Genomic DNA, 1,153,433 nt, shown 5'->3' with positions numbered 1-1,153,433 from the left:
TGATTAACAATGATGCAGATGAACATGATGCAGCATTTTATTTAGACTCTGGAGTAGACAATGGGGAGTAGAAATCTGATTAGCCCTCTCTTGAAGGTTAGAAGTGCACATTCTGTAATTTGCTTTCATCACTCCTGATCCACGACACTTGAACCCATTTTTGGGTTTAGATTTTCAAGCTGACAATCCCAACAGACTATTAATATCTTAAACCAGCTTTTCTCAATGTTTTTGATATCAGGGGCCAGCTTGCTGCCTCCCTAAACTGTCGGGGATATCATGGGGCACTGGAGGCAGTCTATAGACCAATCACTGAAAAATGTTGTCTTATGGCAGGGGTGGGGAATCTAAGGCCTTGGGGCCCAATGTGGTCCCTGGCTTGCCTGGATCCAGCTCCTGAAGCTCGGGGAGCATATGCTGGCATTCCAGCCCCCTTGCTGCCCCATCACAGCACTGGAGCGCACACAATCTACCAGGTTGGGCCCCTCTAGACTCTGGTGTGGGAGAATGTGGGAGAGTGTCTTTCTCCTTCTCAGTTGGGGGCCACATCAGCGAGGGTTTGTTTTGTTCTGTTTTTTGCTTCTCACTTTGTTACTCATGACCGGTTTTTTTGTGGTTCAGTAGCTGCCAACCCAAATAAGTTTATCCACCCTGTCTTAGGGTATGTTCACACTATGCAGCTTTTAGAAACATGACTGTTGTGACACAGTTGTGTCACAAAAAGTCAGACAGCATAACCACTGGCACTTTTGCCCCAAAAAAAAAAACCCTTCCTCCTCCCTTTGAGTGGCATTGGCTTGGTCAGTGGGAATGTTTATACTTGCAGTGGCAAAGCTTTTGTCATTTGTGGGTGGGGGAACTAAGCAGCTGTGAATGACACAGCTTTGTTACTCAATTGCCATTGTAGATAAAACATCAGACAGCCCTGCTAGTAGGAATCAATTGTGCAAAATGTTATACACAAGTATGAGGTGTCGGGGGGGGGGGGGGGGGGGGAGGGGGGGTGTCAGCCGACGGTCAGGGCAGTGAGTCCCTTATGACCGGCTGAAGTTCTTTTAAATTGTGCTTGGTTCTGTTACAGCAACTGAAGGAGTCAGGTTAAAGCTTAAACAGTTACTATTTATTGTTACAGGGTAAACTTAGTTGTTAGATGCTACTACTGTGTTACAGATAACACAGACACTACAAAGGACAGGACAGAAATTACACTAATAAGTCACTTACAGGTACCATGAAACCCTTTGGTTCTCTGAGCTCTTATTAAATGCATGCAAAATAGACACATAGCAGGTATATATTCTCACCCCTGCGTTCCAGACTTGGCGTGGCCAGCGTCTTTCTCTCAATCCCTCGGGAAGAAGTAGGGCGAGGTTGGGCGTCCCACAGACCTCGGGAGACAATCAATACCTGCCAGCAGGTATAGATGATTGGAGCTCAAATGGGGTGGGCGGCTGAACCTCTTTTTATACCCCTTGGGTCATGAAGGCTTCTTCCTAGGCTCAAGTGGCCAATTAGGAAAAATGGCTTTGAATGCCAAGTTTCCCACGAAGGGTGCAAAGCATAATTTACACCTGGGAAAATGCAGACAATGAGCACCTCTGGTATGTGATGGGCGAAGATTCCTCTCCTGGGACAGTGCAGGCGTGTCAATTACTGGTACTAGCCATCAGGGCGACGGGAGGCCCCGGGTCGTCAGCTAGCCCATTTACTGTCTGGTTTCTGTTTATGGTAGAGTCAGGGACAGGCAGCAAACCTGTGTTCCCAGGGCATCAAAGGCTGACTGCCTTTCTCTTGCTCTCTGGGGGGGGGGGGGGGGGGGAAACAAGATGGGGTTTGTGGAAAAACAAGATGGGGTTTGTGTCTGGCTACAGGGGGGGAGGGAAAGGAAAGAGAATTGCACTATTCACCACAGTGATAGAAATGTAGCCGTGTTAGTCTGGGGTAGCTGAAGCAAAATGCAGGACAATGTAGCACTTTAAAGACTAACAAGATAGTTTATTAGATGATGAGCTTTCGTGGGCCAGACCCACTTCCTCAGATCAAATAGTGGAAGAAAATAATCACAACCATATATACCAAAGGATACAATTAAAAAAATGAACACATATGAAAAGGACAAATCACATTTCAGAACAGGAGGGGGATGCAGGCGGGGGGGAAGGAAGGAAGGTAAGTGTCTGTGAATTGATATTAGAGGTGGGGAGAGTGGGATGTTTGTGAGTTAATGGTATTAGAGGTGATAATTGGGGAAGCTATCTTGGTAATGGGTAAGATAGTTCGAGTGTTCTGAAATGTGTTCTGAAATGTCCTTTTCATATGTGTTCATTTTTTTTAATTGTATCCTTTGGTATATATGGTTGTGACTATTTTCTTCCACTATTTGATCTGAGGAAGTGGGTCTGGCCCACGAAAGCTCATCATCTAATAAACCATCTTGTTAGTCTTTAAAGTGCTACACTGTCCTGCTTTTTATTCACCACAGTGATTGTACATGGTTTTGCTACAAGCTAAAAGGAAGTATTTTCATCTAAGTACGTTCTTCTCTCCAGTTAGCACTAACTGCTACTTAGAGTAAACTTCCTTCAAGATGTGCATCTGACTGCTGAATATAAGCAAAACTTCAGACACATATGCATGTTTCTGTAACTCTGATCTTGAAACTTCTACTGTAGTCAAGGACACCTTCTGGGAAAGAGTTGCAAATCCTCTTAAAGCTAAATTTCAATTAAATGAGCTCCTGTTATGTGTGAGGGTTAAATGACTGTGAGCCTCTGCAGGCTTTGAAGATGTCAATAGCGGATGTGGGCATTTTGTGGTAAGTGTTTCAGAAAAAGCTGAGAGCAAAAAATAAAATTGAGCGATTCTTTTTTTTTAAAGAATCTTCTGAAAATCTGAGAGGTGGCAAATAGCATTTTGTTCTTCTCTAGCTGTTTCTGATTAAACAATTTACCCTATCCAGGAAGGCCCTGACGAACATGTTCAGGTACTGTCAACTTCATCATGCTTTTGCTGAGCAACTACTATCTTGAGCATATATTTAAATGTTTGCCGAATTGCAGCCTATAAAAGAACATCTGCATAACAACTGGGGGAGAGGGCAATTCTCAGTTTGCATAGAGGTACATGTGCTACTACTGCTTGGAACTAATACTTAAAAATAGCAATATGGATGAGTGACTTAGGCTGGCTAGCTGCCTACTGACATCCATACTTAACGGAATTCTTGTCCATCACACACTAATATCTTTAGGCACTAGCTCAAGCAGAGTTACTGTGTGTACATTTGCACAAGCAAGGCATTACACCTCCTTGTTGCTGGGTAGGTGACACCTTGGAGGCTGTTTACAGGGTGTTGGAGCCTGTAGCACTGGCAAAAGGAGTGCTTTACAGGAGCATCATAAAGCTGTGGTTTTCAAGTTGGGTCACGTGCCCGCCAGGTAACCCCTGGTGGGCCTATGACACTTAAAGCTATGTGTCATAGCCACTGATGCTTGCAGTGCCCATTGGCTGCGGTTCTCTTTTTCCAGCCAAGGGGAGCTGTGGGAAGTGATGTAGCTCAGGCCACTGGTTCTTGAACCTCCCCTTGGCTAGAAAAGTTGAACCACAGCCAATGGGAGCTGTGAGGCTCCATGACTATGGATCATTAGGTAAACAAAGCATTGCAGGCCCTCCAGTGGCTTTCCCAGGCAGGCCTGTGACCCAATTTTTGAAAACCACTGTCATAAACCACAACCTACATTTGTGGCCTAAACTTGACCTTTGTGAAACTTTAATTTTTCACTGTTCTAGTTTCAGAACATGAAATTCTCAATTCCTCCTTACTCCGGCTTTAATGCCAAGAACCTTACATTACTTGAAACGATGCAGTCCCAATTCAAACTAAATCTGAAAGGTGAATGACAAATTTTATAAAAAGTAATAGTAGACACATTTCTTTCATGAAGATAGGACAGACACATTTACCTGCTATGAAAACTGCTAGCTTTCTACTTTTAATTCTCTGCACCACTGGATAGTGCTGCACTTGTTCTCACTTGCAATATTTTTCAGTTTCAACTTTGTTCACCCTTGAAATTAACCTGCTATATGTAAATATCTCATTGAAATACATATACTCCTTCTCCATTTAATGAAAAATTTCAGCCCTATTGGTTCATCGATAGACCATCATGTACTAGGCTCCTCACATTCTGCACATTGATAAGAACACCCACTGATTAATTTTATTAACCGCCCACTTTGAATCCTTATTAGATAATTAAAATTAAATGCCAAAAGGTGATAGAAATGGGTGTTTAAAACTATTGTTTTAATTCCTGCTGCTGGTAGTTTTACTGATATGTCAGATGGATATTATGCCATACTTTCTGGAAGTCTGCTATTAGACAACACTGCATGATGCTTGAAAAACTTAGGTAAGAATGTCTCTGACTGGAATTCTATCAGGAGGCAGATATTTTTCATTAGAAGTACCAAATTGTGTGTTCTTTTTGGGCATAGAATTGGTTCAGGTTTCAATATGTCAGATTAACTGTACCACCTACTTTTATCACTGCTTCTTATCAGTATATTTCAATGAATTATTTACATTTCAGTGCAAAGCTTTCTCTTAGATGGAATACAAGTTACAGAATTATTTCAATTATGAATGATGGAAATTTCCGGTTGAGGCAAACAACATTTAAATTTAAATTGTAACTGAAAGACTTGCTCTGCAATTTTCTGCCAATGACTTTTTTGCAGGTTATATTTCTTTATATGTAAAGTACCCAAGCCTGACACATGGGCTACATCTACATTGGCAAGATTTTGCGCAAATACTTTTAACGCAAGAGTTTTTGTGTTAAAGTATTTGTGCAAGAAAGCATCTACACTGGCATGTGCTTTTGCTCAAGAGATGTGCTTTTGTGCAAAAGCATCCATGCTCTCTTGCGCAGGAAAGCTCCGATGGTCATTTTAGCCATCGAGCTTTCTTGTGCAAGAAATTCATGTTGCCTGTCTACACTGGCCTCTTGCACAAGAACACTTGCACAAGAGGGCTTATTCTGAGTGGGAGTGTCATAGTTCTTGCGCAAGAAGCACTGATTTCTTACATTAGAACGTCAGTGTTCTTGCACAAGAACTCACAGCCAGTGTAGACAGGCAGCCGCTTTTGCGCAAAATCTTGCCAATGTAGACCCAGCCATGGTGTATTGTTTAGTGTTTCTGTTGTCTTCAAAGAGGAGGTGATGAGGTGATGAACTGTCCCTATCCTTAGGTCTCTCTTTTCCCTGTCTGGGATCTTTCCCTATCTGTTTTGTAGATCAGATTATTCACTCCCATCTCTACAGATATCTGAGCATTAAATTATGAAGGAATATCTTTATCCCTTTAAGGGACAGGTTGGAGCTTGCAGACAAAGCAGTCTGGTAAAATGAAGGCCTCCTGCCCCACACTGAAGATGGATTATTTAAAAAGATAACTAAGCATGGAGGGAGGACCCCAGCTCTGTCTGTCTCTCACTGTGGGAGACTAGTTTAAGTGAACTCAGGGGCTTCCTGACTTTGGGCAGGACCAGTGTTAGGTTTCCATTACTGGGAGAATATGTATTTTGGTGGGGAGCCCTAGGCATTGCTTTTTCACATAGATATTTTTTTAAAAAACGATTGCCCACAGGCTACTTACATCCCTATGAAATCTTAGTTTTTAATAGTTTCAAGTAAAATTTGGTAAGTGTAAGTATTTTGTCTGTGTCACTTCAGTGGCTTAACACTGGATATCTTTGTACATATTTTGGCCTTTCTGGCAATGTTTTGTGGTTTTTTTGAAGATTGTTTTGGCTCCTATGAAACGTGTGCCAGTGAAACGAGGTTTTATATACACAGGATTATGGCTTTGTGGAATGAGGCTTGTTTTATGAAAATACTAGAAGATTTACCTGGCATTGCTTGGGTCTTTAACTCTTTCTTTCAGTTAAATCATTGCTCTGGGGTGGGGCTAAGGATGAGGGGTTCTGTATGCAGGCTGCCCTGGTGAGAGAAGACTACTGCTGCCCTCTCACTGCAGCAGCTTTTGGTGCATCTCATGGCTTGTTGGTTGTTAATTTCAAAAGTGTCTCTGGAACTCATCTATATAAAGAAATGGGAAAATATATTTTGCTCAGTTTTCTTTTCTTCTCTTTGAGAATTTTGTTTAATCTTATTTTTTGTTGAAGTAATTAAACATTTAGCTGCCATGGCAATAGATCCTGCGAGGGTAAATGCACATTTTTCATAAAAATCAAAAAATATTTTAGGGATCCACCTGAATGAAAGGTATTACACATATAAAACATTGATAGTTTATTACTTTCTGCAGCTGTCCAGTTAAGACTGAAACTTTCAAAACCTGACTGATTCACATTTCACCTTTAGATTAAATATATATTGCATTTTAATATTTGAGTCTGGCTCTCCTATTGATTTCTGTTGTAGCTTTCTGTGTAATAGCTTAAATTTATTGTGAGGGAACCAGAAATTCACATATTACAGGAGAAATCTATGGTTCCTTATCCACTAGGGAAGCTGAGTGGGTTTCAAATCTAGTTACAGATTTTTATCACATTGTTAGTATTGTGATAACTTGCTTTCTTTCTGAAAAGATTTTAAATATATTTAGAATGATCTTCTGTAATAGCTTGGAAATTGTATTGAGAAGAAGCAGAATTCCGTACTATTTCTCAAGAAAACTTCAGAAACCGTGAAATTTTTTGTTTGTTTGTTTCTGCATGTTTTTCTATTGACAAAGCATACAGTACAATGAATAGAACCTGGCTGCTTTATATAACTTATCTATTTAATCATTACAAAAATAATAGTGAACAAAGTGGACTGGGAAGCTATTTGTAACTAGACTTTTTGTGTTCCTCTAAGCATAAAAATGAGAGAATTAATGAGTTAACTGTCACTGCCTTTATTGTATGATATATACAAGGACTGAAAATTACACCAGTAAGAAGACTTTCATGTATTTAGACATTAATCAGGTCCAAGTAACACTGCTAGACTAATGATAGCTTTAAATTGTCTTGTATAATACCATAGCTAGTATACGATTGTTTATGCCAGGTGAGAGAAAATATTTTTGTATCTGGACCAGATCTCTAATAAAATATAGAACTTCAAAATATTTTTTTCTTATCTACAATTCCATACCAATATAGTACTCCTGTTTATCTGTGAAAGAGTCAAAACAGTGTTGTATCTGGGTTTTTTCAATTTTTGCTTTATAAAATGTGTCCATCATGTTTTGTAGGTGCATGCCATCAGGCTGTCTCTGATTTTCCCAGTAATTTGAAAAAGGGGTAATTTTATGTTGTGCTTTGAAGGCAAAGCTGATATCATATATATGCCAAACAGTCTTTTTTTTTAATACTGTTATTTGCACTTGATACTTTAATGTATGACGTGAATCTGCAACTACAATTCTTCATTGAAGTTTCTATTTGGATTAGTCAAGAAAAATGGTTAGTGGCTAAGTTGCAGTTCTTTAGCCACAACTAATCCATAGGAGACTTATTTAGAAAGACCTACCTGAAAGAGAAAGCAAATGGTTATAGGAATAGAAAATAAATTATCACCACTTTTATTTCAATTTTATCAATTTTTGGAATTGTCATCCGAGATTATTGGGAGGGATGGAAGTGCTTTAGGACTTAGAGTAAAGATAATGAGGGTCTGAAACACTTGTGTTTACCATGTGTGCCTGGGAGCCAAATTATTCATGGCTTTGAGTACCTTAGTATTAATTAAGGTGATAGACTACAATTGCTTTGAAAGATATTAAATTCATCAGATCAAAAATCAACTTCATGAGATGCCAGGCTCTCCTTCACCTTGTGCACCAGGTGGCAAAAATAATCCTTTTCTATTAGTGCAACTACAATATAGCCATATTATAACATAGGCTTGGTCAAAAGTTGACATATCCTTTGCAATAGAAAAAAATTATATCAGCCAAAATATTGGCCCATATAACTACACACACTCAGTAGAGATGTTGGGAGAACAGAAAGGTAGGACAACCACTAGAATAAAGACCTGGGGCAAATAAGCTAATGTGGTACAAGCAGGGAATACTTGTACGTGTATACACGTACATTAGAGTTCTCTAGCTTACACTAATTTTAAAAAAAGCAAAGTAATCTCAGTGCTCTGCTAATCAACTAAATTCCATTTTGTGTTGCAATAGAAAGTGGAATGGGCGGCAGAAGTATAGGGATGTTAAGGTTCCCTGAAAAGAAGTGTGAATCTAAGAAATTCTGTAAATGGAAGGGTAAAATTTCTTCTGCAAATGAGTAAGAGAAGAAAGTTCCTCTTATGGTATCATTATGCCTCTTCCTCATTAGGCACCCCCTAAATATCACACTTCGGAGGTATATCTACACTTATTTCATACTATCTCTTTGGTACTCCCTAGTGTGTAATGTCAAAGCAACAAAGGAGCCAAGTGGAACATCATTGATGTTACTAAATTACTCTTGAGTAGTGCTAATGCTCTTGAAAGAAAAAGTAGCTGCCTACTGTGGCAAGGATGGAGTACATATCACTGAAATTTGGAGTAGCTTGATGAGGGAAACTTCCACCACTATTTGTCAGCTGACGGTCAGGGCAGTGTGTATGTACTATACACCCGAGACTTTAACTGCTGAGACTGGGGTCCCTTGCAGTGTGCAACCTGGAAGAGGTTGACGGGCGCCCCCAATAAGTGTACAGGAAGAGCTTATTACACTTCAGATTTCAGCTGCTAGAATTCGTAATTCCTTCGCAGTGGGCAGCCTTGGGGAAGGCTGAGAAGTGCCCCAGTGAATTCTGCCATCTGGGTGTGACACAAATCCAAACGCCCAAGCTCTCCCTATATCTGTCCCTTAAGACCGGCTGAAGTTCTTTTAAATTGTGCTTGGTTCTGATACAGCAACTGAAGGAGTCAGGTTAAAGCTTAAACAGTTACAGGTTTATTGAGGAAGCTTATAAATCATATGGTTACAATGGCTATTGCTCTATTTCTTAACTACTAGCAAAATATAGATCTTAAAAATGGTTACAAAGAAGATAAAGATAGAAAAATAGAAATAATGGTACCAAGTAACAGCTTACTCTTTCTATGTGTACACTTAAGACAGAGGATCACATTCAGGTACAATTTTTACCCCCTTCTGTGCCTCTTGACTCCAGCATGTCAGGCCAGGGCCGGTCCCTCAATTCCTAGGAAAGACGAAAATACGAGGTGGGCGTCCCCATAGAACCTCGGGAGGTCAAACACCTAACCCGACCAGCAGGTAGAGGGTAGAATGACACTCAAAAGAGAGTGTGCTGCTGTACCACCTTTATAGTCATGGGGTCACGTATTTCTCTTTCTTGTCTGTCATGCCAAATAGGGCTGGTCTATCTTTTGTGAGACCAGTTCTTACAAGGGAGTTGTGAACTTAATTTACACTTATAAGAGAGAGAACTAAATTGGAAGTACTGGGCATTCTTTTCTCAGTGGGGGATTCCTCTCCCAGGGACTGTGTGTTCGTATCAACATGGGTGCCAGCCGGGTACTTCTCGCATATCCTGATCTCGCATCAAAGCAGATCAAAGCTTAATGGCTATGCTGATTGCCTTAATCGTTCTCTCCTCATATCTATGTTTTCAGCTTCCAGCATAGACTCTGCTGATTTTACTGCTCCTTCTCTGCCCTGTATGCTTCAGGAACCTCAGAGAGGCAAATAAGATGGATGAGATGGGGGGTTGGTCTGTCTGGCTACACTATTTCATTGACCATATTAGAAGAAGGCAGATTAGGAAGACCAGCTTCTGATGCTGAATCTGCCACAGGTTGTTTTGCTTGAATTTAGTCAAATCTTTCAGCTCTCTGCCTAAATAGAAGCTTTTTGACAAGATAAAGGTACATTACACAATTGGGATTTTCTCAGTGGCTTTGAGTGATGAGACATTGATTATGTTGTTAGGATTTTCATCACTAAGGAGCAGTAACTAATAGCACAATATAACAGAACTAATGTAATTTAGTGTAGAATATCTTCTTTCAAGAGGAGAAATGTAATGTTCTCTTTTTGAAACCATATATGAATGTATGGAAGAGAAATAGCAAGATGGAGAAAAAATTTTAAATAATTGAGGGTAGATTTAGGAGACGGGCAACCCATAGGTGAGGGAGGAATCCCACATCTTCAAAAATGTAATAGTCACAGTCAGTACTTCAGATGAGATATGGCATGATATAGGAGGTGTTGCATGCAACATAACACAACCCCCTCCCAAGAGCTACTAGTAAAGAAATGCTTAGACTGTAAGTAATGGAACAATGTACCAAAGTGACTTTTTATCATTTCTGGTCTGATGCTACTTTGTTTTTCTTTGTTTCCAAACTGTAGAAAATTTCAAAAAACCTTCAGGATGGAGTGTTAGATTCTGGCCCCAAACCTCATTTCTTTTGTGCTATTCACAACGTGCACACAGGCAAGGAAACTACCCTAAATGGGGAGATGAAAATTCCCTAGTAAAGTGTGATCCTTGGCTGGTATAAAACTGGGCATAGTGACTCTGTCACTCTCTCCCTGGCTTTATGAAAGTTTTGAGGGTGGTGTTATGTGGTCACAGCCTTCTGTATTTCAGCATTCCCCAGTGGCATGGCGCACAGCCTCCTTATAATGTAGAGCAGCTCTGAGCCTGCTTTTAATTAGACCTTCAAATTGGGTCAGTGGTAATGTGGCATAGGATTAGAGAAGCATCAAGAAGGAGTCTCTCCTCTGAGACTGTCTAGTTTCACCAACCAAGTTGTTGCAGATAATTCTTGTTTTCTGTATTGTTCTATAAAACCCCAAAAGCCACCACTGATCTCTCAAGAACATTAAGAAAAAATTGATGGAAGCCAGCCCTGAGTCTTGCCAGAACACTAAACTAGAACTAGTGTTATCTGAACAATATGTCGATTTACTCAAACTAATTGTTATGAATGATATTCTGTAGAGAGTTAGAGTAAAATTTCCATTGAGTTCAAGGAGGCCAGGTTCTATAGCTTGTTGATATATAAATAAGAACAAACATTTGTTTCTTTTTGTTTCTTATGACCCCAAGCCCTCACATAATAAATTGGTGTTTTCCATCAATGACTGAATGATTGACAATTATTAAACCAGCCCTTGTTATTTCTCCTGTTCAAAAGTTTCAATCAAAATTTTTGGCACATTCTTCTCCGTTAAAGAGCTCCTTGTTTTCCTCCTTCCCCCAACAACTAATTTTTCAACTGAAAGTTAATTTTCTTAAGCAAAATGGTCAAACTGAAAAGTTTCAATTTGAAAATGTCACTGCAGTGCCTCATAGGAGTTATTGTTTGGCTGCCTAACCTCTTCCCCCCCCCTCACCCCATTTTCCATTATAGGCTCGATTCCCCCACTGGACTAAATCTATCATAATACACGCTGATCAAGGACTCCTATGATGCACTATGATAGCTCAAAGAGGGGGACAGTGATACATCAAGGGAGACATTTTTGGATGATAACTTTGACCTTTTTAATGGGAAAAAATAACTTTCTGCAGGGAAAACATTCCTTTGTTAACAAGTTCTAATAATAAGTGATAGAAAAGGAACTTGCATAATTTTTCACTAAATATTATTTAGTGATAAAATCATGACTATTTTCAGGCTTCAAAATTATTAATGAATATCCACAGTCATCTGAATACTCAGAAATGGTAGTAATATATTATTTTACACTCCTGGCTCTTTTTTGCAATTTGAGGGAAAGCGCCTTGCTAGGAATTCTGTATGGCAGCACTTGAACCTTCCACAGGAATCAAGTAGCAGGCTTCCAGCCTTGGCCCTGAAAACTAGTAGCACCATCAGCTGTCTAATGTAAGGTGAGGGCATATGTTCTAAAAGTGTAATGTTCATTATGTAAGCGGGGGAATGATCCCGCTATTGTGGGGAACTTTCCTGGCTTCTATACCACCCCGGTGAAATGGACCAGTGAAAGGATCTGAGTCCCCGCTCCCACTTCCTTTACCCCATGGCTCCCTGATCCTGAGGGCTCCCCCTCCACTCTCCCGAGTAGCAGAGCCCTTGAAACCCCAACAAGGCTGGGCCCAGGTTTACTGGGGCTTAATCCCTGACCTTGTAGTCACTAGGGGCAGGAGTTAGGGTGTCCCCACTCCGAGGTGCTCTCTTTACACTGCAGGCCTTCTTGGCCCAGTGATCACTTCATAAGGTTCAAAGCAAATACAATTTATTAAACAACAACTGATTAAAGAGAAAAGAATAAGAAAAAATGAGAATGGTTAAATGAGAACACACAGCCCTGCTCTGTAGCACAGGGACATCAAAACAGCAGTCTGCAGAGTGTAAAGACAGTCCACAGTCTCTTCCTTAGAGGCCCCTTAGAGGCCCTGGATGTGCTGCAGGGGGGGCTGCAGGCTGGACACGCTTGCTCTGGCAGTGACCACACAGCCTCAAGCTCTATGTGGCCAGACCCCTCTTCCAGTCCAGAGCCTCTCCCCACACTTTGCAGTTCCCAGCTGCTCACCACATCCAGCTGCAGGCTGTGCTGTGTGGCCAGTCTCTAGCTTCTTGCGTTGCTTCTCTGTTCCTTTTGGCTCTCTGAGCACTGCCAGTCTGCTGCTCAACACAGGGTCTGTGCTCCTTGAGCTGTGTGTGTCTGGCTCAGCTGCTGCAAAAACTGCCCCTCAGCACACAGCTTGCACTCCTCTTAGCAGTCTCTCAGCTCCCTGTTCCTTTTGCAGGACTTCTTCTGAACACAGCTTGCACTGCTCTCTCAGTTCTCTCCTTGCTCAGAGAGACCCAGAACAATCCCTGCTCACAGGGAGGACAGGTCCTGGCCTCTCACTGGCCTGTCCAACCTATCAATCAGGCTGAGCTGGAGTGTTGGCTGCTTTCCATTGTCTCTGGGGTCAGTCAGTCTCATGAACTCTTCCCCTTCAGATACTGCGAGCTGGCAAACCAAAAACTCCCACAGAGTTTTAGTAAGGGGCTAACAGTCCCCTTACACTTAGCAGACATAGTTTTTTCTACAACCATTTAGAAATCAATGTACTGTTTTCCTGACCAGCCAAAGGATGCTGGATTTTTGAGGCATGTTTGTTCACCTCTGATGCAATCAATTTAAGTTCATAAGAATAAAAACATTGCGATTTGTTTTAAAACACTTTGATTCACCACCTGCACTTTTATTTTTCCTCTGCCTACATGTTTCTTTCAGGGTATGAAGCCATAAGAAAATGTACAGGGACTCTGAAAGAATGTTGTTCAATTTTCATAAGGGCTTAGACTTAAAATTTAATGTATTTAGAGAGGCAAAGGATAGCCATATCAGAAGCAGCTTCTTTTTTCTTGTATTTAACCGACACTCAATGTCACTTGCTATTGGGGAAACAACGGAATGCTTTTCTTGTGGAAGAATTTTACATTTAGTTCAGCAAAACCAAAGGGGAGGGAGATTCGATGTGCAATAAATCCTGGAAAATATATGTATTAGATACTCACATTACAGAAAAGTCTGGAAAAGATCTGTAAGTAGTCCTTTAACTGTGTTCTGTCAAACCAAAACAACAGTCTGTCGGCTTGCTTTTCTTTTGTTTGTTTCATTTTGTATTAGGAAGTGCAAAGAAAGTCAATTCCTCAAAGGGTAAACACTACCACAGGCTTCATGTGTCCTTTTTAATATAATCATTAACTGTATAGGTAATGACCCATATAAAATCTATCCCATTATTTACAATTTAAATTATATTAATTAATTTTATTCCCTTTAGTGACTGAGGCTACAAAAGAATTCAGTTTCTTACTCATACAAGATGTATGCTTCCTTTACTTTAATCTTTTGATGACTCATGGTATAACCACTCCCTGGAAAATATCTGCTTTGACTTAGTGGGAATATAGATGTGAGGCTCTTTCTTCAGTGGATGTAAGGATTTTTTTCCTTTGGAGCCAAAAATAGGCTCTCTTTGGTTAATCTTATTTTTCTCAGAATGATCCAAAATAGCTGGGTGAGCTCTAGTCTGCATTTAGAGGAAAAAATAACATTACAAAATATGGGTTAAAAACTTGCTTTTTTTTTCTAGCTGGGTGTGGCTCTGAGGAGGCTAAGACACAGTTGAGCCTCACTTTGGAGTAGAGAGGGGAAGTAGATCTTAGAGCAGCTCAAGCAATGTCTATGTAGCCCCCTCCCTTTCCTTTGACCTCTTTCCCTCTGTTCGCACCCTCTTCTGTTTGCTGCAGGGGATGGTTCACCTGCCGCATCTGTGCCCGGAATCTGAGGTCTGTCCTGCCCACCTCAGTTGCCTTTGGGGGTGGGGCTAAAACTGGAATTGGTGGTGGTTGTCAAGCATGCAAGGCATTTATAAAGCTTGCAATTAAATCAGGGAGGCTACAATAGCTACCCCACAGAGACAGCCAGCGTTATCTAGTGCCTGGATCTCTGGTGATGCCAGGAGCAAGGGTGGTGATCAGTTTGGGATCTGGATGACATTTTTTTCCTAATGGCAAAACTGTGGTGTGGGATTCTTCCCCTTTCTCTAGTGAGGTGGCAAGCCTACGGGGGGAAGAGGACCATGGCCTTCTAAACTCTCTTGAGGTTTATAGTCCACTGGGACCATTGGTGCCTGTGGAGGTCTACTTTGGACTATCCCTGCCAGGCACTTTGAGATGGAAGCCCCAATTAGGTAATAGTTTTCAAAAAAAAGTTGCAGAATCTACACTGAATTCTGTTATGGGGATGTCTGAATTCTGTTATGGGGATGTCTCTACTGTGCATTAGCCCACACTACTAGAGTGTAAATTCTAATGTACTAACTGGCCTGTGATGATCCTGCTTATTTTAATTGAGTTCCCTAGTACATGTTAATGTGTTCCTATGCTAAGTAGTCACATTTTATTTACACTACAAAATAGTTGGACCAGTTTGTGTACCACATGGTCCTTGGCATTAGCATTTGCATGTTTCTGTTGTAGACTATGCACCATGGAGACAAGCCCTATGCTTTTTTCATTGTCTACATAAAACTTGGCCTCGTCTTCAGCTGAGGTAAAATGACAATCTTCACTGATGTTTGTTTTTTTTCCCAACAGGTAAGATTTGCTATCACCTAAAGAAGTCTAAATTCCTCATGTGTTATAGTATATTACCAGTTCTCCAATTTATTGTAGTGTGTAAAGCTTCCAATTCTGAAATCAACTAATCTGCATTTTAGCGTCTCAGTGATGATTGCCCTATGGTTCTACTATTATTTTTTTCCACTATGACAAACTTTGAGAAACGTTTTTGATGCCTAATTTTGCTTACAAGGATGTGATCATAACCCTAATATAAGCTCCATAGAGACATTTCCAAGTGAAAACTGCTCAAGATTATGAGTCTTATAAGATTAGACTTAGAAGAGAACTCAGGAAGTCATCCAGTCCCACCCCATGCTCAAAGCAGGATCAACTCCAACTAAATCATTCCAGCCAGGGCTGTGTCAAGCCTAGCCTTAAAAACCTCTCAGGATGAAGATTCCACCATCTCTCTAGGGAAACCTATTCCAGTGCATCATCACCCTCCTAGGCTACATCTACACTGCCAGTTTTTGTGGCAGAAAATATGCTAATGAGGGGCTTGTTAGCATAAGTTCCCTTGTTCAAAGTCATGTACACCAGCCCCTCAATTGTTTTTGTTGCCCTCTTCTGGATTCCCTCTTCACTTTGTCCATAACCTTACTGGAATGGGTGGGGAGAGGGAAGCAAAACTGGATGCTTTACTTCAGATGTGGCCTTACGAATGCCATGAATAATCACTTCCCTTGATCTGCTGGCAATGCTATAGGATCACCACCTGCATTAAAAAGGACAAATATATGGAAAAGTAAGAGCTTATTGGACATAATCTGCCTCAGCTTTATTCATTTTACAGAATCATACATTGTCAGTTCATGATCAGTTGCATGACTGTTTAAAAACTTGTGATAAAATTCTTATTGGATAGACGTTGCAATACAGGCAGTCCCCGACTTACGCGGGTCCGACTTACGAACGGGGCTTTCTCGCCCCAGAGGTCGGGGTGAGAAAGCCCCGTTCGTAAGCTGCTCCAGTGCCCCTGGTCTGCTGGAGACCGTCTCCAGCAGACCAGGGGCACCGGGCGGGTTCCCGCGCTTCTGAGGCTTTGCCAGAGCAAAGCCTCAGAAGCGCGGGGAACTGCCGCTGCTGCCGCTTCAGTCTGGGTGCCTGTGGTCTGCTGAGGAGCAGCGCTACTGAAGCAACCCAGCAGCACCCCAGCTGCTCTGCCCCAGGCATCCCAAGTCAGCTTCTGCTGAAACTGACCAGCGCTGACTACAGGAAGCCCCAGGCAGAGTTGCTCTGCCCCGAGCTTCCTGGAATCAGCTGCTGATCAGTTTCAGCAGCAGCTGACTTGGGGACGCCTGGGGTTCTTAAGTTGATTCTGTATGTAAGTCAGAACTGGCGGTCAGTTTCAGCAGTGTCTGAATCTGGATGCCAGTTCCGACTTACATACAGATTCAACTTAAGAACAAACCTACAGTCCCTATCTTGTATGTAACCCGGGGACTGCCTGAGGTACCAAATTGGGGAAATCCCTTGAAATGCAAGACAAGGGGAGGCCCTGTTGGGCTATCTCTCAGGGTGCATCTACACAGCAGGGCTTAACTCGAAAAGCTATGTAAATTAAGCAACATCAATCGCGTAGTTTATTTCAAAATTGGGAGCATCTACACAGCACCTATTTCAGAATGGAGCACTCTTCCTCTGACTTTCCATACTCCTAGTACAATGAGTGTTACAGGAGTCGGAGTGAGAAGTCCTCCAGCTTGACAGTATTTTGACATTATTTTGAAATAACTGCCTGCTGTGTAGACGTGGACTAAGTTATTTCAAAATAATGCTAGTTATTTTGAAATAATGTTGATGTGTAGACATACCCTCACTGAAGAACCAGGGAAATTACAGTATATGAGGTCTATGAATATTATTAAAAGGAAACAACTACAGCAAAATATACAGAAGTATACTAGCCCCAATTCATGACATTATTGGCTAGCTTATATCACCTAGTTGATGGAAATTACTGAAAGTTTAAGCATACAACATTCTTAAATTCTTTAATGCTATTCTGAATCTGGAACTAAAAGCTGCATTCAAGTACTTTCACTTTCGAAAGCGAGATTGGAAGAAAAGTAAATTCCCATGGAATTTGCATATCCTTTCGAATGTTCCATGTAGTCTAGACAAGCCCTAAGTTAAAATTGACTTCAGAGTATATCAGTAACTGAAGTGGGTATATAGAGTTTATGTAACATTATATAAAAGCTAACCATTTCAATAAATTCAGTAACATTGAAAAGGAATAAGAACATGTTAAGGAATGCAAATACACATTTAAATTGTCCAATCAATGTTAACCCTACACCAGTAGGGATTCCGTGCAATAACCAAACCGTTATAGCCAATCACTTTTTTTAGTTTTTTATGGTTGCAAAGTATGCTTCTATGGTCAAATTAACTGTTCCTCCCAACATATACCTTAAATAACTCTTGTGACTACACCTGCATCAGATTATAAAATGAGAGGCTGAGATCCAAGATAAATAGCAGATTTTCTGCCTTGACTAGCCATTTGCTTGAATAAGCCAAGTACATAATTTACCAAAAAACAAGTACTATTTCTCAAAAATAACTTCGCCATCTGCAAAAACCTATCTTGGATGCATCGTATGAAATCTGTATCTTGGGTAGGGCGATGCAGTTCTGCATTATGATTTGTGAGCATACTCTGCTGGGCTTGTGTGGAGTCAAGTTGACTTGATTGCAGAGTGGGGGTAGCATTCCACACAAATAGATCACAATGCCAAATGAAGGCCTGAGTATGTTTGTTAGCTGAGAAAGCCAAGTGCTTTGCCTTCACATATTGCTAAAGAGCCTAATGATGAAAGGATGAATACTTATAACACATCATTCTTTTTTGTCCCCAGAAAATATTTTTTTTTCTCCTGCTCCACACACTTCCTTCCACAAGATAAAACTTGCATGTTTAGGCGTTAAACCAAAACATGCCAAAAAATCCGCTATCCACATCCATACGCTGATGTTAGTTCCTCAGTAAACAGCAGGAGGTGTTGCATCTGGAAGTGTAATTTAACTAAACAAGTAGTTAAGCTATATTTAAATTGTAAGGAGAACAAAGATCTATTGTATTCTATGCCTTTAGAAATGGACATGGTGCATTTTAGCAGAACAGTTGTTGTTAGTAATTTTAGCTTAATGGTCTTTATTGCTTTCCTGAATAGCAAAACATGTGGAAAGCAAATCTGAACAATTCTCATTAATACTAATAGGAGATGCATGGAAAGTAGCTTGCATCAAAGTTGTGATTATATCCCTAGTATTTTAAAGCAGTTGTTTTTGCTGTAATTTTGCTTTTATATGGTGAATTTTGTTGAATTTCAGGCTTTCTGGGGTGAATTGTACTTCACATTGAGCTTTGTTTTGTTGAAAGAAATGTTTTAGTGAAAGCATCTTAAATTATTTGCAGCAAAATGTTGTCAGATCATAAAGTGTTTGATAAAATTTAATTTTTTTTAAAGAATTGAACACAATAATGTGGCTAATTTTGAACTAAGTGTTCAAAATGGTAGCCAGTAAGATTCTCAGTTATAATCTTCTTCTCTTAGTTCCTGGAATAAGTCCATCAATGTTAGGTTATGTCTACTCTGCAATTAAAAAGCCCACACTGGCCCCTAACTCGGGCTTGCAGGACTTGCGTTCAGGGGCTGTTTAGTTGTGATACTGATGTTTGCTCAGGCTGGAGCTTTGGCTCTAAGATCCTGCGAGATCAGAGAGCCCCTGAGCTCAGGCTGCAGCAATTAAACTGCCCCTTAGCCCAAATCAGGGAACCAAGTCAGCTGCCATGGGCCAGCCACAGATGTCTAATTGCAGTATAGACCTATCTTTTGAGTCCATCTGTTTTAATATGGATAAAATGAGCTCAAGAACAGCAAACATATGCAGAAAATTATTAGATTGAGTTCTTTGACATATTATGTAGGCACTTAGAGGAGATGGGCATGTGCTCACTTCTGCTCTTGAATGCTGAACTTTCCAGGACCAGTTATATGAAATAAGCACACTACAATAATGCCATCTTTCTTTTGTAGTAGTTCATCCAGTCACATGTACCTATTCCAGCAGTCAATGAAATCTTTATGTATGGCCTCATCTACACAGCAGGACTAAAGCTGAAATAAATTATGCAACTTGAGCTACATCAGTTGTGTAGTTTAAGTTGAAATAGTGCCTAAAGCCAAACTAAGCTGCCTACACAGCAGGAAGTTAAAGGAAGACCATTCTCCTGTTGACTTCCCTTACTCCTCACAGAATGAGGGTTACAGGAGTCAAAGTAAAAAGTCATCCAGCTTGACATTAGGAAATAATGACTTTCAGTGTAGATGCACTCTCTATTTCAGAATAACATCAGTTATTTCGAAATGCACTGTTGTGTAGACATACCCTTGGTTACTGTGGTCCATGGGAAGTTCCTCCACCTCTGAGTTTCAATACTAATTTAAAGTAAGAAATATAAGGTGCAATCCTGGCTATTGTAGCTGGTAGAGGTTTGCCACTGTCTAGGCCAGGATTTCATTTAGCCGGTAAATGCTACACTGTATTTTCAGCATGGGGCTTCTCCAAACCACAGGGAAGTCTGAGTCACTCCAGTGGTCTTTGGATGAAGACCCAAGTGCACAGATTTTTATATTAGTTTTATGTAAATGACTATATTCGAGGAGGGAATGTACCTAGTATTAAATTACAAGTATGACCTTAGTGTTACATTTGATGAAATTTATAATGCATGTTAGCATCTACCAAGCTTATTCAAGGAAGTTCTTCAAGTACCTTCATTCATCATAGTCTAGTTACAGTTCCTAAAGGACTCTGCAGTTACTAAAATACATCAATTCTTGTAGACCAGCCCAGAAGTCCCAAGTACCACTGTTTTCAGGGAGTCTTTTTTGGGGGGGGACGAGGAGGGGGAATTATAAATTTTATATTAACTTGCCAAATTATTTCTATGTATAGTAGGATCATGGACTTAGGATCTTGTTGAAGTAGTTTCCAGTACTGTTTGACACTTTTTGTTGCAAGCAGAAGTGGCCTAGTGTCTGCTTGAACTTACTGTGTGCTTTTTTTGATGAGAAGTATAAGTATATTTTTAATTAATAAAATGGCTGCAAATTTTTATCTATGGTAAGTTTGTTTTCAAATCTTATCTTGTTCCATTACCTGTTCACATTTCCCTTAATATATAACGAATGGATGACATATTATAGAAATCACATATCACAGTACAGAAATGTGGGAAAGCACAGGTTGTTTAGTTTTGGCATACCTCATGGAACTAGAATATATGAATTTTTCCTATCAGCAGTACAAAGATGGATTGTTTTCTCCATTTGCTCACAGGGGGAGCTGAGAACATATGCAATTTATAATTTAGAAATGAGATTGAGGACATGATTAGCAGACTCAATTAAACTGCCTCAGGAAGCACCTTTATTGGCGGCTCTCAAAAGGAGGCTGGATATAACTATCTGTCTGAGGTTTTAAAACAACAAATCCTGCATCTTGGAAGGTTTGGCTATATGATGTTTGTGTTCCCTTCTGACCCTCTGATAATACAGGTTGGACCTCCCTAGTCCAGCACCCTTGGGACCTGAGCTGTCCCAGACTAGGGAATTTGCCAGGCCAGGGGAGCTCAGTCCTCCCCTGCTGACTGTCCTGGAGGTTCTGTCCTTGAAGCTCCTTGCCCTATTGCTGGCCTTGCTAACACTGGCCCTGTAGGGCTCCCCATGGGGACCACTTAGCTCCCAGTCCCACTGCCACAGAGCTCCTGGAGTTCCTTGGAGTTCCCAGCTGGGGCCACTCAGCCATCTCGTCCTACTGCTAGGGCCATCCTACTGCCACTGGGGATTTTGTGGGTTCCCCGGCTGGGGATACTCACCACTGCCAGCCCCGCTTCATCCAGGGTTTCCCCGGCAGAGACTGTCTGGTCACCCTGACCCCGCTGCCACCAGGGGTTTCCCGGGGTTCTTGAGCAGCCCAATCGGAGACGGCTCCCCTGCAGCAGGTAGTTCCCTGGTTGGTGCCAGAACTCTTCCACTGCTTGGCCCTGCTGAGACTCCATGTTTCCCGGCTGGGTCAGGAGCTCCCTGACACCAGGACTCCCTGGCCACTGCCTCGCCCTATTGATGCTAGGGGTTCCCCAGCCAGGGCAGGACTCCCCAGATATTGCCTGGAGCAGGTGAGGCTCCCTAGCCCCTGCGATGTCTCATCTGGCTCCAGAGCTATTTAGTCCAGCAACATCCATGGCTCTGTCAGTCCAGATAATCCCAGATTTGGGAGGTTCCATCTGTAGATTCGCTACAAGTGAAGTGAGAGAACTGAAGAGCGCTTGTTCCCACAAAATTTTAACCAAAAGGCTGTAACCCATCTGTTTCAAATTATGCATAACTTGAATTATTGCATACCCCTCGATTTTATTTTGTATGTTTCTCTTTGAATGGTTTCATGCTACCAATTTCCATGGTTTGGGGTGATGTGGATTTGTAACCCCCGAAGTTTCACTTAGAGGTTTGGGTTCCTCTCTGAAGAAAACCCACAAAAATCCACTTAAGTTCACCAGGTTTTGTACTGGAATTATGGTTTGGAGTTGCATCTCTAAAAAAGTTCATTCAAAAACAGAACAAATGGTCCCTTAAACTATCCGACAAACATGGTCCTCAACCTGAAACAGTGAGTTTGACACATATTTGAATTTTGTTAGGATTATTTCACACCACTCTTAAGACTGGTATATAAATATGGACTAAACTTATTGTCGTGTTAAATGAGGGGAGGTTGTACAGTGCTTCCTTAAGTTCGATGAATTACTCAAATACAGAAATGTAGTCTTTTTTGGTACTACTTTAATACTGCAGAAAATGGTAGAAGTAAAAGTGATGCAACTAGACTACTTTGGAATGTACCGTGACTTCTAGTCTTCCGCTGCTCTATGCTTACATAGTTTATGTTGCTAGGCAACAGGTGCATTATGCTAAAAAATACAACAAATTATATGTAGCTGAACTTCTTGCCATGCAATATGTGAATTTACAATGGTGCCTTGGAGTTTATAAGGCATAAGAAATTGTCATTCAGTCTTAATATTTCAGAAGGCCAGGCTTTCATTGCTGATGGATGTTTGTTTTGCACAGGTAAAAATAGTGTACATTTTGCAGCTAGGTCTATGTGGAGGTTGAACTTCTAAAATCCAGGACTCTCTGATCTGATATATTGCTGGATCAGAAAGCCCCAGCTGGCAAGGTTCAGAAGCACAGCCTGGGCTGGGCCAGTGGTAATAGGGATGTCAGAGTAGGGTGCATAGGCCCGCCAGTGCCAGTAGGGTGGCACCTGGGAGGAGGGTCAGCAGCTGGGAGAGGAGCCTTGGCCTCCCCTAGTCCACCAAATTCTGTGATTCAGGACTGCTGAGGCCCCTAGGGTGCTGGACCACCTATACTATTCTGTAGCTTTTTGGGGAAATTGTCTGAAAGTATGTGTTCTTAAGTGTTTGTCAGTTAAGATATATAAAAAGCATCAAAAAAACCTTATTTTCTTAATCATATGAATTTAATAAGATTAATCCACACAGTTATATTTTTAACAAAAAACAGAACTATGTAGCACTTTAAAGACTAACAAGATGGTTTATTAGGTGATGAGCTTTCGTGGGCCAGACCCACTTCCTCAGAAGTGGGTCTGGCCCACGAAAGCTCATCACCTAATAAACCATCTTGTTAGTCTTTGAAGTGCTACATAGTCTGGTGTAGCTGAAACAAAAGACAGAACTAACACGGCTACATCTCTATCGCTAGTTATATTTTTAGTTGTTTTTTTTTTTTAACTATCTCATGCTGGGTAAAGACTTGCCATAAGAAATCTCAAGCTAGTTAATGTTTCTCTTCCTACACTTGCTTTGAATCAATTTGTTTCCAAATCACAAAGTTTGAAACATCCACTTGAGTCTTCAATTTTGCATCAAGCAAGATTAATGCATGCAGAGTCTCCATGGCTGAAGTGAGTGATGGTCAATAATACCATAGTTCCTATCAGCGGGGAGCAGTCAGGTTGGTTGTGTACATATAGGCGAGGTCCATGGCTTAGAGGTTTCTCCTTGTTGTTGGGTTTTGCCACTATTTCAGGGTAATTACACCTCTGTTTCAAGATAATTGCTGATCCATTCCAGGAGTGCTCAGTGAGGTCTTGAGTATCCAACTATTATCTGTCTCTGGGCAGGGAGGGGACCCTTGTGTCACTTTTCTGAGTGGTTGTTTTCAGGCTGTGCAGCCTCCTTCTGTACACAGTAATATCCCTGGAAAGCCAGTTTGCTTAACAGCACTCTTAGGTGTGTTACTTTCTTTCTAAGGGCCAGAAAGAGTGTATTCTCAGCAGTTACCATTTACCATGCATCCCTTTCTCAGGAAAATAAGTATATTTTGCAGGCAAAAGCCTTATATAGAAAAGCATAGAAACAAACAGTAAAAGTTCCTATCTGCTTTTCAAACCTTCCCAGAGGTCGCCCCCAACTACAACATTAGGGCTCTGGTAAGGGGAGGTGACTACTGAGGAAGGACGCAAGGTGGGCTCCTTTTTTTTATTTTTTTTTTTCTCTTCCCATCCTGCTGCATCCCTTCCCCCAAGCAACACAGCCTGTGGGACCAGCAGGGAGCCTATTGCTGGCAGCAGGGGTTGGGCCCTCTTGCAGTTGGGTGATGAGGAGTGGACCCAGCCCCAGCCCTCTTTGCTCTCCCAGCTGCGTCACTCCACTTCCCACTGTCATCCCTTCTTCCAAGCCCACTCCCCCAAGGGATGCCACTGGGGCAGTGGAGTGGGCTGGATCTGAGTGGCTCTGCTTCTCACTGCCACTGAGAGCAGAGGAGGTGACCCTGGAAGTCTGTGCCAGCCTCTCCTTTCCCCTGTTACTCATCTGGGCCACATTGCTGGAGGAGGGGGGCTGAGAGAAGGGTGATGCTCACTGGTGGTGGTAAGTGGAGTGATGTCACTGGGAGAAGAGCAGATGCAGACTGGATAGCTCCATTTACTGTCTCTGCTAGTGAGTGTGGGGGGAACACCCCAATGCCAGGCCCCCACTATGCCTTGGGCCCTGCAGGGACCCTAGGCTTTGAATGAAGTGGTCATAGAATGGGACAGTTCTGCCTACAAGCAGCTGGCCCCTTGCACACACACAAGGCTGTTGGAAGGAAAATATGTGACCTTTCGCGCGCCCCTCCTCACCATCACCCTGCTGTTACCCTTTGATTTTCTGGGACCTGAGGGATCTCTTAGTTTACTGAATAATGATACTTTTAGACAATTTCCCTCAAAAGGGAGATTGTGAGTGATACTGTTTAAACTCAGCTTTTTATACCAAAACCTCTTTCTTTGGCTGTTCTCCAGAATTAGTATATGCAACCACCCAACGGACTGGTAAATCCCTGAAGAGTGAGGGGGGGCGGTTGGTATTTTTTTGGAGGGCGTTGATTTTTGTTTTGAGTAGTTTTTTTTTGGTTTGGGGATTTTTAGGTTCAGCAACTTGCCTTTGTCCCTTCCCTCCTCCCACAGATTTTATTTCCCAGAGAAGCTGTGGTAACCCTCCCCCAGGTGTGAAACACAATCAAGCACAAACCTTTCGTGTGTATAAATAAAATGGTTTCCAAAGACACTGCACGTGGTTACAATATGTTTTTTCCTGTCTTCTAGGACGGTTCTCCCATACAAAGAGAACGTGATTTGAGTTGATATCAGAAACCAAACACATTTCTCAAACATCAGAAGGAGATTATGCTATTGTTTTGCCTTTTAAAAATGCAAATATGCAGGTAACATAGGTGTCCATTTCCTTTCTATCACAGAAATAAGTTGTAACTTGCTGGCTTTTTAATATTATTAGCCCAATCAGAAATCCAAGTCAAAGGCTAAGATTCTGCTAGCATTACTCAATAATGCTATTATTATTTCTGCTGATAATCCAAAAAAGCACTATACAATGGAAATTTATTGAAGCCTAACACTTAGTGTCCGGTAGGGACTCTGAGACCAACTGTCGTGCAATGATGGGGTACTTTAACAATACTAGTAACCTGCTTACAAGCACCAACTTTGACACTGGTTTCCACCTATTTACTCTTTGCAAAGTGACACCAACAGCCTTTCATGTCCTGCATCTCCGCAAATCTGTCCTTTCTGAGCTCGTAATTATGAGAGACTCTGAATTTACCCCATTGCTATGTTGTAGCACATGGCCAGAAAGGGTTAAGCAGCTCCCAGGCTAAATGACCCAGATTCAACCTTTAGAGACCTTTTAGAAAGTTATGTAAGTGGTAATTAGGGCCATTCCATGTTAGGCTAGAACTCTGACATGTGAACCTGTACTATTAGAGATAATGCTAATTGTATGTGTGTTCTGCTAGCTGTATCTTGTTTGATGCTAGTCGGGTAAACTGACTGTCACTATAGCTATTGATTCAGAGTTCAAAAGTCCTAAAGTCCCAAAAGACATTTGAACTTCTTGATAAACTGTAAACCTAAGCTCCCTGGCTCCAGCCCAAGCAGAAATGTCCATACAGGCTAGAGAGCTCACTCATCGCTAAGATCCTTCGCTAAAGTCAGCTGGCACAGCTAGCTCTGGATGTTCAATTGCAGTGTAGAAACACCTTCAGTTTTTAGCTGCTTTTCATTTCACGTACCCACTAGTTGAAATCGTGTTTTGCAGGGTTTTTTCTTCACTCATTGTAGAGATTCAAAGTGGAGAAATCCCCAGTTGTCTCAGTCTTTCCATGAACTTTAATGACCCATCATTGTCTTTTTCTTGGTGTTACACAAAAACAGATTCAAGTAAGCACCGGCTTAGGGAGATGCCTCTCCCTTTGTGAACACGTATTATCCTGCTGTGAGGTGGTGCTGATGAGATGGTAAACTTTGAATGGATATTTTTAAAACTGTTAGCCTTTTGGTTTCTTGTTCCATCATAAGGGTTGAAATAGATACCTAGGTTAGACGTCATTGTCTAACTGAACGATTTGCTTAAAATGCATTTTATCATTTCATAAAGTTTATGGATTTTTTTTCCTTGGTTGAGCTCTACAATGCAAACATTGGGTCTGTAGATAAGGAATTCAATTAGTATCTCAGAGATAAGATTCACTCCCGCCTCACAGAACCTTGCTTTTATATTTTAGCTGGGAAGATTGGTAGCCCTTTATAAAATTAGAGAGCCTAATGAAATTAAGATATTCTTATAAAGTCAGGCTAATGTCTATTTTACAAGCCCTTCCTATGATTTGTTCATAGATTGGTTTTCTGAAAGCTTTTTCTAAATGTTAGGAAACAGTAGAAATAAAAAATAGTAGTGCTAAAAATAAACTGATATTCAGAATGATCACTTGTTAGAAAAATGTCCAAATTCAGTAAAGTATATTATTGACATTTACTGAATTCTGTAAACATGAAGATAAATACTGAATCAAACATTCCTTTTAGTATAGGGAAGTGAAGGCAAATAGACTGATACTGCAACCATTTTATTTAAGGTAAAATTAGCAAGTTTGTGACATCTGAACATTGGACTCTTCTGATGATTGCATTTTAATCATTTGGTGTCTGGAAGATTTGTGTTTTAAAGAATGGCTAAGAAATTAGCAATTCAAATAGTTATCCATAGGTCTGCTGGGTGTTTAAAATTCAGATGGCAATTTGCACATTTGCTATGTAGTAGGGAATAGAATAGCAAGGTCCTGTTGCAGCAGAACACAGGCTTAGAGCCTCTAGAAGTGGTAAGTTGATTTGGAGCTCATTGTTGCATACTTCCTGACGTCTCTGCTTCACCAGGAATGTTACAACTGATCACACAGTGCAACCTGCAAAGTTTAGTGGAGCTGAGCAATGGGTAGGGTACATTCACAGTGGCAGAAAAGCCAGATTCAACATCTCTCATAAGCACCATTGCATAACCAAGCAGTCTAAATTCAAAGGGTGAAGTACCAATTTCAGTCCTTTTTACCTGTGAGAATAAATCTACCCAGTTACCTTCTGGGTAAGGTGCTAAGTATGTCTTCCATGCCTATTTCTAGTGGCTGTTCAGGTGGAAGTTGAACCCAATGGTGGCATGGAAAGTTCTGGCAATTGATTTCTTAAAGTAAATGTTGACATATCTTAGAGCATTTTAAAATAATTTCTGAATGTGTTATGTTCTCTAATGTATAGTTGGTGCCTTGTAAGACAACAGGTAGTATCTAAGCTTAGGATATGTTTCATTTTTCTTAACTCTTGTGTGTGGGATTCTGGTTTACTAGATGTTTTCTCCTTGGGGGAAATAATAGATTGACTGACTGGTTTTGATCTTTGAGTTGCTCCTAAAAAAAATTCTGATCCTTTTTCATTCTTTTCTTTAATTTAAGATCAAATTTAACATGGGCATTTTGTGCAGAATATGCATTTATTAGATGTTTCCTAACTCTAAACAGCTACTTTTTTGTACTGGCCAGTGTAGGACTTTTGGTGGTTTGTTTTGCATGCTCCACTTTTCAGCTATGAATGCTAAATCCTGTTAAAGACACTAAGTGGTCTTTGCAAATTATTTCCTTTAGTCTGTTTCTTTGAATCTCTACAACAAACTGAGCTCCTGTGTAAGTAAGTGCAACTGTTACAGAATTCAAAGCTGAATGTAGTCTGAAGAACTTCCAAGTCACTGCCAGTTCTATTGTAGGAGTGAGTAAGTTTGCTTAAGAAGTTCTCTCATGAAGGCAGCATATGTGCTGTAAAAAACCATCTGGCTCTTTCTGAATATAACTTGTACGACTATAAATAATCACATGCATATGTGCTCTCTTTCAGAAGTGTGTATGCCTCAAACTATTTAAGATAAGTTATTTCTTCAGCTCTTTCCAAGTGATTGTCATACCCCAAGACATCTTTTAGACTAGTGACTTTCATGGAGATTTTATGACCATAATGAATGAATTACATCCATCCACATTACACAGTAGTCTATATATGTGACTGCTCTTTCATAATAAACTTTCTTTATGCAGTAAGTACTGCACAAATGCCATTTCATCCAATACAAGAAAATTCTTTAGTTTGGCCAGAGAAATCAAGATTTTGTATATTACTGCATAATTGTTGCACTTGGTTCAATTAAGTAAAAAGGCCTCTCCCATTGCCTTCTAACTAAAAGGTATCACTGTTCAAGTGCCATCCTACAAGATGCTTCACAGAGACACCGGGTATGTTCCTCTTTGTAATTATCATGTTTTGGTTCAGTGTTGAGCTATGAGTAACTTAAAAGTCTAAATTCAATTCATTTTGAAACTCTGAAGTGAGAATCTAAGATCTACACTTCCATGAAGGCCTATGTGTATAGCTGTGAATCAAGGTAGAGAGAGAGTGTTTTGTCACCATGGGAAGAAAACATTCTGATTCCTCATTTCTTTGTGTGGTGCACTTCTGCATCAATTCAGCAAGGCACTTATATGCCTAGCTTCAACCATACCTATTTAACTTCAATGTCACTACTTGAATGCTTAACACTAGGTTTGTGTTTAAGCACCTTGCTGAACTGGGAACCTTAGAAACTATCGTATGACATTCAGTAGAAATGCTGGAGATAGTCAAAACAAATGAGCTTTTTCTATCATTTCAGCCAAAGATTTATTCCTTGCAAATGCTAAATTACTATTTTAGTTTGATAGCACTAATAATAAAAATTTAAAAAATCATTACATCTGAATTAGAAACATGTACACAGAAAGATAAAAGTGTCTATGATTACAGAAACATGATTTAGAAAATATACACACATGTACCAGTTGTCTTCATAGCACAGTTAGCTTGTTATAACTCGCTCTCTCCATCCACATGCACACATGTCAAAGTCAAGTGGTGCTTTAAACTCAAGCTTAGGCTATGGCTACATTACAGTTGAAGTTGACATAAATGATGTCAGTCAAGGGTGAATTAGCCACTCTTCTGAGCAACATAACTTCTGCTAATGTAAGTGCTATTGTGCACAATGTATGTTGGTTGGAGAGCAATGTGATTTTGCTTTGTTTGGTTATCTGGAACCTTCAAGGGGGCACTCTACATGCCTTGGAACAGAGCTCCTAGGGACTTTGAGGAAGTTAGATATATTGCAGAAGGGCAGTGTCTCTATAATTACAGAACCATTGACCATTCCCTGGGCGTGTCCATATGGCAGGGATATATAACCAGACTGAAGGCAACTGCTGTACCATAGTCTTGGATAATTTCTGCAACCAATTTTATATAGGGGAGCTTTCCAGTTGGCCCTGCTGAAGCATCCGTAAGCACATCTTTGATACCCATACAACAGAAGGCCAGCCTGGGGCAGCAAGAGGTGCAGCTAGTTTGTTGATCTCTTCAAAATCTCTTTAAGCTTTATAGGGTTGATATTTCTTGCAACTCTGACATATTATTAATGGAGGTTGCTGTAAATGGAATGTCTGGAATCAATTCAAGAACCACTTTGGATATATCATCAGGAGCTTGCATGTTCAAACTTATTTGGGAGGCCAATGCCACAAAATGGTAGATTGTCAAATAGTCCTAATACATCTGTCTCACTTTCTCTTAATATCTTGGGTTTCAGTATTACAAATATGACTACCACCATCCAGATAAACGCATAAGGGACTTAAAACCATCGGGCTACGTCTAGACTGGCCCCTTCTCCGGAAGAGGCATACAAAGCAGGCAAATCAGAATAGGGAAATCCGCGGGGGATTTAAATAAGCATGGCCGCCGCTTTTTTTCCGGCTTGGGGAAAAGCCAAAAAAGAGCGTCCAGACTGGCGCGATCCTCTGGAAGTAGGAATAAGAGATTCTCCGGAAAAGGGCTTTATTCCGGAGGATCGCACCAGTCTAGACGCTCTTTTCCGGCTTTTCCCCAAGCCGGGAAAAAAGCGGCGGCCATGTTTATTTAAATCCCGCGGGGGATATTTAAATCCCCTGCAGATTTCTCTATTCTGACTTGCCCGCTTTGCATGCCTCTTCCGGAGAAGGGGCCAGTCTAGACGTAGCCTCGGTGTCTACATCTTAAATAAAAAAGCCAGGCTCTCAACAAGGGTATTGCAGGGATTGCATCCTTTTAAGGTCGGGCATGTTGAGACACACAACATCCACTAACCAGTGAATTATGTGAAAATCTGAGCTTCACTTCCTCAGCAGATTTGGTATCACCGCTTTACATTATTTTGTTTGTATGAGGTAATACAATGTTTATTCCTGAGATTTAAGGGCTTGGGGGAAGGGGTCGCTAAGCTACCAGCATTACTTGATATTGGTAGCGACTGAGGGCACTCAGTACACGTGGCTGTCTTGACTGTTTTATAGCACTTTCCAAATCCTTAGTGGGATTTAGGGAACTGTATCCTGGATAGATGGAATGCTGCTCTTCCACAGTTGGCTTCTTGTGAGCCTATGTATTGACTACATTGTTCATTTTGTTAAAATACTTTGGTTTCATTCACTAAAATCCTGTATATAATTTCTGCTTAAAATCCAAAGAATTTACATTAAATGTTGCCCCTCCTCACACACATTTATTTGTTCTTATTGCATTGATATTGAATATTTGAATCTAATTTATTTTTAGGGTTTTGGAATGAATGTTTGCAATCTGGATGCCCTACGAACCATACACATATGGTGTATCAAGCACATAGATCTTGATTACATACAAACTTTATATTGGGGGTGCTTGTCTCTCATCAATTTATGTAAATTCATACAGACAACTGCCATTAACAGTAGAAAGAATAACATGTGTTTGATCTTAGTCAGGGAAACAGACACTTGTTTTATAAAATATTGCTGATTAAAAATACTTCAGTGTCTATAGTGGATGAAATTAAAGTTGAGGTTGGCTCCTTCTCTGTATTTTGTTTGTTGCCAGTACAGTGGGTGAAATCCTAGCTCTAGTGAAGGCAATGGCTAACTTACTCTTAACTTCAAGGGGGCCATGATCTCACTCCATATATACATTTACACAGAGATGGTTGCAGGAATATTTGCTCACATCACCCACAATGCCTTCAGGACTCAGTGCTGAAAATGAACAGCAACATATTCTATTTGCTTTTTAAACTATTCATAAAACTCTTTATAAAAGACAATAAAGTGGCCTGTAAGTTTTTCATGTTCGATCAAGGTTTTTAATTACACACACTTTCTCCCTGGTGGTGTCTGGGATATGAGCAGTAGCTGTACAGTATTGTATGGTTCTGTATCACAACAGTGACCAAAGAGTCAAGATGAAAAAGTACAACCCTATTTACAGTCTCTGTTTGGTCTATCAAATAAATTGCTTTGTCACCCTTTTCTTTAGTGCCTGCTAACTTGCTGGCCACCTAAAAACATCTCTGGGCAGCTGAGCCACTGGAAATAATGAGCTGATTGGGTGCATGTACATCTCAAGAGTTCTCTCCAAAAGCCCAAAATACAGCTTTTGTTTCGTTGTCAACTTGTCCTCTAAATTCCATAATAATATTCATGCATTAGGTGTCAACAGTCTCGCATTAACAATTCTGTTCCCACCCACCTAGACTGTACAGCTTCAATTCCTATATATTTAGAATGCAATGACAGATCTTCTCAGAAATATTTTATATTGACATCCCCAAAACATTGTCATGCTAAATATGGTTCAGTACATTTTGTTTTTTTTTAAACATTCTAAAGTCCCCAATTTAGGGGTAAAAACAATTATTGCAAACATAATTTTTGGCAATAGAACATGTGTCCAATTAATGCAATTTGCCAGCTACTTGACGCTGAAGAGTATCAGAGGGGTAGCAGCATCAGTCTGTATCTCTGGAAAAAAAACGAGGAGACCTATGGAACCTTAAAGACTGACAGATTTATTAGGGCATAAGCTTAATTTCAGCAACACACAACGCAATGTTATTCGCAGCCTCAAAAACTACTATGACATTATAATCAAAGAGGCTGACAAAGCAAGTGCTGTAATAGTCATGCACAGGACAGATTAGGAATGGGGGCTTTGAGGCAACTCTCTAACACCACATTTTACAAGCCATTATCCTTTGATCCCACTGAGGAATACCAAGAGAAACTACAAACTTCCTGCAATAGCATGGGACCAAATCTACACACCCGTTGATTCCAAACCAGGAGTATTGTATCTGCTACTGAAGATCCTGGAAATCCTGGATGCCCCATCATTTCGGGCATTGGCACCCTTACAGCAGGATTATCTGGCTATGTGGACTCTCTCCTCAGACCCTATGCTACCAGCACTCGTAGCTATCTTCATGATGTCACTGACTCCTGAGGAAATTAGAGCATCAGTGATCTTCCTAAAAACACCATCCTGACCACTGGATATAGAAGCTCTTGCCACCAATATTCCACATGAGGATGGACTAAAAGCTGTCAGGAACAGTATCCCCAATGATGCCACAGCACACCTGGCAGCTGAGCTATGTGACTTTCCCCACCCACCACCATTTCCAATTTGGGGATGCTTGGCACGTCCAAGTCAAGTCACTTGCCATCATTTTTATGGCTGATCTAAAATGATGTTTCCTTCAGCTCCTAACGTCCCTCTTCTCTTTGCACTACACTGATGACAACTTCATTATATGGACCCATGGGAAGGAGGCCCTTGAATTTCATCGGCATTTGAACAATTTCCACCTCTCCATCCCCTTCCTGGACTCTACAGTACAAATGAAAGGCAGTCAGATAAATACCACCCTATAACAGAAACCTACTGACAGCTATTCTTACATATATGCCTCTAGTTACCATCCAGGAGACCTCACACAATCCTTTGTCTACAGCCAAACTCGAAGATATACAACTGAATATGCTCTAATCCCCCAAAGAGACAAACATCTACAGGATCTTTATCAAGCATTCTTAAAACTAAAATATCCACCTAGAGAAGTGAAGAAACCGATTGACGGAGCCAGACAAGTACCCAAGCATCACCTACTGCAGGAGAGACCCGACAAAGAAAATAACAAAACACCACTGGCGGTCATCTCATACAGCCCCAGCTAAAACCTCTCCAGCACATTGACAATCTACAGCCTATCCTAGAAAACAGTCCCTCATTCTCAGGCCAGTCCTCACCTACAGACAGCCCCCCAATCCTAAGCAAATACTCAGCAGCAGTCACAAACCACACCAAAGATACACTTACCCAGGAACCTGTCCCTGTAATAAACTCTTTTGCCAACTCTGTTCACATATCTATACAAGCAACATGGTCACAGGACCTAAGACATAAGCCATACCATCAGGCGCTCATCCACCTGTACATCAACTAATGTGATATGTTGTCGTCATGCTAGCAATGCCCCTCTGCCATGTATATTGGCAGTCTCTGCACCAAAGGATAAATAGACACAAATCAGACTTCAAAGACAACATACATAAACCAGTGGAAGAACATTTTAACCTCCCTGGACATTCAGTAATAGATTTTAAAATAGCCATTTTTCTACAAAAAACTTGAAAACCACATTACAAAGATAAGCAGCAGAACTACAATGGATTTGCAAATTTGATAGTCAAATTAGGGCTGAATAAGGATTTAAATTGGCTGACTACACAGGCAATTTCCTTTCTCTTGGTAATCACACCTACCCATTAGCTGCTCTGAGTCAGCCACCCTGACTGAATTGGCCTCATGAACACATGTCCTACACTTGATAAATAATTCCTTTCTTTTCATTCATATATATATACACACACACACACAGCCCTGCCTCGTAATTTCCACTCCAATTCATCTGTTGAAGTGGGTTTTAGCCATGAAAGCTTATGCTGTAATAAATGTTAGTCTCTAAGGTGCCACAGTTCTCATCATAGAGAAGTCACTCTGAATATCAAAAACATTGCTAGATTCAATATAAAAGGCACTTGTTTATGAGAAGGAAGAGATATGCTCTTATGCATATTCCATATCTGTTGTTGCCATATCAAACACTTCAGCACACTAGTTAACAAGTGAGTATGTTAAATAAATTAATGGAACTTTGTAACTGGGGAGACTAATGGAACACTTGAAGTCCATTTGTTTTAACTTGGAATAGTTCCGAAAGATGGAGTAGGTATGCATCATGTCACCTTGAACTCTGTAGAATGCCATGTTAATTATTGAATTGCACTCTTAACATTTCTCATCCATGAGAGAGAATAGAACGGAACTATTGTCTCTGAAGCATATAAATACACAAGCTGTTAGAATTGTAGCCACATAGATTTTTCTTCTGATGGTTTTCAGCCACTGGAATGTCTGTATCACAGCCTTTTTCGTTCCCTGTTGAAAGTGCTGTTTTTCTATTTTAACATCTTTTGGCTTATTTTATTTACCCTCTTAGACCTTTAGCTTTACAGTTAATCAATATTACAATCTATTTCCTTTATTGTAAGGGACCACAACACAAGCCTGCTTTAAAAAAAAAAAAAATCAGTAGCATCTTTCCGCTTGCTTAAGTTAAGCCTGCTTCATTTTGTCGTAGTATAAAGTGAGGTGGATAGAGATTATGCCTCCTTTGTTTCTGTCCAGACTCTTCAATTTTTGGAGGTTATTAATTTTAATAGACATAATAAATGTATGAGCCAGTTTGTGAAGTGATTTTTTTTTTAAAGCACAAAGAACATATGCATCTTCGTTAAATATATACTTGAATTTCTAAGGGTGTGAATTCACCTAAAATTGTATCTATTCTGTGCTTTACAAAAACAATTATTCCATTTTTTTAAAAAGTTTTCCTTTAATTTAGTCTTGTATTTACACACGACTCAAGATGAAACTTAAACATGTGCAGATCTCTTTGTAAAAAAAAAAAAATCTATGCCTCCCTTGGTTTTATGGGCCTATTTTATTTGTGGGTCAGAAGCACAGTTAATTTATTTTTGCACATAATTTTATACTCTGTTGAACTTAAGTTTACCAGGAAAGAAATTCATTCCTGTTTATAAAGTTGCATCTACAGTCTAACCTTTTATTTTTCCAGCTTTCTTGACAAACACGCAAATTTCCACTTATGTATACATGCCCTTTTGTCTCTGTGCCACTTTAGCTGTTGATTAATTATTGATTTCTCTTTGCACAATTCTCTTGAGTCATAATATTCATGATGCTGTAGAAGAACAAAAATCTTTATTTTCTAAAAAGCATGTTACTCAGTGTGGACTTCTTGTTTCTCCCCGATATTATCAAATGATACTGGGCAGGAAAATGACTGTAATTAAAAGACTACCCTTGGCCTGCATCCAAATGGAATAGTCTTATGAAATGTCTAATAAAACGCAGAAGTAAGCAAGAAGAATCACTTGTTCATTTTTTATATTATTTCATTAAATGAAATATTTCTCTCCCTAGTATTTTGTTAACTTCTCAGAGATGGTAAAAGTTTATTTAAAAATAAGGCCTTACTGAGCTCTCAAGAGGTTTATAAGTTTTGATAAGTTTCTTTTTTACTGATTAATTAAACTTCAGAGGAGAGAAATTAAGGCTAGAAATTATCCAATTCAACTTTATAAATTTAAGCATCTAAATGTAAATGTGGTGGAAAATGTGTATATGGATTTTGGCTTTCAAATTTTAAAATTATAGCTTAAATAATGGAGTATTTTCTACGGTCAATTTATTGATCTGATGTGGTCCCCTTCTCAGTTTATCCATGCATAGTTTATGACCAAAAATTTGAAAAGTGACAAGTGATTTTTTTTGACTGCGTTAGTCTGTGACTACCCAACCTGAGACAGTGTTTTCAGGAAATGGGTATTGAACAGTACTTTAAAAAAAAAAATAAGGCCTCTTTATGTTGTGTTGTGTTCAGTATTTAAAGATTGAGCTAGCCAAAATTGCTAGCCACTCTTGAAATTTAGGTCCATGATTTGTACTGCTTTTCAGTGAATTGATTTCATGGTTGAAATGGCACAATAAATCAAACTATATGAAGTGACGGTACTACTGAAGTATTTGTTATTCATAGTTAGTGTGAGAGCTGAGTGACTTTTATTTGTATCATTTTTGTTTTCTGAATGGTCAATGTAAGGTAAGCACTTCTGGTAGATATTTATATGCATATTGATATAATATAAGTGTTAGCCTTGTGTGAGTAAAAACCTAGTTGCACCAACATTAACAGAAGTTAAAAAATAAGGATACAAATATGATCTCATATTTTTGAATTGTGAAGATGGTGTCAAATATGAATCACAATCCTAAACACTGCGATCCAGTCAAAAAAGAACAGCCTGTGTTAGAGCTAGGGAGAGAATTCAGGAATCCTAGACTGCAGTCATGTATGGTAACCTCTTAGTTAATGTTTTGGAATCAGTCCAAAACTAATTGGAGAGAAGCAGGAGGTTGCATACAAACAATTGTAGAACTTTGTGCTGGATAGTAAACCATGATTAGCTTAATTAGCACAAACAATATATTACTGAAGCAGTCACCATATTGGACCAAAGCCTGTGGTCTATCTAATGCAATATCCTGTGTCTGACAGTGGACAATATCAGATACCTCAGAGAGGTTTAAGAACCCTAGAGTAGGAAGATGTGTTGGGGGTGGAGGAGCTTCCTCTGTGACTTTTAAGCCCTGAATCATGAAGGTTTAATATTCCTTCCAAATTTTTGTTGGCATTATTTATTATAACTCTGAATATTGTTGTCTTTAAATGTCCAATATGATTTTTTTTTTAATTTTAAGTTCTTGGCCTCAACAATTTAATGCATCATTGGATTTTTACAGTCTGACGTGAGTGAAATGTTTTCAGTTTTGCATTAATTATGTTTTATGTCTTCTATCTGTGAGAGAAGCCACCAAAATTCCCTGACACTGCAAGAGTACAAACTTACATCATTTCTAAACAATATAATTTTTTTTGTTCCTAGTCAAGGTAAAGTGCAATCAGGTATATGGGAAGCAAATAATACAAGATCCAAAAGTGACGTTTAGTTAAATGAGAAAATTGTGTCAGTTTAAAAAGAAGCTCTTGGATTATTACATGTACTCAATGTGAAAATTGTTCTCCTAATGGACAACATCTTCAAAATAGCTTTTGGGCAAAGAGGGAGATGGTGTTTGGTATCTGCAAATGGAATACAACTTCTCCCTCTAGTAAAAAGTCTCAGAGGAGAGCTGTGTTAGTCTATAACTTTAAAAAAGAGTGGTACCTTATGGACTAATAAAAAAATATATAATACCATGAGCTTTTGAGGGCAAAACCCAATTCATCTCCCTGTATTGAACTTCATACAAGATTTTTTTTTTCCAGAAACCAAATACATTGTCACAATCATTTGCATGATAAAGAGGAAATTATAAAGTGAGGTTTATAGTGGTTTGTTAAAATTGCAAATAGCTTCTTAGCATAAAAAGGAAAAAGCTTAGTAGAAATAATTATCATGGGTTGATCACAAATGTTTCAGAAATAACCTTCATGTCCTTCAAGATGGATGGCAAATACTGATTCTTTGGGGAACACTTACTGTACTTTGCTTCTGAATCTTACATCAGGAAAAAAGCAATATGCGACTTTATATTACAGCATCAGAGGGGTAGCCATGTTCGTCTGGATCCGCAAAAGCGACAAGGAGTCCTGTAGCACCTTATAGACTAACAGATGTATTGGAGCATAAGCTTTCATGGGCAAAGACCCACTTCTTCAGATGCATGCATATATTACATGAATTATATTACAGCAGTCCTTCTGTATCCTTGCTCCGCTTGGAATCTCACTCCTAACTTTGGTTTCCTTTTTCGGAAAGTGAAGTACCAGGCTTTATACTACTTGATGTAGTTAGACTATTTCTTTAGCTTTTTATATTCTCAAGAGGTTTGGAAAAATTACTCTAGACTTGAGAAATTAGGACCTGAATGATGAGCAAAGTTCCACAATGTGAGCACTTGCTCTTGCATGGAATCTCACTAAGTTCATGGAGCTACTCACATGAGTAAGAACTCACCAATATAAGTGAGTATTCCATAATCAGATCTTAGAGGTAGAAATTACAGAATACTTCATCGTTTGTGAAGACCGCTCTTTTGATCACAAGCCCTAGCTATGGCTTGTGAAAAATACTTAACAGCCCAAAGTATAGTACCAGCTAAGTGTTTTAAACTGCACAGTATAACAAAGCAAAGCTGCATTCCTTCTATGAGCCACATATGAATGTGTGCCAAAGGAGTTTTCATTCTAGGTATTCTCCATTCATTCAGAGATTGTTTATCCTGGCAGTTTCTTGGAATCTTTCTTAACTCAGACTAACATACCTTCATCAGGAATCTGATTATTTTTGTTTTTTTTCCAGTTTATGCAAGATTTTTTGAATCCACCTCATTTGAGCTCTTCTGCAGTTTTTCAGTCCTGATTCTGTTCTCAGGTTGACTTTTGTTTGACTGACCATGGTTTTGAAGAACAGTTCTCATTGCAGGCAGTACAGTGGGTTGGCAGGCTAGCAATAAGGAGAATGAATTAAAATTGAAAACATTTATTTCTTTTGGCTATCTATAAATGATTTCACTTTTTTGTGTGTTTTCCCTTATTTTTTCCCCCAGTTTGTATATCAACTTTAATTTAAAATGAGACCAGTGTGAGTTATTTTGATGTGGAGCCTTACCAGAGGCCATTTCATTGGCACAAAAGGAACAGTTTTATAGTAACCAACAGAAGATGCCTTTATGCACACCGCTTTTAATGAGTCCTAGATGTAACTGGAGATATGTTTCAACAGATGTCTGAAAGCAAGCTGCTGCTTTCTCATATCATTTTGCTTTCCTTCTCCCAAACGAGAGACATTTCCAACAGAGGCTCAACAGTGAATGAGGATAGATTCATCCCGCATGTTACAGAGAAAATGACATCTATTTGAGTCTTTTTTTTTTTTTTGTAATGGAGTTGTGAAAATTCTTTCCGGTAACTTGATCCATTGCAATAACACCATCTTCAAAACTTCTACAGTAAAATCAGAGGAAGAGCTTTCTGAACTGAGGTTGGGCCTCTGCTGCAAATATGGATCTAGATCCTGATTTAGAACATATTTAATATTGGGAGACATTTTTTGATCCAGGATTTTATTGTGTCTCCTTGTAAAGTTAGGGGCCAAGTATAATATTGGAATCCAGATTGAATTACTGAAAAAAAAATCACTAATATGAAAATGGGAATTTTCATTGGTAATGGTGACGGTAGTTAGTGGATGTAGTCTCCTTTTCTTTCACAAATTATATGATCCCCAGTATTACTCTGATTTTATGCAACAAATACAGGTTGAGCCTCTCTTGTTCAGCACCCTCGAGACCGAACCAATCCCAGATGAGGGAATTGGCCGGACAATGGGAGGTCGCCTGATACCAGCCCCTCAACCTGTGAGTTTGCTCCAGCCTGGGGAACAACACTGAAATGGAAGGACCTCACTGAAAGACATTACAGTGTGTCATGGAGTCAGAATCTCAGTGCTCTGAAACTACTCTCGATGAAATCCATGAGGACTTAAGTGCAATCTCTCTCATTCAATGTCAAGAAATCTCCTTGACTTCAGTGCTTCCTGGATTTGATGTTTGAGCATTCAGCATGCATGTTTACATTATGAGCTTCCTGAACTGAGTCCACCTGGCTGAGACATCTGAGTAAGCCTTACATTCTCCCAACAGGTCATGCACCCCAATTTCACAATCAGCAGTGACGCTCAGAGTTGTAAAACAAAAGGGTTTATTACTCAATGGGAACACAGCATAGAACAGATCGTGGTAGGGCAGAAATCAGGAAGTCTATCTTGGGAAGATCCAGAGACTAGGGCTTTCCACCTGTGTCTTATAGTGGGAGATTGACCAGTTGCCAACGTTCTTAGAAATGCCCAGCTGCCCCACCTCCAAGCTTTATCTCTTTTCCGAGCAAACAGGTCACTTGGTGTCTCTGATCTTCAGCACTTTCTCCTGGCTCCTTGCAGAGGAGAGAGCCAGGCCATCACTTGCCGGGATAGTTGTGTAGCCTATAATTCTACAAATGGGAGGTAATATGCCCTACTATACACTTTATCAGGTATTTTTGCCCAGAAGAATCTAAGCCAGATTCTGTACTGGTGTAAACTGGCCTACATGCATTGATCTTTGAGTTCATTTACACACTGGGAAATTAGCTTTTGTATTTTCACTGATAATGTCAAATGCTGAGATTTTGTTACAATTGACACCAAAAACCTGTGATTTCTCTTTACATTCATATTATGAAGCAGAGAGGATAGAGTCCATAACACCTATTTAAAATCTCTTCCCATTTCACAACTTGGCTTTCTAAACTTGCATTTATTCACAAAATAACATTTTTCTGGGGGGTGGAGGTGCATGTGTGTGAGAGAAATGTTCCATGCCCATTGGAAATATGATAAATGATGAGGGCTGTTTTGCCAGGTATCTCTCAGGTCAATGGGTTCTGAGTAACTTATTAATTTATCATAATCTAAATGTTTTATTGACTGTTTCCCCCACTATCTGCACACATTGAAAAGAATTGTGCAGAACTGAGCAACTGAAGGTTTCTAGAAGCAGCTAGCTTGGGTCTCAAATGAAACAAAAAAAAAACTTCTAAGAAGCTGGAAATGGGAACAACATGGACTGTCCTGATTAAGTTCTGACTGGGGACAAAATCCTGGCCCCAGTGAAGTCAAGAGAAGTTTTGCCTTTCAACTTCAGTAGGCCTTGGATTTTAATGAAGACATTTTTCCCAAGATCCTGGGTCTGGATTTGTTAAAACTGTCAACCATATAGTTCAATTATATCTGAATAAGACACAAGCTATTTTATACTGGGAAAAATGATATTCTGTCACTTATTGTTACTTTTGTGTCTCAGGTACCTTCAGCTTTTAAGTGTGAGGACATGTCTTCACTCTCAGCACTAAAGATCAACCTTCTGACATTCTATTTAGTGAGTCTAGTTAAGACCCATAAACCAAATACTGAGGGCAGCTCCAATTGGTGTCTGTACTCCTCATATTTGCTCCCACTGTGGGGACACTGCCAAGCTCAGCTTAAAGTAAGCCAAGTCCAGCTACTATGTAGCTGAAGTTCCATACCTTAAGGCAATCTTCCATGTCTAGTGTAGACTTGGCCTTAGATTGATAGCCATGACTCTGAGTCCTTAAAGTTGAAGTCCTTCATATGCTATGAACATTTTTGTTTTTAACTATTTATCCAGGTGTTGTAGCTTAAACTTAAATCTAAACCCATAAGTTACAATATATAAAGAGGCTATTACCATGTATAAATAATTTTCCCAGGCAATAAAGGAGGGGATTCCAAATACACTATTACTGAGTTTTAGTGTAGGATTCTAGCCAGGAAAAATATACTGGGGTGCAACATGAGAACTCTTATCCCTGCTGAAATAAATACATTTCCTCTTGTAAAATTGGGAGAAACTTACATCCGGTCAGATCTAGAATAAGATGATTGCCCAACTATACATATGATAGAATGTAATAAGTCACTCTTTTGCCACACTTAAATATTAACATGGGCTATAAATTGAAGAAAATATTTCCTTTAATGTATCCATCTGGATCAGATTTCTCAAATGAAATCTATTTGAAAATAGCTTGGGCTGATATTGGCAGATTTGTCTGATTGTGACAATTAGCTCTACCAGTCCAGGAATAAAGGAAAAATATCATTGGACTTGCCAAACCTGACCTATTGCCATAAAGACTGGCACTCAAATACTATTGACCTTAGCCTAAAAAAGTTCATTTGCCTAGCAAGCAAAATAGTTCAGAAAAAGCTTTGTCTCTCTTCAGATACAAGCTTGAACCAAACTACTACTAAATTAAGAATAGTTTTAATTTTAATGAGAACTAACTTTGAGTGCTATTATTTTTGAGTTGCAGCCTATATAGCCTTAGTAGTGATAAGAATTAGAGGTGAAAAAAAGTTGATGTTCATTTATAGATTTATATGTTCAGGAAATGAGGTCGTCTTAACATCTACACAGTTCTGTAGAATCTGGATCATCACTTCCTTAACATGTTTCCTGTCTTAGAATTCCAAAACACTTTTGGCTTACCTGGTTTCTTGTAACGTAATTGAATCTGATAATTCATTCAATTTTTGGCGTTTCAGCTATGAATGAATTGGCCAAGTGTCTTTAGGCTTATTTTAAGATGGACTTAAGGATCAAGAAAACTATGTGCAGTGCCAGGGAAGTGGTGGAAAGAATGACATTTTTGTAGGGTATAATTCATGCTTTTGGTTTTAGTTAGCCTTCAGTATACCACTTAAGAGTCACACTACTTACATACCATCTTTTAGCGTATATAAGCTGCAGGTTATACAAGGTTTTACAAACCCCGCCTCCTTTCCCCCCCACTGAGGGCTATACTCGTCTGCGTGTTATACAATTTTTTTAATTGAAATTACAGGAAGACAAGACTGACGCTTACTTGATAAAAGCAGCATATTTAAATTTAAAAATAGTGGCAGTGATGTTAAAATACATTAAAAGTTAAAACTTTAATATGAAACTAATAATAAAAGAATAAATGGCTTTTTAAAACTGTTTTACCATACATGCTTGCATTGTCATAAAATACATAAGTTCATTCACTCTGCATCACTAGAATCAGCGGTAGAAGCAGCATCCTCAGTGTCTGAGTTTTGAAAACCGTCAATTTTTGTCATAGTCGCTGTCTTGAAAAACATCTGTAAAATCCATAACCAAGGCTTGGCAAGCTTCGGTGACAGTTGAGGTCTGTGGTGTCAAATCAGAATCGCTGTCGTCATCTGATTCGGAGCTAGACGAGTCAATGTCAGGAAGAATTTCACATTTACAGAACCCATTCCGAATAGTAGCCTGTTTTATTCTGTCCTAAGTATCCAAAACCCATTTACAAACTTTCACGTAAGTTGCACTGCGCTGTCGACCTGCCGGAGTGGATGCATGTTTCCCATTTGTCGTCCAATTGTCCCATTCCTCTCAGATGAAGCACTTGAATAGGTGGTTGACTGCCACATCAAGTGGTTGCAACTTGCAAATCACTGGAATTACCACGATATGTGCACCCATGGCATTGATATGTTTCTGAACGGGCGGCCAAGGAATCTAAAAGCAGCAGAGATTTAGGGTTTAAAAAAACCACCTTTTTGTGCATGAAAGCAGCTGTCTGTCCACGTCTTCATAACATCTGTGTTCATCTAGCCCTTTTTGTTACAAACCACACAAAGGCCAGCTGGCAGTTTTTCTCTAGGCATAGTTACTCTCTTAAAAATCACCATTGGTTTTAATTTATCACCATTTGCTGTGCATGCCGACACTGCAGTAAAATAGGTGCGTTCATGACTGGTGGTTGCTACACTGACTGTTTTCAATCCAGTTTCCACAACAAGTAGCGGGTATATCAAATGACATGGTCACCTCATCCATGTTAATAACGTTGGTTGGTTTTAAGCCCAGCTGGTTAATTGCTTTATGAACAAAAGTTTTTAAATCCTCCATTCTCTTCTCCCATTCGTCGGGAAGCCGTTGGCCAACTGATGTCCGTGCGCGAACTGACAGATTGTTTCTCGGCATAAATTTGTACACCCAATTTCCTGAGCCCCCATTAAAATCATTTTCTGTTTCATAGCCGTAAGTCGAGCCTTGAGCTGTATGTTTACTGTTGACACAACCTGTTTGTTCTCTGTCTGTGCACGAACCCACTTCAACAGGTTTTCTTCTAGATTTGGCCACTTGGCTTTCTTTCCGCAGTGTACTCTTTTCCTATGGTGTAATGTCTCAATCTCTGCTTCTTCCTTTCTCCATTCCCAAACAGACTTTATGTTGACAGAATATTTTCTCCCTGCTGCTCTGTTTCCATTGTCCTTTGCCTATGTCACAACACACGAGTTAAAATTGGCTGTGTAGGATTTGCACTTAGGCATGTTTAAAAAGCTTTAAATTTTTTTAAAAATTCACTACAAGTTAAAATTCACTACAAGTTCACATGGTAAAATGGTGTGGTTCAAGGGGGTTGTATACCAGGAATAAGGGTTGTAGCATACTTACTTCTCAGTGTCATCAGCTGCGGTTCATTAACAGTACCCGCAGTTCATCTCGTGCGCGCTATACACGTGCACGGGTTGTCTAAGAACTCCTTTTCACAATCAGGAAAAAACGTGGGTTATGCACGGTTACGGGAAATACACATGTGCAGGTTATATATGCTAATTTACAGTAATTTCTAAGGTTGTAGTCCATCCTTCATTGTTGAAGGGCACACTGGACCTTCCCAGGTTTATAAAAGTGCATTGGTTAGAAAATCTTAGGTTCTTTTGTAATCTCACATTATTTCAGAGGTAGAAAAACAAAGCAAGAGGATACATGGCATGTGTCAATACGGTATTCAGGGGCAGTCTTAGAAGCTTAACACTGTGGGGCATATTTTCAATGTGTTATATGGAAAATGAAGTGTCCAGGATTCATTATATTCATTAATATATATTGTATATTGTGGCTACATCTACACTGCAGGCTTCTTGCGCAAGAACAGCTGTTCTTGCACAAAAACTTGCAGAGCGTCCACACTGCATGCGCGTTCTTGCGCAAGTAAATTTATAGTAAAGCGTCAGGAAAACAGGGCTTCTTGCACAAGAGTTATTCCTCTCCCCACGAGGAATATGCCCTCTTGCGCAAGAGCTCTTCCACAAGAAGGCAGTGCGGACAGGCAACAGGGGTTTCTTGCACAAGAGAGCGTCCACACTGCCATGGACGTTCTTCCACAAAAGCACATGACAGTGTGGACATGCTCTTGTGGAATACCTTTTGCACAAGAACATTTGCACAAAACAGTTCTTGCGCAAGAAGCCTGCAGTGTAGACGTAGCCTGTCAGTATCTCTTCATGCGCTCTTTCTTAAAGTGGTTGGGAGGCAGGTGAAGTACAGGCAGTCCCTGGGTTACGTACAAGATAGGGACTGTAGGTTTGTTCTTGAGTTGAATTTGTATGTAAGTCGGAACTGGCGTCCAGATTCAGCCGCTGCTGAAACTGACCAACAGCTGACTACAGGAAGCCCAAGGCAGAGCTGCTCTGCCCCGGGCTTCCTGGAATCAGCTGCTGATCAGTTTCAACAGCAGCTGACTTGGGTACGCCTGGAGCAGAGCAGCTGGGATGCTGCCGGATTGGTCCAGTCTGCAAGAAAAGACTGGTCAGCAGAACAGGGAGACGCTGGCGGCGGGACCGAGACGGGCCGCGGTCCTGCCGTCCGCGTCCTCCCCGGCTTTGCTCCGTGTCTCCCTGGTCTGCTGGCCCCCCCCAGCAGTCCAGGGAGACACGGAGCAGCTTTTCTCGCCCCGGTAGATGTGGGCAGCGGGACTGTGGCGCGTCTGGGCGGTCCCGCCGCCTGCGTCCTCCAGGGCAAGAGAAACCCCGTTCGTAAGTACAGACCCGACATAAGTCGGATCCGCGTAACACGGGGACTGCCTGTATTGGCATGGCAAAGTCTTCACAACTGAAATGAATTTATGGAAGCCTCAAATAAGGGCTGCTCACCAGGCTTCAAATGGAAACATTGACAACTGTCACCATGCAATCTTACCACTGTAAAATTCTGCTAGGTAAGGGCTGGACCTTTGCTGTGTAGCGGTCTTTAGAAATGTGATTGGCCTAGAGTTTTTAGAGCAACATTTTCCCCCAATTTTCCAACTTACATCTTTATTTAAGAACTCTTATTTTTTGGTTGTTCTTTGGTTTTGTCCCACTGAAACCTTAAATAACTGAGAATAGCAGTTTTAATATTTTTGTCTGTAACTTTTAAATAAACCTTTAAGTAGATGATAGTTTGACTGCTTTTCTTATACTGATGGATTACAGACTGTACAATGTCATTAGGTTTTTAAAACTTAAGGGGCATTACTCTTCTTTGCCTTGCAACTTCTGTAACACTGTATACTTGCACAAAGTGGGTGTAAACTGCCACCACTGTCATTGAAAACTCCTTTTTCACTTGCTGTCCATAAGTGTAAAAGATGACAAGGAAGTAGCATATTGGACTGTAATGTTCAGAACATCTCCTTTAAATGTAGAACTGAAAAAAACAGCATACATTTATAAATGATTCTCAAATTTGAGGGCTTAAAGGGCACAGTTTAGCTCACTGCTCTTGTTACTATTTCTGAATCACAACAACATACAGCATGTGCATCTGCAGTGGGCAGACTCACCCCCATCAGTCAACATACATTGGTGGCTGAGTTACTGCAGTATATTCCTGTGTCCAAAAGACTTGACTATTATCTCATGCCACTAAATCTTAACTTTAAATGGTAACTACTATAATTTTTATAATAGCGTTTGCTACCAGTCTGGTGTTCTTCTTTTAGATAGCTTTGAACTTGAGAAAAGATGATGCGCAATCAAGAAACTATTTGGCATGCCTTATACATTAGATATTTAAAATGATTAAATCTGCTTCCTGTGAGATCAAGTTGTCTTACATTTATACATGAAATAACAAAATTAGCCTTTAAAGATTTTTATTTCTCCTCTTCTACAAAACTTAAATAAAATTGTTCAGTGCCGCTATAATTATCTCTCAATGTTTAGTTTTCATTACATGTAGCTTGCCCACTATAGCCAAAATGATTACAATTGTGAAGCCAGTGTAGTCAGATGACCAGGTTAATCTGTTTAGCATTTCCTAACTATATAACTATTTTTTTCATTAATATTGCACTGTATTTGCTTTAAAATTATAGTAGATTAAATCTCATATTAAACATACAGATATAAAGCTCAATGTTTATTTTAATGCTGTAAAAATAGCTTTAACGGTCCATGAGTAAATAAGTTTGAAATCTGAATGACGTTTACATACTTATCACTATGTTCTTACGTGTGTACACACAAATAAAAAATAAGATGGCAAGAATTGCTCATACAGATGTTGCAGTAAAAATTTCAGACATTTGAGTGTAGCTGAATGATACTGGACACAGACCTCTTCTATAGACGAGAGAAAAGATTCACATGAAAGGAATGAGACCAAAGCAAAACACAAATAGAAGTGCGAACAGCTAAATGCTGTGCATTCCATGCAGCTAGTAATTAAATCAGCAGTGATTCTGCTATTTCTGCATTGTAGGGGAGTATCCTGATAATCTTTATATTGTGTATCTTATCATGGAATAAATGTATATCCTAATAACCACATTTTGTGCAAGAATTTTTTTATTTGCACCCCATAAATGCTTATTACTTTGGCATACCACTTGGAGGGTGTAAATGCTTAAAACCAAATCTGTCAGCAAATGCTGCCTTCAGTTGTCTAGCTTACAGTTGACATGCCAGTGCAATAGTTGCAATTAAAAATGGCACTTTTTCTTCCCTTGCTACTAAGGATGTGAAAGTGTAATCGTGTATAGGCGACCCCTGCACTTACGACCTAATTGGTTCCTGGAGAACCATAGTTAAGTCAAGTCGTCATAAGTCGAACCCTTATTTCCCATAGGCGCAATGTTATACATGGTGGTTCCATTCCTGGAAACCTATTTCATACCCCCAAAAAATACCAAAGTTGATTACGGAAATGCAGGAAAACTAAACTATATAGTTCAAATACACAAAAATAATTAAAAAGTGAAGACCGATGTGGCGGAGACATGTGCAGTTCACCGTTGTAAATACAAGCTGCAGATGTAAATTGGGGGGGAGGGGGGGGTTAGGAGCTATCTTCCATGGAAAAAAATAGTTGTAAATGCAGGGGAGTTCATAAGTTGGGTGGTCGTAAGTTGGGGGTCGTCCGAACATGATTAACTGATGATCCTGGGCTCGCTGGTTAACTTTACGGTTATACTCCAGCTCCGGTACGTGAGGGAAGTCGGCTGCTGTTCTACGTGTAACCACTAAAATTTTACACCCCTACTTACACACATTTTAACATCCCTACTTGCTACCATTTGCAATCAGATATTTGAAATCAGAACTCTTTGCCAGCCAAGCAGAAGTTGATTTTCGGTGAGATGTCTAGTCTATGTGATTCCCTTTCACCTCAGTGGGAGCTGTGAGGCTAAACTTACTCACTGAAAACGCCCAACTTCCTACATTCCAGATGTTGGTGGGTGGGTGGGTGTGTGTGTGTGTGTGTGTGTGTATGTTTCTGAAACTGTTACTTTAATTATGATTTGGTAGAAATAAGCTTCTGCAACTTTCTAAAAGCTGAGGATTTCTGATTCTCCAGTGAAGTGTGATGTTCCTTTTCCTTCCACCCCTGCCCCAATCAGTTGTTCTACAAGTGTATATTTGACAGGCCAGAAACTGAGGTGTGTGAAAGCGGTGGTTGACACACCTTGGAGTGTGCAGAATAGATGGTTTTAACCATCAGATTTTGGGATGCTATCCATGCATAGTATCTCACAGAGAGCCTGCCAAGATTCATGACACTGCCTTGGTATCCCCACCCCCATCCTTAGAATGCCTCCTACAATAGTAGAGAGCTCAGCTGCTGCCTTAAGGTCTCTTAAGTCCCATTTGCCTTACCAGAATCTAGCTTGATATCCAGGATCTAGCTTGATATCCTTAGTGGAGACATAGAGGTGTAAGTTCTAATTCTGGCTTAAAACCACAATACATGTGCTATATATGTGCCTCCGTTAGTAGTTATTGAGATTTAAAACTTCAGGGTTCACCCTCAAAATCCTTTTAAGTCTTCTATTCATTTGAAGAACTGCATGCTGGAAACCATTTCCAGTGCACAACTCCTCCTCTTACTGGTTCTGAAAAAGCTATGCAAAATTCCACATATTCTTGAGTGCCATCTACTGACATATTTCATATTAAGCATTTGCATATGCAAATCTTTTTTTACAGATCACTGTTTTAGCAGAACATTTTTATGCCACAAGATGTACTTCCGAAAACATACTTTGGTACTGTCTAAATATCAGGTCTATAAAATCTTTATCATATAAATATCCAAAGCAAAACAATGATTATTGCAAAAATGCACTGTTTAGACACGCTAGACAGGAATATAGTCCTCTGATGTGTCCTAAACACCATCTTTCCATGTTAGTGTGAGCATCAGTATAGCACCCATGGCAAGTCATTTCTGGTGATTATTCAATTAAGAAATAAAGCGTGTCTATCAAATGTTACATCAAAAAATTGGAGAGGTATGCTGGTTTATTTGCCCTCTAATATTTTGCATAATTATAATTAGTGGATCACTTTTTCATAACCTCCCATAATTTTTTAATCACTGCATTACAGCTGAATTGTTTTCTGTCTAGTGAAAGATCATCAGCATAAACCACATTTTTAATTAATAAATGGAGACACGAGAAACGTGGCACTGTTGCAGCTAGCTTCCAAAAACTGCAGCTTCAGGGACTCATGACTGCTGTTTAGGACCAAAGAAAAGAACTGTTGCACAAGGCTAGATCTGACCTGCTATGACTCTTGTCTTAATTGCCCTTTCTCATACATCCTACTAGTAGAGAAAATTGTTCCTCATGCTGATAGGGCCCAATCTTGCATAATTACTCATGTAATTACTCATGTAAATGTTCTATTGCTTTCAAAGATAATTACTATAAGTGTTGCAGGACCAGGATCAATGGGCAGACTTTGGGAACTCAATATGCATGACATCTTCCTAGTCAATATTCTCCCCTTCTGTTTAGCAGCATGGCCTAAATTGAATGAAGAGACTTGTACTGGCATTGGAAGGAAGCCACCCATGTGAAATAATGCACTATAACTAATGTGCTTGGTATGTCATGGCTTGCTCAACACAGTGATGTGTCTTTTGGTGGAGCAATAAAGTATGAGGCTCTCTTCCTTCCGGTAAGAGACAATATATTCTCCACAGGAGTGAGCCTTATTATACAGGAAGTATTATGTTAAGCTTAGACTGGAGATAACAATCCTGGTTCCGTAAGTGTCTTGATTCCTACAAATCACTGCTGTGGCTAGAGATCAGAAAACCATAACACATTGAGGAAAGCTTGTTTGCATGAACTCAAAATAGTTGCATTCTTTCTATAAACATGACAGAATCCATAAAATCCATGGGGATGGCTAACTAAGCCAGTTATGGATGTGGACTTAGCTATACCTTCTATGATTAAACTGAATAAATCTGGGAAGAGAAAAGTAGTAATGGGGATGGTTATAGTCACAATTTGATTTCTGTGTGTTAAAATGGATAGACAAATAAGGCATAGATCTTAGTGCAAATGGAATATGTAAGAAAAGATATTGGACCCATATGCCACTTACTAGAAACTATGATATTCTAGAACTTACAGAAGTAATGTGCAAAAAAGACACAACACAATGTATTCCAAAATTGGACTTGCGTTCTTGTGGACCTATTTTAATATTGATGTTAAAATAGATCTAGTTCTGACTCTTCACCATTAGAAGTTGAATGGAAAGAATACTTATTTAAATCATAACTGGGAATTGGATAATAGATGTAAATAGACATACCAACTTAACATACTATCTGTTTGTTACTCTTACCTATTAACTTAGTTTTAGAGAGGGCTTTTATATTATATTATTATTTTCTCAATATAGCATCTGATTAGTTTAGCAAATAATGCAACAGATCCTTAGTTGGTATAATTTGTTGTCATAGCTTTATTGAAGTCAATGAGGCTATGGCAATTTAAATTGGTTCATAAACTACTTCAGTTAATTTAGACACAGAAGATCTTGGTGAGGTATAGCAGTATTATTTCCATTGTATTGATGAGGGTGGGAGGTAAGGGGTCACAATAGGAATAGAATCTAGACTTCTGGTTTCCCAGTTCCAAAAGTGCATGTTCATTGTTACCTTGTATGTTGATGAGACTCAGATGATTTTTAATGTACAGAAACTGTGAGCTTTAATATCAAGTGCCATTTGTCTTAAGTCAAATGTAATAAAGTTAAGGATTGTCTGTATAGCTATTCTTTGTTTTTCTAGAAATAAAAAAAAACTAGCCAATTGTTTAGCAGATTATATATCCATATGCATATTATTTTGTCTGATTACCAATGGCAGTAAAAGATGTGCTTGCTGGAAGATTAATAGGGCTTGCATTTTGTCATAACCATTTTCTAAATTTGGGACCTGAATATATGTAAGCAAATATCTAAAGTGATCTGTTTGGATGATGAAAAGTAATTAAGAGTCAGGTTTAGATTTTTCAAACAGATATGCAACTGCACGTACGTAGACCGTGTACATGCACAAATAACTAGAATTGGTCATATGTTATCCATAAACATAAAGCACATGTGGTTTTCATCACTGGGTTATTCAACTCCATTGTGTAAGATTGTGCATTCTATGCATTATTTGTGCATTCTATGCATTATTTAATAAGTTGAGAGTATTGAATAGTGCAAAACTGGTGACCTTCCCCTGCCCGGGGAAATGTAATACTGCCTTCTATTGGATGGACCATCAGTCCTGCTGAAATATTTGTTCATATTGTCCTTGGATCACATTCAAGAAGTTCTCCTGCATGGTAAGATGTAGGACCACCACATTTGGTGTACAGGTTCCTCTTAGCACAACTTGAAGCCGCATAAGGGTTTGGTTGTGCCAGGAAAATGGAATTTTCCTGGAATGGGATTGCTTTCTCTCCTAAAACTATACAGAAAAGAGATGGATTCTCCAGGCAGGTGAAAGAGGCTGGCTGGGGATGTGCTCCCCCCTTCCTAGACTGTCCCAACACTGAGCCTCCCACTGCCCAGGTGGCCTTTGGTGGGAAGCTGACGTCCTTCCCTTCCCTTCTCCTCCCTTCCCTCCCCTTCTTCTCCCCCCCCCCCCCCCGCCACCATTCATATGGAAACATTATTGGCCGTTCCCCTTTGTAAGGGAGCAAGGGGAAAGGGCACAGTTTGTTGCATTCCTCACTAGCCCTGGGGAACATAGGGGGCAGACAAACCTGGATCTGTCCCAGGCAGGTTACATGCACCCCTCCCTGGGCTATGCCCACTACAGCTTCAGTGGCTATGGACAGGAGCGTCTCATCTGGCCTCAACCTCCTGCAGCGAGAGAGGGCTGGGGTTGTCCACTCTCCCTGGGGCAGCCTGCAAATTGAACCCCTTCTCCCCACCCCACCCAGAGCAATGATTTAAATGAAACCTGTACATTTTAATTTTATTTTCCAAAACACAAACTAATTGAGGTGAGGACCTGAACAGCACTGGGTAACTCTTCTAGTAATACATCAAGTGCTAATAGAGAGATGTGTCCTTAGAATCCTTCAACTCCATATTCAGGCTATATGTGTGCATAATTTCCTTAATGACCAAGATGTCTTCACATGCAGTTGTGCTTTTATTATAATCTGACTCAAATATACTGCTATTGCTTGATTTCTCCTCCTCCCACCCTATAAACAATCCATAAATCACTATATTACTTGTACAGTCCTGGCACATCAAGGGTTATTGCAAAGAATTTTCTGCAGTTCAGAATGAATTACTCTGAACTTAAAAAAAAAAAAAATGCTGCTTCTCTGCAGGATAGGGAGAAATCTTATATACCAGGGTCATAAATAGCTTGGATAATTGTATTAATATGTTGATTAATTTTAAAATACACTAATCATGAATCACTTAATGAAAGAACAATAATTAAAATGAGGGAACTGAAACATGCCAGTTGTCTTAAATGCAAACAAAAAGCCCCCAATCATTATCTTCAGAAATTCTCACAGGAAAGCCTGGGAAAATAAACAGCTATGGTTTGCATAAAGGGGAGACTTTTGGGACTTGTGCATTTATCTTGGAAGTAGAAATCTCACTCAATTGTTTCTGTTCATACTCCATGCCTGGGGAGGGACATGCTTCTTTACACAAAGCAAGTACATAATGATTTAGGATATTTTTAGGAACATTTATAGGTATTTAAAAATCATTTAGCTTGAGTGTAATTTATTGAAGATTTGATCAGCCTTTACAGTCAATTTAGTATACATAAAAGATACATTTAATGTGCTTAGATTTATGCTCTTTTTAAGTTTTTCCTTTAACCGCGATGCAGGTTTTTTGAGTAACTATATTATGCACTGAGTTTGTTTAGAAATAAGTTCTAGATTAGTCACTTACCCATATGTTGGTATGCTATGCCTCATAATTTGAAAATTCTTACATATGTTGAGTAAACAGATTCAGTTTATTTTTGTGGATTGGGGTATATTGTTAGTTTATATAACACAATGAGGAAATGTTTGTGTTATCAAATTATAAAACCTGGGATATTTCCAGGAAGGTTTTTACTAACTTTCATACATTTTCACCTAATGTTGTTGTCCTCTTCTTGGAGAGGAATAATTGAGTGCTTTAAACAAGAAAGCTTGCCAGATATGTAGAAATAGACATTATTTTAATTTGTCAGCCCTATCTGCATCCTTTAATGACTCCAAGATACCTTGTTATCTTAAGTCTCAGAGGGGTAGCCATGTTAGTCTGTAACTTTTAAAACCAAGGAGTAGTCCTGTGGCACCTTAGAGACTAACAAAAATAGATGGATTTTGCCCACGAAAGCTCATGATACTACCTATATATATTTTTGCTAGTCTCTATGGTGCCACAGGACTATTCCTTGTAACCTTTATATATAAATAAATAATAGTATTAAACGTTGTATTAAGAGCAAAGAATCAAGTAAGGTAGCAAAAAACCCTGTTCTAAATCTAAAACAGCAGATGCAGTATAGTTGACAATAGTCAATTTACAAAAGTAAATTCACATCACATTGACTATTAATCAGTTTGGTTAGATCTCTCCAGTAGCACTCCCTGCTCTGTTGATGCGCTACTTGTACAGTCCTTTCTTAAATACAAATTATTGCGAAGTTTTCATTTATTGTGGTGGTCAACTTTTATTGTGCGAAGTAAAATCAGGGCTTTCAAGTATTTTTGATGACTTTGTAAAGAATTTAAAGTGATCATAGTCAACAAATCTAGACAACAATAACAAAAAAAAATCTTAAAGTAATTTCCAATACTATGCCTATCTCTGGCAATTTATAGGTTCATATTTTTTTCTCCTCACTCCGCACAAAAGTTTGTTCACTATTTATAGGGTGCAGAATGCTTCCCCTACCCCTATGGGGCCAACCAGGCCTGTTGTTAATTGGGGGCAACAATTGTTGGTTGCTTAGCAAACGCATAAGAGGTACAAGAAAGATGGGAAAAGGTTCACAATGCTTGGCAGGAAGACGAGAAAATGTAAAATTATTAAAAAAAAATCTAAAAGGCTTAAACAGACAACACACACATATTAATTGTTGAAGAGCTTGAGGGGCAGCAGTATGAAGTCAGGAAAATCCTCCAGATAGACTACTATGAGAGAAGCAGCCATTCAGTAAGTATGCAGTCTCTTGAAGTGCACATCAGCTGCACTGATGGCTGTTCCTGACACCCCAGGATAGATCTTTCCCACATGCCTGATCACCTCAGAGCCAGGTAGTATCTCAGCAGACTGATGAGGAAACAGTGCAATGTGCCACTCCACTTCCCACCCAGTTACTTGTTGATGTGTGGTGAGGATTGCCTGGTGTCTTAGGTGTACTGAATACTGCCAAGGAAGTGTGGGAATCCTTACTCCAACCTATTCTCCTACTTGGGTGCAGGCTGAGGACCCAGGATAGCCCTTTCTACAATGGATTGTTTTTCTCTCCCTTCATGAATAAAAAGAAAGAGATGAATTTATAGGAACTGATACGGTTCCTGATTGAAAATGGTAAAAACAAAGTAGGAGTTGGCATCTTTCCTCCATTCTCCCAAAAAGTGGCTGAAAAGTCAAATCGTTAAGAGCTGTTTTTGCATAGTTTGTGTAGACAATGAGCACATATGGTAAGCATGCCATTGCATATTCTTCTATTACAGAAGTTAGTCCCTAAGGTGCCACAGGATTCCTTAGTAGTTCATTAGTTGTATCTGTATGTGACAGGGTTTGCATCTGTATGATAGTGAAATAAAAGAAACAAAATACTGGATTTTTTTTAATCTCCCTTAGGGTATTTGGCATGCTTTTGGGAAAGGATTGTAGAAAGGGATTAGTGGAATAAGTTTTTAATTGTGTAAATCTTAAAATCATACTGTTTCATGACAAAAGGAATATACGTTTAAATGACCAATGGTACTGAGGGTCATGACAACGTGGGATATTTTCCTATGTGCTAAAATATCTCATTGAAAATAAATGCTACTGTTTTAATGGTAAATCATTGTGCATTCATTTAATTTTTTTTTAAGAGAAAAGAATACTCCATTAGTGAGGAGCTTTAGTTCGTCCAAAAGAATGCTTCATTAGTTAAACCTGAGACCAAGAATAAATGCACGAAAAGATTGAAGTATTCAGATACTACATTAATGGGGGCTACCTAAATATCTGAGATACAACTAGATTGCAAAGTAGCTGTTGCAACTTCATGACACCAGAACAGTAGCAACAATTCTATTAAACTTTTATGAATAAAATAAAAAGGGGTGATTATTTCATTCTTTCATCAGATTTTAAAACTTCATCATGAGTTCATACACAGTAATAAAGGAACCCAGCTTTCAGTATATTCTATACATATGCCATTTAAAAAAAATCTTTTCATTAAGAAACCGCCATGTAAATTCAAAACAATAATTTCTGGAGCACAAGTCAGAAGAGCAAATTTTGCCCTACTATGTATCCTCCCATTTCTTTGTGTCATGTACTGTGAGAAGAGAGAGGGAACTAAGTACTCTATTTTTCTGCTAAATACACTTTTGCTACAGCTGCCTTTTGTTGCAAAAAACTGACAGCATCTCGGAAGAAATGTGTTAAATTGCCCAGTAGATTGGAGAATACAGTAAAACTGAATTCAATAAAATGGAAAACAGGCTTCACAAGGCAATAATCAGTGAAGGGGACTAATCTTAATTTGAAAAGCAGAGAATAGAGGAAAGAATAATTCAGAAACTAGTAAATTACAGAAAATGCCAGTGTAGTCTGAGGGATACTCAGAATTTTTATTACACATTCCTAAGTGTAGTCAGGAAGTACTTTCTACATGTTGAATAAATTTAAGTTTCCCAATCCACATATGGTGCACATGCATAAAGGTGTTTTAAATCTTGGTATAGTGTATTATGCTTCAATTCCTAATTACAGGAGAAGCGACTGCTTTGTTTCTGTAACTCCTTATTAAAAACCAATTTATATAGTGCGTTCAGGAAGTAATTCATGGAGAATATGGTCAGTGTATAAATCATTTCAGGCTTTAACTCATTCAACAGATATATCAATGCTGTAAGTCACTGGGGGTATGCCTAAACAGCAAAGTTATTTCGGGATACCTCTCGTATCCTGAAATAACTATCCCGCGTCTTTTGAATACTTCCTTTATTTTGAGTTTCGAGTGCTGTGCAGACACAACCTTAGAGCCCAATGAGAGAGATCTATCAGATATAATATTTCTCCATACTTACACTCTCAAAAGTAATTGTTTGTTTCTTTTCCTTTTGAGGTATCTGAATGCTATGGCAGCAAGATTGAAAATCACGCTCAGGGCTAATCATTTTTATTCCATTCAAACCAATTGCTGGTCTGTCCTCAGCCCACAATAAGACTGCTTTTTTCAACTGTTTTGAAAGTGTATTTCTTTCTGCTAAATCCATTCCCCTTTTACATACCTCCAGTCTTTGTATGGAGAAAACTGGCTTTATTGAAAGGAACAACTACTGTTGCCATATAGAATACATCCTCTTGCAGACTATTTCCACTGTATAGCCCAAGTTTTGCAAGCTACTCCATGCAAGTTCATCCCTATGCAGTAGGATAGCATTTGGATGGAAGGATCGGCCTACATGGATAAACTTGCAAGATGAAGGACTAATCATAAATCACTGAAATGAAAACTTTGGCTCCAATTTTACAAACATGTAATAATATTAATTCAATGTATATACTCAGAATTCTTCCACTGTAGTCAATAGAACTATTTCTGGTGAAGATAGCAAGGTGCTTGCACAAATCTTTGCAAATCTGGAGCCATGGTGATCTCTGGTGTCCGTTCAAATTATACTTTACCAATAGTCCATGATTCGTCTGAGAAGTAAAGGACAGATTTTGTAGCTCTGCTTTTTAAATTTAAGAAGTGTTGTTTGTAGAGAATAATTGGTTAGCCCATCTATAAAATGGGACTCATGCATCACTATTTCATGGGGAGGTTGAGACTTAATTTATTAAAAGCAATTTCAGATCCTTAGACTAAAGCCATTCTAGAAGACTACATATTTTTATTTTTAAAAAATTATAATCAAAACCTTTCATCCTAAGCAACAAAAGGCTGTTCTGTAAATGGAAATTTCCACTTGTGTTGAAACAATTTAAGATTATAGCAATCAGTATAGCAGTCAGTCCTTAAAGAATTATTCTTGCATATGGTTCTGCCACAAGGTGGTAATTAGCTAGTTGTGTGCATGGTTTCACATAAACTGGGAATACCACTTACAGAGTGTTATGTGGAAATATTGAGTTAAATGCAAAGACCTGGACAAGCTGCATATATAAAACAAATGTTTTCATAATATGAAAAATGAAACCATTATTTTCCTACAAGATTGCATAATTCCAAGATCATCTTCCATCTGCGTCTGCTTTTTTTCTTTTTGCTTACGTTAATAGCTTTCTTTTGCAACTTAATGTTTTTCTTTTTCTTTCCAGCAGCAGGTGAAAGCATTCATAAATCTGTCATGAACAGTTGCCAATGAATATTCATATTAGAAATGTCTGATTGCACTACTTTGATGTATTTATTTGATTGTCACAGGAGACCAAACTTGTTTCATAATGAATTCTAATTGGTACCTCTGCTTTGGACTGCTGGCAAAGTTAGTGTAATTTGTGGCATCAACCACTAATCCGAAACATGAATTACAAGCCAATGCACTTTTTCTAAAGGTGTCTTGCAAAATGGCTAAAAAGGGAAACTGATTTATTTACTCCTGTATGTTAGAAGGGCAAATTCGGTAAGTAACTAGTGTGACAGACTGCTGGTTAAGCCAGAGCTCTGCCACTGCAGCCTGGCTGAAAAGGGCAATGGAAGCCAGCTGAGCAAGCCCATGCCTGAGGGAGCTAATGGGAAGCAGCTGTGGGCCTCATGATCCAGAAGGCTAGATAAGGCAGCCAGAGGGGAAGTGGAAGGTGAAGAGCTAGAGAGTGGCTGAGTACTCCCCAACCAGAAGGAGAGGATAGCTGAGTTTACTGAGGGGCAGGGGGAGCTCTGTAAATAGAAGGTGGTGCGAAATTGGCACTGACTGCACCAATAAGGTCTCAGGTTGATTTGTGACTGAAGAAGGGGTGCTGGGACAAGGGGCCTAGACAAGAACCTTGCCACACTAGAAACGAAGCTCAAATGTCTAGGATTCAATTTTGATAAATTATGCATAAATTTAGTTGCCTTTGTGGCATCTGTTCAGCAGTTCTTCCTCCCTACAATTGCCTGACAGTACCACCAAAAATGTCTTAGACACATCCTACCAGGCTCAAAATTATGTTTCCCCCCACAAATGACTTACACTTTCATCACGCACATAGACAGCAAGTTTTTCAGAGGAAGATAATTGGTCCTCTCCATCTTGGGAGGGGTTTTTTTGTTTGCTTTTTAAACCGGCTGATACGGGCCACTGAATTTAAGAGTTGGAGGGAGAGGAGTAGAGTTGATCCTATAAAATTCCATTAAATTACCCTTCCATTCTTCACTGACTGTCATTTCGATCACTGAGGAAAGCAAGGAACCAACAATTCCAAGTTTGTCAAAGGTGGGCTTTTTTGTTTTGCTTTTTTTTTTTTTAAATCTGGAAGGTCTTATGGTTAAGAGCTCAAACTAGTGTTTTATTATTTCACTAACCCTACGTGTTTTCATTAGTTTACTACTATTCTTTTTAGCTCCATCCAGAAGCAAAATATCAGTTTCAATTTTTATTAACAGTGAGAATCTTATCTGCTTCTTGCTATAAAAATAAACTTCAATATTTTAAATATTCCACCACATGTGCAGAGGCTGTTTTTCCTCAGCCAAGAGAAAAGAAATGAGGGTAGGATTTGAAAAGAAGTTGAAGGGATTGTTGTGAAAATTGGGCCTACAAATTTACCTTATCGGTGAGCTCAACTGTACATTGTTAATAAGATGTTGCAATAACCTGGAACAAGAAATGTTGATTAGAAAAGGTGCAAAAAAGAGTGATTGAAATAGTCCAAACAAAAAGGCCTATAGATATAACTAAAGGGCTGTGTGAAGAAATCATGCTTGGGGAAACAGTGTGGAACCAGAAATCCCTGAACCAAAATTGGTGTGAGAGAGATTGTTCCTGGTTGGTGGCAGGCATGCTGGGGTTGGGGGCTGGGGTGGGGGAATGGCAGAGCTCAGCAATTAAAAAGGGTTGAGCTAGCACAAATTGCCACCAGAGCCCTGGGAGGTACACTCCGGGTGGCACTGAAGGCTGCTTACGGGAGGCCAGCCCCAGCCCCAGCCATGCCCCTTCTGCCCAAGGCCCCACCTCTGTTGGGTGTCCTGCCTTGCCCAGGGGCCCAGCGAGTCTGTTGACCTCCCTGGTTAGCGGACTACATAATGAGAGGATGTGCTGTTCCAAACATCTCTCCCTTTATGGGTCCTTAAAGATTATTTTGGGCAGGAGAAGTTGGTCATTGCAGCAAGTTTCCCGACTTCTGCAACCCCGAGCCTCCTTCATCCTAATCTAGAAAGATGCCCTGCTACAGTAGACTAATAGGGGAACAGAGTGATACCATTGCCTCCACCAGTGGAAACTTAAACACTACCTGGAATGTATCACTCTTTTCTCCACTTTATTTCTTCTTTCTGATTGTTTTTCCTTCCGTATAATGTGTCATGTTTAGCTCAGTCTATACATTTGGCATTGTAGTTTTAAGTGTGTGACCAGAGGTAGCTAGAATGTTCTCCACCAGGATAACCAATAGGTGATGCCAAATCCACACTGCCAGATATTTGTCAGTAGACTACATGAGCATGAGAGTGAGTATGGGTGGGGCACGCCCACAGATTTCTAAGGATTTCTCAAGAAGGAAGGAGGCAGTGCTTTGTGTATGTGGTTGCTGGTTGAGAAGAGGAGCTGCTTCTCCTCTTTTTCTGCTTCATCCTTGTTTCTAGACATCCCAGCCAGAGGTGTCCCAGGAAACAGAAGAGGGACATAACTCTCTGGAACTTTTCATTTGTGTCCCTCTCACTAACCACAGCTATGGGTCTCTGCATATGAAGGCTGGATTGGAGCCATGTCAACTCCTAACTGCTTCCCAGCACTGGGCCCCTCAGCAAGGGGCAAGTGGCAGGACAGGATTAAGGCACAGTGTGTCCCTAGGTATCCACTTGTGCTCCATGGGTTCACCAGAGTCTCCCCTAGTATCATGACCCTCTGCGCCCCAACCATTCCCAGACTCCTGCCCCTCTCTGGGCCAGTCCACCCCCTCATCCCTAACCAGTGTCTGCAGTGTCCCTTTTGCCTCCACTCACTCTTCTGCCACATCCTGGACTTCTCCCACCCTCACCCCTCGTCTTCCCATAGCAGGCTCTTTGGTCCCGCCCTGATCCTTGGAGTATCCTTCCTGCCCCTTCTCTTATCCCAGCCCCCAGAGGAGCATCACACCACTAACTGGATCATAGTCAAACAACTTCACTTCCTGGCTGGGAACTCAAAAGTCCCATTATTCACTGATACCTTGCTTTGCTGCCCTCAGCCCAACCTTTACCTTTTCTCCCGTGTCCCATCTCTGCTATTTGGCTGCACTGGGAACATGGAGGAATGGGTTTCTTGTGGGGAGCAGAAGCACAAGGTGGCTTAGGCCAGCCTCGTGTATCCGATTTTCAGTTTAGGGAGATAAGATCCAATCTCTAAGCAGAGCAGGCGGGAAGCTTGGCGAGGAACAAAGAGAGAGGTGTTGGTTGGAAGTCTACACCTTGAGTATACATTGACCAAGAAATGTGGACCTTGACAAAGCATAGCCCACACTTGCCCTAAATAGACCGATGCACTAATGCAAGTTTGCTAGGCCTCATAGTGTCAGTAAAAACCCTTTTTTGTCAACTGTGAGGCTCCAACTGAGAGTCAACACCAGAAATAGAAGCTTCATTGTGTTATTGTTCTTTTGTATTAACTCATGTGCGTGCTTAAGTTGTCCTCCGGGAATCTGGATCAGACTTTAATGACAGCAGGTCTGGTCCACTTGAACTAAGTACTGCTTCTTCCCAAAAGTACAGTTTAAAGCCATCTAAAAGCCTGCCAAGCAAGGGGTTCTTTTCCTGAAAAAATCTCTCTCCAGCGAAAGGCAACAAGAGCTGATTATATTAAAATGAAAGCTTTATTTCATATATAATATTTCACTTTTTCCCCTTATTTTCTGTTTGTTCAGTAGTGGATTTAAAAAAGGACTTTTCAAGGTGCTTGCCATTTTACTAAGCAGGACGAGGTCTCTGCGTTCCAACCTCCAAACCTTGGTTAAAACTATTGAATGTTGGACAGTGAATGGATTATGGTGACACCCGACCAGTATGTCCTCTAAACTAATAAAAGAGACTCAGGTGCCCAAATCCAAGTGGAATTCAATGAGATTTAGTATCTAAATCTTTAGGCTTCTTTGAAAATCCCAGCCTTCATTCTTTTCTTTTCACTGAGGTATATAATCACTGTGAAGGCAGCAAAAACTGTTCTTTTGTTTTGTTTTGTTGAAGCAGTGATGTAAAATTTCCTGTGATAATATGTGCTGCTAGTAGCCTGGGAACCGATAAAAGCCAAATGAATGCCTAATGTCTTTGTGAAAGACACAATTTTGGAGTCGTTACAGAGATTATTTCCTCAGAGTTCCTTAGGAAAAAACACACTATACCTTGTGGGATGTGCTTCACTGATGGATATGAAATGTTTATTCATGTCTTTTAATATTATCAATTTTCATTGAGGTAGCATCTCGAATGCTGATCATGGGTCAAAGGTGAGAACAGTAGCACAGTTAGGAATAGGTTCCCAGATACCTTGACACACCTCTGCTCTAGTCACCACAAAATACAGGTTTCTTAAGAATAGTGCTATTTCAGAACTATTTTTTCTTAAATAATCTCTTGTTGTCTGAGAATTTTGGACCTAATAGAGAGAAGGCATCAGAGCCCCCAAATGATTGCACATTGCAAAAATCTGAATATTTTAGACTTAGAACAAGCATTTTCATAGCTTTAGAGTGATTTTTATTTTACCGTAGTAGCAATTTTTTAAAACTGGATATTCCAAGAGCAGAGTTGGTAAAGATTTAACAGATTATGATATACACAATAGTTCTTAAGACTGTCCAAAATTTGGATTCCTCTCTAATTTAAAGTATTTAAAAACACTTATCCCCCTACATTTTGTAATATCCTTTCTCTTCCATCTGTAACATTTCCTCTTAGAAGATGAACTGTGGAGCACTTCACCACCAGCAATGACAAGAGATCTAGAATACACTTTATAAATACCCTCAAGTGACTCAGAAGTCTGCCTATTGACTTTCAATGGAACTTGGTCTCCTAAATCCCCAAGTCACTTGTGAAAAGATGTCTTGGGCTGCTAAATGACTCAAGCACTCTTAAAAATATCCCCCCAGACACAAAACTATAAAACCAAGGGCACATTTTTGATGCAACAGGATGAGAAGTTAAGACTATACTAAAATAGTAAGTTTAGACCCAATAAAATAGTGTGGATCTATTCAGATGATCACATTGCATGCCTAATTCTGGTTTTACACAATGTGAATGTGACCATTAATAAGTGTCCCTTGTTTTTCAATTTTCATGTCTTTTATTAGGATTTTTAATGTTCTTTGTAGCAGTGTGCTTGTGAATTAACACATAATCTTGAACTTTGTCTAAAGTGGGAAAAATCTTTGCATGTGCAGAACTGGAAGTTTCACAGGGTTCCTAGAAATTAATTGCTGGTAATGTGTACTTGATGACTCATAAAGTACATAGGGGGAAGATACCCAGCATACTTCTCACGACACAGGAAACAGTAATTCCTAGGACTGTAGAAGTGGGACAATGTAAGCCGCTACAAATACTTGATTTGAACTATGGAAAGAGATGTCAAGGCTCTAAAGGATGATCAATGCTTAAACTGCTTGAGAGGAGAAAGTAGTGGTCTCCGCAGAAAGGCTTTTCCAGGGCATCTGGGTAGATGAAAAGACAACTGTTTTAGAGGTCAGAATAACATTTGTTCATATAGTTCAGAGTAAAAAACCATGAACTTGAGGTTTATGCTAAAATAGGGCTGTCTATAACCTGTCGAATGAAATCTCTTCCCATCAGAAAAGGTTTCATCACTCAACATTTTCAGGAGAGGAGGGGAAACGCTGAGATGAAATCTTCCACAAGTTGAAATAAGTTGTCAGGTTGTATAGATATTTGTGTCCTTCTGAGTCACCATAAAGCCTTAGTGATGCTGCAATTCAAATTCTCTTATAAACCCAGCCTAGCCAGATTGAATTTCCAGTGGTACCGCTTTAGTCTCAATCTTTGGTTGAGGCAAATTTTTCAAAAGAAGGTAATTGAAAGTCATGAAGTAGGAATGAACTGCTGGGATGCTAGTTTCAAAGAGAGATGTAGGATCACATTATCAACACCAGAGAATGTCCTGATACTGATTCACAGGCTGAGTGGTAGTCTTTTTCCAAATAACACTCTTCAGCAGAGCCAGTAAAAATACTATACCATGAGAAGCTAGTTTTCAATGATTGCTACACTTCAGAGAAGGTGTGAAATCACTATGCAGCATTTGGAATGTCAGATTCTTACATGTTGGGGAGCTGATCTTTATGGTAATTTGTTAGCTGTACTTCCCCACTGAAAAGCTTTTGACCAATATCTGTCAAAGCTTGACAAAGAAAAGAAAACATGATGGAGGGAAATATTTGTGGAAATAAATTTTCAGGGTGATGCTGCCATTTGATTATTTGGAGTTATGTATTTTATCATGAAAATTCTTGCAAATTCAGAAAGTTTACTTTAAATTTAAATTAACCAAAAGCTGATGAGAGAATTGCCTTATTGGTTATTTGCAAATCATAATTCTCCAAGTTTGTCCTTTCAAAGTGAAAGCTGAACAATAATGTGACTTCAGGTACATGTAGACTACAGGGTTTTTTTTTCTAAAAGAGAGATGCAAGTTTAGTGCTAATTTGCGAAAAAAACGCTCTTCCGAAAAAAAGTTGATGCAGTTTTTTGAAAGAGGTTTTTTTCCCAAAGAAACCGCATCCAGACTACTTTCTTTCAAAAAACCAGCTTTCATAAAAGTGATCGGGAGAAGATATGCAGATTAGCACCAAATTTGCATACCTCCTTTTGGAGGAAAAAAAAACCTCGGAGTCTAGAAGTACCTGTCGGTTGCCAAACTGAATTTAAATTAAAAGAAAAGTACAAACAGCTTACTGACTAAAATGTGTCAACAGAAGTCATTAGGATACTTGTGAATAGAAATATTTTCACCAAATTTGGGTTTTAGTTTGTGAATAGAAAAAAGGATTCACATAATCAAATAATTAATTTACAGTTGTAAATTTAACCTGCTCCAAACTTTTCTTGTTTGATTGGATTTTTGTTCGTTTTGTTTTAAGTATATGTCAAATTTCAGCTGACTTGACTAGGTCCTTAGCTAAATGATAGGACCCATTTTGAACCTTTCTGCTGTTTGCTGAATTTAGAAAGTTCTCCAGTGCCAAATGAGCATGCACTTTTCAATCACTGGATTGGGCCCATTGACACAACTTCATTTTCAGTAACAAGATTTTACTTATTTTCTCCTATGCTGCAGACATCTTAACAGATCCTTTCTTATAGGTTTTAAGTAAATTGCAGTGTAATAGCTTCTATTTGATCTTTCACTACCTAATAACTGCCTAGAGGCTACATGTTTCACTTCATTTCACTGGATCAAAGGGAGAAAAGTCTGGGGTTTTCAAAGCGCCTCCAGACTCCAAGTTGTGAAAAGTGTTCTTTTGATTTTAACGACCCAGAACAGCAGTACAGATCTAGTTTGAATCCCATTACTCACTGTATTCCAATCCACTTAAGAGTAAATTGTCTCTTCCACAATAGAAGTGACAAATTTATCATAGAAGTTTCCTTGGTAAAACCCTATTAGATCCTTAAAAATGATTGTCCTAAAGCAGATTTGGCTTTATTTGCCATCATGACACAATCAGATATTTTCTCATGATAAAATTGTAATTAGTCAGGGCATGTTATATTATTTATGATTCTCAGAGCTTAGTTGTGGGTCTGTTGCTTTGGGATACTGATTCTTTGCTCTTAGATGTTGTGGCTTTTGTTACAGTCTGTCCACCTCACACATTGTGATGGAAATCTCTATTGTATTATGAAAGCAGCTGAGATTTCCCTCCCAATTTCAATATAGGCTTTAATGAAGTAATATCGAGATCAGCTCTACCAATTTGTGCAAAACTACTTGAATGAGAAAGTTCTGGCTTTTTATATGTAGAGAGTATCTTCAATGACACTAGGAGTTCTTTAGATGAAACATGAGACCTAGAAAGCATTTTAGTTATTTGACTGACTGAAGTCCAATGCAGTGCACATAGTACTCCTAATAAAGATGGATTCCATAGCTGAAAAAGTCTGTGGTAATCAGGCTTCAACATATTCAATATACTTCAATCAAAGGGAAAGGTGGGTCAATAACACTTACAGAGGTTTTAAGATGAATTTACATGAAATAATCCCATCCAGTAAGATAAAATTGAGAGAGAAAAACTTACTTGATACATCAGGGTGAGATGAGGCGGGATTTCTTGAGGGTAAGAATAATTACCTTCTTGGGCTTAATAATATCCTCCATCATGAAATCATGATCTTTTAAAACTACATTGGATGAAACATGGAAAAATAAATGACAGGAAACAACTCTGCTTTGGCAGGAAGATGAACTGGATGATCTAGTATGATATTACATCTCTAATTTAATGAAATTGTCCACTATGCCCCATGTTGGATTGTATTCTGTTGACCATTTCATAGTTGCTGTATGATGGTGTACTCATCTGTTCAAACTATATAGCTTCCAAAATTGATACATAACTTTTTAGGAAAATGTGTTCAGTAGATTCTGATCAGGGAACTTTATGGAACAAGGCATCTTCAAGAAATGCACTCCAACATGATTTTAATAATACCTACTTGAAATGATTGTATACTGCTGGGTATTAAGAGTTTGCTTACAGTTTCTATGTAAGAGTAATTTGAAGGGTATACTTGGTTTTCTTCATGTATTTAACCCACTCTCTTTCAAGATATACTTTGTCCAAGTTTGTGGCATAACCCTTATGATAGCACAATTTGGAAAATCAGGAATGAATGAGAAAAGCAACAGACTTAAACATGTATAATCAGATTGAATGAATGACTGCTAGAAGAGGATAATTTTCATAATTTGTAGAAACTTTGAGTAGCAGCACCTGCACATCTCAACTGCCGCTCTCCAATTCTTAGAGAATTGCTCAAGTGTCTGATCTGGTTCAGTCATTTAATGAATTCTGTTAATCATTCAGCCATTCGTACTGGTTTTGAAGTGTGGAATCATTCAATGACTTTAACTATGTAACTAGTGAATCATCTTATTGACACCTAGTTACTCAAAAATCTACCTGGAAAAATATTCTTTATGCAAAGACATTATTAAATTCCTAAACCAAAGCAGGACATGAACCCTTGAAACTTTCCACAGATTATAATGTTGATTGACCATGAGACAAAATCACATGTGCACACAAAATATACCTCTCAAATGTCCTGTTGAAAATCGAAGCTCCAGTTCTTATGGGTCAGTTTCACTCCTCCTCACTTTATATACCTAGATCATGCTGTATATTCAATATAAGATCATGTGCCTATGTGATGAATTTTGCAATATTAAAACTAGAATTGAATTGGGCCATCTTGCTGTAGTGGTATCATCTCATGATAGCCAGGCAAAAATTTCAGATATAATCTAAAGTCAAACTTTCCCATATGTCTGGCTCCTAAGATCAAATAATGATGATGGAACTGATATTTGTTAAATGCATATTTGAACAATTTTTAAATGTATGTTATGCTTTTTAGATCTTCATAAATAATCTCCTATATATACAAATCTTAAAATTCCGAACTAGAGGCCCTTCATTGTTCCATCAGTGGAACTAGGGTGATTTATAAGAGCTAAACATCTGCCCACTCCTTTCGGATTATCGGAAGGTGTTAAAATCAAGTATATAATGTGCTAATGTGTAGTATTTATCTAGCATAGGGTGCTGTGTTTAAGCAATTAAAATGCTATGGTAAAATCTTTATTAGTGTGAGAAGCATGTAGTGCAAGAAGCTCACTTTTGTCTCAAATCTAGAAGGTATTGTCTGTAGTATGGGAAAATGTGTATTCAAATAACATTTAAAATTAATATAGAGGAGAACTGTACACTAGTTTGTCCACTCCAAGACTAAAACACCAAAATAAATTGAAAATTAGCATAAGGGTGCTTTCTTAAAATTGTTTCCTTGAAAGTGACCAGGACATTATGGTGATTGCTAGTCCACAGCACCCACATTTTCATGTTGTTACAAGAGTTGTCACCTCTATTTATTTACCAAAGTGACTGTAAACAGACACCATAAGCATAATAGAACTACAAAACAGAAGATAATACTGGATTTCAAAAACAAGGGAGAAAGTCCTATTGTCAGTCTCCCATTAAATGAAAGCAAATGTATTTTTATGAATTGATCCAAAAATCACAGAGTTTGAGGTTTCTTTACATTGGCTTGAATGGGCTTTCGATGAGGTCCCCATATGCCTTGGAGATGGGTGCTGGAGACCAAAGTTAAGACACGCTATCCCTTGGAGTTGCGGATCAGAAGTTTACCCAATACCTTCTGTGTTTTGTTCAGGCAGTGAAAGAGTTAAGAAGGGGGAATGACTTAAGCAATGCTCTGAGTAAGGGAAAATATTTAAGCCAGTGAATACTGGTGGGGACTGGAAGATGGAGCGAAGTGACATTTGGGAGGTTGGAAATGAGGAATTTGTAGTAGTCCAGATGAGACATGTCAGAGATTTGGACAAAGTTTTAGTACAGATCAGAAAATTTGCCACAGATATTCCAGGAATTAACTTATATACCTAGATCATGCTGTATATTCAATATAAGATCTATCCTTAGAACAGAGGATAACTGAGAGTTTGATATTTCATTGATATCTCCGCCCTCCCTCCACCCCCCTCCGCCCCAAACCTGTGGGGTTTTTTAATCATTCTGGATTGATCATGCAGCATTCATTGTGAACATTCAGTGTGTTCATTGCAGTTAGTCAGCTAAATTGTATGTCATTGTTTCTATTCCATAATTTCTCCAGGTACAAATATGTGGAGTGTAAAACTGAACTAGTCTTTGGGTATGTCTACACTTGCTCCCTCTTTTGAGAGAGGGATGCAAATGAAGACATTCGAAATTGCAAATGAAGCTGGGATTTAAATATCCCGTGCATCATTTGCATATTCACGTTATCGCGCTATTTTGAAATAACATTCACTGTTAAGACAAGGTTATTTCGAGAGAAAACTCTTTTCTCAAAATAACCCTTATTTCTCATATAATGAGGTTTACCTGTTATTTCAAGAATGGTTTTCTCTCGAAATAACTGTCTTAACAGCGTGGGTTTGTCGAAATAGCGCCATAACACAAATATGCAAATGAAGCATGGGATAGTTAAATCCCGGCTTCATTTGCAATTTCAAATGTCTTAATTTGCATCCCTCTCGTGAAAGAGGGTGCAAGTGTAGACCTACCCTCTGTGAATAGTGGCATATAAGATCTTGCACTATCAAAGGGATTGCAAAACTCAATTGTACAAATATTTGTAGAAATCATCATCCAGCACAACAGATGATCATCCAAAGTTAACCCATCCAGGACTTGATCCCATAGGGAGCTTAGCATTCCTGAGAGGTGCTGAGTGCCCTTGATGCTTAGTGTAGACCTAGCTATGCAACTTTTAGTGACAAAGTCAGCTTGTGTGAATGACATTTGTTGATACTTTTGCCTACAAAATATTTCCACCTCCTACAAAAAATGTTTGCTTTGTTAGTAAGAGTGTACTCCTGCCAACAAAGCAGCATTTATGCTTTCACTTGCTATAGCAAAACTTTCTCATTGGGAGGCGGGGTCTAAGCACCTGTAAATGAAAATTTATAAGGAATCGGCCTTGCATGCCCCCTGCTCCCGTGAAGAGTCCCACTAAAGGAATGTATACACTTGTACTTGATCAACAAAACTGTTGTCAATCATACTTTTAAAAATATATTCTAATTATTTGATGATCTTTAGCTTTTAGTTGAAAGAGATTAAAAGAAAGGACATAACTATGCAGCTATTGTAGGATTTGCTGATTGGTTGGATGTGTGGGGAGAAGTGAGAGAGTTTCACATCTAGTACGTAAGCTTACTGTATTAAACACCCCAACAGTGGCTGTATAATGATAGTCAGGAGTGCCACATGCATTTTTAGAACTTAATAGTGAGAATGTATTGTAAGGCAGAAATTTCCTCTGTGGGTACCAACTTGGCTTTTTTGTTTGGGTATTTGTCACTGTAGAGTTGGCATAAAATTCAATTAGGAAGACACTTCTTCCCACAAATCTCTTCTTTTCCAGATATACCCCTGCCTCTGTAATTTCCACCCCAGTTCATCTGATGAAGTGAATTTTACCCTAATGCCCTAATAAATCTGTTAATCTATAAGGAACCACATGATTCCTCAGGGTTTTTTTTTTTTTCAGATGCATACTAACACAGCTACCCCTCTGAGACTTAGTACAATACTGCATGTGAAAAGTTTGTTCAAGACCAGCTGAGGTGGGGTGTCCGCCTCACACAAAACAGAGCAGGTTAAGTGAGGTCCTTTAACCTGATTGACTAATGCTGGTGGGAGAGCCAGTGTTCAATAAAGCCTAAAGAAATATGAAGTTCAGTCAGGAAGGCTTCTGTTAAGCCTGCCCAAAAGAATGAAGCTGAGGAAAGAAAAGTGACAATGGAGGTAGCCAGCGACAGTCACTCCCTCAGAGAAAGGAGGTTTGTCTGTTCCATCAGAATCTGACAAGAAGTCAGAGAAATGAAGTAGTCCACAGTTGCTCTCTGGGAGAAGGTGGTCTGGGCCAGTAACTCAAGGGTGGAGGCAGGAGATAGACAAGGAGAATAGGAAGAAATCCAGTAAAATAGCAGCCAGGCCTGGGAACAAGCAGACCATAGTTGCTGGACATAGGGGAACTGGCCCACCCACTACTTGGGGTTCTAGCTAGGAAGCTTATCAGTGGCACAAGATTTGGCCTTGGTCCTGAAAACTGTCTGGAACTATGAATGGACAGGTGATGCAAGGGACTTTTCTGCTGGGGGGACTACACAGTGACCTAGCTGGAGGTCAGAGTCACAGAGGGAAAACAAGGGGAAATGTGGTGTGAGCAACAATCTGAAGGGAGCTAATCCCTGGGCATGGCCACAAAGAGGTAAGCCACCTGTGACACCACCATTTGGTTTAAATTTAAACAGAGCGGGGGAGAGAACTTATTCCTGGAAAGCAGTCAGTGCAGATAGCTATAGAAAATCCTACGGTGGTGGCAGAAATGACTGGTCTGCTGTCTAGCCCAGCCTGGCCTTTTTCCTTTGAGCTAAGGTTCCAGTCTCACAGTAGAGATGTGGGGGAAAGGGGAAACTTGTTTTTCTGTCACAATGTTGTTGAAAAATTAATTGTACTAGAGCCACCTAGGAAGCATTGTGATTTTCCTATATACTATGTACACCTAGGCTATGTCTAGACTGGCCTCTTCTCCGGAAGAGGCATGCTAATTTCTAACTTTGGGATCGGGAAATCCGCGCGGGATTTAAATATCCCCCGCGGGATTTAAATAAACATGGCCGCCGCTTTTTTCTGGCTTGAGGAAAAGCCGGAAAAGAGCGTCCAGACTGGCGCGATCCTCCGGAATAAAGCCCTTTTCCGGAGGATCTCTTATTCCTACTTTATTCCGGAGGATCGCGCCAGTCTGGATGCTCTTTTCCGGCTTTTCCCCAAGCCGGAAAAAAAGCGGCGCCATGTTTATTTAAATCCTGCGGGGGATATTTAAATCCCCCGCGGATTTCCCTATTCCAAAGTTAGAAATTAGCATGCCTCTTCCGAAGAAGGGGCCAGTGTAGACGTGGCCCAATTGTCTCTTCAATGTCAAAAGAATAATCTAAAAATTGTCATTAATCACTAGGCCATGCTAGATTGAGAGTTTTTGTGATTGTCCATAATTTCTCTTGCAAACTTGTAGAAACGCAATATGTTCTTTGAATGGGCACATGAATAAAACTCATTTTAGGGCACTGGATTGTCTTTAAGGCACAGATCTAGGATGATTTTTTCCCTTTGTGTGTCAGTATTCCGAAGCATTCCATTAACTATAGTGTATGCCTCCTTTATCTGCATCCCAGTGTCAGAAGTAAAAGAAGTTATCATGGAGTTGAGAGAGTGCTTTGTGGGGTTTTTTGGTGGTGGTTTTTAAGGTTCAAGGCATAAATATGCTGCTAGCATGCTGAGGTTGTGGACCAGGAGTCCTTTTCAAAACAACTACAAATCAGTTGGCTGAGGGACTGCTGCACATGTGTTTACTCATTAGAGCATCCCCTGAGGAGTCAGCAAGTGGGGTTGGAATAAGCAATCTTTCACTCTGAGCTTGGAAGTAATTATCTGCCATCATCTTCTTCCTTACCCACAACCCCACATTGTCAAAACCATGCAGGTTATCCTTGGCTTGCTTCTATCAATTGCTTTCATAATCAGATCAAAGCAGACATCATCTTCAAATTTCACTGTATAGAATACATATTGCAATAAGATGTCTAATGCCTGGGTATCCATGTTACCATTTCAAAGTTTTGTGCCCATCTAATTTGCAGCCCTTCTCCCTGGACAGTGCTGTACTCTTACATCTTGTGTGTTGTTTATATTGCTTGTAAGCAGTTTAGGTCAGGGATCTGCCCATATATCTGTACAGCATCTTCAACACCATGTAACTTCTCTCTTGATGGAATGTTGTTGCAACTGTCACCATTCATTTTGGTGCCCAGATTTGATTTTTGCCATGTGCTTTGGTGTATGTTTAGCTGGTACTAAAATTTAATTACATTAAAATGCAGAATTATAAAATGAAGTTTTAGAAAATGTTATATTTACTGAAGAAATTAATCTTGTTCTTTCAAACATTCTCTCTTTCTCTTTTTAGTAAAACACAACCTCAAAAGGAAATCATGTTACTGTTTCTCAGTCTTGGTAAATATTAAGTACCATGTTTCCCTTAATGATGTGCATAATATTAGTGTACGTTCACATTTATACTATTAGTGTGCTCTTGCCAGTCTCTGTAATGAAGAGTTATATTAACCCTTCATGGCATGGCGAAAACCCAGGAAATGAATACAGAAGAGAAATATTAGACTAAGATGACTTGGAATGCACATTAAACACAACAAAGGTTAATTAATGTCATTTGGCTATGGAACAGTCAATATTTAAACCTCTGCTGAGGTAAAGTTCATGTGCAACAGGGCAAGAAAACTTCATAAATATTTTAATTGTTCTCTAAAAATTGATGTATGCTACAGTGAATAGTGAGCAAAGCTTCAAAAGTTCAGGCTTGGATTCAATAAGGCATAGAAGGGCTCCTACAACAGCAATATTTTACTTTACTACAGCACCTAAGAGATTTTTAAGTTTGAGGATAAGAGTTTGTTTTAGAATTAAGTTGGGATGATTTTCCTTGAGCATGAAATACTGTTTTATAGGGCTCCATATGCTTCGGTTATCCAAACAGGTGGTGGTTGTTTTTCCTATACTCTTTCTCTTATCTAATGCAATATAAGAATCTTGGATTCATTATTTTGTGTAAGAGATCCAATATACAGGCAGTCCCCGGGTTACGTACAAGATAGGGACTGTAGGTTTGTTCTTAAGTTGAATCTGTATGTAAGTCGGAACTGGCGTCCAGATTCAGCCACTGCTGAAACTGACCACCAGTTCTGACTTCCATACAGATTCAACTTAAGAACCCCAAGCTTCCCCAAGTCAGCTGCTGCTGAAACTGATGAGCGCTGATTCCAGGAAGCCAGGGGCAGAGCAACTCTGCCTTGGGCTTCCTGTAGTCAGCGCTGGTCAGTTTCAGCAGCGGCTGACTTGGGGACGCCTGGGGCAGAGCAGCTGGGGTGCTGCTGGGTTGCTCCAGTAGCACCGCTCCTTGGCGCTATTGGACCAACCCAGCAGCACCCCAGCGGCTCTGCCGCAGGCGTCCTGATTCAGCCACTGCTGAAACTGACCAGCAGCGGCTGAATCAGGACCTGGGTCAGAGCAGCTGGGGTGCTGCCGGGTTGGTCCAGTAGTACCCAGAGCGGGTGCTGCAGAACTAATCCGCAGCGCCCCAGCTGCTCTGCTCCAGGGTCCAAAACAAAAGCCTGGTTTGCTGGGGGGGGGCACACTATCCGCGCCTCGCCCCCCAGCAGACCTGGGACACAGGGAGCAGAGCAGCAGTGGCAGCGGGGTGCCGCGCCTCTGAGGCTTTGCTCTGGCAAAGTCTCAGAGGCGCGGGATCCCCCCCCCCCCACGGCTGCGGCTTCAGTCCCGGTGCCTGTGGTCTGCTGGGGACCGTCCCCAGCAGACCACAGGCACCGGGACTCAAGCGGCAGCAGCGGCGGTTCTCCGCGCTTCTGAGGCTTTGCTCTGGCAAAGCCTCAGAAGCGCGGGAACCCGCCCGGTGCCCCTGGTCTGCCGGAGACGGTCTCCAGCAGACCAGGGGCACCGGAGCAGCTTACGAACGGGGCTTTCTCGCCCCGGAGCTCGCAGGTAGCAATCCGCTACCTCGACCTCCGGGGCGAGAAAGCCCCGTTCGTAAGTGCGGATCCGACATAAGTCGGATCCGCGTAAGTCGGGGACTGCCTGTATAACAAAGTTACTGTACAGTCCCATTTATCTCTAGAAAAGGATGCATACCGCTATTGATGTATCATTGTTGTAGAGCCAACAATGAAAGGTCAAACTTAGCAATTATTTTGCCTTGTGTGCATAGTTAATGAGCTACAAAACCTTTTCTGACAGTGGAATAATCTCTGCTCATCTGAGGAAGTGGGTTTGCCCACGAAAGTGAGTGTGTGTGTGTGTGTGTGTGTGTGTATATATATATATATATAATATGTGTTTGTGTTAGTCTTAAAGATGCTACAGAACGACTCATTGTTTGTTTTTTAATCCGCACATGTCAGTACAATGATGGATAAGCAAAGCTTGGAGAATGTATTCTTTTTACTGGGGTCCTGTAGACTAGTAGGGTACCTCTGATCAGTCAAAACATCACGTGATGGGATACAAATTACTGTTACTTACACAGGAACAGGATATTCCTTCTCTAGTACTTGCCTCTGACGGAATCTTCTGTTGTTCAGCTTTGGGTTTCAAGAAACTTCATATTATCTCTAGTCTTCCATTTTTGATTGAGTTATGTTTCACCTTTCTCCTAACATGCCATTGATGATGCAATCCTGTCCTGGTTTCACTGAGAGGAAGGAGTTTCTCTGTGTATATTCTTTCTACCTTGGTTAAGACACAGTCAGGACTTAACCCATTCTTTTCATCATGGTCTTTCATAGTCAGACCCAGTTATCTTGCATGGTCTTATGGCTTTGGTTCAGAATCACAAGTGTTTTCTTGAAAGTATGAGGTAGGGGAAGAGACATAGGGAGAGAGAAAACAGAATAAAAAACTTCTGGAGATTCCAAGGAAGAGTAAATGGGTGCCCAATATAATAAATATTGGGAATAGTGATGATATGATTCTTTGACTTTTAAATCGCCTGGGTCACAATATAAATCCCATATGATCTATATTACCCCTCAAAGCTTTAGTATAATTCCTGTGGTAAGTACTGTAAATAACAATGGACTGAGGCTGCAAGGCATTTGTTCTATTCCAGGTTAAATCACTCCAGTCTCTGCTAGAGGTTTTTAAACCAAGTGTGTAGATGTCTCTGTTGCATACTAGCTATGTGTCTGTGGCAAGATGTAAGAGTACAGCACTGTCCAGGGATGTAACTCAGGCAGTTAGGCCAAGTCACTCTCCATGCGGCCACAGCTACACTGCTATTCTTAGTGTGTTAGCTTGATTAGAACTAGAGTGTGTAGGTTTGCTTGACCTGGAAATCATACCTCCCAGCTATTGGGTATTTATTGCCTGTGTCTCAGCTCTGGCTGCTCGCATGTTATCTGGGTTCAGATCTGACCACTGCTCTCTTTGCTCTGTGTCTAGCTGGGGATGGGGAAAGCATCTCTCATGACCTTCCATATCTCATTTAGCCTTTTGTATTTCTCATGGGAGTTCCAGGGGAGTCACTTGCAAGATGAACCTGAAAGGCCTTGGTGGTTTTAAAGATTAAATGAGTATGAGAGACTCGATTACAGACTCTTCCTAGCATCTCTGTAACCACAGACCGATCCAACAAAGGGACTAAAAGTCACACAATAATAATCATAAAAATATTCAGCTCTTACCCATGATACCAAGGAGGCCATCCAGTTTCATTATCTCAGTTTCACAGAACAGTAAATTGAGGCACAGGGATTCAACTGACTTATCCCACATCACCCAACAGTAACAGTACCAAGATAAGAACCAGGTTCTCTGAGGTCCAGTCCAGTGCCCTACTCAGAAGACCACACTGCTTCTCCCAAGAGGATTCATTTGTATTTTGGAAATTTGGCTATCTTTGTCCAGATGGAGCTTGCTTAGATTACTTCATGACATGATTATTCTATCCCTAGAACATTCACAAATAGCACACAGGAAAATCAGACAGCTGTAATCACTCTGTGTATGTTGCCCCTGGCCCTATGACAGAAATATGACGTTTTATAAATCCGATGCAAATCAGGTTACTGGATCCAAGAGGCAAATATCAACCTCTTATGCCCTTTGTGTCAAACCCTGAAAACATTTTAAAAATCTTAAATGTAGGTTAATAATTTTGCTTTTGTTTTAAATGTCTAAATAGAACAGTGGGTGGCACTGTACCTGCATAGTAATAGTAAACAAACCATATGGCAGTGGTAGGTCTAAATATATTTATTTTGAAATAATTGTGGTTTCCATTTCCTTTCAAGCTGCTAAAGTCTTGTTGTATTCTTGCTTCATTATGCTTTTATTCTGGCCATGTTGAGTCATATGGTTCTCTTGTTGTCCAGCTGGGTTTGTATATGTCAACAGGATTATTTGTTTTCTTTAGTACTATCAGTGAACTTACTTGTTTAAAAGAACAGTTTGTAAAAATATCTCCTTCAGAACATGGTGAATGGGAAGTTCTTGAGACAAAGAAATGCTAAAATTAACCATTAATTCTTAAATATAGTTTATTATAATCACCAGTCACTGGCCTGTACATGAACAAATCATATGCCTGTTTGTTAGTTGACCCAAAATTATTCTCTCTTGAAAACGTAGAGGAAGATTGCAGATGAGTCATGACAAATGTTGATCGCTAATTTTTTTTCACAATTTACAAGTTATGCTCTTCCTGCTCCATCTCATCTTGTTATATTCTACTTGTATATAGTCACAACTAGATAAGAGAATATTTATTTTAAGAATAGGCTCCATCTATAATTTCTGTGATGTACTGCCTATTAATAAATAAAGATATTTGGAAATGGAAATATTTAGAAGCAACAATGATTATTCTAAAACAGAGGTGCAGATGAATTGTGGATAGGATATAATCTACTCAATTTAAAAAACTCAGGCATTTTTCCAAAGAACTTGGAGCAAAATGAGGTAATAGCAGGTGCTCTGCAAAATTCAGAGTGATCCATTTGATTAAAATTTAAAGAATGGGAATTATATGAAGCCATCTCTTTCTCACCAAGGGTCTCTTGTTGGCTATATCTTGATTGGATTGGATGATGTATTGTTAGCAGGGGTTAGCTAAAAGATTCTAAAAGTTGAGTGTTGACAAGGCATCATAAGGCTAGCTGGGAGAGGACAAAGTAGGAGTACAAGTTGGTGTCCTACTCTCTGTAACGTACAAAACAACCAGATTTGCAGGGCTGGGTGGTTCAGTGAGCCTTAGTTTGCAGCGATGCTTTCTGCTGCTCCAAAATGGCACAGGCTGCCAGCAGTAGAATATGCTCAGCGCAGCTGGAACTGGAACATCGCCATCACCTAAATCAAGTAATTATACCATCCACATTAGCGAACCAGTTGACTGTCACTCAAAAGGTCCATATCCTGCTTCATTATTGTGCAGGTGCTTGTGGGAGGAGAAAGCAAGCTCTCTGCACCTCTTCCCTCTCTGGTGCACTAACAAAAGAGACAAAAATATTACTGCTTAGCATTGTGTATTGTTCTTATGTCACCTTTTTACTTGAACTGAAACATTGGGTAGGATATACTTCCACATCATCTCCTAAGTGTCTTGTAAACTGTTAAAAACTGGCTTCAGAATGGGGGAGAGGGGAAGAGAGGAATTAAGGAATACCATCTAACTTTGATGTCTATTTTTTGACAGTGAAAAATTCTGCTGTGGGACCTGAATACGTTGAAATACTGAGGCAAATTATTTATTCATTAAAAGACAAAGAAAAATAACTGGAGTAGTTCTGAAACTAAATGATTTAGGGGCTGAATTTTGCATATTTTCCAGGGGCCCTTATGTCTATAAATAATTTATGATCCTGTATTCCTGTAATGTTTGAGATTCCTTGCCCTGAAAGTGTTTTTTTAATGACTAGGTCACATGGCCAGAACAGTCCTTTAATGTATCTTTTTCACTTTATCATTTTTCCATTTTGTTGAGGAATATATTAGCCTTTGCTACTTACCCTCAAAACATCTACTTTAACATTGGGCTTTGAAGAGAAAATGAACAGCGAAGCACTAATTGCATATTATGAAGTTTGAGGGGAAACTATAACAGAGTAATAAAAAAAAATTCCAAGTGAAGTCAGTTTCTTGAAGCTTGTTTTCTATATAATAATATATATGCTTGCTAAATATTTTCATTAATATCTGTTTTCTTTTAAGGTTGAATGTAAAATGGATAAATGGATATTTGTTTAGATAAATACACCTTTCTTGTCTTCAAGTTCTTAGAATAAGACTTTAGCTTTGAAAACGCATTACTGGGGTAAACTTGTTTATGTTTCTCTGATAATTCCCACAAAGTAAAGCCATTACATTCAGGAGCCAAGGGAATAGCTGCTTTTTTTCCTTCTGTTCAATCACCATCTAATACTTTTAGATCTCTTACTGCTCTGATGGGTCCAAATCACTCATGTATCTATAGACTCAAATTAGTAACACAATATACTTTATTAATGGGCTAACTCCTCCGTAGCTTTCATATCAGTTGTGTATTAAAGTAAACAGTAAAACACTGAAACACTGTAATCTATGCAAAGGGCCCTATGAGTTAAAACTATTTTGGATCAGGCAGCCGCTGCCTTTTAAAACTGGAAAAAAATAGAAACACTTATTTTAAGATGGTGGGTTAGTGGTTGAAAATGGTTCAATCCATACATCATAACCCTTAGGCTGTGTCTACATTGGCAAGATTTTTCACAAAAGCGACCGCTTTTACGCAAAATCATGCCACCTGTCTACACTGGCTGTGAGTATTTGCGCAAGAACACTGATGTTCTACTGTATTAAATCAGTGCTTCTTGTGCAAATACTCTGACACTCCCGCTCAGGGATAAGTCCTCTTGCACAAGTGTTCTTGCGCAAGAAGCCAGTGTAGACAGGTAACATCAATTTCTTGCACAAGAAAGCCTGATGGTTAAAGTGCCCATCGGAGCTTTCTTGCGTAAGAGAACGTCTACACTGGCACGGACGCTTTTGAGCAAAAGCAAATCTTTTGCGCAAAGGCACATGCCAGTATAGACACTCTCTTGCGCAAATACTTTTAATGGAAAAACTCTTCCGTTAAAAGTATTTGCGCAAAATCATGCCAGTGTAGATGCAGCCTTAAGAGTTATTTCAATTGAAACCTGAATCCAGATCCAGATTTCTCCAGCTCAGCCACATCACTAGTTACTCAGTCTGGGATCCACAAAGGCAGGCATTTAAGCAATCTCTAGGCTATTTTCTTAACATTAGTCCTGAGATCCATAGTTGATGTGCAGCTCCATGGAATCCATGCTCTTCATACCTACATAAATCTCATTTTTGGAGATTCCCATTGTCTTGCAGAAATTACAGACATGAGATAATTGAAAATTCAAGAAAGCAATGGATTCTGTAGTAAATCTGTGGAGGGTTATGATGTAGTCAGCAATGAAAGAGCATCTAATTATGTTGGTGCTAGACTGAATCTTTTAATTGGTTAATTATAATTCACATGTAGATTAGCAGCTTTTAAAGGTCAACCTCTTTTAAATTGCACTGAGTACTTCTTTATCTCTCTCTGTGCTATGTAAACCTGGCATTCTGTTGGTATCTAAGAAGTACACCATAAATTAGTGTTTTGAAGTAGGACAAAAAATGATTAGCACCCTCCTTCCTCAATACATTGAATTAATTGTGAAAGCAGTAGTGGCAGGTTTTGACAACATAAGCAGTTCCAGAAGTAAATAGGCATAGCTCATTAAACTGGTACAATTCATATGAACTATCAGACTGCATTCACATAGTTATTTTTCTAAACTCTGAATGGCATTAGCGGCTAATGTTTCTAAAATAGCTTTTACAAAACAAGAGACTTACTGATGCAAAACTTATGTAACCCTATTTAATCAAATATTCCACTGTAATTTTCTCTTCCTCTCACTCATACACATGCAGGATACCTTGAGGGCTTCAAAGAGGCTGAATAAATATTATTTCTATCTAGTGGAAATATCATTGGTGTTTCCTGCACAGTTACCACTAGTTATTAAAGCTGGCAGATTTAAACAAATGAAAATATCAGAGGTTTCATTTGTGCTATGAATGAAATTTATTTTGAAATATTAAATTTGCCATTATGAGAAGAATTGCTTACACTCACCACATTTTAACTATAGGCAGAGCAGTATGGAAGTAGGAATTATTTAAAATAATCATTTGTGAAAGACTTGAGATTTATTAGAGGTTATCAGTGACCCTCTTAAACTTGATTTTTAGTTTCAGGATCATGAAATGTGAAAAGCCACATCAACACAACATTTCCTGTTTTCAGCAGTTTGGCTTCATCTACACAGCGTTATTTTGGGATACCTCCGGTACTCCCCGTCTTTAAAGCACTCCTGTTTCAAAATATAACAGGCTCACTATACTAACATCCCTGTAAACCTCATTTCATGAGGAGTATGGGATGTTTCAGAATAGCAATTTATTTAGAAACTAGCCAATTAGCCCGTCATAAGACGGGATTTTCAGGTCTCTCCTCCATGTGGTTTTATCTCCTGAGCCTCTGGTCTCTCGCTCCGTCTCTCTCTCTCTCCTCCTCCTCCTCCTCCTGCCTCCCCCTCTCTTTCAGCTCTCCTCTGCCTCCTGCCTCTCTCTTTCTCTTCTCCCTCTCCCGCCTCTCACTCACGGGACAGCAGAGCCCAAATGGCCGTTTGGGCTCCACGCTCCCCGTGCTGCTTGGGGAGCAAGGAGCCCAAACGTTCACTTGCACCACTTGCTCCCATGCGGCAGCATGCCTGAGCGGCGCAGATGTTAGCCGAGCGTCATGGCGGGAGGCAAAGGGGGGCGGAGTGGTGACATTCCACGGCCAGGGGCAGGGCCTGGAGCCGCTCACGCCGCATGTCACTGCCCCGCCCCCCTTCGTCTCCCACCATGGTGCTTGGCTGACTTCTGCGCCGCTCAGCCAGGCCGCCGCGGGGGAGCAAGCGGCGCAAGCGGCCGTGTGGGCCCCGCACTCCCCATGCAGCACGGGCTGCCCAGAGGGAACAGCCAGCATTTCAGCAACAGTGCCACCCAGCAGGAACAGCCAGCATTTCAGCATTGCAGACTCTGACACTGGGCTACTATATATATGATAAGTGCTGTTTATGCAGCACCATATCTTGAAATAAGCTATTTCAAACTAAGATAGAACTGAGGTATGCAATTTGCATAGCTCAAATTGCATATCTTATTTCAACCTATGGTGCAGTGTAGACACACCCTTTGAGTGGGGGCTGACTGGATTATTTCCCTCTTTGAAACTTTCCTTTTTGCCACGAATAAGAAGCAGGAGAGGCAATGGACGTGATGTCAATTTCGCTTACTATTTTCCAGAGTAAGAGACAATTGTCCATTTATAAAATTTAATTCTGTCTATATTGCTATGTCAACCAAGTGATCAATTTAAAAATAACTAGTACCAGCAACTTGGCAAAACAATGGTAAGCATACAGGTTATGCTCCGAAGTTAACATTGAGATTGGTAAGAGGACTTTGAGAAAATACAAATCTAGATATACAAATTTGAATAGCATTAGTATACAAGGGAAGTGAAGACAAGTTACTCCTTTGTGTATTTTCTCTTATCTGATTTGGCTTTGCTCAAAAAAGTTCTGAATAGCTATCTAACCTATAGATTGTCAATTCTGATGGATGTAGAGAATTTATGTTCTTTTAAAAGCTACCATCATATGATTTGTTATCCAGAAATAAGTCAGTCTACACCCTGATAAGAGATACTAACAATGTTACAGTTCATTCAATAATACTTGTTAACACAGTCTACAACAAGCCTAAGTATCTTACTCTAGCTACAATGCACTCCAGAAATCAAAAGTCTTACTATCCAATTGTGCACAGTTACATCATTAATGAAATACATTAAAATATTATTAATATGCAATTATTTCCATAGCATTTAAGAGTAAATTGCTTAAATATGCAAACATCAGAGTCAATTGGAAGATTGATTAAAAACATAAAACAAAAAGCATATGATTAAATAAAGCTTCCTATCTTCCTGCTCCTAGCAAACTATCTACATGAGAGGAAACTTATGCACCACTGTTTTTCTCAGGAACTAAGTTTCATATAAAATATCAGGTGTGTGATTCTGAAGTGGCAGAAATTTCATTCACTTCAATTTCATTCACTTCATGTTACTGAAATGTTTGTAGGAAGACACTGAATATATTTTGTCCTCATTTTCCCAGTGACAGTTTAGTGGGGGTTCCTAGGCTCATTTGCACTCATAGAAATCCTGAAACACATGGGGTATGTCTAGACTACAGGGTTTTGTCAACAGAAGTTTTGTCGACAGATACTGTCAACAAAGCTTCTGTCAACAAAGAGCGTCTAGACTACATCCAGTTCTGTCGACAAAGCAAGCCGCTTTGTCGACATAACAGTGTGGACGCAAAGGACTGTGTAGATTCAATAATGCCTTCTATCGACAGAACTCTGTCGATAAAAGGCGTTATTCCTCGTAGAATGAGGTTTACATACGTCGACAAAACTGCCGAGTTCTGTCGATGTTATGTCGACATAACTCAAAGGCAGTGTGGACACAGGTATAGTTTTGTCGACAAAAGTCCACTTTTGTCGACAAAACCCTGTGGTCTAGACACACCCATGGTGTAGAAACAGGCAAACATATACCTCTCTAGCCCTGCTGCCAGACATGACATCTCCCAGGCATGTGCAACGAGCGGGCTCCGAGGAACAACAGGACCACACTTCTCTCTGTTAGAACCTCTGTCTTGAGAATAGAGCCTGGCAGATCTTAGGATACTGATGTCTATCTGCAGATATCTGCGTCTGCTGGTGAACATTTCTATCTGCACATTGCTTTAGTTTAAAGTTTAGTACCTAAACGGAGGCATCCAAAATCCCTGGTCACTTTTGAAAATATAGGCCATGAAGATCAGGGATTATCAGTCTTAGGACAAGGTGGGTGAAGAAATATCTTATATTACACCAATTTCTGTCTGTGAGAGAGACAAATTTTTAAGCTTACCCACAGAGTTCTTCATTGGGTCTCATGATAAGCTATATTATTATTCAGGTAAGTGATACTGAATATGCTAAAAGATTAAAAGAACAAACTGCAGCCTGAGGATGGAAAGGGGAAGACATGGGAAGGAAGAAACATTGATAATTTGGCCTGGTCATTAGGGCTATGTCTATACTGCATACTTATTTTGGAATAAGCTATTCTGGAATACTTATTCCGAAATAGCTTATTTCAAAATAGCACGTCTACACTGCAGAGAAGCCTCAAAATTAGTCTGAGGCAGGCTTCCCTAATGTTGATGTGCTATCTCAATTTAGAGCCACAGGAGGAATAATTTAGAATGGGCCTGGTAAGGGGATATTTCAAAATAGCAGCAGTGGCGTGTCTACACATGCCTTATTTCAAAATAGCTATTTCAGAATAGGTGGTGTTCTTCATAGAATGAGATTTACTGAAGTCGGAATAAGTGATCTGTTCTCAAAATTATTTCAAAATAATGGAATTGCTTTGTAGAGGCCCGCATAGTTATTCTGAAATAACAGCCATTATTCCAAAATATCTTTTCTGTGTAGACACACCCTTGGTTATCTATTAACATCTATCGACATAAAGATGGGTTGAAAAGTGGGTTATAGTTGCTCTGCTACAATTAGAAATAGTTTTTCATATAGCAATCTTGCTGCTCTTTGTCCTCCATCCTTTTCAGTGCTTTCTCACAAAGCACTCTGCCTTTATGGTTAAGAACCTTTTGAAGTAAGGTAATACGTATTCTGAATGTTTAATGTACAGTACTTCTCTTATTACAAAATGCATTGGTGTTGGATACTAGATATCCCTGTATTGTATGCATTTCCCTTTTGGTTTAATTTCTGATGTTGGGACAACTTTAATTCTACTCCATGTGCCAATGGATTTTCCATTCATGGAAGCTTGCCAGGTGTGGAAGTGTGAGAAATGAGTGACTGACACATGGTAAATATTTCCTTTGTGAAGTCATAGGCATTTTGTATAAAGGCACTTGGCTTTCTGCCATGATCAGAATTTTACAGTGTTGCTGTAGCTGTGTTGTTTTTAGGATGAGAGAGATGAGGTGGGAGAGGTAATTGTCTATTATTGGACCAACTTCGGTTGGTCATCTTCAAGTCAAAAAAAAGTAATGAGTATCACAGGTGGGAGAAATTGTTCAGAACAAGGGGTTAACACATTGCAAACCACTTAAAATGATGTAGACAATTAATTCCTCTGCAGTCCTAGAATAATTCTGCTTTGTCTAGCACCAGGCAACTTCCTTCCCTCAAGCCTTTAGTAGTTCTGGATGTGTTTCATCAGTCATACTGTGTGTGTGTATGATATGATTGGATATAAAAAAATGCAAGAATAGGCGAAAGTTAGGAATTTATGCAAATGAGATTCAGAACACGATTTCAAGTTACTAGTTTTGTGACTTGAACTAGTATATAGGCTAGTGTTTATAATCCCATAACACAGCACTCTGATTTTTCTAGGGCCTGGCTGAGTTTTGAAAATGACATCAATCTTTACAGTGTGTAAATCACTATTTGTCCTCCTCCACCCCATCTAATAAATGACTTTCTCTCATATTATTGGATGAGATATGGCACTGTGGAGCCAAAAATGTAGAGCCAAAAATAGCGGATGGTGATTTATTAGCTAACTTCCAAGTGTAAACATTCACACATGTTGAATACTTAAAATCTTGCAACCTCTAGTTGCTGAAACCCTTTACATTAATTCTTTCTATCCTTGAATTTTTTCCAGCCCTTCAAAAATAAAAACCCCAGAGTGAGACCTTTATAGCTTTTAACAAGAAAAATCTGTCCTTGTTAAAACAATTTGCAACCCTTGCACTGTAAATCTACTGTACATTTTACATTCTGGATGTTTTTGCTGTAAAAGTGATGCGTGGAAAGTACCCTAAAACTTTGTGCCTCACGGTCTACCAATATTTCTGTGCAAATGATTCGTCTAATAGTTTCAATGCCATGACCTTATTGTAAGCTTCATTACAACGTGGCTTGACTGCAGTTGGTCTATCTAGCTTTGGGATTAGTTTCATAATTATCTGTGTAGAATGTTATGTTTCAACCAGTGATTTAGAGGTATAGCATTTCTACAGCCTTACGGATACTACTTAGAATAACTTATATAAAATCAATTACCTTACCTCTGTAAATGGCATCATACCTCCTTTACAAGATTAGTCAGCATCTTCATGCAAAAAACATGACCTATAAATATGTGCTAACTAGTGACTAAACTCCTATAAACTTTAGTTTGCCTATAGTATTCATCTAATTCTCTAACTTCTATGCCCCAGACCTTCCTGTCCTCAAATTTTGTTTCTTGGAGGAAAAAGAGGAAGCATCAGGGGTGTATTGGTCAAATCTTTTATATTAAAATGAATAAAACATCGGTTAATGAAAAAATAACTTTCTCTCCCATCTGCGTATCAGCCTTCAAGACATACTACATTGTACTGTGGTCTCAAAGTAGATATACTAGGTCTAATTAACTCTTGCCTGAGAGATTGCCAAGTAAAACCCTCAGGAACAACTGTGTCAGTCAATTACATTGGTGTAAAACTATAATGCCTCCATTGAAATGAATGACGTTAGAACTGAGAGCAGCATTATTTCTATGAACAGGACTGGCAGTACTTGACTGTTACCCATGAATAATTGCAAGAAAATTGATGGGTTTTAAGCTTTTTTTTATTTTTATCAATTTTAAATTTTCACAGTTGGGGGAGGGAACTGAAAGAGGTAGATAACAGGGGACATGGGGCAGTGTTTAATGACAGTGGATGATGGGATTTAAGAAGTTCAAGCTTTATAATGATTAAAACAAATTGTCAACATCATATGTCAAAATTTATACAATAAATATCCTTAGAGTTTTTAGAGCCCTCTTTTCTTACTGTCCATTTTGATTATCGATTAAAATGTTATAATCATTTATATGCATACAGTGATACGGACATTTAGTGACTTTTACTGATCAATCCAATACTTTGAACCGTAGCTATGAGTCAGTACACAGCCTGTCTCAGAGGGTATGTCTAGACTGCATTCCTCTTTCAAGAGAGGAATGCAAATGCAGCTGAGCAAAATTGCAAATGAAGTGCGGATTTGAATTTCCCACGCTTCATTTTCATAATCGCGTCCAATAGGGTATTTCAAAATAAAAAACGCTGTGTAGCCGTGGTTATTTTGAAAGAAACCCCTTCTTTCAAAGTAACCATTAAACCTCATTTTTTAGGAGTAATGGTTATTTTGAAAGAAGGGTTTTTGGTTTTTTTTTTCAAAATAACCGCATCTACACAGGGTACTTTATTTCAAAATAGGATATTTCGAAATAGCGGCTGGATGCGATTATGCAAATGAAGCATGGGAAATTCAAATCCGCACTTCATTTGCAATTTCACTTGGCTGCATTTGCATTCCACTCTCAAAAGAGGAATGCAGTGTAGACATACCCATAGTGTAGCCCACACACCCACTAGGTGTGCTTCACTGTCCCATCTAGTGGCACCTGGAGTGCCTACAGAGAGTGAGAGAACAAAATTTCTGAGCAATTTCTCTGGCCTTAGCTGAGAGCCAGCCGGCTTTTGAGAGGTTCATGCACTAAGCTCCAGAGGTTCTAGTTTTGGTTCTGCCTGTCGGCACCACAGTCGGAGTTACACTGGGGAGATGAGCATCCAGATGAGATGTGAAGCATTGTAAATCCTCTGCTAATTAAAAAGCTCCATTGCAGTTGTTGCCAAATAAAGTATTAGCCCCAGACTTCTGGTCAGATTCCAAGTCAAATATTTCCATCCTTTATACCTGATTTCCCCCCTTGTAACTCCATGTATAGGTTGTTTCTCTCTCTAAAGAGCCCAGAGTTAAGTGCTGCTGGTGCAGAATGGCTGTTGCATTTTATTTGTGATTTCAAGCTGCCATAGTCTTGTACTTAAAAAAAAAAAAAAAAAAAAAAGTATTAATTAGTGAAATGTGCTCTTACAGATGAGTAGCAGCAACTCCTGTATGCATATCAGTTTGCCTGCTAGTCACTTTTCCAACATCAGGCAAAAGGGACATGATCTCTCAATTAAGCCCTTATAGAAAAGGGGCAAAGAGGATATTGAAACTAGGACTACAGCCAGTGCTGCAATAACTAATGTGATAACATTTCCTCCCTCCGGGAAATATTTTAATGGCAATAGAATTTCTGCAGCTCTGCACCACTCTGAAATGCTTCATGTTTGGAGACCATCATAGAATTTGAACTATGGATTAACCACTCCATAGGTGTCAACATAGTCTTCTGTTGGAACATAGGTGTTGCCATAGCATGTGGCATAGCATGTGTTTATATTCCTAGGCTGTGTCTAGATTGGCAAGTTTTTCCGCAAAATCATCTGCTTTTGCAGAAAAACTTGCCAGCTGTCTACACTGGCTGCTTGAATTTCCGCAAAAGCACTGATGATCTCATGTAAGATTGTCGGTGCTTTTGCGGAAATACTATGCTACTCCCGTTGGGGCAAAAGTCTTTTTCCGAAAAACTTTTGCGCAAAAGGGCCAGTGTAGACAGAGATTGGTTTTCCGCAAAAAAAACCCTGATCACGAAAATGGCAGTCGGGGCTTTTTTGCGGAAAAGCGCATCTAGATTGGCCACGGACGCTTTCTGCAAAAAGTGCTTTTGTGGAAAAGCGTCCTGCCAATCTAGACGTGCTTTTCCGAAAATGCTTTTAACGGAAAACTTTTCTGTTAAAAGCATTTCCGGAAAATCATGCCAGTTTAGACATAGCCCTAATGTATTTTATCCTTTCTCATGAAACTCTGGTTGTTTATCCACATCTGGACTTGGGAACCAGGAGTGTCATGGTCTATTCCATTTTTCCACTGACTCTGTCGGATGATCTTAGGCAAAATGTACAACTACTCTACATCTCAGTTTCACCACTTTTAAAATGCAAATGCAGGTGAAATTTCCCTTGTCCAGCACCCTCAAGACCTGAGTGGTCCCGAACCATAGAATTTGCCAGACAAGAAACTGCTGAGCCTGAATTTATATAGAAGGGGAGGTCAAGACACCTTACCATGGTGTAGAAATCTGTTCCCAGTTGGGGCTGGGCTCTGTACTGCCTGCCCCACTGGCTATATCCACCCACACCCATACTGCACCAGCCCCAGACAGTTGACTCCAGCCTTGGCTGGAGCTGCCCTCCCTGTACCACACCAGCCCCGACTGGGGCTGCGCTCCTGGCCACTGGCTCTGCTGCCTCCAGCTCTGGCTGGGGTTAGGGCTGTGCTCCCCACTATGCCACCCCTCTGGGGCTGTGCTCCCCACCACCAACCTAGCCCAGGCTATGCTTTTGACCCTGGCCAGCAGGGGCTTTCTGGTCCAGCAATATCCATGGTCCTGTTGGACATTGCTGGACCAGTGTGTCACGGATTTTAGAGGTTCAACCCGTAATGCCTGCCTCCCTTTGTATAGCACAATGTGAGTTTCCAGCAGAGCTAGTGTTACTGTTTTATTGATGTAGTTTTGCTGTTTTGCCCCCATATTTTTATGGAAGTATGTTTCTGAATATGCATAACTTTAATATGTTTATGCAAAACAGGTCAAGTAACTTATCATTCAAGAGTCTGTGATCCTCTGTATATATTCTATTTGCTTGCATGAATCCATTTTTGTATGTGAAGTTAGGAATATGAAGTGTAAATCTGTTTATTAATCTAAAATTTCTAGTGAAAACCATTAGTGGTACTTAATGACTGGGTGCTCAAGACCATTGTAGATGGTTTTGTTCTCCTTGTAATTCCAAACCATGCTGCCTAGTGCTTGAATCCATCTTGAAACTGGCATTTTTCCATGGGGAGAGTTAAACAAAGGATTCCTGTCCTGGGGAAATGTTAAGTAAGTACTGGGAAGTAATCAGTGGTCATCTTCGGGAAGCAATCTATGCATCCAGGAACCTAACCATGCAACAAATCCCGTTGCCAGCTCTGTCCACACATCTATCCCAGTTATGCCATCAAAGGACCTAACTACATCAGCTATGCCATCAAAGGCGCATTATGTGCACATCTACTAATGTAATACATTCCATCATGGGCCGGCTGTGCTCCTCTGTGTACATCAGACAAACCAGACTGTCTTGATGCAAAAGAATAAATGGGCAAAAATCAGACATTAAGAATAGCAACATACGAAAAACAGTGGAGGCACACTTTAAGCACTCTGGACACACACGGTTTCAGACTTGCAAGTTGCTATTCTTGGGGGAAGGGGACTCTTCAGTACAGGCAGTCCCCGGGTTACGTACAAGATAGGGACTGTAGGTTTGTTCTTAAGTTGAATTTGTATGTAAGTCGGAACTGGTATATATTGTAGGGGAAACTCTAGCCAAACATTTCTCCAGAGCTCAGTTTTATTCTCCCACACCTCACTTCCCTCAGTCCTTTATTCTCAAGCTGAGGTGTCTGCTGAGAAAAGCCGCTCTGTGTCTCCCTGGTCTGCTAGGGGGGGCGCTAGCTTCGTGTCTCCCTGGTCTGCTGGGGGGAAGCAGCTAGTGCGGGGTTGCCTCACCCCGTTTGTAAGTAGGGATCCGATGTGAGTCGGATCCATGTAACCCGGGGACTGCCTGTAATAGATTGGGAAGAGAAACTGCTGAGCCTGAATTCATATACAAATTTGACACCCTGAACCAAGGTTTAAATAAACACATGGAGTGGTTCTCACATAACAATAGGTAATTTTCCATTCAGGTATTCTCACTTTCTCATCACTATTGTAGATGAGCCACATCCATATCTATCCCTTTCTTCCTTTTTTTCCTCTTTTCTTCAGCATCTGAGGAAGTGAGTTGTAGTACACAAAACCTTATGCCCTAATACCCTAATAAATTTGTTAGTTCTTAAGTGACTAAGGAATCCTTTGTTATTTATCATGCTGATTTTTGATGATGACTTCTAGGCCATCCTGGAGGTCTTTCCCTTCCTACAATAAATCCTAATATCCATATTTGCTACATTCCCCTACTCCCTCGAGCAGAAATAATTAGCTGTGCAGGTTTTTAATGAATTCTTATGTGTTTTTTGTAGTGAGAATGACCATCAATCAGAAACTAAACTGAAACCATCAAAATCAGTTTAGTTAAGATTTTTTTATTTGGATTTATGCCAAGATCCCTAATGCCTTAATAGAGCGTGTGTGTGTGTGTGTGTGTGTGTGTGTGTGTGTGTGTGTGTGTGTGTGTGTATTCCTTGGTATGATGGCAGAGAAATTCATATACATACAATTAGATGCTAATATTTAAGTATCATTCTTATCCTATAACATTTGATTTATAGTATCAAGCATAAAAAAGTAATTTTACTTTTCACTTCTCTCATTCTATATATTGAACTCCTAATTATATTCAGAGATGTTCCATTCCCAAAGCACATTATCATGCATTGTCACAGTATAATGTATACAAAAAATTAGAGAATAATAGTAATAACTAGTGTGTAATTATGAAATGAATTCTGTTATGAAATTTGACAATGGCATCCTAGTAAAAATTCTCAACCTGTCCATGTTTCATTGTAAAAAATAATTAGTTTTTTATTTTTACCTATGCGGACTGTGATTTGTGATTAAAGTTCTGTTACTCATTAGGAGTTGTCAGAAATGCATCATAGTTTTCCATGTGGCTTGAAGAAATATGTGAATGTCTACATAGTAAGAGGGATGTGGGCAGGGGGAGGAGGGGCATGCATGTGCGTGTAAGCATATGGACATAATGTTCTCCAGAATTGCCTTTATATTGAATAGCTCTGAGATCAGTGAACCTTACAAATGGAATTATAGCTCAGGGGTTCACTTTAGAGTCCACATGCACATACTCATCTATAGAATTCTGTGTAAATAGCTTCAGGCTAGAGGAATTAGAGAGAAAAATAACTCTGCAAGGGGAAATAAAGAATTCAAGCCATGCTTTTGACCCATTAGGATACTTAGGGTGGTACTGAGATAGTAGCCTCGGCAGCTTAGGTCAGTCTCCAATTAGGTCATCCAATCAAAATGTGTTTAGGAACATATTTAGCAGACAGAGTTTCAGGATCTCTATTCCTGCTATCTTTTATCCTTTGATTACATTTCAATTATCTAAACTATGAACTAATCCAAGATAATATAATGTCACTGTGCATAATATAATTACCCCTTCAACTATAAATGTCATTGATGTTGATGTTGCGTTACAGGGACAGATACAATTAAAAATTGCTAAGAACTAGTCACCAGTTAGCACACATTTGTCATTGATCAACTCTCCATCCCCTCTGTCTCTTACACACATATCCATACTTACCTTTCTCTCTTTCTGAGTATACTTTGTAGAGTCTGGCCCTCTGTCTTTGACACAGACAGAGTTCTCCTCATTGTAGCACAAGCAGTCATCCTTTCTGTCAAGAAGAACCACTTTTTTTTTTAAGTGAGAAATGTCATACCGTCAGTCTTCATATCCCTACAGTACTTGGAACCTTTTCTGAGGCTGGAAAGATAAACGTTAGTTTGTTCCAACTGGTGGGTTTGTGAATAAGAAAATGACTGATTCTTTTTTCCTAGTGGACACATGGATCTGGATTCACAAATACAGCCTGATTGTTAGAGGTGATGAGCATGTATTAAAGTCAAGCCCTCTGGAAATCAAGCCATAGCTTCTTTTATAGAAACTACTAAATGACTGTCTTTGAGTCACCACTGGCTAAGACTAGATTCAGACTACTGACTTATAGAAGAAAAACACCTTACCTGATAGCAAACTTCCACATACTTCCAGGGATCCTTATCCAGAAGAAAAAAAATTAAATCTTGTACAGAAATGTATTTTCATCCCATAATATGAAAAAAATCTGATGTGTGTTTTTTCTATTTTTGTATGATCAACTAATCCCTAAATTAAAGTTTCATGGGAGAGCAAAGACCTGTATCAGAAGTAAATATCCATCACAAAGGATGAAGTGTGGAAGTGATTGATTTTAAAGCACTGGTTTGAGTCCATATTTAAAAATAAGTGAAAATGAGTTAAATACCTTATATCCAAGTAAACAATGTTCTAAAATCAGTAAAATCTGGCCAAATTTTCTGACCCTGCTCAAGGGAAGCACAGAAATAGGGAAGCAGGCTGCTGCTATCCTATCCAAGTACACTGTGATCGTTGTTTAAAGAAACCGATATATCAACTTGACTTGCACTTCTCATGATTTGAGCTAGGCTACCTAGCCACTCACTTTCACTTGTGCCAAGTTCATTCAAGAGCAAAAGAAAAGAAAAGCAGCAGCAAATCTGATCACTGATAAATCTCTCTAGAGCATCCTCCAAATGGTTGTGCTTTAAACTGTAATCCAAAACTTCCACTCAGCAAGTGGTGCTCCTCTATTCATTATAGTAGCATTTGATGAACATTGGCCAGACAGATAACTAGAAATCTCAGTTGCCCAGAAAATGTACACTACCTATAAAAATCAGGAATTGTAGCTAGATAATAAAGCAACTCAAAAGTATTCTGAATTTTTCATCTAAATTTTTTTCCGTCAAAAAGTAGTTGAACTTGAGTACTTGGTTTCAAACTATATAAAGTTCAAAGTAGAGTCTGCTGTTTTCTGGCAGTGTGCGCTTTGTAAACTAAATACAGCAGAATAGGTTAAATTCTCAAGAGTTTAATTTTTTTTAAACACTCATTCTTCAGGGTGTAATTCAACAACTGAGTGGAGATTAGGAAGAAAAAAAATTCCTGGGGAGCTAATTATCCTATCCCAGGAGTGATCCCTTGAACCCCTCTTCTGAAACATTAGTTTCTGGCCATTCTTTGAGACCGGGAACCAACTGGAACTTGGGCCTGACCCAATATAGCAATTCCTAATGTCAAAGTTGGAGACAGAGTTGCTAATTGGAAAACCATGCTATCAATTAAAACTGTCCAGATCAGAATTTAACCCCTATCACCCTCCTCCTCACAGACATGCTAGACCAAACTTTAGACTCTTGGAGTACAAACAAGCCTTTAATCAAAGCAACATTTCTAATGCAAATGAAGCAATTTTACTATGAAACTTGGATTTTTTTAAAGCAGTAATCTTTCTGCATTGCTTTAAGAATCCACTGTTGAAATAGGGAAATATGATGTAAAACAGGACCCAGTCAGTCAGCTAAGATTATGTTCTGTGTACCATGGGAGTGTTGGGAGCCACATTTGTAGAGTCCAAAGGGCGCACAGAGGCAGCCTCTAAGTAACTCAAACATAAACAGGAAAGAAACTTGATAGAAAAGTCTCAGGCACTGGTCCATGTCAAGGCTAATTACTGCCATATCTTTCACACAAAGTTTTGTATTAATAAGGTGGGAGGAAAGGGCAAAAGAAGGTGGATGATTCTGTTCAAGTTTTTCCCTTTTCGCCTTTGAATATATTGTCCTCCTTTTAGAATAATTTTTTTATCGGCTGTTTTCACAAAATCAGAAGTTTGAAACATCCTACTGAAGGTTATTTTATTTGGCTACCCAAGACTGTAGCTGTTGTTGTCCTATCTACTTGACAGTGAGACAATGGCAAATCAGATGAACGGTGGGTCAATTCTCATCTGTTGCTATGTAACTTTAAAATATTTTATTTATCAGTATTCTTAGAGAGATTGAATAATTTTAGAAAAGTACTGCTCCAAGGCTCTGAATTTGTTAAAAATACCTCAAATATCTGTCAATTCTTGACACACAGGAATTTGGTTCCTTGGAAAACATAACATAATCCTGAAACTAGTACTCAAACTATTTAGTCTTTACAAATTCAACTTCCCTTTGAAATCATTGGCACTGCTCATGTGCATGAGGGCTACAGGATTTGAACTGTATTGAAAAAATTCAAGGAAAAAGAACAACCCATATTTCCAATGTGAGGCGCAAAATCCTGGCTCTGCGAAAGTCAATGGTAATACTCCCATTGACTTCCAGATACTCAAGATTTAATGCTAAAGAATAGAAAAATTTCATATTTTTTCACCATAAATTGTATGTTTTCTTGTTCTCATCAGAGTATTCACCCCCTAATGTGGGCCTGCGAATGAGACAATAAGCGCAGAACAGGCAACCCACGCATTTACGACTGAATGAGTTCTGGGAGAACCATTGTAAGTCAAGCTGTCATAAATTGAACTCTTATTTACCATAGACACATTGTTATAAATGGCGGTTCTGTTCCTGGAAACCCATTTCATACCCTAAAAATACCAAAATTGACTATAGAAATGGAGGAAAACTAAACTAACTGGGGGTATGTCTACACTAGAAAGTTAGTTCGAACTAACGGACGTTAGTTCGAACTAACTTTCCTATGCGCTACACTAGCGCTTCGCTAGTTCGAATTTGAATCGAACTAGCGGAGCGCTTAGTTCGAACTAGGTAAACCTCATTTTACGAGGACTAACGCCTAGTTCGAACTAGCTAGTTCGAACTAAGGGCTGTGTAGCCCTTTAGTTCGAACTAGTGGGAGGCTAGCCCTCCCCAGGTTTCCCTGGTGGCCACTCTGGCCAACACCAGGGAAACTCTATGCCCCCCTCCCGGCCCCGGACCCCTTAAAGGGGCACGGGCTGGCTACGGTGCCCGTGCCAGGTGCAAGCCTGCCAGCACCCAGCTAGCAGACCCTGCACCTGGCACGGCACAGAGCCACCCACCCGATGCCCCCCAGCCCACCCCCTCTTGCCGGGACCAGGCTGGCGGCTCCCGGGAGCTTGCCCTGGACCGCAAGAGGCGGGCACCTTCCTGGGCTAGTGCGGACATCGTGGACCTCGTCCACGATCTCCGCACTAGGCACAGGAAAGTGGCCGGCTAGGGCAGGAGAGCTGCCAGCCTGGCCACCCAGGACCAGGTGTGCATGAAAATCAAGGGGGTCCACTGAGACCCCCGACACTGAGCCCTGAGCTTACAATGGCCGTCCTGGGTCAGACCAAAGGTCCATCTAGCCCAGTAGCCTGTCTGCCAACAGCGGCCAACCCTACGGACCCTGGAGGGGATGGACCGAAGACAGTGACCAAGCCATTTGTCTCGTGCCATCCCTCTCCAGCCTTCCACAAACTTTGGGCTGGGACACCACTCCTACCCTCTGGCTAATAGGACTCCATGGACCCAACCTCCATCACTTTATCTCACTTCCCTTTAAACTCTGTTCTAGTTCTAGCCTTCACAGCCTCCTGCAGCAAGGAGTTCCACAGGTTGACTATTTGCTTTGTGAAGAACAACAACTTTCTCTTACTAGTTTCAAGCCTGCTACCCATTCCTTTCCTTTGGTGTCCTCTAGTCCTTCTTTATGGGAACTCATGAAGAACTTTTCTGAATGCACCCTCTCCACCCAACCCCTGCTTTTAGAGACCTCTATCCTGTCCCCCCTCCGTCTCCTCTTTTCTAAGCTGAACAGTCCCAGTCTCTGTAGCCTCTCTTCATCTGGGACCTGTTCCCAACCCCTGATCATGTTAGTTGCCCTCCCCTCTCCCAGCCTTTCTCTTCCCCTCTCCCACCTCCTTTTCCCAGTGTCCCCCAGTTTTGTTCAATAAAGACAGAGTCAATGTTGGAAGAAACGTTATCTTTATTTTGTACATCAATAAGAAGGGGGGCTAGGGAAGGGCAAGTGGAAGGAGGTGAGGGAGGAATGGGGTACGAGCCCCCGATGGGGAGGACTGGGCTGGCTCTGCGGGCTTCTGGGGGTGGAAGCTCTCCTGCAGCCCCCCAATTACTCCCTCTCCCCAGATGGCAGCCTGCGGCAAGTGCAGCCGGGCTGATGGCCGAGTGGTGTGATGTGCCCAGTGTGGGCACTCAGGGCACTCCAAGCCAGAACTTCTTTGCAAGCGGGGCACCCCTTAGAACTGTGTGTCCGGGGTGGGGGTCGGGACCCTTTAAGCGCAGCCCTCGGCTAGCCTGAGACAGTATCTCCATGCTCTAAGTCCTCCTTTTATGCCCTGCCGGCACTGCTTCCGGCCATCATTAAGCCCTGTTCAGAGTCCACTCAATGTGGACTTACTAGTTCGAACTAGCAAAACGCTAGTTCGAACTAGTTTTTAGTTCTAGATGCGTTAGTTCGAACTAGCTTAGTTCGAATTAACTAATTCGAACTAAGTTAGTTCGAACTAGCGCTGTAGTGTAGACGTACCCCGGTTCAAATAATGCACATAAATAAAAAGTGAAGACAGATGTGGCGGAGATGCATGCAGGTCAAGCAGCAGCTGCAGACTGATAAGTCTGACCTTGCATGTTTCCTATTTTGGGATGATGTGTGGAGTCTGCATCATACACTGCCGTAAATACAAGCTGTGGAGGTAAATTGGGGGGGGGGGGGTTAGGAGCTATCTTGCATGAAAAAAAATGGTTGTAAATGTGGGGGGGTTGTAAGTTGGGCAGTTGTAAATCGGGGGTTGCCTGTAGAGGATCCAATTTAGCAATCTAGCAAATCACTTTTTTATTAGCAGGAAATATTTCTCTTGATATACCAGTGAAACATCACATTCAAGTGAAGGAAGGCTTCACCTGTGTGTGTGTGTGTGTGTGTGTGTGTGTGTGTGTGTGTGTGTGTGTACACATTCATATCTGTAGCCATAGTTTTTGCATCTTTAAACTGGTTTGCCTGAAATGTAATAACTTTCAATAACATGCATTATACTACTTACTACCTTTTGTAGTTACATACGTGCACTGTGTATTAATATCTTGAACCTGATCTTAGCTGATCTTATACATGCAGCCATCACACACTTATGTTTGAGGTCAAGTCCATACTCTAAAATTCTCAAAATATCAGATGCTTAGTATTGTTCAGAATAACATTCAGGCAATTTCAGCACATTTTATGGCATTTATATGACTTGCTCTTTTTAGAATTTACCCAAGCCAACTGACATTTTTATGTCAGGGCTGAAAATCACCAGAAATTAATTAGACATTTTAGCTTCAGTGCCATTTATTCTTCTGTACAGAAGAGGGAATGTGGTTATTAGACAAGTCTATACTTTCTAGTCAATGCACAAATTGTTTTTTCAAGGCCAGAAACATTTGACACTTCCAAGCACATTAAGAGAATTTTTAACAGCAGAAATTCAGAACACTGTAAGAAGGCAATGACAATTCTATAGTTTTGCCAAAGGCCATTAAAAACTGTGATTTTTGGCAAACCTACCCATTACTGTGTTGAACTATAATAGAGATATATGTTCAGAGAGGAAACAGTATCCTCTTTGTTGGGCCAGAAAAAAAGTTTCCAAGCTACACTTATAAATTCTTACTGAACCCTTTCAAGTAGTTTGCCAACACATTAGGCAGTTTTAAGAGAACTCAAGGCTGCAGATTATTTCTTAATAAATTGATTGATATGTTCTCAAGTAAGCAAGAAATCCATGTGATCAAATGCTAGTTAGATCTATGTATCTGACAGGCTTTTTTTTCTATAAATGATTATTTAATTGTTAAAAAACCAGTGTGGCACCTATATCCGAACTCTGCAAATGCTTGCAGTTGGTTCACATTATAGCATATGGTGTTACTGTTGTAAAATAGTCTTTCTATAAATAATCTTCTGGGAACCAAAGAAATAGGAGCTGTTCAGATGCACAAAGCAATTACTTTTCCATGTTTCCATTCTTCACTGTAGCAAAGGGTGAGCAATTTAAAGAAACTGTTGAAAACTGCCCAGACTTCATTTCAGAAAATGAAGTCCCTCTTTCAATACTTGTTTTAAGGTTTCATTCAAAAAAATCTGTAGTAACATGGTAATTTGTATCCTGTAGCAAACAATTTCCAAGTTACTCTTATTTACATCCTGTGTTTTCTGTTCAGTTTTTATTAAAAATGCATTTCCTTGTGCAGCAATATTACTATGGATCTTCTGTGATCATGGGTATTATAGATTTTCCTTGTCTACAGTTTGAGGTAAGTGAATCAGATGTACACTAGCCAGACCCAGGCCTGGTATCCTTTCCCCACTCAACCAGTTTCACACTAAATCCCTTGTGGAAGGAAGGTATAGATCATATCCCTTTCCACATAGCCACAGCTTTGTGTTCCTGCCTAATTTCATACCTATCATGCTGTCCTCTCCTATTGTCTCCTCCACGTCAGTGATCTTATCACAGTGAGGGAGAGACTTCCACAGGTGGCTTTTAGCTTGAAAGAACACTTGTTCTTAATTTTGGGGTGTATGGAATTGCCTCAACTCCCTGGAGATTCCTTCAAATACTCTGCACAATTACTCACCTTCTGAATTTGTCATGACTACTACACTTTGTAGCAGCAGCCTTGTCTTCTCAGGCAGCCTTTTCTGCTTTACAGGATGATGTTGCAGTGTCACGGGATCTCCTGGTGCCAGGGGCATCCCTCATTGTTCCCCGTGGGGTACAGCCGCTAACATCAGGGCTGGCTCAGCCTTTTGGGCTTCGTGCCCAAATCAAATTCACCCCCTATTAGGGTCAATACGGCTTCTCGGGCCTAGTCCCAAACACAGCTCCCCTCCCTCAGGGTATGGACAACCTTGAAGGTCTGGTTCCCAGATAGGCCTCCCGAAAAGACTGGAAGCTGGGTTACTGTGCGGTGGGGGACAGTAGGGAGACCCTCCCTTTCCACCGGGTCCCAGCCCAAGGCCCTGTTGGCAGAGATAGCGCACAGTATCCAATGATAGCGCACTGAGCTCCTTTAGGTCAATCCCCCACCCTGAGCTCTTCCCTTCCATCCCTGGGCATTGTTCCAGTCTTGGGTCCTAGCTCGGCGAGTCAGGGACTCGTGGCAGTCTTCCTGAGCTGTTGCTGAGGCTACCGCTGTTGTGGTTGCGGCAGTGCTCTAGCTGAGCTCCTTCCCCTCCGGCTGTCTGCCCCAACTGTCCTGTGTAGCCCTCTTTTATTGTTGTGCTTAAAAGAAGCACCCGGGATCTTTTTCAGGGGGATAAGGCAACATGCGGGGGCGGCCCATGAGCCTAGGTGAGCTAGGCAGCTGCCTTGGGTGCCACTGGCCCGGGCGCCTGATGATGACATCACGGAGCACCGGGGCGCCCCGTGATGACATCATGGCCATTGACAGCTGTGCAGGCAGGGGCGCCAATTGCACTGCCCCACCTAGAGTGCCAGCTGATGCAGCCGGCCTCGGACCGTTCCTGGAAACATGCCACATTTATTGAACATACATAGATCAATCAATACTTTATCATATGCATGATACATTACACTCATGCACGCGCGCACACACACACACACACACACACACACACACACACACTCACTCCGTCTTGTTGTTATCAATAGTTGCCAGGTGCAATAGTTGCAAACACTGGCCAGGTGAGTTAGATGGGGGAGGGGTGGAGCCAGGCTTCTGCCAATCTGGATCGATGCTTCCACATTCACAAGACGAAAACCCCGGAGTCCCTCTGCAGGATTATTCTGGGAGGGGTGAGTGAGATTCTGTGGCTTGCACTGTGCAGGGGGTCATACTAGATGATCATAATGGTCCCTTTTGACCTTAAAGTCTATGAGTCTATAAGATGCCTCATATTTATCCCTCTCATGCAGCCAGTTAGTCATCACCTCACCTTTTTTAATCCTGCTTCAATGAGAGTTCTTTCAAGGGCAGGCACTGCTGCTTGATTCCCAAGGCAGTCTGTATGTCCAATCTTCTTTTCAATGAGCTCATGTCAAAGGTATTGTCTTGGATCTGGCTCCCAGCCCCTCTCCACACTTGCAACTGCTGCTGGAGGTGCTCACCTTTCATTCTCCATTCACACCTCATTTAAACAGGACAATCAAAGAAAGGGGAGAGATCTATTCTACTCCTAGCCAAAGACATTTGTCTTTACCTTAACTATCCCTAAGACCTATAAAATAAAGAACTTGATACAAGGTTTCTATGGAAAAGACTGGATACAAGGTTTCTCTTAATACAAGGGATTCTATAAGAAGGCTTAACATTAAGATGTATCTAAAAGGACAAGATCTGTGTGTGTGTGTGTGTGTGTGTGTGTGTATATATATATATATATATATATATATATAAAAGGACTTACAAAGTTTCTCTTAATACAAAGTTATATAAGAATGATATATGGTTATATGGAAACGTAACAGAGATTTATCCACGTTATCCCAGTGCAGCTGGAGCATGCCCAGCAGGCTACCGGGGGTGTAGCCTCCCTTACCCTTAGAGTTGAGGTGCCTATTTGGTTTTCCCTTTGATATTTACATACCCTCTGCTTGTTGTTTCCTGCCCCCTTCCCTTTTTTCCCCTTTCCTCCTCTCACCTATTTATTTTGGGCCTGGACATCCTAAACTCAAAACTCTGGTCATCTGAAAAAGTGGACTGTGCCCACCGAAACTTATGATACCATCCACATGTTTTGTTAGTCTATAAAGTGCTACCAGACTATTTGTTCTTTTTAAAGTTTATCCTCTACAAACTAACTCGGCTACCCCCCTGAAGTTCCAAAATTATAGATATTAACATTAAGATGTATCCATATAATTCTTGGAAGATAGGAGAGTCTTCCTGTGTCTTAACAGAGATGGACTCCAAATAAAAAAAAATTTTTTTTCAATTAATCTGGTCTGGATGCAAATTTGAGGCAGTTATTTGCTGATGACTTAAGAGACTTTCCTCTCTCAAAATACATGGAGAAAGGAATAATGCAAGAGCTACATACCCAAGTATTCAAAGGCTAGTGAAAGCTACTGTGACCATAGGTTTGAACAACACAAAGGACAACAGATATTGTAAAAATTCTACAAAGAAATCCTAACATCATGGAAGCTTCTGAAAAAAAGTGTTATGAAATGATACATAGGGGGTGCACAGCTATAACTTCTTTCAAACTTTTTTCATACTTTTGTAAAATTTGGATTGAAAACATTACTAAAACATTAAGGGAGATGGAAAAAAGCAATCTTGCCAGATGCAGCTACACTGCTTAGTAGTCAATGTACTATTCCAACAGAAACACCACAAGGAGAGACATGAAATAATGTTGGCTTTTTAAAACTGTTTTTTCCCTATGAACTTTGAATTCAGGGAATTTTGTACATATGGAATGGATAAATGATTAAATAAATGGTTTGATAATCAAAATTATTCTTTTTTTCCCTAAGATGAATCACACACATTCATTGAAAGATAAATATCCTTCATGCATCATCAGAAACTAATGGTAGAGAAAGAGAAGGTGATAGACAAAATCAATTGTCTTACCCAAGAAGTGGTTTAATACTCTGACAGACATGTCTGGCATTTATTACAATTGTTATAATAAATTAGTATAGCATAGTTAAATAAAACAAGAAACTCAAAAATGAACTGAGCACCCGTTTCTCTTTTTGGGGAAAAAAGTGCCATTCCTACTGTAATCTCTTTCTATGAACCTTTTCAGACATCATGATGTCATTGGCCTTTTGCGTTAGAGAAATAGTATTTCCTTGTAACTTTTTTCAAATCTTTACACATTCTCTAAGTTACTAGGCATTTCCTTTTCAAAAACATTGTTAGGCTGCTTATAAACTTGTGTTTAAAAATTTTATCACGCTTACTTTCCAGTGATTAGCAGTGGCAGTAGAGACTATTGGGGGCCAGATTTTCCACTGGCATAAATCAACATAGATCTGTTGACTTTAGTGCAATTGAGACAATTTACACCACCTGAGTGTGTCCACTTTGTGAGATGAATTTAAGCAGTCTCAGAACTCCTGTGTTTAACCTTATCCTGCTTCTTTAACAAGCAAGCCAAAACTCTCACGTGTGTGTAATAAAACAAGTAGAGTAGTCATGATTTCCCAGTGACTTACACATGCACATCAGGGATGTAATTCATCTATCTGTATTTTACTCTTTACTCTTTCTGAACAATAACGAAGTAGTATAATGGAAGAGGCAGAGCCTAAACTGCAGGAAGGGAGACACGAATTCCATTTCAACTGTAGCTGGATCTGTAGCAGCAAACCTTTAGAATTCTGACTGCTTTTGTTGTTCACTGTCATTGGTGGTAAAACCTCCCTCCGTTAAGAAAAAGAGTTAGCTACTGAGCATGAGTAAAGGTGTAAAGGAAACTGAGGAAGGGATTACCATGTTGGAGGGGGGTAATCCCTTCCTCAGTTTCCTTTACACCTTTACTCATTCTCAGTAGCTAATTCTTTTTCTTAAAATCCCTTCCTGAGAAGGAAGATTGTTACCAGATTTGCCTAATACTCTAGGGTATGTTCATTTATTAGGGTTATTCTTATGGGACTGGGGAAGGTTATCAATTCTATCAGTGTGCTGCTTGTGCTTACTTGTGCTCTCATATAGAGCTGAATTCTCTCCCTGTTGTCAATTTCCCCTCCCACTGGAGCTCTCCTGCAGGAACTAGGTTCCTCAGGATGGGGTTCTTCCCATCTTAGCAACACACACAGACACTCACGCCCATTAACACAGCATGTCTGAGAGGACTGGGTAATCAGCACTCACAAGCTGACCCCTTATATGTCCCTGGACTCAGCAGGCTGGGTTTAACAGCAATGCCACACTGCAACCTCATGAGGCTTTGGACTCAGTGAGCTGGATTAAACAGGACTTTAAGCTGCCATCCTCATATGCCCCCAGGTTCAGCACCCCCATCTCCACTTTCACACCACAGTCATTCACTGGTAAACATAGGCGTGAGCATGGGGTGTGCCAGGTGTGCACAGGCACACCCTAATGTTTCAAAGGGCCGCCTGGGGAACGGGTGCCCCGGGTTTGCTGTGCATGCGCGGCTGCTCAGTCAAAACCGGTGGCTCTTAGGACCCCAAGGAAAGAGGCGGCAGGGATGCAGCAACATCACCCTGCTGCCCCATCAAGGGCAGGGAGTTCAAACCCTGGGCAGGAGGGTAGGGGAGGTGGGGGGTGCGCCGGGCAGGGGATCGGGTGCAGTGCAGTTGGCCCGGGCGGGGGGGGGCGGGTCAAGAATAGCGCGGCTGGCCTGGGGAGGAGGAGGTCGGGCCCTAAGGGGCTGCATGCGCAGGCTTCCCTGCTCCGTGGGAGGGAGCGCGCAATGGGGCTTCCTTCCTCTTCGGGGGGTGGGAGGATCAGCCCCGGAGGGAGGATTGGGGATAGCAAGTAATGGAGAGGAGGAGAATAGAGAGGGTGGGGCTTTAAGGAAGAGGTGGGGTGGTAGGTCTTGGCTTGGTCTGACATTTAAAAAGTGATCTTGCATGTAGAAAGGCTGGGGACCACTGGAGTAGGGGGAGCATCAGAAGGGTGAAAATCAGGGTGACCCTAGAACTCTGTTACAGACCAGCTGGCAGCTGCTGGAGGAGGAGGGAAAAATAGGGAGAAAGGGTCGGAGAGGAAGGAGCTTGTGCTGAGGGGAGGGGGGCAGGTCAGGAGAAGAAAGGGGAAGGCATTAAGGGACAGGGTGCAGGAGAGAAACAAATGCCAGGGGGCCAATGGAGATAAATGAGAAAAAGAGCAGGAGGGGAGGTATTAGTTGGGGGGGCAGGATAATGCTGGAAGAGGAGAGGGAAAGCTTTGGAGGCTAGAGGGGAGAAGGAGAGGTGCCGGGAGAAGGCTTGAAAGAAGGGGTGGGCATGAGGAAGGCGGGGATGGAGCAAGGCACATGTGAGGGCACAGGGGCATGAAGGGAATGAGGGCAGAGGGTGGTGAGGGGGATGGGCATCAGGGAAAAAGGGGGCAGGGGCAGTGAGAAAAGTAGGAGGCACCAAGAGGGTGCAGGGCTAAGGGAAAGTGCAAGTGCCAGGGGATTCTGGAGGTGAAGCAGAAGGGCAGACACCTGCAGGGGAGGGACCAGCACCAGAGGAGAGAGGCAGGGCAGGTGTGTAGAGGGAGGTGTTAGAAGAGGGGATGAGGAGGGGTTACTCACATGATCAGAGTGGGGCTTCTGGAGGAATGGGCATGTGGGGGGTGGAAAGAAGGGCTACTGGAGGGGGGCAGGGTCTCAGGAATGCTGAGGGTAGTGAGAAGGGCAGGAGTCCAGGACAGCAGAGGTGAGTGAGAAGTTGGAGGGTGGGGCAGCATGCACCGGGGGAGCTGATGGAGCAAGGGGAGGAGACAAGGCAGCAGGGAAAAGGGAGAGGTTTATAAGATATTTATTAATAACCTGGGTGCCACAATGACACATCCAAACAAGCCACAAAGTCAGTACTGGTACACAACACAAAATGTATTCTGCTCATGGGAGGAAACTCTTAGAGGGGACACTTCCCCCAGCCTCTCTGCCCTCTGAGTTAATGTCACACACATTGGGTTAATGCAATTGCAGGATAGTTGCATAAGGGGGATTTGGTGGGGGCCAAACTAATCCCTATGGGTAGGAGGATGGTGGGAAAAGTCCTTGGGGGGGGGTCACTTTTACTTCTGGTCTTGTGTCCATCTTGTCCCGAGAGTGTTACCTCCAGAGGTGTGGCTAATGGGAGTCAGGGGTTGTGGCTAATGGGGGTCAAAGAGTACATTTTAAAAAAACTTCTTTGGGTGCACACCGTAATGAAATGTGTTGCACACACCTATGCTGGTAAACCACACGATGAGCAAACCCCACAGGATTTTGGGCAATACAGGGATCTTTAGCTTGGGTACAAGCAGCGTTGTTGCAGAGCGAATGGGGAAGACAAAACAACACCCTTTGAGGAAGAGTGAGAGAAAGAGAGAGAAGCAACCAGCTTAACAATGGAAGTTATTTATTATATATATATATATATATATATAGGGAGCCAAACACCCAAAACAGTTACAATATTAAATCTAAATTGGAACTGATTACAAATATTAGGGCTAGCTAACCATATAACAGTTTACATAGGGCAGAGTCAGGAGGCTAGGCTTAGAGATAGGTAGTTGGGGGAGGGAGGGAGGAGAGAGAGAGAGAGAGAGAGAGAAAGAGGGATCTCACTACTCCGTGGAGCTTGCACAGATAGGGATTCCCAGATGGTGATGGGAGCTGGGGGTCCAGAGGGCAGGAGACGAGCAGAGCCCCCAGCATGATCAGACAGGAGATAATGAAGTCTCAATGGAACTGATGCAGTTTAAATCCAGGTATCAGAACAGTTTTTCTTGGGGCAAGGATAGGAGTTTTTATAGGGATAGGACAATAGTTCAAAGAGAAAGAGGAGAGACAATAGAGGCTGATCGCTCCTGGTTATGGGTGATGTTCCTTGAACGAGCTCACAATGCAACTTTCAGTATTTTGAATGTCAATAGGAATCATTACTAGAATTGGCCTGATAATGTCTAATTTGGGTGTGAGCAGGCCTGGGTTCATTAGTATCTGGAGCAGAGATTTCCCATCAGGCAATGCTCTGCTTTCGGTATCCTATAGTTCACCGTGGTTCCTGTATGGAAGAGCTGGTCTTCATTCTGTATACCAGGGGTCTCCAAACTTTTCAGCCCGAGGGCCGCATTAACTATCAAACAGCAGTTCGGGGGCCGACTACACACTTGAGGTCCAAAACATGGATGTTGTTTTTAATTATTTATTTAATATTATTTTATTCAGTTATTATTTAATAACACATTGATACACTACACATGAACACCTGTATTAGTGTGAATGGTGAAATTGTTTCCTGGATGCCAAAATAGCAGACATTTCTGGCTTTAGATTTGTTGTCCCTAACATCAACAGTGACCTGAGATTATCATCGGACAAGTTTGTTCTCAAATTGTTCTTCACGTATTTCATTCTTGAAAATGTTTGTTCACACAGGTATGTTGTTCCAAAGATTGAAAGGTACCTTGATGCAAAAGTTTTGACATTAGGAAAGTCTTCCTTGGGCAAAAACTGGTAAAAACCCACCAGACCTATTTTGAACTTGTCCCTAAGGAGGTCATTTGCTTGCAACTCAATGACTTCCAGCTGCAGTTCATCTGGGCAACTGGCCACATCTGCTTCAAATGGGTTTTGAAACAATCTCACTTCTTCTGCCTTTGAATCCAAAAAGGTCTCCACGGGCCGGATGAGAGGGCCTCGCGGGCCGCATCCGGCCCCCGGGCCGTAGTTTGGAGACCCCTGCTGTATACGAATGAGATGTTCCTCTGTTTTATCTTCAATGCAGATGAGGCTGGTGTGTTTCCTTAATTAGTTTAGGTGTGTCTTCCCCAGCCTTTTCATTGCTTTGTCTGATTCTAGCAGAGGCCTAGGGGAAGGGGTGGGGCGGGCGTGGGGGAGATGGTTTTCCATGAATGTCACTCCCTGGCTCCCCAAGAACACAGGGCTGGTAGGTAACAAGATGAAAGGGGAATTTAGTGTACATAAAATGACTTCACTTTCAGTTCTGATATCAGATAATTAGCAAATATTAATCGCTGAAGAAATTGTAAATATAGTGGTGCCAGTGACCCCTTTTTAACTCTGTTTGGAGGTTGTTTCCTGTGAATTAATATTATTAGGATGATTCTATTTTAAATTTCCTGAGGTCCCTTTTGGCAAGTACTGGAGACTTATGCTACCACTTAGGATAATTTGTGAGGGAAAAGGTTGTATGTAGAAGAATATGGTGTGTAGAAGAATATGGACCATATCATAGAGGCAGTGAACACAACTGGCCTTTTTTCCTCCCTCCTTCAAAGTATACCATAGTCCACAGTAGCACTGGAGGGTAGTGCAAACTTATGTTGCTTGTTCTTATAATGAGGGTTTCCAGAACTGGAATGGCCAGTCAGAAGGGCAACGAGGGGGGCTCTGTGCACTGCCCAAGCACTGGTTCCACATCTCCAATTGGCCCAGAACCATGGTCAGTGGGAACAGAGGAGGCAGCACCTGTAATTGGGGGCAACTCTCAATGCCCCTTGGTTGTACTTCCTTCTAGGAGTCGGAGGGACATGTGGCCTCTTCCCAAGAGCTGCCTGAGGTAAGCATTACCTGGAGCCCTCACTCTTCCTATAGTCAAACCTGTTGCCCCAGCCCACACTCCTTTCCCATATTCCAAGTCCCTCATCCTCAGCCTTAACAAGAGCCTGAACTCTAACCACTTGTCCCAGTCTATTGAAAATGAGGGAGTGAGGAGATGGAGTGAGCAAGGGTGGGGCTTTGGAGGAAGGAGGCAGGGCAGAGAACATGAAAAGGATGTTCTTTTTTGTGCAGTCAGAAAGTTGGCAATCTTACTTATGATATGTGGGTTGTGAAACAGGTTGAGTAGTCTTGAACCAGGGCAAAATCACTGGGATTCTGGCAACATATGTTTATTTTCTCGTCTAGTAAAACAAAACAATATGCTAGCATTTCTTATGCCCACAAGCCAAATAACTTCTAAGTGATCTAAGATAGCGAGGTTTTGTGTGGGTTTTTTCCTATTTGCTTTATAGGACCCTAAAATAAGCATAAGGTACTGCAAGGGTCTCTTTCATCATCTTGTAATGTAGCATACTTGATTCCAACTGTTAGATTATTTTTATGGCAAATTAGAAGCCTCATGACAGATCTAAGCTTCCTGATGTTAACATCAGGGACTTCTATGCAAATCAAATACATCCCACATGGACAGTGAAATCAAAATATAGGCCACCAGTCTATTGAAGAGGATTAATGTATGCTTAGTCTGTGCACAGCCAGGCTGCCTTGGTCATAATTTTTAAATTGCAATGGAGTAAAATCACACATCTGGAGGCAGCATAAACTCTGGTCTCATTTATGTTTGGATTAGAATGTAAATATATTTGTGACATTAAATAGTTTAGTAAATTGAAAACTTTATCATGTATGCCTCTCTGAAGTGTACTTGCTACTGTGTATGACTTGAAATAATGAAGATAATCACTGTTAATTTTCAGAATAATGAAATGTTAAAGTCAATGGCTCATTTGACCATCTTCCACTCCAAGCTAATGCCATTGTGTATCACTTTCCTAATTAAATTGTTAAGGTGGAAAAAATGGATATTATGTTAAGTATATTTTGACTTTTAAGCAAAAGGAACAAATAGTATTCAAACAGTGAAACCAGGTTTTATTATCCAAGCAGATGCTAGTCTAATCTCAGACATGCAGCATTGCATATCTGAAAATATCTACTGCTGATCATGCGTGCATACTCACCTGCCTTTGAAACAACAAATCCCATTCTCTTCTGCTTTCCCTGTCATTTTTCTTTTAATTAGAACAGATCCCTGGCAGCTTTTACCTCTGTTTCTGAAATCAGCATGACATCATAGTCCATAAACTCATAATGAGCAGATATTCCACTATTCAGTGTGGACCATAGAATACTTCATACCCTTCCTTGGCCATACAGTCTTTGCTATACAGGCAGTCCCCGAGTTACGCGGATCCGACTTATGTCAGATCCGCAGTTACAAACAGGGCTTTTCTTACCCCGGAGGACGGGAGCGGCGGGACGCCCAGATGCGCCGCGGTCCCGCCACCTGCGTCCTCCGGGGCAAGAAAAGCTGCTCTGCGTCTCCCTGGTCTGCTGGGAGACCAGGGAGATGCGGAGCAAAGCCGTGGAGCACACAGGCAGCGGGACAGCCCAGACGTGCCACGGCTGTCCCATGGCCAGCGTCCATTGTTTTTTGTCAAGACAACTCAGGTGTAAAGTTAGTATTCAGAGTAACTGCATTACTATTAGGAAATGTATGTGCTGCTGAAGAAAGAGGATTCCCACATTATATATTGAAATGTATACAGTATTTGTATAATTAAATCTTCAAGCATTAGGTTTGTATCCTTACCAACTGCTACAATATCCCCAGGAGGCATTTGCAATGGCAAATGATGTTACTACTAAGAAAATGCATACTAGGTGTAATTTGGTAGCTTGTATTCACATCACTTTTTAGTAGTCACTTGTAGTAATGACCACTGGAACAAAGGAAAACGCCCTGGATTTTTCAATACCAGATAGAGAATTATTGGTGTGTCTCTCCAAGTATGTGCCAACTGTAATTAGAAGACATAAATTGAAATTAAGAAGCTTGTGTAAAATACATAATGTTGTGTGTGTTGTTGTAGGAGAACTGCATCATCCCACCACCCCCAAACTTGTTTCTATTTTTTCTAATTTAATCACTTTCTTCTATTCAATTTCAATATCAGTGAAGGAAAACAAGCTACCAGCCTTGAGGATGGAAGTCCTTTGTTTTGTTCACTCAATTACAGGCTGTGCTTTTTGCATCGAGCTGTGTGTAAGAGGTAACATGAATTCACATCAGTCCAAGTAGTGCTGCTCCCAAAATACACTCCCTCTGCTATGCTGGCAGGAATTTCCTGTTTTCCTCTCTTTAGGGAACATCTTACTTCCCCACTCTCTTGAGCCCAGCCAGATCTGCTCACTGACTCCTGCATTTCCCTATCAACTTGTTTGTGAGTGGATGATAGGAAAAGCACTAGTCCTGTGATTTGCATAGGCAGTGGAATGAATGTGTATTATCTCTGCAGGCCCATTTTATCTTTCAACATAGCTCTGAACAAGTACACTACAGGCAGAAGTAGTGCAAATTTTGCTTAGGTCCCTTGAATTTGAGGTGGCCAGCTCTAAAGGTTGAAGGATGGATTTGTTGGGGAGGGGGGAGGGGTAACTAAGGGTAACTAAGGCAGTGTCATATTGGCTCTCAGATAGTGATCAGATTGCAGCAACTTTTGATCTTTACTATCCTGTTCCAGGTTAAGAGTAGCAACCACAAATGTTCCCTATAACATTCCATTTTGCCATTCAGACTTATTTATATTTGAGACTTTGTGTCAAGTTGTACATTGTCACCATACATCCATAGCTCTTTAGAATTCCTTATTTCCTGCATGAAGTTACTATCTTAGGGTATGTCTACATTACAGTGCTAATTCGAACTAACTTAGTTTGAATTAGTTAATTCGAACTAAGCTAATTTGAACTAACGGATCCAGACTAAAAAACTAGTTCGAATTAGCGTTTTGCTAATTCGAACTAGCATGTCCACATTAAGTGGACCCTGAACCGGGGTTAAGGATGGCCGGAAGCAGTGCCGGCAGGGCATCAGATGAGGACTTAGAGCGTGGAGATGCTGTCTCAGGCTAGCCGAGGGCTGTGCTTAAAGGGTCCCGAGCCCCACCCAGACAGACAGTTCTCAGGGGTGCCCCGCTTGCAAAGCAGTCCTGGCTTGGAGTGCCCTGAGTGCCCACACTGGGCACATCACAGCACTCGGCCATCAGCCCAACTGCACTTGCCGCAGGCTGCCATCTGGGGAGAGGGGGGCAATTGGGGGGCTGCAGGAGAGCTTCCACCCCCAGAAGCCCACAGAGCCAGCCCAGTCCTCCCCATCGGGGGCTCGTACCCCATTCCTCCCTCACCTCCTTCCACTTACCCTTCCCTAGCCCCACTTCCTGATGTACAAAATAAAGAAAATGTGTGGTCAAAAATAGAATCTCTCTTTATTGAACAAAACTGGGGGAGACTGGGAAAAGGAGGTGGGAGAGGGGAAGAGAGAGGGTGGGAGAGGGGAGGGCAACTAAAATGATCAGAGGTTTGGAAGAGGTCCCATATGAAGAGAGGCTAAAGAGACTGGGACTTTTCAGTTTAGAAAAGAGAAGACTGAGGGGGGATAGGATAGAGGTCTATAAAAGCATGAGTGGGGTGGAGAGGATGCATCAAGAAAAGTTCTTCATTAGTTCCCATAATAGAAGGACTAGAGGACACCAGAGGAAAGGAATGGATGGGTAGCAGGCTTCAAACTAGTAACAGAAAGTTGTTCTTCACAAAGCACAGAGTCAACCTGTGGAACTCCTTGCTGCAGGAGACTGTGAAGGCTAGAACTAGAACAGAGTTTAAAGAGAAGTGAGATCAAGTCATGGAGGTTGGGTCCATGGAGTGCTATTAGCCAGGGGGTAGGAGTGGTGTCCCTGCTCAAAGTTTGTGGAAGGCTGGAGCGGGATGGCACGAGACAAATGGCTTGGTCACTGTCTTTGGTCCATCCCCTCCAGGGTCTCTAGGGTTGGCCGCTGTCAGCAGATAGGCTACTGGGCTAGATGGACCTTTGGTCTGACCCAGTACTGCCATTGTAAGCTGAGGGTCCTCAGTGGGCCACCTTGATTTTCATGCACACCTGCTCCTGGGTGGCCAGGCTGGCAGCTCTCCTGCCCTAGACGGCCACTTTCCTGTGCCTAGTGCGGAGGTCATGGATGACGTCCACGATGTCCGCACTAGACCAGGCGGGTGCCCGCCTCTTGCGGTCCTGGGCAAGCTCCCGGGAGCCGCCAGCCTGGTCCCGGGAAGAGGGGGAGGGCTGGGGGGCATCGGGTGGCTGGCTCGAGCCGTGTCAGGTGCAGGGTCTGCTAGCTGGGTGCTGGCAGGCTTGCACCTGGCATGGGCACCGTAGCCAGCCCATGCCCCTTTAAGGGGTCCGGGGCCGGGAGGGGGGCAGTAGCGTTTCCCTGGTGTTGGCCAGAGTGGCCACCAGGGAAAGCTGGGGAGGGCTAGCCTCCCACTAGTTCGAATTAAGGGGCTACACACCCCTTAATTCGAACTAGGCTTAGTCCTCGTAGAATGAGGTTTACCTAGTTCGAACTGAGCGCTCCACTAGTTCGAATTAAGTTTGAACTATCGGAGCGCTAGTGTAGCACCTATCAAAGTTAACTCGAACTAACGTCCGTTAGTTCGAATTAACTTTGTAATGTAGACATACCCTTATTGATATAATTTGTGGAATATTTCTATTGCATTCGAATTCAGCCCCAAAGTATATCAGAACCTCAGTGCCCCGTTTTGTGTAGAATACCAAGCACACACAGGTCTGGGTGTGTAGGGGGAATTCCCCAGATGCACTGAAGGAATTTGAAGTGTCCATGTTTTATGGGCCAAGGGCTACATGGCATTGCTTTGAAAATGAAGCCTTCATTGTCTGTCCTGGACATGACTGAGAAGATTTATAATGCTATGATCTGACTTGAATAAAACTTTATGGATGGCGACGAGGGAGTGAGACTTTTGATCAATTGTATTTAAAGTTTAAAATCAGATTCACTACTATATTCAGTATTTAGTATAGAACTACAGCACGACTATAATTGTTCAAGGCACACCATATACAGAGAAATTGCTGGTCAGCCATTATTTGGATTTTGATGAGAATAACTTGCACACACAAAAAAAGCAGCTCTGACACTCTTAACAAGAAGCATTTTTGTAAGTTTGCTCTGTTTGACTCATACATAATGTATATTCCTTAATGACCTGCATAGCCAAAGGAAGCATTTGAAATTGATGAGGATGATATATTCGTATGTGGAACAAATTAGTTTAAGGACAGATGAAAAATAGATATGTAGTTTAGTTGGCACGAACTGTTGCATTTATAGTGATTATTACAACCACACTCTAATACCTTCCAGACATCAGCTATCATTAAGAGTCAGTGTTACGGAGAGCTACAAGCCAGCTTCTTCACAAAGATATGGTATTATAGCAATTCCATTTGTGCTACTGTCTAGGATTGTGTGAATACTTCCACTAAAAGCATCTATTTTCAGAAGTTTCCAACTGAGCAGTGGAAACATGCTCAAAGGTAAACCTTGGAAGACACATTTCCTCCACTTACAATTGTGTGTTTGGGATTCTAGGGTATTAATGATTTTCCAAATAACATATCTTGAGTACAATTTCACTTCCATTCATTGGACGTTAAGATGAAATTATTCTTTTGGGGAAAGGCAGTCTATCTTTGTATGTGGATGACACTGTTTAAGAAGTGTCACTCTATGAAGAGCACGTTATTCTGACCTAAGCCTGAGTAAATCCAACACATAACTCAAGAACCCAGGCACCCAAATCATATTGGCTCTAGGAGCTTAATCGATTAGCAATAGCAATAGTTTAATAAACCAATGCCAAAACTAGTAAAATCAACTGAAGGAAGGCTTTATAAAACTGCATACAGAAGAAACTGAGTGAAATGATTTCCTTAAGTCAATTTTCATTGTTGAACTGTATCTCAAAGGTAATATTTCATCCATAAGATCTCCGAATGAATAGTAAAAAAACCCCCCCAAAACCCTAAATCTAAACAGTAAGTACATATTAGAAGTTTTCCCTCTTTTCCCAGTTCCTCCTGGCAATAAGTTATTGATGCCATTTCCAGCAGCTGAGTCAGTCAGCTCCCTGAAAGTCAGGAAGGTCTGCACTGATAAATGCTGCTTTGGTACCATGGGATTCATGTTAAGGGGATTCCTTTTCACAATGTTGTAACCTCCTTATCTGGAGCTGACATTACACATTACTATCTGTGTCAGAAGCTTTATCAGCATCTCTAGCAGCAGCAGCAGAAACACTTGCTGGATGAAAAGTCTCTGTTTACCATTTAAGACTGTCAATCATTTTACTCGGTAGTCTCAGTATTAGACTTGACTGTCAGTGAGTAGCAACTTTCCCAGCTGTACCAAGAAATAAAATACCATGAATAAAAGCTGGGAGGAGGGCAGTCTAAAGCCCTTGACAGCAGTTGAAATCAAGGCAAGACCTACTTTTTCATTTCAGGAGTGAGTTCATGAGGGGATTGTCCTGTCCTGCTAGTGCTTCATTGTCGCTTCAGTCAGCTTTCACCTCTGAAGATTTCTGACAGGATTATAGAACTGGACTTTCCAGATGGGTGTTTTAAAACAGTTAAATAGTAGTTAGTTCTTGAGTACTATGGACATTTTATTTATTTTTATGCTCCTCCCTCCCCCAAATGTAATGTATGCATTCTTTATAATAATTGATGGATTTAGCTGCACCAACTGAAGGTGTCTCCATGTTATCAAGGCTGCACAGAGACGTTAAGTGACTTGCTCAAGTTACACAGGCACAGGAAGTTGTTTGCAATGTCTGGAACTGTCACTATTGCAGCCTGACAACACCTTAGGATTAATTTACAACTGGGGGAACAGAATCTTCCACTGGTCAGTTCATCTGGCCTTGAAACAAATCACCTTTAACAGACACTGGAATATGGCCCTGTGGTTTAAGAAGAAATCTCTTGCCAGCTCACAAAGGCAGTTGAAAGTCTGTGTCCACATTCCTACTCAATCAAATAATTTGATTCCTTTAGATTTGGATCACCCAGCTCCTTCAGCTGGGATGCAAGTTATTCTGTGATTAGGAGTTACGTATTGACATGTTAGGGCTAGAAGTTCAAATTTGATATTGCTTCTTTAAAAGTATGTTTTGTGTAAAGGGTGTAATGTGACCTTTAAAAATCCGTTTGCACCTGCAAGGTTTGCCTCTCTTTCCAAAGGCTAAGAGAACAAAATTCTCTATATCTCCTATATGCAAAGTTTCTTCTGTCGGCAAGAAACCTGACCTGGCTGCTGTACCAAAATGTTCAGGATATGAAGCTAAGAATTCTATTGGAGTCACTTGCTACTTTTCCTCCTGCATTTCTCTATCAGTCTTGCAGGTCATTTATTGGTTGGCTAAAATTGGTGGAATTCACTTTGCCCTCTGAAGTTTGGTTAAAAATTGTCCTTCTACTAAGACCATACATCAGCAAGTTCTGAAAATATGCAAAACATAGCACATGTGCAAATTTGCTATGTTCTGCTCATCTGGTAATTCATTTATTTGACATCCATAAAAACCAAAGAGGGAGGGGAGCAAGCCTTAAGGTGAGGCTAATCCACATTCATTGAGAATTTGAGGGTATGTTGGCTGCTTTGCTTGTAATTCTGTTCAGCTCACGTTGCTAAACGTATTCCATTTCAGAAATGGCTGGGGAAAAGGACAGCTTCACTCATTCTGCCTGTTACACTGCTTGACAAGCTACCCGAATCTTTGTCTGACTTAAATGCAGTATAGTGGGGCAGAAATTGGAGTCAGTGTCTTTTTATTTAAACTAGAGAAGCAAAGGCAAAAGACGAGGAATGAGGTCTCCTGGGTTATTCCTAGCTCACTAATGATTCACTGTGTGACCTTGGACAAACCACACAAACCCACTGTGTCTGCTTACCCATCCGTAAATGAGATATAACAACACTTCACAGGCTCGTTGTGAGACTTGATTGATTGTTTGCAAAGTACTAAATAAAAGGGGACTCTGGAATTACTAGTAATAATAAATTAAATGAAAAGCAACAAACTCTGTGGCTGGACTTCCCCTGCCTTCCCTTTTTCATCTAGCTATGTTGTAGCTGACCATTCTTCTTTAATGCTAATTTGTTCTGTTAGCTATTTCTTAATGCCTTCATTATCCTTTCCTTTGTTTTTATTTTCCCTCTTTCTTTTGTCTCAACACTTCCATATTACAAATCACTTTTATCTGACATTCTACCTGACTAGTCTATATAGGTCAGTACATTTTTTCTACTTGATGCATATATGCTTTATAGCACAATAGTCCCTAGGTGTGGATTCACACTTCTCAACTATTTATACCTGCTGTTGCTTTACTGCTTCTAGGTCTTTTACAGTCAAATCCATACTAGAAATGTGTGAGCGCTTGAAAGATAGGAAGAAGTAATTTGCCTCATAGACAGTCTTAAAGAGCTTCTTTTTTCCAGTTTCCCTTACCAAAACTGAGTAATTGTTGATTTGCAGAGGACTGAAGAGCAAATCAGTGACTCAACATTTAATGGGACTACCCAGGGCTGGGTTACAATGTCTGCATGCTACTTTATGCTCTCTCTAGGGTAAAAGGTATTTCTCTCTCTGATGGAGGAAGGAGGAAATTGTGAAGACAAATCAGTGTATAGACACCAGACCTCACAAAACTAGTTTGGACCATGTAGGCCAGTACGATGTGGGAGTAGAGTTCTAAAGCTGGTGAGAGGACTTGAGGTCTCCTAAAAAAACACCCATCCTAAAGTGGGGCAAAATTTTTAAGACAAATTGTTCGTTTGCTGGAAGATGCAAGGTTTTGATGGACATGGCACTGTTTGTGAATTTGATATACATTATTTGATGAATTCAATATATCTTTTAGACTGAATTCTTAAAGGAGCTTTGATGCCATTCGAAAAACAGTGAGGAAAAAGGGAGATTATAAAATGTTCAGGATATAATCCAATGGATTAATTGCAAGCAAAGCATCTCCTATAGTATCAAAATACCAATATATTTATATGTGTGTGTGTGTGTGTGTGTGTGTGTGTGTACGCACGTGCGCACATAGTATGCAATAACGAGGAAGTAATTAGAAACACTTGGAGAGATACGTTCAATAGAAACAAATATATGTACACTCTTGAGCTCATTGAAAGTGGGGGAAAATGACAAGCTAAATCTGAATGTCAGACCTACAAGAAGATAGGATCCTTCCATACATAAGTAGAAGCAACAAATCCCATACAGTAGAAGTGACTTGAATATTCTAAGCACCAATGTTCCATTAAGTCATTATTCAAGTGATCTTGGTGCAATAGTTTGTCCACGTCATTACCCTGTTGCTTAGCTTTACCTTATATACCATACTATACTTTCTTGCCTGTCACTACCACTTGATGAAAGAAAAAAATAACTAGGGCTGTCAAGTGATTAAAAAAATTAAGCATGATTAATATTGCTGTTAAACAGTAATGGAATACCATTTATTTCAATATTTTTGGTTGTTTCCTGTGTTTTCAAATACTGTTTTCAATTAAGCAGAGAATACAAAATGTATTGTTCACTTTCTACTTATTTTTATAACAAACATTTGCACTGTAAAACACAAAGTAGTATTTCAATTCAAGTGTTGTATAATCATAACATTAATTATCTTTATCATGACAGTTGAACTTACAGGTATAAAATTATATACAAAAAAACTTCATTGAAAAAAATAAAAAATATAGAACTTTAGTGCCTGTATGTCCACTCAGTCCCATCTCTTGTTCAGCCAATCACTTAGGCTGTGTCTAGATTGGCATGATTTTCCGGAAATGCTTTTAATGGAAAAGTTTTCCGTTAAAAGCATTTTCGGAACAGAGTGTCTAGATTGGTATGGACGTTTTTCTGCAAAAGCACTTTTTGCGGAAAAGCGTCCGTGCCAATCTAGACGCGCTTTTCTGCAAAAAAGCCCCAATTGCCATTTTCACGATTGGGGCTTTTTTGAGGAAAACAAATCTGAGCTGTCTACACAGGCCCTTTTGCGCAAAGGTTTGCGCAAAAGGGACTTTTCTGCTCCCATTCAGGCAATAGTATTTCCACAAGAAGCACTGATTTCTTACAGTAGGAAGTCAGTGCTTTTGCAGAAATTCAAGCGGCCAGTGTAGACAGCTGGCAAGTTTTTCCAGAAAAGTGGATGATTTTCCGGAAAAACTGGCCAGTCTAGACAGTCTTAGACACTCTCCATATAATCCATCTTCAGTTTTGCATGAGACCCAGGGTATACTCTGATAGAATTTTAGTTCAAGTTTGTTTGGTGTTCATTGTGCGGATGTGTCAATAATGCAGATGTGTGCTTCAATAGCTAGACTTAAGGTGAAAATTGCCCTTACACAGAGGACAAGGTACACAACTTAAAGTCTGTTTTGGGTTTATATAGGATTTAAATTGGACTAGTAGTATTGTGGCTAATCTTTTTCCACTATACTGACTCTTGATGCATTTGTGCTTGGCTTGGGAAAAAGAATCCTTATTGAGAACACTTAAGCACATGCTATAAATCCAAATGTATACTTAAAATTAAGCACATGCTTAAATGTTGCCATGAATATAACATTTTGTATCAAAGTAATCAATAAGTTTGATGTAAGTGTTTTCCTGATTAGGGGGCTGCAATGAAGGAAAAGCTTTGTGGTCTCAAACATGTCATGCATGTACCTACATGCAAAAAGGCTATCATTTATCCAGAAGCTAGTCTGTGCATATTGCATGTAAAAATAAAAACTGTTAATTAAAGAATATTGCAAAACATCCAGTATAGAACTATGCATCTCTTCTTAATTTCCTATTACCTTTTGTAGTCTTCCCATTTATTGGTTTAATAGATACTTTTACCCTCTTCTATACCACATACATTTGTTTTCTCCCTTCTAGGTTAGAATTTTACAATTATCACCATAGCAACATTCGAGCTCTAATAGGAAGATACATCTTCTGAATAGCTGATGATACAACATTAACTGTTAGAACATAACATTTTTCATGTTGGAAACATCTGGAATTCACAACCAGCAAAGATGTGTAAAAATGTCTGTGGCTTTTTAATAATCACCCAAGGCTGCACTTGCAAGCTTTATTGGGCTGCTTTTACAAACATTTCTTATTAACCAAGTATGGAATGTGATAAAAACTAAGCTTTATTTCAACATCCAAAAAAAGAGAGTTCAATTTGTGTTTCTTAAAGGATTTGAATCACCCTTTCTGAGGAAGGGTTTTGTAAAAGAATTGGGCCATATTCTCTTGCTCTGCTATTAGCAGCCTATTACCTAGTGCATTAATATCGCTATTTACTGGCTGATTATATCCCCTGGCAATATTCGGGACTGTCTACTTTCCTGTTGCAAACTAATCAATTTTCAAAATTAGTTATTGATCCAGACCCATTCTAGAGGACGAATTTAGTGGCTGGTTCATTGAGTATCAACAGTCAGACTGTTGGTGTGAGCTACACAGATGTGAAAAAAAGATATTCAAGCACATGCACATATATACTTAACTGACGTAAGAAGATACAAGGCAAGTGCAAATACTATAGCAAGAAATCTCTCTGTTGAGAGGGAGAGGGAGGGAGGGAGGGGGAGATGACCAAAGTAAACTCAACAGTAATGCTTTTCAGGTTCATATTTTCTTATCTCCATACACAGCTCTTGCAATCTACATCAGAAGCTTTATCTGACAAACAAGAACATGTGTGTGTCAATTTTTAGTTGCAAGTTATTAGTCAACCTAATACAATTTGGTCTTTGCAACTGGAGGTAGATCTTGAACAGTTTATATTAACAAGATATTTTTTTTGTAGTAAGAGTTGCAGTTGGCATTTACATTTAGCTGCATAATATTTGAGAATTACACTATACCCATTGCTTTCATCTATCTCTCTGACTGCAGAAAGCATTTTCAGTTATTCTGTTGATGTAGCAAGGTCTCAAACAAAACTGTTTCTTGCATTATTTTCTATTCACAAACAAAAAACATTTTTAAAATATTGTTAAAGGCAAAAGCATATTTCATTTCTGTTCCAGCCAACATGTCTGTCCATCTGCCTTCAAAAATGTCATACTTAAAAAAATAATTTTCCACTATTTATACTAATGAAGAAAAATCTACATTTAATTTCTAAGATTAGTTTGTACAGTACTGTACAAACATACTTTTTCTAGTTCAGGAATCATGACTCTCATAATGATTTCATGTTGATCTACTCCTCTCCCCACCATGGGCTATTTATGGGTAAGATAAAATGGTATCTTTTCTGTTTTTTTTAAAAAAAAGTGTTTGTGTCTGTTCTCTACTTAATTACAACTGTTTCTATGACAGAAACATTCAGCGAGACCAGGATTTCACCCAACAAGTTTAAAACCATCTTATTTCCCTTCACATATATAAATGGACTTTAGAGCTGAACAAGCATTCTTAACTATGTATAATATTCTGGCTACTTACCTGTTTGCAAGGGGTGATGAAAAAGAGGGCTTAAGTTTTTGGCTTCCTTACCCTGAATCAGTTGTACATGTATAAACTCATTTCAAGATGATATACTGAGTATCTGAAAGGTTCACATTATGTAGTAGAGCTTTTATAAGGCATTCCTGTGCACCCAGCATTCTTGCTATACAGTCCTCAAACTTTGTTTTGAGAATTGTAGTATTCACCTAAAACGAAGAATGCCAAAGCCATTTATTCTCTCTCACTTAGACACAGATACTGTTCATTCCAAACTATAATTTGTCCTTAATACTCAAAACTTGGCCCAGATTCACCAAAAATTCATGAATCTGGACCAAGTCTGGGATTTATAACAAAATCCCAAACCAGACATATGTTTCTTGGTTTTACTTGGTAAGTTTCACACAGTGGGTTTGTGGGGGAGGGGTGGTTGTACATGCACATACTTTTTTTTTCTTTTTGCTAAGGATTATATGAGTGATGGGTGGTCAAGGATCTTGGCAGATAGTGATAAAATATCTTTGTTGTTAGAGTTGCTTGTATCAGGTACTGTCTCATATATAACTCAAATAGTAGAGAATTTTTTACAAGCTTACTAAAGTAAGGGCTTGATCCTGTACGCCTATACTTTTGATCAGCAACTTTCATGTGAATTATAGTCTCAAAAGCAAATAAATTGAAAGTTTAAGATACAGGATCAAGCTTGTAGAATAGCCTGTTTTTATTTTATGCTGTCCTCCACCTTCTCTTGCTCCCCTTTGTTATGGAAGACATAGATTACTCATATTGAATGGCAATTGTGTGTGTTACAAGTGCCTTGAACAGGTGTTTGACTGATTTGTACTCAAGGTGAAACTTATATCCATGTAAAATTTGATCCAGAGACTTCTGAATTTCACCAGCTAACATCAATTTTTCTCTGGTATACTAGTATAATCCATTGAAGTCAATGTGGTTTCATTAATGTGGCTGAAAAGAGAATTGTGCCTATGTCTGAAATTTGCCATTGTTCTGCCTTCAAAAGCAGAGAATGGGAACTCTTCTTATTTTCATTCCTTATACTGTTATAAGTCTGAATTCTGCTGCTCTGTAACAGTTCAGAATATCGATTGTTTCAGCTTCCAGTGTGGTCATTTTCCCCCTCTTTTTAGCCTAATAGGAGTCTAAGATGTAAATGGAGTAACAGAAAATAAAGGTCAGCTAATATAGATTTTTACATCTCTATTGACTCAACAGAACTATATTAATTTAAAACCAGTGAAAGTCTAGCCTAAATTCTTCCTGATCCTTTTGATTTTTTTAAATATATTTCTGATTGTATCTATATGGAGAAAATAGTGCAGAATAAGATCATTAACTTAGATTCCAGGACTTGAATGTTTCTCCTGCAACTGTCGATAACATTGTCAGATTTCTTTTTATATGTTCATCCTTTCAAGGCAAAGTGAAGCTATACAGAAAATAATTTATACAGGGATAAATACACTGTATATGAACAAAATCTGCATTTTGAAGCAGTGAAGAGATGTATAATTTGATTTAATTTTGAGTGAAAACTGACATCTAAAACAGTAAATCTATTTGAATTATTGAACCAGTCAAGGGAGGAAGAACTTATTCACAATTAGATCTATACTTTTTGTGTAAGTAAATCAATAAAATATTGTTTTTTCTCATCTCCATTTCTTAGACTATGCTGGTCACTGAAACCAACCTCTCCTCAAGGGAACTAATTAAATTTAAAAAAATGAAATTATATCATTTTTTTTGCATTGTTGTGGAACATAAAATAGAGTTGCATTCAGATCCATTGTGAATGCTTCCATTACTACAGACCAGATACTGAAAGAAGGAATGAGCTAGTCTGAAATTCTAGTTAGCAATTTATTCCTGCTAATTAGTTAATATTGCACTGAAGAGTGATATGGTTAAAATGCATAAAGATTTTGCAGGTATCAAAGTTAATATGGATCACTCAAATTCTGGAGTAAAACCCTAAGTTTGAAAAGTAATATTACATAAAGAGTAGTTAAGTCTCAGATGCCCTATGTTAGGTGAAAGCATGAGAAAGTGTGTGAGAAAATGGTCAAAGATGGTAGTTTAAAGAGAACTGAATGTAAGGTACTATTGGAGGCATGCATTATGACTGGAGGCATGCATTACATTAGAATATAGCCTCAGATTTTTCCATTTTCTCTTATCTTGGGGTTTTTTAAAAAAAAAAAAAAAAAAGCTTCCCAACCAACTCTCAAAATCACTGAATCATAAATATATAGTGTTAGAAGGGACCTTGAGAAGTCAAGTCCAGCACCCTGTTTTAAGGCAGGACTAAGTAAACCTAAACATTACTGACAAGTGTTTGTCCAACCTGTTCTTGTAATCTCCAATGAGAGGGATTCCATATTCCCTCCATATTCCCTTTTGGAAGTCTACTATCCTTATAGTTAGAAGCTTTTCCTAATATCTAACCTATATCTCCCTTACTGAAGATTTAGCCCCTGGCTATTACTTCTACCCAAGGAGCTGGAGCAATGTTTTTAGTTGAGGTGCTAGAGTCATTGAACCAAATTCTAAACCTCATATGGAAACCACTTCAAGTCAGGGGTTGCAGCAGTACTCCCACACTCTTAGTTCAAATACCGAGGCTTCTACCATCAATGGACATGGAAAATAATTGATTGCCATCCTCTGTACAGCAGCCCTTAACGTAACTGAAGACTGGTATTAGCATATGCGCACACACACACACATTTGTATCTTTCTATAAAATTAGATGTGAGACTATGGCCAATGTTATAGTGCTATCCTATCTAGAGATGCTTTCATATAAACACCATTAACCAGGGAGCAAAGTGTCTGGAAGCAAGATAAGTAAGAATCATTTATCTGATAACTAAAGCAATGTCTGGTTTCCCTTACCCCATCTCTCTCTATCTCTTTCAGTACAGTACAGCAAGGACAGTTGCAGGGCTAGGTTGAGTTCCTACAGCTATAAAGAAAGACCTACCCTAAACTACAAAAACAGCAAATAATCAGCCCCTTTTTAAATACTTTTGAGTTGTTAAATAAGTCCCAAGCCAGTATATGATATTGAATCTGACATCCTGTAGCATTTCAGATCTAGAAATCCCCAGTGAACTGAGGATTGGTGAAATGTCATGTAGTCTTTCAAATAGTTCCTTTGAAGCCCTTATTAATGTGCCAGCTGTCCTCTTGAAAAGGTGGTTCATTTCCCAATATTAGTCTGTTTTTTGAGCGAAACAAGTGGCTTTTGAGTCTGGAATTAATTCATTCTGGATTGGATTTGAACAAAACATTGCTGTATCCAAAACCAATAGTTCAACCACTTTTGAGATACAGGAAGTCCCTGGGTTACATACAAGATAGGGACTGAAGATTTGTTCTTAAGTTGAATTTGTATGTAAGTCGGAACTGGTACATATTGTAGGGGAAACTCTAGCCAAACATTTCTCCAGAGCTCAGTTTTATTCTCCCACACCTCACTTCCCTCAGTCCTTTATTCTCAAGCTGAGGTGTCTGCTGAGAAAAGCCGCTCCGCATCTCCCTGGTCTGCTGGGGCGGGCGCTAGCTTCGCGTCTCCCTGGTCTGCTGGGGGGAAGCAGCTAGTGCGGGGTTGCCTCACCCCGTTTGTAAGTAGGGATCCAATGTAAGTCGGATCCATGTAACCCGGGGATTGCCTGTACAGAGATTCCATTGTCTCTTGGTAGTGATTTAAACACTAAATTTTTATCTGTGGGCCTTCAGGTACTAGACTGTGGAGCTTTTTGAGAGTCCTCTCTGGGAAGAATACAAAGCTGTCCAATTTCAGTCCACAAGAAGTTTGATAAGTCTGTTTCTGAGCAATCATAGAACAAAGAAAATAACAATGGTACTCAAGCAGTCTGTGGTGTGGCAGTTGGTTAGACACATGGTACAAAATATGTTCAGGTTTCTCGTGTAGTGCCAGTGAGGTATTGAACTCTCTAATCTTTTGCAATCTCTAAACTCATTGGACTGAAGTGGAACAGAATTTCGGCTTTTGATGAAACTGACCAGCAAGAAGTTTGATAAGCTTATTTTTAAGAAACACCAAAAACAAGCCAACATAATGTGGGCGACCCTATCAGTTTCTTTAGCTTTAATCATGCCTGTGGCAGAAGTTTGTCCATGATATCTGCTAGATAATCCCTGGAGTAATAACTACATTTACACCAATATAATATTTTAAAAGAATCACCAAGCATTGCATCTATTCTGCTTCCATTCTTCCTTCGCATACCACTTATTTGTCCCTCTAACCTAATGACAATATGGAACTTCAGGTACTGAATCTGGTTGATAATAAAAGCAGCATAAACCTAAACACATTTACTTCAGGATTTAAAACATCATAACAACCATACTGAGTCAGACCAAAGGTCCATATTCCCAATATCCTGTGTTTCACCAGTGGCCAATGCGAGGTTCTTCAGAGGGAATGAAAAGAACAGGTAGTAATCCAGTGATCCATCCCATCAGCCATTCCCAGCTTCTGCCAAAACTGAGACCATCCCTATTCTTCCTGTAGTAGCCATTAATAGCTATATCCTGCCTGAATTTTTGAACCTGTTATCGTCTTGACCTTCAGAACATCCTATGGCAGGGAGTTCCACAGCCTAACTTTGTATTATGTGAAGAAATGCTTCCTTTTGTTTGCTTTAAATCTACTGCCTATTAATTTCATTTGGTGACACTTAGCTCTTGTATCATAAGTAACACTACCTTATTTACTCTTTACACACAAGTCATGATTTTATGGATCTGTCAGAATTTAGTTGCATCTCTTCCAATCTGTGAAGTGACACTTTTATTAATCCCTCCTCACATGGAAGCCATTGCACACTCCTAATAATTTTTCTTGACCTTTTCTGAACATTTTCCAATTCAAATATATTTTTTGTGAGATAGGGTGACTACATCTGCATGGAGTAGTCAAGATGTGGACATACAATGGGTTTACATAGAGGCAATGTGATAGTCTCCAATTTCCTGTCCCTTTCTTGATGATACCCAGAATGTTGGGAATGTCTAAACCATATCCCTCTTACGAAAGAGGAATGTAAATTACACATATTGAAATTGCAAATGAAGTTGGGGTTTGAATTGCCTGCACTTCATTTGCATAATTACATCACGGCGTTTTTTTGAAAAACACTATTTTGAAAGTGAAACTTTGATCTAGATTTGGTTCTTTCAAAAAGAAAAGCCTTTTTTGAAAGATCCTGCAAACCTTTGAGGAATACAGGACCTTTTGAAAAAGCTTTTCTTTTCAAAAGAACCACATGTAGATCGCGGTTTCACTTTCGAAATAGCGTTTTTTCAAAAAAACGCTGTGATGCAATTATGCAAATGAAGCGAAGGAAATTCAAATCCTGGTTTCATTTGCAATTTCAATATATCTAATTTACATTTCTCTTGCAAAAGAGGGATGTAGTCTAGACATAGCCTAAGTTCACTTTCCTTACTGGTACTACACATTGAGTGGATATTTTCAGAAAACTACTCACAATGACTCTAAGATTTCTCTCTTGAGTAGTAACAGCTAATTTAGACATTCCACATTTCCAAAGTGCATTACTTTGCATTTATCCAACATTGAATTTCATCTGCTATTTTGTTGCCCACTTTTGTGAGATCCCTCTGTAATACTTTGCAGTCCACTTTGGATTTAACTCTCTTGAGTAGTTTGATATAATCTGCAGCTTTTGCCATCACCCTGTTTGTCCCCTTTTCCAGATCATTTATGAATATATTGATTAGTACTGGTCCTAATATAGACCTCTGGGGGACCCTCACTAGTTGCCTCTATCCATTCTGAAAACTAACTATTTATTCCTATTGTGTTTCCTGTCTTTTAACCAGTTACTAATCCATAAGTGGACCTTCTCTCTTATCCCATGATATCTTCCAATGCTCATGAGTCTTTGGTGAGGAATTTTGTCAGAGGCTTTCTGGAAATCTCAGTACATTGTGTCCACTAGATCTCCCTTATCCACATGCTTGTTGACCTCCCTTAAAGAATTCAAGTGGATTGGTAAGGCATACATTGCCTTTACAAAAATCATGTTGACTCTTCCCAACAAATTGTGTTCATCTATGTGTCTGGCAATTTTATTCTTTACTATGTAGCTTCTGAAAGCAAGACCTGGATAGGAACCAAGAAAAGAAAACTCATAACATTGATTTGAGTTGCCATGAAAATATATATAATTCAACAAACTGGCCACTAGAGGGAACTGACCTTTACACATTTCAATTAATGTGCAGTATGTTTCCTATGATAAGAGGCTAAAGAAAATCATCATTCCATCCAAAGGGAACTGAAAGGATTCTTCTATTCTACAGATCTGATTTTCATCTGTTACTGTCAATATGTATTCACAAGCTTGGCAGAAATCCACTCCATTGACAACTTCTTATTCCCATGCTGACAGTAATTATAACTTTTATAGAATACAGAACACTTAATTTTACAGTCATAGACGTAAGGATGAAGGGCCATCCCACATTTTTCTCTATCTAAAGGTATCTTATTTTTATATGCAAATTGCCAGATAATCTCCTTGAATATGCTCTGTCTCTCCTTTTAAAATAATAAAGTTAATGTAATTACGTCTGAAACTTTAATTATGTTCCATAAAGTGGAACTTTTTTGTGCCACTTGAATACATTTGTAGGAATAAGAGCCTCCGGAAAAGGGCACTTTTTCCAGAGGATCGGGGCCAGTCTAGATGCTCTTTTCTGGCTTTTTTAAAAGCCGGAAAAAAGCGGCGGACATTTTTATTTAAATGCCGCGGGGGATATTTAAATCCCCCGTGGATTTCCCTACGACGACTGCTGAAATTTACATGCCCCTTCCGGAAAAGGGGCCAGTGTAGACGTAGCCTTGGTGTATACTACTTAAAAGAAGGGAATAATATCACTCAGTATATTAAATGTACATCACCAGCTGTCTTCTGCTGATACCTATCCAGCTTAGGTTAACAGCTCTAAAACCCCTGCTTCCAATTTTGCTACAGCACTGTTTGGCATGAGCAAACAGGTGGATTATAAATCACACACACACACTTTAGCCATATTCTACAGCCATGCAAGAAATAAGTTTTTGCCCAACTCCTTTATTATTTTAACTTTCTTATTTGTGAGGACTTCCATTTTTTTCTTAGGCTAGATTCCATGGTCCAAGTATTGTGACCTTTGTGCAACCCAACTCCCAGCATTTGGAGGGGATATACAAAGAATGCTGGATCAAGCATGAACTTTATAAAAGAAAAATATTTGGATTCCCCCCATTTAAAAATTGTTGGCTAGCTAAGGTTAAGCTGTGTGACAGGATCAGGCCAGAGAGGTACAGGAAAGTGGTAGAAGGGAAGTGTATTAGCCCTAGCTTAAGTAAGTCTCTGTTCCTAGGATAAAGGAACAAGGGATAGTTCAGAACCAGCAGGAACTTGCCAGAATCAATCAGGACAATTAAGCACCTGGAACCAATTAGGAGATTTCCAGAGTCAAGTGGATTTGACTACTCAGAGCACCTGGCACCAATTAAGAGCTAGTTGAGACTGATTAAGAAGAGCTCCTCTTCCCATAGTTCAGTGTTCACAAGAAGTTTGAGGAAAAGGAGCTGTGAAAAGCCTGAGAGGAGAAAGTAAAAGCAGGTACCAGGAGGAAGAACCTGTGGAGAAGTGATCCAGGGATTCATAGCTGTCACACAGCTGTTACTAGAGACATTACAGACATCTGCTATCACATGGCCCCTGAGCTGGAACTCCAGTAGAGGCTAGGCAGCCCTGGGTTCGCTCCCTGCACCAACTCTCCATTTGAGTACTAGAAAGAAATTGGGTTTGGTACAGGTGTTCGTCGTGCTCAAAATCACTTGGAGGGGCCACAGAGACTATGTGGTTTCATTTCCCCCTTTTTCCCCATGCTGGCCAATGATGAGAGTAGCTCAACAAACAGTAAGCTGGTGTTTAAACTGCGGGTTGCTGTGAGTCTCCGAGGCAAGTAAATCTGCCTGAAAGAGTAGGAGTTACCAAGGTTGAGAAGGAGTTCTGTTGCAGCTGCTAAAAGCACAATGTAGAGAGAGCAAGAATAAGAGCAAATCTGATGAAGTCAAAGAAGCTGAGGTTTAAGACAAGCTAATTCAGTGTCACTTTTATTTCCCCCCTGTATCTGACTGCCAACTTTTATAATACATTTGGGTGCTGTTTTGTTTCTCAATTCCCAGCCAGATGCTCTTTCTCTGGTTTTGTAAGGGAGCCAGTGCTGACCAGCAGAGAATGCATAATAATCTATAATCTGGATAATATCCCTCCCAGAGAGACAAGCACACACTATTTTGCACCCTGCTGAGCATGTTATGATTTCTGTCTGATGCTTAGCAGTGCAACATTTGCCAAATGCACCACTATGGGTAGCTTCCCATTTCCTCTAGTTTCTGCCTTAATCACATAGTTTGTCTCCCTCCGCCTCTTCTTGTTCTGCAGTCATCATAAATGTAAAACTCCATGTGTAGTGATTGAAGCTACTGAATGATATTCCAGATACTTTGAAATGTAAATTTGCAAACAGCCTTCTAGGAAATTGTTTAATACAGTTTACTGGAAACCCTTAAATTAGCTGAATGATGTCTAGCCTGCTTGCTATTTGAAAGTATAATCATTTTACATCTTCACTATCTAGAGTATAAGGTGGGTTTTTTTTTGTTTCACTATAAAATGTAATAGATAGCTTTGCTTACCTGATTTAAGGTTGTGTTATAAGACTACATCCTACCAGCTAGTCAGCCTTCCTAATAAAGTATGACCTTGACTAAATTGGAATACAATAAGGTTAACAATGTATGCTCCATATTATGGCCTGTTTGAGCTAAGTGGTGACCATTTCTGTGAAGTGAATAATCACCTTTGTTATATCTGCTCAACATGTTTTAATAATGGCTGCTGATGCAACTGGTAAGATGGATCTTTTAATGTCATAAATTAATGGATTGGCATGAAAATAAATCTTGGAAATGGACCAATGCCAGTAACTCAGTAACAATGAAGCTGGCTGTTTACAAGATAGATAAAGTGAAAGAGCTGGAGTTGAGTCAGTGTGAACAGACCCTGAATCCATGCTGAAACACAGTGGGACTTAACACAGGTGCATGGTTCCTATTTACGTGGTTCCCTCATAGTCTAATCTTGAATAAGTTCTGCATCTTCATTTCGCACTTACATTTCTTGGTGCACTGGGGATTCAGGATTGGAATCCAAGTGGTCTCATAAGATTGATTGCATTTGTATAAGTTTCTAAATGAATCCTTTCACCATGCCCAAACTTCCACACACAAAAAGCTGGGGTTTTTGCCTACAGAAATTCCTAAAAACAATTACATAGTGTCTGATCCTATGCATTGCTGAGCCCTCAATTCCCACAGCTTGTCAATGGGAGTTGAGGACAATCAGAGGCAATCCCTGTTTAGGCAGTGCTCATAGCTTTCTGTATCATGTTTAAAAATGCTTAGAAGGTATTAAATTCTGGCCCCATTGAAATCAATGACTAAGTTCCCATTTTCTTCAAAGGTGGTGGTGGGGAGGGGGAACATTTCACCCCAGGAAATATTAATACACAGTTGTACAAGCAGTAGTGGTTCTCATTGCAGTGTGTGTGTGTGTGTGTGTGTGTGTGTATATATATATATATATATATATGAATGAGAAATTATACACATGAAGAGTATCTGGAAGTCTAAGCATTCTGAGCAGAAACTCAAATTTGAATGAATTGTGCCAATAATTTAATTTGATTAGCTTCAGAAAATGTGAAGCTGCAATGTCCATTCTGGCTTGTAATGCAGAAGTTCCATCTTACCCTTGCAGGGGGAGGGGGGCAAACTGCTACACGGAAGCCTTTTTGATAATCCATACATTGAACTGAAAATAATTTTTTAAAAATCCGACACACATTCAACAGCAATTTAATATCCTGGCTCTTTCTCAGTCTCCTCATTTCTGCCTTTTATTTTTTCAGTCTTTGCTTCATAGCTCAGTCCTGGCATCCAAAAGAATGTTAGTCTCTGATAATGGCTGTCTTTATCTTATACTCCTTAGTCACACAGAATATTTTTTAAAATATTGAGCTTAAAAAGATTAACAAGGGTTTAATCAAGAAAAGCAAATGACTTACAGTGTCATGAAAACCTCCATAGCTGGTAAATTGCCCATTTAATAAATAACAAACATTTACTATCTCTAAAATTATTAGAGCATGTTGAAAGTCTAATATTATTGCTACCGTTTGAATAATTTTCCCAAATATTTTAAAGGAATGCTAATTTAAAGTTCAGAAGCATAAAAAACTCCTGTATGAATAGTTTTTAGTGGGCCATTTCAAATGTTCTAGATTTTTAAAAGGAAAAACAGCCTACTTGAACTGAAAAATGTTTCTGCAAGGCTTAAATTCCCTGTGAAAGTATGTAGATGGTGCACAGACCTTAACCAATCAAAAGATAGGATCTATACTAAAATATGTATTCCCTCAAACCCAGGAAAAATGCTGCTGTAAAGCTGCATGATTTTTATTTTATATTTAGCAGTCAATGCTGCATTCTACCATGTAAGAGATGATATCAGGGTTTATAGCCATAGTCACAAATAATTTACTTGTAAACTAGACCTTGGTGAAAATGAAATGCTGATACAACCTCCATTCTGCTAGATTTTTTTAATGGACAACACAGAAGCTAGGTCTAACTCTTTCTACTTTCACTCAGCTAATGCATTTCTGTAAACTTTCAAATGAGGTTTTAAACCATTTTCATTACAAACATTAATTTGAGGGGGCTTTTTTTTTTTTTTTTTTTTTTTTTTGCAGTAAGCTTGTTCAGGGCATAGAATGTTATCATTTTCCAAGTTTTGGTGAAGTGCCTACCATAATTTTTAGCAAAACCAATAAAGGGTAGTACAATGGCACAGTCAAAATTTTGCAGCGGAAGAGAGCAAACAATATACTAACTGCACCTTTATGAAAGATGTCTGAATACATGGGTTTAGAGTGTCCTTTTGGATGGAATATTGATCCATGTTTTGCAACTGTATTCCAACAGCTGTGAGTTGTAAGAGCTGTGCTAGATTTACTGATTGCCATCCTGAAATTGTAAAACAGATAGTGAGGTTGTGAATGAGTGCTTGAGCTCAATCCATTTTTTGCATGTATGCCTTCAAAGCCCTAGCTCATAAGCACATTGAGGGTATGTCTACACAGCAACATTATTTTTAAATAACAAGCATTATTTCAAAATAACCGCCTGCTGTGTAGACACAGACTAAGTTATTTCAAAATAATGTCAAAATACTGTCAAGCTGGAGGACTTCTTACTCCGACTCCTGTAATTCTCATTTTATGAGGAGTAAGGGAAGTCAGAGGAAGAGTGCTCTATTTTGAAATAAGTGCTGTGTAGACACTCCCAGTTTCAAAATAAGCTATGCAATTGATGTAGTTCAATTTGTGCAGCTTATTTCAAGTTAAGTCCTGCTGAGTAGACTTGAGATCCATTGATAGAATTCACAGCTCAGTCAATATCCTCTCTGCCATGCTTCTTCCATTTCTATAATCGAGTAAAGTAGAGGATACTAATACTGTGCAAAGAATCATTCCTCTATCATTTTGTTTGTTGTTTAATCTCCAAGTATTCCAATTGTTGCATTTCATGAGTGTATCCACTCTTTCTTACCTAATATGCTTAGTGAGGTCAATGTTCTATGGCTCTCCAAAAAACTGCCTGGAAGAATCTAATGCAGGGTTCTAACCTTGAGTGGTCAGTCTCTGATCACAAAATGGTGCTTCACAGTATTCCAGAGCAAGTATAGACACTGTACACGAACTTGTCTGTTATCTGCCATATTAAGACTAATTACATAAGATGACTGCAAATAACACATAATACCCACGAGGAATTCCATTGCCAAATCTGTGTTCTGTTGTCAATCGGTCGGATCTGTCAGCCCAGTTGTAAAATTGGCTCTGACCTATCCTAAGCATATCTTAAATGGGTTAAGTTTGCAATAGTGGGGCACTCACCCAGATGCTGTAGGACTCTGAATATATCCATCTGGAATTTGAAGAGAGAGGGTGTCATGTGAACCCCAATACTTTTCTATGAAATAAGTAGTGAGCAATGTTGACAATTAAATTGTTCTTCAGAATTAACATTGATATTAAAGGACCCACTGAGATGAATAAGGGAATTTAGATTTATTTTACAACTGTCTGCAGCTTCCGGTACCACAGCAGCTGTTACATTTAGAAGGCATATTTGCAGTCATAATGTCTAGAAATCTATTATTTTCAATAAAAATCGTGATTCTTCAGATTTTGATGAGTAATAGGGAGAATCCACATCTACATGGAATATCAGGGTCTTCCATGAAAGTCAAAGGAAGCCATCTGGCTAAAGCACATATAAGTCTTAAAATTTGTGTGTGAAACTTGGTGAAAAGACTGGGATGAGGATGATGGAGCAAGTGAGGTCCATTGGAGCTTCTGGTTTTCTTTCTTGGATGTGGATGTGGATGTCATGTGAAAATTGGGCCCCTTAAGACTGATGAAGGCTCGACGTGAAATCTCCAAAAGCCTTTCATATGACTTCCTAGATTGTTGGAAATGATGGCTCAAGAGTGAGATGAGATTCTTTAAAAAGCTGTCCTTTCAGTGCTGGGTGTGTTACCCCTGCAGCACTCCATTTTATTGCAAAGAAGTTTGGAGTTGTTTGTTTCGAGCAACTTATTATGTGGAGATGCAGCATATATAAAAAGAAATTCTAGCTGGTACAAAGCTTTCGGGGTTTATTTAATCACCAAGCTGATGCTGTCTACATTTCAAATTTGCTCTGATCAGTAGCTAAAAATTGACATAGCAAACAAAGAAACCCACGATTTTTACTCAACCTGGTTTCAAGCAAAAGTAAGCTTCACTTTAAGAAAGCATTGCTTTCCCTGTCTAAATGTGGTGGTTTGCCATTAATCACTGAAATTGGGTAGGGAGGGGAGAGAGAGGTGGGACTGCCAATGGAGAAAAGACAAGTAGCTATTGAATGCACTGTAGAGGACTGATAGTGTTAAATGACAAAGCTGTAGAGAGTATTATCATCAGAAGAAATGCAACCATGACCAGTTCTCTTCTATTCTTCATGGAATACAGGAAGGGTTAGGCTGTGTGGGATGCCTACATGTCAGCATTTCTATCTATTACCATTTTAACTAGCTTAAATCCATAGGATCAAGATAACAGCTAAATACAAACTGACAGTGACTATTCCTTCCAGGAAGCAAGAGTGGCTTGTACAGCTGATGCGTAGCTAATGCAATAAATGTGGTGCTTGAATATCTGTTTAAGGAAGAAAACTGTATTAACTTTTTTGCATTTCATGGAAATAGGGATTTTTTCACCTCAGATGAAAGGGAGAAAATTGCCAGAAGTCATCTTCAGTATTTTTTGGATTCTTGTTTTTCAGCATAAAAAGATTACGGCTCTGTGCAGTGGTATAAGAGGCAGAGACTTATGGAAATAAAGCTTTCAATTTTTGGAAAACCTCTTGTGGTAGCTTCTTGCACTAACATGTTTATAATCTATAAAATTTAATATTCTCACTTCACATAAAATGTTTTATGTGCACTGTTGAGCGTATTCATTAGCAAACTAAAAATTTCATTTAAATAGAGATCATTAGGAATTTATTCTCACTTTCTCAAGTCAGTCTCTTTTTTGTCTGTTCATTCTGCAGTGTCTGGTAGCCCACAGTTCATTAGTTTTTCAAGGGCCTCCTTCCTTTTACTCCTCCCATTTTGACCTTCCACACACACAAGTCCACAGAAAAAAGGCATCAGAATTTGATATTTTCCTAGAATTGAAAACAAAGATTACATATTTAAAAGTGTACTATCCAGAAAAACATATTGGCAGTTCCAGTCAGAATTTTCAAAGTATAACATACAGTTACCTTAGGCCACATAAACTGAACTACTGAACACCAGCATAAACTAACCTTATGCTCCCAATCCTAAATTTAGTCACACAGGCCTGATGTACACAATAGTGAAAGGTCAAAATAGGATACATAACTTCAGCTACATTAATTATGTAGTTGGAGTTGATGTATCTTAAATCGCATTTCTGTGCCATCCACACAGTGGGAGGTCGATGGGAGGAACGCTCCCATCAGCTTCCCCTACTACTCGTGAGGAGCAGGAGTACCAATGGTGATAGGGTGCCCTATGAGTTTGATTGATCAAATCCCGGAAGATTGACCACAGCAGTGTCTGTTTTCTGCATAGTGAAGGTGTAGCCACATTGAACATATCTCAGAAAATAGATATGATGCTATATAATGAAAAGCATATACAGTATTCAGAAATGTATACAAAACAAATATTTGCATGTTCACTTCTGAAATCAGTTGCAATCTGGACCCTAATGGATATTAAAGAGCCAATATATATCATTTGTAAAGTTACTTAATGAACAGCTGCAGTTTTGTTTGTTACAGACTTTGACTTTCAGTTACTACAGACAGCAATTTAGGGAATTAGATAGGTAACTGTTCCCCTCGCATTTTTATACTATTTACTGTTGGGCATAATATAAAGGAAGGGAAGACTGTCATTGTATTATACAATGGATCTGCTGAGGTTATAAGAAAAATGTTGAACACAACATTTTTGCTGATTACTGCATGTTCTAATACCCCATTTGGAAAGTTAAATTTTGATCCCTTTGTCACTTCTGTGGTGATCACTGATCACACTCACTGTCCACAGCAGTGATCCACGCTACCAGTTAGCCAAAACCTTTGTGGCTAAAGGACATTATTACATTCTAATTTTCCTTCTACTCTTCCTACCCTTTCTGCATACTAAAAGCACACAGCTTCCTAAGTATGATTAAAGTGGTCACTAGAACCAAGATTCTTTAGCCAGGGAACAGCAATAAAACCAGTAGTTCTGGCATGTCCCCATATTATGTTCACCCACCATATGGGACCCCTAGATTATTTTAAGCAGATTGAATTATACTTTCAGCCAAACACTAGTATCCTTATTGTAGTCATTTCTATCTTGGCTCAGCATAACCAGCTCACTTAGCCTTGATAGAAAGCTTAATGAGAGAATTTCCAAAGCCTCTGTCACTCCTGAAAATTTACCTAATGGCTACGTCTAGACTGGCATGATTTTCCGCAAATGCTTTTAACGGAAAAGTTTTCCGTTAAAAGCATTTGTTGAAAAGAGCGTCTAGATTGGCACAGATGCTTTTCCACAAAAGAACTTTTTGCGGAAAAGCATCCGTGCCAATCTAGACGTGCTTTTGCGCAAAAAAGCCCCGATGGTCATTTTCGCGATCGGGGCTTTTTTGCGCAAAACAAATCTGAGCTGTCTATACTGGCCCTTTTGCACAAAAGCTTTGCACAAAAGTACTTTTGCCCGAACGGGAGCAGCATAGTATTTCCGTAAGAAGTACTGATTTCAGACAGTAGGAAGTCAGTGTTCTTGCAGAAATTCAAGCAGACAGTGTAGACAGCTGACAAGGTTTTCGGGAAAAGCAGCTGCTTTTGCGGAAAAACTTGCCAATCTAGGCACAGCCCATGTGTCTAAAACAATAAGCTAACCCTGCTAAGACTGAAGGCAAAGTTTTCTATTCATTAGGCTTACATCCTCAGTAGCCTCCTTTGGCTATGGAAGTTGGGTCAAGTACTCCCAACAGCAGCAGAGATCAAATAGCTTCCACATTCAGAGTCTCAGAAAAATCCTTGAAGTCATTCAGGACCAATGGATCTTTAACAATGAGATCCTTGAGAGCTGGCTCAGACTGCATTGGATAATCACAAGATTTACTGGCTGGGGCATATGGAGCATATGCCTCAAGGTGGCCAACTCAAGAACTGCCTGTGACAGAGGAAAGCCGAAGCTAAATTCAGGAAAAAAGGTGAAGCAACGTCTCAAGAAGTTCAGCATTCCCACTGACAATTTAGGAGAACCCTGCCCACAGCCATTCAGTCTGGAGAAGTTGAATGAAGCTGGTGCAATCAGAGAGAGCCATCAGAGAGCTGAGGCTGATGTCCTCATCTGAGCCAGAAAGCATAGTGTGCTTCTTGCAAGAGGTCCTATAGCCACTGTGGGAGGGTCTGTTACTTGTGCATTGGGCTCTTATCACATTCACACATTACTCTCAAGAACCCCTGACAGACTTAATTGTGTTTCCTTTAATCTGTCAAGATATTAGATGCCCCTACAGTGTCTAATCTTGATTAGCCAGATAGCCCAACAAGTTTATTTCCAATCTAACTTCTTTAGATGACCCATTCCTCTCTAAGCAAAAGAATGTTTCTTAAGGTAGCCAACTAGACACTTCTTGAAAATGCTGTAGCACCTCAAACCTGAGAGCAAAACAAGACTAGTAGGTAGCTCCTTGAGATACCATTGCACACTCTTGTGAGACAGATATATAATGATGTGTTCACTGTTGTAAACTAGCTCTGGTACACCTCAGTGTCAGTTTTACCTTCCCATTTTCTAATATCTAATCTTTTTTCTGAAAGGGCCCTTTATGAGAGGGAACTCAAAGTCCTTGGCTTGCTTAGCCTAAAGAAAGGCAATAGGAGAGATGATGATTGTTCTCTATAAATTCCTGAGAAGGCTAAATACCTGAGAAAGGGGAAAGGTTACTGAAGTGCCAATATGGACACAAGAACAATGGAACAACTGGCCATTAACAGGTTTAGGCTTGAAATTAGAAGTTTCTAATCATTAGAGGAATGAAGGTCTGGAACAGCCTTTCAAGAGGAGTAGTGAAAGCTTTTGTTTTTCTTTTCTTTCTTTTCCCCTAACTGGCTTCAGGACTGAGCTTGATAAATTTATGGAGGGATTATATGATGAGACTGCATACAATGGCATGCAGCCCATCTGACTGCTAGCCACAAATATCTCCAATAGCCTGTGAATAGACACTATATAGGAAGGGCTCTGAGTTATTACGGAAAATTCTTTCCCAGGTATCTGACTGGTGTGTGGGGGGAGGGGTTCTTGCCCAAATTTCAGGGTCTAATTGATCATCTTTTGGGGGTCAGGAGAGAATTTATGCCTGGTCAAACTGAACCCCCTTTTTTTGCCTTCCTCTGCAACATGGGACCTGGGTCACTTGCAGGTTTTAAATGGTAGATTCTCTCTAAATTGAAGTCTTTAAAGCAGGATTTCAGGACTTCAGTAGATCAGACAAAGGTCAGGGTTCTAATTCAGGAGTTGAAGAGTGAAGTTCTATAGCTCCTTCTTTCTTTAAAGTCTAGAAATCTCAACGGCTATCCTGCTTCCCATGTAGAAACTTCAATTTCCTTTCATTGCCTTCAGTGCTATCTATAACTGATGTCTTACTCATATCTCCATCCCACTCACCTTCTACACTTTCTCTTATTCTTAAAGGTGACTGCAGTGGGAGGGGAATGCCCTATTCTCCATTTTTATGATATATAAAGAAGGCTTGAAATGCATTATTTTCTTATTAGTTCTGGATTACGCGAAGAGGTGTTTGTGTATTCCTTACAAGTAACAGGTATATCAAGTGTTGTTTTTACTTGACGTATAGAATTTATAGATTTATAAGACTTTAATAATATAGGTTCTAAGCCCTCAAATAAAGGGATAAGATGAAATATTCAAATAAGGGTTTGGTAAATATTGAAGTAAACAGATTTCAACCAACACCAAAATAATATAGTCTGGATAACATTTCTTTCCCTTTTCAGTTGATGGGGTTTCAACCTTTGATATATTATAGTGTTATTGTTATATAATACCATTGTTCGCAGTTATAGGTATAGCATATTTAGCATCCTCTTGGAAATAGAGAATTTTTTATTAGTAAAGTAGGAAATGAGGAAAGAGTTTTGATAAAAACCAAACCTCCTTTTAAATGTTGTTTTGCCTTTTGTAGGTAATCTTTACAGTCCATTTATTCAATAAGTAATTCCATTTTTCTACCCATCACCACATTTTTGTATTGTATTGTTCTGTTCCTGGCTCAGGCCTCAGAAATATTAACCATTCGGGATAGGCATATGTCACTTGTTTGGCTCCTCTTTCCTTTGTTTCTGTGACATGAACACTTAACAGTGCTACATCAATACTATTAATCAGGAGTAAAAATAATCCCATTAGTTTCAATTGTTGTTATGTATAAAATTTTACTGTGGTGAGGATTTAATTAGATGGGTTAAGGGATTAAGTAACATCTTCAAAAGTGGCCAGGGTGTAATTTGAAGGATTATAGCGATATGTGGGTTTATGCAGACGGAAATACAGCTAATATCTGGAGGCCTTCTAGATAGGTTTTATAGAACAAAAGTCCAGCAAATTTTATTCTAGAAACTTAATTGCTTTAGAGAAGCTGGTCTTTGCTATAATTTCCTGCTTTAAAAATTAAAAATTTTTTCCACTGTTTCACATTTTCATAAATGAGTCAGTAATAGGAAGTAGGAGTAGTTCTTCCTCCTGTTGTATTTGAATGCCTAGCCATGCTCATCTTTGAATATTTACGTCTTATTAATTACAGCATGTTATTTCCTAGGCGTATAATAGAGAACTAATAATTTATCAGAAGAAATAGTATTCAGAGAATCACAGGAAACCACAACATTCGGTGCTGCTTAAGACCCCTATTATAAATAGGATGTTTTTGTTTAATAGACATGCTTCTTTGTTTTAACACTTTTGAGCATACCAAAGTACATCTTGGGGGAAAAATCACTTACGGTATTTAAATAGCTTACATTCCAGGGAAGTATATGAGAGTTGATAGAAATCAATACAGAAAGAGACATTACCATTTCTAGGCTTTGGGAGAGATGTATAGACAAGGTTGCTAATTGGTTTCAAATGGCGTCATTTCAGTAGAGTTCACAGATGTTCAGTAGTAGGTACTTCCAAGCTCCTGTAACTCCTCTTGACTGTCCATCTGTTTTCTTGGTGGATCTAGAAAAGGACATTAATAAACTGTGTGGCAGGCAATCTTTTACAAGTCAGATTGTTCGTACTGTCTGCAGATAAGCTGGTTATGTGGTGACAAGTTTTAAGTGTCAGTCTTTAAGGTGCTACAAGATTATTTGTTTAAGTTTTTCCAGTTACAGACTAACTCGGCTACCCCTCTGAAACTAAAAATATCATCATCGCTTACAATTAGACATAATTAATAGCCAAATTATCAGAAATGGCTGGTAATTATGGGTGCCTCAGAGTTGGGTGCTCAATTTGATGCTTTGAAGGTGCTTCATTTTTCAGGAAGTGTTGAACATCTGCCCTATGAACAATCAGGCCCCTTAAGGATTTTCAAGCACTGGAAAGTTTAGGCACAATAAATCACTAGGTTGGGGGTTTTATGTTTTTTAATCCTAAGGTTTATAAGGAAAAAGTGCACCTAGCTACATTTTCTCTGCTTCTGTTTCCCTGCATTCCAATCAAACAGTAACTAAACATTGTCTACAAAGAAAATGGCATGTGGCTGAGGACAGCAGTTCCAATTTCTGAAGTTCAGTTGGCACTTGCTGTACATACAATTTAGTAGCTGTTTTTGGCAACGGCTCTCTCAAAGACTGAACTAAATTAGCACCGAAAATAACACTTTTATTCTGCTACAGGGGTTCAACACAGTTTAAGTGGCAGAACAGTGTAGGAATGCCCTCAGTATAGCTGCCAACTTCAGGCATGTCAATTCCACAGCCTTCAAACTGACATCCTCCTGGGTGTTATTTATAACTACAGTATAGGACAGCAAATCTAGTGTTGAGGTAAATAAAACAGTTTATTGGAAGGAATTCTGTGGAAAGCTTTTAGGGAGCAAATGATGGTGTTTTAAATCATAGATGGGTGCAATTGAAACCTAGAGGAGTGTTTGTCCTCCCAAAGCATACTTTTAAAAAATGAATGAGCTAGAATTGTAGAAAGAATGGATTTTTATTTCAAAAGATTAAATTTTGGATTCATAGCAGAAGGTTTTTTTGGTTTTATCATTATTAAATTTTCCCAATAAGCATAAAAATGAAGCAAGTCTAGATTTTTAGGATAAAATATGTTTAGATTATGTGCAACAAAATCAATTTAAAATATTCTATTGGCAAAATTTGCAAGTTAGTTTTTAAATTATTTGTTCCGAATTTTTTTATTAAGCTATAGCTGTGGTATCCAATACGCTAACCAATAGCCACATATGGCTACTTGGTCAGTTGAGTGTGGATAGTTCATCATAGGAGTAGCCATTATAGTAGCTACTGCTTCAGAACTGGTTGGCCAGCATGGAAGCTGCTAGAGCATTTACCATGGAAATCTGTGATAGCAAAGGATCAAGTTCTAGCCTATAACTAATAGAGAAAAAATATCAGCAACCACTAAATCTTTTAAATCCTGCCTCTGAGAGAATAGGATTGCTACCAATTACCTAATTCAGCAGTCCAAAAATTGCTAGAGTGAGGAGACATTTTCTTTCTCTGACAATAACAAAGGATATTTGTTCTTGACATCACAGGTGCATGAGGTAAATAATAAATACGTCCAGACTACAACGCTTTATCGGAAAATGGTACGCAATTTGTGTACCTTTTTCTGACAGTTTTGTTGGGAGCGGCTTTTTTGAAATTTGGCCCGTCTACACTGGGCCAAATTTCAGAAAATCTTCCTCTTTTGGAAGAGCCCTTCTTCCTCATGGAAGGAGGAACACAAGACTTCCAAAAGAGTGTGTCTGCTCTTCCACAAAAAAAGGCAGAAGAGCAGACGCATTCCCTGGATGTGGCAGATCCCGGAAAAACCCCATTGTCTAGATGTAGCCTAAGTGTGTGTTGAGGTGGAAGAGGGGAAGATGGGATGGCAGCAAAACCCAAGGTGCATAATTCTTCACCAGTATGGAGAATTAATCACAAATTGCAACCTGCTCAGCCATTACAGCAGCTTCTTGTAGAGGTTTGAAGGTGCTTTAACAGATTTAGATTAGAAGATTTTTCTACTTGAAAGGGGTGGCACAGGAAAAAAATGCATGTACGTATATATTATTCCAGTCTCTGTGATTTCCATTCCATGCATCTGACAAAGTGTTTTTACTCAGGAAAGTTTATGCCCAAATAAATCTGTTAACCTTTAAGGTGCCACAAGACTCCTCATTGTTTTTAATTGGCCATTTGAATCCCATATAAATATTGAGGATGTCCTTAGTGTTTCTGGGAAGTGTTAACCATGTGAGTTGAACCAAAAGGATTATATTTGCCATTCAGCTCACAAAGGAGATCAAACTCCTCCTCCTCCTCTCCCCCCCCCCCCCCCCATACAGATTCTTATGTGGCTTGTGATTATGAAGTACCCAGGGTGTGTTTGGAGGCTGCCTCACTGTTTAATATTTTTTAAAGCCCCTGTTAAACCTGTAGGAAGTGCAGGCATGTGGTTGTATGCCTTGCTTGCCTTGTAATTCTATTAATTTCAACAAATCTGTTTATGCCACCTGGGAATTTGTCCTAATAGACCCGCATAGTATGTCTCATTACTCAGTGTTTCAGTATGAGTAAAGGTGCTAATAATTGTATAAAGGGAATTTGTGCTGTGACATTCTTGACCATAAATACCAGACTCTCAGCTAGTGTAAATATACACAGATCCATGGATCTCAACTGAACAACATGGATTTACAACACATGAGATTCTGGATCTATTTCCTGGACTGCATGAATTTTAAACTTTACACATAATCCATCAGTAGTACACTTTTTTTTTTGCTATCATTATTTCTCTTTAAAGGAAATGAAATATTCCCTATCCAAAGGCCTATCTTAAAGCCTATCTGTCCCACACAGGGATTCTATAAGCACATTACCTCACACCTGGTTTTGTGTGTGTGTGCTGAAGGAAAGGAGGAGAGCAGTTAATTTCCACCACACAGCTGTGTGTTCTGTCAGCACTTTCTGCACTCAGTTTTTCATATTGCACAGCTGTAGAGAATACAGTTTTTGTGGTTTCATTTTTGCTGGATTGAGCCTATTTTTAAGTATTCATTGCATGTCTTCCAATGTTTTATCTTGTCTTGAATTTTTAAAGGAAACTTTTTTTTGTAAAGGTTTGGAGTTCTATATGCTAACATTCACAGCTCTGCACGGGATTTGCCATTCCGTTCTATGGTCTCATTACTCTACTGGAGATAGAGATCTGTATGACAGTGAATTGGCTGCAACTTGACCAAAATAAAACTAGAGTGGTGTTTTCTGACAGAAATAAGCATTAAGAAGAATTAGGAAAGAGAGTCTACCTGCCATATATTCAAGCAGAGTGACAAGATAACTTGCAGTGTCTGGCTCGTATTAATTCCATTACAGCTTCAAGATTCCTAGGTAGGAATGGTGGCCATAGTGCCTTTTTTATCATATATGGCCAGATAAGGGGTTGCAATTTTCTTCTTCAATTGAGAAGTGTTGTGTTGGTCATCCTCTCTTTTTTTTTTTTTTTTTTTTTTCCCCTCCCCAAGTTTGTTTAGATGACTGTAATTCACTTTAAGTAGCAATACCATATAAAACCACCCAGGAGCATTAGCTATTGCAAAACCCACTTGCTAGCCTTCTATGCTGTTACGCGTATGATACCTCAAAGTTCCGAACTAGCTTCCATTTGGCTTATAGGCGTAATTCATCTTATCAGTGATAATCTCTTTAAAGCCTTAAATTATATAGGACCTGAAAGATTACCTCTCGCATTAAAATAACCTGTAAACAAAAGTTATACTCAGCTGGGATGCTCTTGATGCCAGTCCTACAGTTGCATACTGTAGGTTTATTAGCAGAGCTCTCTTACAGCATTTTTGCTTTTTTGATTTTTGGTGAACTAGCCTGAATTGAGAGAATCACTTCCAGGATTGACAATAGACTTTGCCAGGCCCTGGGCAAAGTGGGAGTGACTCCACTTCGGGGATAAATGGTGCTCAGTGTATCTGGCTCATGTTGCTTCCCACCCACCAGCCTCAGAGATACCTGGATTGTGCTGTGTGGGCCTTCAGAGGTGATTTTAAAAGGCCCAGGGCTGCAGCAGTGGTGGCCTAGAGCCCCAGGCCCTTTTTGAATAGCTGGGTCCCTGGGCAACTGGCCAGTTTGCCACCCCCTAAATCCCCATCAGTAGCTCTGTCCACTTCCTGTAAGTTACCCTGTTCTTCTTAAGGTAACATATTTTTATGAGAACTACCCTGTGAGACAGTGAATTCTATAGTCAGGGCTTTGCGGGGTTTTGGGGGGGGGGGCGGAGGGGTGGCAGGGCAGGATTTTAAAGCACAGAATAAAATGTATTGGTTGTTTGTTTTATCTTTTTTGGTTCTCTCAGTTTGTATATATTAATTAAAGTATAAATAGCTAGTTCTATGATACTTATCAAGAGCAGTAATCACAATGCTTCTGTGCTAATGAAAAAGTTTCGATAAAAGGTAACTGCAGAACTTAATCTAGAATCTCAGATCAGTTTTTTTAAACATCCTCACTAGAAGGCACAGGTCTGGTATGTGCAATTCTACTCTGAAAAGTTTCAAAGAGAGAATTTTATATAAGCATGCTCATAAAATCCTGAGCTCTAACTCCAACGTGAAGAAATTTCTAATTTTATTTGATAATCACATGATTAAAAGAGAAAGCTAATATATATATATATGGCCAATGCACAATTTTCAACTATTTAAAGCTTTTTTCATTTATAAGCCAAACATCATTTTATATTTCAGGAATACCTCTTTTGTGCACTTCTCTTTTGTATCATTCTTTTTCTCTTTTAAGTCCAGAGCAAGTTACCAAAACAGCCTTTTCACTGTTCCATAACCATGCACAAGGGTGAATTTCACAAAGCATATGCACCGTTTTATACCCTCCAAATTTTGCTTTAAGGCACATAAACCTTCTGCTGAGTCTCCACATAGGGATGTCTAGACCTGAAGGGAGGGAAATTATTTCCCAGTTCATATAAACATATTCATATTTGTGCTTACTGTGCTAGCATCCTAAAAATAGTAGTGTTGGGGAAGCAGACATGCCCATTATGTACAATGGGGTCCTGGCAAGTTTGTGCTCAACACACTAACATGTGCTGTCATTCATCATTGCACATGCTACTCCTGCTACTCTACTATTTTTAGAACACTAGCTCAACAATAGCTAGTACCAAGTATCTCTCCGTGAGCTGGGAATCCCATCCCGAGACCCAAGCAAAGAGTGTCATAAGGGTTTATATTCCTTATATGTTCAAAACTCAAATAAAATGAATTCCATATACACAGTTGCTCTCAAAAACAGTAAGGTTTTGCGTACACTTTCGAAACAATATTCAGCTGAAATATCAGGTGAAAGTTTGAAAGTTACAAGCAACAGAAACAGTGCTTTCATAGAGGAGCTACTTACACAGCCTTAACTATCACTGTGGCTATATGAGCCAACAGTAATTCTATTAGCAAGAACATACTGCAGGGAGTACATTTGCAGGCAATTTTTGTATTTGGGTGATTAAAGCAATTCTAGATATGACCGTGTCCTTTTTAATATCACCAGAGGTGTATTATAATTACACAGAAACACTCCCCCTTTCATCTCATCGGTTAATTTATAAAACACACACTCCATTTTCCCTCTACAAAATAGTTATTGTATCTTGGCACCAGTTTAGTAGTTTGCTTTAAAAAACAACTCATAAAAACTAAGTACATCCTATTTTGAAAACTCTTACAGCAAATGATCACATGCCATATTAAAACTTGGAAGTACACAATCCATAAAATAATGCTCCTTCATTATATACAGTCTCTCTTTTTATATGAGAGGTGAAGAAAAGTATCTGAAGATGTGTACGTTTATTAAAAAGAGCTGTTCTTGTATTAGAAATGTTAAGTAAAAATCATTATTATTTACCACAGTAGCTTCTTCAATTTTACATTAAACTAGATGAATAAGCCTTTGCAACCACAAATCAATTTGTTATGGAGCCAGAGGAGATAGGTATTAGCTGACATAAAAATACACCTTTTCTGTGCTTCTTAAGTCTTTCTTTTTCCATTGCTCAAAGGCCTTTACATTAATGAAATGCATTTTAATCAATAGACCATGCTCTCGTCAAAGATTTTCTTTTCTGCTTGGATCAAAATTTGAATCCAATTCAGTGTAGACAAGTTACATCCAGCAAGCCATTTCTTTTGTAAACCTACTTGAACATTCACAAAATGAAATGGCAAACTAAAACAAACATAAAATAGGAATATTCTGAGGGTGAGTTTTCTCTGAGTTATCTCCTATACAGGCAGTCCCCGGGTTACATGGATCCGACTTACATCGGATCCCTACTTACAAATGGGGTGAGACAACCCCACACTAGCTGCTTCCCCCCAGCAGACCAGGGAGACGCGAAGCTAGCAGCTGCCCCCTCCCCCTCCCAGCAGACCAGGGAGACGCGGAGCGGCTTTTCTTAGCAGACACCTCAGCTTGAGAATAAAGGACTGAGGGAAGTGAGGTGTGGGAGAATAAAACTGAGCTCTGGAGAAATGTTTGGCTAGAGTTTCCCCTACAATATGTACCAGTTCCGCCTTACGTACAAATTCAACTTAAGAACAAACCTGCAGTCCCTATCTTGTACGTAACCCGGGGTCTGCCTGTATTATTGGGAAATACAAAGGACTCTAATGAAGAAATAGGTTCACTGATAATCTGTCCTGTTCTTGGTAACTCTACAGACAAACAAATTACTATATAGTAAACTCTTGCATACTCATAATGTAGCAGTTGGGCCTGATCTAAAGCCCACTTGAGTCAATGAAACCATCAATATGTAATTCATTATAATAGGATTTGTATTAATGGAGTAATATCAGATAGGTAGTGCAATATACAATGAAGTGAATTTTACAAGCTTCTGCAGCCATATGTATAACCATAATCAGTGCTGTGGCACAGGCTGAATATTAATAATTGAGGTATAGGGCATATCATGGGGATTAATGGCCAGGACGGAGAATGGATAGCCCGAGGAAAAGCCAAGGACCATTATTCCTTGCCAGTAATTCATTCCTCATGAATTCCCCTACGCCAAGGTTTTTACTGTTCTTTAAAAACATGTTTGATTTTTTTTTTCATTCTTTAAGGTTTACACATTCAAAATGCTGTAAGGAAAATTAATTCAAAAGCAGTTGTGTTGTCTGGACATTACTGAGGAATTGGGTTCTGAACCGAAGTCAGTGGAAATTCTCCTATTTATCAGCAAAAACATGCCATCATGTGCCAACAATGCCCCTCCGCCGTATACAGTGGACAAACCAGACTGTTTCTATGCAACAGAATAAATGTACACAAATCAGAAATCAAAAATGGTAACATTCAAAAGCAGTAGGAGAGCACTTCAGTCTCCCTGAACAGTGGGTAACAGACTTAAGTTACCAAACTTGACCAAAGAAACTTCAAATACAGACTGCAGCGGGAAACTGCCGAGCTAGAATTCATATGAAAACTTGGCACCATCAGAATGGATCTGAATAGACAGTGGGAATGGTGAGTTCATTACAAAAAGTAATTTCCCCACCACCCCATTAGGCATTCTCACTTTCTTATCAACTATTGGAAATGGCCCACATTTACCCTGATTGAATTAGCCTCATTAGCACAGATTTCCACAGGGTAATGTAACACATCCTTGTATGTATAAATCCCTTCATGCATCTGACAAAGGGAGCTGCAGACCACGAAAGCTTATGGTCTAATAAATTTGTTAGACTTTAAAATGTCACAGGACTCCTCATTGTATCCACTTCTATGGATCAGTTTCTTATTTCCGTCATGAAACCTCTATGAAATCTCATTCAGACCCAGGCTGTGCAACCTTTTTCCCCTAGGCATAGGCATTAGGTTTCCAGGAGGCTCTCTCTAGCTAAGGAATCTGAGGCTGGTTCCAGCAGTCCTATTAGTATGGGCCCACACGGGGTCTAGTCAGGAGGCAAGAAAGCATGAATGTAACCATGACAGTTAGTCTTCCTCTAAACCAAAGAAGGGAAAGTCTCTTTCCATGAGTTCTAGTCATAGGCAAAGAACACACTCTAAGGTGTATAAACATGAGAAGAAGCCACTTAAAGTGATAGATCCACCGATACCAAGGCCTGAATATAGAGTCAGCATTGCTGCCCTTCAGAGCAGAGAAGCCATACACGTAAGAACAAGTGCAGGATCAGTAGTCTTCCCTGGAGACTGAAAAAGTAAGCTGGAGACTGAGAGAAGCACAGAGCCCCAAGAAATGTTTGCTTTGGGAGAGCCAAGCTTCTGGCACTGTCTACTCCAAGGTAGACCTCTCCAGTGCCACATTTGCTGCATCTGAGGCTCTCCTTTCCTCTTGCTCTGGTGTGGTATGCTCTTCTTCTGGCCCATGGTAGCAGTGATAGAACCAGTCTCAAGAGTTTTTCTCTTAGAAGGAATTGAATGTGGATCACAATCCCTTCCCATTGCTACACGCACCAATGGCAGCATTCTACATGGTGGCAGTATCCTCCACTTCAGCCAACACAGTCACAGATCCCTGAAGCCCTACACATGCTATGCTGCCTTACTGGGGATCCTGGCCCCAAGACCCAGCTTTGGAACCTATCTGTTCTGTCAGCACAGAATCACCTATTTCGCAGCCTTCAGGAAGACACTTAGAACTGGTAATGGAAGATGAACTCCACGAACTGCACAGTCTGGCTCCAATGGCACCACAGAAACAGAAGACATTCCCATCATCCTCACCTCATGTGGTTTCAACTTCCCGCTCCGCCCCAATGTCAAGATCTCCTATCTAAGGGCAGGACAGCTTCACGTTCCCCTAAAAAAGGTGCAAGATGTTCAATAAACTTTTGGATATACTTCATTCATCAGTGCCAAGCAGAGTCACTCTACCAATCAATGATACCATTCTCCAGCCAGAAAGAACAAGTTGGCATATACCAACCACATGTACCTCTATCTCAAACAGAGCAGAAAAAAAGATACTGCACCAGCCCAAAAGTTTGAGTTTTGGTTCCTGCACCTCCTTCCCAAGACCTGTGTGGCATAGGCAGCCACTGAACAGGCTAGACAAGAATATCTACATTACATCCCATATGACAGGATGCAAATTCTTCTCTTCAGCCTTTGAATTACCAAGCATTGTTTGCCATAATTCAGGAAATCATATTTGGCAAATAGGAGGACTTTTCTGACAACATACAACAGCCAGATCAGACTCCCTTCCATGCAGTAATTGACTAGAGAAAGCTAGTAGCTAGGATGCAATTAGTAATAGATGCAGCAGATATCTCATAGTACTTACATTGTCTTGAGAAGGGAGTTGGAAGCATGAAATCAACTGCTCTATGTGGAGGCAATCTATGGAATTGGCATACCATTCACAAGATCCTGATTTCTGCAGCCTAACTTGCAGGGACTCAGCATGTGATTAAAGTGTCCCTCAACAAAAGATTCATTACCAGTCACAAACAGGAGCTTCAAACATCGTAGTGAGCAACCTCTTCAACCAATGGGTGACTCCTGTCAGGGACTTCTCCACCTCCCTTCACCAACGAATGCAGCATGTATTGCTTCAGGGGGTGTTTGGGTCTCTCAGGGTGATGCTCTCAGACTCTGCTGATCCGACCAGCTTGACTGCACTTTTTTCTCTCTCTAACTATCCGTGGACCCTAAATAGGCTGTATCTAGACTGGCCAGTTTTTCCGCAAAAGCAATTGCTTTTGAGGAAAAACTTGCCAGCTGTCTACACTGGCCACTTGAATTTCCGCAAGAACACTGACGATCTCATGTAAGATTGTCAGTGTTCTTGCGGAAATACTATGCTGCTCCCATTCGTAAATGCTTTTGCGCTAGAGGGCCTGTGTAGACGACGCGGTATTGTTTTGCGCGAGAAAGCCCCGATTGCCATTTTCGCCATCGGGGCTTTTTTGCACAAAACAATACCGCGTCGTCTACACAGGCCCTCTAGCGCAAAAGCATTTACGAATGGGAGCAGCATAGTATTTCCGCAAGAACACTGACAATCGGGGCTTTCTCGCGCAAAACCGCGTCTAGATTGACACGGACGCTTTTCCGAAAAAATGGCTTTTGAGGAAAAGCATCCGTGCCAATCTAGACGATCTTTTCAACAAATGCTTTTAACAGAAAAACTTTTCCGATAAAAGCATTTGCAGAAAATCAGAAGTCTAGACATAGCCAATAGAGTAAATGGAAACAGAAGTGCAAGACTACACCTCCCCATCTACCCACCAGGTCTAGATATCTATCTTTATTCAGCCAGTTGAATCTCCCCTAAGGGGAATGCAGTCTTAGTCTGGCTATCTGTCCTCAGGCTGTAGTGCAGGAAAGAGGGCAGAATTGGAGACTCTCACACTCTGAGGCAGGTGTATTTATATTTTTTCATTAGATTGCTTTAGAAACCTTGCAAAACCATCTGCCTCTTTTTTTTGGTACTGTCGGGAAGGGAATCTTTTTGGGTCTGAGGCCACTGACCCCCAGGCAAGTAGATTTTGTGTGCTCCAGCCCCACAGTTGGGTAGCGGGAATGGGGGCTAATGTGCCAGCGCAGGCTCCCCTGTGCGGGGGGAAGGGAATTGGGGGAAGGCAGTGTGGGTTCCAGCTGGAGGGTGCGGGCTTCAGGGAGAGATGGGGGATGAGGGGTTTGGGGTACAGGAGGAGTCTCTGCTGAGTTTGAGGGTCTTGGAGGATGGGAGGGGGTAAGGTAGTAAAGGTGGGAGCTCAGGGGTACAGGCTCCAGACTGCACTTTTCTCCTCAAGCAGCTCCCAGAAACAGGGGCATGTCTCCCTTCCAGCTGACTTCTATTCAGGAGCAAGTCTAGGCATCTCTGTGTGCTTGACACCCCACCCCCATAAGTGCCTCTCTAGAAGGGGAGATAGAGGTAGCACTGATCCCTTTGGCTTCCCCTGTGCACAGGAGCCAGAGGAAGGATATGCTGCTGCTGCTGTTTCCGAGAGCTGCATAGATCAGGGCAAACTCCAACTCCATCACCCCCAGTAGAAGCTCAAGGGCAAGATTAAAACAGCTGATGGTCTGAAAGCATGCCTGCTCTAGACCCTTGAATGTGGAAGACATTGTAGCAATGATTAATTAGTGGTCTTAATTGCAGAAATCATCGGTTATTTCTGATAGCCCAAAGTAGCTGTATACAAATCTTTATTAGCCATTCACCTAATCCCCTTCAAAACAATTGAGCTATTATTCTAGAAAGTTAAATGTCCTGCTTTTTATTCCACACCATAATAAAATGTTCTTGTGCTAAATATGCTGAGCTGAGAAATGGTGGTTGTAACATAGTGGCCAGCATGTGAAAGTCTGCTCAAGCCAATGAATGTTGTATCGAAAAAAGTACATTTTTAATTGACTTAATTGTGACTGAACACATCATGCAGTGTGGCGCCACAATAATAGCACGTTACCATTTGTGGTAGAACATAACCAGTAACCTAATATCCAGTCCCAACATAATGCTGAGAAAATTAACTGTTATAAAAAATGAGCATGACAGGGTAGGGTGGGGGGAAGCAGTCACATTTTATTGTCAATAGAAATTCTGAAAGCATGCATATTAGATTAGACCCAACCTAATTGGGGGGATATGGGTGGCTTGAAGTACAGTAATAGAAACAGGCGCTAATTTGTGTCATGATACGGCATGTCACTACCACTTGATATTCCATTGGGCAATATTAATTTAAACAGAGGTCTATGCCACTAATAAACGAGGTAAATTGAGTCAATTACTAATTTCATGCTTTTATGATTTTTGGTTTAGATAGATAATATCTGCAATTTAATACTGTCCTCTAGAGAGCTTGACCACTTACAAAGAACATGTGTTCACAGCATTATTTGTGCTATTCATTTTGTTAAACATCTCTCCTGTATGCAGAGCAACTTAAAAGGCCAAGGAAATGAAAACAAGCCATTCCTCCTCCCCCCCCCCCCCCCCCCGCAACTGTTTGCCTTTTTTCCTTGATGAAACTCTTAATCACTGTTTATGGTTGGCGTTTTGCCTTCAAGTCATTTTTCTGTTGTCCACAGTCACCTATTGTCCCCTTTTCGGTATGTAGTGGCACTGCAATTTCTGCATTAACTGCCTGAATCAGTCCTTTCTGATCTATGGTTTATCACTGATCTACAATCAATTCACATGTCCTTGTGTTATCTCAGTAGAGCTATTCTGTGCCAATGCAGAGATAGGGAAGCAGTGGTTTAAACCTCTACTCCTTAATCACGGGACTTGGGGCTGAATATGGCAGATTGGAAGAAGCCTTGAAGCCTGCTCTAATTGATGTGCTGCCTTGTAAAGACCCTGTTGAGCCTGGTGGCAGCTGAGGAATGGATAAGAAGAGGGAATGTGCCTTAACCTGCCACTCTTCCTCTCCCTGAAATATTCCTGCAAGGAAATATGAAGGCAATGTAGTTGAGGCTGCAGCTCCAGTAGGAGCCTCCTGTAGCAGGGTAGACTTTTTTAAGATGTCTTCATTTTTCTACCAGCTGCACATTAGTGGTGTTCTCTTTGCACCAGCATTAAGTTAAAAAAACATGCAGGGCACTTAGTGAACACCAATCAGATAGAAAGTGTGCTCAAATCAGCTCATTACCACTTCTTCCAGTTAATTTAATGATAGGAATGGGAGAAAGCAGGTGGAGCATTAGAAGCAAAATCATTTCAATGCTGCTGCACCTTACTGTGAATCTGCATAAAGAGGGTTATTTTCATAAAACCTAGTGCTGAATCCTTATCAGTTAATCAGTGAGGGGTGATGGATATTTGGACCAAAGTCTGACCTAGTTTGAACCTATGGAATTGTCTAATCACACTATAGCTGAAATTATTTCAAAATTAAATATTTATTTGGAGTTTTATATTTAGTACACAATCAATATGAATATTAAACCAGTACCTCCCTACATCTCGTGTGACTTAGCACAGCACTGGCTATAGGGAGGGAAAAGGTCCTTCTCCTTTCTGAGACTTCATGCAATGGAACCCAAGTATTTTAAAATCTAGTAGTCCTGTGGCATCTTTGCCCTGGTCTGCACTAGGAAGTTATTTTGAAATAACTCCCCTTATTTCGAAATAACAAGCGAAACATCCACACTACCAAGCCTGTTGTTTCAAAATAAAGGGCCGGTGGCTTTGAAATCTGTACTCCTGCTTTCCAAAGGGGAATAACTGTTGTTTTGAAATTGCTATTTCGAAATAGCGAGTGTGTGGATGCTCAGTTGTTGCTATCCTGAAATAATTGGCTTCCAGTGGCTTCTCACAGCAGCACCTGTGGCCGTTCTGAGCACACCTGCCAGCTCCACTTCTCCTGTGGAGTCTTTCAAGCAACAGGCTGCAGGAAAAGAGCTTGTGACACTTGCAGAGCTTTGCCAGCCCTGTGCCACGCCGCAACAGCACAGATGGCATGGCCGAGCCCTCGCAGCTGCCAGCACTCCTGCAGGACCCTTGGCTGCTCCTGGCCAGGGACACAAGTGAGCACTAGTCTGGTACAGAGATCCTGGATCTCATTGAGGTCTGAGGTGAGGAAAACAACCTCCAGGATCTCTGCACCAGCAGGTGCAATGCCATTGTCTACAGCCGGATAGCCGTCAGCCTGGCCAAGAAGGGACACACATGGACCCGCGACCAGGTCTGCATGAAAATTTAGGAGCTGAGGCAGGTCTACAATCAGGCCAGGGAGCAGAGCGGACACTCTGGAGCAGTACCACGTATGTGCCACTGCTACAAACTGCTCAGTGCCATCCTGGGAGGGGGGCCAGTCACCTTACCTACCCCCATCCTCATAGAATTGTACCAGGGCATGTCCAGCATCAGCCTCCATGAGGGCAGGGTTGTGGAGGAGGACGATGAGGAGGAGGAGGAGCAGGCCAACCAGTCTACTATGCCAGCAAGCCAGGAGCTGCTCCTCACCCAGGAGCTGGTCCCATCCCCTGCCTCCCAGGATATGTCTCGGGATTTGAATAAACCCAGGGAAGGCACTTCAGGTGAGTTTTATAACTTTGCCTATACACATGTGGGAGTAGGCTGCAAGGGGCTTCTTGGCCTGCTTGGACTGGGGGCAAGAGGAGCGGGGTGCAAAATAGCCTGTAAACATGGAGCGCCAGTCCAGAGCAGTCAGCCCCAGGACAGTCTCACTCAGGAACCCCTCGGTTCTCCTCACAAGGTTCCTGGAGGGGCCTGCCTTACTCAAGCCTCTCCATGACAAGCCACCATGTGGTTCCATGACCCCAAGCCCCCACTAAGTGGTCTGGGGTCATGGAACTACACAGCAGTGATGCACGTAGCACAGACTCATGCCTGCACTTGGGCAGCATCTGCTCCCAGTCAAGCACAGCGATGCAGAGGAGATCAATCCCCTGGGAGGGAGAAGAGTAGGGGACTCCAGTACTGCTCTCTCCAGCAAATGCTCCTCTGCTGCTCTCACACACATCCCCCAAAGCTCCCCCGCTCCTCCAGCAGGCAGGGATAGAAGTTCTCTCTGTGCAGGATGCCACCAGTGCCACACCCAGTGTGTGCAGGACACAGGAGGCTGGGCTGCCTCATACTGCCTCCCCCCCACCACCACCACCACTCGCAGACTCCTAGCCAGAGCAGCACCTTTCCAAGCCTACTCGTCTCCAGGACGCGATTGTAGCAATGGTCCCTGGGATGCCAGTATGCCTGCAGGAAAGTGTCAGGTGTCTAGGCAACAGCTGGCCTTGCTTAGAAGAGACCTCAGAAGGTCATCAAGTCCAGACCCCTGCTCTAGGCAGGACCAATCCCAACTAAATCAACCCGGCCAGGGCTTTGTCAAGCCAAGACTTAAACACCTCTAGGGATGGAGACTCCACTACTTCCCTAGGTAACCCATTCCAGTGCTTCACCACCCTCCTAGTGAAATAGTTTTTCCTAATATCCAATCTGGACCTCTCCCCCCACAACTTGAGACCATTGCTCCTTGTTCTGCCATCTGTCACTACTGAGAACAGCCTCTCTCCATCCTCTTTGGAACCTCCCTTCAGGAAGTTGAAGGCTGCTATCAAATCCCCCCTCACTCTTCGCTTCTGCAGACTAAACAGATGTGCTTGAAGCACATTACCATAATCTAAACTGAGACCTTTGGTGTCAGCTCAGAGATTAGGGCTAGACTTCATTCAAGTGTCTCCTGTGATGACTACCTTTGTAACTCTTCTTCACAGCTAGGCCAGCAGCGAGTGTGGTGCTTCTACCACCTCCCATCCTCCTGACGCCATAGGATCCGCTGGAGAAGAAGCTGTGAGGAACTGCTGTGGAAACAGATAGCCTGCCTCCAGTCTCTTGTCCAGGAGCTCAACAATGAGCACTAGAAGCAGGCCACTGGCTGGTAGGAGCGCTGGGCTGACAAGGAGCAGTGGAAGGCCAACTGGGGCCAGCTGGCAAGCCAGCACAAAGCCATATGCTCCTCAGTCACCTTTGTAATGGAGCACATGGCCTTGTGCGTGGAGAGGGCCACAAGCCACCTCCCTGCCCCTGCATCTTCCCCACCCTCCTGGTTTCTTCTTCTAGCCCCACCCAGGGGCCACTGGGGCCCTGAATATGGGGCAGTGGGATCTCCAGGGCAGCTGAGGCCTCCAGAGCTGAACAGGACATGTACCACTCCCATCCCCATTCCAGGTTCTTTTCCTAGTTCCTCCCGTTTTTTATTCCCCCAAATAAAGAGACTTGTTTGTTTAAAACAAAAAGAGGCTTTTTTATTTGCTCTGCAGAGGAGGGTGGAAGGTTGGAAGGGAGCAGTGGGGGAGGAAAGGCACACAGGGGCAATACAAGAACCCCTTATGGAGAGGCACAGGGGAGAGTCTCACAGCTGGCCTTGGCTGAAAAATCTCCCTTGAGGCCTCCTGGATGAGTACAGCCATGCTGAATGGCACTGGTGTTCATCTGCTCATTAGCCCTGGCCATCTATTTAGTCTCCACCACCTCACCTCCATCCTGGTAGAAAAGTCTCCCTCTTGCTCTTACAAAGTTTGTGGAGCACACAGCAGGCTACCCCCACTAGAGGATGTTTCGCTCACTGAGGTCCAGTGAAATGCAGGACAATGTAGCACTTTAAAGACTAACAAGATGGTTTATTAGGTGATGAGCTTTCGTGGGCCAGACCCACTTCCTCAGATCAAATAGTGGAAGAAAGTAGTCACAACCATATATACCAAAGGATACAATTTAAAAAAATGAACAAATATGAAAAGGACAAATCACATTGCAGAACAGGAGGGGAATGCGGGGGGGGGGGGAGGGGGAGAAAGGAAGGTCCTACATTGTCCTGCATTTTGCTTCAGCTACCCCAGACTAACACGGCTACATTTCTATCACTATTCTACATGTGAGGTCCAGTGTGTGAGGAGACTCCTGAACCTCACCTTTAAGCAACCAAACACACACTCCACCACCCTCCTGCACCAGCTCAGACTGGCATTGAAATTATCCTTGGTGAGGTCCAGGCTGCCTGTGTAGGGCTTCATCAGCCAGGTTTGCAAGGGGTAGGCTGCATCACCCAGGATGCACATGGGCATGTCCATGTGCCTGACCCTGATGGTGTGGTTCAACTATGTCTAGGAATTCTTTTTCAATAACTGAGTCGAGATCCCCATCTAAAACCTTATCCATTCTGATATTTCAGAGCTTTAATATTTAAGCTCCCCTGGTTGCCGCTTCAAAGATTTTTTTTCCCTGCTTCAAGAAGTCTGACACCCTTTGGATGATGAAAGCACAGATAATTTCTTTTTTGAGACATAAGAAACCTCTATTTACAAAGTAAAGTGAAATTGGGCAAAACTGCATGTGAGATGTCTGGCCAACCCCATAATGTGTTAACTGCTCACTTGTTGGGGTCTACAGAACTCTTTATAAAAATACAGTAGTCTCCTATTGAAACCTCATTCAAAAACCCCTTCCGACTACATGAGGGGAAGTATAGGGGTATTTTGCAGCATGGATGCTGCAGGACAGTGACATCTGTACCCAGTCATCACTCCAATCTGCAGCGGTCACTTTGGATTCCACAATGTCAGCTCTAGCAGGCCAGTTTGGAGTCAGCGAATTCAACTCCCCCAGTTTAGCTGCTGCACAGTATAGCTCCATCAGCATGTAAGGGCCAGCCTCACAGTCATCACCACTTCTACCAAGTTAGTCCTACAAAGTCAGTTTCACACAGCCTTCAGGATCTCTGAGCAGGAAATCCAAAGCAAAGCAACAGAGTCCCTGATCTCTTCTTGATGAATTTGAGCTCAGTACCCAGAGTCATTTCAGCCTGCATTTCCCAGGCTATAACCTGTCATAATTTCTCCTAGCTTTCACACGCACATTTGCATGCACCATTAATATAATTTCCAAAAGTAGGACACAGACTCCATAAAATATCACATCAACCTGTATTGACCTGCACTGTGGAGCAATTTTAATATTACCTGAGCTAGCATTTTTCCTTTTTCCTATAGGGGGAAACTGATCATTTCTTTTCCCTTTTTACTTTCTACCTCTGAGGCTCACATCTCAAATAACCCTCATCTTGAAATCAATATTGCATGCACAGTTGGGGATCTTAATTTACCATTTTACCTATTCCTATTGCTTGTCCTTTCTAGCTACATGCACCAGAGTACTCTGTCTTCTAAGGACACTGATGTCTTAAGCTCTGAAAGAATCAAGAGAGATGAGCAGCTAAATTAGACGGGAAAAAGCTTATATTCAGATACGAATAGTGTGGTAATCAGTACCGATGGAAAAGGAAATTCAGAAAAATATAGATGGCTGTTAAATGACAGTTAAATGAGCTGTAGCCAATGTCCCATCTTTCATGGTTCAAAGCAGGTCATTGGCTGAATTATTTTTTTAAACCATGGAATCATTGTCTGGATTTGTAAAATGAGTATTCATGGCTATCCTCTCAAGAAATGTTTTAAATCCCTATACAGTATGAGAACAAATTAGACTATGAAGGATACCTACATATTTCTTTATGACTTTGTCTTACATCTCAGAATATTTTAATGTGGCCATTTGAATTAATATTTTTCTGATGGTGCATTCCTTCTTCTGTTTTGCAGAATAAACTAAACCACAATTCCTTTCTGCAGACTTCTGTCTTGAAGATTAAAAAAGTAAGCAAATGTCCCCAGTATCAGCATTTCATATTGTAGTTCACATCTGGAAAAATTCTCTCCTTGCATCATTGTGTGCTAAATGTTGGTGCTGAGCACTCTGGTCTCAATCCAGCAAAGCACTTAAGCACATGTTTAACATTACTCCAATACCCAAGGTTATAGTTAAATGCTTACATATTCTGCTGGACTGGGGAATGAGTGCTCACAACTTTGAAAGATCAAGCTGTATCTGCAAAACACCCTATACCCAATGCATCCACTCATAAGATCCGAGCTAGAGAGCGAGAAAGAGGTTAAGTAGAGGGACTCAGACTGTATTTAATTGAGGGACAGAATTTATACTTACCCAGCAATCCCTGAAAATCAAGCATTATAGTTCAAAACCAATGACTTCCTCACACAGCAATGGACACATATGACCTCATCTTCAGGTAACCCAAAGATACTAACCCATCAATGAAAACCTCTTGATATCTGCTGCTGTAATTTCCTTTGGTTTAAAAAAAAAAAAAAAAAAGCATCTGCAATTTATGCAAGTCATTGCAGGTTATAGCTCTCTTGAATTAATTAAAATACAAATATTTTGTACTGTCAATCTAATGCTCTGCAACAGATTTATCTATTATACAACTTCTGTGAAACACATGGCCACTGGCACCAATGAAAATAGAATCCTGTTGGTTTCTTTATAAAATCCACTTAAAGATTCACTAAAACATACTTTTTAAATGTTGTATAACTCAGGACTTAATAATGCCTGATATCACTTAATTCATGGGACTTTTCAGTGCAGTAATGCCAAACCAAGGAGATAAAAATAACTTAGTTCTGGGATTAAACAGATTGATATTGAGATAAAAATGAACAGGAAAATGTATTAATGTGCTATGTTAACCTATTTGTGTAACAAGAATATCTCAGCAGCTACTGATACTGTAAAAGTCCTGTTTTTGTTTATCATTGTTCAAAACACAGGAAGATATTAAATACAGGGGAAAAGTCAGTGAAACTGAATTGATTCCTAGCTAAATCTGCATGTTTGTGAGGGTATTAACCCTAGTCTGGGAGCTGTGTGCCCCTAATTACACACTCAGATTATTTTCAAAAGCTTTTAATCGGACATTCACATAGCAGTGAGCATGAAAAATATACAGATAAAAAGGGGCCATGCCTTTGAATTTACGTGGGCGAATAGTACTTTGAAGCCTTCAGTAGTGATTTTTTTCTGTTGACATTTTAGATGTGAGGTTTATGTCATCTAGGTCAATAACCTCCTTGTTTCAAGAAAAACAGCTTCTTTTTCTTCAATGTTTTACAGATATTGGGGGAGATTAAACACTCTCTTACATAATCTTTTCATTTATATGGTAAAGAGACAGCTAGAAAAATGCATATAAAATGGTATTTGTGGAATTTAAGGGGAACTCTCATTGCCATAGCATTGTGGAAAATAAATTGTTCTTATTACAGCCATTCACATTTATTTTAAGTTCAGCAGAGTGAGTGGGTGGTTCTCGTCTTTTCTATGAATTAGCAAGGGACATATGCAACAAATGTCCCTGACCACAGGCATCGTTGTCCCATCTACTTGAGAGGACATATCCTCTTCCCATGGCAACAAGGTAAAAGAAACTTTACAGGGCTCTTAAGATGAAATTCTGGCCCCACTGAAATCCATGGCAAAACTTTTAAGGGGGGGGGGGGGGGGGGCGGTCAGGCTTTCATACCACTGTCTGCTAGTTTTGAAACTAAACCTAATCCTTCTGGATAATAGTTCTTATCCTTTCAGCCTCTTCAGGGCACCCCATTAGGTATTCCATACTCTCAGCTCTCCAGCATTGCACAACCGCCTTCTGCTCTCTCCTGGTCAATGAAATCTGCACTAATGACCACAATGGGGTTGGTTAGTCTCCTCTCATCCACTTTGCCTTTGCAAGAAGACAGTTGCTATTAGAGGGGCTTTTTACTGTCTGAGAAGTTCATGTAAAAGAGGTTTCACAGTGAGATCCAGTATGATTGGCAGTCTAATGGTAAAATCTATTCTTGTGCAGCAAACTCCACGCAAGTCCTGAGCACTACTTAGATGCTACTTAATCTGAAATTATATAGGGTTAGTAATATGAATAGTAATATAACATTGGTAGGGTGTTACCAAATTCACAGCCATGAAAAATGCATCATGCATTATGAAATCTAGTTTTCCCCTTTTCTCCTGATCCCCCAAATCTAGTCTTGGGTGATTTTTACCAAACACTACACAGATTTCAGAGGGAGACCAGCATTTCTCAGATTGCAACCCCAAAACGGTGTTTCAGAAGGGAATTCTCAGATTCTGAACCAAAAGATTTGCAGGAGGGTTGCACGTTTTTTAGGGGGGATCACTCTTACTTCTGCACTGCTGCCATTAGAGCTGGGAGGCTAGAAAAAAAGGTGCTTTAACTGTATCATGGTGGAAACTTGTGCCCCCAAAACATTCAGAAATCAAGAACATTTTTTTAATCTTTAGGGGCGAAATTATTTAAAATCCAGTGATTGATTACATTACACATTAACTCTGGGACTACATTAACTTTTTTTTCTCACTGAAAATATTACTAAAAAACTTCTAACAAATTGAAAGAATTAGCAAGAGTCTCATTCTATGTGAACTTATAGCAATTTTCAAACCTCCCTGGAGCAGCTTTTATTTTACAGTGATTCAACAGCCATTGTCACAGCAATGCATTATCAATTAGCTTAGCAATAGCCTAAAACAACATAACTAGATGGCCACTAGTGCATGAGTTACCCCAACAAGTATCCTTACCCCACAAAAGTTATTTATTATATGCAAATTACATTTGTGTGTTTAAAACAAAAAGAAAAAGAAAAGTGAGGGGAGACCGTTACCACTATTACCATATTTGATACTCTCACTAAAAACATACATATACATAGAAATACTAAAAATATACGATAACCGTGAGACACATTTTGGGTAGATTTGTATCCCACATATTTCTAGGGAGAGGGGGAAAATTTTTCATGATAAACATTTTCACTGAATTGCATACATGTGCCTCAGTGACCATGTCCTAAGGCAGCGTGGTTGGTGGGCCACTAATTTATAAATTATCACAATATATCTGAGGGTACAACTTTATCCTGTGAATGTGGATGTGGGTTAAGTAGTGGTGGCTGCTTAATTTCCTGCATCTTGAAATGAATATTGCTTTAGAATAGGGGATATTAAAACTTTGGCAGCTGCCCGTGACAAATATTTCCACCAGGCTATTACTTAACCATTTATAAGTGAGTTTCATTACAATCTTTAGTGAATAGTGATTGAAAAAGTTTTATGTTTAAAATGTAATAAATTGTAGTAAACTTGATTGTCTTAATGGCACACAATATTGTCTCCTAAATTAAACAAATGCATATAACTTATTTTAACATGTTCATGTCTTATTATTTTATGGGGTGTGGATCTTTGGCATATGGGCATAGCGGTATTCCCAGCAAAATGCTCTTAAGTGAAAATGCAGTGCATGTTATGATTTTGTGGAGAGACTGCAATTGGCTAACTATACTTTTGCTAGTAGCTATGGTACTTTTAGTCATGACAGTCTCAGCCCTTGAGCATTATGACATCCCAAGCTTCTTCCGCCTCATTCATCAGTGTGGTTCAGAAAGGACATGGTGGTGTGATGCTGCTTGCTGCACTCTTAAACAGCTTCTGATAGCCTACTTGTGATGTACCACTGGTTCAAGCTCCAATGGCTGTTTCAGCAGCTTTGGCTTCTGCTAAAATGCCACTGATAGACAGTGTCCTGTCAACGCTTGGGTAGAGGCTCATTGTCAGCCTGTTGGCTTAACGATGGGTTATATTGACATCAACATCTTTGAACAATGTGCCTTTCTCCTGATTAATGGAGTAGCAGGTCAAAATGAGCAACAAAAAAGTGTCAGCAAATAGCAATAGTCTTGAAGTAGTTTCCTTGCCCATATGCTCAAGGCTACTAATATTTAAAGATGGGTGAGCAAAAGATCATTCACTTTACATGATCAGTTGAGTAGTGAAGAGCAGACACTCAGCCTCTGGTTAGTTATACCAGCTTCACCAAATTGCCAAAATAATTCTGTCCAGCCACAAATATCTAAGGACAGCAGCAAGGGAGAGTATGACTCCCTCCCTGTGGTGATGAGAACTTTATTGCAAAGAGCCCCCTTTCCTCTAGGGTAGCAGATGAACAGGCAGAGGACCAGCTTGATCCTCTTGGTTTCACCTCCACCATCTGTAATGCTGGTTATGTCAGAACATTACAATTGGCATGCTAGGCATGCTTCACTGTCATCTGAGGGATTGTTTTTCCAATTTCCTCCTACCCAACTATCTGCCTGACTTTTTCCCTGCCCTTCACAGGTCTCTACACTCTGTTTTCCACCTTCCTCTTTACTTCCTTTTCTTTAAATGTCCTCCTTCTCCTTCCTTTTTTCCTCTTCCTAACCCCTTACTCACACTTTCCTCCTTCCAGTCCCCCTCATCCCAACTGTGCTCCTATAATAAAAACGAATTGAACAGCACAGACATATGAGGCACATGCTAACCAGTGCCCTGAGCACTTTGCTTGTATATATATTTTCCCTTATCCCTACCCTTCTGCCTGCATTTTGATTGCAAGTTATTCAGAATAGGACTATCTCCCCTTGTGTGTTTGTATCCAGACATTATGGGTGGTATCACAGTTTAGGTGAGTAATCATCTATAGCGTACTTTGCACTAAATGACATAAAAGCATACGTCTGCTTAAGACTGGATGGCAAAAAATGTACTGCTCAGCATGTATTCCTTAGGGCTAGGTCTACCCTGTGGAAAGAGGCTTTTCCGAAATTTGGCATGTCTACATCATGCCAACCTTCAGAAAAAAAGTGCTCTTTTGACACATCTCCTATTCCTCATAAAATGAAGTTTACAGGGATGGTGAAAGAGCGTTTCCGCTTTTTAAAAAAAAAAATCCGAAAAAGTGGACACGTTCCTTGGACGTGGCATTGCAATCAAGACATAGCCTTAGTGTGCAGCAATCTTCTGAAGGTGATTGATGCAATTAGGTTTGTCTCACAAATGTTGTTTTTGAAGATGAACTATTTAAGTGGCAATGGAAAACATTAGTTGGCTTGGTCATGCAAGTTAACTGAATCACAGAGTTAACTGTTATCGCAAAGTATCGTGCAGCAGGATAGACGGGTGACTTAGATGGGCACCACATACAAATGTAAAGATATACCTGATGTTTTGTTAGGAAACATTTGTCATGAGCTTCTGCTCCCCTAGCCCTGGTCTATACTAGGAAGTTATTTCAAAATAGCCCCCCTTATTTTGAAATAATAAGCGGAGCATCAACACTACCAAATCCATTTTTTTTTTTAAACAGGATGGTTATTTCAAAATAACTTCTGCTTTCCACAGGGAATAAAGGTTATTTCAAAATAGTAGTAATGTGAATGCTCCACTGCTGCTATTTTGAAATACTACTCCCCAGATACATTCAAAGTAATTACTCCCCAGTGTTTCCTGGGGCTCTAAGTTGAGAGAGCGCATCCGCATTAAAGAGCCTGCATCAGACTAATTTCAAGGCTTCCCTGTAATTTGGGCACGCTATTTCAAAATAGTTATTTTGGGAGTTACTATTTCAAAATAAGTTATTTCAAAATAATTTCCTAGTGTACACATGCCCCTAATGGTTTGAGAGTGAGACTGAAGGAATGGAAAACTGAAAGAAAATGATCCAGTGGTGAATGGTGGCGCTAACTGCCAGCTCAAGGGGAGATAGAAACCTAAAAAAGGCAGTACCTAACTCAAAGTTGATTAGATTTCTAGATAATACAGTCTTATTTCGTGTGTGTGTGTAATATATATATATATATATATATATATATATATATATATATATATACACATATATATGTAGCATATTAATTTTTGTTGACTCATTTCTGCTTTTTTCACTGTTGTGGGGACAAATATAGTACATATCTATAAGCATCCAGTGCTGCCTTAGCTATGCTGGTTCCATTAAAATCAATAGGAAGTAGAAGGCAAAAACTCATTTAGTAAACATACCCCACCCCTGTACGATAGCTTCCTCATGTGTGCTTGTAAATCTTCAGAGATGCCACGAATTCTGAAAGGTAGAACACTTTCTTCATCTCATCTGAGTTGTAACACAGCATGGCACTACACTTCTATTTGAATTGTCTCATTTCTTTTTTTTTAAATAACAAAATAAAAAAAAACTTCTGTGTGAATAAAAGTAAAGCAAGAACAGAGTTCTAACTTTGGAAACAATCAATTTTGCCAGCAGAAACCCAGACTGGAATGTTGGACGACAACAGTAGTTACAGAGTTCTGGCTACAAAACAATCAGTTTATAGACTCATTAACAGTTCATAAAATGAAGGGGATTCTGCTGTTTCTTGTCACTGAACATATGCTCTGAATTTACAATGGACTCTGTAGCATCATTCCATAAATACTAAAAATAGTTCTCTGATTATTACAATGGAAATGTTTCCAACCACAGTGGGAACCTGATCTTAAATAAAAGAACAGCATCCTGTCAGACATGTTCAAATGAGGCACAACATAAAGCATACTCATAGAAAGTCTGCAGGGAGGGCTTTTGAACATTCCAAAGCTCAAGAAGTTTGGGTTTCCACAGTCTCCACCATTAATGCATTTTTATTTAATTTTGATGATTCCTTTGTCGATGACCATCTTACCATATGTGCTCATAAATGTAACCCCCAAATACTATAGCTATATTTGTAACTATGAAGCTTTAATTATAGCTACAGGTGTGATTTATACTGCCCACTTCTTTACTGTATTTGTAAATTGTGCCACATAGTTGTGTGTCAAAGTAAAAAACTGAAAATAGCATTCCCAGAATATTTAAAAACCTATATGAAAATTATAAACATTGCATGATCCAGAGGGCCGGATTCTGAGAATCTTTACTAAAATGGTATTACTCAGTGTAAACAAGAGAACTGGAATCTGCTGCATAAGATTTAAAACTGTCCCTAGACATCATATTAAATGTTAGTAAATAAAGGAGTGTACTAAACATTGTGATGCTCCTATTGTGCATGTATATGTATAGTGTAAGAATGCATTTTTATAGTTTATAAGGCAGTGTTTGAAGGTCTCTAGTGGATGTTGTCCAAGTATTTCCATTTACAGGAAACATGTTTTTGGGCAGAAATTTGATACGTTTAGTATTAGTTAAGTGAAAAATATTAGCAAATGGGTCACCTGGTTTCAAACAAAGAACACCTAGAAACTACATTTTTTCCCCATTTGTGATCTGTTTTTCAATATCCATAGAGCCTCAGTGATAGGAGCAGAGGCCAAGATTTTCAAAACTGGACATAGCATTCCTGTAATGGTCCATCATTCCTGTATACAGAAGTAATACCAGCTCCCTAATCTGACTCAATATTTCTACTTATATCAATAGTGATTGATCCATTATGGCTAAATGATTAAGACTGAAGTGTACATCACATACCATACAGAGCAAACTTAGATTTGTCATTTTCTATCTCTTCAGTCCTTCACTTTGCAAACTTGAGTCTTTTAACTATGAGAGCTGATCCAGTAAATCATCCTAACTGCTGAAGTATCATACAAATATTTCCAGTTCATATTATTTACAGGATTGCAATGACTACAACAAAGTGGATGCAGTCTATTATATCAAAGCACATGTAATGTTAGAGCCTATTTAGCAATCTGACAGATGACGTTGTTAGAGCTGTTAGATTTGATAGATAAAGGCATATAGTAATATGGGGAATGTGATTATGACTTACACTAGTAATGACGAAAAAATTGTTAATCTGATGGCGGTTTGGCCAGTGACAAAGGAGTCTGTAGGTATCCTTGTTACAATTCCCATCATAAAAGTGATCAGTAACACCACTGTTGGAAAGTTAATCAGAGACTCAAGGTGCAATAAAACCATAATGACTGCAATACAGGTTGAACTGCTCTAGTTCTACACCTTTGGGACCTGACTGGTGCTGAACCAGAGAATTGTTGGACCATGGGAGGTCAATATTGTCTAGCAGCATTACAAACACTTCCACTGCTTACTGAGCTCTTAGAAGACATTTGGGGGTAAAATAGAGCTAAATAACAGCACAGAACACTGAAAGCCAGGACTGGTGGCTGAAGTGTTGGGGGCATGAAGCAAGACTTCTCTAGTAAACTAGAAAGCTTTGTAAAGGCCATTTTGTGTGTCTATGTGTGGTCATCCCTCCTTTTCAACACTGTGCATAAGCAAAAAGGAAGGGATAGTAATTCTGTGTTTCTTAGAAGCACGGTCTTTGCTGCATGCATGTGCTACATCAAAATATATAGACAGAGGTTTTTATGAATGGTCCCTTGATTTTTTTTGTAAAAATCACATTATAAACAGACATGAATCCCCGTGCTGCTTTTATTAAGAGAGCTAATCAAAAGTGAATAAATTATTCACAAATATGTAGGAAAAATTCATCCTATTCATCCTATGTAGGTCAAAATTCAAATTTGTGGTGAAAAATTGTAGTAAAAAAATCCAATCTAGAAGAGTGACCAGATATAAAATTTAATACATAGAGTTCCAGAGTCCCACTGTTCTCTGCTCAAGACTAGGACTGATTCTTTAAGTTGCCTGAGTACTCCCTGATTCTCTGTCTAGCTATGTGTTGAGTTGATCCTTGAAAAAAAATGACAGCATCATAGCTGGCTAGCAATGGCTCCAAGGATTGATACCATCCAGAGACAAGCTCACCCTGCTGCTTTCCCCCTGATTTCAGGTGTAGCAGCAATGAGATGGTATTTAAAGACATGATGGCTGCTCTTTGAGGAATTCTTTATGAAACAGTCTATGTAGGGCTGAGGCACTGGCTAAGTATGTTGACCAATATTTTTTTCCTAGATAATTTTTTATTCATTCAACAAATTTACCTCACATAATAGGGTGTACTGACAGTCAACCATTGCTGAATATAAATAATTACCGCATCAGCGGTATCAGAATTCGACATTACCTATAGTTTGATATAGGCTCACTCATTAGTCTGCATTCATCTCAATAAATCATTGATACATTTGTTGTATTGATATAGATTTCAAATCTTAAGAGATAATTTCCTTAATTTTCTATGATTTGTGCAGTAAAAGGGACAGCTTTCTTATTCAGCTTGGAAAGCTGGTGGCAAAACTCTGATCCATCAGTCATGAAATGAAAAAAATGTTTTTACAGAAGTTTGAAGAGAGAATGGTGATTGGGACTGAAGTAAAAACATGTATTCAAGTAGTTAATTTTTAGTGATGTTTGATTTGGTGTTTGGATCATGTGTTATCTACTCCTGGAACCAAAGGAAATATTAGAGCCTGTGTTCTCTTCATTTGTTATGCCGACCTCTGGCACACAAACCTCCTCAGTAGTGTCTTATGCACATGTTTTACATGAAAAATAACTCCTTTCCAAAAGCCTGATGTATCCAATTCATTTCTTCTTTGAGAGGGCTTTCCATGCCAGACAGACAAACTTCAAATATATTCCTGGAAAAGCAAGCAACGGTGATAGGTGAAGAAAGAGTCTGGGAAAATGACACAATGTAATCTAAACTGCTTTTTTTGTTAATAAAAATGAATCATAGTTGATTAGCTATTGAATATTTCAGTCAGAAACTCACTGCAAACCTTGAGGCTAGTTCTGTTAATAAACTGTGAGGACTTCAGCAAGGCTGTAACCTGGCTCATCATGCCTCAAGCACACTATTCTTAAGCCCAATATCATTGTGTTGAAAAACTGTATTCCTGTAAGCTGTCTTTTACTATTAATGAAATATCTCTGAGAAATTGCATTAGGTGGAATTGGCTGATAGGGCTAGATCAGGCCTAAAAAGAAAAAAAAAACAAGCAAACTCACACATAGCACATGTTTCTGTAGAGAACTCTCATCAAGGTGCTTTAAAATGATGTTCAGAGAGAACCCTAGGCAAGAGAACTAAATGCAGAAGCAAAGAGGGCAGAGGCTGAAGTGCTAACAAGTAATATTCATGCATATGAAAGTTTGAACATAGAACAAATAAAACTGGCCTTAGCAGTTAAAACTTTCTAAAATTCTTTTGATAATTCATCACAGCCCTATTGTAAAAGACAAAAGCTAGGTCAAAATTCTTTTCATAACTTTTTCCCTCCTGGAAAAACAATGGCCATCCATTGAAACAGAAAACTTCCATAATCTCCCCCTTTTTCAGTATTTTACATTTTTGTCAGTTTTCAAATAACTAGGATATTTATTTTAATTCCCACCTTTCCTCCTCTTTCCCCCCAGTAAATATAACTCAAATAATTCTAGAGGTTTTTTCTTCCATTTATTACTTATTACATTTTTTTGCAAATATGTAATTTTCCCAGAAAGGCCAAAGGAAAACTTAAACTCTTAATTCTGATTTTTGAAATTTGAAAATGTTTTGAAAAAATATCAGGGTTCTGAATGGAGGAAAATAAAAATCTGGACCTAATTAATTATATTACTCTACATAAAGCAAGATACACAGTTGAATTTAAATTTAAAAACATGAAAATTTGAATCAGTATTGAAATGCTGGCAAGTTTTGGAGGGCTATCCTTTGTCGTCTGTATCTGCAATAATAGTGAGGAATCCTGTGTCACCTTAAAAATAAACAGATTTATTTGGGCATAAGCTTTTGTGGGAAAAATCCCACTTCAAAGTGGGTTTTTGCCCACAAAAGCTAATGCCCAAATAAATCTGTAAGTCTTTAAGGTGACACGGGATTCCTCATTTTTATTGAAATGTTGATATCTGTTGCTAAATTATTTTTCTATTTTTCAACTGTCTAGACACCAGTTCTAGACACAAGTGTAGTTCAGGCTCAGTGGTTTCATCCTTGTTCTCTCTCCTGAAACTACCAAAAAATCTGTCAGATGTCATATTGTGGATTAGACCAACATCTTCTTTAGCACAGTGCAACGATTTGGTCACAACTAACCTTGTCTGTATTGACAAAAAAAAAAAGCAGTCATATAGCACTTTAAAGACTAACAAGATAGTTTATTAGGTGAGGAGCTTTCGTAGGGACGACCAAAATCAGACTATCACTGCTACCTCTCTGTGACTTGTCTGTATTGGCACTGGTCAGCTGTAGGCAAAAAGTATTCTGTTCTTATCCTCAAAGTTAAATACTCAGGAATCAAGAAACTGCTTCTGTAGTCTACCTAATGTATGATGGTAGGTAAGGTATAATGAATGGGGAAAAAAGTTCACTGATCTTCAGTAATTATAGTATTTGACATTTTGGAAGCTGCCTCTAAAAGTTAAATAGGTAGACACACAATATGAATGCTTCTGTTTAAATTCAAAGGCACACAGTTTAGTTTATTTAGTCTGTTTTATATTTTCAGATGTGTTCTCAGTGCCCTCTATTATACATGCAGCAAGTACTGTATTCAGATTTGTTGCATTGTCTAACAGCACCTTATTTTCAGAATAGAAACCAGGACATGTTTGTGGAGAGGTTTTTAGGCATGTGAAATCAATAGTAAAGGCAAAAGAAAAACTGTTTTGTTTTTCTTTTTAAATTGTGTAATGATGTTACTAATATCAGTTTCTGCTCAGCAAGTCAACAACAGTATTAGTTTTTTACTGGAGTGCATTTTTCCCCTAGTACCTTGTCTTTTGAATGAGTTTATCATGACTCATTGAAAAAAAGTGCCATTAGCATTCACTTTGAGCACAGAAACAACTTCCAAATCACTCCATACACTGAACACATCACACTGTATTCCACGGGATGGGCTGTTTCTGGTAAAAACAAAGAAAACTCTGCTAAATACAGCAATATGCTTTGAAGAAATATTTTGTAATTATATTAAAAAAAAAGTTCACTGAGATGGAGGCACTGGGATTTTTTGGCTGTCTTGGTACATAATGCAAAGAAATTGATGCTTTCAGTGATCACTTTACATAAAGGAAGATTCTGTGAATCACAGAGCAATAGTATTCATAATACTCTACTGGGTATCAATGATCTCTTACTATGAACTCTTGTCACTTGACTATATTTGAGGTGTGTCCACTCAGTGGCACAGATGGTAATGGGACTACTGACATGCTTAAAAAAGGGTATGCTTAAATACCTTCCTAAATTGAGACCTAATCAACTAACCACCAGCAAAAAGCATACTGTAAAATCAGAAAGAAGGCATTCAGGTAAGAGTAAGGATAAAATGCCACTAAATAAGTAATCCCAAACCAAAATGTTCTTTTTAAAAACAAATTATATTTTATTATGTCACTGTACACTTGGTTTTTATCCTTGCAGAAAAAGCTCAGAATAAAAAAAAATAGAAAATTAAAATTACACAAATACCTAATGAATTCAATCACCATCATTGTATGATGTAGTAGGTTTCACAGTATTTTCCACATAAATTCAGCTTAATCTGTCCTCTTAATAACAGCTTAATACAGGTTGGACCTTCCTGGTCCCAGATGAGGGATTTTGCCAGACCAGGGGAGATGTTCTTGTCCTTTACTGCCTTCGGCCTCCTCTCTGTCTGGCTTTGCTACTGTTTGGAGGCTGGCTTCCCACCCCTCTTGCTACTGGCCCCACAGCCATGCACTGGGCAGCCCTGCTTCCATGCATCAGGCCCCCAGCCTTCCTGCCACACTCTGTGCTTCCTGGCCTGCAGGACTCTTGGCCACCAGCCCTCCACTGGGACTCTCTGGTCATGCAATATCCGTGCCAGACCACACATGTTGCTGGAGCAGTGAGTGCCAATTAATAGAGGTTCAATCTGTATTTTACATCTGTGAGCATTTAAGGGACCAGATTTTTAATGACATTTAGGTCCCTAAAGATTCAGATAGCCCTCTAGTGGGCTTTATAAAAGTATCTATGTTCTCATGGGAGTTAGGTGCCTAGATATTTTTTTAAATGCCCCTAAATGCCTATCTGTATATTTATACACCAAAACACCTTTGACAATTTGTTTCAAGATATCTGTGATCAAAATGGATGAGATTCATAACTATAGTGGAAAACTAGCCAATTTTATTTTTCAGCTCACCATGAAAAACACTAGGGAAATAATTTTTAAAATGAATTAACTAGGGAAGGCCAAAATCAATTGTATGAGACTTAGTTAATGTTTTACTAAAGACGATTCTTTTCTCTCTCAAACATGATTAATATTATTTAGGTGTTTGGTACAGCTGGTGTCACCTCTTTCTTACTTTATATAACCAATTTATAATGAAGGGCCTTTTGTGTATTTGTCTGGAATTTATGAGGTGCACACATAGAAAGCTAACACTCTATTAGAGATTACATCTCCTCCTTGTCTATGAATGATATATTAGCAGAATATTCCATTTTCATTCATAGTCTCCTTGGAACCTTTTCAAAGGTCACTGAAGGATCATGCAATATTAAACTTTTTTCCATCCATGAATCAAAGCCATACTATGCAAATTTTATTCTTCAGCCCCAAGTTCCAAATTCAGTGTCAGATGAAAATACATTATGAAAGGTAAGGGCTGCTTCTTCCTCTTAGCTAGATATTTCATATTTAGTTTATTATCAGGAGCAAAGGGCAACCAAGTTGTAGGGAAGGATTTAAGCCTGTGGACTCTCAAGTCTGAAGTTCCACATAACTTCTTCCTCAATTAGGTAGAATATTTTGGTTTGTCTCATACACTAAACTAATATAGGAAAGTTTCTACTCACATTTTGGCAAATAAAGATTTGTTCTGTCCCTAAAGAATGTTTAAGCATTACTTAATCTCAAACACATTCTTGGGGGGAAAAATTACAATGATTTTCAAAATTCAACATTCATTGCCACTAAGGGTATGTCTACACAGCATCCTAAAATTGAAATAAGATACGCAATTTATCTTATGCAAGCTGTGTATCTTATTTTGATTGAATTTCAAAATAGGTTATTTCAAAACTTGGTGTGTCTACACAGAGCCAAACTTTGAAATAGTAAGCTATTTTGAGACATTCCTTAACCCTCATAGAATGAGGGGTTACTGGGATGACGAAATAGTGCACCCGTTATTTTGAAAAATATTTTGAAATAAAGGGGGGCTTGTTAAGACATGGGGTAGCTATTTTGGGACACTTTTGGTATCCTGAAATAGCCCTGCAGTGTAGACATACCTTAAGGGAATGATCCCATTCCCATTAAAGTCTGTAAGAGTCTTTCTACTTTAATGAGGGATGAATCTGATTCCCAAAACATATCTTCATTTTAGTTAGAACAGGAGGTAACCCAATCATGGCAAGTATTCGGGGATCAGTTACTTTGCTAGTGTACATATTGTGATAACGCCATTGAAACCAGTGGACCAGTTGAGGATCTGCTACTATTAATGTTTATTGTATCCAATGGACATCTTCTCTCATAGTTAAATAATATTAAATTTGCTTAGCAGCACTGTCTGATGAAAGTTAATTTGTTGCCTTTACGGAGGGACTGGTAGAGTCATTCGTTTTGGACTATAGACCTTGCTTCACTTAAAGCTGTAAATCATGAATTTATTGTCCATTGATGGAGCTGATATACTTCTCTTTCCATAATCAGAGACATGCACCTTGATCAAGGTATGGAGAGAGAAATTGAATTTGAATCTCTACTACTATCTAGACCCGTGGTCACCAACAGGTCGATCGCGAGGCCCCGACCAGTTGATTGCGAGGCATCCTGTTTGCCCCGCCCCCATTTCCCTCCCACCCCCGAGAAGCCCCACTACTTACCTCAAGTGAAAATGGAGGTAGTGTCGGCTTCCCCAGGGATGGACAGAAGTCCTGCAGCTTAGAGCCACTTCCGGAAGTGCGCTAGCTGCTCTGCCGAGTGTACTGCGGGAGGGAGCATTGGCTCCCTGCACTGCACAGGAGGGGTGAGTCAGCCTCGGGCGAGGCGCGGAGGGGGGTTCCCAGCGTGCATGGGAGGGTCGCCCTGGGGCAGGCGTGCGTGGGGTTTCCCTGAGCGGGGATGGGGGCGGTTGGCACTGGGGCAAGTGCGCACGGGGCTTCCCTTCGTGGGGGGCAGGGTCGGCCCCGGGGCAGGCACTTGCTGGTTTCCCTCGGGGCGGGGCAGAATCCTGGGAGGAGGCAGATGCAGGAGACTCTCTGCCTCCACTGGCATCCCAGCCCCCACTCCCCAGCCACAGAATGCTGTCCCCACTCCTCTGTCCCCAGCTACAGAACGCTGTCCCCATTCCCATCCCCACTCCCTGAACTCTGCCCCCACTGGCACCCTGCCCCCAGCTGCAGAAACCTGTCCGCACTATCACACTGTCCCCTGCTGCAGAACCCTGTCCTCTGCCCTCCCAGCACCCTGTTCCCTCTCCCCTGCCCCCAGCCGCAGAACTCTGACCCCACAAAATGTATAATTATAAATGCTTCATTTTAGATTTAAATAGCATGAATAAAAACCAGACCATTTATTTCATAACTATAAACACCTGATTTTAATTTTATATATCGCATAATTTAAAAAACTGTTTATCAGAGTGTGTAAGTAAGGGCTGGAGATAGCATGTGATGGACAGGAGGAGAATAGAGAGGGCGGGGTTTCAAGGAAGGGGCAGGGCAGTAGATCTTCGCCTGTTCTGAGACTTAAAAAGTGGTCTTGGGTGTAAAAAGGTTGGAGACCACTGATCTAGACTCTCAACCTTTATTCTCCTTTTCTGCCTGCTATTTGGCACCTAAAGAATAAGGAGGTTAAAGAATAAAGGGTTAAATGAGAGAACCCTTTTTCAAAGGAATTAAGTGAGCATCATGACATGGTAATTGTATCTAATTCAGCAGCTACCAGCCAGATGCCTTATGAGACTTTTGTCAGTAACTTCATAACAGAACTTTCAGAAGAAATAATGTTAGTCATTGGAAATTGAGGGAAGGATCCAAATAAGTAGATTTAAAAATAGTATTGATATTATCAGTAGATTTTGTACTACTACAGGCAGTCCCCAGGTTACGTACAAGATAGGGACTGTAGGTTTGTTCTTAAGTTGAATCTGTATGTAAGTCGGAACTGGTGTCCAGATTCAGCCGCTGCTGAAACTGACCAGCGGCTGACTACAGGAAGCCCGAGGCAGAGTTGCTCTCCCCCGGGCTTCCTGGAATCAGCCTCTGATCAGTTTCAACAGGCTGAATCTGGACGCCAGTTCCGACTTACATACAGATTCAACTTAAGAACCCCAGGCATCCCCAAGTCAGCTGCTGCTGAAACTGATCAGCGGCTGATTCCAGGAAGCCCGGGGCAGAACAACTCTGCCTCGGGCTTCCTGTAGTCAGCGCTGGTCAATTTCAGCAGCGGCTGAATCAGGACGCCTGGGGCAGAGCAGCTGGGGTGCTGCTGGGTTGCTCCAGTGGCGCCGCTCCTCGGCGCGACTGGACCAACCCAGCACCACCCCAGCTGCTCTGCCCCAGGCGTCCTGATTCAGGCGCTGCTGAAACTGACCAGCAGCGGCTGAATCAGGACGCCTGGGGCAGAGTAGCTGGGGTGCTGCCGGGTTGGTCCTGTAGCGCCCAGAGCAGCACTGCGGGACCAACCGGCAGCGCCCCAGCTGCTCTACCACAGGCGTCGGGAGAAAAGCCTGGACTGCCGGGGGGGTCGTACTAACTGCACCGCCCTCCCCCCCCCAGGAGACCAGGGAGATGCGGGCGGGGGACCGAGACGCACTGCGGTCCTGCCGCCCGGGTCCTCCGCGGCTTTGCTCCCCATCTCCCTGGTCTGCTGGTCAGGGAGATGGGGAGCAAAGCGGAGCAAAGCCGCGGAGCACGCTGGCAGTGGGACAGCCACGGTGCGACTGGGCTGTCCGCTGCCTGTGTGCTCCCCGGCTTTGCTCCCCGTCTCCCTGGTCTGGGGAGACGTGGAGCAAAGCCGCGGACCACGCGGGCAGCGGACAGCCCAGACGCGCAGCGGCTGTCCCGCTGCCGGCGTCCTCAGAGGCTTTGCTTCCCGTCTCCCTGGTCTGCTGGTCTCCAGCAGACCAGGGAGACGGGCGGCAAACCCCGTTCATAACTGCGGATCCGACTTACTCGGGGACTGCCTGTACTTCTCTTTCCAATCACCAAGTCCCCCCCCTCCACACCACCACCAACAAAAACAAAAACAGGATCAAAAGAATGATTTAAGACTATAAATAGGATGTTATTTTCTGCTACAAATCTTTCAGATAAAGTGCTTATAATTGCATAAAATATTTGAACAATTTCAGTAGCTTTCAGTTCAAATAGCATAAATAACTCATGCCTGGTTGAAATGTAAAAGAGAATAGTGTGTGTGACTATTACATAGATTTTTAATGCTTTAAGAGAGTCCAATCTAAATTTCTAATCATTGTCAAATAGGTAAAAGGGCTAGCAGAGTTACAACTTGAGGTACCAATGCAATAGAGGAGAGGGGAAAATTAATATCTTGTCCTCACTTGCTTTTCAACTTACTTATATGACATACATGTGAAAAGCAAGCCTGGTCTACTTTCTCATTTACCAGACACAATTAAACTTGCGTAACTCGTGTCATCGCATCCATCTTTCATTTTCCCAAGTTTTGATTTCAGAGTAATAGATTTTAAGCACTTAACTAGCCAGACATTTTGAATAATAATAAAAACAAACCCCGAAGGGTTAGACTAGGAGTGGACAGTAATTTTTTAAGAGGGGCCACAGTGGGGCCCTTAAATAGCTAGAGTTGAAGGGGCTCATGCTCCCAGGCAACACATGAGTTCCCAGGGGAACTGCAGCTCCCAGGCAACACATGAGCGGGGGATGGGAGCTGCAAGCCCTTTTAACTCTTGCTATTTAAAGGCACAAGCCCTTTCAGTGGAAGCAGTTGAAAGGGCTCTCAATTCTCGGCCTCACGGCTAATGTGTTGCCTAGGAGCCACTGGGGAGGTATGAGCCCTTTCAACTGCTTTTATTCAACGGGCTTGCCCCTCCTTAGTGGCTGCTAACATGATGCCTGGCAGCTGTGGGGAAGGTGTGAGCCCTTTAAGTAGAAGCAGTTGAAAAGGCTTGCACCTCTCCAGCAACATTTTGAGGACGCTGCCGTGCAGGCCAGATGCAAGAGCTTTGCAGGTGGGATTTGGCCCACTGACAGCCTCTTGCCCAGCCCTGACCTAGACAGAGCTATCCACGATTCTGTAAATCCTCCTTTACTTTGTTACATAAAGCCAGCAGAAATCTATCTGAATCAGACAGCTGGGGACTCCCCTATCTTTTATCATTTCCATTTGACCCTCATATAGAGAACATGTCAGGAGCATAGCTGGAAGAAAAGGACCATAGTCACAGCTTTGCTGTACTCCAGCAATCTCCAATCATAAGGATGGTCCTTTGCTACCCTTGAGGACCATATCAGCAGTTCCCCTGTAAGGTGGCTCTTTGAGTTGTTTTTAGGAAGCAACCCAGTGCCCAGTGGTGATCTGAGTATGAGGAAGCCGCACAAATGGCTTAGGAGGCATCTCCTTTCTCTCAAAATGTGGAAATGGCTGTCAGTATACTTATATAAATTAAGTATCTTTATGCTCTGGAAGGTTTGTTAACATAAATGTTTACAACTTCTCAAAACTCTCTGCCGACCAATGGAAGTTACAAGAAGCAGTGTCCCAGTCCAAACCATTTCCTGCAGCTCTCATTGGCTAGGGAAGGTGATTCACGGCCAACGGGGTCTGCAACTGCCCATACCTGTGACGGCATAGGTGAACAAAGCTTCTTGAGGCTATCTAGCAACTTGCCCTTACAAATGGTGAGCCTGAGTTTGAAAACTCAAACCCCTGGTCCAGCTCCTGCATTTGTAGCTGGGGAACCACTCAGCCCACAAAGCTTATTAGGCTTTGTCATGTGGCCTTGGGTAGTGGCTTCTCTTGTTTTCACCTCTCTCAAACACAGAATACCTTAATTGCTACTTCCATTTAGCCTAGAAGACTGGTGCTTAACTCAGCCATCAATTTAAACAGATTTGCAATTGATGAGACATCTGGAATGCTTTTGGTAGCAGCCATTAACGATTTCCAGTATAAAAGTATTTCGCCACTAAAAATCCAGATAGGCACCAAGTGGTATTTTCAAAAGTGCCCATTTGAGTTAGGTATGAAATGCTCATTGACTTGCTTAGATATTTTGTAAATTCCACTAGACGTCTGCCTACCACTTTAGGCATCTCTAAGTACTTTTTGTAAATCTTCCTCACACAAAGTTTAAAGACCAAATAAAATGTCATACAAAATAGGTATAGCAAACAGTCTCAATACAGCTTCAGGTATCATTTAAAGCAACAGTATAAGACATTTTAATGTATATGGTTTGTGGTAACTTGCAGGATAAAATAATCTGATTAGGTGATGTACTTGACACATTTTGCAGATACAGCTTGACATTTCAGGGATCGACCTAACAGAAATTACTATATAATATTGCTAGTCTGAACACACACAGCAACAGTGGGTGACTAGCTGTATTGGTGGGAAGTAGAAATTAGCATAGATTATAAATGGATCAGAAAAACAAGAAACTGGAATGCTGTAGCAGTGGCACAAATATAGTAAATCTCAAAATATGTAGCTTTAATTTTTCAGAATCTTGTAGAGACCCATGAAATCAGCACCGTTCAGATGTCAGGCATATGGTAGTCCCTTTCAATGAAACATATGCCTAATTATAGTTTTAGCTATTTAGATTTTCCTTAAAACATTTATTTGGAATTTAAAAATAGAAAATGTCCTACTGTAAGTGCCTGAAGTGCATATTACAGAGTTCCCACTGCTTCGTTTAATGAGCCTGTCAGTCCAGAATATTAAGCAGACTGATTTGAAAATTTCTGATTTGCTTTAAATACAAAGTACATCTAAAATGTTAACGAGAAACAAGAACATATGTCTGAATTTTTAAACTATAGTATGAAACCCCTTCTCCACACAAAATGTTCTTATTACTACATTATTTGGCTATATTGATTTTGAAACATTAGTTTATAAATACAGTATTGGCTTTAAAGGATGACAAGATCTAAATTCAAATTTATCCAGAGTTTAATGCACAAATATTTGTTCTGAAATAGTTTCCCTAGCTCAGGACTTGCCTATACTTGTCTGGAGATTGATCTTCTGGGGTTTGATTTAGAAGGTCTAATTAGGACTCACTAAATTGACCACTGACACCTCTGTATTCCACGGGGTCATGAGGAGTAAGGGAAGCCAATGGGAAAGTTTCTTCCATCAATCTCTTGAATGGGAACACAACAGAAATTCAACTTAAGGATCATCAACTCTAGCTATACTATTTTCATAGTTGAAGTTGCGTATCTTAAGTCAAGTTTCTCCTCTAGTATAGACCTGGCTCACTCATTTTTTGGTGCCCATTAATGTTACCTTAAAAATATTCTCACTGGAGACCACCCAGGGTTACATTAGTATGGGTTTATTTCCACTAGGTAAAAGTAAAGAGGAGAAAGCAGCCACCAAAGGTTTAAGCTAAAGAAGATAGAACACACACCCATTCATTCCTGCCCTCAGGCAATCACACACTTACACAGACATATGGGTTGCAGAAGGAGCCAAAGCATGTGGATCCTGGAGGGTCTGTCTGCTCATCATGGCTGGAAAGCTGGTCAGGAGGGACACTGAAGAGGAGCTTCTCAGGAGCAGGGGAAGGAAAGAGAGGGTCTCACGTGCTCCTTCTCTTTATATAGTGTCTGAATGGCTCCTGTGATTCATTCACACTTCCCTTTATCCAGCAAGCAGCATGCCCATATTGTGATGACTCACTGAAATGTGCTCCATTGTTCCCAGTCTTCTTCAAACACACTCTCACACTCTCTCACTCGGGAGAATGCAGTTTAGGAAAAGTTACAAGCAAGGTGGCTGCATGCTACAAAGATTACAAAGTTGCAGTTTACAGTAAATTTGAGAGTTACCCAGATTGCAAAGATTGACAAGGATCATAATAAGTTAGTTTAAAACCTTAGACCTTCCAGTTTGGTGTAGCTTTGGAAAAATCTATGTATATAAATCTAGTGAGCTCAGGCGGATGCTTTTCTATGCAACATTTATAATCTATAATCCTATCCCTAACCATAGGAGATCTCTGTGCTAATGCATATGAGACATAGCAAAGCTTTGCATCTCTATTCCCTGCTCTAAAGTATGTTGGTGGGGAGGGGGGCATGTTGGGGTTCTGCTAAGCGCCTCTATCAGGGGATTGATGATATCTTCAAGTGGCATTGGAGTTGCAACCAGACTTGAGGATCTTAGAACCATAATCCAAAGATACGTCCTACCCTCACTGACTGCCAGAATTTTATTCGCCAAAAAAGAGAGAAGAAAGAATAAACGCCCTTTGTAACAAGATTTCCTAATAGGAAGGAAAAATTGTGTACAGCCAAAGCACTTCTTTGTACAAGTTTACTAACTATTGTTGTGCTCATGCTTAATTGTGAAATTATAAGCTTTCAGAAATGTGATTGTTTAGGGTACTTTAATATAAAGTAATTAGAGGGTAAACACTGTGGACTGTTGATAGACAATAAATTAGATCCCTTCCTTTCTGACTTATACAGAGTGACATCTTTTATACTGTGTTGTAGTGGCTTGAAAACTAATGCCATAGAACACACCCAAACTTGGTTTAACTTTGCACATTTTCAGTCATGGTCTGACTTTCATATAAGATGAAATTAAAAGCAACACCAATGCTCAAGAATATATGGAGTTCCATACTAGAATAGTTGTGATTAAATAATCAGCATTGTTTTATGCCTTTGCAAACCCGTTATAGAACTGTGGAAGATCTGGGCGAAATATATCAAAAGGAAAGTTAATTTTCTTTGGAATACAGAGCATTCCAAAGAATCTTTACCACTCCCACAGAGAAAATCTGCAGGGTGGCCACCTGCATTACTTCAGTGAGGTTTTCTTCCACAGGAGGTTATGATGCTAATGGAAAAGCCTTTTAGTATCTTTGTGATGTGTTGGGGATTTACATGAGTCAGGCCTATTAGCACTGATGGGCGCTGCAGACAAATTCTTGCTCATTTAGATAAGAAACCTATTCAATGCTATTTTTAACATGCCCTATTAATTCTTATTTTAATTGTCTGCAAAAAGATATGTATTACTTCGTTATTTTTCTTTTTTATATATATATTGTGTATCCTCCTAGTGACTTAGCTTCTTATTTTGGTTTGCTTGCTTTGCATTTAATATTTTCATTAAATTTTGAATTAGAAATTAAAGAACTTTGAGACTGCTCTAACTTATGCTAGGGATAGGCAGGTTTCCAGCTAGCCCTACAATATGGGAGGTGCAAAGGGGGAACAAAATTGCAAGAGTTGACAGAATCATACCGCAAAAAATAATCCTTACCTGGTACAAGCATTACAGCTCACCTCTAGAGCCAGACAAGAGCCTCTAATGCTTTTAGGGCTACCACCATATGGATGGACCAAATTAACAACGTTGACATCTTCATAAACCAGGAGCTGCAGTGTATCACACGAGATCCATGGCCTAGCTAATATACACTTTGAAAGCCAGGGATATCGTGGAGGATAGGTGAGAGACTACACAAGAACACTCCAAAGAACATCATTTCAAAAACCATTTTGGACTAAAAGACAACACTATACTTGTGTTATTTCCAGTACCTGTACTGTTAACAGGAAGGAACTACAGAGTTTAAGACATAATAAATATTTCATTGTCTATCTAACAAATATTGTCAAGAAGAAATAAACATGTTTTACATCACAGAAACTTCTGATTATGAAGTATAGATACATACATAAAAATATTTTATTTTGAGAGATGGTAAATATCAGCTAATATGATTAGCAATTGACAATATCAGCTGGTAAATATCAGCTAATATGATTAGCAATTGACAATTGGTAAATATCAGCTAATATGATTAGCAATTGACAATATAATTTTTGTTTATGGTCATACAATCACTACTGAAAATGCTGTATGTGTAGTTTAAGCAGTACATGTATAACATTAACATTATTGATTTGTGTAAGTGTATGCACTTCTCTGAAACTTATTAGTGTGTCAGTGTGTACACATATTTGTCATTCATTAGGCTTTGTGGTGTTTAGCATTTACTGATGCAAGAACAATATTTATTTTTGGCCAGCATTAAAGTGGTGGTGGCTGTGATTAATATACTTTCTTACCATTTAAGCAAGATACATTTCTCTCTCTCAATTAGGCAGGGTAAGATTGAATAGCTTCCTCAATAGCTTTGATTTTAAGATGCTGGGGTTTTATTAATGATGCGATGATTACATTGTTGTCACTTAACCACCTTTGCTTTTTCTTAAATTATGCTTTTTTGTTCTTGTTGCAAAATTTCATAAGTATAGGTTTTCAGGTTTTACAGTTTTTCATTTCATTTTTATTTTTAAGTAAATACTAGGGAGCTGCACGCTGGGCTTGCTACACTTGCTAACCCACCTCTCAACTGGAGAGGGCCCGGCTCTTCTCCTCCCCCAACATCAGGGAGGGTCCTCTGAAACCCTGGCTCTTCCCCCCCCCCCCCCCCCCCGCAGCCAGCCTCGACTTAGACCCTCCCAACCCTTTGCTTTCCCCTGGCCCCGGCTCTTCTTCCAGCCACTGGAAGGTGGCAGAGACCATGGCTCTTTCCCGTACACACACACCCCATCCCTTGCTGCTGGTGGGTAGGGACTGAGGTAGCTCTGGCCCTGGCTCCTCTCCCCTACCCCTGGTTGCCAAGGAGGGTCTGCCTCCAAGGCTGTCCTGGCTCTTGGCCCCCCTCCCTGGCTGGTCCTGGCTCTGGGGGGCTCTCCTAACCCCACCCCCTTCTGCCTAGCCCCAACTCTTTGTGCACACACACACGTGCACCTCCCTTCCCCCCCCCAACCACCAGGGAGGGAAGGGGAAGCCACGCTGGGCCCTGTTTTCTCCTGGCCACGACAGAGAGAGAGAGAGAGGGCATGTCTACACTAGCTCGGTAGTTCGAGCTAGGTAGGCAAATGAGGGCAACCGGAGTTGCAAATGAAGCCCGGGATTTAAATATCCCGGCCTTCATTTGCATCTTCCCGGGCGCCGCCATTTTTAAATGTCCCTTAGTCCGAACTCCGTGCCCGTGGCTACATGTGGCACGGAGTAGGTAGTTCGAATTAGGATCTCTAATTTGAACTACCGGTACACCTCATTCCTAATTCGAACTACCTACTCCGTGCCACGTGTAGTTGCGGGCACGGAGTTCGGACTAAGGGGGATTTAAAAATGGTGGCGCCCGGGAAGATGCAAATGAAGCCCAGGATATTTAAATCCCGGGCTTCATTTGCAACTCCAGTTGCCCTCATTTGCCTACCTAGCTCGAACTACCGAGCTAGTGTAGATATACCCAGATACTCCAAGTAGACATACTTTTGTTTGAAATGGGATGGACAGGTCACCAGAATTTATTAAATGAAAAAAATGAAGTACAGCACTGGCCAAGGCACTGTTACTCAAGTATGGTCTAGATTCTTATGAGTAATAAGACAAAAGTATTTTTTGATGTCAGTAAATTAGGAATCTGAATAAGGATATATTAGAATCCAGCTCTATGTAGCGAAGTTAGTAAGGCATGTACGTGAGCACAGCTTTCCTTCATGTAAAACATCAGAAACACTATAGCAAATGAAATGAACAACTGCTGCACATCTAATTCTGAGGCAGCTTTGCAATCTTCAATTCCCTCTGATTTATGCTTCATGTTTTTTAATTGGACATCTCAAAATACTTTACAAAGATGGAAAGCATGTAAGTACAGTATTCATATGAGCTAATTACAGTAATGCCAGACATTTTAAACAGTTTGTAAAAGCAGTAGTGAGGTCTCTAAGAAGTCTGTGGCCTCCAAGTTAAGGGTTCCATTTCTGGCTTCCATTTCTCAAGGTACCACTGGCCCGTAATACATTTTTTACTCTTCCTTTTCTGAGGTTTAGAAAACAATTCACCACCTGACTTAGTCTTGTATGGTACATCTGTAGCCTGTCGAAAGAAGATCTAGCCTTTCTGACCATGCATGATTTTAAATTTGGAAAGAATTAGTAAATCGTCTACCTTTTCTTCAGAGCCTTATTTTTGATGGGAGCCAAAACTTCCCTTGTAGTGTGTGGAAGGGCTAAAATCCAGGAAAATTAAGAGTCTGTCCTACAAAATAAATGTCCACAGTTTGTGCTGCTTTCCAGTTTCAGTTTCTGTAATTGACAGGTGTGTGTGTGTGTGTGTGTGTGTGTGTGTGTGTGTGTGTACCTGTATCCCCTTCTCCCACCCTCAGCCCCCCATACCGACTCCTGTATCCCCCCCAAGCCTCCTTGCCCTAAACTCCCTATCTCCTCAAGCTACTGTACCATCCCTTCCCACCTACATCCCCCTGCCCTTAAGGACCTGAGCAATGCTGGTTAAATCTCTCTCTCTCTCTCTCTCTGTGTGAAAAATATTATGACTGTCTTCCCAAAATCACTTTACTATGGTGTCATGAAACTCTTTCCCATGTAAACAGGTTGTTGTTCTACATTAACTTTCAAACTATTAAGCACTGGTTCATCTACACAAGAAAGCAAATTGGTACTGTATCTCTTTTGGGATCTAAAATATCACACTGTGTCATTAATCACATTCCCCATTGAAAAGTTTCTTTGTGGTTGTTTGCACTGAGATGTTCTCAGGAACATACATTTTTTTCCATTCAGAATACTTATTTGGCTGAGCAAAACAAGATCCTACAACTCAGCTTGATGGCATTTCTCTGTTTGTCAGTCTGCCTGTTAGGATGTAGCACAATAGATAATCTCTGACCCTAGGAGTCAATCAATTCCAAAATTCCAAGGAGTGTTCAAAGGGCAGATTATTATTGATTTGGGGACCAGAGGCAGGGCGGATAAATTGGAAAACCAGAAAGGGAAATTGGGAGACACATGGAGCCCCTGGCATTTGTTTAGCATAGCCATCAGCTTCAATCAGGTCTGAGATTGCCTACAACTGATCAAAGAACTGATTGATTGTGGCCACTAAAAGCTTCCTGCATAACAACCATCCCAAATAAACTCTGCCCACTGACCCAATAGAGTTTAAACTATTGACACCTTAAATGACTTGTCTCCCAGATGAAAAATAAATAGATGGTAGGGGGCATGGAGGACCCTGGAAAGAGAGGAAGTGGAGAATAGGAGACCAGGGTAAGGGGGAACGAAGGGGAGAATAGGTGATGAATAAAGTCTCTGGTATACAGGGGAGGAGAGATAGGGAGGGACAAATCACCCCTGGGAGAAGTGGGATGTGGGGAGATCCTGAAATAGAGGGGGATAGGTTGGGGGCACATATGGTGCTTGCGAAAAAGAATAAAAGGTGTTTGCAGTGAGCTCAGTCTACCGAAGTGATGTGTGCAGTTCTCTCATTTTAAATTCTCTTTGCAGCTTTCCAGAATGGTGAATTTAGAAGTACCTTTGGTTTTGTTTTCTACTGTTGTAAGCCTACCTTAGACTGGTAAAGAATGGAGTTTAGACTCTACCATGTTAAGATTTCATGAACAAATCCTGATGCTTAAAGGAAAAATCATGAAGGAAGAAGCCTGGGATTTTCTTATATCTGTCTGCAATTCTTACTTTTAGATATTTAGGGGAAGGCTATGGAATACTCTTTTCCTTTACTTTTGATTATCTAGTTTTCAGTAGAGTTCAACCAACAGAAATGATGGAAATTGCAAAAAAAGTCATTTGTTGCTTTAATTTGAGAAAAATTAAAATTAAGCACATCTTATGATAGCTTATTTGTATGCTGTTACTTCATAAGAATACAGAAATCAGGATTTGTGTGTGTGTTAACAGCCAAAGTATGGAAAATTTTGTCTTCTGTGCTCAACAGTTATTTACACATGACTTTGCCTTCAATGATTTATAGTCAAAGGGAAATCAGTATTCTTGAAACACAGTTTTTGTATTTACTATGATGGCAGGTATTGTACCTTTCCCCCTGCAAACTATCTATTTTAGCCAATACTATTTGTAGGCTATAATCACGAAGGTCTAATGAATGACATTTGTATACTGTTACTGCGTACACGCTGCTGTTCTTGGCAACTCCAGCACAGTGTATTAACTCTTAGGACAATATACTGCCATATTTTCTAACTAGGGAAGTATGGTTTTGTAGAAATGAGAGGTAAACAATTATCCTGCCTCTGCCCTGATATAACTCTCCTTTTCCTACTACCTCTCCCCTGTTTTTACATATAATATATTCTTTTACTAGGATTAACTTGTTTCTTGGGATTCTTTCCAACCTGCCAAATCCTAGAAGTGTAGGAAGTCCCTATGTAAGAATGGACTTTGACAGGACATTTAGTCCAGTTCTCTACACTGAGGCAGGACTAAGTATTAACTAGTATGATCCCTAACAGGTACTTGTGTAACCTGTTATTAAAAACCTCCAAATGATGGAGATTCCACAACCTCTCTAATTTGTTCCAGTTCTTAACTCCCTTGAAGTTAGGAAGTTTTTCTTAATGTCCCTTGCTGCAATTTAAGCTCTGTCCACACTGTACAATTTGTCCTCTCCTTTATAGAACCTTTCCTGTACTTAATGTCTGTTATGTCCCCCCCCCCCCTTTGTCATCTCCAAACCAAACAAACCCATTGTTTTCAATCTTTCCTCATAGATCTGGTTTTCTAGATCTTTCATTTGTATTGCTCTCTTCTGGACTTGCTCCAGTTTGTCTAGTCTCTTCTCAAATGTGGTGCCCAGACCTGGACACACTACTCCAACTCTTGCCTGATCACTGCTGAGTAGACTGGAAGAATTATTTCTTGTATTTTTGCTTACAATGCAAAATATGAACTTTGTTCTAGGATGTAAGTGTTACACCATTTATTGTGTGTGACTCACTATGACACTGAGATCCTTTCATGCATCCTTTCCTGGGTAGTCATTTCCCATTTTGTGTGTTGTGCAGGTGATTGTGCCTTCCTAAGTGTGGTACAAGTTGGACCTCCTTGGTCCAGCACCCTTGGGACCTGACCGGTCCTGGATGATGCATTTTGCCAGACCAGGAAAGGTCATTTCTTCCCCCTTGCTCAGCCATGGACTCACTACTAGCCTCCCAGCCAGCTTCCCCTTGCCACCAGCCCTTCTGCACGCAAGGCTCCTGGCCCCACAGGGCAGGCCTCCTGCTGGGGTCCAGCTGCGCCGTCGGGCAGCCCCATGATCAGGACCCCAGCTCTGTGGCGCAGCCACACAGCCTCCTAGTCCTAACAGGCAACTGTGCTGCTTGGCAGTTGTGGGGCTGGGCAGTCCTGCTGCCTCCTGGTCTTGACGGGCAGTTTCTCTGCTGTGCTCCAGCTCTACTGCCTCCCACCCTCCTGCAGTGTCACCACTGGGTGGCAACCCTACTGCTGGGCTCCTGTTTCACTGCCATATGGCAGCCCCACTGCAGGGTTCCCAGCCACCAGCCCTTCCTGGGGACTCTCTGGTCCCAGGACATTCTAGTCTTACTGGACCAGGGATGTTGCAGAACCAGAGAGTCCCGGTTAAGAGGTTCAACCTGTACTTTGCATTTGTCCATATTGGATTTCATCATAATTCAGACCTTGTCTCCTGTTTGTGAAGATCACTTTGAATTTTAATCTTACTCTCCAAAGTACTTGCTATCCCTCCTGACGTGGTTTCTGTTACCCCAAAAATATTCTCACTGGAGACCACCCAGGGTTACACTAGTATGGGTTTATTTCCACTAGGTAAAACTAAAGAGGAGAAAGCAGCCACCAAAGGCTTAAGCTAAAGAAGATCTCTCTCTCACACACACACACCCCTACCCCTTCACTCATTCACACCCATTCATTCCTGCCCTCAGGCACTCACACACTTACACAGACATATGGGTTGCAGAAGGAGCCAAGGCTTGTGGATCCTGGAGGGTCTGTCTGCTCATCAGGGCTGGGGAAGCTGGTCAGAAGGAGAGACACTGGAGGGGAGCTTCTCAGGATCAGGGAAAGGAAAAAGAGTCTCACATGTGCTCCTTCTCTTTATATACTGTCTGAATGGCTCCTGGTCATCAGGGAGCATGTCCAGACTTCCCTTTATCCAGCAGAGAGCATGTCCAGACTTCCCTTTATCCAGCAGAGAGCATGCCCATACTGTAATGACTCATTGCCATGTGGTCCATTGTTCCAAGCCTTTTTGAAGCACACACACACACTCTCTCTCTCTCCATTCACTCAGGGGAGAATGCAGCTTAGGGAAAGTTACAAGCAAGGTGGCTGCATGTTACAAAAATTACAAAGTTGCAGTTTACAGTAAGTTTCAGTTACAGAGATTGCAAAGATTGACAAGGATCACAATAAGTTGCAGTTTAAAACCTTAAATCTTACAGTTTGGTGTAGCTTTAGAAAATCCATGTATATACATCTAGTGAGCTCAGGTGGAGGCTTTTTTATGCAACAGTTTCATCTGCAAACTTTTAAGTGTACTATCTCTGTTATTATCCAACTTGCTTTCCAAACTGCTACCATCTTATTTCCCATGCTGATCTAGGCTACTTTTTTTTTTTAAGTTTGAGGTCAGGAGACTTATCAAAAGTCTTACTAAAGTAGATATACATAACATCTACTGCTTTCCCCCATCCACAGGGCTTATTACCCAATCAAAGGGCACTAAATTGGTTTGACAGCATTTGTTCTTGACAAATCCATACTGATTTTTACTTATTAACTTATTTTCTTCTAGGTGCTTTCAAGTTGTTTATTTGTTTATTTTCTTGCCAGGTGCTGAACTTAAGCTGATTAGTCTATAATTTCCTGGGCTGTCCTTATTCTTCTTTACATTTTTCCTATTCCAGTCCTTGGGTCTTCCCCTTCTCCATAAGTTCTCCAAGATAATTGGTAATGGCTCAAAGATCTCTTCAATCACTTCTCTGAATATTCCAAGATGTATTTCATCAGACCCTCGTGACGTAAAGATCTCTAACTGGTCTAAGTAATTCTTAACTTGTTCCTTTTCTATTTTAGCTTTAGCTCCTACTCCATTTACACTGTTGTTCACTATGGTAATAATGTAATCACTGCTAACGTTTTTGGTGAAAAGTGAAACAAAAAAGGTACTGAACACTTTGTTCATTGCTGCATTTTCTGTTACTGTCTTTCCCTTTTTTTTTAGTAATAGGCCTACCCTATCTTGTTTCCCAGTCATTTGTAAAATGCTTTCATTTTATTCTGTGTCCCCCTAACTAGTTTAATCTTGTTTTGTGGCTTAGCCTTAGTAATTTTGTGTCTCCATGCTGGTGGTTATTTTAAAATATATATATTAATGCTTTTATAATTTGACCTAGTTCCATTTCTTGAAAAGTTTCAGGTAACTGGAGATCTCTTGGAAAACCAGGGTGGCCTTTTATCATACTTCCTGTCTTTCCTGTGCATTGGTACATTTTGCTCTTTGGTGTTAACAATGTCTCTTTAAACACTATCATCTCTCCTGAGCTCTCTTTTCCCATAGACTTGCTTCCCATGGAATCTTAACTACTGATTTTCTAAATCATTGTCCCATTGATATCACACATGCTCCCTAATGTCACTTGTGGCAGGTCTAGGTTAAGGCACCATGTCATGGACCAAACTAGGAACTATAAACCTACTACATCTTAGCAAGTCTCTGCTCAACCCAGATTCATAAAATTGTAGCGTTGAAAGGTTCCTCAGGAGATCAAGACTATTTCCCATTGTCACTGAGTAGGCCACAACTAAGAATATCAAATTCAGGACAAGCTGCTGGGGAAAAAAAGAGCTGACACAGCCCCAAACTGGTGATTATTCTTCTGAAAGATATGCCCAACATGCAACAAAAGTAAACTTCTATCTCACCAGACTAGCTGCCTAGAAGTCAGAAATATAGCATCCTTGGGTATTTTAGTCCTGGATTCATCATTAAGGCTAGTGTCTGGGAGTTGAGTTGCTAATAACAACCAATTTCATCCAACAAAACAGTCTGATCAGAAGGGACCAACTACATACCCAAGTTAATATATAATTCACATCTTACCCATTAATCACACTGTTGCCAGTCCTTTAGTATCTAGTATCTGAAGATTTATTTATAAGAAAGGTGAGAGTTAAAATTGTTGAAAGGAATCAAAAGCCCACAATGATTTCAAAGTTTGTGGATTGAGTTCTAGCAGTGATGGAATAAGCTTGTTAAGTCTCTGGTTGCTTCCAATCGCTGGAAGGTCCTGTGTCCCTTGGGTAGAATGCTCACATTAGTGTAAGCTCATAGGCCAGACATTTGAACAGGAGAGAGGCAAAATGGAGATGCTTCCAGGGCCTTTCATAGCTTCTACCAACTGAAGGGAACCACATTGTTCTAGTTTGTGGAAAAGTACAGGTAACAAGCTGGGGTTGGAATCACATAGGTAAGTCACACAGGCATGAATAATTTGCTTAGTTGTAACAGAAGCCATTACTCATACTCTACTTATAGGCAGAGGTGAAAGTAAGGCAGTGCAGCCTGGTGCACCACTCCAATAAGAACCAGCTTGGGGTTTTGGCTGCAGTCGGGATCATGGAGCTCTCATTCAGGATCTCCCTCTAAACAGCAGATAGACAGTCAGGTGAAAAGGATCCCCGTACCAGTCTGGGACTGCCTGAGTGCCCCCCTCCCCCCAGCATCCTTTAGGGAGGGCAAAGGGATTAAAGTCCCCTCCCAAGGTTTATATCTGAATGCTGCTTGCTGTTCTCATTTTCTTCCCATCAGGGAGTGAGAGGAAAGCACATAGCGTGTGTGCATGCATTTCTCTCCCGTCAAGCTGGATAGCGAGTGATGCAAGCTGGGTGCACTCTCGCTCCCTCACAGTGATGAACAGGAGCAGCAGGCAGAATCCTGTTACAAATCTTCAGCCTCCCTAACTAGTGCCCTTGTCCTCCTTAGCCCTCCTACACACACATGCCCCACCCCCTCCGGCCATGAGCCCTTCCTCACACTTCCCAATCCTGACTCCTGCTCCACAGCCCCACATACACACCCCAACCCAGCTGTCTGAGCTCCCTGCACTCCCCCACTCTTACATTTCTTACAGGCATCTTCCCTGGTCCATTGTGAGTTAAGTGTTTCTTGATGGGCTATTTAACACAAATAGCTCCTCCAGGCTGTGCTGGCTCAATAGCTTGTTGGTGCTACCCATGAGCAAACATTTTAAATAAAAATATTAACCCTATATGTGTAACTTCAAATACAAAAAGGATAAATGCATGCAGATAGAATCATATTCAATAAATCACAACTTTTCCATATACACCTTACTAGACATGCTGTATTTAGGGATGTGAAAGTGAAACTGTATGTGATTAAGCGATGAACCTGGGCTCATCGGGTAACCTTCACAGTTACACACAGGTTCCCGGTATGTGCAGGGTCTTGGCATGAGCAGCCACCTGCCTCCCCCTCCCCTGCCTACCGAGCTGCTGCCTCTCTATCACTGACTCCCCCGCATGTAACTGCATAACCGCTGAAATTTTCAGCAGTTACACGTTTATTTGATTAAATGCATTTTAACATCCATCCTTCTTTATACAAGATTTGTTTTATTATATAATGAGCACTCATGCTGAAAGAGGATGGGCAAACTGCATTTTTTCTGAGGGTTTACAACTTGATCAAACTTAGGTGGATTTTTCACAGGGAAGGAAAAGACATGTCCCTGCCACAAAGGCTACTCCTTACTAAATTTCAAGTCAGTTCTCTAAACCATGATAACAACTGAGTTTCTGAATTGATTGCCAGTATTTTTTTAACACAGGGGAAAATGTTTTTCCTTAGCCACAGTCTTAAAAATTAATCCTTTTGGCAGAAATTTTCTAAAATGAGTCAGACAGACACAGCCAAGCTTCCCCACCCCAGAATCTGAAAGTTTCAGCAAAAAAGTCTAAATGTTGCCAAAGCTATAAGCACCTGAAAACTGAGTTACTGACATGTTAGGCAACCTGAAAACTGACACGTTAGGTAACCTTAGTAATAAAGTTTATTATCCACCCCCCCCCATATTAAGCAGTCCATTGACTTCAGTGGGAATGCTCAGTGAATAAATTATAAGCTGTGTGGCTAAGACTGGAAGATTGTACTAAGTGTTAAGTGATTTGTTATATTAAAAATAAATGTTTTGACTGTATTAGAAAAGGATCTTTCAGTGCAAGCCCATTTTGGATTTAAAAGTCTCAGTAATAAACAAGTCAGTAACTTTTAACAGAATCCTTGAAATAGCCACTGCAAAGGAAAATATTGATTAATATTTCACGCCTCATTTTACATATTTCTCAGCGGTGATTGCCAATCCTGGAAACCCAATTCAGAAATACACTGAGACCATTTTGATCACCTTTTCCTAATTAGTTTTAATTACAACCTCCTACATAAAACAGTCTTTAGTTGTATTAAAATATATATTTATCTGCAGGGCATATAATAGGGCATTGATATAGTCCTTTGATTTACAGAGATTGGACTTGCTTTACAGTTTTATATTCAACATCTATAACTGTTTAGAGATGGTCACCAATATGCTTTTCAAAACTGTACTGTAAATAAGTTTACCTGGCCAATTTTGATGTTTTTATTCTATCTGTGACCTTTTACAGCTACCTCCAGCTACACAAGGGCCTCTCAGTAAAAGATATGCGGAAGCTTATTTAAATGAATACTTGCAGAAGATGTATTGTTTACATAAATATAGCTTCACTCTTAAAAAGAGTGAGGAACTTAAACTTCTGGTGCATCTAAAAGTACATTTAAAATGCCACATTAGTCTAACTTGATAAAATAGGCGATATTCAGAGAAGAAAATTACCATGTGCCACGCCAAAACATACATAAAAGAAGGTAAGAAAGTACTTTTGACATTATTTTGGCGAAGCCAGAGTAATTATCCCCTCCTTCCTGCATTTCTCCCCATTTAACATTTCTATCACAGTGCTTTAAAAAAAACTTGAGCCACAGTATCCCTGTTTCAAACATAAAAGCTATATAAATTCCAGATTAAAGTGTTCATTTCTGTAGTACAATGTTCATTGAAAAATGAATGGAAATTAATACATTAGTTTCAAGCTTTTGCATCATAACATGTAAAAGGCTTTCACAGTACCACGACAATGTAGTAGTTTTCTCCTCTTATTCTTCAGCCCTAGTATTTTTATGGGGTGTGTGCACACTGTGCTGTAAATGGAATGGTATTGATATCAGTGTACAAAGTGTCCTCTAGTTAAATATTAGGTGAACATCTGCCTTTGTAAATAATCTATATTCTACTCTGAAGCTATACCGGTGTACAGTTGTGTTTGAGTGTGTGTAAAAAAAAAGGGGGGAGGGGAGCGGCACGCTCAGGCATCAATGGTAGCACAAAAGGCCCAAACAGAAACAAAAGAGAGGATATTCCAGAAGAAAATCTGTTTCCTGTTACCTTCCAGTAGGGGGAACTAAAGATTCATCGTCCAATCTTCCTTTTGGCTCAGGGACCTGTCTGTGTTCCTGTAACCCACTGTCTAATCATCAGTGCAAACATCAAATAGCTACGAGCTAGTCTGTGATCACATGTGGTCTCAACCACACTGTTTACACTGAAGACGCTGGAAATATTCAAACCCTTTTGATCTAACTGTGTCTTTACCTGATCACCCTCTGTTCTGCTCCGGTAGATTTTCTAATGCAGGCTTCTGCCAATGGTTCTTTTCCCATTTTAATTTGTCTTTTATTTTTTCCCTGCTCCCTACTGATCGATGTGTTCTGTAGCCTTCCCCTCTCCCCACATTTTGGCTGAACTGCTAGTAGGCTTTCCTAACCGAACTATTTTGGGTTTGGTACCTTCTTGATCTTTAACCCTCCCAGATTAGATCAGCTAAACTTTCCCCTCGCCCCCACGTCAAACAGAGGTGGGGTTGAGAGCACCAGCGGGTTCTAGGCAAAGTGTTAGTCGTGTTTTATGAAATGAACAACTGTTCCACACATTACAAAAAAAATGCGGGTCAGGCCCGGTTCATTGTGCAACCCGCAACCCTCTCTTCCTTTTCCATGCGAGAGAGGGGGAGCCAGGAAGACATATCTGCTGGGAACCAAGGGGTTCACTCCAGGGCTGTGTGTGTGTGTGAGAGAGAGAGAGAGCGAGACTATGACTCATTAGGGAATACTTCCAGGAAATCACTCACCGAGAAAATTACCTGCCCATTAAACAGGATGCAGTGAGGAGCAATCATGTAAATTCCCCCTGTACCCAACTGTAGCGGTGAAGGGCGGCGTTAGTTAAAGAAAGGGACCAACAGCTGCTCACTGTATTACCGCCCCCCAGCTCTCGAGGAGCGGGTGTGGATGGAGTACAGCGGGTTTGCCCCACACCCCACCGCCTCCTTTTCCCTGCCTGGGCGCCGCTCTCATTCCCTACCCCATCTCTGCAAGTCGCTGGGGCTGCCGCCGCCGCCGCAGAAAGGAGGGGGCGCGGACGTGTGGCTGCCGGGGCGAGCTGCAGCAGGAGGTGCTGCGCTCACATACACGCTCACGCTGTCCCTGACACAGACTCAGCGGCCAGCTCCGCTCTTCCCATTCCCAGGAGCAGCACGCTGGCGTTACTACGCTGTTAGCTCTTTATTTCTAGCTCGGGGTGGGGGCGGCGACATCCCCGCTGCAGACTGTTGCCCTGCCCGGAGGAAGTTAGGAGAGGAGCTCTGCAGATTGACCTGACCAGAGCCAGCCCAGCCAAAGCCAACCCCGCCCGCGTGTTTCCCTGCAACGTGCCGAGAAGTTTGTTGGGCACTTTCTAGGAATCAGGGCCAAAGTGTTTCTCTCTGGTCTTCCGAAGAAATCACTTGCCCGGTTCTTAAGGAGAGTGATGGGCTGCGGGGATCCGAGGCAGAGGGAGGCCTCCCCCACAGCCAGGTACGGTCCCCGCCCACACTGTGCACCCAGCTCCCCCCCCGTCCCCCCAGTGCTCCAGCCTCAAACCTGGGTCACTGCTCCCTCAGCCACAGGCTCCGCTCTTGCAGGCATGCTGGGGAGGGGCGCCAGGGCGATTTTTAGAGCGGGGGTGATGAGCTCCGTGGACCCAAACCCAGTGATCAAATCCATTTGAAGCGGGGGAGGGGGGTGCGGAAACAACCCCGCACCCACGAGTGTATGGCGGGGTCCCAGGAGTATCTTCTGTCTCCGCATGTATTGAGCCTCTTCCCCATCAGCGCAGCCTCGCTCCTCCCCATGCAGCTGCGGGCATCAAGTTGGTGAAGGGGTGTCAGGGGACGGGCACTGCACGGAGCTGCGGGGCGCGTGTGGCTGTGCCGCCCGGTGCTTGCGGAGGGAGGGGCGCTGCCTGGCTTCCAGGCGCTCGGGGTGGGGCGCTAGCCTGGGGCTAGCAGGCAGGATGGGCTGGGGGCGCGGGGCAGCAGCCACTGTGCAGGCTGTGCTGCGGTGGGCACGAAGGGGCGGGGTCTCGGGCGGAAGGGGCGGGGCGGGGGGGCTTGCCTCCCCCAGCCAGCCGTTCCCCCACCGCCCATGGGAGAGCCTTAGACACACTTGAATAATTCCTCTGCTTGAGCTGGATTGGTGGGAATTTAGGAGGCAGTGTGTGCAAAGCAGAAGCCTTTGGAGCTCTCTCTGCTAATCTGGATGGATCTAAAAGTGTCACATTCAAGCCCTTTCCCTCTGCAGCTTTTGCTTTTCAGATTTCCCCATTCACTTTAATTAGCTGCTAGGAAAGTCTAAACTTTTGGACCTACCTCGTCTTGGTTTTGGGTACTTTTTTGGGGTCACTCCGGGATTGGTGTCTCAAGCCATCTGGATTGCTTTTAATATGTCAAAATGGGTCTGCTGATGCCACTCCTGCTCTTTGGATTTGGATATTTTCAAGTTTATGGTAAGTTCAAGAAAAAAAATCTGTCATCCCTTTGCAGAATTTCTCTTCATCTGAATTTGATTTGGTATAGCACATGGATGACATTAGTTAGCTTTAATGTTACAGGATCTAAATAAAGTTTCTTTCTGGTATAGAAATAACATTTAAGTTAAAAGGAGGGGGGCATATATGTTTCCAATAAGCTATCCTTACTGTTTGCCAACTTAATGGAAAATAGGTCACGAATGGAAAAATGTCAGTCTAAGCTAGAAAGGAAAGAGATGACCACAAAGTGGTAAGTGAGTCTTTTGGAGATGCCACTGTGTTTCAGCTACTATTATTTTGCGATTTCCTTTTTCTTAACTTTTAGGTAGGGATTCGACTGATTTAAAACAGGGTAATTGTTCCTTGGATTCAGGTGAGGTGAATTAGAGGATCGCAGCTATGAGCTCCTTACATGATCCGTTCGTATCTGATGCAAGCAGGGGAATGTATTAAAGGGTGTGGAATCTGACTGTAATATGTGGTGTAAGTGGGGGACTATCAAAAGTAGTGTGCAAGTGGTTTGTGTTACTAGAGAACAGTACAGTATGGAAGCCAGGCTTGCTACTGGGGAAAAATCTGATGAGAATGTTCAAAGATTCTCAGGATTCTGTCCAACTGCTGTCAGTGTCTCTCCCTATTCTATCAAGACAAATACTCTTGCTTAGGGTTTTTTTTCTCAGTTGCTGTATCTTTACCAATTATCCCAGGATATTTTCGTGATTAAACTCAGCAGCACTTTGGACAGGGTTTCCTGTGGGATTGTGTTACAGTGCTTGTTGTGGTGGTCAAGTGAAGGAAGCTGAAGGGTAAAAAAGATTAAATCAGCATTATATGGCAAGCAGACTGTAACTTAATAGTTCAGAGACCTTAATAAAAGGATAGGATTGTAGCACTTAAAGAACATGGTTTGCTGCTGTGCAGCAGGGTGCCTAAAAGCAGTGTGCTACAGTTTTTGCATGCACACAATCAGAGAACATATGCATATATTACAAGTCCTATGTGTGTGGTATGTAGTGGTACCAAATATTTGCCTGTCTAATTTGGATCATTTGATACTTTAAACAAGCTTTTGGACATCAGATTAATTCACTGTTTGGGACACTGGCCGTTTTTGCTTGTCTCTGGGAGCAAACTTTGTTCCAGGAATCTGCTGCTTAAAACCATTTATCATAACAGTATCAAAGTGAGGCCTCCTTATGAACATATAGTGATATCATTTTACCTATTGTAGAAATAGTTTGCCATCATGGACAACTTGAATATCTCTGCCCAATAGCCTGCCAGTAGGCAAAACACACAAATGCAGAAGTGAAGAGTAGGAGACATAAAGGTGTTGCTTCACATGAGTTGTATATAATGTGCCATGCAAGTGACCCTTCAGTTGGGTCTGTTGATAAGAGTATAAGTTTCTGCATATGCTATATTCACATTAGTCAGTATGCCACATCTCACAATAAAAGGATTTTGATTAAACCCCTACACTAGCAACATTTGTTACAGGAATGGAATTTTTCCTATGAAACCTATCACAATTGACAAATCTAAGGCAATCAATGTTGTGGGTGTTTGTGTTTGTAATAGACTGGAAACACCAGACCATGGAAATGTAAATATTAGTATATGTTTAAAAATTGTATGTATCTGGAAGGAATACAATTAAAGTGCTCAGTGGAAGTGACAGAGAAAACCAGAGGAGCTTGGTGTTACAGAATGTAATTAATGTACCAGGCTGTTTGGAGGTATATGAAACAAATGCAATTAACCAGCTTGCTGAAACTACAGAAGCAGGACATAATTTATTCTGTTTTGGTCATGGGGAGCAAAACTAGAACCTTTGTTCTGATTTGGCATTATAGGACAAGGGAGGAGCAGATAACTAAGTCAGCACTGGACCACTAATAAAGAGAGCAAATTGCCAAAAATAGATGTGAGTCTCCCTTGTTTCATGGGAAGAGACAGCAAGGGGCAGTGTTAAAATTGCCTACATTAAAAGGCTTTAAAAATACTGTTGTGTCATGGCTTGTGGATAGCACATCAGGACAAACTGCAGATAAGCTCTTATTGTCAAAATGGCTAACAAGTAACTTTGAAGAAACACTGACATTCATCCTTGGCGGTTGTCACTTATGCCCCCACAGATGCGTAGTTTTTATGGTAGCACCATAGGATAATGTGGAGCCACTAGTTGCTTTGTAAAAAAGTATTGCAAATCAAATTAAAGACAACTATAATGAAGCACATGCATATTTGGGAATAATTAATTTGTTGCTTAGAAATAAACCTCAGTATCAGAAATAAAACAAAACTTATGTGTGCACCTACTCAGTTACTACATCTCTGTGTTTCCTCGCCCCCCCCCCCCCATGAAAGACCCACTCTTAACATACTTTCTTGGCCTGAATTTCAAATCCAGTAGGGGTTGAGAGAGACATAATGGCTATTCGTGCTCTTACTGTGACATCTTTCCCTTACTGTGACAATTTTGTTCAGTGACTTACAGGTAGCATTACACAGGGCTGTGATGGTGGTGCAGATTTTGGTGGTTATTTTTCTTGTAGAGTTTTTTTTTCTTCATGCTTTTGTTGTACCTGAAAATAGCAGTGCTCCATAAGTATGACAGAAAATGAGTGATTTTTACTGTGCTTATGATTTTTCTGCAGCCCTGCCCATATTCTTTTGCAAGCTGCTCAGGGAATAACTGTAATTCCCCCTTTTTTCCCCTTTAGCAATCAATGCTGGGTCCAAGCCTGGAAAAATGAAATTTATTTTTTTACCACAGTGAACACACTCAAAAATAAACCAGTTCATGTCAGGGTTGCAACCGCTGATTCCATATAATTTTCTTTCATTGGTTTTTCTTTCATGCTTTGCTAAAGATTTGAAAAATAGCTACAAAGATGAATAGGAAAGTTCACAGGCATTTTCATTTGTGAATAGCTATAATTATGCATGAACATTAAGTCCTACCCAATATTCTTACTAGGCCAAACTGAGCCTGGGTGCAACTCTTTGCCCCAATCTAAATTGAAACTTTTTATACCAAGAGTGAGTTTAATTCACTGTCCCATTGCAAACTGCAAGTGCAACACTTCCATCTGATTGATGGTGATTAATAAACACAAATAACACTATACAAAGCACAATTTTAGATTCCCATGTATTCTGGAGGTGAATATTTTGAGGGACATATTTTTTCATTCGGAAAATAAATATAAAAAATGGAGGTTCAAGCTTTCCACCACCCTTTTGCATAACTCCCTTTTTCAACAGTAGGGTTAATATCTATGGCCTCATCCAGATCACAGTTGCACATCAGAGGACACAGATTACATATAAAGCTAGAATATATTCTTCCAATGGGTTTTTGTGCTGATAGGGTCTTGATCTCTCATGTGGTTTTTGCTGTCGATGGATAACCTTTGATTCTGTGGGATGTATGCATTTTAATGCATTAAGAGTAAAGTGCTGTTTAGATATAAAGTTTGCATCTTTCTTTCCTTTCCTTTCTGTGGCCTTTAATTCCTTAGGCTGTGATTCAGCAAAGCACTTAAGCATATGCCTGGGTCCCATTGATTCAAAGTCCTATTGAAGTTATGGGGACTTAAGCATGCACTTAAAGTTAATCATGTGCTTAGGCATTTAGCTGAATAGAGATGAATTTACGTACTTGGCTGCTTTGCTAAACTGGGAATTTAGTATTTGCTTTCTTTACTTCCTGTACAGTAATTAGCTATCACAGCAGCATACATTCCTCTGCAAAGATAGGAAATGTGACAATTATCACGTTACTGTAGCAATTCCAAGAATGAATGTTTGTGTAAAAGACAATGTTTTTTCATAATGAATTTGTTTCTTTTTTTAGGTAAGCTCATCTGGGTGCACGATAAAAGGGTATGATAGGAACAGTTTTTGTTTTAAACCTCTATTCTACCTCTTCTGCAACAGCTCAGTGGATTGCATGTACCATTAGATCAATCCTTCCAGAAGTAGTCTTCTGTGTAGGGAGCAGGCAGTGTTGCTTCTGGAAGTGTCATTTTAGCTATACAACAGATTAATGGATTAATGGGCTGTAACCAAACAAGTTGGCAGGCTTCAAAAATCTATTTAAAAAGTGAGAGAGGCATGAAGGGAAATTCAGGGTAGAAGAGAAAGCACTGACTTGTTTATATGCTTTCTGAATAGGCCATCCAGCAAGTGTGCTTCTTGGACTCAGTATTCAGGAAGGCAAAGAATTAATATGAAGGGTCACAGCATGGCCCAGGGCGTGCTTTTGTCCACTACTGAAATGTTTAGTGTAAATTGCTAAATGTGGCTTGATGCATTTTTATCGCTTTATTACTCTGGAATTACCACACAAATGTTGATCTCTATTAAATACATTGTTAACAGCTTCAGTATTTTCTGTTTTAGCCACCCTAACGGACACAGTGCTGTCAGGTGTTTTGTTTTTTGTTTTTGTTATCTCAACTGGCAGGGCTGCTCATGGCTGCTTTTTCATTGGCTACCATCTGGTTTCCCACCTTCCTTCCAAATCCTGTAAACTTGCCATTGCTGCAGTTGCCCTATTGCTTAGAAATCATATTAATGTTACTTGTGTCTTGCCAGCAGGCTAGCTGACTGGTGTTCATTTCTTCATTTCAATGGGAATCTTTCCATTTTGTGTTGTGGAAGAAAGGAATTATTCACACTTGCCAAAAAAATACATGCTTTATTTGCTCAAGCAGAACTGATATTTCTTGTATGTGAGTGAGTGTTGGTGGAAATATAGAGTACTGTTAAATATCCTTACTCTTGCAATTTTTCCTGGTGCGTCCTTAGCATAGATCTGGATGAATGTTTGGTGTGTAGAATGCAGAAATGTGGACTTAAATATTGATCTCAGAGATAATATTGGGGCAGGAGGAAGGTCCTTAAAAAGAGCCCAGTTCTGTAAACTTTTACTCACTTAAAGTAGTTAAAAGACTAAGAAAACATGTAGATGGTAACATGAGCTTTTATGGGTTCAACCCACTTATCATGAAAGCTCATGATACCCATCTACATGTTTTGTTAGTCTTTCAGATGCTAGACCATTCATTATTTTTTAAGTTATAGACTAACTCGGCTACCCCTCTGAAGCTTGTAAAGCAATTTGTTTGACTTGAATGTACATGAATTAGGGTGTGTAAAATTAGGCCTTATTTTGTCATCTTTAGTCTTAGTCCCATGTACTTTTACTTAGCATACCCCATAGCTGTTGTTCGTGTCCAAAAACAAGAGTAAGTAGTAAAATTTTGTCCTTCCCACCAGTCCTTTCCTCAACAAAAGAAAATTCTCCTTTTGTTTACACTTCTCATTAGTGTATAACATAAGAATATAAGAACGGCCATACTGGGTCATACCAAGGGTCCATCTAGCCCAGTAACCTTTCTGCTGACAGTGGCCAGCACTAGGTGCCCCAGAGGGGGTGGACCGAAGACAATGATCAAGCAATTTGTCTTGTGCCATCCATCTCCAGCCTCTGATAAACAGAGGCTAGGGACACCATTTCTGTCCCCTGGCTAGTAGCCTTTTATGGACCTAACCTCCATGAAATTATCTAGCTTCTCTATAAACTCTGTTATAGTCCTACCCTTCACAGCCTCCTCTAGCAAGGAGTTCCACACATTGACTACGCGCTGTGTGAAGAAGAACTTCCTTTTATTAGTTTTAAACCTGATCCCCATTAATTTAATTTGGTGTCTTCTAGTTCTTCTATTTAGGGAACTAATAAATAACTTTTCTTTATCCTCCCTCTCCACACCACTCATGATTTTATATACCTCTATCTTATCCCCCCCTTAGTTTCCTCTTTTCTAAACTGAAAAGTCCCTGTCGCTTTAGCCTCTCTTCATATGGGACCCGTTCCAAACACCTAATCATTTTAGTTGCCCTTTTCTGAACCCTTTCCAAGGCCAAAATATCTTTTTTGAGGTGAGAAGACCACATCTGTACACGGTATTCAAGATGTGGGTGTACCATAGTTTTATACAGGGACAGTAAGATATTCTGTGTCTTATTTTCTATCCCTCTCTTAATAATTCCTAACATTCTATTTGCCTTTTTGACCTCTGCTGCACACTGTGTGGAAGTTTTCAGAGAACTATCCACGATAACTCCAAGATCTCTGTCCTGATTTATCGTAGCACATGAGAGCTTTTCCAGAAGAGATCTTTGGAAACAGCTTCTTCCAAAAGAGAATGTCTACACAGCAAATGTGCGTCGAAAGAGCGATCTTCTTTGAATGAATGCTGTCTCGCATTTAAGCTGTTATTACGATGGACGGAGTGGCCACTAAGGCACCTGTGTTTTTTCCTCTTTCCTCTTCTTTCAAAAGAACTCCCTCTTCCCCATCCACACGTGCCTTTTTCCTAAAGATCTTTCCGAAAAAGGCTTCTTCCTTGTAGAAAGAGGTTTACCAATGTTGGAAAAATCCCTCTGTTCTTTCGATTTTATTTTTTGAAAGAACGTGATTGCAGTGAGGACGTAAGTGAAGTTTTCGGAAAAACAGACGTTTTCTGAAAAACTCTGCATTGTAGACATACCCTGGGTGTGGGTGATCTAGTGGGGGCACAATGCTTTTTTGGGGGAACATGCTGAGGAACTGCAATGACTGAACCCTTTTAACCAGTACTAGCCTTAGCCTCTAAACATTCGCAGGTTTGGAAATAGGGTAGCCAGGATTCCAACACAACCTCTTTGCAGGTTTGGAGCACCTCAGGCTTCACCAACTCTCTGTCCTTTGTACTGAGGCTGTGTAGGTTTTTGATGCCTACTATGGGAGGCAGTGTCTACATTAAAGAAGGGCTTTTTTGTAGATTCTCCCCACCACGTGCTGGCCAAGAAATCATGCAGCCACATGAGAGCAGTCACACTCTGGACTTTAATTCTGTACGAAGAATATCTCTTACAAGTAAGTATGTTAATAATAACAACACATAACCTGCACCAACAACACATATATAATAAGCTGCCTTTGTGGAACCATTTTGCTTTAGCAGGGAAAGTCCTTATTTAGAATCGATGGACCTTTGTAATCTGATTCTGTGAATTTAGAAATGTTCTGGCAAAAATTACTAAACTTTTGCATCTGTGTTTGTCTTTGAGCTTTTAAGAATACAGCTGTTTGATTATTCCGTTAAGTGGTTTTTGTACACATACTAAGTAAAAACTGTTATCTACACAGCTCTTCACAAGTTAGTGGCTTTGCTTTACTAGATATTGAGTTAACTGGCTCTTTGGTTTTGCCCCTGAGTGGATTTGCAAACATTTTCTCCCAAGCAAAGGTTGGTTTTCAGTTCAAACAATACTCAAAACTTCAAATGGTTAATTCAGTTGAAACCACAGCATTTCACCTAGTTTTGTGTCAAAGCTATGTGCTTTCCATAGTTACCACAGGATACAATAAATTTGCTTAAGTTAAAATTCATGAACATTAGCAGATCTTTTGGTGAAAGCAGTGTGAGTTTTCACACAAAGCCTGAAATGAAGGGCGATTGTATGCTTAGAGTTTTCACTATGTAAGTTGTGCACAACTCTTCTGGAATAGTGGACATGCTACTGCAACTTTAAATACACATTACAACTGCTAGTTCCTCAACATTTTCAGAGGCATGTAGTATTACTCACTATTCTGAGTTTAGTTGGGAGAAAACTTCATGATGCTTGCAGTATATCTCCCTCCCTCTTAATAAGACTTCATTGTACTACTTCAGTACCAACAGACTTCTGCTAGGTAACAACAACAATAATGACGATACTTAGCTATATAATGTAGCACTTTTCAGGAGTAGATCTCAAAGTGCTTTACAAAGAAGGTTGACATCACTATCCCCATTTTACAGCTGGGGAAACTTAGACAAAGACAGCTGAAGTGACTTGCCCATGGTCAAGAGGACATGTGACAGGGCCAGGATTGGAGCTCAGGTCTTCTAAGTCCAGTCCAGTGCTGTGTACTTAAACCAGTGATCTGTTCCCCATCTTCATTTTCTCAGATGGGTTTAAATGGATCAACAGTTTTCTTGGCCTGAGTCATACTGTTAACCTGAAGTGCCAAGATTCAAAGCACAATTTCTTTTCTACAAGCAACTACAGAGATGATTAAATCACTATTTCTGTTATGGGATATAGTCTTTTAGTATGTATTTATGCATTGCCTATGAAACTACAGTGCCATGTGCCAGCACAAGTAGGCTTTATCAGTAATGTGCTTGTCATAAATGTACATCAGGCAAATAATGCAAAGAATAAATGGCCAGCAGCAAGTTGTAAAACACTGTAAGCTCTGTAGTTCACTACTGCTAATCACTAGCCATTGATTGCAGGAGAAACTGAGTGGAAAACATTTAACCTTTTTAAAACCAAAATGTCAGGTAACTTTATATCATCCAGCATCTTTCTCCTGCAAGGTGGACTAAAAGAACCCTTCATTTGGGAGTATCAGCGGTACTTTTTTACTGCTGTGAAAATGTCAAGAGTTAAGTAGTAGTTATGAGAAGTATTTTAATGGTACATCAGACCTGTAATCATGGATCTTAAAGCTGTAATTCCCTATAGTTTTTCAAGCTTCTTCCACTTCCACAGTCAGTATTTGCTTTTTCATTGGGCAAAGGAAAATTGGAGTTTTAACCTCTAGCATTGTATATTAGAACTGTAGGGATGCGGAAAGTGTGGATCTCTGTTTTCATGGCATATAATGATTGTTTTGGAAAGGGAGAGGAGAAGATTCTAAACTGCACAATGTGTAGACATAGTGGACCAAATTTTCTGCTGGTATAACTGCATTTAGATCAATGGAGATATGCCAGCAAAAAATGTGGTTATACGATAGAAATTAATTTCACTTGCCTTTTGACAACAGGGATAGGCACTGAGTAGTAAACATACTGTGAAGAAGCAAATCTTGGGGAAAGAGAAACTAGGACATTATTGGACTTTCATCTCAAACTACTGCATTTGTAATATTTTCAGACTGGAGTTTAAGAAATTTTGCAGCCAGTCAATATGATGTGTCCACTCATGTGAATGTCTGAACTACACATTTGTTCTGCAATTTTCTTCTACATGAACTCGTTTTATCTTCTTAAGCTGCTCAACGTGGCATGCACCTAATAAGGCCAGACAGTTTTTTTTTTTTTTTTTAAATCAGCTCCAGATAGTATAAAACATAAGGTTTTGGACTATGGGGATTTAAAAAAAAAAAAGTGTACAATCCTACAAGTTTTAAAACTGAGCCTTTGAAAATGTGCATCATGTGTGTTTGTGCAATGTTGTGTGAAAAAAATCTACAGAAACATAAGGGAATGTGTGCAGTTATTGGGAAAAAATGTAAACATAATAATGGGGATTGCTGGAGCATTGAATTATAAGAAAATGAAATGCCTGACAAGTAGATAAATAGATATGTAGTTAATATGGATTGTTAAGATTCACACAAAATGGAATTGTTTAGTGTTTACCGAATCTTTTATGACAATCGATCAATTTAGGATCAAATGCAATAGAACATGTGTTTGGCTTTGTATGACCCCAAATTCTTCTGTTCCCCCTTTGAGCAGACAACATGCCTTTTTCTGTAAGTGATATTGGTTGCTAGGAGAAGTGCAGTGGTCTGCCCGTCTCTTATCCAGAAGTAAAACCAAAGGATGTATTGAGATAGAGCAAGGAGCTAAGCACAGTATGGGCCATGAATCATGAGTTGTCTAAAATATGTCCACTTTGTTCCCACTTTTTCTTCAAAAACTTTTGTTTTTACCAATACTGCTTCTTTTCAGCCATCCTCTATAAGCCTTTCAGAAAGGGGGAAAACTGTGCTTCTGAGAGACCACTCAGAGAAACAAAAAAAGGGGTTGAGAGTTATTTATGGGGCCACATTAGTGACAATGAACAGCTCAATGAATAGCTTCAGTCAGCTGCCTTTAAAGTTGAGTGATTAATACCTTCTGTTTTAGCTGGGGGGTAAAAGGCACTCGGAAAGGTCTTCGCACTCGTTCTGCCAGCTTTCAGCCTAGATTCTGACCACGTTCTGTGGAACTGTTTGCTCGACATTCTCGTGAACTGCAGTGAATGTAGCTTTCCCGAGGCATGTTTTATGATTTCTAAAAGTGGTAAATCCAATGTAATTACAACAAACAGAACAAAATTATTAATAACATTCTACTGTACAACCCTACTTATGCAAAGCCCTTTACTTCAAAACTTTATTTATCTGACAGTCCTGTACCTTGGTGTGACTCACTTAACCAGTACTTTCCCAAATGATCTGAAACACAAGTTAGCCAAACATTTCTGGATGCCCTAAATCTTATGTATCAACATAGTTGCACGTGGATAGATGGTGAGTTGCCTATCAATGTGAAAAACTGATTTAGTAGCCATAAATCAGGACATTCCCACTTTAAATAGATTTCAGAATGCTTCATTAAGACTGTTTGCTTAGCTTGCATAATTAAAATCTCATTACAGTTGTCTCAAGATTTTTGTGAAGTTCCTGAAGAGAAAGCAACAGAGGTGGCATCTGAGGTTTCTCATGTGCTAGTCTTATGCAGAGGGACGCATGTGACTGAAACAATTGAGATTTGTGCCACAGAATGGATGAGTGACTGGGATCAGAACAGTACTAAGCATAATTAATAGGATGGGGGAGGGATAGCTCAGTGGTTTGAGCATTGGCCTGCTAAACCCAGGGTAATGAGTTCAATCCTTGCAGAGGTCATTTGTGGCAAAAATTTGTCAGGGATGGTACTTGGTCCTGCTGTGAAGGCAGGGAACTGGACTCAGTGACCTTTTCAAGGTCCCTTCCAGTTCTAAGAGATAGGCAATCTCCATTAATTTAAATTTCTTAATTAGAAAACTAGCAATTTAGTTGAAGAACTCTGTTGCGGCCAAGGATATTATTATTAATTTAATGTCTTGGCTATTTATTTAGGTGACTTGTAGATGATAGATAAATGTATAGCCAGTTTCAGTGGTGACACAAGTGTAACTTCTACTAATATGTCTGTGGTTGTGCAGGTACAATTTATCATTATTTATGGGGGTACCAGATTACCTCCAGCAACCATATTCAGTCCTGACAATTCTGTGGGATTTGTGCCTATTCAGGTCGAGGCTGAATACATCCTGTGGAAGAACAATAGATAACACAGTTGTAAGTTTAATTAGAGCAAGGGTGGGCAAAAGAGCCTCCGAGGGCTGGATTCAGTCTGCCAATTGGGTTGATCCAGCCCACAGAGGCCCTGCTGGTCCCCTGGTCCCAGGCCAGTTAGGGCCTGGGGGTGCGGACAGAGATTCCTCCCACCCTGTGAGCAGCACACAGCGCATTGAAGCACCACGCGCTGCTCACAGGGCGGGAGGAGACATCACACGTTCCCCAGCCCCCAAGCCTTGATTAGCCTGGGGGTAGGAGGAGCGTTTGTTTCCTCTCCCCTCCCCCCCGATTCTGTGAAGAGTGCACGGCACTTCAAAGTGTCGTACGCTCATGCAGGATGGGAGCAGGGTGAGGGAAGCTTCACACAGCTCCTCTTTCCCATGGCCAATCAGGACTAGGGGGAGGGGGAGTGCGTGATGTCTCCTCCCACCCTGAAAGCAGCGTGTGGCACTTTGAAGTGTCGCATGCTCCTCACAGGGCGGGGGTAGGGCAGGAGGAGGGTCTGGGGGCAGGGGAGTGTGTGACGCCTCTTTCCGCCCTGCCAGGGGCATGGGTGCCTAGTGGGAAGGGGCGGGCAAAGGGGCCCCCCACTCCCAGAACAATTATGGTCTGGGGGTGGGGAAGCCCAGAAGCATTCTGTCCCCACCCCTTCAGGATTGGGCCCCGCCCCTTCCGGCCCTGCCTGGGGCCACTTCAGAAATTTTTGAAGTGGCCACTGGCCAAAACTTATTGCCCACCCCTGAATTAGAGGGACTTTTCTTCATATTACACTCTGCTGTCAGTGGCTTTTTCTGCTAACCATGGACATGTATATAGGTGATGTACATGGCACTGATTTCATACAGGTATTTTTAGGAAAGCAACACATACCTATGGACTCAATTTGGCTTAGTAAATTGCATTAGGAGCTATATTTTTATGTACTGTTTTGCAATGCAAAAATAAATCCTAGTGACAATGGATAGATAGATCCTTATTGTGTTGGTTAATTATCTTTATGCTTAGTAGGACACTGGGTAGCTGACAATATTCAGCTGTGCAAATTTTGGCCCAAGTGATTCTCAACATGATAGGCATCCTCCAGGGCAGCGCTGAGCTCCTTTAATCACAAGATCCTTCTTCTCTTCAAACGTTTCTCTTTTTCGTTCACCACAGAGCTTTCAGCTTTCTGCAAAAATGAAGCATATGTCCTACAGACAACTACCTTCTTCACTATGCAAGCCTGATTTATCTTCAGAGAGAATTATTTTCTAGAGTAAATAAGAAATAAAGAGTATGTGATCAAAGGCTGTAGAGTAAGATAGCCAAATTAATGTTGCAAAGAAAATCTTTAATCTTGGCATTTCCTAATGTTTGTTTGCTTTGAAACCTTAATGTTCTTTGTCATATTATATTGTGTGTAAATTTCTAGATTTTTAAAAAAGCAAACTGAAAAATAAACTAAATTTCATCATAGTCATATACCCATGGTTCATTTGTTGGGTTGAAATCATTAGATCCTTCTCTCAGACCTCTGTCATTTGAGCTATCTCTGTGAATAGTAGTAGACTGTTATCCCCTATGCTCATCCTCCTGAAAGGGGATGAGATGCACACTTTTGCTGAATATAGAGAAATGTTGGAACTAAAAGCTCAATTCCAGGTTCTGGAAGAGAGTGTGCTGTTTCTGTCCCTTTAGATGCTGTCCCTGTCTGCTATCATGTCTTTTTCCCTCATCATATTCCCTTCTGTTCCATGCTCTCTAGTTTTTGTTTCCCTCTCTCCACCCCATTCCTGTCTCCCTCATCAGCCTGTGAGGAAGCATACTTAGTAGAGGAACAATACTGGGGGAATTTTACTACTATGCTCTAACAAACTTATACTGAGAACATGCAATTGGTGGGTATTTTTGCTCAGGAGTGACAGAAGGCACATATGGTGATCTCGTGTGTAACTGTTGAAGTCAATGGCATTACATCCAGGATGACTTTGGCCTATGAATTCTCTTAAAAGTTTGTACTTTTAATATTTGCAGGGTAAACGTTTATTACTATAGGAGCTTGAAGTTAATATTGATGTTTTCAATGCTAATGAAATAATATTGATGTCATTACATTGTAGGTAGTGCTTGTAATCTCTGGGTGAAATCCTAACTCATGGAAGTTAGTGGGAATTTGTCATAGAATTCAGTGGAATTGAGATTTAAACCTGTGAGTGCATGAAGTTTCTTTTTGTGTGGGAAGGTAATGCTGGAAATGCAGCTGAATGTTTTTAATTACACAGAGCTTAAGAGATTGACTTAAAATTAAACATACCACTGTAATCACAAGACTATTAGATAAAAGAAGATTCACCTGGACTGTCTCCATTTAAATGAAGACAGTCGGTAATTAGCTCAAATAGCAATGTAGTTAAAGCTATAATCCAACAGTAGGCAGCATAGCCATCAACCTGTGAACGGATCAGATCTGTGCCTGTAACAGCATGAAGACTAAATTATTTCTCTTTAAAATAAAGTCTGATTGTCTTTTTACAGAGAACTCTTTCAGCATTATGCCTGTGCTGAGGAATAGAACTTTCAGTGTTAGGGAAATGTTCAGCTATCTATAACAAATGTAGAAGCAGAAAATGGGATGGGTCTGGCTCAGAAGAGAGTTCTCAGTTTTGCCAGCTGATGTGTTGCTCTTCTGCAGCTTTGTTCCACTGTTTTGCCGGGCTGCAGTGTATTTGCAGACTGACTACAGACAGGCTTTACTAAACAAATGAGAAATAATTCAAGATTCCAAAATGGCATGAAAGGGGCAGAAAATATATTTAAGATTTCTTCTGTGCATTTTGCTCTGGTAATGATTCTGATTTTCTGGGAGGATCTCTCAAGAGATGTCTGTGTGAGGAGAAAGGGTATTTTTAGTGTGTGTGTGTGTGTGTGTGTATAATATATATTTGTGTATGGCTTAAGTAGCAGTATAAATGTTGTGTATATATAATAATGTTTCTATATAATGCCTTTCACTGGAAGGCACTTATCAGTTGACTTTATTAATGACTCTGTGCCTAGAAGTAAGGGTTTGCAGGACTGAGTACTGATCTGTTGCTACTTAGGCCCCTCATAATATCTTCTTTCCAAGGGTTTCCTAGTGCTTTGTGACCTTTAAGGGCTACATTGGGTTGTTTCCATGCTGTGTGGACTAGTGAATGGTGCAGCTATATTGCCTTGAGGGGAGCACTCGAAGATGTGCCTGTGAGAGAGTGGAATGATTTTTGTTATGTGCACCTATATGAAGATGATGTGTCACATATCACCTCCGTATAGATGCACATAACAACATTGATTCCACTCAAGCCTTGGAATATATTAATGTGGGACGACTGGGGCCAAGGGGTCCTGGGTGTGGGAAGGGGCTTAGGACTGGGATAGAGGGTTGGAGTGCAGGGGTCTAAAGACTTCAGCTGAAGGTTCAGACTATTGGGTGGGGCTGGGTTGAGGGGCTTGGGGTGAAGGAGGGTGCTCCAAGGCTGCTGTGAGGAGAGAGGACTCCCTCTTCTTGCTCTCTTCACTGCAGCACCTGGGCTGGAGGAGAAAGGTACCTCTCCCAGCCGTGGCAGCTCCATGTTGGGACTGCGGGATAGGTACCTTGCCTTGGCAGGTTTCAGTTGATGCTGTGTTGGAGCTGGGGGGAGGGCTGTCTGGGTTGTGCAAGGGGTGTTCTGGGGTTGGGATGCACCAGGAGCTCAAGGACTGGGTTGCGGTTGCAGTTTGGGCAGGAGGAGAGGCACTGGGTTCATGCCATCTCGTCCACAGCCACAGCAGGCTAGGGGCTGGGCTCAGGCTCTGTTGGGGGTGGAATGGCCCTCCTGCCTTGGGCGGGTACCTTGAGTACCTGCACAGTGTGAAGTTGGCAGCTGCATGGCCACACAGCTTACCTGGAACTTAGGTGCAGAGAGGCAGTCTGAACTTCCTATTAACTGTTTTATAAACTATTCTTGAGGCTTACTTCACTTGTCACTAAAATGCAGTCACCTCTGGGGGTAGAACAGCAAATGTTCACAAGTGCTCAGAAAACTGATGCACTGGTTCCGAATAGGCTATATAGAATACTCTGTATATATGGTATTGTACATATCTTATATAATTGCAAAAGCGTTCTTGGTAGATAAAATGTCATTCCCAGAATTGGAATTTGGCTGAGATAGGGATGTCAGTACCCCTGGTGTGTATTTGTGTGCTTTTTTAAAGCCAGTCTGTTTAATTGCAAGTGGCTGAAACCTTGGTTTAATATTTCAAAGAAACATCACTCTGGTCTTGAGAGCATGTGGTGAAGTTGGAAGGTAAATTTTAGTATTGACCCTGTGGGAAGATTGCTTCCTAGTGAATCATTAATACCACATCCTGCAGCACTTTGGGTGTTCCTCCATGGTCTTATATCCAGCTGCAACTGTTCCTGTCTCCTTAGCTGGTGAGGTTGCACAGGATCATAATGATATATGTCTACATGTGTGTCACGTAGGCCTGGAAAGAACACTTAAAAACTGAGGTGACCTAGTTATGAATTTTGAAAGTTTGCTTTGGAAGCAAGATAGAATTAAGTAGTGACACAAGAAGTGAAAATACTGGTACGCAGGGATGTTAAAATGGTTCACCAGTTAAACAATAGCACTTAACTGGTTATAGGGTTGCCAGGTGTCCAGTATTCATCCAGACAGTCCGGTTTTTGGGCCCTCTGTCTGGTAAAAAAAAATTTCAGAAAATACCGGACATGTGCAATATCCGCTATTTTCTGGTTTTCTGGCTGGGTGCCCAACGGAAGCCTAGTGAGGGCGGGGGGAGTGGCTGGGAGGTGGAGGGAGTGGCTGGGATCCTCTGGTTGCGTTTGACGTAGGAGTGACGCCTTGGGGAGGAGGAGAAGCCCTGTCTGTGCTCCTGAGCGCTGTTCAAGCGTGTTGTGGAGCTTTAGCCGGACTCGCTCGTGCTTCTCCGGGACCGTGCGTGGAACAGGCAGCGCCCTGGGAGCAGCATGTGTCCGGGTCTGTCCCACTCCCTGCTGGCTGATTCAAATCCTCCCCCCCCCGACCACTTTCCCTCCCGGCCAGCCCTGCTTCCTGTCAGCAAGTTCTCCTCCGCCGATCTGGCCGCGACCCTCCCTCACCTCCGCCAGCCCTGCTTCCCGTCCCCCTTCCTCCTCCTGGCCAACCCCACTCCCCTTCTGGCCGGTCCCTCCCGTCCCTTCCCCCCTGGTTCAAATGTGTCTGGTATTTTTTCTGAAGCTACCTGGGATCCTTACTTGTTAACTGTTTTAAATTAGGTCCTGCCCCCCTGCTTTGCTGCAGCTGTGAGGTCCTTCCACTGGTCCTGCTACAGTCATGGAGTCCCTCCACCAACCTCTCCATGGCTGAGGCTGCTCCAGACCAGCACAGCTGACTGCCGCCAGAGTTCATTGGCAAGCCTCATACTTACTTGTTAACCATTTAACATCTCTACGAATGCTAGAACAAAACTGAATGTTGTCTGCATGGGGCTATAACTTGATGCAAACAATTCTTAGGCTGTGTCTACACTGCACCCCTTTTCCGAAAAAGGGATGCAGATGAAACAAGTTGGAATTGCAAATGAAGTGGGGGATTTAAATATCCCCCGCTTCATTTGTATAAACATGGCTGCCGCTTTTTTCCGTCTCGGGGCTTTGCCGGAGAAAAGCGCCAGTCTAGACGGGATCTTTCGGAAAATAAACCCTTTTCCAAAAGATCCCTTATTCCTCTTAAAATCAGAAATAAGGGATCCTTCAGAAAAAGGTTTATTTTCCGAAAGATCCCGTCTAGACTGGCGCTTTTCTCCGGCAAAGCCCTGAGCCGGAAAAAAGCGGCAGCCATGTTTATACAAATGAAGCGGGGGATATTTAAATCCCCCATTTCATTTGCAATTCTGACTTGTCTCATCTGCATCCCTTTTCCGGAAAAGGGGTGCAGTGTAGACACAGCCTTAGAGCTCCAGTGAACCTCTAGCCAGAGAATTGATCTTCAGCATTTAGGTCCTAAAAGCCATGTGTTGTAAGCCTAATATAAGGAGAGGGTTAACAAATCTAGGATCATTGATAGCTTACTTTAAGAACTGTAGTGTGCGTACTGATAACAGCCCCGATACTATATGAGAGTTGCAAAAAAGGATTATGAGGGTGTAAATATTAAGGTTTATGTTTCGCAGAGACTGCATGTCTTTTGTATTTTTACTTGACAGGAAATTTGTTGGATTTCCATCATAATATTATATAACACTGTTTTAAAAAAAACAAAAAAAACAACAGATATAAGTCAGTCTGTAACTTTGGTACATAAGGCCCCAATGGTTACCCATGGCAAAAACACTACATGCTTCTTTTTCTTCTTTTTTGCCTACTTTAAGATGCAAACAAAACCATCACTTACAACCCTTAAAATAATCCCCAGGGTTTTCAGAGGTTAGAAAATGTTAAGCGCCAAAAAAAACCCCAAGCTTATTAAAATATTTGTGAGCCATGCTTAAAGGCTGGGAACAGTAGCTGAGCTGTCAGTGCAAATGACTAAACAATATTATCTTGCCTTCAAGGGAGAGATTATAAAAAGTGTTTTATAAGCATTTTCCAAATACATTAAGATATAATTCAAGGAGTTATCTTTTTGTGGGAAAAGCTTGATCTGAGGAAGTTATAAAATACAGCTATGGTAAAAGTTGGACTGGCTCTGTCATTTCTCTTTTCCAGTGATGGAAGGAATTTTGCTTTGTTAGGATCTGGTAAGCTTCAACCACTGATAGTTAAAATAGTGAGGATTAAAAAAAATAGAATGTTTAACTCTGAGTGTGCCCACACTTCTGCTTCCTGGTGTGGGTAGACAGGCTTCTCCTAGCACTGCTCAAACTAGCATGCTAAAAAAATGTTGTATAGCTGGAGGTAGGATGTGTAATGGCTTGGGCTAGCCACAAAGTATTTACCCCTCAGATTTGGGCAGGTTTGGTACTGTATCTAGCCTGAGCTGCTAGACATGCTGTGCTGCTATTTTTTAGTGTGCTAGCAGGAGCAGAGCTATCTCTATGCTAAAAAGCATACTTACAGCTGTGGTGTAGACATTCCCATTTGTGCGCATGACTCGGGTACCCAAGATGATGATGTTAATATTTCTAGTTCTCCTTTCCCTTGAGGGGGGGAAAAAAACAACCAAAAATACAATGTTTCGTGCTTTGCTTTGAGGAACTAGCCAGTTACCTCCTCATAGCCAGGTCTTTGATGGGAACCAGAATTTTTGACATGTTACATCCTATTATGTCACATTGGAGTACTTCTGAAACAACTAATCTTTGAAGTATTTTAGAGCAAAATTGAATTTGTAAAGCAATTTGCAGTGGCATTGGATTTGGATTCCACTCCCCAAAGTTCACAAGGGAGTTGTTTGTTCTGAAACACAGTATTCCTGCCATGCGACATGCTCTGTCCATTTTTCCTGTAATTCTCTGAATTTCCTCAGAGGTAAACAGGAAATTCTTCTGATAAAGCGGAACAGTTAGGAATACTGTCAACATGGGGAAGTAAGTTATACTTATACCAGCAGACTACTCACAGAGGGTATGTCTACACTACCCCGCTAGTTCGAACTAGCGGGGTAATGTAGGCATACCGCAATTGCAAATGAAGCCCGGGATTTGAATTTCCCGGGCTTCATTTGCATAAGCGGAGCGCCGCCATTTTTAAATCCCCACTCGTTCGAACCCCATGCCGCGTGGCTACATGCGGCACGAACTAGGTAGTTAGAACTAGGCTTCCTAGTTCGAACTACCGTTACTCCTCATTCCACGAGGTATGCTGTAGTTTGAACTAGCGGGGTAGTGTAGACATACCCAGAATGTTGGTGTTTTTCCCTTTAAAGTAAGATGTTTACCAGCTCCAAAAGTATTATGGATGTTTGGTAAGTCATTTATATGAACTATTCTGTTCACTTCTAATCTGTGTATCTGTTCCTTGTAATCCTTTTCATATGGGCTAAACAAAGTAGATTTGGACAAACCCTGTGATACTGGCTGCAGAATAATGGCAAATTAGATTATGGTGAAGGATTAATGAAGAAATTATCCTGCTCAGTTGATTTTGATCAGAGGCTTAAACCAGTTAGACTTCTAAATCTCCTTGTAAATAAAGGAGTGTTGGCAAGTAAAGGTTTTTAGTTTGTCTTTCTCAGAACCATACTTTATGGAACCAAATATACCTTTCTAGTTACAGGTAGTAATTCAGAATAACAATATGAGCTTGAAAGAAAGCAATCTCAAACCAATTATACAATTTAGGTACACGTGGAAAAAAATATATAAAAAAGTTGATTACTTGCATCATAGCCCACTCAGCTTTGTAACCTTGTGTGAAAGATTTTTAGAACTGCTATTTCATTTTTCACTTCTGAACCACTTAAACCTACAACTGTTAGATTCTCATTAATATCTGACAGTTATCCTAAAGATAAAACTGTAGTTTATAATGTCATTATAAGCCTGGAGAGAGAAGATAAAAAAAACAGGTTTCTGAACAGTAAAAACACCTATCTTGTCTGTGACACAAAAGAACATTGTCTTGTATAATTATGAAGTGAAAAAAGTATATTTTCAAGTTAGTACTACAACTGGAATCATGACTATGTAGATAGATTGATATAACAAACATAACATGTACAATTAAACGAGAACGCCAATGGAGGAAGTAGATACATGTTACATCTCAAAATCTAGGTTTTAAAATGATCCTAGATCACAAGTAAAAAGTAAGGGATTGATCCTTCAGTCTGGATATACTTTACTGAGCACACGACTCACTGTTTTTCTCCCCTCCTCTCCCTCCATCAGTGCTTGGGCTGCAAAGAGTGACTTGGTCATTAGTACAAGTTAGAGCTGGACTACTCAACTTTGGAAGCTCCGGGGGGCCACAATAATACTCACAGCACATGCAACTTAAGTGTGGTTGCATATACATGCAAATAGCTTTTTTTCACACTGATGGGCATGAATACAAAGATTAAGGCAAGACTACACAACATGCAGGCCCCATATAAGTCAGTTCTGCTGATGGTAATAAAATGCAATATTTATTTGAATTCCATCCATATGACAGCACTTTTAATGAGCAATGCCAGTCCAGGAATTTAACTACTAAAATACATATTAACAGAAGACTGTTACATTGACTACTTTTTTGTTTTGGCTCCCATCTGTGGGCTGCATGTTGAGCCCCACATAAACAGAAACTGTACCGCGGGCCACAAACAAACGGGCTGCATGTGGCCCATGGGCCATGTGTTGAGTAGCCCTGAGTTAGAGCATTAACGGGGCTGCTCTAACATGCTCTGGTTTATCATGACCCCCTATTGCTTGAATATAGAGATGATGTGAGTCAGGAGGGTTGCAAATTGATACAACTATGTGGCAGAGTTTGCCCCATGCCTCCTAATGGACAGAATGCCACTCTAAGCGGATTTGGGTTAAACATGTGCAAAGCCAGGTGTAGAGTGGCACTAGTGTTTTTGTGCTTTGATGGACCTTTATGTGACTGATAGTTTTAAAGCAAAGTTTGCTTCAAGCTCATTTTTGATAGTTTACTTCAAAATTAATCTTATTTATTTCATTTCTTCGGGAATCATTATCCCTTAATATGTGACTTTGGTGTATTTAAAAAATGCCCTTGAATGCCATAAGTAACAGAGTGGCTCTTTTAAATCTGACATTGCCAATTATTATGAAACTATCTGAAAACAGAAGGAAAGTTGGAGAATTTCAATCAATGTCAATCATGCATACTATTGGTTAGGCATTGTTCTTTCACCAGTTGCCCATCTTTATTAAATGATATGCAGAATGTCCAGCCAATTTAACCACTGGTATAATAGTACTAATAACTTTTTGATACATATTGGCATATTTTCATGCATGCTGACATCTTATATTACATGGAAATCTATAATGCAAAAGGTAAAAAATGCTCTGTATAAAATAAGTTTTTCATATATAAAACAGGATGGTTTATATTTATTGCAAATAATACGTATAGGTAGATTATTGGACAAAGTGATGGCCTTTCACCTTTGAGGCCACAGTTCAAATTAAGCCTCAGGTCCTAAGTAAATTGAGATGAATGGTTTTAGCTTTGTCCCTAGTGTAAAGTAGTCTATATTACAAAATCCCCATACATCTGTTTTTGCAAACTTGGCATAATTGGCATTCTCTTAAGACTGAGCTGGCATTGAAAATGAACTGTTTCTTACTGCTTAGAAAGATGCTCTCTCCAGGTCAGGGTTAAGGTCATTGTCAGGTCTATGAAGAAAATTCAATACCGTCTGAATTTCAAATGATGTCGAAGGCACTTAAAGCAAGTGATAGGTTCTGTTTTTAATTCAGCATTTTTATAATATGAAATAAATACAAATGAATATGACCCAAGGGTCTTGCAGAGTGCCTCATAAACTGCAAGAGTTCAGATGTTCATGGACATTAAAGAGAGAAATAAAGTAATTTATCACAGCTTAATGACAGTTGCCTAAACCCCTCCATGATGATCTTCTGACCTTTATGGGAAGACGGAGATGTGGCGAGAAATGTAGATTAGTACAATTTATATTATTTATTAAGGATGAGATTGATCTGGAATATGGGGCAGCATGTAGCTGTGCTGTCCCCTGGAGGGCTCTAGGAATCTTGGAAGGAGGCGTGTTACGTCCCTGCTCTTCCTTACCTCCAAAGGGAAAGTAATCTATGTCACATCCCCCTGGGGCAGAGATTTCTTCTGTCAGACTTGTTCCTCCTGGCTGATGGATTGGGGGCATTGGGCCATGGCTCAACCAGGGTGGATTGATTTAAATAATTAATTTAAATCACAATTTAAATCACCAAAAAATCATTGATTTAAATCAAGTTTCCTACTGATAATTTCTTCAAATAATTATGCAAATCTGATCACTGAGATGTGTTATTTCACACATCAGTACAGAATTTTTCAACATCTACGAGGGTATACTTTGTGTAATTTTTTAAAATAACTTGATTTTTATTAAGTTAGGAAATAATACATAATACTCATTACATGTGTCAAGTTGCAGCTGTAGCAGCAGTACATTAGGAATGGTAAGAACTAAATCATACATACAGACGCAATAGTACTTACAGTTTATTAAACTAAATCTTAAATTTGAAATTGCAGCAGTCTCTTGAGTAGACAGTTGATGGCTGTCCTTAACCACATTTTATTTTATTTTATTTTATTTTATTTTATTTTATTTTATTTTATTTTATTAACACTAATAGACTTAGTCCTCAGAACACTAAATGTACAGTGTCCTTAAAACTTCTAAAACAAGCTCTTGTCTTCCTCACTTCCATTGTCATTTTGATGTAGGTCATGTTGCCAAAAAAGCTAAGACTGTTTTAGAGCGCACTTAATTTTGTTCTAAGCCCCATTGAAAACAAGTATAGAATGGGGTTCCTTTGAAAAATCGAATTATGCTGAAGAGACTTATAGCATCACCATTTTGGTCTGTGGCCTTGATATTCCAAAATAAGGGGCATGTATTATATAATATAAAATGAGAAAATGGCACTCAGTGGCAACTGCCAGCTCTAGATTTCTCTTACTGCAGCTTTCTATACTGTATACTTGGGTGATAAATTCTAAACCTAGTTAATTAAATAAACAAGCCATAAGAATTAGCTAAGATAAACTTTTTTTCTTAGCAACATAGCAGACCCCTTGGGAATTTACTTGTTAAATCACAGTTATACTAAAAGGCATAGAGAGAGTCTTGAAAAATGATGCATTGCAATTTGATCCACGTTGCTCTTCAGACATATCCACATCTTCATCCACATCATTTTCTCCCAATAAGTAGTTTTTCTTATGATGTTTCATTCTTGAAGCTAGGCCCTGCATTATCATGTTTGAACTGCCTTCACTTAACATGTTTTCCTTTTTTACCCAGGGAATGAATTTTTTTCAAAATATTCCTAGAGAGGATCCTTTTTAAATGCAGAAGCCATGACAGTTTTTCTGTGGCAAAAGTGTAGAAAAATATAGGAAGCTGTGTGTGCTAAGTAATAGTTTCCCTTTTTCTTTCAAGTACACTCCACTATTCTTTTCTATTCTGCCTCTGCCTCTGTCCTTTCCTTTATATTATATCTTTGTCTTTAGACAATGTCCTAACTAACTCTGAAGTGTGCTTGGCCCCAGGTCCGCCAGCACATAAGCACAGAACAAAAGCAATCCTGTCCAACTTGTGTCTGTTTTAGCACATGCTAGTCTACTGAGAAACAGAAATTGAAAGCCCAGAATTTTCAAGAAATAGGAGCTGGTAGTTAGGCTGGGCAGACTAGAGCTACTGTATTCATTCGTTTTTATGAGACTGTAAGTGTAGATGTAGCATGTTTGTGATTTAGATATAATTGTAACTGTTAGTTTTAAATGAAAAAAATAGTATTTGATTGAAGGCTTAAAAATAAAAGAAATCTGATTTAAATAAACGAAAGTGTTTAAAGTGTTGTTTAAAGCAGGTATCGCTCCTGCCCCAAAAGCTATAATCCTACAAAGGCAAGGATCAGAGAGAATCTCAGGCTACAGACACAGGAGACAGGAAAATTGTCAGGAATTATAGTACACACACATCTTTTTAGTGCTTTTTTCAGTCTCCCCAACATAAGCAGCTTATGAAAACAAGGATAAAAAGGAAATTGTATTTAGACAATCATATTTTATGTATATCCTGTTTGAACTATTGAGAATTTTTTTCTTATAAAAAATTTCAAAAGACAATGAAAATATTTGTGTTTCATCAGAACTGATTATATTTTGTTGAAGCCTGGTTGTTTCCAACCCTCCTTCCCCAGAATATTTTATTTTTTGTTTGAAGATTTTCATGTTTTTGTGAAAATGTCTATTTTTGTTGAAAAGTCTTTTTCCATTGAAAAATATTTTCATTGAAAACTTTCAATCAGTACTACATAACATACATTTGTTACGTGTACATATTAGGTATGTAAAAGTGTACAAAAACGCGGAGGGAATTTTTCAGTGGTTACACGTTTACCTGAATATATGCATTTTTAACATCCCTAGTACATATTTGTGAGGTACACATAACTAGGTAGACACTAGAGAAACTGTTTTACCTACATGCAATGTTAATGTGTACGCAAGAAGGAACCCATCTGTATGTCTAATTATAGTGAGGCAGCAAAACAAGCAATTTAGCCTGTTTGGCTTAAATTTGAGTAAGTTAAATATTTACAGTAGGTACTAGGTCAAATGCCATTGTGTATTTGACAACATTCAACGTGAATTTCAGTACTCAGTTTAAAAGATACATCATATTATAATGAACAGGCAGCCTATATGATTCACGCTAAGTAAATTGTGTCGTTTCTAATTTTTTAACCATGGTGGCTTGATATAATTTTGTGGCAACTATTTATAGATGAGCAGATTTCATAAAATATATTTCTCTAGCAGGCTATTACTGTATCGTCTGCTGAACATATTGGCGAGAATGGGAGATGGGAGCTGTTGTAAGCCTAAGTAGCTAAAAGGGATTAACTTTACACAGAGGATTTGCTAATGAAGACATCACATTGAAACACTTAAAAAGAAAAGGAGAATTGGGACTTTTTTTGCACACTTTTCCTAATCTTTTTTTTTTTTTTTAATTTTAAATCACTTGATTTATAATTTCAGTTGAGGTATTTCTGATATTTTTATCACATGCAGTAGTTGTTCACTGGCTGCTTTCCAGCACCTGGCAATCAAAAAAGAATGATCACTGGGCAGATAGACATGACAGATAAACTGGCTATGGGAACTGATGGCAATCTCTTACATTGTTGTTTTACCAGTGGATTTTATTTAATAAGGGCTAGATTCTGCCCTCATTGCAGATAAGCCCTATGAAAGTGATGATGAAGGGAACTGAATTTGTTACTGAGCTTTCATAGAATCATAGAATCATAGGACTGGAAGGGACCTCAAGAGGTCATCGAGTCCAGCCCCCCGCCCTCAAGGCAGGACCACGCTCCGTCTACACCATCCTTGACAGATGTCTATCTAACCTGTTCTTAAATATCTCCAGAGAGGGAGATTCCACCACCTCCCTTGGCAATTTATTCCAATATTTGACCACCCTGACAGTTAGGAATTTTTTCCTAATGTCCAATCTAAACCTCCCCTGCTGCACTTTAAGCCCATTACTCCTTGTCCTGTCCTCAGAAACCAAGAGGAACAAATTTTCTCCTTCCTCCTTGTGACACCCTTTTAGATATTTGAAAACCGCTATCATGTCCCCCCTTAATCTTCTTTTTTCCAAACTAAACAAGCCCAGTTCATGAAGCCTGGCTTCATAGGTCATGTTCTCTAAACCTTTAATCATTCTTGTCGCTCTTCTCTGTACCCTTTCCAATTTCTCCACATCTTTCTTGAAATGTGGCGCCCAGAACTGGACACAGTACTCCAGCTGAGGCCTAACTAGCGCAGAGTAGAGCGGCAGAATGACTTCACGAGTTTTGCTTACAACACACCTGTTGATACAACCTAAAATCATATTTGCTTTTTTTGCAACAGCATCACACTGTTGACTCATATTCAACTTGTGGTCCACTATGACCCCTAGATCCCTTTCTGCCATGCTCCTTCCTAGACAGTCACTTCCCATCTTGTATGTATGGAACTGATTGTTCCTTCCTAAGTGGAGCACTTTGCATTTCTCTTTATTAAACCTCATCCTGTTTACCTCTGACCATTTCTCTAACTTGCTAAGGTCATTTTGAATTATGTCCCTATCCTCCAAAGAAGTTGCAACTCCACCCAGTTTGGTATCATCTGCAAACTTAATAAGCGTACTCTCTATCCCAATATCTACATCATTGATGAAGACATTGAACAGTACGGGTCCCAAAACAGACCCTTGAGGAACTCCACTTGCTATCCCTTTCCAGCAGGATTTAGAACCGTTAACAACAACTCTCTGACTACGGTTATCCAGCCAATTATGCATCCACCTTATCGTGGCCCTATCTAAGTTATATTTGCCTAGTTTATCAATAAGAATATCATGCGAGCTAAACAAATTCAGATGGCTGTAGATTAGGAAAATTAGAAATGAAAGAATTTCTTTTTACCTTAAGCTGTGAAGCAAATAAAAAATACAAATTTTTAAATGTTTTACTTACAATTACCCTATCATCTGGGCGTCAAACTATTTCTGAAAGGCTGGGAAACTAAGCCAAACCCAAGGAAAAAGACTTGTTATGGGACAGATCAACCTCTTTTACTGCAGCTGGGGTGGTGTGGGTGGGCACTGCTACTACTGATAAGTGGGAGAAATAGGTAGACATGTCTTGCTGCTCTCCTTTAGTTTGCTTTGGCCTAGAAGATCTGTGTTGTGCATGGAACCTTGGTCTCCTGATTACCTCTCAGCCATCGCTCTGGAGACAGCTACCATGACTCAGAATGCAAAACTTGGAAGTGAGGTGTCATTGCTTCGAGTTGTGACTGCTTTAGTAAACACTCTGTAGCAAACACACATCTTTTTATGTTGCTTTGGGCTTTATTATTGCACACAGAGCACCCAAGGATTGGGCCTATTAACAGAGATCGACACAACTGTTTTATGCTCTCTAAAATACACAGTATTGCTGCGTAGTAGAAATCAGTGCTCACTGCCTTAGTAATTAATGATATCACTATGGTGTGGTAATTTATAAATAGTCTTTTATGGAAATAGAAAGATGTTACTTGCAGAAGGATCCCATATAAAATTTGATTGGATCCCATATAAAATTAGGCAGTTAAATATATTTCAACACCTTATGGGTGAAGTTACTGTTCTAACCATAATGTGGACATTCTAAATGCTTCACCTAATAAGAACTCAAAGTCATGTTATATGTTAGGCAAAACTAGTTTCCCCAAGCTTCACAGTAATGTACTGGATTTTGCCTGAGATTCCAGAGTCACAAAATATGTAGGTCTCCATCTAGATAACGTACAGACAAACAGATTTAATTATTTTCTAGAACTGAATTAAGTTTATTTGGTCATAAGGATAACTCACTAGTACCACTGATTAGTTTCCAAAAGGGATTGGCTTACTCTTTTTTTATGTACTTGTCTTCTGGAATTCCTCTGAGAGGAAGTAACAGATCCGTTCAAGCAGCCCTCTTCACAGGTCTACGCTGGAGACAATCAATACTCTTGGTCAGCAGCCTTCAAAAGAATCTCCCTGGAAATCTGATCTCTCTGTCATTCAGACAAAGCAAGATAATTTCAATCTTCATACCATAATCAAGTCAGAAGCCTATCTGACAGGGTATAAAGAGAACTTAAACGAATCCAAATGATTCTAGAGCTTTCTTGGCAGCTTCTCTGTAAGTTTGTCGAAAAAGAGAAAATACCTGTAGATTAGGGATGTGAACGACTAGTTGACTAGTCAGCTATCTGATGAGCAAATGCTTATTGGATAGTCGACACACTAGTCGACTAGTCGCTTCCCCCCACCTTGCTGCTTCTATCAGAAAGTGGAAGTGCTGCATGGAGCCGGGGCCAGACCCTGGGCTCCAGCGGTGCCCCGTGTTCCCCGCAATGTGACTAATTGAATAGTCGATGCAAATTGCATTAACTATTCGATTAGCCAATTAATCTAAATTTAACATCCCTACTGGAGAGAGTTCTTTTGCAGAAGAGCCATTTCTTGTTGAAAATCTTACTTTTGATTATAACCTTTTCCTTTGAAGAGTTGGCCTCAACGGTTTCCCACAGAGAGGCATTAATAATAGGAGACTTGAAACTTCGCTGTTGTTTTTTTCTAGTAATTAGGGGCAGATAGTGAACTCACAGGTACTGTAGTAATTGCACATACTCTAAGCCATTAGTGAGTGAAACTGTTTGAAACTCTTAGTGAAGTGACATAACATGTTCCCACCTGTCATAGATTCATGCAGCCAATTTGGTCCAATTTTTGCTGCTTTTACTAATAAAAAACCAAACAGTGAGACCTGTTTAATTTTGCTTCTAAGGCAGATAGTGGCAACATAGATTCACTAAACTGATCCTGACTGAATCAGTTCTACTTTGGTGGGGCTTCTTGTATATCAAGAAAATTTCTTTAGAACAAAATCCCTCTCTATGCCATAATTAATTGTCTGTTCTCTAGCTGACGGCTACTGGTGCTCTACTGCCTGCCCCATATGTTTCAATTGTCTCAAGTCATAGTAAGATAATATGAGCGATTTAATTTGAGGATAGAATATTTGGGGATCATAACACTAGAGATGGGCAAGGGCAACAGAATATCTTGCTGTTTTAAGCATACTCACAGTGCTGTCCCCCGTTCTTGAATGTCCCTTAGTGAATTTCATTGGGACTTTTGGCTCTATGGCAGCTAGGCACTTTTCAAAATTGTATCCATAGTCTTCAATATCTGGAATTTATTTATTTCAAGTTTGCAAATGAAAGTTATATAGAGAAATATTTATTGGCTTTAGTTGCACTTTTATCTAGGTAAGGATCAAGTGCGTGGAGCAAGGACAGGTAATAAAAAAATGGCAGCTCACAGGGTTAGTCCCTGGCAGGCCCCCACCTCCATATTTACCAGCGCCTTTGCAGGTATTGGAGGATCACACCTGTGGTTGGCCGTGAATAAACATTTGTGGCCAATGCAAGCGGCGGCAAGTGTTGTGGACCAGGACGCTGCTTCCTGCTGCTCGCATTGGCCTCAAACGGCAATTCACAGACAACCAGAGCTGTGATTCTTTGATACCTGTGCAGGTAAACATGGAGATGGGGCTCCGCCAGGGGCTAAAGCTGTGGACCGGATCTGGCCCAAAGGCCAGAATTTGCCCACCCATCACATGGAGTCTAAATTTAAAACCAAACCAAACCAAAAGGCAGCCAGACCTCATGTAAATTGCTTGCCAATGGTTTTCTAACATGCTAGATTGTTGAAATAAAATTTAATAATACCATGGCTGTGTCTAGTCTTCTGCAAAATCATCTGCTTTTGCGGAAAAACTTGCCAGCTGTCTACCATGGCTGCTTGAATTTCCGCAAGAACACTGACAATCTCAGTGTAAGATCGTCAATGTTCTTGCGGAAATACTATGCTGCTCCCATTCGGGCAAAAGCCCTCTTGCGCAAATCATTTGCGCAAGAGGGCCCGTGTAGACAGCACAGTACTGTTTTGCGCAAACAAGCTCCGATGGCTAAAAGGGCGATCGGGGCTTTTTTTGCGCAAAAGCGCATCTAGATTGGCACGGACGCTTTTCCGCAAAAAGCGCTTTTGCGGAAAAGCGTCCGTGCCAATCTAGATGCTCTTTTCCGAAAATGCTTTTAGCGGAAAACTTTTCCGTTAAAAGCATTTCCGGAAAATCATGCCAGTGTAGACATAGCCATTGTGTCTACTTTAAGGATGATTACTGTGGGATAAGCTGTTTCAGGATCTAAAAGTTGACAACATAGGGTAAGATACTACTTTCCTTGTTGTCAGTCCATGGGCAAGTGAGAGTGCAGTTTATAGATTCATACATTCCAGTGCTAGAAGAGACCATTGTGATCATATAGCCCTATAGTCCTATATAACACAGCCCATAGACCTTCCCAGAATCATTCTGGGAGCACAGTTTTCAGAAAAAATACCCAATCTTGATTTAAAAATTGTCACTGATGGTGACTCCATCACAACTAGAGATGTAAGTGACCAGTTGAGTAGTCGACTACGCAATAAGCCCAGTCGAGTCACTACTCAGCTATTCAGCTTCCCTCACCCTTGCTGCCTCTCTCCTAGTCCAATGAGGTTAGAAGGTGGAACCAGGGGTGGAGGGCTGTCGGAGCTAGTGCTGCCTTATGGCTTTTACTACTTTTAAAAAGCAGAGCCACAGCATTCTGGGACCCAGTATTAGCTGGGGCTGCTCAGTCCCAGTTCACACTGACCCTGTGAACAAATCCCCTAATCAACTAATCTAGTTGTCGATCGAAATTCCATTGACTACTTGGTTAGCTTATTACTTACTACTTACCATCCCTAATCACAACCTTTAGTAAATTGTTCCAGTATTTAACAAACTTCGCCTTTAAAAATTATACATTATTTATCCGAATATGTTTAGCTTCTCAGTTTGTCTCCAATCTTTGGATTGTATTGTATCTTTTTCTACAGTATTGAGGAGCTCATTGTTAAATATTTGTTCCCCAGGTAGATGCTGATAGACTCTAATTAACTAACCATCTTCTCTTAGTTAAGCTGAATAGATAGACTCAGAAGCTCAATCATGAGGGCCATACTTAAAGAGTTTTGGTGCCCTATGCACCCAGAGCACCTGTACCCTCCACCTCCTATGGGGGAGGGAAGAGCAACTTCATGGTATTGGATTTAAGGGCTGTGGAGCAATAGCTGGGAGTAGGTGGGAAGAGGACAGAGGGGCTGGTGGGGGAGCAGTCTGATTGACTAGCACAGCCTGCCCAAACTGTGGGATGGAAGGTGGAGAGAGGGTAAAGGATTGGGGCGGAGAGACCGGGGGCTGGAGGACTGGATCGAACAGTGCTGGGAGGCAGAGCAGGGGGCTGGGATATTGGATCCAATGGGACAGGGAGATGGAATGGGGGGGTGGTTGGAGCTAGTGCTGCCTGCATCTGATGGTGGCCCTATGCCACCACTGGTGCCCCAAATTTAATGGTGCACTATGTTGCTACATATGCCTAATGTTGGCTTTGTCTATCATGACAAAGAATGTTTTTTTAATCTATTAATCAATCTTGTGGCTCTTCTTTGAACCCTCCGCAGTTTATCAACTTCCTTCTTGAATTGTGGGCAGTAGAATTGGACATCGTATTCCAATATCAATCACATAAGTGCCAAATTCAGAGATAAAAGTCTCTCTCTGTTCTACTGGAGATTTTCCCGTTTATGCATCCCAGTATTACATTAGCTCTGTGGCATCCAACATGCTAGCCGCTAGCCACATGTAGCTATTTGTCTGGTTTAGTGTGGCTAGTTAGCTTGAACAGTGTGCCTATTTGTCCAGCTGAACGTGGCTAGTTCACTTAAGTGGCTACTGCTTCAGAACTGGTTGAACACTATGGGTACGTCTACACTACAATGTTAATTCGAACTAACTTAGTTCGAATTAGTTAATTTGAACTAAGCTAATTCGAACTAACGGATCTAGACTAAAAAACTAGTTCGAATTAGCGTTTTGCTAATTCGAACAAGCATGTCCACATTAAGTGGACCCTGAACCAGGCTTAAGGATGGCCGGTAGCAGTGCTGGCAGGGCATCAGAGGAGGACTTAGAGCGTGGAGATGCTGTCTCAGGCTAGCCGAGGGCTGTGCTTAAAGGGTCCTGACCCCCACCCCGGACAGACAGTTCTCAGGGGTGCCCCGCTTGCAAAGCAGTCCTGGCTTGGAGTGCCCGGACTACCTACACTGGGCACATCACAGCACTCGGCCATCAGCCTGGCTGCACTTGCCGCAGGCTGCCATCTGGGGAAAGGGGGCAATCGGGGGGCTGCAGGAGAGCTTCCACCCCAAAAGCCCGCAGAGCCAGCCCAGTCCTCCCCATCGGGGGCTCGTGCCCCATTCCTCCCTCACCTCCTTCCACTTACCCTTCCATAGCCCCTTTTCTTGATGTACAAAATAAAGGACAATTATGTTCAAAAATGGAATCTGTCTTTATTGAACAAAACTGGGGGAGACTGGGAAAAGGAGATGGGAGAGGGGAGGAGAGAGACTGGGAGAGGGGAGGGCAACTACAATGATCAGGGGTTGGGAACAGGTCCCATATGAAGAGACGCTAAAGAGACTGGGACTTTTCAGCTTAGAAAAGAGGAGATGGAGGGGGGACAGGATAGAGGTCTCTAAAAGTGGGGTGGAGAGGGTGCATCAAGAAAAGTTCTGCATTAGTTCCCATAATAGAAGGACTAGAGGACACCAAAGGAAAGAAATGGATGGGTATCAGGCTTCAAACTAGTAACAGAAAGTTGTTCTTCACAAAGCACAGAGTCAACCTGTGGAACTCCTTGCTGCAGGAGGCTGTGAAGGCTAGAACTAGAACAGAGTTTAAAGGGAAGTGAGATCAAGTCATGGAGGTTGGGTCCATGGAGTGGTATTAGCCAGGGGGTAGGAGTGGTGTCCCTGCCCAAGGTTTGTGGAAGGCTGGAGAGGGATGGCATGAGACAAATGGCTTGGTCACTGTCTTCGGTCCATCCCCTCCAGGGTCCCTAGGGTTGGCCACTGTCGGCAGACAGGCTACTGGGCTAGATGGACCTTTGGTCTGACCCAGGACGGCCATTGTAAGCTCAGGGCTCAGGGTCGGGGGTCTCAGTGGACCCCCTTGATTTTCATGCACACCTGCTCCTGGGTGGCCAGGCTGGCAGCTCTCCTGCCCTAGCCGGCCACTTTCCTGTGCCTAGTGCGGAGATCGTGGACGAGGTCCACGATGTCTGCACTAGCCCAGGCGGGTGTCCGCCTCTTGCGGTCCCGGGCAAGCTCCCGGGAGCCGCCAGCCTGGTCCCGGGAAGATGGGGGAGGACTGGGGGGGCATCGGGTGGGTGGCTTGATCCGTGCCAGGTGCAGGGTCTGCTGGCTGGGTACTGGCAGGCTTGCACCTGGCACGGGCACCGTAGCCAGCCCATGCCCCTTTAAGGGCTCCGGGGCCGGGACGGGGGCAGACGAGTTTTCCTGGTGTTGGCCAGAGTGGCCACCAGGGAAACCTGGGGAGGACTATCCTCCCACTAGTTCGAATTAAGGGTCTACACAGCCCTTAATTCGAACTAGTAAGTTCGAACTAGGCTTAATCCTCGTAAAATGAGGTTTACCTAGTTCGAACTAAGCGCTCCGTTAGTTCGAATTAAGTTTGAACTAACGGAGCGCTAGTGTAGCGCCTATGAAAGTTAGTTCGAACTAACATCCGTTAGTTCGAACTAACTTTGTAGTGTAGACATACCCTATGGCATTAGCTCTTTTGGCCACCACATCACTTTGGAAGTTTGAGTGATTATCTCTCTCAATACATAACATTTTTTTTGTGTGTAGGATGAAAAAGTGACGTCATCATGTTACTCTGCATCCACAGGAGCCAAACCCCCCTATTCCCAACCTGTTATTAATTGACTCTTATATTAGCCGCTTTCCTGGTATTGATGTCAGGCTGACAATCCTATAACTACATTGGTTTTACCCTTTTAAATAACTATATTTATTTACCCTTTTAAAACATCTAGCAGTCTTTTGGAACTTCCCCAGTGTGCTGAAAAGCAATATTATAAGTCCAGTGAACCTGCTCTTTTAGAACTCTTAGGTGCATATTATCTGGAACTGATGATTTAAAAGTGTCTAACTTCAGTATCTTCTGTTTAATAGTTAGCCAGAAAGCTGAGGGTGCACATTCAATGAAAGTCAGTATCTTACATAAGGCTCCACTTATTTTTTAAGTTATTTTTTTTCCTCGTAGTATTGTCCTGATTGTTTGGCTTGTCAAGCAGGGAGCACCCAGTGAACATTCTGAGTGCTTTCTCAGCACATTATAGAACAATGCAGAAGATGAAGAAATAGATAGATTAAAATAGGCAAAACAGCATCTCGATATAAAAATTATTATAATCTCTGGGGATACAGTGACTTTGAGGAGGAGGTAGACTTCGTCCTTGGACTTACAATTTGTTTTACAGGAGAGTTTGGGTGAGGGGAAACACTGATTGTAGTCTTTTTTTTTTTTTTAAGTGAGTTACACTTCCTGGGGTTTATTTATATTAAAGGGTTATGTTTGCTGACAGGAGTTTCTTTTTCTATTTTTAATAAACTTGTTTAATGTCAAGAATGCTTCAGATTTAATTAGATGGCTATTTTTGTTTGTTTGAGGAATAGAGTGGTGATAACAGAGCAACATTTAATCTTGAAGAATGAGATAGAGGAACTTTGTGTATTTCTATAATTAATCAAACAAGCATACACAAGCAAAAATAAGCATTATGTAACTAAATCAATATTCCCTACACTATATGTGTAATATTTTCTATATTTGGAATAGTAAATATTGCAAGTAGAGCAGTAACGTTTCTTATCGTAATATGTAAGGATGTTAAAATGCAATTATCTGGCTAACCATATAGTCGATACAAATTGTGTTGACTAGACGATTAGTTGATAAGTCCCTTTCTTCAGAGCTGCAGTGGGGGTAGCTCCAGGAGCTGACTTGAGCCGGGACTGAGCAGTCCTGGTTCGCGTCAGCTCTGGAGCCTCCTATGCTGTGGCTCTGCAGTTTAAATGCAGAGGCGCAGCAAATCAGCGCAAGCCGGGAGTGCTCGGTCCCGGTTCGTGCTGAGTGCAGCAGCCCTTGTTCGCGACAGGCAGTCCAGCCCGCTACGAACAGGGGTTGCTCCAGAACTAGCCCCTGTTCTTGGCAGCCAGGGCTGATCACAGACAGGGGCTGCTGCCTGAGCAGCACCTGGCCACGGCCAGCCCTGGCCGCTGCGAACATGGGTTGTTTGGTGGCAACAGCCCATTTCTTTATGGGGGCACAGCTCCCCGCTGGTATCCTTGCACACAGGAACTGCTTTGCAGCAGCATCCCCTATACCTGTCTCCTGTCTCTGATAGAAGCAGCAGGGAAGAGGGGGCAGGAGGCACCCTGGAGATGGTGCTGGGGAACCATGTTTTAAGCCGGCTCCCTCCCGAATCGGCTCATGCCTCCCCCCCCACCTCTCATAGAGACAGCAAGGGGGAGTGCTACAGAGACACCGGTGCTCACGTGGACTGTGCTCCCTGTGGCACTTCTGTTTTTGAAATGTACAAGGGCTTCAAAAGCAGAAGTGCCCGCAGTGGAAATCTGCATGGGCAGGGACTGAAGCAGTCCCCACTTGTGCCGTTTCCCCACTGTGCCTTTGCCTCCCCTGCCCCCGTGGATGTGGTTCTGGGGGGAACCAGCTTAAAGTCCCCCCCCATCACCGACTTCTGCTCCCTCCTCCTTGCTGCTTCTCCCTGAGAGAGGCAGCAAGGCGGGGAAGTGATTAGTTGAGTCACTACTCCACTATCCGATAAGCATTTGCTTATCAGATAGTTGACTAGTCGCTTCCATCCCTAGTAACTTTTCCATGCCTAGCAAAAGTTGCTTTCATAGTTTATGAACGCAGTGTAGGGTATCATTTGACCTCTTACCCACTTGCATTATAGGGTAGAGTCTCAGTCATTCTGTTTGGTGACAAAGGCCTTGAATTTACCACCATTACGTCACTTGCCAAACCCCAGATTACTTTAATAGGTGCAGAAGTAGGATCAGAATTTCCAGAATATCTTTGTCACCAGCTAAAATAATTGATGTGACTTCATAAGCTTCGTGAACATTCCAAGTGACATCTGCCATACTCTGCATAAACAATTTTGAACCTCAAGCTCTGAACCAGATGAGTCAGATCCAGCTGATGCAATACTGCATAGCTCTACTGAAATCAAGGGTGCTATATTGACTTATAGTTGCTGAGCATTGGCTCCATGTTTGTTTATATATAATAAACATTCTCCAACTATTTTCCTCAGGAGTAAGAGTACTGTGTTGTGATAAGCGATTCTGCCTCTGGCCTCACAGGAAGTTTAGGAATATTTGCCCATCAAATGAGGCAATTCCAACAAGACAAACATCCATGAAAACGATGACTGAATATTGAATGGGAAAAGAGAATAAACAAGATGATCCAAAACAAATGATTGAAAGAGGATGTATGGTTTGCTGAAATAAAAAGAAAATATCTTTTGTACTTTCCAGCTCTATTACCAATGGGTCCAATTTTAAAAGTTTGGATAGAGATCAAGAACATCCAGGGTGACTTAATTCAGGCATGGTTAATAAGACAAGGAAGTAATCTCTGAATTTCCATGATATATATTCTATAAACAGTTGTTAAAAATAAGAAATCTCCTTTTAAATATCTGCTTCTCCTTTTGAAATAGCGTAGACACCTAAATGATGGGGAACAGATTTAAGTGACATCTCGGCTATTTTTTGCAGAGTAGAATTGAGGTTGCAGATGAAAAATTTAGGCCTAGATCCAGCATGTATCTGTATGGATGTATGAGGAGGAAAAGTGTGCAAACAACCCCAAATTTGTTATAAATGTCAGTGCATGCAAGACAGGCATCCAGCAATATCCTGCTAAGAGGCGTACGAGCTCACTAGCAGAAGCACATTGCTAATGTACCTTGGCAAAAGGAACATGCTGTGAAGGCAAAGGATTTTGATTGACCCAAAATCCAGCAAGTGCATGTGTTGCCATCAAAAAAGCAAGATGCCTACAACATCATTAATAGTGCCTATAGCTTATAGTGCATTCAGCTATGCTCATGCATGATGCCCTATCTAGAAATGACAGGATTGCATGTATCTAGAAATGCATGTATCTGACAGCAATTGTGAGTGTGCTGCCCGCACTGTGCTGTATCCTAAGTGTATAACTCAAATATTTGGCTCTGTAGTGTTAAAATGCATTTTACTTAAATGCATTAAGTAAAATTAATTAAGTTTTAATTAAACTTAAAAAAAATCTCTGGAAAGATTTATGAAAACAATACCTAATAGCACTTTTTATTTGAAAATCTTGCCAGAGGGAATCTTGTAAACAATATAAAATATGAAGGCTATAACTCCAACAAAATATAAAATATGAAAAAGGTTGTAACTCCAACAAAATACCAAGATCTATTTTACGTTCCCCAGTAATTGCATTTCTTGTTAGATAGATAGGGGAAAAAATCCTATGTTCAAATCTAGGGGACCATTTTACCCTTTTCTGTTGCATGAAAAGCCTTTGAAAATCAGAGTTATTGGTTTTGCTTTGAAAGAACACACACTGCAGTCTGTGATATCACTTTCAACAAATAGCAACATCAAGAAAAAGCAGAAGATGATGTTAGCAAATGTGTAAATTTAGATTCTATGAAAATGTTCATTTTAGGCTTATCTACAAATAAGAATACTGTACAAAAAGAGCAAAAAAAAAAAAGTTAGCTTTTAGACCTTAAGTGAGGATAGTTATGTTGCTGATAATACAAAGGGATCTAGAGCAATTTACAAAATAGCTAGGAAATAAAATGGGATCCAACTCAAAATACCAGAAATCAAAGGCTTTGCTCCAGGAAGAAATTTTCATACTCACACATGTACAACATACACAAACTTCAGTTTGGCTTGTGAATGTAACATTAACTGCAAGAGGCAGGATACCAGATCAAATGGACAAATGGTCCGATTCTACATCATAGATCCAAACTGCAAACTAAGGCATCTGAGGGTAAATAATCCATAGCAGTTTTTCAATTGTATGGAATTGAAACTTGAATTGTGCACAGTCTTTATGTACTCCTGCAAAGGGGTCGTTTTTAGTCTTGAAATACAAGGACATTTCTAGTGCCACAAAGATGATCATACCCTAGAGAAAAGACAGAGAAGACAACTAGGTATGTCTACACAGTAAAGTTATTTTGAAATAACAGCCATTATTTCGAAATAACTTTACTAGCATCTACACAGCCAACCCACTATTTTGAAATTAATTCAAAATAGCGGAGCGCTTATTTTGAATTTGGTAAACCTCATTCCACAAGGAATAACGCCAAATTCGAAATAGCTATTTCGAAATAAGTGCTATGTAGACACTTATATAAAAATAGGGGGCCTCCAGCCTTCCCAGGGTGCCCTGGTGGCCACTCCAGCATCAACCAAGAACACTCCTCTCCCCGTAGCCCTTAAAGGGATTGACTCTGGCCACAGTGCCTGTGCTAGCTCCAAGTCTGCCAGCCCAGAGCCAGCTGTTACTGTCCCTGACCCAGTGGCCCCAAAACATGAGCCAGCAAGCCACTGGCACCCAGCCCTCCACCGCTCTTCCAGCTCTCAGGAGCCTGCCAGGGCCCAGAGAAGGTGGGCGCCTTCCTGGTCTAGGGTGGAGATCATGGACCTTATTCAGGTTTGGGGGGGATGACACAACATCCATGATCTCCACACTGGACGGGGGAATGCGGCCATATATGGCAGGATAGCTGCCAGCCTGGCCACCAAAGGCCACATGTGAACTCAGGAGCAGGTTTGCATGAAAATCAAGTTGGTCCGGTGAGACCCCCCAACCCTGAGCCCTGAGCTTCCTCTCCCCCTTCTTCCCCTTGCTTCCCCCTTCCATCTCCCTCCTTCCAGGTTTCCCCCTCCCCTCTCCCATCCTCTCTTCTCCCCTCTCCCACCTCCTTTCCCCAGTGTCACCAGAGTTTCATTACCTATCCCCCCCCCCCCAGTTTTGTTAAATAAAGAGAGTTTGTGTTCATGAAAATACGTGTATTTTATTTGACATCAGGAAGGGGGGTTAGGGAAGGGTAAGTGGAAAGATGTGAGGGAGGAAGGAGGCACAAGTCCCCAGTGGGACAGACCAGGAAGGCTCTTAGTGGTCCTCAGGGTGAAAGCTCTCCTGAAGGGCCTCCTGGATACTGACAGCCCCCTGATGGACCTTCCGGATGGCAGCCTGCAGAAAGTGCAGCCAGGCTCGCAGCAACTCATCCAAGAGAAGCACCAGAGTGCCAGGGGCAGCTCTGGCTCCATGTTGTAGAGTGCTGTGGTGTCCTGAGTGAGGGCAATCAGAGCACGCAGAAACAAAATGCTTTGCTGTCCCTCATTGAGGTAGGCAAGCAAGCAGGGAAAGCTGAGAACTGGCTGTCCGGGGGCGGGGGACCCTTTAAGCACAGGCCTCAGATAGCCTTAGGCAGCAGCCACACAAAGTAACTCCTGACCTGATGCCCTACCAGACCTGGTTCCGGTTGGCCTTAGATCCGATTCAGCATCCACTCAGTGTGAACATGCTATTTCAAAATAGCAAAACGCTATCTTGAAATGCATTTTGTGTGTAGACGCATTATTTTGAAATAACTAATTTTGAATGAATGATTTTGAAATAAGATATTTCGAAATAATGATGTCGTGTAGACATATCCCAAGAAGGTATCAAAGATTTGTGAACAAAGGTAAATGTGTTATAGACGAGTCTGTAAATGAAATGGTAAAGCTGATAGAACTGTTGTTATTAGATGAATATTTATCTGAAGAATTTAGGCTGCTTCTTTAGTATTTCCAGAGAAAGCACTCTGTTAAGGTGGGTTAGAGTTGATGGTACATACTGTATCAGCAATTTAGGAGTAAATACATTATTGTAGTGCTGAAATTTTTGTTTAAAAAAAAGCATTAAAATATAGGAAGTTCAAAACTGACTTAAACTTAAATGAAATTTAAACCTGTTAGGACATGGAAATGCACATTCAAAATGCAAATGTAAGAGAGCTGTAAATGTACAAGTATTCCAAGGATGTAGATATTGTAGCAGAAGAGGTGCTGTTTAGGATGGCACAATTGGGTATAATGAGGTGAAATTAAGCAAATGAAAATTTAGTCAGGAATTCAGTGAGGTCTATTAAACTGTGCAATAATCTCCCAAGGGAAGAGGTTTGTCATTGCTTGAGTCATTCAAAAGTAGACTGGATAAAGCCATATGATCCCATATTTGCTGATTGATGGATGAAAAGATATAACAGGCAATTTTTTAAAAAAGTCTAATTTCTATAATGTACAGCAATTAATCCCTTTTTTATAGCCAGTCACACTCAATTTACCCTAGAAGATGATTTGGGGAAGAATGTTTTAGCTAGTGATATTGCATAGTGAGAATAATGATGCACAGTAATCACAATGACTGTCAGGTTTCTGGATCCTAAAATATTGGAATAAATTGTTTTTAGAGCTTTTATTTTTAGAAAAGAAAAATTGGCCTGAGTTGCTAAACATCGGCTGGTTGTTTTTAAATGGTGTTGAATCATTTTCTAACCATTAATAACATCTGTGGCTATGTAAGTTAAAATGTGGAAAGGTTAATCAAAGCTCGTGTTTCAGTATATAATCTGATCACCTGCATAGCATTGTCTAACTTCTATACGTTCTTCCACCTACTCTCAGCATGATGTCAAACTAGGTAAGTGCGATCTGATCCAGTCTGGCAAATCCTATATTCCTCTTGATTTTTCTTGAGAAATTAGACTCCATTAAATAGCCAAATACAGCATGCTAATCAACGTCCTGGTCATTGTGGAAAAAACAATACATATTCTATATCATTGTTATGACTTCAGTGTAAACACTATTAAGGAGGCTAGAAGGGCACATTCAAAGACATTTTAACAAAGGTATCTTTAAAAATCACCAAAAGTTAGCTAGCTATATGCACTAAAAGGGGTTAATAAATTGCTAGCGGCAAATGATTTGTAATTTTGCTTAATTGTTATACGTATATATGTACTATTAACAGTTTTACTTAGTGTTTCTTACATCAGGTAACTGTGATCCATTATTTTTGACAGATACTCTGTACAAAAAGAACAGGGCAAAATTAACATAGAAGTGACGCTTCTCCTTTCAGAAGGATAATTGTATGGCACTGCAACACCAGAGCTGTGAGGTGAAAATGCTAGGTGATGCCCTTTTGTTATAGACCTTTTTTTCCCCGATAGAATTGAAATTTAATTAAAACAGATTCCTTTATCCTACAAATGGAAAAAAACGGTTCAGAACAACACATTCAGGACTGGAAAGACCAAGGGAACAGCATGATTAATCTGAAGTAAAAGTAAGGAAGTCTTTCATTATTCATCAGTTAATGACAGTTAGGAGCAAGCTGCAATGTTTCGATAAATGAGAGATGTAAAATGGTACTGTGAAGCAGCCGTCTTCCCCTCAAACTAGAACACAGGACTCAACTGAGCTCCTGAATGAAAATGCTAATTCCACATGATTAAATCCTTTCTTCTTTTCTGTCAACATGAATATTAAGTAACTTCCTCTCCAGTGTCACTGTTAACTTGTACTTCGTTTATTTCAGGCTGTTTTCTTGGGAATATACAGCTTGACCTTAACACTTAGGATGACCTTATTGTGTCTGGTTTGAGCCCAACTGAATTGCATTTCTTTCTCTTTTTTTTTCAGACTTTTACCTCACATTTTTTTAAAAAATAATTGTTGGATTGAACTGGTGTACTGAATTGGGCATTAGTTTTCCACCTCTAGTTCACACTCTGCAAGGACACTAGATGCTGACCTAGACAAAGAAGAGAATGTTTCTACTTTAAAACAACAAATTTTCAAAAGTTAAGCTACAAAAAATGACTACATTTGAAAACATACAGACTGATCCTGATCTAATTTACATTGGTTTACATCAGAAGTAGTTCCAGTAAAGTCAATGGAGTTAAATCATTGTGAAATGGGGGAGGCATTAGAATCAGGCTGGTGACCTAACCTGATTTGTAAGTAACTGTTTGACATTTCTTATGGTGCACAATAGGGCTACGTCTAGACTGCAAGCCTCTTTTGAAAGAGGCTTTTTCGAAAGATACTTTAGAAAAAGCTTCTTTTGAAAAAGAGTGTCTAGACTGCAAGCAGTACTTTTGAAAAAGCAAGCCGCTTTTTCGAAAGAGAGCACCCAGGCAGTCTGAAAAATCCCTGTTTGCATTCAAGAACGCCTTTTTTCGAAAGAGCACTTTCGAAAAAAGGCGTTCTTCCTCGTGAAATGAGGAGTACCGCCATCAAAAGAGAAGCCACGTTCTTTCTATTTAATTTCGAAAGAACGCGGCTGTAGTCTAGGCGCAGGTGAAGTTTTTTCGAAAAAAGGCTACGAGGTGTACCGGTAGTTCGGAATAGGAATCCTAGTCCGAACTACCTAGTTCGAGCCCCGTGTAGCCGCGCTACACGGGGTTCGAACAAGCGGGGATTTAAAAATGGCGGCTCCCCACTTATGCAAATGAAGCCCGGGAAATTCAAATCCCGGGCTTCATTTGCAAGTGCGGTATGCCTACATTACCCTCCTAGTTCGAACTAGGAGGGTAGTGTAGACATACCCTCTGGGTGTTACCCCATGGGCAGGCAAAATAAGGCTGACAGGCCAGACCACTAATTCTCTGGGCCGCACTCTAATGTTCTGTTCAAAGTCTCCAGCTTCTCGGGCTAGTGTGTACATCTCTGCAGTGCATGTGCCCCGGGAGAAGGGGGGAGGGTAGGTCTCCATGTGCTGGCCCCATCCCCTCTACAGTCCTCACAGCTCCCTTTGGTTGGAAAACAGCCAGTGGGAGCTGCATGGGCAATGCTTGTGAGTACAGGCAGCTTGTGGTGCTTGCCTTTTACCATGGCATGTGCAGTGCAAAGACACACACACTGGCCCCAGCAGCTGGCTGTTTTAAGCATAATGTGGGGGCGCAAGCAGGAGAGATTCTGCCTGAGAGGTTCGCTGTGCCTAGCAGAAGTTCCTTCCAGCCAGAGCCTCCATCTGGAGCTCCACTCCTTCACACACCCCAACTCCCTGCCCCAGGTCACAACAGAAACCCTTGAACCTGCCCTGTATATCTGCCTCAGGTCACAACTCCCTCCCAGATTCCCTCCTAAACTCCTCCCCCAGGTCAGAATCCTCTACTGTACCCATACGCCCTCCCAGACCGTACTCCTCATGCATCCCAATCCCTTGCCTCAGATCACAACCTCACCCTTTACCTAAACTCCCTCCCAGACTCTGCACCTCTTCCTGCACCCCAATCCGAGCTCCTTTCTGCACCAAACCTCTGTCCCAGACCCCACACTTTCTTCATTAATATAATAGAAAAGGGCAGCCCTTGACCACTTGCAAAATTCTTGGTGTGGTCCTCCCATCAAAAATTATTGCCCATCCCTGCTGTAGAGCAAGTCAGCATAGCTGCTGAGTTACCAGTAAGGGTTGTTAGTGGTGATATCCATGATCAGGGATGAATGAGCTCTATACAAACATATTCACAACTCTTTTCAGACAAAGAAATGCAGCAATCCCAGTTTTTGAATTTGGAATTATGTTTAGAATTATCTGATCACTAATCTGTCTGTCCACATGCCCGTTATAATCACAAAACAAACCACTGATCATAATAAACTGGGAATCAGTATTTAACAGCAGAAATGGCACTTACATGCCTTTCATAATTTACACATAGTCTAAAAGCACTAATACATATTTCAATGAAAAGAAATTGAATGCTGAGTGCCTAAAGCATCTCAGACTACACCATATGCATTTTTTTCAGACCTTTCTAACTATAAAATATCTGTTTTTAGGGCGTATATCAAGAAATACCCTTATTTAGCAGAGTACTTATGAATTTGCATAATTTTAATCACAAACTCAAATCCTCTAAAGTTAGCTATTTCTTCCACACTTTCATGAATTGGATGGATTTCGGCATCTGCTTAGGTCAGGGCTACTCAACTCCAGAAGCTTTGGGGGCCACAATGATACTCACAGCACATGCCAAGGGCCACAACGTAAGTGTGGTTGCACATATACGCAAATATGTATGCAATAGCTTCTTTCACACTGACGGGCATGAATAGATAGTAAGGCAAAACTACACAACATGCAGGCCCCATTTAAATCAGTTCTGCTGCTATTAATAAAATGCAATACAGCTGGTCCCCGAGTTATGAATGGTCGACTTATGACCATTCGCAGTTACGACCAAAACTGTCGTAAATGACGGACCCCGAGTTATGAACACGATCCGCGCTTACGAATAACACGGTCACGTGTAACTCTATGGGGTCCGACTTATGAACAAACCGAGTTATGACCAATTGCTTGGTCCGTAACCGGTTCGTAAGTCAGAGAGAGGCTGTATTTACCTGATTTCCACCCATATGACAGCACTTTTAGGATACGTCTACCCTTTCACTCTAGTGTGAACTAGGGATGTAAATGTAGGTAACCGAAATTGCTAATGAAGTGGGGATTTAAATATCCTGCACTTCATTAGCATGATCTCACCAGCACGTTACTCTGCTCTACAACTGTTTCGAAAGTGAAAGTGTGTGCCAGGACGCATTAGTTCAAACCAAACCCGTTGGTTTGAACTAACGTTACTCCTCATTTTTTGAGGAGTTACTCATTTTTTGAGGAGTTACTCATTTTTTGAGGAGTAACGTTAGTTCAAACCAACGGGTTTGGTTCGAACTAACGCGTCCCAGCGTGCACTTTCACTTTCGAAACAGCTGTTGAGTGGAGTAACACCCTGGTGGGATCATGCTAATGAAGAGCGGGATATTTAAATCCCTGCTTCATTAGCAATTTCGGTTTCCTACATTTGCATCCCTAGTTCACACTAGGGTCCAAGTGTAGACGTACCCTTAATGAGCAATGATAGTCCAGGAATTTAACTACTAAAACGCTTATCAACAGAAGATCATTATATTGACTACTTTTTTGTTTTGGCTTCCACCTGCAGGCTGCGTGTTGAATCCCACATAAACCCAAACTGCATCACGGGCCACAAACAAATGGGCTGCATGTAGCCCACGGGCCATGTCTTGAGTAGTCCTGGCTTAGATCTTTTCCTGAACTGGAGGCCTAATACATATTAGTGTGGAAAAAATTCCTATTGCCATATTTCAGCCTATCGTTTCCAGATGAGTTCTGTTATAAACCTTTGAGAATAGAAAATCTGATAAAACCATCTCTCTTACACAAGCATGTAGATCAGGAATGTAGCATGCTTTTTAAACACAGCTTTAAATGACACTGTGCTGACTTGATCATATTAGGCATATGCCACATATAGTGTGTCAAATAACTCCTGATTTCCTTTGGTCAGCATATCTTTTGGTATTAACACAGAGCTTCTTGCTTTTCTAGGTCTTCCTCAGGCCTTGTATTATATATTGTTTGATATCTATACCTATGTATATTAATTATGCTGGTGATATTCTGCATTTAAGGTCTACCATTGCTGGAATGCACAGCAACAGTGTGAAAATGACTAAGCAGTTGAAGGAGAGCATTAAATGGTGTTGCTTGTAGATTTTTGCACTTCTGTTCCATAGACAGCTGAGTTTCCATTTCTTTTCATCATTTTAAAAAAAGTTAGATCTCAATGAGTTAGATCTCAATTAGTTAGATCTCATTTTATTTAATGAATAAAAATAGCATTTCTTTCTGAACCCTCTTTACCCAGTTTCCTTTATTGCAAATCCCTGATTTCAGGACCAATTCAGAAAACTGTTAGACACATTAAATCCATCCCCATCTTGCTGCTTCTAATGACTCTGCAACCTCCTGCCAAAGTTTGACTGACTGGTTCTGGATTGTGTCACTGGAAGTGCTCACAAATGATGTGGATGTTTCCTGACTTGCATTTAACAGTGAAACTGACTATCCTGAGTTTACTGCTGAGGAGTAGCAGGTGGAACAGGAGAAACAAGAGATTAGACATTCCAGCATGACAAAAAATAGGGGCTAAAAACAATGTAGTAGATGTAGGCTGGGATTTGCAAAGGTGCTCCATGGAGTTACGCATCCAATAATACACCTTCATTTGTTACTGTATACCACTCAATAATAGATCTAAAATTAATGCTAATTGGCTGGGATATCAGTGTTATCACATGGACTAATAACTGATCGTAGGACTGCAAATAAGGGATAATGAGAGACAGCAACATATTGATTTGGAGGAAGGTATGGTTGGTTTGCCGCAGGGATGTCTTTTTTTTTTTTTTTTTTGGTCTGTGTCTTGTTAACATCTTTGTTAATAACCCGGAGGAGTGGGTAAACTGCATGCTAATTAAATTCACAGATGACACTAAATGGGGAAGCATTGCACACATAGTGTTACCAGAGTTTCTTGGTGAAAATCTGGACCACCTGTCATGGCAGGCACATGGAGGGAGGTTTTAGCAGGTATCAGGGAGGGGAATAAACACAGAAAGGCTTGACAGGTTGTTGTAGGGGGGGAATGACTGCCTACTCCTCCATCTCCTTACAAAGCATACCCTTAATCTCCTTTACCAACATTGTGTGGCTTTTATCCTCTGTGTCTACAGTATTCACTGTCCTCAGGTCTTAGGAAAATTCACCCACTGCCTAGTAGGGGGAAGGCTAAACCTATTATCTAGTACTGGAAGAAACAGAATGATTTTTAAACTATTTTTGCATTACCCCTAAGTGTACAGACTTTAGCTCCAATACAGCTGAAGACTGAATGCTATATTTCATTTAAATTACACACGAACCCCCTAATTAATACTGGATAATATTATTATCTTTGCTTTTTGTCTTACTGGTTGTTGTGTATTAGTGGATTGAGAACGGGTTAGAGATTTAGGAGACCTGGATTCCTAGTTCTGCTGGGTGACCTTCAATGAGTCAGTTTGCTTTTTTGTGCCTTGGTTCCCCCATCTGTAAAATGGGAATAATCATGCAAAACATTTTACAGAGGTCTGTTAATGACTGACAAACACAATATAACATTTAGGTATAATAATTATTATTATTTAGTAAATGCTGTCCTTGCTATTGTCAGCAGACTCTAATTTGTATATAAGGGAAAGGCTTAAATTACTGAATCCATTAATGTGATGATTGAGTGCCCCACAGGAGTAAAACTAGCATAACTGACTAGTCAGACACTACTTAATTTAGCACTTGTGTTATGGAGAACAACATTAAATCATGAAAATATTATGTATTTGTTTTTAAATGTAGCTTGGGGATATTTTTTTCCAAAGAAATCTAGAGCTATGTCATGCTGCAAATTCAGTGGCAATGAAACAAACACCCTCCAATATAATACTGCACATAGATTAGACTTTTGGTATGTATTTAGTTGTAATCCAGTTCCATATTTGTAACCCCAAACAATAGGTGATTCAAGGTGTAATGCCCATGTGGCAAATGATGAGCGTGGTGTGCTGTCATTATGGAGTTTTCCAATCTTGGTTTTTGTTTTCTAGGCATCTTCCCTGGCAGTGTTATGCAAATTAACCAATTAATGACAGACAAAATGGCCTTCCTGCATCGCCATGTTTGTAATAAGAAGGGCAATGCTATAAGTCACGTACCTATTCAGAGAGTTCTGTAGGCCACAGCTAGGGCATGATTAGCCTGCCTGTGGAAGACAATTGCAGAGGCATCTGCTCGGTTAATTTTGAGAGGAAAATTTACCAGATGGAGGCTGAAGATTTAAGTGATTAGAAGGTAGTAGATTGGAATACAAATTGGATTAAAAGAAATTAGATTGATATAAATCGAATTGAGTCACAACAGTTTGTGTTGTTTGTACCAAGGGGCAGTGGATTATGGGAGAAGCAGATGCTCCAATGAGATAGGAATTAATGTGGCTTTGACAGTCCATCTGGGAAGGCCTGAATATCGAGTATATCCCTAATCTCTCTCTCCATTTATCAATGCCATAATGTTAATTAGTACTTCATTCATTAAGTTACTTACAGAGGAAAAATCTCACCCCTAGCCTCTCTGCTTGAGGATTTGTTATTGTGCCAAGAAATGGAAATCTCTCTTTAGCTGAGCTAGCTACAGTTGACTGTTATGTTAGACCTGTGTAATTTTCCTCAAGTATGCTGCTGCTTTTGGCATGCATGAAATTTATTGGGCTTTGTTTTGCAATAAATTTGCCTTCATAAATCCAATTGCATAGTTATTTGAAGTCCTGTCTTGATCCCCTAAAGCACATCAATCCCAAGCTACTAGTAATAAGCCTCCTTTTCACAGTTTTAATAAGGTACTGTATATACTGTACTGTATGTAGTTGAGTAACATGTTGTTTTATGGTCACGATGTAGCTGTGACATTAATGATGAGAGGCAGATTCTTCCTGGAGGGGGAAACAAGACAGATTTGTGTGTGCGTGCATGAGCACTCTGTTGGAGAGAGTTATGATTACTGCACCTGAAATGTCTGATGTTGGACTGGTTTGTCCTAAAATCTGGAGAGACTGGCTGACAACAGCCCTGTTTGACTTTTAAATAGTTCTTTCATCTCAACAGTGTTCTAGAGGATGAATGCTTGCCTTGGACCGGAGGAAAAAAACCCAAAAATAACTTTTTTAGATGGGGAAAAAGCCTGAAAAACACTATTGTAAAATGAGATATCCACATCACACTTTGATCTGATCACAGTTATTTTCTTACAAAATGGCAGGTGCTGAAAAGAACAGCATTTTTAGTAAAGGAACAAAACCAGACTTTTTTTCCCCACTGCACACAAGTGTGATGCAGTACAGTACACATATAATGCAGATGCTGGTACACAAGGGCTGTATTCCAGTGTGTGTGGTATGAATCCTTCAATGTGTCCTTTTCCTTTTTTTTTAATAATATTTGACCTGTTGTCCTAGAGCCTAAAAAGATTAAGCATTTAAATAGACCCAAACAGACTGTAAATTTGAGTACTAAATGACCTTTCTTGCATCTTTATTCCTTTAAAAGAATTCTAAATGAATTAGATTTGAAAATGTCTGGTTCTTTACTGATGGAAGCAAGTAAGGCCACAGATATTTACAAACACATCAAACAGATTAATGTATGACATTATCTTCTAGTTTGTCACTGATGACAGTAGTGGAAACCCTGAAATAGTTTCTTAATTATGAAGTAGTTTTGCAGAAAACAAGACACTTGTATTCCATTCCATTATCTCTGAACATAAGTGATGCATGCATGTGTAATAAGGGTGTGTGTGTGTGTGTGTGTGTTTATATTTTTGTAAAAGTCACATTACCTGTTTTACAAATGTACTGTATTGACAGATGAAAAAAGAAACATATAAAATAACCTCAATTTCCTGAACACCTGCTGTAATGTTTAGTTCTAGACAAATAAAAAACACTCAATATTCAATATTTGTAATGTGACCCACCCTCCTTTAGGTCTAGTTGCATGAAACACATGTAAGTATTGAAAGGCTGAAATATTTTTTCTTTATTATGGTCCAGACAGCATGCATTAAGCTTATTGAAAATAATGATAATAAGTCCATTAATGTTTATGACCATCTGCTTCCTCTGTAATATTCCTTTCACTCCTTGCCCTACTACTTTTACATCTCATTCACAAATTTATGGCTATGGCAGTAAACATTGTGAGGACTGCCTCTATGTGTGTGAGTGAGAGAGACCTCCTTTGGATATTAGCCTCTCTTTTTTCTTGTGCAAGTTGCTCACAGTAAAACAAATAGATTAAACAAATTGCATATTTGGACAAAGCTTTTAAAGTAAGTATTGTCATAGTTACACGCTCAACCAGTCTATGACTCTTACTTTTGGTGGTTTACTGGTAGTATGTGATGCATTAATGGAATCAACAGAGATCTTAAGCAGTAACAGTATTTAGACAGAAACACTGGACTAGATTGTACATTAATCGTACACTTCTTAGAACAGTAATTCTTGTTAATGCATCAAAATTAAAATAATACATGATATAGTATCTTATCGCAGCCTTTCCTTTGGAGGGCAGAATTCTTTTCAATTACACATATGTTGCTCTATTGACATGCATGTAATGGAGAGCAGAATTTGGTCAGGTACATTCATAGAAAGCTCAAGAGAAACACGGGACTGGTGCCCTCAAGCTGAAGTATTGCAAGCAACATTTCTGATGTCTGCCAGCCCTGACTATAAATAAATGAAGCAGGAGAGTTGAGGAAAAATTAGTAAGTACCGTTGAAACAAGTGCCAAGAGTTGGCACAATGACTCCAAGTTTTTGTGCTCTGTCATCAAGCCCCAGAGCATTCCATTTAATTCTGTCTGCACAAGGTGGAGTTGGAGAATTCCAATTTACAATATAACAGGACATAAACTGAATTATTGTGGGATGGGGAGGGAGGATTCACTTTGTAAATGGAAATAAGAGCGAGAGGCTGCCTTTATTTTGGATGGGTTAAAAAAATCATCATCTTCTTAGCCAGTGTCATAGTCACTGTTTGGTAAATGTGACAAGACTGACCAATTTTGTTTATTAAACTGTGTATGAAGTTGAAATGATGGGTGAGGAAAATCTTCAGAAGTGCCTTGTGGTTTTTCCGTGTCCCACTTCACAGCAGGGATCCGTAAGCAGTGAGAGTGTGAAAGAGTGAATCTCAAGCATGTGTGCATTTTGAGCTGGAAGTTGTAAATTCCAGCTCAGTCAGACATATCTGTGTTAGCTGTGATTGAGCTAGTGTGCTAAAAAGAGATTGTGGCTGTGGCAGCATTAACAGGAGGAGAGAGTAGCTGCCCTGAGTAACTATGCATTCAAGTCATTATCTAGGAACTTAGGCTATGGCTACACTACAGAGTTTTTTTGGAAAAACTGCCATTCTTCTGAAAAAACTTCACTTATGTTCACACTGCAATCACGTTCCTTTGAAAAAAAAATTGAAAAAACAGAGGGGGTTTTCCAACATTGGTAAACTTCTTTCTTCGAGAAAGAAGCCTTTTTCTGAAAGAACTCTTTTGGAAAAAGGCGTGTGTGGATGGGAAAGAGGGAGTTCTTTTGAAAGAAGAGGAAAAAGGGAAAAGCACAGGTGCCCTGGTGATCACTCTGTCCATAGTAATCACAGCTTAAATACAAAGTACAGGACTATGTAGCACTTTAAAGACTAACAAGATGGTTTATTAGATGATGAGCTTTCGTGGGCCAGACCCAATTCCTCAGATCAAATAGTGGAAGAAAATTGTCACAACCATATATACCAAAGGATACAATTAAAAAAATTAACACATATGAAAAGGACAAATCAAATTTCAGAACAGAAGGCGGGGGGGGTGGGGAGGTAAATGTGAGCTAATGATATTAGAGCTGATAATTGTGGAAGCTATCTTTGTAATGGGTAAGATAACTAGATCCTTTGTTGAGACTCAGGTGTAAAGTGTCGAATTTTAGCATGAATAACAGTTCAGAGGATTCTCTTTCAAGTGCAGTCTTAAAAGGCTTTTGAAGCAGGATGCAGGTAATTAAGTCGTTGAGACAATGTCCTTTCTGGTTGAAATGGCAAGAAACTGTATCCTTTGGTATATATGGTTGTGACAATTTTCTTCCACTATTTGATCTGAGGAAGTGGGTCTGGCCCACGAAAGCTCATCATCTAATAAACCATCTTGTTAGTCTTTAAAGTGCTACATAGTCCTTGTGTTTCAGCTACACCAGACTAACACGGCTACATTTCTATCACTAGCTTAAATACAAGAGAGCATCTAGTCAGTGTGGATGCTGTCTTTTGAAAAAGCAGATCATTTTTTCGATGTGCTTTGACACTGTGGACACTTTCTTTAGGAAGAAGTTTTTTCGGAAGATCTCTTCCTGAAAAGTTTCTTCCGAAAGAAACCTGCAGTCTAGACGTAGCCCTACAGGCAGGTATATCTCCTCCTGTTGGAATTTGTACCTTCCATCATGAAGTGTATCCAGACCCTCCACCTCTTCCCCTCCCCCCAACCCCGCCAAAAAAAAGAGCTAATCTGTACTGAAGGTTCACTGAGAGTGGTTAGAAATGGAGCAATTGGAGAATATGTACTCAGGAGCACAAATGAATCCTTCATAAATCTTGTATTTTGTACCTAGATACTAAAGCACTTAGTACTTCTATTATTGCCATATTCTCCTGTATTTAGAAGAGGGAATAATTATTTCATATGTCACTGTAACCACTGAAATATCCTTTTAGTTGGAGGTCAGACCACTGTATGAAAGATACCCTTTTTAGCAAAGGATTTTTTTAAGCCAACCTCACTGTGAGCAGTAACACATGCTGGTTAAGTTTTGTAAGAGAATTTTGTGTAAGTGTTTATGGTGACCCCAGGTTATGGATTTTATGGGTGCAACACACATAACACATAGTATGGGACTATTTTCTTTCTTGATATGGAATCCTTCTTTTATTTAAAAACAATTGAATGGGTTCCCATATTATATGCTACAAAGATTAAACTCCAAGGCAATGTTTGCAGATGTCCAAGGAAACTCACACTGCATTTAGAATTCATGGTGTTAATAACTGAGTATAATCTATGTTAATAGCTTGGGTGTATAGCTGTCAGAAAGCACATGCTACTTTTGGGGAAGATGCAAAGGCTGCTGTTCCCTCCACACTGTTGTGAAGGGAGAGAGTGCTTAGGAGGATGTCCCCTTTAAGCTGGAGTCCTGTCCATGGAGGGTGCAGACACTATTCTCAGCAGGGATATAATAGAGTAGTTGATTAACCAATTAACCAATAAGCACAAGCTTATAGGATAATGCTATAGACTTCACACATTTTCCAACCAGTTCATTTTATAGCAGGCTGGCCAGCAACCCAGCTCTGTTCTGGCTCACGTGGGGTGCGGGATCTACCCCCCGCTGTGGCTCTGCATTTAAAGTGTATTAGGAGCCAAGCAGGCATGTAGCCTGGCTCAGTTTCAGTTTGTGCCTGGTCTGGAAGCTAAGACCATGCCCCGCTGCAGACAGGGGCTGCTGCCACCCCTCACTGATGTCTCTTTATCAGAGCAACAAGCAGCTGGTCTGCAAGAGGAGTTGGTTTTTAAACTGGCTGTCCTTGCTGACTAGCTTCTGCCTGGCACCCTGTGCTGCTGTTGGCCCCACCCCCAGGGACTATAGAATAGTCGACTAACCAATAAGAATTCATGAGGTTACTTGACTGTTCAGTTAACCGATATTTAACAGCCGTAATTCTCAGCTTGTGCCCTTTTCTTGCAGAGCTATTCAGAGGCCTGAGACAATTTGACTTTTAAAAGGAACATGGAGGCTAATGTGTTAGCAAGGCATAGAACAAAATGTGCATGTAATGAGAGATTTAATCTAAGCAGGAGCAAAGCTGTGCAAAACCTTGAAAATGAAGGTGAAAACTTTTATATATTATATGAAAGAAACAGAACATAATGGGAATCAAGACCTTTTATATAAATTTAATTATTTTATTTCTTTGCTGGATTTCATCTTGATATGTTTTAAAGCAACTCTCTCAGTATGAAACTTCCAAAAATAAGCAGTTTGACTTAGAGCCCTGTTCCTAAAAATAAAAACTTCTCTAAGGTATCTTGTTTGTGAGAAGAATGATGACATGTACGTATAAGATGTTCAAATTTATTTTTAATTTTTATGAGGTATGAACACTGACTGGCTACTGTTGCTACCTGATCTTTTCAGTTATAGGTTTTTGGCTCAAACTGTCTATGAACTGGTGACATATCTTAAGTTTTTACCCACAGAAGGCCATGAAAACTTTAAAAGCACTTTCATATTTTAGGATTTTTTTGGGTGTAGGATTGATCACAGACTTACATTATTTTTACAAAAAAATTACATATTTTTAAATTATTGGCTTAATCAGGACTTTTCCATGTTGACACTAATTAAGGCTGACCAAGTTGCCTGGCTTCAAGATAGGCCTAATGCATGATTTGTCTAAAGTCCTTAAAGGGAGGCACTGCAAGGTAAAATAAGCAGAGATCATTACCAGTAGACCAGTGACAAGTAGACTGTGGAAGCTAAAGAGTTTGTGAGTCCTCTATAATCTTAAGTGTTTTATTTTGTTGGCTTTGTATTCTTGGGTTTTGGGTTTTGTCTCTTTTTATTCTATCATTTTAGGATGTGGAAGTAAGATTGCAGGGATACATGTTTGTATGAAAACCCTTAAAGTCTGCACAAGGAAAGAACCTGAAAGGAAATTCCCTGGGTTTAAGCAGCCTTAAATACAGTCTTATAAAGGTGCTCATTAAAGCATGTTGTGTATTGGAAAGTTCTAAGAAACTTCAATGGTTACTGCAAAATTTGGTATGTAAGAGTTGTCAAATTTCAGCTTGTTAAATATTCTGTAAAAGTATATATTCTAAAATCTTTGTTAGAGAGGAGGGGGATTATGTGGTAGTTTTTTATTCTTAGTTTAATACTATTAATGGTAGATGAGCTGTCATGATATGATTCTTGATTTTACTTCAATTTAATAGTTTTAGTACAATGTATATAACTGATAGTGATACTTCTTTCAGTAAATGGAGTGAGTCCAGGATCTGGGTGGGTATCAGCAAGTCATCCTAAAAGTCTGACCAGCTCTCCCTAATTAGCCTGTGGTTCTCACAGAGATGTTCAAGAAAATGAGAAGGGGGTTCTTCTATTGTCTAAAAAGATGTAACTGTTATGATCCCAATGCTGTGATGATATGTCAAGTCTGTAGCAAAGGATGGTCTGGGATATCTCTTGTTTTCCTGATCAGAAAAAGATCAGAAAGGAAACGTGCTGAGAGGAGTCAAGAATATCCTTAACTTTGCTAAATTCCAAAAATGGCTTGAGAGAGTCTCTTGGGATGAGCTGCTTTGTTTGAGTTACACTGGATGAAAACAGTGAGAAAACACCTATTGTCTTTGTGGTGCTCTTGTTACCTGAAATTTTTTTCAGATAAAAAGCTTCTTTCCCCCGTGAATTCATACTGTCTTTCATAGCTCTCAATGTTTTTCCCACTGTATTTTCAGGCCTAACGTGAATTTATCATGTCTTATAGTTAGACTACAGTGGAACACTCGTGGAACTCAAACTATTATATTAAGCTTAAAAGTAAAAGTCTATTGACAGTAAAGTTTTACCAACTAAAAAAATATGAGACATGGAATTAGGTGAATAAGGTTAAATGTCTGTGATCTTTTGATGAGCAATTATACAGCTCATGATTAATTTCTATGTCTTTCTGCAAACCAGACTACCCTACAATGATAATTAGCTGTCAAGAGAAAACATAAATTTGAGGTAACTTTTGAGGGTGAGAAATAAGGAAACAAAAGAAATCTCTATCATTTGTATTAATCGGGGTAAAATTCTGTTCCGCTAAACAGAATTGATTCAGTTTCTGTGCAATACTGGCTTGTATTAATAATATTTTTCATCTCCAAGACCATGACTGATTTATAGATAACCATACACTGTGGGCTATTTACATCACTTTTGCAGAGGTAGTGGACTTCGCACTACTCCTGATAAACGTTGTGTGAGTGAAGTGGATCTGTGCATAGCATGGGGCCTCTGTGGTGTAGACATAGCAAACTTTTAGAAATGTAATGATACTCTGAAAGGAAAGAGACCAAGTTGACCATTGTTAATCCAGTCGAATGTAAATAGGCAGAACATAATTTACCTTCTTTGCAATCTGGCCATTGATAATACAATTTCTGTGCAAAGTGCTACATGAAAGGGAGAGGTGGTAGTTTGTTTGATCTTGAATCTTATTAAAAATTTGGAAACTCCTGAATGAGTAGATTTGTCCCTATTACTTTGTGCTGGATAACCCTATTTTTGGCCTACAGAACAACTGAATTCTCACTCTATTCGTGTCAGGGGTGTGTGTGTGTGTGTGTGTGTGTGTGTGTGTGTGTGTGTGTGTGTGTGTGTGTGTGTGTGTGTGTGTGTGTGTGTGTGTGTGTGTGTGTGTGTGAGAGAGAGAGAGAGTTTATTGAGTTGTTGATTAAGAAACATTAAATAATAGATGTTGAACATCTAAAATCTGGGACTCTCTAGTCTGGAAACATGATATTGCTGGACCAGAAAGCCCTCGGTTGACCAGGTTCGGAGATGCTCTGGCAGTGGGGAGTATATCCCAGTCTGAGCTGGCAGTGGGGAGCATAGCCTGGGCTTGTACCCTAAGTGCAGCCCCAACTGGAACCGGTGCAGTAGAGAGCGGAGCCCTGCCCTCAGGCAGGGAGTGAAGCCCTGGTGGGGCTGAGGGCAGTGGTGCTAGTGGCAGGGAGCATAGCCCTGGCCGGGTTTGGGAGCAGAACCCAGTGGCCAGGGCTGACACCAAGGAGCGGGGCTGACAGATGGGAGGGGAGCATTGTTCTCCTCTCGTCCGGAAAACTCCGTGATTCAGAGCCACTCTGGTCCTGAGGGTGCCGGATCAGGAAAGCCTCACCTGTCACCATATTTCCCACTTTTAGTATGAGAGGCTGGCTGCTTATAGTACAACTGACAAATTATTCTTCCCTCATTTATAATGAATAGCAGCAGATTTGCATGTTTACAACGCTTTTCTCTTTTAAAATGTTTTATATGCTACTAAGTCAAAATTGTGTATAATAAAATTTCTCTGTCCATAATATTTTGTTATATATTTTAATAGTGGATATTGATTTTTCTCTCTGAGGGGTTTTTTAAAAATCTTTTCCCCCTCCATCCTAAGGAAACTTCTAGTTCAGGAAAGTGTCTTGGAGAAACAGTTTCCTGAGGAAGGTAGGATGTGCTGCTTAATGGGTTAATTTTGCAGTAGGAAAAGCTTTTACAGATTTTGTCATAGCTGACACAGCTCACTCTGAGTGGAAACCTTCTGTGGAAACATATAATCAGAATCCTTTCTGCCAAGATTTGCAAACTATAAAGCTTACAAAGTAACCTTCCCTGTCATTTTGTCTATAGGAGTGCATCTAGGGGAATCGAGTAGCCTGATGATGGTGTATCAGCTCACACTCCAGTTGCATTTTCTCATTATCTTGAATTTTCACACTGTCTTTTGTTCAAACTAGCATGTAACTGACTGGATCTGTATTTGAGAGCTCTGTTTTCTTTCAGCCAGTTCTCTGGTTAAGAGGGTAGTGAAAGCAACATATTTATTCATTATATATAGATGTGGATAATAAGTGTGGCTCATAAGTACTCTCTAAGTGGAACGATCAGCATAGGTATTTGAAACTGGAACTGTAGGCAATAACTGTGTGTAGGTGTGATTATCTTCCAATAAACTTATCTAAGGAAGCCTTTATCAGACATTTGCAATCTACAAATGTGTTTCTTTTTTCACACTAACAATCACAAATAAGTGTCATAGGTCCTGCATATTAAATAGTAGCAGACAATGTGATGGATTTTACCTGGCTAGGGGTAGGATTATATTACATGAATGGACACATTTGTTTCCTGGTCTGATCCATGTTCTGTATCTCTTACGCTACTCCTTCAGTGTCCTTCCTCCACTTTCCTCTTCCTAAAGGAAAAATAAATTAAAAATGAAATTATGATTCTACAGAGCAACACAGAGAGTTTTCAGAGGGTACGTCTACACAACAACATTATTTCAAAATAACTAGCGTTATTACAAAATAACTCAGTCCATGTCTACATAGAAAGCAGTTATTTTGAAATAATGTTGAAATACTGTCAAGCTGGAGGACTTCTTACTCCAACTCCTGTAACCCTCATTGTATGAGAGGAGTAAGGGAAGTCAGAGGAAAAGTGCTCTATTTCAAAATAAGTGCTGTGTGGATGCTCCTAATTTCGAAATAAGCTATGCAATTGACGTAGCTCAATTTGTGTAGCTTATTTCAAGTTAAGTCCTGCTATGTAGACACATCCAAAGGGTATTAGCTATATCAGTTCTAATACCGTGCAGTCAGTCTATACCTGCAAGTCATTGTTTTGTTCTTGTAATGCCCTAACCTCAGTGATAGGACTATAGAATATTTTCCAGGACTATTACTTTAACAACAATATGTTAAAGCTTAAAAATGTTTTTTTTTTTTTTTTTAGAGACTTACTAACTTTATTGGAACAAGTTGCTGTTGAAACTTTTATTTCAACTATGAGCATTTGGACTATAGGCAAGAATTGGGTGAAATTCCACAGAATTTGGTTTGATTCCATAGAAGGTTAAGTTACATTATTATAACTATTCCTTTCAGCTTTAAAATATGACTGAATATTAATTTTAAGAAGTCAGAAATTATTTTTTGTGTTAAGGCTGTAATATTTTAAACATACTAATTTTAATCAATTATAAAGGATTTTTCTGTTTCCTTGCTGATATTTTTTTAGTCTGGCCCAAGAGCAACATCAAATGTGCATTAGCATTCTCCTTTTCCCTTTCTGTCTGTTCACTCCTGGTTGATGTCTCGTCCACTTCAATTTCAGCTGTGCTGCTGCTAACGGGTACACAATGCATTTGAAGTGCCAGGGGAAGGATATGGACCATTAGCAAAACTGTGAAAGTGACTGATCAAAATAATGTTGAATACACAAAGCAGACAAACCAACTTTCAGATATGGTAGTTTTCAGATGGCAGTATGAATTTAAGTTGGCAGTATAACTTTATTTAGTTGTTTGTCTCAATTCTTGAAGATGAAGTAGACTTGGCAGTACTCAATGATATTTTTTCTTTATATTGGGTCTCTAGACTGCAACAGGTTCTTGTTATCTACGGATGTTGTGATAGCTTCTTGAGTGTGGTAGAAGTATAAATATAAAGAACGCCATTCTTGGAAAAACTAACAGTCTGAAAATCAAAACATGAATGATAGGTAAGGTAACAGAATACAATACAGTAATGTTGACCCTTAGTAGTAGAGGTGACCGGTAAACTTTTTTTTGTTTGTTTCTTAACTATCTTGGCAATGAGATTGAACCTCATTAAGGGCTGAAAGGCATGAACAGCAACATCACCTATGCCTTGACTATAATTAATTGCTTCTCAACCGAAGGAAGGAGGACTAACTCAAGGAGGGTATTGTATATGCAGAGGGCCATAAACAGGCAAGTTGGAGGACGGGTGAGTAACTAAACAGCATCTTTGGTGAAATATAAAGGTGGCTAGTATAGAAAGAAGTGACAAAGTCTGATTTAAAAAGTTAGTGGCAGAGCTAAAGAGGACCTTAAAGGCAAGACTGAAAACTTGTGTTATGAACTACTTTCTATATGCTCTGTTAATAGTTAAATTCATATGTTTTTGTGCTGTTTTTCTTTTAAACTGCTGCTCAGTTCTTTTAATGAAATCAGCATCCTTCCATGGTATAAGATCTATGCCTGTTTAATGCTTGCCATTATCCCAATAACCGTGAATGGTGATTTGAGAAATAAAAATTAGCTATGAACTGCTTATATTACTTCGTCATGCATCTGACGAAGTGGGTCTTTGCCCACGAAAGCTTATGCTCCAACACTTCAGTTAGTCTATGCCACAGGACTCCTCGCCGCTTTTGTATATTACTTCTGTTCGCATACAACAACCTGATGACTTTGGAAAGTGAGCAGGCTTAAGAAATCAAATCAACTTTTGGCTGAAAGTGATAAAATCAAAACTGGAGGAGAACAAAATGTCCGTGTGCAGGGAGGGAGGAGGAAAGTAGTATTTTTCGGTGCTGTAAAAGGTAATTTTTTTCTCATACTTCTGAAATATAAGGCAAAGTCATAAGTCTTCCTCTGAACTATATACGTTTAGGGTGTGTCTAGACAGTGGTGCTATTTTGGGATAATGTTGGTATCCAGATATAGCATTTTCTGTGTCTTGACAGTGTGCTTATTATTTTAAAATAGTGAGCACGCCATTCCGACATCCCTGTAAACCTCATAACACAAGGATTAAGGGACGTTTTGGAATAGTGCTCTATTTTGAAATTTGGTGTTGTGTAGAAAGCGCCAAATTTTGAAATAAGCTAGTTCAAAATTAACTTGAAATAAGCTACACAATTTGTATTGCTGAAATTGCATAGCTTATTTCGAGCGAAGGGTGCAGTGTAGTTGCATTCCTATTTAGTGTGAGAGAGTGTGGCTGCTTAGTTCATTTATAAAGTTCGGTGAAAGCTTTTTAACTTAAGTGTACAGGAATGAGTTATAAATGAAATGTGTTTACATCCTTTTTATTTCTTTTTGTAGGAAAACTGTAGCTGTAGCTAAACTGTAGCTGTAGGGGCAAATTATTTTGGTTTAATTGAAAGTCTTGCTAAACAGTAAGTTGAAAGCAACATATTTTACTCAGTTCATATGCTAATAGTGGAGCAGTGTAGTAGATTAGCTACAAATGTTTTCTAGGAGATGCGTATGGATATTAGTGTACCTCTATAGCAAAGGTCATACAAAACACATTTGTCTTGATTCCTCAAAGGGTTTTAGTGAGAAGATAATTTTCAGTGCTGAATTTCGGAGGGATTATTGGTCTCAGCCGAGCATTAGAAGCCTGACACACCTGAACTATAATGTAATAATAAATGAATTGTAATGTGATCTATAGATTATGTATTATTTGATTACCTAAGAATTTCCTGTTATTACTTTGTGGGTTAATAGGTTTGTGTCCCAAGATCAGGCCCAATATTATTAAAATTACTATGTAGTTGAGAACCCCAGTTTGCACAATTGCAACACTTCCATTATAGGAACCTTTTTCTGTGTTTTCAAATAGTTTACTAATACATTTAGCAAAGTCACAAATACTCTGAGTACATCTGCACATGCATACGCTTGCAAGGCATGGTGTATGACAACCTGAAATGTTAGCCATTTTCTCTCTCATCACCATCCCCTTTTCCTCATCACCAACAGCCATCATTCTGACCCCTTCTCAAGGGCTGCATCTCTCCTACACCCACAGGCTGGGATGCAACTTTATAATATGTTACACTAATACCTCTATAACTAATTCATATTCAGTAGGAGGTTTTTGCCTTCTCATTATTTGAAGTGTCTTCTTCTATAGATTAATGTATGGATATACCTAACTACCATTTCAGCTCATGATCATATCAGTCACCCCTTGCTTAAATGGATTTGAGGTTATTACTTTCACGTTGCTTGTGGTAGCACTGACTGCAACATTCTGCCTCCTATCATTGAACAAGCTCTTAGTTCCTAAGAGTTAAAGGTAACCGCTGATCTATGCCAAGGGTTATGGCCCGCTTAACCATATTTCTGCTTGCTTATACTTCAGCTAATGTCTTACAGGATACTATAGGTTTCTTCTGTTACAGCTGAACGTAATGAAGGCAAGGCAGTGAATGTAGTAAAAGCAAGCATACAGGCTACATAGCGGGCTATTCTGTGGGTACAAGTTGAATGATGAGAGTGTTGAAAAGTAGTCTACTAATGCACATCCGGGAGTGACTAACTGTTGTGGTTGTATGACGAATTCATTTTACATGCTTCTTAACTTTTAAAAATACAGTTTTATGGGGATTGCAGTAAAATTATGAAAAGGGGGGGCCTAGAATAGGAATGAGAAAACAATAGGGAAGCGATTACAAGTAACTTTGTACTACTGCTTTTACTATTTGATTCATTTATTTCTCTTTATCTTATGTTATGCTAGGGAATATATTGCCCCATCCTATTAAAGTATAAAAATAAGAGTCACCATTGTAGTTCTGGGAGTGCTGCTGCACATCTGGCATTAGGCAACAGCATTTGCTTCTTTGAGACAGAGACTGTGTCCTGTGGCAACTTGAGACCATCTCCAGACCAGGGCTGCGTGTGATTGAGGGCCTGTGGCAGTTCAGCTAAAGTTAGTAGTAACCATAGAAGGAGTTATTAAAACATAAGACAAATGGATGTGAATTAATTACTCATGAAGTTGAGTGACAATTCATCAGTAACCAGACACCCCTCCCCCCACTTCCTCCCTTGCCTAGACAAAGTCTGTTCAGATTTGGGTACCAACAAGACTTAGTCCAATAAGTGCTTAGAAAGGCCAGGAAAGATGCTAACCAATCAGGAACCAGGAAGTTAAGAAGGCTTGCCTGATTCATCCCAAAGGGAAGGTGCTTGATGGAGCTCTGCATTCCAGGCCTTGCTTAGAGTGTTATGCTTATAAGAAGCACACTGGATCTTTTCAGGGGAAAAGGCAAGATGTTACATTTATTAAGAATACAGTATCAAAGCAGCTAGCATATGCTTCATAAAGACAAGCCCACACTCACGTATACATGCATGCATGCACACATGCATGCGCATGCGGACACACACACGCACACACAGCATTCCTCAGATGGTGTATAGTTACCAGTCTGTTGTGGCTTAAATCCGTCTTGCTGGCCAGGCAAAGCTGATTGAGTGAGGTTCCTCTGAGGCTTGACTTTGCAGGACTGAACACAGAGTCTTACTGGCCCAAACTCCCCTTCTGATACATAGTATCAGAGGGTAGCCGTGTTAGTCTGAATCTGCAAAAGTGATGAGGAGTCCTGTGGCACCTTATAGACTAACAGATTTGTAGATTTATAGATCTGTTAGTCTATAAGGTGCCATAAGACTCCCCGTTGCTTCTGATACACGTAAGTTCCCATTTGAGTCTGTGGGTATTGCAGTGTCATGCTGCAATCATTCATCCTTAAAAGGTGTTTATTTTCAGAGTTTTTCACAATTATTCTTTGATGGCTATTGTCAGGTTTCCCATTGTCTCTTCTTTGTGTCTCCCTCTTGGGGGTGGTCTGTCTGTCTCCAGGGTTTGTCAATGCTACTAATTTAATTCAGCCTCAGATACAATGGATGTATCCTGGTAATCTTCAAGGTTCCCACTTCTTCTTCACCACCTGTGCATTTGTGATGGCTCCATTCACACCAATTAATTTATAGAGCATTCCAGATTAGGATTACATAGGAATACATAGAAGACACAACTTAGTTTAAAATGCAAACAAGAGGTGCAACTTAAATTGTAAAGCTAACAGGACGCAAGACCTTACAGTAAACATTGTCTAATCATGAGAGACAGGTGAAATAGAAGCATACAGAACTTATATATGCAAGTCATTACACATCAAATCATTTTACATCACTTATATTCTTATAACCAATACTAAAATATAAATTTTTGCTACAAGAGGCAACATTTCAATGTCCTAAAAGCTGTTACTTTTTGAGTTTGTAAATTTAAAGCTAAATTATGAATATATCTTAAATTAGCTATGAAAAGATTGAGAACAACACATCTGCACCAGTTGCTTTGCTCTGGATGGGCTGTCACAGTAACAAATAGCAGCATTCTTTAAAACCTGAACTATATAAAAACAAAAACAAAACAAAAACAAGCAAGCTCATATCTTTGGTCCGTAGCAAGTTTTATGTTAGAAAGATGGTATATATTCTTCCCTTATGTTATTTTCTATTATCTGTTTCCTTCAACTTGATGCTACCTCTTAAATTGAAAGAGTGTGCTTTGAAAAAACTTAGCAAGCTTAATATTTTACACTTATTTCATTATTTAATTGGCTGCCTTACTTTCCAAAGTGATTCCTTCACTAGAAAAATGTTAGTTGACACTAGTACTAGTTGGCCAGGGAGGAGTAACAGGCTTGAAAACTCCTTTAAATCAATAGTGAAAAGTGAGTGACGGAGCCTTAGCTGGTACAGCTGAAACAAAAAACAGGACTGCGTAGCACTTTAAAGACTAACAAGATGGTTTAATAGGTGAACAATTTCTATTGAGTTTGTAAGTATTTTGCAGAATTGTACCCAGTAGTTTAGTTTTGAGATGTCACTGCTCTCCTGCAAATATTGTCCCTCCAGTGCCTGCCCCTCACACTATACTCAACTTTGGAAGCTCTGGGGCCACAATGATATTCACAGCACATACCGAGGGCTGCAACTTAAGTGTAGTTGCATATACATGCAAATATATATGCAAATAGCTTCTTTCACACTGACGGGCATGAATACAAAGATTAAACCGCAGCGCCAGACCCAAATGTGGCCATTGCGAGCTACTCAGCACTTCTCAGGCTCTGCCCACAAGGCTAAGCAGCCAGCACTTCCCACAATGCCCCGGCACTCCCGGCATCTCCTCCCTGGGGGCTAGAAACGCCGACACCCTGTATCTGTCTGTTCCGGCTGACCTGTCCGCTTGCGTCTTTCAATGCTCACCCTACTTGAGAGACCCCTCGTGTGGAGTGTGTTCCCAGTGGAAGCCATGTTCAAGTTGAGCCTCGAGTAAACCCAAACTGCACCGTGGGCCTCAAACAAGGCACCGTAGGCCGCATGTTGAGTAGTTCTGCTATAGCGGTTTGTTTGAAAAACGCCACTGTGCCCAGTTGCACTCTAATATAAATTGTTCAAGTTCCATTGCAATGGTGACCTCAAAAACATGTAAGCAGAATAGATTTCCAAATGAACAGTAGTGAAGCAGAATAGATTTCCAAATGTGCTGATCTCTGGCTACGCTGAAGAAAAAGGTCATTGTGAAAGTTTTGTATGAGATTGTTAGATCAAGCTAGAATCTGTTGCTTGTTGCATGCAGGAAGCAACTGCCCTATGGAATGTTGGATTGTGTTATCATCAGTGTTGTAGGTGAAGTGAAGGTGGCAAGGGTCAGTGAAGTTTTTTCTCTCACCGTCTTGTTTTTGTAATTTCAAAGTTTTTGATGTGTAGGTTGATCCTGACACAACCTTAAACAAAAACTAAGTATAGTGTGAGTTGGGTTCATGAAAGTGTTGCATTAGGGCCCAAATGTTACTTTATGGTGCTTATGACCCAAGGGCATCATTGCACCTTAATTCAGCATTTTTGTTTACTTTCTTCAAAGTTTTTATGCGATACTATATGCAGTAAACAACTTGTTGCACATTACACCCCGGGTGACCATAAAGGGGCAGTGAAGCATTAGGCTAGGGCCAAAGGCAGTGCTCATGTTGTTTTTCCTTCTTTCAGCTAATGGATTTGGAAGTGCTGTTTCTGAAGTTTCATGTTGTGATTCTCGGGTGGGAATAGCTTCTGAATGCTTGGATTGTCATGTTCACTTACTAGCACGTACTTATGCTGCATATTACAGGTTTCTACGATCACAATATAAACCATAGTCTAAATTATCCCTAATTACTCAAACACAAGAGGCAGAAGGAGTCTGTACCCATCCCAAAATGAAACCAAAGTGCCTCCTTCGTCTGGCACCCTCGGGACCTGACTGGTCCCGAACAAGGGGAACTACTGAATGAGGGGAGGTCCCTCCCAACATGTCCTGTGCTGCCCCCAGCTAGGACGCCAGCCGAGCCCTGCTTCTGCCTGCCCGGCCATGGGTCCCCAGGATGGAGCTGCATGGCTGCCTCAGCTTCTGTGGCTGCCAGGGCTCCGGGGCTGCTGGGATTGTGTGGCTGCTGCTGGCCTCCCATGACCAATTGGCAGTAGGAGCCAGAGCGACCTGGTGCACTCTCTCCCTCAACATGGGGCTCCTGGAAGAGTACCCTCCCTCTTCCTCTGCCCTGCTCCTATCCTACGGCCCAGCCTCCTCACACCCGGCTCTGTGGTCCAGGAGCATGGATGTTGCCAGACCAGAGTCTGGATAAGGAAGGTTCAACCTGTACTTACATCTTTAGGCCCCCCCTTTCTCTATTACCCAGTTCCCTGGAGCAAAACTCTGCTGGGTCCCAGGCCCCAGGTCAGCAAGGAGTCAGATCCAAACATTGATCAGAATCATCCTTAATTTTTCTTGGGCAATTCTAAGTTCCTTGGGTCTTCCAGGAATTTTCCTATAGGATAAATTGATCTGGTGGGTACACTTCAGTGGAGTGTGACTTTTATAAGTTTTGCCAAATCTATTATGATATTTCAGGAGGAAAATGTTGCATATGAATAATGATCTTTTTTGATTGCATGCTGTTCAGGATGGGGATCATGGCTTCTTATAATCTGAATAGCTCCCAGTGTATTTTATCTGCCAATGTAATGTAAATAATAACTATGGAATATACCGTAAGAGTCTTGGGAGTCTTTTAAAAATAGTACTACCTTTAAAGTTAGGAAATGAAGAAGTAAAGCTGAAAAAGTTATCTGCTATGTTGGTTACCCTTCTATATTTGTGATTTCATAAGGTATATATGGGTATGTCTACACAGCAAAGTTGTTTCGAAATAACAGCCATTATTTCAAAATAACTTTACCAGCGTCTACACAGCCAAACCGCTATTTCAAAATTAAATCAAAATAGCGGAGAGCTTATTTCAAAATTGGTAAACCTCATTCCATGAGGAATAGCACCAATTTTGAAATTGCTATTGCTGTGTAGATGCTTATTTCGAAATAGGGGGCCTCCAGCCCCTTCCCAGGGTGCCCTGGTGGCTACTCTGGGCACAACCAAGAAAACTCTTCGCCCTCCCTCCTCCCCGGAGCCCTTAAAGGGGTACACTCTGGCCACAGTGCCTGTGCCAGCTCTGAGCCTGCCAGCCCAGAGCCAGCAGTCGCTGCACCTGACCTAGTGGCCCCAGCATGAGCCAGGTAGCCAGTGCCAGCCAGCCCTCCACCGCTCCCCAGGACCAATCTGCCAGCTCTGGGCACCTGCCTGGTCCAGTGCAAAGATCAGGGACCTAATTCAGGTTTGGGGGTATGCCTCCAACATCCATGATCTCTGCACTAAATGGAGGAACTCAACCGTCTACAGGTGGGTGGCTGCCAGCCTAGCCACCAAAGGTCACATGCGAACTCAGGAACAGGTTCTCATGAAAATAAAGGAGCTGCGGCAGGGGCATATGCCAGGGCCACAGGGGCCAGCTCCCAACCAGGGGCAGACCCAGACCCCTGCCCCTATTTTGATGCAGTGGACCACATCCTGGGGGGCAGGATGGTCCGTGCCCCCCAGATGGTCATCAATCCTGGGGCAGAGCTTGCTGTCTCCTACTGCTCCAGCCCCTGCTGCCTCTCCTGCTACTGCTCCTCCTCCCACTCCTTCTCCACCTCCCACTTCTTCCTCCCCACCCTCCCCACGCCCCCAGGGATGCCGAGGCCCCCACACCCGCGGTGCTGGGAGAAAGTTGGGCCGGTGAGAACCCCAACCCTGAGCCCTGAGCTTCTTCCCCCCCTTCCTTTGCTTGCCTCCCCCTGCCAGTTCCCTCCTCCCAGGTTTCCCCCTCCCCTCTCCCACCTCCCTCCTCCCCTCTCCCACCTTCTTTCCCCAGTCTCACCTCAGTTTCATTCTCCCCCCACCCCAGTTTTGTTCAATAAAGAGGCTTTTTTTTTAATGCACACATGTGTCTTTTATTGTACAGCAGGAAGGAGAGTTAGGGAGGGTTAAGTGGAAGGACGTGAGGAAGGAATGAAGCACACCAGTGGGGCACACCAGAGAGACTGTTATTCCTGCAGAACGTGCTGCCAGGCTCTCAGTAACACGTCTAGGAGAAGCACCAGAATGCTTAGGGGTGGCTCTGGCTCCATGGTACAGAGTGCTGTGGTGTCTTGAGTGAGGGTGACCAGAGCACACAGAGAAAAAATTGCTTCGCTGTCCCTCAGCGAGGTAGGCAAGCAAGCAGGAAAACCTTAGAACTGGCTGTCCGGGGGCATCCCTTTAAGCACAGGTCTCAGATAACCTCAGGCAGCAGCCACACAAGGTAACTCCTAACCTGATGCCCTGCCAGAACTGGTTCCGACTGGCCTTAAATGCGATTCAGCATCCTATCAGTGTGGATGCGCATTTCAAAATCGCAAAATGCATTTTTTGTCTAGATGTGCTATTTTGAAATAAGCTATTTTGAAATAACTATTTAAAACTAAGATATTTCGAAATAGTGCTCTAGTGTAGACATACCCTATGAAACTGTGATTCTGAAGCCCCATAATAAATAATGATATGCCAGTGCTAATGCACAACAGGTCAGGTTGTTCTAGGCACAGCATAGGAATTACAATGTATTGCTTAAATATATATTTAGGGACTTTTTACTGCCCACTTTTCCCAGTTAAATCTTACAGGTTTCTTGGGAGTAGCCATCACGGTCCATTGTATAAATTCACAATTTAATGGCTTTCTGCAAAGGTTCATTTTGATTCAGTAGAGTGTATCAGCTAATTTAGAATCATTTCAGTCCATCATGACAATGAGTATTTAGGGACACGTAATCCAAGGGTTATTCACTAAGCACACATGCATGCAGAGTCCCTGTGGTTGAAATCTTTTGAGGAAAAAAACAAATGAAAAGGTTGCTACCTGGATAGTGCAGTGCACAAAGTAAACTTGTCTTCCTTAGTGAAACAACTTATACTGCTACATAGATTGGAGTGCTCTGTTGTTTTTATTGAGGGGTGAGGTGGGAGTTCTTCTCAGTATTTTCCTAAAAGTGAAATGATTCTTAGTTCTGGACAGATCCAGGTAATGTTATGGTCCAGGAAGGCACTGCACAATCTTCCCCACCCACTCTGCCTATGCATCCCACAGATGTGACTAGCAGTATTTTTCTTGCAGAAGTCCTGGGTCTTTCGGCACCAGAAATTGTTTAGTCCCACCAGAATGAGACAAACAGTATGCTGATTTTGCATCAGCTTAGAAAAGGACAGGGTATCATGATGATTTCTTACTATGATCTTGAGGGTGTGTCTACACTGCACCCTTAAGTCAAAATAAGCTACATAATTTGTGCTACACAGATGTCAGGAAGGGTTGAATTAGGCCCTTTGCTCTGCTTAGGCTCTGATTTTGATAGTCCTTTGCAAACATTTGTATCACAAAACCACCACATATTTTGGTACTTAGAGCTGATCATTTTTTTTTTCAAAATGTTCACTAAAACGTTTTGTCAACTTTTTTCATCAAAATTTCAGAAATACCCAAAATATGCAATTTGCATTGACAGTATTAGAAGTCTGCAAGGAACAGGGCTGGCCTACAACATTTTGGCACCTAAGGCAGGGAGTTCAAAAGACACCCCCATGACCCTTTGCTTGGGCCAAAACTTTAAAAGATCTCACTTATGTCTTCTTCTTGTTTTACTCCTCTCATGGTACTGCTCTGCTACCTACCCCAATAAAGGAGAACTAACAACTTAAAATGCCTTGTTCACCAGCAGCAGACACAATTTTCTACACTCTGGGTCCTAGTGGCGCCCCCTCACAGTCTGGCACCTGAGGCAGCCGCCTCAGTTCGCCTCATGGTAAGGCCAGCCCCGCCAAAGAACGCAGAATTAGCACTGGAAAAAGAATTGTTATGGGGTACTTCTGAAATATGTTAAAAATTGTATGGGGTATATTATACCTGCCTCATGCCAATATTCTTATATTATATTTTCAGTTTGGTAAACTGATATGTATGAAATTCATGCTTTTATTTTAGTGAATATTTCTAATGCTTTGCATTCCTCTCTTGGCAGAAAACAATGATGCTTTCTAATTACAAATTATCCAGCTACATTTTAAATGAAATAAGAAACATAGCTTTTTCTTAATATGCTCTGGCTATATTATGCTGGGAAATTCATGATCTAACTTGTCCATTCAGCATTACAAAGGCCTAAGTTTCCTGTATTTGTTATAGGGTGTGGTAGTCACTAAAAGAGCTCCGATCTGTAGCAGTGATATAACACATTATTGCTAGGGCAAGCCTCAGTTTAATGATCCAGATGTCAGTGGAACAGAATTCCAAAAGTGCACAAACTTTGTGTTATGTGAAATGTAACCTTATTTCTCATAACCCTGGGGGCAAATGAGGCATAGAAGATATTTTTCAAGGTATATTGTCTGAAACTGTGATGTTAAATCTTGTCTCTAATATGAATGCACTGCAGAATCCTTAGTCTGAAGCATATATGTTTCATGGATCTGTGGAAGGTCATGTTACGTGAGTCTAAGACAGCGATGGACAACCTAGGCTAGTGAGTGGGATGCATGAGCCTTCATCTTAGTGGACTACAAGATTGCTGCAATCAAGACAGTGTCACAGGATAGGGTAGTTTTGTTAACTGTGCCTGCATATCTTGAATTTGTGTGGGCAGCTGATTGCACTGTAGCAGCACTTTGCATGCAAAGGGAATATACTGCTTTTATAGTCACTGTTTTGTGTGGCACATCACTTTATATGCCCTTGCTTAATGTGCATGTTGCTTTATGTAGGAACACCGAAATATAGACACCGTGTAGATTCAAGCAGGTGGGTTTACGCTGTGCATATTAAATCCTCCTGCTTGAATCTACATGGTGTCTATATTTGGTTTTCCTACACATTAGTAATACTGGTAGGAAAAAATGGATGTGATGGAAATCAGTGGAGTCTGGCAACCCTGCATGTTGGCAACGGTGAACAAAATGCCTTTCAGGCTACACATAGAGCCCTGATGGGCCACAGTTTGTGCAGCACTGGTCTAAGGAGTTCATACAAAAGGCAATGTGCAAGGCATTAGATTGGCAGCTCTATTGCAAGAGTTTTTAGTCAATTATTTTGTTGGGTGTACCATGGTATACCTCTCACTTACAAACAGGTGTGATGAGAGGCTTACCCAACTGATGTTTGAACTAAAAAGCGTTATACAAATACCATGCATAGATGACAAATGCAAGTGTTTTTTCTAGTGTGTAGTTTTCAGGGATGGGTTTTCTTTTTGTACCACAAAAACCCCTTAGTAGAGATTGTCCAGACAATAACTTGTAGAATGAGCCACTGAAGTTTCTAGAGGTATATCACTGTCATACAGCACTCTTACAGTAGACTTGTGAACTATCCTAGGAAAGAGCTTGTGAGTAGGAAGGAGGTCAAGAAGAAAAAGAATGAAAGAGTTCCAGATTTAGAAGGTGGTAGAAAAAGAACAAGGGGAAGAGACGTGGAAACTTCCCTTCTAGAAAGTGGTGCCAGAAATGGCCTTGTAAGCTGTTTTAAAAAAAAAATCATATTGATTAACTGGGAATTTTTAAAGTGCATAGTTGGCTTTTTTAAATAACAATAAAGAGCATGTATGAGTCAGGACCCTTGAAAACCTGGCTACCTTAAACTTTAGTATTAAAAATGAGCAAAGAAAGAAATAGCTTTCATGTTTGAGCCTTTGTTCTTTCCACCCACTATTTGTTTGTGTGATAAGGGTGCAAGATACAGTCACACAGCTGCAGAGACACATTAACCAATAGGTCTTGAGGCCCAGGCAAAAAATGCAGTGATATTAGATGTGTTGTCTATTGATTTGGCAGGTGAAAGAGCAAGAGAGCAGCAAATATGAGTGGAGTTTGTGTGGGCTTGGGTATCCAGAGGTATGTGGTATTTTTACTGGGAACCTGTTTACACTGGTGCTGTACAGCGCTGTAGGTTGCTGTGCTTGGTGGTGTGTGGATTTTTTTTCCCCACCCCTGAGTGAGAAAATTACAGAGCAGTAAAGTGGCAGTGTAGACAAGCCCAGCTACTAACCCTAGGCATTAGCTCATGCCTTTTAGTTCAATGTCTAGTGTGCAAGCCAAGAGGCTGCCATCACACATGCTCAAATGCTCGAAAACCCCTATGCTGCATTAATAGACTGTTGGCAAGAACACCCTGTTAACTCTAGGGTTGCCAGGTGTCTGGTTTTCTACTGGACAGTCTGGTTTTTGGGCCCTTTGGCCGGTAAAAAAATCCAGAAAATACTGGACACGTGCAGTGTCTGGTATTTCCTGATTATCCGGTTTGGCGCCAGACGGAAGTCTGGCGGGGGCGGGGGGAGTGACCGGGAGGCGGGATGCAATCGGTGCTGGGAGCCCTGGTTGCGTGTGAGGAGGAGGGGCAGCCTGGTCCATGCTCCTGCGCATTGGTCAAGTGCGTGGTGGAGCCGCAGCCAGACTGACTCGTGCGAGACAGAAGCGCCCTGAGATCTGCAGAGCCCGGGTCAGTCCTGCTCCCCACCGGCTGATGAGCTCCCCTGCTCCCTCCGCCAGCTCTGTGTCCCGCTGGCCGGTTCCTGCTCCAGATCTTTCCCGGCCAGCCCCGCTGCACCCCCCGCCAGCCCTGCTTCCGGCAGCCAATTCTCCTCTCCTCCTGAATTCCCCCGGCCGCCCCCACTCCCCGATATCCCGTGGCCAGCCCCCTTCTGCCCGACGCCCCCCCCATGACCAGCCCTGCTTCCCGTCAGCCCCCCCATGTATCCCGGCCAGCTCCGTTGTCCCCCCACCCCCGTTAGCTCTGTTTCCCAGCCCCGCTCCCCTTCCCGGCCAGCACCACTCTCCTCCCTGCTGGTCCTTTCCCCCTCTCCCTCCATGAAGTGTTTCCGGTATTTTTTTTTTTAATGACTACCTGGTAACCCTAGCAGTGTTCCTATCCCTGTGATTACCACAGAGATTTAAACTGAGAAGCAACTTGCCTCCCCTTCCCTCCCCCCTGGCTCCCAACACCCCCAGCCCCCCGGATCCCATGCTTACCTGGTTCTGCAAGGCAGCCGGCACAAGATGGTCTTGGAGTCTTTTTTTTTTTTTTTTTTGCTCAACAACTTTGGTTCCCCCCCCCATTTTTTTCCCCTTCAACAGAATTTTTTCTCTGTGTTCTTTTTTTGGGGGAGGGGGAGAGAGGTGTTCGGTATTTTTGTTTCAACCATCTGGCAACCCTGCTATTAAGATGAATTAAAAAACTCCAACCCCTTTCCTTCTGTCCTTTGTCTCTAGGATCCCGTCTTCGCCAGGAGGACTTTCCACCGCGGATAGTTGAACATCCTTCAGATGTGATAGTCTCTAAGGGAGAGCCAACAACCCTGAACTGTAAGGCCGAGGGAAGGCCAACTCCTACTATTGAATGGTACAAGGATGGAGAGCGAGTGGAGACTGACAAAGATGACCCCCGCTCCCATCGTATGCTGCTCCCCAGCGGATCTTTATTTTTCTTACGCATTGTACATGGACGCAGGAGCAAGCCTGATGAAGGAAGTTATGTTTGTGTTGCAAGGAACTATCTTGGTGAAGCTGTGAGTCGCAATGCATCTCTGGAAGTCGCATGTAAGTAATCCAACATATGATAAACATCATCTAAAAACTTTTCATTTACTTTGATGCCAACATATAGCTTGCTTCTGCGGTACCAAGTTAGCAGATAATACATGTAAGTAAGCATGTCATTTTACCTTTAACTATTACTTGTAGACAAGTGGTTTCCATACATTCAATGCTAGTGACCAGGCAGAATATATTCTGTGTTACTATTCTAGCCTGTGTATAATCATATATGACACTAGCATACAGGAAACCTAGTTTTCCTTTAATGAATAGCCTAATTTTGAAACCATGGGTAAAGTTAGTTAGACTGAACCTAATGTGAAAAGTATCCGTTAATATATACATGCCTTGTCTCTTTCTCCTTATTGAGTCATCTGTTACTTCTGCAGAAGTAGCCAGTTTCCAGTCTGGTGACTCAGATGCTGTACTGTTGAAAGCCTGAACCTCTTCAGAGTGCCTTTCTGCCAAAAACTCAGTGCAGATCTCATTCATTACGTGAATGGCATATGATAATTGTGAACCATTTCTCAACACATCTAAAATAGTCCTATTCCTATTGATCTGCCTTGTGTAGCAGTGAAGTCATCTTTCAGAGAATTTGAAATTAGTGAGACCCTCATGGATGAATGCTCTTCTTCCAAGGGAGCAAACTGAAGCTGGGTCATTTTATTTGCATGTTAAAGAAGCTTGTCTTTCACAGTTGCTATGTGTTAATTGCCCTTAATTAATTATCTGGGTTGAAAAGGAGATGGGACAGAAAAGTAAATTTCAGAGTGTAAAATGAAGTCACTAATGCTGGCTATGCATTTTCACACATGCATTTTTTAAATAAATGATTAAAAGCAAAGAACCCCCACAATTCTTTTTTTTAGACTTAATTTTCTCTACAGAAAGGCAGCAAGACCCTTTTTTCAGTAATCATTTCCCACTAAAACACTTTAACTTAAGCTCCATAGACTTCTGTGCTACTAAAGCATTTAAGCACTTTGGATGAAGAGGGCTGAACTTAAGAATGTACTTAAATGCTGACCTGGGACCAAAGTGTTTTGCATTCTACTTTATGTTTCTATGTGGCTAACATTTTTAATCTTCCAATTTCTAATTCCCTCAATTGTCATATAGCCACCCTTGTATGAGGGTAACAATGACCTTCTCCATGGCTGATCTCTTCTATAGTCTTTGAATAAACTAATGAGGAAAGTTCATATCCGAAACCACAGAAGTAACTGGAAGAACTTCTGGTTCAGTTTCCTTAAAAAAAATATCCTGTTTCAACTGGCTTATGTCTACAATGCTACATAATAGTTCATCTTGATAGTTTCTTTTCATATGTTACAGGAAGGACTTTCCCTTTAACTGTCAGGCGCCATGGAAGCTAAATAGTAGAGCAGAATGGGCTAGTGCATTACTGTCACTTCATATTGCCTTGTTCCCATTTTTTTTTTTAAATCTCACATGAAAAGTAGTTTGTGGTATTCATTCACGTCTCCACTGAAAACTTCTCCATGACATAAAAACATTACATAGTTTTGCACCATTTAGGATTGTAGGTATTTTGGGCTGGAGAGAAGGATGGTCTTGAAAAAAACTGCCAAGCTACATAAAGAAACCTGAATTGCCCGCGTCTCCATACAACATTATTCAAAAATTACTTTTCCAAGCACTTTATTCACGTGCGAGTGTTAAGATCTCTAATGAGAGAGGTTATGTTGTCTTTATTAAAGTGGTTTTAAAAAATTTGCTTTCTTAACTTTCAGATTTTCCTGGTAAATGATGTTAGGTTTGAAACATCTACTGTCTGGATATAGAGTAGAAAAACTGGTGCAGTTGCTCCTTGTTTCATCACATCAAAATGATTGGTTGTTTCAAATTAAGAGGATGCTTTTATTGCATCAAATCTCACTGATCTCTACTACAATGACTGCTGTGAGTCTCTAGTTACGAACTGTTCAGTCTACCAAGTTACAATTTTAACCACTGCAGCTGGTGGCAGGTCATGCATGAACTAAAAGTCAGATAACAGAAGACTGTAAAAATAATAAAACCAGGTTTCATTGTAGATGGTGTTTTAGGGAAGGATCACAGAACATGAAATCTGAGAGCTGAAACCCTGGCCAAAGTTTCTGTAAAGGCATGGTGCACCTGACACCAGATTATTTTACTGTTTTTGTACCTTTGAAGTTTAACTGACTGAATTCTCCAATTAAACTCTTTGGGGATTAAAGAGAACATTCCTTGGCTGTTTCAATTAAATGGTGCTTTGTCTTTGCTTGAACTGAAACATAATGGTAGAAAAGGATGGTAGGAAAGATTTTAACCGTGTTCATTCTTGATTTAAAAGCAAGATTCTGCCACCCTTGCTCACTTTGGGAATAGGCCCTATTGATTTCATTGGACTGTGGACTCAGTAAAATACAGCCTTATTAATTTTGTGATCTAGACATCTTTCACAGATAAGGCAGCATTGCTTCAAAAGTACATAGTTATATTGAACACCTATGTAAATGATTTTTTTCTTCATGTACTTGAATGAGACACAACTCTTACTGGACACTAACTGCAAAACTACTCAACTCTCTCCAGTTTACTGTGAAAGTTCACCTATTTTTCTCATTCAAATGTCAACATTTTTATTCCCATGAATATAAAATAAATTTCCTAATGATTTTTAGACAGCAGATTTTCCTGGAGAAGCACTACACATCATAATTGTTTATACATTCTTACAGTCTATACAGCGCTGCATCGCTCAAAATAAGCTATGCAATTGGAGCTACGCAAATTGCGTAGCTTATTTCAAAATAGACAGCTATTCTGACAAGTCCCTTAATCCTCGTGGAATGATGTTTACCAGGATGTTGAAATAGCAAGCCTGTTATTTTGAATATATTTCATAATAACGGGCTTATTGCTAAGATGTGGAAAACGCTATTTCGGGATACCGGACGTATCCCGAAATAGTGCTGCTGTCTAGACATACCCTAAAAGTCTATCTCCATTAGAGCAATGGCCTGTTGCTGATACCTGTAGTCAGCAATGGGTGTCCCTGCACTGCTCCAGTTGCTGCATTGAAAAGTTTATCTGCTAGTACTGTTGGAATGCTACAGCACTGTTAAGAGAAAGCATATTAGGCCACATTCCACCAGGTCTCACTCAAGCAATCTATAATGGTGTTGAAAACTGCCTTCTCTACACTAGCTCTTAAATCTCTTTCAGCACTAGATAAAGAGGAGCTAGTGAGGTCCTTTTTCTGACAGCCATTGGCATAGATCATTTTTCAAATGTAGGTGGACCCAAATTGTAGCAAAAAGGAAGCTGCTGCTTTTCACTGATCTAAATATACTTGAATCTCTGATCTATTTTGGGATTAATTAATAATGAATTATTTAAATATCCATATTAAATTTTCTCTCTCTAAAAAAATGTGAAGTTGAACAATCCCTTTGAGAAGGGGCACTTTGCCAATAAAAGTTTGTTTTTATTAGTCTCACAAATTGCTGTTAGTAAAACTGTGCATGCTTTTGATCTAGGTGAAAATCAAAGTTACTAACTGGTTTATTCTTGTCTGCATTTTCTGCTGTTTTTTATAGGCGTCTATCAAAAAACACCATGATGATAAATCCTGGAACTTATTCATATTGAAATTCATATTTAGTTGAAATCATTCATATTTAGTTTAAATTTATATTTAGTTGAAATCATTAGAACTACAAAGGGCTATGATTTAAGAAAGTATCCCTCTTTAAGAAAAAGTTAAGCATGTGTGTCAGAGTTTTCTAAAGAAAACTAATAACATTTCTTACTCCTAAAGATTTTCAAAAATATTTTTATTTGATAGCATGTCATCATTGATGTGATAAATTTCAATCATGTTTTGAAAATAAAAGTGCTATTTTTCAAGGCAAAAAATTGACACACATGGAAGCATGGCGTGGAGGTTTCCAGTGGGAATAGAGGGAGACACATTTGCATAGCTACAGTAGGTAGGATTTCAGTTTCAAGCACTAGGCGCCACATGTAAGGAACAGAAAGAGCATAAGGGGTCCTCACACCGATTCTGGCTGGCTCTAATCTAGCCTGAGTCAGTGGCAGCCCCCAGAGATAACAGCTGTAGCCCCAGGTGTTAAATATGTGACAGCAGCTTGATCTATCGACCAGTGTAAGAGGGGGCTCTAGCCTAAATGAAAATTCATGAAAAATTGATGAAGTCCCCAGATTATTTTTTTTCCTTTTTCATTGCTGTGCCAGTGTAGTGAGGAGAGATTAAATGAGGTGTTGAATGCTTTAGTGGCAAAGAGGTTGCGGTTCAAAGGTTAGGGGTCATGAATAAAAAGATCATCTCCCTCCCCCATCTCTTGCTTTCTTCTAAAACAAAATACAAGCAGTTTTCAGATTAGCCAGGCTTATTTTTTCCTTTAATACCAAAATAATAATAAAAAAGGATAAATATTCAAAAGCAGGGGTATGTTTCAATAGAGGAGAAGGAGAGTGAAGTTTGGGGCTGATGCAAAAGAGTGAACAAGCTCTGATTCGTAATTCATTTGGGGAACCAGAAATAGATTGAATTCCACGACTGCAGTATAAATTTTGGCCTCCATCTTTCAGTGCTTGTGCTTGAACTGAAGTCATTAGGAGAAAGAAAAGGCCTTGCATTATTTATAGGTCACAGATTGCTAGAATAGCAAGCTTTGGAACACTTTCAAAACAAAATGGTCCTGTTTGCGTTAAATCCAAAACTAAATTGATGCTTTATCTATACAAATAAGAGAGGTTACAGCAGTACACAGAGATTAGCAAGAGAAGTTGCAGGTGTTCTCCAAAGTGAGCCAAATTTTTTACAAAAGAAATCTAATGTTAAAACATCTTTGTTTTATTTATAAAATGTGCATATTAAACACTTAGAGGCCTAAAATATATTGACTAAACATCATATATATATTATAAAAAATAATCACTTCAGATATCCTATTAAGCTCATTTAGATGGCAACTACGTATTGATGACAGCAAATTAATTACATGTATCAAATATACTTGAAATCCAGTGCACATGAAAAATAACATTTAACGTAGCAATCAGTTCAATAATGCATGGTAACGTGTGTCAATGATTTTGGTCCGGTATCTACTGCACACATATTCCCACTTAAAAAAAAAATCACAGTTGGCACTGAGTGTCCCTGTCAGCAGGGAAAGCAAGGGCTCAGCAGCCAAAGACCTGATTTGCTCTCTGATGTGTGGAGGATGAAAACTTCACTGCTGTGCGTCCTTTTTAGACATTTACATTGTTGCCAAATACATTTGCAAACAGGTAATTATCTATTGTGGAAAACAGCCAGTGTTGGTATGGCAGTGGGTCCTGTGCTTTTCTTGGCAGGATTAGACATCACCTTTTGCCCCTGCTCGTAGGGCATCTAAGGCTGTACTAGTGGCCTAGGAAGATGGTAGAGAAGGGAAGCAGGGAAGGGGTCTGATCCCCAGCCCTTCTCAAGATCTTCAGATTTCTTACCCTCTCCGCACTTGGGTAAGGTTAATCTTGGTCCATGATGCTGGGGGAGGGATTCTCACTTCCTCCTGTTTTCTCCTCTTTCAAATCTCAGCAACACACCTCCAAACTCTGATCCTCTCTCCTTCCTCACACCACACTGTCTACCTGAAAAAGGGGGTGATGGTAATTAAGATCCTAACAGGGCCTTAATAGGATGCAGGTGCTTTAATTAGCCTGTAGTAGCTTTCACTTGTCTACAGGGAATACCCCTTAATTAGTCTAGGGCTTAATTAGTCTCCCCTTCAATATTCTCCCACTGCTTCCTAGTCTTGCTGTATCACAGTGTGTTTACTTAGCAGTGGTATCAATATCCATACAGAAAATGGAAAACATTGGCCAGTGGTCCTTCAAGAACATGGCTGAAAAGTAAGACATTGGGGTTAAGTTCGTACTTCCCATGTCAGTTTTTCTAGGGATAAATATGGTACTCTCAGGTTGTAAACAGAACACATTTGATTAAAGCAACATTATTTTTAAATGGGAAAATTGTGACAGATATAGTAAATCAGGATCATGTATTTGAAGAAAGGATATTTGAAATGCTTTAAAGAAAAAAAGATGCCAGTAGACTTCCGATAATCCGGAACCTATGGGACCTAGGTGGTGCCGGATTATCAGATATGCCAGACTATCAGGAGGTACTATAAACTGGTTATATATATATACTGTATATATTATTTACTCTATATAAAGTGTTTTTAGCCCTTTTTATTGTACATACTGTATACAGTATACTGTAATGTTTTAGTTTAAGCCTTTTTTTCCCTTTTTGCTCAGTTCAGCTGCTGCTTCTGTTACCTTGTGACTCATTTTTTGCCAAAGCTCACTCACTAGGCTCTTGCCATTATGATGCCAGACTATCAGGAGTGCCGGACTATTGGAGTTTTACTGTAGATCTAATATAATTTTGTCTGGCTACTTTTCAGCACTGTTGACTGTAAAAAATGTAGCTTAATTTGTGAAATAATCATACTCCTTCTTTGCTTTCAAAGTCTTCCCAGCTTGCAATTCCTAATAAAAAAGTTTGTTAGTCTTTAGCACACATGCATATCTTCTTCCACTGGTGATGAAAGGTATATATTAGTGGGTGCATGAACTTGGGCAGAACTTCTACAGGATCAATATCAACCAAAGAGTTCAAGGGGCCTAAGGCAGCATCGCTGAGCTGCACAGCTGTGAATGACTGGCCAGGTGGGTGGGGCCGAGAGCTGGGCAGCATGGGGCCCTGAATTGCAGGGCTGCATGGTTCCCAGTCACTGCAGCAAGTGAGCGGCCAGGTGCGCAGGGCTGGCAACTGGGCAGCGCGGGGCCCTGAAAGTGCGGAGCCCGAGGCAACCATCTCACTCACCTTGCTCAAAGGCAGGGCCTGTCAATACGAAAAAGGCTTAAGAAAAACAAATTTTGAAAACCCCCTCGCTACGGTATATATATGTAGGCGGAAAATGGCTAACTGGCATAATCTGCTCGTGGCTACCACTTCAGGAAGTAACAGTACGATGTAACATGGGTAGATGATGCACATGTTTATTTCTACAGTGCAAATATGAAACTAGAGAAATGTACAACTAGCAGTGAGAGAAATCACTTCAGCTGAACCATGATCTGAATGAAACATCAGCCCCAGTTCCTATTTGAGGGTCAAATAAGTTTTCTAATGATTTCATTTGTAATTTAGTATATGTATATATAGGTCACTCTCTAGTCTTCTAGGAATAGGAGCAGAACTACAGTGAGAGAGGCTTTGCTTGTGCTGTTTTCTACTTGGCTGCAGTCAGGATAAGTGGAAATGGCACTCCTGTTCTCACTAAATATCCAACCTATGAGACCAGGGTAAGTTCTGACACATCTGGACTTTTTTCAGTACTTTTCCAAACGTCACCTTTTGTGGTTACCACATCTCTCACTATCTGATTCAAATAGTTTGCCATAACTCCCTTTTTCAGATTGTGTAAAAAACAAGTAACTATACTGAGGAAAGAAAGGCATTCTGTTTCCGAGTATCTTTTAACGATTAAAGTCCTGATCATCCAACTGGGTTTGTGAAAGTCAGTGTACCTTAGCTCCAATTCCCATACTCACATGGGAATCCGAACCAAGTTGCTAGGGTTGCCAGATAGTTTAATAAAAAATACTGAACAACCCTTCCCCCAAAAAAACAAAAAAAAAACACCGGGAAAAATTCTGTTGGGGGAAAAAAGGGCAGGAGACCAAAATTGTTAAGCAAAAAAAAGGGAGGGGGACCAAAGTTGTTAAGCAAAAGTTGCATCACTCCCTCCAGTCTGGGGCCACACACTAACCCCCAATACACCCACCCCTCCCCCTAATGCCCTCCCATCCCAATGCACTTACCCTTGCCTCAGACCCAGGCCCTCCGCAGTGTCCCCCTTCCCAGTGCACTCACCCCTTCCCCTGAGCCAGGCATCCCCAACGCTGGGAGCACCCTGCCCCAATTAAATCTCTTTCTCCCCTCCCTCCCGTGCCCCCCCAGCACAGAGCTAGATGTTGGAGGAACGGGATGGCTGGGTAAATTAATCTTACTTTTAAAGTAGCTGCTCCTGCCACCCGACCCAGCTGCCTTGGCTCACATTGTGTAAAGGGAGGCATCACGTGGCCAGCTCCCAGGTCTCTGCTGGTCATGTGGGCCAAAGCAGCATACACTCCGCTCCCACCCCAACCCGGTGCCCCCCTCGTGTGGCGCCCAGCAATTGGCCCCTCCTGCCCTCCTTCGCTATGACTCACTCCCCCACCCGCACCAGATGCAGCAGGGGAAAATTGTCCCTGCCAGGCTTCCGTCCGAGGGAAACAGGAAATACCGGACATTTTACATGTCCGGTATTTTCTGTTTTTTTTCACCGGATGGAGCCTGCAAACACCAGACTGTCCGGGTGAAAACTGGACACCTGGCAACCCTACATTGCAGATTCAGGACTTAAAATGTTAGCAATGATCCTGCTACTCTTGGCTATAATATGACTATGAAAGTTTTGAGAACACCCAAACAAAAAAAAAGTCTTCTTTTCTAGTCTCCTTGATATTTCCCTCATTTCATCTCCACTCTCCCTTCTAAGGCACCCATCATAGGGGGCTTCACCACCACGCTCCACGTCTTGGATAGACTATTGGTTTCTTACATCCAAAAATGCTAAGGGCAAAGCAAATTTCTTTAGGACAGGGGTTCCCAAACTTTTTGACACGGGGACCAGTAAATCCATTCACAAACTTTTGGAGGACTGGTAATGTTCATTTGCATATTTGCATATTCATTAATCAAATGATGAATATTCAAATAAGTTGTTTCTCATCCTCCCAAAACCTCCAGTGCCAGCTTTAGCAAAACTTTTGATATGGTCACCCACAATATTCCTGCCAGCAAGTTAAGGAATATGGATTGGATACATGGACTGTAAGACAGACAGAAAGCTGGTTAGACCAGGGTTTCCCAAACTTTTTACTTTAGTTGGAACCCTTTTATTTCTGACGAAGTGGGTGCATCTGACGAAGTGGGTCTTTGCCCACGAAAGCTTATGCTCCTACACTTCAGTTAGTCTATAAGGTGCCACAGGACTCCTCGTCGCTTTTGCAGATTCAGACTAACACGGCTACCCCCTGATACTTTTATTTCAGTACTGCTTTTTGCAGCCCAAAAATATAAACACATAAAAAACAAACTGAGAAAATACCAGACATATAACATGTCTAGTATTTTCTCAGTAGGTAAGTTGTATTATTACTAGATGTATCAGTTTGTAGTTTCGAACTGCCTGGCTGGTAAATGTGCTCAGGCTGCATGAGTGTGTCTACCAGCCAGACAGTTCGCAACTACTCGAGGGTTGTGTGTGTGGGGGGACAATAGAATCCCCGGGCCAGACTAACTCGTCCTTTGTGCTTTGTGGGTGGGAGGAGGGAACGGGGGCAGCACCCCAAGATCTACATATGGCTGGGTCAGTCCCACTCCCTGCAGGCCGATTCATTCCTCTCCCCTGCTCCCCCCCGCTGCACCTCTGGCCAGCCCTACTTCCCCCAACCCCCTCCTGGGCAGCCAGTTCTCCCCCGCTTCTCCTCCCAATCTCCCTTGGCCAGCCCTCCTTCCAGCGGCCACTTCTCCCACCCCCTCCACATCTTCCCTGGCCAGATCCCTGCCCCCGAACTCGCACCCCCCGGCAGCCCTGCTTCCACCAGCCCCCCAATCTGCCCCTATTCCCCCATCCAGTGCTGCTTCCAGTGGCCAGCTCTCCCCTCCTCCTCACCCCAGAATCCCCTGGCACCTGCACCTTCCCTTAGCCCTGCACCCTCCTGGTGCCTCTCCCTTTTATCCTTGCCCTTGCCCCCTTTGTCCTCTTTTTCCCCTAATACCCACACCCTCACCACTCTCTGCCCCATTGCCCTCCTGCCCCTCTGTGCCCTCACACATGACTTGCTCCATCCTGGCCTTCCTCATGCCCACCCCTTCTTTCAAGCCTTCTCCCAGCACCTCCTCCTCCATCCCCCAATGCCCTTCCCTTCTCCTCTCCTCTCTCAGCATCACCCTGTCCCCCCTCCCACTGACACGTCCCCTCCTGCCCTTTCCCTCATTGTCTGCACTTGGCCCCCTGGTATTTGTTTCTTTCTCCTGCACCCTGTCCCTTGGTGCCTTCCCCTCCCCCCGCCCAAGCCTCCTCTCCTTCCGCCTCCGCCTCCGCCTTGCCACCCAAGCCAGTTCCCTACCTTCTGCCTTCCACATTGCGGGGCCAGAGGCCGCGCTCAGGCCCCGGAGGCGAACCTGGAGCCAGCGTGGCCCCGCCACGTGCCTCCGAAGAGTTTTAAAATCCTGGGCCATGACATCACGTCACACCCGGGTGTCCTCCCCACCCACGTACAACACTGCACATGGGCAGCAGCAGGCGGTGAGGAGGAGCCACGCACAGTGGGGACACTCTGGGGGCGGGGTGTGAGGATGTGCGGAGGGGGGGCCGGGGCTTGGGCCCGGGCCCGCTCCAGGCAGAGCTGGGGGAGAGACCCAGCTCCACATATTGGTGGAGCATGGCCCCCGGCTCTGTAATCCGCCGGCACTTCCGAGTTCAGGGGTGCGGGGCCCGAGTCGGCCTAAGGCCGGCCCTGCTGGTAGACCCCAGGCATGCTGAGGCCCGATATTTTTTTCCCGTGGCCCGGTACCACGGCCCATAGTTTGGGAAACACTGCTTTCCTCTCTGAAATGATTCTCCTCAGTGCCCCTTCCTTTATCTTGCACAAAGAAAAAGCTGACATTTCATTTTGGAAACTACTTTGCAAAGCTGTTGATCTGATTCTGCTTTTTAATAATCTCTTGCACATCATTTTGTTTGATTTTGAGGCTTCCTTCTTTCCCTCGCCTTTGATTTTATCAAGCCTCCTGTTTATATAATTTCAGAACAGTCTACCTGATAAAAGGTTGAAAGCTAAGCAACTGACAATGACTCATGTATTATTTTCTTTAAAATACCTCCCAGTCTGTGTGGGGTGATCTTCTGTTAGTCTGTGTTTTGTATACTCCTTCTGTGCTTGACATTTTTCTAATTTTAGTCAGTCCAGGAAATAACACAGCAGATCTAGATAACGCTGTAACATCAAATTATTTAACACATTTGCATTTCCACACCTCTGCTCCCTTTGCTGAGAAAACTATAAGTGCCATTTGAATATTAATTGAAATGCTGGCTATTGTTGGCATATGCCTCAGACATGTTGTACTACTTTGTGATATCAAATCTGATAAAAAAATTCATTTGAAGCAACACTCTAGACCTTTCATTTGCAAACACTACATGATCTAAATGCTAGCAACGTGCATTACGCTGCTAATTAACAGAAATCAGTGGGGCAAAGTTGGTGGATGTTAAACATTAATAAGCTTGCATTCAAATAATCACCTTATTTGTTCATAGAAACTAGAATCTTATCATGCTTCCTTTTCATTGTTAATGCTCACCTCTTCTATCTTCATTCACAAAGTCCTGTATTTCATTTTTCTAGTCTTCAGGAATTAAAACTTCACGTTGGCTTTTGATAATGAGAGCCATTTCATTCCATTAGTGGTTTTGATTGGATAAGCCATCAGATTTTATCAGACTGTCCAATGAGAGGAAGGAGAGGACCTACTTTCCAGTACACGGGTAGCTGTTTTACATCTTTGTGTGATCACACAGGTTTACTTCTGCACGTGGTGTTACTCTTTTCTGTGTGGGGAGAGTGTTCTTTACTTGGTATCGACTCACTCTTCAGCAAAATTGTATGATTCTTTTCTTTTCAGCCCTAAATGCAAGTTACATTGTTATTTTGTTTCACCACAAATACCTGTAATGATGTACAAAAGGGTATGAATTCTTGTGGGTCTGCTAGGCTCTTCCCTAATAGTCTTGCCTAAGTAGAGATAGTGGCCTTATCGTGAGGGACTGGTAATGTCTTTCAGCTACCTGGGAAACAGCCCTATTCCATTTGGAATTGTATCTGTTTTTTTTTTTTTTTTTTTAATCACGCGGTGTAGTATTAAATTCTGAAGAAATACAGATTTTTCAGCTAGTAGAGAATATGAGGGCTTGTCCTCTCAGAGGGTGGAGCCATCAGAGACCATGACTCCAGTGGTTCTCATTTTTCTTCCATTACCAGTTTAAAGCCTCGGACCTGCAATTCAAAGACTTCAACAATTCAGAGTGAAAATGTATTAGTAACCACATCTCCGGCTATGATCCGCACATTTTTCCAGCCTTTCATGTTATATCAAAGAAATATAGGGTTGTCAGATGGTTTCAACAAAAATACCGGACACACTTGACATTACATCACAATCTACATTATATCTTATTTAGAAAATACCAGACATTTATATTTTCCCAATTTGTTTCCTGAACAGAAAGCTCAAATACTGGACTGTCCGGTTCAAAACTGGACATCTGGCAATACAATAAAGGCATCCTTGAGGTAGCCTTACAATTTTTTCTGACAACAAATATAAATTATTGGCAAATTTAAATATATCTAATTCTTTCATGAGGGTGGAAGTGCACAAGAAAAATCCATTAAAGTGGTTTAGCACTTCTGTGTCTCTTCCTGACTGGAATCAGAGAAGTACAGAGATTGTAAAAAATAATGGTTAAAAGCCTCTGATTTTAGGTGAAAGCAGGGCCTGCCCAAGCCATTAGCGCACCCCGGGCGCCAGGAGCGTGGTGCCACCCCCGGGAGTGCAACACATGCGTGGCCCTGCCCCCAGGCGTCTGGCGCATGCGTGGTACCGCCCCGGCTGCGCGGAGCATGCGCAGAGCCACCCGCCCCCCCCCGAGCCCAGCAGCCCCACGTGGTGCCTCCTACAATGGGGCGCCCTGGGGGGCAGCCCAGCTGGCCCGTACCTTGGGCCAGCTCTGGGTGAAAGGTTATGTTACTCTTAATTATCCCTGAAACACTTTCTCCATCTTTATCAGAGAGACCATCATCAGGGGGCAAAAAGTATTTTTTATGCAGAGTTTAGAAATGGTGTATTTTATTTTTGTGTTCTGTAGAAAACACATGGAATCTTTGTTTTCTCATAGTAAAAGTGAACAAACTGGTAATGGAAAACAATATCTGTGCCATATCAGTCAGGACACTAACTAGAAGTTGGTGAGATAATTCAGAAATTGAAGGGCCTCCTAGGAAAGATGTTCCTTCTGTCGCAATTTCAATAGGTAGAGGTTGAGAGACATGAGTTGAAATTAAAAAAAAAAAAAGAAACTTTCACTTTGCACGCTTTTTCAACTGCCATCAGTAGGACACCTGCTCTGAGTTGAAGTGATTCCTCTTTCTCTCTGTGTTTCTATGTGAATCTCATCATTGACATATTTTAACATCTCAGAAACATTTGGTAAGATTAGCTGAATGGGTGTTGTATGGACAGGGAAGTACTATTATCCCTACTGTACAGCTCAGACTCAGAGAGACTTAATGATCTGTCCAAAGTCACACAGGAAGTTGTTGCAGAGCCAGGAATTGAAGACAGGTCTCAACAGGACCATCTGTCTTTTTGCTCTTTTCTCTTTCAACCCTGCCATTAAAAACATAACAAAAAAAATCTCTCTTCACTTCTTCATACTCTCACAGTGTACATTTTCTGGCAACATACAATTGTCAAGACATTGGGTGAAATAGAATTTTCCCTTAAATTTTATGTCTTTTACAAGGAATTGACTAATTGTGTAAATTCTGGTCATAGTCATCTTATGGCAAAGGTGAGACTTTTTCTCTTTTTCAGTGGGATATTCAATGTAAACCATACCTTACAGATAACTTGTCTAAAAAACTCAGACAAATAGTTTCTGTTATTAATGCCAATATGCACCTTCGGGAATTAATAGTGTGGAGTCCTAGATTTTACATTATTATGAGTAGAATTATTGATTATTGATCTTGCTCTGATCTTGCTCACGCTTATGTACATTGGGAGTATCTCTTCTGATGTAAAGTTAGAGAAAACAAGATCAGAATGAGAACTTTTTGAAACTTTTATTTGAAGTGAAATTTTAATTATGAAACAGTGAATTGCTGCGCAAACAAGCTACACAACACTTCTGAAAATACCATTTATAATTCAAGTACACTTATTTGCCAGTATTATGAGAAAAATATATCCTCAAGTTATAATGAAACATGGGCAGTGTTATTTTACAGCACACTTTACAATATATAAATTCTGCATAAATTGCTATTTATACCCTTAAAAGTTCTCAGGCTCTAGACCCTGAAAGGAATGCTCATGTGATTTTTCAAGCTTCTAAATTAAGATGCAATTTCTTGTTGAGAACACAGTGAGCTCAATTTAATTTCAGAATAAGATGTGTAAGTTTTCTTTATACATCTTCATCATGATTTTTCTGATTTAGTGATCTTCTCTGGCTTTTGCTGTGGTATCTGTCAGAAAATGTTAATACATTTCTGTCACCCAATAGCCTGACATCTTTTGGAGCTTAAGGCCAGTATCAGTGACTTTACTTATTTCCATATGTAGCATCAGCTGCAAAAATAAAATGTGTGCATTTCTGCCAGCCATTTTTCCATCCCCTATCCCAGAGTCCTCAGCTGAGGTGACCTCTGGAGTGACTGGTGTGGTGAGTGATGTAGTTAATGAGATCCAGTGACATCATGACCCCGACCCCCTCATGGCCCTGGCTCTCCTCATCCATCTTCTTAGCCCCACAGACTGTGAGGCAGTGTGTGGAAACAGGATTAAACAAGTGTGAATAAACAAGTTCAAGAGCTTTCTGTCATGACTGCCAGCCCTGGACAGCAACAAAGTGAGAGACTAATAACCTAGTGTGGGGGAACTAGGTCACTTTACCAAATACATCTAGAGGAAGTACTGTTTTCTCTGTGTGATTGTTTTTCAAACTTCAGGAAGAGTTTATATAAGACTGGTGATATCTGTGAGGCTTTGCCTGCCATTCCTTTTTAGTCACACAGCTGGTAGCACATGTAGCCCAGTAATAGGTAATATACATTATTTAAGGCTTCATCCAAAAAGGTGCAAGGACCAACAGAAACACTAAGCAATCAGGCCCTTGGATTGTGCCAAGGGCACTACTTCAGCTTTGCTTTCCTCAGAAAATAATTGGACTTTTTTAATATAAAAATATAATCTTATTTGCTTACATTCTGATTATTTCATGTAAGACATTCCATAGAAAATGATCATGACATTTCAGATTAGGGATGTTAAAATGTGTTTATTTTGGTAAGCCGTCTCCCTGTGTGCACCAGCTCACAAGGAGCTGCCTGCCCCCTTCTCCCGGTGCTGCTGCCAGATCTGGGTGAGGAGGGGGAGGTGGCTCTGTGGGAGCCAGTATGCATGGGAAGCTGGCTTAAAAGCTGTCTCCCTGAACATACTGACTCCTGCTTATCCCTCATGCTGTTGCCTCTGTAACAGACTATATTCGTTAGATGGTGGGGAGGAGCTGTATCTATTACACACTAGCCCCCCCGCACTTCTGCCTCTTTATGAGAGGCGGCAGCAGCGGGGGAGGGGGGCAGGCAGCTCCCCAGGAGCTGGTGCTTGTGGGGAGCCTGCTTAAAAGCTCACTCCCCACGAACCCACCTGTCCCCCCTTGCACTGCTATCTCTGATACAGAGGCAGCAGCTCAGGAGAGAGAGGGACTGCGTGTAACTGTGAAAATTTGTTTTTCTTAGTATGATTTCACCCTGAGTCTGTTTCTAAACATAAGATGCTGAGATAAGGTATACTTTTACTTTCCTGCTTGTGGCAATGGTTCAGGCAATGTTTATCTACTGTTTGTCAAGATCTACTGTTACCTTCTGGCACTTTTTGATAAGTTGACCAGTTGGTGATTAAACATATTTATTTAGTTCAATGGGTCAGAGCTATTGCGGCAGATAGAAAATTACTGATGGATTATCAGTTTCAGCACCTCTGACATCTGGCCTTAGTGCAGTCAATCATCTGAGAATTCATAACACATTTGCCTGGACAATAACATGCTCAGCTACCTGTGTGATCAAGGATCTGGATATTGGAAACATTTTGTTCAAAATTAATAGGGCAGATGTCACAACAACTAGAAGGCCATTAGCTTTTTCTGGGGTTGCAAGCCCCATTAGAGTTGAGGAGAGAATAGTACACAGGGGTCCATAGAGAGAATCAGCTATATTTCACGAGTATTTTAATTTTTTTTCTAGAATGTCTAAAGAAACTAAATGGGAATTTTAGAATTAAAGAAGGTTAGATGTCCACACTAACATAAACATTGATTAACAGGACTTTTATGTACGAGGATGTGTATAATTGACTGGTATTTTTCTGTATTGACTTTTATATTGTAAAATTGGTAAGCTGATATATTTGAATTTAAGCTATTGTATTTATATAAGCAGTAAGTCATCTCACTGTTTCTCTGGAATCCTCTATGTCACCATTGATTGGCACCAGAACCCGGACTAGTTATGCTCTGCGCAGTGGTCTGACACTTTCCTGAACTAAGTGGAGCTTCCTTGTTTTTATTCTACCATGCTTAATCTGTGCAGGAGACTGGTAAATAGCTGTCCTGTCTGGGAGAGGCCTGTTTCTTTCTTTGTTTGGACACAGACTGTGAAGCCTAATATCAGAGAGTATTCATAATTTCTAGTATTGTGTCAGTGCATATACTCTAATCATATTAATCACCAGTGTGTCATTAGCTTTCATAAAACTCTTCTCTCAATAAATTGTTATAGTACAGTATGATGGTATACAGTCAGATGATTCAGTTATTTTACACTCCCATTTTTATAGCTCAGAAACTTTATTCTCCTCTCCAGCTAGCTTTGCTTCCCTAATCTGTAAATGGACACTGTCTAGCCCTTCTTGATGACTGAACGGGTTAAAGAAGAAATATACATTCCTTTTTTTAGGGCAGATCTTTTCAACAAATGTCTCGACATGCCTGACATAATTGCAGGATGTATCATAACTCGTAATACACTTTTTATATGTACATCACTCAAGAATATTAATGATCATTGAGTTGGTTTTCCAACAACATATTGCATGGCACTTTTTAGTTATAGGTTATAACCATAGTGAAATGGGTTTAATTAGTATGTCAGTCCTGACAAGAGTTACTGACACAGAATAGTGAACTACTTCTACACCACTGTGCCTCTCTTTTTGATGTTTTCTAACTTGTCTTGCTCAGTCAGGTCCCTTCCTCTGACATTTTGTTCTTTTGCCATGGAACATGTAGTATCTTCTTCAGCCATCTGTGATGGGCAGCTTCCAAACTCCTTTTGTTAGCCAGTGTCTTTAGCCAAGTCTCTTGGTCATACAGCAGTACATTCAGTACAATTGCATGATATAGTCTGACCTTTGGAAGGTCACACTGACAGTGATTTCCCTAATCTCATATGAATGTTTTGTCCCTGCCACCTTCAAATGTCATCACTTTCCTCAGTTACTAGAACTCTGATACTTGTTCAGTTTTCTTCCCACTCCTGTACACCTTTCCTACCTTAACCATATTGGCTTTCTCTGCATTGTTGGTACAATTTTAGCTGCTTTTGGTTCTACTTCTAATGCAAGGGCAATCTGTTGCACTTAAAATTAGAAAATAGTGTTATTGCAACTTTATTGGCAACCCTAAGTTATTGAACTTGCCTTTGCTAGTTCATTTTACACCATCCATGGTGTAAAAAGATCACTCTCTTATTTCCTGCTGTGCCAGAAGGACAGCATATTTCATTACAGGGTTCTGTTAATGTCTCAATCAAAATTTCACCTCCAGCCTTTGGTACATCTGCTTGAATCTGTCAACCCAGGACTTTTTTTCTTGTTTGAGGCCTTTGATAGCTGTTTTAATTTCATCGGGTGTTATTGGCCCCACTTCTATTTCTAATATAGTATTGTCATTATTTATTGTCTAATCTGTACATGATTGTCAGCTCTGAACAGTTGATATGGAATAGAAATGTTCTCTTTTTCAATGGGCTTATCCTTCTTGCATTTTCAACTAAACATATTAAAATTCTTCTGAATTTGTTAGGTATACAACTTAATTTTGAGGGCTTTGAAACAGTGTAGTAGCACTCAATTAAAAGAGTTCAGGATGCTGTTTTTCTTATAATTTTGAATTTCCTGGATTTGTCTGGTACTGCATAAATCCCTTCACAGGTACTTGGATGTGAATAGCAATCAATTCCTGGATGCATACATTGTAATCTGGGTAATGACAGGACAAGAGGTATAGTTTTTCAGATCATGTTGTCACGTGTAATGATCTTTCACTAATGGAATAAGAAATTAACTTTTTGCTAAAGTTACTTATTCTGAAATGGAACCCAGTAAGTCATTAGATATGTAACAACTACACAGAAAGGTGTAAGATGAGCGCGCCATCTGGGGCTGTACGCAAGTAGTCGTGTACTTGACTACTCACTTCTGCCCCACCCCTGCCCTGCCTCTGTATGAGCAGCGTGCTAGGGCAAGTCAGCATAAAAGCCGGTTCCCTCCAGTTCCATGAGACGGGGCAGGGATGCAGCGGTGGCATTCCAACTTTGAAATGTACAAGAGTTCCCGCTGGGGCTCTCGTAGATTTCAAAGTGACAGTGAAAGCGCCGCATGGAGCCCGGGGCCAACAGGGGACACTGCTGGGGCTCTTGTGCATTTCAAAGATTGAAACGTCACATGGAGTCTGTCGTTTCTTGTACATTTCAAAGGCGGAACACCACACTAGTCCTTATCGAATAGTCGATGGAAATCCCATCGACTATTCGATTAGTTAATTAATCAAAATTTAACATCATTGGCTCCTACATTTAAATTACAGAGCTACAGTGAGCATAGCTCCTGGACCGGCGTGAGCCAGGATGGAGCACCTTCCCTTATTAACTAATTGTTTATTTGTATTGACTGAACGATTAGTCATTTACCCGCCTCTTAAGAGCCTTAGTGCTGACTTGCTTTTCTCTTACAAATATATTATTTTCTCTCAGGAACTATTTGTAGATGATATATCTGGTATGCCATTCATCTCTCCACTGAGTTGTCGAGAAGTTTTATGAAAGCAGCTGAAAAATCAGACCTAAATAATAAATACCACAGCTAGGTCCAGGTGTTTTTATACCACAGGGTCCCAATTGTGATTACATTTTAAGACATTTGCTGTATATACATGCACAGACATAAAATATGTATGTGACAAAACTCTGCACCATCAAAGTCCTATCCTGCAAACACGCTTACTTCACTTAAACCATGTAATACTCATTTTGATTTCAGTGGATTTACCTGTATGTGTAAGGTTGTTCACAAGCAGATCTGAGACCTTATTTTGTAATTTTTTTGCACACACAAAGAAGATAAATAAATGTCACATAGTAGAAAAGATAGAGAGAAAAAACACATGAGTAAGTTAGAAACAACTTCAGTAGAGTTTAAAAGATTTTCAAACAGCAAGTAGTTCAGGAAAATAGAATTTAAGATGGCCAGAAAAGGAATTTACATGTTGCAATAACTATTTTGTTCTTGTTGGGTTCATTTATTGTTTCGTCCCCTTCAAGTATATTATGAAGCTAATTGATTCAATGCTTGCTTGGTATGTCAACCTGAAAGAGGCGATTATAATGATAAAATAACCGAAGTGGATTCTGTAAATACTAGATTCCAGATTCATTTATTATTGTTACTATTTATGTTGCAGTAGGCTCTAGGGGTCTAAGCCATTGTACAAACATAAATAGGGCAGGGATTGCAATTTACTTTATCTTAGTCAATTAAGATGATAGGAAAGATTTTTTAAGGAAACTGTGACTTTACACCAAACAGGTAAATAGGCCACTACGTCTTGATAGACGTACATCAGTAGTGTTTTGGCTTTTCCTTAGTAGATGGGGCAACTTTTTAGCATTTGGTAGGATTAATGTAGTTATATTTGGCTGAAACAGCCATTTTCTTTTTTTAAAATATCGTGTTTCTGTGAGATCTGTAGTCCACATTCTCATGGACAATCTTGACACATATTTCCTTTGTCTTAGAAATACTAAATAGCCACCGTCAGCATTGGAGAGCCATTTACTTTAGCACTTCCATACGAGATATCATTTAATTCTGAGCCATCTACTAGTATGACATTTGAAACCTTTAATGTCACCTACAGCCAAAGGGAATGAAGCTTTGGGAGGAAGTGAAATGATTGAATTTGTAGAGCACTTAACTAAAATTTCATTGCTAGCATTAAAATAAAAGTTAGCACACAGATGTACTGTGATCTGGAGCCAGTGGACATTTTAGGAGATATTATGTTTTTAAAGGAATTGCCATCAACTTAAAAATCACACTTGGTCTTAATTTGATCTGAAAATTGTTAAAAATGAAACCTAAGATTACGATTAAAAAAACAGATTGTAGAAACAAGGATTTTCTCATTTTTTCCCCAGTCTGTTAACGCTATGCATTTAACATCACATTGGGGATCTATATCTATATCTATATCTATATCTATATCTATATCTATATCTATATCTATATCTATATCTATATCTATATCTATATCTATATCTATATCTATCACTCCTTCACAAGGAAGAATGAGCCAGTGATTAGGACTCTACCTAGAGATTTTGCTCTTTCAATTTCTTGCTCTTTCAGAGTGTTTTTGTGAAACTATGGGCTCTCTATGCTTTAGTTCTCAGTTTATTAAATAGAGACAGTATACCTGACCTTAGAAGGATACTGGGATATTGGAGATTGTGAGATGCTCTGGTACTATGGTAATAGATGCCAAATAAATAACTGAGGGTACGTCTACACTACAGCGCTAGTTCGAACTAACTTAGTTCGAATTAGTTAATTCGAACTAAGCTAGTTCGAACTAACGCATCTAGAACTAAAAACTAGTTCGAACTAGCGTTTTGCTAGTTCGAACTAGTAAGTCCACATTGAGTGGACTCTGAACAGGGCTTAAGGATGGCCGGAAGCAGTGCCGGCAGGGCATAAAAGGAGGACTTAGAGCATGGAGATACTGTCTCAGGCTAGCCGAGGGCTGCGCTTAAAGGGTCCCGACCCCCACCCCGGACACACAGTTCTAAGGGGTGCCCCGCTTGCAAAGAAGTTCTGGCTTGGAGTGCCCTGAGTGCCCACACTGGGCACATCACACCACTCGGCCATCAGCCCGGCTGCACTTGCCGCAGGCTGCCATCTGGGGAGAGGGGGTAATTGGGGGGCTGCAGGAGAGCTTCCACCCCCAGAAGCCCGCAGAGCCAGCCCAGTCCTCCCCATCGGGGGCTCGTACCCCATTCCTCCCTCACCTCCTTCCACTTGCCCTTCCCTAGCCCCCCTTCTTCTTGATGTACAAAATAAAGATAACGTTTCTTCCAACATTGACTCTGTCTTTATTGAAAAAAACTGGGGGAGACTGGGAAAAGGAGGTGGGAGAGGGGAAGAGAAAGGCTGGGAGAGGGGAGGGCAACTAACATGATCAGGGGTTGGGAACAGGTCCCATATGAAGAGAGGCTACAGAGACTGGGACTGTTCAGCTTAGAAAAGAGGAGACGGAGGGGGGACAGGATAGAGGTCTGTAAAAGCAGGGGTTGGGTGGAGAGGGTGCATTCATAAAAGTTCTTCATGAGTTCCCATAAAGAAGGACTAGAGGACACCAAAGGAAAGGAATGGGTAGCAGGCTTGAAACTAGTAAGAGAAAGTTGTTCTTGACAAAGCAAATAGTTAACCTGTGGAACTCCTTGCTGCAGGAGGCTGTGAAGGCTACAACTAGAACAGAGTTTAAAGGGAAGTGAGATCAAGTCATGGAGGTTGGGTCCATGGAGTCCTATTAGCCAGAGGGTAGGAGTGGTGTCCCTGCCCAAAGTTTGTGGAAGGCTGGAGAGGGATGGCACGAGACAAATGGCTTGGTCATTGTCTTCGGTCCATCCCCTCCAGGGTCCCTAGGGTTGGCCGCTGTCGGCAGACAGGCTACTGGGCTAGATGGACCTTTGGTCTGACCCAGTACGGCCATTGTAAGCTCAGGGCTCAGGGTCGGGGGTCTCAGTGGACCCCCTTGATTTTCATGCACACCTGGTCCTGGGTGGCCAGGCTGGCAGCTCTCCTGCCCTAGACGGCCACTTTCCTGTGCCTAGTGCGGAGATCGTGGACGAGGTCCACGATGTCCGCACTAGCCCAGGAAGGTGCCCACCTCTTGCGGTCCAGGGCAAGCTCCCGGGAGCCGCCAGCCTGGTCCCGGCAAGAGGGGGTGGGCTGGGGGGCATCGGGTGGGTGGCTCTGTGCCGTGCCAGGTGCAGGGTCTGCTAGCTGGGTGCTGGCAGGCTTGCACCTGGCACGGGCACCGTAGCCAGCCCGTGCCCCTTTAAGGGGTCCGGGGCCGGGAGGGGGGCATAGAGTTTCCCTGGTGTTGGCCAGAGTGGCCACCAGGGAAACCTGGGGAGGGCTAGCCTCCCACTAGTTCGAACTAAAGGGCTACACAGCCCTTAGTTCGAACTAGCTAGTTCGAACTAGGCGTTAGTCCTCGTAAAATGAGGTTTACCTAGTTCGAACTAAGCGCTCCGCTAGTTCGATTCAAATTCGAACTAGCGGAGCGCTAGTGTAGCGCATAGGAAAGTTAGTTCGAACTAACGTCCGTTAGTTCGAACTAACTTTCTAGTGTAGACATACCCTTAGATAAAATAAATCCTTTTCCCACTGGCATAAATGTGAGTTGAATCAAACCATTAATTATTATCTGACCATCATTTGCATGAGTAAATTAATGGATATGAATAATCAATTTAACTCAGCAGGAATATTCACGTGCATAAAGTTACATTTGTAAGTGTTTGCAGGAGCAGGGCTATTTTCCCCTGTTTTTATATTTGTTTTATTGTTTTAGTTTTTGTCTTTAATGTATTAAGAGAGAAAAAACTGGGAAAATATTTTTGCCCTTTTAGAATAATAATGTGGAGGCATTCAGGAGCCCATGTAATACCTGAAACCTACTTTTAACTCAGGTTTGAAATTGCTTTTGAGTTGACATGTCCTTTTGTAATCTAGTCTAACTTATAATCAACCCCATTATTTCTGATGATTCAAAAAAAAAAAAAAAAACCCTGTAAGTCTTCCTATTGACAGGTAAGCTTTAGTTTAGCAATGGTGTTCTAGCTCTTTGTCAGAGTTCCTTGCTACAAATTTGAGGTCAGGTTAATACACGTACACTTACAGTATGAGAATAGTTCTGCTCTTTCACTGGAGAAAGCACTCAGAAATTATCAAGTTAGACCCTAGAATTTGCATCAATTGTTGTGATGTCAAACCTGCCATATTAATATTCTTAGTTTTCCATCTCAGTAGATAAGAATAATGCAGCTCAATCTAATGAGGTGTTTAGGGTACACTAAGTACTTCACATATTCACAGTTCTGTGGTCTTGAGTTAAAAAAAAAGCTTTTTAAAGCACACAATCGCACGGGGAAATTAGTAGCTTTAATTAAAAGGAGAATTAAATTAAAGAAAAACATACTTATTTATGTGTGTTTTCTTTAACAACTGCCCCCCAAATTCATGCCTTAGAGAGAGATGTGCTATGTAAAACTCTAGGCAGGTTGGCTTAGTTTTGCTAACATTCCAGTTGTAGGATCGGTGAGAACTGAGGAAGTAACTGGAATCTGTTTGTAACCTTTATTATACACAAATTACTCCACATCTAGACTTGTCCCTGTATTCCCCCTTAAATACCTAGAAAAAATGTCATATACTATAAAGTTATCTCATAACATTTATAGTTTGTCCACTGTAAAAATATCAGTGAAGAAGAGAGAGAGTGGTTATGGAAAAATACATAACTTCTTTTTAATTTGCATGGGTAAGCCCCAAAGATAATGTGTCTAAAAATGTTAGTCATAGGGTTGTTGCAGTAGTCTTAAAATGAATGGTCCAGGATCCTCAACTGGTGTAAATTGGCCCAGTACACTTGATTTTATTTCAGTGGTGTTTGTACCATTTAGTGGGAAGAATAATGAATTTGCTACTTAGATGGCTTTTTCAGAATTGAATGTAACATTTATGCTGGCAGCATGAAAAGCTGTTGTACCATACTAACCGAAGGCTTTGTTCTGCTATATACAGTACACTGCATTTTGGTAATATTACAAGCATTCAAGTATTAAAACAATTTTGTCTTGTGCTCTTTCATCTTGACAGCACAACAGTCCTGTGACATAATGTCACAAACCATGTCTGATAGATTTAAAATTGAAAGTGGATGGCCTATATTTTCTTTTTTCTTTACACCCCTCCCACCTTACTGCCCCATGGCTAATACAAGCTTTTATTTTTTGCAATCTTTATGTGCTTCACAGACAAATATGGAAACTGCTTATGGTGGCCTCCTTCAGTAGCCAGAGGAAATTGCTTGCTCAGAACCGTGTAACTTTATTGTTAAAGCCGATTGGAGAGGAATCAGCAGCAGAAAATCAAGTGTTGCATCAAGAACCTAAACTTTGAGCAGTTTGGTAATGAATAAATTGGCCTATCTCTGTAACTGACTAGTTTTAAAAGAAATTTAGCCACTTGATTCTTTATGAGGCCCTGTGGAGCTGCATTTAAGGGTAAAATACTGATTTTAAGACTTGACATGAATATTGATTTTAGATCTATTACAGGATTCTAGTGGGGAAAGATGATAAGCAGTGTATGGAACAGAAACCTCAATATAACCTTCATAACTATTTTGCTGATGCACAGCTTTATTACTGAATCAAATAAGGTTGGTTAATCTTAGGCTATACAATCTATTTAAGATGATTTCGTAGATAACTGCTGTAAAAGAGACGTGTATGGAAAGATAAACCAGACTAAATAAAGTGATCTTTGGTTATTTCAACAGTAGTGCAGGGTCAAGTTTAACAAGCAGCCTGTCCTTTTGAATGTACAACTTGTGAAATGGATTAACAGAAGATAAGATAGGGAACACTCAACTCTGGTTTAATATAGTAGTTCAGGGGTGTTTTTTTTAGTGTCTTTACACCAGGGATCAATTTATCTGCTGATTATTCCTGTTTTCATAATATATTCATACACTCACACACACTATTAGAAAACTACATTAAAAGATCATTAAGGTTGGAAAGTGAAGTAGTGAGGAAATAACAAAGATAAGGCTTCCTCTGAAACGTTAAGTGTGCCCTTGTACGTGCGTTACAGTATAGCCTAAAATTACATGAAAGGCCCATATTTTGGTCAGTGAACAAGATAAGTGATTCAAAATCACAAATGCCTGAGAGACAGAGAGAGAGAGTATGTGTGTCAGTGACAGAGGCACAAAAATAATTCAGTTTTCTTGCTGCCTAGTCTGTTGTCTTAAGAGTATTCTTCCTCTTCCAGTCCTACTCCTCAAGCAGTGCACAACTTCTTCATCCATTAAGGAATGGGTGCTACAGGCACATGCATCATTTGGTACATAGCACACACTTAATGGGACAGAGGTGCTTTGGATTCCAGATTCTCTACATAGTCCACCCTCATTCTGGCTATGTCTAGACTGTAGGCTTCTTTCGGAAGAACTTTTTTTGTAAGAGATCTTCCGAAAAAACTTCTTCAGAAAGAGAGCGTCCACACACAAAAGCACATTGAAAAAGCGATCTGTATTTTTGGGAAGATAGCATCCACACTGAATGGACGCTATTTCACATTTAAGCTGTGATTACTACGGGCAGAATGGCCACCAGGACATCTTTTGGAAAAAGGAAATATCCTCCTCGTAGAAAGAAGATTACCAACTCCAGAAAAACCCCTCTGTTCTTTCTATTTACTTTCAGAAGAACGCAATTGCAGGGTGGCCGTAACTCAGGATTTGTTGGGAAAATAGCCATTTTAAACATGAAAATTCAGGGCCTAATCCAGAGCATGCTTAAATTAAGCTGAACTTTGGTACAGGCTCAGAGTGCATAGAGATTGTGTAGAAAAAGTAGTATGTGACCATGTCATATAAGACTGTTGTGTATCGCATACACATAAAAATACAGTGTGTAAAATAGCACAAGGCACCCTTACTTTTGTTATTTCTTGACTTCATGGTACTACATTTTATTATAGATCTGTCTGTCTGTTTTTGTCTTCCTACATCAAAGCAAATAAAAATGACATTAATTTCATAACATAACATAAGAACGGCCATAGTGGGTCAGACCAAAGGTCCATCCAGCCCAGTATCCTGTTTGCCGACAGTAGCCAACGCCACATGCCCCAGAGGGAGTGAACACAACAGGTAATCATCATGTGATCCCTCCCCTGTCATCCATTTCCAGACAAACAGAGGCTAGGGACACCAATCCTGCCCATCTTGGCTAATAGCCATTGATGGACCTAACCTCCAGGAATCTATCTAGCTCTTTTTCGAACCCTGTTAAGTCCTAGTCTTCACAACATCCTCATCATGTTCAGCTATTTGCTAGCATCAGTAGACCTCCCTGTACTGCATATATGCAGCCTGTATGTGTGCATATCTGTCCATGTTTGCATAAAAAATAAAAAAGCAGGACTTCTTCAGACTCCTGCCTCCCTGTACGTGCACCTTCTCCTATTATATAAACATTTTTCTCCTTTCTTACTAATCAGAGAAAACAGTACTAGCACTGCCTACCAACCTTCCAACACTTTCTAACAAATATTTGTTTCTACTCTGAAGAAAGAGGGGGAAACCCCTTCCAAATGTCAACCACAATGGATAAAATGCTGAAGTTAAAAAAAAAAAAAAAAGAGATCCCTTAAATGAAAATTCTTGTTCAGCCTAGGAATGTAATAGTGTAGTTGAGTAACCAATTAACCGAAAAGCAAAAGCTTATAGGTTAATGCTATAGACTACATACATTCTCCCTCTCCAACAGAACATTTTTTAGCAGGCTGGCCAGCAGCCCAGCTCAGTCCTGGCTCATGCCAGGTCTGAGAACTACCCCCCTGCTGCAGCTCTGCATTTAAAATGTATTAGGAGCCAGGTGGGCAGACAACCCGGCTCAGTTCCGGCTTGTGCCAGATCTGGGAGCTCAGACCCACCTCTGAACAGGCAGCATATCTGCGAGGAGAGCCGGTTTTTCACACTGGCTCCTCATGTGGACCAGCTCCTGCATGCACCCCACACTGCTGCTTCTGATACACAGGCAGCTGCGCAGAGTGACAACAGGCTCCTTCGGAGTGGGTCCGGAGCACACTGGCTACCAGCCCCACCCCCCGGGACTATAGAATACCCAAGTAACCAATAAGAATTTATGAGGTTAATCGACTATTCAATTAACCGTTATTTAACATCCCTAGTTCAGACTTAGTTTTATAGAATACTGATAGCTGCTCTACCTATAGCATATATAAATTATTATGAATATTTATTAAAGTGTTTGCCTTTATAATGTAAATCAACTGGTCAGTACATCTCACTTTCTGTAGAACAATATTTAACTGTATGCTTGAGCTATGAAAAATACCAACATCAGTACAGTCAGCAAATGGAATAGTCTTTCTGAAAGTAATGGGATAAAACAATCTATTCTAATTTTCATTGTGCTAATGGTATTTTATTTTTCTCCCAGTTCATGAAACAAGATACAGAGCTCCCTAAAGCCACAATGACTATGCCAATTGAATACAGCTTCATAGGAAGTCTTTTTCTGGGATGTGGCCCTAGCATGGATATCAAATTGCATACCGTTTTGCTGTATTTAGACTTCAACAACCCCCAGAAAAAAATTAGGTATAAAATTTCCTAGAAACTGTATCTGATGACATCCTATGTAGACAAAGCATAATACGGATACATGATAAATGACACTCCCACAGAAGTGCTGATATGACCTATGACCTTACTGTGACATGAAGAAACTTGGCCATGTTTAGTTACAGAACTACACACCACACCATCAATCAGTTTTATAATGTTGAGCAAAGCAAATTCTGAAGGATGCCTTTGTGGCTTACATGTAAGACTGTGGTGTTAAGAGATACAAATTCTGGAGACCACTATAATGCTGAAGCAAGGGTTCATATGTATGCAGCTCCAAGCCTTTGAACACATTTGACCCCCAAATGACAGAGTAAATGAAAGCTCTTTTTTAAAGTAATGCAATCAGTTCAAAAATATTGTGCTAATAAAGTTATGCATTCTAATTGAAAGATTTATGGCAATCCATTTAGTTGTTACTAGGTTATTTGTGACAGACAGATGCAGAGTAAACTGATTAGAGTCAGTATTGTGATGACTTGTAGCTATAGAGGGGAATAAAGCTTCAAACCATTGTCACAGTCCATTCTCTGAAATGCAATTGGAAGACGATTTAAAGGAAAATATGTGACACAAGTTTTGCAGCTGCTTGCTAGAGGTTTTTGCAAGAAAAACACTAATATAACTCATTTTGGTTGGTTAACATTTTATTAATTTTTCATGTTTGCAGATTTATTTAGAAGATGTTTCCTAAAAAAATCAAAACTACCACCCCACCTCTCCCATTCAAAAATATGCCTGTGATTAAAAATGAATGTTTTCTAAAAGATACGGAAGTATTTCAATTCATGTTCCTGCTGCAAGTTATTCTATAAATTAGAATTGTTTTCTTTGTTGACTCATTGCACAGAAAATACATATTAATATTAATAATATTATAATACATATGTAATAACTACTCTGTAGTTCTAATTTCTGTGCACATGGAGATGAGATACCTGAATGCATCTCGGTGAGTATTGGCTAATAAAAAAAAATAATGCTTAATGTTTTAAGTAAATGTTGCTTTGACCCTTTCTAATTAAAACAGGCCTTTTGCTGTCGTGTTAATTTGTATCAGATTCAAATGTATGATCACAGTAGGTGTTAGGAGACCAATTTGACAGAGCTACTGTTTCATTGACAGTTAAATTATTCTGAGGACAAACATTATCAAATGGGGCATTTTGTTTACTGTCATTGATTTAAACAAAACTTCATTGATGCTAGAGTGCAAAAGAAATATTTTATCTGTACATCTGAAGGCACTGAAGGATAAATGTAGGAATCAGCCTAATAGGGTGTTAACAGATTCTAGTATTTATAAGGTACTTGCTGCAAAATCTCTTATGACCCTTGACCTTTAAATTCAGCATTGTTTATCCTTCAGAGTGTGAAGCTTTCTTTAGCAATTTGAAACATTTGGTGTTTGGTGTCAGCCTAGGCCCTTTGGTGGTCAATCTATACCCTATAAAGGGTTGTTGCCCACCATGAAGCCCTGACACCAAAAGGCAAGATAGACAAGGTCACACTCTTGCTTCCACTATCCAGTTACTTTTTGCAGAATGACCTCAACAATATTTCAGTTGCACATTTTTCCAAAACCATCTGCCAGTGTGACAGTCAGCATAGGTTTCCCAGAATTCTGTTTTGTACCCTTCCCAGCTTCAGCTAGTGAGAGGTTTCCTACTGCTAAGCTGTAGGGCATCTCCCTGTTAACCCTGCTTGTCTGCCTTGCTAGCAAACTCTTGAGAACTCTATCAGCACAAACTTTGCCTTGCAGTTCACTGTCAGTTACCTCTGCTCCCAAGTTTCCCAGAGACATCTCCTTGCAGTGTCCACCCTTTTCTGGCATACTTACAGAAATTGTTCATTGCTCCTTTAATGAGAATACATTGCAGTGCCTTGATTTAGACAAACTGGCATGTTTCCATGTTAGTATCTGAATATATTTGAGAGCGTCTGTCTATCTGTTTGTTCAAAACTCCTCCTAAACAGTAAGAGCTAGGACCCCGATTTGATTTGCAGCTTCCTCTTATCATAACTTCATCAAGGTTTAGTTGTTTCAGAACAATGGGATGTGCCTAGAATGTGATTTTTTTTTCTCATAAAGGGAGGGCTCTGGTAGCAGGGACAATTATACTGTAGAATAACCACAGGGGACAGCAAGGGGCAAAAGACTGGGAACAGGACAGCTTTAACCCCATTGGGGCAGCAAGGGTCAGGTGGAGAAAAGGACTACTATATATTTGAGTTTGTCTGTTTGTGTGTGACTGTAGAAAAACGACGAGTAAACCTGTGGCACCTTAGGACACGTTTACAAAGCAGGGCAAAAGTCAAATTAAGCTAAGCAACTTGAGCTATGTCAATTGCGTAGCTTAAGTCGAAATCACTTTATTCAGCTTTTGGCGCTGTCTACACAGCAGGAAGTTGAAGGAAGAACAATCTTCCTTCGACTTCCCATACTCCTCGTAAAATGAAGGTTACGGGAGTCAGAGTACGAAGTCCTCCAGCTTGCCATTATTTCAAAATAATGGCTTGCAGTGTAGACACGCTCTTTGTTATTTTGGAATAGCGTGAGTTATTCTGAAATATTGCTGCTGTGTAGACATAGGCTTAGAGATTAACAAAATATCAATACTATGATGAGCTTTTGTGGGCAAAACCCATTTCTCTCTGTCCCCCAGATGGGGGACATGCACCCCTTCCCCAGCTGTGCCTGCTGGAGCTGTAGTGGTCATGGACAGATGCATCTCATCTGGCCCCAAGCTACCGTGGTGAGAGAGACCTGGGGTTGTCCTCTCTCCCTGATGGGAGACCCTTAACCTCAGTCCCACTCCAAAACAATGATTTAAATGAAGAAAAACAAAAAATAAATTTGAATTAAGTATCCAAGCAACACTGGGTAAATATTCTAGTTGGTTTATAAGTAAAATAAGTTTATTTAACAAAAGACATAGGATTAAGATAGAACACGTTACAAACAAACAAAAGAAAATAAACTTTCTAATGGCTAATATCTAACAAAACAAGCTACAGCCTTTGTTCAAGGTTGATTCCCCTCCACCTTCCTTTTCCAGCAATTGCTGTGAATCTCCGAAGGCTTTGATTTTTTTCTTATCTCCTGAAGTTAAAAGTTTATGGTTCCTTTCTCCTTTCTTTACAGTCCAGGGCACCTTTTGAAAAGTATATCTGTCAAAATTCAATGGCCCTGGTTCAAGAGGCTGGAAAGTTTTTGGAGGGTGAGGTCACCATCTCCCATTGAGAATGTCAAATGGTGTCTTTTCCTTTGTGTTCTCCTTCTGGTTGTTTGCCTGCCATGCAAATGTGCTTTTCTTTGTCTTTAGTCACATTTTGCTCAATTTAGAATCATAGGATCATAGAATACTAGAACCGGAAGGAACCTTGAGAGGTCATCGAGACAGCTCCTCTGCACTCAAGGCAGATACATGGGAAACACATTCAAGCAGGTGGAATTACATTCCTTTGCCTGGAAAAATAATCCTATTTATCAGCTCAGGCTTGCATGCCTACAACCTTTTAGTTGTAATTACATCACATCTATGTAATCCTTTGTGGGTTAATTTACATACGTTATACAAGAATATTAATGATCAGTGAGTTATTAGTTTTCCAGTGACGTGTTACATGACATCGCTTGTGTATAAATCACAACAACAGTGTGTTAGGTGTAATGAGTATGTCAGGCCTGAGAAGAGCTCCTAACACAGAGTAATGGGCTTTTATCACAGAGTTATGCCCATGTACATCACTGAAGATCTGGCCCAGTATCTTTAGAAGACACATACGCTATGGTCCAGGTCTACTAATGGACGTGTTTGAGTATTGTCACCTCAGCTAATTGTTGTTGAAGGTGCTGAGCAGTCTGCAGGAGGAGTTCAGCATCTTGCAGCATTACAGAAAGAACATTTCACGCATACAGTTTTTCCTTGTATATTAAAAAATCAGATTCCCTATTGAGTTTTGTTTTGTTTGCAGCTTCCAAAATCTAATGTTCAGGTGCTAGTGGTACTCAGGATGCCCACTTCTTAAAAATAAAGCTTGCATTTTGATCAGGAGGAAGACCTATTGAGGATCTCTGCTTCCAAAGTCTATCTCTAAGTGCTTTTCCCATCACTAAAATATTACAGAAATACAGGGGTGACTGTTGAGGATACACACAGGGGGCCACCAGTCCCGTGACCTCCATCCCTAGCTTGGGTAAAGGCTGGGACAATCCTTCTCCATTCCAGGTCCTGTCGCTCCCTGTCCTTGCTCTGCCTTTTCCCCTCCTCTTCCCCGCCCTTGCTCCACTCCCGCCTCACCTCTTCTCCCAACATATGCAGCCTGGAGGACTCGTGGGGCCAGAGGTCTTGTGCCGGCAGTGGAGGTCTAGCATCCTGCGCTAACCAGCAGCCACTGCTGGCCCCAGCTTTCTCCATTCCCCTGGCAACATCACTCCACTTGCTGCTGGTGAGTATGGGAGCAATCCCACCCTTCCCCCAAGAAACATGCCAGTAGAGCAGAATGAGTTGGGGCAGCGTTGTTCTGCTTCCCCCATTACTGCCGGTGAGGGGCTGGACTTGTGCTGTGGGTGAAGGCCCTCCCCGCTAAACTCTAGACTGGCTAGAGGGTCTGGCCTTGCCAGCTGCTGGCTAGTCTCTTGGCCCTCCTGCCCACAGTGTTCAAGGCATATGTCCCCTTAAGTCTTCCTACCCATCACCAATGTAGAGATGGAGAGGCAGAAAGAAGGAGGGCCTTACTGACTACACTCACCAGCCATGCAACACAATGGTCACAAAAATTGAATGTTATCATTTTGTCTTTGTCAGCTTCTACAGGCCCCCAGTCTGCACTGTGAAGTGCTCGTTTTTCTACCATTGATTTGACTACCCTAAATTGAGGAAAATACAATCGATTTCTCTTAAATAAAGCATTTCTCACAAGCTCGATTGGCTCAGCTTTAATTTGCAGCCACATTTATTTAATGCTCTCAGTGATTAAATGTAACCTTTCTTTGGTGGAGGACTCCCAGCTTAAAGCTAGAAATGGAAAGGGAGTTGAATCAGCACCACCCTAAAGCCTCTTTGGAAGAACTGAGTGTTTGTGGCAGCCATGTGCGATTGCTGTTCTCTTTCAATTATAAACAAAAACCACTGCAATGGGCATATTGTGAATGTTCACGTCTCTACCTGTCAACACTTTTGAAACCTTCAGCATGCTGTTTCCTATTGCTCCTCCTGATCAAAGCATGACCTGATTACTAAGACTCTCATAAGCTAATAATTTAATAACAGCCCTGAGTCAGAAGACAAAAGGAAAGATAGCGTAGGAGGCTTGCTGCTAATTTCTCTCCCAATATAATCAAATCAGTACAGCTATCCAGCCAGGACTCATAACCCTTAATAAGTCACTCTACTCGATTAAGAGAAATTGATTTTCCTCCACCATGGATCATAGTGATTATGATAAATATGGTATCTGCTGCTCACTTCCCTTTCTCCCCTGCCAGTGTCCATTTGTTTGCAGGGCCGGCAGGTAAACGAGCTGGGGAGATGACACCGTGTCATTATCTGCAGTGGGTGTCAGCACTCTGACAGCAGTGGAATTGAGTGGTTGTATAGATCAGTTCAGAGGCCAGTTGTGAGGGCCTCAGACAGCAATTACACACTTCTGACAACAATACTGACAGCCTCTAAATGCAGGAAACCATGGGGGCAAAAATTTGTAATTGCAATTAGTTGAGAAAGTTGTAGTTGGAAATGCTGTGGGTGGTGGCACCGGGGCCATAGTTTACAGGTTAGCCAAAGCGAGGGCAGATGGGACAGAAGGGGGGGCAGGGAGAGTTGGCAAGCTGCAATGTGTTAGAAACAATAAATGTTGACCTGGTCTTCCATCTGAGGTTACCCATGCAAATAGTTCTTGACAAGGTTACCTTTTTGTTCTGTTCTCTTTCTGCTTTCCCCTTAGCTATATTGGCAGTAGAGTCTTTAATTGGCATCTTTGTCCAGCTGGACTTCTGAGGAAATAAGTAGGGCTGATTTTCAATGCAATTCAAGATGATTTTTAAATGTGCTTATTTTTTAAAAATAATCTTATTCATTATAATTTTGGACTAGTGTAAAAGCAAAAGCAAACAGTTATTTATTTTGCCTCCTGCCCCATAGGGTTGCCAGATGTCCGGTTTTGAACCGGGCAGTCCAGTATTTTAGTTTTCTGTTCGAGAAACAAATTGAGACTATATAAATGAGAAAATAGAAATGTCCGGTATTTTCTAAATAAGATGTAATGTAGATCGTGATATAATGTCAAGTGTGTTTGGTATTTTTGTTGAAACCATCTGGCAACCCGACTCCCTACATTTGATGATACTATTAACCCATTCCAATGTGTCACCTGTTGCATAGGATCATACACCAGTCTATGGGAAACCAGCCAGTCACATGGTTTTGGCTTTTTCTATTTATTTTAAGATGCTAAACTGCTTTAAAAGATAGCTAAAATATATATTTCAGTCAACATTTTCAAAAGCATGATCTGAAGATAGGCTCCTAAATCCAAATTTAGGACTTACGGAAGAGTCTTGATTTTCAAAACTGCTTTAAGTGCCTTGTAGATGACTAAAGAAAACAAAAAGTGATTTTTCCCTCTCTGAAAGTCTTCAGAGTTTTTGACATTGACAATGTTTGGATGTTATGTTATAGAAGTTACCTGAACAAACAAAGTCTAAATTCAGTGGATCAAGGAGGTTCTCAACTTTTACTTTCTGAGACTCAACTCCTCTTCCCCCTCCCTCACAACATGATGTCAAAATTCTGTGGCCCACATGACCCACAGCAATTGTTTATTTTTGCAAATCCAGCAGATTAAAAACCAGAACCAGCCATAATGGTTTGCTAGCAGGGCCCCAAACCACAAGTGGTCCCACAAAGTTAAGTTGCTTGGGCTTTGGAATCAGCCCTACATGGCATGAATCAGGCTGTGGGTTTCTGTCCTGGGCCCCACAGAGTGTAACACCAATCTTGCTTTCTGGTTGATTTCAGCTGACCCCCTGAAAACTGCCCATGTCCTCCAAAGGACGGGGCTTGAACCACTGGTTGAGAACTTCTGCACTAGATCTTTAGCATAATTTAGTTTGATCTTCTGCATAAAGAAGACCATAAAACTTGACACAGTGGTTTCTGTACTGAACCCAGTAATTTGTGGTTGAATGAGAGCACAGCTATGGAAAATATCCAATTCTGATTTAGGGCAAGATTCTCGTCTTCTACCATCTTGATTAGTACCTTATTTCCACTAGTAGTTACTCAGAGACTGCATGGGTGAAATGCTGACCACATCCTATAATAAGTTGTTCTAATGGATCATCTGAACCTATTTCCAGTTTGTATTTTTCTAACTTTGGCTTTCAGGTGTTGGGTTTTGTTATGCATTTACTCACGAAAAAATAAGATGTCTTCTCCTTGCACATATATGAACCATAATGAAATTTACTGTAAATACTCTATTTGATGTTTTGAATATGTCAAACTTTTTACTACTCTGATAGTAAGATATGTTTTCCAGATTTCAGTTATTCTTATAGTTGTTCAGCATCACATTGGAAGCTCATGTGCAGTTGGTTATTTACCATGAACATTTATTTATAGCTAATTCTTTTCAGAGTCACTGCTTTCCAGGATGCAGTCTATCACCCTGTAAATGTGACTAACAACCTATGGATATGTCTCCACTACAGGGTGGATTGATGCATCAGCGATCGATGCACCAGGGGCTGATTTAGAAGGCCTAATGAAGACCTCCTAAATTGACTGCCAGTCAATCTCTCATTGATTCTGGTACTGTACCAGAATGAGATTAATAAAGGGAGCCAATGGGAGAGTTTCTTCTGTCGACCCATTGTGGTATGGTCCCTATGGCAATTAGATCTAAACTATGTCTATTTGAGTTACACTACTAACGCTAATCAAACTGTGTAACTTAAATCGACTTGTTCCATAGTGTAGACCTGCCTTAAGTTTCTAGAAATATGACCTTGCACTGGCTGTATTAAAATGCATGATGATGGATTGTGCCCAATTTAACAAACAATTCAGATCAATTTGTATAAATAATGTATTTTATATTTATTTGCCAGCATGTGTCATTTGAATATTGAACAGTCCTGATTTTATATTTTCTGTTTGATTACTGATAAAAAATATTGAATAGTATTGGGGGGATACTATGCAGGACTTCACTAGAAATGCATCCCCTCATTGATAATTCCCTAACGAAGAGTCTATTTTGAGATCTATCTTTTAGGCAGTTTCAAATCAATTTACTATATGCCCTATTGATTTTGTGTAGTGCTAATTTTCTAATCACAATGTCATGTGGTCAAATGTCTTGCTGAATATTCCACTATGCCTGTTTCCTAATTTGCTTGATAAGACCTATTTGTTCTGAAACCATGTCGATTGTATACTTTGGAATGTGTCTCTTGAGAGTTATGGAGTGATCGACACTTCTTGACACTCAGAAAGGTCAAAAGAGAACAAGAGACTCAAAACTTGCATTTGGCTTATTGGGCCTTCTGGCTTCAGTAGTAAAATCATCTGGCAATGAGGCACTATCTTGTGAGAGAACAATGTTTCTTCTCGCTGCTTCTGTATGTATACTGCTCATGTTCTAGTGGGCAAAGCAAGAGTGTTTTCTACAGTATGCTTGATTGTACTACTGAGAGTGTTTTAAATCTCCTTAAAACCCTGTTACTTGCAGGATAGGTTGGAAAAAAACTGGAATACTGTCATTTTATTAGCTGAAAATAATGGCAAGTAGCCTAGATCACTTTCCCTTCCTGAAAAAGTGTGTACCCTTCAAAGTGGTTCTTTTCTCAGTGCCAAGACAGCACAGGAGCAGTGTTTTAATGGTGTATGTAGGGTTGCCAGGTGTCTGGTATTTTCGGCTGCTGTCCGGTAAAAAATTTCAAAAAATACCGGACACTTAAAATGTCCGGTATTTTCTGATGTTTTTTCATGGTCAGGGGGTGAAAATACCAGACTGTCCAGGTCAATACCAAACAAGTGGCAACCCTACACACAGTCGGCAGTCGGGCCACCTCCCTACCGCTTACCTGGTTCTGCAGGGGAGCTGTCTGGCCCAGAGCAGGGAGGGAGGCAAGATGGCCACCGGCAGAGCCCAGCCCCTCCTGTTCTTAAAGGGGCCGTGCTGTTTTTTTATTTTTTTATTTATTTATATATTTTTTGCTTAATAACTCTATGGGTCCTTTTTTTTCTCAACAACTTTGGTCCTCCTCCCTTTTTTTCAACTTTTTTCCCTGTTTTTTTTTTTGGGGGGGGGGGGTTGTTAGGTATTTTTGGTTAAACCATTTGGCAACCCTAGGTGTATTCCTTATTTAATAAAACTAGCTGATACTGTAATAATAATGGCAGTTTGAAAAAATAAAATGAAAAAGAAAAATTAAACATCAGATTATTGCCCCCAACGTAACCTCACATGCCTAAAACCTGCATAGACACCTCTTTGCCATCTCTCTAGGCATACAGGGCATTCCTAGTCATTTTGGCCAATTTAGCTGGCTAAGCAGACTGCTCTAAATCATGCTAGTGGCTGAATGGTGCCTTAAACATCTGCAGGATGAGGGGAACCCTGTTCTGTGCTGAATGAAGTTCAGATGGACCAGGGATCTGGATTTCTGAGAGTATGTCTACCCTGCAGTATAAGTAGTTTAATTTAGTTTGGGTTAGTTGAACTTGAGTTAGAAGACCCTGGGTTTGTTATCCTAGTTCTTGAGCATCTACACCCATTTGTAACCTAGGAACTGTGAAACTCTGGGACCCAACCTGGAGCTTCGGTATCTACACTGCATTATGCAGTCCCACAGGGCTAGCAACAGACATCAATGGGCTCTAGGCCCCTGGAAGGGGTGGGGCTTCAGTGGAAGGGGCAGGACTGGGGGCCAGCCTTCCCCGCCAAGGGCTCAGTGGTGCTCAGACTATGCCTGGTGGGGCTCCAGCAGCGATTTAAAGGGCCTGGGGTTCCAGTTGCTGCTGCTACCAGGGTAGCAGCAGTGGCAGCCCGGAATCCTCAGCCCTTTTAAATTGCTGGGCCCGGGGCAGCTGCCTTCTTTGCATCCCTCCCCCATCGGTGGCTCTGTGGTCCTTAGCCCAACTGCTGAATAGCCCAGACTTTCTAAAGCCATCCCAAAAGGTGGCCTCTGTAGACCTTTGTTCATGGTGCAGAGTGGGAAAACTTGAAAGATGATTCTGGTGAGGATAAATAAAATTTCCCCATGGGATTGTGGGATACTTTTGGCTGACTCCTAGAGCACAAGTCTGGTAAGACTGTGTCTACACTGCAAAGTAATAGAGCTTGAAACCTGGGGCCTGGCTTGATTCAGGCTCAGATCCTTCATACTTGCAGAGGGATCTTAGCTCTGAGTCTTCAGCTAGCGTGAGCCTGAGTTTGAAACCTGGGCTTATGTCACAATGTAGCTAAATGCTAAAGTTCCATGATATGGTCAGCGTAGACATATTGTTTGTTTGCTTAAAGATCTTTAATGAGTAATAGTTAACAGTCCTTGATACTGCAGGGTTGAATGCATTAGAAATGTTGGAGGTTGTATGAAAATAGATGGGGTATTTAAAAGGTTTTTTTCACTCTTTGTAAACAAAATATTAAAGTCACTTGGCCAAACCAAAGGTCACTGTTCTAGTGGGACCTCCTTACCCTAGTGGAAATTCCAATATTGTTATGATTGTTCAGTTGGTCTTTGTAAGTTACTACTGATATTTGTTGCTATGGGACATAACTCATTTTTTATTGCAGTACCCTGAAAATAGTCGACCATTAGATCCCATTTTTCTTCCTCAAACCTAGTTACCAGCTGGAATCAGTATAAAGAAGTTGAATTTTTTCCACTAGAATTTCAATTAGGAAGAAAAAAGAATCATGAAATTATCTATGATAGGATATGACCCTAAAACATTGATTTTCTCTTAGACAGATATAGCCAAGAGTGGAAGAGAGGGAGGTACAGACATATTCAAAGGAAAGGAGCAGCCTGTCTGCCTAATTTAATTTTTGAAATACAGGCAGTCCCCGGGTTACATGGATCCGACTTACATCGGATCCCTACTTACAAACGGGGTGAGGCAACTCCACACTAGCTGCTTCCCCCCAGCAGACCAGGGAGACGCGAAGCTAGCGCCCCCCCAGCAGACCAGGGAGATGCAGAGCGGCTTTTCTCAGCAGACACCTCAGCTTGAGAATCAAGGACTGAGGGAAGTGAGGTGTGGGAGAATAAAACTGAGCTCTGGAGAAATGTTTGGCTAGAGTTTCCCCTACAATATGTACCAGTTCCGACTTACATACAAATTCAACTTAAGAACAAACCTACAGTCCCTATCTTGTACGTAACTCGGGGACTGCCTGTAGTTGCTAGTGTTTCATTAATCTGTCACACACAAGCACAGAATGATAACAGGATAAGTCATGAAAACACAGTAGATTGACCATGTTTTGAGTTTGTATGGTTTCAAAAATCTGCTTTGATCCTAGTTTGAGAATGTACATGCTGACTTATAGCCCAAGCAAAGTGTTATGGTTGGGTCACAAAGTGGAGAACTCAGAGTGGAAAACCTCATAGTCTTCAATGTTCCCTCTAAGTTGCGTGGCAGCACAGCTTCACTGGTGATTAATCAGCCCAGCCTAATCAATCAGCTCCCTGCGCTGGAGCCCTGAGTCTCTGACTTGGCGGGGCTGATTAATCAATTGTGAAGCTGTGCTGTTGCACAGCTTAGAGGGAACATGCATCTTCAGTCTAATGTAGAAAATAGTGCTATGAAAATAAATCACATACTCAATAAATATGACCACAAAGGAATTTAAGGAATGGATGGAAAGTATGACTTACTTGAAACCAACAAGAACTTTTCAGACTGACACATTGCCAGCACATTTCCATTAACTCATTCGACACTCAGAGGATCCCGAGTGGGTATTTGATGATTTCTGAGGTACTTAATGTATCAGTAAAATTTAGATAAGAAACAATTTGGAATATCATTAATTTATTAAATGTTGGTAAAGTACTTCAAAATGCTGATTATTATATAGTAAATTGACCATATGTTTAAGAACAATGGTGCAAGGATTTTCATTAGTGTAAATCATTTTATTTACTGACAGGCTTCTGGTTTTTCTCAGAGAATTTATTACTGATGAAAGGTTCCAAATTCACGTGGAGCCTAGAAGTTCTATATTTATACGGGGTATCAGTTATTAATGGCAAAAGAAATATTATTCCCTTCATACTGTAACCTTGACCTATGGGGGAATCTCTAGGTGTGGGATATCATATTTTTTGGCTCTATGCTCTATATTCTGGCCTTTTGTCTGTTATGACTGCCAAAAACTATACCACTTTCTATCAGCTGTGAGTTTAATTTTTATTAGTTATAGTAATTACCTTGTACTACAGTAATGCTTATAGTCTGGGGCCCTGTTGTGCTTGGCATGGTACAGCCATAACAAAGACACTTCCTGCCTCCAAAGAGTTTACAATGTAGGTCATGTGATGGGGACATGTGTCCACTTCAAAAAAGGTGACAATTAACCTTTTCTCATATGGTTCATTACACAACCTTCAAACCTTTATGTTGAAGTCCAAATTAGCAGTACTGTTATAATCAATGAATAATGTGGTTGTGACATTGCTTCAGAACTGCCATGCAACAGAACACCATGAGGAATCTTTAGCAGTAAATCCCTGGGTTTGCATGAACATTCTTATTGCAGTGAAGGTTTGAAAACCATTGCGGTAGGCCCTCCTTCCCCATTAAGTTGGGCAGCAGTAATAGCAGTTGCTTCTCTCAAGTCACTTTTCTTCCCTTGTTTTGATAATTATGAAGAAAGGTCAATCACTTTCCTATCAAGGCAAATACTGTCAGCTTCATATGTCAGTGAGTGAGCTACAATGACGTGCTTGTCAACTTTAAAGAAAACCCAAACAAACCCTAGAATATATCTTTACTTCCATGTGGCCAGCTGAAAGGACCAAAAACAAAAGAGAGGTAGAAGAGGGGGCCCCTTTGTCAGGCACAGATATATATAGTGCTGGGTATATTTCTCATTTGGATAGTTATCATCTGTTTCTTAAAGGCGTGATGAGAGTTTTTTAAGAGAATACAAATGCCCTGGTTAAAACATGTACTTGTAGAGGCCTTCTCTTGAAGAGTTGGTTTTATCAATTCATTCCCCACATGGTTATGTTTAAGACTTCAGAAAAAGTGTCTAAAAGATAGTGTATTAATAGTCATTATTGGTATTATAGCAGAGTTGGGAAGTTCCAACCAATTTTGGGGGCACCATTGTTGTAGGTGCTGCACAAACACAGTAGTAAGAGAGAGCCTCTGCCCTCAAGTGTTTGATTTTCCAAGGTAAAATTTCAGTTGCCAAAGGTTAAGGTAAAAAGGAGATGTGTTTTCTTGTTATTGTATATGCATTTATTTAAAAGCTACAAGATTCAGCCTGACAAGTGCCATATATAATAATACAATAAGTCCCCAATGCAACACCTAGAAACAGTTCTCAAGAGACAATTGCATTAAGGTTTCAATAGATTTTTTTTATTTACTTGCTTACTTATTAAAGTATCACTTAAGAGCATCTGGCATTCTATAAAAATGAAAAGAGTTAAACTAATAATGAACACAGTGGTCCACAAAAAACAACCCTCCCTCCCAAAATCCCTCACCCTCAAATAAAATGAGCTGGGTGGGTGGGGAGAGAGGAATATGGAAGCCTAAATGACCATAGAGTAAATTATTCACAAAGGGATAGATTTTGACTAGCTCTAATGTAGCTGCGCAAGGCACCAGCTCATGCCATGCTCAGCCACAATAAGGCAATTTCCATTGTGGTTCTAGGTTCTCACGCAAATGGTCCAAGTGAGGGCAGAATATTAGTGCTCTTTCTTTCTTCCCTCACCTGCCCTCCCCCCCCCCCCCCCCGAATTTACTAGCCAACTAAGCTGGTTGGGCATGAGGGAGGAAATATGCCTGCATCCATTTCAGGGTAGTAGTGGAAATTCTGACTCTGAGTTCTTTCAAGACCCGTACTAGGAAAACACAGCCACCCGCCCTTTATTTGAATGAAAGTGTTCAAACTCTGGGTCATGGCTTATAAGGGCAAGCCACTAGTTGGCTGTGAGACATTTGGTTTACCTGCACCTTAGCAGGTATGGGTGAGTGCAGTTGCCTTTGGTCATGGACACCACTTTTCACAACTCCTATTGGCCAAGAAAAGCAATGTCATTAAACTAGGGGTGAGCGTGAGGCCACTGCAGCCCAGCTACAGTGATCCCCCTGCACTGGGTTGGAATGTCTCTCCTACCCTCTGCAGGAAGGCCCCTGTTTGCAACTCTGTTTGCAACCCCTTGCCACAGGTGATGGGGACAGGGAAGTCCACAGGCAGGGACTGCTTCTGTTGGTAACAACCCCTATCCTCAGTGGGCCCCCTATGGGGCTGGAGCCATCCTCTGACAGGCTGGGAGTGTTGTAGCCCCACTTACTAACCTTAATGGTAACTCATCACCTACTAAGGGTGAGCCATACCAGTTAACCGATTAAATCTTCACATACTTAAAACAAAGCATCTTGCAGCCAGTGCGCAGTTTGCTCTTACAATCCACAACCCAGAGTGGGTTGGCAGGCTGAATCTTGTAACTTTTAAAGAAACCTCTGGCCCCTCTAGTTCATAGAAAGGAGCCACTGGGCTATAAATAGAGCTACAGAAAGATTCTAAATCACTGCATATATTTGGGAAGGGAATTTCAGATAGAGGCCCAAACAAAGAAGGCCTATCCTAGAAAAAAATGTGACTCTGGAATTAACGAACATGAATGAAGGACTAAATGAGAACATGGAAATATAGAAGTAAAAAGAAAGTCTTACCCATGGCGCTTTTCATCTAACGGATCCTAGACTGTATTTTCCAAATCATCATACACTCCTGAAATGTTACCACCTTTGGAAAGAAAAAGTAACAACTTGCTGAGCATATACAACAGTACTCGACAAGTTGTCAATCAAAACATGTAGGACATAGGTGCTGGAATGAAGGATATTGCTGAACCCCCTGGCTTGAAATGGTTTCTATTATGTTCAGTATTTATAGTTTAGTTCATGTATCAGAGGGGTAGCCATGTTAGTCTGTGTCTGCAAAAACTCTGAGGAGTCCAGTGAAACCTTAAAAACCAACAGATTTATTTGGATATAAGCTTTGGTCCACTAACCTTATACCCACATAAATCTTTTAGGTACGTTTAGACTACATGCCTCTGTCGCCAGAGGCATGTAGATTAGGCTACCAGGCATAGGAAACCTCATCCCAGGAGGCATACCTGGGTGGTCGACAAATGCCTTTGATGTCGACACCCGCGCGTCCAGACTATCGCGCTGAGCCGACAAACAGCTGATCGGCTTAGCGCAGCAGCCATGTAAATTTAAATGAAGCGGCGATTATTTAAATTGCCGCTTCATTTTCCTATGTCTGGTAGCCTAATCTACATGCCTCTGGCGACAGAGGCATGTAGTCTAGACGTACCCTTAGTTTTTAAGGTGCCACATGTCTCCTGATTGTTTTTTATAGTTTAGTTCAATGATTCTCAGCACTTCCAACATAGGCGTGCACAGCACATTTCATTAGGGTGTGCACCAAGGGAATTTTTTATTTTTTTTTAAAGGAGAACATTTATTGAATAGTCAATCATAAAGGACATTATTTTTATTCATCAAACAAACTAAAGAAACTAAAACTTAACAAAACTTTCTTTTTTTAAATTAACAACTAAACTTTACTTAAAAAATACAAACTTCCATATGGGACATTGTACTTCTTAGTTTGTTTTTTACATGTGCAATTCGGTGCTTATTGCATAATACAGCAATCCACACTTTAAAAGAGAGTATCATGCGATTAAATTAAAATGCAAAGCCACTTTTTTTTGAGACATTATAGGGTTACCAGGTAGTCTTAAAAAAAAAAAACTGGACACACTTCATGGGGGGGGGGCGGTAATGGACTGGCCAGGAGAGTAGCGGGGCTGGCCGGGAGGAAGGAGGGGGCTGGGAAGCAGAGCTGGCAGGGGGGGCTGAGTTGGGGGCTGGCTGGGGCAGCTCGAGGGGGGCAGCCGACGGGAAGCAAAGCTGGTCGTGGGAGGAGGGGGTTAGGCGGAGCAGGGCTGGCCAGGGGAGATCAGGGAGAAGGGAGCAGGCAGCCAGCGGGAGCAGGGCTGGCTGGGGGAGCTTAGGAGGAGGATGGGAGAACTGGCTGCCAGAAGCAGCACTGGCAAGGGGTGCAGCAGGGCTGGACAGGGAAGATAGGGAGGAGGAACTGGCCGGCGGGTGGTAGAGCTGGCGGTGGGGGCGGTGGTTGGGTACAGCAGGGCTGGCAGGGAAGATCGGGAGAGGGGAGAACTGGCCGCCGGAAGCAGGGCTGGTGGCAGGTGCAGTGGGGCTGTCCGGGGAAGATCGGGAGGAGAACCAGCCAGGCGTCCAGGAGAGGACGGGGGGGGGGGGGAGGAGGAAGGGAGAGCGTATCAGCCAGTGGGGAGTAGCACTGACCCGGACAGAGCAGATCCCAGGGCACTCCTGCCCCCCGCACAGTCCAAGCGAAGTGTGAATCAGTCCAGTTGCGGCTCCACCAGCGCGCAGGAGCATGGACCGGGCTGTCCCTCCTCCTCCTCCTCACATGCAACCAGGGCTCCCAGCACCGATTGCGCCCCGCCTCCCAGCATCTCCCCCAGCCAGGCTTCCGGGCACCCAGTCGGAAAACCAGAAAATACCGGACATTGCAGATGTCTGGTATTTTCTGGATTTTTTTACTGGACAGAGCCCCAAAAAACCAGACTGTCCGGTAGAAAACTGGACACCTGGGAATCCTAAGACATTACGCACACCAGTGACCTCCAATATACAAATTGTTCAGCATACCTGGTATAAGGAGCAAGTTAGCGGAAAGTGACAACCAGTATAACACACTGCATTGCTCCGATGGATTTCTCCACTGATAGGAAACTGTGATTCTAATTTTAATTGTTTGCCTGCCCTAAAATTGGTTGCAAGGGTAAAAATAGATCATTGAACTCACTTTCTGAAACTCAGACTTTATTAATTTCATTTGCACCTTAACATGCATGCACTTCAGTAAAGTTTTAAAGGGTTGAAACCAAAATATATCCACTGATTTAGCCAATAGATTTGTGATGAAGATATCCCAATTCCTTCACCCTCCCTCTCCCCCCCAAAAAACCCCAAAGCAACAAGCTTTCTTGAGTATGTGCTCCTTGGCATATATTAACTTTCAAAAATAGTTGAATCATCTATTTGGAGAATATACATTTTCAAATTTTCTCTATGCAAATGGGCTTGGTTGGACAGCTTTAGTTATCGTCCATTCCTATTCTTCTCAGTGTTCCTAAAGAACCGTTTCAATCATTCACCTGTCATGGTGGTCACAGAAACAGAGGAACAGACTTGCCTGGCAAATACACAGGTATTTTTGTCACTTTTCTCTTTTTTCCCTTCAGTTATTCATTATGGTAATGGTACTTTGTGATGTGCAATTCCTGGATTTATGACCCTTTCTTGATAAGCATGAATCCAGCCTGCATGTGCATCTTTGATAAGGTTCTAATTGGATAGCGGTGACCTTTCTGAATGTAATTCTGGGAGGAAGATTAAAAAGCAGTACAGAAAGTGACAGGTTTGGGACAATAACATATGAATTCGGCTCCACTGGCAGGCAAGAGATGTAAGCCATGATAAATTAGAGGCAGGCCAAGCAGGCAAGCTGAATGATTGTTCATTTCTGCTACATCCTTGGGTAAAATCTATTGCGTGAGTTGTGCCAACAGTGCCATATTTGGCCTCTACACTACATTGCTTGCTTACTAATTGCAGATGCTAGAAAATAATACAGTTAGTATAGTTTCAAATGTACTGAGAATCACATACTAAATTAACAGCACATACACTTTAGTGATACAGCCCCTGACTGCATTAGTGCATTTATGTATTTACCCTCTACATTAAGCAGTTGCCAATAAGATCTTTATACTGTCGTTTATACAGCTGTAAACAAGTAAGCTGCATCATCCAGTGGATCCCAAGTTGAAGCATTAATCCTCTCAAACTAGTGAGCCATCCATTTCTGCTGATTCCTTTTGGAAATTAAGGAAGAGAATTTTGAAACTCCTTGCACCATGTATAATGTGTTCTGTACTCTGCTTAGTTAGAAAGTGTTGGAGGCCTAAGATACCAGGGCAAGTATTTTGGAGAAGGGGACAATTTCCTCTCAGTGTACAGAAAACCTAAATAACAGTTATTACTAATTTCTATCTGAGCTGAATTTCAAATAAAAAGGGATGAACTCAAAAGATAGAAAAAAGGAGACACGCTGGAAATAGAATAATCAATTTCTTTCCACATTTCTAGAAAACTCTTTAAATCTCTAGGTGAAATCAATGAGGGTTTTTGTTCCATATCTTTTTTCCTATAAAGGATATTTGTCTTTTTTCCCTCGTTTTGTGTGGTTGCATATTGATTGAAAGTGAGGTTAAGATAGCAGGATAGGAAAAAAAAACCTGCTCCAAATATCAGAAGTTTTTACATCCAGTATTTTGATTTTAAATTCTGTACATTTTCTAGCAGTTCTTACTGCTAGTTATTGTGAGGTGACAAAAAACATTAGAGTTTGAAGCTTTTCCTCAGTGGTGCCAGAAGTGCTATCTTTGCTGTGGAAAATCTGAGAAGATCAAAGTGAAGGAAAGATCTTTGTCATTACAGTAAGCCTCTCTATGAATAACCTAGTTTTAAAGCCTTTTAAGCTATCTCGTTTCTGATTCTTTATTACAGAGTGAAGAATTCAAATGAATGTTGCGTTAGCTTTCAAGATAAAATATAAGTGAAGAGAAAAAGAAGTTATGAATATAAATGGAGTGCTGGATAGCTGTGTGTGGTTAGGTTGGAGGTTACTGAAGTTGTAAACACAGATCTATAGATTGCTTTAAATTTAAAAATTAACCCTTTGGAAAGAAAAAAACTGATCTCTGAATTTGAAAGTCACTGGCTTACAGTTGACATGAACGCTTTAGGTTTTAAATCAGGTCTCCAATGTTAGTGAAACTTGTGAGACTGAGAGACAATTATTTATTAATGCCCTAGCTCAATGGAGCATGATGATAAAAATGAGCAGTGGCTACCCCTCTGATCGTTTGTTTTGTCTTATTTTAATCTGTCTCGAAACATTTAAAAATGGGTCATGGGGAGAAGCTGTCAGAGGTTATAGCACATTCATCATTTGCCATTTTCTTTTAAATATTAATAATCTGCATAATGAAGGTACTTAAATGCAAATGGAAGATGAATAGGAAATACTTATTTGGTTCAACAGTTACAGAGCCTAAAATCACAGGAAAGATTTTAAATTTAAAGCCATATATGTTCTTTGGCAGGGATGAGGGGAAGCTGTCACACTCTTTGGGAGGGGAGAATGCAGGTTCAAGTTTTTCAAAGGCGCGGTGAGATGACCTTGCAGTACCGAGGAGGTTTATGCTTTATAGAGGCAAAATTCAAAACTTTCAAATGGCAGTGCTTAAAATTAGGTATCTAAGTAGCTTGATTCTCAAAGTTGCTCTGTTCCCACTGAAATCAGTGGTGACTACTGGGTTCTTAACAGCTTTGAAAACAAGGACCGTTATGTGCTTCAGTAGGAATATAGGTGCTTAGTATGTGCCAGTTTGGAATTTTTTAATATAAAGGGCCTGTTGTTTGGAATTTCCGCACATCTACAATGCCAATTAAATTGAATTTATGGAGGCACCGGAGTTTAGAACTTTCTGCAGATACTTCTACCCAAACAGAGCAACTCCTTCCTCATAATCTGCAAAGTGCAATCTCCTAAATGCATAAGTTAACCCCAAATGAAAAGAGACTTCTTTAAAAAAATCAGCATTTGTCAAGTGTTATGGAACATTGAGTTCTGAAACCATATTGTGTTTCCTATTCTAAGACGCAGCAATCCTTATATCACCGTGTGACAATAAATGTTGACTTCTCTGTGGGAATCACTGAAAGTGTTATGAGCGATCATACAAAACAATTAATGAAAGCTGTCTAATAACTCTTAACTAAGAATATTCCTGGACTGGGGTATTAAAAGGAAATAATATATAGGAAATAATATATATGATTAAAGAAAAACGGGCCTAATTTTAAGGGCAAAATCTCTTGCTGCTGTAAATTGGTGAGGCACTGTTGTGAATTTGACCCTCGATTTTCAGTTACCTTTAAGTAATGGTACCGTATTTTCGTCCTTAAATCTGGATAAACATAAATTTTGCATGACTACCTTTGTGTGAACATACACATTGAAATGATGGCAGTGTTGACTTACATGCTATTAGCATATAGGCACTACTAAGCGTTTTGTAAAACAGCAGTAGTAAACTCTTATTGCAAAGGCTTTTGCATAGAAGTTTTGAATTTTTAAAATTTCCCAACTTCAGCATAAAGTGTCTCAGAGGAAAAGAGATAGAGAAAAAAAGAAGCAGCTGAAAGTAAACGCAAACCTGCAATGGTCAGGCTGTTAAGTGCTGTTAATCTCTTTTTTCATGGGGAGGAAAGAGAGAGATCCCATACTACTCTTGCTATGTACATTTTATTACTATAGAACTTTATTATTCTGCAAGGAAAGCATTCAAATGAAAAAAATATACAATGTGCACAGGACCGTTTAATTTATTATGAAATTCTCGCTCTTAATGATTTCTCTGCTTTCAAAAGAATGAGGGTTTGGGGGCAGGGAGGTAAACATACGCTGACTTGCATTTGCCTGTCTGTGGTAAGTAATTAATAGAAATGCAGAATCTGCATTTGAGATACATCTTAAATTGATTACCCAAATGCTTCAATATTCTAGGGTGGAAACATGGGGATAGCTTTTTCTCCCCAATATGCAAACTCCCACACTGCTATTGTGTTAGGAGCCAGAAAAATCAAAGAGCCACCTACTGACCCTACCTATTGTCTGGCCTTGTAGTCTTCTATCAGTAGTGTGCCACAATCAGCAAGATACATATGTACCTCATGCTTGCTTGGGGTTTGGCAGACCCCTGTCCCTTGCACCTGTTTGCTTATGCATGAGCTGTGCATGTTTGAATCCAAATAGCTGTCGGGGGAAGAAGGAGGGGGAGAAGTCACTGTCAGAAGCTTTTCATTACCCTGTGCAGAGGAGCAAAGGCAGAAAGGAGGCAAGGGAAGCACTGGGGGAGTCCACAAGTGTACTGTAAAATGGGAATACAGGTGGGCAGTTAATCATGATATATTGATATATTAACTGCACACTGGAGAGAGAAGATAATTTTTAGTTACTTTTGTTTGCAGCTTTTTTCTCTTATTGTAATAGATCAATAATTTTGAAACAGATCCTACTATCTTTACTCATCTTAATTAATGCCTCATCCTATAAGTATTCTCATGTAAGTGTTGAATAAAACACTACTTAGTGTAAGGACATCACAATCTAACTTGCTACCTATTCATCTGTGTGGTGTCACTTACAGCAGGTATTGGTGGAGTTCATTCTGATTTATACAAGTGTGAGTAAATTCACTATTTGGTCTTCTCTAGTTAATATAACTTCTTGTTATTTTTGTTAACTATGTTTCCAACGCTAAAGCCTGCATTGCCATGAGCCTCCTGGCTGAGCAGACGCAGTGCGATGAGCAAAAAGCTTCCGTATCAACTTACATTAACTAATACTGGGCAGCTGGTGCTCATGGTTGCAGTCCATGTGATTCTAGTGCTCTGTGTCATGCAGAGGGTGCTTGTTCTAGCTCCCACCTGCACCCATCGCTCCAGATCAAGACACTGACAGGAAGGGAACGGAGTCATTTTCTGAGTTCTCCATCTACACTGTGGCAGATTGTACAAGTCTCAGTCTCACCAGTGATCTCTCTGCAATGGCAGAACTCTTCTCTGCTCCCCCCATTTAGGTCTATGGCCTCAAAGCCATGATCTGGCTCAAATAATTTGTCCCAAAATACTCATGGGTGTAATGCCTCATTCTGCCAGTAGTCACAGCAAGAAGTATTGAGACCTTATTGGACTAAAGTGCAACTTTATGTAAGAATGGCAGAACTTGGCCCATAGCCACATGTGCAAACGCTGGAGGGTTTGACTTTTAAATAGTTCATGAAAATATGTGACTAGTATAGAGCAAATACTATAGAAGATACTAGAGCATAGACTCTTATGATGAATAAACTAAAGCATGTATGGAAAAAAAAATCAGATATTCCTAAATAAGTCTGTTTTCAAAAGTGACTCAGGCACTCAGAAACCTAAATAACAAAATTCACTGGTACTTAGGCTCTTGAGTGCTTAAGTTAGTTTTAAAATGGGATATAAGTTTCTGAGTCATAGGTTCTCTTGGGAGTTTTACCCATATTCAGATGTTCAAGAGGAAGGCAGAAATGTAAGGTGTTAATATACAGCCTACTTATACTGTCTCCTTGAATTTTTTGCCTATCCACATTGTGACGGACCTGCGAGGGTCCGCACTGCCATGGGGGAGGCCCCGCCCCCCTGTGGCGGGAAAGGCGAGCTGGCGCCATGGCCGGCCGGAACAGCCCCAGCTTCTGTCTCAGCAGGCCAGGGATTAGTGGGGAAGCAGCGCAGCCCTACCGCACGGGAGGCAGGGCCAAGTCACGCCGGCGCTTCCTGGCATGAGGCCTGGAGAGCATACGAGCCGGCAAACGCCGGGAGGCTCCGGGGGCCGGGCCTCCGTCGCGCCGCCCGACATGACGGCGCACAGAGGTTGGGGCACCGTCACTCGGCGTCTGCCGCTGGGCCGCTTGAAAAGTGCCACAGGCGAGGGGGGCGCGCATAGAGGAGGTGGCCCCGTCCTGGTGAAGAAAGGGAGGACCTGCTTCCACGCTGGAGGAAGTTGCGCGGAATTCACGGGCCACCGGACTGCCCAGGAGGACCAGAGAAGGACCAAGCAGGGGGGAGGCCCCGCGACGGTTCCCCAGGCCCGATTACCCAGGAGGGGGGAAGGAAGCAGCCCGGGGCGGCGTGCCTCTGGTGCCTGTGGGCAGATGGGTTTCGGGAGTAATCCCTGTCTGTCGTGCAAGGGGAGCAGTGCACCCTGAGCTTAGGGCCCCGGGCTGGGACCCGGAGGAGAGGGCAGGCCCAGGTCCCCCTTCCTCCTCCTACTCCTATCCCAAGGGTTCATGGTGCATCAATAAGCCAGAACCCCAACCCAGGTCCTACATACGTGTTCCGGACCCCACCCGGGGACAGGCTAGACTTTAGGGCTGGGGACCCTACTCAACCCCTACATGGGGGGACTGACGAGTTCGCTGAACCCCTCCTCCCAACCCAAGGGAGGGAGATCGCACCCGAGGGACTGGTCCCGAGGGGCCGGGGACCCAAAGACCAGACTCAAGTTAGGTTATGGGTCCGCTGAACCCCCCTTCCGGGTGGGAGGGGGTGGTCGCACCCTTAATACCCTTCACACACATATTTAATTGCAGCACTATTATGTTGTTCATTTTTGTGAGGCAGATTTTATAACCAGATGTGAACCAGTGCAAATTTTGCAAGATAATAAAATGGTACTAAGAGGTTTAAAATAGTGTTTATTTCTTTAGTGCATTTTTAATAAATGAACTATTAATACTAATGGATTCATATTGATGTTTTAAGTATTACTGTAAAATCCTTTCAAAAGGTAACATTTTCATGCTCTTAAATATCATTTCAGAAAGAATTTTAGCATAGTAAAGTGGATTTATTTTATATTACTTTTTGTTTCTTCATAAAAAGCTCCAGTAAGTATATAGAATACAGTTAATTTAGGGCTTGCAATGAGCGTATTCTAGCATGTTTTCCCTCCAGTACTATGTGTTATACAGATGCTATCTGACAAAAGGGGAAATAAAGAAGGGTCAGGACAAATTCCTGTGGTCCCACATGTTCAGCTATGCTGGGAAAAAATGATCTCGCCTTGTAGAAGAAGAAACACTTTTGAAGTTTGGCAACTATGAATTCAGGTGAAAATCCCCCCTCACCCAGATGAGAAACTTAATGCTGTTGCTATTTCTCTATCCCATGCATTTTGAACTAATGAACTTTGTACACAAGAGTTGCAGTGCCTGGGCAGAAGGCAGTACATCTGCAGGTCCTTGCATGACTAATTTTGTGTCAGCAATTGATTTTATTACCATTTAAATACAAATTTATAATAATAGCTGTAAATTTGCCAGATGGCTAAATTGCTAAACTTGAAAGTGCATAAGCTTAAAATATTTAGCTTCCCACCCACTCCTCCATATCAGCTATATCAGTCTTGAAATCAAGATGAACAGGTTTTAAACTTCATGTTAAATCTTACTGGCTGCCCTTGATCTAGTTGTTTTCCAGTGGAAGGACACAACGACCATTTCAAAACAGATAGATGGCTTGTTTGTACATAGTAGCACTGGAACAGCAATAAGAAACCTGTCAATGGGTCAACAAGTCAATGGGTGAAATTCATCTTACATTATGGCCGCTTTACAATGGAACCACTCACCACAAAGCCACAGTAGCCGCCCTTGGGGGAATTCCCCTGACATGGGGGAGTCCCTAATGGACCTAGTTTGTACAGGCAGCTCTGTGTCACCCTTGCATGTATCCTCTGCTCTGTAAGCATGTCAGGGAACACAGTGCATATATGTCAGTGTGAATTTTGGATAAGCTGCCAAAGTAAGAAGATCCTTTTGAAAATTTTACGGTGTATTCTGATTTTCCTTTTTGTTTATGGTATTTTTGACTATTCTTGGTGAATAACATAAACAATGATAGGCTTATGCTAGGCCTATGTTCTTGACACTGAAATTTCATGGCTTTTCTTTTTCAGTACTCAGCTAAAACTGCTGTTTTCTTAAAAGTTTATTCTAACAAATTTCACTCCCCGGACCACAGTACAGTTACCGGTCTGTTCGCTTAAGTACTTAGACAGTAATCAAGTACATAAATCAAATGTTTGGAACCCCAGTGTATTTTACAGATCTCCCAAACATTTTTGTGCAGACAGTAGTATTTAGTATAGATTAGCTACAGTGCCTTGGGGGATTAGTTTCCCTGCACTTGCTGAGCTTTTCTAGTGTGTGTCCACGTGCTGAGAATACACATAGATGCTTTCCTGGCCTCCAACCTGTAAGAAAATAAATTTATCAAGAGTCCAATACTGGTCACAGGGGGGTGTAAATTCCCACAGGTCAGTGCTGGCTTATACATCTTTTCAAGAGATTTAGATCCTTTTGCTAGCATTACTCAGCCGCAAACATCCCTCTCATCCAATTCACAGCTTGAACTTCCTCACCTACCAATATATGTGTTTGCTGCCTAAAAAGCAAACTGTTGAAGGATTGCTTTAAGAAGGATAGATTATTGGCTTGGTTACATTCAGTCTTGTCACAGACGTGATCTGTATAAAATATTTTGGTGACTGGATCTTTCATTTCTGGTTTATCTCTCTCCCTCCCCTCCAATTCTTGTGTTTCGACTGTCAGTTAGTGTTGTCTTTCTTCTTTTTGCTTTGCATTCTGCACATTTACTACTTAGTTTAATCCCATTTAACAAGGGCCATAGTCAATTTGCAAAGTAACAGTGAACCATATAAAAAGCAAGAAAGCAGGAGAAAATGCTTCCTTAGAAAAATGTCAAAATTGGTCTCCTCCTCCCCACCTGAATTTTCCTCTTCGCTAGATGTATAATTACATCATTGTTTCAGTAATGTGAAACAAAAATTAGATGCAGGGGGAAAATATCTAAATGCTTTTTTTTTTTTTAAATAAGGAATTTAACTAAACCACTCTAAAGTCCCCTGCTGGGCTCAGGCGAGCTGAAATTAATTCAAGACGGCAGATAAAAATTTTAACCAGCCCGAGTGGAGATGACGGATGTGACAGCTCTCAGTTAAAATGTCTTTTAGTGGCAAATGCATGCGTATTAGTCAAGTGATGTGACATAACTGTCCCGGCTGAGAGACGACGAAGCAGTGACCATTTGCATTGAGAACAAAAGAAAATATTTAAAACTAAAACATAGAAAAAGGGGGGAAATAAGTCAAAATTATACACACAGTTTTGGTGGTGGTGGTTTGTTTTGTGTTTTCGTTGCTCTTTATCTGAAAGAATTTTGAGAGTAACTATCTTTTATTCAGAAGCCTTTTTTTTTTTTTTTTTTAAGATAGAAAAATTCAAAAACCAGGACAGATGTAACTTGTTTGAACAGGAAACCAAGGGAACATGGTCATGAAAACCATATTTGTTGTTTTTATTGCACTGAAATTTTAAAAACCTCTAAAAAAATGAAGTATGGTTTGTGTTAAATAACACAGCTCAACAGAATTCATTCCATGAGCATTTTCTTTTGTGAAGATGGATTTGGCTCCTTCAGTGCCAGCTTTCTTAGGATAAGCAAATGTAGAAAGGTACAGATCTGAGAGAGGTTTATTCAAGGATCACCCAAGGTTGCCGTTCATTGTGAAATAATGCAGCAGCAATAAAATAACAGAAACAGGAAAACACATATAAAAAGGAAATACTTCAGAAATGACACTCAGACACTAAGTGAATTAACCGTGTGAAAGTCATTTTTAATATGCTTTAGGAGCAGATGTTACCAAGTCACAGTAGCTCCCAGTTAGAACTGCCAGAGTAATTGAGTTTTCAGTATTATTCTTCTTATTTTCCCCCATTATAATCAAATTGTATTATCATAATTTTGTTATTAGGATGCACCACTTACTGTGTACCTCAATAACATTCAAGGCCACATATGGAACTTGCTATACTTGTTTTTACTAGGAAGGGAGGGACTAAAATATTTACTAATACCATTTCAGTAAAAATAAGATATACTTAAAAAAATAAGAAGAAGAAGAAGAAGGAATGATACAGAGAAATTCATTTGAAGATAGAACCTTCATTTCAAAAGTCAGGTAAAATTGGTTAGACATTTGGCATGGCATGTAAAGGGTTTGTATATCTAGTCAAAGTTGCTCTTGCCCCTCCACATAAGAATGTGCATAAATGAGTCTCCTGTGTTAATGCTTATCTATAAATCCATATCCTATTTCAATATTATATAATATTCTAATTTACATTAGTATATTATCATGTGGAATGTGCTAAATTACTGCTTATTTTAATTGAAATACAATATTCATTATTTTTTAAATACTGAATTAAGTACTCTGGAAATACGGCATAAAAAGTAGAAAGTTAAAAATGCTGAACTACTCAAAAATAAATTCCGAGTCAGCAAATTGATTGCAAGCTAGCCATTAACATTTTAACAAGGGCAGCTAACAACACTGCTGGTTTATTATCTACAGTGTGAATATGAGCTGTGTTTTTCTACAGTAATTTCACCTCTGTTCCATGAGTCTAGTGAAAATAGTAATTAAAAAAATGAGAAGCTTTTTTTTTTTTTCTAGAGATGCCTTCTCTGTCAAACCAGTTGTTTAACTAAGCAAATGTGAAGCACTTAGCCTTATTGTTGGAAGTGGACAGCCTTTAGCTAGTTGCACTAGCATCTACCCCAGGCCCACCTTGCTCATTGAAATAAATTCTCAATATATAAGACAGCTCTCCCTCAAAAGCTACAAGTGTCCTTATTCTTCTACTGTCCCAAGAATGATTGGGATGATAACCTTGCACTTCAAAGGCCTGGTTCAAAGTCTGCCTCTGGTAGAGATTTCCTTTGGCAAGTCCCTTAGTCTCTCTGGGTATGTCTACACTACCCCGCTAGTTCGAACTAGCGGGGTAATGTATGCATACCGAACGTGCAAATGAAGCCCAGGATTTGAATTTCCCGGGCTTCATTTGCATAAGCCGGCCGGCGCCATTTTTAAATGCCGGCTTGTTCGAACCCCGTGCCGCGCGGCTACACGCGGCACGGGCTGGATAGTTTGAACTAGCAAGCCATTCCGAACTACGGGGTTCGAACAAGCCTGCATTTAAAAATGGCGCCGGCCGGCTTATGCAAATGAAGCCCGGGAAATTCAAATCCTGGGCTTCATTTGCACGTTCGGTATGCATACATTACCCCGCTAGTTCGAACTAGCGGGGTAGTGTAGACATACCCTTTGTGCCTTAGTTCCCCATCCATAAAATGGGAATAACTAAGCACTTCTGTACTTCACAACAGTGCTGTGAGGATAAATGTGCTAAAAACTAAGTGTTCAGAGACTATTGTGTTGGTAGTCATCTAAATATAACTAGAAAGTAGCTAAACAAGGCCTTCATGGGTATTACCAATCCTACACTGTTTGGGCACAAATTATGGGATAGCACTACAGACAAAATTCTATGAACCTAAACTAGGTGGGTATGCTGGGATTCTTCAGGTATAAAACCCTGACTAGCTGGAGAAGAAACTTTCAAACCACACAGATTCCCATTTAAAAATAATTTATCAGCTAACCTAAATAATACAGCAAAACCATAAAATAAAGTATGTATGAGTAAACCAAATTAGAATGAAGTGGGCTAATCTCAAATGACCAAATTAATCAGGTTATCAGGTTGATTAAACCACAGTAAACCAACAGTTCATTATAAGCTTTATTTAATAATATGGAAAGGAGGCACTCTTGTTTAGTTTTCATCCCCATAAGTAAAAGACATTATCAGGTTTAGTGCTAATGGCAATATTTGTATTCCAGGTGATCACTCATACAGTGAAGGACAGCTTGCTCACAGGTTTAAGTCAACATTCAGATTACAAATCTGATACCAATTAAGGCAGCTTGACCCATTATAGATGGTTATATAATGGCCAGTCTTTAGCTCCTGTTCTCCAAATATAAGGTTATATGAAAGATGCCAGTACAAGTCAATATGACAGCCTTGGTACATTTAAAATTCAAATGACAAATTTAGGTGAAATAGTATGATTTTTCAGGATTAAATATTTTTGTGCTCTCTTTGAGAACAAGGGTATGTCTATACTAGCACCCTAGTTCAAACTAGAGAGGCTAATGTAGGTATTCGAAGTTGCAAATGAAGCCCGGGATTTAAATATCCCGGGCTTCATTTGCATCTTCCCGGGCGCTGCCATTTTTAAATCCCCCTTAGTCCGAACTCCGTGCCCGTGGCTACACGCGGCAGGGAGTAAGTAGTTCAAATTAGGATCTCTAATTCAAACTACCGGTACACCTCGTTCCATGAGGAGTAATGGTAGTTCGAATTGGAGATCCTAATTCGAACTACCTATTCCGTGCCGCGTGTAGCCGCGGGCACGGAGTTCGGACTAAGGGGGATTTTAAAATGGCGGCGCCCGGGAAGATGCAAATGAAGCCCGGGATATTTAAATCCCAGGCTTCATTTGCAACTCCGGTTGCCCTCATTTGCCTACCTAGCTCGAACTACCGAGCTAGTGTAGACATACCCCAAGATTGTTAAACACAATGTTGTTTTAGGGGTCTGAAGAACTATTTTATAATCACCGTTCATAGATGCATAGTGTGGCTTCTATTCACACCCACTGCTGTGCCCATGCACTACTTCACTGACAGCCCTTTGCGGGAGTTTAAAAAAAAGTAGAAACATTAATGTTAATTAAACATCCCTATAATGAAAAAATGGAAAAAATGAAAGCTAAAAAGATGCTTTTGGAGACAGAATGGTTGGCATGACTCTAGTGGTTACCTCCAGGAAGCTGGTGGATGTTTGAAAAGGTTAGCTGGTGATCTTATTAGATCAGATATTTTCATGTCACTGGTTTTGTTAGCTGGCTAGAAAGTATTTTTTCATATATGTTGAATCTTAGATCTTATATATTGATGGACTTCTTCCTTTCCATGACTAGTTAGAATGATGGAGGTTTACCCCAGGGCTCTTTATCAGGCATTGTGGTCTGCAAGCACTATTATTAGCAGCAGTCACAATGACAGCAAGAAGTGGTTTGAAGCCAATCACCAGATGCAAAAAGTGACTTTTCCTTTTCCTTCAGTTTTTGAAGATGGTGTCCAGTTCCTCCTGAAGATGGTTCTTCCACCATGGACACTTGCCTTCTGAAGTCACTGGCATCATCAGTGTGGTTTGACTAGATACATGCAAAGATACATAGTAAATTTTGTCTCAGAAAGTTCACAGATCCTCTCTTTCTCTCTTCCCTCTCTAAACAGTCAATTAGCAGGATTGTTAGATTTTTTAGACTTTTGAGGTTATAGGTCAGTCCACAGACATTAATGCTACCTTCCCACAAAAGTCCCATGGCAAAGCTGTAAAAAAGTGGGAAGTCACATCTGAGGAAAAGCCTGATTGCATATGTAACTTTGCATGCAGAGGAACAACTCCTATTTTATAGACAGATCCTTATAATTTTTATATTTTTTTTATGATGCTCAGTTCTGAACAGAATTGACACAAAATGTGTGTTGAAAAGTTAAAATATTTTTTTCTTTAATTTATGTTGTGCAGTTTTATATGGAGGCCTCTCTGTCCCACAAAACTTAGACCCGTCCTGCTTTGTGTCAGATTTAGGGTTACCAGATGTCCTGTTTTTTAGGGACAGTCCTGATATTCAGGGCTTTTTCTTATACAGGTGCCTATTACCCCAAACCCCTGTCCTGATTTTTTACACGTTATCTGGTCAGTCTAGTCAGATTTGTGGATTTAAAAGGCAAAAAATCCCTACATAGTTGTGATCACTGCAGATTTGGAACCAATTTAAGGGTGTTAAAAAAATCCTCACAAAAAACCCTCCTTCCTCAGCCTTGTTGCCGTGATTATATTCAGAGACAGCTGTGCAGTTGCCGCCAGCTGGTGGAGAGCAAAACTAGTGTCTTTTAGAAAACAGCACACACAAGTATAAATGCAGTTCTTTGATAACTAGGTGATGCACCATTGAAGTCAAAGGTATATACCATGCTGAATGAGGCCCTGTGAGTTTCTCACTCTTTTAGTTGTCACCTGGATGGATTCTGAATTGGATATATTAAATGGCAGACATCTAACCTATTTTTCTATATACATTTTATTTATTTCACAGAGAACTTTATCCTACCATGGAGTTGCTTTTGTAATGCAAGTTCCATTTGTGCACTAGCGTAAACAACATAAAGGCCATGCGCAAATTCTCATAAGAACCGGTGAACGTCATGCATGCATTTCTCATAAGTTGCCTTTAAAATGTATTGGTAGGATGCTTATTAAGATAATCTATATTAGAAAAGATATGTACATCAAATTCCATAGTAATACGTGTTTTAAATGAGTATTTCCACTTATCTCTGGATAGTTATCTTCTGTGATGACTGGCTAACTGCACATCTCAAGCAGAAATATCTATTGAAGTCAGACATGACTAATGGAGAGTATTCAGTAGAAATGCTGCACTGTCTGTTGTTCAGCATTTCTTTTATCAGCGGGTGTTATTGCAGTTAATGGGGATTTCAAAGAAATGGTTAACTATTCAGAAGCTGGGGACCAAAGGTGCTATTTGACTTAGCAGTAAGGAAGTGCAAAACATCATAGATCCTTCTGCCTTTGACACACCTAAATTTAATTACAGCTCTTTCTCTAATTGAGATATGTTGACTCCTGCTGAAACCATAGAGGAGACATTATTATTCTCCAATTCGATTGGAATGCTCATGGCCAATAGCATTAGTAGCAGCATAGTAAGAGAGGAGCACAAGTGTTCTAGACCCCTTTTCTAATTCTATTTACTCCATTTGAGATCTGATCCAATTCCCATTCAGCTCAATAAGCGTCTTTCATTGATTGATCCAGCTCTCTTTCAGGCTTATAATTTTAATAATTCTTATTCACAGTGTGAGAAGCCAGAAAGATGTATTTATACACAGCTGTTGATAAATGGTCTTATTAACCTACATTCTGACCTTTGATCTATCTCATTTAATGGATCTAACTTCTGTGTAAGAAAATGAGGTTAAATTCAGGTCAAGTGTGAGGAGGATACAGGTATGTTGAATTCAGCGGAAGAAACTCTGACTGTTTTAATGAGGGCTGCACTGCACACTTAGAAATTCCTTATGGAAGACTTCCACCTACCAGAAGCATACATTCAACTTAAACAATAAAAGGAACACAGCATTAAGATTTGATTATCCAACATGTATTAATGAAAGAAATGGCATAAATCAATATGGATGCCACAGTTTTTGAAATAAGACTGAACTTGGTGGGCTCAAAGCAAATATGATGTTCATAGGTATTGGAAAATGAATCGTAAATATGACTGGAATTATTTATTATTGTATCATATTGGGAAGATGCAGAAGCCGAATTAGGATATTTGCACAGTCTGGACTGAAGTTTTCTACTACATATCTGTGCTGCTGTTACTACTGCTAGTAATAAAACCAATCAAGCTGCCTGTTGAAGACAAGAAACAAGGCAGAGTACAGTACATAGGTGACCATCATCCCATAGTGTCATAAGCTATGTGGGACACATTTACAATTCATTTGGAAAATAACATATTTTTAATTGTAATACAGAAGACACAGATGGTATTCTAATTCATTGAGTGAATTATCATTTTATTCATCCTTCATAGCTACATGTTTAAAACTCTGATCACACTTCTTCTTATTCCATTTTTCCCCCAGTCTCATATGGCAGAAAGAGATTTGATAAAATGAGCCTTGTTTTTACTTGTTCCTGTTCACAGGGATCAAAGCGATTCTTTCATTCAAACCAAAGGAAGGCATTTCAGTTTCTAAAGCTCAGTGAGCCTTGATCTGTTATCTGTAGATTTCGCAATAAAAAAGTAAGATGGAAAGAAGGTCTTTAAGCTATGTATGACTCCAGTTTTAAAAATAAAGGTCCCACTGAAGTGGTACTCTTCTATGGTTAATTTAATATTAGCTGCACATAAAATTAGATATGTCTGACTTTCACTGAGGTGGGCTCCACTTTTGAAGTGAGGGCTTGCTCATTTGCTTACTTAAAAATTAAAGTAGCAAAAGATAGAAACTCTTAATCTTACTTTTCATTTGTGCTAACCATATATCAAAGTTTCATAGCATTTGTAATTGTGGTTATAGCTCTACTTTATAGATAGAGAAATCAAGGCACAGAGCATTATCCAAGAACATATAGGCTACGTCTAGACTGGCCCCTTCTCCGGAAGAGGCATGCAAAGCAGGCAAGTCAGAATAGGGAAATCCGCGGGGGTTTTAAATATCCCCCGCGGGATTTAAATAAACATGGCTGCTGCTTTTTTTCCGGCTTGGGGAAAAGCCGGAAAAGAGTGTCTAGACTGGCGCGATTCTCCGGAATAAAGCCCTTTTCCGGAGGATCTCTTATTCCTACTTGCAAGGGCTTTATTCCGGAGGATCGCACCAGTCTAGACGCTCTTCCGGCTTTTCCCCAAGCCGGAAAAAAAGCGGCGGCCATGTTTATTTAAATCCCGCGGGGGATATTTAAAACCCCCACGGATTTCCCTATTCTGACTTGCCTGCTTTGCATGCCTCTTCTGGAGAAGGGGCCAGTCTAGACGTAGCCATACGGTTAACAATGCAGTCAAGAATAAAACCTGGATTTCCTCAGTCTCAATGCTCTCTGATCACTAGGTAATACCATCTCCCTTTATGGAAAAAGCTTTACTGATATAAATTATTTGAGAGATTTTTCTCCACCCCCACTCCCTGTATCAGAGGTCTAGGAAAAAGCAGGGGAGGTATGAGAATCATCATAATTCTTTGATTCTGAGACTGTCCTCACCTTTATATATCTTAGAAGAGCTGCTGGACTGCATTTAAGCTGTTTTATTGGTAAGGTCATTAACTGAATCCCAATTTGATAATTTTGTGGAAATTATGAGTCTTTGAACATCTTTTCCGTCATTTTGTCTTTTTCTGTCCCCCAGTGCTAACTGTTTATATGCTCAACCATGCAGTTATATATTAGAACCCATCCTTTTGGCTGTGGGGTGTCTCGGGGGATGTTTGCTGAGACTGGTTGCAGACAGCATTTGAAAATAAAACAAATATTTTGTCAGTTTAAGGAGACTTTCACTTTGGGAAAATGAAAAAAAAATTAAAAGATGGAGATTTTATTTTGAAGGTTATTTGAAGAGTTGATCTCTTGAATTTTTTGTGTTCTTTAAAAAAGTGTGGAAAGCAGAAATAAGCAGTAGGAAAAACCCCACTAAAACTGGGAATACTGAGCACTCATTTCGTAAAGAAATATTTATCATTTTTACTGCAGTTTTAAATTCCTTGCATGTGTATCTGTTGGCATATTATTGCTAAGTGATATAGATTTTCTTACTAAATGCATTCAAATATTACCCAGGGTAATAGACTTATAAATGGTCACTGATACAATCACTGCTGCTGTGTTCCACAAAGTACTTTGTTATGAAGATTTGGAATAGCCAGCAAAGATAGGCAATACAGCTTTATGGGTTGGATTTTGGTTTTTGTACCTTAGATTTAAAATCAAACACATATTTGGAATATTTTTCTTTAGTGCATGCCTACGTATACAGCACCACAGCTACAGTGTATCAGATGAAGACAGTCTATGCCAATGGGAAAGAGCTCTCCCTTGGGCATAATAAAACCATCTCCATGAATGGCAGATGTTGCCTCAGCAGAAGAAAGTCTCCCCCTGACATAGCATTGTCCACACAGGCAAGTAGGTTGATTTAACTTAAGTCACTCAGGGAGGTGGTTTATCAATTCTCGTTAACGACATAAGTTATGCCAATGTAGGATTAGTGTAGACTTAAGTGTCAATCGTTCTTAAGCACAACAGGGCACAAAAGAGGAATGACTGTGATAATAAGCAGTATTTGTGAACAAATGGCATCTGTCCAAATAGTTGTTATTGAGTTTCTGTGTAATGGATGGGTGTTATTGGCAGATCAATTAATACAAGTGTATATATGTTACCTATTTAAAGTAATGTTCAAATCTTCCATCTTGAAGGGTGTATGCATACATATCTATGACGATGTGTAATGCTCAGTATACACTGCTGAGAGATGTCGGAATAAGCAAAAGATGTTGGAATGGCAGCCTTCTGTGGTCTGAAATCAGATTCTTAAATTTACTCATATATTTTACTACATTCTGAGCTGTGGATACCATCAACTTCACTAGAGTTAAGCTGGTAAAATGTAGAGTAAGCAGGAGTAGAATTAGGGAGCTTTTATGTTTTGTTGTAGTTTTCCTGTTTTCTCTGCCATCTTTTTGTTATGAGTCAAATTGATTTTGCTATGTCATATATGAATAAATTAAACCACTATAGCTTCATAAAGTAATACATTCATCTTTCCATTCCCACCCTTTATTTTGTTCTTATACTAAAGATCTATTACCACCCTCAGAGGAAACCAATATGCCAACTCATTTAAACAGAACTTGTGTTTTCTTCCTGTGAATGTCACCAGCAATTCTCCTCCATCTGTATATCCATGTTAACAAAATCAATATATACTGCAGACCTTGAAGAAAACTGGCAAGAAAAATCCTTCCTGGAAAGAAGATTATATCACTACAGTTTTAGGAACCTTTTAAAACTTGGAGTACTAGCTATAAATATTATTAAAATATTTTAGAAGGGAGGATTATTGATCCAGTGGATTGTGTTCTCCTTTGCAGTCATTCCTTTCTGTGCAACAAATTCCTCCAAGTGTAAGTTGCAGCATATTGACCCAATATCACATTTCAGTGGCATGTTATCATTCTTCCATTGAGATAAACTGGATACAGTGTATCAAATAACTGTAGATATAATGATTCCATGAACATATACTTGGAGAGTCACTGGATTATTTACACAATATACTTTTGTAGCCCCTAGGTTTTATTCTGTCACTGGGTACATAAAGAATATCTTAAAAACTGCAAATTATTGACATCGTACGCAATATAAGTATTATCCTTGGATACCTGTTTTAGTCTTTAGTGTGAGGATTATTGTATTGAAATCCTTCAGAGCCCTGGTAGTCTATCATGTCAGTGTGTTTTGGAAGGGGCCCTTAATCTGTGGATCTTTAGCCTCACAGATCCCTCCTATGAAGCTAAATATCTCAATCAGTTTCCTGATTGCTTTGATATACAGTCTGATCCGCAGAGCTGCTTCATTTTATGCTGTTCCTTTTAAACTGAGAACATCAAATTTTTTCTGACCAGTAGGTGTATTCTATCATCACCGTGATAATAAAAGTAATCGGTGTTAATAGTTAATTATGTTGCACCACAGAGGCAACATGGCACTTTCCAAAAAAAAGAGGAGCAAGGCTCTGATTCTGAGCTGCAGAACCTGGAGGGACAGCAACAATTTTCCACTCTTCATCTCTTGGACTCTAGAGGCAGCAGGGAACTGAACCTGCCCCAGCATAAACTAGAGCAGCCCCAAGGAATGCTGTAATTGATGTGGCTTACAGTGGCTCCCAAATGAAGCCATCAAGCAACCCAGGCTAGATCTCTGCATTTAGGACATGCCCCTTCCTTCCCTGAACATGATGCCTGGGCACAATGAGCAAGTGTGTGAGGGCAGGAGAGAGCTTTTGAAATATGGTGCTAATTAATTACATATATAATCAAAGGTTCAGCACTGATTCATCATTTTCCACCTGCTGCTTTTTCTCTGCTTACCTTTTGTCAGAATTGTGAATGTCTTGAATTCTGATTTCCCTATTAGGACTTTTAAATGCAAACTTTGAAAGTAGCTGACTATCACGGGGCTCTAGGTTGGAAGACATTTTTCTTAAAAGATTTTAAAATACTTTTGATCCCCTTCATTTTGCTTTTTTCTGTCCCACAGCTTCACATTTCCTGCTTGCTTTCATCGACTTTTAAGTATTAAAAATTATATTGCATTAGTGCCTAGCAGTTAAGAGCAGGGCCCCACTGTGGTAGCTAACATTTAGCAGAAGACCCAAACTACACAGTTTACAATCTAAGGGCTAGTCTATACAATGAGGATCATTTGATGTAAGCTATGTAGTTTTTATTACATTAGTAGCATAACTCAAATCAGTGTAGCTTAGATCTACTTACTACAGAGTTCACACTGCGAGGGTTCGACAGAAAAAACTCTCCTCTTTACTCATCTTTTGCTGGAGTATTGTTATCAACAAGAGAGTCATTGACAGTCATTTTAGTGGGTCTGACTTGCTAAATTGACCTCTGATGGATTGATCACTGCAACATGGATCTACCTCATAGTGGAGATAAGCTCTAGGGCCTCTATCCTGCAAACATTTAAGCACATGCTAAACTTTAAGATTGTGATGTCATATGCTTAAACCTTAGAGCATGTGACTTTTCAGTATCTAAGGTTAATAATTCTCCTTTTTCAGGAAAGACAGAGGAAAAGGAAAACCATTCCTTCCCTTTTTGTTTCTAGTCCCTACATTTAAAGCGGTATTAATGCACATCTCAAGAAAAAAACAAAAGAAAGAACCACACAGAAGGTATTGAAAAGCAGAACCTGAACATTGTTGCACGTTCATGATACATGTGCCTGTCTAGGAAGGAGTACTGCAGAATGGGAGATAGGGGTTATAGCAACAGTCAACAGCATGACACTGTTTCAAAAAAAAGCAAACATCATTATCATCAGGGCTCAACAATTGGGGAAATCTGCTCTCCCGTGGCAAGTAGATTTTAGCCCAATGCAGTCGCACAGCGCGGTCAGCGCATGTGCAGCGTGCCAAACTATGCAGCTGGCAAGCGGGGCTCGCTGCCGCTTGTCAAGCCCTGATTATCATCATCATCAACACTGATGTCCATTGCCTCCCTCACTATTTCGTTCCATCTTTCCCTGTCCAGTGCTGAGTGGCTTAATTTATGTTGACTAGCTCCGCACCAATCTACTATATCATCTACCCATTCTCTGTGGGGTCTGCCTCTCCGATTTGAAGCATCCATTATGCCGAATACCAAGGTCTTAACTTTTCACTCATCATTCATTCTGCAGATATGCCCGAATAGATATAACTTCCGTCGTATAACCTTCTGCAGTAGATTCTCTTTTGGCTGTACTCCCTATATAATTCCTCGTTGGTGACCTTCTGCATCCATCCTATTCTCTGGATCTTTCTATAACAACTTCTCTTGAACGCCAATATCCTTCTCTTCAAATTTTTCGTTATCACCCATGTCTCACATCTGTACAACATGCTGCTAAATACACACATTTTCAAGACATTCAGCTTTGTTGTCTAGTGGATGAGGCACTAAGAAGAAGGAATTCAAATCCAGGTTTGATACTGACTACCTCTGTATTGTTTAAGTAACTTTCCTTTTTTGTTTTAGTTTTCTCATGTAATTCTAGAAAATGGCTATGGCCTACAGAAACCTAAATGTTTCCTTTCTCAATGCAGCCATTTTGAGTATCTTGTTGTATATAGAGGAGCATCCAGCCAATACCAAAATCTCATCATGAGCTTGTTCTCATGGTACTTAGTAACACACACATTAGTTTATCCTTCTATAAAATACTTAGCCTCAGGCTTTTCTAGCATTTTCTTACTGTAGTAGTTCAAACAATAAGAATAAGGTGATGAAGCTGATAATCTGTAGTAACAATCTAGGTTTTTGTGTGTGTGTGTGTTTGTTGTGCATATTGTGGGTGCACAGACTGGGATTTCGTTGTGCTATCCTTTACTAGCATATTTCCCAATCAGTAGTATTATTGTGCTTCTCATTTCTCTGGAATCACATGATAAACATCTCTTGTAAACACCAGCATATTCATCAGTTTTGTCATTACTGTTGCTTCTAAGCATTTATATAGTGCTATAAATGTGCATCATATTCTGCAAAATGTAGACAAATGGAACAGTCTCTTGCTTAAGAACTTCTAATCTAATGCTGACAAGAAGAGTAAGAAGGATCATGGCAGAAAAGAAAGATGGTGGGGAAATCATTGGTGGAGAGGCCAGCACAGGAATGATTAATGAACAAAGGCAGTTTTAAGAGATGATTTGAACAAACAGAGTGAGTCTGGCTGGCTGACACAAAGAGGGAGATATATCAAGCTTTCTTTTCTTCTGTTTTGTTTTGTTTTTAGTTCTCAGGAACAGCATTCTAAAGGATATATTGTAGGTACGCAGCTCTGGAAATGGAATTTCCATTTCTATGAAAAATCATTTAGTTCCCATCTGTCTATATTTCACAGAACCAGCAAGCAATAGGACATATAAATGATTGAAGATTGGGTGAGTTACAAAGGGCCAAAGTGTGAATAAGGGTGTCTGTTTAATTGGAATGAGACTTGTATTTTATAATCCTATGTCTAAAAATGTTTACTTCATCTGCTGCCAAAAAATACATTCGAATTAACACACCCATGGTGCACTTGTGAGCAGGGGATTTTTGAGGGGCTTTAAGGGAATTAAGTATTTAAATCCTATTAAAGTTCAGCAAGAGTTGGGCACTTAAGTCCCTTAGGCTTCTCTAAAAGTCCCAGCTTTAAACGTTAAGAGCTGAATAAGATGAATAGTGCTGCCCCTGGTGTGCCAGGTCTAAGTACAGAAGGTAGAGGGAAAGGATGAAAGAAGTCCCTGGTGCCTTTTGCAGAGGCTAAGCACATTCCCAATCTTTATGTGCAATGAGCAGAAGGACTTTGTAAGGCTAGCACTAACAGCATTGCTAGTCACCCTAATGGGCTGGTGGAGGATTAAATGTACGTAGACCCATCCTTGGGCACGGACTGTTCTAGTTAGAGGGTACAGCTGGGGTGTTTGTTACCCTTCTTTTTTCTTCCATGCCTCAGAGACTGTAAGCCTGAATCAGTATATTTCTCAAGTCCCCTGATGTGGAAGTGTGTCCTTCCTACGCTAAGAAGTGGTTATAGAGATCTCTGTCTAACTAAAGCACTTAGCTCCAATGGCTCTACAGGTGAAGATCTAGCCTGTAAAGCTCTGGCTGATACTTTGCCCTATTTTTAGGTGTCGCTAGAGCATGGGTTTTACTATATAAGGTGCATAAACTGTTTCTTATGGTGTCACAATCCTACTGTTGTTTTAACCAGTCTTGTTCTTTAGCCTGTAACAACCTGGTGTCCTATGAAAAAAATCATCACCAGCTCATTTTCAGCTCTATACATATCCCCAGAGGAAAATGTGGCTTCATGGGGACACAAAGGAACAGAAGGCACATGGGACTTGCTACCTGGGCAGTTTTTTGTTTATTTTCTGATCATATTAAGTTATTTTCTTATTAAAAACACTAGATCTTGAGGAAAAGATCTTGTTGACTTCAACTTTTCTATTGAATCATTCTATTAGATTGTGCGTTATTGACAGTGAGAAATGGCTTTTTTTTTTTTTGAATTTCCCACGAATTCCTAATACTGTGACACTCTGGTTCATCTGGGACTCTAATTTGGACTGATCAGTCTAAGAGCCCAGCTCCATTATAAACTCTGACCATCATCTTACATTGTGCCAATAACAAGCTCATGGTTTCACTCCCATTAATTTTTTCTGAGGGAGAAGTTGCTGCCTGGACACTTCTTTCTAAATAAAATAACTCACATTTTAACCGCTATCTGTAAAAATTCAGATTAAAAATACAGATAGATGTGCAGGAAAAATTACTATAAGCACCCATGCTTCGTGTGTATTTGTGTGTCCTTTTCTCTATATAAGTCTTAATTCCAAAGTTTCAGGAATGTTTATGAAAGAAAAACTGTCATTTTTAAGAGAACAGGAGGAAAATGGATTCCATATTTCATTATGTTTAGAAACATCATTTCCTGAACAGCCATTCTCTATTAACAGCCCTGCATTATATAGAATGTGCTTTCTTACCTTTAATTCATTTGCTAGGCTGTAATAGATACCGGTATAATACGTGACCATATCCAGGGGCCAAATTAATGATTACAGTGGAGACACACACACACACACACACACACACACACACACACACGGGCTGAATCACTTCATCACATAAGGTTGCAAATTGTAGGTTTTTTCCATGGGAAATGGTGTCTGTCTGCAGCTCAAACGAATGACAAAACTGCTGCTAAAAGACTGCTGCTTAGTTTACCTGTTCTTCAGGTAATACTATTTGGTGTCTGTTGCTCTGGGTAAACTTCCCAATAAATTAGTCCTTTTAAGCTAGTTAAATGCATGGTCCAGTGTATTGATCACAGAACTGGAAGTTGGGAGTAATGGCCCTAATAGTGACTGCACCTGGGATTTGTTTGAGTCATTCTAACTCTGTTCCATGGCTTTACGATGTGGAGAGTTGCCACTTGAAGATTTTTTTTTTAAACATATTTAGTTGAGCTGGAGCAAAAGGCTAAGTGGACATTGGGTGAAATCCTGGCCCCTCTAAACTCTGTAGGAGTTTTGCCATTGACTTCAGTGGAATCATAATTTCATGCATTTATTTTAATTTATACCTCAGTGATGCCACTAAACTATTACAGAATTGTATGTTGGCAAGGTCTCGTTTTACTCACCTGGAAACTGAGGATAATACTTAACCTTTTAGCATACAGGTAATTAATGTTTGTAGAGCAATGTCTGGAAATTTAAAAATGCCACATAATCACCGATTCGTTATTATCACCATTGACTTTAAGATATTTTCACCTGTTCTTTGGTACTGTTCCACTAGTGTTAATGCTAAGGCCTTGCTGCATCAGAAATTTGTACTGGTTTAACTTAAATTGGTTTTTAAACTGGTGTAAAAGCTTTATTTTTATTTAAGTTCATTTATTTACTTATTTTGGTTTAGCTTAAACCACTTCCACATTGATTTAGTATAAAGCAAAATAAACAAGTCCACATTGCCTTTTGCCTTGGTTTTACAATATTAGTTGAAATTGGCTTTAATATCACACCTTTCAATAAACAAGTGCAACTTTCCTAAATAGACAAATCTTAAAGATTTTTAAAAAAACCTCTCTTAGCCTCACTGTGAATTTCAGCTGAATGCTTCCAACTGGTGTCTACACACAGAGCTGTCCTTCAGCATTCTGTGTGCAACAGAAAGCCACAAGGTGGTCTGCAGAGGGGAAATTTGATATTCCTGCATAACAGTAGAGATATTAAGAAAAGTAGAAAATGTACTAATACCCAGCCACAACGTTATTTACTGTAACTATTCCCTATTATAGGCAGCACAATTAAATATCTCTACAGTTTGCAGATTTTGAAGGGTTACATTAAAGAAGATTGAATTATGAAATATTAGAATCGATTCTGGAAACTAAGAAGGGATCATTTTATTCCACGTATTTAATTTTGAGAGTGTGAAATAAGTGTCAAGGATAGGGATGTAAAATCTGTTTAATTAGTTAAGCAGTTAAACGTAAGTTTAACCAGTTAACTGAATAAAGGGAACGGGACAGGGAGCCATTCCAAACTGCCAGGGTGAAGCAGCCTCCCTTGCCCACCCGCCATGGCTGGGCTAAAGTTGCCCCCATGCTGTGGGCAGAGGCTTATTGAGCCCCCGTTGCTGCTTCCTGGCACCCTCACTACCTCCACTGCCACTTCTGGCCTTTCCCGCCTACACAAGAATGCCAACTGCCAGCCCATGCAGGCTGGGAGCCAGCAGTGCTGTGGTGCTGGAGCAGCCCTCCTAATGGTAGACATCACCCATTAAGGGTTCACTGGTTTACCTGTTCATATTCCTAGTACAGGTTTATATTGTAAAAAGTCAACTTAAGCCTATGTTTTGTATATATAATAAAATGTGTTTAGAATAATCCAACTAAAAATAATGATGGGGCCCACACTGACTTCAAAAGAGGAATTATGTATATATATATATTGAGTATATATATCAATGTATATATGTATTGAGTATATATTATGTATATATATATTGCATTCACATTAATAAATGCAAAAGTAGAAAACTGATTCTATAATTATAACAAATAAATGCCTAGGACTGATAGCAAAAAAGATTTCTAATCATTTGGTCTCCTGACTGGGAGTGTCTACTTTCTAAATGTCTTTTATCTATACCCTTGATATATCCTACTGATGAAAAGGTATTTGTCATGGCATGTCATACTTTGAGACCTGTTTACATGGCATGTGACACAAATCATGCCATAAAAGCAGGATTCTGAGAGAATGTGACTAGTAAAAGCCCTTCTGGATTGCGTTAAGATGGCAGGATGTTGAATTCCTTAGCTTAATGGTACTTTTTACATGAATTTATAATGCTTCCCCTCACTTCCTGATTCTTATTTACTTGCTATACAGATGTGTTTTTAAGACTGCAGAATTGCTTCTCATTACACCGTGATTCTTAATAAAATCTTGTTCCTATCATCAAATATTACATCATGCTCAAAAATGACTAAGTGAAATTATCTCTGAGATTTTTCTGTATTGGAAGCTGTAATAAACAAACTAAAACTGTTCTTGTTGTGATGTATGGCGTGAACTCCACTGGAGAAGAAAATTCAGATTGAAACTCCATCCTTAACTTACCCAGTTGTGCCTAACTCCCCATAGATACTGCTAGTAATATGTCAGGTCGGCCACTGTTTGACCTCTGTTTTTGAATGCACATTATGTCAATAAACCGATTAAGATTTTGCTGAATTTGTGTGTTGTTGTTAATATGCCTTCAGCATGCACTCTTGACTGCAATAAATGCATATTAAACAACTGTACACATTTTCAAACTATGGATCTAGTAGGTTATATGTGAAAAAATCCACAGGCAAACATTACTATCTCTGCACAGAATGCCTTGGTTTAGACGTCATTATTTCAGCCATTTTAGATACTTCGGGAAGATTTCCTGCCATAAAAGATTCATCTGTAGTGCTGTTTTGATATGAGAATATTTCTGTTTTAATGTGAGCTAACATTTTTATGGATAAATTACGTACCTTTCTACAGTGAGGGCTTGAATTAATGACACTATTATACTACGTATAAATGGGCAGTAGTGGTTTTTATACTGAATCTCGTGTCTAGTTTCACAGAGGTTATTGGGCAAAAACATAGGATTGAATGTCCATAATGCTTAATTTTCACAGCTGAAGAAAGCCCATGGTAGGAGAATCAGGTATGCTGCATAATAGATAAGGCAGGATGAGGGACAGTAAAAATGTACTAGCTTCTTAGCTGTGAAACTCCATTATAAAAACTCCAGGAATAATCAACAGATAGCACATGTTACTTCTCAGAATGAAGTAGAAGATCCAATCAGCCCAAAAAAAAGAGGATAGGAAGAATAGAATTTCCATGCCACTTATCCCCATGTCATAGTTTGCATGAAAGTAATGTTAAAGCAGAGATCACATGATTTTAATGAGAACAGGAATGTTCTCCCTCCGATGGAAGCCACTTGTGGATGGTAATGAAACCAATCTGTAAATTAGTTTTTAAGGGGTGCAGTACTTTATCACTGGCACTGGTGTCACCACGCAGGCAGCCTTTCTGTCTCTTTGGAGTGGAATGTGATTAGTTGCAGATTAAGAGTGATGACAGAATCAAGTGCAAAGCACACCCTCCACAATGTCCACAGGCCCTAATGATAACATAGTACTGCTTTCCTTAAAGAGTTGCATGTCTTATTCACTGTAAATGGTGAAAATGTGGCATTTTAGAACCAATGATGTGTTTTTCTATTGATGCTGTCACAGTAGTCAGCTGCTGAAAGAAGAGCTGTGTGTCAGATTGCATTTTCCTCGGTGATTTATCAAACAGTGGCCAGTCTAGACACAGCCCTGCAGAATATTTTAGCTGCCTGAACTCACTTAACACCTAAGTTTTCAAAGTAAAAGTTTCTTAGATGCTTATATTCCTGTTCTGGACATGTGCACTGCTGCCGCCTATTAGGCAGCTGGATGTATCTTTTCTGTCTGAGCTTATGAGCTATTCACAAAGGGGGCAGGGAGAGGGGAAAGCAGGCATTCAGCAACCTATGTCACCTGATGGGAGACCCAGGGTCGGGACCTCCTGCTCCAGTCACCTGATAGTGTGCATGTTGCATGCATCACATGATCTGGTTTGTGTGCTCCAAGGATCAAGCAATTTCTCTTGCAGAAGAGGATAAATCATGCAACAGTGACTGGAGTAAAAGGTCTCGACATAGGTCTCTCCTCTTCCATTTTTCTCTGTGGTCCTAGTGACTGTTCCACTGTAGAGAATACTTAAATACATATTGGCCCAGACAGAATGAGAATGATTCTGTTGAAGTCCTGGGGGTCTGTTGCTCTGTTTGAATCACTCTGCCATAATCTGCAGAAGAACAGCTTCAAGAGGAGAAATTGAGGGAGTCTCAGCATCAGAGTATCCTGTAGCTCAGTGGTGGTCTAAGGAAGGGAGGAATTGAACCTGAGATGAAAGTTATATGAAGGGTAGCCACACTACCACTTCCTCATCTGGCTGTCTTCTGCAGAATGAACGGGTGGCTAACTCATTCTCAAGAATGGTGCTTTAGGTGCTTAAGCAACCTGCCTCCAGATGGCTGGTTCAAAGTCATGAATAGCTAAACTGAGATGGATGCCTTTTGGTATTGCAGACATAGGCATCTCTCTTCAAAGAGTTGTGCTTAGGAAGCACCCTGTTGGCATCTTCCCTTGGTTATTTTATTCAGCAGCCCATTTAACATGCTCTCTTCTGTGCATCACATTGTAAGGTGCCTATCTCCCTCCATTCATTGTATAGGGAAAATAGGTGCCAAACTCAGGCTTTGCAGGTTACTTCTGTTTTTCTGTGATTTTTCTTGGCACTTACAAATTAGGAACTTTCAACCCTTAGCACTGCAGTGCCTCAATCCCTTTGTGGATTCTACCCATTGTGACTGTATTGATTATTTAAAAATGTTCATCACCATTCTGGCTTTTTCTCTTTTTTGGTAAAAAAAAAAAATCAGTAACTTGAAATGTGAGAGATTGTGAGCGGCTCAGTTACATTAATAGTGATCTCCAGAGGGAGGTGGGCATAGATCCAATTCTTTTCTGAGCCTCCAATTTGGGGTGGCTGGTGCTTTCAAAGATACAAACAAGGGAACAGTTCTCACACCCAGGGACCACAAAAGATTCCCATGTTCCAAAATTAGTTGAAATCATGGAAAAGAGCCTGCAGTGGATTATTTCTGTAGCTGTAAATTGTAGTAACTGTCTTTGTTGCTCTATAGTAAGTCTGATGTGCTCGCCTGACAACTTCACAACTCTATTCCAGTTCCTGTCTCCAGCTGATTAATTGCTGAGGCACAATAGAAATACCTACACGTCTTACAACCAGAATAAAGCTGAACGGTTTCTTCCTTCTGTGGCAGCAGACATGTGCTATTGTGACAAAAGCATTATTGTGCAGCAGGACTCTGCAGCTCCAGGATATTATTAATAAAATATTGATGATGACTAATAACACAAACATTTTTAACAAGCAAGTCCAACGAAATAAATGTTTTCAGATGTAGGTACTGTGGAAATAACTAATTTTTTAAGAATATTATATACACCAGGGTAAAAAAGGGACTGTCTGGAATTCTAGCAGTGTAAATTTATATTTAAAACCAACAGAGTAAGAAATTTCTGATTTATACTATATAGAAGTCAGATACTTTCATTCAACTGTGTGTAAGAGTACATTTGAATATTAGATGGAGGGCTAAAAGCAATTGTGCAGTCATTTTCAAAACACTGGGACTGTGTCTAGACTGCATCCCTTTTCTGTAAAAGGGATGCAAATTAGACACATCGCAATTGCAAATGAAGCGGGGATTTAAATCCCCCCACTTCGTTTGCATAAACATGGCTGCCGCTTTTTTCCGGCTCGGAGCTTTGCTGGAAAAAAGCGCCAGTCTAGACGCGGATCTTTCGGAAAATAAAGCCTTTTCCGAAAGATCCCTTATTTTAAGAGGAATAAGGGATCTTTCGGAAAAGGCTTTATTTTCCGAAAGATCCACGTCTAGACTGGCGCTTTTTTCCGACAAAGCTCCGAGCCGGAAAAAAGCGGCAGCCATGTTTATGCAAATGAAGTGGAGGGGATTTAAATCCCCGCTTCATTTGCAATTGCGATGTGTCTAATTTGCATCCCTTTTAAGGAAAAGGGATGCAGTCTAGACACAGCCTCGTAGTAACTGTGATTAGAAAACTGCTATAGACTTCTAATGATGCTTTAGACACAATGGTCTGTATCCTGATCCATTAAAGTCAATAAGAATCTTAGCCATTTCAGTGGGAACAGGACAAGGTAATTGCATCAACTCTTTAGAAGTTTGCACTTGGATATGAAATTTCAATGGATTTCAACTGCTGCAGTGTGTGCCTTCTCTTCACACCAGTAGTTTATATATGTGGGTCCTTGGCTTTCTATGAAATGATGAATATGTAAAATGTTGTTAAAGCATCTGTTATTATTGAATGGTTAGCTGGTTACATAAATAGGTGAAGGAAAGAGTACTCAAGTGGATTGGAGGAGGCTGGTAATTACAACTCTGCTTCAGGAAGCTTCATAGCATGTGCTTCTCAAAAGACAGAGCCAATGAAGCGCGACCGCCTACAACATGTATGTCCCAAAGGCTTTGAGTTGTTTGTTTAGGTTTTGAGAAAAACACATTATGACCATAATAATAATTATGTATTTTGAATTGGATTTTACATCTACATCACAAAATTCTATCTTGCTTTAAAATGCAGATTCAGCATAATTTTAAGATGCCTCATTTGCTAATGGAGCATCATAAAACTATGTGAATATAAGCATCAAATTGACAGGGAATGTTATTAAACTTAATTTAATAAATATGTTAAGCTTACAAATAGTCTGTTTTAAAGAATATTCATGGTCCATTATGTGTACTCCCTGACACATCAACCGTGTTTGACAATTTAGAAATATTTTAAAGTCAAAGTAAAGAATTTGCTTCCTTGTCCGTAGGGAGACAATATTGTTTAATGTCCTGAGTCCACAGCTGCCACTGACTCCTACTGAATCCTGTTTTGAAGAAAAGTGGTTCAGAAGCATTATGCTAGGCTATTTCAAATCCTTAACCTGTGACTAAATTTATCTGTCTGATAAATACTCAGTCACTTGGATAAAGTGATTTGATGGAAGGTATAAGAAAAGTGCTAAATATTATCATTGTGTTAAGTAGGTACCTGTAATCTGATGTTGGCGTTTACTTCCTTGGCAATGCTTCTGATTTGACAAATCACTAGTAAACCTAGTAGTAAAAAAAGAACATATATTTGGGGTTAGCAAAGGATGGCCAAAAGAATTGGGTTAGACAATCCAATCAACAGAAAATCAACAGAAATCAACAGAAAAATCATGTGACCTACCACTAGTTCTTTTGCCTTTTCCTATGCACGTTTCAGTAACCAGAAAGCATTGGTATAACAAGGGAATACCATGTGTTTTCTTAAAATGATTATAAAGAGCTATACATTGCTTATGCAAGACACAAAGCAGTGCAATATGATTTTAAAAACCCACACAACTGAAACATTCTCTTACTATTTCAATACAGTCTTGGACCCCTGTTTACACACCATTGCACTCATCATACCACTTTAGCTTCCTTGCCTCAAATGGATTTGGATTGAGAGTATAAACAAATCTCTTACAAAATGCACACAGTGGAAAGAGGTTTGTCTCTCCTGAACCATGGCTAGATTATTTGTAAGTAGATGTTCCCGCTGTAAATCCCAAATTGCTATTGGGAATCCACCTTATTATAGGAGTGAGGGAATGATTTTCTGATCAAATTAACCTTTCATAATATGGTGCACCAATTGGTATTCATATTGGTATTAATATTAATGTAGTCCTAATATTGTGCTAGTAGAGTTTATTTTTTTCCGGAGGAGAGGAGGAGAATGCAAAGGGAGGATTTGCAACTGGAGATACTCTTTCTGTGTGCTACCAGTTAAACCATTACATGCTCCATGTTCTATCATTTGAAAAGAAACCCACACTTTTACATCATTTTGCGATGTGAAATGCATAGCTGTAAGAACAAGAGAGTGATGCATATCAAACTTGCCAAGGTACATAAGGGTTAATAAATAGTGGGCAGAAATATAGGTTGATAAATACTAGAGCATTTATTTAACATCCTTTCATATTCTTGACCTCCAAATTGCACTGTTTCCATGTCATCTATATTAAAAATCTGCTGACAGCTAAGACAGAGTATTCTCTGTAGTCATCAAGCCACCAACTTGCATGATACAGAAACTATAATAGAACAGTGATGCATATTTCAGTGTAATGCCCTAAACCATTCATTTTATAATGTCATATATTTAAAAATCTATATTCAATTAATAGTAAGTTATCATTACTAAAATTCTCATTTTTGAACACCTCATTTATTTTCACCGGTGTTTAGTTCTCCCCTAAATATTCTCTCTCGCCATGCATTAATGTTAAAACAGATACCTTTTATTAATTATAATAGGAGATGTTCTTAAATACCACTGGGTTTGAATTTAAAGTGAGCTGTTCATCTCTATGAAAGTGAAATGAAATTCAAAATTAGTCCCCTTGTTTATGAAAGAGAGCAAGTGAGCAGCCAAACATTATAATTTCTGAACATATTAACTTTCCTTACTCAAGAGTTACTCACAGTAGGGTAGGTTGGGTTAGGTATTTAAACATATGCATGGAGTTTGTTTCAAAGCAACCTGCCTCACCTGTATGCTTAGCAGAAGCAACTGACTGAGAATTATAGTGCCTACTCTCAGGAGAAGTCATGGACAGTCCCAGAGTGACTGGGGAGATGCTGAGTTTCCTCCCACTCGGCAATAGACAAAGAGATGGGCTTGACAAACAAACAAACAACAACAAAAAGAAGAAGAAGGAGTGGCACTGTCCTAAGGAGTGTTGTGCATTTTAAGTTCTCTAGACACAGTCAAGAATTCAGGGAGTGATTGCCGCAGCTTTCCCTGAGATGGATGTGATTGCATATCATCTCTGTAGGAGCCCATGTTTTAATAGGAACAGAGCATTAGTCTTGTGGTTTTCATTGTTTTTTTTAAAATATATTTTTCTTTCACTGAAAATTGGAAATGTAGGATTCCTTCCAAGTTACAGAATTCTTGGGAATTTGTATTTCATTAACAAACATAAGGCCAGATTTCAATACCTGTAGTCCAACATAGTGGAGCCTCTTACATCACAAGTAGCCCCACTGACTATGTGATGGGGTAAAGGTGTGGGAGGGGGGGAGGGAGTGTTCTAGGTCTATGCTTCAAGAATCTCCAAGAGATTAAGGGATAGATTTGCTACTTCCCCACCTCTGGCTAATTATTTGACCAGCAAAAATTTTGATGAAAGGTGGCCGCTCAGGCAGAGAGAGGCTGTGGCCAGGAAACCTGAGGATGACACTGAAAATGAGGAGAAAATGGTATGAGAAGCTAGAATCTCCAAGGGCAAAACATTGGAACAAGTTGCTCTTTGAGAGGGGCTTGGAGGCAGAAGAAGGTAGGAAGTGGATCTGGCAGTATTAGGGATTCCCAAGGAGCAGACGTTAGCTGCTTAGAGCGGGGTCCTGCATGTGAAACCCAGAGGAGAGAGAGGGCTTGAGTTCCTCTATGTGAAACCAAAGAAGGGGGACAAAGCCTTCCTGATACAAAAGGGGCAAGGACTGTTGGGCCCAGTTGAAGACCTGGCACAAAGTAATTGGACAGTTGATTGACTGGATGCACTAGTACCCCAGAAAGTGAGGAACTGTAAGAGACGTGCCCAGATTGTTGAGTCTTGAGTAGAGACAAATCACCACAGATTGTCAACAGGTGGAACCAGAGTCAGATGGCTACTTTAGTGCTACAAGGAGGCATATGAGCTGGTGAGTGACCCTTCTACTGGCTCCCTGTAGCATAAAGAACGGAATAAATGAGAATGAGGGTATCAGCCTCTCAACCACCAGACTTCTGTACTCTTCACTGTCTGCATCAGTAAATTGAACATAATTTGGAGGCACTATTATAAGAATTTATTAATATGATTTGTTATGCATATAACATCTGTTTTGGTGTGTCTATAATAAATACAAGTACTGATTTTTTTTTCAAAAGTAAGCCGGGTGCTTAAATATGAGTAGGGGAAAGTTTCTATAGTAGGGGAAAGTTTCCAAAGCCTGATCTAGCTGCTAAACATGCTGCTATATAAAAAATTAGAGAGGTGTATCTTAAATCTTTTAAAAAAGGTTTAAATTACCAGTTAATGTACAGTGCTTAATAGAATGTGTTTGTGTTTGTTCATGAAGTGAAATGAAATGAAGTAACACATTTTGGTTCTGTGTATTTTGTTTGTGTTGTGATTGGTGAGAATACGTTCCTAATAGGATTGATTAGCCTTTTGGCCTCTGTACTTGATATTTTTGTCATTCATCTATGGAAGTTCCTGAGTGCCTCCAGTCAGGGTTATTGGAATTTGGAACCTTATCTATAATTGTCTACCAGTAAGGGTGACAAGATGTTTCTCACTGCATTAACTTTATCGTTCCCTGTAAAACATTATCACAGCAAAAATCTGAGTTTGTAAATGAAAAGCTTGTCTTCATCTGATCAAAGCAATGGAATTTGTAATTTAAATGAGAAAAGTTAATGAACTTAATGTACAGGCCAGAAAAAAGTGTTGTAATATGCCAATTTGGTTTTCATGAGGCTACTTCCAAACATCTCCATTAAGGTATTGATTGTGTCCATTTAGCAAAGCGAAGGGGACAATGAAATCCCTAATGGTTTGCACATCACACCATTAGCGTCTAAACCCCAAAACAAAGAAATTGCCATAATAATATTCTTTGAACTCCTAAAATATGTCACTCTGACTATAAATAAGAATACATCTGTTAATGCTGATGTGGTTCTGTGGAAGATAAGAAAAGGCTCTTAAAAATGCTTGCTCCTAAAGTACACATTATTTTGATGTTACTTATATGAATAAGTTTTACCATTAAACATCTGAAAATACAACTTATAAGCAAGGATCTCCACTTCATTTTAGAGCAGCAATTCTCAAACTTTTTCACTCACGGCTCACTCTGCTCAAGACAAACCTTTCTGCGGACCACCACCAACCACCCATGACAACAACAAAATGCATTCACTTATTTCTAAATATCTTAAAGGCTAAATTATTCATATTAGGCTACTGGGGCATCAAAATGTAAATAGGCAGCTGTAAGGCGGTATATAACCGGTAAGAAAGAAAATATTATTAATCAAAATCATTAAACAGTGCTTTAACTTGATCATGTTAGTTTACAAAACTTCCTTTTAAATAAAGTAAAATATTAATTTATATACAAAACAAAAGCTTTCAACACTGTCTTTATGCCAGGGATGGGAAACCGTTTTTGGGTCGGGGGCCGCTGACCGGCAGAAAGATCAGTCAGGGACCACTCAAAAACCCCCAAACAAACCAACAACTTTCACTGATGTGGCCTCAGACTGAGACACCTCATTCTTCTCATGCTTTAGCCCCATGGAGAGGGTATGGAGGGGGTACAGAGAAAGGGATTCCTACAGGCCTTATATTAACTCTTCTGGGGTCCCAGGGCTAGTGGATTTTGTGGGCCCTATTAAGCTCTGTGGTGGAGCCAAAAATGAGGGGTTCAGTGTCAGGGAGGGGCTTCCCAGGGAGTGGGTTACAGAGGAGGGTTCAAGGTCTAGGTGGGAGATGGAGTGCACATAGGGATGCGAGGTCTGTGTGGGAGGGAGGATGCAAGAGTGGATTATAGTGACGTTAGCGTGTATTCAACTAACTGTTTAACTGATAAACTTATGATTATTGGTTAATGGTGTCGGTTACACTCAGCCAGCTCCCAGGGAATTGGCTTTGCTGTGGCACGCAGTGAAGCCTCCTGCTCAGGAATTTGGTGGGCAAGGGCTGTCTGTTCCACTACCAGGGAGGAGGCTTTGCTGCAGCAGAAAGCCACCTCCCCAGAAACAGGGGAGGAAGCTCCCAGGGAGGAAGCTTCTCTGTGGTAGGGAAGCTTCCTCCCTGGGAGCCAGGCCAGCAGATGCTGGGGACCCTGCTCCTGGGAAGGCTTCACTGTGGGCTTTGCAGTATAAAGCTTAAATGAACTTATTTAAGCTTTATACTGAAGAGTCTGCAGTATGTAACCACGGAAATTTCCAGCGTCCATGCGGCTGCACAGCTATTTAACAGACTTCTAATATCCCTTGTGGGTTGGGTTGGTGGGGGGACCATGTTTTGCTGGGACATTGGATGCAGGAGCGAGCTGAGGGTGGGGTCTGGGCAGGTGGGAGGGTCCAGGAGCAAGTTGGGGATGCAGGGTTTTGGTGCAAGGGGATGTGCTTGATGGGGATGGGTGTGTGGGGTCTGGGCACAAAGGGGATGGAAGTAAATGTATCTAGTTCCATATACCATGCTACTCCCAGGCACCCCCCCCCCCCATTGCTTCCATTGGTGCGATTCCAGCCAATGGGAGCAGTGGGGGAAAGCTTCCAGGTGAGCAGTTTCCTGCACTGCCATTCCCCTAGCCAGGGGAGGTGGTGCGGTAGTGCGTGGAGCCCAGCAGGCTCAAGGCTTGCATCTTCCACCGAAGTGGGAAGCCGTGGCTGGCACTCCAATCACACTGCAAGGGACACAGGGCTGGAGTGCCAGCATGGACCCCCCACTGCAGGCAAGGGGAGCCAATCCCCAAGCCTGCGGCTACCTGCAAAACAGTGGTCTATGGACCATACTTCAAGTACCATTGCTTTACGGAACTTTCCATAAGGAGAGACATGACATTTTAAAATGACCCAGGGGTGCTTGGGAGGCAATTTTGCTATTTGGTAGAGTGGAATTTAAAGCTGCTAGTTGTACCTTCCATCACATTTGATTTCCATATTGCAGAACAGTGGTTCTCATGTCAGCATTGTGTGTCTTCGCATGTGCTTTTGCTGCTGTTCCTGTCACTCGTATCCTCCGCAGCCCCAAATTATACTGGTGTATTAGTCAAAAGATGGTTCTGATAAGTTCATGAGGGTGTTCATATTTTCTTACTGTAGGTAAAGGTCATCCTGAGACCGGTTAGAATTATTTCAGAAGTTTAGTTTTAGCAATAATAATTGACTATGCAGTCTGCATAGGAAGACCTGGGTCCAGCTATAGCTTCAAATCTTTTGCACCTTCCGGGGTTAGTGGATCAAGATGTCTTCAACTACTGGCTTTGCACTTTACCTTCTCTGGAAATATAGCATTTCATTGTGTGCTGAGACTGACACCAATGCAGCTTTGCAAACTGGTGAGTAGGCTCTGTCAGCAGCATCGTCTAAAATGATGAAACATGTTGTGTCCACAAAGTAATCATTCCTTATCAGTGAGTTGTGAATAACTGTCTTTCCCTCCTCATCTCAAGCATCCCACATGGCAGCACATAGTGTTGTTACTACACTACTAGGCCACTACCTATCCCAAATAGGTTAAGGTTACTATGGTGCTGTATAAACAGATGTGGACTTCATGGTTAACACATTGCACTGTTTACTCAGTGAGCAGCTGTAGAGTGTAAATAAGTGTAATTCACTTAACCTAAACACAGTTTGAAAAAGCATGTGTTATTTTCTCCATGATCCATCTAAACATAAATGCAAGACAGCAAAGGATAAGTAATAAAACACAGTTGCTGTTATTTATTGTCTTTAATAACGAGGTTAAATAATCATGTGTAAGATTTAATTAAGCAAATAAATCTGCTAAACTGCTTGTGGACTGAAGTAAATATTCCAAATCAATGGCAGAGTGAAGGAAAACATTTAAAATGATGCTTTATTTTCAATGAAGTTGAAAGACATATTTAAATAAAAGAGCCTGAGAAAATGTTTGAAAGTTAGTCACTGCTAAATACAGACCTTGATTAGTGCCACGCGTGAGTGTAGAACAAGTCAGCAAGCTATTGATTGGAGGATGGTGGGATAAATGTGTGGCTTCTGCCCTTAATGGAAGCTGATTGTTCAGGGATGTGCCAGCAAGGCTGGTCGATGCTCTAGCTGTTGTTTACTGGAGAGGACGATATCAATTTTCCAGAGGGATGATTGGTGGGATGTCAAGGCTGTCACCCTTCTCTTCCTGTCTCTGAAAGACAGCTGAGTGACAATTACGGTGATGGGACATTGTCTGCCCTGGCATATACACCAGAGGATAAGTGGCAAACAAAAAAAGGCGGCAGTGCTTTAAAAAAGATATAATCAGCAGTTGTCAAGACTCGTTACATATATGATGTCTGAATAACAAGGCCAGACTGTCCTGCCTCAGCCACTGACACACACTGTACCCTGTATGCCTCATCCTTTGTAAAAATTAGCCCCGGGAAAGTTATTGGTTTTCTTGCCAGCAGTCATGAGAATCCTGATTGGGAATAAAATCTCAAGGAACTGGTTTTCTGTGTGGCTGTTGAAAAATAAATTAAAATGACAATTTTTTGGAGGATTTGATTTATTGGAGATGCAAATTTTAAATACTTTAAATTGGGGACCTTGCTACATTTCTACACCTATTCCACCACAGGGAACCCTGTATTGGAATGTCTTCTGAAAGCCACAGGAAAAAGGTGTTTGCTGATGTATTGTAACAAGTAATTTAGCAGAAGGAGTTCTCTGCAAGTTTGTCACTAGTACTCATCTTGTTAGCTGATTTATTTAATATACCAGTAGATACCAGTAGAACAATCACATGCTAGGCTGTACTTTTGTGCCCCCTTCGCTAACACAGATCCAGATAAATACATATTTTACACTGATAGAGAGATGTATATGCTATTCTAATCTAGAAAATACAGGCAGTCCCCGAGTTACACGGATCCGACTTATGTCGGATCCGCAGTTACGAACGGGGCCCTTCCTCTCCCTGGTCTCCAGCAGACCAGGGAGAGGAAGCAAAGCGGCGGAACACGCGGCCAGCTGACAGCCCAGGCGCGTCTGGGCTGTCAGCTGGCTGCGTGCTCCGCGGCTTTGCTCTGCTCTGCTCCCCCTCCCCCTCCCCCTGGTCTGCAGACCAGGGGGAGGGGGAGCAGAGCGGAGCACGCGGCCAGCTGACAGCCCAGATGCGTCTGGGCTGTCAGCTGGCCGCGTGTTCCACCGCTTTGCTCTGCTCTGCTCTGCTCTGCTCCCCCTCCCCCTGGTCTGTAGACCAGGGGGAGGGGGAGCAGAGCGGAGCACGCGGCCAGCTGACAGCCCAGAAGCAAAGCAGAGCAAAGCCACGGAGCCCGAGGGCAGCAGGATAGCCACGGCGCGTCTGGGCTGTCCCGCTGCCCCCGTGCTCCGCGGCTTTGCTCCGGACGCCTGTGGTACAGCAGCTGGGGCGCTGCCGGTTGGTCCCGTAGCGCCGCTCTGGGCGCCACTGGACCAACCCAGCAGCACCCCAGCTGCTCTGCCCCAGGTGTCCCCAAGTCAGCAGCTGCTGAAAATGACCAGTGGCTGACTACAGGAAGCCCCTGCCCCGGGCTTCCTGGAATCAGCCGCTGATCAGTTTCAGCAGCGGCTGAATCTGGACGCCAGTTCCGACTTACATACAGATTCAACTTAAGAACAAACCTACAGTCCCTATCTTGTACGTAACCCGGGGACTGCCTGTAGCTGTTCATGGGCATATTCTCTCAGTAATAGTCAAAAAGTGAACAGAATATTGAGAAACATTAAGAATGGGATAGAAATAAGACATAAAATGTCATAATACCTCTATAGTAAGTCCACATTTTGTATACTGCATGCAATCCAATTGCCTCATCTCAGAAAAAATATATTAGAATTAGAAAAAGTACAGAGAAATGTAACAAAAATGATTAGGAGTATGGAACAGCTTGGCTGTGTCTAGACTGGAAAGTTTTTCCACAAAAGCAGCTGCTTCTGCGGAAAAACTTGCCAGCTGTCTACACTGGCCGCTTGAATTTCCGCAAGAACACTGACTTCCTACTGTCTGAAATCAGTGCTTCTTGCGGAAATACTATTCTACTCCCGTTCGGGCAAAAGTCCTTTTGCGCTAAGCTTTTGCGCAAAAGGGCCAGTGTAGACAGCTCAGATTTGTTTTGTGCAAAAAAGCTCCGATCGCGAAAATGGCCATCGGGGCTTTTTTGCGCAAAAGCGCGTCTAGATTGGCATGGATGCTTTTCCACAAAAAGTGCTTTTGCAGAAAAGCGTCCGTGCCAATCTAGACGCTCTTTTCCGCAAATGCTTTTAACAGAAAACTTTTCCATTAAAAGCATTTGCAGAAAATCATACCAGTCTAGACGTAGCCCTTCTGTTTGACGAGAGATTAAAATAACAGGGACTTTTCAGCTTGGAAAAGAGCTGACTAAAAGGGGATAGGATAAAGGTCTATAAATTCTTGACTGGTATGGGAAAAGTGAATAGGGAAATAGGCTGCAGATTTAAAACAATCAAAAGGAAGTCATTCTCTATACAACAGTCAGTCAACCTGTGTAACTGAAGACCAAAACTGCATGAGGGTTCAGAAAAAAAAAAAGATTTAGATAAGTTCATGGAGGATAGGTCTGGTCAAAGGTTGTTAGACTAGATGCAATAATCCTGAGTGTCCCTGGCCTCTGTTTGCCAGAAGTCAAGTATGGACAACAGGGACTGAATCACTTGATGATTACCTGTTCTGTTCATTTTTTTTAAGCAGTTGGCATTGCTCATTGTTGGAAAACAGAGTAATAGGCTACGTGGATCATTGATCTGACCTCATATGGCCATTCTTATGGTTTTATAAGTAGTAGAAGTAATAAAAACAAAAAGCTGTTTCTTGATTCAGAAGCCTAATATTTCATCATTTAAAATGGTATCTCAGGTATACCTTTCTCTGGTAAGACCATTTCAACAAGTCTTAAATTTAATTCTAACCTTTTACCTAAAATATGTATCATATGAAGACTTTACTCAGGAGTGTTTCTAAAAAACAGGCAGAGAATGGAGAACTCAGCAACTCACACACCTCTGAGACACTAGAACAGTTAAAAATGATGGGTATCGTTATTTTAGGAATAATATAATGTATATCCATAATAATAATAATAAATAATAATGATGAATTAATAATAAATAATATACAGTGACAGGAGCATATGAATGCCATACATTGCTAAACAAAGTAAAAGAGGTGCTTAGAGACAAAAAGGCATCTTTTCATAATTGGAAGTCAAAATCTACTGAGGAAAATGAAAGGAGCATAAATGTGGAGTCATTGAGCAAAATGGTTTCAGAGAACTATTCACAATGCAACTGTCAAAAAAGCTAATAATCTAGGAATCATTAGAAAAGGGTTAGATGGTAAAACAGAAAATATCATAATGCAACTTGATAAATACGTAGGACACACGCACTTTGAAGACTGTGTGCCGTTCTTGGCAATCATCTAAAAAAAGGAAAAAGCTATAGCTTTAGAATCAGAAAAAAATCCAGAGAATTACAAAAATGATTAGGCATATGGAACAGCTTCTATTTGGGACCATTCCACTTATCAAAAGAGATGATTAGGAACGGATATGATAAAAGTCAATAATATCATAAACAGTGTAGAGAAAGTGAATAAGGAGGTGTTACTTATCTTTTCACATAGCACAAGATCCAGGGATCATCTAACATATCTTTAACAGTTAGTATTAGTTTCCCCACCTCTCTCTTCCCCTCTGGTATTTTCCCCCTTAGTCTCTGTATCTGATTTTCCATTCTGTTCACTATTTCGTCTGTTTTTCAGACTATATTTTCAGGGAATATTTTTTTCTTTCTCTCTCACCTCTCTTTACATCAAACTAAACCCAAGAACTATCAAATCACTCAGAGAGTTCAAGAGGATCAAAAATTAAGAAAAATGAGTTTGCTTACCTTTTTGGGACCAATTCGCTCCACTAGAAAGAAAAACACTATGGTGGAGATTAGGGCCTGGACACAGATACTCTTCAAACTACTCTTCAAACAGGACATGGCTGTCCCAAAGCAACCATGATTCAATACTGCTGGTGGACAGCCTATGACAGAATTGTGAAGGAAAAAGCAGATTTAAAATCCCAAATAGACTACAGAGAGGATGGTAGCATTGATATCAATTTTGTCTTTAAAGATGACCCACTTCTCTGGAACAGGTACTCTCTTTGGTGTAAAAGGGAATGTATTTTGTACCTCCTGCTTTATAGCATCTGTTCCCTTGTGTAAAGCTTACATCATTTTGCATGTTATCGTCTGTTTTTCTAAAGTGTAAGTATATCAGCCTAATTTCCTTTGCCTCCATGTTTTCTCATTTTCTAACTTATTGTCTATTTGTAAATTGAAAAAAAATGAGCTCACTGAAGTCTGAGAAAACTCTTCACAAATAAGAGGCATTGTTTTACAGTTATTAGTTTCCAGGTGCGCATATTTTTTTTAAACTTTTAGCACTTTGGGGTAAATTGCCTGCTGCATTGGGGATATAATATGACCTACGAACTTGGCTATCTCCCAGCTGAATGGAGGTAGAGAATTACATCAGATGGTTATCTTCTCTTTTTGTATATATTTTCTTTGAATATTTTCTTTTTCTATAGTATAGCTTTTCTTTCAGCTAAACAACTGACGTGAAAGCTTGTGATTTTGATTTCATATTTTTATTTTCGAGCATTGGTTCTCCAGGCTGCCAAAGAATACAGATATACGTAATTAATATTGAAGTTTATTTTTGATAGGACTCATGAAAATGCCAAACAAAAGTGATTATTAATTTCCTCTTCCAAGCCACTAGCTAATTGATTTTGTGCTGTGCTCATTAAAAATAGATACGTTGCCTTTTAGAGGCCAGTCTCAGCAGCCCAAAGCAGGGCAGAACTCCTCTGGGACACCATCAACCGACCATTCCATCAGACAAGGAAGAGGAGCCATAGTGGTTGACAGAGCTGAAGTATATTTACCTCATCTCCCTGCAGATAAACATTTGCAAGGCAAATAATAAATTAGCCACTAATCAAAAGAGTGCCTGTGTTTGATGAACTCTGAATAGAGTGGAGATGTCAGGTAACCAGACAGAGTAAACTGACATAGTGGATTTAGCCACAAGAAAATGGCTGCTGGCAGCTGAGAAATCTTTTCTACTTGGTTTTCAAGAGACTTGTAAGGATAAGTAAAAAGACCAAAGACATTTGTAGAGCAGAGATGACACTGGCTTGCAAAGTGATTATATTCTTCAATCTGCCTCCTTGTAATTAAATCTATATCTAACACAAACACACCTAATCTAAAAATGCACATTCCTGGGGATACTGTACATAGTAATCTATTATTACCAATTTGTTTAAAGCATCAGTACAACACATGCTTGTACAAACTTAAAGATCTGCATCCATTTTTAGGTTAAAGTTCAAACTTCTTGTTAGCAAAGTTTTTTTTAAAAAATATGTTATTTTAATATACTATTTAACCAGTTCCTTTGTATGTCATAAATAAATGATGTTTGCAAAATTTACCTGATGAAAGGAGCAGGACAAATTTTGCTTGTTCTACCTAGGCAACCCCACTGAAGTCCAACGATACATTAATGGCCACATTTTAAAAAAATGATCCTGACATCAGGTGGTCAACTTGAGACCTTTTGAGTCTTATGTTCAAAATTTCAGCTGCACTGTAAATGCTTAGCAGTCAAAGTTCTGAGTGTTTAAAATCAGGCCGAAGGTGTATCTCAAAATGAATACTCAAAATTGAAGACAATTTTCTTTCCCTTTTTTTCTTAGGTGGTGCAAGTAGGACTGGTTGAAAATTTTCTGTTAACTGGTTTTCAGTGGAAAATGAGTTTTTGACTAACTGAAATTTTAATTATTTTTCCCTTTAATCTGAAAACTGAAATATTTCAGCTACCCGCTCCCCCCATATTTGGACTTAGAAATGTTTCCTATGTGATGTTCCAGACCTGCAAGTTCCCAGGCAATTATAACATCCTGGCTTCTGCCCAGTCTCAGCCAAAACCTGTTGGGATATTAGATGCTATTAGAACTATAGCCTCAGTCAGGGCACCATCCATGACTGCCCTGATTGGAGGATTGTCTGCTTCGATTAATTAGTCTAACCATGCTATTTAGGTCAGAAGGAGGCATAAGAAGTTGCCTGAGCAGCAAATGCCTGTTTCTTTTTACAGCTGCCTTGACTGTACTTGTACCTGCACCCATTCCTGTGTCTGACTCTTGTCTTGCTCCTGTGTGCTAGTGCTGCCTCACCCACAAATTCACTCTTGTTCACATCATGCTCCTGTTATGTGTTTGATCCTTGCTTCTCGTCCTGTTTCTGCCCTTATGTCTTGCTTCCAGCCATCAATTCCCAGTCTTGGATCTGATCCCACTCTCTGAATTCTGGTTCTGTCTTAACCCTTGGCTCTGGCATTTGATATCTGACCCAGGCCTCCAGACCTTCAGCTTTGATACTTGACTACATCTCCCAACATGCACCATTGGCAGGGATTCTCATGCTAGACCATCTCTCCTCTTCAATAAGGAGTTCCATGATGCATTATGGGAGATCTAGTCATGGGTAGATGCTGTGCTGTGTATTCCATTCTGTGATAACAGAATGCATTATTAATTTGAAAAGGAGCTCAGTGTGCTGCTATACAGGTGTTTTTTTTTAAGTATGGCGAGGTAGCCTTTTGTTTCTGTTCTTTTGAAATGTGTGGCTGACAGGAAAAACCATTACGCATTTACATAGCCTTTTGGCAATATGGGTCTTCACACTGCAAATTCTGGCACCCTTCATATTGCACTGAGAGTACAGCTGTGATAGAACACAGTGTGATATAGAGGGACCTACCCCAGGTTTTGATTCCTTCCCTCTCCCCTGTTTAGGTTGGTACAAGGAATACAAATACACACATCCAAATGTAGCTGCAACTTGCAAGGATTCAGACTAGTGAATACTCCGTAATTCTCATTTTCATCACCACTTGCTACCACAAGTAAAGCTTCTACCACTGAACCAGAGTTTCCTAGAAGGCATAGCTCTTAAATGAACCCTCCCTGTTGTGAAATTAGCTGTGTTACTATTCCCCATAGTCTCCATCTCTAGGCTTTCCCTGAATCATGGAAGCCTTTAAATCCATTAATTTTAAATTAATACATGTATAGCTCATTACCACAGCCTCAAGCAAACACTGTAGTTGAATTTATTTTAAGAGTAAGCTATTATGTGTTACTAGTTGCTTTTTCACAAAAGTAATAGACTTAGAAGTAATAGATTACTGATTACTAGTATATTACTTGTGTACTGTGCATGTGTGCTGCCTAATGAGACTTTGACCACACTGGCTACCTTGTCATAATCACTCATGCTTGAGACAAGAATTACTTTTCTTGACAGTCCTGTAACTAAGAGAAATCTGTGTGAATTATTTGGGCTGGAAAATAACTTGCCTTTTTATAAGGATTGTATTATTTTAAAATGACATTCCTGTCGCTAGTTGCTTCAACAACTTGAGGACATAGACCTTTTTAAAAGGTCTTCAGAGTGCCTTGGCTTACATATTAGGAAGCATCATTTCACTGTAGATGGAAATTCTGTTGCAGGTGAATACTTCAGGAGAGGAAATAGATTATTTTCACAGTAGAAATGGAATATATGACGTTTAATAGAAAAAGACTTGTAAGGGAGAGAGAAGGCAAACTTATATGAACATAAAAGAAAACAAGAATTGGTTTTCTTGCCATTAGGAAAACTCACAAAACAAATACTTTTCCTATTCGCAAAATCCAGGCTACCAACTAACTTCCCTTAAGGGGACATTTGCAACTTCGAATCTAGTTAAAACATATTATGCGTTTTCAGGTATATCCTGAATTCACTTGTCAGATGTTGTTGCGATTTTACTGTCATTTTTGTTGTTTTTTTTTAAAACAAAAAAAAAAAACACAAACTCCTCCATTAATGCTTCATGAAAATCAAGGGATAAGTGACTACATGACATTATGTGCTGTCAAAAACAAAATGCAAGTAAACTGAAGAGAATTGCTCCTGTAATCTCATGTTGTTTAACCTGTACATTAGTACTGCATAGTTCATTTTTAGACAGAAATATGATTAAGTTGATGGTGGCCAGTTAACTCCCAGTCACATGAAAGTTTGCTAATTTCTCAACCTGTCAAGGCTCAGCAATGTGGCACTGGACTTTCAATTGCATGGAAAAGCAATGCAAAAGTATCAATAGAAATGTGACATTATGTTGAAATAGTTCTTTTAACACTAGGGATGTTAATTTTTGATGAATCAGCTAATCGAGTAGTCGATGGAATTTCCATTGACTACTCGATTAGTTGAGAAGAGGTAGAGCAGGTGCTTGCTATCCCAGTTGTGCCTCTGCCTTTTAAATGTAGTAAGAGCTTCCCGCTTATTGAGTAGTTGATTAGTTGCTTACATCTCTAGTCAACACATGAACATTTTTCATAACCTCACTTTGATGCCCTGGTTGATAGTCAGTACTCTAGCAAACAAACATTTAATTTGCTTGGAAAACACCTGAGGTCCCAAAATGATCTAACAGATTTCTTACAAGCCTAAATGCCATTAAATTGAACACCATATAATAAATAATATCAAATAGAAATAGTAAACATAGATCTTTCCATAACTGCCTTCTGAAGATTTTGAAGCCCCTTCTGCAGAAGTAGTTAGTGCTGGCACCGGTGGATAAAAACGGATTTTGGACTACATGGATCTCTGGTCTAAGAATTCCTATGTACAGGTGGCTACTCTTTTCTTTTTCTTTTTTCTTTTTCTTTTTCTTTTTCAAAATATTTGGATATGGGGCCCTGGAAACAGCAGAAGTGATTCAGGAATGTGGCATTGTAAACTAGCAAATTGAAAAAACTATTTGCAATTCTGGATTCATAGTGAAACATATTTCTGACTGACCCAAATATTCACACACGATTTTTCATTTTAAAAATAACTGCTTGTTGTCTTGGAAATTGTGCTTTACTACCTGATGCTACTTCAAACTGCAGCATAATCTGTGCACAAGAAAATCCCAGCTACCAATATATTGCTTTTTACCTCTTGCACCTTCAGACATTATCATCCTGCTGTTTATTCATTTGATATCTCAGATTGTATTGTCATGAGCAAGGTTTTGGCACTTTCCTTGCTAAAGAGTTGATAACTAATAATGGAGTAAATGTTTCAAACTTCATAAAATCCCATTTATAAAAGTGATTTAGGCATTTTGGCTTCTGAGTCCTATTGACATTCAATGAGATTTGGAGTAAAATGTTCAAAAGTTTCTAAGTGATTTAGGAGCCTACGGATGGGATTGTTTAAATCTCACTAATATAAATGAGAGGTAGGTGCCTAAGTACCTTTGTAAACTCTGCATTCGTTGGAGTCAGAGAGTAAGTCTCATTGGAAATCAGAGAGTTTGGATCCTATGTCATTTAGGCCCTTTAATAGTTTTATCCTAAATCTTCAGTTGGTGTAAACCAGAATAGCTCCATTAACTTTAATGGAGGTAGGCTGACTTGCAGCAGTTTCAGGTCTACGTTGTCACCAAACTGAACTCGCTGAAAAGAATATGCAGAATAGAAATGTTTTTCCCAAATAATGTTTTTATTTTAAATAACATGTATTGTTTTATCTTCTGTATCCATTATCCTATTAAATCTCTATTGGGGTTTAATCTTTAACACCAGATTATTTGTTGTTTTTCAGCTGTGTATTAAGTGGTTAAGGGCAGTCCATTGTCAGTCAGATATCATAATTATTCTGTGTGGTCTCTGTGAAAAATGACTAATCTGTAGATAAAAATGTGGCTAATCTCTTATCTTTGTCTAATTTATTCTGGACACTTTATTTTCTGTCCACATAAGAAAGTTGAATAAGCAGTGTCATCCCTTGGGGAGAAGACAGTCACATAGGGGAGGAGACTGGTGTATCCAGCATCTGTAGTTTTTAAACTGATCAAAGATAGCTTCTTTGTTGTAGCTTTTTAAATTTCACTCATTACTTCTTAAATGATTAAACAATTATCTGGGATGAGGGATTTTATTTTTAATTTCTAAACTTCTGCAGATATTTGTTCTTCCTAATTAGAACTGTAGCCATGCACAGTGGCTAACACAAAATTGTAACACATTTGGGTATAGACATCATGCTATATACTCAAGCTATTAAAAATGGCCTTTAGTTGGCAGGAGGTTTGTATCTGAGAAACCTTTTCCTAACTCTTGTGTTATTGCCTTAATAGGAAATATTTCAATATTTTGCAACTGAGAGATTTGTTAGTATATGTGAACTTATTTTTATTTGTCCTACTATAGTTTATATGCATTTGAAATAGAAATGTGTCTAAGAACACTGCCCCTAGGAAGAGATATTGTTTTGCTATGTTACAGCAGAAACAGCTCAGAAAGTCACAGTTTTCTCTCTTACATTCCCCTTACTCCTCAGACTTGATTTACTGCTGACATTGCTACTCCGTTGCTGAGGCTCAGCTGTGCTGCCTAGTATGCTTGGCACAAAGGTTTGTCCATTGGTTAAGGAGTTAAGCCAAGGAGTTTGCATTATCAAGTTCAGTTTCCTGCTATGCCACAGACTTTCTGTGTGTCCTTGGACAAGTTATTTAGACTATATGGGACACATTTGTTAAAGTGTATTTATACACCTAAAGAGACAGATAGGCACAGACTTGGATTTTCAAAATCATCTGATTTTCATTTATTTCTAAAGGCATTAGGTACCTTTGCTTTTGAAAACCCCACTAGCTCAAATACTGGCCCATAGGCCAGATCTGGTCTGCCAGGGTTAATTCGTGGTGGGCCCCCTCTCTGCCATATCTGCCTGTGCCTCTCCAGATACAGGGGATTGAAACTACCTTTGGCTCTGGATCACTATTCCTGGCCAATAGGAGCTGTGATCAGAGGCAGCAGCATGGGACTGTAGGCTGAGCCGGTCTGCACAGGAAGCTGGTTTTTAAACTGGCTCCCTTCATGAACCGGCTTCAGCCTGTCACGCCACACTGCTGCCTCTGATAGAGAGGCAGCAGCACGCAGTGGTAGGGACTCCCTGGGAGTGGGGCTAGGAGTGCACTGGCTGTCAGCTCTACTGCCAGGGACTATTGAATAGTCGTGTAACCACTAAAATTTCATGCGGGTACAGGACTGTTCAATTACACACTATTTAACGTCCCTACTTTTTGGAGTGTTCATGCAGTAACTGCTACCCTTAGGTCAAGGTAGCCCTTACAAAGGAGTAAGTGAAGGAGTCTTATTCTCTGTTAACCCCGGGGCAGGTGTGCGAGGCTTGCTTCATGATCTATCTGTTAAGAGTAGAAAAGAGTGGTAACCTTTATAAAATTATACTAACAATGTAAATACTAGGTACAACGTTAAAATGAACAATTCAAGGTTTCAATGCAGAAATGAAACTAAAGGTCTGATCTAGCCATGTGAGTGGAGCACCTGCTGGTAACAGTTTCATACACTCAGCTGAGTTGGCTGAGCAATTGCAACAACAGGCCAGCCTAGCTATAGATGTGTAGTTCTCCTGCAAACTTTTTCTGGATATTCAGTTCAACTACATGTGTCTTGTCTTGGCTTCTTTCTTTGCTCTATACTTTGTTCTTGTGTAAAAGTCCGGATGAGCTGCCTGTCAGTTCAATTTTTTACATTTCTTTATTCCCATTCATGTTTCTTCATATTCTTTCCACTTTAAAAGAGAGACTTCTCTCAGGTACGTTCTGTGCTATGATGAAGTTTTATTTTTCCTGTATGTGACAACCTGACCCCGACACAAGAGATGGAGAATTTGAGGTCATTGTGCTTTCTGAAGTGGAAACTCATAAATTTGCTTCTGTCCACAAAAAGAAAAAAAAAAGAAAAAACCTCCACCAGCAAAACCCCACCTCGCTTTGGTCTGATTTTCTGACACTAAAACTCAGCAAGAATAACTTCAACTTCCAGGTTCACTGATTTTAATAGGAAAGTATCAGAGGGTATGTCTACACTACCACCCTAGTTCGAACTAGGGTGGTAATGTAGTCAACCGGAGTTGCAAATGAAGCCCGGGATTTGAATTTCCCAGGCTTCATTTGCATGTTGCCGGGTGCCGCCATTTTTAAATGTCCGCTAGTTCAGACTCCGTGCCCCGCGGCTACACGCAGCACGAACTAGGTGGTTCGGACTAGGCTTCCTATTCCGAACTACCGTTACTCCTCGTTCCATGGAAATTCAAATCCCGGGCTTCATTTGCATGTTCCACATGGAGTAACGGTAGTTCGGAATACAAAGCCTAGTCCGAACTACCTAGTTTGTGCCGCGTGTAGCTGCGGGGCACGGAGTCTGAACTAGCGGACATTTAAAAATGGCGGCGCCCAGCAACATGCAAATGAAGCCTGGGAAATTCAAATCCCGGGCTTCATTTGCAACTCCGTTTGACTACATTACCACCCTAGTTCAAACTAGGGTGGTAGTGTAGACATACCCTGAGTAAGTTTAAAACATTGTAGAAAGCCTCAGAGACAGTACTTAACTTTCCCGTTAAGCTCACTTTTTTTTAAGCTAGTTTTCATTTTTTTTTCTGATTTGCCAGTTACATGGTGCAAGTGGATTTACCACCAGGAGAGTGTGAAAGAGTATGTGAGACAGAATCTTGCTATCCTTTAAAAGACTCCCAGTGTATTCATTAAGTATCTATTTTCCCATCAGTGAGCCCATATAAGTCCAAATAACTAATGGAAGTTAGATGTAAGCATTGAAAGAACATGCCCAAAATGTTTTTCTGGGGATTTAGACACATCTTTCATTAAAACCATCAAGATCCTTTAGACTATTTTAAGAATATCAGTCTTAATTATTATCTACATATCTTTTCCTCTTTAACATAGTTTTGTTTTTCACTGGTTTGCATCAATACCAGGAAGCACTGACAACATGTTTGACTAACATGTAAGAGACATTGTGGGTCTTGCATTGGGCACCCACAGAGGGGTAGGGGCAGACCTTGCATATTTGTTCCTTTGTGTGACATTTGTCTCCCTAGCTGGCTAATGCATTGCTTTTGTATTCTGTCACAGTTCTTTTGATATAGTCATTTCTAGAGCACTGCCAGCATACTAGGAGCTGTGTAGATAGTGACAGATCTATAAATGTTGACCCATCCTAAGTCAATTATGACTGTTTAACATAAGCCCTTCTCTTGACACAATACTTGTTAGTGAGTCAAGTGTGCTACAGTTGACAGAAGCCCTGTATGGGTTTTGGCCATTTAGATTATGATAGTCTCTACCCCTCTGTGGGTCCCAATATGCACACCACAGCTGCCTTCAGCAAGAAGCTTTTCCCAGTACCTCAGATTTTCTTCCTCTATAACTTTTTCCTCAGCCCTCTCAATGGCCTTCCTGACTGCCTCTGACCGCTCCGCCACTGGCCATACTTCATCCAGCTCCACAGGAGTAAAAGAGCAACCACGGAGTCACTCCCAGCAGATCCACTTCTCTGCTCTCTGCTGGCTCATCACTACTCTCAAAAGACTGCTCACACATGGTATCTTCCCCAAGAATCTAAGCTTAAGTCAGATGCAGATAGTACGGTGTGACACATGATACTAAAACACTTGTTATGTTTGGAACTCCGATCTGTTGGTGATATCAATTGACACGGAGGATCTGAGCCTGTCTATAACATGCCTTACAATTCAGGTGTTTAGCGTTACCCAGAACATACTAATATTAGTAGTTGAATAGCCAAGCCGATTAGATATTTCATTCCTACCCCATCTCATATCTAATTCTCTTTGCTTATAAGCTATATACATTGTCAAAATGCAATGGCTCCTGCACAGTTTACAAGCAGTCCATTCCCTGACATGCCTGTATGCAGAGTGATTTGTGCTGGTATCTTTGCTTTACAATAGACTGTTCTATAACAGAAGTTACATTGGTCAAAGAGAAGGGAGAACTTTTTGAGGAGACAATCCTTGACAGCTGCAAATATGGCGAGATTAATCAGTAAGCTCAAACTTGCCATTGAGGTGGACTGTGTAAAGGAAATAGTTTCTTTAGCTGGAGTCAATTTGTAATTAGATAAGAAATACTGTCAGGAGCAGTGAGTTAGTGGCTCCCCTCCAGTGACAGCTATTGACTGAACACTAGGTTGCACAGGAGATGGTGATGCAGTCAATAAAAGTATCAGGCCTTGTTTGGAGTAACACTGACAATTACTCTGTAATTTGCTGCCTGGAAATGAGCCATAGACATTTCTGTCCTGTGTTTAGTGTTGAAGAGACCCAGATCTTCCACTCAATCTTGTGTTTACTAGCAAACCACTTGTAACAATACCACAAAAAGGAAACTCTGATGGGTCGACATTAGTACAAGCTTAGTACTGGCTGTGTCTGGTTCAGAGAAGCCACTAGATTTGGACTATTCACTTAGAAAACTATAGCCCAAGGCAAAGCTCTAGCTCTTTGATGGGGAAGAAATGAATTCTTAAATACATCTGTTACTTATCTTTTGATTAAAAATAAACAAAGCAACTAGAAGTCATTTCCTGAACTACATCTGGGGCTACTAAATCCCGAAGCCTGCACACTGCTCTGCATGGGTGGACTTCTGCCACCAAAGCAGAAACTCACTGGTGGGGTCACACACAAGTGCAGTTGTCTCACTGGGCAATGCAGTTTGCAGGATTGGGTCCCAAAGCAGAGTATGTTCTCTCTTTGTGTCAGCAGAATCGTTGTCTGCATTCTACAAATGATCAGTTCTTCAGGGTCCTTTTCAGGCATGGAAAAATTAATATTTTTAAAATGTTACCCAGTGTGTCCCTCAATGGAGCACAGTGTACCAAAAGAATATGGAAATTAACTGTGTTCTACAATTGTTTGCATGTTATGCATACAGGCTAACAATAATTAGCTCAGATGCAGCCTCAAAAGTGCTTTAAGCCCTATAAAAGTCAGTGCCAACCACAGGGGGAAAAACAACTATTGATTTTTTTTAAGCTTTTAAGTATGTACTTTTGGTTTTGTTTTTTCTTTGTAATATCCCTGTGGCACGCTCCCTCAACATCGTGTTCTTCCAGGAAGCCAGTCTGCTGAAGCATCTCACAGACAGATACCCTCTGTCTACCCACAATGGTCTGGATAAATGCTATAAAATAGCTTTAATTCAAAAATAAATAAAGGGGTCATGCCAGTTCAGGAAATTGGTAAGGGGATATAAAACTTATAACCTCTAGTCTGCTTGTTCATTTGCAGACAGGGTCAGTAGAGGAAGTGCCCAAATATTTTTTACTCTGTAATTGCTATTTGGAATCCTATGTGAAATGAGGCTGGCGACCCTACTGCTATTTCCATCAACAAGATTCCATATTAAAAAAGAAACATGAAAGGTCCTAATTTGACATCCTTTTAGTTAGAGTTTCAGAAGAAGTCAAAGACTTAATAGTCAAGGAGACTAAATTGACATGGAGATGGTGGATCCAAAAATGGTCATCATTTGGGATGGCCTGGAAGTGCTAGTCATTGTGCTGTATTTGTTCTGGGAATGAAAATTTCCAGTTTCCAGTGTAGAACAGTACCATACATGAATATTTAAAACAAATTAGGGCCTGATCCAAAATCTCCTCTGAAGTCAATGGGACAATATTCAACTGATTTTTTTTCAACAAATTTTGGATGAAGATTCTAAAACTAATTATTTTTTAAACATAAAAAGCTTTAAAAATTGTAACAAATTATTACAAATGTATAGTGTTTTGGCTTTGTTTCGTCAGTTCATTTTTTTACCAGATGTCACAGATGGAGCAAGATAAACAAAAGTATATTTAATTGAAACCATGAGATATCATGAATACTATTATTAATAATAGTAGATGTAGTACCAGAAATTTTACAAGCTTTTTGCAACAAAAAGACAAATTTTCTATCCTAGCAATTTTACAGTCTCAGGATCTGAATTCAAATTTACAATCATAGAATCATAGAATCATAGAATAATAGGACTGGAAGGGACCTCGAGAGGTCATCGAGTCCAGCCCCCCGCCCTCAAGGCAGGATCAAGCTCTGTCTACACCATCCCTGACAGATGTCTATCTAACCTGTTCTTAAATATCTCCAGAGAGGGAGATTCCACCACCTCCCTTGGCAATTTATTCCAATATTTGACCACCCTGACAGTTAGGAATTTTTTCCTAATGTCCAATCTAAACCTCCCCTGCTGCACTTTAAGCCCATTACTCCTTGTCCTGTCCTCAGAAACCAAGAGGAACAAATTTTCGCCTTCCTCCTTGTGACACCCTTTTAGATATTTGAAAACCGCTATCATGTCCCCCCTTAATCTTCTTTTTTCCAAACTAAACAAGCCCAGTTCATGAAGCCTGGCTTCATAGGTCATGTTCTCTAGACCTTTAATCATTCTTGTCGCTCTTCTCTGTACCCTTTCCAATTTCTCCACATCTTTCTTGAAATTTGGCGCCCAGAACTGGACACAGTACTCCAGCTGAGGCCTAACTAGTGCAGAGTAGAGCGGCAGAATGACTTCACGAGTTTTGCTTACAACACACCTGTTGATACAACCTAGAATCATATTTGCTTTTTTTGCAACAGCATCACACTGTTGACTCATATTCAACTTGTGGTCCACTATGACCCCTAGATCCCTTTCCGCCATGCTCCTTCCTAGACAGTCGCTTCCCATCTTGTATGTATGGAACTGATTGTTCCTTCCTAAGTGGAGCACTTTGCATTTCTCTTTATTAAACCTCATCCTGTTTACCTCTGACCATTTCTCTAACTTGCTAAGGTCATTTTGAATTATGTCCCTATCCTCCAAAGAAGTTGCAACCCCACCCAGTTTGGTATCATCTGCAAACTTAATAAGAGTACTCTCTATCCCAATATCTACATCATTGATGAAGATATTGAATAGTATGGGTCCCAAAACAGACCCTTGAGGAACTCCACTTGTTATCCCTTTCCAGCAGGATTTAGAACCGTTAACAACAACTCTCTGACTACGGTTATCCAGCCAATTATGCACCCACCTTATCGTGGCCCTATCTAAGTTATATTTGCCTAGTTTATCAATAAGAATATCATGCGAGACCGTATCAAATGCCTTACTAAAGTCTAGGTATATGACATCCACCGCTTCTCCCTTATCCACAAGGCTCGTTATCTTATCAAAGAAAGCTATCAGATTAGTTTGGCATGACTTGTTCTTCACAAACCCATGCTGGCTATTCCCTATCACTTTATTACTTTCCAAGTGTTTGCATACGATTTCCTTAATTACCTGCTCCATTATCTTCCCTGGGACAGACGTTAAACTGACCGGTCTATAATTTCCTGGGTTGTTCTTATTCCCCTTTTTATAGATGGGCACAATATTTGCCCTTTTCCAGTCTTCTGGAATCTCCCCTGTCTGCCATGATTTTTCAAAGATCATAGCTAAAGGCTCAGATACCTCCTCTATCAGCTCCTTGAGTATCCTGGGATGCATTTCATCAGGACCTGGTGACTTGCTGACATCTAACTTTCCTAAGTGATTTTTAACTTGTTCTTTGTGTATCCTATCTTCTAAACTTACCCTCTCTCTGCTTGTATTCACTACGTTAGGCACACCTCCAGACTTCTCGGTGAAGACCGAAACAAAGAAGTCATTGAGCATCTCCGCCATTTCCAAGTTCCCTGTTACTGCTTCTCCCTCCTCGCTAAGCAGTGGGCCTACCCTGTCCTTGGTCTTCCTCTTGCTTTTAATGTATTTATAAAAGGTCTTCTTGTTTCCCTTTATGCCTGTAGCTAGTTTGATCTCATTTTGTGCCTTTGCCTTTCTAATCTTGCCCCTGCAATCAACATGGAACTAGGTTGAAATCTACAATCTACTTTGTAAACCCGTAACCACATGCATATATAAAGGTTCCTGTGGAATTTGCATACCCTCTTTCGAATCTTCCATGTAGTCTAGATAAGCCCCAAGTCTGACAGCTTGAAGAGCTGGTGCAAAGCCTACTTTTTCTTCAGAAAAGGGAAGGCCACTAGGAGAGGTAGGTAGGAAGTCCTCAAGAGTAAGTCACTGAACCCTTAGGTGATCATGAAGACTCTGTTTTGTTCAATCTAAATCTGTATATTAATAATGCACCTGGTGATAGGTGCCTTATAAATTCCAAATATACATTAGAATATTTAGTCCAGCCAACAGACAAAGCAAGCATGAGAGTCAGAAGACATGTATGCATGTGTAACTTCTGCTAGGTTATATTGGAAAAAATATTATCCCCAAATGGAACTCTTAGGGATGTTATAGCTTAAATCCACATTGATTGAATGCCTTTTGAAATACCCACTCTCTTTAGGTGGGTATTTCTGGTCTGTTCTTGAGGTGGTAAATGCATAGGTCGTCATTGTTAAAGCCTCATGCTATGAAGTATAGCTTCTTAGTGAGACAAAGTAGAAGAAAGCACTTTTTGATACTATTGTTAATTGGTTGTTATGGAACATCAACAATCGTATTGGGACAAGACTGCACTCTGTTTTGAGAAGCAGATGCCAGAAAAAGAGGGGCATTCTCAGAGTTTTGGTTTGTTTCTTTATGGCTTTGCTATCTGCCTGCATAATTTCTTTCTTTCTTGAGTTAAGTTTCACCAGCCATTTTTTAGTCCAGAACCATTTCTCTCAGAAAGACTATGACATCTGTGTAATGACATTGGTCATATTAGCTAATGGTATAGAGCCTGGGTGTCACAAAAAACTATTGATACTCACACTTCCTCTTATACCTATGTTGCAAGAGAGATAAGGCATGATAGATTATTGGGGAACCCTACATGTGTGGGCTTTAGTTAATGAAGAATAGCTGTTCTTTACCACTTTCTGGGACCTTTCTGGAAAAAAAGTAATCACTTCCTCTATACCTGGTATGCGAGTCAGTAACACTCTGTGATAGACTGACAAAAGCCACAGACAGGGCAAGAGTGTAAGCACTGAGGTTTGACCTCTGTCTTTAGTCATCCATCAGTACTAATAAAATTATACCCGTGTTGCAGCGCACAGTAAATCGTGACTGTAAATGATCCAGAAATAAGGCAGAAATTAGGTGCCAATACCATGGGCAGTGCAACTTTTTTCAATTACTTTGCATAGGAAAGGGAGGTAAAAGGTTATAATTGATGAGATTACTAGCATCCTGCATTCACCATTGGGGTCAAGAGATTGCCCTCTCCAAAAGAGATTGTACCAGGGTGACAGGGTTTTTCTGTTGAACCTGACCTGTTAGAATATAAAACGGATGATGATTCATTGGTATTGATTCACCTCACAGTAGCCACTGTAAGAAGACAGGATATTGGGCTAGATGGACCTTTGTTCTCACCCAATATGACCATTCTTATGTTCATTGTAGCAGGTGCCATTATTAAATCTACACTGGATGTAATGAAGATGCGAGTTATTTAGAGATAGAAAACTAGGACCTTGGACTAGTACTACAGTGATAGGTGACAGTATAAGACTGTATTAGATAAGAGTACAGATAAACGGAAAGGACTCTGTTGGAAAACAACTGACCTTAGGAAGGAAGCTGAATCTAAGAGATGTGTGTGGTGGTGAGGGAAAAGGAAATAAGTTACCTTTAAATATAGTGTGTTTACAGAAAACAGAAATGATCTCTGAGTTATGTGTAATGGAATGGTGAATCTCTGAGCTTCCAGTGGCCTTAAACTGTCATGGAATTCAGCAAATTGGTTCATGACCTCTTTTCTAGCTTGGTGGAGTCCATCCCTCAAAACTGCTTGGCTAATCTTTTCAAGAAGTGCTTCTAGAACTCTTTGCAGCAGGTGACATTTAGATTCAAGGTTGGCCTGATGTAGGTTTATCAGCTAATTGACTATTAACAAAAGGTCAGCCAGCTGTGATTTGACAGAGTTTATGACAAAGAGGAACAAGGCTCTTAAATTCCTTAACAGTTGTGGTGTAGCTGTGCAAGCAAATCCCAAGTTGTTCTCAGAGAGGATCAGAGCCGGTATTGTATATCAGTGTTCTGGTCTTGCAGTTTTTATACTTTTTCTGATATCAATCAATGGCGAAGTACAACCACTGGCGAATGATCCCAAAACATTCCCTCCTGACTCTGACCACACATAATCACCACTGAAATGTATCAGAAAAACCATAAAAACTGCTCAATAAGGCCACCGTAGTCTTGTCTTGGACATTTCTCTCTGCTAGTGCATTCTGGGAATTTCTCACAGTCCCAGAGACTTCAGTTGGCTTTCATTTTAAATTACTAGTCTGTTGATATTGAAATAAACACATAGTTATCATGAGATAAATTTCATACTAAATGCCATCTGTCTGTACATCTGGAGCTCTCTTGAGGAACTAACCTTTGGGTACTCTTGATATGTATCAGGAAACAGATGTATAGAGATGTGAAGTTCTACTTTTATACATCATTTTTTTGTATCATGAATTGCTTTACAAACTGTAAGTGCACTTTACTCACCATTTCATACATACACCTTTAAGGTGGGACACAAAAACTGTTTAACAGCACCTGGACAGCAAATAAAGAAGTGTCAAGTATTAAATTGAAACTTAAGGAGGTCACACAGATAGGCAGAATGTATTTAGATAAACTGGAATTTTGCCTGTTTATTGAGATTGTCATGAGCTATTTAATATCAAGTGGACTTCAGTTGTATATATCATCAAAAGGCAGCATTTCCAGAAACAGTGCTCAATCACGCTTCCCTGAGATTCCTGGCTCAATCTTAATGTTGGCTCTGATCCAGTGCCTATTGAAGTTAATAGAAATCCCCCCATTGTCTCCAGTTGGCTTTGGATCAGACCCTTATAGAGAAAACTGCCAGCTACTGAATCACCAAACCGCTTCCTGCAGCACCTGTGTTTTCCCTAGAGAACATCCAGCCAAGTACAGACAAGGAATGATCCTGCTCAGACTGAAAGATCAAAGCCCAAGGTGGTATGGCTATAGGGCATGAACTGAACAAAACAAAACCCTATCAATGTGATCATTGTGCAGGAAGATTTCCTGTGGGAGAATTCTTCAATTCTGTGTGGATGGTGGCCCAGCAGAAAGGATGAAAAACACAAACATGGAAAGGGGTAAAGTGAATATTGAGGAATTTTTTATCAGTGTTTTTGGAAATAATAAATAATCCACAGCTCTACTAATAAAAACTATGAAAATAAATGCAGGTCTTTGTAAAGTAGCTCAACAGGCACATTGCAAAATATTGGATTCATATAAACACTGTCTTCATCTAAGTGTTGTAAAGGTGACCACTCCATATCAGACTGTTCCTCCAGCATTCTGTCAATGTGTTTGAAGTCCTGAATGCGTCTGCTACAACTGTTGTACGGTTCTGCTTTCTGCAAACTTGTGACAGTGCTAAATCTTTCTAAACAACCTTATACCCAAAATACATATTGGTAATTAGGAACCTGTTTATTAAGATTGGTATAATGTATAATTACTCTAGAGAGATTCTTATTACTGGACAGAACACATGTATCTCCAGAGACAATCACATTAATTGTAAAGTGCATATTTTTTCCCTACACAGCTTACATCAGCCTACTTTACAAAATCTAAAATCAGCAAAGCATTTTAGCTTTATAACAATGATTTATGGATGGGAAACAAAGTGTTTTTGCATTTGGATTAGATTTTATTTTTCAAATTGTCTAAAAGAGCTTTTCTTTTGCAAACCAGGACAAGTGTGGGTTTGAGGAAAGGCAGAATACATTTAATGGAACTTCAGAATTGTTCTTGTCCTCTAAAAACACTGGAGAATATTCCTTGTTGCTATGTTTGCATAATGCATGTTAATTGATACTGTTTCAAAGATATGTGGCAATACATTTGGAGTATTTTGTCAATAACAAACAGTGAGTTGCTATATTACATTATCAATGAAACATTGCATCTAGGTAGCAAAAAAGTATCATTTAATCTTCATTTCCATTACAAATTTATTGAGTGAATCTTAATGTACAAGAAAATAAAAAGTGCTATCAATCTGGAATACTTACATTGTCAGTTACAATACTAAATCATAGAGTAAGCTTGAAACTTACAATTGTACGAGTAGTCAAAGAGTTCTTTCTCTTAGACCCTCCAGGGTCCTATTTTAATAAGTAGATGAATATAATGGCCTATTTGGTTTATGATGTACATCAAATGCATTGCATAGTATTCTGAAGATCACAATGTTCAGTATCACATATGCTATTCCAACAATCAATGTGAACGTCTCATTTTCATATAGCTAAATATCATTCCTACAAATAGAGGCATTTTCAATTTTTTTTGCTAACAGTGTTTGTCTCGAGTAATAAAAAACAACATGGACAAGTTTTAATTTGGTAGAATATTAGTTAAATTTGAAAGTGGACATGAGAAACCCTCTTTCCTGTAGCTCAATAGGAGCAGGTTTTTTTTAAATAGAATCTCATTTCTAGAAATGCCATATCCAAGAAGCTATTCTCCTTGCCCTGCCTGAAATACTATCAGAAGTGTAGATTGTCTTAACATGTTAACAGCAGATACCTTCATAATCAGGAGAACCAATAATGTTCCCAGTAACTAACTCTATTGTGAAGTTCCTATTGAATGTGAGAGTGGTAGTCAAGGTGAGGAATCTCTTCTTTCCTATTTTGTAGCTATCTACAACTGCATGGAAAGTCCTAATGTTTTGCCATTAGGTTGTAAATGATGAGGCCAAATCATAAGCTACTATAATTGGTGTAGCATTATCAGATAAGCTGCCAGACTCATTCTCAATTTAAGACCTTTTCCCTTGCATGTAATATGACCTTTTATTGTCATGTCACCCTTTGTTGTCATATGGCAGTTTACACTGACCAAGGGTCTGGCCCTTCATATTGTGACATTGCATCACCATCATCATCATGCACATATACCATAATGATGCAACATTATAATGAAAACACCACTGAGCATTGTCAGGATAGTGAACCGTAATTATTCCTTAGCTTATTCTGAGTCCAGCTGACACAATCACATTTCTCTTGCTCCTCTCTGCTTCCTGGTTTCTTGGAAGAATCTTTCTACCTAATCCATTTACTAGCATTCTCTCAAATCCCTGTGTGCTAAGTTGCATGGGAGTGGAGTGTAATTGGTGTTATGCTCATTGTATCTGGCACGCGGCAGAACAAAAGAATCTTCAGTCATGATTGTGACTCCATAAGCGCCGCAATTGAGAGCTCTGATTAGATGAAGGTAGCTCCATATTTTGTGGGCGAAGAATATATGTAATCTGGTTGAATGTGTTTCTTTATAAAGCACTCACATCAGTATCTCCTAAAGGAAATAAGAACTTCCTTTGCTCAGTCTCAAACTAGGCATTATCCTGCCTTTAATAGTAGATCAGTTGCAGCATTGTACATTTGGCATGTTCGTATTTGTTTCTCTTTCTCTGCATACCCGTCCTTATAAATGTGTGACAATTAAGGGGCATATTACATTTAGGAGAAAAGGAGTTAAACTGAGAATGAGCCTGACAGTTTATCTAAACAATGTCCACAAGAAAATCCCACAGCCGCATACATTTGTATTAAATATATAGATTATAAGCTTTATCTCCTTTGTATTTTTGAAGAGCATTTTTTGTTTCTATGCAGCTAGACACACCAATGAAGTATTAGAACTTCCCATGAATCTCAGCTATATCTACCTGTGACCAATGCAGAAAAAGATTAAAAATGGAACTGTATTACGCACTGTGAAATTTCACAGTGAAAGCCAGAAGCCAACAGAAGAGCACTAATCCTCAAAACAAAACTGTATCTGATTCCCTTCCTCCTCCTGACACATACCAATAGAATTAATAACCTCTAGGTAAAGCAGTGATATTTCTCAATACACTTCTGACTTCCCCCAGAGCATTAATTTAGATGGAATTTCTTTTTATATGCAAAATGGCCTGTCAAAATTATGGAGAGAATTCTGACACCTGCCTCCATACCGATGCCTCAAAGCAAAGGTGAGGCAACATGCTACTGTGCATCCTATTGCATGACTTACTTGGTTTGACTTAAAAGAGGAAGACTCTTCTTTGCCATGAAATACATTCCACTATAGAATAAATCCCCAGGTGGAGTTAAAATAATTAAAGCAAAACTATAGTAACAATACTAAATAACTCAAAAAACATCAGCTCACTATTGGAAAGCTATTAATTAAATATAAAGCGTCAGTGGAAAACCCCCAAATTACAAGATAAATTGCTCGTTTGGAATAAATTGTTTAGTGTTAATGTGAAGAATGTTTAAAATATGCAGATAATGTTTCATTAATATACAAGTATCCACATGTTGTCTAAAGATCCTGTCTCAAACTTGTCTTTAAACTAAACATTGAGGCATCTCACCCATTGAACAGCTTGCCAAGACTAGGGCCTTGTCTGTGCAAAAATGTTGCCCTGATTTAATTTGAATAGGTGTGAAAACTGAAAACTAGTTAAACCAGGCAATCCGCTGTATAAACACTCTTATTTCAATTTGGATGGCTTATTTTAGCACAGCCTGAGATGATTTGTGATCAGTGTAAGCTAAACTGAAATAAAACCGGTTTAAACTAAATAATCTTAAAAAACAACAAAGGAACTACAGTATTAGACTATTGGGAAAGGCTATATGGACTCTTGCTTCAGTTTAAACCAGTCTCAGAAGAGTAGCTGTGTTAGTATGTAACTAAAAAAACTTAAAAACAACAATGATCCTGTAGCATCTTGGAGACTTAACAAAAATATATAAATAGTATCATGGGCATAATCCACTTCTTGTCATCTCAAGATGTGGGTAGTGACCACAAAAGCTCATGATTCTATTTTTAAATGTTTGTTAGTCTCTAACATGTTAAAGGATCATTGGTTTTTAAGTTTTTTTAGTTACAGACTAACACACTACCCCTCTGAGACTGGTTTACACTGAAACAAGAGTCCATATAGCCTTTCCCAATAGTTTAACTAGATCTGTTTAAAATCAGCCTTGAAATTAAACTACAACTTTTTTGTGTAGGCAAGGACTAGCTTAACTGGAAGTTATGGACATGGTATAGCAATCTAGTGATGAAACTATGGCCTGTGCAGGCCTGCTGATTGGGTTGGAAAGGGGACAGTTCTAGGGCCTGGTGAATCAAAGGGGTCCGGAGCTCCTCGCCGCTGCTGCTGCTGCTATTGCAGCAGCTGGAGCCCTGGGCCCTACCTAATCACTGTTGGAGCACCCTGCTGTGTGGTCTGCATGGCTCTCAGAGCTGGGGTGGGGCTCAGTGCCACAGTCTGGGTGATGCTGTGGGCTGGCTGCCCTGGTCTGGCCCTTTCCATTGGAAGACCTGCCCCTTCTGGGGCATGTAGTAGTGCCTCTCACACACTATGCCTGGGGGTGGGATTGGGGTGTGTAGGAGTAGCTGGTCCCTTTAGGCCCACATTATGCAGGTGATCTGACTTATATGATCATAGTGGTCCTTTCTGTCCTCAAATTAATTGTAGATTTTTTGTATCTATCAGGACTTGTTCAGAAGCTGCTCTTATTTATTTCTAGATTTGCATATCTTGTAGCAGTGGCAATATTTCATGTACTAACTGAATACTGTATAGGAAAAGATGGATATTTCATAGAATCATAGAACACTAGAACTGGAAGGGACCTCGAGAGGTCATCAAGTCCAGTCCCCTGCCCTCATGGCAGGACCAACCACTATCTAGATCATTCCTGCCAGGTATCTGTCCAACCTGCTCTTAAATAACTCCAGTGATGGAAATTATGGACATGGTATATAACTCCAGTGATGGAAATCAACAAGGACAAGTGTAGAGTCCTGCAGTTGGGACGGAAGAATCCCAAGCATAGTTACAAGCTGGGGACCAACCGGTTAAGTAGTAGTTCTGCAGAAAAGGACCTGGGGGTTACAGTGGATGAGAAGCTAGATATGAGTCAACAGTGTGCCCTTGTAGCCAAGAAGGCTAATGGCATATTAGGTTGCATTAGGAGGAGCATTGCCAGCAGATCCAGAGATGTCATCATTCCCCTTTATTCGGCTTTGGTGAGGCCGCATCTGGAGTATTGTGTCCAGTTCTGGGCCCCCCACTACAAAAAGGATGTGGAAGCATTGGAGAGGGTCCAGCGGAGGGCAACCAAAATGATTAGGGGGCTGGAGCATATGACTTATGAGGAGAGGCTGAGGGACTTGGGTCTGTTTAGTCTGCAGAAGCAAAGAGCGAGGGGGGATTTGATAGCAGCCTTCAACTTCCTGAAGGGAGCTTCGAAAGAGGATGGAGAGAGGCTGTTCTCAGTAGTGACAGATGGCAGAACAAGGAGCAATGGTCTCAAGTTGTGGTGGGAGAGGTCCAGGTTGGATATTAGGAAAAACTATTTCACTAGGAGGGTGGTGAAGCACTGGAATGGGTTACCTAGGGAAGTAGTGGAGTCTCCATTCCTAGAGGTGTTTAAGTCTCGGCTTGACAGAGCCCTGGCTGGGTTGATTTAGTTGGAATTGGTCCTGCCTAGAGCAGGGGTCTGGACTTGATGACCTTCTGAGGTCTCTTCCAGTTCTATGATTCTATGAAATTCTACAATCTCCCCAGGCAATTTATTCCAGTGTTTAACCACCCTGACAGAAAGGTTTCCCTAATGTCCAACCTAAACCTCCCTTGCTGCAATTTAAGCCCATTGCTCCTTGTCCTTTCATCAGAGGCCAGGGAGGACAATTTTTCTCCCTCCTCCTTTTAATACCCTTTTAGATACTTGAAAACTATTATCATGTCTCCTCTCAGTCTCCTTTTTTCGAAATTAAACAAGCCCAATTCTTTCAGTCTTCCTCCTTAGCTCATGTTTTCTAGATCTTTAATCATTTTGTTGCATCTTTTTGTAACTACAAACATTAGCTTCAAGAATTTATACATTAAAAAGTCTTATTTCTATTTGGTTTGTTTTATATGAGTGAGTGAATTGCAGTAAAGATAAACAGCTGGACAAATTTCAGGTAGGATCCTGTGAGCAATCTCCTAATTGTTTTTTGGGGTCATAATGCCTTTCTCTCCTTCAAACCCCTGCCAAAAGTGAATAATAATAAGCAGAGCTGTCTCATCCATTCGGTGGTTCTGGATTCTGCCTCAACCGTCTTAGGAACAGGACCGTACTCCATGGTTATCCATAGGGCCAAGGTGGCCTGGGGGATTCCCTGGGGGGGAAGGAGTGGCACAGGTAGGGTTGCCAGATGGCTGAAACAAAAATACCGACCCCCCCCCCAAAAAAAACCAGGAAAAAAATGTGTTGAAGGAAAAAAAAGGGGGGACACCAGAGTTGTTGGCTGGGAAGGGGGAGGGGGCCTGGAAACAGCTAACAGGGGGGTAACAGGGCTGGCTGGGGGAGATGCGGGGGCCAACAGGGAGCAGGGCTGGTTGTGGTGGGGGGAAGGGAGGACGGCGGAATAGGACTGGCTGTGGGATATCGGGGGGAGGACCAGCCGGGAGGGGGCGGGAACCAGCCGGGAGGAGGCAGGAAGCACAGCTGGGGGGAATCGGGGGCCTCAAGGGTGGCCGGGAGGAAGGGGGGGCAGGAAGCACAGCTGGGGGTGATCAGGGGCTGCAGCGGCACTGGCCCGGGGAGATCAGGAAGAGGAATGGGCCAGCGGGAAGCAGAGTTGGGGTGGGAGTCAGGGGCTGCGGTGCTGGCCAGGAGGAAAGGGGGGCGGGAAGCAGAGCTGGGGGGATGCAGGAGGGATAGCTGGCGAAGATCAGGAGAGGAAGTGGGGGAGAATGTGCCGGCCAGGAATGGGGGGGCAGTGAGCAAATTGGCCGGCAGGGAGCGGGACTGACCTAGTCACTTGCTGCCTGTGCCGCGCAGGCTCCCAGCCCTCCTCCTCACACTCAACCGACTGAGGGCTCCCGGCAGCAATCGTGGCCCTGCCTCCCAGCTGGGACTCCCAGCTGCTTCTCCCATCCACGCCAGGCTTCCATCTGGTGCACAGCCAGAAAAATCAGAAAATACCAGACATTGCACATGTCCGGTATTTTCTGATTTTTTTTTTCCCGGACAGAGCATGCAAATACCGGACTGTCGGGTACAATACTGGACACCTGGCAACCCTTGGCACAGGGCAGCAGAAGGAATTAGCCCCTTCCCTGCCCCCCGCACTCACCATGGTAGTAGGAGCTGGAGGTACTTGGCAGCCTGCACTTCTCCAGCACCTCTCTCCCAGCCCACTGTGCTCCCCTTCACTGTAGCAGCAGGAAGCAGAGCACTCTGGCTCAATCCCTAGTTCCAGTCTGGTCCTCTGAACTTTGCCTCACTTGAGGAGCAGATTGTGGCTGGGCTGCTCTGCTCCCTGCTACCGTGGTGAAGCAGAGTGCCGGCGGGCTGGGAGATGAGTGGTGGAATGAAGCAAGCTGCCGAGTTTCTTCAGCTCCTGCCACTGCAGTGAGGGCAGGGGATGGGGAGTGGCTGACCCCTGCTGCTGCCAAGTGCCAGGTCCCCAGGTAATCCCACAGTTCATGTTGCTTGGGGGGAGGGAGCAAAGGGGGTGCTGGAAGATGTGAGGCAGAAATAGGACTTTGGGTAAGGGTTGAAGTGGGGGGCCAGCAGAGGAAGGGGTAGGGATCTGTGGGGGGGCGGGGGGGTTGCCCCAAGCACCATACCTATGACACTGGGGAGGAGATTGCACCAGGCCCTCCCCTTCCTCTTCCCCCCTTCTCCCCCAGGATGGCCTGGATAATAAGAATAAAAACTATTAAAAAACAAGCTCCAATGTTTCTTTCAAAGCTGGCTCTGGATTGGTTCTACAGTAAGATTACTGTGGGTATAAAACAATGTGACTGTTTTTTAATACTAGATGTCCTGTGTCCTACCTCAATTTTACCTAAATATTGGCATGACAAATATCACAGCAAACACCCCGACATCTCCATTAGGAAACTACATTGACTTGTAATTTAAATCTTTTGTGCTCGCAAATGGATAAAAATTCCTAACATATTTAAGCAAATAAAATGAGTGCTAAGGTTGCTTCTACTGGGAGAATGATTGGCAATTGCGTTTTTTTATGGTATTGAGTGAAATAAAGTGAAAAATCTTATAATATGGAAAATTGTCTTACCCTATATCTTTGATGGCTGCCTTATGATATGTTGGTAGCAGGTGAAGTAACACATTAAGTAGTTAGAGTGCCCAACCATACAATGCTTTGCTTAAAGCAAAAAGCTGTGATTTCTTGTCTATTCAACCAGAAATTTCTCAAGACCAGGATAATAGCTCTAAGAGCAAAGTACACAAAACCCGACCTACCAGTCTCTCTTTAGCTTTTATCTCTTGATTCAACTCTTAAGAAAAAAATCCTATTTTCTTTTCAGACCAAATGTCATAATTCCTATTTAGACCAGCAGTTGATACACACAGTGAAATTCAGTGTAGTACACAAAAGTCTATTATGAACAAAATCTGGGTAGGGAAAGGTTTGTTGCTGGACTTCCGCTTGCCTTTGATCTTTTTAAAATATATCAGAAAGAATAATACAAGAGAAACAGAAATAACATTGCCTCCTTTCCTCTGCGATTGGCACATACATATCAAGCTGTTATGCAGTCCTGCTGCTGGAGTGGATGAAGTATGTGGGAACATACACAAAAAAGATATTCTGAAGTAGAGTGGGAAACTATAAAGCAAACAATGGGCCAATAATTTTGTCACGCTATTCTTTGAGGTAGCAGAAATCCTCCTGCATGATGTCTGAAAGCTTTAAGGTGGACCTTCCTAGAGAATAATACTTCTTGGCAAAGAACAATACTTCCTCTTCTCAGATAAAATGTATTAATAATCCTGGAAAGGTGACTTTTATTCTGAACAATGACAGGTATTCTAGTGTGCTAGGCTAAAGTTAATCAGAGAAACTTTTCAGTCTCTTCCAAAAAATAGAGAGTAAAATTAAGTTACGAATGAAGATTCTATTTTAAATTTTAAGTTATATAAATAATGTTTAAACATCATATAATATTGTGTATTTTTCTGTATTGTGTCTAGAGATGAGCCCAAATCTTGGTCACAGACTCCTTTATCTCCTAAATATAGGGAAATTGAATAAAATCATCACCACAAATCTTCTTATACCACAGAATTTTGATAACACAGTCCCTGAGAGATTATACTGGTGTGCATGTCCTTTGACCAACACTGAGGATGGTCATATAAATTTATCCCTCAGCACCTGTGCTTGGAGGTACAGGTGCTTTCTTGCTGTTGGGGAGGTCAGCGTGGAATGACTCATAAAGTAGTAAACTTAATAAAAATAAGATTTATTTAAAACAAAGGCAATGGAGTTCAAAGGAAGTGTGCAATATATCTAGAGTCACACTATTGGTATGCTAAGTTAAATTTAGATACAGAAGAAGAGTGAATAGCTTACCGGTATATCCCTTGAAAGGAATATCTTCTCTCTGATTGCTCTTCTGGTCTGTCATCATCTTATGCCGTATAGATTTTCTGCCCCCCTCTTCTCCTTTTCTATGCCCAAGATTTACTTTTTCAATCCTTTGATCAATGTGTATGTTTAGATCCCCATCTCCCTATAACATCTCTCCCTATATGCATGTTGTAGCCATGTTGGTCCCCGGATCTTGGAGAGAAGATGGAGGAAGTAATAACGTCTATTGAATCAATTTTCCAGCTACACAGAGCTCTTCTTCAGGTCTGGGAAGAGTATTCAGACTGTCACAACTAAATAGAAGTTGAAACAGGTGGTTCAGAATAAGTAATTAACACATACCTTAAGGGACCGTTCAAGATAATGTGGCCTGCTAACACCCCCTAGTCCTAGGACATAGGTGTTCTTCCTCTGGAGCACTAAATGCCACAAAACTATGTGGGTGAAACCAGACAATCACAATCCTCCTAAATGAACTCTCACAGGAAAATGGTAAAAGACAAAGGCCTGGTCTTTACTATAAAGCATTGGAGAGTTATGAGACTTCGGAGCTACATTTGCTACCACCATGCACAAGAAGAACAACATGACTACTGTTGGTTTTGACTGTTGGAGAGGGACACAAGCAGGACACCGGCCGCATGACTGCCTCTCCCCATGACTTCTCCCTGCATCAGCCCTAGTCTGGGGGAGAATCATCCCTAGGAGAGTATGGGGTCCAGGTTTCCCCTTAATATAAAGCAATTGCCTGAAGATACATGGCATAGTCATTAATGAAGAGATCTTTCTCATTCTTTCTTTCAGGTGTGGGGGCGGAGGAAGAGATACTTGCTGCTTCCTAAATCATTTCCAGAATTAAGCAAAAAATAAATGTCATGTTCACATTTTTGAAATTTTTGAATTTTGAAATTATGAAAGTGTTTGACAAAGTACTGGTAAAGATTTGTCGCGCAACACATGTCTGTAGTGTGAATTAATAGCAAATATTGGTAAAATGACCTCTTACATTTTCTCAGTCAAAAGATTATGGTTTCTTTTTTAATAAAACTACTTGCTTGTCTGCTTTATAAGCTAATATGTATCATATGTATATACAGTAGTAGCAACAATTAGAGTTTGAGGCTGGGTTTTCCTAGATTCTGACTAAAGGGATGCCAGTTTGGGACAGATATTTGGGACAATAATCACACAGAGTGAAATTACCATAACATGGCAAGCCCACACAATTGCTTTCACACCACTTTTATCCCACGCTGGGGCTATGCATAGAACAGTTGATGAAGTGTGTTTAAGGTCTTAATCTGTGGCATCTTAGTCATGTGCTGCTCCTTGCTCGGCTTCTGAAAAAAACCCACAATTTAACCCTAAATAAGCAGTAGGTCTCAGTTTTGTTTTAAAATGAATTTAATAGATTTACGAAAAAGAGGACTGGGGGAAGAATGCGGGCACCTTGAACAGAGCAGTAGTAGGTAGGATTAGGGAGTGAACGAGCTCCTGGCTGGTTGCTAAGCTTAGCATGCTAAGGCCCTCAGATAAAGTGTAAAGAAGGTGCTAGGGTAGCAAGGATGTGGTGCAGAGATGGGTATGGAGAGGTTGGAAGTGACACAGCACCTGGCTGCCATCAACAGGCTTCCTAAGCTGGAACGTGCAGTAATAGTGAGGGCCTAAGTCCTTCTTCATCCTCACTTGTTACTGAGGAAGTGGCTGCACAGTACACTTTCCCAGAAGGGGGATCACAGAATGTGGCATGGCCAAACGGCTTTGTCCTGAGGAGGATGTAGTGGTCCTTGAAACAACAGTGTCCAGGAGTAGAAGTGATGCTGTTGAGTGATCTCCAGAAGGCATGAGCTAGCAGAGCTCATCCCCTGAACAGCCAATAGGAGATGCCACTGTGAGTTGAACCCTATCACAGACAGCTATTAAGATCTTTAAGCTATTAAGTTGTCTGAACTGTTTTGTGATTATATTAATGTTACTAATCTGAGTCACATTTTAGTAAGTAAGATTTGAAATTTAATTTGATTCTTATGTTTGTTGTATCTCTTATGATAGCACAGAAAATAGCCTGATTTAATGTTTAAATATCTTAACATTTTCAACATTTAATAAGACCGTTTCCAGAGTCTTTGTCATATGCCTAACCATAGTATTTCATCAAGTCTGCTGGCCATGGAAGATAAGTTTACAGACATTTCATATTTAATATAAAGTTTTTCATATAATTTTAAACATACATTCTTCATTAAAAATCCAATTGAGATGAACACTGGTTTTCCTTTCCCCACTCACTCCCAAAAATGGTGGTTTGGAGGGAAAGGAAATCCTTTATAAGGATTCCCTAAGGCTGAACATTGGTTTAACATTACAAGTTTAGAAGAGATCCCTCATGTTTAAGTGGTCACCTTCCTAACGCAGGACAAAATCTTTATCTCATTATAAAGATGACCCTCGAGTAAACTTGTTAATTTCACTAATGAGTCTGTTTGGTTTATTTGACAGCAAAATGCTTTGAAGTTTGTGAGAACAATTCAATTTAGAACAGGTAGTGAGGTAACATGCTTTAATTTAGGAAAGCACTTTGGCATACACATAAATCCATTCTATTCAGAAGAACACACAAAATCCTGCTTAACTTAAAGATTTATTGAAGGGAATGGGATGTCAGGGGAAGCTTAAATGTAAGCATGTGCTTATTTGTCTGTGTGTCAGGGTCCAGATGCTCACATATATTATGACTACACTGCAAATGAAAATGTAATTGGTAACAATGGTAGTGAAAACATGGTGGCAAGGACTCTAGCCTGGGCTAGCAAATGGGACATACACACGCTGGTGGCAGGCTTTTGTGAGGGCAGCTAGCCAACTCTGAAGCCTATGCTACTAAGACTATTAGACTACTATTGTTATTAAACGTAGGACAGGAATACCTACCCACACTATAACAACACCCTCAGTTATGACGGCGACAAACTCTATGTGAGCAACTTCATCATGACAATCCAGTTCAGACCAGTAGACACTTGGACAATGTTTCATTTCACTGTTCTGTTAACTTACTCAATAGCAGGGCTGGTGACAGACTTTGCAGGGCCCTGAGCAATGTTGGGGGTGGGCAGTTTTGGGCCTTCTGGAAGGAGCAGAGTGTTAGGTGAAAGGGGTGGGGCTAGGAGCTAGCCTCCCGCAGTCAAACTCATTGCCACCCAGACTGTGCGGAGCTCTGGCAGTGATTTAAAGGGAGTCTGGCCACCGCTGCTGGCACAGTGATTGCTCAGAGCCCCGGGTCCTTTTAAATCATTGGGCCCAGGGAAACTGCCCATTTTTCTTTGCGTGCTTGCTCATGACCATTCAACATAGCTGCCACAGGTACCGGTACTGGAAGATTTTTCCCTAAGCAGTACCCATAGAGAATGAGGTCCCTAGTGCTCTCTGGAGTGGTGCATGCATGCCATGATATATAGGGCACCACCAGCTCCTCTCTTGGTTCCTTCTTGCTGCCAGTGATGGTGCTTGGAATAGCATGCTCCAGGCTTACGTGCAGCAAGCACTTCCTTTGCATTGATGATAGTTCTAAACGAACTACTAAGTCCCTGAAAATTGCTGAACTTTCATTCTTCTAAAGAGACTCTGCCTGGGGGTGGGGCATGCCCTGCTTCCCTGGCTTCAAAGTCTGTGGCCCGTGCTACAGGCTTATGCCAGTCAGCGATCCACATGCAGACTGCCTTCCTTGCCTGAGGGAAGGACGCATCTTGGACAAGTGTTGCATTTGCAGGTCCTTCAATCCCAGAAGTATTAAAGAGCGAAGAATTTTTAATGGAGTCTGTGCTTGCTCTGCTTGATCAGCGGTTGGAGTCGGCATTGAGTATCATAGCCTTAGTCCGCAGTGCATCGCCAACGATGAGGACTTGGCACTGATTATCACCCTCGGGCCTGGCTAAGCCTGCTAGGAAGCCAGGCAGAGACAAGTCCCCTTACAAGGATAAGGTGAAGAAGAGTGACTAGCCCGTGGACAGGCTGAAGAAACCCCAAAAGGCACTGAGACTTGTGTCCAGGTCACATTCAACAGCATTGGAAGTCCGCCTCCCCTTCATGCTGGAGGCCTTCCAGGCCTCGAAGGACAAAAAGTGCCATGCCGGTACCACCCCAGATGTCGACAGGGCCTTGGCACAGGGGTAAACCCACATTCAGCCCCCGATCTCCTGGCACAATCTGGTCATGGTCTCCTCTAGATAACATAAGAACATAAGAACGGCCGTACTGGGTCAGACCAAAGGTCCATCTAGCCTAGTATCCTGTCTACCAACAGTGGCCAGCACCAGGTGCCCCAGAGAGGGTGGACCGAAGACAATGATCAAGCGATTTGTCTCCTGCCATCCCTCTCCAGCCTCTGACAAACAGAGGCCAAGGACACCATTTTATCCCCTGGCTAATAGCCTTTTATGGACCTAACCTCCATGAATTTATCCAGCTTCTCTTTAAACTCTATTATAGTCCTAGCCTTCACCGCCTCCTCTGGCAAGGAGTTCCACAGGTTGACAACACGCTGTGTGAAGAAGAACTTCCTTTTATTAGTTTTAAACCTGCTACCCATTAATTTCATTTGGTGTCCTCTAGTTCTTCTATTATGGGAACTAATAAATAACTTTTCTTTATCAGCCCTCTCCACACCACTCATGATTTTATAGACCTCTATCATATCCCCCCCTCAGTCTCCTCCTCTATCATATCCCCCCTCAGTCTCCCAGTTCAGCCTTGACAGGGGCTCTCTTCCAGATGCATTCCAGTACTGGAGATCAGAAGGTCTCCTCTACACCTTCCCTCCATTTCCCCTCATCGACAAAATTTTGCAAAAGGTCAAAAGGGACAAGGCGATTGTGATCTTCATTGCACTGGCCTGGCCTCGCCAGCCAAGGTTCGAGACACTGATGAACCTAGTGTCCCATGTGTCCAGGCAGCTGCCACTGACGGCGGACTTCCTCTTCCAGGACCAAGGGCATTTACTCCACCTGAACCTCAGCTCACTTTCCCTGATGGTATGGTTCATCCATGGTTGAATCCCCAGGAGTTAGCTAGCACATTTGGGAGACATCCAGAGGGGACACCTTGAGAGTCAAAAGCCCTCAATGCAGTCCACCGATGTTGCCAGATGGACTCATTTCTCCATATGGGTGCAACAATGGCAGATCTCCCTGCCCAAGGCTTCCCTTCAGGAAATCCTGGAATACCTGCTCCACCTGAAGTGGCAAGGTCTTGCTCTGGCCACCATTAGAGTCCACCTGGTGACCATTTCTGCATTTCATCTGCCCCTGCAAGGACTCTTGGTATTCTCCCATGATGTCACCTCCTAGTTCTTGAGAGGTCTGGAATGACACTACCCTCAGGCCAGAGTTCCAGCAAGAAGGAACTGATGAGGGAAGGGCCGGGGGCGCCTTATATAGTGCAGCATGCGTACACCACTCCAGCAGGTGCTGGGGACCCTGGGCTCTATGGTACTCTTTAGGAAAAAACTTCCAGCAACAGTGCATGTGGCAGGCACAGACACCTATATTGAATGGACATGACCAACACATCTCAAACACCAGTTACAGAACAGGTAACTGTCTTTTCCCCCTCCCCATCAGAGGTCCTGCTGAACAGTATATCTTTGTTTTGCCAGTGCCTCTATTATTTGTATGACCTATTTTATAAATCTCATTGCACTTCACATCCTCTTCTCTTTTACTCATAACTGAAAGAGTGACTTATGAGGCAGCTGTATGGTGGGGACTCAGTTGTGAATTTGTATTAACGGGGAGTCCTGTTAAATTCCCATAGAGAACACGATACAATTATTCCATAGTATCTTAAAACGTTTAGGCTTAGGTATTTCTAAAATATGCCATGAATCCTTTTAGAGATGTAAATGACTGTCAACTATCTGATAAGAAAATGTTTATCGGATAGTCGTCAGGCTAGTCGCTTCCCCACCCCCTTACTGCCTCAGACAAGGGAGGGGAAGACAAAGGGATACTTCAAAGCGGTAGCACCATGTGGAGCCTGGGACTAGCTGGGGTCCCCAGGCTGCACACAGCCTTTCAAAGTGGCAGGGGCACCTGGAGCCCAGGATCAGGTGGGGACTCCCCCACTGACCCAAAACTCCATGTGGCGCTGCCACTTTGAAATACTGCAGGAAGGCCAGCGTCAGGCTACCTCTGATATGCAAATTAACATGAATATTTATGATCCTGGGCACCAGGTCTACTTGGCTACGTGTTCTGGTGGTGATGATGATGATGAAACCCAGATGAGATTTCATTTTCCTGTCAAAAAGTTATTTCCCCTGGGTGAATTGGCATAGAGAATTTTTCCAAGAAAGTGCCACACATCATTTGTTCTTCGACTTCTCAGTTGAATAAGAAAATCTATTTTTAATAAACAATTTACATAGGAATGTTTTACAGTTCAAAAGAATTTAGGAGAAATATTCACCCTTGGTAATCTTACCTCATCTTAACGTTAACTGAATTAGCTTAAATGTAATTCACTAAAATCCACTCAGCACTGCACATTAGCATTGCAGAAGAGACTAGGAAGAAAATACATTTTGGAAGCCATTTAAATATATAATACAAATCCAGTAAGCTGCGTTATGTTACCTCTTCCATCTAGGTCTTATTAAGTCTGAATCCTAGTGTGTGTGCTGTCTCTTTAAGGCAGAGTACATATTGTCCTGATGAGTCAGGGGGGCAGCCCACCAATTGGCAGACCCATTGGGTGATAAATGTCCAAAGGCCTCCAGGCTGACTACACATTTTTCATCATTAATCCAGCCTATTGTGAGCTGGTCCACTCGCATTGATTCCAACTAGGGGGCATCATCTGCTGTTAAGAGGGTGATGACTCGCTAAAAATGAAGGCCTGAAACTAATCAAATATAGTTAGAGCCTTTTCTGGCAGCTTACTTGAATAGCTGTGGGGTACTAATAGGAAAGCGCCAGACATGTGGGAAGATCCCTTCAGGCACTGCTTGGCTTTGTATGGGAATGTGATGGTTCCCTTTGAAAGCAGGTCATGTGATTATACCTATTATTAAGTCAAGTGCTGCTACAAGAAATTCTTCTGTCCTTTTATGACTATATTCTTCTGGATGCCTTTTCATTATTAAAACAACAACAACAACAAGAGAGAATTTGGAAATGCCCGTCAAGTCAAGATTGTACTGGATGATTCACTTACAAAGAGAAAAGACATCCCTGTGCAAAAATCTTTGTCTGCCTGTCTAATTCATCTGCCTGTCTCTCTGTCTTTCTATTTAGCCACTTATTTATCTATTTATCTAAGGACTTCACTTCTTTTGTGTGCAAGTAAGACAAATGAAGTGCTCGACTTGAAGCCTTTGTACAGTGTTTGCCTTTGGATGGTTAGGATTCATTTATCTGTAATAAGTCCTGTTGGAGGTAAAGAGTGAAGTTCTGAGTAAATCACTGCCTAAAGTGAAATTGTAGATGAAGACGTATCTTGTTGGTCTTCAGCAACCTACCATTGTTACAAAGGTCTGAATTTTCCATTGTTCTTCTGCCCCATCCCCACATTGCTGATTATGTCTCTTTTTTATAAATTAACCTCACTGGATGTTCCAACTGGAGAAATTCACATTGCTGGGAGAGATCCTTTTTTCAAAAATATATCCATTGTTGGTGTGGGATTTTTTTTTATAGCATTCATATTGCTGCAGGGGCGTCTCACATTCTGAGATTCTTGCTGCCTCTGGGACTGTATTAATGAGAGTTCACATTCAGGAAACAAGACAGTTTGAATTGGTGGTTGTTGCAGCAATCTACTGCTTTTATGGCTTTGCCCAATATAAAGTGTTGTCAGTGTGGCAGCTTTCCTATATATTTATGTTGAGATGCACAAATGATGCCCGATGATGAATTTTCAGTGTCTGAGGCTGTTGCTCTTTTTAAGCCTTGATCCATACAAGCCCCTTCAAGATCATGTGTTCAGCTTGCGGGTTGTTTTTGTCACATAAAGCTATTTGTGTCATTGGTGCATCCTACTTTTCTCAGTCAGAACTGTTGAGAGTACCATGTTCTTTCATGCATTTAGGCAGCACCTATACGTTTATGGATGAGATGAACAGGGGCCCCAAAATAACAAGAAGATGACTATTGAATTGCCCCAAATCAGCCAGCAACAGCTGTTGATGGGCTAGGGAAGAGAGGAATGAGTTTAATTGAGAGAATGTCAATTGTTTTCGTTGTTGTTCCTGTTGTTAATAATTATTATTAGTGTTGTCAATTAAATGCAGTTATCTCATGCAATTAACTAAAAATAAATCATGGTTAAAAATTGTGATTAATCTCACTGTTAAACAATAGAATACCAATTGAAATGTATTAATATTTGTGGATTTTTTCTACATTTTCAATATTAATTTCAATTACAAAACAGAGTACAAAGTGTACAATGGTCACTTTGTATTATTATTTTTATTACAAATGTATGCACTGAAAATGATCAACAAAAGAAATGGTATTTTTCAGTTCACCTCATACAAGTATTGAAGTGCAATTCTTTTACCATGAAAGTCTAAGTCAAACAAGTTTGTTTACATTGAGGGGAGATACTGCTGCCTGCTCCCTATTTACAATGTCACTGGAAAGTGACAGTATCTTATGCAAATCTGGTATTTAAATATCTTGCAACGCCAGCTACAATAGTGCCCTGTGAATATCTGTTCTCACTTTCAGGTGACATTGTAAACAAGAAGCAGGCAGCATTATCTCTGTGAATTGTAACCAAACTTGTTTGAGCAATTGGTTGAACAAGAAGTAGGACTGATTGGATCTGTAAGCTGTAACGTTTTACCATGTGTTATTTTTGAATGCAATTTTTTGTATACAAGTCTATATTTGTAACTTCAGTTTTCATTATAATGAAATTGCATTATAGTACTTGTATGAGATGAATTAAAAAATACAATTTTTGTCCTTTACAATGCACACATTTAAAATAAAAAATAAGTATAAAGTGAGCCCTGTAAACTTTGTATTCTGTGTTGTAGTGGAAATCAATACATTTAAGAATGTATGAAACATCCAAAACTATTTAAAATAAATGCCATTCTATTATTAAGAGTGAGATTAATTACAATTAATTTTGTAGTTAATTAGTTAAAATGTTAGTTAATTTTTTTAACCCTTGACAGTCTCAATTATTTTATGTATTATTTCTCAAAACAGTGTCAAGGATCTTTACAGATATTGAATTTAGTGCCCCAATTCAAGTGCCCCAAAAACTTGCAGCCTAAATCAATGTATACATTTGAAGTAGGAGTTTTAATTTGCCGCTCAAGTAGATATACTTTCATTAGCTTTCTTTGGGTTAGTTTGCCAAAAATAGTAGTGTAGCCATGGGGGCATGGGCAGCAGTGGCATGGGATATGCTTTTCAAGTACATACTCTGGGCCAACTCATTCATGCCTCTGTTTGCTGCTGCCTGTGCTACTGCAGTTACACTACATTTTTAGTTCACTAACTCCCTAAGAGCTAACATGAGAGTAACTGCTCAAGCTGCGAGTTGTACCCTGGCTCCACATGTAGACATAGCAGTAGGATTGGATTTTCAAAGACCGAAAGGGAGTTAGGAACCCAATTCTACCTGAAAGTTAGCGAGAGTTAGGTACCTAACATACTTCATCATTTTTGAGCATCTCACAAACCTTGTTCTTGCAAAATATCTGCTGCAATACATATTGCATAGATTTCAAATTGTACAGAATGAGAATACGCATTGTGTAGATTGACTATATTTATGCAGGAAGGCACAATTGAATGCAGTGACTTGAATTCAGAGGAATACTCAGACGCTTAAAGTTAAGCATATGCAGAAGCTTAAAGTTAAATATATGCAACTATTCTAAATTGAAACCTTGCTCTCCTCATTCTTTACAATCCACCATTTAAGGACTATCATGATATACCAAAATTTAACTCTTTTAATCTCCCCCAGTGTAATGGTTGTATATTAAATATTTAGAATAACCATACATAGCAGTCCTCCCATTCTGTTTTGGAAGAAAATCATTATTCGGTTTGGTTTTCAAGGGCACAGTTCACAAATATTATCAGTCCTGCACAATGGCATTTTCATTTTGCACCATTTGCTTAAGTTACTCTTTTAGTTTTTACTTCTAGTTTATCATGGGATAGCATTGTAAAATCCTGTTTGAGTATTTTTAAAAATGCTTGTGACTTCTCAGTAATTTAATTCAGATATTATGTGGTTTTGTCTATTCAATATGTTCAATAAAGCCCCATTCTTTAATTTCCCCTACAAAAGTAAATGTATGAAACAATACTTTACTCACACATTTGGAGACCCAGGAAAGATTTTACAAATAATATCAAAGAGGAGAGAAGTCAGCCAACTGCGAAATTACTGATCATCAGGATTTTTGCCCTAGTTTTGACTGCATAGAGTGAACTTGGATCAACGCATTTTTCTGCAGTGTACAGCACTTCTTCTTCACAGTACTTTATACCAATTTGCTGCAGTTGATTACATGTCCATCTTACTAAAGGTATGCTAGATGGTTCGTGGCAAATTTTCTAGTGGGACTTCAGGGAGAAATAATATAGTAAAAAATACTATTATCTGCTTATGTGTGGCTGCCCTTACCTTCCTTTAGAGGTATATTAGAATGAATAAATAGTAGTTGAACATTTTTCATTATACTAAGAAAGTATAATCTCTCTCCTCGCAGTGTAATGATAAAAAATAAAGTATTCAGTTACAGAATATCTGTTTTCAACTTGTCCCTTCTTAAGATTTAAAGTAGTACAGAATGGAGTTTTTTATGTTGAATTCATTACAAGTTAACGATAGTAGATCAATGGGAGGATGGCATTTTCAAACATGGACATATAATGGATCCCAAAGGTCATGAGATTCGAAGGTGTTTTAAAAAATCACTAAATAGCTCAAAGGAATCAGCCCTAGTATAATTATTAGGGCTGGAAGATTCATTTGGTATTTCGACGAGCTTTGGAAATGGAGTCACTAAGTGTGATTGGTTACATACATGATGAAAGAAAAGGTTTCTGAAACTCTGTGACAATAGAAATTTGGAAGCTGATTTTTGGACAATAATTTAATTATTTCACCAAACACCCACACTCTGATAATGTAACTGGGAAAAGTACTACATTTTAGTTCCATTTCAACAAGGCCCTTAGGCACATGCTTAGCTTTAAGGTCATAAGTTGTCCCATAAAAATTAACTCGGGACTATACTTATGTGCTTAAAGTTAGGCATGTGCAAAAGTATTTTGCTGTCCTGAGGCCCATATCAACAGCTGTGTTGGTGATGGTACTTGAAAAAATACAAGGAAATGACCAGATGTCTAAGGAGCCCACATTTTTTAATAATAATTTTACCCTTTGAAGAGATTTGCCTTTAATGTATATGAGAATTTATTTTTGTTTTCATAAATTACATCTGTTATAACCTAGTACTACTTCATGCACAACATTTAGGCTTTTCTCATACCCTGCTCTAAAAAAATGGGCAATAATGGGTATTGTCCTGGGATTCAGGGACTTCCCAAGTGCTGTAAACCTGTGGTATACCTGGCTTTATGATATTCCCTCTTCACACCCTGCTTTGAGTGGAGGTGGCTTGAATAGCATGTGCTTCACTCTGTCAATTTCCGCTGGTGTGATGACATAATTTAGAGCAACCTCAGGTTCTGGGCTGTCCTTTGTGCAGATTTATACTTTGGCAGTTTTGGAGACTGGGGGCACGGGGGAGGAAAACTACCAGACATATGAACTAAATTGTGCGCTAGCACATCCTTGCGCACTAGCAGATGTGCACTGGCCCAGTAGTTCAAATTTTAAAATACAGAATCAGTTATATGTTTACAGCAAGGACTTCCCCCAGTAGAAATATAAAAAAATATTGGCATAAGGAAAATATGATTTTCTTACAAGGTACAAGTGCCAGTCTTTCACTTTCTTTTGGCATGGTGGCACAACAGTCAGAGCATGAATATAGGAACCTGTATGCTCTTCTTTTTTAGCTGAATTCCTTTTGCCTCTCTCCAATGATGAATGGTGAACTACTCAAAGACATAGTATCCACAGTGTCCAGCTGAAACTGCCCTTCCAGGAGAGAAATTATAGTATCTAGGTAGTCTGATTAGCCAGATCATTGAAGGTAGGGATGTGCCAGGACCTCATGCCAGCAGCTGTAGTCTCATATGGTCCTAAACCAGCTTCATAATTTGCACTGTCAGAAGAAGTATTTTCCTGTCTGTGGGGTATAGGCTGAGAAATAGACTTTTGCTTGTGTTATGGACAGTGACACTAGAGGAAATAGCACATTTCCTTCAAGCTGTGTAAAAGGCATGCCACATTTATTGCAGATTGCCTCAAAATGTGGTTATTGAGACTCCTAGCAAGCTTTCCACTGATTAATCTGAATCATAAAGAAATACATCATCATTGCCTTTTCTATCCAATATCATCAGCATGTTGTTATTGCTTGGTTTGGTTTTCAAGAAGCCTTTTTATGTTCAACATATTAACACAAGTAATATAAAATCATTGTGTTTCACGCTATTGCTGTGTGTTTATAATAGAACAAAAGCTTCTAATGCAGTGAAGCTATTCCTAGCACAGTGTGTGATGGGAAGTAATAATGTTCTCTTGTGTCAGCAAACATGTCACAGCAGATGTTCTTAATTACATTTTGAGATGTTCAGATACCTATTGTAGGTAAGCATGACTTGTGAAAAAAGTTAATCTTTACATAAGAAATCATAATGTTTAGTTCATGGCTACATGGTTAAGGACAAATGCCCTTGCTTGTACCTTGTGTAGTTTATCTTCTATGGAGAATGCAAGATGGGCATATGTTTGTGAATTCTCATCTGCAACTTTTGGGGCTCATTTGCTGACATCCCAATGGAGATGTGCTATAAAGACAAAGGCATGAGTAACAATGAGAAGACTGTTATTACAGCGAGTGGGACAAATTTGGTGCCTTCTACAAAAGTGTGTAATGCATCTTCACTTAAATAAGATGCTTTTGATTGATGACTTTTTAATTTATGATACGGTGTTTTTATTAATAACCATTCTTATTTAGTAGCCCTAGCAAAATTAAATAAAAGAGGCAAACCATCTTGCAAGGAAAGAGCTGGATTATTAGATTTATGTATAGTTTCTATCCCAGATATGGGTCATATTTTCAAAACAGTTGTGGTCCATCAGCACCAGTCAGGTGGCTCAAACAGGCCAGGATTAATAGGGGAACTCACTACTAGAATAAATGTGCTGGATCAAAGCCCTGTGCTTGAGAACCCACACTGGTGTAGGGTCATAGCAGAAATATGATTCTGGGATGCATTAATAGGAGTGTTGTGAGCAAGATACGAGAAGTCATTCTTCCACTCTACTCTGCGCTGATTAGGCTCAGTTGAAGTATTGTGTCCAGTTCTGGGCACCACTTTTCAAGAAAGATGTGGAAAAACTGGAGAAGGTCCAGAGAAGAGCAACAAAAATTATTAAAGGTCTAGATAACATGACCCATGAGGGAGGACTGAAATAATTGAGCTTGTTTAGTTTAGAAAAGAGAAGGCTTAGAGGGGACATGGGAGTGGTTTTCAAGTATCTAAAAGGCATTATAAGGAGGAGAGGGGAAAATTGTTCTCCTTGGCCTTTGAGGATAGGACAAGAAGCAATGGGCTTAAACTGCAGCAAGGGAGGTTTAGGTTGGTCATCATGAAAAACTTCCTAACTGTCAGGGTGGTTAAACACTGGAATAAATTGCCTAGGGAGGTTATGGAATCTTCATCACTGGTGATATTTAAGAACAGGTTAGACAGACACCTGTCAGGGATGTCTAGACTGTGCTGGGTTCTGCCTTGAGGGCAGGACACTGGACTTGATGACCTCTTGCAGTCTCTTCCAGTTCTAGTGTTCTATGATTCTATGATTCTAATATGTCATTGACCGTGAAGATGAAAGGCCAAGCAATGAATGGGTATGTGGAGAGTGATCTTTCCTCTTAATATGAGGAAGTACTTGTAGAACAAAAGACTGGCATGCTGGTTGGTCTCTGTATTGAAATTTGCAGTGTTGCTGTCTCTGTTGTACCTGTTCTGTGGCTAAGCAGAGGGATTCAGTTCCCAGTGCTGTCAACCTGACATTTTCAGACAGACTAAAATTGATTTATGAATGTTAATTAAAATTGTGTGTATATATATCTGCTGTTTCAAAACTGCCCTCTAATAGCCAGTGACAGACTGATTTTCAGTATTTCATCTCTTCTGTGAGTAGTCAAACTCTTAGCAGTCCAAAAGCTGGTAATGATGCTCACAGTGTTACAAGACTTGTTTACCATATGCATAGAAGCATTTCATTTCTAACAAGGGACAGGGTACAGTATGATGTCTGCTGCCACCTTTCCACTGGCTCCTGACCTATTAAACATTCTGCTCATGAGAGCCCATTAGTCTTGATCTAATTAATATTAATAGAAAGAAGTGACTTATAATGCAGGTTTAAGTGGGTAATCAATCTCACATTTTGATCCAAACTTTACTGTTTTGTGCCTCTCTCTCTCTCTCTCTCTCTCTCTCTCTCTCTCTGTCAGTACTTTCAATTACTTGAAATTGAAAAAGAAAAACTTATCTTGTTTATGTCCACCAAGTTTTGCTCTCAGTGCAGTGAAAATTTTGCTGGCATCATAAAAAAGTTCCAGGTGTATTTGCAAAGGGGGGTTGTGAGATATCTATGCTCATTTAGTTTAATCTCTTTCCTCCCTATTCAAAAGACCAAATTTTTTCCCATTATCATTTAGATTCTTAGGCCACATCTCCCCTTGCCACCCTAGATCTACCTTCTGGCATTCAATTTAGCGGGTCTAGTTAAGACCCAGTGAATCAAATGTTGAGGCCAGCTCTGATTAGCATCAGTATTCCTTGTAGTAGTGAGGAGCAACAGACACCAACGGTAGTGTTAGATCCTATCGGTCTCCCACTGTGAAATTGGTGCCAAGGTCGGCTTGAGGTAAGCTGACTCCAGCTATGTATTTTACATAGCTGGAGTTGTGTACTTACTGATTACTGATATATTATGAGACTGCACACCAGATTCTACTATACACTTATAACTGAATTTCACCACACTTATTTCATAGTCATAATGGTGATTAGTGGCCTTATTTTCGATCAACCTAGTTCTCTTCCTAATATTGCCTTTTTGAAATTGTTGGTTATAAATCATACTGTTCTTTAGAAAAAATTAGAGTATCCACTGTGCTAAATATTGAATCTACGGGCAGAAAGATTGCTTACTCAGAAATTACTTTTGAGCCATTTGCTTCTTTTGGTTGGGTCATTGATGCAAGTTTTTTTTCCTCAAGCTTTAAGGATCACATCAAACATCTGATCCTTTTAGATCAAAAGAATGTGTGTTGCAGCTGTTTTCCATGAAAAATGTATATAAAGATCTGAGAAGCAATTCAGTAGAAAGCAAAGAGGAAAGAAAAACTACATTCCAGAATATGGTATTCGTTTTCTAATTTGTCTCATCAGCTTTAGTTAAGTTAAATCCTGTTTTTTGCCTGTAGTGATTGTAGAAATCCAGTGTCACATGCATATACACACCAAGGGCTTCAAACGAGCCACATGCCTACTACATGGGGAGTAGCTTCTATCAGATAACCTGAACAGAATCTTCGCTAGCTATGAGTAAGGTAAGGGTTTATATAATATGATACATATATTTGTGGCCACTAGGGGTCAACATAATCAGAAACACCTTGATCACTTTGATTCAATTAAATCAAATGCAATAATGACTTTGAATATAAATGGTTATTTGGTGTCCAGTTAGAAAATCTTCAACGCCCTAAGGAGATCAGTGATAGAAATGTAGCCGTGTTAGTCTGGTGTAGCTGAAACAAAATACAGGACTATGTAGCACTTTAAAGACTAACAAGATGGTTTATTAGGTGATGAGCTTTCGTGGGCCAGACCCACTTCCTCAGAACAAATAGTGGAAGAAAATTGTCACAACCATATATACCAAAGGATACAATTTAAAAAAATGAACACATGATTTGTCCTTTTCATATGTGTTCATTTTTTAAAATTGTATCTTTTGGTATATATGGTTGTGACAATTTTCTTCCACTATTTGATTTGAGGAAGTGAGTCTGGCCCACGAAAGCTCATCACCTAATAAACCATCTTGTTAGTCTTTAAAGTGCAACATAGTTCTGTATTTTGTTTCAGCTAAGGAGATCAGAAATTCAATGACTGTATAAAACCCCCCAAAAAGAAAAAAAGAACTGGGAGGAAGCACAGCCTGTTTAGTTTAGATACTCGGTTGAGGATAAGACTTCTGTTGCTGAATGACAGCCTTCCAAAGTTTCTACATATCCTCTTTCCCTGGGCAAGTAAATGATTTTGTTGTAATAGTAACAATTGATTGTCTTAATTTCTCTCAGTTGTCATGGTGGAAAGTGAAGAAGTAGATTTTTGTGCTTTATCTGGTAACATCATAGGTCCTGAAATTATTTAACTTTCTGTAGAGAACACTCATTAATAACTGACACTTGTTTTTCTCTTCATGTGTATATTACAAAGTATTCCAGAAGAATTATATCACTATATAGCTTGAATGAATTGTGTGCAGTTTTTGAATTAATGTTGTTTAAACATTGCAGCCTTTTGTTCGCATACAGGAGATACTTTGGAATAGTTTTACCTGAATAGAGTGCATGATTAAAAGGACAATGCCAAGGTAATTTTTCAAATGATGTTTCTCTGGACTGTTGTTTATAAAAGCTCTTTGGAAGATTCATACTTCAGGCATATTCATTTAAAATCAAATAATGTCTGAGAACATTTTCTAACTTAGCTTGGCTAATTTTGTTGAGCTAATGAAGAGAGATTAATATCTGTTTCACCATTAAGACATTAATGAATTTTCATTCCTGTGCACCCAAGTTACCCATTTATCTTTTCCTAAAAGACAAATTATTACATAGCTTTCAATAATGCTTGTGAGCTTTATTACACATATAATAAGAATGCTTGTTTAAACAGCAGCATTTTTATTATAAATGGCTAAGGGGCATGAGGTGTATATTCAAGCTGAAAAATAAATAACCTAAAACCTTCAACAATGAGGATGTTCTTAATTTATAGCAATTAATGAATGTCTTGAGCTGTAGTTTGGGCCAAATTCACCTCTCTAAATGTTATTGCCGAATAGGGTCAAGGGGTGAAAACTCTAAGTTACACCTCATGGAGTTTCCCTTTGTCTCTTTCATGCAGAAAAATTGTATTACCCACCTTTAGTAGAGGATGTAGATTTCATTCTTTAATCCCTGAGGGTGTTTGCCAGAGGCAAAGTGCATCTGAATAGAGTCCCCAGGACTTGGAACTGCAGCTTCCCTAACTGCTATTGCTCCTATCTAGAGTGTCTTCTGGTAGAGCCTTGCTGCTCCTGATTTCCTTTGAGTGGCTGCCTTACACTTCATTGTGGACTTGAGGTTAGAAACCATCTGGCCCTCCTTTCCTTTCCCCTACACAGCCTCTCTCTATGGAGGATCTTTGATTGGGTTGGGGGCTTAAGTGGAGAGGTGCACGTAACAGAGCCTTGATTCCACCCTTATACATTCCTCCTGCTAGAATTCATGGATTCAGAATTTCCCCCAACCATGGAGACAAGGTTGGAAAAATTAGTCTTTATTTTTTCCAACTTTTAAGAAAAAGTTAAACATTTTATCAGCTAGTTGCCTCTTGAATCTAGCTTTGCTTCATAACTTAGAGCTGATCGGCTGTTTTCTTTGATCAGTCACTCCTTTCCAACTTGAATTGTGTCTCATTCTTTGCGTAGATCAGGAGGTAGGCAATAATTTTTGACTGGGTGCCACTTCAGAAATTTTTGAAGTGGCTTTGGGTGCCCTAGAGGAGGCGGGCCTCAAGGAGAAGGGCCAGGGCCAGGACACTTAAGTGCTTCCCTGCCCACAGACTCTGATTGGTCTGGGAATGGGGGAGTGCTTAAAGTCGTTGGCCCCCTTCCCCCCAAGAAAACTACCAGCTGTTCTAAACAGCTGGTGGTTCCCTCTAGGTGCCCCTGCTTCTTATGGTGGGAGGAGACTTTGCACACTCCCTCCTGCCCCTGGGCAAATCAGGGTTTGGGGCGGGGGTATCATGCAAAGTCTCCTCCCACCCTGCCCCCTTGCTACAAGAAGTTCCCGGTGCTTAGAAGCACCACACCCCTTGCAGGGCAGGAGGAGACTTCGTTTCCCCCCTCCAGGCCCCTGCAGGACAAGAGCAGGGCAGGAGAAGATTTTGCATGCTTCTCCTGTACCCAGGCTTTGATTGGTCTGGTGGTGGGGAGATTGCACAAAGTCTCTCACTCTCTGCCCTCAGAGGAAGTACCAGGCATCTCTATTTATATTATATGCTGCACTGGATGTGTTCATTGTTATTTGTGTCTTCCACTCAGTTTGCCACAAAAATGATATTTTATTAATTCTGTGTTATGCATAACAAATTGGGTCTTAGGCATATGTGACGTAGTGTGGATACCTTGCTGGTTGCTAGGCTTGAGTTGTGAGTGACCTCCACTGGCTGCTGTCTGCAGCACGGCCCAGCAGGGCAGAGGATGAGTCATTATGCAAGGGGGCTTCAAACCTGTCTGATGAGTTATCTCCCAGGGAGTGGAACAATGGGAAGAAGGGGTGGAGCCCTGGCTGGGGGCAGGACTGGAAGTGAGTAAGTTAGTTTCTGTCTGGGAGCATGGAGGAGACAGCCTATGGAAAGGGGCTAGAATTTAGAGGCCCAGACTCCCCCATCTCAAGTGGGACTGAGGCGTCCTAGGCCTGCCCTGTAACCAGATTACATCTGTGCTGTGCTGTATCCTGGAGAAGCAATAAACTCCTTCTATTCTACTGGCTGGTGGAGTCTGTCCATGCCATTACGGGGGTGCAGGAGATGGGAAAACCCCAACGCACCGTCACAGCATAAAATAATGTAATTGAATGAATTCTAAGCCTTAATGTGATGGTGATGAGAAAAATATCAGCTCATAGGAAAGTGTGGATGGAAGGAAAGAACAGTCTGGAAGACAGTGGAACAGAATTTAAGGTCCAGTTGACCTGCACTTAATGCAGGACCTGAACGTAAAAAGGAGTGGCGAAAGTGGCTACAGATAACTTGTGTGCCCTCACACACCTTGGGACTGGCTGCGTCTGGTTTGGCATCCATTATAGCAACCTCCACATAGTTTTAAGTTGCTTTGGATTCTAGCAATCCCCAAGGCTTCTGTCATCTGTTGGTTGCCTGAGCAAAGTAGCACTTCACCTATGTCCAATTTCCCTTTGTCATGTGCCTTATGGCAGGAGAGGTGACAAGATGTCATAGGGTCAGCTATGCTGGTTTTATACCATAAAAGGGTAATCTTGGGGTAGCCAGCTAAGCTAATTTTTTGGTTGTTTTGGGCTACTGGACTAGCAAAAAGCAGCCATGTCCAGGGATGGCATTTCACAACTTCTGCATTGCTTGCACTCCAAATGTAAAGGCTTACAAGGGTTTTCAATCAAGTCAAGTCAATGATGAGCTGCAATGTTGACACACAATTTTCAGTGTAAATTACTATTTATGTCAAAAAGTTTCAGAGGGTAGCCATGTTTGTCTGTAACTTTAAAAACAGCAAGTAGTCCAGTGGCACCTTAGAAATGTCTACACTGCCACCCTAGTTCGAACTAGGGTGGCTAATCTAGGCATTCGAACTTGCAAATGAGGCCCGGGATTTAAATATCCCTGGCTTTATGTGCATGTTCCTGGGCGCTGCCATTTTTAAATGCCCTGTAGTTCGAACTACCTGCCTGCGGCTACACGTGACATGGACTAGGTAGTTCGAATTAAAGCTCCTAATTCGAACTACCATTACTCCTCATTGCAGGAGGAATAATGGTAGTTTGAATTAGGAGCTTTAATTCGAACTACCTAGTCTGTGCCGCGTGTAGCTGCAGGCAGGTAGTTTGAACTACGGGCATTTAAAAATGGCGCCCGGGAACATGCAAATAAAACCTGGGATATTTAAATCCCGGGCTTCATTTGCAAGTTTGAATGCCTACATTAGCCACCCTAGTTTGAACTAGGGTGGCAGTGTAGACATACCCTTAGAGAATAACTAAATATATATAGGGTAATGAACTATTGTGGATAAAACCTTGTTAAAACATTTTAACCTGCCTGGACACTCAATCATGGATTTTAAAAGTAGCCATTCTTCTACAAAGGAATTTCATCACCCAATTTCAGAGAGAGCCTGCAGAATTGGAATTCGTTACAAATTTGACACTCTTACCCTGGGCTTGAATAGGGACATGAAGGCTACGTCTACACTGGCAGCTTCTTGCACCAGAACTGTTTTATGGAAGAGTTCTTGCTCAAAAAGTCTTCCACAAGAGTGCGTCTACGCTGACATGTGCTTTTGCGCAAGAGATGTTCTTTTGCACAAGAGCGTCTATGGCAGTGCGGACACTCTCTTGCTCAAGAAAGGTCTGATGGCCATTTTAGCCATAAGGGTTTCTTGTGAAAGAAATTCATGTTGCCTGTCTACACTGCCCTCTTGCACAAGAGCTCTTGTGCAAGAGGGCTTATTCCTCATGGGGAGAGGAATAATTCTTCTGGAAGAAGCCCTGTTTTCCGACGCAAGGCTGTAAATTTACTTGCGCAAGAACGCACGTGCAGTGTCGACACCTGGCAAGTTTTTGTGCAAGAACAGCTGTTCTTGAGCAAGTAGACGTATCCTGATTGTTTAATGCACTACGAAGTCAGTTCCCCTGCCTTTGCCATTTACATTTTCATATCAAAAGCTATGAATGGGATACATCCAGGTCACTAATTAGCTTCATTAACATGGGTCCTACAATTGACAGGCAACTGCTTTTGCTGTTATATATATCTTTGATTCTGTTATTTCCACTCTAACCCATCTGATGAAATAGGTTTTGCCCCAAAAGCTCATTATCCTATATGTTTTTGTTAGTTTCTAAGGTGCCACAGGACTACTCACTGTGTTTATGTCCAAGGAAATAAATGATGTCTCAATTGCCATGCACCTGATTTTCTTCTGTATAAGCTACAGGTGACAGTGGCTCATAAGAGCTCTTATAGTGCTTTAACTAATTTGCTCTGTTGGAATTATTCAGTTTTACACCAATCAGGGGGGCTATAATTTCAAAAGGTATGACCGTTTACTAGCCTTAATATGCATGTGGAATTGCTAGTCTTGTTACTTAATAAAATGCTAATAACCCTAGTTTAAAGTCTGAACATTTAACTTTGTATATGTTGCTTGGAGTCAATTATTCTAAACCTTACCATAAATAAAATGGCTGACTGTACTTACTCCATCCTTTTTAACTTTTCAGTGGAAAGTATTGCTATAATAATAAATGTGACTTTAAAAGTATGGGCTTGTCCTCTTGGTGATGAACATATTTTTAATAGGCATTTAATCCTTGTGCAAGGTTCTGGCCAGTGACAGCACTTGAAGATTAATGTCAGTATTTACAGAAGTGGTGCAGCACGGGGGAGGGGGAAGGAAGCAATGCATGTTTTCTCAACAAATGTGCCCGACCTCTGACCCTGGAGAGATCACCTCTATAGATGAGTGAATATGCCTACTCAGTCCTTGACCTTACTGCTGAGACTGCCATCAGGTTTAGTAATTTGTAATGTGGACGCTGGACTGAGTATCAGCTACTTTCATGCCAATTATCAAATTAGCCATGAATGCTAATGACATAGCGGGGTTTCAAGACAATTGCCTAGAGTAGTGATCGTCAACAGCTGATCAATGGACTGGCGCTAGTCTGAGAGATCTTTTTGGTTCAGTATAAGAAGGCAGCTGACTAACCCATGGTATCAAAAAGTTGAGAAACACTGGCCTAGAGGCTTTCCATCCTATGACTATAGGAGTGCCTTTTTTTTATCAGTATCTCTCTTGTGCATGCACTGTGCTGATTATTACAAGTTGTCCTGTACTGTGTCCCTATGTATCTAAAAACAGGTATGATCTCAAGGAGTAGTTCTAAAGTATTCAGAAGGGCCTGCTCTTGCACCCACTGGAATAAGTGAAAAAGTGCCCATTGATTTCAGTTCCATAGGTTCAGTTTGTCAGCCTTGCTAGTATTTTCAGTAAGATTTTTTGAGATTTATATGAGAGTTCTGGATATGTTCTTTAGTCCTGTATATAATTCCCCATCCCCATTAGAAGGAATATGAGCCAACTAATGCATTTTGTGAGATTTTTTTCTTATTCTCCTTCTACTAATTGATTCAAACTGAGCCATTTTTTGCATAAGCTCTAATGGTGTCACAGCCCTTTCCCCTCTTTTTCCTTTCAAAGTATTTGAATAACATTGCTCATTTAGAACCTGTCTTAACCTCAGCAATATGTGTAGGCTATTTGAATTCTTGTTCTATTTTTCCTCTTTGTTATTCACTGTACAATTTTTAATGCTGCTTCAGCCATGCATTACCAGTCAACCTTAGATATAAATTCTGTAATAAATTAAATAAAGCTCTGTATGGGTCAGCTTAGACTAGCCTGATTAAAAAATGATTTACCAAAGAGATAGAGGTAGAGAGATAGTAATACGTGCTTCTAAATCAATTATGAGTCCATTCACTGTTGGCCTATTGTGCGTAATAGTGTATTAAAATGCATTCTATATTGTTAAAAAAAAGATTGACTCTTTCATTGAAACTGAATTAACATTTGCAAGCATATAATAGTCTTTCAAAAGCTATAAACATTTAAATTCAGTCCCTCATTGCAGGCTAAGTATATACGGCTAGAATTGTAATATCCAGATAAGTCTTTATGTTGTACTCATTTCAGTATTGTAACAAGATGTTCACCCTGCTGAAAGGTAAAGCTGGGTCAGCACTTGCTTATAAACCCACAATTATAATGGGAAAGTGAGGCTGCTGGGCTGTGAAAATAAAATTAATCTTCAGCTGAAAAACATACATATATAATATTCCTAACATATGTCAATACATTATTGAAAAGTTTTAGATTTTTTTTTAATATTCTGTGCCTACGGATGTAGTGTTGATGTCCGATAAAAAAGCATTGGATTACTTTGGCCAGCTAGCAGTAGATTAGTAAGTCACATTCTCTTCTGTGATGTGACATATTGGTGCCAACCAGGTAACATAAAGAGGCTGACTGCTAGTTACAGATTGCTGGCAGAGAATTTCCTAAGCTTAGGGTAACTCCCTGATGGCACATTTGAAATGGATCCAGATCTGTCCCCTGCCATTCTATCCCTCCCAACAACAGGGGGCATATCAGAGGCTTGGAGGGTGTAGTGGAGCTCCACCTCACTCTGGCAATCCTCCATTGGAACAGTTCAGTTTCAACTCAATTATTTTTATGGGAAAAAAAAACAAATAAAAATGTTCTTTTTGAGAGTGTTCTTTCTTGTGTCAGCATAGAACCATAGACCAACCATCTCAGATTATGTTTATGAAATATGATAGGAGAAGGAACAAGGAAGAGACTTGTGCAATAGGGAAAGAAAGGAGAGGTGCATTGCACATGGATTTGTTACTTTTGCTGTTAAGGCCAGTGTTGCCTTAAGTGCACGAGCAATTCTTCCAGCCTTGTTCAAAATTGCTGTTCTAAAATAATTTGTGTAATTCAGGTTAATATGTATGTTTGCAGAAACCTTGAAGAATTATTTTAGACCTTTTTGTAACATCTAAGAGGAGCTCAGGCTCGACCGAACTCTAAGATTGAATTATTTCACATCCTCTGAAGAAAAGTACCTTTCTGGGTGATGGTTAATCAGCGGCCTGACTGGGCTGGAGTAGCCTGCCACACTGCAGGCTGAGTGTGCTCTAGCATGGGCCCAACATGGCCAGAGCAGTTCCTGCCTGCAGCAAGCCTGTCTTGGCTGGAGCAGCCGTGTGTGCGCGTGTGTACCTGCGTGTGTGCATGTGCACGCACTGCTCTACTATGCCAAAGGTGAGGGCCACTCCAGGGCAGCCAGAGCAGCCCTCCGCAGCAGAGGGGCCAGACCTCCTGTGCCTTGTCTCAAGCTGGGGCCTCTCCAGCCTGGCTGGAGCAGCCTCCTTCCCACTCCTGTTTAAGCAGTTAACTGGCTAAACATAACATTTAACAGGTTAACTGATGAAACGGGATTTCATATCCCTAGTGTTCACCCCACATTAGCCTCAGAAAGGATAATGAAGTTGAAGGGGGCAGTTAAGTGAAAAGGCTACACCTGAGGGGAAATAGATACTTCACCTGTGAAGGAATGTGCGGAACTGCCATAAAGTCAGAAAGCTGACAGCTGAAGAGGGCTGTAATGAAGGAGCCTGTAGGGGCTCTGGGGACATTAAAGAAAAACGTTTGAGAAGGGAGGAAAGTGTGCAGAAAAAAACATAGGGAAATGGCAACAAGGTTTGAGAGGGTGTATACCTTGTCTGGAAACTGAAATAATGGGAGGCCTGGGTTCCCCTGTCAGCCACTGCAAAAGTGGCCCAGTATGGGCAATGAATCAGAAGACAGAGACAGACAATTTTTATGGAGAGACACTGCCATGGGAAATCACACAGGGTATGTCTACACTACCCTCCTAATTCGAACTAGGAGGGTAATGTAGGCATACCGCACTTGCAAATGAAGCCCGGGATTTGAATTTCCCGGGCTTCATTTGCATAAAGCCGAACGGCGCCATTTTTAAATGCCGGCAGTTCGAACCCCGTGCCGTGCGGCTACACACGGCACGGAGTAGCTAGTTCGGATTAGGCTGTACTCCTCATTCCATGAGCCTAATCCGAACTAGCTACTCTGTGCCGCATGTAGCCGCGCGGCACAGGGTTTGAACTGCCGGCATTTAAAAATGGCGCCGGCCGGCTTTATGCAAATGAAGCCCGGGAAATTCAAATCCCGGGCTTCATTTGCAAGTGCAGTATGCCTACATTACCCTCCTAGTTCGAATTAGGAGGGTAGTGTAGAAATACCCACAGTGATTGAACTGGAGGGGCAAATGACAGAAAGAAAGCAGTGCAGCAGGAAGTGCCAATGTGGTAGAAGGGAGAATCAGATCAGGAAAGAGCTATAAAAAAAATATGAGTCCAATCAGACACCAGCCACTATTTGTGATCCCCAACAGACAAATAATTTTGGGGTATGTCTACACTACAGCGCTAATTCGAACTAACGCATCCAGACTAAAAAACTAGTTCGAATTAGCGTTTTGCTAATTCGAACTAGCATGTCCACATTAAGTGGACCCTGAACCGGGGTTAAGGATGGCTGGAAGCAGTGCCGGCAGGGCATCAGATGAGGACTTAGAGTATGGAGCTGCTGCCTCAGGCTAGCCAAGGGCTGTGCTTAAAGGGACCCGACCCCCACCCTAGACAGACAGTTCTCAGGGGTGCCCCACTTGCAAAGCAGTCCTGGCTTGGATTGCCTGGAGTACCCACACTGGGCACATCACAGCACTCGGCCATCAGACCGGCTGCACTTGCCGCAGGCTGCCATCTGGGGAGAGGAGGCAATTGGGGGGCTGCAGAAGAGGTTCCACCCCCAGAAGCCCGCAGAGCCAGCCCAGTCCTCCCCATCGGGGGCTCGTACCCCATTCCTCCCTCACCTCCTTCCACTTACCCTTCCCTAGCCCCCCTTCCTGATATACAAAATAAAGAAAATGTGTGTTCAAAAATAGAATCTCTCTTTATTGAACAAAACTGGGGGAGACTGGGAAAAGGAGGTCGGAGAGGGGAAGAGAGAGGGTGGGAGAGGGGAGGGCAACTAAAGTGATCAGAGGTTTGGAAGAGGTCCCATATGAAGAGAGGCTAAAGAGACTGGGACTTTTCAGTTTAGAAAAGAGGAGACTGAGGGGGGATACGATAGAGGTCTATAAAAGCATGAGTGGGGTGGAGAGGGTGCATCAAGAAAAGTTCTTCATTAGTTCCCATAATAGAAGGACTAGAGGACACCAAAGGAAAGGAATGAGTAGCAGGCTTCAAACTAGTAACAGAAAGTTGTTCTTCACAAAGCAAAGAGTCAACCTGTGGAACTCCTTGCTGCAGGAGGCTGTGAAGGCTAGAACTAGAACAGAGTTTAAAAGGAAGTGAGATCAAATCATGGAGGTTGGGTCCATGGAGTGCTATTAGCCAGGGGGTAGGAGTTGTGTCCCTGCCCAAAGTTTGTGGAAGGCTGGAGAGGGATGGCATGAGACAAATGGCTTGGTCACTGTCTTCGGTCCATCCCCTCCAGGGTCCCTAGGGTTGGCCACTGTCGGCAGACAGGCTACTGGGCTATATGGACCTTTGGTCTGACCCAGTACGGTTATTGTAAACTCAGGGCTCAGGTTCGAGGGTCTCAGTGGACCACCTTGATTTTCATGCACACCTGTTCCTGGGTGGCCAGGCTGGCAGCTCTCTTGCCCTAGATGGCCATTTTCCTGTGCCTAATGCGGAGGTCGTGGACGAGGTCCACAATGGCCGCACTAGACCAGGCGGGTGCCCGCCTCTTGCGGTCCCGGGCAAGCTCCCGGGAGCCGCCAGTCTGGTCCCGGGAAGAGGGGGAGGGCTGGGGGGCATCGGGTGGCTGGATCGAGTCGTGCCAGGTGCAGGGTCTGCTGGCTGGGTGCTGGCAGGCTTGCACCTGGCACGGGCACTGTAGCCAGCCCGTGCCCCTTTAAGGGGTCCGGGGCCAGGAGGGGGCATACGAGTTTCCCTGGTGTTGGCCAGAGTGGCCAGCAGGGAAAGCTGGGGAGGGCTAGCCTCCCACTAGTTCGAATTAAGGGGCTACACACCCCTTAATTTGAACTAGTAAGTTTGAACTAGGCTTAGTCCTCGTAGAATGAGGTTTACCTAGTTCGAACTAAGCTCTCCGCTAGTTCAAATTAAGTTCGAACTAGTGGAGCGCTAGTGTAGCGCCTATCAAAGTTAATTCGAACTAACGTCTGTTAGTTCGAATTAACTTTGTAGTGTAGACATACCCTTCCTGTTTTCTGGGGTGGTGGGATCAGGAGAAAGCTGTGTAATGATGAAACTCTCAAGATGAATATAAGGTTTGAGGACTCAATCCATGGCAAATATGTTAAGCTTCCAAGATGATCTTTTATGGTTTTGTGACATGGTACTGAGTCCCAGATTTTAATTGTGTTAAATACAAATGTGAGTTTATTTAATCCCTTACTTTTATAAACAGATTGCACTCCAAAAATTTGTAATTTGAGGGATTTGGCATATGCATAGTCTTTCTCTCTCACACACATACCCCTCCTTCTCTCTCTCTCTCTCTCTCTCTCTCTCTCTCTCTCTCCCTCTCTAAAATATTTCTATATATCTATATAGAGTTTATTCTCCATGGGGAGGGAATGAGAAAAAGTTAAGACAGATTTTGACAGGTTGGTGCATGTGCAAAATTGGGGGGAGAGTGTTTTAACATGAGTTACACTTATAGTTTATGCTCATGGCGTGATGCAGGGACTACCCAAATGAAATAACTGCTTTGTCTGGCAAATAGATGGTCTCATAAGAGGACTGAACTGTATTAAGTGATTTTCCCCTGGTGATTGGAAGTATATCTCTTGACTGGTTCAGGTAATTCTAAGGTTGTGCCTTCATTCTTTCATGCTAGACTGCTTTTCCAATAAAATAAAAATATGTAGAACCTGCTACACAAATGTAATATTAACCTAGATTTCTCTGAGGACAAAGGTGAATGCTGTAAGGCCTGCCAAAGGCAAAGGGGGAAATGATATTAAAAGAATATTAGTAGTAGAATTGGATATGTGTGACTATACAAAACTGATAGGTGCAGACTGGGTGTATGAATTTTATATTAGTTTACATTTCTATTAGACTCCTTGTGGTCTATTTGAAAGCTGAATGCTATCATATGATTCCTATCAAATATAAATTTACGGTAGCAAATTTCTGGAGGAGAAGAAAACAGCCTGTAGGTGGAGTAATAAGCATTAGTCATGTGATATAGAGAAACAAAGAATTTTAGAAAACAGGCTTTTGCATGTGAAAGTATGAGATTTCTCTTCAGTTTCTCACAAATTATGAAAAATTCATATTTTAATATTTTATCAACGATTATTATGCTAATGTTCTTGCAATATCTTTGAAAGACCTTATTGAATTATGTTTATGTATTTACCCTTCAGAGTGTGGGAGATGTGACAAATTACAGATGAAGTATATTTGGGGTCTACAGATTTAAATAAATAGTTCATGTATGTTTGTATTCTAGTTCATTGGGGAGGACCACCATAGCTCCTCAAGAAACTAAAAAGAGTGGGTGAAGAATAAGGCAAATCAGCTTAGTTGATTCTTCCCCCCTCCCTCATAACCCTGGAAAGAGACACCACTATCTTGAGTGGATGACATAAACTAGTTCAAACTGGATTCTTCAGAGGCTAAAAGACAAAGAAAGGGCTTTGGGGTAATAGCCTGACTTTAAACTGTCTCATGGCTGCTGTTTTAATCCAGTCAATGGACAGAACATTCTATCTGGGGGACAATATTTCCATAAGTGTTGGAAATACTGATGGGTGAATTCAGGAAAACTTTGAATATATGTACAAGAACTGTTATTGTTTTTGTTGTAATACTTTTACTTTAATAGAAAGTGTGCTTGCTGAAAAAGAGCTGTTTGTAACTGTGGGCAACCCACTGTTCATGATCTTCAGAGAGAAAGCAAAGTACGTTTGAGGTGTGGTACATAAGGTGGCTGGAGGCTGGAAACCTTTCAGCTGGTGCCCCATGGAAGGAGAATACAATTGCAATTACCCTGAAACTGTGGCAATTATAAGTAAGTGCATAGCTAGAAATCAGTGAGTTCACAACCCCATAGGTTGTGTCTAGACTGCATCCCTCTTTCGACATTGGGATGTAAATTAGACACTTTGAAATTGCAAATGAAGCTGGGATTTGAATTTCCCTATCTTCATTTGCATAATCGCATCATGGCGCTCTTTTGAAAAAGCGCTATTTTGAAATTGAAATCTCAGTCAAAAATGAGGATCTTTCAAAAAGGGCTTCTATTTTCGAAAGAATCATGTCTAGACTGCGGTTTCAATTTTGAAATAGCGCTTTTTCGAAAGAGCGCCGATATGTGATTATGCACATGAAGTGCTGGATATTTAAATCCCGGCTTCATTTGCAATTTCAAAGTGTCTAATTTACATCCCTCTGTCAAAGGAGGGATGTAGTATAGACACACCCCATGACACGGGTTTAAGAAGTCCACTGCTGAATCAACCATGCAGAATTCCAGTGTAGCACACACTGGCACAGGTCCCATTTTTCAGCTGGGACAGTAAACTAGAGGTCTCATTTTTTGGTGGACATCCTGATAGAAGTTAAAGGGCTTGTGGATTTCCCTTTTTTAACAGAATGTCTAAAAGTTTCAGAATTTCCCTTTTCTATATCAGGGATCCTGCCACATTCATGAATGATGGGTGGATAATAGGCGTTGTACTTGGTATCAGAATCAGAGTTACCAGAAACCAAAACAATATGGAGGGTCCTTCGCATATGAAAATGGTTATACGCATTCAAAGTTCCTTTTATTGTTTATGATTCCTTGATTTAAAAATTTCAAATGGTTAGTAAGTACAGGCAGTCCCCGACTTACGCGGATCCGACTTATGTCGGATCCGCACTTACGAACGGGGCTTTCTCGCCCCAGAGGTCGGGGCGAGAAAGCCCCGTTCGTAAGTTGCTCCGGTGCCCCTGGTCTGCTGGAGACCGTCTCCAGCAGACCAGGGGCACCGGGCGGGTTCCCGCGCCTCTGAGGCTTTGCTCTTTGCACAAAAAGTCTATACTGTATTCTTACTATTTAGCCTTCGGTACTGCTCCCTCTGCTGCAAGTGAGAATGAGCTGTTACGTATATCCTGAGGGAATTCTACACTACAAAATTAAAAATTCAGTGCACAGTATTTTAAAATTCTGCAAATTTTATTTTTCATTTCCAGCAAAGCAATATAGGAAGCACAAACCATGAATAATTATGACAGATATTTTTTCTCTGTATGCATGAGTGGGAGTAGAAGGGGAAAAAGAGAAACTTTCCTATAATTATTAGAACATTCTTTATCCGTTCATTCAAACAAACAAACAAACAAACAAAGAAATAAACAAAAACCCAGAAGTAAAAAGGGCAAGAGTTAACTGAAAATGCACATTTGTGAACTGTACTTAGTGAACAAAATCAGCTTGCAGTCTCTAATTTTCTGAAATTTTGTGCAGCACATATAAAGAAATAGCTCCTGTTCTTATTTAAATTAATGGAAGTTGCAAAACATGGTAAACTTACTGTGACAAAATTAGCACTGGCTTTACCATCCCTTATGTAAATGCAATAAGACTTAAAGCGGTGCAAGTCAATGATTAATGGAGCCAATTTTTATTTGTTTGCTTACATATAATCTTAAATTTCTTCATGTAGAAGGAATAATTTAGGTAAACAGTACTTGTTTTCATTTTTCTTAATAACCACAAAGCTTACCAAAGATTTTGCATAAGTATTTACTCCCTTAAACTTGGCCGAGCTAACAGAGGACCATTCGCTTTCTTGGAGCTTTGGGACTTCACCCTTTTGACTCTGGAAATTAAATATTTAATATTGCTTTGTCTGTGCTTACTTTGAAATGCACCATCTCTCATTTGGGTGCCACATCAACACACACTGAGGAGCAATAGCTAATGTTGTTGACTGAAATGAAACCTGACCCTCTCACTCCCTTTTCACACACACACCCCTCGCAAAGACTCTGTCAGCATTGCCATCTATAAAAACCCTAGAGTTGTTGGTTTAAAATGAAGTGAAATTAGGGCCCTGCTAGAGGGCAGTCTGATATTGTATGGAGTAATCTAGGCAGGAGCCTCTTTTATTGTTGTATTGGCAATGAAATTCTTCTTGCTTGAACAGTTGCTCCTGGGTGACTTAATGGGTATACAGCCTAAAAAGAATAACAGTAGGTGAATAACACAGATTAAATATCAAAAATCATTTTACAAGAATAGTTTGAAATGAAAGATGCACATATATAAAAGGAGTAGTTATAACTCACCAATGAAAGGAGTAGTTATTTCCCCAAGGAGAATGGGGATACTGCATAAGACACAAAGCAAGGGAGAAGGGAAAGGTATTTTATTAATATATTTTAAATTACATTTTTGTGATTTTATCTTTATTTTTCTCTCTAATTTTTATTAATGCCTTGAGAGCTTTGCTCATGTAGCATCCTTCCGGCGTTTGATTAGATGTGGTGGACGCACTGAAATGGGTACATAATCAGTGAAAGACTGGCATATTATATAATAAAGGTTCTATTCGTATCTGTATAGAGCTTATTTTGTAAACCTCTAGGCTATCTCATTAAATCCTTAGGTGAGTAATATTAGCCTAAGCACAAACAACTCTACCCATGGCATTTCTGTCTGCTGCATCATGCTCAAATCCTGTTAGCAGACTTTAACAGAAGAAGTTACACTTTCTATGAGACAGAAGTGCCTATGTTATGAGAGCTTCATACTGTTCACGCTATTAAATAAAATTGATTTTTAACAATTTTTGTTTTGAACTTAAAATCGACACCTTCATTACTTTCAATTTTAAAATGTGAGAGTAAAAAAAAACAAACCCTGAAACAGATTATCCCACAGCAATAACGCTAACGATTGACCATATTCAGCTGATAAAGCTGACATTGGCAATTAGATGTAAGTTTCCCTATTTCACTAAACAGATATGGGGGGAAATCTATAGAATAACGACAGCAAATATTGATCTGTCAATATTTGCTTGAAACTTGAATTGAGGCCTCTTTCAATTGTATTTATATGGCATAGAATCCTGCTAGAGAACATGTGTATAGATTATGTGATAAGTATACGCTATACACATTAATGAATTAAGATTGTTTAAGTGCCTTTTAAAAGTGTTAAAAGGCATGGAATATTATAAATATGAAATTTTATGGCACTATAATTTCATATTAATTTAAATATATATTAAATTTATAAATCCAGCCCTTTATCTGCTTTCTCCTGTCAAATTTTTGTAAATCTATTTAGAAATTCAACAGTCAAAAAAGCAAATAGAATGTTAGGAATCATTAAAAAAGAGAGAGAGAATAAGATAGAAAATATCTTAATGCCTCTATATAAAATTATGGTACGCCCACATCTTGAATACTGCGTACAGATGTGGTCGCCTCATCTCAAAAAATATATATTGGCATTGGGAAAGGCTTCAGAATAGGGAAACAAAAATGATTACGGTTTTGGAATGGGTCACATATGAAGAGAGATTAAAAAGTCTTGGACTTTTCATCTTAGAAAAGAGGAGACTAAGGAAGGATATGATAGAAGTCTATAAAATCATGACTGGTGTGGAAAAAATGTATAAGGAAAAATTATTTACTTATTCCCATTGTATAAAAACTAGTGGTCACCAAATGAAATTAATGGGTAGCAGGTTTAAACCAAACAAAAGTAAGGTTTTCTTCACTCGGTGTACAGTCAACCTCTAGAACTCCTTGCCATAGGATGTGGTGAAGATTAGGACTTTAACAGGGTTCAAAAAAGAGCTAGATAGATTCCTGGAGGTTAGGTCCATCAATGGTATTAGCCAGGATGGGTAGGAATGTTGTCCCTAGCCTCTGTTTCTCTGGAGATGGTGACAGGAGAGGGATCATGTGAGGATTACCTGTTGTGTTCCCTCCCTCTCTGGCATCTGGTATTGGTCACTGTTGGCAAAACAGGCTTTTGGGCTAGATGGACCATTGGTCTGACCCAGGAAGGCCATTCTTATGAGACATAACAATGGCAATACTGGGTCAGACCAAAGGTCCGTTTAGTCCAATATGTGCCCTGGAGGGAATGAGCAGAACAGTTAATCATCAAGTGATCTATTCTCCATTGCTCATTCCCAGTGACCCCTAGTTCTTGTATTATGAGTAGGAGTAAATTACACTTCCTTCTCTATTTTTCTATACAGGTCATGATTTTATAAACTTCAGTCTTGTTGCCACCTTATTTGGCTCTTTTCCAAGGTGAAAAGTCCCCGATTTTTTAAATCTTTCCTGATCTGGCAACCATTACAAACCCCAATCACTTTTGCTGTTGTACTTTTGTTGATTCTATGATTCTGTAATGTATTTTCTCTCTTATTATCTATCTCTTTCTTAATGATTTCCAACATTCTGTTCACTTTTTTGACTGTTGCTTCATATTGAGTGGATGTTTTCAGAGAACTAGCCACAAAGATTCCACAATGTCTTTCTTGATTGGCAACAGCTAATTTAAACCCCTTTATTTTATATGTATAGTTGAGATTATGTTTTCTTCTATGCATTACTTTGAACTTGTCACTATTAAATTTAATGTGCCATTTTGTTGCCCAATCATCCAGTTTTGACAGCTCTTTGCAGTCTGCCTAGGACTTAAATGTCTTGGATAGTTTTGTATTATCTGGCAATGTTGTCACCTCAATGTTTACCCCTTTCATTTATCAATATGTTGAATAGGACTGGTCCCAATACCCACCCTTGTTGAACACCACTGTTTACTTTTCTCCATTCTGAAAACTGACCATTTATAACTTGCCCTTGGTTCCTATCTTTTAACCAAAAGCGACAAGGAGTCCTGTGGCACCTTATAGACTAACAGATAAGGTGCCATTAACAGATAAGGTCCCACGGGACTCCTTGTCGCTTTTGCAGATCCAGACTAACACGGCTACCCCTCTGCTACTATCTTTTAACCAGTTACCAATCTATGAGAAGGCCTTCCCTCTATGGCAGCTTACTTTGCTTTAAGAGCCTTTGGGGAGAGACCTTGTCAAATGCAATCTAAGTACAGGAGACCTTTGTGATTCGCGGAATAGCTATTCATATTTAAGTATATTTGTGGGGGGTCTCCTGGCCTGGCATGACTTGTATGGAAGGAATGCAGGGACCAGGAACTGTAGGGAGGTCTCTGCAGGGGCCAGCGGCTGTGGCTCCTGGTATTCACAAATGTTGCCATTTGTGGTGGTTCCAGGAACACATCCAATGTGACTATCAAGGGTTTCCTGTACACTGTGACTATTAGATTCCCTTTCTACATATGTTTGTCGACCCACTGCTCAAAAAATTCTATTAGGTTGGTGAAACATGATTTCTCTTTACAATAACCATGTTGACTTGTGCCCCAACCACTTATGTTCAACTGTATGTCGGACAATATTGTTCTTTACTGTAGTTTCAACCAGTTTGCCTGGTGCTGAAGTCAGGCTTACCAGCCTGTAATTGTGCTGCGCCTCTGGAGCCCTTTTTAAAAATTGGCATCATATTAGCTATCTGCCAGATATTTGGTTACAGAACTAAAATAAATAAGATAAAAATTAAGGATATAAATGGCAAACTGGTTAACTGGTAAGCCTCACCTTCAACAGTTGAGGTTTATGGATTCCAGTTAACTGGTAGGAGCTACTCCAGCCCCGCAGTGCCCTCCCTAGGCAAGGGCTGCTCAGGTCCATGGCAGGCCCAGCCTGGCCCCCTCACTGTTGGTTACATGTTGCCTCCCCAGGATCTAGCTTCTCTGTGCCACAAAGCCTTCCTCACAAAGGGTCTGGCAGCCCTTGTCAGGCTCTGTTCCTGGGGAGGCTGCTGACCCTGTTCCCGGGGAGACTTCATTGTGGGCTCTACAGTGTATAGCTTATATTATAAGCATTGTACTGCAGAGCCTGCAGTGTATGTAACCGTGTAACCAGTATGATTTTTAGTGGTTGCATAGTTACATTTTTAAACAACTTTTTACATCCCTACCATAAATCAATTAGTAGGTGAATGCCATTTGGTCCTGGTGACTTACTGCTATTTAATATATTAATTTCTTTCAAAACCTATTTTGACACCATAATCTGGGACAGTTCCTCAGAGCTATCACCTAAAAAGAATAATTCAGGTTTGGGAATCTGCCTCACACCTTTAGCCTTGAAGACTGATGCAAAGAATTCATTTAATTTCTCCACAAAGGCCTTACTATCCTTGAATGCACTTTCAGCATCTTGATTGTCCAGTAGCCCCACTGATTAGGTACAATTAGGTACAAATTGGTTTTTGCTATCACTTTCTGAGTCTTTCAAATTCTTTTTTGGCCTTCCTAATTATATTTTTGCACTTAATTTGTCAGAGCTTATGCTCTGTTCTGTTTTCCTTTGTAGGATTTAATGTTCACCTTTAAATTACACATTTTTGCCTCTCGTTGTTTCTTTTACTTTGTTGTTTAACAAAGATGGCACTTTCAGGGGGGGTTTACTGTCTTTTTTAAAAATTTGGGGGCATACATTTAAATTGAGCCCCTATTATGGTGTATTTTAAAAGGTTCCATGCAACTTTCAGGAATTTCACTTTTTTTCTTAAAAAAAACAACAACAAATAGACTTGTAGCACCTTAAAGACTATAAAATATGTAGATGATATCATGAGTTTTCATGGGCACAGCCCACTTCTGTCATCTGGAGAAGTGGGTCGCCCTCCCAAAAATTAATGATACTGTCTACATGTTTTGTTAGCCTTTAAGGTGCTACCAGTCTATTCGTTGTTTAAGTTTTTCCTGTTACAGACTAACTGAGCTACCCCTCTGAAGCTTTTTAATTTCCGTTTTACTAATCTCCTTTTGTGTACTTCCCCTTCCTGAAATCAAATACTTCGGTGTTGAGATTCTGTGGTGTTATCCCTCTGGCAAGTCAGAATGGTCAATATTACCAAGCAGTCCAGTTATATTCTCGTCTTCTATCAGATTCTGTTCTCCACTTAGAACTAAATCAGGAATTGCCTCTCCTCTTATGGTTTCCAACATGAAATACTCCAAAAAGCAGTCATTTAAGGTGCTAAGAAACTTTATCTCTGCATCCCGTCCTGAGATGACATGTACCTAGTCAATATGGGGATAGTTAAAATCCCCCATTATTGAGTTTTTTATTTTAATAGTCTTTGTAATCTCCCTGAGCATTTCATAGTCACTATCACCATTTTGATCAGGTGATCGGTAATATATCCCTACTGTTATATTCTTCTTACTAGAACATGGAATTACTATCCATAGAACTCCTATGGTATATTTTGATTCATTTAAGAGTTTTACCTCATTTGAGTCTATGCTTTCTTTCACATATAATGCCACCCTGCAAAGCACGACCTGTGCTGTCCTTCCGATGTACTTTGTGCCCTGTATCCCATTGATTTTCCTCATTCCACCAAGTTTCTGTAATGCCTATTATATCAATGTCCTTATTTAATATAAGGCACTCTCTAGTTCACCCATCTTATTATTTAGGCTTCTAACATTGGTATATAAGCACTTTAAAAACATCTCACTTTTTATCTGTGTGCCATTACATGTAATTGAATGGGACTCTATTTCATTTGGCTGTTTCTGATCATATCCATCCTGTATTTTAGCATTTTCATTCTCTCCTCCTTAATAAGACATAGAAAATTTCCATTAGTAAACCCTCCCCTTGGGGATGTCTCTGTCTGAACTTTGTGCTCTTCTGCATCTGTTAGCTTTCCACCAGTTCTTAGTTTTAAAAACTGTTCTACAAACTTTTTAATGTTAAGAGTGAGCAGTCTGTTTCTGGTTTGTTTTAGGTGGAGTCCATCCTTCCTGTATAGGGTCCCCCTTTCCCCAAATTTCCCCTGTTCCTAATCTAAAGCCCTCCTCCTTCCCCCATCATCTCATCCACACGTGCTTAATGAAGACTTGAAGAAAGAGGTAATAGTGGAAGGATAAGATTTTTCATGCTTCAAGTCCATCTAAATCTGTACAGGGAATTAAATAGCAAGGGCTAGCTTGCATGTGGGTGAATGCTGGTACACAAGTGGTAGAAAGATCCTTTCCTGCATTTAACATGCTCATCCAATTTATGTACCTCACACAAATTTAGTCCTTGTGTTGTTGCCGCATAAGAATTGAGGGTCCAGTGCCGAGTCATGGCCCCACCAGTCTCCACCCCAATAAGCAAATATGATCTGGAGCAAGTGGAAGCCCATGGTGCATTATCTGGCTAGGTAGTTTAGTACTGTTGTTGGTTGTTCCTGTGCTTCCAGAGCCGTTTTGCTTTTTTTCCCAAGGAAAATATGCTCTCAGAGGAGCACCACTGGTGCATAGCATTATCCCTTCTTTTAGAAAATGTACAGAAATTTAGACCACGTAGTGACCTACAGCCTCTCCCTGACTTATGAACTGGTTATGGACCAAGCAATTGGTCGTAACTTGGTTTTTTCGTAAGTCGGACCCCATAGAGTAATACGCGACTGTGCTGTTCATAAGTACGGATTGCATTCGTTACGTGGAGTCCGCCATTTACGACAGCTTCGGTCATAAATGCAAAAGTTTTCCGTTAAAAGCATTTTTGGAAAAGCGCGTCTAGATTGGCAGGACGCTTTTCCGCAAAAAGCGCTTTTGCAGAAAAGCGTCCGTGGCCAATCTAGATGCGCTTTTTCGCAAAATAGCCCCAATCGCCATTTTCGCGATCGGGGCTTTTTTTGCAGAAAAGAAATCTCTGCTGTCTACACTGGCCCTTTTGCGCAAAAGTTTTTCGGAAAAAGACTTTTGCCTGAACGGGAGCAGCATAGTATTTCTGCAAAAGCACTGACAACCTTACATGAGATTGTCAGTGCTTTTGCGGAAATTCAAGTGGCCAGTGTAGACAGCTGGCAGTGTAGAAAGTTGCCAGTCTAGACACAGCCTGTGTAGTTCAAAAGAACTGTGCTATGGAATGTATTTTTTGTCTGTGGTGGTATTTTAAATCTACATTTTTGTGAATTGGTCCCAAATGATGGGACAATGCAATTCTGCTACTGGGATGCCCAACATACTAATTGGAAAGTACCAGAAGCAGCTATACTGCATTAATGAAATCTAGCACTAGATACAAAGAAACAGATTATGTGTGAACACAGACTTTTCTCCTATCTGCTCTCCATATATTTCAGCATCTGAGCCCTCAAGTTCATTGGCTGATTAAGTCTCTCAAATTATTGTCCAATCCCATAAAAGAATGGAACAATCATACAGATAGTATCTCAGTGTGAAGAAATGAAAAAAAATATTCTGGGACATTTTTCTTCTAGTTAATCAGGTCCCTAATAAAATGATAGTAGCAAAACAAAATATGTGTGAGGATGAGACTATACATTTAATCACAGATTAGTTTTACTGACATTTTGAATATAAGGTTTTTTTTTCTTTTCTTCTTTGACTAACCTCCATTCGTTCCTCTGCTTTATAAAAGTACATACATTAGTACTGGAATATGTATTGCCTTATGGGCTGCAGTTGGCACAAGCTCTTTAAGGGTTGAGCATTCACACATTTTAAGGAGTACTTGGATGAGTTTATATTTATTGCAAGAAAAAACAAGAGTAACATCATCCAAGAAATTAAAAATGAAATTGAAAGTGGCAACAAGATGGTGTTTGTTTGACAAATAAGGATAACAGCATCCACACCCTGTTAGAATAGGCTTTTTTCCCCTGATGATTTGCTTTAAGTGCAAACTCTTGGCAAAGGGAAACGTCACTTTCTGTGCATTATGGAACACTTCAGTTACAGTTCCTGAAATAGGATTTGCATAATGGTACATTAAAGAATTCAAACAAACAAACACAAGGAGTCAAAATACATTTTGCTTTTAAAAAAATGAAGGAATTCTAATTTTGTGCACAGCACTTGGGAGAGTTCTGATCACTGGCATTTTGGGAGGGAGCTCCTGAGCAGTACAAACACCTTGCTCTGTTAATACCTCATCAGCAGAGTCCTAGCTTGTGTATGAAAATGTATTGTCAACATTTAAACGTTTGAATTTTAAATCTTTCTTTTTAAACTTTAAAGGTGGCTTGTAGGGAGGTAAAGCTGGAGGAGATATCTGGTGTAACTGTATAAGAAGGGAGATGCAAAGAATCATATCTGAAGAACAGCTGCATATTATATAAACAAACTCAAGGAGTGAGGTGGCTCTGTAGATAAGGGCACATGTTTTAAACCCTTGTGGAGGTGGAGCTAAGGTCAAGTGTGTCACAATGTGGAGAAAATGCAATTGGGCAAATGGAAGCTACGTTGAATCCACAATTTAAAAGAAGAAAGCAACAATTGGCCATAACGATCAAAGTGGCCTGGGTCTGAGACAATGGGGTATTTGAAGGTCAAGAATGCAGTGCCTCTGTAGAAATGTGCTGCTCAATGGCCAGATGTACCAAGTCTTACTATAATTGGAAGAGGAATTTGCATAGAAATAAGATTCACTCACATGGGTTCACACAAAATATATGTAATTAGCACAGAGATTATAATGAGAACTTGTTGGCATAGACAAGTTAAGTTGACAATGTAGGCCTTGATATTCAGCAAATGCATAACTTTACTGACACCAAGTAGTCCATTGAATTTACTCATGTAAGTTGTTCCACTGACATCTTTGGGCAACTCACATGTATACATTTACACATATTTATGAGTTTGCAGGACTGTGGCCTACTTTAGTTTTGTAGCTTCAGGGGGATAGTAGCCTGGATCACTCTCCATACTTACTCACTCTCCATAAGAAAGGTGCTGACGGTTTAAAAATGTATCATACAGGATTGCTAACAAAATGATTCAAATAGATATATTTTATACATACTGTCTGTGTCTACATTGGCACCCTTTTCCGGAAAAGGGATGCTAATGAGACAAGTCAGAATTGCAAATGAAGAAGGGATTTAAATATCCCCTGCGGCATTTGCATGAACATGGCTGCCGCTTTTTTCCGGCTCAGGGCTTTGCCGGAGAAAAGCGCTAGTCTAGACGGGAGCTTTCGGAAAATAAAGCCTTTTCCGGAAGATCCCTTATTCCTCTTAAAATTGGGGATAGAGGTGGGGGAAGGGGGGACTTATACTTATCGGACAGTTGACTAGTTGCTTACATCCCTATGCTGCACAACTTGGGATTTCATCTGAGCTCTCCCATAGCCTGTTCAGCTGCTAGGTACAGCATCATAAGTAGCTCTGGGTATGTCTACACTGCATTCCTCTTTCCAGAGAGGAATGCAAATGCAGCTGAGAGAAATTGCAAATGAAGCACAGATTTCAATTTCCCGTGCTTCATTTGCATAATGGCATCTGGGTGCTTTTTTGAAATACCCTATTTTGAAAGAAAAAACGCTGCCTAGATAGGGTTATTTAAAAAAAACCCTTCGTTCAAAATAACCCTTAAACCTCATTTTTTAAGGAGTAAGGGTTATTTCAAAAGAAGGGGTTTTTTTTCGAAATAACCCTGTCTAGATGACGTTTTTTCTTTCGAAATAGGGTATTTCAAAAAAGTGCGTGGACGCCAATATACAAATGAAGTGCGGGAAATTCAAATCCACATTTCATTAGCAATTTCACTCGACTGCATTTGCATTCCTCTCTCAAAAGAGGAATGTCGTGTAGGCATACCCTCTGTGAGCTCTCTATGCTGAGGAATGTCAGAGCACCACAAAAATCTCTCCTTTCCCCAGACTCAAAAGAGCTTAGAGCAGTTGAATGTCCAGCTTGTATTTTAACAAGGTGGAATCTGATTGCCTAACTCCCTTAGACTGGGATTCTCAAAAGGAACCAAGCTGCTGATTCAGACATAGAAAAGAGCAAAATAAATTCATATTCACGATCTTAATTTTGGTCTTTTTTCACCTTTGACTGCTTTAATTGTGTTTGAGTTTTGCTAGTAATAGCTTTGTTCTTCTAGTTTATCTGAACCAAGAATGTGATGTGTGCTAGTTGATCTCCATACTTGTTTGAAGCCCTGTTGACTTCACTGGGACTCTGCATTGGGGTAGTATTCTGCCTACATGCCTCCCATTGCAGGCTGAGGACTGTATCATTGAGTAATCATTGCACAATCATTTACACAGTAGAACAGTAAATAAAATCATCTCTTTTAATACATCTGCAACATTTTTAAAAGACTATGCAATTTTCTGAAATAAATGGGTAGACTGTTTTAAACATTGTATTTATAGGCTCTTTGGAAATATGGTGTTTATTTGATTTTTTTTTAATGGCAGAAACTGTTGATAGCCAAAAATAAAACTAAGTACATTTTATGTATGTTGCATTTTAACAAGTCTGTTGTCTCATTGGAATGCGCTGCCTTCTTGTGCTACATTTTATTTTTGGAATTTAATAAGGCACCTGTCATATCTGCCTCAAGGCTAAAGGATATCATGGGGGAGAAATCCAAAGTACTGTCATGTTTGACTGACATGAGCCAATTTTACTTTTTTTAGGGAAGATGGATAAAAATTAACAGGCTGTAATGCTGAAGATGCATTGCTGTGCCATCTGCTATAAATACCTTGTTATGATGATCTGGTAATGACGTTGCCCAGTGACATTTATCAGGTGGATTTGGCTCTGAAACTCATCAGAGGCTTTTAATTAAACAAAATAATTCTGTTCATTTTACAGTGGAGCCCATTGTCTTGATAGATTTTGGGACAGTGCCATGTGTCTCCAAAAGCTGTTCTCTTTACATGAGAAACTTGGGAGAGGAAACTGTGTGTGTGTGTGTGTGTGTGTGTGTGTGTGTGTGTGTGTGTGTGTGTGTGTGTGTGTGTGTGTGTGTGTGTGTGTGTTTCCTCTCAACACACTGCCTCATTTATGTGTGTGTGTGTGTGTGTTTCCTCTCAACACACTGCCTCATTTATCTGCCTCATTTATTCCTAGGGAATAAGAGATCTTCTGGAAAAGGGTTTATTTTCCGCAAGATCCCGCCTAGACTGGCGCTTTTCTCCGGCAAAACCCCAAGTCGGAAAAAAGCGGCAGCCATGTTCATGCAAATACCGTGGGGGATATTTAAATCCCCCGCGGCATTTGCAATTCCGAAGTGTCTCGTTAGCATCCCTTTTACGGAAAAGAGTGCCAGTGTAGACACAGCCTCTGTGTTGAAGAGGAGAGATCAGAAAAAATGCTAGAGGAAACCTTTAAGTTTAACTGAAGGCTTATGGTTCCTGAGAAGTCCCTCTTATGGTTATATTTTGTGAATACATGTCACCAAAAGTTTGAAATTTCAAAAAATATAAGTCAATTAAATGCAGAAACAAGAAAATTTCTGCTTACAAAATAAGAGGTTTGAGGGCTAGTAATTACCCTTGAAGCAACAAATTGGAGATCCATTTATGGGCATCTTGAGATGTTTAAAGCATGATAATTGATATACATAAATAATTTTTCTTTCACTATTTGTAATAGTTTTCAAAATTATTCATTTTGTGGACTATATTTCTTATCAGCTTAACATTAGAAAAATAAAATTAGTGTGTATAGGAAAATGTGAATAGTGATCTTTGAAGAGATTAAACTGAGTGGATTGGCTAGTTCAGAGAATACAAAACCCTTTCTCCTGTTCTCCTGGCTTCCAGTCTGATTTGAGCTCAGTTCATTATAGATCAGAAGTTATCCTATTTGAAGGTTGCATTGGGCTTTCTGAAATGAGCCGGTAACCTTAAATTAATTGTTTATAGCCTGTAGGACCACCATACAAACTGTCAGTTTTGTAGGCAGTCTCAGGTGAAAGAATAAGGACTAAATGAACATAAGGAATAAGCAACCGTTTCATCTCAAGAAGATATCTTTTCAGTTCAGGATTCTGGTACATTGGTAAGGCAGCATGGGGAAGCCACTTCTTGTTTAGTGGCCAGAGGGCAGTCAGCTCTGTACCATAACTTAAGTCAGCATAATTTAGATCTAGTTACCGGGGATCCATACTGCACTGGGTTGATTGGAGAAACTCTTCCACCAACTTCCCTTATTCATCTTGTTCTTGTGAAGTACCAGAATCCACATCCAAGCAATCTGCAGTTCATTTAGTGGGCCTTTATTAGATCCACTAAATTAACCCACAGTGGATTGATCTCTGCAGTGTCAATCTACCTGGTAGTGCAATGAACTATTCTGTGAATGTCAGGTGGATCATACCTTCAGCAGCTCCTCTAATCAAGGGAGCTAGGGTAAGCATTCATTTGACTTTATTTTAGCTGCTGCTGATACTTTATTTCCCATACTCCATTTTAACTTACTCTTTCCACTTACCTCGGTAATACAGCTAATGCAGGCCAAAGAAAAAATATTGTATTGTTTAATGGTAATCTCTTCCTTTAGACACATCACATTTCCAAACCCTCTCTCATCTGCCCCTTCTCAAGTTGAAGTGTTTCTGGTCCTGTCTAGGTGTTAGTCCTCCTGTTACCTTTGATCCTTTGTAGTGTGTTGTACTCTCTGCTGGTGGTCAAGGCATAGTTGAATAACCGTATGGCCGCCTGCTGCTGAGCTTAGTTAGTTAGTCACTCAGGACCCTAGCAGATGGCTATGCTTCTCAGGCTTTTGAGACAAATGTTTTTTTCTCTCCTAAGAATAAATTAGTCAGTGTCTGGATAGTGGTAGTGTTCCTATCCTGAATCTCTTCCCCACCCCCAAAATATCTGCAATGCTTGAACATGAGTTCTTCTGACAGAGGATGAAACACAGTTATATAAAAGAGGAGCTACATATCTTCATTTAAATATTAGTCTAAATGCAAGCTGACTTAAAAAGAATTTTGTGCCTTCGACTTGTTTGCGGCTATTGCATGTTCATTTACTTGCCTGGGTTTCAAGGTTCTGCACGATTGTTTCAAGTGTGCAGCAGAGTTGTGAGAACCTTGTCATGCTGCTTTACAGTAAAGTAAGTTTCAGTCTGTAAGAGTGCTGCCTTTTCTCCCTTTAATTACCAGCTGCTATTGTGAGTGACAAGCCATGTCATACAGCATGTCTTGTTTGTATGGCTCATTCATTTTAAAAAAAGAAAGCATTCATAGAACTTTCTGTATCTTTTTCTTTCCTTATAGAAAAAATAATTCACATGGCAACTAGAAGTTGACTGTGAGTCCATTCTCAAACTTTTACCACAGATTTTAATTTGTTATACTTTAAACAACAGCAGGGTAGATTGCCTGAAATCCGTAGCATTCTGGAACTTGGATTTTGGGCCAAGGACAAATAACATTCTTGAAGTGACAAAGAGCATGGTGGTTGTTCCCCATGATAATTTCCTCTGTTTAGGTGCCCAACAGTTGGTTGAATCCAAATTCCAAAAAAGTGGGGAAATATTTATACCCCAGCAGATAGTGGGTTTGGGTTCGTAGAAAGAGTTCTAAGGAGAACAGCCGACTGGTGATGCAAGGGATAGTGATCTTGTGATCTTATCTGTTTTCTACAAAAATCCTTGAAGAAGCTTAAAAGCTAACACCTACCATCAATCTGTGAAGGATAACAAAAACTATAACCCGTTACTGCTCCATCTCTGTCACTTTAAATTGGCCAGTCATTACATTTTTGTAAAAACGTAAATCTAAATGGAGTAAAAGGGGTGGAGAAGAGGGTTGGCTGAATAGCTTGGTTGTTTGGCATCAGGGTCTTAAGCTGCAGTGTAAGCATGCCATTGAGAAGTAGCTTACAGAACAAAAGGAAAAGGGCCATTCAGAAATGCTTACAGAGCTGCAGGCTTCATAAGAACATGCATCGCAGCTGCTGCTATGGAACAGGAAGCTACTTGAATAAAATGAAGAAGCTTCCTAAAAGGGAAAGCACCAGAAGAAGTGTGTTACCAATGGAGCAGAGAAATTGGCTTTGGGTTTGACTTTAACACTTTGCATATTAGCACCTATAACTTGAAGAATTGCTTTGGAAGCACCTAGATAAACATTTCATTTTACTAGGATTGCTGGAAAATCAATGTGGGAGTGGGAAAAGATAGACTTTTATCACTTGAGATAAGTAGATAGCTTCTGGATCTCCAATCAGATGGTGCTACAGTAATACAATGCTACAGTAATGATAAAAGACTAGTTTGGTTACTATTTAATGTTTTTCATTGTGAGAATCACATTCAGTTCCAGAGTGGTTCAAACAGAGAGATTAAGAAAGGAATTAAGGGGCACTTCAACAGGCAAACCTGCTGCTCCTGTAATTCTGAGGTGTGGCACCAATTGGAAATAAAGTTACACAATCTATTAAGGATTTAGATATTCTTTATTTGGATCCAGACTGAAGATTCTAGTGGCAGGTCTAAAATACTTCCCAAAGTGGTCAGTACAAGTTAGAAAAAGAATTTGAGAAAAAAAGAAAAGGTCTGGTAAATAAGTGATTTAAGTTTTTTACTCTAGTTCCCAAGAAAGTTCCTGGTGTTTTTCCTATCATCCATCAATTACTGAGAATGGACCAATAAAACCTGGGTGTTGAATTTAAAACCTAACAAACTAAAACTTCATTGGTCTGTCAATTTTATTGTTACCAATTCTAATTGTGTAACTTTTATGATGTTTAGATCAAACTGCAATCTTTCTTTTCCAGTAATGGTATTGCATGATGTGAAAATCAAAAGGAACTGAGAGGTGTCTATTAAAAATGTGTAACTAGGGAAACAATTTGGTGGGTTGTGCGAAAGAGTGACCATCCAGTTTACTAGAAATCATAAACAGAGTTGACATCAATTGACACCCTGGTCTGTATTTTCAGCATAGATGATGGGGGTTGAATGTACCACAGAGACTGAGTACCATCTCACCCCTATGGCTGTCTTTCCATGTTAGAAGTTGTTATTCTGGGTATGTTGTAGAAATGAGATGTCCGTGTGTATATGGAGCCTGTGTTTAAAGCTGTATTCCCTTCTGTGAACATGGGGAAGAACAGCCACAGAGCTGCTTCATTTGTATGTTATTTTCCCAGAACACCATATTGAATAAAACCCCAAAAGAAAAGGAGCCGTCTGTCACTATCTGCTGGTGAATAGGAAGAAGGATGGTTTCATTTGCATAAGCTTTCACCCCAAAATTCTTTTTGGCAGTCTCTATAACTGTGAATCTAGACACAAATTCAGAATTCATAGAATAGTGACTCTGCTGTGTGTCAGAACTCTGCTCAAGGATCTTATATGGTAGTGGTTCCCCTCCATTGTCCTATTGGAAGAACTAACTCTTCAGTGGAAGGTGACTCAACATCTCTGCTCAGTGGGTGCATGCTGACTAAATATGCAGTAGATGGTGCTGATGAATACACAGCACAATTCCTAGCTTTTGTAGGATCAATATAATTTCCTCTCTGCAGTTCTTTATACACTAATTTTAAGTGTGAGGGAATTTCTTGGCGGCAGTTCTGCTAGGTCTATGTTTTGTGAGGATAGTCGCTAGCTAGCAGTTTTCATGGGCATTCTATTCACTTTAGTAGTTAGAGAAAAATAAAATCAGGAAAAAAACAGGGGTACTAAACTACCTGAAATGGGGGCACCATTTTTTGGTGCCTTCTCTTAATTCCTAATCCCCTAGGTATGAGAGTAGTGCTAATGTCATGGATGTATTAATCTAGGCATTATACACTGCATTAAACCAGCATTATTATAAATAGCTGGAGGAAGGAGAAATGTGTGTCTAGTTATGTGCAAGATTCTTCTCTGTTTTATGTAATCCACTAAATTAAATCACTGTTTTATGGAGGAATTCTGCCAGGTAATTATTACAATTAATTTCTATATTTCAGGAAAAAAAGTCATTGTTTTACCTATTTTTTAAATGTAATTTTCTGCAACTATGATGGTGATTTCCAGATTAAACCAATTTAAATTTTCTTCTTTTGGCTTGATAGAATGTTAGCCTGTCAATGAAATCCTTAATATACTTAAGATGCTGTATATTTTTGCAATAATGATTTGAGTACACTAAAACTCAGAAAGTAACTAACTACAGAGTGGATTGTTTACAGTTTTTTTTTTTTTTTAAATCTTTGCCTAAAGTCTTTGCAAAACTGAAAACATCTGGAACTAAAAAAACCCAACAAGATAAAGGTTATCTGCTTCAGATAAATTAAATTCTCCCTCTCTATCTCTTTCATTCTCACCCTTTCCACAGACTCTTGTTATCCTTGACCCTTTGGCTGATTTTTAGAACCTATTAAAATTTGAGCTTTTCTTACAGTTTGTAAATATTTGAAGAGCTCTCCCCACCAAAAAAAAAAAACAAAACAAAACTGAATTTTCAATTTGTTGCGCTCTTCCATAATTATTCAGGACACAATGACATAAGTTTGTGTTTCAAATATAACTACCATTAGACTATTAGACAAGTTCCTTAGATGTTGTTTTAGTGCTGGTGATAGAAGGTTTATAGGTAAAGCCCTGCAAATCCACACATATCTGTGAGTATTCACATGTGTGGATGTGCATACAGATATCTGCAGCTCATTTTTGCAGACGTGGATACAGAGTTTGTATCTAGAACCTTGCAAATTTGGAGATAGCCTGCCATGTTTGAATCTATTCCTATTTGTGTGTATAGAATGGGCACATATATATGTAAATACTAATTTGCATATGTGCATATCCTTTACAGTCACAATCAAGTTTCCCTCTAACTTGCGTGGTAGATGACCCCCTCAGCTACTTAATGAACCCTGCCCAGTCTGGATATCAGCTCCCCACCAGCTTGCAAAGACTCACTGCTCTGTCCTCAGCAGGGAGCTGCTGCTGTAGCTGAGGGAGAAGTGTCCCTCCCGCAGCCAGGCAGCTCCGTGTGTGGAACCATGAGCCCCTGACTGTGCGGGACTGATTAAACAGCTGTGGGGCCATGCTACTGTGCAGCTTAGAGAGAATCTTGGTCACAACATTTCCACCAAGTGAAAAACCCTGTCCCTAATTTCACTTCATCCCTATCCATCAAACCATTGCTGTCTGTCAAATGATTACCCATGATTACTCATGGTCTCCTGGCCCAGACAGATACATACAGATATGTGACTTTCTAAATGACTGTCATAATCCAATTTTTCTCAGACAAGTGGCTTGAAAGCACACATGTGACTGTTCCAGAATGGAATGCTGGACTACTTGGTTCCAGCTGCCAAAGGGTAAACAGATAAAATCACATATTGGTACAACACAGCTCTGTAAAAAAGACACATGGTAAGAGCCGATTTTCACAAAGCACATGTGAGATCTAGCCTCTAGTATCCCTATGTATGTGGAGCCTGCTCTTGGAAATGGGAATACTGACAATACAGACAGAAAAACAGATCTTCCAGTTTTAAGCCAGGCACGTATCTGATGTTAACAATTCTGACAGCAATGAAATCACAATACACATGAAAAATTGTCACTTTAAATTGAATTTGGCACTACTATCTTCCATTATTTGGGATGGCAAATGTGCTTCTATTTGAGCTCCATCTCTAAATGATCCAGCATCAGAACCAATATTTATGGACACACATGGGTTGCACCTGGCATCTGCAAAATCCAGATGCCAAGCTCTGGAATGTCTTTTTATGGTAGTGCCATCTGGGTATCTGGCTGGTTTCTTTTATTGTCTCTTGGCTGTTTTCACTCCCTGGATTTGCTGGATAGTAGAACAGCCTGTAAGATGTTTGTTGGGTCAAACCATTTTTGGGACACCTTTTTCATTGTTCATGCTGTTTTCATTTGAATCAATCTTAAGAGAGAGCAGTTTAACTCCTTTTATGTATCTAGAGCACCATTTGAAAGGAATAAAACAGGAGGTCCTCATATGCAGGTAGACTACTGGGGTGTGCTTTAATATTATAGAAAGCTGAAATGCCTTAGATATCCTACTCTATTGATCTCATATGGATCAGTAATTACAATCCTTAGGCTAAATCCAAAAGATTGTTCATAATCATATTAAATTATTTTATTGTCTTATGGGTTCCATTATACATTTGGTAGATTTTTGCAGATTAATTTATTAAATTGGTTTTATGATAACAGTAGAATTAGCAGTCTTATCTTCCAGCATGTAAGAAAAACGCATTATCAACATTTAGCAGAGTGCGTCTTACCCTAAAGAGGCATCATACACGCATGATTCTGCAGGTAATTTAGACTATTATATTTCTTACTGTTGTATCACTTAAGCATGCATAGATTCAATATTTAATGGACTCGTAACACAAACCTATATAACTACAGAGATCTTATTCTCCGTTTTTGAGAATAGGTTGGTTGTTCAGAAACTTTAGAAATTGAAAGGATTGGATCAAATGGCTACAAACCACAATAAAAATACACGTTAGACCAAACTCTTTTACTTAGGCCCTGATTCTGCAAATGTGCATGCACATTCTTACCTTTACTCAAGTGAGTTGTCCCATTGAAACTACTGCAAAGTTAAAACGTAATATAATATCAATATAAAGGGGGAGGGATAACTCAGGGTATGTCTACACTACCTCCTTAGTTCAAAATAGGGTGGTAATGTAGGCAACCGGAGTTGCAAATGAAGACCGGAATTTGAATTTCCCAGGCTTCATTTGCATCTTGCCGGGCGCCACCATTTTTAAATGTCCGCTAGTGCGGACTCCGTGCCACGCAGCTACATGAGGAGTAACGGTAGTTCGGAATAGGAAACGAGGAGGAATAGGAAGCCTAGTCCGAACTACCTAGTCCGTGCCGTGTGTAGCCGTGCGGCACGGAGTCAGCACTAGCAGACATTTAAAAATGGCAGCGCCAGGCAAGATGCAAATGAAGCCCGGGAAATTCAAATCCCGGGCATCATTTGCAACTCCGGTTGCCTTCATTACCACCCTAGTTCAAACTAGGGTGGTAGTGTAAACATACCCTCAGTGATTTGAGCATTGGTCTGCTAAACCCAGGGTTGTGAGTTCAATCCTTGTGGAGGCCATTTAAGGATTTGGGGCAAAAATTTGTCAGGGATGGTACTTGGTCCTGCTGGGAAGGCAGAGGACTGGACTTGATGACCTTTCAAGCTCCCTTCCAGTTCTAGGAGATAGGCAATCTCCATTATATATATATAAAAATTCATTTAAGTAAAAGACATGTTTGCCAGATCGGGGACCTAGTGAGTACCTTGCATTTGAATACGGAACATTCCAGAATGGCAGCAGTATGAAATGCTGCTGAGGCTGTGTGTGTGTGTTCAGTCCCACACTGAAGGGAATCATAGCAACTATAGTTTACAAGAAAAGGGAAGGAAGTTTTATAATGAAACTCTTTGCCAATGCATAGGACAGAGAGAGTAGCTGAGCACAGTGTGCTTCCATCCTGAGCTGGAGTGATCACTTCTCAGGGAGGAAAAAAGGACAGTTCATTTTGCAAATCCAATAAGCCATTCAGTCCATGGCTTGTTTGCTGTGACTGCTAAGGGTGCCAATTAGTGGCAGCTGTATTGGTGTTTTTTGTGATGTGAACAGCTGACCTTTAGGAACTGAACCAAGACAATCCTCTCATTTCAAATTATAAAATAGGGGGAGAAATACTATTTTCCTCCCTACTAGCAGGGTAGACCTGATTTTTTTTATCCACCTTCTGATTCTTCAGATCTTTCCCCATTCAGTGGATTTGTGTTTTGATGAACCTTCTTCCATTTGAGGCCGGCTGAATGCTGCCCGATCTAAGAATGGCCTTGAAGGGCTTCTTTGCCTGGAAGGAGAATCATTGCAATGTAAAACCACTGGCGGAGTGGGATGTGAAGGGGAAAATAGGCAATCCCAGAGAAACTCCCCAAAAGGGAAAAAGCCATTTTTTGTCAGTTACTAAGCAAAAAACAGTTAGATTATGGCATTATTTTTGGGAAATAAGATGAATGGCCAAAGGTCAGACCCTCATGGACTGATCACAGGAAGGACCTCAGCTGTCACTCTGCAATTTCAGGAAAAGCAGCTAAGGACTGTTAAAATGAACTACCCTCTCATCCTTTGATATAGTCCTTCTGGGCACTGTGGAAAGCCTTGTTCTTCTCCTGTGCCGGTTCTTTAAATTACGGTAGTACTTCATTTTCGAAACACAAAACCACTAAGGAAAATGAATTCTGTTGTGTAAAAAGGTGCTGATGTCCTGATATATTTTTTTTAACCTGAAACATAAGATGTTTCTTTTTCAAACACAGCCTTGCCAGGAACAAAGGAATCCAGCAACACTATTCTATTTTCTAAAACAGTCAGTGGAAGGGAGCTGGGTTTTATTATAGATCAAACCTTTGTGTTAGAGACTGAGCTTCTACAGCAATGTAGTTTAAGCAGAAACAATGGAAATATTTCTATTTGTATCTTGGCAGCCAACTAATAAGAGGCAATAAAAAAGGTGTATATTATCTCATCTGGAGGAAACGCTGTAAACTGTCGCAGCCCCTCTAGGTTGCTCTGATGCCAAGGAGCACATTTCAAATTTCATCTTGTACATGAATGAGATGTGGGAACAGTTTATGGTGTCTCTGAAATGTCCTTACATTGATTGGCACAGTTCTCAGCCCCACTGAAAATAATGGCTTGGGGCGGCCAATGTAGTAATTTTCATGGCTTCAATTTTGTACAGTCTGTTGCTAGCTGGAAAATAAATGTCTTGCAACACTATTATGGCTGCATACAAATATGTCAATAACTTCTGCAATGAATACAGCAGTTACATCTTTGAACCGAGTCTTGTGCTGGCAAAGAGAGTCCAACAAAATATCAGCAGTGCCCTGGATGATGACTTCTACGAATGACAGAAAATGAGGCTGTACACTGCCACTTTTGCTTTCAGAAAAATCTGCATTCAGGAATAAAAAAGGCATCCTATCCTGTGGTAGATATCATTTTACTCAGAGACAATCAATATAGGTGGGGGAATCCGTGTGGTAAGAGAAACTTATGGATTAGACTTACACCGACAAAGACCAAGGCCAAAGGCTATAGTCAAAACTCCATTGGCTGCAAAATGATTCCGCTTCTTACTGTGTCATAAAGGGTAATAGAAGTGGTGGTAAAAGACTGCTCCTGATCCTGGACCATAGTATATTGTATGGATCAGGATTAGAAAAAGTTATACCTCTATCACATGACTTCTCTGCTTCCATTGTGTGCTACAGTCTTTGCTTTCTTCCTGCATACTGCTGTTCTCTTGAGCCAGTGGAAATGTGAATGTGGGTGGGGGCGACACTCAGACCTTGAAACTAACATTACAAAATAAAACCAGGTCACTAACTGGTGCACTTTAAGCACTATCCCACCAGTGCTGCTGCTCATGGATTATGGTATGGCTTCCCCCCTCCCCCCCAACACATCCACACACTTTTTAAAGACCACTTTAAGTGTCACATTGTGCCAAATTCTGTACAGATTTATGGCTTCATCCTGATGCGGATTGTGCCAATGAGCAGCTTAACACACTCAATCCCTATTAAACTCACTATGAAGAGCAGGTTGGTATTTTTCAAAACCAACCTTTATTCAAAAGCACTGTTTTGAGAAAAATCATTGGCAATAACATGAATAGCTACACAATTTTTAGAGGTTCTATTGAAAACATCAAAATGGTTATAAAACAGTTTTTTTACTGAGAACTCTTCTAAATTATTTTAATGGAAATATTTTCTTTAAATCTAAAAGGGCCAATTTTCATCATTTCAAAATTTGAAACATCAAAATGTTTCTCTGAAATTTTCATTTTTTCAACCACCAGTAGCCTTCACCCATACACAGGAAAACACCTTTCCTTGCAGTATCGAGCTCTCAAGACACATGCAACCCCTTTGATTTCTGTCCATATTCTGAATACAATATGATCTAGTGCACAAAATGGGAGACAACTTAATGCATATTATCTGTTTTCTGTAAATTTGTTAGAATTTTCAAATAATTTTAATACTGACCCTTATTTACTTTATTTTTTTCTTTTAAAAGATAATAAAAACATGAAAATAAGAAATTAGCCTTTCGGAATAAACCCATGTAAATAGTAGACAAAATACTTCCCATTGAAAGTAGCATATATCATATTCTTAGTATTTTTAATCCCTACATGATTTTAATAGAATCGTTACATCTGATCCATTCATTCCATGAAACACTTCTACTGATATTTCCATTTAGATCAATGACTTCTTATGATGCAAATCTTACTATGCAAACTCTTGTCTAATTCAAAATAATTTTGAATATTGTCCAGTGCATATATCTGGTATGAAATAGATTTCAGTTCACATGCAGCAGATTTCAGAATATTTTTTTAAAAGGAAAAAAACCTCATTCATCTCAGTAACTTAGCAAGTTCATGTCAAGTTAGTTTTTGGTTAGGACACACACAGGCATTTTTTTAAATTTTCAGTATCAAGTATAGTAATACATTTCGACATAACAGGAATTCAATTTCTTTACTATATATGAAGAGTATCTTATGTATACCTCTCCAAAAATTAGAACATTTACACTCAGAGTACCGAATATATTCAGCTATTACACCTGTACTTTGTTCTCTGCATACAAATCCTATGGGTGATATCAGTGGCAATGAGCATAAAGAGAATAGGTTTCTTAGTGCTTGCAAAATATGGCTTGTCTATTTGAAACTACTATGAAGTGTAGCTATATACAGGCAGTCCCCGGGTTACGTACAAGTTAGGGACTGTAGGTTTGTTCTTAAGTTGAATTTGTATGTAAGTCGGAACTGGTACATATTGTAGGGGAAACTCTAGCCAAACATTTCTCCAGAGCTCAGTTTTATTCTCCCACACCTCACTTCCCTCTGTCCTTTATTCTCAAGCTGAGGTGTCTGCTGAGAAAAGCCGCTCCGCATCTCCCTGGTCTGCTGGGGGGGGGGGGGGCGCTAGCTTCGTGTCTCCCTGGTCTGCTGGGGGAAAGCAGCTAGTGTGGGGTTGCCTCACTCCGTTTGTAAGTAGGGATCCAATGTAAGTCGGATCCATGTAACCCGGGGACTGCCTGTAGTAAGTTTTGTGTCTAATTACAAATTTTTATTGCTTATTTGGTATTCCCTAGATCAACTTAGTTTTTTTACTTTTTACTTTGCACAGTGTATTGATTAAAGAGAGTTGCTATACTGGAATTTTTTGTTATGTACAACTGTTACACCAAGAATTTGACTGGGAACAGCAACTCAAATCACTCAAGACACCAAATACTAGTCATCATAAATTGTGCTCATTATTAAGCTGCACTAGATTTTTAAACTGAAGATGTTTAAGTATGACTTGTTCCATATCTCATAGCCCAGTCTACAATTTTAAATGGTCTGATCTGATTTTAAATATTATTTAATGCGAGCAAATTGTTGACCACTTGTGCTAGGTTTCAACCAATATGATTTGCAAAAAAAGGAAATGACAACCAACACAAATGTAACCAATGCGAAATGGATGTAACAAAAATTGAGAAAATATTGATTTATAAAGAAGGTGTAGCTGAACATGCTCTAAGCCAGTGTTTCTCAGCCTTTTAAATACAGGCGGCAACTCCCTTAACCAGGACTCTCTTGTCCAGCAACATCCATGGTCTGCCTGGGAGGGGAAAGCTGGCCTTATCCATGGCAGTCTGGCAGGCGGCAGAGTCGGAGCTGTCCAGCAGGCAGCATAGCTGGGCCAAAGGAGCCTGCAGTGGGCTGAAGGGCTGATGTCAGGGGACCTCCTGTTGTCTGGCAAATTCCCTCATCCAGGACCAATCAGGTCCCGAGGGTACCAGACCAGTAAGGTCTTTGTCATCGTAAACTGTGCCAGGGAAAGCTCAGGGGCCAGCACCAGTCCATGGACTGGTTGTTGAGAAACACTGTTCCAGAAACTATTGATTAAGGAGTAATATTGGCTAGCATATAGAATAGCTGATTTATACTATATAAGAAAGGTGCTGGTTACAGAATAGGGTGGTCTTACTTTTGAGCAAGGAAAACCTTTTGAATGCAATGGTTTTGAAATTCCAGGCAGAGGGCTCATTCGCAATAAATTATTCTGAATAAGGAAGCTATGGAAAAGCAAAGAAGATTCAAAGCACAGAAATAAGACACGGTAATATAAAAACACATGCTTCCTGACTTGATCCACCTGATCCTCAGACTGATCTAAGACATTAGCTCCATGCTGGAAAAAAGACAGATGTGTGCTGTAAGAATTAAGGTGCTTATTAGTTCATCAGCCTCACAGGAAAATCCCAGTGTAGAAAAGATAGGTCACTGTGCAAGGGAGAAGCGAACAAGAATAAATAAAGCAGTTCATTTGTAAGTGGGGTGATCCCTCTTGCTCATGCATTAGTGCTTGTGCTTCAGAAGAGTAGTAATTTATTGATGCAGATGGCTATGTAAAGTGCATGCAATTTGTGAGGGGGCTTGACCCTTGACTGATGGGCCATATGTTGCAAAGCCCCAGAGGCATCATTTGACTGAGTTCTCTTCCTCTCTCTGTCTCTGCACCTATGGTTCTTGTTCAATCACCACATATTGAACTATAGACTTACTAACTCCCCCAATAAATCTCCAGCTAATGGCTCACAAAGGCCATAACTTAACCCTTTCCATACTAAAGAGCGCATTATTTTGCATCTAGTTTTCACATTCATTGAAATAAATGATAAATATTACATGATGTTACTAGTATAAAAAAGGTTGTTGAAAAGGACTGTTCCCAGAAGAGTATTCACCAAGTTCGGATGCACAAAACTTAGTTTGAACTCTCCTGAATTCAAATAATACATATTTTATTATTGACAATGCATCACAAGTATCATACACTCCATTGAGGTACAGTACTTAATACAATAGGCGAAACATAATGGAGTAATTTATGTTTCCAATTTAATATTTTTGCCTATTACTAATTTTTATATTGCAAGGGCACTAATACATTCTTCCTGACCAATTCTTATGTCTTTGGTTGACATCGAGTTTGGTGGACAGCCTTCTCAGGTCTCTTAAAAGCTATCATTTGTTTTCCATACAAAATCACTCATTAAGCTAAACTTAATGTAGTCTCATAGATTTACAGATACACTTTATTTTATACAGTGTCCTTCTGATACAACAAGATGTTTTGCACAGTGAATCATGCCTTAGCTGAATGCTCAAAATAGGGCTCTAAGGCCTTGTCTACACTAAAATGCTTCACTTCTCAAATTAACATATTTAAAAAAATACATCCCCTTAGCATAGATGCAGATATAGGTATAAATATGCTTTATACCGCTTATAGCTGTTCCCATACAGGACAGGGAATAATCTCTATGGCTATAAGGCACTCCACATAATATCAGCCACACCTTGTCTTGTAGTGTCATAACTATTTTGGTAAAAATCACACTCATAACTGATACAGTTGCACAGTTACAAATTTCAAGTGTGGACTAGGTCATAGTTTGTCAGAGTGTGTCAGTGACATGGGAGGAACAGAGCTCTACATGCATAAGGCAACAAAATGGAATCAATAAGTCTTTCTCCCCTCATATTTTTTTGAGAGGTGGGAGTATGGTCAACAAAAGTAACGTAAAATTATGGCTCACTGGAGTTAGTAGAATGTTGTTTGTGATTTTAAGAGGGCCAGGATATCAGCTGTGGAAAGCTGAGTCGTGAAAGGAGCAAATTCCTTATTTTGAGACAATGATACATCTTTGTGCAGTAGATTCAAATGAAAAGTTTGTGCTCATTCCTACATATATTTAAGCAAAACTCAAATTAATAAATACGGAAGCTTCCTAAGTAGGCACTGCACAATGGGGTGAGGTGATTTGTGTGATTTCTTTATTACCAACAGCTTGTGAAAAGATGAAATGACAGCTGAGAAATACCTAAATATAGAAGGGAGAACAGTTAAGTGTTCCCTGTCTTCAACCCACTTCCATGAAAACATATGCAGCCAAGAAGTCAAGTTGTTTCAGCATAAATAAAGCAATGCATACACACTTCCCCCACTAGCCATGTGGACTCTTTTCTGAATTTCAGGCTTTCCTTCCTCCCTCTCTCCATTGTTCGGTATTTTATTTTAGGCCAAAAGTATTTCAAGTAGCCAGAGAGGGCACTGAGAACACTGATAGTGGGATTTACAGGGGCAAATATCCTTACCATATCTTATAATTCCAGGAGTACTTTACAACACCCATTTTCAAATTTCTGCACATTTGGTTCCCCTGAAAGAGGGTTGTATATAGTGCATAACATCTGTCTGTGAACATGTGGTGGTCTATTTTATAATTCATATAATCCATTTCATATTAATATGCTAAAATTGACCTCTGTTTTACCTGGCTATTGTACATAATTCTATTTTTATTTTGGCCAGGTCTACACTTGCTGAGTAGTAGTTTACTCCTTGAGTATGCCTACTGAAAACAATCTGTATGACTAAGGTTGTGTCTAGACTACAGAGTTTTGTCAACAAAAGTGGACTTTTGTCGACAAAACTATACCTGCATCTACACTACCGCTGAGTTCTGTTGACGCGACAGAACTCAGCAATTTTGTCGACGCTGGTAAACCTCATTTTATGAGGCATAACGCCTTCTGTCGACAGAGTTCTGTCGACAGAAGGTGTTATTGCATGTAGTCTAGATGTACCCTAAGAGGGAAAAACCTCATTCCACGAGGAGTACAGCTAGTTCGGATTAGAAGCCTAATCTGAACTAGCTACTCCGTGCCGCGTTTAGCCGCGCGGCACGGGGTTCGAACTAGCCGGCATTTAAAAATGGCGCCGGCCGGCTTCATGCAAATGAAGCCCGGGAAATTCAAATCCCGGGCTTCATTTGCAATTGCGGATGACTACATTATCCCCGCTAGTTCGAACTAGCGGGGTAGTGTAGACATACCCTTAGATGTCTTCAAGTCATCCGGGTCTGATGAAATGCATCCTACAATAATCAAGGAGCTGACTGGGGAGATATCTGAGCCATTATCTATTATCTTTGAAAAGTCACAGAAGATCAGAGAGATCCAAGAAGTCTGGAAAAGGGCAAATATAGTGACCATCTATAAACAGGGAAATAAAGACAATCTAAAGTATTACAGACAAGTCAGCTTAACTTCAGTCATAGGAAAGATAATGGAGCAAATAATGAAGAAATCCTTTTGCAAACGTCTAGAAAATAGTAAGGTGATAAGTCATAATCAGCATGGATTTATAAAGAACAAATCACATCAGACCAACCTGATAGCTTCCAACAAGGTAGCAATCCTTGCAGATAGGGGGAAGCAGTAGATATGGTATATCTAGACTTAGATAAGGTTTTTTTTTATATAGTCTCGCATGATGTTCTCATTGACGATCTAGAGCAGGGGTCTCCAAACTACTGCCCGCGGGCCGGATGCGGCCCGCGAGGCCCTCTCATCCGGCCCGTGGAGACCTTTTTGTCTACGGAAAAAAAATTACGTGAAGAACAATTTGAGAACAAACTTGTCCGATGATAATTTCAGGTCACTGTTGATGTTAGGGACAACAAATCTAAAGCCAGAAATGTCTGCTATTTTGGCATCCAGGAAACAATTTCACCATTCACACTAATACAGGTGTTCATGTGTAGTGTATCAATGTGTTATTAAATAATAACTGAATAAAATAATATTAAATAAATAATTAAAAACAACATCCATGTTTTGATTGTTTTTTATTTGGACCTCAAGTGTGTAGTCGGCCCCCGAACTGCTGTTTGATAGTTAATGCGGCCCTCGGGCTGAAAAGTTTGGAGACCCCTGATCTAGAGAAATACAACCTTGATAGAGATACTATAAAGTGGATGCATAAAGTTGTTTGCATAACTTTATCATCAATGGAAGGGCATAGTGAGTGGTGATCTGCAGGGATCCGTTTTGGGTCTGGTTTTGTTGCATTATGTCAATAATTTAGAAACTGGCATAGAGACTATACTTATACAGTTTCAATTTGGGAGGAGTTGCAAATGATTTAGAGGATACTATTATAATTCAAATGACCTGGACAAACTGGAGAAATGTATGAAGTAAATCGGATGAAATTCAATAAGGACAAATGCAAAGTAGTTTACTTAGGAAGTAACAATCAGTTACACAAATAAGAAAAAGGCAAACGACTGCCTAAGAAGGATGCATCTAGGGGTAATAGTGGATCACAAACAAATATGAGCCAGCATTGTACACATTTGTACACATTTGCAAACAAAGAAACAAACCAACCCAAACCAAACATCCTTCTGGGATGCATTTGAAGGAATGTTGTAAGCAAGACATGATAAATAATTCCTCCGCTCTACTCTGCATTAATTCAGCCTCAATTGGAGTATTGTGTCCAGTTCTGTGCACCACATTTCAGGAAAGATATGGACAAGTGGGAAAAAGTACAGAGAAGAGGAACAAAAATTATTAAAGGTCTAGAAAATATGTCTTATGAGTGGAAATTGAAAGAACTGGGTTTGTTTAGTTTGGAAAAAAAAGACTGAGAGGAGACATAACAATTTTCAGGTATCTAAAAGATTGTGATGAGGCGCAAGAAAAAATGGTTCTCTTTAAATTCTGATTATAGTACAAGCAGCAATTGGCTTAAACTGCAGCAAGGAAAGTTTTGGTTGGACATTAGGAAAAACTTCCTAACTGCCAGGATGCCTATTCACTGGAAAAAATTGCCAAGGGAGAGTTTGGAATCTCTATCATTGAAGATTTGTAAGAGCAGGTTAAACAGATACCTGCCAGGGATGATCTAGATTGGAGTGAGCAAATACTGATCCGTGGACTGCATCCATTGTGCCGAGGTTAGTCCCTGGGAGGTAATTACCACTTTATTTACCTGCTCCTCTGCAGCTAGGGCGATTGCAGCTCCTGTTGGCCATGGATCACCATTCCAGGACAATGGGAGCTGAAGGAAGCAATGTCTCAGTCTGCCACTTCCCATAGCTCCTGTTGGCCAGGAACGGTAATCCAGGGCCAATAGTACCTGCGAAGGTGAGGGTAATTATTGTGGTAGTGGTCCGCCAAAGGCTAACCCTCGTGAACTACCACTGTTTCACAGCCTACCTCGATCTAAATGATGCTTGGTCCTCCCATGAGTACAGGGGGCCAGACTTGATGAGCTCTCGAGGTTCCTTCCAGTCCTATTATTCTATGCAGTGGTCTTGCAACTGGTTCAGTGAGAAGAAGGGATCAGACTGCCTCAAAGTTCATAGATATAGCACTGACATTTTTAAAAATGGTTTAGCTGAACCAGTTTTACAAAGAGTTTAAAAAAAGCCCACCATAGACAAACCTTTATCCTGTTGCATTTTACTGACATGCTATTATAACTCCTGCAATATCATTGCATTAATTAAACCCACTATAAATTAGATTAGATTTCATAGGTTTTAAAGGCAGAAGGGACCATATGATCATGCAGTCTCACCGCAGACCGGTGTTTCTCGATGTGGGCCAGGGACCACTTTGAGAAAGCTGCTAATGGGCTGCTCTGGTTTGTTTTTCTAAAGCAGGGATGGGGAACCTTTTTTTGGGTTGAGGGCTGCTGACCCACAGAAGAATCAGTCTGGGTCTGCACACAAATGGGAAACAAAGAAAAAACAAACAAAAAAATCCACCATCACTGATTGAGAAGAAGAAAGACACTCCCCACATTCGCCTCACACACGAATGGTGGGGGGGGGGGGGGAGGAGGCAGGCTAGTAGATTGTGTGCTCCAGCACCATGGGGAGATGGTAGGGGGGAGCCCTGACAAGCTGGGAGGGACTAGGGTTGCCAGATGGTTTCAACAAAAATACTGGACACACTTGACATTACATCACAATCTATATTACATCTTATTTAGAAAATACTGGATATTTATATTTTCTCATTTATATTTTCTCAATTTGTTTCCTAAACAAAAAGCTCAAATACAGGCAGTCCCTGGGTTATGTACAAGATAGGGACCGTAGGTTTGTTCTTAAGTTGAATTTGTATGTAAGTCGGAACTGGCGTCCAGATTCAGCCGCTGTTGAAACTGACCAGCAGCGGCTGAATCGGACACGCCTGGGGCAGAGCAGCTGGGGTGCTGCTGGGTTGGTCCCGCAGCGCTGCTCCTCGGTGCTACTGGACCAACCCGGCAGCCCCCCAGCTGCTCTGCCCCAGGTGTTTCCAAGTCAGCCGCTGCTGAAACTGACCAGCGGCTGACTACAGGAAGCCCGAAGCAGAGCTGCTCACCACGGCGAGAAAAGCCCCATTCGTATGTAGAGATCCAACCTAAGTCGGATCCACATAACCCGGGGACTGCCTGTACTGGACTATCCAGTTCAAAACCAAACACCTGACAACCCTAGGGGGGACAGATCCAGACAAGCTGGGGGCTGTATGCAGCCCCCAGGCCTGAGGTTTCTCACCCCTGATCTAAAGGCTTGTGTAGCCACGGAGCCTCATGGCTCCCATTGACTCCAGTTTGCTGTTTCCAGCCAAGGGGAGCCATGAGGCTCCATGGGTATGGAGCCTTTAGAAGCAAACTGGAGCAACCAATTGGCAGCTGTGATGCAGTGTTGGTAACTTGCTGGTTGCTAGGCTTGGGCTGGCGGTGACCCCCCACTGGCTGCTGTCTTTACCACAGCCCCACAGAGTAGCTGATGGGACAGGGAGGTAACCTGTTCTACTGGTTACCTCCCAGGGAGAGGAACAAAGGGAGGAAGGCAGAGTGCATCCCCTGGCTGGGGGGCAGGGCTGGAAGTGAAGCGTTTTCTGTCTTGAATCATGGAGGAAGCAGCCTGAGCAAGGGGGCTGGGATTTAAGGGTCCAGTCTCCCCCATCTCAAGAGGGCCTGGGCATCACAGGCCTGGTCCTGTAACCGGATTACATCTGTGCTGTGTTGTATCCTTGAAAAGCAATAAACTCCCTCTATTCCACTGGCTGGTGGAGTCTGTTCATGCCACTATGGGGGTGCAGGAGGCGGGGAAACCCCAATGCATCGTCACAGCAGCTTTTTCAAAGTGGGCCACATAGGCCATAGCACCTTACTCAATACAATTCCTACACTGAGCCCATAGCATCAATTTGAAATAGGTGTTTAGCTATATTTTTGCAATCTTTATATGTGAGTTCTGCCCTGTGTCTGTTCAAACCAGTGGCATATGAAAACAGACTTCATGGAAATCAGGATCAGATGCTTTGTATCAAGTAATACATAGATATAAAGATAGTTATCCAGAATCATACAATCTAATTGTTTCCACATCTATGATTTATTTCTCTCTTGCTTCATGTCTAATTATAGTTCAGACAAAGCAGGTTTTTATCCTGAATAATTATTGAATTGGTCTTAAAGAGAAATAGTCAAATTTAAAAATAAACATGAACAACATATGCACCTAGCTGATTTAGTTAATTTCTGTTGTTACCAAAGGTTATACAGGCAGTCCCCGGGCTACGTACAAGATAGGGACTGTAGGTTTGTTCTTAAGTTGAATTTGTATGTAAGTCGGAACTGGTACATATTGTACCCCAGGTGTCCCTGATTCAGCCTCTGCTGAAACTGACCAGCGGCTTACTACAGGAAGCCCGAGGCACAGCTGCTTTGCCCCGGGCTTCCTGGAATCAGTTTCAGCAGCAGCTGACTTGGGGACACCTGGGGTAGAGCAGCTGGGGTGCTGCCAGGTTGGTTCCCGCAGCGCCGAGGTGCGGCGCTGCAGGGACCAACCCAGCAGTGCCACAGCTGCTTTGTCCCAGGCATCCAGATTCAGCCACTGTTGAAACTGAACAGCAGCGGCTAAATCAGACATGTCTGGGGCAGAGCAGCTGGGGTGCTGCTGGGTTGGTCCAGTAGCGCCACACCTCGGCACTGTGGGACCAACCCGGCAGCCCTCCAGCTGCTCTACCCCAGGCGTCAGCGAGAAAAGCCTGGTCTGCGTCCTCCGCGGCTTTGCTCCGCATCTCCCTGGTCTGCTTGGGGGCCCCCCCCAGCAGACCAGGGACACGCGGAGCAGCTTTTTTCGCTGTGGAGGACGCGGGCGGCGGGACCGCGGTGCTTCTTGGCGGTCCCACCGCCCGTGTCCTCCGCGGCGAGAAAAGCCCCGTTCGTAAGTAGGGATCCGATCCACGTAACTCAGGGACTGCCTGTAACTACAAATGATGAGCAAAATTCAGTATGCTACTTATTTCATCTTAATTTATTGTATCATAATCTTTGTTTCAGTAGAGATAGAAAACTAAGTACTGTGTTTTGTTTGATTAAGTATTGCATATAGTATTTTAAATTATTATTTTTTTACTACCAAACTTCAGACACACAATTTAGTACACTTAAGATGTGTCTTCCACAAGTAAGATTTTTGTGTATGTATATAAGTTCAATGGCTAAAAATGTGAAAAATAAATCTTTGTTTCCTTTAATTGTGTTGCTGTAATGATGTAACATGACTTATCTCTGCAAACATATCTCCCTCACTTATTTAAGCAAATTATCAGTAATGTGACCTTTGTTTTCCATTTGTTGTCTTGTTCAGGATTAAATGAAGTCATTGGGGCATATGTCAAGCAGATAAAGAGCCCACATTTAAAAAAAAAGATGTTTATCCTTTTCCTAAAAGATAGATTAGAATTGAAAAAAAAACCACAACAGTGGACAACAACAATTATTAGTGATAGGAAACAGCTTCCATCTGAGGAAAGATAAAAAAGACTGGGACATAGTTTGCCAGACTGTGCTAAGGGATCTAGGCTATGTGAGAGGTATATAAACCCATGACTAGTTGGAGAAAGTAAAAAAGAAAACACCATTTACCACTTTACACAATACAAGAACCAGGGGCCACCCTATGCAATTAATAGATAAAAGGTTTAAAACAAACATAAGGAAGTACTTTTTCAAACTGTGGGGATGTTGTGAAGACCAAATGTATAAATGGGTTTCAAACAGGATTAGATTAATCAATGGAGAATGTGTCCAACAATTGCTCTTAGCCAAGATGGTCATGGAAGCAAACTTGAGCTTTGGGTGTCCCTAAGCAGGGGATCACACCATGAATTGCTCTGTTCTGTTCTCACCCTCTGAAGTGTCTGGCACCAGAAACAGTGGACAGGATACTACACTAAGTGGCTATTGGTCTGACCTGGTGTAGCCATTCTTATGTTCTTATGAGACAAAGACAAGTCAACAGCTAGACTGCATCTCTCATGCAAAAGGAGAGAATCTGATGGACAGAATTGCATACAAAATTTTTATATATGAGAGAGAGAGAGAGAGACTTATTTCATTCATAGGGCCTTATTCTGATTCCAGTACCATTTGTGATGGTTTGGAACAGATTTCAATGGAAGCAGGACTGAACACAATCTTGGTCATCTTTAATTCCAAAGCTACCATTTTTTGCTGTCTTCCATAGCAATTTAGCATCTCTGCTGTCCCTTTGTTTATAGCACGAGTGGGAGCTCAGTTGATTCAAGGTGGTTCACTAAGGACGGAGCCATGTAGATGAGGTTTCTAGACATTGAGAAATGAAGCGGTGATTTAAATAATTGCTGCTTCATTTACATCAAAATGGCTGCCGCGCTTTGATGATCAGCTGTTTGGCGGCACAGCACGGTAGTCTGGATGCTCCACAGTCGACAAAGGAAACCCTTGTTGACTGCCCCGTTATGCCTCGTGGAATGAGGTTTACCGGGGCAGTCGACAAGGGCTTCCCTTGTTGACCACGGAGCATCCAGACTACCGCACTGTGCCGCCAAACAGCTGATCTGCACAGTGCGGCAGCCATTTTGATGTAAACAAAGCGGCGATTATTTAAATCGCCACTTCATTTCCCTTTTTCGGAGCCATGTAGTCTAGATGTACCCTATGACTTGAACATCCCTAGACTTCTTGTTCGATGCTGTATGTCTCTGATGCTGTTCCTTCTTGGTTAAGATATTTAAGGCATAGCAAGTTCATATTGATATATTAATCAGTACTGTCATAGTTTGCAAGGTCTAAAAGAAGTGGGAAAGTTTGCATTGCTACATGAGTTAAACAGCTTTCAATGTATTTTTTCTGGAGTGAGTATATAATAGGGGTCCTGTGTGTATTCACCTGTATACAAGTTTCAAAACAGTGCATGATCCCTAGACAGAAATTAACATGTCAGGCATTGCCCCAAAGAGTATTTATAAGCAGCAGCTGAAGGATTAAGGGAACACTGGTGTTGTGTAAAGCAAACAAAGGGTACACAATATGATTAAATCACTGCTCAGTGTGCTATTCTTAGGTAGTTGTTTGCCTGAGAAATCCACTGATGTCTCCTTAGTTTTTGTGTTGGTTTTGTTTTCTATGGTTGCCTGAAAGGCTGATGGCTTTTAATAAGCAATGAAAGTCAGCACTATGAAAGCAGAGTAGAGAACTCATTTGTGTATTGCAGTCCTCTTTCACAGTTAGCCCAATATTGAACAGAAAAGCTTGAGCCTAGGAGATCAATTCAGAGCAGAAGTGGGTTTTCCCCTTTGGTGGCTGAGTCCAGTTTCTCTCGTTGTTTCATCATAGCATGAATTTCTTAGTGCAGTCTGATCTGCAGTGTTTTGTGGGCATTTTACTATTTCTGAATATGTTTATAATGCAAGAGCATGTTGCAGTATTATTTTAGCCCACCTTTATCAATGCTGAATGTAACATTGTTTTTTACTTGGTGAACTTAGAAACTTCCCTGTAGGAAGTCCAAAGAAGCCCTTAAATGTGAGCGTTTATTTTGGCTAACAAACATAAATATAGGGCAGGTAGCAGGTGGTTATAATTTTACGCTACGTGAGAGAAAATACTCCATTTATCTCAACTGTTTTGTATTTTCAAGTAAAAACTAGTGAGTGGGAGAGTGTGTGAACAAATATTTTGAAACAGTTTCTTAGGCCAGAATAAGGAAAAGAGGGAAACCTGTTGATTGGAATAATCAAAGTTTTGTTTTTATTTTTCTGCCAATATACTAACTGCTACCCTTAAGCTGAATAAGGTGTTATAACAACAAACGAGTGGATGTGTGATCCTTTCTAGTGTGTGGGAGTCAGGGATGGAAGAACCAGGGACATGGTATTCAATATTTTTTGTTTGACCGCTGTCCATCTGATCCATGCTTAGAAAAAGAACAAAAATGAAGATTTTACTGGTAGTTCTACAATTATTTATTATTTTTTTCAGAAATCACAGAAAAATGACTCCTAAAAGCATTTGAAAGAAGTTGTTGGAAAATTTAATCTCGCACTAAAATGATGAAACAAAATATTCCCCTGCTAATATTTTCATTTGCCTGCTGGCTTGACTGTTAGAAAACAGGATCTCTGTGGATATTGGATTTTAAAAGCAATCTTGGGAAAGCTATGGATGTTATGCTTTCAGCTGCTGGAAGAATGTGGCACATCATTGTTCTATAGCACACATGCTCGCACTAATAATCAATAAAGCACAGTCTTAGAATTTTTACAAATTCCCATGAGTCTGTCGTAAACTGAGGCACAGGTTCTTACCTTACTCCAAGTTTCACAAGACAACAAATGCAGGGATGGAAATAGACTCCAGGATGCCTATGTGCCAGACCCTTGTTGTAACAACTACAGAATATTCTTTATTGAGTGTGACTAATGATAGTACCTTTTTATCTCATAAGCTATGGATGGCCAGGAAGTTCATACATGGTAAAACAATGAGATTAGGTCATTCCACCAATTCAAGTTTGCTTCCCTAAGTTTGACACACTTAGAATATGTCTATATATCATGTCTATACCACTGCCTGCACTAACAGGAGGAGTTTTTTCTGCCAGTGCTGGTGTATCACCTCCCTGAACAAAGTTAACTACAGTAAAAGATTTCCTATCTGACATGCTGAGAGAATGGGGGTGCAGATAGTCAAATATTTTGCTTAACTAAGAGTTTGGAGCAGGAGGCCGACAGGATTGCCTAGCTGCTGGGTAGTGTGGGGGGGGGCAGGGCCTTGGGAGGAAGGGGCAGGGCTAGAGCAGCCCACTCCCATCACTGCTTGGTCCATGCCATGCCCACCTTACAGTACCTCTGAGATGGCCAGTGAGCATGGCATGGGATTCTGGAATATGCTTTATGGCACCCTCGTAGTGATTTAAAAGACCTGGGGCCCCAAATGCTCCATAGTAGCAGCAGCCAGGAGCCATGGACCCTTTAAAATTGCCAGGCTCTTGATCTATTGCCCCCTTTGCCTGCCCCTGTCAGCAGGCCTAGTTTGGCATGTATGAGGGTGCTCTGGGCTGAGGCAGAGTTTTGGGCTCTGGTCTCTGGTCCAGGGTGGAGCCAGAAATGAGGGGTTTCAGAGTACGGAAAGAGGCTCCAGTCTGGGGCAGCATTGGGATATGGGAGGGGATAAGGGCTTTGGCTGGCAGTGTGGACTGTAGGATGGGGTCAGGAGTAAGATGTTTGCAGAGTAGCGGATTGTGCCAGGCTAGACCGAGGGAAGTGCAGAAGAGGGTGCAAAGTTCAGGGTTCTGGGAGGGAGTTTGGAGTGCTAGCTCTGGGTGGTCCTCTTCTCTGCTGTCTCCCCAAAAGTAGAGGCACAGCTATAGCCTCTGCATGGTGCCTCTGCCTGCAAGTGCCACCCTGGCAGCTCCCATTGGCTGCATTTCCCAGCCAATGGGTGTTGTGAAACCAGAACTCAGAGTGGGGGAAGCACATGGAGCCCCTTTGGCCATTCATGTAGGAGCAGCAGGCACATATTAGGCCCTTCCAGGGAGCCACACCAGGCAGGGAGCCTGCTTACCTTGCACCAACCAGACTATGAAGATCTTTCAATGAAGATCAGAAATGCTGGTTGATGCAGCTTTGATGTTGGTACAAACATCCATGACCGAAGTAGCCATGCCAATATAGACCTTTCAGGATAGGTTATTCTCATAGAGTATGTTTAGACTACAGGCTTTTTTTTGACAAAGCTTATCTGTCGACAAAGCTTCTGTTGACAAAGAGCATCTAAACTACATCCAGTTCTGTCGACAAAGCAAGCCGCTTTGTCGACATGAAAGTGTAGACACAAAGGACAGTGTAGATGCAATAATACCTTCTGTCGACAGAACTCTGTCAACAAAAGGCGTTATTCCTCGTACAATGAGATTTACCACCGTCGACAAAACTGACGAGTTCTATTGACGTTATGTTAACAGATCTCAGCGGTAGTGTAGACGCAGGTATAGTTTTGTCAACAAAAGGCCACTTTTGTCGCCAAGACCCTGTATAGTAGATACACCCTTATAGTTAACTTCAAAAAGTTCAATGATTCCAGTTCCTCTTTGATAATTACCCAACATTGTAGGCCTAGAAGTATGCCTTTTTTAAAAATTTGAGCCAGACTATCTCACCCATCTTTAATGCTTTTAAAAAAAATAGTGTGCAGCATTCTTTTTAAAAGCGTTTTAAATCACTGTTGAATTATGTTGCAAGATGCACAAGTAGTGTGGTCTATGGAGAACAGTACTGTTATGTCTTTATTTTTATCTTAGGGGCCAGGGGGTACTCTAAACTGTGGTCCATGGACCACCAGTGGTCTGCGAGCACCAATCAGGTGGTCAGCGGATAGTTCCGTTGCATACCTGGGCAGCCGCACACCTCATTAGTGGATTGCAGGCATGGCTCCATTAATAAGGTGCCTACATCGTGGACCCTTACATGTAAGGAAAGGTGGGGGCCTTGAGGGGGAACAAGGAGTAGGTGGAAGGGGATACTTTGGTAAGAGGGGAGGGCTGGGGGAAATATGAGACATGCAGGGCTGCAGCAGCCTGAGAAAAAAGCAGATTTCCACAGCTTCAGGGAAAAGTGAGGAGAAGAGAGTTGGCCCTTCCCAGCCTCAGCTCTGTGGCTGTTGTGGTGAGGGAGAGACCCCTACTGATATAAGTTGTGTGCTTTTATTTATAGGGAAAAAAAGTGTGAATTATTAAGTCAGATATATGTGTTTTATGCAATCCTTTAGCTAGGAACCTGCTTGTACTAAATATTATGGTTATAATTAACTAATGCAGCATGCCATTTAAAAAAAAGTTTATTTCTGGCAGACCGTCAATGGAGGAGAGTTTATTGTTAATGTTATTTAATCAAATATTGATAAATCAGTAAAAAAGAAAGGCAGAAATAATTTTACCTTAGATATAAAATTCTTAACCTATTCTCAGACTTTTAAACTATGCTAGCAGAGCTAGACTCTGCTGAGCTTCATTTGAATAACATGGCCAATACTGAATTTATCAGTAAAATAGACATATTTTAAAAGTCTTTCTTTCTTTCTTTCTTTCTTTCTTTCTTTCTTTCTTTCTTTCTTTCTTTCTTTCTTTCTTTCTTTCTTTCTTTCTTTCTTTCTTTCTTTCTTTCTTTCTTTCTTTCTTTCTTTCTTTCTTTCTTTCTTTCTTTCTTTCACAAACACAGTAGTAAATGTCAGACAAATTATGACAGGAGGTACTGAGATGCAGCTGGCATGGGTTATTAAAGGTTGAATCAGGCAATGCCTTTCCCAATATATAAAGAACCTTTGAGATGATTTGAGAAGGTAATATGTGCATTAAGGGTCGGGAGAATAAAATGAAGTCCTCGGAGTAAACAGAGGGAATTTGACTAAAAAAAATCTTCTTTCTTGTTGCTCCTGATGCTGCTGTTTATATATCTATAACTAGAAATGTGCTTTCTTTCTAAAATATTCTGGTTATTTTGATTCTGTTAGTGTTGGCTTTTGACTGGGAATGAACTCTGTGTCCTACCTATCTGATCTAAATTCCATGTACACATCCTACATAAAGCACAGGTAGCTGAATTGGAGAACTGGGCAGATAAGTTCCTCTCATGTACACAGATATGTGTAGACATGATGCTCAGCCATTGAGCCTGGCATACAAAAATGGCGACAAAAGGAATCAACATGTAGCAAATGACTAAACTGTAGGACACCTGTGTTTTGTTGCATTTTATGCCATAATTGACATATTAGAATTGTTTTTTGGTATAAAACCCGTTTTTTAATGATGGTGTTTTACCTTGTGAGTTAAACAGACCTGTTGCTTCTCAATTAAACTGAAAGGAAAAGTATTACGTCCAAGTCCCCACTAGCATAAGACAGTACCAGTATGAACCTCTTTACCATGTGAAGTAAAGAACTATTGCCCTTTATGTAGATCATTCAACAGGGGAGGAAGCAATATGCACACTTTGCCACTGTTTTTACATAATTGTTTTCATTTAGCAGAATTACGTTGAGGAGCAGGGTTTCTGGATTCTGTTCTTCCCTTTGAAAGGATAGTGGATGGCTAGAGTATGCAGACAGGCCAAATCACATTAATTTTGAATGGCAGCACAGTGAAGTTGGGTGTATTGTAAGGAGATGCTGGAATCTGTACACATTTTTTCTATAAATGTTTTTGTGCAGCTTCTCAGTTGATTTATTTGCCTGGTGCCTAGGAAGGAGTGTTGAGATATTGCCCAGTAGGAGGGTTTTGAAATGTACAGAGATATAGATAGCACTCAGTGGAAAAGGCAGATTTAGAACTCATGGTCTCTAAGTCCCTGGCCAAGCATATTTTCTCCTGAGAGTAATTTGAGAAATTGTCTCTCTGTCCTACCTGTGGACATCACTTATTACTGCAGAACAGAGAGGCTGATTTATGCAAAATGCAGTACATGATGCAGTATTCTTTGGAGATAATGTATGAAGATAACTGATCAGATCACAGGCTTTCATGTGTGCATGATATCCTACTGCAACAGCTTTGAGGTGAAGCTTTTGGAGAAAAAGAAAGAGGGAACACAAATAACAACAGTATCCTGGAAAGAAACGTCAAGTATTTTTGTTCTTCTCTTTTTGGCGTTTTAACAATGCAAGCAAGATTTCCTGATGAAGTTCTGGAGTATGAAGTTACCTTAAATAGTTAAAAGAATGTTGGGCAAAGTGCAGAATTTTAATCACTTTTCTGCAGATTTTATTACCATTATTTCAGATGGCTGGTGTAACTTTTTTATACATTTGCTATTTATATTGTGCCAAAAGATCTCTTCCAATCATTCACTGAAGAAAAACTTGGATAGGTGAACCAGCTATTTGAAACAATAAACCCTGCAATTAAAAAAGAAAGAGAAAAACACAGTTATAATTGATTTTGCCTATGGGTCTGTTTTTTTAATCCCACACACAATATAATTGCAAGCCTGAACATGGAGAAAACTAGGCAGATGTTCTTACTGCAGATCAGACCAAACTTCCTGAAGTTTAAAAGTAGGATTAGTCTATGCAGAAAGATTTAGGAATATAAGTCCGTGCAATTTCGGGGTTATATAGTCGAACTGGGATGAAGCATGACACAGTGTTGAGCATAAGCAGGTCCTGTGCCCTGTGGGCACAAAAAGCTCTGACAGTAGCAGATCTCATATGATTTCTGGTGCTGGAGAGACATGACATAAACAGATCTACATCCGCTGCATGTAGTAAAGCTGTATTCCATGGATGGATGGTTGTACCACAGCATGTTGGGTTGAGGCCCAATAGATGCAGGCCTAGGCAAAATCTAATGGCCATTTTCCTTGTTGAGGGAAGTGGCATTCATGCCAGGGCACTACTGATTCTGAAGCAGCAGCTTTGGAGACATTTTCTATATGAAGTGAAGCATTCCTTCCCCTTCATAGCCTTGGTGGAAATATCCAGAAGTGCTGCCTCTTTGCATAAGCTTATTCCAAGTGGATTAATATTTGCTTTATACAGTCATATTGGTGTCCAGTACATGCTGTTGCTGTGCATGCCACTCTGAAAATAGAATAATTTCTTACTGGGCAATTTTTCCAGTAGTAAATTGCCTAATATAGTACTTCTCTGCATAGTTATAAGTCTATTCCTTCAGATCAAGAACAGCGTGTATGCTTTTCAATAAGGAATAGTTGTTTTGAATTTAATAGGGATGGATAGAATTAGATTCCTTATAGTACACTTAAGTGGTCGTTCACAATTCTAGAAATTGATCTATATGATCTGTATAGAAACATTGCTTATAAAAGTATCCAGGACCTTTCCTTGTAGATGGGCCCGCCGACAGGGGGTAACGGGGGCAACTGCCTCAGGTCTGGCAATTCTCTGAGCGGCACTGAGGGCTGGCTGCCTCAGTCCCACCTTTCTGGGAGTGTGGAGCCACCACCCCCACACACACCACCTACATCTTGCCTAGGGCTTATCATAGGTGTTGGCTCCCCTGCATATAAATCATAGCAGAGATACCAAAAGAAATCTAGAAAATCCAAAATCTTCCAAGTAACCTGTACTTCCTATTGACATCTTTTATTTTCCTTCCCACTATTACTATTTTGAGGCTAAATGGCCATACTGAGTATTTGATGGTGTTTGCCTGGCTACTGCTTGTCTGGCTACTACTATATTTTCTAAACTTGCAGTGTGGGCTTGGGATTTACAAAGGAAAGTGGGAGGATGAGATCTCACTTTCATACTGTAACTGATTTTACAACCTGCAGGGCTAGGTCTTGCCTAATATGGCCTAGTTTAGTGGGGAAGAGAATAGTCAGGTGTATCCTAGCAACAACATGGTAGGAAATTGACACCCTATAGTTTCTAGTGCAAGATAAATAAAGAAATTCAAAGGCCTCTAAAGCTCTTGTGCTGTTACTTATGGGGTGCCACCTGCAGCTTACCATCATATCAGTTGTAAACGGAAAATGTCCCTTTCCCACTGCCCTGTAAAGGTTAGGTTACTTCCTTCCTGTTCCCCACAAGAAGTCCCTCAGATCTGGTGGGCAGTGGTCTTGCCGAAGTTCTGGTTCCACTCAAATACACAATAAGTGGAAGGACTTTAGCATTAAGGATGTTGAGAAGCAGGTATTTGACTAATTGTGTACTCAATACAATTTGTATCGAATACATGGTTAGTTGATAAGGGGCCCCGCTGCAATGCTGCAGTTTAAATGTAGTAGGATCCGGGCATGCAGACAGCTCAGCTTCTACTACATTTAAAAGGCAGGGCTGCAGTGGGGGTAGGTCCGTGAGCTGGGACCTCATCTTGCACCATGTCCCAGACTGCTGTGCCTCTCTTGTTTAAATATAGAAAGAGCTGGGTTTATCAGGTCGTTGACTATTCAAGTTGTCACTTACATCCCTAGTTAGCATGAAGCAACTGCTCTTGTAAGCCTTCAAAAATATCCACCAAATTAAAGGTCAATAAATGGGCGGGCAGGCCCTCGGTGAAGAATGTGTCCTGATGTCAATGTTGGGTTTGAGCTTGGAAAGGGGCTTATAGTAGGCAGGTGAGTGTGGCATGTTTCCTTTTAAGTGAAGATGTGCAGGTAGTTTCATGGAATGTTCCCCTGCAAAATGAACTGCAATGTTGATTTCCTAAGCATAACAGAACCCTGCCTTAGCACAGATCAAAATTCATTTCATTTGTTGTGCATCTAATGCTGATATTGCACTGCCTGGTGACTAGGTAACTTCAGTCATATATGTTGTTGTGGATCAAGTATAGGCTTAGTCTTAATTTAAGGGATAGGCAATATACTACACATACACAAAAATCCTTTTGTATACCTTGCCATGTATAACAGAGACCTGCTCAACCCATGCACAGAATCAGAGGATTCAGAAAGAACAATAGGAGCTAAGGAAAACAAAATATGTGGTATCTTAGGGTCAACACACCAGTATAGTAAAAGAAAGGAAACTTTAAAAATGAGGTTAAAATCTACAGAGTACTCTAGGGTCAAGGCAACTGCATGTAGTCAGCTTATTCTTTGCAACTTTGGAAACAAAAGTCCATCTGCCTAGGGGTTGGGCTGTATAATTGCAGGACTAAAGAGCATGTTACTGTTTGCTTCTTTTCCTTGTCTTTCTGTCAGACCACCCAAGGCTTTTGGTCTCTTCTATGTTATTTTAAAATACAAGTTGATGTGAAAATACCAGTTTGAAAAAATACAGGAATACAACTTCTTACTTCTCTTTTCCACAAACCAAAGGTAATTTTACTGCAGAAAACTCATTTGAGATAATTTATGTCCAGTCTGCAAAGAGCATTTTCACAATTAGGCAAGAAGTCTTACACTTCTTTTGTTATCCCCGTGCACATTTTAATAATATGGTTTTGAATGGCATAAAGAGAGTCATAGACATGTGTAAATAATTTGCTTTGCTTTGTGTGTGGATGTCTGTAAGTTTCTTGCAATCACATAGCAGTTGACTACTGTCAGGATGTAGCATACCATGGCCATTTGGTCACAGCAGCAGGGCTAACACTTGGAATCTGTACTAGTGGTATAGAATTAGCAGTACAACACAAAATATTATTCCCACCACCCCTTGCCACTGATTCTGTGTGTGGGTTGAGTAGGTCTGATGCTGGCAGAGAGAGGACAGTTGAAAACATACCCATTTAGCTACTTCATTATAGAATTACAGTGTGAAATGGATGATTTATTTCAGGGTATTATTACATTTCTCAGTTTATTTGTTAACACAGAGAGGGTCATGTTGCTTTTCCTATCCCTTTATTCAACTTTTATTTTTAGAGTACTGCAGCATCTAGAATTTTTAATCTTTTCTTTTTCAAACTAACATCCTGAACATTTGAAGTAACTCTATATTAAACACATGTAATGCATGCATTTATTGAAAGGGAAATGAAAATGTATGAAAATATCTAATTGTGTATACTGTTTGGATAGAGAATTAAAGCTGATAACCCCTTTTCACCATTCAACAGAGCGTGAAAGAGCAAAAGAGATTCAAAAATTTCATTAATTGCTGAAACATGACGTTACAAGCCACCTGCACTTCAAAGAATTTACACTGAAGCAGATGGATTGATGAATATGCCATCAAAGATTTTCTGAATGTTTGTTTTAAAAATAAACTGCTTTCTAAGTCACTGACAATCAAAGCATACAATTTGCAAAGATAACATTGCTCTTTTCCACCCCACGTACATGTAAAGACATAGTCTTTCAGAGTGGAGACTTAAATACACAATTCCCGCACACAGTAATTGCAGTTACATATGAAACACGCTGCAGATCATGAGGAAAATATACCCCCTATTGTTTCTATGCATGTTTAATAACCAGGGGCATGAGTGGAATGTCTGTTGTTTTTTAATTTGGATCTGTGTGTCTGGGGGCTCATACAAGTGAGGGATTACTCCCATTGGGTAAAGCTAGGAAGAGTCTGCCCAGATGCTGTGCAAGCTTCATATAGTTCTGACTTGCAACTGCACTCTGATTCCAGTTTTTTGAATATATTTTGAGCAGAGGATGCTGACGCTTGTGGTAGAATATGTTGGTAGCTTTGTGTTGTGACTAGATATTGTTTAGGGATTCAGGTGAGGCCGCCAGACATTTCCCCCCCTTCCGATCTAATCCAGACTTGAATGTAGGTCACTGGGAGGGAACAAATTAGCCCATGCTTTTACAAAGTTAATGTATTTTAATCCAATGTTTATGCAGTAGGGATCCAATCCTGTGATCATATCCTCATGAGCTGACCCTCATCCCAGGAGCTTTATTAATTTCAGTTGGTGTATTGCAAGGGGTGCTGCAATGATCAGTTTGCAGGATCACAGTCAAGGAATTGACTCCTCCTATTCTTAGTTACATAAGAAGGTTTTGGTCTTGAGAGGTGCCAAGAACCTGTAATTCTTTCTGAAATCTTTCCATTATGCATTAAGGTTTGATCTAAAGCACACTGTAGTTCAGGGGTGGGCAATAATTTTAATGGGGGGGAGGCATTCCAAGATTTTGGTAAGTGGTCCAAACCTGTGCTTCTATGGAGGGAGTGTGGGATCTGGGACAGATATTGGGTAAAGAAGGGAGCTTGGGACAGGGGACTGAGGTGCAGAAGAAGGTGTGAGGTCTGAGGGTGTTTGGGTGAAGGACACGGTTGTGACCTGGAGCAAGGGATTGGGTCCAGGGTCTAGGAAGGGGTAAGGGTACAGAAGAGGATTCTGGCCTAGGGGAAGGGTGTAACAGGAAGTGTGGGAAGGAGTTGTGATCTGGGAGTGTGAGGGGGGAAGAATGTGATGCAGAGGGTTTGGGTGATGACCTGGGGTAGGGTGAGAGAGAGGGTGCGGGTTCAAAAGAAGATTCTGGTTGGGAGGAGAGGTATAGGAAGGGGTTCAGGATCTGGGAGGGAGTTGTGACCTGGAGGAGATGTGGAGAGGGGGTACAGAGTGTTTGGGTGGCGACCTGGGACAGAAGAGGGTGATAGCTGGGGGCAGGTAGTTGGAGGGAGAGAAAAAGTGGAATGCTAGAGGCAGTTCTGTCTGGGAGGCATCTATGCAGCTACCAACCAGCAGCCCTGCAGGAACCTGAGGCAGGCTCGCTGCCTGTCTGCTGTAGTTACAGGCTGTTCAAAATGGCTGGCTTCTCCATGTGACTCTAGGGGCCCTCCTAGAACAGGGGCAGGAAGAGAGAGAGAGGCTTTGCATGCTGTCCGTGCCCCAGCAAAATGTCTCACCTCCTATTGACCGGAAACTGGCCAATTAGAGTTTAGAGATTTTACTAGGGGCAGGGGCAGCATGCAAAGAAGCCTTCCCCAGCATCCAGAACAAAGAGCAGCTAGCCATTTAAAGCAGTGTGAGCTGCTCTGTGGTAAAGGTCTTGGTGAGGTGACTGTGGCCTGGACCTGGATTCAGCCCACTGGCCACGACTTACCCACATCTATTGTAAATAAAGAAAGGCTCCCATTGACTTCAAAAGATTTTGCACCGGGCCCGTATATAGCACCTTACATGAAAGTATCTCTGAAATGTAATTTATTTAAATATCCAATACACTGGTGACATAAGTATTATTCTGATAGTTAAGGGGAGTTGAAGATGGCACATAATGATTAAGTGACTTGCCCTAAGTCACACACAGAATCAGTAGCAGAAGGGGAATAACATTTTGGAATCCTGGTTCACCGTCCCGCCCCCCCTCTAATGATTAAACACAATTGCTATAAAGTATTTTCTTCATCCTGTGTAAATGCTGTGGTTGTCAACAGTTTTGTCCATAGCTAATGTCTATCAGGGATGGTCTAGACAGTATTTGGTCCTGCCATGGGGGCAGGGGACTGGACTCGATGACCTCTCGAGGTCCTTTCCAGTCCCAGTATTCTATGATTCTAATGTCAGAAATTTGCTAAAATACCCTTAATGGGTTGGCTTTTAGTTTAAATAGTAACAGTTAATGTGTTTAGACTCTAACCTTATGTTGGATAGGTACTGAAATATTGTAATTTGACGAGGTCTTCAGATTTAACAGAAGTCTAATGTCACAGTGTAATATGTATTAAATGAAGAAAGGTCAAAATTAAATTTAAAGGGAGAAAAGTACTTTTCAACCTCTCAAAAAAGTGTTGGCACCTCTTGTGATTTGATCATTAATTTCATGGTATTTTGTTTTCCTAAAGTCCCAACTCCTGGAGGCCTGCGATTAGGGAAGAGTCTCACATTTCATTCCCTCGTGGTTATAGGGAAAAAATTGAAGACGTGACCAAAGTGTACTCTAAGGCTCACAGGTCAAAAGGCAAATAAAAAGAATACTAAATGTATTTTTGAGAAGTCTCATTATTTTGGGGGAGGGGGAGAGAGACTGACTGATGCTGCTGCCTGATAGGTGAACATTTAAAGTTGGTAATAATGAAAGGAAAACAATGGAGAAGGGAATAATTTTTTTAGAAGTGTCTTTGTTCTTTTAATGTTCAGTATGGGAAACATTGTGAACCTAAATCTATCTCTCTATAGTATGACAAAATAGTACACTTTACTAGACTCCCACATTTGCAGAGTACTTTCATTCAAATGTAAAAGGATTGACCTCTCTGAGGATAGTAGGGCAATTTAGTCTTAAGGCTTATTCACTTCCATGCTTCTTTAATGAAAAAATACAGCTAAAATGTGTCAAATTCGAGTTTCCCAAGGTTTAAAATATAGCATTTGACTGTATCCTTCCAAGTGGCTTCATTTAACTTTCACTGTATGAAACTGTAGTAAATATTTAGTCTATTATGCTCATATTTTTCACTGCAGAGTGGTTAAAGAGTACTGATTTTGGCTTGAATCGCCAAAGGAGCAGGTTGTATACCCTAAAATGCTTCCAGTTACTAGGAATTCAGTGGAAATGGCTTCACTCTTGTTTTTCTTTATATATTTTATCTCAGTGATTGCAAAAAATACCCCTCTAAAATAAAATGAGTGTTATGTATTTTAACTTAATGGAATTAAACTGCCACACAATTGCTTGCTATTCTTCAAGGAAAACACATGGGCTATGTTTAGGATGCTGCTGCTAACAGGCATCTATTCTCTGGAGAGGCTAGTAAACAACAGAAAGATGCTTACGAAACATAATTATTTCAAGATTTTTGTACCTGGTGTTTTGCACTGCACTTTATCCAGTGACTTCTTTACTGATTTTACATGAATTACTCTTATCTTCAAAGACACTAGGTAAAATGCCCACTTGTAGTAAATTGTTGCTTGTATAATTAAAGATAAAATATTTGTAACAATTAAAATGAGTTTGCTATATAATGTGGGGAATGAGGAACATAATTTCTTCATCGTGTGTGGATAGAACAGACAGTAATGAGCTCTTCCCTTTCATTGGTATAAAAAAGAGAGGAGCTGATTATTTGCTGGATATAAGTCACCAAGTAATTTAACCTTCTAATATTGGGTCAGATTTTATCATTTGCACTTGCTTCGGTACCAGCAAGTTGAAATTTTCTTCTCCAGTGTATACCAAAGATGATAGGCATCTTTTAAAAATATCTGAGATAGAGCAGTTCATGGAATAATGGTCTCCAAGTAAAGCTAAACTGTTAGCATATAAAGTGATAATGCAAATGCAATCATCCTTCAAAGGAGTTTAAGGAAATCTGAGGTTTCCGAATAACAACAAAACCTATTGTGATGGAAATGTGCATAGGGAGTTTAGGAGGTGGGAAGTAAGGAGCCAAAGGTAGACATGCTGTTTTTCTCTTGGGAGAGAAGCATTTGCAGAGAGAGTCTTTCCAATTGAGACTTACACAGATTTTGCTATCTTGTCAGTACTTTGGAGTGTCATGTTAAAAGAGACTGCAGTTGAGATGTGGTGAGGAAGAGCTTTGATGTCTCAGTTCATCCTTTGCAGATAGTAAGCCATTCCCCTATCCCCCGCACCCCCCACTACCTTGCACTGTGGCATAATTCAGCATAATTTATAGCCAGTCAGTGTTCAGAGAAAAGTCTCCCTTGAAATTAACATAAATGTGAGCTAAACTGGTTAAGTAATGCTATGCAACCTGTTTATTTCATTAAGGCTCGCTTGCACTGTTGTGTAGAGAATGGGCTTTTAGTTAAGGTATTGTCATTCCAACATTGAATCTTCCAGAATTAGATTAAAAGTAAATATTTTGATATCCGGTAATTGTTTTCTGACAAGCTATTAACTTCTGCAGATTTTGGCACTAATTTAATGTATCAGAATGCTCTTTTAATATATTTTATGTTGATCTTTTTTTTCTTTCAATAATAGTAGGATCAAATACCCGGCTACAAAACTGGCCAACCATGAAATTGTTTCTACTGTTGTGGGAGCTGGTTCAAATGGCAGAGCATCAGAAATATTGTTTATATATATAAATATATGTGTTGTGCAGACAGTAGTGATAAGATTAAAACATCAGGGTGGCAAAGGCACTGTTGCACTTGTACACTGCTTGACAAATAAACCAATACCTTTAATTTATGCATTTATTGGAAGCCTGTGTTTGGCTTAGACTGTACCTTCTAGGCATAACCACAGGTGCAGGGCTAGTATGGAGCTTGTGCCTTATGGTAACTGCCACTGCAAGGCAATTAGAGTTCATTATTGCTGTGCTTATGCTATACTAATTAATGTGCCTTGTTGTGCTGTTTTCCTTGTTTGACCATGTGACAGCCACTGGTCTTGACACCCTCTGTGAACAATCAGCACAGGAAATGCTAAATGGAGCAAGTTTTGTACTAAGTGCACCAGATACAAATGTAATCACATCTTCTTCTAAATAATGGCATTAACAAAGTGTGTGTTTTAAGAGAATTCCTGTGAATGAATATTAGTGAGTGTACAGAGAGGTTGAGAGAAAACTCCAGTTCGTCTAGGTCATTATTTAACTCACTGTATTTATCTATATCTAGAAATCTGTGATAGCAGTGATGGAGCAGTATACAACTATTTTTCATAAGGGTTTATAACCTGAGTATTCATTAAGGTAAACAAAGCAAGAAGTTGCTTGGGGCTGCGCATACTTAAAATTCTGAAGTTGATGGGCTCTCCTCTCCTCATCCTGAGCAGCCAGGCTATGCGGAGAGAAGTCTCCAGCAACACAAACAAAAGAAGAAATTAAAATCTAATTTTTCCCTCTTCTGGTTGCCTGGACCCCAGTTTTGCTTTTTGTGTTGAAAATCATAAAACCATTCTTGCAAATAATGGACCAGTGACTAAATTGTTACCTGAAATCTTCCCTGTGGTGGGATGGATACTCTGTCAAATAAGCTTCTCGTTTAATATTTTTGTTTTGGTATTTCAAATTTCTACATAATTTGGGAGCCTGGCAAGCAGATGTGGGAAACGAACTGGGATGATTTACAATATTAGGTGAATGAATGAAGCTTATAGGTTTGAGATTTTCTGTGAAGTGTAAATATGATTAAAGCTTCAGCCCGTAGTTCAGAGAGAGGCCATAAATTTTGTTGCAAGTTTCTTTTTTTTTTTCCAAGTGTCTGGGTAAATTTGACGTTTCAGGAACTGGTGGTACTGTGGTATGACACAGGCAAGACAATGTACAAACTTCGTCAGATAGCTTTACCAGTGTATTTCATTGCTGTTTTTTAGATGCTCAGAGGCTTTCTAATATGCAAAGCCTTTCCTGAGCAAAGCAATGCACAGAATACTGGTCATGACAAATTGTTTGGCAGTTTTATGACTGGGATCAAGTGTTCACTATGGAATATATTACAACTAACAAACATTTTCACTTTAATTTCTGGAAAGGTGAAAGCTTTTCATTGAGTTAAACAACAGAACAAAGGGTCTATTGTTATTCTGGCTTAATGAGGCTGTGCTCTTCTCATACATTCACTACCATCATTATTCATTTCTGTGTGCAGCCCTGTTTGTCAAGATTAGAGTCATCTACCTTTGTATGTCTTCTTTCATTAGTTACCTATATGCCAGGGCTATGGCAAGGGGTAATATTATTAATGAAGTATGGGGAACAAGATGAGTATGAGGGTTGGCCTGTGAAAATGCTGGAGAGGGAAGAGGAGTTTACTAGAATACAATATGCCACACTTATGATCTTTCTTTCCCCAAAAAACTACACACAGTTATGAATGAGGAAGAAATGGTTGGTTAGTCAACTGGACAAGTGCTATAGGGAAGTACTACAGCGATTACTAGGGACTATGCAATATGTGGATAATGATACTTCCTTTTCTGGCTATTTTGGTTATAATCTCTTAAAGACAGGATGTACTTTTCACTGTCTTAATAGGGTTCTAACTCTACTATTAACTCTCATGATTTTATTGTTAGTCTGATAATATTCTCTGAGGTATTTTATGTGATCTCTCTCTTCTTGCCTTCCATCATGTGAGTTTCTTCCTGTATTCAAAATGGTCACCATCCTCAATGACTTTTAATAGAGCTGAAGCCAAGCAAGATAGCCACGATTTTCCTAAATTCAAAGTGACGTGCCATTCAGCCGTGTCCAAGACCTATTATTTTGCATGGGATTGAAGCCTGGCTGCTGTCAGAAAAAATGACTGACACTTTAAAAAGCTGTAGAGGTCCATATGAGGATGGTCAGAAGAAGGCTGAGAGGGATATGGAAGGCAGAATGAGCAAGTATGGGAGAATTTAAGAGGATTAAGGAGATAGTAATAAAAGTGCCGGAGAAAGTGAAGTACATTCAGAGGGACTGTTGGGAGCAGGAGGTCACTGAAGGAGTGCAAGTAATACTGAAAGTGTTCAGAGGAATGGGAGCAGGATACTGGGTTAGAGTCAGAAGTGTTGGCAAAGTAGTGGAATAGCACAAAATGGAGCAAGAGGGAGTGGTGAACATGAGGCAGGAGGAAGAGAAGTGAGGGGGAAAGTCAAAGATGTCAGGGATTGTGAGGTATCTGAGCAGAAAAAACGTCAGCAGAAATCAATGTGAATTTACGAAGGGTGAAACTGCCCCTGCTCTCTTCCTCCTACTCAGGATGAGTGTGACTTCCAGGACAGGAGGGTTCTGTGGCGTTTAGAAGGCCTGGACAGAGCAGGTGACAGACAGGGTACCTGGGGGGTACTGGGAAGTATGTGTTGATTGTAGGCAGCAGATGGGTACTACGGACCTAACCTGTTCTCCAGCATCTTCTTTTTTATTTTTGCTACCAAGAACAATTTCACAACAAAGTGTGGTGACTAGATAATTCTGAGGATCCCAGGAGGGGACATTGAAAAGATTGAGAAGGTGGCTCTCATGACGGCATCTCCCTGGCCAATTACTTAAGGATAATCAATGCTGTCTAAAGGAGTGACGTCTTAAGTAAATTTTACTAGAGAGTACTGAGCCTATGACATAGATTGAGTAAAAATGAGGATAAATTAGGGTAAATTCTGAAGGTTCAGGCTAGAGGTTGGGGAGGCGGAGCAAATATAATAGCATACATTTATACTGTAATTGGAAAGATGCATTAAATGTGTCCTATGCAGTTCAGTGGAACAAAATGAGAAGTCTTAACCTGCAAATTCTTTGATGACTTAGGGTACGTCTAGACTACATGCCTCTGGCGACAGAGGCATGTAGATTATGCTACCCGACAGAGTAAAATGAAGCGGCGATTTAAATAATCGCCGCTTCATTTAAATTTACATGGCTGCCGCGTTGAGCCGACAAACAGCTGATCAGCTGTTTGTCGGCTCAGCGCGATATTCTGGACGCTCCCCTGCCGACATCAAAGGGAGTTGTCGACAACCCAGGTATGCCAGGTGTGGCATCCATCTGTCTGCTAGTGAAAGTGCTGATTCCATCTCCCATTTGATACTGAGCATGCTTAGTGTCAGGCAGTTTCAAAATACTTGTTTTAAAGTTGGATGGAAATTTGTCCCCATGTAAGCTTTCTACTAAGCTGCCTTTTTGATGGTTGGCTGCCATGGAGGAATGGATGACTTGCGATGTGTCGATGCCCTTTGTCACCATGGGGCCTTAGGGCCCACACTGAAACTACGTCTAGACTGCATCCCTCTGTTGACAGAGGGATGCAAAGCAAGCAAATCAAAATTGCTAATGAAGCAGGGATTTAAATATCCTGCACCTCATTAGATAAACATGGCTGCCGCTTTTTTCCGAAAATGGAAGCTTTTTTGAAAAAAAGGCAGTCTAGACTCAGATCTGTTGAAAATAAAGCCTTTTTCGACAGATCCGCGTCTAGACTGCCGTGGTTTTTTTTTTCGAAAAAACTCTGTTTCAAAAAAAAGCAGTGGCCATGTTTATGCTAATGAGGAACGGGATATTTAAATTCCTGCTTCATTAGCAATTTCAATGTGCCTAATCTACATTTCTGTCGACAGAGAGGTGTAGTCTAGACACACCCTGAGGCACTAATTAAGATTAAGAAATTTCAGAAGCTTGAGGAAATCTGTGGATTAATGTCTAGAGTTTAAGAAAACATCTCTTGGAAATTAAATATATATATTTAATTTTATTTAATTATATATATATAATGGTTTTAAGCCTTAGCTGTAAGACTGTTGTGTAATGGAGTGACCTTTCAGCTAGTTTTGATGACTGAGTTTTTTATTTTAAAAAAACCTTATTTCACCACTGGGTTTAATTCATGTTTGGGATCCAATACAAAGGAACATGGATAGTCTATAATTTTGATTTATTTATTTTTTGGGGTGGGACGGACTCAGTTCAGGCCCACTGTCTAATACCTAATACACAATAAATCCATCAGCAAATATGTAAAGTATGTATGGCAGGCTAGAGCGTATATCTCTATCTGGACAGTATGTGGGGTGCCCCAAATAGTAACTTCAATTAAAATGAAGGTTTTTGTGTCCCTAGATACTGTTGTGAACCCAATAGCCCATCACCTGTGAGTGCCTCACAAATATTAATTAATTTAATATTTAATATTTAATAATTTTCATAACATTACTGAGGTATAGTTTGCTACATGAGTAGCACAGAGCCTGACTTCAAATTAGGATTGAGGATTTATTAGTAAATTTAAAGAGTGTTCTAATAGGTAATAAGATGAAGTTTGGACCATTGCTAAAGAAACATTTAGACAAATTTGAATCATATTAAACAGATTAAATCACATGTAGACATGTTAATTGTTGGAGAGTTTACAACACTGTCCTGCACAGTTTGTTGTCGAGCTGCATGTGCAGGTCAACAGGCTTTCTGAAAAAGAGAAAAATACAGTGATGGACATTATTTCCTCACATTCCTTCCTGACCCAACTTGATGTAACATGTCTCTAAGATGTCTTAGTGAGACCTCTAAATAGTGTACCTCATTAAACAAAAGGACCAGCAGTGGACATATGCCACTAGTGTCCACTTTCCTTCAGAGACTTGGGGTGATGAGAAGATAAAAGGTCTGCTTAGCAGATGGAGCTTGTCAGATTAGCAATTGGAGCAGGGTAAATAGTGCTGTTAAATTGGTGTATGTGGGATGGGGGGTTAGTACAAAGAACTCCCTTTATAACACATGTGCATATTTTATGGTCTTTAGGAAGCGGGGCGGCGAGGGGGGGAGCTCAACAGAAGGTTGGCTTGTGGTTGTTCCACTGGCTGAGAAACCATTGCCTCCAGGCACTTTCCTGCTTTCTTCATAATAAGGAGCATTAGCAACCAGTGGCTCAGGAAAGGCAGAGTCAAATAAGTCTCTTGGGGACATGTAGGCCACATGAAGTGAGAGCCATTAGACAAAGCAATGAGATTACTGTGCCAGAAAGGGTTTACCACATATATTACCACATAGATTTTACAGGGCTGCCAGCTCACTCAACTTACAAATGTCAAACATGATTTAAAAGGTTATTATACTATCAAGAGGGAAAGAGGATGATTTTCCATCACGGAAATTTCTATTTCATTTTGTTGCACAGACTGCATCTTGCAGAGTCCAGTATAGCCAAATAACTTGCTTTTATCTTTAATAAGTGTTTTATGGGCTTCAAATTGGAAGAACCATTTTCACTTTATTTGTATTAGAAAATTTGATCTCTGATCGCATAGCAGTGTGATAAATATTGCATGTAAGACTTTTATTGGAGGGTTGAAGACTATTCTTTTAGACTGAGCATATGTATGTGTGTGTATATATGTTGTAGTAGGAAGAGACTGTTATCTATAAGGAGTGTGGGGTCGCAGGCAAGCATTTCTAATACTTCAGTTCTTCAGATATATGAGAGTTAGACATACTATACTAAATATATATTATAGTAAGTTGTTTAAAGGTTTAACTATCTGATTTTTAAAACATAATTTTATTTTTTCACTTTTTGGTCCCCTTTTGGTAGTTTTTTATTGCTTAACAGAGACCCCTGTTGGGGAATATATTTAATTGACTTACATAGCCACATGTTCATTTACAGCAGTTGCTGCCCAAAAGAAATAACAGGACAGGTTTATCAACAGACATGAACTACTTTCATTTGTAAGGATAGCTGCTAGAGTGGTGTCACATTTTGATTCCCAACTCGGATTGAAACTTGTAAGTAGGGTTGCCAGAGTTCTAGGATTGGCCTCGAGTCTCCAAGAATTAAATATTAATCATTAATTAAAGATTATGTCATGTGATTAAATCTCCAGGAATACGTCCAACCAGAATTGGCACTCCGACTCATAAAAGCTGGGTGGTTTGTATCATTCCTGGTTACTTGCTGGCTCACAAAAAAATGTCACTAAATTGTACTGTGCGGTTCCTCCTTATTTCACATTTTGACCACTTGGAAACCTTTGCACAGTTATATAACAAGAAAGGCTTACATCTATGATTTAAATATTGTAAGTGATTTTTTTTATTGTTTGTTTTCCTTTCCTACTAATCAGGCATCCTTTACTAATCTTCTTTCAAATAAGTGATTTTCCCCCATTTCAAGCTTTGTGTATAAATCTGGTAAAAGCAAAGGCACACCTGTAAATCTTTAGCACATTCCAAGCACAGTTTTTTATCCAGACTCAGAGACACTACTGAGCCGGTTGAGTTCTCAGGTGAAAAGTAAAGGACAGTAGGATTTATTTTATGGGGCTCGGATAATACAGATTTTGTTTCTTATCTTTTAGCCATGAAGCAGTCAGTTCAGTGCAGTGAATTCACAAAGGTTCAAGGTATACTATAAAGATTAAATTAAAGCATATGGCACAAACATTTTGACATTGAACACAGAATTGTTTAAAATTCACCACCTTTATATTGTTTCCCTTCAGTTCCTGTTAGATATTTGGGATTTTTCATGTTGCAAGGGCAAAACTCTCAAGTTGCAATAGAAGCTATTTTGAAATGTGAAAGTTCGCAAAACAGCACATGGAAGTAACTTAAGATGTGGAAGCAATGACTCTTCCCACTCCATCCCAACAACTCGCCCTACCCCCGCCCACACTTTCCTGTAAAAGTTATATGCAACATACTAATGACTTGTAAAATATTAGAAAGAATATTCCAAAGCCCCTAAAAAGAAGAGTATTTTTTATGAAGAAAATGGTTTATATTATATGCAGTGAAGGTTGGCAGGCAAAATCCATATTCTTCATTATTGCTATAACTTGAAATAAAAACAAAAAGTAGCCATCTGCAAATGAATCAGGATCACTGGAATGAACTAAGTGCCCTATTTTACCCTGCTCTAGTAATGTAGGAATTCAAGTGATATAAAAATAGGAAAATATTTTCAAACAATTGTATGTAAGGATGTAAATTGCCTGCTTAGTTTTCCTTGTGTACATAAAATTTTATTTTGAATAATAATGATGCTTTGCAGTTATATGGTACTTTGCACATGAGTATCTCAAAGTGCTTTATAAACAATGTCAAAGTAACTCTGTTAGGGTATGTCTACACTACCACCCTAGTTCGAACTAGGGTGGTAATGTAGGCAACTGGAGTTGCAAATGAAGCCCGGGATTTGAATTTCCCGGGCTTCATTTGCATCTCGCCGGGCGCCACCATTTTTAAATGTCCGCTAGTGCGGACTCTGTGCCGCGTGTAGCCGCGCGGCACGGAGTCCGCACTAGCGGACATTTAAAAATGGCAGCGCCCGGCGAGATGCAAATGAAGCCTGGGAAATTCAAATCCCGGGCTTCATTTGCAACTCCGGTTGCCTACATTACGACCCTAGTTCGAACTAGGGTGGTAGTGTAGACATACCCATAGATTGGAACACACTATCCCAATTTTACAGATAGTTGAAACTGAGATATGAGGGTGGGATATAATAGCTACTTGATATATCCACCATCATGAACATTTGTGGCAGAACTTGTGATATTACACAAAAGTCTTAATTCCTTTTCTTTAACCACTGGATGGTCATCTATCTCATAAAGTAATATTGTGGTAACTTACCCCATATATGTATAATTATATGAAATTGTATGTTCAACATATAGATCAAATGTAAAGGAAGCATATTTCACAGCAAATTAGACTTTCTGTATTGCTTAGACTGTACAATTTTAGCAAAATAACATTTATTTCTTTTAAAAGTAACTTTTTAAAATTATTTTTTAAATATTTTTTTATATTGTTCAGAATGCACTGTTAAGCTTCTGTTATGTTGTTTCAAGGACAAACACCTAGTAACAAGCAATTAAAATATTCTCAGTAGGCCAAAGAGTTCTTTCATGAATTGTTCATTGGGCAAACAAACGAACAAACAAAACTGAACAAAAAACCACCTGGCTTATTAAACCAGTAAGAATTGGATTGTAAGTAAGCTAATAAATGAGATCTGGCTTTTTTGAAAAATGAAAGAAATTACCATAGACGAAGTGGCAGTCTTGTCAGAAACTAATAAAGTAGAATTAGCTGTCTCATATTTTTATATTTCTTTCTTGTATATCACATTTCTATAGCAGCTTAAATTTATGTCTCACAAAAGTCTGTTAGGCAGAAACAAAATTACACCAGAGATCATCTTGTACTTTCTGCCCCTACTCCAGAAGATACAACTGGAGTGCACCTCTGCTCCCCTGATCCACACTCAGAAGAGAAAGCAGCAGGAGCCACCCAGGCTATGTCTAGACTACGGTATCCTGGAAAAACTCTGCCACATACAGGGAACGCATCTGTTTTTCCGACATTTTTTGCAGAAGTGCAGACACGCTCTTTCAGAAGCCCTGTCTTCCTCATGCCATGATGAAAAAGGGCTCTTCCGCAAGAGGAGGATTTTCTGAAATTTGTCCCAGTGTAGATGGGCCAAATTTCAGAAAAACCTCTTCCGACAAAACTATTGGAAAAAGGCATGCAAATTGCTGCAGTCTAGGCATAGTTGGGTAGTGATAGTTGGGTAGGATTTGTCAAAAAAGGCCCCCCATCTACTTCCCAAAACCCTTTTGGAGTTAGCTTTCTGTCACACATAACTCCATATGGGAGAAAGTTGCAAAAACCATACATGGACTGTGTTTATGGGATGGGGATGACCCTTGGTAGTTTTAGATTCACTAAAATGGATATTATTTGACTGCCATTCTTTTTTACCTTCATTTTTTCCCCCTAAGAGATCATTATGATAGAAATAAAGTACAATGGGGCAATAGTGGTTTAGCAAGATAACTGGGCAGTGGGATAGAAGATGAAATGCCCTGGGCTGGGTCATTTTAATACGTATTAAAAAATTGGTTTACATATTGTCAGTTCAGCCTATTTAGACTATAAACTTTCTGGCCAGCTCATTGTGACTTACTCTGTGTTACTACGTGACCTAGCGCAAACAGGTATGAGCCTGATTGGAACTTTTAGGAACTATGTCAATAGAAATTATAGTAATGATGAGACCGAATTTAACAAACTTTATTGCTAGTTATTTCAAGGGAGTAGATTGTTATGTAAAACATAATTATTCCCAGTACTCTATAATTTTGCTTCACAGGATTTCCTGCAAACAATTATAAGTCTTCCTTTCTGTTTAAGCCTTTGATATTAATATAAAATATGAACATTAACATTGTATCAAAGGATTTGATATACATTCATCTATCACTTTTCAGTCATCCATTTTAAAAATTCTTTGTCTCTCAGAACAAAAAAATATGTATTAGGAAAGACTTTTATTTTCTATACTCATGCTAATTATTACTGATGCTTCTTTTATCTTTTCTAAGTCTAGCATTCTCTGCCCCTGCATCTCTTGTGAGGTCGGGAAGGTTATCCATGGTAGTATTTGAAAACACCGTTAATAATAAGAACAATCACCAGAATCTTCTTTACTTTTTCAAATCCAGTACAACTTTCACTTTTGTGCCATCCAGAAGAGAAAGTAGGTGGATGCACCCTGGTGTGCAGATCTAGCAAGAACTGGCTGAGCTGCGGCAAAAGCCAGCAGGGAGCTGTTTAAAGAGCTGGCAGGACCCAGGTTGCACTAGGACAGTACAGGTTGCACCTCCCAAAACTGGAATTCTCTGGTCTGGCAGCACGGATGTTCCTTGATCAGAGAACCCCAGTAGCCTAGTGGCAGGAGTGCTATCCAGTAGGGACAGGATGAAGCAGTGGGATGGGGCAGGAGCTGGCAGCAGCCCCCTACAGCCTGCAGTACTGGGACTGGTTTGGGGCAGCCCCTGGCATCACAGGAGCGGGTTGGCAACAGCCCATGGTAGCGTGTGGCCGGGATCAGAGCCTCGGAGAGCCTGTGGAAGTGGGACCAAGGCTGGAGCTGGTAGCAGCCCTGTGGAAGTGGGGCCAGAGCCCGCAGGCAGCAGTGGGGCTGGGACTGGATCCCGAGCCCCTGGCAGCCGAGCCAGAGCCAGCCTCTGGCATCCCGTAGTAGCATGGGACTGGAGCCCATGGCAGCATGGGCTGCTGGAGCCTGGCAGGCAGCCTGGAAGAGGCTGAAGGGAGTCCCTCCTCCTCTCTCCCTTCCCCAAGCTGAAAGAGTCTGTGGCTGTGGGGGCTGTGGCAGGGAACCATCTCTAGTCCAGCAAATTCTCTCGTTTGGGACTGGTCAGGTCCCAAGGGTGCCAGGTAATAGATGTCCAGCCTGTATTTGTAAGAAATTTTAAGTTACTTTCACCATTAGATCATGCTTTTAGATCCAGCAAACCCTGCATTTTTCTAGGGGATTAAACTAGTAGGTCACTGGGTGGCAGGTTAGCACTTACTATTTCCTAAAAGCTATGTGGATCAGGGCTGAAGGCTGACAGTTCCTGAAAGTATGTGAGGTTACATCTTTTGATTCTTGTGGTCTTCTCTAACCCAGTGTTTCTCAAAATGATCTGAGCAAGCTGCAACCAGGCTGCTCCAGTTGGTTTACTTACCAGCTCTGCAGCCACAGAGCCTCATGGCTCCCATTGGCAGTAGTTAGGGTTGCCAGATGGTTGAAACAAAAATACCGAACATGCCCACCACCACACCAAAAAAAAAAAAAACAGTAAAAAAGTGTGGGGAGACCAAACTTGTTGAGCAAAAAAAAGTACTCCAAGGACTTATTAAGCCAAAAAAAAATGAAAATAAAACAGCATGTCCCCTTTAAGAGTGAGTACAGGGATAGGAACAGGGGAGCGGTTGAGCACTAAGACCCAGGGGAAGGCATTGCTTCCCCTAGGTCTTTTGGCCAGCAGCTAGTTTGTGCCGGCAGCCTTGGGGAACCAGGTAAGCATAGGGGCTGGGGTCGGGGGACAGGGAGTGTTGGGAGCCAGGGGGGAGGCTGGGCACTGAGTGTTTGTAGGGTTGCCAGGTGCCCGGCATTTTCATCTCCTGGTTGGGGAAAAATTCAGAAAATACCAGCCATTTTAGGTGTCCGGTATTCTCTGAATTTTTTTACCAGCCAGGAGCTGAAAATACTGGACTGTCCAGGTGCATACCGGACACCTGGCAACCCTAGCAGGAAAGCCTGCTCTGCAAAGCAAGCTGCCTGCTACCCAAAGCAGAGAGGCTGACCCTAGGGCAACACAATGGCCGGGCAGAGGGTGGGGCGACCATGGGTATGAAGGTGACTTCCCCATAGCTAAGTCTTTGGGTGTCCCAGTGGAAAGAAACAGGAATTCCACCCCACTCAGTTTTGGCTGAGAGCCTATGGAAAGTGCCTTAACCAACCACAAAGCACCTGTGGGCTTCTGTCCTGGACTATGGCTCCACACCTTGGTGGAACAGCACTCAGGGATAGGGCTTCTCCTTCTCTTCCACGGGCATCACTCCTAGGCCAGAAGCAACCAGCTGAAATGAAAGCTCCCAGCCCCCGATCACACCCCCTCTCCCAACTACTCTACCCGCCCCCACCAGGCTTCTGATCAATCACAGGCTCCCAGCCCCTGATCGTGCCCCGCTTCCCAGCCATTCCCCCTGCCCCCGCCAGGTTTCTGACGTGACCAGAGGCTTCCAGGGGCAATTGCGGTCCCGCCTCCCAGCTGGGACTCCCAGGCTAGGAGGCAAGGCCGTGATTGCCGCTGGGAGCCTGTGATTGCGCAGAAGCCTAGCAGGGGTGGGGAGGAGTGGCTGGGAATCCCAGCCACTCTCCCTGCCCCTGCCAGGCTTCTGATGCAACCAGAGGCCCCCAGCGGCAATTGCAGCCTCACCTCCTAGCCTAGGAGTCCCACCTGGGAGGTGGGGCCGCGATTGCTGCTGGGAGCCTCTGGTCGCATCAGAAGCCTGGCGGGGGTGGGGGGTTGCCCACGTCAGGCTTCCATCCGGAAAAATCAGAGAATACCGGACACTACATGTGTCCGGTATTGTCTGATTTTTTTTTTACCGGGCAGAAGGCGCAAATACCAGACTGTCCGGTAGGATACTGGATACCTGGCAACCCTAGCTGTAGTTCACTGTTTGCAGCCAACGGGAGCCGTGGGAAGCAGTGTGACCCGGGCCGCTGATTTCTCCAGCTCTCCTTGGCTGCAAGTGGCAAACTACAGCCAGTGGGAGCCACAAGACTCCATGGCTGCGGAGCCGGCAAGTAAATGAATCAGAGTGGCCCAGTAGCAGCTTGCTCAGAGTGGGTCTGCAGACCACTTTCAGAAACACTGCTCTAACCCTTTGATTCTGTTATCTATTTTACAATCCCCAATTTTCCATGTATTTTTAAATAACAGCATAATTATTTTCAAAATCTAGGATGAAGCTCTGACCTGTGACAAAAATATCAGAAATAAATCCAGCAAATGAATTCACTAACTTCACTCGGGCCAGAATTCCATTCCTAACAGGCATGCATAGCTGATGTGATTGTTCAGATTTGTATTATGTCTAGTGTATCTTAATACCTTCATCTTTGGTCCAGAAGACAGAATAAACAAAGTTTTGAGTAAATTCACATATGATTCCAAATGGGAGAGGGATGTGTTGCAAACAGCAGTGAGGAAGGAAATTAATACTTATTGACCAGTAAAAACATGGACATATAACAAAAGCGTCTGCATGTAAAAATATAAACTAGCTCAATTGGCCAAAAATAATCCTAAGTCAGATACAGGCAGTCCCCAGGTTACGTACAAGATAGGGAACATAGGTTTGTTCTTAAGTTGAATTTGTATGTAAGTCGGAACTGGCTCCAGATTCAGCCGCTGCTGCTGAAACTGACCAGGGGCTGACTACAGGAAGCTGGAGGCAGAATTGCTCTGCCCCCAGCTTCCTGGAATCAGCCACTGATCAGTTTCAACAGCGGCTGAATCTTGAGCCTGGGACAGAACAGCTGGGCTGCCAGGTAGGTCCCTGCAGGACCAACCCGGCAGCACCCCAGCTGCTCTACCCCAGGGTCCACAACAAAAGCCTGGTCTGCTGGGGGGGGGGGGGGGGCGCAGCTAGCTGCGCCCCCCGGCAGCAGACCAGGGACACGGGGAGCAAAGCTGCAGCGGCGGCGGGGTCCCGCGCCTCTGAGGCTTTGCTCTGGCAAAGCCTCAGAGGCGCGGGACCCCGCCGCCGCTGCGGCTTTGCTCTGGGTGTCCCTGGTCTGCTGGAGACGGTCCCCAGCAGACCAGAGGCACCAGGAGCAAAGCGGCAGCGGTGGCGGGTGCCGCGCCTCTGAGGCTTTGCCAGAGCAAAGCCTCAGAGGCGCGGGACCCCTCCGCCTCCCTAGCTTTGGCAAAACCAGGGGAGGCGCAGGACCCCGCCACCGCTGCGGCTTTGCTCCCGGTGCCTCTGGTCTGCTGGGGACCGTCTCCAGCAGACCAGGAACACCGGGAGCAAAGCTGCAGCGGTGGCGGAGTCCCGCGCCTCTGAGGCTCAAAGTCTCAGAGGCGTGGGACCCCTCCGCCTCCCCGGCTTTGCTCCAGGTGTCCCTGGTCTGCTGGAGACGGTCCCCAGTAGACATGGGGCACCCGGAGCAGCTTTTCTCGCCCTGGAGGTCGAGGTGGTGGGACCGCTGCGCTCCAGGGCGAGAAAGCCCGGTTCGTAAGTGCGGATCCAACATAAGTCGGATCCGCGTAACTCGGGGACTGCCTGTATTCAATGGATGGGTATTGAACTTGTTATCTCTAGTGCTTAAATATACTGAAATAGTATTGCTCGTCTAAAAAGATGGCTAAGTAAAACTGCACTGCTTCTTTTGTGTAATCAGCCTGCTTACTAACTTCCTTTTTATTCAAGTTTACATTGTAGAGTGAACACAACTGCACAGGTCTGATCCAAAGACCATTGAAGTGAATGTGGAAATGTCTAGGAATGCTTTCATGCTCATATATCATGAATAAAACTGTTAACTTATTTGCTATAGGAGAGTCATAATACATTTTCCTGTAGGAGGGCCTACCGCAAAAAAAAAAAAAAAAAAAAAAAACACTTGGGCATATGATTGGACAGAATGTGGTTAACACAGTTATAATTGAAGATGGTATTTGGTGATGATGCATAAGAAGGAAAGTACATAGTTTGCTTTTCAGATCCCTGGTAGAGTTTTCAGGGCTATTAGGTAGGAGGAGATACACTGAACTGGAATATGTTTTGATGTGGGAATTCAACCCCTACTCCCCCTTGCAATTTTGTACTGAGTCAATTTTCAGAGCATAGTAAGATTGGGCTACCCATTAGGCATAATAAGGGAGTATGAAATCCCAGAATATTTTTAGCTATAGATGCTCAGGAGGCTTTTGATCATGGGACAGAGAAGTAATATTTTCACCCTATATAGCTGTAATGCAACTGAATGTGGAAAATTGTGTTTGGTTCCAGAAAAATATTGACAAACTGGAGAGAGTTCAGGAAATAGCAACAAAATGTAAGGTGCCAGAGGGAATGATTGATGAAGTGTGATGGAGTTAAATATGGATAGCTTAGCTAAGTGACAAGAAAGAAGGACATGATAACAGTCTACAACTGTTTGAAGTGTATCAGAACCAAGAAAGCAGACTGCATAATTATTTAGCACGGTAGATGTGGCAATTACATTAGAAATAATAGGATGAAATTAATGAATCAACAACTGAGGCTAGACTATTGTATCATCTTTTTTGTCTACCTTCCCTAATACTTATTCTTTACTTCTATTCTGTCAGAAATGATGGTGCCCATAATCAAGATCTTAGAATTCCTTTTGTCCAGTCAGTCCCTCCAGTGATTTCTTGAGGTCATTGTTAAATTTTAAGTATCATTCTTGCTTTCAGAACCCGAATGGAATCTGCCCTGCCCACATCTCAGACCTTAGCTTAAGAGATCTGAAAATCAATCAAGCTTATGCTCCTACCACTTTTGAAAATGAGATGTGGGCTTCTAAGTTAATTAGAAACTTTTGAAAATACTCACTCTTGACTCTTATTTCATCCTCCCTTCACTCTTCCACAGATAATGCCAGCTTCTAATTTCTCTCCTTATCTTGTCTCTATACCTTTTTGTGTATTTTTTTATGCATGAAAGACTCTCCAAGACTCTCACTGGCCCATGATGGTTTTAATCAGTTCCTTCATAATCATTAATTTCTATAATACTCTCTCTCTCTCTCCATAAAGAGCCTACACTGGATGTCCTCTCCACCCCATCAATGAGTTACCTGTATTGCCAACCTCAAATATTCAAAAATCATCAAGAGAGAAGCCATTTAAAATCACAAAATCTTAAAAATCACCAGCTTTTAATAATAATAATCATAATCATAATAATTAATAATAAATTATTTTAATTTGCTTCTGGGTTTTTGAACTTTGGGGATGCCCTGATGTCACATTTTCAAGCTTTCCTCCACAATCCCAAGGACTAGAAACTTAATAAATAAATGAAAGATCTTCTACTAATCACTTGACTCCAGGTAGGGGGACTTTTATACAAAAACATGAAATATATGAGACTCATGGGAACTCTGAACCCCTCACTATAGAAGATCAACGTATCAGAAATAAATCCATAAAATGTAACTCTCTCCTCTGGGTTCCTCCATGCATTTTGTTTTCTTCTGTCTCTGTGTCTGTCACTCAGGATATTGGATCACTTGAGTAGCTATTGACTTTTTTATTATTATTTTGGTGCTTTAGAAAGCACTATGCATATTTTGGTTGCCTAAAATAGTGTTGCTTAAACCACCATGTTCACATAGTTTTAATCCAAAAAAGGAAAAATTGCCCTGGTTTTGGTATTTATTTAGCTCTCTGCAAATCTTCTGGTAAAACTGGCAATGTTTCATTATGGAAGTCCCATAATGATCTCTTTTGCAGTTTTTTAATTACCTCATTTGCAGTTTTCCGCCAAGGCACTGAAGTAAGCACAACATTTTTCTCAATTAAATAAATGAGAGAGCCTGTGCAATACCAATATATCTGAGTTTGTCAATATTTTAATAATATTTTAAAAATCCTATATAGCAGTATTTTCAATCAGCAATAAGAAGTGCGCTATACTTCGCAAGTGATTGTTTGGGACAAAGTAGAAAATCCTTGTGATGGAGTTTTTGAACGTGTGCAGGACAACAAAATAACAAATTTAGCCAACACAGAAGAATCAAAGGCGCTAGGAAATGCTTCCTGCAGTACTGTTGTGCTCACAAATGGTGAAGAAAAATAATGAAAATAAATCAATTTTTGGGTACTGCCAGGTAAAAGATTGGGACTTTTACCCAATAGAAGAGTTTTACAGCAGGAAAAAATGGAGTGGAGATGTATCAGTGTAGATGAGGAACTGGCTTAATTTAGATGAAAGACAATAAAAATGCACAAAAAGCTTATTTGGCAATATTTGGCTACTTAAATCCCACTTGCCATGTGCAGTTATCATGTGCACAGTTAACTGGTCTATCTGCACAACTGCCAATTTACAAATTTAAAAAATAGATTTTGTCAGTAATGAAGCAGATGTAATTGCAAATGTTATGGCTTTATTTAGGTGACCAGCTGAGAAAGAGAGCGTGAGAGAGAGAGAAGCTAAACTAAGATACTTCTTCCCGTGTTTCAGCATTTTGATGTCAGGGTCCTCATGACCCAGATCGAACTGATCACTTAACTGTGCTATAACAAACAAGAATGCAGGAGTGAGAAGACTTGACAAAAGCAAAGACTATCAAGTTGAATTAATGTGTTTATCTTATGTACAAGCATAAGTCTTTGTTAGATTGGGCTTGATTTACTAATATGATTTAGTGAGCCAATGTTAGAAACTTTCTTCTTTGAGCTGCAGCAATACTGCCCTTGAGATAGATAGTTGTGCTTGAAAGATGACTTTGGACAGTATTAGTAATAGCTCTCCTTAGGCAACACTTCACAACTCTTGTTTGTAAAACTAGTTATCATTTGGATTATAATATTGACTGAAGAAGAAGTATAAGGTGAAGAACGTTGTAAACTGAAAGAGCAATTTACTCAGAAAATATAGTTTCTGAACTGGATGGCTAGTTAATTGTCAGCTATAGTTATTTGCTTAAATACAATGGCTAGTACTTCTCCCTTTACACTACCCCCATAATCTCTATATTTGGAATTTCAGTAGGCAAGTGAGGAAATACTCCAACTGCTGTTCTAAATGTTTAATCGGGTTAAATGTTTCAAACACTTCCCATAGTCGAGGGCTGAGGCACATTGTGTTAGTTATGCAAGTATTATTTATAGTGAATGATTTGTAATAAAAAGATTATTGATTTGTATGTTTAGCATTAGGATGGTCACTGCCTCTTTATGTACCGGACTTGTTTTATGGATGCATAATTTTATTATTCCACTATAGCATCTTAAATGGTTAAAATATAGGAAGAAATATGGTTAAAATATAAGTTATTTCTAATCTCTAAAAATATGCTGCACTATAGAGGTACTTTCTGATGAGATATATTTTTTATGTTAATTGGTCATTTGGCCATGCATTTGCCACTGGCTGCGCAGCCAGTATCTTGATTTTGCCATCAAAACCTGTTGACCTGTTGAATAGGGTAGTAACGTAACAGTTTCTTTTAGGGTATGTGAGGTTGTGATAGAGCCAGCTGAGTTGTTTAACTTGCAAAAGATGTAATGTGTGTATGAAGAATATAACAACAATTATGTGGAGAAAGTACAAGTATGTGATGGCTTAGGTCTTATACAGCATCAATCTTCTCATGAGTTATCAAATTTTTTCTTAGGGGTAAACTGAAATGTCATATCAGACGTATGGCACTATGCACTTAATTAGATAGAATATAGACCCAAACATATTATCATACTTGTTGAATGTTGTCTGTTTTGGGGAAAAGATGGTGTATTAGAAGTGTGTTAATAGGAATTACATTTTAAAATATGGTATTTTGTGTGTGATTTTGTGCAAGTGTTGCCACATTTATCTCATCCTGTACATGTACATTTTTATAATTACACCTGAATACAATGTAGAGAAATTTATATGAGGATTCCCATAAATATGACCTTGTGACTCAGTAGACTGAGCATTTCATCAAGGTCATTAGTTAAACTATGATTTTTAAATTGTAATATATTTGGGGAAGATTCTTTTCTTTATGCTTATTTGTAGAGACTCTAGTATATGTCTGACACAATATGAATAATAAATAATGGATTGGTGGTACCAAAGATTATGATCCCAGTTATTGGGGGCCTAGTTGAAAAGAACTGGATTTGTCTTTCAAATCTATTGTCTGGTGACTATATCTCAAAATATGACATTACAGTTGGCGGTGTATACTAGCCATCTCAGTGGACCGAGTCATTTTCTCACTGTTAGAGTAGCTACTTTGAAATTCAAGACATGTTAGTGGAGCACTATAAGGTGTGTTGCTGCCTAAGTTATGCCTGTTTTTAAGGAAAAAGTGTCTAAGACTCTGTGGCATACTTTCCTATAAAAATTTAAACAGTGAAAAAAGTATTGGCTTAAATAAATGCATTTTCTTACGTTGATCTCATGACTATATGAAATTTTAGCTTAACTGGAAAAAGTAAAGTAACTTTTCAAAATACAGTAAGAAAATCTGTTAATGATGCAAGCTTGAGTCATTTTCCAGATGACACAATTAAGAAGGTACTGAAAATTATGTTAGCATTTAATGCTAGGGGGCAAAATAGTCTGCAGAATTGCATTATCTTAAAGAGCAATTATAAACATGGTTACAAATGTTTTCTGCATATTCATCTGCTTTTTATATAAGTATATATGGTATGTATAAATGTAACTGGTAAATAAGTGCAGTCTTTATTGATCTTTTATTGTACACCCAAAATTACCCAAAGTAGCATTTCACAGTTATAATATCTTCCTTCCAAGACTTTCTCATGTAGTTTGGTGAAGTCACGTACTCAACTCCTATCTTCCTCCCTACGCCTCTGTCCACTCTGTCCCTATTGCTGAGGTCCATAAATACTATTACTGTCAAGTTTTTCACTTCTCTGCTGCAACAAGCTTGCTGGTATTTGGGAATGATGCAAACTTCCCCTGACTACTACAATTATTCTTTGGCCCTGTGCTTACATTTATGCCAGTTGGAGTGGCTTTTCTGAGAGTATGGTTTTCTGACTCACAGTAAAGAAGGGGCCACTTGAGAAAAGAGGTGGTTGAGAGGCTGTGTGTTTTAACTGGAGAAACCAGCATGCACTTTCATTAGGTGCTATATAGTAGTCATCATATCAAAATCAGAGAAGGGAAAAGCTTTGTTTAAAATCAGAACTGAATTAACTTTCCCTCCAAAACTTGAATCCAAGTTGGAGCTTTATGTCTATGAGATTTAAAGGGTATTTACTAATTTAATGATAGAGTTCTGTTTTTCTGATCATCATGTTTATACTGATACCTACCACTACAGCAGGTATTGAAAGCAATAGCAAAGTATTGAAAGCAAGGTACTGAAATCAATAGCAAAGTGGTTTGTGGACTTCATGGTGCTTCTGGTACTTCTCTCTCCCTCTCTCTATTTGGGGGGCCGGGCAGGGGTGGGTGGACGTTTTCAAAGCTTTGCTTTGGCATAGGTTTAGGAGGGTTGTTTGTATGGTCTTGGATTTTGCCGATGACATTTGTTGGTTGGTCAGGGTTTGAAATGAAAGGATTTGTTATTATTCTGAATGAAATCATCTGAGCTGCAGTGTGTAGGTGAAGATGGAAATTTCCCCAGAGTTCGGTTTGAAATGCTTATATCTGGTATTCTATTTGTGCATGTTATGGAAGCAGACCTGTGCTGTAATGTGGGAGTTGGTAATCAGACATTCCCTGAAGATAATGTTTAGTCATTTTGGAGAACAAGGTTACTTGGTCACCTTAGGTCTTATCCAAACTTTACTGAAGACATTTTGGGTCTTTCCATTGACTTTGGTGGACTCTGAAAAGGCTTTTTTATCAAGTGGCAATGACAATTCATAACTCCGGTCATCTGAAGAAGCGGGCTGTGCCCACGAAAGCTCATGATACCATCTACATGTTTTGTTAGTCTATAAAGTGCTACCACCATTTGTTGTTTTTATTGTGAGAGTTGTCAGTCCTGTGAGTTTAGAGGAGGGCCTGCACCTAATCTACTTACTCTTTTTTATTTTCACACTGAAATTAGATGGATTTATTTTGGACTGTAATCCCCTCACCTTGTGTCAGGTTATGAAGTGAAATTTCATTCAACTCTGATCATGACCGTAAAAGTATATTTATTTTCTCTTAAAAGGTTTAAAATACACAGAGAGAAATGGTTTAGTGGTAAACCATTTGATATTTCCCCAAGCAAACGGAAAATACGTGTGTTTTTGTTTCTTAGGGTACGTCTAGACTACCGCGTTTTGTCGACGGAAGATACTGTCGACAAAACTTCCGTCGACAAAGAGCGTCCAGACACATTGAGTTCTGTCGACAAAGCAAGCTGCTTTGTCAACAGAACTCCATAGTCTGGACGCAACGTTACAGGCAATAACACCTTCTGTCGACAGAGTTCTGTCGACAGAAGGTGTTATGCCTCGTAAAATGAGGTATACCAGCGTCGACAAAACTGCTGAGTTCTGCAGTGTAGACGCCGGTATAGTTTTGTCGACAAAAGTCCACTTTTGTCGACAAAACTAGGTAGTCTAGACACACCCTTAGAGTTAAAGTGCTGAAGACTCTGGTAAGCTCGTTGTGTATGTATGTATGTGTGTGTATAAATATATATGTGAAATATAAAAATATGATGTGTATACCAATTCCACTATGCCAAGTCTTCCTCTTAACTAGACATGAAAATCTTAAGAGTTTAATACCATACAAATAGCCACCAAAGGGACCAACAGCATTGGACTTTTGTCTTTCTGTAGTCGTGAGGTTATTAACAGCTTTGCCAGGTTTATGTGGCTTTTGGATGTTTATATGTACCTTGATTCAGGAGTCTACCTTTCTGCAGTGCTCATTAGTGGTAGTGGCCTTTCTAAACCTAGTCTTTTGGGAATGACAGTGATTGTGACAGATGGCAGAGAAACAGAATTGAACTGGGACATGGCTTCTCACTCTGTCTCTGTCTGTCTCTCTCTTGCCTTCCTTCCTCTTTTTTTCAGTACTGACGTTAGATTCCCATGCATTTGCCCCTGGAGAGACACAAATTGCAGTAGTTACTTACGCAGCTCTTCACAGAGCACTTGTGAGAATAAGCTTTTGTGTTTCTCCTTTGCCAAATATAAATAAATTATAGTGCTTTTACTTTTTAAAAATGGGGCTTTTTTTATTTGCATCTTGCGAAAGGTAAAGTGCTGAGAGCATTAAAAGCCAAAAATGTTTCTTTACAGTAGTGTACCTATAATACTACTGCAAAAGCATCTTTCAGCTCCTTTACTAATGAAGTCTGTGGTTTGAAAGCAGACAGTCTTGTGGAAAAAAATGGTATTTTTAAATCTGGCCTCTAAAGAGTCAGGAATACTTAGGAAAATATTTTGGTGATATTGATGGTTATCATATATTCCCTGTTTTGTGCAATACATATGAGAAAGGTGTGTTAACAGCATGAAACATTTAAATTGCAGATAATTGGTATTTTGTCTTCCAGAATGACTACTCAGTCCAGAGGCCTGGATGATGACTATGGTTTTTGGTATTCATATTCAGTGTCTGTCACAAGAATTTTCAATGTTCAGTTAGTGATTGTACTCTCTACTTCAGTAGCCTCCATTCTGCATTAAATTTTCTGAAAGGCTGTTAGTAAGACATAAGTAATTACATTTACAAAGATACAATATGCAATGAAAACATTACTACAATCAAACAAGCCAAAAAGAAGTTCATTGCAGATGTGACAAACTGCAGTGCATTCCGGCACAGAAACTACTTCATGGATAGCACAAAAATTACGAAATAGTTTAGTAATGGAAGTATATATTGATACCATTCACATTTAATGTCAGATGAATAGCAGAGGATTCAAATTTAATGTTGAGTAGCTGTTGTTTGTGTGAATGCCTTTACATTGGAGTACTGTTCAGTTATCAGTTTTCTCACTACTGAATAGGTCACCAATTTGATTTCTGGTTTATAGCTGTCCTGTCAATAGATTCATACTTTTCTTATGATTTAGAGATATCAAATAATTTTATGCTGACATAAGTTGCCTCCCTGACAGCTTTAAAATATGAAACAACAAGCAGTCAGTGTCAGCACTCTTAAATCAAACCCAAGGGCCCCCATGGCACCGCACAATGGCAGCTTGTTACTGCTCAGCAAATGTCAATCTAGTCAATGTGTATAGGAGGTTGTCAACTCCCTGGTTGCATCTGCCCTAATAACTAGTCTTCTATAAGGGGACATTCATAAAGCTTTCGTCATGTTGCCTGAATCCTAAGGTGAAAAGTCTATACCATTGCTTTTTGTGTTCAACAAATGGTTACTAAAATTGGTGAGTCTGAACCCTGCAGTTTCACAGCTGAGAGGTTATTATTCTGTATGCTGCCCTGCTGAGAACAGTAATAATTATAAATGAACATACAGACATATTCTAATAATAATAATTAATTAATAATTAATAATAATACATAAAAGCCACCAACCCCATTTTTTTTCTATTCAGTGTTGTCAGCATGCTGTTTTAACTGTGTTATTTAGCCAGGGGTGTAGCTAGCAATTTGTAAACAGATCCTGCCCTCTCTATCTGTCCCTTGCCCTCACTATAACTATAATCCTCCAAGCTAGACACACCATAATGTATAATACAATGACTACACAGTGATTGCCACTATACAGGAGAATCTACTAGTGTGTTCATAAAAGGCCTAGTGAAGAACAGAAAAAAACCCCAAAATGTTGCCCCCCATGAATTTAAAATTTCATGCAGTGGCATGCACAGCACGTCTCTACTGAACGTATTTGTGTCACATACTACCACACAGAATAACAGAAGATCCACCTCCATTGGAAAAGTGGCAGAAGCCTGTTTGCAAGCATATTTTGATTTAAAACCATGTTCAGAGATTGTTTTTAATATGACATGTAGTTTTTAGTATCTTAATATCAAAAAACAGTCATTTTGCACTTTAGTCTAAAAGGTTGGGTTTTTTTATAGTACAATGTCTGCGAAATACAAGTAGATTCTTACTGTAAACAGTGTCAGTAACAGTAAATATTAAAAATCAAATATTGCATGATTATATGCAGCAAAAGAAAGAAAATAAATTCTCCATACTTTCCACAATCATCTGCTCTTGTGAGTAGTTACAGTTACTTTACTTTTTCCAGATTTTGATTCAATACTGAATTCAGAACACTGAATTTTGATTTAGCTAAAAAACCTCATAACGATGCTTAAAATTATTTTGGTTGCATGGTTACAAACTCAATTAAATCAGTTTCCAGAGATGTACTCCTTTACAATAAATAGACAACACAGTGCCAACGTCCTTAAGATTCCTATATCTTGTAATCTCATTTCTTCTGAGAGCTTACAGTAAGGATTCAATCTGCCTAGAAACTAGGCACGTACACTGTAAATAGTTGGCATGTAATGAAGTCAACGCAGGAATTATGAACTCACATAAGTCACTGGAAATTGAAAATATTAACAGTGACTATATAAAGGAAGTTTGTTGGCTGTATTTTCTACAGCTTGCAATATTACACTCATTCGTATATATCTTATTATAAAACCTACATTGGAAGCAGGGAAGAGAATGTCAGTTCATTCTATGGACATGTATCTCTTCTATCAAGAATGAAGGAAAATAAAAGTATAATTTCACAGACAACTTAATAATGCTGAAGATCCCCATCTAATAGTGCCAGTCAGCAACTCTGATAAAGGATGTCCTTCCCCCTTGAACATAAGGAACTATAAACAAAGTCTCAATTTTCTCTGTCTCCTACCCCCGCAAATAAAAAGCTCTATAAATCTAATGTATGCTTGATCCTGAACCACAGGGTTATTTCCATGTTTCTAAGATTATCCTAGACCTCAGAATCCATTGATATTAGGATACTAGTATAGATCATAATTGGAGTTAATCACATAAAATTCCATGGATGTATTCAATGGATTTCAGAATTTGTGAAAAGATCCAGCTTGCATTCCCCTGGCCTGTGCCATTTTAGTTATGCTAGCTAATCAAGAAGTGTTAGAACCACAGCAGTAATACTGAACCTGACAGCGATATCTTTGAAGACCCTTTGTGTGCAAAAAAGCACAAGGAATTGAGATTGTAGTTTATCCCTAAAAGGATTGGAAAAGAGGGAGAAAGCTTTCTGTGCATCTCCTCAGACTATACCCAATCTAGGTCTAACTCTATTCGACCATTTTTGTAAGGCAAAGTAAGAGAGAGCCAAAGGGGTGTGTGTGTACAGATTTCTGATTACAAAGACACTAATATATTGTTTTAAGTCTGTTTGTACTTTACACTTTGCTGTGCCTGGCCAACTTTTTCCCTGCATGTAAAAAACAGACAAAAAATACAGTTTGGTATCAGTCTTGTTCAATCTTGAGATTGCATTGTGTTCATGGGTTCTAGAGAAAATTTCCTAGATATCTATCACCACTGACTTAAAATGTTGAAGCTTTAGTTTACTCATCATGCTTTGAAATACATTCATTTTCCTAAGAAGAAGAGACATAAATGGCTTAGAATTTAAACTCCCACTCCTTGCCAAATTCAAAGGACATGCACCCTGTTGTCCCCCTCCTACTGTGTCCCAGCTCCCCCTCTCACACTAGGAAGTATCCTAATGAAACACAAGTTGGGTTCAATTCACCAATTGTGCATCTCTATTTTTATGCTGGTGTAACTTCATTATTATTTCAATGGAGTAATGTTGTGAATCAAGCTCATTGCATCTATGCCAAAATTTAAGATTCATTTGTGGAGTGTCCAACACAAAATTGTCTTCAGTGAATGAAAAAAGTGGACATTGTTTTAGGGTATTTTTCCTTCAGACATGTTATGTATTTCCTCTCTCCCCTCCAATCCTGTCGCATGGATCTTGAAGGCTTGTGATTCTCTAATTCTGTCTCAGTGTATATACCATTTGAAAGCATTTAGTTGTGATTAAAGCAGATTGAATAAGATAATCCCTCAGAGTGAGCAGCTTCAAGCAGCTCAAACGCAGCTCTTTGGGGACATGAACTAACTCAACACACGCTAATTCCTGCAGCATTTCCCCTGCGGTGTGTTATGCACACCAATCACTTTTTATTTTTGTTTACTGGGCTCCATTAGAATTATTGAATTGTGCAGAAAGCTTCAGCGGTCGTGTGGCCTGGAACCCTACCTCTTCATTTCCCTTGCAACTATTTAATAAAATGTATTTCACCTTGTTAGCAATCGTAGGAATGCAGTTCCTAATGGCAACTATGGTGACTTAAATGGTGACCTTCAGGGGAAGGATAATAAGGTAAAAGCCCTGGAATTTGCTTCACTTCCAACAATATACTGTTATGGATAGTGTGACTGAATGTACTAGCCCTTCGAGGCCATCTGCTGGAGACCCCATAGTCCTACCAAACCTCTTCCCTGGACGGCAGCCATATAGTGAATCAGAGTGCAACTGGATCAAATAAATGGAGCTGCTGGGTCTGAGCAGGGCAGTTCATGGCTAGAATCAGAGGGGTGGAGAACTGGGCTACCCTCTGTCTAGAGGAGCTTGCTGGCCTGATTACTGGCCTTAGCAATGAGAGAACCTTACTACTGTGACCCTAAGGTGAAGGGAACATGGTTATACAGGGAATAGCCCAGGGAATAGCAACAGTGAACTGGAGGCAGTGATACTTGTCTGCTAGTTACAGGGTCCCTAGTTTGGGACTTGGAGGTAAGTGAGCATGGGTTTCCCACCTAGTCACTGGAAAGTGCCTGAGAAGGGAGGCAAACTTTATGTGATGCCTGAGTTTTAAAGGTCCCAGAAATGGGGCTAGAGATCCTGATGAGAGCCAATAGTGTGCCGGACTCTTCTGCTACGCCGGAAGGGGTTCATTGTGTGACTAGGCCAGAAGGCTGAGCTATTGTGGACATACCAAGCAAGTTTGACAACCTACAAAGGGAGCCAGAAGCAGGGAACAAGACTGTGATAGTACAATCATATGCACTTGTGACAAATGAGGATAAAATGCTAGCAAGTCAGCACGGATGTCTTTCTCATGCACTTTGTATTCATTTTCAGAGATGAACAGGAAGGCCAAGGTTGTTGAATATCAGTGTCTGCATGTGTAAATGGTATTTCCAGTGGTGAACTGTGACAACATGTTTCACAAGAGTCTCTTCAACTGAGATTTACAGAATACATTCTGCTGATGCATAGTGCCACAAATACTCTTTTTTGCCTATAGGGTAAGTCGGGGTAGGCAAAGGATCCTCTTTGGGCTAGATCCGGCCCTCCAAGCTGGAGGATCTGGCCAGCGACCACTCTGTTGCTCCCCTATCCCTAGGCCAATCAGGGCCTAGGGGCAAGGGAACATGCAAAGTCTTCCTGCCCCTACAATAGCACGCAGCAGCTAGAGATATGCCGGCTGTTTAAAAACAGCTGGCTTTTATCTCCAGCTGCTGTGTACCTTTGGTGGGGGCGGGAGGAGGTAGCTTTGCATGCTCCCCACCCCCAGGCCAATCAGGGCCTGGGGGCAGGGAGTGCGCAAAGTCTCTTGAGTCCTTTCCCTGCCCTGCCAGGGACACGCAGTGGCTACGTAGACACACGGTCTGCTTTAAAACAGCTGGCGTGTCTCACTATCCATCACACACCCTTGTGGGGTGAGGAGACTTTGCATACTCCCCTGCCCCCAGGCCTTGATTGGCCTGGGGCAGGAAGAGCGCTCAAAGTCTCCTCCTACTCGGTGCCTAGAGGGAATGCCAACTATTTTTAAATAGCTGGTATTTCTCTCTAGGGAGCGGAGTGGGGGAGGGAGGGGAAAGACTTCTTGAGTTCCCCCACTCCAGGCCAGTCAGGGTGAGGGGGAAGCACAAGAAGTTTCCTGGCCCCGCTTCCTTCTACCTGAAGTGGCTGGGATAAGTGCTTAAGACATTTGAACTATTCTGATCTTTATCCTAAGGGCCAAATTCACTCCTGATATTACCCTGGCATCAGTGGAATTTAGGTTCAACAAACAACAAAACAACCTTTTCCCCCTCTATTCATGATGTGATATTTGTATTATTTTAAAATAAATTTGATTCAATATTTTAATCAGTTGATTTTCTGAAACCTCTTTTATTTATTGATTTGGTTCTCTGCTTTTCTTTTCCTCTTATCTTCCTCTTTGTGCATGGGTACTTTTGTGCTGCTATTGCTGATGCACATAAATGCATACATATGTATATCCGCTACTTCTTTGTTTAGTGATATGTATGGCATAAATGTCAGAGCCATGCATTAAGTTTAAGATTTTGCATTATTCACAAGTCATGAAGCCCCATTCATGTCATTCCAACTGAGCACCATTAAAATCTAGATACCCCCATCACATCTTCTGTATACGATACATATTTTGGAACAATAGCTGTAGATAATACTTTAGAATGTTATTGGTTCTATTGCACATGCTTAGAATGTAAACTAGAAATGCTGTACTTCCCGTGAATCTAAATGTATAAGATAAAACTAAAATGAAATTTTTTAGAAACTTCAAAAGCTCAGCTAAAATAGTTTTGTACACTGGCTTTTAATCTGATACTCAGATTTGATATCTCTAAATCCTCACGGTCTGGAAAAAAGTACTATATATATTTCAGTGAAAGCTGGGAATCTTCCCTTTTCAGGGATGCAAAGCTACTGTTTCTGGCTCCTAAGAAGTTAAAAAATCAGACTTAAATTGGTTACTAATTCAGAAATTAATATTATCTCAGAGTAAGGGGATGGTTTTGGAGAGAAATGCCATATTGGAGGATATGTGAGGAATTGGGGAAAATCAGTGTTTTTTTTTTTTTTTTTTTTTTTTAATATGCAGCATTTCTTGGTGTGTTTGTGATGGATTACCTGCCATGGACTAAGATCAAAAGAGACTGTTAAAGGAAGCAAGCAGGAAAGATATAACAATGGCCTACTTAAGGAGCATCCTGAAACTCAATAACAATAGCCTGGATTATAGCTGTGAAGAGGTTACTCCTGAGCTCTAACCCTAGTGACATAGCTGTTTTGCCAAGGATGGGAAGAAAGATCAAAGCAAACTAAGGGTACGTCTAGACTACCGGGTTTTGTTGGCAGAAGATTTGTCGACAGTATCTGTCGACAAAACTTCTGTCGACAAAGAGCGTCCAGACACCTTGAGTTCTGTCGACAAAGCAAGTTGCTTTGTCGACAGAACCCTGTAGTCTAGACGCAACCCTACAGGCAATAACACCTTCTGTCGACAGAACTCTGTCGACAGAAGGTGTTATGCCTCATAAAATGAGGTATACCAGCGTCGACAAAACTGCTGAGTTCTGTCGACATAACATTGACAGAACTCAGCGGTAGTGTAGATGCTGGTATAGTTTTGTCGACAAAAGTCCCCTTTTGTTGACAAAACTCAGTAGTCTAGACACACCCTAAATCATGATAGGACACTGGGGTCTTGGAAAAGGTGGGGATTGGGTGAGTGTCCAGAGGCTGCCCAGGGAGTGTCAGCGAAAGCTTACAGCCTGGTGAGGAAGCAGAGACTAAAACATGTTAGGAGGAGGTTGGGAAAAATGATTTATCTCAGCCAGAAACAGGTGATTACTTGAGTTGAGGACATTTTAGAAACCTGGTAAAACATGATTAAGGTGCAAGTACCACAGACCTTTTCTTGATTTTACCCTTTGCTCAACATGTTGTGTACCTTTTGAGAAACTGAATAAACAATGCTTCTTTTGAAGCATTTTCTGTGTATGCTACATATTTTGAAACAATAGCTTTAGATAGTACAGGTTGAACCTCTAAATCTGGGACTCTCTGGTATGGCAGAATTCGTGATCTGGCAGGAACACAGCTATTACTGGACCAGAGAGCCCTGGCTGCCCACGTTCAGAAGCGCAGCCTGGGCTGGCCTGGCAGTGGGAAACTCAGCCCCAGCAGGATGGCATGGTAGGGAGCGCAGTCCTGGCCAGGGCTGGAGTCAGTAAGGCCAGCGCCTGGGCGTGCAGCCCGGGCCGGCGTAGCCGTGGTGTCCCTGTCTGGGGCTCATGTAGTGGTGTGGAGGGGCTGGATGCAGCAAGTCAGGCGGTATGGATCACAGCCCCAGCTGAGAGCCGAACCCTATACTTGGGTAGGAAACCTTGACCTCCCCTTGTCTGGCAAATTCTGTGGCTCGAGACCTCTCATGTCCTGAGGGTGCTGGACAAGGGAGGTTCGACTTGTACTTTAAATATTATTGGTTCTATTGCACGTGCTTAGAATGTAAATGAGAAATGTACTTCCTGTGGATCTAAATGTATAGGATAAAACTAAAATGAAAAAATGTTAGAAACCTAAAAAAGTCACATTAATCATTTTGCAGATCATAGCTCACAGGAGTGAAAGAGCTTATAGGTGCCAAACACAGTTGGACCTGTGTCATTAATATAGTTGGCACACAGCGGTTGCAACCCAGAGATCATGTCTGAGTGGTTAGATCGCATGGTTCCACCCAGAATCAGGTTCTGGAGGCCATGACTATCATCTAAGCAAGGGTGTACAAGCCAAGTTGTAAAAGTGATCTCAGGCAGTTTGCCCTGTTTTTCTCCACATCCAGCTTTTGGAGTTTTGCAGGTATGAGTAGAACCCTGCAAAGCTGTGAATATCTGCTTTCTACCCACACGTATCCACATCCCTGGATGTGGATGCAGATATCTGTGGATCTCTTTTGAGGATTTAGATGCAGATGTAGATACAAATTTTGTATCCGTACATAGCTCTAGGTCTAAGAAAAAACATCAAAACATGTTTTTTCAATGGAAAAAAAGGAAATACGCTTATTTTTTATACCTGGCTATTGGAAACATATGGTTGAAATCTGAAACTTTGCATGTAAATTCTCTTCAACAAGGTTGAAGCTTTTGCTATCATTGGTCTTGGGGACTATCAGCCAATGGTCAGGGCAGTGCGTGGTGTATGTGTGTTATACACCCGAGTCTTCAACTGCTAGGACTGGGGTCCCTTCGCAGCGGGCAGCCTGTGAAAGGCTGACTGGTGCCCCGAGAGTTTGCAGGGAGAACTTATTACGTCTGAGACTTTAACTGCTAGGACACACAGTCCCTTCGCAGCGGGCAGCCTAGGGAAGGTTGACAGGTGCCCCAAAGGGTCTGTCCCGTGGAGGCGACAGAACCCAAACGCCCAGCTCTGCCTGTGTCTGCTCCTATGACCGGCTGGAGTTCTTTTAATTGTGTTTGGCTCTGTTACAGCAACTAAAGGAGTCAGATTAAAGCTTAAACAGTTACAGATTTATTAAAGAGGCTTCTAAAGCATGTGGTTACAGTGGCTATTGCTCTATTTCTTAACTGCTAGCAAAGAGAGATCTTAAAATGGTTACAAAGGAAAAAGAAAGATAGAAAATAATGGTACCAAGTGACAGCTTAATCTTTAAAGAGCTCTATTCTGTGCATGCACTAAAACAAAAGGACACATACAGGTACAATTTTTACCCCTTTCTGCGTCCCTCGATTCCAGCGCGTCAGGCCAGGATCGGTCCCTCAATTCCCCGGGAAAAACGAATACGAGGCTGGGCATCCCCATGTGGACCTCGGGAGGCAATCACCTAACCCGACCAGCAGATAGATGGTAGATTGACGCTCAGAGTGACTGTGCTACTGGACCCATCTTTATACCCGTGGGGTCACACATTCTCTTTCTTATCTATGATGCCAAATGGTGCTGGTTCATCTTTGTGACGCCAGCTCTTACAAGGGAGTTGTGAACTTAATTTACACTTGTAAGAGAGATAACTAAATTGGGAGTACTGGACATTCTTTTCTCAGTGGGCGATCCCCCCCTTCCCATCCGAGAATGGCTGTGTGTTCTTATCAATATAGGTGCCAGCCCAAGCAGTTCGCACAGCCTCGAGGTCAGCAATTGGCATATCTCTGTTTACAGCCTTCCAGGGTCACAGCAGCCAGCATATCTGGGCCTTCTGTCAAGGTATCAAAGACTATGCTGATTTTATTGCTCTCTCTGGGTATGTCTACACTGCCACCCTAGTTCGAACTAGGGTGGTTAATGTAGGCATTCGAAGTTGCAAATGAAGCCCGGGATTTAAATATCCCGGGCTTCATTTGCATCTTGCCGGGCACCGCCATTTTTAAATCCCCATTAGTGCGGACTCCGTGCCCGTGGCTACATGCGGCACAGAGTAGGTAGTTCGAATTAGAGAGTAGTAACGGTAGTTCGAATTAGAGAGCCTAATTCGAACTACCTACTCCGTGCCGCATGTCGCTGCGGCAAGTCCGCACTAACGGGGATTTAAAAATGGCGGTGCCCGGCAAGATGCAAATGAAGCCCAGGATATTTAAATCCCGGGCTTCATTTGCAACTTCGAATGCCTACATTAGCCACCTTAGTTCAAACTAGGGTGGCAGTGTAGACATACCCTCTATGCCTTGTATGCTCCAGGCACCTCAGAGGGGCAAGCGAGATGGATGTTACGGGGGTTCTGTCTGGCTACAGGGACCAAGTACAAAATAAAGTTATAAGCAATTAAAGAGTAATTCAGCACATTAATTGACATTTTGCTAAGACATTGTGCTACCTCTTTCCCCCTTGACTGCTGAGACAATTTGCATGTGAGAGATTGTATGCCTTGGTGAAATACTGTACATATCAAAATAAAAAAAAAACTACCTTAGATTCCACGAAAAGACAAATTCATAGTTTTGTTTTGTTGTTGCTCATCAACACAATGTACCTGAGATTAGTTTGCACAAGTTGACTACTGAGAAGAAACCTTTTTGTGATTTAATATAAATATGCATGTGTACGAATGCTGTAGGCTCCAATCAAGATATAGGATATTAAAAGCATTATACATCCAAACGACTTGCAAATTCATCACTGCTGCAGCTGATGCATTCTTTGTTCTGTTTGGTAATATTTCCATTCCCAGTAATGATTACTTAAGATGTCTTGTGCTTACAGTGCACATAGAGGAAAAAATGAAAAAAAAAAGCGCATAAAAATCAGAGGATCCACGTGAAAGGGAGAGAGGCACAAAAGCCCAAATCACATGATATAACCATCACATTATTTGTTGGCCTAGTAAAGTGGGTGAAATCAGAAAGCAGTGGATATAAGCAGCTTGTTCCTCTTGGGACTCCCCCCACAATTTGTGAAATAAAATAAATCAAAGTTGCCTGTGCAGTGGCAACTCCCCTTCCTCATCTTTTACACATCTAGAGGTAGCAAAGGGGATGGTAAATTTGTCAACAAAGATCAGCATAAATGGATAAGACGTTGAGAGAGATCTAGGTTGTGATACATAAAGTGGAAAAATACTTTTTATGGTCCACATCTAATATCTATTGAAGTTAATAGGAGTCATGCCACAGAGTTCACTGAGCATTAAATCAAATCTTACGTGATCCTGCTGTCGGATCTTTGCTTTCTACCACTGTTGGTGGCCCCTTTCCTTCTCTCTTCTATTTTGTGCACAGTTTCCTGTGGAAGGCGATACAGGCAGAAAGTGAAATGGCTGAAGGCAAAAGATCACGAAAGTAAGATCTCCCTTTCCATATGTCTTTACGCAAGAATTGGGAGGGGCAGAGAGAACTCTGAGCCCTAATAAGAAAAATCCCTTGAAAGAATAGAAAGCAGGTACTGTGGACATACTTAGATCCTTGTTTAGGAAAATTACTCTTTTTTTCCCTGTTGGCAGTATTTTCTACGGTAAATTGAAGCTCAGTGAATACTGCAAGAATTGAGGTAACTTTATTTACTGAAGGTAAAATTATCAAATTAAATGTTCAAAGTGCTCACTTATAATTCTCCTAGGGTGATGGTTTTAAGTAGGAATATGTCTCCCTTCACCCTGTTCCATATAAATAGATGAGATTTACCTGACAGTGCTTGGGTCCTTAATTTTCATTTTTTAAGGAAATAAAATGAAAATGTACATGCTTCATTTAAATCATTGCTGTGGAGAGGACCTTAGGATTAGGGGTGCAGTATACACCTGCCCCTAGAAAAGAGGACTACCCCAGCACTTTGTCACTGCATCAGATTGAGCTAGGTAAGAAGCATCTCTCCATGGCTGCTGCAGCTCCAGTGGGCACAGATGGGGGAGGAGTGCATGCCTCCCCCCATCTGTGGGTATCCAGGCTTGTCTGCCCCTGCACTCCCCAGCCAGAGTGAGGAATGCAACAAACTGTGCACTTTCCCTTCACTCCCAGACGAAGGGGAAAAGCCTGCAGTATCCCCATATAAATTGGTTGGGGACGAGCTTCATCCCCCCCTTTTCCTAAATGGTGCCTGGAGGGGTTAGGAAGCTGAGGGCTGAGGAAGTCCCAAATTGGGGAAGGAGAATGCTCGCAGCCAGCCCCTTTCACCTGCCTGGTGATTCTGTCTCTTTTTTTTCTTTTTTTTTATGAGAAGCAATCCCATTCCAGGCATACTGCATTTTATTGGCACAACCAAACCCTTATGTTGCTTTAAGTTTTGATAAGACAAAGCTGTATTCCGAATTTGGTGATCCTAGTTCTTACTATTTAGGAGGAGTTCTTGAACAAACAAAGATGGACAGATGGACAAACTCTCTCAAATATATAGTAGATGGAAGAAGTTTTGTTTTAAACATATCTGACATGATACTTCACTCTACCAAAATTTGCAGTGTGTTTGATAGTAAAAATGGGGAAGTACATAAATATGGGAAATACTGAGATAATGCTACTTACTTATTTTAAGGATGATGGCTTGCCAGTAAAAAGTGATCCCCAGCTGCCCCCCAGTTGGACAAACGGTGGTCACTATTTGTAATCAGTTTCTACACAGTCATATCTGAGATTTTCGTATATTTCTTATACTTAGAATAGACATCATTGGAGCATAATTATTGGCAACTGTTTACTTTTTAGTTGCATGGCTTATAGCTTGTAGACCAAGAATTAGGAATAATAAGAGAGGCATAAAGTTTGCATTCTTTTATCACTGAATAAATATTTCATGATAGTACTTAATAGGAGGCCTGGAATAAAAAAACACAACATTTTCTTCAAAACAACTAGAAATATGTCCAGGAACTTGCCCAAAACAATGGGTGAAATCCTGCACACAAAAGTGTGGCTATTCAATGAGGCGAGGCATTCACTGTACTTGTATGATCATTGATATTAAATTTGGTGAATTTGGCAGTACTATTAGAAATATTGAAGGGATAAAATCTAGTATTGCTTTGTCTGTCTGACCAATATTCTTCCCCTCCTTCATTTTCTTTTTTTTTACACAAAGAACGTGTATCACTGATCAGATATCTCTGAGGTGTCTGAAAACAGGAATATTGATCAGCTACAGGATTTTTTTTTTACCATTTTTTGACATAATCTCATCTTAATTTGTCTGAGTTACAAGACCTAACCCACAAACTTTGTATCAGAATCTTCTTATCCTGCATAGGCAGTTATTCAAAATTCCTTCCCCTTGTAGTCCCAAGGAGATCTCTGCACAAAGCCCAATTACTCTGTCTTTGGAAAGGGAGGATAGATTTCACTCAAAATGGAAATATAGTTGTTCTTTTCCACATGGTTCATTACATTTTTTTCTGTGTAGAGTACAGTACTGGTTTGGAATCTCCTCCTCCTTCCTATGAATGTTTTACATAACACATGTGATAGTAGGTTTCATTTGGAGGAACCAACTAGTTAGACCTGTTAAAGGAACATACAAAAGTGCTTGTCATTGCTGAATAGAGTATAGGAACTACTCATCTGTACCCAATACACTGATCATTCTAAAACCAAACTTTATTATTTTAATAATTGTATTGCGTTTTTTTGTCTGACAGCTCTTGATAAAAGCTGCACATACACTGTTTAGGGAAAAGATCCAGTTGGGGCTCCATTAATAATGGATATCATCCATCTGTCTCTTCAAAATGAATTTGCATGATCCCATTGTTTTGAACGTTGTGGCTAAAGCTCACAATTGCTGCATATAGGAAGAAGGATTTACCCTACCAGATCAGCCCATTGATTCATGAAATCAGGGAATCCTATCTCTACCAGCGTCCAATCCTTTGTGTACATTTTAGGACCCCATTCTGATCAATAGGGTTTATTGAGGATTTCACTGTAATTTAAATAAAAAGCAGCATGATGGGGCTCTCTCGTTTCCTCTGGGATATTAGGGCATATCCCTGGAAACAAGTCAATGACAATACTATATGCTGCATATATCCAAAATTGGAATAGAGAAGCCTGTGACAGGGGTGCACCAACCAGCACAAACTGTCGAGTTACTTTGATGGTGTTTTTCTCTGTTTCCTTGAAATCTGTTTACTGTGTGAGTAAGTTGCTAGAGCCCTTGGGCTGGTTTAACTTGCATGGCAGCAGTTCAGCAGGAGAACAACTAGCATGTAACTGACCTTGGCAGCATCACGCAAGCCATGCTGGTAACTGCATAAAATGTTCTAAGACAATTTTTCTGTGTTGAGCATAAATACTGTTTTATCTACCATCAGGGCCTGTGTGTTTCCTTTTTTATTGTTGAGTTGGTAAATAGAATGAAAATCTCCACTCACCATCCCTGCTAGATTTGTCCTCATTGTCTTTACTACCCTGATTTAGGGGAGCAATAGAGCATAGGATCTTTACTCTGTTGTCATTTTGGAAGCCTTCACAAAAAACATTCTGGGAAAACCTCTTGTGCACTCCCAAGTAGGGGTCACATGCTGGCTCTATTAAAATCAATGGTTTATTTGTTGTGGGATGAGATTTGTCTCCAGGACTTTGGAATACATGAAGCAAGCAAAGTTTTGGAAGAATCCATGCCAGGTTTTAAAGGAAAATTTGTTTCCAGCAAATGGGAAACAATAAATCTAACTTGAAGACTATAGTATGTTTCCTAGATGGGTTGTAAATATTTGTTTTACCATAATTGTGGTTTTTGGGGGCACTCAATTGATGGGATCAGCAGTGCCTTGGGTTATGGTACTAACATTGCTTATTGTCTATTGGAAATACCTTTACTGATGCATCCTAGGACTAGATTAATTATTTTTATAGTCACATCATGTTGGTAGCTCATAATTATTCTGTGTTCAGACAGTACTCCTCAGGTCTTTCTCCTTCTCTGTTACTTCAAACTGATAAATCCCCAGCTTATAACAATAATTCTATTTTTTAGTTCTTAAATGCTTGACTTTGCACTTTGCACTATTAAATTCCATCCAACTGATATTACTTCAGTTTTCAAGATTGCCGAGATCTTCTTGTATGATATTCCAGTCTTCCTCTATATTGGCAATTCATCCCACCTGTCCCTCATTTGCAAATTTTATTACCACGGTCCCGTTTTTTATTACAAAGTCATTCATAAAAATATTATGGAAGAGTGGTCCCAAAATGATCCCTAATGAACTCCACTAGTAAACTCTCTCCAGGATGACAATTCATCTTTCAGTATGGCACTTTGTAGTCTCCCTGTTAACCAGTTCCTTATCCACCTTTCAATTCTCACATTAATCTCCACCATTTCCAATTTAACTGCCATTTGCTCTACCCGGGTCACCCCTTTCTTCACATCCTCCCAGGGGGTCTTCCTTTATCACAACAAACATAAGCTATTTGTCTGTATGATCTATCCTTACCCTGTCCCTTTATGCCTGATTCATTATTAAAAAAGTCAACATCTCTTTCTGATTGGTCAATAGTGCATTAATTGTTAACTGGATAACTTGTTAACATTTCAAACATGCTCCATCTTGCTTTCTCCCATTCTGTCACTCATATTTCAAATGAGCTCTCCATAAATAGCTGCACAAATAACAGATTTTCCTCCTGAAAAAGCCTTACCTCTTCATTTCTACACAACTTGAGAATGGTTAGGCTGATGGAGTGCTGAGACCATAACCGGTCATACTGACCGATATTGTCTCATTATTTCCTTGTACTTCCTTTCTGGCTGTATCCATCTGCTTTCCATTGTTTTAGGCTGTAAACTCTTTGGGGCTGGGTCCATGTTTTTTATCTGTATTTAGTGCAATGGAATCCTGACCTTGACAGGTTTCTTGTTCTTATGTTAATATAAATAATAACAATAATAATCTGAGAAAAGTCACTGTGATGGGGTGGGTTATGATAGATGTTCCCTGCTGGAGGCCTTAGGGTCCTACCACACTTTATCCCAGAAAGGAGCAGTAAAGAAGTCTTCCAGGCTGCCTAGAATAGCTTTGGGGGAAGCAGCCAATGAGAAGCTGCAAGGAAAAGCTAGTTAGGGCCATATAAAAGGAGCTGTAGAGCTAGTGACAGTTAATTGCTGTCTGAAGCTTGAGGAGGAATATGATCTATGTTCAAGGCTGGCTGAATGCCTGCAGCACCACAGACAGCTCAGTGTTGACAGGAACTGGGGGAGCAAGAGGGCTGGGAGTAAAGACAGATGAACAGGTGGGGCTAGAAAGAGTGAAGACTTTCCTGGGATGAAGCCCTGCAGGCATGTCCCCATCTCTGGGTGGAGGGACTATTTGAAGGCTCGCCGTAATGAGGTTACAGGACTGATTACAGGAGGTTACAGTGACATTGCCAAAGTAGGGGTACTGGGATAGGCTACTGTTGGACTGTATACCCAAGAAGAGGGTCTGCTTTGTTTCACATGGAGACGAGATCAGAGGGCTGAGTCACCGAAATCATTTACAGGAGACACCATAGACTAAGAGAGGAGAAGTTGCTCACCTGGCTGAGGGATGCTTGTGAAAGGTGGGTGCTACCCCGTAATTTAGTCTGTACCTCAGTTTCCTCTGTAAAATGTGGATACTTGCACTGTCTCACCTCATGGGGTGCTGTAAGGATAAATATGTAAAGGTTGGGGCGCTTTGATAGTATGGTGCTGGGGAGCATTGTACTTGGATAGATTCATGAATGATTCACAAACTTTAAAAAGGCCTGAATGAATTTAGAATTTCAGCCTGTGACATTTGTCCAGCTCTGTTGCTAACTGTGTCTTTCCCTTTCTAAATCACTCCACATTTTTTTAAAATATTATTAATAACTGTCCATTTCTCCTTTTCACTGGATTAAGTGAGAAGTTACCATTCTCATCTTAGACTTTGAAACATGAGGATTTTAAATCTCTCTTGAGAACTTCTTAGAGAAAGATTACAGTGTCTTGGTCAGGACTCCCAGAGATGTGAGTCAGTATGTTACCATTATGCAATGATTTTGGGGACAAACATTGCCAGTTTACATATAATACATTACATGATATCAATGGGATATCAATGGTGGGTGTTCTGATGATTTGCATGCTGGGGCTCCTAAGGTCACAAAGATATTAGACAGTTTGTAAATAGTCAGAATAGAAATGACAACTGCTTTTCCTTAGGATGCTCATAATTTTCCTGAAACAAATTAAGCTTTTTTCTTTCAAAGAAAAAAATCTGGAGAGCTAACTCATGTTAGGCACGTCTTACAGAGAAGTGTCCTTTAATCATGCTGGACTCAAAGGGTACGTCTAGACTACAGGCTTCTGTCGACAGAAGTTTTGTCGACTGATACTGTCAACAAAACTTCTGTCGACAAAGAGCGTCTACACTACATTCAGTTCTGTCGACAAAGCAAGCTGCTTTGTTGACATGGTAGTGTAGACGCAAAGGACACTTTACATGCAATAACACCTTCTGTCGACAGAAACTCTGTCGACAGAAGGCGTTATGCCTCGTAAAATGAGGTTTACCAGCGTCGACAAAAGTGCTGAGTTCTGTCGATGTTATGTCGACAGAACTCAGCAGTAGTGTGGACGCAGGTATAGTTTTGTCGACAAAAGTCCACTTTTGTCAACAAAACCCTGTAGTCTAGACACACCCACAAATGTGGACTTTGTGAGCTTCTTTACCTCTTCAGCTGATGTAAATCAGTGTAACTCCACTGATTTCAGGAGGGTTGTGCTGTGGGATTTTTTGTTTTTTTTGTGTCTCTGACTTTAAAATGCGCGCACACACACACAAACATGGAAGAACAAACAGTAGTCAATATATAAAATGTGCAAATAAAATATACTAAGCAAAAAAAATGGAAACAAAGAGAATATAAACAAACACGAGGGCATTCTATTTAATGGCATATATGTGTTTCTCACCCTTATATATCCCATGATGGTAAAAGAGTGCCTGGCATCCATAGACTTCAGTGAAATAAATATAAGAAAATATGTAACAAAGATAACACAATTACAGAGCAAGGCAACACACTCTAATGTAACATCAGAGCCAGAGCTGAGGAAGCTTCTTAACAATACATAGCTGCGGTGAGGGAACATGTGTGTGAAGTAGCAAAATGAGGGACATCACTTGCTAGGGATCAGAGGGCAGAGAGCATTCCCAGCATATGCACTTATGTGTGTGATTATCCTAGGAAATAACATTTCAGTACAATGTTTCTATACTTTAAACTCTAATTTGCTGTCTTGGGTGCTGCAAGCAGATTTAACCTTGAACAGTACTCTGCAGTCAGTTGTCAGTTCTTCTGTGATGCAGGGTTGCTATTTATAGCAGCATTTACTGTTTACAAGATAAACAAATTCTGTTCTTTAACTTCAAAAACAAATGAACCACCTGCAGGTAATCAGAGGTCTTTTAAAATGTACGTTTTTACTGAAAAGGAGTAATTATAGCTCTTTCATTGTCCCTTTCTTTTCCTCCCCCCAGCACCTTGAGACCCATCCTTCTCTCACCAACATTGCTCTTTTGGAACAGTGTAACTCCATTCACTCATCTGACAATATACACTGGCTTCAACTAAGAGCAGAATTTGGCTTATTTTGTAGAGATCATCATATATTTTTCTTTCATTCTGTACACTAATTACAACTGTTAATAAGCAACAATCTTATTTTTTTTAAATTGCTTTGTGTATATTAACAATTGCTGTTTTTAACATAATAGCAAACATGAAAACAATCTATTTTTAAAGATAAGGTAATAACCAAGTTCATATGCGGTAGGATTAAGTCTGTCATTCATTGTCACAAAAAAAAAATGTCTGTCCTGTCACATTAGACTTTGTTGTCAAAACTGACAGGTGAACAGCCCTGAGGACTTCAGGGACAGTAGCTCTCCAAAAGCATTTCAAGGATGTTTGCTGAAGAAAGGAAATCATGTTATTAAGAATACTGTACCTTTTCTCCTGTGTTGTTTACAACCTATCGATAATGAAATACACACTAAATGCATGAACATTTATATAAAATAAAAGAGTGGTAAGTTGCCATGGGTAGGTATTCCTAAATGAGTAAATGACATCTAAGGTAGTCGGCAACTTCAGTTTGTGGTCTGTTGCCTTAGGGAGAGTCTTTAATGAGTTGATGTGAAGCCTTTTAGAGTTTATTGTTGGTGACATTTTGAGGACACTTGCAGTTAGTAGAATAAAGAACAACATAGCTGGGGTACTTTCCTGAATACAGTTTAAGTGTCCACCAAGTACCGGGCATGTTCTGACAAATGAAGGAAGTAATATAATTGTTCCTTTGGCTAGGAAGAAAAGGTTTACTTTCAGTAAACTATTTTTAGATATGTAATAATAAATTAGTAGTAAATTACCAGATCTTTGTGCAGAACCAAAAGTGTTTTTTTTTCTGAATTATGTATGTATGTGTCTCTTTAGCAGCCTCAAGAGAGTTCTTTCCTTTTTCTTTTCCCATCACTGTAGTACAAAAGCTAATGTGAGGATAGCGAGTTGGTGAATAAAGATGGGCAGTTGGCCAAAAAGTAAAGATTAGTATTAGTAAAGATTACAAGTACATACTGAAATAGTCTGCATGTCCTTGTTAGTGAACAGTTAACATATTAGGGTGGGGTTTTTTCATGTAGTTGGGTAGCTTCATTATTCTGGTTCCTGAAAAATGTAGGGTCAGTGTTTAGCCTGGAGAAAAAAAGGTGTAATAACTAAGAAAGTCCAAAATAAATTAATAGGAGAGCAACAAGGAGAAAACATCTTATTTTGTAGTGAAAACTGTTTTTGTTTTTTTTTTGTTTTTTTTTTTGAGGAATTTAAATCTCTTTATCCTAAACCAAACCACAGGTACATGTTAAGTTCTGTAACATAATATACAGTAGAACAGGTAATGAATTCTGTATCTGCTTGCAGGTCAGTAGCAACTGCTTCATATTGTGTAGCAATATGGACAGGATACAGAAAGTTGATCCCTGAACTTAATTGTAGATTCATGGCATAAATTCTGTCACTAAAAAAAATATTCTCTGCCCATTTCAACAGCCCGGGAGGGGATCTTTTTCGCTGGGATTGAACAGGCACATATCATAATGTTTAGCAACTTTACACAAGGCCTTTTAAAATCAGTTCTACAGTAGCTGTTGGTATTTAGCAGGTTGCCTGGTGTATGTTGAAGAAGGACCAGTACACCCTTGATAATGTTCAATATTATGACAGGTTTTCACTCTTTGGCAGCTCCCACTGACATTATGCTGTTCTTCAGGAGGTGTTCTTTGATGGATGGCACCCTACTGGCATTAGAAGAGAGGCAGCAGCAGCTGCTGCAGAGCTGACAATAGCTTGCCCCTCTAACTCAGGTGTGGTGGCTGAACCAGAAAAATCTGTTGCGGTTGTAGAGACCCATAGGAGTGTATACACTGGCCAAACTTCTGTTTTGTGAGTGTCTCTTTCATTAATTTTGACATTTTTGAGACAGAATGTGGTTGTAGACTAGCAGGAAAGTGGGCAGCTGGGGCTTCATTTAGATATGGGTTGTAAAGACACAAAATGTGTGCTATTGAAAATGCCAAGATTGTGTTAGCAACTAGTAGTGGAGTTGCTGGTGTTGTTTGATTGTTAAAATAGCATATTCTTCCCAGCTGTTTGTAGGATAATATCATCAAAAGAAATATGCATGCAATGTAATTTGCCTAGACTGAACATAAATAAATTAAACATAAATAAATTAAAAGCCAAAGAAAGCAAGAAGGATAAAAAAAATCCACTTGATTTTTATCTTTATGTTGCGCTAGGAAGCTGTATGATTGCTCTTATATTCAGTTAAAGGGGAACTGAGTCTAATATATCTATTTTAACACTGTGCTTCTATTCAAAGCCATCGTGGTATTTTGCCAGGCCTGCACAAGATACAGAAGAAAGCCCCCATTGGTCCCATTAAAATGATGCTGCATTGCACTTTCTTACATGCCACTTCATAATCCCACTTTCTCTCTTTGAGGCTCTTTTCCTTTCTTCTTTTTTCTTTCACCTTTCTGCCTAATTATGACCCCTTTCTTCCATTATCTTTCAACCTTTGTTTTCCTTGGGTCACATTTTTTGTGTGTGACTTTGGTATTCACTGGCACCCTTTTTGCCTCAATTTTTGATAGCCCATTAGCCTCTATTGCTTACTACTGCCTCTCCTCTGTCTTCCTGGTTTTGCTGCCTTTTCACTCATAGGCAAACATGTAGCCCAACAAATCAAATAGGCTGCATTATCCAATAAATCTGCTGGCATTGGTTGAAGCCTAATTCAGCTGTCCCTTGAAATGCTCTGCTGAACTTTTAAGTTTTTTAATAACCTCTCATTATTAAGACCGCTGAAATGTTCAGGGTTATGAGTTTGACTATGGAGGGTTAATTTCTTCCCAGGTCAAAGATCAAGAGTTCAGGCAACTGTCACCTGCATGTGAGAGGGAGAGGGGTGGGTGTGTGTGTGTGTGTGTGTGTGTGTGTGTGTGTGTGTCAGAAAATCATTATTGGCTCCTGCTGCTCTTTTTTCAATTAGTTATAGGTAGAGATTATTAGGATAGTCAGAGAATAATTGCACACACATGTGCACATATAATAACAACAACCAATTATATGGCAATTTATTGCAAAAGCAGATTTTCAGAAAAAAATCTGGGGCATAATGTTCAAAATTATTTCCATGACAATCATTTGCCATGACAAGTTGGGTGAAGTAATAACTTTTATCAAACAAACTTCTATTGGTGAGAGACCCAAGATTTTGATTCACACACAGCTCTTCAGGTCTTGGAAAGAAACTAAATGCGAGATGGGACAGATTTCATTAAAACTGTAGGAAAATACTAACGTTATAAGCACAATCTGATTTCAGTTCTGCAAGGCTTTTTAAGCATGTACCTAAGCCTTATTAATTTTAATTGAACATAAGGCTGTGATTAAGTGTTTTGCTATACTGGGGTCTATAAGAACGTAGATAGAATAGAACAAACTGAGATCCAGACATGAATATTGAGAAAAAATTACATTAATGTCAGTGGTCCCTTCTCCTCCTTCCTTCCCCACAATTTCTTCCTTCCCCTCAGTTTAACTGTGAGATTAGTGAAGACAAATCACTTTTCCTGACCCTTCAGAATTAAGGCCTTGATGCTCCCCTTTTGCACATTAACGAGCACAGAGAAGAGGACTTGCTACAGAAAATCTGTCATGCCTGGTCTGCTGTTCAGCTACATCATCCCGTGCCTGAAGCCAGGCTTCTGGCAGAACAGAATTGCCAGGGGACGGGGCTCAGACAGGTCTTCCAGAGTTCAGGCCATCCTGCTCCTCCCTCCTTCATCTCATCCTAACATTACATCCGTCTGCCTGTGCAGTTACACTGCAGATGCAGAGGAGAGCAACACAGCAGCACAGTGAGGCATCATTCCCCACCAGCAGCCTTCTTGTTTTGATTTATGAATGTTTTGATGAAACTGAAGGGAACATAACAGAAAGAGTAAGCGCTGTGACGCTAATTGTGCAAAACTGTATCTGGGTGAAGGATGTAATAAAATACTTAGTATATGTGGGTCCCTTCTCTTCTTAATTTCCCCACTCCTCCCTTCCACCCCACACACAAAATTGACTGTGTAATGTTCAGACTGAAAGCAATTGGTACAATAATCTGCATAAAAAAATGTGAGCAAAATACATCTGTCTCTCACTTTTGATACCCTGGAATCTCTGTAGAATTGGACTGGAGTATATTTTTTTGACAAATTCCTCTTAGATTTTCAGGTTTTGTGTAGACTGGACATTTGGAGCTGAAACATTGCCATGTACTGATTACCATCAAGAAATAAAGTTACCACTGATCAGAGGGTAAATTTGCATTGTAACTGAGAGTATGCTTCCCAGTACAGGAGGTAGACAGACACGTGCTACCTCTTCTTGAGTTAGCATGCTAAAAATAGCAGTGCAGTTGCAGTAGTATTGGTTGTGGGTCAGGAATCTACTAGAGATGCCAGGAGTCTGGTTTTCAACAGGATCCCCCAGTTGAACATAGAACCCAGTGTCTATGATTGGCGCTACCAACCAGGCCGCTAAAAGTCTAGAATCAGTGCAGCAGGGGCCAAGGGCTACAGCAGGCTTAATATATAACCTGGCTCCGCACAGCTCTGGGGGCTGCCAGGTCCCTGTAGTCCCTAGGGTGTTGGAGGCTGTATGCATTTCCATCACCCCAATCACTGGCTCTGCAGCTGCCTTTGGCTGGGAAGCATGCCCAATGGGAGCTACAAGGGCTGTGTCTGTGGGAGCAAGGACGGTACGCTGAGCCTTCCTGGCCAGCCATGTACCTAGGAGTCACAGGGATTTGGAGGTTGGTTCCTGGGAGCTGTGGTGAGCCCCATCAGGCCTGCACACCCTGAACTATCTCTGTACAAATCCCCTCCCCCAGCTTGGAGTCCCCTTCCACACCCAAACTTCCTCCTGGAACCCAAACCCCAGTCCTGAGCCCCCCTCCTGTACCCAAAACCCTCATCCCTGACCCCAACTCAGAGCCCACACCCTCTGCCAGAGCACATCCCTTCGGCACTGCAACTCCCTCTCCAAGCCCAGCTTCCTGTCCGTTATTTCTGGCCCCAGCCAGAGCTAACACTTGCAACTGGAGCCCTCATACTCCAACCTTCAGCTTAGAGGCTCCTCCTGAACCCCAACCCCCTTCCTGCACCTGAGCCTTCCTGCCCCATCTGGGAGCTCTCTCCCTACTCTGAATCCCTTATTTCCCTTATTTGCATCCCCAGCCAAAGCTCTCAACTTCCCTCCACCCCAGCCAATGAAACTGAGTGAGAGTGGGGGAGAGTGAGCAATGAAGCAAGAGGGGTCAGGGCCTCAAAGAGGTGGGATAGGGCAGAGCCTTGGGGAAGGGTTGGGAGAAGTGTATTCAGTTATATGTGATTAGAAACTTGCCAAGCCTACTATACTAGCTACCAGAGTACAGACCTGTTCAGATACCCTGGGTTACATACTTGTGTGGCTACTCAGAATGGCTTCACTGCTATTTTTAGTTCACTAGATCAAGCAAAACTAGTCTACCCTGTCTACCCACGCAGGGAAGTAAGCACAACCGTAGCAGCAGTGCAGACGTACCCAGAGGTGCTGTTGCAAGGCCTATACATTTACCTGTAAAAACAGTTAAAAATAAGTTATTGATCCTAATTTCCAATATTACAAATTTTAGTATGTTATTTCTTGGATAAAAATGCCAGAACTGTTTAACAGTGCTTCCATCATCCTTTAGAAATATTTCCTATTGGGGGAGGGCACTTCCCTCTTCCTTCATATTCTTGGCTTGTCCCTGGTAAAGTTTCAAATTTGATAGATGTTTCCAGCCAGACTTGTTTAGTTTTCTGCCAGCCCAAGTCTAGACAACAGCTTTTCAGCATGTTTGTGTCTAAAAGGAAATCTGATCTGACAACTCTGTAGTGCAGTTCACATTTTAGAAGAGACCAGAGATCTGCCAAATGCAGGAACTGATTGCAGTCAATATAACTTCAAAGAGCCATTGAAAATTATCTTGCATTGGTGTGAAGTTTTTGAAAGGCATGTCATTTCCAAATCTGTTAGAGAAATGTATCCTTTTCAGTGTGCCTTGGAAAACTAAAATGCATATGTAGGTATAAGTCTCAATGGGAAATCACTGGTTTGTGCCATTTTATTGTACAAAGGAGAAGGGGTTGGAGGAGAAAGTCACAATGGAACAGTGTTTCACTTTCTATGAGATTATCTGAGCTACATAAATAATCATCAGCATAGGATGTGGCCCAGTATGCACACCTTTATATAATATTTTTGTCCGTCAGTTTATTTATTCAAAAATGATTTTCCTTAGTTTTCCCTAACATGGCCACATTCTATACCAGATAGCAGCTTTCTTTTTTGTTGCTGCACATCATGCATAACAGCTTTATTTGGTGACAAATGAGATGCCCCATATTGTGAAATTTCCACAAATATATCTGAATTAAAAAAACAACTATGTACCAGTAGCACCTTAGAGATTAACAAAAAATATCTGGATTGTTCATTTTTGTTGCATAATTGTACCTCTTCTTGTTGGCATTCAACCAAAGATTTCATCCGAGTCATTTACAAAAGTGCTATGAGACTATTCCAATAGAGCCTGCTATAAAAAGTGCAGGTTTGTTCTGTTTGTATTTAAGTGTAATAACAAGTTCGGTTCACATTTTTGGTGGCTAGCTCCACAGCCAACTTGCTGTAAAGAAAGGGGAAAAAAACACTAGAAGTTAATTCCTTAAACGAAATTATTCCATATTAGATGCAGAATGTAATATTGGTTTGCCACCATGGATCCATTGGTTTATTCTAATGCCTTTTTGTTTTAAGAGGGAAAACAATCCTAGCTAACTGTTTCCTTTCTTTTTCTTTCATGTCATTGATGTGGATTTCTGAATTGCTGATTTTTGTCCAAATGACTGGAATTTCGTATAACTCCAATAGGTAAGTAAACAAATTTATCCCATAGATACTGACATTTTTTAAATAAATGTTAAGTTCACGAGATGCATATTAGAATAAGAAGAGCTAGTATTGTTTCTGGCATTCTGGTATTGTTACTGTTATTTCAGTTCCAAACTGTATAGTGAGGATTCAGCAGGGAAGTCTAATACCAAAACCTATGGTCATGGGCAGATGCTTCAGATGTTCGGAAAATACTGATAAAAGGATGGTACCTCTTGGGGTCTAGTTGAAAAACTCCTCAATTCAATATAAAAAAGCTGCCAAACAAATCTGCAAAGAGGAACTTCTGTAGAGTCTAGCAGCAACAGCAAGAGTAAAGCTGAGTTTTCAAAACAAATGTGGAAACTCATTCCGGTGCCTATTACAGAAATCCAGTATGCTCCCCTGGATTTTGTTGATGCACCCAAAGGCTGGGCTCAGTATGTTCATTGGTGGTGGTGAAAGGATGCTTCCCTTTAACAAAAATGGCAATTAGGTAATACATATGGAGTGAGGGATGACAGTAGAACTGAAGCCCTACTCATCTTGTAGGCCTCTGGCCATTGCATTACAACATTCTCTTGACCTACCAATGGGATACTTAATCCCTTTGATCTATAATTATGCTGAGGCATGTCTACACTACGGAGAAGATCGACACTGCCGGAGACAATCTTCTGGGATTCAATTTAGCGGGTATAGTATAGATCTGCTAGCTTGAAATCAAAGGGTCCTCCTTGGGTGCCGATATCCCTATTCCTCATGAGAAGTAAGGGAAGACGACAGGAGTTGACCTCCCACTATGTGGACAGGAATTTAAGATATATCGACTCCAGCTATGTCATTTACATAACTGGAGTTGTGTATCTTACTTCAACCTTTCCACCTAGTATAGATCAGACCTAGGTGCCTAGATATCAGCAAGATAGGTATGATGTAAATAACTGGATAGAATTATAAGGGTGGATCTGAGAATGTCCACCCTTATCACTGAGAACTCATTTCCCAAAATCATTTTGTCACAGAGTGTTTCTCCCCAGTAGGGAAACAGTGAGAAGAGTAGAAAAATAGTGAATTTATCTCAGATAGACATCAACTTGGATTTCCCCATGTCTGGAGTGCTCTAGAAACATTGTGATGTGGCAAAAATGACCAGAAAATCGTAATCCTCTCCTTTAATTCTTTTTTAAAATAAACAGAAATGAGATTTTCCAAACATTTTTCAGAATAGTTCCCCTTTGTGCAACCAGCTGCAGTATCTAGTAATTTACACTGTATATCACTTAAGCAGCAGTTCCCCACAGCTCCATGGCTATGATGTGTGGAGCACTAATTTCCTTTAGTCCTTTAACAGGTGCCAACATTCTTACAGACAGCTGGCCACCACTTTACCTCTGCTCCCTCCTCTATCCTCCAACATTTCAGAGAGATGCTCCAGTAGGGTGGAGCACTCTTTGTAGAAGCTACAGCAGCTCTGATTCTGGGCAGCCTTTAAGTAGGTTATGAATGAACAACCATGTCAGTGCTTTGTGTGGCAAATATCGCAACAGTTCCTTAAACTTTGTAGATGATTATTATCATAGAAATGAACAAACTGAGAGAGTGGCTTGCCCAGATGCTGACATCAGGTATGCCAATGTGTAGATGACCTCAGTTGAACTGAGTGCATTCTGGCATAGCAGAAAGGAAAGTTTGGCACACTATGCCAAATTATGCTAGATTAGGACTACTCATCTTTGGAAGCCTCAGGGCCCACAATGATGCTCACAGCACATGCCAAGGGTTGCAGCTTAAGAGTGGTTGCATATTCATGCAAATATATAGGCAAATGTATGCTAATCACTTCTTTCACACTGACGGGCATGAATACAAAGCACTTCCCACAATGCCCCGGCACCTCCTCCCTGGGGGCTAGAAACACCAACCCCCTGTACCCATCTGTTCCAGCCAGCCCATCCGCTTGCATCTTTCAATGCTTACCCTTCACTGTTGTGGAATGTGTTCCCAGCCGAGGCCATGTTTAAAGGATCCTACATGTGGACTGCGTGTTGAGCACTATGTAAACCCAAACTACATTGCAGGCTGCAAAGAAATGGGCTGCGGGGCCGCATGCAGCCCATGGGCGATGTGTTGAGTAGCCCAGTGCTAGATCAGCAGAAAAGTTATTACATTATATTTCTGACATATTTTTTTCACTGGGTTGCATGGAAATGTCATTTTATATTGTTAGCAACTGAAGTGCACAAAAGGTGCTAGGAAACAAAAGATATTCTATGGAACATTGTGACAGAAAAATTCTCAAGGAGCAGTGTAAAATGGCTAGATGTTAAGTAGATATATTATTTTGCTGGTTTAGACCACTGGGAAATAAAGCTTCCGTCTGTGTACTTGATATATACCGACAGGCTGAGGGAAAAGGCACGCATACTGTGCCTGTTCAGTTATGGTACAGTTATTCAGCAGTGTTTTCCATCTCTGTTCATGAAAATCTGACATTACTGTACCCCAGACTGAAGCAGTGGGAATCACCAGGGAAAGAACAGCTGGATAGTTTATTAGGTTTTATGTTGTACATAAGGAGGCCATGTTTTCCACTGTCAGTGTATAAAAGAAAATGAAAGCTCTGGGCATCATTAAAGTCTTGAAAGCGTACAATGTGTCAGCGCTGTTCCCCCAACACCTGGATTGAAAGCTAAGTGTGAGGTCACTCACAAAACAAAAGCACTCTTCTTCTGTCTTTAGTTTTGAATGCATTAAGTTTCTCATATGTTTCTAGTAAGATGAGGTTCAAGAATACTGTCTAAGGTATTTTCTTGTACTCCCCTCTTCTTGTACGCCCCCCTCCTTTTCTTTTTTTGAGTAGGGCAAGAACTGGGCTAGGGGAGCAGCTTGCATATTCCAGAACCTACTTCTGAGTAATTTTTTCCATAAGCTGTGAATCGACCCTGCTCAGAGTTTGTGTTGAAAAATAGGTTTTGATACAAAAAGTTTATAGACAGCACCCCATTTTTTGTTTTGTTTTTTCTTGTTTTATATTTTTAATATCCTTTCAAATGTGACTCAGGTTTTAACTCTTCAGACATAGAATTCCAGGCTTCCCAATATCTTTGTGCTTCCTTTACTGGACCATATTAAGTAATGTGAATTGATGTGGGTCTCTTTCGAGACTAGTGATTGTGAAAGGCCACCCTGCCTTCTGAGAAACATGTAACATCAAATAGAATGGAAGGAAGACAGACTGACCTTTAAAAACATTTCTGATGGGAGGGCAAATGTCATAAAGCTAAGGTCGAATGATGAGATCCCTGGTAATACCAGTGTTTCAGGAAAAAGTTCTCATTTTTCTCTCCTACTACTACATAGGTACCTGGAAATCTTAGCTACTATAGTACTTCTATATGTAATAACACATAGCTCATTTGCAGATATTATTATGCTACCCAGAACTATGAATGAACCAAGTCTTGTGAGATGATCAGCACCTTTCTGAATCACTCCCTTAATATGGAATGGAGTAAAACCTTCAAGATGCTATTTGAGTAATCTGGAATTTGTAAAATATTTCCCTTTTTTTGTTAGAACTAGTGCTGGATTTGATATGCAGGATTACAAATAAAAACTTTCTATTTTTTGTGCGGGCTGACTAGATGGCTGAGCAGTATGAATCAATTGATGCATATCTTTAAAAATATTTAATGCATATTTTGTGGTATTCAGGTACCCTAGTTATCAATTTAGGAAAGTACAATGCATACTCTATAAAAAATATCTAGAGAAAAAATATTTGCTTGAGACTTCACTAAGATAAAGGTGGTTTTGTTTTGTTTTGTTTGTTTGTTTGTTTGTTTTCCAGACAGAGTGCACATCAAACTATTTTCCAAAACTGTGTGTAGTGCCACTCAGGATAAACAAGTTAATCATTAAACACAGAGAAACCATTAACAATAATGATAAAATGCTTCATCTTCTGTTTCTGAGCCATACTTATCTTCCTGGATATATTTTATTGCCAATGTAGGGCTGTGGAAGGATAGAACCTTAATTTCAATACTGATATTTGTTTGGGTAAATTATAGTGAGATCCATATTCTAGCAGCATGTTTAAAGCAATGTTCAAATGATTTTTTTTTCAAAGAGGAGGTTAAAATATAATGTATGTTTCCAAATTGAACCATTTAGAGGAGGGAGGAATTGTTCATTGTCCTTTCTATCTAGCACAAGAAGTTACTGTGTGTGGAAGGAAGAGGGCAGGAAAGTTGATCGTGGAAGAAAAAGAAAAAGAATGGAATTTAGGAGCTACTGTGTGTTGTCACAGTAGCCCATCCCTCCCAAAGGGCTGGGCAGGTCAGCTTCTCCCACCGATCTAACCCCGGTGAAAATCCCTCTTGTCCTGGTGTTATGGCTCAGTGCCTAGTCCAATGCACCCCTGTCAGCAGGATAGTCTATGGTGCCCTTGCCTGCGGAGTAAGCAAGGCCCACAGGCCGAATCTCTGGTGCCCCTGTCTGTGGGGTAAGCAAGACCCAAAGGCCGAGTCTATGGGAACCATGTCTGCAGGGTAAATCTGGCCTAGTGGCTGAGCCTATAGTTCCTTAAATTGGCTTCCCCCTATCTGGGAAGCAAGGGGAGGTGGAGGTAGGGGGGCCTGGGCCCTCCCTCTCTACCAGGCCCCAGCCCAGAGCCCTGTCAGCGGTAGATGGCTGCCACCACTGGCTTGGCAGGGAGTTCTCCCCAAAACACACCTCCTGCTACCCACCCTGGTCTGCTTCCTACCTCTGTCCACTGGCCAGCATATTCCCCAACGGTGCTGGCGAATGCTGCTGCATCAATGGCTGTGATTGCAGCTGTGGCTGGTGCGGCTGGTGTGTCGGCTGCGGCCCGTGGCTGGTATGATGGTTGTGGTGACGGCTGCAGCCACGGCATGGCCAGCAGGGATGGTTGCTCCTGTGCTCTGGCAGGAGCTCTTTCCCCTCCGGTGGTCAGCCCCAACTGAGCTTCTCCTCTGGCCTTTATACTAGGTCTTCATTTGGAGCATGCCTTGCAGGGCTGCGGGGGAGTGGCCTTCTCAGTCCAGCAAGCCTGGCTAGCCCCTCCCCGGTCAGTGCGGGGTTGGTACATCCCGTCACAGTGTATATAATTAGATGATCAGGCCCATCCGCATCACTAGGCAACTGTTCTCATTTATTGGGATACTGGTTGGACAATTAGAGAAACCTGGTCTAAGAATTTTAGGGAAAAATCATGCTCTGTGGAGAAAGGAGAGAGGTCTACCCATGGAATTTAAGGAGCTAGCAGCAGAAATTAATGTTAGTGTTTTGGTCTTTTTGTTGTGTTAAAGTTCTGATCAGCTTTTCAAGAAGTGTTTGAGCCTGTGTCTTTGTCCCAGCAGTCTCTTGTGCTCACAATAAAAAACAAATGAAATTTTCTTTTTCTTGTAATCTGAATGCAAACAGAATGAGAATTTCTATCACTGTCATTAGAGTGCATGCTGTCTGTTGTCACAGCACAGTAGTTCAATCCAATAACGCTTTTGTAATTGAAGCAGAACACATGAGGTCATTGTACACATGTACAAACTTTTGATTGCTGTGACATTAAACATCAGATGGGAAACCATGTTATTCACTTCTGATTCTCATTAGCTATAGTTGCCTTAAATTGCACTTCAAAATGTGTTCATATGTGATGAAATTTCCACAGTGCATTCTTTAAAAAAAAAAAAGTGTATTTATCTTATTACAGTGTCTTTTATGTAATTTTAAACATTAGTTTAAGCATTAGAAGATGCATGCTGAGTCCTAATTTGTCATCCAGCATAGAAATGCCAAGAGAGGTGGTACTGATTTTTTACTTGCAGTAAACCCCTTTCATTCTGTGTCTCCTTTGCACATTTAATTTGCTTTTTCTTTTTTCTTTTTTTGAATGAAAGTTTAGATGTACTGTTGCACAGAATAGTTGTATCTTTAGTAAATAATTCATGTATAAGGCATCAGGATAGTCACGAGTAAGAAGGATGAAGTCATAGTCAGTCTCAGAATCCTTTCTTGAGTGTTAATTTTCCCAGAGTTGCATAGAATTTAGCCACAGGGATCCCTTTGCAAATTTAGTGAGGAAGTTATAGTACAGCACCCTTTCAAATTTTGGGCATTTGATTCCCAAAAGGTATTTGAATATCCTGCTTTGAGACGAGCGAAAAGTTTCAGTTCAGAGGAAACTAGATGCTTTGCACAAGCTCCCAAACGGGGGAGGAGGGGCTAGGCTGCACCACTGAGAAGAGGAGTGGCCTGGACCACCCGGACTGCTGGCGAACCCACAAGACTGGCCAGGACCACTGATATCCCCAGACCCTGCCAGAGTCTTTTGTCTGCAGATCTGCAGGAGCAGGGACCGAGCCATGTAGGCCCACAGGGGGAACTGGGAAGTAGCTGCCCAAGGGTAGCTGAACCATGTCTGGCTGAGGAAATAGAGGTTTACAGGTCAGCGTGTTGTGGCCAGAATCTCCGCTGACCCAATTGGGGCCAGAGCTGCCACTGTTAGAGCCCTGGGCTGGGACACAATGGAACGGTCACGCCAGCATCCCCCCTGCTATCCCACTCCCTGGATGTCTGATTCCCCCTGTTTGGGGCAAAATGCCTGCATTAGGTAGGTGCAAATGCACGCATTTAGTTGCATGAGATCATCTGGCAAAAACCTCTTCCTGCTCTCTCTTTTCACTTCTTGGAAAGAAGAAAAGAGTTAGTTGATATATAATTGTGTATATTGCACATAGTTGGAAAGTTGGAGTACAGTATTTTAAACACAGTAATAAACTGATATAGTCTAATAAGTAATGAGATCTTGGCACCTTTCTTATATGAGCAATAAAAGAAGACATTCAACATGAAAAATTAAAGGTATTATGGAGATGTTGGAAGTGATTTTCTATGTCTTACTGAGGGATTATCAGAGTGATGAAGGATTCCAGGCTTTGAAAACAGGAGATAGTAATTTTCTCTAGTTCTGTGGGAGACACTATGCTTAGCAAAGAAACTATGTAATAAAATCTGAGGCTGAAATATTACTTCTAGCTTCCAGAACTTTATTCTGTTTATCCTCTCCAAGGAATGCTGCACACCAGTTAACCATTGGAGTACCAAGGTTCACCGTATTTGGCAGTTGGCTACAATATATCTCTTCAGGGCTGTTTTGGCAGAGGCGTGGGTGAATAAGGTGGAGAGTTTTTTGTCTGTAAATGGAGTAGTTTGAAATGGATAAGTCGAAATGCAGAAAAGCATTAGACTGTGCATTTTCTGCATGTAAACCATATTTTTTTTTTCTTGCTAACATTTAGTTAGACCATTAAATCACAAGTGAGCAGTATTACACTTTATTCATTTAAGGGGCATACATGTTTCAGGGATCTGTACTTTACATTTGTGAGTTTTTTCCTTTGGTTACCAAAACTATTTATAATATATGCACTCATAGTTTAACATCTACTGCTGGCAGAAGAATGAGGGCCCCTGCATGGATGGTGTCAGGATCATGCAGAAGTCTTGCTAAATGGAACAATGCACAGGGTTTAGTATGTAGAAGGCATGATCTCTCCATGGTCTTCTATGTTCTCTACATTATGCCTAGCTAAGGACAATTTCACTAATTAATTAAAATAGATGATTTTAATTTGAAACAAATATCTTGTATGTACTTCTAATTAGTACTTGTCCTCCCCCTCATTCCATTTTCTTCTGTTCCTCATATTTCCTGTGCCATTTTCTTTTTTCTCCTTTGTTAATTTAGTTAGCAATAGCCCAAAGGGTTAAAATATCATTTTTCAGCTGATCTTATTATAATAATATTTTATACATGAATAATATCTTTTATCCTAGATGGCATAAAAATACTTTAGAAGCTGCATTCCTAGGGCATTACTGAAATATAGCTGCTTCTGGTGCACCATGCATTGCAAATACCTCTGCATGTCAGTGGTCTTATTTAAAGCATGAACCAGATCTCATTCAACATGGAAAGATTTCCATTTACTTCAGTTTCTTTAGATCAAGCAGTTAATTTCTTGGTGTGATGTGCACTTCATTTAAGGCCCTTCACTTGAATAAGCCATGAGGAACTTGGATCTATGAACTGAAGCAGAACTACGTGGGGGGGAAAGCAGATAAAAACAGATCTTTAGAACAAAGTTCATGGACTTACTAGTTCCAGATCTGTTTCCTGTTTTTCAGATAATCAGTCAATTGTTCTAATTAATGTCCTCAGCATTGTTATCCCTGGGGTAGTATAAATGAATTACATGGGTATCTTGTAGCAGTAGATGAGAGCTGGTGCCAAATGAATTAAAAGATTCAAAGAAAAGTGTCTACCGTACACACCGCAAGGAAGGTTTTCTCTTGCTTTGTACCCTCATAGAAAAAAAACAAGTCTGGAGGCTGTACTAGATTTGATTTTAACAAACAAGAAGGAGCTGGTTGAGAATTTGAAAGTGCAAGTCAGTTTGAGTGAAAGTACCTTGCAAAGGAAGATTTCAAATGATTCTAAGGAATAGTCAGAAGAGAAAACAACCAAATAAAGATGATGAATTTCAAGAAGGCAGACTTTAGCAAACTGAGGGAGTTGGTAGCAAACTGAAGGAGTTTATAGGTAAGATCTCATGGAAAGCATGTTTAAGGGGAAAAAACAGTTTGAGGGAGTTTTTCAGACACATTGGGACAGGACCAAACTATTCCACTGGATAGGAAAGATAAATAGGGCAAATGACCACCCTGGCTTAATTATCATCAGTGATCTGAACCTCTGTGGTCTGGAACCCTTGGACCTTAGCCATCCCGGACCTGGGAATTTTCTGGACTAGAAGAGGTCAGTGCTCCCCTGCTGGATGCCCTGCCGCCAGCTCCTCTCCCTGGGGCTCCCAAGGCTGGGGTTCCCCACCCTCCAGCTGCCCTGCTAATTCTGACCCAGCTGAGGCTTCCCGCCCTGCTGCCTGCCTGCTCTGCTGAGGGTTTCCGAGGGGTTCCATAGCCACATCTGCTGCCTCCAGGGCTTCCTGGGGGTTCCCCAGCTCACCCAGCTACTGGTGTCCCCAGTACTGCAGCCCAGCTCCACTGCCACTCGGGGTTTCCCAAGGTTCCCTGGCCAGGGCCACCAAGCCGGCCACACTGCCATCGGGGATTCCCCTGCTGAGGCCAGGAGTCACCAGCTGCTGCCTGGCCTTCATACTAATTATCTCTGGCTGGGGCTACTGGGCCACTGCCTGGCCCTGCTGCCACCGGGGATTCCTGGGGTTCCCCAGCTGCCACGAGTCCCACTGCCAGGGGCTCACCAGCTGCCTGACCCCACTGACGCCAGGGGTTCCCTGACTGGGGTGGAGGCTCACCAATGCTGCTTGGCCCCACTGATGTCAGGGTTTTCCTGCCTAGCTGCTGTTGGCCTAGCTGGGACTCTGCTGACCCTGTGTTCTCCTGGTTAACTCCCACTCCTGGGTCTCCTTGGTCCAGCAACATCCATCGCCTTGTTGGACCGTGGATGTTGCTGGATCAGAGAGTCCTGGATTTGGGAGGTTCAACCTGTAGTCAGCAGAGCCTGATGAAATACAGTATAAAATACTCAGTATTGACTGATGAGATATCTGACCATAAGTCATTATCTTCAAAAGTTCATGGAAGATGAGTAACATTCCAGGGGACTAGAAAAGGGCAAATATAATGCCAATCTATAAAAAGAGTAATAAGGACAACAATTATAGACCAGTCATCTTAACTTCAGTACCTGGGAAGATAATGGAGTAAATGTTTAAGCAATCAATTTGCAAAAACCTACAATGTAATAAGGCAATAAGTAACACTCAATTGTGAAATTATGTACAGTCTTGAAGTAGATGATGTGCTATATCTTGACTTCAGTAAGGCTTTTGGTACTGTCTTGAATAGTCTTCTCTTTAACAATCTAGGGAAATATAACCTAGATATTGCCACTATAGGGTGAAAAACATTCCTAGAAAGTAGTTATCAGTGGTTTGCAGCAAATCTGGAAAGGCATATTGAGTGAGATCCCTCAGGGATCTGTTTTGTGGATGAGACCAACTTGGGAAGAGTTACAAGTGTTTTGAATTATAGGGTTAAAATTCAAAATGATCAGGACAAACTGAAGAAATGATCTGAAGTAAATTGGATGAAATTCAATGGTAAATTCAAAGTATTCCAGTTAGGAAGGAACAATTGCTCCCATGCACAACTGGAAATAACAACATAGGATGGTATGCTACCAAAGGCATCTGGAGAACATAGTGGATTATAAGATAAATATGAATCAACAGTGTAACACTGTTGCAAAAAAATAAAAAGTAAACAATGCTGGTATTTATAGCAGGAGGACTGTAAGCACGATACTAGAAGTAATTCTTCTACTCTCCTCCCTGCTGATAAGTTCTCGGCTGGACTGTTGTGTCCAGCTCTGGTCGCCACATTTCAGGAAAAACACTGGCAAACTGGAGAAGATTCAGTGGAGAGCAACAAAGCTGATTGAAGTTCTAGAAAACATGATCTAAGAGGAAAGACTGAAGAAAAAAACTGGGCTTGTTTAGTCCAGAGAAGAAAAGACTGAGGAGGGATGTGGTAACAGTTTTCAAGTACAGAAAAGATTTCTACAAGGAAAAGGGTGAAATATTTTTCCTCTTAATCCCTGAAGATACACCAAGAAGCAATGGATTTAAATTTCAGCAAGGGAGATTTAGGTTAGACACCAGGGACAAAAATGTTCAGGGTAGTTACACACCAGAACAAACTGCCTTGGGAGGTTGTTGAAACTCTATCACTAGAGATTTTTAAAGAACAGGTTAAAAAAATACCTGTCAGGAATGGTATAGTTATTATGTAGTGCTGCCTAGAATACAGAGGACTAAATTAAATGTTCTGTTGAGGTCCCTTTTAGTCCTACACTTCTATGAGTCTGTACTATCTGTCTGCACTGTTCCATGTGTGTGAGCGCCACTGATTCAAACATATTTCCATGAAATATTCAGAAAACAAAACAAAAAAATGGTTGAAATTCACTGCTTTGCCTTTATGATAGAAGGTACCAGCAACAATATTCTCCTTTTAGCCTTACTCATTCTGTGGAGCCTGTATTTATAATGAAGGAAAATCCTCTTCTGAAGATCCCCTTTGTACTAAGAGAGAATCCAAATCCAAATTATTTGCTTGTATACTGAGATGTAGGGACGGGAAGGTAGAGTGAAAAGTGTAGCCTAGTCTTCTTCCAAATATGAGAAGTGTAATCACCTGAGAATTAGGCATCTCATGTTATTATCCACAGTAACATTTAGGCTGTGTCTACACTGGCATGAATTTCCGGAACTGCTTAAAACGGAATACTATTCCGTTTTCAGTTTTTCCGGAAAAGGAGTGTCTACATTGGCAGGCTGCTTTTCCGGAAAAGCCCTTTTTCTGGAAAAGCGTCTGTGGCCAATGTAGATGCGCTTTTCCGGAAAAGAGCCCCAATCGCCATTTTCGCGATCGGGGCTTTTTTCCGGAAAAGACTACTGGGCTGTCTACACTGGCCCTTTTCCGGAACAGTGTTCTGGAATAAGGACTTATGCCCGAGTGGGAGCAGCGTAGCTTTTCCGGAATAGCGGCTGATTTTGTACAGTAGAGCATCGTTGCTTTTCCAGAAATTCAAGGGCCAGTGTAGACAGCTCGCAGCTTATTCCGGAAAAGCGTCTGATTTTCCAGAATAAGTGGCCCAGTGTAGACACAGCCTTAGTGAGGAGGGACAGAATGGATATTTTTGAAGTGCTGAGTAAAGTCTGCCAGTTGAAGAACGAAACTAGAGAAGAAGGGAGAAATCTGTTCAGCAAAGTAGAGCATCATCAACTCTTGTTCAAGTTGGACCTCCCTGGTCCAGCTCCCTTGGGACCTGACTGGTCACAGATGAGTGATTTTGCTACACCATGGAAAGTCATTTCTGGCCTCCCTGACACTGGCCCCCCCAAGCTGTGGCCTGGCCTCTGGCTTCCCAGATGGCTCCCCTTCTGCCACTAATCCTCTGCCCTGATCAGGGCCGGATTAAGACCTTTAGAGGCCCTAAGCACTGAAAAGATTATGGTGCCCCCCATATGTAATTCAAAATAAAAACAATACTATTCCATAAAATCTCTTTTTTTTTGTGCCCCTGCTTTGCTGGTGCACTAAGCATGTGCTTAGTCTGCCTATTGGGAAATCCAGCCCTTGCCCTGATCAAACCAGGCAGCCCTGCAGTTGCACACCAGACTCCTGGCCCTGCCAGGTGGCCTTGCGGCCTCAATCTGTACTCCCAAGCCTGCTGGCGGCTCGCTATTAGCAGCCCACTGCTCTGCCAGCCCGCAGGGTTCCCAGCTGCCAGCCATCCACCAGGATTGTCTGGACCATGGATGTTGTACTGAAGTTAGCACATAATTAAATGGGTGGTAATCACAGAACTTCTCTTTAGAAGAAACATACCAGTTTGTGTTAGTTACAGGAACCAAGTTTTGAACCCAGCAAACTCACTCTAGACCTTTCCACAGATGTCATATTGGAAAAAAAATATTTTTACATTTGCAGAATATTGACTGATTTAAACGTCTTCAGTTTATCCCTTTATTGTGAAAATGCTATTTTTAATTTTAAAAAATGGTCATTGCAGAAGTTTATTTTATTATACAGGTTTTTATTCAGACCCTTGGATTAATTTTTCCATACTACCAGTGCCAATTTACGGATTTATTAAGCAATAACAGATATTTTAGTTGATAACAGTATTAAAAGCTAAATTGTAGACAAGTGTCAAATGAATTATTCTTCTCAGTGCCACTACCTCCTATGGAAAGGTGGTAGCTGAGATATGTATATTTTGACTGTGTGTACTACAGAAATTATAGCTACCAGAAGAATCTCACTACAGAGAACAATTCAGAGCAAGGGAGGAGGAAAATGTCATGTGATCCTCCCAGAAACCTCTTATTGGGTTAGCAAAGCTTCATCTCTAGAATGGATCATTGTATATCATACATTTTAAAAACAACAAATGGTCTGGTAGCACGTTAAAGACTTGCAAAACATGTAGATGGTATCGTGAGCTTTCATGGGCCCAGCCCATTTCTTCAGATGACTGGAGTGTTGTATGTCCAGAACCAAAATAAATAGGGGAGAAGTGGGGGGAGGAAATTAATGGGAGGGGGGAACAAAAGGAGGCAGTGGTTATATAAATATCAAAGGGAAAACTGAGCTGGTATGTAACAGGCAAAACTGGTAGTCTATAAGCACCTAAAAACTGGATAGTTAAAAGAAGCAGATAATGACCATCAGTTAGCAGTTAGAGCGAAAGTGTACCAACACCAGAATCTACACAGACAAAGAACCATTGGCACCTTCATTGTTTGGTTGGTTGATAACCTCTCAGCCATCCAGTATCTCAATTTAAACCATTGGCATGCGAATTTAACTTGTACGTGAATTGTAGTTCCAACCCTTCCCTGCTGTAATAAAACAGTAACTTGAAGATCTCTTAATGAATGACCAGGCAAATTAAAGAGTTCCACAAAAGGTTTCTGTATTTTCCCTTTACAGATATCTGATTTGTGTCCATTTCCCTTAGGGACTGTCCAGTTTGTCCAATATATATTGCAGTAGGGAATTGCTGGCATTTGATGGCATAGATCACATTACTGGATGTGCAGTTAAATGAGCCTCTGATTTAGTGGCTTATGTGGTTGGCTCCAGTGATGAATTCGCTTGTATAGATCTGTGGGCAGAGTTGGCAATGGGGCTGATTGCAGGGCTGGGTTCCTGGATGCTTATGATGTAGCTGTATGACATGGTTATATGGCCTCCCTTTTCACCTATATATTTTGGTTCTGGACATAAAACACTCCGATCATCTGAAGAAGTGAAAGCTCATGATACCATCTACATGTTTTGTTAGTCTATAAAATGCTACCAGACTATTTGTTGTTTATTAAGTTTATCCTGTACAGACTAACTTGGCTACCCTCTGAAGCCATTGTACATCAGTCATAGCCCCATAAGAGAGAAAAATAAAATCCACAGAACATAAGAACACCTACACATTCCATCATGTATAACATATGCAATAAATACTCTGACCGGTGACTTACCAGTAAATAGTGAAGAAAACTTGTACATATTTGATAGAATATGGTACATTTGTGCGTGCGTGTACAGTGTTTATAATACTGAGCTCACATCAAAGCCTTCTGGGGAGTTTGGCTGACAGCCCCTCCTGGGGAGGAGGCTTCTCTGTGTTAGTGAAATCACTTCCCTGGAGCAGGACCAGCAGGGGCTGCTGCCAAACCTGCTCCTCAGTCACTTGTAGCCAGGCAGCAGGCCCACCACTGCTAGGGACTGCTCCAGTGGGCCCCAGGGGAGCTAATTATCGGTTAACCAGAACCGGCAAGCTTCATCCTTTAAGGGTGAGGCCAACTAGTTAACCAGTTAACCTTTTACAGTCCTAGTTCTGAAGTACCCAATTTTATGTAGCTGCACAAATTCTGGAGAAAGTCTAAAAGAGCATTAGTAAATTGCCCAGAATACGATGGGTTGTAGCTATTCTGCCAGAATAAAAACTTCAAGCATGCACTATATTTGGGTGAGCTGAATCTGCAATTTTTCCCCCATTGTATAAATACCAGAAGGTAGCTAAAAGTGGATTGATATGGATCTGTTTCAGCTAAACAGGGATAATAAAATGTGGACATTCTTAGAAAAGGTTAGACACAGAGTCTCTCTTCCCACGTCATCCAGAGGTGGATGGTTAGTGTTAAAAAATGTATAGACAATATATTGACTCAGATGTAAGCTTTGTTGCATAAAAAAGCCTCTGCCTGAGCTCACTAAATTTATATAGATGGATTTTCTAAACTACACCAAACTGTAAGGTCTAAGGTTTTAAACTGCAATTTATTATGATCCTTGTCAATCTTTGCAATCTGTATAACTCTCAAACTTACTGTAAACTGCAATTTTGTAATCTTTATAACATGCAGCTACCTTGCTTGTTAAGGTGCATTCTTACAAGCTGCATTCTCCCCTGAGTGAATGGAGAGAGAGTGTGAGTGTGTCTGAAGAAGGCTTGGAACAATGGACAACATGGCAATGAGTCATCACAGTCTGGGCATGCTCCTTGCTGGATAAAGGGAAGTCTGGGCATGCTCCCTGATGACAAGGTGAATGAGTCACAGGAGCCATTCAGACACTATATAAAGAGAAGGAGCACATGTGAGACCCTCTTTTTTTCCTTCCACTGATCCTGAGAAGCTCCCCTCCAGTGTCTTTCCTCCTGACCAGCTTCCCCAGCCATGATGAGCAGACAGACCCTCCAGGATCCACATGCTTTGGCTCTTTCTGCAACCCATATGTCTGTGTAAGTGTGTGACTGCCTGATGGCAGGAATGAATGGGTGTGAATGAATGGAGGGGTGTGTGCTTGCTTGCTTGTCTGTGTGTGTGTGTGAGAGAGAGAGAGAGAGAGCTCTATCTTCTTTAGCTTAAACCTTTGGTGGCTGCTTTCTCCTCTTTAGTTTTACCTAGTGAAAATAAACCCATACTAGTGTAACTCTGGGTGGTCTCCAGTGAGAATATTTTTGGGGTAACAAGCTTAATATAAATAGAATTAGATTCTTAACCATGGTTTTTCCTCATCTACACAGGGTTCAGATATTCACTGAATTTAAGATGAGCAACATATTTCATGTGACCTATTAGCCTCTCCCCTCCTTTTCTAAAAATATCTTTCAATTACGCATTGAGATGGGTGTTATTTGCCTTAACATGCGTTGTTTTGTGCCTTAGTCATGGTTCTTCATAAAGTACAATAGGTAAAATAATCATTTTTTCTCCTAAGGATACTTTCAAAAGCCCCTTCATGAAGTTAATATGATTGCTGTAGAGCTAGCAACAAACTTTTAAAAATACTGGTTATGACAATGAATACACAGTTAATGTTTTGTAACTGGAAAGTTGATCCTAGTGAGTTACTGTGTACAATTTAAGTCACAATGGTGGGTTTACAATAGGCTTACCTAAAAGCTGCTGCACACTTTGATTCTTGATAAGAATGTTAGTTGTATGTGTGCCAAATGCCTGTTAAAACAATCAGAGATTATTGAGTTACTGTAGCAGAGGTAAGATATCTGATTTATGTTTGTGTATTCATACTCATAGCAGGAACAAAGAGATCTCACATTTAATATTTTTAAGCTTTTGCTGAACCTAAGCACAGTAAGACAAATTAAGAAAAAATATATACCGATATGGTAGGCTTTTTGAAAGCTGTATCCCTTTTTAAAATGGCTAAATTCTATCCTTACACTATTTTAGATGTTATGCCAAAATTATACAAAATACATTAATAAAGTTGTCAGCGTATTAACAGGAAATAATTGTATTTGAAAAATATTTAATCATATTTTAATTTCCACTTGTGGTATTTGTTTACTCTGCTAAGTCACGTCATTCAGAGTGGACAATAAAAGTTGATTAGCTAACTTCTTGCCATTTTCAAATCTTTATATTCCTATACTGTAAAAACCTGTAATATTTGGGTTGAAAATATTGGAAGGAAACGATACTGTGTTTTTATAGCTATTTCCCCTGGGATTATTTTAAAGTAATTTAATTGAATCATTTTTCTTGCACCTGGATTTTTCAAAAAATTGTTTTTACAAAAGTTATATTTTGTGTCAAGTTTGGCCTAGTGCTGTTTCTTTAACTCCCTGTCTTAGGAAAATAGCAATTGTTACAACTTATAAGACTAGCAGTCCACTTAGTCCAGTTTTGTGTGTGTCTGCTAGCAGTCAGAATCATGTATTTTAGTGGAGAATACAACCTGTGTTCTCATGTGTGCCAGCTCCCTTTAAGGTATCTTAACAGCTCTCCTGGACCATTGCTGTTTAACAGCCTGGTTTGCTTGAGACTTTAGACTGAATCTCACAATGTTCTTATTTTGATCTAGATGCTGAAATCTTTTATAGAGACATTGTCTGATTCCTGCTGATTTTCACTATGGCAGGCGTGGTTTATTAATTCCACCCTGTATGTAAGGGAAGTGGGAACAATTGTTGTTCAGAGAAAAATGGGCTTTTAGGAAGAGAGGTTTCTACAAGGGATTCTAGACACAGACAAGTTTGGGAAGAAAACTTAGTTCATGGTGCATGTTTAGGTTATGGTCTGTGCTACAGATAAAGACAGACTCCAGGAAATCGGTAAGTTTGGAATAAATGTGGCGCGTGTAGATCAGGCTAACAATTTCAGCTGCATAGGCTGTCCCTTGCACAAATATACAAGTAGGGCTTGGGCAATGTGTGCATGCCCACCCCACCCCATTCACTGGGCACATGCGCATGGTTAACAGTAATCTAACCTTTAAAGTTCTTCAGTGGGTCAAAATCACAAGGTCTGATCTGTGCCTTAATGTGTCTCCAGCCTCCTGAGAGTGACCTTGGAGAGAAAGGGGTTAAGGAACAGCTCTGGGCCCAGGTGGCCCTACCCTGGCACACCTGCAAAGCGAGAGGTAGGGCTTCAAAAAAGGGTCAGAGCACTTCAGAGGCAGGCAATGAAAAGGACCAGGTGAGTGTTCTGAATGTCCAAGAGTTCACTGCCTGGGACTTGACAACTCAGAGAAAGGCAAAACCACAATGAGAGTCAGGTGACTGAGTGTAGGTCAGAGCCTTGATTGTTGTGGTGTAGGAATGGGCTTCGTGTGGCAGCATCTTAGCACCCCTTGGTGTCGGTTGCAGCTGCCCTACCATTGAGCCCTGGTCCTGTCTTCTTGAGTACTCCATTGATATTAGTTTGGCCTTAACAAGTCCTTTGTTTAATAATGCATTCAGGCTCAGAAGCTAGGTGATACACACCCATCTAGCTCCTTTAGCCTACCCTGTGAGCAATTTTAGTCCTTCTCCTTCTTCCCCACCTTGGTAGCCATGCAACATATGGAGGAAATAGGCACACATAAGATTCATACACATATTTCAGAAAACTCAATTTTTCACATATAGTCCATATTTTGCCACCAATTTTTCATGGCTTGTTGATTTCAGTGAAAGGATTTGCTATGCGATCAAAGGCACAGTATAGCATTATTTGTTTAACATCTTTCCTATTAAATACAGATGTAAATGTATGTAGTAGACAAAGGAAAGATATTGTTTTTGTGAGAGGAAACTGAGAAAGTGAAGAGAAAATCAGGAGAAAATTGGCCCTGATAGCATAAAACGCAGGAACTTTAAATAAAGGAGCACAAAGGAGAAAAGAGTTGAAAGCAAAAGATGATAAAGAAAAAGCAGCAGATGGGAATTTTTTTGGAACCAACATATTAACAGAAATAACAGTGCTTTGTTTTCATGTATTGCGTGGCCTTAAAGCTGTGTTAGGCTAAAGTGTCCTTTTTATCAGAGCAGTGGGTGTTACAGAGATTATTTCAGTGGCGAGTCTGTGCAAAGATGAATGTGCTCTGTTTCCCTCTGCTGATTAGCAGAGTCCCAAATGGCAAGTGTGATAAACCTTAGCCTTTTGATGCCCTTTTTTTCCCTTCAACTCAAAGACTTTGAGATCACAGGGTACATTTTATTCTAACAAGAAATTGGTGTTTTCCCCTGAATTCTTCATAAATCAGACATTTAGAATACTTAAATGTCTGTCCTTATGTTGCCTCTGTTTCCATGGAATCTATAGAACATTTAAAGTATTCCAGGACGCCCTGCCAGTCCATAAAACTATTATCAGATTTTCAGTCTCTTGTGCCTCACTTAGATCTTCTGAGGTATATTGCATTGCTGTTTTCAGCTGAGCAACTCTGCATGAGGAGCTCTTAAATTATGGCTTCTAAACTTCCTATATTCCTTTGATTTCACACTGTGTCTATTTTTGCATCTTAGTGACATTTGTAGCTCCCTTGAGGCAAGTGCTACAGTATACACACCATCCACAGTCCCCACAGTTTGATAATCATCCGTTTTGATACCTGTGACTACTCAGAGGCAGAACTCAGTCTGAAGAAAAAAATAGTTTAAGAAAGTGTTCTCTTCAACCCAATGGAATCAGTCATTTAAAATATGAATTTGTATAGACACACAAGTTGTCTGTCTCTCCATTTTCTCTTATGAATATTTTCCAGGTCCACCTCACCCTTCTCTTTCTCTCAAGCTGTGCAGTCATCTCTGGCTGATGGTGAGCAGTGTAGGATGCAAAGTCTATCAGGGCAGTTACTGAGGCTCTATCTAGACTACATTCCTCTTTAAAAAGAGGAATGTAAATGAGGCAAGTTAAAAATGCAAATGAAGTGTGGATTTAAATATCCCATGCTTTATTTGCATATTCACATCCCAGTGCTTTTTTGAAAAAGGGTTTTTTGAAAGTGAAAGTGCAGTCTAGACGGGGTTCTTTAGGGGAAAAAAACCCCTTTTTCAAAAGAACCCGTACTCCTGAAAAAATGAGGAGTACGGGTTCTTTTGAAAAAGGTGTTGTTTTCCAAAAGAACCCCGTCTAGACTGCGCTTTCACTTTCAAAAAACCCTTTTTCGGAAAAGTGCTAGGACATGAATATGCAAATGAAGCACAGGATATTTAAATCCACATTTCATATGCTCTTTTGATTTGCCTCATTTACATTCCTCTTTCGAAAGAGGAATGTAGTTTAGACGTGCCCTGAGAAGTTCAACTGTAGGAGTGATGGCAAAACCTGGATAAAGTCAGTAGGGCTACGTCTACACTGGCCCCTTTTCCGAATAAGATCCTCCGGAAAAGGGCGCTTTTTCCGGAGGATCGGGGCCAGTGTAGACGCTCTTTTCCGGCTTTTCTAAAAGCTGGAAAAAAGCGGCGGACATTTTTATTTAAATGCCGCGGGGGATATTTAAATCCCCCGCGGATTTCCCTATTACGATCTCTGAAATTACCATGCCCCTTTCGGAAAAGGGGCCAGTGGAGACGAGCCCTAGGAGTTTTGTCATTTCCTTCAGCAGGACCAGGATTTGGTGCAGAGGATAAATGAGACACAGATCACTCTTGGTCATTGGCATAGCAACATAAAACGATTCAATAGGTACATCAATCCATCTCATTGGAAAAAGGTGGCACTGAGAACATTAAACCTTATTCTCAGTGCTGTATGTTTGCTTTGGCAAAGAACATTTTAATTGAGTTCATTCTTAGAGAGCTGTATGGATTTTTTTTAAGTCTTCTCTGCAATATGCCATTTATGTCTTTTCTAATGTGCTGTACCACAGCATTAAGTTGTTTGTTGTTCCTATTGTGACTTGGAGCATGTATATGTTAATGCATTGCACTGTACTAATGTACTCTGAGCATCATTTCTATTTGCCTCATAGGGTTTATCATGCTAATAGGAAATAAAAAGGTGAGTGGGAGGTAGGGTTGTACTGAACTTAACCTTGAATTCAAATGTAGATCTATGTCACAAACTGAAACTGCCCCAGAAGAGTAGAGATGGTACTGATCAGAGCTATGGTGTCTGACATGTCTACATTGTATGTTCTGTAGCAACACAGGTAAGGCTCTTAATGCCATAGTGTAGATGCTTCTTACAATGGCAGCAGAGATTTTTCTGTTGCTGTGTGAAATTTCCCCACCCTGAGCAGCGGTAGCTAGGTTAACAGAAGCATACAATTAACTGCATCTATGCTAAGGATTTAGGTTAGGAGAGCTACTGTGATAGTCAACGGTTTGAATTTTTCGCTCTCTTTAGCACTAGAGCTGTAAGTCAGGCTTAAGTGAGATGAGACACAGGCTAAGATGATGTTTGTCAACCGAAGTTGTCCATACCCCTGGGCCAAAAGAAAGGACTATGCAGCACTTTATAGACTAACAAGATGGTTTATTAGGTGATGAGCTTTTGTGGGACAGACCCACTTCCTCAGATCAATTTGTGGAAGTGGGTCTGTCCCACGAAACCTCGTCACCTAATAAACCATCTTGTTAGTCTTTAAAGTGTTGCACAGTCCTGTCTTTTGTTTCAGCTAGACCAGACTAACACGGCTGCATCTCTATCACTATCATACTCCCAGGGTATGCATTGATTTTTTAGGGAGCACATGGACTCAGCTAGATATTGTTAAACAGGCTACCTTAAAAAAAAACCATCCAGGAATGAAGTCAGTATATACTAAATGACTTGTTTGTACAGGTTGGACATTCCTCAACTGGCACCCTTGAGATGTGACTGGTCCTGAACAACGGGATTTGCTGGCTAAGGGGAAGTTCTTCACAACAGCATCCGTGCTGCCCTGCTATCCCTGGTTAGGGCTACAATCCACCCCTGCTGCTGCCTGCATGGCTGTGGCCCCCCAAACTGGAGCTCCGTGGCTGCCAACAGGGCCAGAGCTCCGTGGCTACTTCCGCTGCCTATGAGCTCCATGGCTGGGGCTGGAGCACTTCTGCTGCCAGCCTCTGAGTTATGCAGCCAGGGCCAGAGCTTTGTGTTGCCACTGTCAACCCCCAAATCCTGTGGCTGGAGCTTCGAGTCTGCCGCTGCCAACCCCTTGCTGAGTTGCTGCCCCCTTCCTCCCCACCACTCTTGCTCCGCAGCCTGACCTCCCTATACCTGGGCTCTGTGGTCCAGGAAGATCCATGGTCTTCCTGAACACAGATGTTGCTGGACCAGAGAGTCCCCATTAAGGAAGGTTCAAACTGTTGTATTCCACTAAATTTTGTTTTATGGTAAAAAATAAAAAAGTCAACGATTGTGAAAAAGCCAGCAATAGTGTTCTGTGACACTTTTGTATCTTTGTATGATTTTGTAAGCAAATAGCTTTTAAATTAGGTGAAATTTGGGAGATGAAAGGCAGATTAGACCCCTGAAAGGGGTACAGTAGTCTGTAAAGGTTTAGAGCCATTGGGTTAAGGGACTTGAGTAAGGTCAATCATAAATTTCTACCTTCCTGTCACTTGCCCTAAATGTTCTGTCAGAAATGTTTGTTTCTGATTTCCATTGGATTTAAAGAAATGAAATTCTGTTTTGCAGTAGAATAGTTCCTGATTTACACTGGTCCAAATGTAATCAGCATGAGGCTGACATTTAGGCTACGTCTACACTGGCCCCTTTTCCGGAAGGGGCATGTTAATTTCAGCTATCGTAGTAGGGAAATCCGCGGGGGATTTAAATATCCCCCGCGGTATTTAAATAAAAATGTCCGCCGCTTTTTTCCGGCTTTTAGAAAAGCCGGAAAAGAGCGTCTACACTTTGAAGTAGGAATAAGAGCCTCCAGAAAAGGGTGCTTTTTCCGGAGGATCGGGGCCAGTGTAGACGCTCTTTTCCGGCTTTTCTAAAAGCCGGAAAAAAGCGGCGGACATTTTTATTTAAATGCCGCGGGGGATATTTAAATCCCCCGCGGATTTCCCTACTACGATAGCTGAAATTAACATGCCCCTTCCAGAAAAGGGGCCAGTGTAGACGAGCTCTTATTGTATTAAAAAGCAATACACTTGTATAACAAAAAGCAAATGTAATAGAAAATTGAATTGATAAGAATGCATGTCTATATTCTTTACATACTAATCCACGGTCAGTTTTCACATATGAGCAGAACCCTCCTAAAGCAGTACTTGTTAGTTAGTTAGTACTTGTAGAGGGATCAACAAGATTATCCATTTACCAGGGTTGAAATCTTGGCCCCACCAAAATTAATGGGAGTTTTGTCATTTAGTGAGTCTAAAATTTTACATCCAGTTTCTACTGTCTGTGGTAACATTTTCTATGTTCAGACTCTGATGTAGATCATTACAGTATGGGAATTAGCTCCTGCTACTTAAACATTTACAACATTTGTCAAGGTCAAACAAGAAATCATTCTTCAACTTTCTCTATATGTACTGTATGTTACTTAGTTTTATCTCCCTCCCCCCAATAGCCGGTGGATTACTGGCAAAGACAGCTATAAAAAAAGCCAATTCAACAGTAACAGCATAACACTTTCTATAGCACCCAGCACAATTTTTCTATGCATTTGATATTTTTATAAGGGATGAAATAGGGCTATTTTCTAAAACCGTAGGACACAAGCAGGGCTCGTTTCATGTTTATGGTAGATATATGTTTATAGATGATCTTTCTTGCTGAACTGAAAATAAATGCCAACTTCCAGCTTGAGCTGGGAAGAAATGATGTTTCTTAAGTACTTTATCACAGCTCTTCAGTTTGTGGCCTTTTACAACCACCTCCAATAGACTGCAAATCAGGAAAAGACCTTAATATGCCAATGGAAACTGCAAAAATCTGCCTGAAAGAGCAAAGTTCTCCAAAAATAACTTATATGTAAAGGGCTTTAGCATTTCTAAGTCAATGTTTAAAGTGTGGAATGCAGTGTCAGCTCATGGCTTGGTACTGACACTTTTTAAAGTGAGCCAGAAGAATTAGCTGTTACCACCATGCATTGCTTAGTTCTTTTCCTGATGATCTCATCAACCCTGAATCAATTACACAGCTTTCTCACTGCCTAATTTCTTTCAGTGACACGGTTTCATTTCATTCAGAATAATTTTCCAATTTTCGTTTTGTCAAGTAAGCAGTTTTACAACATCACAAATGGAACTGCTGTATGAATTCCATGAAGTACTAGTTAATTTCAAATGGATACCTCGTTGGTGAGATTTTTCTAGCTCCATGATTGTTTTTTAAAACTCCACATGGAATATTGTGGCCTGGGTGTGGTTTGCAGTGAGGACTACACCATCAGTGGAGAGCAGAATAAGACAGATTTATCTGTTGTCCTGTTCCCATTAGATTTGTGCATCTGGGTGCTGTGTCAAGTCCCTGTGATTGTCTTCCCAGAACTAAGCTGATCTCAGTGTCTGTGTTGCTCTACTATGGGCTGTGACTCCAATTTTGTGCCTTTGCTTGAGGAGACCATAGACTGGACAGCCGTGTGCGTTGCCCCAGAGGGCAGATAGGCAGGCTTTGTGGTATGATGACAGTCCCAAGGGATCACAGTGACCCAATCCATCACACACTGCACAAAGAACTTTTTTCCTATTTCAGTGATTTGCCAGTGGGATTCATGCAATGACTTACCATTGAATTTATCAGAGAACTTAATTTCAGCTTGGGTATACACTGTGGTGGGGAACCTTTTTTGAATCGGGGGCTGCTGACCCACAGAAAAATCAGTAGGGACTGGAGGCTGTGGGGCGGCAGCAAGGGGGCTAGAGTGCCAGCTGGGGGAGGCCCTAAGCCTCCGAGGGCCAGATCCATGCCACCGAGGAGCCGCATTCAACCCCTGGAACTTAGGTTCCCCATCCCTGGTATACAGTATTAAATATATTGTGCCAAAGACAAATTCTAATGTGTTTTGCGTCATTGACACCTCATTGACTAAGTGGTAAAAATGGAAGTAGCAGATAACAAAGTGTTAATTTTCTTCTATCCATTCTTTTCCTCCCCAAAGGACTATTTAAAACTATATATTAGTCAAATACAAACAGAATAGAATTTGGATCGAGTGAAGACACTAGAATTTGCAACATGCTTAGCAAAGTCATAATTCAATGACCTAATCAATAGGACAAAATTGATACCTGATAGTTCAGTAATAACATGGAATAATTGTTTCCTTTAACTTCCAACATGGTCTTCAAAAGTGACATAGCAGATCTGGATGGCTGTGTCTACATTGTCATCCCTTTCCGGAAAAGGGATGCTAATGAGACACTTCGGAATTGCAAATCCGTGGGGGATTTAAATATCCCCCCGCAGCATTTGCATTTACATGGCTGCTGCTTTTTTCCGGTTTGGGGTTTTTGCCGGAGAAAAGCGCCAGTGTAGATGCTATTCTCTGGAAAATAAGCCCTTCTCCGGAAGATCCTTTTTTCCTACTTGAAAGTAGGAATAAGGGATCCTCCGGAAAAGGGCTTATTTTCCAGAGAATCGCGTCTACACTGGCGCTTTTCTCTGGCCAAAACCCCGAACCGGAAAAAAGCGACAGCCATGTAAATGCAAATGTCGTGGGGGATATTTAAATCCCCTGCGGATTTGCAATTCCGAAGTGTCTCATTAGCATCCCTTTTCAGACACAGCCGATGTGTTTTAATATTGCCTGGATGCATTGAGTGGCAATGTTGTAAAATCACTGCCTTTCATTAAACATACAAAGATTTTTAGAGGTAACTGAGTTACTTTGGAAACTTACCTGAGAGAAGTTGCATGTTTCACATCTGAGTCCATCTAATTGTGATTGTCCCTATCATACCCTTGTCTAGTTTTTTGGATTTTTGTTTTGAGAGCTGCCAATGGGGCATGATGTGGCTTCTGAAGATTCAGCATTTGTAAATAACCCAGATATTAAATAGGATATTCCAAAAGTAATAAAAAGTATTTGGCCAGCTACTGGTAGATCCCTTGCGGTACTGTATTGAGTGGCCTCCTTCCTTTCTATTTAATGTCATACGTCACTGGCATGTGCTAAAAGCTAATTTCTTTCCCGCTGGCCCATTGCCTGATTCAAAGCTCTCTTTGTCTGTGTGTACATTTCCAATTGTAATAGTACATACATTTTATACACCATTTTAATCAGTTGAAAGTCTGCATTAGTCTTTTAATTATTAATAAGGTGAAATCTATTGATTTCCTTCAGTTGTTCGAACATGAGTCTGGCCTAATCCCGCCTCAGGCTTGAAGGGCATTGAGATGAACAGCAAATCCTTGAACTAAACATTAATTTAATGGGATTTAAAGTGTGCATCAGTGGGGGGTGGCTTTTTGTTTCTTCTGAACAGTCTTTTCTTTTGCCTTCTTTTTTTCCCTTTCTCAAATCTAAATATATTTTAAAAGGTAAATTGTGTTAGTCACAAGAAGAAAATCAGTCAGAACTTTGCAAAAAGGAGACAAAGTAGTCTGCAGTCTGCTAAAGTAAATGACTAGCTGGTGAAGTGTACTCAATTTTTGTTCATTTCTCTATATAGCTGATGAAAATGGACTGGTGGTACATAAAGTTGCACTATTGAATCTGAGAAGACATGTAGTTAGTAAACAATTCTGCTTATGTTGAGTATACCACAAAATGAAAAATGTGGTAAAAATATGATAGCGTCTGTGTAGGGATTATCCTGCAATTAATATCAAATATTATGTTTTGTGTGAAGAACCCTGTTCTCTAAAGCCACTGTCTCAGCTGCCAAGAAGTGGTTTGATGCAATTGACATGGTTTGTCTTTTTAATTGATCTGATCCTCCGTGTTCTGTACATATGACCCTCATTACTAAAATTTGGCACCATCCCTCCTACAGCAATCAAATGATTTGACTATTCCCCCTTTTCCTTTATCAGTCTAATTTTCTTTGTTGTTAACACAGAGGCCCCTTCATGTTGTATTAATAGAAACTCCCTTTTGTGAGATGCATGGTTTGAATCCAATCTTAAAAAATGCCAAACAAACATAAACTCTACAACTTCCACTAAGCATATCAATTTAATAAAACTGATAAAAATATGCATTAACAAGAATGAAATATGGTTGGTTTGTTGTTAATTTGGTGCTTGCTGAGGTGTGTTTCTTGAAATCAGTGTCAGATGACTAACCTTTGTTCCATTCTCTCCAGAATTTCTAATCTCTCTCTGAGCAAAGCCTTTCTGACTGCTCAGATTCCTTGGTTTTGGGAACTTAATTTCCAAAATTATATAACTGTTTCAGAAAGCATCTGTGAATATAATAGGTTTAAGGGGCAAGTATCAGCATCTCAGTTCTGCCATGGATGACAATATCCATCTTCTCTGAAGAGGAATAGTGCATTTCCCTGCTGCCACTAAAGGGAAACCTCCTTTGGGACCTTGTTAGATGCTTTCATGTGAAGACCATTTGACCCACTTCTGATTAGTGAGCAGGCTTAGAAGGCAGTGTTTGTTGGGGGATGCCTTTGGCTGATATCCTCCCCCTTTCTGTAGTAGGAGAAAATTCTCAGTGGAATATATTGTGGATAATAACGGGGTAAAAATGTCAGTTAAAAGAGGTGACGGATGAAGCTCATGTTTTTTTAAAAAAATACTACAATAGGTATACTTCCTTAGTCACTGCAATGAAAGGAGTATTGGCCATTAGCTTAACTTCTCAAGTAGGTTTTTTTCAACCAATAATATCTGTTGTATCATTTTCAGAAATGCTATGAATGCCTATCTTGTAATACACACATGCAAATTTCCAGCAAAATGTATCATAGTTTTTAACATAATGAAATCCCTTTATTGTAATGCAAATGTGTCTATTCTTTGTGAGGAAATAAATTAATACATTACAAAAGTTCATTATTTTTTCTGCTTCTGTTTTTGGGTTCCCAATGTTAAGACAGCTTGTGGCTGATTTTCAGAGTTGCAGAAGTCTGGTAGCTTCCATTGAAGTCAAGTTCTTTGTTAATAACAAAGAAAATTGGATTAATAAAGGTGGGGGGAGGATGGCAAATACTTCTGAGTAGTATATATGTCAGCTGTCAGAAGGAAAGATGAAAGGAAAGGCAGCCAGACAGTGGAGAAACCACAGTTGGAGAATAAATAATATTTCATAAGCTGTGCCTTTTTAGAGTAGTCACTTCATTTCCTCCTGCCACAGGAGATGATTTAATTGCATTGGTCACAGTGTTTGTTGGCCAAAATTTAAAATCTCATACTTTCCCATGCTCATGACTCTATTCTTTTGACACAATATATAGTAATTCCCACATTTTAGGATCTCTTCACTAATTTTCTGTGTCTTGGGATTGGGGTACCCAGTTGAAGACACTTTGTATCTAATGATCAAAAGGGTAGAGGAGCCACCATAAACCCTTCCCTTTTTCCCATCACATAGTGGTGCTAAACATCACAGGGCTTTTATGCATATCAGAATTACCTGATTTCAATTTTGTCATGACTTGTGTCCATGAAAACCAATATTGATGTAGATTTTCTTTTCCCAAACAACTCTGAATAGGCAATAAAATAGCACATACAGGGGTGATATAGGGATACAAAGCTCAGCAAGAGGAGAAAGCTACTGATAAAATATTTAAAGATTTTATCCTTCCATTGGGATTTCCTGAAAAAAAATCATTCTGCCCAGAGTTGTGAATTTGAAAATTAACCATATTACATTCAGACTTTCTGAGGGACTCCAGCTCCTGTTCCAGCCTCTCTACATCACTGTGATGGTATATATGGACAGTATATGAGAGTCCAAGAGTAGATCTCTGATTTCAGCTGCTGAATCAGCCTAAATTTTGGAGGATATACAAGTGATGTACAGTCCTTTGCACTTTTCCCCTGATCCCCAGTTGCATTTCTGGGTTCTTCCTGTCAGGAGATCCAATAAAAAATGTAGCCTTTTTTGAATGTAAGAGAATGTAAAGCCCCAGTACATCACAATCTATTATCCGCAATGAAAACCAGCCAAAAGATTTAACAGAATGCTATTACCAATGTTACAAACGTTGACTCAGGAATAAATGTCAACTTGGAAAGACTATAAAAAATAATTTTACCTATTTATAACTACAAAGAGCATAAAAGAGCTGACCATTCTACATTTTTCTCCTCTCTGGGTAGTCTTTCTGGTTAGTTATAATTAAAATTTATAAATTCATACAGAACTATGAAATAATAGTGACCCCACATATGGAGATCAATGGAAAAAACAATTGGAGAGAGACTATGAAATTCCTATGAAACAGTAGAAAGGAAGCTTACTACACCTGGAAAAATGGGAGAGTGTTGCACATAGATGGCTACTTGAACATTGGACTTTCAGATGATATTTGGGGACACAGTATATATTACTGAACATGGAACAGGAAACATCGATACAAGATGAAAACCAAAAGAGAAATGGGCATGAGTGAAGTACTTCACCAGAATCTTCTATTTACTTGTGACTATCTTCCAAATAAGAGTGAATCTGGAATACCAACCCAAAGAGATAAAATTTGAGCACAGAGGCAAAGCAGAGAAATCCAGCAGGATGCCAGCGGAAGACATCTGTAGCTGAATACAGACACTGCCTTTAGGAGATTATTCTGAAAATTGATTACAGCAGCCACCAGAGAGCAGAAGTGCCAGATGCTGCCCCAGCCCACAGGGAATCGGCTATCCATGATGAGTCATCAGAGATGGCTAGAAGAAAGGGACATATATAGGGGGTGTCTGTGTCGCAAATAAAGTTGTGATTGCAGGATAATCTTTAATCTAGCTAGTGCAGGTAACGACGTAACCCAGGAAAGCTGCCAAGCTTGTTCTGGCATCGTTAGCCTTCACCAAATCCCCTGCTGGTGCACTGGTCATTAATAGCATTGTGAGATGTGTGTATTAACATTATTTGAGGCATTATATATACCTGCTAGAGTTACTCTTTAAAGTCTGTAATCAAACAAAGGGAGAATCTTTTTTTTTTTCCAGACAGGAGGGAAGGTACTTCTCTCTGTCAAATGTAAACTGAGAATGGTAAATCCAATACAAGAGAAGCCCTATCTGTATGTAGAGTCTATCAGAAAAAACAGGTTGACAAGGGGCATGTGAACTCAATATGGTGCCAGCATACTCAAGAATAATGGACATTATGGTCTGTGGTTGCACTCCAGAAAGAAACATTTCAAAAGATTTATTGGACTCTAAAACGAAGTAGAAAGAGCCCTTTTCTTAACTATTTCATTGAGGAATATCCTTGGAGAGAAGGGGTGTGTGATTCATTAAGGAATGGATCCTAGATTCACTGAAATCTACCAAACATCTCAAAAAGTTTTAACTAACATAGAACTGAAATACACCAATTCAAATGAACATTGGGTAGGAATAGACTTTGAAATTTTTATATTTGTTTTTACTATAAATATATTACAGTGCCGTATTGACATAAAATGTGAATCCTGAACTGTAACATTCAATGTTTTGTGTACTGTCTCTTTGAGAAGTAGTTTGCCTGGCCATTTCTGTTAGTGTCCAGTAACAGGGTCTGGATGCTACATGAGAACGCTCTTCAGAACAAGGTTCGGTATCACAGAACAGTCAAGAGCACTTGAAAAGCAAAATAGAAGGCAAAGGAGTAACAGGGTGAAAGTCAGTTTGGGGGCATCCCAAGAAAGTACCATGCTAGGATTCTAGGTTTGGATTGTTTTAGAGAACAATTATCAATAAATGTATTTGTTGATTATATATATTTGTGGGTGGGAATATTAAGAATAATGTGCTTTTATACAATAAAGATGAGATTTCTGTAAAAAAGTAAAGTAACACAAGGTTTAAAAAAAACAATATTTTTGGTATTGATGCTTCAAAAGGAGTATGATGCTATGAGTATCCTACCTGTGTCATGGTAAGCATTTTGTTCTGACATAAGTTAAGTAGTTGTTAGAGTTCCATGCCTGCTTTATTTAGGGTAAAAAGCATTACAGAGAAAACATATTAATAATAGTAAGCGAATTTACACGCATGCTAACAAGCTTACCAGTGTTCATTCTAGCACTCTTGTGTGCTCTGGCTATATCCCCACCCTAGGAGACATCCTTGTGGTTACAAATTCAACAAAGCTTCAGCTCAGACCAGGCACACTCATAACATGTTCAGGTTCCTTTTTGTATGGTACAGGACTCTGTTGAGCTGGAGTTTCCAGAAGCAGGTAGTTAATAGACAAAGGGTTTCTCTCCCAGGGTGTATCTTCAAAAGTTTGGTTTTAATAGAAGAGAATTTTCATTCTCCTCAAATCTACATTATGCTTATTGTTCCAAAAAAGACCTTTTAATTTACAGAAATTACACTAATCTTCTCTTTGTATGGAGTGTCTTTAGTAGAATCTCAAAATTGTACATAAACATTTCCTTTTGTAATGCCATGAATTCTAAGGATTTTAATCATAGTTCAATACGGTTTAACTTAATTCTGGAAAGTTTATTTAATTCCATAGGGTTTGTTCAGTACATTACAGGACATTCTCAATCTGTGAAAATCATATCCTCTAATTATGCTCTGATTAATATAAGGATCTGTGCACCAAAGCAAAAAACAATTAGAAAACTCAACATATTGTTGATAGCTGCACATTACATTGTATAGAAAACATAACTGGTGCGATAGTTTCCCTTTCTAGGTCATGGACATTTGTGGAAATTACTCTTACATTTCTGGCGACTTTGAAATAGAACTGGAATATTATCAGTATATTTTGCTTTTCTGGACATATCTAGATAGAACATCCAAAGGCTGAACTACTGAGGTTCCCTTTGACTATTATAGCTGTGTTAATACATTTTAAATGCAAGATTTACCTAGAAAATTATTTGTCCCGTTAACTTTTTGACCTTGTTTACCTTCTTATGCTGTCTTCCCCCTGCAGCACAGAAGGACCTTGATTTCATGGTTGCTGCAGATTTCTATCTATTATAACTGTAGTAATGTCAAAGTTAATTATTTTGCCGTGTGAGTTCTGTTTCTGCTATTCAAAATTAGCTTATGAAACCATTCTTTGTTCTCTGTTCATCCCATTCATGTTGAAACCTCCACTTTTATATCTATCATAGAGTTCACCACAATGTCATATGTCTTAGAGATGGAGTTTATAGAAGATAACTTGTATGTCAGATAATAACATCACCATCCTATCCTGTTGACCTCCCCCTTTGACCCTACTGTAGATAGATTGCTGTCTTAAACAGTCACAGTTGCTGAAGTGTTCTGTCCACTGCCAATTAGGATGGATGTTCTGAATTTTCCAACATACACAAAATACTTTAGCCAATCAGCAAAAGGTTCTCATGCCATTTGTCTTAATCTTGCCAATTTCATTTTACATTGTTAGCAAACCAAGGAAAATTGAAACACTTTCCTGGTCATGCCATTTCATATTACCAGGGAAGCTAAGAGATGAACATCTACGAGGTTTTCTTGTCTAAGCTGAGGGTGACAACGAGTTCAATATAATGGTGGCAATTCTCAACATTTAAAATTTAAAAAGATGGAATTGAGAAACAAGTATATGTGTAATTCATTTTCACATACATGTAATCAGTTATATAATTTTCCTCTTTTATGTTTAATTGTGCTGTACAGTGGTATTTTTGCAGAATTTGAGGAAATTGTGAATGTTTTTTAACATCAGGAAATGACTGATGTTACATGAAACTGTCCATCAGGCGTTTCTGGAGTGCTCTAGTTAGCCACTAAATGCCCGAAATCGAGCAAATACTTGACCAGACAGACATGTGTCTCACTACCTTCTGCAAACTATTTCATGTTGCCCACTGAAATAGACATTTCTGCACCAAAGATGCTTGCACTAGAGAACTGACTTTGACTCTTGTCACCAAAGCATACATAACTATGATCACAGTTCTTTAAAGTTGTCTTTAGTTATCTAGTCCAAACTTAGCAGTGTTTCTTAGATTTGAATCAGTACCTGCAGGTGCTCCTGGGGAAAGCAAATGGAAAGGCGGTTCAATTCACAACCCATAGTAATGTGTCCACAACAGTTTTACCATTACATTATCTGTCCATTGAATGTTTCACTACAGGTTGAACCTCTCTAGTCTGGATCGCTCGAGACCTGACTGGTGCCAAACCAGAATATTTGATGGACCATGGGAGGTCAATGTTGCCTAGCAGGATTACCAATACTTCCGCTGCCTACTGGGCTCTTGGGGGTAAAGACATTTGGGGTAAATTAGAGCTAATTAATAGCACAGAACACTGAGAGCCAGGACTGGTGGCTGTAAATAAACTTTATGGGACTGCAGGAAACATGGCCACACCCATGATAAGTGGATATATGGCTAATTAAATTTATTCCGGACCACAGATGTTGCCAGAGCAAAGAGTTCTAGACTAGAGAGGTTCAACCTATAGTTGAAGTTTGAGTTTTAAGGATAGTGCCACAAAGATGGCATTGAAGTAAAAGACCTGAGATGAGTCAGAACTTTCAGTATCACCTGATTTTCTTTGTCAGCTGGTTCCATCTTTCTCTATTCTAGACTGAGTCTCAGCCAAGTCATTCCCATTCATGTCGCTTTCTTTGCCAATCAGTGAGAAAACCAAGTGTGTCCTTGCCATCTTAGTATCTTTTTATATTCAAGTCTGTTTCGGTATTTTTAGTTAGATTGATTGTCCTTTACATCTGAAGTTAGCTAAGAGGGTTTATACACAATAAGGCATTATGCTTGTATTTGAGATGTGCTGAAAAAGAGATTTAGCTCTGAACATTATTATTATTCTGCTGGCATTACTGATCAAAATACTTCCCAATCATTGCTGCTTCATATAAATCCTGAGCAAAAGCAGTGGCAGAATGGAGTCTCTTGAGACTCCATATCAGGTGGCCCTCAGATGATGATCAGCTACCTTCTGAAAACTAATCCACCTCTGCCAGATCTCACAGGTGTCAGAAGCATTTTATGACCATCTGCATCAAAAGCTACTGATGGGCCTCATCAATTCAACATGGGCACCTGACCTTTATTGATCCTTAGAGATCACTGATAGAGGATAGAAATGCTGTCACTATACGAAGACAGAGAAGTCAAATTTTATTACTTAAATGGACCCCTGCTTACACCAGAGTAGCTAAGCATTTCTATACAAAATATTTTTCTATATTCCTAACAAAGTGACTGTTAGATCAGTTTCTGAAGAAAAGTTTAAGTAGGATAAAAGCAGTCATAAGGTAGAGGTAGAACAAGAAAAAAAAATCTATTAAGTCTTCTCTCCCATTTCTTTACTTGTGAAGGATTATTCCTTGATGTACTATTCCCCCTTTGTCCCGTACATTTCATAAAAGGTTGGGGCCATTTGGGTGGCCCAGTTGGGAGCTTAAATTGGCAGTAGTCAGGTATTTATTTTGTGTAGTTTTGTTTATTTATAAAGTCTGTACAAAGTCCTACATCTCTGAAGTAATCAAACAACTTATTTTGCTCTCAGCAACAAAAATTGCCTTTTCACCCAACATCCTGACCCAGGGTGTGTCTAGACTACAGGGGTTTTACGAAAAAAGTGACCTTTTTTTGAAAAAACTTCACCTGTGTCTAGACTGCTGCCATGTTCTTTTGAAATTAAATCTTTCAGGGTCAGTCAATGGGCTTTGAGCTGTATCTTTCAGCTCCTTGTCTGGTCAGTTCCTTTGTGCTCTGCCTTGCATGAACACATGGGTCTATGCACTCATTTTGTCTTGCATGGGATTCAAGCTTTTACAATTATGTTAATTGAGGGATCACTTCAAATCTATCAACCTCAATCAAATTACAAGGTTTTACTCAACTCATTACAATACTCCCCAATCTTAGCTTTGCAGGTTGTCCCAATGAGACCTAAAACAGTAACATCCAGGAACTCAACCTAAGCAGAAATAAAATAACTAAAACACATTACAACGACACAGTTTTAGTTTATTTATATATGTACCGTGTCTTTGTGTCACATCACCAAGTCAAAAGACCTTTATTCCCACCAAAATCTCCTTGGGTTTGCTGTCAGTGAGGCAACCTATTGGAAATTCCTGGCTAATGGAGACCTTTCACCTTTTTTTCCTAATAAGGAATTCACTTCTGTAACACTTTTTCCAGATTCAAATTCTATAGTACTTTGTCAGATTTGGGGGCAGCCAAGCTGAAATTCTGACAATCAAACCATCAGTACAGTGTCTGATATGAATGGTGTTTTGAAACATATATGGGCCAAAACAGGAGCAGTCACTAGATTCTTTTTCAACTCTGAAAATGTTAAATCATACCCTAAGATAGTTTGACCTCTAAAATAGTTTCCCTTTTTTTAGTATTTTCTGCTTGTCAGAAACATTCAGCTAATAAATAGGGGTTAGTCAGATTCACAAGAACATTAGCAACTAAGATACCTCTAAGTTGCTAGATTTCAGAATAGGTTTTGGCCTCCCCACATCTTTGTCTTGCCGAAAAGGTTACCACCACATGCAGCTGTTAAAATGGTTTTTGCCTGTGTGGGGCAGGACAGTTTTCACTGTGAACCAAAAGCTTACAAACCATTTGTCTGACCTGGGCTATACCTTTACAGGGAATTTCCACAAGTTAAGGAACAAGAATAATAAGAGCATGTCTGACTGCCCAGATCTAAACACAGAGTTTGGGGCTGATCTTAAACTTCCAAGCCTTGTCCCTTCTGCTTTGATGTTCTCTGTTTTCTGAGGTGGAAGAAAGACTAGATACTTGCAATAATCTGTTGGCCTGCCGTACATTTATAATAATCATTTTGGTGACCAGTTTGATGATAGTTCCAGCATTTAACTGAACTATTTCCTTTAACAATTTCCCTTCTTTTATAAATCAAACTTATCATTTATACTAACTGCTCAATATAGTCATGACTCACATCAGAATCCCCTCTTTCATCAAACATATTTGATATAGAGCTGCACTTAGAGGGTTCACAATCAAATTTAACTCTTCCCTCTTTATTTTATATTCTGGTGTGGTCCTGCTGCAACAGACTCAAATTCTGTGGGAAATTTCATAGCCTTGAGTGTCTTTGAACTCCACTTGCTGATCTTGATCTGGAAGTCCAATCCTTAACAAAAATCTGTAAATGGTCCATTGTCCATCTCTTCTGGAGGGTGTGGTGGTATCTGGATAGGCCAGAAACACAAGTCTCTGCAGTTCCTCTGCTAGTTCAGGCATGATTTCTTCTTTTCCTCTCTTCCTAACACTTAGCCTCTGCCCTGGCCAGCTTGGATTGATTATATTATGTCAAGAGCTTGTACCAGTTCTGAATACCTCTCTTTTCTGGGGGTAAATTCAGTCCTGGGCCATTCAAGTTAGCTGCTAGTAACCCCTGTTTCTGTCCATCTTCCGAGCCTCCTAAGGTGTTTTCTCCTCAAAGATTTTGCATTATTAGAGCTGGGACAGCCTGACCTTTCCTTTCTGGGCATCTGATGTTTACAACCCTGTAGAAGACTGGTGCACATATCCCAAGTCTTACCCAAGTCTTGTGGCTGGCTCAATTCCTCGTTCAGGTTACTATCTTCCACTGTGATGTCTCCCTTTGATTTTTTTTTGAAGCTGAATTTTCCTTAAATGCCTGCTGTAGCTCACCTCTTGGCTAGCAAGTTCAGCGTAGACAAAATCTTACCTGGTCTTTGTTATTTTGTGCCAAAATTTCTGGTCTATGGCAGTCAATTTTCAGGTCACCTCTTTCATCTGTCACGGCCTGTTTCATCTGTCCAGGTTGGGATCTTTGCAGCTGGACTGCCCAATCTGTCCTGTGGCAATGTAGAGACTTACTAAACCCACTTCATCGGATGTTCTTTGTTTGCTTATTTATGCACAATGCTAGTGACACAGTGTACTGTTCTGTCACTAATTTTGAGGGATTTCTATTCCAATGCAGAATTAAAAATGGAACATCACCATGCTGCTTAACATTTATACATCATAGTCCAATTTGAATCTTATATTTATGCTGCCAAACCTGTCCATTTTCCAGAAATCTATTGGTGTATGTGCATTCAATTTGCTGATAATGTCTGTAATGCAATTTGTGCTGGTAGTTTTAGTTATTTATACGTGGTGGGTCAGGGAGGAGATCAACAGGCATAAAGTAGTTTATCAAGTCATAAAATATTTGAGTACTATTATGGTTTTCATTCATATCACTGAAAATCTAGAATCTTATAAGAATCTAGTGTCTTATACCTAATTCCACTCAGAGGGTATGTCTACACTACCATCCTAGTTCGAACTAGGGTGGTAATGTAGGCAACCGGAGTTGCAAATGAAGCCCGGGATTTGAATTTCCCGGGCTTCATTTGCATAAAGCCGGGCGCCGCCATTTTTAAATGTCCGCTAGTGCCGACTCCGTGCCACACGGCTACACGCGGCACGGACGAGGTAGTTCGGACTAGGCTCCTAGTCTGAACTACTGTTACTCCTCGTGAAGCCTAGTCCAAACTACCTAGTCAGTGCCACGTGTAGCCGCGCGGCACGGAGTCCGCACTAGCGGACATTTAAAAATGGCGACGCCCGGCTTTATGCAAATGAAGCCCGGGAAATTCAAATCCCGGGCTTCATTTGCAACTCCGGTTGCCTACATTACCACCCTAGTTCGAACTAGGGTGGTAGTGTAGACATACCCAGAGTAGGTAGATCTGGCTAAAAAATTATTTGGTTAGATTACTAAGTATATAATTTCACATATGAACTATTTGCACCTGGACCCAGCACACTTATGTCCTAGCTTTTGCCTTGGGAGACAAATACCTTCTGGGCATGCCTCTGTAAAATCAATGAGGAGATGAAAAGTCCATGCTTGGATGTCATTGTGCCATTCAGTGGCAATGAGAAAATGTATTTTCTAAAAATTTGTCATATACACTAAGTCTAATGGAGGAATAAGCTTAACTGTGCATAAAGGGGTAATTTGTTTGTAGAACAAAGACATAAGTTCTTATTTCATTATGATACATCCTTTCAAGCTGAGATGCTACTTAAGACGTACATAAAGATCCACAAATACACACTAAAGGAGCAAAAAGAAAATCCCATTTTGGTGGGATTGTGGTGTGGTAGGCTTGCCAGCTTTCTAATTGCAGAAAACCTTGTCCTGCCTTGCCCCTGCCCTGAGAGTCTGTCCCTTCTCTGAGGCCCTGCCCATGCTCACTTCATCCCTCCTCATTACTTTTCTCCCTTACTGTCCCCAACCCTTGCTCACTTGCTCATTTTCACTAGGCTATAACAGGGGGTGAGGACTCTGGCTGAAACATTAAAAGTACAATTCATGGTTATTGGGTGTTTTGCCATAGACAACAACAAGAGTAAAATAAGACCCTAAAACTGTAATCTGAATTTATAAAAGTTAAAAATAACTTTATACAGTATGGTACAGTTTGGGATTATTTCAAGAACTCTCACTGGGTATCATTGAAAAAAGCTTAAAAAAACGACGAGTGGTCCTGTAGCACCTTAGGGTATGTCTACACTTGCCCCCTACTTTGAAGTAGGGAGGCAAATGAAGCAAACCGAAGTTGCAAATCAAGCTCGGGATTTAAATACCCCGTGCTTGATTTGCATGTTCCCAGCCAGTCGCCATTTTAGAAATTCACTAGCCCCGAGTAACTGCCTGCATCTACACACGGCAGTGAAACGGGAGTCCGATTTAAAGCCCTAATTTGAATTAGCTGGTATTCCTCCATGCAAATCGAGCGCGGGATATTTAAATCCTGGGCTTGATTTGAAACTTCGGTATGCTTCATTTGCCTCCCTACTTCAAAGTAGGGGGCAAGTGTAGACATACCCTTAGGAACTAACAAAAAAAATATAAGTAGTCTCATGAGCTTTCATGGGCACAACCCACTTCTTCAGATGACAAATACCAGAGTCTCATTGAGTGTCTTCACATGTACCCAGGTGTAAATCAAGTGCAAGTCTACTGAAGTCTGTGAATTTATACCTATTTCATCAGCGAGAGACAAACCAAGTCTTTTGTGTCAAATATGTTCTATATTTGATACTTAATTGAGCACTTCTGTCCTTTAGTGGATGAAAATCATTATTTTCCTCAATACATTCACAAAGCAAGGAAAAAAATCCTTGTTTTCTGTTTAATTCTGAGCTGATCCTTTCTAAATGTCGTGCTCTATATGAAGATTCTGGATTCATTAAAAATGCTCCATTGAGATCAATGAAGCAGACTGCTAGATATTTTAGAAATGCTCTGTTGGTTTCCAGGTGACTAATGACCTCAGCAGTTAGCGTATCAGATTTCACTAGAATGCATTTGAAATCCACATTTTCCTTTTGTTGTTTTTTGTTTTTTTGTTCTTTTGAGATATTGTCCCTTAACATAGCAGTGGTCTAAGAAAGATAAAAACATGTTAGAAAATATCAATAATACATCTTTAGCCTGACACCATGATGAAAAATGAACTTCTAAAACTTGGTTTTTGTTTTTAGTTTGTTTTTTTAATTAATTTTTTTTCATTGTTATAAGTGGGCAACCAGTTATCTTGCTAAAATTTTATTTCCTTCCAAATTAATCTAAAATAGTTTTATTAGTAATGCACAACCCTAAAAAAGATTCAATTTTGATATTCACACAAACTCTTAGATCTTTATTTAAATCTATGAGGACTGCAAAATTGGTCAAGAAAGTTTCCAAGAAAAGCCTCTCATCTCATTGTCTGGGGATCTTGAAAGGACAGGAGAAACTTGATGTGGATTTTAATCAGACCAAAATTTTACTATATAGATAGGGTTGCTAGGTGGTTTCAACAAAATACCGGATACACTTGACATTACATCACAATCTACATTACATCTTATTTAGAAAATACAGGACATTAATATTTTCTCATTTATATTTATTCAATTTGTTTTCTGAACAGAAAGCTCAAATTCTGGACTGTCCGGTTCAAAACCGGACACCTGGGAACCCTATATATAGATGCTTGGGACTACCGGGGCAGATACAGTGTACAGTACAAGCAAATCCATGTTGATTCAAATTATCCCTGGGCTTGCAACAACTGCCCTTCATTTCCATCCAGGTGCCTCAGCCAATCTAGGGTTTGACCTTATTATCCATCCCTTTTGTAGGAAGACTAAGGTAGGTTATGAGAAGCGGGGGTGGAGTTGCCTCCTGCCATACCAATCATAGGAGTCCCTACCACTCCTCTCCCATTCTGTTCCTTTATCAAGCCTCTCCTTTTAAGTCCTTTAAGTGATTTATATGATCACTGAATGCCTTCCCTGCAAAATATGTACACTGATCATAACAGGGCTTGCACCATTATGGCCTTCAGACCTTACATTCCTGGAGGGTGAGTCAGTGCTGGAAAGCTGACAACCATTCATCTTTTGCAGCAGTCTCTGACCTCAAATCCCACCTCCTTCCTGCCATAAAGCAGAGGTTCCCTTCCTTGGCAAAGCCAGACAACATTTGCCTTACTTCAAGTGCAATGCAGTCATTTTCAGTCCTTTTTTTCCTATTCGGACCCTGAACGTGTAAACAGCTTTTTTTGAGTTAGGTCACCACTTCTGTTTTTCTTCCAGGCCAGAATAAAATGACATAAATTAATAATAATGGAGGATGTATTTAAATGTAGATTAGTTTATTTTCTCCCCTCCCCTTCCCAAACCTCTGGAAAAAAGCTAAAGTATTCCAATCTGAGGCTAGGATAAGTACTTTAACCAAACCACCTGACAAGGTCCTCAGTTTTACACTTCTTTGTCAAGATGATCCCCTGCAGCAGTACATTGGTATCCTATTGAGGCATTGGTTCAATGAAGACACTAAATGAAATGAGCCGCAGCTAGTGAATCATCAGCTTCCTCAAGTGCAGTACCCTCTGAGAGCTTGGAGAGATCTTACACTGAAATATTTTCTTAGCTGCACTCTGTTTATAATGGGAGCACTAATAAGTCTACAGCTTGATGAAGTATAACAGCAGGTCAATCTCTTTAAGAAGATGAATTCAACCGGCCATCTTAAATAAAATCATTTTCAATGTTAAAAATAATTTTTAAAAAACACTCTCCAAAGGATGAATATTAGGTATGTTAGCTTTTAAAAATTTAGATTTGTTTGAAAATTATTGAGGCTATAATTTATTTCTTTAAAAGATAATCTCTTTTTCTGTTTATTTACAATTAAAACAATATGAACATACTTAAATTAATTAAATATGTCTCTGATGATTATTTTTAAAGGCCCAAGTTGCTTTTCATGTAAGAGACTTTCCAGAGTTGCTTATTGTTAGAGTACTATTTGAAGTTATTCTGCTAGGTGAATTTAATATATTGTTGTAATGCCACCACAAATTTGATGTTACTTTCTGTGGAAAAAGATTGCTTACAAGCCCCATCTGAAATACCTAGGTGTAACCCTTGACTGTATACTCTCCTTCTGATGCCATCTGGAACAAACAAAGGAGAAACTAAAGTCAAGGATCAACTTTCTAAGAAAACTCACTGCAACCAGCTGGGGAACTGGATCACTCACCTTGAGGACCTTAGCAATAGCCCTGGTGTATTCTGTTGCTGAATATTGCTCTCCTATGTGGTCAGAAAGCACCCACACAAATCTAGTCGACATTCAACTGAATAGCGCCATGAGAGTGATAACGGAAACTTTAAAGCCCACTGCTGTAGAATGGCTACCATCACTGGCAAACATCGGCCCACCAAGCATTCGTCGTAAGGAGCAGGAATACAGGCTATACCAACATATCAACCACAGCAGCCAACCTCTTCCCATCCAGAAATACTTTGATCAGCCACCAACATCCTGTCTAAAATCCTGTAAGCCTCCCTGGCAGCGAGTGAAGGAAGTCATGGCCAATGTCAAGAAGCTATGGCGAGCTGAATGTAGCAAGCAGATGTCCCAAACAAATATCTTGTGTCGGATCCCACCACTGAACAGAAAGGCTTCGATCTTCCCCAGAGACTGTGGTGTGTCCTAAACCGGCTTAGGACTGGTCAGGGCAGGTGCGGTTATCTACTGCATAAGTGGAATCTCTTGCCATCTCCACTTTGTGACTGTGGCAATCCACAAACTATGCATCACATTGTTGCGGAATGCCCATCATGAACATTCACTGGCTCACTGGAGGATATCCACAATCTAACAAGCAACGCTGTTCACTGGCTGAAGAGCTTGGACATCCAACTTTGGTAAAGAAATATAGCATTGAACACGACATTTGAAAGAAGAAGACGACATATTGTTAACTCTGACATGCAAACCAAATGTCTCTCTGGAAATGAGCCTAGATGGGGAGGAGTGACTTCCCAGGGGCCTGGCAATTCAAAGGGTCCTGGGGCTTGCTGTCAGACCCCCAGGTCCTTTAAATCACCACTGGAGCCCCAACTCTTGCATTTCAGATGAGGGTAAAACGTGGCTGGAGGGCCATGGCGTGGTCTGGACTAAGCACTAAGGACTTAGCTAGTAGTTTGGACCCTTGATCTAGAGTCTCTCTAGCCAAGAAAACTCTGCCCACCACTGGGAGTAAAAATAGTTTAAACGTGCTTGGGAAAAAATAATTTTCATTTCAATATTAGTCTTATGCAGAGTAAATATTTTTTTTCTTTCAAACAGCCTCTGGTAAAACTCCACCATGTGCTCAGTTTTTATTGAAATATCTTCAGAAGCCTTATTAGTCCAGTAAGCTATTGTGAGTTTTTGTCCAGATCACAGGATGTCACCACAAGTGAAATGAAGCAGTGATCTGGAATGGGCACCAAATCCAGGAAAATTACATTGTCCCTGAATGAATGGCATTTTGTCAGGCATGTGAGGAAAGTGAGTTCCCAGGGAAATGTCTCAGTTCTTTCACCTCCAGTGAGTAGGAAAAAACATCTATGGGCCTTTTAAACTGGCAATGTAAATATCTTTCTTACTAGAGCTGCTACATAAAGCACCTCTATGAGTACAAAGATCGTGCTCTTGGAGGTTGTCTCTTGGAAAGAATAAGAGAAATCTGAATCTAATCTTCCAAACTCTAGTAATATCAGAATGTTCAAGGTCTGTATTCTAATCAACAAGATTACAGCAAATCCTATTTGCAGAAAAAACATTCATTCATAAATTTCATCAATGCTTCATTGTACAGATAAGATCTCGATTCTTGAGCTTGAAAGCACACTTAAAATTTTAACTGATAGAATTGGTTTGAGACCGTTCATCTTTTCATTTAGACATTTTTTTCTGAATAGTCTTTCAGTGTGTAGGATGATCCACAATTTGTGGCAATCTTTGCTTTAGTTATTTTGTGGTTTTTTTGGTGAATCAACTTTATCTTCCAACATAAACACAGCACATTATTTTTCTTCAATGCATTTGAGTAAAGGGGAATTTCAAGAGTATTGTTTTATTTTTAGTAATAAGGACTAATTGTAAAGACTTGTTTTTAACGAGTATCTTGTTAATATCAGTAGGGGGAGCAGTATTCTACAATGAAAACTATCAGTTTAACTATACTGTTATTAAAAGGTAGTAATTTTGTACTTAAATTCTGGTAAATCTAAATGTTCGGTAGTTCTCAAAGGCCTTTGAACAATAGATGAGAACTGGCACAACAGTAAAGAAAGCAGAATGGTAGGAAAAAATAATTCAGAAACAAGGAAACTGATCTCTTTTGTTATTGTCAACGTTTTCTGTGTTTGCACTTTCTTCTTGTTCTCCAATCCAAGATGCATACGCAAGAGATTGCAGTAACACACTAGAGTTTACTGGATCATAGTGCAGATCCTTTGTTATGTATTTCTGTACTCATTTATGTTCAGAGTGGTTAGTATTATGGACAATGTTGTCATAATCAAAGTTAGGTTTATGTATTTTGACAATTGGCAAATAATCAGTTTGCCTTTTCAAGTATTAATGGTGTACGAAACAAATATGAAAACGATATAGCTATTTAGCATAGCTATTCAATATGCATTGTGTAGCCTTCAGCTAATCTTTTTGAGGAATTAAAGTGAATTCAAAAGAGAGATTATCATGTGTAAACAATGAAGGCTTAGATATCTTGCCTACTGGCCTAAGGTCTCTGCATAGATCCTGCAGAGTTTACCTTCTGTATCAGTAGTTAATTAAGGTGAAACATGAGGTAATTAGGGCTAATCCCAGTGCTACCCTGCTGGCCTATTGCCTCTCAGGCCATCCTCCAAACCAAACCATTTTCACAGCTTGAAATGTGAAATGTTATCATTCTTAGAGCAAATTTTAAAAATTAATGTCTATGTTTATTCTAGATACTGTTCCTAAGCCTTTAAAAGTGCTACAATGAACGATATCCTGCTGGAAAGACAGAAAGGATGGCATCATGGGTTGGGTTTGGGGATCAAAAGAAAGGAGAGTTCCAAAATTAACTTTAGTAAAGCTTTTACAGATGCACTGAACACACTATATACAGAACTTTTATTAATAGCCCTTTACAGAATTGATAAAACTTTATAGGAGGGCATACCCTGTGGTTGACAAGGAATTAGGGGATTAAATTTGTTCTTTGTCCTTGTTCCCAACAGCTTGTGTGAAGCTTTTATTATTCTAATACTGTAGATTTGGTGACGCAGGAGAGGGACAAAGACGCTTGGAAGACCAGAGTTATACAGATCTGACACCGTAATATAAACAAAAATGTGTATTATATCCCTGGAAGTGCTGCCATAGAACAACAACACAGGTGTCATTCTTCGGGAACATTTTAGCCATTATGCAGCAATAAACAGTACTGCTCTGTTACATCGGATCTCTTTGCTTTAGGATAAATACTTCATTTGAGTGTAGACTATTTTGGTGGTTCTGAAGAGGTTATTTTATTACCAAAGGAATGGTTTCAGCTACTTGTTAGGTTTATCTATTCAGAAAAAGTATAACTTTCTTTTTATAGGTAACATAGCCTCTTTATTTAAAACCAATAATATTATAAACCTTTATCTCAAATATATTGTATTAGGCTGTTAAATTTTCAGGCTAGCTGAATTCTCACGAATCACACATGTGATAAAACCCCTTAGTTTTCCAATTGGCAGCCCGTTAGTGAGCATAGAGTATCAAGTAATAATATTTATTTCTCTCATCTTATAAAACCGGAACATAGATTAACAATCCCAAAGTCCTGAGTTGCAATCTTTTTTATGTTTTGAAAAGAATAAAAGGGACTCCTTTTCTTGCCCAGATTTGGATGCAGACAAATATAACTCTTGAAAATTGAATGCAATTCAGTTTTAACCCACTAGTATCCCTGATTTGGTTTTGAACCTAAAGCCCAGAATTTTAGATATTGATGTTCTCTGCTGAACACTCGTCTTGTGAGAACTGATCATTCTCATTTTATTAATATATCTTGCCAATATCTTTGCTTCCTTTTTGCTTGGAATATCCACCTGTTTATTAACAATGCAATGCCTTTTAAAAATATATGCCTCTAACAAGAGTAGCTAGCACACCAACTTTATTTGAATGATCTGCTTTAAAAAGGAGTTTTTTATAATAGCAGTTCCATAAAGCAGACTAAGACCACCAGTTGTGTTCATTTTGATACTGCTAATCTCATTGCTGCTGTTTCTGAATCTCTGTAGGTAAATAGATAAAAGTAATCTTAAATATGTGGCCACCCATTTCATTTACCTGTGTGTAACAGCTGAAATTTCTATATCTCTCTCTGTCATAATCATTGCATTGTAGAAGAATAGGCAGTAAAATCACAGGTTTGAGAACAAAAGGGTCGCTTTCAGATTTATTGTTTTTATTCATTTTATAGCCTTTTTACTTGATTTCAGCTTCTAAAACCTGGGGGAAGGGCATGTCCCGCTGCATAAATGCAAAGAGGATTTGCAGCGTGACATTTAGAAGTGTATTGTACAAGGTTTGCTATTGATCCCCCTGGTGGGGATGAGTGCTCAGAGAGTAAATGGGCTTCTTTTATGAGGCTCCTTGTCATCCTGGATTTAGCTTTTTCATTTGCAGATTCCTGTAAATGTTTGCTTGATTCATGGCCAGTAATTTTCATTGTAGAGGGAATCGACATATCGTCAGCAAATGACTGTATGCCATTAATACTTTTTGGTGGCGTCAAAAATGTTCACACAATTCCATTGATTCATGCAGTTTCTCATTGCTGCTCTAAATGTTGTGGTATATTGCTGATAAGTAACTGTGACTGAAGGTATATTTAATTAGTAGGGTCCAGTAGTGCATCAGAGGAAAAACGTGTATTGTGTGTAACAGTACAAGTAGAAAGTTGAGGAAAATACTTGTGATTACTTGTAAGTTTTTCTAATCTTTGGATTCTAATTGGTTTATCTGATTAAGTATTTTATCAGTAAATATGGTTTATAGAATTCAGAACTGTCTGCTTAAACCAAAATACAATATCCTAATGTAAGCACCAAAATTGGTTTGAAATGGAACAAAAACTTTGATTTTTGTCTCTCAAAAACAAAATTCCCTTTTGCCTTCGACTTTAAAAGATTTGCTGCATCAACATATAATCTCCGGTCATGATCATATCATATGTTAAGTAGAATTGAGTCTTGGCAGTGCTTGGGTGAAAAAAAAAAGACATTTTTTAGCAGCTGGAGCAAATGCTCAATGGTTGGCATATGTCCCTTTGGATCGTTGCTGTTTCATATTGCTGACAAAGAGAGGTTTTAGAGGCGTTGTCTTGATTAAATGTAAACTGGAGGTACAGCACATAGAGATCACAAGATTATACCACTTATAGAAATAAGGATTTGAGACTTATCCTGACCAGATTCGAATCCAATTAAATATTTTGCCTACCTAAATTTCCATTACAATTTCCATATAAAACAATGTTCTTGACATCAATCCTACATAGTTATGAAGTGTTGAACAGGTAATAAGTTCCATGACAGAGGTGACTACAGTGATGTAAAGATTCATGTATGAGGCTACGTCTACACTGGCCAGTCTTGTGCAAGAACATATACAAAAGAGGTGCAGTGATGAATATCGCCATGCCTCATTTGCATACTTAATGAGCCGCCATTTTGCGGAAGGGGCTTTTGCACAAGAAGGAGCAGTCTACACTGTCCTTCTTGCGCAAAAAACTCCTCTTGCACAAGAGCCATTCTGCCACTTATTTTGCACAAAAGCCTCTTGCACAAAAATGGCAGCTCATTAACTATGCAAATGAGGTAGCTGCACATCATTTGCAAATGTTCTTGCACAAGACTGGCCAGTGTAGACGTAGCCTAACATTTATAATATATTATAATACTATTACATTCATTGAAAAAAATAGCAGTAGTACACTGTTATTGTTGGCAAACAATATTGTTGGCAAATAGTCCAGGATCTGGTCCTAAAGCAAGATGACTAAATGCCTACTTAGTTGCTTTACTTAGGTATGTATGAAAATATCACATATGAAAATAGTGATATGAATAAGCTGTCTCAGTTATTCTTTTTGGGTGAGTCTACGCAGCACCCTAAACTCAGAATAAGATACGCATTACGCAAATTGTATGTCTTATTTTGAATCTTTCAAAATAGGCTATTTTTAAATTTGGTGCATCTACACAGAACCAAATTTCAAAATAATGTACTGTTTCGAGACATCCCTTAACCCTCGTGGAACAAAGATTACCCGGATGCCAAAATAGTGCTCCCGTTATTTTGAAAAATATTTTGAAATAACGGGTGGCTTGTGTAGATGTGGGGTGGTACCCGTAGTCATGCATATTCGAGTGTGCATGTATGAGTGGCAGTTATTTATTATTTTGAACTAACTGCTGGTGGTTTGGCTGTTATTGGTTATTTCTATCATGTTTCATATTAGTAAGCTCTTCCATGACCATAAAATCCCACACTTTATTATATCAGTTTCTCAGTGTGTTGTATTAGTTAGTTTGATAGTGATCAGCAGAAAGTTCAGAAGCAAATCACCTTTTCTTTTTGGTGCTCAATATTCATTCAAAGAATAATTTATAGAGAAGAGCCCAGTACGAAGCTGCTTTGCATAGTTATATGCTCCCAAAAGAACTGAACTCCAAGACAATGTCATCAGATATTGTGTTTTTAAAGGTGCCAACTGCTGAGCTGTTGCATTGGCATAGATCTGCTTCCCATATTGTATAATCTCTGGGGTTTCAGAAGAAACCTTTGTAATTTATACCACATATTGTTAGGTACGGAGAAGCATTTAGGACTTTGTGTCAATGAGTGTTAACATAATATAGATACCTAACAATGATACATGGACATAGGTATGTGTGTGTTTGTGCTGATGTACTGTATTTGTTCACATAAAGATACGTATTTAGATATAAAGTGGTTAGCATACATTTGATACTGCATGTATCTTAAATGACCGCAAATTTATTATCTAATGTCAAATATTCATGTGATGAAGACTCAAAACAATGACCATCAGAAAAAAAAACAATTAGTGCAGGATACTTTGAATGATGTAGGATTCAAATCTTTATCATAAACAAAGTTGTTCATAAAGTGTGCTTCATTATTCACCATCCATTATAAATGTTATGTGGTGCTGTAAGTGAGATGATCAGGGAGTGGCTGACTCAGGCATTTAATAATGGGATACAGAGCCTTTCACTTCTAGCTCATCAGTTTAAATCCAGTTCACGACCAAAGTCATTAACAGCTGAAAACTTAAATTAATGGAATCATTCTAGTTACTGGAAAACAACTTCGTACAAAGTTCCCTTCCCCCAAAGCAGTAACATAGCTAGCAATCTTGTGAAAATCTCAGCAGAAGCCAGCATTTGAATTGGTAGGGAAACAGCTATTCCATCATCTTTGTAGGTGGCCCCTCCAAATCATGGTGGGTTCTCTGCAGAAGCCGTCACTCGCTGTTTGCATTGCGGCTGTGTATGGTTTTTGCCTATGTGGAGAGCTGTATTCTCTTCTGAGGTCAATGTGGCACTTTTTATAAACACAATATGCTTTTTTATTTTTAAAAACTGGTTAAAGTGAGGACACAGATTCACATAGAACTGAGGTAAATCGAGAGGCATCTCTGGTAAAGACGTTAGATAAGGGGCATAATTAGTTTTATATGAATTTTCATATAGAAGTATTCAGTTCTTTTGTGCATTGATGTATTCCCCTAGTACAGCCAATGCTACTGTACAGCTCTCTCTTAATTAGCCACAAATTTGCTGCATGTTGTCTTTATTATTGAACATCCCCCCGCTCCACCTTTCTTTTCCAACCATCCTTCAACAAACAACCTCTCCCCGCAGACATACACAACACACACACCTCTATAAGTGAAAAAGGATTATTCAGTGTTAGCAATGATCCTACTAAAAAGGGTTAATGATACCTTATAACCAACCTCTATATATTTCTATAATGACATGAAAATATGTCAGAGTTTATAATAAGAATAAGAATATTGCACTTCTTTAGCACCTTATATTCAAAGAAGTCAAAGTACTTTATAAAAATTAATGAATGTTCCTGAGAGGAATGTAAGCAGTGTAATCTCTTCCCAGCATGTGAGAAAATTGAAGAACAAAAGGATTAACAAATCCCTGATTTTTAAAACTGTGGCACATCCACCACTCTCACTGTTGTTAATAGGATCTCTGGGAGTTCAGAATGTCTGACCTTGAGGCAACTTTCACCCTGCCCAAGGTCATATATCAAGTCAGTGAGAGAGCTGGAAACAGATTCCTACATCCCCTTGGTTTGTGTTCTAGTAACTGTGTGATGCGACTTCCTGATTTATTCTCACAACTCTATCAACTTTGTGCCAAAGATCCTGTCCAGCAGTGAAACTGCATCATAAAGATATAAAACCAATAGTGCACATCTGAACATTATAGCTGACCCTTGTGTCTACGAAGATTCAAAACTCCATTAGGTTCAAAACTCCATCAGTCTGGGTAGGAAATTTAGATCTAGAGCTAAATGTTGGAGATCAACCCATCTCTCATAATTGTCATCTTTGGGGAGCTCTGGGAGACTGGAAACTTCCATGTTTTTTCCTTTATATTCTCCTGAATGTTCTCTAATCTCAACACTCAATAATATTTCTTTCAAGTTAATGGTGCAAGTTAGTTGCATTGGGTGTGTATGCAAGTAACTTGATTTGGGCTTATTCAGTCTACAAATGAGAAGAATGAGGGAGGATTTGATAGCAGCCTTTAACTACCTGCAGAGTGGTTCCAAAGAGAATGGAGAGAGGCTGTCCTCAGTAGTGACAGATGGTAGAACTAGGAGCAATGGCATCAAGTTGCAGTGGCGGTGGTCTAGGCTGGATATTAGGAAAAACAATTTTACTAGGAAGGTGGTGAAGCATTGAAATGGGTTACCTGGGAAGATGGTGGAATCTCCATCCCTCGAGGTTTAAGTCCTAGCTTGACAAAGCCCTCCCTGGGATGATTTAGTTGGAGTTGATCCTTCTTTGGGCAGGGGGTTGGACTCCATGACCTCCTGAAGTCTCTTCCAACCCTAGAATTCTATGATTCTATGAAGCTAATCCATAATCCAGTATGTAATTTTTTACTGTCAGCAGGAAATGAGGTATGGATGATGAGACCATTCTTCTCCATATAGAGAAAGTTGTATTGTTTCCTTCTCATATGCCTTGCCAGGAAACTAAACAAAACCATCAATTTTGAGTTTGAAGCAAATCACTTTCCTGTTTATGTATTCTATAAAAGGAATATCTTCAGTATTTGGGGTCATAAACTGTCCTCTGATAAAAAAAAAAGCTCTTTCTAATATCTCATGAAATAAAAGAGAAAAAAGAACCATAATTTACTATATTCTGTTATTGTTTATATGGGAATCATATGTTTATCTTCTCAATAATTAAAGTTGCTTTTGCAATTACCTACTATAGCCAATATTCACAATCTCTGCTAATGTGTACAATAAACTGTGAAAAAGAGCCATACATGTGCGGACATGTGTTTATCCTGTTGTTAGACTGCAAGTCTTAGGGTATGTCTAGACTGCATCCCCTGTCAGCAGAGGGATGCAGATTAGGCAGGTCGACATTGCAAATGAGACAGGGATTTAAATATCCATGCCTAATTTGCATAAAAATGGGCACCGCGTTTTGCCGACAGAGCAACTTGTCAGCAAAAAGTGGCAGTCTAGAGGGGGATCTGTCGAGAAAGAAAGCCTTTTTCGACAGATTCCTTATGCCTCCTGCAAGGAGGTTTACAGGATCTGTCGAAAAAGGCTTTCTTTCTCGACAGATCCCCCTCTAGACTGCCACTTTTTGCCGACAAAGTGCCGAGTTGGTAAAATGTGGTGGCCATTTTATGCAAATTAGGTGCGGGATATTTAAATCCCTGCTTCATTTGCAATGTCGACCTGCCTAATCTGCATCCCTCTGCTGACAGAGGGATGCAGTCTACACATACCCTTAGTGTGGCAACATAGCCATAACACAGTGTAAAAGTAATTTGAGTGACTGAGAATGCATTGATATCACATGAGTAAGAAGGTAAAATGTAACTGCATTGAAAACAATCAATCTCTTTAGTTTAATTGTTAAAGATTAGTCTACTTTTCTAGAGTAAACTTTAGGTTTGTCAACCCAATTATAATTACTTTAAAAGAAAAACGAAGGGCTTATAGAATTAGGGGGTAAATCTTCACCTGTGTAGCTTTGAGAACTGCAGTGAATCTAACCCAATTTATACCACCCAACGATCTGCAAGCTAATGTGTATAAATTTTGGCCTACTGTCTGAGAGCAACATCCTGACCCTTGGTTATGTGACACCAGAGCTGCTGAGACAAGGGCTAAGGAGGAGGAACAAGGGGGCAATTGCCTAGGTCCCAGTAATTTAAAAGGGGCCAAGGCTCTGAGCTGTCATCACTGGTACTGGAAAGGTTGAAGCCCCAGTCCCATGCACCATGGTTCAGGAGGCACTGAGAGCTGGCTAGGGAGGTGCAGTATGGTCCAGGCAGTGCTGAGTGCTGGCTGCCCCTAACCTTCCCCTTCCATCTTAAGATCTACCCCTTCTGTAACAGCCTGGAGCTGAGCCCCCTCAACATTGTCTAGTTCCTGGTGATGTCTGTCACTAGCCCTGTGTGACACTTAAAAGATGTATTGAGTTTATAGAGGTAGGTTTTGTAATTGAGCTTTTAACAAACCCATTGGTGGAAACCCTTTGGTATGTTGAAAGGTAGGGCAGGAACTGTCCATCTGTGGAAGAGAGATTGAGTTTCATGGTTCCATTGCCTTGGCAAATGAAGACCACTCTTGCATGCTGGGCCAAGATTTAGCTCTAATTTCATTCTGTATGAACAAGTAAGTACATTTTAAGTGGAATAAATGTGTTCCATTGCTGACAGAAAAATAGGAGAAAAATGTCATAATATTTGATCCTCTTCTAGGAATTCACTCATTTTTGTCAGCAATTTTCCCCCTGAACAAGTGCTGGAAACAGGCTACTTGCTGGGGTAGACAATACCATTAGGCTCATTATAGGAAGTTCTTGACCAAGATTTTTTTGTGTGTCTCGCCTATTCAAGCACCAGTTTTTAGCACCGCTTCAGATGACTCATTGCAGAAATGAATCAAAGCATTGGTGCACAAATGGTCTTGGAATATGGTGCTAAAGTCCCTTTGGAGTGACCTGGGCTTTTGTAGAACCTGGACTATGAAACGGCCCCAAACCACTGATAGATCCCTTTAGAGGTGAGATGTGGACCTGCTTAAAGCTGTTGGAATCATATTTGGAGTATGGGTTTGGAAATAATGAATGGTTACTGTGCAGTGTCTCAGATTAGCCTACATTTATTCAGAGCTCCTTTGGAGAATGAACTTGGATTACACCAAAGCTTCAGTCATCTGCCACTGTTCCACCCTGCTCTGTTTGTACCTTTTTCAGTACCTCCTATAGGCTGTTTAATGAGACCCCAGTGCTTGCCGTTGGGAAAGAGTTGCATATAGAATCCTCCTAGCCGGAGGGAAATGTTCCGTGTTGTCTGTTGGCTACACAGGAGGGAAAAGAGGCTGCTCCAAAATGAAGCTGTGGATATTGCCTGCAGCTAACTGTCTGTTGGTGCCCACTGGCAAAAAGAAAAACAGACAAAAAGGCACAGCAGGTTTTTGGATCCATAAAATATCACCTTTCTAGCTGTCAAGCTTGCAGTTTCTGCACCTGGTACTCTGCTGACTCATTTCACCTGAACATCCAGTCTGCTTAGTTTTGTGTGCAGGGTGTTCCAATTAACTCATAATATAATAAAAAGTATCGGTTTCTGCATAAAAGTGTAAGAAACAAATAAATGTAATAGGAAAAGCCCTTGCCTATCCTGTTCTCCGTGTTGCTAGTTTAGTGACACTCTGAGTTTGAGTTCCTGATTTTAGGAGGAGAGGGGGATTCTTTCTTTAAAGTCTACATTTGCTGGGCAGCCAACAAAACAGCTTAGCACAAATTAACAGTCCTGAGACCATTCAGTTAAATGTCTAACAACAGAAATCAAGCCAAAAGTATACAGGGCTCCGTTTGTTTCTCTTACAAATCTCTTCATGGCTTAAAACAGGCATTCATTTTTTTTCAGGTCTCCAGAAATTGTATGACCTAATTCTTCTGATGCTAAATGTTAAAAGCACTGACACAATTACTTCACTGTAATGTGATACAAGTGACATTTTTGTCAGCTTTGAGCATTATAATCATTATTAATTATTATAATTATCTCTTGGTAGTACTCTAAGTTGTTCAGTATATTTTTGTTTGTTTTAGATAGGATTTTATGGGTAATTTTCTCCTGCCAAGGTAAGCTTCCAGGATCCTATTATTATCCTGAAATATTTCATGCCCCTGGATGATTAAGTTGAAATGTGATGGTTTTTACTATACAGCTGCTCCCTGAGTTGCGAACAGTGGAGTTACGACCATTTGCGCTTACGACCAAAGCTTCCATGGAACAGTCGTAAAGGTGGTCCCCGAGTTACAAACACAACCTGCACTTACGAATAGCGTGGTCGCGTGTAACTCAATGGGGTCCGAGTTACGAACGGATTCGTGTTACGGCCAAGTGTTTGGTCCGTAACTCATTCATAACTTGGGGAGAGGATTTAGTGTGGTGATCTATATATCATGATTAAGTGAATTTGCATCATGTGAAACTATATATAGTCATATCTCATCACAAACTTCAGGACATACTGATACCAAGAGTTTGTCCACCTTATCCGTGAGTGGCAAAGACACAAGGGAATTTTGCACATCATCCAAAAACAAGCATCAACAAATCTCTTGTAATACACGATACCATAAGCCAGTCTATGTCACGTGTTTTACCATTTTTAGATAGTTCACTGATTTAATTAATTGTATTAGTACTTTTTTTGTCCTTCCTCCTTTAATGCCATAAGTACTTTTATTCCATGAGTCTTTCAGAACAAGTCTCAGATGGTGAAAAAGTATATTACTGTATAAAACATCTCTAAGAATTATTTAAAGTATCTTTTCTACATAAAATATTCTTATGGCTAGGTCCGATATTTGCTAGCTTTCAGTGGCTAGAAGGAAGTTTAGATGTATCCTATTTAAATTATGGGAATTATCTGTGAGTTGGTGGGGTATGGGTGTATGATTTCGGTTGAGAACTTAAGAATTGCCATACCGGATCAGATCTGTAGTGCATCTCAAACTGTATTTTGGTGTCTCTCATAGTGTCAGTGTCCACTATTAGATGATTCAGAAGAATGTGAGGAAAAAACCCTGCTATAGGCAATTTTGGAATAACCGTGAAATATACTGCTTAGTCCCATTATTGAAAGCTTGATTTATTCCATATAGCATTTGGGCTTTTATAAGTTAAACATTTTTTTATGGTCATGGCAGAAGGAATTTGAGCAATTTGATCCTTAGAATTATAAATGCAGATGTTTTGTTCTGAATTTAAATGCATAAAATTGGTTTTGAATCCTCTAAGCTCTTGACCTCAGTGATGCCTTGTGGCAATGAGCTGCACAGCCTATTATACATGGTGTGATAAAGCATTTCCTTTAGTCAGTTTGAAATTTGCTTCTTTTTAGTTTAATTGAATATCTCCTTATTTCTAGTATTATAAAATAAGATGGACAGAAGCCTTTTTTGTTTGTTCGTTTTTGCTGCATCCTTATGTGTATATGGCATCCACCAGTTTATGACATTTATTTTGATCTTGTGGTGGCATGGTCAAGCTTCTGAGTATTATGTTGATGGAGCTGACTTCTTTCCTGAATCATCTCTTTTTAGGTTTTTATCTTTCAGATGGTGGTCCCTGTTAACATGTAATGTGAAAGTCATATGGTGGCTTCCTTAAAGTGTGTCTTAAATATGGACCTTCCCTATCCTGTTAATTATTTTGTATGCCTTTATCATGTTTACTTTTATTTGTTAATTTTTTGAATTAAAGTTCCAAACTCTTTAACTTTTTGCAACCTTTCCATTCCTCTAATAATTCACACTACCTATCTCAGCACTTCCTATATTCCTGTAGTAATCTTTTAGATGAGGTGACCAGAACTGAATCTAGTATGAAAGGTCACAGAGGATTGTTAATTTATTAGATGGTATTATCCTATTTTCAACATTTTGTATTTGAACTCTGTCGACAAAAGGTGTTATTCCTCATAGAATGAGGTTTACTGCCGTCAACAAAACTGCTGATTTCTGTCGACGTTATGTCGACAGAACTCGACGGTAGTGTAGACGCAGGTATAGTTTTGTCTACAAAAGTGAACTTTTGTCGACAAAATCCTGTAGTCTAGACACACCCTCAGGGTCCAGCTCTGAAGACAGCAGGGCACAAATAAGAGTGGCAATAGCATATCCTGTCATCTTTCTACGCTGCTGCTGAGGGCAATGATGCTTTCTGAGCTTGGCTCTTGGCCAGCAGCTGCTGCTCTCCAGCCACCCAGCTCTGAAAACTGCACCACCAGCAGTGAAGAAGTGAGTGGCAATTACGCAGCCTCCCTACAACTCCCTTTTGGATCAGGACACCTACAGTTACAACACTGGAATTTCATATTTAAATATGTGAAATTATGAAATGTATTATTTTTAAAATCCTATGACCATGAAATTCATCAAAATAAACCGCACACAGTATTCAAGATGTATAGCATGGATGGGTGTAGCAACAGTGAGATATTCTTTCTCTTGTTCACTTTCCCTTTCTTAATGATTCCTAATATTCTGTTTGCTTTTATTACTGCTGCTACATATTGAGTGTGTTTTCAGAGAACAATCCACACTGACTCCAAGATCGCTCTCTGGAATGGTAACAGCTAATTTATATGCATCATTCATACATATAGTTGAGATTATGTTTTCATATATGCATTACTTTGTATTTATCAACATTGAATTCTATCTGCCATTTTGTTTCCCAACCTGATTTTGTGAGATCCCTTTGAAGCTTTTCACAGTCTGCTTTGGTCTTAACTATCTTGAGCAGTTTTGTATCATCTGCAGATTTTGCCAACGTACTGTTTACCACATTCTCCAGATCATTTATGAAAATGTTGAATACGATTGGTCACATTATAGACCCTTGGGGGTCACAACTAGTTACCGCTGTCCATTTTGGAAACTAATCATTATTCCTACCCTTTGTTTTCTATCTTTTAACCAATATCAGTCCATGGGAGGACCTTCCTCTTGATCCCATGGCAGCTTACTATGCTTGAGAACCTTTGGTGAAGGACCTTGTCAAAGGCTTTCTTGAAATTGAAGTATACTATATTCACTGGATTTTCCTGGTCCACCTGCTTGTTGACCCCATCAAAGATTGTGAGGCATGATTCCATTTACAAAACCAATGTTGACTTTTCCTAACAACCTATGTTCATCTATGTGTCTGACAATTTTGTTCTTTACTATAGTTTCAATCAATTTTCCCAGTATTGAAGTTAGATTTACTGGCCTGTAATTCCTAGGATTACCTCTAAAGCCATTTTTTAAAATTGGCATAACATTAGATAACCTCTAATTATTTGCTTCAAAAGATTACTTAAAGGCACAGCTGGCACTAAGTAAGCAAACAAAACAAAGATACAAATAGTGCAATTCAATCCCAAAGGAAAGTGAGGACCTGTGGAACTTATGCTTTTTATTTTTGATAAAAAATTATATTCCATTGTTGATTGGGTTTGAGTTGCATGCTTGTTGGCAGAAATGTGCTATAAAAATTTATATATGTAATGCGTAAACTGATATTTGCAATTCAGATTAATTTTCTTTCTCTCTGGCTAGCAGCTTTGGAACTTGTTACAGTTACAGTTCTGGATGCTGACAATTTAAGCTGAATGTTGATTAGGCACTGTAAGAGGAGGAGGAGAAGTTGGCTAACATATGAAATAAACATTCTTATATGCTAAGCTAGAGCAGTATAATTTGGAGATTTAAAAAGAAAAGTGAGAACTGTCAAGCTGTGCTGCCTGTCTTTCTTTAAATCTAGGGCATCATATATGCATGCATATCTACACACATCATTTTCCCAGGGGAGAATTTAAAATGAACTTCTTCCAAAAGGGTCTAAATATGTGACTTCTTTAGTTTTGTGACAATATGAAAAGCAGATATAGGTTGAACTTCTGTAAACTGGGACTCTTTGGTACAGCAACATCCATGGTCCATCAGTTGGAAGGCCAGCAGGGCAGCAAGGCCAGCCTCCAGAAGCCCAGTGGGCTGTCACAGCAGTGGGACTGGCTTCTGGAAGCCCAGCAGTACAGGGCAGCAGTGGGACTGGTATCTCGGAGCCCATCAGGTCGGCAGTCCAGAGGGGCAGGCTGGCAGTAGCAGGGAGCTCAGCTGGGCTGGTGTCAGGGGTCTGAGAGCTGGGCCCAGCTGGGTTGGTGGAAGGGAGAGAGCTGGCCTGGAGACCAGTGGCTGGGCCAGGAGTGGAGAATTGTCCTCCTCTAGTCTGGGAAATGCCATCATTTGGGACTGAGGAGGACTCAAGGGTGCCAGCCTGGGGAGGTCCAACCTGTATCTGAGTAGCGTTAAATGAAACCAAAGAGAATACCTGCATATAGCACATTTAAAAACAGGACTTCATATATATAATTGCTGAATTTAAATTGGAATTTAAAAAATAAAAATCAACTTTTGTCAACCTGTGCTGGATAATAGTTTTAAATAGCTAGTTGTAAGTGGATTCTAAAGATGAAAAGGAAATTTTTGTAGGTCAGATTATCATAGTAAGTAGAGAGGGGGAGGAGGGAAGTATTTGAAGGGAAAGATACAATAAATTAATTTCAGTTTATATGTTGAGGTCCAAGGTGGTATGTTTTCATGCACAGATACATAGAGTTTTAGAGTCTTATCTCTTTTTCCTACTGAAAGATTGGAAAGAAAATCAATGAGGTCATTTCCAGTGATGCATGGAACTTTCAAAGTATAGCACTGAATGGTAAAAAGCAGGTTGTCTATATTTGATCTATTGTTGTAGCATACAGATTGTCTTCAGCCAAAAAAAGAGAAGGAAGAGCAGGTTTGAAAAATGTGTCGCCTTGTTGGCTAATGTTGTGAAAAATAAGTATTTGTAAAACTCGCATGTTTTTAATTATTTTGCAAGGAGGCTTTTAAATTTAATTATTTTCCTAAGAAATAACGATGTATAAAAATGTAGGAAAGAGAATATTAAACTTAGAGAGTGCCAAGAGGGACTCTCAATATCAGCAGAGTATATACAATCTTCAGATTGTTTCTGAATGAAGTACTTGGACAAAAATGTTTCCCTTCATTAGTTGTGCTGATCTTGTTTTCCTCAGGACCTTACTTTTATGGCCTAAATCTGCAGTTTATTCAGGCAAAACACTTTGAAATCATTGGCAGTGTTGCCTGAGTAAAGCTTAAGCCTTGTGTGCTTTCCCTCTGCACAGAGTCTTGCAGAGGGAACAACGCAATGCCAAAATTTTGCAACTCCATTGATGTCTTCAAGTTGAAACATTTTTCTATCCCATAGTCCATGGGACTAGTATCATACTATTAGTTTCGGAATCACTACTTCCAAAAGGTTCTGGAATGTCAAGGATCAGCAGCCCCTACTGCTCACTATGCTGCTATTCTAATCCAGCTGTGTGAAGGGTAGCTTTGTTCTCTTTTACAGTGTTAGCACAGTGGTGCCAATATCCATGCTGTCATTGAAGGCTTATTGAAACCAAATGAGCCATTATGAAACATCGAAAGACAAATACTATTTGATTGTCCTCCTCCTGAAACCTCCACACTAATAAAGAGAAGACCAGTATCAACACCTGTCCCATCAACTGAACTCTGGAGTAAGAGAAGAAAAATTCATGTCCAGAAAAACCTTTATCACTATGCTACTGAATATTGCCATGATTTTTGGTGCAGGGGCCATCCATCTTTCAAGGCAAGTTTGCCTGGGAGGTGTGATGGACTGGAATACCCAAAGGAATACTCAACATTAAGCTGGATGGAGTATTTGAGGAGTTCACACATGATACTTGGTCGGTCAAATCTAATTATAAACTACACAACCAATTTGGGGCTTGTGCCCTGTTTCTGAACAGTATGTCCTGAGTTTGGTTGTGTGTTACTCCAGACAGCTTGACAGAGATGAGGTAAGTGGAGGCTAAGTTTGGACTGTGATGAAAGCAAACACAAGGAGCTTGACTTATTGACTTGAACTCAAGCAAAAAAACAGGACTATGTGTGAGTTTTCTCTCAATATGCACTGTATGCCATTCTGATCCTTAAATCTTGCACTCATTTCACTCATTCTGCTGGGTTGCATACAATTGATGCTGAGTCTTAGTCTAGTTCTTGGAGTGGTTTATGCTGGCTTCTCTCATTAAAATTTAGTTCAAACACAAACTATTTTGGATTTATATTGCAGAAAAAAACCAACATTATTCTTTTTAAAAAAGAATCATGAATTAATTTACAAATTGTACAAATGCTGTCTTTGTTTAACGATTTCTCTCTCTTTCTCTCAGATCCTGAGATACTGATCATTTTTAGTCAGTTCCACTTAACTGTTGATGACAGTAGTGGCAGATAAGCTTAATCTTTTTATTTTTATCGAGCTATAATTAGCACATGGCAATTAAAAATTGGAACCAGATGGTGTCGAAAACATCATAGCAATAATTGCAGCAATGCTGTTTCCTTCAGAAACTTCTCAGTTGTTGCCCTTTTTTGGTCATGTGTTTATTCTTAGGCACAATGGAATTTTAGTTGGAAAACTAAATGATTACAAAAAATGACTGCCTTGATCTAAATTACTATTGAGTTGGGATGGATTTATCAGTATTCATTGGTGAAATTCTGGTTTGCTAGCCAGATTTGATTAGGTGTTTCAGTTTAATCAGTAGATGTCTTTGCATTATTGATGCAAGGTGTATAGCTTTATATTTAATTATTTGGACCTGGTTTTGATTGAGTTCTTTGGCCTTTTTTTGAAATTTTTAGCTTGTCCCCAAAACTACTTTTTAAAATAGCTATAGGACCACGAGGAAATTGTGAAATCTTTTTTTCAACTAAAACCTGTGCATAAAATTATTGTGCCTTGTTAACTAGCTTGAAGACAGATACTAATTGCTCCCCAATTTACAATGCATCAGTTTAGAACTATTGATCTGTTTTAAAAAAAAGTAAGTAAACTGAGCAAAAACCAGTCTCATTACTAAAGGAATGATGTATTGATCCTATCTGACAGTGCTTTGTCTACAGATCAATGCAGATGTGCAGTATAGACCAGTATGAAACAGGGTCAGCAAAGGTCAGCAAAGGAGCAGTGAATCCAAGATTATTGGAGACAATGAAATGAACATATCATAAAGTAGACCTGATTGGTATTTGTAAAGGAATTCAGTGGTAACAGGTTTTACCTTGTAAGTGGGGGATAATAAGCTTTATCTGGGAATCTAGATACCTAAAAGATACCGAAAGAGTTCAGAAGGAATTGTGCCTACTTAAGAGCTACAGTTGACTATCAGGAGTCTGTTGCAAAATTGAAATTGTGTGCAGTTCTTCAGCACTTTCCAGCTGCAAGTAATTGTAAAAATCTGCAATTTGCTTTTATGGCAAATCTTGGCTTTTGCTGACCACATCAGAAAATCATAAAATTCAAATGTTCAGATGTTCTTGTTCCCTTCATAGCCTCATCTGAACCTTATTTTGGTTGTTCTAATTGTTAGCCTGTGTATTCTTTGAGAGCCTAGTTCTATTACATTTCAGCTTTGCACGCTTATTACTGAAATAGACTTATGCTGGTTTAATTTTACAACAGCACTGAAGTGTACTTATACCATGGTGTATTATGCAGCAATAGAGTGCGTTTCATGTGTCCTTGACATCCACTGGGACTGCCAACGGCTTTATATTTTAAATAAGCAGGACCTTTTCTTTACTATAATATGATTGCTCCCTTACAGCTTTCATGCCTTCTAATCCTCCCTCATTTTGCCTTTGAAATTTCACTTTTAGAGAGAGATAGATATCTGCACTACACATGAATTATAGTTTAGGGATTAATCCCCAAAATTAATGTTTAATCTGCACTGCTGCCTTGTCTGTAAGAATTGTTGAATGAGTGTCATTCAAAACCGTTGCTTCCATGGCTTTCTAATCCATGTTTTTATACCATTCTTGCAATTTTCGTAGGTTTTACCATATTTTGTAGGCAAGTATCTCACGCTGGACTAATGAAAGGTTGAGAAGTATAAGAGAGATCTTCCAGAACAATCACAAATCAACAGTTCACCAGATTACCAGTTCCCTCTCCCCCAGTGGGATAAAATTGAACATTTGGTCAAGTTATGGATGTATAGTCTTTAGGGCATATATTCTATAATGCTTGGCTGCTAGGAGTTGTGTGTGTTTAGCAAAAAGGAAAATACTCATTACATCCTTTCTTGTACCTCTGTCTCCTCCTTTTCTCTCTTCTGGGATACAGTACTTTTTAGGGATGATATGAAATACTGAAATTTAGAACAACTGTTTTTTGGAATGAAAATTGATATGAATTATTCACATAAAGTCCTTAAATCTCAAAGGAATTCTAAAGATGGTCAGATATCATCTTTTGAGACAATGCACAGGGAATGTTAAAGAAAACATATTTTCTATTAGGAAAGACAACATCAAACAAAGACAATCTAGTTTATGTTAAAAGCAACTTAATGAATGCATATTTGGTGCAAAATTCATGTCCATTGAGTTTAACAAAGCTTTAAAACAATGACTAACCCCCTCCTTTAAAAAATGGAAATAATATAATTATCAACTGAACTAATATTTTTAATTGAATCTCTGTTGGAAAATGTTTGGAAAAACAGTTTTTCACTAAATTTTTGAAAGTAAAAACCTGGATAAGTGTTGAAGAAAAAGCTGAGTGGGTAGGAAAGGGAAGCAAGGAAGGAAGAAGGTGAAATGACCTCTATCCACAGGAGGTGTCAGTCATCCTTGAAGTTCACTGGCTATGCAAAGTCAAGCGTATTGCATATTCTGCCTTCTCTTGGTGTATTCTGCCTATCTTTGAGATAAAATGTGAATTTAAAATTCATCCTGTACCATTTGTATGTACAATATTCTCTATATTAAACTAGGCCAGAAATAATTATTTCATTTTTCTCCTTTATGAAGATTACCTTATTAACCATGTTGGAAATATCCTACATAACACATCCATTAGAAATACACTTATTTGAAATGAGCATTTAAAAAAAACATCTCCCTGAGTTGTGGATTTATGCTCACTGAGTTATACTGTATTTACAGTTTTCAGTATTTCACAGCTATTGGGAAGTGTTCATTTGAAAACATTATGGCTAAAATTGCAGTGTTATTTTATTTTATTTTATTTTATTGCATTCACTCACCACACTATTTGTAACTGGTTTCATCTTGCAAGGTACTGATTGTCATCAACTGCTCATCACCCATCAGGACTCAACATAATAATATAAAGCACATATCAACATGTGAGTAGGGCCAAGGTTAATGTAAGCTTAAAGTAATACTTCGCTCCTCTCAGAATCAGGCCTTTAATCAATGTACAGCAGCTATTCAAATACATCCAAACATTTAATTCCAGTATAATTTTGTCTTGATACTTTATAATAAGCAGATATGCAGGTACTATGCTAATACAAATATTACATAATAATAATTATTAATTTCCTGATTTTCAAAGCTGTTGAGCATCCAAAGTCATCTCTGATCTCAATAGGAGATGAGGATTGGTTTGCTACATTTTGAACATTGGCCCAGACAGAAGCTCTGGTCTCACCAAGCAAAAGCACAGAGTTGGGATAACAGTCCTCCTCCTCTTCCTCCTCGGCAGGACATCTCAGCTGTGGGAGGGCTCAGTTAAAGGTATTTGACAGCACCCAGGAACACAGCACTAATGGCCCCAAACCCACAAATAAATATGCTGTACTCTATAAAAGTTATACACAGAGGAAGCTAAAAATTTTGCTCCCTTTATCTATAAAAGAGAGATATGCACAGCTGTTATTCTTCCTCTCCTCCCCACCCCAGGTAACAATTATTTACACTGGATTTATTAGTAAACAAAAGTGATTTTATTAAATATAAAAAGTGGGATTCAAGTGATTGATTGTGATGCAATTCTAGTCCTTATTTCACAAAAAGTTCTTCAGGCAGAGATGATTTTTTTCTTGTCTTGGGTCTAAAAGCTTCTTCGCCCCTTAGTTTTCTTTTCTTTTCAGGACCTTTCATGTATCCTCTTGAGGTGGGGCACAGTTTATGAAGACAGCTGAAGGCAATCATCATTTGCTTCCCATTCCTTAAATAGACTTTTTCTAGGGCAGGAAGTTTTTGTCCTATTCCCACCATCTCTGTGGAAAAATTCCAAATTCAACATGGATTCCAGCAATAGATGGTATGGTCACATCTCTTTGTAAGACCAACCATAGTTTAGGCTTACAGGATAAACAAGACTATTCAAAGATCCTTGTATTGAGTACTGATCCATTAAGTCCCTTAAGTACCTCTAATGACTTTCACTAGAAGACCTAGATTAATAAACAGGTTTGAACTTTATATTTCTAACTTCACATATAGGAGTGAGACCTGTACACAAGTACAATATACACATACAGGGGGTTACAAGCTCTTGAACAATAAGTTACCTCTCCTGTTTTGCATAAAGCATATTCTAGTTATGAATACTCATAATCAAAACCACATTTCCAAAAAATATATCAGCACAGTGGCACAGGTGAAATTTTATTAATTTTTATTTTATTGTATTTTATTTTATTTTATTTTAAGAAGTGTGATTAGCAGTTGTGGGAACAGTCTAATTCAAAATGCATACAAACTGTGAACAAACTCCCCAGATTTCATTTACATTGGGTAGAATTTAATAATTTAAATAAACAAAAAATATTATTATAATAACCCTAACAATAGATAGATAGATAGATAGATATAGTTAGAGTTATTATAATAAGAGCCCTGTATTTTATATATATAGCTTCATATCAGTGAGATTAAATTATAATTCTTATTGCTATCTTAGGTTTTTTATGAGCTTATATGGATTAAAAAGTATCTCCCACCTTATTTACAACTCACCATTTACCTTAAGAGAGGCAAATTACTAAAATCCTATAAATCATTAAATGCAAGTAACTCTCTTCATAGAAATTTGAGAATCCAGGCTCATGTTATCATACTGTCACCAAGTTTCACTTAATTCACTAAGTAGCTGAATGCGTTAGATTATAAATATGATAAAGAGCTCTGGAGTCTGAGGTGAAGTTCAGATACAGTAAGAGATCAAAACCTTGACCTTTTTGCATGCTATCAAGAGAAGTTCTATACCTACCAGTGCTTTGCCTCTCACACATGGGCTTGTGAACCCACACTTGTCACTTTAAATTAACCAGTAAAGTGAAAGCAGAACAGTCTTCCCCAACAAAAATGTAGTTCGGTCAATATAAAGTTGCTTTATGCTAGTTTATTCCCTGATCCATATGGGAATAAATTATGCTGGTATAAAGGCATTTTAGACCCATAGACTGCAAGCCTCTTTCGAAAGAGAGCGTCTAGACTACAAGCCTCTTCTTTTGAAAAAGTGAGCCGCTTTTGGCTCTGTTTCGAAAAGCCCTGTTTGCATTCAAGAACGCCTTTTTTCAAAAGAACACTTTCGAAAAAAGGCGTCATTCCTCGTGAAATGAGTATTACCGCCATCAAAAGAAAAGCCACGTTCTTTCGATTTAATTTTGAAAGAATGTGGCTGTAGTCTAGATGCAGGTGAAGTTTTTTCAAAGAAAGGCTACTTTTTTCGAAGAAACCCTGCAGTCTAGACACAGCCATAGTGTCTACAATATAGTTTGCACCAGTATAACTATTTTAATAGAAAAATAAGATCCCCAAATGAAACTGCTAAATTGGCTCTAATATTCTGTATAGTCCATAGCCATGTCATATCTGATAACACCGTCACAATATTTTGATTTTGGAACAGGAATAAGCCTAGCTTCTAGTGTTCTGATCCAAATTCCATTGAAATTAGTGAGAAGTTTGGAGCTGGGGCATGTAATTTGAGCTGGCAGTTGAAATTTGATTAACAATCCTGTGGATGCATGAGCCAGATTAGGATACAGCTTTCTGGCTCTGCTGCAAAAGTGGTAAAACTTATTTTTGTCTGTAAGGATAAATCAGCAAACAGACACCACGCCATACGTTGGAGCTTATTTCTTGAATAAAATGGTGTCAATTTTGTGTTGTCTTTTTTTCATGATAAAACCACATTGTAAGGGATTGTAATGATTTTAGCCTTCATTGTGAAAGTCCTCTGCTTATTGGAGAACACAACTTCTGGCCCTTTTCTAAAGTACATGTCTAAGGTTTAGATGGCATTTTACATGGATAAATTAAATACACTAGTTATTTTATGTATACACTAGGGCTATGTCTAGACTACATTCCTTTCTCGTAAATTAGACGTATCACAATTGCTAATGAAGCGGGGATTGAAATCTCCCCTGCTTCATTAGCATAAAAATGGCTGCCACTTTTTTTCCGTACGGAGCTTTGTCGGAAAAAAGCGCTAGTCTAGATGCGGATCTTGTGGAAAATAAAGCCTAGAGGGATAAGGGATCTTTTGGAAAAGGCTTTATTTTCTGCAAGATCTGCATCTAGACTGGCACTTTTTTCTGACAAAGCTCCGTGCAGAAAAAAAGCAGCAACCATTTTTATGCTAATGAAGTGGGGGAGATTTAAATCCCCATTTCATTAGCAATTGTGATATGTCTAATTTACATCCCTTTTTACGAAAAACGATGTAGTCTAGATGTTGCCTAGAAGATTTACCTTATGTTGCTCAGGTCCTCATCAATTTTTTTTTTTGGAAAATAAAACATGTACATGCTTCATTTAAATCATTACTCTGGGGTGGGGCTGGAGATGAAAGGCTCAGTATGTAGGCTGCTCCAGGGAGAGAGGACGAATCCAGTCCACACTCACCACAGCCACTTGAGTACAGGAGAGAAGCACCTCTCCAGGGATGCTTCAGTTCCAGTGTGCACAGCCAAGAAGGGGTGAATGTCCCCTGACTGGGTCAGGACTAGGTTCATCTGTCCCTTGAATTCCCTAGCTAGAGTGAGGAATGTAGCAAACTGTGCACTTTCCTATCATTCCCTGACAAAGAGGAACAGCCCTCGATGTCCCCGTACGAATCATGGGGAGGAGGAAGCATCAGCTCTCCATCCAAAGAGGAGCTGGGTGGTGAGAGGCTGGGGGATGGGGCAGTCCCAGGAGGGAGAAAAAAACGCTCTCCTAGCCAGCTCATTTCAACTGCCTGATGATTTCGTCTTTTTCTGTATAGGTTATATGAGAAGCAATCCCATTCCAGGCACATCCCATTCTCCTGGCAAAAGCAAACCCTTACCTCCTGCTCTCGGTTATAAGAGGAAGCTGTATACCCAATTCTTTGGTCCTAGCTCTTACCATTTAGGAGGAGTGTTTGAACATACAGATGGACAGACAGACAGACAAACGCTCAGATATATACTAGATGGCATGGATTCTTTTTTTAAATTATCACATGGAATGCAAAATCCAAGTCTATGCATTAGAAAATTATGGATTTTTTAATAAGGGAAAATGTTCCAAAAAATTAAAACAAATACTTCCCCTTACAAGAAAGTTTCTTAATTTCATTCTCTTTAGCAGCTTGATTTATCTCACTTAAATAGGCAGAATATTAAATATAAACCCAAACATCAATGTAATTTTCATTTTAACTAATAACTGTTTACCCGATCAATACCAGATCTTTACGAGGAACTGGGGTGAGGAATCTCACTAGTAGTACAAGGTTTTCTAAATTTTCTAAAATTAAAGAAATATTTTGATAGTGAGTGCCTTGAGTGTCAAAGGTGCTGAACATGCATCAGCACCCATTAATTGTTTTGGGAGTTGCTGTGTTCAGCAATTTTGGAACTTAAGTAGATACCTAAATATGAACTTCATAGCTTAACTTTAGCTCTCGTTTTCTAAACTATTGACTGAAACATGAATCTGGAACTTGTACCTAATACCGCCTGTGTGTGAAAATAGCTCTAAAATCAATAAGGGCTTTCTAGTTAACTCTGGCTCTTGACTAAAAGTAATGAATTTGTAAATCACAAATATGTTTAGAAAATCCTTGTTTTTAGTTTTTTAGAATTTGTTTTGATGCATATTTCAAAGGAATTACTAGGAAAAAATTGAACTGACAAATAGCTGAAATGGTTAACATTTTTTGGGGGGAGGGGGAAGAAAAATCAAATGACAATTGAGTATTTCTGTGCCCAAAGAATTATTATAATTTGCTAGAGTTGCACTGCACTATTTGTTCTGTAGTAATTTTCCAATTGTTGTTATGAATATAACATTCCTTGGATACATAGTTAAGAAAATGCTATGATTTTTTTTGCATCATTTGCAACTTCTACAGTCTAGAAATTTAGAATCTCTACAAATTAAATCAGAAACCATTCTCTGGAGAGAAGTGCAACTTTTTTAAAACATTAGAAAGCCAAACATGCAACTTAGTGCTTTTTAGGACAGGCTAATCCAGCACAGGTCCAAAAAGTCAAGCTTTTGTGGTGCCTAACAACTATCTCAGAACAATTTATTTGAAGAAAATAAATAGGTTTCTTGTCAAGGCTGTCGTAACAGAAGAGCAGGAGGCATTGATACTGAAGAAGTCATTTTTTTCTGTTATAGTCTAATTTGAGGGTGACATATTGTAAATGCTACAGTTTCCTAAGTTTCATGAGACATCACTTTGTCTTCTTCTTTTCAGATATTTTCCAAATGTGTCATCATCAGTCACATATAAAGCATATAATCTTTTATCTTCACTATGCACATTCTGACACTGTGGTGATTTAGCCTTAATGCCATTGAGATAACACAGCAAATGAAAATTCCATATTGTGCTAGAGACACGGAGACTTGTTTTTTGTGCCTGCTTATTTTTACTATTTCTTTTCTCCCATCACCCAGTGTGGGTTGCTCCTGCACACTGATGCTTGTCAGGAAGCTGTTTCATATAGCAATCATGAGTCAGGACATTCATTTAATTGGAACCAATATTATATTGGTGTGTGTTTCGTTAGAAGTAAAAAGTGGCCCATATTTGTACTGAACATACTAATGTAATGGGGTTGAACTGTTACAGGGTAGAACTGATACTTGTAACAATTAATGAGGGCAACACTTACTGAGCTAGGTCCTTAAGGCCTACATTTCCTTTGAAATTTTGAGCACTCATCCTGCAAAGATTTATACATATGCATCTGTATGTCTTTCTGGGATCAGGGCTTTCAAATTTGTATAGATTCATTAGGTTCTTCAAGATTCGGCCCACTTGCTTTGTATGGACTAGTGAGTGCAGTCCAGAAAGCATATTTTTTGAGGTCTCCAGGCAAAACAAGAGTATGTAGTGACACATTTTCCCCATTCATTTATCCAGCTCACATTTTACCAATGATCCAGAATTCTTACCTGTGATTAACTGAAAATGACAGAAATTGGTATTTACTCTTGTAAATGATATCCTGATCTTTCCCAGCCATGTTCTAACCTTTACAAAGGCTACGTCTACACTCGCGGCTTCTTGCACGAATAATATGCAAATGAGGCTAAGCGTGGAATATCGCCGATCCTCATTTGCGTACCTAATGAGCCACCATTTTTTTTCAGAAGAGGCTCTTGTGCAAGAAGGAGTGTCTACACTGCCCCTTCTTGCACAAGAAAAACCCTCTTGCACAATGCCATTACACCTATTACTTTTCAGGAAGAATGGCATTGCACAAGAGGGTTTTTCTTGCACAAGATGGGGCAGTGTAGTCGCTCCTTGCACAAGAGCCTCTTCTGAGAAAAATGGTGGCTCATTAGGTATGCAAATGAGGCTCGGCGTTATTCCATGCTTAGCCTCATTTGAATATTACTCGTGCAAGAAACCGCGAGTGTAGACATAGCCAAACAGTATAGCAAAAGTATTGTACAAGTTCTGTTAAGATAATTCCACTATATTACTGACAGACACATCTAGCCTTTACATGAAATGCAGCTGTTTCCTAATATTTACTGTTAGCCCTGGAGAAGAGAGCATAGTTATTTTAACATCTCCATCTTTGCCATTACAAGAAAGCAAACAATAGTTAAATAATGGTAAGTGGATATTGGCTCTATATTCTTGTGTAATTTCTGATAAAGCACACTTCCTGCCTGTATCACAGCCATTGCTATAGAGAAGAATGGTTTAACAGTGTGCATATGAATGATCATAAAATAGGTTTTACCTAAATACTAAAGGTGGCTTTTGACTAAAAACTATAAATGACTGTGCTTCTATACTAAAGATGGCTTTTAATTGAAAAATATTGGAACCTACAAAGCAGGGTTAACACTTACTACTATAATTTTATACATGCACTTTGGCAGTCGCAATGGCTTTGATTCAACCTTGACTTACTATAAGACCATAAAAGGCACAGAATAATCTCATGTAAAATGGAAGAGGAGCAGTGGAGCAGGAACATTATAAAAAGTGTGTGTGCGGGGTGCAGAGCCGTGTTCCCTTTAAGCTCTGTAGCAGCACAGCCCAGGAACTGTTAATGAGTCCTACCCAGCCAGGGGCCCAGGATTAATGGATAGCGCTGCCTGGCTGAGGGAGGAGCACTTCTCCTCCTGCTGAGGACAGAGCAGCGAGTCTCTCCCAGTTCTCTTGCCCCTTTGCACCCCTATCCCTAGCTGAGGCTGAGAGCAAAGCCCCAGCACATGGGGCCAGCAGTCAAGATCCTAAGTGCTGGATTCTTGGATACTGCCCAATGTAGCAGGGTTTCTACTGCCCAGCAAACAAAGCTGGCACAAAGTCCATGGCGTACGAGGCCAACACGGAAAACTCTGTGCATGGGGCAGCAGCAGGCACCTCAGGAACTAGGCCGTGAGCCTGCGGTGCCGTAGCACCCCCTGCACTTCGAGTCCTCCTGCCTATGAAGAGGAGTACAGTACAAATACGAGTGGCATAACAAATATCACACATGAAATGATAGCTTCCAAAGGAAAAGTAAAATTTTATGCCAGTATGTCTGAGAGAATATTACAAAGAAAAATAGTATAATCTGCAATCCATTTTTTACACCCATAATTGTACTGGGAACTTTACATCTGGGATTTCCCAAGAAAGAGCTTAGTGCCCACGCCCTACTGGCAAGTTGGGTGTCTAGTTCCCAGAAGCAATTTGGAAAGTTTCAGCCAACTTATTGGAAATGTTTTAGGAGCCCTGACTGATGTCACAGCATGTCTGTGAAATAGGTAACTAGCACTGCTCCAGAAGGCAAAACTGAGCAAGATGTTATATGACTTCTCAAAGCCACAGAGGGAGTTTCTCCTCCTCCTCCTCCTCCTTCTTCTTATGCTGAGGTAAGTAGACTCCACTGTTTCATTACAGATTGGAAGTACGTTGCCAAGGAACACAGAGAACTGCACTATCAGGACATTTTTTTAAAATAATAAAACACATACAATCCCGTATTAAGAGTAGATCATGTATACTGTACAGGACATATAACTACACTGAGTATGACATATAGTAATTGGGTCTGTAATTCAATTATCTAAAGGCATTGGCTCATTTAGAGCTATGTCATTACTCATCAAGTTTGTGAGATAAGCTTTTTGTTGAAATAGATCCAAAGGATCTTCACTTGAACCCAGAGATACCACAGTCCTCCTGTCTGGAGGACCAAAAAGAGATCATTGAATTATTTGCTAATTGCGAGCAAAACTTGTATTGATTCTTTTTGTCTCTCTGAGTGATGTTAATAGTATCATACTTTAGGTCACTAACTACTTTTCAGCACCATTTAATTGCCTAGCAATCACTTAAGAAGACAAAAATAGTGAGCACCAAAGCCAAAAAAAGAAAAAAAGCAAATGTGATGACACAGACATGGCTGCCTGCATGCTTGATGTTCTCAGGCTTAAAGCTGTCTTTGTACTCAAGGACTCCGAGAGGGGGAAGCAATTTATTCTAGATGACATTAACAACCTTAACTGGAGCCAAATATATTGCCCACATGCACTGCAGACTCTTATTTCATTTAATGTGACTTTTGCCCTCATATCTGAAGGCAAAAATTGGCACACGCACTGGTGGTTTAATCAAGTTTCTCACTTTTGAGGGAAAAATAATAGAAAGATTCCAAAAGGCGATTTTTTCTTTTGTGTTTATCTGTTTTGGTTTGCAATAAGGCTCCTCAATTTGTGCACCTAATTCATATGTGTAGCTAACATAAAGGGGGAGGGATAGCTCAGTGTTTTGAGTATTGGCCTGCTAAACTCAGGATTGTGAGTTCAATCCTTGCTGAGGCCATTCAGGGATTTTGGGGCAAAAATTTGTCAGGGATGGTACTTGGTCCTGCTGTAATGGCAGGGGACTGGGCTCAATGGCCTTTCAAGGTCCCTTCCAGTTCTAGGAGATAGGCAATCTCCATTAATTTAATTTATCATATATGCAAAACAAATATTTTTGTGCATTAAAATGTCCAGATAGAAACACTCTATTGTAGGCACAGTTGTGACAGTGGCATGCAATATTTGCTTATAGTTTTGAAAAATATGTCCTCTAAATAATGTAATTGAATAACCACTTTAGAACATTTGTTCCTATAATGACCTTTTGTTGTTGGGCTTGATTAAACTTTTTATGTAATGGACAGCCCAAGATCTATTTCCTTTACCTGTGTTTCCCATTATTTGTTTAAAAGAAGGCAATCAATTACTGTTTCTTGTCTGTATCCCAGTGTAACATGTAGAGTGTTTTTACTGACTAGACCAAGCTCCGTGGCTGGTGTTCTGAAGGTGTGGTGAATTCACTCTTGTAATTTAGCTAGTGTTATAATAATGGGTATCAGAAACCTCACACATCAATATCAGCGCAATAATAAATAATAGCTTCATAAATCTGAGTAAATGTAATAGGCTAGAAAATATGGAGGAGACTAGAGTGAGGTCCTGCTGGGTGATTGCAGCAGACTTTTTACATGGGAAAAGCTATTCCCGTATGCCCCCAAATAGGCATTAAAACCAGTGTACCTCTTCTTTGACATCTGTTAGAACAGAAAGAGGTCATTTGAAATCCCCAAAACATACTCATAGTGGCAAAGTGTGGTAAATGGAGCAAAGTGGTTTGGAGAATTAGAATGTGTAAACAAGACAATAAGATGTCATTAACTTTCCTCAGTTTGTTGTGATATTTTTTTGAAGACTGACTGAAGTAAGCATTTGTGCATGATTTGGTGTTTACTATGTAGAATTTCTACCCTGAAGAACTGGGCAGTTAAAACCATTTCTGGTTTAGAGCTGTTGCTTTCAAGTGCATACCAGTTGAATTGGAACAGTATGCCAAAAAGTTAGTTGTTCTTTAAATAGAACAAAGATATAAGTTCCCTTACTATTGTTGCCAGTTATCAGACTGGTAGTGGGAATAATCTTATGATCATTTTAAGAAATGTTTGTAATTCCTTCCTTTTAATTTTTGGCAAAATTTGCTAACTAATGATTGACGCCTCATACCAGTTTATTGTACGTACATTAACAGCATACCATGTGTTTTCCATTTTGACAGTGATTTCTGTTACTGATTTCATTAATGGCAGTGCATGTTAATAGCATCAGTCTTTCCACAGCTAGACATGTGTTAGACAAAATTCAGGATTTGGCAAAAAAGAACAAAATAAAATAAAAGAAATTACTGGTACAGAATAAAGATTGATTTGCAGCACCTAAAGATCTGGTGGTACTTTCCATCTGCTTTTGTGTTCAGTATTTCCATTTACAAATAAAAGAAAAAGAATACGTCTTCCCAGTTTACCGTACAAGACTTGGTGCATAATTTGGGGGAATATTGTGTATATTTTGGAAGGTGTGAACGAAACTGCATATATTTTAAAGGGATAGGTGATAACACAATTTACTTATTTATCCCTGGAAAATGTAGGACAGTGTCTCAGAATAATGACATGATCAGAATAATCAGGAAGCAGGGCTGAGCCTGACATATGCAGAAAAAATGCAGTGTATGGTGAAGTTGAGAGCACTAGTCATAATCAAGGCTCTTGATACCTGATCAAATTCCTATCTAAGTCAACAGAAGGGCTCCCATTGACTTCAGTGGGAGTTGTTTTGGGCTCCTAGTCTACATATTAGCTCAAGAATTATTGACGTAGGGAGCATTAAACCTCTGTATAATTATATGGATAACTTCATATGAAAATTGTATCTAATATCTTCAGCAAAAATATTCATTTCAAATATAGTTAAAAATAATTCAAACATGCCCCACTTAGAATTTTTCAATACTTAGTATAGTTTTCCAACAGTACATTATTTAGTAAAGTGGACATTTGGACAATTTCTTCCATCAAGGTCCAGAACATGATTTCATCCTATCTCCCACTGAGGGCTAATATGGCACTAACAGTCAAGGATGTGGAGAGGCAGAATCTGTAACTATTGTTATGAAAGGTAGTTCTGCCTGCTATTTTGCATTAATCTCATCAGTTTCTCAGCACTATCATCTGTTGGAGGCTGCTGCTTTTGATTTCTGCAGAAACGTTCAGTGTAAACTGATAACACACATGAAGACACTTATTGTTCTTTTATGACAGCAGAAAATAAAAGTATTGTATTTGAAATGTGGATTGTTTCACTATCAGCTAAAATTGTCCACAACTCTGTGGCTTGCACTTGGATTTTCTGTTAATCTGTCCTGTGACCCAGGAAACTATAGGTGTGGACATAAAATGTGAACCAGTTATAGAAGAAAATGGTGGTAGTGATTCCTTAGATTAAAATGACTTTCCTGAGCATCCTCAAATTTGAGTTGAGTTGCAGCCAGATGGTCTCACTCTTAAATTAAGTAGTCCCTTCCTCTGCATGTAGTCCTACTGAAATCAATGGGACAGCTTGTGAGTAAGGAGCTACCCACTGTGAGTATGAATTGCAGATTCTGTCCTGCATTTTGTATGTGGATTGTAATGGAGGGAGAGCCATCTAGCTGTCCAAACTAAAAACTCAAATTGACACTATCTGGATTTTCTTTCTAGCTCTGCTATTCACATGCTATATGACCTTGTGCAGCATTTAACCTTTCAGTGGCTCAGTTGCCACATCCAGAAAAAAAATAATAATAGTGACCTAACTCTCCTAGATCTTAAGAGGCTTAAATAATATTTTAAGTATGTTTTTAGCATTTGGAAAAATCCACTATAGTGCATATTATTTATATGTATTTCATTTATTATTTTTTACTAATGCTACCAATCACTACCCAAATATAATGCATCTTTCTGATGCAATGAGTCTGCTTGGAAGTATCAATTGTTTAAGGGTAGATATAACCAAAAGACACTGAAGACCAATAAGAAAACACTTATCCTATCATTGATTTTTTTTTTTATAAAAGTCACATTGATTTTTAGGAGGAACTCAATGAAGAGACTAGTGGTGAGAGAGAAACCTGAGGGATTAACGTACTACAGTTTAATATCCCATTAAAATGAAATAGTCTGTGTCTTGGTAACAGGAAGATTGAAACTCTTAGGAATGCAACTTCTGTACTTTAATGACTACAAGAAGCCCAAGATCTTTGCCAAAAGGCAATGTTATACATAGCACACAAAAGTAAGAGAATGTTGAAACTGGGAGATGAGATATATTTAGGATTCAATGCTGGGAGGTACTAGAACTAATTGAAATTGAAGGCAATTAGTAGGATAGACCCCCCCTCCCCCACATGTTCACCCTGTCTTTTAAGTATAACTCTAACAACTGCATGTACATCTTGCCAAGTATTTTAGGAGGCTACTACAGTAACTAATATATGTTGGCATATGCCATAATTATTGAAATATACAGTGAGAATAGAATAATATTTTCAACGGCAAAGTTCTTGTTTTACTCATGTAGTAGATTTAGAGTGATATATAGCTCTGTATGTTTGTTTTAGTAAAAATATGTTTTTAAAAACATTTGGGGGAGGGTCTGTTTTATTTGCAAAAATATTCTCAAAATTGTAAAAAAATATATATATATTTACTGTATCTGCATCAAAGGGCTATATCTCTTATTAAATTTCAATCATGTTTCCATCACAACTCTCCGGAAAATCCTCCTAAAATCACTTCATTCACAATGGGTTTTGGCATCAACTGTTCTACAATTTCTTTGATGGACTGTATCTCAGTTGCTTGTGCTGTCTCATTGCATGCATTTAATATAGCATTGATGTGCATAGCTTTCAACGTTTCAATTTATTCAAACAAAATCTTCCATGTGAAAAAATGATGGGTATCTATCGTCAGTAAACCAAGACCAACAAGAGAAAATTTACCCCTATAGCCTCACCACCACTTTATTATTGCAAGGGATTTTTCAAGATTTTTGAGATATTGAGACAGTCTTCTTGGTGAGCAAACCCATCTCATTTGTAAAAAGAAGAGATTCAGAAGCTAAAGTGAGATTTATTTAAAGATTTCCTCCTCCCTGCCCCATTTACTGCTTTAGTCTTGTAATGGAAATGGTATTAATGGTAAAAAGTGTAGGTTTATTTAAAAAAAATTGGAGAAAGTGCAATCCAAATCAATAAGCATGAAGTTAATTCAGTACAGAAGACAAGTATTTGTAGTGAATCAGTCCAGGAGGCTTTTGATGGCCTTCTGTTCTATATGGAAATTCAAACGTTACAAATAAATATATTTTTAAAGAGACGAAGAAGAATCTGCTTAAAATGGGTTGCCCTAGTGGATGATCTTTCAACCTCCCTGCTGCCCTCCATTAAAAGGAACTGTTGTTCACCACATCATTGGCAATGCTGCTGCCTGGGGAGCTATTGAACCTGCTATGGATCTGCTTCTACTTCTGCTATAGTTAGAGGTGAAATTCTCATTGATTTTGTGTATGTGTGTAGCGGGGGAGGGGAGGACAGGATCAAAGCCCCTATTAAAAGACATGGAGTTTGGAGAAAGCACTGTTTTCCTGAGAGAGGATGGCTGCCAACTTGGGCAGTGCTGATATGCTTGCTATGGTGGTCCTGCACGTGGCACAGAAGGAGCAAACTAACAGGAACAGGTGGTGGTGTGTAAATTTTCCACATTTATGGCAGTTATAGAAAGTCAGAAAGCTGTTAGAAGAGAAAATGGAGAGAAGTACCTCGAAAATGAGACACACAAAAGACCTAAGTGCCACTCAATTGCCTTAAGGCATCACCATTAAACGTAATTACCATACTTACTAAGTACCAATCATAGCTATTAAGTATCATTGGGTTTAAATTAGTTCCCTGGGAGACATCCCGTTTCAGCGAATTTCCCAGTTAAGCACAGGATACTAGTTTTAAAATCAGTTCCTTCTTCTATTACCTGCTGGAGTATAGTCTGTTCCATGTCTGTTCAGGCCAGGGCTCAGCAGGGGATTTAAACCATGATTGTATCACCAATTGGAACCCCTCAATTTAAATAACTGACTTTAATCAACTTTTCCATTTGTACTTCAGTTGGTTTTTTTTAAGAAAGATACATTCTCATTGGTTGATATAGCCATTAAGACTTGTTAATGTACAGCTAAATAGAACCTATATACTAGATTTGGCACATCTAAATCTGTGTATACATAGGAGCAAACACGATGGCTATGTACTGTATAGTTATCTAAGAAATTCTATAGAATGAAAGAATAATACAAATAAGCATATTTTTATATTTTTAACTGTTCATTTTTAGTATGTTAGAAAATGGTAAATGTCCTATTATTTATTTACTACATAATTCACCTTTTGCTTATGATTTATACCAAGCTGTATTAGTATGGCAACTGCAATTTAAACACACAAAATAACATGTAAGATATCTTCTGTAAAAAAAATAACCTTAAATGTTTTGGATACATAAACTCCAGTGTGTTTCCATGGGCTGGACAGTAAGTTTCATAGTGGATGGAGATATACGTATTCATAATTTGAGAACTGAACCAATCAGCACTCAGAAAAATCTCTCTAATTTTATTAGCGCTGCACCCTTTTACACTAGCAGACCTTCTTTACCTTTACACTCCTTTGTGTGTCAGCAACTTTTGTCAGGCCTGACATATTCATTACACCTCACACACTCTTGCCATATGTAAAAGATGTCCTTTCAAGTATGATATGTAAACTGGTGATTCACTGGTCCTGAAAAATTATTTGTATAGAGTGTATACAAAGAATTATAAATATATTAAGCCCAATTGCCTTAGACTCAACAGTGCGTGTTTGTTTGTCTGACCACCCTGGGCTTTCATCCAATAAAAATGAAGATACTTTTATATATAATATAAACAAAGCCAATAAGCTAACAAGCAGAGGCGAAGACAATGTAGAATTTACATTCCAGCAGTAGAGAAACTATGTTGGTGATAGACTGTAAAAGAATACATTTCAAAAGTTCTCAGACAGGAGATCTGAACTTCAAATGATGAATCACTGTATCAACTGATTATACACAGTATTGCTATACTAAAATTCTATTAAGATCTTTTTGAAAGCCTGAAGCACACTGATGATTAATATCACTGTGAAATGTATGCATTAACACTATATGAAGAATTATGGATACTTACTGATGTTAAGCTTTAAAGTCTGTGACCAAACACTGAAACAGGTTTTCTCCCAGAAAGGAGGGTCTTCCTACCTCTAATGTAATTGGGCATTATGGAATCAAAAGAATGGAAGCTCCAATTATATTTGAATCAGCAAGACAATGAGAAGTTCACAAGAGGGGAAGAACAACAGGAAGCCTTCTTGCCTCCTTTAATAGGGCAAATGAACTTTGAGAGATTTAAGTGGAAGTAGAAAGTCATTTTGGTATCCTTTATCCAAAGAGACAAAGGGTCCATGCTGTTTGAGATCTATGAAAGATCCTGGCCCACGTGTCTCATCAGCCATTCTGGAAATGTAGATTTGTTGAGAAACATTTTTTTGAACAAGAGACTCTACTTGTTAAATCAGGTTTTAGTCTTAGAAAACGTATTTGTGCTTTTGTTTGCTTGTAACTCCATCTTTATTCCTTAAACTTGATGTCACTTAATCATGTGTCCTTTTGTTAAATAAACACCAGCATAGCACTGTGATTGAAATAAGACTGTCTGTTAAAGCCCAGACTAAGAGGAACTCCACTGAGAATTAAATAAATTAGTTGAATGTTAGAACAAAGGCAGGTGGCCTTGGAATGGCCTTAGAATTTGAACAGGTCCTTTGTGTTGCAACTCTTTCCCTCATTGTGTGAGCCCATGGTGATGCACAAAAGGACTTCTCAATAATTAATTGGGAACAAAGTTAGATATGTTTGGCAATACCAGAATGCTTGTCATTTATCTCTGTGCAATAATATTTGTGATATGCACACAGCACTATCACACCTGAGACCCTGTGAATAAAGTAATGATGCAGCAACAGCACAGAATGCTTTAAAAAAAACACATTTTGGTGTAAATCTTCCTGTGACATAATCGTAAATGTTGGTGGGGTGACAGCTGGCTTTGGTCTAAGGTAATATGGTTTCTATGGACAAAAAGTCAACAAAAGGTCACCGTACCACTGTTTTCTTATTCATCTTTCTGGTTTCCACTGTGTAATATATGCCTTTGATCCCACATCAAATATTTTACAAACCACCACCAAGTAACTTTTTTCTTATCCAGGTCTGCCAGGATTCCGACATCACCAGTCAAACCAAGCTCTCTGATCGGCGATGGGGGCTAAGGAGGAAGATGCAAAGGCGCCGGGGCTCCCAGCTGCCACTGCTGCTATTGTGGCAGTGATGATGGCTGGGGCTCTGAGCCCTTTAAATTGCTATTGGAGCTTTGTGCTGAGTGCTCCATATGGCTGAGGTCTGGGGTGGGTGTGCCACACTCAAGATGGTGCAGAGGGCTGGCTGCCTCCAGCCTCTCTCCTTTCACCTGAAGTTCTGCCCTTTACAGGAGCACAGATCCACCTTCTCCTTTCCCAGGGGCCCATGGAGGCTGTTGGCTCCCCAGGTCAGACCAGAGGGGGAAAGATGGAAATGGACAGTTTAAGAGGAGAAAGAAAAAAAATCAGCAGCAGAAAAATCCATATTTCATTCCAGTACTGTAGCTATCCCTCTCAAGTTTCTGGAACTTGGAAGATTGCTGTACAAGATATGCCCCTGCCCACAGCTACTGTACAGTGGTGTCTGGGATAACACAATAATTTTGAAGTTAGGGGGAAACTTTAGCATCTCAAATTCCATAGTAGGGTAACAGTAGATAAATGATTAAATGTCAATAGTGACAACAGTGTCTACAACTCTGCCATAATCATTTCAACATTTTAATTATTCATTAGCATTCTTACTCTTCTCATTTGTTTCTAATTCCTGTTTTGCCCCATGTAGGATGCGCTCTGTTCTCTTTTTTAAAATAATAACCTGGATAGCAAATCGTCAGGAACGGACAATTATTTAATGTTACATAATCAGTAAATTCATGTCACACTTTCTCAGTAAAGGTTCACAAAAGCTAGCTAAAAAAGCCCCCAGGCCTGATTCTTTTCATGGACTGCAGTAACTCCATTGACATCAGCGGAGTTACTACTGCTTTACACTGCTGGGAGAGCAAAATTGGGTCCTATGTGAGTAAATTATTCTCAGATTTTTCTTCAATGTTTTCATGAAATAGACAATATACAGCACTTCTGTCTCCATGATTTGTGCCATATTTATGAATAATAGGCATCAATACACACACACATGAATATGTTTTTAATATAGTTGGAGAGTCTCCAAAAATATTGTTCACAATTGCAAAGTATATAAATGAGTTGTTAAATCCAATGTGGCCAACTCATAATTCCAATTGGCTCTTCCTGCTAGAAATGATGTGCTGTACATACAGTGTCAGTTAAGCAATTTTCATTTCATTGGCAACAATGCGTTCAATACACTAACGTTTCTCGGAAGGGTATAACAGACACCTTAGATTTTTAAAAAATAATAATGCTTGGTAGATAACAGATGTCTTATCATCTAGCCCCTCATTTCAAAGGAAAGCATTTTCCTGGGAGGAAAAAAATATATAATAATAAATTGTATTGTCATATTTTGTGAGCATGAAAATTGCTAACTCAACTGCTTAATATAATCTACCTGTTTAACTGGTCATGTTTGTAAAATAATTCAAATTGTGGCAAGATCTTTCTCACCTTTGGCAAGAGACACTGATTCTAATTAACTTTGTTTAAAATTAAAAGCAGCATTAGAAGTAACACTTAACCACTTATCTGAAGTAAATTACTGGGACTTGGAGCTGAGAATGGAACAGAATCCATAAAATAACCTATTTTTTCAAAATGAATGCATCTCATGGTGAAACTCAGAATGATTTTATTTGATAGAAAAAGCTATTCATTTCAAGCAGAGAGTTTAATTAAACAGGCCAGAACAGGTAGTTAGCAGATCTAAATTCTGGTGCAAAGCACAGCAAAGATTATTTTTATTTCAGTGCCTTGGCAAGTGAACAGCCACATCCTGTTCCCCACTCAAACATAAAAGCACATGCTCAAACAATATTATCCATAGTGATATTCTTATTTATAATATCTACTTTAAGGGTACTAAAGATGTTATGAAATTTGAAGGCTTACATTGTAATTAGTGACAGGACATGATTCTAACATTATAACCCTTATATCCACTTTGAAACTCTTTTAACATTGCTCTGGAGCCTTTGTGTATATAAGAATAAGGGCCAAAATGTTACATTTACTCTCAGAATTTGCCTGCCTTTAATGATGATGTAAATGACGAAGGCAGGGTGCTGGTTTCTAAACATTTAATTGTAAAAATCAATTGTTCCATGTAACTGTGTCTTCATGGGTCACAACTGAAAATACCAATTTCAGGACAAACTACTGAGATGTAACACAAATATACCCCAAAACTGATGAAGTTAGCTGAGGTTACCTCAGGTAAGCCTGATATTAATATCCCATGAGAAACATGTAACCAGTAAATAAAGTAATTTTTTTTTCTCACCACGTTGGCTAATAAGTCAAAAAAGCAGTTTCCTGAGGCATTACAGTCTTTGTATCATCCCCAAAACACTGGATTCAGAGAAGACTGGTTCTTTAAAACCAATCTCCTCACACAAAGATTCTTCTGATCCCAAAGGACCAGACACTCACCCAGGTCCATGTTATCACTCAGATTTTACCCAATAATCACACTGTTGCTGATCCTTCAGTATCAAGGAAAGGAAAGGAAAGGAAAGGAAAGATGAACAAATTAACAACCTTGGCTGAATAAGCTCCACATGTTTTCTGTTGTTTTATAGCTGCACTAGAAGATTTACCCAGCATTGCTCAGGTCTTGAACACTATTCATAATTATTTTTTGGAAAATAAAATCAAAATGTACATGCTTCATTGACAACATTGCTCTGGGATGGGGATGAGGGGTTCTGTATGCAGGCTTACCCAGTGAGAGAAGATTATGCTTCCCTCTCTCACTGCAACAGCTTGGGACCCAGTTTGGGAAGGAGTGAATGTTCTTCATCTGGAGCAGATCCAGGTTAATCTGCCTCCTGCACTCCCCAGACAGAGTGAGGAATACAGCAAACTTCACTTTCTCCTGGCTCCCTGATAAAGGGGAACTGTCAGCAATTTCCCAGTACAAATCAGGGTGGAGGAGGGAGGAGGATCTTGAATGCCCCCCATCCTTCCTAAAGAATGCCTTGGGGGATAGGAGGCTCAGGGTTGGGGCAGTCCTGGCTGGGAGGGGGAAGCCCCCAGCATGCCCTCCCTAGTGATTCTGTCCCTTTTCTCTATGATTTTATGTGAAGCAATCCCATTCCAGGCATATCCTATATTCCTGGCATGACCAAACCCTGACCTTTCTTTTCAGTTAGGATAAGAGGAAGCTGTCCTAGATCTTACCATTTAGGAAGAGTTAGTGAAGAAACAGACAGATGGATACAAAGACAGATAGACAGACTCTCAAATATATATTAGATTAAGCATCAAAGGTAATTTTTACACAATCGTATTCATAAATAATACAAGTTAGACCTCCCTCATCCAACACCCTTGGGACCTAACTGGTCCTGAACAAGGGGATTTGCCAGACCAGGGGAGGTCCATCCCAACATGGCCCATGCTGTCCTTCTGCCCCCAACTAGGGTTCCAGCCTAGCTCTGCTGCTGCCTGCCCCACTGTGGCCATCACTGTGACTGGAGCTCCACAGTGGGGGATAGAGCTCCCCAGCTAGGGCTGGAGCTCCATGGCTGCCTTTGTTGTCTCCAAGCTCCATGGCCAGGATCGGAGTCCTACAGCTGCTGCTGCTGTCCCCAGCCCCCATGGCTGTCACTGCTGGCCCCCAGCTCTGTGGCGACTGCTGCTGCCAGGCCCCCACTACCGCCTGGCTATAGGGTCCCGAACGCCTTACTGAACCTCCCTCCCCTCCTCGCCTTGGCTTCTGGCTGAGTCTCCATGCCCCCTCTGCCTCTCCTGTTCCATGGCCCAAGCTCCCTATACCTGGGCTCTCTGGATCATGGATGTTGCTGGAACAGAGATTCCCGATGAAGGGAGGTACAACCTATACTCTTAAAACTGGCTTTTGTGGCAGCAACAATGCATGCTGCTCCTTTGTTATGTTATTGGCTTAAATATCTAATTGAAGTCCTCTATACACTAGCTAGGAGAGAGGCAGGACTGGTGAGCTACTGGAATTTTGGTTAGACAGTAGCCCAACACTATCAGAAAAGCACCTAAGTAAGATTGCAGCAAATATATATATCAGTTCAAGGAGGGAAATAGAAGTACATGTTTCTGGAAGTTAACTTTTAAAAGCATTTTGTACAACTAGTTAGTTCAGTATTTTAATGCATTGGACAATGAGATGGACAAAATTAGTTAAATAGTATTGGATAAATATCAAATTCTGCGAAATTTGAAAGGTTTCAAAGGTTTGTGAAAAATGGTATTTTGTAATGATATATTTGTTAGTCTTAAATACTGGACAAATGCCAGAAATTAACAATTGGCAGTTTGTAGAGTGTTTGGCAAGCTTCTGGTCATAATAATATCGTTTAGAGTTTAGAAACTGATTGACAAAGGCACATGGCTTTGTTTCTGGTGTGTGATTATTTTTGACACTTTTATGTCTTTTTCCTCCTGCATTATGTTAGTATTCCTGAGCCAATTAGCACATGTATTGAATTTATGCTATTCTTCCTGGTGTGCATTATCTTTCTTTTAGAATAGTATATGTAATCCACTCTTGCAATGCTCAGTCTTTCAATCTGAGTAAGTCCTTACAGCATTTCTCAGTCCTCTTTATTCTTTACAGATGTAGAGAGTTTTGTCATTTGCAGATTTTCTGTAATTGTACATTTTCTGTACAGGCAGTCCCCGGGTTACATGGATCCGACTTACATCGGATCCCTACTTACAAACGGGGTGAGGCAACCCGGCACTAGCTGCTTCCCCCCAGCAGACCAGGGAGACGCGAAGCTAGCGCTCCACCCCCAGCAGACCAGGGAGACACGGAGTGGCTTTTCTCAGCAGACACTTCAGCTTGAGAATAAAGGACTGAAGGAAGTGAGGTGTGGGAGAATAAAACTGAGCTCTGGAAAAATGTTTGGCTAGAGTTTCCCCTACAATATGTACCAGTTCCGACTTACATACAAATTCAACTTAAGAACAAACCTACAGTCCCTATCTTGTATGTAACCCGGGGACTGCCTGTACTCCACTCTTAATTTCACTCCCCTTAGAAAATCAGACAATTATTACATTTTTTTAACCACTTGGTTACTTTTAAATCCACAACAGGATTTTACCTCTTACCTTGTGGTAATTTATTTTTTCTTAACTGTCTTTTGTCAGGGATCTTGTCAAAAGTTTTGAGAAACCAAGCAAATTATATCTCCTGGATATCTAACCCATTTATCCTCTATTTTATTAACCCCTTCAAAGAATTCCAGAGGTTAAAGATTTGAGAATTTCCATTCAGGGAAATTTGACTTTATCAGTGTAACCAAGTGCTGTAGTATTCTGTTCTGAATTATTCTGTCAACTGGCTCTCTTGAACCAAACTGAGGCAAAGGAAACTGTTTTTTCATGGGTCACCTTTTGCTTTTTAAAAAAAATAAAGATTAGCATCATGCTGATGACTTTCTTCAGAATATATAATTCTCTTTAATTCCTCAGCTACTTCTGATTGTGTTCCCTTCCATGGTCTTAGTGATTTTACTGCTCTTAGAATTATCAAGTTTCTCCTTAATTTTTCCTTAAGCAATTTTTTTTCTAATACTGCAACTTTTTTTTTAATAACAACTATGGAATAGAGATATTCCCATCATCTTCCATAGTAAAGATGAATGCAAAGAATGTGCTTCCCTTCTCAGCAATCATGCTATTTTCTCTGATAGCCCTCTTTACGTTTTCTTGGACTGCAAAACCTATATACAGTAGTCACATTCTGCTTCCCAATTCCATTATAATTTTACACATTCTTTTTTATCACCTAAGAGCTGCACTGTGGAGTGGGAGTGCATGAAAGACACTGGCTAAAGAGCTAACTAGTACCACACAAAAATTATACTACACTACCAGGGAACACATAGGTCAATTAAAGTAGAGCAATGGAAGATGACACATTAGGTTAGGTTTTTATTTTGAAGACTTGGGTAAGTAACAAGTTATGGGTCTGGCCCCCATAGTAGGCAGGGGTCTGCAAAAACCCAAGTAGAGGCAGGTATGCTAAATCAGTTTTTCATCTCTGTCTGAGTTTCCTTGTGATACTTTTCACAAAATGCTGGTAAATACCTAGCAGAAAGCAAGAAGACATTGACATTCAGAAGTGTCAGGCCACAGATTATCCTCTACTGCTTGCAGGCTTACTAAGTGTGCTGTGATTTTACCACAGATTACAAACTTAAAATAGCCAGCGAGGGTCAGTATTTGGATGAGAAAGCTCTAAGAAGTGGTTTTAGTGATTCAATAACATTCTTCCCTCAGAGTCAGCACTGAGCCAATATGTGAGCCTGCTGCTGGGGTATTGTACTGACAGAGAAGCTATTTTTCAGATGAGACATAAAATTTTTCTTCTGGACACTTCTGGTTATTACAATTCCCACGAAACTCCCGTACATTAGACCTGATTTCAAAGTTAAGTTCCAGCTCAGGTATTTACTTTCTGCCTATTGAAAATCCCTTCTGCAATATCAACTGGATATCTAGGTAGCTAGCTAGCTATTATTCTTCATTTCTTATTCCAAACAGTCCTGTGGTATTGTTTTCTATTGTTAGGGATATGATGGGCCACTTCACAAGGAGCTACATTTCAGCAGAGAGTGAGGTAATGCTTTCCTTACTGACTTCACAAGAGTATGTGAGGTTTCTTTAGGCAAAGTATGTAACATACTTTGAAGTCCATAAATATAAAGCAATTGCAGAAATTCAGCATGCACATATCACTAATGAAGCATTCGCATTTACCCCAAATCTGAAATGGATAATAATCATGGCTAGAGGCCATGTGGTGGAGGGGAAGTGTCTATGGGATTATGTGCCCCTCATGGGAATGTGGCTGAGTGCAGCAGAGCAGGACATGCTTAGGAAAGGCACCAACAGCTAGTACTCCTGCTTAGCCTCTCTGAGGGCCTCCCAGAATAGCAAAAAGAGATGGTGCTCTCAGTGCAGCTCTGCCAGTGGCAGTGTAGGGAAGCCCTCTGAGAATTATTCCTTCCTTGCCTGCTGCAATTACCTGCAAAAAGCCCCTCCTGCCCATGCTATGCCCAGGGAAGCAGCAGGAGAAGTACAGCTGCTCCCCGAATGACGACCACCTCCACTTACGACCATCTGCACTTACGACCAAAGCAGTCATAAATGCAGATCCAAGTTACGAACGGCTATCCGTGCTTACGAACAGCGCGGTCGCCATGTAACTCTATGGGATCCGAGTAACGAACACTTTGAGTTACAGACCAAGTGTTGGTCCGTAACTTGTTCGTAACTCGGAGAGTAGCTGTAATTGGGAAGGAGTTATGCTGGGAGTTGGGAGCAAGGTGGCGCCAGCTAAGAGCAGATCCGGGAGATGCAGGGGGAGAGGAAAAGAATCTAGAAGCCACAATTGGGGATGTTACATCTCCCCAAAAAACGTTTAAACTGTGCCCCCTCCCCTCATCAAGCGTTACAGGTCATCTGACTGGCAACTAAGATGCCTCAGTGTAGTAACTATTGTTAAATTGTTGTTTAATGTTGCCATTTTGTTAGAAGGTTCTGTCATGCTGATGTTTTTGTTTGCTTAATCAATGATACAAGAAGTAAGGCTTATAGGTTTTGCCATACTCTTCACATGAATGCCATTATAACTTTAATCTAAATTCATGATATTTTTTGGCTCTCTCCGAGTTTTTCCCTCCCTTTTCCAAACGCCATCAGATATCTTCTGTTCTGTGATGGAATATTCTCTTAAATAACAATAACGAATGAAAAAAAGCCCTCATCCCTGTAATTAAAAAAAATACACAGTCCTCCCTAATTTATTCCTTAAATTAATTGATACCACACCTTTAGAAATATCACTGTATTGTAACCTTAGTATCATAAAGGAGTGGTTATCTGGAGAATGAATATTTGGGTACCAATTTTATGTTCATTACACACCTTCCTTCTGTCTAAGAATAGTACTCTCTGATCATTTATTGTTTTCAAGATAGCCCTTAGTTCTTGCTGACACACTGAGGAGAGAATACACTCCCCTATTAGCCCTGTTAAGGTCCACTGTATGCCAGCCAGTATGTGAGGAATCTGCAGGCACCATTAGAACTGCTTGAGTACCTTTTGATAACACTCACTATGAAGTCAATTAAAGATGTCAGGGGGCCAGCTGGACTGCTTTTTTACTAGTGCACTCAGTAGAAGGTGGAGGATGGGGGGATTGGGAACAGGTGACTTACAGCATTTTAAATAACAACAGGCCACAGTCTGAATACTGGCTCTCCCCTTTGTTTGGCATTCATTCTTCTCTTTCTGTCTCCCTTTTTGAAATATTTTGACTGATTTCCCACTTCCCAAGGCAACTGAAGGAAACCACATGACTAAGGTTCTCAACAAGGAACATCCAGATATAAAGCAAAGGCTGCACAAATCAGTCAAATGTTCAGCATAAGAATCAGAAAGGAAATCTTGAGACGTAATCTCTCAAAACATTGTCCTACCACTTGCTGAGAGTCCACAAATCAAAGTGATTTGCAGATACTTATCATCGTTTAGGAGTGCTTAGTGCTGACAGGATTGGCCCTTTGAGGGGTTTTGTAAATTCCTGTGACAGTAAAGTTTCTATACTAATTGACTAACAACGAGTAGTCCATTGGTACCGTATGGCAAAAGTCGAATTAAGCTACGCCACTTGAGCAACATCAGTTGTGTAGCTTAAGTTGAAATAGCTTAATTCAGCTTTTGGCGCTGTCTACACAGAAGGAAGTTAAAGGAAGTCTTCCTTCAACTTTGCTTACTCCTCGTAAAATGAAGGTTACAGGAGTCAGAATATGAAGTACTCCAGGTCGACATTTTTTCAAAATAACGGCTTGCAGTGTGGGCTGTGCCCACGAAAGCTCATGATACCATCTACTTGTTTTGTTAGTTTTTAAAGTGCTACCAGACTATTTGTTGTTTTTTAAGTGTAGAAATGTTCTTTGTTATTTTAGAATAATATCAGTTATTGCAAAATAATGTTGTTGTATAGACATAGCTGTAGAGACTAAGAAAAATATATAGACTTATGAGCTTTTTGGATAAAACCCACTTCATCAGATGAGCTAGAGTGAAAATAATAGAAACCAATATATATATAACTGCAGAAGAAGTATAATAGTACCCTGTCAAGTGTAGGAGATGGGTTTTTAAAGTTACAGACTAACATGGATACCCCTCTGAGACTTATTTACTAAAACTTCTAAAAATTGGTTTTGTTTATTTATAAAAGAAAAGTGGCAATGAAATACTGCATATTAGAGAAGACTTCGATAGAGCAATGCTGATTTACTCCAGCTGAAGATGTGGCCTGAAATATGTGTTTCAGGAACAGTGCTAATGAATGATAGTTGAATATACAGTATTTGGTACCCATAGTTAGTAAAAGTAAATTGCTAATACAGGGTTACAAAGATATTGTTACACCTACATGTGTTTTTAGACTTCCAACCTAAGTGGTCTTAACTACAAGTGTGTTTCACCCTATAATTATAAATTAAATATATCCATTGCTGAAAGAAGTAAATATCACACTTTTATTTTTATAAGGAAAGGTCCATTTCTCCCCATCAGTTTCATTTTTTTCTGCTATTTCTGTTTGTTTGGCTTTTATACCAAGTTTGTCTGCTACTGCCTTTGCTCTAACCCAGGGGATGGGAACATTTTTCAGGTTGGGGCCACTGACCCACAGAAAAATCAGTTGGGGGGCTGCACAAAAGTGAAAAGCATCCCCCCCCCAAAAAAACCCAAACTAACCCATCACTGATGTGGACCCCAACTGAGAAGCAGAAAGACACTCCCACATTCCCCTTCCACACCAGAGTCTAGGCGAGGCCAGGCTAGTAGATTTTGTGCCCCTCAGGCTCTGTTGTGGGATAAAAAATTAGGGGTTCAGTGGGTGGAAGTGGGCTGCCAGGAAGCAAGCTTATGGTGTGGAGTTTGGATTGGAGGGATGGTGCAGGAGCCATGCGGGTCAGGTCCAGACTAGCTGGGGGGCCGGATTCAGCCCCCAGGCCATAGTTTCCCCACAACTGCTCTAAGCAGTCTGGTCCTTTAGCTCAGTTAGGCTTCTGCTTTTAGGTCCAGAGGTCTTGAATTCAATCCTGTCAGACATTTTACAGTGATTTGAATTACTGTGGGACTCTGATGCATAGGAAGATCTTCTCTGGCGAGGGGGATTGTATCTCTCATCCTAATACAATGTGTCCCTCTTTCGTGGCTTGACAGTATGTTACACTATTCCGATTAGGGTTTTCTACAGCAATTGAATCCTGGATTCCCAGATTTAAAGGCGCGAGTCTCATGCTGACAGATTTACATAGGTAGCTCAAAGGCACATTCATAAATTACAATACAGGGTTTTAGGAACACACTGAAATATGACAGAAGTCTATAAAATCATGAATGGTGTGGAGACAGTGAATTTTAACATGAGTAAAACGGGTTTTTTGGTTGAAATTAAGAAAAAATAAAAAGCATATGTCTAAGGAAGTCATCTGGCATGTAAAAAAAGTATGGTTAAAATCTGGGGAAAATACTCTGTTTTCAGTTGTTTACAACAAGCCATGTCTGGCAACCTTAATTAGCAGTGCTACAAGTCCTGCTTATAACTTATTCTGTGAAATTCCTAATTGACATAGACAGACTGGGAAGTGTTATATACCTCTTTACACAAATACAAGTGCCCAGAGTCAACTAAAGCAATTAATAGACAGCAGGTTAAAAACAAATATAAGGAAGCACTACTTTACACAACACCCAGCCAGCCTTTGGAACTTGTTGCCAGGGAATTTTATGAACACCAAAAGTATATCTAGGTTAAGAAAATAATTAAATTCCTAGAGGACAGGTTCCCTCAGTGGGTCTTCTCCGAGATGGCCAGGAACACTCTAGGATTCCCTACATCTCCAATTGCCAGAGCTAGGACTGGACAACATGGGATGGATCACTTGATAATTTCCCTGTTCTGTTCATTTCCCCGGTAACATCTGTCACTAACTACTGTCAGAAGACAGCATACTGGGCTACAGGGATAACTGGTCTGACCTAATATGGAAGTTCTTATGCTCTTAGGGGGACACTTTGCTAGTGGGGTTTCACAGTCTATGCAGTCCTTCTCTTTCTACCTCATGTTTTCTCTCCTCCATATCCTGATACTGGCCCCTTCAACTCCAATTCCTGCCTCTTCCAGCAAGTTGATAAATCTTATTAGGCTCATAGGATGCTAGCAATTGTGGTAGTAGTGTGACTGTGTCAATTAGGAATTTCACAGGATAAATTAAGAGTGGAACTGGTAGCACTACTAATTATTAAGATTGCCAGACAGATCTTATTATAAGATCCTGTTTTCAGTTGTTTATAATTTTGCTAGATTTTAACCATTCTTTTACATGCCAGATGTCTGCCTCAGGCTGAGACAGATATGAAACATATGAATTCAGCCAAAACACATTGTTTTACCCATGTTAAAAAATTCAGTCCAGTTTGTTTGAAATGCTCTACAACCCCCATGCTTTTGAGCAGGGACTTGACGTTTGGCTGGGAGGATGCAAAGGGGCATTAGGGTTCTTGTCATTTCCATGAAAATCTGTTCAAATTAGGTCAAATTACAAGCCTTGGAAAAATCAGGTTTGCAGATGATCAGTAGAAACTTGGTAGAGCTTCACAGCTAATCTCTTCAAAGACTCCAACCTCACTTAATATACTTCAGTCTCTCATGGCTCCCAGTGCTAATAAGACTGTGCATGTGTTCAGGGCCCATGTTAGACTTGCTGGGGCCCAGAAACTAAAGAGTGCAACTCTGCCCTTCCCCCCTCCCCCCTTTGTCTGCTTAACATGTGGATTTTTACAATGTTTCCTAAGCCACAACCTGAATCTTAGGGTAGAAACTGAAGTATTTGCCCCACTGTGCCAAGCTGCCTATGGCGTGGAATGCCAAGCTATCCCCTAATGCTGGTCCTGCAAGTGCCATGCCAATAGTGTAACTGAGTATGCTTTTCTAGGCCAGGGCTACAGAGGCAAAGCTGGAGTTTCCCTATAATTGCTGTTTCTAGAACATTAAGGCCAGGCTAGGACAAGGCCCTGCTAGCAAAAAGCCTGTCTGTGCTGTCAGTGATTCCCCCTCTTGGTACCCAGGCAGTTGGAGAAGGAAACTGCTTGATTCAAATGGAGAAGGTACCAAAGCTGAATTGGAGGGAGGGCAAACAGTAGATTGGGCAAAGTATTTTTTGAGATCGGGTCTGAAGGTGTGGAGAGACCAACTATGACTGGAAAACAGGGGGTAGATTGGGACTGTTTGGTCAAGGAGACTGGGGCTGTTAGCTAGTGGGAGAACGGGAGGGTGAAAATGGGCATGGTTGGATAGGGAGGTTGGTTGGACAAGGACACTAGATCTGAGAGTCAGAGAAAAGATTGTCAGTGAGGAAAACCATGAAGAGGGGAGACTTCAAGCCACTTGGCTGGGTTGGATGCACCCCTGATATCAGAAGAGGAGCTTGAGAGACAGCGGGGTAAATTTGGACTGATTGGACAAAGAGACCGGGACTGAGCATCAGTGGGGAGGAGAGAAAAATCTGACTATTAGCTGGGTTTAAGGAGAGACCGAGAGTTGGCTGAGCAAAGAAACTTGGGTGGGTCCTTGAATGGTGTGAAGGCAGTTGAATGTTGCTCTGGAAAATTGAATTCTATCCTTGTTTCTACCGCAGTGTTATTCTGTGAAGTTGGGGAAGTCATATAGACCATTCACAGATAATCACTACATTACCCTATTTTCTGCATGTCCAATATGAAACCCCAGGGTCTGATTTTCTGAAATATTGAATATTCAGAGCTGCAACTTAATTCAAATGGGAGTTGTGCTTTGAACACAGAAAGAACTACAAGTGAGAAAGGATTTGTGATGGCTTTTGTTGAAAAATTTAAATGAGATACTTTAATAGTATGTGTGGACCAACTACAGCTCAGATTAAAACTCACTAGATTCTTGCTGATTTCTATCAGTGTTTTTTTTTTAAACAAACCTATCAAAAGTAGCAGCAGCACTGTAGTTGCCTGCCTTCAGACTAACAAAGTCAGGATTGAGCTGGTTTGCAGCTTTGCCTCTGATTTGTACTTGGATGGTTATTTTCACAACTGAAAAAGGTAGACCCTCTCTTCCATTCGGATACTGAAGGTTAGATCAATGCATTGCCTGGAAGGCTATCTCTAACTAGTAGATGAGCTCATTTTCCCCATTACTATTATATAGACTATTGCATAAAAAAGGACAAAATTGTTTAAACTTCATGACCGCATTTTAGAAATTGGAATTTGATATGCTTCATTTTAAAAATCATGTTGGAAATTGTATCAGTTTCATTTATTTGTATATTGAGAAAATAAACATTTTTTAAAAAATATATCTTTAAGGCTTGTATATACACAGGACCACAATATTTCAAATGATGTAAAATCAGCACTTGTATGCACATGCTAAGCAGTGGATTATATAGGATATGCAGTGATGCTTTGACATGTATATCAGTTGAAAATTGAGCCTTTAGTGTTTTTCAACTGGGGTTTTTAAGGTATTTGTTGCTAGCTTTTCAATGGAGATGGTGCTTACACTAGGAATTTGTAGTAAATAGAATATGCAATTACTTTTCTTTCAAATGTATCATCTCTCTTCTATCTTGTATTATAGTATCTCATTTAACTTTGCTTATTTGATACATGGAAATACAACAGAGTCTAACATTAATGCTTATTATGGCAGTTGCTTATTTTCTGTCTGGGTTATTTATTTCCAAGCATCTCACACTGTGTTTGAGAGAAATGACATAACTCATCTTCTGGTGTGAGCTATAAAGATAAAACGAGAGATTATTTACTTGGCTACAGAGATATGTTGTTTGTTTTCTGTTGGAAAGGCTCAGAACATGAAATGTGAAAGATTATAGAAATGACTATGTAAATCTCTATGGGCATTTGTTTGTTAAGGATGTATCAATAGGAATTTTAGAAACATCACATAATATGTACTAGATTACATTTTTCAGTCCAAGACACTGTGGTCTGGTAGAGTCAGTATCCTATATTTGTTTTATTTTTGAATACATTATTATTGTTTGTGTTACAGAAATATCCAATGGAGCCCTTATCCTAAGCTCTGGACAAAGTAATTATAAGAAACAGATCTTTGAGCTAGGGATTATCTAAATAGACAAAATGTCGATGAAAAGAAATACTATCCCTATTTTCCAGATGGAGAGCTGTGGCTTGGAAGATTAGGAGCATGTCTACACAGCAGTGTTACTTTGGAATAACTGACATTATTCTGAAATAACATAGTGTGCGTCTTCATTTCAAAATAATGTTGAGCCGGAGGACGTCTTACTTGGACTCATGGTAACCCTTATTTCGCAAGGAATAAGGGAAGTCTAAGGAAGAATGGTCCTTCGCCAAAAGCTAAATTAAGTTATTTCAAGTTAAGCTACACAATTAACGTAGCTGAAGTTGTGTGGCTTATTTCGACTTTAGTCCTGCTGTGTAGATGTGCCCTACCTGATTTCTCAATTTTCCAAATGAAATTTGTGGAAGTGTTGGAAATTGAACCCTGTTCCTCTTGAGTTCCAGTCTGATCCTTTGCCCCAAGAATATTATTCCTCAGCAGTACATCAGTAAACTAAGTGCTCATTAAACAGAGGTTAGATAATACTGAATTAGCTCATTCATGTATGCTGCTACTATGCTTAATATTTTACAGGTTGTTTGTTTCTTTCTTCTGGTTACAAAACAGCTAGTCTTGCCTACAGCTTGTCCTGCTCTAACATTCTTTTGGATGCGAAGACCCACAGATCTTCTTTGTGCAGTGATCTTGTACTTAAGCTGTTACATAGTCTTGTGTCTGCTATCACAACATGTTCAAGTTCAGGTTTTTTTCTTTGGCCTGCTGGTCAGGCAACTCCCTCAGAAGTTTTGAAACCATTTTCAGGCTGTGATTCTCAAGTATGTGTGGTGTGGATGAGTATGCGCATATCTATATATGTCTGCAGAACACTCGTGATAAGCCTCAGGAATGGAGGTTGTCATAACTATGAAAGGTTTTTAATTCTGAACAAAACATTATGGCTATTGTTTCAAAACTTTACAACTGAATATTGGCTGAGAACAGCCTTGAGATTTTACTATGCAGAAGAAAAATGCCTCTGTCTCTTTATTTTTTTCAGTGGTTTATGAACTGTATAGGCAAGTCTGATCAGGTTTATATTTTCATTTCAATCTATAAATCATGCACTCTGGGTACATCTAAACTACATCCCTTTTTCGATAAAGGGATGTAAATTATATGTATCAAAATCGTAAATGAAGCCGGGATTTTAATATGCTGTGCTTCATTTACATAATGACGGTCGCAGCTTTTTTTGAAAAAGACGCTTTTAGAAAAAAAGCCGTGGTTAAGACAGGGCATTTTCGACAGAAATGCCCCGTTTAGAAAGATCCTGGTTTTAAAAAAAAAAAAAAAAAAAAAAAAAGCTGCGGCCACCATTATGTGAATGAAGCACGATATATTCAAATCCCGGCTTCATTTACAATTTTGATACATCTAATTTACATTCCTTTATCAAAAAAGGGATGTAGTTTAGATGTACCCTTTGAGGGGATAACCATCTCGGTAATACAGATAAGCTTTGTTAAAACATCATATTGAGGGGTCTCAAACTCCCAGCCTGCAGGGAGCCCAGTTGGAGCAATTACGCAATCCAGCCCAGGAGTTCTGGCAGGCAAGGGGATGGCCTGTCTGTTACTGGCTCCCAGATCCCACCTCTTTCCTCCATCACCCCCGCTCATCCTCCAAGCCCTGTCCTATTGGAGGAGAGGGTGTGGCAATGATGGGAAGGGATGGAGCTTGGGGCTGTTGCCTCTCCCTTCCTGCCAGAAGACCTGGGCTGGATTTCGCAATCCCACTAGCTGGGACTAGCCCTCAGGCTGCACATGTGAGATCCCTTGGCTGTGTCTACATTGGCACCCTTTTCTGGAAAAGGGATGCTAATGAGACCAGTCGGAATTGCAAATGCCGCGGGGGATTTAAATATCAGGAATAAGGAATCTTCCAGAAAAGGCTTTATTTTCCGAAAGATACCTATCTAGACTGGTGCTTTTCTCCGGCAAAGCCCCGAGCCAGAAAAAAGCAGCAGCCATATTCATGCAAATGCCGCGGGGAAAATTTAAATCCCCGGGGCATTTGCAATTCCGACTGGTCTCATTAGCATCCCTTTTCCGGAAAAGGGTGCCAATGTAGACACAGCCCTTATGTATATCCTGGGTTGGAGCCCTACTCCTTCCACTTGGAACTTTCTGCTGATCTGGCAGTGAAAAGCAACATGCTATCTAGCTGGGGGCTCCTTAAAGCAGCAATTTTCAACCAGGGGTATGTGTACCCCTGAGGATACACAAAGTTCTTCCCCATGAGATACATGAATTCATCTAGATATTTACCTAGTTTTCCAACACGCTATGTAAGCAGTAGTGAAGACAGTACAAACTAAAATTTCATACTGGTAATGACTTTTTTATAAAGTTCTATGTTCTATGCACTGAAATGTAAGTACAATACTTATATTCCAGATGATTTATTTTAAAATTATATGCTAAAAATCAGAAAGTCAGCAATTTACCAGTAATAGTATTTAGTGATGCTTTTTTATTTGTTTGTTTTTATAAGCAAGCCATTTTTAAATGAGGTGAAATGTAGAGTATTCAAGACAACTCAGACTCCTGAAAGGGGTACACTAGTCTGGAAAAGTTGAGAGCCACTTCACAATAGTAGGAAACATCCCATGTGATAGAGAGTTGTAACACTCGTGGATTTCACTAATCAAAAGGGGGTATGGCTAGAACATCATTATGCGTCAACTATCCTGTCATCACTATATTGTCACCTGACTCAGCCCCTTGAAGACTGTTGAGCAGCCTTAAGGCTATTCTGATTGCCCTGAAGCCTGAACTGGGACACAGCTGACCCCAAACTCAACATATGGGTGTTGTAAAGAGAAAGGTCAGTTGTATTGTCTGCGCTCATGGTCAGTGATTCATAAATGGTACCAAAATTATAGTAATTTTTTTTCTCCGTATAAAGAGTGAGACCACAAAATTAGTTTCCATTTGTGACTTTTAAATTGGAAGTGGAAGCCAGGCTTGCAAAGCTGAAAGGCCAGTGATGTGCCAAAAAATCTGATAGCCTAATTCTGAAAGAATAAAAAAAATTGAGAGTATTATATAACTTCATTATAAAACCTACATTTTATCTTTAAAAAACAGAAAAGGCAAGTTGAATGCAATTTTTTTTCAATAGAAAATGTCAAGAACATATTTTTATGAAGGTCTTAAGGTGACAAAAATATTTTTGGTATCAACTGCTAAAATGCTGGTATCTCCATTCCACCACTTCCATGAACTGTATTGACATGTCCACTTTTCCTAATTGAAAGAACAAATGGGAATAGGCAATAACATAAAATTATTTTAGAAAATGCATTTTTAATTACTGAACTGCTTAATTATTGAGTACCAATGAAAGTATCCTGTGAACCTTATCACTATGCAAATGTATTCAGTTTTGGAAACAATTAAATGATAATAAAGAATTCTTTTTTCTTTTACAACATATTACCGTAATGAAGCTGTTACCTCTCAGTGTGCATTTTAATGAGTTTTAAGTAACATTTTAATGAGCTCAACATTACCATAAACCTGAGGATTAGACAAAATTGAATTTACTGGGGAAAGGGAAAGGTTCATTAAGAGTTAATTATATTGTTTAAGAAGGAATATAATTCATTTTACGATGTCCCATCAGTCAAAAACCCATCAGCATATCTATATTTATTAATAGGTGTAATAATGTCATTATTATATTGATGTGAACACATGGATTTACTAGCTATTACTCTGAGTTTTATAATAAAACTATTTGATACTAGAATCCCTTAGTCAACTTTATTCTTCTCCAGTTTTTTACTAAATAAGTAACAATGTACAGCAGACTCTGAGTTATCAGGTTGTAATCTCAGCTAGGATATTTTGAAACCTTAGAAACAATGAAAATAAAGTTTAATGGATTTATCATTTGTTACTGGAATCTCAAGACAGACTATAACAAATGGAAATATATTTATTATGAAAGAGGCAAACTGAGACATCTGCCCATTTTAAAAGGGTATGATGAAGGGATCCCAACTTGACTGCATAGTGCTCAGATGGTTAATTTAAAAAAATGAAATGTATTTCAATATATGAAATACAATATTTTTTGTTGTTCTGAATGAGTGTAGCATGTGTTCACATACTGGCAGTAAATACTGTGATGAGCAATAAAATTAGAAGCTTGGTAGATACCACAGCCTATAGGATCAAGAGAAATACGAGACCCTTGTGTGTTGAATTTCTTTTAGATATTTACTGTCTTGTATAGTGAAAGCCACCTAGCCATTGGAAAAAAGAGATCAAAACTAACAAATTGCTATGCTCTTTATAAAAAAAAAATTAGAGTGACTTTATATAGCCGACTAAGTGGCATAATAATAACATTAAAATAAAATATAATGTTATTAGAAAACATGTTCAAGAAATCTCAAAGTAATTTGGAGTAAAATGTGTGTGAAATCACACACAATAGTATTTGTTAGTATTATACATGTCTAAGTTGTTTACCTTCTCTATTTCACTAAGTTTAGACAACTAAAAAAACCCTGAAATATTAATTGGGACACTTAAATTAGACATTTTAAATTATTAGAACTAAATACATTTATGAGTAATGTAAAAAACCCTGTATTTTTAAGATATGTGTCTAAACAAATTGTAATGATAATGACCAAGATGAACTTTTCTGTCCTCTTGCACACACTTATGTGAGCGTTAAAGCTTGTGGGATATCAGTAGAGAACTCTTCTGAAGTTAAAGTTGCACATTTGCATTACTATTTTTTGCAGGGGGTGTATGTGTTATATATAGATGAAGAGGTTTCACACGGGAAAAATATTTTTGTCTCTTGCTGTTGTAAAGTTGATACAGTTGTGACCTACATGTATATTTACATTCTTGTGACTATTTGGCTCTGATGTGTACCTTTGTTTTATCAAAGATATTTATTTACCTCTTTCTCTCCATTAAGTTTTCAGAATGGAGCGAGGTAAATAACAATGTCCCTAAAAGATCTGAACTCTGGAACAAGTACTGCTCTATATATTCATGAATGATCTGGAAAAAGGGGTAAACAATGAAGTGGCAAATCTTGCTAACAATACGAAATTATTCAAGGTACTTAAGTCAAGAGCAGACGGCCAAGAGTTACAGAGGGGTTCTCACAAATCTCGGAACTAGGCAACAAAATGGCAGATGACATTCAATGTTGATTAATGCAAAGTAATGCACATTGACAGGGCTGGTGATAGACTTCACTGGGCCTTGGCAATGTGGGAGCCTTTCCAGAAGGGGTGGGGCCTCAGGCAGAATGGGCAAGACTAGGGGCAGCTAGCCTCAGTGCCTCTTGGACCATGGCACAAAGTTCCAAGTTGTTCAGACAGCAGCATCACTTCTTTGGGTCAGTTCCAACCAACTTAAGTGATGATTAGGTACTGAGGTTGTGTCTACACAGCATCCTTACCTCGAAATAAGATACGCTATTTTTATTTAGAAATAGCTTATTTTGAAGTAAGGCATTATTCTGAAACGTCCTTTATCCCTCATACAATGAGGTATATAGGGATGTTGGAATAGCAATCCCATTATATTTTGATATAATGGGCTTGCTCTTAAGACGCGGAATAGCATCCCAAAATAGCTCCGCTCTGTGGATATATTCTGAGAGAGCACAAAACAGAAGATTTTTGTTTAAAAAAAACCCTGATATAGAATAGTATCAGTGTTGCTACAATTCCTAAAACCTTATTTTCTCACCTAGCAACCTTATATACAAATTGAGCAGGAGAGAGTGAGACCCAGTCCTTTAGCTTGTATTTGAAACCTGCCAAGGAAGAAGAAAAAGTGCTCATCCCAACATCTGGCATTCTCAGAGAAGAAGGAATAGAATCACTGATGTCTACCTTTGTGGAGAGTATAATTCAATCATTTTAACTGAAACCATGCAATTTATCTAGAAAAGAAGAATTCTAGTTCTCTCTAGTAGTTTCAAAGAAATCCCACCACAATTATTTTCTGTTAATGAATCATTGTATTTTCTCAATTTCCCTTTCTAAATATAAAGAATACAATAAAGTCTGCAGTGTAGGTAAATACTATGGTGGGATAAATGTACAGTTTATCAAATTCCATCCAACCTAATAATCTAATCTCTGCCTCTTCGATTGTTATACTGTGTTCATTGCCATGGTATCTGAACATTTTTATATAGTCAATAAACCTCTCACTGGCTAATCTAATTGAAAAATGGCTGTAGTTCGTAGGGTGTATACAAACTAACCCCTATCATGGATGTTACTTGAACTGTTAGTATGATCTGCGGCCATTTTAAAACTTCAGGCTAGCGGAAATAGAATGAAGGATCAGTAAATTCTGCTTTGTATTATATATGACATGAATTAGATGGGCACCACAATAAAATATTTCTAATAAAATACTCAAAGGCGGTTCATGAGATATTCAGTTGTTGCCTCAGATCTTCAGCTATACCAGGTCTGTACATGAACATGCTGAGGAGTGGGAAGAATTGTAAAGGTAGCATCAGTCCATATTTATTTTCCCTAACTCTGGGTCTGACTTGGCCCTTCTTGCCACGTGTCCAGTTTTTGGCCATTAAAATCTGGTCAGAGGGGCTAAGGCAGGTTCTCTATCTGCTGTGGCTCCACGCAGTTCCTGGAAGCAGCAGTATGTCCCTCCTGTAGCTCATATGCATAGGAGCAGTTGGGGAGTCCTCATTCTGACCTCGCCCAGGTAACCGGTGCTGCAGCTCCCATTGACCGGGAGCTATGGCCAATGGGATCTGTGAGGTGGGTATCTGTGGATGGGGAGCATAGGAGCCAGAGGGGTGACATGCCACTACTTCAAGGAGCTGCTTAAGGTACCACCCAGGGCCAGCACCACCCATGGCTCCTTCCCTGCAACCTAACCCTCATCACCCTCCCCTGCTCCAAACCCTTCATCCTCAGCCTAAAGCACCCTCCAGTACCCCAAAGCCCTAAACCCCAATCCTGCCCCATGGCCTGCACCCCCAGCTGGAGCCTCATCCCTCAAACCTTAACCCCCTGCCCCAACCCTAATTCCCCTCCCACCATCCAACTGCTCAGTCCCAGCCTGAAGCACCTTGCATCCCAAAGCCCTTATCACCATCAAAAGCCCACATCCACAACTGAAAGCCCTTCAACTCTCTAACCCAACCTGGAGCCCACTCCCACATTGTGAATCCCTCATTTCTGCCCCCACCTTGGAACCCACACTCCCTCCCTCAACCCAGAGTCCTTACCCCTTCCCATATCCCCTTGCCTCAGCCTGGGGCCCCTCCCACATCCCATCTCCCATACTCTGAACCTTTCAACTCCACCCCCAGCCTGGAGACATACCTGAATCACAAGTTCCTCATCTTTGCCCCCCAGAATCCACACCCCTAGCTGGAGCCCTGACCCTCTTTTGCATCCCAACCCACTGCCTCAGCCTGGAGGCTCTCCTGCACCCTGAATTTCTCATTTGTGGTCCCATCCCAGAGCCTACACCCTAGCTCGAGTCCTTACTCCCCGCTGTACCCATGTCCCCTGAGCCAGTCCAATGAAAATGAGCGAATGAGTGAGTAAGGGTAGGGCGAGTGAATGATGGGGGGGCGGAATGGAGTGAATGGGAGGGGGTGGGACAGGGCTTTGAGAGAAAGGAGGGGCAAAAGTGTTCCCCACCACAATTTAGAGCTCTAGTTATATTGGTTTTTTTTTCTGCTTTATTGCCTAACGTGCTACTCTAGGAGCTGGGGATTGTGGGAGTCAAGTAGTATTGTAACAAAACCTTCAAAGTTCCCCTGGTGCTGTGGGTTGGGATGGAGAGCAGTGCCATACAACTAACCATTCTGTCTATTTGCCAGCAGAGGCATTCCTTTACCTTACAAGAGTCCACTGACCTGGACTCATTGGCCTTTTTCTTTCCTGCAAGCAGTGGGAGGATTCAGAAGGGTGTGGAATGTGGAGAGTCTGGTCCTTTTAGTTCTAACACCATTATTCAAAATGTAATGTACGTGAACTATCACTTCAGTTAGATGAGACCAGGGAGTGGGAGAGGGTTCCATGGCAATCAAAATATGCCACAGCATGTGTGTGGGCATTTGAGCATCTACAGAATCTGATGGAACCAGACAGCTGAAAGTCATTTTGATTTTCATGCACAGAATGGTATTACTGTAAGGTGGACCTAGACATCCGGATTCTGGCCTCCCCCAGGATGCTGAGACTCTCCTTATAAATTGTTGCTTTAGGCCATAACTGTTGGCCTTTTCTCCTTCTGCTTTAGTTTTCCTTCCCTCTTGCACTATGCAATGAATAATAATTAGGACTACATACATTCCTACTTCTCCTTTCCCCCCCCCCAATCTGAAAATTATCTTTTAAATCACTTGCTTGAAAATTAATTTTGGAAAGTTTCATGCTTACTTTTGAAAACTTTCCAAATATTTCATCCAGGTTATGCTTTTATGAAAATAAGGGGCATATTTTAACTCTTGAGATAGCATGCGAAAGACAGTTTCTTACCCTGTGTAATTCAGTATACAGGCAGTCCCCGACTTACGTGGATCCAACTTACGTAGGATCCCTAGATACGAACGGGGTGAGGCAACTCCCGCACATGCGCAGCAGCATTCCCGGGGCTCGCTCACCTGGGTCCTAGGATCCTCCTCCTCCTCGGGCCGGCTCCGACTGGGGTCCCGCAGAGCTGCCGGGCAGAGGAAAAGTGCCTCCCCACGCCTGCTGCCCCCCCCTGCCAGCAACAGGCTGCCCCCTCCCCTGAGCAACAGGCTGCCGAACAGACAAAAGCAGCCTCTCTGCCCCTCCTCCCCTCTATACATGCCGGGCTCCCAGAGCGCAGCAGCGTCCCCGGGGCTCACTCACCTGGGTCCTAGAATCCACCTCCTCCTCCTCTTCGGCCGGCTCCAACTGGCCTCTGCCTGCAGCAGCTGCCGGGCAGAGGAAAAGTGCCTCCCCATGCCCGCTGCCCCCCCCCCCCCCGCGGCCTCGCATCCTGCACGCCTCCCCCCTCCCCCCCTGCCAGCAACAGGCTGCCCCCTCCCCTGAGCAACAGGCTGCCGAACAGCAGACAAAAGCAGCCTCTCCGCCCCTCCTCCCCCTATACATGCTGGGCTCTCTGGGCAAACAAAGACTCCACCAAAACAAACAAAGTGCTGGCCTCATTGTGTTAGCAAAAAAAGGACCCTCCTCCTAGAACCCTGGGTGGTGTGTGGAAATAAAGCTATTAGCTCAAAGCATGGTGCAGAGCTGTTTGGTATTTGATGAGTTACTCCTTTAGTCCTGAGTTTGTCACAGGGACAGAAATAGATGTGAAATCTTCTGAACCCGGGAACAGACAGCAAAACAAACATTAGAGGGGAGTTAACCTTTCCCTATGCTATCCAAAACTAAAAAAAATGTTTGGCTAGAGTTTCCCCTACAATATGTACCAGTTCCGACTTACATACAAATTCAACTTAAGAACAAACCTACAGTCCCTATCTTGTATGTAACCCGGGGACTGCCTGTATCACATATTTTGTTCATTTCCTAGGTTGCATTGCAGTGAATAAACTATAACTTGCTTAAATCCCTAATAAATATAACTGTATATTATATCTAGGTTGTAGCATATTTTTCCTGCAGCATGGTAATCTAAATACAATATTAAATGTGGGTAGAAGATTATTGGCAGGGGAAATGCACGTATTGTCAGTAGCGATAAGGCAATAAGAAAATGAAAAATGGTTCTTTGTTACGCAAGCTATCGTTTTTGCTTACTTGTTAAAAGTATGAAAGCGCCATATTGTGCTAAATATCTGAAAACTGAAATAAAGAATACCGGACTATCTCAGTCGAGCAGAACTCATGAGATAAATCCAGCTTGCTGCATATTGGGCTAGAGTTAATATTCAACAGGTTATGTGCTTTTCATACAAACATTTATTTGGTTCTCTCTTCAAGATCCAGTTAAAAACACCCTTCTTATTTTTAATTTGTTCCATGCACTTGCTCAGAGGCATTGGGCAATATTTTCAAAAATCCCTAGTGAATTTGGCCCCTAACTCTCATTGACTTTCAGTGAGATTTTGGCTCCTAAAAGGCCTATGAGACTCCTGAACATGGCACTTCAGAGCATAAGTCACTTAGTTATTTTTGAAAATTTTACCCATTGGCTCTATATTTCCTTTTTCTCATTCCTCCTTCACCTCCCACTGTCCTCCCCACTGTATAGCTCCAAGAAATTTTAAGCTTGGTATGTATATCTCCTTCTCTGTAGCTTCTGCCATTTGGACTGGAGTCCCACTATTCTTGTGAAATTAAGACACAGAGGCAAGGAACAACAGTTATGCTTTAAGGTGAAATTTGAAGTGAGGTAGACATTTGATGACATGAAGAAATAGTGGAACACTAGTCCAAAATTATAAGAATTATAGGAGCTGGAGAGCAGGAGTTGTCACACCAGCAATATTTAAAAATGGTAGCTATTATTTGTTTGCTATTGAATTGTTTGTAATATATAAAAGAAATTTTAAGTCAGGCATGCTGGAAGCATATGATTTAAACATTCCAAACATGCTTAGAGATTTTCCTGAATAGTTCTTAATTTGATGATGTAGAAATATATTAATGGCTAGTTTACTTCATGCTTGCAGTGTTTTACTTTACAAAGTACAGGCAGTCCCCGGGTTACATACAAGATAGGGACTGTAGGTTTGTTCTTAAGTTGAATTTGTATGTAAGTCGGAACTGGTACATATTGTAGGGGAAACTCTAGCCAAAATTTCTCCAGAGCTCAGTTTTATTCTCCCACACCTCACTTCCCTCAGTCCTTTATTCTCAAGCTGAGGTGTCTGCTGAGAAAAGCCGCTCCGCGTCTCCCTGGTCTGCTGGGGGGAAGCAGCTAGTGCAGGGTTGCCTCACCCCATTTGTAAGTAGGGATCCGATTTAAGTTGGATCCATGTAACCTGGGGACTGCCTGTATCTCAGTAGTACAAAACAAAAGCTACAATAGAAATGAACTTCTTAAATATGCCTATGACTACCACTGGTGATCACCATGATTGACCTTTGGAAAGAAATGTAACTAAAAATGACAGTCCACAAGGGTTTGAAGATAATCAAAGGTAGTGCACTAAATACTTTGGTAGTACAGAATTCGTTGTCCCTTATTTATTTCTCGCAGTCACTTCATGCAGCTGACATCCTTTGAAGATACAGCCCTTTTTGAAACTTGCACATACAATATACACATTAGTTGGGGGAAATAAAGGACTTGCCAGGTTTTCCTCAATATGTATAGACTATTAAGTCTAAAGAGCATGTAAAAGATAATGTCAGATTTCAGTTTAGGGCATCATTAAATAACTATTCTAGTAAACTGTTAAATGTCTGATCCTTGTTAAGACTTCAGATTTCCATCAGCTAAATACTGCACACACATTTGCCAAGGTTATGTTTCTGAAATCTTGTTATTAACTCATCTATAAAGCCTCTGTGAAATTTTAAGTATAAAATGTTGTTCTGGCTTTTTTTCCCCTACGAAAATACAATTTTCCCATAGCAGACTCCTTGTTATCATTAACAATCTATTTTTGCAGGGAATGCATAAAAAGAGAATGTACTCAGCAATATCAGAAAAATATAATTGTGCCTTCCATTGCGGGTGTCGGGGGGAAAGGAGATTTTCCAGCACCTCACCTTGCACTCACTGTGACAAATGCAGTGTTGGGTTTCTGAAATCATTTAAATGTGGTCTTTAGGAAATCTGCATACATAAAAAAATGCTTGGATATGCGTATTGCTTCCTCTTCCCTTGCTTGCCTGTCAAAACACACTGATGCTTTTGAAGATTTATGGTAGATGGGTAATGAGATTGCTGAATGTTAACTGCAGCATTCAGAATTCATTAGGAGGTAAAAAAAAGAGAAGGTTATTGGGACTTCAGAACAGTGCAGATAGGTGATATAACTTTGTTTTCAATCAGGAAGCTTAAACATAAATTTGTTACAGTTTTGATTAGAAAAAACCTCCAGTCTTTATGTCATCCAACAGTCAAATAAAATCTTTCACAGAAAATATGGAAATGTCAGGATGCATTCATTTGAACACAGAGAGTTGGAAGGACATTGTACACTTTTTCAGTCGGCACATTCATACAGGAAGGCATGTGAAATATCAAAAGCATTTGATACCAAACAAGCTCCAATGAGTATATAATTGTGTGTGAGAGAAAATATGTTGGCATGTCCCTTCTAAAAATTAGTTATTGACAAATTTCAAAGTCTGACTCACATGGTTGTAACTAATGCTATCAATAAGAAAAGGAAAAGATCAGGAAAGTATGGCAACTTTTGTGAGATAAAGGGCCCAGTAAAGCTAAGGAAAATGTATAAAAACATTTCCTAAGATTGTCCTAAATCCTGAATTTTTAAATTAATTTTATGGAACTTAATTGTCTTCAGTGGGAATTTGTCTAGAAAGTATTGCAGGATTTGGTCCCCAGAATTGCACAGTCCATGCTAAGGTACCCTTTATCAAAAATCAAACTAAGCCTCAATTGCAAACAATTTAAGATATTCTATATTTGGAAGTGAATCTCTTCTTTCAAAGTATAGCTATTAGGGCTCGTCTACACTGGCCCCTTTTCCGGAAGGGGCATGTAAATTTCATGAGTCGTAGTAGGGAAATGCGCGGGGGATTTAAATATCCCCCGCGGCATTTAAATAAAAATGTCTGCCGCTTTTTTCCGGCTTTTAAAAAAGCCGGAAAAGAGCGTCTACACTGGCCCCGATCCTCCGGAAAAAGCGCCCTTTTCCGGAGGATCTTATTCCTACTTTGAAGTAGGGACTTTGAAGTATAGGACTTTGAAGTAGGAATAAGATCCTCTGGAAAAGGGCGCTTTTTCCGGAGGATCGGGGCCAGTGTAGACGCTCTTTTCCGGCTTTTTTAAAAGCCGGAAAAAAGCGGCGGACATTTTTATTTAAATGCCGCGGGGGATATTTAAATCCCCCGGGCATTTCCCTACTACGACTCATGAAATTTACATGCCCCTTCCAGAAAAGGGGCCAGTGTAGACGTAGCCTTAATGTCCAGCAACATTGTGTAAATGTCTACAGTTTTGTCTGTAGGCTGATCCCAATCTATAGTGCTGGAATCAGTATAGGACCTTTTTCCAGTATTCTATTGGTCTTACTTGAGAGATTTAAATATGTATTAAGGAAGAGATCAGCTGAGGTTTTTTTGGCAACAAAGGGGGTAATGGAAATGCTCAACTTAAGGTGGAGATGTAAAGCAGGGAAGGTGCATTTGTCAGAAATGAAGATTCAGGTATTTTTAGCAAGTGTTCTTCTGGAGTTTCAATCACTTAATGATTTCCACTGATCAAAGTTGGTAGGCACTCAGCAACACTCAATATCAGGCAGCTGATTTTGGTGCTTAATTTTAGCACTCAGTTGTGAAAGTTTTGGTCTATGTGTTTAAATATTAGATGCCTTAGAAATATCTGCTTTTGGAAAAGCAAATAGAGGGCAGAGAAGGGAGAATGCAGGGAGAGAGCCAAATTAAGATGTGTGGTACAATTGTTTCTTAATAGCATGTGGGTTTTTTGCAAAGTTTTCCTTGAAATCTTAGCATCTCTTTAGTGAAACTGTTACATGTATACACAGGCCCATACAATGATATGAAATGTGCTCTCTGTACGGGTTTAAACCTTGTGTCTAAGCTATGGTGCTTCAGTGGAGGACATCTGAGCTGGAAAGGTAAATCAGATGTGGCCAGAAAAAGATGCAATATTCTTCATGAGGGAGGTTGTCCATGACTGCTGCTTCTCTTTCTCACCCACCTTCTTCCTTCAGGCAAGTTCAGATGTTCTCTAGCCATGTCAGTTTGTAATAAATAAATCAAAACATTCTTGTATCCCTGCATCATACAATGTGTAATATAATAATAATCTTTAGGCTATTCAATGTTTAAGTCATGACACCTAGCAATTATTTGGCACAATAATTCATAATGATTAATGATTGTGCATGTCTACATACCTTGCATGAAAGAAATGCCAAAGCAGAGACGCGTGGGCTGAAGAGAGAGTGGAACTGCCTGAATTGGTAAAATGCATGTGGCACAGCACCTCAGACCATGACCTGTCTATCAAGTCTCCAACACTGTGGTAGTATAAAACTTTCAGATAAGCACTAAACAGAATGGGAGGGACAAGATAAACTACCAAGACCTAAACTACAGCAGCACATTAATATTTACTTTGGATGTTTTTATATCCTCTAGTCAGATTGACAGATGTATTTTAAGGCAGGATCATTCAATGAGGAGGAAAAATTATGGACAGTTTTTGTATTTTTTTTAAACAAATCATCTCAGACATTCATTATACGGGCGGAAGGAGGGAGGCTGAGCGCTGATGGGAAAAGAATGCAATTATTCCAAGCCTTCTGACAGGCCTGTACTTCTTCCTTCCAGCTTAGCTGCTTTGACCATAGACTTGGGGCTCGTGGGACATGGACCAGATTGAAAAACTAGAAGCAGACAGATGGTTATTTGTAATCATCATGTAAATGTAAATCCTATAAAAAATGTTGGTTTTTTTCCTAAGGGCTTGAAAGCTGCTGCCTAGTAGAAAGTAGGATTAAAGGATGGCTATCTAGCATAGAATAATTTTGACCTCTGCACCTCTTTTCTCATAAAACGTTTATTCTCAGCCTGCTTGACAAATTGCTAGAGCCCTGATTGAAAAAAATGAATTCAGTTTCTATATAATTACCTTAGTTTATGGGCATCAATTTGACCAGGGCCTGCGTTAGGGCTTAAGCTGGCAAGTGCTGGTTAGCAGGTGCCTTGGCAGTGGGATTTTTTTGTTCATTATAGCAGGTGCATTGATGACAAGCGTTTATCTCAACAGTGGATGAAGTTGTTGCTAGTTAATATACTTGTGCATACTTCCCAAGTCATCTTCCAAAACTTCAAACATGATATGATTCCTCATAGACATCTATTTTGTTTGAGTAGCGTCACACACAACCATACATTAGAGTTGCAAAGAGACTGATCAGACTTTAATTAACTTTTGTCTTCAACATCATCATCCAACTATATGTAGAAAATATATGTTTGAATCCTTTGCAATTCTCCTTCTTTACCAAGATTTCTACGTAGTGGTGCTACAAAATGTCAGTCATAGGTTTCTGACCCTCAAAAATATGGAATATGCATAGCTCAGGTTGGCTGGCTGACATGGCACTGCTTTGTGCTGCCATAATTGACATCTGGGTTAGAAATGACGAAAAAGATTCTTACTTCCTGAAGTTATCAGATGGGCTGTAGAAGTTACAGTATGGGGGTTAGATGTTGGTCATATTGCTTCTCAGCATCTGTTGTCACATGGAGAGTAACATTAATGGCAAACGTAAAAGAGGCTGCATATCCCATCTTAAATGTCAAGATGGTGTCAGCTAATGCTCAGAGGTTGAGAATAAAACACACAAAAAAACCCATTATAACTTCCTGCAGCCTTTCGCCATTTATTTTTTAATTATTAGACAGCCACTATTTGTGTGAAAGTGAAGCAGCTATGGCAGGCCTATCAGAAGGCCAGGGAGGCTAGCAGTTGATCTGTTGCCAAGTGACTTACCCGCTTCACAAAAAGCTGTGTGCCATACTTGGCAGAGACCACTGTCCTCTGCACACCATGGTGGATATCACCATGGAACTAAAGCCACAGGTCTCTGTGTAAACAGTGATGAGGAGGAAGATGATGGTTGTTGAGAATCCAACAGTGGCACAAACCAGGACCTTTTTGAGACTCCATTGCAATCCAGTTATTCCCAGTAGGATAAGTGTGCAATCGTATTTCCGTTACAGTGATCTACCGTGATGCAGCTCCTACTTAACAGAACACAGCTACTGACTTTTCATTAATTTTCACGTGTACTGGAAAAGGTAGTGGTACAACAAGAAGAGGTGGAGGAGGGGTGAAGGGTAGGGAGGACTATGCAGAGCAGTTTGGTTTTGTACACAGGGATGGCCTCCTGAGAGATCCAGATGCAACTTTCATGATGGTACTCTGCAATCGTCTCCTAATGGTTTCTACTGATGGCTGCCTTATTTCTACCTCCATAATAGGATGCTTGTCCATCACAGTCAGCAATAACTTAACCAGGCACCATTGCAGTAAACAGGCTAGCAGCAAATGGGTCCAGATGGCTTTGGTGGCCTACTTTTGTTACCTTCAGGACTGAGATATCACTTAAAGTCACCATCACCTGTGGAAAATGGTTCCAGTATTCAGTGTCATTGCTCTATACTCATAATTTCATGCAGATGAGCAATTTCCTCCTCATTTCTGTCACTCCTGGTGAGACATTTTCACCATTCCTGAGGCTGTTGGTGGTACTGTGCACAAATATTCCTAGCCACAAGTATCTTGTTTGAAACTTTAGGGAAGCATAGTAAAAAAATTCTGACTCTTAACTTTCACTTTCAGTTGTGACTATTCTGACAAGGATACTGATGTGTGTTTTATTTGTAGCTGTGCCTGTTGCAGCCTGCGTGTGGGGGTGGGAGCGAAATTTCCAATTTGACACCTGCAGAATGCCTAAACCAGACGAGAAGGAAAAGAAAAAAAAAACCTCAGGGTGACATGTTCAGTGAAATCCTGCAAGCCAGTGGTGCATCAGACCATGAACAAGGTGCCTGGAGGGTGAATACTGCAGACAAAAGAAAGGCTCAAGAGTTGCAGCAGGAAAAAGAGAGAGAAATACATCAGGACATAAACTTATAAAAAGTGAAAACTTGGACAGATGTCTAGAGAGGAGTATAAAATATTGCTCAAGTATTTAGGGCAGAGGTGTAATCAGGAAAGCAAAAGCACAATTTGGTTTCTACAGATATGTTATCAATAAAGAGAAGATCAGAGAAAGCGGGACCTTTGCTGAAGGCAACCTAGTAACAGGTGATGTGGAAAAATCTGAAGTACTCAGTGCATTTTTGCCACAGTCTTCACAGACAGGGTCATTTGCCAGTGTGCAACATGAGGAAGGAGGTGAGCAGCCCTTCATGGTAAAAGAATAGGTAAAGGATTACTTTAAAAAGCTGGACATGCATAAGTCCATGACGCCATATCTAATGCATCTAAGGGGGCTGAGAAAATCGGTTGATGTAACTGAAGAGTCATTAGCCATTATGCAAATGGTCTGGTAGCACTTTATAGACTAACAAAACATGTAGAAGGTATCATGAGCTTTAGTGGGCACAGCCCACTTCTTCAGATGACCGGAGTTATGATTAGAGGATAAGGAAACTCGAAATAAATAAGAGAAGGGAAGAGGGGGGAGGGAAGAAAGATGTTCTATCACCCACCCCCTACCTCTATGCATAAAGTATCAGCAGAAAGTGTGTTAAACCTGAGTAGATAAAACTGAAATCTTGTCAGAACTCCTGGGTTCTCTCTCAAATCTGGAAAGGGTTTGGGGTCTAGTGGGCTATGAGAAGGGGGCAGATACATTTCAGATCTATATAAGAACAACAGAATGGCCATACTGTGTTAGATCAAAGGTCCTTCTAGCCCTGTATCCTGTTTTCCAACAGTGGCCAATGCCAGGTGCTTCAGAATGAATAAACAGAAGAGGCAATAATCATGATCCATCCCCTGTTGCCCATTGCCAGCTTTTGGTAATCAGAAGCTAGTGACACCATCCCTGCACCTTTTGGCTAGTGACCATTGATGGACATGTCCTCCTTGAACTTATTTTGTTCTTGTTTGGGCCTGTCTTGGTCATGAGGGATGGCCAGCAGCCTGGGGACTAAAGGGTTAAGTGTGCCTAGCCAGGTAGCAGTCAGCCAATAGAAATGTGGATAGGGATTTCAAACTGAGACAAAGGAATTTGGGGGTTTTCTCTCCTTTGTCTCTGAGTCAGTTTTCTCTCTAGATACCGAGGGAGACAGAAGACATGTATCTCTCCAAGAAAAAGTCTCTTCACAATGTGTAAGTAGGGTAAAGTTTAGATAAATCTGTTAGGTTTTATTGTTTTCTGGTAAGGGAAGTTGGATTTGATGTCTGTGCTGTTAGAAATGGGGTTTCTTCCCTTTTGTAACTAAGTCCTGAGCCCATGGGAGTCCCCAGGAGTATATTAATTGGTGACTTTTCCATCTAGTCATTATGCTTGCAACAGGAGTATTGTTTTGATAATAAAAGTTCTTTCTTTTTTATTAACCTGGTATTGATTCAGTTCTGTGTCCTGGAAAATCTGTCTGTGGATATCTGCATGCCTCTGACTAGAGGGCAGCTAACACAAACTTCATTGGTATTTTCTCTTTCCTTTTTCAAGCTCTTTGGGAAAAAGAGTTTGGGGTGCCCTAGAGTTGGTTTCAAGTATCCACCCCTGTTTGTGGGTTCAAAAGCACTTGCTGGTGACAGTGGATTTTTATCCCCCAAATCTAGGTTTTAGGATTTTTGGGGGAAGTTTTATACCAAAGCCTGGAAAGATAAGGTTTTGGGGCTTCTTTTGCAGGCCCCCTCTTCTGCATTCATCATGCCAGAGTGGGGAATCAGCCTTGACAGGGCGTTTCCACCATCTCCTGGCAAAGAGTTCCACGGGTTGACTGTGACAAAATAATGTATTTTGTTTGTTTTACATCTGCTGCCTATAAATTTAATTGGCTCAGGTTCTTGTGTTCCTTCTTGTTCCTAGTAAAGGAATGAATACCGTTTCCTTATTCTATTTTTCCACATATTCATAATTTTCTAGACATCTAATATATCCCCAGTAATCCTTCTAGCCCTGTATCCTGTCTTCTGACAGTGGCCAATGTCAGGTGCTTCAGAAGGAACAAGCAAAAGAGTCAATCATCATGGTCCATCCTCTGTCACCTATTTTTTTTGTTTTTAAATCTGCTGCCTCTAAATTTAATTGGGTCATCTTCTTGCTACACCCCCCCCCCAATCTCCGACTAGGAGTTTTTTACTCCAGTCATCTAAAGAAGTGGGTTGCGCCAATAAAAGCTCATGATACCATCAGTGGCTACGTCTAGACTGGCATGATTTTCTGGAAATGCTTTTAACGGAAAAGTTTTCTGTTAAAAGCATTTTTGGAAAAGAGTGTCTAGATTGGCAGGGACGCTTTTCCGCAAAAAAGCCCCGATCGCCATTTTCACAATCGGGGCTTTTTTTCGGAAAATAAATCTGAGCTGTCTACACTGGTCCTTTTGCACAAAACTTTTGTGCAAAAGGACTTTTGCCCGAACGGGAGCAGCATAGTATTTCCTCAAGAACGCTGACAATCTTACATGAGATCGGCAGTGCTTTTGAGGAAATTCAAGCGGCCAGTGTAGACAGCTGGCAAGTTTTTCCAGAAAAGTGGCTGATTTTCCGGAAAAACTGGCCAGTCTAGACACAGCCTATATGTTTTGTTAGTCTCTAAGGCGCTATTAGTCTATTTGTTGCTTTTTAAGTTTTTCCTGTTACAGACTAACTTGGTTACCCCTTTGAATTTTCTTGTTATGTTAGTGAAGAAATGAATACCATTTCCTTATTCTAGTTTTCTACATGTTCATGATTTTCTGGACCTAACATATTCCCCTACCCTTTAGTCATTTCTTTTCCAAGCTGGAAAGTCCCAGTCTTGTTAATCTTGCCTCATATGGAAGCTGTTCCTTACTCCCTAATCATTTCTGTTTGCTCTTTTCCAAATACAATATATCTTGTTTTATATGGGGTGACCAGATCTGCATACAGTATTCAAGATGTGGGCATACAATGATTATATAGCGGCAATATGGTATTTTGTTATATTATCCATTCCTTTTCTAATGATTCCCAATATTCTGTTAGCATTTTAGTTTTTAGACTGCCACTGCACATTGAGCAGATGTTTTCAGGAAACTATCCACAAGGATTTTAAGATCTCTTTCTTGAGTGGTAACAGCTATTTTAGATTCCATCATTTTTTCATCTATAGTTAGGATTATATTTTCCCATGTGCATTACTTTGCACTTATCAACACTGAATTCCATTTGCCTTTGTGTTGTCCAATCATCCAGTTTTGTGAGATCCCTTTCTAACTTTTTGCAGTCAGCTTTGGATTAGTCATTGTGTACTGTACTCCTTTTCCAAGAACATTAGTGAAAAGTTTAACAGCAGGGATCCAAATGGGGATGGATCCATGCAGCACAATACTCCTCCCTATCTTTTAAGTGAAGTACCTGCCAATGTTTACATGATGATCTAAGGATTCTTCAATTAACTGAATAACCAGCCTTTTGTTATTCTTAATCACCCTGCCCCTCCCTCTGTTTATAACAAACTCCTTGCTCAAAGTCAAAGCTGCAAGCAGACCAAACTGTTGCATTTAAGAGCTGTCTCTGGAGTCAAGGTATGGACTTTAAACAGACCTCAAGCTTGAAATCCAGGGGTTCAAACTCAGGAGGCAGGGGCTATTGCCCTCTCTAATCTCCCATAAATGGCACCCTTGAGGCCCATGGGGACTAGTGAGGCTGGAGGATAAGTGCTGGCTGAAGGAGTCTGCACTACCACCCCCTTCTCCCCCCACACACACATTCACTAGCGGTGGTGGGAAAACCACTCCCTCCTTCCCTGGCATGAAGTGGAACAGCACATGAGCTGGGAACACCTTGTTGCACTTTACCCACCACTGCCAATGAGTGCACAGGGCAGGTGAGCGGAGAGGCGGGGGTTGGAGGGAGAGACTCCTGGTGTCAGTGCTGGCCCTCCAGCCTCGCTAGTGCCTTCACCAGCTGCTGGCTTGACCCTCGTGACTCCTATGTTGCCCCTGGTCTCCTAGAGTACTCTTGCCAGCTAGTTAAAAAAGCATGGCTTGGATGGATTGATAGAAAGCTAACTAGACTGTAGGGATCAACCAGTAGTGATCAAGAGCTTGATGCCTAGTTGGCAGCATGTATCGAGCACAGAGCCCAATTTTGTTCAACATCTTCAATAATGATCTCGATGAGAAGATGGATTGCATCCTTTGCCCATTCGCAGATGACACTAAGCTGGCCAGCGGGATAGAGAGAGAAAATTTCCAAACATTGCTCCAGGCTGTGGGCTGAATGGCTAAGTAGCAGATTTGCAGAAAAGGACCTGGGAATTACAGTGAATGAGAAGCTGGATAAGAGTCAAAAGTGTACCCTTATTATCAGGAAGACTAATAGCATATTGGGCTGCATTAGTAGGAGCATTGCCAGCAGATCGAGGAAAGTCATTATTCCCCTCTATTTGGCAATGTGGAGGTCACATCTGAGATACTGCATCCAGTTTTGGGCCTGCTACTACAGAAAAGATGTGTGCTAATTGGAGAGAGTCCAGTGGAGAACAATGAAAACTGAGGCATATGACTGATGAGGAGAGGCTGAGTGAACTGGGCTTATTTAGATTGCAGAAGAGAAGAATGACTCGGGGATTTGACAGCAGCCTTCCCCTGCCTGAAGAGATTGAAAGGTTCCAAAGAGGTATAGAGCTGGACTATCTAAGTGGTGGGAGATGAGAGGCCTACAAGTAACGGTTGCGAGAAGTTGTAGTGGGGGAGGTCTAGGTTGGATAAACTATTTCACTAGGAAGGTGGTAAAGCACAGGTTGCCTAGGCATGTGGTGGAATCTCCATGCATAGAGGTTTTTTAAAGCCAGGCTTGACAAATCCCCTGGCTGGGATGATTTCTTTTTGGTCAGTCCTGCTTTGAGTGGGATGGAGGGGGTAGACTAGATGACCTCATGAGGTTTCTTCCAACCCTAATCTTCTACGATTCTAAAATTATGGGGCTTCTCCCACAGCAAAAACAGATATTGCATATTAGCATATTTGCTTTGATTTTGATAGATTTTTTGTTAATCTGGTTTTGTTACCTAATACAATTATATTATTTGGAAATGGTTCATTTTTATTAGTTCAGAGTCTATGTGGTAGCATCCCTACTGGTTCTGAAAGCACCAACTTAATTGTTGTTGTATAGTATGACACGATTCATGGATCAGTGACAAACACAAGATAATAATAATAAATGTACAGCAAATACCATAAAATTAACAGTTGCATTGACACTATTATATTCATGGATGTACAAGTACCACACAGTTCCCAAAAGGCCTCAAAGAGCACAGTCAGATAGTTCACACTACATCAAAGAACATTATTATGACTTGCTGTTAAAGTGCTCCTTCAATGTCTCCCCGAACTGTATAGCTCCGTATTTTAATTACCCTTGTGTCTGGCTGTTCAAACTCAGTAAACAGCTGCTTCACCTCCATCAAGGCAGCAACTTTTCTCCCTTTGCTTCACAGATATTATGCTATAGGCAACTATAACATTTTTTTTTCCCACTGAGACCCAATCTTGTGAGTAAATATCACCAGCATACTTTCAATTTACCAACAGTAGGCAAGCTCAGCATACAGAATGAGGCCTTGCACATCTGAAAGTTCAGCAGCCACTTCTAGTGATCCCATGCCTGCATTACACTGCAAGCCCACTAGCCAGTGTTTGTTTTCACGCCCAGAAGTGCCACTCCATTACCCGCAACTATTCTGTGAATGCCACTAGGAACTTTGAATTGATATTGCTAGTTTCTTCAGCTGTCTGTTCTCTAAGAAACTCATATTCACCACAGATTCAGTTATGTTTGTGGCTCAGCAGATACAGGAGGATTGTATGTTCTGCTTGCAGTGATTCTGACAATAAAACAGAACTATGTAGGTTCCAGATTTCTGTCAGAGGTAGATAATAGTGAGGAGGGCCAAGTGGGTTAGCATGATTTTTTAAAAAGTCACAATTAGGGCATATAGATGTCATTATAGGATGGAGACAATTGCATCCTGGAAGTTTACCCGCTTAATCCCATTCACTCCATGTTACTTGTTTCTTTTGCACCAGGCACTGCAAAAACTTCTCAAAAGTTGGCATACCTAAGCATGGTGCATCGCACTATGCATTCACAGAAGTGCTCTTGGTAAGCATATGCAGCGCTGATGCAAGGAGCCAAGTATGCATGTGCACAAGAGTTGTACTAAGTTCAGTGGCTTTATGCCAACATAACTTCTGGCAGCAAAAAATTGTTATTAGTAACTCACTCTTTCTAAATGGCACCAAGAGATCTTTAGTCTCATTATTCCTTCCTATCTTTTACCCTATCCTCTTGTTCTTCCTCTCTTTATTCGTATCCTTTCCCTTCCTTTTACCCTCTTTCTTTTTTCCATGTTCTAACTCATTGTTTCTTGCTCTCATAATTTCTATGTTCTTGGTCATCTTAATTACACATCCCACCACTATTCTGTCCCGGTCTCCTTCGGTTTTCTCCTTTTCCCATTTTCCTCTTGTCCTTATGCCAATTATCTCTCTTGCATTTTCTAAAACATAAGACACTTTCTGAGGTAGATATATCTATTACAGTTACACAAGTCAAATTTCAATGTTTTCACCGAACTAAATGTCACTTTTGTGTTCCATGCAAGTCACATGTGATATAGAACCAGAGTAGAAAGGAAAAGGGGACTTCAAAACTTAGTCATGGCTGGTCAGGGCCTTATTCTCCAAGCATAAGTCAGAACATCTTCCATATTGGTGTTGCTGTAACTTACAGATGCTTTCCTGTGACCATAAGAAACTGTTCTGGCTGTGGAAAACAATCACTGTGCTTCAGCCATGCTCTCATCCCCAACCTTGTGTCAGGATCTGTGATTGGGTGGCGTAGAATCATCATGCTTTGGGGAACTTTTCAGTGTACAGATCTGCTAATTTTATTATGTTTTTGCATCTCTGGAATTGCACTAAAGATCTGTAAAATAATGAAGAACCAGACCATACATATTTGTTTAATTTTGAAAACAATTATGAGTTTAGTAACATATGGAATGATGGTGGAACCACTTAATGCTGTCCATAAGCCTCTTGTAAAGGATTAATGTTTCTGTCGCTTGGCAACTTTTTAGTTTTAGAAAGAGTCGATGCTTGGCAGCAGTTTAGCAGTTGTGCAAGAGGATACTTCTTCTTTCAAAAACATTTCTTCTGTCTCAATTCTTGGCTATATGAGAAACTTCCAGAAATGGGTGGTTTTGAAAGTCCTTTTTTGGCCTCTCCTTTGAAATTACTGCTGAGGCTGCCTTTCTTGGCTTCATTTAGAGAATACTATCTTTCTTACATGATGGCCACAAACACATGTTGTAGTGCCAAATTGTTAGTAGTCCATAATCTTCATCGTGTTATTTCTGTATTATATGTTATATACATTATATTCCATTTTATCTCAAAAAAGTCAAAATACCCTACTTTTTTCTATTTTTAGTTATTCTGGATAAAATATTAGCGTTGGAGAAGCAAGTCACATTAGTCATAAACATCTTTTGGGTTGAGGCTTTTGTCAAGATATTTTTTGGAAAAGCAGTACTAAACAATATCTTTCAAGCTACCAGATGTGCTATTTTGGAAAAAAAATTGGGACCTTGCCAAAATGATGTTTGGTGCTCACCATTTCCTATTATTTTTATTTTGTCCCTCTAAAAATGGCCTAAATAGCCCATCCTTTTCTGTTATATATAACATGATATTAAAAAAAAAATCTTCTCCCCTTTGGGGTTTACTTGTGTATCTCAAAATCTAAATGATAACTGAAACCCCATCCTATGTTGAGTTCCACTGTAAAATGCACACTCACCTCAGTACCCTCAGAGGCTAATCTTTGTGCATAAAAATAATAATTTCTTTTTGTGTGGTACAGAAGAGGACATAAGATATTCAGTTTAAAACATTGTTTTTTATTAACTGTGAAAGCAGTAAATTAACTCTGCATATAAACTGAGATTGACCAATTTCTATTAAACTCTCCCTGACTGCACTTTCACTAGGATAAAGTGTTTTCTAATTTCTCGGCGGACTCTGGTTTCATTAAGGGAGGGAAGTGCAGTAAAGCAATAATGAAACTTATATATAGCTGAAATTCGAGAAGGGGAAATGCCCTAAATTCAATTTCAGTTGCTCTATCTAGAACAATTTTCAGTCTGATTTTTATAAGATGTCAATTAACCTAGAGATGAGGACACCCATAGAGGAATAACGATAAAGTGGATATCATTTCAACATATGGAGGAGCCAGCTAGCTGAACCTGATCCTGCTTCCTAGTAGCTTGATTTAAATAAGAACCTACCATGTGTTGCCAAATTTAGTTTTCAAAACTTTTGGCAATTAAAATGTTTTCGTCTTTTACCTATTGTGGTCAAGTCTGGTCAGACCTACATGACTATCAAAGGAACAGAAGAAGCAGGTGCACTGCTAGCATTCTGTACAGAAGCTCAGCTTCTTGGCATCTTTTGGAAACAATGATCAATAGCACCAATTTCATCAGAAAATAGAAGCCTTCTGGAATAAAGACAAAACTCTGCAATTCGGTAACAATGGTGTCAGCCCTAGAACCTTAACACCTTTCCAGGAGTGGAGGGGGAGGGACCGTTGACAAGAAAGGTGCGAATAGAAGAGCCAGGCACACCACATTTTTAAAAGATTACAACCGAGGTCCAACATGCTGTTTTCTCTAATGAAAAGAATCAGCATCACACCAGAAATACTCAGGTTGACTAGATGTTACTTAGCACCTGTATCTAGAATACAAGGCTAAAAAAAGGAGCAGTGTATATATTGGCCCTTCTGTATTTTAAATGATGAGTAATGCATTTACTTTTAGAAAATGTATGTTCATACATGGTTTGTCTGTATTCTTTTGATAAGAGAGGCTCCCTGTTGAGTCATATTCTCTCTTCCTTCTACCCCGCAATATAATATTTTGCCAGGAGTTTTACAGTGCATATGTTAATATCAAGCTGCCATTTGAAAACTTGGAAGCTACTTTTCTCAGAGAAACAATTTGTTTGCCTTTACCATGTTGCAATTCCTAACAACTCATTTTCTTGTTCTTTCCTCTTATGCTCAATTAGTGCTACGAGATGACTTTCGCCAAAACCCTACCGATATTGTTGTGGCAGCTGGAGAACCTGCTATTCTGGAGTGCCAGCCTCCTCGAGGACATCCTGAACCCACAATCTATTGGAAGAAAGATAAAATCCGCATTGACGACAGGGAGGAGAGAATCAGTGTAAGTCCTTCCAAAATGCCATTGATAGATAATGTTTTTAAGAAGTATATTTCTCAATGGCTTTGAATGAGCACTGAATAATTTACATAACTGTATCTACAAAAATATAAACCCCAATCATCTAATCGGTTCCATGCAAGGAGATCTTTGGGTTTTTATGGAACTTCAGTGATGTTACTGGGATAGTAGGCAAACAGTGATTATGCATGCACAGTTCTGATTGTAAGACTGAGTATATAAATATTTATGAAAGACTTAAAAAACCACAAATAGTCTAGTAGTATCTTAAAGACTAACAAAACATGTAGATGGTATCATGAACTTTCGTGGGCACAGCCCACTTCTTCAGATGATCAGTCATCTGAAGAAGTGGGCTGTGCCCACAAAAGCTCCAAGCCAAACCCTCCTGCACTAACCTTTGAAGAGTTAAAAATTTGTACTTCAGGTTCATCTCTAGTCATAGGGAGATCTGGTATCAATGGTTAATTAAGATTGTCTATTTTTTTTTTACTAAAATACCATATTTTCCATTGGTTTTAGCTTTTCTGACTTTTAGCTAATCAGGAACCAATTTGTTTTATTCTGGCTACCTGCCTTGAGGCTGAATATAAATGGGTCAACTCTTTCTGAGAACAAGGTTAGAGAAAAAAATCCATCTTAAAAAAAGTCACAACTATTTCTATGAGCAACTCTTCTATGCTTTGGAGATGGAGTTGCCCAGATGTCATGGGTGCACCTTTGCCTTTGCTTTGAAAAGCTAAGCAAATGCAAATGCAGGATAGATGAGCAAAAAAAGGTAGCAAGAACTCCAACTGTTCTGAAATTTAAGAGCATCACACAAAACCAAAAAAATTGAGACAAGACCAGACGTAGAATCAAATACGCTTCAGAAGAGCCTAATATCAAATTAACATTATGATTATTCATCACCAAATAGATGGACTGATAATCTTTACACAAAAAAAGGCAAAGCTTTTCTGTAAAAAACAAAAGCCTGCACTTCGTGTTTTAGATCTTTGTAATCTGAGTCTCCCTTTATGTCTGGTTATATAAATTACAGTGCCTTTTCTTTTCTTCAAACAGATACGAGGTGGGAAACTGATGATCTCAAACACGAGGAAAAGTGACGCTGGCATGTACACTTGTGTCGGCACCAACATGGTGGGGGAACGAGACAGCGACCCAGCAGAGCTGACAGTCTTTGGTAAAACTACTTCCTAGGCTTTTGTTTTATGTTTGACTACAAATTCAACCTTGTATGGATCTAGCTGAATAGCCAAAGCAGGTGACAAACTTAAGGTAACAAAAGACTGAGTAACTGCTAATGCACAGGCTATATGTCAGTTTTCCATGAACCACGTGTTTTGAGGGTTGCAGTTTATAAGTTGGGAGCAGAGATGAAGTAATCATTTTTTTTCTGAGTGTATCATTTAAATATAATTGGAAGTCCTTGATCAAATGCATAAACTCAGAAACCTTAATCCAGCAGACAATACTTTACTCCACAAAATTACAGAGTGTAACTGAGCCACTTTTAATACCATGTCTGCTTAATAGAGACTTGAACTAAATAGCCTGTTTCTTATTCTTGGAGGGCTCTGACATTAAAGCTTTGTAGCACATCCCACAGGAGCTGGATCAACTATACAAAGTCTTTCTATCAAATATATCTATATAGTTATGAGTTTATCACAGTTTCCTTTAAAATGGCACCAATTCCCAATCCCACCCCTCATCCTTTACGTCACACACATCAAACTGGTTCTTGATGCTGCTGAATGAGTTAAAAGCTAAAACTGGTTGGACCTCGCTGTCCGGCACCCTCGGGACCTGATTGGTCCCGAACGAGGGGATTTGCCGGACCAGGGGAGGTCCCTCCTTTCCTGATCCAGGCTGCCCCCATTGCTGCCCCAATCGCCCCCCACCCCGAGCTCTGTAGGTGCCGCTGGCCTTGCCGCTGCCGGGGCTGGTTTTGCCATGGCTGGGGCTCCACAGCTGGGACAGAGATCTGCAACTGCCTGACTCTACAGCCGGGACTGGAGCTTTGCAGCCCAGGCAGAGCTCTGCAGCTGCTTGGCTCTGTGGCCAGAGCTGGAGCTCCACAGCCGGGGCTAGAACTACCTGGCCACCACTGGATCTAGAGCTCCACAGCCACTGCTGGGGCCAGAACTCCCTGATGTGCTGCCTGTCATGACACACACACACACTGGGGTTTCCCGCTGAGTCGCCGGTGTCTCCGATGCTACTTCTGTCCTACCACCAGACCTCCCTGTTCCTGGGCTCTGTGGTCCAAGGAACATCCATGGTAAGTGCCCGACCATGGATGTTGCCGGACAGGGAGCCCCAGTACAATGCTTGCATTTTCCAATTGTGATGCTTTCAGTAAGGAATCTTCAGGCTCATTTTGCCCTAAAGGGAAAATACAGATGGAGAATACTGAAATGAATGTACAGCTGTATCCATCTCACTAACAACTGGACAAGAAGCAAAGTTATAAAATTCTGCTAGGGTAAACCCTACAGTGGTGATATTTCTATCTACCTTTAACAGTGTTTCTGTGTTTATCCCTTAAGAGATGTAAAATGACTAACTACTGTTTCACTCTCTTAAAAATAATATGGGAATTCCAAGTCAGACCACTTCAATAAATCTCTCAAAACAGAACACTCTCAGGGTATGTCTACACTATCACCCTAGTTCGAACTAGGGTGGTAATGTAGGCAACCGGAGTTGCAAATGAAGCCCGGGATTTGAATTTCCCGGGGTTCATTTGCATCTCGCCGTGCGCCGCCATTTTTTAATGTCCGCTAGTGCGGACTTCGTGCTGCGCGACTACTCGCGGCATGGACTACGTAGTTCGGACTAGGCTTCCTATTCGTGAAATGAGGAGTAACGGTAGTTCGGAGTAGGAAGCGTAGTCCGAACTACCTAGTCCGTGCCGCGCGTAGTCGCGCGGCACAGAGTCCGCACTAGCGGACATTTAAAAATGGCGGCGCACGGCGAGATGCAAATGAAGCCCAGGAAATTCAAATCCCGGGCTTCATTTGCAACTCCAGTTGCCTACATTACCACCCTACTTCGAACTAGGGTGGTAGTGTAGACATACCCTCAGAGAAAACAGATTTATAAGCTGCATCTTTTCCTGATGGTATAGCTTGAGTTTTATATTGTGGAGTATACATTTCTGCCTCTTGCCTAATATCATCATTTTTCCAATGCTAAGGCTGGGCTGATTTGGGATTATGAGCAGACTCTGTACACATTTGTTTGAACCTGTTGGGGGTGTTGCCTGTATTATTTTATGTACTACTAAAGGATTTACCTGGCGCTGCTCAGATCCGTGTGGGGACTCAGGGTAGGAGGCGGGGATGCAGGCATTAGGGAAGGTGGTTGGGAGGTGTGTGTGTGTGTGTGGAGGATGGCAGGAGTCAGGGAAGGATTTAGCGGGAACAGGAGTCAGGGAAATGGGTGGGTAATGCAGGAGTCAAGGCAGGTTGTGATGTGCTCAGGGCAGGGGATGGGTGGGTGCAAGAGTCAGGGCAGGAGGTTGGGGGGTTTGCCAACAGGCTGGTTGGGCAATAGTGTCCTGAAGCTAACCAAGGTGCTGGGGACCATGCTTCCTGGGTTGCTGCTCCCAGAGTTGGGGCTGGCCAAGGTGGTAGTGGCTGCAGATGCGGCAGTGGGCACTGCACTGCCTACCCTCCTGCCCTTAGAGCTGGGCTGGCTGAGGGCAGTGGGGGCTGCACTGGCCAGAAAGCATCTCCCCTGTTGTCATCCGACAGCATGACTGTTGCTGCTGTCCATTTGATTAGAAACAGTCAAATTCCAGGCACATTTCATTGTCCTGGCACCACCAAACCCTTGCCATGCTTTAAGTTTTAACAAGAGGAAGCTGCATTCCGAATTTGGTGGTCCTAGCTCTTACCATTTAAGAGGAGTTCTTGATAGACAGATCTGCCAATCACACACACACACACACACACATATGTAGTAGATATTATGTCACTGTCTCCTCGGACATCCTCAGCCTCTCTCACCCTGCTCCTTCTCAGAGAACAGTTTTTGGTAATTGGCATGGGGTTATTTTAGCAACATGGCCAATCAGAGGAATCGACAGCCACACCAAGCCTTTGGATAGGGATGGGGGAGTGTGGCTTCACACTCATGGAAGATGAGGGGGGTTTGGCAGAAGGGGCATGGCCAGGGCAGCCAGCTTTCAGTGCTACTGAGAGTATGCCACACCACCTCCCATCACTTAGAGCAGTTGCCCCCTTTATCCCACACTGTTGGCAGGCCTGTGGCCAATATGTTGTAGTTGATGCCTTGTGATGATCATAGTCTCTTTCAGTCTTCTGTGGATATTATTTCTCAATCTAGCTAATCTATTTTGTCATGCCTAGGATATGGTACAGGTGCCTCATTTCAAATGCTTGCTGCTTTTTCTCCAGATGCTTTGTCCCCATGTTTTGCAACTGTAAAATAATGTGTCCACAATGAGTGCTGGATATGATCAAGTTTTATCTGTTAAGGACACTGATTCTAAATATTTTTCTTCAGGCATATGAACATTGTACAGGCAGCAGCAATCTGGTTCTTGATGTCAACTTCATGTTGAAATGTACTAATCCAAGTAGCTGCCACTGTCTACTTCTTCAGTGTCTATAACATTAATGTTAGCCTGTTCCTTGATTTTTGAGGTTATCGGTAGTCTGGCTATTCAATCATTTTTAATCGCTTTTCTCTGTCTGTTGTGCACAAGTTAAAATTGCTTTCATTTCTCTGTAGACATTATCATTATAATATTGTCTGCAAAGTCAAGGTGTTTGATAATTCTCCCCAATATTCTGCAGCCTCCATCAATATCACTAAAAAAGTTGGATAAAATGTTTTCTATGTATAGAACAAAAGGTATTGGACTGAGTATTCATCTGTTTGACTCTTTTGCACTTCAAAACACTCTCTCAGCTCTCCATTGACCCATAGGCTGTGTCTAGACTACATGCCTCTGTCGGCAGAGGCATGTAGATTAGACACATAGGCAAAGGCAAATGAAGCCGTGATTTAAATGATCGCGGCTTCATTTACATTTACATGGCTGCCGCGCTGAGCCGACAAACAGCTGATCAGCTGTTTGTCGGCTCGCGCGCCAGTCTGGACGCTCCCCTGCGGACATCAAAGCCCTTTGTCAGCAGCCCCATTATTCCTCGGCTCAGCGCGGCAGCCATGTAAATGTAAATGAAGCCACGATCATTTAAATCGCAGCTTCATTTGCCTTTGCCAAAACAACAAATCTACATGGCTCCGTCGACGGAGCCATGTAGTCTAGACGTACCCATAATGCATACCAAGCAAGAATAGAGTTTTCTGTAGTATTTGAGTCAACCAGCTGCTAGAATTGTACTACTTGAGTGCTTTGCACAAATACTTTCAGTTACGAGTCAAATGCTTTCTTAATATCAATGAATGCACAAAACTTGATATCTCTCTCCAAAATTTGAGAAAAACCCACTGTCTGATCCATGGTGAAGTATTCAGGTCTAGAGCCTGTGTGCGTGTGTGACTAGCCAGGTCTATCGTAGGAGGCGATGTACTAAGACACGAAACACCACCTATGTGAATAGGGTAGCTGGAGATGACATACCTTATTACAGCATCTCTACTGTTGGGGCTCAATGGGAGAAATTCTAGCATCAAATCCTTTTACTTGATCAAGTGGAATACCGGAATTGATGGGAGCATGGTTAGCATTTGACTGATCAGGTCTTTAGTAGAACCACAAAATTGACCCCCGGAAGATCAGTCCCTACAGCATCAATCTCCTGCTGAGCGTAGTCAAAACCACTGAAAGGATTTCCTCTCTTTTTCATTTCATTTGTCTGTGAATCACTCTACAGAATACCTTTGTAGGATGCTTATAAGACTTATTCCTCAGTAGTTATTGCAAACAGATGACTTTTCTTTAAAGAGTTGATTCAGTGATTGAGCATGGCCAGACTTCAGAAACTTCATCCTTTGCCCAAATTAGGCTAAATAGTTTAGAAAGGAGCATGACTATATAGACTTCTTCCACCATGCTTTAGCATTTCAGATATTACATTGTGTGGATAAGGTGCCCTGTTCTTCTTTTTCCCCCAGGGACTCGATTCCAGCTTTAATTTCTGTTTCCATTATCTGTTCTTCATTGTTGCCTGCACAGCTGATGGCCTCAGGGACATATGGATCAACTTGACTATTCATGTTGAGTAGTTGATGCAAAATGTCTTTCCATCTTTTGAGCTGCGCTTTCATTGCATAGCTAACTTGGCACAGGTGTTATAACATTTGTAACTTTCTGATGGAGCCTTTTGCATTCATTTTTGCAGTGCTTTTCGGGCTCTTTGTCTTCTCTCAAGCCATTCTTTCTTAGCTTTCTTGACTATTTATTTTAGTTCCTGGTTGATCTATTTGTTTTTCTGCTCAGCACAATCTTCATCTTTCAGATGTTCCTGATATGCTTTTCTTTATATATATATAAGTTTTTTATTTATGTTGTCACTCCTTCTATTTTGGATACAGCCTCTTCCTTAAAATCTCCTCACTTGTGGCATAAATAAAGTTTTTTGCTCTGTCCAGACTTGTTCTATTGTTGTATCATTGTCCAAAAGAAAGTGGCCACCGATGGTATTCTGAAACTTAGATATTATAAACTATCTTGATTATTTTTACACATTTTGAAATATTACGTCTGATCCTGACAGTAATGATTATTGCTTGATAGTCTGAGTTTTCATTCAGGCTTCTGTAGACCATTGTCATACTAAGATGGAGCTGATCTTGTTTTATGTAATACCATAATTGGAATTCCAAGTTTCTTTATTGACTTACCTCTACTGAAATGCTGAGTTTGTTATACACAAGATGATAGATTACTTTAGTTCTTCACTATTATCGTTTTTCATTCCTTGATCCTATTTCTTCTTTTCCCATGATTTTCTCCCAGGCCATGTTATTACTCCCTGTCTTGGCAGTAAATCCTTTTATTACAAGCAGAAGATTTCTAGCTGGAGTTTGTGAAAACTCTGCTTGAAGTTAATTATAAAATTGGTTTGTGGGTCTGTTTGTCTTATCTAATATGGTATACGATGTTATAAGTCTTTGCACATACACACAGATTTGTTTCTCCATTTCAAACAAATTGTGAGCATAAAATGGTTCCCGTTGCTGAGATTCCAGGACCACCTGCGGATTTACCATGATACAGTATTAGAAGACTACAAACTACCACCTGCTTACTGCATTGACAAAGTATGAAAGTCCATGACTTTTTCAAATAGTGTAATGTGTGACCCTATCTTCTTCATCACTTTGGGTATGTCTAAACTACATGGCTCCATCGATGGAGCCATGTAGATTACACAGGAAGGGAAATGAAGCAGTGATTTAAATAATTGCCACTTCATTTAAATCAAAATGGCCACTGCGCAGTGCCGATCAGCTGATTGTTGGCACAGCGCAGCAGTCTAGACGGGGATCTGCCGACCCTAGAACCCTTCGTCGGCAGATCTTTTATGCCTCGTGAAATGAGGCTTATAGGATCTGCCGATGAAGGATTCTGGGGTTGGCAGATCCCCGTCTAGACTGCCGGGCTGTGCCGACAATCAGCTGATTGGCACAGCGTAGCGGCCATTTTGATTTAAATTAAGCAGCGATTATTTAAATTGCCACTTCATTTCCCTTTTTCGAGTAAACTAATCTACATGGCTCCATCGATGGAGCCATGTAGTATAGATGTACCCTTTGAATACTAGTAAAGTATGGTAATAATCTCTGTAGATACTAAGTCCAAATCTAATAAGCCTGAAGGTTCCAATAACTTTTTAAAAGAATAAAATATTAGGGATAAAATCATGTGAGAAATACATTTAAATTACTATCCTGCAAAGGCATGATAATTATTAGGTTTGCCTTCATATGTGAACGTTTATATAGTCAATTACAACATTCTGAACATTTGCTGTGGGATATAATTACAGCAGTTAACCAATAAAGTATGTTCTAACTTTTTTTCTAGTACTTGTTTTCCTAGTACTGTATAAGGGCAACGGCAAATGAAGTTAGCAGTTTTGGTCCCACATAATTGAGTTAGTCTTTACAAGTAAATCTGTATTTAGACTTTATTTGCTATCCACATTTTTCCAGTTCTTCATTTTTTTTCCCTACTGTATCCTAAGTACCACACGGGACAATTTGTTCAAAGTTAGATGCTGAAAGTTAGGCATCAAATTGAAGGATTAAATACCTAAATATAAATTGCCCTGATTGAGTTGGTTTGAAAATATTTGCCTTGATACTTAAAAGTAAATCCAGGGCAGAAATGGAACTACCTTTACTAGGAAATTAAAAGGTTATATTAATGTTTCTGCCAAGCACAGAGAAAGTACTGATTATGGAAGGGAAAAGTTCATTAATCAGATGATTAACCATTCTTCTCTCCTTTTAAAAAGCCCTGATAAAAAAAAACCCCAAAAAACAAAACAAAAATAAAAAATGCTATGTCCGGCTTTTGCGTACGATGCTAACCACTTAGGAAATGGAATAGTTCCATACTGGTTTACAAACATTTCCAGGAATGAAGTTGGCTCTGAAAGGCTTTTTTTTCTATAATACCTTTTGCATGTCACTCCTAATAGTTTTCTGATTCCTTGTGCAGTGAATTTAGCTTGCAGCATTGCCTCTGGAAAAACTGAGTCAGCATGATAGGAACTGGTGGCTTGATAGTAATAGTAAGAATGTGTGGCATTCAAAAACAAAACATTTAAACCCAACACCTACAATAAAGCAGTGAATGAAAACACAATAAAAGGGTTTGTGGAGGACTGAGAGACGAAGGTAGGACGCGGATGTAGACAGGTTTCAGTATTCAGACCCTTCCCACTAAGATGCACAAGTGTCACTGAATATTATTCTGAAATCTCCCACTTAGAGCTGTGCTCAAAACAAACAAATTACACTTTTTACTCTATTTATAAAGCTGATACGTTGTATTCATTTTTTTGTAAAAACAGGGTTTTTTTTCCCTCCTACTCAAATCCCAAATCCTCTGCAAGCAAAAATTTATTCATGTAAACATTTGACTCATGTAATCAGTGTATCCCAAAATTAGTCTTGTTCTTTGAGTGATAGTACCACAACTGCATTAGGTTTTGCTAGTCCCCTCTTTCAAGAGTCACTGCTTACTTGGATTTTCTGAGGCTCCCAGGTGTTATCTTGTAGCAGAGCAGCAAGAGAGCAAGAAGTCTGTCACAGAATTCAAAATAAATAGTTAAATAGTTTGTAATCATAAGAGGCAGCATCCAATGTTTTTTTGTTTTGTTGTTGTTATGGATTCTTTTTTTCCCTAAATTCTAAAAGCTAAGTTCAGAAGTATAAATAATATAAATTGGTCTGATTTAAATTGTGCCCAGGTCTGAACACGCCAGCCCAAAAGTGGCTTAAAAGACACTTTTGCCCCCTCACTCCTGTGCTAAGCTGAGCTCCACAAAATGGAGAATCTAGCCAAGTAATCTTGCACTAAGTTATACTTTGTTAGCACTTAGGGTGCGTCTATACTGCAGAAGAAGATCGAAGCTGCTGCTTCCAGAGTTTGAATTAGCAGGTATTTCAAACTGAGAGGGGCACTCCGGTCGATGCTGGTAACCCTGCTTCCACGAGGAGTAAGGGAAGTCAAAGGAAGTCTTCCTTTGACTTCATGCAGTATAGACAGTGCCAAAAGCTGAGTTAAGTTACTTCAACTTCAGCTATGCAATTCACTTAGTTGAAGTTGCGTATCTTAATTTGACTTTGTCCTGCAGTGTAGACATACCCTAAATTAGGCTCCTGCAGAGCCACTTACACCCACTCAGCAATGAATAAGAGTGTCTGAGGAACCAGAAGGTATATATTAACTACCAAAGAAGCTACTGTTCTGTCTTCTGTCAATTACTTCACTTTTTACACTCCTCTAATTTCAGACCTCAGCTGGAGTTGCTCCTTATCACTGTCTAGGACTTAATAGGAGAAATAATTGATGCATAACATTGCATATGGTACCTGTTCTGTGAATATGATGTCAGTAAATTTAAAGGCTTCATCCAAAGCTCACTCATTGGCAGTCTTTCCATTGACTTCATGAGGCCTTTTGATCAGGCCCGGAGAAAGTCAAAATAATTAAAAGCATTGGGAAGGAATTTAAGTTGGTGAAACACCATTATAGAGGGTGCCAGAAGAAGGTGTAAGTTACACCAGTTAGACCCCTCTGTGATGGTCCTCTTGGGGCACGAGCGCTTGTCCCCCGAGAGGACAAGGCCCTGCGGGCCCCACCATCGGTACTTTGAGTCCAGGGGTAGATTTAGGGGCGTTAGCACCTGCCCCCGAATGGGGGCAAGACCCTGCAGGCCCACCGTCCTACGTGTCCTTGGATCTACCAGGTTCCTTATCCCCTTTGGTCCGATAGCCCCTCCTCTGGAGCCTACCTAGTTCTCCCACCACCTTGTGGCCAACACTAATATCCAGGCATCAGGGGGGCGGGGTTAGGGGGGACATGGGCCCGCCCTCTCCTTCGGGTTCCAGCCCAGGGCCCTAGAAGATAGGGGCATTGAATCCCTACCCAACTGATGGATCTCCTTCTCGAATCACGTCAGCCCACGGGCACCAGAAGTTCCCTGCCCTGGGCTGCTTCCTAATCCCTTCCGGTCCGGTGTGCCCCTCCGCGGAGTTCATCGGTCTTACTGCTTCATTGGACCCCGTTGGTCCGGGGTCAATGCGCTGCCCCTCTCGGCCACCTCTCTGGTTCTGCCACCTAGGAGGAGTAAAGCACTCCCGCTGGCTCAGCAAGCGACTCCAGTTCTGGGAGCCCCCTCTCCCCCCCTCCGCTTGCTCCTTCTGCCCTTTTCAAGGGCCCCGCCATGGTGCATCTGGAGACGCTGCCCCACCCCTTCGGCATCTCCCCACCCAGAGACACCGGGCCTGGGTCCGGGGCTCCACCCCACTGCCCATGTTGTGGTGGGCCGCCGGCAGCATTCCTCTGCCACTGCCAGGGCACCTCTCCAAGCTGGTGGGTCGGTCCAAGCCCCGCCAGGCTCTAGCACAGAGCCTCCCTGACCTGTCCGGCACTCCCCGGTGGCTGCCTCCCTGACCTGTCCGGCACTCCCCGGTGCCATGTTGCCTTGCCCCAGGGTCTGCCCAGTGGAGGACCCCACACCGGCCGCTGCTGTGGCTCCAGCTAGTCTGGCACCCCGGCTGTGGTCCCCTGGCACAGCTTCCTCCCCTCCCCTTGTCGGCGGCACGGACCCTGTCCTGCCTGCCGCAGTGCGGGCCTCGCTCAGCCTGTCACACTTTCTAAGACATACTCATCTCTGAATTTAGCCTTTTACTTTAACCATATGAACATCATTATTTGGTAACCCTTGGAGAAGGAAATATCTTTGTTAGAAAGAGTTCTTTAGTTCCAGTGCAGGAAGATTGCTAACTGCGCTATGGCAACAAACCTGACTAAATCATAACTCTATCCACAATTCAATTCAGTTCCCTTTAGAGAGAGAAAGAAAAAAAGATGGTGTGACTTTTGTCACGGCAAGGATCATGGTTATTTTCCTCATGTTCATTCATTTTAGTTACAATTCATTATTAAAATGTTCCATATAAAGAACAGAAATATACCATGCTGGCAATACTTTTTGAAAAGAGATGAGCTGGTGTCATATTTGCCTCCCCAAATATACTGTCAGAATATCCAGATGTACTAGGGTAATCAAGCAAGTGCAAATGTCTAGTGTGATAGTTGGAGCCCTGAGTCAAGCTGGTGCCTCTTACTTAGATGTCTGAACCTAACATTCAGAAAAAGGCATCACTGAACTTGGTAGAGAGAAGTAATCCTATGGGAGACAGGGACTTCTAAACTTCAAAAATAATGGTTCCAGTCCATTTGCATGTAGCTCTCACAATTCCCTCCACTTTAATTGTCAAAACTCACAGTTCCTTGATAGTGTATAAGGCATAGAAGTTTACAACAACTGCTCAAACTATTTACTTCCAACATGACAAAAAGAAATAGCCCAAGAAAAGACAAAACAGTGCTCCTTCAGAAAAATGTCCTGAATACAGAATCACCAGCTTTTGTCAGCTTTTTGCCAGCTTTCACTTGCTCACTCAGCATACAATAAGAACCTTTCAAAAACATAACATGATTCATGGTCATCTTTCATCTCTGATGGCCTCATTTTTGACAATGGGAGCTTTGAGACTGGTAGGGTGGAAAGTAATCCAAATTATGCTACAATTAACAATTATTCACTCCACCATCTGAGATCTGGAAAAAAAAAGTCTCAAAATGTGTCAATATTTCTAGATCGGGGTCCTCAAAGTGTGGGACAGGACCCAAAAGTTAGTCCCAACCTCAGTGTTGCGAGTGCTGGTGATAGACATGCTGGGGCCAAAGCCAAAACCTGAGCCTACCACTCCTCAGGATTCAGCTTTGGGCTTCAGCTTCTGCTCTTGTAATGAGGCTCAGGTTACAGGCCCACTACCCAGGGCTGAAACCCTTGGGCTTCAACTTTGCCCTCTCCCCCACCTCCCACATGGGCTGGTGGGCCATAAGTTTGGCTTTGGTTCACACGATAGGCTGTCTGGGCTCAGGCTTCAATCCCCTCTCAGGGGTTATGTAATTTGTTTTTAGATGGGGGTCCCGGTGCAATGAAGTTTGAGACCTGCTACTCTAGGCAAAAAAGCAGATTTTCTTCTACTTGCAATCAAAAACAAACAAACCATAGTTATATAGGTTTATCATGATTCTTACTAGACAATGAGAACACTTTAAAAACAATTATTTCTTTCCCACGAAGAAAGAGAAAATAGTTTAAAATTTGACTCGGTCTCTACAGAGTAGAGGATGTTACATTCTTCAGTCCAGCAGTTGTCTTGGCAGAAAAAGATTTTAAGGCATTTAGGATTGCTTTTATTATATTTTGACTTCCCAAACCTGATTATCTGAATATTTGAAGGACATATCGAGGGCAGTAATGCATATCTGGCAGCCATCAGGGACTCTCTAATGGACTGCAGTATACATACAATCAGTGTTATAAAAGAAAAGTATGTACTGAGTGTCACATTCCAGGCTGCAATTCAGAAAAGTGAGGGACTGTGTCACTCCAGCCCTACAACCTTTTGTGCCTTACAATACTTGTAGCTTCCAAGTTGGATTCCTCATAGTGAGTCTGCCAGCAGGCAGGTCATATCATGACTGCCTATATGTGTCCACAGTCCTGGTCCAGCAGCTCTGACTCCAGCAGCCTGTTGGCAGCACGTCAGCCATACTCTGTTTTCCAACAGTTTTGGTTACTAGTTGCAGGATGATCCCAACACACCTGTAGTCAGTGTTCCTTCTAAACTGCAGCACAGCTTCACAGATGATTAATCACCCCAGCCAGTCAGCTCCTTTCAGGGAAACCTGCCCATAGTTCCAAATTTTCATTCCAAAACTTGTGTTCTGCACGATCCACCCCCTTCCGAAGAGTGCCAATATTTTAAGTCCATTGCACCTTTAAGGCAAAAATATCCAATAAGTTAATACTTTATTTGGAGTTACCAACCCATTCACAATACTGGATTAGTTTTGATTAAATAATGAAGTAAATTTATTTAACAGCAAAGAGAGAGCTTTTAAGTGAGTACAAATATAAGATTTTCAAAGTCAGAAAAGATTACAAGAGAAATAAAGATAAAACACTTTCTAATAGCTAAAATTGTACAGATTAGACATGGTTAAAGATTGAATTCTCACCAACATTCAAAGGGTTGCTTCCTTTGTGGTGTTCGATGAAAAAGAATGATGGTGTCGTACATTGGGCTATTTTGTCCCTCACCTTTATAGTCCAGGCACTCTTTGAAGTGCATTTTCTTGATTGTTACCCCTAGATAAAGTTAATTCCTACTGTGAGGTTGAAGTCATGGAGTCTCATTGTGAAAGAGGTTCCAGGCTGCTGCTTGCTAAAATGTACATCGATCTGTTATTTCCCCTCTTTTCTAGCCAAAGAATGGCCATTTGACAGGTTATTGTCCATCATTTTTGATGACCAGAGATGTCAGTTTGTCGTTTGTCTTTGAGAAATAGGTTTAGCCAGTTCCCAGACTGCCAAGGGAAGGTTGAGCTCTGTGGCAATACCATAGCATACCATCTCATATCATTCTTACTTCTGCACTGATTTCTCTGGTGATGGCTCTGACTTCAGAGCTGGGCTCCAAGCCAGAACCACTTCTCTCCAGCAGCCCAAATCTGAAGGTAGCACCACTGCCAGCAGCAGCACAGAAATAAGTACCACAACCCCGTCTCCAGTGACCTTGCATCCAGAGCTCCTTTATGGGTCAGGAACCCTAAAATTACAACACCATAACATTTGAGATTTAAATAACTGAAATCATGAAATTTACCATTTTTAATCTCCCATGCCCATGAAATAGACTGAAGTGGATTGTGAATTTGGTAGAGTCCTAATTACAGGTTATCATCTTCCATACAAAACAGGATTCTCCTTCTGATCTGGGTAGGATCACTTCTGCAGGCTTTTGCATTAATGTCCCATGTACTACATAACCAAAATTTTCTCTAAGGGCACATCTACACAGCAGGGCCAAAGTCAAATTAAGCTACCCAATTTCAGCTACGTCACTTGCGTAGCTGAAGTTGAAATAGCTTAATTCGGCTTTTGTCACTGTCTACACAGCAGAAAGTCAATGGAAGAACACTCTTCCTTTGACTTCCCTTACTCCGTGTGAAATGAAGGTTACAGGAGTCAGAGTAAGAAGTCCTCCAGCTTGCCATTATTTTGAAATGCTCTAATGCTGCTGTGTAGACATACCTAAAGTGTATATCTCAAGTGCTGCAGCAAATTATAGATGTCTATCTGGTATTCTGATTACATTAACAAGTCACTTTTATAACTGCAAGCAAAGTTTATTCTGAAGTTATAAAGGTCCCACTAGTAAGACTGCAACTAGCTGACATAACATATAACCATGACCTATTTTATAGTCCTCTTCGAAGACTATTCATCAGCAGAGCATAGCTTGGGCAGTGGCCACGTAATTTACGCAGTTCAAGCTTTTAAAATGGCTACATTAAAAATTTTATATGTGGCCATGATTTTAATTTATCATCCTGTCCTGCTATTTTCTCAGATGTATTGTGGTCTGAATATTGTTGACAGAATTACAATGTTTAATTATACCACCAGACTTTATTTATGGCCAAAGCTTTAAATAAAGTAATATTTTCCAAAGTTCTGATCTGAAACTGAATTTGACTTGTCTGTGTAAGAAATATATTTTATTTATCATGCACTGGCAAGCACTGTTCTGTCTCCTGAGAGATTAATATTGTAAGCAATTTATGCAGGTGATTCAAATTGAGTTAATCTCACATAAAGAGTGTTATTTGCATTGCCAATGGCATTCACTCTGATCACTCTATAGCTGTATAATTAGCTATTGGACATGTTCAGAGGCCTGTATGAGTGATACTAAAAGAAGAAAACAACATAAGAGGTAACTTTGTTTTTTCCTCATTCATACTATGCAAAATCCAGAGATGATAGCAAAATGGAAATAACGGTTGTAATTTGCATGTCCTTGATAACTGCAATGTGTACTTAGGCAGTTATTTATTTTCCAACAAGTTCTTAGCTGTTGTGGGAAATATGCCTTTTTGAGATACTGCTATAGGTGCGGTAATGGGGTCACTCGCTGCTACAGCGCATCCTGCTGGTCAGTTCAGGAATCAGCTGTTTTCTCAGCAAGGTGCTCTTTGTGGGTGGTGCATTCCCCATCATCACTTTTCTCTCCTGTCTCCACCATTTCTCTCTGGATCCACGTTGCTCTCTGGACTGCAGTGTCCTCTTCAGCATGCTGCCCTCCAGCAGTGTCTTCTCCTTTGGTCTCTCCCCCTTCCAAGGAGTGTCATCAGTCTTTAGTCTCACACTTGCTGCTGGGACCAACTGCAGCCCCTACATCTATCCATTGCCTCAGGGACAGGCTGAAATCTGTAATGGCCATGCTCTAGTGTGGCAAGGTGTGCTGCAAGTGAGATGGTGGGAACCCAAGCCTGCCCACTACTCTTAAGTCCCATCCCCAGGACCCTATGGAAGCAGCCATGTTCTCCTTCCCTCTGACATTCCCTGTAACCCTTGCACCTTAACTCTCCTTCCTGTGACCCTTGCACCTTCTTGGTTGTTTTTTATCAGGGGCAACAGCCTGGCATGTATCAGGTGGAAGCTTCTCTCCAGCTCCCCTGTCCAGCTCCCTGTTTCTAAAATGGACATAATACACTCTCATCTCATCAGGTGCTGGAAAAAAATAAGTTAATTATTTTTTTTATCAAGCACTCAGGTACCGTAGTGTTTAGTGCCAAAGAAAAGCCCATGAATTCAATAACTAATGAATTAAGATGATAGTAAGTTATGAATTGTGTGCAATAAATAAGTCTTGAGGCCCCATATTAAACAATGAAAATACAACAAAGCATTGAATAGCTGTTCGTTTAGTTAATATTGTCCATTCTGTGCACTGTGGAAAAATAGCATGCGACCACATAATTAAAAACTGTCCCCTAAAGCATATGAAGAAGGGAGCTGAATTAAGGTTGCGTGGGCGAACCTAATTCTGGGGAGTTTGATCTGGCAACTTTATTAATTTTTTTAATGCATTTTAATGGAATTATACATGTATTCCAAAGCTTCAAAGCTGTCTGTGTTTATGTGTAATGTAGTCAACCTGAGAAATTCTATGCTATAGGAACTCAGGAAGCTGAACTCTATGAGTCAGATTCTGATTTTATTTATGGTGTAAATCTGGATTAATTTAATGTCATAGCTCAGTTGAGATTGAAATGTCAGATGCAGTGTGTGACAAGTACCTTTATTTATAAATCTCTTTCTTTAGTGTAAATATGTATTTATATAATTTACAACACTAAAAGTGTGTGTTGGGGAGGGGAAGGAGGGGAATGCTGGAACCAAATTTGGATGAAGCATTAGGTAACTTGGAGATAAAAATCAGTGATATGTCTTGAAATGAAATTATCTGGATTTGTCCCAGTGTGACTGAGGTCAGATTTTGGCAGTGTGTCTAGATTTGAAAAAGGCATTGATATGATATTTTTTAATCAGTACATGCTAAAAAAACAAAGCTTATTACTCAGGGCATCATTTAGTTTCTTATAGTGGAGTTAGTCATGGAGATCTAGATGCACTGAAGGGTATTTTCACTTTCCCCCAAAACATAAAGAATTGATTATCATGAAAGGCAGAATACTGCAGTAAATAGCCTATTAGTCTTATATTGCTTGGCAAGTCATATATTCTTATGGCTAAACTGTAGGTTTCAAAACACACCATGTATGTGGAATGGCGTGAAGCAAAGATGAGTACTCAGACAGACACTAGGGAAAAACAACATAAAAGATAAAAGATTTAGAAAACCTGATTTATGAGGAAAGATTAAGAAAAACTGGACTTGTGTAATCTTGAGATAAGAAGACTGAGGGGGGAAGGGGTTAGTAAGTCTTCAAACATGTTTAAGGGCTGTAATAAGAGGATCATGATCAGTTGTTCTTCATGTCCACTGAAGGTAGGACAAGAAGTAATGGTCTTAATCTTCAGCAGGGGAGATGTAGGTTAGAGATTAGTAAAAACTTTCCAGCTATAAGGACATTTAAGCACTGGAATAGGTCATCAGAAAAGGTGGTGGAATCACTGTCACTAGATGTTTTTAAGAACGAGTTAGATGAACACCTGTCAGAGATGGTGTAAAAGAGTTCTGTTAAGTTTTTATTCCAGAAGGTGAGATGTGCAGATCACTCCCACTTACCTACAGTTAGAAGCTTATGTTCAGGCTCCAGTTTCTTAGTTCTTGCAAGGGGGAGGGCGGGATCCTGCCTCTTAGTGGCCCTTTTCATGCCTCTTCTGATGACGGATTGAAAGGAAAATAAATGTGGCAATGCACCTGATAATAACTTCTTCCCAAAGCCAGTTCAGTGGGGGAAAGGACTTACATTACCTTGTTACTTAATAGCTGTAAGAGTAGCCATTTTCTAGGAGTTCTATGTGGGTAGCTGAATCAGGCTCACACTGCCAGGCTAACCCTAGGAGTTTAATGCATTCCCTGCATAGCTGGGCATTGTGATCTTGTGACTGGGAGTACTTGATTCGAGTACTTGCAGCTTCAGGTGACATTTCAGCGATCTCTCCCTCTGGCTCATTACAGTTTCCTCTCTACACCATACACAGAACATTTCCGGTGGCTTCCTCATCAGTGTTCGTTCTATACCCTATCAGGAATGGTCTAGGTTTATTTAGCCCTGCATCAGACCAGGGAGCTGGATTTGTTGACTTCTTGAGTTCCCTTTCAATCCTACATTTCTGGGATTCTATGAATCTTTGTCTGGGCTTCTCCTTGTACATGGTGGGGGTGGACGGAGGCAATCTATTCCAAGTATTACTGATCCTGGCACACTGGCCCCACTCTGTGGCATTAGGCAGAAATTTCCTGCCCCATTTTCTGATTCTCATTTCCCACAAACTGTCTGTATACTACTCAGAGTAGAGGGAATATGATTTCAACTGTGTGGCTATTGTGAAATTATGGAAATATGGGATTTTTTGCTTGCCCTCTTTGACTGGTGGCTCAGTGAAGCAAATAATCATAGACTTAGTATTTTGTAGCCTGATATTGCATATTTGGGACTAAAGCTGATGAAGTTAAAATATTTGTTCTCTTTGTTAAGCTACTTCATATGTGGAAGCTGATTATATGGTTTTGCTGCCCTTGTGGCATGCAGTTTTTATGTTTTATGCAGAATATGTTGTGCTAGCCACTGACTTTCCTTCTTTGTTCTTAACAATTGATAACATCTGTGTACATTATCATCAATCTCATCATTATCAATTCATCTATATTTATGCCACTTTAAAATCCAACTCACTGCATGCCATTTTAAAATCTCTTTCAAGAACGACCCACGTTTTTAAGGAGACCAATTAACCAAGTGGTTCTGGAGGAAGAGGCAGTAGAATTCCGATGTCAGGTCCAGGGGGATCCCCAGCCAACAGTCCGGTGGAAGAAGGATGATGTGGATTTGCCAAGAGGAAGGTAAGAGTGACCATTCTTATTCTCATTGTCAGCCTCTCTTCTCTGGTTAACCTTTATTCTCTAATGTAAAACCCTATTGATTAGATATAATAGCTAAGGATGTTTATTGCCTGTTTGTCATATTAGCATGTATCATAATCAGGAGTGCTGACCAGCACCTGGTGACTAAGGGGTTAACTATGTTTCCTGTACCTAGCCAGGTATCGGGTGGTTGGCCAATAACAGCAAAGGTAGGAATTTCAAACTGGAAAAGAAGAGTTTTTCTCTCTGTTTCTTTGTTTGAGATTTAGAGTGGTTTCTTCCAAGACTGAAGGAGATAGGAGGCCCATCTCTCTACAAGAATAGATTTCTTACAATGTGTAAGTAGGGCAAAGTTTAGATAGTCCATCAGGATTTTGTTGTTTTTCCTGGTTTGGGAATTTGGAACTGATGTCTGAGCTGGTTAAGTACTGTGCAGGGGGTCAGTCTAGATGATCATAATGGTCCCTTCTGACCTTAAAGTCTATAAGTGTTTGGTCTTTCTTTATAACTAAGTTTTCGCCCAGGGATTTTTTTCTGAGTACCGTATATCAATTGGCGGCCCTTTCCATCTAGCCACTTTACCATGCTTGCAACTGTAGTTATGTTTTGATAATAAAAGTTTGGGTTTTTTTTCTAATTAACCAGAATTGGTTGATTGGCTCGTCCTTGGACTCAGTGCCTAACTGCAAGGGCAGAGTCCATTATTGTCTGTCATTCCCTTCCTGATTTTCCCAACTCCAAGTAAAACAGAGGTTGGGATAGGGGAGAGTTTTACCTTAGGGAGGAGGTTTCCCAAGTGATCTCTTCCCTGGTTTTCTTGGAATTACTTGGGTGGTGGCAGTGGATTTCTCCAAAATCCGGGTATTAGGATTTGGGAAGGAAGTTTTTGTACCAAAGCCTGTAAAGACAAGGTTTTCAGGTTCTCTTGTGGGCCCCCACTTCTGCATTTGACATGCCAGAGTGGGGAACAGCGTTGACAGAATGTAACGTGCTCCTGAGCTGGTGGACTAAGGAAAACCATTTGAGGTACAATCACCCAAGTAAGAGTGTTTTGGAGAGGAGAGTGGTAGAGAGTTATTTTGTCAACTTGGCCATTCACTTCACTTGAAGAACATGTCTGATGAACCTTCACAAACAAGAGAGGTAAATACTTTAGAAAGCTGACAGTCCAGAGAATAATTTACAGATGCTCTAGAAGGAGCAAATTGACTACTTGGAAGCTGTAGTTCGAAAGCATAAAATAAGACAGACTGGAAGAGTTTGCTGGCTCTTCTCCAGTCTTATGCAATGGTTTGAGGCTGGAAACTAAGTCTTTCTTTTCTGAAATATTTTGGAAAGTAAACAACAAAATGCCAGAAATAGGGAAAAGAAAGTTAAGAGGGGCCAGTCATTAGTAACAGATGTCCTGGCAGGAGGAAACACAGAAGAAACACACACAAGAGAGTTAGTTCAAATTGAAAACATATATTTCCCCAGTGCAAGGGAAAAATAAGGCAACACCTTGAAAAGATAGTTATTAAATCATAGGTGAATGTTAATATACTAAATTTATATACTACAATTGGAGAGGACTGAGCAAATATGAAGGAAAATAACTCCAGCTGTGAGCACATTCAGTAAGGGTGCTCCCATTGAAATTAATTGCAGAGCTCCCATTGGTCTCATTGGAAGGGAAACCAGCAGAAGCAGCCATATTCAACAACCAAGCATTCCTCCTTACCTGATCAAGCACAAACAAAAAGCAGTGTTTATATTTCCAGCAAGGTAAAATGTTTGATCAGAAATTAGTTTTTTTATGACATGTTGTTGATATACAAGTAGAAATAATGTTAACGGTAGTTTGCATTCATCATCTAACCTTTTGTTCCTCTCCCACATAAACAATATACTGAGTCATACTCATATTGTCTTTTATCATTCTTAAAACATTGTGTATATGGACAGGTAAAGTGACATAAAAAGTAGCACAGAAACATTTAAATGTGTTTTATAAGCACATATCTAGTCAATAGAATAGTACTTTCTGCTGAAAAGGACCTTGATTTACTAAGTGTTTTGGTTTTTTTTGAAGTATTAATAATTACAGTTCTGTGTCTTGCTCCATTATGCCCCATATGAGTTTGTGTTTACAAAAGATGTTGTGAAAGGTAGCAAGAACATTTTGTCTGATAAACTGTACTTATCCCTTCACCCCACAACCGCGCGTTGGCACACTAAAGGCCTCTTAACACCCTCATGTGGTGATCAAAGTGACTATCAAAAGGGATTCTTATGATGCCTAAACTATGAGGTCAGGGTCTCATTTCCCTGTTTATATGCACATAAATGTGGTGGCTCAACAAGAATTAGCGGAGACATAATTTCTGAAACTGGCGGGAGCATGCTCAACTGTGCCTCCACTTCTGTTCTCCTTATGCTATTATAGTGACGCTACTATTTATACTTGCACTAGTTCTCTTCAAGTTACCATGTATACATGTACATGAGAAGAAGCAGAGCTCTAGTTCTTACTGTAGACTTAGCTTTTGTGAGTCTCAATTTCTGTGTGCTTAATTTACGGTAACTTACAGATGCCTGATTTTGAGAAAATGCTCAGCAACTGCCCTCTGAAAATCAGACTCCATTTAGACGTCTCAAATTGGTCATCCAACATCACCATACTAAAAGGGATCTATGTATCCACCATTGTCTCTTCCTGGATACATATTTAGTAATCCAAAGATTTTGCTGCTCTTGGTTTGAAGGGTATGACCAGTCTACTGTTCTTTCATTATCTACTTGACTCACAATTCACATGTAGAAACCTGCTCATCTTGTTGCTTTATCTGCTAAGTTTGATAAATATTTCACACTGACAAAGAACTTCTATTTTCTGGATTTTGAAATATTTAATATGTGGCATAATAGTAATAATAATAATAATAATTAATAATTAAAAATGCTGTTTTTCAAAAATGTGTTCACTGGAATTTGTTTCTGTCTACCTATAGTATTCAGCCTAGTGAAGTATCATGACATCAAAACTAATGTGATATAATAGATATTGAATTTGAATATATTGAAATGTATTTTAATCTAATATTGTAAATATCTATTATTTTAGGAACTGATCCTGAAAATGCTGTTGCCAGCTGTAGTGTTTTCTGTTGTGCACTGGTCACTGAAGCCAGTGGTAGCAACTCAAAGTGGCAACAATACTCTTAGGCTATGTCTAGACTACGGAGAAGATTAGAAAGAGGATATGCAAATTCAGTGGGAATTTGCATATCTTCTTCTGGCCTCAATTTCGAAAGTGAAAGTAGTTTAGATGCGGCTTTTTCAGCAAGACCTTATTTCCCCTCCCTTTGTCGAAAAGCCACGTAAACCTCATTTTTTTGAGGAAAAGCGGCTTTTTGACAAGGGGGGGAGTTTGCTGAAAAAGCCACCTCTAAACTACTTTCACTTGTGAAAGCTCCACTTTCAAAAGTGAGATCAGAAGAAGATATGCAAATTCCTGTGGAACTTTCATATCCTCTTTTGACTCTTCCCTGTAGTCTAGACAAGCCCTATGTAGTAATTGAAAGATTGGTCTTTTATTCTCCCCATTCCTCCAAAAATAACATCAATAGAACAGGACAAATAACCCTGTTGTTTACACATGTCACTTTGCAGTTTAAGATAAAGGAAGATTTTAGATGAGCTTTTGTTCCAAATGCAATAACAAGTGTATGTCTATCTAGTGTGAGAAGTACCATCAGTGAACCTTATGATTGGAATCTTTTTATCAAAATTGGGATTTTGTTGTTTGAGCAGACCAAGATACTGTTTTGGTTTTGCATTTTGTTTCATTATGCTTAGGAAATCTATTGTGTTCAAGTGTTTTTTTTAAACATTGTTATTACTGTAAAGCCAGTGACCCTTCGCTGCCCTAGCCAGGCTACCAGCCCTGCTGCCCTCATCCCCAGCTGGCCCTCCAGCCATTGGGCTCCTGGGATCTCTAGTCCAGGAGCATCCATGGTCCTGCCAGAACACCACTATTGCCAAACCAGAGAGTGCTGGTATTTGGAGGTGCAACCTGTAGTAAGATAACCATTGTGAGTCCTTATTTAGTTTTAATTTTAACACATGATTTTGTTTTCTTCCAGGTCACTGATAAAGCTAGTATATAATATACTGCAAAGATCCAATCTCTGAGTTACCCCATTAGAAAGATACCTACTCAACAATGATCCCTCGTTTAAAATTGCTTTGTGAGACCTACCAATGAGCCAGTTTTTAGTTTATTTGATTGACAGTAATTTAATTAATGCCAGTCTTTCTTTAGCTATTTTGGTTGAGTCCTTTGGTTTAGAAGCAGTCATTCCTTCCCCCCCCCCCCCCCTCCCCTGTGATCAATGTCATGCTAGCAGGCTGACACTTGCTAGCAATCTTATCAGGAAAGCTGAGGATTTGAAAGGCATGAAAGTTGTTCTCTCTAGAGAGAGAACTAGAGCATCCTTCCCTCCCCCCTCCTTGCTGACATAGCTTGACTGAAGTAAACAGATCCAGGATGATTTACACCTGCTGGAGATTTGACCCAAATTCTTTAGGTCAGGACTGAGATACATTGGTGAGACAGTACAGGGAAGACTTGATGTGGATACAGCTGCAAAATGAGGACAGACACATGTGTGAAATTAAGCAGCAAGTCACAACTTCAACTCACAGGAGGCTACCCGCCTACCACACCTACTCTTCTATAGCAGACATTTATTTGATTCTACAGGGGATGGGGGAGGTTGCAGAGCTTCTTACCATGTAACCCATAAAGCCAAGCAAGCTCTCCTCAGTCTACCCTCAAGAAGAGTCAGCTCTCTCTGACGCTTAGCACCCTCTACCCCACCCTCACACACAGAGACAGAGCATGTAGGATGGCTACAAGGTCTGATCCTAACACAGGAGCCCAAAGCTCATCCCAAAATCTCAGGATTTTTACTTCTGGGAACCATTAATTAGTGACTCTGGCAACTGGCACAAGTTGCAATGAACAAACAATTCCATCCCAGAACCTCAGTTATGTACTAAGTACCTTCTTATTTGGCCTTCTGTGTCATGAAGGTACTATGAGGAAGGCCCATAGGAGAAAAAAATTCCTTCCTGATCTCCTAAGCTGGTGAACAGCTAGATCTACAGCATCTGTCCAGCCAGATTCACATTTCTTGTTTGGGAGGGTAGGGGACATTGCTAGAATAGAATCAAAAGAGATGCCACATTCCCCCCACCCTGGATTAAATCCTACAGGCGGGGATTGCTGGCCAATCAGCACCTTCCACTCCCCAGGTGGCCAGTGTATTCCAGAAGCTTCCAGGGGGAGGTGCTACCTATTGTCCCTTGACAAGCATCTCTTGCCCTTGCTGCTGGAACTGTTTCCCTTCACCACTAAACCCATCAATTTCTCTATTTATGTGGGTTTGTGGCATTTTTACTACCCCTTCCTGTGTTTTACATGTTCACTGAATAAGCAGATTACTTTAGTTTCTAGTCATTTCACTCTAGGACATTTTATGACCACTCAGCTTCTTTTAAGAGCTGGGTAAAGGGAGGAGACATCTACCATTTATATAAACAGAAGCTTAAAATGATGTCTTCATCATTCAAAGTGTACTTGGGACTCTACAACATTTTGAATTGGGTTTTATTTAAGCAGCAGAATTTGGAGCAATCTAAAAGAATAGCTTTTACTATATGTATTTGTTCAGTGTGGGCAAAGATATTTGTCTAGCTGTAAACCAAATGAATATCTGAAAGATGGGTAAGTGACAGCAAGACAGCTCTGTCAGTTGAAGTGAAGAGAACTTCTGAGTATTTTCTCTTTGACTGAATGGGAGATTTTTTTAAAAGAGAAAATGAAGCTAACTCACTACTTTTAAAGCACATCTGTTATAAGCACATTACATCTACACTTCAGTATAAAACCTCCAGAAAGTTTTCCCTTTGCATTTATTACATAAATAAAATCTCCTCTGAGCAGATGCTTCACCCATCTATTTGTCTTACAGCTTAGAGTGTCAATTTCCTATTTCCACAGCTGATGACATTCTTTGTGCAGCTGCCTAATGTTAGTGTATATTCTGTTTCTAAATAACATTTTCCTCTTTGTTTCATCCCAGGATTACGATGGCAGGATTATAGGAGGTGCCCACTATGGTACTAGTGTTAAAGGTTTACTAAAGGTGTAGCAATTCCAGCTTTCAAATTTTCTATTTCAATTATGCTAAAACATGAATTTTGCTATAGAGAGGGTTAGGCCCTGATTCTTCAATGAGGACCTAGTTCGAAGCAATTGTACAAGGTAATGTGCAAGATCAGGATATTAGCTTATAAGAATCTTAATTTTTTTTTCTCTCTCTCAATGTAAATTCTTCTTTAAACTTTGTTTATTGAGAAACCTAACAGTAGGAGAAACATAATCACATATTGTACTTAGGAGATATTAGTCAAATTATATAGCTATTTCAACACCAAACTTTGTATTCCATAGTAATTGAAAAATACTTCAGTTCCTCAGAAACCTTACTATTATAGATTTAATTATAAAGCTCCTTTTGTGAATAATGTGTTTCTCAACTTGCAGCTGGATTGATTATGAAAAACAAGCTGCTCATAACTTCAGAAGAAACGAGTATTTTAAAGTTATAGTAATAAGAAAGTTGTAATCTAGCATTTTTGTTCAGATTCCCATTTGCAAAAAATAAAAGAATGATGTTATTTTAAAAATGAATTTGAATAGAATTATAAAGTGTGGATTGGTATTTTATAGGAAGATGATTTTTCAGAGTTGGATGTCTGGAGTGTTTTCTCTGTTAGAATTTTCAGAAATGTCTGTGTGGTTATGGAACAGAAATCCCAATGAAACAGATTTATTTGTAAAAAAGAAAGAAAAGTCATCGTTAGAATTATTAAAGGAATCATATGCATACAACAGTTACAAAGTTCTTGATTCAGGCTTGCAGAGTTGTTAAGATAAATTTCTGGCTCAAAGTCAAATCTCTTGTTATTTCCAAATCATTGGAAAGACCTTATTTCCTTTGTTGCTTCCACATAATTGGAAAGACCTATACCACCATTGGTATAAGCCCATAGTCCAGAGGCATGATCAAGAAAGAGAGAAAATGGTGGAGTCCCCAGGGCCTTTTATATCTTTTCCTGTGTGGAAGAAATCCCATTGTTCTGGCTGTGGGAAAGTACAGCAACAAGATGGTGGTGTCCAGTTACATAAGTCATTACATGGGCAAATCACCTGTCTATGCATGACTCTGTTCTTTGCAGGTAGATGCAATTGCCCCCACGCTAGTCTGAACATTCACAGGAAGGCTCATCAGATATGGATTGGCACTTCCTCATGCCCATTGTAAGTCAAGTGCTCCTATTCAACTGGAATAGTCCCTTCACAATAGGCTATCAAATGCCTCACTCGTTCAACTTAGAATAAACCACATAAAAATACGTGGAATGAGGAGTAGGAGGAAGCCTAGTTCGAACTACCTAGTTCGTGCCGCGTGTAGCCGCGCGGCACGGGGTTCGAACCAGCGGGGATTTAAAAATGGCGGTGCCCCCTTATGCAAATGAAGCCCGGGAAATTCAAATCCCAGGCTTCATTTGCAATTGCGGTATGCCTACATTACCCCGCTATTTCGAACTAGCAGGGTAGTGTAGACATACCCTTAGATGCTTTTTAAAATCTCATTTGGCAGCAACCCACCTCATTAGGTGCATAAACATCTTTGTTTTTTTAAATAATCATTTAGCAGCTCTCTAATTCATTATCGTCTGTAAAATGAGATCATAGCATTTGGGGGAGGCAATAGTATTGTGAGGATAATAGCATTGTGGGGGTAAAATAAAGACTGTGAGATGTTCAGATATTATAGAAATAAGAAGACATGTATGTATTTTAGATAGGCTTTATTATTTAAAACATGGAAGCAGGTACTGCAAGGAAAATAGGTAAAGGTTTTGGTGCCTGGTTCATCTTTATTAACCACATTCAGGGTACGTCTACACTACAACGTTAATTCGAACTAACTTAGTTCGAATTAGTTAATTCGAACTAAGCTAATTCGAACTAACGGATCTAGACTAAAAAACTAGTTCGAATTAGCGTTTTGCTAATTCGAACTAGCAAGTCCACATTGAGTGGACTCTGAACAGGGCTTAAGGATGGCCGGAAGCAGTGCCGGCAGGGCATAAGAGGAGGACTTAGAGCATGGAGATGCTCTCTCAGGCTAGCCGAGGGCTGCGCTTAAAGGGTCCCGACCCCCACCCCGGACACACAGTTCTAAGGGGTGCCCCGCTTGCAAAGAAGTTCTGGCTTGGAGTGCCCGGAGTACCCACACTGGGCACATCACACCACTCGGCCATCAGCCCGGCTGCACTTGCCGCAGGCTGCCATGTGGGGAGAGAGGGTAATTTGGGGGCTGGAGGAGAGCTTCCACCCCCAAAGCCCGCAGAGCCAGCCCAGTCCTCCCCATCGGGGGCTCGTACCCCATTCCTCCCTCACCTCCTTCCACTTACCCTTCCCTAGCCCCCCTTCTTATTGATGTACAAAATAAAGATAACGTTTCTTCCAACATTGACTCTGTCTTTATTGAACAAAACTGGGGGGAGACTGGGAAAAGGAGGTGGGAGAGGGGAAGAGAAAGGCTGGGAGAAGGGAGGGCAACTAACATGATCAGGGGTTGGGAACAGGTCCCAGATGAAGAAAGGCTACAGAGACTGGGACTGTTCAGCTTAGAAAAGAGGAGACAGAGGGGGGACAGGATAGAGGTCTCTAAAAGCAGAGGTTGGGTGGAGAGGGTGCATTCAGAAAAGTTCTTCCTGAGTTCCCATAAAGAAGGACTAGAGGACACCAAAGGAAAGGAATGGGTAGCAGGCTTGAAACTAGTAAGAGAAAGTTGTTCTTCTTCACCAAGCAAATAGTTAACCTGTGGAACTCCTTGCTGCAGGAGGCTGTGAAGGCTACAACTAGAACAGAGTTTAAAGGGAAGTGAGATCAAGTCATGGAGGTTGGGTCCATGGAGTGCTATTAGCCAGGGGGTAGGAGTGGTGTCCCTGCCCAAAGTTTGTGGAAGGCTGGAGAGGGATGGCACGAGACAAATGGCTTGGTCACTGTCTTCGGTCCATCCCCTCCAGGGTCCCTAGGGTTGGCCGCTGTCGGCAGACAGGCTACTGGGCTAGATGGACCTTTGGTCTGACCCAGGACGGCCATTGTAAGCTCAGGGCTCAGGGTCTGGGGTCTCAGTGGACCCCCTTGATTTTCATGCACACCTGCTCCTGGGTGGCCAGGCTGGCAGCTCTCCAGCCCTAGCCGGCCACTTTCCTGTGCCTAGTGCGGAGATCGTGGACGAGGTCTACGATGTCCGCACTAGCCCAGGAAGGTGCCCGCCTCTTGCGGTCCAGGGCAAGCTCCCGGGAGCCGCCAGCCTGGTCCCGGGAAGAGGGGGTGGGCTGGGGGACATCGGGTGGGTGGCTCTGTGCTGTGCCAGGTGCAGGGTCTGCTGGCTGGGTGCTGGCAGGCTTGCACCTGGCACGGGCACCGTAGCCAGCCCGTGCCCCTTTAAGGGGTCCGGGGCCGGGAGGGGGGCATAGAGTTTCCCTGGTGTTGGCCAGAGTGGCCACCAGGGAAAGCTGGGGAGGGCTAGCCTCCCACTAGTTCGAATTAAGGGGCTACACACCCCTTAATTCGAACTAGCTAGTTCGAACTAGGCTTAATCCTCGTAAAATGAGGTTTACCTAGTTCGAACTAAGCGCTCCGCTAGTTCGATTCAAATTCGAACTAGCGGAGCGCTAGTGTAGCGCCTATTAAAGTTAGTTCGAACTAGCGTCCGTTAGTTCGAACTAACTTTGTAGTGTAGACATACCCATAGTTACAGCACTCAGTACAGGCAGTCCCCGGGTTACGTACAAGATAGGGACTGTAGGTTTGTTCTTAAATTGAATTTGTACATAAGTCGGAACTGGCGTCCAGATTCAGCCGCTACTGAAACTGACCAGCGGCTGACTACAGGAAGCCCGAGGCAGAGTTTCTCTGCCCCGGGCTTCCTGGAATCAGCCGCTGATCAGTTTCAACAGCAGCTGAATCTGGACACCTGGGACAGAGCAGCTGGGGCGCTGCCGGGTAAGTCCCCGCAGCGCCGCACCTCGGCGCTGCGGGGACCAACCCGGCAGCACCCCAGCTGCTCTACCCCAGGTGCCCCCAAGTCAGCTGCTGCTGAAACTGATCAGCGGCTGATTCCGGGAAGCCTGGGGCAGAGCAACTCTGCCTCGGGCTTCCTGGAGTCAGCCGCTGGTCAGTATCAGCAGCGGCTGACTTGGGGACGCCTGGGGCAGAGCAGCTGGGGTGCTGCCGGGTTGGTCCAGTAGCGCCGAGGAGCGGCGCTGCGGGACCAACCAGCAGCACCCCAGCTGCTCTACCACAGGCGTCCGTGAGAAAAGCCTGGTCTGCTGGGGGGGGGCACTCTAGCTGCGCCCCTCCCCCCCCAGCAGACCAGGGAGACGCGGGCAGCGGGACCGAGATGCGCTGCGGTCCCGCCGCCTGGGTCCTCCGCGGCTTTGCTCTGCGTCTCCCTGGTCTGCTGGAGGCCCCTCCCCCCAGCAGACTAGGGAGACGCGGAGCAGCTTTTCTCGCTCCAGCGGACTCGGGCGGTGGGACTGCGGCGCGTCTGGGGGTCCCGCTGCCCACGTCCTCCGCAGCGAGAAAAGCCCCGTTTGTAAGTACGGATCCGACATAAGTCGGATTCGCGTAACCCGGGGACTGTCTGTATTTGTTTCCAAAGAAACTGGCCATGAATTAAGAAAGCTCTTCATATGCACATTTTATGTGATAATATTGCTATCTATAGCCACATTATCCCATGTTTCTTACATTGTTTTAATTATATAAACATTTATAGTCTTTTGCAGAGCACAAACTACTCCCACTAAATTAACAATTCCCTATATTACAAATGTTGATACTAAGCCAACAGGGAAGATAATAGTACACTCTGAACTCTGGGATGCATAAAGCTTCATTACGGAGGCTGTCCATTTTGAATCAATGACTCAAGACTGAAATGCATTGTGGTCAAGGATAGAGGCACATGGTGTATATTATATTTTAATTGCTCTAAAAATTCTACATCAGTCTGTAGCTACCACCTGCGTTGAGGCTAGAGGAATATTTAATCAACTATGACTTGTGTCAAACTGCTGAAGATGAACAGGAGATTGTGGAGCCACTAGCCTAATGCCCTTAGCTAAAATATTAGGTTCACTACTTCATGAATAAAGTTAGCTTGACATATAAATGATGATACAGGTAGACAGGACAAAGATGATATCAGAGAAACTGAGGACAAAAGATGTCAAAGTAGCTATGGTAGACAGAAGGACAAGGACATAGTATTTTTTAAAAAGATCAGTATGTCCAGTTTTCTCCTTGGTCCATGCTTAGTGTAAATAGGACTGACTTACTCCTAAGAAATGGGCAGTTACAGTTAAGGCCTCTAACCAAATATGGCCTTACTTAAATCATGACTCTGCTTGTTTTAATCCTTAGAACAGGGAGAAGGGCATTGTTATTTTTTGAAATTCTTCGGTGGGGGGACTTTTCTTTGGCTTTCTATTTAATAACATTTGAATAGAGTTTGTGCAGTGTTGTTTCATGTCCTCAAATTTTCTAGTAAAGTCTAAGAGAGCAGCTGCATAGCCTGTAATTATGTAGCAAGTAATACGGGACTTTTTTTTCTTGAGGAAGTGAAGAGATTTGCAATTACAAGTTAAAATTTATGACATGCCATAATAACTGTTTAAACCTTTTACACAGAAGATAGCAGTGCCAGCTCTTCATGACAGTAAGGCTACCTCAGAGAATGTATTTATCAGTTGCCTTAAATATATCTTAAGTAGCAGTCACATGGATTTTTTTATCCCAGCCCAGAACAGCTGGTTGAACTCTGTAAATACATCTTTAATGAAATTACGACTTACATTTGTAAGTGGCATTTATAGATGTTGTCTGATTAAATGAACATTGTACTAAGGAATGAAAAGTGGCAACTGCACCAGCAGAAAATGTTTGGTTTTTACACCATCCACACAATGGAAGAAGGTAGACAGGGAAACCTTAAGTTATACTTCAGAATTAAAGTGATAGGTAATTTACAAAAAGTGCATTAATAAGTGTTATGAGATTGAGGATTATTATATGAAACACAGCATAGAAAATCATAAAAAGCAGACATTGTTATTTATTTTGAATTGACAGTGTTCATTTTAAACATTATTTTGGAAAAAACATTCCCGAGTTGTCAAAGGATAATCACTTATGGGTATAAGTAAAGAAAGTCATTCAGATCTCTTATTTTATATTTAATTTGATTAAGCATTGATTTTGATTTGATTTCATATTTAATTTGATGAAGTGAGAAAAATATAAGTACCAATTTTAGTCACAAGTCATAATTAGAAGTTCTCATTTTGTTCAAGTATGAATTTGGTTACATTGTGTCCTTAGGTATAAAGCTCACGCTTTAGAGGTAGCTCTGACACACTTTTAAATCTAGTATCTTTTTTATTGCTTGGCAAATAATTTCATATATACTCTATGGGCATAAATTCCATTAGTCAGATTTCTGATTTTCATGCATTGTCAGGCAGAGATCTAGTTTCCAGGATGGGTTGGCCCTGGTGATTTCTATAGGCACAAAACTGCAAGTACAAGTTTGGATTTTAAAAATTAGTTCTTTAGTGACTACAGTAGTAGGACTTCTCAGAAAGACTTTCAAATAAGGCTTGTATCATTTTTTTAAATGAATACAAGTCAGAAATGTTCAGTTCTAAAAAGGATTTAGGTCGGGCCTGATCCAAACACTTGCATTTGATCCACAGCACTTACATTTCCCTTTGATTCAAACGTCTATCAGGATCAGGCCTTACAAGCTGTTTCAATAAGCAGGTATGAAATTGTGTCATTGTGAATTCTGTTGTATAAAAGAAGCACTACATAACAACATATCTGTTTTGTGGATGGAACAGTTTGGTATTTAATTGCAGCCTCCTCTAGATACAGCCAAGGAGAGAATGACCTTTCAATGAAATATGAGTTAATAACACTATAGTGCTGAGTGCTTTGGTCTAGTTAATCTTGGTGCAGATTGTAACAAAATGCAGTCTAATGTGTACTGAAAATTAATTAGAGGAAAGACTGCGTTTTAATGGTGTGATGGGTTTCATCTTTGGTTACATCAGCAATTTTCTATTCCAATTAATAACAATTAACCATACTAAATAAAGGAATCAGGGGAAAGGTTTGTCATATTAACTGTAGCACTCACTCTATATCACCTTACTTCTATAGTGTTTTCCATTCTCAGCATTTTGCTTCCTAAACTAACCATCAAGGAGAGACTGACTCCCTTTATGAGGAGCATAGGGGACAAAACAGGATGTGTTAAATAGCTTGTCAAAGCGAGATAGTAAAAGAAAGAGGTTTAATGTGCCACCTGCATACTTATGTGCAACTGAAGAGATCAGAGATACTTTCCAGAGAATGTTGCTGTTCAGAGTTAAATACAGCACATGACTGATACATGGTGAATTATAATATAAATGGTAAATATTTCATACAGCCTATCAGACCAAAAGTAGAACTGCAAGTACAAACATGTTTATTTGCTGCTATCCTAAAGCAAGTGAAGAGGTTTTCCCATAAAGTCATTTAAAACTGGGAATGTGTATGCTCGTATATAATTCTGACCAACTAGCGTGGTGGTGCACCTCACCAGCGCACTCTCTCATGTTGGCCCTTCCCCTAAGGATTCCCCCACTCCTTTGCGTTTAGAAGTCAACATCTCTCCAGTGAGTTGAGGAAGGAAGTTGACAGCTCTCAAAAGCGTTATTAGTGCAAGTTCTCTGTTTGCATACTCATGAAGACAATCCTGCATCAATGTAGTTCAAATCTGGAAGATTTTCGTTACAATCACATGACTATGAACTTAAAGGAACCTTCCTGACTAGTAATTTAGTCCAGAAATGCTCACATTTTCCCGCATTCAGCTGGTGATCTGTGGAGCACGTGCAGGCTCCCCACTGATGGTTGGTCACAGATGAATTTTAGTTTTTTTCCACCTTTTAATTTTTTGTTTTAATTATTGAATTCTGAAATTCTATTGACTTAATAAAGTTCTGGAACAATGCCCCAGTCCAATACTATTCAATTGATGCATGATTCAAGCTTTACACTTTTCTGTATGTTATTGCATAATAAATAAATGCTGTTGAAACTCTATGATGTAGATTTGCATTCAAATTAAAAATTCTTAATATGACCTATTCCACTCTTTCACCCTCTGTAATATTGGAAAATTTTGGATGTGCCAAATAAAAAGCTTGGTAATTACATTGTTTATAACATTTGCTTAAAAAAATGGCAAATGTTGAGCAGTTTCTTAGAGTTCAGGCTAAGGAAACCTGTTTTTTTTTTCATGTACTACCCTCTTTCAAGACTATAAAGTAATTTGGGTCTTTGATAAATAATTACTATGTTTTGATTAACTAATGTATGTTTTTTAAAAAAAAGTGTGAAAAAATTGCATGGAAACACTTTCAGAAAAGCTGGGAATGAGAAATAAGATGAATCTTCCACCAACAGAAATAGGAATTAGGGCCAATAACCACCAGCTCATTGGTACTGATGAGAAGGTAAGGGACATAGAGATTTTCCTCTCTCATTTTCAGTGTATTTCCTCCCTGTAAAGGATATGAAAGATGAATTCTTCTTAGAAGAAATCAGAGGTTGTGCATGAAACCACTGTACAAGGCTTTTTATACTGTAAGAACCAACAAACTTCTGACGTGCCAACTTCTGTTAGGTTTTATGATGAGAACAGTTCAACAACAGTGAAACAACTGGTTTCTGTAACATGATTTTGAGTTCAACTGTAACATCAAAAATGCTTAAATTAGAATATTAGCATGATTTCCTCTTTACTGACCATGTCATGCTTTGTTATTTATTTACAATAGAATTTAGAAAATATTTCTATTAATTTCACTGACAAGACTACCATGGTTAATCATCATGCTTAAGGCAAAGAAGCATGGACCAGTCAACACAAATACTGATCATTTCAAAATGTTAACAAGCATCATGTATGGACTTCTTTAAAAAAACAACAACCTCTTTTAGCTATATAAAATCATGCAGAGTGAATTCAAGATGTTGATCTTGGCTCAAGCTTAGTTATTGGATTCTAGCCATTTGCTGTACCCTTAAAAAAACATTTATAAGCAGGAATGAACATAAAGTAGTATTTCCCCCTTTCTTTAAAGTGAATTTTGTGACTGTGAAAAGTACTAGATTGACAGCCCTGAGACTTGAGAGTCTTGTGTTGACAGATGAATTACGACATGGGCAGCAGTAATGTCCCCAGTGCCTGACAAATACATTTCAGCTCTGATGTAAAAAGCAATTCAGAGCTAGGAGGGTAGGTCTCCATGCCAATTCATTATGGGTATAAGCTACAGCTGAGAGTGAGCCTTCCAGGCCTGATAAACAGAATTATGGTACTGGGGCCCATTCTAGTATTCTAAAAATAGCTATGTGGCTCTTGCAGAACCTGGGGAAGCATGAGCTACCCTTGTGTCTGAGGAGATTTACGGGTAGCTAGGCCGAACCTCTGATGGAGCTGCAATATTCATACATCTATTTTAATATGGTAGTGTGAGCCCCGCTATCACAAGTCTGACTCACTCCCTGCTGCAGTGTACACATACCTATAAAGAACTGGCATGGAGAATTATATGTTCAAATATATTTGTTAGGTCCTGGGGACATTTATATTACCATTTCCCATGTGGACTTTCTTAACTTAGTCTGCCAACAAAGGTGACAACTGATTCCGATTTTTGTGGCATGGAGAAGTGTCTGTTAGGAACTGAAGTGAGACCACAAAGCTGTTTCACATGGTCATCAGGTAGTAACAATTTCCAGTTATTATTGACCTTATCTGTACTTGAAGAGGATGACTCACTATCCTATTAATAAGCCCTCCTCAGCCATATAGTCAAACCTAAATATTTTGTCCTTTGTGTATGTTTTAGTGCTACAACTTTATTTCAGTATCTATCTGTTAGAGGACTTCTTTGTAGAACGTCCTTTCTCAGCACCTTAATTTTTTTTTGTCTTTTGCTATGGATTATCCTTCTTTTTTATCTAAAGCCATCAATGTGAATTTTGTCTTATTTAGATTTTGAGTTGTCAGGGATGCATACATACATACGTATGTGTGAGTGACTAATAAATATCAATAACAAAATAATGCATTGCATTCTAAGAAGTGGGGGAAATCAGACTTCTTTGCACACAACACACATTATTTCAGAGCTTAAAGCAGTTCTGCACAATGAATGTAACTGTTAGTTATATATTATTTTAACTTATTTCAGGCAATACTGATATATATTAAAGTGATATAGAATGCCAAAAGCATGTGCTGGTTAAAGGCAAAGTGAGCGTGTGGTTTTGTACTTTATATTGCTGCAATTAATGCTGAAAATGGTACTTTAATTGTAAAAATGTATTGGTAGAACACCATAAATGTTTTTAGATGAGGCCAAAAATTCTTTCCAAGTATCTAAGGTGCCAATAGCAGATGTATAATAAATTATGCCACTTAGCTCTGTCCCTTGTCAGATCCTGGGTCATACCTTGGCAGTTTCACCTGGCCTGCCTGGTTGAAGCCCTTTTAAATAGCTGTGTGAGGATTTCCCTCGCATGGTGAATTCTAGGAGATACAGGGACAGCATCGCAGATCCTATAATGTGCCTCTACCCTGCCACTGGTAGTAGGGGTCATGCCCAGGGTAAAGGGAGTGTACAGGGAGGTAGCCACTATGTGCATCAGGCTGCCATTTATGCACTGCATCTCAGAACCACACCAACAGCTGGGATCCCAGGCTCAAAGATACATAAAGGTATCGTATATCTAATTTAAAGTGTATATGAACTACTATTGTACAGCTGTCATTTATCAAAGCCAGCAATGAATGCATTTATAGATGCCAGAGAACTGCACAATTTCACAATCAGAACCACCCAATTTCTATTAGGATTTCCTTTCCAGAAATGTGTTTTCATCTGCTCACTTTCTCTTTATTTTCGGACGTATTAAAGATATTCTAACTAACTTTTTAGAGTCGGAATAATTGTATGTGATGTTTTAAAGTGTCTTTTTGTAAGCCTACATGCATCTTTTCTATATACACTTTTGAGCTGCCTTCAATGCTGAGCTCCCAGCCAGCAGCTGCAGGGCATGTTCCCAGAGATGCAGCTGGCCAGTGTTCCCTCAAATTTTTTTTGCATCCATGTGTGGAATAAATTTTTGTATATGCACCAAGGCCTGTGTGGATGTGCTTCACCAATAGAAACACATGCTGTGGGCGCTCTGCTAATCAGCTAGGCAACACCTGAATCTATCCTGTGTGGCTACTCAAGCGCTCAGCTTACAGGGAACACTTGGTCTGACCCAGCCCTGAGAATAGCTTGGTGCACACTAGGAACCCCCAGCTGGGGCATCTCCAGATCTGCCTCTCTCTGACTCCAGATCAAACACTCAGGAATTAAAGGGGCCTTGGATAGGCTGTGGAGGGAAATCTTTGCCCCTCCCCCCGCAAAAAGCGACGACTCCCTATAATCTGCAACCCCTACGTCTTTGCTGCTGCAAGTGCCATTAAAGCTCTGAAGGAGTGACACCCACAGCAGCGCAAACGTAAGGGTAGTAATGCCAGCAACCTGTGCAGCAGAGAGCGGGGAATCGTTTAGGGGTTCTGAACTGTGGTGCACTATGCTGATCAGATGTCTGGTGGCACGGATAGCCTGGCAAGAGAAAGGGTGTAGAACAATATGAATGTCATGTTGTGATTGGCACTTCCGGTGTGAGGGATAGTGGACCAACTGATCAAAGTGAAACATCTGAAAATGTGGAATTGATTATTTTAAAAACCCTATGCCTGTGGACTATTAACTTGGTAGGGCCCTACTTAAAACAACACATTTAAACATAAAAATACTACCAAGTTACTGCAAAATAGAAAATGTTTATTACAGGATGATCTAGTAGCAATCTTTATATTGACTAATGCTTTCCATTATAAAATAATGTCATTATCTTGGAACTTTTCTGTTTTGTTTTTTAATTTGCCTGACAAACTGAAAACTTATAAAATGAAGCATAGTATCTCACTTTTTGTGATCGCTACAAGACATCTGTATACAAACTCTCTTTCTAATAAAAAATAATGGCTTAGACATACTTTGGAGGAAAATCTGCAGAGGGCATAAACTGTTGTGACTTGAATTGATTTAAGTTTCACCAATTAGCACCAGTGAGAAATCTGGTCCTTCCTTTTGTACACTGCTTTCTGCAGAGACCTTAATGTTATAAGGGTCTTGTTTGCAGAACATTATGAATGCGAAAATTCATGCCCTTTGATGGATCTAATCTGCATTCACAGTTACAATGACTGAATATGCAGTCAGAGAAAATGCACACTCACATCACCAGTTAGACATTTACCAGGTCTTCTATGAGTGTAATGACTGCAGCTGCAGACACAGTTGTGCTAATTGTGCATGCAAAGTAGGCATGTAAGCACATGAGTATATTCTGTGCTTAATTGCATGGACATTTTTTGGAAATCTGGCCTTCAATGTGTTTTGTATCGTACTGTGTATATTTATACTCTTTTATGAAATAGAAAATAGCAAATCCAAAACTCTTCATTTTTAACAATCACCTATGCAACATTTGATTTGTCAAAACTTTCACACATTTCCAGTGTATTCCCTTTTGATATTTGTTAAGTTCAGAGAGATGTCTGGGTACTGAACAAATACCAAACTAAGTTTCAAAAAATGGGGAAAATTCATTATCAGTGAAGAAAAATAATTTAACTCAAGAGTTTTGATTTTTTTTAAAATTCAAACTACTGCATGAGGGTAACCTCAATATATTAGCTATTTTTAAGCATTGTAGATTAATTTGTTTTGTTTTATTCATTATTTGGTCAAACAGATGGTAATGGTTTTGTCACAGTTTTCTTTTCTTTTTCTTTTCTTTTCTTTTCATTCCCCCACTTTGTCACAGCTGGTTACCAATCAATCTCAATTCACGGTACAGTGATGATAGCACATGTTGTCCGGGGGCCAAATCTGATTGGATTGCATTTTTTCAGCAGTGTTTCATATCAGAAAAAAATGTGTCTGCATGGCAGCGACTGTCAGCACACTATTGTACAACTGTCATTAATCAAAACCAGCAACAATGAGTGCATTCATATATGCCAAAGACTGCCAGATTTCACAATCAGAATCACCCAATTTCTATTAGAATTTCCTCACCGGCAATGTTTTTTCATCTGCTCGCTTTCTCTTTTTTCCCCCTCATTTATTAAAGCCAGACCCATTCTAACTGTTACTTGTAGAACAGAAATAATTTTATATGATGTTTTAAAGTGGCTGGTTTTTATCCGCACATATAATGACTGCTTATTTAAAAATCCTCTCTACTCTGTACTGATGGCTGAAGAGTAAAGGTTAAGTACCTCAAACTGTTTAACAAAAGAACTATTTAAAAGCTATTAGATGCCAGTAAATATTTTATATACACAGGCACATACACACAATCTCTATACCTGCACCAACTACACATTAGGGGGCTGCACGTTATAGAAAATTTTGCCAGCAGCTTGGGTAACAGCTTTTAATATTCAGGTAAGTATATCAAAAGGTGTTTCGTGACATTATGCATATTGTACCAGAAGTGCTTGTGACTGCATAGTTAATTAAGACTGAACTGATTTTTTCCCCTTAACATGGAGAATCAGCTTGTTTGCTCTACATTTGTGCAATGTATCGTCCCCAAATTTACCCTAATTATTTTTTAAGTACAGGATGAATGTTCTAACACTTTACGAGTTCATTCCGTAATCAGTTGGAGTTAAAATTACCTTGAAAATGGGTCCTGTGGCCCCCAGAGAGAAGCTGCCAACCAGACAGCACAGCCCCACCTACCCCTCAGAGGTTTCCATAGCAGCAATATCCTCCCTGCCACGGGTGGCTCCTCTAAGCACCTCCCCCTCCAACCATCCAGCCCCTCGTCTGTGTCCTGCACTTCCCACGACCTGCCTTGACTCCTGCTCCCCCCGGAGGTGTGGGGGGGACTACGTGGCCACTGCAAAACTGGGCTCCCTCCCGTCCAGTGCTGGGGCCCAGGGCAAGGGGGGGAGGGCTTGTTCTGAGGCTTAAGTGCAGGGGGTCCACTCATCCACGGCCAGTGACCTGCAACATGCAGAGCTCTGGTCCCAGCTGGCAACTGTCTCACTGATGCAGTGGCCCCCCTGTAGTCATTGCAGTATAACTGTCCCCGGCACTCGTTGCCCCTCCCCCCCCCATGGTCATTACATAGCATAACTGTCCCTCCTATCAGAACTCTCCATTCCATGTCCCTTTCTCCTGAGCTTGCTTTAAGTCATGTGAGGAAGGTGCATAACAAATCTGGTAATCTTAGCTCTCTAGGAAGAGTTCTTGAACAAATGAACTCACAGATGGACAGATACACAGATGCATATTTCTAAAATATATAGCAAGTGTAAGCTAAGTTATTAATTGTATAGGACTTAGTCAGTGGCTCAGGTCATTCTTACCTGGAGCTATGATGAAATTAATCATACTGCATGGTAATATTTTTACAGTAACAAAGAGTTAGTGACATGAAGAAGACTGTGCATGTGTCAAGAGTTTTCACTGATAAATTACTTTGCTTCTAGTTGTCACTGCTCTCAATAGCTGTGTGGCTGCATGCTAGCAAATGAAGGACGAAATTCACCAATCTGTGCTGTCTTCTATGCACTGCTCCAGTTTTACAAAACAAGGAAGGGAAAAAAGGGAAAAAATCTTTAAAATTGATGTTATGTATCCTCAGTTCACAAGAGCTATCACACGGTAGCATTCTCTTAGGACTCTAGGTTATCATTCATATATGACATATTTATATTTAAACACATGTAATTAGGGATGCAAAATTCCGTTTAGTCAGTTTACCAGTTAAATGTTATTTTTAACTGGCTAACCACTTAAACAGGGAAGAGGGGAACGAGGGGCTCCAGCTCGCCCATGGCATGGTGTGGTGGGCCCAGCCCCAACCCATGGTAAAGAGGGCTGATCTTGCCAGGCCGTGCTACTGGCTAACTATACCAGTAAGCATTACCCAGTAAGGATGATTCTTACAAGTTAACCATTCACATCCCTACATGTAGTATACCGTTCATCAATGGTAAGAGACCGGAGACCAGTTTTCATGTCATAAATTGGACTATTCTAGAGCCTTCAGAACCTCCTAGTCTGAGAACACCTATCAGTTAGTTAGTTGCGATGGTTCAGAAGGTCAGTGACACCAATCCCATCTTGCCTGCAAAGTTAGAAGCAAGGTTTTTGCAATAGGCAATGCTGGACTTTGGTACTGGGAGAAGGCATGTTGAATTGGTTAGATTGTTCACCATCCACAACAGTTTTTCTGGATGTGACAATATAAAGACCATGATGGTGGAGAAGAAAAATGCACTGTCCCCACCGCTTATCACAAAGGGTCATTTTGTTCTGCTGTGGCTCAGATTTAGAGCCAATTTTCCTTCAAGTCTCCTTACCGCCTGCTTCATCTGTCAAAGTTCATCATTTAACCATGGTGACTTGTGTGGACAGTATGGATGGAACAGATGACTGAGGGGCATTGCATCAATCTTTTAGGACACCAGATGGTTGTAGCGTCCCACGAGTGTCTCCATGAACTGGTCTAGTTGCTAGATGGCATGTTCTTTCAGGATGGGCCAGTAACCCACTGAGGCCCTGGCGGGTGGGCAAGCAAGAAGGCCTGGACCTCAATTTGAAGCAATTGATGATTGGACCTTGATAGGGCCATGTTTACTCTACCCTCCATGTCAATATCCAAGTGGGTGATTAGGGTTGTGCTCTAGTTCTGCGTTCTGGCATGCCAGGCGGCTGGTATACTCACCAGTAGCTTTTGCACAGTCTGCATGATGGACAGGTGCAAGCATAAAGGCTGCTGAGGCTACAAAGCAGCTGGTTGGCATGCCAGGACCAACACATCCGTGAGACGAAGATGAGCAAGTCAGCTGCAGCCCACAGCAGACTGCAGAGTCGTGCCCCGACTGCCTGCATTAGAGTTCAAACAGTCAGTCACAGTCACAGTCATGCTGCTTCTCTGGTTATAGCCCAGCAGTGGCAAGAGTGCTACTTGGATATTGTCTTTCCTTAACCAAACAAAAACATGTCAGCAAAATAAATGGACAGCTGCTTTCGTGCACAATAGATTTTTTTCTACTCTTGCCTAATCTGTATGTGATAGTAAGTCTTCATTTCTGAATATAGTACAGGAGCTGAATGTGGCCCCACGTGTGTTACTCCTCTAGAGCTGTCGCTGTGTTAAGGAAATAAGCATTCTTTTTCATCTGCAGCCCTTTGGCTGCCAAAGACAATAGTTTCTCCATCAGTATGGGAAATGGGTGTTGTATTCTTGTGATTTTATGGAAGTTATTGCTTCCATTTGCCTTTCTCTGCTATGAAAACAGTGACTGCCATTTGTCATTGACTAGTGCAACACAGTGTGCAAAATTACATAATTCAGTGCAACATCCCAGAAGAAATGTGCCATAACTGCATATGGATTTGCAATAATTTAGTGCTGCTCAAAGAACAGAGGGCCAGATTCTCTGCTGTCAGAATTTTTAACCTCAATGGAATTGTGCCAAGAGTGAATATGACTTTAAGGTTTGGAATACACAACAGCACCATCCCGCTTTGCCCTCTAGAATATCATTTAAGCATCAGATACATCTGGAATACTGAATCAAAGTACAATGGAATATGATTCTTAAGTAAATAAGTGGCAAGTACTTACACAAATATCCTGTACTCCAGTGGTAGAATGGTTAGCCTCAGTTGTTCTTTTTGTTAGCTGCTGCCCTAATACATTTATTGAATATGAAATGGAACAATTTCGTATCACAGATCAGAATATGAAATAAGGCAATTCTGATTTCTAATCATCTCTACAAATATTCTCATGGGTTAATGTGCCAACAATTTTGTTACTACACTGTTGAACATCTCAGTAGCTTTATAATAATACAGGTTAGACCTCCTTGGTTCAGCACCCTGGGGACCCGAGGGCTCCCAAATCAGGGAGATTGCTCCCAAATCAGGGAGGTCAATGCTCCCCTGCTGGCAGCCCCACTCCCAGGCTCCTCTCCCTGGAGTTCCCAAGGCCGGGGCTTCCACCCTGCTGCCCACATGCTGCCACCAAAATTCCCCAGGATCCTGTCTAGGAATGCCTGGCCATTGCTGGCCCTGCTGCCACTGTGGGTTCTCTGGGCTCCTTGGCCAAGTCTTCCCCACCAGTGCTGGGCCCCACTTTTGACAGAAGTTCCCTTATTGGGGCAATTCTGCCTCCTGAGCCCCCTAATAGATATTCCTCAAATTCCTGCCTGCCCCTGCTGCTGCTGGGGGTTTCCCAGTCTGGGGCCACTCAGCTGCCACCAGCCCCACTGCCAGAGCAAGTCCTGCTCCCACTGGGGGTTCTCTAGAATTCCCGGGTCTGGGAGTGCCCAGTTGCTGCCTGGCCCCACTGCCACTGGGGATTCACTCACTGGGGTAGGAGGTCACTGTTCACCACCTGGCCCCACTGATTCCAGAGGTTCCTGGCAGGGGTGGGGCTCTCCACCCTCTAGTCCCGCTGATGCCAGGGATTCCTTAGCCTGGCTGGGGCTCCACTGCTTGGCCCAGCCACTTCTGCATTCTCACGGCTGGCTCTCACTCCTGGCTTCCCAAATTCCTTGGTCTAGCAACATCTGTGACCCTGCCACACCTGAGAGTCCTGGGTTTGGGAGGCTGATCCTACACATAATAAGTATGTGCACAATAATTCACATCTAAGGTTCTCAAAGTGATTTACAAGTATTAATAACTTCAGATTCATACTACACAATCTCAGGATATTTCCAAGGGAAGAAGCTGAATTATGCCCCAATTGAGCAAAACATTTATACATGTGTTTAAATCCCATTTAAATTATGCAGGTGTTTAATTTCTTTGCTGAATTCAGACCACAATCTCCATTCTACAGATAAGTAAATAGAGGCAGAATGCAGATGAATCACTCAAGGTCACACAGTACTTCTTTGAAGATCTAAGTATAAGATTTGGCTCCCTGGATGTCCAGTCTGGCATTGTAACCTCAAGAGCATCCTTCTCTTTATCCTGGGAGCTGACAAATCTGCAACTAAATGTTAGGGTGAAGCGTGGTTAGCTTCAGGTGTAGTAGGGTTGTTATTTCCCAACAAAATAGTTTTCAAAATGTTTACGGCAGAATACTATATTTGAGGTGCAAAATATATCCCATAAAAACATTTATGGGGTTGAGAATGCCCACAGAGATCAGTAAAAGACAAGGATTCCCATTGGCTTCAATGAATCAAGTCTTAAAACATTCATAATATTTTATCAAGAGGGTATTTTTCAGGATGATTGCAATAGAAATCTGAATATCTTTCTGAATTTAAATAAAAAAAGATTTACAAATTAATGATCGTTGCATACTGAAGTAAAGTATGAAAATACATTGAGTTTTAAGCCAGTATAAGAATAAATAATAACAAAAAAGAAAAAAACAAACAAAATGAGAAAAAAATGTAACGAAAATGTTTCTTATTTATTCAGACTAACGCGGCTACCCCTCTGATACTTGTCACCATGCAAGGCATGGTGTTTATTATGCACATTGTGCATAAATGAGTGTGATGTAATTTCCTGCCCCATCCCCATCCATGGTCTGACAATTTTATTAAGGCCCTGCTAGGGGGAAACACTTTTTAAAGTAGCAGAAGTAAAATATGCAGCTCATGTAGTTAAAGCCATGATAAACCAGAGCTGTCATATATTGATAACTGATGTCTGATAGCTTAATTTTATCATATTGCTGTAGATCAAGGGCAGAGTGAGTGATATTATTAATAAAGCCCTAATACTGAGTGAACATAGCACTACTAATTTTATAGCTGTAAATTTTTTAACTAATGCATAGTGCAATAAAAATGTCATGAAGATTAATGCCTGGTGGAATTATCTAACTCTAGATAATAAATTATCTTCCAGAGATATATTCAAGATAGAATCAGATTGGTACTCTCCAGGTGAGAAATTTTTCTAGGTTTATTGTCAGCAACATAATGTCTTTCCTTTTTTCTTGTATCTTTAATGCAGATATGACATCAAAGATGATTACACCTTGCGCATTAAAAAGGCCATGAGCACAGATGAGGGAACCTATACATGCATTGCTGAGAATCGAGTTGGAAAAGTGGAAGCATCTGCTACTCTCACAGTTCGAGGTGAGTGCTAGAGTATTTGAGAGCATGTCATGTTTTCTGACATAGTGGACCCCATCTTCCCCTGGAGTCAATTGGCATAGATCAGTCACAATTGGTGGAGCTATATTGAATTTCACCAACGGTGAAATCCTGGCCCTGTTGATGTCAAGAGTAAAATAACTATAATTGGGCAAAGATTTCACCCCAGCTGAGGATCTGACCCACTATTTGTAACTGAAAGAACAAACATGTATCTAAGTGTGCATGTATGTATCAATGTATGTGTCTAGTTTAGTTTATATTGTCTTTTCTCCCTGGCTACGTCTAGACTGGCATGATTTTCCACAAATGCTTTTAACGGAAAAGTTTTCCGTTAAAAGCATTTGCGGAAAAGAGCGTCTAGATTGGCACGGTCGCTTTTCCGCAAAAGCACTTTTTGTGGAAAAGCGTCCGTGCCAATCTAGACGCGCTTTTGTGCAAAAAAGCCCCGATCGCCATTTTCGCGATCGGGGCTTTTTTGCGCAAAACAAATCTGAGCTGTCTACAAAAGCTTTGCGCAAAAGGACTTTTGCCTCAATGGGAGCATCACAGTATTCCCGCAAGAAGCACTAATTTCAGACAGTAGGAAGTCAGTGTTCTTGTGGAAATTCACGTGGCCAGTGTAGACAGCTGGCAAGTTTTTCTGCAAAAGCAGCTGCTTTTGTGGAAAAACTTGCCAGTCTAGACGCAGCCCCTGTGTAGACTATTTTTCCATGTTTCTTTCTGTAATAAAATTATACTTAAGTCAATGAATATTTTTTTTAATGTCAAACAATACATAATAGAACCTTTTTGCCATTTTCATGTGAAAGAGTAGCACCATCCCAAGAAATAAGAGACTTAGTTAAGTATAATACGTTAAGGCATTACATATTCCTCTGGAAATATCTTTGGACACTGGTACTCACCTATTTTTTATATAGTGTAGTTTGATGTAGTGAGGCACTTTAAAAACCCAGCAGCATAATGAGTTTTCAAAAAATACTTGCCCCAGTACATGTGGAGATGTTGAATATTATAGAGAAAGGAAAAATATGAACAAAATCCATAAGAGTAAATATAATATGACATTTAAAATACTTTATTTTCTCCAAAAAATAAACTGCAATTTTGATACAATGGGTATCACACAGACACCATTTCACAGTTTATTGGTGCATGATGAAGGTTTTCAGTAGAGCTGTGAAAGGTTAATAAAAACATTTTTTGGTTTTATCATCTCTTTTTTTTTCTTTTCCCCCCATACACATTAAATCAAATGTTCAAAATCTCTATGGATTGCTTTATTAGAACAAGGGTCAACTGACCTAAGAGGCTGACTTCCATTTCCATCCATTTAATGCATGGACACAGTTCATTTTGATTTGCTGAATTCAAAGAAAAAAACACTCACCCAGTGTCTTTTCGGGGGAAGAGGGATAGTAATACGTAACAAAGAAAAGAGAGTATTGTGATAATCCATCTGATAAAACATTGTTATAATATTCACTTTAGATAATAACTGATAATGTGGCTTTCCTATTGCAAGCTGAAAAATGGATTTACTTGCTATTTGTTTGTGATGAGGATTGTTTTTCCATTTTGCAATTTAAGAAAAATAGGCACAAGAATTAACTCTCAAAAACTGTACACTTCCTTTGTCACAATACCCAATAAATCTGGTCATTAGTTTAGTGGCCTTAATTTCTCCGAGATTTGTGTCCACTGTATACATTATCAGGTCAAACCTTTCTTTTTTACTAGCCTAGCCTTGTGATATGAGCAATGACTAGAACAGAGCAAAAATCCTTTGAACTCACTGGAGCTTGAACTTGACCAAATTAAGGTGGAAAAAGGAAATATATAATTTAATTGATTTTCCTACACTCGAGAAGATTTCTTATTATCTTTTTTCTTGGCTTTATAATCTACAGGCCATAGGCAAAGTGTTTATTCAATACAAAAGAATCCACTGTATTACAAGCATATTAAACATTCAGGATGTGATAGAAAATGAGAAAAGCCAAGAAATTCAATGCTGAATGCTCAGCACTCCCCTTCTGGAAACAAAGGATCCCTGGGTAATCCCTTTTGACTTCAAAGGGATCAGGAGTTGTTTCTGTTTTAATTAATGAAGGTCTTAACCCTGAATTATCTAACTTATTTTTAGGGTGTGTCATTAGTCTACTTAATATAAGGTTATTATACAAAATTACCTGATTTCATCATATTCTATTTTTGTCCTATGAAAAGGGAGGAAACGACTGATACTCATCACTGGAATTCATTGTTTGGGGTGCTTCTAGCCCTGTGTAACCTGCATGTTCATTGAAAACCTAGTGCTGCAGTTACATGTCCACACACACACACACACACACACACACACACACACACACACACACACACACACACACACACACACACACACAGAGCCTGGCTATCGCAGCTTAATCCTCAGCTCTCACCAATGGCACCATTTGAAGTCATTAGCCACAGAATTTGAATTCCCTGATTGAAACCTCATACCTGTAATTGGGAATTTGCACTTTTTTTCTTTTCCAGTCCGTGCAAGGGGAGGATATTTCATATTACTGAAAGCCATAAAGCCTAACAAAGAGAGCATGTGGACGTTGCTATGCACTGTGGTGAATTGCAGACAGGACATGGTAAAAGGATGTAGTTATGGCAGTGTAAGGTTCAGGATATAGGACAGGTGAAAACTGAATAGGCCCCAAATATGTTATTTTACATGCGGGTTCTTCAAAATGTAGGTTCAACCCTGGAGTGAGTAAATGAACCGGGTTGCTAATAAAGTCTTGTAGTTCTGCAGTAGGTAACACTCATTCTATTGCTAAAATAAGGTAAATTCATCTTCCCAGATTTTAACCTCAAGTGAATGTTCTGTCCAAATGTTAAGCTCCTCTAAAATAACAGTGGCAGGCTTGACAGCTCTCTCCCCAAACTCAAGTGCACTGAAGGGCTGGATACTGCTATAATCAAGAAATCACTTGTTGCAATAAACTGCTTTCAATCTCAATATCAGTCAGAAGCAGAATTAACCTGTCGATCATTCAGCAGCAATTTTTTAGGAAATAGAAGTTTATCTAAGCAGTAATTTGGGAGTCTCTGAATTGAAATCCCTTTGGCCATTCCAACCTATTTGTTATATTTTCATCAGCCCTGTCAGTATGGAAAAAGTGATGTGCTGTAAGCTTTAGTGGATGGGAAAAACAGTGTCTTGGGCTTTTCTCCAGCTCTTTCTACAGTACTGACTGGCCATGCTTAAAATACATTTGGTATTTAAATCAGACAGTGATGCCTTTCATTTATTGGCATGACATTTGCCAGTCTGTGGCTTGAATGGATGTATTCATCAGGGCCTAGAAGTTTGTGCTAATCCAAAGCTATTTTACTGCAATCAAGCATTAACAATGATATTTGCTGATGACATATGAACCTATCAAAAATGTTTCTTAGATGATTGGTTCCAGCCAACTCATCCAGAAGCTGTGTAACTACATTATCCAAAAAATGTAATAACAATAATTCTCAAAAAATAAAGCTGGGTATGTTACTCACATTGACATTTGTGAGTTTAATGATGGCTGGAGTGTCCATAGTTAAATGTAACATTACACGTCATGCATTCTGACAGATTTTCTTTTCTTTTTTTTAATTTCTTTTTTATGTTCTCACCACACCATTGTAATGTCTACAGCTCGCCCTGTTGGTAAGTAACCATCCTTCTATCCATTTTAACATGACTTCATGCAATGCTTCATCTTTCATTTACAGCAGCATTTGACAGACTTAAACACAATTATTAATGATCAGTGATTAACAGTGCTCACTTGCTGATGTTAGACAAGTGATTTTGACTGGGCAAGTAGTGCTACTTTTGAATTATTACTAGTTCTAGAATATCGTCGATAAAGAACATTTGCCAGATTACTAGCAATTTATGTAATGGAGGGATGGAGTGTTAATAAGCCAAAGTTACTAATATGTTCGTTCTTAACAGTTTGTGGAGGTGTGTTTAAGGGCTTGATACCAAGAACAATGAAGCCAATGAAAAGACTCCTTTGATTTTAAATGGCTTTGGATCAGGTCGTATATTATGGGGGGAGGGTGTTTCTGATGCAAGAAAAGAAGCACATGCTTTCACATCCTGTGTCTCTTGTACCTTCGTAAAATCTTTGAAACAATAGAGTCAAGTATACCCTATGCTAGAACTGAAGAAGGGATGGAATGACTCCCCTTCCTGTTGGAACAAAAGGAAAAACTGTGTAGCACTTTAAAGACTAACAAGATAGTTTAATAGGTGATGAGCTTATGTGGGCCAGACCCACATCCAGCCCATGAAAGCTCATCACCTATTAAACCATCTTGTTAGTCTTTAAAGTGCTACATAGTTTTTCTTTTTGTTTTAGCAAGATCAGACTGACATGGCTACGTCTCTATTACTATTCTTCCTGTTGGAGGATTTCATCCTCCTCTTTGTATAAAGCCTGCCACAATTGATTTTTATTCCTGAAACATCATTATTTTTGTAGAGTGTAAGTTTTGCCTCTGGAGTGCACAAGATAATATGAAAATGAAATGCAAACAAAAATATTGTGTGCTAATACAATGTCCATATGAAGACTGATTCTGGATCACCATCTGCATTTTGAATCCCCCTTCAAAGAATTCAAACCCTGGTGGTTTCTTTCCAACAACCAGGTTCAATTTCTGGTTCAATTTAAAAGATTGTGTGAAATGAAAAGGAAGCTTGTCAGCCACTGAAACTTATTCTTATACCGAAAAATATTTCAAGGACATACATGGTTTATTTTTGTTATTTTCCCCTATGTAGAGGGGAATTTGTTATACAATTTTTTTATGTACGGGCAACAGGGGCAATGATAGAGTTATAACTCGAGCTAATGCTGAGTTACAAACCCTTAGCATCAGAAATTAGTATTTATGTTAACAAACACTCCTGAAACTTTACTCAGGTAACATTCCTATGAGACGTCAGTAGGGTTTGACATTCAGTTAGTGTACACAATTTGGAATTCCTTAAGCAGACTCTGAGTCTGACTGACCACTGCATCACTTCTGCTTTACACGAATAATCTCCAGTCAAATAAATGGAATTACCCCACTGTAAAAATGGAAGAAACTGGGCTCTTTGTCTGGGAGATGAACGTGACTCAGACTTGGTCTCTGTTATGAAAGTTGGGCTTACCCAGCTATTCCACTCAGCGGATTGAAAAATCCACAACTCTGAATGACATTTAACCTGATCTAACCCCCTTTGTGTACTTAGGGCTAGTATGATGAAGGTTAGATAAGCACTACAGGTTGGACTTCCTTGCCCCTCAGCACATGACCTGTCCTGGACAAGAGTGTTTTCCAAACCAGGGAAAGTCGGCAGGGGAGGAGGAGAGGGCAGGGGGGAGGAAGGAGCCTCTCCGCTGGGCTCCTTTCTTTAGCTACGTGCCACTGCTGCCCCAGGCCCCTAGTTGCAGCAGCCCTACAGGCTTTGTGGCCTTGCCAGACTGGCTGGCACTAGTGGCCCTGCCATCTGTGAGGTCTGCAGCCCCCACCCTCAGCCCTGTCAACTGCAGGCTCAGCAGCCCTCTGCCCCGTAGGCTCTGATGCCCCCACCAGCTTTCCAACCTTGCAGACTATTGGCTTTGCCCGCCAGCTCTGCTCCCAGCCACTAGCAAGCTCTGTGCTGGGGCTCTCTAGACTAGCAACATCTGAGGTCCTGCCAGACCAGAGAGTCCCAGACCACAGAGGTTCAACCTGTACTACAACACCCACATTTTAATTCAGTGAAAAATCCAGTATAAGAAAACATTTTGTTTGGGAAACCTTAGGGTTTTTTTCTCTTAAAAGATAAGGAAGAAAAAAAATAATAAATTAAGACTCTTTGGGTTCTGCAAACTCTACATTAAGTATATCTACAGGGACCATAACAGACTTTTGCTGTCTTGATGCTGCTTATTTCAAAACATTGATCCTCTGCTTCAAATTCTTTAGCTCCTGGGATCATAATTCCAGCTTTTTAGATTTTACTGAATCTCCTGATCTTATGTTGTTCTATTTCCAAGCAGATGACACCTTCATAATGGCACACTCTGGTCAGCTTTATGTTTATTATACTAAAATTGTTTTATTTTGTTACAGGTAGTCATTTGGACAAAGATAGTGTCTTCCTTATTTGACCTATTAAGTTGACCTTAAATGAAAGTGGTGTTTTAAAAATAATTACTGTTTAGTCCAGTATTTATCAAATTATTTAATTACTGAGAAAATTGTAAAAATGTCAGCCATAAACACATGAAATGTGTAGCGCTACCAAGCAAATTTACTATACTAGTGGTTGTATATTGCTTGATTTTTAATCATTCATATATAATTTAATAACTTTACAAGAAATCTCAACAATAACAAGAACAACAAAACCACTCTCCCCACAATGCAGTTGCTGTTCCTGAGTAATTAACTGAGATGGGCCAGATTCACAAGGTTCCATTTCACCAAATTTAATAAATTCACATCAGGGATTTGGGTCAAGTCAGTTTCTACTAACTGTCAACAAGATGAGAGATTATGACAAAAGAAAATGGTACTGTTGATTACTTAATATTAAAATACCTAAAGCTCTCCTGGAAACATATGCCTATTTTTAGTAGGGGTATATTTTCATATGCTTATACAGAAACACAAAAGCTTCAGACAGTGTGAAGTTTGACGCATATTGTTCTTTCATTCCATTCATATAGCAGAAGAAATTCTGGTACTCTTTATTTCTACTTATTCTCCAGGAGCAAAGCATGTTTTAATTAAATGTACACTGAAGAGCAGGGAAGAAGAATTTTAATGCTTCTAGAGAATGTAATTCATATTGCGAAATGAGTACTTTTAATTTTCAAATAATTTTTCCATGGTCATTTCAAATATTTGTTTATTGAATTTATCTTTAACAGTTTTGTTTAAATGTTAGCTGGACTGGAAATTTTTAGAGCTGTTTGTCACCATCTTTTGTTCAAAGAGCTAGTAGCATATACCATACATATAATATACAAAAATGAAGCTTGGTTCAGCCTGAAGTAGATGGCAGCTGGTGAATTTTTTACAGTTCTTTACCAAATTACTCATCATGTTGTGATTTGCTGCCTCAAATAAATGTGTTGCCGATCTCCCAAATAGATGTTCTCTTTATTTATAAGCTTTTGAAAGAATTTCTATAGGAGTTACGACAGATGGGTTTAGGAAGCAGGATATTTATCCCCATTTAGGCCATTTTTTTCTGTTATTTCACTCATCAGATGGGTTTTCCAGATGAACAAGTTACTGTTTTCACACATTCTCAATTTTGCTGTCTATCTTATGGCAATCACACATTGGAATAACTATGAAAAGCCACCATCAAAGTTGGGAGGAACCAAAAAGCTTCCTTGATCCCACAAAAAAATCCCAGTCTTCAGAAGTAACTGATAAACTTGTTTTGCCTGAGATGTAAAACTTAAAGAAATAAAGTTCAAAAAGAAAATCTGATGCTGTAATGTGCTTGGAAATAGAATATGTTTCTGATGTTTCTCGTTACCTGCCTTTTTCCTGATCACCCAATAAGTCATTTCAGATCAAAAACAGTACTCAATTTTCAAATTAATTGCCTAAATCCACTTGAAAGTACATATGCATTGTAATAAGTCAAGCCAACTTGATTTATGATATGACACAACTTCCCAGAAAACGAGGCAACAAGAAGTTGGATTTCATTTTCAACTTGAATAAAAATCATCTAACTGGAATTAACTAAAAATGAAGTGTAAGAAGAGACCAAAAATCTTAAGAAAGCTTCAGGTTTTCTTGATGTGGGGAAAACAGATACAGATAGATACATTACCCACTTTCCATTTGCCATGTGTAATACTAATTAGATAAAATCTAGTCAAATTTAAGTGAAATGCAACTTTTTGATGCATTGTGCTCTATTCTGGGAATTTGTCACATCATAAATCAACTTTGCATAACTTAATGGCCTATCTGGAATGTTGCAGCACAACACATTTGAAATGTAAAAAACTTTATTTTCAATTAAATTCTCTTTGAATATGTTTACACTTGCAGCCTAATTCGAACTAGGGATGCACATGTAGCCAACCGAAATTGCTAATGAAGCGGGATTTAAATATCCCGCTCTTCATTAGCATAATCTCGCCCATGTGCTATTCCGATCCCCAGCTGATTCGAACCAGGAAGTCTGCTCCGGGCCGTGTTAGTTCAAATCAAACCCTTCGGTTTGAACTAACGTTACTCCTCTTTTTTTTAGGAGTAACGTTAGTTCGAACCAAGGGGTTTCATTTAAACTAACATGGCCCAGGGTTCACTTCCTGGTTTGAATCAGCTGGCGATCAGAATAGCGCGTGAGTGAGATTATGCTAATGAAGCGCAGGATATTTAAATCCCCACTTCATTAGCAATTTCGGTCGGCTACATTTGCATCCCTAGTTCGAATTAGGGTGCAAGTGTAGACATACCCTTTGTGGTTTGGAATGACTTTGGTTAGATGATAAGCGAAGAAGTTATTTCTGTTTCTGCAGCAAACTTGCTATATTATGCATGCTGTTATATTTTAGTTCCAGTCATGAATTATCACAGTTCCAATAGAACATTCAGGAATTATACTTCATTATCAGGAATGCTAATTGTTGAGATCCTACCCGGTGGGTTATGCCATTTCTTGGTGACAGAAATTCTGATAACTACATCAAAGGACAACATGTCTGCTGCTGTTGTCCATAGGGATTTGGCAGTTAACCAAGGCAATACCAGACATTTGTCACCTAGCATTTCACTAAATGGCAAGTCGAGTAAAGTAGAAACTTTGTATTTATTTATTAAGTGGTGAACACTTTAGAGAAATCAGAGATTAAATCAGAAAATGGAATAAACCTAATCACAGGGCATACACATTTTTGGGGATTTTAATCAGAAGACAAAATAGTGAGTCAGTTTTTCCTGACAGTTATCCTTTTTAAATGTACTGGCCAAACCTTCATATCCATATGTTGTTTTGTGCTTAGACAAAATTTCTAGCACCTTTTTCAGAAGTTTTGCCTGAGTAAGTGTTAAGTAAGTACTTAAGGATTGGTTTCCAGCAATACAGCATTTCTGATGTGTGTAAACAGATTATTGCTGCAACTTTATTAGGTAACAGTGGCATAGAGATCCAAATGACTCAGGTAAGACTAGCAATGTCAGTCAAGGGTACACTAAGCTGACCACATAACACTAAAATGATGGACCACAAACCTCACAGTCGTCAAAATCTCACAAACTTATCTGCTTTCTCCGGTTAGGTTTTCACGAGTGTTTGCCAAATATTGCCAAAATCATGGTATGCCACTAGATTGTGGCAAGTACATGTATTTGTGTGGAGACCTTCATTGATGATTGTTGGATCACAGAAGGATGTATACTTTCTTCTTGGATTCACGATTTGGGATGCTTATCTGAAGCTTATTTAAATGTAATCAACTCCATTGTGGCCATTGAAATTAACGATAGTCTTTCCACTGATGTCAGCGGGTTTTGAGTCAGTCCATAGTGGCTTGTCTACAAACATGACATTCACAGCAACCTGGGATGGGAAACTACGGCCTTCTAATCTGTCATGGGCTAACTGTGTGGATCATACAGATGTGCATTAACAGTTTGCTAATGCACGTTGATCTGCTCTCATTTGACCTTCTAGCTGTTCTTTCTAAGACTGAGGAGTTTGTGTGTGTTTCTCCAAATTTTCAAAGATTGTCTGCTTTTTGTTCCACATAAAATCACAGAACAAGATAAGAATAAATATTGTATTGTTTATCACATTCAGACTCTGAAGTTAAATTGAAAGTAAAAATAATTCGCCTCAGGATCAGGATGCTTCCCTTCTGAAGTGCTAATAGAAGTTTGCTTTTTTTTCAAATTTCTTTTATCTTTCTTATAAAATCCTAACTCTGGAAAAATTGACCTAAAATACCTATCTGAGTCCCATCATTGGTGCCTGGGGCTTTGTTACCTTTTCTAGGTAAGGACCCAAATCCAGTGGGAGGCAGTGTGAATCAGCTGCCCTTTCCCCATAGCAGAAGAAGAAAAAGTGAGAGAAAAATAATATGTACAAGCTAATTGTTATTCAGAATACAGATTGTGCCAGAAAAGTGAAATCCATAAAATTGCTTCAAAGTCAAGATGTACGTACCTAGATTAGTGACTGCAAGCATAGCTCCCTGTGCTAATCCAACACACTACCCCATCTGGTAAGAACTCCATTAGTACTGAGTGTGGTGCAGCAATATAGTCTTTATAACAATACTAGTTGCTTCGTTACCCCATCCTGGTGTGGTATCAAATCCAGTATCAGATTGGAAAACCCTCTTCATTTTAAAGCCAAATGTTAATGAGATGGATTCACCATCTCCTCCCATCTCCCTTGTTTCAAGTTGAACAAAGTAATCAGTCAAAGATATCTGGGTTAATAATAAATCTACAGTGTCATCCCTTCGGTTCCATTTTGTCTTCAAAATGAGGGCTTCATCTATGATCATATCATGGTTGATTGTGATTAGGATTCATAAGAGGTGGTGAATAGAGTCACTGTCAATCAGCTCTGAATTCCTGAGAAGATACAGCTGGCTCAGACAATGTATCCAGTATTTAAAATCATGCTTTCAACTTATATGTTGTTTGTCTGCATCTGTCTATCTCCCCTACTCACAAAAAGAGAAACTAAATCAAGGATGGGCAATAAAACAGTGCAAGCTCACTAGGGTTGGCCCTATCAGGCCACTATAACTATATTTACCTGCACCTCTACAGGTACAGGCAATTGCAGCTCCCGTTGGCCATAGATCACTATTCCCAGCCAGTGGGAACTTCTGGAAGCGAAACAGGTCAAAACACCTTTACCCACATTTCCCATTAGCCAGAAATGCTGATCTATGTCCAATGGGAGCTGAAATTGCCTGTACCTGTGGAGGTGCAGGTAAATATAGTGGTGGCGGCCTGCCAGGGGATAACCCTGGTGGACTGATTGTGGCCGCAGGCTGGTATTTGCTGACCCCTGGGATAAAGAGTCCAAGTCCCCCTCAATCATTCCCTTTGATTTTCATATCTCCAGACCATAGCTGCATTGTTTGACACTCTCAGTCATATAATGGACACAGTGCAACAGCTAGGTGCTTAAATAGGTATTCCAGTCTCCTTGTACACTGGATGCAATTCACACACAATCGTGGGTGAGAATCCTATTTTTTTCCCTGATTCCAAGTATTCTTATACCACCTTCAAAAATGCTTTCATCTTCCTGAAATGGTATGGCCAACATCCTTCCAGTCCCATTATCACCAAAACCAGAGGGTGCAGGATTAATCATAATACAACCATCCAGGAAAGCAGTCATTAGAAAATAAATAGTCCTAATCCATAAATCCTCCCTATTTCCTTTATTCTCTCAACAGTTTCTATATTATAATTCCATCACAAACTATGGTGACATTTGTGTGCCCTTAGACATATTTTTTTTAAGTGTAATGGATCTGCTGAAAAGCACCTCCCGGTAGAGGTGAGGCTTGCCATGTTTCCTGTATATAGCAGTACTGTGACTCAGTCTGATTTCTGGTGGAAACAAATTCCAAAGCTCGTCCACTGACAATGCCATTATTCTCCACCAACAAAATGTACACCTAAATCCACTGGATTCATAATTGAATATCATTAGTGTCCTGGGACCTGGAAAAACAAATGGTCACTGAGACCAGAGCCAAACCCTTTGAAGATTCCACAGATGAAGACCAGGACCCTTAAATTGGACCCAGACCTAGACAGACAACCAGTGGAAAGATCAGTTATAATATGTTCCCGCCAGACCATCCTGTGCTGCAGCAAGTTGTATGAAAAATAGCCTGTAGGAGGCCTTCATATATAGTCTTTGGTACAGGACATTTCAATAGATTGTCCTGGAGTTTCCAATAGGAATGACTCACTGCAAATTGGTGATCATTTGATGGAAAAGACTGCAATGTTTTGAAGAGTCATCTTGTAAATAGGAAAATAATAGTTTTGTCCATTGCTACATCTAAAAGTTCAAGAGCAGTATTTGGAGGCTGTGTCATCCGTTTGACAGTGAGGTGAACTAGATGAGGACAGTTGAGGGAATGGTCACAGACTATTTTTTTTTTTTAGCATTTCCCTGTCAATTATGAGAACCTCTGGGTTGCTCAGAATGAACCTCTTACCGCCTGCTGTTCCAAATATCAGTTACAGGAGTAACAGGGATATATATTCCTGTCCAGTGTAATAAGAGTCATATTATTCTTCAGCATCATCCAATCTCTACTTAACAAAACAAAAAGACAGTATTGAGTATTAGTAATACTATTACCTAACATAAGAGCAGCTCTGATCTTTATGGGTGTAGCAAATCTGAGCAGTTAATGGAATTTTGAGTATTTGGCAGAGGCTAAATATATAAACCATATTGTATGGTTATGAAAATTATGCATCTTACAGGTGAAAAGATTTTTGAAATTAAACTTTCATGCCACTTGCAGACAGTAGACCATAAATTAATAAAGTGCAATTGGAAAGGGCCTTCAGATTGAATTTGTTTCTGATCTTGAAACCTGAAATCACATATGTTCCATCATAAATTAGAGATCTCATCTGATACACCATTTCCTTTTGAGGTAAATGTGTTAATAAATCATTGAAGTTTCAAATGAACTTCTATTTTTAGAACTTTACGCTTTCCAAAATAATTGTCATGCTGTATGTCACTGATCATGGATATAAAATAGCTGAAATTAAATGTTATTACATCAGTAATTCAAATTATACTCTGCCAGTAACAAATTCATTTTAGTTATAAATAACCCCTTTTAATTTTGTAATAGTCATGCTTCTCTTGTGAGAATTAATTTTCATTAGGGGCCTGATCCAAAATCTGTCAAAATCAATGGAAAGTCTCTCATTGGATCAGGGCTTATATGTAATGATGTATTTAAAAATTCCAATCAAAGTATGGATAATTTTAAAAATAATTAGGTTATTGTCATTTGACACATTGTTGGTTGGACTATGTGCAATGAATTATTATTGCATAGTAGTCGCTAGTGCAAAATTGTGGACATAACCTCAATGCTAATGCTGGTTTTTTTAATTTTATTTCAGTTTTGGTTCCCAATGGTGATTAAACAGTATATTTTATTATAGAATTTACTTTTAATTAAAATCAAGGAATATAATATATAGACATTAGGGCAGCTTGGGCAGTTGCTGGTATGGAGGTAATGACAATATAAGTCTTTTAGGATCATTGATTTCAGTGGGGACAACTAGTACACTGATCCTCTTGGGATCAGGACAAAATTTTCATTGTAATATTACTTCCTCTAGGGTCACTACACATTTGATTATAAAATGATACATTTTACTTTGATAAAACGCCTCAGCTCCCTCCATCTACAAATTCATGGGCTGCCACATTTCTTATCAGGAGACTAGTGTTCATCTGGGAGGAATGAACTGATTCAGTCAAAGTTTCCAACAGCTGATGCTTTATAAGCCCCATGTGACTCAGCATAGCCTTAGAATTCAGTAACACCACCGGGTAGAAAAATGAATGGCTTGCATTCCATCCCAATGGACTCACTCTGCTAGCTATTAGGCTATGATAAATGATGAGGAATTCCTTTGAAATACTTTGCAATATTCATTGCTCCCCCTTATTAAGGCTCTTTGACACATAAGCACAGGCTACCTTTTATAAACCTTTATTAATATAACATAAAGGAGCCATTCACTCAGGCATAAAAAGATATCCAGGAAGACAGGGTGCAACAGAATGCCACCATTAGCATCTTCAGCAACATACTAATGCTCACAACTGTGTCTTCACTATCTCCATTTTAATTCACACTGTAGAATCCAGTCCTGTGCTGTAAAAACAACTCTGAACATGATGTGATTAACCTTGGGGTCCCTCAGACCCTCATCTCAAAGCCCACCTCATACATGGCCTATGCTTTCTATTCATGTTCAACCGTCTGATTTCCATATCATCCTACTCACCCTCACAAGCTGGTATTAGCATAACAGAGCTTTAGCGTGACATTGATTGAAGCCAGTGCTTGCTGAATGCAGTATCAAAGCATAATTTGCCAGAAATCAAATCTAATTTACTGTGTACCATATTTAAATTTCTCAAAACACTGTTTAAAGAAAACTGTCCCAGGCCTCTAATCTTAATTGTTCTTTTTTATATTCTTGTCTAGTTCTCTGGAATTCAGGCAACATACTTTGTTTTAAAGCCATTGTCTTTGACTTGCAAATGTCAATTAAACAAGAGTTTTTCCACTCTGTTTACTTCATCCCCATTAATGTTACAGATGAAGCAGTGAAGGGTAACTGTTTGATGGGCAAAATATTTGGTTTATTACATCACAAAGTTCTTTTGACAGGTGTTCTAATGTGCTGGGATTTTAGGTAGGTGCAGCGACTTTTTATGGCAGTTTCTCACCTTTTAGTCATTGAAATTTTTAAAGTATAATTCAAGTCCTCATGGCTGCAAAGAAAAGTTCAGAAATGTGATAATAATCAGTGATCACAATGTCTGCCTGAATCTGCAGAAATCCTGAAATGATTGCTTTAAGGGTTTGAGCTGTGGTAGGGAGCCTTTCCAGGACCATTGTGAGAGAGGACTCTGTGTATGTCAGAGGAAGAATAGTTTAGAAAGCTCAGCCATCCCATCCAAGCAGGCACCCCAGCAACTGGGATGTATGTACTGACGCTCAACAGTTAGCACATCTGCCCCCATGGACAAAGACAGGCTTTCTGCTGCTTCCAGGGTTTGGGGGATTTTTGCTGATGTTCCTGGGGAAATTAAATTCCATAATACTATTGCCTCTGTCTTTGTGAGGTGGGCAGGGAATCCTTCTAAGTGGTGGGAGGTGGGAATAGAGGTACAGCCATGGGATGACTTTTTTGTTACATCGTCCCTTGTGCCCTGGATTGCCTTGATTCAGCCCTGATAATCATCAATATTAAAATATCCACTATAACCACAGGTTCAAATCCCAGCTAGGTCTGCCTGAACTCCAAACATAGCAGATGGGTTTACCATATTGTGCTGTGGGGCAGGGTGTTTCAGATTAACTGTGAGAACCCTATTTATTGTGTGTAGACATTTTGGCACTTTCTGTAGGAGTGAGAGATTTCTTTTCTTCACTTCTCCTCCCCCTGTTCACCAGGTTGCTGGTCTTGCACCCCAGAGGCAATAGCATGAATGTGCACTGGGTGAGAGAAATATGGTGGGGGAGTTAATCATGCTGCAGCTAAGTGCTCTGGAGGCTCTAAACTGAATTGAGAGTCAAGGAGCTGTACACCAAAGTAGTACCATCTCTGCAGTACAGAGGCCACTCAGCGATGACTGGTAGAAGTTGAGGGAAAGTCCAAGTCCCAGCCTCAACCCCTCTCTCCCCATCCCTTTCAGACAACTAGCAACTTGTCAGGGGCTAGGAGGATGCACAAACTGCTCTCCTCAGTGGGAACTGGAAAACTCATTCTTAGAAGTGTGAGGTGGAATGAGAGACTCTTGTTCTGTTCTGTACCCTGGACATCTATAAAGCAGCTGGCTATATTTGAAAGATGTTTTAGCATCCTTTGGGAGATGGCGGACAGACTAATTTTTAAAGTGCTTATACACAAACACTAGAAGTCTAAATAATAAGATGAATGAACAAAAGTGCCTCGTATGAAAGGAGAATATTGATATAATAGGCATCACAGAAACTTGGTGGAATGAGGACAATCAATGGGACACAGTCAAACCAGGGTACAGAATATATCAGAAGGACAGAACAGGTCGTGCTGGTGGGGGAGTGGCACTATACATATGAAAGAAAATGTAGAATCAAATGAAGTAAAAATCTTAAATGAACCGAAATGTTCCACAGAATCTCTGTGGGTAGTAATTCCACCCTCTAATAATACAAATGTAACAGTAGGGATATATTATCAACCACCTGACCAGGATAGTGATAGTGACTCTGAAATGCTAAGGGAGATTAGAGAGGCTATCAAAATAAAAACCTCAATTATAGTGGTGGATTTCAACTATCCCCATGTTGACTGGGTACATGTCACCTCAAGACAGGATGCAGAAATAAAATTTCTTGATACCTTAAATGACTATTTCTTGGAGCAGCTGGTTCTGGAACTCACAAGGGAAGAGGTAATTCTTGATATAATCCTAAGTGGAGTGCAAGATCTGGATCAAGGAGTAAATATAACAGGACAACTTGGAAATAGTGACCATAATGAAATAACATTTAATATCCCTGTGGTGGGAAAAACACCTCAGCAGCCTAACACTGTGGTATTTAATTTCAGAAAGGGAAACTACACAAAAATGAAGTTAATTAAACAGAAATTAAAAGGTACAGTGACAAAAGTGAAATCCCTGCAAGCTGTATGCAAAGTTTTCAAAGACAGCATAATATAGGCTCAACTTCAATGCATACCCTAAATTAAAAAACACAGCAAGAGAACCAAAAAAGTGCCGAGTAAAAGAACCAGTGAAAGATAAAAAGGCATTGTTTAAAAAATGGAAGTTAAATCCTAGTGAGGAAAATAGAAAAGAACATAAACTCTGTCAAATTAAATGTAAAAATATCATAAGAAAAAACCCCAAAGGTATAAGAACAGCTAGCCAAAAACTCAAAAAGTAATAGTAAAATGTTTTTTAACTACATCAGAAGCAGAAAGCCTGCTAAACAACCAGTGGGGCCCCTGAATGATCGAGATGCCAAAGAAGCACTCAAAGACAATAAGGTCATTGTGGAGAAACTAAATGAATTCTTTGCTAAGGTCTTCATGGCTGAGGATGTTAGGAAGATTCCTAAACCAGAGCCATTATTTTTAGGTGACAAATCTGAGCAATTGTCCCAGACTGAGGTATCATTAGAGGAGATTTTGGAACAGATTGATAAACTTAACAGTAACAAGTCACCGGGACCAGATGGCATTCACTCAAGAGTTCTGAAAAAACCCAAATGTGAAGTTGCGGAACTATTAACTGTGGTTTGTAATCTATCCTTTAAATCAGCTTCTGTACCTAATGACCGGAAGATAGCTAATGTGATGCCAATATTTAAAAAGGGCTTTAGAGGTGATCCTGGCAATTACAGACCGGCAAGTCTAACATAAGTACCTAGCAAATTAGTTGAAACTATAGTAAAGAATAAAATTGAACATAATTTGTTGGGGAAAAGTAAACATGGTTTCTGTAAAGGGAAATCATGACTACTAGAATTCTTTGAGGGGGTTAACAAACGTGGATAAGAGGGATCCAGTAGATATACCATACATAGATTTCCAGAAAACTTTTGACAAGGTTCCTCATCAAAGACTCTTAAGTAAAATAAGTTTCATGGGATAAGAGGGAAAGTCCTTTCATGGACTGATAACTGGCTAAGGGCACGTCTAGACTACATTTTTCTTTCAAAAGAAGATATGCATATTCGGTGCGAATTTGCATATCTTCTTCTGATCGCTTTTTCAAAAGAGGTTTTTTTCTAAAAAGCAAGCAGTCTAGACGTGGCTCTTTCAAAAAAACCCAAATCCTTTTTTGAAAGAACCCTTCTTCCTCAAAAAAATGAGATTTATAGCATTCTTTCAAAAAAGGGTGTTTTTTTTAAAAAAGAACCACATCTAGACTACTTGCTTTTTTGACAAAACCTCTTTCGAAAAAGCGATTGGAAGAAGATATGCAAATTCACCCCAAATTTGCATATCTTATTTTGAAAGAAAAACGTAGTCTAGACATGCCCTAAAAGACAGGAAACAAAGGGTAGGAATAAATGATAAGTTTTCAGAATGGAGAGAGGTAACTAGTGATGTCCCCTAAGGTCTGTACTGGGACCAATCCTACTCAACCTATTTGATCTAGAGAAAGGGGTAAATAGTGAGGTGGCAAAATTTGCAGATAATACTAAACTGCTCAAGATAGTTAAGAGCAAAGCAGATTGTGAAGAGCTTCCAAAAGATCTCACCAAACTAAGTGAGATGAAATGGCAAATGAAATTTAATGTTGATAAATGTAAAGTAATACCCATTGGAAAAATAATCTGAACTGTACATACAATATGATGGGGACTAATTTAGCTATAACTACTCAAGAGGGAGATCTTGGAGTCATTATGGATCGTTCCCTGAAAACATACACTAAATGTGCAGCGGACATCCAAAAAGCAAACAGAATATTAGGAATCATTTAAAGAGGGATAGAGAATATCTTATGCCTCTATATAAAATCCTGGTACGCCCACATCTTGAATACTGCATACAGATATGGTCACCTCATCTCAAAAAAGATATATTGATATTGGAAAAGGTTCAGAAAAGGACAACAAAATGATTAAGGGTTTGGAATGAGTCCCATATGTAGAGAAATTAAAAAGAGGGGAACTTTTCAGCTTAGAAAAGAGGAAACTAAGGGTACGTCTACACTGCACAGCTATTTCTGGATACCTCCAGTATCCCAAAAGAGCTATCCCACATCTACACAAGCTGCCCATTATTTCAAAATATTTTTCAAAATAATGGGTGCTCTATTTCTCCATCCTGGTATACCTTGTTGTACGACGGATAAGGGATGGCTCGAAATAGCACGTTATTTCAAAATTTGGCTCTGTGAAGATGCGCCAAATTTCAAAATAAGCTATTTCAAAATACATTCAAGATGAGATACACAATTTGCATGGCACAAATTGCATCTCTTATTTCAAGTTTAGGGTGCTGTGCAGAAGCACCCTAAAGGGGGATATGGTAGAGATCTATAAAATCATAACTGGGGTGGAAAAAGTGAATAAGGAAAATATATTTACTTGTTCCCATAACATAAGAACTAGGGGTCACCAAATGAAATTAATAAGTATCAGGTTTAAAACAAACAAAAGAAAGTTTATCTTTAAGTCAGCCTGTGAAACTTCTTGCTCCATTACTTTATAAGGAGGTTGTAAAGACCTGGACTTTTACAGGGTTCAAGAAAAACGAGATAAATTCATGGAGGTTAGGTCCATCAATAGCTATTAGCCAGGATAGGTAGGAATGGTGTCCCTAGCCTCTGTCAGAGGCTGGGAATGGGTGATAGGGGAGGGATTACTTGATGATTCCCTGTTCTGTTCACTCCCTCTGTGGCATTTGGTCTGACCCAGCATGACCGTTCTTATGTTCTTATGGAAGAGATCTTTTGGAAATGTAAAATACTGTGAGCACGATCATAAAACTCCTAAAGAACACCAGGAAAGATTATTATCTAAGGGGGGAGAATTTGCACATCATGCATTTTAATTGTGTCTCTTCATTTACTGCCCCAAATTTATCCTAAATTCAGCTACCTTGGTTCCATCCTCCTCCATTCTGACTTCATGACTTCACATCTCCCTTTCACTTGTTTCCCCACTGTTTCTCTCAGAAGTCCTTTCTCCTCTTCTTATGCTCCCCTTTCCCCATGTCAATTCATAGTCCATTCTGTTTTCTTTAACTACTTACTTCTGGCAACTTTTTTCCTGGTCTTGGTCTTGCACGTTTCTCCTTCCTCATGAACTGCTGCATTCCTTCCACCTTCCTCCTACTCTCATGTCTCTTTGACATCCCAAATGTCCCCTTGTCAGGCTTGTCCCTTCCTTCTGTCCCCATTTTCTCTCCTCTCTCCTCTACCTGTTCTATATAGGATGCCTGCTACTTCTCAATATAGATCACTGACATCCATAAATGTTTAGCTCCTGCTGCCTTCACCTCCTTGCACTCATTGAAACCTGGACAATATCTCATACTACACCCCTTCCCACACATATTCTGCTTCCACTCATCCCTAAAGGACCCTAGGGGAGGCATTGGACTTTTGCTCTCCTGCCTTTGTGACTTCTAGATCCCTCCCTCCCACTCCTTTCTCATACATTATTAAAAGTGTGATGAGATGGACTGAAAAGGATATTGGGGACAGGCCAGTTTCATACCCTGGGGCACACCATAGGAAAGCACAGTGGTCTCTATATGTAAGGTATAACAGTGAACTCTCTAAAGTGTAGCTGTTATTGGAGTATCACTACTAGTTCAGGGGAGGCTTGAAGATAAGGTTAAAACATAATCAGCTTCTGCACCATAAAGAGCTGATTGTTGTTCCTCAGCTTTTGTTAACATCAGAGCTTAAACAAATATGTATGAAAGTAACACTTTTTTTTACAGCTGATGGAGATCTTACATGGAGATGTGTTCTTTTTTGTCTCCCCCCCCCCTTTGGTATTTCCTAATTGTGTATACATTAATTAATTAATGTCCTCTGGCATGAAAATGCATCTACATAATGCTAGATTTCCCCTTTGATATTATTCATTCCCTCATTGTGAAATCTCTCTTAATTTTACATCATGTTTTTTTCTTACACTGTAGCTCCCCCACAGTTTGTGATAAGACCACGAGACCAAATTGTAGCTCAGGGTCGAACAGTGACCTTTCCCTGTGAAACTAAAGGAAATCCCCAGCCTGCTGTTTTTTGGCAAAAGGAAGGCAGCCAGGTGAGTCAAACCTTTCATCTGAATGCTTGCATCTTTTTTTGAAATTAGGTGTTACTCAATGGTTTTAAGGCACCTCATTAATTTACTGCCTTTCACGTGTTCTGTACCCCTTATAAAGAGATATTTTCTGCTTCGTTATATTCCATAAATGTCCTTTAATAATGTTATTGAATATGATGCAGGTTATACTGTACTGTGAAGCATCTGGAGGGCAACCAGGTTAAGGTCCCATTGTGCCAACTGTTGTACAGACATATAGAAAATCCCAATCTGTACTCCCCAAAAAGTTTTCAGTCTGGAAAACAAGACTATAGGTGGATGGGATAAATGTGATATGGAACAAAGGATACAAAAATAAGAGATTGTACACAGTACCTAGCCAATCAGGAACAGTAATTGCAACAGGACACCTGTGTAATCATTATCAGGTAGCTATAGATCTAACTGCCTGATTTGCATTGACATGCGTGAAAATACATGCAAATGCAGGTTTTAAATGTATTGCTATTTGCCTTCATAAAGCTGGCATGCACAGTTTCTGAAGCCCATTTTGGAAAAATTTGCTCCAGAAATAGTGAATTTTGGACACCATGTTGGCTGCTCTGGGCCAATACTGATTCCCTTAGCTTTAGATTTGAATGTGATGCTCGCACAGATAAATCTTTACATGGGTTTACAATGTTGTTGTTTGGCCAAGACTAGTTATTGCAGAAGATATGCTGTCTTGTTGTCTGGATGATTTTCCTCATGTTGTGTAACATTTAGCTGACACAAACAGAGGCCCTTATTCTCTCCTGCACCTGAGTTCTACTAAGGGCGGGAGAAATTAAGGAGTGTCCTACCACTGGTGAACTTCTCTGCTGCCCATCTGTGGACAGTTGCAAAGGTCCCCAATCTAAATAGAGACAGTAGCCCCAGATATTGATGTAATTTTTTTTCCTGGAGCCAAATGAGATATATTTTCATAGGTAACCCTTCTGCCAGGTGCTTAATGAAAGTTAGTAGGGACAGATTCAATATGTTGAGAATCCCTCTTGGAGAATAAAATATTGAATTTAGCCTCTACCTAGAATTCTGGTAGAAATAAATAAATCTTCTTCCAGTTGCCCTACGCAGATAGAAATTAACTCCTCCCCTGAAGCACTCAGGTAATGTGTACAAGTATGATAGTGTGCAAAGTACCAACACTGCGCTCCCACCTAGCATGGGTATGAATAGTAATGTAGACAGCAAGACATGGCTTAGAAAAGTAAAGAAGCACCAGAACCATAGCAGGTATGTACCCTACACAATTTTCTTCACGCTCAAGCAACTCCTCCCCAATCTGCACTGTCTCCCCACCTAACCGTTGCTGGAACATTTCTCCGCAACAGAGAAGCTAGCTACACAATGTAGTGTGGATGCAGCCTGTTTTTCACTGCAGCATATAGCTACACATGTCCTACATGCTACCACCAATGTCAGAGTCTTTATGCAAAATAAGGGATCTTTTTATGGGGATGTAGACTCTTGGAAAATGTTGCAACCCAGTAATAGTCAAAAAAAGATTAAAGCAATCAGGTAATCTGCAGTAATCCATTTAAATCCCTTCCACCAGTCTTAGTGAATTCCCAGTAGCCCTAGGCAAGAGTTTTCTGATCACTAGAGCCTTGCATGGATACAAATGTCTATCTGCAGATATGGCTATCCATGGATAGGCATTGATATCCATGGATAGACATCATAGACATCATAGAATCATAGAGTTGGAAGAGACCTCAGGAGGTCATCAAATCCAGCCCCCCCAAGGCAACCCAGCCAGGGCTTTTTCAAGCTAAGACTTAAACCTCTCTAGGGATGGAGATTCCACCACCTCCCTAGGTAACCCATTCCAGTGCTTCACCACCCCTCTAGTGAAATAGTTTTTCCTAATATCCACCCTAGACCTCTCCCACTGTAAATTGAGATCATTGCTCCTTGTTCTGCAATCCATCACTACTATTAACAGCCTTTCTCCATTATCTTTGGAACCTCCCTTCAGGAAGTTGAAGGCTGCTATCAAATTCCCCCTCGCTCTTCTCTTTTGCAGATTAAACAAACCCAAATCCCTCAGTCTCTCCTCATAGGTCATGTGCTCCAGCCCCCTAAGCATTTTGGCACCCTCTGCTGGACCCTCTCCAATGTGTCCACATCCTTTCTATAGTGGGGGGCCCAGAACTGTACACAATATTCCAGATGTGGCCTCACCAGAGCCAAACAATGGGGAATAATCACTTCTCTGGATCTGCTGGCAATGATCCTCCTACTGCACCCTAATATGCCATTAGTCTTCATGGCTACAAGGGCACACTGTTGACTCATATCCAGCTTCTCATCCACTGTAATCCTCAGGTCCTTTTCTGCAGAATTGCTACTTAGCCATTCGGTCCCCAGCCTGTAACAATCTGTGGAATTCTTCTGTCCCAAGTGCAGGACTCTGCACTTGTCCTTGTTGAACCTCATCAGATTTCTTTTGGCCCGATCCCATATCTGTCCAGGTCACTCTGGACCCTATCCCTGCCCTCTAGCATATCTACCTCACCCCCTAGCTTAGTGTCATCGATATCCACAGGGCTCTACTCCCAAGAGACACTGGAGAGGAACATGCACCAGCAGCTCCTCCCAGCTGTGTGGATATACCCCCCCCTCACTCTACCCTCAGTAGGACTGTAAGACTCCATACAGGAGATGCTGCAGCAGGAGCAGGGTTAGGGGTGGTACAGCTGCATGGCTGAGAGTATTTGCCAGGAATGCTGGCTCCCAGAAATGATGGGACCATGCTTCTCTCCATTGGCCACAGCGTAAAGGGAGTAGAACCTCACAGATCAGTGGATATCAATGGTCATCCATGGGCATCTGCATCTGTGGGTACCATTTGCATCTGTCAAATGATCAGAGAGCGCTTGAGAGTGGAGCTCTGTGGATAAGTGGATACTGATATCTATACACAGATATCTGCATCCACAGGTAGACATTTGTATCTGCATGGGGCTCTACTTTTTACATCATTCCACCCACAACAAAACTCAATCTTGGTTTGGGTTAGTGAATATTAATAATCCAGTGTTCTTAGCAGCTCTGTTTCTGGGACTGTTGAAGCTGCTTGTCTAGTCCCACCCTGAGCTGCTGCCACCTGACCTTACTGAAATCACATCAGCTTAGTCACCATTCCTCAGCTCTCTGTCAAAGGAGTCTGTTCTGCACCATGTAATCATGCCTTTATAACAAGAATGTGAAATAAGAATGGAGAAAATCTGCAGAACTAGCATGGGCTATCCTTTAAAAAAGCTCATCTTCTCATATGAGAATGTGGGCTGTTATGACAGGACACAGAGGTCCAAAGACATCTTTGTTGCTGCACATATTATTTAAGGCATCAGTCATGCAGAAGATTTACGTTAGTAGAGCCTCCTACCTTTGCAAAAGTGCACCCCCAGAGCCACGAGGAAATGAATGGAGTACAGCACAGGCACAACGATCCACTTACAGGATCATGACCATCAGTATCCTGGTGCTTTGGGGTTGTACAGCTGCAAGAGTAGATTACTGTAGAATTGTTACGTTGTTTACATTGATTCTTCATCCATTTGATTTATCCTTTTATGTGACATGGAAAGTAGTTCAGGTCTAACCATCAGATATGTGGTTCTGATACTTGCAAAATGCAGTACTGCGGGTCTCACTACAGAACAAAATTATTCCAGGAGGAAAATATAATAGCATTTTGAAATTAAACCATGAAGTGCTGATGTGCTAGCAAACATTCAAAAACCCTTCCTGTAGAAGGTTTTAATAACATGGTAATGTTTATGTAAAGTGGGCTTATGGTGTCATGCTTGAATCTAATAAAGTGGACATCCATCATGTTGTAATAAAGAGAAGAGCTTCTAATTAAAGTAGGGCATCATTTGCAGGATTAAAGTCATTTAGTGTAATTGAAAAGTGTTAATACTCTATTTTATCCTCTTCCATTGGTATCACTTCAAGGGTAAAAACATTTTAAGGTGAAAATGTGTCTTCTGTCTTTAATTGAATGTTATTACCTACCGATTGTACCATGTTGAAGCTGCTTAATTACAAACCTGGAAAATTAATTATAATATTGAGAACCAGATCCCATAGGGTTCGAATGTTCTTTTTTGGCAAATAAAGGCAACATAAAAATTGATATCCTCATGTTTATAAGCAAATCTTGAAACATAGCTCAATGTGATTCATTATATCCACATGTTGTTCTTAATTGAGCAACAATGAAGAAACGTAGGTTAGCTAGGTTAATGTTACCATCCTAATACAAACGTTCCAGGCTTTGAAGTGAGACATTAATCAATTAAGGAGCAGAATCTCCACTTACTGTATTTTTAACAAGGAAATGAAAAGCATGGTAATTTGGCCATAAGGGTGGAGGGCACTTTAACACTGAGTGTTTACTCCTCATTTGGACTTTCAGTGCTTTCCTTGCTCCCTGGGGTATGTCTACACTGCAGTTAAAAACCCTGAGGCCGGCCCATGTCAGCTGAAAGGCTTCCAGGACGCAGGTTAAGGGGCCGTTTAAATGTAATGTAGTTGTTCAGATCTGGGCTGTGGCCCATGATCTGGGATTCTTGCACCTTTCAGATTCTCAGAGCCTGGACTCCAATATCTACACTCAATAAACTATCTTCCTTGCAATGCTGCCATTGGGGGTCATTATAATATTGTATAAGCTTTGTCAAGCTAACCCATTCCAGTGGTTACAGGATATTCTTCATCCTGAACCTGTTCCCCCATCCTGTTTCACTAAGCACAGCCAGCTGGAAGGGAGGGGAACAGTTCCCTCTGGAATTATCCTTGTGCCAACTTGTGCCTCAGCAGCTGTTCCCCTCTTTTGTATTCGGTAGCCTTTCCCCCAAAGCTTGACAGCAGCACTCCAATGAAATGCAGCAGCTAAAAGCGGTGAATTTACTCTTCCTAGTCTCTAACTCTTAAATAGTATGGGCAAAATTAATCCCCAGTGTCACTCCGTTAACTTCAGTGGATGTAAAGCAACTGAAGTCAGTGGAATTGCGCAAGGGATGACTGTGACCTTTTGTGGCCCAGCATATCTCCATCATGCCTGAATGAGCAAACAGTTTATTTGAATCCACTTACTTTATTTTACATTCTTTCATATTTACTCTGTGGTCCATTTATGGCCATTTATAATCCATGAGGGCTGTCTGAAAGGTGCTGAGCCTCATCAATTCCCACTGAGGTGCAGAGTTCACCAGGGCTTGATGCCTCTCAGGATCTGGTCCATGCTGAAGAAGCAAAGAAAGATGGTCACATAGTCAGAAATTAATACAGGCACATAGTCAGAAATGTAACAGTGAATGGGATTATAAACCCCAATTTGTACATAGAAGGAAGAAAGGGTCTGATCCTGGATGGGCTTTGTTCCTTGTGTTGCTATTTACAAATCCTCAAGATGATTGAGGAGAGGCTGCAAAACTGCCAAATCAAAATTCTCACTTCCCTCACTGCATTTATACCTACTCTTCATTCAGTGCTTACCTGCACTACAGAACCTTGACTAATATACAAGGAGTCCTGTAGCACCTCATAGACTAACAGATGTATAGGAGCATAAGCTCTCGTGGGCAAAGACCCACTTTGTCAGATGCATGTCTTAACATGCATCTGACGAAGTGGTTCTTTGCCCACGAAAGCTTATGCTCCTATACATCTGTTAGTCTATTAGGGAATGTCTACACTAGCCCCCTAGTTTGAACTATGGTGGCTAATGTTGGCATTTGAACTTGCAAATGAAGCCCAGGATTTAAATATCCCGGGCTTCATTTGCATGTTCCCACGCGGGCGCCATTTTTAAATCCCCTTACTTCGAACTGACTGCCCGCGGCTACACACGGCAGTCAGAAATTAATCTGAACTAAGTCCTTAGTTCAGATTAACTGTTACACCTCATTGCAGGAGGAATAACAGTTAATCCAAACTAAGGACTTAGTTCAGATTAACTTCTGACTGCCGCGTGTAGCCGCGGGCAGTCAGTTTGAAGTAAGGAGATTTAAAATGGCGCCCACCCAGGAACATGCAAATGAAGCCTGGGATATTTAAATCCCGGGCTTCATTTGCAAGTTCGAATGCCTACATTAGCCACCCTAGTTTGAACTAGGAGGCTAATGTACACATACTCTAAGCTGCTTCAGGACTCCTTGTTGCTTTTGCAGATCCAGACTAACATGGCTACCCTTCTGATACTTGACTAGTATAGCTATTCAGCAGTCCCTTTAACACATAAGGGCTGTGTCTAGACTGGCCAGTTTTTCCGCAAAATCGGCTGCTTTTCCGGAAAAACTTGCCAGCTGTCTACACTGGCCGTTTGAATTTCCTCAAGAACACTGACGATCTCATGTAAGATCATCAGTGTTCTTGCGGAAATACTGTGCTGCTCCCGTTTGGGCAAAAGCCCTCTTGCGCAAATCATTTGCGCAAAAGGTCCAGTGTAAACAGCACAGTACTGTTTTCCGCAAAAAAGCCCTGATCGCGAAAATGGAGATCGGGGCTTTTTTGTGGAAAAGCGAGTCTAGATTGGCCACGAACGCTTTTCCGCTAAACGTGGTTTTGCGGAAAAGCATCCTGCTAATCTAGACGCGATTTTCCAAAAATGCTTTTAACGGAAAACTTTTCCATTAAAAGCATTTTCGGAAAATCATGCCAGTGTAGACGTAGCCAAGGAGGAAGAAAGTTTTGCTGCCATTGTTACATCACCTTCCCAAATAGCATTAGCTAAGCCAACAGACAGGGTCATCTTTAGGGCAGGTTGATTTTTCTTTTGAGCAGGTTGAAATTTCTTATGAGCAACACCAATATTGAAGTAATGTATGGATGTGCACCATATAAACAAAATAAGATATAGATATAGATATAGATATAGATATAGATATAGATATAGATAGATATACACACACACACACAAAGTCTATAGGTGTGGAAGAAAATATATTAAAACAGGGAATAGTTAATAAGGAGCAATGCTTGTGATACTTAATATGAAATCAAATAAGAAAAGAAAATTAACACTACCCTTGGCGTACACATATCATCCTTTCTAACAACTCAAGCCAGTAAACATACCAAAAATATGTATTATCCACACATAGCTCTGCCTTAAGATGCTAAACAAATCTATGAATCAACTAGAAATAGTCGTGCTCTCCTTGTAAATACTAATATTTACTGACACTGGAAAGGAGAGTAAAAGGAATTCACTAAGGCTTATGTAGTTTCTCTGGAGAATGTTTAGGATCCATGCTATACAAGAACAAGTGAAACAGAGACTTCTAAAAACAGATAAAAGTTCTCCTGGTTTGAAACTTTCACCTTGTGTGTGTCTCCAACTCAAACAGTAGAAGGCCCAGAACAAGTTAACACATGGCTTCAAGGTTTGTAGACAGATGCATGTTTCAAAGAGCTTGCAAATAAGGTTTGATTGTACAAACTAGCATCACACCCAGTACTTGCTACTTCTAACTCATAAGAGCCAGAACTCTACCATGTAGCAAAAATCATGCCTTAATGCAATGCAATATACCACGTATTAATTAGAAACACAGGATTTTTTAAAAAATCATTAAGATAAGAGTTTTAGATATCTGCAACACTCCAAAAATTCTGTTAAAAGAATCTTTTTCTTACCTTAAGCCATTAACACCTCTGTAAACTTTGTTTGAAATGTAAGCATGCCTATGTCCTGGCATACACACACCCTGCATGATTCCCCTCTCCCTGCAACCCAGACAAACAGAGAGGACTGCAGCAAGTGTAGGGACACCTCAAGCAAACTCCCTCTTGCCTCCACCTCACCCTAATGCCAGCACCTCCTCTTTCCCCCTCTTATCCCTGTGTAATCTGCTTCCCCAAGCCCAGCTGGGGGCTGGGATAAAATCCCACTTCTCAAACTTGCAAGCACCAGCAGTCTACCTGGGAGACAGGACACAGCACAAACTCTTCTCCCCTCCCCTACCTCACTCCAGGAGAAACAGAACAAACGTACTATTCACTTCCACCTCACCCCAATGCCAGCACCCACCCACTCCCACTTTCCCCCACCTATCTCATGCAGTCAGCTTCTTCCCAACCCCCTTCCAAGCCCAGGAGGCTTGAGGAGAAGTGCTGGGTTTCTGCCTCTGCCCTTCTCTTTCTCTCTCCTTGGTCAGATGGGATTCTCCAAACGCTCATCCCCTCTGGCTCCCCTCCTAGCCAGTTACTCCGTCTGCCGCCTCCTCTCGCCAAATGCCTCTTCCCTACAACTCTCCCTCCCAGTCACTATTCCCTCCTTCCCATCACCCCTCTTTGTCTGATCTGGGAGCTCCTTTATCTGAAGCAGGCAGCTCCCTTTGAAGCTGCTGCTCAGCAAGATGTCCCCTCCTCTTGCCTGTCAGCTCTGCTCCCTACCTGCATAGGAACTCTGAACCTCTGCATGGGGCTCATTAAAGGGCTGTGCAGTCGTGTGGCCACACAGCTCACAGGGAACTTAGGTATATAATAGGTGCCAAGTTTCTAATAATAGGTGCCCCCTGGCTCTACCCCTTTCCCTTCCCCCATGTCTTTACCCTTGTTCTACCACCCTTCCCCCTCCACCACTCTTCCTGCACTCCTACCCTGCCTCTTCCCTGCATAGTTCTGCCACCTCCCCAGGTGTACCGTGTTCTCACTCCTTTCCCTTCCCCTACAGCACTCTCTGATTCCGCAAAGCATCTAATCTGTGGCAGGCAGTAAGCACTGGGAGGGGGGAAGAAGGGTTGATCAATGGGGCCTGATCATGGGCAGGAGGCGCTGGAGGGATGGGAAGGTTCTGGTGGGTGGGTGAGTGGGTGACTGACAGTGGGTGCTCCAGCCCTAGAGTGTGAACCCCTCCACGCCATTCATCATATGCAAGAGGTGGCTCTGCCAACAGAAGCACTCTTCTGTTGGCACATTTGCGACTACATTGAGGGGTTTGCCAACAAAATGATGTGATGCAGGGGCTTCAAGTTTTCCCAAAAGCATCTACCATTAGCCTAACTTTGCACCCCTAAAAGTGAATGATAAAACTCCCCTTGAATCCTTTTGGAACAGTTAGGGTATGTCTACACTACCCCGCTAGTTCGAACTAGGAGGGTAATGTAGGCATACTGCACTTGCAAATGAAGCCCGGGATTTGAATTTCCCGGGCTTCATTTGCATAAGCGGGGAGCCGCCATTTTTAAATCCCCGCTGGTTCGAACCCTGTGTAGCGCGGCTACACGGGGCTCGAACTAGGTAGTTCGGACTAGGTTCCTATTCCGAACTACCGTTACTCCTCGTGAAATGAGGTGTACCGGTAGTTTGGAATAGGCACCCTAGTCCGAACTACCTAGTTGAAGCCCCGTGTAGCCGCGCTACACGGGGTTCAAACCAGCGGGGATTTAAAAATGGCGGCTCCCCGCATATGCAAATGAAGCCCGGGAAATTCAAATCCCGGGCTTCATTTGCAAGTGCGGTATGCCTACATTACCCCGCTAGTTCGAACTAGCGGGGTAGTGTAGACATACCCCTATAGTGAACACTCAACACTGAAGACCATCCTGCAAGTTTTGATTTTCAGCTTAGTACCAGTCGGCAAACTTTAAAATCTGAAGTTTTTCAAGCCACCATTATTAGAGAGCTAAACAAAATTACCTTACCCTAAAGCAGATAAGGTATGATTTTCTGCTTTTTTAAGAACTCTGTCTGGGGTTGGGCAAGCCAGGAGGTACAGGGATAGGACACAGGAGACATTTGGAGCCCCACCCCTCTGAGGGCAACAGCTTGCTCCCCAGTGCCTTCCTCCCTTCCTGCCTTCAATCCTCGTCTGGATGTCGTGGGACTCCAGCTCTCAGCCCTAGGATGGCAGCACAGCACATATGTTAAGATAAGATTGGTGATGGAATGGTAAGTCTGCTGTGAAAAGTGCCACTCTGACATCTGTGCTGCTCTTGGCCTCCATAACTGGATGCTCAGCCAGCAGTCTCTGCTCACCACACTCCCTTCAGAGTGAGGCAGCAGTATATGTATTTGGAGGGCAGGAGAAGGAACATAGCAACTACAGACACAAAGAAGAATGGCGTGATTAAATAGGGTTAAGAACCACTTAATAATCAATAGCTTACATTAATTTTCCTCCCATGCTTGGATACGCCACTAGTGTTAAAAATTGTAATATTTTTATAGGAATTGGTTCAGTGTGTTTTACTTAAACTAGTTCATAAATCATGGTTCCATCATTATGTTGAGTTAGTTAATTCAGGCAGTTTCCCCCCCTTACATACTAACCTCTCATCCTAACTCCTAATCCTCTCCCTTATTCCTCTTTTCCATCCCCCCTGCCAGTTTCATTAATTTGTCTTTCCCTGAGTGCTGTCTCTCCACTCTTCTCATCCCTTTTTTCTTCTCATCAAGGCCATTGTCAGCTGTCATCACTTTTCTCTCTAAAATTTGCCCCCAGGTGCTAAAGCCCTGGTTCCAGCATTGATTATCTTTTTGCATGATTTTTTTGCATTGATTACCGAATTCTCTACTCTACTCTACTTTCCCCAATTCTCATCTTTTTCCATTAAAAGGGTATCAGCTGAAACAACTCCCCCATTCTAAATGTACTACCCTATCCTCAAAACTATTCTCTCCTTGCCAATTTTCACATCAAATTTATACTCCTTATCCCGCCTTCAAAGTTCCATGTTGCTCTGCTTCTTGTCTATGTGTCAGGTTTAATTTCCTTCTATTCCTTCTTTCATGTCCCATGCACTGCCAGCCCCTCTTTCTTTATAGCCTCTCTTGCCATTTCTGCTTCTATGCCTTGTTCAAGCTGCTACTTTTGCCAGGATCAAGTATTAATTGCCAAAAAATCTCATTTTCCTCTTTCACACCTCTACTCACAATTCACTCCTTTTAGGTAGCTTTCTAATGTGCACTCTAGTGTTATCTACTCCTAACCTAATGCCCAGCTATGAATGTTTTTAAAGTGAATTTCAGAGTTAGTAAGGTACACATGAAACAAATTCAGAAGTAACAACAAAATACATATGAAAGAAGAAATCATCCACATTTTTGTTGAAAACATTCTGCATACCTCAACTCCTACCAGCAACACAATTGTATGTTGTCTTTTTTTCAGTGATGCCATATCTAACTTAAACTACAAGCTTCTCAAGGCAGGGAACATTGCTTTATTTTGTGTCTGAAAAACAAACAGCAAGACCTATGTATACCTTTGCTACTACAGGTTGAATCTCTAGAGTCCAGCACTCTCTGGTCCAGCATGCTTTTAGTTAGCCGGATGTTCACTTGTCATGGGTATGGCCAGTGCTTTTTTTGTAAGTATTCCAGGGGGAAGTTGTTGAGCAAAAAAACCAAACCAAACCAAAAAAGCCGAAACTGGGGGGGGGGGGGAGGAGGAAAGTTGTTGAGAAAAAAAACCGCGGCAGGGGCCGAAATGCTGTTACAGCCCCTTTAAGAGCCATGTATCCCAAGCGGGCTTCCATTGGAAGCCCAGTCACCCCAGGAAAAGAGGTGTCGGTACACTCAAGGGGAATTCATTTAAATTATGGAGGGAAAATAGGTGCTGGTACATCTTCCTGGGGCATACCGTCACTAAAAAAGCACTGGGTGTGGCCAAGTTTCTCGCAGTCCCATAAAGTTTGTTTACAGCCACCAGTCCTGGCTCTCATTATTCAGTGCAATTATTAAGCTCTTATTTGTCCCTAAATGTCTTCTAAGAGCACAGTAAGCTGTAGAAATGTTGTTAATGCTTCTAGACAATACTGACCTCCCGTGGTTCAGCAAATTCTCTGTTTTGGCACCAGTCAAGTCCCGAGGGTGCCAGACTAGTGAAGTTCAACCTGTATATAAATAGTCATGCTCTTTTCTGTTTGTATGTAATGCTTGTAAAATAAATTATTGTGCTCTTGTGTAAGGGAAAAGCAGTGTTCTTGTACTTTGCACTAATGTAATTTGAATTGTCTTTACAGAATCTACTCTTTCCAAACCAGCCTCTCCAACCCAATAGTAGGTATTCAGTATCACCAACAGGCGACCTCACTATTACCAACATTCAGCGATCTGATGCGGGCTACTACATCTGTCAGGCACTGACGGTTGCTGGGAGCATTTTAGCAAAGGCTCAGCTGGAAGTTACTGATGGTAAGAAATGAGGATGAGTATTGTTTTTTTTAAAACCATTGCACTGAAAAAGCTAAAATATAATTTGTAAATATAGACATATTAGGTCCTGTCTTGTCAAATATAAAGATTTCTGTAGATTATAAACAATGCAGTGCAGATTCTTCTTCAGTAACAAAAAAACATGGATACAGGTTTGCATATTATTTGAAAGTTGGTACATGTTTAAAACAGTCAGTAAAAAGGAGGGACACACCAACTCAGAATATAATTAGTGTTAAGGGACACTGTTCAATACACAGGAACTTGAAATCTAAGATGTCAGTGTTCTAATCCAAAATGTGCAATGGATGGTTTTATGCTGTATAGAGTTCAAATTTAGGAATACTAGGTTCAGTTCCCAGCTGTGCAACAGACTTTGTTACCTTAGGGTAGTCACTGAGGGACATATCATCAGCTCATGTAAACTGGCATAACTCCATTTAAATCTATGGAGCCATGTCTGTGCACATCAGCTAAGGACCCTGGCCTTTAGTCTCTCTCTGTCTCAAATCCCCATTTGTAAACAGGGGCCTGTAATTCTTCCCTATCCTCATAGGACTGTTTTAAGGATAATTAATGTGTGTGCTCAGATACTGACATGATGGGAGTCAGACTGACAGATTGACAAATACTACAACACATTGTGACTTGACACTAGCCATTTCACCACTTTGTTTTAGAAAAATAGTTGAAATATATTCTTTCCTAATTAGTGCATATATCTCCTTCAGTTTGATCCCATGAATCCTGTTGATGTCAGTGTGAGTTCTGTTTATGGATCTAAGGCAGAATTGGTCCTTTACATTCCTACAGAAAATTTAGCTGAAATCCTGATTTGCCTACCAGGTCATCGCATTTCCAGGCCTTATTATTCCCTATCTTAACTGACTCATTAAATAGCTCCTGACAGACTTTGACTCATTTTTACTGTTAAAACTGTTGTTACATGCACAGATTCACTATTACAGTTCCCTCAGAGACCTGCCTACATCATGAAAGTTTGAAAAGATGTCTAATTCTGAATAATCTGGCTCTTCACAAAAGCATATTCATCACAAGTGACAGGTAGAGAGGTTCAGACACACACTGTAGAGGTTTGAACATGAATTTGATGCCTTTTTTTGTTGTTTTCCAAAAGCTGTCTATATTTTTATGACAAGGACAGATAATTTCTTCCTTATCCTTGCATCTTTACAAGCACATGGTGCATTTCCTTAAAGTAGTTTCTGGGAGATTAAAGCCTCACCTTCGCTCTGTGACCTCTTTAAGTCTTCCTTTTCTCTTACTCTCTGTGACAAAATGATGCATTTTCATACAATTCAAATTTACATGTAGATTAAAAGGTCATTTAAAATTAATGGAATGGCAGTATTTTTTAATATCTGTCCATGGCACAGCCTGATTCAATGCTGTGGCTGTGATTGGAATAAATAGAACACACAAACATTGGCTGATAGGACATTGAGCTGTTAATGGTTGCACCTGCTGTTGCTGCAGAGATTTACTGCAACTGGGGCTGAAAGGAGCAAGTCGGGTTCAAGGATATCAGTGATGAGAAATTCTTCCTTTAGACAGACAAGGCCTCTGGTCTAGCTTAATCTTTTTTTTATTTCTGTGTATGAAAAAAAATCATCATTGACCTCTTCTGCATGTGCATCAACTTATGCACCCAGTCAACAGAAAAGCTCATTAAGGTGTCGATGGCAAAAAGCAAACTCAGCTTGAACTAATTACATTCAAAGGTACTTAGCATTCTACATTCCTTAAGGAAGCATTCAATCGTGATTGTATGACTAAAGGAATGAAAAATCTGCATTCTTCAAATATCTCCCAGAACCTGAAAGTTAGGACAGTCACTGTAATATACTTACATGATTATTTTATCGAAATATGAATACATTATTGAGTTGAGCGGTGGATAATGGTCACGAGGAATGTGCAAAAAGTGTATACTGTAACTGAAATTGTGAAAGCACCATTGTATTACAGATAATATTTTACATTGCCTTTAGTTAGAGAATTAGGCATAAATATCTAAATATTCGTTGTCAGCTAACTCTGAGTGTAAGTTATAGAAGTTAGTATATTTATGAATAGAGAAATCTAATTTCAAGTTTTAAAAATATATTAAAATTAAAACATTTAAAATATTAGCCATATATTTAAGTATTGGCTTTCCAGTTTTTGGCTGGTGATTCCAGTTTTATTTCATAGCCCAGAATTTTTCAGTTTGGTTAATGATTTAATAATAGTGGCGAGCCATCATTTTCATTTTGAACACATTTTTGTTTGATCCCAGAGTAATTTGGATTCAATTGAAATTCCAATACAGAATGAAAACATATGTCATGTGCAGAAAAACAAGTGCTTAATTATACCATATATAGCAGTGTTTCAGTTGTTACATTTTTGCACTTAGAAGTCTTTACTAGAAATATTTTTAACTCAAGTGTTCCTATGAGAAAAGATTACTTGCTGTGATGAAATGTGCTGAGTTGAGTGATAATTTTGCTGATTATGGACTGTGCTAAGAGCTTTCAGTATATTTGAAATTCAGATCTTGTACTGTCTTGAAAGATCATCACATAAATCCAGTGCCTAATCACATCTGGAAAAGTAAAATCATTTTTTTAAAAAGGAGGCAGTCTTTGCAATCTTTCAAAAGGAAAGGTACACAGTCTTAGTACAACAAATAAGTACAAACTAAAAGCTTCCATTTAGTACTCTCTTTCTCTCTGTTATAAAGAGAAGAATTCATAGTTAGTAATTTATTCCATAAATTTAGCCTCTTTTTCTGCACAGAATATTGAGAAGTAAATCTCAACGCCCTCCAATCTACTCATTGTTCATATTTATTGATTGATCATTTGTCCACTGTATTTTTTTAACTCAAGGGATTAGTCACAAATAGTTCTCTGTGAGTACCCAGCTGTCTCTCTTTGAAATTCAAGTTGTATTGCTCAGTTGTGACTGGTCAAATAGAGCACATCATATTGTTTCCATCACCAGATTACATGCATATATGAATGTTGCAGATACTACTTTTAAATTCAGTTTCAATGGAAATGAGCATGAAAGGGTTTGTGTTTGGATAAAAAAAATTCACCTAAAAATTAGAGCAACAATTCATGGATGTTTTACAATATTTGTCCATCTTTGAGATAGATAGACCCTGATATACAAACATCTTTCCAGTGATCTGCTCAAGTGTTGATTACTAATTCACTGAGAGACCTCTGTCATGGGAATCCTGTTTATATATTTAAATAACTGACAAAACTAGGAGAATTTTAAAACATTTTACAGAAGATTTACAAGTCATAGTGGTGAAAACAATACTGTTGTTCACAGATCACTGAAAATCCTAAGTGTTCATTTAACCTTTAGCCTTAGTGTCATGGAAACCTGTAGTAGTTTTTCACCCATAACACTCTTGGAAATGAAGATTCCTTCTAGCCAGGAGACTTTCAATTACTTTATTGATCAAACCCATTTAAAGGATTATGAGCTACTCATTTGGGCAGTAAAAAAACTAATTAGATGCCAAAGAGCAATATCTAAAAAACAATAAGCTTTTAAAATACCTATATTGCTACCCATAAAAAAAGCAATGAGTTGCTACAAATAACTAAAGATGTATAGTTATCAACCTAAGCAATTATATGTTTTCATTCTTTCAATCTATATCCACTCACCTAGAAAAGTGAAGACACATTGCTCCACATTAAATGTAAATGAAAACTTATGTGGCCTAGGATTCACCTTAATATATTTTTGCTGAAGGTATTTCAATGGACCAAACATGGCATAGTGAATAATTTCAACAGAATTATTTATAACAATTATTCTTACAAGAAAAGTTAACACGATCATTTACCTCATCTTCAAGATACCGCACTAAGTAGTGGAATAAGGCTCTGACGCAACCAAGGACTCACTAGTTACAGAGTCCTTAATGAAATATTTCAAGCAAGCTCACTGATGGGGAGTGGGGAGGGGAGACAAAGAAGGCAGTTGCCCCAGGTCCTGGTGATTTCAAAGGGCCTGGGTTGCAGACCACCCTGCACCTGCAGTAGCGACAGTGGCAGCAGGAAGCTCTGGGCCCTTTAAATTGCCACCAGGGCACCAACGATGCACTCCAGGTAGCTCTGAGGATTGGGAAAGGCCTGGCCGAGCACGCTCCAGGTGGCACTGAGAGCTGGCTGCCGTAGCCCTGGCTTTTCCAGGGCGCAGAGCCGGCCCCTTCACCTTGCCAAGAGGCCTGGCATTTCTGTCAGCCTCCCTGATTTCAAGCATGCAAATATAAAATATTAGGGAGAAAAATATCAGAGTTCATGATTTTAAAAGGTGATGAAACAATTTGATAAGTAAACAGTTTGGTTAAATCTGAACTGTTCCTCCCTGAAGAGGGTGGTCCTAAGCCCAACAAGGCCAAGTCAACCCTGCTATTTTTTTGCAGTGTAGACATACCCATGCTCACGTAAGCATGATAATCTTTCAGTGTTTCTTATTAGCCAGCTCAAATCTAGGTGCCATTTCATTGTAGCTAAGCACACCCCTTTTAAACATCTTACATTCATAATGGGTCTTGCAGAAAGTAATGTTTTCAATTTCCCTGGATATTATACATGATTTTGTTAATATTTTTATTCTGTTACAGAAATAATAACTACTAAACGTGAGCACTTGAATAATTGTTGTGTTGTCATTTAGTTTTGACAGATAGGCCTCCACCCATCATTTTACAAGGTCCAGCCAATCAGACATTGGCAGTAGATGGGACAGCTTTGCTGAAGTGTAAAGCTACTGGCGACCCTCTTCCTGTTATTAGCTGGTTAAAGGAAGGATTCACATTCCTGGGCAGAGATCCTAGAATATCAATACAGGAGCAGGGGACTTTGCAGATTAAAACTCTCCGGGTAAGTGCTAATACAAATGAATCTTTGTTAGGTCTGGATCATTACTAAGCTGCTGAGGAACTCCCATCCAGTGGTTAGTCATTCTTGCCTTCAAAGTTGACATGTGTCCCTCCATTTAGAATAATATCGTCTAGCGTCAGGTTTTCATTGAGCAAAATTCACATCCTACCTTTGCCAGAGAGATTAAAGGTCCATTTGGTGTGCTGTGGAGAACAACAGAGTTCAAAATGGCTGCCCTTAAAAGGTCAGGCAACGTTTTTTGGGGGAAGGGGCTCAATAACTCCCCTCCCCCCTGACCATTTTTTTCTCAATAACTTTTCCGCAGGCTCCCTCTGCTTTTTTTGTTTGTTTGTTTATTTTTTGCTCAATAAAAAAACTCCTTGGTATTCCTCATAAAAAAATTATTGTTTGGTGTTCCTCGAGTCTTAAAAAGTTTAGAAACACTGTTGTAGAGGGTTTCAGGTAACATATTGGGATTCAGACAGAAGTGAGGGCTGGCTAAGCTGCATTCTGTGCAGGAGATGGGTACAGGGAACTGGTCACCATCTCCATCTCGTCTGACCCTGAAACTGGGTTTCAGTTCATTCATTGTTTCAAATTGGAGCAGCCTCATTTGTTCCAGCTGATAATTTGTCTCCAAGGAGCTGTTACCATAATCAGGTACTCCTAGACTGCAGATGGGCTTTGGCTACTTACTCCCTTACCAGATCTACTACACCAGGGACTAAGAGAGAGAGGTGCCCTGGAGCTGGCTGTGCTGGTTATGTTCTATATGTACTGGGATTTCCCTAGCTGCATGGTTAGGGCAGTGTTCCCCCCTCTTTGGCATAGGGCATGGAGGACTGTCTGGCCAGTACAGTTTGAAAGTATCTGAAAATCAAATGCCTTATATCGTCCAGCATCAGGTTTTCATTGAGCAAAATTCACATCCTACCTCTGCCAGAGATATTAAAGGCGGATATGGTGCAACATTTCTATAGAGCAGTGGAGGGTGGAATTCATATAGGGCAGAGACAAAATGAGATGTGAAATTTGATCTTAAATGAAATTCTGGTGCCTTGATCATTTCTTATCAAACATTTTAAATGAATTTCTATCTAAAAAGAAAAAAAACACACCATATTTGAAGCACATTTATTTTCCAAATGGGATTTAGAATTACATTAGTAAAGTGTTTTCTTGTATAATTGGGTCTATTCCTGCAGCCTATAGTCATGCCTATGATCATTACACATGCAGATGGTCAGATTAAAATCAATGATATGTCCCACTTAGGGAAAGCAGGATGGTGTTCAAAATCTCCTGGTCACAAGGCTTTATAAGAAAACAAAAGTAAAAAATTAAAACAAATAACTCTGAATGAAGTGGCAAAATGTAGTTTGCCCATAGGCTCAATTCTGGATCAGATACATGAGGTTCATTTAACTTATGCCAGCTGCAGTGGTCTGAGTAGGTACTGTATCCTTCAACCTGTCCTACCTCACTCAGGGGAGGCCCTTAATGGGAAGTGACGGGAGCCAGGTTGCATAGCGTACTCAGTCACTCGTTTAGAGCAGCTTTCTGGCTGCTCTGTGCTGCAGTGCAGATAAGGTATGGAGGACTGATTCTTTGATATGTCTACACTCACATACAGAGTGGTTGCCATTCAAAAGGAAGCATTGCAAACAATTTAACACATTGATATCTGATGTGTCTTATTTAGAGTATAAATTAAATCTGCAATATCTCATCTACCACCACGTTGTCCCTTGTTGTTAAATGTTACCTTGCTAATGACAACCATTGTGTAGATTCATGTATTTATGTAAAATATATAAAGCATAGAGATATACATTAAACATTTCCAAATATGTATAAAATATAGTAAAATGTAGAAAGGTGAATATAGTTGTATTCTTCAGTAGTTGTTTAGAAATAATTTCTGGAAATATTTAATTTCATCAGCACTAATGTTTGCACTTAGTTTTATCAGGGGAAAAAATAATCAGCAAGACTATAAAGGACAAGAAATGAGCAGCAGTTTAGCTTTCTGCCAACATCTCATCAGTGATCGTAAATGAATTGTTAACCTCCTTGGAACAAAATGGAATTTATTAAAAAATTTATGCCAGCTTTCCTTGGGTAAACAATTTATCCTCCCTCTCTGGGCTAAAGGCGGTCTTGGGCCATGAAGGTTAATGCATTTTTACTGTAGAGCTGGATTAAAGAGTGCGGCTGAATAGTCAAGATTCCCCAGTAGTGTTCGAAAGTAGCAATTAAAGGTGGGAGCTTGGTGATTTCAAACAAACTCGCAGGGCATTGATGATGGGCTTCTGTGGAGTGTCCATGAGGCAGAAGCTCATGGGAAGCCTGCCTCCATGCAGTCATGCAAACAATGAAATACTTGTTGAATCGTGCCAGTACATTAATGTCTTTGTTAGAGGTATATGATCTGTAAAAGAGAAAAGAAATACTGTCAGGGTAAAGGAAAATCCATCATTAAGTGTGGCTTTTAAAGACATGGAGGTTTTATTGATCCTTGAGTGGCCCATTTTCATTAGAGACTCAAAAATTTGCTCCACAAGCTTTCTCAATGCAGTAACGTCTGTTATTTGAATCAGACACACCAGGAAGAAAGACTCAACACCATAAATTGCTTTAAGCTGGAAGCAGCAAACTTTATGAATTAATTATTTGAGGAGCAACGTTAGTTCGAACCAAGGGATTTGGTTCGAACTAATGCGTCCCTGCACGCACTTTCGCTTCGAATCAGCGGAATAACACACGGGCAAAATCATGCTAATGAAGCGCGTGCTATTTAAATCCCTGTTTCATTAGCAATTTCGGTCGGCTACATTTGCATCCCTAGCTCGAACTAGGGACTAAGTGTAGACGTACCCTTAAAAGTAACTGACTGTCCACAGCCATAGGTGGTTCATTCAAACTTATGCATAGGTTAGGTTTTGGTCTCTATGACAGTGGTGGGGGGTCTACCCTTCCCATAGAACAGTTATCCCCTGTCCAGCCAAACCCTTCCCCCAACATTACTGAGTTGGTATGAGATGTTGAAAAACAATGAATTGCCATTGACTGTCTTGATATTTCTCCTTTTTGTGTGTGTTTAATATCACAAAAGATTAAAAAGCAAACAGTGTTATCACGCAGATCCACAATTCAGTAGGCACACATGTAATCCGCATAGCTGGTAGTTAACTTCATGGGCTACAAGAAGTGGAATATCCTCAGCATTCTTTATATACAGTATTTGCTTTCTAAGTATACTCACTGTGTCCAGTGTCATATTCCACTTTGCCACAGTGATGCACAAATAGTTAAAAAACTGCATTCGACTACCACATTACAAAGTTACCTTTTCCCAAACAACAGCTTAGAAAACACACAGTAGAACAGTATAGCAGAGAATGCTATATTGCTCCCAGTCTCTGCTGATAAGGCTATCTGTCATCAAGTGCCTTTGTTTTTTCCCAGCAGCTGGATTACGTTTTGAATATTTCAGAGGCTCTTTCTGACTCAAGGCAACTGCATATTCTTAAAATTCAGGTCTTAAAATTCAGGCAAATTTACTAAACAGTTACATCACTAATTACCTGTCCTGCCCTGTCAATAACAATTGTATACTGCAGCAATAATGTGTCTGAATCAAAATGTGTCATCACAATTCAAACATGATAAACTTCAAAAATCAATTAAAAAAATAGAGCAGCAAATATTGTAAAGAGCATCTTGCCGATTTGCCTCCACAGCCAAAATCAAGCTATGAGCACATTGATTTCAGTTCCAATTTAATATAGAGCAGAGCACACACATACTATATCCCCTTACAGTCCAATAAACCATTTTTGGATTTAATCCTAAATCCATTGAGATTTTCCAGTGCAATCTTCCCCCCAGTGAATATAATTCTTCTCTCCTATCATCAGAGTCAGCACTCTTCCCACTCCATTTCCATTTATAGACTGGCATGTTTTACACCTCGCAGGTTGGGGGCTTCTCAGTACACACCATGCTGTTGGCCAACTGTGATATTCCATTGATCTCAGTAGATCTCACCGGAACAATTATCAGCTCTCAATTCACAGCTTCCCTTAGCCTTCAAAGTGAGAAATAACAAAACATCAGGGGAAATCAGTCAGTGTGACGGAAAAAATATGAAAAGCAGAGGAAAATAATTCAGTGAGTGTCAATTTGATCACAGATAATTTCCCCCATATAAATTCTGCATATCTGATAAGATACAGAGATAATCATTTATGTGACTATAACACATTTTATCCCAAAAGATCCCCAAAACACTTCTCAAGCTCCAACCATACAGCACAACTGAAATGCAAACCCTCTGGTGTGGAAGGCGGCTGACTGTTCATTAATAACCTCATACCACTCTTCATAACTGTGGAAAGGGGAGGGAAATTTGCCTAGGCTACTGACTCAGCTAAAAAATGTTATGTATGAGGACCTTAATATCCATACCAATTAGACAGAACTTATTTTATAGCCTCATCTAAAAAGACCCTTACTACAGTAATACTTTCTCTACAACAGAAGAATGCAAGAGTGTCAGACAACCCAGATGGGATTGGAAACTAAATCAAGACAAAGATTATGAAACTGAAGCTTAATCTTCACTAAAGTTGAAATCTGTACCCATTTCATAATAATTTAGACACACTTTAAATTACAATTTCAGTCATGGGTATATTATGTTATATGTTTACTGGAATTCACCTAGATCTTCCTTCATACATTAAAAAAACATTATTGGTATGTTTTAAATAAACCATTTTGTAATACCCATACCCTGTATCAGTGACATTAACAATATGTGAATTAGTATAATGGGTGTGGGGAGAGAAAATAGAGAGAGCAAGTAACGTTATTATATCTCTAAAAGTAAGCCACCATTAAATAATCATTTAATATCTGGTGTATAATGTAGGCTAAGTCCTTCTGATTTTACATTAATAATTATCTTGAAAAAACTTAAGAGGATTGTGCCACATGATGTTGAAGGTGTGTCAAAAATGTTCTTAACTATTTTTGTATGACTAGATATCCGACACTGGCACTTACACGTGCGTGGCCACAAGTTCAAGTGGGGAGACATCTTGGAGCGCTGTGCTAGAGGTGACAGGTAAGCTATATGAGAAGCTGGTTATTCTCTTGGTTCATGTTTGCTGTGTTATAGCAGATCTGTTTTAAAGGCAACTGGTATTGAGATTAATATATATTTTAGATAGAAAGGCTGGATATGTTCACATGCCTTAGATTTTGGTGTTATTTTTTCTAAATCTCCACTGATAGCATATATATTTTAGATAGAAAGGCTGGATATGTTCACATGCCTTAGATTTTGGTGTTATTTTTTCTAAATCTCCACTGATAGCATAACCAGTTGTATTAATATCAAGCTACATTAGAGAGTTATATCTAAGCCAAACGTGAGTGCCAGCAAACTAATTTTCCATGCAGGAATGCTTTTATGGCCATGCAGAATCGAACTGAAGTCTCTGGAGTTCCACGTGGGCCAAAAGAGTCTACCTGAATGGAGATGCTTTTGTAAAATTGGGGGCTTTCTCATGCCTTCTGTTGACTGATATGTTGAATCTGTCCCAGTTATTAACAAAAAATGAAGCAGACTAAGCTTTCTCTTCTCTCCCCTCCATTTTTTTTATTGTTATTGCTTCCTTTGGGTTGGTTTGTTTTATAAGCATAAGTTGCTATAAAGACTGACAGCCTATTTCCAAGAACATATGTCTCTAAATGTAAACCTGACTCTCTCTGTCTTTTATTTTTAAGTTAAGTCAGTAAGCATTGTGGTTATTGTGCTCCCTATCATAATTTATTTGATAGCTTATTTTTACTCACCTTTTTTAAATCAAATTGTACAGTCAAGGATAAAAGTTAACTATTTTTATTTACCCCCTCACAGAGGTTGGTGGAGCAACAGTCAGTAAAAATTATGATTTGAATGACCTTCCTGGGCCACCATCCAAACCCCAGGTCACTGATGTTACTAAAAACAGTGTCACCTTGTCCTGGCAGCCAGGCACCTCTGGAAGCTTACCAGCCAGTGCATATATTATTGAAGCTTTTAGGTATGTGAAAATGTCCACTTCTAATCTATTTCCTTTCTAACTTTGTTTTTAACACACTGTTAGCTATGTTCCTAGTATGATGGTACCTGTGTGGACATCTGCAAATTGAATTAACTTAATAAAGGTCTTATCCTAGATGGCAAGGAGTTCATTTTTATTTTTCAGATTATTTTTTTAAATTTTTAATTAATTATTTCTTAATGGAAAGCTTTGATAAGCACCAGACTATTTCTTCAGGTCAGCAGAATTATAGCTTCACTGCATATTAAATCATTTGTTACTTATTTCTTAATCCTGATCATCACTGAGGGTTTCAAATGAGAATGTTGGGGAGATAGTTTAGTTAGGACTGAGTAAACCAGATTAAAAAACAGTTACTAACAGAATTCCCTAATCCATGAACATGTTGGGATGTTTGGTTTTCTTAAATCGGAATGTTTATTAAAAATACAAACAAAAAGAAACCTTGTGAAATTCCAGTATGTTTATACAATATGGAATAAAATTAAAAAACAAACATCTGATTGATTAGAGCTTGATCCCGCAAGTCTCAAGCTGATAGGAGTTGAGGTGGCAAGCGTCTTACAGGTGTATACAGTATCTTACAGGATTGAGCCCTTAGGCCACAATTCAGCAAGTAATTTAAATCAACGGGTAACTTGCATGTTTTGTTAGGGTCATGTTTAAGTACCTTCCTGAATCAGTGTGTTAAAATAATGAAAGAAAAAAGAGTAAATATATTTTGTCTTTTAATTAGCATGGTAGTCTATGGTCCTCTAAGATATGCAACACCTCATAAGGGCACAATAATGACAACTCATCCTCTTACATAAATATTTACGTCCCATTTCTAAATTATGCAAATAATAGTTTTCAGTAAAGATGAGTCTGTAACTTCCAATATGTCATTCCACACATGTGAAAATTAAATAGTACCAAATAGTACCATATGGAAAAGACACAAAGCTTTCTCATGAAAAATGTACAACTCACAGCTAGGAAATCACTTTATTTCTCTATCCTTAGCAAAACTTCCCATTTTACTTTACATAAGCTGCAATGACATCCCGCCCCATGACTCTAAAAAGCACCATATATTCATAGGAAGCTATTTTTAACAATCACACGTGAGATCTTTACAGACGCAAGATGATATTTTGTTTATAGACCAGTCCAGCTGCAAACGTACTTGTGTGTGTGTGTGTGTGTGTGTGTGTGTGTGTGTGTGTGTGTGTGTGTTTCTTTTGCACATATGTTTTTGAAAGGCTATGTTGTAATTTTGCATATGGATTTAATTCAGGGAGAACACATTTTTTTAGCAGGATGATTTATTGGCATAATTTACCATGTAGTTTAGAAACTTATTCTTTTCACAGGTTTATTCTTTTCAAACATTTGTTCAAAAGGGCCCAATTTATCATTCAAATTTACTTTTCCACTTTTCCGTATCTGTTCCTTTTGTGGGTATTTATTTTAGAGAGCTGTAATGTATTAGTAAAAGCTTTCACTTCAGCTGGGTTGAAACATTTTTCTGCTTCTATTGTTTTGTTTTGTAACATGGTCTACTCTCTTGATGAATTAACTAAAACCAACATGACTTTCATTTTTATTTTTTTTATTGATCTTGCTGGTTTTTTCCACAGTGTTTAACTTTGGGAAGGAAATGAAACCCAACTTCTTTTACAAATCCTTTCTCTCTCTGCTATGTAAAAGTTTATTAAGGTGATAAATTGCTTTTCTTAACTCCTGAAGACAGGACAAGAAGTAATGGGCTTAAATTGTAGCAACGGAGACTTAGACATTAAGAAAACTTCCTAACTATAAGGATAGTTAAGCACCAGACCAAATAACCTAGCGCAGTTTTGGAGTCATTGTCAGTGGAAGTTTATAAGAACAGGTTAGAGTTGGGGATGGTCTATATAAATTTAGTCCTAAGTGCAGGAAACTGAACTATCAGTGACCCTGGCAGTTCTTTTTGCTTTAATCTCTAGTTTTCAACCATGTTCTCATTGCAGCCAATCTGTGAGTAACAGCTGGCAAACAGTTGCTAATCATGTAAAGACAACACTCTACACTGTAAGAGGATTGCGACCAAATACAATCTACCTGTTTATGGTGAGAGCAATCAACTCACAAGGTCTGAGTGACCCCAGCCCTATGTCAGATCCTGTCCGCACACAAGGTAATGTCAATCATTAATTATTCATAAGCTCTTCAGCTGTATCCAGGTTTTTGCTTGAATAACATAATAATAGAAAGAAGGATGAAAAATCTCTGAAAATTGGGCCAGTTTAGTTCATCTGCTTTGCACTGTCATGGTAACTCAACACACTGTGTACTGACCTCCACTAGTGGGGAGCTGATAAATCCAGGTTTAATTTTCTGCTGCACTACTGACTTTTTGTGCAACCTTAGATAAGTCCCTTAAGGCCAGATTTGTAGAAGTTTTGCAGTGCCTACAGATGCAGGTAGGTGTTTAGTGCAATTTTCAAAAGCACCTACACCCCACTCATATTGTCCAGGTACTTTTGAAAATCCTGTCTGCATTTTAGGTGCATTAATACCATAACAGATGTTGTTCTTTGTCTATCTGTGCCTCAGTTCCCCATCTCTAAATTGGTGATAATAGCACTTCCCTACCTCAAAGGGATTTTTTTCAGGATAACTATTTTCATGATCATGAGCTGCCCAGGCACTATGTTAATGGGGGTCATATAAACATGATATAAAGATAAAAGCTAGGTTTTCAACTTGTTTTCACCATCAGAGTTGCACAAAGCAGCGACAATGTATGAATGAATCTGGCCCAATGTTTTGGAAAAAATTAATGTGAATCTAATTCATGCCGAGAATTATTATAAAATATATCCTGGGTTGTGTGTTAACATCATTATGTTCTCTACATTCATCCACCGAATAGTAAATGAAAAAAGAGTGGCATATATAGGACTTCTCAACTGTAGGACAGTTAGTGCAATTAGATAAAGATGGCCCAGATCCTCCATTGCTTCCTATTACTTACACCTGTGCAGAAGTCACGTGAAATGCTGACAAACAGGAATGGTTGTTTTAAACACAATTTATTCTCACTATTCTCAGTCTAAATGGACATAGTGAAAATGGACAAACTTCTCTGTGGAGCACAGGACACGACATGACTTTGTCATGCATTGCCCACATTCTGCATCACACAGCATAACTCTTCATTGAACAGGAAACAGTTAGGAACCATTGTTTAATCAGACTTATTCCTGTCAATGGATGATTCATTTACAGAAAGGTCTTTTCCTCGCCTTACTTGGATATGCAGGAAGGTAAGGAGGGTGAAGATAGCGTCTCTGCCCCCTGAGAAGTCTCCCAGCAGCCACAGCACTTGTAAAAGACCCTAGATTGTTCTCTGCAAGGGGCAGGGTTGGGTAGGAATAGACTGGAGTCTTGTTTTTTAAAGGTTTGCTACAAAAATTATTGTTACCCACCCACACTGCATCAAGAAGACTCCAGGTGGGATTCTGCTCTCCAAAGGAGAGCATCTCCCCATCAGTTCCATTGCGCACCAGCCCTGATTCTATGATCCATGCTCATAGGTTGATCTAGCTCTTAAAAACACTTACATTCCACATCTTTACATATTGACAAGAGATTTGATTGCAGCAAAAAGCAGTTCTTTTCATTAGCTTCAGGACATGTAGTTTCCATTTCCTGTAGCACATGTATAGTTCTTTGATACCTTACTATTTAGTGGAATTAAATAATAAAATCAATTGACAATTAACATAATGTTTTGATGTGATTTCTAATAATGCTTGGATTCAACTCTGACTCACAAAGAAAACTGACACGCAGTAAAAAGCCTATTCATACTAGCCATAGCTAAGTAAAGAAGCAATTAGAGCAATGATAGATTATATTAATTCACAGCACGTATCCATGATAACTTTATAACTTAACATTTGGCTTCATTAAATAAAAATATGGCAAATAACATGCAGAGTATACTGAGCAAATTCACACATTTAGACTGCAAATCATTACACCAAGCAAGAATTCCTCAAGCCACTCATCCCATTAAGACCACTACTGTTTGCTTTGTATGTTGAATAACCATACATTCATAAACACCATTAATAATATTGAAATAAAGAACTCTAAATAAAATGCTTCTGAACTTACTAGGTTCATTTGGAGTCACTAGTTGCCAAGGTTGTGCTAAAAAAAAAGTCCCTTGTAAATGCCAAATAAACACATGGTTCTCAGTGGCATGTAGGTCACCCAAAAGATGTGTAAAGAACATGACTTGAGGCTAGCTCTCTTGTTCTGAGGAGCGCTCAAACACTATACTGTGTTTAGGCTTCTTTCTGGATTTCCAGGCAACTCAATTGCCATACCTTTCAGGGTGGCTTGAGGCTGAGTATCAAGTTTTTCAGTATCATGAGCATTGTTGTTCGTATGTGAACAAAGTTTCGATTCAGCAGATCCTCGACTCCTGTGCCACCCTGCTTTAGCACAAACTCCCTTTCCAAGGCTCATCCAACCAGCCAAAAGTGTCGCTAGGTGTTAGACTGCTAAGGAGTACAGAAGTCCCATCAGTACAAATTATTAGCTGTCCTTCTAGGATGAATTCTCTAGCATGCTAGGGAGTGTGAAAGGAGGTACTTAGCAACTCCTAAGATTTTGCAGGAGTGTAACTCCCTCCTGCAGATTGTCTCAGTTACATGGTATGGAACAGTCCAATCATATTTAGCCAATATTTGCATATTCTAACATTTTTATTTTCTGTAAATTTCTTTTAAAACTATGTTAAAAAAGCATTAAGATATACAATTAATCACTTGAAATCAGACAATGAACACAGTGAGTTTGTCCATTCTATAATCTAATGCAGCCCCTCTGTATTTTATTTAGCATAGGCTAGGTATTTTGCAGAAAAATATTTTAATATTTTATTGGCACTGTATTTCTCTTCCTTCATCTGTAAAACCACATGATCTTAGTGCCATAAGTCCACAACAGGATTCAGTGGCAGAGGAGCACAATAAAGATCCAGAAACCTCTTAAAGTGGCCTAACGCACATTTTCTAAACCTATCAATTACATGATTTGAATAGCCAGTATCTTAGGCTCTTCCTGGGCTAGATTTTTTCAACTGGGACCTTTCCCTGTTCCTATAGCATAAAGTTCTTATCTCTAGCCTTGAATGATTGGATTACTGATCTAGGACATATTATTCCCTGCCCTGGACATCAGATGAATGCAATTCTGTGAGAGAAGGACATATTTCTCATTCAGGTTGATTTTGAAAAATGCAGCCATTTGAAGTTGCTAGACATTTAAAAATTCAGTCCTTGGGAAGATGAATAAGTGGGCAAAATCTGGTATGCAAGTTAAAGTTGCATGCAAAATTCACATGGATAACACTTCCACATGTGGATTCTTCTGTTTGTATAATGAACAATATTACATAGGTAGTGGTGATATCTGTACCCAACTTTGATTAGTCCTTTTTTAATTTATGGAAATTTATCTATGTTAACATGCACTAACTCTGTATACATTATATATGTTTCCCTTCCAAAGGGAATATAATCTCAGAATGCTACTGATTCTGTCCCCTACGTAGGTAATAATATGTTCTAAAACGTAATCATGGATAACTGTGGGAATTGTTTTATATCAAGTATAAAAGAGTTTTTTAGTTAATATAAGTTACATTTCAATAAACAAATCTGAGGTGCTCTGCTACAAGTTAATTTTAATATCTGTCTGTCTTTCTCTTTTTCACTCATTTTAAATAGAAATATTTTGCTCAGCATACCACTTCTGCACCATTACTATCTTTTCCATTTTTTGCTTATATTCCCTTTGGGATGCTAATAGAGTCATCCCACACTTTTGAAAGTCACTAGAAAGTCTGTGTATATTATGTCTCTTAAATGAATCAAAACCCAGAATATTGCTCAAAATATGAAGCTGAAATCTAGACTATGAAAACCAGATTTTTATCAAAATCCTGAATACTGTGGTATCTGAGTCATGCTTTGAATGTTTTTCTTTCTTAAGCTCAGTGTTATCACTCTTTTGTAATAATAATAATAATAATAATAATAATAATAAATAATTCCTATTAAGAGAATAAGGATCTATATACTACTCTCCCATAAATAAGACTACCAGACAGAAAAGGTGTCACCTTCCTTGAGGCTTTCCTTTGTGAAGGGAGGAGTTTGAAGACAGCATGTATGGGGACGTAGGTATGGTCAGTGAAACGAATAGCTCTTGTGGATCACCTGGGAAATCACAGTAGAGCTTATGAATACTTATCCACTTTATATCAGGATTTTGGGCCCCCTTTCTCCTCTAGCAGCACCAGTTTTGTGAAGTAATTAAATCTGAACACAATGCTGGTACCCCAACTCCCAGCTCTTCAGAGAGAGAAGCAGACACTAAGGGAAGTCTGTGTTGTGTGGATGGAAGTATGTCACGTTCAGTTGCCCCTCTCTGACTTAACCCAGACACAACAAACACCCAGACACAACAAACTCCAAGGAAATTCCAGTGCATCACTTGGGAAGGATCCTCACTTCTTTCCAAAAGCAACTCAGGGGAGAATGTGCTGAAGGTGTAGCTACTGCTTCTATAAACCTAGTGAGGTTTCTATGATGACTCTTCCTCCCACCCCATGCTATGTTGTGGAGAGAATATATAGCCTAAAAGTTGAATATGTGGCATTTTGAAATCATTGGGATAAAGAGTTTCTCTGAGTGCTGCATGCTGTGGAGCCAGATCCATACAAAGAAAGCCACTTATGATACATTTACCTTGCCAGCAATGACCTACCAGTTCTGTCACCACATAGTTGGGGACTGTTCTTAGGGTTGGAATGCACATGGGTAATCTCATAGGAAATGTGAGTAGGATGGGGAATGAATAGGTAGACCAGAGGCAGGACTAAAGAGATTTATATTTTAGCTCCACGCACAGAAAAGACCATGCAATTTCAGGTTGCATAACTTTGTCCATATAGCCACACTGAAGTCCCCAAGAGCCACTATTGTCAAGGAGCAGAGCCAGAGTGGTGTGGTGGGATAGAACCTACTCACAGATTGCCCTCTTTCTACACAGAGCTAATGCAACCTACCTGTAATAAGGTGGGGGAATGTATGTTTTCACGGTGAAGGTAGGATTTGGAAAAATCTCTGCAATGTAATCCATGTCTTCTCTGTGTGACAGGGAAATCTTAATCTCATTTTCAGACATGAACACCTGGAAAATGTATACATTTTTTGTAGAGGGACAGGCTTAAATAACAGGAAATTGCTCTTTTAGCATGGTTCACTGGCTCCTCTCTCTTTCTCACTCATATTGTGTCAAACTGAAAAGGAGAGGAAAGTACAGTGCATATTGAAAAGGAGAGGAAATTTGAAGAAGCATATTGAGTATAACATACACAGTTTAAAAACAAGCAAATGTACATATTCAGTTCCACATTATCACTTGTTTAAATTATACAAACTATTTGTGCTCTAGCCCTGCAACCACTCCAGGACTATTATCATCTGAATATTTTAAAACAGGTGAATATGGAGCCTCACCAATCACTCATTAGCTTTTAGAAAAAAATGTTTTACATTATTATTTGGGCTAGATAGGAACATTTTTTAATTGCCCAAGTAACAGAAAGTGTGGTGTTTATTTATGGCAGTGAATGTTTATGTGGTACTTTTAAGGGTTCGTCGTTCCATCTTATGCATAGCGGTTTTTGAAAGTGTTATAAACTAAGAATATTTTAAACCAATTCATTAGATTTTTCAGTTCTAATGAACAGATGACACAAGTGAGCTTCTTTATTAAAATAATCATTTTGTGTCTGTCATTGGCCTGGCAGATATCAGTCCACCAGCACAAGGAGTGGATCACAGGCAAGTCCAGAAAGAGCTAGGAGACGTCATTGTACGGCTGCATAATCCTGTTGTGCTGACACCCACTACAGTTCAAGTCACGTGGACAGTAAGACTTCTCAATTACTAACTTTCATTGACAGCTTTAATCTTGTTTACTTGTCCCTGCAATTATTTCTCAGCCCGGAAGAGCCCTAGTCTGACCCCAATACAAGAGATCAGGTAAGCTAACATTGTACAGACAATGAGAAGTGTGCTAAAGGAATGGATTCTTCCTTTCCTTCTTTTTTTCTCCTTCTTTGTTAAAGTCAATCAGGTTCAGAAGCTTCACATGTAGCACAAGGCATGTTAACTGACTGACAAAAATCTTTTTAGCAGCATGTGTTTCAACACATAATGCAAAACCTAACTGATACTAATCTTCAGTATGTAAACTAAGGTAATAATCAAAATGAAGTATAAGAATTAAGGCTAAATTGATGTTTTAATAATCTCTCTCTACTTCAGTCTATGGGGACCTCCCACAATACATGATTTGCTTGGTGACCTTTATTTGCAATAATGATCTTCCTACAGGGCACTTGTGAACAGATGTGTACACTGGTAATGTATGGTATAAGTAGGTAATGGTATTTTGTTCTTCAGCACAAGTCTTACCTTCATCTGATTGATTATGGAAGGCAGGCATCTCTTTGGCTTTACCTACAACATCTCTGTTTAAGAGGTCTAACTATTGAGTTAGAACTCCTGAGGACTAAGTTTATAGTAAGCAGCTTTCTAAGTGTTACATTGCTTTTCCTGGCACTTCTGGGAAGGCATTTGTATCCACAGAAGCAGAAATTTCCTAGGGTACTATACACCACGTGTGCTTTGTTCTTCAGGCAGCTAGTTACCTTGTGCAGGGGAATTCCAGAGAGGGGAATGGGGACTAAGTGCCACAGTAGTGCACAAGGCTTGAATGATTATTTTTATAGGGTGAATGTTGCTGCAGGGATTCAGGCAGTGTTCAGAGTATTTTTTTGTTTACACATGCAATGTCACTATGGCCAGCAGCTAATGAGTCATGAAGACCATAAGGCTATATCGACACTACAGTGGGGATCAACGCTCTGAGATCAATCCACCGTCAATCAATTTAGTGGGTCTAGTGAGTACCTGCTAGTTTGAGCACAGATCACTCTGCAGTCGACCCTTGTACTCCAACCCTGATGAGAAAAATGGGATAGCCCGTCGACCCCCCTCAGTGTAGACTCCGCAGTAACTAGACATAAGGTATGTTGATTCCAGCTATGTTATTCATGTAGCTGGAGTTGCATACCTTAGGTGTAGACCTAAGCTAAGACAGAAGAGGGGACAGAAAACAAGAGGTGCACATGTGGGCCAGGAACCAGTGGACTTAGCTGGGCTGGTGTAAAGTTTATTGCCTTTGTGTAACCCACACACCTAGTGTGGTTCACTGTCCCATGCAGTGGCACCTAGATCACAGCAACAGAGAAGAACAAGAGACCTCTACAACATAGGCTGAGAGCCCAGCTGGCTTTTAGCTCAAAAGGTAAGGCTCCTATACTAAGCTCCAGATATCCCAGGTTCAAATTCTCCTGGTGGCAGTTACATTTGCAATACAAAGTTTGGGTTGGTGGGGACCTATATACCTCATCCCTGTTCAGACTTGGAGACAGGCCTGCAATGGGAATGGGAATTTCACTGACTTTCCTTTTTCAAATGAGTATAGGAAATATTTCAATACATCTCAAAGGCTGGGAATGTGGTACCCCATGTATTTCCAGTCCTTACTTAATGCCTTTGTAACAAACCCTGCTACTATGGATTGGAATAGGGAGAGTATTTACACGTTGATCCACGGAGTCAGGTGTTACAGAGAGGAACTGGATAACGTTGTATGGTCAGCAGACTGTTGCAAGTGGATCCAGCTGAAGGGTCTGTAGTGCTTCAAAGACAATTGGGTCTGGCCAAAGTCTAATCACTGTTCCAAGCCCTTGGTGTGCAAGGTGCTCCTCAAGGCTCAGACATTTTCTGACACCCTTCTTTGGGATGTGGGACTTTTGCAATCCAGACCATTGTGGTCTCCACCAGAATTCCACCACCCAAGCCCCTAATTAGTTACACTGCTCCCCAGAGCTCCACCAAAGATGTGGTCTCGCTGCATTTCCAGACTAACCCCTTTAGGGACCACATGACTGTAAAGCAAGGAACACTGTATTAACAAAGAAAGTGCTTAACCACACACTTTCACTCTTATTGTACAGATCTTAGTCTGAAGAAAAGCTATGTTCAGACACACCCTAACATCTAAGAGCCTCATGTCTTCTGTGAGTCTGCAGGCTGTTAGGGTATGTTTACACTAACTCGTTAATTCGAGCTAGACAGGCAAATCAGGCAACCAGAGTTGCAAATGAAGCCTGAGATTTAAATATCCTGGGCTTTATTTGCATGTTCCCATCCGGCCGCCATTTTTAAATCCCCCTTAGTTTGAACTGACTGCCCGCGGCAGTCAGAAGTTAATCCGAACTAAGTCTTTAGTTCAGATTAACTGTTACACCTCATTCCACGAGGTGTAACAGTTAATCCGAACTAAGGACTTAGTTCAGATTAACTTCTGACTGCCGCGTGTAGCCGCGGGCAGTCAGTTCTAACTAAGGGGGATTTAAAAATGGCGGCCGGATGGGAACATGCAAATAAAGCCCGGGATATTTAAATCTCGGGCTTCATTTGCAACTCCGGTTGCCTGATTTGCCGACCTAGCTCGAATTAATGAGCTAGTATAGACATACCCTTAATGTTTCAGTATGGACAGATGCTCTCCTGCCCTCTGTCTCCGTAGACAGTCCTGCTTACAGGACTGTAAAGGTGGTTTGCCTCCAACTTAGCGTGGCAGCTCTTTTTTCTATACAATCTGTCTCCTTTTGCCATGTGCTCAAATTAAAATCTCCAGCCCCTCCCTCGGTAATGCACCTGTGCAGAAAATCCTCAGTGGTTAAGAATAATTCAAAGTAGATAGCCCCAAGTTTGTGGTTCCTTTGGCTTCTCTGTGACAGTCCTTTATTGAAATGTTGGGAGTCTTTCCTGGGCAGGATAGCTGTAATGCATTTAAATAGTGTTTCCCTGACCAAAGAAAGATGTGTTAATCAAAAAATACAAAATGGAGGTCCTAGTAAAGTAGGGCTTCCCAATACAAAATGGAGTGCACTGTTTGATCCAAACACACTCACATTTTCCACCAAGAAGAGGTGAAATAATATGAAAAATCTCTCTGCTTGGTGCCTACCCTGAATTCATGAAGAAGAAAGAAAATGTGATTTTCATAAGGAAAATATAAATGGTTATGATTTATAATTTCAGCCTTTTTGCTTCTTCATTGGATGTAAAAAGCAGAGGCTCTAACCATCTAACAAATACAGAATGCCCCATAGAGTTACATCAGAAGGATGGAAGAGATTGGGAGGGCAGAGGAGAGGAATTTAAAGCTGCTAATTAGAAAGTGTCTAGCCATTAGAACAAAACCATTCAATTAATCATAGTTTCTGGGATGGTGACCACACTATCCAGCGAGTAAAGCCAACTTTATTAATGTAACATAAAGACCCCGTGTAGTGAACAAACAAAAGGAGACAGATGCCAGAAGAATGATGACTCTTTTCCTCTTGGAAATTCCTGTTTGGAATTCAAATGTTTGTCAGGTGACAGACCATCTAGATCTCTTTCTAGCGTTCTGACTGCTGGCAAATTAATACAGTCACTCCCCTTCTCTGAGTTCTGTTGTTATGGATTTTTTAAACTATTCTTAAATTGTTTCCTCCTTCCAAGTCAGGATTTTAAATCCCAGAAATAATTTCCAGAAATAATAATTCCATGTGATTGTGATATGTGTGTCAAAAGATGTCTGAAATTGAGTACTCGAAAGTTAGGAAATGGCAGTATTGAGGTTATCTTTGAAACTTACTTGGCAGTCTTTAATTACAGTCTTTAATTATATGGTCACATAATATTTTTGCACAGGACCCCTGCTTCATTCAGTGAATGGGTAGTTGTTCAATATTTCTTTTTATCTTCTTTATTCAAAGTATGGACCCAGGCTTTATTTAATGCACGTCATCCAAGTCCTGCACTGAATACAAAAGTATTAATTTCCTCTGGGTGCTGCTACAGTGCTCTCACCATAGTATCTGAGTGCTTCACAAACATTAATTAATTTATTTTCAAACATGCGTATGAGATTAGATAGTATCGCTATCTCCATTATATAGACGGGGAACTGAGACACGAAAGGTATTAAAGCTAAAATTATCAAAAATATTCACTAACTTTGGATGCTCAACTTGAAGCAGGAGCCCCTTGGAGCATAGCAGAGGTGCTGGGGAGAGGAGCAAAGAGCAGGCTGGAGGAGCACAGAGGCAGCAGAAGCGCTCGGTGGAGCATGGAATTCCCCGGTAGCAGCGGGGCTGCTTGGTTGAGTGTGAAGCCCGCTGGGTGGCAGCAGAGCCACTGGGAAGAAAGCGGAGTCCCCAGCCACCCACAGGAACACAGAGCCCTGGGCTGCAGTGAAGCTCCTATGGGGAGAGTGGAGCTCTGGACTTTAGTGGGAGTCTCTGGCCACTGCATGGAGAGTGGAGCCCCGGGCTGCAGCAAAGGTGCAGGGGGGAAAGTAGAGCTCTCCCCTTCCCCCATGTTGTGGGGAGAGCAGAGCTCTGGGTGGCAGTGGGGCTGACTGGGAAAAAGCAGAGCCCTCATGGTAATGACCTCTCCTGGTCTGGCCATTTCCCTGGTTGGGGGCCAGTCAGGTCCCAAGGGTGCTGGATCAGGGAGATACAACCTGTAATAGATCAGGCTTCTGCTGCTGATATGAGCAAGCTAAAGAACTTCCATCATGTCGAGAGAGTTACTTGAGATGTACTCTGTGTGATACATGAATGCACTGCTGGCTATAGCCATTACCAGCTCAAGTGAGGTATGTTATAAGTGGTGTCACCTAGTGGCAGTATGTTATAATAGAATTTGAGCATTCCATTACAGAGGATACATTTCTAAATGTCTGGAAATGATGAGCAAACACTGCTGTCTGAAAGAATTTGTATATGTAGGTGAAACACATGATGGAAATGTTACACAATTCTGAACAATATATCTATGATTTTGCTGACAACAATCCTATGTAGTTTTTATTTTTCGCTTCATTTTTCTTTGTAATGGTATCACGTATCTTAGAGCTCAGCTGAGCTGTTGGAAAATGGATTCAACAAAAGAATTGAGATTTCAGAAAGTTTCATCTCATTCTTTGTGTGCAGGTGAAACATGTTTCTGCATTTTTTCTTTGATATTGTTTTTGTTTTTAGGTCAAGCTAGTTGTTTTATTTTGATAAATTCAGAACATTTTATTTCAATTTTGACCATTTGTAATTTAGATTTTTTTAAATGTAAAATGAAACAAAAATTTGCTTCAAAACAAACAGTTGAAACTATCTGTTCTAAAAATGGTAAAATGGTGATTTTTTTTACCCTCCCTCACCCCCAAAATGAAATTTTGTCAAAATTGATAACGTTTCATAAAAAAAATGATTTAGTCAGATGACATTTTGCAACACAAAACTGTTTTGAACCACAAAAAGATGAGATTTCTAATGCAGCACCTTCCTTCTGTTACATCGCTTCAAGAATGCAGCTTAATTCCCCTGCCCTGGTCCACTCTTCATTCATACTCTTCCCATTTCTCCTCTTCTCTTCCATAAGATTGTTTTCTCTCTCAGCCAAGAGCTGTCCCTATAATGCCTTTTATTCTCTCTCCAACCCCTTCAATAGAGTGTTAGAAAGCTGGTTCTCATGATGTTAGACAGGTGGATAAACCAGCTGACTGTTTCTAATTCATCTCACTGTCCCTCACTCCTCTGCTTTCATTCGCACACTGTGAACAGCATAAGACACGGACTCACACAGAGCATGGTAGCTGGGATGCAAGGAACTGAGAGAGGGAGCCAGCTGGCTACCCATCCCGTAGTTATGCACAGTAAACTCATGTATTTCAAAGTGACAGAGTTAAGTAATTATGAGCAACCCTTTAAATATTAGGTGTATCTCACTGCAAACTTAAGGAGTAGTTGTCTTTGAGTGATCTCATACAGACTGGGTCCCTGAATGCAGTCCTCATGGATATTCTGGCTGGATTGGTGAATTTCCAAATTTATGGTGAGTTCTTACTGTTGAACTTGGCACACATTGAGAGTACGGTAGCTGTGACCAGACTCACAAGTTATTTTGCCTAGATGGAGAATTACTATTGGCATCACCATAAGTAGTAACTTATTCAGGATATTCTGGGAGGAGAATTTACATACAAAAGAGTGTTCTGCAAAATGTCTTTCAACTGCGGCTTAGTGGGCCTGTCCCCAGGAAACTGGAATTACAGAGTTTAAGTGATGAATTTCTGTGCCATATTTCTGACGACTGAGTAGCCAAATAGTACAATGTGCTGGGTTTAGAATCCATACAGCATTTGGTGGTAATGTGCATAGATCTGGAAAAGTTAGATTCCTGTTCAATAGAAATATATCTGTGACTACTGATAACAGTGCAAAGAGTGTCACTAGTGCATTTAACTGGTCCTAATAGTAGGTAAAACAAATGTGTTAGTTCCCTACAAAATCTGTTTATTGCCGACTCTGATTGATGTCACAGCTATTTCCTCTACTAAATAGTCATCCTAACATAAAAATCAGTTGTGCCTTTTAAGGCACCACATAATATCGGGCAGTCTAGAGCAGCAGCCCACTAGCAATTAATCTCTGGTACCAGAATATATGCCCCCTGAGGGCATTTACACACTCTCATTTGAGGAATAAAGGTGCCCAGAAATCCACTTCCTGTCCAGCTCTTGTGGGGTAGATAACATTGCTATCTGTGCTAGCCAGGAGTAATCTTTGGCTATATCCTGTATAGGACAAGAGAAGGAAAGTTTCTTCTTGTGTACTCTGTGATCCTCCTTGTGTGGCCCAAATACATGACATTAACAATAGCACAGGAGTGAGTCTGGTGGCAGTGTAAAAGTGAAATAGTGACACTATACATGGTGCTTTATTAGTTGTACTGTTGGGAGTGTTATAAAGTGATTAGCAAGGTCTTTTGCTCTCAATATTTAGTAGTATATAGAATGCTAGCAATACCTCTCACTTCAGAATGGAAGATATTTAATGGCTTAAGTCTGGTGATCTAAGTGACAGTTTCATTATATGCAGCTTTATGAACCTTTTGGTTCATTAGTAGATGTATTCTTAATGGGTGCATATATGCACATACCAATGAATTTAGTTTGTGTAACAAAGACAAATATACACGTATTTTATATACAGTCTATCAATTTTAGCATACTTTTCCCCTTTTGACAGCTCTTTCCACCCATCAGTTCTTAAAGATTCAACAACAAAATCAAGTCAAGTTACACTGTATTTTTTTAACTGTAAAGAGAAATCTAAGTTAAAATTAGCTTTAGATAATTAAACTATACTATAGTTTAGATGAAGATGATGTATTTTAAAGTATGTAAAGGAGTTAATATTGTGTTTTGTAGAAAATGTGAGGTTCATAAAGTCTTTACATCTGTAAAACATTTAATTAATGAAAGTCAAACATGGATAAAAACAATTTACCCTGATTTACAGACTCCCTTCATCTGGAAACAGCTGCTTAATGTTCTTCTTAAAAACACAGCTTGATTCTTTCAGTATTAACAAGCTATTATTGTGAGTTATGTCCCTCTTTCAGTGCATAAATTCACTTAAAGTGAATGTAGGGAAGTTTATAAAATGCAAGCTTAATGTTGTTGTAACATATGTTGCAAGGTTTTTAACAGTGACAGTTTTGATTAAACACATTTCTGCTTTGCTCTTGTAAATTAAGATTTCTTCTTCTTGTTTGCTCTATTTTTTAATATTATAAGAACTTGATTTGCACTGAAGAACTTCATGACTAGTAAGTGAGGGTATAGTAAAAGTAGTGGAAGTCAGAAGATCTTGGTTTGTATCTTCAGTCTTAGACCTACTTACTCTTGACATAGTACAAACAAGTATAGCTCTAATTCTGGAAAATCTTTGATGAGTTAGCAAGCTGTCAAGAAGATGAAGGAAATTGTTCTTGTCAAAACTCAGCTATAAGACTGGAGTTAACAACCCAGCCAGTTATATGTCCAAACTGACACACAGAGCGTGCTACTTGTATTATTTCCTTTGGCTCTTGGCTTGACATCTGCAGCAGTGAAAATATTCTTTTAGCATGAAACATTTTTGACTGTTGGAGATTAAACTACACATTTGTGCAAATGTTACTAGCAAACGTATTTGTTATGTTATCTTTTTTCCTAGATAAAAATGCTTACAGCCACTCCAGGATAATACATTTAGAACTATCATTCAATTGCAATAATGTGTATTGTTTTGAAAGTCAGGGCAGAATTGTAATATTTCTGTACACAACCCCAAACTTCAATTCTGTGTGCACGGCAACAAGTTAAATACAAACAACAACAACATTCCATTTCCATCTGATTTGTAACCTCAGAATGCAAGTAGACTGGCTAGTCTAGGAACACAGGAAACAACACATTTCCTTAGTCATTGTTTTTTCTTCATCGGTGTATATTTATTTTACTTTTCTGAACATCTCATGAAAAGACCTGGTGTAAGCCAATTAATGGACTAACTAAATGCATTTGCAAATCTCAGAGGGGAAGCTATGTTAGTCTTTATCTGCAAAAAACAATGAGTAGTCCTGTGGCACTGTAAAGGCTAAGGGTATGTTCATACTAGCCCCCTAGTTTGAACTAGGGTGTCTAATATAGGCCTTCAAACTTGCAAATGAAGCCCGGGATTTAAATATCCAGGTCTTCATTTGCATGTTCCTGGGCGGGTGCCATTTTTAAATCCCCTTAGGTTGATCTGACTGCGCTACACGCGGCAGTCAGAAGTTAATCCAAACTAAATCTTTAGTTTGGATTAACTGTTACTCCTCCTGCAATGAGGTGTAATAGTTAATCCAAACTAAGGACTTAGTTTGGATTAACTTCTGACTGCCGCGTGTAGCCGTGGGCAGTCAGTTGGAACTAAGGGGATTTAAAAATGGCGCCCACCTGGTAACATGCAAATGAAGCCCGGGATATTTAAATCCCAGGCTTCATTTGCAAGTTTGAATGCCTACATTAGCCACCCTAGTTCGACATTCCCTAACAGATTTATTTGGGCTTAAGCTTTCGTGGGTAAAACCCACTTCATCAGGTGAATTCCTTCCCCTCCCCCCCCCCCCAAAAAAAGAAGAGGTCAAATAAACCTCTTAGTCTTTAAGGACTACTCATTGCAAAATCATACAATACATCTCCAAAGCTTTGTACTTTTCAGAAAATATTTTTCCTTTCTTTCTAATACTTCAGCATATCAGCAGCCAAGTTAGTTTTAATTGCTTTACATGCAATACTCATTATGCCAAATTGCTAGAAAATTATCTGTTTATGATTTTTGTTATTTGTTTTATGCTTTGAGATGTAGGTGGGTGTATCATTATATTTAATGGGAAAAAAGTAAAGAGAACAATGAAAACAATGAATGATCCTAATTCACATGAAGTTTTAATTTTAGATTTAGAGGAAATCAGTACACAGGCAACTGACTGGTTTGCTGTTTGCCATAAGCATCTGAATACTGTAGACTTTATTATTGGTTTTATTATTGGATTATCGTGTTCTTTAAAATGTGTATTAATGTGCCAATTAATACCATTTCCAGGTTGACCGCCAATCCCAGTTTATTCAGGGCTATCGAGTCATGTATCGCCAAACATCAGGCCTGCCTTCTCCTATGGCATGGCAGAATTTGGATGTCAAAGTCCCTACTGAGCGCAGTGCTGTCCTAGTCAACTTGAAAAAAGGGGTTACTTATGAAATTAAAGTTCGACCCTATTTCAATGAATTCCAAGGAATGGATAGTGAATCGAAGTCTGCCCGTACCACTGAAGAAGGTTAGTAAAATTGTCAAAAAGAAGTAACTGACTTCTCCTATTGTCTCAATGGGAAATCATTGTGTTCACTATGAAGACTATGCACATTTGTTTTAGCTTCCAAAGGTCTATACATAATGCGCTGAAGATTTCTGTTTGTTGCATGAAAAGCTGATATTAGAATTTCACTTAACAATCTATTTGGTATAGTGTTATGGGGTCTGCACTTGCCACTCATTTGCCTCTCTTCTCCCGAAGATTATCTTGCTTTTCTTCTACATGTGCAGCAAGCAATTATGGGTTTCTGACACATGATCTGCCACAGTATTTCCTTTAAAAGACCCATGCTGCTGGTGCAACAGATCCCGGGCCATGGTTTGCAAGTAGAAAAATCTTTTGCAGATGACTGAGTAATGATAGGCATTCTTTCCTGACTGGGAAATAACATAGATGGATGGCATGGCTAAGAGAAAATGATGGGTAAAAGAGTCCAAATTCTGCCTTTAATTAGAGTGCAGAAATACCAAGACAAGCCCTAGTAGCACACCATCTCTGAAGCAGTCCTTTCTGGTTCTTTATGCAATGAAATTTGTTGTCTGTTACTTTGTGACAGGAAAATATCCTTAAAACACACAGCAGAACATGTGTACAATACAGAAGTAGCACCCATGTTTTAACACTGTAAGAAGAATCAGCTTTCTGTAGCAGCTTGCTGTACAGCATGCAGCATAGATGTATTGTTCTGCATAGAAGGATGATTTTAGATTTGGCTGGAGTGTAATAATGGGAGAAACTACCATGACCTTGACCTAACGCCCAAATGTTTAGAAAATCTCGTTTATCTCATAATCCCTATTGCCATAGTATCTGAGTCATCATGGCATCTTTTTGGGTGGTTTTATGGCCAAACTACATGTCTGTATGTTCTCTTCTTGGTGCTGCCATAGACTTTCTTTGACGCTTGGGGGGCTTGAAATGTAGGCCAAGATTCTCAAAATGGGCATGTGTTTTTTTCAGATGATGTCTGCAATCTTTCTGTGCCTGTGTTGTTTTTAACCATTCAGGTATGAGGTCTAAATGATCTCCATTGCTCAGAGGGTGTGGTGGGGAAGTTAGTTCAATAATCATTGCGCTGTGTTTTGAAATCCTGGGATGGAACATGTTGCCCCATAATTATTATTATTACTCTTATGATATTTTTCACCTTTAAAATGTTGTTGTTGCTTAATTAGCCAACAGTTAAGTAAACAAACCTATGATCAGTGCTGTGAATTGGTAGTGCCTGTTACTGTTTGCAGATGGAGAAACTGAGGATTCTGTAACTTGCTTGCTTGAGATGAAATCATACAGGGAATCATTGGCCAGGGCATGTTGAGAATTTGGGAATGCCTGACACTCATTACTTTGATTAGAAAATAAAACCTAAATTGTTTAGTAAAGGTTAGCTTCTCTGTGATACAAACAAAGCTTGTTTAAAAAAAAAGATTTTTAAAAAAGAACATAGGAAAAGCTTGCCAGGTTGAAATTGCTTTGCTAGAACTTAAGTGTGGGATTTTTCTCTCCCTCACTAGAAGATTTTCTTCTTGTCCATTCTAAATTGATTTTTGTTGTTTATTTAGTTCATCTAAGTGTCTTCTGCTAAAGTTAAATTAAGAATTGCTAAAAAAGAGAAAAGGCTTTGTGTCTCTAGTCTATTTCTGAAAAGTATTTCAGGAGTGACATTTTCATTTGTAACACTCATCTCCCAGCAGAAACTGTCAGGTAATTTCCTACTTTAAAGGCCACTTTTTCTTCTGAAATAACTTTCTACACAGTAAAGATTTGTAGAACTTTCCCTGCCTACAGATGTGTTAAAGTCACAGTACATGTATATATTAGCCTAACCTTCAGCCACTGTGTTCACTAGTGTTGTCTTCGGTAAAACAAATAGTTATCACTTGTCAAAGGTCAACCACTCTAAAGATTCCTCGCCCCCTTTGTATTTAACTGATTTTTTCCCTATCAAAGCACTAATAAATAACATAAGCTTCCATGAGTTAATAAGTAAGTCTATTTCAATATCCATTTCCTTTGATTCTTCCAATTATCTGTTCATACTTTAGTTAAGATAGTTCCAGACAAATTTCTTGTGAATATGGTTTACTTCTTATTCGAGACATAAAAAGAATAAGATTATTTTTAAAGGTATCACAGTTGTGGCATTGATGTCTCATTCTATTCTGAAAATGAGACTTTTCCGACATGACTTTTGAAAAAGTCAGTTATATTATCTGTACATAAACAATTTGGAAGAGTGCTATGCAACATCAAAATATATAGGGTTGGCAAAGGCAGTTTATTACCAGAAAAAAGTGTCAGCTTTTTTACTGGATTTAATTTTACATAGAATGTTATTTCTGAGGCTTACCTCCAAAAATCAATTTCACCACAGTTAGTCTTTTCCTCTAGATCAGACATTTGTTACAATTCAGTATCCATTTATCTCTTACCTTTTTGGCCTTGTGAAAGTAACAAATGGAATTCTGTTTGGTTGCGTCTGGAAAAGATGAGCAGTGATTCGGGTTCTTTCATATCTGTAGGAAGAAGCTGAGCACTGGAATAATTGACCTGTCAAGAATCAGGCAAGGTGTTCTCCACAAGCCAGCAGCAAGGGAAATGAGAAAACGGTTTTAAAAATGTTATTTTTCAGTGTGGTCTACTTAATAACTACAGCACTGTCAAACAAGTTGTTTAATTTATATCATGGTGCCAGCTTACAGAGCAATATTATCATGTCATAGATAAAGAAGTCAGGGTTGCTTACACATGCAGAGAGGGAAAGAGAGAGAGAGAGAGAAATAATTAACAGTGGATAATGTAGTTGATATTTTTTTCTTTTTTTGTTGTTCACAAATTATCCAAAGAAACTGCCCGTGAGGGTTGTTGTTTTTTTTTTTTCAAATTTATTGACTTATTTGAAATTCCTCATGGAATAATTGAGGTGATTTATACTCGGTCCGTGTGTTGTTCATGACCTGTTCATTGCAAATGTGTGATAATCTAAATTTGAGCACTCTTGTTTAGTGTTCGTTGGTCACCATTTTCATAAGGTGTGTGTACACTTGCTGTTTCGATTATTTTCTGATGCTTAGAATCAGGCATCTGGTTCCACTTGTTAATTTCAATTTCACTTTCCATTAATATTATCCTGTATCTTCTTAAAAGTCTATATTACCATTATCATTCATTTCAGTTAATTCACTAGAATGTTCATAAAATATAAATTCAAAGAAGATATGAAAATGGTTGAAGTGAAGGTTTTTCTAAAAAATCAAAATGAATATTTTTCAAAAATACCTTGCGGTATTTCTCCAGTTCTCTATCTCCACGTGTTTGAATAGTATATATATGTGATGTATTATCTTTCCTTATGCCTTGTGTATTTTTGTATGAAAATGAGCAGTATACACTTTAAAGAGGGAAGTGAAGCTATTATAGTCAAGAGAGCAAAGAGGATGAGCAGTATTATTATTGTTATTATAATTATTATTTTATTATAATATTAAATTGGGTATGCGCAAGGATGTTCCTGGACCACAGAGCCCAGGACCAGGGAAGTCTGGTGGCAGGGCAGGAGCTCCATAGGGGGTACCAGCAACTTAGCTGGGAGCCCAGTATGGGTTGGGGGGAGAGAGAATGGGCAGCACTGTGGGAAGACAGGTGGCACAGCCACAGCTTTGGAGCTCCAGCCCCAGTGACATCTAGGGAGCTCTGGCCTCAGCCACAGAGCTCCAGCCCTCTGCCACCGATGGCCCTCTGCTTCCCACAGCTTCCCTTGGCTGCAAAACGGTGAACCAGACCCAGTAGGAGCCATGAGGTTCTGTGGCTGCAGAGCCAGTAAATAAACTGGAGCTGCAAGTTAGCAGGTTTCTCAGAGTAGATCCATGGACTCCTTTGAGAAACACTGCTCTAGCAATAATCACGCATTGAGAAGTCCATCAGATCCTGGAATGTCTTTGAGGATGGATGGATGAAACCAGACATTATAATTATTGCACGGGTTTCTGTGTGCATGACTAATTTTAACTTTACATATTGCTTTAATAAAACCTGTAGTATGGACAAGATTACTACAGATTGGACCTCTCTGGTTCTGCACCTAATCGGTTCCAAACGAGGGGATTTGCTGGACAATAGGAGGTCCCCTGCTACCACTTCCCCAGACCACCTTCTCTCTCTGTTGCTGTGCTGCTGCGGCCCCAGCAGCCTGGACTGCCCCGGCTCCAGCCCCGCTATTGAGGCTGCTGCAACTGCCACAACCTCAGCCTTGCTATTGGGGTTGATATGACTGCCTCTTCCCTGGCACTGCTATTGGAGCTGCCATGGCCTTTGCTGTACTACCAGAGCTCTGGTCCCCCGTCCCAGCCCCAACCTAGCCCTCTTGCTACTGGGACTCCCAGCCATGATTCCCTGGTCTAGGAGCACTCATGGCCCTGCCGGACCACGGATGTTGGCAGATGACAAACTCCCAGTTTTGGGAGGTCCAAACTGTACTGGTATTTTTGTCTGGGGTCACTGTCCTTGGACTTTGTGTATTCTTAGAGCCTCCACATTAAAAAAAAAAAAAGCACCAGTGGCCCAAAGGCTGTTTTCACTTTGTGAGCCTGAAAATATAGTAAGCGGAGCTGAGCTTATGGTGGTATATTACATCAGTAAATTCACTTTAAGCAAAATAAAAAAGCTATATAGAGAAACAGAAGAAAGACAGGGGCATGGCCTGGATGAACATGGCTCTGAGAAAAAGCCTAGACAGAGCTTTTTGAGCTGAGTGCTGTCAGAAAGAGACATGGAAATGTGAGCAAAGAAACTGTCATTTGTCTGATTGATTCCTGCGCTGTTCTGGGAAAAGTCTGAGCACTTATATTCTTTGTAAATAAACAGGATTGCTTCAGATAAATATCTGACTCCATCGCTTGTTTCTCCCCCCAACTAGGACAACCCACAAGACCCCAACATTTTGGCTAATCTCTCAGACAAAAAGGGTAACAATGTATATGATCATTTCTCTGGCAATATGAGTGAGATTAAGCCCTCTGTACTTTAGCTCTTTGACTGGACAAACATTAGAACATCTTACATTTAAATACCTTGGGAATATGTGTCTTTAAAAATATTCCCTTCTATACATCACCTGTCAATAATAGATCATGCAGGGATAGTGGGATCAGAACAGTGTTTAGTGTTTAGTTAGCAGATTTTATTTGTGTGTGCACTGCAGTCCAACCGTGTATATAAGAAAATGAATATGAGTCTGCAAATAATTCTAATGTAAACCTGAGACTTTCTAATATAAATAAATAAATAATACATATATAGTGATTTGCATTGCTTCTGTGTTGCCGCAACCACAGCATTTTCATTCAGTGCTGTGCTTCTCTTCAGCAAGGCATTTTTCATAATTGCCATTGCCCAGCAATGTATGCATCTTCAAGCTTGTGGGAATGCAAATTGCACAGATTCCCTGCCAGTTTAAGCAAAATTAATGATCCAGCAACAGAACTAATGTCTTTCTTCTGTTTGTTCCTTCTACCCGGTGTAGCTCCAAGTGCCCCGCCACAATCCGTTACTGTTCTGACAGTTGGAAACCACAACAGCACAAGCATCAGCATTTCCTGGGACCCTCCTCCCCCAGATCACCAAAATGGAATCATCCAGGAGTATAAGGTACAAATGATATATAGTGGAAGGGACGAGAATGAAAGCAAGTAGTGTGGCTGAATTATAGGACATCTTATTTTTTGGGGGGATTTAGATTTTAACATAATTAAATACATATCTGTATGATAACAAGCAGAGAGGCCTGAGCACTTCTACCTTTTTTTCTTCAGTTAAGCTGACTGAGCATTATGTTAGAAATAAAACTGACTTGTGTGGAGAATGACCGTCTTGTACAAGGCACCACTCAATGCTCACAGTGAATCAGCCAAGCTCCTATCCTAGAGGTGCAGTGGCCTGACAGAGAAGCTGGCAGTGGGGCAGCCAGAGCTACTCCTGCCATGCAACAATGCTGACTCAAACACTTCAGTATAAAAATTGCAGGGTGTGACCCTGAGAACACAAGTTACATTTGTAATCAAATGCAAATCTTCTTCAATAGTTCTTCAAAGGCATTAATGGAGAGAACTGTAGACCACAAGCAACCTCCCTAGAGAACGTGTTGAACATCACTAGTGTAGCGAATACTTCCTATGTCAGTGTTCCTCAGTGGGCTCTTGGTATACTTTGTTTGTCTTTTGTCCCCTATCATTGATGTACCGTTTGCAAGGTGTCCTCCTCAGAGGCCGTATCAGTCAATGGTCAATCCCATGCTCTGACCACTTAAGCCTACGTAAATGTTTACAGCATGGATATGTCAGAAAATGACATCCAATGGGCTTCTTCTGAAATCCTTCCCATTTCAGTAAATAAAAGCCCAGCAGCATCTTTTAAAAATAGGTATCTTATTTAGGTGATATTTTTCATATTAAGTAATAAAATATCTCAGCATTTTTCTACAATTTAAGTTACACATGCAGCTTAGAATTTTATTTCTTCCTTCATTTATACCGACAATGATTTCAGAATGTTACTTCTGCTTACTCGTCTGCTGAGCCGAATAAGGCCTGTGATAATCCAGCTCTTTGTCAGCAACTGCATGTTGTTTTCAACCAGCAGCAACTTCCTTTGGTACAGTAATTACATACATGCATATATGGGGTTTTATGTATTGGTTCCCTTGAGTGGAATTAGAGTGGTAGTTAATGCATTCTTTAATATTATAGTAATAGTCTGCACAGATCCCGTCAACTTAAAAAGAGTCCCTGAACATTTCAATGCTAAAATGTCTCAGGAAATGCTCATGAATAAATATAAGAGAGAATGGCAAAAATGCCTGGAAATAATATACCATTCGTGCCACAAAGTGCTGGTTTGGAATATGGCATATATAAGCTTAATTAAAGAACATTCTTTGTGTTCGTTGAATTACAGGGTAAAATAAATTGGACCCCAAAATCTAGTTTCCGGATCAATTTCAGTTATGACAGCAACAATGTAGCATAATATAGCATTTTAGAAATGTAACACACCCTTTTTCTGCCAGGCTGTGTCCAGACTCAGGGTTTTTTTCGAAAAAAGTAGCCTTTTTTCGAAAAAACTTCACCTGGGTCTAGACTGAAGCCACGTTCTTTCAAAATTAAATTGAAAGAACGCAGCTTTTCTTTCAACAGCGGTAAACCTCATTTCACAAGGAAGAACGTCTTTTTTTGAAAGTGCTCTTTCGAAAAAAAGGAGTTCTTGAATGCCAACAGGGCTTTTTCGAAAGAGAGCATCCAGACTGGGTGCTTTCTTTCGAAAAAGCGGCTTGCTTTTTCGAAAGTACTGCTTGCAGTCTAGACGCTCTTTTTCGAAAGAGGCTTTTTCGAAAGATACTGGCTGGGCAATGCACAGAACTGCTTCCTCCACCCCCTGCAGGGGTCTGAATCATGGGTGTTCTCAGATAAGGGACACCCAGGTTAGGGAAGTTCAGGGTATAAAGTGTTTGTACAACATTGTTTCAAGCATGGTTATTTTCATATTGTTTTATTTCTTCAATCCATCCCTCAGATCTGGTGCCTCGGTAATGAGACTCGATTTCACATCAACAAAACCGTAGATGCAGCCATTCGCTCTGTAGTGATAGGTGGCTTATACCCTGGTATTCAATATCGAGTAGAAGTTGCAGCAAGTACTAGTGCAGGTGTTGGAGTAAAAAGTGAACCACAACCCATAATAATTGGTAAGTGATTGTCTACTCTGTTTTATTTTACCTGTTTAGTAATTCAGCAAAGCATTCATAAATCACTTCTTGAAAGCATAAAAATCCAGTGGAGAAAAAAACAAAGGTGCAATTCAATTTGAGATGTCTAGTTAACTTTAAATGTACCACTACCTACCAACACTGCTTCCTCCTCTTCTGTCCAGTTCTCACAGTTAATAAGATGAAATAGTTCTTCCTCTCCTGAAACATATTAAAAAACATAGATTATCCTGCACAGCTGATTTAATATTTTATTATGAATTTACCGCTCCTGCAAGTTGACAGATTTATGGAAACTAGCAACCAATGCTTTCTTATCCTGCTTGTAATATTGCCTGATTTGAACTGCTGTTGCCCAAGGCACTGTTGAAAGTTGGTTTTCTGAGCATTTGAAGTTTAGTAATTCTCAGCTGTCCCATGCAGATGGGCTTTCTTGTGCCAGTGAAGAAGTGGCCTCTAGACCAAATAAAGAGGAAATCTGGTATTGTAATCTTTTCCCTTTGAAACTACTGTTTCTTATTAGTGGTTTTCATGCTCAGTTAATTTCATGACCTAAGGGAAACCTAGAACTTTATCTTTCTGAGATTCTTCTAAAATATAAATTGGGGACAAGGTAGGAAACCTTGCTCAACAGAATTGAATTGAGCCTTATTTGTTGTAGAGCTTCATTAAACTGCTTAGAATATAAGAATTTGTTTATTAATTTGATCTATTTAAGCCATGACTTCAGGCCATCCATTAATGTTGCTTTAGAAACGTGGTTTTTGTAAAAGAGTATTTGGATAAGGTTATATTATCTCCTCTCCTATTTCTTATCTGTGCCATTAGGACTCTTGGCAGAGACAGGAGGACAAAGTGAACAATGTATCTAAAGCAACGTTTCAGACTCAGAATGTTCATTTGAATTGGGGAGAAATTTACCCTTCACAGAAAAGCTAGCATGAGACTTATTTGCAGTTAATGACATTTATATTACAAATGCATCCATTCAAATTAAGGCAATGCAGAAGTTTAGATTTTTTTATTATATTTCTTTTTTGTGGGGCAAGTCTAAAAAGGGAGATTAAGATAGATCCACCATTAGGGAGAGTCTATTAATTGAAATTTCACAGGAATATGTATGACAGAAAAGGCAAATATAAATCTTCCAAGACTTTGAAAATAATGAACTCAGCTATTACAAAAACCTTGGAAAGGCTACTAATTATGTATTCAGGGCCCCTCTTTAAATGATCCCTCCAGAGAGATAGATCTTTCACTTTGAATTCATTAATTTTGAACAACCTGGTTTTTTGGTGAAGTATCTCTGAAAGTACTGCTTTAAGGGTTAATCCTGCAAGGTGCATAACACCAATATTGCCAATATTGCATTTAAGGACATATTTAACTTGAAACATGGGAGTAGTTCCATTTACTCACTTACTTGCTTCAAGTGAAATGTGCACTAATGTGATTTGCTGGATCGGAGTAGAGAGCTTAGTACCTTGTAGAACTGAGCCCTCAGTCGTTCCCTGATTCTTGAAAAACTGGTTGATATACACCAGAGTTAGATGTGGTAAGTTATGTTTCTGTATTTATGATGTGGAGGTGGAAAAGACATGAGAATGTAAGCGCATTATAAACTGGAAAAAAGCCAGTTGCAACTTAGAGACTTTTCATTTATTCATTGTTATACTCATGATGTCATTTAATTCTTTCTTTAATGATCCCAGGATATGTACCTCAACAATCTTGTCTGGTAGCACTTACTGCATATGTAAAGAGGAGAAGTCAATAATAAGGTCTTTTTCTGTTTTGATTTTGATTTCCTTTTTCACTTACATTTTCCCTTTTGTATTCACAAAGCAAAATACAGTTACTAGCAGTGACATTATCTGCATATCACTTTTCTTTTCTTTAAACATCATCTTTTTTCTATTGTTTATAGACCATATTGCTATTGCTTTTGAAGAGATTACAGATTTAGTTGGTAAAGATAATAGTGTTGATGTAATATATTTAGATTTCCCTAAGATATGACATAGTGCCACACAATATTTTGTTGAAGAAACTAGAACAATACAAAACAGTTACGTAAATAGACTTACAGGGTAACTTAATATCTGTTGTCAAATATGTTAAGGACTGTTATAAAGAGAATGATGATCAGTCTATATCTACTGAAGGTAAGTCAAAAAGGAATCAGCTTAATCTGTAACAAATGTGATTTATCCTAGATATCAGAAAAGACTTTCTAATCATAAGGATAGTTAACCTCAGGAATAGGCTTCTAAAAGTAGTTGTGGTAACCCTATTGCTGAAAGTTTTTAAGTTTTTAAGAACCGGGTAGACAAACACCTGTCAGAGATGGTCTACTTGGTCTTGCCTCAGTGCAGAGACTAGATGACCTTTGGCGATTCTATAGTTTATGCCCCTGGGAACTGCTCAAGTGAATAAAGTTACTCACAAACATGTGTTTACATGATAAAATTTTGATTACCTGCGGGAGGGACCATAATGTGACTTTAAAAAAATTATGTGCACAACTGTGGTGCAGTATAAATACCACAAGTGATATCTTACCTTGCTACTCTAATGGCCATACCCCGATATCTATAATGATTTTGTCTTCCCTTAATACATTAAAATACTTTCTTACCGATTTTAGATGCTATCTTTAAATTATATTTTTTGTTAGGTCTAATACAAAGGAACAGTTATGAACAGTGTTCCCTCTAAATTGTGTGGCAGCACAGCTTCACAGGTGATTAATCCGCTCTGCCCAGTCAGAGGCTCAGGGCTCTGTGCATGGAGCTGACTAACTGGCCAAAGCTGAATAATCACCTGTGAAGTTGCCGCGCAACTTAGAGGGAACACTGGTTATTAATTGTGTTCTTTCCATTAATTGTACATGTTTTCCAGCTTTGCAAAGCTGAGAGAGACAGAGAGAGAGAGAGAAAAAAAAATCAAACTAGTTATTTATAGAGAAAATTATAATTTTGCTTAGCAGTATTAAGGATGCTAGAGAATTAAATGGAGTTGGATTATAAGAAAAAATACATTAAAAATAATACTGGCTAATAATATAGTTATCTCAGTAATCAAGTAATCATTTAGCATGTTCATACTTACATTTTATAGTTGGTATAATAATAGGAAGAACAGCTGCAAACTTTCACAGTAATAGGTACAATTGAATCTGATGTGTCTAATTAATTTTTGGTCCAGCAAATTAGTTTTGTTCTTCATTACTCTCCAATGGGAGGAAGACATATTTCATTATATTTTTGTCTGCAAGAACAATGGAGCGTTACAGGTCACACACATCTCTCGTATGTGTTCTAATTAGTAGAACTGACAGCATTGTTATAGAAAACCTGCAGTATACAAAATAGTACCTTGATATCTTGGATGACATATATATTATTTTTGATTAAATATCATCTACAGAAATACAAAATTAATGTAATTTATCCCCCAAATGCCTTACGATTACACTAATTTTGTTTTACGTCAGTAGGAAACATGCATCTGTGTTCATTTGCTTTTCAGCTACTGAAATCACAAAGCATATGTTATTTTGACATTTAAATGAATTATTACTTTTGCACATGTAATTGCTAAGCACCGAAGGGTAGAACAAACATCCAGGCTGCTAGCTTAGAAAGTAAGTTGACCTAATTTGGAGACAGATTGCATCTTTTTCTGGAAGAGGCACTGGGAGGAGACAAAGTCATCAGAAAGCTCCTCTAAGGTTCTCCTTGCAGAGATGTTTGTGCATTCACTATTTATGGAGGATCTGTTTCTGACCTCATTGTGAAGTTAATGTGTCCAGTTTAGGAACTAACGTTTCTATAAAGAAATGAAATTCCTTTCTGTAACCTTTCTGCCAGATGGCATCAGCAGCAACAAGGGCTGTATTCAGATGCAAGGATCCCTCTTAACATTACAAAACAGAACTGGCTCAATCCCCTACCCAGAAATATGGGAAAAGAAATCATCATGGCTTGGTGCCTCTCAGAGGCAGTATTTCTTCACTTGCCAGCAAGTTGTTTGTGTATAGCAAAAAGAATTTGTATATTAGAAGAAGAGGGAATACAGCAGTAATTTGGAAAAACACCCCAGTGATGATTCAAAAGTAGGCAAGCCATAAATAAAATACTTGCCCCAAGTTGTTGTGACTGGTAGTTCTTCGTGGTATGAAAATCTCAAGGGATGAATGTCCCTTAGAGACACCACTCCTGTTTCCCTTTGTCTGAGGTCAGCAGAATTCAGTGTTGTGATCAGATGAGTTCATCTCTTGCTAGGAGGGTTGGAGGGAAGGTTGATTTTGAATAATGTTTCTGCCTGCCCACTGTCCTCATGATCATGGCTATTGCCTCTCCTTACGCCCATTTGCTGCAATTCTGTGTTCTGAAGTTCTTCCTTCTGACCCAGTCCTCCTGCTTTTAGTGCTTTCACCAGGTAGCAGAGAGCCTCACTGGTATGGTCTCTTCTATGCCATCTTTCGCATCAGCACTGTCCCCTCACCAAATATAAGGCTCAGTCCTTTAGATCAGCTCATTAACAATTTCCACTCTATTGATCACTTGTAAGATCGAGGATTCTGTGTGGAGTCTAATCAGTCCTTTCTTTAAACACAGGAGAGTAAAGATAAAATGGCAGCTAAGAACCTTTTAACAAATCCTACTCTATCAGATAGGAACACCTCTTCCCTCCACCAAATTTCACTTGAATTTGACATCGCTATCCCCTTAGCAAGTGAGGTATAGTTAGGGTATATGAAATGCAGTTTTCCTGTTGTCTATTATTCAAGATACCAATTATCTCTCCATTCAAGACATTCTAAATTTTAACCCCAAACAGAAAAAAATGATCACTTTGGTAGAGCAGGTATTTCTATCAGTCACTAGAGTAGATATAGCTATAAGAATATGGTCTGCTCCTCAGGTCTTTCACCCCATTAGTAAATGACATGGAAGAGCTCATTCGGGGCACCACTTTACCCTTCTTTGGATTCAGGAACATGCTCAAGGAGCCAGCATGTCTGAAGTGTGCCCCTTGCCTTTCTTTTTCCATGGCTTATTCATGAGCAGCAATTCTATTGCCTCAGCATTTTGCTTCCTCTACACAGCATCCAAAAGGTTGGATGAGTCTGCCCTCAGCAGAAATTAAGGGAAAGTAAATGCTTCTTGGAGCAACATTAGTTCCCGAGCTGATTTCTACTAAAACATATATTATGTCCTCAAAAGTACGTTTCATAGTATCTTTGCTCTCTGTTTTCACCCCAGCACATTGAATGCCAGCCTTGTGGTTCACCTGGAGAGGGGATCCCTGGACACCAAGGAAGAGGAAAACACATGGCATCCCTTTTTGGCCATGGAACTCTCAGCCCAAAGAAGGGTTCCCAGGACAACAAAGAAAGGGAAAATATCTGATGGAGTCACTGCTCTCTCTCATCTTTCCCTTACCCACTGGTTTCTACCCATTTTTTGTCTTCGTGCCATCTAATGGGTGAGAAGCCCGGGTGCTTTGATAATTGACAGGATAAAATTTAGAATTTTTGCAAATCAGGTTTTCTGCCCTGAAGTTAAGTGAAATGTCCAAGTTTTAGGCATGATGCAATTGCAGTGCTTTGGCATTTCTAAATATATATAAGGAAGCCCACATGCTGCCTTTTCCCAAACTAGCACCCTTAATCGGTCAAGATTTTTTCTCCCTTGACTCTCCAGTGTTTCTTAAAATTCTTTGTTCTTTTCTTTATAGTAAAATTGTCAAAGGTTTTTTAACAGAAGCAAGCCAACGTCCAATATGACATTTGAACTATTTGTTCACAAGGGCAGACAATCACAATTACTAAGGATTGACAAGATTAATCAAATAGGGAATAAGCATAATAAAATCACAAAAATTATTAACAAAGTATTATTTTAAAAAGTATTTCCATCAAAACGATACACTACGTCACATTTCATAATAAGTAACTTCAACCAACTTTGAAAGCAATATAAGACTGAAAACTAGCTTGTCTCTAAGGCATTGCTGTCATTGACATCGGTGACTGAGTAAAGGGCGCAGGCTCTGACAGATAAATTATGGTGAGACAAGTAGACCATAATGAAGTAAATTGAACTCTTATGTTCTCTGGACTTGAGCCGTATGGATATTAAGGCCCCATTTGCACTGCTTTGTCGATTAAAGGGAGCATTAAAGGGAAAATTACATTTACACCCACTGCAATGCTGCTGGAGTTATGTAAAGGAGCATTTGTGGGAATAAGAATCAGGTCCTTAAAGTCTTTTCTCTCTTGCATCTACTTTAGCAAATTACCTTGTTTGTCTACTTTAGACCACTGTCAGTATGCTGACACAGCAGCAGTTGTGTTCCAAGAAGTGAGCAGTGAATTTAACCATTGCTGAATTATAGAAGAGGAATATATAAAAGTTTACAGCAAGGCAAAGTGCTACCATATTTATAACAATTTGCCTGAAATAACCACTTTATTGCTATATATATTCTACTTCCTACATCTGTGTGTGATAGGTTCTTATAATTGGCTAGTTCCCATAATTTGCTAGTTCTTGTAATTGAGAGTCCAAATACTTACATTTTATAATACAGCATTTACAGCATTGAATCATCTTCTCTACATCTTCAAAATACTGTAAGTGGTTTCACAAACGGGGGTGAAGATATGTCTATGCTCTACACAATAGGGTTGGATAATTTTGGCGTCATTTAAAAATATATGTAACAATTAATGTTTTACATCAAACATGTAAAAGGCTCCATTCACATGTTTTTGGATAAAATCCTGTCTGATTTTCATGTTTTTATAACTGCTTAATTGTGGAGTCTATGGCACAGATCGGAAAGGTAAAATATTTCTGGACAGAGGCTCTAATAACTGAGCAATCAGAGAATGTGTCAGTGCTGGTGCTCCACACTTTGGCATTTGCGTGATGTCCATCCACAGATAACAGTTTAGACTAGGGGCTTGTTATCAAGACAGATACTGAGCTACCAGTGTAATTTTAAAATCAGGAGAAAGAATATGGGATATATTCTGGAAGTCAATAATTTCTAAATCATTAGCTACAATCAACACATCCTATAACCTATATTTCTGTCATTTTTGCTATTCATAATTGTAATGGATTTTACACATGTAATAATTATTATTCTAAATATTAGGTGTCATTAACTCTTCTAAGTGCCTACATTTTTTATATGTTTTAGATCTCACATTTGGAAGTTCCCACTACAACATAATCATGTTATTTATTGATTGATTTCTGTTTGGTGGCAATCATTCTCTCTTTGTGGTATTGCACTGATACCCATATCAAAAATATTTCACAAAAAATGACTACGGGCTGCCATCTGTTAGCTTCCAGGGACATTAGTATAGTAGCTGTGTTTTTCAGCATTTGTTTGAATAACTGGAATGGATGGTTTTCTTGCAGGAAACATTGCCTTCGGATCTGTCGTTAAATACCCTTTAAATATGTATCCACCTTCCTGTGCCACACAAATTCTTTTGAAGCACAGCACTGTTTTGTTTTGTTTTGTTTTGTTTTGTTTTGTTTTGTTTTGTTTTGTTTTTTCTGCATTTCAGCTCTCTGGCTCTTGATTGCATTACAGAGCATATTATAAACATGTGATATTGACTTTTCTTTGTGCAGGAGGTCGCAACGAAGTTGTCATCACTGAAAATAACAACAGCATAACTGAGCAAATCACAGATGTTGTCAAGCAGCCTGCCTTTATAGCTGGCATTGGTGGGGCATGCTGGGTAATTCTGATGGGTTTCAGCATCTGGCTGTATTGGCGAAGAAAGAAGAGGAAGGGGCTGAGCAATTATGCTGGTAAGAACAGTAACTATTTTCTACAGACTAGTCAGGTTCTGTCATGAGCAGGACAAGTGCTCTTAGAACTAATTTTAAAATCCTAACCTTAACCATGCTGGTTTTTACAAATGAAAGTGGAATGGATGAATGCTGTATGCCTGTTTAATGTGTGCTATAAAAGTGCCAGTGAATGAGAAGCTTTAAATGCATTGCTGTGGAACACATTTCATCATTACTATAAGATAGTCTTTTACATCTTCAGCACATCTAGCATAACAAAAGTACGGAAAGGATTAACTGTACCTCTCACCCAATCTTTGTTGTAAACAGCACACTTACAGTGTTCCCAGTTCTCATTAGGAGCTAAACTGTGCATCAGACTTCATAACCATATGACAGTAAGAGGGAATACGAATCCCCTACCTACTCCACCCTATGTTCCTGGCTAAAATACCACATTTTGCTCAAGATTCTGTCTCCTACAGTCACAATCTAGCCTAGGAGAATCACATTTGGAAGAATAAATGAGTTTATCAAATAAAAAATTCTCTTATTTTCCCTGTCAGATCTCTTTATTCTGTTTTGTCAGGACTGTAACACTCCTATATATGATAGTTTCTACTCTGAGAGGTTTTGTTAATTCATGCAGATAGATACAGATATATTTGTCTGTCTGTCTAATGAGGATACAGTAGGAGATGGTGACATTATTTTATCTGTTTTGAACCTCAAACTGATAATGGGATTTTAGCAGTCTTATTTACTTATGGAGGTGTCATACCTTTTCATGTACTTCAAATGCCCTGAATGCTTACTAAGCCTGATTTTGTCCAGAGGAGGCATTTTGGACCAGTGTGTTAGCACTGCACGTTTCTATGAGCGGTCTTTTATACTTTAAAAATGCATCTTTAACTGGCTACAGTAGGCTCTTCTCTAATTTAACTCATTCTTTCTCATGACATTTGCAGCACCTAAAGGTCATGTGAACATTGCATCATGACACAGAATGACCATTATCAGAATTGTGAAATGTTGTATGCTCTTAACAATGAACGCTCATAACACATCATGTTTCAGAACTCATCGTAATACTTATGATAAGGGGAATAGCATGTCCCCCTCAGAACTAACTTCCATCAAATATAATTGTCAAAATTCACTATTCACCTTTCTTCAACCATTCTTTCTCATTGGCTGCTGGCTGACTAGTGCATAAAGCTCAATTGTTATAACCTGCATATGATTTTAGACCATAGGTAAGTGAATTCCAAAGGAACCTTGTGCCCTGCAATTAGTGCTTGTTATCAGGGTCTGTAACTCACAATGTGTTTGCTTTCTTGTTTTGCAGTTCAGTCCTTCACCTTCACCCCTGCAGGTACTGTCCATTAGTGTGTCTCTTATCTCACCAACATATCATTGCAAACATTAGAATACGTGTTTATAATCATATCAGGTATACAGAATTAAAACCAAGTACGAGGATAAATATTCCCATTCCCTGTCTATTAGAATGTGATATTGACTCTGCTAGTGATTTCAGAAGGCTACCATCTACCTCAATTAACTTCTCTTTCATTATAATTCTGCATACTTCTTACTCATCCAACCCTTCTAAATTATATAATTTTGAAAGGTAATTTTCAGGACAGTGCTTGAAATAACATTACTACCATAGGCAGGCATTACTTAAAAGGGCCAAATTTTGCTCTTGATGATTTCACTTGCAAATTTCTGAAGGCCTCTGCAGCTGTCCAGAGAACCAGAACTTATTCCTTGATTTTGCTCTTTGCTTTACATGAATCTGCCTCTGCAGGAGGTTTTGAGATCTGCACATATGCCAAATCTATCCAGTGATTAACCACTGTCCATAAAAGCTCACTCTCTCTTTCATACACTTGGTAGGTCTTTAAGGCATTTCAAAGCTTTTTATTAATTGAAGCATTTGCCTATGTACTACCCATCCAGCCCAGAGCCAGCTTTGTGTTATCATGTTTTTACAAGACATAACATACGGTAGACCATTATCATGAGTTTGATTAAAGTTATGTGAAGAATAAACGAACTGTGGCTGAAACAGCAGGTTGCAAACAGCTTTGCCAACATATGTGTGGTCAAGAATTGCAATGTATCCAGTTAATTATAATAATTAATATAAATAACTAACTTCAGTTCTCATATCTAAGCATAAATGTCACAATCTTAAGCATTCTTATATTATCTACAGTGTGCCTGGCCAGTATTATGTTTTCCAGTCTGCAACATTTTGTGGCATCTAGTACTCCTCTCAGTCATACCTGCCAAATGCCAGCAATTTTCACAAGGGACATTTCTCCAAATAAGCTTGGGGCTTGTGGGTCACTGGTCTCCCAGCTACTAGTAGGCTGTGCACACGTCTTGGTGAATTGTAGGTTATTTTTCTCCTCAGCTAGTTGTGATAAAAAGTGGAGTAGATAAACCTAAAACTCACCAAAATGTACCCAGAATCCTCCAACAGTCCCTAGACCCTTTAAATCAGGGGTGGGGAACCTCAGGCCCAGGGGCCAGTTGCGACCACTGGCTTGCCTGGATCCAGCCCCCAGGGCTCATGGCTCCTTTCCCCTCCCCCCAGCATTGGGGAGCCTGCGCCTACTGCAAGACTGGACCACACAAAGTCTACTAGCCTGGGCTCTGGTGTGCAAGGGGAATGTGGGGGGATGTCAGTGAGGATTTATCTTTTGGCTTCTCACTTGTATGCGGCCCCTTACTGATTTTTCTGTGGATCAACAGCCCTCATCCCAAAAAAGGTTCCCCACCCCTGCTTTAAATGATGTTTCTGCGTATCCTGCCTTCATTCCTGCTCCTTTCTCCTGGTGCTAATGCAGATGCATAAAACTCATAGCCCACATTCTGTGAGTTTGAGACTCTGGTGCTAATGGGTCTTTCTCCATTGCTCATGATGGAGTTCTCTGCACTCCCTGTACAGTTGTTATCTGTGCTCACTGGAACCTTTCACTGTTCCCTTCCAGCTGCTTCTTTCTGCTCTGTCTACTTTTCTCTGGAGATGTATGCAGCCAAGGCACAGCTGGCTGTTGAGAGAGGTGTCATATAGGATGACATGATATACACATACAATTTTTAGATTGTTGTTAGAAACAACTGTGCCCGAAGTGAAAGTTTGAAAACTCACGAATGGCTCAGCCAAACGAGTGCTATTGGTATCTTTGTTCATATAAGAGTGAGATGTGGCACAGCTTGACAGTAACCACAGTCTGAAGTGTTTTCCTCATTTCACTGAGAGACATAATGCACTTTAACATGCACTACTGTATATCAGAAGCTTAACTTGTGCATGTGTTGAACACTTTGGGCAAGGTCTTCATCCCCCTCATTATGAAGAAACATGAAGTTATTGCAATGAATTCCATTCATACTGGTGGAACAAAGATCAAAATATGACCCATGTCCTTCAGAAACAGTCACAATTAGCATAAAAAGTATACTTGTAAATTAGCAAAATCTACTGATTTATTTTTAGGCTCAGAGTTCCTCAGGAAGAGTCTCAAGTCCACTTGAAGTTCCTGACAATGTGAATTTGGAGTTGGTGATATGATCAGTTATGAAATGTTTAAATTTTCACTTAGCCAAACATCTACCTGTTGGTACAGAATTTAAAAGACTCAATGTTATTCTTTCCGTAGTCAGTTTTAACCTATGCATACTAAAAATAGATTTTAGGCCTACATTTTTAGACAGCCATAGGACTAAATTCATCTTCATCAGGTGAATTTCAGTGAAGTTAATTGGAGGTTAACTTATCCTAGTATATTTGCTTGTGAAAGAAGCACATTTTTACTCAGGCCAAACATCTGCTTTCTTCATTAATACATAAAACATGAATATCAGAATATGTACGAGAGCTGGTCATACTGTTCATTATATATATTTGTGACAAATTTAGATTTTTCCTTTGCTTCATAAACACAAAGTGGTTTGAATGTTTTGAAAACAGAAAGAACATTTTTTTCAAAATTTTTGATGAAGATTGTTTGTTTGTTTTTCAACTCCATTTGCAAGTTATTCACAAAGTGACACTTTTTTAAAGAAATAGAAATGTTTTCATTATTTGAAAATACTTGCTAAATGGTTGGACTGATAATTTTCCAACGATGGGTTGTTTGTGAATTGTTCACTTTGACTATTTGCTATTTTGCATTGTGTGTTTGTCCACGAAAGGGATATGTTTTGATCAGAAGAATAGCAGATGACACGCTGCTGGAACATAATTGAGCTAAGATTAATCTGTTGGACTAAAATTTAGGTAACTTTCTGTATTTGTGAACATTTTCACATATTCACAAATAATGAATAATAGGATACATATATGATTTTTGTTGTTTACAGTGGAAGACACCTTGTAACATTCCCCCTGCATTACTATTCATCAACAGGGATTGAACCTGAGACGTAGAGCACTAAAGGCATAAATGTCTACCATGGAAGTGACTCCACTAGCTAGGAAGCAGTAGTGATAATCAGAAGCAGTAGGTTAAATACATTTTTGGATGATGGCTGCATATCAGCAAAGCAAAAGCTTGGCACAAAGTCTGCCAGAGCTACAAATGCATGATTTATTCCTTATTTAGCAATCAGCAATACAGATCATAGAAGACAATTTGGCTGGACATGTCTGTGTACATTTGACACCCTGTAGAAGAGCAAAATTGCTGCTCTGCACACTGAAACTGATTTATACACTAATTTCCTGTTTTTCATGTTCACCCTCTACTCACATTCCCCAGATACAGAGATGCTCCACAGGTTTGCACATGACACAAAGAAGGGGAGCTGGCACAAAACAGGTATCCCTTCTAGTACAATATGCAAGTTCTTTCACTTCATTCATTTAGCAGGGAAATTTACAAATAGATCATCACATTTCTACTCAGGTTCCTATATAGTACATTCACATAACTCCTGTGTGAAAACAAGAAAAACTCCATCTAGCCATGTATCTTTCATGTGTCCTCAGACTCATTTGTGTGCCAATAACCACTCATTTGAATATTCAAGGTGTTTTCAAGAGTGCATAGACCATCAGCCATGCAAGGAAAGTAAATGTGTATGTTTAGTTATGAGTAGGTAAGCTTATTTGGTGACTAGTGCACTAAGGGCTTTAAAATTTTGTAAAACTTAATAAATGCAAACAAATTAGAAGTAGGAAATTATGGCATTCTAAACATTTCATGCACAATTCATAAAATTGTTAGAGGAGTATAAATTATTTGACAGAATCATCCAAAAGCAGGCAGAGGATTTGATGGAATTTTTATACGCTGATTATCTGTTCTGAGTTAATGCTTATTAAAAGAGGATTAATCTACATTCATATTTGAGGAACAGCTTATCAGGAAAAGGAATGAGACTTGGCTGGCAACATTAAAGTTTTCATTTGTGGCAGGAAAATGTGGCCTATTAGAGATAGGCACATAGAAAGCTTTCTGAAGCTTTCTTGCCTGAAAATGTCAACTTACTATATATTCGTATTTTCCCAGTTCTAGCAGGCATGAAGATTAGGTTTAACCTTGTCAGATAATATTAGTAAATAGCATAGGTACTTCCATACATATATATATTTTTAAAACTATTAAACACTGTTCTTCATGCAAACATACACTGTATAACTTCTTTACATTGAATGTATATTAAATGCAATTTGGAGTATACTCTGCATTTTTGCAACTCTTGCAGTATAGTCTGGTGAGGATCCTTTGGAAATCTTTATTCTCTTTTTTTCCCCCATCTTCTTTTGAAAGTCAGTCTCCTTCCTGCACCTAATGCAGGTCTTCAGCCATTCTAAGAACCTATATCTGATACAGATAATGCTGAAAGACCTTTCATGCTTTCCCTGTAATAAAAGGCAAGAGTAGATGGGTTGGGTTAGTGATAGAGAGACCCTCCCTTTCCTCCTCTCCCATTGCCCCTCGAGACTGTTCAGCATTGATTTGAAATGGAGACAGCCTGAATAAAGCCAGCTTGTCTGGGCATTTTATTTTACTTTGACATCTACAAGACTGTATTGCATTGAATATGCTCCTTTTCAGCATTTAGACTTGTTTTGTAATTTTAGAAATCAAACTGCAGGCAAAAATGCTGACAAAACATATGACAGGAGTGATAAACAAAGTGCTTATTTTGGCAGTCTGAGTCTGTCTTTTCTGCCTTTTAGCTGACTTTTCCTTCTTGTTGACGCTAAGAGAAATGGATGTGCTCCTGCAAATCTCAGGTAGCATTTTTTTGGAGGGATTCAGAAATACAAAATGAGTTTGTTATCAAGCAGTAGTATCCTCTGTTTTCAAATAAAGATTTACATCCCTGGATTGCAGAATTTGGATGATTGGAAGGTGCCTGTTGAACAAGAGCAGTGATGGCGGTATTTTCTTATTCAACATTATTGGAAAGTGATAGCCATTACTGCATTTATGTGCAAGATGGAAGCAAGTATACGGAGTCTATTCTTACCAAGCCCCATGCATCAACACATGACTAGCCATGACCTGACCAATAAAAAAACCAGCATAACAATAACATCATAGCTCATCTTTTTGGATGGGTTTCTCTCTTTCAGCTAATACCTAGCACTGTATCTCCTCTAAAGGCTTTTATTCACAAGGCTTTTATTCGGAAAGTGAGGTTGTGGCAGGACAAGGTAGGGTTACAATTAAATGTTAGTGACCCCAAGAGCGGGGGCCCAGTGGTGGCATCCACCCCTCTTTAGCCTGCAGAGATCAACTACAGCTTACCAAAAATTGTGCAGTAGCTACTGCTTTTCATTAGGCTCTCCCCAGCTTGCTCAGAAGTACCTTACATTGTACCTGTTCAGCTAGGGTGTCTCTGGAGACAGTTGTTGGTATATTCTCCCTTTGTATTCTCCCTCCCTGCCCCAGCTGTGCATTGCAAAGGCACAAGAGAGTCCTACAAATATAAAAACGTAGATGACCAAAAGTATTATTTCCCCCACTTTTCATATTTAAAACTAGCCTAAACAAACATATTAACTTCAGGTGTGAAATAAGTTTCAATATAGACTATATTATCCTTATAAATACTAATCCAAAGTCAGAAAATTCATTATTCAGTATATTAGTAGTCCGTTTAGGGGTTCATATCCTTGTTGCTTTGACAGAGATAGGATGTCTGGAAGGAATGGAGGATGGGGAAGAAAAAAGAACATTAAATTGTCTTCTGCTAATACATTTCTTAACAACATTTTCCAGACATAGCCAGACAGTACCTGTTTATTTGCATATTCACAAATGATATCCACGGCTTTTTAGCCTTAAGTGATGCAATCCTTTAAAAAGCAACATAACTGGAAAGTTGTGTCAGATCGAGAGCTAATTAGCTGCAATCTTTTCAGCATGTGGTGTTTTTCTAAGTAGGCTTTTATTTAATACTTTCCACCCTTTAGTTTTTTTTTTCATTAATTGTTTCAGATTAACTCTTTTCAAAATACAGCTATTAAATAATGTGGTATGAAATAGAACTACAGTGGCTTTCCAGTAGGAACAATAGTACTTTCTGTGATAATGGATAATTAATCATTAACCCCACGAGCCCTTATATATTGGATCCCAAAGGGGCAGTTTTATCAACATTAAATATTGTTAAATATATATGTCAAAGCCCCTTGGAGAACTGGTAAAATATGAGGTATCACTGATATCCAGATTTATGTCCATTTTTTGTGTGAATCATGACATTTCCATGTTGGTGCTTTATTGTTACCTGGCTGAGGGTGCAGTGTATGAAAGAGAGCTGGTTAAAGTCAGCCAAGATACCACAATAGTATTTCTGTGTGGTGAGAGTAAAAGTGGAGATTCTTGCAAATGCGTTGGTGATTATATATTTATTGATTAATAGATTATTGCCAGTGAAGGAGCTCATTGGCCTTGCTTCACAATTTTGTAGTACATGAATTGCATTTGCTATTCAGAAGGTGTGCATTAAAGGTTGACTTAAAAATACTGTATAAAGGAATGAGTAGCATAAGACCACAGTATAGGACAACCTATATTGCCCTATCTTTGAAAGCAGCACCTGAGTAATGGGGCGTACAACTCTGGGTCATCTTGAAATATACTTCTGTGAATATATGATGGGGGCTGGGACTTTTCTGTCAGGGATCCATTATTGGATAACTTATATGATTCATATACTTCAATATATCCTTGGAATCCTTCAAGGCAAGACTGAAGAGATTTTCCCCCGTGTAATGCTTGTCGTGTGTGTGATGTTTTTATCTTGTATGTGTGAGGGAAGTGAGGTAGGATTGCTTTTTATCCTTGGTTTTTCTCCGCTATAACTCCAGAAGGGCTGAGACCAATTTGCATGTATCCTATGGGATAAAATAGTTGTGCAGTTGTATTCTGTAACTGCAACATGATACTGTTGTCGTTAATATACCCCTATACTGGCATTATATACTTAAGCAGAAGCATGCCACAGAAATACAATTTCACCACCAGACATAGTCTCACACCATAGAGTTGTGTAAGAGAATGCATAGTTTATTCAGGACTACCCAGGACAAATGCTCTGTAATTTTGGCTTACATGCTACAGGGCAAATTGATTGACATCTGTCCAGTGGAATTCTATTATGTCATCTTTGTTTTGCTGGTAACTGCTGCATTATATTGTTTTGTGATACCCAGAGATTTTAGTCTTGGGTGATAAAGTATGATTTAGTATTAATAATTATTACTAACTTTGTTTTCCTCTTGTGTTTTTTTTTTTATTTTGTTTGTTTTATAAAAAACAAAACAGTCACTTTTCAAAGAGGAGATGGAGGACTAATGAGCAATGGAAGGTATGTTTGTTGTTAAAAAAAATCTATTTCCATTCTGTTTTCTTTTTGATTAGGAACTTGAACTTTTCTATAGATAAAGGACTATTATAATAAAAGGTCATTTATAAGACTGACAAGTCTAGGTGGAATTAAATGGCTTACCACAAGGTTTAATGATCTATCTATTGGGCACTTTAGAGGAATCAAGTCCAGATGTTTCATATCTCCCAAATGCCCAAGAAGAAATTAGTAGTAAATATCACAAGGAATGTGTTCATTTGTTACCAGGATGTTTATTGCATTAATTAGACATTAGCAAATGAAGTTGCTGTTGTTTAAGACTCCTTATTGGCTCCTACTAAATTGCTGTGAGTGAACAATTACACATAATCGATCACAAAATAAATGATTCATGGATGATAAATAGGTTGTAGATTGATGGGACTGGATTCCACAACTTTGGCTACTCAATTGAAATTGATAAAAGCTGATAACAAACCCATATATCCTCATCTATTTTCTCTTTGCCAATATGGAGATTGTAATTAGGCCCTGGTAATAACTTCCAATCTCCCATTTAATCAATATTTTAGCAAAAAGAGATTAGGCCTAATGAGAGTTAGCTATTGTGGCAAGAAAACTGCTGGATCTTCTTATTGCTGTTTCCATAGAAACCCATGTTTCTCTTAGGGATTGTACCAGAAGGGGTCTATCCAAAAAAAAAAAAAAAAAAAAAAAAAAGACAATGATTATAAATGTTGCTTCTTTCTCATAAGTGTGCTAATAATCCAGAAAAGCTTCAGAACTGTGCTTTTTCATATTAAGAGATTGATTTTCCTTGCAAAACGCAAAACAATGGCCCCATTTGCCATGCTGAATTTCAGGGTAGGGCTACATTATTTATCCTGTGTTTACTGACTGAACAGTGTCTTATGGCCAAGTTCCCTTCCCTTTTTGAGATATCCAAGTTTGACTACAGCTCTTGAACTTTAATATTACAAGAATAGGAAAGCATGCTGCAGTCACAGATAAAAAATACTGTTGTGAATTTTCCATTAATCCTACTCAAACCTATTTGCCTCTAAACTATACAGGAGTACTCAAAGAAAAAGCTACCAGCCTGTAGATGACAGATGTACATTTGGGATTCAAGGAGTGAAGAAATAGTAGCCCAAAGTCCTGGAAATGGCTGATACAGAGCAGTCATTTTGAGTGATGGTTCCCTCGAAGTGGCAATTTATCATTCAACCCTTGTTTAGGATCCTTCAGTATTGCAGCCGACTCCCTGTTTCAGACAGACAACAGAGTTCATTTGGATTCTGGCAGACTCACAACTGATGCCTAGTTCCATTTCCACTGACAAAGTTGATTGGTATATAGCCTTAATTAACTGCTGAAGGTCGTTAAATCATGAAAGCCGCCACGATTTTAATTTGAAATACATTGAAGTCTCCTAAAGTGTTTATTACATACTGTGGCAGGAGAAAAATGATACAGTCTCTTCAATCACTATCTTGTCCAGAGTTGTCTGACAGACATATTTTAATGTTCATTTCCTTTTTTTTTTATCCTGCTTCAGTCGACCAGGTCTGTTGAATGCAAGTGACCCAAGTTATCCTTGGCTTGCAGACTCTTGGCCTGCCACCAGTCTGCCAGTAAACAACAGCACTAGCGGACCCAATGAGCTTGGGAATTTTGGTCGTGGAGGTGGGTTTTACTGAATCCTGTCATCGTGCAGCAAATAATGCATTTTATTTTCACTTTAGTTTGTTTTTCACATAGGGTTCTAGTGTGTGTGTGTGGTCCATGTTGGGGTGGTCATCAAAGAACCTAAACAGTGATGTAAAATTGCTGCCTGGTACAATACTGTAAAGCATGAAAACACTGCTAATTAGTAATCTTTGGGTTTTATCTACATTTTTGTTCACTATTTCCAGTACTTATATGTCTTGTTGATATTGTTAAATCTATCATAGAGGCACCAGTGGTAGAGCAGGGGAGAGAGTAGAGGTGTGGTCTGTCAGTCTGAGCATAACACTTGGAGGCTAGAAGCTTCTGACTCCCAACCCAGATTACTCTCTTGCCAGAAGGAAGTCATTACAGTCAGAATTCTCAGAACTAGTCTCTTATTTTGGCTTCCTTCATTTTTTGGTGCCCACTATAGATTTGAAGCACAATGTCTGTGTGTGTTCTGTAGTTCTAAAAATCAGGTATCCAAAATCAGATACTACTTTTGAAAATGTTGACTTTCACTTCTCTCATTTCCCCAAGCTATAAAATTATTGTTATTATTAATTTCTGTATTACTACTTATTGTGTCAAATGAGGCACTTTAGTCACAGAGATTAAGACTCTGAGTATGAATATAACAATTCCTATCACATCAGAGTGTTGAGGATTAATTAGGTATTTCATGTTTGCTAAACTCTGTGATAAGCATTATCTAAAAATTATATAGTCAGAGTGCATGTCCAGTAGTTGGTTGTCATATTATAAAACAGAAGAGTGGTCACATGTTTTCCATCAGTTGGGATTCCATGCTGGCTACTACTTTTTTTATCTTAAACAAATTAGAACAAGAGCCATGTTTGAAATATTTGAGTATCATGAGAAAAGCAGTGTTGCTGCCTATACCATTGTACTGGTAACCTTTCAGGCACCTTTTCAGATTCAAAGGTATTAGCTTTTAAATCTAGTATTCTGCCAGTAAGTGTCACTGTGAAATTTTAGAAGGGGAGGGAATTTAAATTTATAGTATTGAAATTATAAATCTGTAATATGCAAAATGATACATCATGTGAAAAAGTGAGCAGATATTTTGTTTCTAAGGTTTAATTTCAATCTACAGGTAGTACAGTTTTTTTAACTCTGTTGATCTCCATTTCCAGAAGTGTACTGTATCATTATAATTGATCACCTGAATCTCTTCAGTGTAGTTGAAATCTTGTCACACTCTGAAATGACTTATTCATGTCAGTTTTCCAGCATTGGTGAGATGAAATGTCTTTTTTAGGTTCTAAAATCAAACCAGATAAACTGATGGATAAACTTTAGAAAAATACACTTTGTGCCCTGAAAAGAATTACTTTGAGAACCCGTGGCATTCTTTCAGTAGTTTTGCTTGATATTTTCAGGAAGATGGTTTCCTCTGTGATTTGTAGATTAACTTCTTTCATCATTTTCCTAAAGCTCAGACAGTTTCATTGGTTCTGACATAGAATGAACAATTGAAAACATTTTTCAGTAGTGAAATATTCCAAACTTCACTTTCACAGTTGAAAGTATGGAAGAAAAAGATGGTTTTAGGCAGTGAAACGTGAAGGACAAGTAGTAGGCCTGTCACAGATGCTGATAGCTTGGCAATGGTTGTACATCATCTTCCCTTCATTGGCTCATGGACTCTGTCTCAGCTGAAATGCAAACGTGCAGAATGACACATTTATTTTTCATCTTAAACCTTGATAGTTTCAGGCTTCCTGTGCATCACTGATTTGTTCCATTTCCCTATGCTCACCACAGATGTGCTGCCACCAGTGCCAGGCCAAGGGGATAAAACTGCCACTATGCTTTCTGATGGAGCCATTTACAGCAGCATAGACTTCACCACCAAAACTAGTTACAACAGTTCCAGCCAAATCACACAAGCTACACCATATGCCACTACACAGATTCTTCATTCCAACAGCATCCATGAGTTGGCAGTCGACTTACCCGATCCTCAGTGGAAAAGCTCAATTCAGCAAAAAACTGATCTAATGGGATTTGGTTACTCTCTGCCGGACCAAAGCAAAGGCAATAACGGTGATTCCTGCTCTTATTTTCCTGAGTCGGTTTATACTAGATCCTCTGTGCATGAATTTTAAAATAGTAGATTGTGATTTACTATTCAGATTTACCTTAACTAATAACATTTATCATGCATGCATACTGTTCTTTACACCATTTCAAAATAAGTTATTCTGTGCGTTAGTCCTTTTTGTCTCACTATAATTTATAGCCCATCTGTATTTCCATTAGGAGAGACTAGGTAAACATTTCCTACAATCCCATCACATCTGCTTCTGACTTGCTAACTGCATGTTCTGCATGTGCTTTAAACTAATCACATGATGCCACTATGACCTTTGCCCTTTAACTCTTAGCCTTACTTTACATCCCTGACTACCGATTGGCTGAGGGATTGTCTAATAGAATGCCACACAACCAGTCACAGGATTTCAGCACCACCAGCTCTCACAACAGCTCAGAAAGAAGTGGCAGCCTTTCAGGTTGGTTTCATTACAACGGGTGTAAAGAGAGGTATTTGTGTTTGTAAGCAGCTTGCTCTGTGTTCCTGATTATAGCCATGAAAGAGCGATTACTTCAATCACAGTTTACAGTCAAACATTGTTGTGTCTGTCTATTTAGACTTCACTGAACATGTCATTGTAGTCAATAAAAACATGGTTTTACAAAAACCGACATCTTATTTGTCCAGGCTGTACAAGAAATCTATTTAAAGATAATAGGAATTTTTTTTTCTTCCTTTTGTATCTTGCACTTTTCAGTGTGATTGGAAATTTTACTTTGTAGCATTCTGACCCTTCTAGTACAATGTTGAATTTATTCCCAAATCAATGTTTACTATACAGTACAGATTACAATACTTGAGCCTCATGAACAGGTTAATATTTTTGTTGAATCATTATTAGATCCCAACTCCTGTGAGCCAGGTTATAAATTCTATTGTATATCAACAAAACCACCAAAAACAGAAATTTCTCAGACCCTAACAAATCCTTTAGATGGTTGGTATTCCAAAAACTGTTTCAAGTCTGCATACAAACATAATGTAAATAGTGTGTGTGTGCTGCATGTTATATTGGAAAAATAACACATTTTCACTGAACAACCATGAATATTGTTTCTTTATAAACACTCTTTAATTTTGACTTTGTTAAAATATTACTGTAAAATTATACAATTTTTAAAGTAAAAACTAAACCAAAAAACTTGCACTTAAAATGAATGTATGGCATTATATTTAAGCACAATAAGAAAGAGTTCCAGGGATTTTCAACTTGAGGTTATTTTTTTTTTCTGAAGCCTTTGAACTTCTACTATAAATTGAAGGAACCATAATAATACAGATCAACTTTAGAAATAGTTTCTGTAGCTCAGTGTTAATGATCATTCAAAATAAATGTTGAAATCAGACAGCTCTAACTGTTGTCCTATAGTTTAAGTAGCCAAAAGTATCGTCACATTTTATGGGAAACAATAACTGCTTCTAGTTAGATGGTGGAAAGAAATATATTGTGCTCGCAAAAAGAGACTGCAAGTTAATGTACTGTGGTACTTTATATGCCTGTACTTGGTCTCTGACCTGTGGGGTGCATTGACATGTAACTTAAAAAATTAGCTCCTCTGCATGCATACTTTAAAGTGCAGACATTTCTATGCTGAAATATGAGTCAGTATATGCTAGGTATCAGAGGATAGTATCAAGATTTTAAATGTGTTGTCTGCATTGCAATCAGTCCAACTGGCAGCCTCTGTTTGAGGGCTGGATTCATTCAAATATTTGATTGTAGAATCACTGAAATTCAAAGTTAACAGACCTTTGAATTTTAGGCCTGACTGGTACACGGAAATAAGACTTTCAAGGAACAGTATTCAAACATAGACTTACATTCTAGTTCTCTGATCAAGCACTTTTTTGCTTATAGAAAGTAAGGAGAGAAGAAATCCCCTTTCCACAAAGAAACACCATGTGGCTCATGTCCACAAAGATCAAGTAATATAAGTTCCCACCTTTTATTCTCCTTTCCTCTCCCTCCCTTTCTCCATTTAGGTTGAATGCTCTTCAAGACTCATATTATCTCTCTCCTCCCCCATTGTTTTCCACCAAGCCTGTATTTTTCTCTTCATTTTGCATTCTGTCTTCCATTCATTCCCTGAATTTCCATATCCCGTCTCAAAATTCTTCAAATCTTCCCTCCCTGCATACATTTTCCTTTTGCTATCCAGCTCCTCAGCTTTTATCTTGCTAATCTCTTTTCTTCACCCCGGTTCCACTCTCCTGAAGGGTTCTCCTAGACCTTTGTCCTGCTCTGCAATGTCCTGCCCTCTCCTGCACCATTCAGGCTACGTCTAGTCTACAAGCCTCTTTTGAAAGAAAGTGTCTAGACTACAAGCAGATTTTTCGAAAAAGTGAGCTGCTTTTTCAAAAGAGAGTCTAGACACTCTCTTTGAAAAAGCACAGTTTGCATTCAATAGCGCCTTTTTTCGAAAGAGTACTTTCGAAAAAAGGCATTATTCCTTGTAAAATGAGGTTTACAGCGATCAAAAAACCAGCCATGTTCTTTCAATTTACTTTCAAAAGAACGTGGCTACAGTCTAGATGCAGGTGAAGTTTTTTCGGAAAAAAAGCTATTTTTTTTTTAAAAAAAGACCTGTAGGCTAGACACATTCTCAGAGAGAAATTAAGATGTTTGTTCCTTCAATAAAATGGGAAATAATATTTAACATGTTGTTTCCTTACCAATCTACCTTCCAACAGGATGCCTGAATGCTCCCTTGATCAGGATGCCCCACAAAGTCCAGTGTGCTCAGCATCTTTGATATCTTAAGTGAAAGACTGTTGTGTTTCTTTACCCTCTCCCCTTTTATAGTCCAGCTCACCTTTTAAATGGGTTATTTTGAAGTGTGAACTTAAAGTTCATTCAAGGTGACATAGAGTCTACGTCTAGACTACATACCTCTGTCACCAGAGGCATGTAGATTAGGCTACCAGGCATAGGAAAATGAAGCGGCGATTTAAATAATCGCCGCTTCATTTAAATTTACATGGCTGCCACGCTGAGCCGATCAGCTGTTTGTCGGCTCAGCATGGTAGTCTGGACGCGCGGGTGTCGACATCAAAGGCATTTGTCGACCACCCAGGTATGCCTCCTGGAATGAGGTTTACCTGGTTGGTCGACAAATGCCTTTGATGTCGACACCCGCGCGTCCAGACTACCGCGCTGAGCCGACAAACAGCTGATCGGCTCAGCGCGGCAGCCATGTAAATTTAAATGAAGCGGCGATTATTTAAATCGCCGCTTCATTTTCCTATGCCTGGTAGCCTAATCTACATGCCTCTGGCGACAGAGGCATGTAGTCTAGACGTAGCCTTAGTCTAGTGGTGGAGGAAGTTCCATGCTGGTTTCTTTCCCTGCTAGGGTTTGCTAAAATGCAAACTGGTGTGTTTACTGCAATATCCTTCCCTTGCTGTGAATCTCAGTGATGCTCCTCTTATTGACTTGATGATCTTGAGTACCCTGCATGTAAATTGCATTCGTATTGTCTCTTATTGTGTCATGGAAACATTTTCAAAGTGGCAGAACCATATTCCTTTTTCTAGAGGAGTTTAACTTTAACCCTGCTTGGCTGACACAATTTGATAAAACAATTTCCAATAGATTTGTAATTCTGAATTTATTCTCTGTACGAACACCATGAAGCAATATTAATGCACAGTATGTTATTCACATTTTTATATATTACATGGCCTCTTTTAGATACAGGTTATAACATTAGTGAGTTGGGATACACTGAGCTGCTCAGGCCATCAAAGGCAGATTAGAAGATTACAGTGAACTCCTTACATTTTGCATTGGGATGTTATTAGGGTCAATCATACTCCATAACTATTCCCCATGTTCAAGGTCTCTGAAGGTTCCTTGCCCCAAATTCCTTCCTTGTTTTTGTCTCCCATGGGTTCTTTCCTGACTCTGATGCCTCATGTATCTGGCTCCCCTCAAGCTCTTCCTTCTAGCTATTCCTCCTTCTGGTCTGAATTTTCCGCTTTTACTGGTTCCTCTTCTCTCTAAGGTCTCTCAAGTACCCCAGATTATGTTAATCTCCTATGCTTGAAAGGTTCCATATACCTCCAGTATCTTCTTAAAGATGCATTTTATCTATTCCCTGCAAGTTCATTTTTTCCTTAAGTTGCTGCATGATGTCACTTCCCCATTTTCCTTCTTGTCCCTTCACTAAGGTTCTTCTTTTCTCATCCAAAGTCTTCCTTTCCTACATTTTCCCCTGCCCTTGAAAGTTCCTTATATCTGTTCCAAAAGAGTGGAGGAGAAAGAGGGACTGCTGGGCCAATCTCTTAGCTAGAACACCTTCTAACCAGCTCAGCAAACTCCCAAGACTACCAGATTGCTGCCTCTTGCTAACAGACTCTCAGAAACAGAAGAGGAGGGACTGTGACAGAGAAGGCACAGAGCCGAGCTAACTACCATGGGGAGTCTCCATTGCAGCATCCTTCCAGCTGGGGTGAACTGAACTTCAGCTGGGCAGGCTTGATGATATGAGAAGTCTGAGTACTCCTGTACAAAGCAGCAGCATGATTAAGAACTTAAGCATGGCCATATCGGGTCAGATCAAAGACCCATCTAGCCCAGTATCCTGTCTTCCAGTGGTGGCCAATGCCAGATGCTTCATAAGAAATGAACAGAACAGATGATCGTCAAGTGATCCATCACTTCATTCATTCCCTGCTTCTGGTAAACTGAGGCTAGAGACACCATCCCTGCCTATCCTGGCTAATAAACGTAGATTGACCTATCCTCCATGAACTTATCTAGTTCTTTTCTAAAAAATCTCTTATGATTTTGGCCTTCACAGTATTCTCTAGCAAAGAGTTCCACAGGTCGACTGTGTGTTTTATGAAGAAATGCTTCCTTTTGTTTGTTTTACACCTGCTGGTTCTTAATTTCATTTGGTGACCCCTACTTCTTGTGTTATGAGAAGGAGTAAATAACACTTCCTTATTTACACTCTCCACACAAGTCATGATTTTACAGATTTCCGCCATATCCCCTCAATCATCACTTTTCTAAGCTGAAAAGTACTAGTTTTATTAATCTCTCCTCATATGGGAGCAGTTTCATGCTCCTAATCATTTTTATTGCCCTTTTCTGAACTTTTTCCAGTTCCAATATATTTTTTTCACATGGGCAGGCCATGGACTTCCATAAAGGAAATACAATATTTACTGTCTTACTATCTATTTCTTAATGATTCCCAACATTCTGTTAGCTTTTTTTGATTGCTGCTCCTTGGTTTAAGGGTTATTTTGAAAGAAGGGTTTTTTCTCTAAATAACCACATCTAAACAGCATTTTTAATCTCAAAATAGGGTATTTTGAAAAAGCGGCCGGCTATGATTATGCAAATGAAGTGCGGGAAATTCAAATCCATGCTTCATTTGCAGTTTTGTTTGTCCGCATTTGCATTCCTCTCTCAAAAGAGGAATGCAGAGTAGACATACCCTTAGTAACTCTTCACAGTCTGCTTTGGACTCAACTATCTTGAATAGTTTTGTATCATTTACAACTTTTGCCAACTCACTGTTTAATCCTTTTTTTCCTGTTCATTTATGAATATATTAAATAATAATGGTTCTAATACAGATTTTGTGTGTTACAACTATTTACCTCTCTCCATTCTGAAAACTTACCATTTATTTCCTATCTTTTAACCAGTTCCTGATCCATGAGAGAACCTTACCTCTTATCCCATGGCAGATGTCTGCTGCCTCTCCTCACCTTAGGCTAGGCAAAAGGAGCTGTTGTGTCTTCCAAGCTAAAAATTCTGGTGTACCTCTCCCTTCTTCTGCCTTCATCATTATGCCTGTGGCTGGGTCTTTTTTCCCATAGAGCTGGGATGAGAAAAGCAAGTCTTGATCATATTTGGGACCACCACCTACAGTTCACTTGTGGCTTAGAAATCTTGCCTTATTTGTGTTATTGTGACATTTAATCTTTCTTTTTTTTTTTTTTTGGTTGATATTTGCCCAACTGCTTAGTCTCATCAGAATAAAATGAGACTAGAATGGGGAGGCTGGTTTAGGCTCTGCTTTTGGAATCCAGCCTTTGCCATAGGAGATGCTGCATCCCAAACAGGAGCTCATTTGAGTTAGTCTACTTAATTTTTTCCTGCAGAATAAGGAAACTGACGTGGGAATAATTATTCCCCTAGATTTATCCACAACATGGCTATTTGTAGAGTCTGGTACTGGCCTATTATAGACTTATTGTTGATGCTTCTCGGGTTTTGTTAAGGATCTCATGGTGTTCAAATTAGCCACAGGTTTTCCAAGTGCTTGAAGACTAGTTTATTTCTTCTCTTTGAACTGGGATAGCAAAAAATAGTTTGAGGATATCTGTCTTAATCATGATCAGCAACTTCCCTCCTCTGGGCTAGGATTAAGAGGATTTATGTGGGATAATGGCAAAAATGCGTGGGAAATATTTTAATGATGGGCCTAGAGATGCTAATTACTTCATTTGTGTTACAGGCTTCTCGAACAGATACTGCTGGCTGCTCATTGAGACACTAGTTGGGATGTTTGACTATTATGACAATCTTGTATCCACTAACAGATTGACACTCCCACTTTACGTAGCCCAAGCAGTGCCCCCAGTATGCCACAGTTAAGGGATGACTTGTAATGGACAAGTGAGATGCTGCAACACCAGTCCAGGAAAAATCACTTTGAATTGGACTAATCAAAACAGAGAGAGTTCAGGTGGCAGAGGGATGTTGACTCTTTTGTTTTTCCCTGCCATGTTGCTGGTTGTGTCTAACTAAGCTGGTGCAGGAGACAAAAGGAAAGATGTCAAAGGAGTAGCAAGGAGCAGGAAAGAGAAAAAAGACAGGGATATTGAAATAAACACCTCCTTTTTAAAATGTCCTACCCCCCAAATTCCTTTTTTCATAGGGGAAAAAAGATAAAATAAAGGGAGAACATAAGAACAGCCATAATGGGTCAGACCAAAGATCCATTTAGCCCAGTATCCTGTTTTTTGACAGTGGTCAATGCTAAGTGCCCCAGAGGGAATGAATAGAACAGGGAACCATCAAGCAACCCCACCCCATCACTCATTCCCAGCCTCTAACAAAGAGGGTATGTCTAGACTACACCTCTCTGTAGACAGAGAGATTTAGATTAGGCACATCAAAATTGCTAATGAAGCAGAGATTTAAATATCCCATACTTCATTAGCATAAACATGGCTGCCAATTTTTTCTGAAACAGCTTTTTTGGAAAAAAAAGTCAGTCTAGATGCGTATCTGTTGAAAAATAAAACATTTTTTGAAAGATCCTGTACACCTCATTTTTTGAGGAAAAAATGCCCGCTTCATTAGCAATTTCGACGTGCCTAATCTACATCGCTCTGTCTACAGAGAGGTGTAATCTAGGCTACGTCTAGACTACATGCCTCTGGCAACAGAGGCGTGTAGATGAGGCTACCAGGCATAGGAAAAGAAGCGGCGATTTAAATAATCGCCGCTTCATTTAAATTTACATGGCTGCCGCACTGAGCCGATCAGCTGTTTGTCGGCTCAGCATGGTAGTCTGGACGCGCGGGTGTCAACATCAAAGGCATTTGTCGACCACCCAGGTAAACCTCATTCCAGGAGGCATACCTGGGTGGTCGACAAATGCCTTTGATGTCAACACCCGCGCGTCCAGACTACTGCGCTGAGCCAACAAACAGCTGATCGGCTCAGTGCGGCAGTCATGTAAATTTAAATGAAGCTGCGATTATTTAAATCGCCGCTTCATTTTCCTATGCCTGGTAGCCTCATCTACATGCCTCTGTCGCCAGAGGCATGTAGTCTAGACGTAGCCCAAGACACAGCGACAGAGGCTAGGGACACCTTTCCTGCCTATCCTGGCTAAAAGCCATTGATGGATCTATCCTTCATGAATTTATCTAGCTTTTTTCTGAATCCTGTTAAAGTCCTGGCCTTCACAGTATCCTTTGGCAAGGAGTTCCTGAAATGACTAAGATAAGAGAAAGGGTAGAGAGTCAGACGGAAGCAAAGAAAAGATCTGTGGAAATCGATGAGTTTCTACACAACCAAGAATGGTTCAAATGGAAGTGACACAAAAAGATGAAAAAAGAGCAAAGGGAAGTGTGTATGAAAAAAAAAAATACAAGAAAAGAAACAAAGGGCAGGTGGGAGAGGGACAAAGGCAAGGAATATTACTCACTTGCATCTTCCCACTTGTGAGCTGTACATTCAGTTGTAGTGCCCATTCACCCTCAGGTACACAAGCTACAAAACAAGCCATATGAAGGATACTCTCCTAAAACATTTTGAAAGGCTCATTGATACTTTTTAAAAATTGAACTTGCTAATACTATTTCAGCAGAAACTCAATTACTTTTACCTTTACGTTTTGACAACCATGCTTGTCATTTTGGCTGAAAGAAATTGACTCTAATGGCAAAGTTTTAGGTTGTGTCCTTAACCTTTTTGTTTTCCACAGAAAGAGATTATGCAAAACAGTCTTATAAATACAGTCTGAAATCTGACATCTGAAAGAATTTGCTATGGTCTATTATTTTTCCAGTGAATGCATGGAGACTTAAAGCAGGCATGAATAAATCAATAAATATATTTTTGATAAAGAAAACTGTTTCTGCTTTATTTAGTTTAGGCACTGTTGTGAGGAGGTTTTACGGGGTACATATTTAAAAAAGAAGCAATTTTCAGCAATTACGCAGAATATTTTCACATTCCTCCCTGTTGTTATTTAAAACCTTGTAACAACCTTAACATGTTGATGCTGATGTTGCTAAGATATAAATACATTTTCTTTTTTGGTGTGTGCCATCTGGAATCAGAATTCTTCCAAAGAAATGTATATAGCCAACATGTTTTTCCCATTATATCTCTGTAACTTTTGTTCATTTTGCAGGTGGAAAAGGAGGAAAAAAGAAGAAAAACAAAAATACTTCCAAGCCCCAGAAAAATAATGGGTCTAACTGGGCCAATGTTCCCCTACCTCCTCCTCCGGTGCAGCCACTCCCAGGTACAGAACTAGAGCACTATGGAGAGGACCAGCAAGAAGCAGGGTGAGGCTTTTTCTTATGATGACACAATTAGTGCTTCATTATCTCTGTCAGTTTTGTCTTAATGTAAATAAATCATCCTTATCTTACACTGTCTGCAAGTCATGACAATGCATTTCCAGTTCTTGTATTGCTTATTGTTTGGTTGAAAATACACCTTCTCAGTGAAATTAAGACCTTATCCTGCAGCCTTTCGTCGTGTAAATTGTCTCATTGAAGTCCAATGGGTCTGCTTCCAGAAGTAATGGTGCATGATCATGTCTCATAGATTCTCTCCAAAGTATCTCAAAAGGGCACTAGGTCAACCTTTCTTCATAGTAAGGTAGAGTAGGGATATAAAATCCCATTTAATTGGTTAACTAGTTAATGTCTCCCCTCTCCCCCCCCCCCCCCCCCCAATGGATCCGGGTTTCTCTAGCCAGCCTGGAGCTTCCCCCTCTCACAACACAGCGGGTTGCTCCAGCCCGGCAAGGCCTGCCACTGGTGATGCAGTAGGCTGGAACACTCATGGCCTTCAAGCCCAGACATGCCCACTGCACTGCACGGGGGAATGGAGGCTGCTCCAGCCCAGCCAGTCTGCTGGTTAACTATAACTGGTAAGCATCACTCTGTAAGTGCGATGCTTGTTTATTGGTTAACTGGCTAACCATTCATATTCCTAATGTAGAGCTGATTCTGCCATCTTAATTCATGGAAGAGTAGTATTTTGCTCTGCAAATAGCTGCCACTGAAATCAAATGGTTTCTTGCAGAGGAAAGTGCTTCTCAGAGCCAGTAAGGGTGGCAGAATCTGGCTTTGGGGAATTTGTCTGGCTGTCTGAATTAATAGAATAGTGTTTATTGCTTGGGGGGTTGAAGAATAGGAAACCTGCTGCAAAGGAAGACATAAGGCATAGCAACACTGGGAACTGGATGTGTGAAGGTTTCAAAGGACCAGCTCTGTGCATGAAAGCCCTTCGCCTTTTACACAGAGGCAGTATGATCAGTGAATTCCAGACAGGTAGGTGAAAAAGGAGACTACTGGATATGAATATATTGTGCAGGAGCAGGAGCCTATTAGAATGTCACAGGAAAGGAAAAGAATATTGAAAGGGAAAGAATTTTTATTTACACTATTCTGATATTGACACACAAGCTATGATTTAGTTCCTTTCAGAAATGTGGAAAGGTCCATTTTTATGTTTCCCCCCTTAGTCTGGCATAAACCATACATTGTTATTTAATCTCTGTCATGCTTACAAGGATCTACCTATCCCTTTTAACAATATACCAAAATATATGTGATCAAAGAAATCTAAAATATTGACTTCAAGCTGAGTTCTGCCACCCTTATTCATGCTGAATAGTATTCAACTCAATGAATGCATTGTATGACTTGTGAAGTAAGATTCCATTTTAGCCAGAGTAAACATGTCAGAATCAGTAATAGTTCATATTATACCTAGAGTTGTTCAAATATATTTTTCGGCCATACAAATGTGGTCGGTTCAGCAGAAGTTCTCTAAACATTTCAGTCAACCCAAAAATGCATTTCACACAAGAAAAAAAAGTTTTGCGCCCTAAATGTCATGTAGCACTCTTTCTATATTTTGGATTTCAAAATACTCTCAATATTTAAGGAAAATTTTCCAAAAATATAATTTATGTTAATAGAGTACAATAACATTTAAGATATGATCAATAATAATTCTGAAGTTATTTTTAAAAGCTATGTGTGTTGATATATAAGTAAAATTATTCTGCAGAAATAGGCAAACCACTTGCATCTTCTTTAAAGATGTCAAACTGATAAATAAGATAAGTGAATTGACGTGCCATCTAGAGAAAGCCTTTGTGATACAGGCCTTGACTTCTTAGCTGCATAAAATATCTGTTCTCTAACTAGAAGAAAGTATAATAATCACCACAACAACACTAGTTACTTATGTGTAGCATAATCAGCACACTTCCAACTCCCACTCAGTTCACACTCACTTTTTGCTATGTTTATCTATCAAATTACACTTTTTAGTTACTTATAATGTCACATTGATAGTAATGGCAACCAGACTTTCCAAATGACACAATGAAAATTAGACTTATAGGCCAGGTCTGCAGCTGCCATAAATAGTCACAGTAGAGTTACACTGAATTATATCAGCTGCGAAGCTAGCCAGTACAATGTTGGCCTTTCTGCATTTTTTTCTTTCAACTTGCTAAAGTCAAATGAAAATCCAAAGTCAAAATTATATTTTCTGTGTCATCTTTAATACTGACATATTGGGAAAGAAAAGTTGTTTAGATTTCTCTTTTTATAATTGTATTTATTGTAATAAGTTTATGTAACCCCCTTTGTCCTCTTGGGGTTACTCGGGAACAGGTCACACTCATAGGTGTGCCTGGGTGCCTGATGGTTTTAACATAAAAGGAGATCCTGAGTACCCCAGTGGTGGTGTTGTTTAGTTGGGGATTCCCTATCCACTCCCTTGCTGCAGTCCCTGGCTCAAAAAGAGTATACAATGGTGGTGCCTCCATCTGGCTGGCTCTGTACACACTTAATGGTGTGCCTTGGGAGCCTCCAGGAATAACATTATTCCAACAATAATCTAGATCTAACTCCAGGAAAACAATGATAAATTATAAATAATATACATCTAATTGACTACATTAGAATGAACACACCTTTACTTAACTTAAAGAAACAGGGTTTAACAGATTAACAGAGAATAAAATTAACAAAGTACACAGAAATCATAGGAACTTATCTATCTGGCATTTTCACTGCCACCATTTATTCCACTCCAGAGAGTGCACTCCTCTGGACTCAGAGACCCAGACACTTGTGTGGATGCACTTGAAGGTCTGCAGCTGGAGGGTCTCTGTAGGTTCTGCGTGTATTGGTTCAAGCTGTGCAGCCAGCTGCAAACTCCTTCTGCCACTGAAGCAGGCTCCATCAAATGCCAACAGCTCTGGTTCATTGGTTTGGACACTCTGCCTCTCTTTGGACCCAGAGTTAGTTTATATCTCTGTGGTCTGTCCCAGGCAGCACTTTCCCAAAAAGCCCATTTACTTACAGTCTCCTCCTGTGTGGTGGTTTTTGTGTAGTCCTTCTCAGTCACAGGCACAGCCAGAGTCTTTCCCCTCAAGGGCAATCAGCAGCTCCTCAAGCAGCCTGCTAGATCCAAACGCTGCAGACTTTCAGTCCGACTGTAGCTCAAACACAACAGCTCCTGGACCGGATATAAAGCTTTTTCACAGCAACCTGGCTCCCCTCCCCCAAAATGGAGAGCCCCAGACTGCTGAGCCCCTCTCTCAACATGCCCAGACAAGCCCTCTCTTCCTTGTTTCCTCAAGGGCTCATGGGAGTTGTAATCTCTAGGGCTAGATTGCAGCACACAGGATCCTCCCAAAAAAAGTCAGAGGCACTTTTACTAAGGGAATTACATTTAAGTTTTCTATCATAACTACACAGCTTATAGTAACACATAATGTTACATTTTAATTTTGTAAATATCATATTTGGAAATAACCATGTTGCACAAGAAAACTAAATCCATTCAGCTAGGCCTTGCAATTGCAATGTGATCTGAAGATGGACAAATTTATACCAGCTCAACAGTGTCCTAAAGAATGCTCGACTTCCAAGCCTTCCTAATCCCTAATTCCCATGTATAGACTCTTAACATGACCATCCTAACTAAACTTAATTGCAAAGGATTTTATAAATCAAAGTTCACACATTGAATTGCACCTGGAGACCCTTAGGTAGGCAGTAGCCTGTGAAGCATATGTATGTTATAATCTACATAAGTCTTGTCATTAAATGAGCACACTGCAACATTGTGCACTAGATTAAGTTTCCAGATTGTTTTTAAGGTTATCATCAGATGAAATGCAGTATAATAGTCCAGTCCAGAACTAACTGTTGTGATGTCTGCAATGGTCATGGTCAATTAGCCAAACTCTTACCTCTTTTGTGCTTATTTATTATTTTTATCTGCTCTCCAGATGTGTACAAGGGTCTAAAATCAGTCTCATACTCCCCAAACTCTCATAACATAAAATAGATATATTGGGTCAAATTCTCCAGTTCACTGAGGCCATTTTGTGCCACCAATATGCTTTGCAGAAGTGACCTTAAAATGCTCAAAGTTAGCTGGTGGAAAATTGCCCAGGTACAGGGGAATTCCCTGCTGATGGAAATGATTGCCATCTGCTGTGCCAAGCACAAGCACCACAAATGGATGAAGGAGGTGTATTCCGAGAGTAGGGTGAGGAACAGGTGTGGCCTCACAGAGCTCCACTATGCCATATTTTCCACTGACCTAACTTAGTGCTGCTCCTGTATCATTTCAACTGACTACCTGACTATCTTCAACTGACTACTTGTCTACCTTCCCCTGTCCTGTTCTTTCAATGGAGAGAGCAGATATCGTCTCCAAATAAAAGGAGCCCTTTTTATGGTTTGCGTTATTGTGTGAGCTATTCAGAAAGTCAGTTTGCATGGATATTTCAACTCACTTCTTGATCTTCCACTAATGCTATTTCCTTTTCATTGTATCACTCCCATGCCCTTTGGACTTTCTTTCTTTTCTCTGAGTTATTCTCAGTTAAGCACCTTTCCAACCCCCCTTCTCAAGAAATTGTTCCCCTCCCCTTGTTTTTAGTTAATAATCTGTACTGAAGATTGATTGTTTTATTATTATGACCATTTATTTTTACTGTTTTATTTTAGTTTTTAATTTTATCACTAAAGTTATACATCATTCCGCATAACCCCAGTAATGAAATCCTTCATTCAGTCAGATGGTTACAAAACGGCTGTGTCTACACTGGGCCACTTATTCCAGAAAATCAGCTGCTTTTCCGGAATAAGCTGCGAGCTGTCTACACTGGCCCTTGAATTTCTGGAAAAGCAACGATGGTCTACTGTACAAAATCAGCCGCTATTCCGGAAAAACTATTCTGCTCCCGCTCGGGCATAAGTCCTTATTCTGGAACACTGTTCCGGAAAAGGGCCAGTGTAGACAGCCCAGTAGTCTTTTCCGGAAAAAAGCCCTGATCACAAAAATGGCAATCGGGGCTCTTTTCCGGAAAAGCGCGTCTACATTGGCCACAGACGCTTTTCCGGAAAAAGGGCTTTTCCGGAAAAGCAACCTGCCAATGTAGACGCTCCTTTTCCGGAAAAACTGAAAACGGAATGGTATTCCATTTTAAGCAGTTCCGGAAATTCATGCCAGTGTAGACGTAGCCAACATGTTTAATTATTGCCATTGATTAGTTGTAACTAGAAATATAAAAGAAATATTAATTAGGTGTGATAGCAATATACTTGTTAGTCATATTGCTTCTTATGAATAGAGTAATGAAGGTAATAATATGTATGATACTCCTTTAGTTCAAATACATCTTTTTGGCCAAAACCTGAAGAGACCTTCCTTGTTTGAAAAAGTATGCATTATTACAAATTGATGGTATAAAGATGTATATATCACATTGTCTCTCTTATCTAATTCATATTGTAAAAAGATTGCAGTATGACAGTGAGGTATATATTAGCGAATTTGTGAACCACCAATTATAAATAGGTTAAAAAACACAAAACTATAAAGTGCCAACAGTAATGTGAACATACAGATTTTGCCTTTTCCAGGACAATTTTCAGACATGGACTTTAAGTGAATTACCATGGAATTATTGCCAGAAATCCCTAGTGATATTAAGCACTCAGATTTTATAGCTAGCTACTATGAAAGTGTAAAATTTTATTTTACCCAGAAAACATGGATGTTAACAATATTTACTGTTGTACAATTTCATCAGCTGCAAAAACTAAGCACGGTATGTTAACTAAAATGAGTTAGCTCTGAAGCTGATCACAGATAAATGCAAGCAATGTCTTGGTACTACATCACGCCATTAGGCATTGTGTAACATGTTATATTACTTAAAAAGGTTAAAAGAACATATGGTTTCAAAATTAATCTTTCAAAAGTTAAGAAATACCCAAATTAAGTTTGTCAGTGCATATCCATTGCAATATAGTCTTTAATTACATGGTCCTTTCCACCAAACCTCTCTCTGAAAAGTCAGGCTCCTTTAATAGTTATGTACCTAAAGTGTACAGACTTCTAAAAAGAGAGAGGAAAATTGTATTTTCATGCATTTCATCTAAATATTGCATAAAATAGCTTTTCTGTCCAAGGAACTGGACTAGATGATCTCTTGGGGTCTCTTCCAATCCTATGATTTTATGATAATTCAACTTTAATGTTCTCTCCCTCATGATACATCAGGATTAGAAACAATAGCTTTATTGGAATTAAATAACTTTAAGTTCTAGTTTTGGTGGCCTGTGTCTGCCTTTCTTTCTGTCTTTCTTTCCAAAACTGAGTATTTCAGTCAGACCAAATGTAATTCTTCCTGAGAATTCCTTATATGGGAGGAAAGAAAGAAGGAAACATACTTTGAAATATATTTTTCGAGTTTGTGTCTACTGTGTTGAAGATGTTTAGAAATTTAGAGTGTCATCAAAGAAGTACCAGTGAAGATTAATTAGTAAGTGTGGGGCTAGCAAAGAGGTCCAGGTGCATGATAAATGCAATTTATCAGATGGCTCTGTAATTTATCATGTGTGTGTAACCTCCCCTTGTGTACGGCGTGAAATGGGCGTGCTGCTATTGTATGCATTTAATATTTTTTTCTAGGTTGCATAAAATACACAAAAGCAATGTGTTCAGTTTATAGTCTTCGTGGAAATCGTAACTTCTGAATTCATTACATGTCGTGCATTGAAAGTCATTGCTGTAATATTGTATTTACAAACTGTAGGGCTTTACATTGAGAGCCATATTCCCTCCCCTGTTTCTGGCTCCTTTGTAATGAGACAGAAATGGGGGCTGGGGTATGGATTGAATGGCCAGATTATAAAAGTGTTTAGGTGCCTAAAGATGGAGATAGGCACCAAATGGAATTTTCAGAAGCACTTAGACCCTAGCTCCAATGAGAGTTGGGCATCTAAGTACTACTGAAAATCCCACTGGGTGCCTAAATACTTTTTTCAAAAAAATATGGCCCTAGGCATATGTTCACACTGCACACTAAAACCTGAACTCCACTCTGCTGTCTTTAATGCTGTAACATGAGCCTGCATTTATACATCTAGGCTCTGAGATTTGCTGTTACAGGTTTTAAAACCCAATGTATATATACCTAAATGTCCAGTTGAGAATTTGCTCAGAGATCTTTGTTTACATCAAACTAGAATAGATATCTCCTGTGCCAGCCACCCTCCCTCACCCCTACATCAGGGCTATATTAGAGGTCATGTGGAGTGGAGCAGGTTATAAAACAGCATGTGAAAAGTCTGCTTGCTTTTCCAGTTACAGATTAATTTACCAACTGTGCAGGAGTAATGACTGAGTTGTAATAATGGTACCAACACATTTTCCAAATCTCTCTTGACATGGTTCAATACCTTTAGTCACTGCTTTGGGTATTACAAGAAGAGACATAATATATGCTTATTAGGAAGGTGGGAGTAAGGAATGCTATATCTAAATATTTGAATTCTTTCACTCTTTCTTAATCAGTGACTTGGGTTTTCATGTCTAGATGCAGGTAAATCTTTAATGCATTATCTTAGCTTAATAGTCCAGAAAGTGAGTTAGTTAATTTCCTTTGGTAATTGTGAAACAACACTATCTAATTAATATTTAAAAATATGGTAATGGACATGTGGTTTGTGGTAGCAAGTTTTGTTCAAATTGCTTCGCTATTATAAGGCAATTAAACAAAGAACCAAAGCCAATCGGACAAATTTCAATAGTTATTGCCCTACTTATAGTTAAAATAATATTTAAGACTCAAACTACATGTCAGGGTGGGCATGTCCCATAACCATCTACCAAACAACCTCATTGTGCATCTTCAAATGCCTCCTCAAAACTCACCTTTTCCAACACAATGGAGATCTAGTCTATAAGTAGAGCTCCTACGATCTATGGTAATGTGACTAATACAGAGTGATAATAAAGATGCCAACCTTTTCCTGGAGTATATTGAGTATATAGATACTAAATTTACATGATCTTGATTTCAGGTATGACAGTGATGGTTGGTGTCCTCCTTTACCAGTTCAGACTTACTTACACCAGGGCATGGAGGATGAGCTTGAAGAAGATGATGACAGAGTCCCTACACCACCTGTCCGAGGGGTGGCCTCTTCACCAGCAATCTCCTTTGGACAGCAGTCAACTGCGACTCTCACACCTTCCCCACGAGAGGAAATGCAGCCAATGCTTCAAGCCCACCTTGATGAATTAACCAGAGCCTACCAGTTTGACATAGCAAAGCAAACATGGTAAATGTTCAAGTTAGACAAATATAATTTGGAAAATGATACTTTCATAATACAGTTTCCAGTGCCATAATTGTTAGCTCTATAAACAATTGAAACTGTTAATTGAAAAAAATATATTTAAAATAATATCTCTGTGCCGTGAAAATAAAGCTTAAAATATATATTGTAGTAAATTTGTGTTAAAAATACATTTAAAGATGATATGCCACTGTAATGCTGGTATGCACCAGTTGATCAGCCCTATCCACAAATAACATTTATCCACACATTTCAAGATAAAAAATAAATTGAATTTATCAGGACTTTAGAAATAATGAGGCACTAAATATCAAACTTCAGCCAGTCTCCTCCATTATCTACAGAACTTTTTTTTTTTTAAGAATTAGCTTAATTTACATTCCCATCAGAATGAAGTATCCACATGGCTAAGAGTTGAGATAGTGTGTTGAAATAATACTCTAATTTTAAAAAGAAGAAAACAGAAACTACAGGGAAAAAAGCTGTTAAATTACACTGAACATTGCTGGTCTTTTAGACTGAGTTTTGCCTATTCAAAGAAGGAACAAGCAAATATCACTGTAACATTTTCACTATAAAACAAACATTATTCATAATCTCTTCAGGGACTAAAAATAACTTTTCAGCTGCACAGGACAAGAACTGAAGGTCAGTTGCTTTCTGGATGTCTCCTAAATAGTAGTTGTCCTTTTCAAACTTTTCAATTTAAAAAAATAAAACGAGTCTGAGAATCTCAGAAAATAAAAGTGCAGCTAGTTGCTGAATGGCAGTCCATGAGCAAAGAAGCAGACATGCTTCATTGGCAGACAAATGCCACAACTACATTCATACTTGCCATCATAAATGGAACAGACAGGTACACAGTCCATGCCAAATCAAAGCCTGCTGTTTTCCCTTGGAAGTCTCTAGGACTATTTGCAAGCTGCATTCAATCAACAGGATAATTAGGCCCTACTACAGTGCCACTGTGCCTAGTATAGCCCTCTAGTTTGCTCATGAGCCTGGCCCAAATCCCATGCAGTAGCTAATTCTGGCCCATTCCATTATCTGACTCAAATGAGCACAGAAATGTGTGCCCTGCCTGTGAAACCTACTAAGCTGTAATTTGCAGCTGTAATGCTTCCAGTGGCCTACAAACAGCAGGTGCCATTCTGATGGCAGATGACATGGTGAATTGTATGTTTACATCTATGCTTTTTTGGGGTAGGGTCATCCACCTGATTTAAGCTTATAAAAATGCACACATGTAAATATATGTCATACCCATAACCCATATACATGAACCAAAAATTAATTCTCTCATGCCACCTAAAAGCCATTTTATACCAGCAAGCAGGCAAAATTGCTTACTTCAGCCAGGAGGCTGAAATCTCTTTTCCTGCTCAATAAGTGCACAATTTCTTATTAAGGGTTAGGAAGGCCATTTTGGAATGTTGCTATCCACCAATCCACGTCTACTTTATATAGCCTGTTCAACTGCAGTCAGTATGACCTACTGCATATTCTGAGGCCTAGCCTCCTTAGTCAGTTCACTGTGAGTATGTCTATACTACAGAGTTACGTCCACACTGCAATCGCGTTCTTCCCAAAGTAAATCGAAAGAATAGAGGGGTTTTTCTGGCGTTGGTAATCCTCTTTCTATAAGGAAAGAGCTCTTTTGGAAAATGGTGTGTGTTGATGGGGAAGAGGGAGTTCTTTCAAAAGAAGAGGGAAAAGCACAGGTGCCCTGATGGCCACTCTGTCCATAGTAATCACAGCTTAAATGGGAGATAGCGTCCATTCAGTGTGGACACTAGCTTTCGAAAAAGCAGATCACTTTTTCGATACACTTTTTTGTGTGGATGCTCTCATTCGGAATATCTCTTCTGAAAAAAAGATTCTTCCGAAAGACGCCTGCAGTCTAAACATAGCCTGTGAGACCTATTCCTCTGACAGGAGACTAATTCTGAGCTTTCTACCATGCTAACCAACCATGACCCACTTCACAGATTGCAAACAGCCAAGTTAAAAGGCAACCAGCTTCTGAGAATCCTCCAACAGCCTGTCACAGCACCCTCTCAAACAGATTATTAAAGAAAGCAGCTTACTTCTAAGAGTCTGGGTCCTGCTCCCCTTATTAGAGCTGCTGCAGAAAATCAATCATGATTTTCCATAACAAACATACGGTTCACAGATTTCAAAATCGGTTGTGTGAAGGGCCACATTAATTGAGCTTGAAACTTTGGAACAATCACCTATAATAGGAAATAAACATGTTTTCTTATTCACTCTCGAAACTAGTAGCCAGAAACCTGTCAGTATAATAAATCTACAGTGCTTCAGTTAAAGATAGGTGATTTTACTATGTTTGTGACACTTGGCTGGTCTGTGATTTGCTACTGTATAACTCTGTTTCCTTCTGTCTTAGGGACTGATCTGCCATTGACTTAAATAGGAGTCAGATTATACCTTTAAAAAGGAAGGTCTGTCACTTAATTTTCTTCCCATAAAACTATTGTTCTGAACACAGAGGAAGAAAATCAAGGAGATAAAAAGGAATTAGATATATTACTGCAAAGAATTTTGGGAGGGGAAACTCAGGGACTGACTAACTGGAGACTTAGGGGATAATGCATTGGAGATTATTAGAAAAATTCGTAATCATTATGGCTTGACCTAGCTGAGTACTTAAGTACTTGCTTAACTTTAAGCACATGAGAAATTCCATTGGCTTCAATCGTTCTGTTCACATACTTACATTCTTTGCTGCACTGAGGTATAACCACACTATTTGTCAAGAGTTAAATTAAGGAGCGAAGTTTCCTTTGCATTCTGTGTACAGCAGAGGATATAAATTAGAATCTATCCAAGGAGATGGTTCTTAAAGTAGGATAAAAGCACTCAGATTCTAGTCAACCCCTAAAGCATTGTACAAATACCAACAACAATAATAATAATTTTAAAAAATACTAAACTTCCTTTACTCTTGTACATAACACATACACTGACATTTTCCATACTATAGGTTGAACCGCTCTGGTTTGGCACCCTCCGTACCTGAACTATCCCAGACCAGGGAATTTGCTGGATCAAGGGAGGTCAAGGCTCCCCTGCTGGCTACCCCGCTAATGGCTCCTCTCCCTGACCTCTCAAGGCTTGGGCTCGCTGCCCTTCCGCTGCCCCACTAAAGCCAGCCCAGCTGAGGCTCCCCACCCTGCTGCCTGATGGCTGCACCAGGGGTTTTCCAGCCATGGCTGCCTGGCGGACACCAGCCCCTCTGTCTCCAGCGGTTCCTCTGGGTTTCCCAGCCCCAGGCTGCTCAGCTGCCACCAACCCCACTGCTGTGGCCTAGCCCCACCATTGCTGAGGGTTCCCTGGCCACCACCAGCTGAGCTGTCAGGGGCTCTCTGACTGCCTGACTCCCATGACACTGGGGTTCCCATTTTACAATCCATTTTACCTGACAACTGGTCTCATGGAAACCATTCTGTGCTCTTCAGGCTGAATTCAGTTCTAGTTTGGGTGGAGGGGAAAATGTCCTCTTCCTGCAGTTCAAGTTGAATTTAAAAGCTTTTGGCTTGTATTGAGAGAGAGAATGTGCCAGCAGTTTGTTCCAGGAGACCCTACTCTGCCATAGACTTCTTATGTGACCTGGGGCAACTCACTAAATCTCTCTGTGCTTCAGTTTCCCATCTTTAATATGAGGGTAATAACAGTTCTCCACACCTCTGAGATTGTAGTAAGGAAAATATTAAAGATGGTGTTCACATACCATGACAATGGGTACCATATATGTACCTGAGATAGATATGAGATTCAACTTTTCTGGGGTAAGTAACTTCGAAACAACTTTGTAAATACATTCAGGCGATACTGGACATTTTGTCTCTTTTCTCATCGGCCCACCAAATCAATGTTTTCTACTCAGCCCAACAGCATTTCTGTTTGTCTGTTTGTATAGGCACATCCAAAGCAATAGTCAGCCTCCTCTGGCCCCAGTTCCACCACTTGGATATGTAGCTGGAACCCTTATTTCAGATTTGGAAACAGACATTCCAGATGACGATGAGGAGGATATCGAAGAGGAAGCTATAGAAATCACTAGGCCACTAAGAGGTCTAGAGCATACTCCAGGATCCAGTATGGACAATCTAGACAGCTCCGTGACAGGTAACCAAACATATTTAACAATGAAACCAATCTGTTTATTATATTAAAATACATCATAATTTGAATACTTTTTAAGCAAAAATGTATTCCATTCTATTTCTGTGACATTTAAAATATGTTAATATTAAATTCTAAAGTTAAAGAAGGATTTGAAAATACTTTTGCTTTGCTGCAAAATGATAAGAAAATCCATGAATTTTAAAAAGCTTTAAAGACATGAAAGAAAACTCAATTATATGCTGTCTTTCATGAAAAGTTCACTCTATTGGGAAAGCAAGTCTATTACATAAAAAGGGGGAAAGCCCTCAACTTTGAAATGATACACTATATTTAGTATATTTGGAACAGTATAAAAAGTAAATGTTATCTTGGAATGTTTTAGATATTTGGCTGTGTAAAAGTGTGTACTGATGAATGCATGGAAGTAGAAACACTTTTCAGAATAAGCATGGCTACATCAGCACAGAGTTTATTTGTAGACTGAACAAAATGTACATATAGGGAAACATATATTTTGTACCCATTTCAAAATGTTTGGTTTAATAATTGTTCCCTTTCAGTGAAGATATTTATCAATTCAGTCACCTTTTTCTTCACCATTCCTTGTTCTTTGCATGCCTAAAAAAGTTACAACAGGGATCAACAAAGAGAGGCCTGAAAATTCATGCTAAACTATTCCACTGAATCTGATGAATTAGTAAACTTGCTGTTAATGAAAGACAAGTAGTCATGGAGTTTTCTGAGAAAAAGCTGGTTTTTTATATAAACATTATGAACCAATTCTGAGGCATCTGCAAACTTTCCTTTATATTGACAGTGGACGTGGACGTAACATACTACATCCATGATGATTTGCCTCTATTGATTACTCAAATGTGTATGATCTTATATAGCTCATTAAAAATATTGTTTGTCTCTTCAGTCATTGATCTTTATGTGAAAGCATGAATTTCTAGATATACCTAAAGAGTACACTTGCTCACTAGGGACATATTAATGTAGCACCACTTATTTTTATCTTACCTCTCTGTGCCTTACAAGTTCTAAGAATTTTACTTCTTTATCTAAACATTGCAGCTCTGAAAATACCTTGCAATTCCCACTGATGGAGGCAGGAATGTGACAGTGATGAAGCATCAGTACCTATAATTTTCCTCCTCTTCCCTTGTTGAATTAAACAGTGTGCTGCTCTATCCCACTTTCTAGTTTTTCCTTTACCCTGGGGCCAGACTGCTTGCCAAGCTAATTAAGATTTAAGAACTGTAGCTCTCATGTTGTGATTTGAAATCCAGATCCAACTGAAAGCTGTAGAGTTAAAGTTTAAATCTTTGAATTCAGAAGGCTGACTTATTAGTGCACGAATATGTTAAGCTACTTTGCCTGAATTTCTAGCATAATCTCCTTCAGGCTATAATTCTGCATATTTTTGCATATCTCACTAATGGCTCTGAAGCCTTTCCATTAGGAATGCAGCAAAGGTTTTACGGTGATAATACAGGAATAAAAAAAAAATCAGCTTACTATATATTGTCCCGTCAGTGTGCATTAATATGTCAATATTGATTTATCTGTGTATCAGAAAATGAGCATTTCACACATTTTCAACTGTTATTACTATCCTTCTTTACCTAATGTGAAGACAGCTGCATTTGTGTACTGTTAATATACTTCTGTGTTCATTACAATTTATGCTTTTATGAATAAAAATCAAACCTGCTTTCTAGATAGAAATACTGCTTAATTATTGATATGTTAAAAATCTCAGACTGTGAAGCTGTTTGTTGCAGGAAGAAGTTGTGCTTTACCTCATAACCTATAAATAATACATCTGTTTAGTATAAATGAGCCACAGAATCTCAGGCATCTTGATAACAAATTGTTTTCTGCCTTCTTCAATAACTATATCGGGAAGTATGATCAAAGCCTTCATTTTCTCTCTTGGTTTGAGTCTGTTAGCAATCGTATAACTTTCACATGAGGGAGTGCATATTATATTTGTGGGTAATGTTTCAAAGGATAATAATTTGAGATTTTTGTGATCTCTTTACCCCCATAGGCTAGGTTTTTCAGCTATAAGTGGGGTATGTAAAACACATGTAGAACCCATTGTTTCAAAGGTTCCTCAAATTGCCTAATTTGCTTATCTTTGATATGTTAGGAATTCCTGAGGTCTCCTCACATCCTGCCATAAAAATAACTGATGAGCAGTTTCACCCCTCTCCCGCATTAAAATAGAAACTCGTTCTTTGCATAGGGCTTCAGATACAGAGATTTAGAACAGAGATTTCCTGGGACTTCTATAACATTGTCTCATGTCTTTAAAGACAGTGGTGCTATTTGTGTTGTTTCTCTGTTCTGAGGCCATCAGTATCTTAGCATGTGGGTCAATATTCTTTCACAAGCACTAACCTCACATAAACACCTTTTCTTTAAAAATATAAATAAATGTTGGCTTCAGTAATTTTAGAGACATGAAACAATGTTTTAAAAGGTCTCCTCAACACTGACCTGGAAAAATCAACTCCAGGTGTGAGAGGTCAGTTTGGTCTTCATAGCTGAAGCAATCCTTGTCCTTCCTGATGAGGCAGCCAACTACAGCTTGAACCTCTAAAATCTGGGACTCTCTGGTCTGGCAACATCCGTGGTCCAGTAGGACCAGGAATGTTTCTGGATAAAGGTGCCCCAGCTGGACCAGACAGCATCTGGGGAGCCCCTACCATAGCACAGAACCCCAAGCATCAACAAGGCCAGATGGTGACCAGGGAGCCCCATCTCTAGCCAGGCATCAGTGAGGCCAGGCTGTGACTGGGGAGCTCCTGCCCCAGCCGGGAAAAACTCAGCATTAGTAGGGCCACGTGGACAGGGAGTCCCAACCCCAGCCAGGGAACCCCTAGCTGCAGCTGGGCTGCCTGCAGCCAGGTGGCCCCAGCCAGGAACCCTGAAAAAACCCCAGTGGCAGCAGGGCTGGGATGACTGATCAGCCTCCACTGGAGAAGCCCTGGCTGAAGCAGGGCTGGTGGCGGTGGGTGACCAGAATCCCCAGCAGCAGCAAGACAGTCCCAGCAGAGGGGTGGGGTGGCCAAGCAGCCCCAGGTGGGGAACCCCTGGTGGCAGCAGGGTGGTGGCACTGGGTGGATCCAGGTGGGAGCCTCAGAGAACACCTTGCAGCACTGGGACCAGCAGCAGCCAAGGGGCCCATTAGGAACCCCAGAAGATTGTGGGGAGCTGTGGTGGGCCAGCTTTAGTGGGGCCAGCAGCAGGGCAGGGAGCCCCAGGGAGAGAAGCCCGGGAATAGGACAGCCTGCAAGGGAGCACTGACCTTCCCTGGTCCAGCAAACTCCCTGGTCCAGGACCTTTCAGCTCCAAAGAGCGCCAGACCAGGGAGGTGCAACCTGCAGCATTCACAAATGGAAAGATTTTAATGCTATGCAGACTGATCCAGTGGAAACAGAACTCAGACCTCCAAACTCACCAGACATGAGGCATGTTTAAATGATGGGATTTATTGCTGGTGTTTCTCCAGGAAGTCTCCTATTATGGCAAATAGAAAAGTCCTAATAATATCGAAAACCATGTTTGAGCAGAACTTTGGTGCTTCCACTCAAAAACTAGATTTTAGGAGAGTTTTGAGGGTAATGCTGAAGGGCCCTCTCCCACCAACTGCTTGGTACATAATGGACCCTTACATCTGCGTAGGCAACAGGGGTCCACATTTATAATGCACTTTTGTGCCATAATTTTGACCAGAATTCTTGATGTTCTGCTTTAATAATACATAGGAACTTAATTGCCTAAGATTACAGTAAAGGGATTTGGTCCTCTTTATACTGAAGTCAATAGAAAAACTCTTAGGTCTGGCAACCCCCCCTTTTTCAAATTCCATAGCCTTACCATCAGACATATAGAAACACTGAGGGTGTGTCTAGACTATAGGGTTTTGTCGACAAAAGTGGACTTCTGTTGACAAAACTATATCTGCGTCTACACTACTGCCAAGTTCTGTCGACAGAACTCGGCAGTTTTGTCGATGGCGGTAAACCTCATTCTACGAGGAATAACGCCTTTTGTTGACAGAGTTCTGTCAACAGAAGGCGTTATTGCATCTACACTGTCCTTTGCGTCGACATACTCATGTCAACAAAGTGGCTTGCTTTGTCGACAGAACTGGATGTAGTCTAGATGCTCTTTGTCAACAGAAGCTTTTTTGACAGTATGGGTATGTCTACACTACAAGCTTTTGTCGACAGAAGTTCCGTCGACAGATACTGTTGACAAAGCTTCTGTCAACAAAGAGCATCTAGCCTACATCCAGTCCTGTCGACAAAGCAAGCCGCTTTGTCAACATGACAGTGTAGACGAAAAGGACGGTGTAGATTCAATAATGGCTTCTGTCAACAGAACTCTGTCGACAAAAGGCATTATTTCTCGTAGAATGAGGTTTACAGCTGTCGACAAAGCTGCTGAGTTCTGTCGACGTTATGTCGACAGAACTCAGCGGCAGTGTAGACACAGGTATAGTTTTTTTAACAAAAGTCCACTTTTGTCGACAAAACCCTGTAGTCTAGACACACCTTATCTGTCGACAAAGCCTCTGTCAACAAAAGCCTATGGTCTAGACAGACCCTGAGTGATCTAGTTACGAATAAGGTACAGACATATTAAGAATTTTCAGTTTGTGTCATATATGATAGATCTGCTCTAGGCAGGGGTAAACTACCCGAGTGGCCTAACACCAGTGATCGTTGTACATGACAGTTCATGCCATTCCCACTATTAGTGCATCTGTACTGATGTGGAAATTGAGGTGAGAAGAGTTTAGTGTAGATGCAACCCTGTAAACTCCCATGGGAATTGAATCAAACTCATTGCCTGCTCCACTGAAATAGGATAGGTCCATCAATGGCTATTAGCCAAGAGAATCAGGAATGTAACCCCATGCTCTGACTGTCCTTGGACTGTTGACTACCAGATGCTGGGACTGGATGACAGGGTCACTTTATTACTGCCCTGTTCTGTTGATTCCCTTAGAAGCATTAGGTATTGTCCATAATAAAAAAAACAAGAGCGTTGTTCTATGCTGTATTGCTGTTCTTAGGTTCTTATGACTGAAAATAATACGTTGTTATTCTTGCACATGGGTAACAAAAATGAAATAATGTAAAATTCTAATAAAGATGCCAACAAGAAGTATAGCACAGAGGTGAAAAAAGAACTTGTTTTGCATATTTTCAACCTGATTAAAAAATCACTTTGCATGTTAGCTATGTGGTAAAAGCTGTTTATTCACTGGGCCTGAGCACAAAAGGAATAACTCTGGAAAATTATACATCAGTTACTTAACCAATATTTTACCAAGGAAGAGGTCAATATTTGTATTGATTTGCTCAGGGATACATATTGCTAAAGTTTTTATTTTACAGGCAGTTAGGCAGATTGCATTTAATAGGAAGAATGTGGTTCATGGATTAAATATGTACTTAGGAAATAGGGAACTGCTAGTTTTTGTATCTCATAAAAATGGTAATACAACAATTAGCAGGGTCATACTATAAAGCACAGACTTTATCCTAGCTTAATGGATCTGGGAATGCGCATTCATCAGCAAGGATGGATTTAGCATAAAATGACATGTAAATGAATTGATGACTGATCATAAATTAATTTTAGTGCTGAAGATGTAGTAGAGACACAGCAAGATGCCACTTTATCATAGTATTTTACTGCTTTGCAACATTTGAGCAACTACTTAATGTTCTATGTGCATTTCTTCACTAACAGCTTGAATAAATTTGAAAAAAAAATTGAGCCTTTCAGCCATATGGAAACCAAAACATCAAGAAAGATTGAAAATAAAAACACAAATAAATTTGGCTAAGTGGCATAAATTCATTTTTTCATTAAATGTTTATAGATGCCTTAATTATGTTAGACCTATAAAGTGTCAAGATTGTATGAATGTCTTGTATTCTTTTACTGAATTTTCCCTGGCCAGAAGAGATAATTATAAGAAAATACAGATAATTTGATAACTATGTGCTTAAGATTCTCATTTGGGAAAGCACTTACGCACATACTTAAGTTTTGTTGGCTTCAATACTTAAAGTTAAGCATGTGCTTCTAAGGGTACATCTATACTGCTCAACTATTTCAGGATACCAGAGGAAACAACTATCCCACATCTACATAAGCCGCCTGTTATTTTGAAATATTTTTTGGAATAACAGGCACACTATTTTGCCTTCCTGGTAAACCTCGCTGTGTAGACACACCAAATTTTAAAATAAGCTATTTTGAAATAGATTCAAGATAAGATACACAATTTGTGTAGTACAAATTTCATAACTTATTTTGACTTTAGGGTGCTGTGTAGACACACCCTATGGCTACGTCTACACTGGCCCCTTTTTCGGAAGGGGCATGCTAATTTTGAAAGTGGGAATAGGGAAATCCGTGGGGGATTTAAATATCCCCCGCGGATTTAAATAAACATCTCCGCCGCTTTTTTTCCTGCTTGGGGAAAAGCCGGAAAAAAAGCGTCTAGACTGGCCCGATCCTCTGGAATAAAGCCCTATTCCGGAGGATCTCTTATTCCTACTTTGAAGTAGACTTAAAAAGAGTATAAGAGATGTACTGAAATATTCAGATTGCACAGAGAAATAGCTTTTTCATTGCCTGTAAAATGTCAGGAAATAATAAAATCAGTAGCAAGCAATCTCCAATAGACTAACAATTCTATCCTCTTAACCTTTCTGTAAGAGCAAAACAACTTCCTCTTTGCCTTAGCATCCAAAACTGTTTTATGGGCAAGAAAAAAGAGTTCAACTTTTCAGATAGTTGATTTTGGTTTGCATACTGCATTTATAGCTGCTATCTGCAAGAGGAAAATTTACAGTTTCCAGAAACCAATAAAAACTCCAATGTACTCTTGGACAACACAGAGCAAGCTGCTGCATGCAAAGGTGGTAAATCTACTAAAAGCCTTTTTGGAAAATACACAGTTGATCAGAAAGGGCCACCAGTAACCTTTTTTCTACTTTTATTTGGATACCAATTATTTAACTGGTTTGGAAAACAGAGCCGGTGAGCACCATTAAAAAAGGAATCATCATTTACTAATTGTGCTAGATTAACCAAAATTAATGATGGCTTGAGGGGTGTTTGTATAACAAACCAAGGTTCAATCTTTAGTTGTCACTGTCAACATGTTTATAAGATAAACAAAGGAACATTTTTATTTGTATAGATTGTAGTGAAAAAAATCATTTAAGCTGTTGGCCAGAGTAGCACTGGAGAAGGGTAATAATATGTGCATATTGACACCCCTATTTCCTACTTCAGTGATAGCCCAAGTCAATGGTGACCAAAAGCTCAGTACAGTTTAATAGCAGTTTGCTGATTAGTCTGAATTTAAGTTCAGCTATAAAAGTATGGGAACTCATAATACCAAAAAATCATCACTAGCTAGCAAACACATTGGCTGTGTCTAGACTGGCCAGTTTTTCCAGAAAATCAGCCACTTTTCCAGAAAAACTTTCCAGCTGTCTACACTGGCTGCTTGAATTTCCGCAAAAGCACTGACGATCTCATGTAAGATTGTCAGTGTTCTTGCGGAAATACTATGCTGCTTCCATTCAGGCAAAAGTCCTTTTGCGCAAAACTTTTGCGCAAACGGGCCAGTGTAGACAGCTCAGATTTGTTTTCCGCAAAAAAGCCCTGATCGCGAAAATGGCGATCAGGGCTTTTTTGTGGAAAAGCGCATCTAGATTGGCATGGACGCTTTTCTGCAAAAAGTGCTTTTGCGGGAGAGGGTCCATGCCAATCTAGATGCTCTGTTCTGAAAATGCTTTTAACGGAAAACTTTTCCGTTAAAATCATTTCCGGAAAATCATGCCAGTCTGGACGTAGCCATCGAGTGCATCAGCAAATAAAGATCAAATCAGCAAGAGGATTGAGCTACCCTTTCATTCCTAGAGATAGTCCCTCCATAACACAGTTGAAGCATGGCAGTTTAAGGGAAAGAGGTGTGCGCGCATTGTGTATGTGTGGTCTGCGTGCCCACACACATATGTGCTTTGGAGTACACTGCTGCTCACCATTCTACTACTTGTTCTGTGCTTAAAAGTGGGACTTCTGTTTCTAGGGTTTTCCAACATTTTAAAAAGTATGCTGATGAAAAATATGTATTTTTGTAATAATAATCTGGCAATAATTAAAATCTAGGTATAGCTAAGTAAGCCTGATCTCTCGCTGCGTGTGGTTTTTAAATGCATAGTTAGTATATATTGTATAGCAACTGCTTCAGAAAATCATGTGACCGGTATTCAAGTAGATGGAATGCCATATGCAATTGGAAAGTATGTTTTAATTTTCTTCCTTAACAAATACTTAGACATTTTTGTACTACTTACACTGTTAAAATTCAGTAATGCAACTAAGCAGATATTGAACTTTAAGGTCATATGAAACAATTATTTTTAAACCATTTTCACCTATAGCATCTCATTTCTATTTGTCTACTTTCACTGTTTATATATCTATTTATATCATTGTTTTTTCCATATTTCATATCAATACCTATTGGCAACCAACCACTCTCCTTTCTGTATGATGTTCTGTGACCCCCCTAATTGTTTAGGAAATTTGGAGGAGGTTTGGTTTCACGATTCCCGTTTGTTATCTTGGCTTTCTTACATCTGTCTGGGTCAGGTAGAGTCTATTTGGAAAGTAATAATTTTGCGTGTGCTCCTGGCAAGCAGAATCCAATTCTGTCACACTCTGTTGTGCATAACATCCTTTCTGCCTGTCAGACCTCTATAGACCTCTTCAGTTTCTGTTCTTGTATCTTTGGCATGCATGAAGCTGTTTTATTACGGCCTGCCACTTTGCTGATGTTAAAACATTTAGCCATTGCAAACTTTCAAGAAGTTTGCGGCAAAGAAACATCTCCCTCTTCCTCTTTTTTTCTTTCTTCAGAAGGGTGTGGCTCTCACCTTTTCTAGCCCTACTGTACCCCTTTTAGGTGTTGTTTACCCCTATGTTAAAAACTACTTGCTTACAAAATAAGACTAAAACTAAAAAAGTGTCACAGCACACTATTACTGAAAAATTGCTGACTTGCTTATTTTTACCATATCAATTTGAATATAAATATTGTTCTGGATAGTCAGGGCAGCCAACAGAATTGCTAGACCCCTGAAAAGGTTGGAGGGCCTGGCTCCAGGCCTCTGGAAGGAGTGCAGCCTTGGGCAGAAGGGTGGGGCTAACCTCTGTAGCCACCCTTTGCTATCCAGGGCTCTACCCTTGCTATGGTAGTGGGCAGTAGCTGGGCACTCTAGGTCTTTGTAAAGTGCTGGTACCAGGGCAGCTGGCCCTTTTGCACCTCCCTTCTAAGTGCATCATTTATGGGCAGCTGGGCGGGGGGGGGGGGGGAGGGAAGACAGTAGCTCCCCTCCTGAATTTGAACCCCTGGTTTCATAGTTGAGGTCTGCTTAAAGCCCATGTCCTGACTCCAGAGGCAGTTCTTAAATGCAACAGAGTTTCATAGAATCATAGAATACTAGGACTGGAAGGGACCTCGAGAGGTCATCGAGTCCAGTCCCGTGCCCTCATGGCAGGACCAAATACTGTCTAGACCATCCCTGATAGACATTTATCTAACTTACTCTTAAATATCTCCAAAGATGGGGATTCCACAACCTCCCTGGGCAATTTATTCCAGTGCTTGACTACTCTGACAGTTAGAAAGTTTTTCCTAATGTCCAACCTAAAGCTCCTTTGCTGCAGTTTAAGCCCATTGCTTCTTGTTCTATCCTCAGAGGCTAAGATGAACAAGTTTTCTCCCTCCTCCTTATGACACCCTTTTAGATACCTGAAAACTGCTATCATGTTCCCCCTCGATCTTCTCTTTTCTAAACTAAACAAACCCAGTTCTTTCAGCCTTCCTTCATAGGTCATGTTCTCTAGACCTTTAATCATTCTTGTTGCTCTTCTCTGGACCCTCTCTAATTTCTCCACATCCTTCTTGAAATACGGTGCCCAAAACTGGACACAATACTACAACTGAGGCCTAACTAGCGCAGAGTAGAGCAGAAGAATAACCTCTCATGTCTTGCTCACAACATACCTGTTAATGCATCCCAGAATCATGTTTGCTTTTTTTGCACAGCATCACACTTCTGACTCATATTCAGCTTGTAGTCAACTATAACCCCTAGATCCCTTTCTGCCGTACTCCTTCCTAGACAGTCACTTCCCATTCTGTATGTGTGAAACTGATTGTTCCTTCCTAAGTGGAGCACTGTGCATTTGTCTTTATTAAACTTCATCCTGTTTACCTCAGACCATTTCTCCAGTTTGTCCAGATCATTTTGAATTATGATCCTATCCTCCAGATTAGTCACAACCCCTCCCAGCTTGGTATGATCTGCAAACTTTGAGCTGCTTATTTTTTAGTTTTGGGGGGAGGTAGGGAGTTTGTTATAAAAGGAAGGAGATGGAGTGATTAAAAAGAACAAAAGGTCGGGCATTCAAGCAATTGAAGGATGGTTAGATCATCATGAAAACATTGCTGAGTAATCCACTTACAAGATGGGGGGGAAAGCGTAGGAATGAGTGTTGTGCTGCAGGGATCTGCATTTGGACCACTGCTGTTAAACTTCTTTTAAATGTCCTTGAAAAGAGGGTAAACAGGGACTAATCGAAATCTGACTGCAAAGCGTAACAAAGTTATCTCACAAAACTGGGTGATTGTGCAACACAAGGGCAGATGGAATTCAGAGTTGAATAGTGCAAATGAATACACATGGGAAAATGTAATCCTAACTATAGATACAAAAATAATGGATGTTAAAATAGCTGTTACCACTGAAGAAAGAGATCTTGAAATCCTTGTGGATATTTCCCTGAAAATATCTGTTCAATGTGTGTTGGCAATCTAAAAACTAAAAAGCTAACAGAATATTGGGAATCATTAGGAAAGGAATAATAAGACAAAATACCATACTGCCTCTATATAAAGCATTGTATGCCCACATCTTGAACACTGTATGCAGATCTGCCCCTCCTCCCCCATCTAAAACAAGATATATTGTATTTGGAAAAGGTACAGAAAGAGCAAACAGAAATGATTAGGGGTAAGGAACAGCTTCCATGTGAGGAGAGATTAACAAGACTGGGCCTTTCCAGCTTGGAAAAGAAATGACTAAAGGGTGGGGGATATGTTAGAGATCTAGAAAATTATTAATTGTGTGGAAAAATATAATAAGGAAATGTTATTCATTCTTTCACTAACATAACACAAGAAGCTGACCCAATTAAATTTATAAGCAGGAAATGTAAAACAAACAAAATAGGTGACGGGGGATGGATCATGATGATTGCCTCTTCTGTTTATACCTTCTGAAGCAAATGGCATTGCCCATTGTTGGCAGACAGGATACTGGGATAGAAGGATCTTTTGTCTTTTGGCTATTTTGATGTTCTTATATAGAGTTGAAATGTATTTGCCCCCTTGCTGTAAACCACTCAACTACACTCTACTTCCAGAGTTGAGAGAAGAACCCCAGGACTCCTGACAGGGTCTCTCTCTCTCTTGCCACAGAGTTAGTAACAAAGTAAGAATATATATTAACATTTTAAAGCTAACCAGTGTCCTTAAGTGACTTGCCACTAGATGTCAGAATGTGTTAGTGTTAGAGCTGAGTGTATCTAATATTTATTTATTTTTATTTATGTAGAAATTAGATACAGTGCTCTTGTCAGCTAACTGCTAAGTTTTTTGCCAAAAAAAGAGCTCAATGTATCTGTCCCCATAACCCACTAAACCTCATATCCTTTCCAGAGTTCAGAAAGAATCCAGGAGTTCTGACAGGGTCTTTCTCCCCCCAGAGTTAGTAATAAAGTAAGAATATACATTAAAAATGTTGAGGATAACTAGTGTCCTTAAAACAACAAATGATCTGGTAGCACTTTATAGACTAACAAAACATTTAGATGGTATCTTGAGCTTTCATGGGCACAGTCCACTTCTTCAGATGACCAGAGTTTAGGATGTTTTAAATATTTATTTAATTTTCTCTCTTTTATAATTGGAATTAGATGCAGTGCTCTTGTCAGTTAACTGCTAATTTGTATGGCAAAAGAAGTAGAGTTTTCCAGTGCCTTGGTAGCCCTTGGATATAGATGATGCGTATGTGTGTGGGGGTGAATGGGGTTGCTTCCCCCATATTTGGTGCTCGGCTTGTACTGAGCATGCTCAGTAATACTGCTGAAGCCTCGGTCCTCTGTCCGCCTCCTCATGGCCTCAGTCTCCTCCCCCCATCACAGTATGCACAGGTCACCCCCCCACACCAAAATCTGATATTGTGCCCCTGCTCTTCTTTGGTGTCTCTGTGTGTAGTGTATAAAGCAGCATAAACAAGTAATTATCTGTATGAAATTATAGTTTGTACTGACGACACTAGCGCTTTTTATGTAGCCTGTGATAAAACCAGGCAGATATCTAGATGAGTTGATGTACCCCCTGGAAGACATCTGTGTACCCCCAGACATACACATATCCCTCGTTGAGAACCACTGGTGTGTGTTGTTAATTGAATTCCTGATTTCAATTATATTTTTCCTTTTTTTATGCCAGATAGCTTACCTACAATATCACAGTGTCTTGTATCTTGGGCCTAATAAGCAGACCATGATTTAACTGTTTTCATTTAGACATTAGATTTTCAATAACTTCCTTGTATATGTAATTAAAACAAGTGTTTGCAGGTCAGATTTTAAAATTACACTACAACATTGTGCATCATCACTAAGTGTGTAGTAATTCTACAAGATGATTTATCCCTCCATGTCTATTCTTGTTATTTTGAAAAAATCAGCATTTCTGCTGCTGCACATGTGCTCACTTGCTTATTTTGCCATGTAAGCAGTGATGTAGGCCACAGTGTGATTTTGGGTAACTCGGTTTTAGGAAATCTATATCACTTTGGGACTGATTTTCTTAAGTTTAGAAGATATCAGAATGTGGTCTATTTTGTACATATGGTCAAAAGAGCAAGGGACAAAAAATGAATGTAATTCCATCCACACCTGAAAGTTTCCTTGTGCATAGATACTGCTTTGTTTCCTGATGAAAGAAAATAAAGTTGATGAGCCTTTGAGCTTTAAATAAACAGATAAAATATCAAATGTATACAACTCACTAGACCCCTACATTTGTTTTTAGGTTCAATGGTAAATGGATGGGGTTCTGCGTCTGATGAGGACCGTAACTTTTCTAGTCATAGATCTAGTGTAGGTAGCTCCTCAGATGACTCCATCTTTACCAGCGGCAGTTTTGCACAAGCACTGGTTGCAGCAGCAGATAAAGCTGGGTTTAGGCTGGATGGAACCAGTCTGACAAGAACAGGTTTGTAGACTCCAAATTGATGCTTTCTGCATGGTCTCATCCTTTTTTTCCTCTTTCTCTCAGTGAACCTGAGTCTCACTCAGAAACTGTATAACCTGCATGGAATAAGGAGGTTGGACATTTTTTCTGCATATCTTTAATTAAAACCTTGCACCGTTCTTTACTTTGAGTATTTCTAGCAATGAATAGCACAAGCTTTTAATCACCAGCATTGGTCTGCTATTTCCCCTTACTCTGACTCCTCTATGGATTTACTGACATGTGCTCCCTTTTATATTGCAACAAAGAGACTACTAATTTTACCATGCAATTTTTGATGATTTATTTTTTGCAAAATCTTCTCACAATCATTAATGTATCTAGTGATAAAAAGCACACTTAGCCATTACCTCCTTTGCTGCTGTTCTAGTGCATCTCTTCTGCACAATGTGTTTTCTGAGAAGGCTGTCTAAGCATGGGGTGAGCTGGTATAAGTTTATCACTAACAGCCTTATTAATCAGTTGCTTTAATGATATTTATTTCAATAATTTATTATATTTGGATTTCAGGATATTAATTACAAATATACCAACAGTGTCTGTAAGTTATATGTAAGAGTGGCAAAAAATCTATTGCTTTTGAAAACCGCACAATTTCTCTTCTGAAATAAAGCCAAGTAGGAAATATAATTTATTGTAGCTAATTCATAATTCATAAGCCTCTTATGTGTCATTTTCACGTGTTGATTTCTAGCAAAAAAAAAAGATAGGTAAATTGTAATAAAAGGTTCTCACCACCACAAGAATGGATTTGTATTCTGAATTTATCAAAACTGAAAAATAACTTTTGCTTTTTGAAATTTATTTGAGAAAAACAAATAGCACAATATTTATTAGGGAGCTTTTCATTTTGTTACACACTTATTTCAGATTCCTGGCCCCAGGCACCACTGTGTTCCCATAACTTGCAACTTTTAGTACTATTCTCATATAAAATGTCCCCTTTTCTACATTATTTGCATTTAGGAAAATTGTTCATAAATATAGAGGCTGATCCTGCAGCCTTTATGCATTCAAATTTTGGCCAAAGTATAATTTAACACTGATAATTCTGTTTGAAGAGACTTTTTGAGAAACCTTGTGTGAGAAGCATCAAAACATTTGTACTCTTTATAGTTTTGGTGCACTCTTATTGAGCCTTATTCAAAGTCCACTGAAGTCAATGGCAAGAGTTCCATTGATTTAATGTTATGTGGATCAGGCTCATTAAAGGGTACAGGCTGCTTTCTGCTCCCACACAGAAACTGTAAAATCTATTATTATGTGGCATATCCATGCAAGAAAGGTACACCTTTCTGGTTGATTATTGGGTGTTTACAGCTTTAAAGCTACCCAACTAGATTTTGATGATGGTGTTATGGTTTGTCACGTGATTGATGTGCATTTTTAAAATTGCATGCTAACATAATATCTATTTGTTGACCCATTGCATTTTAGAAAATGCCAAAATACCCTTTTGTCATCATCTGATCATCATGGCAAAACATTATTCTACTGTATGGGTCTGATGTAGTAGTAAAAAAAATAAACAAACAAAAAATCCTGAGGCTTGATGGAGTTTAATGGCAACATGACACTTTCAGTGATACCTCCTGGGCCATAGTTTATCAAACAGTATATGTATGTGATTTTTAAAATGCATATTATCTACCTGATGCATCATAATGGTTCTTCAGAGGCATCTATCTGAGTAGAGGCAATATTCTCTATGACTGTCATTCAAGAGTGGTGTCTCAAGGCCAGATTCTGCAATACCTTGTACCCTAAGTAGTAATTAATACATAGCTCAAGTGGGTGCAAAACACCATGACTGGTGTGATTAGTCCATTCTGTTTTGGTAGTATAGCATCTTTCACTCTTTTTTCATGAGTGTCTCTGACAGTTCAGGGGAAAAGGAAATGGTGAATTGAGACTAAAATATCTCTCCTTCATGGCACTCTCATTCTGGTTTCCAGATGCCAGCTTGCTAATTGTCATATAATTCAATGAGTTTAGATTTTTTTTTCTTTTCATATTTGCAACACCCTGTAATGGGACGATTGTATCGCCAAAATGGGATGGCACAATTGAGCAGATTATACTGAAGAGATCAGAATAACAGATATTCTATAGTTATATATCAGGTGCACTGAAAGATATGTGCTGGGAATCTTGCATGACACCTGCCAGCCCTACGCTTGTCTTAACTCAGTATTATTGTTAGCCCCTCTATTTCATAGGTTCTTGAGTCACTCATAAACATGCCCGCATGCTGAATTAGGATCAGACGTACACTCATGAAAGCAAGAGAATTCACTTAAAATTTCATCTAAGATTCCAGGCTTGTCTAACAAGGTACTTTAGTCTTCACCAACTGGTGTAATTTTTAGTCCTCACTAGTATGTTATGCACTGACTGACCAGTGTGGACACTGCTGCTGGTACGCTAAAATTACCAAGTGTTCATTTTTGTAGTCCCATTCCAAATAGTACTAAATTTGTGCACACTAGGAAATTTTTACTTTAATCTCCTCTGGTGCAGACTGAAGTACCATGTAGTAGGTTATTTTAACACTTTGTGCTATCTAGGTGCTCTAGGAGTTTATTTTTACAAAACATCTGCGCTGCAGTGTGGAGTGAGTTGAAGACAGGATTTCAGATCTCTGAATTTCTTCTCCTTACTGTTTTAAATTAAATCCTCACTATTTGGGCTTGCAGTTTTTCTGGTTGAATCTAGGAAAAATGAGAAATCAAAGGCTGAAAAGGCAATTCTGACATGTATGAATTACTAAAAATCCATCTTTGGGAGATTGTGGGACAGATCTTGTTTCCCTTCACAGCACCTTTGCACCACTTTGGCTTTAATGTTCTACCAATTGGCAGATAAAGATTCTCTTGTCAGGGAGGAAAACCCAGATGGCAGCCAGCCAACATGGCTATCTCTAACCCTAAGACCCCTCCAAAGTAGTGTATGTGCTAAGATATGACTAAAAGATAGGGGTGTATTTAGAACACTAAAGTACTCCAGTGACTCCCTGCAAGCCTATTGGATCTTTAAGGGATTTTATCTTCCCTACATTCTTCACCCAACACCAAAACTGATCCCAAGCAGCCTAAGGTGCACAAAGATGTCATTCAACCACCTTCTCTGCCCTATTATGTCCTGTACAGTCTGGCCAAAGCTAAATACTGGTCCTTCTGTGTTTAAAGCAAAAATAAGTTTTGTTGCCTTAACACACTCAACCCTGTAGAAAATTAAAAATCAGAATAACCAGCAGTTCAAAATAAAGCACAATGTAAAAATTCCTAAGATACTTGTTATAGATGTCAAACAAATAAAATAATAAAACATGCTGAAAAGATTCCAGATAGCTCATCCAGTCTTATTAAAAAATAGCAGTTGTATTGGAATTGACTGAACACATACCTGTAAAAATATAAATCAATAAAACAACTGAATTGTACTCAACCAGTGCCTTCTATGAATGTCCTGTTATAATAGTGTCAAGCAGAGGATGGTGTTTTAGAGAAGTTATAATTATCACTCAATGTAAACAGAACTCTAAGTAAACAATTCAGTTAGTCAACTCTTATCCAGAATAAGTTTTTACATACACATTCATACTCACAAAATAGTAAAATACTGGAGAAATATTTACAAAAATAAATCTTCTTGCTCTTTATTTGCTTTGGTCCATAGATCTAGTTAGTATATGTTTTGTAAAATCAATTACATGAGTGTCATTGGAGCTACATCACATATACAGAACACTGGAGTCACCAAGATAAGAATCTCGTCCAGTATATGTTTGGTATACACAAAGAGATGGATTATGGTGAATAAATGCTAAACAATTGCAAAACTCTTTTCTCACCCTGCAAGTGTAAGAAATTATTCTGAACACATCTGTTTAGTATACAAAGTAGGTATGAGTTACACAAGAGATAACAGATTTATCACAATGACTTTAGAATAGTTTTAATTAAACATTTAAAGGAAAATATATATAATGCTGAGTTTCTCACTTGGCTTATTGTGGAGTATTTTAAAATGATTTCATTAGTGGGTATTTCAGCAGGGCACCTACTTTATCTTCATCATCGTTATTATTTGTATTACCAGAGAGCCTAGGATCTCTAGTTATAAACATTGTCCTAATTGTGCGAGGTGCTGTAAAAATACAGAAAAAAAATGCTCCCTACCCCAATGGGCTGACAATTTTCACGTAAGCACTGAAAGGGAAGATACGTAGCACTTCAAATGAGACACATAAGAGGACAGCCTGCTCCGTTGCAATAATGTTTCCATTTTTATTTCCTTTTTTCCCCCTCTAGGCAAAGCATACCCTTCATCTCAGCGACCTCGACCAAGCAGCCCATTTTCAACTGACAGTAACACCAGTGCAGCTCTGAATCAGAGTCAGAGGCCTAGGCCCACTAAAAAACACAAGGCGGGTAGATTGGACCAACCCCCATTGCCTCACCGTAGGGAGGGAATGACAGATGGTAAGTTCTTTGGTTTGAAGCCAACTCTGTAGTAGTGACATGTTGCGTGCATTCAGGACTGGAAAAAAATTTAAAGTGTTCCTTTAAAGATTGTGTGCTGCAATGAGCTATTTGTTTCACAGTGTATGGTCTGAAAGTTGTCAAATAATGTTGACATGAGAGTTGTGCAAAACTTAATTGGTTCATCATTGAGCAGGGCTGCAGGAAAATATTTCTTTGTTTCCTCTATGGATGAGTTCTCTCCTCTCAGGTTTCCAGAAATCTACTGTAAGTCACATCTTAAATGACTGAATTACATCTGGTTTCACACCAATACTATGACTTTAGCTAATGCATAGATGTACAAATATTCAAATGAATTTCCCAAGAACAAATTTAAAGGGAGCCATGTTTTGTTCTACTTTGTGTCACCCATACAAAAAGTTCATATAAACTCATGCTTCCTTTGCCCACCTTTCCCTCTGCTTGGTAATGCTGTCCCATTCCTGAATTTTTGCTCCCTCTCCCTAGTGACTCTGTTTTTCTCTTCAGTTCTCTGGCTCCTTTGTTTCTCTCTCATCCCCTCTTCCAACCTTCAAATCCCTGGTGGATCTGTCCCTTCTAATCGTCTGGACAATCACCTCGCCTGCTTGTGATTAGCAACAGAAGCCACCACCATCTGCTACTCCTGTGTGTGTGGGTCTCTTACCACTTGTGCTGCGCTCATAGCTGGCTTCTGTAAATGCTGAAGGATTGAGAGGGCAGCAGCAGGAAAAAAAAGCTTCAAAAGTGCCACCTGCCATTTTCATAACTCCTGAAATGAGGGTGGGAAGATGGTTGCTCTTCTCACCATTTCTCATTGTTCTGGTCAACCCTCACTGCCCCTCTGATGCTTGCAGCTGCCCTGTCTTCCAAACAGGCAAATCATAGATGGAAAGAAGGGCATCTCTTGGAGTTGTATTTTCCCTGCTTCATAAAATGGTGGGTTGGGATTTAAGCCCATGAGTCTGTGCTCCCTCAGAAATGGGTCTCTTGTTCTGTCTAAGGATTGACAAAGTTTCCAGCAAATGCAGTAGTCAGGTGATGTGTGGTTTCAGGTTCTGTTGTGAATATTTCTCAGAGCTTTAGTCAACCCTTCATTAATAAACCCTTCCATTACTTATTTTATTGGGAGCTCAGATTCCACATTGCAAGTAGATTTGTTGTAGCTCTTGGTTATTTTGGTTTTATGTATAATGTGCCTGTATGTTGCTGTCAGCATATGTATGTTATTTGTTACAATATACTAATTGGACCAATGTCTACATTGGTTCTGTCAACCCAACCAAACTGTAAGACTCCCCTTCCTCAGTTAGTCTTGCCCCTCAGAAGCAACCTAGTAGAAATAGATAGGCTTTGAAGATAAGTTTCAGGCTATGTCAGACCCAAGGTTGTGAAGAACAAATTCCAGAGCTGAGATAACATTTTGTCAATAATGCTGTGTCACTAGCCCTCTCTTGAACCAAGGGGGTTCTTAGCTCAAGCTCCACAAATGATCACCACCACCCTATCTTTGAGGAAAGAGATGATCTCCAATATCCAAACCTCATCGTTCTTCTCCCTCTTCAAATCTCTCTTCAAGATCCTCCTCTGCCAAAACACTCACTAAAATCAGTGAAGTAATGAGGGTTAAGGAGTGTGTTAAATGTGTATCATAGGGCATGTCTAGACTGCATCCCTCTGTTGGCAAAGGGATGCAGATTAGGCAGGTCGACATTGCAAGTGAGGCAGGGATTTAAATATCCTGTGCCCAATTTGCATAAAAATGGCCGCCACTTTTTGCTGACTCAGCACTCTGTCGGCAAAAAGCTGCTGTCTAGAGGGGGATCTGTCGAGAAAGAAAGCCTTTTTTGACAGATCCCTTATTCCTCCTGCAATGTCCCTGCCTCATTTGCAATGTTGACCTGCCTAATCTGCATCCCTCTGCCTACAGAGGGATGCAGTCTAGACATACCCATACAGAGCTATAGTCATATATAAAACATGCACATATTTAACTTCACCCTTCTTCCCTGCACTTCATGAATCATGTGTCATCTTATACTGTAAGCCCTTTGATGCAAAGTCTATGCCTGCCTACCAATGTGTTTGTACAGAGCTGAGTATGAGGAGGATTTGGGATTGAGGTCTTGGGATACTACTGCAATATAAATATTTAATAACAATGCTTGAACCCAGAAGCACATTTAAATTAGTGGACACGAGAATTTTAAAGGCCCTAATTTATTAAGGAAGTTGCTGTCTGGCTGTTTAAATTCTCTATTCATTGTAAACAAACACCAGTTATATGGCATTCTTATTCACTCTCCCAGTCTTAGGCAATGTCATACAATTACTGTACTTCATATTTGGATATCATTAGTCTAATTTATTAGGTCCTTAGTTTAAAATATGTACCATGTATTCCAAAAGGAGATATCAAGTAAATGTTCTGAGGGTAAGAAAGGAATCTGTGTCTTTCCTGTTCCCTTTCTATATGAAGTATTGTCACACATTCCTCTTTTAATTAATGAACTTATGAATCACAGAGTGCTGTAAACTGTAAATATTCATCATACCTATCATACCCTCCTAGCTGCTTTTAAATAGGACATAATGCTTGACCAACCCCAGAAGAAGAATCAAAGAGGAAGTATGTCTAGTGGCTAAAGCAGCAGGCCTGGAGTTAGCATTTCAGTTCCTTCCTCATCTTTGCCTCTAACTTGTTGTTATTTGCTATTGCCCAGTCTTTGCCTTTGCTCATCTGTGCCTATGACACTGGAAGGAGGACACCCACACTCTGATTGCAAAGAACAGCTCACAGGCTGCAGTGTTATTGATTGTAACAATAATAGTTGCCCTAGGAAAACAATGAATTGCTAAATCTTGCAACCTACCTCCAACCATGCACTGTGCCTTCATCCAGTTGATGATGACAGCCTAGGAGCCTGTTTGATTTGTCTGTGCAAATCATCCAGCACTCTGCACTCATAAAGGAGGGCTAGACTAAGCCCAAACCAACCCTCCGATAACCTCTGAGTACAGTTTGTGCTGTGCTAAAGCCATCAGAATCCCAGTTCCTCAAGTATGCAACCAGGAGACAAGTATTTCATCCATTTCAGTTATAAATTGGCTTGCAAATTTGTGATCCAGCCATTAGATACTGCTAGATGTGACTGGCTTGCATTCCACCATACCAGTCAGTTGCTATCAGATCTGGATATCCAAAATAAATGTATAGCATGTTATTACAGAACAATTAATCCCATTGGAATGGAACAATTAAGATACTAAGCAATATACCATGTATCAAGGTCTCCCCTCTGAAATTCCTGCATGTCTTGGTTTACTATTTTCCTGGAACTACAGATCTGAGGAAACAACTTGGCTTCCTTCCAGGTGTGCTATGGAGATGCACCTAACCATGCTTGCCTGGTCATAAGTAAGAGAGACTGTAAATTGATGCAGTCTCTTACACTTTGCTAGTAGCTTAAATCCCAACTGCAAATATTTGATATCATCCAAGGATTTCAACAATCTTTACCAACATTAGTATTCACAGTACTGCTGGGCAGCAGGCAATGATACCCATTTTAGAAATTAAATAGCAGGAGAAGCAAAGTCAAATGCCCAAGTTCATAGAGGAAATCTACTGCAGGTCCAGTAGTTGTGTCCAGATCTCTGTATTCCCAATTTGTTCCTTAACAACAAGGCTTTCTTCCTCTCCAGTGTTTGATTAATGAAAGTTTGCTAAGTTCATGGGGTAGTCAGATGTATATGGTGAAGTGTTAACACCAAAACAATTTTTGAATTTAACAAAATTAGTTTGCTGTACTATGTCTGTTGCAGATTTAAAACTTACACACTTGTTGCTTCCTATTATTTTATTTTGCTCATGTGAAATTGTAATAGTCCTGTGTTGGAGAATGGTATTATCAGATTCCATATTACACACTTCCATAGATTTCCATAGAATTCTATAGATGTTGAAATACAAGTTGTAAACTTTAACTTCAATAATATGAATTTCAAATTGCATGAGCAGATCCCAGTGTTATAGTCCTGTAGGCTAACTGGTTATGATTGCAGTAAAATCTATTATAAGGAATGCCATTTTGGACGCCAAGACTAGAAAGCATTTTTAACATTGGCAGGCTCTCATACCCCTCCCCTTGTCTACCTACAATAACTCAAACACAGTTGTTGGCATGGAAGGTCACATTTTTATTCAAAACTAAAAATAGTAAAATAAATTAACACTTAACATAAATTATACACCAAGCCCACTGACAAATTATTATTATACTGTGCTGGCCAGAAGGGAGAGATCTCAGTCTGTGGGTTGGCACCTAATTCAGGAGTAAAGGTATAGTGTTGCTATCCGACATAAATCTCCTTCACCATACGCTAACCTGTTGTTCCAAATAACCAGCATTTTCTCATTTAACTATGCAAGACAGAAGTGCTGACTGGGAAGATGGCTTGTCAACTTTGGAGTCATTGCTGCCCCACACATAGAAAATGCAAGTAGCACCTCTACCAACAAGGACATGAAAATGAGGAATCTTACACAAATAAACTGAGACACTGCCAGTCCTTTAAAATAAATCTGTTGACCAAGGCCCCCTCATTAATATGTAAAAATTCCTTCATAGCTTCAACCCTGAGACTCCTCTGCGGGTTCTAAAAGCAGAGAAATACTCCTTCATAACATCTACTACTCCTAATCAAGTTCCAATTAATTGTTTTAAAATGCTGTGATTTCTGAAGGGTAAAAAACAAAGTGACAGAGCCTCAGCTGGTGTAAACTCTTATACCTCCACTGGAGGTAGCTCCAAATGAGCTATGCAGTCTGAAGATCTCTCAGAACATATCTTTATAATTTCCCCAATACAATTAGTTGAACCATAGTGTAGTACACAACTGTGATGAACTACAGGCTGTTCTAATATATTATAGACAGGCAGAATAAGGATGCTTCTCAGAGGAATGTCAGAAGCATTTCAATTTTATTTTTTAATTCATCACAATCTGATATTGAGGGCATAAAAATCCATATACTCTTGTTTTACTATTATAGAGGATTTTTTTTCTGAAAAGTGAGGTTTTTTGCAAAAAAAAATTTGTCTTATTTAATGGCTCTGTTTAAAATATATTTTGCACATTTATAATAATATATTGTCAGTGATGACTGATTTTTTAAATAACTTGATGTTTTCTGAAATTATGTGAAATTTGGTGGGATTTGATTGAGTTTTACTTTTAGATTTTGAGTTCATTCAAAAACTGAAAGTGAAAGTGAAACTCAAGGATTGAGACAGAGAGGTAAGCCCCAAACAGATGGGGGGGAGGGGAAGGAACCTGGTTATCTAAAATGGATTATTTTTTTCTCAGTTTGACTTAATTCCTTGTCTGTTGTTGAATGAGCCAGGTATAGTACATCATGTACTGATGATAGCTCTTATTATATTGACTTCATTGGTAGGTAGAAAGTGTTAATAGCACAATTGCTGAAGATAGAGGCTAGTAGTGCGGGTAAGATACTGCATTTCTGGCTGACATGAATTTCCTTTTTTTTAAAAAGTCATAATAAATGACTCAAATCCTTTTATTAGGGGAGGTTTTTTTCTCTGCAGTTTCATACAAAACATGTGTGTCAATTAAATATTAGCTTGTTCTAAATCTTATTCACATTTTTTAGATCTTCCTCCACCACCAGATCCGCCCCCTGGTCAGGGTTTAAGGCAGCAAATAGGCCCTGGCCAACGTGGAGGCTCGGCAGAGAGGAAAGGAAGCTCTCTTGAGAGGCAGCATACATCCAACATAGATGAAACAAAGAGCTCATTGGATCGTCAAGCTAGAACATCATTAGAGTGGCAGCGGCAAACCCAGGACTGGATAAGCTCCACAGAACGTCAAGAAGATTTCAGGAAAGCCCAACATAAACAAGCATTTGAATCAGGTGTGTGTGCTGCACCAAAGAAGTGTAGACAGCTTCTTGAAACATTTCCACTAGAGGTTTATAACTCAATAGAATGTAAGATCACCTTAAACCAGTACTCCCCCTCATTGCCAAAGCTTATATAACAAGAATAAATACATTCATCCTCTCAGCCTCCAGGTTCCTTTCACTATATAGGGAATTAATAATAATGTCAAACACAGCAGCAGAAAAAATCCGAACTCTGTTCTTGGTGGGCAAGGCAAGAGGAGTAGTGCTTTAACTATTCCCCTTTATAAATTTCATTTAATCATACATGTAAGGCCATATATTCCAGTATCTTCAACCAGCAACTAAATTGGCACTAGCTATTTTTGCATGCCTACAGAGGGCTGGCCCGTCTTAGCCTAAGCCACTTTTTCAAGCTATATTTATAGCTTCTTTTCCTCTCTACTCAAGTATATGACAAAATAACCTCCCTCTGTAAGGCTTAGATTGATGACAGTGTAGATTTTAACCGGGAATTTGGCATTGCTGAGTGAGCTTGATTTTTAATGGATCTCAGGCTGTAAAAACATGTTATAGGAGGAGGAGAAGGTGAGATTGGACTGGAGATTTAGTTTTACAATATTTGCAGAGTCCTTCTATCAGCCTGACCCAGCCACTAACAGCTTCTGGTTTTGGTCTCCTAGCTATTGTCCTTAATCCACTACTCATGGTTAAATAGAATAACACAAGGGAACAATTGCAGAAGGAACATACAGCACAGAAACAAGGCAAATACGGTTCTTTCTTTCTAGGACAGTGATGGGCAACCTATGGCATATGGTCTGTATCTGGCTCATTGGGGTGCGATGTTCAGCCCTTGAGACATTTTGTTCACTATTGCCCACATGCAGGGTTGCTAGATTCCACTGGTTTCCATCTGTGTAGTTTTTTTTCCTATTGGTATTACAAGGTGACATGCATGTAAAGAAAGGGCACAAGAAGGACATGGCTCCACTAGGACATTATTCAGAAATAACTTAGTTTGAAATAATAACTTCCAAAATAACTGTTTTCAAATAGCGAGTCCACACTACAGGGAAGCCTGGACATTGGTCCAAGGCAGGCTTCCTTAATATGGACATGCTATCTCAGCTTAGAGCCCCAGGAAGCACTGGGGAGTAATTACTTCGAATGACTCTGGGGAATAGTTATTTCAAATAGCAGCAGTGGAGCTGGAGTTTTACTGCAGCTTGGGTGCTCTGCCCCCGGCTTCCCACAGTCAGACACTGGTCAGTTTCAGCAGTGGCTGACGTGGGAAAGTCTGGGGCAGAGAAGCTGGGGTGCTGCCGGGTTGGTCTCGCAGCGCCAAGGGGCACATCCCCCCACTCCACTCCAGACCCCCATAGCCCCCCCTTCCAATAGTCTGGCATATCTGATAATCAGGCACCCCCCAGGTCCTAAAGGTGCCAGATTATTGGAAGTTTACTGTACTTCTATTTTGAAAGAACTATTTTGAAATAAGCATTATTCCTTATGGAAAGCAGGAGTTATTATTTCAAAATAACCAGCCCTTATTTTGAAATAACGGGCTTGCTAGTGTGCACACTCTGCTTGTTATTTCAAAACAAGGTAAATTATTTCAGAATAATGCCCTAGTATAGACCAGGGTGAAGTGAGGAGTGTGCTGATTGCATATAACATTGAATGTGAGAGCTGTGCACTCCCTCTGAATTGTAGCAGTGCTTTGATTGGATGCAATGAATATACCCTGCAAATTCTAGGTATGCAAACGCAGTTAGCAAAACTACCCTATCCTGGGAGATTATATTGTTTACAACAATCTTGCAGCCTACCGAGATGAAAGAGAGCCACTCATGTGTCTCACTCACTAGCCTAAGTTGCCCATCACTGTTCTAGGGCTAGACTGGGTCTTCATGCATATATTAAACTTACACTCTGACACTGACAATAAGTATTTAAATAATGATTCTCCTAACTAATCTACATGCTTACTCATATCTCTAAAAACAGTGGTACCTATCTGCTTTTCAGAACAGGGTCAGAGGAAAAATGACTAGTTCAGTTAAAAACAGAAGCAAAAAAATCTGATAATGTCCTCATACATATTTTAACAGATAACTGGAACATTGCCATTAAAAACAAACCAAAACAATTCTTCAGTAGTATGAACAAGTGAAAGACAATTTATATGTTTGTTCTACTGCCTTTGCAGTACAGATGTTTGTTTACATACTATATTAATAATGAAAATTCACCTATTACAGTCCAATAACAACCTTAATCATGAGACTTATATACAAACATTTTCTGCCTATACACCATTAATATATTGTATGCATCTCTCTGCTATGTGAAGCTATATTCAGAAGAGATTATCTGCTACCACCCACAAAATTACACTGCACCAAGGCTTTCTACCTCCATTTCTAATAAGTGATCAGGAAGAGCAGATGAGGAAGTGAACAATTATGTAACTTAGGGAGCCTACGGTAGTAGGGCTCTCATACCTCACACCTCACGTCTAAACCAAAACCTATTGAGTACGAAGGACTGATTCCCACTGGCTCCAGGGAGTGTTGAAGCAGACCCCTCAGAGGTTAGAGTTCCAGTCCTGTGACTCTTTCCGAGGTAACTGGCTTTCCCTCATGCACAACTTAGGCAGTGTAATGGGAGCTGCTGCAGCTTTCTCCTTCAGTGGGAGATATACAGATTTCTCTTTTCAAATGCTCTCTGTGATGGCCTGTAGTTGAATGCCAGGTGTTTTCCTGAGGTTGTGCAAGCATCCTATATCTCCATGTTCTTTTCTCCATTTGGTTTAACAATAGGTGTTAATACATAATTTTCTATAATGTTAATAACTATTTTTTCTTGAAATCTGTGCTGACCTATTTCCTCAGTTAATAATGAAGTTTACTGGGAATCCAGATAACAGGGTTAGATACTTAGCATACATTTCCTAAAGAAGGCATTTTTAATTGTCGTATATCTGAAAAACTGTTCATTTTCTTTGATATCCCTCAAAACCATTTTACTGTTACCTAGTGTTAGCCTTACCATTTTGAAAACATGTGTTTAGTGTGAATGTGACAAAAGTCATAATCTGCACTTTCAACCTGTTTGCAAACACTTGCATATAGCAAAAAATACACATCAGAAGAATCAAGAAACATGCATAAGCAACAACAGTAATTGTATGAACTTTTTATCACACTCATCTTCCCTTCCGTTCTTCCCTCCATTCCCCATTTCATTGCTTTCAGTCACTGCATCATGTTCATCTTTGCATCTAGGTCTTACAAACTCCTGCATCTTGGACTAGCTATGTTCCTGAGTAGTCCCATTGATTTGGTTCAAAAATGAAGTATGTGGGACTATTAATATGAGTAAACCTGTGCACGCTGCTAAGTATTTGCAGGATCAGAGCTCATGATTGTAAACTCTTTAAGGTAGAGATAATATGTATATTACTTGTGAATCCCCAAGCCCACTTTCTGTGCTTTGTGTATGAAACAACTAGAAGATTTACCTGGTGTTGCTCAGGTCCTTAATTCAAATAAGCTTTGTTTTTCTCCATTTAAATCATTGTTCTGGGATGGGGCTGAGGATGAGGAGTTCAGTATCCACGCTGCCATGAGGAGAGAGGACTATCACAGCTGTCTCTCACCACAGCAGCTTGAGGCCAGGTGAGAAGTGCCTCTCCATGGCTGCTTCAACTGCAGTTGGCACAGCTGGGGGAAGGGATACATGTCCCCAGGCTGGGACACAGACAGACAAATTCTCTGAAATATATTGTAGATAGCAGTTCCTATCTCTAACTTTGTGGCCCAGTGGGGTTATAGCTGTCCTGGTCCTCATGCCTGGCCCCTTGCTGCCCTCCTGTGGTCATTCTGCAGCATAACTGTCCCTCCTACCAGAACCCTTGCTTTCCATTTTATGAGAAACAATCACATTCCAGACACATCCTGTTGTCCTGACATAACCAAACCCTGACCTTGCTTTAAGTTATAATAAAAGGAAGCTGCATATCACATTTGGTGACCATAGCTTTTACTGTTTAAAGGGAGTCCATTGAACAAATGGACTCACAGACAAAAAGACACGAACGGACAATGTTTCTAAAATGTATTGAAGATAAATAGAGCTGCCTGAGCACTATCTGAAGACTACATTGTTCTCTTTTACCTTGATTGGCTTATGCAATGGAAATTTTACCGCATTCATGAAATTATTCAATTAATAACAGTAACATTTATCAATATAAAATAACAACTTGTAAAGCTATAATAATAACAGCAACTATGGTTGACAAACCACGGTGAGCCCTGCTTGCCAGCTGTGCTGTCCGGCGATCTGCGCATGTGCAGATCATTCTGCGCATGCACAGATCGCCCAAACCCGGTTCTTCTGGGTTACAATCTATTCGCCCGTGGTGAGTAGATTGTATTATTTGTCGAGCCCTGGTTATTCGGGATATTAGGTAGACAAAGATTATTATACTTTCTACTGTACGGTCCCACATAGGACCTGGTCCAATTGCCATTGATATCAAAGGCATAAGCCCCCACTGACTTCATTTGTGCAGGTTTTTATGCATTTTACAAAAGAGTATGAGTAGTATAGTACTGGAAACCATATTTTAACAAATGACTTCTGAGTATGTTCAGAATCACTGAGTGGAGCAAAAGTGGCAATATATTTAAATATGATGTGCTCAGCTACCCTTTGAGGGAAACAGTGAATGAACCAAGTTAGAGTACCGGTAGTTTAGTTTCGAAAACAAGGAGACCATTGTGGTTGTTCAATGCAGGTGGGTCAAAGAAACCCCACTTTTATACATGTACATTAAGGCCTTGGTTCTGCAAAAAGAACCACATGTGCCGATACTCATTGAACTTTTTGGAGGATCCAGGCATACGAGGCTCTTTTGGAGGAGAAAAGAGAACTGTCTATGGGATTTAGACAAATATCTTCCGAGTTATAGAATGTTTGGAAAATCTGTTATTTTATATTTTTATTGTTTACTTTATAAATTACATATTTCTCAAGCGATATCAAACTAGAAAATAGTCTATTAAATTATTGTAATAGTATAAGATAAGCTTCTGGAGGGTTGTATGTTTGGAGGGGGGTGGAAAAAAGTATTTAATTTCACTCTTAAAAGTAAAAAAGAATGGACTATTCATTGAAATCTTGGTCGTCATCCCAAAACTCAGAAAACAAACTGGTTTATGGTATTATTCATCCTCCTGAACTTCTGCAAAATGAGCATCTTTTTGTTCCATCCTCTATAAATGTATCCAGCTTTCTGCTCAACTGATTTTTTTCTACCTTGTGTTTATTGCTGCCTTTGAAGGTTGCTCTATATTTCAGCCAGCTTTTGGAAAGTTTCCCCCATTGTTAGGGTTTGCTGCAAAAAGAACTTTTAATAATATTTAAGACTTTGACAGCTAAATGCCATCTTGCTATATCTTTTAAATGTTCACTTTCATTTCAACAAGGACAGCACAGTCATAGCATATGAAGCTGATATCCTGCAGTGCTAATATTCTAAAGACCTATTGGCCAGCCCTAAGATTATGGAAGTGAGTCAAATATAATCTCTCATCTCTCTGTTCCTTTCCAACTAGTCCCTATCTACTGCTCCCTCCCTATTTCTTCCCACTATTATATGAGCTAGATCTTGCCCAATTAAATGTTTTAGCAATAGGTGGTGGAGGAAGAAACCTTAACCTCGATTCAGGCATGTACTTAAGCAAGTTCATGCTTTAAGCTTGTGAGGCTGTCTACACTTGCCAGATTTTTGCGCAAAAACCCACTTCACTGGAAATGCACATTTAGCACCAAATCTTCTGAATTTCAGCACAAAAATAAAGTCTTCTCAATGAGTCTCTCTTTGCTTTTGCACTGATCTGCCTGTGAAGATTCTTGGTTGTTTTTAGTGGCACTCTCACTGCTCTGGGGCCCCAAGTAAATCCCTACTTGTATTGTGGAATGCTCTTGCTGCCCCCACAATGCAAACAAGGCAGGCAGATTGAATGTCCTGTACAGAGTCAGGGAGGGAGGCAGAGGCTGAGGTTGGGGTGTCCTCCTAGCCCTGCCTCAGGACTGGTTGCTGCCAGTGACTGTCTGCTACCATAATGATTTTCTTACTGTCCCATATCAATATATAGTGAGATAGCTACCACAATGTGCTCCTCTCATTGACAATGCAAGTGCTGCACATGTAAACATGCTCTGACACCTGTAATAAAGTGAACACAGATCAGTGTGTTTCTTTTAGCACTTTTCTATGACCAACAAAACTATCCGTGAAAAAATTCAGCAAGGGTAGACGTGGCCTGAATTGTCCCATTGACTTTAGAGGGGGAGGCTACACATTCATTTAAAGTTATGCATATGCTTAAATATCTTGCTGAATTGGTGTTCTAGTTACATGGTCTGTTCCTCAAGATATAGTACAATCAGCTACACTGCTGTGTGTACAACAGAAAAATAAAAACAAAATATTTCCACAAAATAATCAGCTAAATGCCTCAGCGTGGGAGTAAAAACCATTCTGTTGTTTGCTGCTGCTTCTATCATTACCATAATTCCCAGAGGACCCAATCATGTCTGAGGCCTGTTTTGCTAAGTACTGGACAAACACTGAGGTGCGAGAAAGCCTATGATCATTGGGACTGAATCGCTCTCTCCCCAAAGACAGTCTGTCTCCCAAAATGCCTATCATCTATGAAAGAGGAAAGGGAAACTGAGTGGGATATAATCCTTTGTTCAAAGACAGCCATGTAGTGCCTCTGAAACAGTGTCACAGAAGGTTTATTCGACACACAAATATTCAAGTAACAAGATGATTTCTAAATAAGATTTTTTCCAATGTACTTTACAGCCTAGGAGAGTACTGATCTGTAGGAAGTTAATTAAATTAGCTGATACCACACTTCTATATCTAAATTGATTGAAGTGGTGTTACCATAAGTTAAACTAAAGGGGAAAAAACACATCCTAGAAGCTTAAAGGAAAATCTAATCACTGCATTGTTCTGGAAACTGTATATGCAGCTATTTCTATTAAGAAATCTGTGATTCATCATCTATTTGTTCACAATGAATATCATTTTATAATTAATGCAAACTAATTTGTAAGTGTATATGCAAATACATTGGTATCTGTGGAAGTAGTTTGGGATTCACATGGAGACTTTTGGGCATTATTGCCATACCGCAAGCTAAAATAAAACCTTTCTAAATGTAATACACACTGAGTGAGTTTGATGTCCACACCTGGCAAACGCTGTTTATATATGTGTATATAGATATATATATGATTTGATTTTGTTTTTTCTAGAAGAGTCACTGGTGCCATATAGTAAGCCCAGCTTCCCATCCCCAGGTGGTCACAGCTCTTCAGGAACAGCTTCTTCTAAAGGATCGACTGGACCTAGAAAAGGCGAAGTCTTGCGAGGAGGTCACCAACGCAATGCTAGTGACCTTCTTGATGTAGGATATATGGGATCAAATAATCCAGGACAGTTTACTGGTGAATTATGTGAGTGCCTTTCTGCTATAATTCAAATGTTTAAAAAAAAAGACAAATGTATATTAAAATTTTCACTGATGCCAGATTGCACTCCAGAGCGAGGGCAGTGCAGTTTGACAGTCAGAAGTAATTCTGATCCACATCTCAGTCATCTCTGAAGATCACTTCCCTGTGACAAAGATGAATGACTGAAATTTATCTTTCTGTTCCTTTAGATGTAGTTTAGACTACACCTTGCAAGATGATTGTTAATCCATGTTAGTACTGTGACTCATGCCAGGGTAATTTATTTAAGCCATGCTTAAACCTGTGATGCTAGTGTAAAGGGAAACACATGAGGTCAGCGGGTTAGAATTACTCATTATGCTTTAGATGGGAAGGAGGGGCATGCTCATGTTGCTTGGCCCGAAAGTGGCACTGGTGATGGTGTTACAGGAGTGCATTAAAATGCTTACCTGGAGCTTATCCCTCCCTTTCTTTACCCACTCTCTTTCTCATTCACCTTTCTCTCTCCTCAGTGCCCCATTCCCCAATTCAGTCTCCCTTTTGCTCATCCCAGAGAAAGTGTGCCTCCCTCTTTCTCAAGTTCCCCAGGCTAGCAGAACTCCTTCCCAAATGTATTACCACTAGGTATGTGTCATATCTGGTACCATGCTGTGTATACAGCAGTTTGATGACACTCACATGAAACATCAAAGACTTGTTAGGTTATAGCAACTGACCTTTTAGTATCAAGAACAGCAAATACTCTGGTGTTCTGCCTGCCTGGGAAACACAGTGAGAACACCCTTGAGGCTAGAAGTCTTGAGGGAAGTTCTGGTACTTTCTCAGCATATCAGCAGCTCATTTAGAGCAGGTGGATACCTGAGCTACGCTCATGTTTGTCAATGCAAAGCTACATCAGTTTTGGATTATTTAGTTACACAAGGCTCTTCAAGATATAGGGTACCTCAGGCTAACCCTCCACATATAGTGTCATGTATAGAACCTGCCAGCACAGGTAAAAATTAACAGTGTAGACGGTAAGGTACTACTTAGGCAAGTAGAATAAAGATCATTCAAAACCTTAGGCCATGTCTACATTGGCGGGTTCTTGTGCAAGAACATCTTGCGCAAGGTTTCTTGTGCAAGAAGTCTTGCACAAGAACACATCCACACTGCCATTTGCAAGATGTGCTTTTGTGCAAGAGCATTCATGGCGGTGTGAATGCTCTCTTGTGCAAGAAAACTCTGATGGCCAATTTAGCCATAGGGCTTTCTTTTGCAAGAAACCCCTGCCGCGCGTCCAGGACAACTGCCTCCTTCGCTCCATCCACTGCCCTCTTGTGCAAGAGCTGTTGTGCAAGAAGGCTTACACTTGTAAAAAAGAGTGTAGCTCTTGTGCAAGAAACCCTCTCTTACCACGCCGTACTGTAAATCTTCTTGTGCAAGAGCAGGCGGGCAGTGTGGATGTTCTGCAGGTTCTTGCGCAAGAACAACCGTTCTTGTGCAAGAACCCACCAGTGTAGACATAGCCCTGGAGTATGTATCCTATATGGCTTTATTCATGTCCAAGTAGTGCCTCTTCCATGCTACACTCCTGTTTTTTAGCTGTATCTAGTATCCCTTTGCCTCCACAGTGCTGGATCTTTTCCCTACCCCTAGGAAAGGCTCTACAAGGTCTCTGCTGCTGGAGTCTTTCTCCCATGCCAGCATCTTTCACTAATGCATGTAGCTACACACAGGGGATGGACAGACTTGCTGGGCCCCGGTGCAAGTTTGTGGGAGGGGTAGCTCGGCTCTACACTCTGAGAAGGGGCAGGGCCTTGGATGGAAGGGGCGGGACTGGAAGCAGCCCATCCTCAGCACCGTCCATAGTGCTTTGGGCTGTCCCCTTCCAGCCAGCCTTGAGTACCGCCCGGAGTGTGCCACGGGCCCTGACCAGCCAGCCCTCACATCCACCCAGACATGTCACGTGGCACTCTAGAAGCATTTTAAAGGTCTCAGGGCTCCAACCACTGCCCTTGCTGATCCTAACGGTCAGGAGCCCCTGGCCCTTTTGAATTGCTGGGCCCCAGGACAACTGTCTCCTTCGCTCCATCCATTGGCAAGACTGTCTATGCACTGTCGTATGAATGTACTTGGTTTTCACAGCAGCCTGTAGTTTCATCTTTAGGCGAGGACTTACTCTGAACCACCATGCAAGCAAGGCAAGGAATGTGACCAAAGGAAAGGGGATGTGGTTTGGACTTTGCTGCTGTTCGATAGGCCTGTTTCCATGGCAATGCCATAGTGCCATGGGCAGCTAGGAGCCCAACCCATCGCAGAGCGACTCCAGGTTCAGAGAAGTACAAAAGTACATTTCAAACATTTTTTTCATCTCTCTGATCTCTGCCAAGCCCTCCTCCATTGTGAATCTGACCTATAACATTGGAATCTCACTGTACTATAGAATATTTTAATCATTTGCACATGCAGTACAGTTTAAAAGTGACACAACTGGAGAACATTTGAAGAATATAACCAAATAACCAGGTGTTACCTGGTCCCATGCATCTGACGAAGTGGGTCTTTGCCCATGAAAGCTTATGCTCCAATAAATCTGTTAGTCTATAAGGTCCCTCAGGACACCTAGTCGCTTTTGCAGATTCAGACACAGCTACCCCTCTGATACTTGACAGGTGTTACCTGATATCCAGTTTGAGCCCTAGGTCTGACTTCCACAAAAATATTCCATTTGAAAAAGATATAGAGGTCATTTAAAATAATTAAGTATGCCACTCTTTCCCTCTTATGTATTTCTTTTATTTCTGGTGACTTTCTTTCTTTCTTTGGTAAAAACAATAAACAGAGATTACCTGGACAGCAACTAACGTGAATATTCTTACAGGCCTCGTCAAACAAAGGTTTCTTAGGTACAATCAACCCTGTAACTGTACCCAACCCTTCTTAACTGTACCTATTTCTCTAAGTAGGTACATTGTTTCCCTGTCAGTGGAGATCTGTGGCTGTCTATCTCTGTGGATCAGCCTGAAGAAGTAAGGCCTTAGTATGTGGTCCAAAGCCTGTTATGTCAATGGATAAACTCCCACTGACTTCAATTAGGTCTGGCTCATGCCCTGGGTTAACATTTATACTAATGTCCCATTAATCAGTTCAGGATAGATTCCTCCCTCATACACACCCCAGTGGGGACTCAGTACAGGCACTTCACTCTATGGGTGCATCTAGACTTATGTCCACACTGCTACTGCGTTCTTTTGAAAGAAAATCGAAAGAACGCAGGGGGGTTTCCGACATTGGTAAACCTCATTCTATGAGGAAGAATGCCTTTTCCGAAAGAGCTCTTATGGAAAAAGGTGTGTGTGGACTTGGAAGAGGGAGTTTTTTCAAAAGAAGAGGAAAGAGGAAAAGGCACTGGTGCCCTAGTGGCCACTCTGTCCATAATAATAACAGTTTAAATGTGAGATAGAATCCATTCAGTGTGGACGCTATCTTTTAAAAAAGCAGATCGCTTTTTTGATGTGCTTTTGCAGTATGGATGATCTCTTTTGGAAGAAGTTTTTTCTGAAGATCTCTTCTGGAAAAGCTTTTTCCAAAATAAGCCTGCAGTCTAGATGTACCCTATGAGGCATAGCAAAGAAACCGAGCCTCGGTTTTTATCTGCAGAGGTAAAAGAGAGACTGCAGCTGACTCACACCTACATGCACACAGGAAGAGACATTTAATATCTTTTCTACAACTGGTGGTAAGTGTGGAGTTTTTAAAGTGAACCACTTCCAATTTGAAAAGCCATTTTAAAAAAATTAAATAAATCTATGTAATGTGATTGCAGTAATGTGGCCACAGGATTTGTTTTATTTAGAGCATTTTTTCTCTTTTTCTTTCTATAGAGTAGTTGAGAAGAGACATCCCAAGCTGCTCTGAAGGACCATCAGGTCTGAACTCATGGAAGTGATGACACTAAACAGTGCAATGAACATTTTCTTTATTTATGTACTATTAAAAGAACTGTAAATGCAATGTAAAGACACACAGCCACACATATCCCACAGATACTTGTGTTTGTCTCTTTAATACACCATCCACCTTAAACTATTTCTTGTCAGGCGTATATAAAAAAGAAAGAAAAAATTCACCCTCCAGGATGAAAAAGATTGCCCTCTGTATATAATTTCTTTTGTTGCATTGCTATGCAAGCTCACCTTCTTTTTAGCTATGTTCATTTTATTGTCTGTTCTTATTGGTCTGTTGTACTATATGTGAATTAATAGGCTGTGGTGCCATATATTAACTTTTAATTGTGTAACTTTTATGTTTAAAGTTTGCACTGCAATTTTATTTGGTGATAAGCACAAAACTCTACTCCTCGTGACATGAAGAAGAAGACTGAATGTGTGAAGAGTGTTTATGTGCTGTAAGCTGTGTTGGATAATGCTGGATGTAATGGAGTATGGTAAATGGTTTTCCATTGGGATGTAGAAATAGGAAGATGACAGGAAAAACTGAAGTTAGCAAAGATGTCAGGGACAATAAATCTTTTAATAACAAGCAACATGGTTGCTTTTACTATTAAAAAGGGGGGTATCAAAAAATGAAAATGTGAGTTTCAAGAGTGAATATCAAAAAAGAGTCTATAGAGTTGAACTAAGACCTCTGAATAGAATGCTAATCTTTTCAACTCTTAGGATCAGTTTTTACCTGCCCAATATAATTTAATAATGGGGGAGGGGACTTGCTACAAACAAAAGAAATGAAGGTGTTTCACTAAAGCTGTTTTTATGTTACATTTTTTAAAGAATTACCATAATTAATCTCTCAAAGCCAGCATGTAATGCAAAAATTCCCCCAGGAAAAACAGACAATGTAATCTCTGGGATTACCTAGCAAGTAGTTAAGGATGCAATTTATTATTGAGACATATTCAAGATGTTTCTGAAAAATGAAATACTTTGGAGTATCTTAGTTCATCTTTCCAATACATGTACAGTACAACAGAGGATAGCGCTGCACCACTGAAATTCATTACATCGTTATTTTTATGCAGTTCTAGAAATTTTTGTGTTTTATTAACTGAAGTCCTCAGTAACTGAAGTCAAATCCACAGAATTTGTAGTAAAATTCTTAGTGTTTGAAAAAGAAAGCAATGGTAAAATTATGTTCAGTTTGCAGTTTTCTTTTAATGCAATATGTTTTCAGAAATTGGATACAAACAAAAACCTTTGACCTACTTTTAACGCGTGAATTTAAATCCTACTATAATCACAAAGTAACGCATGTTTATACACTTTTTGAATAAACCAAACTCTGTAAGTGGACATTAATTACAGAATCCTGTCTCATCATTAGTTTTCATGACTTTCTCGAGATTTTCTTGAAAATCCCAATGAGTAATTTTTTTAAACATTTGTTAGACTAATCTACATGTGTTAAATACCACATTCATTCAATACTTAATTTGAATTTTACATCCTGCAGCTTTTTTCTGTAATCACCTAATCAATAATTGAAGATTGCATTTAAACACTCATTAAGTTTATCCTTTCTATGCTGGTTTGTATATCACTGTCGAGTTCACCAGTATTAAGCAAAGTACACTTTTAGTAATGGCAAAGTTCTAGGACAAGTAAATTACACTGCTAAATACGTGTTTCATTTTATTTAGTGATTCCATGATACAGTAAAACACTACAGTTTTCAATTGTATTCAGCACTGAAAACTGTTATTTAACTTTACTTAAAGTCACATCTTTACAGATTACAAGACAAAAAATAAACAAAGTGTATGAATTTATTTATATATGTAACCAATGAATATATGTAAATTTCCTGCTGATTAAATTGATATAGTTAAAGACGTTTAAAAATGTATTGAAACTAAGTTAAAAAGGGCTTCAGATTTTTGCTGACTCTGATATATGAAGATACAGATTCTTCAGCATGCTTCTCAAATTTTGCTGCTCTGGAAACAATTCAGTACGTCTACAGAGGATTTTGACATTAACACTTGTGCTGAGCTTTGGTGGAACACCTTTTTTACTATGTTCTATTTTAAAACTGGAATAATTAGAAATTGACAAAATCCATCCCAATTACTTTCAGATATGTTTTATCTATTCCACTGGAAAGTAAATGTGTGTCAGTATTAAAGCTGTGCAGTACCATGATATTCACTAACTTGTGCATCTGCTTCTGTATGTTTTTGTTCATTAATAATTTGCTTACAATATTACACAACAAGAAGTTGTTGTGCATCGCAAAATGTCTCCATGATCTTACAGGGGATGAGGTTTTTTTCTCTCTTTTCTATACAGTGTATTTCCAGCAAACAACAATACATATTTTTAAAATGCAGTTTAATTTACTATTTTTTAAAAAAGTAGTATTTCATTTTTTTAAAAAACTGAAAACATTTATTGTGAATATGTGTTTTTAGAAAGGGGATGTTGCAGTGGCACTTAGTCTTCCAAATTGTTTTCTATTTTTTTTTTTTTTTTTTGGCTACAGATTGTTCATGGAAAAAGTATGACCTCTTAATGTGTTTCATTGGTATTGTTAGTGCAGCAAAGTTTAATTGGCATAGAAGTTGGTTGATAGTACTGTCTAAGTGTGTATTGTATATTTACTGGGGAAGAAAATAAAACGTATTCACATTTCAAATTTATGTTAAAATAATGAGTAAGGAGTCAATATGTGAGAAGAGTCAATAAACTTAAATAACCTAAAATACCATAAATAAAACTATCCAGTGGCTGGACAAATTTGAAGCTAGACAAATTCAACCTGGAAATAAGATGGAAATTTTTAGCCATGAGGATAATCAGTCATTGGAACAATTTACCAAGGACTATGTGTATCTGGTAAATTTTCAATCATGATTATATATTTTTTCTAAAAGATATGATCTAGGAATTATTTTGGGGAAGTTCTATGTCCTGGGTTACACAAGAGGTCAGATTAGATTATCACAATGATCCCTTCTAGCCTTGGAATCTATAAATCTATAAACTGGGAAGAAATAGGGAATTATAACATTTACTGAGCTATAATGTTCACTGTCTACTTTCAGGTACCAAGTACTGCTGAACAAAGCTGCTAACTTTCTTAGGAACTCTAGGACAAATTGATCATCCACATCAGCTGCATGGCATCATTGAAATCAATTCTGCTGTACCTGCTTAGGCTAGTAGTAAATATTACCCACCATGGGTGACTTGCATATAAGGTCTCATGAAGAGTGAGAATAGTTTTACAGATATTCACCAATTTAACCATGTTGGTGCTACACTCCCCAGGTGGACATATGGTATTATGTAAAACAAGGCTTTCAATTGCATGGCTTACTCGGAGTGAATATTGTTTTACATCAATGCCGCCCATGTACACTGGGATTACACTGGTACAAATATCCCCTGTATAAACCAGTTTTCCCTGACATTTGTGTAGAATAAATAATAAGGAAAAGATTGTTGAAATAAAAAAAAATCTGTACATGTTCTTCAGATACTGTTTGGGCAGCTACCTCAATGATACATAAAGAAATACTAAAGACAGTGTGCAATAGAATATTTATTAAATGTTCATTAAGCTCCTGCTCCAAAGCCCATTCCAATGAATAAACATTTCACACCCACAAATCATCAACAACTTCAGTGGGGCTCTGATATATTTAAGGAATGCAGGACCCAGGTTGCAAATATTTAAGGATCCCAAAGATCCTTAAATACAACTCAGACAGTTGTAAATACTGGTCAGGAAGAAGAGGTTTTTTTTAAAAGCATGGATTATTCTAATGTATTTATTAAACTATATAAAGAGCTGAACAGAAAATTAAGAATCAGTCCAAAATAACTCTCTTGTGCATGTCTCCAATTTCTATATTGCCTGGCAATAGAAATGTTCATTAGCAGCCATGAGGAAGAGTCCTGAGAATCAAAAAGGGACGGACAAAAATTGTCTCTTCAAAAAACTTCATAGAGTAATTTTGCTTTATTTTAGGCCATTTCCATTGTCATTGTTTTTCTCAAATTCCTGGAAATTGAGTTGAGGTGCTACTTAAAAAAAAAAAAATGGGAACTGCAAATTTAATGTGCTTTTTTCCCGCAAAGTTCTGTTTGAAAATAGATTTGAATTAACTTGCATGCTTTTGTCCAGAAGTTAGACATCTGTATTTCTCATGGACTTAATAAAAAAATAGCTATTTTTTAACTCATTCATCACATCTGGAACGCTTTCACTAAAAATATGTTATTTTTGAAAACCAAATGGGACATGGACATGGATTAATTCAGGATTTCTGTTAAAATTAGAAGTGTAGCAAGCAATACATAAAAATATAAAGGCTACCAGATTACTTTGACTCAGTTACATTCATTTTAAACATCCCTAAGATGAGATATAGCCGGGTAACATTTGAAAAATCCTTGGACGTAGTACACTCCCAGGAAGGAGAGGGATTCCTGAATGGAACAGAGTTAAAATTGTGAGTGATGTGATGAAATTAGAAAATATAGTTTCACCAGGAAAATCCTTTTATTGCGATCAATCATTTTTTCTCCTTCCTGGATGTTTACACCTGTTGGCTTTCTCCCAGTCCTGCTCTGCAACCTTTAATGTTAAGTGCCAGCAGTCTGGTTCCATTTTGGTTTAGGTGGAGCCCATCCTTCCTGTATAGAAAGGGTCCCAAAAGTTTTGCCAGTTCCTAATAAATCTAAACCCCCTCCTCTCTATACCATTGTCTCATCCATGCATCGGGACTCTGAAGCTTTGCCTGGTCCTGCACATGGAACTAGAAGCATTTCAGAGAACACTAACTTAGAGGTCCTGGATTTCAGTCTTTCCTAGTAGCCTAAATTTGGCCTCCAGAACCTCTCTCCTACCCTTCCCTATGTCATTGGTATCTACATGTACCATGACCACTGGCTCATCCGCAGCACTACACATAAGACTATCTAGATGTCTCGAGAGATCTGCAACCTTCACACCCGATACGCAAGCCACTATTCAGATCTCCCGGTCATCACAACTCCAGCTAGCTATGTTTTTAATGATCAAATCCCCCATTACTAACATCTGCCTTTTCCTAACAACTGGAGTTCCCTCCCCGGAAGATGTAACCTCAATGTGAGAGGATACCATAACATCCCCCACTAAAGCCATGCAGGTTTAGAACCCTATGCCCAGGTTCAACTTGGCTTAGAAACTCCCAGGTAAAGGCAAGTTGTGATTCCGAGCCCCTTCACAGTCCCTCTGAAGAGAATCCTTCATATGGCTGGTTTCACTTCCTTTAGGCAGAAATGGAACTCTATAGAGCACCTCCTCTTAGCCTGGCTTTCTGGGTCAGAGCACGTGTTCAGGAGTGTTGATTGCTATGGGGAGGAAGTAGCAATTTCCCTTCAGCCATTTTATACATCACTGTATTCCATGATGGCTTTCACTTCTTTTTGATCTTCCATCACTTATCTTTCCTGCCTATAATAGAGCTACTATAATCCTAGATGCTGACACAACTTTGTCTCCTACCCCCCTAAATGTTTCTGAAATGACACCTCTGCCATGTTAACTTATCACATTTGACATCTGCATGGCACTTCTCTCTGGGTGCTTGGCCCCAGTAGCTCATTAAAGTAATGTAACACCGCTTCTTCAAAAGAAAACAAATCTCTTATTCACTCAACAGCACATAAAATCAGCAAATAAGGTAAAAACAATAAATGACTATCCACCAGGGACTTTCACCTTCCCTTTTCCTTGCAAATTTTGGTATGTGCCATTCAGTCAGAGCACACACACTGGGCATGCTCCTGGACTGGCAGGAGTAGGCTGCCCTACTGCAATTTCTCTCTTTGTGTCTCACCTGCCATGTTTTCCCCACTTGATGCTCACCTTACTCTCCTTCCCCCAGCTCACCAACATATCCTTTCTATATAGTAGGGTTTAATGGTTCAATGTCCTTTGCGCTCAGTGCTCCCAGCCTTGGGAAAATATGCCTGTTTATCTGGTTGGCAACAGACAGCGAAGTATGTCCTGATTAGTAGTACCCACTGATATTTTAAGGACTTTTGAAGTGTTTCCTACTAAGCTAGCTTATTGGTTCAGTTCCTACTTGTTACCCAGCAGCCCTGTATAAAACTGAATCAGTCCACTCATGCATCCCCATATGACACTATGCATTGCCTTTCTTAATAGTTAGGTCACATAGTCATAACATTAGTACAGATTAACCCTACATTCAGCCTACTTATTTCTGGACTCTGGAGCAGTGTTAATAGAGGCTACAGGGGAAAACTGCAAAGATCTATATTTTGCCGCTGTGAGGTTACTGTGAAATAATCCCATAATAGCCCATTTTCCCGGTTCTATGTCACCTCCCACTGCTGCCTATAGTCTGTCTGCTGGAAGGCCAACTGCCTACAGTGGCAGCCAGTTGCACAGCATCACACAAAACCACAGAGAACCTGAAGCTTAGTTATTTTGTGGCTGCTGCTCCATCAGCCATTGGGAGGGGAGAGGGAGGTCATAAAAGCCAACTAATCCAGGCAATGGGGAATACGACATCTGGGTTTAGTTTATTCTTGGCTGCTGAACCAGTCCCTTAGGGGATATTGTAGACTAGTGTAAATTAGCACATTCTTGAGGCTGCAAAGTGTGCTCTGATTTATGCCAAGTCACACAAAAGTGAATTAACAGGTTATTTGTCCTCTCCTCACATTCCACTCTTTGGTCCCCTAGCTGGGCATACCTTAAGCAGAAATAGCAATCAGAACCATGGAGAGGCATATGGTATAATGCAGATGAGGGCCAAAAATCCCTTGGCTTCTTTGTGGGTATTGGGCCTGGGTGATTTTGGCTTTACTGAAGTTGTTGTTGTTGTTGTTGTTGTTGTGGCCTGTGCTACCATTTCTCATTACAAATTCACAGCTAATTACTGTATGTAGGCACAAAGCTAGACTTGAAATCAATGAGGATTAGATGCCTACGTATTTTTGAGGAGCTGGACATTGCCACATCACTACTAGCCAGGTTTTACCCTCCCATTGACTGTTTCTGATTCTGTCCCCACTTCTATTTCCCTGAATTTTTCTAGAAGGGCTCTCATGTTTCTGCCTATATTTCCAATCTTTCCCTTTGCATAACTTTGCCAAATTCAGTGGTGGCCACTACTTCTCCCAATTTAGTATCATCTATGAATTTGATTCACATGCTACCTATTTTTTCTTCTATTAGGGTATGTCTGACAGAGGGATGCAGATTAGGCTGGTTAACATTGGAAATGAGGCAGGGATTTAAATATCCCGTGCCTAATTTGCATAAAAATGGCCACCATATTTTGCCGACTTAGCACTTTGTTGGCAAAAAGCAACAGTCTAGAGGGGGATCTGTCGAGAAAGAAAGCCTCTTTCGACAGATCCCTTATTCCTCCTGCAAGGAGGTTTACAGGATCTGTCGAAAAAGGCTTTTTTTCTCGACAGATCCCCCTCTAGACTGCCACTTTTTGCCGACAAAGTGCTGAGTCGACAAAATGTGGCGGCCATTTTTATGCAAATTAGGCATGGGATATTTAAATACTTCCCTCATTTGCAATGTCGATCTGCCTAATCTGCATCCCTCTGCCAATGGAGGGATGCAGTCTAGACATACCCTCTATGACTATATAAAGATGAGGCCTAACATAGCAATCACTCACTCCATCTCATTGCCATTTCTTTTGTTTAGTCTTTTTTAGCCAAGGTCAAATCTACTTGACTATGTTCCTATCCATGACATTGGACTCACTGTGAACAATTTTCATTTAAAAACTATGCTTAATGTGTGTTCTGTTTCACATGCTTTTTTGTTCACTTTCATTCATATTATTCATCTCTAGCTAATGTGCAAAATGAATGAGCTCATGGCATGTATCTTGTGGGCCTAAACAATTATGACTATTCTGAGAAATTACAGCAAGTACTTAGCTTCGTTTTGCTTTCTATGTTGAAAGTATCAAGAAAATGAACACTTAAATTTACTTTACTGATGAACACCAGGATAGGGCTTCCAGTTAGTTTTTTCAAAATCCGGTTGCCATTTATGCTGATGGCTGTGCCTCATTTATGCTGATCAATGCAGCTTTTGACTTCAAGGATCACATTAGTATTTCTGTGCTGTGTTGAAAAGCAGGAAACCAAAGTGCAGCAATTTGAGAGCCACTCGGATGCAGGTAAAGAATATAACAGCTTGAGCAAGTGCTAATTAGAACCAATTAAACTTAATTGACCTCCTTTGGCAGTAAAATGCATACTAGGACAAGCTCTGTCCTTGCAAAGTGGAGATATTGCCTCTAAGCGTATGTATGACATATAGTTTCATGTAGCAGCCATAATGTTGTGGATTTAACAGCAACAAAAAATAAAAGGCATGCCCCAATTTGTCCTAACAACTGAGTGCAACTGTATTTGGGCAGTACAATGTAAGTTCAAGCTCTACCTTGGGAAATTTAAAAATCAATGCCTGCAGTGCTGATGAGTATCCCTAGATATTAATTTACTGCTCTGCTATGCTGTCATCTCCAGGCGAGAACCAGCAAGAAAAAAATGCAGTTTCTTTGCTACAGGAGAATTAGTGACATAGGCAGTCCCTCTCCTACATGTTGGACAGGACTCCAATATGCTGAGGTAGCAAAATAGTGGTAGGAAGTGGTAATTGTAAAATTCCATACATGTCCAAGTGTGTCTGCAGTGACCTAAATACCCATCCCTGAAATGACAATGAGCAATTCCTACATTGGGGCCACCACATTTGTTATAAAACAATATTTGGTCCAAGTGCCAGTTAATGCATTTTACTGTTTTTCTTACCAGGAGCAAAATGCTGGTTAGGCCTTGCTAATCACCACAGTAATGATGCTAGTCAACTGTGGAGGTGGGAGGGTATTGGATGTACAGGGTACAACACTAACAAACATGAACTGAGCGCAACTGCAGTGGGAAAGAAAAAATTCACAAACACATCAAAGATGCTTTCTACTCAAGCACAACACAATCAGCTATCAGCTTTTAACTAGGAACTTCATTAGCAGAAATGAAGAGCAATATGCAATGATGGCAAAGCCTGCAACAATAATTTACAGAATGATCACATACCAACAGGAAAAAGAAACAACTCTATAAGAGGGAGAAAGCCAGGAAATAAATGGACTTCCAACACAGAAAAAGCAGTGTCATAAAATATGACCCCAAACCATAAAAAACAAAAGGTTGTTTTTTTTTAATTTCCAACAATTAGTTATTGTTGGCATAGAAATTACCTTCTGACATTCAAGACAAACGGAAAAGCTGAGAAACACAAAAAAAATTAGCAAACAGATCTTAGAGTTAATAGAAATTCAATATAGAAAACACATACTTAATTGTTTTAATACCTTTATATTCCTGGATGAGTGGAGATAGTTTTGCTATTAGAAAGACACCAATTTGTTCAAGCTGGTATGGAAAATAAATCCCTCAAATGTTTTCACCTCATCACCTTATATTGGATTCCATCAAACAAATTCTATACTGAAAATCTGGTATCAGAGGCTTAAAAGTAATTTTGCTAGATTTATCCAGCAATGAGTCACCTGTATTGTTTCATCTTTGCCACTAGTTATATGCTATTGGAATTGGTATTTTTCCTTGTTTTGTCCCCCGATGCTGGTATAACTATTTTCTAAGATATTTCAGGCTTTTGCTTTTTTATTTTGTTCCATTTATAAAAATTTTAGTTTTATATTTGTGGCAAGAGGAAAATAAGCTATTCTAGGCTGCAAAGTGGAAAAAGGCAAGGAATAGAGGGCAAGTGAAGGATGTCTTTCAAAGTCAGTGGGACACACATATTTAAAAGAGGGACCAATAGTAGCACCCACTTGTGGAATGGTCTTTCTCCTAGTTTTCTAAACCCAGCTACTGTATTTTTAAAGTAAGTGTTGTTGAGTGTTTCATCCATAAACCTAGAGAGAAAATGAAAGAACTCAATTTATTGTCAACCTTGACAAATTTAAGGGCATGTGAAACAGTGGCTATTGTTTCCCACTTTGAACTCTCAAAGCACTGTTCATGAATCAATAGCAATGTAAGAGCTACACAGAAGAATACAACTTGACATATGGGCTACGTCTACACTGGCCCCTTTTCCGGAAGGGGCATGTAAATTTCACGAGTCGTCGTAGGGAAATCCGCGGGGGATTTAAATATCCCCCGCGGCATTTAAATAAAAATGTCCGCCGCTTTTTTCCGGCTTTTAAAAAAGCCGGAAAAGAGCGTCTAGACTGGCCCCGATCCTCCGGAAAAAGTGCCCTTTTCCGGAGGGTCTTATTCCTACTTCGAAGTAGGAATAAGACCCTCCGGAAAAGGGCACTTTTTCCGGAGGATCGGGGCCAGTCTAGACGCTCTTTTCCGGCTTTTTTAAAAGCCGGAAAAAAGCGGCGGACATTTTTATTTAAATGCCGCGGGGGATATTTAAATCCCCCGCGGATTTCCCTACGACGACTGGTGAAATTTACATGGCCCTTCCAGAAAAGGGGCCAGTGTAGACGTAGCCATCTAGTCCAGTACCTTGGCTCCATCAGTGGCAAATACCTGTGATGACATCCTGGCATATGACTGACAAAACTCTCATTGATTTCAATAGGGCCAGGATTTCACTCTGACTGTAAAAGGATCTTGAAATACATCCATAAAGTAACTAATGAATGATAATCTTGGGGGAAAGAAAGGACATTTTTTTTAGGTACTACCTCTCAGTCAGTCAGTGTGCAATGACATCATCCTTGTCTCTGCTTGCAGTAAAGAAGGACCCATTGTTTTAAGTCCACTGAACTTAATATGGCAGCAGCAGGAATAAAATGTGGTTTATGTCATGCCTGCTAGATAGCATGCTTCTATCATCTGTGAACCCTCATAACTCACTGGGATTAGCTCTGCAATTCTTTCTGTCATTCCCTAGATTTGTGTATATGCAAAAGGAAATGTCAGGGAACTCTCAATAGACAGCCTCTAACTCTTGAATTCTCATCCTTCACTGCTTCAATAGCATCCTTTGACCTTTGGGAACTAGCCCATGTACCAGGTGTTCTCCCAGAAATTTTGACATTCTCTTGCATCAGATCTCACATCTTCTTGTGCTGCTGGCCTATAGCTGTTCCCCTAGGCTATGTCTAGAGTGCAAGCCTCTTTTGAAAGAGGCTTTTTCGAAAGATACTTTCGAAAAAGCCTCTTTCAAAAAAGAGCGTCTAGACTGCAAGCGGAAATTTCGAAAAAGCAAGCCGCTTTTTCGAAAGAAAGCAGCGAGTGAGTCTGGATGCTCTCTTTCTAAAAAGCCCTGTTGGCATTCAAAAACGCCTTTTTTCGAAAGAGCACTTTTGAAAAAAGGCGTTCTTCCTTGTGAAATGAGGTTTACCGCCGTCGAAAGAAAAGCCGCGTTCTTTCGATTTAATTTCGAAAGAACGCGCTGTAGTCTAGATGCAGGTGAAGTTTTTTCGAAAAAAGGCTACTTTTTTTGAAAAAACCCCTGAGTCTGGACACAGCCCTAATGATTATGGTGAATCCCTGCTTATGATACTTCTTTCAAGGTGATGCCGATTCATTCAATATCTGCTATATATGTCTTCTTCAAGTGCTTCCTCATGTCATTTTTGTCTTTCCATAAACACTGTAGCATCTCTCCCAGCTATCTATTCTACAGAGCTGCTAGAAGTCTCCCCTCTGTAATGGATTTGTGGCTAAGTGCAATCTGGTATCTGAACTGTGTTTTGTCTATTGGTATAACATAACCTCTCCCCACCAGTGTTTGTGAGCTTTCTGGAGTTTATTTTAATCTGCCTAGAAACAGAAAGTCACCATCTATTAGTAACAGTGCTAATCCAAAATCTGGATAAAAGCTGAGAGTTCTGCAGTTGGGTTTGTAACCAGTCCAGGTGAAACTTCATTGCAACAAATACTGTTTCCTTAAACCCAAAATGGAGAGTAGTAGGTGTAGATGGAGCTCAAAATCAGACAGATCCCAAGGAAAAGCAATAGCTGAAATCAAAGACATTAAATTCTGATGACCAAATCTGCAACAATGGTAGGCATATGGAATGTATGTATTTTATATACTATGGACACAGGTTACATGAAAAATTTTTAAAATGCCATCTGTATACACTTGGCAACAGTGAGATGAAATGACCAGAGAGTGGCAAAATGTGCTCTGATGGTGTTACAATGTTATACTCAGCGGGAGGAATGAATGAAAGAAGTGTAGGAATTTATGCCATATAAAACTGCCTTGGACGTCTGAATAACAGCCAGTCTGCAAACAAGGCATTTGGAGTGTACAATAATCCAAGTGAATGCTCCAACAAATGCAGAAGACAACAGTAAGCAAGTATAAGCAGCTGCAGCAAGTTTGGAATGACATGCCTAACCATGAAATCAAGTTGATTACAAATTATTTCAATGTACAAATTGGCAACAATTGAACTGGCTCAAAAGGAATCATGGGTTAGGCAAACTAAGGCTTGAAATTGATAATGACTGACAGTTCTTGAATCTCTGTAGCACATGCAACCTAAAAACAAAGTCCATCTCCTCAAGAACAAGGAGATTCACATGGACATCAAGCAACACAACTGTTAATTAGGCAGACCATATGTGTGTATGTCTAGGAGATGGGCATCTTCTTTGAGGGATGACAGAGTCAGTAGAGGATTTGGACATTGCTAACAATAAATGTTCTGTGTTCTCTTTATCAAAAATATCTCTCTGAAATCTCATGTCCAGCTGATACAATCTCTGGAGAAGAAAGTTACAATAGAAAATTAAATTGAGTGAAAATTGCTTCTATTTCAGTCTCATGTAGCTATTTCAGTTTCGAGTTACTTAGACGTGAGCCAGTTGATTTCAACAGGGTATCACAGAAGAGCTGGAGATATGGGTGATCCATGCCTAGCCATAGATTTCCTGTGTGATCTAAAGCAAAGCACTTAGATCAGGGGTGGGCAATAATTTTTCACAGAAGGCCACTCCAACTTTTTGGAAAGTGGTTGATGGCCGCACTCATCCATGATATTAACGGAGATGTAGGGTCTGGGATGGAGGTTGAGTGCAGAAGGTATCTTGGGGTAAGGGATTGGAGTTCAGGAAGGAGACTGGAGTCTAGGAGGGAGTTTGGGTGAAGGAGGGCAATTGTGACCTAGTGCAGGGGTTTGGGATATGACCTAGGGTGGGAGTGTAATGTGATCTAGAGCAGGAGATTGGGGTGCCCGATCTTGGAGGGGGTATGGGTGCAAGAGGGGGACAGAGGATTTGGGTATGTTGAGTGGGGGGGAAGAGGGTTGGCGCAGGAAAGGGCTGGGGTGCCAGAAGCAGGCTGTGGCCAAGAGACTTAACCTGCCAGGTGCCAAATTATCCTGCCTGCCTGCAGAGCTTAAAAAGTTTTCCAGCCAGCCAGCCCACCTGCTTGCCTGGCCATGTGCTTAATTGAATAACTGAGCCGAGGAGAGGGGATGTCGTTCTTCTTGACTGCCTCTTATTCCAACAAGCAGCTCCCATTGTCTGGTTTCTGTCTAGAAACCAGTCAATGGGATTGTGCTAGGGGCAGGGTGGCTCCTGAAACTTCCACCCTCCCCTCCAGTTTTAAAACAGAACAGAGACCTGAAGCCATGTTTCTGCACTGCGCATGGGGCTGTAGGGAAAGCGGGGAGTGTATCTGGGTCTCCCCGCTTCCTCTATGGGCGGATCCAGTGGCTTGGCGGACTGGATTTGGCCTGCAGGCTGTATTTAGCCCAGGCCTGACTTACATTCTCTCTGAGTTGGTTCCTTACCTATAAAACAGGGATACCAGCACTTCCCTCCCCATAGGACTGCTGTGAGAATAAATATATTAAAAACTGAAGTGCTCAGAGTCTGCTGTAATGGGGCTTCAAAGATAGATTGTCTTAGTACACAAAATGCTATCTGTCCCTTTAATCGTGTTAGGGACATTATTTTTTCAGTATTAGCAGCAGATAACTGTCACTGTAGAATGATGATGAAGTATTATGCCATCCTGTAATATCAAGAGTGAAATTGTCCAGATGCTAAAACCTCACATCATATTAAAATAATATGACCAATTATTTGACCAAAGGGTTGGTCAGATGTTCCCATCCAGGAAAACCTTGGTAAGGTACTCGGATGATAAAGAACTTCTGAATGACAGCATTGTATAAATGCTCCTCTTTTAGAAAATATTATTAATGGATAAAAACAGGAACTTTTCCCCATTCCCCAATGCTGCTGTAACTCACCTTGTAAATTTAATGCAGGAGTATTTAAGGTTCTGGGTTTGTTTTTTTTCATAGTGCAGTATTTTTATATTTGGCCTCTGTACCGGACCAGTTCTACAAGCCTCTGAGCATTTCCACTGATTTTATTGGCTCTTGGGAGCTAGCAGGAAGCGCTCAGCATAGCAGCTGATCAGAATACAAAAAATACAAACAAAATAGTTTCATTTTTCAACCAGCCTCATTGGCCTCTTTCAGCGTGAGATGGAGTGAACCCTAAGAAAATATTATTTTTAGATTGTAAAACACTGTTGACACTTGTTTTAGACTAAGATTAGATTGAGGCTATGTCTGATGAGACTGAGGCTTTCAGGCTATGTCTACACTGCAGAGCGTCCAAGGAACACGACTGCTTTTGCAGAAGAATTTCTGAAAAAGCAGATGCATTCTTTCAGCATCCCTGTATTCCTCATTGTATGAGGAAGAATGGATGTTCCAAAAGAGGAGGTTTTTCTGAAATTTGGTCCCATGTAGACAGGTCAAATTTCGGAAAAGCCCCTTCCGAAAAAAATGGGGAAAAAGATACGCGAACTGCGGTTCACAATTTCTGTATCTTTTTCCAACTTTTCTTTGCAGTCGAGACATAGCCTCAGTAGTGGGCTCAGTGAAACAAACCTTGAAAATTAGATTATTGAAAAGCCACAATTAGCTGCCAATGGAACATAGGGATTTTTAATTAAGTACTCTGATCATCATATTTGTGAGTAAATGTCAATAAACGGATTATAACTGGTGGTGTGTTCCTGACACTTAGGATACAAACAATAGAGCACTCTAAAGGCATGTCTACACTGGAAAGTTATTTCAAAATAATGCCCCTTATTCTGAAATATTAAGGAGAGTGTCCACACTACCAAGCCTGTTATTTTGAAATAAGGGGCTTGTTATTTGAAATAGTAACTCCTGCTTGTGAAGAGGAATAAGCTTATTTTGAAATAGTTAATTCAGGCCTTATTATTGCAAAATATCCTGCTAGTGTAGACATAGCCTAAGGGTGGTCTACGCAACAGTGGGGAGTGTACTTCCCAGCTGAGGTATGTACTTTCCAACCCAGTCACATATATACTAGCTCTGCTCTAGCTAATGAGCTAAAAGTAGCAGGGGTATCAGGGAGAAGTTCTGATTACAACACTGCCCAACCTCTCGAAGTACATATTCAGGAAACTAGACCCAAATGCCTCTCATGCTACCTCCACTCCCACCGCCCTACCCCCCATTCAGCCACACTGCTATTTTTAGCATGCTGGATGAACTGAGCTAGTGCATGTCTGCTTTCCTTGCTGGGAAGCACTTGCCAAGCTGCAATGTAAATTTACTCTAAATTAACCCCCTGCAACCAGCCCAATGAGAGACAAAATGCTCTCATCTTGTCATGGTGAATAGTTCCTTTTCTCTTGCTAACAGTCTGTGTTGTCATCATCGTTTTAGGACTGCTTTGACGCTTCCTATGCCATTCACAGTCCAAATCTACTTATTAAGTTGAATGTTATTAAAAAGGATACTGACATTAGGTTATTCTCAAGCAGCTTTTAATAGCTTTAGGGCACTTGTTCTCTGGAAGCAATGTTATAATGCTACAATGTGTCCCCTCACTTTTTTGCTGGGGTGCACTCGTAACATATAGCTCAAGAAGAACACTAAGGACAGCACAACTTTATGCAGGCAGGCTATTGTTTATTGCTGAAATGATATTCTGGGAGATTTTTCAACTCTAGCCTGGTTAAGGTTTCAAAGCTTCATAAATGATTGTGCTTAGTAAGATCAGTCCAGCTGGCAAATTGACTCCTTTTAAGATTTTCAGGGAAATCATCAAGAGGACTGAAGAGAGCCAGTAATGTTCACTGTTTGATGAAGTCTTCTTTATGGCAGATTGAAATCTTTATATAGTGTAAATGGCTGTGACATTAAGAAAAGGGCAGAGGACAAAGGGGCACCCAGATTGCTGGTAATGAATTGCAGGAAGCTTAACCAGTTCAAGTGTACCCCAATTCTTTACTGTCATGAAAAGTGTTATGCACAGTGTCAGCAAAATGCTTGTGACTCACAGGTCATTAATATCATTGTGTAATGTAGGTGCAAGCAGCTGAAGCACAGCTATGGACATAAGCTGAAATTATAATTATTAAGATGTGGTTGTCAGCCAACTGGAATTGCCCCCATCCTACTAAAGTAATATGATTTAATTCCCTGGGGAGTTACTTCCACAGTACTGAGGCAGTTAAGGCTATGCCTGCTACCATAATGAGAATAGATAGTACTGCCTGCAGCTCATCAAACCCACTGTTTTGTAGGTTGCCTGAGAGGGTGTTGCACTCTGGGAGCAACCCATGACAAAAAAAGCCCCACTCTGGGTGAATGTGGGAGAATACATGGCTATGACAGAAAATTCAGACTGAAACTCTGGAGCCCCAATGGTAGTCAGATACTAACATTTTAGTAAAAACATTAAAAACTTAAAAAAGGCTGGCAGCTCTTTAAAGGCTAACAAAACATGCAGATGGTATCATGAGCTTTCGTGGGCACAGTATCATTTTTGGCAACTCCTGCAGCAGGTCAGGTAGCAGAGATATTGGTTCTTCCTTTCCTTGGGACATTCCAAGTGACACCAAGAAGGCGGGTTCTGATGCCTGGACAACTCCGTATCACCTGCCCAGGCTTTCTGCCAAGAGAATTACTCCAGCTTTGCGTCAAGTGTCAACAAGAGGCAGCATCCACTATTTTTAAGCTCTTATTTGATTGGCATAGAGTTAAGTGCCAGGGGCTGTCTCTGATTATGGGGGAGATCATTGTATCTCAGTGGACAACCACCGCCTGCCATAGAATCATAGGATCATAGAACTGGAAGAGACCTCAAGAGGTCATTGAGCCATAAATCTGGGCAGCTCCCCCTCCACCCGGTGTTGTCCTACCACAGTCTGCCTGCTTCAATGGGTACATGGACCTCAGAGTTTTATTACTTGACAAGTGAATTGCAACTAATGCACCAAGAAAATGAAGTCAAAGAAAGCAAGCATCCTTAAAGATAGGGTGCGGGAACATTTGCCCCTTACAATCTGACAATCTGAGGATCTTCAACAGATCAGTGAGGTATACAAAATTGTGATCGGTAACGAGTTGAAATGACTCAATATGAACATTGCAACCTTCCAAGAAACAAGGTTAGCATCAAGTGGACTTCTCACAGAAAAAGACTACATATATTTTTCTGGTAGAGGAAAAGTACACAAGGCTTTTGCCTTAAATCAAGTCAAGAATTTTTGTTACTAGAAATCTTTATCTTGAAACTATTTCTAATTTTAAGCCTTATAATTGTACTAACTGAAAATCTGTCTCTCTGAAATTAATCAAGCTTGTTTTATTTTTAATCTAAACCAATCCAGGGCTATATTTAAACATTAACTCAGAAACAAAGAAACAAATTATTGAATATTGACTCTTTAAAGAAGCTATGAACCTGAACATTTTTTTCTCATTGTTCCAGAACAAATTTAGAACACAAGTGTTGAGGAAAATTTGAGGCTGGTGAGAGTGTTATGAGTTGTTAACCAAGATTGAGAAATACTAATGGAAGTCCATGGTATTGTTGGCAGGCTCTGGGATCCATTACTAGGACAGAGAGTGCAAATTTGCTGCTGATTGTGGGCATCCCAGGAGGAGAGCTACACTAGCAAAACATTGTTAGATACTTTTGATGACAGGGTAAGAGTTTAACACCAATCTTCACTTGTCTGGATAGCACCCCATAATGTGATAGCATTATTCTTGCTGTCTTCTGCCTGCACTTCTAATAGTGGTGAGAATATGCTGTTGCTTAAAGGCTTTGGGATAACAGACCTCATTTTCTGCAAAGACCCCCATGGATTCCATTTCCTTCAAACACTAGAAGGGCCCCTCATATTCTGTAAAAGTCTTTATTTTGCAGCTCCTTTTTAATGTTAATTCCCTGGCATATAAAAGCTTGTGAATGTCAGATAAGATAACTATCAACTTGCAATCAACACACACTACAGGAATGTATGTCTTGTAGAGCACTGAACAGAGCAGGTCATTCTGTAATAAGAGAGTGCTGAGGGAGGACAAGTTAACTCAAAACGCTTTATGTGTTTGTCAGATATAATTTGAGGGTTTGACTGTTTTCAGCTTCAGAAACACTTGTCAGAGATGGTCAAGGCATTCTGAAAGGTACTGCAGTGAATAATAAGGCAATCCCTGCTATAAAAGTACTATAATCTTCAAAATTGCTTATATAATACTGAAGTGCCTTAGTCTTGGTAGTGGATGCTGTGAAAATGAATGAACATCAGTAACACTTGTGGGTATTTTTTTCTCCTGATTATGCTCAGTTTCATCTCACAAACTAGTATATTAACAAGAACAGTTATGTGTCAGTCCATTACCAGCATGGCAGTGTTAATAAAGCACAGTTGGATGACAGCACAGTATAACAAGTGCTCCCTTAGAAAAATTTTTTAAAAGAAGAAGCAGTATATTTTCCCTAATATCTGTGGTAGCTCTCTTATGGCTTGTCTCATGAGACGTCAGTATAGGGCAAGTCAGGATGTAAAGCAAGTACTCTACCAGCAACATCCCATATGGCCATGCTAGAGTGCAATGAAAATCCCAGAGTGTGGGTTGTCCACACTATAGTTTGTGTGCACTCAATATTTTTGCATACCATCTGGTTAGTCTTCTATCTGAAGCAATGGTAAATAAAGTTCTTGTGACTGACCACTGCATAAAGCAACTCTTTAAGAATATCACTAAGCCGATTGCTGTGAAAGTTCATAGCCAAGACATGGACCAGTATCATGCAAAGAGTGAAGAGCCCAAGGGAACTTACAAGAAAACTATAAATTAGTTTGGTGGTGCTCATTGGACTTGCCCATATTATGAGGGCTGGACAGGATTCTAGCCAGCTTGCTACTGGAGACTCAGAGGTCCTGAGCCAGAGCAAGTAGAGACCTCTTCCCACCCCTTCCTCCTGAAATCCTACTCCATACTCCCCTATATTTGTCTTCTGGGAAAGTGGGGGAGGGGGATAGGGAATTCGCCCTCCTGGAATTTGAGGGGGACCAAGATGTGGGTCCCCCACTCACTGGCACATTTACTAGGCAGTGGGGGAAGCCCCCACTCTCCAGTCCTGCTCTGCATCAGGAGTGCTGGGTGGGCAGGCACACTTGGTTGAGGTATGAGGTTACCCATGTGTCTGGGACCACAGTTAGCCAGGGCCCTTTAGTACAGGTCCTGTTGGCCCAGTGGCTAATCCACCACTTTACAGACTCAATAATATTGTAGAAAATGGTACTTTGTCCTCTGAAACCAGTGAGGAAACTCTGGCCCCTGAAAACACTCATGAATCATTGGAGGAAGACAACAAAGTACTCTTTCTCTATTAGATTTCTTCAGAATTTGAGACAGAGTGTCTGTGTAGGAAACTATTCCTATTCCTAGCTGCCAACCCAGCCCGGGACACAAGGGTAAGAGCCTCAGGTGGAGAGCTCAACAGACATGTATATATCTGCATAGAATTGATAATGATGATGCAATACTGCTGTGCTTACTTCTGCACTCAGTGCGTGATGGCCACTGTTGTTATGGGTGACTATATGCTGGGAGCCTTTCCAAATCTCCAGATTTCATCTCCCTGTCTCCTTTCTTTACCCATTGTTGTCCCCTTCCTTCCAGTTTCCTCCCTCAGAATATGTTTTCAAAATGGCAGTTGGGATGGTTAATTAGCTTCTAAGGTCATGTCTACATTAGCAAAGTTATAGCAGCACTGCTGTAATGATTCAGCAATGCTAATGTAAGACTGTCCGTATAGCGGCTCTATGCCGAAGACAGGGAGCTCTCCCATTGACTAAATAAAACCACCTCCATGAGCCACACCAGCGGGAGAAGCTTTCCTGCCAGCAGAGAGCTATGCATATTACTACTTATGCCGGTGAATAGTCTGTCACTCAATGTTCTTTTCACATCCTGAGTGACAGAGGTTTTGCTGACATAAATGGCATCGAAGACATGGCCTAATTTTTATTGCTACATGGACCATTGATTGTTGAGAAGCCTATGACATCAAGGGCGCGTATCCACCTACTAATTTCCTTTTTTCCCTCCCATTTGTCCTGCCCAATAGATGCCCACTCCCACTGATAATGGGAACTTCATCCTTCTGGAACTCGAGTGGGGTCAGGAGTTGGGGGCTTGCTCTGCTCTCTCTGGAACATTTTCTGGGAAGCCCCTGCACCCTAATCCCTCTATGCATCAGAAGTGCTGGGTGGGCAGGCATGGTAGGTTGGGGCATGGGGTTGCCCATACCTCTAGGGCCACAATTAGCTGCTTCTGTGCTTAAAATAGCATCCATGTGGCACTGCCACAACCTTCCCTGCCCTTCAACTTGCATGGTGGATTCCAACAATGAAGCCTTGTAGTTGTGCCAAATTCAAAAGTTTACTGAGACAGTCATTACAGAAGTAAATAAGGTTATTTTATTTTCACAGTTTCCATGAGGCATATGTAGGCATCTGGCATTGCATGCAAGTACAGATAATAAAGCTAATGTTCCGAGGTACATATATACCTGTACAGCATGGCAAACAGGGTTTTGTTCAGGAAAAGAAGATTAGGTTAGGGATTGCACAGCCATGCAGCTTTTAAGTCTCTCTGCTGAGGTATATCAAATACCATTTTCATCATTATTGCAATCAAATAGACAAAGGTGGCGTAATGGCTTTTCACAGGCTTACATATTTCATAGAAAAAGGCTGGGGGCCATTAAGGTTTTAAACAATCAGTTCACAACCTGATCCATTTTTTCACTGTATTTTCTGCATGGGTGCAGAAGAGATAAAGTGAAATGTAAGGATAAGAAATTGCTCTATTTCAGTACAGACATTCAGCAGCCTGGCAGTATGATCAGTGCCCATGGAATAGCTAGCAGCTCCCTACATCGCCCTGCAGCATTTCTAGGGGGAGGCCATTGTGGTGAACAATATCCCACCATATCTCACTAGTCTGCCTTTTCGAATAAAACCCACAGAAATGCCAATATTAAACTTAGCTGTGTCATGGGTTTTACTGAAATATGAAAGCTTTCACAAACCATAAAATAAAGAACATCACAATGTACCACTTCTAAATCAACTTCTGTGGGCATTTTCAGGCACCAGCCTTAAAATGAGACCAAAAGGCATCTCTGACAGTGCTGACCTGATGATTTATACTTTGCAAGTGACCACTTTGCCATCTGCTCATGCCACTGAGCCAGTTTCTGCACCTCAGCTTCCCACCTAGCATGAAGATAGTCTTCTTTAATCTTATAAATACTGTGTAAAACACAACATGCACCTACAATCCAGGGTCAGTATCATGTGGCTGTTTGCAAACTAGCCATATGATAGCACAGCCTTATTACAAATAGCCAAACACATACGCCATTGTCATTCTGTAACTGGTAAGGTGATTGATAAAACAGTCCTGCCTTCTGACCGAGTACCCGATACATGGCTTCATTAGCCAGGAAAGTGCTAGATAAACCTAGCATCCCAGAATGCACATAGGTCTGCAGCAAAACAAAGGACCAGGGTAAATACCCACCTAGAATGCCATGTACTTAGTATGGACCAAGTTCCTGTCTGGTGTAAGCAGTTATGCAAATTGGAACACAGCACAGCTGTCTTGTGTATACTCTGTTACTCCAGCATGCATACTGCACACCAGGGATGTACATCACCTCATTGTGCAGAAAATGCTTGGGCACACAAGCCTGTAGAGTACATTAATCCACTGCCATGTAGTGCCAAAGTCTGATATCCTTACTCATAATCATTAGCACCTTACTCTGCAACACTGAACACAAAGGCTACGTCTACACTGGCCCCTTTTCCGGAAGGGGCATGTAAATTTCACTAGTCGTCGTAGGGAAATCCGCGGGGGATTTAAATATCCCCCGCGGCATTTAAATAAAAATGTCCGCCGCTTTTTTCCGGCTTTTAAAAAAGCCGGAAAAGAGCGTCTAGACTGGCCCCGATCCTCCGGAAAAAGTGCCCTTTTCCGGAGGGTCTTATTCCTACTTTGAAGTAAGAATAAGAGCCTCCGGAAAAGGGCACTTTTTCCGGAGGATCAGGGCCAGTCTAGACACTCTTTTCCGGCTTTTTTAAAAGCCGGAAAAAAGCGGCGGACATTTTTATTTAAATGCCGCGGGGGATATTTAAATCCCCCGCGGATTTCCCTACGACGACTAGTGAAATTTACATGCCCCTTCCAGAAAAGGGGCCAGTGTAGACGTAGCCAAAGTGTCTACTTGTGGAGTAAGTTGCTACTCCATGTAAGGAAGTGGATCAGTATCTGGTCTATAGTGACTCACTGGGCTTATCTAGACTACACTAGAGTGTCAAAAGAGGATCTTCATCTGATCTCACTTTCGAAAGCAGAGCTTTAGCAAATGAAAGTAGTTTAGATGCGGCTTTTTTTGCAAATCCCACCCCTTTGTCGAAAAGTCACTCTTTCTCAAAAAATGAGGTTTACACAGCTTTTTGACAAAAGGGGGGGGGGTGTAGCCAGACAGGAACCCCCCTTGTAACATCCATTTTTGCTTACCTGGAGCATGCAGGGCACACAGAGCAGAAGGCCCAGGCTGTGTGACTGTGAATGGCTGTAAACAGAGATACGCCAATTGCTGACCAAGAGGCTGCCAAGGAGTGCCCTTGACTCAAACCCATATTGATACGAACACACATCCATCCGCGGGGGGAGGAATCTCTCGCCCAGTAAAAAAAAGTCTAGTATTCACAATTTAGTTATCTCTCTTGCAAGTGTAAATTAACTTGAAACTTGCTTGTAAGAACTGGCGCCACAAAATGGACCAGTACAATTCGGCATCTTAGATAAGAAAGAGGATACGGGCCCCCAGGGGTATAAAGATGGGTCCAGCAGCGTATTTTCTCTGAGTGTCAATCTACCATCTATCTGCTGGTCGGGTTAGGTGTTTGATCTCCCGAGGTTCCAGAGGGGACGCCCACCTCGTATTCGTCTTTCCTAGGAATTGAGAGACCGGCCCTGGCCTGACATGCTGGAGTCGAGAGGCACAGAAAGGGGTAAAAATTGTACCTGGATGTGGTCCTTTGTTTAAGTATATATATACATAGTGTTAGAGCTCTTTAAAGATTAAGCTGTCACTTGGTACCATTATTTCTATTTTCTATCTTTACCTTTTTCCTGTAATCATTGTTAAGACCTATATATATATTTGTTAACAATTAAGAAATAGAACAATAGCCATTGTAACCATATGCTTTTATAAGTCTTTTAATAAACCTGTAACTGTTTAAGCTTTAACCTGACTCCTTCAGTTGCTGTAATAGAACCAAGCACAATTTAAAAGAACTTCAGCCGGTCATAAAGGGACAGACATAGGGAGAGCTTGGGCATTTGGATCTGTGTCACTCCCAGGTGACAAGATCCGTTGGGGCACCTTTTCAGCCTTTCCTAGGCTGCCCGCTGCGAAGGAACTTTGTGTTCTAGCAGCTAAAATCTAAGGTGTAATAAGCTCTTCCTATATTACGGGGCGTCTGTTGGCCTGCTGGCCACCCTCTGCGATGGGACCTCGGTCCTAGCAGTAAAGACACGGACGTTAAACCTTTTCTCGGAAGCATACACAAACACACACTGCCCTGACCGTCGGCTGACAGGGGGCTCACTGGAAAAGCCGCATCTAAACTACTTTCTGCTTTCGAAAGTGAAATCGGAAAAAGATATGACACTGTAGTGTAGTCCAGGTAAGCCCATATAGTGCAGGCCAATTTGAGATCTCCTCCCCATCTGTGTGTCCCTTCAGTTTTTAGATGTGAAAGTGGTTACCTTGTCCATAGCTGGAGACCATCCCCCTTTTATGTTTTTTGGAAACATTGAATTTTCTTATTTGGTTCCACTAAAATGCATTTCCTGTCTGCTCATTATGCATTTCTTTCATTTTCTTTTTGTAGAGGATATTATTTTGCTCTTTGTCCCAAGATGCAGATTATATATAGCCTTCCAGTGGCGTAGCTAGTAGACTTCATAGTAAACATTTTCCTATTGTATAAACAGATTCACTTATAGGCAGGGGCACCATTTCAAATTTTGGTAGGTGGGCTGACCTGTGCATGCCGTGATGGGGAAAGGGGAGAGTAAAAGCATGGGGATGTGGACTGAGAAGAGAGGCTTCAGCAGTGTTACTGAGCATGCTCAGTGCAAGCCAAGCACCAAATGTGAGGGAACCAAACCCATTCACCCCCCACCTCCCATCATCTCTATCCTAATGATTTAACTCAGTAATCCAAATGCAGATCCGTGCAGCACAACACTCATTCCTACTCTTCTTTCCCCCTATCTTTTAAGAGGAGTACCAACCAATGTTTTCATGATGATCTAACAACCCTTCAGTTACTGGAATGCCCAGTTTTTTGTTCTTCTTAAGCACCCTACCGTTCTCTTTTTAAAGCAAATTCCCTGCCTCAAAGGCAAAGCTGCAAGCAGCTCAAACTCAGTTGCATTTAACAACTGCCTCTAGAGTCAGGACATGCAAGTTTAAGCAGACCTCAAGTATGAAATCTGGAGGTTCAAACTTGGGTGGGGGGAGGTATTTTTGCCCCCTACCCCTCCCATAAGCAGACACCTACTTATAGGCTGTCTATATGTATGCACGTTTCTCTGCTAAATTAGATTATGTTCTTTTACACGGGTCTGTATTGGATATCTGTTCAATTGTTCATTATTTTGGTTCATCAGAAATATTTTTCTGGGTGAAAAATCCATACCCAATAACTCTTTATCCATTTTAGAGGTTTCTTATCCCCTAGAAAACTCTAGCTTCCTTCTTTGACATCCTGTATTAACTCATATATGTTGTATAATTAAAAGGTTTTACTCCAATTTTTACCTTTCCAACATTTTCCTTCAACTGTGTAAGTTATTGCTGCTGATTGTACCCAGGAATTCAATAAACAACTTCTCCATCTCTAACACTATATCTGCTTTGCCAGCTAGCTATTTGGAATGCTTTCAATTCATAATATCTAGCTATGGACAAACAGTACCAAACAAGCATCCTGGTTCAGCGACAGTCATAAATCATCATACAACCTGGCACTGATTAATTGTCTTGGCCTGGAACATTTAGGAGCTTTATGCGAATCCTGGCTACACCATGACTATTATATTAAAAGCAGGTGCCCTGGGATATATTTTCCACCTACTGGATGGAGGCGGATATGTAAACAATATGCTTTGAGGGCAAATTTCCAGAGAAATCTATTGAAATTTTCAATTTGTCTTCAATTACTTTCACTAGAGTTTTCTTTCAGCTAAATTTCTGTATTAAGTCTACAAATGAGTGTGAACTAGGTGGGCCTGGGGCATTAATCAGACTCACCTGTCAGTAGTGATATGAGAAAAATAGTCGACATGTTGTAATTTCGTTTATGAAACATTTTTATAATGGGATGGCAAATCTTCATTGTTGCTTGTGAATGACCTGGACTTTCAGTGGTAATTTTGATTCTTATCTGAATTTGTTCCTCCTCAGATTCTAAAGTTGAGTTGCTGTCACACATGCTAAATTTCTACAGAAAATATGTTGTTGATTCTGACAATAGGTTGACAATTAATGAGTTTTTAATTTTAAGACTGATGTCACTCAAATATTGTGTACCCCTTCTATAAGATTTCCCTTTGTTTGTTCAGACTCACCTGCTTCTCTTTTTTCACATGACCGCCTCTTCCTCTCTATAGCTCTCTCACACAACAAAACCACTGGAGCACATTATAGAATTTATCTACATTTTATATGTGGGTTAAATTGCCTAAATTTGGTATTAAACGTATTTTTCAATACCCTAATCTGCTAAAGTATTAATAAATACTGTAGTAAATGACATAAACATACCATACCATTTTTGTCATTGAATAGAAAGTATCATTACATTTACAGATTATAATAGTACATTTAATTACTGTCAATAAAATGCTTTTCTTAATTTTACATTATGCTATCTTTCCTAGCTAGTAACATTCCTGTTCGTCACTCTCTCTTTCATTTTCTGAATCTTTTTTCTATTTATTTGCCAGCATATTCCCTTTTACATCATCCAATCTTCCCCCCCATTATCTCTATTTTTCTTCTCTCTTCTCCTTAGTTTATGCTTGTCTTCCTTCCCCTCTCATGTTGAAGGGCTTTCACATCTGACCACTTGGAAATACTACCAATGAGAAAAGACCATCAAAGGAACATAGTACAGGTTGTATCTCCAATTCCGGGCCTCTCTGGTGAGGCAACATCCATGGTCTGGCAAGGACCAGAGATGTTGCTGATCAGAGAGTCCTGGCAGCTGAGAATAGGACCCACTACGAGCTCAGCAGCCTGAGGGTTGGTGGGTCAGTTGCAGAGGGGCCAGTGCTGGGGTTGAGGGATGATGGCAGCTGAGAAGCCCCAGGCCGAGCTGGCTGTGGAGGGGCTAGCAGCTCAGGGGAGCCCCAGTCAGGTTGGCAGCTAAGAGGCCAGGAAACTGCAGCCAGGAGCCCCGATCTGGAGGGAAGGTGCAACCCCAGTGGCAGGAGAGGGGTAGGCAGCAGTCATGAGCTCTGCCAAACAGGGGCAGAGCCCTCAGAGGAGCTGACGGCCAGCAGTGGAGTTTTGACTCTCCTGCTCCAGCAAATTTTCTGGTTGAGACCACTCAGGTCCCAAGGGTGCCAGTCCAGGGAGGTATAACCTGTATTGGTTTTGGTAGATAGCATTATATGTCAAGATTTCGATAATACACAATGCCAAAATGTTTATGTAAATGCTGTCTGGTATTAGTTGTGCTCCTGATATAGCTCAAGTAGCAATTGTACGGATTTTTTGAGGGATTACCAGTTGCATTAGTTAAAATGGTTGCTGTTTGGGACTATAATTAATGCACACAAACAGGCATAGCGCAAAGGCAACATACTGACTACTGAACCTCACAAAGTCAAAATTGGCCTAACACAAATATTCTACTTTGAAATTAATTAAGAGTTAGTTTGTTTTCTGATTGGATCATAGAATACTAGAACTGGAAGGGACCTTGAGAGGTCATCAAGTCCAGTCCCATGCACTCAGGGCTGATAGAGACCATAGTTTATAGATGGCTGTCTAACCTGCTCTTAAATATCTCGTGATGGAGATTCTACAACTTCCACAGGCAATTTATTCCAGTGTTTAACCACCCTTTCAGAACTCTTTTGGAAAAAAAGCATGTGTGGATGCGGAAGAGGGAGTTCTTTCGAAAGAAGAGGAAGGAGGAAAAAGCACAGGTGCCCTGGTAGAGATAGGTTAAATGCGAGCTAGTGTCCATTCAGTGTCGACGCTATTTTTCGAAAAAGCAGATCACTTTTTCAATTCATTTTGGCAGTGTGGCTGTTCTCTTTTGGAAAAAGTTTTTTTGGTAGATCTCTTCTGGAAAAGCTTCTACTGAAAGAAGCCTGCAGTCTAGACGTAGCCTGAAATAGTAGTGGAATCCTGCAAAGTGCCCATTTAAGCCAATAAAAGTTAAAGGTAATGAGCTTCTATTATTGGTAACTATTCAAATGAGATGCTGTAACTATTCTAATTCCTGTACTAATTTCTGAGGAAATGAAGCATGAGGCAGAAAGCCTGAGGGGGGACAGATCTATCTGAATAACTATGCAGTTAATGAAATATGTGTCTTTTTTTCCAAACAACAGATTCAAAATGCCTGCTAGACTTTACACCTCTTCCTGCCATTAAATTTTGAGTGCTCCTCAATCTCCGACCTGCCCTAGCACATCTCCTCATACTGATCTCCTCTTCCCCCAAGATTTCTCACCATTCCTCTACACCCAAATTTCTCTACTTCCTATCCCCTTTCTAGTTCAGCCTGTCAACAAGGCTATCCCCTTCTAGGCTTGCAATTGACATTCACACATGTAATACGCTCTATCCTACCACCTCCCAAACTGCCAAATTATTGGAGAAACTCCATAGTTTATGGCCTGCAGGGGTATCCCATTTGATTGGATCTCCTTCCTTATATTCCATCTTTCTGGGGAAGGGCAGTAAATCAGAGCTTCTCCCTATGCTGAGTGACAATCTGATTTCTTAGCACATGCAGCAGCTAATATTCTACCCCATCTCCTTGCTAAAAAGTTGGAGCATTGCTGTTGGAGAAGTAGAATCTTTTAGCTCTGCAACTCATCATCTTCTCTGTCTCCAGGTGTAGGCAGGTAAAAAGTCTTCTCTCTGTTCTCTCCCCTACAACCCTGACTTCTCAAAAGTAACTTGTGCAGGGGATACTATGAACTGTCAGGATTAAGAAGGGAAAAAACACTGAAATGCTAAAAGGGAAAGCTGTTAGAGATGAAAAAAACTAACAAAATTCTGGGATCTTTCTGTTTGTCTCATAAGCTCTATCCTCCTTTTACTACCTCCCTCTTCATTATCTGTCTTTATATACCTTCATGTAAACTTTGCACATTTATGCACATGTGAATCTTGTTTGCGGGATGTTGGCAGATATGCCCAATTCCAGGTACAAAAGATGAAATATTAACCTCAATGCACAGCTTAAATGATACATCCATTTTCTATTACCTCATGCAAGATCGCTGTTTCTGCATGGAGTGGAAACCATGTAATCATACAGCGTCTAGCTGGCACTGCTAGCTGGAGCACCAATGATGGGTCAAATGGAAAACTTTGAAAATTCTATGAACGAGTCAAATAATCTGCTAAAGAATGTATGTCTATAGGAATACTGTTTTAAAATTACATGAGTGAAATTTGAGGTTGGTTGGGTTTATGGCTCACATTAGATGTTATGCCAATTCTAAGAAAAGAAAAGAACCTTGGTATAAATTCATTGCAAATTGCTTAGCAGGCATGTTCTTGTTGACATTAAACTAGTTAAATAATTAGGTGAATTATTTTGTACTGAAGATTAGGGATTGGCAGTCCGATATGCTAAACTAGCCTAGCTAGAGAAGTAGTCATCTGATATTCACAGCATCCCTTAGCAATTATAGCACATTAGCCATCAAACTGAAGAGATCAGTTTTTTTTATAATGTGTAAGATGACATCTGGCATCCATGCTTCCTCAGTTCTGGGCCTCTCCTACCCAAACATAGTCAATTACACCAAATTATGCTGTTTGGTTTAAAGGACTGGGATTAAACTGGTTCTCCAAAATTTATTTACCTGAAGACCACAGCATGCACTCACACTAAAATCATGTTTTAAAAAAAACTCTGTGTTGCTCTTGTGTTGCTACTATTTCAATAAAATGTCAAGTGTTATTTAGTAAAACAAGTTTCCTCTAAACCTATAATGCATATAAGTATTGAATGTTGTGAATATATGAATATACTCAGTATGGTGCAAAGATTCACAGTCAGAAGGATTAAGTAATGCAATAAACATGGTTACCTGCACCAATGCTGTGTTGGCAGGACTGTAATTAATGTAACTCTGTTGAAAAGAATCCTCAAAAACTGATTTAGATTTTGTCAACAGAATGTTCATAAAGGCAAATTTCATCAACTAATAAAGCAATTCGGTGGATGTGTGAAATATGGAATTACCTACTAAATGAAAAAAGAAGTGCCAGAGCTATTTGTGACTGTTTGGTGTCATTGTCTGAAAAATTTGTTATGAAATGTGAAAGGATTAAAAATGATCATTACTTAGGCTAGGATTAGTAATAAATAATCAAAAGCTTTTTGCTAAAGCCGTAGGTGAACAATGGCCCTTGAAAATGAAACACTGGCAAACTGCCCATCTCCTCTGGGAAAAGACCAAAGAGGCAGCAGTTTCTCTTTATAAGCAATCAGAACACAGAGTGTGAGCTTCTTCCTGATGCATTAAGAACATCTCAACAGGGCACATGGTATTTTGTGAAGTACACCAATTTAAGGAATAATTAAATTCACAGAGAAATGTACGGATATTATACAACGATTGCCTGCATTTTGGATGCTGCCTACCTATTCCTGAAAATATCCTTTCTCTCTAGCTTTATTTTTTTTAATTTTTGTTGCAAAACTGCATCTCACAGGAATGGAGGAAAGAAGTGTGCCCGCAGAGTTGAAAATTGTATTTTGCTTACATAGTGTGGTTTTGATTTTGGTGGTGGTGTAGTGTTTTTGTTTTGTGTGTTGCTTTTTTAGTTTTGTAATTTTGTATATCACTGGAACCAGGAAAATTTTACTACACATTACACCTCTAAAATGAAGGTCTCTCTGGTGCAGCAACATCCATGATCCAGAAGGACTACAGATATTGCTGGACCAGCCCCATTTTTTATATTTGTATTTTAGGTTTAATAATGTAACAATGTAAGGTAACACATTATCACATTTGATATTTCTTTTAAAGTTTAGTAAGTATACAGACAGGATTTTGGTATTCATAGAATCATAGAATACTAGGACTGGAAGGGACCTCAAGAGGTCATCGAGTCCAGTCCCCTGCCCTCATGGCAGGACCAAATACTGTCTAGACCATCCCTGATAGACATTTATCTAAACTACTCTTATATATCTCCAGAGATGGGGATTCCACAACCTCCCTGGGCAATTTATTCCAGTGTTTGACTACCCTGACAGTTAGGAACTTTTTCCTAATGTCCAAGCTAAACCTCCCTTGTTGCAGTTTAAGCCCATTGCTTCTTGTTCTATCCTCAGAGGCCATGATGAACAAGTTTTCTCCCTCCTCCTCATGACACCCTTTTAGATATCTGAAAACTGCTATCATGTCACCCCTCAGTCTTCTCTTTTCTAAATTAAACAAATTCAAATCTTTCAGCCTTTCTTCATAGGTCATGTTCTCCAGACCTTTAATCATTCTCGTTGCTCTTCTCTGGACCCTCTCCAATTTCTCCACATCCTTCTTGAAATGCGGTGCCCAAAACTGGACACAATACTCCAACTGAGGCCTAACTAGCACAGAGTAGAGCGGAAGAATGACTTCTTGTGTCTTGCTCACAACATACCTGTTAATGCATCCCAGAATCATGTTTGCTTTTTTTGCAACAGTGTCACACTGTTGACTCATATTTAGCTTGTGGTCCACTATAACCCCTAGATCCCTTTCTGCCGTATTTCTTCCTAGACAGTCCCTTCCCATTCTGTATTTGTGAAACTGATTGTTCCTTCCTAAGTGGAGCACTTTGCATTTGTCTTTATTAAACTTCATCCTGTTTACCTCAGACCATTTCTCCAATTTGTCCTGATCATTTTGAACTATGACCCTATCCTCCAGATTAGTCGCAACCCCTTCCAGCTTGGTATCATCTGCAAACTTAATAAGTGTACTTTCTATGCCAATATATAAATCATTGATGAAGATATTGAAGAGAGCCGGTCCCAAAACAGTCCCCTGCAGAACCCCACTTGTTATACCTTTCCAGCAGTATTGTGAACCATTAATAACTACTCTCTGAGTATGGTTATCCAGCAAGTTATACACCCACCTTATAGTAGCCCATCTAAGTTGTATTTGTCTAGTTTATTGATAAGAATATCATGCGAGACAGTATCAAACTCCTTACTAAAGTCTAAGTAGACCACATCCACTGCTTCTCCCTTATCCACAAGACTCGTTATCCTATCAAAGAAAGCTATCAGATTGGTTTGACATGATTTGTTCTTTACAAATCCATGCTGGCTGTTCTCTATCATCTTGCCACCTTACAGGTGTTTACAGATGATTTCCTTAATTACGTGCTCCATTATCTTCCCTGGCACAGAAGTTAAACTAACTGAAGCAAAATGCAGGACAATGTAGCACTTTAAAGACTAACAAGATGGTTTATTAGATGATGAGCTTTCGTGGGCCAGACCCACTTCCTCAGTGTTCCTATTTCCCTTTTTATAAATGGGCACTATATTTGCCCTTTTCCATTATTCTGGAATCTCTCCTGTCTCCCATGATTTTCCAAAGATGATAGCTAAAGGCTCAGATACCTCCTCTATCAGCTCCTTGAGTATTCTAGGATGCATTTCATCAGGCCCTGGTGACTTGCAGGCATCTAACTTTTCTCGGTAATTTTTAACTTATTTTTTTTATTTTATCTTCTAAACCTACCCCCTTCCCACTAGTGTTCCCTATGTTAGGCATTCCTTCAGACTTCTCGGTGAAGACCAAAACAAAGAAGTCATTAAGTATTTCTGCCATTTCCAATTCCAAGTTCCCTGTTACTGTTTCTCCCTCCTCACTGAGCAGTGGCCCTACCTTGTCCTTGATCTTCTAATGTATTTATAAAAAGTCTTGTTGTTTTCCTTTATTCCCGTAGCTAGTTTGAGCTCATTTTGTGCCTTTGCCTTTCTAATCTTGCCCCTGCATTCCTGTGTTATTTGCCTATATTCTTCCTTTGTAATTTGTCCTAGTTTCCATTTTTTATAGGTCTCCTTTTTTATTTTTAGATCATGCAAGATCTCGTGGTTAAGCCAAGGCGGTCTTTTGCCATATTTTCTATCTTTCTGGCACAGCGGAATAGCTTGGTTTTGGGCCCTTAACAATGTCCCTTTGAAAAACTGCCAACTCTTCTCAATTCTTTTCCCCCTCAGTCTTGATTCCCATGGAACCTTACCCAACAGCTCTCTGAGCTTACCAAAATCCGCCTTCCTGAAATCTATTGTCTCTATTTTGCTGTTCTCCCTTCTACCCTTCCTTAGAATTGTGAACTCTATGATTTCATGATCACTTTCACCCAAGCTGCCTTCCACTTTCAAATTCTTAACCAGTTCCTCCCTATTTGTTAGGATCAAATCTAGAACAGCTTACCTCCGGTAGCTTTTTCAACCTTCTGAAATAAAAAGTTGTCTCCAATGCAGTCCAAGAACTTATTGGATAGTCTGTGCCCCACAGTGTTATTTTCCCAACATATCTGGATAGTTGAAGTCCCCCATCACCACCAAATCTTGGGCTTTGGATGATATTGTTAGTTGTTAAAAAAAAAGCCTCATCCACTTTTTCCACCTGGGTAGGTGGCCTGTAGTAGACTCCTAGCATGACAGCACCCTTGTTTTTAATCCCTTTTAGCCTAACCCAGAGACTCTCAACACTTCCGTCTCCTATGTCCATCTCTACCTCACTCTAAGTGTGTTCATTTTTAATATATAAGGCAACACTTTTTCCTCCCTATTTCCCCTGTCTGTCCTTCCTGGGCAAGCTGTACCCTTCCATACAAACATTCCAATCATGTGTATTATCCCACCAAGTTTCTGTGATGCCAACAATTTCATAATTGTACTTATTTATTAGCACTTCCAGTTCTTCTTGCTTATTACCCATATTTCTCGCATTTGTATGTAGGCATCTAAGATACTGATTTGACCTTTTCTCCCAGTTTTGCCCTGATCCTCCTTTCTCTCTGCCATTATAGCCCACGCTCCCTCCCGTTTCCGACCCATCTCCCAGGTCTCCATATTTTCCACTTACCCGTGGGCTTTGCTCACTTGTCCCCGTCGAACCTAGTTTAAAGCCCTCCTCATTAGGTTAGCCTGTCTGTGTCCAAATAGGGTCTTCCCTCTCCTCGAAGGGTGAACGCCATCTCTTCCCAGCAGTCCTTCCTGGAATAGCATCCTATGGTCGAGGAAGCCAAAGCCATCTTCACAGTCAGGCATTCACCTCCAGGATGCCCCATCTCTGCCCGGGCCCCTACCTTCAACAGGAAGGATCGAAGAGAATACCACCTGCGCTCCAAACTCCTTCACCCGTACTCCCAGAGCCCTGTAGTCACTGTTGATCCACTCAGTGTCACACCTCGCAGTTTCATTTGTGCCCACATGGATGAGTAGCATGGGATAGTAGTCAGGGTGTGAACCTGGTTTCACGAGGCTTACCTGTGCCGATGAAGAAAGGCTTCTTTGTCAGCGCGTCGCGTCCAGACTGCCCCGATCTGCCGACAAACAGCTGATCGGCAGATCGGGGCAGCCATTTAAATTTAAATGAAGCCGCGATTATTTTAATCGCGGCTTCATTTCCCTCTTCCGATCTGGCTAATCTACATGCCTCCGTCGAAGGAGGCATGTAGTCTAGACACACCCTCAGAGTGCCAGATGATCCTCGACAATGCCTCCATAACATCTCGGATACAGGCCCCCAGCAGACAGCATACCTCCTGAGATGAAATGTCAGCGTGACAGATGGGTGCCTCTGTCCCTCTCAGAAGAGAGTCTCTGACCACCACTACCATACGTTTCCTATTCGCAGTGGTGGCAGCAGACCTCCCAGCCTTGGGGGTACGAGGCTTCTCCTCCTCTGTTGTAGGGGGTGATCCCTTGTCTCCTGTATAAAGAAGAGCATAACCGTTTTCTAGTACCATGGCGGGAGGGTTCAGAGCAAGGGTGGAGCAGTGCCTGCTGCCAGAAATAACCAGCTGCCAGAGTCCACCCTTAGCCGTCTCCTCCTCCACCAGTGGTGTGTCCACACTCCTGTGTACTAGGACAGCTACCTCAGTAATCTCCTCATGAACATGGTCCAGGAATTGCACATGGATTCAGGTGCTCCTCAACCTGGCCACCTCCTCCTGTAGTTCTCCCACCTGCTGCTTGAGAGATTCCATCAGCAGGCACCTTTCACACTGGATGATCTCCCCAGCCTGGATATCAGTAAGTGGGAACTGCAAGCCATAGTCCCTGCAAAACCACACCAGGATCTATGTAGAAGCATCCATGCACAGGCGCTCTGTCTGGCTACAGGTGCAGGTGGAGGAGACAGAAGCGGTGCTGACACAGGTGTTGCGGGTCCTCCTGACCATTGTAGGCCTCCCTCGGTCAAACTCCTTCTCAAAATCCCTGTCTGCAGCCCCCTGTCTGCTTTCGCCCCTAGTCGCTCTGCCTCTGGCTTTTAAAGCCTGCTGGCGTAGGCCAGGCCTGCCCCCTCGTGAGTTACACACGGGAAGGCTGACCAGATGCAATCAAGAGAGCAGTTCAGGGAACACAAGGTCAGGCACTCAGTCCCAACTGCCACAGCAGCTGAAACGGAAACTGCAGTCACCTGAAATCAAAATCAGAATTCAACAAACAAACAAAATTCAAACAGTCGAGCAAACACACTCACACCAAAAGCGAGTACTCTCACTCTCACCAGGTAGCCTGTTCAGCAGCAGGATCTCTTGCGGTCTCTCTCAAACTCCCCTGTCTGCAGCCCCCTGTCTGCTTGAGGCTATGTTAATGAGATTAGAAATATTGAAGGCCCGGGGCTTCGATGTGAATTCTTTTTATTTTGATTTTGCTTAATATAAAACAGTACTGTTTACCTTTGAAGGTGTCTGTGAAAGACCGTTTGTGTGAATGAGAAATGTATCATCATAAAGATAAAGGCATGAAGGCCACCGTCAGAGCCAGATTGCCAAGAAAAAAGGGGGCAATGCTGGTGAAGACAGACTGCGAAGAAACATATTGGTATCAAAAGAACCATCAGTGCATACCCATGGTCAACGATTGGCAGAACTGATGACTCTAAAAAGTGGGCACCCTGAAAACAACTGATTAAATCCAGGACAGGATGACTTTCTCAGCGATCTTTCTCAGAGATGTTTGGAATGGTAACATCAAAAGGTAACACCGGACACAGACTGGCACAGTAAAATCCATAGAGGAAAGGATTATAAAAGCAGGGTGCCTTGCTATGGGAGTTTGGGTTCATCTTGCCACCAACTCCAGAAAAGCATTGGACTGTGATGGACAAAAGGCCCTGCTCTCCTTCTGTGATTGATCTGGCTGGCCACTGGATTGATCCAGGCTCTGGACTGGTAACTATAACATCGTCTGGTGGGACTGAGTGTGTGTATGGTGAAACAAAAAACAGGACTATGTAGCACTTTAAAGAATAACAAGATGGTTTATTAGGTGATGAGCATTCGTGGGCCAGACCCACTTCCTCAGATCAAATAGTGGAAGAAAATTGGCACAACCATATATACCAAAGGATACAATCAAAAAAATGAACACATATGAAAAGGACAAATCAAATTTCAGAACAGAAGGGGGATGGAGAGAGGTAAATGTCTGTGAGCTAATGATATTAGAGGTGATAATTGGGGAAGCTATCTTTGAAATGGGTAAGATAATTAATGTCTTTGTTTAGACTGAGGTGAAAAGTGTCTAATTTAAGCATGAATAACAGTTCAGAGAATTCTCTTTCAAGTCTGGTGTGAAAACGTCTTTGAAGCAGGATAAAGGTAATCAAGTCATTGAGACAATGCCCTTTCTGGTTGAAATGGCAAGAAACTTTTTTCTTTGTGATCCTGTCTAATATCTGTTTTGTGGGCATTGATTCTTTGGCGAAGTGTCTGAGACATTTGTCCAATGTACATAGCAGACGGACACTTTCGGCACATGATAGCATAAATTATATTTCTGGATGAGCAGGAATATGTGTTCTTGATCTTATAACTCACTTGGTTAGGTCCAATAATGGTATCAGCAGAGTGAATATGTGGACAAAGTTGGCAACGGGGTTTGTTGCAAGGGAAGGTTCCAGAGTTGATATTAGTGTGGTATGTCTTGTGGTTGTTGGTAAGAATCATCTTGAGGTTAGGTGGTTGTCTATAGGAGACTATGGGTCTGTCTACCAGAGCCTCTCGGAGTTTAATATCCTGTTCCAGTATAGGTTGTAGTTTATTGATAATGTGTTGGATAGGTTTAAGTTGGGGGCTATAGGTGATGACAAGTTCTAGTGTTGATTTTCTTGGGTCTGTCTTGAAGTAGATGGTTTCTAGGTATTCGTCTGGCTCTTTCGATTTGTTTTTTTATTTCTCCGTGTGGGTAGTGGAGGTTTATAAATGCTTGGTAGAGAGCCTAAAGTTTCTGGTCTCTGTCAGTGGGATTAGAGCAGATGCAGTTGTATCGAAGGCCTTGGCTATAGATGATGTGTATGGTGTGTTCTGGATGGAAGCTGGAGGCATGTAGGTAACAGTATGAGTCGGTGGGTTTTCTGTAGAGAGTGGTGTCTAATTTTCCATTAGTGATTTGTACTGTGGTGTCCAGGAAATGGATCTCTCATGTAGAATGGTCCAGGCTGAGATTGATGGTGGGGTGTAGGTTGTTAAAATCTCTGTGGAATGTCTCCAGTGTTTCTTGGCCATGTGTCCAGATCATAAAGATGTCATCGATGTAGTATAAGTAGAGAAGAGGTAAAAGGGGACGGGAGCTGGGGAAGCATTCTAAGTTAGCCATAAAGAAGTTAGCGTACTGTGGGGCCATGTGTGTACCCATGGCTGTGCCACTGATCTGAAGGTATAAGTTGTTCTCAAACTGGAAATAATTGTGGGTGAGAACAAAGTTACATGATTGTGCCAATTTTCTTCCACTATTTGATCTGAGGAAGTGGGTCTGGCCCACGAAAGCTCATCACCTAATTCTCTTTCAAGTCTGGTGTGAAAAAGTCTTTGAAGCAGGATGCAGGTAATCAAGTCATTGAGACAATGCCCTTTCTGGTTGAAATGGCAAGAAACCACCTTCTAGTCTTTAAAGTGCTACATAGTCCTGTTTTTTGTTTCAGCTACATCAAACTAACACGGCTACATTTCTATCACTATTTTGTGTGTATGGTGTATGTGTGTATGAGTGACTGAAAAGCATATGCTACTGTTGTATTCTCAATAAATGAGGCGTACTGCCTTTTCTCCTATAAAAGATCTTGGCTGCATCTAGACTGGCAAGTTTTTCCGCAAAAGCAACTGCTTTTGTGGAAAAACTTGCCAGCTGTCTACACTGGCTGCTTGAATTTCCGCAAGAACACTGACTTCCTACTGTCTGTAATCAGTGCTTCTTATGGAAATACTATGCTGCTCCCATTTGGGCAAAAGTCCTTTTGTGTAAACAGCTCAGATTTGTTTTGCGCAAAAAAGCCCGAATCGTGAAAATGGCAATCGGGGCTTTTTTGCGGAAAAGCGCGTCTAGATTGTCATGGACGCTTTTCCGCAAAAAGTCTTTTGCGGAAAAGCGTCCGTGCCAATCTAGACGCTCTTTTCTGCAAATGCTTTTAATGGAAAACTTTTCTGTTAAAAGCATTTGCGGAAAATCATGCCAGTCTAGACATAGCCCTTGTGTGCTTCGTTTAAACATTACAACTCCAGTGATCTTTGATTTAGATTTCTGAACTATAAATACTTCCACAAGTGGCTTTTACTTTATGTCCCTGCCAAGGCACCCATGTTTTGATGTACTGATCTGGTTTCACTCCTTAGAGTCACGCAAGATTTGTGCAAGCCCAGGTTTTTCGCAATTGTCTAAATTTAAGGGTCTCTCAAGACCAAGAGACCAAAAATCTGTTGCTGTTTTCCTTATTCATCCTGCTGGTTGGAAATATAGCTCTTTATGTGATAAAGGATTAGCAGAATACAATTAACATCATAGACTCATATCAGATAATATATGAAAGTGGTCCTTACTCAAATGTAAACCCCAACTTCAGAAGACTGAATGCTGTGCTGCCTCTGCAGGAGAGAAGGGGAAAATCCAGCTCTGGCCAGCTTAATTTACATGTTACTCATGATTCCAACTACTGTGTTTTGCTACTTTTGTTGGTGTTTGTTCATAATTTGGTCTTACTGTGATTATTATTGTTTATTCATTAAACTCTGAAAGGGCATAGACATTGTGTTAAATATGTCCTGTTTCTGTCAGAGGACCTTCTTTGATGCTGTATTTCCCTGTTGGCAATTCTGTACCCCTGTGTAAAGTGAGCTTGTGAGAATGGACTGGACCTGTTTGATGATGGCAGCAAGTTGACTTGATTTGTGGCTAGCCCATTTCATAGGCGGGGACAGTACTAAGCTAACACTGCAGTGTTCCCATGTACTGGGTCTGGATGATTAGGTTCTCACAGCACTGAGCCTAGTATATGCATGTCACATTAGAACCTAGCGGAATTCTCTCTATATTTGAGCAGACCAGCAGAAGATAACTTCACTTTCACGCCTCCTGACTACCCCTGAATATAGTGGGACCTGGCAGTTAGGTTTCAGGTTTTTTATAAGAGTTCTGGACTTCCCTTTAACTTTTGATTACAAACTTACAACTTGGAAGTTTCTCTAAACCAAGGCAGCCATTAGAAGTGCTGAGAATAGTCAGATAGTAAGTGCTCTGGCCCACCTATTCTTGATCTAACACTCTCTACTTTAGGCTGATGGGTTCAGTGTTAGCTACACTGGTTCCTGATCAGCTGAGAACTCCCTCACAAAGTGGAGTTCTGACATAGGTGACTGTGACAGGGTAATTGCCCTGCACTGGCCCTTTAAGGACAAAACCCCAGCCCTGAGCAAGGGCTGAGAGTGAAGCCCCAGCTGAGGCAGTTCTTGCTAATGAGGGCCCAGCTGGGGACTATATAAATAAGGACTCCTGAAAGAAGAGGGGTAATTGATTGCTGCTATGGACAGAGAGCAATAGGGACCTGATTGCTACGGAAGCAGGAGGCTTCCTGGATATAGAGCAGTGCTGGGAAGGAAGGAAGGAAGGAAGACGGGCTGGGCTGGGCTGGGCTGGGCTGGGGTGAGGAGAGGAGAGGAGAGGAGAGGAGAGGAGGCTCCGGCCAACCAGGCTCCCAGGGTGCAAGGCCTGATGCTACTGGGGCTGAAAAGGGCAGCCATGGTATGCAGGGGCACCAGTTAGAGGCAGGCATCCAACAAGCTAATTCCCAGGACTGCCGGCTTGAGGTGCTATGGTGGTGAGTGACAAGGAGTCCTGTAGCACCTTATGGACTAAATTCCCACTACATGGATCTGATGAAGTGGGTCTTTGCCCATGAAAGCTTATGCTCCAATACATCTGTTAGTCTATAAGGTGCTACAGGACTCCTTGTTGCTTTTGCAGATTCAGACTAACATGGCTACCTCTCTGATACTTGACACTATGCCCTGTGACAGTGACCCAAGCAGCTTCTGGGCCCTTTGGACTTCCCAAGTGACACAAAAGAGGCCAAAATATAACTAGATTATGGATTTCCTCTGAATTAGTCTTCCACAAAAATAATGTTTGTATTAATACTGGTGTTTCTTATGCACTTGCATGTGCAACAGGTGCAACTCTTCCTGTGACTCATAAAAATGGTGGAGCTGCATTTACTGTCAGGCATTTGCAATTTTCTAAATGAAAATTCTCTGACTTCAATTATACTTGAGAAAATCTCTTGCATTATAAAATGCCTTTGGTGATTGGATTAAAAGGAGAACCCTTTGGAAGATAATTAGGTATCACTTATTGTCCATGTTTGATTCAAGCAGAATTGTGAATTTTTAGTGGCTTAGAGTTACACCTATTTTTGACATTTTATTCTATATTTTGAATTTTTTTTGGTTGTGTTAAATATGTATTCTGTGCATGTTTCTGTAGTGTCCACCTCCCAACACACCAATACAGATAGAAATCTAAGGTATGTCTACACAGCAAGTCAGGCTAATTAAACTACATCAATTGCATAGCTTAAGCCAATTCAGCTTTTAGCACTGTCTATACAGTAGGAAGCCAAAGGAAGAACACTCTTCCTTTGACTTCCCATACTACTCATAAAATGAGGGTTACAGGAGCCAGAGTAAGAAGTCCTCCAGCTCGACATTATTTTGAAATAAAGGCTGGCAGTGTAGACACGCACTGTTATTTTGGAATAATGTCAGTGTAGATTTAATAAATATATTCCAAAATAACTCTGTGGTGTAGATGTAGCCTAATAGGATAAAAGTGCTGAATTACTATAGCACAAGCTGTCATTTAAGGAATAGATGGTAAACTGAAATATTGCCATGCAAATTAGTTAATGCTCAAACAAAGAGCGTGTTTAACTATTCAGATGAGATCTCACACTTGATGAGTTGTTTCAGCTTTTATCTCCAGTAAAGAGACAGCTAGCGTTCAACTGGAGCTGACAACTACAACTCCATGCAACCATCAACTATATTCTCTTCATGCCATCTCAGTAGATCAAATGATGCTTGAACAGCACTGATCTGTAGCTCTCAGCTGCAAAGAGTCATAGATGCTGATTTCATTGGGCAGAAGCATGTGATAGCTATGCTATTCTGAATTGGTAGACTGTACTACAGAAATTAAAAGAAATAAAGAATGCCTTTCCTGTTATGGCAAGTACATGCATTTGTTATATTCAAAGACAGTGTGTTCTATATCAAGTAGAGACCCCTTTATCTAGACAGACTACTGCTCTTCATTATGAATTTTTTTTGAGAGAAAGGGGATCTAACATTTCTGTTTGCCGTAGGCTTTTGACAGCTGGAAGAAAGTCCTTGGGCTTGAGACATGTCTTGTCTTGGTCTGATGAAGTTCTGTTTAGATTTAGCTGACTGTTTAGATTTAGCTGACTTATAAATTGATAAAAATTGTATTTCTTTTTTCTTGCTTGTGATCCTTTGGAAAATGTTGGCACCTGGCTGCATAAGTCTAAAGAGTTAGGTCTATATTGTTACCAAAACAGCGGCATCACAGAGTGTACTGGGAATTCCTAGGAGTTAATGGAGTACCTGTCAGAGGTGGGACTGAAGGGAAGGACTCATCCCCACCACCTGGCCCTAGCATCCCATACCCACTCTGTGTACAACACTTGGGTTAGAAACTATCCACCTGCCTGGGGTGGGAAAGAAAGAGAGTCTTACTAAGCTCCCCATTGGCCCTATTGTGGGCCAACCAACTGACCTCAGTTACTCATCCTCTCCCCATTTGTTTAACAGACCTTTCCTTTCCTTTCCTATTTCCAGCTAGTACAGTGATGGCCCTCTAATCTAGTTAGTATTTTAGCTCAAGTGGTAGAATCTGTGATGAAGATTCAAGATACTAACTGTGGTGATGGGGGAATCAGCGAATGTGACAATTGTACATAACAGAATTTGTTTTTATTCTTTTTTCCTTGAAACCCCAAAGGAGATTATATACAAAAAAAACCTACAGTTAAAGAAGAATTAAGTTGCAAAATCAAGCATTTATTTCTGCCTCATGTGCATAATGATAGTAATTAATTGCATGATTATATGAGCTTTTTTTCCATGGACCCCTTCTTCTTTCAGCACACAGATGTACCGAGGCACAAACCATTAATGTTAAAACAACCACAAATGCACCTAACTTTCACACCTAAACATTAATAGTACATTAAAATAATGTAACTTTTATTATAGAAGGCACTAGTAATTGCCTGCCTAAAATTTCCATTATACAAATCTATTTTCAGTTACTTATGATTAACTATTTGGGCTCACCTACTGTGTGTGCCTGCTCCTGGCTAAAATATCTATAACAAATTTCTGGCAAACAATTCAGCCGTTTCCTAGAAGGGAGCCGGGAGAAAATATGTATTGTTAAAAAAATGTTATACGTTGTACGTGCCCATGTTTAAAATTTTTTTCTGACCTTGTCTTTGAACAGTGCTAGCATTCTGTGCTTTAAAGGAAGAACTTGTATTTGGAACATTCCTGACATAAAGGACACCTATCCACCAAATTTCATCAGAAGGAAGAGGAACACACCGTCCCAATGAGTAGGGAGATGTGGTAACAGAAAAAACAGTAATGACCACTTTCCACCAAAAACTAACATAGTGAACATCAGAGTGATTTCAGTAGAAAGGAAGGCTAAAATCATGAAAGAGCAAATTAAGAATAATTTAGATAAGTTAGATATCTTCAGATGATAAGAGCCTGATAAAAAATACATCTTAGATTACTTGAGGAATTGGTTAAAGGTTTTGCTAAGCTTAGTAATTATCTTTGAGAACTTATGGAGGATAGGATAGATACCTGAGGAATGGTAACATGCAAATATAGTACCTGTCTATAAAAAGAGGAAAAAGGAGGTTAGGCTTTGCAATACATTGCCTAGGGTAGTTGTGAAATCTGTCACCAGAGGTTTTTATTAATAATTTAGATAAACACCTGTCCATGATAATCTAAGAGATAATACTTAGTCCTACCTTAGGATAGATGACCGTTACACCTATTACTTTTCAGGAAGAACCGCATTGCGCAAGAGGGCTTTTCTTGCACAACAAGGGACAGTGTAGACATTCCTTGCACAAGAGCCTCTTCTGAAAAAAATGGTGGCTCATTAGGTATTCAAATGAGGCTTGGTGATATTCCATGCTCAGCCTCATTTGCATATTACTCATGCAAGAAACCGTGAGTGCAGACATAGCCATAAAGTGGTATAAAAGGCTAAAAGTGCAAAGAGATTGTTTTCAAACTGAACAATCAAAATTACTCTTGCTCTACTCCTCAATTCTGCATGTGTTAAATGGAAATATTAATCCCTTGAGGCCCACTGATAGGGGAGACAAAGGAGGGGCCACTGCTCTGGGGCCCAGTGATTCACAAGAGCCCGGTCCTCCTGGCTGCTGCCCTTTAATTTGCCACTGGAGTGCTACACACGCCAGGGCAGCACTGAGGGCTAGGGGTGCACTGGGTGGCACTAAGGGCTGACCCTGACCCAGCCTGATCTACCCAAAGTCCCGCCCCTTCTAGGGGCACAGTGTCTCCCCTCCCCCCCCACACACATCTTGCCCAGGAACCAGGCAAGGCCGGCACCCCTGACTTCCTCGCAGAGTTGTCGTGGAGTAAAATTCTTCAGTGCTTGTGTAAAAATTCAGATACTGTAAAGATAAGCACCACTGAACTTTCACACAGATAACGGTTTGAGTAGTGTTCAGTAGATGAGACCTGGGGCCACACATTAAACAATGAAGAGAAAACAAAACATGGACTAGCTGCTCATTAAGGCTAGGTCTACACTATAGGTTTTTTTTCTGAAAAAGCTGCGCAAATTGCGCTCCACAATTTGTGCAGTTTTTTCCGATTGCTTTTCTGGAAGAGGTGTTTCTGCCATTTGGCCCAGTCTAGATAGGGACAAATGGTGGAAAAGCTTCCTCTTTCAGCAGAGCTCTTATCCCTCGTACAATGATGAATATAGGGCTCCCCGAAAGAGCGTGTTTTCTCTTCTGCAAAAAAAAAAAAAAAAAGCGGAAGAGCAAACACTTTCCTTGGATGTGGTGGAGTTTTTCTGATATACCTCTGGTATCCCAGAAAAACTCTGCAGTGTTGACGTACCCTAAGTGAGCACTGTTGCTTGAATATATGCATGTTGCCTTTGTGAATGGACCCAGGCATGTGCATGGTAGCTTTCCTTTAGCTCAACATACAAGATGTGTCCTGTTAATCCCTTGTGTTACAGCCAAATTGCCTTAATATAAATGTACTATAAGCTATTATAATAAATATATAATCAAAATGATAAGGAAATAATCATCTGTAAGAATATATATAAGCAAGCAAACAGGTTAGCCTTATAAGTTTAAGCACTCTCCATTTTGGGTAGGGAACAAGGTTGGAGTCCTCTGGACCTAATAGAAAATAACATGTGATCATGTAATTAAAGCCTTTCATAATGCATGCACTCAAGGGGGGGGGGGGGGCAAATGACAGTTGTACAGACAATATAAACACTAGCATTTCTCAAATTTGGTTGCTAGACTTTGAAATGTTGTTTTTTTTAACATAATTTTTGTGTGCAATATATGTTACATATGCACACTCTTTAGTATGTGAAAGAGTTCATGTTTATGGTAGCTAATATTTTATCATGCATTTCAGTAGTTATTTGCTGCTTGTACAGCATTTACAACATAACATAGGTACTATATTTTCAGCTGATATAAATGGACTACTGATATCAAAGTGCTTACATTATGGTGAGATGCATTCTTATTGTTTAGGTTGCACATAGAATTATTTTTCTAGAGAATCATATTCATTATGTAGGTTTGGCACCATTTAAATTTTTCTGCAGTATTTTTCACTTAGAATCTGATTGACAACAGCAATACATGGCAGAAGCCATGTACATTTTTTCTCATTCAAGCCCAGCCAATTGTATCATTTAGGCTGTTCTTGATTAGCAAGGACACAGGGTCAAGGCTCTACCAATTGTGTTTCTACATTTCTAATCCTACAGACACTTATTTTTCTTTTATGTCCCCAAGGTTTATAACTCTGAGTGGTTATGTTTTCTATTGCACAGATGGTGGTTCTCTTAAAAAGTATTGTTACGCACGTGATCTTGCGAGGTTGCGGACATCTTCTTGAGGGTCAGACACACAAAGTCCACTTAGCATATTTTTTCTTAAATGTTCTTGCTGTGAATGCAACCCTAAAACCTTCTGTCATATGAGTAGATCTATTATGAGAGTAAGCATTACTTGCATGAATCAGTTTCAAACCTGGGCCCCATTTCTGCTGAATCCTGAGGGCTGGTTTGTGGAGTTACTGTAAGCCTTGAGTAAGTGCTTTTCTGGGGATATACTGCCCTGGAGCAGAGCCAAGCATTTCAGTTCTGTCCCTGGCTTTCCCCATTCTAGAGGGTAAATAAACTGCACAATTTCTTTACCTGGACTATCTGACTTTCCTCTCTACACTGACGCATCTGTGTTGGCTGACACATTGGAGAGGCTTTCCTTAATCCTCTCTGACCCATGTTGGAGGTAGCCTGTGCAGGGCAGAATGGCTATGTCTACACTGCAGAGCTTTTTTGGGATACCGGAAGTATCTCGAAATAGCTATTCTACATCTTTAAAGCAGCCGGTTATTTCGAAATAGACTTTGAAATAATGGGTGCGCTCTTCCGGTGTCCCTATAACCCTCATTCCACAAAGGTTAAGGAATGTTTTAGAATAGCACTTTTTTTTAAAATTTGGATCTGTGTATACACAATTTGCATAGCTTATTTGAAATAGACTATTTCCCCCCACCCTCGCCGCCGCCCCAAATAGCTTATTTTGAAATAGTGCATCCATGCTACAAATGCCCATTGAAATAGGACTGAGCTATTTTGAAATAGAGCATCCACACTGATTGGAGCTTGAATTGCATTTAAAGCCCCCTCTCCTGGAAGCACTTTGGGCAGGGCATCAGGACAGCAGTCACTTCCTGTAGCTGCTACCTGAAGCTATCTGAGTCTTGTGCTTAAAGGGACTCCCTTTTACAGTCATGTCTCAGGCTCATCACCTTTGCCTACCTTCTTGAGAGACAACAAAACTAACTCACTGTCTTCTCTGGTTACCTTTGTGGACACCACAGTATTCCAGCCATGGAGTCACCTGCAGGAAAGCAGATACCAGCTCTTTGATCTGCTGCCGCACCTTCTGATGCAGTTACTGCAGGCTGCCCATGTGGCTCTGCAGGAATAGGACCTGCCGCTCCCTGCAGGGCACCACCTCTCTGCTCTTCCTGCTCATGCAGCATAGTCCTTCCTGCCCTCTCCCGCGCACTGTGCACGGTGCCTCTGAAAAATGGGACACCATTTTTGGTGGGACTGAATTGTCATGGAATGGTGGGCTGACCAGCAGTGGTTCCAGAACTTCCTCATGTAGAAGGCCACCTTCCTGGAGCTGTGTGAGTGGCTCATCCCGCCCTCCAGCAATAGGACACCCACATGTGACCTACCATCCCCTTCTAGAAGTGGTCACCATCACACTGTGGAAACTCGCCACACTAGACAGCTGCCACTCTATGGGGAACCAGTTTGGTGTGGGGAGCTCAACCGTTGGGACCGTGCCTATGCAGGTACTCTTGTGCTATTGACCCAGGAGGATGGTGAACTGCTGGAATGGGGGGGGGGGGATGTCCCTCCCTGAAAGGCTTTTCAATTCTGCCTTCATAAAGCCTAGCCAGGGATGGGCTAAATAAAGGTTAGTCCTGATGTGTGGGAAGGGGTGTTGGGCTCAGAACTCCCAAGAACTCTGGAAACCCTGTGATTCTTTGTTTTTCTCATTCTGCAGGTGGTGAGGGCCATCAACACCATCCTGCTGTGCAGAGTCATTCCCCTGGGCAACGTTGACCCCCATCGTTGCTGGCTTTGCTGCCATGGGCATCCCAAATGGTGGGGAGGCCATTGACTGCCCCCATATCCAGGGGCGGATGAGAGTTTTGCGGGGCCCACGGCAGCACAATTTTTCCAGGCCCCCCCTTTGGAGAAAAAAATAGAAAAAAGGCATCAAATGCACAAATTGAAGGCTATTTTCATATTAAATGTGAATTGGGTAAATTTGATAGAAACTTAATTTAGTTGGATAATTTTTATTCTAATTATATTGTAATTCATTTTTAAACAAAATTCTGCATTAATAAAAAAGGGAGGGATGTCCAAATGTTGAGCAAAAAAAGTGCCCCCCCCCCCAAAATAATCATGGCATCTTTAAATCTCACACTCCCCATCTCCACCAGACATGGCAGGGCAAGAATGTCCCAAGTGGCTTTCCAGCTGAGAAAAACTGAAAATACCGGACATTTTACTGGTCTGGTATTTTCTAGGTTTTTTTTTTTACCTGACAGAAGCCAAAAATACTGGACTGTCAGGGCCCATACCAAACACCTGGCAACCCTAGTCGTAACTCGAGCCTGCATTTACAATAGGCCAAGGACGTAAGTCAGGTGATTTTGGCCCTTTCCTCACAGCGGAAAAAGGTCATAATGGTGGTGGGGGGGAGGAGGGTCGTAAAGCGGGCTGTTATAAAGCAGGGGCCTCCTGTATTTGTGGCAGGGGTGGGAAACCTCTCTTGGGTTAGGGGACACTGACCCTACAGAAAAATCAGCTGGGGACCACGCAAACGGGCTGGGGACCAGCAGGCCTGGAGTGGGTCTGGCCAGGGGTTTGGACTGTGCCTCAAGGCAGGTGATTGTGTTGCAGGGTCTGGGATAAGGGTTATGTGGGTGAAGATATCGGAGTGGAAGTGGCTGGGAGGCCAGACACTTCCCTAGAAGCGCTGCTCGCCGGTTTCTCCAACAGGAGCTGCCTGGCCATGTGCTGGGGGGTTAAAAGCCTGAGGGGAGTGGTGATTGGTGGGCTCCCACAGCTGCCATTGTCGAGGTTCAGCCAATGGACTTATGGGGGGGGCGGAAGTGGCCCTGAGGGACCCTCCCCTGCCAGCTCGCAGCTCCTGCACCACAAAGGGCCCCGCCACGCTGGTCTGTTCTTTGTGGGGGCAGGGCTGTTGCTGCCTCACAGCCGGACCTGACCAGCGTGGGGTTTGCTCGGCTGCTGCAGTGCCCTTGCGGGCTGCCTGCTGTGGTGGGGGCAGGGCTTGAGCGTCCAACGTGCCACATTGGGCTCCCTCGCGGGCCCCAGGCTGCTGACCCTGCTCCGAGCAGGGCGAGTTTAAACACCGGTGCTGGCGCGGGGCCTATTAAAGCACGGGGCCCGGGGCAGCTGCCCCGCTCACCCTGCCCTATATCCGCCACTGCCCATATCCCCATCTGGACCCCCAACTACTTGGCATTGGACTACATCAACAGAAAGGGTTCCTTTTGCATGGTCCTGCAGGCCTGTGTGTAGCATTACTGTGTGTGTCCATGACCCCAGTCTCCTTAGTGATGGCTTGCGATGGGATGGTGTCCCTCGACGGGGTCAGGAGTAGAGCAGGCCAGTGCAGGAACCCTGTGAGCAAGAGCACAAGGTTCCTGTGTGGCAGTCTCCTTCTGGCTGTGTGCTCTGGACTAGTGCTCCATGTGCACCCACATGCACAGGCTGCTGTGCAACACCCAGGCTGAGAAGGCCAGGTGAGGAGCACAGAGTCCCTTGTCACCTGCCACTTTCCCTGTGTGTGTAATGGAACTCACCTGATGGGCCTTCCCTGGCTTTGTCTGATCCCTGGGCGAAATCCTGGGAGGAGGGTACTGGCTCCTGGGCCTGGATCGCCTTCTGGCTGGTGATCAATGTGTCCAGGCTGGCCTCCTCATCTTCCTATTTCTCTTTGTCCACAGCCACACCTTCTGGAAGGCTGATGATGGGCATCTCCAGCCCAGAGTCCACAACAGACTGGAGTCCACAACAGGGGGGGAGGGGGGGAATGGACTGACCCATCTCCCAGGATGCAGGGGCGCTGGTCAAAATAAGGGCAGGTCTGGGATGCACCCTTGAGTGGGACTATGCTCCCTGGCCTTCGTGTAGACCTGCCTCAGCTCCTTCACTTTCATGCACACTTGCTCCTAGGTGCCTATATGTCCCTTCTGCCCCAGGCTGTTAGCAATCCATCTGTAAATGTATGTATTCCTGCATCTGGTGCAGAAATCCTGGAGGTTTGCCACCTCTACCCAGAAATCAATGAGATCCAGGATCTCAGCACCAGACCTGGAAGGGTTCCACCTCTTTTCCCCTCGGGCCTGGGCTTGGGAGCTGGCTGTTGGCTCACTTGTAGCCATGAAGGACTCAGTGGGAGCATGGGGACTCAGTGGGAGCATGGGGGTCACTCATGGTAGCAGCAAAATCAGTGACGGCTTCTGTTGGATGGCACAGGGCTAGCAGGACTTTCCTTGTGCTAAAAGCCCCTTTCCTGTGGCTGCAGCTTTAAGGGTTGAAGGGGAACTAAAGAGTTCTGATGAGCGTGGACAGAGTGGTCACCATGGCAGCTGTGAGAAGCCCTGGAGGCCACTTATTTCAAAATAAGCACAGCTGCGTCATCTACACACACCCTGTTTCAAAATAGTTATTTTGGAATAGGCGTTATTCCTAGTGAAGTGAGGGTTACAGATTCTGGAATAAGAAACCTGTTATTTTGGAATTATTTTGAAATAATGGGATCGCTGTGTAGACACTCACTTTGTTATTTCAAAATAACGCTGCAGCGTAGATATACCCTAAGTGATGTAGCTGGGTTGGCCTAACTTGATAATGTACATCATCACTAAATATATCCAATGCTTTTAACCTCTCTTATTTGTTGCATTCTTCTGAACTCTGCAGTTTATTCACATCGGCCTTAAAACGTGGTCTCCCGACATAGCTGGACAGTGGATAGCTGAGGCCTCACCATTGCTGAGCAGAGTAGGGCAATTACCTCCCAGATCTTGCTGTGACAGAGTGCAGTGAGTTAACAGGTGAGCATGCACTCTGATCACATTGATGCCCATTAGTTCCCTGGGAGAAAGCTGATCAGTATAATTAAAGATAATTAGCTAATCAGGCCAGTGGGCTGGATGAGCTAATGAGCCAATTAGCTCATTAGCTCACAAATGATAGAGGCACAAGTAGCATGTGTGAGGGATGCTAGTATCATAGAGGCTTCAGGTCCTGAGCGGGGAGAGGAGAAAGCACAGGGGATAATGTAAACATTGCTATTGCAAAGGACTGTGAAGTAGGGATGTTAAATATCAAGTAATTGACTAATCGAATAGATGATGCATTTTGCAACGACTATTCAATTAGTTGATAGGGTGCCTCTGCCTTTGAAGTGTAGCAACAACCCTAGGTTATTGCTACACTTCAAAGGTGAAAGCGTTACTTGGAGCCTGGGGTTAGCATTTACAATAGGCCAAGGCTGTTTAGATGGGGATCAATCGAAAATAAACCCCTTTTTAAAAGATCCTGTACTCCTCATTTTTTCAGGATCTTTCGAAAAAGGGTTTTATTTTCAATCGATCCCTGTCTAAACAGTCATTTTTCTTTCGAAAAGCCCCATTTCAAAAAAAAAACTGTGGCCGCCATTATGCAAATGAAGCACAGAAAATTTAAATCCCAGCTTCATTTGCAATTTCAAAGTATCTAATTTACATCCCCTTTTCGAGAAAAGGGATGTAGTTTAGGCACAGCCTTAGAGAACTTCCAACTTCCATTTTTCTCTTGTGAGGGAAGGGACTCTAATCAGTTCCTGTAATGATTGGATGAGTCAGTCTGTTTACCATCCCTACCTGATTCCATTTAATCTCTGGGAGTCTCTTTGCCATTGGGCAGATTCTCCTTTCACCATGGATGCATTCATGCTTTAAACTCATGCTGTAAGTTCCTACCTAACAGCATCCAAATGGGATTTACCATATATCTTCAGACTGGTGATCTTCCTAGACCAGCATTCACCTCTGAAGCTCCCCAGCCCCCTTCCCCACACTTTTATCATGATGGTAGACATACTCTTTTCCCAGCCATTTCTTCTAGTCCACTCACAAAATTCTGGGCAGTTTTGCTTGATATGCCTTGAATGCCCACATTGGTAGTAAATATGCCCTGGTTTCCTGAAAGAATCCTCTTCCCCCTTTTCCTTTCTTCTCCCTCAATTTTTGTCATGGCAAAACAACCACCACCACCACCCACCCCTTCTTCCTTGAGTCCTGTTATTGAAATGTCTAGACATCATTCTTGGGAAAATCTGCATCCCCAAATCATCTACAAACTTTACCACTTCTGTTAGTGTCATAGGCTGGTGTCTCCAAACCCAAATGTGTGCCTTTGGGGAGAGGCTGGAGAAATTGCTCCTAAACTATCATACCTATTATTACCTGCACACTTTAGGTGTCTGGACTCAGTTAGCAAGTCAGTTGTTAAGTTTTTATGTAAGCACCTCAGGCTATACCTCTCTGGTACATCTACAAGCCCAAAATTTCTGTTGGTATTCTCTTACCAAACGGTCTTCCCTGTTTAGAATGGCTTTACACCTTCAGAGTCCCAGGCCATCTCTTCATTCACATCCCTATAGGCCTGAGCTTTTCATGACAAGTAGGATGCCACTTGAAGGGCCCGTAATTCTTTTCCCTTCCAGCACCCATAGCTATTTTCTGGAAGATGAATAACGCTGTTATGTTTCTATTAACTGGTTCATATGTGATATACTGTTGTTCCCCATTGCAAGATTCATCAGATTCTAGATCAGTTGCTGCTTCACCTGCACCTGCTATTTCACCAATTCTTATTGGCTCTTTCTCTGCCAAGCACGAAACACAAAGATTACAATTCCATCTGCTTGAATAAAGGCATGAGTTTCTTCTTCTCTTTTTGTTGCTCCACTAAATATTGTTGAGTCTTCTACATTATCATAATATCAGATCCTCACATTAGCTCTCCCCCAGTCTGGTCCTTATATCAACAAGCCTGAAGAGTAACATTGGAACAGAATACTTTCCCCATATTCAGAGAAATTGTGGTTTATATACAAACCTGGGTCTGTATCTGGCAGCTTGAGGCCATCTCTAGATGAAAGACTTCACTCTGATGTCTTTTAGGCTTCTGTTATCTCCCACAGTGAAATCATAATTCCACATTTCCAACAGCACAATCATTGTCATAGCAATAGCGCGGTATCACAAATCACAGGATTATAACTTCATTTTACTATAAGCTCAGCAGAAGGCAGATAATAGCTTCTGAAAAAAACCCTCAAATATGTCATACATTTAAAGAAAATACAGAAAAATGCTGATCAAATAAACTTCTTATTTATATCAATGATTTACTGTAGGATGGGCAAAAAGATGCTGTGCTGAGAGTTCCTCTGTAAATACAATAGGTCCTAATAGAGAAAGCTAAACATAGCCTATTTCTTGAAAGGATTTTGTTTTGTCAAGAAGGATTTCAAATGTGCAGCTTCCTGCAGTGCAATCTTGTGCAGTGACAGTCACATCACACAATGAAAAAATGGCTCATTTGAGTTATGGAAACTTTGTTTCCAACTGCACTTAGGTGTGTGCTAGATTTTCAGAGCTACACCTGTCTGGTGCCTGTAAATAGGATTGCAGAAGATCTGTTAGTTAAAAAATGTGATTTTCAACAGAGACCCCCTATCTATAATTACTTTTCCTATGTGTTTATACATAGTCCAATAAACCCTGATCTTGATTGGGACCTTCATGTGTTACCACAGGATAAGTTAATAATTATCACTATGTGTTGTTATGGTTTATGTTATTTAGGGACAGCTGCTGATACCCTTACTCACATTGAATAATACCTTGGTCTACAATGACTTTCTGCAAGTCCCATTGAAGTCAATTGTTTTGCATACACCATGTACATACATCTAGAGCTTCAGAGAGGTAGCCGAGTTAGTCTGTAACTGGAAAAACTTAAAAAACAACGAATAGTCTTGCAGTACCTTACAGACTAACAAAACATGTAGATGGCATCATGAGCTTTTGTGGGCACAACCCACTTCTTCTACTGTGCTCACGAAAGCTCGTGATACCATCTACATGTTTTGTTAGTCTCTAAGGTGCTTCAAGACAATTTGTTGTTTTTAAGTTTTTCCATACATCTTAGAGGTAATGTCAAAATTGCTCAACAAAACTCAGCACCACCCAAGGGCCCATATGCATTTCCAGTTGTATCCTCTCTCTGGTATTGCAGGATAGCTCATGGGTAGAGAGGGAAGAGCGAGGGCTTGTTGAGGAGATTTTGGAGGTACTGGAAAAACAAAGAGCTATGTCTACAGCTAGCTTTTTTTGTTTGTTTGTTTGTTTTTTTGTTTTTTTGTTCAGGAATATGAAAAAACACACCCCAATTGATATAAGTTTCACCGACAAAAGTGCCAGTATGGACAATGCTATGTTGTCTATTGGGGGTGGCTTAATTATGCCAATAGGAGAGCTCTTTTCTGTCAGCAACTCAGGAGACCCTACATCTGTGTCACTCTAAGGTCTGTAATGTAGACATAAGAGAGAGAACCTAGGAGCTAAAGAAAGCTTAGCATCACCTCTCAAGGCCTGATAGTGCCTCATACCACATATCTGTTGCAGGTAAGGGCTGAAGCCAACATCACTAAGCCAAGCATAGCCTAGTGAGCACTGCTGCTCCCTTAAGTCACCTCCTTGTACACTGGAATGGTAATCTGAGGCATTTTCTTGAGGAAACCCAAGTAGCAGCCATGTTTAACCCAGTGCAAAACTAGGCTCTACATACAGACCTATTGACCACCCTGTGCTGGGTCCAGGTGTTCCTCTCCTTTTTATTCAGCAGCTCAAGTTAAGATGCACAACAAATTTCTTAGCAAACTGGCAAGTTTGTTGTGGGGTGCTTCTGTCCCATTCCTGCGGACATCACCTCTTGCCACCTCATTTTCAGTGGTGGAATACTGAGCACCAGTATGGAGTCTTCCATCACACAACAAGTTGGTAGATGTCTTGCTGTCATGTGTCTCATCTCCGACACCATGAATATGACTCCACTCCCATGGCTCCCAGCTCTGAGCAATATTGCTGCTCCTCCTGTCAGATGAGAGGTTGCCACTGGCAAGTTCCTGGAGAAAGCACACCAGCCTGAGCCTGCTACTGCACAAAGACATTTTTAAACTGCTAGCTGCATGTTTGTCATCACATTGCCCATTATGGTTTCATCTATCACACCAGGATAATCGGGCAGAAACTCTGGCAAGAGCAATGGATTTCTTTTATAATACCCAACCAGTCCAGCAACACCAACCCCACAATCTGCCTGCCTGGTTTTGACCTGCCCTGTTGCCCATGGAATAGGTCCCAGACCAGGCAAAGTCTTTGTGCAACTACTGAAACCTTTGTGACAGTCCTTTGGTAGCTGCAGTGCAACTCAGACAATGTCGTACATTGTCGATGAATGCCAGCTGACTAGGTTCAACAGTGGTCTAAAGGAATTGCATCATGCCACTGAAAGATGCCAGATGTCAGAATTATGTGGGCCCAGTTTTCCTTTGTGATACTTCAAAAATGTAAAAGGCTGAGAGAGCCAGTGGATTCAGTCCTTGAAATCCTCTGTTGAATCAAACAGTATAATGGCTCCGTGCTACCTTCCTGAATACCACATCCCAAAATGAGGGCTTTACAGGAGAGTTGACCCTGAGAAAGGGCATGTGAACATAGTGTAATCGTATCTTAGGTATTCCTAACTGCTGGAATAGCCCTGTAGTAAAAGAGGAGGAGCCAGCAAGCAAGTCAAAATAGTTTTGAGTGTGGCTTAACAAACATTGTGGACTAGGCTGGCTTGGGCCTGAAATTAATCTTACTATTTCTCTACAGCTATGTTTCTGTGCTGAGTATAGTTCAACAAAAATGGAGAGTCAGGCCCTCAGAATCTCTACTATTCTCCTTTCACCCACACTGCCTGCTACAGCTCTAGGGATTACCAGATCTCAGAAGTGAATGCTATTATATTTCCTTGACCTCTGTACACGGTGTCTTTGACTTCCCTAGTTGCTGCATTTTAAACGGGGCACTATAAATCTGAAACTCATTGTGACAGAGTGGCATTGCACTTCCTAGCCCCACTTGATAAGATTGATCTCTATTAATGGAAGGAAAGGAAATATTACAGGAGCTTCCCAGAAAGGTGGTGAATTTGCACATTTCTATGTGGAGACTGTTGGTTGTAGGTGTGGCGTTTGTTTTTCTACTACACGTTATGGGTCTTTTTAAGTTTTCATAAAGGTGGGCCTGAGAAGAAAGGGCCAGAAGTGACTGAAAGCTGACTGACTTTATTTTGCAGACTAGAAAATCAGTAGAGATGCTCACACATGTGTTTAAAGAAATGTCCTTATTTGTATTATTAATAAAAACATAGGCTACGTCTACACTGTAGGCTTTTTGTGCAAGAACAGATGTTCTTACGCAAAAACTTGCCGGGTGTCTACACTGCACGTGCGTTCTTGCACAAGTAAATTTACAGTACAGCGTCAGAAAACAGGGCTTCTTCTGTAAGAGTTATTCCTCTTCCCACAAGGAATAAGCCCTCTTGCACAAGAGCTCTTCCACAAGAAGGCAGTGTAGACATGCAACATGATTTTCTTGTACAAGAAACCCCTATGGCTAAAATGGCCATCAGAGCTTTCTTGTGCAAGAGAGCGTCCACACTGCCATGGACACTCTTGCGCAAAAGCACATCTCTTGTGCAAAAAATACATGGCAGTGTGGAGGCACTCTTGTGGAAGACCTTTTGTACAAGAACTCTTCCGCAAAACAGTTCTTGCTCAAGAAGCCTGCAGTGTAGACATAGCCTTAAAAGTTTTCAAATGAAAAATATATTCAAATTTTAATTCACCCTCTTTTCTTCTGGCACTTTTTTATCATGTTAGACAATATAAATTTAGTCCTCTTACTAAAGGGGCCTCTGTTTTTCCCCTGTGTGCTGCAATCCAGACTACAATTCCCATGAGCCCATGGGAAAAACAGGAAGGAAGGACTCTTGTGTGGGAGATGATTCTCTCTTTATGTGCTTGAAGAAAAGAGGCCTAGCAGTCTGGGACTCTGCCTTGGAGTTTGGAACCAAAGGGGGAGTCAGGCTGCTGCCAAGGAGATTGATCCAGTCCAGGGGCTGTTGCAGTGCAGCTGCAGATCGGGACTAGATGCCTGTTGGAACGGGGATTTAGCAGGCTGCTTCCGATAGGCACAGCATGAGGCAGTAAGTTTTTGGGCCTTGTTGGGAAAGTGCTTTCTGGGACAGAGCTGCTGTCTAACCTGGACTGAATCTCCACTACAGCTACAACATCAGCGCGCCAACGCAAGCAAGAGTCTGGGACTGTGAGTCCAGGGGTGTGCACACTCTGGGGTAGGATCACTGTTGTCAGTACAAATGTTAGCTATATAAGCTTCAATTAGTGTTATGTGTTTTGTTAATGCTATTCATTGCTAATCTGTTAATCCCTGTTTATTTAAGTTAAGTAAAGACTGTTTATTTTAAAGTATTCTATTAGACATATATGATTTGTTGTTCTGGAATTAGATCTAGATTATAGTTGGAATAAGTATATTCCTGGAGGCTCTCAAGGCACACCAGTAAGTGTGTACAAGGTCAGCCAGGTGGAGGCACCACCATTGTACATTCATTATGAGCAAGGGACTGCAGCAAGGGGATGGAAAGGTTTTTTTCCCCCCAAATTAAACACCATCACTACTGGGGTGCTCAGGATCTCCTTTTGGATTAAAACATCAGGTGCCCAGGCACACCTGTAAGTGTGACCTGCTCCCTAGTAACTCGGGGAGGAAAAAGGGGGTTACATAAATACAATGGGCTAGTAAGTTTCCCTTTTCTGTCTAGTTGTTGCTTCCTCAATTTCCCTTTCATTATGGCCCATACTAGCAAATCACTACAGTAGACTTCCGATAATCCGGAACCTATGGGACCTAGGTGGTGCTGGATTATCAGATATGATGGAGTATCAGGAGGTACTATATGCTGGTTATGTATATACTGTATACAGTATATACTGTATATAAAGTGTTCTTAACCCTTTTTATTGTACATACTGTATATAGTATACTGTAATGTTTTAGTTTTTTTAACCCTTTTTTATCCTTTTCACTCAATTCAGCTGCTGCTGCTGTTACCTTGTGACTCATTTTTTGCCGAAGCTCACTCGCTAGGCTCTTGCCATTTTGATGCCGGACTATCAGGAGTGCCAGACTATTGGATGCTGGACTATTGGAGTTTTCCCGTATAACATTTGGACTGCAAACAGCATAAGAGAATGTCAATCATATTTGGGATTCTTTTATTTTAAAACAGTCACCATGTTTATACTGACATTTCTTTGTTCGTGGAAACATTTCTGGTAATCCTAAATGTTGTAAATGAAACCTTAGCTGGGGACCAAATCTGACCTAACATTATCTCCTTAGGTGGGCCAGTCAATGTATTCAAGGCATGTTCTATATTTGCTTTTTGAGAGGTTTCCTCTATTAATAGGCACTGCGTTTTTTTTTTTTCATTTTATCTTGTATTCTGTGTGAGGATGTAGAGTTATGATCTATTGTCACTAGACATCACTTCAAATTTTCTCATTACTGCAGGACATTAAGTTGCCAAGATATGATTTACTTTCACGAGTGGTTTTTGTGTCCTCTACATCTGTTATTTTCCCTGAGTTATTTAAATTTCCATCTTCCTGGCAGTCTTTCTCTTCTAAAACAAAGAAAGAGTGGGATGTTGGAATTGACTACCATACTGAAAGCATTAGGAATATGATATTTCCATATTAGACAAACACAGCAACAGCATATAGCACTGCATGAGACCAAAGCAACCACCTGGAAAAGGAGGAGAGGCAAGCTCAGGCTTATTGGCACAGACTTTGAAAATATTTTGTAAACAAAACACTTTCACATTTGACTGCAGAGACAAGGACACAGAAGTGAGAAATGAAAAGACTGAAATATAATCATAGTGTAGAATATAAAGTGTTTGTTTTACTCTGTAAGCATTTGACATCTGATCCAGCTTTCATTAAAGTCAATAGTAAAACTTCCATTGACTAGATGACAGCTGGACCATGCCATTTGGGAAATGTAACTATAGAAGAATGCAAGAAAACAATGTGTTTCCAAGGACACAATATATATTGGTAGGTACTGGGTAAATCAAGACTGCAACTGTAATCAACTGTTTAGTGAGTATTGTGTCCCTTTTATAATAGCTGATCCAAAGATGCTCACTACAGAAATCCTTTAATTGCTTACTCCTTTAGCTTTTTGCATGAGGTCATAAATTCAATTCCCAATGAAGACCAGTAATAGTGGCCTTTAATGTTACAATGTATTGAAATACTGTGCAGGACAATGAAATAGTTGAGATTACCTGGAAGGGATCAGGTAAATGATGTTTGTGTAATCAAGGTCATGTGGTGTCATGAAATACAGCCAGACAAAATTGACTGAACATAGTCTAAATGGGTTCTTCTCTGTTCAAGTTCAATACGGTTCACTGTGGTTGTAGTGATCCTTTTTCAGGCAGTCAAGGAGATCTTTTTGAACATCTTTAGGTCCCTGCAAAAGATGGAAGGTTTAGTTGGCTTCATAAAATAGTAGGAGACACTCTGGGCTAGGCATGTATCCCTCTCTCCATGCCCTCATCACCATGCCATCAGAAGAAAAGGATCAGCAGTTGCCATGGCTCAAGTCAGAAGTGAAACTTTTGGGTGCTGGAGGTGTGTTAAACTTATAGGCTGTGTCTCTACATTGGTGCAATCTTGTGCCAAAGTGGCCGCTTTTGCTCAAAAACATGCTGAGCGGGGAGTTCATGCGCAAGAACACTGACGTTCTAATGTGTGAAATCGGTGCTTCTTGCGCAAGAACTATGATGCTCCCGCTCAGGAATAAGCCCTCTTGCGCAACTGTTCTTGCGCAAGAGGCCAGTGTAGACAGGCAACATGAATTTATTGCGCAAGAAAGCCATCGGAGCTTTCTTGCACAAGAGAGCGTCTACACTGGTATGGATGCTCTTGCACAAAAGCACATCTCTTGCACAAAGACACATGCCAGTGTAGATGCTCTCTTGCGCAAATACTTTAACGCAAGAGCTCTTGCGTTAAAGAGTATTTGCGCAAGATCATGCCAATGTAGACATAGCCATATTGAGTTTACTGACCAGGCTCAGGCCTCTACTATCCACATATGGGACAAAACTGGTGAAAGTTATATTCCACTCACATCTGTCTGGCATAGGCTTCCAATGTCCTACTACAAGTTCCAGATTCAAAGAATTCTGGAGGGATTTGCACAGACCACAATCAAACCAGTCAATTCTCTATGATAACTGAGATGCTGGGAACATTGCCACTGGCCTTACCAATTATTTGTCAAAATGCTAAGGAATTGCTGCTGTTCAGGGCCACTTTCCTGTTGTCATCTTTTGGGACTTCTTAGATATGGGATCTTGGATCATGCTGGGTCCCTATTACTAGTCAGCAATGCAATTCTTTTTGTTATGCTATATTATTTATTTTAAATAGTTCTTCTTCTGAGGAATTCAACACCGAACCTAAAAATTCAGTAGTCCTCTCTGTGCAAAGGGTAACTTAAATGCTGACTGGAGTTTTTGTGGGTGTGTTTTTTAAAATGTATTCAATATTAATAAGCGATCAATGTCAGCAGCATACAAGTGTCATAGAGTACAATGCCCCCTCAGCACTTTCTTGATGATCTTTTCTAGATTTAATTTGTTTTCTGATTCCCTGAATGCATCATGAAGTTTAACAGATTTGTCCACCTATAGTTTACATCCTGCTTGCATAGTAATAATATTCTCTCAGGGAAAACTGTTTTCATAGCTAATCCTCCCATTTCATGGCAGAGTAAAATACAGGCAGTCCCCGGGTTACATGGATCCGACTTACATCGGATCCCTACTTACAAATGGGGTGAGGCAACCCCACACTAGCTGCTTCCCCCCAGCAGACTAGGGAGACACGAAGCTAGCGCCCCCCCCCCAGCAGACCAGGGAGACGCGGAGCGGCTTTTCTCAGCAGACACCTCAGTTTGAGAATAAAGGACTGAGGGAAGTGAGGTGTGGGAGAATAAAACTGAGCTCTGGAGAAATGTTCGGCTAGAGTTTCCCCTACAATATGTACCAGTTCCGACTTACATACAAATTCAACTTAAGAACAAACCTACAGTCCCTATCTTGTACGTAACCCGGGGACTGCCTGTATGCATATAATTTCTACTTTAATTACTATTAGGTACTCAATGTTTCTTTTCACACTGCACAATAGGAAATGACAAGAATGCAACTCGAATAATGAATGCCATTAGTATTATTCAGTGAAAAAACATGACTGATAGGATAAAAAGCTATCTCCTCTTTGCATGGCATTTTATCAGATGTTGAGATATTTAAAAAAATATTATTCTGCACATGCATGGACAATTTAATTTTTTTATTAATATGGATCTTCACACCTTAAATTATTTTAAAACATTGTGGCATTTTGATTTCTTGGAAATATTTAATTGGAATTAGCCTTTTCAGAGTACAAAGTAAAACATTAATTACTAACTTCCTTTTTTAACTGGAGGGAACAAAATCCAAGGAAGTTAGTGCATATTTTTGAAGTTTTCCCTGAAAGGCTTTCTTCATATAAAAAAGAAAAAAAAAGTATGCAGAGATACATTACCTACAGGCTTATTATAAAATCCTGACTATGCAGTAAAGATGCAGCTGCTAGCAATTCACCACCTAACTTTCCTTAAATTCTATTGGTGGATCATTTTAAAAGCCACAATTTTAGCAGCAGATGTAAAATTGCCTGCATTTACATTCTACAATTTTTTAAAGTATTTAACTGCATAAAGCATACAGTTTTATTTGATTCAGCTATTGTTCCCTCTTTTTTGGCCTCTAAGATGGCATGAAATTACACTCTATGGTCCATTAAGCAAGTTGTGCCTTGCTCTTGTGATGCTATCCACTCAGGTGGACCCCTGTACCTGTGCAGAACCCCATTCACTGCTGTAAGACACCATGTGGGTAAAAAGTCTGTCCACATAGATCAAATTGCCGGAATAAAATACATAGACCTGATTCAGCAAAGGATTTTAAGCAGATCATCCATATTCACCATTCCTTATTACTTTAATGAGAGTTCAGCATATCCTGATTTTTAACCATGTACTACATGCACTTTGAATAAGTAGGGCTGAATTTAAAAAGCGCCTTAACTTCAGTTAATTTAAATATTTTCCTGAATTACAGCCTAATTTGTTTTTTTTAATATTTTAAAACCTTATAGTATCCTTTTTGTTTACCTATATTTTAAATTGATAAAACCTGATAAAAAAAATCAGAGTTTCAATAAATGTTACATAATATCTTTGTTTTTCTCATTTTATTAATTCCCCCGAAAAAATATTTTTGATGAACTGTAGTGAAAATGCTTAGGCATGACAAAATTCTGAACAATATGGTTTTTTAATATGCTGTACTGACTGGTGGACTGTGTTGCTCACCAATTGAAAATAATTTTGAAAAAATCTCATTATTATTTTTACTTGACATGGGTCTGAGTCTCTGACTGCAGTGGCAGCCTCTACAAACAGTAAGCAGCATTCCCATTTTTGAATTTTTTTGGGAAATGAATTGCTTAGATTTGAAAAAGCGTGGACATATTTTTGTCTAGAGCAATACATTCAGTTAGACATTGTTCATTTAGTACTATCACACAGTAAAGCTAAAATGAGCTTTAATTATATGGGTGAATTTTCTCTGTCCTTTATATATTATATATACTGCTCAAACATAAGTAAACTGGATTCAGAGAGCAGCTATGAGATTGCCCCTCATCCTAGACCTTAGGGAACCATCTGATGAGTCAAGAGAATATTTTTCTTGTGTGTGGCCACTCAGTTTTTTTTACCTAATTGCTTTAAAGAAAAAACAAACAAAAAACCCCCTAATTAATTATCTTTGGCTTAAAGACTTTCACTATAGACCACAATTTAGTAGAAAATCTACTCCCAACATAAATCCCGTGATTAATCCTTTATGGATTTTCTTTTGTTAGTCAGTACAATGGACTAATGATTATTAATACCACCTGGGAAAGTGAGATTATATAACACTAGAGATGTATGATGATCATACAGTGGATGTTTGTAGATCTACCATGCAGCTGGTGCCAAAAAAAGAAGGAATAATGCTACTTATTAGAGGCACTAACTAGTTCTTTAAAATAACAATAAAAACAATAAAATAACTTCATCCTAGTCTAGTTGTATTGACAAAACCAGATAGGTATATCATATAGCACGCTGGTTACATTGGCCCTTATACAAATTTAGCTTCTTCAAATGCTTCTGTGTTTTATATTTTAAGTATTAATTTGAGTGTGTATACTGATAATTAATCACTTCTTTCTTATTTTGGAAACAATATATACATAGGCTTGTGTATAGTACATTGAGTACATTGAACAATGAACATATTTCTGATGATGACACCGCAGTAGGTCTAAAATTAAGGTAGCATTGAGATAGCGTGTTAAAGGCTTATTTTTTAAAATTCTCTAAAATCAGCATACTTAGTTGGAGTTCTTTCAGATCTGGTATACATCATGAAAGTGAATGTAATGACTCAACTATGGAGTTATTTGACCCAGCCTTATGGAGGTATAAGTCTGGAAAAAATAAATATATAAAAATTATGCTTATGGAAAGAGGGTTTTTTAGTGCTAGAGATCAAATTATTGATAGGATGGTCCAGGAGTTGAGTTTTACCCACAGTAGAGTACAATACTAATTGAATCTTTTGTGAACCTGGAATGAGAATAGTATTGGAGAAAACATGTATTTTTACATTGCATATACTTGATACAAAAAAACAGGTTAGAAAGTTATTATTTGCAAAAAAGAATTATCTAAGAAAAAGTTAATCACAAGATTCCACCTCGAGCAAAAGAAGGTTTGGACTGAGAGATTACTACAGTTTGTACATTGTAAACGGCAGTTTTATTTTGGAAGGAAATATTTTAAGCATGTGTTTTTGGGGAAGGAAAGAGACCAGTGAATGCTCTTTGGGGGTGCTATTAGAGTGTGGAGGAGTGATAGAATCAGGAGGCTGGGACTGCAGTGAGGGGTGAGGAAATATAGGGAAGGGACAAAGAGAATGCATGATTGCTAATTAAGGCCTCACTTCTGCAAAACACTTAAGCAGTTAAGCATGTTTCTGGGATATGACTTGCAGAAAGTGATCTCATGATATTTCAGAATTTAAAAGATACAAAATTATATATTTTAACATGCTATGAAAATAATTTCATTACTGTTTTGCTGTATGCAAAACACTTAATTACTTTTAGTTATGACTCTTTAAATAGCAATTTTGTAGCCTCTAAGAATTATTTCTGCAGATGTCCTGCTGAAAACATGAATAAAAATTAGTTTGGAATCTGTTCTAGCAGCATGAACACTGATATTTAGCATACAGTAATTCATGTCAGTGTGTGCTATTAATTGATATTAGCGATTCCAGTCTCTAATAATATTAAAAGATATCTAGTCCTTCAAAAAGTCTATGAATAGATGTGATACTCCTTTATGATATTTACTAAACACTTCACATGAATTTATGTTTTTGTGTTTAGGTGACTCACTAACCAAGAAAGCAGAGAGTTAGATTCTGACTCAGACTAACACCCATGCAAAGGAGTACGAAAAAGAAATATGACCTCCTTTTTACACACCTATGTAGACTATTAATTTGCTTACTCCCTCCCAGAGATAGGTGGGTGAAGAAGGCAGTGAATGGATTGAGTCTTGACTACACATTACACTCAGAGGAGCTAAGCCAATTTGGGACTTGGCAGAATATATGGGAGTAAAAAATTGACACACTGCCCATAAAGCAAGGAGAAAACAATAGGTTTTTGAGTTACGGTGCTGCTCAGTGCTCCTCTTGTGTTGATGCAGCTTATGTACCACATTTGCTTGGTATTATATCAGAACCTAGTCCACAGAAAGTAAGCCAAAGGGCAGTTTTCTGCCAAACCATTAATAGAGTTCTTCCTTCTTATTCACAATACAGATAATACTATAGTAACAGTATAATTTTATATTGCTACTAAGGATGTTAAGTATCTGGTTGTCTAATCGAATAGTCAATGCATTTTGCATTAGTCGATAGACGCCTCCACCTTTGAAGTGTATCAACAGCCTTACGGGTATTGCTACACTTCAAAGGTGAAAGCACCATGTGGAACCCTGGGTCATCTGGAGACTCTACCACAGACCCTGGGCTCCATGTGGTGCTGCCTCTTTGAAACGTCGTGGTGGTATTTCAAAGTGGCAGCGCTGCACGAAGCCATGGGTCAGTGGGGAAGTCCCTAGTTGATACCATGCTCCACATGGTGCTACTGCTTTGAAATACTGTGGGGAGTCTGATGCTGGGCTCCATGCGGTGTTTTAAAGTGGTAGCACCGCACAGAGCCCAGGGTCAGTGGGGAAGTCCTCAGGTGATCCTGGGCTGCACATGGCTTTTCAAAGTGGCAGTGCTGCGTGGAGCCAGGGGTCTGGTCCCAGGCTTAGGGTGGCACTGCCAGTTTGAAGTACCCCCTCTTCTTCCCTCCATCTTGCTGCCTCTATCTGATGGAGGCTGCAAATGTAGGGGCGAGGGGGGGGAGAGGAGGGAGAGCAACCAGTTGACTATCCTGTCAACTATCTGATAAGCATTTGCTTATTAGCTAGTCAGCTAGTCCACTAGTCCTTCACATCCCTAATTCCTACCCTGATAGTCCCTGTTTCAGCAAGGCCTCAGAATTCAATCTTTCCATCAGTAAATCAGAGGGCAAATTGGCTAGCCTAAAACTAGTATCATTCCGATATTGAAAATACAAGCTCTTTGCATTAAAATGTAAAATTTTCCATAAGCGAGAAACCTTTTGCACTGACATTTTAATTATCGACCCAAAATATAGCTCAAATTTGCTAAAAACTTGGCAATCGTTCAGCTACCTAGGACCTCATATCAACAGATTCTGGACTGACTTATGCTTTGAGGAAATGGTCACCAACCTGTAGATCAGGGTCTACCGGTAGATTTTGGAGCCTCTGACAGGTGATCCTGAATGGTTTGGCCAGGAAGCTATCAAGTGCTGGCACTTCAGTTGCCCCTTCCTGCACTGTCATGTTGCTCTTGCCCTCCCCCCTGGGAACCTCCTGCTTACTGTGCAGAATGTGGGAGAGAGAAGAGGGGGAGCACTGATGTCAGGGTGACCCTCCTCCCCCCACTTCTGTACCCTATCTCCACACAGAGAGAAGGGGATAGAGGGAGCTTGGCAATGAAAATCTATGTCACTCTCACAAACCGTGTGTGTCTCTGTCATTCTGCCCTGCCCTCTCATCTCCTGATCCAACACATACATAGGGGCTTGTTGTTACTTCTTTTACTGCTTGCAAAGTGTGTTATGTTTTGTTTTTGACTGGTCTGTGCATTTCATAATTTTCATTTCTCTCATGCTTAAATTTAATTATTTGAGTAGTGAGTTCTCCAACCTGTCATGACTGGAGTAATTATCACTGCGATAATTGTTGCTCCTGGACATGGTTGGCATGTCCCTGCAGCTCCTGAGAAAGGCAGAGCAGGGGGTCGGTCTCCACATGCTGTCCTTGCCTGCAGACACCACTCCTGCAGCTCCCATTGATCAATAATGGGGAACCATGGCCAGTAGAAGCTGTGGGCTCAGTGCCCTGTAGATGGGGGGCAGCACATGGTGCCATGGAGGCATTGCTGTACTTGTCAGCTGTTTTCAGGAGTGGTGCAGGGCAGGAGGAAACTTGCCTTAACCCCACTGCTCCACCACCCAGAAGCCATCTTAATTAAATGGTGCCCAGCCAGAGCCTGCTTCCTGAACCCCTGTCTCAGTCCTGAACCTCCTCCTGCACCCCAACTCCTTCCCAGAGCTTGCACCCTGAAACCCCTCCTGGACTACAATCTCCCACCCTGGGCTAAGTCCAGAGCCCTTCCCACATTCCAATCTCCTTGTCTCAAGACCAGAGCCTTCACCCGCACCCCTACCGTAGCCCGGTGAAAGTGAGTGAAGACGGGGGAGGAAGGGAGAGGGAGTGAGAAGGGTGAGGCCTTGGAGGTGGACCAGAGGCAGCGCCTCAAAGAAGTGGTGAGAAGGAAGTGGGGCAAGGGAATTTGGGTTTGAGGTAGATCTTATATTGCACTTAAATTGAAAAAGTGATCTTGTGGTTAAAAAAGTTGGAGACCACTGCTTTGAGATATTAAGCATGTGAAACTTGATGGTTCTCATGGTTCTGATTTTTAAAAAATCCAAACAAAAGGAACTGATTATTGATTCATTGATCTTCTCTATAAACACATTTTTCTTGATTCTTTTGAACATGAAATGCTGAGTGACAGTTGCAGGGTATAAATCCATATGAGCCAAAATCAGACAGAAAATCTTCTGCATAGAAATGCTGACTTTCACATAGCTCTGCTTAAAGTCCAATTAAAGTTCATACCCGGAGATGGAGGCAAACACAAAAGAAACATTGGAAAGCAAGCATAATCAAGTTTGTTCTTCCTCACAGTGGTCCATCATTTTAAAAATTGAATATATACTGTAATTGACTATTGCATCTCACATGTCCACAAACTTGAAATTGTTATGAAGATATTTAGGTCTCATCATGCCTTCATTTTACTCTTTATTCTTACAGTGTAATGATGCATATAATGTGGTGATGTTCAATGCAGATGGATTCATCTTTTAAATTATGGTATAATATTATGATAATATAAAGTATTTTTATGACAACTAAGGTGTGAAATCACCATGTTAAAGATGATTTTGAATTTTCTTTTGTAAGAGCTGCCCATCAGACCCTCTTTCTTAAAATTGAATAGAGAAAGTAAGGGAAAAACAGAAAGGATAAAAAATAGTTTACCCCCTTTAAATTTCCTGTTCACTTTTTTTTTTGTGTGTGTGCAGGAGTGATAATGGAGTAAGTACAAATCATATATTTGGAGCTCTATTTCCATAATTCTTTTAGAAATTCTCTTTTGTACCTGTGCTCAGGCACGGGTTTATGGGTTTGTTGGTTTTGGTTTGGTTTTGGGGTTTTTGGTAGATGGTGTTCCCTATGAACATATGAGGTTTTCTTATCATGTTTAAACCTTTCAGGCCATGAATGAATAGTAAAGATGGTGATTCATAGATACACCATCACTATTATGTGTTCCACACACACCTTTTCTCTATTCTCTCTTAAATATATCCCTGAGATTGGGACCCCATTATGTTACACTACACAATATGTAGTATAAGTCAGCCCCTGCCCAAAAGAGTTTATAGAGATGGAGGAAAGATTGGGCAAGTCATGCCACCTCTTTGCCTATGTCCCCCAGTAGATCACTTGATGCCTTGTTTCCTATCTACTGAACCTCACATCCCTCACATTTCACTGGAAAGCTGCACTGGTAGATTTCATCTGGATAGTGATGAAAATCATTAATATGTTGCCTGAGTGGTTTGACCCATTTCACATTTCTCTTGTTCTTGGAAATATAATGTTACTACCCAAACATGTAAAATAGCTGATGTAAGCAATAGACCATGGAGAATGAAGCTGTTGATTGGTACAATGCTTTTTAGACCAAGTTTTGAAACTAAATACAGTTACACATAAGTTACTTTTCAGAACTGAGCCAGAGAAAAACAATTACAGTATTGGCATTCCAAAAAGTGTTAAATTTAGAGTATATAACAAGTGTGAATTAGTGGTTGAAATCCTGAAGTAATTGTTCCCAGAGGAGCCATGCCTCTGAATTCTGATAGAACCCCTGCCAAAAAAGATCTACCAATAACTGGATTAAAGTTTAGAGCTTTTTTAAGGTATTCAGATTTACCCCATCTGCCCTCTGAAAAAGCTTCTGCTATATTCCTCATTCTGTGGGAAAACTTTCATGATAAATCTTCAAACCAAGCAAAACTTGGCTAGCTTAAAGTATCAACTCAAACGTGAATGCAGACTTCATTTGAATTAATCTTAAATTCCAGTAGTCTGAACCTTGCAATCTTAAATAAATAAACTTCATGAATTTCATTGTGAATGAAAATCTTCCATGTGTCTTAGCTCTATAAACCTGAGAGTCATATAAAATTTATGGGAGCAGATCTTCAGCTTGTGTAAACTTAGTTGCACTGATTTCAGCAGAAGCTGTGTTTACTCCAGCTGTGTTCTGGTCCACAATCCTTAAAATCATGAGATTCTATATTTTCAGTCTTCTGTTGTAAATATTTTGGACTGTTCTTAAAGTACATGTACACACACAGATATTTCAGAATGTTTAGAAACTTTGGATGAAAAATTGTGACCAAGGTGTATACAAATTATTTCACACTTGCTTTTCATTGTTTACAGTCTGAAAAGACATTCTATATTTAATGGATTTCCTTACTTCCCCAATATACCCCTCTTCTAGCAGCTGCAATGCCAGCTTGCCTGCTTCCCTGGGGATTTTATTTTCATAAGGGAACTGTTTGAATTAAGACTGGCAGCTAGCTCCACTCTGATGCATTAGGGATTTTACCCTAAGATGTGTGTGCTCTGACTGTCCTTGACTACTGGAACAACTCCTGGGGCCTATAGGTAAACCAAGCCTAAGTAACCTTCATCACCATCTCACATTCGTCATGCAAGCTGGCTTTGCCTAAGAACCTGGCTAGTAATATCCATCTGCTATGTTAGACTTGTTCATGTCTGAGTTTTGTTACATTGGTAATAAATGGTCACGATCCCAGCTGCTTTGATGGAAGCTCTCTAAGAGTGCATCTACACAGAAGGGCTTAACTTGAAATAAGCTATGCTAATTGAGCTATGTCAATTGCATAGCTTATTTCGAAATAGGGAACGTCTACACAGCACTGTTTTCGAAATAGAGCACTCTGCCTCCAACTTCCCTTATTCTTCATACAATGAGGGTTTCAGAAGACAGAGTAAGAAGTCCTCCAGCTTGACAGTATTTTGAAACTATTTCTAAATAACTGCCTGCTGTGTGGATGTGGACTAAGTTATTTCAGAATAGCGCTAGTTATTGCAAAAATGTTTTGCAGACATAACCTAATTTGCTCTACTAATCAAAGTGAGGCTTGGTAATTTTACCATTTTCAGATAGGTAGGCTTTTGCAACAGTGAAACTTATGGTTTTTATACAAGCAGAAGAAAAGGTAGAAACATTAGGACAAGATGGACACAGTTTAACAATAAAACAGTGTATGAAACAGGAAGAAATATCTCATTAGTAATCTCCCTCCCCTTTCATTACTCCCTCCAACTTCTTATGCAATGCAACAGATAAACTATATTGCTTAGTATAGTATGTGGGATTTTTTTTGCATATAATGTGAAAATATATAAATACGTGGCAGGAAAATATATAGAGATGTAGTATATAAAAGGCTCAGATACATATTCTTATTAAGCAAGTCTTCTATGTCTCCAGTATGTTGTATGGTTGTGTTTTAAGAAAGATTTTCCTTGTTTAGAAAATAAAAAATGGTTTGCCACTCTAGGTCCCATTTAGGAAAACTCTTGAGCATTTAAGTGCCATCCTGAGTAAGAATGTTTTCTTTCTTACCTCACCTCTTCCCTTTCCCCCTTGTTCCTGCACTATCATGAGTGTGTGATCTCTCCATCTATCAAAGTGATCCAAGAATAAGAAAGGGCATTAACATGGATGGGTATTTATGTGTGACATTAATCTTAAAATGTAGCTGATTCTTTCAAGATTTATAAACAATTCTTAATGAAAGAGAAGAATCGTTTAAAATGCAGTTATATATTGTGTGTGTGTCAGAGAGGGGAGAGAATAATTTGAATAGATTCAGAAGGTCACCACATGAATGAAGGTATTATCAAATAATTGCAAATCTCTTTAAGAACATTACGGGAATTTTTCACCTTTCTCAGAAGTGTTAAGTATCAGCCATAATCAAGAACTCTGAACAGGACTTGCTGTTAATTATGAGTCTCAGCCTAGAGAGTAAGGTGGTAGATACTTAAGAAATAGAAATACTTATAGATAGACAGGAAACCAAAGTAGTAGGTAATCTATAAAAATAAAAATATGAATATGTTTTCATTATTTGAATGATATTTTAAGAAATAGTAACCTCAACTAGGCTAGTAGCACAATGATACAGAATGTCTTCTGGAGCATTTTTTAAAATAGATGTGCAAAATTATGCAAAAGTTTCATTGTGATCATGCAACTTTATTTTTTAAACCATAGCATAGATGAATAATATGTGTATTTGGAGAACCTATTGTTTACATCTGTAATTAGTAGAAAACCTTGAGCTGTGGTTTTGATTTAGTAAGTTGTAACACTTTTCTAGCTGATGACTGACTGGGAAATGCTTTCCGTAAGAGGTCCACCAGTGAGGTGATGCAGTGGTAAATCTCACTTTTGTCAATGAAATATGTTTAGGAGGAAAGATTTATGTAAAGCTGCTTTGTGCTTGTACTCCCATACAAAACTATAACCAGGTTTCTCTCTGCACCTACTTTTCACATTAGAGGGGCTGTTGCTATCATAACCCCCCTTCCCTTTGCTAGTCTATTGTCTGTTTTCACACTCCTCCTTGCTTTGTAATCACTCACCCACACTCATTTATCACTGGCTTACCCAGTCCTACATACACTATCTCCCATTTTTGTCATGGTGCACTGGTACATTACAAATACAATTAAACCTTTTACGATACTGCAGCTTTTGGCTAGCACATCCCAGCTTCAAGGTTGAAAGACTTCTGATATTACCACTGATATCAGTTCTCTCCCATTTATCGGCAATGTCTGGACTAATGCAGAAGTGGTGCATTAATTAAAGGAAGCATCCAGTAAGGCTGCTGTTTTTGCCAGTCTGACACTGAATTGGAGCCTGATGCCTGCTCATGTTTTAAGGGCCATTCATCACACATGTCATCCCGAAGCAGCCAGCTGTCTGAGCAAAGCCTCATTTGCATTTCATCAACTACAGCCTCCCTCTTCTTCCCCTTACCCTTTGTATGGAGCTTTGGTTTTTAAAAGAGCATGGTCTTCAAAAGCAGCTTAACTAAAATTAATATTCCATTTAGAAAGATGGTTTTACTTTAGTTCAGAAATTGTAGCATTAGTGATGGGAGAAAAATGTGTCAGATAAACATACCCATGATAACTGCAAAATACCCATGATAACTGCCTATCCAAAATATTTATTGCACTATGGAATGAGACAAAGATGTGTGATTTGTGGACACTGGTTCTCTGCATTGGAAGTAAAATGTTCCATTTCTTTCATTTTTAAAAGATTCTTTGTGGGTGTGCAGTTTTAAAATTGAGGAAGCAACAAAAATTCCTGCATAGTGGATTTTGATTTTCTCCATTGCTTAGCTGAAACTGTCCTTCTCAAGGTGTATTCAAACCCTATGAGAAGAGATAAACATATTATCAAAAGCTTTCGGCGGGGGGGGGGGGGGGGAGATATGTTTTCTGAACTAGTCTCCAAAACTGCTTGGAAGAAGACAGCTTTCTTAAGTGAAGAATAATTTATCATTTTTATTCTGTAGTTGCCCTGATGAACTAATTGGTTTCTGTTGTTCAACCGAGTGCAACAATCTCCAAGCATGCCTAATTCTACCAAAATATGGACAATGATGAATATAGAACTAAGTCTGCATATGAATAACACATAAAGACATTTTGGAAATGTGTTGTGTGGATGGTAACTTTGGCTTTCCAAAGTATGAAAATGTTGGTTTTGTAAAACAAACCCCAGAGCTGTCTAAGATCTCAGACTCATTTATTTGAGTAGTCATAATGCAGTTAAGGGGTAAATCAGGAAAGTTTCATATAAATGCTTCTATTTTTAGTCTATATAGATAATATTGAGCCAACCATTTGACCAAATTCACTACTGGTGTAACTAAGTACAACTTTTCTGATGTCCTTATACCAGTAGTTAATTGGGCCAATTGTACATTGTATTTCACACCTTGTGTGTTTATTATATGACAAGATTTGTGAAACCCCGAAATATTGTCTGAATTTGGCACATGGTTTCAGTCCAAAATTTACAAGGATCAGAAGCCTGTGTAGAGAATGCCTATAATGGTATTCAGTTCAGTGTGTGAATACATAGCTCATGTCTACACTACAGAAAAGATCAAAGCAGCCGCAGTTGCTCTTCTGGAGTTCTGATTAGAAGGTCTAGTGAAGATATGATCATTAAAACTGAAAGGGCACTCCTGTTGATGCTGGTAGTCCTGCTTCAACAAGGAGCAAGGGAAGTTGAAGGGAGAGTGTGCTCCCTTTGACTTCAAGCAGTGTGGACAGTGCTAAAATTCAAGTTAATATACTTAAGCTATGCAATTAATGTAGCTAAAGTTTCTTAATTAGAACTTATCCCCTAGTGTAGAATTGAGGATACTGATTAAGGACCAAGTTGCAGCAAAGCACTTAAATACATGCTTATCATATATTTATTATTAGTCACAAGCCTAGGTCTTGATCACATCTACAGAATTTAAACATGCAGTTCAAATTAAGCAAAATTCTTAAGCTCTATCTTAACAGGAGTATATTGCTGAACTGTCACCAGAGGGAAAATGTCCCTGTATAAACACACTTATATATTTGTGCTGTACAAATTTTAACTTCTGCAGCTTTATGCATATGACTGCATAACTTTTTTATGTAATTTAAATATTCCCAAATGAGTGACTTTTAGCTTGGAACAAAATCCCAAGCCTACTTTCTGCAGGAGCAAAGGCCTCAGAATCCTGATTTATCCTGAAAATTTTTATAGGGCAGCTCAACTCCAGCCCTGTGGCTAAAATCTGTCAGCTTCTGAGGTTATACATGATGACTCCTACTTTGCCATGAATATGGTTTGTATGGATCTTTTCCTCCCTTATTTAATATATCCCTCTTGGCTGCAGTTATCTAACCTTTTTGGAGTTATCTCAGGGAGTAAGCAGAGAAACTGACAATTAAATGATCCACTTGAACAGAAGATCTGGAGATGGTCATGCAGCATTTGTCTTGTCCTCTGATTGTTTATGAAGCCATGTGCTCCTCATCCTGGCTGGTTGCTCTCTTTGAGCTATATATTGTATTGGAACTGGATTGTAAGCTCCTTGCAACAAGGACACTTTGGGTGTGTCTAGACTACATGCCTCCGTCGACGGAGGCATGTAGATTAGCCAGATCGGCAGAGGGAAATGAAGCCGTGATTAAAATAATCGCGGCTTCATTTAAATTTAAATGGCTGCCCCGCTCTGCCGATCAGCTGTTTGTCGGCAGATCGGGGCAGTCTGGACGCGCCGCGCCGACAAAGAAGCCTTTCTTGATCGGCACAGGTAAACCTGGTTTCACGAGGCATACCTGTGCCGATCAAGAAAGGCTTCTTTGTCGGCGCGGCGCGTCCAGACTGCCCCGATCTGCCGACAAACAGCTGATCGGCAGAGCGGGGCAGCCATTTAAATTTAAATGAAGCCGCGATTATTTTAATCACGGCTTCATTTCCCTCTGCCGATCTGGCTAATCTACATGCCTCTGTCGACGGAGGCATGTAGTTTAGACGTACCCTTTGATGGGTTGGGTCACAGAGATACCTTTGAGACTGTCACTTGATGGGCCGATCCCACTTACCTGTCCACTGGGGCACCATTGGAGTAACAATGACCTAGGAGAGTGTAGTGGGGCAGAGTGGCTGCCCACTGACCCTGAGGAGAAGGTGCCCCTCTCTACCCTGGTGGGCAGCACCTGGCCCTAGCAACCGACGTGACCAAAAGCCAGGGGCTAGGGCTATAAAAGGCCTTCCTCAGAGGCCAGTGAGGGCCAAGTGGACAGAGGAGCCAGGAGCCTTCCCGGTACGCCCAAGCAGGGAGCTGGGCCTGGGAGACGCTGAGGATTGGCCTGGGCTGTCGGGCTCCCAGCTGGCTGGGGGTTCCAGAGCACCGAAGTCCAAAGGATCTGCACCAGACACAGGTACCACACAAGGAGGAGTGTGGAAAAAAGCCCATGGATAGCTGACTACCATTGGGCTGAGACAGAACCAGGTCAACGTATTGCCGTATGAATCCCTGCTGACCCAGCAGCAGACTGCTCTGCTGCTTCTAGGGCCCTGGGATGGAGGATAGTGCTGTGCGTGGGCTTGCATCCACCCTGCCACCCCACTCTTGGGTGGCAGTCTCCCTCCTCTGCTGTTACAGGACAGCAGCCTGAATCAGGGGAGGTTTAGATTGGACATTAGGAAAAAATTCCTAACTGTCAGGATCGTCAAATATTGGAATAAATTGCCAAGGGAGGTGGTGGAATCTCCCTCTCTGGAGATATTTAAGAACAGGTTAGATAGACATCTGTCAGGGATAGTGTAGATGGAGCTTGATCCTGCCTTGAGGGCGGGGGGCTGGACTCGATGACCTCTCGAGGTCCCTTCCAGTCCTATTATTCTATGATTCTATGACTGAATCCCCACCTGAGCAAGGGGATCCAGCTAGGCACCCATATTAAACTGCATTTCCATAAGAATAGGGGAGAACTGTGTCACAGATACTGAGTTTGAATATGATCCTCAGATTATTTTCCTTTGTTCCTGGGTTGTCACCTTTCTAAGAATCTCTGAATCTCTGAAGGGCTAGGTAAACCCTGTGAATCTGGACCACTCCTATCAGGAAAGGTGTGGCAGGACAAAGGAAAGGCAGTTATGCATATAAATTCATTGAAAAATTTTTGTCCATGGTTTCCAAACCTCCTTAAGGGTAACCGAAGATGGAAAGCTAGTGAGTCATAATCCATTTTTTATGTTTCACTTTTTGTGTCTATTCTTGTTTACATCTCAGTGCAGTGAAGCCAGAAGAAAATCTTATTTTCTTTAGTTATGATTTTTCCTCTCAGTTCCCAGAAAAATATCTCATTGGAATCCTATGAGACTAAGGAATAATCTGAGATTCAATATTGTATTACACGTCGCGGTGACTTTCTTATTGGCTATTAGCTTTTTTTATTTTTTTCCTTCTTTTATTAGGACCTAATAGTTAATATTCCTTCAACTTCCTTAAGGTCACTGAAAAGATTATTTGACTTATTTTTGTGTACAATTAGAATTTATTATATACAGTAAAACCTGTGTTATCCGGCAGGCATGGGGATTAGGTCGTGCCAGTTTTCTGAAAATTCCAGATATCTAAGGGGGAGGACATGAGCCACGGGGTGTGGGGCAAGATGCAGCCTGGTGATTCAGGGAGAAGCTGGGGGACGGAGATGGAGGGGGTGACCTGCCAGAGGGGAGCCGCGAGAGGGCTGACCTGCGGCGGAGGGCCACAAGCTGTGGGGGTTCCGGGCTGCTGGGAGCTGCAGGGGGTTGACTTACTGGGGAAGAGGCCAGGAGGCATGGGAGCAGGCTGAGCAGCCACGAGGGTGCCGGGCTGCTGGGGGCTGACCTGCCAGGGAAGAGGCCAAGAGGTGCGGGGGCAGGCCAAGCAGCCACAAGGGTACCAGTCTGCCGGGAGCCACGGGGGGCTGACTTCCTGGGGAGGAGGCCAAGAGGCGCCGGGGGGGGGGGGGGGAGGGTGTGACCACGAGCCATGGAGGTGCCAGGCTGTCAGGAGCTGTAGGGGAGGCTGGGATGCAGCCTGGCTTCAGGTGACCGGAGCAGCCATTTGCCTCTCCCTTAGGTACATGCTGCACGCCCAGCTTTAAGCTCCAGTTTCCTTCCCCCCCCACCCCCCGGCTCAGAAATTTGCCAGTTTCTAAAGTTTTCCAGCTAGTTAAGTGCTGGATAGCACAGGTTTTACTCTACTAATATTTTCAAAAGCTCCAGAGAGGTAGCCGAGTTAGTCTGTAACAGGAAAAACTTAAAAAACAACTAATAGTCTAGTTAGTAGCACCTTAAAGACTATCAAAATATGTCAATGGTATCATGAGCTTTCGTGGGCACAGCCTGCTTCTTCAGATGACCCGAGTGTTGGAAGTCCAGATCCAAGAATAAATAGGGGAGAGGGGAGGGAAGAAGGAAAAAAATGGAGGGGAGGAAGAAAAAAGGGCACAGTGAGTAGATAAGCTTCAGAAAGGTAGCTGAGTTAGTCTATAACAGGAAAGATTTAACAAACAACAAGTAGTCTAGTAGCACCTTAAAGACTAAATAGTTACAAGAGGCTGACAATTTCTATCCCACCATCAACCTCAGCCTGGATCAGTCCACAAGAGAAATCCACTTCCTTAACACTACAGTACAATTAAATGATGGACAAATTTCCACCACCCCATACTGGAAACCTACTGACCGCTACACTTACTTTCATGCCTCTAGCTTCCATCCCAGACACATTTTTCAATCTATTGTATACAGCCAAGCCCTAAAATACAACCAGATTTGCTCCAATCCCACAGACAAAGACAAACACCTACAAGATCTATATAAAGCATTCTTAAAACTGTGGGGTAGGGTGGAGTATCCAGCACGTCTCATTATTTCATATTGGTATTGCATTCAGTGCTTTCATCTGAATGTCTTTATTTTGCAACTCTATCTTATCTGGTTTATCATTTAAAATCTTTGCAACCTCTGAAATTATAGTTTCTCCCTCGCTCTGACACATACCTTTTGTACATTCTAGTCCTTCTGCATTCTTTTTTTCAGTATATTAATATAATTCCTTATTAGCACATAGGGATTATTGCGAAAATCAAATCACTCTTTAAAGTCTTCAAAAGTAACTCTCTCTTCTTTGTCCAATCTGCAATAATTAACCCTTCTTTCTCAGTCTTGGATAAAACCTTATCAGTATCTCCAGCTGGAAAATAGGGATTATTTGTAAAAGTAATTAGAGGGGATTGTTACCTAATCAAATTTGACTATTTGTAGACCATATTCTATGGACTCATTGACCACTGAAACAATATATAAGCTTCTGAATATTTACCAGCATGGGCTCAAATTAATTATGTCCCCTGAAAGCAGTGATTTTGGCCTTTTATTAAATAGGCACATGGAGTTTAGCAAAGTTTATATAAAATAATGTTAGGATCATGAGGATTTTACAGTTTAACCCTCAAATATCATATGCAGGATGAGACTTCAAATGAAAAACATTGTGGAGTCAGTCTTTGGGATCTTAGACAAAAGTAGGAGGTGAGAGGTTGAAGAAAGATCTAAATAAGGAAAGGAGGAGGAACTTGTTATAGTATGCGGGAAGCTGTTTCAAACATAAAAGACAGCTTAAAAGAATATGAGAAATTTTGGTGGGGTAGGAGGGCAAATGAGACTATTTACAGAATTTACTGAGTTCACTAGAAAGATTTCAATCCAAATCAAGCCCATTACTGGAGCAGAAAAGATCTGCTGAAAAGGGAGTAAAGACAGATATTGACATGGGTTGAGCTGAGCACATTTGAGGACAAAGATAATGATTTTAATGTTAAAAACCAAAAAAAGACAGAGACAGTCAGTGATAGGGTTTGAAGGGCTAAGACTGTTGAAGCATCTATGGAGAAAAATGGCATTTTTTTGTTAACAGCGAAGATAACAGATATGTAAAGGTACTGGATAAGAGGAGGAACTCACAATAATAGCACAAGGAGACTTAATCCAAATATATAGAAGAACATGATCAGTGTAACACTGGAATATGCTGATTAGTTGTGGGCGGAATCAAACCTAGAACATGAACATCTACAATATGAGCTAAACCCCAGCAGAGCAGACCCATTATTCTCTCTGTAAGTGGTCTTGGTGCCACTAGGAGGCATGGTACACCACACCCAGAAGGTGTGAGGATTACATAGTATGATTGGAAGGGAAAGGATGGATCGTATAGCTGTTATAGAGGAAGTAATACTAGAATGTAAAGAGAACATGCATGTGTGAGGACAATGAGCAAAGCTGATCACAATAAGATGGCCTATCATTTTTTATGGTAGTATGTCACGGTGAAGTGATATTGCATCGCTTTGTGAGAAAGGACACCGCATGATGAAGAGACTGAGGATAAAGGAATATAAGTGCATGCAGAGATTCTGTGACCCTGTCAAAGTTTTGATCCAGCAAACCAAATTTGTATGTGCATTTGTAGTGTGTAATTGTGTTAAGAAACAACTTCTGAAGCTGCTAATCACATCTTTCCCCAGACCAGTTCATTCTAATGTACCAAGAGGGAAGAGGAAACTGACTGAGCCATACTGCCTTCCCTGTATTCTGAGTAGGAAACAAGAAGCTGGGGGCATGGTTCCCCATTTCTCTCTTTAGAAATTAGAGGCAGGTTGCTCTTTTCTCAGATGCAAGGGAAAGAAGGGGGGATCAGGATTTTTCTATAGGAAGAACAGAGTCCGATGGGGAATGATTATTATCCAAGCAGGCATTAAAACTGTTCAATGTATTGCCTGGCAGGTAGGCTTAAAGCCCCATAAGCAGAATTCAGAAGCTCCAAATGCTACCACTTCAGATTCATCTACCTGATGGGTGTGAAATGGCTTTCTTGTCTCACAAATATTTTTGAAAATTGTTCCCATTCTGCCAAATGTTCTAGAATAGCAAAGAGCCCTGTGATTTGGGCACTTAGCTAAGCTATATGAGTCCCATGTTCAAGGCCCTACCCTGTTTCATTCAAAGTAAGGATAGAATAGTTAGTCTCTGGCTATGTCTACACTACAAAGAAAAGTCAGAAAAAGATGCACAAATTGCGAACCGCAATTTGAGTATCTTTTTCCACTTTTCTTCCAAAAGAGGCTTTTTTTATATTTGGCCCCTCTTTCTTCCTGATAAAATGAGGTTTACAGGGATGCCAAAAAATGTGTCTGCTTTTCAGAATTTTTTTTGGAAAAGCAGATGCATTCCTTGGATGCGGCAGAGCTTTTCTGGGATACTTCCCGGAAAAGCTCTGTAGTCTAGATGTAGCCTCTGTCTCTTAGATGCTCCTGTTCCAAGTGTTCCACTTTGTATATATGATTAAATGTTCATTGAGTCAGACAGAGAGAAGGGTAAGTCTCTAGCACTGCAAAACACAGTGAGCTAGCTAAAGTTAAAATAGCAGAGAAGACAGAGCAACTCAGCTTTCAAAAGCCTTTTGGGGAACCTGTGTTTGGACTCAAGCAGCTAATCTATGTTAAAAGGCAGCTTGCTAACTCGTAACTGCTATTTTCATCCATTTTAGCTAGAGACCAATTTCCTAGTTAAATAGGCATGTCAATCACCTGGGACGTAGGTGCTTAAATTTCAGTTTAACTATCAGTTGCAATCCAGAAAACTCCCACCAAATACTATAGGTGCCTGAACTCACTTGGCACCTAAATTTCTGCTGCCAAAGTTTCCTCAGCACCTACATTTCTTCCTCTGAGGGTATACCTACACTACAGAGTTTTGTTAGAAAAACTGATGTTTTTCCAACAAAACTTGCAATCACGTTCTTCTGAAAGTAAATCGAAAGAACAGAGGGGGTTTTCCGCAATTGGTAATCCTCTTTCTATGAGGAAGAAGCCTTTTTCTGAAAGAGCTCTTTTGGAAAAAGGTTTGTGTGGATGGGGAGGAGGGGTTTTTTTTTTCGAATGAAGAGACCTCCAGGAAATAACTCTCATGCGCTAGTGGACACTCCATCCAAAGTAATCAGGACTCTATAGTTCCTGTCTCCTGGCTCCTCTTAAACCTGCAGGCACCCTGGACAAGCCTTGTGGCAGGAAGCTGGCCTGGGAGCAGCATCTCACCCCGTGGCTCTCCCTGCCACAGGCCTTACCACCCATGGCAGAGCCTTAAGCTCCCTGCGGCCCCCCTGGCCCTCGCAGGGAGCAGCCCCAGGGAGCCCAGGAACCACCCAGGGGGACAAAGAGGCATGCACCCTTCTGGTCCGGAGTGGAGATCCTGTCCCTCCATGAGCTAAGGGATGAGGAGGACACCTTACAGCATCTCTGCTCCAAGCGCTGAAATGCAGAAATATTCGAGTGCATGGCTGAGTCCCTTGCAAAGCACCGACACCCACCCCGACCTTGGAACAGGTCCGGAATAAGGTAATAGAGCTCTGTCAGGGATATGTCCAGGCCAGAGAGCGCAGTTTGTGCTTAGAGGCAGGACCCCACACCTTTCCCTATTATCTGGATCTGCACCAAATCCTGGAGGGTGGGGAAATCGTCATGGACTCTGGCCTCGAGACCCCTGTCATCACCCAGCCAGAGCTCATGGCAGAGGAGGAGTAGGAGGACCAGAGGCCAGCAGAAGGAGGAGGAGATGGAGACCATCACCCTGTCCCTGGAGCCAGTACCAGTCAACCAGGACATCTCCCAGGCCTCGTTGGACACCAGGGAGGGGTCTTCAGGTGAGTGGTCTCAGTTTGTCACACACACAGGGTGGGGGAGGCGGGCACACAGGGGGAGGGGAGCGAGTGTCATGTGGGCTGCTCAGGCTGGACATCATGCTGCGGTACATGCACATGCAACCACGTGCAGCATTAGTGTGCAGCACGTGGCTGCAGCAAGCAACCCCGGGCATGGGTAGGATCCTGCTGCCAGGCTCAAGGGAGGCCACACACATCCTGCCAGGGGGCAGGAGCCCTCCCAGCAACTGCCATGGCTGGAAGCAGGCTAGCCACAAGGGTGCAGGCATCACCCCAAACACCCCGAGAAGTGCCACACACAGCATGCGGCCCTGCCTGCATGTGCGAGGCACTATTGCTCCCGTGGCCAGTGCTGCAACCCACAGGTGTGTGTGCAGACCCCAGGCAGGGCCAGGCTGCTCCCGGCTCCTTTCCTACCCATGAGGGGATCCCACAGTGGCCAGACACTTCCCTTGCCTGCTTGGCTGTTGTCCGGCAGGGGGAGGGGGAGGAGCGGGCAGCACGGTCCCCTAGGCACCTCAGGGTTCCAGTGAGGCATAGCCTACTGTGCAAGCCACACATGGCCTTGCTCCCAGGACATCCTCTTTCTCTGCCCCAAGGACTGTTGGTCGCTGCTCACAGAGGAGGGCACGGCCTCAGGGACAGTGTCTGCAGGGATGATTGACAACCTCTCCCTCTTTGTGTTCTTCACAGCTGTACCAACCAGGACCGAGGGGCAAGCCACACCACCCCTGCCAGCTGCCACGGCCTGGGGGACCCGAAGGCGTGCTAGAGTCCAGGAAGACCTCATGTGCCAGCATGTCAGCATCTTGCACAACATGCAGCAGACCCTAGCGCAGAAGGTCCGCAAGGATACTGAGTGGCAGAACTGTGCCTGGGACCACCTCATGCAATGGTGTGTGCCATCATGTCACAGCCACCTGCTGTCGCTCCTCCTGCCTTCCACCCACCTGCTCCCCCTGCAATGCCCATTCCCCCTCTGCCTGCTCCCCATGTGATGCCTCTACTCCCTCCCCAGATGATGCCCATGCCTCCTTCCCAAATGATGCCTATGCCCTCTCCCTCTGCCCTCCTGTCATCCCAGATCCCGCTCCAGCCTCCCCCTTCTGCCCATCCTCCTGTGGTCCCCAGACCCACAGAACCCCATCGAGGTCACCGCATCCCAGGTGGCACATCTAGGTAGCCCTGACACCACTCAGAGTCCCCTTCCCTCTCCAGGTTATAAGCCCCCCCTCCCTCTGCCCACCTGTTTGTAATGAAAGATAAATACAGAGTTCATTTTTGGGGGAAACCAAACAGATGTTTTTATTGAGAGGTCAGGGAAGGGGCAAAGGGAGAGGTTGCGGTGGGGAAGGGATAGGGCAGCAAGCCAGAGGCCCCTGTTAGGGAGGCCCTGGAGAGAGTTACTAGAGCACTCGAGAGAACCTGTCCCTCAGGGTCTCCTGGATGCCCACCCCAGCCTGATGGGCCTGGCAGCTGGCACCTGTTCTCGCCTGCTTGAACACTCACCCCTCACGGCCGGCGTCTGCCTCTGACCCTGGGAGGAAGGCCTCCCCCCATTCCTCTCCACAATGTTGTGGTGGATACAATATGTTGTGACCACCTTAGGGATGTTGTACTCCCTCACGTCAAGGCAGTCAGTGGGCACCTGAATCTGGGCGCAGTTGGTATTAAATTGGTTCCTGCTGGGATCGAGGTGGTTGGTATAGGATTTCATAAGCCATAGCATTGGGGTTAAGCCATGTCCCCCCCACGATGCACAGTGGCACTTGTATGTCCCCAACTGCAAATTCACAGCTGGGGAAGAATGTGCCCGCCTCCAGCTTCCTGCACAGGCTGGAATTATGAAACACATGGGCATCGCGTGCCCTGTCTGACCACCGGACAAAAATGTCTGTGAATAGTCCATGGTGGTTGACCAGGGCCTGCAGTACCATTAATAGGAAAAGTAGCCCTTCCTATTAATGTACTGGGACACTCGATGTGGATTGGGATGTGGGTTCCATCAATGGCTCTAGCACAGTTTGGAAACCCCAGGGCAGCACAGTTGGGTCCAGGTCTCCCAGATGGATGACCTTCCACCGCAATATACACAATACACCTCTTTCCATAGATGTTTCTTGAAACATAGATGTTCCTTCAATAGAGATTCAAAGTAATTGGTAAACTTATCACTTAGCCTAAATGTTTCTCAGAGGGCATGTCTACACTACATGGCTCTGTCGATGGAGCCGTGTAGATTTGTTTATTGGGCAAAGGGAAATGAAGCGGCGATTTAAATCAGCTGTCTGTTGGCTCAGCGCGCTAGTCTGGATGCTCCGCGGTCGACATCAAAGCCCTTTTTCGACCACCCCGGTAAAACTCATCCTACAAGGAATAACGAGGTGGTCGACAAAGGGCTTTGATGCGTAGCGTCCGGACTATCGTGCTGAGTCGACAAACAGCTGACTAGCTGTTTGTCGGCTCAGCGCGGCAGCCATTTAAATTTAAATGAAGCAGCGATTATTTAAATTATTTAAATTGCTGCTTCATTTCCTTTTGCCTACAACCCTAATCTACATTACTCCGTCGATGGAGCATGTAGTCTAGACACAGCCCTAGTGTCCCCAAAATTGTCCAAAGTTGGTCAAATAAATTGATATTACCCACTTTCTATCTCAAGTTGCTACTGTCCTGCTAGCATTATGTGTCTGTTATAATCACCGTCTGTCAGTGTTTGTCTTATTTAAACTTGAAGTTCTTTGGGGTATCCTGGACATCAGTGATACAATGTTTGCATTGTCTATTTAGATAGAGAGAAGGGAGAATAGTAGAATTTCAGATGGCAGTCCAAATAAAACCTACATCATAACTTATGCTTTGAATCTCTGAAAAGAAGATTTGGCAAAAAGATAGAAGCAGAATACTTGGCTACACAATCTAATGGGGGAATTTGTTTTACTATTTTAAACTTAAAAGGGAACATTTTTTAAATAAAGATGAGCATGTGATGCAGCAGTTGCAGTAAGCTCTTGGTTCCAAAAGTGCTAATTAGCAGCATCAATTTTAGAGAGGCAGCATTGTCAAGTTAAGCACCAACAAAGCTGGCAGCAAGAAGCTCACTCGTTTTGTTTTTTTGTTTTTTTTTTGTTTTGTTTTTTTAAGCCCTAGTGCTGACACTAACATTCTGTGTGGCCGTGGGACCCCACATTATTGATGTTTTTATTTCACCATCTCTGAAATAGTGTTGTCTCTAAGGAGTAATGTGAGGATAAATTATTCAGTCCCCTATAGAAGCAACCTATTTTGGCATCCTTCACTGTTTTAATTTGCTTTTGTAGGTGTATCTGGAAGGAATTAACTCTGCACTAGGATTTTCAGGTGTCCAGCTTTTGACTGGAATATCTGGTATAAAAGGGAATCTGGCAGCATCTGGTCAGCCCCAGTGCCAGGATGCTAAAAATCCAGTTACCTACACTGACCAGTCTCTGCCACTGAGGGTACGTCTACACTACAACGTTAATTTGAACTAACTTAGTTCGAATTAGTTAATTCGAACTAAGCTAATTCGAACTAACGGATCTAGACTAAAAAACTAGTTTGAATTAGCGTTTTGCTAATTCGAACTAGCATGTCCACATTAAGTGGACCCTGAACCAGGCTTATGGATGGCCGGAAGCAGTGCCGGCAGGGCATCAGAGGAGGACTTAGAGCGTGGAGATGCTGTCTCAGGCTAGCCGAGGGCTGCGCTTAAAGGGTCCCGACCCCCACCCCGGACAGACAGTTCTTAGGGGTGCCCCGCTTGCAAAGCAGTCCTGGCTTGGAGTGCCCACACTGGGCACATCACACCACTCGGCCATCAGCCCAGCTGCACTTGCCACAGGCTGCCATCTGGAGAGAGGGGGCAATCGGGGGGCTGCAGGAGAGGTTCCACCCCAAAAGCCCGCAGAGCCAGCCCAGTGCTCCCCATCGGGGGCTCGTGCCCCATTCCTCCCTCACCTCCTTCCACTTACCCTTCCCTAGCCCCTTTTCTTGATGTACAAAATAAAGGACAATTGTGTTCAAAAATGGAATCTGTCTTTATTGAACAAAACTGGGGGAGACTGGGAAAAGGAGGTGGGAGAGGGGAAGAGAGAGGCTGGGAGAGGGGAGGGCAACTAAAATGATCAGGGGTTGGGAACAGGTTGGGAATATGAAGAGAGGCTAAAGAGACTGGGACTTTTCAGCTTAGAAAAGAGGAAACGGAGGGGGGACAGGATAGAGGTCTCTAAAAGCAGGAGTTGAGTGAGAGGGTGCATACAGAAAAGTTCTTCATTAGTTCCCATAAAGAAGGACTAGAGGACACCAAAGGAAAGGAATGGGTAACAGGCTTCAAACTAGTAAGAGAAAGTTGTTCTTCACAAAGCAAAGAGTCAACCTGTGGAACTCCTTGCTGCAGGAGGCTGTGAAGGCTACAACTAGAACAGAGTTTAAAGGGAAGTGAGATCAAGTCATGGAGGTTGGGTCCATGGAGTGGTATTAGCCAGGGGGTAGGAGTGGTGTCCCTGCCCAAGGTTTGTGGAAGGCTGAAGAGGGATGGCACGAGACAAATGGCTTGGTCACTGTCTTTGGTCCATCCCCTCCAGGGTCCCTAGGGTTGGCTGCTGTCGGCAGACAGGCTACTGGGCTAGATGGACCTTTGGTCTGATCCATGACGGCCATTGTAAGCTCAGGGCTCAGGGTCGGGGGTCTCAGTGGACCCCCTTTATTTTCATGCACACCTGCTCCTGGGTGGCCAGGCTGTCAGCTCTCCTGCCCAAGCTGGCCACTTTCCTGTGCCTAGTGCGGAGATCGTGGACGAGGTCCACGATGTCCGCACTAGCCCAGGCGGGTGCCCACCTCTTGCGGTCCCGGGCAAGCTCCCGGGAGCCGCCAGCCTGGTCCCAGGAAGAGGGGGAGGGCTGGGGGGCATCGGGTGGCTGGCTCGATCCGTGCCAGGTGCAGGGTGCCGGCTGGGTGCTAGCAGGCTTGCACCTGGCTCGGGCACCGTAGCCAGCCCATGCCCCTTTAAGGGCTCCGGGGCCGGGAGGGGGGCAGAAGAGTTTCCCTGGTGTTGGCCAGAGTGGCCACCAGGGAAACCTGGGGAGGGCTAGCCTCCCACTAGTTCGAATTAAGGGTCTACACAGAACTAGTAAGTTCGAACTAGGCTTAATCCTTGTGGAATGAGGATTACCTAGTTCGAACTAAGCGCTCCGCTAGTTCAAATTAAATTCAAACTAACGGAGCGCTAGTGTAGCGCCTATGAAAGTTAGTTCGAACTAACTTTGTAGTGTAGACACCCTTCGAGACAAGAAAAACACCAGTTGAGGCTGAAGCCACATGGAGAAGCTGCTCTCATGTCAACTGCTGATGCCTGACAAGCAGCAGTGGCTGGCTTCTGGACCAGGCTCCAAGAGGTAGGTGCCACTACCTAGGGAGTGCGATATCTTGTCTCTCCCCCCCCCAATTCTACCTGTTGTGCCCTGATTGCCCCTGCCTTAGCCCCTCACTACAGGGACTGAATGCCCCACTCTGATCCCAGCTCAGGGGAATGACTCCCTGCCCTGACCCACTGTGCTCTAGCCCCTTGTTCTACGAAACAATCCCTCCCTCAGCCTTGCTTAGGTAGGCAGGCAAGCTCCATGTCAGCTCCTCCGAGCCTGACTTTGCAGATAGCAAGTGAGTTTTGGAAGGGGGGGGTGAGTGAGTGAGCAACAGAAGGAGAGGGAGAGAGGAGTGAGCAGAGGGTGGGACGGTGTTTTAGGGAGAGGGGCAGGACCTCAATGGAAAATGTGAAGGAAGGGTCAGGGCAAAGATGTTCAGTTTTCAGCAATTAGAAAGTTAGCAACCCTACTCTGCTCCTAAGAATGATTTCTACCAGCAAGATTTGAATACATAAAATAGACTTTTCTGGTGATACACTCCACAAAAAAACAAGCATTGCAGCTAAGAACAAGAAATTTCTCCTAAATGTATCAACCTGGGCAGTTTCTAAAGCGAAGTTATAAAAATGCTTGTAATTAGCGATAAGTTTCAGTAATGCAATAAGTGTTAAGTGTTATTTGTCAGACTTTTGCACCTTCATAATGACAGTTGGATCCAGGAACATTTGCAGTCATAGTATAAAACAGTGACTGGGGCAAGCCTGGGGCCTGTGTTGATGCATCAGATCTTAAGTCTCAAGTGCAATGAGTGCATTCATTATGCCATTCACTGCTAATTTTCCATTCACTGTCAGTTTGTGAAACAGTACTATTTCCGAGCAAGAAAAAAGGGCTTGCTGCTCTTTCTATCCCTTCTATCCCTTAATGAATGTACTGTTGCTGAGATAAAAGATGGAAAAGACATGTAATACATGTCGTGCCTGGATCTCTGAAATTTGTTACAAACTATTAGCACTTGGCAGCAGGCTAGAAAAAGATTTCACTATGGAATATAGTAGAACAACAATGCTGGAACTGTTAAAGAAACATTAGTTTGGCTATACATCACATTGAGATAGCTTACTGTGAAATCTAAATCACTGTCCATTATAATCTGGGCATAGTACTAGCCTTCTTTTATACAGACCTTGTCTCAACCAAGTCATTATAGAATAATAAAGTATTTAGTTCTCTTAAAAGCATAAATATTTAAAAATCAAATTAAAATAAAATGCAGAACACAAGACATGCACAATTCTAAAAATGAAATCACATGATCATTATTTTTGTAGCCCTTAACCATCATCACTCTTCTGCTCTATTGTCTATTATTATCACTGTCTCTATTTGTCTTATTTAGACTGGATGTTCTTTGAGGTTGGACTGCTCTGTTAAATAGCTGTAAAGCACCATGCATTTACAAGACTGCATAAATAATATAAAAATACATAAGAGGCACTGATCAAATTAGCTAAGATTCCAGTGGTGCAAGTGGATAAAATGCACCACCCAAAAATGCAGATCATACACATAAAGGGGAGTGGGTCATCAAAGCTGGAATTCATCCTGGAACAATATTCATTAGATTTTTTTTTAAAGCTGCTGACTTTGTAGAATTCCTACAGCAAATGACATATGAAATGAATAATTTCTACCCAGCCCAATCAGCTTTACAGGCAGCATTCTCCATGATGTGTTGTTTGTTCATGGACTCAGCACCCAAAGTCTAACAAATATTTACCAATATAAATATACATTGTAAAAGCTTGTACTGCTCTTTGTTTTGAGATTCCTCATTTGTCTTCACTCCACCATAATTTCTAGTACCCCCTGTATTGTTCCTATAGGATCATCTGTCAGGGATCCTCATTGCTGCTACTCACTTCAGCCCTGCTGAAGTTATTTCTCTTTTTTTTTAAATTTCTCTGTGTGCATGATTTGTTCCTCAAGAGACAGTTTAAGCTAAACTAGAATGTTAAACAAGGCTTGCCTGTGGCCACCATTTTAAATGTTTTCCGGCTGCATTTGACTATTTGAGCTTCAAAACAGTTTAAACTTCATATTTAGCAATGGCTTCTCTGAAGGTTTCTGAAACCAAACAAGCAAGGGGCATTTCTGACCTTTTAACTTAATGGGTGGGCTGCCCTGAATAATGGATCCAAAATAAGCACTCACTCTTGTCAGCATTAAAAGATACAAATTCTCTCTTGCTGTCCCCCAAGCTGTCTGGAAAGTGAGGAGATATTCTTACTCTTATGTCATTTTCCAGTAATCCAAGTACCATTGGGTAGGGTTGGTAGAGAAAAGTCAAGGGCTCCACCCCTGCGCAAAGTGTGGATGTGGGCCATTGTGAAGCTCTCGGAACAGCTGGTTACATCTGAGGGAGCCATAGATCCCTCAAGAAATATCATGTGTGCCTAGCAGTTCTGTAGAGCTGTGAAGGATTCAGGCCGAGATCTTAAAGGTATTCAAGCTCCTAACTTCCATGGAAACCAATGGGAGCTAGGAGCCCAAACTTTTTTGAGGAACTAGGTCTGAGTGACATGGATATGGTTTGAGCCAGAAATTGTCCTATTACTTCAGTAGCAGTGTGATTATGCTATGCTTATAAGAATCATATGATTATAAGATGCCTACCTGGCCACTAGGGTAATGCAAGCAACAAACTGAACTATAACATCAACAGAACAGTGTGTGTGTGTGTGTGTGTGTGTGTAGGTAAATAAATTCATATGGGCTACGTCTAGACTGGCATGATTTTCCATAAATGCTTTTAATGGAAACATTTTCCATTAAAGCATTTGCGGAAAAGAGTGTCTAGATTGGCACGGATGCTTTTCCAAAAAAGCACTTTTTGCGGAAAAGCATCCATGCCAATCTAGACGCACTTTTCCACAAAAAAGCCCCGATCGCCATTTTCGCGATCGGGGCTTTTTTGCGCAAAACAAATCTGATCTGTCTACACTGGCCCTTTTGCGCAAAAGCTTTCGTAGATATGTTTCTACGTAGAGATGTTTAAATATGTGTGGATTACTTTGTGGATCTTATCTAGATCACTGGGAGGGAATAGAAGTTTTTAGCAACCTTCCCCAAAAGACAAACAGATGTTAAAAGTCTTTTTGTATCCACTAATTTGTGGTATAATTGGTATCACTTAAATATCTAGCTACCTGAATGTGCACAGTGCCTCAAGGTATTTAGATGACAAACTGCCTGGAAAAATTTGTGAATACTATATTGTCTGCAGGTATGTTATCTGCAATCTGAGGACATGAAAAGTAAACAGAAGTTCCAAAATCTAGTTCTTCCCATAGAAAACATATTTTACCGTATTTAAACTGCAATAATTTATTCTTTAAAAGATACGGATGGTGGCTGAGCAAATGGTATGAACAGTGTACGTGTCCTGAGAACTAAAAAGATCTCAGAGCTGGTTCTTGGGCTACATGGTCCAGAGTCTTATAAGTGCCAGCTCTGGTCGATGGGTCACACCTAACTTTAAGAGACCAAATGAATATAGCAGCTTTCTGGCCACAATCCCTTTTGCTGCATTATAGCCCTTGAGCTGAAGCAGGGAGAGAGTGATTATGTTGGCTTTATCACCTGAGGAACCTCAATACTGGAGGAATCCAATCCGAAGGCAGTCAATTAAGCCAGCTTTAAGACTACTTTGTATCCTAGGAGCAGCACCAAGAGTGTTATTGCGTTGATGCCTTTTTACTCCTTTGTGACAGTAGAGTGTAGTGATAGTCAGATAGTCCAAAATACTATTCAGTAGTGCAAGCCAGTATTTGCAAATGAGTTGTGGATCAGTTCATTAAATCAGTTGGTTTTAAATTCCATCTTTATTAGTATCAGTTTCTTGATTTACTTTGGCGAAGTGGGTCTTTGCCCATGAAAGTTTATGCTCCAATGCTTCGGTTAGTCTATGGGTACGTCTAGACTACCGGGTTTTGTCGACAGAAGTTTTGTCGACAGTATCTGTCGACAAAACTTCTGTCGACAAAGAGCATCCAGACACATTGAGTTCTGTCGACAAAGCAAGCTGCTTTGTCGACAGAACCCTGTAGTCTAGACGCAACCCTACAGGCAATAACACCTTCTGTTGACAGAACTCTGTCGACAGAAGGTGTTATGCCTCGTAAAATGAGGTATACCAGCATCGACAAAACTGCTGAGTTCTGTCGACGTTATGTCGACAGAACTCAGTGGTAGTGTAGACGCTGGTATAGTTTTGTCGACAAAAGTCCACTTTTGTCGACAAAACTCAGTAGTCTAGACACACCCTATAAGGTGCCACAGGACTCCTCGCCGCTTTTGATTTATTTTGGATTTGACTATTTGATACCCATTCATACCAGCAAAAAAAAAATGTAAAATGTAAAAAAACCCTTAAAATCTGAAATTCAAACATAAATTTTCTGAACAAAATAGATTTTCATCCAGCTAACTTTAGCCTTATTTTAACAGGGTATTCATTTAAGAAGGGGAGAAGTGTAAACTGGGAATCAAAGGAACCAGACTTGTCTTGGAAGTGATATCTTAGTTCTGGATCTTCTTGTTTTTAAAATAATATTCTGGTGAAGGATATCATGTGTCATCGGAAAAGTTATTTGTAAGTCCCCTGGCTTTGGTGATAGAGCCTTAACTCCACAAAAGCCATAGGCTCTGATGGATGCTGTAATGCAAGCAACTGTTGGTTACATTTCTACAAGAATTTCCTGTGTTCTCCTTTTTTGAGGCTCAACAGAATACTTGACAACACAGAGGTTATATTTTAAATAGAACTGGGAAGGATTTTTCTTTGTTGACAAAACAACTGTTTCAGTTGGAATGAAACATTTTGTTGTGATTTTGAGCATTTAAAAGGGTTTTAAATTCTTTTATTTTATAGGCAATTTAAAAATGAAAGTCATTTTGTATTGAAAAATCAGTTTGATTTTTCAATTCAAAATAACTTTCATTTTTAAATTGCCTTTAGAAAATGACAATCAAAACCTGATTTTTCTTTTACCTTTTATCTTGACCAAAGCAGTTAAGTAAAAACCACATCAATTAACAAAATATCTATGTCTCAGAATCTGTATTTTCCTGGAAAATGAATTTTGATTGAAAAATGTCACCCAGCCCTAGATATAAGCTTTCACAATTTATCCTCTCTTGCGAGCAGGATTGTCTTGGAGTCTCTAGGAATTAAAAATTAATAAAAAATTATGTCATGTGATGAAAACTCCAGGGTGGTCTTAGTCTTTCTTTCAGTACAGTGATTATTATTCCAGCTACTTGACTGGCACACGTATATTCCAAATAATTTGTTTCTAGAATTTGGTGCTGACATTTTTGTGGCACACGCTCTGTAAATGTAGTTTCAATCTTATCAATATTTTCCTATAAAGCTTTCTACATCCGATGTCCACTGAGGATTTTATAGCTAGAATGAACATATGCTTCATTTCTTTTATATCTCCTAAACTCCTACTGCTTAAGGCCCAAGACAGGAGGAGAGTAACAGTCTTTGGAAGGTAGACTTAGTTAGATACATAAACATGTATGACAGTAAACTTTTACCCACCTTAAACATTTATTATACTCTTAAATTTGTCTTATTATGTAACATAAATTCAAGGCAATTCTTGTTAATGTTCCATTATCTAGTAGAAAGGTTACCACGTCATCTATCATAAGCAAATAAATCTGGTATTACTTGTTGTTCATATTCACCATTTTATCATAATATCCATCCATATCAAATATTTAACTGCAAGGTATATCAGTGTCTTTTCTCTGAATAATAATTGGCTGTATGTTTATAGCAATGAGCTCTGGTTATATAACAGTTTATTACAACCTATAAATATCTTCGTTTTACATGAGGTTAACTTCTGATAGTGGGGAAAAAGCATCATGGCTAAACTGGACAAAATACAGATTTATACGAGCAGCACACAACCGTTTTAAGAAAATCAGAGCCACTTGGCATTGGTCTAATGCTGACGATGTTCTTCTTCTTGACTAAAGAAATGAGAGGAACCACTAAAATGGTGACACAAATTGTTGTTAATAAATTAGTGGATTTATAAAAGGATGTCCAATTTTAGAGCTAAAAGCACGCCATTATATGCCGCATAATGAAGTTTAAAAGGCATACTGATAAGTGGCTGCATTCAAATTCATTTCTGTGCCCTTTTGTGTGCTTATCTACCCTGGGCCAGCAGACAATCCAGCTTTTCACTAACCTTTGGCACTCCACCATCAGCAATAAAATGTGAGCTCTTTTATATTCCCATAGCTTTCTTAATTAGCAACACCTGTGGTACGCTCCATTTGGAGCTGCATCATCAGCAAAGAACACCTGCTTTGGGGCCTGCAGGTAGAAAGAGGTTCAGTGTCTCAGGGCTCGTGGGAGTCCATCTGTGTGCCCTAAAGCAAAGCTGGAGAAATGGCTAAATACCTATCAGCTTCAAGGGTCCTTATTCTAGCCTCTCATCCGATAATTGTTGTTTTGATTAAGTGAAATAATAAACAACGTCATGAATGTATGTACTATGGCATTCCTGGTTATAAGGAAGTCCTTTTCCTGCCTTGCATTTGAGATGAACTGTTCTAAGTCAATTAGAACACAATGGAAACGTTTCAGTTGCATAATTCTCGACTATCTAAATGCAATGTGAAAACATTTGAAAAGTTAATTTTGAGGTATTTATGTAATCAGCATTCAACTTCCATATTTTGAAGCACATTCATAATGAAAATGGAGACAATTTGTTCCTATAGAAATGAATATATAGTGAATACACTCACACACACACACACACTCATTTGTCTATACAGTATATGATATCATCATATTTATATACATGATATAAGAAGATTTCATTAACTATTCAGGGAATGAAATGGTTTGTAACTAAAGCAATAGCTGTAGCAGTTAATAATGAATAGCATTTTAAAAGGATGCTTTGCAGTGCAACAGACAAAATGTCTGCAACTAAAAGAAATAGAATGTCCAGTCTGTGTTCTTACTTTTCCTTTCTATATGTGTTGTCATTTCCCCAAAAAAGAATATAATTGAGACACTTACCTATGTTTTGTTAGAGCTCAGATTGTTGTAATGCACCTTATTATATTAGAACTTGAATTTATGCAACAAAAATAGTGTTAAGATTTTCAACAAGTAAAGTACTCATTCTTCCTTAAACAGAAAGGCACTAAAAGAAAAATCTTTGTGTTAGTAGACTGAGATGTTGAAATATGTTCAGTTCAATTCCATAAATGTACCAGACTAAAAACACTATTTCGGAAAGTAGAAACGAGGAAGATTACTAGAGCTATAAAACAAGTCATCTGTCTCATTACACAATTTATAACAAACTAGGCTAATATTATTTTCTTTTTCTGAAATGTGAAGAGACTAAAATATAGTAAATGTATGTAGCAGCAGAAAATACAATATTTCTTTGCTATCTTATTTATAAGATCTATCATATTTTACTTTGGACTTTTCCCAAATAAATATATGTGTACTTACAAAACTTTCCTTTTAGAAATGAGACAGACATTCAGTCATAAAGTGGTTAAGTCAAGTCAGACAACACTGTCTGAATATCCTGATACTTAGTGTTGAAAGTTCAGTAATATTTCCGCCCATTTCTGAAAGTCCCTTATTTTCTTTTTCCAAATTGTGGCAGGGGAGGAAGGGAGTTAATTGGCACTTTATACGAGTTCCACCAGTGTATTGCCTGCCAAGCATATTTTTAATTAATAGCAAGATATGTACAGTAAGGAGAATGCCAGAAGGAACCCTGGAATCCTGATAATCTAAAATCTTTATTTCTAACTAAAGGAACATGCAACCTGACAACTCTGAGTTGTGGACATTACTCAGACAAGAGCAAAACCAACAATACTGCAATTAATATGCCACCCACTGGTGTTGAGGATTAATGTTGCAATGGTTTGGTCCCCCATACAGGCATAAACTAATTCTGCATAGCAGGAGGACAGAACTCTTTCAGCTAATGTGCTCATCAAGAAGGCAATTTATACTGCCACTGTTTTCTAGGTGTAAGGGGTGAGCATTTTAATTATTTTATCGACATGACAAAAGAAAACAGTCTTAATTTGTATTATTTCTCCCTTTAAAAATACAAGAGCGTATGAGAATGATAGTATCAGACCGACAGAATAAGCCACCACCAATACATGGTACTATTCCATTGTGAGTGATCCATGTGATCATTCAGACAACAGTGGTCAAGAAAAGACAGATTGAAAGCATTTGGGTTCAAATACACGTTTCATTGGATTGTTCCAATACAGATCAATTTTTCACTGAGTACATCTTAAACAAGCTGACTACTAATGAAGACGTGTGGTGCCACAGCAAGGCACCCTCCCTGATGTCCAGGAACAGACCCTGTGGAAAGCAAGCTGCCTAGCAAATTGGACAAGAGGGGTCATGTCCCAAACTGAGTAGGCTAACAGGAACTAGCTCAAAACAGCAGATTTTGATTCCTTGCTAGGAGACTCTGATCCATTCAGGGGCTGATGAACACAGATGCTGGTCTGGGACTCAGAGGAGAGGTCTCCCTACCCTCCTGGCCTTAAGGACTGAGGCTTCTCAACCAAATGGGACTGAGAGCCACATACTTTAATCACAAAGCCACCCAGTCCTCCAAACCACCTGTTATAGTTACTATATTCTAATATATTATCTTCCCATAAAATCTCCCTTTCAGAGTGGCAAGTCATTTTAATATGATCAGAAGCAGAATATCTCACCTGCCTGGCTGTTCACCATTTTGAATTGCACACATCAGAAAACTGAGTCAGCAGCATCCAGAGCACAAAACCTATCTAGAAAAGTGTGTAGAAGAGTGTTAGGAAAAAGAACCTTTTGTGTTGAAGAATCCTCACCAACCTGGATTTGAAATCTCCATAAAGTACATTTGTACCTTAACTACTTTTTGATACAGAAAAAAAAATGTTTTTCATGCTAATTTTTTTTTTCACTGAATTCATGTCTGTATTTAGTTGACAATGTCTTTAAAGCAGTATAATTGGCGGGCCACTAGTTCATGAATTATTGCAATGTTTATGATCATAGGGTATAATATTACCCATGAATGTGGATGAGGATCATTGTTCATTTGTATACATGTAATCTCTTCCTAAACTAGCAACTGGCAATTTGAAGTAGGGAGGGTGTTTTCTAGCAATAGTTACGGTAGCATACTTAGGGGAAAACCCTGGCCCTATTGAAATCAGTCAGTGATTTGCTTTTGACTTTTATAGAATTAGGATTTCACCCTCTGTCTTTTTGGGGAAAAGACTCTTAGGCTTTCTTGGAATTAAGTAACTTCACTGAAACAAGGCCAATGCCATTCACTCAGCACCTTAACTATAGAAAGTAGCTCCATATTCCAAATTAATATTTCTATGCTCATATTTTCAGTTTCCCTTCATCACCCCATTGTGGTTTTTGAGCAACCATGGTGATTGACTTTGTTGTGTCATTGACTTCAACAGTTCTCTGGAGTTCTTCATTCTCCCTGCACTATCCATTTACCTTCTACCAACTGTTTTCATACTTTCTTTGCTGTTTCTGGAATGGATCTCTTCAGCGTATGGTGTTTTCTACCATCTTATCCTATTAAGTTCTCCTGGTCTATGAAACTGTCTCCTCATGCAGGAAGATTCAGAGGGTTGTTATTACACAGCTTTAAAAATGGTCTATAATATAAAAACAATAGCATGAACTTTGGAGCATGTTTTTATCATGTTCAGATATGTTTTTATTATGCTTCATAGCATGGCAGCATTGTGATGAGTTTCTGCCATGTGCGCAGTGATAAGTCTTCTCAAATGGACAAAGTCTTGCACTTCTTTGCTCAACACAAATATATATAATCTGTTTTCCCATGTGTGGGGATTGGTGGTGGATTTATGAAAGGAGTTTTCTTCTCATAAAAGACTGTAAATTGAAGACACATTAGGGTGTATCTAGACTACGCTAGATTTTCGAAAGAGGATATGCAAATGTTGTGGGAATTTACATATCTTCTTTTGAGCTCACTTTCGAAAGCAGCACTTTCGAAAGTTAAAGTAATTAAGACGCGGCTTTGTCAGCAAACCCTCCCGTTTGTCGACAAGCCATGTAAACCTAATTTTTTAAGGAAAAATGGCTTGTCGACAAATGGGAGAGTTCGCCAACAAAACCATGTCTTAATTACTTTCATGGGAATTTGCATATCCTCTTTCAAAATCTAACATAGTCTAGATACGCCCGTACATGTATATCTTATTGTGTACTTAACTGTGAATGTATATTTATTTATTAAAGAGTATATTGAGGCTGAATTGATCTGAGATGCTGCTGATGTATAATACAAAGATTTAATGTAAGCAACTACAAAAAAATTTTCTGATGTTGAATTTCTGTCAATTGTATTTGAACACTTACCTTAACAAGATAAAAATGTATTCTTTTCCCCCTTTTTCCTATTTGAATTGCTAATTTGTTATTGTTACCATATCATTGTAGGGATAACAGCAGTAGGAAAGTCTTGTACTGCTCTAGATATTTTACTTCTAGTTCGACTGAATATCTTTCTATGACCTTTTTCAGTTCTTACTTTTTCCCCAGGATAATTTAAAACATTTAACCTGCTCTTAAAATACATTTTGAGTAATTTGGAATTAAAGTTAATGTCAGATGGATTTTAAAGTGAAATCTCTTAGAAAAAACAATTGGAATTCATATTGTAAAGTAATATTGATGCAGTTAAAATTCCTAGAAGAATGAGAAAGCTAGAGAGAGAAGGAAAAATAACCAAATATTCTGTAATTTAGAGCTTTAGGACCTGGTTATTTATTTACACAAGTTTAATGCCCTTCTGATTTCCACAGATGTGAGAAGGAAAACAATATCTTACATTTGAAAATACTTTAGCAGAATGTCAGATCACATTATATTGAATAATATTTTATACACAAACATTATAAACATTTTACACACACAAAAGATTAGAGACAAGTTTACCTCTTCCAGTTTCCTACTATATTGCATTTAGAATGCATATTCTCTAATCAAAGAATTTAGCATCAAATCTTTTGCAAATGTAACTAAAGGAACCCATATGGTTCCATGAGTAAAACAAATATTGATGTTGCAACAAAAATAGATATAATCTTGAACATACCAGTAGGTGTTTATAAAGTTCAAATGAATGTTTCCCATGGATTATATAAAATCATATGTAGCTGTTGCATTCATGAGAGTTGGAGATAATTTGCAGTTTAACTTGACTGTTCAATTAAAAGTAAGTTGAGGAAGAGCAGCAAGATATTCCTACATTCTAGTCTAAATTTCTCACTTACAAGTTTTTGAACATGACCCATAAGCAATTAAATTTTTAAAAACAAACACACACACAAAGGACCTAAATGATTTTTTTACATTTACATTCTTGCCATTGAATTAGTGCTATTTATGTGATAAAATGTGGCCCCAGTTGTACACTCATTGGAACTCTGCATGAGTATAAGAGCAGCCAGTTGTAGGTTTTGGACATGAGTAAGTATGTATTTAATGTATGCTTAGGTGCATCACAGATATGTAATTGCATATTATTAAGGTTGAAAAGTAAACCACTCAAAAGTTAAGAGATGCCATACAAGGTTGTCTGTGCAACCATAATTTGACCCCCATATGTATGTGCATTATGACGCAACTTTTATTTACATGATCAGATACTATTTTTTAGATGAAATCACTGCCTCATTCAAGATCCTTGATCCCAGGTTTAGTTTCTGTCCCTCACCCAGTTTAATTCTCTGTCCTATAACTCCTTCCTGGCTCTTTGCCCCATTGTCCAGCATCATTGGCTCTTTGTGCCACTTCCTTTGCCCAGATAGTTCCATGTCTCCCGCTACACTTCGCTGCTTATCAGATTTGTCTGCCCCCAGTTCTCAGAAGTCTGGCTTCACCCTTGTGGTCCTATACTGGAGTATGCTAAGTTACAGTGTGAACATGGTGCATATAGTTTGGCCACAGATAGCAGCTGTAAGGGAACGGAGTATGTTCTGTGAAGAGAGACTCTGGAGATTTTAGCTTCTTAAATCTAAGTCTCTAATTAGTGTGAGTTAAATGAGATTTGTCAAATAATTATAACTTGGTCAGATTTTCATGGGTGGAGCAAAATGTACACAGCTGACACATAGGCCACTGTTGGCCACTGCCAATTGTTAACTTCCTGCTCCAATGCACAGGCACTTGAGTTGTTAAAAGCTGTGAATATTTTAACAAGGTCAAAACAATGTGTTTTTCCCTTAACTCCTCAGAAATGGCTGAACATTTTATTAAAAAAATATGCCTGAGGCAGATACCTGGAATGGAGAATATCCGCTCAGACAGTTGTAATCTGGCAAAGCTATAAGCAAGTGAAAACAACTGAATAGTGTCTTGAAGGAAATGAGGTAGCACTACCAGCACTGAACAAACAAAACTTCATGTTGTTGTACTCCCTGATTGCCAACCCAACTTCCCAATGAAAGTAGAAAACCACTTCTGTTAGAACACATATAAAACCTGCAGAACTTCAGGATTTGCTTCTACTTTTATTAAAATGGGTATGGAAGGATAGAATGTCCTTGGACTTTGATTATGGCTCTATATCTAGACATATTTTATTTGCTTACTATAATGACCATCAAAATTGTCGTGTGGTAATTGAAAAAGTCTCTAATATATAAGTAACTAGAAGATTTACCTGGCATTGCTCGGGTCCTTCAGAAGGCTGTGGTGTGGAGGGTGCAAGAGTCAAGGCAGGGACTTGGGAATGAGTGGAATTCAGGACAGGGGTAGAGGGTGTGGGAGCTGCAGGAGACGGCATTATGGGTTGTGGACCAGGGCATGGGATGGGAGTGTAGCAGTCAGGGAAGGCGGCTGGGAGCCTGAGGGTAGGGATGAGGGTATAGGTGTCAGAGTAGGGGTTGGGGAGCTCAGGCAGAAGATGGAAGGTATGTGGTGTGGGGGGGGAGCCTCAGGGCAGAAAGATGGGAATCTCCTTGCAGAGTGGGGAGGGTCAGGGCTGGGCTAATTGTCAGCTAGTGGTTCCTCATGAGTGGGGGGTGGGGGAAGGTTAGGCTGACTGGTCCTCCCGGTAGTTCCTCCATGAGGGCCTGGGGCTGGACTGGGCTGTCCAGTCCCCCCCAGAGACTCCTTACAGGAAGGGACCTGGGTCTGGGCTGCCCAGCAGCTCCTTGTGGGGGCAGGCTGTGCTACTCAGCCCTCCCGGCTGGCTGAGGCTCTCCAGAGTGGTGATGCTAGTGGGTGGGCTCCCCAGTCTGGCACTACGTTCAAGGGCCGGAGGAAGGATTTGGAGGCAAAGGGGCCTCTTATGTGGGCTGGTGGCCAGCAATATGGAGATCCCCATCCCTACTCATCACTCTCTTCCTGGTGCATTCCCCCCCCCCCCATGATCACTCTTTAATATAGCTGTTCCCCACAATAGCTGTCTTCTGTGGTCATTGCAGATCATAACTGTCTCTCCCACCAGACCCCTCCCTTTCCATGTTATAGAAAACAATTAAATTCCACTTCACATCCCATTCTTCAGGCACAACCAAACTCTCTCCTTGCTTTACGAAGTTGCTGCATATCAAATTTGGTGGTCTTAGCTCTTACCATTTAGGAGGAATTCTTGAACAGGCACATAGCCGGATGGATGGATGGACTCATGGACAGACAGACAGACACAAACTCTCTAAAATACATATATAGATTTGTATTGGACCTCTCCTATTTGTTTTGGGCAGGCATGTTGCCAAAACCTTCAGATTAATGCCTTACTTCCTAGCATAATCACCACTATTCAGTGAGTAATTGTGCCTTTATTTCAAATAAAACAGAATGTGCTACTTAATAAGTTGTTTGTCATTCTTTTTCTTTAACAGGTCTGTTGCTGTGCATTATTGTAAGAGCTGTGAGAGTTTTTGGCAGTACAATTGTTGATTTACTGGATTTAAGTCGAACATTGACTTACTGTAAAACGTAAATATTGTAATTGTCACAGAATGATTTAGGGTTCCTGTAGTGTTCACAAGCAAACTTCAGAACTCTTCCTGAACAGTAAGAGCTATGACCACAAAATTTGGTAAGTAGCCTCCTAACTTAAAGCAAGCTCAGAATTTGGTTGTCCCAGGAAAATGGGAAGTGCCTGGAATAGAGAGGGAGTTGATCAGAGGGACAGCGATACCACAAAGTGATCACTGGGGGCAGCCACACCACTGAGAGGGTGGCCAGCTGGGGCTGGGGATCATCATCTTGCCGGTCACCAGACTGGGTAAGTGGCCTCTCTTCTCCAAACCCCTCTGCCTCTGCCCTTGGCTGCAGCAGTGGAATGGGGGAGGAGAAGGCCCCTGCCAGACCATGGGGCGAGGAGAACAGCCCTGCCACCCCCATAGGAGCTACACCTCCCCCACTCAATACCACCAGGCTGCCCAGACATCCTACCTCCCTCCCCCAGGCCCGGCCTGGGGAGTGCCACCAGGGCCAGCATGCGGGCCTCCCCCGCCCAGCCCTGGACTCGGCTCAGGGAGTGCTGACCTGCACAGACCTCCTCTGCCCCCCAGACTGGGACTGGAGAGAGCCGCCTGCACATACCTTCCCCTGCCCCTCAGACCACTGACAGGCCTGGCCTATGCTGTCCCTCCCGAGCTCCCCAGGGACATGTTAGTGGGCAGAATGCACGGATCTCTCACCCCGGGGGGAAGCTAGTGGGTGTGGTGCATGGTCTCCACTGCTCTGGGCCACCTCTAAGGAGAAGCTCATGGCCACCCCCACTCCCTGACCTGAGCCCACCTCGCCCCCCCTGAGCTCTCCCTCCACCCAATCACCTGCCCTGATTCCTTCACCCCATCCCCTATCCTGAGCCCATCCTCACCCCTGCCCTGATTCTTGCATCCCCCATGCCCTCAGCCTCCTGCTCTAAGCTCCCCACATCCCCAAGGCCCTGCCCTGACTCCTGTACCCTCACATTGCCAGCTTCATGCCCTAAAGGACCTGGGCAATAGAGGATAATTCTTCTAATCAGAAATAAATCTGTGGCACATTTAATGTACCTGATGTTTCTCTGAAAACACAAGTATTCAAGTGGAAAAGATTTTTTTACCATTCCTCCATGGTTTGGATCCCATTCATATCAGTTTTCACATAAGTATGCATGCAATGAAAGCAATACATCCATGCTGTGTTTTACATAACTCCAGAGTATGGCTGTCTGGTTTTTTCACCAAACGAGAATTCCCCTGGCTCCTTTGCCCACCATCCTGTTCTGCTGGTTCATTTCTTCTATTGTTTTTCCTGCGGAGTGATACATTACTGTATCTTTCCTGGCTGCAGCTGAAGTCGAGCCATCCATCATCCCAATCACTGAAAATAAGGACCTTATGGACTGGGAGTAAATTATGAAGCTATGGGGGGAGACAGAGTTACATAGAGATTTTTTTTGCAGAAACAGCAATTTTAGGTTGCTATTCATTTTTACATAATATTCCTTTCTTGCTTGGACTTATCTTAAGTTAAATGTAGCAAACACAGGTTCATTATTTTCAGACTATAAATGCATATAATCAGTGTAAATGCATTTAACAAATCTTTGGCTGACTTAGCTGTTGCTTGAATCTGAATGCAACGTGGCTTTTCTTTGCACTTTAATGTAATGCAAATGAAGAGTCCACTGATATGAATGTCTGGAGAAGGCATACATTAGTGTTGTATAGGTGTTTACTCTCACTTGCTCCTATTCAGATAGAATAAAATCCAAGTTATGCAGTTCTGGTTCTTGGCTTTGTATCATGAATACATTAAAGCCTAAAATATCAACCTCAAACTTAGCTACATATTGAAACCTGAAATATAATCCTAAATCTAAAACATAAACTTAATCCTAACGGAAATTTCTCAACAATTTACCCTGTCCAACTAACTTCACCAAAATAGATGAAAGAAACTAGGCTTAATTCTTTTTCCATTGCTGTGTATGCAGCATCATTTTTCCATAATCCTCCTCACCAATGTCTCAGTGTTTTCATTTTAAAAATCTGTAGTGAAGACATGTGGAAAACAGTCTTTTACTTACAATTCTCAACACTAATGTTGATGTCCCTTGCCACTGAATGCATCTAAATGAATCTTTACGGACGCTAGGCCATGTCTACACTATGTGGGAGATCGATGTTGTCACAATCGATCTTTTGGGGTTTGAATTAGCGGATCTAGTGAAGACCCCCCCCAACTCTAACTGAGAGGGCGCCCCCATCAGTGTTGGTATTCCTGCTCCTTATGAGGAGTAAGGGAACCTGATGGGAGTGTTTGCTCCAGTAGACCTCCTACTGTGCGGATGGCAAAAAAACCTAATTTAAGATACTTTGTTATACATGTCAATAATGAGAGGACTAATGAACCCTGTAGTCTGAGGGAAATGTGTTAGTTTTTGTTGAAGACTAGTCATGAATATCACAAGTAATATTACATTTTATAAGTTTTACAGTAATATTTAGTGAAACAAGAAAAGATGTTCACATAATGGCTTTGATAATTATCCAACTAGAGGTTTAGTGGTACCATTGAAATAAAGGACAATTTTATAGACTGGATCTGCGTGTTTCTGTAATATGAGGGGAGAAGAAAACCTACAAACAAACAAACAACTTTGGGATGAAATTTACATTTTTAATTTAAGTTAACAATAAATGAAAACTCAAGAAAATGGGTGGGGTTGGAGTGGCTAGGGTGACGTGTGTGTCTATGTATTATCTTAGGTACAGGCTGAGAATGCCTACTGCTTATTCTCCTCCTGAAGATATTGCTTAAGTAAGATCTTGAGAAAATTGTTGTAAAATCAGAGTAAGGACCTCAGGATTTGGCCTTCAAGGCATATTGCAAATACTTATATATGTAATGGGGCAAAGAGACAACCTATGTGACACAGATGATTTGCACCACAGAAGAATTTGACGCAGTAACGTGCTTCTTCTGTAACTAAATTGTTTAATTAAAATTGTTTTAAAGTCTTTATGATCAGATAAAAAGATCTTAATCATTTTGACCCAGATTATTTAGACCATTTATGTCAATGAGCGCTAACTCATGATTAGACCCACTGAAGCCAACAAGATTACTCTCATGAGTAAGTTCTCACTGCAGTGAGCAAGGCTTGAACAGTCTGGCACTAGGTGAATTCAGTCTCTAAGATGATCAACTCAAAATTTCTTATTCCCCAAACTCAATAGTCCTCTATTCATCCATAGACAAGGAACATATGAGCAATGGAAGGCTATGTCTACACTGCAGAGTTTTTCCTGGTACAGAGGTATCCTGGAAAAACTCCACGTGCCATGCTCTGCCGGTCTTTTTTTGTGGAAGAGCAGACGCGTTCTTTCAGAAGAGCCCTGTATTCCTCATTTTATGAGGAATAAGGTCTCTTCCAAAAGAGTTTTTTCTAAAATTTGGGCCCAAGTAGACTGGCCAAATTTCATAAAAGCCTTTTCCGAAAAAACAATCAGAAAAAGGTATGCAAAGTGCAGAGCGCAATTTGCGTACCTTTTTCTGAAAAACAAAAAAAGCGGCAGTCTAGACATAGCTGAAGTTTTTTCTTCAAACCACTCTGCATGTACATCACATTCTTGCTGCAGAAGGGTGAGAGGGTAGATTCATCTACATGTTCCTCCAGTATCTGAAACTATTGCAAAAGCTGCTAAATAGTACCATTTCTGTTGACATGAACATTGGTCTACGCAACCCATTTCACATACACTATTGAATAGCCATCATATCATAATTATGAGTCATTGTCTTCTATCCTGGATTTGAACCAAATGCCTAGAGGTGGCAGACACTGTTACTGTTATGGAACAGCCATCCCCATCATATTCCCACAAATAAGTATTTCAATTTCTCTGTCCTGTCCCCTTCTATCTTCCACAATAATTGAGAATTCGTTGATTTAGGCAAGTTGTTGGTGCTTGCCTTATTTTTTCCCTTATAAATGTATTAGCTTTTAATACTCATTTCTTTGCAGAAACTTTCAAATTTAGTTCTATACTGAAAATTGAATAATTACATCTATTTTTTGTTCCAGCTCTAATGTTCTTGGACTCATTCTGTGACTGAACTGACCTGGCATGCTTTCAGAAAAGGAAGGAGATCTATTAACAATTTCTTTTGCCACTGATATGCTTTTTTATGAAAGCCAATGAAATTATTATGGTAATGAAGAGTCCAATACTGATTCCTACAGGACAATTATACTCAAAGCAGAGATAGCAGCTTCAAACTACGTGTTATTTTCTTTTGAAAATATTTATGTTTTGGAGAGGGGGAAACTTCATAGTAAGAGATGCCTTGGTTTTATTCCATTGTTACCTTTTTAACCATTCTCCAGGCCCCATTTTCATGCATAAAGGCCAATTATTGCATGTTCTTCTTCAGGGATTGTCCTGTGCCACTAATTGTTCTTTCTTGCTGAATACACGAACCACTAACATCCAGTGTTGCCAATTCTCGTAATTTTATTTGTGAATTTTCTGATATTTGGTCTTTCTCTTTGGCTATGTCTAGACTGCAAGCCTCTTTCAAAAGAGGCTTTTTCGAAAGTATCTTTTGAAAAAGCCTCTTTCGAAAAAGAGCATCTAGACTGCAAGCAGTACTTTCAAAAAAGCAAGCCGCGAGTGAGTCTGGATGCTCTCTTTCTAAAAAGCCCTGTTGGCATTCAAGAACGCCTTTTTTCGAAAGAGCACTTTCGAAAAAAGGCGTTCTTCCTCGTGAAATGAGGTTTACTGCCATTGAAAGAAAAGCCGCGTTCTTTCGATTTAATTTCGAAAGAACGCGGCTGCAGTCTAGATGCAGGTGAAGTTTTTTCGAAAAAAGGCTACTTTTTTCGAAAAAAACCCTGAGTCTGGACACAGCCTTTAAGTCCTAGCACTTAGGGCATATTGTTATATGGGGAAAAAAAAACAACAACCAGTTTTCTAACTCTTATTGCTTGAAACACGACCCCTTCAAAGTTCAAAATCTAAAAGGCACATAAAAAGAACACTTATGATTTTAAAATCTCTGGTTTTTAATTGTGGGGGAGGACTGATTCATGATTTTTTAATCGTTTTGACATTACTGCCAAGTCTCCTTTCTGTTGCATTAATGTTGATTCTATCTACAACTGTAAAACAACATAATTTTTTTTATGTTACTGTGATGGGGTGGCGCAACCCTGCACTAACCGGGCCCCCCCCGGTTAGTGGCTTTCCCCACCCTGGGTGAAGCAGCGGCTGCGGCAGGAGCACGCCACCCGGCTGGCGGTTTGGCCGCCGCTCCCGCGGATGCACCGGGGGAGGTTTCCCCCACCCCGGGAGGGACCGTGACGACGGTGGGCGTGCGCTGCACGGACAATGGTGGGGCCAGCGCCCCCGCTGACACCCTAGGGGAGGCCCCAACACACACCGACGTTGGCATAGGGAAAGACGCTGGGGGTGGGGGCAGCAGGAAGGGGGGAGGAGCTGACCTGGTAGACGCCGGCGCAGGCGTCCTAGGAGAAAGGGGCGGCATCCTCCACAACATAAAGGCAGCAGGGGCACTCGGATGGGAGAGGCCAGCCAGAGCACCGGATGAGGGGGCTCAGGGCCTCAAGGAAGCAGCACGCGAAGTATCCTGGTGAGCGGGGGTGAGAAAGTAGCCCAGGGTGGGTGCAAAACAGGAGCCTGTGGGCTGATGAGTTGCGGCACACAGCCCCATCAGCCAGGCGAAGGGAGAGAGGATATTCTCCCCCACCTTAGGGCCCTGGGCTGGAGTCTGGAGAGAGGGAGGGCCCGGACCCCCCTCACCTCCCCACTCGGGGTATCACCTGGACAACCAGGGAGTGGCAGAACCTCGCGATCCGGTGGGGCGGGCTGGCTGGGCGGGGGAAAATGGAAGCGGAGAAGGGGGATGGGATGTCATTATTAATGGCAAGCAAGCTGTATAGATCAAAAAATAATACACATTTTCAAGAAGTCGCTGCTAACCAAATTCAGTGATGGGCTCCAAGTGAAGTGTTACTTATCCTTATTTTAAAGAGAGACAGGCACCCCTCCACTTTGGACTACAAAGATGTGAATAGCAGTGAGCACCAAAGTCCTGCTTTGTGACTCTCACCGTCTTGATACTGTAGACTAAAAGGGCCTACTTCACATTAATGTAGTCCTGTTGGAAGAGGACTGCAGTCATGGCAGCTATTAGTTCTATTAGTTCTTGTTAGATACCTTCACAAAAACATGACGGGAGGAAAAATTAGTAGAGAAAAAAAAAAAAACCTCACAACAGGAGACCAACCAAACTTGTTAAGCAACAAAAAATAACCCCCAGAGACCAAACTTGTTAAATTCTTGTGCTCCACATTCCCCCTGCCCCTGCCAGACGTGGCAGGGGGGAAATGGCTATGCCACATTTTAGATGTTTTTTCTGGGTTTTTTTACCTGCCAGAAGATGGGATTTCTGGACAGCTGGCAACCCTAATTAGTTCATGCCCCTAGCATCTAGATGGGGGAGTCAGAGTGCAGCACTTTGGTGTTGACAGTTATTCACACAATAGTGTAGGCTATGGGGCATTATAGATATGCCCTCAGTGACTTGCCCAGTGTCACACATAAGTGTCTAATTTCCTGCTCTGCCACAAACTCAGGTCTCATAAATCTCAGATGAATGACTCAACCACTGGTCTATCCTTCATTCCATTTTTAATTTAATGTAAGTATACATTAAGAAAAGCATGGACTTGGCATGGTGACTGGCAGTTGCTCATATGACCTAAAGCTAGAGTTGTATATCCAGGCTTCAGAAAGAGTCCTGTTGAGGTGCAGGGAAGTGGAGTACATAAGCATTTGCTTAGGATAATTTGCTCTGGTGCCCTTAATAATGTCTCTTTGAAAAACTGTCAACTCTCTCTCAAAATGTTTTTCCATTTAGACTTGCTTCAGATGAGATCCTACTACCAGCTCCTTGAATTTGCTCAATTTTGCCTTCTTGAAATCCATTATTTTTGTTCTTCTGTTTTCCCTCCCCCCATTCCTGAGTATCACAAATTCACTTCACAATCACTTCCACCCACTATCGCATTGTTAAATATGTCTCTTCCTTTTTGTCTCTGTCTAGGCCAGTGGATATCTCTGGTAATCTGCAGACTATATCTAAGCAGTCTATGAAAGATTGTCATCACCATAGAACAGTGATGTTCAACTTGTTGTCCATAGAAGCCACAAATTATATCTACAATTTCAAAAGAGGACTGCACCTCCATTAAAAATTGTTTGGAACTGAAATTAAATAAAAATAGTTTGAAAACTACTGATCTAGACATTTACTAAGTCTTCAGGCTATTGCTGAGGGTATGCAACAGCTTTTAAAGAAGAGCCTGATTGCCACACCTTCCTCCCCCCTAGAAAACCCTAAAATGAATCAAAAATGATATTGCATCTTTTGAAACCATTTGATCTAGAGGCTAATCTAAGTTCCTTCCACTGTAGTTTCCATGCAGGAAGGATTTTACAGTTGCTTATGCCTGCATTTTTGTTCATGTACAGTATTCTGAATTTTTTAAGGTCAATACTTTGAAATATTATAACTAGCACCTAGCAAGTTTAGATACATACTTAGAGGTTAAAGTCCATGTCACATAAAAGTTTTCCTACTTCCTGGAAGAATATGCCTTTTTCCAAACGGACTCATTAGTAATGAATAGAATTTTATCTGCAGAGTAAGAAGTTCTATTCAAGGCATACCTTCTTGTCCACTCCCAGCTTCTGGCAATCAGATAGTAGGGCAGTGATGGGCAACCTGGACTTGTGAGTGGACTGCATGAGTTACCCTTCTTCATCTCAGTGCAAGATTATCATAAGCAAGATGCTCTCCCACAATAGGGTAGTTTTGCTAACTGTGTTTATGTACCTAGAATTTGTGGGGTGTGCTGACTGAACTGTAGCAGCATTTTGATTGAATACAGAGTGAGTGCACGGTTCTCAAAGTCAATGTTGTGTGCAGTTAGCACTAACCTTGCTTTATGAGGTGCTTTGCATGCATGTTACTTTAGAAATACAGGTGGGGGAAATACTGCGTAGACAGAAATGAGCAGAATCTGTCATCCCTGAGCAACAGTAAACAAAATGTCTCATGGGCTACATACACATAGAACCCTGGTGAGCCACAGGCTACCCATCATTGGATTGGGGACATCCAGAGCATAGAATCACCATTTTGGCTAATAGTGCATGTGAACTGAGTGGTAGATCGAATACAAAAGTATGTTAATTTAAACCTGGTGAGGACCTGGTCCACTATCTTAGGCTGTGTCTACATTGGTGTGATCTTGTGCAAAAGTGGCCGCTTTTGTGCAAAAACTTGCTGCCTGTCTACACTGGCAGCTAGTTCTTGTGCAAGAACACTGACATTCTAATGTATGAAATCAGGGCTTCTTGCGCAAGAACTCTGATGCTCACACTCAGGAATAAGCCCTCTTGCGCAACTGTTCTTGCGCAAGAGGCCAGTGTAGACAGGCAACATGAATTTATTGCACAAGAAAGCCATCAGAGCTTTCTTGCGCAAGAGAGCGTCTACGCTGGCATGGATGCTCTTGCGCAAAAGCACATCTCTTGTGCAAAGGTACATACCAGTGTAGACGCTCTCTTCTGGAAGAGTTCTTGCACAAGAACTCTTCCACAAAAGAGTTCTTGCGCAAAATCATGCCAGTTTAGACGTAGCCAGGGTGTACTTGTGAGTATGAAAGTTATTAAAAGACACTTTGTGGATGACTTCTTTTTTTAGGTATCTCTGACTAGGCTAGTGTTCCTAAAACATCTGGAGTCATTCATTTTAATTCTCAGTACATTAAAAAGACATTTTGAAGATGAAATACAAACATATTAAGACTTGAAAGGTAATTCTCATTTTGTAAATCAATGGAAAATAATTGTTCAACATAGCTAAAAGTAAATGATTTCATCTGATCAGGGCCAAATGATTATTTTCTTGACATTATAATATGAAGGGCTGTGGTTTCAATATTTCATTTTCTTATTATAATCAGAATTATCCTGAATGCATTAAAAGAATCACATTTTCTCTTCTTGTTACCATGTTAGCAAATGGAAAAATTTGTGATATAAAGGGCAGCACAGCCGAGACAGTGGAACCGCTAGTGTGGGGCTACCTGGTAGTCTCAAGTTCTGCTCCTTTCCTCTCTGTGCTTTCCAGGAGAGCCCTGCAGTTCACATTCTTTTTTCGGGACTTCAGTGGGGAAAGGAGGATGCTGGCAGCTCCTCTGATGCAGCTTTACCACCCCCAGCCCTGTGCTCTGTACAGGTGGAGGAGACTCTGCATGAAAGGTCTTGCGGTGGTACAGTCATGTTGGTGTACCGCTACCGGATATAAATATTTTCCTGGTGTGGTGTACTGCAACATACCACCCTATGTGAAGCACTGTTTTCCATTCCTCTGTTGTCAGTAAGTATGTGTGAACCCCCTGGCAATTTGTGTATCATTGTCTTTTCAGAGCTGATCCTCATCGATATTTCATTAGCTCAAGTAGCAGCTTTCTTTGTTATTTAAAGGTTCCAACCCTGCTGATGCACCACGAAGGTGTCAGTATAATGCCACATAATGGAATTTTGTTTTGTCTCTCCCTGATACAGAAGAGGAATTTGAATCCACATCTCTGACTTCTGAGGCGAGTGGTTTAATCACCAGGTGAGTGAAGTTAGTATCTCTGTCTTTGGTTCAATGAATATTTCAGTAAGAATACAAAATGGAACAGCTTTAACAAGAGTGATTGAGAAGAGACTAGGTAGACAATTATGGTACTCTCCTGGTGGAAAGGAAATCAGTGTTCAAGTCCCTGCTTCAATGACAAATTATGTAACTATTTATATACAGTGGAAAGCCTTCAATAGGAGAGATTGAGTTTGCCCACCCCAAATTAGCATAAAGTCTGGTGGTTATGATACTTACATAGTTGGGGGCAGGGAAACATTTGAGTTCAAGACACCATGGTATGGCGGGGGAGGGGGGGTTCAAAACCAACTGCCCTAATCACTGTCCTAAAGGTTGTAAAGGGGGTGGACGATCCATGGTTTTGTGAAGATGGCCCTGAAAAATATTTTTCCAGTTGGGTCAAATTCGTGAATAGTTTCAGGTTGACTGAAACTGCCTTTGTCCACATTTTTATGCAGACATGTTCCATATGTGATGTGCTGTCTAGGCCATGACCAACTTCCTGCATGGTTGCAGGGATCATTGAGTAATACAAACAAAAGTTAGTGCTATTGTAACACATTACTGTATAAATTAAAGTGTTCTCTGAGGGTATGTCTACACTACAGTGCTATTTCGAATTATCTTAATTCGAAATAGTTAATTCAAATTAAGCTAATTTGAATTAATTCATCTACACACAAAACCTATTTTGAAATAGAGTTTTGCTATATTGAAATAGTACATCCACACTGAGTGGACCCTGAACCGAAGTTAAGGCTGGCTGGAACCAGTGCTGACAGGGCATCAGGTTAGGACTTAGTGTGTGGGGCTGCTGCCTGAGGATAACTGAGCTCTGTGCTTCAAGGGACCCTACCTCCACCCCGGACAGATAGTTCTCAGGGTTCCCCGCTTACTTGTCAACCTTGATGAGGGACAACAAAGCAGTCCTGTCTTAGAGTGCCCTGAGTGCCCGCACTCGGGACACCACAGCACTCGGACACATGGAGCCAGAGCTGCCCCTGGGCACGCCGGTGCATCTTGTGGGGTCATTGCCATCAGCCCTGCTGCACTTGCTGCAGGCTGCCATCTGGGAGAGTCCATAGGGGGGCTGTCAGGATCCAGGAGTCTCTGTGGGACAGTATCCACTCCGAGGAGCCCGAGGAGCCACCCTGGTCCTTCCCCACAGGGGCTCGTGCTCCATTCTTGCCTCACATCCTTCCACTTACCCCTCCCTAGCCCCCCTTCCTGATGTCAAACAAAAGACACACATGTTCAAAAATAGAAACTGGGTTTATTGAGGGGATGAATCTCTGGTGAGACTGGGAAAAGAAGGTGCAAGAGGGGAAGAGAGAGGGTGGAAGAGGGGAGGGGGAAACCTGGGAGGAGGGAGCTGGAAGGGGAAAGCAAGGAGAAGAAGGGGTAGGGGAAGCTCAGGGCTCTGGGTTGGGGGTCTCGCCGGACCAACTTGATTTTCATGCAAACTTGCTCCTGTGTTCGCATGTGGCCTTTGGTGGCCAGACTGGCAGCTAACCTACCATAAACAGCTGCATTCCTCCATCTAGTGCAGAGATCATAGACATTGGGGGCATCCCCCCCCAAACCTGAACAAGGTCCATGATTTCCACCCTGGACCAGGAAGGTGCCCGCTTTCTCCAGCCCCTGTCAGGCTCCTGGGAGCTGGAAGACTGCTCCTGGGGAGTGGTGGAGGGCTGGCTGCCAGTGGCTTGCTGGCTCATGTTTTGGGGTCACTGGGTCAGGGGCCCCGGTGGCCACTGCTGCCTCTGGGCTGGCAGGCTTGGAGCTGGCACAGGCACTGTGGCCAGGGTCTACCCTTTTATTGGCTCCAGGGCTAGAGGAGAGGAGAGTAAGTTTTCCTGGTTGTGTCCAGAGTGGCCTCCAGGGCTCCCTGGGAAGGGCTGAAGGCCCCCTATTTCGAATTAAGTGTCTACACAGCACTTAATTCGAAATAGCTGTTTTGAATTTGGAGTTACTCCTCATAGAATGAGGTTTACCAAATTCGAATTAAGCTCTCTGCTATTTCAAATTAATTTCAAAATAGCAGTTTGCATGTATAGATGCTATTAAAGTTAATTTGAAATAATGGCTGTTATTTCGAATTAACTTTGCAGTGTAGACATACCCTGAGAGAGACAAAGCCAAGATCTGAATAGGTCCTCTAGTAATGAAACAGCCAACCCATCAAAATATTGAATATTGAAAAGGTCATCTTGAAATGGCATAGGACATTTTATTTCATAAAATACAGGCATTGCTTTTCTGAAACCTCATTTGTGTGACAAAAACTCTTGAGAAGAACAGAGGTTGGCATAAAATCAATATACTCATACAGGGTCTATAATAAAATGTATGCTGCTCCTCATTTTTATTATTTAAGCAGTTCTCATTACAGGTTAAAGTGAATCTGATTTCCTATGTAATTTCTAGGAGCTGCATAATTTCCAAAAACATTAGAGGAAGGTAATTTTTTTTCACAAAATTTGGCTGGTAGGTGCTAATTCAAACTTCAGGGAGAGATATTTAGCATCTTCATTTACACCAGGATGTTATTAATTAGAAGGGAGCTGCTGACAAAGTGTCACATAAAATTGATGCTAGTATGTCATGTAGCAGATAGCATGTATTCTGTGAGGGCAAATCTGGTCTCCTTATCTATGGCTGTGGAAGGAGAACTTGTCTGTTGCACCACTGTAAACCAAGGACAGGAATTGAGAGCCATGCAGGGATTCATACTCCATGCAATGCCATACAAAGAGTTAAAAGTGTGTGGTTAAGGCAGCTAGAGGATAAAAGGGAGAAAAATGTGGGGTAAGTCCATATGACCTTTCACTGCATATAACCCGTACTGTGGAAAAAACAGGGAGTAAGTGGAAACTTCAATCCCAATGGCTCTAAAGCTGCTCTGTGGCCTGAATGGGAAGGTCCCCAAAATTTCTTCCCCATACTGTGAGCCCAGCTACTTACGAGGTACCTGTCACAAGGAATTAGCCTTGCCTGAACATTTACTGTATGTGACACAAGTCACTGCCTGTTGTTAAGGCTGCCTAACACTCCCCATTATAATACTGTTTCCAGTTGCTTATAACTTTGCCAAACTTAAATTGTTTGGATTCAAATCTTCTATGCTAGGTGCCTGCCTCAGGCTAGTGTTGTTGGTCTCAGAAGTGGGTGAACTGTTTTAGCTGAACAAAAAAACAATGAAAAAGCAACCAAGGTAATGTGTGTAGGGAGGTGGGGGAGAGGATTTTGTCACTTTTTTTGTCTGTATGCTTTAAAATCTTACAACCATTAACTGAAAATTTGTTGAGCCCCCATGCTTTGGAATGGGGGCTTGAACTTAGCATGAAGTTTGCCTGATGTCAAGGATATTCCTTTTCTAGCCAAACTATGATCCTCTGAAAAAAATGTTTATACATGCTCAGGTGAGACTTGTTAAAATTTGTAATCTGTAGTCTCTGAAAATTGTTGGCACTGAGCATTCTCCATCCCCCATATTGTGGCTGAGTGTTCTCCATTTTAGGGACTGCTGGGGATGAGCCTGATTTCCTGCCATTTCTTTAGCTGGCTGCATGGGAAAGCAGTAAGCAATAAATAAGGCCTGGGACTGTGCGCGGAATTATGAGGATAAAAATCAACATAGAATAGCTCTCTTCAGGAATCATCATCCATACTGTGCCCTGAATGAAGCAGGGGTCCTGTAGGAAAAAAGGGAAATATGTAAAGACTGTCATCACACATACACACAAGAGGGCTTAATTAAGGCTGCATTGACTTTGAGTGTTTGACTTTGCAACCTTAACATAGCTACATCATATATTTTAAATCAGTAGACAATATTACCTAACTTCCTAGTTCTCATCAAGTTTTGTATCTAATGAATAGCCTCATTATTTCTAAAAGTACATTTCTGTATGTTTTCAGATTGAGGCTTACTCCTGTCTCCCAGAGAAACATAAAAACTAGGATAAAAAATTCATCCAAATGCAAGGAAAAGCTATTTTGGTAAATTAGGATAGCTATTCAAGATAAACCCAAAGTAAAATTACACTTACATTTGTATAGTTCAAGGAAGTTCTTTAGAGGTTCAATTAGTCTATTGTCAATGGAGGGGAATTGGACACTGGACTGGAATAAACACAATTGTCTTAAGTGATTTAAGTAACAGTTGCATGCAAACCATGGATATGCAGATGTTGTGCCAAAATTAGAATGTTATGCCAGTTAAAAAGGATAGTTCTGTTGCTAAGCACCAAGATCTGCCTGCCCACCCACTTTACCTAACATTGATAATCACTACCACTGAATCCAAGTCTTTAAACCTTCAGGCCATCATGCAAGATTCAGATTCTTTCAGCAGGCATTCTGCTAACGGTTGCACAATGTCCCAAGCAGCGTGTCCCTGAAGGAAGCCACACAGACTGAATATGCAAGTAAATAGATTAAAATTGAAGGAAGCAATTGATGCAAATCAAAATGTAGGTAAGAGAGCTTTGTCATTATTGTGAAGCGTGCTTCAGAAGTGTAGATTATAGTAGTCATGCCTTGCTTTAATTAATGATGAAATGTGCAGTCTTTACCAAAGTGCCTGATGGAAATATTGCCCTCTAGCTCTCCCTACTGGATCATTACAATGATTTCCACATATTTAATGTATGCTATGTTACATTCCTATATCACACAATTAATTCAACATATAATGCAAGCATGTTGCTGTACTATATAAATATTTATATCCTGTTCATTAACAAACATGTAGGGCTACCGTGTATTCCTTTTTACCCCATTTTCAGTTGTGTAGTGTCCCAGGAGGAAAAAAAAACCACAGCGTGTTTATTCCTTTATAATTAATTACACTCTCCTCTAGAATATTAAAGTTTTTCTTCTTACCATTTTCAGAAGTGCTGAATCAATTTATGCTCCTAGAATCCATTTTCAAGAGTGTCATGGGCATTTTGGAGGGTAAGTCTCACTGAAAGTCAGTATGGTTTAACCTCCTATATTCTAAAAGTTGGTCTCTTAAGTACCATTTTCAAATGTAAGTTATTTATACAGTTTTGAAAATGTTATCTCATGTCATTCTCATGTGTCAGGCTGCTGAGTTCAGCAGTCAAAAGTTCATAATAAATTCAATTCATCATGTGGAACCTGTTTATCACAATTTTGAAATTCATCATATGCCAGGCTTTATATTTATATACCCACATGTAAAAAAATAACCCATATTTTTAATTTGGGAGGAAAATTATAGAAGAGATAATCTGAGGTGCTCCTTAGTTTCATTCTGAATTATGCACCCTTATTTAAAACAAATTATGTCAGTGAAAAACTGTTTAAGTATATTAAAGTTACAAAGTGAAGTACTCAGAGGTAAAGAAACTCAAAATGTAATGTGTTCTCAGAGTCTTTACATCTGCCCCGCTCTGCATGTGCAATTAAAAATTTAAATACATGATTGCATGGTTTTTTCAAAAACCAAAGTAGATTTCTCCTGGATCACTAAAAAGGATATGTCCAATATAGAGATTATCTTTGAGCAAATTTCAGTTTTCTAATATCTGCAACTAAGGACCTCATGTTCTTCCCAACAAATTATATGTACCTTTAAAAATGCACCAGCTATAATTTTCTGTCTCCAAAATGTCCTAGCAAAAATGTGCAGCCAAGTGTAGTAATTGTGTTTTGCTGGCACCTCAGGAAATGACTTCTGTAACTCACTTGTGGCTTTGCTACATATCCATAACATGCGACTATAAAATCTTTGTCACACCACACTATAATGTATTCTGTCCAAGTGACAGACAGACTAGCTACTTCTGAAAGGTTTCCAGTAGGGTCTGCAGGAAGAAATTTTTACAGATACACAATCCTCCAGCGAATTAAATAAAAATATTGTGCAGTGTTCCAGTGAAAAGTAAACGCAGCATTTTCAAAGCACATATTACATAATTTTAAGAAAGTCAGTATGTCATTATGGCTTAACTGGTGCCTCAGTGGAAAAAATTCAGGATAACGAAAGTATCATTTACAGATTTATGGTCTAAACTGGATCTATCAGGATGGAGACCAGTATTGTAATTTTACCAATGTTGTAAAAAACAACAACAGTAAATACCAGTTACTAGACCAAACTTCCACTAAATAAAATGGAATGACCCCACAAGATTTTGCTGTAAATCCCTCAACATTTTTAACGCTAACTCAGCTTTTACGTTAAATCCACTATCATTATCTGTACCTATGAATTCCAGTTAACATTTAAAAACACTCCCAATCAGTATATATTTCTTACATTTTCCATCACCTATACTTGGTCAACAGCAATTTAAATGAAGTGAGATTGCCTGTGTTGTGGTAAATTAGGCTATTTGTATGAAAAAAAATCCAACAGAGATCCCAAATCAAAATAACATTTATTTACATTTGGAGGCTCAGTCACATTAGTACAATGGATGTAAATGTTAAACTGACAGAAACATGTCTTAAGAGTTTATAAAGAATGCCTCCTGAGCTCCCGTGCCATGCTGTTGCAGAAAAGGGTAAATGTGATTTTTAGCTATGTATGAACAAGAAGATGATTTTCCCTCATGAGGGATGACACTGATGTGACTGATACTGCAAGTATGTGTCCAAGCAGTGGCCCAAAGGGTGGCTTCTGATACCATCAGGAGGCCCTGGGGTCTCAGAGCAGTCAGCCCCTAACACTGGAGCAGGGGGCCTCCAGGGCAGCAAACCTCAGAAGCAGAGATTTAGTAATGGGCATTTATAGTAAAAGTCATGGACCGGTCACGGTCCATGAATTTTTCTTTATTGCCTGTGACCGGTCCATGACTTTTACAGAAAATATCCATGACAAAAATCTTAGCTTAAATTATGGTGCATAAATACATGCCTTAGGAGAAAATACTAGTCTTTAATCTAATGGAGAAAAACATGGCAAGAGCCACTGGATGGAAATGAAAGCCAAACAAATTCAAATTAGAAAAAAGGCACACGTTTTAACAGTGCAGGTAATTAACCCTTGGGACAAGCTACCAACCACAGTGCTTGATTCTCCATCTTTCAAGTCCTTCAGCTCAAGTGTACGTGTTTCTAGAAGAAGTGTGTTAGTCAAATTAAAGTTACTTTGTAATGAGCTTTGTAACTGTGATGGTCCATCACCCATGTTGTTTAGGAGTTCAGACTAGGTGAGCTAATGGTCCCTTCTGGCCTATATCACAGGCTACATGATTCTTAAGGAAAGTTAGGCCCAGTTTTGTTTGTGATGGCAGCAACTCTCCCTCCCAGATCATCCTGAGGAGTGAGGAAAACCACATAGTAGGGAGTTAGTTCCTGTGCTCTGTCTCAATAGTGACGAGATACTGTGGGGGCAGGTTGGGAGTTCCGCTGAGGAACAGAACATAGAGGAAATAAAAGAGGGATGTAAGATCAAGCCCAAGGAAGGAAAAAAGTAAACAGTGGCTATGTCTACACTGGTGGGATCTTGTGTAAGAACGTCTGTTCTTGTGCAAGAACCTGCAGAGCGTTCACCCGGCCTGCCCGCTCTTGTGCAAGAAGATTTACAGTAAAGCGTGAGAAGTCAGGGCTTCTTGTACAAAAGTTATGCTCTTTTCTAACAAGTGTAAGCCCTCTTTCGCAAGATGGCAGTGTGCAGCAGCGGTTTCTTGCACAAGAATGTCCTATGGCTAAAATGGCTATCAGAGCTTTCTTGTGCAAGATAGCGTCCACACTGCCATGCATGCTCTTGCACAGAAGCACATCTCTTGTCCAAAAGCACATGGCCATATGGACATGTTCTTGTGAAAGAGTTCTTGTGCAGGAACTCTTGCGTTAGATGTTCCTGCGCAAGAACCCACCAGTGTACACATAGCCAGTCTAGGGAAAAGGCCTGTTGACAGGATGAGACAGAAAGAAACTTAAGGAGGAACCCAGGCCCAGACAATGTCCTGAATAAACAGGCCTTACCAGTTCTCTGCAAGATCCCTGAGCTAGAAGCTAGAGAAGAGGGAAGACCTGGGTTCCCCTCTGGGTATCTGCCATTTTCCTCAATGAGCCTATAAACCTACTATGTAAGGAATAATGAATCTGATCTTGGCTCAAAGACTCCATGTGAGGCTATTGGACTTTACTGTGTTTCACTCTTATCCTAGAAGGAGTGGGTCCTGACAGTGACCTGAAAACAGGCTAGTGTCACAAGAAGAGGCAAATCACCACAGAACCATCACAGCTATCAGCTAGGGGTATTAGATAAGAAGAGCCAACTGTGCTAGCCCAAGTACAAGGGGAAGTACCAGTGGTAAGTCCACTTATCTACACCTAAATCTATTGATTGAACTCAGTTTTATACAACCCACAGTTGCACATATTCTGGGCCAAATTCAACTGAGGAGTATAAAAGAGGGTAAACTTGGTTTATTGTCCCTGCAGTATCAAAATAGCATAAATTGCCCTGTTCTCTTTGATGCAGAAAACAAGAAGCTCTTCAGCAGACACAAAATTAAAATCTCTGAATTCACTGGAAAGTTTAACGGCAAGGGTGAATTATCTCAAACCAAAATAGGGAAAAAACAGGTTAAAGAATATTTAGCTAGCGTAGATGTATTCAAATCAGCAGGGCCTAATGAAATTCATCCTAGGGTACTTAAGGAACAAGCAGAAGCAATCTTGGCACTGTTAGCAATTATCTTCAAGAACTCTTAGAGGACAGGTGATGTCCCAAATGACTGGAGAAGGGCAAATTTAGAGTTTAACATGAAAAAGGGAAACAAAGAGAATCTGAGGAATTATTGACCAATCACCAAAAATTTGATACCTGGACAGATACTGGAACAAATTATTAATCAATCAATTTGTAGGCACCTAAATGATAAGACGGTAATAAGGAGCAGATAACCTGGGTTTGGTGAGAACAAATCATGCCAAAAAATCTGAATTTCTTTCATTGATAGAGTTACTGACTTAGTGGATGGAGGAGGAAACAGCAGATTTGATATATCTTGGGGCTTTGTTGTTGTTTTGTTTTTTGTTAATAAGGGCTTTCTACATAGTCCCACATAACATGCTCATATGCAAAGAGAAGAAATCTAGCCTAGAAAAATTTACTATAAGGGGAGTGTACAACTGATTGAAAGCCCATATTCTAAGAGTGGTTATCAAAGGTTTTCTGTCAGTCTGGGAGGACATATCTAGTGGACTCTTACAGAGGTCAGTCTTGAGTGTGATATTAATTGATGTTTTCATTAATGACTTGTATAATGGAATAGTCAGTATGCTCTCAAATTTGCAGATGACACCAAGCTGGAGGAGTTGCAAGCACTTTAGTGAACAGGATTATAATTTTTTTTAACCTTGACAATTTAGAGAATTAGCCTGAAATCAACAAGATTAAATTAAGGAAAGGCAAGTTAAAAGTACTTTTCTTAGGAAGGAAAAATCAAATGTACAAATACAAAATGGGGAATAACTAGCTGCTGAAATGGGGAATAACTGGTACTGCTGATAAGGATGTGGAAGTTATGTGGATCACAAAATAAATCTGAGCCAACAATATCATAACAATCTTGAAATATGTTAAAGACTGTTTCTAATAAGTCCTGTGATCAATTGTTCTCCATGTCCCCTAAAGCTAGGACAAGAAGTAATAGGATTAACCTGCAGGAAAGCAAATTTAGGTTAGGCATTGAGAAACTCTTTCTTACAGTTAGACTAGTTAAGCTCTGGAATAGGCAAGAGGTATACTTTGTTCTGCCATAGTATGGGGGTGGGACTTGACCTCTCAAGATCCCTAAATGTCTATGAAATAGAAACCAGCATGATACTGGAGCAACAATGACAGATCAGGCTCTGAGAACTTTCCATAATGCAATTCCCTTAAACTTCATAAAAAGATGCAGCTATGTATCTGAAAACAACATGGGGACTAGAGAGAATAGACATAGCAAAGTGCATAATATAATCTGCCCAAGTAGCAGGATAGATTTTGATTGGATGCATGAGCTTCTCTTTCAAAAAATGTCCAATATATAAACCCTTTCTGCAAATCATTTCTGAGAGGTTAGGTGCTAAACAGCCAGATAATATGAGAGGGTCTGCCTTGTATAATTATTATTAGGAAAAGAGCCCTCTTTTTTCCAGTTCAAACTAGAGATGTAATAATATAGTCAATTAACCGATAAGCAAAAGCTTATAGGTTAATGCTGTAGACTACACACATTCCTCCTCCTGCCCCTACCAGTAAAATTTTTAGCTGCCTGGTTAGCAGCCCAGCTCAGTCCCAGGTTGGACAGGTCTGGAACCACCTACTCTTGCTGAGGCTCTGCATTTTAAGTATGTTAGGAGCTGGGAAGGCAGACAGCTCAGCCCAGTCCTGGCTTGCACCAAGTCTCGGAGCTCAGATCCCCGCCCTGGACAAGGGCTGCTGCCACCCTGAGCTGCTGCCTCTGTATGGGAGGCAGCAGCGTGGGATGGCAGGCAGCCGGTCCATAAGGAGAGCAGTTTTTTAAACTGACTCCCTTCATGAACCAGCTTCCGCCTGCACCCCACGCTGCTGCCTCTGAGAGAGAGGCTTCCGCGAGGTGGGGCCAGAGCACACTGGCTGCCAGCTCCACCACCGGGGACCATAGAATAGTCAACTAACCAATAAGAATTCATGTGGTTAATTGACTATTCAATTAACCGCTACTTAACATCCCTAGTTGCAACCATACACAGCTAAATGAATGGAATGAAAAGAATAAAACACTATTGAACTGAAAAGTGCAAAAACTCTCCAACTCCACAGTAATATCGAGAACCACCTGCACAATGTATGCTTTATTGAACAGAGTCCTATACCAGATGCCATGTTTTTTTAAATGTACACATGCAAGAAATCGAAGACTGTAGAGAGATCCATGGAGTACTTTGTCAATTACCTGCCTGTCAGTGTGGCAGCCAGAAAAATCTCTTACACTGACAATCAGATGATTAAAAATATATGCATCTGCTGAGGAAAATGGGCTAAACATGGACAATCTAAGGTATCCTTTATTAGTATGTGACTCTGATTCTAAGAAATATCTTTAGGAATATTTATAGAATCTAAAAACTTTATTGTATTATCCAGTCTTTCATAAAGGTTAGTTTGAGTGATTTTATTAAATAGTCTATCACAAAGAATTAGTGTTTGCATTTACAGTAAGATATATTTTTAAATCAACATGGTCTTGAATTAAAATAGTATTCTATTATAAGTTTTGTTATGGACACTTTATATTATGTTCAAATTTTGATATCACCATTTTATGGTGAGTGCATCCTACTGTTTGGCCTGCTTTTACGCAGTGCCTATTTAAATCCTGGTAAGAGCTACTTTTCCAAAAGCCATATTTGGAAGTGAAATATGTACAGGTTTTAGCCTGATGATCTCTAATTCATGCAACTCTTCTGTACACAAGGTTTGGACTGTTGCAAAATAGAACAGAACACTCTGACTGGATGCTGGCTGAGACTAAGCTCAATTCAGCACATTTACAGACTACTAAACAATTCAGTCCTCATCTGCTGAGTTGTTGCTCTAAGTCAGGTGGGGTAGAACAACGCAGAACAGGAATAAAATATCCACACAAATTATCTGTTCTTCCCAATACTTCATGATGCAAGGGAAAACATGTTAAATTGTATGATTTATCAATGCTGTTTTTCCTAATAAATTTAAGATATATTTTTCCATCCTAGAAAGCCTTGGTAGTATATTATATATCTGGTGGATGGGGATGTGTGTGAGTACACACACAGTCTGAATAAAGAGTGTATATATGATTATATTTACAGTATATGGGAAATATGTCTATTGTTTTTGGAAAGAAACCAGCAACACTGGATAGAATCTAAAGACGACATCTTGGCACATACTGTGGCTTCTCTCTTCTGATCTACTGTCTTTTTTTCAGTGGAGCCATCTAAGAGAGAGGGGTCCCCCAATGACCTACATTTTTCTCTTTCTTCCCCCTTTTATTGCTTTATCTCTTTCCTTATTTCCTTCATGTACTACTTTCCTCTTCTTTCTTTGAGCCCTGCACAGACACAGAATTTATATTCATGAATAGAAATTGGTATTGGCAGAGATGCAGAGCACTATCAGGGCAAGTCTATACTAGGACATTATTTCGAAATAACGTATATTGAAATAACTCCTGAAATAACTAATCTGAAAGAAGCATTATTCCTCATGACAAGCTAGAGTTATTATTTTGCAATAACTAGCCCATTATTTCAAAATAACCGGCTTGGTAGTGTGGATACTCCACTTGTTATGTTGAAATAAGGGGAATTATTTTGCAATAACTCCCTAATGTAGACCAGGGCCCAGGAACTGCAGCAGTGCATTGGGCTACTGCTCACAGGAGCCAGCATCCCATGCAGGCAGCTTATCTGGCGTGGCTGTGCCCCTCCCAATCTTGTCCACTGGGGTGGGCACCAGGCTCCCCAGCAACTGTTCCTGGTCACACTGTGTTTCAAGTAGCTTGTGAGCCCCCGGACAGAAGAGCTAGATCTCTGTGTGGAAGGGACAGCTGCCATTGAGCCTGGTGCCTGTCTCAGGGAGCAGGACTGGGGTTGATTAGAAACTAAACTGATAACTTAGGCTGTGTCTAGACTACATGCCTCTGTGGTCAGAGGCATGTAGATTAGATACATAGGCAAAGTCAAATGAAGCCGCGATTTAAATGATCGTGGCTTCATTTAAATTTACATGGCTGCCGCGCTGAGCCAACAAACAGCTGATCAGCTGTTTGTCCGCTCAGCACGCTAGTCTGGACGCTCCCCTGTCGACATCAAAGCCCTTTGTCGGCAGCCTCGTTATTCCTTATGGGACGAGGTTTACCGGAGCTGCCAACAAAGGGCTTTGATGTCGACAGGGGAGCGTCCAGACTAGCGTGCTGAGCGGACAAACAGCTGATTAGCTGTTTGTCGGCTCAGCGTGGCAGCCATGTAAATGTAAATGAAGCCGTGATCATTTATATCGCGGCTTCATTTGCCTTTGCCAAAACAACAAATCTACATGCCTCTGACGACAGAGGCATGTAGTTTAGACGTACCCTTACTGTTTTTGTCTAAATAAGTGTATCTCACCCTAAGTTCTCAGAGTCCCCTTTTTCATGAAACAAAAGCATTCACCTTTTACTTCCTCAATGAAAGCCATGGAAGACACCTTTGCCCTTCTCAAGCAAACCTTGGAGGTACACTTTCATTCCTGGATATTTTCATCTGCTGCTTTTTCTTCCTGTTAGTTTCTTTCTGATTTCCCAACAATTCGTCATTTGCCCTTACATGTAAATTGACAGATAGAAATGTAAACTTCTCTTGTCTGTCAGAAATCTGTTTTCACCTTTTCTGGTGATACAGATTAAGAACATATTTTCAGTATATATATGCTAACTCCTTAGGATATGTCTACACTGCCACCCTAGTTTGAACTAGGGTGGCTAACGTAGTCATTCAAACTTGCAAATGAAGCAAATGAATGATATTTAAATATCCCGGGCTTTATTTGCATGTTTCCGGGCACTGCCATTTTTAAATGCCCCGCTGTTTGAACTCCTGCAATGAGGAGTAACGGTAGTTCAAATTAAGAGCTTTAATTCGAACTACCTAGCCCATGCCGCATGTAGCCATGGGCAGGTAGTTCAAACAACGGGGCATTAAAAAATGGTGGCGCCCAGGAACATGCAAATAAAGCCTACGATATTTAAATTCTGGGCTTCATTTGTAAGTTCGAATGACTATATTAGCCCCCTAATTACTCCTTACATAGTATCTGTACATGCATTTCACAATTATATTGATGACCAGAGAGAAACCTCATATTACATTCTTTAGAGAACCATAATGTACATATCAAATTTGGGAGATTCCTATAACCTCCTTACCATTTGGCATTCAGAGATTACTTATGATTTCTTTGGGGGTTGGAGATACATTCATCTTTATGTTTTTTGTTTTGTTGTGTTGTGTTTTGTTTTGTTTTAAAACCCTTCTATTTGGCAGTGCCACAGGAGGAGTGTGAAAGAGGGAAACTAAAAGGGATAGCAAGGAAAAGTGTGTGAAAGGGAAAGAATTAGTGGTAGTGTAGAGCTGGTAATTAACTAGAAATATGGAATGAATAAAGTTCTGTAACAAGATGTGATGATGAATCATCTTTTCCCTCAATTTCCTGCCCATTTGCAATATTTGAGCTGTAACTGAAAGACGGGGAGTTGGTGTGATATCATGTTTTAATTACATAACCATGTAGATCATTGTTGCTACCAGTGTTATGTAATTACAAGAAATCTTGTACAAAGGTTGTCAGGAAGGTTTCTTTGGAAAACTTATGATTTGCTGAGTATAATTATGCTAGTTGTATGCATGTAGCTTTTTGTATTTGAAGGGATGAGCATTGGCTCTATATCTGTAGTTCAAATATGTTTGCATCTGTGGTAACACTCATAAGATATTTAGCCTGCACATCTTGAAGGAACTGTTCAAGTTAAGTGGCTCATCAAAGGAACACTTAGCTCATAATGGACAACTTCCATTTACACTGACTACCCATATGACTTTAAACTCCTTCCTTACCTGTAATTTTCCACTAGTTGTGCTGTGGGCTTTGTTTGAAATAATGCATTTCCCTTCCCTCTACATGGTAGAAACTATAAAAGTGTTTAGAAACACCTCCATTTTGCCTCTTTTCTGCACCAGTCTCTGGACTGGACTTATATGAATGGGAGCATTGTAACAAAGGGATTGAGGTCCTGCCAATGATTTGGAAGCAGAGACTTGACTTAAGCCAGCAGTTTGTACAGTACTGGGGCTCTTGTACAGTTCAAAGGAGGAATGCAGAACTCTGTGTGCAGCCTGGGGCCAGTGGGAAGTCCTGCTGACTCCAGGCTCTACAAGGGGGCTTACCCTTTGAAATGCACAAGAGCCCCTGGGGCCATTTCAAAGCAGAAGCACCCTCATGGAGCCTGGAGTCAGTGGGACTTTCCACTGGCCCCGGTCTGCAAGCAGCATGCCAGCTTTGAAATGTACAAGAGTCCCCAGTGTACATTTCAAAGAAGAAGTTCCCTCATGGAGCCCAGAGTCAGCGGGTCCCCCGCTGAGTCCCCCGCTGATCTCAGGCTGCATGCTGTGCTGACAATTTGAAATGCCACACAGAGCCCCAACCCCGGGCTCCGTGCACCATTCTCCATAACCCAGGATCACCTGGGACCTCTCAGCTGACTCTGGGCTCCGTTTGGCATTGTCGCTTCGAAATACCACTGCAATGTTTCAAAGCAGCAACGTCACATGGAGCCCGGGTATGAGCTCCATACAGAGCTGCCTCTTTGAAGTACCCTCTCTTCTCCCCCCTTTGCTGCCTCCATCTGATAGAAGCAGCAAGGGAGGGATTGACTAGTAGACTAGTCCTTAAGAGTATGTCTACACTACCCACCCTAGTTCGAACTAGGGTGGTTAATGTAGGCAACCGAAGTTGCAAATGAAGCCCGGGATTTGAATTTCCCGGGCTTCATTTGCATCTTGCCGGGCTCCGCCATTTTTAAATGTCCGCTAGTTCGGACTCCGTGCCCCAGCTACACGCGGCACGGACTAGGTAGTTCGGATTAGGCTTCCTATTCCGAACTACCATTACTCCTTGTGGCGGTGCACGGCAAGATGCAAATGAAGCCCGGGAAATTCAAATCCCAGGCTTCATTTGCAACTTTGGTTGCCTACATTAACCACCCTAGTTCTGCTAGTCTTTTAGTTTTGTGTTAGCTATATTAAATCTAGAAGAAACTTAAGTGACACTTAAGTGATGCACAGAAAAGTGCTCTGTGCACTAATTTTTCGTGTGTGTGTGTGGCTTTTAGATGAGATCTTTGAGCTACTTTGTAAATTTTCTTTTTAATTCAGAAATTTTTATCCAGAGCTTCTGTCAGCATGAGTCCAACAGTCAACTTTCCCACTCCAAATTGGTTAGTGACTTGAGTCCCACTACTCAAGCTTGTTTCCTGAAACCAAAAGTGGTTCTTCTGCTATAGATACTGCATGTGCAAGATCAATGTTGGACACCTGTTGCCTTAGTAATTTAAAGAATAACTGTACTACCACTCGTGATGTGTTAGTGAGAACAAGTAGTATATGGGTCAGCAGTACTGGATATACTTTTATAGACTGAGGAGCTAGAGCTCACAGTTCACAAACTGTTGAAAGATGACACCAAGTGCAGACAGAAGTATGGGAATTGCTGGCATGAGAAGCAACGCATCATAGGACCCAGGATGCCATAGAACGTCGTCCACTTTCCCACAACACTTAGCAGCTGAAGTGCAGGAGATGCTCTATGGGATAGGTGCCCGAAGTGTACTATGCCAAATGTCAATGCAAGTAGCGTAAGTGCAAGCACCCTTTTACACAAGTAGCTGACAGTGTGAACACACAACAGCGGGCTCCCTTCCGCCCTCTCTCTGAGGCAATGTAACTGTACTGGACCTTGCCAGTGTAGACATACCCTGCTAATCTTCATTACAAATATACTGGCATGAGAAGAAGCCAGATAGTGAGGGCTTGTTACTGCTTCCTTGTTGCAAAATGCCAGCTCAAGAAAGGATCAGTTCTTATTGGACTTACACGTGTCAGTAGTGATGGATGTGATTAGATTAATTTAGGTACTTTTAATGTGAGGTACCAAGCCAGGGAAGGCGTTAATATAAGTTAGTAATACTTTTCTAGCAGCTGATAAGAATAATTTTTAAAACATGGAGTCGGAGTGAACTAAATGACTGAGGGAAAGAGGGAATGTTTAGCACCATGTCGTTAATAGTACTGAAGTACTCTGACTTAGTGAATAGCATTTAATTAGAGACTGCAGTGATATCTAGGGATTTTTAATTTGTCTCCAATATTTAACCATCCAGTAATAAAAAGAACTAGGATTTTGTAGACAATCCATTTTTGTATTAGTGTATGTTAAAGGCAACTCACTGGGAATACTTTAGATTGCATTTTGTCCAGTAGAGCAGATTCACAATCACAGAACTGGAAGGACCTTGAGAAGTCATCAAATATAGTTCCCAGGACTCAATGTATGTGCACGTATGGTAAGTGCAGTGATCAGTGAGGGGATTTTGGATATAAGTTACAGGTTTGTTATTATGTAAATAACCAATATTAGATAAACTCGGAAACACACTAAGCAAAACGGAGTGCCAGCATTGAAGACAAAGGGGAGTAAAGTTTAAAGAGGTGCTGGAAATGTATGACAGGGACTGTGTAGTGTTATGTTAACTAAACACATAAACATTTTAAAACCATTCCAGATGAATTACAGGTGGTTATTAAGAGTACAAACAGAACACTTAATTATAAGAGATTTTTATGGAAAGAAATGTAAAGAGGGTATTTGAAGAACAAAATGGAGAAAATCATATATTGCTGCTGCTCTTTCCAAGATTTGAACAAAGACCTGACCTAGATGGGTTGCTACAATCCACACCTTAATGATATAAAAAGCTATGCACTGGCTACTTGCAACCTGTTCTATTCGCCTCGTTTAGCATGGACACTAATTGACAATATTTTTTTCCTTCTCTTTCACTCCTCATCCCCTCTTTCTCTGCTATTTATTTGTTCTCTGGATTCCTTACTCCATTCATCTGAAGAAGTGGGTTGTGCCCACGAAAGCTCATGATACCATCTACATTTTTGTTAGTGTCTAAGGGTATGTCTACACTACAAAGTTAATTCGAACTAACGGATGTTAGTTCGAATTAACTTTAATAGGCGCTACACTAGCGCTCCGCTAGTTCGAATTTAAATCAAACTAGCGGAGTGCTTAGTTCGAACTAGGAAAACCTCATTTTACGAGGATTAAGCCTAGTTCGAACTAGCTAGTTCGAATTAAGGGGTGTGTAGTCCCTTAATTCGAACTAGTGGGAGGCTAGCCCTCCCCAGGTTTCCCTGGTGGCCACTCTGAACAACACCAGAGTGCCCCCCTCCTGGCCCCAGCACCCAGCCAGCAGACCCTGCACCTGGCACAGATCAAGCCACTCACCCGATGCCCCCCCACCCTCCCCCTCTTCCCGGGACCAGGCTGGCGGCTCCTGGGAGCTTGCCCGGGACCGCAAGAGGCGGGCACCCGCCTGGGCTAGTGCAGACATCATGGACCTCGTCCACGATCTCCGCACTAGGTACAGGAAAGTGGCCGGCTAGGGCAGGAGAGCTGCCAGCCTGGCCAACGAGGAGCAGGTGTGCAAGAGAATCAAGGGGGTCCACTGAGACCCCCGACCCTGAGCCCTGAGCTTACAATGGCCATCCTGGGTCAGACCAAAGGTCCATCTAGCCCAGTAGCCTGTCTGCCGACAGTGGCCAACCCTAGGAACCCTGGAGGGGATGGACCGAAGACAGTGACCAAGCCATTTGTCTCGTGCCATCCCTCTCCAGCCTTCCACAAACCTAGGGCAGGGACACCACTCCTACCCCCAGGCTAATACCACTCCATGGACCCAACCTCCATGACTTGATCTCACTTCCCTTTAAACTCTGTTCTAGTTGTAGCCTTCACAGCCTCCTGCAGCAAGGAGTTCCACAGGTTGACTCTTTGCTTTGTGAAGAACAACTTTCTGTTACTAGTTTGAAGACTGCTACCCATTCCTTTCCTTTGGTGTCCTCTAGTCCTTCTTTATGGGAGCTAATGAAGAACTTTTCTGTATGCACCCTCTCCATCCAACTCCTGCTTTTAGAGACCTATATCCTGTCCCCCCTCCATCTCCTCTTTTCTAAACTGAAAAGTCCCAGTCTCTTTAGCCTCTCTTCATATGGGACCTGTTCCCAACCCCTGATCATTTTAGTTGCCCTCCCCTCTCCCAGCCTCTCTCTTCCCCTCTCCCACCTCCTTTTCCCAGTCTCCCCAAGTTTTGTTCAATAAAGACAGATTCCATTTTGGAAGACACGTTATCTTTATTTTGTACATCAAGAAGAGGGGCTAGGGAAGGGTAAGTGGATGGAGGTGAGGGAGGAATGGGGCACAAGCCCCCGATGGGGAGGACTGGGCTGGGTCTGTGGGCTTCTGGGTGTGGAAGCTCTCCTGCAGCCCCCCAATTGCCTCCTCTCCCCAGATGGCAGCCTGCGGCAAGTGCAGCCGGGCTGATGGCTGAGTGGTGTGATGTGCCCAGTGTGGGCACTCCGGGCAATCCAAGCCAGGACTGCTTTGCAAGCGGGGTCACCCCTGAGAACTGTCTGTCCAGGGTGGAGGTCGGGACCCTTTAAGCACAGCCCTCGGCTAGCCTGAGACAGCATCTCCACGCTCTAAGTCCTCCTCTCATGCCCTGCCGGCACTGCTTCCGGCCATCCTTAACCCCGCTTCAGGGTCCACTTAATGTGGACATGCTAGTTCGAATTAGCAAAACGCTAATTCGAACTAGTTTTTTAGTCTGGATCCGTTAGTTCGAATTAGCTTAGTTCGAATTAACTAATTCGAACTAAGTTAGTTCGAATTAACGTTGTAGTGTAGACATACCCTAAGGTGCTGCAGAACTATTTGTTATTTTTTAAGTTCTTTCTTGGAAGGATAAGTGAGAGAATTTCTGTTCTGGTTCCGCTGCCCCAGCAGTTGGTTAGTGGTGCAGACTGAACCTTCCATGTTCAAGTGAATCTGGCTCAGTAAATGGAACTCGGGGAGTTTTCTGTGAGGAGAGATTGACAAAACTGGGCTTAGTCCTAGGAGAATGCAATTAAGAGATGACATGTATGAAGCATTTTATCTGCCTATGGATTAATTAAATCAGCAGAAATAAAATTAAACTTGCTCTATTTAAAGTTGTTGGAAAGATCTGCTCAGGTAACTTATGAGGGTGATGTTAAGAAGGAATAGAAGCAAGAGGACTCTACTATATATTCTGAAGAGTTTGTTTGTTTATTTTGCACAAACAAATCCACAAAGTCATACTTGGCAATTACCTACAGATACCAAATTTTGCATAAAGAGTCCTGTCACTTAAATTAGCTGAATGCACTACTTTTAACACTAGAATATCCTGGGTGAAAGGTTTAAATAATTATTTTTGTTTTTTACCGGAAAAAAGTCATTACTATTATGATTAGATTTCAAAAAATATTTTCTTATAAAATTAAAATCAATGGCCTATTCAATGGCCATTTTAATGCAAAGAAAACTTTTACTGTTACAAATCACAAAAGAATAATGGAAGCATTATAAATTTCTGATTCAAATGTATTATGTATAGTAATTATTCAACAAAATAATGTTTGAAGTTGAAATCCTACACATTTAAAACAGTACTTTTACTTCCCTTTTGCAAGCACATTAATAAAAAATTCTAATACATATATTTAATTTCTTGAACTTTCCTATAAGTGTAATCTATGCAAAATGACTTTGCCTGGTCGATGACAGGCCTCACCTGCTAGTTTATAGTAATAGTAAGAAGTAGATGAGAATGGTGAATACATGAAATGGATTCGGACAGAGGTTATGGAGTCAATATATATTTTCACTCAAGTAGAATCAATATATTTAAGCAAAAATTGTATCGTTGCGAGTATATAAATTAAAGGGATATTACACATACTTTGTTTGGCACAACCCATCAGTCTTTCTGGATATGACCAAGAGAATTTTCACTCTTTGTTCAGGTTGGACCTCCCTGGTCTGGCACCCTTGGGACCTGACCGGACTCAGAGGAGGGATTTTGCCAGACTGGGGAGTTCATTTCTGGCCCCCTGCCACTGGCCCAGCTCCCCAAATCCTGCTGACCCCACTGCCCTGCCAACCCCATTGAGTAGCCACCACTGCTGTGGCTCCCAGCCCTCCTGGGCAGCAATGTGCTGGGGCTTGAAGACCCACCTGACAGCCGCGTGCCACAGCGCTGAAGGTGGGCCGCTGCCCATGGCTTGAGACAGAAGACGTCACTGCTGTAGACCCCTGCCCTACTGGGCCATCACTACCGCAGCTCCTAGCCTTACCTGGTACTGGGTCTCCTAGCCATGCTGGGCAGCCCTGCTATCAGCTTGCTTGTGGGGAGCCTGCTACCCTGCCATCCCCACAGTGGTCCCTGCTGCTGGCTCTCCACCAGGACTCCCTGGTCCTGCAACATCTATGCCAGTCCATGGACCAGAGAATCCCAGTTTAGAGAGTTTCAACCTGTACTTTATCCTTAGTATCAATGTGGAGGTCTTTGCAGTGGGATATTCCCCCCCCTCCCCAATGCCAGGAAAAGAGGTTTTTTTTAACCTTTAAAATATATAGAAGAAAGGTGTCAGATATACTGAACTACTACAGCCAGCCAGGCTTCTTCTGGTCCCTGTGCAACTATTATATCTCTTTATTAATACTAGACCCTATAGTGAAAAAGTCCTGGGGCAGCCTAAAAGAACATTTACAATGCAGACTCCACACTGTGAAAACAAAGTATAGAGCACTGAAAGACAGAACAGCAGCAAGCTGGGACAATACACATAATTCACACCCAGCTCAGACCTCAAACATAGCCTGAGCGGCTTTATGCCACTGGAGCAGCACAAGACAACTAGAAAGCTGGCTGAAATGATTACCTGTGGAGTCCCTCTGTGTGAAGGTAATTCTCCAAGTGGTGTAGAGCGCTTTGCTACCTCAGCTCTGGTCTACGGTAGGGACTTATTTTGAAATAACAAGTGGTGCGTTCACACTACCAAGCCAGTTGTTTCAAAATAGGAATAATAACTCCTGCTTTCCACAAGGAATAAAGATTATTTCAAAATAGCAGTAGAGTGGATGTTCCACTGCCGCTATTTTGAAATAACTACTCCTCAGAGTCATTCCAAGGCTACGTCTAGTCTACAAGACTCTTTAAAAAGAATCTTTCGAAAAAGCCTCTTTCGAAAGACAGCGTCTAGACTACAAGCAGCTTTTTCGAAAAAGCGAGCCGCTTTTTCAAAAGAGAGTCTAGATGCTCTCTTTTGAAAAAGCACAGTTTGCATTTAATAGCACCTTTTTTCAAAAGAGTACTTTCGAAAAAAAGGTGTTATTCCTTGTAAAATGAGGTTTACCATGATCGAAAAAACTGCTGCCTTCTTTCCATTTACTTTTGAAAGAACGCAGCTGCAGTCTAGATGCAGGTGAAGTTTTTTTGAAAAAATCTTGTAGACTAGACACACCCAAAGTAATTACTCCCCAGTGCTTCCTGAGGCTCTAAGTTGAGGTAGTGCATCCACATTAAGGGAGCCTGCCTCAGACTAAATTTGAGGCTTCCCGATACCATGGACATGCAATTTCAAAAAAGTTATTCTGGGAGTTATTATTTTGAAATTTCCAACTGCAGACATATCCTCACTCATGCACTCCAAGGAAGAACAGGTGAAGTGGCCAAGAAGCCTCCCTGTGCAGGCTTTCACCTGCTATCAGGACAGCACTTGGGAATGTCTACATGGCAATTAGACTCCCATGGCTGGCCCATGCCAGTTGACTTGCAGGGATGTTTAATGGCAGTATGGACATTTGGGCTCAGGCTGGAGTCCAGGCTTTAGTATCCTTATAGCTCAAACATCTGAAATAGCTCCATGAACCTGAGAGAGTTGTCATGGGCCAGTTGCAAGTTTTAATTTCAGTGTAGGTTTTAAGGCAGTGAAAGTGACAACTGCCTTTGCTAGATAATGAATGGCCTAGACTGGTGTGCTTCCACTAGTGGATTGTGACTCCCAACGGATCACAAAAGGTAACTGGAGAAATGGCAATTGTTGAAAAATGTATTGCATTTCTAAAGCAAAGAAAAAGAAATCCCAGTGTAATTTTGGAGTCAAAACAAACTTCAACTTTTTTAAATTAAATGTGGTAGCTGTATTATAGGCCTTGATATGTTTTTACTGTATAGTTAATATTAGGGAGTTGTGAACATTTTTCACTGTGGATAAGGGGCTGTTAGTCTGAAAAGACTGAGAAACACTATCATTGAACAGGCTTTACTTCCTTTACTCAACCAGAGATATGTCTATGCCAAGGAAGTCCCTAGAGAGCTGTCTAAGCTAGCTCTAAGGATAACTTGTGCAGCTTGAATAGAACAGAAAAGCTTGCCAGAGAAGCCAAAGACTTGGAACCCTACTTTTAAAACCTCATCTTATTTTTTTCATAATGTTCATGTGGCCTGTGAAATTCCAGAGGGAGAGGTTTCTTTCTGGAGAATTTGGGGGAAGCTAGCATCAATTCTAGGGAAGTCCTGACCTAATTAAACTAGCATTTGGAATGGCTGCAGCTGCTTTGCTACTCACCTCCATTCTGTATCTGTTCTTTTTTTATTTCATCTTTCTGGTTTGATTGTTACCAGACCTCTCATCATTTCTGCAGCTCCCACACGGTCTATTTTTTTCAATCACTTAGCACTTATATTCAGACTTCCCGTGTGTTCACAACTGGTGGGGATGTCAACTGTATATTTAATTTTTATACCTAAAAATAAAGCCACACAATTTTAAAAAAAAGTGGAAATCAGTTATACAGGCTGAAAAGGGTTTAGAATGTTTCTTTAGTCAAAAAAAGGTTTCTAGAGAGGTTGAGAGACATGGATTGGGTAACAGAAGCAATAAGTAGGAATAGGCTTCAGTTGATGAAACTGAGCTTGAGACAGAATATTCTGCAACCATATGGAAAAGTTTAAGAATGTCATGGTTTATGAATCATTGTTTTTCCTGGACTTTACACTCTCAAAAGGATGCAGGGCTTGAGTAAGGTTAAATGTATGAGGAAATGAATTGAGAGTATGTGGCTATTAAATTTTGTTAAATGGTGATTTTACTTTGCTTAGGCAATGTGGGAAAAAAGTACACAGAAAGAAGAACAGTAGTATTTGCATTATTTATTTCAGTGTTTGGAACAGAATTCTTCTCTTAGAATTGCATAGCAAGTTTCAACACAGGTATATTGCTCATCTGACGTGCACATAATTCCCTGGGTAACCACCATGATATCAGTTGGTGTGGTAAGCTGATCCTTGCACACTTGAAGAGCATTATTAATTTAACAGCAATCCACGTAAGCTGAAGGGTCTTCCCTCACAGATCTTTCTGAAAGATTGGGGTCATAATGAATAAAAAACTGGTGATTAATACCAGATTTTGGGAAAAACAAAAGATGCATTTAAATTAAAAAAGAAGCTGAAGATCTTCTTATTTGGCGCATGAAACTCCATGGGTGTGTCTAGACTGGCAAGATGCTGCTTTTGAGCAAAAACTTGCCAGCTGTCTACTCTGGCCACTTGAATTTGCGCAAGAGCACTGACTTTGTAATGTACAAAATCAGTGCTTCTTGCGCAAATACTTTCACGCTCCTGCTCGGGAAAAAGCCCTCTTGAGCAAGAAACCTTGAGCAAGAGGGCCAGTGTAGACAGAGAAGAACTGTTTTGTGCAAAAAAGCCCTGCTGGCTAAAATGGCGATCGGGGCTTTCTTGTGCAAAATCGCGTCTAGACTGGCCATGGATGCTTTTGCGCAAAAGCACTTTTTGCGCAAACGCATCCGTGCCAATCTAGATGTGCTTTTGCGGAAATACTTTTAACAGAAAAACTTTTCCATTAAAAGTATTTCCGCAAAATCTTGCCAGTCTAGATGCAGCCCATATGTTTTTGTTTTATTAACTTCCTGATTACACTGAGTACCGTATACAGCACCAACAGTAAATAAAAACATAGTGTAAAGACTATGCTGGAACTATTGTGAATTAGGAGGAATTTCTTGGGGGTAGTCAGAGGTCAAAGTATAAACAGCATCAGTGTTGCTTTAATCTTGGGAGAAATTCTAAACAAATTGCAAATACAAAGGGAAGCTTTAAGAGTAAAGGAGGTTTCATGAAGGTTAGGTCCATCAATGGCTATTAGCCAGGATGTGTTGGAATGTTGTCCCTAGCCTCTGTTTCTCTGGAAGTGGGTGACAGGGGAGGGATCATATGAGGATTACCTGTTGTGATCCCTCCCTGTGGGGCATCTGAGATTGGCCACTGTCAGCAGACAGGATACTAGACTTGATTGACCTTTGGTCTAACCCCAGTATGGCCGTTCTTTATGTTCTTAAGAGTAAGTTTTATGACTATCTATTTCTGTTTTTGACCTTGCATATGCAATGACTATATAAGATTCATATTCTGTTAACATGCATCTCGTTAAGAAAACACTATCTTTGATACGTTAGTGAGAAGAAAATAGAGAAAATTGTCAGACTAAAAAGCAAGTGCGGTAGAAGCTAGTAGGGGTGGATGAGAAGTCTATTTCATATAAAGCCTTAGTAATGGAATTAGCTGAGGAGATGTCTGCTTGATTTTTTTTCTATTGCATGTGATTTTAAAGCAGCTTATCTGTAACCACTCATCTCCGAACTCTGAAAATGTTACTGAAATTTGGGCTAATATTTTCTCTAGTTTCATTTTGAAACTAGTGGTGGTAGAAATTGACTATTGAATTAAAATAAGCTGCTGGCAGTCCCTTAAGCATCAGGATCCATTGTATAAATATGGCTCCAGTGACAAGAGCTGAGAGCACAATGAATTATTGGGTCTCTTTCAATTTCAGAAAGTCAGAATTTGCTTTGGGTTGACTAAAATATTTTGTTTGATTGAAAAGAAACATGGTTTAATTTTGAGCATTTTTAACTATTTAAAAATTTCCATTAATTATATTACATTTTTGATCCAAAAGTAAAAAAAAATCCTGTTAAAAATATTGAAATGAAAGGCTTTAATATTATATCAGATATTTCCAAACCTAACCATTTGGTGAAAGCAACACAATTTGCAAGACACTTCATTCACAATCTATATTTTGCCAAAAAAATACCTTTGTTTAAAAAATTCATATAATTCTACCCGTGACTACTAACAAAGTTTAGGATCAAGAGGAAGAAATCTTCCAGATCGCTTCATAATCTCTTTATAAGTGTTAGAGGACTGAGAGTTGGTGACAAACCAATATTGTTCATAAGATTGTTCAAACAGACTTTACACCCACTTTATTAAAACACGCTTGATTTTCATCGACCTTTACTCCAGTGAATGATTGTTATGTTTGCATACATGCTGTGCTTGATTAGGGAACCTTAAAGTGAGGAGTGAGTTGTAAAGCTGATTTCTTTAAATACTGCAAGGCCAGAACATTCATCCCTTATTAATCCAATCAGTTCTTTCTGTTCAGTACTGTGATTAATCCCACTACAGGGTATCATGTACCACAGCATTCACAACTAACTTCTTATTGATGCTCTGTGCACCAAGAGCTGGAAGCCAAGTTCCGTAGGTACTTGAAGTGCTCAGCTATACAAGGTCTTGCCTTCAGGGGGTTTCCATAAACACAGACACACAGTGAGAAAATAACAGAAGTAATGTATTTGGGCTGACAGAAATGACAAGGGGCAAACACATTAGTTAACACACTAATTCCAATGTTTCTCTGTGTATCTTAGAGTTGCGGACACTTCAGGACTGGAGGTTGTTTATAACTCTGAAGTGTACCTAACTCTGAAAAAGTCATTCTGGGATATTCCCTGGGGCATCCTGCATAAACTGGGAGTTCAGCTCTGCAGGGGCTGCCCAGTGAATGGAGGTGGGGGTAAGCAGTTGTTTCTAGCACCCAGTTGCAATAGTGATGAGTCAGGCACCTTGAAGCACTATAGTGTCAGTGGGGATGTGTTGCAATCTGTGGCCCTTTAAATCTTAGTTGCTCCTTCAGAGCACAGCATGCAGGCAAGCACTCAGGCTCTGCCTCCAGCAATTAACACTCCCAGCCAGGTTTCAGTAGCAACACTGGAAGTTTTTTTCCCAGGTGCTAAACCTGCAAGCTTGTCCTTCTCCCAGCCAGGGGGCGGAAGGAAAAACAGCATTCACTGCCTCCTACCTGTAAGTGGCTGCCCCATGCACCGGTAAGTAGGGGCCAGCGTGGGGACTGATATACCTGATGTATCTACCTTTAAGATTCAATACAGACGGCTCCATAGCACTGTACTTTCTGGTTTGTTTGTATTTTGTTTGTCTCCACTGCTTCCTGATAACTTAGGTCCAGAAGCTTCAGGGGGTAGCCAAGTGAGTCTGTACAGAAAAAAACAACAAATGGTCTGGTAGCTCTTTATAGACTAACAAAACATGTAGATGGTATCATGAGCTTTTCTGAGTACAGCCCACTTCTTCAGATGACCGGAGTTATGAGTTTAGGATGTGCAGACCCAAAATAAATAGGAGAGAGGAAGGGGGGGAGGGAGGAAAAAAATGAGGGGGATGGAAGACAGGGAGCAGGAGGAAATCAGTAAGGGTATGTCTACACTTGCTCCTTAGTTCGAACTAGGGATGCAAATGTAGCCGACCAAAATTGCTAATGAAGCGGGGTTTTAAATATCCCATGCTTCATTAGCATAATCTCGCTCACATGCTATTACACTTGCTAGCTGATTCGAACCAGGAAGTGCACTCCGGGATGCATTAGTTTGAATCAAACCCCTTGGTTCGAACTAACGTTACTCCTCAAAAAATAACATTGCTCCTCAGCATCTGAAGATTGGGTAGTTAAAATGAAGCAGATAAGAATCAAAGTCAATTGATAGTATCCTTGCTGACATAGGAGTCTACACAAAGAGCTGTTTGTACCTTCATCGGCTGTTAAATTGGTAGTGCCCCAACCAACCTTCATCACAACTGAGTTCATTAGAATGTGAACTGAATTTGTAGATGAACTCTAATTCCAATGTTTCTCTGTGTATCTGGCTAGTAGAACTGGTTTGTGACAAGACAGCTACTTGAAGATCTTTTGAACAGTGATTAGGAAGATTAAAGTGTTCCCCAATAGGTTTCTGTATGTTTCCTTTACATGTATATGATTTGTGTCCATTGATTCTTTCCCGCAGAGACTGTCAAATGACCTTTTTATTTGGTAGCTTACGTTGTTGGCTCCAATGATGAATTCGCTAGTATAGATATAGGGGCAGAGTTGGCATCATTTTTGGTTGCAGGCCTGGGTTCCTGGATGCTTATGATATGGTTGTGTGGCATGGTTACTGGAAAGAATTCGTTTCAGTTTGGGGGGTTGTCTGCAAGTGGGAATAGGCTTTTCTCCCAAGGCCTCTGAGAGTGAGGGATCATGTTGCAAGATGGATTGTAGATTGTGTATAATGCGCTGGAGAGGTCTGAGTTGTGGACTATAGGAAATAACAAGTAGAGTTCTGTTATTTTCTCTTTTGGGTCTGTCTTGAAATAGTTCGTGTCTGGGTACTTTTTTGGCTCTGTCAATTTGTTTTTTCACTTCTCCAGGTGGATATTTCAGTTTTAGGAATGTTTTGTAAAGATCCTGTAGGTGATTGTCTGTGGGGATGGAGCAAATCCGGTTGTATCTTAGGGCTTGGCTGTATACAATAGACTGAGAAATGTGCCTGGGATGGAAGCTGGAGGCATGAAGGTAAGTGTAGCGGTTGGTGGGTTTCCAGTATAGGGTGGTAGAAATTTGTCCATTATTCAACTGCACTGTAGTGTCCAGGAAGTGGATTTCTCATGTGGACTGGTCCAGGTTGAGGTTGATGGTGGGGTGGAAGTTGTTGAAATCCTTGTGAAATTCTTCAAGGGTCTCTTTTTGGTGGGTCCATATGCTGAAGATGTCATCGATGTAGCATAAGTAAAGTAGAGGTGTTAGGGGGCGAGAGCTGAGGAAACGTTGTTCAAGGTCTGCCATAAAGATGTTGGCATATTGTGGTGCCATGTGAGTGCCCATGGCTGTGCCACTGACTTGGAGATAGAAATTGTCTCTGTATTGGAAGTAGTTGTTGGTGAGGACAAAGTCGCAGAGCTCTGTATCCAGGTGTGCAATGTTGTTATCGGGGATGGTGTTCCTGATGGCCTATAATTGGTCTTTATGTGGAATGTTGGTGTTAAGGGCTTCTACATCCATGGTGGCCAATATGGTATTTTCAGGAAGATTCCTGATGTTTTGAAATTTCCTCGGGAAGTCAGTGGTGTCATGGAGGTAGCTAGGAGTGCTGGTAGCATAGGGTCTGAGAAGGGAGTCAATATAGCCACATAATCCTGTGGTGAGTCCAGTTCCCCATGGTGTCTAACTGACCGCTCAGTTCGAAACTCTGATGTTTGTATCTTTGAGGTTCTATTGTAGTTACAACAAAAGATGGAAACAGTTCCCACCCTGGTTCAACACAGGGATATATATACAAAGGTAAGGGTCTTGTATCCCCTCCATACAATCCTCTTGCCTCAGTCCACTATCCTGAATCTTCCTGTGTTTACTGCTATCCCCCTGCTGGCAATCAGATATACGAGCTTAACTCCCAGTCTTCCAGGACATTTCTGAAGGGCCATGTCTACACTGGTTCTGGAAGGTCAGCTTAAAGTATGCAACTCCAACTATGCAAAATATATAGCTAGAGTTGGCTTACCTTAAGCCAAGCCATGGCAGCGTTCACACTGCAGGAGGCCAATGGGAGCAAACACTCCCGTTGGCTTCCCTTACTCCTCACAAAAGGAGGAGCACTGGGCTCTGACAGGAGTTGCCCTCGGGGTTCCATTTATGGGTCTATAGTAGACCCCCTAAGTTGAACACTAAAAAGTTGACCTCTGGAGCGTCGATCTTGCAGTAAGTATAGAAGTGTCCAATATGTTCACTGCCTACATTTTTCTTTGCAGCATCCTTCTAGGCAATGCCTCCTGCATATAGGCAGTCTTTGGGTATCCCTTAAATCTGATCCCTACTGGCTCCAGATTTCTTCCTTTTCCTGTATTGGAAGGGATTAATTTCAAAAGTAAGAGATGACTCTGACCAATAGCCACAGGACAAGTGGTAGTAGACAGAAGTATACTGGATAAATTGAATTAACTAGATGATCACAATATGATTCATGATATTTGGGGGAAAACATCAACTAGCTGGAAATGCTATACATTCTAAGCAAATTGATATATTCTTACAGGCAATACATTCCCAAGAGATATCTTGTGAGTATGACAGATCAGACCTCAGCTTACTTTTAAAGTGTCCCAGATGATGAAAGTGTCTGAACTAATCTGCATTCAAAATGTTTTCCTTTTGTAATTAAAAAATGTGTAAGTAGATGAATTACCTAGGGACAACTACTGACTTAATCAACACATTTACACAGTGGCATGATCCTAACCATAAGATGAGGATGGCAGGCAAGAGAGAAAATGGATGGTGTTAGTTCTCCTGGAAATGTCACAAGTAAAGCTATTCAAATAACAGATTTTTGTTGTTGTTTGACAGCATTTCTGAAAGGTTTTTTTTTTTAAAAAACAACAACAACGACAACATTGATCTGAAAGAACTTTTTTTCCAAAAATGCTGGTAAATCACAAAACTGGCGGTGGGTGGGACATTATTTCATGTGTTTTTATTTCCTTTTGATATTTTTAACAAAATTAAAGAGCAATCATTTGACCCCAAAATATGATTTTTTTTTAAATATCCAAGTGTTTATACTTTCTTAGAATTTTTTCAACATAATCAGTTTGGTGAAACAGACACAAATTGATGAAGTATTATTTTCTGAATTCTTTGCCACAGAAAGTCTCGGATGAAAAATTTCACACAGCTCTGGTCTCAGGTAAAATTTATTTTATACCACTGCAGGTTGAGACAAAATAATATTATGCTACCTGACCGCTACATCTTATTTTATGCCCTTTCCCCCTCTTATGACATCCACTATGCCAGCCATACAAACTATCTTTTCCAAAAATTGTATATATTGTATATACAGCATTGGCTAGTAGATAGAAGGTAGAACTGGACAACATTGTCATACTACGATGGAGACAGTAAGGCTAATCTGCACTACAGGGTTTTTGCGCAAAAACCCACAGAGCTGCCACACCTCAAGTGTGTTTTTGAACAAGAAAATGTACAGTGAATTGACAGAACAGGGGTTTTTGCGGTACAGGTATTCCTCTTTCTATGAGGAATATCTCCTTTTTGCACAAGAGCTCTTGCGTAAAAAGGTGTGTGTGGATGGGAAACAGGTTTTTTGCACAAAAACAGCCTATTGGACATTCTGTTAATGGCCATCAGAGCTTTCTTGCGAGAGAGCATTCATGCAGTCTAAACGCTGTCTTGCACAAAAGTGCATCACTTTTCTGATGTGTTTTTGAAGTGTGGACGCGCTCTTGCGCAAAAAGTTTTTGCGGAAGATCTCTTCTACAAAAAGCTTCTTGTGCAAGAAGCCTGAAGTTTAGATGTAGCCTAAGACTGTGCTAAAAACATTGTGTTACCTATTTGAAACTTGGTGGAAGAGACAAAAAGAAAAACCCTGTTTCATCCATTCATTTGAAGTCTCCAATCAATTTAGTCACTCCCATAATTAATTTATTTTGTGAGAATGCAGAAACTGAATCAAAATCAGATTTTGAGATGTAGTATAATTGTGCTTTTCCAGGGAGATAATTAAACTGCTATGTCTTTGGGAAAAGGTCAGCATGTTCGGGTAGCATCTATTCGTCTCTCTAGTGCATTTGCCCTCATTAGCCATGAATTGCTGTTTCATAAGCTTGGAGCCTTGGCTAGGCTCCATCTATCCTAAAACGTTGGGAAACCATATGAATTCACTTTAATAGTTTATTACTAATTAAACTGCATATGTCCTTTAATGTTATTCACCCAACCAACGCTCACTGCTGTCTAGACAGATTACATGTTTAGTACTTCTTGTTCATTGCCATGTGTTGGAGTCAGTTGATGTGCCTGTCTCCACTCTTGCTCTCTGCATACAGGAGACCTGCTAGGAAGTTTAGTGAAGAGACCTAGTTTGGGGTGCCTTCAGTATGCCAATAACACCAACCTTTCTGATTCTATCTCTGCCAAACCACATGCTGGAATAATCAGCCTGTGTATGCCTAAGAAAGGGACAAAGACAGAAGCAGTTTGTGGTTCAAGTACAGATGAAGTAAGGAATGATGCAGAGAAGCAGCTGGGGAGATTGAGGAAATTGTATTGGACACTTTCACTTGCTCTATGTCCACCAGTTGTAACAAGCTCTGAATCTGAGTGTCTAGTTAAATGCTCAGCAACTGTTAAGGTGATCAAATGTGGTTCTCTCTCTCTCGCTCGCTCGCTCGCTCTCTCTGTGAATTACCAGATTCCAACACTTTCTTTAAGAATTAAACTTCACTCTGACTCAGATCCACAAAGAGATTTAGCTGCCTAAGTCCCAAAAAATCAAACAGTTTTGATCACCCCACCCCCCCAAAAAACATGCTCAGCTGCCAGCTAGTCATGTAGGTGCTTTGTAGATTAGGACTTTGAGCTTAAACCACTGCAATATGGTATGCATGGGGCTTTGGGCCTCAGCATCATTCATATACTGGAGCTGTTGTAGAATCTAGTTACCTGTTTATTAAGTGAAGGTTCATACCTGCATAGCTGGGCTTATTTTACACCGGGTTTCTTTTTTTGTACAAAGCCACCAGAAGAGACCTGCATTTTCTAAATTTTTTAAATGTGCATAAAACTGCTATGATCAAAATAATAAGTAAAATAATATTTGTAATACCTGGATCTAAGTGTCTGTGTATGTGTTTTGTAAAATGAATTGCAGTTCCAACAGAGGTGAATTTTGTTTTATTTTCAATTAACCTTTGAGCAATATGAAGAAGGCGGCATTCCCACAGTCGTTTGGTACACTTCAAATTGTGCCAAACAGCTGACAACATGAATTGAAGCTTTGATAACAGCTGAATATGGCTTTGACTCTGAATACTGTCTTAATTAACTAAAGATGTTACAATAACTCTTTCACTAGGTTTGTCTCACAGAACTCAAGATAGTCTTTCAAAAATAGACTGGCAAGGCTGAGGTGTGTCTATCTGCAACATAGTTTGAAAGTTTGAGTAGCACAAAAACTGAGCAAGTCACCTTTTTGTATTTTAATGAGCATAAAGCTTGCTTTTATTTATACAGACCACAGGAATACACGAACTTCCATAATGATCAAACCAGTGGTCGAGTTAGTACAATATCCTGTGTCCAACAGTGGCTAGTACCAGATGTTTCAGAGGAATCTGCACAAAATCCTCCAGTAAGAAGTTCTGCAAAAGCCTGCCCAGAGGGAAAGTTAACTTCCATTACTTAAAGGTTGACTTAAGCAGCGACTCATCAAGGTTTATATAGATACAGGCAGTCCCCGGGTTACGTACAAGATAGGGACTGTAGGTTTGTTCTTAAGTTGAATTTGTATGTAAGTCGGAACTGGTACATATTGTAGGGAAAACTCTAGCCAAACATTTCTCCAGAGCTCAGTTTTATTCTCCCACACCTCACTTCCCTCAGTCTTTTATTCTCAAGCTGAGGTGTCTGCTGAGAAAAGCCGCTCCGCGTCTCCCTGGTCTGCTGGAGGGGGGCGCTAGCTTCGCGTCTCCCTGGTCTGCTAGGGGGAAGCAGCTAGTGCAGGGTTGCCTCACCCCGTTTGTAAGTAGGGATCTGATGTAAGTCGGATCCATGTAACCCGGGGACTGCCTGTACAACAAAATACTGTTCTTAAAAAAATCCTTACTTTAATAATTGAGATATTCTTGTTACTCACCTTAACGCCAAATTCTATTTAGAGTCTGTATACCTTCTTGGTGTCACCGATATATTGTGACAGTGTGTGGCCAGACAGCCCGCCTCCATATCATCCATCTTATTTGCCTTCCTGAAGCATACAGGACAGAGAAGGAGCAATAAAATCAGCATAGTCTATGCTGGCTCATCTGATCCTGAGAAGCTGAAACATAGATATGTGGATAGAGAGCAGCTAAGTCAATAAGCTGGCCTCGAGGCTGCAACTGGCACCTATGTTGATTCGAACACACACAGTCCCAGGAAGAGGAATTTCCCACTGAGAAAACAATGTCCAGTACTTCAAAATTTAATCATCTCAATTCTCTCTTACAAGTGTAAATTAAGTTCACAACTCCCTTGTAAGAACTGGTCTCACAGCAGACAGACCAGCATCAATTGGCATTACAGATAAGAAAGAGAAAATACGTGACCCCATGATTATAAAAGATGGGCCCAGCACACACTCACTTTGAGTGTCATTCTACCCTCTACCTGCTGGTCGGGTTAGGTGTTTGACCTCCCGAGGTTCTATGGGGACGCCCACCTCGTATTTTCGTCTTTCCTAGGAATTGAGGGACCGGCCCTGGCCTGACATGCTGGAGTCGAGAGGCACAGAAGGGGGTAAAAATGGTACCTGGATGTGGTCCTCTGTCTTAAGTGTACACACAGAAAGAGTAAGCTGTTACTTGGTACCATTATTTCTATTTTTCTATCTTTATCTTCTTTGTAACCATTTTTAAGACCTATATTTTGCTAATAGTTAAGAAATAGAACAATAGCCATTGCAACCATATGATTTATAAGCTTCTTTAATAAACCTGTAACTGTTTAAGCTTTAACCTGCCTCCTTCAGTTGCTGTAACAGAACCAAGCACAATTTAAAAGAACTTCAGCCGGTCATAAAGGGACAGACATAGGGAGAGCTTGGGCGTTTGGATCTGTGTCACTCCCAGGTGATAAGATCCGTTGGGGCACCTTTTCAGCCTTTCCTAGGCTGCCCTCTGCGAAGGAACCCCCTGTGTTCTAGCAGCTAAAATCTAAGGTGTAATAAGCTCTTCCTATATAACGGGGCGTCTGTTGGCCTGCTGGCCACCCTCTGCGATGGGACCCCGGTCCTAGCAGTAAAGGCACGGACGTTAAACCTTTTCTCGGAAACATACACACACACACTGCCCTGACCGTCGGCTGACACAGTGAGTTTCACAAATTAATGTGTGGAAAAATATTTCCTTTCATCAGCTTTAAACTTCTTGCTTTTCAGTTTCCTCTCGTATTATGAGAGGATGAATAGAAGAGCTTGGTCTTCCTTTTCCATACCATTATTGTTTTATAATACAATTTTATCATGTCCCATCTCTCTTTTTTTCCTACACTCTAAGACTGCACGCGGAACTTTCGAAAGAGCAAGCCGCTTTTTCGAAAGAAAGCACCCAGTGAGTCTGGATGCTTTCTTTCGAAGAAGCCCTATTTACATTCAAGAACGCCTTCTTTCGAAAGAAGCACTTTCAAAAAAAGGCGTTCTATCTCGTGAAATGAGGTTTACCGCCGTCGAAAGAAAAGCCGCGTTCTTTCAATTTAATTTCGAAAGAACACGGCTGCAGTCTAGATGCAGGTGAAGTTTTTTTAGAAAAAGGCTACTTTTCCCGAAAAAAACCCTGAGTCTGGACACAGCCTAAGGTAAACAACCAAGAACATTCCAATCTCTCTTGATACAGAGTTTTTTAAACTCTTGTTATCTGTCATTGGACACCTCACCCTCAGTCTCTGTTGAATCCTCCATGAGAGAGCAGCCATTACTGAATACATTATTCCAAGTGAGAGAATACCATTGATTTACACAGTAGCATCAGAAGATGTCCACTGCACACAGAGTAGGCTTTTAGGAATCGCAAAGTCTGCAGCTGGATAGTCTGTTAATGGGGACACTAGAGAATATTTTCAATGTCCATTTAACAGGTAACCTGCTTTCCCCTATTGAAGGTAGGATTTGAAGTGTAAACCATTGCTAAATTTTTAGTAGGGTTAAATGCAACTATCAACTGGGCTCTACTTCTGCAATTGAAGATTACAGGATACTGTTCCAAATCCATATCTGGGTTTTCCTTCAGGACTCCATTGCACTTGAACTAGTGGTGGGAGAGGAAGGGGAAGATTAATGACTTTCTGCAAGGGCTCCTTTGGGTGGAAATTGATTTTTTTTGTGTAGCGTTCAGAGTCAGTGAATGCCCCTTGTCCTGTTACCCTTACTGCGAGTAGTGACATCAGCAGCATATTCAATGCAGATTTTTCTAAGGTATCAGCCATATCCATTTCAGGTCTACTAGAATATTAGTAGACTAGCTTGGGAAATTTCTTCAACAGCAGATATTTTTAGATTTTTGAGTGTGGACGAAGATGTTATCTTATGGCTACCTTCTCTCCATTCACTGTTGAACACACTTTTCCCTTCCATTTGCAGCTACAGAACATTCCTGTGGCAGTTTCAAGAAATGCTTACATACAAAAATGAGAGCGTTATTATTTATTTTAGTTTCCTTCTCTGTAGCTGAGTAGCTTGATGCAAGAAGATGAGCCGTCACCAAGTGCTCTATAGCTGAATGGTGGCCATGGATCAAAGTTTCAGGATCTTTCTAAACTCTATAAAATGAAACAATGAGATTTTAATTAAAGGCCTATCCTACTCCACCTCTGGTCTGTCTGACATACTCTTCTTGTATCCTCCCATTCCCTGTGCTGTTTACCAATTATGCCAGTCTTATTACCCCATGTGTCTGCTTTTCTCCCTAACCACCATTCCCCACAGATGTTTTTACCACCTTGCCCTCTAAGCATTAAATGACCTCTCAGTTGCCAAATTCTTATCTCTTCTGATTCAAGTTAACTTGCTGATTATATGCAAAAAATGAGTTAATACTCGGCTTTTTTAAAGGTTAATAAAATGATCATGAGAAGCATAAGTCTAAACATATTGGCTGTATGAAAAACTTGCTGTAATTTATTTCCCATGCTTAATTCCATTTCATTCCAGCTGGTTATTACTTCCACTTGCAGTATATAACATTAGGTCTAAATCCTGCAGGGATTAAAACTAGGGAGTAATGTCTTAGTTGATAAAGTTCCATTGACTTCAGAAGGGTCACACATGAGTGTAGTAATAGAGATGTAACCATGTTAGTCTGGTCTTGCTGAAACAAAAGACAGGACTATGCAGCACTTTAAAGACTAACGAGATGGTGTGTTACTCTAGCTTATGTTGAGTAATTTCAGAATCTGGTTCCTTGGGCTGAATTGTAGCTTGACCAAAAACTTTGAGCAAAGAATAGTTGTGCTGGCCTAGAATTAAGCCAAAAATCAAACTCTGACATAGTCAGAATCTTTCCCCATTACCTTCTTTATGTGTGCATATATGTGCATGGGTGTATAGCTGTGTGTCTATCTTTATATCTATCAAATGCACCCGCTTGTCTGTAGAGAGAAATTATGTATTGATACTCCCAGTTTCTTAAGCATAAATCAAAGAAAGCATTTTTAGATTGTCTATATATTGGACAATGTAGTATGGGATTTCCAGTGAAGGTTACATAAATATTACGTTTAGACCACCACAAATTCATACTATTTGTCAATTTCACATGCGTTCACTTTTTTTTTATTGTATCACTTTGGTATATATGGTTGTGCCCATTTTCTTCCACATATTGATCTGAGGAAGTGGGTCTGGCTCACGAAAGCTCATCACCCAATAAACCATCTTGTTAGTCTTTAAAGTGCTACATAGTTCTGTCTTTTGTTTCAGCCACACTAACACGGCTGCATCTTTATCACTATAAAGTCTAAGGTTTTAAACTGCAACTCATTGTAATCTTTGTCAAACCTTGCAACTTTGTAACTCTCAGCAACTTTGTTTTATAAGTTCAGAAACGTACTGTAAAATGCAACTTTGTAGCCTTTGTGCTCAGCCACTTTGTTTGTAACCTGCTCTAAAGTGCATTCTCCCCTGAGTGATGGAGAGAGAGAGAGAGAGTTTGTGTGTTTTTGTTTGAAAGTGCAATGCTAATGCTGGAGTACATGGTGATGAATCATCAGAGACTGCTGCTTTGCTGGATAAAGGGAAGTCTGGGCATGCTCCCTGGTGAGGTAGTGGATGAGTCACTGGGGCCATACAGACACAATATAAAGGAGAGTGAACACATGTGAGACTCTCTCTTTCCCTGCTCCTGAGAAACTCCTTGCTACAGCCAGTGTCTTTCCTGACCAGGTTCCCAGCCATGATCAGCAGACAGACTCTCCAGAACCAACATGCCTTGGCTCCTTCTGCAACCCATATGCTTGTGTGAGTTCTTGAGGGCAGGAATGAATGTTTGAATGAGTGAATGACTGGAGGGGTGTTTGTGCTTGTTTGTGTGTGTGAGAGGGAGAGATAGCTGGTTCCCTCTTTAGTTTAAACCTTTGGTGGCAGCTCTATCTTCTTTAGTTTAACCTTGTAGTGCAAACAGTGGAGTGTTAATTCCTCAAGGAATAAACCCATGCTACTGTAACCCTGGGTAGTCTCTAGTGGGAATTTTTGGAGTAACATACAACACTAAAACAATTGTTAAAAGAATCCTTTCCTCTCTTACCTTAAGCCATTAACACCTCAGTAAACTTTGTTTGAAATGTAATTGTGCAAATGTCATGAGCTAGGCCTTTTGTTCCAGTATTCAAAAGCAGCCTAAAAGCTTTTATAGCACCTGAAATTTTGGCACAACCCCATACAGCCTACCCCAGCTCAGGAGAGAGTCCTGTATCTGCAGGCCAACCGGGGCTGCTGTGCTCAGACAGACAGGCAGTCTGGCTCTTACTGCCTTCAGTTTAGATCAAAACCAATTAAGACACCCCAAACAAACTCCTCTCTGTCCCCAACCTCACTGAATAGATGCCAGCACTACCCCCCATTTCTCCCACCTACCCCATGCAGTCTGCTCTCTGTTTCCTGGACCAGGAAGCTAGACGAGTATACTGGTTTTCATCACTTGAAACTGTAGGCAAACCCATCTGCTGTAATCAGATCTCTTATAAAACCTCTCCTCTCACAGACATGTACTTGATACATGCTTCTCCCCCTCCCCACCCATCCCAGCATTTACTTACTCCCTCCCTCCTCCTTATGTCCCCTTATCTACCAGCACGCTCATTGTCCGAAGCAGGGAGCTTCTGCTGCTGAAGGATTGCCCCTCCCCAGCCAGGAAGCTCTCTATGTAGCAGTACTAAATCTCAGTGTACGGTTCAATTAGCAGCTGCACTGCCACCCTGCTGTGCAGTTTACAGGGAACTTAGATCAAAACCCCATCTTTTGCTGTATAAAAGTTCTACACAGTGAAAGCTCATTCAGGGAGCCCCTTTTATCAATGAAAGAGGAATTGTTCCTCCCAGGTAACAATTATTTACATTGGGCTTGATAATAAACAAAAGTATTTTCATTAAGAACTAACAGTAGGATTTAAGTGGTTACAAATGAAAACAGACAGATCAAAGTATGTTGCAAAATTAAAATGAAAAGAAAATGCATAGCTAGTCCTATTCACTAAAACATTGCAAACAGATTCTTACCCTAAAAAGCTGTTCTTGTCCAAGCCATAATCTTTAGGTCAAAGACTCGTAAACCCTGAGTCAGGTCCCCAGCTCTCTTTTTGGGCGTGCCACACCAGCCAAAGACAGAGACCTGATAAATTTAACATGCTTAAATAGTCTTTCCCCGGGAGTAAGAATACTTTGTTCTCCATTTCCCCTTTCATGGAAAATTACATGGTCAAAATTGAATCCCTGTTCCAAGTGGTATGTTCACATGTCTTACTAATCCAGTCGTCTTTGGACTTACAGGACAAACAAAGCTGTTCATAAGTCATTAAGTTGATCACCCAGTTGTTAAGGCTTCCAGGGCATATGTAATGGCTCTCATTAACACATTTAAAACTATAAACAGTCTCATACATTGTATTTCTAACTTTACATACAAGAATGATACATTCACCAAGACAGGATATACAGATCCAGCAGATTGTAACATTAAAATAAATAGATTAAATGAGGTATTTTGTCCAAAACCTCTCTGAGTTATCTATATTTATATTCATAAGTCAATTTCATAAAGGACTGGGGGGCATCATAGGGTACTGCCTTCAGAGTAGGGGCGGCTGCAGAGCAGCAGCTAGTGGCCAGGAGCCCAGCTCTTAAGTGGCACCACCAGCAGCAGCAGCACAGAAATAAGGCTGAAATGGGATAGTATTCCCCCTACCCACTTTACTTCTGCACTGCTGGGGTGCTGCCTTCAGAGCTGAGGGCCTAGCCAGCAGCTGCTGCTCTCTGGCCACCAAGCTCTGAAGGCAGTGCAGAAGTAAGGGTGGTAATACTGTGACCCTGTAAAATGATCTTGTGACCCCTCCCATAACCTTCTTTTGCATTGGGACCCCCTAGTTTGAGTATCCCTGGTCTCTCCTGTGAAATCTGTAGAGTCAGTGGTGGATTGGTCATTGGGCCAACAGAGCCTATGCCCAGAGGTTCCCTTCAATTTGGGACCTTTGGAAAAAAGAGCAAGCCTGTGCTCTGGTCTGGATGACCTGTACTCTCAGCACTCTTTCTGGGACATGGGATATGGGCATGGGGCCTTGTCCCACTTCACCCATCCAGCACTCCTACCAAGGTCAGAATGTGAGGACTTGCACTTCTTCTGAGGGGTGTGGGAAATATATTTTTCTTGTCTATATGGTTAGACATATTTGTTGACACTGAAATAAATTACAATATAATTGAAACACATGATTATATCATGATGTTTTAATAAATAACATTTTCAGGATTTTAAAATGTTGTGCATTGAATTTTTATTTTTCGAGCAAAATTCCTCTCCTCTACATCACATTGTCCACCAGTTTGTCAGAAACTGTTTTAAGACCAAACTGTTCTCCTGATTTATCATCTTGTCTTCAAGAGTGTAAACTTTTAACCATGCTGATGTGAGACTTGGAAGCAAGTATCAACGCTGCTGTGATTGTGACTATTCACAGTATATATTTGTGTGTCAGCACACACATATTCACTACACAAGAAGTTTACATTTCTGAAATAAACTTTTGTCATTTTCATTTCACTTACCTTCTACAAACAGAATCACTTAATAGAAAGATTGTTTCCAACATGCAAGCCATTAAGGAATATAACAAGGCATATACATTCTAAAGGAAAGCCTGAAATCTTCACACATAATAATTATGTTCTTTCCTTTTCCCCGAGAATAAAAAGAAGAGGCCTCTGAAATGTTAGGGTATGTCTACACTAAAGCACTAATTCGAACTAACTTAATTCGAATTAGTTAATTTGAACTCAGCTAATTCGAACTAGTGCATCTAGACCTAAAAACTAGTTCGAATTAGCGTTTTGCTAATTCGAACTAGAATGTCCACATTGAGTGGACCCTGAACCAAGGCCAGAAGCAGTGCCAGCAGGGCATCAGATTAGGACTTAAAGCGTGGAGCTGCTGTCTCAGGCTAGCCGAGGGCTGTGCTTAAACGGACCCGACCTCCACCCCAGACAGACAGTTTTCAGGTATTCCCCGCTTGCAAAGCAGTCCTGGCTTGGAATGCCCTGAGTGCCCACACTTGGCACATCACAGCACTCGGACATCAGCCCGGCTGCACTTGCCACAGGCTGCCATCTGTGGGAGGGGGGGACTCGGAGGGCTGCAGGAGAGCTTCCACCCCGAGGAGCCCACAGAGCCAGCCCAGTCCTCCCCATCGGGGGCTCGTGCCCCATTCCTCCCTCACCTCCTTCCACTTACCCCTCCCTAGCCCCCCTTCCTGATGTACAAAATAAGGGACAGTTGTGTTCAAAAATAGAAACTCTCTTTATTGAACAAAACTTGGGGACACTGGGAAAAGGAGGTGGGAGAGGGGAAGAGAGAGGGTGGGAGAGGGGAGGGCAACTAAAATGATCAGGGGTTTGGAACAGGTCTCATATGAAGAGAGGCTAAAGAGACTGGGACTTTTCAGCTTAGAAAAGAGGAGACGGAGGGGGGATATGATAGAGGTGTATAAAAGCATGAGTGGTGTGGAGAGGGTGCATAAAGAAAAGATCTTCATTAGTTCCCATAATAGAAGTACTAGAGGACACCAAATGAAATGAATAGGTAGCAGGCTTCAAACTAACAACAGAAAGTTCTTCACAAAGCAAATAGTCAACCTGTGGAACTCCTTGCTGCAGGTGGCTGTGAAGGCTAGAACTAGAACAGAGTTTAAAGAGAAGTGAGATAAAGTCATGGAGGTTGGATCCATGGAGCGCTATTAGCCAGGGTGTAGAAATGGTGTCCCTGGCCTCTGTTTGTGGAAGGTTGGAGATGGATGGCACGAGACAAATGGCTTGGTCATTGTCTTCGGTCCATCCCCTCCAGGGTACCTAGTGTTGGCCGCTGTCGGCAGACAGGCTACTGGGCTAGATGGACTTTTGGTCTGACCCAGTACGGCTGTTCTAAGCTCAGGGCTCAGGGTCAGGGGGTCTCAATGGACCCCCTTGATTTTCATGCAAACCTGCTCCTGGGTGGTCAGGCTGGCAGCTATCCTGCCCTAGACGGCCACTTTCCTGTGCCTAGTGCAGAGGTCATGGATGAGGTCCATGATCTCCACACTAGTCCAGGCAGGCGCCCACCTCTTGCGGACCTGGGCAGGCTCCCGGGAGCCGCCAGCCTGGTCCTGGGAAGAGGCAGAAGGCTGGGTGGCAGCGGGTGGCTGGTTTGTGCTGTGCCAGGTGCAGGGTCTGCTGGCTGGGTGCTGGCAGGCTTGCACCTGGCACGGGCACCGTAGCCAGCCCATGCCCCTTTAAGGGCTCCGGGGCCGGGAGGGGGGCAGAAGAGTTTCCCTGGTGGTGCCCAGAGTGGCCACCAGGGAAAGCTGGGGAGGGCTAGCCTCCCACTAGTTCGAATTAAGTGGCTACAAAGCCCTTAATTCTAACTACTTAATTCGAACTAGGCGTTAGTCCTTGTGGAATGAGGTTTACCTAGTTCGAATTAAGCACTCCACTAGTTCAAATTAAGTTCGAACTAACGGTTCGCGTGTGTAGCCCCATCAAAGTTAATTCAAACTAACGTCTGTTAGTTCGAATTAACTTTGTAGTGTAGACATACCCTTAAAGACATTCTCCCTCAAATTGGATATCCTTGAATTGAAGTCTATACTGATCTCAAGCTCTTCTTTTTGACAGTCTGAAATCAGTTCTAACATCCTACTGGCTAAATTTGAGTTTGAAATGAAAAAAAATAGGATTAGTGTTGCTGATTCAACAGGTGGCAACCTTCCCCTTGAAACAGGTTGGGAGATGCTCTAACTTAATCCTAGTGTAGAGCTCTACAGAGTAGACATAAAAAGAAGTTTTCCCAAACTACTTATCTGGGTATTTCCTGTGTTTCATAAAAGCAATTATGAAGCCTAATTTTTAAATGATTTCTCAGCAGATTCAAATGTTACATAAGAAGTCTAAAGATCGGAATGACTTGATTCAGAAAGATATCATCAGGGAACATTTCCCAATTGCGTGTTTCATGGGGACGGGGAAGGAAGCAGATGTTTTCCATCAACAACTAACATTGAAAAGCTACCATTACTCCCTAACTACATGCTGTAGGCCATAATCATGTACTCCCTTCTTCTGCTTCCATAGACGCAGTAGCATGTAATAATTCAAATTGTCTTGACACAGCTTGCTTCAGCTGTTTCCCATAGTAAGTTGTTTATACACTAAATCTATGGGCACAACAGCATTTTGTAGAGTGATTAAAAGAAGTTGCTGCTTTCCTGATGGTGGCTGCAAATGTTTGCTGTCCAGAAAACCTGTGGGAGTAAGTTTAAATATTGCTGATCTCTTTAGCATTAATATTTGCATTAGAAGAAATAACAAACTTCCCCTAATTCCCTTTAGGTACCAAAACTTAAATAAATCTTTCTTCCCTGTTAATTCAGAAAGTTGCTTACAGTGATTTTTTTTTCAGATAATATATACTTCTTTTTTGGGGGGGAGGGGGCGGACTCTTAAGTAAACAATGGCAACAATAACAGAGCAGAGTGCATAGATCCATAGCCCTGCTCCAGATCTGTGTTCTGGATCTTCGGCTATGGGATACAAGTGACTAGGAAGTAGACTGTTCTGGTACTCTGTATGAAGTCATGTATTAGTATGACAGAATATTGTGTGGAAGCTAGTAATTCACCAATACAGAATTTTCCAATGATCATAAAGCATTTTTTTGTGTGTATATGATCATCTTGATGGCATTCCACAATATCCAGTTGAGCTAATTCTGTATATAATAATCAGTCCAACAGGGTTTATTTGTTTTTCTCACAGCCACAATCATTTGCAGTTGAGATTCTACCAACTGCATATCCATAAATTCCAAACATTCCTTTAAATGAAAGTTTTTAAACACTGGGAAAATAGTTTATAATGTCCTTTCTGGGAAACTACTGTGGAATAAAACTCTGGTCTTCATGAGCAATGCAGAATAAGGCAGTTTGAAGTCAAGTCCAAAGTTAAAAAGCAGTCACTGAGTTTGGGTGCCACTATGGTTCCTTGTCCAAGTTGAGACCTCTATTAGAAAGACTAAGGGCACTGGGAATTCTAGAAGACAGAGGCCATGAGAGAGCAATATCAAATCTTGGTGATTTTCACAGATATTGAGGACCATCCCTTCAGAGTCAGTAAATGGAAGTGAGGATGGTGAGCAAATGACTCCTATGGATTTTCCCCAATATCTCCAGTGACTTCAAAATTGAAACTAACTGGAAAGTGTGGCTTTGCACAGGGAGAGGGGAAGAGTACAGAGTCCCATGAACATTTAAAGGCAGCTCCCAGCCAGCAGCCCTGCATGAACCTGAGACAGGCTCCCTGACTGTCTGCTGCAGTTCCAGGCTGTTCCACATGGCTCTACTTCGGGGGGGGGGGGGGGGGAGGAGAGAAGAGACTTTGAGGAGAAGAGACTTTGCCCTTGTCCCCAGCAAAATCGATAAGCTCCTAATGGCCAGAAACTGGCCAATGGGAGCTGAGAGATTTTCCTGGGGGACAGGAGCAGTACGCAAAGCCTCTTCCCTCCCTCCCAAGTATCCAGAGCACAGAGCAGCCAGCCTTTAAAGCAACCGCAGCTGCTCTGTGCTGCGGTCCAAATCCAGTGGCTTTCTGGCCTGCTGGCCACATCTTGCTCACCCCTACACTAATCTTCCATCAGCCTTCATTATCCATAGGAAGGTCATTAATGAATGGCATGCCCACATTTTGCCATCTTGATTATTTCAAATTAAATAAAAGAACAGATATGAAGTTTCTATGGGGGAAGGGGAGACATCTATCCCACTTCAGGTTTTGAAGTAAACAGGAACCCTGCTACTTGTAATGGTGCAATACACAAGATTCTGAATTACATTTCTCCTTTCAGTTATGTAGCTGCATATGCCAATGACAGAAATTGTTTTCAGTTCCTTATTTAACCGTACTGATGGATTGGTGATTAACTATTATTGATAACTGATTAATCGATCAGACTACAGTGGTCAATAAAGATTTGGTCCCCTGAGACCTACAGCATCAGAAATATTATTAGGAATATTATTAGTATCATTAGAAAAAGAGAACCTGGAAGCATTCAAGAAACATATGCTGCATGGTTTCCAGAACTTCAGCACTTATCTTATTCTTTCCTGGTAGAGAATTATCTTAGTTAACTAGCCAACTTTTTCAGTCCTAAGTTAAGCCATGCCAAATATCTTACTACTGGAGGCCAATAGATCCTTTGTGACAACATTAATTCATATATTTATCTCTATATCCTGAATATACTTGAGATTTTTTTATCCTTGGCCACACCCGGGAGCAATCTTTCTGTCTCCACAGTACTCTCATAGAACTTTCTAGTCAGTATTGTGTTTACTCTGTGTACAATCAGTTTATATCATTTGATTTTAGCTAACATTTTCTCAGGCTCAATTCTGACCCTACAACACTGCCAACAACTCAGAGACCTTTACCTAGCATCATATATATGACACTACAATTTTTGTGAAAAACTCAGTGCCGGCAGCAGACACTTCAGGATTGCCAGCTAGAAGGGGTTAATGATCAAGGGTAAACTGCTGAAACACAGTAATTGCTGCTGATTACTTTTATGTTGTAATGATGAAGCAATAATGATCAAAACAAAGGGCATTTCTTGGGGATTCCCAACTGCCTCTGCTTCAGGTCATTAACTCAGTCAGTAATACTTCCAGAAATGCACTTTGTGGAGGTCATTATTGTTAACAATAGGAACAATGCTGAACATTAACCGCACACCTTAAATTGATGCGGTTAAAACTTGTGGGCATGCAAGTTGTGAGATTTGGAGAAAACATGTAAAGGAGTGGTTAGGTTTGCCTATCAGGAGCCCCTGGGGTAAATATATAAACATAGAGTGAACCCTGTATTTTACTGGTCAAAAGCCTGACTGTACAAGTACATCATCCAGTCTGCTCTTGCATCCATGTAGAGAGGACACACACCAGCTTTTGTAAACTGTGCTGAGATTGCCTAAGCACTTCTGCCAAATAGGGTGCATTTAGACTAAAGGTTTTTTTTTCAGAAAAACATCTATTTTTCAAAAAAACCTTCACTTACATCCACACTGCTATGAACATAAGGGTTTTTCTGACACTGATAAATCTCATTCTACAAGGAAGAACGCCTTTTCTGAAAGAGCTCTTTGGAAAAAGGCACATGTGGATGCGGAAGAGGGAGATTTTTCGAAAGAAGAGGCCTCCAGGAAAAAGCACAGTTGTCCTGGTGGCCACTACATCTATATTAATCACAGCTTAAACGAGAGATAGTGTCCATTTAGTGTGGATGCTATCTTTCAAAAAAGATGTTCGCTTTTTCAATTCGCTTTGGCAGTGTGGATACTCTCTTTTGGAAGAAGTTTTTTTGGAAGATTTTTTCCAAAAAAGCTTCTTTTGAAAGAAGCTTGCAGTCTAGACATGCCCATAAAGTTTTAGGTAAAGGATTTATTAACTACAGAAAGAGAATTTTTTAAGGGATTGTAAGTAGCAGGCATACAAATCAGAATTGGTTTTTTAAAGAAACAAAAATAAAATTACAGTCTGATTTCTGCAAAGTAACCAGGATCTGAATTAAGCAATGTCTCAACCCCGATAGATGGTACAAACAGGTCACAGATTCTCAGTACGCAGGTAAGAACTCTTTCCCAGCCTGGGACCACCCTTTAAATGTTTCTTCCAGATGATGAGTTTGGCAGGGACATCAAGGGTGTGTCTAGACTACATGGCTCCGTTGACGATGTAGTCTAGACACACCCATGGTGATGGTGTCACTTCCCTTACGTTACTGGTTTTACAGCTTCCTGGAAAGATTTGTGCTTGTAACATGGGAGTCTGACCTCAATGGACAAGCAGGCTCCATTGTCTATGTGCTCTGAGAAATCTTCCAGGATGTCATAATTATATGAGTGCAGTGATTATGGGGGTTTCAGAGTATTGCTTTGATCAATCAAGAAACAATTATCTATATTCTCCTATGTACAATTCTTTGATGTATGCATCTCAAACAGAGGAAAAAGATGATTCCATATAAAATGGCTATTGCAAATTAAACAACCCTCCGCAGTTGAAGAAATGCATGGTCTGAGGTCCAGCGGTGCAAAAGGATGGTGTAATTTTGGAAAAAAAGATATAACTTTGAATTTATTATAGAGCTGGAAGAAGTTACAAAGCAATGACAGAACTGCAGTGATATGGTTCTCATGTCCGAAATACAATGAGGGTACTCTAACACCTCAAAATGTAGAGCTCATAGGCTGTGTCTAGACTGGCAAGTTTTTCCGCAAAAGCAGCTGCTTTTGAGGAAAAACTTGCCAGCTTTCTACACTGGCTGCTTAAATTTCCGCAAGAACACTGACTTCCTACTATCTGAAATCAGTGCTTCTTGTGGAAATACTATGCTGCTCCCGTTCGGGCAAAAGTCCTTTTGCGCTAAGCTTTTGCGCAAAAGGCCCAGTGTAGACAGCTCAGATTTGTTTTGCGCAAAAAAGCCCCGAATGCAAAAATGGCGATAGGAGCTTTTTTGTGGAAAAGTGCGTCTAGATTGGCACGAACGCTTTTCCACAAAAATTGCTTTTGCGGAAAAGCATCCGTGCCAATCTAGATGCTCTTTTCCGCAAATGCTTTTAACGGAAAACTTTTCCATTAAAAGCATTTGCAGAAAATCATGCCAGTCTAGACGTAGCCATAGAGTTTTAAGGAGCTTTAGGGGGTAGCCAAATTAGTCTGTTACGAAAAAAAACAGCAAGCAAATGGTCTTGTGGCACTTCATAGACTAAAGAAGTAGGCTGTGCCCATGAAAGCTCATGATACCATCTACATATTTTGTCTATAAAGTTCTACCAGACCATTTGCTTGATAGTTTTTATAAAGTTTTAAGTAAACCTGAAAAGAGGAAATTTGTCCACAATGTATATTATGGCCTGATTTATGAAGAATTTTGTAGGATTCCCATGGTACTAAAGGTATTTTGAGAAGATTTTTAAAAACATATTCATAACAAAATCTTTGGCCACACAATATATTTCTTAGAAAAGGAAGAGGAAAAGAAGGAAAGAAAATTGGAGCTCCTGGATGTTTTTGTCAGATTTCCATGCTGCATTAGAAGTTCACATGTTTTGTAGGGGATAATGTATATTTTTCATGGAAGGTTACAGTATTCTAGACATATAATTTATGCAACGTCTTGCACAAGTAAATATTTATTAAGGATTTAACTCCTTAAATTTTGTGCACCCTTTGCACTCCTAATTTATGAGCAATTCATTGGATAATGAAAACATGAATACTCCTCTTATCATAGACAATCACAAATATCAGCTATTTCATGTCATCTCTTCACCTTAGAACAGATATGAAAAGAGGCACAAGAGGAAGCATGTTTGTTTCAGATTGAAAATTAATTAATAGGAAAATAAGTATATCATTCAAAAAGTCATACATATGAACACTAAGCAGAAAAGGGGGCACATTTAATTTATCTTCCCTAGAACTTTAAGTCAACACTTCCATTTTACACATAACATCAGAATAGGAATAAAGAGATTTTTCTGACAGTCTGTTATCTCTGCTCATTTGTTAATCATCCATTACAGCATAATTACATGAAAAATAATATATCAGTGTACTGGTGTGATGAATTTAGAGAGTCAGACTCTGATATTGTAAATCATGCTGCATAAAGCAAGATGGATATCTGAAATTGAACCAGATGTTCTGTGATTGATCCAATGTCCATGGAAGTCAATGGGAATCATTCTATTGACTTCAGTGTTATTAGCTTGGGCCTTTGAGAAAACCATAACAATATTGTATGAAATCAGCATACATTGGTTAAAACCTACGATGGTTTGTAGCAGCTGAGGAGCTGGTCATCATTTCTAATAATTTTGCAAATGTCTTTATTTTTATACATGCATCTTCATAATTAGAACCATACCAAATCAATTTCATGCTCATATGATATTAAATATTGGAAATCTATTCACCTATTTAAATCTGAATTATCACGGTGTTGTAACTGACATAAAAAAAGAATGTGGGGTAGTTCTTGTAGGGAGGGTTATGTTACTGCTACCCTTCAGAGCTGCATATCTGGAGAGCAGTGGCTACTGGCAAGAAGCCCAGCTCTGAAGGTAGCGGCACCACCAGCAACAGCACAAAAGTAAGGACGACATAGTATGGTATTGGAACACTTACTTCTGTGCTGCTGCCTTCACACCTGGCCCCCTGGCCAGAAGCTGCTACTCTCTGGCTACCCATGTCTGAAGGCAGCAACACAGAAATAAGGTCAGGATGACATGGAATAGTATTACTAGCCTTATTCCTGTGCTGCTACACAGGGAGTAGAGATGGAAGCCTGTCCAGAAAATACTTCTTACTGACTATCTGGTTTTGAAGGCAGCACAGAAGTAAAGGTTGTCAATACTGTGGCCCCTTATAATTACCTTGTGACCACCTGTGACCCTGTTTTGGGTTGGGATCCCCACTTTGAAGAATGCTGGTGTCCTCTGTGAAATCTCCATATTCACTGGGGCTACGTCTACACTGGCCCCTTTTCCGGAAGGGGCATGTTAATTTCAGAGATCGCAATAGGGAAATCTGCGGGGGATTTAAATATCCCCCGCGGCATTTAAATAAAAATGTCCGCCGCTTTTTTCCGGCTTTTAGAAAAGCCGGAAAAGAACATCTACACTGGCCCCGATCCTCCGGAAAAAAAGCCCTTTTCCGGAGGATCTTATTCCTACTTCAAAGGGCTTTTTTTCCGGAGGATCGGGGCCAGTGTAGACGCTCTTTTCCGGCTTTTCTAAAAGCCAGAAAAAAGCGGCGGACATTTTTATTTAAATGCCGCGGGGGATATTTAAATCCCCCGCGGATTTCCCTATTGCGATTTCAAAAATTAACATGCCCCTTCCGGAAAAGGGGCCAGTGTAGACATAGCCTGGTGGATTAGCTACTGAACCAAAAGGGCTGACTGCCAATTGAGAGGGGGAGAAAACCATGCACCTCTGTGTACCAGTGCTTCTGCCAGGAAACAGAGTTGAGACATAGTGGCATGCCCTCTCTGCTCCACCAACCCAGAACTCCTTTCTTGGAGCAGGCACGCAACAGGAGTGTAGTATGACAGGCAGGGCAGAACAAGCCCCATCCCTCAATCCCATTTTCACTTGAGGCGTGCTTTGGGAAAAGGGCAAATTGCAGGTAGAAGAGGTGGAGAGGGTCCAGCTCTATGTAGTAAGGATGTGAAAGGTTAAGCAGGTAACCACTAAGCATCATCCTAAACAGGTGGTGCTTAATGGTTCTGGTTAGCTGGTAACTGGTGAGGGCTGGAGCAACTCCCTGCCTGCCACAGTCAGGATGCTGCTCCAGCCCTGCCAGGAGCCTGCAACAGTCCTCTCATTCAGAGCAGCCCCTGTTTATGAGGAGCCCAGACCACTATGGACAGGAAGGGGCTGCTCTGCTGGCATGGAGGGGGTTGGGAATCCGCAGCAGCCCTAGCCCCAGTGCTGGGTTGGGGATGGAGCCCCACAGCCTGGGGACTGCTCCAGCTAGGCTCTGCAGCCTGGACCCTCCTTTAGCTATTTAACCAGTTAACTTATTAACTGGCATTTTACATCTCTACTGTATATGATAAGGTAAAAGTACACAAAAGACCAGATTTCACAGTCCCTAATGTACTTTTCATGGCCATGAATTTGGTTGGGCCTTTTTCTTAATGAAAGCATTTATTAACACACACCTGCGCCATTACCTCAGGCCACCACATAAAAGTATTGTTGAGTACAAGAAAATCCATCTTGAAACTTGAAAGTTTAATTAAAGAATAATCTGTCACTGACAAATTACCAAGGGGTGAATATGTCATTCACAGTCTTTGCACATAATTTCAAAGTACACAGTTGAAATCGCAAGAGACCAACAAATCAGTCTATTTGTTTGTAATTAACAGACAATGGTTGCATAATTGATAGGAAGCACTTTCTAGAAGTTTTCTGCATGAGAAGATTCCATGGGAATGACTTCATACTGAAAGGCGGATGGGACACTTGAGTCACAGCTGCTTTGTGAAAGATTTTTTTAGAAGTCCTAGTAAAATGAGCAATCACTTGAGAAGTTTGGAGCTCTAAAACTAAAACGATGGCACTTAAAATTGAATAGTAGCTTATCAAGTGTCTTCACAAGAAACAATATGGCAGCTTTTTTCTTGGATTCAGGGACACAATGTTTGTTGCTCAAAGGTGTTTTTCAAAAGACAGGAACTACAAGTTGGACCTCCCTAGTCTAGCACTGTAAGTACCAGACTGGAACTGAATGAGGGAGTTTGCTGGACCATTGGGTCAATTCCAGCCCCTGTGCCTGTTTTTGCTCTCTCCTCCAGCTGCCACACCTAATCACTGGCCTCCTGGATTGGCTGCTGCCGTCTCTGGCTAGGCTCCCTACCCTACTGCCAGTGTCCCTGGCTGAGCTCCCAGTCCTGCTTCAGCCATGAACCCTCTGTAATTCAGAGATTTTCATCTGCTTATGACCATCTTTCTACACATTTTCAAACTTATCACATATTTATTCTAAGTTCCTATGCAACCACAATAGTATAGGTACATTAATGCTAATCTGTGCATTCTGTAATGCTGAACGTGTGACAAACAAGCATCACACACAAAGAATAAAGATACATGTGCACCTGATACATAAAATAGTTTTTTCATCTGAGGATCTCAAAGCACTTTAAAGAGTATTAATTTATAATACCCATCTCAGAAAGAAATTAAGAGACTAAGTATTATTCTACATCTGCTGATGAATGACTAGCCCAAAGACACAAATCAAGTGAATGGTTAAACAGAGGGTAGAAGCCAGGGGTGTAAAATCCATTCTGTATAGCCCTTACTTGGGCAAAACTCCCATTGGCTTAAAAAGTAACACTAGTGGGAGTTTTTCCTGGGTATGAACCCAAAGGGAAGGGGTAATTATTAAATAGTGGTTACGGGTTGTCCTCTCCTATTTTACCAAACAGGCATTTCTCCTTCACATCTTCTAGCAGAATCTGACCAGTTGTTTATCTTCCTTCAGTCCTCACCCTAAAAAAAATCATTGTTTCATTTAACTCCAGTGTAGCTTGCAGTAGGGACAGTGTTCCATTGACCTGGTCCAAAACAGATCAGTTGTACTCAAACTCCCTTGAGTGGCATCCCTATAAACATTTTGACCTCTCTCAGGTTATTTTCCTTTTCCTTTCTGGTGTTTATTGGGATTGGTTCTGCCCTGGACTTGATGACCTCTTGAGGTCTCTTCCAGCTCTATGATTCTATGATTCTTGTTTCTGTCTCTTTCTTTGATTGAGCAGTAAGTAAATAGATTGGGCATTTTACCCTGCTGAAGTTCATCCCTCAGTAATTACACTGAAGAAGTGATAAGACTGAAACAGAAGCATGGAAATTTGCAGCTAAGGATCAGAGCTGAGCTATAATACTATAGGCTCCTGCCTGCAAGATGCTCTGAGCCCTTAATTTATGCTGACCTCAGCGGCAGCAGAAAATGCTCAGCACCTTACAGGAGTGGTCAGCCCATTGCAGTTATACAGAGAAGTGGCATCTCAGCCTTCCGAATGCTGCTGTGACTGGGAGTTGGGTGGTTTCATTGTTAACAATTAAAGTTCTTGCTTTTTTATTTATCATTCTTTTTAATGTAGCTTTCCTTGGCTGAAGAGAAATATGTAATGCTCCCATAGTGAAAGTCAGTGTTTTAGGGAAATGGTCAAATGCAAGTGATCCCAAATAGAATTTTAATTTTCATGAAAAAAGTTACATTTACTGAGTCATCTCAGATTATATAACACTAGTTTCAGTGTGTGACTTACTTTTAATTAAATTGTATTAATAATAACCCAACTGCTACACATGACTCTATAAAAGGTGTTGGAGAAAGGTCTGATATTTCTTTGTTAATTAATTCCTTGTGATAAAGCTCCCAAATTATGGCATTTTTCCATGGCATGCTGATCCTACATAATAGACTATCATTCTAGCAAGACTGCATAGCTATTAACAACAAGCTTTGCTATGCTCACTGGGTTTCCGCTATTAAGATTTTTAATTTAACAATAAATAATATTGACAACACACATTGAGGTAGATCAATTTAAAATTCTACCCCAAAATAGTAACCTCAGACCAGTTATTAAATGACATCCAATATAATAATTAAACAGGAATTGAATTGCAAATGTTCTGGTGCTATGGTTTAGAAGAATTTGAACTACTTTTAATAGCTTTTAAGACTCTAGAGGCCTTTTATATGACCAAAAAAAGAGAAATAAATCAAGGAAACAATGCTAGCAACTGTTTGTATGCAAACATTCTGCAAAACTGGCAAGCTGTTCTTTCTAGATACTGTCTTCACCACAGGTGATTTCCATTCACCGGAAGAGATTTTGTTACTCTGTGCTTAACAAAATAGATTGCATAATGGTACCATTTCTTTCTAGATTTTCATGGTCACATATTCCACTTTCTGTGTGTGTTTACAGTTTCTAAAATCAACCTTCCATTCAAAGAATGTGAAAAATAGACAGATTTTATTCCTATTAATTGTATTATATAATTGACAATCTTTGGGAACTTCCACTTGGTTGCTGATTGGTTATGCTGCACTGATATCACAAAGTAGCCTTTAAACTGGCATAGTGAATCATGGGCAGACCAAATCACGGGAATAAACCAGCACAGTGGTTTCTATGGAGCACTAAAGCACTCTTTCCCTGAAAATGTGTTCCTCCCACCCCTGCATTTTTTCTGGGCAAAGGCTATGATTTTGCATATATATAGAATTCTCCCCTCCCTGAGCAATGCTTCTGAAGGAAGTATTTCAAACTTTGATCCAAATTAATCAAACTTCAGCTCAGACTGATCTCTTCTGGCCAGCTCCACGGCCCAGGACTATTTTGATCCTGGTGCCTAAAAGTAGGGTCCTATTTCTATCCAGCTGCAATATCCCTGCAGAGCATGATGGGAACTATAAGGACATCTCTCACTTATAAATATTAATCTGCTAAATTCTCTTATTTTTTGCATTTTGAGTAGTATGTGGTGGAGTAGTTTATATTCAAAGATGTGATCTAGTGTTTTGAGCATGTCTTAGAAATGTTGTGCTCTACTACTCACTCTGACACTGATTGTCCCTGTGTTCTTGGTCAACAAAATTAGGACAAAATTTCCCACTCATGTTAGAAGCCTGAAATATTGATCCCAAATTGAAAATAAACAAGGTCTGCTTTTCAGACATGCTGAGGACTTGCCCTTCCCTTTGATTACTTTTGGAGCTGAGAGTGCTCAGCACCTTTGTAAATCTAATTCTAGGTCTCATAAGATGAGTACCTAAAAACTGAGACACATAACATTAGCACACACTTTTTCAATGAGGAGTCCTGTGGCACCTTAAAGACTAGCAGCTTTATTTGGGCATAAGCTTTTGTGTGTAAAAACCACTTCATCAGATGAATGGAGTCTTTAAGGTGCCAGAGGACTCCTCGCTGTCTTTGCAGATACAGACTAACACAACTACCCCTTGAAGAATTGTCCCTACGGAGAATTACAAGACTTTTAGAATTGCAAGACTTACCTGGGATTGTCTGGGTCCTTCAGGGCAGGAGGCTGGCAGTGTGGGGGATGCAGGAGTCAGGACAGAGCCTTGGGGATGTTGAGGTCAGGGCAGGAGGCTGGAGGCATGGGGAGGGTGGTGTAAGAATAAGGGTTAGGGAGTAAAGACTCAGGGCAGAGGGTAACATCCGACCGCTGGGACCGTCTCTCTCCCCATCATTCTCCTCCCTTGTCACCGGGGCCTTCTCCGCCCCCCGCAGCCCACCCCAGCTTCCAGGGGCCTTCTGTCTCCCAAAAGCCAACTGGGCCACCAGGGGATTTTTTTCCCCTCACACAAACCCCCAGCACTATGTCCAAGGGCCGGGGGGAAAGGCTTGGGTCAGAGAAGTTACTTACCTGGTATGGTGGCAGGCAAGATGACAGAGCCCCAGCCCTGCTGGTTACTCTCTTGATGGTGGGGCTGCTCCAAGTGGCCACTGTGCAATCTTGCATCATTCCTATTTGTATCCCTCATTTTCATGGAAAATAGTCTCATTCCCAACACTTTGCATTTTTCTAGCAATACCAAGGGTATGCCTAGACTGCATTGTTTTTTTTTTAAAACTTCACCTGCATCCACACTGCAATCGTGTTCTTTCAAAATTAAATTGAAAGAATGCAGGGGTTTTTTCGATATTAGTAAACCTCAAATTACGAGGAAGAATGTCTTTTTCAAAAGAGCTCTTTCGAAAAAAAGGCGTATGTGGACACAGAACAGGGACATTTTTCTAAAGAAGAGGCAATTGAAAAAAGCACAGGTGCCCGGGTAGCCATTCTGTGAATAGCAACCAGGGCTTTCTTTTGAGAGAACATCCATGCTCTCTGGATACTCTCTTTCAAAAAAACAGATCGCTTTTTCGATCCAGTTTTAAGGTGTGGATGCTCGCTTTCAAAATAAGCTTTTTTCGAAAGAGCTCTTTCGAAAAACCTTCTTTTGAAATAAACTTACAGTCTGGACATACCCTTGCTGACATTGCTTTAAGCTAGGATAAAAGGACGCTGCATATCAAATTTGGTGGTCTTACCATTTAGTCTTTTAGGAAGAGTTCTTGAACAAACAGACTCGCAAACAGACACACAGATGGACTCACAGACAAACAAACACACAAATCTCTTAAATATATAACTTGCTCAAGGCTAAAGAAGAAGTAAGTACCAATGGCAAAATTAAAATAATCTTAAAACATATATCATTTCAAATCCAAACATCTGGCCATGATTACCCATCATTATTCACACGTGATACTTTACTTACATTCAAGTCAGAGAGTGATTCATAGTCATCTATTCCGTGAAAAAATATGACAGAATTTATAAATGATTATAGAAGAAGGCCCCTGGCAGGTTCAGCCTTGGAGTAAGATCAGTGGGGAGATAGAGTTAAGAAAGTAAACCTAATCCTTGTAGACTTTTACTACCCTAGAATGGGGAGTTTTTGCCTAAACTCTTCTGATGAGGAGTGATGTTAAAATACCCTGATTCTAATGGGCTCTTACAATATAACTGTGATGGGTGTTTCTTTGCTTTTATTTTTTGAGGACTGGCAATATACCATCTTTGGTGGAGGAGGACAGTGCCCATTGAATTCTAGAACTATTTCATTCAATTCACATTTGGCTTCCTTGAATGTTAGATACTAGTAGCACTCAGAGGGTAAAATATCACAACAAATGCCTGACTGTGTACTTTCTGAGTTTTGCCAAAGACTAAAATGTCATCACTATAGTTAAGAACATTGGGAATGTGCTGAATTACCAGATTATGTTCTGAAAAATTTCAGCAGCTGAGCATATTTCAGATATTAATTTTTATACCATTGCAAATCTGAGTTTGCTCTATTAGCCAGCTAGAAAACAGGAAAGCTCTCCTACTTTTAGTGACACTACACTTATTTACCATAGTATGTGGTCCTGTTTATTTATATATTTAAAATTATCCCTATGTTTTCAGGGACTTGTAAGTAATGTAAGGCCCCTGAAAGTTTCTCATATGCCTATCTTGGTGGATTTGACAGGTGGACAGTTCAAAATCATGCATCTTTAATGGTGTAAAAAGAGGTCTTAGAAATAAAAGGAAAGGGCTACTGTTTTTGTAAGTGACATGGAAGTAAGGTTTCCATTATTCAGGAGAAAGAATGGGAAAGCATCAAACAACTTGGGACAGAAGTGAATCCCCACAGTTAATCATTCAGTGTGAGAGGTAATGGAAGACCTGATAGAGATCTTGTCTGATAGCGATCTTGTCAATAAGCTGTAAAGAGGTATGAAAAAGAGTGGTATTCGAAAGTATGAGACATAATGTAAACCATAGCCTTGGAAAATAACTAAAGCAGCTCCTGTATATTAACTCATCCAGTTATCTTCCTAAAGTATTTATAGAGCATCAATCCTGTAGTATCAAGGCACCTTATAAAGAAAATTCACTGAGTCCACCCAATGGATGCCCTAACAGTGTTGCTATCAACCCATACACATACCCAGCCTGCATAAGAGTAGCTTACTTTGGTGAAAAAAACTCTCTCAGAAAAAGCAGAAGTAAAAATATAAGCTTTGCCATATGCTGCTGTCCACTGAACTTTGGCTCTTGAATGTACAACCTGGTAATAAATCATCTATGTCCAATAAAGCTATACTGAAAGGACTCCACAGTTATCAGGACACTCTTGGGTCCTAACTCTCAAATATGGGGTTCATAGCCAGGGACAACGAGAGCCAAATGAAAATAGAGGCTATGCATGTATTCTTTTTTTTTATTCTGATCTTTCCAGATTGATGGGCCAGTGTGAATCTCTCTACCCTCCAACTCACCTTGCCTATTTTGTATCCAGCTTCACTCTTTTTTTCTAGATGGATCCTAACAGCTGTGGGGTTCTCAGTTGAGATCTGGAATAGGGGTAAATGCTGCCATTGAGCTTATTGTTGGACAATCTCCCTCTGGAGAAGGGAGATTAAACAACTGATCCTATAGAAATTGAAAGTCCAATCATAACCCCATTTCTGTTTAGTGTGTGGGCCCACTGACAGCAATTCTGAGATGCAGGGGAGAACAGTCAGTTGACCCTCCAAACCAGTGGTCCCCAAAGCGGTGCCCGTGGGCACCATGGCGCCCGCCTAGTGACCAGAGCCGGCCCGAGCCATTCTTGTGCCCCAGGCCCTGGGCACACGGCACATGTGCAGCCCCCGCCCCCGGGCGCATGGTGCATGTGCGGTGCCATCCCTGGGTGCACGGCACATGCACGGTGCTGCCCCCAGGCATGCGGCACATGCGCAGCCCCCACCCCTGGTGCCTGGCAGCCCCAAAAGGTTGAGGACCACTGCTCCTAACCATGTCTGCATGGATGCGGTGTGCCTGATATTTGACAGTGCTGCTCCTATGCTGGCTGGTGGCCAACAAGCTGCAGGATGACTCCTGGGCATGCTTCTGTCATGGCCAGGACTTCCACATGCCTGCCCAGTACATTTGCCAATGGTGTAATCACAGAAACCCTAAGACTGTAGTCCCATCCCCACCTTTCCCCTTCCCAAAGGCCATGCCCCTCTCCTGCCCCTTCTGTGAGGCTCTGACCCTCCGCCTCCCCCACACACACTCCATACCCTTTCCTCTGATGTTTGCTGTCCTCCAACCTCACTTTCACTGGACTGGAGCAGGGACAGATGTATGAGGGGTTGTGGGGTGCAGGCTCTGGGAGGGAGTTTGGGTGTGGGTTCTGGGCTGGAGTAGGAGGTTGAAGGATAAGGTGAAGGGGGTGGTGCTTACCTCAGGCAGCTCCTGAAAACAACCAGCATACCCCTCTGACAGTGGCTTCTAGGTGGGGTAGTACGGTGGTATCTGCACTGTAATTCCTGGCCAATGGGAGCTGCAGGGTTGGCACCTGGGATGAGGACAGTGCATGGAGACACCCCCATAGGTGACAGGAATGTTTAGGCCACTTTCAGAAGTGGTTTACAAGGAGTACATTCAGGGAGCCTGCCTTAGCCCACCTGCACGCCTGGCAACGCTGATGGTGGTAGCCAGGGACTTCCAGGCCCCTTTAATTTCCCCAGGCCTCTGGGCAATTTCTTCCTTTGCCTTCCTCACTGGTAGACCCATTAGTGTGTCTATTAAATGGCTGTGTGTCATGTGATCTTTGTCCTATTTTCATTAATATATGGTTTTCCTTGGGGGATGGTATATATGCCCAATTTCATACTCTCCTAATGGAGACAAAATATTTATTGAAATCAATGACCTTAGTTATGAGTTTCCCACTACTTCCCTTCTGAAAGGCTACTTACTAAAACATGACTCCTTTCCAGGTTTCTTCCTTCCCCACTGAATACCATGTCTGTGATTTCTCCCCCTGTCATATTAGCTTGTATTTTGCCAAGATGAATTTCATTTTCTTATATTCTGTCTTTGGTATACATAGTTATGTTGTGGGAGTGGGTGATCCCTCATTGAAGCTGAGAGGTATGACAGCTTCTCTTCATCAGGCTGCATGCAAGAAGCCCTTTAAGCTCCTTTTGGCATATGGTAGCTAAAACACAGTCTGCATTCAAGGCTAATCAGAAACTGAGCTATGTGGGCAGAGGGAGTTTGCTGAGTATTGTTTTGCTAGAGCTGTGTTTATGAAAGCAGATACAATAGAAACATCACAGAAGCAGACCAAAAAAAAAAAAAAAGCTACAGAAAGCAAATTCTGCCAGAGAAGCATGACCCTTAGAAAAAGCTAAGGAACATATTTTTAAGTAGAGTACTAGCTGTTAAAATGGGGATTGGATTATTGTGTAAGGAAACTGATGTTTGTTGCTTGATTCTGCTATATTTGGCAGAACAAGACAATATTCATTATTTGTAAATAAATAGGGTTGCATCAAAGAAATACCTGATAGTATCATCAATTTCTCTTAATTGAAACAACCTGCAAAACTTTATAGTCAAATTCATTATAGGGCAGTTGCAATTATCCCCAAATCCAGTATAACAATTCCAGGAGATTCAGAGTGAAGGTTAAACATGAAAATAATATAAACAAGTTAAAGTATGGAAATACACAATTAAGGCCCCCAAACTACCTTAGATCTACTCTATAGTGACATCATAAAGAGGGGGGAATGAAATGCACATTTCAATACCAGTTTTATCTAATTTGGGCCACAAACTCTAAAATGCTTCAATTACAATTTAAAAGTTATTACATTGTGGCCAGTGGTGGTGTTTGGGTGTCCTAGCCATGCATTCCCTTAATAGAACAAGACCTTATATGATCAGTTTTCTAAATAAGATGAATATATAATTGTGTACCAACATCCAGATAGGACTTGAAAATTATATCTGGGCACCTTCAAACCCATTAGCTTTAAGGAAGTTGAGATTGGTCAATATCTCATCAGACTGAGTTTTATAGACTCATAGAAATCCAGAAATGAAAGTTACCTCAAGAAGTCATCAAGTTCAGCCCACTGGACTGAGACAGGACCAAGTTAACCTAGAGACCCTCCCTGATATGTGTTTGTCTGAACCAGGAATTGGCAAGAGGTAGCCAGCAGGCTGGATCTAGCCCACCAAGCCAGTGGACCCGGCCTGTGGCCAACTGGATGGGACCTTTAGACATAGAGAAGTTCATACTTTAAACAGCTGTCTGCTCTCTATGCTGGATGCTGGGGAAGGAGTGAGGAGGCTTTGCATGTTGCACTGCCCCTCAGCAAAATCTCTCCACTTCCATTGGTTAGTTTCCGGCCAACAGGAGCTGAGAAATTTTGCTGGGGGTCGGGAGCATGAAAGCCTTCCTCCATCTTCCCACCTCCCCACCCAGAGCAGAGCCATGTGGAGCAGCCAGCCGATCAGCCTGGGACTACCCCAGACAGGCAGAGAGCCTGCCTCAGGTTCCTCCAGAACTGCTGGCTGGGAGTTGTCTAGGTAAGCACTTCCCAGCCAGAGCCTGCCTCTGGCACGCCACCCTCTCTTTTCCTCCCAACTCTCTGTCTGAGGCCACCACCTAAACCCTCTGTACCCCTTTCCCTCCTTCTCCTAGGTTACAACTCCCTCCCAGACCTGCACACCTTCTTACACTCTTCCCACAAGCCAGAATCCTCTCCTGCACCCTTACCCCCTCCTGGACCCTGTATCCCAAGCCCCTGCCCCAGATCACATGTGACTCTCTCACCCAAACTCCCTCTCAGACTCCACACTCCTCCCTGTACTCCAGTCCCCTACCTCAAGCTCCCTTCTGCAACCAACCTCCATCCCAGATCTGGCACCTCCTCCTTAGAAGTACGTGCACTGACCACTTGCCAAAATCTTGGAGTGGTCCCCATTAAAAATGATTGCTCACCCCTGGTCTAAACTGTTCTTAAAAACCTCCAATGATAGAGCTGGGTTGTAATAGGATAGTACCTATAAGAAATTCAAGTATGCGATTGAATGCAGGGGACTCAGGCCAGGGGATTGGAGAGTGGGGCGGGGGGATAGGAGGGTAGCTCAGGGCAGGAGGCTAGGGGCAAGTGGAAAAAATCAGAGCAGGGGGCTTGTGGTGGGGGTGCAGGAGTCAAGGCAGGGGTGGGCCATTCAAGGCAGAAGTGAGGAAGGTATGGGGGTACCAGAGTCAAGGCAAACAATTGTGGAAGGGCTAAGTGTAGGGAATTGGGAGGGCTCAGGGCAGAGGGTTAGAGGGTGTAAGAGGAGCTTGGGGCTGGGAGTGTGGCAACAGTGCTACCTGGCCACTGGATCCCGGGGGCTGGCCATGATGGTGGCTGATTGAAGTTGCGAGGACTGTGCTGCCCAGCTACAGGATCTACTGGGCATCGGAGAACATGTTGCCCGACTGCCAGATCCCAGAGGTGGCTGAGAGCATCAGGGATCATGCTTCCTGAACACCAGATCCCTGGGACTGACTGGGGCAACCAGGGTGCTGCCCAATCACCCAAATATTGGGACTGGAAACTGGATGTTCTGTGGCCGTGCAGTCCAGGGTGCTGGCAGCATTCAGAGACCTGCCCTCAGCTGGCCAGGGCATCTCAACTTACTTCCCCACTAAGTAGAACTAAACTTTCCTTTCTCTTGCTCATAAGAGAGCCGAGGATGCTCGAAATATCTTGCTTCTAATTGAAAAGTATACCCTCTTATTCTCCTCTTGATTGGTGTAATTCCTTTAGGGCATTAGACTTTCTGATTTTGTCTCTTCATGCTCATGCTATTCTTTTATACACCTCCTTCATAATTCATCTATTTTTCCACTTTTTTGTAGATCCCTGTTTGATTTTCAGATAATTAGAGCCCCTGATGGTGCTCTCCTGGCTTCCCATCCATCTTCCTGTTTTGGGCTTTGTACCAGAATAGTCTGCAGTTGTGCCTTTAATATAATCTCCTGGGGAAACTGTCAGCTCTCCTCAACTCTTTTTCCCCTTAGATTTTCTTTTCCTGAGATATTGCCTACCAGTAATCTGAGTTTGTCAGTCTGTTTTTTGACATCTCTTGTCCTTACTCTGCTCCTCACAATTCTTACCTTAGGGTGTGTCTAGACTACAGAGTTTTGTCGACAAAAGTTGACTTTTGTCGACAAAACTATACCTGCATCCACACTACCGCTGAGTTCTGTCGACATAACGTCGACAGAACTCAGCAGTTTTGTTGACGTATGTAAACCTCATTTTACGAGGAATAACACCTTCTGTCGACAGAGTTTCTGTCGACAGAAGGTGTTATTGAATGGAAACTGTCCTTTGCGTCCAGACTACCATGTCGACAAAAGCAGCTTGCTTTGTCGACAGAACTCAATGTAGTCTGGACGCGCTTTGTCGACAGAAGTTTTGTCGACAGTATCTGTCGACAAAACTTCTGTCGACAGAAGCCTGTAGTCTAGACGTACCCTTAGATGCATGATATCTCTAATTCTGTGATCACTTTCACCCAAACGGCCTTGTATCTTCAGCTTCACTATCAATTCGTCCTTGTTAGAACAAAATCTAAAATGGCTGTCTCCCTAGTTAGTTCCTTAATTTTCTGAAACAAATGCTGTCCCCAATATATTCCAGCCACTTACTGGAAATTTTGTGATTTGCTGTATCACTTTTCCAACAAGATATCTGGGTAGTTTAAATCCTTCCATTACTACCAGACCTTGTGTTTTCAATATTTCTGTTATTTCTTCTAGAATTGCCTCATTCATCTCCTCTTTCTCATTTGGTGATCTATAGTAGACCCCTCCCATGATATCACTCATCTTATTTATTCTTTTTATCTTTACCCAGAGGCTTTCAACTAGTCTATTTTTGCTTTCCTTTGGAGTCTCAGAACAAGTGTATTCTGGATGTATAATGTAACACTTCCTCCCTGTTTACACTTCTTGAACAAGTTAAACCCTTTTGGAAATTATTCCAGTCATGAGAGTTGACTCATCAAGTCTCCGATGCCAATTAAGTTCTAATTGAGCTTATGGTCTAATACTTTCAGTTTTTCCTGTTTATTCTGTATACTCCTTGAACTTGTACATAGACATCTAAGATGTGGAGCAGATTCCCTCCCACTGTTTTCCCTCTTGTTGCTTTTGTGACCATTTGGTCATTTTTCATGTCACCACCAATGTCTAGCCCTCAATTAAGATTCCCTTTTGTAACACTTGTCCTTTCTTCTGTGACCAGGTCTGCTGACCTGGGTGGGGAGAGGGTTGTCAAAGGGGGCAGTTACTGGGACATGGTGAATAACCACCATTACCTCAGAAACAGTGGTGGCCAGAACCCCAGGCCTTTTAAATCATTGTCGGAGCACTGGATGGTGCACTCTGAGCTGCTCTTAGGGCTGCCTTCGGGGGCAGGTGGGAATTCAGTGAAACAGGCTCTGGCTGCTTTGAGAGTTGGCAGCCCCATTCCTTCCCCTTCCTGGAGCACATTGCTCCACCACCATCTTGCCCAGAAGCCCAAACCAGTTGGCCCTCCTATTTATGACTAACGAGAGTTTCAGTTGCAATGGGGGCTGAGATCCAATTTACTTCCTGTAAGCTTGCCATTTCTGCTTTCAGCTTCTGGTATCGTCTCACAAACATTGTGTCATTTAATTGGCTCCATAATGGAGTAAAAAAAAGCTGTTTTCCCCACTCAAATCAATTATATTGATTGTGATCATGATGTTTCCAAATGCATTTTCTCAATTTACCCAATTATAATAAGCAAGATTGTTAGTCTAATGTTTTAGATTTAGGAAACACATGCAATGAGGTGGCTCTCTTGTATTTATGTCATTGTTAATTCAGTTATCTAAATACAGAATGATCAGGAATACATCATGTATTCAAACTTTGAATTAAAATTACTTTCTTGCTGCAATGCTATTCCAAGTTTATATTGATTCTTGTCTCAAAAAAGTATTAACTTTCATAACAACTCTTTTAGCCTGTGCATGGCCCAGAGAACAAGTCGTCGTCATTGGTTTTAGTTTGAACACTTTCTTCAGGGGCCTGATCCAAAGCCTAATGAAAAACTCACATTGACTTCAAAGGGGGCTTAGAGGAGGGGAGGTTTAAATCCCCAAAAACTTTACAGTTGTTTTTAGATAATTTGTAGGTATTGCCTTTCATTTACTAAGTATTCAGCTAAACTTGTAGCAATAAAATCTCTCTGCATATTTGTAAAATGCAATTGGGCCTTATTATCTAAGACTCTATGGTGCAAAGCATGGAAGGCACAGGACTGGACTACTTTGGATTGAATCTTATTACATCTGTTGAGATGCAAAATGGAAAGAAAATTTTCAAATGTTTGACTCTCAAGTGTTTTGGCTGAATTGGCAGAGCTGGTAGCTGTAAAATAAATATTTTAAATTGTATGTTTAGTCCTTTACCCAGTGCTTATTAAAGTCAATGTGTGTCTTTCAATTGATTGCAATGAACCTTTGAAAACAAAACAAAAATTTCAACCAACTCCAGTCTTTGGGCCAATTGTCTGAAACCTGGCTATGTTATTACACTTGCAGTTGTTTGAAGGAGCTATTATGGTCAGATGACTGTCTGAGTACTTGATTTATAGACAAAAATAGTTTAGATATCTTGAAATATGCTGAAAATAATTGCACACAAGAACCTGCAGGCACACAAATCGAAGACTATTTGAGATTAGGCTGAATATTTGACCATTAACATAAAATGGTATAAATCACATTCTTCAAAGTGTTGTGACGAAAAGATATTACCAGTTGATAGCTGTTTGAAGGTCTAAAGCAAAATGAGTTTGGCAGTGTCACTGCTTTTCCCAGTGCAGAAGATACTGCATCACACAAACCACCATAAATTTTGACATAATAATCTCTTTTTGTCTCTATGACAGCCCTTCCTAGATAAGACACATTTTTATAGCAATGTAAGGAAGTTTGCATTCCCTTTTCTTGTACCATGCTTTAGTGGAGAAATAAAAGACTTCAGTACCATAACTGTTAATCAGGCCTGTTTATGCTTACACTAAATTAACACCATTTATTTTAAAGGTGTTTTGTGCCTTGTGCTGAAAGTTTAAAATATACTTTCCACTTAAGAACATTATGTAGTGTTATACATTGCTATTTGGAGTTTTTTCTTTGCATTTAGTGTCAAGGATGCTGAACTGAGCTGAAAAGTTTAGATTTTACTTTCTGAATATAGGGCACAACATGTATGTACTTGTACATTACTTTTCTTTGCAATTTACAAGTGAATTCTCTACTGTAATTAAGTATATACCTTTAACTTTGTTTAATATAAACCCTACTTCATATATCTTTTTCCCTACTTTGTCATTGTATTTCTTATATTAAATCAATAGACACTTTTATATATTAAACCTTGGTTCTCTTTCCTGTTTTATCAACGATTTGCTATGAGCACACAGGCAAGTCACTTAACCTCTTTGTGTTCCAGTTCCTCCCATAACAGTACTCAAATATTAGAAAGGTATTGTGACATTTGATTATTGCTTCTTGTATACCAAATTTCCAAGCATTTTACAAAAAAGTTATTAGATAGAAATTTATTAGTTTTTACGCTCAGTCCCATGCTCTATCCACTGGCCTCTGGTCCTCTCATAGACACAGGAGTAAAAAAACTTAAAACCAAACAAAATATCACCCTGTGCAAGATGAATGCACTAGACTCTTCACATCAGTTAAGCCTCACACTATGAAACCGAAGTATGAAGCCTTATTTATGCCCCTGTATTAGGTAAATTTGACCTAAAGAGCCGTATTCAATCTAATTCAATAGGAGTCTGGGCAGTTTAATGACTAAGGGACTGGTCCAAAGCCCATGGAAGTAATGGGAATCTTTCCATCAACTTTATACTATTTAAGGCCTGATCCAAAGCCCTTGAAAGATAATAGGTTTGGCCTGTATTTTCAAAATATTGGTATCCACTTTCTTCAGGGTATAGTCATATTATTTAGTCATATTACATGAATCCCTGCTGGCCTTTGCCTTTAGAGCCTCATAGTGTACTGCACAGCCATACAGGACAGTATCAGAAGGGTAGCCATGTTTGTTTATGAAGATTCAGACTATGAGAAGTCCTGTAGCACTTTATAGACTAACAGATTTATTGGAACATAAACTTTCATGGGCAAAGACCCACTGCATGCATCTGATGAAGTGGGTCTTTGCCCACGAAAGCTTATGCTCCAATAAATCTGTTAGTCTATAAAGTGCCATAGGATTTCTCATGGTTTATACAAGACAGTACAGTTTCTGCCATGGAAAGTGTATTGTTTACTGTGTGAACATACAAGAAAGACGAAATGTTTGTGGGGAAACAGAGTTGAAGTGACTTGCCTAAGGTCATAAAGCAAATCTACAGCAGAGCTGGATATAGGCCCCAAATCTCCCTGCCCATTGACTTATCCACTAGACTACAGTTCCCCCTCTCAAAAGCTAAAGAAGTCCATCATTATCTGACTGTTGCTAGTGCTGCTGGCATAGGGAGCACAAGAGAGGGCTTTGCTTTGAGAATCCCAAGAGGGAGGTGCCTCCCTCTAACCTGGACTCAGTGCCAGACTCCCTGGGAACAGGGTTGTGTGGCTTAAGGCACACCACTCAACTTGGCATCTCCCATTCTTTAGCTTAGAAGGGGATGTTGCTTAAGGCACACCACTCATTTTGGCAACTCCAATTTTCTATCTTATACAGAAAGCTGCCTAATGTGCTGGCTTTTGTGAATCCCATTCTGAGGAGTCTAGCTCCCTACGTTCATTGATTAGAGAGCTCTAGTGCCAAACTCAGACTTTGTGAATTCCTATGAATATCTAGGCACGCAAGGCATGGTCTACAGTAGAAAATAACTACATCAGTCTTGGGTGTGAAAAATCCACACCCCTGATTGTCATTATTAAGGTGAACTAAGTCTCCATGTAGACATCAGTAGATCTACAAAATAATTCTTCCATCAACCAAGCTACTGCCTTTGAGTACTGCAGTGGATTACCTATGACATCAAGAGAACCCCTGAAGTACTGAAGTGGTACTGCTGTAGTGTTTTAAGCATCGAGAAGCCTTTAGCGTCTTCGCAAATCTAGCCCAAAAATTCAGAAGCTTATACAGCCCTTTATGTACTTCACTGGTTCATAATATAGGCTGGAGACTTACAAGAAACAAGCCTTCTATGCATATAAATAGTATTTTTTCATTACAGCTGGGTAGAAATACCATGAGAACAGTTTCACTTTCATGTATCCTATTCTGGCTCAATCTGGGAACTACTGATGCACATGAAAGTAAAAACATAAAGCTTGGTCTTTTCTGTGAAACGTCTGCGCCTGCAACTATTACAAGTAGTACTTAAGGTTACAGTAAAGAAAAAAAGATTAGAGAAAGATATTTTATTCTTTTCTTTCAGCTTTACTTTGTGACATCACAGCACTTCAGGTATAGACTGCTTCCTTTCCACTCCTCCCCTTCCTGTACAGTGAATAACCACTTTCCCCTGCTGTTTGTTACTCCTGGGGGAATTCTGCACCACTGCACATTGCAGAATTTTTCAGAAATTGTTAAATCTGCAGAATTTTCTTTATTCCTCAGAGAAATGGATTACAGAAATGCTCACTGCCACTGAGAGCTGCTTGACCTGGCAGAGCAGACCCCAGCTTGCAAATAGAAGACAAAGCTGAGGGACTCAGAGGAACTGGAGGTTTCCCAGCTGCTGTAGTTCCCAGCACACCCTGAGTGAAGAAGGTGGTATTGTGCAGGAAACTTGGCATTAGCATCAGGCTATTTCTCCCTCTGAATCCCTGGGCTCTCTGAGAGGTGGAGGTGAGATCAGGGCCCTGAAGCTGGCATTTTGGAGGTAGGGGTATAAAGGTCTAGACTAGAGAGGCGGAGAGTGGAGAGAAACTGGAGGTGGTTGTGATAGGGGTTTTTTTAATGCTCTACTCTGGGGCTGTGTCTACACTGGGCCACTTATTCCGGAAAATCAGCCGCTTTTCCAGAATAAGCTGCGAGCTGTCTACACTGACCCTTGAATTTCCAGAAAAGCAATGATGCTCTACTGTACAAAATCAGCCGCTGTTCCAGAAAAACTATTCTGCTCCCGCTTGGGCATAAGTCCTTATTCCGGAACACTGTTCCGGAAAAGGGCCAGTGTAGACAGCCCAGTAGTCTTTTCCGGAAAAGCGCGTCTACATTGGCCACAGACGCTTTTCCGGAAAAAGGGCTTTTCCGGAAAAGCAGCCTGCCAATGTAGACGCTCCTTTTCCGGAAAAACTGAAAACGGAATAGTATTCCGTTTTAAGCAGTTCCGGAAATTCATGCCAGTTTAGACACAGCCTGGAGGTTTGTTTGTGTATGACTACATTGTTATATCATACTTTCTGATGCCTAGGTACTTTGAAATAAATTACCAAAACAATTCAAATTGTCATGCATAGTGTTATTTTGACAAAATTTGCTAAATTTTAAAATACTGTGTGCACAATTTTTAAATTTTTTGGAAGAGATTTTTTTTTACACAGAATTCCTCTAAAAATATATTTATTTAGTGTTTTACATAGCAACAGGAGAAAAAAGCATTTTAAAAGCACAAAAATGTGATTGAAAAATTATAAATGTTTTTTAGGTAGGAGCTCACAGGGATGATGGAATCTGAAAATTCATTTAACTCACATCTAAAATGTGACTACACTTAGGGTTAATGCTATCCTATCTGGTAACATTATTTCAATCTTTTAAAAAGGTCCAGTTTGGAGTTTTGTTGCATCTTTAATTAAAATTTCCGATTAGTGCCTATATTATCGAAACAAGTTTGTCCATCCTTTATTTAAGCTTCTTAAATTGTACAAATTGGACAACTGTTGGGCCCATCTAAAAAAAAGTCAGTGAGTGAATCTACTCAATTAGTTTCTATATAGAAGCAGATTTTCAGCATTAGTAATTGAATACCCCCTATTAGCATGAGTTACTGCAGCTGAAAACATTGCCAAAGTTTGGTAATGCAATCATGTTGTGATGGGCACTGCGTGAAATAAACCAGTGCCACCACTGTAAACTCTCATTTTGCAAAGACTCACTTAAAATGCTAATGAAAAATGTCAGGCAAGTCTGTTGTGTGTGGTATATCTGGGAAAGTTCAAAGAATCTCCCGAGAGCAACTATTAAAAATATAGGATGCAGGCTCTTATTATATTACAAGACTGCTGTGTTCCTGACTCTTGGTGATTTGGAACATGCTTTACAAAAATAAATGCTTAAATGTTTTTTTCAAATTAAATAATCTCCAGAGAGAAAACAGAGTTTCCAGCATTTCTACATTACACGCCAGTTCATATGAAAAGATCTGTGACAAGTATGACTACTCACCACGTTCCATTTGAAGCCAATTGTAAAATCCCTGCCTTTCCTTTGCTCTTATTGATTCATTCATTTAAACTAACCAAGTCTACTTCTTGTTGGATGTGAAGAAAAGGCAAGTTTGTTATTCTTTAAATAAAGGTTGGCACTCAGAATTAGATCCACAAAAGAACAGAGATATCTAACTGCTGCTGAGATCCTAAAAACTTCTACACAGCTCCTGCCCAGATCTGCAAGAGACTAAATTTCCTAGCTGCTAAATTTCCACAAGTCAAGTCCTGTAATCACCTACCTTTCTGTTGGTGGACATGCATAAAACCACTGCATGGCACCCTAGCTCATAGATAAGCCTAGTCAAAATTATCATATTAGATGTTCCTCTGCCTACGAAGCCTTCATGGCTCAAACTGGTAGGCATGCTATGGGCATGAAACAAAGGGGGAGAAGCATGATTAAATCAGAGAGAGAGACTGTGTATTAAAATACCCAGTAGCCCAGACACTCATTTAGAATATGTTTGCATCCTCTAAATTTGGACGATAAGCTGAAACCGAGTTTCCCATATTCCATCTGAGTACACTAACCACCAGGCTATTTAGCAGTCTGAGGTGACTCTTACTCTCACTCTCTCAAACTCTCCTGTTGAAGGGGTTGTATAAATAAGTTTTTTAAAATAATTGGTCGAGAGAAAGAGAGATTGATTCCATAGTTCACATAGATTACATGGAGCTATATATCTTTGAGGGGTGGAGCTTTGGTCCTGTTCCTCTCCTTGGGATTTACTATTGGCTAGCTTAGCCAGCTCCCGGCTCAGTTTGCTGGCTTTTGCTAATCACATTCTTATTGTAACTCTAACTCTCCCCATGCACTGGGGAGATATGGTAGCAAAACATTAGGCATTGCAATACTGAACAGTGCTGCAACCCTCTGCATCCAGTTATAATGCTACTCCTCAAAGCCAGGAAAAACCTGAATGGACAGGGGGGCAGCCAGCATTTCTCTTCTCTGCTGTTGCCTCTGGGCAAGCTTTGCAATAGAATTCCTTCTTGGAGGTCTGCCAATCCTTGCCAAGCTTCCAACAGCCCATGTCCCTTCTGTTAACAGGACTTTCCTAGTGACAGCCTGTAGTACTGCTACAAGTACCTGAACCAGAACAGCTGGAGCTATGCTATCATCATCCAGGCACTGAACAGGGGTTCTATGGTGAGTGTCAGCACTGGGAAGGGTGTGGGGAGCCCTGGTGGGGCAGACATGGTGTTGTAAATGGAGCAGTGTTCCTTGCAGCTAGATCCCATCTCTGATTAACTTTGATAAGAGAAGGTTAATTGAGCAACATCAGTGCAGCAATTAATAGATGACTAGTGTTGCTGTACCGGTCAGGACAGGATTCATGCCATGACAGCATCTTATTTAGCTGACCTAAAAAGGGTTAATAGAAAAACATGCGGCAGGACCACCACATAATCCAATTGGAAGACAGGGGCTGCAAAGTGCCTAGTACCAGGGGATGGGTTAATCTACCCTTGCACAAGGTCCCTGCTGCCTTTAGTTTTATTTTTAACAATTTTTTTCAAAGTGAGTTTAGTGAGGGTGGAGTGTGCCAGCCTGATAGTTGTTGGCAGAATGTTCTTTTGCCACAGTGCACTCTCCCATCTTGCTGCTTCACTGATGTATCAAGCCTGAACGGGGGCAGGGAGCAACTCTAAGGATGAGAGGATAGGTCTGTCTCCATGGTCATTCCATCTTATAAACATTCTTCTGAGCTGCCAGCCAGGGTAGTAATTATTATGAACTGTGAAGATGAAGGAGACACTTGTTTACTTGAAACTGGACTCAAACCAGAAATTTACTTATAGGACCAGTGATGTTTTAGTATCTTGATTGCTAAGCTCTGCCTCTGAAGCCTTTGTTCTAATCCCAAATTTCCCATTAGCAAGTCACTTTCTCTGTGACTATGTAACTCACATGTTTTATATTGCAGCTGTACACTTTTATAGCCCAAGGAAAGGGAGAGAAGCAATAGGGAAGACACATGGATTTTTGCTTGATTCCTGTGTTTCTGCACATATGCAGAGAGCAGGGAAGGACAGTTCAGCTGGAAGGGCATCCAGAATAAGGTTGCGGCAGTTGCAAAAGGTGTTCAATACCTATGTCTGAAACTGTGGAAAGCTTTCATTACGGCAAAAAATCCTAACAATCCTTTATCTCTGAGAGCTGAACTGTGTGTGTGTGTGTGTGTGTGTGTGTAGGGAGGGGTGGGGGAGAGTTGTAAATATAGTAGCTGAAGAAAAACGATGGGACTTAATAACATATAAGTAAGATCAATGGCTGTGTGTTCTGTGGGGGCTGAGTCCCTATTCCTGATGAGTGCTATTCCAGCTTTATTTACTAGAGATTCTGCTATAGTATTTAGTCCACTGTAGTATGTTTTATGAATCTAGAAGACAAAATGGAAGGGGAGCATATGTCACCACTAGAGGCTACGCAGCCTGTGGAATATTTATTCATTGATTAACTGCTTTAAACTGGGATTCTGTCTCAATTAAAGAAAAACAGGAGCAGAGCTTGGTGGAATAAAGGCTTGAAAATCTTACCTGACTCAGCTGGACCTATGGGAAAGAGATAGTGCTATATAGAGTGAGAGCCTTATGGAGATCCAGGGAATCGATTGTGTATGGTGATTCCAATATCTGTGTCACTTTGGATACAGGCAGCTGAGACTGATTGAAATCCTACCAGCTGTAGATGTCCCCAGACTGTTGGCTGATAAGGTGTTCCTAGCTTCCGTTTGGCAGCTAACCATGAAAGCAGGGAAGAGACCACTCCTGCTCCAGGTGTGAGACGAAGGATAATGATCTACCTCGATGTGGGTGATGTGTTTTCCCATGCCAGTACAGGTGGAATCTCTTAAATCCAGGACTCTCTGGTCACGCTTTTCAACCTCAGAGATATAGGGACCCTGATGGGAAATTGTGGCCTGGGCGGAAGAAGCCACTAGCTCAGGGGCACCCTATAAGTCAGTGACAGAACCAGAGATGGAACACAGGAGGCCTTATTTCCAGGCCCCTGCACCTAGAGACATAGTCACTCCCCAAGCTACAAACCAGGACTTTATTCCTATGCTCTTTGGCTTTGAGGGCAAGTGTGATCTGCTCACAAAGATTGGAGCAAGGGATGGGAATGAAGACTTGTGTATTCTCCTGATGCTTTCCTTTGTGACTTCTGGGCTCTTGGGCACTCCTGCTCTGTGGCTCAATTCCTTCCAATGAAATGGGACTCTAATGTCATTGTAAAGTGCTGTGAGATTTACCCAGGAAAATCTGCTCTGTTATTGCTAAAGCAAGATCCAAATTCCCAGACCGTGGTGCATTTGGATCTGATGTTTCAAGTCATCTCACTTCATAGAAGCATAGAATGTGAGAGTTGGAGATCATGGAATGGGAAAAGGACTTCCAGCCCTGCTATTGGATAGGGTCAACATGCAGGAAACTCATTTTAAGGAGCTGTATCAGTCATGGTTGGCATAAACGTTGTGGGAGGTGAAGCAGGCCTGGAGGCACCTGTTTACAAACTCACTGCAGACCTGTGGTATAGACAGTAATAAGATCAGTCTTATCTGCTCAAGTACAATGGAGATAAGCCTATTTTATAGATGGGGGCACCAAGGCAAACAGAGGTAAAGTGCCTTGTTCATGATCATAATGGAAAGACAGAATAGAATGGAATGGAAAAATGCAGGTATTCCAATTGCCAGTCATATCTCGTGTGCTCTGAGCCCCCCTTTTTCATTTGGGCTGTAACTGAAGTTTTTTTTCCCCTTTTTCTCCCATTCCTCTGAACTCCCCATCACCGGAGAGCAAGGGTTTCCTGTTATCCAGCTGGCTATAATGCATGTGGATGTCTTTCCAAAATGTGTGTTCTAGCACACTCAGAATTTATAGGCTTACTGGAGGAACCACTTAGAGAAACCCTATAGCCTGTGTTATGCACAATGCAGGTTGTCAGATGAGTGCATTAGAATGCTCTCTTCCACCTTTAAAACCTCACCATTTTTCTGATGCTTTTGCAAGAAATCTACATTTATTTCCTATCATTCACTTTCCTTTGAAATAACAAATACAATGAAAAGTAAATTTTTACTGTAACTCAGGTACATTTGACAGCAAATAATAAATGTTAAACCTAATGTTTCCAATTTCAAACTGCCAGAATGATCTGGCCCTGGTTGGAAAATGTTTGCCCTTGTGACAGGTTCATCTACCTTTCCAGGTGATGAGAATGAGTGCGGAGTTCATATGACAAATGGGAACATATGATTTGCTGATATTAAAGGCAGACTGTAATTTGCTAGGAGAGAATAGTCAGTTAAAAGCCAGATGCCAATATGGAAAAGGCTGGGCTGACTACAAAGGAAGGAGCCCTGGAAAGGAAAGAGAAAGTTGTATAGATAATTGGGCAGGCGGTTCAAGTGCTTTAGGCATCAGGGCCAGAAGCAAAGAGAAGAGGATGCAAATGATGTGACAGCTTTAGTCTTTCTTCCCCAGAAGAGGCTGCATCAAAACTTTAGTGTACAGCCCCCACTTAAAAGGCTGCAACAAGGACCTGCTCCCTGTCTCCCACCTGCCTCAGAATAGAGAAGTAAGGGGAAATGACTTAACTACAAGGTCACACAGTGAGTCAGAAGGGGGCGGAAGTAAGGTTCCACCGGCAACCATAATTTTGTTCTTTCAGACGGTATGTATGTGTAATTTCCTAGGTTTTTAAAATGGAAAATCAGTAATTCCATCTTGTAACATATTCACACCCAGTTGGCTTGTTTATCAGCAGGGTTGTAACATTTAGACCCTTGACATGGACCTCTGCCTCTTGAGCTAACTGACTGCAGGAGTTAGTGGTCATCTTTTCTGGGGACCTGCGCTAGAGGGAAATAAAGATGCACATTGCCAGTGGGTTTCCTAGATAGCTGGCAAAGGAATGGCAGAATGCAAGAATTGTGGGCTTCCTTTCACAAGCTCTCGAGGCAAGTGTTGTCTAGTAGGCACATATTCTTCTGCACATTTCCCTTAAGCTTGACACTTCTGGTCCATCCCCTCTAACTTATCCCTGAATCAAAGTTCTTCCTGCAGTCTTGTCTCTTCCTATCCCTACCTCTTTGTCCCAACTCCATTCTTCTTGCCTACTTAGTCTTCTTGCCTCAAGTTTCTAATTCCAATCTTCACCTACTTTGCCCAGCCACAGTCTCCCAATCTACCATCCTGACCATATTGCAACCAGAGCTAGCCCAAGCTACGGGCTGACCGGGCTACCGCCCATGGCACCCCATTGTAGGGGGCACCACACAGGGCTGCTGGGCCGGGCGGGGGCGGCACTGTGCATGCTCTGCGCGCCCAAGGGTGGCGCCACACATGTGTCAGGTGCCCAGGGGTGGAGCCGTGCATGCGTCGCACTCCTAAGGGTGGCGCCACACTCCCGAGGCCCGGAGCGCACAAATGGCTTGGGCCGGCCCTCTTTGCAACTATTATATACAGAAATGAAATTATATAGCATTTTATGAGGATGTCCTCACCGAAGTGCAGTTGCTTTTAGGGTGGAAGGTGATAAATTTATACACAATTTGGCTATGTTATTTCAGGATAGAAAGTGAATTCCATAACCAATTTCAGGCCATCTCTAAGTAGAGTTGAACACAATTGCCTATTTTAAATTGTCCAGTATGCTAGAGTTAACCTACCTACATTTTGAGAGAGGAAAAAAATCCAAGTGTTTTCAACATCCTCCTTGAAAAATGACATTGTAGGAGTACTTTCCCTACCAATGATGTAGCATCATTTCAATACCAACTCAAAGAGTCATGAATCAAAGTTCTTCCTGAAGAAGTTCGGGTCAGTTTTGTTGATGGAGTTCTCCTATTCTATTCATGTGTTCACAAGACCAACCACTGCTTTATGAAACAAATCTTTATCTATATCCTGTAGAAATTTTCTATTTAATAAGCACTATTTTGATCCTTACGGGTCATCATTATTCTATAACTATACATTTCTAATCTATTTAGTCACATACAATGCAAATGCTATCTGTATTGATCTGTAATTCCATTTTTCTTCATTTGCTCTGTTTTCCAATGCAGTAATGTGTGAAAAAGTTCTCACAAGTAATTCATCAGCACTAAATAGTGTGTGTGTGTTTATAGACTTATCACATCTGATTTTTCTGCTGCTGAATTAGTAACTTTTCATTTGTTTTGCTTAAAATATTGTTTGCCCTTTTTTACCTGAATGCTAGTCAAATTGATGGAGAGTTTGATGCAATTTTGTTTATTTACACGGGATGAACATATTCCTGCTTCTCTGAAACGAGGAGGGATGAAGAAGAAAAGGACCAGCTTCATAGCTTATAGCTCCAAACTTCTTTAGCCATCAGATCCAAAACCACGCTCTCTCCTTCACTCTCTAGTACATTCCAGGGTTCCACTAAACCTGCGGTTTCTTGCTTGGTTTTCTGGCTTTCTGCTTTTGTCTGTCCCCAGTTTCTGTGTGAGAGAACACACGACCCCTGGTGACAATACACAGAAGAACTTCCTGCCCATGTGGTGCTAGTTCCTGAGAAGATGCTATTATGCCCTGTTTTAAATGTGATGCCTTTGGGTTTCTTTTCACAATTTGAGGTGCAGGTTGAGTTCACACATCAGCTTAAGCAATTTGAATTTATCCCATAATAAAATTTAACCCATTTTACAACAATATCATAATTACAGTCAAACTTTTTTTCCAGTCCAGAAGGAAAGGTTTAGCTATACTTTCTAAAATTATACAGTTGTTTCACCTATATTCACTGATCACAAGTTTGGATTCTAACTAAGCCACTATCTTTTTGAATACTAAGCAGGTTGATTTAACTACAGTACATGGTGCTAGTATCTTTGTCCTGGATCTTATATATAATGAAACACTATCTTGCCTTGTCTTCTTAACGAATGAGTAGTTTCCACTAATATATCTCATAAGAAACAGAAGTGTAACTTGGATGGTGTTCAGAAATAATGAATTTAACTCTGTTAAACTCCTGTGTTTCTTTTCAGAAGGCATTACACAGAAGTTAAAATCATATGGATATTGTATGTAGAAGGCTGAATCCAGCTATAAACTGTCAGCACCCTCATTAAAACAGAGAATTTTACAATTTCTTAGAAAATGCAAACATTTAATGCCCCCAAAAAATAACTAAAAGTAGCTGACAATTATTTCAAAAACTAAAAACAAATTAAGCAGTTCACCTACTGATGAATCTGTATTAGGAACCTAGTCCCCATTTGTTGCTTGTTACATGTATTTATATGCAAGATTTCAAAGTAACATGCACACTTGTGTGTTTGCATATGTATAAACACATTCCCCTCTGCTCTTCTTTTACAGATTTCTCAGTCTTTATAGTGTAACCACACTATATAATGTATTCTTCACCTGAATTCTTCCAAGTGTGGGCAAAAATGCATTGGTTCTCTTCTAACATCTCAGAACTTTAAGAACCTAAGAATGGCCATACTGGGTCAGACCAGGGGTCCATCTACACAGTATACTATTTTCTGACCGTGGCCAATGCTACAGGATTCAGAGGGAATGCACAGATCAAGTAATCATCACACGATCCATCCCCTGTTGCCCCTTCCCAGAGTTTCAGCTGCCCATGTTGATCTGCTGCTTCCCTCCTGCCAGAGTTTTTCTTCATCACAGTGATGGGCTTCAGCAGCAAGAAACTGTCAAAGCCCTTCCGCTCCATAAGAATCTTTCACAAACGTGTGTAATTACATAACACAAGGGGAACACTGCCTTTTTTCATAGATGTGTGCAGCTATATGTGCAACACTGCTGTTAGTAGTTTGTAGCCTAGACACACACTTTTTCAAACTTCAATTGTTTGGTTTCAAATCGTGGGGTCTAAGGCTGAAAGTTTCTGGAATATTACAGCTAAGTGGGTCAACAATTTCCAAGAAGCCAAGGTGAAAAACTCTGTGATGTTTTATTTGAAATTGTGGAGCAGGGTCTTGAAATCTGGGTGGGGCTGGTCTTTGTGCCAGGGTTCTTATACCTTTACCTTCACCATGCAATTCTACCCAAATTTAGCCTAGTTATAACACCTTTTAATAATAGCTGTTCACTCCTGCTCAGCAAATAAAGTTGATGAAGGTAATTATGTTGATATATGTAAACTTCTGTAAGATATTTGGCTTGGGATTTTATGACATTTTAATTAAAAAACTAGATTACAAAGTCAACATGGCACACATTAAAAACTGCTTAATTGATGTGTCTCAAATAGCACAGGAACAAGAAGAGAGTCGTACATGGCCTCTCTAGACAGACACCTGCTTGATGATTATGCCCTGTTTACACTTACATTTTAATGTTTTTATCAATGACCTGGAAGAAAATGATATTATCAAGATTGAAGGAGTGGCAAACTACAAAAAGGACAAGTTACTGAGTGGTCTGGACTGCTTGGTAAGGTAGGTGCAAGCAAACGGTTTATGTTGTAATATAACCAAAGCCAGGGAGATGGTATGGTCTAGTAGGTAGAGCACTAGACTAAGAATCAGGAGATTTGAAATTTATTCCACACCTTGACACTAGCCTGATTGGTGACTTCAGGAAAGTTACTTTATCCATCTGTACCTCTGAACGCCAATGCAAATTGCTTTGAGATCTGCTAAAGAAAAGCATATCAGAGCAAGGTATTATTCTTGACAGGATGTGGGCTTTATCCTGGAAAATAATTCACCATGCACTTCATGTGTAATACTGTGTCCAAAAAGGTTAACAGGACTTTTGGCAGTGTAACTAGAGAAGTAACAAATAGGAGAAGGGAGATTTTATTACTACTCATCCCATTTGCCTTTGTCCCCCACATGCATGGGGCACTAGAGTTCTTCACTTTCTATTCCAACCCCTTTCCTCCCAGGACTTTCAGAGCACCATGAATGCCTGATTCATGCTCCATCACTGTTCCTCCCCCTCCCTCCCAGTGATTGAACAGCTGATTTGTGGCACTGAGCTCTGGGAAGGAGAGGGAGGAGCAGGGATAGAGTGTGAATCAACCATTCAAGGTGGTCCAAAAGTGCTTGGGGTGGAGGAGGAGTAGGAAGTGTGGGGCTCCAGTGTGCAAGAGGCACATGCGGAAGAGGGTTGCGGGCTGCAGGTGGAATCCCAGTGGGCCAGATGCAGCCCACAGGCCACAGGTTGCCCACTACTGCTCTAGTTCAAACAGGAACTAATTCATGGAGGTCCCATGAAAAGCTATTCCACCCATGGGACAGACCCGGACACTCACCCCCACACAAAATAAAATGCAGCTTGTTTATTTCTCTTCTTATCATTATAAAGTCACCATTACAGAAATTATTGGGAGCAGACTCATTCCCCCCCCCCTTAGGGTGGAATAGAATAAATGACCCACTGTCACTCTTTAATGTTCAATCCAAAGTCTTCATGCGCTTGTATGCACAGTATAATCCAGTTGTGAGGTGTAATAAAAAGAGATGTTAACCATTTTTCTTATTTCTTTCACAGCATGTAAAATAACTATAACTTAATTAAGGTGACATCTTAGGCCATGAACTATACATATCTTTTATATCCAACTATTCTGCCACCAAATGGCCTTCTGACTTTATTTGTTTTTCTGGTTTTAATACTAGTTTCCCAGGCTGTAAATATATTTTTCTAAATAAAGCTGCTTGTATATAATCATGGTGCTTCCTTAAAGAGTATTTGTGTGTTTCAAATAAATTAACTATGGCTTGAATTGTATAAACTGAGGCTCAACTGAGCCAAAGACAGGGACAAAGCGCAAATATTTTACTATTCAACAATATAAAAGTAAATTATAATAGTATATTTATTTCATTCTATGCTTACATTTTAAGCTGCCACATTATGGCTCCCAAAGACAACTATGCTGTACTGTGTATATATTATAAGGCGAGCTAACTGAAAAAAAAAAGTCCCTGAAAAACTTTCATTTAATTTTTTGTGGAAAATGTTTGCACTTAACTTTTAAATATGTGATTATGTGCTCTTCTGAATATGATGCATTTAAGCACATGCTTAAAGTTAAGCATGGTGTTCTCAAATTCCATTGACTTTTAAAGTAATAAGCTCCAATGCTATTTAAAAATTGATAAGTGGCCTTCCTTTTACTTAATAGAATTTGGATCCATCATTATGTTCTTTGGTGATCGGGGACCAGCTGAGAACATCAAACCGCTATCATTTATTATCCAACCCATAGAGCAGCTCAGATATCTATATGTGAAATGCTAATTTATGAAGACATGTTGACTCTCTCCATAGCTGTGGAGGGAATCAGACTGAGTGTGTCTAGACTGCAGAGTTTTTTCAGAAAAACAGCCATTAAAAAAAAAAACCTTCACTTATGTCCACACTGCTATTGTGTTCTTTTGAAAGAACGTAGGAGGGTTTTCTGACATTGGTAAACTCATTCTATGAGAAAGAATGCCTTTTCTGAAAGGGCTCTTTCAGAAAAAGGCATGTGTGGACATGGAAGAGGGAGCTTTTTCGAAAGAAGAGGCCTCCAGAAAAAAACACAGGTGCCCTGGTGGCCACTTCGTCCATAATAATCACAGCTTAAATACGAGAGAGTGTCCATTCAGTATGGATGCTATCTTTTGAAAAAGCAGATTGCTTTTTTGATGTGCTTTTGCTGTGTAGATGCTCTCTTTCTGAAGTTTTTTCGGAAGATCTCTCCTGGAAAAGCTTCTTCCGAAAGAAACCTGCACTCTATGGCTACGTCTAGATTGCAGCCCTTTTTCATAAAAGGGATGCAAATTAGACGTATCGCAATTGCTAATGAAGCAGGGATTTAAATCTCCCCCGCTTCATTAGCATAAAAATGGCTGCCGCTTTTTTTCCACACGGAGCTTTGCCGGAAAAAAGCGCCAATCTACACGCAGATCTTTTGGAAAATAAAGCCTTTTCCGAAAGATCCCTTATCCCTCTTAAAATAAGGGATAAGGGATCTTTTGTAAAAGGCTTTATTTTCCGAAAGATCCGTGTCTAGGCAAAGCTCCGTGCGGAAAAAAAGCGGCAGCCATTTTTATGCTAATGAAGCGGGGGAGATTTAAATCCCTGCTTCATTAGCAATTGCGATACGTCTAATTTGCATCCCTTTTACGAAAAAGGGATGCAATCTAGACGTAGTCTATATGTACCCTCAGAGGCCAGCTTGACTGGGGATTCCAGGGACTCGCATTATTGACAGGAGGTGGGATTAAAGATCAGACTCATTAAACCACCACTATGTGGATACACCAGCCTTACTTCTTCACAGAGTAGGGACTTAAGAACAACATAAGATGCCTTGGCATGAGGATGACAGTAATGGCTGCAAAGCAGCATGCTTACCTCTCTAAGGGTATGTCTACACTACCCTCCTAGTTCGAACTAGGAGGGTAATGTATGCATACCGCACTTGCTAATGAAGCCCGGGATTTGAATTTCCCGGGCTTCATTAGCATAAGCGGGGAGCCGCCATTTTTAAATCCCCGCTGCTTCGAACCCCGTGTAGCGCGGCTACACGGGGCTCGAACTAGGTAGTTCGGACTAGGGTGCCTATTCCGAACTACCGGTACACCTCGTTTCACGAGGAGTACCGGTAGTTCGGAATAGGACCCTAGTCCGAACTACCTAGTTCGAGCCCCGTGTAGCCGCGCTACACGGGGTTCGAAGCAGCGGGGATTTAAAAATGGCGGCTCCCCGCTTATGCTAATGAAGCCCGGGAAATTCAAATCCCGGGCTTCATTAGCAAGTGCGGTATGCATACATTACCCCGCTAGTTCGAACTAGCGGGGTAGTGTAGACATACCCCCAGTATGTCTAGACTCTCATTAGAAGTATGACTGTAGCCTGTACTGCTGTACCCCAGCTAACTTAAATCTAGTAGTCAAGCTAACTACACAAGTACACCATGGCACATGAGTACATATTTGGGTGGCAAACCCAAGCTGCTACATTTCACTGCTATTGGCACCCAAGCTAGTTAGCTTAATTTAAGCATGCCTATGTACACTGCAGTCATGCTCCAGTTTTAGTGTAGATATACCCTAATTGGGGTGAGGTTTGTAAAGGTTTCCTCATTGGTCATACTATCATTACTCACAAAGTATTTCTATCACTGGGACGGTGATATAGCTCTCCCCTACATAGTTCTTAGTCCCTTGCCAACTCCAGCTAAGATTCTTCCTTGAGCACATTTCTAAAAGGTTCTCACTCACCTTTGATACTGGGATTTGTGACACAACAGTCTCTTTGTGTCAATGTCACAGCAAGTGGAAAACCAAGAAAATGAGGTGATATGCAAATGAAAGGCAATCAGATAGTAATGAAACTCTTCAGGCTAAATGTATTAATACCTTATACATCAGTTAGTGGAAGTGCATAAAAGATGTGTATCAAATTAATCCTGCATTTTTATAAAGCCTAACATTTACAGTACCTATAATATCCTGACGCATAAACTTTAATGTGAATTGCCAATGTTTGCAATTATCTAGAAAATAGCACACTCATGATTATTACAACAAATGCATAAACCTAGGATGACAGAAAACACAATTTTACTGCTATGAAAGATAATTTAATGAATGAACTCAAGACAGCATGCTTAGAGGATGGTTTTCAATCAATCCCATGTACACTGACAAGGCGTTCTATGAAGCTTCAAAAGGAGAGTGTTTGACTTGTGAACACTAACAATTTCTCTACAGATTCCATTTGCATGGGGAAAGTAACTGTAGAATGGCTACCTGCTGCCTTTTGCAGAGAGTTATAGAAAATGTTGACAACAGCAAGTTTTTTATATACGGAGAAAAAAGGGAGGATTTATTCAAGTTCAGTACAAAACTGGGGTCCATAAACAAAGTTTCCAAACTTGGGGGCTTAAAGTTAAATCTCTTAATACATTTTTAGGCATCTAAGCAGGTCGCATCAATTTTCAGGGTACTCAAAGCTGCACTTCATTTAAAGTTAATGAAAGCCAGAAGTGTTCAACACTGCTGAAAAGCAGGTCACTATTTAGGTGCCAAAGATTTGGGGCTTGATTGTTAGACATGCTGAGCATTCACAACTATAAATGAAATAAATGATCTGTGTGGGCAGTCAGTACCTCCCTTAGGCTATGTCGAGACTGAAGGCTTTTTTTGGAAGAAGCTTTTTTCGGAAGAGATCTTCCAAAAAAACTCCTTCAAAAAGAGCACGTCAACACAGAAAAACACATCAAAAAAGCAGCTTTTAGACTCATTGGATGCTCTCTCACATAAAAGGCCACCAGAACCACTTCAAGCAGGGCTTTAGATCACCAGTTGCTTCCAAGTGCTAGTGCCAGAGCTTTTCAGGACAAGGGACCTCCCCGGACAGCCATTCCTCTGCTTCTGCTGCATGCTTGCTACCTCTTGGAGGGACAGCAAAGCTCTCACAGTGCCTGCTGTGGTTGCCCTTTTGTTTTTGGATGCCACAGCTTTTTCCATTGAGCCATGGAGCCAGAGCTACCCCCGGGAATGTGATGGCCCCACACGGCCATGCTGCAGTTTTTGCAGCACTTTATTCCAGCTGTCTTCCTGGTCCTGCACGAGCTGGACCCCCCAAGCTTATTCTGAGGACCCTCTCTGTGGGTGCGGCTGCTACACTCTGGCAACCGCACCCCACAGTGAAGAAGCATTATTGGAGGCTCAACGTCAGTTTGGACTGGTGAGACCGACTGACTGGTCATGGAGTGGTGGGATGACAAGCAGTGGCTCCAAAACCTCTGCATGCGGAAGGCCACCTTTTTAGAGCTGTGAGCCTGGCTCATCTCCTTCATATTTTGGAATGCCATCCGACAGGCCCATCAGGCCAGGGTGCACATCTCGGAGGCCCTGAAGGAGAGGTTCTCTCAAGGACTCCAGTAACTCTCCTTAGGGCCTCCTCCTTAGGAACCTCTGGTTTGTGGCTCAGAATAGCTATTTTGGGATACTTCTGATATCCTAAAATAGCTCTGCAGTACCCCCAGCTAGATCTCAGTCACCATTCTCTTCCATCCACTTCTTGGCCATGTCCTGTGATTTCAGCTCTTAGGAAGCAGGGTAGAGGAAACAGAACTCCAACACAATTAACATAACTAGGGGGCTGCACCCCTTACTTTCTATTTTTGCCAACCCCCATCTGTCCGCTGCAGCAAGATTGTGGCTTCTTCTCCCACTTGTGCTGTTACAGGAGAGGGGGCCACCACCAGCCCTTCCTGCGGCCATATGGGGGCTGGATTATGGGGCCTGTCCAAGGGTCTTGGCTGGGGATAGGACACTCTAGCCAGATGGGGGCTGGGCCCTAATTGGGGCCTTGTTGGCCAGGCTTCGTTTTAAATAAAGTAAAATATTATGTCCAACACAAAGAGGTTTCAATAGTGTCTTTATTAATACACAGATGAGGGACCATTTTTGCGTCAGGGGCCAGTGCCCCACAGGAAAATCAGTTGGGACCACACAAGTAAGAAGGAAAAAAATGCCCCTCCAACCCCTTCCCCAACCCTCGCTGACGTGGCCCCCCCCCCAGCTGAAACACTTCACTCCCTTGGTGCTCCAGCCCTGTCAGGAGGGGAGGACTGAGGTTCAAGGATTAATTCTTCTGGGGTTCCAGGGTTAGTGGGTATTGTAGGCTGCCTAGGCTCTGGGATGGGATAGAAATGAGGGGTTCAGTGTGTGGCACAGGGCTGCCAGTGAGTGGGCTAGGGATGGCGGTGCAAGAGGGGCTGACGGTGTGAGGTCTGGGTGGGAGGTAGGGTGCACATCTCCATCTGGGTCCCCAACCCAGAAGGGGTACATCAACATCGGGTGATCGGGGAAGGAGCACAATGCCTGCATCTTCCACAACTCCAGCCTGTTCCAGAAGTTGCACGCCAGCACTATTTTCCCCTACTGCACCATCAGGGTCGGGGATATAGACATGCTGATATGCATTGTGGGGGATGCAGCCCACCCTCTGATGGCTGATGAAGCCCCACACTGGCCACCTGGACCCCACCAAGGAACAGTTTAATGCCAGGCTTAGGGCCCACATAGTGATGGAGGGCGCCTTTGTGCATCTCAAAGGAATATTGTCTACCACTGCCTCCTCACCCCCCCTGGATCACGGTGAATAGAACATCCCCCAAATAGTGGCGGCATGCTGCGTCCTCCACAGTATTTGTGAGAACCAGGGGGAGATGTTCCTGCCAGGATGGAGGAGAGAGACTGAGGGGCTCACCAGGGCCTTTCAATAGCCATGCATAGCTGCCATCGTGTCGACCCATCAGGGGGCTGTACACATCCTGGTGGCTCTAAGGGAGACTTTCAGCCAAGTACACCTATGAGACTCTCCCCGGGCCTCCCCAGAAGGGGCCTATGCATTGCCCCTCTGTGCCTTTCCTCTAACTCTACATTCCCCCCTCTCCTGCTGATAAAATAAACAAGACCTTTTGTTTTGAACCAATAAACTCTGTTGTTGTTTTTCAAATTGTGTTAAAGAAAACTGGGGAGGAATTGGGGTAAGAACCTGAGTGGGAAGAGGGGGAGTGGAGACTCGGGGATTGGGATGGGATTGGTGCCTGCGTCAGGTGGTCCCACCATATTGCATGTGAGGCTGTTGGCAGCCATTGAGGTGGCTGGGGAGGGAAGCCACTGGGGTGGAAGCTGGGGCAGGAGCTGGGGTGGGGGCAGGAGTTGGGATGGGAGTGGGAGGATGGCTGCTGGATTGCTCATTAGCTGCGAGCATGCAGTTGACAGTTACTGTGTATGCCGCACAGATGCTGCAGGTATCTTGGGCCAGGTGCCCCCAGGTGTTGCAGTGCAGTTCCTGGTCCACTTCCCACTGGCTGCTCCTGCTGCTCCAGAGACTGCTGGAGGCAATGTAAGCAGGTAATGTGTTCCTGTTCCCGGTCCTCATGGACTTGTCTGCAGCAGTGGCTCCCACGGGGTTGGGAGGCTGGCGCAGGAGGTATTGCGGGCACCTCACTTGCAGCTGATCCAGCTGTGAAGACTGAAGAGAAGGGTAGTCATTCGAGGAGACAGGGTGCATGAATTCTTGCCCTTATCTCTGAGATGACATCGAAAGGTCTCAAGTCAGACAAAGGCAATGTGCTTGGAGTAAGGCCATATGAGGCCTGGACAGTGGGCCCTTTCCTGCAGGGGAATGGACATCTCCAGGGGGAGCCTCACTTCCCTCATGTCCTGGGGACAAGCAGGCATGGGATGGTGCTGGCCAGGTCAGGAGTCTGCGGGAAGGAGAAGGGCGATGGGGTGTCTTGGCTCCCTCCATGCTGCACACATGCCAGATCTGGCAGTGTCAGTAATCCATGAGAAGAGGACTTCTATCCCATCCTGCTGGGGGACAGGCTGGTGGACTAGTGGGGGAGGTGTGTGTGAGTGGCAGATGCTGCTTGCCAGGGAGTGTGCTACTGGGGGGTCCCCTTCAATTCCTTCCCCTGTGAGCAGGCTCTCGTGGCAGGGGATTGGATCTCAGCAATGATTTCCTCAAGCATCTTCTAGATATGAAAACCTGTGAGCAGGCCAAGATGTTGGGATGTGTGTCTCTCTTCCAGTGTTGGCCCTGGACTGAGTCCCTTCTATTGCTATTAGTATGCACGTTTCCTAGCACTGAAGTGGCATGCTAGGAAGTATCTTAGGTGGTAGATGAATCCCTGGCTTGGGAAGGCCCAACCACGGGTTGGCATCCTACCCATCCCTGAAGCTCCTCTACTCCCTCCTCCCCCTCCCTCCAGGCCATGCTGCCAACTCCTGTCCTGGTTAGATTACACAGTCGAATCAGTCCCAGTCCCAGTCACTCTGGACTGCTGGTGTGGCCAGAGTGGTTCTAGATGGGCCACCCTGCCCCAGCCTCTGGCACAGAAATACCAGGCAGGCAGGGGCTTGGAGATGGAACATGGGCGAGGACGTGCTATGCAGTTTGGGAAGGCAGAGCCTTCCTGTGCTTACAATACTTGCTACTCATGAATGGAATCCCATCCAGTTGGCAGCCTGATGGGTAACACTGAACATTTGCTGGAGATTCTCAAGATTATCTGTGATGAAGAAAATATTGTCTGCCTAGGCCAAGATATTCACTCTGTTGCCATGCAGGTTGAAATTACTTAGGCAGCTAGAGAGTACACTCAAGCTTAACCAAATATTTTAAGCCTTGCTGAAATAAGAAATGTAAATGGTTAAAGCTAATTTGACTAGGCCAGTGACACACTATTGGATGAAATACTACACCTTTAGAACATGTTCTTGGGCAGACATTATCTTTATTTGATTCCCTAGAATCCTGCCCTGTCTGCAAATTATGCTCCTGAAATATCACTTTGGCCATCTAAAAGGCGACTTATCCTGGAGATACAACAGAAATGGTGGGAAAGGTAAACACTCTGGCTGTGTCTAGACTACACCACTCTGTAGACAGAGAGATGCAAATCAAACATGTTGAAATTGCTAATGAAGCGAGGATTTAAATATCTTGTGCTTCATTAGCATAAACATGGCCACCACTTTTTTTCAAAATGGAGTTTTTCAAAAATGGCATTTTATGAGGTTTACAGGATCTTTCAAAAAAGGGTTGTATTTTTGAAAGATCCATGTCTAGACTGCCATTTTTTTTAAAAAAGCAGCGGCCATGTTTATGCTAATGAAGTGCAAGATATTTAAATCCCCCCTTCATTAGCAATTTCAATGTGCCTAATCTATATCTCTCTGTCAATAGAGAGATATAGTTTAGACACAGACTCTGATTCTGACAGTGTTGATTTCCAGATCTATCACCACCCTGGATTGTAGGCAATCTGGGATTGTCACAAGACAGAACTCAGACTATGCCGAGACTGTAGGCTTCTTTCGTAAGAAGCTTTTCTGGGAGAGATCTTCCGGAAAAACTTCTTCTGAAAGAGAGAGTCTGTATTAAAAAAGAGATCTGCTTTTTTGAAAGATAGCATCTACATTGATTGGACGCTATCTCATATTTAAGCTGTGATTACTATGGATGGAGTGGCCCTAGGGCAGCTGTGCTTTTTCCTCTTTCTTCTTCTTTTGAATGAACTCCTTCTTCCCCATCCACACATGCCTTTTTCCAAGAGATCTTTCAGAAAAAGGCTTCTTCCTCATAGAAAGGTTTACCAATGTCGGAAAAACCCCTCTGTTCTTTCGATTTTGTTTCAAAAGAACGTGATTGCTGTGTGGACGTAATTGAAGTTTTTTCAGAAAAACGGCCCTACTCTCAGGGTATGTCTACACTAGCCCTCTAGTTCAAACTAGGGAGGCTAATGAGGGCGACCGAAATTGCTAATAAAGCACAGGATTTAAATATGCCATGTTTGATTAGCATATTCCCGGTCGGTCGCCATTTTGGAAACTGACTAGCCCAAAGTAACTGCCCACATCTACACACGGCAGAGAAGTACGATTCTGAGATAAACCCCTTAGTTCGAATGAGGGTAAACCCCTTATTCGAATTCCATGAGATTTAACAGTTAATTCAAACTAAGGGGTTTATCTCTGAATCGTGCTTCACTGCCGCATATAGACGTGGGCAGTTACTTTGGGCTAGTCAGTTTCCAAAATGGCGACCGGCCGGGAATATGCTATTCAAGTGCAGGATATTTAAATCCCGCGCTTCATTAGCAATTTTGGTCGCCCTCATTAGCTTCCCTAGTTCAAACTAGGGGGCTAGTGTAGACGTACCCTATAAGACAAAGGATTTAGATTTACCATCAGTTTTGGTTGTATTGGTGTATAGTAGACAAAAGAAACATCATAACCAGAGAGGACCTTTCTATCCTCCACATTCCTACCTCAGGAAATACTGAGTCTTTGGAAGATTTCTGGGATGTTGAACAGAAGCCAGAAACCCAAGAGACAGAGGAGAGAGAGTGAGTCACAGCTAAAATCAAGCCTTACTACACACTGGAAACTAGACTAGCGAGCTTTTTACCATTTTTCTTGTGGATGCTTTGTAAGAAGGACCTTAGTTATTTTAGTTGGATTTTGTTGTTGTTGTTTCAAGTCAGCCACTGATCTTAGTATAGCATCACCCATCAAAGACTGAGCTTAAACACATTCTGTGCTGAGGCAGGTGCAGGATGAGAACAATTATGTAGACTGACGGTACAGTTGGGAAGGATAGAGTTGTTTTCATGTGTATTACTCTGATCCTATTTTCCCTTGTCTCCTATCCTGAGTTCCCCCTATCTAATATAGCTCCAATTATTTTTTTATTATTTTGGGAAATGGGATTGCTATTTTATTTTTGTGCTCTAACCAACGTGCCTCTGTAACAGATTGTATGTGAAATATTTTCCCAAAGAACAGACTTTCTGTGTTCTTTGCACTGGGAGTTCCTTTGGATGGAGGCACCAATTTCCCTTTTAGGTGAACCCAGGACCTTAAAGAGAAAAGGGAGAATGCTACAGACGGGCATCAAAGGTAAATTACAATATTTTCTTTTACTACCAGAAGTCTATCTTTTTAAACCAGTTTAGCAACTTATACTTCCTTAAGTGATGTGATCCTATCAGATCTCTTAACTTGATCTAAGCTGGGTGGGTGACTTCACTTCTGCTGGATGTTCCATCATTCGGTTAAGACCTAAAACTGATATCTGTGTTGGAGCAGTGCAAGAATTTCACCTACAGGATTTAATACAGTCTATGAACCTCAATGAAGGTCTACAAATAGTCAAGGACTCTGATGCTGGAACACCTCCCCCACTTCTCCTGGTATCCTTCAGGGGTTTCCCATTTTATACACTGGAATTTAAGAGGCACTGAAGAAGATAATATTTAACTCACCAGCTATTTTAAACTATGATAATTGAAAAACTGGGATGGGCTACATCACGGTAATTATCCATAAGCCTGAGTAGAGGCAGTGTGACAATACTCCACAACTCCAGCAACTCTAGGAACCACTGCTACTCAGGGTAGGAGAATGCAAAAAATGCCTGAAATCACAGGTTGGTGGAAGGGGGCCAAGATGGTGGCCCCACTGCTTCTTCAGAAAGCTCAGTTGTATGCCCACTCACAGTGCATACATGTGAAGACCTTGACTTACCTTCTCCCTTTGCAGACTCATACAAGTGCATTAAGAGCCCACTTTCAGAGCCATAGATTTATTTATACATTTTGATACAGAAGACATCATTCCAGTATTTGAAATGGCTGTTGCCTAGCAATGTGCTATGGTGCCCAGAAATAATTCTGGTACAGCTGGAGCATCTCTAGTCCGGCACTTTCTGCTCTAGCAACATCTCTGGTCCAACATGATTTTAGTTAGTCGGATGTCTGCTTATCATGGGTGTGGTAAAGTTACCCACAGCCCCATAAAGTCTGATTACAGCCACCAGGCCTGGCTCTCAGTGTTTCATGCTGTTACTTAGCTCTAATTTACCCCTACATGTCCTTTAACATCACAGTAAGCAGTGAAAATGTTGGTGATACTTCCAGACAATATTGACCTCCAGTTATTTGACACTGGTCAGGTCCCAAGAGTGCCAGATTGGAGAGGTTCAACCTATAGTACCAAAGTTCCTAGCCAACGTTCTATAGCACAGGCCTTACAGTGATCCATGAGTACTACAGTTGTATGTACTATGACTTTATTTGTTCAATTAGAATATTGCTTGTAAAGTAACTGACCACGCCTCACATCATCTTTCCAAAGTAAATTTTTATAAACATATCTACCTGGTAAAACTTGGAGGCTGTTTTTTAACTCCAAAAACCCTCCTTCAAGTGCCTGTACAAATATACTACCCATTCTATTACAGGATATGTAATGTTTGCCATGAGTCAAGAAGCAGTTTGTGCTGTAGTTATATTATCAAGTGGATCAATATTTGATAAATATGAACTCCAGTTTAATTTATGAGAGGATAGAAGAGTGCAAGACCTTGATATAAATGATACATGAATGACCAAGGTCAAAAACCATAATAGACTTTTGTGTTTAGAGTTTAAATAATAACTCATAATCAGTACAGATGGGGAGAAAATAGAGGTCAAATGCGGGTAGAGGGATTGAAAAACTAAGTGCAGGTGTTAATTCAAACTGACAAAAAGAGTAAATATTATTTCACAGAATTTTATTTTCATGACAGTAAAAATCTCTCTCCCACACACATGTACACAATTTGAGAGTGCTCCCTCTCCATAGTAGTAACACAAAGGATTCCTACATTCATCATCTTCAGCTTGAATTGTCTTCTACCCAAATAAAATAAAAGTGTAGTTAATTTCCAAATAATTAAAAATAGCTTCAGTCTTGCTTGAGGCTTCCACACTTTTCTACTGTGTGAACTTTGATTAATAAGTCTTTTGTAGAAAGGAATTTTTAGCAGGAGGGGACTCAAGGGAATCTTTGTCTTTAAAATGTGTTTAATAGAGTAAAAAGGTATATATTTCAGAATTCAATTATGCACATGAAAGAAGAGAAGAGTCTCTTGCCAAAGAAAATGGCACTGAGTGCACTTTCTGGGATTCTTTATCATGTGTTTACTTAAAATACATGCTGAGGGTACTCACTGTGCTGCACATTAAAAAAGGTTTTTAACTGAGGCGCTTGTGTACATACACATATGGATGTTTATCTGATATGTGATCTATAGCACAGAGCAAGATCTCAAAAAATGAGAAGGCCCTCAAACAAAGCATCCACACGCTATCTATGCATGAGAAAGGAAAACCAGGTGTTCGTTTAGTGGGATGAAAAATTATCCTAAATCATTTGACACTGATAAAGTCCACTCTACAAGAAGCAAAATTACAAAAAAACAAAAGTAGATATTGTGCACTGTAGCAATAGATGGTTTCACTTCAGAATAGCTGACCAGCAATATTAATAAGCATCATCAAAATATAAACTTTGGGTGTGGGGAAAATGTTAGTTCCCCTTACCGTTCATAGTGTGAGAGCAGATCATTCTTGGTGACTTGCAGAGTCTCCTAGGGCCTGAGTTTCAAATTATTTTGGCCACTAGTATTTCAGACAAGTGTCATGAAGGATTTTCAAAGGTATCAATTCACTTCTGAAAATCCCTCGTGGCACCTGTATGCATCTTTATTTGATATATTTTTTTGAAAACCTGATCTTTAATTCTTCTATACAAGTGTACCACAAGTTGGTACCAATTACCCTTATTCTTAGGTTCAATACTTTAGAAACATCATTTCCTGTTTTGGATAGAAAGAAGAATTTAAAATATATATTTTTTAAATAAACAGCAAATAAAACTACTTCTTTAAAGCCTTATACCAATGCAAGATTATGGCAAGTGTGTGTAATATGATACCAATTCAACATGGCAACATTTTTATATACACTTTAAACTAGTATAAAGACCTCCCATCTTGCAACTAGTTTTGTGTGGGTCTCTCTCTCTCTCCATACAGCTATTCCCAGCCCTAGATCCCATCTTCCTGCCCGCTTAGACAAAATTCTGTAATAAAATAAAAATCAATCCCTGAGAAACACATCAGTTGGTGACAGTGTTTGAGCTCTGTATGTAGTACAGCCTCCACTGTTCTACCACTAGTGGAGCTGCACCAGTGATTAATTATGGCTTAAAAGTTTGCTTGGGTAGCTTTATCCACACAAACTATGCAAAGTCTAAAGAGAAACACTTTGAATAATGACTCCTATCCAAGCATGTAAATGAGAGCACTGTTCATGGATATGAGAGAAAAGACTAATGCAGTGATATCACTGTGATCTGCAAAACTGCCACTGCACTGGGTCTAACCTTCTTAGGCTCCAAAACTTGCTAAGTATCATGGGTGGCCAGTGATATGACTGCCTGGGGAGGCTAGCCCTTGGCCTTGGGGAGGTTAACCCTTGGCCCTCCCCTTGTGCCCCCCCTTTAACCCTCCTCACCTCTGTAGGAGCCCAAAGGAGGCCCACCACGGCCCATGACCCCAACACAGCTTGGTTGGGAACAGGGAGGCAAGGTCCCAGCCCAGGTATTCTACAGCTTCAGCACCCACTGCTCCTGGGTGGCACAGCTGCTGCGCCCACAGCTCCAAGGCTCCCGGCCACAGAGCACTGGGCACACATCCAACCTCAACTCCTTGTGGGAAGTGTAGCGGTCCAAGGCAGGGGCCAGAATAGACTGCTTGGGGATCCTCGGCCTCCCCCTGCCTACAATACCCACCCCCTTACTATTCTGTCAATATTGTATTAACTCATACATGAGCTAGAAAGATTCCAGTTATGTGCCTGTCAATGTCCTACTGAGACACAGAGACCTTGTCTGACAACATCACAGCATCTACTTAAGAAGAGATTTTCAGCATATACAAATAAATAAGGTAAAATGTTGTGCAGGTTGGACCAGCACCCTCAGGACCTGATGAGGGAATTTGCAGGACCAGGGAGGTCCCCACCAACTGGTTCCTCAGCCCACTGACCCTCCCCACTGCCAGCTTCTTCAGCCCCTCTGCTAGCTGGGCTGCACGGCTGCCCCAGCCCCACTGCTGGCATGGCAGCACATAGCCCGGGGATCACTGCCACCGCACCTGCCCTGCTGAAGGGTGGCACATGCCCCAGGCGAAGCTGCCCCAGCCCCAGCCCCAGCCCCAGCTAGGTTGCCATGGCCTGCCTTGGCTGGCTTCCCCTACTAGGCTGCTACAGCACCAGCCCTGTTGCTGGGCTGGCACACAGCCTGAATTGGGCTGCCGGGCTGCCCTGGCCCCAGATGGGTTGCCACAGCCACAACCATGGTTGGGCTGACCCGGTTCCACTGTCACTGCCAGACTGCCATGACCCCAGCCTGCTTCCACCAGCCTCACTGGGCTGTGCAGGGCTCCCAACTGCTGGCCCTGATGCCCCGGGGCTTTCATCTGGGAATATCCATGGTCCTGCCAGACCATGGATGTTTCTAGACCAGAGAGTCCGGTTTGGGGAAGTGCAACCTCTATAAGCACGCATAAAGGAGCATTATAGGAGTTTCTGTAATCTATGATCTCATTGTATAAGAGTCTTCAAAACAGACGGGAACTAAAGCCAATACTAGTTCAGTATGGTAAGTAGTAGGCAAGTGCATCTCTCCCCCCCCCCCCCCCGGCTGTATCTAGACTGCATCCTTTTTCCGTAAAAGGGATGCAAATTAGACAAATCGCAATTGCAAATGATGCGGGGATTTAGATCCCCCCGCTTCATTTGCATAAACATGGCTGCCGCTTTTTTCCGGCTCGGAGCTTTGCTGGAAAAAAGCACCAATCTAGACGCGGATCTTTTGGAAAATAAAGCCTTTTCCAAAAGATCCCTTATCCCTTATTTTAAGAGGAATAAGGGATCTTTCGGAACAGGCTTTGTTTTCCGAAAGATCCGCGTCTAGACTGGCACTTTTTTCCGGCAAAGCTCCGAGCCGAAAAAAAGTGGCAGCCATGTTTATGCAAATGAAGCTGGGGGGATTTAAATCCCCGCTTCATTTGCAATTGCAATGTGTCTAATTTGCATCCCTTTTACGGAAAAGGGATGCAGTCTAGACACAGCCACACATTTTACCTTACGTTTCATGTTAGATTGCATCCACCATATCAACCCAAAACAGATGAAAGTTTGAAACTGCCAGAAAAAGGTGGGTTACTTGGCTCTCGAGGAAAGCCTTAAAACAACTCAGGCTTGCTTAAATGTTCTATGAATCTTTCAATGTATCTGAGGGCTTTTTCATAACAACAGCAATATACTTGGCAGTGTGGGTACATAGTGCTGAATGTCCACGGCTACACAATATGGCTTTATCCCAGGCATTTAGAAGCTCCACAGACTTATTACTGATCTGTCAGGGCATGTCTTCACAGCAGGGCTAAACTCAAAATAAGCTACACAACTTGAGCTATGCTTATTAGCTTATTTCAACTTTTGGCGCTGTCTACACAGCATTTATTTTGAGATAGAGCACGCTCCCACGACTTCACTTACTCCTTGAACAAGGAGGGTTATAGGAGTCATTGAAAGCAGTCCTCCAGCTCAACATTATATTGATATTATGTTGAAATAACTGCTTGTGTGTAGATGCAAACTATGTTATTTTAGAATAACATTAGTTATTCTGAAATAACGCTGCTGTGTAGATATAACCTCATAGCAAATTAATTATGATGACAGGCTGCCACCTGTCCATGACTGGGCAATGTCTCCCCTGACCTTAAATCCAATCTTGAGGACTCAGTGTGCAGGGACTTTATCTGTGAGACAGTCTATATAACCAAAAAATCCAGCTGGCAGTGACCAATGAGGACATCGTTCCTCTCAAGACCAGTTCTCAATAATACATCCCCAGGGCTCGACAAATAATGGAATCTACTCACCCGTGGCGAGTAGATTACAACCTGGAAGAGCCGGGTTCGGGCGATCTGCGCATACACAGATCGCCGGACAACGCAGCTGGCGAGCGGGGCTCGCCGCGGTTTGGTGAGCCCTGTACATCCCTATTACTGATAAAAATCAAATCATCAGAAATGCTATTTGCAACACATGAAATGCCTCCAGACTCCTGCTGTCTTGTATAAGCAACTGGAAAGTGAGGGTAAATGTGAGCCTTGCCCAACTTCAACAGACCAGTAGTCCCAGGGATATTACAGAACAGGGGGAGGCATATGTATTATAGCAGAATCAAACCCACATTAACCACAGTCCAAGCCCACAGCCAAACCTTTGGGTTACAGAGAAAGTCAGAAGAGCATTTGATGTAATCAACATTTAATAAAACAGCTTTCTCAAGTAAGCAAGACCAGCATCACCCAGGGTACATGCAGCACAACTGTGTCTGGCTGCGTCTAGACTGCATCCCTCTGCCAAGAGAGGGATGCAAATCAAGCACTTCGGAAGTGCAAATGAGCCCGGGATGTAAATAAGCTATTTCAACTTAAGCTATGCAATTAGCGTAGCTCAAGTTGCATAGCTTATTTAAAGTTTAGCCCTGCTGTGTAGATGCGCCCTAAGTGGTTCCTGGCCAGGGATCACAAGCAGAGATTGGTATTTAGGAAGGGTTGATGCTTCTTTAGTTTCCTCCTCTCTGCATCAGGAGAAGAGATTTGAATAGGGCTCTGCAGTCTCTCACATGAGACTCCCAGTCAGGGATGTAAGGGACAGGCTAAGATGGGTTATGCCATCTAGCATCTTGAAACTGTGTCACTGTTATTAAGCAGCAATGAGAGAAGGTCTAATTGCTGAATCACTTTGCAGTCCAGTGGGCTGGCTGCTTATCCACCTGTATGGGTCATGTAGGCAGTGTTGTCTTCAAGTCGTCATTGTCAAGTCCAAGTCAAGTCTCTATAGTTCAAGTATCAAGTCGAGTCTTGAGTCCCTAAAGTCACTTTCAAGTCAAGTCCCAAGTCTTAATTTAAAAAATGTCAAGTCACTTTTGTACAAGCCATCAATATTGGCATTTTCGGACAATTTTTCACCAAGTCGATTTAATAAAATTAGAAAGTATCAAGTTGAGTCTCAAGTCACAAACAATGAACCCAAGTTGAGTCTCAAGTCAAGTCACCTAGGCCACTTAAGTCAGATTCGAGTTTAAGTCGTGGGACTCAAGTCAACAACTCTGCATGTAGGTCCCACTCCTTCCTCAACTTATTTGAGCATCAATCTCTGAAATGAATGTTCAGCTGCTGGACTAAGAGGTGATCTTCCTGGGGTGAGCCTGGGTGTTTACTGCTGCATCCTATCTACTGCAGTTGTTCCATATTCTTGAGGGTGATAAGTGTAGCAAGCAGCCTTTCAGAACCTAGCTGTTTGGGTGTAGGCTTAGTATATTTTAGCTTAGGGGTTCAAATCCCTCTGTATGCTTGCTGAGAAGGGATTTCAATTTTTGTCTCTTACCTCTTAAGTGAACTGCCTAAGGGCTGGGCTAGATGCTAGTTTTACCTGTCACTTCTCTTGTTCTTGTCTGCTGAAGATGCTCTACTCTCAGTACATATTCATTGGGCCAAATCCCTAACAAACAGCTATGTGTAACTTACTGGTTGGCTGTGTGCCTAGGAGGTTGAGGGAGGGGGATCTTAAAGGATAGTTACCTAGGAGATAGGGAATCCCTGTGCAAGCCCCTGCTGATGAAACAGCTGAATCAGGGATTTAAACCAGGATCTCCTACAACCCAGGTAAGTATCCTAACCATTGGATTAGAAATTGAGGATCATGGGTGAAGCTCCCTGTGAAGCTCCAATCCTCTGGCCCCACCCATACCCTACAGACACCCTCTTTTTTCCACAGTCTCACCCATTCTAGGCAAATCCTTGAGCCTAAATGTAGCAAATGACATTTGGGGAAAAAAATCCACTGTTCTAAAATGTCTGTCTAAAGAAAACGGAGCATGTTTTCCACTGCATGCCAGATTATAAAGACTGCAGAAGGTACCTAAATAAAAGCACTAAATTTAGGAATAAAAACTGTCATTCACAGGATTTTTGATATACTCTGAAGTGTGTCAGATATTTATTTTCAAAAACTGTAGGAAGCGCATGTCCGTTGTCCTGCTGAATACAACATTAAATATTATGGACTAGCGGATGTGGTCCTTCTCTGTTTTATATTTCTTCCTCAGTATTTTTAAGCTGACTTTATATTCTAAATATACCCTTAAACCTTCATAAAGTAGAATAGTGATAGAAATGTAGCCGTGTTAGTCTGGGGTAGTTGAAGCAAAATGCAGGACAATGTAGCACTTTAAAGACTAACAAGATGGTTTATTAGATGATGAGCTTTCGTGGGCCAGACCCACTTCCTTTGATCTGAGGAAGTGGGTCTGGCCCACGAAAGCTCATCATCTAATAAACCATCTTATTAGTCTTTAAAGTGCTACATTGTCCTGCATTTTGCTTCATAAAGTAATCATTCTAGATTTAAATCATTCTACATATTTAAACTCACTGAAACTATTATTTTAAATTAATCAGTCAGAGCAGTTTATTGCATTCATAACAAAGTTCATTGCTTTTAGAAAAAAGGAACGTTAATTTATTTTGTGTGATTTTCATAAGAAGATATGTTAAGGAAATTCCACTATATATGTATGTTAAAATATGTTTCCAAAGACTTTCAGTATGATAAAGGATTTTTATTGATGGAGCATTCACCTAAAACTGTCATCAAATAGTCACAAGTAAAAGGGAAATTCATTTTTGCAGCTATCTGGAAGAAAAGGAATGTTGTCCCTTTAAAGTCTCTCTTCCAAGGAGGAGGGAAGAGGGATGAAAGGTGAGTAGGTATAGATAGAAAGGATAGGAAGATCTCGGAAACAAGTATTTATACTACAGTAATTAAAATTAAAATGTATGTTTTAGTTAAGGGTGGTCTTTTGGAAAATTTATTTTAAAAGCTATATGTCTGAACATCCAAGCATTTAAAGCTAACACTCAATACTCAGATTGTGCATCTAAATATCTATGCTAGAATTTTTAGAGGTGTGATTTTATGATCTTCACCAATAAGCCGATAAAATATTTAACACAAATTTTAAACTAAGTTCCTAGAGACATAGTAATGCACAACTGTTTTTGTTGTGCATTGACAGATACTTCTTCTGTTATATGTGTGTGTGTGTTATTTCCACTCCAATTCATCTGAGGAAGTGGGTTTTACCCACAAAAGCTCATGATTCTATACATTTTTGTTTGTCTCTAAGGTGCCACAGGACTATTCCTTGTTTTTAAAGTTACAGACTAACCCCTCTGAGCGTTTTTTTGTCAGTAAATCCAGGCTTGGCAAATGCTTGTTAAATGGTTTCATTACCTGCCTTGTTCACAGGCCTGGCAAGCTGAAGGGCTTTTCACATTTAAATTAACAGATACACTTGGAATGGGAGGAAGAGTCACCCATCTGCAAGCACCAACAACTTGTGGGAACTCTCAGGAGTGGTCACAATAGGGATAGGAAGAGGGTATAGATTGAGCACTAAGACCCAGGAAAGGCATTGCCTCCCCTTACCTCTTATACCCACCACCCATGCTCAATATCTACATTCTCACAGTATGAGTTTCCTAGATTTTTGCCTTTGGGTATGCACTGCTGACTCCCTGTGGCTGTACACACACCTATCTTCTACCTGCACCTCAGGGCAATTCACAATTCAGGGAGAGACAAACATTTGATCCCCCCTATTGGGTGGAGGCCTGATCTGGTGAGTGCCCTACCCACTAGACTAAAGAGTCATTCTACCATGCAAAATGCAGGACAATGTAGCACTTTAAAGACTAACAAGATGGTTTATTAGATGATGAGCTTTCGTGGGCCAGACCCACTTCCTCAGATCAAATAGTGGAAGAAAGTAGTCACAACCATATATACCATAGAAAGTGACTACTTTCTTCCACTATTTGATCTGAGGAAGTGGGTCTGGCCCACGAAAGCTCATCATCTAATAAACCATCTTGTTAGTCTTTAAAGTGCTACATTGTCCTGCATTTTGCTTCAACTACCCCAGACTAACATGGCTACATTTCTATCACTATTCTACCATGCACTGTCCCGCTTTAATTATTCAAGCAATCCCCACATTAAAATGGTCCATGGCTAAAACACCCTGCAGCCCCTGCATGGGGGCAAATCCCTGTTCAAAGCCCTCTGCCCTCTGTAGAAGAGGAGGGTAACTTGAATGAGGGGATAACTTGATCTAGGGTCTCTGACACCCACTAGGCTAAAGGTTATAAAGCTCTAGTTATTTTGTTTCAGGCCTACTCCTAACTTAGCCATCTCCCTGAAGTCTGGACATAGTGTGCTGGTTTTCTGGATTGTCCCCATTTATCCAATGGGAGCTTAGGCACTTCACCCCTGCCTTTATGGAGCAGAAGGGTATTCATGTGGGAGTAAATGTTGCAAAGCCTAAGTCCCTTTGTGGTTCTGAGCCAAAATAACCAGAGAAGTGATAAGAAAATCTTTTCCTTGTACAGTAAACTTCCGATAATCCGGCACCTTTAGGACCCAGGGGGTGCCGGATTATCAGATATGCCGGACTATCAGAAGGGGGGCTATGAGGGGTCTGGGGTGGGGTGGGGGGATGCTACCCCAGACCCCTCTCATAGCCCCCCCTTCCAATAGTCCGGCTCTGCCCCAGGAGTCCCTGATTCAGCCGCTGCTGGTCAGTTTCAGCAGTGGCTGAATCGGGGACGCCTGCAGCAGAGCAGCTGGAGTGCTGCCTGGTTGGTCCGGTAGCGCCGACCCTTGGCGCGGCGAGACCAACCCGTCAGCACCCCAGCTGCTCTTGGGGATGCCTGGGGCAGAACAGCTGGGGTGCTGCCGGGTTGGTCCCGCAGCACTGCTCCTCAGCGCTACTGGACCAACCCGGCAGCCCCCCAGCTGCTCTGCCCCAGGTGTCCCCAAGTCAGCTGCTGCTGAAACTGATCAGCGGCTGACTCCAGAAAGCCAGAGGCAGAGCTGCTTTGCCCCGGGCTTCCTGGAGTCAGTCCTGGTCAGTTTCAGCAGAGGCTGAATCAGGACGCCTGGGGCAGAGCAGCTGGAAGGCTGCTGGGTTGGTCCCACAGCGCTGAGGAGTGGCGCTACTGGACCAACCTGGCAGCACCCCAGCTGCTCTGTCCCAGGAGTCCCCAAGTCAGCCGCTGCTGATACTGATCAGCGGCTGACTCCAGGAAGCCCAAGACAGAGCTGCTCTGCCCCGGACTTCCTGGAGTAAGCACTGGTCAGTTTCAACAGCAGCTGAATCGGGACGCCTGGAACAGAGCAGCTGGGTGCTGCTGGGTTAGTCTGGTAGCGCCAAACCTCGGCGCTGCGGGGACCAACCCGGCAGCACCCCAGCTGCTCTACCCCAGGTGTACCCAAGTCAGCTGCTGCTGAAACTGACCAGCGGCTGATTCCAGGAAGCTGGGGCAGAGCAGCTCTGTCTTGGGCTTCCTGAAGTCAGCCGCTGGTCAATTTCAGCAGCGGCTGAATTGGGGACAGCTGGGGTGCTGCCGGGTTGGTCCCACAGCCCCGAGGGGCAACGCTACTGGACCTACCCGGCAGCACTCCAGCTGTTCTGCCCCCGGCTTCCTCGATTCAGCCGCTGGTCAGTTTTAGCAGCAGCTGAATCGGGGAAGCTGGGGGCAGAGCAGCTCCAATGGTCCGGCTGCCCGGAGGACTTCCGGGTTCCTGATGGTGCCGGACCCTCAGATACCGGACCATCGGAGTTTTACTGTATTTCTCAAGAAAATCAGCTGCATCCAGGTATAACTGTATATTAACTATAATGCTTCAAGCTGCCACATAAAACTGATATACAAATGCGGTCCATTCAGTTAACTCTTCTTGCTCTCCAACAGATGCTTGCAGAGTGCTCCCTTACTAGTTCTTAAGCTGATCTGGGCCACTCTTTTTCCATTTCACCAACAGGTGGACAACAGAGAACTCTTATTCTCTAAGGCTTCAGGCGACAGGGCTTATACATCTATAACTAAGTTAAAATGTCGTATCCTGTCTCGCCTACGTGAAGTGTAAATCAAGATCTGCTAAGGAAACCATTTCTATTCTGCTAAATTCAGTTTTGTCTGGGGTTTTTATTAAAAACTTGTTATGCTAAGATTACTAGGTACTAGTAATTTCATGCAGATGTTTCCAAAGAGAAGAGGACCCTGTAACATTTATGGCAAGGTGCTAAAGGACCAAGAGTTGTTGACTCTCACTCCCTCACCTCTGTCTGAGACAAAGGGCATGGGTGTCTGCTCCCAGTCTCATTTGTTGTCAGCAAGCTGTGGCAAGCAAACAAAAAAGGAGAAACTATAGGACCAAGCAGGAGATAACAATTGGTAGGGTGTTAATGACACATACAATATAAAGTTTTCCCTGAGATTTACTATAGCTGTGAGACACTACTGAAAATTGGGTAGCTAAACCCTACAATTCGGAAAATAGTTGGAAAACATCCTTTCCGTCACTAAGAACAGAATTGATTACAGCCTCTCAGCTATATCTTACTACTCCCCATTTGTTCACACTGCACAATAGTTCCTGTTGAACCTCACGTTATAGTGTGTAACATTTTGTGGGGCACAAAAATGTTACCATTGCTATATTTGATGTCAGGCTTCCTAACATGGCTGTTTAAACAACCCCTCTTCCCCTCCTACGTGCAGCCAACTGTCTTTATTTTCAAGGCCATCATTATCATGCAAGCAAAAGTTAAAATTAAATTTTCATATGGATGTGCATTGTGTCCAGATGGTAGTACATAGATTTAATGCTATTCCAAAGTACTTACAGTGCATCTATAAATCTTTGGGTGCTCATATTAATTTCAGGCTGGACTGCACAATCTTGCATCTACCTGTCTCCAATGTACCTGGTTTTTAATTATTTCTCCCTCCGATATAATGAATGTCACAAAGAAACCCTGAAGCATCTAGTTTTCATCATAAATCATTATATCTTTTTTAAAAGGGAAGTATAATTACAAGATAATCATTCCAAACTGCCTACAACTTATTTCTTACCTTTGACAAATAGCAGAGAAAATAACTGCCTAATGACAATGTACAACATTGATTAAGATAACTTCTTATGCACACACATTGTACTCAACTTAAGCAATCTACATTACAAAAAATGCTGTTCACACTATTGACAAATTTGTTCTGGCCTCAAATAGTGTCCATTTATAAACCCCCTTGTCTCTTCTTTAAAATATGTGTGGCACATCTCCACTCGGTTTGATTTCTGTTGATTTAAAGAAAGCTTCATCCCATTAAACTACTTTTTATTGTGCCACTTATTTTTCATCTGAGGTGTCTGAGATTTTTTGTGTTTTTTATTAGTGGTATTCAATTTCGACAGAATTATAGAAAAATGTCATGGTGAAGTAATCCACAGTGTGGCAAATGCTGTTGTGTTAGTTTACAGTCTGACTTTCCTTATACTGTTCAACCTCACCATACAATTTGCTATCCGCCCCATTGCTGAAGGCTGTTTTCAGTCAGATTGAATAAAGCTATATTTAGAGATGTGATGATAGCATATAATTGCTGAAGGTCTGTCTCATGAATTATCATCAATTGTTTGCATTTCAGTAACTCGTAGAGGCTCCAACCACAATCAGATTGTGTTGGGTTTTGTACAGAAACATAGTGAGAGAGCATTCCCAACCTGAAGATCTTACTGTCTACAGACATGAGGTAGGACTGAGCATGGAGTCACAAAGACTTGCTCAAGATCTTATTGCAAGGTAGTGATAAAACTTAAGAATAGAATTCATGTCTGCTGACTACCAGTTCAGAGCCCTATCCCATAGAGACCATGCCTTTTCTCATTTATATTTATTGTTATATATACATATATATGAATTGAAAATGTTTTACTAAGAACATTGACATCTTCCAATGCAACCCAATTTATGTCCTACAGTTATTGACAATCATGAAAGATAACATTGATATGTTATTAAAGTTGTCAGATGAAGTATGGATGTACTCTGAAAAGTGACTGTAAAAAAAGCCTATTCTCACTTTTTAGGTATGCCGCCTCTGTGCATACCAATAATGAGATCTGCTTAATACTGTATTCTGGAAAAAGAATCAATACCACTCCTTTATTCCTTGTACCACAAAATAGTCAATGCATCTGTGGGGAGGGCAAGCTGGAATCTGATCTTGGTCATGCATCATCAGCACGATAATTATTCACCAGTTCATAAATCTGCCTTTATTCACAGTTGTGCTACTCTCCTAGCAACCATGGGTTACAGGTAAAAATGAGAGTAAAGCAGATTTGTCTTCCAAAGGTGAAAGTAAGCAGGTGAGCCCTAGTATGCAGCTCCAGCAAGAGCTGATTGAACTGTGGCAAATGTTAGTAGGGTGCTATTTAAAGAGCTGGCAAAGACTCCAGCTGTGATAGGACAGTACCTGTAAGAAATTTAAGGTACTTTCACCCCGACTTCAGACTATTACTGATGTAGATGCATGAACCAGAGAGAACCTAGCTTCCCTCTCACTTACCAGTGATTTTATACCACTGGCTATAAGATTTGGGGGGGGAGGAAAGAGTGGGGGAGCAGGAGGGAGGATAACTGAACACATTTGACTTGGGGTCAGAGAGTAAACATGGAGTCCTTAATTACTATTTGTGTAGTCATTTATCTTCATAAAACTGAACTGAATTTTCAGGTTTCTAAAGCAATGCTAAATTTAATGACCTTGCAATATTTTCTGGCATACATTCAATAATAAGCACTAGTTTATTAATGCTTTTTATTATGTTTGAGAGAGATCACTAAAATTACCATGTGATCAAGTTGATACTGAGTCAGAATCCTTCAAGTTTTGAATTTCCCATTTTTGTGTATTTTTTTAATTCAATATTAAATGGTGAGAAAAACGAGCTGTTAACATTTAGTTTCCCAGATCCTTTTAAAGGGTGGGTGGGGCATATGACTAGAATTAGGAGACTTAAGGTCACTTCCCAATTATCTCCTGGAGCTACCTTAAGTGGGTTCCATCACGCCTATGTTACCATTTCCACTTTCACCATTTATTCATCTTGACTATTTAAGCCCCAGCATCAGCAGGGCAATATACAACGCATGGCAGAACTGCTAATCCCACACAAAGCCCTCTCAGAATCAATGGGTCTCTATTGCCGCTGTATCACCTGCCCCAATACTGTACACTGCAGGATGAACTCTTTAGACTGGAAGCTCTTTCATACTCTGTCCTAGCATTTATAAGGCCATTAGCAAAATGAGGACCCAATCTAATCTTCAGGCCTCCACAAACTACTGTAGGCCAACAACAAAATAAAATAGTAATAATGGGGAAAAAAGTCAAGGGGAAAAAACCAGAGGCAACCTTAATTTAAACATGTTAGACATTCTATCCCATCCTACAGATTCCTAAGAAAGGGTACAACTCCCCTGCTGACTCCCTCACCTTTGTTGAACATGTACCCTACACACCCAACACCCAGTTCCCTTACAAATAGAAAAAAAAATCTTTCACCTATGCTTGCATATCCTTCCCCCCCTCCTTTCACATTTCCACATAGACACTGGAAAGAGGTCAGACATTCAGATTTTACATTAGGACTAGGTGGTATCTTATGAGTTAAACATATTCTTAACAGAAGGCTTCAGTAACAGTGGGTGGTGTCAAATAAAACTACTTATATTATAATATAAAAGATAATTTAAAACATTATCTCTGACCTACATTACTCCTTATGGTTTAACAAATTAGTAAAACACTATTCCTTTATCTAGATTCTAGCCTTATTTCCTATTGTTGCAGAGCACAAAAGATCTATAAGCCTCATTTTAATTAATAAAAATATGGTCTTTTACAACATACCACATTATTCTGCTGCAGCATTTCACATAATATTTTGAAAGTTAATATTTCCCCAGTGAAGAAGAGAGAAATGTTCTTCTAAAACAAGATCTGCTTTAAAAAAGTTGTGATTACACAAAGCAGCTCTCTGTGTAGCAAGATGAAATCAGACAAGCTAACATCCCTGAAGGGAAAGGAGATAGGCATCTGGGAGAGAAGGATCAGATTAGTCTGACTGGACTGCTTGGGATGGAGAGCATGGAGGTGAGGAATACAGCAGTGGGCGTGATTTGATTGCTGGAAAGAGAGGCACCATGGTTTTTTAATCACCGTGGGTTGGACAATTAGGAAGGGAGGGTGGGACAGGACCATTATAGAGAATCAGATTAATCATTTGTGGGTAAAGGCATTAGGGTTTTGGAGTTTAGTGTACCAAAGAAAGATCAGGAATCAAGTCATATCATTAATTAACCTTTGGGATTCATTGGCACAAGAGATCACTAATACAGACAAAAGGCTTTTTTATTTTTAAATAGCTGGATGACCTTTAATAACCTTTGTGGGTATGTGGGCTAACATTAAAAGGATAACATTTCACAATTCTCCTGTCCTCAAACAAATATTCATCTAAACTCCAGTGACACAAATAGAAAGTTCATTAAAGCAACTATCAAATACTTACCAGTATATTTTTGCCATTGGTTGTCAGTTGAATTTTCTTTGACCCTATACAATTTTGTGCAATAATTTTGTGATATTGGGGTATATATGTAAAACCCAACATGTGCTATTATCAAACAAAAATAATATATTTCTTTGTATATCTCTTCTGCCATGAAGGCTTTGTCAGTGAATCAGAACTTTTGCTAATGGTCAAGCAAGCAGTAGGACCAATTTTAAAGATCATTTTCATGTTTTGCTGTAGAAAATGTAAGTGACCACAGCCACAGTACAGATATCACTGTGACAATGAGCATCTCCTAATGACATGTAGACACTGAGAACACAATGTATGAGCTTGGATATATTACTGCAGAACATGTCATTGCTCAAGTAACAGTCTAATGACATTTTGTAGCATGGCTTTTCATTAATCAGGGCGTTTTGTTGCTCGAGCTTATTTATCAGTTGTGGGATTGGCAGCAAATATTACAAATTAATTTTCAAATAAAAAGTCTTGTTTCTCTTCATTTTTAATATTAGGGGCAAACAAAAGTGCATCCCACCCTTTGCAGCCAAACATCAATACACAAAAAACAAAAACGGATATACAGTGATCCATCTAGTTCAGTATCCTGTCTGAGGATACTGGACTATATGATAATGCCCAGAACCAACTCTCACAGTTCTGGATAACTGCACCTATATTCCATTAAGGGATCTCATTTAAAGGTATCCATCTCCCAGTTGTCATCTCTCTTGGTCAGGAGTCAAATTCTGGTATGTGCCCAGGGAATTATGGCTATAGTGCATCTTTATTTACACTGTGGTATTTTCAGTAAGCCAGACTGCTTAGGAACAGACCAATGACTACTTTTTGCTTTATCTTCTTTTAAGGCTACGACCAGTATAATAGCTGATAGTTACAAGTTGCCACATCACTCTTTCTAAGTAAGCACATTCATTCTTAAGGTGAAAGCTTTAGAAAGAAAATGTATTTAAGTCTGAACAAATGCTAATAAGCTTACCAGAGATCAACCCAGTGCCAGCTCCTGATTCTGGTAGATGTCAAGCCTTCAGAACCTACAGCTGAATTTTTCCTGTGGTTACAAGTTTATAACTATCTTAGATGCACAACCAGAGCAGACTGGGCAGATCAAATATTTCATTATACAGCTCAGGCCTTTGATCTTGGCCTTCCATATCAGGTAATCAGCAATCACCCTCTCCTCAGAGCATAGCTTCAAAAGGCTGGGTTTTTGAATAATCAAGTGGGTAATTTGCACAAACCTCTCCTTAAGGAGTCCCCAGAAAATCCACTTAACACTTATTTTCCCAATAGTCCATACCCACTCTTGTCTGGTAGGTGTTCAGTATAGTCTTTTGAACTCCCAGGTTTTACATCTGTCACTTCTTCCCCTTGTAGAAGTTAGTCAGTCCCAGTTGACATTCATACAGAAATTAAATATAATCAAGTCTTTCAAAATATTGCTGAAAATTGTCCTGTCACACCATCTGTGTCAGAGAACAGTTGAAGAAATATTGCAACTTAATAACCAGCTTTGGAGTAAGTTGCTTCGTAACTCAGTTGATGGTTGGTTTATGCCCCAAAGCATGAGGTTTTACAGACCCTTTTTAAAACAAAAATTCTATGGTATGTAAGGGTATGTCTACACTACAGCGCTAATTCGAACTAAGCTAATTCGAACTAACGGATCTAGACTAAAAAACTACTTCGAATTAGCGTTTTGCTAATTCGAACTAGCATGTCCACATTAAGCGGACCGTGAACCAGGCTTAAGGATGGCCGGAAGCAATGCCGGCAGGGCATCAGAGGAGGACTTAGAGCGTGGAGATGCTGTCTCAGGCTAGCCGAGGGCTGCGCTTAAAGGGTCCCGACCCCCACCCCACTGACAGACAGTTCTCAGGGGTGCCCCGCTTGCAAAGCAGTCCTGGCTTGGAGTGCCCGGACTACCCACACTGGGCACATCACACCACTCGGCCATCAGCCCGGCTGCACTTGCCGCAGGCTGCCATCTGGGGAGAGGGGGCAATTGGGGGGCTGCAGGAGAGCTTCCACCACCAGAAGCCCAGTCCTCCCCATCGGGGGCTCGTACCCCATTCCTCCCTCACCTCCTTCCACTTACCCTTCCCTAGCCCCTTTTCTTGATGTACAAAATAAAGGACAATTGTGTTCAAAAATGGAATCTGTCTTTATTGAACAAAACTGGGGGAGACTGGGAAAAGGAGGTGGGAGAGGGGAAGAGAGAGGCTGGGAGAGGGGAGGGCAACTAAAATGATCAGGGGTTGGGAACAGGTTCCATATGAAGAGAGGCTAAAGAGACTGGGACTTCTCAGCTTAGAAAAGAGGAGACGGAGGGGGGACAAGATAGAGGTCTCTAAAAGCAGGAGTTGGGTGGAGAGGGTGCATACAGAAAAGTTCTTCATTAGTTCCCATAAAGAAGGACTAGAGGACACCACAGGAAAGGAATGGGTAGCAGGCTTCAAACTAGTAACAGAAAGTTGTTCTTCACAAAGCAAAGAGTCAACCTGTGGAACTTCTTGTTGCAGGAGGCTGTGAAGGCTAGAACTAGAATGGAGTTTAAAGGGAAGTGAGATCAAGTCATGGAGGTTGGGTCCATGGAGTGGTATTAGCCGGGGGTAGGAGTGGTGTCCCTGCCCACGGTTTGTGGAAGGCTGGAGAGGGATGGCACGAGACAAATGGCTTGGTCACTGTCTTCGGTCCATCCCCTCCAGGGTCCCTAGGGTTGGCCGCTGTCGGCAGACAGGCTACTGGGCTAGATGGACCTTTGGTCTGACCCAGGACGGCCATTGTAAGCTCAGGGCTCAGGGTCGGGGGTCTCAGTGGACCCCCTTGACTTTCATGCACACCTGCTCCTGGGTGGCCAGGCTGGCAGCTCTCCTGACCTAGCCGGCCACTTTCCTGTTCCTAGTGCGGAGGTCGTGGACGAGGTCCACGATGTCCGCACTAGCCCAGGCGGATGCCCACCTCTTGCGGTCCCGGGCAAGCTCCCGGGAGCCACCAGCCTGGTCCCGGGAAGAGGGGGAGGGCTGGGGGGCATCAGGTGGGTGGCTCGATTCGTGCCAGGTGCAGGGTCTGCTGGCTGGGTGCTGGAAGGCTTGCACCTGGCACGGGCACCGTAGCCAGCCCATGCCCCTTTAAGGGGTCCGGGGCCGGGAGGAGGGCAGATGAGTTTCCCTGGTGTTGGCCAGAGTGGCCACCAGGGAAACCTGGGGAGGGCTAGCCTCCCACTAGTTCGAATTAAGGGGCTACACTAATTCGAACTAGTATGTTCGAACTAGGCTTAATCCTCGTGGAATGAGGATTACCTAGTTCGAAGTAAGTGCTCCGTTAGTTCGAATTAAGTTCGAACTAACGGAGCGCTAGTGTAGAGCCTATGAAAGTTAGTGTGAACTAATGTCCGTTAGTTCGTACTAACTTTGTAGTGTAGACATACCCTAACAGTGACTGTTCTCAAACTATTCATGCTCACTGATAATTAGCAACTACACATTTACTATTTAACCCAATAATGATCAAAATTAATGATAGGCCTGAAGCAAAATACTGGATCCACACATGCCCAAATTTTTGGCAGAATTTACAATCTGAACCCAGATCAAGATCTGACTTCTATGGCAGGTCCCATTCTTTATTACAGCCTGAACCAAAGCCCAGGATCAGATCTGGATACTTTTGGGAATACAAGGGAAGGTTGAAATCCATGACTGCATCCAAATTTTGAGAATCAGTCCAATTGAACTAATTTGCTTAAATCTTTTTAATGGCAAGCATTTCAAACTGAACATGACACTGGTGACTGTAGCAACAGCAACAAAGTGAATATAAATGCATAGAGTATTCAATGGTATATTCTGTATTGCAAGGTATATTCATGGTGTTTTCAATAATGTGTTTAATTTTACATGACAGAAGCAAAAGAAAAGCTTACATCAAGACCACACAAACTTTGGTCTTCTGAAAACTACATTGTTTGTACCTAATTAATCTAAAAAGAAGTAGACTGTAGCTGGCCTCATCTTCATTTGGATCTCAAACCAACCGGAGATCCTTTCTGGTGCAGTCACCCATTCCTTTTATTGTCAGTGCCAATTTCCCACCACCTTCTATTTACAGAGCTTTTATTTTCTAGCAGCTAACTCAGCCAGCCTCTCCTTCCAGCTTGGGCACTCAGACACACCCTGGCTCTTCTCCTTGCTCCTACCCTTTCACTGCTCCTCCTACTGCCTTAGATAGCCCACTGGTGAATGAGGACCACAGCTGCTTCCATTAGCCCTTCAGGCTTGGGCTTCCTTAGCTGTCTACAATTGGCCTTTTCAGCCAGACTAGTGGCAGAGTTCTGGCTTAGCCAGCAGTCTGTCACATTTCCTAAGAACATTAATTTTGCCCCTCAGTTAACTAGTTTTGCCTCCTCTAATCAATATTGGTCCATACAAATCATTCAGTTCTGCCCCTTTACTAGACTTTGTTCCAAGGTTACTCTACTGCTGCTGCAAATGCCCAAAACGGCTAATCTCCATGGTTCCGATCCATCAAGTCTTTGCACATTTTTGGTACCCCGTACTTACATGACTAATGAAAATGTCACATCTGAAATTGAAGCAGAAAATGTCAGAGGCCTCTGAAAGTCCCAGAATCGATGACTTCTGTGCCAAAAATCTTACCCTTACTAATGATAAGTGGGAAAACATAACGAGAATGTCAGAAAGTAATTGGAATTGAATAAACCTGAAACCAATAGGTACTATTAAAATACACTGGCTCCAAGGGGGTTGGATTAGTAATACAAACTTAGAATATTAGAAATGAAATAAAAGAGTGGGAGAAGAAATACTGCATAAGGGAGCCTTTTTCATATTATTATCACCCATACTCAAGAAATAAAAAAGTATTACTTGCTGGAATCAGCCTGGCAGTAGTTCATACTGGCAAGAAGAGGGAACTGAAAGGAATGAATATTAGAGTAAAATTTCATTAAATTCATGTGTGGGAAAAGTTTCAACCTTGTATCAGAAAAGATGTTATCAGCTAGAAACACAGAGATGACTTCAAACAAGCAGTATTTCAAATAAGTACATACTTTTAGGAATGAATGTTCATCTTCAAAACATTAATGCAAAAAAGTAAGAGATTAACTTGCATGCTTAGCGATTCCCAGAAAGCTTTTCACTCCAGTGTGTGTGAATGTGTATGCTGGGGCAAACCTAAAACCTTTGCTTTCAGGGGTTCTTTCTCATGGTAATTTCCAATTGAATCACTCACTGGGCACATTTGCATGGTAAAAAGATGGGGGAGAGGGTAGGAGTAATCCCAAAACCAGAGAAAGTCATACTGCCAAAACAGTTAAGCCCCGGAATAGCTTTCCAAATAAAATGCTGTTGCCCTATTCGGTGCCACTTGAATGAGTCTACAATAAACTAAGGATCAAGTAACAGAAGTCCTTGTTAATATAGAAAAGCATCTTTCAGTTTCTTCAAAGCAATCTCCTTGGGAATAAACTGAAAGGTGAGACTGATGGAAAGCTTTGTCCAGTTTCAGCCCCATGCTTTCTATATTTTTAGAGATGCATTCTACTGTCGCTTCATTGCAAGTTTTGTACTTATTTTCATTTCCTTCAGTAACATGGTGCAAAAGAGGCCTTTGTGTGAATTAATAGATTGTTTTTTAAGGTTCTGTTATGTTGTGACTAACCTCCTACCACAGAGGTTCATTCATGGACTACTTTCACTCCCACTCTCTGAAACCTCATCCCAAATGCCTTTGCTTTGACAGTTAAAACTGTTCAGTTATATGGAAAGCTCAAATTAATACAATACACTATTTTTAAAAATTCCATCAATGCCATGGATGTGGTGGCTACTTGATACATTTCACAGAGCTAAGGTGTTCATAGGCCTGATACTGGTTTATAATCTTCATAATTTATCTTCATCTGTAGGTTATTAAGAGTAGTCATAATGAGGTACAAGGAAGTACATTTATTAAAAAGAAATTCCTGGAATATATTTATTTAATGGTCAAAAGTGCTAATTTTTGGTCATTTCAGGAAACCCAGTTACCCATGATGGAAAGAATCATGTGCAATCAGGGTGTGCATTATAAATATTGCCATTTTTCCCTCTTGAAAAGAGGTAAAATACATCCTGAGTTAAATCCTTCCTTCACTAACATTAGTTAATTGAACAGAAGTAACAAGTAAATTGTGAATTTCTTCAAGTTACTTTGACATACACCAATGGTATCTCAGGACAATACTTTGGTGCCATTGCACAATTGCTATAGATGAGCTAGCGCCCCTGACTTTACTCCTAACAGACACATGAGCTATGAATGTTTTCTTTTTAGTAACATGAAAAGAAAAAGCATTCATACAATAAGAATTGTGAGCAGCACAAAACCATGAGAGAGTCTTTTCCTGCATCTGCTGAACTTTCCCTTCTCTAAGAACAATTCCACAGTCTGCCAGGGAGCTTTTGCCAGTGTGTCTGACAAACTGAGAAACACATTCTTGGGCATGTAAAAAATTGAATTTTGCTAGAATGCTCAGAGTATGGATGAAAAATCACAAGATACAGTGCCTCTACTGAGCACCTAGCTACATTGCTTTTTAAATGAAATTATAGATTACATTATGCAGATAGCTGAAGCATTTTATTAAACACACACAAGTCTGTATTTGTGCTCTTTAACAGTAGTCCAAGATCTTCACAAATGTGCGGCTAATATTTCAGCTTTCCTCAGCCAGGCTGTGTTTCTCTCAGGATTCACCACTGAGGCAAGATTACTCTGGATAGGAAATATTTAGGTGCTGCAGTGGTGACTCAGCAGGTGGCAATCTTCCCATTGCCTTAGTATTGAACAGATGCCTCAGCCTGGTGTTTGGGGGCACTCAACTGCTAGAGGTTTTGTCTTCTTGATTAAACATAAAAACCAAGGTCCAGATCACTGTAACTCATCATAGAGCTCGTGACATTTTTTGCAAGAGTACTGCTGCTAACCTCAGTGTCCTTACATTCTAATTTTCCCTTCAATTGCAATTGGATACAATATTATTATTCACTTTCTGCCTAGACACTTTGTCACTATTTAAATTTTTCCATGTGCAGAACAGGAAAATCTGGCAAACAACAGCCAGAATTAACATATTATGAATACACAGAATGAGCCATACCTAGGCTGCCTACAAAAATACAAAGAATAAAAGAATAAAATCTGCTGCTAACAGATCTTCAGGATATTCATAACAATATCTGCAAAAAATAAACATTGCTATCAAAGCAGTTTTTCATTTTGAATACACTCCCAATCAAGAGATGCATAAGTGTGTAGGAGACAGCAGGGTGTTAAAACAGATGAAATGCAAAAGAGTACTAGCACAGATAGAGAGAAAATAAAACTCAACTTACTTTAACTAGTCAGCCACCGATAAGATATTTCTAAAAAGTAGCAATAAATGATACTCTTCTTAGTTTTTGGTGTCTGAAAAACACAATATTACTATGCATATATACATGAAAACAGAATTTTGGGGGAAATTTGGACATACCTGTTTTTGGCTGCATATTTAGATTGAACTTTATATTTAAAGCTGGATATCAACTTTTTTTTTCCTTCTCCAAAATGACAGCATTTATTCATTAAGTACAGAATTAATTTTTAGCTAAATCTCCTATTAGTTTAAGAATTAATTCAACCAAAACAGTTTTGGTACCATCTGCACACAGGATTTTAGTGAGTTTAAGTTATATGGGAAGTGTGAAGTATCTTTGGGCATCTCTACGCTAGGGAGTTATTTCGAAATAACACCACTTTTTTCAAAATAACCAGGTGACTGTCCACACTACCAAGACCATTATTTCAAAATAAAGGGCTTGTTATTTTGAAACAACAACTCCTGCTTGTGAAGAGGCATAGTGCTATTTTGAAATTGTTAATTCGGGAGTTATTATTTCAAAATAACTCCCTAGTGAAGACATGCACTAAGTTACTAAGATAATTTGAAACATAAAAGTCTCACATCAAGCACTACGTTTCTTAAAAGGTATCCTTTAACAAAAGATCCTGAAGATAGTTGTTTCTTTTTTAGCCAGAGCAATAGTGTGTGATTGGAATCCACACCTTAAATTCTCTCTTCCTTGTGTTCTCCTTGTGCCTCCTCCACTATATACCCCTGTTTCACCTTCCTTCTGCACCAGAGGCTATGTCTAGACTACAGAATTTTTCCCTGCAAACTCCCCTGCATCCAGGGAACATGTCTGCTCTTCCGCTTTTATTTGTGGAAGAGCGGACGAGCTCTTTCAGAAGCCCTGTCTTCCTCCTCCCATGAGGAAAAAGGGCTCTTCTGAAAGAGGAGGTTTCTCTGAAATTTGGCTGAGTATAGATGGGCCAAATTTCAAAAAAGCCTCTTCCAAAAAAACTATCGGAGAAAGACACACAATTTGCGTACCTTTTTTTGATAAAACATTGTAGTCCTGACATAACCTCTGCTTCTGTGTGCACAGGTTCATGCCAGCTTCCCTCTCCTTGCTGCATCCCTTACATTCTCTTGTCCACACATCCACACATCCCATTTCCCCATTCTCTTCTTTTGCAAAAGGTCAGCATTGGCAAAATATTTAGTATGCTTGATCATTTATGCCATTGTTTATCATAACCAGAGTTACCTTTCTGTATAGGTTGCTATACAAACTCTTCTCCTTCAGAGAAACAAAAAATATCTTCTTTCAAAATGGCCAGGAAAAATGGCAGAGTTGGATGCTCTTTTTCCCCCTCAAAATGTGAGCAGTTTGTAGCTTCTGTCCTAGTAGAGACAATGGAAGATAGCAACCTTTTAAAAAGGGGACCTTTCCTCTAGAGAACTTTTTTTTCCTTTGCAGCAGAAGCTGAAAAACACTTCCTGCTATGAAAAACAAGGCAAAATCTAATCTGTATTTACTAATCAGTTTAATCTAATCTGAGGCCACAAACACAACAATGCTTTAACAAATGTATGGTAATTGACAGGTACCACTGCAGGGCATTTAAAATTGTTTGGGTATGGTAACTTTTGATAAAGGTTCTCCTGTCCCAAACATTTGTGGAGCAGTGTTGTGTGCTATTAGGACCTTATACAACACACACTGAAGTCAATGGGAGTCTTTGAATCCAATGAGCTTCAATTAGAATCCTTTTACATTGGTCCTTCATTTCAGTGGTGAGTAGTGTAATAAAGACCAATTTTAGCATACAAATAAGCATACCCTGACTTTTAAAGGTGCTGAGTATCCACTGTTTTCATTTATGTCAACAAGAGCTGCAGATGCTCAGCACTACTGAGAATTAGAGTACATATTTAAGGCTAAGATTTAAGGCACTTGAATATCTAAACATCCATTTTAGTTCCTAATGTTAGGCACTCTATTTTGTAAATACTGGTCCCATTGTTCATCATGTAGGGAATTCTTTGGATAAAAGGAACCCTACCATGGTAAGAAATTATTATTTTTCTTCCCCTAATGCTATATAATCAATGGGAGACAAAACTTCTGTGAGAAAATCTCTGGCTTCTAAAAGATTAATACTGATTAAGGAGAAAAGCAAAAGCATATTCTGCATTCACCTACAAATGCTTTTAAAAACAGGAGAAGAAGGGGAAATTTACTCATGATGAAATAAATATTTTCATCTTTCCATGGCAACATTTTCTGAATCTTTACACTGAAGACATACTATAATGCTCACTCTTCCCACTGAAGACTCTAAGGAAGGAAAATAAATCATCAGAGTGTAAATAATTTCCCTTCTTTAATGGTAATTGTTTCCCCATATTAAAACTCAGTACTTGCTTTACTTTTGGTACATTGAAAACCAACTAAAATACAAATAAAAATGAAATGTACGTACTGTAAACTGTTGACTCATGATCTTCACTGGCTACCTACCTGTTTTCTTGGTGGTATTATTCAAGATGTTGGTCTTAGGTGTGGTCTGCATTACAAAGATAGGCTGACAAAAGTTGCCCTGCATTGACCTATTTGTGTGTACTTAGCTCAGGTTTGTCTGACACCTATGTATGCACCCAATTAATGACACAGTAAGACTACCCCCAAATAGCACTGAGATATGGTCAACCTAACAGGTCAATTGTAGAGTGCAATTGTAGACAATGCATTTTCTATATTGACACTAACAATCTCCCAGCTGCTGAATGTACAGCAATATTCAAAGTCCCCAGGACTTGTAAGTGCACAGCACCACATAACTTATAGCTTTAACAAAACACCCATTCATACGTAGCAATGCTCAGCATCACCACATAATTTGTAGATTAATTAAAATAGTTAAACACAGTCCAATAATGTGGCTGACAATTAAAATACTCTTTCAAAACCTCCAGCAATAGTATAGCCCCATGTCAGCCATCACAGGTAAGCATATGCCACATAATACAAATTCCTGACAGACAAAAGAACGGATCTAACCTATATTCATATCAGAACACATTAGCATTCACTTGTGCTAAGCTATGTTCCAAAGTACCCTGCAATAGAACAACTCGGCATCAGGCATAAGCAAATAGGCACCAGAGGGCAGAGGAGAGAGGCAGAAGTGTTAGGAGAGGGGATACATTGCAAAAAACTTCCCAGAAAGCACTGCACTAAACAGTGGTGTGTGATACACTCAGATACCAACCTCTGGTGAACCACACTTTGCAACTGCACAAAAACTCTTGCTGAGTATGACCAGAGTCATAAGCAGCAAAATATGCATACACACAAGCAATGTATCAACTTCAATACAAATTACATCAGCATAAAGCTACTGAAGTTTATAGTGTAGACAGCAAACAAAGCACAATATGGTTTCCGATAAACCTATCAACCTGAGATATACCTACATAAAGCCATGTCTTCATCCCTTCTCCCTCCCCGCTCCTCCCCCCAGCCCCAACTTGCCCTGTATGTGTTCCAGGCTACAATCATTTGTACTGGACTCTAAGAATCCAAACCTACATGCATTTATAATCCCATGCCATTTGAAAATATGACACCTTTTTATCTCCACTTGATCAAGGGTAAAGCACAAATATTTGTAGTTTGTGTCAAACAGGTATGAAATGTCTACTAGCCATTTCACATGCGTTAACTACCACAAGTCAATTGGATTAGTTAAATCAAGATATATTCCAATACAGATATCTCCACAGTGGGACATTTTCAAATGATTAGTGGTTGATTCCAAGGAATAAATTCAAATTTGCATCTTCTTTAAAAGTGTATACAAATCTAATCATTTTTCCTGCAGGATGGATCTTTAAACTGAAACAGAAGAACATTGCTGAGAATTTTGTGGGGGTCAGTTGAGAGCAGGGATTATCTGCACTACAGTTTAGATTATCCAGACATCGTTGGAGACACAAAGTTAGAGTTTAACAGACTTCACTTTAATCAATACACATAAGAACTTATTTGAGACTCCTAAGTGTATTTGAATCATTGAGATTCAAATCATTTGTCATTATAAATACAGTTTCTTTTTTACAGATACAGATAAAACCAGGAGGATCAGGTTGATGTATTTAACATGATTAATATCCTGCAAGTGCATTAGGACTTCAGGAAATAATGGTCCTCAGTCCTTCCCACTTTCAGTTTTTCTGTATTTAGGTATCATCAAGTGCAACCAGACGTGAAAAGAAAATGAATTTTCTACAAGCTGGTAGCAATGTGAGTGGCTTTGATATAAGTGGAACAAGGGTCAGTAACTTTCTAAGCTCCAGCAGCCTGATAAGAATATTAAGTGTAGCGTTTATCCCCAATGAGTGCTTGATTAGCCATACAGCACTCTGCTGACAGAGTTCACTAAAAATACATTATGATAATCACACTAGTGTGCCAGCAAAGCTGGAGAGACCTGAGTCTCAACATAAGGGATGAGACATTATGGTGTTCACCTGACAAACACCTTAATAAAAAGTGCAACATTTTTGTCTTACATGCAATAACACTATTACAAACAGATATCCAAAGGATTGCTTGGAACACACAGGAGATCAACAAGCAAAGTGGGTCTGACACTCACAGCTGCTTCACATTATTTCACTAGTATTTTGCTCTGCCCAATCTAGCACGGTGTGGGCTCCTTCCCACTGAGTAGCCAAATTGTATGCTGAGATTTTCATTGAGCCACTGTAGCATCTGTGTATTTCCTGGGAGGCTATCATTTCCCTCCCTGGCTCTCTTCTAGTATCTCAGTGCTCAGTGTTCATTGCTAATAAGACACTTTCTCCCTTTATCAAGAGGCTTTACAGACTGCCTTCTTTTTAAATAGGGCCCTGAATAATGAATACCTTCAGAAACATCCAAATTATATTTTAATAATATCCAATAGCGCACATTGGGGAAGCAAAAAATCCACTCTCAGGCCAACTCAGAGAAGCTATAATATTGAGAAGAAAACTGTAAATTCCATCCTCTTCACAGTTTTCTCTTCTTCTGATTCAAAGTGGCCCCCACCCGAGAGCCAGACTTGCTTCTGGCCACTTCCTCAATGGCCACAACACAGAGGTGCCCTGGCTGTGTCAGGCTGCAGCTATGTGCTAGGGTTGGCAGAAAGGGGCTCCTGTCCTCTGGTGCAGCAGCTCTGTACTGGGGCTAGTGCAATGGACTCCTTTCCCCTCTCCAGGACAGCTGCACCATCTTTAGGGCTTGAGGAGAGGTATCTCTCCCCACTGTAGTCCTGCAGGGGACTTAATGGAAAGCTGCACGTCCACCCAGCTTAGAAGGAACTTAGGCCACACACCCAGGTCAATAATCATCTCAGCTCTTACCCAGAAATCATACTTTTGCCAATCCTTTAACACCTAACATTTAAAGTTATATTTATAAAAAGAAAGAAGAAAAGAGAAAGGAGAAAGGAGAAAAACAGTGAAAGGAATCAAATACGTACAACTGCAAAGTTCTTGGTTCAGGCTTGTAGTAATGATGTAACAAACTGCTGGTTTAAGTCAATCTGGTTAGAATGTTCCCATGATAAAAATCCACAGTCCAGGTTTGAGCAGTAGAGAAACTGGAGCAGGAAAGAGGCAAACTGAAGATGTTTCCGGTGCCTTTTATACCCTTTGGCATATAGAGGGAATGGTCACTGTGGAAAATTACAGTCCACAAGATGGTGTTCAGTCACATGAGCAAATGACCTGTCTACACATGACTCAGTTCTTTACAGGTAAGCCATTGCCCACATGTTAGTTTGAACATTCCCAAAAAGCTCCTCAATGTGGACTGGCATCTCCCATGGTCCATTGTGAGTCAAGTGCTCCTTGATGGACCATTCAACAATCTTTCCAAGATGTGCTGGCTAAATATGTGGGTGCTATTCCAACAACAAACTTTTGAAAGCAAGTATTGATCCAATATCCAAAACATCAAATACAAAAATGATATATGCATATAAATAGCATAACTATAACTAGCAAATCATAATCTCTTCATAGTCACCTTACATGCTTCATTTGGTACAAGATTTGCTACAAACATAACAGTGGTTCTAATGAGATCTGCATAGTTATATTTAATCAATGGTGTCACAGCTCTATAGCAGATTACTTGGTTGAAGTGTATAGCACAGGAAAGATACAGTATTTGGTTATACAGGCAGTCCCCGGGTTACATGGATCCGACTTACATCGGATCCCTACTTACAAACGGGGTGAGGCAACCCCACACTAACTGCTTCCCCCCAGCAGACCAGGGAGACACGAAGCTAGCACACCCCCAGCAGACCAGGGAGACGCGGAGCGGCTTCTCTCAGCAGACACCTCAGCTTGAGAATAAAGGACTGAAGGAAGTGAGGTGTGGGAGAATAAAACTGAGCTCTGGAGAAATGTTTGGCTAGAGTTTCCCCTACAATATGTACCAGTTCCGACTTACATACAAATTCAACTTAAGAACAAACCTACAGTCCCTATCTTGTACGTAACCCGGGGACTGCCTGTACTTCATAGCAAAGGCAAGCTAATCTTGAATTTCCCAGACCTTCCCAACCTCCCAAAGTCAATGAGAGTTTTATATGAACAGGAATTACAAGATCAGACTTTTTAAAAGGCATCTTAAACTGACCCCCTGCACACACAGACAAAGTTATTGACAAAGTTTCATGAGACTAAGACCAAGTGTACACTACAGTTATACCAACGTATGTTGCTCAGCACTGTGAAAAATCCACACCCTTGAGCATCATGGTTACAACGACTACTTTATCCCCTGCCTGTGTAGGCAGTGATATGTTTGGCAGAAGAAGCTACCATCTCTCACAAAGGTGGAACTGTTAAGTTGACAGTAGAGCACTCTCCGGTGGCCTTAGAGCATCTTCACTGGCGCAGCTGAATGATGCAAGTTTGTAGTGTAGACCTGCCACAAGGTGCTATCTGAATCCTGACACAAGTTAGTTGAAATGATTCAACATGGAGTAATAACCTCCCACAAAATCCAAATCAATATGGAAATCAGAGTTAATTAGAATGGGCAAAAAGATGTTAGGTGTGGCACCGGCCACCATTTTCTGACACTTCCTTCAGCATTTACTTTCTTTCTTTATTCTCCTAGGTTATGTCTACACAGCAAAGCTATTTCAAAATAATAACCCTTATTTTGAAATAACTTTCCTAGTGTCTACACAGCCAAACCACTATTTCAAAATAAATTCGAAATAGTGGAGCGCTTATTTCGAATGTAGTACACCTCATTCTATGAGGAATAACGCCAAATTCGAAATAGCTATTTCAAAATAAGTGCTGTGTCGATGCTTATTTTGAAATAGGGGCCTCCAGCCTTCCCAGGTGCCCAAGTGGCCACTCCAGCCGCAACCAGGAACACTCCTCTCCATCCCATGCTCCCCGGAACCCTTAAAGGGGTAGACTCTGGCCACAGTACCTGTGCCAGCTCCAAGCCTGCCAGCTCAGAGCCAGCAGTCAATGCCCCTGACCCAGTGGTCCCAAAACATGAGCCAGCAAGCCACTGGCAGCCAGCCCTCCACCGCTCCCCAGGAGCAGTCTGCCAGCTCCAAGGAGCCTGCCAGGGCCCGGAGAAAGCAGGCGCCTTCTCGGTCCAGGGTGGAGATCATGGACCTTATTCAGGTTTTTCATTCCCCCCCCCCCCCAATTTTGTTAAATAAAGAGAGTTTGTGTTCATGAAAATACGTGTATTTTATTTGACATCAAGAAAGGGGGTTAGGGAGGGGTAAGTGAAAGGACATGAGGGAGGAATGAGGCACAAGCCCCCAGTGGGGCAGACCAGGGAGGCTCTTAGTGCTTCTCAGGATGGAAGCTTTCCTGCAGGGCCTCCTGGATACTGACAGCCCCCCGATGGCCCTTCCGGATGGCAGCCTGCAGAAAGTGCAGCCAGGCTCTTAGCAACACATCCACGAGAAGCACCAGAGTGTCCAGGGGCAGCTCTGGCTCCATGTTGCAGAGTGCTGTGGTGTCCCGAGTGAGGGCAATCAGAGCACATAGAGACAAAATGCTTTGTTGTCCTTCATCGAGGTAGACAAGCAAGTAGGGAAACCTGAGAACTGGCTGTCTGGGGGGTCCCTTTAAGCACAGACCTCAGATAGCCTCAAGCAGCAGCCCCACACAGTAAGTCCTGACCTGGTACCCTGCTGGAACAGGTTCTGGCCAGCCTTAAATGCAATTCAGAGTCAACTCAGTGTGGTCGCGCTATTTTGAAATAGCAAAATGCTATTTTGAAATGCATTTTGTGTGTTGACGTGTTATTTCAAAATAAGCTACTTCAAAATAACTATTTCAAAGTAACACTGTTGTGTAGACATACCCAAATTGTTTACATTCTTTCCCAACATTCCTTTCCATACCCTTTCCTTTTATCTACTCAACTTTTCTTCCATCTCCCATCATTCAGTACACCAAACTTAATTGTTATTTTTCAGAAGTTGCCATTAACACCATCCACCTACTACTCTCACTTGCTTTCTAGTTTTACTTTTCCATTTTCCAATCTGGATGAATGTAGAGGAGATTGTGGAGGGTTGTTCTGGTTGCTTTTTAAATACAATTAAGTTCAATCCTTACTGTATACATTTTCTTCTCATCTGATACTTCCCTTTTATGCCTTCTTTTGACCGTGCTCCCACTCTTTCTTCTCCACTTTTGAAGAATTATAAGACTCCTTTTTTCTGTTTCTTATGTTTATCCATGGTATAATAGCTTGATCTTTAAGGTATTTTTATAGAATTCTTAGTATGCCTCAAACATTGCTATTACACACCTAATGAAACAACCTGCATAGCTATGAAGATTGAAAACAGCCTACCTATAAGCAGATGAAAGTGCTTACATTTACCGCTTCTCACACATCAACACACTCTTCAACATTTGATATAAAGCAGGAATAGGAAAATGGTGTGTATTTACACAAAAATATAGATGTTGTATATATACAGAGACAGAAAGAGATATCTCAAAGGAAAGCCCTTACTAATAATTATCCCCAAAATCTCTCTTAAAAGCAAAAAACAAACAAAAACCCCTCACCCCAGAAGAAAATGTTCTCACTGGTATATCTCTTCTATATTTCACAAGAACACTTGTTTATGGCAGGACTATTTCTTATTGCATGTTTCCAGTCTTTCACATGTTCGTATCAAATCAGCACAATTCAGAGTAATAATAAGAAATAACAAAGTGAGACTGAAACTTGAGATTACCAGTGAAACATTAGAGAAACAAGGAGACTTATTTAAGAGATGCAGGTGAGACAGATATGTATCAGGGGTCTACCTAGTGATCTGATACCATACTATTGTGGTAAAAGACAAAATCCTACCTGACTTTGCTGGGCCAAAGAGAAGCAGTGGCTGAGCCACCGTTCCAGAGTCATTCTGTGGTTATACAGCAGAATGGTTCAAGACAATAACGATATGAACATGCACAGCGTGAAAACCTTGAGCACCTGTGAGAAATAGGAGGATAGGGATGGGATACCTCGAAATTCATTATGCACCCAACAGGCAGATTGTGTCCCCTGGCACTAGTGAATGCCATCAGATTCAGCTCCAGAATCAGATACGTGCCTGTCTTTGCCAATTCTTCTTGACTCCGAAGGCCCTCTTTTTAACTCTATCCCTCACCCTCTATCTTCTTGATCTCATGGTCATCAAGATCATCAGGCATTGGCCTCCCCTCTGTAGAGTTTCACTGTGGAGGATAAAACATACATACTAGGATAGCAATTGACTTTATTAGGGCTGTGTAATAGTAGCCCCAAAATTGTAATTCTAGCTCCTAAGTAGATTCAGTTCGTCCCTATGGAGGAAATGATGCTTCAGAAATTTCACAGAATTAAATAAACAGAACCTTGCAGTTTTACTCTATTATTATTTTATGTATTTATTTATTTGTATGAAAGGAGATAAAAGGGTCTTTCAGGTAGGATTTTCAATGTTAGACTAATTTTGACCGCAGTGAATTCAATAGATATTTTAACACCGACTTCAGGGGTGACAGAGTTATGCTAATGCCAGTCCACTTTGAAAATCCCACCCTTAAATATTAGCAGGGAATAGCTGTGGATGGTAACAAATAATACAATATGTTATTGTGTTGTGTTCCCAATGATGTATTCCTTGTGGCTGCATCTAGACTGTAGATGTAGTATTTCCACAAAAGAGTTTCAAGATTAGCAAGTGCCTTTGCGCAAAAGATTTGCTTTTGTGCAAAAGCATCTGTGCCCAGTATAGACGTGCTTTTCCGCAAGAAAGCTCTGATGGCCATTTTAGCCATCGAGCTTTCTTGCACAAAAAATTAAGGTGCCTGTCTACACTGGCCCTCTTGTGCAAGAGGGCTTATCCCTGAGCGGGACCGTCAAAGTATTTGCACAAGAAGCACTGAATTCTTACATTAGAACATCAGTACTCTTGTGCAAATTCAAGCGGCCAGTGTAGACAGCTGGCAAATTTTTGTGCAAAAGCAGTGGCTTTTGCACAAAATCTTGCCAGTCTAGACGCACCCTGTATGTATGCACGGACATTTTAAACAGCAAGTGTTTTCAGTTTTATCTAGACTGTTTCATGATGCCTGCTTATAGGCCGTCAGGCCTTCCGGAGGAGTTCCTCCACCTGAGGGTCAGTGGGCATCCAATCTGCCCCACTTCACACCTATTAAAATAATCCCCCCGAGTCAATAGTCCCCTTAGTCCGGTTCCTGGACTTACGTCAGATTGGGGCAAGAAGCAACTACTCCCGGTTCCCAGCCTTGCTTTAGGCCAAGGAGAGAGTCCACTACGGTCCCAAGGCCCTGGTAGAGCAGGCAACCAACCCCCACAGTTTAGGAAGCCGTGGCCCCAAGTCAGGGTGGGGAGCAAACAACAGGGCACAAGTTCAAGAGATCCTGGCCTTTCTCAGGCCGGGGCATTAAAGCCCTTGATTAGTAGGGCCAAAGCCCTGGTTCAAAGCAGGACAGCAGTAGTGTATTAGCAGCTTATTACTTTAAGAGGCCCGGTCTGGTCCCAGGCTGGGCAATAAACACTCACTAGTTACCAGTTCACAGTCCCCGGCCTTGAGGCAGGTAGGGGCAGCAAAGAAACAGTTGGAAAGGCTCAGGCCTGGTTCCAGGCAGGGCAACAAACAAACTCCAATGAGCAGTTCAAAGGGAGAGGCCAGGCCCTGGTTTAGGGCATGGCACAAACACACACAGGGTTTGGGGAGCTCCTTGTTCAGGAAGATTGCAGGTTGTTCACCTGCAGTGGTGGTGAGGGAGAGACTGCCACCCAGTAGGTGGGTGGCGGGGGGGGGGGGCACAGGCACTCCTGCTCCACTGTGCCCCAGTCCAGCTGCTGCTGACTCAGCGGGGGGGGGAGGGCTCCAGCCCCCAACTCGCAACTCTAGGGCTTTTACCAGCCCGTGCTACCCCCTGGGCCACTTCCCAACTCCCCCTCAGAAGGTACCTGAATCTGTAGCAGGCCACTCGGGAGTCAAGGGTGGTGTTGTCCCGGCTCAGGGTCTCAGCGGCCCAATCCAGGCCTCAGCAGCTCGCAGGTCCTCGGCCCCCAGCTGATCCTCTGCCCAGAGCGGGCGGCACAATGCTGGCAGGTCTTCAGACTCGGGCTGGTCGTTAGGGTCTGGCCGGTCCACAGGGTGTCAGCCGAAATGGTCAGGGCAGTGTGTGCGTGTGTGTTACACCCAAGTCTTCAACTGCTGAGACACAAAGTCTCGTTGCAGTGGGCAGCCTAGGAGGCTGGAGGGCACCCCGAAACATAGTTTAACATCTGTGACTTTACTGCTAGGACCGGGGTCCCGTCGCAGAGGGCAGCCAACAGGCTCTCAGACGTTCCGAGTTTATAGGAAGAGCTTATTACACCTCAGATTTTAGCTGCTAGGATACAGAAATCCCTTCGCAGCGGGCAGCCTGGGGAGGCTGTGAGGTGCCCCAATGAATCTGTCCCCTGGAAGCAGCACGATCAAAAACACCCAAGCTCTTCCTATACCTGTCCCTTTTGACCGGCTGAAGTTCTTTTGTTTGTGTTCGGTTCGGGTACAGCAGCACAGGTTGAAGTCAGAAGCTTGACACTCACTGGCTTATTTATAGGAGAAAGAAAGAAAAAAGAAATAAAGAAACTTGGTTCAGTATACAGGCAGTCCCCAGGTTACGTACAAGATAGGTACTGTAGGTTTGTTCTTAAGTTGAATTTGTATGTAAGTCGGAACTGGTACATATTGTAGGGGAAACTCTAGCCAAACATTTCTCCAGAGCTCAGTTTTATTCTCCCACACCTCACTTCCCTCAGTCCTTTATTCTCAAGCTGAGGTGTCTGCTGAGAAAAGCTGCTCCGCGTCTCCTTGGTTTGCTGCGGGGGGGTGCTAGCTTCGCGTCTCCCTGGTCTCCCTAGTGCGGGGTTGCCTCACCCCGTTTGTAAGTAGGGATCCGATGTAAGTCGGATCCATGTAACCCGGGGACTGCCTGTATATGTATTTATAAGTGAATGAGGGCACCCCACTTATTCCCAAAGTTTATAGCTAAATCACCTTACCAAAGGTGATTTACAATAGAAATGAAGCAGCTTGACTTAAGAAAACTATAATAAAGTAACTAAACTTACAACAGAGTGACAATTAAAGTGTACACATAAAGAAAACACATTGTAGGTACAATTCTCACCCCTGCGTTCCAGACTTGGCGTGGCCAGCGTCTTTCTCTCAATCCCTTGGGAAGAAGTAGGGCGAGGTTGGGCTTCCCACGGACCTCGGGAGACAATCAATACCTGCCAGCAGGTGTAGGTGATTGGAGCTCAAATGGGGTGGGCAACTAAACCCCTCTTTATACCCCTTGGGTCACATGGGCTTCCTCCTGGTCTCAAGTGGCCAATTAGGAAAAATGGCTTTGAATGCCAAGTTTCCCACGAAGGGTGCAAAGCATAATTCACACCTGGGAAAATGCAGACAATGGGCACCTCTGGTATGTGATGGGCGAAGATTCCTCTCCTGAGACAGTGCAGGCTTGTCAATTACTGATACTAGCCATTACGGCAACGGGAGGCCTCCCAGTCGTCAGCTAGCCCATTTACTGTCTGGTTTCTGTTTATGGTAGAGTCAGGGACAGGCACCACACCTGCGTTCCCAGGGCATCAAAGGCTGACTGCCTTTCTCTTGCTCTCTGGTGGGGGGGGGGGAACAAGATGGGGTTCGTGTCTGGCTACACAGGGTCAGGTCCAACAGGTGGCACTGGTGTTTCAAATAGGCTCCACTACACTGCTATACCAATTAAAAAGGTGAGTAGTTCTCTTGGCTGACTACTTGTATGAATAAAGAAAGCAAGATTTGTCTCTGCCAAACTCTATAAGAGACGGTTATGATGATCAGACATGTTAACAATATATTTCTCAAGGCATTTATTGTCATTCTGGATGCATAAGCAGCAGAGGCTCTTGTCTGAATCAGTAGAGATAGATTTGAATTGTTTCATCTTTGATAGCCCAAGCTACAGCAAAATCACAGTTTGCTGTTTACCGTGAATAGTGCACTTACATAGCAGAAAATTACATATTTACTGTTCAGGTCAAACAGAATGTAAGTCCTTATATAATAAATGAAGCCTAGAGGGAAATAATCAAACCATGTTTTTCAATAAGTTGTGTATTCATCTTTTCATTTGGTAAGCAATAATGAATACTAACATGCAATGAACTGATTTGCCTCTTTTCCTGTCCTCACTTTATTCCTTGCTAGCTGTACTTCTCCTCCTGACCAGCATTTATCTTTTTTCATAGTTCTGGTTATTTCCTGGGAGGAGGGGGGAGGGAGTTGATATTTTCTTCCATTATCTACTTATCTTTTATCAACTATTCTCCTGGAACCAAAGGTATTTCAATATAAATTTTCTGGAGCATAAGCTAACTTCATCCATGATAAATTCCTGATCAATTCTCATTAGATTGAATGGGTTTAATTTGGGATAGAATATGGCCCTACATTTATATAGGAGTGGGTGGGAGGGAGGGAAGGGAGGGAATTTTCCCACTTCACCTTGCATTGTTATTAAACCCAAGCAAAGGGCATGTAAACCATTATTGTTACGATCTTAACATTCTGCACCAATTGTGCAGCTCTACAAGAGCTCAGATGCCTATGGACTTCAATGGATGGTGGATCAGACTCTACATTGCTATACATGCTTAAAGGCACAGCAGGAATCAGGTACTACATAAATAGAACTAATTTCTACCTTCACGACTTCCATTAAATATTGTGGGAGTTGGTAGCTCATTAATGAGGGCAGAATTTAAGTCACTCATTTGACTTTCTGAAAATTCTGTGATGTGTTCTTGGTAGTAATGGTCATGTTAGCAGACTCAGAAACAGTAATTAGAGATTTACTGATATCACTGATCTGGCCTGTTTCTTCTCATTTCACAAGTTCCTTATATAAGATGTGTTTATAAGCATAAACTGTTTTATTACTGCTCTTCTAATTAACACCTTCCACTAACATGCAGACAGGGTGCAAGGAACATTTTGCAAGAAACCACCATCGAGGGTAATAGTGACAAAAATCAACAGTAACATGAACTGCAAATTGCAATCAATGCAACTGGGATGATGTTAACGAAATGAGATGCATATATGGGAGATTGAGGTGGTTATTAAAATTCAGGAACTGCACAAAGTAGCTTTTCATTACTATTATAATCAAGCAAAAAAAGCATTACATTGTTCTACCAGTGTACATATGTTTACATTTATTCATTTTGGGGTGGATGTGGTAGGAGTCTGATGCACTCTCTGACACTGATCCTACTGACCTCTTGGTTAGCTTCCACTACATTATGCATTTTCTTAGTTCTTTTTTTCGACCACAATACTCAGAGTGATGGAACCAGTGACAATGATCACACCTGTACCTTTGCAAAAGAATATCCTCCTCAACTCATTCCTTTCAAATGTGTCCTCTGGAAGTGCTGGTACATCACCCCTTTTAGACTCAATTTCCCATTTAAAGTCATAAGAAATCTTTTCTGCTAGTATAGGAACGTTGAATGGGTGTTAAGGAAATGAACCTTGACATTACATCTAGCTTCTTACTTTGCTGTTCTTCATTTGTGTCTCAAAACCTGCTTTCAGTGGGACTGACAGACTTACCAGACACCAGGGAAAACTGGGGGAGAGCGGGGAGGAGGTAGCTTTGTGCTCTCAGAAGGGGCAAATCCTTGTGCAAAATAGCTTGGGCTGGGGGCAGCTAGCCCTCAGCACCTCCAGTGCTCCAGAGCCAATTTAAAAGGCCTAGGGCAACTGTCCCCTTTCCCACTCCCCATTGGCAGGTCTGCATAATTGACAGTAAATTCCTATAGGTGTGCTATAGAAATAACATGCCTGCAATTGTCAATTACTCTCAATAGAGGCTGGTCCCCTTTCTCTGGGAACAGACCCTTCCACGCTTACTGATGCCTGAAGGCAGGAGTAAGTTTTGGGGTGTTCCAAACAGGGAGATGAAAATGGGGCTATTTTTTAAACTATCTTTTTAATACATTTTCTGATACCCTCCTAGTAGTCTTTGTATCCTATATGAAACACAGTTTCCTGTCAAATTAAAACTAACTTCTCACTGGTTAGATTTGCATTTCTTTTAAACTTTGCAAGACAGACTAAATTGGTCAAAAGGTTTGCTAATAGCAACAAAAAAAAGGCCTGGATTCACCCTAGAGTTGAATTATGGTTTTGAATACAATCATGCATAACTGTCAGTTTTTGCATATTTCCTACACAAAATCAGGTGGGGAAAAAAGTCAATCATTCTAATTGACTTTCACCTCCTAAAAACTCAAGGGTGTCGATCCACAGGGATTGAACAAAATGTTCTTATGACCCAAGAGGCAGTGAACTCTGCCAGTGTTGTTAGTTTGAAAGCTTTGACAGTTGACTGTAAATCACAGTTTGGGGAGAGAGTGGAGCTGCTGTTTTTAATTACACTTCTTGGAGAAAAGTAAATGAAAAACATCAAAAGACAAGACTGTCTTGGATCTTTTGAGACAGAGGAATTTGTTTGCTTTGTAAATTCAGGAGAATAAAAACTGTTTCCTGTGTACTTACTGAACATCCTCAGTTTTTTGAACTAGCAAGCAGCATTTAATTTAAATCGTGTTTATCCAGTGAATTTGATTATTTGCACTAATAAGGATTTTAAATCTAGATATCATCTCTATTAAATATATAAGGACAAATATTGACTGAATGATACTCACGGTGTAATTTACTTAGCTTTTTATAAAAAAACATAATTTGAAACTGGATACAACTTTTAAAAAGCTAACTGGAGATAGAGGCTTCAAGGGGTAGGTGAGTTAGTCTCTACAGGAAAACTTAAAAACAAATAAATGGTCTGGTAGCACTTTATAGACTAACAAAACATGTATATCAGTGTTTCTTAAACTTTGTCTGAGGAACACCAAACAATTTTTTTTATAGGAAACACCAACCTTTTTTTTTTTCGAGGAAAAATAAAGTCTCCAGAGAAAAGTTGTTGACCCCTTCCCTCTCCCCAAGAAAAAGAAAAAGGAGGCTTGTCACTTTAAGGATGGCCATTTTGAATTCTGTTCTATCCACGGCAAACCTCACACTTTAAGAAACACTGATGTAGATAGTATCATGAGCTTTCAAAGGCACAGCCCACTTCTTCTGAATATAGAGGGTTAGTTTGGATATAGAGGGTTAATTTGGCAAAATGCTTGATACTTGAGGGCTATGTCTACACTGGGCCACTTATTCCGGAAAATCAGCCGCTTTTCCGGAATAAGCTGCGAGCTGTCTACACTGGCCCCTTGAATTTCCGGAAAAGCAACGACGCTCTACTGTACAAAATCAGCCGCTATTCCGGAAACCCTATGCTGTTCCCGCTCGGGCATAAGTCCTTATTCCGGAAAAGCTTTTCCGGAAAAGAGCCAGTGTAGACAGCTTTTCCGGAAAAGCAGAAGACATGGAAAAAAGCGGTTTGGACACCGTGAGACCCCGTAGGAGCCTGGACTTCCTGGTAACCTGAGCTCCTACAGAGCTTGGAGGCTGCTGGGCGCCCGTGGCAGGAGCCTGCCGGAGAGCATGCAGCTTGAGCTCTGGCACGTGGCGCTGTGCTGCCCAAGAGCCACCTCTGAGCCCAGCATGGCAGCTCCGGGTGGTGAGCCACCTGCACCCGCAGGGGAGGAAGCCCCCAGGGGCCGGAAACGCCGGGCCCCATCCTGGACCCCCAGGGAGCTGGAGACGCTCCTGGACCTCTGACAGGAGGAGGAGGGTCTCCACGACCTGCAGTCCCGCCACCACAATGCAGACCTGTACACGCGGCTGGCGCAGAACCTGGTGCAGCAGGGACACCCCGGCCGCAACAGCGAGCAGGTGCGGTCCAAAGTAAAAGAGCTGCGGCTGGGGTATGTGCGGGCCGCCGACGGAAAGGGGGCAGGACCCGATGCCTGCCCCTATTACGACTGGCTCCATGCTTTTCTGGGCCAGCCAGCCCTGGAAGCCCCAGCTGTCCCTGTGGACACCTGCCAGCGCCCCCCCCATCAACCGTCCCACCGAGCCAGGGGAGGGAGAGGACAGCGCAAGCGCGTCTGGCGGTGAGGAGGCCAGCGTTGCCACCACCCAGCAGGCCCCCTCCAGCAGCTCCTCCGAGGCCGAGGCCGGGGAGGAACCCACTGGCGAGTTTGTGCAGTTTGCACTCCCAACAGGCAGGGGGCCGAGGGCGGGGGGGGGGGGCAGGTGCCCGGAGGGAGGAGGGGGAGAGCATGTCACTTAGGGCCACGTGAGCTGCATGCTGCATAGCACGAGGCAGCAAGCAGCATGTGCAACCATGTGCAGCCTGGTGACCGAGCGGCACGTGGCCGTGGCAGGCAGCTGCAGGGCACGCCTGGGACCGTGCTTCTCACACACATTCGGCGGGACCAGGGGAAAGGGTGGATGCTGGCTGGAACCGGCCAGGGCCCCAAGGACTCAGCCCAGAGCCCGCAGCTCCGCCAAGGGTGCAGCACGGAGAACGGCACACTATCCCATGCCTTGCTGTGAGGCACAGCCAGCTGCTATTGGGTACACCGCAGCGTCATGGTTCTGTGACTGTGGACCCCCACCGAGCCCCTTGCCTCCTCCCGGTGCCTTGGCTGCCTTCCCGAGGGAAGTGCCCACTGTGGCCACACATGTCCCTGGGCTACCGGGCTTGCGGGAGGGATAGTGGGAGGGGGAAGGGCCCCTGAGTGTTGCTGCAAGGATGGAACATCCCCCCACCCAGTCACTCTTTAGGTTCCGTCCAGGACATATCCCACGCGAGGGGATCTGAGAGCCCAGACCGCCTCTGCCAGATGTGCTCCCAGGCACTGCGTGGGGATGCATCTCGCTCCCTGTCTAACACCAGTGATTAGCCCAAAGCTTTTCACAGTCTCCACCAGCAGGGAGTTCCACAAGTGAACGCAGCACAAGCACCCTCCCGCCCTCCATGGGGCCAGGATACAGACCGGTGCTTACAGTACTGGAGGGAGGACCCTACTCCAGGGGTGGTCTTCCTTGCAAACATACAACACGGGGGCAGGAGGGGAACCGAGTGGGCCCAAGCCACACAACTGTGGGGTCACCTGGGCTCAGGGGTGGAGGGTATGCGGTGTGGGGACAGTGGATGGTCTGCCTGACTGACCCGTCCTTTCTTCTCTTCCCTGCAGCGGGACCCAGCACCAGACCCTCCACTGCGGCAGCAACAGCACCCCCAGCAAGCCAACCCCGGAGACCCAGGCTCTGCCAGAGGGACCAGCTGCTTCGCCGGCACGTCAACGCCATGGAGGCAATCCAGGCCTCCTTCGCGGAGCGGGTGCAGAAGGACCTGCAGTGGCGGCAGGACGGCTGGGCTGCCTTCCTGCACGAATGCCAAGGGATGCGCACCACAATGGACACGCTGACGGCACATATTGTGTATGCCATTCACTATGGCATGGGCGGAGCCCAGGACCCCGCCATCCCTCCCGTGGCACAGCTCATGCCCCCTCCCATCCCAGCTCCTGTCCCTGTTCCTGCCCCTGCTCCTGCCCCTGCCCCTACCCCTGCCCCTGGCCACCTCGGCGTGCAGCCTGCCCCGAATCGGTCTGCCCAGCGTGGGCAGGCTGGCCCCCGGAGGAGCGCTCGCAGGGACCGCCCGTCCCAGTAACTGCCCCCCCTTCCTGTCCCAGTTGAAGGTCTCCCCCCCCCCCCGTAAATAAACAGTTCTCTATTTTGCTGTTCATTCCTGTGTTGGGTATTGTGTAACTCTAGGTAGTGTACAAAATGATGTGAGATGCCAAGTAGCCACTTAAATTTAACATGGTGGCAAACTGTGGAGAACGAAATCTGTACTCTATCACTGGGGGGGGGGGGCCCTTCGTAAGTGGTCAGTGGTTTGTGGCGCAGAAATAAATGCTGACACTTTTCAGTAAACTGTAAACCACAAACTATATTTACATAGATAACAAACTAGCAAGATGCACACAACAGATAATTAAACATAGTCTAGGTGCAGGGAGAACGATTGTGGTGTTACTGGCCACCTCAATCCTTTGGTCCTTCCGGGCCTCAGGAGAGGAACAGCCAGGAGATCCCTCGACGGAAGATGACTGGAATCAGGTACGCTGACTTCAGCCTTCCGCACGAACCCCGCATCCTCGTGGCTGTTCTTTGGGACAGGCGATGGTGGCCTAAACCCTAGCCTAAGCTAAAAAGAAAAACCCTAACTAAGCCCGACGCACCCGACGAACAGACTCGATGACGGCCGACATGCTTTGACCCGACGCTTTACAATTGGGGGGGAGCTAAGGGGCGGGGGTGGAGAAGGGTAGGGGACAGGTGGGAGTAGTCTAGGGAGACCCAGGCGACCCTACTACGGGGCTTGGGCAAACATGTCCACCAGGGCCTCTCTGATGCGCACCGCATCCTGGCGTGCCTGGTGGACGGCAGCTGTGTCGGGCTGTTCCAAGGTCTGTGCCTCGGCTGCCATCCATGCAGGGAGGAAGGCCTCCCCACTGCGCTCCACAATGTTGTGGAGCATGCAGCACGCGGCCAGGACCTCCGTTGCATTCTGCTCACCCATCTCGAGACGGGTGAGCAAGCAACGGAAGTGGGCCTTTAAACGTCCAAAGGCCAGCTCCACTGGGTTTCGGGCCCGGTTGAGGCGGTCGTTGAACTGGGCCCGGTTCTGGTCCGGCTGCCCCGTGTAGGGCCGCATTAGCCAGGGGGTAGGCCGCGTCCCCGACGATGGAGATGGGCATAGGCACATCCCTGACAGTCAAGTCCCGCCGGGGGAAGTAGGTGCCCGCCTCCAACCTGCGATACAGTCCAGAGTTCTGGAGGATGCGGGCGTCGTGTGCCCGGCCGGACCAGCCCCCGTAAATGTCCAGGAAGCGGCCCCCGTGGTCCACGAGGGCCTGCAGAATGATGGAGCAGTACCCCTTTCGGTTCATGAAATGGGCCGCTCGATGCTCCAGGGCCCGGATGGGGATGTGGGTGGCGTCCAGGGCTCCCCCGCAGCTGGGGAACCCGAGGGCAGCGAAGCCGGCCATAGTATCATCCACGTTGCGCAGGCGGATGATTCTCGGGAGCAGGACGTCGTTGATGGCGTGGACGACCTGCAGAAGGGAGCAGAGAAACTCAAGGGAACACATCACATATGGCAGGGGTGAGTGTGCGCTCCCTTGGCCCCCCGCCCTTGATTCCCTCTGTCCTCTCTCTCACACACACACACACACCAGGGCCGCCCTCGCCGCACGCCCCCCCCCACCGGGCCTGTGCAAGGGATGGGCGGCCCAAACCCCTGGGTGACCCAGCTGAGAGTCTTGGCTGTCCCTGGGCCTGGAGTGCAGCACCCTCTCCCCATCCCACTCCCCCTGGGACTTACCTCCACGACAATCACTCCGACAGTTGATCTTCCCACCCCAAACTGCTGGGCCACCGAGCGGTAGCTGTCCGGTGTGGCCAGCTTCCAGAGTGCGATGGCGACCCTCTTCTTCACGGGGATAGGTGCCCGGAGCCGGGTGGTGGCTCTCTGCAGCGCGGGGGTGAGCCAGGTGCACAGCTGCAGGAAGGTCCGCTTTCTCATTCGGAAATTCCGGATCCACTGGTGGTCGTCCCATAGTCCGAGGACCACCCGGTCCCACCAGTCGGTGCTGCTCTCCAAACTGCAGACGGGCTGGTCTACGGTTGGGTGCTGATGCCTCACGGATGCCAGGGCCTCCCTGGTGAGGGAGTCCAAGGCGATCTCTGCCTCCTGGTCCATGAACAGCATGGCACCGGCCTGCAGCAGGAGCCGCAGCCACCTGTACAGCCCCAACAGGGCCCCGACCAGGCACATGGCCACCCGTGGCTCCATAGCAGACAGAGCAGGGCAGAAAAAAAAAACACAGGCAAAAGCAGTTGGGGGCCAAAGGGTGGTGTCCCCAAAAGTCAGAGGGCAACCACAGACCCTGCAAAGGGTGTCAGTCCCTGGCAGAGACCCCAAGGCACGGCAGCAGGAGACCAACAGCTGCCCGGAGAGACCCCTTTAACCACGTGTCTGAACGGCGCTCTGGCCCCGCCCCCGGAAAGGTCTGGTGGCCTTTGGCCTCTTCAAAATGGCTCCAGGCTTCTGCTTTTCTGGAGAAGCGCGCCGCCAATGTAGACGCGCTTTTCCGGAAAAGCGCTTCATTACGACGATAACTCCGGGGCCAATGTAGACGCTCCTTTTCCGGAAAAACTGAAAACGGAATAGTATTCCGTTTTAAGCATTTCCGGAAAAAGGTGCCAGTGTAGACGTAGCCGAAGTGTGAAACATTCAGCCTCAAAAAATATAAAAATGTTGTTATGATCATAGAACTGAGAGGCTACCCTGATCCCTACATTAGGGAAAATTGTGTTTGCAAAGACAAAGGTGTTCTAATTTCTAAAAAGATTTTAATGACAGTATTCTGAAATATCAGGACAGAGGCTAGAAGCTATATTCTGAGGCCCTTATTCAGATTGAATAGCATTTTATTCCTCATGTATGATGTCCCATTGAAGTCCATGAGTCTAGTCATTTTGTAAAGTGAATTAAAAATTAGTAACTATAGCAGAAACAGGATCTTGGAGTATACCCTATTGGCTCTCTACTTTTATTTCTTATAGACTATATTGAAGGTGTTGGGGTTGAGCTATAACAGTATTCAGGAGTTGGATTTAACTAACCTTTAGCATTTTGGCACCTCTCTGAAGTTAACATCTTGTTCTACTTATCTCAGCATTTTTTTCAAATCTCACTCAATTTATGATTGTGAAGAGAACCCTCTAAAATGTAAGGAGAATATAAGAGATTCAGAGCTGAGATGCAGGAACAGTCTGATTCATCTTACTAAAGCCTAATCTCAGATGCTCAGTGATGAGCACGTAAACCTAAACTTTATCATTCATAGCTCATATAAAAGAAAAGGGAAGGTCATAGATATGCACCAATTTACCATGAGTTACATCTCATTGTGGTGCTGTGAATGGGTACCATTTGAGAAATACCAGCACTTGCCTCTCTCTGTCACAACATATCAGTAAATACCATTCCTAAGGGTATGTCTACACTACCCTCCTAGTTCGAACTAGGAGGGTAATGTATGCATACCGCACTTGCTAATGAAGCCCAGGATTTGAATTTCCCGGGCTTCATTAGCATAAGCGGGGAGCCGCCATTTTTAAATCCCCGCTGCTTCGAACCCCGTGTAGCGCGGCTACACGGGGCTCGAACTAGGTAGTTCGGACTAGGGTCCTATTCCGAACTACCGTTACTCCTACCATGAAACGAGGAGTAACGGTAGTTCGGAATAGGCACCCTAGTCCGAACTACCTAGTTCGAGCCCCGTGTAGCCGCGCTACACGGGGTTCGAAGCAGCAGGGATTTAAAAATGGCGGCTCCCCGCTTATGCTAATGAAGCCCGGGAAATTCAAATCCCGGGCTTCATTAGCAAGTGCGGTATGCATACATTACCCTCCTAGTTCGAACTAGGAGGGTAGTGTAGACATACCCTAAGACACTATGCCCTGGTCTACACTAGGGCTTTATTTTGAAATAACCCCCCTTAGGTCAAATTTATAAGCATAGTATTCATACTACGCAGCCCATTATTTCAAAGTAACAGGGCTGCTTATTTAAAAATCTGTACTCCTGCTTTTCTCAGGGAATAATGCTAATTTCACAATAGTTATTTCGAAATAGCAGATGCTCCACTGTTGCTATTTCGAAATAACTACTCCCCAGAGTAATTCAGACTAAATTACTCCCCAGTGCTTCCTGGGACTCTAAGTCGAGGTAGCACATCCACATGAATGGAGTCTGCCTTGGATTACTTTCAAGGCTTCCCTGTAGTGAAGACATGCTATTTAGTTTTTGTAACATCAGAAGTTATTAAGTCGAATTTAGTTATTTTGAAATAGTTTCCTAATGTAGACATGGCTTATATCAGCCAAGGGACATGTTCAGCCTCTAGGCTAAAGGATCCCAATGGAGCCAAGTGGCACACACCACTGTGTTTTGAACTTTTTCACAACTTGCAGTGAATGGGATCTCATTTTGACAATACCCCATCACTGAAACTTATTTTGTGGGCAGTTTAGATGAGTACCACCTTCCTCTGTATTTGACCCCTACGAATATCCCCCCTGGTGGGGGATTCCTAAGCAACAGATTACACCAATCACACAGACGTCAGCCTCAATGCACATTGCAAAATTGTGGGACCACACATTTTGCTTACCCATAGGAAAATTGGTTGAGCTTTGGTTTTTTTTGAAGCTCAAAAATTTCAGATGTTTTGCTAGAATATTAAATTTAAAAAGTATGAACAAGTTGCACAGCTGATGATCACTTTCCAAGCCACTATGTTCATCCAGTCTGTAATCAGCTGCAATCTTTTACCTAAAGAGACTTCAAAATCACTTACTTCCAAACTTCTTGAAGAGCTTGCTGGGGTCTACAACTGGACAAAAAAAACCCCAAACAAACCAGAAACATATTGCCATTTTTTAGGAATGGAAATGAACTCTGTCACGGGGTGGGTTGCCCATCCCCTCTCTGGGGGAACTGGACACAGGGGCTCACCCTGTAGTCTAGCCCCAGAGAAAGCCCCCATAGGCTGGGCATTACGGCTTGGGACCTAGTTCACCACACCCCGGTCAACGGGGTAGTACAGCCCAGTGGCCGAGTCTTTAGCACACCTGTCTGTGGGGTAAATATGGCCCAGTGTCTGAGTCTTTAGTGCACTAGATTGGCTTCCCCCTTTGTGGAGCAAAGGTGGTGGCAGTAAGGGGACCCGGGCCCTCCCACTCCACCAAGACCCAGCCCAGGGCCCAGGAAGTAGTAGGTAGTTCCCACCACTGGCTTGGTGAGGAATTCTCCCCGAAGCCTGCCGAGCCTGCAGGATGCCACCTGCTCCCCGCCCTGGATTGCTTCTTACCCCTGTTTGATGGCCCACATAGTCCACACCTGTGTTGGCGAATGTGACTACAGTGGCTGCAGCTAGGCTCTGGCTGGCACAGCGGGGGCTGTTGGTTCTGTGCTCCGGCAGAAGCTCCATCCCCTCCAGTGGTCAGCCCCAACTGAGCTGCTTCTCTGGCCTGTATACTGGGTCTGCGGTTGGAGCATGCCCAGCAGGGCTGCAGGGGAGGGGCCTTCTCAGCCTATCTGGCTGCTTATTCCCTTCCCAACCAGTGTGGGGTTGGTACACCCCATCACAGATTCATTTTCTTGTCTTTTTCCCCCTTCACATTTTTCCATGAAAATCATTTTAGAATCTTTTCATTTGTTGAAAACTAAGATTTTAGAAAATGAAAAGCTTGATGACCATTTTGTTAACACTGTGAATCAAATTGTTCATTACATTTTCACCAACAAAGTTACTTATTAAAAATATGAACAGTTTTGCCTGAATTTTTTTTGTTCATAAATTTTTGACCAGTTCTATATATATGTTCCCATATGAGATTAGATGCAACCACTGCTAATCTCAATGCAAAGAATCTCAGTGACTTCATTGGATTCTGTATCAGGGTCATACGCCTTCATCTTGAACGGTATAGTCCATATTCTCTAAGGTGTTTAGGCACATAACTCTGAGTTCAATGAGAGTTAGGTGCCTAAATGCCTTTAGGGTATGTCTACACTACAAAGTTAATTCAAACTAACAGCCATTAGTTCGAATTAACTGTAATAGGGGCTAAACATACAAACACTAGTTCGAATTTAAATCGAACTAGCGGAGCACTTAATTCGAACTAGGGAAACCTCATTCTACGAGGACTAATGCCTAGTTCGAATTAAGTAGTTCGAACTAAGGGCTATGTAGCCACTTAATTCAAACTAATTGGAGGATAGCACTTCCCAGGTTGCCCTGGTGACCACTCTGGGCCAAACCAGGGAAACTCTTCTGCCCCCCTCCCGGCCCCGGAGCCCTTAAAGGGGCACGGTCTGGCTACAGTGCTTGTGCCAGTTGCAAGCCCGCCAGCACCCAGCCAGCAGACCGTGCACCTGGCATGGCATGAGCCAGCCACCCGCTGCCACCCAGCCCTCCACCTCTTCCCAGGACCAGGCTGGCGGCTCTAAGGAGCCTGCTCAGGGCCGTAAAAGATGGGCGCCTGCCTGGTCTAGTGCGGAGATCGTGGACCTCATCGAGGTTTGGGGGGAGGCCTCCAATATCCACGATCTCCGCACTAGGCACAGGAATGAGGCCGTCTAGGGCAGGATAGCTGCCAGCCTGGCCACCAAAGGCCACATGCGAACCCAGGAGTTTGCATGAAAATCAAGTTGGTCCTGTGAGACCCCCGACCCTGAGCCCTGAGCTTAGAACATAAGAACATAAGAATAGCCGTACTGCAGCAGACCAAAGGTCCATCTAGCCCTCTAGCCTGTCTGCCGACAGCAGCCAACACCAGTTACCCCGGAGGGGATGGCCTGAAGACAATGACCAAGTGATTTGTCTCGTGCCATCCATCTCCAGCCTTCCACAAACAGAGGCCAGGGACACCGTTCCTACCCCCTGGCTAATAACACTCCATGGACCCAACCTCCATGAATTTATCTAACTTCTCTTTAAACTCTGTTATAGTTCTAGCCTTCACAGCCTCCTGTGGCAAGGAGTTCCACAGGTTGACTATTTGCTTTGTGAAGAAGAACTTTCGATTATTAGTTTTAAACCTTCTGCCCATTAATTTCATTTGGTGTCCTCTAGTCCTCATATTATGGGAACTAATGAAGAACTTTTCTTTATTCACCCTCTCCATACCACGTATGATTTTATATACATCTATCATATCCACCCTCAGTCTCCTATTTTCTAAGCTGAAAAGTACCAGTCTCTTTAGCCTCTCTTCATATGGGACCTGTTCCAAACCCCTAACGATTGTAGTTGTCCTTTTCTGAACCCTTTCCAAGGCCAAAATATCTTTTTTGAGGTGAGGAGACCACATTTACACAGTACTGAAGATATGGCGTACCATACTTTTATACTTCCCCTCCTTTTTCTTCCACTGGCTTCCCCTTTCCAGCTCCCTCCTCCCAGGTTTCCCTCTCCCCTCTCTCTTCCCCGCTCCCATCTCCTTTTCCCAGTCTCTCCAGAGATTAATCCCCTTCCCCTCAGCTTTGTTAAATAAAGAGAGTTTCTATTTTTGAACACACATGTCCTTTATTTTGTACATCAGGAAGTGGGGCTAGGGAGGGGTAACTGGAAGGAGGTGAGGGAGTAATGGGGCATGAGCCCCCAATGGGGAGGACTGGGGTGGCTCTGCGGGTTCCTCAGGGTGGAAGCTCTCCTGCAAGGCCTCCTGGATCCTGACAGCCCCCCGATTGACACCACCCCTCCCCCGGATGGCAGCCTGTGGCAAGTGCAGCCGGGCTGATGGCCGAGTGCTGTGATGTGCCAAGTGTGGGCACTCAGGGCACTCCAAGACAGGACTGCTTTGCTGTCCCTCATCAAGGTAGACAAGCAAGCGGGGAACCTTGAGAACTGTCTGTCTGGGGTGGGGGTAAGGTCCCTTTAAGAACAGCCCTCGGCTAGCCTGAGGCAACAGCTCCACACTTTAAGTCCTAACCTGATGCCCTGCCAGCACTGGTTCTGGCCAGACTTAACTTCGCTTCTGGGTCCACTCAATGTGGACATGCTATTTCAAATTAGCAAAACACTAATTCGAATTAGTTTTTAGGTCTAGATGCACTAATTCGAATTAGTTTAGTTCGAATTAACTTAGTTTGAATTAGTGCTGTAGTGTAGACATACCCTTAAAGATCTGATTCTTAATTACTAGTTCCATGTCACTTTGGAGGAGGGAGGTGTCATTTTTAGCTGTGTATCTGTTGAAACTTTCATGATATTGTGCATTGCAAAACTTCACTAAGTTTTCTTTACTGTGTGTAATAGAATCAGTTTTTAAATTAGTCTGGGCTTGATTCCCAATGGCTTTCTTTCTAATTTTATAAACTCAGAGACCCATTACATATTAATATGCAGTTCATGAGTTAATAGGAAAAGCAAGCCCAAATCAGTGATAAGGCACATATTTCTACATTGGCTTGATGTTCACAAAGAAACAATTCTTTAGGCATTACAGATTGATTGTGCTACCAATAAGAAATAGCACAGGACCATATGGTAACCAGGGCCGGACGGAGGAATGGGTGAGCCGGGAGCTGCCCAGGGCGCCAACCGATGAGGGGCACCTAATGGCAGCTGTAAGGGGGGCACGGCGTCCCTTACAGCTGCCATCAGGAGCCGTGCGCCCGGCTCCCGCGGCACCGGCCCCATGGCGTCCTTCCCCCCACAGCTGCGGGGCCCTGCACAGCCCTGCGCACATGCCAGCAGCACTGGCCGAGCCAGGCTGGGCAGCGCATGCACTTTGCGTCCTGGGGGCGGGCCCCGGGCTGCGCGGCAGCAGCCATGGCTGGCACACGCATGCGCCATGCGCCCCGGGGGGGCGATGCCGCGTGCCCGGGCCCAGGGTACCAAAAGGGCTCGGGCTGGCCCTGATGGTAACATCAGCTTTTAAGCAGTGGTCTTCACTGAAGTCAGGTGTGAGTAGTGCACAGAAATCTGGCCCACAATTTGTGTGTGCATGTGCAAGTTTAATTTGGAGCAAGCATCTGCCATGCTTAGGGTATGTCTACATTAGCCCCCTAGTTCGAACTAGGGAGTCTAATGTAGGCATTGGAAGTTGCAAATGAAGCCCGGGATTTAAATATCCCGGGCTTTATTTTCATCTTCCCAGCCGATTGCCATTTTTAAATTCCACTAGTTCGAAGTAACTGCCCGCGGCTAAACACGACAGTGAAATGGCAATTTAAACTAAGTCTTTAGTTTGAATTAACTGTTACTCCTCATGGAATGAATCCATGAATAACGATATTGAGGTCAAGAAACTTGACAGAGGAAGAGCACTCAATGTGTGGCTGACTTGGGCTCTCCTTTCAGTGCAAAGCCATTATAGAAAAGAATGACTCAGCTTTTTTTGTTTCTGCTGCAGTTCTTATAATTGAGTAAGTATTACACTGCCAACATTAGTTAATCAGCCTTCTGGAAACACATGCCACCCATATGCATAAGTTCTCGTTGTTAGTTATTTGTCCTTTCACACAATGACATAATTTCTCTCAGTAGCTTCCTAAATCATTATAGTCAGGTGAGTCCAAACTACAATAAGCAATGCCAGCTGACTATATTTTAACTCAATTATGCATTGACTAATTCTATCCTAAATATTTGAAAAAATGGAAACATACGTTAGCAACATTTGATAAATACAAATAAATTTAGTTTCCCCACCTCCATGAAAATTATAGAGGTCTTAGAAAGTCAAGAAATTTCCAAAGAAAATATTCGTTTACTTCACATTCAATGGCTCTGTCACAGCCTTAATTACATTTACAAGTAGATTAATTTGGCCTCTCTGGTTAATGGTTATTCTCATTATTTATTAGGACAATGTTGTAAAGTCACTGTTTATTCCTCGCAGATGTAAAATGCCTCAATTTACTAAACAAAGTAGTAAAATAATCCATCTCCTCTCTGAAAGCCTCAGTAATATTTCAACATATTTAACAGAGCTGGGCAAACATTGCAAAAAAAGTCAGGCTATAATTTTCCAACAGATTTATTCTGGGTTTGTGCTTGCTTCTGATGATTATTCCAATGCATGTATTTGCCAGCAAATGATGAAATCAGCATATTTTAAAGGAACAGTTGTGGAAAGTGATTTCTCAGGTCACAATTCAGGAAAGCACCTGTTATCCAGAATAGTGATTTTTCTTAAATCAGGACCTATATTTTGAAACGTGAGGGCTTGTCTGCACTTAAAATTCTGCAATGCCACAACTGCACATGTGCTGCTGTAGTAGTTACTATCTACACAGATAGAAAGTTTCTCCTTCACCTTTCTGAAAGGAGGCAGCTAAGTCAACAAGAATGTTTTCTTGTCAACCTACCTCTGCCTATACAGGGGGTTAGATTGGTTTAATTGCATCACCCATAGGTGTTCATTTTGCACCTAGTTCGAACTAGGAGGGTAATGTAGGCATACCGCACTTGCAAATGAAGCCCGGGATTTGAATTTGAATGGGGAGCCGCCATTTTTAAAACCCCGCTGGTTCGAACCCCGTGCAGCGCAGCTCCACGGGGCTTGAACTAGGTAGTTTGGACTAGGCTTCCTATTCCGAACTACCGGTACACCTCTGGAGGGGGATTTAAAAAGGAGTTTCGTCAGCCAGGGAAGGAAGGAAGACCGAGAGATGCTCAAGCGGATGAACAGTGAGCAAGGGGAGCCAGAGTGGACCTGCCCTAGAGAGACGGAGTAGGAAGCAGCCCAGGGCAGGGTCGTGGAGCCCATGAGCGGGTGGGTTTAGGAGCAATACCCCAACCGCTGAGCCGGGATAGGCAATCCCTGCCTTAGTGCCCTGGGCCGGGGTTCGGAGAGAGGGAGGGCCCAAACCTCCCTACTCCGTCGTCCGGAGCGAAGCAAGTCGCGCAGCTGGGTATGCGATATGGGAAATTCGGGTCTCCTTCAAAAGCATAGGGAGGCAGGGATTTTCTTGTCAAGGCACAAGACTATGTCAGGCTTATAGCCACAAGGAGTGTTATAATAAATAGGGTGGTGGTAGTAAACAACCTCTTGAGGCAGCGTGGTCCTTTTACACATGGGCTGTGTCTACACTGGCCACTTATTCCAGAAAATCAGCCACTTTTCCAGAATAACTTGCCAGCTGTCTACACTGGCTCCTTGAATTCCCGGAAAAGCACTGACGATCTACTGTAAAATCATCAGTGCTTTTCCGGAAAAACTATGCTGCTACCATTTGGGCAAAAGTCCTTTTCCGGAAAACTGTTCCAGAAAAGGGCCAGTGTAGACAGCACAGATTTCTTTTCCCTAAAAAAGCCCCGATCGCAAAAATGACGATTGGGGCTTTTTTGTGGAAAAGCGCGTCTACATTGGCATGGACGCTTTTCCGGAAAAAGTGCTTTTCCGGAAAAGCATCCTGCCAATGTAGTTGCGCTTTTTCCAGAAATACTTATAACGGAAAACTGTTCCGTTTTAAGCATTTCCGGAAAAGGGTGCCAGTGTAGACGTAGCCATGGTGTGTCTGATTTCCAGTCCCCTACAGCAAACAGATCCATAAGCAACTGTCCTCAGAAAGCTATTCTGCACTGGGAAGTCAACTAAATATGTAAATTATAAACTTACTGAAATGATTCTTCCATAATGAATTCTAATCACTGTTTTCTTTCATGTTCATTTTAACATTGGAGTGTCCTTGCTAAATCATACAGGGGCATTTCTAAGTACATTAATGAGATAACTTCAAAAAGAAGTGGGCAGTGGGTTTCTTCATAATACAACAGGCAATACCAAAACCTGGATTCAGATACATTTGATTAATCAAAATCCATGTAAGTCAAATCCATCTAAAATTCTAAAGAGAAAAAACAACAAACTCTCAAAATCTAATTCAAATATTTGCTTAACAAAATTAGTATAAAGAATTAAACCCATCACAGTGAATTGCAGTCATCTTCCCTGGTGGGTGTGGAGGCTCTGTGGGCAGTGCAGTCCAAATGGGATCTGCTTTTGCATGTCATATGAAGCTCATCTTTATGCAAGCTTCCCACCCAGCATCATTCAGGGGACAGAGCATGAGTTATTTGGGTAAGGATTCCAGCTACTGGAGTCTTCTCTCTATCCCAGGAAACAGCTGCACTGTGCCTGGCTGGTTATTGAGGGTAGGCAATGGGCAAAGAAAATGAAGAGATGATGGGTGGGGGGAAGCACTAGTAGGCAAATAAATATATGTGAATTTTTAGATTATACTGAATCCATCTAACAAAGTCGTTTTTCCTTTTGTGGACTGTGCAGAGAGAGTAGAGGTCACATCAGTAGATCATATAGAAGTCCATCAGTGACACATTTTTTATTGTAGTCTGCCAGTATGTATAGAGTTAAAAGAAGGCTATAAAGGTGTTGTTAAAGAATCCAGGAAAGGGTTCAATAGTAGCAGATACGTCTACACAGCAACTTTATTTTGAAATAACTAGCATTATTTTGAAAAAAACCTTAGTCTGAGTCTACAGAGCAGGCTGTTATTTGGAAATAATGTCAAAATACTGTTACGCTGGAGGACTTCTTACTCTGACTCCTATAACTCTCACTATATGAGGAGTAAGGGAAGTCAGAGGAAGAGTGCTCTATTTTGAAATAAGTGCTGTGTAGATGCTCCCAATTTCAAAATAAGCTATGCAATTGACATAGCTCAATTTGCATGGCTTATTTCAAATTAATCCCTGATGTGTAGATGTACCCTCAGTTACTCAGCTTCGAAGGAGTTGAAAAATATCACTGGATTATTAACTGGGGGGGGGGGGGGGGGAGACGTTACCTAACGTCTCCTTCCAGGATACCATGTTTTGCTCTTCCCAAGGCTAAGACTAGGATCAAAGATGACCTAGTGACTAGCAAAGGGAAGGGGAGAGGGTCATGTTAGGTGGAAGAGCTGGTCTGAAGGAAGCTCTATAACCAGCTCATGTCTCATTAAAGGACATGACAATCCCTAAGTAGGTTGCTTCCTCTAAGATTCTTTTTCCAGGATGGCAATCCCCAGAATTCCAGGAATCATTTCAAGTGGAAGGCCCAAACTTCTACTCCTCTGTGGGTGGGATCTTCCACTGTCTGACTGGTTTACTAAGTTACATCTCCCTGATTGCCAGTTGTATTATTTAGCGGACCCAATAGGAGTGGCACCAGCAGATGCAACAACATATGTGAGGTGAGACAGAAACAGCCTCTTCAAAACAAAACATGTTTTATTTTGTCAGAAACCACACAGCATTTAAAGAAGTGGATTTAAAATAAGAGATCAATTCACACTGTCACCTAAACTCTACCTCTTCCTCCACAGCTTATGCAGGCTTGGCATTTTCCCCATCTCTTAGTTGAGGTAACCAGCCTGCTTTGTTTGAAGCCTGTACCCTCTGTCTTTGAGAACGTCTTGGTCTAAATTTAAAATGTTAATATAGCTGTATCATTGAGGGGTGTGAAAAACCCACACACCTGTGCATTGCACTTATGCTAACCTAATCCCTGATACAGATGCAACTGTGTTGACAGAAGAATGCTTCTATTGACCTAGCTATCATTGCCTGAGAAGACCAATGTTCTTAAAAGTGATGGAAAAAATACTTGTTACTGTAGGTTGTCTACTCTCTGACTACATCTACACTGCAAGCTTTTGTGGCAGAAAATATGCTAATGAGGAACTCATTAGCATAAGTCATAACATCATTAACATATTTTCTGCCATTTCTTTTTGCACAAGGGGATTTTGTGCAAAAAGAAGCAGTGTAGCTGCTTCCATTTTGTGCAAACACTCCGGTTACGTCTACATTGCACATTCTTGCACAAGAAGAAATGCAAATGAGGCATGTCGATTAACATCGCCACACCTTATTTGCATAACTAATGATCCCTTATTTTCAGGCAGAACGGCTCTTGAGCAAGTGGGGGGTTTTGTGCAAGAAGGAGCAGTGTAGAAAAATGCGCAAAAATGACAGCTCATTAGGTCTGCATATTCATTGCTGCGCCTCATTTGCATATCTTCTTGCGCAAGAATGCACAATGTAGATGTAGCCCTCGTTTAGCCCTCTCCAGGACAGCATAATGATCTTGTGCAAAATGGGGGTTTTGCGCAAAATGGAAGAGACTACACTGCTTCATTTTGCCCAAAAAACCTTTGCTCAAAAAGAAACAGCAGAAAATATGGTAATGATGTCACAACTTATGTCTCTCATTAGCATATTTTCTTCCACAAAAAAGTGTAGTGTAGACAAAGCCTCTGTATACTCAGTGTGGGTATGACTCAAACCTCCTCACCTATTGACTTTGTCACCCACACCCCCTGGACCAGCTCTTCCACCTAACACAACCCTCTCCCCTTCCCTTTGATACTGTAATTTCACTCTGTAATATACTAGAAAGCACCACAGTTAATCACAACAATGGGCTAATTTCTGGCCATAGTATAATCCTTGGCACTAATTTTGATAAAGATTTCTAATTATATTGCCAGTGTGGCTGCTTAAAAAAAATCTTCAGTTATACATTTGTTTTCATATGACCCAGTCATACTGTACACAGAAAAGAACATTTTTCTGTAATATTCTATTCCAGTGTTTTACTCAACACACTGAATTTTATACATTAAGATTAAAAATTATACCTCCTTATTTAGCTGTAATAGATCTTGTATAGTGTCTGTTTAAATATCAACTCAAATATGTCTGGTATTTTAGGAACCATGTACATGTGATTCCATAAACATGGACATTTTTTAAAATAATTACTTCACCTCATCTTCCTATATCTAAATTTATCACAATTTCAAAAATAGGAATAATGATTTACAGTGTGCAATTTCAGAATGAACTCTCTATAACAATATTCTAACTTTCATATACCTTTTTTTTCCCAAAATTGTTTTTACAAGGAGGTCAATATCATGATCCCCATTTTATAGATGGTAAGACTGATGCACAGAGCAAATGACTTACCCAATATCAGCGATAGGCAAGCTGTGAGTGTCATTGACCTCCTTTTGCTGATCTTGATCTGTAAATTCAAATTCAATTGCCAATTTATTCTGAAGTCATCCTTGAGATCTGGATATATCAGGAACACAAGCACTACCTGAAAACATTAAGTATTCACACTAAAATGTTAGCAAAATTTGCCACTTTGTCTACAGGTTTCAAAATGTTTTACCTCTATTTTAAAGAGAGGGTAGCTGAAGCACAGGTTACCTGGACACCCAGAGTATGATTCCCAGCTCAGAGAGCCATAGCCATGCAAGCACCGATTGAGGTAGCGTGCTAAAATAGAAGGTAGCTCAGGGGTGAGCAAATACAGGATCATGGGCTAGATCCAGTCCACCAGGGTTAACTTCTGGCAGGCGGCCGCCACTAAGGCTGGATTAAGGCATGGGCTAGCAGGGCAGCTGCCTGGGGCACCAACCTATGGGGGGTACCCAGCTCCCGGATCGCGGGCTGCAGCAGCTCCCAGGGGCCACCCTGCAGCAGCCGCCCAGAGTGAGGGTCGCATTAACCCCCACAGCGCCGGCCAGTAGTGCCCTTCCCCCCATGGCCGCGGGGCCCTGCATGGCCAGGCTTAGCCCACCCTGGGCGGCCCCAGGCTGCACGCCAGCAGTGGTAGCTGGGCTGGGCCGGGCTGGGCACATATGTCCTGCCGCTGCCAGCTCCATGCACCCTCCCCCATGTGCCAGCATCGGGGCGGAGCCGCGCGTGCGCCCTCTCCCTCGCGCCGGCATGGGGGGCAGGACTACGCATGTGCCCTATCCCAACCCAGGGCGCAATTAACCTGTCTGCCCAGGGTGCTGGAATGGCTTGGTCTGGCCCTGCCCACCACAATATTTACCTGCACAGCTACTTGTAACAGTGATTGCAGCTCCCTTTGGCAAGAGATTGCCATTCCCAGCCAATATGAGCTATGAGAAATGGTGTCTTTGTTTGTGCCACTTTCTGCTGCTCCCATTGGTTGGGAATGGTAATCCATGACCAACAGGAGCTGTAAACGCTGGGTACATGTGGTTGTAGAGGTAAATATAGTGGTTGCCCACCAGGTGCTAACCCTAGCAAACATTCGCTGTGTTATTGCTCATCCCTAATGTAGCTGCAGCAGTGAGAGTGACCACCTTAAATATGTGCCTAACATCTTGGACAGCTAGTTAATCAGATAGTCATCAGTTCTTCTTACAGCTGAAGCTACACCCAATTTTTATCAATATCTCCCTCAAAGCTAGAAGAACTATGGCTCACTGAGCAAGGAATTACAGCCACTGCTCATAGGGTAGACTTGCCTGTTTATCAGCTCACAACACAGCTCAGGTATGTTGGGGCTTGTCTGAGTCCATCCTTCTAGATGACCACTGACTTTGAGGCTGATATACAAGTTGCATGCATTTAGCCAGTATTACACACCTTGGTTTTGATTTCAGCATCCTCGATGTGTTTGACAACTATGCTTCCAATATACAATGACTTTTTTCCAACAACATATAACTGGACACGTGCTTCTATCAGTAAACAACTTTCTCAACAATATGCAGGTTGAGAGCAGATTATGTATATCAGGTGTTAGTCTTGAGAACATCAGAAACAAGTAAGTATTGGCCTACTGACACTATAAGACAAAACTTTGATCCATAGTGGCACTACAGCCCACTGTAGTATTTTACTATTTCAACAAAATTGGATGCAACATCAGTAGTAGTTGTACAAGGACACAATTCTCTCCCCCTGCAGTAGGGCTCATGGCCATTTTTCTCTTTGCGCTGTGTAAAGAGAAATTGAAATTTGCATAGTCAATGTATACAATTAAACAGAAAATATGTGAAAGCAGCATGAGTTGCAAATGAACTAAAACAGATGTGCTGAATACATTATTGCTGGAGAGAATTTTCGCATGTTTATGTTTCTAAGATAAACCATCTTTCCCATAGTTGAGAACTTTAGAGAAAGGGCTAGCAGAAGCCTGCCTGAATTTTTTGATGTGATACATAATTGCAAATACAATACATACCTGTCAGGCACTCCTGAATGTATCTGTTCTCAGTTTAGTGCATCTCTAATAATCTTATGAAATAACTTTCTAAGGCAAGTAAATAATCATTCAAGGTTTGCCAATTATTTCACCTCGGAACCTCACTAACACTATCCATTAATTTAAATACTCCATTTTCCCTCCAGATGCATGCACTTAAGCTGAAAGAATGAATTAATGGTAACATTCATGAGAAAATAGACAACATTATGGTCATGTTTAACTTCCTTTTCAGATATCTTCTTTTCTCCCTGTCAGATTTTAAAGCAATTTTATTGACAGATGTGTCTGAGGCATCAGAGGTGAAAAGTTAAAAAAAAAAAAAACACCACCACCAACATGCTATGTTTCCTTATTAGATGCTATTTTCAGGTCTTCTAATAATTAGAATATAGAACACATCTAAATGTGATATTTATTTCTTTACTAATGGAATATTTCTTATTAGAATGACAGATTCCCATTTTACATTTCCTCAGTCTTTTCTCAGTGGAATTTCAAATCCTTATTTCTAGACATCCTAACTTTAATCATGTTCATTTCTATTGTGTGCTCAGAATATAAATGGCTTATCTGCAACCCTAGCACATAAAAAACTAAATTTTACCTCTTCTTGCTAGTCAAGCTTCTCATTCTGCCAATCCATCCTCCTACAAGAACAATGGCTCCAGTTCATTGTAGAGATGGGACTGTGGAATGGTTCATACAGTGCAAGAATGTCTGCAACACTCATGGACTTCCAAAATTTGTGGTACCATGCACCCCATGCATAGCAGACCAACATTTGTCCTTTGATTCTGTTAAGTATCTTATCACAGTACGTCATATAGTTTTATTTTCTCCTTAGAAGGATGATTTACACTAGCTTTTCTGCATTTTCACTCGTGTTGAAAAAGAATTTTAGATGGACTTTCTCCAGCTATTGGATGATCTAAATGTCAGCTGAAATGCATCCCTTTTCTTTAACCATTGTATGTCAGTTTAGTGTTCCCTTAAGGTAACACATTTGGAATTCTGAATATAGAAATCCTCTGGCTATGTGTGGAACAGCTACAATGCTTGGAGTGGAAGCTTTCCTTCACTAAGTACTTCTAACCCTAACCTGAAGGGTCATATTTAAAGGGCTATAAGATAGCCAAGTGCATATACATACTCATTTTTTTTTACCTTACAATAGATGCTATAAAGGATAGCAAGGTCATGATGGATACATGCATATGTCATTTAGAAACTAGAGTGACACCACCAATCCATCTCAGATGGATAACTATTGTCTTATCAAATACTACTAACCATAGACAATAAACAGTTTGGGGCAGTGACCCAGAGGTGAAAACAAGGGCACTGGAAAAAAATGTTGCTGACAGCCCTTGAACCAAACTATAAACCCTGTACATGATGGAAAATCACTTCAAGCCCCAGGGTGTGGCTGGACCCCCAGCACCTCTAGTTCTAGCATCTCTGGGAAAAACTCTCCATTTCCTTTTCTTCCCCCCTCTTTCTCTTTTCCCAGGGCTGGAAGTCTGAATCATGCTGGGTTTCAATAGATAACATTTAGAGGTAGAATGAGCCCCTGAGTCACAATGGTAAACAGATACTCCCAGCAGCAGTAGTCCTATTGAGTTAATGAAAAAAAAAATCTGGTCCCCTAGCTGCTAGGGAAGGGTACGTCTACACTACAATGTTAATTCGAACTAACTTAGTTCGAATTAGTTAATTCGAACTAAGCTAATTTGAACTAACGGATCCAGACTAAAAAACTAGTTTGAACTAGCGTTTTGCTAATTTGAACTAGCATGTCCACATTAAGTGGACCCTGAAGCGGGGTTAAGGATGGCCGGAAGCAGTGCCGGCAGGGCATCAGAGGAGGACTTAGAGCGTGGAGATGCTGTGTAAGGCTAGCCGAGGGCTGTGCTTAAAGGGTCCCGACCCCCACCCTGGAAAGACAGTTCTCAGGGGTGCCCCGCTTGCAAAGCAGTCCTGGCTTGGATTGCCCGGAGTACCCACACTGGGCACATCACAGCACTCGGCCATCAGACCGGCTGCACTTGCCGCAGGCTGCCATCTGGGGAGAGGGGACAATTGGGGGGCTGCTTCCACCCCTAGAAGCCCGCAGAGCCAGCCCAGTCCTCCCCATCGGGGGCTCGTGTCCCATTCCTCCCTCACCTCCTTCCACTTACCCTTCCCTAGCCCCTCTTCTTGATGTACAAAATAAAGGACAATTGTGTTCAAAAATGGAATCTGTCTTTATTGAACAAAACTGGAGGAGACTGGGAAAAGGAGGTGGGAGAGGGGAAGAGAGAGGCTGGGAGAGGGGAGGGCAACTAAAATGTTCAGGGGTTGGGAACAGGTCCCATATGAAGAGAGGCTAAAGAGACAGACTTTTCAGCTTAGAAAAGAGGAGACGGAGGGGGGACAGGATAGAGGTCTCTAAAAGCAGGAGTTGGGTGGAGAGGATGCATCAAGAAAAGTTCTTCATTAGTTCCCATAATAGAAGGACTAGAGGACACCAGAGGAAAGGAATGGATGGGTAGCAGGCTTCAAACTAGTAACAGAAAGTTGTTCTTCACAAAGCACAGAGTCAACCTGTGGAACTCCTTGCTGCAGGAGACTGTGAAGGCTAGAACTAGAACAGAGTTTAAAGAGAAGTGAGATCAAGTCATGGAGGTTGGGTCCATGGAGTGGTATTAGCCAGGGGGTAGGAGTGGTGTCCCTGCCCAAGGTTTGTGAAAGGCTGGAGAGGGATGGCACGAGACAAATGGCTTGGTCACTGTCTTCGGTCCATCCCTTCCAGGGTCCCTAGGGTTGGCCGCTGTTGGCAGACAGGCTACTGGGCTAGATGGACCTTTGGTCTGACCCAGTACAGCCATTATAAGCTCAGGGCTCAGAGTCGGGGGTCTCAGTAGACCACCTTGATTTTCATGCACACCTGCTCCTGGGTGGCCAGGCTGGCAGCTCTCCTGCCCTAGACGGCCACTTTCCTGTGCCTAGTGCGGAGGTCATGGACAAGGTCCACAATGTCCGCACTAGACCAGGCGGGTGCCCGCCTCTTGCGGTCCCGGGCAAGCTCCCGGGAGCCGCCAGCCTGATCCCGGGAAGATGGGGTGGGCTGGGGGGCATCGGGTGGCTGGCTCGAGCCGTGCCAGGTGCAGGATCTGCTAGCTGGGTGCTGGCAGGCTTGTACCTGCCATGGGCACCGTAGCCAGCCCGTGCCCTTTTAAGGGATCCGGGGCCTGGAGGGGGGCAATAGAGTTTCCCTGGTGTTGGCCAGAGTGGCCACCAGCGAATGCTGGGGAGAGCTAGCCTCCCACTAGTTCGAATTAAGGGGCTTCACACCCCTTAATTCAAACTAGTAAGTTCGAACTAGGCTTAGTCCTCGTAGAATGAGGTTTACCTAGTTCGAACTAAGCGCTCCGCTAGTTCAAATTAAGTTCGAACTAGTGGAGTGCTAGTGTAGCGCCTATCAAAGTTAATTCGAACTAATGTCTGTTAGTTCGAATTAACTTTGTAGTGTAGACATAGCTGAAATGATATCGAACCACAGGTGAAAGTAAGCGGGTGTACCCTGATGCATAGCTCAGGCAAGAGCTGGTTGAGCTCAGCAAAAGCCAGCAGGGACCTGTTTAAAAAGCTGGCAGGGATTCAGGTTGCAATAGGACAGTACCTGTAAGAAATTTAAGTTACTTTCACCACTGCATGGAGCATTGCTTCATTAACCAAAAAAAGGTATATTGCCCACACAGCTTCCTGCGGCTCCCCTTGGCTGGAAAAGGCGAACGAACGGAAGCCAAGGGAAGCTGCAAGGCTCCGTGGCTATTGATCCTTTAGGTAAACAAAGTGGCAGAGGCTCACTAGCGGCTTTCCTAAAGCAGGCTCACAGAACACACTGAGAAACACTGATTTACACTGTTATATAAAAAAGCAGAATTAGCCTATAATATTATGTGTTATGGGTTTGATGGTTTCAGAAAATGAACCAATCAGTCGCACATTCTGCCCTTCATTTTTAGTGCCAAATGGAAAACTGAAGCAATTCCTCAAGGTAGGAAAGAACAGGCATATTATGCAGGCAAACTCAGTCTCCATCTCTTATGTCCAGTCCCAAAATAGTCCACCCTGCGTGTGTGATGTGCTAGATTCTTTTCCATCAAGAAATGGGTAATTTTGAGAACCGATGAATATTATTCACACGTTCACATGTCATCAGTGCAAAGTTATTTAGCAGAATTCTTCCTGTAATTGCAAATACTGGGAATGTTCAGTGTTCAATGGTCCTCGAAAACTCAGACTTCCAATTGGCTGATGATGGGTCCTATTACCAACGGACAATGAGCCGTGAAATACTGCAGCACAAGTGAGAATCCTGGAATTCTCAACCTCCAACAAAGGGTTTGGAGGTGAGGGGCCATGATAGTATCTTCTAAGCATTTAGATCAATGCATTTCACTTTTGCTGCATTGACATGTTGCACATCTACCAGTATACACACAGACCGTAAGTGGATATTTTAAATGTAAATTGAGTAAAAACAAAAAAAGAATTTTCAGAGATAACCATCTCAAGGAACCTAGAGCTAACCAATTAGTTGCTGTCACCCTGAAGAACCAGGGTAAGTTAAACAATTGCTGCCATCTAGCCCATTTTCCTGAAAATTCCCTGGTTTATTTAACCAAGCATCAATATACAAGAAAGTTAAGTAAGAAAAAGGAACGAGGCTTCAAATTTTAAGAGCCTACCGCAGTGGATAGTGGCAATTCAAGCTTTTTTAACCATAGTCAGCCTTTTGGCTGCAGTCAGTGGTTCTGCTGCTTAAAGAAACTGGGTGTCTACCCAGCTACTGGGAGGGTGCTTCAATAGGCGACTGTTGGGGAGGAACATATGAGAGTGCCAGCGACATAACCAGCCCTCACATGACTCCTTCCCATGCCTTCCTTAACCCGGGTAGGACCAACCCAAGGAGGATGCAGGGTCCAAGACAACTGCCCTATACACCAGGCCTCACCTCTTCCCGTGCCCACTCCACCTCTTCCATAAGCCCCCACCCTTGCTCCACCTTATTCCCACCCCTGGTCTGCCCCTATTTCACCTGTTCCCCAAGCCTCCACTCCCAAGCAACACAGCCTGGGGTGTCTGGGGCTGACATCAGGAGTCTCTGCACCCTGCACTTATCAGCACCAGCGATGTTACCCAGCCCCAGCCTGGTCTGCACCCAACTGTGTTGTTTTGCTTCCTGCCACCAGTGAGTGCAGGGAGAGGTTCTGGTTGCTAGTCCCTTGTACCTCCCCCCATCATGTTTGGTAGAGGGGGGATATGTAGCCTCATGTATCTCCCCTGGGTGCATCCCACTGCAGGCAGATACATGCACGCTCTATTCAAAGTAGTATAACACCAGCAGATCCTGGTCATTGGCAAGGGGTTTAATCTGGAGCTCATGCACTCTGAGCTTAGTAAGTGAGCCTCTACTGTCTGAGCAAAAAGGCACATAGTCCTTAGCTATGGTCTCAGTGCTGCTTGATGGGTGTCACGTGGTTTGATTTATTTTAGATCCAAAGGTAATCAAGAGACTCCAGAGAGACTTAACCACTGTTTCTTATTTATTGCAAGTTTTAAGCAGTTCATATAGTTGTTTACATTTCACAAGCCTTAAAAACAATTACTATACAATTTAAAGCTTAAATACTATAAATTCTAAAGCAATTAATACAGCACAACGCAATGCAAAAGCAAGTAATAGAAGATCTACTATAATACAATAAAAAAGAGTAGTTCACTTACACTGCATGTGTATGCTACCTAAACTAGGCAGGAGGTCTTGGTCCCTTTGATTCCCACCCATTGGGACTCTATGCACTGGGGTTGCCGGTGTGAAGGGTAACTTCTAGTTACAACAAGCAGGACCTGTGGGTCAATCCTGCTCACTCCCTCCCTTAGATTCTTCTTACTAAGCCCATTTTATAGCAAAGCGAGACTTGGTCATTCTAATAATATTTATCAATTTATTACATATTGTGTAAGATACCTGCAATGCCAATGCCCCTATTTGGGGTACATCCTGCTACTCAGGATGTTGCAAAAACTATGTGCATAGTTAACCATTTTATGGGTGCATCTATCATTTTTGCTTATCAGAAATAGAAGTACCAGTACAAGGTTGCTTGTCGTGTGTTCTTAATGTGGTTTTGCTGTACTGCTTAATCTCCATTATTGTGCAAAACATTCCTGCCTCTCAAACATTCCCCCTCGAGCCTTGCCTATGTGTCTAAGTGCACCAGACTTGAGACAGGCCTGGGCTTATCTTTTTAGAGAATCAAACTGTGGTCAAGGCAGGCCTCACCATTTATTGTCAAGGCAGGGCTGTCCAGGCTTTCCTACAATGGGACAAAGCCCCACATCCAGGAGCTTGGGTTAAACTAGCACAATAAAAATAGAAGTGTGGTTTTGTCAGAACAGATGTGAGGCTTGGCTTACCCACCCAAGCGCAACCCTACCCCATCTCCTGGGTATGTAGTTCCCATGCTGCCGTGGCCACATTACTATATTTACTGCACTAGATCAAGCAAAGATAGTATATGTCTCTCTACCTACCTAGGAATTATCCTCCAAGCTTATAAACATAGCTTTAGAGAAAGCTACAACTCTGTCCCCCTATATTAGCTGTGTCTCTGTAGTCCTTCAGTGTAGTCACTACCTACTCTGATGGCAGGTAGTTGCCTCTCAGTAGAGGTAAGCCAGCCAGGGTGCTAGCCAGTCTTCCCTCTAAGGTGCAAGTGCATACCAAGAATTTGCCTCCCACCCAACTCCTCAGCAGAGCTGCACAGTAGCTGCTTAGTGCTCTGGGGTGGAGCCATGTGGTGGGCGTCTGCCCCAACCCAGGAGCAGAAGGGCAGCCACCATGCAGCCCTGGCCCTTGCTTCAGCCCTTCCCCAGGGCTGGAAATACAGGCCATGTGGTGGGTGGCTGTTCCTCCAGTAGCCCCATTCAGGGCCAGAGCCATGTAGCTGCTCAGGTGGCCCGTACTGTGGGTGGCAAGCAACTGCTTTTCCGGAGAGACAGAACTGCATGCTGGGTGGCTGGTGGCTACTCAGGCAGCCCCGATCAGTGCCAGACCTGGAACTGCATTTTGGGTGGCAGGCAGCTGCCCAGGCAGCCTTGGCCAGGACCAAGGTCGGAGCTGCGTTGTGTCTGCTCAGGTGGTCGAGGCCAGCTGAGGCCATGAGGTGGGGGATCCTCACAAAGTGTTGTACAGGTGAAATGTAGCTACTTTGAAGGCATCTCTAAGACTGGAATCCTGGCCCCAGTTCCAGCTATGGCAGAATGCCATGTGACCTATATGACAGCTGGATGTGCTGTCTTTTTCTTCAAAACATTTAAGCAGTTGGGAAAACGGGAATGGTATTAGCATGTGCAATTGGCCAAGTTGCACATGCAAGTATGACTGTTAGTTAAACAATGCAAGAGTGCAGCAATGCTAAGTATACTCATGTATGGGGGAGGCAGGGTTAATTGAAAAATGCTGCAAGAGGATAAGGCAGGGGATGGCATGGAAAGTACAGAATAAATTGATTTAGAGCATGGTTGGGAGGACTACAGGATTAATGAATTGGCATCTGTGTTTTTTGAAACCACCCCCCGCACCCAGGAATAGAAGCGGGAAACCCTAGTGAAAGCAGGTAACACTTTGCATATTTAAAATCAATCTGTTCTTTTGTCACAAGAATTTGGCATGTGAGAGACAGGGAAAGTGAGACACTGAGAAATACAGGAACTGAAATCTGTGGGAGATGCAGGTTCTGAACATCTTTGTTTATGGGATAATTTATTCAGTCACATGACTGAAAATTTTGGTCTTAATCCCTCCATTTATAACATTGTGGCCCATTGGGATTGTGATTTAGGAGAGTTGTGTTCTATTCCTGGATGTGTCACTGACTTTAGATGATTCACGGGTTTATACCTCAGTTTTCACATCTCTAAAATAGTGATGATTGTGCTCTGCTTTGTAAAGTATTATCTGATCTCCTCAGGAAAAGCACAGTATGAGAGCTAGGCATTGCTATATTTACTTCTTGCTTCAGGATGCATAAAAATAATATTAAAAATATTTGTTAGCATCTGGTATGTATCATGGTAGCACACATCCAAGCAAGCACATATAACCTCTATATTGGTGCAAAAGACAAAACTCACTCCACTCACAGATAAAAAATCTTAGCGGGAACATCCGTGGTAGCCAGGTCAATGGAGGAATTCTTCCATTGACTTAGCATTATATATACAATAGATAAGTTGTCAAACAATGTTTCAAACTGTGCTAAACAATTAAAAAAATCCTCCTTCTTACCTCATCCAGCATGTTGGCTATGTAGTCTGCATTATCCAGTGGAAACTTCTGGCATTTGTGACAAAGAAATATTGGGAAACTGATACCCAATGGTGAGACTTTGGAGAAACTCAAGATTTATTTTTAACAAGCTCAATTTTCAGTTATTAATGTGAGCCAGATGCTCAACAAAAGTAAACAATTGAAGTTAATAGAGCTATTCTGATTTACACCAGCTCTGTTTCTCTTAACCTTGTTCAAGACTTTAGTGTTTGGATAACTCCTTTCAGAGGAAGGGCAGGTAGCCTTTTAGGGTGTGATATAATTTCAATTATTTCCAGGAATCTAAAACTGAATTGTGAACTAATTAAAACTGTGTTTATACAATCATTGAGCTAGAAAACGATCTGACTCCAACTGAGATAAATAAACATCCCTCTTCAGCACACTATCTAGGGGGAGCTTTTGGAAAAGACAAATGGCAGTTAGGTACTTCACTTCCACTGAGTACTTATGAGGACAAGACAGCCCACATGCTTCTCTTCTCTCTCTCCAACCTAATATAAAGATGTCAAAAATCCTCTGAAAGTAATTCCATTATGACTATCACTTTGCTGATCAAAGACAACTTCTCAGTTTGAGGTTCAGCAGGGTACTTAGCACTTGGATAACAGCAAACGAGATTATACCTTTCCCCACCTGGTGAATGCTTGAATGACACTATGCACAGCACTAATGAAGACAGATTCATGTTATTTATTAACTGACACTAACAAGAGTACTTGTGTTTTATCATTAAGGTCTTGCTTTTCAGGTTCATATAGCATTACGATAATGCACTATACAGGCAGTCCCCGAGTTACGCGGATCCGACTTACGTCGGATCCGCAGTTACGAACGGGGCTTTTCTCGCCCCGGAGGACGGGAGCGGCGGGACGCCCAGATGGGCCGCGGTCCACTGCCCCCGTCCTCCGGGGCGAGAAAAGCTGCTCCCCGTCTCCCTGGTCTGCAGGGAGATGGGGAGCAAAGCCTTGGAGCACGCCCGCAGCGAGACAGCCTGGGCGCGCTTGAGCTGTCCCCCTGCGGGTGTGCTCCATGGCTTTGCTCCCCGTCTCCCGACCAGCAGACCAGGGAGATGTCCCGTTGCCCGCGTGCCCTGCGGCTTTGCTCCGCGTCTCCCAGGTCAGCAGACCAGGAAGACGGAGCAAAGCCGTGGAGGACTTGGGCGTTCCGCCACCCCCATCTCCCTGGTCTGCTGGGGGGGGGGGTGCAGATAGTGCCTCCCCCCAGCAGACCAGGCTTTTCTTGCCTACCCCTGGGGTAGAGCAGCTTGGGGCTGCCGGGTTGGTCCCGCAGCGCTGCTCCGGACCAACCCGGCAGCACCCCAGCTGCTCTGCCTCAGGCGTCCTGATTCAGCCACTGCTGGTCAGTTTCAGCAGCGGCTGAATCAGGACGCCTGAGGCAGAGCAGCTGGGGTGTTGCTGGGTTGCTCCAGTAGCGCCGAGGAGCCGCGCTACTGGAGCAACCCAGCAGCACCCCAGCTGCTCTGCCCCAGGCATCCCCAAGTCAGCCGCTGCTGAAACTGACCAGCGGCTGACTACAGGAAGCCCGAGGCAGAGTTGCTCTGCCCCAGGCTTCCTGGAATCAGCCACTGATCAGTTTCAGCAGCAGCTGACTTGGGGACGCCTGGGTTTCTTAAGTTGAATCTGTATGTAAGTCAGAACTGGCATCCAGATTCAGCCGCGGTTGAAACTGATCAGTTTCAGCAGCGGCTGACGCCAGTTCCGACTTACATACAGATTCAACTTAAGAACGAACCTACAGTCCCTATCTTGTATGTAACCCGGGGACTGCCTGTAATAATTAAATATATAAAAAGGGAGTAAATAAGATTGATAGGCAGGATGAAATCAACAAAGGCCAGGAAGTTCTAGTCAGTTCTGATCATCTATCCTTAACTTTTTCCTGAATGGAAAAAATATACTAGAGTGGGGGTTTGTCTATATTTAAGAGTTGTACCATATGAACTGCATCATTACAGTTAAAGGAGTACAACTTGATCTACTGTGGACATGGTTATAGTGATATAAGTGAATTTATACTAGTATTAGTCTTCCTTTAAGGGAAAAAAAACTATAATTATACTGGCACAGCATTTTTATAACAAAAGAACTGTGCCCACAGTTGGGGTTTTTACTGGTACACGTACATCAGCAAAATGAACTTCATTCCACTGCCCATAATAGCTAAAAGGGTAAAAATTGTAAGTGTAAAGCAGACTTTAGTTGCTCTAATATAGAGACAAACTTAGCTTTCACATTATTTTCCTTGATGTATGTTGTTATTCTTTATTAAAGGTCAGTTAAGGGCAAGCTCATCTTTCTTATTTCAGGATCAACCTTCTCTGATGGAATAAACACTTGCAGTATATTAAACTGTCAGAGCTGAGTAAGGAAAATACATACTATTTACCCATTAATAAAAGGGCCACTTCCAAGATGTTCAGAACCCAGTTTGAATTAGCTTTTAGCATGCAACAACTCCTCCTCCGTCTCTATTACTGATCCCATTGAAAATTTTGCCAGCAGTATCATCCTTACTAAACTTATACACTGTTTTTGATGTTGAACTGTAGCAAATGGCTTCTTGAAGTCCAAGCAGATCATGTCTACTGCTTCATTCTAGTCATCTGTCTTTGTCAGTTCCTTGAAGAAATTACTTAGATTTGTTCAGCCTGACCTGTATTTTAACTAGCTTTGTGCTATCTAAGCCTGTACCTGTTAAAAGTATTCTCTTACATTGTTTCTTCTCAGTGAATTTGGAATCTCCCTCAGGACTGAAAATAAGCTTCTGTCCCATCCCAAATGTGAATGTTACATAGTTTCCCCCCATTCCCATTACCTTCCTAGCCAAGAATTAAAATAGGACAGTTCTTTTATTTCATCTTTTAGTATTAAGCTTATCTGAAGAAGACGGTTTTACCTTCAAATGCTCATAATACTATATGGCTATGTCCAGACTGCAGAGCTTTTCCAAGCTACCTCTGGTATCCCAACAAAGCTATGCCGCGTCCAAGGAACACGTCCGGTTTTTTGGAACAATTTCCGAAAAAGTGGGCACATTCTTTTGCCGTCCATCATCCTCATTATATGAGGAAAAAGAGATGTGTTAAAAGAGGAGCTTTTTCTGAAATATGGCCCTGTGTAGATGGGCCAAATTTTGGAAAAGCCTCTTTCGAAAGAAAAGCGGAAAAAGATACGCAAATTGCAGTTCACAATTTGTGCATCTTTTTCTGACTTTTCTTTGTAGTGTAGACCTAGCCTGTATATTTTTGTTAGTCTCTAAAGGTATGTCTACAATACCCTCCTAATTCAAACTACGAGGGTAATGTAGGCATACTGCACTTGCAAATGAAGCCCGGGATTTGAATTTCCCGGGCTTCATTTGCATGAAGCCGGCCGGCACCATTTTTAAATGCCGGCAGTTCGAACCCCGTGCCGCGCGGCTACACGTGGCACGGAGTAGCTAGTTCAGATTAGGCTTCCTAATCCGAACTAGCTGTACTCCTCATGGAATGACAGACTTGTCATCTCATCTGGTCCAGCACTTCTCAACCTCAGATTTCCAAATCGATCTGTAATTCCATTTCCATTTCCATTTCCATTTTTAAGGGTCCACAAGTGAAAAAAAAAGGGGGTTCAGAATCACTGGGTTAGCCACTTTCAGGTCTCATTTTCAAAGATTTTTAGGCACTTTACTCACCCTACATTCCTTGCAGCAAACAGACATGTGCTTTATTTACAGCATGCTCAGGACATACCACACTAATACCAACCCATTACCTTCCTTTGCAACAAACCCCGTTGCCAGCTTTGTCCACATATTCATTCTGCTGATACCATTATTGGACCTAACCAAGTGAGTTATAAGATCAAGAACACATATTCCTGCACATCCAGAAATATAATCTATGCTATCATGTGCCGAAAGTGTCCGTCTGCTATGTACATTGGAAAAACATCTCAGACACTTCGCCAAAGGATTAATGCCCACAAAACAGATATCAGACAAGATCACAAAGAAAAAACAGTTTCTTGCCATTTTAACCAGAAAGGACACTCTCTCAATGACTTAACCACCTGCATTCTGCTACAAAGACCTTTTACATCTGCACTTGAAAGGGAATCCTCTGAACTGTCATTCATTTTAAAATTCGACACTCAAACTATCTTACCCATTACCAAGAAAGCTTCCCCAATTATCTTACAAATACTCAAACTATCTTACCCATTACCAAGATAGCTTCCTCAATTATCACCTCTAATACCATTAGCTCACAGACATCCCACTCTCCCCACCTCTAATATCATCAATTCACAGACACTTACCTTCCTTCCTCCCCCCCCTCCCCCGCCTGCATCCCCCTCCTGTTCTGAAATGTGATTTGTCCTTTTCATATGTGTTCATTTTTTTAATTGTATCCTTTGGTATATATGGTCATGCCAATTTTCTTCCACTATTTGATCTGAGGAAGTGGGTCTGGCCCACAAAAGCTCATCATCTAATAAACCATCTTGTTAGTCTTTAAAGTGCTACATTGTCCTGCATTTTGCTTCTGCTATATAAGTGTTTGCTCCCCCTGACACAAGGCTTTTACCTTTTCCAGGGGCACCATGTGAGAGGAAGGAGAGCTATTACCTCCCTGCTATCCTGATCTTTACCCGTTTGCTGGCTCACCCTCTAGCTTTCTCATGTCTCTTTTAATTGTCCTCAGCTAACAAAGTGAATCACCTTGAAATTGGTTAATCACCTATGGCTTAATCAAGTATCTCCTCAGTTTGGCCCACATGGGAATGTTTACAAATTGCACAAATTGGTAAGTCAGCTATGAGCTACTCACACGGACCTAAATATCTTTGAGCATCAATGCCTTCATTTTCCTGTACTGAGTCTGTCTGTACCTATTATACATAGAACTAGTGGTGAGGCTTAGAATGAAGGTTGCCTTTCCCACTCTAGCCTTTTTTTTTCAATTGCTTATAATTTTCAAAAACTTTACCCATTCAGGCCTGCATTTTCCATGCTTGGTGATTACCTCAAGCTGGATGGACAATATGAATAAAAACAACCCAGGAATTTCCATTAGTGGAGGAAAAACAAGTATTTTTGCCAAAGTGAGCATTTTTCTAACCTTGCTGTTTTTGTTGTTCTGTTCTTGCACATTCCTGATTTGGAGAAGCTAATTAATATTTAGCATGAGGATGATCCCCTAAATTGGTGAGAGATCTTTCACAGCCCCAATGAAAATACACTTGCTCGGTTTCTGAATGTCTATTGTTTCTACTGTGCTGGCACAAGCTTCTGGACTCCATTGGACACTTAGGACATTAACAGAACTGATCCTCAATCATCCTCCCCTGCTTCTCCTTTCCCCACTGTGATAATGTTCTATGGCATAATGAAGATGCACTGAGTTGTGAGACAGGAGACCATAACCCTGTCTTTTCCTATGACTAGTGTTTTGTCTTTTTCTATGACTAGTGTAATAATTCTGTGCAATTCACATCTGTAATTAAGCAAGGCCATCTCCCTACACTAAGAACATAAGAACATAAGAACGGCCGTACTGGGTCAGACCAAAGGTCCATCTAGCCCAGTATCCTGTCTATTGACAGTGGCCAGCACCAGGTACCCCAGAGAGGGTTGACCGAAGACAATGATCAAGCATTTTGTCTCCTGCCATCCCTCTCCAGCCTCTGACAAACAGAGGCCAAGGACACCATTTTATCCCCTGGCTAATAGCCTTTTATGGACCTAACCTCCATGAATTTATCCAGCTTCTCTTTAAACTCTATTATAGTCCTAGCCTTCACCGCCTCCTCTGGCAAGGAGTTCCACAGGTTGACTACACACGGTGTGAAGAAGAACTTCCTTTTATTAGTTTTAAACCTGCTACCCATTAATTTCATTTGGTGCTTTCTCCAATTACTAGTTACTAGTTACTAGTTGTACAAGGTCCAGTTACTAGTTGTACAAGGTCACATACAGTAGAGCTGAGAGTAGAAGCTTGCAGTACATCTAGTCAACCGCCCCACCATATAATTATAGGCCACGTCTATGTGATTTTTGCAACAATATCATTTGCCTGCAGTGCTGCTATTTTGGAAATATTTGTCACACCTGTGTGGAGAGTCATGGAAGAACTGTTTTTCAGGACACACTCCCTGAAAATATTGTAGAAATATAATTGGAGAAAGCATTGAAGAGTATCACTGCTTTAACTTTACTGTTGTGCCTTCAACCCTCTTTGAAAACAGGACTGCCCCAAATTACTCTACAAAGCTTTGACTATCGCAAAGAGCACATAGTAACAGATGGCATAAAAGGTTGTGGGGAAAAGCAAACCCTAAATTGCTCACTGCAGACAGTGAGGTTGATACAGGTGCAAACTCCTCTTTGGTAAGGAATACAGAGGCAAAAATTTTCCCTGAGAGATACTGAGCACCTCACTGAATATCTGCAGTTCCCTTTGATTTCAGAGGGAGTTGTAGCTGATAACTGAATGCTCAGCACAGCACAGAGTACGGCCATCAGTTTTCTTGCCACAGTTTACTTTTTACCCTTATACAGCTATTCTACTTTGCATATTGGATAATGTATAATCCAGGGGGAGCAAACACTTACATAGCATGCTGTGAATAAAGCACATGTCTGTTTGCTGCAAGAAATGAAGAGTGAGTAAAGTGCCTAAAAAGCTTTGAAAATGGGACCTGAAAGTGACTAACCCAGTGGTTCTGCACCTTTTTTTTTTTTTCATTTGTGGCCCCTTTCAAGACAGGCATTCTTTTACACTGTAATCATTCTCCTTAATTGCTGTGAAGACAACTAGCCCTGAAAGCATGCACACATAGATGGTTCTCAACATACTGGAATTCTAACCACCTGTAATCCATTCTGCAGCCCTCAGTAGCAAAGCAGGATATTATGCATCAAGAACCAAACCCTCCTTGCCTCAGTCATGCAAGTAGTTCACTGATGTCACCTGTAAAGCAAGTAGGCTTCAGCTTTGGAATTGTATGTAAGATAGCTCACTATTCCCACTCAATGACAATGCCTAGGTGCAAGGGTTAAAATGACAGCCTTGGCTGTGAAGTTCTCTGCTTTTGTTAGGTTAAGAGACTCTCTTTAATCCTTACAGTGTAAGAATGTGTTTTGTGTGACTACTGTATTATATTGGGAGAATAGCTACAGGGGCAGAGTGTGATGGGGCAAGAGCTACAGAACATGTAATAGTCAGACAAGAATGCTAATTCTTACACAGCCTAGGAAGCTTGAGTCAGCCTGTAACACAGTGTTCTGCAGTTCAGCAGTACTCCATTCATTTAATCCCACTATTATGAAGCCTTATGAAAGCAATTCATTCATGGGAGGCTGTGTAGACAGTTTCCCTCAAGAACAGAAATGAAACCTAGGAGATTTTAGGAAAGCAAAAGAAGCAGCAACAGAACCAAATATGAAGTCATACAAAAATGTGAGTTTACCCTTTTCATTATCTCTGACATGTTTAATAGTCTGAGAGCTTTCTACTTTTATGTCAGGACTCATGCTCCTGAGATCAATCTTCCAGGGTTTGATTTAGCAGGTCTAGTAAGGACTTACTAAATCAACTGCTGATGGCATCCTTGTTGAGCCTGATACTTCATGGGGTCAGGAGGAGTAAGGAAAGTCCATGGGAGAGTTTTTCCCATCAACCTCCCACAACAAGGACACCACCTGCACTATTATTGTAGCTAGAATTGCATATGTTAAGTTGACTTTCTCTGGTAGTGTAGACCTGGCCTGAGATGTGTTCCAGAATAATGGCCTAAGGCAGTAAAGCTGGAAGGGGAAATTTCACTGAGGTCCAAAACAGACAAATACAAACAAACCAATATCAAAATTGAATTGACAAGATTATGTTGCTGATTTACCTCAAAAAATTCAATAACCAAGGTAACTTGTTGTATTTTGATACAGACAATTTTATGTGACCCTCATTAATGTATCATAGGCAGGTACATGATGAGCAAGAGATACACAATCTAATATGCTACGGAAAAGTTTAATAAAAACTCAGCCTGATAACAATTTCACTAGACAAAGCTTCTGAAGAAAACCACCAGCAGCAAAAAAATTGTGTGTATTTTTGATTAGAGATGTTATCCACAAAACAGGTATGAAATGACAACTATCTATACTTTGGGGAATTCTAAGATTATTTGAGGTTCTCTAGGTTTGTTTGTGGGTTATTGATTTTGAACACCTTCATTGAGAAATTAAAAGACAATAAACTACAAACAAATAATGTTTTGTGCTCCCTCTGCTGGCTTTGAAGCAGTAGGTAGCTCTCAAACATTATTCTCCAAGCTGTGCTAGTTGACAAATCTGTGTTGCTACATCAAACAAAAAACTGAGCATCAAAACCTGCTGTTGTGAATAAGTTAACTTAAATTTATCTCTCTTCAAAACTAGAATAAAATTTTGTGTGTTTAATAGAAAGGGACAACTCAGCTAATTTCATATTCTATTGAATTTCAGGACAAAATGCAGTAACTATCTATGTATACAACTTTGAGGGCTTAGATTTCACTTGCCATGCGTGAAAATTTGAAGGAAACAGTCACCGTAAGAAGCATTATTTCTTACACAAACTGCAGTTAAATGTTTGCAGGTATTTTTAGATCTGATTCTCATTTAAATGATGAGCTAGAATGTGCATCTTAAGTACAGACCATGGTAGGATGTAGAATCCATGTTCCCCCAGAATATCATCTCTCAGCACTTCAAGAAGGCTTTGTGCCTCCCACAGCAACTTAGTTGGGTGTATGAAAATAAATTGTTATACTCTTTTAATGGGTAGGACTCATCCCCACCTCACCATGTAGCCAGTCAAATGCATAGGGGGGAGGGAGATTGGACACATGGCTTTGCTAACTCCTCATCCCTTTCTAGTGCATGATACTACTCCAGCCAGGAAAATTCATGGGTATTATTCCCTGAGAACATTCTTAATTTTGGCTATCCCTTATATAGGCAGCACAAGGAGATTCCTTTGTCCCTCCCCGCATGCCTAGGTGCTTTACAGTTAGCAACAATCTAGTCAATCCTAAATCACTAGTAAATGCACTGAAGTCAACTGAATTATAACAACTTAACACCAGCATGATGGGTTGGAGAATATGGCTTGCTGGTTTTAGCACTTTTCACATGTTTGTGGGCTCTTACTTTGGCATTGTTAGTCTTGTTATTAAAAGCAGTTTTGCAAGGGCACAAAATACCTTATGCCATTCAGCTAGATCTTTATGTGAAACACATGCAGAGAGGTGAGAAATTTCCACTAGCCATTTATTCAGCTTTAGGAAACTGAACATTCTGACACAAAGAGGCAAGACACATCATTGTGGGACGTTTCAAACAGCAGGATTTATGGAAAATGAATGCTTTGTATTACAGAAAAAAGGGGTTAATTTTATTTCAAAATTTCCTGCCGTCCAACCACCTCAAAGGTGGTTCCAGGCTTCTGGGCACAGCTTGAATTAATGTACTAAAATCCAAATGTCCTAATGTCTAGCCTGAGTGCTGAATAGAGGCATAGCTAAGGAGAAAAGAATCTTCCCACCCAAGGTGTCAAGCAACTGTGAATCCATTCTGCAGAAGTTAGTTAATTCAATGCCAAAGTATCCATTCAATAGGTACAGGACATGTTCTACTGTTCTTTGCAGAGTACCTTCCAGCTGCCTTTTCCTTAGTATGCCCCATATTTGGTGCCTTCCATGCAGGGATTGATGAAGGCAGGAGCTTGCAGGGCTGCACACAGGGTCCTGAACTAAAAGTTGGTCCAGCAAAAAGAAATCCATAATTGTAATACATCAGAGGTCACCAACCCATTGATCACTATCGACTGGTTGATTCTGGAGCCTCTGCCAGTCAACTGTGATCCCTAAGCCACTAAAGGTCCAGTGCCACAGGACTCAGGCAGGCAGCCAGCATGCCGTGGCACTACACTCATCCCAGAAGCAGCTGGCTGCTGGCACATCTGTGAAACCTCTTGTGGCTGCAGGGAGGCAGTTCTGTGCATATCCCCCATCCACAGCACCATCCCTGCAGCTCCCCTTGGCCAGAAAGTATACAGACACAGCCCACAGATGCTGTGTCTAGACTACACCTCTGTCGACAGAGAGATGTAGATTAGGCACATCAAAATTGCTAATGAAGCAGGGATTTAAATATCCTGTGCTTCTTTAGCCTAAACATGGCCACCGTTTTTTTTCAACATGGAGCTTTTTAAAAAAAGGCAGTCTAGATGCGGATCTGTTGAAAATAAAGCCTTTTTCAACAGATCCTGTAAACATCATTTTTTGAGGAATACAGGATCTGTCAAAACATGGTTTATTTTAGACAGATCCACATCTAGAGTGCCAGGGTTTTTTTTTTCGAAAAAGCTCCATGTCAAAAAAAAGCAGTGGCCATGTTTATGCTAATGATGCACGGGATATTTAAATCCCTGCTTCATTAGCAATTTCGACGTTCTTGATTTGCATCCCTCTGGCGACAGAGGGATGCAGTCTAGATTTAGCCAGAGACATGCTGTCTCTCTTCTCCCAGGGGTGCACAGAAACAAGCCAGCAGCTGGCCACTTCCAGAAGCAGCATGGGCCAATGTCAGACAGGCAGACTGCCTGAGCCCTGCTGCACAGTGATCTGGGAGCCACCTATGGTAAGTTCCTACTGGCTGAAGTCTACGCCTTACAACCTCTCCTGCAGTCCACCTCCCTGCCTCAGGTCAGAATCCCTTCCTGCACTAAACTCCCTCACAGCATTCACAGTCTTCACACTCTCCTGCACCTCAACACTCTGTCCCAGCCTGGAGCCCTTTCCTGCTACCAAGCTCTCTCTGAGAAAAAAAATAATGAAACAACTGTTCTATGGCAAGAAGTGGGCTATTTTGAATTAAATTAGCAATATTCTACATGCTTTGAAACTGAAATGTAACCACAGAATGGCCTTATGTTAATGAAAAGGCAAGTTTAGTGTAGTGCTAATAGCCTTGTTGTGATTTTTTTTTTGTTTTAAATTAGGAAAAAGACTTGCATGCAGGGCCCTCACAAAATGTAATAGCCCCAAGGTCACAGGAGAATTAGTCCAGCCCTGCATCCAAGAAGCATGAACTTCCGCACATTATTTTCTCTATCCATTCCCTCTACGTCCTTTTCTGCTGCAAAGATCATGAAGCAAGGACCCGTTCTTGACCCTAAGACTCAAAGTCAAGGTAAATTGAAAAAAAGCATCTATCATATGTACATCTGCAAAAGTACTCTCATACTCTAATTCCCAATGCATCATGCACTGGGGCCAGAGTAAAATCAGGAATAAATTCTTATGGGATGGAATCTCTTCTTGGTTACAAAATACAGCACAGCATAGGACAGTTGACAGGTGTGACAGCTTAGCAACTGTAGAAACAGACTGGTAACTCCTTTGAAGTGCCATACCTGTCGGTGAAGTGTCATTTTCCCAGCCACTGAACTAAAACCTTTAACTACACAAGCTTTTCTTTGTAAGTATCTCATGTTACTGGTTTTTTTAGTAAACAGGGATGGTAATTAAAGCCATTATGTCTTCTCTACACAAAGAGAGCACCAATAATAAAGTTGCAAAAAATATGGCCTAGACTTTAATTGGTTAGATTGTACTTCTACTGTACATGATGAAATTTTATTGAATGAAAAAAGAGGTTGTAAATTCTTGTTATTGCACAGGAAATTACTGCGGCACTTAGTTTTAAATGCAATTCAAAGTGAAATGTGATTAATAAAAAGGATTCTGATAGGAAACGTTTATTTTAGTATGGCATAATATAACTTTTTTTAAAAATAAGCGGCTCTATCTCTGCAGAGCAGGAAATAACTATGGCTGAACAGAAAGTTGAAAGTTAGAAGGAAAATTCTGGAGATCCAAGTTTAACCCCAAAGCTCAGCAATATCAGTAAGAACAGTTGTTATCAAAGGATGCTCACCAGTGAGCAGAGAACTGGGGAGCAAGGCGAAGGAAAGGGAAGGTTTATAAAACAATTACGACAATTTCATGGTAAAAAATGATTTGGATGACTAGGGATATTTTGGCTTAGTTTAGCAAGCATTAAATATCTAACGACACATATCATTTTGGTAAGTGGGTAAAACGGAAAGGAAAAAAAATCAAAATCTGAATCCATGGCAACAGGTGTCCAAAAGAAAATAGCTTAATCTTTCATTTAGAGCTAGCCAGAGGATTAACTAAGCAATTTCACCATCAAAAATGGCTCTGGGATGCACTGCAAGTGGCATCTACACTGAAACTTGCCCCTCTGAAGGCCTAAACATTTTTTTAGATTACCTATATGTTGAGGATATAATCTCACACATGGGACCTGTTCTTAGATAACCATGGCCTATGCCCATGTGTAATATTGCAAATCATACAGTATTACATACAGGCAGTCCCCGGGTTACATGGATCCGACTTACATCGGATTCCTACTTACAAACGGGGTGAGGCAACCCTGCACTAGCTGCTTCCCCCCAGCAGACCAGGGAGACGCGAAGCTAGCGCCTCCCCCAGCAGACCAGAGAGACGTGGAGCGGCTGTTCTCAGCAGACACCTCAGCTTGAGAATAAAGGACTGAGGGAAGTGAGGTGTGGGAGAATAAAACTGAGCTCTGGAGAAATGTTTGGCTAGAGTTTCCCCTACAATATGTACCAGTTCTGACTTACATACAAATTCAACTTAAGAACAAACCTACAGTCCCTATCTTGTACGTAACCCGGGGACTGCCTGTACTTGACATTGAAAAACAGGATTAAACTACAGGATTTTAAAATCCTCAGGGCAATTTTCCTTCATTTGGAAAAATTTGAATCCTGAGAAGAATTGAGCCTTTCAAGATAAAAATCACATTCTGAGGTACCTTCCCTTTGAAAAAATATTTCCCTTTTCATTACCAAGATGATTTATATAACTGTAAACCTCGTGTTCTCCCACTGCTGCTTTTAGAAGTCAAGGTTTGAGAGGAATGGCTTACAGTTGTTTTTTTTAATTTGTTGGTTGGTTTGGTTTATGTAGAGTAATTCAGGTGAGGAAGGGCTAGAATTGAAATATTCAGAGAATACTGATAACTGCTCCCTATGCGTTGTAAAGTAATAATATTAAAATAGTAAATATTGAACATTTAAGAACCCAGCAGAACTGACAGGTAGTATCTAAAGATAACATTTAGAAAACTGTTTATAATACACCACTTCCCTTGTTCCTCCCTCTGAAGGATATCTAAGTGCTTTACAAGCATTAATAAAATGGCATGCTGAATACACTTCTTCTAGGGCACTTAGCACATACTGGTGATGTAAATGGACCTTCCATTTTGTTTTGAAGAACATCTTTATACTTTGAACTGGTCTCCACTCTTAGGCTATGTCCAGGGAACATGCCTGCTCTTCCAACATTTTTTATGGAAGAACAGACATGCTCTTTCAGAAGCCCTGTATTCCTCATTTTATGAGGAATAAGGGCTTTTCTGAAAGGAGGTTTTTCCAAAATTTGGCCTCATGTAGACAGCCAAATTTCAGAAAAGTCTCTTCGGAAAGAGAATCAGAAAAAGGTACGCAAATTGTTCTTCGCAATTTGCATACTTTTTTCCAAACGAAAATCAGCAGTCTAGAAATAGCCTTATTTACCACCCCAGAAATCAAACCACCCCATAGCCTAATTCTGCTCTTGTTTACATTGGTGTAAAGCTAGAAAACTGCATTAGCATATAGTCACTTCAAACTTCTACCAAAGTAACAACAGAGTTTAGCTGAAGGTATCTGACCATTCTTTGGTGCATAATTCCGCTCTCTCTCCATTTGTTTGGAATGCAGTTGCATGTCTCTTTGGGTACATCTACACTACAGCGTTAGTTCAAAATATCTTATTTCAAAATAACATGTCTACACACAAAATGCATTTCAAAATAGCGCATTCACACTGATTGGATGCTGAATCACTCTTAAGGCCAGCTGAAACCAATTCCGGCAGGGCATCAGGTCAGGAGTTATTTTGTGTGGCTGCTGGCTGAGGCGATCTGAGGCCTGTGCTTAAATGGACCCCCCTGGACAGCCAGTGCTCAGGTTTCCCTGCTTGCTTGCCTACCTTGATGAGGGATAGCAAAGCATTTTTTTCTCTTCATATTCTGGTTGCCCTCACTCAGGACACCACAGCACTCTGCACCATGGAGCCGGATCTGCTCCTGGGCACTCTAGTGCTTCTTTTGGATGTGTTGCTGCAAGCCTGGCAGCACTTTCTGGAAGTTGCTTTGCAGCATCTGCTGCAGCCCAACCCCCACGGTGTCATCCAGACCCTCCTGGGGTATGTGGAGGAGGAGCTGCAGCTCCTGGATGCCAGCGTGCCCCACCGCATCTGGACACCAACAGTGACTGGTGGGACCACATCATTCTGGAGCACTGTGGAGAACAACAATGGACCCAGAACTTTAGGATGAAGAAGGACACCTTCATGGAGCTCTGCGAGTGGCTCGCCCCTGCTCTGAAGCAACAGGACATGCACATGAGGCCCAACATTCCCCTCCAAAAGCACGTGGCCATCGCCTTCTGGAAGCTCTCCACTCCGGATAACTACTGATCCGTGGGGAACCAGTTCGGCTTGGAGAGATCCACCATCGGAGCAGTGCTCATACTGGTATGGCAGTCTCCAGCTACTGGGAAAAGGGGGGGGAGGTGGTGCAAGTCCCCTCCATTGGAGGGTTTGTTCTGTCCCGCCCTCACCAAGGACTGCCCGTGGTGGCCAGGATTGCAGGGGGGGGGGGGTTGCTCCTGGGGAATGGGGGCACAGGGCAATGGCGGGGAAGGAGCACTCTCAGCCACCCTGGCACCTCAATGACTCTCGGTTTTGTTTTGTGTCCCTCTGAAGGTGGTCAAGGCCATCAATAGTGTTGCTCCACAGAGTCATCTGCCTTGCCGATGTCGACAAGGTCATCAAGGGGTTTGGTGCCCTGGGCTTCCCCAACTGCGGGGGGGGGGGGGTAGGGGGCTGTCAACGGGACACGTATCCCCATCCATGCCCCAGAACACCAGGAATCCCTCTATATCAACCGCAAGGGATACTTTTCCATCATCCTGCAGGCTGTGTCTTACCACTAGCGCCACTTTATGGACATCATTGTGGGCTCGTCTGACAAAACACATGATGCATGTGTGTACTGCAACGCCTCCATTTTCCCGAGGCTGCATGCCAGGACTTTCTTCCCTGACTGCCATATCAGGGTCAGGAACATGGACATGCCTGTGTGCCCGGTTGGGGATGGGGCCTATCCCCTGCAACCCTGTCTCATGAAGTCCTACATGGGACACCTCAACCCTCCCTGACAGGCATTTAATGCCAGGCTCAGCAGGGCCCACATCCTGATGGAGGGTGCCTTTGGCTAGCTGAAGGCCCGTATTCAATGCCTCCTCACCTGCCTGGACCTCTCCAAGCGGAATATTCTGCACATGGTGACAGCGTGCTCTGTGCTGCACGATTTGTGTGAGAGGAAGGGGGAGGTTTTCCTGCCAGTCTGGATGGCAGAGGCCAAGCACTTGCCAGCCTGTACACGCAGCTCCTCATGACTGCCAGCCAGGGGGGCCCATCGGGGGACTGTCCATATCCAGAAGGCCCTGCAGGACAGCTTCCACCCAGAGGAGGACTAAAGTCTCACTGGTGTGCCCCACTGGGGGCTTGTACTTCATTCCACCCTAACATCCTTCCACTTACCCCTCCTTAACTCTCCTTCCTGATGTACAATAAAGGCACATGTGTTACAGAAAACAAACTCTCTTTATTGAAGAAAATGTGTGTGTGGGGGGGGGGAAGAAGGCGGGCGACGAGAAGTGAGAGAGTGGGAGAGGAGAGGGGTAAACCTGGGAGGAGGGAACTGGAACAGGGAGGCAAGGGAAGGAAGAGCTAGGAGAAGCTCAGGTTTGGGGTCTTATGGGTGCGGGGGGGAGGGCTTGACATTCCTGTGGGGGGGGGAGAAGGGGAGAGGAAGAAGTGGGAGGGGGACCAGGCATGGGAGGAGGATCAGTAGCTGGGGAGGCAGCAGGGGCTGGAGTGGCAGGAGGCAGCAATCTCTGCACCAGGGTCTGCAGGTCGTCGCATGGCCCTGGGCAAGCAGCTTCCGCCTGCTCTCCCACCACAGCTGCAGGTCTTTGTATACCCAGTAGTCCAGGGTGCGGTGCAGGCTCACAGTATCCCTAGGTGCTGCTGCTGGTACTCCTGGTTATGTGTCAGCCTGCTGAGTCCCCAGGTGAGGGAGGATGTCCTGGGCAGGGTGGTGTGCTCTGCACTCGCAGCTGGTGCGGCTGTGGAGAAACAAGAGAGGTGGTCAGTTATCCCTGGGAACATAGTGGGTGAAGCCCAGCCCCGCTCCGTAAGGCAAGGACAACAGGTCTCCATACCATCAGAGCCAATGTGCTATCACAGAGGCCGTGTTCAGGATGTCCTGCTATCCCCGGGAGCGGGAGCTGGCCCAGGAGTGCACACAAGCCCCTGTGCTGTTTGTAGTGTGGGTCTGTGAGGAGTGGGGGGAGATGTCCCATGCCTCTGTGTAGAGGGGGCTTGTGGAGGGAGGGCATCCTGCTGTGTCCCACCCCAGGGTCAGGAGCAAGTCATGTGCCTTCATACATACACGCGTGTGGGTAATAGGCCAAGGCCCCTCTGATGGCTCCTTCCCCACTCTGGCATGATGAATGCATAAGTGGGGGCCAGCAAAAGTACCCCAAAACCTTATCTACCAGGCCTTGGTATGAAACTTCCCCCAAAAATCTTAACAACCTAGATTTTGGGAATAAAATGCCGCTGCCACCACACAAATATTAATAATGCACCCAGGGAAAGACTACTTGGGAAATCTCGCCCCAAGGACACAAAAATTAACCAATACCAGGTTAATAAAAAGGAAAGAGAAAGAACTTTAATTATCACCACAATATTCCTGTGGCGAGCATATGACTGGATGGAAAAGTAACAAAATAATATACTCATGGAGGAGAAATTTACCATGGGCTAGGAATTTAGTTACAAAGGAGAGCAAAACCCATTTTTAAATGCACAGACACTATAGCCCATTTTCTAAACCATAAAACAATAAAACCTAATGGATTTATCTAAACTTTATCCTACTTACAGACTGTGAAGAGTATTTTCATCCTGTCCCCTTCAATAGCTGGAGAGAAAACTACCCCACAGACAAAGGAGGGAAAAACCCCAAAATTCCGTTGTCCCAGTTTGAAATTCCTACCTACATTTCTATTGCCTGCCTGCCACCTAGTTTAGGTAAGGGACATAGTTAACCTCTTAGTCTCCAGGATGCTGGCTAACCCTCATGATCATGACAGCCCCGAGTGGCAGCCAGCTGGGGCCATGTGCGCAGGGGTAGCACAGCACATGCACAGGTTGCTGCATGAGCCATGGCCAGCAAAGCCCATGTGAGCAGTACCTGGTCTTCCTCCCCTCTTGCCCCCGCATAAGGGGACAGTGATGACACTCACATGTTGTTGCTTCCCCAGCCTCAGATAACACCAGCGACAGGTCTGCTGGGACGGCTTGGGGGCCCTGGCTGCGTAGCATGCTCCCTCCGGGCTCCTGAGGCTCCTGGCTCTCCTCCTCCACCATGCCCTGGTCTGGGCCCTCTGCTTCAGGGTCGATGACCACCTGGGGGGCATGGACCATCCCACCCCCCAGAATGTGGTCCAGGGCATCAAAATAGGGGCAGGGTGTCTGGGTCTGCCCCTGTTTGGGAGCTGCCCCCAGTGGCCCTGGCATAGGCCTGCTGCAGCTCATTGGTTTTCATCCAAACCTGTCCCTGGGTTCAGATGTGGCCTTTGGTGGCCAGGCTGGTAGCCATGCAGCAGTAGACGGACATGTTCCTCCATCTCGTGTGGAGATCGTGGACATTGCAGGCCTCCTACTAAACCACAGTGAGGTCTCTGATCTTGGCACTGGACCAAGAAGGCTCCCAACTTTTCCAGCCCCTGGCAGGCTCCTGGGAGCTGGCAGACTGGTCCTGGGGAGCTCATGCTGCAGCCTGGCTCAGGGGCAGCAGCAGAGTGGCTTGCTGCGAGCCACAAAAGACTGTAACCAGACTCTACCCCTTTAAGGGCTCTGAGGCGGAGGGGAGGGAGAAGAGTTTTCCTGTTTGTGCCCAGAGTAGCCAGCAGGGCACCCTGGGGAGGGCTTGAGGCCCCCTATTTCTAAATAAGCATCTACACAGAGCTTATTTCAAAATAGCAGTTTCGAAATTGATGCTGTTCCTCATGGAATGAGGTTTACCAACTTCGAAATAAGCCCTCTGCAAATAGCGGCCTGTGTAGACGCTAGTACAGTTATTTAGAAATAACGGCTGTTATTTCAAAATAACTTTGCTGTGTAGACATACCCATCTTACTACCTAATCCTTCAGTCAGTAAGGCAAGGTCTACACAGCAGCATTATTTTGGAATAACTGACATTATTCTGAAATATCATAGTCCACGTTTACACAGCAAGCAGTTATTTCACCATAATGTTGAAATAATGTAGAGGTGAAGGACTTCTTACTCTGACTCCTGTAACCCTATTTTACGAGTAAAGGAAGTCAGAGGAAGAATGCTGTAACTCAGACTTCCTGTTGTATAGACAGGTCAAACGCCATATTAAGCTATTTGGATTTAAGCTACACAATTGACGTAACTCAAGTTGCATAGCTAATTTTGGCTTTAGCCCTGCTGTGTAGACGTGCCCCTACATTGCTGGTAATAAACAAAACTCACTTTCTCTTCAAGTCAGTACTTAATAATAATCTGTGGTTGGAGAACAATTCCATGGAAAGCACTATTCAAAGAATATTAGAAGACATCTTTTTGCAGCTTGAGCCTTTTCTAATTAATCCTAGCTAAGATTGAACGCCTGTTGGAAAATACAGTTTCATTTGTAGCCAGCTACAATTTGACCCCTGAAATGAAGTCCTGTGATTCAGGACATTTAATAAAAAATAAGTGACTATTTGGCTATATCTATCTCATTTATAAGCACCATGAATTCCTCCTAAATTAACATAAACTGTCAAGTTAAAAAGATTGCTTTCTCCTTTAGTATTTTATTACAACAGACCATGAAACCCCCTCATTCTTAAATTCTTCTTGTAAAAGAGTTCCTTGTGTTATGTTTGCTATTCATTATGGTACACTTAAACTACGCCATTTAAACTGTACTCACGCTGAGGAATTAAGCCAAGGTATTTGTGTTTCAACGCTGATAATTCATTTCCTTGCCAGATGTTCAAATGATATAGGAAATAAACACTTGAAAGAAGGCAGAAGTTGTGTGTCTGGTTTACTTTACTGCTGCTAAGATCTTCCTTAGCCACCTATCAGATGCTTGTAAAACACATAGTCTAAGCTTCTGAGAAATAACTTTCCATGCAACTGAGTATTTTTCTAAGATTCTAAGCTGGCCCTGTGTATAACATAGGGATGTTTTACATAGTGAATATGTAACCCACACACCTAGTATGCTTCAGAGGTTTAATACTCCATTCATCTGAAGAAGTAGATTGTGTTCATGAAAGCTCATGATACCAGCTACATGTTTTGTTAGTCTTTAAGGTGCTGCTACACCTAATATGGTTCACTGTCCCATGTAGTGGCACTTAGACCTGCAAGAGCTAAGAATAAAGGAGCTCTACAGCCTAAACCAAGAACCAGCTGGCTTTACAGCTCAAGCTATAGCACCACCTATACAGAGGTCCAGGGTTTAAATCTGCCTCTGTGATGATTTCTTTAAATCTGTTTACTTGTGAGTTAATTGACTGGTTAATCGGTTAGCTACCTGTATAGCACTGATCCACAGCAGAGGAAGAGTCTGCCTGGATTCCAATTGAAGATTCCCTACAAGCAAGTGGAGAGGTGGTTCAGATTCAAAATATGGTGCAAATTTGATGATCAGAGGCACAGACTGAGACTTTGGTGAACTAAATCTAAGCTTTTGGGATCTCAGTCTCTTATTGTATTTGTGTGGACTGAACTTTTCAAATTTTACTTTTAGTTTGCTCTTTACTTAGGTTTACTGTAACTGTGGGTGTCACGAGTCTGTATTGGTTTGCCCGTGTTACACAGCTGTTTTATTAGTCTAGACGCCCGTGTCACTCCGCGTTACTCGCCCCACCCTCGGTGCCTATGCCATGAGGTACTCAGGCACCAAAAAGTTTTGTCTCTGGCTACAGTTCTTAGCTCGCCTCCCTGAGGCAGGGAGGGGGGTCCGGGCCCACCCACTCTTCCGGACTCCAGCCCAGGGCCCTAACACAGGGAACCAAGCTCCCTGTTATAGCAGGCGGGGGGTTCCCCTAAACTCACCTGCTCGCTGGCTTCACGACCCTGCCCTGGGCCAGTGTTCAACCCTGCCACCGGAGCCCCCTCTCGGCCCCGCTCAGCCGGATCCCCCCGCACCATCACCCCCTTTTTTGCCCCTTAACTCTTTCCTTTGCCTTTGCCCCTCCCCTGTCTGTGTCCTTCTCCCACCTTTTATCCGCTTCCCCTCCTCTTTGCCTCGCGGGTGCCATCAGACACCCTGATCGTCCCGCCGGCCCCTCCGCTCCGCCCCCTCCTGTCTCACCGGTGACATCACATGCTGTGACCGGTGGGGTGTGGTGTCCGGATGCTCTCCCAGTCTCCATCTGCCAAGTCCCTGCGCTGCGTGGGTTGGCCCCCTCCCCGTAAGCGCTTGTTGGCGCCTGCATCGCTGCTGCCCATGCAGTGCTGGCACACGCCTCTCCGGTGTCCTGTCCCTCTTGTTGTGTGTAGTGGCGGGGTTGCCTCACCCCGTCACAGTGGGCAATATCTGTGGGTTATAAAACAGCTTTGTTACATTGTAAGAATTAAATGATTATTTGTTTCTTCATAAGATTTTATAAAGTTATTTAATTAAATTATTTCTGTAGTTTCTTTTGAAACTTGAATGTAAGGAGGTTGACACTGGGCAATCCTTGCTGAAATACCTTACAAACTGATCTCTGGGTCTCCAGCTACTTTCTATGGGAGTGCGGGTTTTTTAGACACTGAAGAAAGGCAGTGAAGTCTAGCCCACAAAAATACAACATGTAAGGAAAGAGTGGTAATATATATTCTACTGAAAGGATATAACCATGTATTAGATTAGGGTGCTGATTTTAACTAGCATTATGCTTGTGTAATTGCATTTCATAAAATTCAAAGCAGTTACTCCCTCTGACTTACACCATCATGAGCTTAGAGTCAGGACTTAGATCTATAGTTACAGAATGAGATTTCATTGTGTTAAGTTTATCAAGTAAAGTCATCCAAGAAATTGGTGAAGACCAAATTAGGGGATTCAGATGCTCACCAAATATGGGTTTATATGTAAACAATTGATTTAAAGCTTCCTAATTTATATCAACAGAATTCCAACAACTCCAAAATACGAACTCCCTAGCTCATCCATCCAGTAGACGTGATTATTTATAGGCATAGTGTTTTTTATTTAAAACACCAGTAATTTCAGCAAACAAGGCCCAGATTTTATTCATGCTTATCCATATATCTGCTTCCCTATGCCTTGTAAAGGAGATATAATCAGAACATCACCAGCACATGGCCACTAAATTTCATCACAATACTGGGGAAAAAAAGTTAAGAAACCTAACATTTATCTTGAGAAAACATTTGCTGGAAAATAAGACTATCAGTTTCTGTACTTCCTACATCAGTCCTGATGTACTATTACAATAGCTAGCTGAATAAAAACCTATTTTCTGTCTTTTTCTTTCATAAAGCAAACAAAGCACATTCAGTTTCTGTAGACTGACATTAGTTCTCAATGCTGTAAATTAACTGCCCTCTCCATGCACAGTTTGGCTTGGTCCAGAGCCAGAGAAAACACTTACCATTTAAGCTGATTTCTTAAAATATTTTCACATTCTTTTCCAGGATAATAAAAGAGCCCCAAATAAAACACTGAGTAGTGTTCTAATAGTACTATAGGTTCCTTGTTCCCAGTAGGATTGGAAGATACCTGTGAATGAAAATATAGGCTACTTTATCTAGCCTTATGACTTGAACAAATTATTTTGTTCTGTACATGAAGTGCATTGCCTTTTATGAAACACCAATGCTCACAACCATTTTTATCCTCTTGTTCTAGTACATCATCTGAGAAGGCATAATATAGGATACCTCTATATCTGAGGTAAAATTTCCAGGTAGAGTATATGTTTTCACACTAGCTCTAATTTAGCTTGTACACTTAAATAAAATAAAATAAAATACAAGTGTAGCTGTGGTGGCCAAAACAGCGTGATGATTTAGCTGTTCCATATCCAACCCCTTCAAAATCTAAAGAATGTAGTTGGGGCAGCTAGACTGTCCTGATGTTTGTGCCCCTACAGTGACACTTCTATTCATTGTACATTGTTAGTCTACTGGTTGGAGCATTACAAATCCAATTTCTCCTACCTTTAACAGCTGCATTTCCACATCTAAAGCAATGTTTGAGACACATCCAGCCCACTTAATTGGCCTTATTAACATAGGTCCTACAATTGACAGGTACTTCTTTTGCTGTTTTATTTATTTCCACTCTAATGAATCTGATGAAGTGGGTGTTACCCACGAAAGCTCATGATTCTATATATTTTGGTTAATCTCTAAGGGTATGTCTACACTAGCCCCCTAGTTCGAACTAGGGAGGCTAATGAGGGTGACCAAAATTGAAAATGAAGCGCGGGATTTAAATATTCTGTGCTTCATTAGCATGTTCCCAGGCAGTCGCCATTTTGGAAACTGATTACTCCGGAATAACTGTCCGTGTCTACACGCGTCAGTGAAATGGGAGTTCAAAGTAAACCCCTTAACTCGAATTAGCTGTTAAACCTCATTCCACGAGGAGTAACAGCTAATTTGAGTTAGGGGTTTACTTCGAACTCCTGTTTCACTGCCACTTGTAGATGCAGGCAGTTATTCCGGGCTAGTCAATTTCCAAAATGGCGACTCCCCCCCAGGAACATGCTAATGAAGTGCAAGATATTTAAATCCTGTGCTTCATTTGCAATTTCAGTCGCCTTCATTAGCCTCCCTAATTCGAACTAGGGGGCTAGTGTAGACGTACCCTAAGGGATGTCTATACTACAGAGAAGATCATAGCTGCCGCATTTGACCTTCCAGGGTTTGAATTAGCGGTTCTAGTGACTGCTTACTCCGATTCCTGTAATCCTCAGTGTACGAGGAGTAAGGAAAGTAAGGGGAAGAGTGCTCTATTCTGAAATAAGTGCTGTGTAGACAGTACCAAAAGTCTAAATAAGGTATTTTGACTTAAGCTATGCAATTAGTGTGGCTCAGGTTGCATAGCTTGTTTCGAGTTTAGCCCTGCTGTGTATGGGCCCTAACAGAAGAAATCAGTGGCCTTTGTGCTCCTGTATGTACTTTTGGTGCTGTCTATACAGTAGTTATTTCAAAATAAAACACTCTTCCCCCCAACTTCTCTTACTCCTTGTACAATGAGGGTTACAGGAGTTGGAGTAAGCAGTCCTCCAGCTCGACATTATTTTGACATTATGTCAAAATAACTGTTTGTGTGTAAACGCGGACTATGTTATTTCAGAATAACGTCAATTATTCTGAAATAATGCTGTTGTGTAGACACAAGGTAAGTGTCTTTGAAAATCCTCCTCAAATTTTGCAGGATGTAAAAATTAAAAGTTGATTTTAGTGAAATGTCATAAAGTCTAGTCTACCACAAAAAAGGTTTCTGATATACTTATACTCAATGCCCCTTTAAGACACATGGCCCAGCCGACTGTCAGAGGTTTGCATACAGAGGTGCCGGTACGCTGATTGGAGGTGCCAGGACTGTGTCTGGAGGTGCAGTACCATCACAATAAAAGCACTGGCTATACCTACAAACGCTGTAGCATAGTCACAACTTCTATAGAGAAAATGAGCTTTTGTCAGTATAGTTAATATCTGTTCCTTGAACAAAAAAAAAGTTATTCCAATCAATGTAACTTTTACCCACACTAGAACTGTCTACATGAGGGCTACTGCCAGCATAACACTGTCATTAAAAAATTATATCCCTAATGTTATTATATAAGCAAATTTTCTAAGTGTAGACCTGATCCAAGATTGGTGTTAAAATCTCATTTTAGTGGAACTCACTGCAGCTTTTCGGAACTGAGAGTCATTAGAGGGTGGCTGTTGTATGTTATTTCTGGTGGGTATTTAACACAGCGGAAATCCTGAAGACTGTATCTGGTCTCTCATTATTAATGTATCTATCAGGTTTCTTGCTGACATAAATTCTAAAGATGGGGCAGAGTCCAGCAGTTGGGGAGGCTTCCTCCATGAGGAAAATTCATTCTTCTTTAGTATTCTGCTAATTAGGAAGCAGCAATTCCAAGTTAAGCACTCTGATGTGATACACAAGCATACCATTGCCAGAGCAAGTCACATGTTGAGAAATGTTGCCTTCTTTTCTAATTGTGTGACATATGCAGACTGGAACTTTTGTTTTTCCTATTATTGCATAACATCACTACCTGTACTGGTGATCCTAAGGTAAAATTATTGTTATTCCTGCATTTGTTGCTGTGGAAACCATCCTGATACTTCCTTCTTTGGGGCTGCCTGTCTAAATAGTCATGTTATTTACAGGAGCAAAAATCAGCATTGCTATATTTGTGACACATGCATAGAGAAGATAGGAAATGGCTTGTAACCCTTAGTTGTGACTGTGACCCCACCAGGGAAGGACTCACAAAATAATTCCATCTAGTCCTCCACAACAGAAAATATAATAGGCAAATACCAGGGATTGAATTTGTGTTGTGTAAAATGGGGGAGCTTCGGAGAATGCAGACTAATAGTGCACCCCAAAACCAAAAGATGTTCATTTTGATACTTCTATCAAGGTTTTCCTCCTTTCTTCTTGCCCTCCTAAATGACCGATGCCAGAGCTGTAAATTAGTAATTTAAAAATCATTGAGTACACTTCACATTTTCACTATATTAATCCCCAAAGGGGGAAATGTTTAGCTCTGGAATATGTTGACAATTTGCACATCTTGTTCCTAATTTATGCTCTATTTCAGTTTCTCACATTGCAGCTTTATGATCCCTCCTAGGAAGGATGCTTGTCTGAAATGTGCAAAAAGTTCCATTCATAATAGAAAATCACCCACTTGCCCTTTAGATGCTTTTGCACTCTCTGCTAAGTTTTTGGGCTTTTAATTTATTGTAACCTACTTCATCAGACAGCTTTTGCAGGAAAACATGTTTTTGTGCAACAATACCTTTCAGATTTAAGGTCCTGAGATTTAAAGTCAAAATAGCCCTACCTTCCTTGAATGGCATGTCTACCTGTAAAATCTATAATAAATTTTCTAATTTGGTTTAATCCAAACTATACGTACTCAGCTAGAATGCTTTGATTCCCAAACTTAAAAAACCTCTTCAGATCTGTTCTCCTGCTGTCATAGTTTCCTTTGGATACATCCTGAAGAAAGCCTCTCTGAGATATGAAACATTTTACAGTGTGCTCTGCAATGCCTAATTCTTCATTTTATTAATACAATAATATAATGCATTTGAGCTCTCTGCAGTATTTTGATAAGATTCCATGGGGGCTTATCCTTTTCAAGCTCTACTAAAATGTACAGAGGATGAACCACTGGGGGCTGAAATAGGTGGCCTGCTGACCATTTGTACCCAAAAAGATTAGACAGCATGGATCAAGACTGTTCCACAGACATGTTTTCTGAAAGAAAGATCCCTACAGTGTTCCCTCATTAACTTCTAAATGCTCCAGACGAGGCAACTGGGAAGGGGATTCAGTTCCTTGATATGACCAAAAATACTTAAGACAAAATACAACACACAGCCACAGAGATTACAAGGGGCAGGGTGTTGTTGATTGGTGTTCACACTATTAATTAGGCTAGTTTTAACAGATTTATTTTAAGAAATTTCTAACTTCCTAGGTGAATAAAATAGGGGGAAAAAAAAGTGACATGAAGGAAAACTATTCAGACAAAGCCTCCTTTGGTTTCACCAAAAGGAGGCACAGAACTGCTGTAAAAAGCCTGAACAAAGAGAACACAAAGATTATTTTAAATGCATGCTGAAAATAAAACTCAGCTATGACATTTCAGCCTCCAGGAATTAGCTGTCAAGGAAAAGTCATAATTAGTGAGGTTTGGCATATGTGCAGTATTAATGACAACCGTGAGGCTTCAGGATATACAGTAATGTTGAAAGGGCTTAAAAAGCCATCTCGAAGAACACAAAACAACATTCTCAAGTTTATCAAATAAATATTACTGGCTTTTCAAATTTTTTAAATGTATATTTTGACTATCATAATTTTATTACAAGCTCCAGAACTGGTTGAAAAACCTGAAGTATTTTGGCAAAGATTTATTTAATCAAAAATTGACTTTGATGAAACATTTAATCAAAAACATGAGATTCCAAAAATGTCACCCATCTTTAATTATACATGTAGCTTTTGAGGATGATGAATTAGCACTCTCCCTTGGACTCCCTCCTGCATAGTAGGAGTTAGAGGCTGTGGCTCAGATCTTTGCAAAGGCAGTGTTCCCCGGTTTTTAATAAGAACTTCCTTCATTTGACTTTATGGCAGAAATCCTGGCTCTTCTAACGTCAATAGCAAAATTCCAGTGATTTCAGAAGGGACAACCTTTCACCACACTTTATATTATACATGGCAATGACCTTCACATTGGCAATAAATAAGGCAAATTTACAAATCTTAATACACATTTTTTAAAAATAAACTCAGTTAAGAGAGTTCAGTAATTTCCTATATGTTTATTTATTTATACTGAATGTTTACATAGGCGAACTAATATTTTTGCCATAAGTAAAATAACATTTTACTGTTATGATTAGTTATTTTTCTGGAGTATTCCTTTAATGTTAGGTTTCAATGTTTTCCTACCCCTTGAATGAGGAGCTTTTATTGTAATTGGAATGCATGGGAATTTGCTCCTTGTGGAATACTAATACAGAGCAGAAGCCATCTATACATCAGAATAGAGCGGTAAAAATCAAATTTTATTTGACACCTTGATTGTTCCTACAAGCTACAAATCTCATGGCATTCGATTGGAACTACATCAGCAGAAATTGTTGAGAGTTGCGCTTGGAGAACAGGTTGAATATGGCAATTTCAAGTGTTTCTAGAACATGGCAGGGAATAAATATACTTTAAGAACACTGACAGGTGCTTCAGAGAGATAACTGCAATTACTTCAGTCTTCAGCACTCTTCACATATGAAAGAAAATGTGGTCATTCGTTGGCATCATGACAAATTGTCAGCTCTTTTGCACTACTTTCAGGGAGTCCAGTGTTCAGAAGGGTCTAGACTTTCCATTCATTGTATAAGTGTGAGAGGTGTAGTTTAGAAGGATGGTTCATGCCTTAAGAGCTGACTGCTTACATAGAAAGTAATCCCATATGATAACCATCTTCAGCCCCCAGTGAAAAATCAAGAGATGCTGAGGGTGCTTAGCCCACCAATGGAGGTACTCATGAGACATATGTTACAAATGGACTCTTGCAGATATACACATTACAACTTCAAAGATTCACAGCCAACTAAAGGTCATGGTCCATCAGGGACAACTGAGGGGAATCAGGAAGAGGCTCAGATCTTGTGTTGCAGAAAGCTGTGCTAAGTGCAATTTACAATACAGATCTATCTTTTATCTTTTTATTTTTATATTTTTAAGATAAAGATACTATCTTTGTAGCCCCATACCCTAGTCTGTTCTCTAAGTGCCAGTCATGAATCTGAATTAGCATACCCTGAGGAAATTCTTTTATGCCAATTTTTTATGGCCCCATGGGGCCATTAAGCATCTGGGACCACCAGGATGTAGGGGAAACCCTTTTCCTCCATTCCCTGCATCAGAATACAGAGATGTAAGCTATATTATAATTACCACAGCAGTCCTATGTCACCCACGAACCCTTGTAAACCAGAGGAATACTAAAATTATTTAGTTAGGCCTATTTTAATTATTCTCGACTTTTTGGAGGAGTCAGGGAAAGCAGAAGAAAGCAACTGGATCATAGGTGGGAAGAGGGAGAAGGCATATTTATCTTAAAATAAGGAAATTCCATGTACAGTATTTTTGTCTAAAGCTGTCCTCCCACACACAGTTAATAATCTTAAAAGAAGTAAAGAGAAATAAAGTCATATCATGATTTACTACCACTAAAACTAAATTGCTTTTTTGAATAGTTCACCTTGTTAATTATCATCATCTTTGAAACAGTCCAGACTGACCTCCTATGTCCAGGTATATTAACATGTAACTTCCAGAAATAACCCTTTCATGTATGTGTCCTCCAAAACATTTAGCATATCAGCTTTGTGTAAGGAAAAAAATCATAAATTAAAGCTCCTGCTTTTCAAAAATAAATTCACTAAGAACCTCTTGTTTCAGAGTGTAAGGAGCAAATAGCCACAAACTTCTTCTTAAGCAAAAACACAAATCTGAATTTAATGTTCTTATGCCAACTATCCATGCCATAATTTTATACCAATACGGCACCACTAATTTCACTGTGTTGGTATGTCTACACAGCAGGGCTAAAGTCAAGTTAAACTACGCAACTTCAAGCTACTTCAATTGCATAGCTTAAGTTGAAGTAACTTAATTTGGCTTTTGGCGCTGCCTACACAGCAGGAAGTCGAAGGAAGAACACTCTTCCTTTGATTTCCCTTACTCCTCATGAAATGAGGGTTACCATGAGTTAGAGTAAGAAGTCCTCCAGGTCGACATTATTTGAAAATAAAGGCTTTTAGTGTAGACATAGGCTATGCTATTTTGGAATAACATCATTTATTTGAAAATGTTGCTGTATAGATGTACCCTTGAGATTCTTGCCTTACATCAACATGAGACCAGAAACAGACTTTCCTCTCATTTATTTATACATTTTTTCTTTATTTAATAGTGACTATTAAAATGACCTTGTATGGCTTTGTATCTATTTTTTCTCTCTTGCTTACTTCCGTATAAAATTTTTGAGCAAAACTAATGCTATTCTCTCCTTATATCCCTACCTTACCAGCTTGACATGTGACATAAAAGTTCATATGTATTCTATCTGTATGGTTTTATAAACATTGACAACTGGAATTCAGCTGACAATTTGACTGTCAATGCACAAGGCAGAACATAATTTATCAGGGGATAGTAACAATCTATTGCTTTTTGTCAAAAATGTGGTTATGGCTTGAGAACACAGAAAACATTAAAAGCTGAGAAGAAGAAAGGGAATATATGATAATGCAGGTACTGCCAAACCCAAATATTCATTGAATCCAATGCCCCAAACTTCATTTTTAAAATGAGAGATTTAGAGTCTTCTGATATTTTGAGACTTTAGAGGGAAGCTATCCATCCACCATAAACAAAGTAAGCCTCCCATTGACTTGGAAGGGATGTTGCTATACCTTCCTTACCTGTGGTATATGGGGCAACTGCATTTTAATCCCTCTCTAGCTCCCTCCCATTGTTGATCTGTTTCCTTCCCTCACAGTGTCTTTCCCTACATCACCCAATCTCTTTCCTACTCACACTCTCCCCCATGCTCCCCCACATACTGATCCCCGCATACTCCTGTTTCCCAGACAACCCCTGACTTACGACCCCCCACATTTATGATTGACCTGCTTCGGCCCAACTTCTCAAGCCCATCTGCACAGTGAGCCACAGCATTAGCCAGTCACCCACAGCCCCAGCTGGCTCTGGGCATAGCTTGCGCCGTGCCACTGGCTCCGGGACATGTGGAGCCACCTCCACCCAGCACAGCCCCTGGCGCTACCTCCGGGATACGTGGAGCTGCTTCCGTCTGGCATAGCTCCCGGCCAGCTCTGGACCCAGTGCGCTGGGGACTACAATTCCCAGGAGGAAATGTGGGCCAGGAACCAAATCTCCATTTATATCATTGCACCTATGGGAAATAAGGGTTCAACTTATGATGCCTCGACTTAGGACGGTTCTCCAGGAACCAATTAGGTCGTAAGAGCGGGGGTCACCTGTATTCCCTTGACCTCTACAACTCCCTTTAGTTTCCCTCCTGCTTCCCATTTTTCTTGTCCTTAGTCTTACTCCAGCACCATATCTCTTCCTTGCACACCACATTTCCCTGTACGCTCTTTAATCTCCCTGTTTCTGCCCACATCCTTCTAATTCCACTGGGTTTCCCACACATAAAACAGACTTTCAGAGTTCTTTTCTGAGTGCAGCCTAGTTTCAGGCATGTAGAAAACAATAGGAGATGGTGACCACCTTCACTCGTTTAACTTTCATAGGCAAAGGAGTAAGGAGAAACACACACACACACACAGAGACACACTCACAAACCCTGTATCCAGAAACAAAGAACTTGTTTATTAGAATATCCATAATCAATGACATTTTCTCTTGCAAGAGAGGAAGAATGGTTTTGTGTTAAAACACTGGGCTGGGAACCAGGGGATCTGGACAAGTTGCTTTATTTTTCTGTGCCTCAGTTAAAATAGACACAACATCCATTTGTGTCTTTTCTATTTAGACATAAATGTTTTGGAGCAAGAAACTACATTCACGTTTTTGTATAGTGCTTAGCACCATGAGACACTGATCTTTGTTTGAACTTCCAGGCATAACAGTAACAAATGGGCTCACATGAGGGTTTATACACCAAGATGTTGAGGTTTGTGCTGTTCAAGGCTGTGCATTCTCACAACTTCCTTGTGCATCCATGCAGGCTCCATTGCAATCTCCTCCTATAGTAGGAGCGAAGTTGACTTTTATTATGCCCTTTCTGAGCAAGCCGTATTACACCTCCAAGATATGCACAATGCACATATAAAGCTAGAAGACAACACACAGTTCACATAGTCATGCATGTGATTATTTACAATAATTTTTAAAAGCCCAGCACAGCTGGAACTTAAACTTAATTTCTTATGCTTTCTAGGACAAAGGACAGTTATCAACCCAAGTAGAGTTGATGAAATTTCTTGTCTACAATCTTTCCAGATAAATCAAACAAATTACATGAATAAAAGGTTACACAAATTATTTAAATATCTGAATAAAGTCTTCTGGGACCAATAAACATTTCTCAGTGATGAAACATAACAATAACAGTTTTATTTGTGTAGGTTATGCTGAGGTTCCCTTGGATTGTTCAAGAATAAAACAAAAAATAAGAGACTCTCGTGCAATAAGTATTTTTCCTTTGTTTAAATTAATATTTCACTACAAACTAATGGCATTACAGTTGCAAACATATAGTGTCCAGCATAAAATAATGTGTAGAATGTTTATAATAGCACAAAAAATAAATATTTCTAGTTAGATTTCTATAGTATTGAATGGGTTTCATGAAAAAGATATAAGCCATTAAGTACAAACAGATTATAAACTTTTTGGGCCAGGATCTGTCTTTTTGTTGTGTATTTGTACAGCGACATCATAGGAACATGAACTTTAGGAATGACCTCAATCCAAATATATTTAGAATCTGTCCCACGTGTACAGAATATTGTTGAAAAATAAGGACCTGATTCCGCAACTTGGATACATGGAAACATCGCCATGGTTATCAATATGTGAAGATTGCACAATCAAGTCTTTGAAAGAGGAGATAGAAAAAGAGAACAACAAAGAACAAAGCCAAAGCTCTATAGTATCTCTTAGATATTTCCACAGACTTGGATATAAGTTGAAAAAAACAGTATTGTGCTACTTTGTCACAAAATTATAAATTTAAAGCAACTAAAATTCAAGACCTAGTAAATGAAACTATTTTTTCTTGTCCATCCCTCAGGACCACAATGTTATTACATAAGGAAACAGAGGAATAAGACATATTGGCTCAACAGCTAATCCTCAAAAGCTAATTATGTATTTTATTTAAAAAAAACACAAATCATCCAAGGATTGATTGTCTTTTAAATATATTGTTAATTTTAGTCTCAAAAATATATTTACAATATTTCTGTTTTGTATGCACAGTGACATCTAATTTTTATTATCCCTCAAAATGTACATATTTTTTTCCTGTCATTTTGTTGCCTTTTGGTTACCTTATTGGTTAAAATACCTCAACACAATTCCAGCATATTATAGATATAATAATTTTTATTTTTATAAATAAAAACTAAGCAAAGGGTTTTTATGGTGAATCAGGGAAAGAAATCTTTTTTTTTTTTTTTTTTTTTTGAGATGGAAAACTTTCTCAGAGGGTTAAATGTAACAAGTAACTATACTCCTGGCAAAAACATTGACAGCGCAAAATAAATATACTGATATAGTCTAAACGACTTTTATTGGCAGCATATGTATAGCATAGACCAAAGGCATTCACTTTTATAGACTTTTCTGACCACAACAATGTCTCCATCAGGGTTTAAAGATATGAAGTCAGCCCTCAACCCCAGCTAATATCTACTAGCTAATATGTTTCAAAAGTTACACATTGACAATTATGCCTTTAAATTGGGTTAAACTGATATACAGTAGATTTTTAAAATGTTAGCTACCACATATAGTATTCACATCACACAAACTCTATTCTGGACAAAGCCAGCTTCTTAAGAGGTCACACTCCAATTTCTATAATAGGTCACAAATCAGTGAAACAGTAGGGCCAAGATCTAATATTTCATTTAAGTGATTTAGTAGTCCAAACACAAGCCTAGGTGCCTAGGAATTCTAATGAGATATGGTCCAGAAATTGTTACTGAAAATGTATTCATTGAATAAAAGAGATATTTTATTAAAGATCATTTCACTGGAAAAAATCCCGCAACACTTCTACTCCATTTATCAGAAACAAGGGTATGTCTACACTACCACCCTAGTTCGAACTAGGGTGGTTAATGTAAGCAACCGGAGTTGAAAATGAAGCCCGGGATTTGAATTTCCCGGGCTTCATTTGCATATTGCCGGGCGCCGCCATTTTTAAATGTCCGCTAGTTCGGACTCCGTGCCCGCGGCTACATGCGGCACAAACTAGGTAGTTCGGATTAGGCTTCCTATTCCAAACTACCGTTACTCCTCGTGGAATGAGGTGTACCGGTAGTTCGGAATAGGAAGCCTAATCCGAACTACCTAGTTTGTGCCGCGTGTAGCCGCGGGCACGGAGTCCGAACTAGTGGACATTTAAAAATGGCGGCGCCCGGCAATATGCAAATTAAGCCCGGGAAATTCAAATCCCGGGCTTCATTTGCAACTCCGGTTGACTACATTACCACCCTAGTTCGAACTAGGGTGGTAGTGTATACATACCCCATGGGAGTAAGTAGGGAACTAAAAGTGGGGGCTAAGTAATTTTCTCTTCTGAAATAAAAATAATGCCATTGGAAAAATAGCAAATTTCATGGAATTTTTGACAAAAAATAAAAATGTGCATTTCTTTAAAAAAAAATTAGTTGAAATCTATTTACCTTTTAAACCAGCTCCAGTTCTAGTGTTGGCTTTGGCAATTACTCATATGGCTTTAACCTCTCTGCCTCATATATTCCATCTTGAAATTGCTCAAATACTTACACACCTAAAGTGATTGTTGCTGGATCAATTCTGAAGCATTTTGATAGTGCTAACGAATATTCAGTTGTGGGCCTAAGCTACAGAGTTTGGATTTGCATGCAAAGTTTTATGGTGGGTTGGATTGGCAGTTTGTGACCGAACAATCAATGTTTATACATTATTGTTCTTCTAAGACATCCTTTTGTGAGAGATGGCTAGAGGATGAATAGCCTTTAACTACAAATTAACAACAAAATAAGATTGCAACAAAAGAGTTGCTCTTGAAAGGGTTGATAAGACAATACTAAAATGGTGTGTTTCTAGACCCAATTAGCTCTCTTCAAGTTGCCTACAATATAAAGTAATTGATTTTGTGCTCCTCTGGTTACATCTCCACTTTGTCTTACAAAGTAGAGCCTCTTAGGACCTGATCCCACAACCCTCCTTCAATTATGTAATCCTTATTCATTAGAAAAATCCCATAGATTTAAATGGAATTATCTTCATGGGTACAAGTTGAAGGGCTGGGCCTTCAGCCCCTAACAGGATCAACTTGTCATGCATTAATTTATACAAATATTCACAATGCATGTTATGCTCATTTGTAAAGGTAACTATTTCAGGCAAAGCACCTACAATAGTCATGTTCACTAACGGTAAATTATTTTCTTGTTTGTAATGTGACCTTTGCTCTCGTAATAAATGCTGGGTGGACTCAACTGTGCCCTAATATTAGATCACTAAAGTCAATGGGAGTTGTGACACTAAATTCAATGGTAGCCAGAGACTTTCAAATAGGACAGAGAGCCTTATTCTAATCTGCACTAAGATCCATTTATGCAACCCTGGCTATGTCTTCATTGGGAAAAAGTGCGGGAGATAAGCCCTGTCACTGTAAAATCCTAGAAGAGAAAAGCACAGGTAGCTTTTACATCTCTATATATGTAGTCAAGTTCACCCTTATTAATCTCTTCCTCCAGGGTTTACCATGACAATCTACAGTTTATTAAAAACTAGAGTGCCTTTTCTCCACCAGGATTTTATATCTTACATTTTTGCAATGGAGATGTAGCCTCTGGCAATAGAATAGAGCTTTAAAGCAAGAATAAATGTAACCTGCTCCTACATGAAGGTCCCTTTATATGGAAAGGGGCCTTAGTGTTAACGAGAGCTAGGCCCTCTGTCCTTTATTTCACCACAACACAGGCACAAAGCAGTCAGAGATGCAAACTTTCTTCACATACCTGTCCCATTTCCTCCATCTTGATTCAGAAGGAGAGCTGTTCAAACTTCATGTCCTTGGCCTTTCTGATGAAGCTTCCAGACAGAGCTTCATTTGTAAGTACAAGTTATTTTGTTTGTAATATGAGCACCTATTCTTTAGGAATAATACTGGGATCAGTTGCTCAGTTCACAGCAGGCCACTGAACAATCAGATGCCAAGTTTTGTTTTCTACCAACCTAGACTCTTTCAAAAAATTGTTGATGACTGTGGTCAGAAGGTCCTATAGCCAACAGACTCTCATGTAAGCCATCTGAGCCTTGGAGACATTTATTAATAGAATGGCATCATATAGATGGATGAGAATTCCTGAATCCCAAAGTCCCATGTACAGTACAAGCATACAAATGTACAGCTTTAAAAAAATAACTTGCTCTTAATTGACTTGCATATGAATATTTTACTGACTAGAATAGCTCTTTACAAGTTGTGATGAAAGCATGTTATCTGAAATCCAATATATGTACATTAAGGAGAGGGAATAGAGGGGAAATAATCAATTCAGCAGCTTTCCTGAACAAGTGTTTTGCTGGAATTGGGAAGAGTCTCATACCAAAATAAATAAATAAATAGATAAAATAAATAGATAAAATAAAAATAAAAAACACACACAAAACAAAAAACAAAAGAAACCCACATTGACTGCACTACAACATATTTCTCATCCATGCAATGGGTAACACAATAGCCTCTTAACGGATTAATTGAGAGACCACCAATATGATCACAAAACATTTGGGAAGAACAGCTTTCTCCTGACCACCAAAATTTTGAAACTCTGCATATCTTCAAGGTACCATTGCCTGAGTAATGTAAATGGAAAATGGCCAAGATGCTGAATATGCTGTTTCTTTCTGATACACTTTCTACACATATTAGATTTATAGCTTTGTAAATATAACTGTTAATTTACTTACATGTAGTGCTTGATCATGGGCCCACTGACTTCACTGGGAACTAGACTGGATTGTGGTAAAGTGTTCCAGCACAGAGGTGACTAAAAGGAAGTGATGGTGAATATCCGGTTGACTTAAAAATCCAGATAAATTAGGAATATTAAAGGATTAAACACCAATAAATACAAGCGCTACTCACAAGCAATGTCATAATTCTCGGCTCTTTCAAACCACTCTAATGGAGTAGCACTAAAAATGCATTCTACAGCTTCTGTTATGAAAATTTTGAAGTTTAAAAATCAGAAGAAAATGATGTTTCATTCTCATTGCTTAGTATATTGCAGTCAAGGTCTATAGCAAGCTTGATGTAAATAAATCAGCAAGGTCTAAGGCTACAAGGATTGGGAAAATCTGCAGCAGCACTACATAGAGATGTTCACTGAATGAGGGGGTAAATGTTATAATCAGCATAATATTCTTTAATTTGATATTTTTACAACTATGCACTTCACTCTTTACCTGACATTTTGTATTGACAGCATGTAACTTAAATAAAAGAAATTGTTAGGAAATAGATCTGATCACCATCAGAGAGAAGTGAATTAACAATGTTGACATTTAAACTGTGGTTGCATTTGGTTGTCTACACCCCAATGAGATGCATAAGTGATATGTGCTTCCTGAGAGCTATATTTCCAGGAGGCTTAATACAGGCACCCCTACAGTTTTTCACTATGTTCACATTTGGCAAGTCATCTCTGCAACCAAAAGGCTTAAATTTTAAAGTTTAAAAAGGAATAGATGCTTACCTTCTGTTACAAGATTCTGAAATGGAGGTGAATTCTGCACACTCTGTGTCTTCTAGTTCTATTACTTCACATTTAATTTTTAGATCTGATTAGGTTTAGTGTTACTACTAAAGAATTATTTGTAAAAATCTGCCTCCTTAGAAAATCTTGGCTCCCAGTTCTGTTGCTTCATGTTTGTACACTGTTGTTTTGGAAGTCCATGAGTAACATTTCCCCCACCCTGCCCCACTCCCCCCGCAACACTGTGTAAATCCTATGTGAAATTAAAGTCTTCCACTTCATACACCAGTAAAGCCAGGTCAGATTCAGGCTGGGGTTTACTTCAGAGGCTCAGCTAGCAGAACATTTATCTGAAGGCCAACACAAACCAAAACAAGATGTACTTGTTGAAGAACAATGGTTGTGATGCCTTTAAAGGCTGATTTTCCCAGGCAGCAAATTTGGGCAAGATTCTGCAACACATCAAGTAGAAGCAGACACAGAATAAAGAGGGGAAGAATGGGCAAATAAAAGCCTCATCAGGGTGGAAATTCTCTGGAAAACAACTGGGAAGATTTAAACAGTGCTTCACTCTATATCTGCCAGCAAAAAGGAAGACTAGTCATTAGGCAGCCTTACCTCAGTCCATAACTATTTCAGATGCACTTGATAGGTTTGGTAGTTTTCAATTAATTCAGGAAGAGGAGGCTACCTATAAAACTGAATTAAAGAAATGTAAGGAGTACTGAACTCCACATAAAATATAAATATATGAGACCTGTTTCTAAACAGCATACAGAATGTAGAACGGTAGAAGAGTTTGTGAATTATTTAAAGCAAAAGAGCCCACGGTATAATAAGTATCAGTCCCTTGAATAAATCAAGAATAGATTTGTTTATGTTAGCTGGGGGGGAAGCTATGCACTTCTTCTAGATATTTCTTCTCACTCTCCTGTGATAGAGTTACTAGAAGACATTACAGCTAAACAGGTAGAAAACTATTTTTGCTAGATTGGCTATACCTACCATAGTGATGTTTCACAACGGGCTTCTGTTAAGTGGGCATGAGTTTAAGCAGTTTATAGTGGACTATGGTTTTATATGTGTAAGTGCTAGTCCCCATTATAGTTGATCCAATGGGTTGGTGGAAAATGGTGTCAAAATAACAAGTCTACTGAAAAAGGCTACAGAATCTGGCTCTGATCCATATTTAGTATGGAATTTGGAGCAGCAACAGCAAAGTATGAGTCATCTCCGGCTGACAATCTGTTCAACAGAAAACTGAAAACCAGAATGTTTTCACCGGAAGAAACTGTTGTCAGAGTCATTGGGGACTCGCAGATGTATAGAGAGACAGATAAGGCAAAACAAAAACTTAATATATATAGGAGGGAGGTCCTAGGAGCTGCCATTACTTCTAGAAAATGGTACTGTGCACATCTACAGCGAGAAACCTGGTCACAAACTGTGACGATGTCTCAAGACTATATGTGGTTGTCACCCCAGACAGATATGTACTGCAGAAGAACAGGTGACACCTACATTTACTCAGGCACGTACGCACACCATAGAGCAGACATAAGGAATCGGGGACTGTAGGGCTGAAAGGGACTTAGAGAGGTCATTTTGTCCAGACCCCATGCTGAAGCATGACCGAGTGTACATAGACCATCCCTGATAGTTGTTGGTCTTCTTCAGTGATGGAGAATCCACAGTCTCCCTTGGAAGTCTATTTTAGGCCTATTAATTGTCAATTTAGTTAGAAATTTTTTCCAAATATCTAGGGGAAACTTGCTGCAGATTAAGCCAGTTACTAACTTCTGCCTTCTGTGAACATGGAGAATAATTGATCATATTGCCTCTTTATAATAGCCCTTAACATATATAGAGCCATTAAGTTCAGGTCAGGTTTTCTAAGCTTTTTTTATCACATTTGTAGCTCTCTTTTGGGCACACTCCAATTTGTCAACCTCCTTCTCAAAGCATGGAGCCCAGAACTGGACAGAGCACTCCATTGGAGGCTACCCCAGTGCTGAGTAAGGGAGAAAAATCACCTCCTATGTCTTACATATTACATTTCAATGAATAATCTCCAGAATATTAGTATTTTTTGCAACAGCATTACATTGTTTGCTCATATGCAAATTGTGATCCACTGAAATCCCCAGAACCATCTCAACAATATTGCTCCCACCCCAGTTATTTTGTAGTTAAGCATTTTATATTTTTCCTTCCAAACTACAGTGTTTGTGCTTGTCTTTATTGAATTTTATCTTGATTTTAGACCAATTTTCCAATATAGTAAAGTTGCTTTGAATCCTAATCACGTCTTCCAAATGCAACCATTCCCAGAGTGGTGTCATCTACACAGTTTGAAAGCATACACTCCACTCCATTGCCCAATATTTTCATAAACAGCTTAACTAGTACAAGACATAGGACTGACCCCTGCAGGACTCCACTAGATATGTCCTTCCAATCTGATAACTACACTTTCAACAAATTATGAACTCACCTTATAGTAATTTCACCTAAGCCATATTTCTCTAATTTTCTTCTGAGGATGCAGGCCTGATGAGGTGGACGGTGGGGGGAAAGAAAGCAAGTGCCCCAGGGCCCAGCGACTACAGCAGCAGCAGCAGCAGCTGGAGGACCAGGCCCTTTAAATCACCGCCGGCTGGCTGAAATGGCTGAGTGGTACACTCGAGGCAGCTCTGAAGGTTGGTGGAGAGGGAGAGTCAAGGCGTGGGGTGGGGCACTCCAGACCAGTAGTCCCCAACCTTTTGGGGCTGACGGGCGCCTGGGGGTGGGGCCGCGCACACGCCGGTGCCGGCGCCATCCATGCACCACACTGCCGGGGTAGACGCCACTCCTGTGTCGCATGCCCAGGAGTTGGGCTGCCCATACGCCACATGCCCGGGTCCGGTGCCGTTCCTGTGCTGCGTGCCCAGGGGCGGGGACGCCCATACGCTGCGTGCCCAGGGGCCAGCACTGCCCATGTGCCATATACCTGGGGGCGGGGCTGGGGCCGGCCCTGATCACTCGGTGGGCACAGAGAAATGGCATGGCGGGCGCCATGGCGCTCGCGGGCACCACATTGGGAACCACTGCTCCAGACCATCCCTTTCATACAAGGCCATGCACCTTTTAGGAGTGTGGACACAGGCCACCCCACTCCTTCTTGCCCATGGTCCCAGCAAGTCTGTCAGCTCATCTGTGAGGAAGTCACCTGGGACTAATGAGATGGGATTGTCAGACTGGCAATGGAAGGAACTCCATGGCTCATAACGTGAAGCTTTGAGAGCCACTGTCAGATTTATTGCAAATACACAGTTGTTTAGGCATTTTCACTGAATGGTGTATATTTCTTCCAGGCTGAATTTGCTGAATAGGCATGCTATTAAAATAAGGAACCAATTAAAGTAGCAAGAATCTCAAATGTGACAAAATACTGAAGAAAAAATACTGACACTGAAACCTCTATAGTAAGAGGTCAAGTATTTTGAACCCTGTTTGCCAAACCCAGCCTCATATACAATTTTCCTGTCATGAGCTGCAATACAACAAAGCTGAATAACTCTTCAGAAAGCCCTCAGAGGAGGAGACAATATTTCCTGATTTTATAATATAGATCTCCAGGGGGCAAGACTAAGGAGCTAATTTGTTCGGCTATTCTCTTTTGTGATTATTCTGCATCCCAGAACTGCATATAAAGAAGTTAGTTAAAAATACTATTGTCAGCTTTGCTCACAATTGTCCTGCGAGTCAACTTGATTTTCTGATGAAACAGCAAGCTAAGTGGAGCACCTCTGTAAGCATAAACACAGCTAAATCTCCAATTTATTTAGCTATGGGGCAATGTTTAGTTATTGATCTAGCAATTCTTAAGTTAGCCTTACCAACACTGAACTCCTTTCCTCATGAAGGACCACAAAATCAGCATATAACTAAACAAAGATTCTTGGCATCCTAAATGTTTTCTTATGAGAAAATAAGAACATTATGTCACAGCTAGAAGGATACTGCAGAGGAACATGAACAGCTGTGTGCAGAGACATTCACCTTCCAAGATCTACAGAGCTACTATCAACATGAATCCCCTTCTGATATCTTGCATGTCATCTTCTGTGCATGCCCCAGATGCTCCACCAGTTCTGTGAACTAAGGGAAAACATATAGGCTTAGCAGCTCCAAAAAGAATGGCAAAGTGCAGTATTTTCACCTATGTATTTTTACATGGGTGGGGAGCATATGGGCCAAGGGGAATACAATGTTTGCCATGAAATATGTTATATATGGATTTTAAAAGCTCTAATGCTTGGGTACAAAGAAAGTACATAAGAGGTTCTGTAGCCTCTAAGAACAAAACAGGGAAACCCTAAGAGAAATCTATTTTGAATATCCAGGTAATTCAAACAACTAAAGCATAGGGTTAAAAAAATAATATGCAGTGCCAAAATCAGAATTACTATTCCATTCAGATGGTAAATGTTACACCTCACCACTGTGATGTCCAAGTGACTCCTGGCCACACCTGGGTTTTTCAAAATAGTCTAACGGTATTTGAGTTTTGATGGGATTTGAGCAGTTAACACCCTTAAGCCTCCCTGAAAATTCCAAACTCTAACAGCAGTTTTGACTGAGAAATGACACACAAAATCTGGCATAAGGATATAATTTTTGCAATTCACAGAATAAGCCACATTAGATTCTTTTTTAAAAGTCAGCATGAAGCTCCCTTACAGAAAACAAAATTATATACATGGAGGAGAACTGAGTTTACAAAAAGTAATATCCGTGTGATGTATGCAAGCATTGAAAAAAAAATTAAGAAGAAGAATTGCTACCCAGATTGAACAATGGATCATTTAAAAAAAAAAGTCATATTGTAGATGGTAAGTCTCAGCCTAAAGAAAATCCGTTTATACTAGTGGAGTACAGCATATGTTCCAGATACATACTATAAATAGTACGAACTGGGTACTCTCATGGAATGTATCTGCATACAGAAAAACCGTGAAAATAAACAGCCGAATATGTGTTTGGGGTTTTGGGGGTTTGGTTTTTTTGTTTTGTTTTCAGTTGCCTGCATCCATCTAGTGGCAGCACATTTTGCTGCTTATTGTATGTGCTAAAAACCAGTGTCTGATTCAAAATAAAGCTAATTTGCATTGGCATTCTGACTTAACTCACTGTGTATTATTACTGTGTAAGCAGGTGTACCAGCAACTGCAAATAAGTGTTTGCTGATGGAATCCCAGCAGGGTTTCCAATGAGTTTTCATTTTGTTGAACCTTACCCAGGAAATTACTGTGTAAAAATGCTTTGCTATTAGTTCCTTGCCTGAAACATCTTTTAGCTACCCCTGGCCATACCAAAAATCCCATCAGTCTTTTAAAATCATTTCAGATCTTTCATAACAATGAAAAGAAATCCAACCAGATTAGTATCCACAAGGAGATTTATGCTCAAAACACTGCACATACCATGAACGATATAAGGGAAATATCAAAGACATATTTAAGGTGGAAACTAAACTACATATCAGTGTAAAATACATTAAATAAAGTATTGTACATTTGAACATGCTGTGTAAAATAAAAATATTGGTATCCCATTTGACCTTAGTTGCTAGTCTAAATTTGGGATTCTGAAGGTTGTTTTCAATAAAAGGAGCCAAATATTCCTTCGTATGTAAACGAGACTGTATCAAAGTCCTGCTTCCCTGAATGTTGGAGATGCCATAGACTCAGAGACAGTATCTTGGTTCACAGATCCAAGCTTCCTTCAGATAGTAGACCTGACCCCTAACCATTTTAAAACTTCTCCCAGAGCCATGACAGATTTTTAGGTTATATCTGTCCCTCTGTGTGCTGCTTCAAACACACATACAGACACATATACCTCATCAACATAATAACAAGAAAGTCCTTTCACCTAAACCCACAATTTCTAAAATGACTTTCTTTGTTTTGGGTAGCAGCCTTTGTTTAACTGTCTTAGGGCTAACTAAATCTATAACAATATTGTAAGGTAGTTATGGTAAAACAATCGTACACATAATTAGATTGGTTTTGCTTTTAATTATTTGAGTTTAAAGTATCTTCAATATGTTGCATTCAAGAACTGCTGCAATAGTTGGTCCATGGCCTATATTCCAGTGTCTCTAATTAAGGAGTTATTGCTTTCATAAATGTAGATCAGAATGACTTTCTTACACTCTCCAAGGAGAAGCAGATTATTGATTTTGGTAAAAGGCATATTAATAGCTTTCTATACAAAATACAGAATGCAGATCTCTCTGCAATAGCTGTAAAAACCATGTGCAAGATGCACAGCTAGTAATATATACCAAGAACCCCAAATACATGTCATCTTCAAGCATTAAAAAGTCAGACTATTTCAAATGACCATTAACAAATCAAGATAAATGCAGCACTCTTGTATGTTAAAAGTGGGGCTTGCCACAGAAAGTGAATTAAAAAACACACATACTATTTTCTATTTCCTAGGCTATGTCTACACACTGGAGCTATTTTAGGATACCTCTGGTATCCCAAAATAGCTATTCTGCATCTTAATAGCAAGCCCATTATATTGAAATATAGTGGGCGTGTGTGACAGGGTGTGCATACCCCGCACTAGAACAGGAGGGGCATGCTCCAAGTGCTGGGGCAGCACAAAAGGCAAGAGAGCAGCTCAGTCTGAGCTGGCCAGAAAAGAGGAAGGACTCCAGCCAGAGCTCTGGAGCTGCAACAGCTAGTGGGAATTGAAGTTTCAGGAGACTGCTACTACTCAGCCCCAGCAGAGCCCCAGGAAGAAGCCGTTGCCAGGGAACTGGGAGACCCAGTCGCTATGTGAGATGATGCCTCAATGCCTCATCAGCACCAGTAGGAAGTGACCCAAGGAGGGTGCAGGAGTGGCCTCTCCCGCCCAGGTACACTTGGCATGTTTCGGCCAGATTCCCTGATGTGGAGTGGTAGACCAATCTACCGCTCACAAGGCCCTGGGTTAGCACCCGGTGGAGCAGAGTAGGCCTAGGTCCCCCTACCAGGGTGCTAGCCACCAATCCTACTGACTTTGGCTACTAGGCCATACTGCTAAGAAAAGCGCTGTTTATAGGCTCTTGCCATTGGGCCATTCTGTCCTGCAAGCAGGGCTGCTTATAGACTCTGAGAGACAAGGGGATATTTACAGACTAGAGAGACTGCCGACAACCCTGCAGCCGATCGGCTGGCATCCTCACTTGGAAGTCTCAACCCTGTGGTGTAGTATGCATATGCCAACATAGCGTGCTATTCTGACGTCCCTGCAAACCTCATTGCACAAGGGTTAAGGGACGTTTCAGAATAGTACCTTATTTCAAAATTTGGCCTTGTGTAGACAGCGCCAAATTTTGAAATAAGCTATTTTTTGGTAAGGATGCTGTGTTAACGCACCCTCTGGGGTTTATCACAAATATTAGTGGATTCTCCTAACTATATTTTATCTACATCAGGGAAAAACTGATAAAAATACTTCAAAGCAATGAGAGGAATCAGAAGATCTACAGAGATACCCATTGGTTTGTCTTTTGTGAAAGTCTTTTGTCTTTGTTGTATCCAAGCTATGCTCCCACTACAGGGAGGAAAGAAGGTATATGTTAGCAACAAACTAACCAAACCTGTAGACTACTATAGTCCCATTTCAGTTGTAAACTATATTACAGATTCAGTTTCCTGGTTTGGCTCTGAAAGGGCCTAATATGCAAGCACACTATTTACTCGCTTGTGATGCAGAAGTAACATTTGTATATATAAGTCTGAAAGATGATAGTGTATTTATAACACCTGTTACATCTTACAAATTTATGAAGAGAATTTGGATAATACTCCTACTTAGTTTCCTGCCAGTATAATAGTACTGCCTAATTTTTCTAATCGTCAGACTAACTTTTTCTGCTCTTCTCAGTTTACCACAGTTAAAAAGGTAAAGTACCATTCCAATTTTAGAGTACTGTTTTATTTTTTAATTACAGTATTTAAACTCTTAAATTCACACTTTTCATTCAGTCTATTTCTTTTATTCCTTGTCCTTTGAAAGAGCATTATCCCAGATTTACTTTAGGCATTATAACGAAGAGTAGAGAGCTGTAGCTGTGACAGACGGGCTAGGTCTGGGCACTGCTAAGGGTGTCAGCTCAGTGCAAATTGCTCAAAACCAGGGCTACTTACATCCCTCGACTGGAGACCTTTCCCAATAGGCCACAAACTAGTCACACAGCATGCTTCAGCTTCTAATCTGGTTAGCAAGAAGCCTCACTAGCAAAACCCCTAAGACACCCCAGCTCTCCCTGTGCCACAATCAGCCCCAAATCTTACACACAAGTGAGAGGTTATAAAGCCCGCTCTAATTAATTCCGAAAAGATCCTTCCAGTTCCAAAGAACCAGCCACAGTGCCCGGTCAATTTACACTTTAGATCTTACCCACAAGAGCACGCTGGGCCAATCTTTTAGAATCTAAAAACTAAAGGTTTATTAATAAAAGAAAGAAAAGGTTGAGAGTAAGATTGTTAAGGAGAATACATTAAATACATCAATCACCAAGTTCTTGATGCAGGCTTTTAGCAGAGATGTTACAAACTGCTAGCTTAAAAGTCTCTGGTATACATCCTATATTAGGATGGGTCAGCAATCCTTCCTGGTTCCCTGTTCCTAACAAGGATGCATCTGGAATCAGAAGCAAGATTGAAGACAAGATGGAGACACCCTCATGGCACTTACATATTCCTGGGCTACGTCTACTCTGGCACCCTTTTCCGGAAATGCTTAAAACGGAACAGTTTTCCATTATAAGTATTTCCGGAAAAAGCGCGTCTACATTGGCAGGATGCTTTTCCAGAAAAGCACTTTTTCTGGAAAAGCATCTGTGGCCAATCTAGACGTGCTTTTCCGCAAAAAAGCCCCTATGGTCATTTTCGCGATCGGGGTTTTTTTGTGGAAAACACTACTGTGCTGTCTACACTGGCCCTTTTCCGGAACAGTTTTCTGGAAAAGGACTTTTGCCCGAACGGAAGCAGCATAGTTTTTCCGGAAAAGCACTGATGATTTTACAGTAGATCATCAGTGCTTTTCCGGAAATTCAAGGGGCCAGTGTAGACAGCTGGCAAGTTATTCCGGAAAAGCAGCTGATTTTCCAGAATAAGTGGCCAGTGTAGACACAGCCCTGGTGTCTCCTAAGATGGAGCTGGTCACATGATCAAGTGACCTATCTGTGTTTCACATGCCAGCAGCCGTGCAGACTAGCCAGTGCCTCAGTGCCAGACATATTCTTCAGGTGTGTATTGGCCACTCTGAGAGCCATTGTCCAGGAAGCAGTGCTAGTTAACATACCCATTCACTGAACAATCCTTCCTCACAATAGGCAGTTCAGGCCTATTGCTTGCTCCCAGACAGAGAATATTTACAGTACAAGAACAGGGCCCATATTCATAACATCACATACAAAAATCACACAAATCCATGAGTAGCATACATAGGATCAGTAGAGCATATGCTTTCATTTGACACCTCACATGGCCCACTTTGTACACCACCTGTGGGTGCAACAGTGATCTGTCTGCTCACTTTAAAATCCAATAACATGACAGTAGCCATCCTTTGCCAATGCCAAACAATTTTTATCATTCTTTTTCCTGAATGCAGGCCTACCAGCCATAGGTGGGGAAATAAAGGGGGCAGCTGATCCAGGACAATTGTGGATGGAGCCCCGGGCTCCCACCAGCTGCACTCTTTTCCGACCCCTTCCAGGAGCATAGAGCCAGGCCTCCCCCACCTGGCACAGGGGCAAGCAATTATATTGTAATCCCCCTGCCTGTTATTTCTGTTTGTATGTGATTAGGTATTTAAAATATGGCCACAAAGGATGTAACATGAGTTCATCTGCAATGTCTAAACCCTTAGTTTTTCTCTACATTTATGTGGAAAGCCAAAATATGCAAATCCTGTGCTAAATGACTAAGGCAAATCAAGTTGGTTCCTACAGTGCAGCTTTCAACAATACTAAATATTACTGTCATGTTGCATTTTACATAACATTGCCATTATACATGGAATATATTTAGACATTCCTGAGGTGAACATAATGGACATGATTATGAGCAATAAGAAACTGTTAGGAACAGTCGCTGCCAAGGAAAGCTATCCTTCATGAGACTAGAAAATATAAATAACCAATTAATACATCAGTCAGTCTACCATGCAGATCCTAGTAAGGCAGCTATGATTTTTTGTCAAGATAATCATAATGTCTTTTGGGGGCTGTACTTATAAAAATATAGCTATGCTGAGAAACACTTTCATGTCTTTTTTTAATTAAGCTATTTTGCTTAATTGACTGTTCTTAGTTGACTTTTTTTAAAAAAAAATCTAACATCTTTCCAAATGAAAATCATTTTTGTGCTCTGACACATTGCACACACTACAATCCTCCCCCTCTGTGAGTCATGATTAGATAAGACTGTACCTAACAATTTCCCTGGGCATAAGAGCCTGCAAGACAATGCACATAAGTCCTTCCCTGTTGGCCTGAAAGGGATTGGAATTAGAGGATGGGCTAAAGAACAGTGATCGTTCAGCTGTGCTCACTGGTTTTTCAAAGCATTCCCACAGGTTGACAGCAGAACCCTTAGTTTCCTTTGGAATTCAACCAAAAGTCCAGCTTGAAAAACTCAACATGAAATGCAACTTGAAGCCATTTATAAGGTAACAATATTCTATAAGCTTCTCCAACTCTGAGAAGAGACCAGCACAACCCTTCCTACCCCAAAGATAAATCGTACCAAAAATAGACCATGAAGCTCCACTAGATATTCAGGGAATACTGTGCACTGTATTTTTCTGACAGATATTCAGAAGTATTTCTCTCACTACATTTTCAAGCATGCTGAAGTGACTTAGGCTCCTAAGTCCCTTTTTCAAAAGGACCTTAGGCACTTAAACATCTAAATCCAGTAGGCTCCTAAGTGCCAAAGGAACTTATGAAAATGAGCACCTTATGTCTGATATTTGTGGGGGTTTTTACACATTTATTATTTGACTCCCCCCAACCTAACTGCTGCCATCTGCTCCAGAGATTGATGACTCCTTCCTTACACAGTTTGATATCTGTGATAAATCTGTAAAATGTTTTAGGGTATAAGACACTATAAGACTATAAGGTTTCCTAGATATGTAGTAAGACAAGATGAAATCAGGATTCCTGTTTGGGAAGCATAGCAAACTAAACAGACTATATGCACATGAAGGATGCGATAAGAGATAAAGCAACGTGAGTATCAGAATACACCATAATATGTTTTGGAAGGAAGGTGGTCTTGGTGTGAGGGATGTGCTTTTTGTCATCTTTGTGAAAATTCACCCCAATCTAGCCAGGAGACAAGTTTTTGAAAAAAAAAATTTAGTTCACATGTGTTCCATAGAAACTTGCTAGAATTAAACAGCTAAAAATCTTGGAAACATTTCATCCTCACTGAAATGAGGGATGAAGCTTATTCTTCCCATAAATAGCTGCTCCGGGACAGGATGGGATTAGGTACAAGAATTAAAGATATGGGCTTCCTGCTCCCAGTGACCTCATTGGTGGCACCCAGGAACATGGAGAAGGAAGCTGTTTGGTTCAAATGCAGAGGGAACAAGATCTGGATCCTAGGCATTATGGGGGCAATTAGGAGGGAACAGACTGAGGGTATGTCCAGACTACAAGCCTCTTTTGAAAGAGATCCTCTAGACAGGCCCAAGTCTTTCAAAAAACTGAGCCGCTTTGTCGAAAGAGAACACCCAAGCAATCTGGAGGCTCTCTTTCAAAAAAGCCCTATTTGCAGTCAAGAATGCCTTTTTTCTTAAGAGCTCTTTTGAAAAACGGCATTCTTCCTCGTAATAGTAGGTTTACCACTGTCAAAAAAAAGTCACATTCTTTCAATTTAATTTCAAAATAACACAACAGCAATCTAGATGCAAGTGAAGTTTTTTTTTAAAAAAGGCCACTTTTTTTCAAAACAACTCTGTAGTCTAAACATCACCTGAAACAAGGAACCTGCAGCACTATGTCTGAGACTGTCAGGATACCAGAGGGACTGCAATTGGCTGGATAAGGCAGTGAGATCTGGGAGCTGAGGAGAAAAACAAGTGTGGAGAAGTCAGGGAAACATGGGTGGGGTGGGGAATGAATTTGAGCTCAGATGTGGAGCTGGGTAGAGGAGAGAAGAAACATAACAAGAAGCAAGGATGCATAGGGGAGAATTGGGACTTTGGGCAAACTGCCCAGGACAAAGAGAGTGGGAAAGTGAAGACAGAAAAGCCAGAGAGCCTGGGGTAGTGGTGACCAATAGACAAAACATTCTCAGGGAGCAAGGGAGGAAAGTGGAATTGTCTGGGCCAAGAGACCAGTTTGAAAGTGACCATGTTTGGCGGTTAAGCAGAGTAGAAAAGACGAAACAGAGCAACTGTCAGGATTTACTCCTTCTTCCACACATATGCTACTCCCTTAATCAGCTCTTCTAGAAAGTTCAGTTCTCCAAATGCCTATAGTCGAGTCATACTATAACACCCCCTGTTTGGAAGACATTTGTTTTAACAGTTTTCCCCTTATATTACAATTGAGAAGACTTTGTAGATACAGATCCTGTTCACTTACTGCAAGTTATTAAATTAAACCTGTTTATATTCATGATATATTCCTTTTGGATGACAACATTTAGCTCTTCTTTATGAAAGACACAAGTGATATTTTCACTAAAGACTAACATCCTGCATATTTCATTGTTAACACTTAAAAGGAAAAATATGAATGGAGGCATGGGAAATCTAAGTCTTTGGCTTTATCTCTTTTTTTTAAAGTCCCTTGAAGTAAAAATAAGAGAAAAGAAACGTCTTACCTTGCAAACTCCTTCTATAGAATGAAAAACATGATAAGGAAAAAAGATTGTCATAGCAACCATTTAGGAAAAAATTCAAGCTGGGAACGTAATCTGATTAGTCTTTTTTTTTTTTTAAAGTACATGCTGTATCAAGTTCAGTAACAGTAATTCTTTAAGAAGGATAGTATACTAAAACTCAATTCATTAAAATATATTTTCATCACAGACTTCTTAACTCCTTCACTGTCATGTTGCCTGACATATAGGACCAAACCAAACCTAGCCTGTTTTCTCCTTCAGCAATCTGAATTGTACTAAAAGATCATCATTGACAACAGATTGCTCATACACTCAGACATGTTCATATCACCTCTGAAGTTAGGATCAGAAGCTACTCTTATTAAAGACAATGGCAGAACTCCACAAATCTAGACTTGGGTAAGAGGCCACAGAGGCTATGTGTATACTACACAATTATTTTGAAATAATAACTCCTGAAATAATTATTTTGAAATATTACAGGGGTAGCCGTGTTAGTCTGAATCTGCAAAAGTGACGAGGAGTCCTGTGGCACCTTATAGAATAACAGATTTATTGGAGCATAAGCTTTTTTGGGCAAAGACCCTCTTCGTCAGATGCATGTAGTGGAAATTCAAGGGCCAGATATAAATATACAGGCATAAGAAAAGAGTACCAATCAAGAGTAAGGCTGGAAATAACAATATCAGTTCAGTCAGGGAGGGTGAGGCCCACTTCTAGCAGCTGATGTGGAGGTGTGAATACCAAGAGAGGAGAAACTGCTTTTGTATTCGGCTAGCCATTCACAGTCTTTGTTTAGTCCTAAGCTGATGGTGTCAAATTTACAGATGAACTGTAGCTCACTAGTTTCTCTGGAGTCTGTTCTTGAAACTTTTTTGTTGCAGGATGCCTACGTTTACATCTGCTACTGTGTGTCCAGGGAGATTGAAGTGTTCTCCTACGGGTTTTTGTATATTACCATTCCTGATATCTGATTTGTGTCTGTTTATTCCTTTACATAGGGTCTATGTCTAAACTGGCCAGTTTTTCCGGAAAATCAGCCGCTTTTCCAGAAAAACTTGCCAGCTGTCTACACTGTCTGCTTGAATTTCCGCAAAAGCACTGACTTCCTACTGTAAGAAATCAGTGCTTTTTTCAGAAATACTATGCTGCTGCTGTTCGGGCAAAAGTCCAACTTTTGCGCAAAAGGGCCAGTGTAGACAGTTGAGATTTGTTTTGCACAAAAAAGCCCTGATCGCAAAAATGGCGATCAGGGCTTTTTTGCGGAAAAGCACGTCTAGATTGGCCACGGACGCTTTTCCACAAAAAGTGCTTTTGCGGAAAAGCGTCCATGCCAATCTAGATGCTCTTTTCCGAAAATTCTTTTAACGGAAAACTTTTTTGTTAAAAGCATTTCCGGAAAATCATGCCAGTCTAGACGTAGCCAGGGACTGCCCAGTTTGGCTGATGCATATAGCAGAGGGGCATTGCTGGCACATGATGGCATGTATTACATTGGTAGATGTGCAGGTGAATGAACTAGTGATGGTGTGACTGATCTGGTTAGGTCCTGTGACGGTGTCACTGGTATAGATATGTGGGCAGAGTTGGTACCAAGGTTTGTTGCATGGATTGGTTCCTGAGTTAGGGTCTGTCTAGACTACATGGCTCAGTCAACGGAGCCATGTAAGCTAGTTTACCTGGCATAGGCAAAGAAGCTGGGATTTAAATAATCCCCGCTTCATTAAAATAAACATGGCTGCCGTGCTGTGCTGATGGTCAGCTGATCCGGCACAGAGCGGTAGTCTAGACGCAGATCTGTCGGCTGGGGAAGCCTTTGATGACCGATCCTGTAAACCTCGTTTCACAAGGCATAAGGGATCGGTCAGCAAAGGCTTACCCAGCCAACAGATCTGAGTCTAGACTACCACGCTGTGCTGGATCAGCTGATCATCGGCATAGCACGGTGGCCATGTTTATTTTAATGAAGCGGGGATTATTTAAATCCCCACTTCTTTGCCTATGCCGGGTAAATTAGTTTACATGGCTCCGTCAGTCCAGCACTCCTGGCACTCCGCCTCAAAGCTTCTGTTCCAGAAATGGAGGAAGCCCAGGTGTTCCCGCACTAAGCTGTCATGGTGTCACCTGTACCTGCAGCTCTCATGGGGTCAGGAGGATGATGCGGAAGGTGGGGGATGCTACAAGCTCACAGCTGGCCCAGTTGTGAAGAAAAGTGACAAGGGCAATCATCCCAGGAGACACTGTGTATGAAGCCTAGCCCTAATCTCTGAGCCGACACGAAAGGTCTTGTTCAGATGATGGTAATGTGCTTTGAACAAGGCCATCTGTTGCCTAGACAGTGGGCATTTTCCTGCAGGGGCACAGACCTGCCAGGGGAGCATTGCTGCATCCACATCCCAAGGATAAGCAGGTGGGAGAGGGGAACGGGGCTGCTCAATCTTCTTCCCAAGGGCACCATTTCAGGTGCGTGGGGGGAGGGAAGCAGCCATGTGCTCCAGGAGGCAGTTAGCTTTTCATCCCATTCCCCAGACACTAACGGAGTGAGGAAAAATGTTTGCATTCTATGCATTCCTCTTGCACCTGGCTGATGAGCTCCTTTCACCAGCCAGATGTAAGAGGCCTGCATAGAGTGCAAGCATTTTCCCTTCACTCCCTTAGCATCCAGGGAATGAATGAAAAGCTCGCTGTGTCTCAGAGTGCATGGTTGCTGCCCCTGCTACACGCCCAAAATGGCACCCTTGCTCTTTCCATGTCCCACACACACCAGATCCAGCATTGCCAGTGTCCCACAGAGAAAAAACGTATAGCCCTGCCTGCTGGAAGGGGGGAAGGGCATTGTGGGAGGTGTGTGTGAGCGATAGAGGCTGATTTCTGGGGAGAGTGTTCCTGGGGCCCCCTCCTCTTCCTGCCTCTGGCAGGAACCCATGCTGGAAATCAATGTCCTCTGCATCGCCGTGCTTGACTGGGAGAAGATACTGCCTGAGAGTGCAGGCATGACTCCATTCTGTGTGTAGCACTGCCATGTGCTTCCATGACCCCATCCTCCTTTGTGGTGGCTTATCGTGGGAAGGTGTTCCTCCATAGAGGCCGGAGTAAGGAAGACCTATGCAGGAGCCTTGTGCGAAGTGGTGAGGTGTTCCTGTGTGAGAGAATCATGGGGCTGAGTGCTCTGGACTGACACTCCATGTGCACAGGCTGTTGTACAAGCCTCTGGCCAAGAAGGCTAAGCAAGAAACACACAGTTCATCGCTGCCTACCCCCATGTGTGTATAGGGAAAGTAATGGAACTCACCTTCAGTGCCTTTGCGGGGATCATCCAGGGAGACATTGTGGGAGGGGCAAGGACTGGCTCCAGGCTGAGGATGACCTCCTGGCTGGCAGGCATGGTGTCCAGGCTAGCCTGCTCCTTGTCCTCCTTCTCCACAGCCCCGCTACTGTGGAGGCTGACACTGTACTGACCAGATTTGATGATGACATGGGGGGATGGCATTCAGCTTCTCATAAAAGCCGCAGGTGTGTGCTGCCACCCCAGAGTAGGAACTTTGCTCCCTGGCTTTAGTGTACAACTGCCAGAACTCTTTTGTCTTCATTCTGACCTGGTCCAGGGTCCTGCTGTGCCTGTTCTGGGCCAGGCTGGCAGTCATCCATCCATAGATGATGGCTTTGCACTGCTTGATGCGAAGATCCTGGATGTTGGTCTCCTTCTCCCAGACCTCAATCAGGCTGTGTCTAGACTACACCTCTTTGTCTACAGAGAGATGTAGATTAGTCACGTCAAAATTGCTAATGAAGCATGGATTTAAATATCCTGCACTTCATTAGCATAAACATGGCCACCGTTTTTTTTTTTCAAAATTGAGCTTTTTTGAAAAAAACGGCAGTCCAGACGTGGATCTGTTGAAAATAAACCCTTTTTCAACAGATCCTGTAAACCTCATTTTTTGAGGAATACAGGATTTGTCGGAAAAGGGTTTATTTTCGACAGATCTGTGTCTAGACTGCCATTTTTTTTCAAAAAAGCTCCATTTTGAAGGAAAGTGGTGGCCATGTTTATGCTAATGAAGTGCGGAATATTTATATCCCTGCTTCATTAGCAATTTCGACGTGCCTAATCTACATCTCTCTTTTGACAGAGAGGTGTAATCTAGATGTAGCCTGAGATCCAAGATCTCCGCACTAGTCCAGGCTAGCATCCTCTTTTGCTCCTGGCAAGGACATCAGAGCTTGCTGCAGGCGTGCTGGCAGCTGTGGAGGGCACAGAGAGTGTGCTGGGGTCAGCCATGGCTCAACAGAAGGGTGCTGTGTGTCACGGGGTAGCAGGGTTTGTGTGGTACCGCAAGCCCTTTAAAGCCTGCAGGAGAAGGAGAGAAGTGGAGTTATTAGGGGTGCGGCCAGAGCAGCCACAAGAGCAGCTGTGTGAGGCATCTGGAGGCCAATTATATCAAAATAACAGCAGCTGATCATCCACACTAACACAATTTTGAAATACGCATTATTCCTCCTGACAAAGCAGAAGTTATTATTTTGAACCAGGGACCTCACTCCAATCTATTGGAATCCCCATGAGTAATGGACTTTGTGGCACTGTCTTAACCTCAGTTCTGAAAGGGCTCACTGAGTAAATTTTGCATTGGTAGCATTCGTTTACTCAGTATGGGCCACTGTGAAGTAAAGGGCTGCTGGAGTTGCAGCAGAAAGATTCCGGGGTTAAGAGATGCATAGTCACTTCCACCTGAATAGCTGTCACACATGCAGATCACACATGCTCTGTGCTTTTACAGGTGTGATTCCCAGCCACCACTGTGACCCTATATGGAAGAATTCCAAGAAAACAATGCAAGTAGAGCTGATTGGAAACTGTCTCCTCCCTACCCCTATTTTTTGTCAATGTTATGTTGATATTTCCTGGGAAAATGTCAACTCTCCATTGGAAAAAAAAATCAACCAAAATCTTTGTGTGTTTTTTAAAAAGTGATATTTTCTGCAGAAAGCAGACCCTTTCCACAGAACATTTTGTTTAATGTACAATCCAATTTTCTGTCAAATATATTTCAACAAAACCTTTTCGCAAGTCCTGGATGACTAGCTCCCTCTGCAGAGCTTAGGGTCAAATTGTCCCGTAATGATAGATCTACAAAACCTTTGTTGTTTTGGCAGATTTGCTAGGATAACCCTTTAAATATATGAAGTAAACAGACCATATGAACTAAATAAAAATATGGGGCCTCTATTTTTTAGCTGAACCATACCATTTATTTTCAGTGCAGGAAAATTATTTTAATTATTTCAGATTCATCCAGATTAAAAAAAACTTGTGCAAACGTGAAAAGCTGCATACTTCTGAATTCTAAAGTTTTGCCCTCAGGGCCTCCCTTCTTTAGCTTCAAGAAATCAAACACAAGTAACTTCTCATGGCAGCAAGGACAGCTATTAACTTTGAATTCCACTCATTCAGTTCTCTCAACACTATATTAAGACCTAGTTCTCTCCCATTACCCAAAGTCAATGGTTTACTTAGACAACCTGCACAGCTGGAGAGGGGAGGGAATACTCCACATAACCCATGGCAGTGGACAGCTCTGTGCTCCTGGAAAGGGTGGGGCCTTGGGTGAAAGGAGCAGGGCTGGGAAGCCAGAACTCAGCACCATCAGAGTATGTCTAGACTGCATCCCTCTGTTGGCAGAGGGATGCAGATTAGACAGGTTGACATTGCAAATGAAGCGGGGATTTAAATATCCCGCACTTAATTTGCATAAAAATGGCTGCCATTTTTGCCGACTCAGCACTTTGTCAGCAAAAAGCGGCAGTCTAGAGGAGGATCTGTTGAGAAAGAAAGCCTTTTTCGACAGATCCCTTATGCCTCCTTACAGGATCTGTCGAAAAAGGCTTTCTTTCTTTCTCAACAGATCCTCCTCTAGACTGCCGCTTTTTGCCGACAAAGTGCTGAGTCAGCAAAATGGCAGCCATTTTTATGCAAATTAAGCACGGGATATTTAAATCCCTGCTTCATTTGCAATGTCGACCTGCCTAATCTGCATCCCTCTGCCAACAGAGGGATGCAGTCAAGACATACCCTCAGAGCTCACCTTGCAGGCTCTGGCTGCCACAGCAACCAAAAGCACCAGACTCTTTTGAATTGCTGGGCCCAGGGCAGTTACCTCTCTCCCCATCAGTGGGCTTGAGTGAGTGAGTGAGTCCAATTACACGGCCTTATATTTGGGGTGTTCACAAGACGAGCCACATAATTTACAGACACACTGATCTTATGCTTGTGACCATCTCCCTCACTGCTGTAGTATAAAGCAGTAAGGAAATTCTGGGTTGAGCTGCAAAGCCTCTTATGGTTTTCTGTTTGGGACTTCATTATTACATTTTTGTAGCAGAGCAGTTTTCAAACTGGGGTACTCATCTCAATGCTTCCTCTAATCCTTTCTATCCATGTGCAGATTTTTTTTTCCCATCCATGAGTGGAATAAATGTTTTATGTGCACCAAGGCATGTGTGAATTTGCACCACCAATAGAAATGCAAAACCTAGCTGTAGGTGCTCTGCTAATCATCTGGGCAGCATTTGAATTTCTCCTAAGTAGCCTCACATGTGCACAGATTACAGGGAACTTTAGTACAAAATTGTCAGCAGGCATGTGAGAAAAAGCTTGTAATGATAGACAACATATTTTATGTAGTAAGACTTGACATACTACTCATAGGTATATGAGCAGGGCCCTACCAGATTCACAGCCATGAAATCTGGTCTCTCCCTGAGAAATCTGGTCTTTTGTGTGCTTTTAAGCTATAGATTTTATGGGAGAGACCTATGTTTCTCAAATTGGGAGTTCTGACCCAAAAGGGAGTTATGGGGAGGGGGGTTACAAAGTTATTTCATGGGGGTTGCAGTACTATCATCCTTACCTTTTTGCTACCTTCAGATCTGGGAGGCCAGCGAGAAACAGCTGTTGGTTGGCACCCAGCTATGAAGGCAATACTCCACCCACACCAGGGCTGAAGTGCGGATGTCAATAACATGCCATGCCACCCTTCCTTCTGAGCTGCTGCTTTCAGAGCTGGGTGTCAGCTGGAGCTGAAGCATGGCAACTGCTAACTGATTGCCCTGCAGGTAGCAGCACAAATAATAATGGCAATACAATACCTTGCCATTCTGTGCTGCCCAGATTTTGGCCAGCAGCCACCAAACTCTAGCTGCCCAGCTCTGAAGGAAGTGCTGCCACCACCAGCAGCTCAGAAGTAAAGTCAGCAGTATCAAAAACTTGTTCCTAATAACCTTCCACCCGGACTCTCCAAACGCCTTTTTTGAGCCAGGACCCTTACGATTACAGCACCATGAAATTTCAGATTTAAATAGCTGAAATCATGAAATGTATTATTTTTAAAGTACTATTACTGTGACATTGACTAAAATGGACTGTGAATTTGGTAGGGCCCTAAGTATGACCCTATCTCAGATGGGAATAGGTGGTAAACTACATTATTTGGAAAGGGTTTTGCAGCCTAAGAAGTTTGAAAACCCCCGATGGAGCAAGATAGGTTGTATTCTGAGATCTGGGCCCTGTTGTTCTAAACACACACATTAAATAAACACATTCTGTGTCTAAAGGAGTTAAAGTCTCATCCATCCACCCAGCAGGAACTCTTTGGTGCCACTGCATTGTGAATGGACCAAGAGACATAACATATCCTTGATATATTTATTCTGATCTGAGTCATGATCATGTTTCCATATGGATAGGAAATATGTTTATGTTCTGAATACTAATCTACACGACCCCCACAAAAGCAGGGAAAGCACTACCAAAAAAGCCTAGTGAAAACAATTATATTTCCATGAATATATGCATCAGAAGTTTGATGAATTGTTTACATAGCTGCAGTGACATTCAAATGCCTCCTTGCCGTAATGACAATATGAGATGGACGCTGTGGATAATAATATATTCATCCTCCATTTACTGACAGGCTGTTTCACAACTATTCTTAATTGGCAGCAGGGAATGTAGGGAGGAAGATGGGAAGAAGAGTCCTGGAATAAGGTGAAACTCAGTGTAAGTAAGAGCATTAGGATCTAGCCCTTAGATTTTACCTGGCAGGAGACCGTGGATCATTCATAGAAGATCAACTTGCAGAGCGTCTGTCTCCAAGGATTCCTCCCAATTTGTTTGCATTCCTAGCAATTCCTCACTAATACCCTCTAATTCCTTAATCTCGCTCTCCAGAGACTGTCCACAAAAGATGATATTTAGTGTCATTGTAGTGGTAGTTACTGTGCTCTGGACTGTTGTCCATTAGCAACTGGATTAAGATTATCAATTTATTTCTTTGAAAAGCTGTCACATGGTAAATCCTGTTAGTCTCTACTGAACTAGGGTGGATAAGAATCAGTGACTTGGAGATAAGAGCTCCTATAATGCTTTGACAAACCTCTGAGCCAAGCAGTGACAGGCATCTCACCAACACTTATAAAATGTATGACTAATATGTTGACAGAATGCTCTCCAGAATACCAGTTCAACAAAATATTAAGCCTATGTTTATGTCTGTTCTTATTCTGCAAAGTGTTTTAAACCCACTGGAGATAACCACATGCCAAAGCTTTTTGCTGAATCAGGGCCTCCAGGAAGGTTTTTCATAATACCCATTACACCCCAGTTATAACATTAAGCACATGTCTACACACCAGGGCAAAAGTCAAATTAAGATATGCGACTTCAGCTACGTCAATTGTGTAGCTGAAGTTGAAATAGCTTAATTTGGCTTTTGGTGCTGTCCACACAGCAGGAAGTCGAAAGAAGAACACTCTTCTTTCAACTTCCCTTACTCCTCATGAAAAGAGGGTTACAAGAGTCGGAGTAAGAAGTCCTCCATCTTGACATTATTTCGAAATAATAACTTGCCGTGAAGACATGGATTTTGTTATTTAGAAATAACGCTGCTGTGTAGATGTACCCTAAAATACTTGGGACAGTCAATCTTTTGCCATTATAATCAGCATTGTTACAATGGATTCTTGTGCTGAGAAGCCAGTCTTGGTACCATGTCATCCATGAAGTGATCACTGAATTACTCACATCGCTTGAAGGGACACTCAGAAAGTTACTCTGAATTCTAAGACAGAAGCACTTTTGTAATTATATTTTTTAGAATAAGTGTAATGGATTGTCCAACCCAAAGCATCATGTCCATGATATGATAGGGGCATAAGGAGATAAAGATTGCCGGCTCATTATTCAAACTGAGACACCGGTCTGCTAAAAAGTGAACATTTCTCTCTGATAGTTTAAGTTCCTGACCTATATTTTCACTACATATAGTCACTTTTTCATGTCTAACGAAATGGCTAATTCATGATGGAAATGTGCAGCTACCAGATAAGAGTTTATTTTGTTTTAGTATCTGCTTGAGATTTTATATTGGCAGCATTCTGGTGTAAAGGTCATGATGTGCTGTTGTTACAATGGGTTCAACTTCATAACGTGTGCTGAAAGAACACATTCTTCCACGTACTATTGATTTGTATTGTTTTTATGTTTTATACTGCCTTATAGCAACAGACAAAGAGTGATTTTATTTGCTCCTTTTACAAACAGATTTCCAATAGATTTATGTTGTACTTATATGCAACCAAGGACGATTGAGAATGTGAAAATGATTCAGTACAAGAACAGTGAAGAAAAATCATACTGTACAATGTCAACATGACAAGGATGCAATTGAAGAGATCTTTAAGCGGTAAGATAAAAAGATATTATTTAGAAGACCTTCCCCAGTGATAGAATTATGTCTTAACCATTTAGAGAGAGATATACACACAGAATACATGCCATAGAAACCCACGGAAAACAGTTTTTGGTACATTATCTGACTTTTACATCACAGTATGAAGTCAATTTTCCATACAATTGTATATTTATGTTTCGAAAGTACTCCAATGAACATGGTACCGACAGAAATATGCAATACATTTTGAAAGATTCTTCAGAAATGTTCACCAAAAATTCTGCAGAAATCTTTTAAAAACCATCTTACTAAATGAGTGCCACTTTTTAATTCAGTTACTAGAGAGTGCACCTACACTTACAAATGGGAATTCACTATAAGTACAGTGAACATTTTTAAACAACTACCCATGGGATCAAGGGGAACATTGTTGCCCCTCAAGGACAGTACAGGGAGCTGACTATTGAAGATGTTTTAATGAGGCCTGGTATTACAGACCTACCATCGAGCATTATGAATTAATCCAGTATCTTGATGGAGAGCATTGGTTGGACGCTGTGTAAAAAAATAACAAACAGTACCCCAATAGATGTCATCTGTTGGTAAAAATAAGCTTATTTTTAATGGAACAAAGCTGACAAATTACCCAATTTCAAAAAAAATGTGCTTCCATGAGTAACGAGTTAGTTGAGTGCTTGTACATCTTTCACTTACAGTGCAGATATTTCATGCAGACTCCCCACTCGTTGATGTGAATGGCAATTACCATGCACAGAACAAGCCTGTAATAAATGGTAGAATATATCTTCAGTACAGATAAAAGATATTACTTTGTCCTATCGTCAATTTCAACATATCCTAATTGGAAATGGCCAGATTATTCATTGCTAACAATTTATTTTGATTTAGCTTTTTTCAAGACATGAAGTTTCCTGTGCACATAGTTTAAAATATTTGTTATTCATTTTATACACCCAGTCTAATATAGTTGATGCCCACTTTCCATAACTGAGGTAAATAAAATTTAAAACAAAACATGTGAGCACCCTTGTTGTCAAAGGAAAAATGTATATAAGGGCTTACTGTAATTTTAAGCTTTGAAATAATGTATACAGAGCACATTAGAAACCAAAATCAGCTATGGAAAAGTGCATACAGCTTCAAACCACATGGTTAACCAGTAACACTCTGTAGTACACATTCATAAGAGACTGTGTAGCACACCGATAGCTCAACTGTAAATAAAAGAGTAAATAAAGCAGTCTTGCTATAGAAACATGCATATGAGCATACAAAAACCGCTGGACTACTTAAAATCAGAAAGGAGAAGCTAGCACTCAAATTACAACAGCTAAGCAGTTTAGAAGCCAGCACATTTCTCATTTTTCAAGCAGCTGTTCTGTGCAGGTCATCTTCCAGACTGAGCATAAGTGGGTAAAAAATAGAACTTTAGTTGCAACAATCTTTCAGTCTGTGTATGTTCGCAAGCACTTCCAATCAACACTAACACACAAAGTACTTGGGATATGATTCATGAAACATAGGTTCATAGAACAAAATTTAGGTTCTAAAAACCTTATTCAGATGCCATCAAACACAGGAAATATCTGGGCAGGATTTTTCCAGGAACATGAATTGAAAATACAAAATAAGGGACATGAGATTACGTCGCTCCTGCTCCACCTACTCTGAAGGCAACAAAAATACCGAGAAGACAAAATACGAAGATTGGTCCCAAACTGAGAAGGGAATTCAGTTTATGTATTAAGAACAGTAACCTACTGCAACATCCAAAGGTGTGTGAAAAGCTGTTTGAGTCAAATCGCGGTGAGTCTGATAAAGTGTACAATTCAGAATGAGTCTTTACTTTTTATTTCTTAGGTAACTATATCTGACCATTATGCCTATCACTTACAACTTTTCATAGTTAAGCTTATTTTAATATTATTAATGAGTCTGTCTAAAAAGCTTAGAGGATTCTGGTCAGATGACAAAGGGTCTTTTGACAAACGAGTGAACTAATTAATGAGTTTGCATTGTTATAGAACTCATCACCTACAACCCCCAACTTAAACCTGTCCAACACATTATCAATAAACTACAGCCTATATTGGAACAGGATACCATACTCAAAGAGGCTCTGGGAGACAGACCCATAGTCTCCTATAGACAACCACCTAACCTCAAGATGATTCTTACCAACCACCACAGGACATACCACACTAATACCAACCCTGGTACCTTCGCTTGCAACAAACCCCGTTGCCAGCTTTGTCCACATATTCATTCTGCTGATACCATTATTGGACCTAACCAAGTGAGTTATAAGATCAAGAACACATATTCCTGCGCATCCAGAAATATAATCTATGCTATCATGTGCCGAAAGTGTCCGTCTGCTATGTACATTGGACAAACATCTCAGACACTTCGCCAAAGGATTAATGCCCACAAAACAGATATCAGACAAGATCACAAAGAGAAAACAGTTTCTTGTCATTTCAACCAGAAAGGACACAGTCTTAATGACCTGCTAACCTGCATCCTACTTCAGAAGACATTCAAATCTGCACTTGAAAGGGAATCCTCTGAACTGGCATTCATGCTAAAATTCGACACCCTCCGCACCGGACTTAATAAAGACCCCAACTATCTTACACATTACAAAGACAGCTTCCCCAATTATCACCTCTAATACTATTAACTCACAGACATTTCCCCTTCCCCACCTCTAATATCATTAACTCACTGGCATTCACCTTCCTTCCCCCCCTCCCCCCCATCCCCCTTCTGTTCTGTAATGTGATTTGTCCTTTTCATGTGTGTTCATTTTTTTAAAATTGTATCCTTTGGTATATATGGTTGTGACTGTTTTCTTCCATTATTTGATCTGAGGAAGTGGGTCTGGCCCACGAAAGCTCATCATCTAATAAACCATCTTGTGAGTCTTTAAAGTGCTACATTGTCCTGCATTTTGCTTCAGCTACCCCAGACTAACACGGCTACATCTCTACCATTGTTATAGAAGGTCTTGAGTAGCATAAAATAGAGGTTGGACCTCCCTGGTTCGGCACCCTCGGGACCTGAGATGTCCTAGACCAGGAAGTTTGCCAGATCCAGGGAGGTCAGTGCTCCCCCACTGGCTGCCTCACTCTTGGGCTCCTCTCCCTGGGCCTCCCTGCCCTGCCGTTGTCCCCAGCAAGGCTCCCCATCTTGCTGTCCACCCACTGCCACGGGTCTCCCAGGGTTCCTGACAGGAACTGCTTGGCCGCTTCCAGTCCTGCTGCCAGAGAGTGTTCTTCGAGGTTTCTGCCACAGGCCCTGCTTCCGCCAGGGGTTCCCTGATCACGGCCATCCAGCCACCCCACCCTGCTGCTAGGGCCCACCCTGCTGCCACTGAGGATTCTGGCCACCTACCTCCACCAGCCCTGCTTTAGCTGGGGGTGCCCTGGCGGAGGCTGCCCAGTCATTCCACTCCAGCTACTGGGGATTTCTTGGGGTTCCTGGCCTGGGCCAACCGGTTGCAGGCAGCCCAGCTGCAGCTCGGTGTTCACCAGCTGGAGCCGGGACTCTCTGGCCATGTGGCCCAACTAATGTCGCAGGTTCCCTGGCTTGGGTGGGAGCTCCCCAGATGCCACCTGGCCCCACTGACACTGGGGTTCTCTGGCTGGGGCTGGGGCTCCTTGGCCACTGCCTGGCCCAGTTGTTGCTGGGGGTTCCAGGCCAGGTCAGGGGCTCCCCAGATGCCACCTGGCCCTGTCATGGCTCCCCAGCCCCTGCATTACTCCAGGGCTCTTTGGTCCAGCAACATCCATGGCCCTGCCAGACCACAGATGTTGCCAGACCAGAGTGTCCCAGATTGGAATGTTCAACCTGTAATGTATTTCTGGGGTTTGGGGGAATTTTCTGGTGTTTCCTTGAGTAGACTGAACTGATCTCTGGTGTTTTCCCTGCTGTGTCATGTAATCCTGCCCAGATAAAATATAAACAACATGTTGGTTAGAAAAAGTCAGTACATTGGATTGTTTTCATCAGCAGCCCTCCCATTAGTAGTATCACTGGATCATGTACAATTGCTACAGTAATAACAAGAGATTTTCCAAAACAAGTCACTATAGAGAAGCCTAGTGGACAGGGAAACTAAAGAATTAAGGTCCTGGCACAATGCATGATGATGTTTAAAGGCCCTGCTCACACAAGGATCCAAACCATGCTATATGCAAGTATGTGTAAGCAGGTGGTTGCTAATATAATTCCACCGTGATGTACGGGGGTGGTTGCCCCCACACTTACAGGGAAGGGGTTAAAGCAGGCTGGAAGGAACCTGAACAGAGCCCTGGACAATCAGGGAGAGGCTTATAAGGAGTCAACCAGAGGGCAGGTTGCTGGGGTGGCCTGGTTATAAGGAGCTGCTCAACAGAGCAGAGAGTAGTTGAGTCCTGACCAGTGAGGGTGCAGTATCAGCTCCCAGGAACCAAGAGCCCCCTTTGATAGAGTAGTGCTAGGCAGGCTTCTGAGAGTTAGAGAGGGAGGCCCTGGTCTGAAACCTCCCAGGCTGTGGCCTTGACACAAGAGCCAAGATGGGTGCAAGGGAGTCACAGTGAAGTGGCCCAGGGAATGAGAGGCAGTAGAGGGGAGAGAAGGATGGAAGGACAAGGCTTTTGCTAGAGGGTCCCTGGGTTGTGATCCAGAGTAATGGGTAGGTCTCTACTTATTCCTTGCACCACATGCTACCAAACTGAAAAGTGGTCTTTATAGACTGTGGTTTGATGAGTGGCCAGACTGAAGCTGCAGTTGGTCACAGTGGTAGAGGGAGAGACTCAGAACTACTGATTCACCTGGAAGGGGGAGTAAGAGACTGGAGTAGTGGGCACTGCCAGAGTGCAGTGTCCTGAAGAGGACGCTGTGGTCCTGGGAGCAACGTGGGTCCTGAGTCAGAGGGAGGAGAGGGCACAGAGAGATGACAGGTGAGACACCAGCCAGAAGAGAGGGACCTGTGGGGAGTCAGAGGTAATTCCCAGGGAGACCAGCAGAAGCTGCTGTGGCAGTGAGTCCCATGCTACACATGGTTTCTCTGACCTATGTTGATTGCCAGACAAACCTTGGTATAAACTTCCTACCTCCCTAAGTTGTCTACAGCATCATCACACATCTTTAACATATCACTCTCTCTAAATAAAACAACACTGTTTATGTAACATATTTCCCACACTCTTGTATATTTCTGGAAGGCTTGGCTATGTGTAAAGAAACTATTGCCCATCCACTAACCACCACATTTCCAAGTTGTCATAGCAAACATGGCTCTTATTCCAGTATGGGTCTGGCCTTAAATAATTCTATATTAGGGTTAGTAGTAGAAGAAAATTGTGTTTAGTTCAAATATTATGAAGCGTCTAATCAAAATGGCATTGGCACTGATTTCATCCCATTCATTACACAGAACTGAAAGTCAAGTCACTCTTTTTTGCATAGTAAAAAAGAACAGAACCATCTGAGAGGTTTCGGTTGCTCGAAAGCACTATAAAGTATCTGAACACTTAAGCAAACCAGACAACACTTTTCTTTGTTCATTATGTCTTCTTTGCATTACTGGGACCGCACAGTCATATATTTTTAAGTCTGCACATAAAAATAAAGTATATGAATTGTTTCTGCTTGAATATTCTTCAGTGTTTATGTTGTAACATAGATTTGCCAAGATGTCACTGCTGGGGAACAGCTGCCGTACTGCTGAGAGTTAAGTGGACCAATAATATGGAGCCCCATGCTGACATAGAATGTGTATACTAGTACTGAGAATCCTGCCATCAGTTTCATTTACCAGACACTAAACTGACATCCAGGGTTGAATTAAGAAAGAGGCTTTAGGGGCTGCAGCACAGGCCTCCTGGCTACGGTGACCCCACCACAAGATCATTTTGCAGGGCCCAGGCTGTAGCAACTAAAGCTCCTGCATTCCAGCCCTGCCTGTGAGTCGGGGAGGACGTTGCTCTGTGTGATGCTCTTCCTCCCCACCCCCATTTGGCTGGAGCTGCAAGCCCCTGAATCTCAGTCCACCTTGTTCCCTCAATTTTTAGCTCTGCCTCTGAAGCTCTCATTGCCTGGGAATCACAAACACAGTGCAGAGCCACTGCACCACCAAAGGGGAGCTGCCTCAGATAAGTGGTCCATACCCCTGTCCCAGCCCTGAGCCCCCTTCCAAATGCCCACTCAGACCCTGATTCCCTGCCCCCACACTCCAAACCCTTGGGCCACATCCCAAAGCCCCTTGATGAACCCCAAACTCCTCATCCCTGGCCCCGCTCCTGAGCCCGTAATGGCAATCAGAGTTCTCACCCTCTCTCGCACTCCAACCTTGTGCTCCAGCCTAGACTCCCCTCCCTGAGCATATCAGGGCCCACAAAATCTAATATCCCAAGCCCTCCAGAAGGGTTAATCCAGCCCTGCTGACAGCAAAATCATGTGTTTTTCCCTCCTTAACAAGGGAGGAGAAGACAATGTTTAGGCATCACAGATTTAATAAAGCATTGCTGGTTTTAAACTTAATCTTCCTTCTGTTTATATACTGCCTTCTCTGTTTTACTCTAATTTTGGTACTATACTCCTTATCAAGCCATTGAGATTCTAGCATGGAGATGGTCAGGGCTTTTAAAAACATATAAAAGCAAATTGCATCACCTTCTGACCCCTCAGGAAAACAAAACAAAACAAAAAAATAAACCACCACAGGAGAATCATCCAAATGAGCAAACACATTGAAGGAGGGCACAGAAGCACTTCATGGAACATTGGACAGGATGTTTTAGACCCTCATAATTGGCGAGAGGTTCAGCTGGTTGAAATGCTCTGACTTCTGTGGAGCTATGCAGATTTATCTCTGCCAAGTACCTAGCATAATATAGCTGCAGTGGCAACAATTTTCCTCCCTTGATGGACATATTCATAGCTTGCCAGGAACTTCTGGAGCAGATCTGATTTGCATAAAATGATCAGTACAAAGTGAAGATTTACTGTGTGCTCATATATTTATTTTTCTATGATGAAAGTGGATGATTTCATTTTATTTTCACACTATACAAATCTGCATTATTCTATTAACATGGCAAGCCATACAAGCGTTCAGTGTTAAAAAGAAAAAATAAATTGTCAGAAATAGATAAAATTTATCTGAAAATATGGTTTCCATTTTGGAAAAGTCCTATGGAATTTACAAATAGGGAAACCAACAGGTTTCTATAGAAATTATATGGAAAAAAATCCACACTGTATGGTAGCTTTTCTATAGTATTTTTTTATTTTTTACTACATCCAACTGAATGTAGTAACATGGATCTAGTTGACTCTTACATTTTAAAGGGCATTCCAAAACAGAAAACGTATAGAAGAGCTGTGCATATGTTAAAGGTCAAACTCAGAAAATATCAGAACTGCACTTCCGAGACATATCACTAGGAACTTCCATATTGTTATCCCATAGGTGTGCTTTCTATTATTATTAGTTTCATTTGCCTTTGCATTTCTAGTTTTTGACCTTAGAAAGATCATCATTGTCATTAGGTAATGAAATAATATATTTTTTGCTTTAAAAAAATATCAATATGTACAAGTGATAAAAATCCTGCAATTTCCTATCAACTGAATTTAATACACTGCTGAAATTTTAAAAAAAGGTTTTGCATAAACACCTTGGCTTTTTAAAATGCTTCATAAAAAAAAATTTATGCAAAGTTCTATATCAATTTGCCAAAAAAACATTATTATCTAGATATTAGGCATTAGACAACGCATGCAAACAGGCAAAATGAAGTCAGTTCTTCCATACTCCTTATAGAGAAATATATGTTTAAAATAACACTATACATCTTCAAATAAACACTTTTCGTCAGTGGTGGGCAACCTGCAGCCTGAGAGACACATGAGGCCCATCATGGTTCAGTGTGGACCACAAGCCATTCTGTTTACCATTGCCCATGTTCAAGATTGCCAAATTCAGTTAGTTTCCATCCACGTGCGTTTTTTCCTACCAGTTTTATGAAAATGACATTTTTGTAAAACAAGGGCACATGAAGCAAGGATGCATGCATCACTGACTGGGAGAGCCATGTGATCCCTCTGCATCCAGTTAAAGTACTGCTACGGTTCAATCAACATACTCTACAAATTCTAGGTACGCAAGTACAATTAGCAAAATTATCCCATCCTGGGAGACTGTCTTGGTTCTTCTGAGAGCCTAGGGCTATTAGATTTTGTGAGGCCTCCTAAGCTCAAGCGTGAGGCCAAAAATTAGGAGTTCTGTGTGGGGGAGGGGTATGCAGGTTGAGGGAGGAGTAGTGCTGGGGGAGTGAGGGTTCCAAGTGCCAATGTGCGCTCAGAGTTTCAGACTGGGAATGAGGCATTTGGGGTGCAAAATGGGGCTCCAGGCTGGGGCCAAGGGGTTTGGTGAGTGGGAACAGGTAGATGGGGTAGGGGTATAGGGTCTGGGAGGGAGTTGGCATGCAGCAGAAGGCTCAGGGTTGGGGTGTGAGGTCTAGGAGGGAGTTAGGGACTTAGCATACAGGAGGGTGCTCAGGGCTGAGGCAAGTGGTTGAGGAGAGGGGCAATCTTCCCTCTAATTTTTTCCATCTATGTGCAGAATAAAGTTTTTGTGCACCACAGCATGGCTATGTCTACACTGGCGGGTTGTTGCACCAGAAGTATGCAAATGAGGCTAAGGGTGGAATATCTCTGAACCTCATTTACATACCTAATGAGCCTCTTGCGCAATGCCGTTACGCTACATTGGCCAGGAACACAGAGGCTTTACAGGATTGCAGCTCAGGGTCCCAGGCTAAGGGGGCCCCACTTATCCTGGGGGCCTGGGCTGCCAGTCACCAAAACCCTTTTCTTATTCCAGCCCTGACTCAAAGATGCAAATAGGTACCTACAGGTTATGTATCTATGTCCAACAGAAATCAGGTCAAGATTTTAAAAAAATGAGCCTAGAGATTAGTATGAATTTAGCAGCCTGGCCCAAATATGCTGCTTCAGTGAAAATGCATGAATTTAAGCACCTGTTTGCAGAATCAAGTCCTTAATTCACTATCACACTAATCTTTTTTCAAAAGCTATAAATAATTAAGGCATAACAACAGCATCCAATACAAATATTATCATCATATTCAAGGAAACAAAATTGATACACTTTGGATACCTGTAACTGGGCTTTACCTTTATACCATCACTGCTTTATTCTCTCCTCTGGTACCTCTTGGAGACTACCTCATCATTATGACTGCACAGTAACTCGTATCCTTCTGGTTGAAGAATTTAGACTTCCAGTTAAACCACAATGTCTTGCCTCTCTAGGAGTTGTAAACATATTCATGTCACCCTTCATCTTTTCCCACATGCAACATTCCTGCAGTATTAGTAATGCAGAGTTGCTTAGAAGTCTTTCAGCTTTTCCCCAGGCCACACAACTCAGAACATTTTTCACTGTCAGCATGCGACTTAATCTTGCTGTTAATAAAGGATGGCTTCCTCCTATCCTCTCTGAAACCTGTTGAGTGAATCCTCAAAATAAAAGCTAGTATTCATTACCCATCTGAAAATCTTTAATGCTGTCTTTGACCATGGCATCTTCTTTCACTTGCTTTGCTTCTCCTCAAAGGTCTTCTACAGCAGTGATGGGCAACCTGCGGCCGGCTGACCAAAAGGAACCCCTCAGGGTTCCATGGTCATCCCGTGCATCTCTTCTCTACCCTCTTCCCTCACACCTCTCATGCACGAGGGATCCTGCATTTGCCTACTCCTGCCCCACCCTTCTGGCATCTCCAGAGCACCATGAATCTAATGATTCATGCTACACCATTGCCCCACCTCTCCCTTCCTCCCAGAGGTTGAACACCACAAATCAGCTGTCGGAGGGAGGGAGGGGAACAGGGACAGAATGTGTTTTGGAGAGGAGGTGGGGAAGATGCTGGGCAGAGATTTGATATTTTAAAGTAAGTGTAAATGTTTATTTTATGAATTATTAATATTAATTATTATTATTATTTGCAGTTGATGACAGTTCTATTAATATATGAAAATCTCCAGTGAAAGAACTTCCACAACCTTCCAAGACAATCTCTTCCATTGTCCCTACTGTTCTTACAGCTAGGAAGATTTTCCTGAGATTTGATCTAAATCTATTCTGCTCTGGTTTGAGCCCATTGTCTCTTGTCCTGTGTTCTGTGGCAATAGAAAACTTTTCTCCGTCTTTTTTAT

The 1,153,433-nt window shown here is 40.8% G+C and overlaps 1 protein-coding gene and 3 long non-coding RNA genes across 27 annotated transcripts; 2 read left to right on the top strand and 2 right to left on the bottom strand.

Annotated features, from left to right (window-relative positions):
- Positions 1–193,413: 193,413 nt before the first annotated feature.
- ROBO2 (roundabout guidance receptor 2) lies at positions 193,414–819,183 on the top strand. Of its 24 annotated transcripts, XM_014580510.3 has the most exons (33): positions 193,417–193,795; positions 265,882–266,208; positions 624,727–624,884; positions 625,968–626,088; positions 643,904–644,042; positions 645,711–645,827; positions 669,396–669,523; positions 673,239–673,250; positions 690,017–690,141; positions 702,165–702,336; positions 707,071–707,276; positions 712,326–712,407; positions 713,206–713,371; positions 715,387–715,553; positions 721,254–721,375; positions 731,046–731,277; positions 736,835–736,959; positions 738,880–739,051; positions 746,737–746,919; positions 748,250–748,276; positions 751,680–751,739; positions 755,706–755,748; positions 757,307–757,434; positions 759,247–759,528; positions 759,870–759,995; positions 768,469–768,625; positions 776,702–776,962; positions 780,921–781,129; positions 794,352–794,534; positions 798,887–799,057; positions 804,756–805,016; positions 812,349–812,549; positions 816,413–819,183. In XM_014580510.3, coding segments are annotated over exons 1-33 (4,920 nt in total). In that variant the 5' UTR covers positions 193,417–193,740; the 3' UTR covers positions 816,415–819,183. The 24 variants fall into 24 exon arrangements, with proteins under 24 accessions (XP_014436006.2, XP_014436003.2, XP_014435996.2 ...); XM_014580517.3 differs by lacking the exon at positions 794,352–794,534 and having other exon boundaries at positions 193,416–193,795; XM_014580512.3 differs by lacking the exon at positions 673,239–673,250.
- On the bottom strand, positions 299,882–342,166 carry LOC142820685 (uncharacterized). Its single transcript, XR_012897804.1, has 3 exons — positions 342,100–342,166; positions 308,906–308,978; positions 299,882–299,967 (listed from the first exon to the last, which is right to left on the bottom strand). It is a non-coding gene; the product is annotated as an uncharacterized LOC142820685 (long non-coding RNA).
- Positions 819,184–872,778: 53,595 nt separating the features above from the next.
- LOC142820546 (uncharacterized) lies at positions 872,779–879,286 on the top strand. Its single transcript, XR_012897770.1, has 2 exons — positions 872,779–873,125; positions 873,889–879,286. It is a non-coding gene; the product is annotated as an uncharacterized LOC142820546 (long non-coding RNA).
- A 220,545-nt stretch (positions 879,287–1,099,831) lies between these two features.
- Positions 1,099,832–1,106,011, bottom strand: LOC112543693 (uncharacterized). The gene is made up of 3 exons (XR_012901185.1): positions 1,105,882–1,106,011; positions 1,104,594–1,104,818; positions 1,099,832–1,100,305 (listed from the first exon to the last, which is right to left on the bottom strand). It is a non-coding gene; the product is annotated as an uncharacterized LOC112543693 (long non-coding RNA).
- Between the last annotated feature and the right edge of the window lie 47,422 nt (positions 1,106,012–1,153,433).

Source organism: Pelodiscus sinensis, chromosome 1, assembly GCF_049634645.1.
Source record: "Pelodiscus sinensis isolate JC-2024 chromosome 1, ASM4963464v1, whole genome shotgun sequence".
In the NCBI taxonomy this organism is placed as follows: Eukaryota; Metazoa; Chordata; order Testudines; family Trionychidae; genus Pelodiscus; species Pelodiscus sinensis.
This window is presented reverse-complemented; position numbering and strand designations above follow the sequence as displayed.

Excerpts from the sequence above, each read along its gene's own strand:
- ROBO2 (XM_014580510.3), top strand. The coding sequence starts at position 193,741 with ATGGGTCTGCTGATGCCACTCCTGCTCTTTGGATTTGGATATTTTCAA. Across the intron at positions 626,089-643,903 it reads AGCAGAGCTGACAGTCTTTG|AACGACCCACGTTTTTAAGG; the intron begins GTAAAACTACTT and ends ATCTCTTTCAAG. Across the intron at positions 702,337-707,070 it reads TCAGCTGGAAGTTACTGATG|TTTTGACAGATAGGCCTCCA; the intron begins GTAAGAAATGAG and ends GTTGTCATTTAG.